Raw genomic sequence first — 1,153,433 nt, 5'->3', positions numbered from 1 at the left:
GGTCGAGGGCGGGTTTCCTTAGTAACGGAGTAATGATAGAGTGCTTGAAGGAGGATGGGAAAATGCCTGAGGAGAGTGAGAGATTAAAGATTGTAGTTAGGTGAGTACTGACGACTGGAGAGAGAGACAGGAGGAGATGAGAGGGAATGGGGTCGGTAGTGCATGTGGTCTGACGAGAAGAAGAGAGGAGCCTGGAGACTTCTTCTTCTGTGATGGGAGTCACTGAACTTGGTGATTGGGAGCGGATTTCCTGACGGATATTGTCTATTTTCTCCATAAAGTGGGAGGCCAGGTCATGAGCACAAATGTCTGTGATAGGGGCTTTTGCTTTTGGCCTGAGGAGGGAGTGAAAGGTGTCAAAAAGTTTCTTGGGGTTGTTGGATAGTTAGGAGATCAGAGTGGTGAAGTAGGTCTGTTTGGCGATGTGAGGGGCAAAGTTATAGGTTTTTAACACAAATTTGAAGTGTCTGGTGTGCGAGTATTCCTCCATAATTGGGTTTGCGATGTGAGCCAGTGCTTCTTCTCTTCCGAGCTCTGCCATGCGCCTAAACAATCGTTTACTCCAACATATGGAGTGTCAACGTACTCATGACAAATTGCACAACTACTTTTGGGGTCCAATTTCTCATGTTACCCTTGGGAAAATAAAAAACTGGGGATTTTTAATTTTCATGGCTCAACGTTATAAACTTCTGTGAAGCACTCGGGGGTTCAAAGTGCTCACCACACATCTAGATACAGTCATGGCCAAAAGTATTGACACCCCTGCAATTCTGTCAGATAATACTCATTTTCTTCTTGAAAATGATTGCAAACACAAATAATTTGAAATTATTATCTTCATTTAATTTGTCTTAAATGAAAAAAACACAAAAATAATTATCCTAAAGCCAAGTTGGATATAATTCCACACCAAACATAAAAAAGGTGTGGACAAAAGTATTGGCACTGTTCGAAAAATCATGTGATGCTTCTCTAATTTGTGTAATTAACAGCACCTGTAACTTACCTGTGGCACCTAACAGGTGTTGGCAATAACTAAATCACACTTGCAGCCAGTTGACATGGATTAAAGTTGACTCAACCTCTGTCCTGTGTCTTGTGTGTGCCACATTGAGCATGGAGAAAATAAAGAAGACCAAAGAACTGTCTGAGGACTTGAGAAACCAAATTGTGAGGAAGCATGAGCAATCTCAAAGCTACAAGTCCATCTCCAAAGACCTGAATGTTCCTGTGTCTACCGTGCGCAGTGTCATCAAGAAGTTTAAAGCCCATGGCACTGTGGCTAACCTCCCTAGATGTGGACGGAAAAGAAAAATTGACAAGAGATTTCAATGCAAGATTGTGCGGATGTTGGATAAAGAACCTCGACTAACATCCAAACAAGTTCAAGCTGCCCTGCAGTCCGAGGGTACAACAGTGTCAACCCGTACTATCCGTCGGCATCTGAATAAAAAGGGACTGTATGGTAGGAGACCCAGGAAGACCCCACTTCTTACCCCGAGACATAAAAAGCCAGGCTGGAGTTTTCCAAAACTTACCTGAAAAAGACTAAAATGTTTTGGAAGAATGTTTTCTGGTCAGATGAGACAAAAGTAGAGCTTTTTGGGCAAAGGCATCAACATAGAATTTACAAGAGAAAAAAAAGAGGCTTTCAAAGAAAAGAACACGGTCCCTACAGTTAAACATGGCGGAGGTTCCCTGATATTTTGGGGTTGCTTTGCTGCCTCTGGCACTGGACTGCTTGACCGTGTGCATGGCTTATGAAGTCTGCAGACTACAAACAAATTTTGCAGCATAATGTAGGGCCCAGTGTGAGAAAGCTGGGTCTCCCTCAGAGGTCATGGGTCTTCCAGCAGGACAATGACCCAAAACACACTTCAAAAAGCACTAGAAAATGGTTTGAGAGAAAGCACTGGAGACTTCTAAGGTGGCCAGCAATGAGTCCAGACCTGAATCCCTTAGAACACCTGTGGAGCAGTTTGGAGAAGGCACCCTTCAAACATCAGGGACCTGGAGCAGTTTGCCAAAGAAGAATGGTCTAAAATTCCAGCAGAGCATTGTAAGAAACTCATTGATGGTTACTGGAAGCGGTTGGTCGCAGTTATTTTGGCTAAAGGTTGTGCAACCAAGTATTAGGCTGAGGGTGCCAATACTTTTGTCTGGCCCATTTTTGGAGTTTTGTGTGAAATGATCAATATTTTGCTTGTTGCTTCATTCTCTTTTTTTTTTTTCATTTAAGACAAATTAAATGAAGATAATAATACCAAAGAATTTGTTTTTGCAATCATTTTCAGGAAGAAAATGAGTATTATCTGACAGAATTGCAGGGGTGTCAATACTTTTGGCCATGACTGTAAGTTCATTGGAGATATCTGGTTTCCAAAATAGGGTCACTTGTGGCGGTTTCCACTGTTTAGGCAAATCAGGGACTCCCCAAACGCGACATGACGTCCTATCTGAATTCCAGGCAATTTTGGTTGAAAAAGTCAAAACAGCGCTCCTTCCCTTCTGAGCCCTGCTGTGCGCCCAAACAAAGTTTTATCCCCAAATATGGGGTATTTCCATATGCAGGAGAAATTACACAAAACATTTTGTGGTTCATTTTCTCTTTTTACATTTGTGAAAATAGAAAAAATTGGTTCTGGAATTAAATGTTTGTGAAAAAAAGTTAAATGCTAATTTTTTCCTTCCACGTTGCTTCAGTTCCTGTGAAGCACCTGAAGGGTTAATAAGCTTCTTGAATGTGGTTTTGAGCACCTTTATCAGTGCACTTTTTAGAATGGTGTCACTTTTGGGTATTTTATGTCATATAGACCCCCTCAAAGTGACTTCAAATGTGAGGTGGCCCTTAAAAAAATGATTTTGCAAATTTTGTTTGAAAAATGAGAAATTGCTGGTCAACTTTTAACCCTTATAACTTCCTAACAACAACAAAAAAAATTAAAATTGTGCTGATGTAAAGTAGACATGTGGAATATGTTATTTATTAAGTACTTCATGTGACATATCTCTCTGAAGGGCATAAAAATTAAAATTTCAAAAATTGCAAAATTTCCGTTTTTTTACACAAAAGTTATATTGAAGAAATTTTACCACTATCTTGAATTACAATATGTCATGAACAAACCTTCTCAGAATCAGCGTGATCCATTAAAGCTTTCCAGAGTTATAACTACATAAAGTGACAATGGTCAGAATTGTAAAAATTGGCTTGGTCATTAAGTACAAAATTGGCTCTGTCACTAAGGGGTTAACATTGTGTTAAATAGGGGATTGCAATTTGTCTCCAAATTCAGGAAGGCTTTTTGTAAGAAACCTGGGATTGACTTGTCATTTTTCTCTGCCTGTAACCCTGAAATCAACAGACAGAAAGGACAAATTATGATTTGGAACAAATTTTAAGGTGATTTGTGGAAGCTCAGCAGGAGGTCTTTTTCTTACCTTTTTGATGAGTTCACCTTTAACAGTCGGGTCAATCAGTCAACTGGAACCTCATCTTTTTATTGCAATTATGTTTTTTTTCCCATTTTGGTGGCTTTTAATGTTAAAGTTTCCACAATATTTTCACATCCCTAGCATATCCCACAGATCTCTGGTAAAGTAGTTTGTCCTTTCAATGTGATCCCACTCATCCTTGCCTCCTCCAGTTTCTGTCAATGGCAGTTCAGAGTACAAGGTACAGAGAGTCTTGGATTTTCTGGAGGACCAAAATTCCCTCCAGTACCTTATCAATTGGAAGGTTTACGGCTCAGAGGAGAAATCCTGTGTCTAAGCATGATCTTGAAGGCTGATCTCCTGGTCAAGTCCTTCCATAGGTTTTCTGGGGAACCTGGGGGTCCGATAGCCCCCATAGAAGAGGAGGTACTGTCACAATTCCTCCACGCTGTGAGTGACAGCTCAGCTGCTTTACAGGATAGGGGGTGAGCTGAGCTGTCAGTATTGTGAGTGACAGCCCAGCTGTCCAAACTGTCTGGGCCTGCAGGGTCTTCCAGGTGTCACTCATTCTGGGTGATTACCTGGATATTTAGCTGGCTGGCTATTATCAGGCCTTGCAAATTGTAGCTCTTAGCTCAATTATGTATTTGCTCTGTTCTCTGTATTCGGATATTCTGATCTTTGTTGCCAGACTTTGCATTTGCATTTCTGACTACCCATTTGTGTTACCCATTTTGCAATGGCACACTCTGACCTTGGTTTACTGACCCCAGACTTTGCCTTTGACAATCTGTTTGTATTATCCCTTTGTCTATGACATGCCCTCTTGGCATTTTAACTTGGACTCCCTGACTTCCCCTCCTCACGGTTTGCATGTGAGAAGTGACTCGGAGTCACAAAAATTTTTAATGTCTAGCAAATGTAAAAACTGACTAATATAGGGGCATTCCTTGATGCACCATTTTCCTTTCTTACCTATCAGATAAGGTTATTCCTGTTAGAATCAATCTATTGTTGTCCTTATGAACCACCCCAGATGGGACTCGAACCCACAATCCCTGGCGACAGAGCCTGCTGTGGCTTTGTGCTGCTAGGGCGGCGCGGTCTGCTGGGGGCTCAGTCTCGCAGCATGGGTGCTGTGGGGCAACAGGCCGTCCGCCCTGCTGATGCATTGCCGCTGTGGCGGTGGTCGCCACATGGCTCTGCTCCATTAGGGCGGTAGGACCCACTACGAGGTTTGCCGTGAAGTGGCAGTGGGTTTCATACAGTCTGATCAGAATGTTAAACTGAAAACCTCATTTTCAGTTATATAAATTTTTGCCTAGCGGCTTTAGATCAACTTATGATTTTTGGAGGTGCGGTTCATGCCTTTTTTTTTTCCTTTTTGTGCAAAGCATGTTCTAGTCTCTTTCTTGGACCAGCACTCCTCCCATTTGGCTCAGGTGATTTTATTGGCAGGAGACTGCAAAGTAAGGGGTCGAGCCCATTTTACCTCTCACTGAAGAGCTGGAGGAAGGTGAGTTTCAGTGCTCCTTTAATTTTAATGCTGTGCTGTGTGGCGGCCATTGTTGCTGTGGCTTTATGCTGGTGGGGCAGCGCGGTCTGGGGTCATAAGGGCTCAGTCTCGCAGCATGGGTGCTGTGGGGCAGCAGGCTATCCGCCCTGCTGGTGTATTGCCGCTGTGGCGAAGGTCGCTGCACGGCTCCGCTCCGTTAGGGCAGTAGGACCCACTACGAGGTTTGCCGTGACATGGCATTGGGCTTCATACAGTCTGATCAGAATGTTAAACTGAAAACCTCATATTCAGCTATATAAATTTTTGCCTAGCAGCTTTAGATCAACTTATGATTTTTGGAGGTGCGGTTCATGCCCTTTTTTCCCCCTTTATTTTTTTTCCCTTTGTGTGCAAGACAATATATAGTCTCAGCTAGAAATAAAGCTTTCTACTTGCAAAGAGCCAGTCGAGTAAAACAAAGGAAAGATCATTAGTATAGCAAAGTGAGGAACATAAGAGCCATTGGAGAGATAAGTCAGGATCAGACGGGGCACATTAATCTTATGTTTCCAGAGGAGCCATCATTGTTGGTAATAGTGCTGTCAGTCAGCATTTGATACTCCTCACAAGTAGGTAGCTACACACTGACAGCTGGTGAAGCAGGGGAATCAGTTAAGAATGTTTTGGCTGAAGTTACCCATAATGTGCTGTAACAAAACCGAGGAAGCGGTACTTAATGTTATCAGGATACCTTGCTCTAATATCATGGGTTGCAAGTTCATGCCCTTTGAATAAGCGGTTGTATAATTTTGGAATCATCCTTTTTGTTATTTATAGACTCAGAATTGTCTTTAAAAAAGAAAAAATATATAGAAGAAAAAAAAGAACAAACGTGTAGCAATATTCTACTCAGAAAAATACAATCTTTGTTTCAATAGTTTAAATTACAAACTTAAATCCAACTATTGTAAAAATGAAAAGCCTTGAAATCAATAGCGCTGATACATATGGAATCAATTAGATGTATACTATGATAAATGCACATAGATGAGATGTAAAATATGAACAGGGTTTATATTCATAAGTGAATATACCATGTTACAGGATAACTACATTCAGGTATACTCAACTTTATAGGGCAGAGCTTTGGTAAGGGCTGCACCCAACAACTCTGTCCCAGGTGACTCCCACCACTTTCCTCACACATCTTTTTATATTTTTGAAGGCAGCTGTTTTTACACACTTTATTTCATATTGAAGTGCTTTATTTACTATTTTTTTTCCATATACAGTGCCTTGTAAAAGTATTCGGCCCCCTTGAACTTTTCAACTTTTTCCCCACATATCATGCTTCAAACATGAAGATTCCAAACGTAAATTTTAGGTGAAGAACACATTTTCTGAAGTGGAATGAAATTTATTGGTTATTTTAAATTTTTGTGGAAATTCAATAACTGAAAAGTGGGGCGTGCAATATTATTTGGTCCCTTTACTTTCAGTGCAGCAAACTCACTCCAGAAGTTCATTGCGGATCTCTGAATGATCCAATGTTGTCATAAATGCCTAATGATGATAAATATAATCCACCTGTGTGTAATCAAGTCTCCTTATAAATGCACCTGCTCTGGGATAGTCTCAGGGTTTTGTTTGAAGCGCAGAGAGCATCATGAAGACCAAGGAACACAACAGGCAGGTCCGGGATACCATTGTGGAGAAATTTAAAGCCGGATTTGGATACAAAATGATACAAAATGATTTCAAGGAGCACTGTGCAAGTGATCATATTGAAATGGAAGGAGTATCATGCTACTGCAAATCTACCAAGATCCGGTTGTCCCTCAAAACTTTCATCTCAAACAGGGAGAAGACTGATCAGAGATGCAGCCAAGAGGCCCATGATCACTTTGGATGAACTGCAGAGATCTACAGCTGAGGTGGCACAGTCTGTCCATAGGACAACAATACTGCACAAATCTTGCCTTTATGGAAGAGTGGCAAGAAGAAAGCCATTTCTCAAAGATATCCATAAAAAGTGTCATTAAAGTTTGCAACAAGCCACCTGAGAGATGCACCAAACATGTGGAAGAAGGTGCTCTGGTCAGATGAAACCAAAATCAAACTTTTTGGCAACAATGCCAAATGATATGTTTGGCATAAAGGCAACACAGCTCATTACTCTGAACACTACATCCCCACTGTCAAACATGGTGGAGGCAGCATCATGGTTTGGGCCTGCTTTTCTTCAGCAGAGACAGGGAAGATGGATAAAATTTATGGGAAGATGGATGGAGCCAAATACAGGACCATTCAAGAAAACCTGTTAGTCTGCAAAAGACCTGAGACTGGGACAGAGATTTGTCTTCCAACAAGGCAAAAGACCCCAAACATAAAGCAAAATCTGCAATTGAATGGTACACAAAAAAAGTATCCAGGTGTTAGAATGGCAGCCTCACAGAGTCATGCTGTGTACAATAACTAATACACTAACTAGGCTAATTGCCCCCACTGACGCTAGCTGCCTGCCTGAGTGTACAGTCCCAATGCTAACAGCTTCACACCACATAAGAACTGAGTGGTATAGTATCCACTGGAATAAGCCAAAACACATTTGATACTAGCGCATGGCCGTGCGGCCATGCGAGCCTAATATAGCTGCAGCAAGTAAAAGACCTTCCAAGAAGGACCAATGAGAGACTGCCATACCTGAGCATGTGACCCTAAATCTCCACTGAGAGATCTTGCCCTGGGCATGCTCAGTGTGTGCAAAGCAGGACTTAGTCCTAGCACTTAAAGGACCTTCCAAGAAGGACCAATGACCTTAGCTGCAGTATCTGATCATGTGACCCTCGATCTCCACTGAGAGATCTTACTCTGGGCATGCTCAGAACGTGAAAAGCAGGACTTAGTCCCAGAAGCGTCTGCTCGCCGCTGCCCAGTACTGACTTCAATGGCAGAAGCAGGAAATGCAGCAGTAACTCTTAGCACAGAGTCAGACTGAGCAAGACGCTGGGATCGCCGTCTCTGCTGAGCAGGCTTCACTGCGGCAGGAGAAGAATGGGAGACCGCAGCGGAGATGGCCCGAATGTGCTCAACAGGCTCCCAGGACCTATCCTCAGGACTGAAACCCTTCCAGTCCACCAAATAAAATTTTTTGCCACGTACCACCTTGCACCCCAAAATAGCGTTCACCTCGTAATCGTCCATAGACGAACCCGATGTCCCGGCAGATGACTCAGAAAACCGGGACATGTATATGGGCTTAAGAAGAGACACATGAAAAGTGTCGGTGATACCTAGGCATGGAGGAAGGGCCAGACGGTAGACCACAGGATTAACCAGTTCGAGGACCTTGAAGGGACCCAAGTAGCGAGGAGCAAACTTAGTGGACTCAACACGCAGCCTGATGTTACGAGCGGAGAGCCACACTAAGTCGCCAGGAGCAAAGGTCGGGGCAGGGCGCCAATGTGCTTCGGATGAGGACCTCATTCTATCCTTGGAGGCCCGGATGGCATCCTAAGTGCTGTCTCAAATGTCTCATGCCTCCTCTGCCCAGTCTGCCACCCTGGAGTCAGCAGAGGACCCGGGCATAGGTACAGGAACTCGCGGATGCTGGCCGTAGTTAAGGAGGAAAGGAGTCTGACCGGTGGAGTCGGCTACAGTGTTGTTAAGGGCAAACTCTGCCCATGGTAACAAGGGTGCCCAGTCATACTGCCTAGCAGAAACAAAATGTCGCAAATAAGTGACCAGAGTTTGATTGGCTCTCTCAACCAGCCCATTCGTCTCGGGATGATAAGCCGAAGAGAGATTTAACTCAATACTGAGTAGACGACAAAGCTCCTTCCACAATCGAGACGCAAACTGGGGACCCCGGTCACTGACAATCTTGTCCGGCATACCGTGTAAGCGAAAGATGCTTGATGAACAAGGCTGCCAGAGCCCGTGCAGATGGCAACCGTGGAAGAGGCACCAAATGAACCATTTTGGAAAAATGGTCGGTGATCACCCAGATAATGGTGCAACTACGAGACTTGGGTAAGCCCACCACAAAGTCCATCCCGACATCTCCCAGGGCCTGTCCGCCACCGGCAGAGGATAAAGCAAACCAGCTGGCCATTTCTGAGGGGACTTGTTCTTGTCGCAAGAGACACACGCCCGAACATAGTCTGCGACATCACGAGCCATATGCAGCCACCAGTATGTCCTCGCCAGTAACTCAGATGTCCTTTTGGAACCAAAATGTCCACCCACCCTGGACGAGTGTGCCCAAGAGAGAACCTCTGGTCACAAACTGGGTGGTACAAATGTCTTGCCCGGAGGCACAGACTCTAGTGAAACCAGGGCCACAGTTCTCAGACTCTCGGTGGGGACAATAAGCCGAGGCTCCTCTTCCTCCTCCACAGATGACACAACGGAGCGAGAGAGAGCATCGGCACGAATGTTCTTCTCCCCAGAAAGAAAATGAAGGGTGAAATGGAACCGGGAGAAGAACAAGGACCATCTGGCCTGGCGAGAATTTAACCGCTGAGCTGTCTGCAGGAACACCAAATTTTTATGATCTGTGAAGACTTGGAAGGGAAAACGAGCTCCCTCCAAGAGATGTCTCCACTCCGAAAAAGCCAACTTCATGGCTAGTAACTCCCTGTCCCCGATGGAATAATTCCTCTCTGCTGATGAAAAGGTCTTAGAAAAGAAGAAGAAAGGATGCTTCTGACCTTGAGCATCCTTTTGGAAGAGGACTGCCCCAGCACCAACAGATGAGGCATCCACCTCCATGATAAATGGCTTATCTACATCGGGGCGATGTAGGATGGGAGCGCTAGCGAAGTGTGACTTTATGGAGACAAAGGCCTTGGAGACCTCCTCAGACCACAATTTGGGATTTGCCCCCTTCTTGGTGAGAGCAACCAAGGGAGCTACCAAAGTTGAAAAGTGTGGAATGAACTGGCAATAATAATTTATGAAACCCATAATGCGCTGCACCGCTTTAAGAGAATGGGATTCCTGCCAGTCCATCACAGCCTGTAGTTTTTCAGGATCCATAGCCAATCCCTGGGCGGAGATGATATAGCCGAGGACTCCTGCTCAAACATACACTTCTCCAACTTGGCATAGAGGGAGTTTGCACATAGGAGGTCGAAGACTTTGCAAACATCTCTCCGGTGGGAGTCAATATCTGGAGAGTAGATGAGAATATCATCAAGATAGACTACGACCGAGGTGGAAAGCATATCCCGGAAGATGTTGTTCACAAAGTCTTGGAAAACGACTGGGGCATTACAGAGCCTGAAGGGCACCACCAGATATTCATAGTGCCCATTAGGGTTGAGCGAAATGGATCGGTCATTTTCATAAGTCGCCGACTTTTGGCAAAGTCAGGTTTCATGAAACTCGACCCGATCCCTGTGTGGGGTCGGCCACGCGGTACGCGACATTCACGCCAAAGTTGCGTTTCGATGACGCGTTCAGCGTCCTTTCTAAGCCAATGAAGGTGGACGCAGAGTGTGGGCAGCGTGATGACATAGTTCCTGGTCCCCACCATCTTAGAGAAGGGCATGGCACTGATTGGCTTGATTTCTGCGGCATCACAGGGGCTATAAAGGGGCGTTCCCGCCGACCGCCATCTTACTGCTGCTGATCTGAGCATAGGGAGAGGTTGCTGCCGCTTCGTCAGAAGCAGGAATAGCGTTAGGCAGGGTACATTAACCCCCAAACCGCTTGTGCTGTAGCGATTTCCACTGTCCAACACCACCTTTTGTTTGCAGGGACCGTGGAGGGTACATTTTTTTTCCTCAGCGCTGTACGATACGATACGATACGATAAGATACACTTTATTGATCCCGTGGGAAATTATGGTATCACAGCAACACGACTTAAATCATAAAAATCATAAGGAATTACATAGTTGACATGACAGTTTGTAGACAGAAGAACATTATACATTATACATTAGAATAGGACATACACAACAAGTGAACTCAAATGTAGAGAAATAAGTAGACATTCACCTTGGTGGTTTAACCCTAATGTTATTGTTGTACATTCCCATGGCAGTTGGCACAAACGATTTCCTATATTTTTCCTTCTTACACCTCAGAAGTTTAAGCCGGTTGCTGAAGGTGCTCTTCTGTCTCATGAATAGCTCATATAGTGGATGTGCATTATTGTTCATAATTGCCATACACTTTCTCAGAGTTCTTTTCTCCACTACCTCCCCAAAAGAGTCCAGATTGCAGCCCACAGCAGAACTTGCCTTCTTAATAATCTTATTCAGCTTATTAGCATCAGAGGCCCGCACACTACTACCCCAGCACGTGATTGCAAAAAAGATGGCACTTGCCACCACAGACTGGTAGAACATTTCTAACATTTTGCTACACACATTAAAAGACCTCAGTTTCCTTAGGAAATACAATCTGCTCATTCCCTTCTTGTAGACAAACTCTGAGTGGCATCTCCAGTCCAGTTTGCTATCCAAATGGACCCCCAAATATTTGTAACTCTCCACCTGCTCTACCTCCTGACCAGCAACAGTGATCGGTAAGCATTCCATCTTTATCCTGCTATAGTTGGCCACCAACTCCTTAGTTTTCTTAACATTTAGTTGTAGATAGTTACCATTGCACCAATCCACGAAATTCGACACCACCCTTCTATATTCCTCATTCCCCTGATCTCCCCTAATGCATCCCCCAAGCACAGAGTCATCCGAAAATTTTTGAAGGTGGCAAAGTTCAGATTTATACTGAAAGTCTGAAGTATACAGTGTGAATAGAAAGGGCGCAAGCACCGTTCCCTGGGGGGCACCTACACTGCTCAGTAATCTGCTTGACACCACTGCTCCCATCTGTACAAACTGTGGCCGATCTGATAGGTAGTCAGTTATCCAATTTCTCATCCCCTCCTCCACCTTCATATCAGTCATCTTTTTGTGTAGTAAAAGTGGCTGCAGGGAGTTAAATGCACTCGAGAAATCGAAGAACATCGCTCGCACCGTGGTTCCGTCAGTCTCTAGAAATGAATGTACCCTATGTAACAGAGAAAGGATAGCATCATCCACCCCCAATCTATGTCGGTAAGCAAACTGAAGGGGATCGATAAAAGCATTGACCCTCGGTCTTAAGTGAGCAAGCACTAATCTTTCCAAGGCCTTCATAGTGTGAGATGTTAAAGGTACCTTCACACATAACGATATTGTTAACGATATCGTTGCTATTTGTGACATAGCAACGATATCGTTAATGAAATCGTTATGTGTGACAGCGACCAACGATCAGGCCCCTGCTGGGAGATCGTTGGTCGCTGAATAAAGTCCAGAACTTTATTTCGTCGCTGGATCTCCCTGGAGACATCGCTGGATCGGCGTGTGTGACACCGATCCAGCGATGTCTTCACTGGTAACCAGGGTAAACATCGGGTAACTAAGCGCAGGGCCGTGCTTAGTAACCCGATGTTTACCCTGGTTACCATGCTAAAAGTAAAAAAAAACAAACAGTACATACTTACCTACCGCTGTCTGTCCTCCAGCGCTGCGCTCTGCACTCCTCCTGTACTGGCTGTGAGCGCCGGTCAGCCAGAAAGCAGAGCGGTGACGTCACCGCTCTGCTTTCCGGCTCACAGACAGTACAGGAGGAGAGCAGAGAAGCAGAGCGCAGCGCTGGAGGACAGACAGCTGTAGGTAAGTATCTAGTGTTTGTTTTTTTTTACTTTTAGCATGGTAACCAGGGTAAACATCGGGTTACTAAGCGCGGCCCTGCGCTTAGTTACCCGATGTTTACCCTGGTTACCGGCATCGTTGGTCGCTGGACAGCGGTCTGTGTGACAGCTCTCCAGCGACCAAACAGCGACGCTGCAGCGATCCGGATCGTTGTCGGAATCGCTGCAGCGTCGCTAAATGTGAAGGGGCCTTTAGGCTACAGGACGATAGTCATTTAGGGTTGCAGGAGAAGTCGTCTTGGGTACCGGCACCAGACAGGAAGTTTTCCATAACACTGGTACCCTCTGTGTTTGTAGACTTCCATTAAATAGGCGCGTAAAGACAGTACACAGCTGGTCTGCACAAACTTTAAGGACACGTGAGCTGAGTCCATCTGGTCCTGCTGCTTTACCAATGTTAAGTGACTTAAACTGCCTCCTCACATCATTTTCGGATACTCTAAAATTGGTCTGCTCATCCTTCAATATCGATGTTGCAGAATTTGTACCCAGTTCCCATCCACTATCAGTTGGCATTACACATGTACTGCTAAATCTATTGAAATACTGAAGCTCATTGGGCTGCCCTAGAAGGCTCCCTGATAGCTGCATTGCTGTTTGTACGCCGCTGTGCAAACCAACTGCTTTTTTCACAGCACAAATCCTGTTGCTCCTTCCTTTCTGCACAGCTATCTTGTTTGTTTGTCCACACTTTTGACTTTTTTGTGCAGCAGTCCACTCCTTGTTATTGCTGCCTGCCATACTTTGCTGAGATTACTGCAGGGAGATAGTAATTGTAGCACAGTCCCTTTCTTTCTTTTTTTTCGTTATATCTCTTCAAGCCACTTTCTGCCACAGAAAATATACTCTAATACAGTGGCCCAGATTTATTCACTAGTCTCCCTGAAGAAAAAAAAAAAAAGGGTGCAGATTAAAATTGGCAAATCTGGATCAGTGGCAGTCCTGTGTGTGGCATCTGTGTCTCATTTTCTGGCACAGAAAACATACAGTCTAACAGTGGGCCTGATTTCTTGCCAATTCTCCCATAAATAAAAAAAAATAGTGGGAGATTAAGATTGGCAATTCTGCCTCAGTGCCAGTGCTGTGTGTGGCATCTGTCTCTCATTTTGTGCCACATAAAACCTAGTGTGTAACACGGTGCCAGATTTTTTGACAATTCTCCCAGAAAAAAAAAATAGTGGGAGATTAAGATTGGCATTTCTGCCTCTGAGCCAGTCCTATGTGTGCCATCTGTCTCTCATTTTGTGCCGCATAAAACCTAGTGTGTAACACTGGGCCAGATTTTTTGACAATTTTCCCAGAAAAAAAAAATAGTGGGAGATTGATTGGACATTCTGCCTCTGTGCCAGTCGTGTGTTTGGCATCTGTCTCTCATTTTGTGCCAAATAAAATCTAGCGTGTAACACGGTGCCAGATTTTTTGACAATTCTCCCAGGGAAAAAAAAATAGTGGGAGATTAACCCCTTCATGACCCAGCCTATTTTGACCTTAATGACCTGGCCGTTTTTTGCAATTCTGACCAGTGTCCCTTTATGAGGTAATAACTCAGGAACGCTTCAACGGATCCTAGCAGTTCTGAGATTGTTTTTTCGTGACATATTGGGCTTCATGTTAGTGGTAAATTTAGGTCAATAAATTCTGCGTTTATTTGTGATAAAAATGGAAATTTGCCGAAAATTTTGAAAATTTCGCAATTTTCACATTTAGAATTTTTATTCTGTTAAACCAGAGAGTTATGTGACACAAAATAGTTAATAAATAACATTTCCCACATGTATACTTTACATCAGCACAATTTTGAAACAAAATTTTTTTTTGCTAAGAAGTTATAAGGGTTAAAATTTTGACCAGCGATTTCTCATTTTTACAATGAAATTTACAAAACCATTTTTTTAGGGACCACCTCACATTTGAAGTCAGTTTGAGGGGTTTATATCGCTGAAAATACCCAAAATTGATACCATTCTAAAAACTGCACCCCTCAAGGTGCGCAAAACCACATTCAAGAAGTTTATTAACCCTTCAGGTGCTTCACAGCAGCAGAAGCAACATGGAAGGAAAAAATGAACATTTAACTTTTTAGTCACAAAAATGATCTTTTAACAACAATTTTTTTATTTTCCCAATGGTAGAAGGAGAAACTGAACCACGAAAGTTGTTGTACAAGTTGTCCTGAGTATGCTGATACCTCATATGTGGGGGTAAACCACTGTTTGGGCGCACAGCAGGGCTTGGAAGGGAAGGAGAGCCATTTGACTTTTTGAATGAAAAATAGGCTCCACTCTTTAGCAGACACCATGTCACGTTTGGAGAGCCCTCGTGTGCCTAAAAATTGGAGCTCCCCCACAAGTGACCCCATTTGGGAAACTAGGCGCCCCAAGGAACTTATCTAGATGCATAGTGAGCACTTTAAACCCCCAGGTGCTTCACAAATTGATCCGTAAAAATGAAAAAGTACTTTTTTTTCACAAAAAAATTATTTTAGCCTCAATTTTTTCATTTTCACATGGGCAACAGGATAAAATGGATCCTAAAATTTGTTGGGCAATTTCCCCTGAGTACACCGATACTTCATATGTGGGGGTAAACCACTGTTTTGGCACATGGTAAGGCTCGAAAGGGAAGGAGCGCCATTTGACTTTTTGAATGAAAAATTATCTCCATCGTTAGCGGACACCATGCCGCGTTTGGAGAGCCCCTGTGTGCCTAAACATTGGAGCTCCCCCACAAGTGACCCCATTTTGGAAACTAGACCCCCTAAGGAACTTATCTAGATGCATATTGAGCACTTTAATCCCCCAGGTGCTTCACATAAGTTTCTAAAGCAGAGCCATGAAAATAAAAAATAATTTTTCTTTCCTCAAAAATGATTTTTTAGCCTGGAATTTCCTATTTTGCCAAGGGTAATAGGAGTAATTGGACCCCAAATGTTGTTGCCCAGTTTGTCATGAGTACGCTGAAACCCCATATGTGGGGGTAAACCACTGTTTGGGCGCACGACAGGGCTCGGAAGGGAAGGAACGCCATTTGGCTTTTTAAATGGAAAATTAGCTCCAATCATTAGTGGACACCATGTCACGTTTGGAGAGCCCCTGTGTGCCTAAACATTGGAGATTCCCCACAAATGACCCCACTTTGGAAACTAGACCCCCAAAGGAACTAATCTAGATGTGTGGTGAGGACTTTGAACCACCCAGTGCTTCACAGAAGTTTATAACGCAGAGCCATGAAAATAAAAAAAAAAATTATTTTCTCAAAAATGATTTCTTAGCGTGCAATATTTCATTTTCCCAAGGGAAAGAGGATAAATTTGACCACAAAAGTTGATGTCCAGTTTCTCCTGAGTACGCTGATACCCCATATGTTGGGGTAAACCACTGTTTGGGCACATGCCGGTGCTCGGAAGTGAAGTAGTGACGTTTTGAAATACAGACTTTGATGGAATGCTCTGCGGGCATCACGTTGCGTTTGCAGAGCCCCTGATGTGGCTAAACAGTAAAAAACCCCCACAAGTGACCCCATTTTGGAAACTAGACCCCGAAAGGAACTTATCTAGATATGTGGTGAGCACTTTGACCCCCAAGTGCTTCACAGAAGTTTATAACGCAGGGCCGTGAAAATAATAAATACGTTTTTTTTCCTCAAAAATAAATATGTAGCCCAGAATTTTTTAATTTTCCCAAGGGTAACAGGAGAAATTTGACCCCAATATTTGTTGTCCAGTTTCTCCTGAGTACGCTGATACCCCATATGTGGGGGTAAACCACTGTTTGGGCACATGCCGGGGCTTGGAAATGAAGTAGTGACGTTTTGAAATGCAGACTTTGATGGAATGCTCTGCGGGCGTCACGTTGCGTTTGCAGAGACCCTGATTTGGCTAAACAGTAGAAAACCCCATAAGTGACCCCATTTTGGAAACTAGACCCCGAAAGGAACTTATCTAGATATGTGGTGAGCACTTTGAACCCCCAAGTGCTTCACAGAAGTTTATAACGCATAGTCGTGAAAATAATAAATGCGTTTTCTTTCCTCAAAAATAATTTTTTAGCCCAGAATTTTTTATTTTCCCAAGGGTTACAGGAGAAATTGGACCCTAAAAGTTGTTGTCCCATTTCTCCTGAGTACGCTGATATCCCATGTGTGGGGGTAAACCACTGTTTGGGCACACGTCGGGGCTCATAAGGGAAGTAGTGACTTTTGAAATGCAGACTTTGATGGAATGGTCTGCGGGTGTCACGTTGCGTTTGCAGAGCCCCTGGTGTGCCTAAACAGTAGAAACCCCCCACAAGTGACCCCATTTTAGAAACTAGACCCCCCCAAGGAACTTATCTAGATATGTGGTAGCGTTGAGCGACTTTTACTTTTATAGGATCGGGTCGGGTTTCACGAAACCCGACTTTTTCAAAAGTCGGGTCGAGTGAAATCGGCTGATCCTATAAAAAAGTCGGGGTCGGCCGAAACTCGAAACCCAATGCAGTGCATTGGGTTTCCAATGGTTCCCAGGGTCTGAAGGAGAGGAAACTCTCCTTCAGGCCCTGGGATCCATATTTAAGTGTAAAATAAAGAATTAAAATAAAAAATATTGCTATACTCACTCTCGGACGCGCCCTGGTACTAACCGGCAGCATTTCTTCCTTCGAATCAGCGCGTGAAGGGCCTTAGATGACGTCGCAAGTGAAAACAAGCCCTTATAGGTATATACTGTATTCCTATTTATTTTCACAAGGGTAACAGGAGAAATTGGACCCCGGTAATTGTTGTGCAGTTTGTCCTGAGTACCCTGGTACCCCATATGTGGGGGTAAACCACTGTTTGGGCGCACGTCGGGGCTCGGAAGTGAGGGAGCACCATTTGACTTTTTGAATACAAGATTGGCTGGAATTAATGGTGGCGCCATGTTGCGTTTGGAGACCCCTGATGTGCCTAAACAGTGGAAACCTCTCAATTCTACCTCCAACACTAACCCCCCCCACACCCCTAACCCTAATCCCCACTGTAGCCATAACCCTAATCACAACCCTAACCACAACCCTAAGGCTATGTGCCCACATTGCGGATTCGTGTGAGATTTTTCAGCACCATTTTTAAAAAATCCGCGGGTAAAAGGCACTGCGTTTTACCTGCAGATTTACCGCGGATTTCCAGTGTTTTTTGTGTGGATTTTACCTGCGGATTCCTATTGAGGAACAGGTGTAAAACGCTGCGGAATCCGCACAAAGAATTGACATGCTGCGGAAAATACAACGCAGCGTTTCCGCGCGGTATTTTCCACACCATGGGCACAGCGGATTTGGTTTTCCATAGGTTTACATGGTACTGTAAACCTGATGGAACACTGCAGAGAATCCGCAGCGGATTGGCACCGTGTGCATAAATCCGCACCGTGTGCACATAGCCTAATTCTAAAGGTATGTGCACACGCTGCGAAAAACGCTGCGGATCCGCAGCAGTTTTCCATGAGTTTACAGTTCAATGTAAACCTATGGGAAACAAAAATCGCTGGACACATGCTGCAGAAAAACTGCACGGAAAAGCAGCGGTTTACATTCCGCAGCATGTAATTTCTTTCTGCGGATTCCGCAGCGGTTTTACAACTGCTCCAATAGAAAATCACAGTTGTAAAACCGCAGTGAAATGCGCAGAAAAACTGCGGTAAATCCGCCATAAATGCGCAGCGGTTTAGCACTGTGGATTTATCAAATCCGTAGCGGAAAAATCCGCAGAGGACCAGAATACGTGTGCACATAACGAAACCCTAACCCTTACCCTAACCCTAATTCTAACCTTAGTGGCAAAAACATTTTTTTCTTCATTTTATTATTGTCCCTACCTATGGGGGTGACAAAGGTGGGGGGTGGTCATTTACTATTTTTTTTATTTTGATCTCTGTGATAAGTTTTATCACAGTGATCAAAATGCACATTGGAACGAATCTGCCGGTAGATTCGGCGGGCACACTGCGCATGCGCCCGCCATTTTGGAAGATGGCGGCGCCCATGGAGAAGACGGATGGACCCCGGGAGGCTCGGTAAGTATGATGGGGTGTGGGGGAGCACGGGGGGGTGGATCGGAGCATGGGGGGTGGATCGGAGAGCGGGTGGGTGGATTGGAGCACGGGGGGTGGATCGGAGCATGGGGGTGGATCGGAGCACAAGGTGTGGATCGGAGCACAGGGGGGTGGATCGGAGTGCAGGGGGGTTGGATCGGAGCACGAGGGGGGGGATTGAAGCACAGGGGGAGTGGACAAGAGCACGGGGGGAGCGGACAGGAGAATGGAGGGGAGCGGAGCACTGTGTACAGGACAGATCGGTGGCTTGGGGGGGCGATCGGTGGTGTGGGGGGGCACATCAGTGTTTCCAGCCATGGCCGATGATATTGCAGCATCGGCCATGGCTGGATTGTAATATTTCACCAGTTTTAATAGGTGAAATATTACAAATCACTCTGATTGGCAGTTTCACTTTCAACAGCCAATCAGAGCGATCGTAGCCACGGGGGGGGTGAAGCCACCCCCCTTGGGCTAAACTACCACTCCCCCTGTCCCTGCAGATCGGGTGAAATTGGAGTTAACCCTTTCACCCGATCTACAAGGACGCGATCTTTCCATGACGCCACATAGGCGTCATGGGTCGGATTGGCACCGACTTTCATGATGCCTACGTGGCGTCAAAGGTTCGGGAAGGGGTTAAGATTGGCATTTCTGCCTCAGTGCCAGTCCTGTGTGTGCCATCTGTCTCTCATTTTGTGCCACATAAAACCTAGTGTGTAACACTGGGCCAGATTTTGTGACAATTCTCCCAGAAAAAAAAAATAGTGGGAGATTAAGATTGGCCATTCTGCCTCTGTGCCAGTCGTGTGTGTGGCATCTGTCTCTCATTTTGTGCCACATAAAACCTAGTGTGTAACACGGTGCCAGATTTTTTGACAATTCTCCCCCCCAAAAAAATAGTGGGAGATTAAGGTTGGCATTTCTGCCTCAGTGCCAGTCCTGTATGTGCCATCTGTCTCTCATATTGTGCCACATAAAACCTAGTGTGTAACACAGTGCCAGATTTTTTGACAATTCTCCCCCAAAAAAAAATTTGTGGGAGATTAAGATTGGCATTTCTGCCTCAGTGCCAGTCGTGTGTGTGGCATCTGTCTCTCATTTTGTGCCACATAAAACCTAGTGTGTAACACTGGGCCAGATTTTTTGACAATTCTCCTAGAAAAAAAAAATATTGGGAGATTAAGATTGGCCATTCTGCCTCTGTGCCAGTCGTGTGTGTGGCATCTGTCTCTCATTTTGTGCCACATAAAACCTAGTGGGTAACACTGGGCCAGATTTTTTGACAATTCTCCCAGGAAAAAAAAACTAGTGGGAGATTAAGATTGGCAATTCTGCCTCAGTGTCAGTCCTGTGTGTGGCATCTGTCTTTCATTTTATGCCACAGAACATATACTGTATAAGAGTGTGCCACATTTCTTCAATATTCTCCCTGAAAAAATAAAAATGGGTAGATTTTTATTGGTAGTGTGTGCATCTGCGTCAGTCCTGTTAGTGGCATATCTGTCTGCCACTGAAGCTGTGTGCTGTTATACATTGGGCCTGATTTTCCCTGCAGTCTCACCCACCTATACAGGGATATATAAATCCAACAGAAGTTTGAGTTCACCTTGTAACTGGTTGTACAGTAACAAATACCGTTAGTTTGGTTACGTTTTTCAAACAATGAGGAAGTCTGGTGGAAGAGGTCGTGGCCGTGGGCGGTCATTACCAGCTGGTAATGATGGTAGTGGTGGTGGAGCATCAGGTGGTCATGGGAAAAGCAATATAGCACCTAAGTCTCGAGTTGTTGAGCCAGCTTCGTTGTCTGGCTACACAAGGCCTCGAACGCTCCCTTTTCTGGGAGTAGGAAAACCGCTTTTAAAGCCGGAGCAGCAAGAACAAGTTTTGGCTTTCCTTGCTGACTCTGCCTCTAGCTCTTTCGCCTCCACTTCTGAAACTGCTAAATGTAAAAGCAGCGCGTCGTTAGTGGATGTTCATGGTCAGGGACAAGTCGCTTCCTTGTCTTCTTCACCAAGAACAACAGAGAAGGATGCGTCAGGCGACACAACGGGTAACTCCATGGAGCTCTTTACACATACCGTTCCTGGGTTAGAAAGTGAAATAGTTAACAGGTCATGCCCATTACAAGTTGAATCGGACATGGAGTGCACAGCCACAGCCAGATTACTATGCTGTTCATTTGACTCAGACCAGATCATTGCCCTTGCAGTGTACTGATCCAGAATCTGACCCTGATGAGACTATGGTGCCCCGTCACGAACGCTATACCACCGGCTCACACGGTGACACAGACGAAGTTGCACACGAGATAGAAGAGGAGGTCATAGATGACCCAGTTGTTGACCCCGATTGGCAGCCATTGGGGGAACAGGGTGCAGGCGGCAATAGCTCTGAAGCGGAGGAGGAGGAGCCGCAGAAGACATCAACATCGCAACAGGTTCCATCTGCCAGGCCCGTATCTGGCCAAAAACGCGTGGCAAAACCAAAACCAGTTGTAGGACAGCGTGGCCATCCGGTTAAAGCTCAGTCTGCAATGCCTGAAAAGGTATCCGATAGTAGAAAGAGTGCAGTCTGGCATTTTTTTAAACAACATCCAAATGATCGGCGCAAAGTCATCTGTCAAAAATGTTCAACTACCTTAAGTAGAGGTCAGAATCTTAAAATTCTAAATACAAGTTGCATGCATAGACATTTAACCACCATGCATTTGCAAGCCTGGACTAACTACCAAACGTCCCTTGAGGTTGTAGCACCCTCGGCCAATGAAGCTAGTCAGCAACGCTACATCCCTTCCCTCACTGTAAGCCCGCCATTTCCCGCACCACCTGCAGTAAATGTGCAGGTTTCGTCGCCAGGCCAAAACAGTCAGGGAATCACCAGTTTCATGGTAGGAAACACTGCATGCAGGGCACCAGCAAGAATAACATCTCCAACCCTCTCTCAGTCTGCCATGTCCACTGGCACCCCCGCTAGTTCCACGACCTGCAGCTCTCCAGTCCAGCTCACCCTACATGAGACTCTCGTTAGGAAAAGGAAGTACTCATCCTCGCATCCGCGTACACAGGGTTTGAACGCCCACATTGCTAGACTAATCTCATTAGAGATGATGCCCTATCGGTTAGCTGAAAGCGAAGCTTTCAAAGCCCTGATGGACTACACAGAACCACGCTACGAGCTACCCAGTCGACACTTCTTTTCGAGAAAAGCCATCCCAGCCCTCCACCAACATGTAAAAGACCGCATCGTCCATGCACTCAGGCAATCTGTGAGTACAAAGGTGCACCTGACAACAGATGCATGGACCAGTAGGCATGGCCAGGGACGTTACGTGTCCATCACAGCACACTGGGTTAATGTGGTGGATGCAGGGTCCACAGGGGACAGCAATATTGGGACAGTTCTGCCTAGCCCACGGTCTAGGAAACAGTTGGCTGTAGGCGTTCCCCCCTCCTCCTCGACCTCCTGCAGAAGCGAGAGCTCGTCCACAGACCGCAGTCGCACGAGCACTCCATCCGCAGCTGCCACTGTTGCACACGAGGTGTCCCATTATGGGACAGCTAGTGGCAAGCGTCAGCAGGCTGTATTGGCAATGAAGTGTTTGGGTGACAACAGACACACCGCGGAAGTTCTGTCCGAGTTCTTGCAGCAAGAAACTCAGTCATGGCTGGGCACTGTACATCTTGAGGCAGGCAAGGTAGTGAGTGATAACGGAAGGAATTTTATGGCTGCCATAGCCCTTTCACAACTGAAACACATTCCTTGCCTGGCTCACACCTTAAACCTGGTGGTGCAGTGATTCCTGAAAAGTTATCCGGGGTTACCCGACCTGCTCCTCAAAGTGCGCAGACTTTGCTCACATATCCGCCGTTCGCCCGTGCACTCCAGCCGTATGCAGAACCATCAGCGGTCTTTGAACCTTCCACAGCATCGCCTAATCATCAACGTTGCAACAAAGTGGAACTCCACACTGCACATGCTTCAGAGACTGTGCGAACAGAGGCGTGCTGTTATGTATTTGTGGGAGGATACACATACACGGGCAGGCAGTTGGATGGCAGACATGGAGTTGTCAGGTGTGCAGTGGTCGAAGGTACAAGACCTGTGTCAAGTCCTTCAGTGTTTTGAGGAATGCACACGGCTGTTTAGTGCAGACAACGCCATAATAAGCATGAGCATCCCCCTAATGCATCTGCTGATGCAATGTTTGACGCACATAAAGGAGCAGGCGTCTGCAGCTGAGGAAGAGGGAAGCCTTAATGACAGTCAGCCATTGTCTGGTCAGGGCAGTCTACAGGATGAGGTAGCGGGCGAACAGGAGGAGGAGGACGAGGAGGATGATGGGGATGAGTATTTTTTTAATGAGGAAGCTTCTCCGGGGCCAATAGAAACTGGTGGCATTGCAAGGCCGGGTTAAGGCTTTTTGAGGGAGGCAAGTGACGTAGATTTGCCAGAAACTGCCCCTCAACCCAGCACAAACGCAGATTTTACAACTGGAACTTTGGCCCACATGGCGGATTATGCCTTACGTATCCTCAAAAGGGACCCACGCATTATTAAAATGATGACCGATGACGATTAGTGGTTGGCCTACCTCCTTGATCCTCGCTATAAAGGCAAATGGCAAAATATCATGACACATGAGAACCTCGAACAAATATTAGCAACCAAACAAGCAACTCTTGTAGACCATTGGATTCAGGCATTCCCAGCACACAGCGCCGGTGATAGTTCTCACACGAGCTGCAGGGGGCAACAGGTTGTGGAGTGATTTCGCAATGACCGCAGACAGGACAGGTACTGCAGCATCAATTCAAAGTGACAGGAGACAACATTTGTCCAGTATGGTTACTAACTATTTTTCATCCCTTATCGATGCTCTCCCTCAACCGTCATTCCCATTTGATTACTGGGCATCCAAAATAGACACCTGGCCTGAATTGGCAGAATATGCATTGCAGGAGCTTGCTTGCCCAGCAGCTAGTGTGCTATCAGAAAGAGTATTCAGTGCTGCTGCTTCAATATTGACCGAAAAAAGGACTCGTCTGGCTACCCAAAATGTTGATGATAGCTTTCCTATGAAAAGGTCTTGCTTGTGGACTGGTCTTACTGACTGTTCCAATCTCTTAATTTGCAGCAGCTGTTTGTCCAGCATACGACATGTTTACACCTCCCTAAATGGGCTAACTCCCCCCACGGGGCCGTGGTCTCGCCACTTGGCGCAAGCACCCGTGAGAGTGCCGTTTGTCTGAAGAGGTGGGTGTGCCCGCTTTTGGTCGACGGCACTGCCACTGGGTCCCTCATAGTACAATAAAGTGTCTCTGTCGATGGTGGCGTACACCCAATGTCAGACACACCGTTGTAACATGAGGGGCCCTGGGCCTGTACCGCCGGCCACAAGAGAGTTCCCCCCCCAGCTCAAACAATGCTCTACCACTTGCAAAATTATCTCTCACAGCTCCACCAATGTTTAGTCTATGCGCTGACATCCTTCAATGCCTGGCACTGACAATACCAATTTGTTGACATGTATGATGCTAGTTAAAATAGTCAGGGTCAGTGTCCTATATTGACACCAGTAAATACTTAGCACCAAATTACTATGTCTGAAACTCAGCAGAGGAGCCCACCCCTGTACCTAAGTATGCCACCCTTTTTTTTTGTTTTTGTTGTTTTGCGAGACATTAACATCTATTTCTTTTTTGGGAGTACTAACTGTGTCAGACACTCCTTCCAATCGTCCTCCGCTGACCACACCAATGCTGCTTGTGTACCCCTGCCACATAATCGAAGTTGCTTTGAGCCTATTTTTTTTAATTTTAGGCCTACTAAGTCTGTCTGCAGTCCCTCCTTCAAATTGTCCTCCGCTGACCACACCAATGCTGCCTGTGTACCCCTGGAACCTAATTAAATGTGCATAGAGCCTACTTTTTTATTTTAGGCCTACTAAGTCTGTCTGCGGTCCCTCCTTCCAATAGTCCTCCACTGACCACACCAATGCTGCCCGTGTATCCCTCGAACCTAATTAAAAGTTCATAGAGCCTACTTTTTTTAATTTTAGGCCTACTAAGTCTGTCTGCGGTCCCTCCTTCCAATAGTCCTCCGCTGACCACTCCAATGCTGCCTGTGTACCCCTGGAACCTAATTAAAAGTGCATAGAGCCTACTTTTTTTAGTTTAGGCCTACTAAGTCTGTCTGTGGTCCCTCCTTCCAATAGTCCTCCACTGACCACACCAATGCTGCCTGTGTATCCCTGGAACCTAATTAAAAGTGCATAGAGCCTCCTTTTTTTTATTTTAGGCCTAATAAGTCTGTCTGTGGTCCCTCCTTCCAATTGTCCTCCACTGACCAAACCAATGCTGACCGTGTACACATGTAACCTTTTTTAAACCTGCATTGAGCCAAATTTGTGGTGTAAGGCCTACTAGCAGTGTCTGTCTGTGCCACTCTATACAGCTGTCCTCTTTAAAAAATGACCTGCAATTGTCAGGTTTTCAGCATATCGGAATTTTAAAACTGCAGTGGGGCTACTAGTTTGGTTGGGGCCTACTAACGGTGTATGCCGCTCCTTGCTGTTCTCCTTGTTTCCTGTCCTGAACTTATATTTTCAGGCTCTTGTGAAGTAGTTGTTAATATTACACTGCATTTGGCCTACTAGTGTGGTTGGGGCCTACTAATGGTGTATGCCGCTCCTTGCTGTTCTCCTGGTTTCCTGTCCTCAACTTCCATTTTCAGGCTCTCGTGAAGTAGTTGTTAATATTACACTGCATTTGGCCTACTAGTGTGGTTGGGGCCTACTAACGGTGTATGCCGCTCCTTGCTGTTCTCCTGGTTTCCTGTCCTGAACTTCCATTTTCATTCTCTCGTGAAGCAGTTGTTAATATTACACTGCATTTGGCCTACTAGTGTGGTTGGGGCCTACTAACGGTGTATGCCGCTCCTTGCTGTTCTCCTGGTTTCCTGTCCTGAACTTCCATTTTCAGGCTCTCGTGAAGTAGTTGTTAATATTACACTGCATTTGGCCTACTAGTGTGGTTGGGGCCTACTAACGGTGTATGCCGCTCCTTGCTGTTCTCCTGGTTTCCTGTCCTGAACTTCCATTTTCAGGCTCTCGTGAAGTAGTTGTTAATATTACACTGCATTTGGCCTAGTAGTGTGGTTGGGGCCTACTAACGGTGTATGCCGCTCCTTACTGTTCTCCTGGTTTCCTGTCCTGAACTTCCATTTTCAGGCTCTCGTGAAGTAGTTGTTAATATTACACTGCATTTGGCCTACAAGTTGGGTCTGGGTTGTAGGGACAGTGTCTGCCGCTCCAAGGTGTTCTCCAGGTTGCCTCTTCCTAGCTTCTATCTTCAAGCTCTTGTTAAGTAGTTGTTGAAACAACACTATATTAGGCCTACAAGTTGGGTCTGGGTTGTAGAGACGATGTCTGCCGCTCCAAGGTGTTCTCCAGGTTGCCTTTCCCTAGCTTCTATCTTCAGGCTCTTGTTATATTGTTTTTAATATAACACTGCATTTGGCCTACTTGTTTTGTTGGCCCTACTAACGGTGTCTGCCGCTCCTTGATCTTCTCCTCCACTGAACAAACCAGTGCCGCCTGTTTACTTCTGTTAACAATTTTGAACTGCATTTAGCCTACTTACTGATTGGGCCTACTCACTGTGTCAGCCTCTCATTACAGTTGTACTCCACCGAACAAAGTAATGCCCCCTGGTTATTCCTGTTACCAATTTTGAACTGCATTTAGCCCACTTTATTATTTGGGCCTACATCTGTGTTTCCTCGTCATCCTGCCCATTGCCCAGCCAGTGATAGATGAGTCTGCTGGTACATTGACCCAGAACGCTACATTCCCCGTGCACGCTACACAGCCAGAATGTGACCCTGCTGAAAGTCAGGTTCCCCTTCCCGCATACCATACCACCTTACACGGGGGCAAAGAGGAAGGTGCAGATGAAAGTGCAGGTTCCTTCATCAGGTGGGGGGGGAATACTCGTTGACGACGTCATTGGCACAGGGCCCCCCATAGTACGCAAAAGTGTTGCTTCTGGTGGGAGGCGCCCCCGCCGTGCAAACGCACCGCCGTACTTTGAGGGGCCCTGTGCCAGTGCCAATGCCAACCAGTGGGCCCCCCCTGCTTGCTCAGGATCACAGCACTTGCAAAGTTGAAATACTTACCTCTCCCTGCTCCACTGCCGTGACGTGGTCCACATTTCCTGGGCCCACTAAATACTTGAACCAGCCCTACCCCCCACAACTTTAGCCAAATGACCCCCAATTTCCAATGCCTAACTATTATTATAAGGTAAATTAGGATTGACAAGCTTCAGAATGGATGTTTTTGCCATTAAAATGGGCACTGTAGGTGTTTTCCTGGCCTCCACTCACTGCCGACTATGCTTCCCCATTGACTTGCATTGGGTTTCGTGTTTCGGTCGATTACCGACTTTTTGCGATAATCGGCCGATTTCACTCAACTCGACTTTTGAGATAGTCGGGTTTCGCGAAACCCGACTCGACCCTAAAAAACTAAAAGTCGCTCAACCCTAGTGCCCATCCCTGGTGTTAAAAGCCGTCTTCCATTCGTCCCCCTCACGGATGCTAATCAGGTTGTAAGCACCCCGCAGATCTAGTTTAGTAAACACCCTTGCTCCCCAAAGCCTATCGAAGAGCTCAGATATCAGGGGCAAAGGATACTTATTCTTAACGGTGATGGCGTTAAGACCCCTGTAGTCTATGCATGGACACAGTTCTCCACTCTTCTTCTGCACGAAGAAGAACCCAGCCCCAGCAGGTGACACTGACTTCCTGATGAACCCTCTTGCCAGATTCTCTTGAATGTACTGAGATATTTCCTCCATCTCCGGGAGAGATAACGGATAAACTCGACCCTGGGGAGGCTCAGCACCAGGCAACAGATCAATAGGACAGTCATAAGGGTGATGGGGTGGAAGGGTCTCTGCCGCCCTTTTGGAGAACACATATGCATAAGACCAATATTGCTTGGGAAGAGAGGATAGATCTGCGGGTACCTCTGTAGTAGCAACCTGAACACACTCCCTCTGACACCTACCCCCACAAGATTCACCCATCGCAGAATTCTGCCTGAGGACCACTCGATATGAGGAGAGTGGTACCAAAGCCAAGGTATCCCCAACAGGACCTCATCAATTTCCTCAGGAATGACGAGCAGAGATATAATCTCCTGATGGGATGGCGACATGGACAGAGTAAAAAGGATGGTCTGGTGTGTTATCTGTGAGGGCAGTGTCGACCCATTAACCACTGTTACTGGTTGAGCTAGCATAACCAGGGGTATTGTGTGCCGTTGGGCGAAGGCAGAAGACATAAAATTGCCCTACGCCCCAGAATCCACACATAGCTCTACCGAGTGGGAGGATGAGCCTATAGTAATTGTCCCTTTAAAGGACAATTTGGAGGTAAACATCGCTGTGTCTAGTGTACCTCCACCTATTACCACTAGATGCTGATGTTTCCTCGACCGCTGGGGACATCTGGTGGCAAGATGTCCTGACTGCTGGCAAGCATGACAGACCTTGAGTGTACAAGCGGTACGGGACTTAGATCCCGCTCGTAACACTTCCATGGCCTCATGTGACTCAGGAACCTGGACCAGAGATTCCAGAGGTTTGGCGAAGGTGGGAGCCAGCCGAAACCTCTGCCTACACTGGGCTCACTCTAACCTCTGCTCGTTAAAACGGAGGTCAATTCGAGTAAAGACAATTATTAACTCCTCCAGTGTGGCAGGAATCTCCCTAGTGGCCAGAGCGTCCTTAACGTGATCAGCCAGGCCCCTCCAAAATATGGGGATAAGGGCTTTATCCGACCACTCCAGCTCAGAAGCTAAAGTAAGAAAGCGGATGGAAAAATGGCTGACCAAGGACTCACCCTGAGTTAGTGCCAGTAGTTGGAGCGCTGTGTCATGGGTGACTTGAGGTCCTAAAAGACCTTTTTTAGAGTGCTCAGGAACAGCGGAGCACTCTGCACCACATGATCACCACGCTCCCACAGTGGCGTAGCCCATTCCAACGCCCTATCCGACAAGAGAGACACAATAAATCCCACCTTAGCTCGCTCTGTAGGAAAACGTGCAGCCAGGAGCTCGAGGTGAATAGAGCACTGACTCACGAATCCCCTACAAGATTTGCTATCTCCAGAAAATGTTTCTGGCAGCGGGAGGCGAGATAATGTCGGAACAGGGGTGGCAGTGGACAAGGTTGCTGCAGCCACGCTAGCAGCCTGTACAGCAACTGAGGTAACATCCACAGCTGAGGTTGAGCTCTCGCGAGCTGCCAACCTACCCTCCAGCTGCTGGATACACCGCAAAGATTGCTGAATGTCCGCCATTTACTAGCCAGACCCTGGCGCTAGTATTATGTTAAGGCTAGTGGAACGCACTGAGTAATGAGTAGGTAGCTACAAGGTGCGTTCGCAGCCCGGGGTCCACCGTGAAGAGATATCTGCTGCTAAGTAATGGCGGATGGACTCTGAGCTCACACGTGGGTTAGTCTTCACCCCATGTGAACTGGTAACGAACTCTGTAGCCTCACAGAGTCACGCTGTACACAATAACTAATACCCTAACTAGGCTAATTGCCCCCACTGATGCTAGCTGCCTGCCTGAGTGTACAGTCCGAATGCTAACAGCTTCACACCACATAAGAACTGAGTGGTATAGTATCCACTGGCATAAGCCAAAACACATTTGATACTACCGAGCGGCCATGCGAGCCTAATATAGCTGCAGCAAGTAAAAGACCTTCCAAGAAGGACCAATGAGAGACTGCCATACCTGAGCATGTGACCCTAAATCTCCACTGAGAGATCTTGCCCTGGGCATGCTCAGTGTGTGCAAAGCAGGACTTAGACCTAGCACTTAAAGGACCTTCCAAGAAGGACCAATGACCTTAGCTGCAGTATCTGATCCTGTGACCCTCGATCTCCACTGAGAGATCTTACTCTGGGCATGCTCAGAATGTGAAAAGCAGGACTTAGTCCCAGAAGCGTCTGCTCGCCACTGCCCAGTACTGACTTCAATGGCAGAAGCAGGAAATGCAGCAGTAACTCTTAGCACAGAGTCAGACTGAGTGAGATGCTGGGATCGCCGTCTCCGCTGAGCAGGCTCCACTGCGGCAGGAGAAGAATAGGAGACCGCAGCGGAGATGGCCCGAGATTCCCCCTGTGCAGAGGCAGGAACTCGACCCCTAACACACATGTGACAATTTTTGTTTTTCATTTTTTTAGAGCTCTTCTTCATCTGCGGCAGAGACTGGGCAGGAGTCAAAGTCGGGTGGAAAGACGGCAGCAGGTACGTATACAAGGCTGACTGTTTACTGTATCCTCAGTGTAATATTCTTGAATCTTCCTTTCTTTCCATTCGTATTTCGTTACTTTTTTCTTCTGGAATGCTTTTGTATGTTGACATTCCTATTCATGCCATTTCTCAGCATCATTTTTCTTTCTTTTCCTTATGTTAATGGACCAAACTTTAATGACTTTATTTAATTTTTAGGCTCCACAACGGGAGCATGACCTAACTGAAAATGACCTCCTCATCTCCCTGGTCCAGGAGCGAGTCCCGTTGTGGGACACCCTGGATCCACTGCACTCAAACAACGTCACGATGAGGCGCCTATGGAATGAGGTGGCCAAAGAGATGTAGGATGGCTGGGACAATGCCCCGACTCGGGTCCGAGGTGCATTTGGTAAGTATTGCACTGCAGTGTGAAGCAGCAGAGACCTTGGCCGTGCTCACTCAACTGTGTGTGATGAAAGAAACTCCCAGGAGCTTCTCTCATCACACACAGTTGTGTGAGCACGGCAAAAAGTCCATTTTCTGACCATAATGTTTTTTTTTAACAGAGGCCAAAGTCAAAACACGTTGGCGTTCGATGAAGGACCGCTTCAACAAGGACCTGCGTCAAGTGAGCCGTGTTCCCAGTGGTTCAGGAGCAAGAATTCGAAGATATAAATACCATCGTGTTCTGGCATTTTTAAGACCGGTCCTTGCCTAGAGAACGTAAGTATTTTTCCCTTGCATTAGGTTGTATTGTATTGCCATAATCTGAATGTTTCAATTCCACAGGATTTTGCGTCTGGTTATTTTTTGGTATTAATTTTCTTTTTACTTTTTTCACAGCACATGGAGCACTACTCTTGGTTCTGGAGGGGTCCTTCATCAGACAGCCACGGACCCGTCCCAGCCATCCAGCAGCGCTGCAGCAAGTGGGCCTGCCACACTAACTGGAGACCAGGGAGCTGGTCCATTAGGTGTTCCCCTTTCCCAGTCCTCTGTCACTGCCCTTTTTTAGGGGGGCTCCTCCCGGCGGCAGCAGAGGGCATCGGACAGGTCCCTCATGCCCGAGTTTTTGCATTTGAGCTCGGATTTTCACGAAGGACTCAAGGCTTTGGGTGACCGAATGGATATTTCACTTAGCCATATGAATACACGTATCCATGAGGTCACCAAAAGCCTTGACCAAGTAAAAGCCGACCTCCAGAGGCCAGCACATAATTTTTTCAACCAAATTGAGCAGGGCATGTCGGAACTCCTTACTCCTGATCTCCAGCTTGGTGTCATGCAGGCCTGCAATGCTGCTTACGTGCAGTCTATGCAGCAGAGTCGGTATTTTCAGCAGACAGTGGCGGCATATCCACCTGTGCCTTCACTGTCACGATTAACCTCAATGCCGACCTCTGCTGCATACCACTGCACGGCCACCTCTATTCCTAGCACTGCTGGACACCCCTACAGCACCACCACCATGCCGAGTGCCATGACACCATGATGCAGCAGAACCCTGGCATGGCCTTCCGTACCGCCACCACCACGATGAAGCAGGACCCTGGCATGGCCTTCCGTACCGCCACCACCACGATGAAGCAGGACCCTGGCATGGCATTCCGTACCGCCACCACCATGATGCAGCAGCACCCTGGCATGGCATTCCGTACCACCACCACCACGATGAAGCAGGACCCTGGCATGGCCTTCCTTTCTACGAGCGCTATGGACTCTGGCATGGCTGCACACTCTACGAGCACTATGGACTCTGGCATGGCTGCACGCTCTACGAGCACTATGGACTCTGGCATGGCTGCATGCTCTATGAGCACTATGGACTCTGACACAGTGCAGCCGGATCCTGACAGGTCACCCACCACGACCATGGCAAGACATATGAGCCCACCAAGGCTTCCCAGAACCCGGCTATCCCCCCAAAAAAAACAGCGGACTCTTAGTATTCCTCCCCCTTCACCTCCCAGTGTGTCTGTAATGTCAGGTTTGTCTCACCCTTCCAGTGCGTCTCAAGCCTCTCATGTGTCAAGCCCCATCCCCGAACTACCAGGCCCCACTAGTTTCATTGCCCCTTCTCCTGCCACCTCTGCATCGTCCACGGTTAGCCGGGCCTTAGTGCTTCACACCCCCCGTTTACATCACTCTACCCCAGGCCGACGCAGTAAATAAATATTTTTGCTGTTAAAAAATAAATACATTTTTTTTACCCAATTGTTTGGTCTATTGTGTCTTTCGCCGCCGGCAACACACATCGTGCGCCAAGAAACTTCGCCACACACTTTATTTTTGGGCCACATCATATTTCCAGTAGTTAGCAAATAAAAGACTGCAGCTATGTGTGTCTTTAGTATAAAGATATGAGATGGGCCCAAAAATTAATTGATGTATTATCTCCATAATCTCTTCCTTCTGCTTAATCTGTGACTAGTGTTGCAGTCTGAAGAGAAAATTGCGGAAACACAATGCAGAACTATACACAACAGGTCAGGTGTCAAAAAACTCATTAGTTTGGACACCTGACCTGGTGAGTAGAGAACTGCCTTGTATAACCTCCATTTTCTCTTCTGTGTACGTAATCTATTCCACACAAAGTGAAGGGACGATGGTGGTCAAACACGGCATATCTATGCTCACCTGCACAGGTGTCAGAAATAGTGAATTAATGAGGCTGCTATATGTGTATCATGAATTCATTATTTTGGACACCTGAATTGATGAATATAGATCTCTTTAGTGTGACAGTCATTGTCTCTTCAGTCTGTGTCCAATGGATACTGCAGAACAGAATCAGGACGCAATGACGTCAACAAGCTTACCACTAAAGCAGCATGGCTGCCGTCACACTAGCAGTGTGTGGTCAGTGTTTTACATCCATATTTGTAAGCCAAAACAAGGGGTGGAACAATTAGAGGTAAATTATGATATTAACAGACTAACTAGCACCTCTGCATTTATCACCCACTCCTGGTTTTGGATTAGAAATACTGATATTAAATACAGAACAAATACTGCTAGTTTTAGGACAGCCTTGGTTTGTAGAGGAAATACAGTTAGGGCCAGAAATATTTGGACAGTGACACAATTTTCGCGAGTTGGGCTCTGCATGCCACCACATTGGATTTGAAATGAAACCTCTACAACAGAATTCAAGTGCAGATTGTAACGTTTAATTTGAAGGGTTGAACAAAAATATCTGATAGAAAATGTAGGAATTGTACACATTTCTTTACAAACACTCCACATTTTAGGAGGTCAAAAGTAATTGGACAAATAAACATAACCCAAACAAAATATTTTTATTTTCAATATTTTGTTGCAAATCCTTTGGAGGCAATCACTGCCTTAAGTCTGGAACCCATGGACATCACCAAACGTTGGGTTTCCTCCTTCTTAATGCTTTGCCAGGCCTTTACAGCCGCAGCCTTCAGGTCTTGCTTGTTTGTGGGTCTTTCCGTCTTAAGTCTGGATTTCAGCAAGTGAAATGCATGCTCAATTGGGTTTAGATCTGGAGATTGACTTGGCCATTGCAGAATGTTCCACTTTTTGGCACTCATGAACTCCTGGGTAGCTTTGGCTGTATGCTTGGGGTCATTGTCCATCTGTACTATGAAGCGCCGTCCAATCAACTTTGCAGCATTTGGCTGAATCTGGGCTGAAAGTATATCCCGGTACACTTCAGAATTCATCCGGCTACTCTTGTCTGCTCTTATGTCATCAATAAACACAAGTGACCCAGTGCCATTGAAAGCCACGCATGCCCATGCCATCACGTTGCCTCCACCATGTTTTACAGAGGATGTGGTGTTCCTTGGATCATGTGCCGTTCCCTTTCTTCTTCAAACTTTTTTCTTCCCATCATTCTGGTACAGGTTGATCTTTGTCTCATCTGTCCATAGAATACTTTTCCAGAACTGAGCTGGCTTCTTGAGGTGTTTTTCTGCAAATTTAACTCTGGCCTGTCTATTTTTGGTATTGATGAATGGTTTGCATCTAGATGTGAACCCTTTGTATTTACTGTCATGGAGTCTTCTCTTTACTGTTGACTTAGAGACAGATACACCTACTTCACTGAGAGTGTTCTGGACTTCAGTTGATGTTGTGAACGGGTTCTTCTTCACCAAATTAAGTATGCGGCGATCATCCACCACTGTTGTCATCCGTGGACGCCCAGGCCTTTTTGAGTTCCCAAGCTCACCAGTCAATTCCTTTTTTCTCAGAATGTACCCAACTGTTGATTTTGCTACTCCAAGCATGTCTGCTATCTCTCTGATGGATTTTTTCTTTTTTTTCAGCCTCAGGATGTTCTGCTTCACCTCAATTGAGAGTTCCTTTGACCGCATGTTGTCTGCTCACAGCAACAGCTTCCAAATGCAAAACCACACACTTGGAATCCACCCCTGACCTTTTAACTACTTCATTGATTACAGGTTAACGAGGGAGACGCCTTCAGAGTTAATTGCAGCCCTTAGAATCCATTGTCCAATTACTTTTGGTCCCTTGAAAAAGAGGACGCTATGCATTACAGAGCTATGATTCCTAAACCCTTTCTCCGATTTGGATGTGGAAACTATCATATTGCAGCTGGGAGTGTGCACTTTCAGCCCATATTATATATATAATTGTATTTCTGAACATGTTTTTGTAAACAGCTAAAATAACAAAACTTGTGTCACTGTCCAAATATTTCTGGCCCTAACTGTACGTAGGAGACACGGTCAACACAACCAAAAATAAAGTTTATTAATGAGAAATATTATCATTTAAGAAAATTACTTGTACAGATAAAATCACAACAGGACATTTACACAACAATGTCCTGCCATGACACATGTCCAATATCAGAATCAAAAAAGGCAGCAAATTGGTCCCGCATGTGACCAACTTCTGCAGTTGACTGCAGCGGGTGATGCTGGAAATCAGGCAGTCGGTGTGCAACTGGTTCATCCAGTTCAATGTGGGGTTGCTCCTTTGCCATTATATAATTGTGCAGAACCACACAGGCTTTGACCACTTCGTCGACTGTCTCCAATTTTAGATTAATGGCTGATGCAAGAATGCGCCATTTTGAGACTAGAATCCCAAAGGTACACTCTACTGTTCTTCGGGCCCTGCTCAGTCTGTAATTAAAGATCCTTCTAGTGTGGTTCAAATCCCGACTGGAATAGGGCTTCAGTAGGTTTTCACACATCTGAAAGGCCTCATCCCCAACCATAACAAATGGCATCGGTGGACGTTTAGTGTTGGGGAGCGGTTGTGGCCGTGGAAAATTAAAATTTTTGCCATACACATGGCGGCCCATATCAGAGTTCTTAAAAGTCTGAGAATCGTTGCCATGACCAAAAGCTCCAATGTCCACGGCGATGAAGCGACAGTCCGCATCGGCTATTGCCATGAGCACAACAGAAAAATATGTTCTGGCAGGTTTGATAATGCGAATGTGCTTTCCATCAACCGTTCCCAAACAGTTTGGGAAATCACACACCAGAATTTTTCCGCAATTTCAAGCCACATGTCCAAGGTGGTAGGGGTATAAACTCATCCCGGAGTACATTCCACAAAGCCCGGCAGGTGTCTGTAACTATTGTGGACAGGGTGGATATTCCTAGCCGGTATTGGAAGTGGAGGGATGATAGACTCTCTCCGGTTGCCAGAAATCTGTAAGAAAAACAAACCAAAAAAAAATTACAATCTATTCTATTTATGGTGTGGTTACGCTAAAGACAGACAGGAAAATACCCAAAACATACATGTCAGAAAACACAAATTTGGACTGTCATTGGTTTAGATTTGGAACGTACCTTAATGTAACCAGCAGACGTTCCTCTGCAGGAATTGCTCTACGGAGCTGGGCGTCCTGTCTCCGTATGGCTCCTTGGACACGAGCAAGCAAATCCCGGAACGAGTCTTGCGATATCCTTGTATATATTTATGGAATTTCTCTGGGTTGGCATTAAGCCCGCCATACAGAGTGTGATAGGCTCCACGTCTCTCACGCAATTCAATAATGGGGTGTCTCCAAAAACGCCTACGCCATCTCCTTCTCAATCTTTCTCGATTTCTGTCGTGCTCCCAAGCAAACACACAGGCAAGAAACAGCTTTATCCTTTAATCCAGGTTGAAATAAAAGCTCTCCATGCTAAGATCCATCATGACACAGGATACAGGAGCAAAATATGAAGATTTCAGCTTTCAGCTTTCAGTCTATATAAAGATATCCCATAATACCCGCCCTCTGTAGTCCCATTGGCGGTGTCTGGTTATCTAGATTTTTCTCCTGTAAAATTTGTCATCATGCGCACCAAAAACGCAAACGCAGAGAAAAACTCATATAAACGCGTACAAACATGGCATTTTTTTAACCGCATGCATTACCGCATGCGTCTAAAAAACGCTGCATTTGTACACGTTTATATGTGTTTTTTCCACCACTTACGGATGCGGATTAAATGCTGCGGATTAAACCGCAAATGTGAAACTAGCCTTAGTCAAATTCTATCATGAAGAAAACAGTATTCTCCATCAAAAATTCTTTAGAGTTGAGCAAATTTGCTCAGGTCCCTGCTTATTAGGCAAGCTATAGCGCTTACCAAATAAGCCCGGATACATGGAGCGCTCCAAACTATCAGCTGTTCGGCTCCACTACAGCTTGTGTCGCAGCTGTGTGACAGCCATGACACATGCATGGAGAGCCCAACAAACAGGCTCTCTATGCATGTGTCGTGACTGTCACACAGCCACGACACATGCAGCTGCAGAGCTGATCAGCCGATGCGATCCAAGAAGCCGGTAAGTGCTATAGCTTGCCAAATAAGAGGGAACCCGAGCAAATCTGGTCAACACTAATTCTGAATAAACATATCTCTCCTCTGTAATCTATAGAGTTCTCTTCTGCTCTTGAAAAAATGTTTATAAGTTCAGACAAAAATCTTTGAATCTCAGAACAGTCCCGTATAAAATGGTAGAAATCAGTCTTAGAGTATGTCACATATGACAGCAATTGGGAATCATTATGCACATTTTACATGGTCTGCAAGAGATAAGAGGTATTCTCATGTAACCAAGACTCAGGACAGTTCAAAGACCGAATTGCATCAATTTGTGCTTTTGTCATGATCCAGACCAGGTCTTGGGTCTTGTCTCTGCAGCGCCCCAGAGATCTGGTCGTTGCAGTAACGTCGCTCTGCAACTAAGGGGAGTGATGGTACGTCTGATGGCACTAAAGGAGTTCTACTGACCAGGTATCACCAAGCACACACTACACTTCACCCGGCCACGAGGGGGAGTAAAAGGCTTATTTATTGGGCCACTCATCACATTGGTAAAACTAGGGGTTGGACAGGAAGTTAGGCAGAACGAAGCCTGGGAGAGCTCCAGGGAGGACCTGTCAAAACTGGGAAATCTGGCAGGTAGTTAGCGAAAGGACAGATTGTTATGGAACCGCGCCTGCACTACCTTGCGGCGGTATCCTAAGAAAGAGACACGAAGCGAAGGATATTGTGGAACAGTGAGAAACGAGATCAGCACAAAGTAGGAGTCGTGCCCCGAGAACGGCAACATCTTACTGAGGCGCATAGCCTGAGGCTTTAGGCCCTCATTAGCACAGGGCTGGAATTGGTTGGCTGTATAGTATATATGTATTGCTTGCTCACCGAGCCCCACTCCATACAGCCAACCAATTCCAGCCCTGTGCTGATGAGGGCCTAAAGCCCGAAACACGTGTCCACAGGTAGGAATTGGTTGGCTGTGTAAATTTAGAAACTAATCCGCAGCATTGCACGCTTGGCGGTTCCAAGCGCTGTGGATTAGACTGGGGTGGAAAGAGATGATTTCCATAGCTCCGCCTACTGCAAAGGATTCTGGGTAAACCTGCTATTCTTTGTATTATGCTGCTTGCAAGTACTTTCTGTTTCAGGAAAGCATCCACTATGTAGTAGCTTTTTTAGATCATTCTAACCCGTGGCACATTTTTCCATAATGTTTCAGGTCAATTTAATTTTGTACTACGTGTCTTCACAGTTTTATAGTATTTTTGTTATCTGCAAAAAATCTTTTAGATACGCATTTAAAAAAATTACTTCAATAAAGTGTTGACATTTTTAAGGCAATAGCTTTTATCTTTTTCTGATGTATTGGCTTATTTTCATGCTGTCTAATTAGAGCAATTTAAGAACTTAAGAACTTCCCTTTAGGTATATCTAATGAAAGTGCCTCCTCTAAAAGCTTGTCTGTTGAAAAGGATTTCCACAACTATTTGACCCCCTTTCATAAGTCCTAATTCTTCCTAACAATCAATTTTTAATATACTTTTGTTACCTGTGCTGCTTCTATGAGTGCATCTCTGTTTGGGTCAGATAACACTTTGTGGTCATTCAGCCAGTGCTTAATGTCTGTACATTTTATCTTGGCATCGAAATCCACAGAATGATAAGAGTATGTCACTGATGAGGGTGGAGCTGATTGACAAGAGGCTGGGTACGCATGCCCAGATCTCAGACTTCACTGTCCTCCTCTGCACGAATCCTGACAATGCTGTGATGTGTCTTTTTGTAATTGGAAAGCATATCACAGCGCCTATCAGCTGTAGGGGCATCAGCAAGATCCATGCAAAGCACAGTGAAGGTTAATCCGAGCTTGCAGATGCATGGTGAATACTGACTCTGTTGATGGCTTGGAACTCCGACCCTGCAGCTAACAAATGCTGCAATGTGCTGCTTGTGATTAGGAAGCATATCACAAGGTTTGTTGTTATGATCTGGTGGCCTAGGAGCAGCATGAGACGTACTCTGGAGAAGGTGGTACCTGTACTGACCGCAAACCCTGAACATGAAAATGCACAGAACTATAAGGTCCACAGCAGGTGGACAGCAAAAACAAAGCCAGAACTTATCTTTGTTGAAATGAACAGGAAAACAGGAGAGACCAGGTATGGATGTGAATCCTCCAAAAACAATGGACAACTGGCACTGACTAAAGGATAAAGCAGGACTAAATAGCCCAGCCCAAATTGCAAAAAATAGATACACCTGTCCAAAGACAGCAGCACTACCACTCATAACCACCGGAGGGAGCCCAAGAGCAGAATTCACAACAGTATTCCCCCTTGAGGAGGGGTCACCGAACCCTCACCAGAGCCCCCAGGCCGATCAGGACGAGCAAAATGAAAGGCACGAACCAAATCATCAGCATGAACATCAGAGGCAACAACCCAAGAATTATCCTCCTGGCCATAACCCTTCCATTTGACCAGATACTGAAGCTTCCGTCTCGAAAAACGAGAATCCAAAATCTTCTCAACCACATACTTCAACTCCCCAGGACAATCAGAAGGCTCAACCTGCCCTGAAGAAAAACGAGGATGAAAACCAAAATTACAAAAAAAAGGTGAAACCAAGGTAGCAGAACTAGCCCGATTATTAAGGGCAAACTCGGCCAATGGCAAGAAAGCCACCCAATCATCCTGATCAGCAGACACAAAGCATCTCAAATACGTTTCCAAAGTCTGATTAGTTCGCTCGGTTTGGCCATTTGTCTGAGGATGAAATGCGGAAGAAAAAGACAAATTAATGCCCAGCCTAGCACAAAAGGCCCGCCAAAACCTAGAAACAAACTGGGAACCTCTATCGGACACAATAATCTCTGGAATGCCATGCAAACGAACCACATGCTGAAAAAACAACGGAACTAAATCAGAAGAGGAAGACAATTTAGGCAAAGGTACCAAATGAACCATCTTAGAAAACCGGTCACAAACCACCCAGATAACCGACATCCTCTGGGAAAGATCTGAAATAAAATCCATAGAAATATGCGTCCAAGGTCTCTCAGGGACCGGCAAAGGCAAAAGCAACCCACTAGCGCGGGAACAGCAAGGCTTAGCCCGTGCACAAATCCCACAGGACTACACAAAAGAACGCACATCCCGCGACAAAGAAGGCCACCAAAAGGACCTACCAACCAAATCTCTGGTACCAAAAATCCCAGGATGGCCAGCCAACACAGAAAAATGAACCTCAGAAATCACTTTACTAGTCCATCTATCAGGAACAAACAGTTTCCCCACTGGACAGCGGTCAGGTTTATTAGCCTGAAATTACTGAAGAACCCGTCGTAAATCAGGGGAGATGGCAGAAAGAATCACCCCTTCCTTCAGAATGCCGACAGGCTCAAGAACCCCAGGGGAATCAGGAAAAAAACTCCTAGAGAGGGCATCAGCCTTAACATTCTTAGTACCAGGAATGTACGAGACCACAAAATCAAAATGGGAGAAAAACAGGGACCATCGAGCCTGTCTAGGATTCAATCGTTTGGCAGACTCAAGGTAAATCAGATTCTTATGAACGGCTGCAGAGGACCAATTTGTCACATCAACGCCTTTCTTCGTCAAATCGGTCAGAGGTTTAACCACACTGGAGAAGTTGGCAATGAAACGACGATAAAAATTAGCAAAGCCCAAGAATTTCTGAAGGCTCTTCACAGATGTGGGCTGAATCCAATCATGAATGGCCTGAACCTTAATCGGATCCATTTCTATAGATGAGGGAGAAAAAATGAAGCCCAAAAAAGAAACTTCTGCACTCCAAAGAGGAACTTCGACCCCTTCACAAATAAAGCATTATTACAGAGGATCTGAAATACCATCCTGACCTGTTTCACATGAGACTCCCAATCATCGGAAAAAATCAAAATATCATCCAAATATACAACCATGAATTTATCAAGATAACTCCGAAAGATATCATGTATGACGGATTGGAACACAGATGGGGCATTAGAGAGTCAGAATGGCATCACAAGGTATTCAAAATGGCCTTCGGGCGTATTAAATGCAGTTTTCCATTCGTCACCCTGCTTAATACGAATAAGATTATATGCCCCTCGAAGGTCAATCTTAGTAAACCAGCTAGCCCCCTTAATCCTAGCAAACAAATCAGTAAGCAAAGGCAAAGGGTATTGAAATTTGACCGTGATCTTATTCAAGAGGCAATAATCAATACACGGTGTCAAGGAGCCATCCTTCTTGGCAACAAAAAAAAAACCTGCTCCCAATGGTGAAGAAGATGGCCGAATATGCCCCTTCTCCAAAGACTCCTTAATATAGCTCCGCATGGCGGCATGTTCTGGCACAGACAGGTTGAAAAGTCGGCCCTTAGGGAACTTACAACCTGGAATCAAGTCAATAGCACAATCACAGTCCCTATGTGGTGGAAGGGAACTGGATTTGGGCTCATCGAATACATCCTGGAAATCTGACAAAAACTCAGGAATTTCAGAAGAGGGGGAAGAGGAAATTGACATCAAAGGAACGTGACCATGAACCCCCTGACAATCCCAACTAGTCACAGACATAGATTTCCAATCTAACACCGGATTATGTAGCTGTAACCATGGAAAACCCAGCACAATATCATCATGCAAATTATGCAACACGAGAAAATGACAATCTTCCTGATGGGCTGGCACCATGCGCATGGTCAGCTGTGTCCAAAACTGAGGTTTATTTTTAGCCAACGGTGTAGCATCAATCCCCCTCAAAGGAATAGGGTTCTGCAAAGGCTGCAAGGGGAAACCACAACGTCTGGCAAATTCTAAGTCCATTAAGTTCAGAGCGGCGCCTGAATAATAATAATAATAATCTTTATTTTTATATAGCGCTAACATATTCCGCAGCACTTTACAGTTTTGCACACATTATCATCACTGTCCCCGATGGGGCTCACAATCTAGAATCCCTATCAGTATGTTGTTTGGAATGTGGGAGGAAACCGGAGTACCCGGAGGAAACCCATGCAAACACGGAGAGAACATACAAACTCTTTGCAGATATTGTCCTGGGTGGGATTAGAACCCATGACCCCAGCGCTGCAAGGCTGCTGTGCTAACCACTGCGCCACCGTGCTGCCCTATCCACAAACGCCATGACAGAAAATGACGATAATGAGCAGATCAAGGTCACAGATAACAGAAATTTAGGTTGTACAGTACTGATGGTAACAGAACTAGCGATTCTCTTTGTACGTGTAGGGCAATCAGAAATAACATGAGCAGAATCGCCGCAGTAAAAACACAACCTATTCTGACACCTAAATCCTTGTCGTTCAGCTCTAGACAAAATCCTATCACACTGCATAAGCTCAGGGCTCCGTTCGGAGGACAACGCCACAGTGTGCACAACTCTGCGCTCGTGCAAGCGCCGATCAATCTGAATGGCCAGAGACATAGTATCACTCAGACCAGCAGGCGTGGGGAACCCCACCATAACATCTTTAACGGATTCAGAAAGACCCTTTCTGAAAATTGCCGCCAAGGCATCCTCATTCCATTTAGTCAGTACAGACCATTTTCTAAATTTCTGGCAATACGATTCTGCCGCTTCTTGACCCTGACACAGGGCCAACAAGATCTTCTCAGCTTGATCCACAGAATTAGGCTCATCATACAATAACCCTAATGCTTGAAAGAAAGAATCAGCATTAAGCAAAGCAGGATTGCCAGATTCCAGGGAAAATGCCCAATCCTGTGGGTCACCACGCAGCAGGGATATAATGATTTTAACCTGCTGAATGGGATCACCAGAGGACCGGGGTCTCAATGCAAAAAACAGTTTACAGTTATTTTTGAAACTCAAAAATTTGGATCTGTCACCAAAAAATAAATCAGGAGTGGGAATCTTAGGTTCTAAGGCAGGAGTCTGAATAATATAATCTGAAATACCCTGTACCCTAGCTGCAAGCTGATCCACCCGAGAAACTAACTCCTGAACATTCATGTTATTACTAGGTTCCGTAGCCACCCAGAGATTAAGAGGGAGGAAAAGACAAAACAGGCTAAGGAAAAAAAATGGCTCAAAACCTTTCATCCCTTCTTCTGAGATGCAATTAACTCATTGTGGGCCAGTTGTACTGTTATGATCTGGTGGCCTAGGAGCAGCATGAGACGTACTCTGGAGAAGGTGGTACCTGTACTGACCGCAAACCCTGAACTTAGCAGTGCAACTAGAAGTAGCCGTGGGGAGTGCCTAACACTCCCTAGACCCTTCGACACAGCCTAAGAACTAACTTCCCCTAAAGACAGAAACGGGAAAACTATCTTGCCTCAGAGAAAATCCCCAAAGGATAGACAGCCCCCCACAAATATTGACTGTGAGAGGAGAGGGAAATAACATACACAGACATGAAATCAGGATTTAGCATAGGAGGCCATTCTAGCTAAAAAGAAAGAATAAGACAGAGTACTATGCGGTCAGTATTAAAACACTAGAAAATATCCACCACAGAAAATACAAATCACCACATCTGACTAAACACATGGAGGGTATATCTGCATCTCTAGAGACACAGCTTGGCTGCAAACAATCCTTCACAGACAAAGCTGGACAAGACAAAACATGAAAATGCACAGAACTATAAGGTCCACAGTAGGTGGACAGCAAAAACAAAGCCAGAACTTATCTTTGTTGAAATGAACAGGAAAACAGGAGAGACCAGGTATGGATATGAATCCTCCAAAAACAATGGACAACTGGCACTGACTAAAGGATAAAGCAGGACTAAATAGCCCAGCCCAAATTGCAAAAAAATGGATACACCTGATAAATGCTGCGATCCAAAGACAGCAGCACTACCACTCATAACCACCGGAGGGAGCCCAAGAGCAGAATTCACAACAGTTTGTGAGTTGAAGAGGCTCCAAAGAAGAGTGCATAACACATTGCCAAGCTTAGATGAGGCTTTATTGACTTCCTCCGTAAGCCCCAGCTGATGCTCTGGAGCACAGGCCCTTCAGAAGACATGCACTATGATGTTTTTAATTAGCAAACAACACATCACAGCACTAGTCATGCTAACTCATATTCTTGTCAATCAATGAAAGGCAGCTCGGTTCCAGTCAGTGATGTCCTCTTGTCATTTCGTGCAATTCTGGTGCCCTGACCCAAAGTACTAGAAAGGAAGCAGTGTCTATTTGACAACAAAGGATGTAGAAACAGTGCTGGTAATAAACATATTTTAGAAATATGATACTTAGGAGTTAGGACATGTGAAATGGGGTCAAATAGTTGTAGAATATCCATTTAATGTGGAAATTATACTTTTCCATTTCCTTCTGTTAGACAATTGGATTTGGAGATTATGACACTCAGTATGGGATATAAAGTGCTAACATTAAACCCATGGAACCTTAGGTTTCAAACATATTTATCAGAATAGTATGATACTTTCTGTCTAAATTACACAATTTGGATACCTGTCACACCATACTATAGATGGATTTACCCAGGCAGTGACACAGACATTCATGCTATCTGTCAGGGACCTGCCCACTGTGAGGCCCAATTATGCAGATGGACACTTAATTTTGAGCTTCATATCGGGCATTATCTTTGCTTTTTGGCCTACTGGCTTTACCTCAGTTTAAACTCCCCTGATGTATCCCCAAGATTTGGGAGGAAATGTGTAGGGAGACCTAATATTGTATTTAAGCTCTGGTGGCGGTTTGTCCATAGCAGGATTCACTTGGGGCCTGTCCTTGTTATAATCAATTGCTCGATTTGACCACATGAACTAGGCCAGATGGTTCCTCGGTACTTTCCAGACACCCGAAAAGCGGCACAGCACAGATGTATTAAGTGCTGATGAGATGTCTCAACTTTGTCCTAGATGTAGAGAGCTACATTTTAGTTGCTTAATCAGCATTCATATGTGCATTAATCACAATATTTCATATATATTTAGATAACCAATAAAAGAGGAGCTAGAAAATATGGTAATTAACTAACCACCCCTAACCACCTCCTTTCCATATGCGATTATTAAACTATGTATGTACAATAAATCATCAGTATTGATGGAATGTTTTTCTGTCACAATGGTGTACAGTCCATTCTTGATGAGCACTCAAAATACTCAGTCTTATTGGGAACGGCCGCAGCACACACAGGAATAGATTTATCCAAACCAAATTTCCATAACATCTGGCGTCCGCTCGCGGGGCGTGGACGAAACACACGGGGACCCTGCTGGCCAGAGAGACGGAGGTGTTGGCCACGGACTTGGTTCATGGGACGGAGACTGCACAGCTCCATAAGTAAGGTAAGAAAATGTTTATCATCTTACCTGAAAGTCCCCTATGCCCAGTCCGGGTTTATACCTCTTGCCGGTCAGGTGTGGTCACCACCGCATTCCCAGGTAGTGTAAAAAGTCCAAGCCCATTTCCAAACACTGGGATATAAGTCAAAGTGTCTGCTCTGTGCCGTGTATGTGTTCCATGTTTGTGTAAGATACGGGAGACAGTTGGAATGGTGACTGTTTTGCTTGTGGTTGCTGGGTAAAAGACCGCAGGAGGTCAAATCGCTCGATAAGTTATTGCGGGATTCCCATGCATAAAAGGGACAGGTAGTCCCGGGACAGGTAGTCCCATGTTCCAGGTAGTGATAACTTAGAGAGCTACTGCAGATTCCCGTAGTGCCGGCGAGCCAGTTAGGAAGACCGGACGAGGGTGGTAGATTTCGTGCTTGTGTTTCTCACTCAGGCGACCCAGGCACAGGTGTGCCCAGTGCGATTGGCAGTAGTCTGTTCCCAGAGCAACTTGCACGTGTCACAGAATAATAAAAAGGGGCATCGGGGTCTCCCGGACGTCTATCTGTTTGGTTCATGTCACGTATTGCTGCTTTAAGAGCATACAAGTGTGTGTGTCTGGCTGCATTTGAGCACAGAGGGAAAAAAAGACAGAAGCCGTTTTAACTTTTTTATTCTTTGAAGTTTTTCCTTCTGTCTTTTTACTTTTTAAAGTTTTTCTTTCTGTATCAAAATGTTAAGTTTTTGATTGAGTACCAAGTTTTTGATGGTTTTCTTTTCTTTTGGTTTCAACTTCTTGTACCAACGTTTTGAAGATTTTCTATTCTTTTTGCTTTTTGTGTTTTTTTATATACCGATTTTTTTGAAGTTTGTTGTTTTCTTTTTCCTTTTTGTTTGTTTTTCCTTTTTGTTTTTGCCATGGGGAATAAGGTGGCCAAGCAACAGGTGGTTCTTTTACTTCCTGAAGAGAAAACGGCCCCCCAGATAGTGGCAGAACATGAAGGTGTTAAGTATGTAAAGAATTTTAGAAGGTATAAAGTATGTGAAATCCATAAGAATGGCAGACTTCAAGCTGTGGAATGGGATGAGGTAGAAAGGAAAATAAGGGAAGTTAGCTGATGTTAAATTGCTGAATACTAATACATGGTATGAAGTAGCAGCAGAGCTAACAGCGTTTAGGTGGTACGGAAAGATACGTGAGCAAACCTGGAAGTGATTTTTATGTGTATAAAATGGGGAAAGATATTAAGCCATCAGCGCCTCCCCATACATTAGGCATGTGGAGTCTGCTCTCAAGAGAATCCATGGTATAGGGAGTTTTTCTCCCTTTTTCTCTGTCACTCTTTTTCTCCTCCTTCTTCTCTCTCACTCTCTTTTCCTCTCCTCTTTCTCCACAATTTTCTCTCTCTCTCTCCTCTACACCTCTACTCCTCTTTCTCCTTCTTCTCCACACCTCCTTCCTCCTTCACTCACCCTCCTCTCCTCCTTCTTCACTCCCCACCACACCTATCTCCTCCTGCTCTTCCTTCTCCACACCTCTCTTCTCCTCATCTTCTCTCTCCTCCACACCTCCCATCTTCTCCTTCCTCTGTTCCTTTTCCCTCACTCCTCACCTCCTCCTCCTATACACCTTTCATCAACCCCTCCTTCTTCTTCTTCTTCTTCTTCTATTTCATCTCCTCCTTCTTCTCTGCTGGATCTCTTCTTCTCTGCCCCATATATCTCCTCCTGTTTCAGATTCTTCTTCTTCTGTGTTGCCGGCTGGTCCAAAGCCCAATTCAAACAATGTGGTGCTTACAGCACAAGGCACCCCTTCTACGTCCCTGGCACAGTCCAGCCATTGCCAGTTATGACATTGGGGGAAGAAGGTGAAAATCCCCCTACACACAATGCAGTAGGCAACCCCCAGACACATCAGGCAGCAGACAGCTCAGCCCTGGGTGCAGAGGGGGGAGGGCTGACATCATCATCTGCTGATAATGTACAACTTCAGCACTGGTCAGAGCTGCCTACATTTACATCAACACAGAATTATAAGCCTATGCTTCAGCAAGGGGGGAGACATCCTCACACAAAAAGGCAACTTCTAAGTCCAAAAATCAGCCAGTGTATGACCCCAGCACACGCTATTACAACTATTCCCCTGATGAAGATGAGGAGGGAACATCATAAATGCTGCCCAGTACTAGGAAAATAAACCCACAGGTACCAAGAATGCAGGGGCAGATAGAGGCACCACCATTACACTATGTGCACTTCACCCCGTCAGGTGACCAGCATTCTCAACAATCTTCCAGACCCAGAGATGCATCCCATGCCATTTTACCGAAGAATGTAGCAGAACCACTGAACTTTTATAGCCACCTGGGATGATCTCTGAGCCATAAATGGAAATAAAAGCAGGTGATGCACTCTGGCCAATCATGAAGGAACAATTCAAACTTCCAGCAGAATTAGATGTACACGCTTGGGAGTCAGGGACACAGCTAATTGAACAGCTCAGAGAGTGGGCCAAAGGCAGATTGGCAGGACAAGCCCTCAGCTTACATGACATGAGCCAAGACAAGACAGAGTCTGCGGAGAAGTTTCATGGCAGAGTAATGCAAGTATTCCAAGACTTGGACTTCACCATTCATGACCAGATACACAGGCAAAGGTTGGCACAGGCCTTTGCGCATGGACTGAGACAGCCAATCAGGAAACCACTGGTAGTGGCTAGGCCTGAGGACAGGTCAATAGCAGTGGACTGACCCAGCAAAACGGGTTATGTGCGCCTAGGAAACTTTCTAATTTAATGCAAGTGCTTGGATATTTTTATTTATTTTTCGTATTTATTTTTGGATTATTATTATCATGGTATCTATTTTTAATTTATATTTTAGCGTTATGCTAGGTATAGCCAGCACTGTCACGATGTATGAAAATTCACAGAAGTAGTAAAAAAGAATTACTTGCATCTTCTCACCTGGGTGCCCAGCAGAGTCTGTCAGCTGGGTAGCTGACCTTCGACTCCACACAGCCTAATTGAAGAACAAGATCTTTGTTCTGTGATGAATTTTAGTCACAGTGTCAAAAGCACATCAGCATCATAAAACGTGTTGGAATGGAGCTATACTCAACTATCAGCTGTAAGTGAGGTCAGAAAATGAAAAGAATATAATTATTATGGTCTGTACTCTGTCCCCTGTGACTTTTCCTCACATCCTCAGCCTCTCAGTGTCATTTATTCCATTATCTACTTCCCTCCGTGTTTCCTACATGCTCAAGTTCTTTCTCCCCTTCCATCATCCACTGTGATCACTAATTTTCCTTCACCTCTGGAGCTCCTTTTACATAGGAGACAGCCTCTCTCCGTTGAAATGCTCGATAACAGCTGTTATATCTTCTGCCAGTGGAATTTTAGCTTTCAAACGAACATCATGTAGAATTGATACCTTCCTTCTCTGCACAAACTGTACCAATGCCATCTACTCATATCAAATTCTGCATGAATAATCATAATAACTTCTACACTGACAGCTTTCAATACTAAAAACAATATATTAGCACTGGCAAAGAACTGCCGCAAGACATAGACATGAGATAGGGTCTCGTGCACCCCATATTAACATAAAATTAAGCAGCAATAAAAAGTTAATCTCAGCATTCATTAGGAAAAATTACATGGTTTAGGAACAGCATAGAATAATCCCATAAAGGTAGACAAAATAGAAGCAGTTATGTCAAACTGTACACAACATACCATAAATGCAAGAAATCGATTATTGCTGCTGCAGTTAGTTGTAACTAACATTAAGATTATTTCTGAACTACTATGATTGCCCTATGGACAGTGTAATAATTGGTTTCTTGTATTTATAGCATGGTCATTTACAGTTTGTCATAGCTGCTACTATTTTGTCTACCTTTATGAGACTATTATATGCTGCACCGAATCCGTGTAATTAATCCTAGTCCAGTAATTAGCCAGGGCATCATTTACTTGAGTGCGTAGATTTCCTTTTTTTACTTTTTATCACCCAGCTGTAACACTAAGGAGTTCTCATTCACCTGCATCAACCACTGGCTAGAAAGAACTGAGAGGTAATAGTGCATGTGTATTGTTAAAAGTATTGTTACTCAATGAATGGCCATAATAAATTGGTCATCTCCTAGTTAACCAATGAATGGCCATAATAAATTGGTCATCTCGTAGTTAACCAATGAATGGCCATAATAAATTGGTCATCTCGTAGTTAACCAATGAATGGCCATAATAAATTGGTCATCTCGTAGTTAACCAATGAATGGCCATAATAAATTGGTCATCTCGTAGTTAACTAATGAATGGCCATGATAAATTGATCATCTCGTAGTTAACCAATGAATGGCCATAATAATTTGGTCATCTCGTAGTTAACCAATGAATGGCCATAATAAATTGCTCATCTCGTAGTTAACCAATGAATGGCCATAATAAATTGGTCATCTCGTAGTTAACCAATGAATGGCCATAATGAATTGGTCATCTCCTAGTTAATCAATGAATGGCCAAAATAAATTGGTCATCTCGTAGTTAACCAATGAATGGCCATAATAAATTGGTCATCTCGTAGTTAACCAATGAATGGCCATAATAAATTGGTCATCTCCTAGTTAACCACTGAATGGCCATAATAAATTGGTCATCTCCTAGTTAACCAATGAATGGCCATAATAAATTGGTCATCTCCTAGTTAACCAATGAATGGCCAAAATAAATTGGTCATCTCCTAGTTAACAAATGAATGGCCATAATGAATTGGTCATCTCCAAGTTAACCAATGAATGGCCATAATAAATTGGTCATCTCCTAGTTAACCACTGAATGGCCATAATAAATTGGTCATCTCCTAGTTAACCAATGAATGGCCATAATAATTTGCTCATCTCCTAGTTAATCAATGAATGGCCACAATAAATTGGTCATCTCCTAGTTAACCAATGAATGGCCAAAATAAATTGGTCATCTCCTAGTTAATAAATGAATGGCCATAATGAATTGGTCATCTCCAAGTTAACCAATGAATGGCCATAATAAATTGGTCATCTCCTAGTTAACCAATGAATGGCCATAATAAATTGGTCATCTCCTAGTTAATCAATGAATGGCCACAATAAATTGGTCATCTCCTAGATAACCAATGAATGGCCATAATAAATTGGTCATCTCCTAGTTAATAAATGAATGGCCATAATAAATTGGTCATCTCCTAGTTAACCAATGAATGGCCATAATAATTTGCTCATCTCCTAGTTAATCAATGAATGGCCACAATAAATTGGTCATCTCCTAGTTAATAAATGAATGGCCATAATGAATTGGTTATCTCCTAGTTAATCAATGAATGGCCATAATAAATTGGTTATCTCCTCGTTAATCACTGAATGGCCATCTTTTCAGTTAGCCATTAAAAGGTATCAACCAGTGAAGACTCTCAATTCTAAATATTTTTGAATGGCCATAATAAATTGGTCATCTCCTAGTTAATCAATGAATGGCCATAATAAATTAGTCATCTCCTAGTTAATAACTGAATGGCCATAATAAATTGGTCATCTCCTAGTTAATCAATGCATGGCCATAATAAATTAGTCATCTCCTAGTTAATAACTGAATGGCCATAATATATTGGTCATCTCCTAGTTAATCAATTTATTGGCATGGTAACATTGGTTTTGCCCAACAATGATACTGTTGTCATATACATTATAGGGGTTTTCTGGTCACCACATATTCATGAATTATCTGTGGGATAGGTCAGGTCGATGATGAAGTGACACCCAGAGCCCCCATCAATCATCTGCAGTAAGTTCTTTCAGTGGTCAGAAGTAAACATATTAGATGGAACTGCACTGCGTAGCGCCATTCAATATGCTGGAGTCCCGATTTTCTTTAAACTTGAACAGCCAACAATTTAGAAGAGTTGTTTGGTCACCACATATTGATGGTGACCATATGTTTTGCTCTGCGGCCACCATACACTGAGTTGGGCTGCGCATTTGCCCACTGATGGAGCCTTTAGCAGCTGATGTGCCAAATAGGTCAGCAAAATGTTGTGCCTGGACAAACCTCTAAAGTTTTTTGCCATTCCTGGTCACATCAGTGAAATATGCCAACCATTATCTAATAAATTGAGAATAATAATTCTCAATAACACAGCTTATTGTAAGTGCAAACATGCATATCCTGCACTTTGGTAGATGGACCTCTTAGCCTGCACACCATACCAAAGCCTGCAGACTAGTGTTATCACATCCCGGCCACAAGATAAATCCAGGTGACCCAACGATGCACCCGCAGACCTCCACCAAGGTCCATTTTACAGCATATTGATGTGTCAAGCTCTTCTGCAGAGCGGAGCCATTCCCAAGCTCTGCCATTAAACACACATTTTACAAACAGAAGACATGTTGTATAAAAACACAGCTAGTAAACTGTGACACAAATGTGTGCACCCGGCTATTACTGGATGTGCTTAGGAACCACAGAGAAAGATATAGAACAGAACACCAAAGACAGGATATAATGCTCAGAGCCTGGAACAAACACTGACTGTTTAGCTTCTTCTCTATGACATAGCTTGTATCCTGCCATGACACTGAATAGAAGATGCAAGCATGGCTGCACCAAGGGCAAAACCAACCTCCTTGTGCTGATAAGGAAGCAGCACATATTTTTTACTATGAGAGGAATTGCTATATTCATTACATAGTCTCTGGCACCCTCTAGAGGCTGTCACATTATTACACAGGCCATATATTAAATACATACTACCATTCTGTCTTGTTCTCTGGGCAAAGAAAGGGGAAAACAGAACAACATTGCTCATAATACTTTACTGCCAACTGCAAAAATGATTGACATTTATTAGTGATTTAAAAGAGAGGAAAAACAATTTGCTTGTCTAGTTTACATAGTCTCAATGATAGTTGAGCTGTTTCGTCATTTCTTGCAATGCTTAGCAAATGTGGGTGAGGACGCTTTCGTTATAAGATTTACAATATACTGTGCAAACGTTTGAGGCTTGAAGATTAAAATGCTGTAAAGTAGTAATCCTTACAGAAATAGAAGTGCTAATAGTTTATTTTTATCAATTAGCAAAAGGCAAAATTAATGAACAAAAACAAAATATAAATTCACATCTATAATTAATTGGAACACTACTTAGATTCCAAACATCAACAAAGCATCAATTCTCTAGGTACACTTAGGCTGCAGTCAGGCGGCCGTAGATTCTCTCACCACAGACAATTGGGCCGATTAAGCCAAAGACACTCTGGTCAAACTGTAATCAGAGCACGATCCAAGTGTCAGCATAGTGTGATCAGATCCTCTCAGATGAGACAATCGTAGATCACTCTGAGGAGAAGATGAAAACAACATTTCTCCATCTTCTTCATTGTGTGGGTCCGTGGAAATCAGATCTCACTCGGATGTCATCTGAATGCAGTCTGATGATTTCCATATACCCATAGACCTCAATGGGTTACATCCAATTTCATCGTGAAATTGCAGTATGATGTGATCTTTTTCCGCTGACAGATCCTGTCAGCCTTAAAAATTGTGTCTCAGCACTGGCCCATTGAATAACATTGGTCCAAACATCGCAGATCCCTTGTCCGATGTATATGCTTGTGTGAGCGAGCCCGTACACAGAGTTTTTGAAGGAACTTGGCAATGAGATTGTTCAACAACATCTTGGCGAACTAACCACAGATCTAATGTGAAGGTGGGATTGCTTCTGTCTCTTCATGTAGACACCCAGGGCTTACATAGAAATCATGGGGCCGTAGAGCAGAAGTCCAATTAGGCCCTTCACAAAAAAATAATATTTGGCAGTATGACAGCAAAACATATCTCACAACATTGCAGTCATTACAAAGTCATTTTGCTCCTATTGAAACCCATTAGCGTTTTCATGCACTAAATTCATGACCCCCCCATAAATATGATGCCAATAAAAGTGCCCTTCAAACACAGTATGATACTTCCACAGTACCCTCCACATGCACAGTATGCTGACCCTATTGTCAGCTTGTCCCGCAAAAAGCAAGCCTATACATTACTCCGTCAACCCAAATATGGAAAAATTAGAGCTGTCAAAATATCTTTATGCGAAAACTAATTTTTCCAAAAAAACATCTTTTAGTGTGTGACAGCTGCCAACCATAAAAACCCGATATAAATCTGGTATCGCTGTAATCGCACCGATCCCGAAGAATGAAGTCATCTAATCACTTATACCACAGAAATAGTGTAAAAAATAAATAAAACCAATTCTTCACATGTTGTTGATCTGCTCATTCTGCTTCAGAAAGATCGCAGTAAGGCTGGGCGCACATTTATCCTGTGCTCTGCGCTGAGCGCTTACAGCGGGGTATCAGTGTAAATCTCTGAAATACGTGATTCAGACAGAACTCCTCTATTCTCTATAATGAGGCAGATGAAGGCACTGTGGACTCTGTCTGACCTGTGATCCAGCAATGTCTGTCTTTCAACGCGTGCATAAAAGTGCCGTTGGCCACAGTTTTTTGCACTTCTGAAAAAAGGACATCACTGAACAGAGGCCAGATGGAGTCCAGAGTAACTCTGCTACCTTATTATATGAATGGATCCCTCGAGGCTTTCATCTGAATCACATCACTCAGAGAATTAGATGGAAACCCCAAAGTAAGTGCTCAGAGTAGAGCCCCGGAATAATGTGATCCCTAACGTTATGTAAAATGTTTCTAACAAAAGCTTCAAATCAATTAAAAAAAGCAAGTCCCCACCCAGGTCCGACAGCTGTCAATGGAAATATAGGGGGCTCCCACTTTACTGGTAATATAAAGGCCCTGGAAAAGCAAAATGACCACTCCTCCCTAAAATACAGCATATTCTGCATTTCAAAATTCAAATGTCCCTTGCCTTCTAAGTCCCACAGTGTGCCTAAATCACAGTGAGTGGCCACATGTTTGGTATTTCTGTATTGATGAGAGCCTGCCTCATTTACAGGTGCATGAGCTGGGCACAATTACCGGGCCCTACAGCGTACTGGTCACTAAAACATACTGGTTACTACAACGACAGCTTGCCATTTTTACTCAGTAAAATCCACTGCTGCTTGTTTCTGGAAAACAGCCATGGAGTCAAAATTAACATTACAATGGTAGATAAGTTCTCAAAGAAGTATAATTTTAAAAATGGGGATTCTGCTCTTCTAGCTCTGTATATAGAGTCCGCATACTATTTTAGTCAAATCTGCGCTCCAGGAGGAAAATAGCGCTCCATGTCTCCCGAGTCTAACCATATGGCTAAGCAGTACTATACAGACACATATACGAGGGGTTTCTACATTCAGTAGAAATTGTGGGACAAATAATTTTGGTGACATTTTTACCCATTGCCCAGTGTGAAAGTGTGAAGTCTGGGGCTAAAACAAAATTTTGGTTGTAAAAATATATATATATTTTCTTCACTGCTCAGTGGTATAAAATTCTGTGACCCACTTGTGGAGTCAATATGGCGACTGAATCCCTAGATGAATTCAATGAGAGGGAGGTGTAGTTTGTACAATGGGGTCACTTATATGAGGTTCTGCATTTCTGGCAACTCAGGGGCTCTGCCAATGTGACATGGCACCCTCAAAGTAGTCCAACAAAATCTGAAATATAATATGGTGCTTCTTCCTTTCTGGGCTTTGTAATGTGCCTCAAAAGTAGTTTGATATGTGGTATCGGCATACCCAAAAGATATTGCACAACAAATTTTGGGGTTACTTTTTTCCTAACCTGTGAAAATGAAAAAATTTGGGACTAGAACAATATTTTTAGATAAAGGGGTCTAGTTTTTAAAATGGGGTAACTTGTGGGGGTTTTCACTGTTTAGGCACATCACTGGCTCTTCAAACACAACATGTCACCCACAGACCTGTTATGACCTGGTGGTTAGGACAATAATGGACCTGGTGGTTAAGAGCACACAGAATGACCTGATAGATACTAATAATATAGGACGAGCTCTGAGACGTGGGAACTCTGCTGACCGCAATCCCTAATCCTATCACACACACTAGAAATAGCCGTGGATTGCTCCTGACGCTCCCTATGCAACTCGTCACAGCCTAAGGAACTAGCTAGCCCTGAAGATAGAAAAATAAAGCCTACCTTGCCTCAGAGATATTCCCCAAAGGAAAAGGCAGCCCCCCACATATAATGACTGAGTAAAGATGAAAATTACAAACACAGAGATGAAATAGATTTAGCAAAGTGAGGCCCGACTTACTGAACAGACTGAGGATAGGAAAGGCAACTTTGCGGTCAGCACAAAAAACTACAAAAAGACCACGCAGAGGGCGCAAACAGACCCTCCGCACCGACTCACGGTGCGGAGGCGCTCCCTCTGCATCCCAGAGCTTCCAGCAAGCAAGACAAAAATCAAAATAGCAAGCTGGGCAGAAAAATAGCAAACAAGAGAAAAACAAGCAGGAACTTAGCTTCTGCTGGGAAGACAGGTCACAAGAACGATCCAGGAGAGAACTAGACCAATACTGGAACATTGACAGGTGGCATGGAGCAAAGATCTAAGTGGAGTTAAATAGAGCAGCCAGCTAACGAATTAACCTCGTCACCTGTGGAAGGAAACTCATAAGCCGCAGCCCCACTCACAACCACCAGAGGAAGCCCATGGACAGAACCAGCCGAAGTACCATTCATGACCACAGGAGGGAGCTTGACAACAGAATTCACAACACAGACCATTCCATCAAAGTTTGCATTCCAAAACGTCATTTCTTCTTTTCTCAGCCCTGCCATGTCCCCAAACAGTAGTTTTCCCCCAAATATGAATATGGGTTTTCTATGTATAATCCTTATGAATTTTTCTTATGTCATAGAATATGGCCATATATCGGCTTTGAATATATATATATATATATATATATATATATTCCTGTAGTGATAAAATGTTACTCTCATTGATGAGGACTTTTAGTTCTTTTTTATATATTATAATGGGATCAAAAAAAATGTTTTCATGTGTTTCATTATCATTCAATAGTCGATCAGATTCGGCGTGGTATGTTTACTGATCCAAAATAACGATACTGCCGCCTTTATCGGCTGGACGTAACAAAATATTTAGATTTTTTTAAGTTTTTTTATATTAAATCGATCTATTTTAAAAAGGTTATTGTGATGTTTTTTGTTTTAATCTTACGAATGTCGTTATCAAATTTTGAAAAGTATTAAACGCATGTGAATATTCATTGTTTGGAATGAATAAAGATTTACATTTCAGATTTGGATGTATATACTGTGTTGCGCATTCATGATTTTCATGATTAAGCTCCATTTTGGTATTACTTGAAATAGTCTTTTTCATAAAGTATATTTTAGGACTAAATTCAGCTTTAATTTTTTTGTGCCTATAAATGTGTCAAATATATTAAAATGGCATGTGGGAGCAAATTTTACATCTTTCTGTAGCAGATTTCATTTTCCATTGGTTAGGTTATATTTGCTTAATATAAATATTTTATGTCCCGTGTCTTTAGGACTGGATGAAGTTTTTATCTTTTTTATGGTACATTTCCTCCGCCACATCCCTTTTGTGTCTTCCTCGGTTTGTCTTTAAGAAAATATTTCTATAAACAGCAATTATTTTTTTATTTTGATTATTGGAATATTTATCTTTACTTGCTAGTTTTTTGGAAGATGTTTTAATTGACAAGTTTGATCAGAGACTGGAGTAACATTTCTGGAGTCAGTTATGCCACTAAAGTGGAGTAACTTTTGATTAATTCAGGGAGCGCCATCACACTCTGACCCATCAATACTCCTTCCACTTTGGTAGACCTTAACGTAGCATAAAAAGATGTGATTTTTCAAAGTGTTTTACACCAGAAAACACGTGTAAAGAATTTGATGAATCCTCCAAAGAAAAGCAGATAGCACTCACCAGTCTTTAGAAGAAATTCCGCTCTTTATTGGCAATAAAAAAGCATGTTGGAGGGGGAATGAGGACGGGAGTGGGCAGAAACTTGACGACCGTTTCGCGCCTGCTAGCGCTTCCTGTGGAAGCGCAAGCAGGCGCGAAACGGCCTTCATCAAGTTTCTGTTCACTCCCATCCTTACTCCCCCAGCCAACATGCTTTTTTATTGCCAATAAAGAGCGGAATTTGTACTAAAGTCCGGTGAGTGCTATCTGCTTTTCTTTGGAGGATTTATTACACTGTGTTTTCTCGGATAAGCACCCGTGGTCATAAGGCGAAGCCTGAAGCATGGCATGATATTGACAGCACAGCATTTCTGCAGTACTGGCGGTGCCGTCCGTCCTTTCGTCCTACAGCTCAGTGGAAAGACTTTGATGAGTCGACCACAAGGTTTTAGTTCAGACTTTGCATGTTTTTAAATATTAAATATATCAGATGCAGCAGGGGTAAGTTTGTTATTTGGCATAGTTTATGATATTTCCATGTGTTGTGTAAAGTTTTAGAGCCAGCATTATTTTAGCTTTTATTATTTTGATAAGAAGGATAACATAAAAGAAGCAGTTGGGTCTTATATACAAAGAGATGGATTGATTGTGGTGCATAAATAATATATCATATACATACTGAAATATTTATATCCATAGCTTACCACAAAACTGCTGCTCTTAGTATAGCACCGTACTGTGGCTTTATATCACATCATATATGCAAAGTAACTCATACAGCATTACTATAACTCTCAGTAATGGTGTGCTGCACTATCTATACAACTGATGTGGAATTGTCTTATTAATTTACACAATCTGTACTATTGACCACAAATGTAGGTAAAGTACTGTAGATTACACTGTGGTATATGATGCTAACATTTGCAGGTATGCACTATTGTTTATTCAGTAACATGATGCACTCTCATAAGTTCTGTGGCTTGAAAGCAGCATTAACATTTAAGGAAGATTTAGATGTATAAGGGCCCCTAAAGGGAGGCATTCCCGCTAATTTCATAGCGCTGCATAGGGAGTCTGCTCCATTAGTGGACGGGTGTCCCTATAGTACTCACCATCTGCCTCAGGTAATGTACATGTCACACTGCAGCTATTGTATATTGTGTTTATGTTGGATTGCTGGTTAGTTGTGTGTATGGGTTTAATTGCCCTATGTTCCGGTGAATTTCACCGTTAATGCATCTCGCACTTTGCATTTTACAAACCACCTGTTTGCTAGTATTTTAGTCAGGGATGTACCCTACCTTGGGCTTGGCATGATGTTGGGGACATCCCTTGTCATCTTTTAGCCCTGCTCTGTATTGTTGCTCTGGTTTTGTACTCTATTTTTATTTTTATATAATAAAGGTTTTCGTGTTTTTGGATTTTATGACTGCTTGGTGCCTTTTTTGACTGTTTCAACTACGTTTTGCAGTTATCCATATATCCATGCATAGGTGGTGGTGTGATACACATATGTGTTTGAATATCTCATGACTGTGTTGTTTTATCTCCACCACTGATAATGCACATTGGAATTCTGATATCCATTAGTGACTTGTTATTCAGGATCCTGCATGTAAAGTGGCATGGGGTTGGTTTTGATGCCATAATTCCGTTTGATAAATGAACACCCTGAGATTCCAAACAATAAAATTTCCAGAACCACCTCTTACCAAGACATTTTAGCAGCTCCCTGGAGATTTGCCAACTATCCAGAGTTCCTGAGAAATTTCGTAAAAACATGGCAAGTGGGGATGAAAATGAGTCCGTCTAACAAAGGCAGATATAGAAACATTCTTCCACACATCCCAACTTTAGATTCCTCCAACTAAACAAGCCTAGTGGAGAAATTCTCCATGCTCTGAACATGGGGCCCGCACAAATCGCAGGTTAACCAGCCGCACAAATCGCAGGTTAACAGCAGCTCAGATTAGAGACCAGGTCAATGCCACTCAGAGTTCTAGCAGCAGACACATCTCTACAACAACTGCAGGCCTTCATGGTAAAATAGCTGCTATGAAACCACTGCTAAGGACAGGCAACAAGCAGAAGAGACTTGTTTGGGCTAAAGAACACAAGGAATGGACAATAGACAAGTTTAAATCTGCTTTGGTCTGATGAGTCCAAATTTGAGATCTTTGGTTCCAACCACTGTGTCTTTGTGCGACGCAGAAAAGGTGAACGGATGGACTCTACATGCCTGGTTCCTACCGTAAAGCATGGAGGAGGAGGTGTGATGGTGTAGGGGTGCTTTGCTGGTGACACTGTTGGGGATTTATTCAAAATTGAAGGCATATTGAACCAGCATGGCTACCACAGCATCTTGCAGCGGCACGCTATTCCATCCAGTTTGTGTTTAGTTGGACTATCATTTATTTTTCAACAGGACAATGACCCCAAACACACCTCCAGGCTGTGTAACGGTTATCTGACCAAGAAGGAGAGTGATGGGGTGCTATGCCAGATGACCTGATGGTTTGGGGTGAGCTGGACCGCAGAGTGAAGACAAAAGGGCCAACAAGTGCTAAACATCTCTGGGAACTCCTTCAAGATTGTTGGAAGACCATTTCCAGTGACTACCTCTTGAAGCTCATCAAGAGAATGCCAAGAGTCTGCAAAGCAGTCATCAAAGCAAAGGTGGCTTTGAAGAACCTAGAATATAAGACATATTTTCAGTTGTTTCATACTTTTTTGTTAAGTATATAATTCCACATGTGTTAATGTGTGTTTTGATGCCTTCAGTGTGAATTTACAATTTTCATAGTCTTGAAAATACAGGAAAATCTTTAAATGAGAAGGTGTGTCCAAACCTTTGGTCTGTACTATATATATATATATATATATATATATATATATATATATATATATATATATATATATATATATTTCTATCACAACTTAATGATGTTTGTCCTTTTTAAATTGATTTTTCATTAAAGGTTATAACTTTTATCAGTCTTATTGGGGTTTTTCATCTTTAATGAACACCCCTCGAAATTCCTCAAAAGATATTGCTTAGTGAAAACATGTTTATTTATGATCTATAGCCTCTTATCATTGAAACACCTGGTCCTGGATGTCTGAAGACAAAGGCGCCATGAGGTCTGCAAGGATGCATCGCCATTACAGCTAAAGGCCACTCACCGAGCCAGCACCTCATCTTTATGTAGTATAGCATATTATGTAGTAAAGCATAGCTACTGCCCCGCACCACGTTACATATCTGTCTATAACTTATCTATCTATCTACCCATCTGTCTAATCTATTTCTTGCTCTACCTCTAGTATTAGCCTATTCACTGTTAGACCACTACGTAGCAAGAAACAGCAGGAGGCAATACTACAAGAGAAAAAGTAATGCATTTACAAAACTACACATTACTTACAATGGACAGTGCAATTTATCTCAAATTGAATGGTCTAACTAACCCTCTACAATAAAACTCTGTGTCTTTTTTATTTTGCTTTTGCATGCTTTCTTCTAAGGGTTAAGTAAGTCAAATAAAAAAAATCTGTAATGTATGATGTATCAAATGAACTGAAAATATAAATTAATACTTCAGTATTGATCTCTCCTGCATCCTGAAAGTGTCCCGTCATGACTCAAACAAATGAAACATCTTGTGATTAAAATATACAACGTAGAATGACAGTTACATTTGTCACTCGTATCACTGCAAGGCATGAGGGATACTGATAGAACTTAAGGTCACTGTGAAGTTTCTCTCTTCCAGATGGCAATGGTCATATATAATAGACTGTGTAAACTTTTTTCTTAGAGTTTATAATAAAGGAACAGAATATAAACAGAATTAATCCAACATCTGCCCAGGAATCATTCTGTCTCGAGCTGGTACAATTTGTTTTTAAGCATCCAAAAAATAAAAGCATCAAGGCTTCTTTTATTATGAACATTTTCTTCCTTCTGGCAATGTACAAATGTAATATTTATTTCTTTAGATTTTTAATATCCAGATATATTACATTGCTCAAAAGTGTCTGCAACAGAGGACCATGAAACATTGACGATTTTAGACAGGTGAGTAACTCCTGCAGGTGCAGAGGTAGCACCCAGATTGTGGCCTGAGGGGGCTGAAAAGCTCCTCCGCCACATAACACATCAGTAATAACACATCAGTAATATAAATGACAGATTCTGCAGTGGAGCTGTATCTAGTAGCTGATGTTCTGCACCCTAAACCTACTCTTTGGCAGTGTTTGCATTCACAATCATAAAAATGAGAAACCGCAGGGAATAGAGAATTTTTATTGAGACATCTACAAAAATTTATTCTAGTCACTCAGATGAACGTATTATTCAGACGTGTGCTGTCTGAGTAACAATCGAACAGCACACTGACCAATGTAAAATTGAAAATGGTTATTCAAATGAGAGTTTCTGAGTGTCTGTGACTAAACAAATTACAGCATGCATGGTTCTCGTTCATATCTCGGATGAGGATCACCTTCTCAAGTTTCTGGGTGCACAAAAAAATCAGATCCCAGACAGTCATTCGTATGGCATACAATTTTTATGCATACATTACCAATTCAAAAAGGGGACGAAAACTGAACTTGGAAATTATAGGCCAGTAAGCTTAACCTCTACTGTGGGTAAAATCCTGGAGGGTATTCTAAGGGATGCTATACTGGAGTATCTGAAGAAGAATAACCTCATGAGTGACCCAATATCAACAAGGGTTTACTAGGGACCGTTCCTGTCAGACTAATTTGATCAGTTTCTATGAAGAGGTAAGTTCCGGACTGGACCAAGGAAACGCAGTGGACGTAGTGTATATGGACTTTTCAAAAGCTTTTGATACGGTGCCACACAAAAGGTTGATACATAAAATGAGAATAATGGGGATAGGGGAAAATATGTGCAAGTGGGTTAAGAGCTGGCTCAGGGATAGGAAACAAAGGGTGGTTATTAATGGAGCACACTCAGACTGGGTCACGGTTAGCAGTGGCGTACCACAGGGGTCAGTATTAGGCCCTCTTCTTTATAACATATTTATTAATGACCTTGTGTTAGGAGTCAAGTTCCCGCCGCTGCACAGGGGGAATCTCAAACCATGTCCGCTGCGGTCTCCCATTCTCCTCCAGCCGCAGTGGAGCCTGCTCAGTAGAGATGTCGGTCCCAGCTTCTGGCTCAAGCTGATACTGTGTGCTTGGTTATTGCTTCCTTTCCAGGCTCTGCCTTTGTAGCCAGTACTGATCAGCAGCAAGCAGGCATTTCAGGGACTAAGTCCTGCTTTTCCCATGCTGAGCATGCCCACAGGATGACCTCCCATTGGAGGTCGGGGGTCCTGTAGCAGCTCCTATTGGACCACTAGGAAGGTCCTTGAGTGCTACAGCTATAAAAGGTTCACATGGCCGCACGGCCATGTGCTAATATAAACCTATTATCGTGTGTGTCTGGATGTGTGCTTGTTCTGGTGATTGATCCTTAATCATTCCCATTCCTTGTGTTGTTGAATGTCTGCGAATGTTGAAGCTGCCTAACGCCTGACAGTGCTATCCTACACCAGTACATTTGTACTGCATCAAACCAGCAGTGTCTGCCTTCACGGCGCTGCACGCACTCTGTGCTGTAATCTTTACTTATCCTGACAACTGGTCAGTGTAGGGTGGGAACTCCCGCTTGATATCTGCATCTGACTTGGGGCGTCTTCAGGCGCGGGCTCAAAAGCCACTGAGGGTCAGAGCGGGATCAATCACCAGCTTAGTGGGGGTAAGTCTCAGGGATACCACTAGCGTTTACCTGCTGCATCCTATGTTCGCTAACAGAGCACAGCGTTTCATTTGTGTTGCTGCGACTCTGTGAAGCAACAGAGATCGCTTTAGTTTTTACCGGGTGTCTGAACCCAAGTTTACTTCGGCGTAGCACCGCCATATAGTGCCGCCATTTCTTAGCAGCAGGTTCCATCTCTGCACGGTGGACCCCGGGCTGCGAACGCACCTTTACCATCTTTAATCTATTCGGTGCGTTCCACCAGCCGTAACACCTTGTAGGGGGCATACAGAGTAGAATTTAAATATTTGCAGATGACACTAAACTCTGCAGGGTGATCAATACAGAGGAGGACATTTTTATATTACAGGAGGATTTATGTGAACTGGAAGTTTGGGCTGATAAATGGCAAATGAGCTTTAATGTGGATAAATGTAAGGTCATGCACTGGGACAGAAGAAATAAGATGAATAATTGTGTGCTTAATTGTAAAACACTGGGCAAAACCGTCAATGAAAAAGACCTGGGTGTATGGGTGGATGACAAACTCACATTTAGTGGCCAGTGTCAGGCAGCTGCTACAAAGGCAAATAAAATAATGGGATGCATTAAAAGAGGAATAGATGCTCATGAGGAGAACATAATTTTACCTCTATACAAGTCACTAGTTCGACCACACTTTGAATACTGTGTACAGTTCTGGTCTCCGGTGTATAAGAAAGACATAGCTGAACTAGAGCGGGTGCAGAGAAGAGCGACCAAGGTTATTAGAGGACTGGGAGTCTGCAATACCAAGACAGGTTATTACACTTGGGGCTATTTAGTTTGGAAAAATGAAGGCTAAGGGGTGTGTAAAGGGGTCTACTGGGCTGTAGTACCTCTTTCAGCACTGCCCCCCCCCCACCCCCCCGTGTTTCAGGAGGTCCACTTTTGCTAGATTCTGAATGAAGGACGCTGGCAGGAATTTCTTGATTACATGAGAGCATGTAAAAGCTGACTGCTTCGCCACGTATTTCCAGTCTAAAGAACACACTTTATTCACAGCAAACAGGATATATAACACAGATACACAGGGCAGGCCAATAGGAAAACAGCAGGCCAGACATACATTACAATAGCCGCAGGGGCCGGAGCCTGCTTGTATTTACTGTGGGAATTACAAAGGTGGGGGAGGTCAGAAAGAGAATATCTTGTCCAGGGGCGCAGCCTGTGGACTGATGCATTTGACATGGAAACTATTATACATACATATACTGCATAACATATTCTTGGTGCTGGGGGGTTCTGTAACAGGGTGTGTTATGACCTGGTGGTTAAGACAATAATGGACCTGGTGGTAAAGAGCACACGGAACGACCTGATAGTTACTAATAACACAGGACAAGCTCTGGGACGTGGGAACTCTGCTGACCGCAATCCCTAATCCTATCACACACACTAGAAATAGCCGTGGATTGCTCCTAACGCTCCCTATGCAACTCGTCACAGCCTAAGAAACTAGCTAGCCCTAAAGATAGAAAAATAAAGCCTACCTTGCCTCAGAGAAATTCCCCAAAGGAAAAGGCAGCCCCCCACCAATAATGACTGTGAGTTAAGATGAAAATTACAAACACAGAGATGAAATAGATATAGCAAAGAGAGGCCCGACTTACTGAACAGACAGAGGATAGGAAAGGTAACTTTGCGGTCAGCACAAAAACTACAAAAAGACCACGCAGAGGGCGCAAAAAGACCCTCCGCACCGACTCACGGTGCGGAGGCGCTCCCTCTGCGTCCCAGAGCTTCCAGCAAGCAAAACAAAAATCAAAATAGCAAGCTGGACAGAAAAATAGCAAACCAGAGAAAAACAAGCAGGAACTTAGCTTCTGCTGGGAAGACAGGTCACAGGAACGATCCATGAGCGAACTAGACCAATACTGGAACATTGACAGGTGGCATGGAGCAATGATCTAAGTGGAGTTAAATAGAGCAGCCAGCTAACGAATTAACCTCGTCACCTGTGGAAGGAAACTCAGAAGCCGCAGCCCCACTCACAACCACCAGAGGAAGCCCATGGACAGAACCAGCCGAAGTACCATTCATGACCACAGGAGGGAGCTTGACAACAGAATTCACAACAAAACCCCCCCCATGAGGAGGGGTCACCGAACCCTCACCAGAGCCCCCAGGCCGACCAGGACGAGCCAAATGAAAGGCACGAACCAGATCGGCAGCATGAACATCAGAGGCAAAGACCCAGGAATTATCTTCCTGACCATAACCCTTCCACTTGACCAGGTACTGGAGTTTCCGTCTCGAAATACGAGAATCCAAAATCTTCTCCACCACATACTCCAACTCCCCCTCAACCAACACCGGGGCAGGAGGATGAACGGATGGAACCACAGGCGCCACGTATCTCCGCAACAACGACCTATGGAATACATTATGGATGGCAAAAGAAGCTGGAAGGGTCAAACGAAATGACACAGGATTGAGAACCTCAGAAATCTTATGTGGACCAATGAAACGAGGCTTAAACTTAGGAGAGGAAACCTTCATAGGAACATAACGAGACGACAACCAAACCAAATCCCCAACACGAAGTCGGGGACCCACACAGCGCCGGCGGTTAGCGAAACGTTGAGCCTTCTCCTGGGACAATGTCAAATTGTCCACCACATGAGTCCAAATCTGCTGCAACCTATCCACCACAGTATCTACACCAGGACAGTCCGAAGACTCAACCTGCCCTGAAGAGAAACGAGGATGGAAACCAGAATTGCAGAAAAACGGCGAAACCAAAGTAGCCGAGCTGGCCCGATTATTAAGGGCGAACTCAGCCAAAGGCAAAAAGGACATCCAATCATCCTGATCAGCAGAAACAAAGCATCTCAGATATGTTTCCAAAGTCTGATTAGTTCGTTCGGTTTGGCCATTTGTCTGAGGATGGAAAGCCGAGGAAAAAGACAATTCAATGCCCATCCTAGCACAAAACCTCGAAACAAACTGGGAACCTCTGTCCGAAACGATGTTCTCCGGAATGCCATGTAAACGAACCACATGCTGGAAAAACAATGGCACCAAATCAGAGGAGGAAGGCAATTTAGACAAGGGTACCAAATGGACCATCTTAGAGAAGCGATCACAAACCACCCAAATGACCGACATCTTTTGAGAGACAGGGAGATCCGAAATAAAATCCATAGAAATATGTGTCCAGGGCCTCTTCGGCACCGGCAAGGGCAAAAGCAACCCACTGGCACGAGAACAGCAGGGCTTAGCCCGAGCACAAGTCCCACAGGACTGCACAAAAGAACGCACATCCCGTGACAAAGACGGCCACCAAAAGGATCTAGCCACCAAATCGCTGGTACCAAAGATTCCAGGATGATCAGCCAACACCGAACAATGAACCTCAGAGATAACTCTACTAGTCCATTTATCAGGGACTAACAGTTTCTCAGCTGGGCAACGGTCAGGTCTATCAGCCTGAAATTTTTGCAACACCCGCCGCAAATCAGGGGAGATGGCAGACAAAATTACCCCCTCTTTGAGAATACCCGCCGGCTCAGGAACACCCGGAGAGTCGGGCACAAAACTCCTTAACAGGGCATCAGCCTTCACATTCTTAGAGCCCGGAAGGTACGAAACCACAAAATCAAAACGGGAGAAAAATAGCGACCATCGAGCCTGTCTAGGATTCAACCGTTTGGCAGACTCGAGATAAGTCAAATTCTTGTGATCCGTCAAGACCACCACGCGATGCTTGGCTCCCTCAAGCCAATGACGCCACTCCTCGAATGCCCACTTCATGGCCAACAACTCTCGGTTGCCAACATCATAATTGCGCTCAGCAGGTGAAAACTTTCTAGAAAAGAAGGCCCATGGTTTCATCACCGAGCCATCAGAACTTCTTTGCGACAAAACAGCCCCTGCTCCAATCTCAGAAGCATCAACCTCGACCTGAAACGGGAGCGAAACATCTGGCTGGCACAACACAGGGGCAGAAGAAAAACGATGCTTCAACTCCTGAAAAGCCTCTACAGCCGCAGAAGACCAATTGACCACATCAGCACCCTTCTTGGTCAAATCAGTCAACGGTTTAGCAACACTAGAAAAATTACTGATGAAGCGACGATAAAAATTAGCAAAGCCCAGGAACTTTTGCAGACTCTTCACAGATGTCGGCTGAGTCCAATCATAAATGGCCTGGACTTTAACAGGGTCCATCTCGATAGTAGAAGGAGAAAAAATGAAACCCAAAAATGAAACCTTCTGAACTCCAAAGAGACACTTTGACCCCTTCACAAACAAAGAATTCGCACGAAGGGCCTGGAACTCCATTCTGACCTGCTTCACGTGAGAATCCCAATCATCCGAGAAGACCAAAATATCATCCAAATATACAATCAGGAATTTATCCAGGTACTCTCGGAAGATGTCATGCATAAAGGACTGAAATACCGATGGAGCATTGGAAAGCCCGAATGGCATAACCAGGTACTCAAAATGGCCCTCGGGCGTATTAAATGCTGTTTTCCATTCATCGCCCTGTTTAATACGCACAAGATTATACGCACCACGAAGATCTATCTTGGTGAACCAACTAGCCCCCTTAATCCGAGCAAATAAATCAGACAGCAGCGGCAAAGGGTACTGAAATTTGACTGTGATCTTATTAAGAAGGCGGTAATCAATACATGGTCTCAAAGAACCATCCTTCTTGGCCACAAAAAAGAACCCTGCTCCCAATGGTGACGACGACGGGCGAATATGACCCTTCTCCAAGGATTCCTTTATATAACTCCGCATAGCGGCGTGTTCTGGCACAGATAAAATGAACAGTCGGCCCTTAGGAAACTTACTACCAGGAATCAAATTAATCACACAATCGCAATCCCTATGAGGAGGTAGGGCACTGGATTTGGGCTCATCAAATACATCCCGGTAATCCGACAAAAACTCTGGGACTTCAGAAGGGGTGGATGACGAAATAGACAAAAATGGAACATCACCATGTACCCCCTGACAACCCCAGCTGGACACAGACATAGATTTCCAATCCAATACTGGATTATGGACCTGTAGCCATGGCAACCCCAAAACGACCACATCATGCAGATTATGCAACACCAAAAAGCGAATATCCTCCTGATGTGCAGGAGCCATGCACATGGTCAATTGGGTCCAGTACTGAGGCTTATTCTTGGCCAAAGGCGTAGCATCAATTCCTCTCAATGGAATAGGATACCGCAAGGGCTCCAAGAAAAAACCACAGCGCCTAGCAAACTCCAAGTCCATCAAATTCAGGGCAGTGCCTGAATCCACAAATGCCATAACAGAATAGGATGACAAAGAGCAAATCAGAGTAACGGACAAAAGAAATTTCGACTGTACCGTACCAATGGTGGCAGACCTAGCGAAACGCTTAGTGCGCTTAGGACAATCGGAGATAACATGAGTGGATTCACCACAGTAAAAACACAGCCCATTCCGACGTTTGTGTTCTTGCCGTTCAGCTCTGGTCAAAGTCCTATCACATTGCATAGGCTCAGGTCTATGCTCAGATAATACCGCCAAATGGTGCACAGCTTTACGCTTACGCAAGCGTCGATCGATCTGAATGGCCAAAGACATAGATAGACTCATTCAGACCGGCAGGCATGGGAAATCCTACCATGACATCCTTAAGGGCTTCAGAGAGACCCTTTCTGAAAATTGCTGCCAGGGCACATTCATTCCACTGAGTGAGTACAGACCACTTCCTAAACTTCTGACAATATATCTCTACTTCATCCTGACCCTGACACAGAGCCAGCAAGATTTTCTCTGCCTGATCCACTGAATTTGGTTCATCATAAAGCAATCCAAGCGCCAGAAAAAATGCATCAACATCACGCAATGCCGGATATCCTGGCGCAAGGGAAAATGCCTAGTCTTGAGGGTCGCCACTAGTGTTGAGCATTCCGATACCGCAAGTATCGGGTATCGGCCGATACTTGCGGTATCGGAATTCCGATACCGAGATCCGATACTTTTGTGGTATCGGGTATCGGTATCGGATACATAGAGATGTGTAAAATAAAGAATTAAAATAAAAAATATTGATATATTTACCTCTCCGGCGGCCCCTGGACTCAGCGTGGGTAACCGGCAGGCTTCGTTGTTCAAAATCAGCGCTTTTAGGACCTGAGAATCACGTCTTGGCTTCTGATTGGTCGCGGGCCGCCCATGTGACCGCCACGCGACCAATCACAAGCCGCGACATCACCGCAAGCTATTAGCGCGCTCATTTTTGAAAAATGAGCGCGTTAATGACTTTCAAAGACGTAGCGGCTTGTGATTGGTCGCGGACACGCGACCAATCACAAGCCGCGACGTCACCGCAAGCTATTAACGCGCTCATTTTTAAAAATGAGCGCGTTAATGACTTTCAAAGACGTAGCGGCTTGTGATTGGTCGCGTGGCCGCGACCAATCACAAGCCGCGACGTCACCGCAAGCTATTAACGCGCTCATTTTTAAAAATGAGCGCGTTAATGACTTTCAAAGACGTAACGGCTTGTGATTGGTCGCGTGGCCGCGACCAATCACAAGCCGCGACGTCACCGCAAGCTATTAACGCGCTCATTTTTAAAAATGAGCGCGTTAATGACTTTCAAAGACGTAGCGGCTTGTGATTGGTCGCGTGGTCGCGACCAATCACAAGCCGCGACGTCACCGCAAGCTATTAACGCGCTCATTTTTAAAAATGAGCGCGTTAATGGCTTTCAAAGACGTAGCGGCTTGTGATTGGTCGCGGCCACGCGACCAATCACAAGCCGCTACGTCTTTGAAAGCCATTAACGCGCTCATTTTTAAAAATGAGCGCGTTAATAGCTTGCGGTGACGTCGCGGCTTGTGATTGGTCGCGGCCACGCGACCAATCACAAGCCGCTACGTCTTTGAAAGTCATTAACGCGCTCATTTTTAAAAATGAGCGCGTTAATAGCTTGCGGTGACGTCGCGGCTTGTGATTGGTCCCGTGGCCGTGACCAATCACAAGCCGCTACGTCTTTGAAAGCAATTAACGCGCTCATTTTTAAAAATGAGCGCGTTAATAGCTTGCGGTGACGTCGCGGCTTGTGATTGGTCGCGGCCACGCGACCAATCACAATCCGCTACGTCTTTGAAAGTCATTAACGCGCTCATTTTTAAAAATGAGCAAGTTAATAGCTTGCGGTGACATCGCGGCTTGTGATTGGTCGCGTGGCCGCGACCAATCACAAGCCGCTACGTCTTTGAAAGTCATTAACGCGCTCATTTTTCAAAAATGAGCGCGCTAATAGCTTGCGGTGACGTCGCGGCTTGTGATTGGTCGCGTGGCGGTCACATGGGCGGCCCGCGACCAATCAGAAGCCGGGACGTGATTCTCAGGTCCTAAAAGCGCTGATTTTGAACAAAGAAGCCTGCCGGTTACCCGCGCTGAGTTCAGGGGCCGCCGGAGAGGTAAATATATCAATATTTTTTATTTTAATTCTTTATTTTACACATCCCTATGGATCCCAGGGCCTGAAGGAGAGTTTCCTCTCCTTCAGACCCTGGGAACCATGAGAATACCTTCCGATACTTGATGTCCCATTGACTTGTATTGGTATCGGATATCGGTATCGGCGATATCCGATATTTTTCGGGTATCGGCCGATACTATCCGATACCGATACTTTCAAGTATCGGACGGTATCGCTCAACACTAGTCGCCACGTAACAAAGAAATAATGATTTTCACTTGTTGAACAGGGTCACCTGAGGAGCGAGGTTTCAAAGCAAGAAACAATTTACAATTATTTTTGAAATTCAGAAACTTAGATCTATCCCCAAAAAACAAATCAGGAATTGGAATCCTAGGCTCTGACATCGGATTCTGAACCACAAAATCTTGAATGTTTTGTACCCTTGCAGTGAGATTATCCATCCAAGAGGACAGACCTTGAATGTCCATATCTACACCTGTATCCTGAACCACCCAGAGGTAAAGGGGAAAAGAGAGACAAAACACAAAAAAAATGGTCTCAGAACTTCTCTTATCCCTCTATTGAGATGCATTAATACTTTGGGCCACCTGTACTGTTATGTTATAGTTACTAATAACACAGGACAAGCTCTGGGACGTGGAAACTCTGCTGACCGCAATCCCTAATCCTATCACACACACTAGAAATAGCCGTGGATTGCTCCTAACGCTCCCTATGCAACTCGTCACAGCCTAAGAAACTAGCTAGCCCTAAAGATAGAAAAATAATGCCTACCTTGCCTTAGAGAAATTCCCCAAAGGAAAAGGCAGCCCCCCACATATAATGACTGTGAGTTAAGATGAAAATTACAAACACAGAGATGAAATAGATATAGCAAAGAGAGGCCCGACTTACTGAACAGACAGAGGATAGGAAAGGTAACTTTGCGGTCAGCACAAAAACTACAAAAAGACCACGCAGAGGGCGCAAAAAGACCCTCTGCACCGACTCACGGTGCGGAGGCGCTCCCTCTGCATCCCAGAGCTTCCAGCAAGCAAAACAAAAATCAAAATAGCAAGCTGGACAGAAAAATAGCAAACCAGAGAAAAACAAGCAGGAACTTAGCTTCTGCTGGGAAGACAGGTCACAGGAACGATCCATGAGCGAACTAGACCAATACTGGAACATTGACAGGTGGCATGGAGCAATGATCTAAGTGGAGTTAAATAGAGCAGCCAGCTAACGAATTAACCTCGTCACCTGTGGAAGGAAACTCAGAAGCCGCAGCCCCACTCACAACCACCAGAGGAAGCCCATGGACAGAACCAGCCGAAGTACCATTCATGACCACAGGAGGGAGCTTGACAACAGAATTCACAACAAGGGTGATCTTATTTTAATGTATAAATATATGAGGGGACAGTACAAAGACCGTTCTGATGATCTTTTTACTCATAGACCTGAGACAGGGACAAGGGGGCATCCCCTACGTCTGGAGGAAAGAAGGTTTAAGCATAATAACAGATGCGGATTCTTTACTGTAAGAGCAGTGAGACTATGGAACTCTCTGCCATATGATGTTGTAATGAGTGATTCACTACTTAAGTTTAAGAGGGGCCTGGATGCCTTTCTTGAAAAGTATAATATTACAGGTTATCAGTACTAGATTCCTTGATAGCGCGTTAATCTAGGTAACTAGTCTGATTGCCATATGTGGAGTCAGGAAGGAATTTTTTTCCCCAATGTGGAGCTTACTGTTTGCCACATGGGTTTTTCTTTGCCTTTGGAACCACATGATAGGGCATGCTAGGTTAGGATATGGATTGAACCAGATGGATTTAAAGTCTTCCTTCAACCTTCAAAACTATGTTACCATGTTACCATTATTAGCCTAGGAAACTGTATTTCATCATTTAAAATGTTGATGTATAAATACGAAAGGGCAGCAGGGTTGGTGCATTGCAACAGATAAGCAGGGACTACAGAAAGTTCAACATGAATGGAGTCTTTATTATCAAACTCACACATAGGAGTAATGTCCTCCGGATCGCAGCCAGCTTTCTATAAACACAGTCCAGAATGCAAAAACCTGTTGCCGTGGACAATGGCACCGCTGTGCGTTCTGCTTGCGTCAGCCGCCTGGAAGTCCCTGGCTCTGTGTTAGCTCCACACAGGCCAGGGCGCACAGAGCCACCTGCTCTGCAGCTTGCAAACTCCAAACTGACACACCCAAAGGAAAACTGACAGATTTTAAATGGAATCATGGCTGTCGCGGTCAGCTGCAGCCGCAAATGTGGCCCAGCCCATAGACGCCCCCAAGCCGACCAGCCTCAGAAGGCATGGGGCACGCATCACCCAGGGATGCAATACGGACCCTTTAAATCGCAGAGGGGGACCCGAGCCTACCCAAACTAGGGGAAAGGGCAGAGACCGGGGTTCTGTGGCAGCTGAGCATGTGGACAAAGAAAGAAACACGTAGGACTTGATTACACCGATACTTCAGGTATAGAGAAAGTAAAGTTTACTAAAGTAAAGTCACACGGTACATAAACAAAACATGACGATGTTAGGCTCCCGATTCCACACCTTAGAAGGGTACCACCCAGTGGACCCCAAGGCACCAACGGATCACCGAGGACATCAGGGCCCAGGCAGGACTTCAGGTTCTCAAGAACATCAGGGTGCAGGCAAGACATCAGGATACAAACAGGACATCTGGACATCTGGACTCAGGAAAGACATCAGGACACAGCCAGGACATCAGGACACAGGAATACTGGACAGACATCTGGGACACTGGCGTGGAAGCCCAGGTCATCAGCTGGGACACTGGCGTGGCAGCCCAGGTGATCAGGTTACATCAGGACATCAGGAATACCAGATAGACATCTGGGACATTGACGTGGCAGCCCAGGTCATCAGGTTTCAAGCTCCAGACAGCGGTCATCAGGTTCCAGACTGCGGTCATCAGGCTCCGGGCATCGGACCTAGGAAGGAACTCAAGCGTGATGGTGCAAACACCGCCATACTGGACATGAGCCAGATGGAGTTAACACCGCATGGTAGTCAGAGCACAGAGTGGTAGATGCTCAGCAGAAACACCGGTTTCAAGAGACTCAAAGTCACTGGGAGTAGGGCTCCAGATGCAGAGGGATTCCAGGAACATAATCACAGCAGACACAGTTCAGACAGGTTCAGGTACAGGACAGGTACAGGATCTAGGATTCGGGCCTGGATATACCGCCTCCAGGACAGGCGCCAGAACAGGACAAAACAGGAATCAAGGAAAGGACTTTAGTACCAAAACATAGACAGGAGAGGTGCAGGAACACAAACACACATAGCAAAGTTCAGGAGCCTTGTGAGTAGCTCAGGCCCCGTCCATAGGGCAGGGGAACTTTATATGTGAGCTGCCCCTCAGCAATTGACTGGGGACAGCATTTGAAGTACACACCCTCACCCTGATAAAAGCAGGGGAGGTGTGGCCGCACACGCCCTAAGCACAAACAGAAACCATTTCAGCACACACAATGCAGGATCTGAGGCTCAGGGCACCTGACTCAAACTGCATGCACTGACCCACGTGGAAAGTCATGCACCAGCTGCAAATGACCTCACAACCCGCAGAATTCTTCACAGCAGCAACCAGGGACCACACATGAGGAAGGTATGCAGCATGGCAAATACCTAAAAACCAATGTACGACTGCGCAGCAGAGCAGGGAACTGAGAAGGCTCAATTAATGTAACAGCCAACAGCATCCCAGCTCAAATTAGGGGGAAAAGAGTAAAGGGTTAAAGCAAACATATGCATTGTCACGCCGAAAACCAGATACAGACAGAACGGCATGACAGTGGCCATTGGGCGACTTCCAAAACCCAGAATGGAGAGAGGGATTCATCCCACTACCAAACCTGCAAATCCCTCTAAAAATAAAAGCCCTTAATGGGTTTTCTTTCCTAAACATTTGACTGGGTCACTACTTGGACCCAATCCTTAATTTCTCTTATTTTGCCTTGTGACTCACAGGCGTCCTGCTGTGAACACAAGGCACTCCAGCAGTTTTAATAGGACACTGTCCGCATGGGGGATACATATTGACCCTTGCATATGATCTTCCTCACTGCCTCACAATACAGATGCTACACGGATGTCACAAGAAAGTATCATACACCACATGGATGGGCCAGTGATGGCATTATGGATGAAAATCGGACAATTTTTCATACGCTGGCCTAAAGTTGATATTTTGGTCTTTCAAAAACTTGTTTATGGTAAATTTTGTATTGTAATGGGCAAGTGCCATCTATGCTGTATGTATCTGATGGTGGATGAGGAACACTACATAGAAAATAATTAGAGGAATCATCCAGTATATAACTTTTAAAGTGTTAAACTGCACTGTACTGGACTAAACATTTTTCTACATTGGCCCTGGTTCATCATTTGCATTATTTTTTAAGTTTGATTCCTTTTTTGTCCTGTGATATTAGTTGCCCTTTTTGCCACCAAATTCTTCAAATGGCGCACGTGATTCATGAGTTTAGCGCAAAGTCAACATGATTTTTTTGTCTTGAGCTGTTTTTGAGACTTTTTAGTGCCAAAAGTCGCATGTTCCACAAAATGATGCAAAACTTGTGCCCAAATACTAGAGTACTCAAAAATACACTTATGGGGAAGCTTGAATGGAGTTTAAAACAGTTGCAATTGATTAATTGGGTGAATACATCTGGAGTTGCTAAACTCTACCCACAAAGGGAAAAATGAAAAAAGGTACAATTAGAAAAATGAGTTCGGACCTAAGAATAAGCAAAAAAAATCCAAGAAACTAGACTAAAACAGGTACAAAGGCAATGGTGAAAAGGGCCACAGTGCACATAGGACATATACAGATGCTCAAATGGAGAATATGTACAAGGGATTTTGTAATGAGACAACTCCTTTAAGAGCATGTGCACACAACATTTAGACATTTGCTAAGCAGCTTACTTTTTCAGGAGTCTTTTCTATTAAAGCGCCTTTTCAGTCATTTCCTGAGCACTTTTTCCTATGCCTTTGGTTGACAGCTTTTTTTTAAACTTAGATTGCATAAACTATTGAGCTTGGAAGCTGCCAGAAGAATGGCCCGGTCACTTTTAACCACTTCAAATTTTTGGAAATGTGAAACAATTAAAAACAGAGGCTCAAGAGGCTGACAGCGGGCTGTATTTAAATATAAATACATATTCTTTATTTTATTTATTTAGTTTAATTTGTTTAATTTGTGCTTTTTCAAGCGGGATACAGAGTGATTCTGCCTAAAAGAAGACATAATGAGACATTAAGACATTAAGTTATGTGTACATAGCTTAATGGGGACCTGTCAGCTGATTCATGTCGACTAAACCATGAGTAGCAAGGATGAGATATTAGCTGCATTATTGTAGCCATGTGCGAGGGGTGTTCATTAAAAATTTTGCCTAACCCACTTCTATTTATCACAGCACACTGAAAATGCACATGTAATGTTATAAGTCTCTATAAGTTACCTGCCAATTTACAACTCAGAACTGATAACGGTCTTGATTTTACAGGCGCTAAAGTGGTGTGAAGCTTGATAATGGAGCCAGTGGAATACAGAGCAGTCATCAAGTTCCATTCATTGAAAGGCTCACACCAAAGGAGAAGTTCGATGAGATTAAAGAGGTTTATGGTCATGATTCCCCATCATATGATGTAGTCAAGAACTGGAATCATCAATTCAAATGTGGTTGGACTTCAGTGCAAACAGCTCCAATTCCAGGGTGACCGCACTCTGCTATTGATGAACACAACATTCAGCAAGTGGAGATGGCCATTTTGAAAAATCACCGCGTAACCATTCGCCACCTAGCCCAAAATATCAAGATTAGTGTGGGGTCTATGGAAAAAATCATCCAAGACCATCTTCACATGCATAAGGTATCTGCTCGCTGGGTTCCCCGGTTGCTCACACCTTTACAGAAGCAGGAAAGAGTCAAATGCTATCAAGGTCTATTGACAATGTGCCATGGAAACCAGGAGGACTTTTTCAACAGACTGATAACACAGGATAAAATCAGGGTCCATCATTATGATCCTAAGACTAAAGTCCAGTTGATGCAATGGAAGCATCATGACTCATCGCCTCCAAAGAAGGCTTGTGCCCAAACTTCGGCAGGCAAAGTCATGCTCACAGTTTTTTGGGACCAATAGTAAGAGACCTAGCACTCAACTTTAGGTAAGATGCAGCAGGAAAAATTTATTGTAGTAAATACAGGAAAACGTTTCGGTCAATTGTGACCTTCATCAGTTACAGGAGGTTATTAAATAAAAGCCGGTGACAGGAATTATAATCGCTGCACGATCATACTGTATATCCATACTTTAATAACAAAGAGGACTCAGTAAGAGTCAAGTCCATATGTAAAAATCAAAACAAATGACCTTAATCTTAATGATACTCAAGATGAAACACTAGTTTAATCAATACCTTTAAAACCATGAAAGACAACCACAGTCAACAAGACAAACAACCGTGCTCTCTATATGCCCCTATCATAGTACCTATTGCGTACTGCCTTAGGCCGGCGTCACACTCGGCGTAAGACAATACGGTACGTATTTTACGGCCGTAATACGCGCATAATATGCCAAAATGTCCCTGAAATCTAGTTCCGTAGTTAATGCGTTGCCTAGGTGTGGTCGCGTATTTTGCACATGTACTGTTGCGTGTGTAATCCGTATATGATCCGTATGGCGTATTTTTTACGCAACATGACAAAATGGACATTTAACGGTTTTCTGACCTGCAAATCATTTAAATCATCATTAACATCACTATTTAAGCCCTCTACAACAGGTGGAACCCTCCCATCTGCCCATTTATTTGTGGAGCTTATTTTGGCTGTGTTGGTTTTACCTTCCAAACATGTCTGACCATGTGTCTTTAAGCACAACTCAGCGGGTGTTGTTTCACTGGCTGTTGTCGCGTCGCTTTGGTCAGCCATATCCGGTGAATGTTGATCCGCGAAGGAGGAGACGAAGATTGTGGGTGCATCCTCTATTGACCCAATGCCTGAGTAAAGGACATTTTCAGAGGCTCTATACAGCTTTGAGGTCATATCCTGACAAGTTCTATCTGTATAGTCGCATGACCATCAGGACCTTTGATATGTTGTTGGAGATCATATGTCCAGGTATCACGTATCAGGACATAAGGATGCGAAAAGCCATCTCTGCTGAGGTGCGTCTTCTCCTTACCTTACGGTATGTATTCTACATTCTCACATACTGTATGTTGATTATATTTTTTGTTATGTGTTGTGTTCTAGCAGGTTTTTGAAAGTATAGGTGGACATTATGGCACAAGCACATCAACAAAACTGTGGTTAATGTTCTAGTAAAGTAACCAAGGGAAATGGAAATTTTTATATTGTAAATAATGTCTTTGTAAATATACTATGCACTTGTGCTTCTTCATGTTTTCTTTGTCCTCATTTTAAAAAAGTAATATTATCTTTATTTGTCTTTCAGCTTCCTGTCCACAGGCTTGTCCTATGCGGGACTACACCTTGAGTTTCTGATTGGGCGGTCGACAATTTCTGGCATTGTTCGTTCAACCTGTTTTCAAATATGGGAGAAACTTCAGGAACTTGTTATGCCTGAGCCCAAACAGGATGATTGGCTCAAAATCGCCAGTGGATTCCAGAACACTTGTGACTTCCCTAACTGCATTGGAGCTGTGGATGGGAAACATATCAGGGTGCGTAAGCCGCCGAACTCTGGTTCCCAATTCTACAATTATAAGCAGTTTTTCTCTGTAGTTCTGTTAGTTGTTGCTGACAGTAACTACAGGTTTGTAATTGTAGACATTGGGGCCTATGGGCGAACTAGAGACTCTAGGGTCTTCAATTCGTCCATAATGGGTCGTCGGTTACGTGACAACCAGTTAAACATCCCACCACCACAACAACTCCCAGGCTCCAATGCGGAAGCAGTGCCTTTGTTTTGGTTGGAGATGAGGCTTTCCAACTGATGAGGCACGTCATGAGGCCTTATCCCTGGCGCAACCTGGACCACCGGCGGAGGGTCTTTAATATGAGACTTTCCAGGGTGTGGATACTGGTGGAGTGCGCCTTTGGGATTCTTGTTGCCAAATGGCGTGTTCTCCAGTCTGCCATTTCAGCTCAGTGAGGCTACAATCAATGAAGTAATAAAAGACTGTTATTTTGCACAATTTTACCCGCATACATGATTGTTCCTCAGCTAATATTGGTGATCACTTGATGAACAATGTGATTAGGCCTACCCCATATGTCCCTCCTTCGCGGCGTCCCCTATCTGGGCTAAAAGTTCGTGATGTATTCACCAATTATTTTTTGACTCCTCAAGGTGTGACTCCCTGGCAAGAATATGTAATTTTGCATGTGTAATTTTGATTAATTATAAATGTTTTTTTTTTAAGTAAAAAAAAATCTGTCTGTTGTATTTAATTAATTTACATATGGTTATGAGCCTAGCATGTGTGTGTGATGTAATAATGATTGTTCGACATCCATAATTTTGGTTTTTAAAGAGTAGTTTTTACTTAACTTTTTTTTTGAGGTTATTATTTTCTACTAAACTTTTTTTTATAACCTCTTTTATAGCCAAATTTTGAACTGGCAATATAAGCTGAAAACAAGACCAGCATAACAAAGTGCTATGTCAGCACAAACATCAACAAGATTTTGAAAAGAACTTAACAAAAAAATAAGCAATATTTACAAACAAACAAAAAAAAACAAATATTGATAGGTAGGTGGTGGAGATGTGGGTAGGTCAGGGTCCTCATCAGGTGCCCTTTGTAGGCCCAATTGTCCTTCACCCTGTGAGGATGTGGTATTGGCTGGAGGAACATTAGGCCTGGTATGATGATGGGCAGTTGGCAAATTTGCAAATGGATATTGAGGAAAACCCTGATGTTCCTGAACATATGGCCTGGAATCATACCCCAAACCAAAATGGCCATGTTGTCCAAACCCAGGTTGGGACCAGCCTCCAGCACTGGGTCTGGACAAGTGGCCATATTGGGATGGTTGATGATATCAGGCCATATGGTACTGAGGTTGCCATGGTGGGTTGTGTGTGGGTTGCGGTTGAGGTGTCGGCTCACGTGGAGGGGGTGCTTCAGATCCCTGTTAAGCATGCACCTGTTGCAATCTTTGAGGCCGCAGGATATTTTTTGGTGACATCTTCCACTGTTCAATCATCTCCATAAGCTGGTATGGGTTATTTGGGGGGGTGCATGCATCAATAAGGATCTGAGTGCACCCTCTCACACGAAGCCTCAACTCACGCTCTATGGGCCTTAAATACAGTGCCAGGCTCCTTGTAAAGCCCTCCTCACCATCATCCTCACGAACCCTTGCCAGTTAGTTCAACACCCCAGCATCGACATTTCTCCTACTTTGGAGTTGCTCTCTCCTGCGGCGAGCACGCTGTGAAAACAATGCAGCCTGTGGTGAGCGCTCCAGGGCAACAGTAGGGCTGCTGCTGTTTGCATGCTCATCCTGGCTAGGTGGTGCTGCTGCTGCTGGTGCTGATGTAGACGGTGGTGCTCTTCTTCTTGGGCTGGTGCTTCTGGAGCTGGCTGGGCAGATGAGGAGGATCCTGGAGGGATTGAGCCTGAGGGATCAGAAGATGGTCCAGCCACCTCTTCTCCTTCCCCAACTGGGTCTATGACCAACTCCGAATCTGACCCTGTCTCCCTGTCAGTGAGGTTAGACTGTGTTCTGTAATTTAAAAATATTTTGAGTACAAAATTGTTTTATGTGAAAGTTTGAAAAAGTAAAAAAGGTAGAAAATGTGTTGTGAGGTCTGTACTTACGGCCTGAGGTCCATGCTGGGGTTTAAGAAAGTTAATCTATCAAAATAGATATATATTTTTTTTTTCGGAGGTGCGCCTGCCCCATTCCTCTCACGCTGCTGCCTCTCCCTCCTGTACTGATCACTGATACTCCACCATCTTGTTGTAACAGCACCCACTGAAACAAAAAACATTAAACAAATAGATTAGCCCATTATGCACAGTCGTCACACAAGGTGTAGTTGACTACACAGATTTTAGTGTAGCATACAAATATGCATTTGTGGAATACATTTATTAGTAACTTTGTTCAAATAAGACAATTTTAATGTAAGGCCACAAGGACAGAGTCCGCTACCCTCTATCCCAGAAAGATAAATTTTTGAAAAACATTGTTAAGGGACAAATGTTAAAACCATTATTGTAATCCGTTTATCATGTACAGCACCACGTCATGTACGTACTGGTGTGCTTTCAATTAAGTTCTGTAATAATTAATAAATTCATGTTTAAAAATTCAAAATAGTAAGGTACTGCTGTTTCACAAGAAAATTACATTACAAACATGAGTGTACTTACTTATTTGTCTCTGTGCCTCACGTGGCTGCTGCTCATAATGTGGGAAAAGGGACCCACACACACTCCTCCATGCTGACTCTTTTTGGGCCCTGTTGGCGTAGTTTGGATCTCTTTGGTCCCAAATTACAGGCCTTTCTTGGACCAAAATAATAAGCATGTCCACATTGATAATGTGAGACATGGTGAATCTCACTGCGTGGAGGCGTGCAGCAGACTTCCGGGTTCTCTGTCTGGCTTTTTGAGCTAATTAGCATGTCTCACCTGCCTGATTGAGGTCTTTGGACATATCCGGACATCTGCCAGTGAGTAGCGTATTTCTCGCAAGTCACACGCATGGTCCGTATGCATTCCGTATTTTACGCTCCCCCATAGACTTTCATTGGTGTATTTTTTGCGCAATACGCTGACAAACGCAGCATGCTGCGATTTTGTACGGCCGTAGAAAGCCATATAGTACGGATGCGTAATATACGGCTGATAGGACCCGACCCATTGGGAATAATTGGGCCGTTTGTTAGGCATGTTTTACGGACGTATTTTATGCGCTTTTACGTCCGTAAAACTCGCTAGTGTGACGGCGGCCTTACAGCGGAGGTTGGCACCCTATACACTTGAGACTGGTGCCCCCTCTCAACGTCGGCTGACCCTAAATCTCCTCACAAGTGCCCTAGACTAGTGTCTCATTTGGGCCACCATGTATACACGACAAAAGAGATTAGCAGGAGATAGGGTTATCATAAGCTGATATTGGCTAATAAATACCAAAATCTAGACTGTGACAGGGTGAGAGACACAGACAAAAAAGTACAATGGTCCAAAAGTGCTAGTGTACAAAAAGTCTCACTATGCTGTTCTCTGCTCGTCCAAAAGCCTGCCTAACTGTGGGGGTTGCCTGGCACCCTACTGTTCAGTGGATATGGCGCCCCCACTCCCCGACGACTGACCCTTTAGACGCCCTATAGGTAACTAATGTAGACAAGAAACATATATAATAATAGGCTCTAAATTGGTAACCATATCTTAAATATAAGGCAGATAAACCATTTAAATCCCATGCAGATCTGATTATCTACTGGTATTACAAATATAGATAAATCATAACATCAAGTGAGGAAAAATACTCATCGTTTTATGATGTTCAGACACGCCTCAAAGTCCATATGTACACTTTTGTCAACGGGAGGCACTTTCCCCCTTCCTTTGAATGTGGTACTCCTGTACCCTGGATCTTATAAAAAAAAAGTCCTGCTTTTCCAGCAGAATGGGCACAACAGGTGCAACAAAAAAACAAAAAAGTCCAAAGGCTCTAAATACAACAACCCAGCTCGCAGTCCTCTGGATCAAAATAGGCACACATGAAAGAAAATACAAATGTCCTTATGACCGCTTCTGGTCACGGAACTCCCCTGTTTTCCAGGAAAAAAGATTATGGCACTCCCCTTGCCCGAAAGGACATGCAACAGTCCTTCATCTTTTTTTTAATGCAACGGCACAACACAAATTCAGTCTCTACTCCTTTTCCTCTTCAAGGGCACGCGCCTCGTGCAGCTCCAGCGTTAGTGGAATCCCATTCCCGGTTTCGTGACATGGGTGACTCTGCAGCTGCATAAGCCACAGGCTGAAATGATGAGGGCTTGGGAGGCAGAAGCGGTGTGAGGGACCAACCGGGCGAGGCTCGAGCCTGCATATAGCTTCATCTCCACCGGGGTGCAAAGGGTGACAGCCACCGCAAAATAGCCCCGAGGGCAATTTTCTTTTAAAAAGGAGACCCAATCCCCTTCTTCCAGGGGTCTCCCAAACTTTAATGAGGCAACATTTATGTAACCCTTCTCTTTGTACTCAACTGCGTGAATGAACCTGAAGCCGTGGCCCAATTCTACGTAGACCAGCTGGCCATAGGTGTGGCGACCAGCCATAGCGCCACTTCCGGGCCGACATCATTCGTCCCACACCTCCTTTTCCCTCTTTTTCTTCTGTTCCACTACGTCAGCTATCCAGGCTAACTGGTCTGAGGAAGGAAACGGGCCCTCAGTAACATGAGCAGGACATGTGGCTCCCTGGGATGCCTGGGTGCTCATCACGTGCCTCCCCACCAACACCCAGTGAGCCGTTGTACGCCCCGGGACTTCTGACTCCTCTTGCCCAGGATGGCCGGCCGCGCCAGGGGTGAATGACTGGGATCGGGCTCCGGGAGCGGGAGATGGGGAAGGGGTCTCGCTCTCTTTGGGCACGAGTGGAGGCACACTCACCACCTCGGGTTGCCATCTCTGGACCTCGTCCTCTCCACGGTCGCTGGATCTCTCCACCATGGATGCACGGATGGATCTCTCCGGAAGTAGTCCCGGCCTTGCTTCCTGTCTGAGCCCTGCTTGACGTGAAGGCTCCGGACCCGATGGATGACCCGGGGACTCCCAACGAGGTGTAACTTGCTCCACAGGGCCTTGCCGCTTCAGCTCTTCCATGCGATGCAGTCTACAGCCACTGGGATCCCTCGATTTTCAGGTAAGGGTACCACTTCCCACACTTCACCTGTTCCACTGCACAGGTTGGGTCCGTTCTCTCCCCTCCCACCAACTCCATTCTAGATGGCTTACACGTCCTCAGCTCAGCATGCAGGACCGATGCATTGCTGCCGGTGCCGGGTCACATAATGGCACCGCGCAGCTGCACCCATGATTTTCTTCTGCCCCCCCCCATTCCAGGGTGGGTTGCTTCCAGCCGCTCCACCCATTCTCTATCCAGTTGTCTCAGGAAGCGTGGGGTAAGAAGTCTTCAGTGTGTTCTCTGGAGGCGCTGCCTGAAAGATCTTCGTGCCATTTCCACGCCCATGAAGGGTGCAGGCACAGCAGTGGCCTCCCATTTTGGTGCCATTCTCCACCACTACAGCCATCTTGGTCACATCAGTCCTTTGCAAATTTCTTGTCACATCCAGATTTCTTGTCACCTCCTGGGCATCCGTTCCTCCTGGAGTCTCTGTTTTCGTCTTGTCCAGTATCTTCTTTCCATTGGTGTAATCTTCAACCCGCTCATCTCGAGTCTACTCCGCTACGGCTTCACTGTCATATGGGGCAGTGAGATCCTGCCAACTACTGCAAGTGTAGGATGGGGCCACGGCTGAAGTCATGGCCAACAGTAATCTCTGTATCACATTAAATGAACATTTTAAAGGCATAAATCATATCAATATCACACCCCCTACATACAGTAGGACTGCTGTAAAAATGGGAGGTAGAGATTATGAAGCCCTACTTTAGCAAGTTTACTTGATTACCATCCTTGCAGCGCGCCAAGTCGTAAATAAACACAAGGAAAGACTCCCGGTACAGTGTTTGAACTGTGGGAGGAGGAAATCTGCCTGCCCCAATACTCCTGGTTAGCCAGGCTATATATGATGGCCACTAATGCAGTCAGTGCTGCCAAACCACTAACTTCCAAATGTTTTAATGATGATCCAGGGTCTGTACAAAAATGGAGGCAGTAAATGCAGATTGTTTTCCAGGAACACTGGCAGCTCTGATTGGCGGTAAGATCATTATCCCTGGTCAGAGAGCTGCAGTTCCTACGCTGTCAGATGACAGCATCAGCCAGCAGCTGTGACTGGCGGTAAAAAGGTTACTGCCGGGAACAGGCATCAGCTGATGAGAGAGTACTATTTCTATCAGCCTACGCCTGCTGTCACTAAGAACCGTGAGATCAGGCACTGCTGATGGGAATACTCATCAGCCGGCACCTGTGCTATAACTAAATAAGTAAACTTTAAAGAAATTATGTGGAGTCTCTTCTATTTTTTATAACCAGCACAGGCAAAACTGGCAATCCAGCAGATGGAGACCAACCATGACTGTTCACATTTCCTCACATTTGTGTAAACATCTGCAGCAGCAGAAACAGGAGGCAGAAAAGCCATACTAAAGATATCACAGAGTGCAGTTACGCGAGATTAATGCAGCAAAATAAAAAATGCAACATCGCCTAATCTGTACAGTCTGCGATTAGGGTGCAAAAGTCCTTGGAGATCCATGACTTGTTCATCTTGATGATAGTTAGGCAGTTTACACTTTCAGGGGACAATTGGCTGCGGTTTCCCATCAGGACACCAGCATCAGCACTAAAGACACATTCTGAGAGAACGCTGGCTGCCAGGCATGATAAAACCTCCAAGGCATGTGAGGCGAGCTCAGATCACTCATCCATTTTTGAAGACCAAAATGGGAAAGGATCCAAACTCTCCCTGATGGTATTGATATTCATTTATAGATACTCCTGCACCATCCTCTCAATTTGTTCACCATGTGTCAGACTTGGACTCTGTTGTGCTGGTGCCCAGAAATGGGCACTGGTCAGGGCCTCTGTTAATGCCACAAAAGTTTCTTGCTGCCGTAGTCCTCACATGTTCGGCCAAGTCTTGGGCTCCCCAGCCATGTCACTCAGCAACACGTTTATAGGGCAGCTTAGATGAGCGTACTTCCGTATAAACTTTCAATAATATCCGGCCAGACCTAGAAATGCCTATACTATTCGTAGGGTATTCAGCCAGGGCCACTTCTAGATGGTCTCCAACTTGCTGGTGGCTGGTTGTAACCCCTCCTGGATGATCACATTTCCTAAGTACTCTAACTGGTGTTGGAACAGCTGACATTTCCTGGACTTGATTTTGAGGCCATGGTCTCAAAGCCAACCTTGGACCTGCCACATTGTCTGGAGGTGATCCTCAAAGGAGGGGACCTGAACACCACTATATTCATATTCATAGGGCATACGAATGAACTCTTAGATTCCCCTGGGTAGAATTAAAGCTGTCTTCATGGTGTCCTTCTCGGCTACCAGTACCTGCCAGTACCCACTGACCAGATCAAGAGTCAAGGAAAACTTTGCATGATTCCATGTTGATAACAACTTTTCAATCCGCAGAAGTGAGTAAAAATCCCGAATGGTCTGGGCATTCAGTTTCCGGTAGTCTATATAGAATTGGTGGAACCAGTCTTTTTTCTGCACGAAGATTAATGGAGCAGCCCAAGGACTTTGATTCTCCTAGATCACCTGATTCTCCAAAATGCTAGCCACCATGTCTATCACTTCACTTCCTGATATATCTTTGGTGAAGTTTGCCAGTACCATTCCTGAATTGGGGCGTCATCACTGCTCAATGGCGAAAGCACACCCAAAGTTCTCGTCATGTTTTGAGATCGCCTCGTGGAATTCCCAGAGAGTATCTTCCAGAAGCTTTTTGCTGTCCCAGAGCCAGGATCTGGCAGTCCATCCCCATCTGCACCATGCTCAATCAGCCATTCCACTCTTCTGGTGTACATCTATGGTAAAGGTCCAGGCTGACTTTTTTATCTGGCTGTAGCGTGAAGCTTTCCAGTCAAAGGACTTCTCCATCGGTAGCATAAACTTCGGCTAGCAGGGTATTTCTGGGAATGATTAACTAGCTATCTAGGAGATTGATGCAGCATACCCATTCTTCACAGTAGCAGGGGCCCAGGATACCAGTGGTCGAATCTGCATTTCTAACTGGGTTGGCGGGCTCGATAGAGGACCTCCAGCCCACTCAGTTGTCACCCAGCCCCTACTGGCAGCATCAATATCTGTTCCTGTTGTGGTGGGATCTTCACCAAGGCCTTCATCTGCACCTTTACCCGTCCAATGGACTGATGCTCTTTTGCAGACTACAGCTGCTCACAATTTGTTGCAGAATCTTCTGGGTCGGACAGTTTGTAGTGGCCAGTTGCCAATATTTAGACCCTTCGTTGGCGTAGAGATAATGGTCTAGGTCTCTCAGCACAATTATACCTAGTGTTACATCTAATCCTCTTCATTGCAAACAGTCCACCAGCTCAACTCACTTCTTGCCAATGTCCTTACCAAACAGTCTAACCCGCTTCCAGACTATCTTTTGTACATTCATCTCACTGTTATTTGATTTGCAATCTTCAGCCTGATGACTATCCCATCTTCCGGCTCTGTCATGTGCCTGAAATGTTTCTCCGAGAACTCCAGAAGCATAATGGTGCACTCTGACCCGGTGTCAACTATGCAGGACACATGCTTGCCTTCTAACTAGGCTTTCATAGTGGGGCTACTTGTATATAGGTTGTGTTCATGACGCATGGGGCTTGGTGTTCAGCGAACAGCCAGAGGTCACCCAAACACTGCAGCGGGAGAGAGTTTAACATCAACTTGGACATCATCTATACAGGACACTATCTGGTGATATGGCCATATCATCAGCAGCACCAGCTTTGAGGTCTCTGGAAGGGTCAAAGTTTCAATGTGTCATGACTCAAGAGATCCCGTATCCTGGCTGGCCCTACTGCTGGAGGCCGAGATTGTGGTGCTATAGACCGTGTATGGGGTAACTGAGTCCTCATCTGAGCTTTTTCTTGATGGAGCTCCCGCATTTGCTCCTGCAGTGTTGTCATCAAGGTCTGGACTGCTTCCCTCAGGACCGCCGCTTTTTTGGATCCTGTCCGAGCTTCTGTGATTTGGGCACTGTACACTGACTTCTTGATCACTGGATCGACTCCTTTTCCCATTTTAAAGCAACCAGGCAGTTGTCATCAAATATCACAGCTGAGTTATCCCTAGTCATCTTTCAAACTTGTCTTGTAAAGACTTATTAGCTATCCCAGCAATTAACTGGTTTCTCAGGTGTGGGTCAAGCTCCTGAAAGGTGCCCATTCCCAGTGGGTCGTGTTGCTGGATCTCCTGCTTCACCTCCTGGAGGGCATTCCCCTACCGCATTAGGGTTTTTCCTTTACGCTGTGGCCAATTGAACAATTTGCTCCTCAACTGCTCCACCTGCACACGAGTCCATGAAGTCCCTCTCCAGCAGGGCAAATATTTTCTCTATGGAGTCTTGGATTACTGTCTGCCTGACCGTCACAGCATCCCGTCTTGCTGAATAAACCTCCTATCTCAATGGAGAATTACAGGAATCTTCCCCTGATGAGTAGAGAAAAACAAAACGCGTAGGGAAGTATACCTTTTCGCTACTTTGCATTGGGGGTCACTATAATAACTGGTTATATTCTATGATGGGGTATTTGTATGGATAATGATGTGCCGTCTCCCCAGTCTTTGCACAAGTTAAAAACGGTCATTTATTCGTTATATGTAACAATAGGGTGAAACTGTTCCCTTTTTTTTTTTCACACACCAACTTGAGCGGTCATTGCTAATAATAGATGCATATATAGAGAGTATGTGTGGTCTGATTTGCCAAATGACCAGGTGATGTGAAATTTGATATTTTTCCGCACTGCCAGCTGATATCGGACCTTTATGTTTCCATGATAGATTTATTCATAGGGATCTTGGGATATTGAGGTCTGAGGCAGTTCGATTTATTTGTGATATTGGCATTTCTTCTTTTGAAATGTGACGTACTGTGAGTCCTTTATGTGTTTTGATTATTTGGGTCTACAATTTTTTAACAAGTTTATTAAAAGTTAATTTTTAATCTAGAATCACACCCTGCTTTTTATACTATATTATTGATTGGTGGTCACAGCTTTTTCAGAGATTACTGTCTGCCTGGCATCACTCTCTAGTGCGTTTAGAGCTACCTCTGCCCGTAACTCTGGGGTTAGATTGCACACCTTGATCGCACTGCAGTCCTGAAGGCCCATTTTGGTTCTGTCAAACTTGGCCATGTGGTGAAACAGAGTCCCCACTGGAAGTACCCTACCTGCGCTGATATAGTGTGGGCAGGCTGCATTGGAGACACTGGAGCCAATGGATTCGGGACAAGCTGGCCCTGCTGGGAAATGTAGGGTTTTTTGTAATCTCACCACACATCATCTGGTTAAATGAATACAGTAGTGTCTTTAAAAACTACAACTCATATGCTAGTGCCTAGGTTACATACAGTCCTGAATTTTCCATCACTTGTGGTACAAAAATATGGGTTACAAAATTGTACAGTAAAAGAAAAGACTATTTGCTGCTTAACACTTATTTCAACTTTGAAATATTGTCTTTGAACTGTTACTTTTTCTATTTATTTTTGTTTGTTTTTTGGGCAAAATAAGAAGCTACAATGTTTTGTTCGTGATTTATCCAGTCAATAATCTGACTTGATAAGTATTTGCTGGTGTCATATCAGCCAACACCCTACTGTTCCTCTAAAGTCTTATTTATAATGCTACAAACTTTATGAAATACAAAACTTTAATATTGTTGAACTACATTTACTCACAAATGGTCCAACAATCTTTTAGATCTTGGCTTATTGAACTGCTTTTACATTTTTCCTACCACACAGAGATTCACTCTCTGTTGTAATCGCTACTTCTCCGTAACTTTGTGGAACTAATTTGCAACAAGAGCACAGCTCGACCTAGTCGAGAAAGCTCTTGAAAGTGTACATTACAAAAAAAAAGTGCTAAACCTCTCAGAAAAAATGTCATGACAGAGGAGCAGAGCGGAGATATTAATGTCTGCACTCGCCTTTTGAGGCTGCTACTGAATAGAGAAATAATTGGTAAATACAATGCAACAGCATAACAAAATGTTCCATGTATAATTAATTTTTGATTGACGTAAGGCAGCAATTAATTGATTTTTCTTCGTTCTGTGTACTCGGGATGTCTTTTTTCATGTCTCATTAATTCTTTTTTGATACAGATCTTTTCATAGAATAAATATAAAAGTAAAATGCAGTCTTCTTTCAATAATAATGAAACTGACTTAGTGTTTGCTTGTTAGAGAAGGATGATACATTAAAAGCTATTAACCAATAACTGGCTGTAATGGCAGAATACATTTCTAGATGCGGTTCCTTTTTTAGAAAGTCACACTGACTCCATGTGACAGGTCCAGGGAATGCCGACAGCATCTTTTTAATAAAATGATGAGAGATGGAGAAATCTGGGTAATGTGTTCATTTGATCAGTCACCATGATAAAACATTGCCATGTATGACATTGACACACCACATTACACAAGGCACAAAGCCAAAACATATGTGAACACATAAAGAAATAAGATTTAAATCATCCTTAACTTTAGCATCGAAAGGAATATCTGTTTAAGCTAAAAATCATCATAAGCTGCATAAGAAGCAGCACAAAGCGAGACCTCTGTAATCTACATATTTTGTTATTTTTTACTCCTTTTATATAATATCTGCTCCTATTATTTAATTTTCTAGATTGTGCCTAATAGAGCAGCTCTTCCTAATATAAAACAAGAGAGCTGTGCTGCATGCTAAGACCGATCAGCGGCCTTCCAACTGCTGTACTTGAGCGTTGGTGTCGGAATAAGATTATAACTTGAGACCCCACCTTCCACACATTATAACGTGAGACTGGTTTTTTTTATCTGATACTGCAGACACGTTTTTAGGCCCAAATTTACACAACTATCATGGCTTCTGTATTTATTTTATTTTTCTCAAACAATAATTATCTACAGTGGATGTAACAAGTCTACACACCCCTGTTGAAATGTCAAATTTCAATCATGGGAAAAAAACATACCAAGAAGAATAATTTCAGAACTATTCCACCTTTAAATTCACCAAAAATTTGTACATTTTGAGAAACAAACTAAAGTAATTCTGAGTGGAATAAAAATCCCAAAACAAAAATAATGTGGTGGCGTAAATATGAAAACCAGGGGTGTCGCTAGCATCAAACATCTGGGGCTCCGGTCCTAAACATTTTCCCCAGAGCTCCAGATCTCCTGACAGACTGCAGTGGGGGCGACAGCGAGTCAGGTGAAAGCTACTCTGCCTGTGCACTGACGCTGCAGCCCCACTGCCGTGATCACTGCCTGTTGTTACCTTCCCTACCTGTGGGGAGAGGTGCCCGGCTGCAGACAGGAGGACACATGCGGACATTGTATCCTCCTGTCTCAGTAATCAGAGCAGCCTCTAGTGTCGCCTCAGGATGGGTGGGGAAGAAGTCACAGGAGAGCAGAGCTCAGGAGGATGAGACCGGAAGCTGTGATCTGCCCAGCGTGACACCTGATTCAGGTGAGAATGTGTGTGTGTGTCTGAGTGTGTGTATCTGAGTGTGTGTGTATCTGAGTGTGTGTGTATGTATCTGAGTGTGTGTGTATCTGAGTGTGTGTATCTGAGTGTGTGTGTATCTGAGTGTGTGTGTATGTATCTGAGTGTGTGTGTATCTGAGTGTGTGTATCTGAGTTTGTGTGTGTCTGAGTGTGTGTATCTGAGTGTGTATGTATCTGAGTGTGTGTGTATCTTAGTGTGTGTATCTGAGTGTGTGTGTATCTGAGTGTGTGCATCTGAGTTTGTGTGTGTCTGAGTGTGTGTGTATCTGAGTGTGTGTATCTGAGTGTGTGTATCTGAGTGTGTATCTGAGTGTGTATGTATCTGAGTGTGTGTGTATCTGAGTGTGTGTGTCTGAGTGTGTGTGTATCTGAGTGTGTGTGTATCTGAGTGTGTGTATCTGAGTGTGTGTGTATCTGAATGTGTGTGTATCTGAGTGTGTGTGTATCTGAGTGTGTGTATCTGAGTGTGTGTATCTGAGTGTGTATCTGAGTGTGTATGTATCTGAGTGTGTGTGTATCTGAGTGTGTGTGTCTGAGTGTGTGTGTATCTGAGTGTGTGTGTATCTGAGTGTGTGTATCTGAGTGTGTGTGTATCTGAGAGTGTGTGTATCTGAATGTGTGTGTATCTGAGTGTGTGTGTATCTGAGTGTGTGTATCTGAGTGTGTGTGTGTATCTGAGTGTGCGTGTATCTGAGTGTGTGTGTATCTGAGTGTGTATCTGAGTGTGTGTGTGTATCTGAGTGTGTGTGTGTATCTGAGTGTGTGTGTATCTGAGTGTGTGTGTATCTGAGTGTGTGTCTGAATGTGTATGTCTGAATGAGTCTCTTGGCTGAGAGTCACATGAGTGTTCTCCATATGGTCATCCATGTGTAATCCGTTTGCAATGCGATGATGCGATTTCATCACATCTATGTATCCGTATGACGTTCGTATGGCATCCATATGTCATGCGTATGGCTTGAATTTTCTCGCTGACTTGCAAAATGGACATACAATGGATAAATGGCCTGAAATGAATAAAAACGTAATCAAGGACCCTATTTATTGGCTCCTCAACAAGTTCCACCATCCAATCTTTGCATTAGAGTCTGTGCTGTAGTTTTGGTATTGCTGCTTTGTGTCAAACATGTCTGACAAGCGGTGGATGCCGCGTCGGAGAGCACTGCAGCTCCAGGAATCTTCCTATTTACTCATTGCAGATTTGCCTACAACAAGCACGCTGAACTAATTTTGATATATGATCGTGCAACGATTATAATTCCCGTCACCGGCTTTTATTTAATAACCTCCTGTAACTGATGAAGGTCACAATTGACCGAAACATTTTCCTTTATTTACTACAATAATTATTTCCTGCTGCCTCTTACCTAAAGTTGAGTGCTAGGTCTCTTACTATTAATCTATCTGGTTTGGGAACCTGTCCTTAGCACCCCTTCTCTAGTAGTGGTCACAATTAAATTTTCCAAAAATGTCTGACAGGCTTACCTTCAACACAACTGAGCGGGTTCTTTTCCACTGGGTTTTGTCCCAATGTTTTGGGGAGCCTTATGCAGTGATTGTTGATCCGAGTGAGGAGGTGGAGACAAATGTGGATCCATCCGCTTTAGAGGCGACGGCTCACTAAAGGACATTTCCACCATCTGTATGCTTTTCTACGCAGCCATCCTGACAAGTTCTACCAGTGTTGTTGGATGAGTGTGCCCACATTTGACCTTCTTTTAGAGACTGTGCGCTCTGGGATCACCTCTGGGATCACCTTCAATGACACCAAGATGCGCAAGTGTATTTCCACAGTGGAGCGCTTTTTACTTACATTACAGTATGTATTCATCCTCTATGTTCCATTTTTTCTTTTGGTTCTAAATACACTGTTCTCTTCCTTTTGTTTGAATTGTTTGTTCCCTTTTTTCAGGTTTAATGGATTAATTACATTTTGCCTTTGACATTCCCTGCTGTTTGGAATTTATATATGTTCCCTACTTCCAACAGGTGGCGCTATAGAGTTCAAGTCTTCTTTTTCACTAAAGAGGCGATTTGCATATGTGTTCCTGTAACAACCCTGCTGGCATTACTGCATGGCCTCCCATCCCCCACCTGCATTACACTCAAACTCACTTACTTCTCTGGGCCTTGTTGTGACTTCTCTCTGCTGCCATCTATATGCTGTGTGCCTCATGTCTGCTGTTTGCTCTATGCATGCTCTGTCTGTGTGCATAGGGGGGCGGCGGAGGCAACTCCTGTGTCTTATTGAGTCGGTGTGCACCTTGCTAAGGTGTCCCCGGATAATTGCCATGAGGCTTCCTGTATTTAAGACTTCCCCACCCATTGGTGGGGGCCTGTGCAACTTACTTCCTCAGTCAGTTCTTAGCTGCTGAGGTGCCAGGCCCTGTCTCTGTGACTCTTGTGTCCGCCACCCAGTGGGGTGTAGTACTCTGGCCTGTGTCCTTGTGTAGCCACCCAGTGGGGCTTCATACCCTGGCCTGTGTCCGCCACCCAGTGGGGCGTCGTACCCTGGCTTGTGTTCATGTCTCTGTGCCTTGTCCCGTTCCTGACTCTGTCTTAGTCTAGTCCTGTTCCTGTGTCTTTTTATGTCCCTGTCTTGGTTTGCTTTCTCTGTTGTGCGTACTCTGTGTTTTGTTTTGCTCTGCTCTCAGCTCTGCACTCTGTGTCTTGCTTTGCTCTGTTTTCGGCTCTGCACTCTGTGTCTTGCTTTGCCCTGCTTTCGGCTTTGCTCTCTGCGACCTTGCTTTGCTCCTTGCTCTGCATTCTGTGACCTTGCTCTGCACTCTGTAGTTTTGCTCTCGGCTCTGCACTCTGTGTCTTGCTCTGCACTCAGCTCTGCACTCTGACTTTGCTCTGCTCTGCACTTGGTGTCTTGCTTTGTTCTGCTCTCAGCTCTGCACTAATTATCTTGCTTTTCACCGCTCTCAGCTTTGCACTCTGTGATCCTTCTGTGCTCTGCAGCTCTGCTCCTTGTGGTTCTACCTGGCTCCGCCTCCTTCTCTAGGCTCCGCCTCCTGTGGTTCTACCTGGCTCCGCCTCCTGCATTTCCGCACTTGGCTCCACCTCCTGCTCTTGGCTCCGCCTCCTGCATTTCTGCACTTGGCTCTTCCGCACTTGGCTCAGCCTCCTGCTCTTGGCTCCGCCTCCTGTTTTGCTGCACTTGGCTTCGCCTCCTGCATTTCTCTTCTTGGCTCTAGCTCCTGTGCTTTTGCTTTGCATCCGCTCTTGCGGTCTTTCTCTATCTATTCATAAGTCCTCCTGTCTGAACAGGTTCTTACCTGTTTTACATACCAGCCTGCAGACCGGTACCTACCGGTTCTTCCAGTGTACCAGTCAGGTCCGCCTGTCCTGCTAGAGAGCCACCAGTATCTGCCTGCCTACCAGAGAGCCAGCCGTGCCCGCCTGCCTGCCAGTGTCTCTGTTGTACCTGTCTGCCTGTGTCCCAGCCATGCCCGCCTGTCTGCCAGAGTGTCAGCCGTGCCCGCCTGCCTATCTATGTTCCGTTCCCCGGTGGGTTCAGCAGCCACAGCCAGACACCACTCTGGAGTGGTACCTGATAGCTTCCTGCCGCACAAGCCTGACCTCACCATCAGAGGCTCCAGCAAATACCAAGGAAGCTACTTAGTTATGCCCTTTCCAGGGTAGTCTGGTCTGTGGCACAATGAGGCCACACCCCCGCATGCCCGCTTCATCCAGTCTGGGCGCGAGCGTGACATTTCCCGAGGTAATGCATAGTATTGTCACTTGTTGAGCCAGGGCTTAGTTTGCAATGTCCATAACTTTTATCATCTCCTAAACTGTTGTGATAATGCATGGATATGTCATTTTCACTTTTTTTTTTTTTTGTTTAAGATTCCTATCCACTGGGCTCTACTCTACGTCTTCTCGAGTTTTTAATTGGGAAATCCACCATATCAGGCCATATCAGGCATTGTCCATTCTATATGCTCAGAAATATGATCCCAACTGTATAAATCGGTAATGCCTGAGCCCTAAAAAGAAGACTGACTGTAGATAGCCTGTGGCTTTGAGAAAACTGTTTCAATTACAAACAAATTTTTTCTGTAGTGCTGTTGGCCCTGGATGGAATATTTAATTTTCACCTATCCCGTGCACGTCGATTGGTGGAGTGTGAGTTTGGCATTATCTGTGCCATATGGCGGGTCCTGCAGTCAGCCATTCAACTTAGTGAAGGAAATTTGGGCAGCACGGTGGCGCAGTGGTTAGCACTGCAGCCTTTCAGCGCTGGAGTCCTGGGTTCTAATCCCACCCAGGACAACATCTGCAAAAAGTTTGTATGTTCTCCCCGTGTTTGCGTGGGTTTCTTCTGGGTACTCCGGTTTCTTCCCACATTCCAAAGACATACTGATAGGGAATTTAGATTGTGAGCCCCATCAGGGACAGCGATGATAATGTGTGCAAACTGTAAAGCGCTGCGGAATGTGTTAGCGATATATAAAAATAAAGATTATTATATGTGAATGTGTTTATTAAAGCCTGTGTGATACTTCACAACTTCACCAGAATCCATGACTGTACAGGAAATGATGGTGCAGATGGAAATAATGACATGGCTGCTACACATGTACATCATCCACATCATCAGCCCTCTGTACGGGATGTGTTTACAAATTATTTTGTTTCACCAGCGGGATATATTCCATGGCAAGACAATGCAGTGTCTATGTTATGATTTTTTTAAATTTTTTTGTGAAATAAACTTATGTTACTGTTTGAAGTGTGTGATGTTTTGGCCTTATAATGTTTAACTTGTGAAATTAAACACATCATCTACAGTATATATTTGCTGAAGCAGAAACCACACACATTGAATTAACTTTTTTTACTCAAAACAGGTTTGAGTAACACCAAAAAAACCATATTGAAAGCATATAGCATATTTGGCCACTATTACAGGGCCAACAACAACTAAAAAAAACAAACGTTTAGTCATGATGAGACTTTGCTTTCCAAATTATGGTATGTAGGTGGAGGTGATGGCAGGAGGACAGCATGAGTGGTTTGGCTAGTTTGCGGACCAGCCAGTTTGGGACCCTGAGAGGTGGATGAGGCTGGATTACGGACCAAGGAAGGGCCCTGTTGTGGAACATGGTTCTGGTCATTTTGGTAAGGATTTACATAATCATGTGGGTTGGCATGGGCCATTTGTGTATACCCCAGAATGACCAAGTAGAGCATACCCATGTTGTGACCACTCTCCTACAGTGGGTATGTTCAAGTGGCCATATTGGGCAGGTGCAGGTTGATTTTGAAAATTCACATGTTGTGGCCAGTGTTGGTGTGGGGCTTGATGTGGCTGTGGTAATGGCATCCGTGTGAGAGGTGGTTCTGTCACTGCTCATCCCGGATTCCAGGCATTTTTAAGTGGTTGGCGCTGGACATCTGTCATCTTCTTAGGTTCAAAATCACTGGAGTAGGATTATTAGGTTCGGTACATGAATCTATCAAAATTTGCATAGCACCTCTGGCCCGCAGCCTGACCTCATGGGGAATTGTTAGTATTTAACGTGCAAGACTCCATGCATATGCCTCCTCACAGTCATCATTCACAGTGCGTGATAGATAGTCCAAAACCCCAGTTTCTACTTGGCGCCTGCTTCTGGTGGTGGCCACTCCCTCCTGCGAAGGCGTGGGATGGCTGCAGCCACGGGTGAAGTATCCGGGGGTAGTGTAGGACTACTATTATATCCACGTTCCTTGTCTTCTTGATTGGTCTCCTGCCCTGCAGAAGGCCTTGCTGGTGGTGGTGGTTGGTTTGTTGATGATGCTGCAGAAGAAGGTCCAGCCACTCTTCAGCTTCAACAACAGGGTCCAAGATGACCTCGGAGTCAGATGCTGCTTCCCGTTCGGTAAGTTTGGAGTCAGTTCTGTTTTTTAGCATAAAGTTAAATAAGGAAAACATATTAATGTTGAACTGTAAGGCCATGTGTAAAATGTGGCATCATGCAGGGTCTTACGCACGTAGATCCATAATGGGAGAAAGGAAATTCAATGTCACAATAGATATATTTTCACTTTTTAGTGCACTCTGCACCATTTCTGGCCAACTGCTGGCGCTCACGGCAGTACTGATCACGGCAGCTGCGCCACGGTCTAGTGACATCAGACACTGGAAAGTAACACAATAAATATTTTAATCATAGTGTTTTCATTGCAAAATGTAGGTTTCAGCGTAACGTGGCATGCTACTTGCCAAGTGTAAAGTGTGAAACAGGAAGGATCTTGAAAAAAACATCACATATGATGATGTTATATTAATTTATTGCTTCATTATTACTTAATTTTTTTTTGATTGTACTTACTAATTTCCTGCTGCATCTCACGTGGACTTTCCTCATAAATGGGGAACATCTGGTTGCATATTCGCCTCCAAGCTTTCTATTTCGGTCCGCATAATGGACGTCACATTGGTACCATATTTCCAGCCTCTCCTGCACCAGAATTATCAACATTGCCACGTTAAATATGTCTGGCCATGTTGCTGGTCTTGTGGAGGCGTGTTCTGGACTTTTTGAAGAGGTTGCCCGGGAAAGTTGCATCCTAAAGCTTCCTGATAATGGATGAGGCAATTTCCTGTCTCCTGGAAAATGCTTGCGTATTTCTCACAAGCTACACTGATGGTCCGTGTGGTATCCCATTATTTTCTCGCACCCATAGACTTGCGTTGGCGAGTCTCAACCAATATACGAATAAAATCGCAGCATGCTGCGATTTCTCTCTCGCGCAAAATACGCCCGAGAATAAAAACAGTAATGGGAGCTGCCCCATAGATTAACAATGGCGCAATGTGATGTTTTCTCGCGTAGCGCTCGTCCGTATTCAACGCTAGTGTGACCCTGGCCTTAGTATGTATATCCTTTTGTGTGTATATGAGTGTGTTTTTATTTGTAAATGTGTGTTTCTATGTGTGAGTGTGTGGATTTATGGAAGCATGTAATGGGCAGAAGCACATTTAATATGTGTAAGTACCAGTTCTTAACAACCACAGATATGGCTATTATGGCGGTCATTAAGGGACCTTAATCCTCAGCGTCACTTTCTCAAGGCAGCAAGGAGTAAGTGTAACTTGCCCCCAGTGGGAGAAAATCCACAGTGATGGCTGTATATGACAGCTGACACCTTGTGGCAAACCCTTCGGCCGGGTTCACATTGCGTTAACAGCAGCCCATTCAACACATGCGTTACCGCCTGCTATTAATGCAAATGTCGGTATGTCAGCGCGCTAGCGCAAATAGAGTTAGCAGATGCTCTATCTGCACTAACAGTGACGGACCCGGAAATGCTGCAGCCCGCATCCCAGGGTCCGTCACTCAATGACAGCACATGCGTCCGATAAAGAAATTACTGGCGGCTTTAATGGACTGCGTTACACCGTGTTATGCCGCGGTGTAACATAGTCCGCCTAACGGACGCCTGAAATGCAGTGTGAACCTGGCCTTAAATGTTGCTGTCAATCGTGACAGCGACATCTAAGTGGTTAAAAAGGGTTAGAATAACTCCTTTAACACCACAGTTCCCCCGCAATGTTAATCATGAGTGCTGATCGTTACCTTGTTACCCTGTGGTCATCTGATGACCTCAGGCTACGAAGGCTTGTTATACCCAGCTATAAGCCAGTTCTAAAAGGCTGAATCAGCACAGAATTGGCAAGTCTCAGGCATTGCAGAACAAAAGTCCTGCAGTGTATGAGACTGGTGATCAAAGTAGAAAATATTTATATCCCACAGTAGGACTAAGGCCGGCGTCACACTGGCGTATTGCATCCGATGCGAGGTCATCGGATGCGATATGCTAATGACACTCAGCTCGTGCTCGCAGCAGAGCAGGAGCCGAGTGTCATGCCTCTGTGCTCTGATTCGCTCGCACAGGGAGGATCGGAGCACAGCTGCGGAGGAGGCGGAGAAATGAATTTCCCCATCTCCTCCATTGCTGGGGTCCGCTTATAACGCACATCACTCGGAGTGGTGTGCGCTGTCTCACTCGCACCCATAGGCTTATATGGGTGCGAGTGAGCCGAGAGTTTTCCTCGGTCTGAGACAATCGCAGCATGCTGCGATTGTCTCGGACCGACGAAAACGAACGACAAAAAGTCGGCTGCTGGGAGCTGCCCCATACCTTAACATTGATCCGAGTGTAATGTGATTGCCGTTTAAAACTTCAGTTTGACGCCGGCCTAACTGAAAAAGTAAAAAGAAGTTAAATAAAATGAATAAAAAAAGGTAAAAAAAACTCACAGAAAAATCACAAAAGCATTAGACCACTAAAAACACAGCCTTTGTATTAAAATAAATATAAACAAAAAAGTGCACGTAATTGGTATCTACATGTCAAGAGTGACCCGAACTATGAACGTTTGATGTTATATATTCTATATGGTTAAAAAGTTAATAAAAAACATGACAAAAGTGACACTTTTGCATCACACTGACACAAAAATTGAACAAAAAGTAATCAAAACAAATCAGAATAAATCTGCCTTATCACTTATACCACATGGTGAACCGTGCAAAAATCAAAATAAGAATTACTCTTGTACTGCTGTCAATTTGTTCCTTCTGACCAAAAATCGGAATAATGCTCGACTCACATTTATGCTGTGCTCTCCACTGATTGCTTACGTCAGGGTTTCCGTGTAAATTCCCACAAACCGTGATTCCAACAAAACACTGAAGGAAGCACTCACTTATGTGGCTGATAGAGTCACCTTGGACTGGTCTGTGTTCCAGTGGTGTCCCATCGCTTTAGGCATCTTTTTAGTGTGCAAATGAAAGCGACCACAGATCTTTGCACATCTAAAAAGATGAATACCACAGTAGAAGACGCCAACCGGAGAGCGAAGTGTCTCCATCTGTCTCATGGTGGGTGGTTCCGTTGGGGGTTTTATCTGAATCACATTTTTGTGGGAGTTACACAGAAACCCAGATGTAAGTGTCCAGCGTAGAACACAAGATTGTGATCCAGCCTTTTTCTGGAAGCGATTAAAAAATATTATTTACCTCAAAATGTAACCAATAAATCCCCTAACTTATCCCACACATTGCCAGCCCCCAGTCACATCCGTTATCAAGTATCATGATCATAGTAACATACATAGTTAGCAAGGCCAAACAAAGACATTTGTCCATCCAGCTCAGCCTATATTCTGTCAGAATAAATCCCCAGATCTACGTCCTATTAAAAAACCTAATAACTGTAAGATACAATATTGTTCTGCTCCAGGAAGACATCCAGGCCTCTTTTGAACCCCTCGACTGAGTTCGCCATCACCACCTCCTCAGGCAAGGAATTCCAAATTCTCACTGCCTTAACAGTAAAGAATCCTCTTCTATGTTGGTGGAAAATCCTTCTCTCCTCCAGATGCAGAGAATGTCCCCTTGTGACCATCACCTTCCTTGGTATAAACAGATCCACGGAGAGATATTTGTATTGTCCCCTTATATACCGTATTTTTCGGATTATAAGACGCACTTTTGTTCCCCCAAATTTTTGGGGAAAGTTGGGGGTGCGTCTTATAATCCGAATCTGTGTGATGCGCTGTGCTGTAGAGGAGGGGGACGGCTCTGGAGTGGTGTCAGGGGGCTGGAGTGGGCTGCCTGCAGGCTGCAGAGACAGCAGGAGGTCCTGTGCTCCCGCTCATTAGCCTCCTGTAATATTCACTGCACCTGCTGTCCATCACCTTGGTGCTGAAGCCCTGTGGAGTTGATTCACAGGGGAGCAGCGAATATTACATGTGCCTGCATCTCCCCCCTCCCATCATGGATATGGCCCCCCATCACTCTTATATGCCCCCCCCTGTACTGCTGGCAGACACATGCCCCCTACCCCTGTGCTGCTGGCAGGCACATGATAAAATAACAAACACTTAACTCACCTTCTGATGATGGCTCCGTGCTCACAGCTCCTCGGTTGCTTCCTGTGTCTGTGCTGACATCCCATCATGTGATCGGCACAGCACAGTGATGACATCACTGTGTGCCCAGGTCACATGATCCGATGCCTGGGAAACAGGAAGCTAAACCGAGGAGCTCTGAGCAAGGAGCCATCATCAGAAGGTGCGTTAAGTGTTTGCTATTTTATCATGTGCCTGCCAGCAGCACAGGGATGGGGGGCATGTGTCTGCCAGCAGTACAGGGGGGGCATGTGCCCGCCGGCAGCACAGGGAGGGCATGTGTCTGCCAGCAGCACAGGGGGGGATGTGTCTGCCAGCAGCACAGGGGGGGCATGTGTTATGGACCTGGTGGTTTGGAGCACCCGGAATGACCTGATGGTTAAACTCACACAGGACAAGCTCTGGGAAGTGGGAACTCTGCTGACCGCAACCCCTAATCCTATCACACAACTAGAAATAGCCGTGGAGCGTACCTAACACGACCTAGACGCCTCTTCACAGCCTAAGAGCTAACTAGCCCTAAATATAGAAAATAAAGCCTACTTTGCCTCAGAGAAATTCCCCAAAGAAAAAGGCAGCCCCCCACATATATTGACTGTGAGTTAAGATGAAAATCACAAACACAGAAATGAAACAGGTTTCAGCAAAGGGAGGCCAGACTTACTAAACAGACTGGGGATAGGAAAGGTATCTTTGCGGTCAGCACAAAAAACTACAAAAGACCACGCAGAGTGTGCAAAAAGACCTCCGCACCGACTCACGGTGCCACTCTGCATCCCAGAGCTTCCAGCTAGCAAGGCAAAATCATGATAGCCAACTGGACAAGGAAACAATGAACAAATAATTAACTAGCAGGAACTTAGCTTCTGCTGGAGTAGACAGGTCACCAGAAAGATCCAAGAGCGAACTGAACCAGTACAAGAACATTGACAGCTGGCATGGAGTAACGATCTGAGTGGAGTTAAATAGTACATCCAGCCAAAGAATAAACTACGTCACCTGTGGAAGGAACCTCAGAAGCAGCAGCTCTACTCACAGCCACCAGAGGGAGTCCATGGACAGAACTCGCCGAAGTACCATTCATGACCACAGGAGGGAGTTCGAAAACAGAATTCACAACAGTACCCCCCCCTTGAGGAGGGGTCACCGAACCCTCACCAGAGCCCCCAGGCCGATCAGGATGAGCCAAATGAAAGGCACGAACTAGATCGGCAGCATGAACATCAGAGGCAAAAACCCAGGAATTATCTTCCTGACCATAACCCACTTGACCAGGTACTGGAGTTTCCGTCTCGAAATACGAGAATCCAAAATCTTCTCCACCACATACTCCAACTCCCCCTCGACCAACACCGGGGCAGGAGGATCAACGGAGGGAACCATAGGCCCCACGTATCTCCGCAATAACGACCTATGGAACACATTATGGATGGCAAAAGAAGCTGGAAGGGCCAAACGAAATGACACAGGATTGAGAACTTCAGAAATCTTATACGGACCAATGAAACGAGGCTTAAACTTAGGAGAGGAAACCTTCATAGGAACATGACGAGATGACAACCAAACCAAATCCCCAACACGAAGTCGGGGACCAACACAGTGCCGGCGGTTAGCGAAACGTTGAGCCTTCTCCTGGGACAATGTCAAATTGTCCACCACATGAGTCCAAATCTGCTGCAACCTCTCCACCACCGTATCCACACCAGGACAGTCCGAAGGCTCAACCTGCCCTGAAGAGAAACGAGGATGGAAACCAGAATTACAGAAAAAAGGCGAAAGCAAAGTAGCCGAGCTGGCCCGATTATTAAGGGCGAACTCAGCCAAAGGCAAGAAGGACACCCAATCATCCTGATCAGCAGAAACAAATCATCTCAGATATGTCTCCAAAGTCTGATTAGTTCGTTTGGTTTGGCCATTTGTCTGAGGATGGAAAGCCGAAGAAAAAGACAAAACAATGCCCATCTTAGCACAAAAGGACCGCCAAAACCTCGAAACAAACTGGGAACCTCTGTCCGAGACGATGTACTCCGGAATGCCATGCAAACGAACCACATGCTGGAAAAACAATGGCACCAAATCAGAGGAGGAAGGCAATTTAGACTAGGGTACCAAATGAACCATCTTAGAGAAGCGATCACAAACCACCCAAATGACCGACATCCTTTGAGAGACAGGGAGATCTGAAATAAAATCCATGGAAATATGCGTCCAGGGCCTCTTCGGGACCGACAAGGGCAAAAGCAACCCACTGGCACGAGAACAGCAGGGCTTAGCCCGAGCACAAGTCCCACAGGACTGCACAAAAGAACGCACATCCCGTGACAAAGAAGGCCACCAAAAGGATCTAGCCACCAAATCTCTGGTACCAAAGATTCCAGGATGACCCGCCAACACCGAACAATGAACCTCAGAGATAACTCTACTAGTCCATCTATCAGGGACAAACAGTTTCTCCGCTGGACAACGGTCAGGTCTATCAGCCTGAAACTTCTGCAGCACACGCCACAAATCAGGGGAGATGGCAGACAAAATTACCCCCTCTTTGAGAATACCCGCCGGCTCAGGAACACCTGGAGAGTCAGGCGCAAAACTCCTCGATAGGGCATCAGCCTTCACATTCTTAGAGCCCGGAAGGTACGAAACCACAAATTCAAAATGGGAGGAAAACAGCGACCATCGAGCCTGTCTAGGATTCAACCGTTTGGCAGACTCGAGATAAGTCAAATTCTTGTGATCCGTCAAGACCACCACACGATGCTTGGCTCCTTCAAGCCAATGTCGCCACTCCTCGAATGCCCACTTCATGGCCAACAACTCTCGATTGCCAACATCATAATTGCGCTTAGTAGGTGAAAACTTTCTAGAAAAGAAGCACATGGTTTCATCACCGAGCCATCAGAACTTCTTTGCGACAAAACAGCCCCTGCTCCAATCTCAGAAGCATCAACCTCAACCTGAAACGGGAGCGAAACATCTGGCTGGCACAACACAGGGGCAGAAGAAAAACGACGCTTCAACTCCTGAAAAGCCTCTACAGCCGCCGAGGACCAATTGACCACATCAGCACCTTTCTTGGTCAAATCAGTCAACGGTTTAGCAACACTAGAAAAATTAGCGATGAAGCGACGGTAAAAATTAGCAAAGCCCAGGAACTTCTGCAGGCTCTTCACAGAGGTCGGCTGAGTCCAATCATAAATGGCCTGAACTTTAACAGGGTCCATCTCGATAGTAGAAGGGGAAAAAATGAAACCCAAAAATGAAACCTTCTGAACCCCAAAGAGACACTTTGACCCCTTCACAAACAAGGAATTCGCACGAAGTACCTGGAACACTATTCTGACCTGCTTCACATGAGACTCCCAATCATCCGAAAAGACCAAAATATCATCCAAATATACAATCATGAATCTATCCAGGTACTCTCGGAAGATGTCATGCATAAAGGACTGAAACACAGGTGGAGCATTAGAAAGCCCGAATGGCTTTCTAATGGCAGGTACTCAAAATGGCCCTCGGGCGTATTAAATGCTGTTATCCATTCATCGCCCTGTTTAATTCGCACAAGATTATACGCCCCTCGAAGATCTATCTTGGTGAACCAACTAGCCCCCTTAATCCGAGCAAACAAATCAGACAGCAGCGGTAAAGGGTACTGAAATTTGACTGTGATCTTATTAAGAAGGCGGTAATCAATACAAGGTCTCAAAGAGCCATCCTTCTTGGCCACAAAAAAGAACCCTGCTCCCAACGGTGATGACGACGGGCGAATATGACCTTTCTCCAAGGATTCCTTTATATAACTCCGCATAGTGGCGTGCTCTGGCACAGATAAATTAAACAGTCGGCCCTTAGGAAACTTACTACCAGGAATCAAATTAATAGCACAATCGCAATCCCTATGAGGAGGTAAGGCACCAGATTTGGGCTCTTCAAATACATCCCGGTAATCTGACAAAAACTCAGGGACTTCAGAAGGAGTGGAAGGCGAAATTGACAGCAATGGAACATCACCATGCACCCCCTGACAACCCCAGCCGGACACAGACATAGATTTCCAATCCAATACTGGATTATGGACCTGTAGCCATGGCAACCCCAAAACGACCACATCATGCAGATTATGCAACACCAAAAAGCGAATATCCTCCTGATGTGCAGGAGCCATGCACATGGTCAATTGAGTCCAGTACTGAGGCTTATTCTTGGCCAAAGGCGTAGCATCAATTCCTCTCAATGGAATAGGATACTGCAAGGGCTCCAAGAAAAAACCACAGCGCCTGGCAAACTCCAAGTCCATCAAATTCAGGGCAGCGCCTGAATCCACAAATGCCATAACAGAATAGGACGACAGAGAGCAAATCAGAGTAACGGACAAAAGAAATTTAGACTGTACCGTACCAATGGTGGCAGACCTAGCGAACCGCTTAGTGTGCTTAGGACAATCGGAGATAGCATGAGTGGAATCACCACAGTAAAAACACAGCCCATTCCGACGTCTGTGTTCTTGCCGTTCAGCTCTGGTCAAAGTCCTATCACATTGCATAGGCTCAGGCCTATGCTCAGAGAATACCGCCAAATGGTGCACAGCTTTGCGCTCACGCAAGCGCCGATCGATCTGAATGGCCAAGGACATAGACTCATTCAGACCAGCAGGTGTGGGAAATCCCACCATGACATCCTTAAGGGCTTCGGAAAGACCCTTTCTGAAAATTGCCGCCAGGGCACACTCATTCCACTGAGTAAGCACAGACCACTTTCTAAACTTCTGATAGTACACCTCCGCTTCATCCTGACCCTGACACAAAGCCAGCAAGATTTTCTCTGCCTGATCCACTGAATTTGGTTCATCATAAAGCAATCCAAGCGCCAGAAAAAATGCATCTACATCACGCAATGCAGGATCTCCTGGCGCAAGGGAAAATGCCCAGTCTTGAGGGTCACCACGCAACAAAGAAATAATGATTTTTACTTGTTGATCGGTGTCACCAGAGGAGCGGGGTTTCAAAGCAAGAAACAGTTTACAATTATTTTTGAAATTCAGGAATTTAGATCTATCCCCAGAAAACAAATCAGGAATTGGAATTCTAGGCTCTAACATCGGATTCTGAACCACAAAATCTTGAATGTTTTGTACCCTTGCAGTGAGATGATCCACACAAGAGGACAGACCTTGAATGTCCATATCTACACCTGTGTCCCGAACCACCCAGAGGTTTAGGGGAAAAGAAAGACAAAAAACACTGCAGAGAAAAAAAAATGGTCTCAGAACTTCTCTTATCCCTCTATTGAGATGCATTAATACTTTGGGCCAGCTGTACTGTTATGGACCTGGTGGTTAGGAGCACCCGGAATGACCTGATGGTTAAACTCACACAGGACAAGCTCTGTGAAGTGGGAACTCTGCTGACCGCAACCCCTAATCCTATCACACAACTAGAAATAGCCGTGGAGCGTACCTAACACGACCTAGACGCCTCTTCACAGCCTAAGAGCTAACTAGCCTTAAAGATAGAAAATAAAGCCTACCTTGCCTCAGAGAAATTCCCCAAAGAAAAAGGCAGCCCCCCACATATATTGACTGTGAGTTAAGATGAAAATCACAAACACAGAAATGAAACAGGTTTCAGCAAAGGGAGGCCAGACTTACTAAACAGACTGAGGATGGGAAAGGTATCTTTGCGGTCAGCACAAAAAACTACAAAAGACCACGCAGAGTGTGCAAAAAGACCTCCGCACCGACTCACGGTGCGGAGGTGCCACTCTGCATCCCAGAGCTTCCAGCTAGCAAGGCAAAATCATGATAGCCAACTGGACAAGGAAACAATGAACAAATAATTAACTAGCAGGAACTTAGCTTCTGCTGGAGTAGACAGGTCACCAGAAAGATCCAAGAGCGAACTGAACCAGTACAAGAACATTGACAGCTGGCATGGAGTAACGATCTGAGTGGAGTTAAATAGAACAGCCAGCCAAAGAATAAACTACGTCACCTGTAGAAGGAACCTCAGAAGCAGCAGCTCCACTCACAGCCACCAGAGGGAGTCCATGGACAGAACTCGCCGAAGTACCATTCATGACCACAGGAGGGAGTTCGAAAACAGAATTCACAACAGTCATGTGTCTGCCAGCAGCACAGGGGTCATGTGTCTGCCAGCAGCAAAGGGAGGGCATGTGTCTGCCAGCAGCACAGGGGTCATATAGTGACCGGGGGCTGTACCTGTCAGCAGCACAGGGGGCATGTCCCTGTCAGCACAGGAAATCATATTGTGACTGGGGGGCATGTGCCTGCCAGCACAGGGGGGCATATAGTGACCCAGGGGGGCATGTTCCTGACAGCAGCACAGGGGGACATGTGCCAGCACAAGTATGGGGGCTATATACATACCAGGATGAGGGACATATGATTTGTAAGACGGACACTGGCATTATAAGACAGACCCCCATTTAACATAAAAAAAAAATTTTCCTCTTTTTCTTCACCAAATTTGTGTGTGTGTCTTATAATCAGGTGTGTCTTATAAAGCGAAAAATGCGCTACTTATACATGGTTATTAGATCACCCCTCAGTCATCTTTTTTCTAGACTAAATAATCCTAGTTTTGCTAATCTCTCTGGGTATTGTAGTGCCCCCATCCCCTTTATTAATTGTTTTGCCCTCATTTGTACTCGCTCTAGTTCCATTATATCCTTCCTGAGCACTGGTGCCCAAAACTGTACTCAGTACTCCATGTGTGGTCTAACCAGGGATTTGTACAGAGGCAGTATAATGCTCTCATCATGTGTATCCAGACCTCTTTTAACCCCTTACCGGCATCGGACGTACTATACCGTCCGATGCCGGCTCCCCTGCTTTGATGCAGGGCTCCGCGGTGAGCCCGCACCAAAGCCGGGACATGTCAGCTGTTTTGAACAGCTGACATGTGCCCGTAATAGGCGCGGGCAGAATCGGGATCTGCCCGCACCTATTAACTAGTTAAATGCCGCTGTCAAACGCAGACAGCGGCATTTAACTACCGCTTCCGGCCAGGCGGCCGGAAATGACGTCATCGCCGACCCCCGTCACATGATCGGGGGTCGGCGATGCTTGTGAATGGTAACCATAGAGGTCCTTCAGACCTCTATGGTTACTAATTGCCCGTCGCTGTGAGCGCCACCCTGTGGTCGGCGCTCACAGCACACGTGCAATTCTGCTACATAGCAGCGATCAGCAGATCGCTGCTATGTAGCAGAGCCAATCGTGCTATGCCTGCTTCTAGCCTCTCATGGAGGCTATTGAAGCATGGCAAAAGTTAAAAAAAAAAGTTTAAAAAAATGTGAAAAAAATAAAAAAAATAAAAGTTTAAATCACCCCCCTTTCGCCCCAATCAAAATAAATCAATAAAAAAATATCAAATCTACGCATATTTGGTATCGCCGCGCTCAGAATCGCCCGATCTATCAATTAAAAAAAGTATTAACCTGATCGCTAAACAGCGTAGCGGGAAAAAAATTCGAAACGCCAGAATTACCTTTTTTGGTCGCCGCGACATTGCATTATAATGCAATAACGGGCGATCAAAAGAACGTATCTGCACCGAAATGCTATCATTAAAAACGTCATCTGGGCACGCAAAAAATAAGCCCTCAACCGACCCCAGATCACGAAAAATGGAGACGCTACGAGTATCGGAAAATGGCGCAATTTTTTTTTTTTTTTTTTAGCAAAGTTTGGAATTTTTTTTCACCACTTAGATTAAAAATAACCTAGTCATGTTTGGTGTCTATGAACTCGTAATGACCTGGAGAATCATAATGGCAGGTCAGTTTTGCATTTAGTGAACCTAGCAAAAAAGCCAAACAAAAAACAAGTGTGGGATTGCACTTTTTTTGCAATTTCACCGCACTTGGAATTTTTTTCCCGTTTTCTAGTACATGACATGCTGAAACCAATGATGTCGTTCAAAAGTACAACTCGTCCCGCAAAAAATAAGCCCTCACATGGCCAAATTGACGGAAAAATAAAAAAGTTATGGCTCTGGGAAGGAGGGGAGCGAAAAAAGAACACGGAAAAACGAAAAATCCCCTGGTCATGAAGGGGTTAATGCACCCCATGATCCTGTTTGCCTTGGCAGCCGCTGCCTGGCACTAGATGCTCCAGGTAAGTTTATCATTAACTAGGATCCCCAAGTCCTTTTAAAGTCCCCCATTACAAGGACCTCATTATGGGTTACAGGTTCATCTATCTGCCTTAGTAGTAGACTTTCCATGATTTCTGTTATATTTTGGGGTTTGTAACAGACCCCAATGAGAATTTTGTTACTATTTTTCCCTCCATGTATTTCGACTCATGTGGACTAGACATCCTCATTCCCTTCACTAATATCCTCCCTTAAAGTGGACTTTAAATTCATTACTTAAGTATGGTATATCAGGGAAAATAGTACAAACAGTTAGAAAATAGTTACCTATTACAAATCAGTATTTAGTTGAATCGACAATAAGGGAAAAGGAGCGGGTGGGTTGGGAAGCAAGGGGAGGGGGATCATGGGGAAAATGAGAAGATAGGGAAGGGGTGGGGAGTTCAAAAATATTGATTTGGTTGGGTTATCTCTATCAAACAAGGTATCATAGGGGTGGAATTACTAACTATAAACAAGAAAAGGGGAGGTGGTACACCTAATTGAATACTACAGCATATAGCCAAGCTAACAAATTCGCCAGGAGGTAAGTATATGAGGGATAGAGACACATAGTGCGTGTTTCCCAGATGGTGAGTTCTTCCAGGTGGGAAACTTGATTCACTTTAGAGATTCATTCCTGGATAGTGGGAGGGGACTCATCCTTCCAGTGCAGATTGATTAAGTGTTTTGCTGCACTGATTAATTAAGGGAGAAGGCCATGTTTTGGATGGGCATGACAAAAGAGCTTCTACAGCCTGTAGGTCAGAAGTAAGGAGCTGTAATTTTTTAAGTTCTCAATTATTATTTGACCAAAAGCCACTAAGCACCGAGCAGTCCCAAAAGATGTTGATGTGGTGACCCATATGTGTATGACATCTCCAGCAAGCGCTAGTTTCTGATAGGCCCACATGATATAGTTTGGCTGGTGTCTTATGCCATCTTGTTAGGATTTTATAAGAGTTTTCCTGGAGGAGGATGCACCTAGAGAACCCTCATGCGTTAAGTAAGATTTTTGAAATTTGTTCCTCGGAGAAACTGATATTGAGTTCCGACTCCCAGGAGTAAATGAAGAAAGGTTTAAGTGTGGAAGAAGGGGTGGTAAGATGGGAATATAGACTGGAGATAATCTTTAGTCTCGGAGATGGCAATTTAGTCAGCATATCCAAACAGGGCCAGCTAGATTTAGATGTGTATTGTTGTCTAAATGGACAAAGTGTCCGTCTAATGTGTTGTTGCTGAAGGAAGTTTTGGGTTCAGCAAGGGCATTTCGAGGCCAATTGTTATCGTTCAGAATCTTATTATCAACGGTTTAAGTTTTCCTTAGGTAGTGTGGACCACAGATTATAAGGATCATTAAAATTGGGATCAAGGAGATATGGTATGGAGCCAATGGGTGACAATGCAGATGGAAAAGAAGTAATCGAAGTTCATCAATCATTAGGTGTCTAATCTGAAGGGTAGTTGTGAGAGTTTCATCTAATTTAAAGGCCTCAGGGGATTTAGCTCGGGACCATAGATATGGTATCCCTTTACCACCTGATAAAGCCAAATCTAGATCATCTCGACTTCCCTTCTCCCAATTAAAAACTATTCTCAACCGTCTACCCAAGTGTATAGCTTTGTAATAGTTGTGAGGGTCTGGGACTCCCAGGCCTCCCGAAAAATTCAGGTTTGAGAGGAATTTAAATGGTTATCTCACTTTTTTCTGTTTCCATATGAATCGGAATATTAAGAGCCTTAAAGAGCCTTAAAGAGCCTTAAAGATTTTAAAAAGATTTGGGGTATGTTTATGGGGATCATGCTAATAGTATAGAGAATTATGGGTAGTATATAGGCTTTAAATACATTAATATGCCCCATCCAGGAGACAGTAGGCAAATAATAAGATTTTGTTAATTTTCCACTTTCTTCAAAAGTGGAATGTAATTAGCTTGGTATAAACATGTAGGGTCTTTAGTGATAAATGCTCCCAAGCATTTTAATGTTAGCATGGGCCAGTTAAAGGGTGAATGTTTGCGGAGGATGGCTATATGGGATCTCTGTATGGTTATATTGAGGGCTTCTGACTTGGTAAGATTGATTTTAAAATTGGATATATGGCCAAATTGATTTAATATGCTAAGTATTGTTGGAAAGGCTAAGAGCGGTTGTGAGAAATAATAAATCGTCTGCAAAAGCTAACGTTTTCTTCTCTGTACTTCCAATCCTTAGACCTTTGATGGATTCCTCTTGTCTGACCTTTTGAATGAGTGTCTCTGTGGTCCAGGCAAATAAAGAGGGAGACAATGGACAGCCCTGTCTAGTACCATTGCTAATACTAAAGCTCTGAGACAGAGTGCCATTAATTCTCACCCTGGCCGTGGGTTGTGTGTACAGGGAGAATATTGCAGAAACAAATTGCGGCGGAAAACCGAATTTCTCTAGTACCCTCTCCACATATCTCCTGCTGACCCTGCCTTCTCGGCATCAGTGGACAACAGAGCCAGCGGGATACTCCGTGTTGAGGCAAAAGCTATTGATTGAATGATCTTCACCGAATTGTCTGTGCCCTCTCTGCCTCTCACAAACCCGGCCTGGTCTGTATGGATTAACTTTGGGAGGACAGCGCTTAGTCTCCTAGCCAGAATTTTGCCCACAGCTTAGAATCAGCATTAAACAAAGAAATCGGTCTGTAACTGGCACAGAGATTAGGATCTTTCCCATCTTTCAGGAGGACAGAGATGAAGGCTTCTAAGATTAACCCCCGCCTGACCAGGTCAGAAAGCCAAAAGCAAACCCAAGGATCATGACAGGAAGAAGGGATTTGATAAATTTTTTGCAGTATGAGAAAGGAAGTCCGTCGGGGCCAGGAGCTTTTCGCCTGGGGATAGTCAATAAAGTTTCTAGCATCTCCTGAGCAGTAACCGGAGCTGTTGGTAGGGAGTGATCTTCTGTGGGGAGCTTAGGTAATTGTAAAGGGTCAAGGAACAAGGAAATCTTTTCTGAAGCCACAGTTGGATCTAAAGTATACATTGGTGTGCCAAGATTATACAGGGTGGGCCATTTATATGAATATAATGGGAATGGGAATATAATGGGAATGGTTGGTGATATTAACTTCCTGTTTGTGGCACATTAGTGTATGGGAGGGGGCCATTTTGATGTCGGCCATCTTGGATCCAACTTTAAGTTTTCCAATGGGAAGAGGGTCATGTGACCCATCAAACTTATTGAGAATTTCCCAATAAAAACAATGGTGTGCTTGGTTTTAACATAACTTTATTCTTTCATGAGTTATTTACAAGTTTATGACCACTTATAAAATGAGTTCTAAGTGCTGCCCACTGTGTTGGACTGTCAATGCAACCCTCTTCTCCCACTCTTGACACACTGATAGCAACACCACAGAAAAAATACTAGCACAGGCTTCCAGTATCCGTTGTTTCAGATGCTGCACATCTCGTATCTTCACATCATACACAATTGACTTCAGATGATCCCAAAGATAAAAGTCTAAGGGGGTCAAATCAGGAGACCTTGGTGGTCATTCAACTGGCTCACGGTGACTAATCCACTTTCCAGGAAACTGTTCATGTAGGAATGCTCGGACCTGACACCTGTAAATATGGCACTCTTCAAATGCGACATGGCATTCACAATCTATCCCAAATAAATAGCGCTCTTTCCTTTCCTAGCCCTGCCATGTGCCCAAGCAGAAGTTTTTGACCACATATAGGGTATAGTCATGTTCGGGACAAATTTCACAACAAATTATTGAGTCCTGGTTAAGGTCAAAATTGCTTTGGTCACTAAGAGGTTAAATAACCGAACTGTTTCCTGCATTGCTTAATATCTCAAAAAAGCACAATTTTCTGATGTCAAGATTGGAAAATAACTTTATTTTTTTGTGATTGTACAAGAAAGAATTCTCATTTCTGAATGTGGTTTAGGATTACATCATGTAGTAATTTGAAGCTTATTTTTGCAATTTTGCATATTCTTAACCTTTCTTCCAACAGTTTTCTCAGTTCACCGATACAGAATAAAGCACATATTCCATGGACTGATATTTACACAGCCTAATACAAGCACTTACACAAACATTATTATTAATTCAGTGCTATGTATTCTTTATTCCTCTTCATTCTCCTGATGATAGTGCGGTAGTTGGATTGGAATGTATTATTTATAATGCCTATTATTTGGATCAAGATTTAATGTTAAACATATTTAATGTTAAACATATTTAAAAAGCAAATAGAAGATTATATTGTTTTTATTCAATATTTAATTTCATCCAAGTTAAAGTGCAAGCTAGAGGAATATAAAGTGGAAGCTAAAGGAATATAAAGTTTTCACATTGTCCTATGAGCAATCACAATAGAGTAACATTTACTGTTTGCTATTGATATCATTTCAGTTTATGCTGTGTGCACTGGGAAAAGAAGGCACAGTCATCTCAGTGTCACTGAGCAAGGTTAGAATGAATGGATTATGGTTTAGGATAGATGACAACTTGATGATCGGTAAGGTTTGAGTGCTGGGCGCCCCAATATTCCATAAATGGATATTTATGACACTGTCAGAGAAAGCCAAGCACTGTACTCAAATATTTTCAGCATACCCATAAACTAATGAAAAGGTGGCTCACATGCACCCCATGGATCATTTCCGAACTTTGAGTCTGAGTAAAAGAACTATGCAATACAATCTCAAACATTACCACATATCACAAATATAGACACATAAATATAACTTTTTAACAGTACTACTTTGCCACCACATAGGTGAGATGTGTCTGAAAGATGAGACCACGGATCTCTGTACAAGCAATGGTAGATAAGCTACTCACTATCTTCTCCTCTCTTGCCTGATAAGCTGCATGTAGTTAATCCAGGAATTAACATGCAGAGGATGAACTTTTCGGTAGTTTATTGAATAAACCATGACAAATGATGGGGTAGAGATGTCAGGGACTATGAAGGGATGAGAATAAGGTGGGAGGGGGTCGACGGAGGATGGAAGATTAACAATAGAGGTAACCAGAGAATCCTCTATCCAGCTCTCATGCATAATTCTGACAAGATGGCATTTACCAGAAAAAATAGGATGTGAGGAAATAAGATAAGAGGAATTGCAGAGAGAAAGAGAGGCATGGTGGGAAATTACAAGTGCAATACAAGAAAACATACATTATAACAATGGCCAGTACATGGCAGTGAAGGACACAAATACTGAACAACCACCATAACTGTAACGCCATGGGCGTGCTTAATCTGGAGAGGTGTGATTAACTATCTGCTAGGTTTTCAATAGAGCAGACCTTAGCAAAGTGCAGCCCGTGTGCCACATTCGGCCCTCTGGATTTTCCTGTCCGGCCCACACACGGAGACAGCTGAGGGGCTGAAAACACTGGTTCACGGGCCGCACTATACCCTCCCCAGCCTGTCCGCCATCGCCCACTGTCACCGGTATCTGCAACCTCAGGATTCAGGCAGCGGGGAATGCAGAGGTTGAGGAGGGACTACCGGCCCCTTCTTCCACCAATCAGCGAGTGAGACAGCTGACTCTATAACATCATTTTACTGCATCTGCTGTTCAACTGTGCACTGTGGAGAGTCAGTGCGTCTGAGAGAGCAGAGACAGAGCGGGAGCGAGGTGAGTATGTGGTGTTTTTTTTTCATGTGTATGAGATGTTTCGCTTGACATTAGGGATGCTATGTGGGGGTCTCATGATGGACATGGGGAGGCTATGGGGGTCTCATGCTGGACATGAGGAGGCTATAGGAATTCATGCTGGGCATGGGGAGGCTATGGGGTCGCATGCTGGATATGAGGAGGTTATGGGTGTCTCATGCTGGACAAGAGGAGGCTATGGGGGTCTCATGCAGGACAAGAGGAGGTTATGGGGGTCTCCTGCTGGACAAGAGGAGACTATGGGATCTCCTACTGAACATGGGAAGGCTATGTGGTTCTCATGCTAGTTGAAAGGAGACTGTGGGGGGGTCTCATGCTGGATAAGCGGAGGCTATGGGGATCTCATGCTGGACATGGGGAGGCTATGGTGGTCTCATTCTGGACATTGGGATGTTATGAGGGTCTCATCCTGGACAAGAGGAGGCTTTGGGGATCTCATGCTGGACAAGAGGATGCTATGAGGGTCTCATGCTGGACAAGAGGAGGCTATGGGGCTCTCATGCTGGCAAGAGGAGGCTATGGGGGTCTCATGCTGGACCCAAGGAGGCTATGGGGTCTGATGCTGGGCATGGGGAGGCTATGGGGCTCTCATGCTGGACAAAAAGGACAATGGAGGTCTCATGCTGGACTAGAGGAGGCTATGGGGATCTACTGCTGGACATGGGGAGGCTATAGGGGTCTCATGCTAGATATGGTTAGGTTATGGGGGTCTCATGCTGGACAAGTGGAGGCTGTAATGAATGGAAATGAAGGCAAAGATGTTGCAGTGTACATTCGTTTATTCCAATTTTGTGGAACCACGAGACCTGGTCTGTCTAAATGGCTATGCACCAATCTGTCTTTAAGCGATCTGTCCTTTTTGTACGTGATTTGAGGTGTATCCCCAATGACATCCGCCAAATCTTGGTCCATTTGAAGTACCTTCCAGTGTTTTTTCAATATATCACGTACTGCTGATGCCCCATTATCAAAAGTTGTAATCAGGCGAATAATGCCCTGAATCTCCTGATTTCTGTTTCTAGGTTTTAACAGACCCTCTCTGGATTGCGTTTGTGCATATTGAAATTACTCCCTCTGGACCTGGTCAGGGTATCCCCTCCTCTGGAATCTCTCTCTTAAATCATTAGCCCAGAATTTGAAATCATCATTATCTGAGCAATTCCGTTTCAATCTTAGGTATTGTCATTTGGTATTCCCTTTTTTTGTGTGGTGGGGTGATGGCTATCCCATCTGAACAGGGAATTCGTTGATGTCAGTTTGCGAAAAATAGAAGTACTCAGTGTGCCTCCATCCCTTGTTTTGTTGATGTAAATGTCCAAAAAAGGTAGCCCTTGTGTCTCAATAACTGAGGTAAAATGAAGACCAATTTCATTAACGTTCAGGACAGTTACAAAAGCTTCAAACATGTCCTTCGTACCCCTCCAAAGGATAAAGACATCATCAATAAATCTCACCCATAGATCTATAAATCTGATGAATTTATTTAGGACCTCTGAAAAGACCACTGTATCCTCCCACCAGCCCAGGAACAAATTTGCGTAACTTGGCACAGATGGATTACCCATCGCGGTGCCCCTGAGCTCGTGGTAGGTCCTTCCATCAAATGTAAGAAAATTATTACTAAGAGAGAATTCCAAGAGTTTCACAACGAATTCATTGTTTTTTTCAAACTGACACCCCCTGGACAGAAGGAGGTGTTTCACCCCTTTTATGCCACTGTCATGGGGTATCGAGGAATATAATGTTTCCACATCGATACTAGCCAACAAAACTTCTTTATCAATTGGTATTCCCTCAAGTTTCTGGAGAAGATCAGTCGTATCTCTATTATACGAAGGTAATGTGCTCACAAAGGGTTTTAGAATGTGGTCAACATATATCCCTATATTATTACAGATACTCCCAATTCCAGAAACAATTGGTCTTCCTTTGAGGGGAGTTTTGGAAGGCTGTAGAATGTTGCCATGACCGGGTACTGAGGGAGAAGGAAAGCAACTTCATCTTGACTAATTAATTGAATAGTTTTGGCTTTAGATAATAATTCAGTGAGAACATCAATGCATTTCGGCATTGGATTGTCCTTAATCACTTTGTGTGTAATAGTATCTTGCAATAAGGAAAGACACATATACTTATATTGTTGTACATCCATTATAACAACGTTCCCCCCCTTGTCAGAGGGTTTTATTTTTATAGAGGTGTCCTTTTCAAGGTTACACAATACCTGCATTTGTTCCTTAGAAAGATTATGTGGCATATGTGTCTTCCCTATTTGTTTGACATCCATTGTAACTAGTTTCAAAAAAAGCCAATAGCCAACACATCTCCTCCAATAGGAGGCATTTTAGTGCTTGAGTTCCTTAGGGAGGTGAATGGACCCAGGCCTGCCGATATTGGTACTGTCTCATCCAAAGTGGCCAAACACCGTACATCAGACAACAATTCAGAGGGAATATTAAACTCTCGACATGTTCTATGATCCCTCTCTTTGAAAAATTTGTGCCACCTGAGCTTCCTCACAAACAGGTTAACATCTTTAATTACATCAAAAGTTATCATATCAGTCGTGGGAACAAATGACAATCCCTTACTTAAGACCGTCATCTCTACGTCCGTAATAGGTCTCTGTGATAAATTAATTACTTGTAAATCTACTCCTTGTAGGGGGGATTGTTCCGATTTCGTAGGGGGTATACCTGATCTAAAAAACCCCCTCTTGGTGAGGATGATGTATAACGCTCCTTTCCAGAAAAACCTCTCCGTCTTCCCCTCTGTCCCCCCCCCTGTGACTCCTTTATCTAATGTCAGTGTCTGATTGTTCAGTATCCGTGGATGAAATCGGTCTCTCTTTCCCTCTCCTGTCTACCTCCTAAGTATTGGTATATTTTATTGTCCTTAAAGTCCTGTAGATCTCTACAGAACTGTTTGTGTTGCCTTTCTTTTAAATGGTATTGAAATTTCTCAATTGTGTTTTGTAATGCCGTCTCCTTTGCACTAAAATCGCTTTCTGTTCTGATTTTTTTAGTAATATCTATTTGCTCCTTTAATTTTTCATTAAGGACCTCAAAATTGCACTTCTCTTCATTTATAAGGATCTGCATCAATCTCAGAGAACTTGCAGTCGCTTCTTTCTCCCATTTACTCATTAATTGTGGGGACCGACATCGCTGTGCTGGTAACAGACTGATGCGCAGGCCCCATGGTACTATGTTATTTTTAATGTAATTCTCTAAACTTTGTATTTCCCACCAGTAGGAAATCTGCTCTTTGTAAACCCTTGTGAGGTCATTAAAGGCCGCCGCATATGTGGGGGTATATTTTTTCTGACAGAAAGTTTTTTCGAGAAGATGTCCCTAGCTTGACTTAACCATGCCTCTGTATCTGGACAAGACGATAGAAAACTGGCCATAACAACCGAAAAAATATGACGTATACTCAGCAATTCAAATCTTGAGCAGTTTGCTCTAAATTACTCTGACTAGTACATATATCCACCATCTAGCGTAGCCAGCTTCTAAATCTGATAAAACTTAACCTTTAATTTATATGATAAAAAGACATTAAACAGACAAAAAATTATAAAGTGCTCAAAAATACCAGTGCATGTAATAAAATGGTACAATCTCACCCAATTGTTGTTTCCTGATTTTCCACCATTCATAAAGGATCAGGACAGGTAAACTTGAAGTAAGATTGCATACACCTGGCTATGAAGTTCAAAGCTCAATGAGGTTAGAAAACCAAAAAAAGTGCTTTAGTAAGTCAGTAAAAAGTAGGTAGGAGTAAACAAGAAACTGATAAGGGTGCCAATACTTATGCACCTGTCAAATTTTGTTTGAATGCAGATTGCACATTTTCTGTTAGTACAATAAACCTCATTTCAAGGCAGAAACATTACTGTGTCCAACAGTTATTAGATATATGAAACTGAAATAGCTGTTGCAAAAAAAACAATTTTTTATAAAACATTAAGCTTAAAATTAATAGGTGTGCGCAAACTTTTTCATATAACTGTATGGTTGGGGCTAGGGTTAGGATTGGGGCTAGGGTTAGGATTGGGGCTAGTGTTTGAGCTAGAGTTAGGGTTGGGGCTAGGATTAAGGTTGTGGCTGGGGTTAAGGTTGGTCTAGAGTTGGGGTAGAGTTAGGGTTGATGCTAAGGTTAGTGTTGGGGCAAGGGTTAGGGTTGGGGTTGGGGTTAGGGTTGTATTGGGGCAAAAAAACACAATTTTTATAAAACATTAAGCTTAAGATTAATAGGGGTGCCCAAACTTTTTCATATAACTGTAACCCTAGCTCTAAACCCCAGCCCTAAACCTAACCCAATCCACAACCCTAACCCTAAGGGAAAAATGGAAATAAATACTTTAAAATTGTATTATTTTTACCTAAGAGGTGATAAAGGCGGGGTTGATTTAGAATTTCTTTATTTTGATCACCGTGATAGGGTCTATCACAGTGATCAAAATGAACCTGCCATTTTCTTCCCGGAAGAAGACACAGAGGGCCGGGGGATGCTGGAGGTACTGAGGGGGCTCGGACGACCCCATTTCTCTCTCCACTCCTTTTGTGACTTTTTACATTTTCATGCTGATTTGAAACTGCCAAAGTGGGCACAGCTGGGGATGAGCCAAAATGGTTGGGTGGGTACACTCGCCCAGCAAATTCAAGCAAAGTGCCAGCGTTTCTTATGCCAGAAATGCTACATTAGTCTCTGACTCTAGTAACATTTCTAGTGAGGTGACCAGAGGCATCCACTTCTTTGTGGTTTTGGTGCCTCAAATTCAAGTGAGCCCTTCATTTAGGGCTCATGCCCATTTGTGATGAAAACGGACAAATTCAATCAGATAAAAAATCGGATTGAATTCAGATCAATGTTAATCTATGATTGTGTGCTCATCTACGTTTTTTTTTCAGCTCGGATCACGATTGGGCTGGAATAAAATTGCAGCATGCTGCGAATGTACTCAGAAAGTGGATCGCATCCCGCAATAGAAGTCAATGGGTGTGAGAGAAAAAATTGCGCAGCACTCAAGCCATGCGAGTGCTGTGTGATTTTAACGCACCGGTGTCCTTTGAAAAGCCAGCATTTCATATGCGGCTAATGTAAAAAACACATTGAGAGGTTATAATTTAAAAGATAGATTACATATACACACATAGAATACACAAACATATATATACTGTAAATACTGTATATACACATATATACTGCTCAAAAAATAAAGTGAACACTAAAATCCCACATCCTAGATATCACTGAATGAAAAATTCCAGTTGTAAATCTTTATCCATTACATAGTAAGTGAGTAGTGTGTGGGGTCTCCACGTGCCTGTATGACCTCCCTACAACGCCTGGGCATGCTCCTGATGAGGCAGCAGATTGTCTCCTGAGGGATCTCCTCACAGCCATGGACTAAAGCATCTGCCAATTCCTGGACAGTCTGTGGTGCAACGTGACGTTGGTGGATGATGCGAGACATTATGACCCAGATGTGTTCAGTCGGATTCAGGTCTGGGGAACGGGCGGGCCAGCCCATAGCTTCAATGCCTTCATCTTGCAGGAACTGCTGACACATTTCAGTCACAAGAGGTCTGGCATTGTCTTGCATTAGGAAGAACCCAGGGCCAACCGCACCAGCATATGGTCTCACAAGGGGTCTGAGGATCTCATCTCGGTACCTAATAGCAGTCAGGATACCTCTGGCGAGCACATGGAGGGCTATGCGGCCCTCCAAAGAAATGCCCCCCCACACCATTACTGACCCACTACCAAACCGGTCATGCTGAAAGATGTTGCAGGCAGCAGATCGCTCTCCACAGCATCTCCAGACTCTGTCACATGTTCTCAGTGTGAACTTGCTTCATCTGTGAAGAGCACAGGGCGCCAGTGGCGAATTTGTCAATCCTGGTGTTCTGTGGCAAATGCCAAGCATCCTGCACCATGTTGGGCTGTGAGCACAACCCCCATCTGTGGACGTCAGGCACTCAGACCATCCTCATGGAGTCAGTTTCTAACCATTTGTGCAGACACATGCACATTTGTGGCCTGCTGGAGTCATTTTGCAGGGCTCTGGCAGTGCTCCTCCTGTTCCTTTTTGCACAAAGGCTAAGGTAGCGGTCCTGCTGCTGGGTTGTTGCCCTCCTACGGCCCCCTCCACATCTCCTGGTGTACTAGCCTGTCTCCTGTTAGTATCTCTGGACACTACGCTGACACTCACAGCAAACCTTCTTGCCACAGCTCGCATTGATGTGCCATCCTGGATGAGCTGCACTACCTGAGCCACTTGTGTGTCCCTCTCATGCTACGAGTGTGAAAGCACACCCAACATTCAAAAGTGACTATAACATCAGCCAAAAAGCATTGGTACTGAGATGTGGTCTGTGGTCACCACCTGCAGAACCACTCCTTTGTTGAGTGTGTCGTGATAATTGCCAATAATTTCCATCTGTTGTCTATTCCATTTGCACAACAGCATGTGAAATTGATTGTCAAACAGTGTTGCTTCCTAAGTGGACAGTTTGATTTCACAGAAGGTTGATTTACTTGGAGTTATATTCTGTTGTTTAAGTGTTCCCTTTTTTTTTGAGCAGTGTATATAGCTATAATATAACGCTGGGAGCATCACTCTGTCTGAAGCCTTTATAGACTGTGCAAGCGCCTGTGTATTCTGGACCCCACAGTGACGCAGCCCAGGAGATCGCGTTATGCGTAAGCACTGAACGCATACCGCAATTTCTGACGGAGAAGAAGGGACATGCCAGGAGGGGGCGAGTATGCGATATTCACCTGTCCCCGTTCCACCGCTGCGTGCCGCTCTGTCTTCCACGTCCTCTGGCTGTGACATTCAGGTCAGAGGGAGTGATAACATGGTTAGTGCGTGCCCTCTGACTGAACAGTCACAGCCAGGGGACCCGGAGGGCAAAGCGGCGTGCAGCGGTGGAACGGGGACAGGTGAATATCGCAAGAGCGGGAGCCTGAGCGACGTGAGCTGAGTATGTCATTTTTTTATCGCAGCAGCAAACAGGGCATATTATGCTATGGAGCATCTTATGGGGCCATCAACCTTTAAGAAGCAGCATATGGATGGGAGCAGCACATGACAGAATGGGGTCGCAGGATGGGAGCAGCACATGACAGGATGGGGGTGCAGGATGGGAGCAGCACATAACAGAATGTGGGCGCAGGATGGGAGCCGCACAAAACAGAATGGGGGTGCAGGATGGGAGCAGCACATGACAGAATGGGGGCGCAGGATGAGAGCAGCACACTACAGAATGGGGATGCAGGATGGGAGCAGCACATGACAGGATGAGGGCGTGTAGGATGGGAGCAGCACATGACATAATGGGGGTGCAGGATGAGAGAAGCACATGACAGGATGGGGTGCAGGATGGCAGCAGCACATTACAGAATGGGGCGCAAGATGAGAGCAGCATATGACAAGATGGGGGAACAGGATGGGAGCAGCACATGACAGAATTGGGGCGCAGGATGGGAGCAGCACATGACAGGATGAGGTGCTGGATGAGAGCAGCACATGACAGGATAGGGCACAGGATGAGAGCAGCACATGACAGGATGGGGGCGCAGGATGGGAGCAGCATATACCAGAATGGGGGTGCATGATGGGAGCAGCACATATCAGAATGGGGGCGCAGGATGGGAGCAGCACATGACATCATGGGGGTGATGGGAACAAAACATGACAGGATGGGGGCGCAAGATGAAAGCACCACATAACAGGATGGGGGCGCAGGATGGAAAGAGCACATGACAGCATGGGAGCGCAGGATGTGAGCACCATATGACAGGATGGGGGCGCAGGATGGGAGCACCATATGACAGGATTGGGGCACAGGATGGGAGCACATGACAGGATGAGGGCACGGCAAGAGAGTAGCAAATGACAAGATTTAGGCACACAAAATAGGATGAGGGCGCAGGATGTGGCTGCACATGACAGGATGGGGGCGCAAGATGGTAGCAGCACATGACAAGATTAGGGTGCATGATAGAAGCAGCATATACCAGGATGGAGACTATATACCAATATAAATGCTCGCCACCTGGGCGTAGAACGGGTTCCATAGCTAGTGTATATATATGCTATATATATATATATATATGTCTTTTACACACATATATATATATTTATATTTATATTTCATACAGCGCTAGATTGCTTTAAAGCCAGTAATTCAATTGCCTGCTTTTGCTATCTCCTTATCAAACCCGACAGGATATGAGACATGGTTTACATACAGTAAACCATTTCATATCTGTTATATTTTTGCATATTCCTCACTAATAATGTTAGTAGTGTGTGTGTGCAAAATTCGGGAGCTCTAGGTGTTAAAATAAAGGGTTAAATCACAGAAAAAAACTGGTGTGGCCTCCCGCGTAATTTTCTTTGCCAGAGTGAGAAAGCCAGTGACTGAGGGCAGATATTAATAGCCTAGAGAGGGACCATGGTTATTGGCCCCCCGGCTAAAAACATCTGCCCCCAGCCACCCCAGGACAGGCATATCTGTAAGATGCGCCTATTCTAGCACTTAGCCACTCTCTACGCACTCCCGAGAAGCAGTGGGATATGGGGTACTAAGGGGTTAATATCACCTTGCTAATGTAATGTGACATTAAGCCTGGTTAATAATGGAGAGATGTCAATAAGACACCTATCCATTATTAATCCAATAGTAATAAAGGGTTAAAAATACACACACATTATGAATAAAGTATTTTAATTAAATAAACACATGGGGTTTTAATATCTTTATTGTACGCTTAATCCAACTGACGACCCTAGTTCTTCGGGGAAAAAAGGAAAATAAAAAAAAACAATATCCCATACCTGTCCGCCATACAGTCATGTCCCATGATGTAAATCCATCTGAAGGGGTTAAATAAACTTACAACCAGGAGCCTGCTAATGCAGCCGCCCCTGGCTGTAAAAACTGGGGAATGAATGGAATGCAGCTTCGTTGACTTGCAGTGCTGCACCCCCTGGTGGCATAAACTCATATGAACTCTAGCGTGAGAGAATAATCAGAAAAATTCCCACGCTAGAGTTCATTTGAGTTTATGCCACCAGGGGGCGCAGCACCGCAAGTCAACGAAGCTGCATTCCATTCATTCCCCAGTTTTTACAGCCAGGGGCAGCTGCATTAGCAGGCACCTGGTTGTAAATTTATTTAACCCCTTCAGATGGATTTACATCGTGGGTCATGACTGTACGGAGGACAGGTATGGGATATTGCTGTTTTCACAGCCTGGCTGTGAGTTGTGACTAGCATCACATTTTGACTGTCCTAAAATTTCTTTTTTTTTCCTCACCAATGGATTCAGTCTGTGCACTCTGTGATCAGGTGGCGAGTCTGACCCATGAGGTTCAGGATCTGGCCAGGGAACACCAAAGACTAGAATCTTCACAGTCTCAGCTGATGGGTCAGTTTTCTAAAACTATGGATGTTTCCCAAAGCTCTCCACTATTGACTGTAACAATGACTTCTTTACCTTCTGACATGCAGTTGGTCTTCCATGAACCTGTTGTGGCACTTCCTGACAAATTTTAGGGGGGAGACTGATTAGTTTAGGTTATTTAGGGAGAGTTGCAAACTATTTTTACCCTATGGCCTTGGTTTTCATGGGATGAGTCACAGCTGGTAGGAATAATCATGTCCATGTTACGAGTGGGTACTCATGCTTGGGCATTCTCTTTGTCCCCACTAGCCTCAGAATGGTCTTCCATAGGTGCCTTTTTTGACACTTTAGGGATGATCTATGACGAAACTGACAAGGTCCAGGTCGCAGAGGCAAAGATCATGAACCTGATGCAGGGGGCCGCATTGCAGAGGACTAAAGCTTTGAGTTACCACAATGGTCCTCTGAAGTTTTGTGGAATGATGCAGCTCTCAGTGTCAGTTTCACCGTGGCCTTTTCGGATACTCTAAAGGATGCTCTGGCTTTGCACAATCCACCCTGTTCCCTGGCCGAAGCCATGTCCCAGGTCATTTAAATAGATTGCAGAATTTGTGAAAGGCATGGTGTTTGACAGGGGTTTTCAGTAGACCTGCCTAAGTCTGTTCACTTACCAGAGAAGGAATCAATGGCGGTGGAGCAGCCCATTCTCGCGACATGGAGATGAGGTGCTGGCATGATCTTGGATTCTGCCTTAATTGTGACATTTTCACAAAGACTGCTCGATACGCCTTCAAGCCAGTTAGCTTTCGGGAAGCATCTGAGGGATATTCAAGGAGGTCAACCAGATTTCCAGGTAACCCTTTACTCCTCAGATAATGTACTGCTGAATGTGGAACTTTGTTTTTTTGTGGTTATCTGCTCTTGCTTTCATTGACTGTGAGTCTGCTGCCAATTTAATTGATTCTGAACTAGTTCTTAAATTAGAATTTGTATACGCTAAAGTCTGTCATAACCAGCCAGCAGGGGAATTTTCTCCATTGCCTATTCTAGAAAGACTGTGGACTCATTTGCCTTAATCTGGTGGAAAATGGTTATTTGGGTAGTAGTTGACCAATTCAGTAAACAAGCTCACTTTGTTCCGCTATCTAGGTTACCTAATGCAGGTTTTTTATCAATCATGTGATGAGATTGCATGGCATTCCTTTGAATATTGCATCTGATAGGAAAGTGCAATTTGTCTCTAAATTCTGGAGGGCATTTTGTAGAATGTTGGGGATTGATTTGTCATTTTCCTCTGCTTACCACCCTGAAACCTTTGGTTAGACAAAGAGGATGAATCAATCGCTAGAACAAATTTTAAGAAGTTTTGTTGCAGCTCAGCGAGAGAACTGGTCCTCATTTTTGTCTCTTGCTTAGTTCGCCTTTAACAGTCGGGTCAATCAGTCCACTGGAAGCTCTCTTTTCTTTTGTAATTATGGTTTTCATCCACATTTTGGTGAATTCTCTAGGATGAGTTCAGGATGACCTGGGGTAGAGGTGACCATTCAGAAGCTTGGGGATGTTTGGAGGGAGATTCAGAGGAATATTGGGGTTGCTCAGTTTCATAAAAAATTTAAGGTTGATAAGGAACGTTTGGCGGGTTCCACTTTCAAAGTTGGTGATAAACTTTGGTTATCGTACAAGAATATTAGGCTAAAAGTACCTTTGGCAAAGTTGGGTCCTAAATTTATTGGCCCATATGAGATTTTGGAGGTAGTGAATTCAGTTGCCTTTAGAATAAAGCTTCCAGAGTCCCTTAATATATACAATGTTTTCCACAGATCCCTGTTGACGTTTGTCCCTTCAGTGTTATCTGTCTCATTCCCTTACCCTCCAGTCTCTGTTAGAATTTGTATTATGGCAAGAAAAAAGCAGCTAAGTAAAGAAAAACGAGTGTCCATCATTACTTTGAGAAATGAAGGTCAGTCAGTCTGAAAAATTGGGAAAACTTTGAAAGTGTCCCCAAGTGCAGTGGCAAAAACCATCAAGTGCTACAAAGAAACTGGCTCACATGAGGACTGACCCAGGAAAGGAAGACCAAGAGTCACCTCGGCTTCTGAGGATAAGTTTATCCGAGTCACCATCCTCAGAAATCGCAGGTTAACAGCAGCTCAGATTAGAGACCAGGTCAATGCCACACAGAGTTCTAGCAGCAGACACATCTCCACAACAACTGTTAAGAGGAGACTTTGTGCAGCAGGCCTTCATGGTAAAATAGCTGCTAGGAAACCACTGCTAAGAACTGGCAGCAAGCAGAAGAGACTTGTTTGGGCTAAAGAACACAAGGAATGGACATTAGACCAGTGGAAATTTGTGCTTTGGTCTGATGAGTCCAAATTTGAGATCTTTGGTTCCAACCACCGTATCTTTGTGCGACTCAGAAAAGGTGAACTGATGGACTCTACATGCCTGGTTCCCACAGTGAAGCACGGAGAAGGAGGTGTGATGTGTGGGGGTGCTTTGCTGGTGACACTGTTGGGGATTTATTCAAAATTGAAGGCATACTGAACCAGCATGGCTACCACAGAATCTTGCTTCCAGTTTGCTTTTAGTTGGACCATCATTTATTTTTCAACAGGACAAGGACCCCAAACACACCTCCAGTCTGTGTAAGGGCTATTTGACCAAGAAGGAGAGTGATGGGGTGCTACGCCAGATGACCTGGCTTCCACAGTCACCAAACCTGAACCCAATCGAGATGGTTTGGGGTGAGCTGGACCGCAAAATAACACAAAGCGAAATGATCTGGGTTGCATCGCAGGGAGCAGCCATCTCTGCAACACATACCTCCCATTGACTACACGGCCATTAGCCTCCTTGCAGTATATATATATATATATATATATATATATATATATATGTGTATATATATATATATATATATATATATGTATATATATATATACATATATATATATATATATATATACAGTATATACAGACCAAAGTTTTGGACACACCTCATTTAATGATTTTTTGGTATTTTCATGACTATGAAAATTGTACATTCACACTAAAGGCATCCAAACTATGAATTAACACATGTGGAATTATATACATAGCAAAAAAGTGTGAAACAACTGAAAATATGTCTTATATTCTAGGTTCTTCAAAGAAGCCACCTTTTGCTTTGATGACTGCTTTGCACACTCTTGGCATTCTCTTGATGAGCTTCAAGAGGTAGTCACCGGGAATGGTCTTCCAACAATCTTGAAGGAGGTCCCAGAAATGCTTAGCACTTGTTGGCCCTTTTGCTTTCCCTCTGCGGTCCAGCTCACCCCAAACTATCTCAATTGGGTTCAGGTCTGGTGACTGTGGAGGCCAGGTCATCTGGCGTAAAACTCCATCACTCTCCTTCTTGGTCATGTAGCCCTTACACAGACTGGAGGTGTGTTTGGGGTCATTGTCCTGTTGAAAAATAAATTATGGTCCAACTAAAAGCAAACCGGATGAAATAGCTTGCCGCTGCAAGATGCTGTGGTAGCCATGCTGGTTCAGTATGCCTTCAATTTTGAATAAATCCCCAACAGTTTCACCAGCAAAGCACCCCCACACATCACACCTCCTCCTCTGTGCTTCACGGTGGGAACCAGGCATGTAGAGTCCAACCATTCACCTTTTCTGCGTTGCACAAAGACACGATGGTTGGAACCAAAGATCTCAAATTTGAACTCATCAGACCAAAGCACAGATTTCCACTGGTCTAATGTCCATTCCTTGTGTTCTTTAGCCCAAACAAGTCTCTCCTGCTCGTTGCCTGTCCTTAAATATGGATATTGGCCTGCACTCTATATTGAGTCGGGGTGCTGGTGCGACAGACCATAAGGTCTAATGTCAATATAACATGAAATCCACCGCACTCCCTATGTGGAATATCTTAGAACAGAAATGTAATTTTTTGAAATTTGCTAATTTATTCAAACAAAGAAATAACAATGGATCAAAACACAAGGCAATTGATACAAATTGTGTATGCGACTCAGAATGGTTGACGTTTCGACCCTCCCGGGTTTTACTCTATGGTCCAAATAGAAAAAGCGAAAACTTTTGCACTTGTGCATCCATGCCTTAGGATGAGCCCCTGTATTTGGGTCTGGTCCTGGCTGTGATGCGCTTTTGCGTCACCGCTTTAGCTGCCGGTTCACCGCTCATTGTGGAGCGATATAGTCTGGGAGGTTGTGCCTACACGCTGGAGCCGGGGTGGTGGTCCGGCGCTTCGGACTTGTGGCGGAGGCTCGTCCTGTGCGTGGTGCGCTTGCGCAGCTCTACGGCGCCTATGGTTTGGGTGGCCGTGGATGTGCGCGTGCGCCCGACGCCATGGTAACGGACCTTTGCGGCGGTCATGTGGTGTGGGCTCGCCTCCTGCTCTAGGCGCCTGCGCTGTCCCATGTTTTTTATGGATGACCCGGAAGGAGTATACGGGGGTCGGGAGCTTATATACTATAGAACACACTGGATTGGGTGGTTGTGATGTGAGTATATGCATCGGACAATGCGGTAGGATGTTTCTTTTCTTGGCGCAATGTAATGGGATTGGTCACTGTGATATTCAGAGACAGCCAATTGGCTGAGCGTTCCCTTGACGACGGAGACACAGGAAACAGCGGCTCGCCGATCCAAGAAGAGGACAAGAAGATTTATGCGATTATATGGTGATGGGTTGGTTTTTATTTGCTATTAGGTTATGGGATTTTGATATTTATGTATGCAGGAAGTCTGATGTTCGTTTTTTATGTGAAATCTGTTTATTGATATGTGGGGGTGGCGTCTGGTGGTGATTGGTGCACTGTGTGGCATCCACACTACTTAAGATGGCCCCCGGTGCTGTATTGTATGCTTGATAAAGACCAGGTGCTGGTCGAAACGTTGCTATGACATGGCTGAATAAAGCTTATTTTTTCAAGATTTCTATACCTGGATGGAGCGCTGTTCATTTTATACTTGTGGGTTTTACTCTATGGTCGCACTGTGGACATAAAAACAATATATATATATATACATATCTAGCGATATATGGAACAAAATACATAACAATATACATATTAACAAAAACTAATGAAAGACATTCAGTACAATTTATATACTATAGCTAATAATCCCCAGATGATACAAAATATGGATGCTAGATTACTGGCGTGGTGTTCGGGGAATATGTCTAGAGACATGGTGTCTATGAGAACCTCTAATGATGAAGATATGATTATTACCTAAATCCAGGTTTAAGTAGAAAATAATAGAAAAGGCGTTGTCCCTGTGGTATCCAGGGGCTGGAAGGAATAAGAGTAATGTTAGTACAGTACGGTCACTTAGTGAATAGTTAATAGTTGTAATTATAAAAGGGGTTAAAATTATTAATTACCAGGTATTACTTCCTAATGAATGTAGCCTAGTGATTGGTACGTCTTTTGGTGCAACGTGAAAAGTCAGTGTGATATTAGGAAAAAAGATATCCTAAGTGGTGTATAAAGGCTATTGTGGTAAGTAATTACCTTAAAGAAAAAAGACAGCAGCACGACAGCGTTTAGTTGATAAACTGATGGTGAATACGGCCCACAGGATAAGTTGTTAGTGGATATAGCCTGTAACATCATATATGGTATTAGTATTGATATTGCTATACCAGGATGGGTGTCCACTGATAACTGGGATAGGTCATTACCTTAATATGAAATACTAACGGCGCATCTGCGTCTTGTTGGTGGTGGGACCATGTAGATAACCTAAAGGTGGATCCGTATATGGAAGCAGCCTAAAAAGAGGCCATGGTGGTAGGTAAATTGAAAGACTTATAAGTGCTGTCTTATCATGGCTGAAGTAAACTAGTACCTTAGTTGTGAAAAACAGCAGTGCGTCTGCGTCTTGTAGGTGTTTGGATTGAGAATACGGCCAAAAGAGAAATCCGATGTAGGGTAAAGCCTGTAATATTACAAATAGGGTGATGAGGGATGATATTACTGAAAGAGGTGTGCCCCGTAGTGCCTGTAATGGATCATTACCTTGATGGGGAGAAACAGCGGCGCACCTGCGTCTTGCTGATGATAAAGGCGTGAAGCCCTGTGGGGGTCACCAAAATCAAATAATGAGTGTGGCGCTCAGAGAAATGAGCACCCTATATCTGATATAGTGGCAAATGAGGTTACCTGGGAGGAGAGAGCGGCGCTCCTACGTCCTGTGTGCTGGCCTGTCACAAGCTGATATGGCGTTCTATAAATAGTGTGGCCGTTCTATGTGTGAGAGAACCGGAAGTGACGTGCCGGGAACTAAGGTGAATGTAATGCGCATGTCCGAGTCTGTGTATACTACGTTGCTATGGCACAGCTGGGAACGGAGCTATATGCATGGCCGCTATTGTGAGTGAGAGGGCTGACGTGAACGCCAGACCGGAAGTGATGTATCGCTAGGTTCGGATAGGTGATCTGCGCATGTCCGGGACTCTGGGGGCTCATGGTAACCTGCGCTGATTATAATGGTGATGTAAATGGCCTGAGGAATGTGAAAGTCGTAGGAGGACTATAAATAGTGTGGCCGGAATAATAAATACAACCCTAATATAATGGTAGAATAAATAAATGGGAACTAGCAAGAAGGGATGGAAAAATAAAAGTAAAATAAATATAAAATGTATGAACAAAATAAGGGAAAATTAGAAAAATATAATAAAGTTGAAAATTGAAAAAATTAAGAGAATGAAAAAATGAAAAAAACAAAAATAAATATAAAAATAAATAAAAATAAAAATAGAAGAAAAATAAAAGGTTAAAGTAAATGGTACCTGGATGGTAGTAATAAAATGAGAATCAAATTGAATAATACGGTGTACGAAAAAGAGAGAACAGAAATAAAGCAAAAAAATGTAAAAATATATATAAAAAAATATATATAAAAAAGAAAAAAGAAAAAAGAAAAAAAGAAAAAAGAAAAAAAAAGGAAAAAAAGGAAAAAAAAAGAAGAACAAAATGTATACCCAGGGAGGGGGGAGAGACACTCACCTAAAAACGAATGGCTTCAACGTGTCTAAGGGTACCTTCACACATAACGATATTGTTAACGATATCGTTGCTATTTGTGACGTAGCAACGATATCGTTAATGAAATCGTTATGTATGACAGCGACCAACGATCAGGCCCCTGCTGGGAGATCGTTGGTCGCTGAATAAAGTCCAGAACTTTATTTGGTCGCTGGACTCCTGCTGACATCGCTGGATCGGCGTGTGTGACACCGATCCAGCGATGTCTTCACTGGTAACCAGGGTAAACATCGGGTAACTAAGCGCAGGGCCACGCTTAGTAACCCGATGTTTACCCTGGATACCATGCTAAAAGTAAAAAAAAACAAACACTAGATACTTACCTACCGCTGTCTGTCCTCCAGCGCTGTGCTCTGCTCTCCTCCTGTACTGTCTGTGAGCCGGAAAGCAGAGCGGTGACGTCACCGCTCTGCTTTCCGGCTCACAGACAGTACAGGAGGAGAGCAGAGAAGCAGAGCGCAGCGCTGGAGGACAGACAGCGGTAGGTAAGTATCTAGTGTTTGTTTTTTTTTTACTTTTAACATGGTATCCAGGGTAAACATCGGGTTACTAAGCGTGGCCCTGCGCTTAGTTACCCGATGTTTACCCTGGTTACCGGCATCGTTGGTCGCTGGAGAGCGGTCTGTGTGACAGCTCTCCAGCGACCAAACAGCGACGCTGCAGCGATCCGGATCGTTGTCGGTATCGCTGCAGCATCGCCTAATGTGAAGGGGCCTTAAAAGGCAAAAAAAGGACAAAGTTAGTTAGTAATATCAGATAAGCCAATTAATTTCTCTGTTTAAACCCCTAGGTTCCAGTGTGTCTAAGGTGTGGATCCAGTAAGCCTCTCTTTGTTTGAGGATCCTTATTCGATCACCTCCACGCCTAGGGCGCTCTATTTGCTCCACTACTTGGAATTTGAGTTGCGCCACTGAGTGGTGATGCCTCACAAAATGGTCCGGAACAGGGAGCCAGGTCTTGCCACACCTGATCGTGGATTTGTGGCTGGATATCCTATCTTTCACATGTTGCGTGGTCTCCCCTACATATAGGAGGCCACATGGACATTTTATCACATAGATAACAAAATTCGAGTTGCAGGTGTAATACCCCCTAATGGGATATGACTTCCCAGTCCTGGGGTGCACGATTTTCTCTGATTTAATTATATTAGAGCAGGAGGCACAATTGAGGCAAGGAAATGTGCCATGGCGTTTAGCGCCCAGTAGTCTTTGTGTTGTTGTTGGATGTGCACTACCTATGTCTGCTCGTATTAGTTTGTCCCTTAGGTTAGTTGCCCTTTTGGTACACATCAGTGTTGGTGTGTTGAAAGAATCGATGTTAGGATAAGCTCGGGCCAAGAGTGGCCAATGTTTCCTAATAATAGAGTGGACTTTAGGCATAAGGGGGTGATAGGTGTGCACAAACGGCACTCTTTCCTTGGGTCGGGTAGGTGGAGGAGGTGAAGGTGGAACAAGAGCACGAGTTTTTTCTTTGGCCAATAATTTAGTTGGATAGCATCTCTCCTGAAATTTCTGTGCCATAGTTTCAAGTCTGGTGGTTGCTGTGTTGGTTTCAGAAACTATCCGTGTAACCCTGTTAAATTGTGAGCGGGGTATACTGTTTTTAGTGGTTCTAGGATGACAACTAGTGTAATGTAATAAACTATTACAGTCTGTAGGCTTGCAAAATAGGTCTGTCTGTAATTGACCTGATGAATTTTTTGTTACGAGAGTATCAAGGAAGGGTACGGAGTCTTTGTCTTGGTGAATTGTGAATTGTAGCTCAGGGTAGATAGAATTTAGAAAGAGATAGAATGTGTTCAAAGTGGTACTCGTGCCTTTCCATATGAGGAATATATCATCAATGAATCTGTGGTAACAGATGGCATTTTGTTGGAATGATGAATTGGTAAAGACATGATTGACCTCAAAGTGATTCATAAAGGCGTTAGCGTAGGCCGGTGCCACATTCGATCCCATTGCGGTACCCCGTTGTTGATTATAGAACGTATCCTCGTATAAGAAATAGTTCTCATAGAGAACTAATCTCAGAAGATCCAGACAAAGTTGAATAGTATCTGTTGTGAGTTCAGATTCCTCTAGTAAGGATTTGGTCGCCTCAATTCCCTTGTCATGTGCAATAGACGTATAGAGACTGTTGACGTCTAGAGTGACTAGTAAGCTATCAGGGGGGACTGATCCCACTTGTTTCAGGATGGTTAGAAAGTGTCCTGTGTCTAGGAGAAAAGACTTAGTTGTTCTCACGAAAGGGGTTAATATTTTCTCTAGAAACACAGATAGAGGTGAAAGGATCGAATCCGTGGAGGCCACGATAGGCCTACCCGGTGGGTTAATTAGTGATTTGTGTATCTTTGGTAAGATATAAAATACTGGTGTAATTGGGTGAGGATGTGACAAAAAGGTAGCCGTTTTTTGATCTATTGTATTTTGATCAAGGTATAGTTTGATCAGATGTTTTATTTTTTGATTAATGTCATTGATGGGGTCCCTTGGTATCGCCTGATAGGTCTCGGTATCAGATAGTTGTCTATATACTTCCTGACAATATGTCTGTCGATCCATCACTACAATGGCCCCACCCTTGTCCGCTGGCTTTATGATAATCTCTTTATTTTCAGACAATGACTTCAGTGCCCTTTTCTCACTGGGGGCCAAATTGGGGTGTGTTGGGAATAAACCAAGTTTTTGTTGGTGTGAAAGTTGTTTCACCTCACGGTCCACTAACTCAATGAAAGTTTCCGTCGCATGGTGTGTGCGAGGTGGATTAAAATTGCTGGGATTACGTAACCCCAGTGATGAGATGGTTATCCCAGGGATAGGGGTTGTGTCACGTGGTACCGGGTGGTTGCCCCTGGTATTGTCCATAGTTCCAAAATGAGTCTTAAGTCTCACTGTCCGAAAGAAGCGTTGTAATTCCTGTTCAAGTTGGAAGTCATCCCAAGTTGGGGTAGGGCAGAATGATAATCCTTTCTGAAGGAGCGATAGCTCTGCAGGGGAAAGAAGGTAACTAGATATATTAATCACCAGGTTGGATGACTTACCTGGGACCTTGTGGTCATCCTTTCGCCTCGATCGTCTGGTGCGTCGGCGTGTTGTAGTCCCCCCCTGCGGCTTTTCGATAAAAAACGATACCGATTTGTGTTGGCTGAAGAGTCGCTGCTTGAGCTGAAGGATCCTTGTCTTCTTTGATTCGGTGGTCGGCGCCAGGTAGTGTAGGAGGTGTTCCATCTGTAGACCTGATCCTTTGAGTAATCTTCGTTGTCTCTTTGAAACTTTTGTCTCTTTCGTTCTTGTAGTGTCTTTTGATATTCGGTAAGGATTTTGTCAGTCTTGTTTTTGATATTAGTCCATTCAGAAGAGGAAAGAGTATTAGACAATTGTGTCTCAATTGCCTGTATATTTAACTTGGTTTCACTGATAGATTTCTGAAGATATTCCACAGTTAAAATGATGATATCTAGGGAACATTTATTCAGAATCTTTTTATATTTTTCACAGAATTCCTGGTTATCAGAAAATAACGTAGGGCGGAGATTACACCTGAGCCCCCTGGGTATTTTGTTTTGTTTGTGATATTCTGCTAAAGTAGTGCAGTGGAGATCATATGAAATAAATTTACGTCTCTCTTTTTCGTAATCACGGGTCTTTAACTCCTGTACTGGAGTGTGGAGGAACTCATTGGACCCAGTCACTTGTGACAAGATATTTGAACTTGTGGCCTCGTTGTAGGCGAACGTCTCAGTAGACATGGGGAGATAGGTGCAAAAAAAACAAGTAAAGTCAGAACATAAATATAGATATTGGCCTGCACTCTATATTGAGTCGGGGTGCTGGTGCGACAGACCATAAGGTCTAATGTCAATATAACATGAAATCCACCGCACTCCCTATGTGGAATATCTTAGAACAGAAATGTAATTTTTTGAAATTTGCTAATTTATTCAAACAAAGAAATAACAATGTATCAAAACACAAGGCAATTGATACAAATTGTGTATGCGACTCAGAATGGTTGACGTTTCGACCCTCCCGGGTCTTACTCTAGGGTCGCACTGTGGACATAAAAACAATATATATATATATATATATATATATATATATACATATCTAACGATATATGGAACAAAATACATAACAATATACATATTAACAAAAACTAATGAAAGACATTCAGTACAATTTATATACTATAGCTAATAATCCCCAGATGATACAAAATATGGATGCTAGATTACTGGCGTGGTGTTCGGGGAATATGTCTAGAGACATGGTGTCTATGTGTCTATGTAATCTCCGCCCTACGTTATTTTCTGATAACCAGGAATTCTGTGAAAAATATAAAAAGATTCTGAATAAATGTTCCCTAGATATCATCATTTTAACTGTGGAATATCTTCAGAAATCTATCAGTGAAACCAAGTTAAATATACAGGCAATTGAGACACAATTGTCTAATACTCTTTCCTCTTCTGAATGGACTAATATCAAAAACAAGACTGACAAAATCCTTACCGAATATCAAAAGACACTACAAGAACGAAAGAGACAAAAGTTTCAAAGAGACAACGAAGATTACTCAAAGGATCAGGTCTACAGATGGAACACCTCCTACACTACCTGGCGCCGACCACCGAATCAAAGGAGACAAGGATCCTTCAGCTCAAACAGCGACTCTTCAGCCAACACAAATCGGTATCGTTTTTTATCGAAAAGCCGCAGGGGGGGACTACAACACGCCGACGCACCAGACGATCGAGGCGAAAGGATGACCACAAGGTCCCAGGTAAGTCATCCAACCTGGTGATTAATATATCTAGTTACCTTCTTTCCCCTGCAGAGCTATCGCTCCTTCAGAAAGGATTATCATTCTGCCCTACCCCAACTTGGGATGACTTCCAACTTGAACAGGAATTACAACGCTTCTTTCGGACAGTGAGACTTAAGACTCATTTTGGAACTATGGACAATACCAGGGGCAACCACCCGGTACCACGTGACACAACCCCTATCCCTGGGATAACCATCTCATCACTGGGGTTACGTAATCCCAGCAATTTTAATCCACCTCGCACACACCATGCGACGGAAACTTTCATTGAGTTAGTGGACCGTGAGGTGAAACAACTTTCACACCAACAAAAACTTGGTTTATTCCCAACACACCCCAATTTGGCCCCCAGTGAGAAAAGGGCACTGAAGTCATTGTCTGAAAATAAAGAGATTATCATAAAGCCAGCGGACAAGGGTGGGGCCATTGTAGTGATGGATCGACAGACATATTGTCAGGAAGTATATAGACAACTATCTGATACCGAGACCTATCAGGCGATACCAAGGGACCCCATCAATGACATTAATCAAAAAATAAAACATCTGATCAAACTATACCTTGATCAAAATACAATAGATCAAAAAACGGCTACCTTTTTGTCACATCCTCACCCAATTACACCAGTATTTTATATCTTACCAAAGATACACAAATCACTAATTAACCCACCGGGTAGGCCTATCGTGGCCTCCACGGATTCGATCCTTTCACCTCTTTCCGTGTTTCTAGAGAAAATATTAACCCCTTTGGTGAGAACAACTAAGTCTTTTCTCCTAGACACAGGACACTTTCTAACCATCCTGAAACAAGTGGGATCAGTCCCCCCTGATAGCTTACTAGTCACTCTAGACGTCAACAGTCTCTATACGTCTATTGCACATGACAAGGGAATTGAGGCGACCAAATCCTTACTAGAGGAATCTGAACTCACAACAGATACTATTCAACTTTGTCTGGATCTTCTGAGATTAGTTCTCTATGAGAACTATTTCTTATACGAGGATACGTTCTATAATCAACAACGGGGTACCGCAATGGGATCGAATGTGGCACCGGCCTACGCTAACGCCTTTATGAATCACTTTGAGGTCAATCATGTCTTTACCAATTCATCATTCCAACAAAATGCCATCTGTTACCACAGATTCATTGATGATATATTCCTCATATGGAAAGGCACGAGTACCACTTTGAACACATTCTATCTCTTTCTAAATTCTATCTACCCTGAGCTACAATTCACAATTCACCAAGACAAAGACTCCGTACCCTTCCTTGATACTCTCGTAACAAAAAATTCATCAGGTCAATTACAGACAGACCTATTTTGCAAGCCTACAGACTGTAATAGTTTATTACATTACACTAGTTGTCATCCTAGAACCACTAAAAACAGTATACCCCGCTCACAATTTAACAGGGTTACACGGATAGTTTCTGAAACCAACACAGCAACCACCAGACTTGAAACTATGGCACAGAAATTTCAGGAGAGATGCTATCCAACTAAATTATTGGCCAAAGAAAAAACTCGTGCTCTTGTTCCACCTTCACCTCCTCCACCTACCCGACCCAAGGAAAGAGTGCCGTTTGTGCACACCTATCACCCCCTTATGCCTAAAGTCCACTCTATTATTAGGAAACATTGGCCACTCTTGGCCCGAGCTTATCCTAACATCGATTCTTTCAACACACCAACACTGATGTGTACCAAAAGGGCAACTAACCTAAGGGACAAACTAATACGAGCAGACATAGGTAGTGCACATCCAACAACAACACAAAGACTACTGGGCGCTAAACGCCATGGCACATTTCCTTGCCTCAATTGTGCCTCCTGCTCTAATATAATTAAATCAGAGAACATCGTGCACCCCAGGACTGGGAAGTCATATCCCATTAGGGGGTATTACACCTGCAACTCGAATTTTGTTATCTATGTGATAAAATGTCCATGTGGCCTCCTATATGAAGGGGAGACCACGCAACATGTGAAAGATAGGATATCCAGCCACAAATCCACGATCAGGTGTGGCAAGACCTGGCTCCCTGTTCCGGACCATTTTGTGAGGCATCACCACTCAGTGGCGCAACTCAAATTCCAAGTAGTGGAGCAAATAGAGCGCCCTAGGCGTGGAGGTGATCGAATAAGGATCCTCAAACAAAGAGAGGCTTACTGGATCCACACCTTAGACACACTGGAACCTAGGGGTTTAAACAGAGAAATTAATTGGCTTATCTGATATTACTAACTAACTTTGTCCTTTTTTTGCCTTTTAGACACGTTGAAGCCATTCGTTTTTAGGTGAGTGTCTCTCCCCCCTCCCTTGGGTATACATTTTGTTCTTCTTTTTTTTTTCCTTTTTTTCCTTTTTTTTCCTTTTTTTTCTTTTTTCTTTTTTCTTTTTTATATATATTTTTCTATATATATTTTTACATTTTTTTGCTTTGTTTCTGTTCTCTCTTTTTCGTACACCGTATTATTCAATTTGATTCTCATTTTATTACTACCATCCAGGTACCATTTACTTTTTTTTCATTCTCTTCATTTTTTCAATTTTCAACTTTATTATATTTTTCTAATTTTCCCTTATTTTGTTCATACATTTTATATTTATTTTACTTTTATTTTTCCATCCCTTCTTGCTAGTTCCCATTTATTTATTCTACCATTATATTAGGGTTGTATTTATTATTCCGGCCACACTATTTATAGTCCTCCTACGACTTTCACATTCCTCAGGCCATTTACATCACCATTATAATCAGCGCAGGTTACCATGAGCCCCCAGAGTCCCGGACATGCGCAGATCACCTATCCGAACCTAGCGATACATCACTTCCGGTCTGGCGTTCACGTCAGCCCTCTCACTCACAATAGCGGCCATGCATATAGCTCCGTTCCCAGCTGTGCCATAGCAACGTAGTATACACAGACTCGGACATGCGCATTACATTCACCTTAGTTCCCGGCACGTCACTTCCGGTTCTCTCACACATAGAACGGCCACACTATTTATAGAACGCCATATCAGCTTGTGACAGGCCAGCACACAGGACGTAGGAGCGCCGCTCTCTCCTCCCAGGTAACCTCATTTGCCACTATATCAGATATAGGGTGCTCATTTCTCTGAGCGCCACACTCATTATTTGATTTTGGTGACCCCCACAGGGCTTCACGCCTTTATCATCAGCAAGACGCAGGTGCGCTGCTGTTTCTCCCCATCAAGGTAATGATCCATTACAGGCACTACGGGGCACACCTCTTTCAGTAATATCATCCCTCATCACCCTATTTGTAATATTACAGGCTTTACCCTACATCGGATTTCTCTTTTGGCCGTATTCTCAATCCAAACACCTACAAGACGCAGACGCACTGCTGTTTTTCACAACTAAGGTACTAGTTTACTTCAGCCATGATAAGACAGCACTTATAAGTCTTTCAATTTACCTACCACCATGGCCTCTTTTTAGGCTGTTTCCATATACGGATCCCCCTTTAGGTTATCTACATGGTCCCACCACCAACAAGACGCAGATGCGCCGTTAGTATTTCATATTAAGGTAATGACCTATCCCAGTTATCAGTGGACACCCATCCTGGTATAGCAATATCAATACTAATACCATATATGATGTTACAGGCTATATCCACTAACAACTTATCCTGTGGGCCGTATTCACCATCAGTTTATCAACTAAACGCTGTCGTGCTGCTGTCTTTTTTCTTTAAGGTAATTACTTACCACAATAGCCTTTATACACCACTTAGGATATCTTTTTTCCTAATATCACACTGACTTTTCAGGTTGCACCAAAAGACGTACCAATCACTAGGCTACATTCATTAGGAAGTAATACCTGGTAATTAATAATTTTAACCCCTTTTATAATTACAACTATTAACTATTCACTAAGTGACCGTACTGTACTAACATTACTCTTATTCCTTCCAGCCCCTGGATACCACAGGGACAACGCCTTTTCTATTATTTTCTACTTAAACCTGGATTTAGGTAATAATCATATCTTCATCATTAGAGGTTCTCATAGACACCATGTCTCTAGACATATTCCCCGAACACCACGCCAGTAATCTAGCATCCATATTTTGTATCATCTGGGGATTATTAGCTATAGTATATAAATTGTACTGAATGTCTTTCATTAGTTTTTGTTAATATGTATATTGTTATGTATTTTGTTCCATATATCGTTAGATATGTATATATATATATATTGTTTTTATGTCCACAGTGCGACCCTAGAGTAAGACCCGGGAGGGTCGAAACGTCAACCATTCTGAGTCGCATACACAATTTGTATCAATTGCCTTGTGTTTTGATCCATTGTTATTTCTTTGTTTGAATAAATTAGCAAATTTCAAAAAATTACATTTCTGTTCTAAGATATTCCACATAGGGAGTGCGGTGGATTTCATGTTATATTACGTTGCCTGTCCTTAGCAGTGGTTTCCTAGCAGCCATTTTACCAAGAAGGCCTGCTGCACAAAGTCTCCTCTTAACCGTTGTTGTAGAGATGTGTCTGCTGCTAGAATTCTGCGTGGCATTGACCTGGTCTCTAATCTGAGCTGCTGTTAACCTGCGATTTCTAAAGGTACCGTCACACTAAGCGACGCTGCAGCGATACCGACAACGATCCGGATCGCTGCAGCGTCGCTGTTTGGTCGCTGGAGAGCTGTCACACAGACAGCTCTCCAGCGACCAACGATCCCGAAGTCCCCGGTAACCAGGGTAAACATCGGGTTACTAAGCGCAGGGCCGCGCTTAGTAACCCGATGTTTATCCTGGTTACCATCCTAAAAGTAAAAAAACAACCGCTACATACTTACCTATAATTCCACATGTGTTAATTCATAGTTTTGATGCCTTCAGTGTGAATGTACAATTTTCACAGTCATGAAAATCCAGAAAAATCTTTAAATGAGGTGTGTCCAAACTTTTGGTCTGTACTGTATATATATATATACAGAGCTGTGTTCTTGCAAATCGCCATATATTTACAGTGCTGCAATCACGCTTGCTCACGCTCAGCGCTGTTGCGATCGGGTGTGGGTGTCAGCTCTATGTGAGAGCCTTCACCCTGCAGCCACGCCCACGATCGGTGATAGCAGAGATCGCTGATGTTTAACCCCTATGATTCTACTGTCAATAGCGACAGCGACATAGAGGAGTATCCCAGATGGAGTGAGCTCTCTCTCTGTTTCCATCGGCACTACACAATGTGATTGTGTTGTTCCAATGGTCTTCTTCTGAAAAGTAGGGCCCCACTGAATGGAAGCCAGATGGAGTCTGTTGCCTCATTATAGTGAATGGATCCCTCAGGATTTCATCTGTCACGTCATTCGGAGATTGAGATGGAAACCCCAAAGTAAATGCTCAGTGTAGAGCGCAGGATAAATATGATCCAAAATGTAATATAAAATGTTCCCAATAAAAGCTTAAGCTCAATCCACAGAAAAAGCAAAACCTAGAAGTGACCCAATTTAGAAACTGTACCTTTCATTGATTTCTATGCCTGGAATGACTATTTTGGACACACAGATATTTTAACTCTGTAACATCCACTCAAAGCTATTCTCTGGAAAATTACAAATATACTTTCTTAATACCCAAACATTGTGACCAGCTTGTACTTCTGGAGACATGCACCCTGTAAATTGTTAAGTTGGCTCTTCTCACTACAGCCATGCTATACATGTGGATACTAACTACAGTTTAGGCACACTGTGGGGCTCAGAAGTTTGGGGAAGGTGAAGTCTTTTAGATTTTGAAGTGCCGTGTTGCTTTTCCGAAGCCTATATCCTACCAGTAACATGAAAATCCCCTAAATCTCCAATGATTCATAATGCAGAACATCTTTTTTGCAGGATAAGTTAAAATCTTTGTTGGTAACATTTTCTGGTACATAACATTTTTTAATCTCCTTTCGAATAAAGCTGGGTTCGCATTTATCCTGATGTCACTGCTGATCACTCACCTTAGAGTCCCCATTTAAATTCCTAAAAAATGTGATAGTTTCCATCTTTTTAGGCATGCAGCCAACTGTGGTCAACCACACTCTTTTGAGCTAAAAAGACATCTAAAACAACAGATACTGCCAGAACATAACCCAAAGTACATCATTACTCTATATGCCTCATTATAGGGGTTGGTTCCTGTTAGGGGTCGAGTTCCCGCTTCTGCACAGGGGGAATCTCGAGCCACTTCCGCTGCGGTCTCCCATTCTTGTCCAGCCGCAGTGGAGCCTGCTCAGCAAGGACGTCAGTCCCAGCATCTTGCTCATTCTCACTCTGTTCTGAGAGTTAGTGCTGCTTCTCCAGTCTCTGCCTTTAAAGTCAGTGCTGGTCAGCAGCGAGCGGACTTCTCTGGGACTAAGTCCTTGTCTGCATGTACTGAGCATGCCCAGCGTAAGGTCTCCCGTTGGAGATCGAGGGTCATGTGCTCAGGCTCTGCAGCACATTCCATTGGTCCTCTTGGCAGGTCCTAGAAGGGCAAAAGTGCTGTGGCCACTTCCTGTGCTGCTGTTATATAAACTGCGCATGACCGCACGGCCATGCGCTAGTATTGTTTTACAATTGCTTATGTGTGTATGTTGTGAGTGCAAGTCGTCCTTGGAAACCCCTACCCTATTGAATGTCTGTTCGCGGAAGGTGTATGGCTGCTACCTAGCGCCCGACTTAGCCTACAGCACTAACACACATCACAGCGTCCTGTAGCTGTGCCTGCCAGTACGGCGCCGTGCGCCTGCCTTGCGCTTTCCATACCCGAGTCTGGGTGGTTAGTGGCGTCCGTTAGTGCGGCATCGCTCGCACTCTTGTGCACATAGATTGCTTAAGGTTCTCTACACACCCAGTTGCGGTGTTACGCCAGCAAGGGTCTAATCGGGCTCCAATCCCTTCTGGGGTTAAGTCCGCTGACCACTTGCTCGCGCACTAGTGCGGTACTGCGGTCCTGTGAATTAACAGGATCGCTTTCTTCACACTGGGTGAGGTTTAACCCACGCGTGTATACTTTAGTGTACCGCCATATTGTCTGCTAATTGCTAGCAGCAGGTTCTCACCTGCACGGTGGACCCCGGACTGCGAACGCACCTTTATCATCTGTCTTGGTGCGTTCCGCCAGTCCTAACAGAATACTAGCGCCAGGGTCTGGCTAGTAAAATGGCGGACGATCAGCGTTTACAGCGGTACATCCAGCAGCTGGAGGGAAGGTTGGCGGCTTTTGAGCGTTCAACCTCAGCTGTGGATGTTACTGCTGTCGCTGTTCAGGCTGCAAGTGTGGCTGCAGCTACCTTGTCCACTGCCGCTCCTGTACCGACGCTATCTCGCCTCCCGCTACCAGAGAAATTTTCTGGTGACAGTAAGTCCTGTAGGGGTTTCGTGAGTCAGTGCTCAATACATCTCGAGCTTCTGGCCTCTCGTTTCCCTACAGAGCGGGCTAAGGTGGGCTTTATAATTTCCTTATTGTCGGACAGGGCGTTGCAGTGGGCTACGCCGCTGTGGGAGCGTGGCGATCATGTGGTGCAGAGTGCTCCGTTATTCCTGAGCACTCTGAAACAGGTCTTTCTTGGACCTCGTGTCACCCATGACTCGGCGCTCCAACTGTTGGCACTGACTCAGGGCTCGTCCTTGGTCAGCCTTTTTGCCGTCCATTTCCGCACTCTGGCATCTGAGCTGGAGTGGTCGGATAAAGCCCTTATCCCTATATTTTGGAGGGGGCTGGCTGACCACGTTAAGGACGCTCTGGCCACTAGGGAGATTCCCGCCACACTGGAGGAGTTAATAGCAGTATCTACTCGCATTGACCGCCGTTTTCACGAGCGGAGGTTAGAGCGAGCCCAGTGTAGGCAGAGGTTTCGGCTGGCTCCCACCTTCGCCAAACCTTTGGAATCTCCAGTTCAGGCTCCTGAGGTTCAGGAACCAAAGGTGGTGTCACGAGCGGGATCTAAGTCCCAGACTGCTCGTGCACTCCAGGGTTGCCAGGTTTGCCAACAGTCAGGACATCTTGCCACCAGATGTCATCAGCGGTCGAGGAAACGTCAGCGTCTAGTGGTAGTAGGTGGAGGTGCACTAGACACTGCGACGTTTGCCTCCAAATTGTCCTTTAAGGGGACAATTACCTTTGGCTCATCCTCCCACTCGGTAGACCTCTGCGTGGATTCTGGGGCGGAGGGCAATTTTATGTCTTCTGCCTTCGCCCAACGTCACGCAATACCCCTGGTTATGCTATCCCAACCAGTAACGGTACGAGTGGTGAATGGGTCGACACTCCCCGCACAGATAACACATCAGACCATCCCTGTTACTCTGTCCCTGTCGCCATCCCATCAGGAGATTATTTCTCTACTCGTCATTCCTGAGGGTATTGATGAGGTCCTGTTGGGGATACCTTGGCTACGGTACCACTCTCCTCACATCGAGTGGTCCTCAGGCAGAATTCTGGGATGGGGTGAATCATGTGGGGGTAGGTGTCACCGAGAGTGCGTTCAGGTTGCTACTACTGAGGTACCCGCAGATCTATCCTCTCTCCCCAAGCAATATTGGTCTTATGCAGACGTGTTCTCCAAGAAGGCGGCGGAGACCCTTCCGCCCCATCGCCCCTATGACTGTCCTATCGATCTCTTGCCTGGTGCTGAGCCTCCCCGGGGTCGAGTCTACCCATTATCTCTCCCGGAAGCGGAGGCAATGTCTCAGTACATACAAGAGAATCTGGCAAGAGGGTTCATTAGGAAGTTAGTGTCACCTGCTGGGGCAGGGTTCTTCTTCGTGCAGAAGAAGAATGGAGAACTACGTCCATGCATAGACTACAGGGGTCTTAATGCTATCACAGTTAAGAACAAGTACCCTTTGCCGTTGATATCTGAGCTTTTCGATAGGCTTCGGGGAGCTAGAGTGTTTACGAAACTAGATCTGCGGGGTGCTTACAACCTGATTCGCATCCGTGAGGGGGACGAGTGGAAAACGGCATTTAACACCAGAGATGGGCACTATGAGTATCTGGTGATGCCCTTCGGGCTCTGTAATGCACCTGCCGTTTTTCAAGACTTTGTCAACGACATCTTCCGGGATATGCTTTCCACCTCGGTTGTAGTCTATCTGGATGATATTCTCATCTTTTCTCCAGATATTGACTCCCACCGGAGAGATGTTGGCAGAGTCTTCGACCTCCTACGGGCAAACTCTCTTTACGCAAAGTTGGAGAAGTGTGTGTTTGAGCAGGAGTCCTTACCTTTCCTGGGCTATATCATCTCCGCCCAGGGATTGGCTATGGATCCTGCCAAACTACAGGCTGTGATGGACTGGCATGAGCCCCATTCTCTTAAAGCGGTGCAGCGCTTTATGGGGTTCATAAACTATTACCGCCAGTTCATTCCCCACTTCTCAACTCTGGTGGCTCCCTTGGTAGCCCTCACCAAGAAGGGAGCGAATCCCAAATTGTGGTCGGAAGAGGTCTCCAAGGCCTTCACTTCTATTAAGTCCCACTTTGCTAGCGCTCCCATCTTACATCGTCCCGATGTGGATAAGCCATTCCTACTGGAGGTGGATGCCTCGTCCGTTGGTGCTGGAGCAGTCCTCTACCAAAAGGATGCTCAAGGTCGGAAGCATCCATGCTTCTTCTTCTCCAAGACCTTCACGCCAGCAGAGAGGAACTACTCCATCGACCTTTGCTCCTGGCGACTTGGTGTGGCTCTCCGCCCGTAACATCAGGCTGCGAGTTGAGTCCACTAAATTTGCTCCTCGCTACTTGGGTCCATTCAAGGTCCTCAAGCAGGTTAATCCTGTGGTCTATCGTTTGGCCCTTCCGCCACGCCTGGGTATCACCGACACCTTTCATGTGTCCCTCTTGAAACCCGTGTATATGTCCCGCTTTTCCGAGTCATCTGCTGGGACATCGGGTTCGTCTACGGACGATTATGAGGTGAACGCTATTTTGGGGTGCAAGGTGGTGCGTGGTAAAAAATTTTATTTGGTGGACTGGAAGGGTTATGGCCCCGAGGACAGGTCCTGGGAACCTGTTGAGCACATTCGGGCCCCGCAGCTCATTGCTGCCTTCGAACGTAGCGAGGCCCAAGGAGGGGGGGGCCCTAGGAGGGGGGGTAATGTTAGGGGTCGAGTTCCCGCTTCTGCACAGGGGGAATCTCGAGCCACTTCCGCTGCGGTCTCCCATTCTTGTCCAGCCGCAGTGGAGCCTGCTCAGCAAGGACGTCGGTCCCAGCGTCTTGCTCATTCTCACTCTGTTCTGAGAGTTAGTGCTGCTTCTCCAGTCTCTGCCTTTAAAGTCAGTGCTGGTCAGCAGCGAGCGGACTTCTCTGGGACTAAGTCCTTGTCTGCATGTACTGAGCATGCCCAGCGTAAGGTCTCCCGTTGGAGATCGAGGGTCATGTGCTCAGGCTCTGCAGCACATTCCATTGGTCCTCTTGGCAGGTCCTAGAAGGGCAAAAGTGCTGTGGCCACTTCCTGTGCTGCTGTTATATAAACTGCGCATGACCGCACGGCCATGCGCTAGTATTGTTTTACAATTGCTTATGTGTGTATGTTGTGAGTGCAAGTCGTCCTTGGAAACCCCTACCCTATTGAATGTCTGTTCGCGGAAGGTGTATGGCTGCTACCTAGCGCCCGACTTAGCCTACAGCACTAACACACATCACAGCGTCCTGTAGCTGTGCCTGCCAGTACGGCGCCGTGCGCCTGCCTTGCGCTTTCCATACCCGAGTCTGGGTGGTTAGTGGCGTCCGTTAGTGCGGCATCGCTCGCACTCTTGTGCACATAGATTGCTTAAGGTTCTCTACACACCCAGTTGCGGTGTTACGCCAGCAAGGGTCTAATCGGGCTCCAATCCCTCCTGGGGTTAAGTCCGCTGACCACTTGCTCGCGCACTAGTGCGGTACTGCGGTCCTGTGAATTAACAGGATCGCTTTCTTCACGCTGGGTGAGGTTTAACCCACGCGTGTATACTTTAGTGTACCGCCATATTGTCTGCTAATTGCTAGCAGCAGGTTCTCACCTGCACGGTGGACCCCGGACTACGAACGCACCTTTATCATCTGTCTTGGTGCGTTCCGCCAGTCCTAACAGGTTCCATCTAAAATTTTCTCTGAATAATGTTTCATTTGGAATCTACATGGAAAGACCGATGTAAGTGCTCATCGAAGAGCACAGGATAAATATATTCTGATCTTTGGGAGGTAGAATGAACAAATACCTAGCAGTTCAAGATTTGCTTTTATTTTTTTAACCACTGTTCACTTTGTCGTATAAGTGACAAAACAGCTTTATTCCCAGGGTCACTATGATTACAGGAATACCAGATTTATATAGTTTTTATGTTTTGCTACTTTTAGACAGTAAAAATGCTATGCTGTTTTTTAAAAATTGTTCTAATTTAAACCATTTTTAAATGACCTTTTGATCGCTTTTTATTCCATTTTTTGTGTGTCAGGATTATGAAAAAGCTCCTTTTTGGAGTGATTTTTATTTTCATTTTTTTGTTTTTTTTTCTTACAGTGTTCGCCCTACAGATTAAAATAAGATGAAACATTTACAGTTTGGGTCCTTCTGGAAGCAGTGATGCCAATTATATGTAAAATGTTTTGTTTATTTTTTGTTTTACACAAAATTTGCGTTTTTAGTAGCAAAACAGCAATTTTTTAGCTCTTTCTTTATATGTTTTATTTACTTTTTCTGTTTGTTTCTTTACTTTTTTACTTAGTCCCACTGTGGGATTTGAATATTCTTTTCTTTGATTGCTTGTTTCATATACTGCAGGACTCATGCAGATCTGTCAGTTCTTCACAGGCAGCCTGTTACTCCCTGCTGATGGCAGAGTTTAAAGGGACTCTGTCACCTGACCTCTGTAGTACATGCCTGCACAAAGCAATCTTGCCTTGCGCAGGTGTGTACTATGGAGGACAGAGAATGAACTTCAATCCAATATTGCAGCCAGCATGCAGCCAGCGGGTAAGGAAAGGGTGACTCAAACACCCGAAAACCCCGCCCCTATGGCTGAAGATTGTTCCCTCCAAATTCAGGTGACAGAGTCCCTTTAAGGTTAGGTTCCCACCATAAGCTTTTAACCATCAAAATGCTGCAGTGTCACAAGTGACAGTGATATCTAACTGATTAATCAGTTCGGAACAGTTCTAAAACCAATCAGGAAAAATGCCCCAAGGAGTCAGCTGCCATTCACAGCTAACACGCGCAGCATTTTTGTCCATCGGGGTAGACTATAGACTTATTCCTCAACACTACAAAAAAAAGTATCATTGAGGAATGACTACCATTAAAAAGGGGTTAAAAACACACAAACAACTGAAATTTAGTACTTAAAAAGAGGAAAATAAAATATTATATATTAAAATATAGGAAAAATCCAATTTATATATGATCCTAGTTTTATTTCCAAATTGATGCCAACCAGTAATAATAATAATCTTTATATAGCGCTAACATATTCCACAGCGCTTTACAGTTTTGCACACATTATCTTCACTGTCCCCGAAGGGGCTCACAATCTAAATTCCCTATCAGTATGTATTTGGAATGTGGGAGGAAACCGGAGTGCCCGGAGGAAACCCACACAAACACAGGGAGAACATACAAACTCCTAGCAGATATTGTCCAAGGTGGGATTAGAACCCAGGACTCCAGCGCTGCAAGGCTGCAGTGTTACCCACTGAGCCACCGTGCTGCCCACAGTAGTATTTATATTTTTGAACATTCAGAGCAGATTCCATTTACTTCACACCTTTGGACCAAATTGCACATCTATTTCTAAAACATGCCGCATAGTGGGGTCGTGGCCTGGGACCCGACGACGCCGGACGTGCTCTCTTAGAGCTCCCGCTCCCAGCCTTATTAAATTGCCATTACAAGAAGATTTATTTACTTCTTATAACAAAAGACTGCTTCCTAAAGGTGCTTTTGACACCGGGTATCTATTGCAGCATGCCCGGGATTTCCCTGCACACCCTGGAGGAGGGAATGCCGAGACGCAGATACACATGGGGGCCTGGTTGACTTTCAGCCCCCTCCCCGGACCACCGGAGACGTGATTCCCCCCTTCCCCCTACCTAATCGCTGCTGGCAGCTGATCCGCTGTGACCCCGGGTCATAGAGAGGAGGACCGGAACACCAGGACAACCGACGCCGCAACACAGGGTACCTGCTCATGATCGCCTAGACGGCAGGAGCCTGAAGTCCGGTGGACATCGGTTGGGACAGGTGAGAGTTCCCCCGATCCCCAACGGTCAGGATATGGAGCGGTGAAAGACCGGCGGGTTAAGCTCCGCCCACCTTGGCTCACACACGTGGCCAGCGCCATCTTGCCGCTTTGCATAGCTGGCGGAGGCCGCCTGGGTGAAGAACCCGCCCTCCCCTTCTCTCCTTCAAATACAGAGCTCGGCTCGTGCCCTTGAGGCAGCGAAGAGTACTGAGTCGGCTCTAAATTATCGGCTCCCCGCCTCCTGTTTAGCCCCCATTGTCTCTGAAGGCAAAGTGAGACTTTCCTCATGACAGACACTGCCCCCCCCAAAAAAAAAAAAGATTTGAGGCATCAGAGGGGATTTTCACTAGACACAGCTCAAGAAGCTGCAGCCTAGAATTTAACTCCTTGATAACCTCTCAAATCACAGACCGCTACTCCAGACTCATGTTAAAGACACACACCACACACATGTTCACATAAATTATATTCCAGGGCACGAGTGGCGATACAAGGAGCTTACATCTTATACCTCATAAATCTATAATGGTAAAGACGGGCAGGGAACGTTCTAAGAACTTATCTTCAGCCCTTTATCAGGGCAAACAAGGGGAAATGGAGAAATTTCTCAAACATAAGACAATGACCAAGGCCACCCCCAAAATCCCTTACTCAAGCATTGTGGCAGATGATCAGACAGAAGAGTCAGATTCTAGTGATAAAGCTTCAGGCTGTGACTTTCCTCAATCTGATTCTGGAAAGTTATCCAGATCCTTCCTCAAAAAATCACTGGTCCAGGCAATGAAACCTCAGGTGGCTGAAATAGCTGGCATGAGAGCCGACCTCACTCATATCGGCAACAGGGTTGAAGCATTGGAAGCTACCCAGGTCTCGCTTATCAATCAGTCAAATTGCATGAAAGATCACTTGGATTTCCACAGACTGCAACTAAATAATGCCGCTCTCGCTTTTGAAGATCAGGAAAACCGAAGCCGTAGATAGAACATCAGAATTAAAGGCTTGCCTGAAAGCGTCTCACAGGAAATACTCGAAAAAGCTACCAGAGAGATAATTGCTTTACTTCTGCCACAAGATAAATGTGACCAGATTATTATTGAAAGAGTTCACAGATCCGCCGAGAGATGTAATTTGCGGATTATTGAGTTATCTGGACACTTCAGCGGTACTGTTGGCCTCTAGAGATAACAAATCCCTTGTCTATGAAAATTCCCCTATTCAACTTTACCAAGACCTTGCTCCGTCGACTCTGACGAAACGCAGAATCCTGAAGCCTCTTTTGGATACTCTGCGGTCAAACAAAATTCTATATAAGTGGCTCTTCCCCTTTGGTCTGGCGATTCATGGCGGAGGAAAGCAAGTGGATATCAGGAGCCCAGCTGACCGTCCCAAAGTTTGGGAAACATTTAACCTGGTTGAAATGGAGATCCCCTCTTGGCTTCCCTTAGACATGGATTTGCGGTCCCCTCACCCGCTGAGAGCTATCTCCGGATATCAGGGAGAATGGTCTCCTGTAAAGAGGCTTGCATCGCCCAGACAGGGAAAACTTGGAGCCAATAAGAAGGCCCCTCCTTGAAAGCCACCCCTCACACAATCTGAACTTCAGGATGAGAGACTCGTGTCGACCTCAACTATTTTCCTTGATGCGTAGACAGTAATATCTACATAATGGTTGTAGATGTTATGAAATATTATGTTTTCTTTTGACAGATTGCCGCTCGCACGCTGGTGTGTGCCCACCTCATCTATTATGGGAGGAACTCCCTGCCCCCGCTTCTGCGGCAGATGGGTGTTTTTTTGTTTTTTATTGTATATAAGTATTTACCCCCTTTTTCTGTTGTTCTTGTTATTTCTCTGGTTAATCTGGATATTTGTGTGTTCAGTCCTTACATTCAGACATTTTTCTACTCCCATCTTAACAGTCATGGCTAATACCAGCCCGCCTGCCACCATAGTGGTGGCTTCATATAATGTCAAAGGCATACGTTCCCCAAATAAAAGAAGTCAAATATTGAGACTCCTACACTCTAAGAAGTCTAGTATCGCTTTCTTACAGGAGACTCATTTCAGCAAAGGAAGGGTCCCGATATGTCCCGGTCTCTTTTCCCGTATTGGTATAATAGCACAGGTACTTCGGCTTCTAGAGGAGTGAGCATAATTGTTAAAAAACGTTCCTTTTGATCTGGTAGATTCTATGACAGATTCTGATTGGAGATTTATCATGATAAAAGGCCTTCTGGCCAATACTAAAATAACTCTCTGTAACTTATATGCCCCTAATAGAAATCAGGTTGGTTGGCTATGTAAAACTTTAAACATTCTGAAACTATTTGCAGAAGGCATTGTGGTAGAGGGGGGAGATTTCAATCTCCCTCTCAACCCGTTTCTGGATACTTCTTCTGGAAAATCTTCCATCTCCCAAAAAGCCCTTAGAAGGCTTCACCTTACACTGCAGTCATTTAACCTATGCAAACAAAAGTAATCCAGCACTTCATATTTATCAGGGCCAAAGGTTTAAGAATTATCAAGACCTTTCCCATATGTTAAATTGGCATATCGCCAGGTGAAATACTCCAATAAATACTTTCAACACAAAGAAGGGAACAGAGTATATATATCACCAACGCATCAATTCAATAAAAATGGTTTTATTAAACATATATTGTAATGACATATAACATTAAGGTGTAAAATACACAAAGAAAAAACAACAGCTGAACACTCAAAGGGAGGATCACCGCTCCATTAGTAGGACTTGGCAGAGCACATACCCATATATGAACAGAAACTCCATTACTACCGATGCCTTTAGATTCATATAAGAAACAATCAAGTTTTCATCAGAAAATGCACATATATCCAAAAGCACCACCCAATTTCAAGAGGCATGTATATCATTGGTATTGTTGCTCACCCATTGTCAGTCCGGAATGTGCAGTGGTCCGCCCTATGACCCCTGACGTGCGTTTCACGTTAGATGGCTTTCTCAAAGGGGGATATGAACTAATCCTGCAACTGCCCGTCCTTTTATAGTGGTGTAGTCCACTGATTGGGAGGCGGCGCATGCGCCCGCGTCCCCCCGCACTCACAAGGAGCCGCCTCCTATCAGCGTCAATGCACAGTGCGCATGCGGGTGAAAATACACCCGGTGACGTCAGACGCATGCGCACTGTGCATCCTTGTCGCCATGTAGAGGTACGCTGTGCGGGATGGATCGCGGTGCGCACGCGTACTATCAGCGGCCATTATAATAAGAAAAAAGAGTCCCAAAGTGCATTATGGTGGTAAGTAAAGAGTAGACGCATAGTGTCTGAACCTAACAAGGAGAAAACCGTCACTCTAGTACTCACATAATTGAGAAATCCCCGTTGCCATATAAAAGTTAAATGTGCAAAATAGGTTGCGATGCGCACATGCGCTATCAGCGGCCATTACTTAGATATAGATAAAGGTTCGAAAAATCCACGGGTGATAGTGGGTGAAAAAATAGAAAAAATAGACACATAGTGTTGACGGACCCCCACCTAAACATATGGGAGAGGAGGTCGTCAGTCTAATACTCACTTAGTGAGATAAGAACGAACGCCTGAAAAAACGCCTAAAAAACCCCTATGCTTAACATAGGTTAAATTGAAATGGTCACATATGGACTATTTGGGGGACCAAAAACACAGAGTGTCATATTCTAAAATGCTTAATTAAGTACATATCAAGAAAAAATCTTAAGGAAGACTATAAAGTGCAATGAATTTTATTAGAAAAACATTAATATGCCACCAAGTTAATACCAAAACAAGGTGGTTGATGTGAATAATGCTAAAGTGACATTGTGCAACAAAAAGTACTCACAAACAGTGATAACAATAATTGTTGTAGAAAAATCTAAAACAATAATAAACTCTTTCAAACGGCCACCGATGATTTCTCCTCATCCTTCCAATCCGAATTCCTCAAAGGACGAAAATAGTCTTCCATGTCCCATATATGCTCAGTACACAAAGAAAAATACACTAAAAAAGGGGACAAACAGGACAAAAAATAAATTAAAATCAAGCAACATTAGGAATAATAAATGAAACCCTCACTTAATAACCAGCAGGTATATACTAAATCCATATAGACTGTGGAAGGAACAGGGACAAACAAGAGTCCTGGTTTCTATATCATACAAAAAATGCATCACAAAAAAGGTGCAAAGGTCAATTTTTCATTTAACCCTTTTGGGGATAGGGTGTCCAGGATTGTAATCCACCTGCATTCACTTTGAGCGAGAATCTGAGGTTCCCACCTCTCACCCCACCGTGAACGCAGTCAATACCTCTAATCTTTAGACCATGGGGATCGGATCCATGGAATTCCCTAATATGTTTTGGTAGAGTTTTCAAAGTAGATGTATCCACCTCATCCTTAGCCACCTTGATGTCACACACATGCTCACGGACCCTAATCTTGAGCTCCCTAGAGGTCAATCCCACATATATAAGGGAGCAGGGACACGTGGCATAATAAATTACATATGATGTCCCACAAGAAATGTGTTCACGGATCTTAAATTCCTTGCTCCCATCAGATGTCATAAATGTATCACACCTTAAAACATTTGGGCATGCCACACATGACCCACAGAGGAAGCAACCATTCTTTGGGCCACCATAATTAAACAATCTTTTTTCTTTTACCACGTAGTGGTGATTTCCTTGTGATTTGGCCAGGTTATTGTGTGGCTATGAGGTTCAGAAGCACACGATATGTTAATTTACATAACATTTAATGCTGGGCAATTGCTCCACATAACGGAGGAGTAATTTATTTCTTTGGGATGATTTTTCCTGGCTTCAGTAGAAGGGGATAGGAATGTATAGACTCCTTTGGCACTCTCAGGTGGCCCCCCAGCTATTCAGTCTGCACTGTCACTTTAATTAAATTGATTTTTTTGCCATATTAAATTGGGAGAAGTATATGTTATGTATACAACGTAACAAGATTGATGTTTATCTGGATGTGTTTAGCCTGCTTTTTTGCTGATCTCTGTCTTGATATTACTATTTCTAATTGTGAGGCATTTTTAATTGTGTGTGTTTTATGTGTTAATAAAGATATTTGTTAAAAATTTAATGCTTCATGACTAGGTGGAGTTTAATAATTTAATAAAAATTAAAAAAAATAAAAATAATGGAAGCAATGGAGAATATCCTCGTAAAGCAAATAGATGAAGCTGCGACTCAAGGAGAAGTAATTATTATGGGGGACTTCAACTACCCTGAAATAGATTGGGGAACAGAAACCTGCAGTTCCAGCAAAGGTAATCGGTTTTTGACAACTATGAGAGACCTTTCACAACTGGTTCAGGACCCAACAAGAAGGGGGGCACTGCTAGACCTAATATTAACCAACAGGCCAGACCGCATATCAAATATTAGGGTTGGGGGTCACTTGGGTAATAGCGATCACAAAATAAAAAGTTTTCATGTATCCTTTAAAAAGATGTGTAATAGAGGGGTTACAAGGACACTAAACTTCAGGAGGGCAAATTTCCAACAGATGAGAGAGGATCTTGGTGCAATTAATTTGGACGATATCCTGAAACACAAAAATACACAAAGAAAATGGGAGACGTTTATTAGCATCCTGGATAGGACCTGTGCACAGTATATACCATATGGGAATAAACATGCTAGAAATAGGAAGAAACCAATATGGCTAAATAGAGCTGTAAGGGGCGCAATAAGTGACAAAAAGAAAGCATTTAGAGAATAAAGGAAGTAGGTAGTGATGAGGCATTAAATAAATACAGAAAATTAAATAAATTCTGTAAAAAGCAAATCAAGGCAGCAAAGATTGAGACAGAGAGACTCATTGCCAGAGAGAGTAAAAATAATCCTAAAATATTTTTTAACTACATAAATAGTAAGAAACTAAAAAATGATAGTGTTGGCCCCCTTAAAAATAGTCTGGGTGAAATGGTGGATGGGGATGAGGAAAAGGCCAATATGCTAAATGACTTTTTTTCATCAGTATTTACACAAGAAAATCCCATGGCAGACAAAATGACTAGTGAAAAAAATTCCCAATTAAATGTCACCTGCTTAACCCAGCAGGAAGTGCGGCGGCGTCTAAAAATCACTAAAATTGACAAATCTCCGGGCCCGGATGGGATACACCCTCGAGTACTGCAGGAATTAAGTACAGTCATTGATAGACCATTATTTTTAATCTTTAAAGACTCCATAATAACAGGGTCTGTACGACAGGACTGGCGTATAGCAAATGTGGTGCCAATATTCAAAACTGAACTAGGAAATTATAGGCCAGTAAGCTTGACCTCTACTGTGGGTAAAATCCTGGAGGGCATTCTAAGGGATGCTATACTGGAGTATCTGAAGAGGAATAACCTCATGACCCAGTATCAGCACGGGTTTACTAGGGACCGTTCATGTCAGACTAATTTGATCAGTTTCTATGAAGAGGTAGGTTCTGGATTGGACCAAGGGAACCCAGTGGATGTAGTGTATATGGACTTTTCAAAAGCTTTTGATACGGTGCCACACAAAAGGTTGATACATAAAATGAGAATAATGGGGATAGGGGAAAATATGTGCAAGTGGGTTGAGAGCTGGCTCAGTGATAGGAAACAAAGGGTGTTTATTAATGGAGCACACTCGGACTGGGTAGCGGTTAGCAGTGGGGTACCACAGGGGTCAGTATTGGGCCCTCTTCTTTTTAACATATTTATTAATGACCTTGTAGGGGGCATTCAGAGTAGAATTTCAATATTTGCAGATGACACTAAACTCTGCAGGGTAATCAATACAGAGGAGGACAATTTTATATTACAGGATGATTTATGTAAACTAGAATCTTGGGCTGATAAATGGCAAATGAGCTTTAATGGGGATAAATGTAAGGTCATGCACTTGTTTAGAAGTAATAAGATGTATAATTATGTGCTTAATTCTAAAACTCTGGGCAAAACCGTCAATGAAAAAGACCTGGGTGTATGGGTGGATGACAAACTCATATTCAGTGGCCAGTGTCAGGCAGCTGCTACAAAGGCAAATAAAATAATGGGATGCATTAAAAGAGGCATAGATGCTCATGAGGAGAACATAATTTTACCTCTATACAAGTCACTAGTTCAACCACACTTAGAATACTGTGCACAGTTCTGGTCTCCGGTGTATAAGAAAGACATAGCTGAACTAGAGCGGGTGCAGAGAAGAGCGACCAAGGTTATTAGAGGACTGGGGGGTGTGCAATACCAAGATAGGTTATTACACTTGGGGCTATTTAGTTTGGAAAAACGAAGACTAAGGGGTGATCTTATGTTAATGTATAAAGATATAAGGGGACAGTACAAAGACCTTTCTGATGATCTTTTTAATCATAGACCTGAAACCAGGACAAGGGGGCATCCTCTGCGTTTGGAGGAAAGAAGGTTTAGGCATAATAACAGATGCAGATTCTTTACTGTAATAGCAGTGAGACTATGGAACTCTCTGCCGTATGATGTTGTAATGAGTGATTCATTACTTAAATTTAAGAGGGGACTGGATACCTTTCTGGAAAAGTATAATGTTACAGGGTACATACACTAGATTCCTTGATAGGGCGTTGATCCAGGGAACTATTCTGATTGCCGTATGTGGAGTCGGGAAGGAATTTTTTTCCCCAATGTGGAGCTTACTCTTGCCACATGGGTTTTTTTTGCCTTCCTCTGGATCAACATGTTAGGGCATGTTAGGTTAGGCTATGGGTTGAACTAGATGGACTTATAGTCTTCCTTCAACCTTAATAACTATGTAACTATGTAATTCTACTGTCAGTATGTTTTCATTAATTTTGGAGTGTTGCCCATCCTTGGTGTAGAGGAAATAGACTGGTGCGTTGTGCTTACTACCCCTGCAATTCTGTCAGATAATACTCAGTTTCTTCCTGAAAATGATTGCAAACACAAATTCTTTGTTATTATTATCTTCATTTAATTTGTCTTAAATGAAAAAACACAAAAAGAGTTGTTGCAAAGCCAAATTGGATATAATTCCACACCAAACATAAAAAAGGGGGTGGACAAAAGTATTGGCACTGTTCAAAAAATCATGTGATGCTTCTCTAACCTGTAATTTACCTGTGGCACCTACCAAGTGTTGGCAATAACTAAATCACACTTGCAGCCAGTTGACATGGATTAAAGTTGACTCAACCTCTGTCCTGTGTCCTTGTGTGTACCACATCGAGCATGGAGAAAAGAAAGAAGACCAAAGAACTGTCTGAGGACTTGAGAAACCAAATTGTGAGGAAGCATGAGCAATCTCAAGGCTACAAGTCCATCTCCAAAGACCTGAATGTTCCTGTGTCTACCGTGCACAGTGTCATCAAGAAGTTTAAAGCCCATGGCACTGTGGCTAACCTCCCTAGATGTGGGCGGAAAAGAGAAATTGACAAGAGATTTCAACACAAGATTGTGCGGATGTTGGATAAAGAAACTCGACTAACATCCAAACAAGTTCAAGCTGCCCTGCAGTCCAAGGGTACAACAGTGTCAACCTGTACTATCCATTGGCATCTGAATGTAAAAAAGGACTGTATGGTAGGACACCCAGGAAGACCCCACTTCTTCCCCCGAGACATAAAAAAGCCAGGCTGGAGTTTGCCAAAACTTACCTGAAAAAGCCTTAAACATTTTGGAAGAATGTTCTCTGGTCAGATGAGGCAAAAGTAGAGCTTTTTGGGCAAAGGCACCAACATAGGGTTTACAGGAGAAAAAAAGAGGCATTCAAAGAAAAGAACACGGTCCCTACAGTCAAACATGGTGGAGGTTCCCTGATGTTTTGGGGTTGCTTTGCTGCCTCTGGCACTGGACTTCTTGACCGTGTACATGGCCTTATGAAGTCTGAAGACTACCAACAAATTTTGCAGCATAATGTAGGGCCCAGTGTGAGAAAGCTGGGTCTCCCTCAGAGGTCATGGGTCTTCCAGCAGGACAATGACCCAAAACACACTTCAAAAAGCACTAGAAAAAGGTTTGAAAGAACGCACTGGAGACTTCTAAGGTGGCCAGCAATGAATCCAGACCTTAATCCCTTAGAACACCTGTGGAGAGATCTAAAAATTGCAGTTTGGAGATGGCACCCTTCAAATTTTAGGGACCTGGAGCAGTTTGCCAAAGAAGAATGGTCTAAAATTCCACCAGAGCATTGTAAGAAACTCATTGATGGTTACCGGAAGCGGTTGGTCAATTATTTTGGCTAAAGGTTGTGCAACCAAGTAATAGGCTGAGGGTGCCAATACTTTTGTCTGGCCCATTTATGGAGTTTTGGGTGAAATGATCAATGTTTTGCTTTTTGCTTCATTCTCTTTTGTGTTTTTTCATTTAAGACAAATTAAATGAAGATAATAATACCAAAGAATTTGTGATTGCAATCATTTTCAGGAAGAGACTGAGTATTATCTCACAGAATTGCAGGGGTGTCAATACTTTTGGCTACAAGTGTACATAAAAAATCCCACAGCAACAACATTCAAACGGAACTGACAAAGCTCTGCCAAACTTTGAAAAATCTTTTGAATATTCAATCTGCCAAAATATAGATGAGAAGCAAACATAAGTTTTACCTACACAGTAATAGAGGTAGTAAACTCATAACTTCCCTACTTAAGAAACGTAATGAAAAAAGATTTACAAACCATATCATCTCTGCCAATAAATCCTCTTTACGTGAAACGACTGAAATTGTGGAGGAGTTCAGATCCTTCTTTGAGGACCTATATAATCTACCTACACCTCCAAACATGAGTGATCCCCGGAAGCTTTAACCCTCCGTCACATACAATATTCCGACTAACGAGTTCACATACAATGTGCCTGTCAGGCGCCTGCTGGAAAAATACCTATAATATCTAATGTTTGCAATTTCAGTGCTCTAAAAGTGATCAGTGACCTTCATAGGGATGTAATAAAAGAGACTACACATAATCAGTTGCAAAAAAAAACATTAACTTAACATAAAACTAATAACTATGAAATACAAACTTTTCAAAACTCCTGCCAAATAGTCCCCAGTTCGACTCTCTCAAAAAAATGTACAAAGAAAATTTTTGAACACAAACTTAATTTTAAGGTACCTTAAGTACTATTAAAAACATATTCAATCAGAAGTAGATGCTGAGGTTTCCCCAGAAAAGTCACACTTGCAGAGCAAATAGCAAGAATTACACACCATTTTTGCATGTGTCAGGCAAATTGCTTTATGACATTTGAGACATTCATAATTTGAAAGCCTTCTGGTTCCGCTTTCCGTTTGGCAGGTGGTGAATCTCCTTCTTTTGTGAGGTGGTGCAGATGGTGACTTTTCACCATCATCTTCTGGGCGGAACCTTTTGAGCTGAACTTGAAGGCGAGAGGGGATACCGATTGTTTTCACGTTTCTCCTGCGTAGCTCTCCAAGTACTAGTTCATCTGCCAATTTTTTCAGATACAATCGTCTACGGAGTGGTTCAAGCTTGTTTTCAAGATAAATTACTTGTGAATTTATACCACCCAAATTCAACATAGCAAAAAATATGACCATTGGCCAGCGTTTGATGTTTCTGCTGACGTTGAAAGTGGAGCACATCTGATCTGCTGTATCCACACCCCCTTTGGTGGCATTGTAAAATGTAATTATCTCCGTTTTTTTTTCTGCCCCAGTCCCAGGATCGATGGCAGCATCATCATGAAGTGTTGATAGAAGAAGTACGATTTTTTTGGCATGTGGTACATAGGAAACTAAAGCCTTTCCATTATGGAATGCAAACATACTGCTGTACTGTTGTCTCTCTTTCACACTTACAAACTGTGGCGGCAATTCCCTTTTGTTTTTTCTTACAGTTCCCACATATGACAGCTTCTGAATTTTCAGATAATCAATCAGATCACAACTTGTAAACCAATTGTCAGCTGTAATATTGCGACCCGATCCAAATAAGGGTTCAGCCAGTCTTTTTACAACATCAATGGGTTTGTTGCTCACACAGTAAGGACCTGCTGGTTGTTTTCCTGCATAAACTTCCAGGTTGTAAGTGTAGGTCTTACTGGCATCAACAAGGGCATACATTTTTATTCCATATTTGTTTGGCTTTGATGGAATATATTGACGAAAGGCACATCTACCACGAAAACCAGGGAGCATTTCGTCAATAGTGAGATTCTCTCCAGGGTAATAACTTTGTTTACAGTTTACAACAAATCTTTGAAATATATCACGAATTGGAGCAAGTCGGTCAATGTGTTTTGCGTTCGGTTCGGGTAGTTCTGTCGTCAAACCGAAGGCAACGAATTAGAATCTTGAATCTGTTTATGGACATAACAAGGCTAAATTTTTCAACTCCATCCCCATCTTTACCCCAAAGTTCCTCCAAACTTTGTCTATTTGCCCTATAAGCTCCTGCAAGGTACAGTAATCCAAAAAAAGCACGCAGTTCTATTTCATCTGTGGGCTTGATGGTTCTGTTGCAGATGTACTTGTCCTTTATAATGTCTATATATTGGTTGGTATATGTGACAATAGAGTCCAGAATGTCATCTGTAAATATACTGTTCCAGCATTCAACTGCAGTATTTGCATTACATGCAGTTCCTATTACTGCAGGAAGGTGAGTAATAATGTTTAAAGGTTCCCTACGTTTTTTCTGGAATGGCTTCTTGTTCCATTTAGTATTTTTATCTTTTCCAATATAATATGATCCAACTTCTTCATCCTCACCACTGTCACCATCTTGCTCTGTTTCAGAATCCAGGACACATTCTTCCACTTCATCATGAGAATCAATCTCACTTTCCTCTCCTAAATCCTCATTCAGTGTGAGGTCTCTATCATCTAACAGCATGTTTGTTACTTCCTCAACATCAAGTTGTTTGGATAAATTGTACATTTTCCTCTCCATTTCAGCAGATAATCTGAAGCAAGAGAAGGAATATGTTAGGGAACTACTGTATATGCCTGAGCAGCACACTTTCTTTTATAAAATCTCCCTTATTTCTATGAAATATCCTCACATTTTGTGCTATACATTCATAAAACAAGCTAAATAAACTATTGTGATGAATAAAAACATAAAATACCAACCTTACTGAATGTGATGTATTCACATACAATGAGCCTGAGAGATCTGTGCAGCTATATCCTCTCCCCTGAAGCTCTGAAATCCAACTGTGATTCACAGGTTTCACAGACCTTCAAGAGACAGGAGACTACCTGGAGGGAGGGGGTTTCCTCACAATCTGGTGAGGAAGGAGAAATGAAAGTAAAAGAGAAGCGCCTGTCAGATCAGTTGTATGTGACGGAGGGTTAAGAAAAATAAACACATTTTTGACATCACTAAAACTACCCAAGGTGCCCTTGTTAGATTAACAGGTACTGACAGAACCTATCTTCCCCAAAGAAATAATATACACTGACAACAATACCCAATGGGAAAGCTCCAGGGCCAGATGGTCTGCCCATTATCTACTATAAAAAATTTATCAATCACTTGCTGCCCCACTTGACATCTCTATTTAATTCATACCTTGAAGGCCTTCCCTTACCCAAACAATCTTTAGAGGCCTTCATATCAGTTATCCCGAAAAAAGGAAAAGACCTTATCTCCTGCGCTAGCTACAGACCAATATCCTTACTCAATGCGGACACAAAATTGTGGGCCAAAGTTTTAGCAAACAGATTAAGCACCATTTTACCTAAGCTCATTCATACTGATCAAGCCGGTTTCGTAAGGGGCAGAGAGGGTAAGGACAATTCAGCTAAAATAATTCAATCTATTATGTCCGCTAGGAACAAGGGGATTCCTTTGACTCTCCTGTCTACCGACGCTGAGAAAGCTTTTGACTGGGTGAGTTGGAGATACATCGAACAGACAATGATAAAGTTCTGCTTTCCGCCGCAGTTCATTCATGCTGTTTTTTCCCTTTATTCTCAACCTACAGCTAGAGTGAGGATGAATGGCACCATGTCAAACAGCTTTGATATAAATAATGGCACTAGACAGGGGTGTCCATTGTCCCCTTCCTTGTTCATCCTAGTTATTGAAACATTAAAACAGAAAGTTAGACAGGACCCATCCATAGCAGGTTTGAAATTGGGCCCTATAGAATTAAAAACTTTAGCATTTGCTGATGATCTTCTTTTTCTTATCACCAATCCCTCTCATGCGTTCCCGGCCATACTTGACATATTCCAACAATTCGGACAACTATCAAATTTTAAAATAAATACCTCTAAATCCGAATCTTTGAACATCTCTTTACCGTACCCCCAATTACATACCCTACGCACCCAATCCCCATTGTCCTGGTCCACAAATTCCTTAAAATACCTGGGGATAACGATAACTAGAGACCCTAATAATCTATTTCAAGCTAATTATAGTACGCTCCTTAAAAAAATTGAAAACTCGATGAAAATATACAATTTACCTACACTTTCTTGGATGGGACGCATAAACGTTTTTAAAGCAAATGTCATGCCAGTAATATTATATACTTTTAATATGATCCCGATCCCCGTCCCACAAACCTTTTTTAGGAACCTAAAATCGATGATTTTATGATTCGTTTGGAATAAGAAGCCAGCTAGATTACCTTATAGGTTCCTTTCCTGCCCAAGTTCATCAGGCGGTTTAGGAGTCCCAGTCCTACATCTATATTTCAAAGCAGTTCACCTGTTTAGATGGCTAAAAATTGTAGATAGTTTTGAGAGAGATGATCAAAATAACATTGATTTAGCTTTGCTGGGCCCTGAGGGAATCCCTTGCCTATGGTCTTTAGCGAGGCCCCCTGCTCATCTTAGATTGGACGAGGTGACCTTAACTACTCTTTGAATTAAACGCTTAGTGAATAATGACCTCCCTTCAGATTCCTTCCCTTCTTTGCTGGCCCCTATTCGCACTATTAGATTCCTGCTTAACCCTGGATTTCGGGATCCATATGGTCTTTGATCTTCACTACCTAGAGAATCTTCAAATAGCTTTTATAATAACAAAATCCTCCAGGATGGGACCTGGCCCACAACTTCTCTAAACCACCACAAAAATGTCCTCCAAGCTTAACATATTAGAAGAACAATTAAACATTTTAGGCAGGAGTTCCCAACTAAATCTAACTGGTTCTGGCTTGATATCATGTCTAAATCCCCTCATCCGAAAATGAAAAATATCTCTCGCCTATATTCACATCTGAACACTCCATTGGGGAAACCAAAACCTTCTTTTATTCATTCTTGGGAAATGGAGCTTAACATGAATTTTACAGATGATCAAATAGCAAAAATGCTGATATATGCAAGTGGTTTCTCCAGATGTATTTTACTCCAAGAAAATTCTTACAAAATACTAACGACATGGCACCTTACCCCAGCTAAACTACATCAACTGGGAATCTCAAACTCTAGTTTATGCTGGTGCTGCCATAATTCTCTGGGTCACCACATGCATATATTTTGGGACTGTCCCAAATTAAAAAAAATTTGGACAGATATCAACAATACTCTTCAAAAACTACAATTGTCCAAAGCCAATCATCAAGCTTCTGAAGTTTTACTCTCTTGCCCATCCAAAAATTTTAGACCCAAAAAACATGGCCTTCTCTCTCTGATGATTTGTGCTGCAAAACATTTAATTACTCTACACTGGAGAGATGAATCTCCTCCAACCTGGGCGGAGTGGTCCGCTAAAGTTAAAAAAATTTCCCGGCTTGAGGAGCTTTCAAGCTGGGAAATGAACAGTCCTGACCTATATGTTAAGAGATGGGCACCTAGGAAGGATTTCCAAACTTCCTCTTCAGATGTTTGACGCATTCTATACGGGTATGTTGATTTGAAGTTAATTGTCATAATTCCTGTTTCGACTTCTCAACGATAATTATATGGCCTGTCACCTCAGATAATTTGGCGACATTTATGTATCCAGACTGTTACTGTTATTATTGTTCCCTATTGTCCCTCCTTTACCCCATCCCCCCTACACCTACCTACCCCCCCTCTACTTCTCCCACCCCTTTTTCCATATGTTACAAAAAGTTCAAAATGTTTTAATGACCAACTGTCATACTTCTTTATTTCTGTATTCTTGCTTTTGGTTATTGATAAATAACGAATTTATAAAAAAAAAAGCATGCCGCATAGTGATAATATAGGATATGATGGTCGATCGTCAGTAGATACATTTAGATATGTCAGAACATAAGACTGTCTGATCTAATGTCTTAATCCTTTATATTTTAGAATTACCCACTGGACAGGTGTTGGTGGAAGGGATTAACTGAAGAGAGTCAGATTAAGTTACAGGCTGACTTTCCAGATGGCGATAGCGCAGGTCAATTCTGCTTTTGGCATTAATAAAGCACTTTCATCTCTTCCATTTGCTGATTTGCAGAGAAATTCCTTCTGATGGTCAACACTCAAAAGCAAACTTAATTCCCATAATGTAAAGTTCTATACAAGATCAAGGCCAAAAATACCATGCACAGTATTGATCTACATTCAGGAAGTTGTATGAACTTGTTTTCTCTGTATGATACTGTAAGAAGTAAAAACAATCATTGCACGCACTTTTATTGAAATATTCTGCAGGAGAAGATTATAAATATGTAACAATGCAATGTAAAGTCAGCATAATCCATACCCCTTCCACAGAGACATAAATATGATATCATACTTTCAATAATAAAAAAATAAACAAAACACATAGAACATAGCATTAACATAATGTACACTACAAGTCATTGCACTTTAAAAACCAACAGCTTCATTATCAGATTTTGAGCACATACCAGGTCAGTTTATAGTAAGCACACCTCCCAAAGCCCACATATTATCACTTTCATGCCCAGGAAGGGATGTACATCTGGGGCTGTATCGCGTGATTGATGAGACCATGGCATTAGTAGCTAAATGTGTTAATGGTGAGTCACACCACCTTTCCCAAATCTTATGGAACTTCTGGGGACATCCACTATTTCTATATAGTATGTTCTCATATGGAATTATATAATTCACTAATTTTTTCCATTGTTTAATTGAAGGAGACTCCCGCCCCACTATCAACCTCAGCGCTATTGCTTTCCTAGCCATAAATAGAGCTTCCTGAAGAAATATTCTATCATAATGGACCCACCTCTCTTCATCCACAACTCCCAGAATACACAACTCCGGACTACATTCAATTGGTATCCCAATTATCTGTTCTAATGTATTTATTACATCACACCAATATTGTTAGGTTATTCTACAATTCCAAATGAGGTGCCAGAAATCAGCCCCCGATTCTCCACATCTATGACATTCATCAGTTGCCCGTCTACCAAATATATACAATTTAATTTGGGGTCAGATAGGATTGGGGAAGTTTATACAATTGGACTAGCTTGTTATTTGCAGCTGCCGACACCACTGTATGTGCCTCTAGGGTGTCATTCCATTGGTCATCAGCAATAGAGGGGATTAAATGCCACCATTTACCTTCTAGAGCAAGCTGAGTGTATGCAATTCTGGAATTTAGCAAAAAGGTATATAAGGAGGATATCACGCCTATGGGTCCTTGAGTTGATAGAACTCCTTTCAATGGATATCTAGATATGTGCATTCTAGGAAATGGAAACTGATACGTTATGGCGTGCCTCAATTGCAGATATCTATAAAACTCTCTATGGGGGATCTCAAACTGTTCATGAATTTGTTCGAATGATAATAAAGTTTCATGCTCAAAAATCTGATTGAGTTTCAGCATTCCATTTTGCTTCCAGAAACTTGGATCTTGGAAACCTTGGAGGAGGGAGAACTGGGGATTATCCCATATCTGAGTTTCCCCAACTAGATCAGTGAATTTCAAAACACGCTTACTTTCTCGCCAAACCTGTATCGCTAAGCTATGTGCAAACCCTGGGGTGGTCTGTTTGAACCTTCCAATATTGCCAATGGTGTATGCCCACCCAAAAAATGCATGAGATGAGTCTCCGCATTATTAAGCCCGTCCGGAATCAACAACTGCCTTAAGTAGCGCAACTGATCATCTAGAGAATACAAAAAAAGATCAGGCACCAGACATCCACCCAGGTTTTTGGGTCTCTGCAGGGTTCCAGTACTTAATCTATATATATATATACAGTGGGGCAAAAAAGTATTTAGTCAGTCAGCAATAGTGCAAGTTCCACCACTTAAAAAGATGAGAGGCGTCTGTAATTTACATCATAGGTAGACCTCAACTATGGGAGACAAACTGAGAAAAAAAAATCCAGAAAATCACATTGTCTGTTTTTTTAACATTTTATTTGCATATTATGGTGGAAAATAAGTATTTGGTCAGAAACAAAATTTCATCTCAATACTTTGTAATATATCCTTTGTTGGCAATGACAGAGGTCAAACGTTTTCTGTAAGTCTTCACAAGGTTGCCACACACTGTTGTTGGTATGTTGGCCCATTCCTCCATGCAGATCTCCTCTAGAGCAGTGATGTTTTTGGCTTTTCGCTTGGCAACACGGACTTTCAACTCCCTCCAAAGGTTTTCTATAGGGTTGAGATCTGGAGACTGGCTAGGCCACTCCAGGACCTTGAAATGCTTCTTACGAAGCCACTCCTTCGTTGCCCTGGCGGTGTGCTTTGGATCATTGTCATGTTGAAAGACCCAGCTACGTTTCATCTTCAATGCCCTTGCTGATGGAAGGAGGTTTGCACTCAAAATCTCACGATACATGGCCCCATTCATTCTTTCATGTACCCGGATCAGTCGTCCTGGCCCCTTTGCAGAGAAACAGCCCCAAAGCATGATGTTTCCACCACCATGCTTTACAGTAGGTATGGTGTTTGATGGATGCAACTCAGTATTCTTTTTCCTCCAAACACGACAAGTTGTGTTTCTACCAAACAGTTCCAGTTTGGTTTCATCAGACCATAGGACATTCTCCCAAAACTCTTCTGGATCATCCAAATGCTCTCTAGCAAACTTCAGACGGTCCCGGACATGTACTGGCTTAAGCAGTGGGACACGTCTGGCACTGCAGGATCTGAGTTCATGGTGGCGTAGTGTGTTACTTATGGTAGGCCTTGTTACATTGGTCCCAGCTCTCTGCAGTTCATTCACTAGATCCCCCCGCGTGGTTCTGGGATTTTTGCTCACCGTTCTTGTGATCATTCTGACCCCACGGGGTGGGATTTTGCGTGGAGCCCCAGATCGAGGGAGATTATCAGTGGTCTTGTATGTCTTCCATTTTCTAATTATTGCTCCCACTGTTGATTTCTTCACTCCAAGCTGGTTGGCTATTGCAGATTCAGTCTTCCCAGCCTGGTGCAGGGCTACAATTTTGTTTCTGGTGTCCTTTGACAGCTCTTTGGTCTTCACCATAGTGGACTTTGGAGTCAGACTGTTTGAGGGTGTGCACAGGTGTCTTTTTATACTGATAACAAGTTTAAACAGGTGCCATTACTACAGGTAATGAGTGGAGTAAAGAGGAGACTCTTAAAGAAGAAGTTACAGGTCTGTGAGAGCCAGAAATCTTGATTGTTTGTTTCTGACCAAATACTTATTTTCCACCATAATATGCAAAAAAAATGATAAAAAAACAGACAATGTGATTTTCTGGATTTTTTTTTCTCAGTTTGTCTCCCATAGTTGAGGTCTACCTATGATGTAAATTACAGACGCCTCTCATCTTTTTAAGTGGTGGAACTAACACTATTGCTGACTGACTAAATACTTTTTTGCCCCACTGTATATATAAACATTTCGGGAGAATTATCATTTTAATGAGGCCAATTTTATCCGCTACAGATGGGGGCAGCCTAGACAATACCTCAAACTTTTTCTTCATCATATCGCCCAGTGGGTATATATTATCCCTAAGGTCTTTAATCGGGTTTTGATTAATTATAATGCCTAGGTACTTACATTTTTGAATTACTTGTAAGCTAAATAGCACAGGTACTGTTATATTATCCATTAGTGGCATGACCACAGACTTACTCCAATTAATTTTAACTCTCCAAAACAATCAATAATGTCAATTGCCTTAGGAAGAGATTGCTCCACTTCATCAAGAAAGAGTACCAGGTCATCAGCATACAATCCCATCTTGTCCATCCTGGAATTTATATTACCGTATTTTCCGGCGTATAAGACGACTTTTTAACCCCTGAAAATCTTCTTAAAAGTCGGGGGTCGTCTTATACACCGGGTATCGTCTTTTACGCCGGGTGTATATGGTGGGTGGGTGGGGAGTGGTCCCGATGAAGAAGCGGGGGCATCTCACAGGAAAGTGTGAGTGGAGTATGTCCCATTACCTCATTGTAGCTGCAGCGTCAGCGTGGGGTGCTGGGGGGAGCGGCGGCGGCTGCTCTTCATGCAGCATCGGGGCTCTGTGCTGTGGGGTGGGGGCGGCGGCGTATCTTCTCAGTCGGGGCTCCTCCGGCATCTTCTCAAAGCCCGGAGGCATCGGCAGCTCCATTGCTGCGATGTGGTGGCCTCTGGGAAAATGGCCGCTGGGGGCGGCGCATGCTCAGATTCAGATCTCGTCCCAAGATCTCGGGAGACGAGATCTGAATCTGAGCATGCGCTACCCCCAGCGGCCATTTTCCCGGAGGCCACCGCATCGCAGCAATGGAGCTGCCGGTGCCTCCGGGCTTTGAGGAGCCCCGACTGAGAAGATACGCCCCCGTCCCACAGCACAGAGCCCCGACGCTGCACGAAGAGGAGCCGCCGCCCCACAGCACCCACGCGGCACAAAGAGGAGCTGCCGCCGCTCGTCAGCACCCCATGCCGCTCCCCAGCACCCAACGCCGCTCCCCAGCACCCCACTCTGATGTTGCAGCTACAATGAGGTAATGGGGCATACTCCACTCACACTTTCCTGTGAGATGCCCCCTCTTCGTCATCGGGACCACTCCCCCCCCAAAAAAGGCACATTAGTCACTGGCCCTATAAGATGACATACAGCGTATAAGACCACCCCCGACTTTAAAGAAGATTTTATATTTTAATTGGAAATGTTGGGGGGTCATCTTATACGCCCAGTCGTCTTATACGCCGAAAAATACGGTAATTCCTTTCACCAAAAGATCTTGTCTAATCCCAAGTGCAACTGGCTCAATCGCAAGAGCAAAGAGCATTGGAGATAGTGGGCAACCCTGTCTAGTTCCTCTACCCAGATTGAAATACTCCGACATCATGCCATTAACAAGTATATTAGCTCTCGGCATGCAATAAAGTAGTTCAATCCACTTGCAAAAGTTATCAGACAAGCCAAATTTCAGAAGTACAACGTTGCAAAAATGTCCAATCTAGTGAATCAAAAGCTTTTGCAGTATCTAAAGAAGCTATCGCCCAAGGTTTCTTGTACTTGTGTCCTATCTGCGTTAGAACCTGTACCCTTCTAATATTAGAGGAGGTGATCTTCCTGGCATAAAGCTGGATTGATCTTCAACTACAATGCTTAATATTAGGGTTGAGCGAAACGGGTCGTTCATTTTCAAAAGTCGCCGACTTTTGGCAAAGTCGGGTTTCATGAAACCCGATCCGACCCCTGTGCGGGGTCGGCCATGCGGTACGCGACTTTCGCGCCAAAGTCGCGTTTCAATGACGCGAAAAGCGCCATTTCTCAGCCAATGAAGGTAAACGCAGAGTGTGGGCAGCGTGATGACATAGGTCCTGGTCCCCACCATCTTAGAGAAGGGCATTGCAGTGATTGGCTTGCTGTCTGCGGCATCACAGGGGCTATAAAGGGGCGTTCCCGCCGACCGCCATGTTACTGCTGCTGATCTGAGCTTAGGGAGAGGTTGCTGCCGCTTCGTCAGAAGCAGGGATAGAGTTAGGCAGGGTCCATTAACCACCAAACTGCTTGTGCTGTAGCGATTTCCACTGCCCAACACCACCTTCGGTGTGCAGGGACAGTGGAAGCTACATTTTTTTTTTTTTCCCCTCAGCGCTGTAGCTCATTGGGCTGCCCTAGAAGGCTCCCTGATAGCTGCATTGCTGTGTGTACGCCGCTGTGCAAACCAACTGCTTTTTTCAAAGCACAAATCCTCTTGTTCCTTCCATTCTGCACAGCTATCTTTTTGGTTTGTACACACTTTTTATTTAATTTGTGCATCAGTCCACTCCTTATTGCTGCCTGCCATACCTGGCTGAGATTACTGCAGGGAGATAGTAATTGAAGGACACTCCCTGTTTTTTTTTTTTTTTTGTGGGAGATTAAGATTGACATTTCTGCTAGAGTGCCATCCCTGTCTGTGTCATCTCTCACTCAGTGGGCCATAGAAAGCCTATTTATTTTTTTGCTTGATTTGGGTTATAAAATCTACCTGAAAAAATCACTACATCAATCAGTGGGAGAAAAATATTGGCCTCAGGGCTTGTGTGCCACTCTTGACTCCTGTGTGCATCATCACTCACTCAGTGGGCCATAGAAAGCCTATTTATTTTTTTGCTTGATTTTGGTTCTAAAATCTACCTGAAAAAATCACTACATCAATCAGTGGGAGAAAAATATTGGCCTCAGGGCTTGTGTGCCACTCCTGACTCCTGTGTGCATCATCACTCACTCAGTGGGCCATAGAAAGCCCATTTTTTTTTTTTTTTTTGCTTTATTTGGGTTCTAAATTCTACCTGAAAAAATCAATAAATAAATCAGTGGGAGATTAATATTGGCCTTTGGGCTTGTGTGCAAGTCCTAAGCGTGCCATCTCTCTCTCTCTCAGATAGTGGGCCATAGAAAGCCTATTTATTTTTTTATTTTTTTATTGGGTTTATAAATTTTCCCTGGAAAAAAAAAAAAAAAGTGGAAGATTAATATTGGCCTCTGGGCTTGTGTGCCAGTCCTGAGCGTGCCATCTCTCTCACAAATAGTGGGCCATAGAAAGCCTATTTATTTATTTTTTTTTGGTTTTATAAATTCTCCCTTAAAAAAAAAAGGGAGATTAATATTGGCCTTTGGGTTTGTGTGCCAGTCCTAAGCGTGCCATCTCTCTCTGTCTCTCAGATAGTGGGCCATAGAAAGCCTATTTATTATTTTTTTTATTGGGTTTATAAATTTTCCCTGGAACAAAAAAAAAAAAGTGGGAGATAAATATTGGCCTCTGGGCTTGTGTGCCACTCCTGACTCCTGTGTGCGTCATCTTTCACTCAGTGGGCCATAGAAAGCCTTTTTTTGTTTTATTTGTTTTCTAAATTCTCCCTGAAAAAATCATTTTATTTTCTTTGGTTTCTAAATTCTTCCTGAAAAAATCATTTTATTCTATTTTTTTTTTCCTAAAGTCTCTCTGAAAAAAAAAAAAATCAAATCAGTGGGAGATTAATATTGCCCTTTCTGCTTGTGTGCCAGTCTTGACTCCTGGGTGTGCCATCTCTCTCTCTCTCTCCAATTGTGGGCCATAGAAAGCCTATTATTTTTTTAGCTTGATTTGGGTTCCAAAATCTACCTGAAAAAATCACTACATCAATCAGTGGGAGATAAATATTGGCCTCTGGGCTTGTGTGCCACTCCTGACTCCTGTGTGCGTCATCTCTCACTCAGTGGGCCATAGAAAGCCTTTTTTTGTTTTATTTGTTTTCTAAATTCTCCCTGAAAAAATCATTTTATTTTATTTGGTTTCTAAATTCTTCCTGAAAAAATCATTTTATTCTATTTTTTTTTTCCTAAAGTCTCCCTGAAAAAAACAAAAACAAAAACAAATCAGTGGGAGATTAATATTGCCCTTTCTGCTTGTGTGCCAGTCTTGACTCCTGGGTGTGCCATCTCTCTCTCTCTCTCCAATTGTGGGCCATAGAAAACCTATTATTTTTTTTAGCTTGATTTGGGTTCCAAAATCTACCTGAAAAAATCACTACATCAATCAGTGGGAGATAAATATTGGCCTCTGGGCTTGTGTGCCACTCCTGACTCCTGTGTGCGTCATCTCTCACTCAGTGGGCCATAGAAAGCCTTTTTTTGCTTTATTTGTTTTCTAAATTCTCCCTGAAAAAATCATTTTATTTTATTTGGTTTCTAAATTCTTCCTGAAAAAATCATTTTATTCTATTATTTTTTTTTCCTAAAGTCTCCCTTAAAAAAAAAAAAAATCAAATCAGTGGGAGATTAATATTTACATTTGTGCTTCAGTGACAGTCCTGCGTGTGTGGCATCTCTCTCATTTGTTGCCACCAACAACAGAGTGTGTAACATTGTGCCTGATTTTCGTTGTGGTCTCTGTTGTGAATTCTGTGGTCACAAGTGGTATTGCAGTCTCTGGGCGTCCTCCCTCAGGTGTTTTGGTGAGCTCGTTGGCTGCCTTGCTATTTAGCTCCACCTGAGTCTGTCTTCCTTGCTCCTTGTCAATGTTCCAGTGTTGGATCTGAGCTACTGCATCTTTCCTTGGGCCTGCTGCTCTACTAGATAAGTGCTTCTAGTTTGTTTTCTGTTTTTTCTGTCCAGCTTGTTATTATCTTTTGCTGGAAGCTCTGAGAAGCAAAGGGGTGCACCGCCGTGCTGTTAGTTCGGCACGGGGGGTCTTTTTTGCCCCTTTGCGTGGTTTTCGTTTTAGGGTTTTTTGTAGACTGCATAGTTCTCTTTGCTATCCTCGCTCTGTCTAGAATATCGGGCCTCACTTTGCTGAATCTATTTCATTCCTGCGTTTGTCTTTTCATCTTGCTAACAGTCATTATATGTGGGGGCTGCCTATTCCTTTGGGGTATTTCTCTGAGGTAAGTCAGGCTTGTATTTCTGTCTTCAGGCTAGTCAGCTCCTCAGGCAGTGCCGAGTTGCATAGGTAGTGATAGGCGCAATCCACTGCTGCTTCCAGTTGTGTGAGGACAGTTCAGGTACTGCAGTCTACAGAGATTCCACGTCTCAGAGCTCGTCCTATTGTTTTGGGTTTTTGCCAGATCTCTGTATGTGCGCTGATTACTGCACGCTGTGTTGCCTGATTGCCAGCCATAACAGTACAAGGAGCCTATTCAATGATTTCCAATAGAGGGAAAAAAGAAATCCTGACATCATTTTTTTTTCTTAGCTCTGTCTTCAGTCTTTTTTTTCCCCTAGACATTAGAGTGCTTCAGGACACAGCTGTGGACATGGATATTCAGGCTCTGTGCTCCTCAATGGATAATCTCGTTGTAAATGTACAAAAGATTCAAGATACTATTGATCAGAAATCAATGCTAGAACCAAGAATTCCGATTCCTGATTTGTTTTTTGGTGACAGAACTAAGTTCCTGAGCTTCAGAAATAATTGTAAGCTATTTTTGGCCTTGAAACCTCATTCTTCTGGTAATCCTATTCAACAGGTTTTGATTATTATTTCTTTTTTGCGCGGCGACCCACAGGACTGGGCGTTTTCTCTTGCACCAGGAGATTCTGCATTGAGTAATATTGATGCATTTTTCCAGGCGCTGGGATTGCTTTACGATGAGCCTAATTCAGTGGATCAAGCTGAGAAAAATCTGCTGGCTTTATGCCAGGGTCAGGATGATGTAGAACTATATTGTCAGAAATTTAGAAAATGGTCAGTACTCACTCTGTGGAATGAATCTGCACTAGCGGCTTTGTTCAGAAAGGGTCTCTCTGAAGCTCTTAAGGATGTTATGGTGGGATTTCCTATGCCTGCTGGTTTGAATGAGTCTATTTCCTTGGCCATTCAGATCGGTCGTCGCTTGCGCGAGCGTAAATCTGTGCACCATCTGGCGGTATTGTCTGAGAGTAAGCCTGAGCCTATGCAGTGCAACAGGACTATGACTAAAGTAGAACGGCACGAACACAGACGTCTGAACAGACTGTGTTTCTATTGTGGTGATTCTACTCATGCTATTTCTAATTGTCCTAAACGCACTAGGCGGTTCAATAGCTCTGCCGTTATTGGTACTGTACAGTCCAAATTCCTTTTGTCCATTACCTTAATGTGCTCTTTGTCATCATATTCTGTCATGGCGTTTGTGGATTCAGGCGCTGCCCTGAATCTGATGGATTTGGATTATGCTAAACGTTGTGGATTTTTCTTGGAGCCTTTGCGGTGTCCTATTCCGTTGAGAGGAATTGATGCTACACCTCTGGCCAAGAATAAGCCTCAGTACTGGGCCCAGCTGACCATGTGCATGGCTCCTGCACATCAGGAAGTTATTCGCTTTTTGGTACTGCATAATTTGCATGATGTGATCGTGTTGGGGTTGCCATGGCTACAAACCCATAATCCAGTATTGGATTGGAACTCTATGTCGGTAACCAGCTGGGGTTGTCAGGGAGTACATGGTGATGTTCCATTTTTGTCTATTTCGTCATCCATTCCTTCTGACATCCCAGAGTTCTTGTCGGACTTTCAGGATGTATTTGAAGAGTCCAAGTCTGATGCCCTTCCTCCGCATAGGAATTGTGATTGTGCTATCGATTTGATTCCTGGTAGTAAATTCCCTAAGGGTCGTTTATTTAATTTGTCCGTACCTGAACACACCGCTATGCGCAGTTATGTGAAGGAGTCCCTGGAGAAGGGACATATTCGCCCATCGTCGTCACCATTGGGAGCAGGGTTCTTTTTTGTAGCCAAGAAGGATGGTTCGCTAAGACCGTGTATTGATTACCGCCTTCTTAATAAGATCACTGTTAAGTTTCAGTATCCCTTGCCATTGATTTCTGACTTGTTTGCTCGGATTAAGGGGGCTAGTTGGTTTACTAAGATTGATCTTCGTGGTGCGTATAATCTGGTGAGAATCAGACAGGGAGATGAATGGAAAACGGCATTTAATACGCCCGAGGGTCATTTTGAGTATCTGGTGATGCCGTTCGGACTTGCCAATGCTCCATCTGTTTTTCAGTCTTTTATGCATGACATTTTTCGTGAGTATCTGGATAAATTCTTGATTGTTTACTTGGATGACATTTTGATCTTCTCAGATGATTGGGAGTCTCATGTAAAGCAAGTCAGAATGGTTTTCCAGGTACTGCGTGCTAATTCCTTGTTTGTGAAGGGATCAAAGTGTCTCTTCGGTGTGCAGAAAGTTTCATTTTTGGGGTTCATCTTTTCCCCTTCTACTATCGAGATGGATCCGGTTAAGGTTCAGGCCATCCAGGATTGGACTCAGCCGACATCTCTAAAAAGTTTGCAGAAATTCCTGGGCTTTGCTAATTTTTATCGTCGCTTCATCTGTAATTTTTCTAGCATTGCCAGACCATTGACCGATTTGACCAAGAAGGGTGCTGATTTGGTTAATTGGTCTTCTGCTGCCGTGGAGGCTTTTCGGGAGTTGAAGCGTCGTTTTTGCTGTGCCCCTGTGTTGTGTCAACCTGATGTTTCTCTTCCGTTCCAGGTCGAGGTTGATGCTTCTGAGATTGGTGCAGGGGCGGTTTTGTCACAGAGAGGTTCTGGTTGCTCGGTGTTCAAACCATGTGCTTTCTTTTCCAGGAAATTTTCTGCTGCTGAGCGTAATTATGATGTGGGCAACCGAGAGTTGCTGGCCATGAAGTGGGCATTCGAGGAGTGGCGTCATTGGCTTGAGGGTGCTAAGCATCGCGTGGTGGTTTTGACTGATCATAAGAACCTTACTTATCTTGAGTCTGCCAAGCGCTTGAATCCTAGACAGGCCCGTTGGTCGTTATTTTTTGCTCGTTTTGATTTTGTGATTTCATACCTTCCGGGCTCTAAAAATGTGAAGGCGGATGCTCTGTCTAGGAGTTTTGTGCCCGACTCTCCGGGGTTATCTGAGCCGGCGAGTATCCTCAAGGAAGGAGTCATTGTGTCTGCCATCTCCCCTGATTTGCGGAGAGTGTTGCAGAAATTTCAGGCTAATAAACCTGATCGTTGTCCGGCCGAGAAACTGTTCGTCCCTGATAGGTGGACTAGTAAAGTTATCTCTGAACTTCATTGTTCGGTGCTGACCGGTCATCCAGGAATCTTTGGTACCAGGGAGTTGGTTGCTAGATCCTTTTGGTGGCCGTCTCTGTCGCGGGATGTGCGTGCTTTTGTGCAGTCCTGTGGAATTTGTGCTAGGGCTAAGCCCTGCTGTTCACGTGCCAGTGGGTTGCTTTTGCCCTTGCCGGTCCCGAAGAGGCCTTGGACACATATTTCGATGGATTTCATTTCTGACCTTCCCGTTTCTCAAAAGATGTCTGTCATTTGGGTGGTCTGTGATCGCTTTTCTAAAATGGTCCATCTGGTGCCCTTGGTTAAATTGCCTTCCTCCTCTGATTTGGTGCCTTTGTTCTTCCAGCATGTGGTTCGTTTACATGGCATTCCTGAGAATATTGTTTCTGACAGAGGTTCCCAGTTTGTCTCAAGGTTCTGGCGAGCCTTTTGTGGTAGGATGGGCATTGACCTATCTTTTTCCTCGGCCTTCCATCCTCAGACTAATGGCCAGACCGAACGAACCAATCAGACCTTGGAAACATATCTGAGATGTTTTGTTTCCGCTGACCAGGATGATTGGGTGTCATTTTTGCCGTTGGCTGAGTTCGCCCTTAATAATCGGGCCAGCTCGGCTACCTTGGTCTCTCCATTTTTCTGCAATTCTGGGTTCCATCCTCGTTTCTCTTCAGGACAGGTTGAGTCTTCGGACTGTCCTGGTGTGGATTCTGTGGTGGACAGGTTGCAGCAGATCTGGACTCAGGTAGTGGACAATTTGACCTTGTCCCAGGAGAAGGCTCAGCTTTTCGCTAATCGCAGACGCCGTGTGGGACCCCGACTTCGTGTTGGGGATCTGGTTTGGTTATCTTCTCGTCATATACCTATGAAGGTTTCCTCTCCTAAATTTAAACCTCGTTTTATTGGTCCGTATAGGATTTCTGAGATTCTCAATCCGGTGTCTTTTCGTCTGACCCTCCCAGACTCCTTTTCCATACATAATGTATTCCATAGGTCGTTGTTGAGGAGATACGTGGCACCTATGGTTCCATCTGTGGAGCCTCCTGCCCCTGTTTTGGTGGAGGGGGAATTGGAGTATATTGTGGAGAAGATTTTGGATTCTCGTGTCTCTAGACGGAAACTCCAGTATCTGGTCAAATGGAAGGGTTATGCTCAGGAAGATAATTCCTGGGTTTTTGCCTCTGATGTCCATGCCCCAGATCTTGTTCGTGCCTTTCATGTGGCTCATCCTGGTCGGCCTGGGGGTTCTGGTGAGGGTTCGGTGACCCCTCCTCAAGGGGGGGGTACTGTTGTGAATTCTGTGGTCACAAGTGGTATTGCAGTCTCTGGGCGTCCTCCCTCAGGTGTTTTGGTGAGCTCGTTGGCTGCCTTGCTATTTAGCTCCACCTGAGTCTGTCTTCCTTGCTCCTTGTCAATGTTCCAGTGTTGGATCTGAGCTACTGCATCTTTCCTTGGGCCTGCTGCTCTGCTAGATAAGTGCTTCTAGTTTGTTTTCTGTTTTTTCTGTCCAGCTTGTTATTATCTTTTGCTGGAAGCTCTGAGAAGCAAAGGGGTGCACCGCCGTGCTGTTAGTTCGGCACGGGGGGTCTTTTTTGCCCCTTTGCGTGGTTTTCGTTTTAGGGTTTTTTGTAGACTGCATAGTTCTCTTTGCTATCCTCGCTCTGTCTAGAATATCGGGCCTCACTTTGCTGAATCTATTTCATTCCTGCGTTTGTCTTTTCATCTTGCTAACAGTCATTATATGTGGGGGCTGCCTATTCCTTTGGGGTATTTCTCTGAGGTAAGTCAGGCTTGTATTTCTGTCTTCAGGCTAGTCAGCTCCTCAGGCAGTGCCGAGTTGCATAGGTAGTGATAGGCGCAATCCACTGCTGCTTCCAGTTGTGTGAGGACAGTTCAGGTACTGCAGTCTACAGAGATTCCACGTCTCAGAGCTCGTCCTATTGTTTTGGGTTTTTGCCAGATCTCTGTATGTGCGCTGATTACTGCACGCTGTGTTGCCTGATTGCCAGCCATAACAGGTCTCACTCACCTGTAAAGGGGTAGCTAAATCATACTGAAGTTATAGCTCACCGTGTAATTTGTGTGACAGCAACAAATACCGTTAGTTTGTTTACGTTTTTAAAACAATGAGGAAGTATGGTGGAAGAGGTCGTGGCCGGGGGCGTTCATTGTCAGCTGGTAATGAGGGTAGTGGTAGTGGTGGAGCATCAGCTGGTCGTGGGAAAAAAATATTGCACCTAAGTCTGGAGCTGTGGAGCCAGGTTCGTCGTCTGGCTACACAAGGCCTCGAACGCTCCCTTTTCTGGGAGTAGGAAAACCGCTTTTAAAGCCGGAGCAGCAAGAGCAAGTTTTGGCTTATCTTGCTGACTCAGCCTCTAGCTCTTTTGCCTCCTCTCGTGAAACTGGTAAATGTCAAAGCAGTGCGTCGTTAGTGGATGTTCACGGTCAGGGACAAGTCGCTTCCTTGTCCTCTTCAGCAAAAACAACAACAGAGAAGAATGCAGCAGGCGACACAACGGGTTACTCCATGGAGCTCTTTACACATACCGTCCCTGGCTTAGAAAGTGAAGCAGTTAACAGTCCATGCCCATTACAAGTTGAATCTGACATGGAGTGCACTGATGCACAGCCACAGCCAGACTACTATGCTGGTCCTTTGACTCAGACCACAACATTGCCCTCGCAGGGTGCTGATCAAGAATCAGACCCTGATGAGACTATGTTGCCCCATCACGAACGCTATACCACCGACCGACACGGTGACACAGACGAAGTTGCACACGAGCTACAAGAAGAGGTAATAGATGACCCAGTTCTTGACCCCGATTGGCAGCCATTGGGGGAACAGGGTGCAGGCGGCAGCAGTTCTGAAGCGGAGGAGGAGGGGAAGCAGCAGGCATCAACATCGCAACAGGTTCCATCTGCCGGGCCCGTATCTTGCCCAAAACGCGTGGCAAAGCCAAAACCTGTTGGAGGACAGCGTGGCCATCCGGTTAAAGCTCAGTCTGCAATGCCTGAAAAGGTATCCGATGCTAGAAAGAGTGCAGTCTGGCATTTTTTTAAACAACATCCAATTGATCAGCGCAAAGTCATCTGTCAAAAATGTTCAACTACCTTAAGCAGAGGACAGAATCTGAAAAGTCTCAATACAAGTTGCATGCATAGACATTTAACCACCATGCATTTGCAAGCCTGGACTAACTACCAAACGTCCCTTAAGGTTGTAGCACCCTCGGCCAATGAAGCTAGTCAGCAACGCAACATCCCTTCCGGCAGTGTAGGGCCACCATTTTCCGCACCACCTGCAGTATCTGTGCAGGTTTCTTTGCCAGGCCAAAGCAGTCAGGGTCAGGGAATCACCAGTTTCGTAGTAGGAAACACTGCATCTAGGGCACAGGTGGAAACAATACCATCTCCCACCGTCTCTCAGTCTGCCATGTCCACCGGCACCCCCGCTAGTTCCACGATCTCCAGCTCTCCAGTCCAGCTCACCCTACATGAGACTATGGTTAGAAAAAGGAAGTACTTAGCCTCGCATCCGCGTACACAGGGTTTGAACGCACACATAGCTAGACTAATCTCGTTAGAGATGATGCCCTACCGGTTAGTTGAAAGCGAAGCTTTCAAAGCCCTGATGGACTACGCTGTACCACGCTACGAGCTACCCAGTCGACACTTTTTTTCCAGAAAAGCCATCCCAGCCCTCCACCAGCATGTTAAAGAGCGCATCGTCCATGCACTCAGGCAATCTGTGAGCACAAAGGTGCACCTGACAACAGATGCATGGACCAGTAGGCATGGCCAGGGACGTTACGTGTCCATCACGGCACACTGGGTAAATGTGGTGGATGCAGGGTCCACAGGGGACAGCAAGTTTGGGACAGTTCTGCCTAGCCCACGGTCTAGGAAACAATTGGCTGTAGCCGTTCGCACCCCCTCCTCCTCCTCTTCATCCTCCTGCAGAAGCGAGAGCTCGTCCACAGACCGCAGTCGCACAACCACTCCATCCGCAGCTGCCACTGTTGCACACCAGGTCTCCCATTATGGGGCAGCTACTGGCAAACGTCAGCAGGCTGTATTGGCTATGAAGTGTTTGGGCGACAACAGACACACCGCGGAAGTTCTGTCCGAGTTCTTGCAGAAAGAAACGCAGTCGTGGCTGGGCACTGTAGATCTTGAGGCAGGCAAGGTAGTGAGTGATAACGGAAGGAATTTCATGGCTGCCATCTCCCTTTCCCAACTGAAACACATTCCTTGCCTGGCTCACACCTTAAACCTGGTGGTGCAGTGCTTCCTGAAAAGTTATCCGGGGTTATCCGACCTGCTCCTCAAAGTGCGTGGATTTTGCTCACATATCCGCCGTTCGCCCGTACACTCCAGCCGTATGCAGACCTATCAGCGTTCTTTGAACCTTCCCCAGCATCGCCTAATCATAGACGTTGCAACAAGGTGGAACTCAACACTGCACATGCTTCAGAGACTGTGTGAACAGAGGTGGGCTGTTATGTTTTTGTGGGAGGATACACATACACGGGCAGGCAGTAGGATGGCAGACATGGAGTTGTCAGGTGTGCAGTGGTCGAAGATTCAAGACATGTGTCAAGTCCTTCAGTGTTTTGAGGAATGCACACGGCTGGTTAGTGCAGACAATGCCATAATAAGCATGAGCATCCCCCTAATGCGTCTGCTGATGCAAAGTTTGACGCACATAAAGGATCAGGCGTCTGCAGCTGAGGAAGAGGAAAGCCTTGATGACAGTCAGCCATTGTCTGGCCAGGGCAGTGTACAGGACGAGGTAGCGGGCGAAGAGGAGAAGGAGGATGAGGAGGATGATGGGGATGATTATATTTTTAATGAGGAAGCTTTTCCGGGGCCACTGGAAATTGGTGGCGCGGCAAGGCCGGGTTCTGGTTTTTTGAGGGACACAAGTGACGTGGATTTGCCTGAAACTGCCCCTCAACCAAGCACAACCGCAGATTTGAGAACTGGAACTTTGGCCCACATGGCGGATTATGCCTTACGTATCCTCAAAAGGTACACACGCATAACTAAAATGATGAATGATGACGATTACTGGTTGGCCTGCCTCCTTGATCCTCGCTATAAAGGCAAATTGCAAAATATAATGCCACATGAGAACTTGGAACTAATATTAGCAACCAAACAATCAACTCTTGTTGACCGTTTGCTTCTGGCATTCCCTGCACACAGCGCCCGTGATCGTTCTCACACGAGCTGCAGGGGCCAGCAGACCAGAGGAGTTAGAGGGGCAGAAATCAGAAGTGGCGTTGGCCAGAGGGGTTTTCTGACCAGGTTGTGGAGTGATTTTGCTATGACCACAGACAGGACAGGCACTGCAGCATCAATTCAAAGTGACAGGAGACAACATTTGTCCAGTATGGTTACAAACTATTTTTCATCCCTTATCGATGTTCTCCCTCAACCGTCATTCCCATTTGATTACTGGGCATCAAAATTAGACACCTGGCCAGAATTGGCAGAATATGCATTGCAGGAGCTTGCTTGCCCGGCAGCTAGTGTCCTATCAGAAAGAGTATTCAGTGCTGCAGGTTCAATACTAACAGAAAAAAGGACTCGTCTGGCTACCCAAAATGTAGATGATCTAACCTTCATTAAAATGAACCACAACTGGATTTCGAAATCTTTTGCCCCACCTTGCCCGGCTGACACCTAGCTTTCCTATGAAAAGGTCTTGCCTGTGGACTATTCTGAATGCCTTTTCCAATCTCGTAATTTTCTGCACCTGATTGTCCAGCATACGACATGTTTACACCTCACTAAATGGCCAAACTCCCCACACGGGGCCGTGGTATCGACACTTGGCGACAGCACCCGTGAGAGTGCAGTTTGTCTGAAGAGGTGGGTGAGCCCGCTTTTGGTCGATGGCACTGCCACTGGGTCCCTCCTAGTACAATAAAGTGTCTCTGGCGGTGGTGGTGCGCACCCAACGTCAGACACACCGTTGTAATATGGGGGGCCCTGGGCCTGTACCGCCGGCCACAAGACAGTTTCCCCCCACCCCAGCTCAAACAGTGCTCTACCACTTGCAAAATTATCTCACAGCTCCACCAATGTTTAGTCTATGCGCTGACATCCTTCAATGCCTGCCACTGACAATACCATTGTATTGACATTTTTGTTATGTTAGGCCTTCGATGCCTGTCTGTGGTCACTCCTTCCACTGGGCCTCCACTGACCACACCACTGCTGCCCGTGTACCCCTGGAACCAATTTAAAATTGCCTACAGCCATGTGTTATTATTTTAGGCCTTCGATGCCTGTCTGCGGTCACTCCTTCCACTAGGCCTCCACTGACCACACCACTGCTGCCCGTGTACCCCTGGAACCAATTTAAAATTGCCTACAGCCATGTGTTATTATTTTAGGCCTTCGATGCCTGTCTGCGGTCACTCCTTCCACTAGGCCTCCACTGACCACACCACTGCTGCCCGTGTACCCCTGTAACCAATTTAAAATTGCCTACAGCCATGTGTTATTATTTTAGGCCTTCGATGCCTGTCTGCGGTCACTCCTTCCACTAGGCCTCCACTGACCACACCACTGCTGCCCGTGTACCCCTGGAACCAATTTAAAATTGCCTACAGCCATGTGTTATTATTTTAGGCCTTCGATGCCTGTCTGCGGTGACTCCTTCCACTAGGCCTCCACTGACCACACCACTGCTGCCCGTGTACCCCTGGAACCAATTTAAAATTGCCTACAGCCATGTGTTATTATTTTAGGCCTTCGATGCCTGTCTGCGGTGACTCCTTCCACTAGGCCTCCACTGACCACACCACTGCTGCCCGTGTACCCCTGGAACCAATTTAAAATTGCCTACAGCCATGTGTTATTATTTTAGGCCTTCGATGCCTGTCTGCGGTCACTCCTTCCACTAGGCCTCCACTGACCACACCACTGCTGCCCGTGTACCCCTGGAACCAATTTAAAATTGCCTACAGCCATGTGTTATTATTTTAGGCCTTCGATGCCTGTCTGCGGTCACTCCTTCCACTAGGCCTCCACTGACCACACCACTGCTGCCCGTGTACCCCTGGAACCAATTTAAAATTGCCTACAGCCATGTGTTATTATTTTAGGCCTTCGATGCCTGTCTGCGGTGACTCCTTCCACTAGGCCTCCACTGACCACACCACTGCTGCCCGTGTACCCCTGGAACCAATTTAAAATTGCCTACAGCCATGTGTTATTATTTTAGGCCTTCGATGCCTGTCTGCGGTCACTCCTTCCACTAGGCCTCCACTGACCACACCACTGCTGCCCGTGTACCCCTGGAACCAATTTAAAATTGCCTACAGCCATGTGTTATTATTTTAGGCCTTCGATGCCTGTCTGCGGTCACTCCTTCCACTAGGCCTCCACTGACCACACCACTGCTGCCCGTGTACCCCTGGAACCAATTTAAAATTGCCTACAGCCATGTGTTATTATTTTAGGCCTTCGATGCCTGTCTGCGGTCACTCCTTCCACTAGGCCTCCACTGACCACACCACTGCTGCCCGTGTACCCCTGGAACCAATTTAAAATTGCCTACAGCCATGTGTTATTATTTTAGGCCTTCGATGCCTGTCTGCGGTCACTCCTTCCACTAGGCCTCCACTGACCACACCACTGCTGCCCGTGTACCCCTGGAACCAATTTAAAATTGCCTACAGCCATGTGTTATTATTTTAGGCCTTCGATGCCTGTCTGCGGTCACTCCTTCCACTAGGCCTCCACTGACCACACCACTGCTGCCCGTGTACCCCTGGAACCAATTTAAAATTGCCTACAGCCATGTGTTATTATTTTAGGCCTTCGATGCCTGTCTGCGGTGACTCCTTCCACTAGGCCTCCACTGACCACACCACTGCTGCCCGTGTACCCCTGGAACCAATTTAAAATTGCCTACAGCCATGTGTTATTATTTTAGGCCTTCGATGCCTGTCTGCGGTCACTCCTTCCACTAGGCCTCCACTGACCACACCACTGCTGCCCGTGTACCCCTGGAACCAATTTAAAATTGCCTACAGCCATGTGTTATTATTTTAGGCCTTCGATGCCTGTCTGCGGTCACTCCTTCCACTAGGCCTCCACTGACCACACCACTGCTGCCCGTGTACCCCTGGAACCAATTTAAAATTGCCTACAGCCATGTGTTATTATTTTAGGCCTTCGATGCCTGTCTGCGGTCACTCCTTCCACTAGGCCTCCACTGACCACACCACTGCTGCCCGTGTACCCCTGTAACCAATTTAAAATTGCCTACAGCCATGTGTTATTATTTTAGGCCTTCGATGCCTGTCTGCGGTCACTCCTTCCACTAGGCCTCCACTGACCACACCACTGCTGCCCGTGTACCCCTGGAACCAATTTAAAATTGCCTACAGCCATGTGTTATTATTTTAGGCCTTCGATGCCTGTCTGCGGTCACTCCTTCCACTAGACCTCCACTGACCACACCACTGCTGCCCGTGTACCCCTGGAACCAATTTAAAATTGCCTACAGCCATGTGTTATTATTTTAGGCCTTCGATGCCTGTCTGCGGTCACTCCTTCCACTAGGCCTCCACTGACCACACCACTGCTGCCCGTGTACCCCTGGAACCAATTTAAAATTGCCTACAGCCATGTGTTATTATTTTAGGCCTTCGATGCCTGTCTGCGGTCACCTTCCACTAGGCCTCCACTGACCACACCACTGCTGCCCGTGTACCCCTGGAACCAATTTAAAATTGCCTACAGCCATGTGTTATTATTTTAGGCCTTCGATGCCTGTCTGCGGTCACTCCTTCCACTAGGCCTCCACTGACCACACCACTGCTGCCCGTGTACCCCTGGAACCAATTTAAAATTGCCTACAGCCATGTGTTATTATTTTAGGCCTTCGATGCCTGTCTGCGGTCACTCCTTCCACTAGGCCTCCACTGACCACACCACTGCTGCCCGTGTACCCCTGGAACCAATTTAAAATTGCCTACAGCCATGTGTTATTATTTTAGGCCTTCGATGCCTGTCTGCGGTCACTCCTTCCACTAGGCCTCCACTGACCACATCACTGCTGCCCGTGTACCCCTGGAACCAATTTAAAATTGCCTACAGCCATGTGTTATTATTTTAGGCCTTCGATGCCTGTCTGCGGTCACTCCTTCCACTAGGCCTCCACTGACCACACCACTGCTGCCCGTGTACCCCTGGAACCAATTTAAAATTGCCTACAGCCATGTGTTATTATTTTAGGCCTTCGATGCCTGTCTGCGGTCACTCCTTCCACTAGGCCTCCACTGACCACACCACTGCTGCCCGTGTACCCCTGGAACCAATTTAAAATTGCCTACAGCCATGTGTTATTATTTTAGGCCTTCGATGCCTGTCTGCGGTCACTCCTTCCACTAGGCCTCCACTGACCACACCACTGCTGCCCGTGTACCCCTGGAACCAATTTAAAATTGCCTACAGCCATGTGTTATTATTTTAGGCTTTCGATGCCTGTCTGCGGTGACTCCTTCCACTAGGCCTCCACTAACCACACCACTGCTGCCCGTGTACCCCTGGAACCAATTTAAAATTGCCTACAGCCATGTGTTATTATTTTAGGCCTTCGATGCCTGTCTGCGGTCACTCCTTCCACTAGGCCTCCACTGACCACACCACTGCTGCCCGTGTACCCCTGGAACCAATTTAAAATTGCCTACAGCCATGTGTTATTATTTTAGGCCTTCGATGCCTGTCTGCGGTCACTCCTGCCACTAGGCCTCCACTGACCACACCACTGCTGCCCGTGTACCCCTGGAACCAATTTAAAATTGCCTACAGCCATGTGTTATTATTTTAGGCCTTCGATTCCTGTCTGCGGTCACTCCTTCCACTAGGCCTCCACTGACCACACCACTGCTGCCCGTGTACCCCTGGAACCAACATCAGAAAATATAAAAATAAGTATTTTGCTTATAAAAAAGAAAATACTGGAGAGATATCAAATGCAGACATTTTAACATTAAAAACAAACACATACAACAAAAATCTGGTACAGTACTAAAAATGGCCACCAGCTACAATAACTTTCTCCTGCAAGTAGTTAACTGAAAGGTTTTTTCAATTTTAAACACAGATATGGCATCCACCGAGTGTTGTCCTGTCGCGTCTTCTTTATATTATTGCCAAGAAGATGCAAAACAATGAAAATAATAAAATCATTATTTACCAAAAAAATAGAGTAAGTCAAAACCACATTGCAAATAAACATTCATTACAAATAAAGAAGCAGGGCGCGTCCGAGGGTGAGTATATACCTAATAAGAATATAATCACCCTCGGACGCGCCCTGCTTCTTTCCGACAGCCTTCCTTCCTAAGAATCAGCCCTTCCGTGGTGTAGAGAGAGGGTTTGTTACACTCCAAGGTGTTCCCCAGGTTGCCTTTCCTGAGCTTCGATCTTCCGGCTCTCGTTTAGTAGTTGTTGGAAACTACGCTGCATTGGGCCTACAAATTGGGTATGGGGTGTAGAGAGATGGTGTGTTCCACTCCAAGGTGTTCCCCAGGTTGCCTTTCCTGAGCTTCGATCTTCCGGCTCTCGTTTAGTAGTTGTTGGAAACTACGCTGCATTAGGCCTACAAATTGGGTATGGGGTGTAGAGAGATGGTGTGTTCCACTGTAGAGAGATGGTGTGTTCCACTCCAAGGTGTTCCCCAGGTTTCCTCGCCAATGCTTCGATCATCATGCTCTCGTTTAGTAGTTGTTGGAAACTACGCTGCATTAGGCCTACAAATTGGGTATGGGGTGTAGAGAGATGGTGTGTTCCACTCCAAGGTGTTCCCCAGGTTTCCTCTCCATTGCTTCGATCTTCATGCTCTCGTTTAGTAGTTGTTGGAAACTACGCTGCATTAGGCCTACAAATTGGGTATGGGGTGTAGAGAGATGGTGTCTTACACTCCAAGGTGTTCCCCAGGTTTCCTCTCCATTGCTTCGATCTTCCGGCTCTCGTTTAGTAGTTGTTGGAAACTACGCTGCATTAGGCCTACAAATTGGGTATGGGGTGTAGAGAGATGGTGTGTTACACTCCAAGGTGTTCCCCAGGTTTCCTCTCCATTGCTTCGATCTTCCGGCTCTCGTTTAGTAGTTGTTGGAAACTACGCTGCATTAGGCCTACAAATTGGGTATGGGGTGTAGAGAGATGGTGTGTTACACTCCAAGGTGTTCCCCAGGTTTCCTCTCCATTGCTTCGATCTTCCGGCTCTCGTTTAGTAGTTGTTGGAAACTACGCTGCATTAGGCCTACAAATTGGGTATGGGGTGTAGAGAGATGGTGTGTTCCACTCCAAGGTGTTCCCCAGGTTGCCTTTCCTGAGCTTCGATCTTCCGGCTCTCGTTTAGTAGTTGTTGGAAACTACGCTGCATTAGGCCTACAAATTGGGTATGGGGTGTAGAGAGATGGTGTGTTCCACTGTAGAGAGATGGTGTGTTCCACTCCAAGGTGTTCCCCAGGTTTCCTCGCCAATGCTTCGATCATCATGCTCTCGTTTAGTAGTTGTTGGAAACTACGCTGCATTAGGCCTACAAATTGGGTATGGGGTGTAGAGAGATGGTGTGTTCCACTCCAAGGTGTTCCCCAGGTTTCCTCTCCATTGCTTCGATCTTCATGCTCTCGTTTAGTAGTTGTTGGAAACTACGCTGCATTAGGCCTACAAATTGGGTATGGGGTGTAGAGAGATGGTGTGTTACACTCCAAGGTGTTCCCCAGGTTTCCTCTCCATTGCTTCGATCTTCCGGCTCTCGTTTAGTAGTTGTTGGAAACTACGCTGCATTAGGCCTACAAATTGGGTATGGGGTGTAGAGAGATGGTGTGTTACACTCCAAGGTGTTCCCCAGGTTTCCTCTCCATTGCTTCGATCTTCCGGCTCTCGTTTAGTAGTTGTTGGAAACTACGCTGCATTAGGCCTACAAATTGGGTATGGGGTGTAGAGAGATGGTGTGTTCCACTCCAAGGTGTTCCCCAGGTTGCCTTTCCTGAGCTTCGATCTTCCGGCTCTCGTTTAGTAGTTGTTGGAAACTACGCTGCATTAGGCCTACAAATTGGGTATGGGGTGTAGAGAGATGGTGTGTTCCACTGTAGAGAGATGGTGTGTTCCACTCCAAGGTGTTCCCCAGGTTTCCTCGCCAATGCTTCGATCATCATGCTCTCGTTTAGTAGTTGTTGGAAACTACGCTGCATTAGGCCTACAAATTGGGTATGGGGTGTAGAGAGATGGTGTGTTACACTCCAAGGTGTTCCCCAGGTTTCCTCTCCATTGCTTCGATCTTCATGCTCTCGTTTAGTAGTTGTTGGAAACTACGCTGCATTAGGCCTACAAATTGGGTATGGGGTGTAGAGAGATGGTGTGTTACACTCCAAGGTGTTCCCCAGGTTTCCTCTCCATTGCTTCGATCTTCCGGCTCTCGTTTAGTAGTTGTTGGAAACTACGCTGCATTAGGCCTACAAATTGGGTATGGGGTGTAGAGAGATGGTGTGTTACACTCCAAGGTGTTCCCCAGGTTTCCTCTCCATTGCTTCGATCTTCCGGCTCTCGTTTAGTAGTTGTTGGAAACTACGCTGCATTAGGCCTACAAATTGGGTATGGGGTGTAGAGAGATGGTGTGTTACACTCCAAGGTGTTCCCCAGGTTTCCTCTCCATTGCTTCGATCTTCCGGCTCTCGTTTAGTAGTTGTTGGAAACTACGCTGCATTAGGCCTACAAATTGGGTATGGGGTGTAGAGAGATGGTGTGTTCCACTGTAGAGAGATGGTGTGTTCCACTCCAAGGTGTTCCCCAGGTTTCCTCGCCAATGCTTCGATCATCATGCTCTCGTTTAGTAGTTGTTGGAAACTACGCTGCATTAGGCCTACAAATTGGGTATGGGGTGTAGAGAGATGGTGTGTTCCACTCCAAGGTGTTCCCCAGGTTTCCTCGCCAATGCTTCGATCATCATGCTCTCGTTTAGTAGTTGTTGGAAACTACGCTGCATTAGACCTACAAATTGGGTATGGGGTGTAGAGAGATGGTGTGTTCCACTCCAAGGTGTTCCCCAGGTTTCCTCGCCAATGCTTCGATCATCATGCTCTCGTTTAGTAGTTGTTGGAAACTACGCTGCATTAGACCTACAAATTGGGTATGGGGTGTAGAGAGATGGTGTGTTCTACTCCAAGGTGTTCTCCAGGTTGCCTTTCCTGAACTTCTATCTTCAGGCTCTCATTAAATTGTGGTTAAACGGAACAACTGCATTTGGCGTACTAGTTGGTTTGGGGCCTACTATCGGTGTCTGCCGCTCCTTGCTGTTCTCCTGGTTTCCTGTCCTGAAATTCCATTTTCAGGCGCTCGTTAAGTAGTTGTTAATGTTAGACTGCATTTGGCCTACTAGTTGGGTTGGGGCCTACTATCGGTGTCTGCCACTCCTTGCTGTTCTCCTCCACTGAACAAAGCTGTGCCGCCTGTTTACTACTGTTGCCAATTTTGAACTGCATTTCGACTACTTACTGATTTGGGCCTACTCTCTGTGTCAGCCTCTCATTCCAGTTGTCCTCCACTGCAATGCCCCCTGATTAGTCCTGTGTTACCAATTTTGAACTGCATTTAGCCCACTTTATTCTTTGGGCCTATATCTGTGTTTCCTCCTCATCCTGCCCATTGCCCAGCCAGTGATAGATGAGTCTGCTGGTACATTGACCCATAACGCAACATTTCCCGTGCACGCTACACTGCAAGATTGTGACCCTGCTGAAAGTCAGGTCCCCCTTCCCGCATACCATACCACCTTACACGGGGACAAACAGGAAGGTGCAGATGAAAGTGCAGGTTCCTTCATCAGGTGGGGGGAGGAATACTAGTTGGCGACGTCACTGGCACAGGGCCTCTCATGGTACGCAAAAGTGTTGCTGCCGGTGGGAGGCGCCCCCGCCGTGCAAACACACCGCTGTACTTTGAGGGGCCCTGTGCCAGTGCCAATGCCAACGAGTGGGCCCCCCCTGCTTGCTCAGGTTCACAGCACTTGCAAAGTTGAAATAATTACCTCTCCCTGCTCCACTGCCGTGACGTGGTCCAGATTTCCTGGGCCCACTAATTACTTGAACCAGCCCTACCCACCACAACTTTAGCCAAATGACCCCCAATTTCAAATGCCTTCCAATTATTATAAGGTAAATTACGCTTGACAAGCTTCATTAAGAAGAATGGATGGTTTTGACATTAAAATGGGCACTCTAGGTGTTTTCCTGGCCCCCACTCACTGCCGACTATGCTGCCCCATTGACTTGCATTGGGTTTCGTGTTTCGGTCGATCCCGACTTTACGTCATAATCGGCCGATTTCACTCGACCCGACTTTTGAGATAGTCGGGTTTCGCGAAACCCGGCTCGACTCTAAAAAGGTCAAGGTCGCTCAACTCTACTTAATATTACTGTTTTCAGTCTGTTAGCTATAAGTTTACTTAATATTTTATAGTCTGTATAAAGTAGGGATATGGGGCGATAAGAACCACACTCCTCAGCAGGTTTATCTGGCTTTGGAATTACCACAATAGTGCCTCGGAAAGGGTCTAAGCAGAATCGGCCCTATCTAATCTAAATATTGTTTATATAGTTCTATGGGCATGACATCAGGTCCCGGAGTTTTCCCACTAGAGAGAGACATGGCTGCTTCCCTAATTTCCTCCAAAGTGATATCTCTATGTAGAAACATTGCATGCACTCTTAAATAACATATTAGGAGATTGTTCTGTAAAGGAGGGAAATAGTGTGAAAGCCTTTGCAATATTACATCACATAAAATCCTATTAGTAGAGGACCATACAGCCCTGCAAGTGTTAATTTGATATCAAAATTTTCCAATCACAATTCTGTTGCATGAATGACAGAAGTGGACATGGAATAACCCTTGCCCCACACATCGATATTACTCACATACAACATCATTTTCCATACTTTCCTTGCCAGGAATTATTTCTGTTTTCCAATAAAAATGAAGTCGTGAACATGCCTTCTGTGCCTGGTATAAAGTCTGGGGCATATAAATATTACACTTGCTCAGAGAATTCATTTTTCAAAAGTTCCCTGAAATGTAATAACATTTGATTTGCTGCCAACAAAACTTTATTTGTGGACATTACCTGCTTTTGTTGTAAGCCAAAGAACCAAGAAATATATATCACAGGTGTAAAATCTACAATGTGGTGTCTGATGGAAAATATGCCACTACAGCTTAAATAGTTTAGCTAAGGGTGTCACACAGGTAAAAAAAATCCCATCAGGGTCATAGTTATAGTGAATGCAAAAGGTAGCAGGCATACAGGAGCCCCAATGACTTAGGGGGCTCAAAGACAACTCTGCCAAATGTGAAAATATCAGTAATCACTTTATTTAATAATGTAATTTTATGTAACCCCTAAATATCACTAACATGTACATCATACTTTGGGTGTGAGTGTGCTGAGTCTCGTTCATACTTGGTGGATGCTGGTTGTCTGCATCAGACCAAAGGAACCGGTGGTGGGCCCTATACTCTAGCACTGTCACATCGCTGTAGCTTCTCACCAACTGACAGAATGCCAGACTCTCACCGCCTGCCCTGCTGAATGCTGCTAGTATCACCCCTAATACTGATTGGCTAAGGGGCTTCAACCAATCGTTGTTAGAGTTGTTTTTCCTTCCTCCCTTCATGTGCAGAGGCGTGCTGTACTAGAAAGGGCCCATGGTGTTCCTGTGCACCAGGTATTGGGTCCTCAGCTAAAGAAGAGCTTGAAGGGGAAAGGGCTCAACAAGTCTGCAATGCTGAGAACAGAAAGCCATAATAAACGGTTGTGGTGTAACTAGAGTCTGATGGTCCCGGGTGCAAGATTTGGACCAGCTTCCCTTATATATAGATATATAGATATATATATATCTCCCATTCTGCCGCTGTTCTGTAATGGATAGAAAAAAGTAAACCGCTGTACTCATTAGTTGTGAACATAGAAGTCATGGGGCCCCATAGCAGAAGTATAATGCATTGCCAAAAGTCCTTCTTATAGTATAATACATTCACCATAGTCCTCCATATAGTATAATACACCCCCATAGTCCCCCAAATAATATAAATCACCTTCCATAATCCTCCCTACAGTATAATACGCTCACAAAGTCCTCCAAATAATACAATGCGCCCCCACAGTCCTCCATACAGTATAATGCACAATTCATAGTATAATGCACAGTCCATATTCATCCATGTAGTAAAATGCACAGCACATAGTGCTACTTGTAACATAATGCACAGCCTATCCTGATGTATGTTCTCCATACTGGTCCCAATGAGGTCACCGCAGTTCAGCCCAGCCAGGAACACAGCCTCAGTGACCGGAGGTAACTTTGATGACGCCACCATTTGTCACTGAGGCTGTGCTTGCAGCAACTCATTCACCAGTGGTTCTCAGCCTGAACGGTCGGATCTTGGCACTGTCCAGGTTGAATGCTATTAATCCTCCAGACATGTGCATGGGACAGAACGACAGAGACGTGAGGGATATTGTTTTTTTATTTTAGTTTTATTACAGAACAGGAGGCATTCAGTGGAATTAGGCATTAGGTCAGTATAACTGTGTTTATCATTTTTAAATAAAAATGGAAAAGTTTGTTTTTTATTTTTCTAATAAAGGACTTTATTCTGGCTGTGTCTTTATTTACCATATAATTATAGGTTAAGTAATGGACGCCTCTCCATTAGTAATCCGTGGGCTTGATGTCACATGACAATACAAAGGTGACATCAGCCCCAAAAATATGAACCCCACTTGCCACCACTACAGGGCAAGTTGGAAGAGTTGGGCAAAGTGCCAGAATTTGCGCAACTAACAAATGTGCCTTTTCTGGGCAGTTGCGGGCTGCTATTTTTAGGTTGGGGGTCAATATCCATGGTCCGTTCCCAGCCTGAGAATACCAGCCCCCAGCTGTCTGCCTTAGCAAGGTTAGTTGTCAAAAATTGGAGGGACTCCATGCTGTTTTTTTAAATTATTTATTTACATCAGCCAGTCCTACGAGACCGCGAGACAATGGGCAGAGATAGCAGACGTTGCTCAGTGTCTCTGCCGGATGACAGGCTGTATGGTTGCATCATGCAACCAAGCAGCCTGCCATCTAGATGTAGCAGAGCTAGAGCAGTCGTGGGACAAATGGATTATCATCTCTGTGGAAAGGTGAGGAATATACTGTAGTTGTTTGTTATTTTAACTCTTTTGCAAGGAACAATGGCATCTGTGGAATCTGAAATGTAGTAAGCATGGTTTAATTAATATTTATTAAAGGAGTCTGTGTCATTTTTTCAATTAACCCCTTAATGACCGCAGATACGCCTTTAACGGTGGCAGTTAAGGGTACTTTTTCCTCAGCGCCGTGACATGGCGATCGCCATTGATTTCAGAAAATTTTGCATTCAAAAAGTCAAATGGTGCTCCCTCCTTTCTGAGCCCTGCCATGCGCCCAAATAGTGGCTTTCCCCCACATACAGGGTATTAGTGTACTAAGGAGAAATTGCACAACAAAGTTTGTTGTTCATTTTCTCTTGTTACCCTTGTGAAAATAAAAACTTTGGGTCTAAAGTTAATTTTTTGTGAAAAAAGTAAAAAAAAAATTTCCTTCCACATTGCTTTAGTTCTCGTGAAGTACCTGAAGGGTTAATAAACTTATTGAATGTGGTTTTGAGCACCTTGAAGAGTGCAATTTTAGAATGGTGTGAATTTTGGGTATTTTCTGTTATATTGACCCCCCAAACTCACTTCAAATGTGAGATGGTCCCTAAAAAAAATGGTTTTGTAAATTTTGTTGGAAAAATGAGAAATTGCTGGTCAACTTTTAACCCTTATAACGTCGTAGCAAAAAAATATGTTTCCAAAATTGTGCTGATGTAAAGTAGACATGTGGGAAATGTTATTTGTTAACTATTTTGTGCAAAATGACTCTCTGATTTAATGGCACAAAAATTAAATTTTGAAAATTGCTAAATTTTCTAAATTTTTACCAAATTTCTATATTTTTATAAACGCAAGTCATATCAAATAAATTTTACCTACCACTAACATGAAGCACAATATGTCATGAAAAAATTCTCAGAATTAGTGGGATCCGTTGAAGCGTACCAGAGCTATAACCTCATAAAGTGACAGTGATCAGAATTGTAAAAATTGGCTTGGTCATTAAGTACAAAATTGTCTTTGTCACAAAGGGGTTAAAGAACTTTTTCTGGGTGTCTGTGTTTTTATACAATATGACTATGGGGATAGTAATGGAGGCTTCTTATTGACTCCTTTCCATTACAAACCTCGGGGTTTGAGGTCACCTGACAATACAAAGGTGAGGTCAACTTCCTCGAAACTATCACCACACTTGCCACCGCAACAGGGCAAGTGGGAAGAGTGAGGCTAAGTGCCAGAACTGGCACATCTTATAGACGTGCCTTTTCTGGGGCAGCTGAGAGCTGATATTTTTAGCTGGTTGGAGGCCAGTATCCATGGCCCCTTCCTAGGCTATTAATATCAGCCCGCAGCTATTTACCTAGCCTTTGCTGGTCATTAATTATAGGGGGACCCTACATAATTTTTGGGGGTCTCTCTCATTTTAATAGCAAGTAAAGGCTAAGTATACTGCTGTGAGCTGTTATTAATAGCCTGGGAAGCTCCATGGCTTCCCAGGCTTTAAACATCAGGCCCCAGCCGTCAGCTTTCTGTCTGCTGGTTAAGAAAATTATGCAGGAGTTCACGCAATTTTTTACAGAAAAATAATCTTTTAATAATTAAATACATATAGAGTAAGCTGCACATGCAGTGTGCTAATTATATATGTCACTGACATCTATATATCTATCTATTCTATCTATTCTATGTGTAAATACTGTATGTAATCCATCTATTCTATCCTGTCGACTGCTGCTGTGATTTTACTGTACGCGGCAAATGAATTACCGGCTTTTCTTCTATCTATCTAAGTAATATACAGTATATACATGTATATGTGTGTCACTGACATCTATATATCTATCTATTCTATGTGTATATACCTAATGCAATCTATATATTCTATCCTGTCAGCTCCTGCTGGGATTTTACTGTAAGCAGCAGATGAATTGTCGGCTTTTCATCTGTTGCGGTGTGCATCAGAAAGGTATGCAGGCATCTTCTCCGTGCTGTTCCCATTTAGTTTTAGCACTTTCCCATCCATTTCAGCATTTTTTTTCCCAGGCCCCAGACCTGTTGTGGAGTCCAGCAGAAAAATATTGAACTTTCCCATTGACTTGCATTGGTTCCGTTATTCGGTACGAATGCACGGATATTAGAATTTATTTGTGCCAATTTTACCGAATCCGAATATTTCACTCTTCGCTCATCACTTCTATTCGCACATTACACATCTCTGAAGGCCTAACAATGCTGAACCTTATGTAAAGGTTGCAGAACATATACTCCATCCAGGCCTTACATATTTCAGCAAGACAATGTTAAAACACATACTGCATTCCTCAACAACATGACTCCTCAAAAGAAGAGTTCATTGATGAAGTGGCCGCATGCAGTCCAGACCTTTCACCAATAAAGAACATTTGGTGCATTATGAAACAAAAATCCAGCAAACACTGCGGACTTTGGAGCAGCTAGAATCCTACATCTGACAGGAGTAGGACCACATTCCTCTCCCAAAACTCCAGGAATAGCTCTCCTCACTTCCCAGATGTTTAGAGACTGTTATAAAAAGAAAAGGGGATGCTGCACAATGGTAAACATGGCTGGTGACTAACTTTTTTGAGATGCGTAACTGTCATTAATTTCTTAGTGAGTTACATTTTTTTTAAACTAAATGTAAAAATCTTCAAAGTTTAACTTCTCATTTGTGTTTTATGTTCTATTATGAATAAAATATGTGTAGAAGTGACTCTCACATCATCACATTCTTGTTTTTATTTCCATTTTACACAGCTTCCCAACTTTTTCAGAATTGGGGTTGTTTGTGTTGATATACATACAGTTGTGCTCAAAAGTTTACATAACCCGATATTTCAACAGCCAAGTACAGTAAATTCACAGCCAGAACCGTCAGAATATAATAGATATAATAGCTAGCTAGAACACAGATATAGAATAGATCAATGGAAGATATATATAGAAGATAGATAGATAGATAAGATACTGTAGATATATAGATAGATCGATAGATAGATAGATGTCATGTAGAAATTTAATGTCACAATCCCCCTACATATAATAAAGTAGCACCCTTTAGTGCATTTCATGTGGCACTAATGGGTGTTTAGCCTTATTAAAGCTATTAAATAAATAATTAAAAAATATTGTACAGTTCCCCCATTTTTGATAACCAGCTAATAGAAAGCAGACAGCTGCGGTCCATTGATAACAATCAATGGACCTTCCCAGTCTATTAATAACAGCTCACAGCTGCCTACTTTGCCTTTGCTGGTTATTAAAAATGGAAGGACTCTAAAAAAATGACATGGGTTCCCCTATTTTTTATAGCCAGCAAAGGCAAAGCAGACTGTTGTGAGCTGATCTTATTAGGCTGGGAAGGTCCATGGTTATCTAGCCTAAAAATATCAGCCTGCAATTACACCAGAATTGGTGCATCCATTAGATGTGCTATTTCTGGCACTTTGCCTCGGCTCTTGGCGATTGCCCTGATGCGGTTGCAATCGCGGTAATGGTTTATGGGGTTTATGTAGTGTTCGCTAGCATCAAGCCAAGGGGATAGTAATGGAGAGGTGTCTATCAGACCCCCATTACTAACCCAGTAATAGAAAGTAAAAACACACACAGAAAAATCACTCCCCACCACCCATTCATCAATTTAATTAAAAAAAAATGACTATCCAACGCAGTCCACTGAATCTGAAGTAGTCCAAAAAAACCTGAAAGTCATAAATAGAGAGTTCAAGAAATGAAAACAAGATACCCTCCCTGATTCACCAATTTATTATAAAAAAAAATCCTCGCAGGTCTGACGTAATCCATCGAAATTCCACAACATTTGGCAATTTTGTACAGAAAACTGTGGAGCATTGTTCTGAGAACAACGCTTCATAGATCACTGTCTAATGCTCAATGATGTCAGTAACTGCAGTAGAGTCATCACATGGGAAACGTGACCGTGAGTAACCTATACTAACAGTACTGAATCAAAGCTGCCAGCTCCAGCGAGACCTGGTGGCGCTAAACAACGGAGACATGTCAATTTTTTACTTGTAGCACGAATGATAAGGACCAAAACAAGTACCGTATTTTCCGGCGTATAAGACGACTTTTTGACGACCTAAAAATTGTCCCAAAAGTCAGGGGTCGTCTTATACGCCGGGTACGGCGTGTGCAGGGAGCGATCCTGCATTTCGGCGTGTGGTTCCCAGGGTCTGGAGGAGAGGAGACTCTCCTTCAGGCCCTGGGATCCATATTCATGTAAAAAATAAAGAATAAAAATAAAAAACATGGATATACTCACCCTCGGACGGCCCCTGGCTCACAGCTCTGCTAGCGTCTCCCTTTGTTCCTTAGAATGCGGTGAGTGAAGGACCTTCAATGACGTCGCGGTCACATGAGGAGAATCAATTGCCTGTGCTATATATACAGCACTACTATTGCTCAAAAAATCATGATCTCCTATAAACACCGGCCAGTGATGACTGGCACGGGCTTCTTCTACAGGCCTTCCACTGTCATGACAATCCATTGACGCCCTGAGATCATGTGACATGGGAGGCAATGGGCAAGGTTTGTGACACGCTTCCAGCCATCGTGTGGTTAAATATTGCTCTCAATTATTGACAGCTGCATTTAACTGGTTAATCAGCCATCAAGTGCAGAGCCCCCATCAAACGCATTACATAAATATGCATCATCGGTCGTGAAGGAATTAAGAGAGCTGGTTTTAACTTTTTGCTTGTTTTAAACATTTTTTGTTACTTTTTTTTATTTATTAGTTGCCTTAGGGGACTTGAACCTGCAATTGTCTCATCGCTTGTGCTATTTACAGCCATACCAGTAATGCTGCATAGTAGTAAAAATCATGGTCTCCTTTGACACCACAAAAGTCTGGGTTTTGAGGGAACTCATAGTCACATAGGGAGTCATAGTTACTCATCAGTGCCTTGTGATCACATGACGGGGGCACTGATAGACACATAGAATGATGCGCTCCCATGCTGGCATGATATTAATGCCACTCTCAGAGATTGAAAGCATCATGTAACAGGTTAACAATTACATGCGGCACTTCACTCCACCCATGCCTGTAACACACAACTCTTACCTACTGGGTATGGGGTGAGCTCACCCTGTGAACCCTTTCCATACATCTGCTATCGATTTGCATTATACATGTGTGCCTAACTTCCAACTTTTGAGAGACAAATTATGCAGTGTGTATAGTGCGTTGCAGCAAATTTGGCCACACCTCAATCCATGCCCATTTACCATTTCTTTCTCCCCTGGCAGGAGGCAATGTCACAGGGGTGCTGGCAGTCAAGGATATTCAGCAGATGCCTAAGACTGCAGGGTGTAGACCCAAATCCGGGACTGTCCACTGTATCCAGGACAGTTGGGACTAGAGATGAGCCGATTGATTCATGGGTTTCTAGTCTAGCGTCTAGATCAGTGGTACCTGGTGGTTTGACGGGAGGCCATGAATCTTTTACCATCTGGCATCCCAGGTTTGGCTTCTGATCATCCAGAGCTGGCTTGATGTCATCTGTGTGTCCTGCTCATCTCTATTTGGGAACTGTGGATTTTTTTTGCTCTTTCAATGGCAGTCGGAGTCACCAGAACTTTCTCAAGGGGCAAACTTATAAAAAATAACACAGCAAACATGCAATAACCAGAGATTGTTATTGCATTGTGTGGTGCGGAAAAAAGTAGAAAAAAAGTAGCATTTTCGCTACAATGGCCTCATTGTATACATTTTTAATACATTTCTTACAAGTTTAACATCTTTCCAACGTTGGGTGTTATAATATGCCCATGTAGGACTCCCTCCCTTTGATGTGGGCTCCGCTGCAGAGGCCACATTTTTCCCATCACATGTCAGCTGCTTTGAACAACTGACATGTGCCTCTAACAGCTGCGGGTGGAATCCCGATTTTTATTTCACCACTTAAATAAAAAAGAACCTAAACATGTTTGGTGTCTATGAACTTGTAATGACCTGGAAAATCATAATGGCAGGTCAGTTTTAGCAATTAGTGAACATGGTTAAAAAAAACAACTGTAGAATTGTGCTTTTTTTTGCAATTTCACCGCACTTGGAATTTTTTTCCCCATTTTCCACTAAGGGATATGTTAAAACCAATGGTATTGTTCAAAAGTGTAACTTGTCCCACAAAAAACGAGCCTTCACATGACCATTTTGGCCAAGTATATAGATGGCAATATAACCAAACTGGCCATAAGTCAGTTTCGCGCTCATCCTCTGTAACCTCTATTCAATTGCAGGAATCATGTGAAGAACGTTTTTTATGAAAGCGGAGTGGGTTAGGTGAGGACAACAATGCAAATCGGCCAATTTACATATCAGCTACACACCGCCCTCCACCAAGAACAAGGACATATGTGAAACGCGAAAAATGGTATCGGAAAAACTAAAGGTAATTAATTTGTCAAATATTACCCTTACAGCGGCACAGACACAGGTATTAGAGAAAGGATTGACATTTGCACCATCAGCCGCCTTTAATTCATTTAATATGATTAAGGACCTCAAACTCTTTGCCAGAAAACTGTTTGCTAAAAAATATTTTTCCAATCAATTTAAGCAAATTTTCCCTACAAATGTTGAGCAACAGGCATTGGCCAATCTTGAAGACCTTCTAGCCGAGCAGAGAGCATTAGACACTGCACGCAGACCTACATTCACATGGCCATTTTGACCAAAAAGTAAAAAAGTTATGGCTCTGGGAAGAAGGGGATCAAAAAACAAAAATGCAAAAACGGAAAATGGCCTGGGGGTTAAGGGGCTAATAAAGAAAATATCAATTATGTAATTTTTTTTACCCCATTTACCAATCCCACAAATAATCTGATTGCTGTGTTGTGCTGGTTGTTATGATTACAGCGACACCAGATATGTCTGTTATTTGCTGATTTGAAATGTTTAGAACTAAGAAAAAACGCATTAAACATTTTTTTCATTATCAAATATTTTTCATTATTGTTTAGTAATTTTATAGGATGAAAAAAAATCTTTTATTCTCCCTCTTGAATACAAGTACACTGCTGTATTCAATCTATCAGTATTATCTGCCCGTGAAGGAAGAGCCTGCAATACAGATCAAGTACACAAAATTCTCTCCATTACATTACTAAATCCTGTGGCTCACCAGCTTCATCATCTACCTGTAATGTTGAAAGTTGTAGGTTCAAACACCTGGGGAGAATGTTTGTAATTGCTTTGATTTTTTTTAGTAGTTTTATACAAACAAAAAAACTCTGGCTTTCTTTGCCTCTAGAATACAGGGAACATAGAAATACACTGCTATATGCAATGTGCATAATGATTACCAAATTCTCCATTCTACATAATTGTGGGCTGTGGCTCATATATAGCGCTACAGCCTGCAACCATGGGGGTCCTAGTCTGAGTCCCAGGGAGACTGATCACAACAAAAGGGTGAGTATTATAATTTATGCAGTGATATGTTGCTCTGCCCCTGAGGTGGAACTGCGGAGCAATAACAGCGGATAGTATTAGAAGTCGGGACAAAAGCCCTGACATGCTGGGACAGCAGGACTGAGGCCTTAAATCAGGACAGCCCCATTGAATCTGGGACAATTGGGAGCTATGCATGTACGACATATGTCGGTAAGGGGTTAAGATGCTCTGTACTGCACCTCTGCTTTTGCAGGGGCTATTCCAATTTTACAAATCTGCTTCTGTAGACAGGCTGTCATTCAGCCTAATGCCTCTTTTCTCTGCACACACATCAGAACAAGGACAGCCGAACACATCGTGACTGGGCCGAATCACCATACAGCCCAAGGATCTCACACCCTCTGCTATAAGCGTGCATTGGAAACACAATCACCATACAGCCCAAGGATCTCACACCCTCTGCTATAAGCGTGCATAGGAAACAGAATTACCATACAGCCCAAGGATCTCACACCCTATGCTATAAGCGTGCATAGGAAACAGAATCACCATACAGCCCAAGGATCTCGCACCCTCTGCTATAAGCGTGCATAGGAAACAGAATCACCATACAGCCCAAGGATCTCGCACCCTCTGCTATAAGCGTGCATAGGAAACAGAATCACCATACAGCCCAAGGATCTCGCACCCTCTGCTATAAGCGTGCATAGGAAACAGAATCACCATACAGCCCAAGGATCTCACACCCTCTGCTATAAGCGTGCATAGGAAACAGAATCACCATACAGCCCAAGGATCTCACACCCTCTGCTATAAGCGTGCATAGGAAACAGAATCACCATACAGCCCAAGAATCTCACACCCTCTGCTATAAGCGTGCATAGGAAACAGAATCACCATACAGCCCAAGGATCTGACACCCTCTGCTATAAGCGTGCATAGGAAACAGAATCACCATACAGCCCAAGGATCTCACACCCTCTGCTATAAGCGTGCATAGGAAACAGAATTACCATACAGCCCAAGGATCTCACACCCTCTGCTATAAGCGTGCATAGGAAACAGAATCACCATACAGCCCAAGGATCTCACACCCTCTGCTATAAGTGTGCATTGGAAACACAATCACCATACAGCCCAAGGATCTCGCACCCTCTGCTATAAGCGTGCATAGGAAACAGAATCACCATACAGCCCAAGGATCTCACAACCTCTGCTATAAGCGTGCATAGGAAACAGAATCACCATACAGCCCAAGGATCTCACACCCTCTGCTATAAGCGTGCATTGGAAACACAATCACCATACAGCCCAAGGATCTCGCACCCTCTGCTATAGGCGTGCATAGGAAACAGAATCACCATACAGCCCAAGGATCTCGCACCCTCTGCTATAGGCGTGCATAGGAAACAGAATCACCATACAGCCCAAGGATCTCACACCCTCTGCTATAAGCGTGCATTGGAAACACAATCACCATACAGCCCAAGGATCTCACACCCTCTGCTATAAGCGTGCATAGGAAACAGAATCACCATACAGCCCAAGGATCTCACAACCTCTGCTATAAGCGTGCATAGGAAACAGAATCACCATACAGCCCAAGGATCTCACACCCTCTGCTATAAGCGTGCATTGGAAACACAATCACCATACAGCCCAAGGATCTCGCACCCTCTGCTATAGGCGTGCATAGGAAACAGAATCACCATACAGCCCAAGGATCTCGCACCCTCTGCTATAGGCGTGCATAGGAAACAGAATCACCATACAGCCCAAGGATCTCACACCCTCTGCTATAAGCGTGCATTGGAAACACAATCACCATACAGCCCAAGGATCTCACACCCTCTGCTATAAGCGTGCATAGGAAACACAATCACCATACAGCCCAAGGATCTCGCACCCTCTGCTATAAGCGTGCATAGGAAACAGAATCACCATACAGCCCAAGGATCTCACACCCTCTGCTATAAGCGTGCATTGGAAACAGAATCACCATACAGCCCAAGGATCTCACACCCTCTGCTATAAGCGTGCATTGGAAACACAATCACCATACAGCCCAAGGATCTCACACCCTCTGCTATAAGCGTGCATAGGAAACAGAATCACCATACAGCCCAAGGATCTCACACCCTCTGCTATAAGCGTGCATAGGAAACAGAATCACCATACAGCCCAAGGATCTCGCACCCTCTGCTATAAGCGTGCATAGGAAACAGAATCACCATACAGCCTAAGGATCTCACACCCTCTGCTATAAGCGTGCATTGGAAACACAATCACCATACAGCCCAAGGATCTCACACCCTCTGCTATAAGCGTGCATAGGAAACAGAATCACCATACAGCCCAAGGATCTCGCACCCTCTGCTATAAGCGTGCATAGGAAACACAATCACCATACAGCCCAAGGATCTCGCACCCTCTGCTATAAGCGTGCATAGGAAACAGAATCACCATACAGCCCAAGGATCTCACACCCTCTGCTATAAGCGTGCATAGGAAACAGAATCACCATACAGCCCAAGGATCTCGCACCCTCTGCTATAAGCGTGCATAGGAAACAGAATCACCATACAGCCTAAGGATCTCACACCCTCTGCTATAAGCGTGCATTGGAAACACAATCACCATACAGCCCAAGGATCTCACACCCTCTGCTATAAGCGTGCATAGGAAACAGAATCACCATACAGCCCAAGGATCTCACACCCTCTGCTATAAGCGTGCATAGGAAACACAATCACCATACAGCCCAAGGATCTCGCACCCTCTGCTATAAAAGTGCATAGGAAACAGAATCACCATACAGCCCAAGGATCTCACACCCTCTGCTATAAGCGTGCATAGGAAACAGAATCACCATACAGCCAAAGGATCTCACACCCTCTGCTATAAGCGTGCATAGGAAACAGAATCACCATACAGCCCAAGGATCTCACACCCTCTGCTATAAGCGTGCATAGGAAACAGAATTACCATACAGCCCAAGGATCTCACACCCTCTGCTATAAGCGTGCATTGGAAACACAATCACCATACAGCCCAAGGATCTCACACCCTCTGCTATAAGCGTGCATTGGAAACACAATCACCATACAGCCCAAGGATCTCGCACCCTCTGCTATAAGCGTGCATAGGAAACAGAATCACCATACAGCCCAAGGATCTCACACCCTCTGCTATAAGCGTGCATAGGAAACAGAATCACCATACAGCCCAAGGATCTCGCACCCTCTGCTATAAGCGTGCATAGGAAACAGAAGCTGTAGTCGCATCCGTATATCACAGGATCGCTGTTCATGTTATAAAAATCCTAAAATCTCTTTCTTTCCTCTAATCAGGTATAGAGGTCCATTCTGCAGCCATTAGTGGGAGATCTCTGGATATGGATATCTTTATATTATCTTTCCCTATATATCATTCGTTATCATTAAGAGAAGGGGATTCAAAGCCCTGAAATAAAGCTGTGACTCATAATAAAAATGTACTGTGCCATTTCCAAGTGGTGGGCTGCTATTTACTTGTAGACCGGTAAAAAACCCAAAAAGCATCATGTATTTTCTCAGCAATCTTGCCGATTTAGTCTACTGTACAGCATCCATGCTGGTTACGTAAAGGGCACGTTCGCTTTTAGTGCTCGTCCAGCAATTTGAAAGACAATTACAGGAAACCAATTGATCGTCTCGCTCTACTATTTAGACATCTTCTAATGTAAAAGGTTCATTCCTATTGACAAACCCATTGTCGTTACTCCGAGATATTGTACGCCGTGACTCTTTAAACTCTCCTAAGTCACTGTCTCTCTCAAAGCGCCTACAAGTTATCGCTCATCTCTATTGTTGGGAAGCAGCTAAAATCCCTAGACGTTTATTTTCTATCAGTGTCTCACCCACGTAATTTCTTAGTTTTTCTCCTCGTATATCATGTCCCCACTGTAGCAATATCCCCCCCCCCCACCCCCCAATAAATCTATTTATAGTGCGGCCCGGAGAACAGAGGAAGGATTCCCATTGTAAATGTGTCTAGCTAAATAATACGTGGCTCGGCGAGATGAAATAACATTGACAGGAAACAGAGAATGGCGCTTGTGAAGCATCCAGCACCATGCTGCAGTGCTATTCCTATGTTTACATCTCGGCTCCTCACCTTTCAGTGCTTCCATGTAAGCTGTTGTCAGGGATTAAGTAATTAGGGGGCATTAAATGCATTTGAGGAGCTGGGTCATTGAAAAGAGAAAGGGAGGGAGGGAGAAGCAGAGGGAGCAAGAGAGAGATCTAAAAATCCATCCCTTACTCACAGCCTGCAAGCTGTAAGGGGCAGATCGTCTCTATAGGCTGCATTTATTTTTAATTTTCACATCTCCCCTCTTGATATTTATGTCAGCGATGGGTGAGTATTGAATGCAGGATGATAGATTGGCAGAAGTAGTGACGTTCGGCCAGGCTTCCAGTAGGCAGGAATGTACAATGCACCTTAGGACTGTAGAACGGCTGAGAAACCATTCCATGGCATCTGAAGGGCATGCAGAATAGGAGAGATCACTATAACACCTGACTATGCAGATTATTTGCTTTTACTAGACATTTCAAAAACTTGCTGAAAATACAAAGAAAATATGGCTATAAGGCCTTCGACCTTGAGCTATGTCTGCTTTGATTCAATGTCATGGAGCCCTCTCTAAGTGCTATCGTGCTTGTCTGTATATACATGTATAATGTTTTTACAAAATATTTTCCAGTTATTATAGTGCAAAAAATAGGTATTACGAATGTCCCTTCTAGAAGCAAGACAAATGTTGTAATATGGTGGTTATGGTGGTGGTATGGTGGTTTAAAGTGGCTTTCCAAACGTAATGGAATATGCACATTGCGCACTGTCCGGATTCAGCAATAGAGTGACTCCAGATTACAATGTACACACTGCCAGGATTCACTTCTATTCCTCTCCGTGAGTGGTTGTTCTATTGAGAGATGGGAGCGGAGTAAAGTCGAGTCACACCGATGTGGTCACCTGCCTGCCCACTTGTGCTGGAAATAACGTGAAATCCTGACAGTATGCACATTGCACACATTCACAATTTGGCAATAAGCTGTCATATAGAGAGACTGATAAAAATGCCTCTTTAGCCTAAAAAACCCTTTAAGATAGTTCACATTCCTGAGTTTTGATGTTTCACTTATATTCACATTTAAGATGCTAGACTTTGTGCTTTTTAGTTGAATGGGTCTCAGTGGGATATGAAAATGCATCATTGCAGATTTTAATATTTAATGTAATTGAGTCACAAAATGTTACTGTTACTACAAAGTTTATTTTCACAGAATTTTGCATACAGATATGCTGCTCGGCTCTTCTAATTATTGATAATTAGTATCTCTGAATGTAAATGAAACAATTGTTTTGCCATTGCACAAATATGTATTCAATATACTTCTTAACATATTTGTCATATACATTAGTTCAATAGTCCCAATGTGGGTCAAAAAATATACCTAAGGTTTTGCTGTTTTTGTTTTTTTATAAAGCAAATTGCCTACCACATGCTTGATTTTTAGGCAAGTTTAGGCACTAGTCCTCCATTCTATCTTCTCTTACAAACTGTTGTGACCATGTGAGAAGAGAATAGCAGTAGTTGTCTAAACCCACCCTCCGTCCAATGCCATGCACCTATTGGGTGTAGCTATGAGGCACCCATGCCAATGTTGCCATTCCCTTATCGCTGCCTGCATCCTAGGGCTGATTACTGCCATGTCCTTGTAACGAAGAGTTCAGGAAGTACAGAATGAGCTACCTACTGCACATGCATGCCAATAACAGAAGATAAACCCAGGACAGAAACAAACTGAAAGCATACCCCGCTGTAAATAAATAAGTAAAAGCAATAATGCATATAAATAACGTTGGGCACTTGGTAATCACCGTTTTTGATCAAAAAAGTATAAAAGCCATCCCACCAATGTCAAGGTGTACCCAAGTTCGGGATGGTCCTAACTTCTAATATTAAAACCTTACCTTGTGTGATAGTGACATCCCGTGTGAATAAGGGCTGAGCAGAAACCTAAACGAAACCGAGAAAAAAGAACTGGAGTACAAGTTGATATGCATGATGGCCAGTGTGAACATGCTCCTATTTTGCAAAAATTAAAAGGAACGGATGGCATTCACCGGTTAAAAAACTTCTTTATTCCAATACTTTAAAGGGCGACTGTCACCCCCCTCCGGCCATTATAAACTAAAAGAGCCACCTTGTGCAGCAGTAATGCTGCATTCTAACAAGGTGGCTCTTTTAGTTTTTTGTTCATGTATTCCCAAAATAAAGCGCTTTGAAACTTATCGAAAATACCTGTCTTTGTCCATGGAGGCGGGTCCTCACTCCCCAGCTTGAACCGGTATTCTGCCGTCACTCCAATCTTCAGGGGCTTTCGGCGCCGCCCCCTCTGCGCTGTTTTTGCATCAAAACCTGCGCCTGCACTGTGTACAACTGTGTGGGGCCATCTGACGTCCCAGCCAGGCTTGCATACTGCGCCTGTGCGGGCAGTGCGGCCACCCACCTTGGGAATCCCAGCCCCGCAGTGTGTTATGCATTATGTACAGTGCGGGGCTAGGATTCCTGGGCATGTGCACTGCGTTAGTCAGCCTGTCACCCATGTCCCCCGCCTTACAGCGTCTGTCTATTCAGCTGATCGTGCCTCCTCCTCCTAGCAATCACCGGGAAAGAACCAACCTTGCAAAATTCCTGCACGATCAGCTGAATAGACAGACGCTGTAAGGCGGGGGACCTGGGTGACAGGCTGACACACGCAGTCCGCATGCCCAGGAATCCTAGCCCCGCACTGTGCATAATGCATAACACACTGCGGGGCTGGGATTCCCAAGGTGGGTGGCCGCACTGCCCGCACAGGCACAGTCTGCAAGCCTGGCTGGGACGTCAGACGGCCAGAGCTTACTGCGCCTGCCCCACACAGTTGTATACAGCGCAGGCGCAGGTTTTGAAGCAAAAACAGCATGGAGGGGGCGGCGCCGAAATCCCCTGAAGATTGGAGTGACGGCAGAGTACCGGTTCAAGCTGGGGAGTGAGGACCCGCCTCCATGGACAAAGACAGGTATTTTCGATAAGTTTCAAAATGCTTTATTTTGGGAATGCATGAACAAAAAACTAAAAGAGCCATCTTGTTAGAATGCAGCATTACTGCTGCACAAGCTGGCTCTTTTAGTTTATAACGGCTGGAGGGGGTGACAGTGGCCCTTTAAAACATCGGCGTCGGGAGGATGGGAGCAGGAGTGGAATGGACGACAGCCGTTTCGCGCTGCAGTGGCGCTTCTACTGGTCACACAGGTAAGTGAGACTGACATCACCTCTTAACAGAGGGCGGCAGCTAAACCCCACCTCCGGTGCTTGAACACATGTGCAGCAGCTATACATAACAATTAAAATGCATTTGGAAAACAAATGAAAACAATACAAAAACACAATAAAACCGGCTTACTACAGGAAAAAGGACATATCCAATTTTTCATTCAAACCAGCGGATTCTTGCGCTCGAGTGCGCATAATCCATATGACCTCTCTTTTTAGTAGAAGCTTGTGCAGATCTCCTCCTTGCACTGGAAGAGACACCCTTTCAAGGCCAGCAAAAGAAAGCACCTCTGGGTTTCCTCCATGGAATTCCCTAACATGTTTGATCAAACGTGGAACCCCCTTGCCTGAACCGATCGAGTTGTAATGCTCTCTGAACCTCACATAAGGGCAGATGCCCAGATTTTGTGTGATTTAACTGCCCCAGAGGTTGTTCACCCCATAGATGATGAGTCTTTCAAACCATTTACAGGGGGTGTGCCATCAATGTTTATGCCCCAAGTTTCCCCTGGGAATTTAATCGATTTATTTGAGACCCAGGTACTAAAGGATGTGGAATCTATTATATATCCGATTGCCCCGCCTAACCTCACAACTTTAGAGAAACGTGCCCTTTTTGAAATCAGAGAATGGTCTGATGTGGTTGTGAGGAATGCAGATAAGGGCGGCAATCTAGTTTTATTACCAAAAGAGCAGTATTTGGCGGAGGCCATGAGACAGTTGTCTGATACGTCTACCTATTTAAGATTGACACAAGATCCTACAACTAGGTTCAAGAATGAATTACGAACATTTTTGCGTAAAAATTTAGAATTGGGTGTTTTGTCCAGAAAAAAAGGTTGAGAAGCTGCTGCCGGAATTCCCACGCCACCCTCACTGGTATTATATTCCAAAAGTTCATAAATCTCTCACTGTCCCGCCAGGATGCCCCTTTGTGTCAGGGATTGGATCCTTTACAGAGCCATTATCACAGTACATGGATTGGTTGTTGCGCCCTTTGCTGCATGACATTCCCTCCTTTATTAAGGATACTGATGAGTTTTTAGGGGTCCTTAGGGGTATTACTTGGCAGGCAGGCTTTTCCTTGGTCTCTATTGACGTGGAAAGCCTGTACACAAGGATCCCCCAGGATTTGGGTATAGTAGCTTTGAGGAAAATTTTGGGGTCATTAAAAAGAAGTGATGGTTTTGTCAACTGTGTGTGAGGGCATGGATTTCATATTAAAACACAATGCGTTCAAATGTATGGATTCCTGGTTCTTGCAATGCACTGGGACAGCGATGTGAACTCCGGTGGCGTGTACTTTTGCAAACCTTTTTCTGGCTTTGTTGGAGAAGGATTATGTGTACAAAATTGGAAATAATTTTTTGAGGCACATCAGACTTCATGTTCGCTATGTGGATGACATTTTCATGATATGGGACGGACCTCGTGAATCATTTGATGATTTTGTCCAGTAACTCAATGAGTCTAATCAAATGAATATGTCGTTCACATCGAGATATGGAGGCCTTGATTTGGATTTTTTAGACGTACAAATTAACGTTGTGGATGGTGCGATCTGTGCTAGAGTGTTTCGAAAACCGTCTGCTTCGAACTCTGTCCTACATTTTGATAGTTTCCATCCGGCTCATGTAAAACGCTCCCTCCCTTATAGCCAATTATTAAGATTGAAGAGGATTAATAATACTCAGGAGAGCTGCACTCAGCAGGCAGAAGAGTTGTGTGACATGTTCCGCTGTAGGGGTTATCCCAATGAACTTTTGAATGAGGCCAACAATAGGGTTAATCAGGCAAGAGACAATAATCATGGTTCTGCCCACAAACGTGATAAAAGATTTGTTTTTTGTTTTAAATTCGGCCCTATGGACGGTATTATACGGTATGCTATTCGCAGGAATTGGCACATTCTAGAATGTGATAAAGATATTGCGGAGGGGGCAGCAAGGGGTCCCATTATTTCTAATAGACGCAATTCCGCTCTGGGTGACATAATAGTGAAAAAACGGATGGTGAAGCAACAAGGTAATTGGTTAAGTAAAAGTGTTCCTCATGGTAATTTTAAGTGTGGACATTGTCCATTTTGTAATTACCATGATGTAAGTCAAACACTGTCCATTGGAGGTGTGTCTCATACCGTCAAAGATTTTATCACCTGCAAAATGACCCATGTGGTCTATGTGGTTTTATGTCGTTGTAATAGTCCTTCTATATTGGCAAGACCATTCGCCCCCTCTATGTGAGGTTCAGAGAGCATTACAACTCGATTGGTTCAGGCAAGGGGGTTTCCCGTTTGATTAAACATGTTAGGGAATTCCATGGAGGAAACCCAGAGGGGATCACCTAATGCATGTCAGCAACAAGGACTAAGGAATTTTAGAAAAAGATACATGCATATAGCAGGGATCACCCAGGACAATCAAAATTTCAAAAAAGCTTTATTGCAGAACCAGAAAAACACATAAAAACAATTAAAAACTCTTAAAGGATAATATACATAGACACAAGTCCTTGAATAGAGGGTAAAATACCCACAAAGAGGGTACCCCTAGGCTGGAGATAATCATGTACAGAAATACACAGCATCACAACACAGGTGTGGGACAGGAGACCCTACTGTAAGCCGGTTCACAGCATGAACTCAATGGTAAAAATAGAGGTATATAAATAAATCTATATATATAATTGTCTAAGGTCCATTTCCGTCTGTTTGTCTGTCACGGAAATCCCGCATCGCTGATTGGTCGCAGCCAGCTGGGTGCGACCAATCAGCGACAGGCACAGTCCAGCAGCGAATTGGCCCCTCCCTACTCCCCTCCAGTCAGCGCCCCCTCCATACTCCCCTCCAGTCAGCGCCCACATAGCGTTTTAGCAGTCCATTAAACAGACTGCACTATACCGCACCATAACGCGGTGTAACTCAGTCCATTAATGCTGCCTGTCAGTGTGACCAACTTTTTACTATTGATGCTGCCTATGCAGCATCAATAGTAAAAACATATAATGTTAAAAATAATAATTAAAAAAATCATCATATTCTCACCTTCCGGCATCCGCAGCAGCCTTTCCCGCTCCTCACAATGCTCCGGTCCCAAGAATGCACTGCGGCAATGACCCCAGATGATGTAGCGGTCTCACAAGACCACTACATCATCAAGGATTATTGCCGCAAGGCATTAATAGGAACGGAGCTTCGCGAGTAGCATCGCTAAAGGCCTGGGCTGGATCCAGGGGCTGTCGGAAGGGGTGAGTTTATAACTATTTTTTATTTTAATTCATTTTTTAACAGGGATATGGTGCCTGTTGTGAATTCTGTGGCCAAGCTCCCTCCTGTGGTCGTGAGTGGTACTGCGGCTGGTTCTGTCTATAAGCTTCCTTTGGTGGATGAGAGTGGTACTGCGGCTTCTGAGTTTCCTTCCTCAGGTGATGAGGTTAAGTCGTTACGTGCTGCTCTATTTAACTCCACCTGGTGCTTTGATCCTGGCCTCCAGGCAATGTTCTAGTATTGGTCTTGCTTCCTCCTGGATCGTTCCTGTGGCCTGTCTATCCTGCATAAGCTAAGTTCTGCTTATGTTATTTTTGTTTGCTATATTTTCTGTCCAGCTTGCTATATTGGTTTTTCTTGCTTGCTGGAAGCTCTGAGACGCAGAGGGAGCACCTCCGTACCGTTAGTCGGTGCGGAGGGTCTTTTTGCCCCTCTGCGTGGTTGTTTGTAGGTTTTTGTGTTGACCGCAAAGCTATCTTTCCTATCCTCGGTCTACTCAGTAAGTCGGGCCTCACTTTGCTAAATCTATTTCATCTCTGTGTTTGTATTTCATCTTTACTCACAGTCATTATATGTGGGGGGCTGCCTTTTCCTTTGGGGAATTTCTCTGAGGCAAGGTAGGCTTATTTTTCTATCTTCAGGGCTAGTTAGTTTCTCAGGCTGTGCCGAGTTGCATAGGGAGCGTTAGGCGCAATCCACGGCTACCTCTAGTGTGGTGTCATAGGATTAGGGATTGCGGTCAGCAGAGTTTCCACGTCTCAGAGCTCGTCATATGTTTTTGGTAAATGTCAGGTCACTTTGTATGCTCTGAACTTCAAGGTCCATTGTGGTTCTGAATTACCTGTTCATAACAGTACTGGAGGCCCAAAGTACTAATGCTTCTCAATAGAGGGAAAAGAGAAGTTCTGAGACCATTTTTTTTCTTTGCACTGTGTTCTGTCTTTCTTTTCCCCTATACATCAGGGTGGTTCAGAACACAGGTGTGGACATGGACATTCAGGGTCTGTCCTCTTTGATGGATAATCTCACTATAAGAGTACAGAACATTCAAGATTTAGTGGTTCAGAATCCTATGTTAGAACCTAAAATTCCTATTCCTGAGTTATTTTTTGGAGATAGAGCTAAGTTTTTGAATTTTAAAAATAATTGTAAACTATTTCTGGCTTTGAAACCCCGCTCCTCTGGTGACCCAGTTCAACAAGTTAAAATTATTATTTCTTTATTACGTGGCGACCCTCAAGACTGGGCATTTTCCCTTGCGCCAGGAGATCCTGCATTATGTAATTTTGATGCGTTTTTTCTGGCGCTCGGATTGCTGTACGACGAACCTAATTCAGTGGATCAGGCAGAGAAAAATTTGCTGGCTCTGTGTCAGGGTCAGGATGAGAGAGATTTATTGTCAGAAGTTTAGAAAGTGGTCCGTGCTCACTCAATGGAATGAATGTGCGCTGGCAGCTATTTTCAGAAAGGGTCTCTCTGAAGCCCTTAAGGATGTCATGGTGGGATTTCCTATGCCTGCTGGTCTGAATGAGTCTATGTCTTCGGCCATTCAGATCGGTCGACGCTTGCGCGAGCGTAAATCTGTGCACCATTTGGCGGTATTATCTGAGCATAAACCTGAGCCTATGCAGTGCGATAGGACTTTAACCAGAGCTGAAAGGCAAGAACACAGACGTCAGAATGGGCTGTGTTTCTACTGTGGTGATTCCACTCATGCTATCTCCGATTGTCCTAAGCACACTAAGCGGTTCGCTAGGTCTGCCACCATTGGTACGGTACAGTCGAAATTTCTTTTGTCTGTTACTTTGATCTGCTCTTTGTCTTCCTATTCTGTCATGGCATTTGTGGATTCAGGCGCTGCCCTGAATTTGATGGACTTGGAGTTTGCTAGGCGCTGTGGGTTTGTCTTGGAGCCCTTGCAGTGTCCTATTCCATTGAGAGGAATTGATGCTACGCCTTTGGCCAAGAATAAGCCTCAGTATTGGACCCAGCTGACCATGTGCATGGCTCCTGCGCACCAGGAGGATATTCGCTTTCTGGTGTTGCATAATCTGCATGATGTGGTCGTGTTGGGGTTGCCATGGCTACAAGTCCATAACCCAGTATTAGATTGGAAATCAATGTCTGTGTCCAGCTGGGGTTGTCAGGGGGTACATGGTGATGTTCCATTTCTGTCTATCTCATCATCCACCCCTTCTGAGGTCCCAGAGTTCTTGTCTGATTACCGGGATGTATTCGATGAGCCCAAGTCCAATGCCCTACCTCCGCATAGGGATTGTGATTGTGCTATCGATTTGATTCCTGGTAGTAAGTTTCCTAAGGGTCAACTGTTTAATTTATCTGTACCTGAGCACGCCGCTATGCGGAGTTACGTGAAGGAGTCTTTGGAGAAGGGTCATATTCGCCCGTCATCGTCGCCATTGGGAGCGGGGTTCTTTTTTGTGGCCAAGAAGGATGGTTCGCTGAGACCTTGTATTGATTACCGCCTTCTAAATAAAAATACGGTCAAATTTCAGTACCCCTTGCCGCTGCTGTCTGATTTGTTTGCTCGGATTAAGGGGACTAGTTGGTTCACCAAGATAGATCTTCGTGGTGCGTATAATCTTGTGCATTTTAAACGGGGCGATGAATGGAAAACAGCACTTAATACGCCCAAAGGCCATTTTGAGTACCTGGTTATGCCATTCGGACTTTCTAATGCTCCATCAGTGTTTCAGTCCTTTATGCATGACATCTTCCGAGAGTACCTGGATAAATTCCTGATTGTATACTTGGATGATATTTTGGTCTTCTCGGATGATTGGGAGTCTCATGTGAAGCAGGTCAGAATGGTGTTCCAGGTCCTGCGTGCTAATTCTTTGTTTGTGAAGGGGTCAAAGTGTCTCTTTGGTGTTCAGAAGATTTCATTTTTGGGGTTCATTTTTTCTCCTTCTACTATCGAGATGGACCCTGTTAAAGTTCAGGCCATTTATGATTGGACTCAGCCTACATCTCTGAAGAGTCTGCAGAAGTTCTTGGGCTTTGCTAATTTTTATCGTCGCTTCATCGCTAATTTTTCTAGCATTGCTAAACCGTTGACTGATTTAACCAAGAATGGTGCTGATGTGGTCAATTGGTCTTCTGCTGCTGTGGAAGCTTTTCAGGAGTTGAAGCGTCGTTTTTCTTCTGCCCCTGTGTTGTGCCAACCAGATGTTTCGCTTCCGTTCCAGGTCGAGGTTGATGCTTCCGAAATTGAAGCAGGGGCTGTTTTGTCGCAGAGGAGTTCTGATTGCTCGGTGATGAAACCATGCGCCTTCTTTTCCAGGAAATTTTCGCCTGCTGAGCGAAATTATGATGTTGGCAATCGAGAGTTGCTAGCCATGAAGTGGGCATTCGAGGAGTGGCGTCATTGGCTTGAAGGAGCTAAGCGTCGTGTGGTGGTTTTGACTGATCACAAAAACTTGACTTATCTCGAGTCTGCCAAACGGTTGAATCCTAGACAGGCTCGTTGGTCGCTGTTTTTCTCCCGTTTTGACTTTGTGGTTTCGTACCTTCCGGGCTCTAAAAATGTGAAGGCGGATGCCCTGTCTAGGAGTTTTGTGCCCGATTCTCCGGGTTTGTCTGAGCCGGCGGGTATTCTCAAAGAGGGGGTAATTTTGTCTGCCATCTCCCCTGATTTGCGGTGGGTGCTGCAAAAATTTCAGGCTAATAGACCTGACCGTTTCCCAGCGGAGAAACTGTTTGTCCCTGATAGGTGGACGAATAAAGTTATCTCTGAGGTTCATTGTTCGGTGTTGGCTGGTCATCCTGGAATCTTTAGTACCAGAGATTTGGTGGCTAGATCCTTTTGGTGGCCGTCTCTGTCGCGGGATGTGCGTTCTTTTGTGCAGTCCTGTGGGATTTGTGCTCGGGCTAAGCCCTGCTGTTTTCGTGCCAGTGGGTTGCTTTTGCCCTTGCCGGTCCCGAAGAGGCCTTTGACACATATCTCTATGGATTTTATTTCGGATCTCCCCGTCTCTCAAAGAATGTCGGTCATTTGGGTGGTTTGTGATCGCTTCTCTAAGATGGTCCATTTGGTGCCCTTGTCTAAATTGCCTTCCTCCTCTGATTTGGTGCCGTTGTTTTTCCAGCATGTGGTTCGTTTACATGGCATTCCAGAGAATATCGTTTCTGACAGAGGTTCCCAGTTTGTTTCGAGGTTTTGGCGAGCTTTTTGTGCTAGGATGGGCATTGATTTGTCTTTTTCCTCGGCTTTCCATCCTCAGACAAATGGCCAGACTGAACGAACCAATCAGACCTTGGAAACATATCTGAGATGTTTTGTTTCTGCTGATCAGGATGATTGGGTGTCCTTTTTGCCTTTGGCTGAGTTCGCCCTTAATAATCGGGCCAGCTCGGCTACTTTGGTTTCGCCGTTTTTCTGCAATTCTGGGTTCCACCCTCGTTTCTCTTCAGGGCAGGTTGAGTCTTTGGACTGTCCTGGTGTGGATACTGTGGTGGATAGGTTGCAGCAGATTTGGACTCATGTAGTGGACAATCTGACTTTGTCCCAGGAGAAGGCTCAACGTTTCGCTAACCGCAGGCGCTGTGTGGGTCCCCGACTTCGTGTTGGGGATTTGGTTTGGTTGTCATCTCGTTATATTCCTATGAAGGTTTCCTCTCCTAAATTTAAGCCTCGTTTCATTGGTCCATATAGGATTTCTGAGGTTCTTAATCCTGTGTCTTTTCGTTTGACTCTTCCAGCTTCTTTTTCCATCCATAACGTGTTCCATAGGTCATTGTTGCGGAGATACGTGGCACCTGTGGTTCCATCTATTGATCCTCCTGCTCCGGTTTTGGTTGAAGGGGAATTGGAGTATATTGTGGAGAAGATTTTGGATTCTCGTGTTTCGAGACAGAAACTCCAGTATTTGGTTAAGTGGAAGGGTTATGGTCAGGAAGATAATTCCTGGGTCTTTGCCTCTGATGTCCATGCTGCCGATCTGGTTCATGCCTTTCATGTGGCTCATCCTGGTCGGCCTGGGGGCTCTGGTGAGGGTTCGGTGACCCCTCCTCAAGGGGGGGGTACTGTTGTGAATTCTGTGGCCAAGCTCCCTCCTGTGGTCGTGAGTGGTACTGCGGCTGGTTCTGTCTATAAGCTTCCTTTGGTGGATGAGAGTGGTACTGCGGCTTCTGAGTTTCCTTCCTCAGGTGATGAGGTTAAGTCGTTAGGTGCTGCTATATTTAACTCCACCTGGTGCTTTGATCCTGGCCTCCAGGCAATGTTCTAGTATTGGTCTTGCTTCCTCCTGGATCGTTCCTGTGGCCTGTCTATCCTGCATAAGCTAAGTTCTGCTTATGTTATTTTTGTTTGCTATATTTTCTGTCCAGCTTGCTATATTGGTTTTTCTTGCTTGCTGGAAGCTCTGAGACGCAGAGGGAGCACCTCCGTACCGTTAGTCGGTGCGGAGGGTCTTTTTGCCCCTCTGCGTGGTTGTTTGTAGGTTTTTGTGTTGACCGCAAAGCTATCTTTCCTATCCTTGGTCTATTCAGTAAGTCGGGCCTCACTTTGCTAAATCTATTTCATCTCTGTGTTTGTATTTCATCTTTACTCACAGTCATTATATGTGGGGGGCTGCCTTTTCCTTTGGGGAATTTCTCTGAGGCAAGGTAGGCTTATTTTTCTATCTTCAGGGCTAGTTAGTTTCTCAGGCTGTGCCGAGTTGCATAGGGAGCGTTAGGCGCAATCCACGGCTACCTCTAGTGTGGTGTGATAGGATTAGGGATTGCGGTCAGCAGAGTTTCCACGTCTCAGAGCTCGTCATATATTTTTGGTAAATGTCAGGTCACTTTGTATGCTCTGAACTTCAAGGTCCATTGTGGTTCTGAATTACCTGTTCATAACAGGTGCCCATATTGCTATACAGTGGGGCAAAAAAGTATTTAGTCAGTCAGCAATAGTGCAAGTTCCACCACTTAAAAAGATGAGAGGCGTCTGTAATTTACATCATAGGTAGACCTCAACTATGGGAGACAAACTGAGAAAAAAAAATCCAGAAAATCACATTGTCTGTTTTTTTAACATTTTATTTGCATATTATGGTGGAAAATAAGTATTTGGTCAGAAACAAAATTTAATCTCAATACTTTGTAATATATCCTTTGTTGGCAATGACAGAGGTCAAACATTTTCTGTAAGTCTTCACAAGGTTGCCACACACTGTTGTTGGTATGTTGGCCCATTCCTCCATGCAGATCTCCTCTAGAGCAGTGATGTTTTTGGCTTTTCGCTTGGCAACACGGACTTTCAACTCCCTCCAAAGGTTTTCTATAGGATTGAGATCTGGAGACTGGCTAGGCCAATCCAGGACCTTGAAATGCTTCTTACGAAGCCACTCCTTCGTTGCCCTGGCGGTGTGCTTTGGATCATTGTCATGTTGAAAGACCCAGCCACGTTTCATCTTCAATGCCCTTGCTGATGGAAGGAGGTTTGCACTCAAAATCTCACGATACATGGCCCCATTCATTCTTTCATGTACCCGGATCAGTCGTCCTGGCCCCTTTGCAGAGAAACAACCCCAAAGCATGATGTTTCCACCACCATGCTTTACAGTAGGTATGGTGTTTGATGGATGCAACTCAGTATTCTTTTCCTCCAAACACGACAAGTTGTGTTTCTACCAAACAGTTCCAGTTTGGTTTCATCAGACCATAGGACATTCTCCCAAAACTCCTCTGGATCATCCAAATGCTCTCTAGCAAACTTCAGACGGGCCCGGACATGTACTGGCTTAAACAGTGGGACACGTCTGGCACTGCAGGATCTGAGTCCATGGTGGTGTAGTGTGTTACTTATGGTAGGCCTTGTTACATTGGTCCCAGCTCTCTGCAGTTCATTCACTAGGTCCCCCCGCGTGGTTCTGGGATTTTTGCTCACCGTTCTTGTGATCATTCTGACCCCACGGAGTGGGATTTTGCGTGGAGCCCCAGATCGAGGGAGATTATCAGTGGTCTTGTATGTCTTCCATTTTCTAATTATTGCTCCCACTGTTGATTTCTTCACTCTAAGCTGGTTGGCTATTGCAGATTCAGTCTTCCCAGCCTGGTGCAGGGCTACAATTTTGTTTCTGGTGTCCATTGACAGCTCTTTGGTTTTCACCATAGTGGAGTTTGGAGTCAGACTGTTTGAGGGTGTGCACAGGTGTCTTTTTATACTGATAACAAGTTTAAACAGGTGCCATTACTACAGGTAATGAGTGGAGGAAAGAGAAGACTCTTAAAGAAGAAGTTACAGGTCTGTGAGAGCCAGAAATCTTGATTTTTTGTTTCTGACCAAATACTTATTTTCCACCATAATATGCAAAAAAAAATGATAAAAAAATAGACAATGTGATTTTCTGGATTTTTTTTCTCAGTTTGTCTCCCATAGTTGAGGTCTACCTATGATGTAAATTACAGACGCCTCTCATCTTTTTAAGTGGTGGAACTTGCACTATTGCTGACTGACTAAATACTTTTTTGCCCCACTGTATACTATGTGGGCTTTGTTATATACTGCGTGGGCTGTGTTATATACTGCGTGGGCTGTGTTATATACTACGTCACTGTGCTATATACTACGTGGGCTGTGCTATATACTATGTGGCTGTGCAATATACTATGTGGCTGTTCTATATACTACGTGGCTGTGTTATATACTACGTGGCTGTGTTATATACTGCGTGGGCTGTGCTATATACTACGTGGGCTGTGCTATATACTATGTGGGCTGTGTTATATACTGCATGGGCTGTGTTATATACTGCGTGGGCTTTGCTATATACTACATAGGCTGTGTTATATACTGTGTGGGCTGTGCTGTATACTATGTAGCTGTGCTATACACTAAGTGGCTCTGCAATATACTACACGGCTGTGCTATATACTACGTGGCTGTGTTAAATACTATGTAGCTGTGCTATATACTACGAGGCTGTGCTATATACTCTGTGGCTGTGCTATATACTACATGGGCTGTGTTATATACTACGTAGCTGTGCTATATACTACATGGCTGTGCAATATACTACGTGGCTGTGTTATACACTACATAGCTGTGTTATATACTACACAGCTGTGTTACATACTATGTAGCTGTGCTATATACTGTGTGGCTATGCTATATACACCGTGGCTGTGCTATATACTATGTGGCTGTGTTATATACTATGTGGCTGTATTATACACTACATAGCTGTGTTATATACTACACAGCTGTGTTACATACTATGTAGCTGTGCTATATACTATGTGGCTATGCTATATACACCATGGCTGTGCTATATACTACGTGGCTGGTCTATATACTGTGTGGCTGTGCTATATATTACGTGGCTGTGCAATATGCTATGTGGCTGTGCAATTTACTACGTGGCTGTGCTATATACTATGTGACTGTGCTATATACTGTGTGGCTGTGCTATATACTACGTGGCTTTGTTATATACTACATAGCTGTGCTATACACTTCATGGCTGTGCTATACACTACGTGGTTGTGCTATTTAGTATGTGATTGTGCTATATACTACATGGTTGTGCAATATACTATGTGTCTGTGTTATATACTATGTAGCTGTGCTATATACTATGTGGCTGTGCTATATACTATGTGGCTGTGTTATATACAATGTAGTTGTGCTATATTCTACGTGGCTGTGCTATATACTATGTGGGCTGTGTTATATACTATATACCTGTGCTACATACTACGTGGCTGTGCAATATACGCCTTGGCTCTGTTATATACTACGTGGTTTGTTATATACTACATAGGTGTGCTATATACTACGTGGCTGTGCTATATACTACATGGCTGTGCTATATACTACATGGCTGTGCAGTATACTACGTGGCTGTGCAACATACTATGTGGGCGTGGCTGTGCTACATACTACATGGCTGTGCTATATACTGTGTGGCTCTGGAATATACTACATGGCTGTGCTATATACTGTGTGGCTGTGCTATATACTACGTAGCTGTGCTATATACTTCACAGCTGTGCTATATACTACGTGGCCGTGCTATATACTATGTGGGCTGTGTTTTTACTATGTAGCTGTGCTATATACTACGTAGGCTGTGTTATATTCTACATAGATGTGCTATATACTATGTGGCTGTGCTATATACTATGTGGCTGTGTTATATACTATGTAGGTATGCTATAAACTATGTGGCTGTGCAATATACTAAGTGGCTGTGTTATATACTACATAACTGTGCTATATACTATGTGGCTGTGCTATATACTACTTGGCTGAGTTAAATACTACATAGGTGTGCTATATACTATGTGGCTGTGCTATATACTACATGGCTGTGCTATATACTACATGGCTGTGCAGTATACTACGTGGCTGTGCAATATACTACATGGGCGTGGCTGTGCTACATACTACATGGCTGTGCTATATAATGTGTGGCTCTGCAATATACTACATGGCTGTGCTATATACTGTGTGGCTGTGCTATATACTACGTAGCTGTGCTATATACTTCATAGCTGTGCTATATACTACGTGGCTGTGCTATATACTATGTGGGCTGTGTTTTTACTATGTAGCTGTGCTATATACTACGTAGGCTGTGTTATATTCTACGTAGCTGTGCTATATACTATGTGGCTGTGCAATATACTATGTGGCTGTGCTATATACTATGTGGCTGTGTTATATACTATGTAGGTATGCTATATACTACGTGGCTGTGCTATATACTACGTGGCTGTGCTATATACTACGTGGCTGTGCTATATACTATGTGGGCTGTGTTATATGCTACGTGGGCTGTGAGACTCTTTTGCGCGGGGCCCTCAAAAACCTGGAGCTGGCCCTGGCTTCACTGATTGGTCACGCCCAGCCGGCCGCGAACAATCAGCGACAGATGCAGTCCGGCCGTGAATTGGAGCGGGATTTGAGCCACGCTTTGCTAATTGGTCGTGCCCGGCCAGCCGAATCATGTGTATTTATTGCATTATTCTGAAATCTTCATAAATAAACTACATACATATTCTAGAATACTCGATGCGTTAGAATCGGGCCACCATATAGTAAGTAAATAACATCCCTTATAAACCAATGTGAGTAGGCAAAATGTCCTGCCCAGTAATCCCAATGTGGACCATGTGTTGAAAAAAAAAATGCAATGGCGTCCCCTACAAGTCGACTGGCTGTGGGCCCACAAGGAGAGATTAGAGTAAGGGGGTAGTCAATACTTAGCCCCAGCCCTGGTACAGTCAGAAAGTCACCCCAGCATGAAGTCCAGCCTCCAGGATACCCGGACCCACACGTTCCGACACTCGTGGTGTCTTTCTCAAGGTGGATATACTCTGGTCCCCCATACAGAGCTTTAAATAGAGGTCAAATCAAAATCAATCATACCAGCTGTGTCCTAGCGATACATACGGCGGCATTCTGGTGAATCGGCGACGGTGCACAAGGTGCGCAGTGAGCAATGGCCTGGAAGTGAGTTAAAGTTCACATGAGAAAGGCGCATGCGCGGGCCCTGTGAAAGGCAGAAGTCACAAATGTGACAAGATAAGGGAGCGTACTTGAGCTCCGGAGCCTGCATATATTTAACAAGCGATCACGGCAATAACTGCGCATGCGGCTAATAAACATTTTCAGTTCAGTAACCAAAGCCCGAAGGAATAGGGCTCAGCGGACATATAGTAGGCTGTGGGCAATACTGGAGTGCAAGGCGTCAGTTTGTAACACAAATCAGCAATCAGCATATAAAATAAGGAAAACCCATAAAAAACACAAAAAACTTAAACAAAAAAAAATTGAAATTAAAAATATAGAAAACAAAAATATTGAAAAAAAGAAAATATATATATATATGTATACAATGACAGTGTAAAAATTGCACACATAAGTATATGCGTATATACAACACAAGCCAAAAACACCCAATTCTACATTTTTACGCAAAAATGTTCGTAATTCATCCTTGAACCTAGTTGTAGGATCTTGTGTCAATCTTAAATAGGTAGACGTATCAGACAACTGTCTCATGGCCTCCGCCAAATACTGCTCTTTTGGTAATAAAACTACACTGCCGCCCTTATCTGCATTCCTCACAACCACATCAGACCATTCTCTGATTTCAAAAGGGCACGTTTCTCTAAAGTTGTGAGGTTAGGCGGGGCAATTGGATATATAATAGATTCCACATCCTTTAGTACCTGTGTCTCAAATAAATCGATTAAATTCCCAGGGGAAACTTGGGGCATAAACATTGATGGCACACCCCCTGTCAATGGTTTGAAAGACTCATCATCTATGGGGTGAACAACCTCCGGGGCAGTTAAATCACACAAAATCTGGGCATCTGCCCTTATGTGAGGTTCACAGAGCATTACAACTCGATCGGTTCAGGCAAGGGGGTTCCAAGTTTGATCAAACATGTTAGGGAATTCCATGGAGGAAACCCAGAGGTGCTTTCTTTTGCTGGCCTTGAAAGGGTGTCTCTTCCAGTGCAAGGAGGAGATCTGCACAAGCTTCTACTAAAAAGAGAGGTCATATGGATTATGCGAACTCAAGCGCAAGAATCTGCTGGTTTGAATGAAAGATTGGATATGTCCATTTTCCTGTAGTAAGGCGGTTTTATTGTGTTTTGTATTGTTTTCATTTGTTTTCCAAATGCATTTTAATTGTTATGTATAGCTGCTGTACATGTGTTCAAGCACCAGAGGTGGGGTTTAGCTGCCTCCCTCTGTTAAGAGGTGATGTCAGTCTCACTTACCTGTGTGACCAGTAGAAGCACCACTGCAGTGCGAAACGGCTGTCGTCCATTCCACTCCTGCTCCCATCCTCCCAACGCCGATGTTTTAAAGTATTGGAATAAAGAAGTTTTTTAACTGGTGAGTCCCATCTGTTCCTTTCAGTTTTTGTATCCATTGTGGCTATTTTCTTTGGAGTAGCACTCCGGCTCACGGAGCACTAACTGCTGTATACATGCTTGCAGCATCAGTTCATGCAATTTCTTGTGCACTGAGTGGGCTTCCCCGCTGTGCGGATTAACACTTTGTTGATGCTCCTATTTTGCATGTATGTACTTGTACTCTGGTTCAAGTCTTTCAGTTATATAACAGACTAGATGATGGCCCGATTCTAACGCATCGGGTATTCTAGAATATGCATATCCACGTAGTATATTGCACAGCCCACGTAGTATATTGTCCAGCCACGTAGTATATTACCCAGTCACGTAGTATATTGCCCAGCCACATAGTATATTGCCCAGCCACATAGTATATTGCCCAGTCACGTAGTATATTGCCCAGCCACGTAGTATGTTGCCCAGCCACGTAGTATATTGCCCAGTCACGTAGTATATTGCCCAGCCAGGTAGTATATTGCCCAGTCACGTAGTGTATTGCCCAGTCACGTAGTATATTGCCCAGCCACGTAGTATATTGCCCAGCCACGTAGTATATTGCCCAGCCACGTAGTATATTGCCCAGTTACGTAGTATATTGCCCAGTGACGTAGTATATTGCCCAGCCTCGTAGTATATTGCCCAGTGAAGTAGTATACAGCACAGAGCCACGTAGTATATTGCACAGCGATGTAGTATACAGCACAGAGCCACGTAGTATATTGCCCTGCCACGTAGCATATTGGCCAGTCACGTAGTATATTGCCCACCTATGTAGTATATTGCCCAGCCACGTATGTCACAGGTTAAAAAATTAAAAATAAACATATACTCACCTTCCGAGGGCCCCTTGTAGTCCTGTCACCTGTGTACGGTGCACGCAGCAGCTTCCGGTCCCAAGGTTAGTATGAGCGCAGGATCTGTGATGACATCGCAGTCACATGACCGTGACATCATGGCAGGTCCTTCTCGCGCAGGTGCGCAGGACCTGTGATGATGTCATGGTCACATGACCGTGACGTCATGGCAGGTCCTTCTCGCATACCATCCTTGGCACCAGAACCTGCGGCTTGAATGGAGCGGTCACCGGAGCGTCGCGAGGAGCGGGAAAGGCGGCGGAAGGTGAGTATATAATGATTTTTTATTTTTTTATTATTTTTAACATTAGATCCTTTTACTATTGACGCTACATAGGCAGCATCAATAGTAAAAACTTGGTCACACAGGGTTAATAGCAGCGGTAATGGAGTGAGTTACCCGTGGCATAAGGCGGTCCGTTACCGCTGGCATTAACCCTGTGTGAGCGGTGACTGCGGGGAGTATGGAGAGGGCGCCAGGCACTGACTGCAGGGGAGTAGGGAGGGACTAATCGGACTGTGGTCGTCGCTGATTGGTCACGGCAGCCATGACAGGCAGCTGGCGAAACCAATCAGCGACTTGGATTCCATGACAGACAGAAGGACAGAAAGATGGAAGTGACCCTTAAACAATTATATAGTAGATGTGTGACAAGAACTCACCTGTCCACACTCTAAGGTGTCTTCTCAGTGGTAGAAATGGGAGAGGTGGAATCCAGTCCCAGGGCCTTGAAGCACTTTTTTTTCTAATAGTAAGTCAACACACCTCATGAAAACAACAAATCACAGAAACAACATTAATCAAATTAAGTATACTGTGAGATTAAATAGTTATGGACATAATCCAGGGAAAAAAAGTTGCCAAAACTGTATCAAAAACATCAAGAATATATATATATATATATATATTTATATATATATATTCTTGATGTTTTTGATACTGCATATATATATATATATGCAGAGCCGGCAAAAAAAATCTTTACACTTGCGCAGCAAAAAAAAACTTTACATATAAAATCCACATCATAATTTCACTTTTTAAAAGTGTACACAATGGGGGAGATAATAAAAAACTGTCTAATATTAAAGCTGGCTTTGTTGCAAATATCAACCAATCAACGCTCAGTTTTCACTTCATTGGCAAAAGCTGCACTCTGATTGGTTGTTATGTGCAGCTCAGCCAGTTTTGCTATTAGGCAGTCTTTTATTATCTCCCTCAGTTTTTTATTATCTCCCACTAGGGTTGAGCGTTTTTTAGTTTTTTAGGGTCGAGTCGGGTTTCGCGAAACCCGACTATCTCAAAAGTCGAGTCGAGTGGAATCGGCCGATTATCGCAAAAAGTCGGGGATCGACCGGAACACGAAACCCAATGCAAGTCAATGGGGGAGCATAGTCGGCAGTGAGTGGAGGCCAGGAAAACACCTACAGTGCCCATTTTAATGGCAAAAACATCCATTCTTGTTACTGAAGCTTGTCAATCTTAGTTTACCTTATAATAATAGTAAGGCATTGGAAATTGGGGGTCATTTGGCTAAAGTTGTGGGGGGTAGGGCTGGTTCAAGTATTTAGTGGGCCCAGGAAATCTGGACCACGTCACGGCATCTGGAGCAGGGAAAGGTAAGTATTTAAACTTTGCAAGTGCTGTGATCCTGAGCAAGCAGGGGGGGCCCACTCGTTGGCATTGGCACTGGCACAGGGCCCCTCAAAGTATGGCGGTGTGTTTGCACGGCGGGGGCGCTTCCCACCGGCAGCGACACTTTTGCGTACTATGAGGGGCCCTGTGCAAGTGATGTCGCCAACGAGTATTCCCCCCCACCTGATGAAGGAACCTGCACTTTCATCTGCACCTTCCTCTTTGTCCCCGTGTAAGGTGGTATGGTATGCGGGAAGGGGAACCTGACTTTCAGCAGGGTCACATTCTGGCTGTGTAGCGTGCACGGGGAATGTAGCGTTCTGGGTCAATGTACCAGCAGACTCATCTATCACTGGCTGGGCAATGGGCAGGATGAGGAGGAAACACAGATATAGGCCCAAATAATAAAGTGGGCTAAATGCAGTTCAAAATTGGTAACAGGACTAACCAAGGGGCATTGCTTTGTTCAATGGAGTACAACTGTAATGAGAGGCTGACACAGTGAGTAGGCCCAAATCAGTAAGTAGGCTAAATGCAGTACAAAATTGGTAACAGAAGTAAACAGGCGGCACTGGTTTGTTCAGTGTAGGAGAACATCAAGGAACGGCAGACAAAGTTAGTAGGGCCAACAAAACATAGTAACATAGTAACATAGTAACATAGTTAGTAAGGCCGAAAAAAGACATTTGTCCATCCAGTTCAGCCTATATTCCATCATAATAAATACCCAGATCTATGTCCTTCTACAGAACCTAATAATTGTATGATACAATATTGTTCTGCTCCAGGAAGACATCCAGGCCTCTCTTGAACCCCTCGACTGAGTTCGCCATCACCACCTCCTCAGGCAAGCAATTCCAGATTCTCACTGCCCTAACAGTAAAGAATCCTCTTCTATGTTGGTGGAAAAACCTTCTCTCCTCCAGACGCAAAGAATGCCCCCTTGTGCCCGTCACCTTCCTTGGTATAAACAGATCCTCAGCGAGATATTTGTATTGTCCCCTTATATACTTATACATGGTTATTAGATCGCCCCTCAGTCGTCTTTTTTCTAGACTAAATAATCCTAATTTCGCTAATCTATCTGGGTATTGTAGTTCTCCCATCCCCTTTATTAATTGTGTTGCCCTCCTTTGTACTCTCTCTAGTTCCATTATATCCTTCCTGAGCACCGGTGCCCAAAACTGGACACAGTACTCCATGTGCGGTCTAACTAGGGATTTGTACAGAGGCAGTATAATGCTCTCATCATGTGTATCCAGACCTCTTTTAATGCACCCCATGATCCTGTTTGCCTTGGCAGCTGCTGCCTGGCACTGGCTGCTCCAGGTAAGTTTATCATTAACTAGGATCCCCAAGTCCTTCTCCCTGTCAGATTTACCCAGTGGTTTCCCGTTCAGTGTGTAATGGTGACATTGATTCCTTCTTCCCATGTGTATAACCTTACATTTATCATTGTTAAACCTCATCTGCCACCTTTCAGCCCAAGTTTCCAACTTATCCAGATCCATCTGTAGCAGAATACTATCTTCTCTTGTATTAACTGCTTTACATAGTTTTGTATCATCTGCAAATATCGATATTTTACTGTGTAAACCTTCTACCAGATCATTAATGAATATGTTGAAGAGAACAGGTCCCAATACTGACCCCTGCGGTACCCCACTGGTCACAGCGACCCAGTTAGAGACTATACCATTTATAACCACCCTCTGCTTTCTATCACTAAGCCAGTTACTAACCCATTTACACACATTTTCCCCCAGACCAAGCATTCTCATTTTGTGTACCAACCTCTTGTGCGGCACGGTATCAAACGCTTTGGAAAAATCGAGATATACCACGTCCAATGACTCACCGTGGTCCAGTCTATAGCTTACCTCTTCATAAAAACTGATTAGATTGGTTTGACAGGAGCGATTTCTCATAAACCCATGCTGATATGGAGTTAAACAGTTATTCTCATTGAGATAATCCAGAATAACATCCCTCAGAAACCCTTCAAATATTTTACCAACAATAGAGGTTAGACTTACTGGCCTATAATTTCCAGGTTCACTTTTAGAGCCCTTTTTGAATATTGGCACCACATTTGCTATGCGCCAGTCCTGCGGAACAGACCCTGTCGCTATAGAGTCACTAAAAATAAGAAATAATGGTTTATCTATTACATTACTTAGTTCTCTTAGTACTCGTGGGTGTATGCCATCCGGACCCGGAGATTTATCTATTTTAATCTTATTTAGCCGGTTTCGCACCTCTTCTTGGGTTAGATTGGTGACCCTTAATATAGGGTTTTCATTATTTCTTGGGATTTCACCTAGCATTTCATTTTCCACCGTGAATACCGTGGAGAAGAAGGTGTTTAATATGTTAGCTTTTTCCTCGTCATCTACAACCATTCTTTCCTCACTATTTTTTAAGGGGCCTACATTTTCAGTTTTTATTCTTTTACTATTGATATAGTTGAAGAACAGTTTGGGATTAGTTTTACTCTCCTTAGCAATGTGCTTCTCTGTTTCCTTTTAGTAGTAGGCCAAATGCAGTGTTATATTAAAAACAATTTAACGAGAGCCTGAAGATAGAAGCTAGGGAAAGGCAACCTGGAGAACACCTTGGAGCGTAAGACACCGTTTGTAGAACCCAGACCCAACTTGTAGGCCTAATGCAGTGTTGTTTCAACAACTACTTAACGAGAGCTTCAAAGATAGAAGCTAGGGAGAGGCAACCTGGAGAACACCTTGGAGCGGCAGACACCGTCCCTACAACCCAGACCCAACTTGTAGGCCAAATGCAGTGTTGTTTCCACAACTACTTAACAAGAGCTTGAAGATAGAAGCTAGGGAGAGGCACCCTGGAGAACACCTTGGAGCGGCAGACACCGTCTCTAGAACCCAGACCCAACTTGTAGGCCTAATGCAGTGTTGTTTCAACAACTACTTAACGAGATCCTGAAAATGGAATTTCAGGACAGGAAACCTGGAGAACAGCACGGAGCGGCATGCACCGTTAGTAGGCCCCAACCAAACTAGTAGCCCCACTGCAGTTGTTCGATTAAAAAACTATTTAACAAGAGCCTGAAGATTGAAGCTCAGGAAAGGCAACCAGGAGAACACCTTGAAACAGCAGACACTGTTAGTAGGCCCCAACCAAACTAGTAGCCCGACTGCAGTTGTTCGATTAAAAAACTATTTAACAAGAGCCTGAAGATTGAAGCTCAGGAAAGGCAACCAGGAGAACACCTTGGAGCGGCAGACGCTGTTAGTAGGCCCCAACCAAACTAGTAGCCCCACTGCAGTTGTTCGATTAAAAAACTATTTAACAAGAGCCTGAAGATTGAAGCTTAGGAAAGGCAACCAGGAGAACACCTTGGAGTGGCAGACACTGTTAGTAGGCCCCAACCAAACTAGTAGCCCCACTGCAGTTGTTTGATTAAAAAACTATTTAACAAGAGCCTGAAGATTGAAGCTCAGGAAAGGCAACCAGGAGAACACCTTGGAGCGGCAGACACCGTCTCTACAGCCCAGACCCAACTTGTAGGCCTAATGCAGAGAACACCTTGGAGCGGAAGACTCAGTTTGTAGACCACAACGAAACTTGTGGCCCCAATGCAGTGTTATAATTCTGACAAGCTGAAAATCAGCCTTTTTTTTTTTTTTTTTTTTTAAAGGACGAGGACAGCTGTATTAAGTGGCGCAGACAGACACTGCTAGTAGGCCTTACACCACAAAGTAGGCTCACTGCAGGATGAAAAAAAGTTACATGGGTACACGGTCGGCATTGGTGTGCTCAGCGGAGGACAAATGGAAGGAGGGACCGCAGACAGACTTAGTAGGCATAAAATTTTAAAAAGTAGGCTCAAAGCAGTTTGAATTATCTTGCAGGGGTACACAGGCAGCATATGTGTGGTCAGCGGAGGACTATTGGAAGGAGTGTCTGACACAGTTAGTACTCCCAAAAAATAAATAGATGTTAATGTCTCGTGAAACAACAAAACCAAAAAACAAAAGGGTGGCATACTTAGGTAGAGGGGTGGGCTCCTCTGCTGAGTTTTAGACATAGTAATTTGGTGCTAAGTATTTTGGTGTCAATATAGGACACTGACCCTGACTATTTTAACTATTGGTGGAGCTGTGAGAGATAATTTTGTAAGTGGTAGAACAGTGTTTGAGCTGGGGGGGGGAACTCTCTTGTGGCCGGCGGTACAGGCCTAGGGCCCCTCATGTTACAACGGTGTGTCTGACGTTGGTTGCGCGCCAACACCGCCAGAGACACTTTATTGTACCATGAGGGACCCAGTGGCAGTGCCGTCGACCAAAAATGGGCACACCCACCTCTTCAGACAAACGGCACTCTCACGGTTGCTTGCGCCAAGTGGCGAGACCACGGCCCCGTGGGGGGAGTTAACCCATTTAGGGAGGTGTAAACATGTTGTATGCTGGACAAACAGCTGCTGCAAATTAAGAGATTGGAGCAGTCAGTAAGACCAGTCCACAAGCGAGACCTTTTTATAGGAAAGCTAGGTGTCAGCCGGGAAAGGTGGGGCAAAATAATTCAAAATCCATGAGTGGTTCATTTTAATGAAGGTTAGATCATCAACATTTTGGGTAGCCAGACGAGTCCTTTTTTCGGTCAATATTGAACCAGCAGCACTGAATACTCTTTCTGATAGCACAGTAGCTGCTGGGCAAGCAAGCTCCTGCAATGCATATTCTGCCAATTCAGGCCAGGTGTCTATTTTGGATGCCCAATAATCAAATGGGAATGACGGTTGAGGGAGAACATCGATAAGGAATGAAAAATAGTTAGTAACCATACTGGACAAATGTTGTCTCCTGTCACTTTGAATTAATGCTGCAGTACCTGTCCTGTCTGCGGTCATTGCGAAATCACTCCACAACCTGGTCAGAAAACCCCTCTGTCCAACGCCACTTCTTATTTTGTGCACCTCTAACACCTCTGCCCTGTTGCCCCCTGCAGCTCGTGTGAGAACCATCACCGGCGCTGTGTGCTGGGAATGCCTGAATCAAACGGTCTACCAGAGTTGCTTGTTTGGTTGCTAATATTTGGTCAAGGTTCTCATGTGGCATGATATTTTGCAATTTGCCTTTATAGCGAGGATCAAGGAGGCAGGCCAACCAGTAATCATCATCGGTCATCTTTTTAATAATGCGTGCATCCCTTTTGAGGATACGTAAGGCATAATCTGCCATGTGGGCCAAAGTTCCAGTTGTCAAATCTGCGGTTGTGCTGGGTTGAGGGGCAGTTTCAGGCAAATCTACGTCACTTGTCTCCCTCAAAAAACCTGAACCTGGCCTTGCAACGCCACCATTTTCTATTGGCCCCAGAGAAGCTTCCTCATTCAAAAAATACTCATCCCCATCATCCTCCTCGTCCTCCTCCTCTTCGCCCGCTACCTTGTCCTGTAGATTCCCCTGACCAGACAATGGCTGACTGTCATCAAGGCTATCCTCTTCCTCGGCTGCAGACGCCTGCTCCTTTATGTGCGTCAAACTTTGCATCAGCAGAAGCATTAGGGGAATGCTCATGCTTATTATGGCGTTGTCTGCACTAACCAGCCGTGTGCATTCCTCAAAACACTGAAGGACTTGACACAGGTCTTGTACCTTCGACCACTGCACACCTGACAACTCCATGTCTGCCATCCAACTGCCTGCCCGTGTATGTGTATCCTCACACAAATACATAACAGCACGCCTCTGAAGCATGTGCAGTGTGGAGTTCCACCTTGTTGCAATGTCAATGATTAGGCGATGCTGGGGAAGGTTCAAAGACCGCTGATGGTTCTGCATACGGCTGGAGTGTACGGTCGAACGGCGGATATGCGTGCAAAGTCTGCGCACTTTGAGGAGCAGGTCGGGTAACCCCGGATAACTTTTCAGGAAGCACTGCACCACCAGGTTTAAGATGTGAGCCAGGCAAGGAATGTGTTTCAGTTGGGAAAGGGCTATGGCAGCCTTAAAATTCCTTCCGTTATCACTCACTACCTTGCCTGCCTCAAGATGTACAGTGCCCAGCCATGACTGAGTTTCTTTCTGCAAGAACTCGGACAGAACTTCCGCGGTGTGTCTGTTGTCGCCCAAACACTTCATTGCCAATACAGCCTGCTGACGCTTGCCACTAGCTGTCCCATAATGGGACACCTCGTGTGCAACAGTGGCACCTGCGGATGGAGTGGTTGTGCGACTGCGGTCTGTGGACGAGCTCTCGCTTCTGCAGGAGGACGAGGAGGAGGAGGAGGGGGGGCGGCGAACGCCTACGGCCAACTGTTTCCTAGACTGTGGGCTAGGCAGAAATGTCCCAATATTGCTGTCCCCTGTGGACCCTGCATCCACAACATTAACCCAGTGTGCCGAGATGGACACGTACAGTAACATCCCTGGCCATGCCTACTGGTCCATGCATCTGTTGTCAGGTGCACCTTTGTACTCACAGATTGCCTGACTGTAAGGACGATGCGGTCTTTTACATGCTGGTAGAGGTCTGGGATGGCTTTTCTCGAATAGAAGTGTCGACTGGGTAGCTCGTAGCGTGGTACAGCGTAGTCCATCAGGGCATTGAAAGCTTCGCTTTCAACTAACCGGTAGGGCATCATCTCTAATGAGATTAGTCTAGCAATGTGGGCGTTCAAACCCTGTGTACGTGGAAGCGAGGATGAGTACTTCCTTTTCCTAACGAGTCTCATGTAGGGTGAGCTGGACTGGAGAGCTGCAGATCGTGGAACTAGCGGGGGTGCCGGTGGACATGGCAGACTGAGAGACGGTTGGAGATGGTATTCTTGCTCGTGCCCTACATGCAGTGTTTCCTACTACGAAACTGGTGATTCCCTGACTGCTTTGGCCTGGCGACGAAACCTGCACATTTACTGCAGGTGGTGCGGGAAATGGTGGGCTTACAGTGAGGGAAGGGATGTAGCGTTGCTGACTAGCTTCATTGGCCGAGGGTGCTACAACGTTAAGGGACGTTTGGTAGTTAGTCCAGGCTTGCTAATGCATGGTGGTTAAATGTCTATGCATGCAACTTGTATTTAGACTTTTAAGATTCAGACCTCTGCTTAAGGTAGTTGAACATTTTTGACAGATGACTTTGCGCTGATCATTTGGATGTTGTTTAAAAAAATGCCAGACTGCACTCTTTCTACTATCGGATACCTTTTCAGGCATTGCAGACTGAGCTTCTTTAACCGGATGGCCACGCTGTCCTACAACTGGTTTTGGTTTTGCCACACGTTTTGGCCAGATACGGGCCTGGCAGATGGAACCTGTTGCGATGTTGATGCCTGCTGCGGCTCCTCCTCCTCCGCTTCTGAGCTACTGCCGGCTGCACCCTGTTCCCCCAATGGCTGCCAATCGGGGTCAACAACTGGGTCATCTATGACCTCCTCTTCTATCTCGTGTGCAACTTCGTCTGTGTCACCGTGTTAGCCGGTGGTATAGCGTTCGTGACGGGGCACCATAGTCTCATCAGGGTCTGATTCTGGATCAGTACACTGCGAGGGCAATGTTCTGGTCTGAGTCAAAGGAACAGCATAGTAATCTGGCTGTGGCTGTGCATCTGTGCACTCCATGTCCGATTCAACTTGTAATGGGCATGGTCTGTTAACTGTTTTACTTTCTAACCCAGGAACAGTATGTGTAAAGAGCTCCATGGAGTAACCCGTTGTGTCGCCTGACGCATCCTTCTCTGTTGTTCTTGGTGAAGAAGATAAGGAAGCGACTTGTCCCTGACCGTGAACATCCACTAACGGCGCGCTGCTTTTACATTTACCAGTTTCAGAAGAGGAGGCGAAAGAGCTAGAGGCTGAGTCAGCAAGGAAAGCCAAAACTTGTTCTTGCTGCTCCGGCTTTAAAAGCAGTTTTCCAACTCCCAGAAAAGGGAGCGTTCGAGGCCTTGTGTAGCCAGACAACGAACCTGGCTCCACGGCTCGAGACTTAGGTGCTATATTGCTTTTCCCACAACCACCTGATGCTCCACCACCACTACCATCATTACCAGCTGGCAATGACCGCCCACGGCCACGACCTCTTCCACCAGACTGCCTCATTGTTTGAAAAATGTAACCAAACTAACGGTATTTGTTACTGTAAAACCAGTTACAAGGTGAACTCAAACTTCTGTTGGATTTATATATCCCTTTATAGGTGGGTGAGACTGCAGGGAAAATCAGGCCCAATGTATAACAGTACACAGCTTCAGTGGCAGACAGATATGCCACTAACAGGACTGACGCTGATGCAGACACTACCAATAAAAATCTCCCCCTTTTTATTTTTTCTGGGAGAATGTTGAAGAAATGTGGCCCACTCTTATACAGTATATGTTTTGTGGCACAAAATTAGAGACAGATGCCACACACAGCACTGGCAATGAGGCAGAATTGCCAATCTTAATCTCCCACAATTTTTTTTTTCAGGGAGAATTGTCAAAAAATCTGGCCCAGTGTTACACTCTAGGTTTAATGTGGCACAAAATTTGAGACAGGTGGCACACACAGCACTGGCAATGAGGCAGAAATGCCAATCTTAATCCCCCACTATTTTTATTTTTTCAGGGAGAATTGAAATGAAATCTGGCCCAGTATTACATACTAGGTTTAATGTGGCACAAAATTTGAGACAGGTGGCACACACAGGACTGGCACTGAAGCAGAAATGCCAATCTTAATCTCCCACTATTTTTTTTAGGGAGAATTTAAAATAAATCTGGCCCAGTATTACACATTAGGTTTAATGAGGCACAAAATTTGAGACAGGTGGCACACACAGCACTGGCAATGAGGCAGAAATGCCAATCTTAATCTCCTACTATTTTTATTTTTTCAGGGAGAATTAAAAAGAAATCTGGCCCAGTATTACACACTATGTTTAATGTGGCACAAAATTTGAGACAGGTGGCACACACAGCACTGGCAATGAGGCAGAAATGCCAATCTTAATCTCCCACTATTTTTATTTTTTCAGGGAGAATTGAAATGAAATCTGGCCCAGTATTACACACTAGGCTTAATGTGGCACAAAATTTGAGACAGGTGGCACACACAGGACTGGCACTGAAGCAGAAATGCCAATCTTAATCTCCCACTGTTTTTTTTTTCAGGGAGAATTTAAAAGAAATCTGGCCCAGTATTACACACTAGGTTTAATGTGGCACAAAATTAGAGACAGATGCCACACACAGCACTGGCACTGAGGCAAAATTGCCAACCTTAATCTCCCACTATTTTTTTTTATTTATGGGAGAATTGGCAAGAAATCAGGCCCACTGTTAGACTGTATGTTTTCTGTGCCAGAAAATGAGACACAGATGCCACACACAGGACTGCCACTGATACAGATTTGCCAATTTTAATCTGCACCCTTTTTTTTTTTTTCTTCAGGGAGACTAGTGAATAAATCTGGGCCACTGTATTAGAGTATATTTTCTGTGGCAGAAAGTGGCTTGAAGAGATGTAACGAAACAAAAAAAAAAGGGGGACTGTCCTACAATTACTATCTCCCTGCAGTAATCTCAGCAAAGTATGGCATGCAGCAATAACAAGGAGTGGACTGCTGCACAAAAAAGTCAAAAGTGTGGACAAACAAACAAGAAAGCTGTGCAGAAAGGAAGGAGCAACAGGATTTGTGCTTTGAAAAAAGCAGTTGGATTGCACAGCGGTGTACAAACAGCAATGCAGCTATCAGGGAGCCTACTAGGGCAGCCCAATGAGCTACAGCGCTGAGGAAAAAAATGTAGCCTCTACTGTCCCTGCAAACAAAAGGTGGTGTTGGACAGTGGAAATCGCTACAGCACAAGCGGTTTGGGGGTTAATGTACCCTGCCTAACGCTATCCCTGCTTCTGACGAAGCGGCAGCAACCTCTCCCTATACTCAGATCAGCAGCAGTAAGATGGCGGTCAGCGGGAATGCCCCTTTATAGCCCCTATGAACCGCCGCAGAAAGCAAGCCAATCACTGCAATGCCCTTCTCTAAGATGGTGGGGACTGAGACCTATGTCATCACGCTGCCCACACTCTGCGTCCACCTTCATTGGCTGAGAAATGGCGCTTTTTGCGTCATTGAAACACGACTTTGGCGCGAAAGTCGCAGGGATCGGGTTGGGTTTCATGAAACCCGACTTTGCCAAAAGTGGGCGACTTATGAAAACGACCGACCCATTTCGCTCAACCCTATCTCTCACAATGGGTCGAAAGAAGCTTAAAATGGAAGAGAAATCCCATGCCTTGACTCTGCTCGAGAATGGGGATTCGGTGATTACTGTAGCTAGAGATCTGGGAGTGTCAAGAGAAGCAATTTATCAACTAAGTTGATAATTTGTTGATAAGTTGTTAATTAACAGTTGATAAATTGCTTCTCTTGACACACCCAGATCTCTAGCTACAGTAATCACCGAATCCCCATTCTCGAGCAGAGTCAAGTCACAGGATTTCTCTTCCATTTTAAGCTTCTTTCGACCCATTGTGGGAGATAATAAAAAACTGAGGGAGATAATAAAAGACTGCCTAATAGCAAAACTGGCTGAGCTGCACATAACAACCAATCAGAGTGCAGCTTTCGCTTTACCAATGAAGTGAAAACTGAGCGTTGATTGGTTGATATTTGCAACAAAGGCAGCTTTAATATTAGACAGTTTTTTATTATCTCCCCCAATGTGTGCACTTTTAAAAAGTGAAATTATGATGTGGATTTTATATGTAAAGTTTTTTTTTTGCTGCGCAAGTGTAAAGATTTTTTTTGCCGGCACTGTATATATATATATAAATATAGGCACATGGGAATACATATAGTATTATCTAATAACATTATATAGCAATATTGCACATTTCCCATGAAAGGCTACACCGCCAAAACGCGCGTCGGGGTGGACGCTCCTGGACTCCTTCTTAATTATATCAGCTATTTCATGATGTTTTTATCTCCCCCGCTTATTTATGATCCAAACCTTTTTTGCCATGTTTAGGCAGAGTAGACTTCATGGGCAATGTGCAATATTGATATATAATGTTATTAGATAGTACTAAATGTATTCCTATGTACCTATATATATATATATTCTTTGTCCAGTGAGCGCCCTTACTTTTTGACATGTATTTGTGGGTTTATCCCCCTCCCTTGTTTTTCCTTTTTGTCATCTGTACCTGAGCACTTAATAAACTTATATTGATTTTTGTATTATACTTGGGATCCTTTTGTCGTGTTTGTCTTTGTTTTTGATATTTTTCTAATAGTGGAAGATCACTTTAAATTGCATGTCTTTTGTTAATTTTAAAATCTTGCATTTTTGTAATTAAAAGTACATATCATTCTGTATTTTCGAAATACAAAAGATCATCAACAAACAGCTGATGATGACAGTATAGGCACCTTTGTGCCTGGACTTCCAGTTTTGTGACTCTTATCCCTGTTTGTGTGCTCTCCTAAAGAAATTTAGCAAAGTTATTTAATAATATTGTCATCATTATTTTTAGATAATTATTTTTATATTGTTTATATAAATTGATACTCGGAAGTGATAGATTTCCATTAGATCAACAGAAGGAAGGGTCACAGCCCCCCAGAAAGTCCATGTGGCTGTATTTGGTACACATAAGTGAATGTGGTTGAGCTGCACTACCAGTCACAGCTGCATTAGTAGGAAAGGGGTAATATTTGGCATTTGGGAATATTTGAGTTGGGAGTAGATATATTAAAATGTGGATAGCATGGAACATACATTTCCTGTACCTTAGGCCCCTTTCACACATCAGTTTTTTGCTATTAGTCGCAATCTGTAGAATTTTTAAAAAAACAGATCCAGCGACTGATGCCGCCGGATCCGTTTTTTTTTACTCATAGACTTGTATTAGCGATGGATTGCGATGGATGGCATCACATTCCCCGGATCCATTGAAGATTGTTTGTTCGGTGGCCAGAGACAATAGACAAAGTAATGTTTTTGTGTCCTTCGCCGTCCGTCGTTTACTCAAATTGGAATCCTACGGGCGCCGGATCCGTCAAATGACAGAATCCGGCTGTGGATTCCGTTTTTTTAAACTGAACATGTTCCAATTTTTTTAGGATCCAATTAGCCAGATCTGCTAGTTGGATACGGTGAAAAAACAGATCCATCGCATCAGTTTTTCACAATCTGCGACGGATCCGTCGATCCGTTGAGCCAACGGATTGTGACTGATGGCAAAAAACATGTGTGAAAGGGGCCTTAGAAACTCTACCCCATCCCCTGGATATATATGTAAAGGGAATCTTTCACCAGGTTTTTGCTACCTAATCTGAAACTGTATAATGGAGTGAGACCATTATTCCAGCGATGCATTAATTACTAGGCTACTTCCTGTAGTTTTAGTAAAATCACTGTTTCATGAGCAGGTTATCACTAAAGGACAATTAAACCTCATGCCTTTTAGTCCTCCATATTCGTGAGCTCTGGATAATGTCACACCATCACTTAATTGCAGCTTTCTGCCTAAGCACAGTGAACGAAGAAATCTGGCAATCAGTGGTGTGGGCGAGGTTATACAGAACTGGGCAATCAAAAACCAAAGAACTGGTATATCTGCAGCAGATAAAAACAGTCATTTTTAAATAAAGGTCACTATCCTTACAGTGGGGAAAAAAGTAATTAGTCAGCCACCAATTGTGCAAGTTCTCCCACTTAAAAAGATGAGAGAGGCCTGTAATAGCCATCATAGGTAGACCACAACTATGAGAGTCAAAATTGAGAAAACAAATCCAGAAAATCACCTTGTCTGATTTGGCAAGATTTATTTTGCAAATTATGGTGGAAAATAATTATTTGGTCACCTAAAAACATGCAAGATTTCTGGCTCTCTCACATACCTGTAACTTCTTTTTTAAGAGGCTCCTCTGTCCTCCGCTCATTACCTGTAGTAATGGCACCTGTTTGAACTTGTTATCAGTATTAAAAGACACCTGTCCACAACCTCAAACAGTCACACTCCAAGCTCCACTATGGTGAAGACCAAAGAGCTGTCGAAGGACACCAGAAACAACATTGTAGCCCTGCACCAGCCTAGGAAGACTGAATCTGCAATAGGCTAGCAGCTTGGTGTGATGAACTCAACTGTGGGAGCAATATTAAGAAATGTTAAGACATACAGGACCACTGATAATCTCCCTCGATCTGGGGCTCCATGCAAGATCTCACCCTGTGGGGTCAACATGATCTCAAGAACAGTGAGCAAAAATCCCAGAACCACACAGGGAGGACCATAGAGCTGGGACCACCGTAACAAAGGATACCATCAGTAACACTCTATGCCGTCAGGGACTCAGATCTTGCAGTGTCAGACGTGTCCCCCTGCTTAAGCCAGTACATGTCCGGGGCCGTCTGAAGTTTGCTAGAGAGCATTTGGATTATCCAGAAGACTATTGGGAGAATATTATATGGTCTGATGAAACCAAAGTAGATCTGTTTGGTGTAAACAAAACTTGTCGTGCTTGCAGGAAACAGAATGCTGAGTTGCATCCAAAGAACACCATACCTACTGTAAAGCATGGGGGTGGCAACATCATGGTTTGGGGCTGTTTCTCTACAAAAGGACCAGGACGACTGACCCGTGTACATGAAAGAATGAATGGTGCCATGTATCGTGAGATTTTGACTGCAAACCTCTTTCCATCAGCAAGGGCTTGGAAGATGAAACGTAGATGGGTCTTTCAGCATGATATTGATCCCAAGTGTCATGATCTGGTAATTCAGTACCACAATGGACATAGGAGTCAGAGCACATACAGTGACCTGACAATAACCCAAAAACATAGAACGAGCTCTGAGACGTGGAAACTCTGCTGACCGCAATCCCTAATCCTCTCCAACACAACTAGAGGCAGCCGTGGATTGCGCCTAACGCTCCTTATGCAACTCGGCACAGCCTGAGAAACTAGCTAGCCTGAAGATAGAAAATAAGCCTACCTTGCCTCAGAGAAATACCCCAAAGGAAAAGGCAGCCCCCACATATAATGACTGTGAGTTAAGATGAAAAGACAAACGTAGAGATGAAATAGATTTAGCAAAGTGAGGCCCGACTTTCTGAACAGAGCGAGGATAGGAAAGGTAACTTTGCGGTCAACACAAAACCCTACAAACAACCACGCAAAGGGGGCAAAAAGACCCTCCGTACTGAACTAACGGCACGGAGGTACACCCTCTGCGTCCCAGAGCTTCCAGCAAGCACGAGAAAACAAAAAAGCAAGCTGGACAGAAAAAAACAGCAAACAAAAAGCAAAAGCGGAACTTAGCTATGCAGAGCAGCAGGCCACAGGAATGATCCAGGAGGAAACAGGTCCAATACTAGAACACTGACTGGAGGCCAGGATCAAAGCACTAGGTGGAGTTAAATAGAGCAGCACCTAACGACTTCACCACATCACCTGAGGAAGGAAACTCAGAAGCCGCAGTACCACTTTCCTCCACCAAAGGAAGCTCACAGAGAGAATCAGCCGAAGTACCACTTGTGACCACAGGAGGGAGCTCTGCCACAGAATTCACAACAGTACCCCCCCCTTGAGGAGGGGTCACCGAACCCTCACCAAAGCCCCCAGGACGACCAGGATGAGCCATATGAAAGGCACGAACAAGATCGGGAGCATGGACATCAGAGGCAAAGACCCAGGAATTATCTTCCTGAGCATAACCCTTCCACTTAACCAGATACTGGAGTTTCCGTCTTGAAACACGAGAATCCAAAATCTTCTCCACAATATACTCCAACTCCCCCTCCACCAAAACCGGGGCAGGAGGATCAACAGATGGAACCATAGGTGCCACGTATCTCCGCAAGAATGACCTATGGAATACGTTATGTATGGAAAAAGAATCTGGAAGGGTCAGACGAAAAGACACAGGATTAAGAACCTCAGAAATCCTATACGGACCAATGAAACGAGGTTTAAACTTAGGAGAGGAAACGTTCATAGGAATATGACGAGAAGATAACCAAACCAAATCCCCAACACGAAGTCAGGGACCCACACAGCGTCTGCCATTAGCGAAACGTTGAGCCTTCTCCTGGGACAAGGTCAAATTGTCCACTACATGAGTCCAAATCTGCTGCAACCTGTCCACCACAGTATCCACACCAGGACAGTCCGAAGACTCAACCTGCCCTGAAGAGAAACGAGGATGGAACCCAGAGTTGCAGAAAAACGGCGAAACCAAGGTAGCCGAGCTGGCCCGATTATTAAGGGCGAACTCAGCCAAAGGCAAAAAGGACACCCAGTCATCCTGATCAGCAGAAACAAAGCATCTCAGATATGTTTCCAAGGTCTGATTGGTTCGTTCGGTCTGGCCATTTGTCTGCGGATGGAAAGCCGAGGAAAAAGACAAGTCAATGCCCATCCTACCACAAAAGGCTCGCCAAAACCTCGAAACAAACTGGGAACCTCTGTCAGAAACGATATTCTCTGGAATGCCGTGTAAACGAACCACATGCTGGAAGAACAATGGCACCAAATCAGAGGAGGAAGGTAATTTAGACAAGGGTACCAAATGGACCATCTTAGAGAAGCGATCACAGACCACCCAAATGACTGACATCTTTTAAGAGACGGGAAGATCTGAAATAAAATCCATAGAGATATGTGTCCAAGGCCTCTTCGGGACCGGCAAGGGCAAAAGCAACCCACTGGCACGAGAACAGCAGGGCTTAGCCCGAGCACAAATCCCACAGGACTGCACAAAAGTACGCACATCCCGCGACAGAGATGGCCACCAAAAGGATCTAGCCACTAACTCTCTGGTACCAAAGATTCCAGGATGACCAGCCAACACCGAACAATGAACCTCAGAGATAACTTTATTCGTCCACCTATCAGGGACAAACAGTTTCTCCGCTGGACAATGATCAGGTTTATTAGCCTGAAATTTTTGCAGCACCCGCCGCAAATCAGGGGAGATGGCAGACACAATTACTCCCTCTTTGAGGATACCCGCCGGCTCAGATAAACACGGAGAGTCGGGCACAAAACTCCTAGACAGAGCATCCGCCTTCACATTTTTAGAGCCCGGAAGGTACGAAATCACAAAGTCAAAACGGGCAAAAAACAGCGACCAACGAGCCTGTCTAGGATTCAACCGCTTGGCAGACTCGAGATAAGTCAAGTTCTTATGATCAGTCAAGACCACCACACGATGCTTAGCTCCTTCAAGCCAATGACGCCACTCCTCGAATGCCCACTTCATGGCCAGCAACTCTCGATTACCCACATCATAATTTCGCTCAGCAGGCGAAAACTTCCTGGAAAAGAAGGCGCATGGTTTCATCACCGAGCAATCAGAACTTCTCTGCGACAAAACAGCCCCTGCTCCAATCTCAGAAGCATCAACCTCGACCTGGAACGGAAGCGAAACATCTGGTTGACACAACACAGGGGCAGAAGAAAAACGACGCTTCAACTCTTGAAAAGCTTCCACAGCAGCAGAAGACCAATTGACCACATCAGCACCCTTCTTGGTTAAATCGGCCAATGGTTTAGCAATACTAGAAAAATTGCAGATGAAGCGACGATAAAAATTAGCAAAGCCCAGAAACTTTTGCAGACTTTTCAGAGATGTCGGCTGAGTCCAATCATGAATGGCTTGGACCTTAACAGGGTCCATCTCGATAGTAGAAGGGGAAAAGATGAACCCCAAAAATGAAACCTTCTGAACACCAAAGAGACACTTTGATCCCTTCACAAACAAAGAATTAGCACGCAGGAGCTGGAACACCGTTCTGACCTGCTTCACATGAGACTCCCAATCATCCGAAAAGATCAAAATGTCATTCAAGTACACAATCAGTAATTTATCCAGGTAATCTCGGAAGATGTCATGCATAAAGGACTGAAACACTGATGAAGCATTGGCAAGTCCGGTTGGCATTACTAGATACTCAAAATGGCCCTCGGGCGTATTAAATGCAGTTTTCCATTCATCGCCTCGCTTAATACGCACAAGATTATACGCACCATGAAGATCTATCTTGGTGAACCAACTAGCCCCCTTAATCCGAGCAAACAAATCAGATAACAACGGCAAGGGGTACTGAAATTTAACCGTGATCTTATTTAGAAGGCGGTAATCTATACAAGGTCTCAGTGAACCATCCTTCTTGGCTACAAAAAAGAACCCTGCTCCTAATGGCGACGATGATGGGCGAATATGCCCCTTCTCCAAGGACTCCTTCACATAACTCCGCATAGCGGCGTGCTCAGGCACAGATAAATTAAACAGTCGACCTTTTGGGAATTTACTACCAGGAATCAAATCGATAGCACAATCACAATCCCTATGCGGAGGTAGGGTATCGGATTTGGGCTCATCAAATACATCCCGGTAATCAGACAAGAACTCTGGAACCTCAGAAGGGGTGGATGACGAAATAGTCAGAAATGGGACATCACCATGTACCCCCTGACAACCCCAGCTGGACACAGACATGGATTTCCAATCTAATATTGGATTATGGACTTGTAGCCATGGCAACCCCAACACGACCACATCATGCAGATTATGCAACACCAGAAAGCGAATAACCTCCTGATGTGCAGGAGCCATGCACATGGTCAGCTGGGTCCAGTACTGAGGCTTATTCTTGGCCAAAGGCGTAGCATCAATTCCTCTCAATGGAATAGGACACTGCAAGGGCTCCAAGAAAAACCCACAACGCCTAGCATACTCCAAGTCCATCAAATTCAGGGCAGCGCCTGAATCCACAAATGCCATGACAGAATACGATGACAAGGAGCAGATCAAGGTAACGGACAGAAGAAATTTTGACTGTACCGTACCAATGGTGGCAGATCTAGCGAACCGCTTAGTGCGCTTAGTACAATCAGAGATAGCATGAGTGGAATCACCACAGTAGAAACACAGCCCATTCAGACGTCTGTGTTCTTGCCGTTCAACTCTGGTCAAAGTCCTATCGCACTGCAAAGGCTCAGGTTTAAGCTCAGGTAATACCGCCAAATGGTGCACAGATTTACGCTCACGCAAGCATCGACCGATCTGAATGGCCAAAGACATAGACTCATTCAGACCAGCAGGCATAGGAAATCCCACCATGACATCCTTAAGGGCTTCAGAGCGACCTTTTCTGAAAATAGCTGCGAGCGCACCTTCATTCCATTGAGTGAGTATGGACCACTTTCTAAATTTCTGACAATATACCTCTATCTCATCCTGACCCTGACACAGAGCCAGCAAATTTTTCTCTGCCTGATCCACTGAATTAGGCTCATCGTACAGCAATCCGAGCGCCAGGAAAAACGCATCAACATTACTCAATGCAAGATCTCCTGGCGCAAGGGAAAATGCCCAGTCTTGAGGGTCGCCACGCAAAAAAGAAATAATAATTCTCACTTGTTGATCTGGGTCACCAAAGGAGCGAGGTTTCAAGGCCAGAAACAGTTTGCAATTATTTTTGAAATTCACAAACTTGGCTCTATCACCATAAAACAAATCAGGAATAGGAATTCTTGGTTCTAACATAGGCTTCTGAACCACCAAATCTTGAATCTTTTGTACATTTATAACGAGATTATCCATTGAAGAGCACAGACCCTGAATGTCCATGTCCACACCTGTGTCCTGAACCACCCTAATGTCTAGGGGAAAAAAAAGGCAAAACACAGTGCAGAGAAAAAAAAATGGTCTCAGAACTTCTTTTTTCCCTCTATTGAGAATCATTAGTACTTTTGGCCTCCAGTACTGTCATGATCTGGTAATTCAGTACCACAATGGACATAGGAGTCAGAGCACATACAGTGACCTGACAATAACCCAAAAACATAAAACGAGCTCTGAGACGTGGAAACTCTGCTGACCGCAATCCCTAATCCTCTCCAACACAACTAGAGGCAGCCGTGGATTGCGCCTAATGCTCCCTATGCAACTCGGCACAGCCTGAGAAACTAGCTAGCCTGAAGATAGAAAATAAGCCTACCTTGCCTCAGAGAAATACCCCAAAGGAAAAGGCAGCCCCCACATATAATGACTGTGAGTTAAGATGAAAAGACAAACGTAGAGATGAAATAGATTTAGCAAAGTGAGGCCCGACTTTCTGAACAGAGCGAGGATAGGAAAGGTAACTTTGCGGTCAACACAAAACCCTACAAACAACCACGCAAAGGGGGCAAAAAGACCCTCCGTACTGAACTAACGGCACGGAGGTACACCCTCTGCGTCCCAGAGCTTCCAGCAAGCACGAGAAAACAAAAAAGCAAGCTGGACAGAAAAAAACAGCAAACAAAAAGCAAAAGCGGAACTTAGCTATGCAGAGCAGCAGGCCACAGGAATGATCCAGGAGGAAACAGGTCCAATACTAGAACATTGACTGGAGGCCAGGATCAAAGCACTAGGTGGAGTTAACCCCTTTACCCCCAAGGGTGGTTTGCACGTTAATGACCGGGCCAATTTTTACAATTCTGACCACTGTCCCTTTGTGAGGTTATAACTCTGGAACGCTTCAACGGATCCCAGTGATTCTGACATTGTTTTCTCATGACATATTGTACTTCATGACAATGGTAAAAATTCTTTGATAGTACCTGCGTTTATTTGTGAAAAAAACGGAAATTTGGCGAAAATTATGAAAATTTCGCAATTTTCCAACTTTGAACTTTTATGCAATTAAATCACAGAGATATGTCACACAAAATACTTAATAAGTAACATTTCCCACATGTCTACTTTACATCAGCACAATTTTGGAACCAACATTTTTTTTTGTTAGGGAGTTATGTGGGTTAAAAGTTGACCAGCAATTTCTCATTTCTACAACACCATTTTTTTTTAGGGACCACATCTCATTTGAAGTCATTTTGAGGGGTCTATATGATAGAAAATACCCAAGTGTGACACCATTCTAAAAACTACACCCCTTAAGGTGCTCAAAACCATATTCAAGAAGTTTATTAACCCTTCTGGTGCTTCACAGGAATTTTTTGAATGTTTAAATAAAAATGAACATTTAACTTTTTTTCACAAAAAATTTAATTCAGCTCCAATTTGTTTAATTTTACCAAGGGTAACAGGAGAAAATAGACCGCAAACATTGTTGTACAATTTGTCCTGAGCACGACAATACCCCACATGTGGGGGTAAACCACTGTTTGGGCGCATGGCAGAGCTCGGAAGCGAAGGAGCGCCATTTGACTTTTCAATGCAAAATTGACTGGAATTGAGATGGGACGCCATGTTTCGTTTCGAGAGCCCCGGTTGTGCCTAAACATTGAAACCCCCCACAAGTGACACCATTTTGGAAAGTAGACCCCTTAAGGAACTTATCTAGATGTGTGGTGAGCACTTTGACCCACCAAGTGCTTCACAGAAGTTTATAATGTAGAACCGTAAAAATAAAAAATCATATTTTTTCACAAAAATTAACTTTCGGCCCCCAATTTTTTATTTTCCCAAGGGTAAGAGAAGAAATTGGACCCCAAAAGTTGTTGTACAATTTGTCCTGAGTACGCTGATATCCTATATGTGGGGGTAAACCACTGTTTGGGCGGATGGGAGAGCTCGGAAGGGAAGGAGCGCTGTTTGACTTTTCAATGCAAAATTGACAGGAATTGAGATGGGACGCCATGTTGCGTTTGGAGAGCCACTGATGTGCCTAAACATTGTAACCCCCCACAAGTGACACCATTTTTGAAAGTAGACCCCCTAAGGAACTTATCTAGAGGTGTGGTGAGCACTTTGACCCACCAAGTGCTTCACAGAAGTTTATAATGCAGAGCCGTAAAAATAAAACAAAAAAATTTTCCCACAAAAATTATTTTTTTAGCCCCCAGTTTTGTATTTTCCCGAGGGTAACAGGAGAAAGTGGACCCCAAAATTTGTTGCCCAATTTGTCCTGAGTGCGATGATACACCATATATGGGGGGAACCACTGTTTGGGCGCATGGGAGGGTTCGGAAGGGAAGGAGTGCCATTTGAATGCAGACTTAGATGGAATGGTCTGCAGGTGTCACATTGCGTTTGCAGAGCCCCTAATGTACCTAAACAGTAGAAACCCCCAACAAGTGACACCATTTTGGAAAGTAGACCCCCTAAGGAACTTATCTACGTGTGGTGAGCACTTTGACCCACCAAGGGCTTCACAGAAGTTTATAATGGAGAGCCGTAAAAATAAAACAAAAATTTTTTCCCACAAAAATTATTTTTTAGCCCCCAGTTTTGTATTTTCCCGAGGGTAACAGGAGAAATTGGACCCCAAAATTTGTTGTCCAATTTGTTCTGAGTGCGCTGATACCCCATATGTGGGGGGGAACCACTGTTTGGGCGCATGGGAGGGCTCGGAAGGGAAGGAGCTCCATTTGGAATGCAGGCTTAGATGGAATGGTCTGCAGGTGTCACATTGCATTTGCAGAGTCCCTAATGTACCGGAACAGTAGAAACCCCCCACAAGTGACACCATTTTGGAAACTAGACCCCCTAAGGAACTCATCTAGATGTGTTGTGAGAGCTTTGAACCCCCAAGTGTTTCACTACAGTTTGTAACGCAGAGCCATGAAAATTGAAAAAAAAAATCTTTCCCCCCAAAATTATTTTTTAGCCCCCAGTTTTGTATTTTCCCGAGGGTAAGAGGAGAAATTTGACCCCAAAAGTTGTTGTCCAATTTGTCCTGAGTACGCTGATACCCCATATGTTGGGAGGAACCACCGTTTGGGCGCATGGGAGGGCTCAGAAGGGAAGGAGTGCCATTTGGAATGCAGACTTAGATGGAATGGTCTGCAGGCGTCACATTGCGTTTGCAGAACCCCTAATGTACCTAAACAGTAGAAATCCCCCACAAGTGACCCCAAATTGGAAACTAGACCCCCATGGAACTTATCTAGATGTGTTGTGAGAACTTTGAACCCCCAAGTGTTTCACTACAGTTTATAAGGCAGAGCCGTGAAAATAAAAAATCTTTTTTTTTCCACAAAAATTATTTTTTAGCCCCCAGTTTTGTATTTTCCCAAGGGTAACAGGAGAAATTGGACCCCAAAAGTTGTTGTCCAATTTGTCCTGAGTACGCTGATACCCCATATGTTGGGGTAAACCCCTGTTTGGGTACACGGGAGAGCTCGGAAGGGAAGAAGCACTGTTTTACTTTTTCAACTCAGAATTGGCTGGAATTGAGATCGGACGCCATGTCGCGTTTGGAGAGCCCCTGATGTGCCTAAACAGTGGAAACCCCCCAATTATAACTGAAACCCTAATCCAAACACACCCCTAACCCTAATCCCAACAGTAACCCTAACCACACCTCTAACCCTGACACACACCTAACCCTAATCCCAACCCTATTCCCAACTGTAAATGTAATCTAAACCCTAACCGTAACTTTAGCCCCAACCCTAACTGTAGCCTTAACCCTAGCCCTAACCATAGCCCTAACCCTAACTTTAGCCCCAACCCTAACTGTAGCCTTAACCCTAGCCCTAACCATAGCCCTAGCCCTAACCCTAGCCCTAACCCTAGCCCTAACCCTAGCCCTAACCCTAGCCCTAGCCCAAACCCTAACCCTAGCCCTAGCCCTAACCCTAGCCCTAATGGAAAAATGGAAATAAATACATTTTTTTAATTTTTCCCTAACTAAGGGGGTGATGAAGGGGGGTTTGATTTACTTTTATAGCGGGTTATTTAGCGGATTTTTATGATTGGCAGCCGTCACACACTGAAAGACGCTTTTTATTGCAAAAAATATTTTTTGCGTTACCACATTTTGAGAGCTATAATTTTTCCATATTTTGGTTCACAGAGTCATGTGAGGTCTAGTTTTTTGCGGGACGAGTTGACATTTTTATTGGTAACATTTTCGGGCACGTTACATTTTTTGATCGCTTTTTATTCCGATTTTTGCGAGGCAGAATGACCAAAAACCAGCTATTCATGAATTTCTTTTGGGGGAGGCATTTATATCGTTCCGCGTTTGGTAAAATTGATAAATCAGTTTTATTCTTCGGGTCAGTACGATTACAGCGACACCTCATTTATATCATTTTTTTATGTTTTGTCGCTTTTATACGATAAAACTATTTTATAGAAAAAATAATTATTTTTGCATCGCTTTATTCTCAGGACTATAACTTTTTTTTTTTTTTGCTGATGATGCTGTATGGTGGCTCGTTTTTTGCGGGACAAGATGTCGCTTTCAGCGGTATCATGGTTATTTATATCTGTCTTTTTGATCGCGTGTCATTCCACTTTTTGTTCGGCGGTATGATAATAAAGCGTTGTTTTTTGCCTCGTTTTTTTTTTTTTTTCTTACGGTGTTTACTGAAGGGGTTAACTAGTGGGCCAGTTTTATAGGTCGGGCCGTTACGGACGCGGCAATACTAAATATGTGTACTTTTATTGTTTTTTTTTTAATTTAGATAAAGTAATGTATTTAGGGGAATAATATATATATTTTTTTTTTTTCATTATTTAGGAATATTTTTTTTTATTTTTTTTTACACATTTTGAAATTTTTTTTTTAACTTTTTTACATTGTCCCGGGGGGGACATCACAGATCAGTGATCTGACAGTGTGCACAGCACACTGATCTGACATGCAGCGCTGCAGCCTTCACAGTGCCTGCTCTGAGCAGGCTCTGTGAAGCCACCTCCCTCCCTGCAGGACCCGGATCCGCGGCCATCTTGGATCCGGGGCTGGAGGAAGCAGGGAGGGAGGTGAGACCCTCGCAGCAACGCGATCACATCGCGTTGCTGCGGGGGGCTCAGGGAAGCTTCCCTATACCGCCGGCACATCGCGATCATCTTTGATCGTGGTGTGCCAGGGGTTAATGTGCCGGGGCGGTCCGTGACCGCTCCTGGCACATAGTGCCGGATGTTAGCTGCGATAAACAGCTGACACTTGGCCGCGATCGGCGGCGCTCCCCCCGTGAGCGCCGCCGATCGCGCTGGACGTACTATCCCATGTCAGAAAGGGGTTAAATAGAGCAGCACCTAACGACTTCACCACATCACCTGAGGAAGGAAACTCAGAAGCCGCAGTACCACTTTCCTCCACCAACGGAAGCTCACAGAGAGAATCAGCCGAAGTACCACTTGTGACCACAGGAGGGAGCTCTGCCACAGAATTCACAACACCCAAGCACACTGTCAGGGCAATGAAGGAGTGGCTTCGTAAGAAGCATATGAAGGTCCTGGAGTGGCCTAGACAGTCTCCAGATCTCAACCCCATATAAATCTTTTGGAGGGAGTTGAAAGTCCATGTTGCCCAGCGACAAGCCCAAAACATCACTGCTCTATAGGAGATCTGCATGGAGGAATGGACCAACATACCTCCAACAGTGTGTTCCAACCTTGTGTAGACTTACAGAAAACGTTTGACCTCTTTCATTGCCAACAAAGGATGTATAACAAAATATTGAGATGAACTTTTGTTAATGACCAAAAACTTATTTTCCACCTTAATTTGCAAAATAAGTCTTGCCAAATCAGTCAAGGTGATTTTCTGGATTTATTTTCTCATTTTGACTCTTGTAGTTGTGGTCTACCTATGATGTCAATTACAGGCCTCTCTCATCTTTTTAAGTGGGAGAACTTACACAATTGGTGCCTGACTAAATGCATTTTTCCCCACTGTACATCATGCTGTTGACAGATCCACTTTAAGCAGGTAAGACAGAAGCAGAATAAGTGTAGTGCATAGATGAGGTATTGAATCTTAAAGTGATTCTGACAGCTGGTACATGGTGCTCAATCTACGGACAGCATGTATCAGGCACTGGCTGTATGATCTCAGCCATATATGTTTGACTCCAAAATAATGCAGCATTTCTGAAAAAAAATATACTTTAAAAGCCATCATGGACCGAACTGCACTGTAGAGTAGTCAGACAGGTGGGTCCCCGGTGATAGGTCTCTACTTAAATGCGTGTATCGAGAGAGAACTGTCATTACTGGGAAGCAAACAGAGAGAAACTACCAGAGACACGCCTGTCTGACTACTCTTCAGCACGGTTCGGTCTATGGTGGCTTTCAAAGTATGTTCTTTTCAGAAATGCTGAATTGTTTCAGAGTCATAGAATCATAGAATGATAGAATGAGAGAGTTGGGAGGTACCTCAAGGGTTATCGTGTCCAACACCCTGCTCAATGCAACCATCTTATAAAGATGTCTGTCCAGCCTCCGTTTGAAGACTTCCATTGAAGGAGAACTCACCACCTCTCATGGCAGCCTGTTTTACTCATTGATCACTCACTGTCAAAAACTTTTTTCTAATATGTAATCTGTATCTTCTCCCTTTCAGTTTCAATCCATTGCTTCTCATGTTTCCATGTGCAAATGTATTCCCAACCTGCACAAACTCCTCATCCTGCTGATACCTCAATACTGAGCCGCTGCTGCCGTATGTGCTCCTATTACAGCACCTGCTGTGTGGTACAAAAATGAATGCGCAATTGAGAATGAGTATGATCCCTCTACACTGTGACATCCCTTCAGATATTTCTAGACAGCTGTTAAGTCTCCTTTTAGCCTTCTTTTTTCCAAGCTAAACATTCAGAGATCCTTTAACCGTTCCTCATAGGACATACTTTGCAGTCCGCTCACCATCCTGGTAGCTGTTCTCTGACCTTGCTCCAGTTTTTCAATGTCTTTTTTAAAATGTGCTGCCTCGAACTGGACACAGTATACCAGATGAGGCCTGACCAAGCAGGAGAATAGGGGGATTATTACTTTATGTGGTCTAGACTCTTGCTTCTTTAAATACACCCTAGAACTGTGTTTGCCTTTTTTGTTGCTGAATCACACTGTTGACTCATGCGTAGTCTGTGATCTATTAGTATACCCAAGTCTTTTTCACATGTGCTTTTGCTTAGTTCTATTCCTCCCATTCTATAGTTGTAATTTTCGTTTTTCTTGCTATTAGTCGCTGCTCATTGTTCTAGCTTCTCTTGATCCTTCTGAATCATTTCTCTGTCATCTCTAGTGTTAGTTATCTCTTCTAGCTTTGCATCATCTGCAAATTTGATTAGGTTACCTCAAGTTCCATTTTCTAGATCATTTATAAAAATGTTGAACAACACCGGGGCCTGGACAGAGCCTTGTTGTACCCCACTTGAAACACTTTTCCAATTGGATGTGCAACAATTTATTACCACTCTTTGAGTACGATCACTAAGCCATTTCTGAATCCACCCAACCATAGCCTTGTCAATCCCTTACTTGGTCATTTTTTTAATAAGGATAGTATGAGACACTTTATCAAATGCTTTGCTGAAGTCAAGATACACTATATCTACTGCATTTCTTTGAGCCACACAGTCAGTGATTCAATCGTAAAAGCAAATTAGACTAGTCTGGCATGACTTGTTCTTTACAAACCCATGCTGGCTCTAGTGAATTACTGTATTCTTATCCAAATACTTTCATAAATGCTGTTTAATAATTTGTTCAAATATCTTTCCTGGTATAGAAGTAAGACTCACTGGCCTGTAATTTCCTGGCTCAGTATCCTTTCTTTTTTTGAAGATAGGGACAACATTTGCCCTTCTCCAATTTTCTATGACATCTCCTGTTTTCCAGGACTTTTCAAAGATTCAGGCTAGCAGTTCTGCAATTTCCTTTGCTATCTCTTTCAGTACCATAGGATATAATTCATCTGGACCAGGAGATTTAGATTAATTTAAATTAGCTAAGCTTTCCCACACCATCTCTCTGTTTATGGATAGAGTGGCTTTTTTTATTCCTTCGATGGCCCTGTGAAGATCAGTTGATGTTGCATTTGCTTTCTTAGAGAACACAGATACTAAATAGGAATTTAAAAGTTCGGCCTTCTCAATATTATTTTTGACCACGTCCCCTTTTTCATCCTGTAAAAATTATATGACATCTTTGACTTTTCTTTTGCTTTTGACATACCCCCAATATTCTTTTTTGCTGCTTTTGCTCTCCCAGGTCAAACATACCTGGCTGATATCATACAGCCATGGCCTGATACATGCTGCTCGATCTACATGCAGCACGTATCAGCTGTCAGGTTCTCCTTAATGTAGAGCATAAATGTTATACAGGAGACAAGCTATACTAAATTCTCAGAGCAGCTTAAAATAAAATCTGGACATGTGCATTACTGTGACCCTGTGCACATCAAAAGCCCATAGCTATGGTGTTGTAAACTGTAGCGAAGGAATGGCTGATAGTAATGTTGGATGTTAAATTATGTAAATGTAAAGAATGAAAGAAAAATAGAAGAATAAGTAATAATCCGAGAATATCTCTATTAAGCATTATAGTTTGAGGCATTCCAGGCTAAAAAAAAAAACATCATTGTAAGGCAAATTGAAATCTGATAAACCCACTGGAGTGTATTTATGTGAACAATTGTCAAATAAAATGCTCACATGGGAAACACAACATATATTACTACATCAATCATTTTACAAATCAATAGTTATTAATAATGTTTACTTGATGTGCACTCGGTTCACGGTGAAATGAATGCAGAAGTTGCAGTGGTGTGCCTGCTTGGCAGTTTGTACACAGCAGGCAGTTGTGATGTGATGAAGTCTGTCTAACGTCTCTTGAAACTGCTAAGATTTAAAAAAAATGAGATTTAAAACCACTTAATACATTCCGTTTTTTTGGAGGTACAGTATATTAAATCATTAATGCAAAATGTAATTGCTTCCCAAATGTCTTCTGTCAGAGGCAAGAAGTAGACAAGGACACTCAGTGGCCTCATTCAGACAGACACATTTCATACTGTTTACCTGTTGGGCATATTGTAGTGATAACATTTTTAGTTTTCAAAACATATTGTACATTTTGGAAAATCATCAATGTAGTTAAAAAGTACAGATTTGTATAAATCTTTAAAGGGAACCTGTCACCCCCGTTTTTTCAAGAAGAGCTAAAAATAGCGTTAAATAGGGGCAGAGCTGGGCTTTACATTAGTGTATTTTGGAGCCTTTATTCCCCACCTATGCTGCCGAAATACCTTTGTAAAGTCGCCGTTTTGGGCTGACACTCACGCTGGTCAGGTCATATGGGTGGTGACAGCGCTGTTTCTCCCTCAGATCTCCGTTGGTGGAGTAGTGGTGTGCGCATGTCCAAGTGGCGAATCCACTGCGCAGCTTCAAGGAAAATAGCGCGATCTGCGCTATTCAGCCGTTTATCGGTGGGCGTGGCCATCTTTGTGAGGCCATGCGTGCGCAGATGGTTCTTCTCGGCTTCCCGGGGCTTCAGGAAAATGGCCGCGGGATGCCGCGCGTGCGCAGATGGCGATCTCCATCTGCGCATGCGCAACATCCCGCGGCCATTTTCCTGAAGCCCCGCGAAGCCGAGAAGAACCATCCGCGCCCACCGATAAACAGCTGAATAGCGCAGATCGCGCTATTTTCCTTGAAGCTGCGCAGTGGATTCGCCACTTGGACATGCGCACACCACTACGCCACCAATGGAGATCTGGGGGAGAAACAGCGCTGTCATCACGCCCATATGACCTGACCAGCGTGAGTGACAGCCCAAAATGGCGACTTTACAAAGGTATTTCGGCAGCATAGGTGGGGAATAAAGGCTCCAAAATACATTAATGTAAAGCCCAGCTCTGCCCCTATTTAACGCTATTTTTAGCTCTTCTTGAAAAAACGGGGTGACAGGTTCCCTTTAAAGGTGAAATGCACCTGGACCGGCTAATTTTACCCTTCTGTGGCTGGATGACTGGGGGACTGTTTAGCATAAAGTCCAATAAACATATACTGCAAAAAGCAAATGCACCCTTACATGAAAAAAAAGCAGCAGCAAGGCAAATTTAAGGGGTTAGTTTCATCAAATATCTTCAGAAGCGATGAGAAAATCCTTTGCATTGCAAATTTGCCAACTTCAGAAGAATCACAATAATGCAAAGTCTCTAATTGCCCCGAAATAGATTTCTAACACTCATGTGTCTCCTAGGACTGTGCCGAACACCTTTTAAGCACTTTGGTGCAAACGCAGCCTTAAGCCCCCTTCACATATTTCATTTTTTGTGTATCTATGTGGTCCTTTTTTTAAGGACCGTAAATACAGACACACACACCCATTGTATTCTGTGGTGGTGCACACATGTCAGCGCAAAGGTGGTACGCACAACCCGCAGACATGTCAATTTTATGTGAGCACCACAGACAAAATGCGGGCCGCACATGTGCACAACACTGATGACACATTGATGACATGGGTACAGTTTGCGCAGTTCCCAGGTGCCGTCTGCTGAAGGCAGCTCTCATCATCATCGCCTGGTCTCAGGCGACGATGACGTGAGTTGTATTGAACATCCACTGTATACATCCTGTGTTAAGTTAAGAATTAAATAAAAAGAAGTGTCATGGGCTCCTGTGTAATTTTCATAACCAGCAAAGAGAAAGCCCACAGCTGTGGTCTGATGTTAATAATCTGAGTAAGGGAAAATATTCCAAAAAGTTACCAGGCTACTAATAACAGCTCACAGATGTTTGCTTAGCCTTTACTGGTTAGTTTACAGGGGACCCCAAGAAAAAATGACTTAGGGTCCCCCTATAAATTTGATCCTTTTTTCAGCAACTACTTGCCTATACTACTACACTACGCAGCTGAATACAGATGTGAACCCACCATTAATATGATTAGTTATTATGCAACCCACCATTCCAAATATAAATTATAATCCACAACTGTGTGCCCCCACTAACTATAAACAGCCACTTTCCCCACCCAATAAGTATATAAATTAATTAGCATCTGTACTCATTCTCCTAATTTAATACCAGTCAAACTCCTGGAACATCAAAGCCCCCACTCTGTACCTCCCGCTCCCCCGATTCATTATATTTGCACGACCCATTCCGCCCCAATTCATTATGTCACGTGTTCTCTCTCCCACCTCAGATTCTATTCATTATCAACTGCTCTCCCCAACCCTCAATTCACCATCATTTGCTCTCCACCACCCCTTTCATGCTCAACTCATCATCATTTGCTGTTCCGCACCTCCACCTTCAATTCATCATTTCCTCTCCCCACCTTCCACCGTCAACACATAATTTGCTGTTGCCTGTCCCCCACCCTCAATCCATCATTTTGCTGTCCTCCACCCTAATTCATCATTATTTGCATTCCCCACCTCAATAAACCATCATTTGCTGTCCCCATCCCTCACCCTTAATACATCATCATTTGCTAGCCCCCGTCGCCACCCTCAATACATCATCATTTGTGTCCCCGTCCCACACCCTCAATACTTCAATATTTCCTGTCCCCCATCCCTCATCCTCAATACATCATAATTTTCTCCCCCCACACCAATTTAATTCATTTTATAAAAAAAAAGCATACTTACCTTTCATACGACCCCCTGCATCTCCACTTCTGGACTGGTATCCTGGCGTGCGTACATACCGTGGCCTACGCGATGACATCATTGCATAGACGCTGTCACCAGTAAATCACAGAAGAGGTGAAAGGGGCTCTACTGGAGCTGTACGGCTGTTCTGCTTTGGGTCCAGGCCCCCTCTTTGCTTTTGCTCACCGGGCCCCATGTACCAGTAAGGGCAGTAATGACCAAATGGTGGCACTGGGTGCACATCATTGTTAAATTTAACTATTAAAACAGTTATATGTCAACTCTATTTTTAAAGTTATTCCCTCACCTTTTGAACAAAAATGGAATGAAATCCAAAATGCTACATTGCAAAGTAAAAACAGACAGGCACACTTTGTGGGGTAGGCAGTTTACTTTAAATTCCTTGATTCTGTTCATTTCTGAAAAAAATGATGGCCTCACTGCTTGTGATTCACAAGCCTAGGTTTTAGGATTCTTGTTTACTAGCAATGTTAGAACCAATGGTGTTACACTGTCCTCACAGGTAGGGTTGAGCGACTTTTCTTTTTATAGGATCGGGTCGGGTTTCACGAAACCCGACTTTTTCAAAAGTCGGGTCGAGTGAAATCGGCCGATCCTATAGAAAAGTCAGGGTCGGGGTCGGCCGAAACATGAAACCCAATGCAGTGCATTGGGTTTCTAATGGTTCCCAGGGTCTGAAGGAGAGGAAACTCTCCTTCAGGCCCTGGGATCCATATTTAAGTGTAAAATAAAGAATCAAAATAAAAAATATTGATATACTTACCCTCGGACGCGCCCTGGTTCTCACCGGCAGCCTTCCTTCCTATGAATGAGCGCCTGAAGGACCTTCGATGACGTCGCGGCTTGTGATTGGTCGCGTGAGCGGTCACATGGGCGTCACGTGACCAATCACAAGCTGTGACATCATCTAAGGTCCTTCAGGCGCTGATTCTTAGGAAGGAAGGCTGCGGGTTAGAACCAGGGCGCGTCCGCGGGTGAGTATATACCTATTAGGAATATACTCACCCTCGGACGCTTCCTTCCTAAGAATTAGCGCCTGAAGGACCTTAGATGACGTCGCGGCTTGTGATTGGTCGCGTGACCGCCCATGTGACCGCTCACGCGACCAATCACAAGCTGCTACGTCATCGAAGGCCCTTCAGGCGCTCATTCTCAGGAAGGAAGGCTGCCGGTGAGAACCAGGGCGCGTCCGAGGGTGAGTATATCAATATTTTTTTTTTTTATTCTTTGTTTTACACTTAAATATGAATTCCGATACTGATTCCCGATATCTTAAACATATATTCCCGATATCTTAAACATATCGCCGACCTCATGGCCGACCCCACACAGGGGTCGGGTCGGGTTTCATGAAACCCGACTATGCCAAAAGTCGGCGACTTCTGAATCTGGCCGACCCGTTTCGCTCAACCCTACTCACAGGCATTCTAATGAGTGATGTTTAAAAGAAATGCTGCTAATAAGGTGCTGTAACTGCAGTATATCACAGATCAAGGAATTGATAGAGATACTGACTATGTAGGTAGAGCACCTCCCTATTTCACTTGAGTCTTTGAAAATGGAAGAGATAGTCAGTCTGTGAATAATGATACAATGTGCTTCTGCAAATTGTATGCAGTAGTGCAAGTCAATCCAATTCTGGCCTTTTCCTAACCCTATGGTGAATGAGCTGTGCGCTCTACCCTCCTATCCTTTCACTGCAAAAGCAGAAAATAGCGCCTCTTGGACAGCCTTCATCTTTTACATTGGCTGGGATAGTCCTCCTGATTGGTTGCAATAGCTTGCCGGGCATTATGGGGAAGTCTGCCAGACCAGGCCTAATATTATTAGTTCAATGTACTGACGAGGGCCAACAGCCCGAAACACCGTGTCTGCGATACTGATTTGGTTTTTATCCTAAGTCATATTCCACGACTCATTAAAGGGTTGATTGTGACTTGTAGGATCGCTACTTCCAACAGGTGGTGCTATAGAGTTTAAGTCCTCTTTTTCTCTGAAGAGGCAATTTGCATAGTTCATTGTATGACTCTTCAGAAGTGTGTGAAATTGTGCTGAGCATTTTTTCTTCTTGATCAATCCATACAAATCAAATGCAAACTGTTCAAATTTGCGAGAACCTGAGAATCTCTGGAAATTCAACTTGAAGCTGATTTTCTGTAGATCGAACCCTGGTGGACAGGCACTCCTCCTTTAATGACAGCTCCTGTTCAGCAGCATTACCTTGTTGTTAAACTGAATGTATTATTGTGACCTTAAAGGGAAGGTACCGCGTTTGTAGATCATTAATTAATCAATGTAATGTAGCATAACATGCTGTTATAACCCAGATTTGAATGCATGTAAAACAGATTTTGTGTGATATATGAGTAGAAAGAAGGAACTGGGGGCTGACATCTTGGTTTTGCAGCAGTAGCACGTCACTATCAGTGTCAGATTACGGCACCCCATGGACATAGGAGATAATAGACCGGCTCGGACCCTATCTGTAACATTGCAGCAGCATTAGCAGTGAGCTGGGCACGCCTCTGTGGGCTGCACAACTCACTGCTGTAGGTGTGACTAGCTGCCATTTTATTAGAGCCCTGTGCTATCTGCCGAGCTCCACTTGCTCTCTATCACAGGAGAGAAGAAGCCCTCACTTCTCCTCTGTACTCCAGGCACTGCAGGTTCTGGGCAGACATCTTCTGCTCTCACACTCTGCCGTGTGCTTCTCCTGCTCTGTCTCCGCCTCCCCACTTGCACAGAGTCCCAGTGATCTCCGGTAAACTGCACTCTCCCCCTGTGTCGCTCTCCCTCTCTGTGCGGCGTGTTGGGGTCTCTGTGCGGCGTGGGGGGGTCTCTGTGCGGCGTGGGGGGGTCTCTGTGCGGCGTGGGGGGGTCTCTGTGCGGCGTGGAGGGGTCTCTGTGCGGCGTGGGGGGATCTCTGTGTGGCGTGGGGGGATCTCTGTGCGGCGTGGGAAGCGGCGGCGGCTGGAAGCGGTAGTTAAATGCCGCTGTCAGCATTTGACAGCGGCATTTAACAGGTTAATAGCGGCGGGTGAATTGCGATTTCACCTGCCGCTATTGCGCGCACATGTCAGCTGTACAAAACAGCCGACATGTCGTGACATTGATGTGGGCTCAGCGCCGGAGCCCACATCAAAGGAGGAGACACGACATGCGCAGAACATGTTGCGTTTTTTACTGCGATGCGTTTTTCCCCCAGAAAAAATGCAACATATGCACAAAAAATGCGGAATGCATTATAAATGATGTATGCATTTTTAAATTGTTTTTATCACATTTTTATAGCGAACAAACGCAAAAAAATGCGAAAAATCTTGAACGTGTGCACACAGCCTCAATGCGTATCTCCCCATCACACTCCATATGTGTCTCACTCATCATACTTCACGTCTCTTTCTCTCCCATCAGTCACTCTTAGGCCGGGGACACACACAACGTATAAAAAAAGGTCCGTTTTTGACGGACGAGAATCGCACAAATGTTACCAAAACAGTGATCCGTGTGCAGTGCGAGGATGCGATTTTCTCGCATCCAATGATCCGTTTGGCATCCGTGTGACATCCGTATGGTGAAATTTTCTCACACACTTGCAAAATGAGCAAATAATGGCTGAGCCTTTCCTGTCACCTGCCCAATGCCTGAGAATTTCTCGCACGTCACACTGATGGTCCGTGTGCTGTGCTATTTTTTCTCGCCCCCATAGACTTTCATTGGCGATTCTCGGCCGAGAAACGCTGACAATCGCAGCATGCTGCGATTTCACTCGGATCCTGAATACGGCCGAGAAAATATCGGATGATGGGAGCTGCCCCATAGATTAACATTGGGACGAGCGCTATGCGATTTTTTTATCGCATTGCACTCGTCCGTATTGCGGTCTAGTGTGACCCCGGCCTTAGCCATACAATGCATCTCTCCCCTCCCTCCATAATGCCTGGCTATTCACTGAAGAGCTGGAGCTCCCAGACAGCTCCTAATGCTGCTCCATGCACACCACATGTCTTCACTCTTCTTGGGTCCAGATGCTGCTGAGCCCACTGTGTTCTGCTCCTCTGTAAACAAGCTGTGCCTCTGATGCAGTAACTGCTGGTGATAGCAGGTCACAGGGCAGTCACACACAAAATGGTGCTGCCCTGTGATGCTGCTCTTCATTCTTACTGTTGGGGCAGTAACTGCTGACATCACCATTTCCCTCCCCTTTTGGGTGGTCTAATATCCCTGGGGCAGAGCTGCTAAATCTTACTATAGCTGCTTGAGGTCTAAAACGGAAAATGCTCCCCCTAGTGGTAAATATGTATATTTGTAGAAAAATATATAATATTTTTCATATAGAAATGTTTGCAAACAGTGCAAACATTGCATTAATACATTTTAATTACTATTTTAAGCTTAATTTCACAAAAAAACAAAATACAAGAAAACTGGTGGCACCTTCCCTTTAAGGGCACTTGTTCTGCACTGTAATCTGAACATTTACATATATAACAGTGCCTTTGCACGAACACATGTCATCACTGCTCACTTCCCAATGAGCTGCTGAGAAAAGAACTGAAAAACCAATAAAGATCCTCCAAAACATATACAAATATTCACTAATCTTTATTTAGTTACCAATGTAAGTTAAAAAACATATTAAATAGCGTAAAAACAAAGGAGATGACACATGCTATGAAGAATACAAAAGACACTGTGCAAAGAAAATAGATCATTTGTAATATATATGATGTTAGAGAAATAGGTAAAACACCACATGCAAAAATACCTACTGTAGTATAGCAGCAGTAACTATTAACAGATGACAAGTATCCTGCTAAACACCTAAGAAGGCAGCATAATATAGAAAGTGCAGAGCAGGATTATAAAAGTGTCAAGTGCTTGAGCTGCGGAAATAATGCAGAGTGATGCTGGAGGGTGTCCCAACGGGGATTGCGGATTCGAAGGGACGGATGTCAGGAATAAAGCTGTAATAGCATTGCTCCGAACCCTATGTCCACAAGCAGGCCAGGGAGTGCCTATACGTTTATTAGCAACCAGTATATTTATCCAGAGTAGGCTTTGCAACAGTGGACCCCTTTACGCGCGTTTTGGCTGTTCTTCCTCAGAAGGGGTGAGAAAAGAACTGGTCAAGCAGCCAATTGTTGAGGGTCAGGGACTTGTAATTTTGCAGTACTGATAACAGTAGAGTAGGAGGGAGGGAGAGGTGAGTCATACTATTTGACTGATTTCTAAAAGTTAATGGCCTGTAGAAAACTAGCTGCAAACTCAGGAGTTAACTGTCAGATCCCAGCTTTAAATATAGCTACTGTGGATGTTCAGACACTCTCCGGTGGTCGGTCCCCTTAGCAACAAGTTATAAACAAAGACAAAGTCAGGAACAAGACCGCTCTGGTGGTGGAATAGGTAGTCTGTGGCACAATAACTAATAAATGAGAGGCAGCGAGAAGTCTTACTTACTTCTAACTTGTGGCAACTGGTGTCCAATTAGAGGCATGGCTTTATTATTTTACCACAATGCGAGAGGGCTACATAGATGAAAGTCAGTATTAAATCAAATTTCATGATGCAAAGATAATGAACCAAGATAATGTAGTACCACCGATGACTTGAATAATCTGTTCTGCTGAATGTTTTCACCTTTAAATAGGGAGTCTGTCACCAGGTTTTTGCTATCCTATCTGAGAGCAGCATAATGTACTGTAGGGGCAGATACCCTGATTCCACTGACGTATCACTTACTGGGCTGCTTGCTGTCATTTTGATAAAAATTATCCTATAGATTTACTATGGTTGTTTTCTGAATACTGTATAACCCTACCTACAGAACTGATTGGCAGCTTTCTGTATATACTGTGCATAGGCAGAAAACTGCCAATCAGTGGTGGGTGGGTGGGTGTGTGAGAGTTCATGAATATGGGGAACTACATGGCAGCAGGTTTACTAGACCTCTAGAGATAGTCTCCTGCTGATAAAGGAGTGATAGTATGAAAACTACAAAAAGCAGCCCACTAAGTGATACATTTCTTGAAGTAAAGGTCTCTGTCTCCACTTTATGCTACTCTCAGACTAGGTGGCATAAACCTGGTCACAGATTCCCTTTAAGAAAAAAGAAATTGTTGTGACAAAAATGGATTTCTAGAGTAGAGGGAAAAAAGGTAAGGGCTGGGTCTGACATACCCTGAAAGTGTCATTTTAAAACACCATGGAGTAATTCCTGAATATCGGCATTTTCTACAGCAGCCTTGATCCGGAGCCACTGGAGGAGAATGCACTAAATCCAGTACATTTTGAGAATCTTTCAGCTGCCGGTTCATCAGAAAATGTACTTTATATTTTGATTACAATTACACCACCCACGTGACATACATTTTGGAAACATTGGAAAATCCTTATTATGGCCATATTAGGTTTAGCACCAATAAGCAGATTCCTCACAATGCTCCTTATTGGCTTGGCTTCATTTATAGTACCAGATAGGACCATTCAGAGGACCCTTACAATAATACTTGACGTGAGCCCACAGATGCCTTCTGTTTCTTTTCTATTTAGACTTTTTGCATATTTGAAGGTGTAGTCCAGGATTACAGTGATCTGCCAAGCATGAAATTGCTACTCATGAAGTGAAAATGAACTGCAATGGACAGACACAGTTCAATGATGGAGGACTTGATCATGTCAACTAAGATAAGCCAGTGAATTACATTTACAGTCTATATTGGGAATCTTCGAGTTTATCCAGAATCAATGAATGCTGCATGAAACATGCGGAGTCAATTTATGTAAACGTTGATTTTGACACGAGGCATCTAAGCCCTGCATTACTTCACATTTTGGCAAGTAATAGATTTATCTTTTCATTTACTGCTGTGTGGTAATAGCAGAGACAGTGCTAAGGGTTCCAGGATAAAATAAAATCATCTGGGAACCTTTGCCAACTTAGTTTAAATTATCTGGAACCAAATAGTACAAGTATATGTACTGTATTTATACATGTATAAAGAGTTTTGGGGTAGCTTTGATAAAATCAATGTTTATCAGCAGGAGACCATCGTTAGAGGACTAGTAAACCTGCCAGGTTGTCAAGCATATTCACAAGCTAGGTATATCCCACTCGTTGGCAACTTTCTGCCTATGCTGTTGTGAATTCTGCTTTTGGGTTCCCTCCAGTGGTTGTAGGTGGGAATGCAGTTGTCTCTGAGTCGCAGTCCTGGCCAGGTGTATCTGCTGATTGCAGTTCTGACTGGGATATTTAGGGATTCATTAGTCCTTGCCAGTTGTCAATGTTTCTTGGGAAGTGTTGGATCTTTGTCTGGCTTCTCCTGCTTAGCTGCCAATTCAGCAAAGATAAGTGTCTGTTTCTTTTTCTGTGGCACACATGCAGTGTGCTTATATTCTGTGCTATTCATTCGTTTTCTCTTGTCCAGCTTATTGGATATTTTTGGAAGGATTTTAATACTGACCGCTTAATATCCTGTCCTATCCTTTCCTATTTTAGCTAGAGTTTTAAAAACAACTGTAAACTGTTTTTTGCTTTGAGACCTCGATCCTCCGGTGATTCCATTCAGCATGTTAAAATCGTCATCTCCCTGCTGCGTGGCGACCCGCAGGATTGGGCATTTTTCCTGGAATCTGGGGATTCCGCTTTGCTTAATGTAGACTCCTTTTTTCAGGCCTTAGGATTATTATATGATGAACCTAATTCTGTGGATCAAGCTGAGAAGACCTTGTTGGCCCTGTCTCAGGGTCAAGAGGCGGCAGAATTGTATTGTCAGAAATTCAGAAAATGGTCTGTGTTGACTAAATGGAATAATGATGCTTTGGCGGCAATTTTCAGAAAGGGTCTTTCTGAATCCGTTAAAGATGTTTTGGTGGGGTTTCCCACGCCTTCCGGTCTGAGTGATTCTATGTCTCTGGCCATTCAGATTGACGGGAGCGCAGAACTGTGCGCGCTGTGGCGTTATCCTCAGAGCAAATTCCTGAGCCAATGCAGTGTGATAGGATTCTGTCTAGAACGGAACGACAAGATTTCAGACATCAGAATAGGTTGTGTTATTATTGTGGCAAAGCTTCTCATGTCATTTCTGTCTGCCCTAAGCGGACAAAGAGGATCGCCAGTTCAATTACCATCAGTACTGTACAACCTAAATTTCTGTTATCTGTGTCCTTGATCTGCTCATTGTCATCATTTTCTGTCATGGCGTTTGTGGATTCAGGCGCCGCCTTGAACTTAGTGGACTTTGAGTTTGCCAAGCGTTGTGGTTTTCCCTTGCAGCTTTTGCAGAACCCTATTCCTTTAAGGGGCATTGATGCTACACCCTTGGCTAAAAATAAGCCCCAGTTTTGGACACAGGTGACCATGTGCATGGCGCCAGCCCATCAGGAAGATTGTCGATTTCTGATGTTGCATAATTTGCATGATACTATCGTGCTGGGTTTTCCAAGGTTGCAGGTACTTAATCCTGTTTTGGATTGGAAGTCCATGTCTGTGACTAGTTGGGGTTGTCAGGGGGTTCATAATGATGTTCATTTGATGTCAATCTCCTCTTCTTCCTCTTCTGAAATTCCAGAGTTTTTGTCTGATTTTCAGGATGTATTCGATGAGCCCAAGTCCAGTTTCCTTCCACCGCACAGGGACTGCGATTGTGCTATTGACTTGATTCCAGGCTGTAAGTTTCCTAAGGGTCGACTATTCAACCTCTCTGTGCCTGAACATACCGCCATGCGGAGCTATATTAAGGAGTCTTTGGAGAAAGGGCATATTCGACCATCTTCTTCACCGTTGGGAGCGGGGTTCTTTTTTGTTGCTAAAAAAGATGGTTCATTGAGACCCTCTTGAATAAGATCACGGTCAAGTTTCAATACCCTTTACCTTTGCTTTCCGATTTGTTTGCTAGGATTAAGGGAGCTAGTTGGTTTACGAAGATTGACCTTCGGGGGGCATATAATCTTGTTCGTATTAAGCAGGGTGATGAATGGAAAACTGCGTTTAACACGCCTGAAGGCCATTTTGAATACCTTGTGATGCCATTCGGACTCTCTAATGCTCCATCTGTTTTTCAGTCCTTCATGCATGATATCTTCCGGACTTATCTTGATAAATTCTTGATTGTATATTTTGACGATATTTTGATTTTTTCCGATGATTGGGAGTCTCATGTGCAACAGGTCAGGATGGTATTTCAGATCCTTCGTGACAATGCTTTGTTTGTGAAAGGGTCTAAGTGTCTCTTTGGGGTGCAGAAGGTTTCTTTTTTGGGCTTTATTTTTTCTCCCTCATCTATAGAGATGGATCCGGTTAAGGTTCAGGCCATTCATGATTGGATTCAGCCCACATCCGTGAAGAGCCTTCAGAAATTTTGGGGTTTTGCAAATTTTTATCGCCGTTTCATTGCTAATTTTTCCAGCGTGGTTGAACCCTTGACCGATTTGACGAAGAAAGGCGCTGATGTGGCGAATTGGTCCTCTGCGGCTGTCTCTGCCTTTCAGGAGCTTAAACGTCTATTTACTTCTGCTCCGGTGTTGCGCCAACTGGATGTTTCTCTTCCATTTCAGGTTGAGGTTGACGCTTCTGAGATTGGGGCAGGGGCCGTTTTGTCTCAGAGGGATCCTGTTGGTTCCTTAATGAAACCATGTGCCTTCTTTTCCCGTAAGTTTTCAACTGCTGAACGCAATTATGATGTCGGCAATCGGGAGTTGTTGGCTATGAAGTGGGCGTTTGAGGAGTGGCGACATTGGCTTGAGGGAGCTAAGCACCGTATTGTGGTCTTGACCGATCATAAGAATTTGATGTACCTCGAGTCTGCCAAACAGCTGAATCCTAGACAGGCTGGATGGTCCTTGTTTTTTTCCCGTTTTGATTTTGTGGTCTCGTACCTTCCGGGTTCTAAGAATATTAAGGCTGATGCCCTCTCAAGGAGTTTTTTGCCTGATTCTCCTGAGGTCTTAGAACCAGTCGGTATTCTGAAAGAAGGGGTGGTTCTTTCTGCCATTTCCCTTGATTTACGACGGGTTCTTCAGGAATTTCAGGCTGACAAACCTGACCGCTGTCCTGTGGGGAAACTGTTTGTTCCTGACAGATGGACTAGTAGAGTGATTTCTGAGGTTCACTGTTCCATGTTGGCTGGTCATCCTGGCATTTTTGGTACCAGAGACTTGGTTGGTAGGTCCTTTTGGTGGTTTTCTTTGTCGCGTGATGTGCGTTCTTTTGTGCAGTCCTGTGGGACTTGTGCGCGGGCCAAGCCTTGTTCCCGTGCTAGTGGGTTGCTTTTGCCATTGCCAGTCCCTGAGAGGCCCTGGACGCATATTTCGATGGATTTTATTTCTGACCTTCCGGTCTCCCAGAAGATGTCTGTTATCTGGGTTGTTTGTGACCGGTTCTCTAAGATGGTTCATTTGGTGCCTTTGCCTAAATTGCCTTCCTCTTCAGATTTGGTTCCGTTGTTTTTTCAGCATATGGTTCGTTTGCATGGCATTCCGGAGAATATTGTGTCCGATAGAGGTTCCCAGTTTGTTTCTAGGTTTTGGCGGGCCTTTTGTGCTAGGCTGGGCATTGATTTGTCTTTTTCTTCCGCATTTCATCCTCAGACAAATGGTCAGACCGAGCGAACTAATCAGACTTTGGAGACTTATTTGAGATGCTTTGTGTCAGCTGATCAGGATGATTGGGTGGCCTTCTTGCCATTGGCCGAGTTTGCCCTTAATAATCGGGCTAGTTCGGCTACTTTGGTTTCGCCTTTCTTTTGTAATTTTGGTTTTCATCCTCGTTTTTCTTCTGGGCAGGTTGAGCCTTCTGACTGTCCTGGTGTGGATTCTGTGGTTGACAGGTTGCAGCAGATTTGGGCTCATGTGGTGGACAATTTGGTGTTGTCTCAGGAGGAGGCTCAACGTTTTGCTAACCGTCGTCGGTGTGTTGGTTCCCGGCTTCGGGTTGGGGATCTGGTCTGGTTGTCTTCCCGTCATGTTCCTATGAAGGTTTCTTCCCCTTAGTTTAAGCCTCGGTTTATTGGTCCTTGTAAGATTTCTGAGAGTATTAATCCGGTGTCTTTTCGTTTGGCTCTTCCGGCCTCTTTTGCTATCCATAATGTCTTCCATAGATCTTTATTGCGGAAATATGTGATGCCCGTTGTTCCCTCTGTTGATCTTCCAGCCCCTGTGTTGGTTGATGGGGAGTTGGAGTATGTGGTTGAGAAGATTTTGGATTCTGGTTTTTCAAGGCGAAGGCTTCAGTAGCTTGTCAAATGGAAGGGTTATGGCCAGGAGGATAATTCTTGGGTTTTTGCCTCTGATGTCCATGCTGCTGATTTGGTCCGTGCCTTTCATCTGGCTCATCCTGATCATCCTGGGGGCAGTTGTCTCTGAGTCGCAGTCCTGGCCAGGTGTATCTGTTGATTGCAGTTCTGACTGGGATATTTAGGTGTGCAGGATTCATTTGTCCTTGTCAGTTGTCAATGTTTCTTGGGAAGTGTTGGATCTTTGTCTGGCTTCTCCTGCTTAGCTGCCAATTCAGCAAAGTGTCTGTTTCTTTTTCTGTGGCACACATGCAGTGTGCTTATACTCTGTGCTATTCATTCGTTTTCTCTTGTCCAGCTTAGACTGTGTCAGTGTTTTCTCAGTCTTGTTGGATTCTCTGGAGTTGCAGATATACACTCCACATCTTTAGTTAGATGGTGGAGTTTTTGTATTTTCTGCTGTGGATATTTTTGGAAGGATTTTAATACTGACCGCTTAATATCCTGTCCTATCCTTTCCTATTTTAGCTAGTGTGGACTCTTTTGCTAAATCCTGTTTCCTGCCTGCATGTGTCTTTTCCCCTACTACTACTAGTTTTCATGCTGCTCCAAGGTCACCTGATCATAACACTATGCACAGCATACACAAAAAGTTGCCATCAGTGGTGGGAGTTGGTTATACACAGCTCAGCATTAAGAGTACTGAAACTGCCCTGACTAAAGTCACCAATGCCCTAATAACTTACAAATCCAAGAGACAATTCTCTGTTCTCCTCCTGGACATGCCTTCGGCCTTCAACACAGTGGACTATTCCATCTTACTACAGATTCTCTAATTTCTTGGCATCACAGACTTGGCCCTATCTTAAATCTCTTCATACCTAACAGACCAGATATTCAGCATCTCCAACTCGCACACCACCTCCTCATCTCGCCCCCTATCTGTCAGTGTCCCCCAAGGTTCAGTCCTACGATCCCTGCTCTTCTCCATCTACACCTTCGGCCTGGGACAGCTCATAGAATCTCACGACTTTCAGTATAATCTCTATGCTGATGACACACAGATCTAAATCTCTGGACCAGATATCACCACCCTACTAACCAGAATTCCACAATATCTGGCAGCTATTTCGCCATTCTTCTCTGCTAGACTTCTAAAACTTTAGATGGATAAAACAGAATTCATCATCTTTCCCCCATCTCATTCAACCCACCCAACAGACCTATCCATCAAAGTCAGTGGCTGCTCAATCTCCCCAGTCCCACAAGCTCGCTGCCTCGGCGTGATACTTGACTCTGATCTCTCCTTCAAACCGCATATTTAAGCCCTTTCCACTTCTTGCTGACTTCAACTCACAAATATCTCCCGGATCCATACATTCCTAAACCAAAAATCTGCAAAAAACACTAGTGCATATGTAACAACCCAGGTAACCGGTTGTTACAGTGATGTTGCCTTCCTTTCGAGGAGGGTGATGTCATGCCTGAAAGCAAGGAGGATCTCTTTAACAGGTAGTACACCTACAGTACAGACCAAAAGTTTGGACACACCTTCTCATTTAAAGATTTTTCTGTATTTTCATGACTATGAAAATTGTACATTCAAACTGAAGGCATCAAAACTATGAATTAGCACATATGGAATTATATACTTAACAAAAAAGTGTGAAACAACTGAAATTATGTCTTATATTCTAGGTTCTTCAAAGTAGCCACCTTTTGCTTTGATGACTGCTTTGCACACTCTTGGCATTCTCTTGATGAGCTTCAAGAGGTAGTCACTGGAAATGGTCTTCCAACAATCTTAAAGGAGTTCCCAGAAATGCTTAGCACTTGTTGGCCCTTTTGCCTTCACTTTGCAGTCCAGCTCACCCCAAACCATCTGGGTTCAGGTCTGGAGACAGTGGAGGCCAGGTCATCTGGTGTAGGCACCCCATCACTCTCCTTCTTGGTCAAATAGTCCTTACACAGCCTGGAGGTGTGTTTGGGGTCATTGTCCTGTTGAAAAATAAATGATGGTCCAAATAAACGTAAACTGGATGGAATAGCATGCCGCTGCAAGATGCTGTGGTAGCCATGCTGGTTCAGTATGCCTTCAATTTTGAATAAATCCCCAACAGTGTCACTAGCAAAGCACCCCCACACCATCACACCTCCTCCTCCATGCTTCACGGTGGGAACCAGGCATGGTCCATCCGTTCACCTTTTCTGCGTTGGAACCAAAGATCTCGAATTTGGACTCATCAGACCAAAGCACAGATTTCCACTGGTCTAATGTCCATTCCTTGTGTTCTTTAGCCCAAACAAGTCTCTTCTGCTTGCTGCCTGTCCTTAGCAGTGATTTCTTAGCAGCTATTTTACCAAGAAGGCCTGCTGCACAAAGTCTCCTCTTAACATTTGTTGTAAAGATGTGTCTGCTGCTAGACCTCTGTGTGGCATTGACCTGGTCTCTAATCTGAGCTGCTGTTAACCTGCGATTTCTGAGGCTGGTGACTCAGATAAACTTATCCTCAGAAGTAGAGCTGACTCTTGGTCTTCCTTTCCTGGGACAGTCCTCATGTGAGCCAGGTTCTTTGTAGCGCTTGATGGTTTTTGCCACTGCACTTGGGGACACTTTCAAAGTTACCCCAATTTTTCGGACTGATTGACCTTAATTTCTTAAAGTAATGATGGCCACTCGTTTTTCTTTACTTAGCTGCTTTTTTCTTGCCATAATGCAAATTCTAACAGTCTATTCAGTAGGACTATCAGCTGTGTATCCACCAGATACACAAGATCCACAAGAAATTCCACTTATTAAACCTGACAGGGCACACCTGTAAAGTGAAAACCATTCCCAGTGACTACCTCTTGAAGCTCATCAAAAGAATGCCAAGAGTGTGCAAAGCAGTCATCAAAGCAAAGGGTGGCTACTTTGAAGAACCTTGAATATAAGACATAATTTCAGTTGTTTCACACTTTTTTGTTAAGTATATAATTCCACATGTGTTAATTCATAGTTTTGATGCCTTCAGTGTGAATTTACAATTTTCATAGTCATGAAAATACAGAAAAATCTTTAAATGAGAAGGTGTGTCCAAACTTTTGGTCTGTACTGTACATACAACACATTTTGATTCCAGGCAAGAAGGGGGAGCTCTAAACCTGGTTTCAGGGGCGCTTCCCCCAGATGTAGATATATTCTGGTCTGGAGGAGGAGTTAGTTAGAGTTAGCAGTTGGAGTAAGGCAGTTGGTCCAGTGAGACCAGAGGAGAAGGCAGCCACAGCTGCAGGAGAGAGAGAAGAGAAGCAGACTGGTTGCACTGATAGCAAATGCCAGAGGGGAGAACACAGGAGAACAAAGAAGCTTGGAGGAAGACTGTAACTGGACTTCGTCCAAGCTAAAGCACCGGAACCGGGCACCGTGAACCGGAGGCTGTGTAATACTCTATGTCCCACAGCAGAACCAGAGGACAGTAGATTTTATGTTGACTGTCCGTACCCCAACCTGGAGGTACAGCAACACACAGAGCAGGAGTCGTGATAGAGACTCTGTAAAGAGGGTCGAGTCGCCTACCATGCAGGTACTGTTCCAGGACAGGAGAGACAGGACCTTGACAGAAGCCACAGGCAGCAAAGAACTCGGTTAAAAGCGCGAGACGGAAGGCTTACGAACCTCACCTGGGAAAGAAATCTGTAACTGCTTCCAGGGCAGTCGGACCTCACCAACACCCGTTGCTGGTACACTGGACTGTGGCTGTCTACTATCAGTAAGCCAGGTAAAGAGACTGCAACTCTATGTCCTCTGTTAATTTTCTGCCACCACACCATCCTTGCCAACCAAACCGGAAGCCCTGGGGTCCCAGCTTCACCTGTGTGAAGCCATACATCCCTGCTGCCACAACATCACCCCAGAGGACCTCTTTAAGCAGCTTCGGTCACCCCTGACCGAGTACCACAGTTGGCGTCACGAACATTTCTTATTTTACAAACTTTATTTAAACCCCTTTTAAGACCATCCCTTTTATTTTGGTGCCCAGGGCCACTGCAACCGCCGCTGTGACATATCCCTTTGAGTACCGAGTACCCCACGGCCCTGGCAGGCGTTCCACATGCACTCCTCATCTTCCGCCTCAACTTCTGTGGCCTCCCTTCTAACAACAGTCACGCACCCCTCCAATCTATCCTAAGCTCTACTGCTTGACTAATCTACTTGTTCCAATGCTACTTTTCAACCTCTCCTCTCTGTCAATCCCTTTACTGGCTCCCCTTACCCAGAGACTCAGTTCAAACCCCTAACCATGACATACAAAGCCATCCACAACCTGTCTCCTCCATACATCTGTGCCTAGTCTCCTGGTACTGACCAGCACACAACCTCCGATCCTCACAAGATCTCCTTTTCTACTCCCCTGTCATCTCTTCTTCCCACAATCGCATACAAGATTTCTCCCGCTCATCCTCCGTCCTCTGGAACTCTCCACCCCACCAATCAGACTTTTGCCTACCCTGTAAACCTTCAAAAGGAACCTTAAGACCTAGATTGTGAGCCCTCACAGGCAGGAGCCTCTCTCCTCCTGTACCACTCGCTGACTTGTATTGTTTAAGATTATTGTTTTTATTATGTGTTTCCCTTTTCACATCTAAAGCACCATGAAATAAATGGCATTATAAAAATAAATATTAATAATAACTGCTACATCTGCAGCAGAGAAAACAGTGATTGCATCAAAATGACAGAAAGAAGCCCAATAATCAACACATCGCTGGAATCACGGTCTCTGCTTCTATATTATGTTGCTCTGAAATAATACAGCAAAAACTTTGTGACACTATACCTTTAAATAAACTCAACAATATTAAATGTAAATCAAATAAATATTTTCTAATACATGTTTAACTAACGTTAACGCTAGACTGTTTTTTCAGAAAATGCTACCTGTCTTGTCTACCTAAAGTCCCCATTAGAGGGAGAAGAGCTGCCTTCTCCACGCTGGTGTATAGATCGCACCGAAAAACACCTTGTTAAAATATAACTTTTACTTAGTAATTCAATAAAATTTAATAGAACAATTGACAACCACAAAGGTATTTTAACTCGTATTACCTAAATACTGACCAAGGCACTAAATGCCTTAAACCATATATAGTAAAGATGTACCAAAATAAAAAAGTGCCAGTGCATATGAAATGTTAAGATCTCACCCATTTGAGCCGAGTTCTATAGGATTCCAGGGATTGACAGGTCAAATCTTCCTTTTTGTCTGCCCTGTTGTGCCCCATGTATTTGCTCCCTCCCAAACAAAGGGCAGTACCCAAGTCGGCTCTAATAGTAACCCCAGAAAAAATATATCCCACCCAACGCATTTCTTACAGTGTTAGGTATCTCCTGGAGAAAGTGCAGAGTGCTGAACTTATCTTGAAAAAGAATGAGCAGACATAAAGGAAGATCAGACCTCTCATCCCTGGAATCCTATAGAAGTGGACGCCCCTCGGCTCAAATGGGTGAGATGAAAACGTTTTACATGCGCTGGCACTTGTGCATTTTGGTTTGTCTTCACCATATGTGGTTTAAGGCATTTGGTGCCTTGGTAGTTATGTAGGTAATACATGTTAAACTACGTTTGTGGTTGTCAATTGTCCCAATAGATTTTATTGAATTACGAAGTAAAAGTTACATTTTAACTAGGTGTTTTTCCATGCTACCTACAGTAGCAGCCAAAAGTTTTAAAAAAATTTTTTAAAAGTGTGATTACTTCTATGTGATTGTTGTGATGCCATTTTCCTGGTGATGAACTGAAAGTGCAAGAAGTTGTTATCATGCAAGACCTTAATTTTAACCACAATGCTTTAGAATATAGGTACGGTCATTTAATTAAAGAAAACCGACTGCCAAAAGTTTAGCATATACTGTTTATTGATCACAACATAGAGAGTAATTCATTGCTTACAATGCCATAACTTATTATTTTGTAGCATAACCTCTTGTTTCAATTACTGCACCACACTGACGGGCATTGAAGCCACTCGGGTATAAGACATCCTGAGGGATCTTGATCCATTCCATTTGCAAATCTGCAAACAATTCATTTTTATTTCTATGAATGTGGCCTCAACTTATTGCCCAACGGTGCTCTACAGGGTTTAAATGAGGTGAATGGCTTGGCCATTGCAACAGGCAAACATTTTTCTTTGCAAGCCAATTTTTTATTAAGTTGAATGTGTGGTTAGGATAGTTAGGTAGGTCTTGCTGGAATTTCCAGCCCCTGCCTACTTTGGTTTTACCATGTGGCATCATTACATTCTCCAGCATATCCTTGTACATGGTAGCATTCATATTCCATCAATTCTATGCAGAGGGCTAATGGCAGATGCAGAAAAGTAGTGCCAAACCATGACATTGCCACCACAATGTTTCACTATAGGTGTTTGGTACCTTACATAATTACGTTTTCCAATTGTGCGGTTTATACAGTGTTTGCCATCACTACCAAACAGATTGAACTTGGATTCATCTGACCACAACACCTTAGACCAATATGACTCTTTCCATTGGCTGTGTTCTCTGGCAAACTCAAGGTGGACCTTCTGGTTCTTTGCAGAGGTGAAAAGCTTCTTGACTGGAAATTGTGCATTCAAAGCTAATGCTATTAGCCGTCAAACCAGTTTGGTGACTCACTTTGACCCCATATTCTTTGTTACAGAGATATCTGTACAGCACTTTTATAGACATCAGATACTGATTTTTTCTTAATAATGTGATCAACTTTGGAGGACGTTTTCTGTGGTTGTCCACTTCTAGGTTTGTCATCTGTTCCATAACTTTTCTTTTTCTTTCTTTATTATATGTGACACTTGACCCGGAGAACTGTTGAAATCAATAGCTACCTATTTTTGACGATTTTCTGGTGATAAATTTGGCTTTGTCTTTGCCATGTTGTAACCAAAAAAACATACAAAAAAATGTTCAAAACTAACATATAAAAGGATAACACAATCTCAAACACAATATTCATCCATATAGCGGACAATCATGTATTTCCGGTTTGCTAAAATCTCCAGGAAAATGGCATCACAACAGCCAGACACAAATAATGACACTTTTAAAAAAAATAAAATCAAAGCATTTGGTCGCTGCTGTATATTATGATCCTGAAAAACTAGACCCTGTAAGAGAGAAGCGGGATCACAGCTAGTTCCATGCTGGCGTACACTGAATGTTATAATCACCCAGAATGCAGTAAGCTCACATGCTCCGAGTCCGGACAGCTTCAGGCACTTACATTTCTACATTTTAAAGCAGGGATGCACATCCTATTTTTCCCGGTGGCCAAATGCAGCCCTCAATGCTTTTCTTTGTGGCTCTCCATGTTGTGGTCGTATTTTCTAGTGGCTGACCATATATATTTTCCATGTTTGGGAGTAGAGGAGTTTCAGGTAACATTAATGGAGCGCGATTTGGCCATTTTTGTGACCATATCATCATCAGCAGTAGATGAAGGAAAAAAGTAGCCATGTGTGAGTGCTGCCTTAATCATTATGGTTTATGAAAGAATGGAAACACTCAACCTTCCCAGCATCTTTAATAAACTATAATAGAGAAAGCCGAATCCTTGGTCTCTTCCTTTCTGGTAGTATACAGTATAAGAGAGGACCTCTGTCACCCTAATGGGTGGGATTTCCTAAAAATAAGGAATCAGCATCTATTAGATATTTATGTTTTGATGTTTTGAAGCTGTCCATGGCAGACCAAAAAAAGGTTGCGTGTTCCTGTTTTAAAGGGAACCTGTGTGGAGACTCATCAATCCCCAATCTTGGGCAGCATTAGAAAGAGCTCTAAAACCCTGCAGCTATTCAGAGAAACTACAAATATGTGAGAAATTGAGGAAGAGTCAAGGAGGCAGCTACCTTCTCAGATTGACTAACATGTCCCTCCTTATTTGTGGTAACTGTGAGCAACCCCTCTACGGCCAAGAAACCTATTGTTTCTGTCATGTATGGCATGTGGATGTCCACTTGACATAGGGTCAATTTATCTACTACAAAAGTCTTCATTTTTTGGAACAGAAGACAAATAATAAGGACCTCAATTTTTCTTTTTCTTGGATAGGAGTAATCACATTGTATTTCCCTATGCTTTGAAGTAGAGCCCAACCTTTATTTGGTATAGATGTAGCAGTCATACTCAGGTTCCCAATGGCACTTGGTAAGTCTCAGCATGCCATCTCTTCAGTATGGGAGAATACCCTCATAGAAAATTGCTGTCTTGAATACTGTTCTCTTGATTTACCCCTGTCATGAGAGAGGGGGAAACACGTTGGGTGGATATTAGTACATTTACAATAAAAATAATAATAATAATCTTTATATAGCACTAACATATTCCGCAGCGCTTTAGAGACATTATCATCGCTGTCCCCGATGGTACTCACAATCTAAATTCCCTGTCAGTATGTCTTTGGAATATGGGAGGAAACCAGAGAACCCGGAGGAAACCCACGCAAACACGGGGAGAACATACAAACTCCTTGCAGATGTTGTCCTTGGTGGGATTTGAACCCAGGATTTTAGCGCTGCAATGCTAACCACTGAGCCACCGTGCTGCCCATAAGTACTCCATAGACATTATTTGTATTTCTCCTATGGGTTATTAGATATGTGTGAATGTTCCTGTATCTTTATATATATCCTATGGTCTATCAGTTATGACATATATTTATGTCCCTGTTTTTTAATATGCATACCATAGGACATTTATTAACTGTTTGGGGCCACTGGGCAATTGCAATGTCTAAATGTCTCTAAATATGCTAATTGGGCAAATTTGAAAGTCCAAATCTCAGGGCATTTTTATCTTATATGACTGTCCTAGGCCATTGGGCTTGTGCAATATACCTTTGTATGTCACCTGGGAACTACACAGGATCATAATCCAGACACCACTCGGATCTGATTATGTGTGAAAAATGCTCACAATACTTAATGTCTGTTTTAATGAGGTGTATGTGAACTATTGATTAATCATTGATATGTGATTGACATTTTATGTGGCTTGGACATGACTTTATCCTTTGGTGTATTGTCATAGTAGCATTAGGTTACCAATTGGGCTATTTGTGGTCACAAATACGTATTTGTTGTTCATTTACTCATGGTGATGCAACTTCTTTGTAGGGTATAACAGGGACATTGAGGGCGAGCCAACGTTGAACAGAGACATCATATCGCTTTTTCTTGTGCCAACTAGAGATGAGCGGTGTTCGAGTCGAACTGTTCGCCAATTTCAAATTCGAGCTGTTTTGGGCGGTGTTCGTGTCGTTCGACGAACTCGAACAATTTGCTTAAAATTCGGCTGTTCGAGTTTCTGTTCAATAACTGTTCGTTCACCAAAAGCCTAACTAGATTTGCACATTAAAACTGTTTATCATTGTTAATAGACTGCGTCAGTGTATAGTGGGTGGGGGAGGGGGGGGGGCGGGGGATAGATCTGTGCTGAAGTAATGCCGATCTCCATTTTTTTTCTTTCCCGCATTTATAGTGGGGCGGTGCAGTCTCTCAGCCTATCAGCAGTGCACACACACACAGCAATGTGCATGTGATGCACATAAGCAAGGGCATGTGTCATTGGCTGTGTATGTCACATGTCCTTGCCCTATAAGAACCAACCATTTGCCCCGTCACCACCATTTCCTCACTGCTGCAGCTTAGTGTTAGACGGCATCACTGCTGCTGTGGGCACTATACAGTCTAGGACTGGTTTTTTTTTTTAGCGAATTTTCAGAGAGATAGGTTGAGGGAGTCGGGAGGAGTCGGGACTAGTTGTAATATCAGCCCTTTTCAGGGTAGGTTACAGCAGTTCATAGCACTGTTTGCCAGGCAGGTCTGTGCCAGTGCTGTGTAAGTGTTTGTCACAGCATTAGGTGTAATCTAGCTCAGCCAATCCTTTTGGGCTAGTAGCATTGTCTGATAGTCATCTGAGTAGCCCGCCTGAAAAGAAAGCTACACCACCTGTGTATCTCAATTTTTACTGCATCTAACTCAGTTAATAGTTTTGGGCCTAGGAGCAGTGTCTGCACGTCAGCAGAGTAGCCCGCCTGTGAAACTAACTACACCGCCTGTGTATCTCAATTTTCACTGCATCCAATCCAGTTAATATTTTTGGGCCTAGGAGCAGTGTCTGCACATCAGCAGAGTAGCCCGCCTGTGAAACTAACTACACCGCCTGTGTATCTCAATTTTTACTGCATCTAAACCAGTTAATATTTTTGGGCCTAGTAGCAGTGTCTGCACGTCAGCAGAGTAGCCCGCCTGTGAAACTAACTATACCGCCTGTGTATCTCTATTTTTACTGCATCTAATCCAATTAAAAGTTTTGGGCCTAGGAGCAGTGTCTGCACGTCAGCAGAGTAGCCCGCCTGTGAAACTAACTATACCGCCTGTGTATCTCTATTTTTACTGCATCTAATCCAGTTAATAGATTTGGGCCTAGGAGCAGTGTCTGCACGTCAGCAGAGTAGCCCGCCTGTGAAACTAACTACACCACCTGTGTATTTAAATTTTTACTGCATCTAATCCAGTTAATAGTTTATGGCCTAGTACCACAGTTTGGCCACTCAGTTCTGCTCGGTTTTCATCCATCGGTTGTTGTGCCAACAACTACAGATACAGAGTTGCCAATTAGTTAAGCACTAAAATGAGTGGCAAAAGGCCTGATGCTGGTGGAAAGGGGAATAGGCGTGTTGGAAAGGGAAAAAAAGGTTGTGTCCGTGGGGTAGGTGGTAAAGCAACAGTAACATCTGCAGAAGAAAGTCCATCTTCCAGCCAAAGTAAGATGTCTACTTCTTTTTGTGGACAATCTGATTGATCCCTTTCTTCCGACCATCGCTACAAGCATTGGCAAAAATTCCAGATGAGGCACAAAAACAGCAGGTGCTTGAACGGATATCAAGTGCTCGTTCAAGTGGGTTCTCCTCCATGTTAACCTCAACATCACAACTACTCCAGTCCTCAGAGTAGTCACCCCAATCGCACTTGCTTCCTCACAGCTGCCAAATCTCCAGCCGCCTGTCTGAGCATGGGGTAACACACATGGTTGAGTCTGTAGAGCTTTTTACGCATACTATAGCCTGGGAATCAGAGGTCTGCTCCAGAGCTTCTGTGAATCCAGATGAGGAAATGATCTGTACTGATGCCCAGAATCTTTGTGAGTCGGATCCAGGCCCAGATGAAGAAGGTTCTGAGCATAATGTAGACCCTCGTTCCCAAACTGTAACTCCTGTTGGTGGAGACAATGAGGAAAATAATGATGAGTCTGAGATACCTGATTGGAATGAAAACTTGACTTTTCGGTCAGGGCAGGAAGAGGTTGGCTTTGAGGACAACGGATGTGAGAACACACAGGATGATGATGAAGAGGTTGTAGACCCCACTTACTGTCAACCCCCAGTCCGCCAGTCCATGAGGTCAGCAGAGGAGGTGGAGGAGGATGCTAGTGATGAGTCTGACGATGAGATTACGTTGCGCGTAATCTCTGGACAGAGATGGAGTACTGGAAGCATGCCAACAACGGCATCCTCAATCCCAACTGTGCCTCAGACCAGAAGTCGTGGTGGCTCTTCAGGTCGCACGGGCTCTAAGCCTTGCATAGCCTGGGCATTTTTTGACACTGCAAAGGATGACCCAACTAATGTTGTCTGTAAGTTTTGTCAACAAAATCTCAGTAGAGGACAAAAAATGACTAGCTTGAGTACTTCATGCATGAACTGTCACATGGATATGAGGCATAAGTTGCAGTGGGAAGCTCACTGTGCTACAATGCGACCTAGTGGGTTGGGTCAACCACCGTCTGCCCCATCAAGTGCATCCGTGTTTTCTTCATCCTCTGTGACTGTGGGGACAGCAGTCGCACCTTTTTACGCGCAACAGCCAGTGTGATTGGCAGGTCATCAGGACATTTGCAAGTGAAAACACCTGCTGTTGTTGAGTGCTCTCCGACATCGACACCACATTTTGATCAAGGCAACATAACATCTCCGCCTGCACCTTCCTCACAGACCAGCAGACACCCTACTCAACTCCATCTAAGCACGGCAGCCAGCCCTCAGTCCCTCAGATGTGGACAAGTAAAAGACCATTTCCTCCTAGCCATGACACGTCACTAAGAGGTTGAATTTCTCCATCTGCAAGCTGTTGGCTACAGAAATGCCGCCTTTCCGCCTGGTGGACACAGAGGATTTTTGAGACCTTATGTCCATCGCAGTGCCCCAGTACCAGATGCCCAGTCGCCACTACTTCTCAAAGAAAGCTGTGCCTGCGCTACACCAGCATGTCGCACACAACATCACCGCTTCCTTGAGAAACTCTGTGTGTGTGACAGGGTGCATGTCACCACAGACACTTGGACAAGTAGACATGGACAGGGGCGTTACTTGTCAGTGACTGGGCTCTGGGTAACTATGGCGACATCAGGAGAAGGGGCTGCTGGCCAAGTCTTGCCATCCCCACGAGTTGCTCGTCGATCCTCTGTATCTAGAAGCTCCTCCACTGCTTCTGCCTCCTCAACCTCCTCTCGGTCATCCACCTGCACCCAAAGGCTGTCTGGTAATGCCGCCTGCGTTGTAACTGCGCAGAAGGAATCTTGCACACCTCCTCAGTATGCTGTCTCCAGGGGTCAACGGCATCAGGCAGTGTTTACATTGAAATGTCTGGGAAATGTGAGTCACACAGCTGAGGAGTGTGGTCAGCTCTGGAGACCGAGTTCCATCAATGCTTGTCTCCACTCGACCTGCAGCCAGGGAAGGCTGTGTGTGACAATGCTGCAAACATGGGTGCGGCCCTTCGCCGGGGCAATGTCACACATGTGCCTTGTATGGCTCACGTTTTGAACCTGGTTGTCCAGAAATTTTTATCCCACTATCCCGGACTAGATGGGCTTCTGCAGAGCGCATGGTCACTGTGTGCTCACTTCCGCCATTCGCATCCCGCAGCTCAACGACTTAAATCTCTACAGAAGTCGTTGGGCCTGCCAGTTCACCGGCTGAAAAGTGATGTGCCCACACGGTGGAATTCAACTCTGCACATGTTGCAGCGACTGTGACAGCAACGACGAGCCCTGTTGCAATACATTATGACATATAGCCTGGGCCAACGAGATCAAGAGGTGGGGCAAATCATGCTGCAGGAGTGGTCTCAGATCAGGGAACTATGCACCCTTCTGCACAATTTTGAAAAAGCAACCAAGATGTTTAGTGCTGACGATGCCATTATCAGCATGACCATTCTGGTGATTTACATGCTGGAGCACACCTTACACAGTGTTCGGAGTCAGGTGGTGGAACAAGAGGAGGAGGAGGAACAGGAGGTGTCATATGAGGAAGGGATAATATCTCCAAGGTCAAGAAGGTTGGCAGCACCAAGGAGGCTGGCATTGGAGGCTGGGGGAGAGGGATTACCAAGGGTGCATGGTAGCAGCCAAACTGTTGAGGAAGGTGCAGGAGGCGAGGAAGAAGTGGAGGATGAACTGGCACTGGGCATGGCAGACTCATCAGATGAGGGAGACCTTGATCAAATTTGTGTTGTGCGAGGTTGGGGGGAGAGGGCAGACAAAGGAAGCATGATTCTCACCTCGCCACCACCAAGACAACAAGGACTTGGTCCTCCTGGATGCGCAAGACACATGAGTGCCTTCTTGCTGCACTACCTGCAACATGACCCTCGGATTGTCAGAATCCGAAGTAATGCCGACTACTGGGTTGCCACACTCTTAGATCCCCAGCACAAAAGTAAATTTGGCGAAATAATTCCTGCCTGTTACAGAATCTAACATCTGCTTTTCCACAAAACACCAGTGGTGCACGTAGTCAATCTCTGAGTTCTAACTTGCCAACCGTGGGACTAGCAAGTCATCACTCAAACCGTAACAGTAACATCGCATCTGGTAACAGCAATTTTTTCCAATTGTTTCAAGATTTTTTTTAGACCATCCCTTGCAAGGCCACAGGAGACAAGAAGTCTGACGCACAGCCAATGCCTAGAGAGGATGGTACAAGAGTATCTCCAAGTTAGCATCGATGCCATGGCTGTGGAACTGGACCCTTGTTCATTTTGGGCTTCCAATCTTGAAAAATGGCCTGAGCTCGCCACTAACGCCTTGGAGGTCTTGTCTTGCCCTGCAGCCAGCGTTCTTTCTGAACGTGTGTTCAGCACTGCTGGTGGTGTGCTGACAGATAAGCGCACGCGGCTGTCCAGTGACAATGTAGACAGGCTAACGTTCATCATGATGAACAAATCCTGGATCCGCAAGGACTTTTCTACCCCTGTGTCATCTTGGGGAGACTAAAAGCTTGATGATTTTTGAAAATCACCTCACCAACCATTTTAAGAAACTCTGGCGAAATTGATGCCACTTAAGTGGTGTCTGTGGCCGAATTTTTGGAAAAAATGGAGACTCTTTATTTAGTCCCCTTGCTGAGTTTTACATGACGTTGCCATCGTCAATTCCAGGTGGGTGGGGTCGTCTGCAGAGTTGTTTAGTCATACTATGGCCTGGGATTCAGAGGTCTGCCCAACCACCCACTGCCTGTTTACCTAAGTACTATTTTTAATGGCATCTGGCCCAGGAAACCCTTTTGGGCCTAGTAGAATTTAGTGCTACTCAGCAGCGTACCCCACCCATGAAGCAAGCTACACCGCCTGTTTACCTAACTACTATTTTGTAACGGCATCTAGCCCAGGAAATCCTTTTGGGCCTAGTAGAATTTGGTGCTACTCAGCAGCGTACCCCACCCATGAAGCAAGCTGCACTGCCTGTTTACCTAAATACTATATTGTAACGGCATCTAGCCCAGAAAAGCCTTTTGGGCCTAGTAGAATTTGGTGCTACTCAGCAGCGTACCCCACCCATGAAGCAAGCTACACCGCCTGTTTACCTAACTACTATTTTGTAACGGCATCTAGCCCAGGAAATCCTTTTGGGCCTAGTAGAATTTGGTGCTACTCAGCAGCGTACCCCACCCACGAAGCAAGCTACACCATCTGTTTACCTAAATACTATTTTGTAATGGCATCTAGCCCAGGAAATCCTTTTGGGCCTAGTAGAATTTAGTGCTACTCAGCAGCGTACCCCACCCATGAAGCAAGCTACACCGCCTGTTGACCTAAGTACTATTTTTTTAAAGGCATCTGGCCCAGGAAATCCTTTTGGGCCTAGTAGCAATTTCTGCTACTCAGCAGAGTACCACACCCATGAGGCAAGCTACACCACCTTCTTTCTTTCTCAATCTAACCCCTCGGCTCTGGGGTGTCCACTCTCCCTCCAGCTCTCTTCTTCTCACAGGTGGACTACCGCGTGTTTTCACACTGTGGGGAATCTTTTGGGCCCAGGCATAAGAAGTCGTCGAGGTAATGGATAATATGTGCCGCCTTACAAACGTCCATGACGACACATTCGAGGAAGCAACTAAACGCCTCAAATAGTGAGCAAGATATGGAGCACCCCATGGGCAAACAGCGATCTATGTAGTATGCTCCTTCACAGAAGCAGCCCAATGGGAGGACACTATTCGGAGGCACAGGTATTAACCGGAATGCCCCCTCAATGTCTGTTTTGGCCATTAGGGTGCCCCTTACCAACTTCTTGACCCGCCTGATTGCCTCGTCAAAGGAGGTACAGTACATAGTACTGTACTTGGTTCCGCATGATGTTGTCGTTTACTGACCTGCCCCTTGGATATGACAAATGGTTGATTAGTCTGAATGTATTGGGTTCATTTTTTGGCACAACTCCCAACGGGGGTACCACTACGTCTTCTAAGGAAAGTGTTCTGAATGGACCCGCCACCATTCTACCTAACGATATTTATTTTTTTATTTTTTTTGTCAAGACATCTGGGTGTTGGTTGAGTGATTTTAGATTTTTACTCCAGCCTTTCTTGATTTTAGAAGGGCATGACATGCCTATATCTGTGTCTCCTCCTCCTTTTACTCCTCCACCTCTTTTCTTTTCCCGTGACTATATGTAGTTGTGACTTTTCCATGTGTTTGTTGTGTCTTCTGAGCAGTTTGTCAGCTTTTGGATACCTTTTAAGGTGTTTTCTATGTGTTTTGTATATGTTTGTGTTTGCCTGCCATTGGTTTCAATGGGGTTCAACGGTTTTCGTCGAACGTTTGACGAACATTCGTCGACCACGTCCCAGTTCGACTAACCGAACCCGAACACTAGGGAGGTGGCTCAACACTAGTGCCAACCTCTGTGGCAAGGTAGAAAAGCCATCAGGATAAAACTAGGGTCAGTATCCCAATTATCCATATACAGTATGTGGCCTACCCTGCTTGATACACCAGACTTCACTTTTGTCTGTTTTAGCCAAAAGGCGCCTATGATGTTCACAGTTTATACGATGAGGTGTATGTGAACTATTTCTAATTGTGTAATTGATAAGACAGGATCGACATTCATAGTGTCTTTAACACGACTATTTCCCTATACGCACTGTCATAGTTTTTCAGTTTTCTTTTTAACTACTTTTTGGTCACGTATACCTGTTTCTAATTATTTAACTTTTCACGGTGGTGCTTCCTTTTTGCAGGGTCAAATAGGGTCATTGAGGGCTAGCCAACCTTAGAGTGTCAACCTCAGTGGCAAGGTAGGGTAACCATTAGGCCGAAATTAGGGCCAGTATCCCTATTGCTCACATCTATGACCTACTCCTGCCTGACAAAAAGCCCCCCTTTTTAATATTGATTGATTCAAGTTGATGTAAATAGTAGGTGTGTTTTTGTAGTGTTTTTGATTCACTTGGTATGCGTAGAGCGGAGGCACTTCATGTGTCTAATAGTCATTGTCCAAGATAAGTATCTTGAGTTCTGATTACAAGTTTCATGTGGTTCTTACATATCTGAATGCTGTCCTGTAACTTTAAACCCTTCCTGATATGGAATTCTCCATTAGGAACCCAAATACTAACCTCATATCAGTGACACAGTCTGCATTTCGGAATATAGGAACATGCCTCCATATACACCGTTCCAAATGATTAAGTAAATTAGATTCATGTGTCATAAGATGTAATTTTTTGTTTTTCAAATAAACTCATGTATTACATTGTATCTCAGGGTTTTTTGGATCATTGAAATCAATCTCAAACACCTGTTATAATTAGTTTGCCATGTGAGCCCAATTAAAAGGAAAACTTCTTAAAAAGGACATTCCACATTATTACGCATGCCACATGTTTCAAGCATTATGGGAAAAAAAGGATCTTTCTGATGCCAGAAAGCATAAAATAGTGCAATGCGTTGGACAAGGCATGAAAACATTAGATATTTCAAGAAAACATAAGCATGATCATTGTGCTGTATAGAGATTTGTGGGTGATACAGAGCACAGATGGGCTTCTGCAGATAGAGGCATAATAAGTAAGTTTTTTTCTAAACAAAGTCATCTGGTTAAGAGAGCAGCTGCTAACATATCATTACAAAGTGACAAACAGGTATTTGAAGCTTGGTGCCTCTGGAGTTCTTTGGACCTTAAGGTGTACCATCCTCTAGAGGCTTTTAGTTATGCATAAACCTATTTTTTGGCCAACCCTAAACAGTGCTCACAAGCAGAATTTGAGCATTGAGCCCAGACATACACAAAGGCTAATTTTAAAACAATCTTATTTACTGTTACATGCCATGCAACCCTGGATGATCCAGATGGATAGAGTAGTGGATCGTTGGTGGATAGACACTGTGTCCCAGGAAGCAGGTGGTGGAACCATGGGCCAGAATCATGGGGAGAGAGCTTGTAGGCACTTTTTAGAGTCCCTTAAGGTGAGAAAATATGTACAGCAAAGTACATAGCGTTTTTGACTCACCACTTTCTTCCGTAGTACAAAAAGAAGAACCATGCAATCTATAGCAAAATCATCTTCATGCATGTCAATGAATTATCTCATGCTATAAAGAATACCCCTGAGTCGGCTGTTATGGGCATAAGAGTAGAGAAACTTCTGGGGTGGCCACCTGACCTCATCTCTATTAAAGGGACTCTGTCACCTGAATTTGAAAGAACAATTTTCAGCCATAGAGGCGGGGTTTTCGGGTGTTTGATTCACCCTTTCCTTACCCGCTGGCTGCATGCTGGCTGCAATATTGGATTGAAGTTCATTCTCTGTCCTCTGTAGTACATGCCTGCCCACTGGGTACCACACACACCGTGCAGGAGACAGCGCTAAAGTTTAGCGCTGTCCCCTGCATCTGGTGCTGAAGCTGCCATTGATATCTTCTTTGCAGCAGCGTTTGCTGTAGAGAAGATGTGAATATTGCTTTTTTTTGTTTCTCTTGTTTAAAATAAAGATCAATTTGCGCACCCCCCTCCCACCCCCTGTGCACTCGCCCGCTGTTATTAAAATACTCACCCGGCTCCCTCGCTGGCGCTGCTTCCTGTACTGGCCACACCTTGTACTGTATGAGCGGTCACGTGGGGCCACCGATTACAGTCATGAATATGCGGCTCCACCCCTACGGGTATATATATACATATTCATGACTGTAAATGAGCGGCCCCACGTGTGATCGCTTATACAGTAGAAGGTGCGGCCAGGACAGGAAGCAGTGCTAGCCAGCGAGGGAGCCAAGTGAGTATTTTAAGAACAGCGGGCGGGCACACAGGGGGTGGGAGGGGGGTGGGCACATGGATCTTTATTTTAAACACGAGAAACAAAAAAAAAAGGAATATTCACATCTTCTCTACAGCAAACGCTGCTGCAAAGAAGATATGAATGGCAGCTTCAGCACCAGATGCAGGGGACAGCGCTAAACTTTAGCGCTGTCTCCTGCACGGTGCGTGTGGTACCCAGTGGGCACACGGGCAGCACATGTGTGCCACACTGATGTGCCACAGAATCACACGGGCACACGGACACGGATAATTCCGGTACCGATTTTTCCGGTACCGGAATTATCTGGACGTGTGGGACTGCCCTAACACAGTGTATTTTAGCATTTTATTTATCTGCTGCTGGAGGAGAAATGTGTCTTTCAGAGGTCATTTCAGTTGTATGATCACTGAAGCAATCAATTAATTAATTATCCACCATGTGTCATCAAGAGATTTCTGTTTGTTGCCTATCATTTCATTGCAAGATTGTGAACTTGTCATTGTTATGCATAGCAGTAGCTAGAAGGATATGTTTGTAAAGTTCGGAAGGTTTTTTGTCCTGTTTGTGTTGATGCTTAAAATGTTTGAGAGTAGTACATGGTTGTCTGGATTCTAAATCTGTTTTTTTTCTGTTAATTTCTCTATCTCACTGTACCTATTCACTTCACTGAACAAAAACCTTGCAGGAGCTGTCAGACAGATTAAATTTGTGGTTCCTCGGCTGTGAATTCTAATTACGTTTTCCACCACTGACACTTTGCACAAGCTAAATTTAGGATGGAGAGGCTGAGGACTGGAAGAGACCCAGGACACACTCCTTAATTGCATCTAAAGAGAACTGGGGAAAACAAAGGATCTTCCTTATATTGATAAATTAGAGCAATAAAAATGTTTCTTATGTAAGTGACAGAATAACTATAGCTGTGCAGCAACAAATAAAGTGAGCGTTTTACTGCATTGTAATAGCAAATAACACACTTTACTGTCGTTCTTCAAGCAAACTAATTCTGATCCTATTTCAGCTGGCTGTACCTCTGTGTTTTGCAAGAAAGTGTTACTGCATGGGCAAAGAAAGAGGGGCGCTTGCGCTGGAGGATTCGTTTAAAGGGACACTGTCACCTGAATTTGGAGGGAACAATTTTCAGCCATAGAGGCGGGGTTTTCGGGTGTTTGATTCACCCTTTCCTTACCCGCTGGCTGCACGCTGGCTGCAATATTGGATTGAAGTTCATTCTCTGTCCTACATAGTACACGCCTGCACAAGGCAAGATTGCCTTGTGCAGGCATGTACTGCGGAGGACAGAGAATGAACTTCAATCCAATATTGCAGCCAGCATGCAGCCAGCGGGTAAGGAAAGGGTGAATCAAAAACCCCAAAACCCCGCCTCCATGGCTGAAGATTGTTCCCTCCAAATTCAGGTGACAGTGTCCCTTTAAGCTAACTACATTGCTTCCCATTCATTTTAATGAACGCCTTTTATAACTACCGTATTTTTCGGACTATAAGACGCACCGGACTATAAGGCGCACCCAGGTTTTAGAGGTGGAAAATAGGGAAAAAAATATTTGAAGCAAAAAAATGTGGTAAAATATTTAATAACATACTATTATATATAATAATACCACATATAATAGTATGTTATTATGTTGGAAGCTGCGGGACCAGTGTGGTGTCTGTACAGTACTATATGAAGATGCTGGAGGGTGAGTATAAGAATGGGGGCACAGGGCTTATATTTAAAGCACCACTCCAGCACTGCAAAATAACACTGGAGTGCTGCTTTAAAATCCAATGGGAGAACTATAACTCCCAGCATGTCCTGCAGATCCTATGACATGCTGGGAGTTATAGTTCACTAAAGAAGTGGCAGAGTGCTTTATTGTGTTTTGGAAAGACTAACCAGCCACACTGTGGTGAGGTAAAAGCATCCCATGACTGCACACAGAGCCCTCCCTCTTGTTGCCTTTCCACAGCACAGGTAATGGAATCCAGCAGATTCTAGTGTTGGAGTCTGAAGGACCTGTGATGTCAAGAAGAGGGAGGGCTCTGTGCTGCCATGTGATGCTCCAGCCCGCCCACTTCTGACATCATCACAAGTCCTCCTTGTGCACACTGCACAGCACTCAGCTCCAGCCCAGGAAGGTACAGCATCTCCTCTCCCCCAGACACGGCTGCTGCTGCCTCCTCCTGCCCCAGACACACAGATCTCCCCAGCTGCTTCAGGAATCAGCGCTGGGGAAGCCATGTGTGTCCCTGCTTAAGTGCAGTATTCATTTACCTTTCCCAGCTCACTGCTCAGCTGATAGGTGGGCAGGGAGTAGCTAATGAATATTCACTGCACTTAATCATCGGGACCACATGGTTTCCCCAGCACTGATTCCGGGCAGTGGGGACATCCTGAAGTGGGATAACAGTGCGATCCCACTCACTGCTGCACCCCTCCCCACATGCTACATCCGTACCATAAAACGCACCCACACTTTCCTCCCAAATTTGGAGGGGAAAAAAGTGCGTCTTATGGTCAGAAAAATACGGTACTTTATATCAGTGGTAAAATAATCTAAAATACATGTAAACAGGCAATAGAAAAAATAGCATGGAATTAAAAGCATGCTGCAAATTCTACTGAAGGTGATTTAATCTACTCACGAAACAAAATCGTGTTTGTCATGTAATCTGACAACAGCATGAAGTATAGACAGAGACCTGATTCCAGTGATGTTTCACTAAGGGTATGTTTCCACGTTCAGGAAACGCTGCATGTTTGACGCTGCGTCTCTATGCAGCGTCAAACACGCAGCGTCCAGATGTTACAGCATAGTGGAGGGGATTTACTGAAATCCCGCCTCCACTATGCGTGGTAGCACGCATCCGGCGGCCGTGCGATTCCGGACATGCGGTGCGTCTTTTTAGATCGCATGTCCGTTTACCTTGCGGCGACTCTGCGCCGCCGCAAGGTATAACACAGGGCCCTATGATGATACCGGATGTGTGCAATGAACACATCCGGCATCATCGTGTCCCCAGAAGGGGGTGGAACTTTGGGTGGAGCGATTTTGCCGCTCCGTCCAAACCACCGGCCATCCTGAACGTGGACACGTACCCTTAGTTTACTGGGTGCAAAGCTCAGATGTTGAGTATGTAATAGTAACATAGTAACATAGTAACATAGTTAGTAAGGCCGAAAAAAGACATTTGTCCATCCAGTTCAGCCTATATTCCATCATAATAAATCCCCAGATTTACGTCCTTCTACAGAACCTAATAATTGTATGATACAATATTGTTCTGCTCCAGGAAGACATCCAGGCCTCTCTTGAACCCATTGACTGAGTTCGCCATCACCACCTCCTCAGGCAAGCAATTCCAGATTCTCACTGCCCTAACAGTAAAGAATCCTCTTCTATGTTGGTGGAAAAACCTTCTCTCCTCCAGACGCAAAGAATGCCCCCTTGTGCCCGTCACCTTCCTTGGTATAAACAAATCCTCAGCGAGATATTTGTATTGTCCCCTTACTTATACATGGTTATTAGATCGCCCCTCAGTCGTCTTTTTTCTAGACTAAATAATCCTAATTTCGCTAATCTATCTAGGTATTGTAGTTCTCCCATCCCCTTTATTAATTTTGTTGCCCTCCTTTGTACTCTCTCTAGTTCCATTATATCCTTCCTGAGCACCGGTGCCCAAAACTGGACACAGTACTCCATGTGCGGTCTAACTAGGGATTTGTACAGAGGCAGTATAATGATCTCATCATGTGTATCCAGACCTCTTTTAATGCACCCCATGATCCTGTTTGCCTTGGCAGCTGCTGCCTGGCACTGGCAGCTCCAGGTAAGTTTATCATTAACTAGGAACCCCAAGTCCTTCTCCCTGTCAGATTTACCCAGTGGTTTCCCGTTCAGTGTGTAATGGTGATATTGATTCCTTCTTCCCATGTGTATAACCTTACATTTATCATTGTTAAACCTCATCTGCCACCTTTCAGCCCAAGTTTCCAACTTATCCAGATCCATCTGTAGCAGAATACTATCTTCTCTTGTATTAACTGCTTTACATAGTTTTGTATCATCTGCAAATATCGATATTATACTGTGTAAACCTTCTACCAGATCATTAATGAATATGTTGAAGAGAATAGGTCCCAATACCGACCCCTGCGGTACCCCACTGGTCACAGCGACCCAGTTAGAGACTATACCATTTATAACCACCCTCTGCTTTCTATCACTAAGCCAGTTACTAACCCATTTACACACATTTTCCCCCAGACCAAGCATTCTCATTTTGTGTACCAACCTCTTGTGCGGCACGGTATCAAACGCTTTGGAAAAATCGAGATATACCACGTCCAATGACTCACCGTGGTCCAGCCTATAGCTTACCTCTTCATAAAAACTGATTAGATTGGTTTGACAGGAGCGATTTCTCATAAACCCATGCTGATATGGAGTTAAACAGTTATTCTCATTGAGATAATCCAGAATAACATCCCTCAGAAACACTTCAAATATTTTACCAACAATAGAGGTTAGACTTACTGGCCTATAATTTCCAGGCTCACTTTTAGAGCCCTTTTTGAATATTGGCACCACATTTGCTATGCGCCAGTCCTGCGGAACAGACCCCGTCGCTATAGAGTCCCTAAAAATAAGAAATAATGGTTTATCTATTACATTACTTAGTTCTCTTAGTACTCGTGGGTGTATGCCATCCGGACCCGGAGATTTATCTATTTTAATCTTATTTAGCCGGTTTTGCACCTCTTCTTGGGTTAGATTGGTGACCCTTAATATAGGGTTTTCATTGTTTCTTGGGATTTCACCTAGCATTTCATTTTCCACCGTGAATACCATGGAGAAGAAGGTGTTTAATATGTTAGCTTTTTCCTCGTCATCTACAACCATTCTTTCCTCACTATTTTTTAAGGGGCCTACATTTTCATACCTCATTACCACTCTTGCTATGGCAGTGACAGATTGTGATGCCAGGGTGCACTTAATTAGCCTCTGCTCCTTGGCTGTGAGATGTAATGTGGTGCACTGCAATTAAGGCCGGTTTTACACATCCGTGTCTCTGTTATGTACAGTATGGTGACAGTTTTCTCACGTACCGGAGACACTGACACATGTAGACCCAATCAAATGAATGAGTCTATACACATGTCAGCATGTTTTCACGGACCGTGAGTCTGTGTGCAAAACACACAGACATGTCCGTTTTCACCCGGACACACGAGCCACAAAACGTGCCACACACGTGCACACGGAGAACAGTGCACACTGTCCTCCGTGTGCACGGATGGCCGCCGGGGAAGTAACACTACTGTAAGCGCTGTTCCCCTGCGTGTGGGGCTGAACGTGTCTGTCATTATTCTCCCCTGCTCTGCCGTCAAGCAGGGGAGAATCAATGAATGACAAACCCAACATGGGGTCCCCCTATATTTTTAAACCAACTCAGCAAAACTCACAGGTGTGGGCTGCTATTCTCAGGCTGATAAGGGGCCATGGATATGTGCCCCCCCAGCCTAAAAACAGCAGCCCGAAGCTGCCCAGAAAAGGCGCATCTTTTAGATGCGCCTATTCTGGAGCTTTGCCCGGTTCTTCCCACTTGCCCTGTAGTGGTGGCAAGTGGGGTAATAGGGGGTTGGTTAATGTCACCTTATTGACACCTCTCCATTACTAATCCTATAGTTGGTAAAGAGTTAAATAAACACACATGCAGAATAAAGTGTTTTAATAAAATCATACACCACATAGTTTTGCCATATTTATTATACTGGTAATGCAAGCGATGCCCTCGATGTCCTGTAAAAAAATAAAAATAACAAACCAACAATATACCAATACCTGTCCGGCGTTCAGTGAGTCCCACGCCGTAATCCATATCTGGGGGATAGACAGTTTACAACCGTGAGCGGTGCTAATGCGCCAAGCCCGGCTGGAAACTACTGGGGAATTAATGATATGCAGTAGGCGCAGGCTCAGTAACTAGCGGTGACGTCACTGAGTCTGTGTTTGCTGTCAGCATGAACTCCTGTAACCTCAGGACCATGGTAGAATGCAAGTGATGAGGTCCCTGTGACAGAGCTTGAACTGCCGTGACCTCATCACTTGCATTCTCCCACGGTCCTGAGGTCACAGGAGTTCATGCTGACAGCGAGCACAGACTCAGTGACATCAGCGCTAGTTACTGAGCTTGTGCCCGCTGCGTACCATTCATTCTCCCCTGCTTGCACAGCTCACCTGAGCAGGGGAGAACGGATGACAGCCGGTTTCAGCACCACATGCAGGGAAACAGCGCTTACAGTAGAGCTACTTCCCCAACGGCCGTCTGTGTGGTACTGATGCAGCACACGGGCGGCACACGGTTGCCACATATGTACCGCACGCAGTACACACACAGACACATGGACACTGATATCTCCGGTACCGTTTTTTCCCAGTACTGGAAATATCAGAACGTGTGAAACCGGCCTTATTCAGGAAACAGGGTGGACGCGTGGTCGGTTGTGACCATGTCGTTGTGCAGGAATGACATGTACATTTATCTCAATGGTTCTTGAACACCGTTTCCATTCCATTGCAGCAAGCACAGATACTGTGAAGTAAGAGCAGTACTCAGGCGAGGGCCTGGTGCAGCTATATGTATCTTAGGTGCACAGCTTCATTAGCTGCTTGTATCTGCATGAGTAGATAATCCTTGTCCATGCTCACTGCAGCTGAGACCTTGGTGCAAAGAACTATGGCCTCTCTCCGACCTGCATCCTCAGCTTATATAGGCTCTATATTTGCTCTATATTTGCAGAGAATAAGGAGGTCCAAGCACAGGCCATCACAACATGTCTGCCAGGCATCTTTCCTCACAGCTACTTCTGTCTGTTCCTTAGAAGAACACTTTACACATACAGTGACTCCACAATCTGAAGGAGGCAGGTGTACATGTAATACGCTGATATGGTTTTTATATGGTTTGTTTCTGGAAGTTTTCTGACAAACATCATTTCACTGTGAGGCCACATTCATGCGCTCAGTATTTGGTGAGTTTTTTACCTCAGTATTTATAAGCCAAAACCAGGAGTGGTGAAAAATACAGAAGTGGTGACGTGTTTCTATGATAGGAAGGAGGGGAGTGGGAGCTTCCACGTAGCGTCCTAGGCAAGCCTGAGGTAGCAGGATATCACTGGAGGGTGCCAATCCAGCTGCTAAGCAGCCATAGAGGAAAAGGAAAGATTCATCCAGCACGGCCATCCAGATAAATATTCAATTTATTAAATCATATTAAAAGAAACCTGATGCATTTCTGGCGCAGCAGAAGTGGCCTTAAGGTACCTTCACACTAAACGACGCTGCAGCGATCCAGACAACGATCCGGATCGCTGCAGCGTCGCTGTTTGGTCGCTGGAGAGCTGTCACACAGACAGCTCTCCAGCGACCAACGATGCCGGTAACCAGGGTAAACATCGGGTTACTAAGCGCAGGGCCGCGCTTAGTAACCTGATGTTTACCCTGGTTACCATCCTAAAAGTAAAAAAACAAACGCTTCATACTTACCTTCAGCTGTCTGTCCCGGGCGCTGTGCTTCTCTGTACTGGCTGTGAGCACAGCGGCCGGAAAGCAGAGCAGTGACGTCACCGCTGTGCTTTCCGGCCGCTGTGCTCACAGTGAATGCAGGAAAGCACAGTGCCGGGGACAGACAGCCGAAGGTAAGTATGAAGCGTTTGTTTTTTTTACTTTTACAATGGTAACCAGGGTAAACATCGGGCTACTAAGCGCGGCCCTGCGCTTAGTAACCCGATGTTTACCCTGGTTACCAGCGAAGACATCGCTGAATCGGTGTCACACACGGCGATCCAGCGATGTCAGCGGGAGAGCCAGCGACCAAATAAAGTTATGGCCTTCTAGCCCCGACCAACGACATCACAGCAGGATTCTGATCACTGCTGCGTGTCAAACTGAACGATATCGCTATCCAGGACGCTGCAACGTCACAGATCGCTAGCGATATCGTTTAGTGTGAAGGTACCTTTAGTCATAGGATGTGTTTCTATTATACTTCTCAGACTGTTCCACTCCTGGTTTTGACTTTCAAATACTGAGGTAAAATACAGACCAAATACTGAACGTGTGAACGTGGCCTAACAGTTTAACATACGATTAACTCCGTAGTATTCTGTGCATATTAGTGTAAACCAGAGTCTGTAATATATAGCAGAATTAGATATCTGCATCCTTTGAACATAAAGTAACATTAACCATTACACACTGCAGTAATGGCCAAGTAAAGATATTTTTGATAAAAGATGATAGGTAATACTCTGTTATACCCAGGTTTGGGGTACCACACGTACAGTATAACAGCCACAGATTTTTGTATATTGTGTACTGACAAAAGCTGCTAATCACTTCTGGGGTGTGGTTGGACTAGGAGGCACGAGACACCTAGTCTTGTAGTGATAATCTCCTGCTAAAAAACACTGATTTTATTGAAACAGAAACACACAGCCCATCATTATTGAAATTAGAGTCTCTACTCCTACATCATGGTGCTCTCAGATTACATAGCAAAAAGAGGCTGACAGATTCCCTACAAGAGCGTATGTGTGTTAACATGTGGATTTCACTATCACTACAGATTTTAGTTGATTCAGTTATGGACAAAGTGTTCAGTGCTATTACAGTGTTATAATGAAAGGATAAATCACATACTGTACTGGACATGTTGATACAGTTGAAGCCAGAAGTTTACACACACTATATAAAGACACATACATGTTTTTCTCAATATCTGACATGAAATCAGAACAAACATTTCCCATTTTAGGTCAATTAGGATTACATTAATTATTAATTTTTGCCAAATGCCAGAATAATAAGAGAGACTGTTTTAAGTCATTTTTATTACTTACTGCAAAGTCAAAAATTTACATACATTTCATTAGGATTTGGTACCAGTGCCCTTAAACTGAATGACTTGGGTCAAACGTTTGGGATATCCTTCCAGGAGCTTCTCACAATAGTTGGAATTTGGTCCCATTCCTCCTGACAAAAAACTGGTGTAACTCATCCAGGTTTGTAGGTCGCTTTGCTCGCACTGGCCTTTTCAGCTTTGCTCATAAATTTACAATAGGATTGAGATCAGGGCTTTGTGATGGCCACTCCAAAACATTGACTTTGTTACCTTTAACGACCGCCGATACGCCTTTTAATGGCGGCAGTTAAGGGTACTTAAACCACAGCGCTGTTGCTGTGGAAAAAGTGAATATCGTCCCTAGAGTCGGATTTTCTCTGGGGTCTTGGTTGTCGGGGCTAGCCGAGACCCCAGAGAACATGATTTGGTTTTTTTTTTTACCGATCCTCTGGTTGCGATCGCCGGTAATTAACCGTTTACCGGCGGTTGCAAAAAAAAAATGCGATTTCCCATTTAATTTCTCTGTCCTCCGATGTGATCGCACATCAGAGGACAGAGAAATGGGGTCCCCGATCGCCCGCCGATACTCACCTGTCTCCCCCGATGCTCCTCGTGGCTCCTGATGGACGCCGTCATCTTGTTCTGGCCAAACGAAACATAAACTGCATTACTGCACTAGAATTTTAGTCTAGGAAGAGTTTTCACATGTACCCATTCAGATGGAGACGTTTATTCTCAGCAAGGTAAGGCAAGCGTAGGACCTGGTATAAGAGAGATGCCGTAAAGGGGCTACCAGGTACACATAAATTTGGCCATTTTTATGCGCTAAACGCTCTCATTTTTCATATTTCTAGTGCAGTAATGCAGTTTAATTTTCGTGTTTCATATTTGCATGTTTGAGCGCTGCAGTGTGCTGCCTTATTTATTTGGCGACTCTAGGTTCAGCACCTGTTCACACTGAGTCTATGTTTGGATGTGCCGGTCAGGTTTTTGAAATGTAGGGTTAGGGTTGGGGCTAAAGTAAGGGCTAGGATTAGGGCTAGGGTTAGGGCTAGGGTTAGGGATAGGGTTGCGGCTAAAGTTTTTTTGATTTATAAAATGCAATAAACATTCAACAATAACACATGTGTTTTTAAATACCCCCCCAGCATTAACCCCCCCTTTACCCTACCCATGCCCCTTCAACCCCATCCCTCCCCCCTTTCCCACTTAGACAGCTCATGTCCTTCTTTTAACATGTATTGTAGCATTATATACTTTAGTATAATATAATGTCCTTCACTATGAACCTGTTTTCCCTTAATCTCCTCCAAACCCAATTCCAACCAAGGCGTCCATAATTTATCATACAGAACCATTTTCCCTCTTTTCTGATATACTCCCTTTTCTAAGGCTATGACCTTTTCCACATACTTAATGTATTCTCCGCTCGAGGGAGGCTCCTCTTTCAACCAACTTCTTGCTATGACCTTCCGAGCCATGTCTAACAGTCTAGTGATTGCTATATTCAATGTGTTATCTACAATTATCTCATCCACATATCCCAGCACGCACACCATTGGTTCCCTTGGAATTACAAATCTATTTTTTATTTTCACTGATCTACGTTATAAACTTCTGTGAAGCACCTGGGGATTTAAAGTGCTCACCACACATCTAGATAAGTTCCTTAAGGGGTCTAGTTTCCAAAATGGTGTCACATGTGGAGCGTTTCCACTGTTTAGGCACACCAGGGGCTCTCTAAACATGACATGGCGTCTGATCTCAATTCCAGCCAATTCTGCATTGAAAAAGTCAAACGGCGCTCCTTCTCTTCCAAGCTCTGTGGTGCACCCAAACAGTGGTTTACCCCCACATATGGGGTATCGGCGTATTCAGGACAAATTGCACAACAACATTTATGGTTAAATTTCTGTTTTTACACTTGTGAAAATAAAAAAAATGGTTCTGAAGTAAAATGTTTGCAAAACATTTCCACATTGTTTCAGTTCTTGTGAAGCACGTAAAGGGTTAATAAACTTCTTGAATGTGGTTTAAGCACCTTGAGGGGTGCAGTTTTTAGAATGGTGTCACACTTGGTTATTTTCTATCATATAGACCCCTCAAAATGACTTCAAATGTGATGTGGTCCCTAAAAAAATGGTGTTGTAAAAATGAGTAATTACTGGTCAACTTTTAACCCTTATAACTCCCTAACAAAAAAAAATGTTATATATATAAAAAAAAGATCCCTGATGAAGGAATACGTCCTATTCCGAAACTAGTAGGAAATTGGTCCACCGTGCTATGTGTAGCAAGTCACGTGAGCAATCACATGACCGTGACGTCACGCAAGGTCCTGCAGAGGCAGAGAACCGAGAGCTGCACAACAGCGCTTAGTCGCTACTAGCAGTGAGTGAGCATAGGGCTGTTTGCCGCCGGCCGGGGCACTGCCTGGAGCCCGCTCACGTGAAAGCAAAAGAGGAAAAAAAACTCCACCGAAGCCGCATTTTTCCACATTTGGACTTTTACAAAGACCGACTAAAGGGAACTTTGGATATTATCGACTATACCGCACTAGGTAAAAAATCAATTTATTATCTCGCTCAGAATTTCCTTATGGTAATGTTGTGCTCCACGGTGGAGCTATTTTAAAACACAGCACAAACTTATTATTTTTAATAGTTTTTTTATTGTCATATAAAAGGTGCAAATATTTATTGTTTTTTGGAGGTATTTAGTGGTCACAAAACTGGAGAACCCAGCGTGGATTATTTTTATATATATACCTGTTTATAGCTACTAATACAGAAGGGTGGCACTGTATTTGTATCCGCTGCAGGATTCACAGTTTCTGAAGCGCTACTGGTGTGCTTAATTAAAAAAAAATGTTGTTTCCAAAATTGTGCTGATGTAAAGTAGACATGTGGAAAATGTTATTTATTAACTATTTTTTGTGACATATCTCTCTGATTTAAGGGCATAAAAATACAAAGTTTGAAAATTGCAATATTTTAAAACTTTTCGCCATATTTCAGTTTTTTCATAAATAATCGCAAGTAATATCGAAGAAATGTTACCACTATCATGAAGTACAATATGTCACACAAAAACATTCTCTGAATCAGTGGGATCTGTTAAAGCGTTCCAGAGTTATAACCTCATAAAGTGACAGTGGTCAGAATTGTAAAAATTGGCCCGGTCATTAAGTACCAAATTGGCTCTGTCACTAAGGGGTTAAGCCACTTTGTTACCATTTTGGCAGTATGCTTGAGGTCATTGTCCATTTGGAAGACCCATTTCCACCCAAGCTTTAACTTCCTGGCTGATGTCTTGAGATGTTGCTTCAGTATTGCCACATAATCTTCTTTTCTCATAATGCCATCTATTTTGTGAAGTTCACAAGTCCCTCCTGCAGCAAAACAACCCCACAACATGATGCTGCCACCCTCATATTTCCCAGTTGGGATGGTGTTCTTAGGCTTCCAAGCTTCTCCCTTTTTCCTCCAAACGTAACAATGGTCAATATTCTGAAAAAGTTCAATTTTAGTTTCATCAGACCACAGGACATGTCTCCAAAAATTAAGGTCTTTGATCCTGTATGCATTTACAAACATTAACCTGGCTTTTTTATGTTTCTTTTGGCGTAATGGCTTTTTCCTGGCAGAGTGGCATGTTGATACAGTACTCGTTCCACTGTGGATATTGACACAATCTTACCAGTTTCCACCATTATCTTCACAAGGCCTTTTGCTTTTGTCCTTGGGTTGATATGCACATGTCAGACCAAAGCACGTTGTGACACAGAACCCGTCTACTTCCTGTGTGATGACTGGACATTACCATCTTGTTTCTACTTGCGCATAATTATTTGTACAGATGAATGAGGTACCTTTAGATATCTTGAAATTGTACCCAAAAATGAGCCAGACTTTCACAGTCCATAATTCTCTTCCTGAAATCTTGGCTGATTTCTTTAGACTTTCCCATAATGCTACACAAAGAAGCAGTGTGCGTCAGTCGTGCATTAAAATACATCTACTGGTGTGTCTCTAACTAACTCAGATATTGCCAAAAAACCAGAGGCTTCCACACATGACATGATCATATGGGCAGTCCAGTCCATCCTTTCTTTCACATTATTCTGTCATTTGGCAAATAATAATTATGGTAATCCTAACTGACCTAAATTGGGAAAGGTTTATTTTGATTTCATGTCAGATATTGAGAAAAACATGAATATGTGTCTTTTTATATAGTGCCTGTAAACTTCTGGTTTCAACTGTACATACACCATTTCCTATTTGCATGGACAATTTCCTTTAGAATTTCCATTGATTCTTTGCAGGGTCATTGCTAATGTCTGCTAGAAATAGCTGATATTACAAATCTTCTAAAAAAACATGTCCTTCAATATACCACTATAATAACAGTAATAGAAAGCTTTTAAGGAAATAAATGTTCTGATGCTGAATCATAAAAATGGCAGCGAACTGTCTGCTCCTGCCATAAAAAGTCCAAAAACTCATAATTTGTCAGTAATAGATTTACTGATGTTAAAGCACACTATCCATTCATGTAGAGCGCCCGCTAGGACCCTGGGGTACTCGGGCCAGGTCAGATGATCATTAAAGGGGTAGTCATGGAGGCGGCAAACCGGTCCGTGGCCCTGGGCGTCCAATAAAAGGGAAGGTCTTTAAAGGGAAAAGTTTGTAGAAGATAAAGAATGTTCATGACGCCACCTGTGTTATTCAGTCAGGGACAACCAACGCTGCTTAAGGGGGCCAATGGGGTTGATGTTATTGCAGCAGGGATGGTATGGCTTCCCACAGGTGAAGCTTGATCCCCAGGGCTCCCGATGTACTGGGTAAAAATGACAGATGGTGTAGTGCCAGAAAGAATTGGAGGACACAAGGTTGCAGTCTCTTTACCTTTTACTGGTAGTTTGCAGCCACAGTCCAGGGTACACGTAACAGATGATGGTAAGGTCCAGCCAGCCTGGAAGCAATTTGGAATCCCCCTAGCCAGGTGGGGTTGGAAGCCTTCCTTACTGCGCTGTGGTATAAGTCCCTTGCTGCCTAAGGCTTCACACAAGGTCCTCTCGTTCTCTCTCTGTCCTTTTAATCGGACATTACCCGCATGGCAGGCAACTCAAGCCTTTTTACAGGTGTCCCCTCTCGAGGTGACTCTGGGCTCTGTATGCTGCTGTGTAATGGTGGACTGGTGACTTGAAATTTCCTGCCCACTGGTTTCTGCTGTGGGGCATACAGTTACCCCCACAAACTCGGAATTACGGTCTCCGGTTTCTAGCGCTGATTCTGGAGTGAGCCCTCTCGCAGCTCCACTCCCAATATCTTTCCTCTCCTTTGCCTCTGCTCACCTCCCACGCTTACAATCAGCTCTGTCAGGAACTGCAGAACCACGTGTCTGCACGGCTCAAGCTCTCCTCTCAAACTGACTACCTATCTCCTCCTCCAACCAGAATGTATAGGGAAGTTACCCTGAAACCGAGTCTCGAGCTCTGCCTTCTAGCCGGGAGTCAGAACAGTGTTGTGTGTACATGTTACCTGTTAAAGGGATTCCTCCTCGCTTCCAGGCATGGCATCACCCTCCTCTTGAGGAAGGCAATACCACTGTAACAACCGGCTTCCTGGGGTGTTACATATGCATCACACCGATAGCCATTAATCTCATTGGGTGCTATTAAATTCTTAATTTTTCCTCTTAAAAAAGACTAGCTGGTCACTTATCCTGGGGATGACTTTTTACAAAGGGTCTCAGGAGCAGGATCCCCCATGGCAATTTAATTGTCTGGTTACCTTTTATAAGATAAGGGTGGCAATTATTGGGCGTTATCAAACAGTTGTCATTATAATGTAAAGGTGACCACTGATGTAATGGTTGTCATTAATAATCCAAGTGATTTAACCCCTTAGTGACAGAGCCAATTTGGTACTTAATGACCAGGCCAATTTTTACAATTCTGACCACTGTCATTTTATGAGGTTATAACTCTGGAACGCTTCAACGGATACCGTTGATTCTGAGATTGTTTTTTCATGACATATTGCACTTCATGTTAGTGGTAACATTTCTTCGATATTACTTGCGTTTATTTATTAAAAAAACGGAAATATGGCGAAAATTTTGAAAATTTTGCAATTTTCACACTTTGAATTTTTATGCCCTTACATCAGAGAGATATGTCACACAAAATGGTCAATAAATAACATTTCCCATATGTCTACTTTACATCAGCACAATTTTGGAAAAAAAAAAAAATATTAGGGAGTTATAAGGGTTAAAATTTGACCAGCAATTTCTTATTTTTACAGCAAAATTTACAAAACCATTTTTTTTAGGGACCACCTCACATTTGAAGTCAGTTTGAGGGGTCTATGTAGCAGAAAATGCCCAAAATTGACACCATTCTAAAAACTGCACCCCTCAAGGTGCGCAAAACCACATTCAAGAAGTTTATTAACCCTTCAGTTGCTGCACAGGAACTGAAGCAATGTGGAAGGAAAAAATGAACATTTTACTTTTTTTCACAAATATTTTACTTCAGAATCAATTTTTTTTATTTTCACATGTGTAAAAAAAGAAAATGAACCACATCATTTGTTGTGCAATTTGTCCGGAGAATGCCGATACCCCATATGTGGGGAGGGACCACTATTTGGGTGCACAGTAGAGCTCAGGAGGGAAGGAGCGCCATTTGGCTTTTTCAACATAGAATTCCCTGGAATTGAGATCGGACACCATGTCGCGTTTGGAGAGCCCCTGATGTGCCTAAACAGTGGAAACCCCCCACAAGTGACACCATTTTTGAAACTAGACCCCCTAAGGAACTTATCTAGGTGTGTGGTCAACACTTTGAACCCCCAAGTGCTTCACACAAGTTTATAACGTAGAGCCGAAAAAATTAAAAATCATTTTTTTTTCACAAAAATGATCTTTTCACCCCCAATTTTTTATTTTCCCAAGGGTAGCAAGACAAAATAGACCCCAAAAGTTGTTGTGCAATTTGTCCTGAGTATGTCGATACCCCGTATGTGGGGGTAAACCTCTGTTTGGGTGCACAGTAGAGCTCAGAAGGGAAGGAGCGCCATTTGACTTTTTCAACATAGAATTCTCTGGAATTGAGATCGGACACCATGTCGCGTTTGGAGAGCCCCTGATGTGCCTAAACAGTGGAAACCCCCCACAAGTGACACCATTTTGGAAACTAGACCCCCTAAGAAACTTATCTAGGTGTGTGGTTAACACTTTGAACCCCCAAGTGCTTCACACAAGTTTATAACGTAGAGCCGAAAAAATTAAAAATCATTTTTTTTCACAAAAATGATCTTTTCACCCCCAATTTTTTATTTTCCCAAGGGTAGCAAGACAAAATAGACCCCAAAAGTTGTTGTGCAATTTGTCCTGAGTATGTCGATACCCCGTATGTGGGGGTAAACCTCTGTTTGGGTGCACAGTAGAGCTCAGAAGGGAAGGAGCGCCATTTGACTTTTTCAACATAGAATTCTCTGGAATTGAGATCGGACACCATGTCGCGTTTGGAGAGCCCCTGATGTGCCTAAATAGTGGAAACCCCCCACAAGTGACACCATTTTGGAAACTAGACCCCCTAAGGAACTTATCTAGGTGTGTGGTTAACACTTTGAGCCCCCAAGTGCTTCACACAAGTTTATAACGTAGAGCCGAAAAAATTAAAAATCATTTTTTTTCACAAATATGATCTTTTCACCCCCAATTTTTTATTTTCCCAAGGGTAGCAAGACAAAATAGACCCCAAAAGTTGTTGTGCAATTTGTCCTGAGTATGTCGATACCCCGTATGTGGGGGTAAACCTCTGTTTGGGTGCACAGTAGAGCTCAGAAGGGAAGGAGCGCCATTTGACTTTTTCAACATAGAATTCTCTGGAATTGAGATCGGACACCATGTCGCGTTTGGAGAGCCCCTGATGTGCCTAAACAGTGGAAACCCCCCACAAGTGACACCATTTTGGAAACTAGACCCCCTAAGGAACTTATCTAGGTGTGTGGTTAACACTTTGAACCCCCAAGTGCTTCACACAAGTTTATAACGTAGAGCCGAAAAAATTAAAAATCATTTTTTTTTCACAAAAATGATCTTTTCACCCCCAATTTTTTATTTTCCCAAGGGTAGCAAGACAAAATAGACCCCAAAAGTTGTTGTGCAATTTGTCCTGAGTATGTCGATACCCCGTATGTGGGGGTAAACCTCTGTTTGGGTGCACAGTAGAGCTCAGAAGGGAAGGAGCGCCATTTGACTTTTTCAACATAGAATTCTCTGGAATTGAGATCGGACACCATGTCGCGTTTGGAGAGCCCCTGATGTGCCTAAACAGTGGAAACCCCCCACAAGTGACACCATTTTGGAAACTAGACCCCCTAAGGAACTTATCTAGGTGTGTGGTCAACACTTTGAACCCCCAAGTGCTTCACACAAGTTTATAACGTAGAGCCGAAAAAATTAAAAATCATTTTTTTTTCACAAAAATGATCTTTTCACCCCCAATTTTTTATTTTCCCAAGGGTAGCAAGACAAAATAGACCCCAAAATTTGTTGTGCAATTTGTCCTGAGTATGTCGATACCCCGTATGTGGGGGTAAACCTCTGTTTGGGTGCACAGTAGAGCTCAGAAGGGAAGGAGCGCCATTTGACTTTTTCAACATAGAATTCTCTGGAATTGAGATCGGACACCATGTCGCGTTTGGAGAGCCCCTGATGTGCCTAAACAGTGGAAACCCCCCACAAGTGACACCATTTTGGAAACTAGACCCCCTAAGGAACTTATCTAGGTGTGTGGTCAACACTTTGAACCCCCAAGTGCTTCACACAAGTTTATAACGTAGAGCCGAAAAAATTAAAAATCATTTTTTTTTCACAAATATGATCTTTTCACCCCCAATTTTTTATTTTTCCAAGGGTAGCAAGACAAAATAGACCCCAAAAGTTGTTGTGCAATTTGTCCTGAGTATGTCGATACCCTGTATGTGGGGGTAAACCTCTGTTTGGGCGCACTGCGGAGCTTGGAAGGGAAGGCGCCGTTTGACTTTTTAATCTCTTAATTGTGAGAGCGGACGTCATTTTGGGTTTGTAGATGTGCCTAACAGCAGAAACCCCCCACAACTGACCCCGTTTTGGAAACTACACCCCTCAAAGATTTTAATCAGGGGTATATTGAGCAATTTGAACCCACATGTATGACACAGAGTTTGATAACATTAGGTTGTCATATTGAAAAAATTCATTTTTTTCCACGAGAATCTTGTTTTAGACCTGAATGTCTCGATTTTTCAGAAATAACATCAAAAAGTGGACCCCACAATTCGTTACCCACTTTATTATGAGTGCAGCAATATCCCATATGTAGTAAAAAAGTTCTGTTTGGACAAATGGCAGGGCTTGGACAGAAAGGGGCACAATGTGACAAATTTGGCTTTATTTGAAATTGAAGATCCAGGACCCATTCAAAGCTTCTAGAGACATTGAGCAAAAAAGAAAATCCTTCCAGGAATTATTACTCACAGAGGGAGGCATGCTCCTAAAACACAATGGCTGACTATAAAATTGGTCTTGCTAACAAAACAGTTGTCCCGCATTTGCGTATATTGTAGCAGGAAGAATAAACTGTACTGGAATGAAGGTCAAAAAGGTGTAGGAAAATGCAGCCAACTATGTGGCAAAGCGGAGTTTGTTCCAAAGATGAAAGAACACCATCAGGGCTAGAATGGCAGACACTTTCAGAGACTGGTCGTACAACGTCCTTTTAGCTCCATCAATCCCTATATGAGAGACGAATGTGCCAATAGACGTGGTACACCATAGCAAGCTCCCACCTGCCAAGGTCAGAACCGCTATATGCACAAAACAACCAGTTCTCTATAGAAAGTATTGCCTGGTACCAGAGGTTCGGCAAGAACCATAAAGTAAAGCCCATAGTGTATAAGTACGGAACTTCCTCATTTTTTAGAAATCCTACAATAAAATGATCATGCCCGTATCATCAACATAAATATAAGTAATATAAATGGAAGCCAAAGTTTTGTGTAGCAAGACAGTTATAAAAACAGTCAAAGTTAGATAAATGGTCAAAAATGTTTGAGTAATAAAGTCCTAGAATTCATTTTCAGATAATCTCACTTTTCAAGATCATTTCTGGGGTCCACATTCTAACGCTTATTGACATAGGTACGTGGACGAGAATTTGTTGGAATAGTAGTTTGGTATGGGATTGATCGAGTCGTAGAATTTTCAGATGACCTGACTTTGCAAGAACATTTGTGGGGTCCACACTCAAGAGCGTACAGACGTGGGTACGTGGATGAGAATTTGTTGGGATAGTAGTTTGGTATGGGATTGATCAAATTCTGGAATTAATTGTGAAATGGGGTAAATGGGATCTACTAATTAAAATATTTATCAATTGTTCCAAATTGTACTACTGGGGCCACTAAGCAGAAAATAAAAATGATTGAAAAAAAAACAAACTAATAATTGTAGGTGGTGTGGTAGGTCTCAAAACAGGGGGAGATACAAAGGCCTGGTTGGGATGGGCATGTGGGGCAATAAAATCGGGAATCACTCCGCCTGCCATGCTTTGTGCAAACTCGGCACCTTTTTTGAGGATACCTTTGGGTGGGAGTGACAGGGACAGGGTGAGGAAAATGGCGTTCTGACAGTCTCCGGGAATCCTCAGAGTCGAAGGTTTCCCCCGGTGCCATGGACTCAAATATGAGGCTCTCTACTACTTTTTCCTGAAAGTGCAGGAAAGTTAGTGGTCCTTGAGATTTTTTGTATAGGACAAAACTGTTGTAGGTGGCAGTCTGAATTAGATAGATTCCCACCTTTTTATACCACGCCCTGGTCTTCCTCTTGACCAGGTATGGTTGCAGAACCTGGTCTGACAGGTCTACGCCACCCATATGTCTATTATATTCTGTGACGCAGACAGGTTTTTCTTTGTCCCTGGTGGCACCCCTCTCTCTGACCGTCACAGTGGTGTCCGTATGCAGTGTGGAAAGCATATAGACGTCCTTCCTGTCTTTCCACTTCACTGCAAGTAGTTGGTCGCTTGCAAGTGAAAATGACGCCCCCCTCTCCAAACGTCTGGACACCAACTGTGACGGAAACCCCACTCTGTTTTTCCTCACTGTCCCACAGGCCCCTGTACTTGCAGCATGGAGGGATTTGTATAGGGGGATACTCGTGTAATAATTATCTGTGTACACGTGGTACCCTTGATTGAGAAAGGGCGTCATTAGCTCCCAGACAATTTTGCCTGGGATACCAATTGTCTGGGGGCAGTTTGGGGGGTTTATTTGGCGGTCCCTACCTTCGTAAATTAGGAAGGTGGACGTGTACCCTGATGAGCTCTCGCAAGCTTTATATAATTTTACGCCGTATTTGGCTCTCTTGGAGGGAATAAATTGGCGGAATGAAAGACGGCCCTTGTAGCTCATCAAGGACTCGTCGACTGCCATATTTTGCTCTGGGGTATAAGAATTTAGAAAGGAAGTTTTTAGGAGGGAAATTAGGGGTCTTAATTTATTTAGCCGATCGTAGTTGGGGTCAGTTCTTGGGAGAGCTTGGGCATTGTCACTGAAGTGGAGGAATCTCATCAGGGCTTCGTAACGGGCTCGGGACATGATGGCTGCAAATACAGGGGTGCAGTGGACAGCTTTTGTTGCCCAGTAAGAGCGGAGAGTGGTTTTTTTTACTATACCCATATTCAGGGTGAGGCCTAAGAATTTTTTAATTTCGGGGACATTTGTGGGGATCCAGGAACGGGAATGAAAGGCAGTGGGTTTTTGGGAAATATATTGCCGGGCATATAGGTTAGTTTGGTGGACGATTAATTGCAGGACTTCGGGGCTAATGAAAATTTCAAAATAATCAATGGGGGTAAAATTGGCGACATCTACTTTTATTCCAGGGACTGCAGAAAAAGGGGGAATTTGAGGGGAAAATGAGGTGTCATTATACCACAGCGGTGGGGGGACTGCGGTACTTGGTCCTGCCTCTGAAGCTTCAGCAGTGACGACCGACTCCGCTACCACCGGGCTGGGGGATCCCGTGGAGGAAGAGTCGTCATCACTGTCTGAAAACTGCTCAACTTCAGGGGCAGAATCTGTTTCGCTGCCGGAGCTGCCGGAGCAAAGCAGGCTGTAAGCTTGCTCCGCGCTAAAAGTTCTGCGAGCCATTTTATCTAATTCCTCCCCTAACCCTAACCCTAACCCTACCCCTAACCCTAACCCTAACCCTAACAAAAAATTTTAAAAAAAATTATAATTTTTTTTTCTTTTTTATAATCCTCTGCTGGTGATGCAGGGATTACGGAGAACGGGGGTGGGTAAATGGGATGCTGGCGGAGGCAGATATTATGTTTTTTGTCACTGACAGGGCAGCACTTGAACTGTAGTCTCTCTCTCTTCTCTCCTAGAACAACTACAAGGAGAGAAGAGAAAGGTACAGCCCAAGTGCTGCCATGTTTATCAAATATTAGGGGTTTTGATCACTGTAATTGGACATATTACAGTAATCAAAACCCAGCAGCCAATGAGAAAATTCTCATAGGTTGCTGGGTCTCTGCTGGCAGATCATGGCAGGCGCACTGCGCATGCGCCCGCCATTTTCTTCCAGCAGAGAAGAAGAAGGGGGGCCAGGAGCAGTGGGCTGGGGACCGGGGACCACTACTGAGGATCGGGGACCACTACTGAGGATCGGGGACAGGAGCAGGCGGTATGGTGGGGGGCTCGGGGGCTCTATTTCTCTCCCCTCTGATGTGCGATCACATCAGAGGGGAGAGAAATGCAAAGCATTTTTTTTTTTTACAAACTATTTGCAGCGATCGCAATCCCGGGGGTCTTTACAGACCCCCGGGATTGCGATCGCTCCAGGGGGTCTGCGATCGCTCCAGGGGGTCTGTAAAAACAGACCCCAATACACCGGGGGAAGCTAGGCTTTGGCGGGCGCATCTGCACATGCGCCCGCCATTTTGGAGCCCGGGCAGGAAGGAGGAGGGTCGGGGACCGGGGGGGCACCTTCTCCGGTACATAAGGTACCGTGGGGGGCTCGGGGGACCCTATTTCTCTCCCCTCTAATGTCCGATCACATTAGAGGGGAGAGAAACACAATACTAATCGCGTTTTTTTTTTTTTTTTTGCGATCGCCGGTAAATGGTTAATTACCGGCGATCGCAAAAGCGGGGTCGGTGAAAACCAACCCGAATCATGTTCTCTGGGGTCTCGGCTACCCCCAGCAGCCAAGACCCCGGAGAAAATCGGCCTCTGGGGGGCGCTATGTACTTTTTCCACAGCGCCGTTAATTAACGGCGCTGTGGCTTAAGTACCCTTAGCGGCCGCCGTTAAAAGGCGTATCGGCGGTCGCTAAGGGGTTAAAGAGAATTAAAGGGCTGCTCCCATCATACAATGTGATGAAATATCACTTCATTTACCTATCTTCAGGGTAAGTTCACACGAGCATATAAAAAATCATCTTAGTTTCATCCAACTTCTTTATCAGGAGAACCACAATGTTATGGAAAATATTGTGCTTTTCCAGATAAAGAAGTTGGTCTAACTTCGAAATGCGTTGAGAATAAACCGCATGGTCTATTTCCATTTTTGTCCTCTGCATTGATTAAATACAGAATAGCAGATCAGACTACTGCTCCTATCCTCTACCAATTGCTCTATAAGGCGGGATTTCCCAACCTGAGGGTACTTCAGCAGCTGTCATATATTGATTCCTCAGTTTTGGGTTATAAATAGTGTTGAGCGATACCTTCCGATATCGGAAAGTATCGGTATCGGATTGGATCGGCCGATATTCAAAAAATATCGGATATCGCCGATACCAATACCCGATCCCAATGCAAGTCAATGGGACCAAAATATCGGAATTAAAATAAACCCTTTCTTTCCTTGTAGGTTCATTCTACATGAAGGAAAACAACTAAGAATAATGCAGGATGTATTTGGGGAGGTGGCGGAGACATTAAAGGCATAGAGGTTTAGCCCAATCAAATAGAATAGCATGATTTTTTTTTTTTTTTAAAGACGTTCGTAGTGACAAAGATATTGACTATGTAATTTTTTTTTTATTTTGTCAGATATTGATGTTTCACTATTCCACGCCCTTCCCCTTTTTTTTTTTACTTTTCCCACACTTTCATCTTCATCATCATCAGCATCTTTGACATCAACTTCTTCTTCACCTTATTCATCTTCTTCTTCATCTTCTACCTATTTTTTTTTATTACATTCTTCATATTCATTTTATTCAACTATTATTATTCTTCCTATTCTACATATTCATTTTATTCAACTGTTATTATTCTTCCTATTCTACTTCTTCATCATATTCTCATTTGTGACAGGCATTCTCGTAGTCGTTATCTATAAAAGTTTGAAGATTACACCTTCCGTTCTGCCTGTCACAAAAGTTACATTTGTCCGCGTTCAGTGTGGCCTGCAGCATCAGGCTTTATCCAGGGGCACCACGAGGAGGAACGGACTCACCCCCATACACTGCTTAGTCTTCTTCTGCATATAATTTAGATAATATCTTTTGCTCTGATATTAAGTGTTATGCTTAATGTTCTTCTGCTCTTTGTTCTGCAGCCTCTTGTTCTTCTGCTTCTCGGTCTTCCATGTCGTTGTCTCCTGGGTCTTCGTCTCCAGGGTCGTCGTCTCCGCCGTCGTCGTCTCCGCCATAGTCGTCTCCGCCGTCGTCGTCGTCATCGTGGTGGTCTTCAGGGTCGTCATCTCCAGGGTCGTCGTCATCTCACTGGTTGTCGTCTCTGGTGTCGTCGTCATCTTAGGGGTGGTCTTCCGGGTCGTCGTCTTTAGGGTCTTCAACTTGGAAATGTAGCAGAAGGTACAAGAAGGCTGAGAAAATGCCAAGAACCAGCTGATGGAACTGGAACTCGGATGGCTACCCGAAGGTTCAAGAGCCTATGGAACTACCGAGGACCAGCTGACGTTACTGGAACCCGGTTACTAAGCAGGAGGTACCCGTGCTAAAAAGCACTACCAAGGACCGCCTGACGTTGGCGGAACTCGGATACCCAGAAGGAGGCACCTAAGCCAAAGGCTCTGCCCGGAACCAGCTGACGTTACTGGAACCAGGATGGGGAGCAGAAGGTACAAGAGCAAAAGACACTGCCGAGAACCAGCTGACGGTAATGGAACCCGGATGGGTAGCCGAAGGTCCAAGAGCCAATGGAACTACCGAGGACCAGCTGACGTTACTGGAACCCGGTTACTAAGCAGGAGGTACCCGTGCCTAAAAGCACTACCAAGGACCACCTGACGTTGGTGGAACTTGGATACCCAGAAGGAGGCACCTAAGCCAAAGGCTCTGCCCGGAACCAGCTGACGGTACTGGAACCAGGATGGGGAGCAGAAGGTACAAGAGCAAAAGACACTGCCGAAAACCAGCTGACGGTGCTGGAACCAGGATGTGGACCAGAAGGTCCACAGGAGAGGAGAGAACAGCTAGGCCGCGAGGCAGCCGCAGTTACCGAACCCCAACAGTCCTACAGGGGGAGCTTGGCCTACTGGCACTACAGAACCAGCCTTGACTGCCAATTCACGCAGCCCACATAGGTAGCTCCTAAACTGGAGGCACCCTGGAGTTGGCTAACCGGACCGCAACACGACGGGGCAAGCATAGGCGTCTCAGTGAACTTGACACTACTCGGAAACAGCTGACGGTGCTGGAACCAGGCTGGGCACGAGGGAGTACCTGTGACAAAAACACTGCCCGAGAACCAGCTGGCGGTGCTGGAACCCGGATGCGTTGCCCCAGTGTGCAAGAGCCAATGGCACCGAGGACCAGCTGACGGTGCTGGAACCCGGTTACTAAGCTGTAGGTGCCCGCGCTTAAAAGCACTACCAAGGACCGCCTGGCGTTGGCGGAACTCGGATACCCAGGAGGAGGCACCTAAGCCAAAGGCTCTGCCCAGAACCAGCTGACGGTGCTGGAACCAGGTGGTGGACCAGAAGGTCCACAGGAGAGGAGAGAACAGCTAGGCCGCGAGGCAGCCGCAGTTACCGAACCCCAACAGTCCTACAGGGGGAGCTTGGCCTACTGGCACTACAGAACCAGCCTTGACTGCCAATTCACGCAGCCCACATAGGAAGCTCCTAAACTGGAGGCACCCTGGAGTTGGCTAACCCGACCGCAACACGACGGGGCAAGCATAGGCGTCTCAGTGAGCTTGACACTACCCGGAAACAGCTGACGGTGCTGGAACCAGGCTGGGCACGAGGGAGTACCCGTGACAAAAACACTGCCCGAGAACCAGCTGGCGGTGCTGGAACCCGGATGCATTGCCTATTCAAGATTGTCTTCCTAGAGCCCCAACTACCGGTGTTGGAGCAAAGGGTAAGCAGGGGGAGCATAGTGTAGGCCGAAGCCTGCACTGGAGGCAGCTTTGTGTCTGCGTTGCGTTTGCAGGACACGATGCCGGCTACACAGCGGGGGAACAGCTGGCGGTGCTTAACCCCACTAACACATTGGCTGGTGTTTTTCTCTGTGCAGCTAGCACGTCCGGGCAAAAACTGGCGGTGTTAGAGCCCAGGGTCAGCAGGAGGAGGAGAGGAGCAGAGTGTAGGCCGAAGCCTAATTGAACCAATTTCAAAGGTAACCTTTAACCCACCGTCAGGTGTTACAATGTAGAAGAGCCACACCTTGTGCAGCAGTAATGCTCCACAAGCGAGAGGTTGCTCTTTAAATTTTGCTCATTGCACACGCAGAATGAAAGACGTACACAATTTTGCCCATTGTACAGTAGAACTGTATTGGAGGCGTGACTTGTCTTTTTAAGGAGACGCGGCACAGGTGTCCAAAAATAACGCCTTGGTGCTGGGCGCAGCCTCCTGAGCGTTGTTATTTGCTGTACAGGAGTCTGTGCTCTTGTTATCCCTTGGCCATGCGCTGCGAGCGCTGCCTGTCTTATGACCTCATTTCATGTTGGCCGGTGCGGTTATCGATGGCCATGAATCCCAGACCCCCAGTGTGTTTTCAATAATTCACACTGCGGGTCTGGGATTCATGGCCTTGTGCAGTAAATATGTTCGCCGCTCACAAATGTCCTTACACCTGCTTCAGACTGGGCGGCCTCAGCTGATCCCTTATCGCATGCCGCGGCCATGAGGCCGCACAGTCTATAGAAGGCGGAAGGAGATGAGTGAAGACAGGTGAACATATGCACTGCATATGCCCATCAATCACACCCTCGCAGTCAAAACATATGAGACAACGAGGGGGGTTGTGTCGGGCAGGGCGGACGGACAGGCACAAGCAGCCATCCAATGATGTCAGAAGACAGGCAGCGCTACCAAGGGGGTGCTGCGTGTCATTAATAAGGAAAGTCACCCCTCAGGGACATTGTAATGGTCTGTAACGAGACACATTTTGTACGTGTTAAATTCAACGTGGGCAAGGAGAAAAAGTCAGCCACCTTGTACAAATGCAGCAGTACTGCTGTACAAGGTGGCTGTTATACATATAAAACACCTGGGGGTGGGGGTCAGGGTCCCTTTAATTTCAGTTCATGTGCCTGCGTGGCGTTTGCAGGTCACGTTGCCGGCTACACAGCAGGGGAACAGCTGGCGGTGCTGAACCCCACTAACACATTGGCTGGTGTTCTTCTCTGTGCAGCTAGCACGTCCGGGCAGAAACTGGCGGTGTTTGAGCCCAGGGTCAGCAGGAGGAGGAGAGGAGCAGAGTGTAGGCCGAAGCCTGCACTGGTGGCAGCTTTTGGTCTGTTGTGCCAGCGTGGCTTGTGCTGGACACGATGCCGGCTACACAGCAAGGGAACAGATGGCGTTGCTGAACCCCACTAACACATTGGCTGGTGTTTTTCTCTGTGCAGCTAGCACGTCCGGGCAAAAACTGGCGGTGTTAGAGCCCAGGGTCAGCAGGAGGAGGAGAGGAGCAGAGCGTAGGCCGAAGCCTACACTGGTGGCAGCTTTTGGTCTGTTGTGCCAGCGTGGCTTGTGCTGGACACGTTGCCGGCTACACAGCAGGGGAACAGCTGGCGGTGCTGAACCCCACTGACACAATGGCGGGTGTTTTTCTCTGTGCAGCCAGCACTTCCGGGCCCCAACTGGCGTAGTTAGAGCCCAGGGTCTGCAGGAGGAGCAGAGTGTAGGCCGAAGCCTAATTGAACCAATTTCAAAGGTAACCTTTAACCCACCCTCAGGTGTTACAATGTTGAAGAGCCACACCTTGTGCAGCAGTAATGCTCCACAAGCGAGAGGTTGCTCTTTAAATTTTGCTCATTGCACACGCAGAATGAAAGACGTACACAATTTTGCCCATTGTACAGTAGAACTGTATTGGAGGCGTGACTTGTGTTTTTAAGGAGACGCAGCACAGGTGCCCATAAATAACGCCTTGTTGCTGGGCGCAGCCTCCTGAGCGTTGTTATTTGCTGTACAGGAGTCTGCGCTATTGTGATCCCTTGGCCATGCGCTGTGAGCGCTGCCTGTCTTCTCACCTCATTTCATGTTGGCCGGTGCGGTTACCAATGGCCATGAATCCCAGACCCGCAGTGTCTTTTAATAAAGTCACACTGCAGAGCTGGGATTTGTGGCGTTGCGCAGTAAATATGTTCGCCGCTCACACATGTCCTTACATCTGCTTCAGACTGGGTGGCCTCAGCTGATCCCTTATTGTCTGCCACGGCCATGAGGCCGCACAGTCTGAAGAAGGCGGAAGGAGATGAGTTAAGACAGGCGAACATATGCACTGCACATGCCCATCAATCATACCCGCGCAGTCAAAATATATGAGACAACGAGAGGGGTTGTGTCGGGCAGGACGGACGCACAGGCACAGGCAACCAACCAATGATGTCAGAAGATGGGCAGCGCTACCAAGGGGGGTGCTGCGTGTCATTAAAAAGGAAAGTCACACCTCAGGGACATTGTAATGGTCTGTAATGAGACACATTTTGTACGTGTTAAATTCAACGTGGGCAAGGAGAAAAAGTCAGCCACCTTGTACAAATGCAGCAATACTGCTGTACAAGGTGGCTGTTATACATAGAAACACCTGGGGGTGTGGGGGCAGGTTCCCTTTAATTTCAGTTCAGGTGCCTTCATGTCGTTTTCAGGACACGTTGCCAGCTACACAGCAGGGGAACAGCTGGCGGTGCTGAACCCCACTAACACATTGACTGGTGTTTTTCTCTGTGCAGCTAGCACGTCCGGGCAAAAACTGGCGGTGTTAGAGCCCAGGGTCAGCAGGAGGAGGAGAGGAGCAGAGTGTAGGCCGAAGCCTGCACTGGTGGCAGCTTTTGTTAAATTGTGCCAGCGTGGCTTGTGCTGGACACGTTGCCGACTACACAGCAGGGGAACAGCTGGCGGTGCCGAACCCCACTGACACATTGACTGGTGTTTTTCTCTGTGCAGCTAGCACGTCCGGGCAAAAACTGGCGGTGTTAGAGCCCAGGGTCAGCAGGAGGAGGAGAGGAGCAGAGTGTAGGCCGAAGCCTGCACTGGTGGCAGCTTTTGTTAAATTGTGCCAGCGTGGCTTGTGCTGGACACGTTGCCTACTACACAGCAGGGGAATAGCTGGCGGTGCCGAACCCCACTGACACATTGACTGGTGTTTTTCTCTGTGCAGTTAGCACGTCCGGGCAAAAACTGGCGGTGTTAGAGCCCAGGGTCAGCAGGAGGAGGAGAGGAGCAGAGTGTAGGCCGAAGCCTGCACTGGTGGCAGCTTTTGTTAAATTGTGCCAGCGTGGCTTGTGCTGGACACGTTGCCGACTACACAGCAGGGGAACAGCTGGCGGTGCCGAACCCCACTGACACATCAGCTAGTGTTTTTTCTGTGTAGACAACACTTCCAGGTGGCAACTGACAGTGTTGAAACCCAGGGAATCAAAGAGGAGCAGAGTGTAGGCCGAAGCCTGCAGTGGAGCAAGTTGAAAGGGAACCTTTAACTTCCCCCCCAGGAATTTGTTGCTGAAAGAGCCATCTTGTACAGCAGTAATACTGCACATGGAAAATGGTGGCTCCTAAAATTATGCTCCTTGCAAACGCTGAAGTACACACTCATATAATGTGTCCCCTCACACCGTTAAACCGTCCCGGAAGTGGGACTTTCCTTTGTAATGTGACACAGCACAGCCGTCATTCCAACCCCCTTGGTGCCGTGCACCACCTCCTCAACGTAGTTTGGTTCTGTCACGGAGCCCGCGCTGTAATGTTATCCCTTGGCCATGCACAGTTAGCGGTGCCCGTCTTCTGACATAATTTAGGTGTCAGGCTGGCAGTGCCTGTGCGTCAAAGCTGCCCGAGATCCAACCTCGCATTGTCATGTAATGTAATCCCATCATCGCCTCTCACTCACCTCCTTCCTGCTTCTTCAGACTGTGCGGCGTCACGGCCGTGGCATGCTATTAGGGATCATCTGACGACGCCTAGTCTGAAGAAGCGTGAAGAAGAGGAGTGAGAGGCTAGTATATGCACTGCGCATGGCCATGGATACCAGGCCCACTGTGGGATCACATTAGACGACACTGCGAGGTGGCATTTCGGGCAGCGTGGACGCACAAGCGCAGCCAGGATGACAACAAATGATGTCAGAGGACAGGCAGCGCAAACTGTGCATGGCCAAGGGATAACATAACAGCGCAGGGTCCATGACGGAATCAAACAATGCTAAGGAGGCAGCGCACGGAGCCAAGGGGGTAGGAATGACGGCTGTGCTGCATCACATTACAAAGGAAAGTCCCACCTCCGGGACGGTTGGACGGTGTGAGGGGACACATTACATGAGTGTGTAGTTCAGCGTTTCCAAGGAGCATAATTTCAAGAGCGACCTTTTCCTTGTGCAGTATTAGTGCTGCACAAGGTGGCTCTTTCAGTAACAAACGCCTAGGGGGGGAGGGGGGGACAGGTTCCCTTACATTTTTGTTGTGCCAGCGTGGCGGTCGCATGACACGTTGCCGGATACACAGCTGGGGATCAGCTGACGTTACTGAACCCCAATAACAGAGAAGCGACTGTTGACTGTGCAGACAGCACTACCAGGCACCAACTGGCGGTGTTAGAGCCCAGGGACAGCAGGAGGAGCAGATTGGAGGTATTGCCGCACACACAGCTGGGGATCAGCTGACGTTACTGGACCCCAATAACAGAGGAGCGACTGTTGACTGTGCAGACAGCACTTCCAGGCACCAACTGGCGGTGTTAGAGCCCAGGGACAGCAGGAGGAGCAGATTGGAGGTATTGCCGCACACACAGCTGGGGATCAGCTGACGTTACTGAACCCCAATAACAGAGGAGCGACTGTTGACTGTGCAGACAGCACTTCCAGGCACCAACTGGCGGTGTTAGAGCCCAGGGACAGCAGGAGGAGCAGATTGGAGGTATTGCCGCACACACAGCTGGGGATCAGCTGATGTTACTGAACCCCAATAACAGAGGAGCGACTGTTGACTGTGCAGACAGCACTTACAGGCACCAACTGGCGGTGTTAGAGCCCAGGGACAGCAGGAGGAGCAGAGGAACAGAGTGTAGGCCGAAGCCTGATTGGAGCAAGTTGAAAGGGAACCTTTAACCCCCCCCCAAGACGTTTGTAGCTGAAAGAGCCATCTTGTGCAGCACTAAGGATGCAAAAGGAAAAGGTTGCTCTTTTAATTATGCTCCTTGCAAACACAGAAGTAAACACTAAAAATGTGTCCCCTTATACCGTAAAACCGTCCCGGAGGTGGGAATTTCCTTCGTAATGGGACGCAGCACAGCTGTCATTCCTATCCCCTTGGTGCCGTGCGCTGCCTCCTCAGCGTTGTTTTAAGCTGTCATGGAGCCTGCGCTGGTCTGTTATCCCTTGGCCATGCCCAATTTGCGCTGCCTGTCTTCTGACATAATTTGGTGTCAGGCTGTCAGTGCCTGTGCGTCTACACTGCTCCAGATCTCACCTCGCAGTGTCGTCTAATGTAATCCCACTGCGGGCCTTGGATCCATGGGCATGCACAGTGCATATCCTCGCCTCTCACTCCCCTCCTTCCCTCTTCTTCAGACTGTGCGGCGTCACGGCTGTGGCATGCTATTAGGGATCAGCTGACGGCGCACAGTCTAAAGAAGGCGGAGGGAGATGAGCGAGAGCCCGAGGTGAAGATATGCACTGCGCATGCCCATGGTTCCCAGGCTCGCAGTGTGATTCAATCAGAAGACACTGCGAGGCGGGTTCTCGGGCAGCGCGGGCGCACAGGCGCAGCCAGCCTGACACCAAATTATGTCAGAAGACAGGCAGCGCAAATTGGGCATGGCCAAGGGATAACAGAACAGAGCAGGCTTCGTGACAGCTTAAAACAACGCTGAGGAGGCAGCGCATGGCACCAAGGGGGTAGGAATGACGGCTGTGCTGCGTCACATTATGAAGGAAAGTCCCAGCTCCGGAACGGTATAACGGTATCAGTGAACACATTTTATAAGTGTTAAGTTCTGCGTGTGCAAGGAGCTAAACTAAAAGAGCTAACTTTTCCTTGTGCAACATTACTGCTGCACAAGATGGCTCTTTCAGTAACAAACGCCGGGGGGGGGGGGACAGGTTCCCTTACATTTAGGTTGTTGTGCCAGCGTGGCGGTCGCAGGACACATTGCCGGCTACACAGCTGGGGATCAGCTGACGTTACTGAAACCCAAAAACACTGGGTCGTATGTTTTGACTGTGCAGCCTGCACTTCTGAGCCGCAACTGGTGGTGTTGGAGCCCAGGAATAGCAGTTCAGGTGGTAGAAAGATGAACACATCAGGAGACCTGGATGACACCCAATTACTTAATCAGGCAGAGGAGTGGCAAATTCCTGCGAGATCCAGGCCTGGTTCATTTTCAGGAAAGTAAGCCGGTCAACGTTATCGGAGGTTAGTCGCATGCGACGGTCTGTTAGTACACCACCTGCGGCACTAAAGACACGTTCCAATAAGACACTAGCCGCAGGGCAAGCCAGCACCTCCAATGCATACTGGCTTAGCTCTGGCCATGTATCCAGCTTAGAGACCCAAAACTTGAATGGGGAAGAGCCGTCTGGGAGTACAGTAAGAGGGCAAGCCATGTAGTCTGTCACCATCTGACGGAACCGTTGCCTCCTGCTGACTGGAGCCGCCGGTGATGGTGTAGACATTTGGGGCGGGCACACAAAAGTTTGCCACAGTTGTGCCATACTGGGCTTGCCTTGGGCAGAGGCACTGCTTCTGCTCCCTCTTTGTGCAGAGCCTCCCCCACTGCCTCGACGCACTGAGCTGCTTTGTAAAGCACTAGCAGCACTCCTCTCAGTTGGACTGGAGAAGATGATGGAATTCACCAGTGTGTCGTGGTACTCCCGCATTTTACGCTCCCGGGTCAACGCTGGGATGAGGTTTTGGATGTTGTCCCAGTAGCGAGGATCGAGGAGTTCACCCAATAATCAGGCATGTTGAGAATGTGGTCGATGCGGCGGTCGTTTCTCAGGCACTGCAGCATGAAATCCACCATGTGCTGCAGACTGCCAACTGGCCCAGAAACGCTGTCCCCTGCTTGAGACATGATCTTTGCCCGCTCGTCATCACCCCACCCTCGCTGTACACACTGACCACTGGACAATTGTCTCACTCCCTCCTCTGGACGGAGCTCTTCCAACTCCATTGACTCCTCTTCATCCTCCTCACAAAGTGGCCCCTGCGTACCCCTTTGTGAGGAACCACGTGGCGCTGACTCTCCAGAAGCTGATGGAAAAGGTGACTCCTCATCCTCCACCTCTTCCACAACATCATCCCTTAACGCTTGCAAAGTTTGTTGAAGCAGGCAGATAAGGGGGACAGTCATGCTGACTAGTGCATCATCTGCACTTGCCATCCGCGTGGAATAATCGAAAGGACGCAAAACCTGGCAGACGTCCTTCATAGTGGCCCACTCTGTGGTTATGAAGTCTGATCGGCGCTGACTGCGACTTTTTAGCGCCTGATGCAGCTGGTACTCCATTACTACTTGCTGCTGCTCACACAACCGCTACAACATATGTAACATGGAATTCCACCTGGTAGGTAGGTCACATATGATGCGGTGTTCCGGAAGGCGGAATCGGCGCTGCAGAGCAGCAATGCGGGATCTTGCCAAGCTGGAACGCCGCAAGTGAGCACACTCTAGGCGGACCTTGTGCAGCAGTGCATCAAGATCCGGATAGTCCCTCAGAAAACTCTGCACAACCAAATTGAAAACATGTGCCAGACATGGGATGTGAGTGAGGTTGCCAATGGCCAAAGCTGCCACCAGATTTCGGCCATTGTCACACACTACCATGCCTGGCTGGAGATTCGCTGGCACTAACCACACATCGCTCTCCTGCTTGATGGCATTCCAGAGCTCCTGCACTCTGTGGCTTCGATTCCCCAATGAAACTAGTTTCAAGACGGCCTGTTGACGTTTGGCCACGGCTGTGCTCATGTCGGTCATAGATAAACGTTCACGGGTCCATGTGGAGGTGGACTGTGACGGCTCCTGCAGTGATGATTCTGAGGAACTTGTGTATGAGGAGGAGTCAATGCGTACAGACTGGATTCCTGCAATCCTTGGAGTGGGCAGGACACGTCCTGCGCCACTCGCACGATCTGTACCCGGCTCAACAACTTTAACCCAATGGGCAGTGAGGGAAAGGTATCTCCCCTGTCAATGTTGACTGGTCCACGCATCGGTGGTGAGGTGGACCTTGCTACTGACGGCGTTCAGTAGCGCGTGTTTTATGTGTCCCTCCACATGCTTGTGCAGGGCAGGGACAGCTTGCCTGCTGAAGTAAAAGCGGCTGGGCACCTTGTACTGTGGGACTGCCAATGCCATCAAGTCACGGAAGCTGTCAGTCTCCACCAGCCTGAATGAGAGCATTTCCAGGGACAGAAGTTTGGCAATGCCTGCATTCAGAGCCTGTGCTCGGGGGTGGTTGGCCGAGAATGCCCGCCTTTTCTCCCATGCCTGTACTACCGATGGCTGTAGAGTAGACTGGGAGTGTGAGGATGACTGGGAATGTGGTGCTGTGGGTGGATTTACACTAGGTCTCTGGACAACAGTGCCAGAGGTTCTTCCATGGCGATCCTGGGAGGAAGCCAAACCAGCTGTGCGTGAGCTGGAGGAAGAGGCAACACGAGCTGAAGAGGTGGTAGCTGCCGCTGTTGGTTGGCCTACGTCTTCAGTGTGTTTTTGTAACTCCACCGCGTGCCTGGTCCGCACATGTTTCCACATATTTGTGGTATTGAGGTTGCTGACACTTTTACCTCTTTTGACTTCTTGATGACACAGCTTGCATTTGACAAAACAAATGTCATCTGCAACTGTGTCAAAAAAGGACCAGGCACTGCAAGTCTTGGGAGCGCCCTTTTTGGCTCTTGAAAGAGACAGGCTCCTAACGGGTGCCAAAGTGGAGGCTACAGGCTCCGCAGTCTTCCCCCTCCCTCTCCCTCTTTGGCCCGTAAGGGGAATCTCTTCAACAGAGCTGCTCCCACCACCTTCCTGTTCCTCACGCCACGATGGGTCAAGGACCTCATCATCTCCACTACCCTCTGCCACCAACTGCTCCTCCTGGGTAGTCTCGGCAGCACAGTACGCACCAGAAAGCGGCACCTGAGTTTCATCATCAGATGCGTACTGCGCTGTGGTCACCGCAGGCACTGGCCCACCCGCCTCTTCAGAGTCAGAGAGACAAAGCTGTTGGGCATCACTGCACACTGCCTCTTCTTCCATTTCTCCAATGCTGCTTGGCTGGCCCCCTGTTTCCAAGCCAAGAGATTCAGAGAACAGAAGTAGAGACGGCTCCTGTCCTGGGCTCTCTGACTGCCTGGCCAATTTGGCAGGTGGTGAAGAGACAGATGGCTGCTCTCCAGTGGTCTGTGCCTGAGAGGATGTGGCACTAATTGAAGTCGATGCCGATGCGTTAGCTGCCATCCATCCGACAACGGCTTCAATTTGATCTTCACACAGCAGCGGTGCACGGCGCTCTCCGACAAAGCTGCGCATGAAGGACTGTTCCCTGCTGAAACTGAGTGATGATGAGTCACCGGTGGCCGCAGCAGGCACAGAATCACCGTGTCCTTTTCCTGCTCCTCTCCCTGCTCCGCACCCACGCCCACGGGCCTTACTCCCTGCCCTCTTCATCTTGGTTGACAGATAAAGATAAGCAGAAAAGTACTAAGGCCTTAGTGTGCTTATTCCTGAAATGCTCCTCCTAACAGGTGTAAGAAACACTAATGTTGTAAAGTGTGCACTAGACTTTATTATTTATAAAATGTGGCCTACACAAGTGTTAAGTGGTGTTTGGTGAACTTTACTTTTTTTTCTTCTGCAGATCGGGCTACAGAGCGAGTTTAACTCACACGGGGACCGTGCAGAGAGCCGTAAACGGCGCTGCAAGGCCCAAAAACCCTCCTCTAGGTTATCCTATGTAGTATTTTTCCACTATTTAGCTGGAGACGGGTGGAAAGACACTAATAGGAAATTTTAAAAAAAATTTTCAACAGGCTGCACTATTTGAAAAAAGGACAAGTTATTTAACGGTATGAGGCAGTAACGCACCCTGAGCTGAATCCAACCAACTGTGGCTGCACACAGACTACAGGGTGAGCTGCGCTCACACGGAGACCGTGCAGACAGCCGTAAACGGCGCTGCAAGGCCCAAAAACCCTCCTCTAGGTTATCCTATGTAGTGTTTTTCCACTATTTAGCTGGAGACGGGTGGAAAGACACTAATAGGAAATTTTTGGAAAAATTTTCTGCAGGCTGCACTATTTGAAAAAAAGGAAAAGTTTTTTCACGGTATGAGGCAGTGACTTACCCTGAGCTGAATACAACCGGCTGTGGCTGCACACAGACTACAGGGCGAGCTGCGCTCACACGGAGACCGTGCAGACAGCCGTAAACGGCGCTGCAAGGCCCAAAAACCCTCCTCTAGGTTATCCTATGTAGTGTTTTTCCACTATTTAGCTGGAGACGGGTGGAAAGACACTAATAGGAAATTTTAAAAAAAATTTTCAACAGGCTGCACTATTTGAAAAAAAGGACAAGTTATTTAACGGTATGAGGCAGTAACGCACCCTGAGTTGAATCCAACCAGCTGTGGCTGCACACAGACTACAGGGCGAGCTGCGCTCACACGGAGACCGTGCAGACAGCCGTAAACGGCGCTGCAAGGCCCAAAAACCCTCCTCTAGGTTATCCTATGTAGTGTTTTTCCACTATTTAGCTGGAGACGGATGGAAAGACACTAATAGGAAATTTTTGGAAAAATTTTCAGCAGGCTGCACTATTTGAAAAAAAGGAAAAGTTTTTTCACGGTATGAGGCAGTGACTTACCCTGAGCTGAATACAACCGGCTGTGGCTGCACACAGACTACAGGGCGAGCTGCGCTCACACGGAGACCGTGCAGACAGCCGTAAACAGCGCTGCAAGGCCAAAAAAAACCCCTCTAGGTTATCCTATGTAGTGTTTTTCCACAATTTAGCTGGAGACGGGTGGAAAAACACTAATAGGAAATTTTAGAAAAAATGTGCAGCACTATGAGCAAAAAAGGACAATGGATAGAACTGTATGAGGCAGTGTGAACCCCCCCTGAGCTGAATACAACTGGCTATATGGCTGCACACAGACTACAGAGTGAGCTGCACACACACACAGAGACCTTGCAGAACGCTGCAAGGCAAGAGCAAGGTGAACAGTGAACAACACAAAGCGTTTTGCTAAATTAGCCTTGGGAAAGCAAAATAAAGCAATTAGCTATCTCAACTGGCCCTCAGTTAGAACACAGCGTCCTGTCCCTAACTGAAATCACAGCAGAGTGAGCGCAAAATGGCGGCAGCGTTTTTTATAGTGCAGAGTGACATCATTTCAGCAGCCAATCACAGCCTTGCCAGTACTTACATGCCCACCATGCTAAACAGGATGTGCCCACACTTCCATTCATTCCTCATTGGCTGCTGCGTGCAGTTTGAATTCTGTGAACTTCCGATTCCGGTATCCGATACGCGGGAAGTATCGGAATTCGGTATCGGAATTCCGATACCGCAAGTATCGGCCGATACCCGATACTTGCGGTATCGGAATGCTCAACACTAGTTATAAAACTGCAAAAGGTGATCAAATCCTATATCTCTCACTTGAACCAATTTCTCCACCAGATAAGACCCTATTGCACTTTGAAACTCCCCCCTTTTCTACTTTTTTGCTTTAGGCACTGCTTGTCCTTGAATTTAAAAAAGATTGTTGCAGTAGATAACATTTGTCATTTTCCCCTTGACTTCACTGAAGCTGTATATAATGCATGGCTCAGATACGGGTCCATATGAGCTATGGTGTAGTATTTGCATTATCAAGACTTAAAGAAGCACCAAGATTTTTATCCTCTTAACCCCTTAACATTGCTGATATGTATTAAAACAGTGGCTTTATTCCCTCTTTGCCGTTTTAAAATGGTTATCAGGAATAAGGTTATAGTGCCCCCCAGCATTGGAAAACCTCCAGGGTTTCAGCTACTGGCGGTAGCTGAGACCCTGGAGAACATGATCATGATCACTTTAAAAAGTTTGCCTGCTATTAAAAACACTTCTGTCTCTTCTGACATGTTATATATGTCAGAGTAGAGAGAAATGAGTTCCCAAAGCCTCCCCCGGTACCTCTGCCATCCCCTGTTCCCTCCAGTTTCATCCCCCTGCACTCTGCCTCCTCTTTGTGAAGAAAAAAATGGTGGGCACATGCGACCGCTGACATCTGCCAGTCGGCACTTGGCAACAGCAGGGATTTTTACTATTGGTTCATTTTGATCACTGTGATAGGGTCAATCACAGTGATCAAAAGCCAGTAATTAGTATGTCATCCCACCCTGTGTTATTCCCTTAGATTATATATTTTTTATTTTATCATTTTTATTTCTTTCATTTTTTGCCGTTAGGGTTAGAGTTGGGCTTAGGGTTAGGGTTGGGCTCAGGATTGGGCTCAGGGTTAGAGTTTTTTCAAAAGTTAAAAAAATGATGACCAGCACTGAACGCCAGTGCTCGCTACTGGACTCTGCATTGGGGTCTCTCGAGCAACACGATACTTGGTGCATAGCGGTGCACCCCGATGCAACCACAAGTAGTGAGCACTTGCACTCAACACTAATGACAACATATTCAATATGACAGCCTAATGTTATCAAACTCTAAGCCGTATGTTTGGGTTAAAAATCCTCAATATATCCCTGGATAAAATCTGGGGCTCAATAAACGTTACACGGCGTCTGCTATTGATTTCAGCCATTTTTGTATTCAAAAAGTAAAAACAGTGCTCCTTCCATTCCATGCCCTGCCATGTGCTCAAACAGTTGTTTTCACCCACATATGGGCTATCACTGTACTCAGGAGTAATTGCACAACATAGTTTGGGGTCCATTTTCTCCTGTTTTCCTTGTAAAAGTAAACAATTTGGAACTAAAGCAACATTTTTGTAAAAAAATCAAATATTCATCTTTTCCCTCCAAATTCCATTAATTTCTGTGAAGCACCAGAAGGGTTAATAAACAAGTTTTTCACACCAGGATGTGAGGATCCTCTGCCATTCGTCCTTGCAGATCCTCTCCAGTTCCATTAGGTTGGATGGCAAATGTTGGAGGACAGCCATTTTCAGCTCTCTCCAGAGATGCTCAATTGGATTTAGGCCTGGGATCTGGCTGGGTCAGTCAAGAATGGTCACAGAGTTGTTCTGAAGCCACTTCTTTGTTAGTTTAGCTGTGCGCTTAGGGTCATTGTCTTGTTGGATAGTGAACCTTCGATCAAGTCTGAGGCCAGGGCACTCTGGAAGAGGTTTTCATCCAAGATATCTCTGTACTTGGCCTCATTCATGTTTCCTTGAATGACAACCAGTCGTCCTGTCACTGTAGCTGAAAAACACCCCTATAGCATGATGCTGCCACCATCATGTTTCACTGTTGGGATTGTATTGGGCAGGCGATGAGAAGTGCCTGGTTTTCTCCATACAGGTCCTTCTCAAAAAATTAGCATATAGTGTTAAATTTCATTATTTACCATAATGTAATGATTACAATTAAACTTTCATATATTATAGATTCATTATCCACCAACTGAAATTTGTCAGGTCTTTTATTGTTTTAATACTGATGATTTTGGCATACAACTCCTGATAACCCAAAAAACCTGTCTCAATAAATTAGCATATTTCACCCATCCAATCAAATAAAAGTGTTTTTTAACAACAAACAAAAAAACCATCAAATAATAATGTTCAGTTATGCACTCAATACTTGGTCGGGAATCCTTTGGCAGAAATGACTGCTTCAATGCGGCGTGGCATGGAGGCAATCAGCCTGTGACACTGCTGAGATGTTATGGAGGCCCAGGATGCTTCAATAGCGGCCTTAAGCTCATCCAGAGTGTTGGGTCTTGCGTCTATCAACTTTCTCTTCACAATATCCCACAGATTCTCTATGGGGTTCAGGTCAGGAGAGTTGGCAGGCCAATTGAGCACAGTAATACCATGGTCAGTAAACCATTTACCAGTGGTTTTGGCACTGTGAGCAGGTGCCAGGTCGTGCTGAAAAATGAAATCTTCATCTCCATAAAGCATTTCAGCCGATGGAAGCATGAAGTGCTCCAAAATCTCCTGATAGCTAGCTGCATTGACCCTGCCCTTGATGAAACACAGTGGAACAACACCAGCAGCTGACATGGCACCCCACACCATCACTGACTGTGGGTACTTGACACTGGACTTCAGGCATTTTGGCATTTCCTTCTCCCCAGTCTTCCTCCAGACTCTGGCACCTTGATTTCCGAATGACATGCAAAATTTGCTTTCATCAGAAAAAAGTACTTGGGACCACTTAGCAACAGTCCAGTGCTGCTTCTCTGTAGCCCAGGTCAGGCGCCTCTGCCGCTGTTTATGGTTCAAAAGTGGCTTTACCTGGGGAATGCGGCACCTGTAGCCCATTTCCTGCACACGCCTGTGCACGGTGGCTCTGGATGTTTCCACACCAGACTCAGTCCACTGCTTCCTCAGGTTCCCCAAGGTCTGGAATCGGTCCTTCTCCACAATCTTCCTCAGGGTCCGGTCTCCTCTTCTCGTTGTACAGCGTTTTCTGCCACATTGTTTCCTTCCAACAGACTTACCATTGAGGTGCCTTGGATACACATGATGAGAGCATTATACTGCCTCTGTACAAATCCCTAGTTAGACCGCACATGGAGTACTGTGTCCAGTTTTGGGCACCGGTGCTCAGGAAAGATATAATGGAACTAGAGAGAGTACAAAGGAGGGCAACAAAATTAATAAAGGGGATGGGAGAACTACAATACCCAGATAGATTAGCGAAATTAGGATTATTTAGTCTAGAAAAAAGACGACTGAGGGGCGATCTAATAACCATGTATAAGTATATAAGGGGACAATACAAATATCTCGCTGAGGATCTGTTTATACCAAGGAAGGTGACGGGCACAAGGGGGCATTCTTTGCGTCTGGAGGAGAGAAGGTTTTTCCACCAACATAGAAGAGGATTCTTTACTGTTAGGGCAGTGAGAATCTGGAATTGCTTGCCTGAGGAGGTGGTGATGGCGAACTCAGTCGAGGGGTTCAAGAGAGGCCTGGATGTCTTCCTGGAGCAGAACAATATTGTATCATACAATTATTAGGTTCTGTAGAAGGACGTAGATCTGGGTATTTATTATGATGGAATATAGGCTGAACTGGATGGACAAATGTCTTTTTTCGGCCTTACTAACTATGTTACTATGTTACTATGATACAGCACTCTGGGAACAGCCTATTTGTTGAGAAATTTCTTTCTGGGTCTTACCCTCTTGCTTGAGGGTGTCAATGATGGCCTTCTTGACATCTGTCAGGTCGCTAGTCTTACCCATGATGGGGGTTTTGAGTAATGAACCAGGCAGGGAGTTTATAAAAGCCTCAGGTATCTTTTGCATGTGTTTAGAGTTAATTAGTTGATTCAGAAGATTAGGGTAATAGGTTGTTTAGAGAACCTTTTCTTGATATGCTAATTTATTGAGACAGGTTTTTTGGGTTATCAGGAGTTGTATGCCAAAATCATCAGTATTAAAACAATAAAAGACCTGACAAATTTCAGTTGGTGGATAATGAATCTATAATATATGAAAGTTTAATTGTAATCATTACATTATGGTAAATAATGAAATTTAACACTATATGCTAATTTTTTGAGAAGGACCTGTATATACTGCTTAGAATTATCACCAAAAAGGTCCATCTTCATCTCATCAAAGCAGATAATCTTATTTTTCATAGTCTGGGAGTCCATCATGTGCTATTTAGCAAATTCTATGAAGGCTTTCATATGTCTTGCACTGAGGAGAGGCTTCCATTGGGCCACTCTGCCATAAAGGCCCAATTGGTGGAGGACTACAGTGTTAGTTGACTTTGCTGAACTTTCTCCCATCTCCCTACTGCATCTCTGAAGCTCAGCCACAGTGATCTTGGGGCTCTTCTTTACCTCTCTCACCAAGGTTCTTCTCCCATGATTGCTCAGTTTGGCTGTATGGCCAGGTCTAGGATGACTTCTGGTGGTCCCAAACTTCTTGCATTTTATTATTATTATACATTATTATTATTATTATACATTTTTATAGCGCCATTTATTCCATGGCGCTTTACATGTGAATACTGGGCAAATATAGACAAATACATTAAACATGAACAGATAACAAGGCACACGGGTACATAAGGAGGGAGGACCCTGCCCGCGAGGGCTGACAGTCTGCAGGGGATGGGTGATGAAACACTAGGAGAGGGTAGGGCAGGTTGTGCGGTGGTTCAGTAACTTCAGGATCACTGCAGGCTGTAGGCTTGTCGGAAGAGGTGAGTCTTCAGGTTCTTTTTGAAGATTTCTATGGTAGGCGAGAGTCTGATGTGTTGGGGTAGAGAGTTCCAGAGTATGGGGGATGCACGGGAGAAGTCTTGGATGTGGTTGTGGGAAGAAGAGATGAGAGGGGAGTAGAAAAGGAGGTCTTGAGAGGATCGGAGGTTGCGTGTAGGTAGGTACCGGGAGACCATGTCACAGATGTATGGAGGAGACAGGTTGTAGATGGCTTTGTATGTCAGTGTGAGGGTTTTGAACTAGAGTCTCTGGGCGATAGGAAGCCAGTGAAGGGCTTGACATAGGGGAGAGGCTGGGGAATAGTGGGGAGACAGGGAGATTAGTTGGGCAGCAGAGTGTAGGATGGATTGGAGTGGTTTCAGAGTGCTAGAGGGGAGTCCAGAGAGTAGGAGGTTGCAGTAGTCGAGGGCATGCACTAGCGTTTTTGCAGTGTTGCGGTCAAGGAAAGCACGGATCCGGGAAGTAATTTTGAGTTTGAGATGGCAGGAGGAGGCAAGGGCTTGGATATGTGGCTTTAAAGAGAGGGCAGAGTCGAGGATCATCCCGGGGCATTTGATTATGGAGGCCTCTGTGCTCTTAGGAACCTTGAGTATTGCATAAATTATATTGTAACCTTGGCCAGATCTGTGCCTTGCCACAATTCTGTCTCTGAGCCCCTTGGCCAGTTCCTTTGACCTCATGATTCTCATTTGGTCTGACATGCACTGTGAGCTGTGAGGTCATGGGCGGACATACCGCCTGTTCAACCTGTGCAACCGCACAGGGGCCCAGAGCGGGCCTCCGATGGGCATACAAAGCAATGAATGTGAATGACAGTCGGCGGTAGTATTACTGCTAACAGGAGAAGCAGGGGGGCCCGCTCTGCTGCACGCATGTGATATGACAGTTAAACGGGCCCCCCTCCTCACCTGCTAGCATATATTATGCTGCTGTCACTGCTGCGGTAAGCGGTGAGCTGACGGGTAGCAGACGTTGGACCAGGAGGAGAGGAGGGAGGGGGAGGGCCTCTCAGTCACAGTGAGTCACTGAAGCTTGCTCAGAGCTGCATCCCTCCACCCGCAGAGAGCCACACATCACATGTATGGCTGCCACTGCTCTGTGCGCACAAGACCTGTGATGAGGTCACAGGAGGGGAGGAGTCAGGAGTCACATGATCAGGGGCCTCCGTGTATTGCAGGACTCTGCTGCGCTGTCATGGTGCTAGACGGTAAGCTAATGTGTGGGGTCAGGAGCTGTTTACAGTGTGGATGTAGCAGAGCCGTGTGTGTGTGCATGAGGTGTACAGAGCGGAGCCGTGTGTGTATGAGGTGTACAGAGCGGAGCCATGTGTGTATGAGGTGTACGGAGCAGAGCCGTGTGTGTATGAGGTGTACGGAGCGGAGTCTTGTGTGTGTATGAGGTGTACGGAGCTGAGCTGTGTGTGTGTATGAGGTGTACAGAGCAGAGCCGTGTGTGTGTATGAGGTGTATGGAGCGGAGCCGTGTGTGTATGAGGTGTACGGAGCGGAGCAGTGTGTGTGTATAAGGTGTACAGAGCAGAGCAGTGTGTGTATGAGGTGTACGGAGCAGAGCCGTGTGTGTATGAGGTGTATGGAGCGGAGCCGTGTGTGTATGAGGTGTACGGAGCGGAGCCGTGTGTGTGTATAAGTTGTACAGAGCTGAGCCGTGTGTGCGTATGAGGTGTACAAAGCAGAGCCGTGTGTGTATGAAGTGTGTGGAGCCATGTATGCAAGGTGTACAGAGCGGAGCCACGTGTGTAGGAGTAACTATGTGTGGCCATTACATAGTATGTAGCATCATGTGGGGCCATCATACAGTATGTAGCATCATGTGTGGCCATTATACAGTATGGAGCATCATGTGTGGCCATTATACAGTATGGAGCATCATGTGTGGCAATTATACAGTATGGAGCATCATGTGTGGCCATTTTACAGTATGGAGCACTGTGTGGCCATTATACAGTATGGAGCACTATGTGGCCATCATACAGTATGTAGCATCATGTGTGGCCATTATACAGTATGTAGCATCATGTGTGACCATTATACAGTATGTAGCATCATGTGTGGCTATTATACAGTATGGAGCACTGTGTGGCCATTATACAGTATGGAGCATCATGTGTGGCCATTGTACAGTATGGAGCACTATGTGTGGCCATTATGCAGTATGTAGCATCATGTGTGGCCATTCTACAGTATGGAGCACTATGTGGCCATCATACAGTATGTAGCATCATGTGTGGCCATTTTACAGTACGTAGCATCATGTGTGGCCATTATACAGTATGGAGCATCATGTGTGGCCATTATACAGTATGGGGCATCATATGTAGCCATTAAACAGTATGTAGCATCATGTGTGGCCATTTCATAGTATGGAGCACTGTGTGGCCATTATACAGTATGGAGCATCATGTGTGGCCATTATACAGTATGGAGCATCATGTGTGGCCATTATACAGTATGGAGCACTGTGTGGCCATTGCACAGTATGGATCACTTTGTGGCCATATATTTTTGTTTATAATTATTGTTTATGAAACAGTGTGATCAGCAATGCTAAAAGGCTGTGGTTGGGATGTGGATATTGGTGTGACTAGTTGTGAAATAGGTGTGGTCAGAGGCGTGGCTAAAAATTTGGTGCAGCGCGGCGCAAACTTTATGCCTCTTCAAAAGTTGGGAGGTATGGTTTAACTGCGCCCCTACTTGTATATGTTTGAGGAAAAGGTGTGTGTAAATGGGTGTGGCTTAAAAATGGGTGTGGTTTTCCTACACACAAACACAGAACCTGTTGTTGAAAATTTTAATCCCACCCCTGCCTATATGTTTACATAACTTTGTTGCGCTATGGAAGGGGGAGGGGAGGGCGGGAAGATTTCCTGCACAGGGGCCCTCTGCAGTTTGTGTCCGCCCGTGTGTGAGGTCTTATATAGACAGGTGTGTGCCTTTCGAAATCAAGTCCTATCAGTTTAATTAAACACAGCTGGACTTCAATGAAGGAGTAGAACCCCCTCAAGGAGGATCATAAGGAAATGGACAGTATGGGACTTAAATATGAATGTCTGAGCAAAGGGTCTGAATACTTGACCATGTGATAATGGTCCATGGAATAATGGACCATGTGATATTTCAGTTTTTATTTTTTATTAAATTTGCAAAAATTTCCACATTTCTGGTTTTTTTAGTCAAGATGGGGTGTAGAGTGTACATTAATGTGACAAAATGAACTTTTTTTCGAATTTACCAAAAGGATGAAATGAAACAGAGTGAAAAATTTAAAGGGGTCTGAATACTTTCTGTACCCACTGTATATACAGTAAATGTATATATATTACATACATAGATAGAAAAAAGCTGGAAATTCAGCAGCCGCAGCAGTGTAAAATTACAGCAGGAGCCGACAGGATAGAAGAGATGGATTACACACAGTAGATACAAATAGAATAGGCTAAGGTAGATATATAGATGTCAGGGACAAATACAATTAGTACAGTGTGTGTGCAAAGTACTGTACATGTATTTAACCTCTTTCTGACCTCGGACGGGATAGTATGTCCGAGTTCAGAACCCCCGCTTTGATGCGGGCTCCGGCGGTGAGCCCGCATCAAAGCCAGGATATGTCAGATGCTTTGTACAGCTGAAATGTGAAGCAATAGCGTTGGGTGGTATCGCGATCCACCCGCCACTATTAACTAGTTAAATGCCGCTGTCAAATGCTGACAGTGGCATTTAACTAGTGCTTCCGGCCATTGGAACGGAAATGTGTGCATCGCTGACTCCCGTCACGTGATCAGGGGTCAGCGATGCTTCGGCATGACAACCAGAGGTCTATTGAAGACCTCTATGGTTGTTGATGCCGAATTGCTGTTAGTTCCACCATATGGTCGGCGCTCATAGCAATGCAGCAATTCTACTACATAGGAGCGATCTCAGTTTAAATCACCTCCTTTTGCCCCATTTAAAATAAAACAATAAAAAAATCAAATATACACATATTTGGTATCGCCACGTTCAGAATCACCTGATCTATCAATAAAAATAGGATTAACCTGATTGCTAAACGGCGCAGCGAGAAAAAAATTCAAAACGCCCAAATTAAGTTTTTTGGTTGCATTAAAATGCAATAACCGGCGATTAAAGGAATGTATCTGCACCAAAATGGTATCATTAAAAATATCAGATCGGCAGGCAAAAAATAAGCCCCACCCAACCCCAGATCACGAAAAATGGAGACGGTACGGGTATCGGAAAATTGCGCAATTGCTTTTTTTTTTAACAACGTTTGGATTTTGTTTTCTACCACTTAGATAAAAAATAACCCAGACATGTTTGGTAGGTCAGTTTTAGCATTTAGTGAACCTAGCAAAAAAGCCAAACAAAAAAACAAATGTGGGATTGCACTTTTTTTGCAATTTCACCGTTCTAAGAACTTTTTCCTGTTTTCTAGTACATGACCTGCTAAAACCAATGATGTCGTTCAAAAGTATAACTTGTCCCACAAAAAATAAGCCCTCACATGGCAATATTGACAGAAAAGTAAAAAAAAATATGGCTCTGGGAAGAGGGGAGCAAAGAACAAAAAAGCAAAACCGAAAAAAGCTGGGGTTATGAAGGGGTTAATTAATAAAATATTATTTTCCATAAAACAATGGCATGGACTCCCGCACAATTTTCATAATCAGCAGAGGGACAGCCTATGGCTGGAGACCTATGATTATAGCCTGGGAAGGGGGTAATAACCATGGAGCTTCCCAAGCTATTAATATCAGCTCACAACTGTATGCTTAGCCTTTGCTGGCTATTAAAATGGGGGACCCTAAAAAATTACGTTGGGTCCACTGTTATGACCTGGTGGTAAGGACAATAATGGACCTGGTGGTTAAGAGCACACGGAATGACCTGATAGTTACAAATAATATAGGACGAGCTCTGAGACGTGGGAACTCTGCTGACCGCAATCCCTAATCCTATCACACACACTAGAAATAGCCGTTGATTGCTCCTAACGCTCCCTATGCAACTCGACACAGCCTAAGGAACTAGCTAGCCCTGAAGATAGAAAAATAAGCCTACCTTGCCTCAGAGAAATTCCCCAAAGGAAAAGGCAGCCCCCCACATATAATGACTGTGAGTAAAGATAAAAATACAAACACAGAGATGAAATAGATTTAGCAAAGTGAGGCCCGACTTACTGAACAGACCGAGGATAGGAAAGGTAACTTTGCGGTCAGCACAAAAAACTACAAAAAGACCACGCAGAGGGCGCAAAAGACCCTCCGCACCGACTCACGGTGCGGAGGCGCTCCCTCTGCGTCCCAGAGCTTCCAGCAAGCAAGACAAAAATCAAAATAGCAAGCTGGACAGAAAAATAGCAAACTAAAGAAAAACAAACAGGATCTTAGCTTCTGCTGGGAAGACAGGTCACAAGAACGATCCAGGAGTGAACTAGACCAATACTGGAACATTGACAGGTGGCATGGAGCAATGATCTAAGTGGAGTTAAATAGAGCAGCCACCTAACGAATTAACCTCGTCACCTGTGGAAGGAAACTCAGAAGCCGCAGCCCCACTCACACCCAACAGAGGAAGCCCATGGACAGAACCAGCCGAAGTACCATTCATGACCACAGGAGGGAGCTTGACAACAGAATTCACAACAGTACCCCACCCTTGAGGAGGGGTCACCGAACCCTCACCAGAGCCCCCAGGCCGACCAGGACGAGCCAAATGAAAGGCACGAACCAGATCGGCAGCATGAACATCGGAGGCAAAGACCCAGGAATTATCTTCCTGACCATAACCCTTCCACTTGACCAGGTACTGGAGTTTCCGTCTCGAAATATGAGAATCCAAAATCTTCTCCACCACATACTCCAACTCCCCCTCAACCAACACCGGGGCAGGAGGATCAACGGATGGAACCACAGGCGCCACCTACCTCCGCAACAACGACCTATGGAATACATTATGGATGGCAAAAGAAGCTGGAAGGGTCAAACGAAACGACACAGGATTGAGAACCTCAGAAATCTTATATGGACCAATGAAACGAGGCTTAAACTTAGGAGAGGAAACCTTCATAGGAACATAACGAGACGACAACCAAACCAAATCCCCAACACGAAGTCGGGGACCCACACAGCGCCGGCGGTTAGCGAAACGTTGAGCCTTCTCCTGGGACAATGTTAAATTGTCCACCACATGAGTCCAAATCTGCTGCAACCTATCCACCACAGTATCTACACCAGGACAGTCCGAAGACTCAACTGGCTGGCACAACACAGGGGCAGAAGAAAAACGATGCTTTAACTCCTGAAAAGCTTCCACAGCCGCAGAAGACCAATTGACCACATCAGCACCCTTCTTGGTCAAATCAGTCAACGGTTTAGCAACACTAGAAAAATTACTAATGAAGCGCGGATAAAAATTAGCAAAGCCCAGGAACTTTTGCAGACTCTTCACAGATGTCGGCTGAGTCCAATCATAAATGGCCTGGACTTTAACAGGGTCCATCTCGATAGTAGAAGGGAAAAAAATGAAACCCAAAAATGAAACCTTCTGAACTCCAAGAGACACTTTGACCCCTTCACAAACAAAGAATTCGCACGAAGGACCTGGAACACCATTCTGACCTGCTTCACGTGAGACTCCCAATCATCCGAAAAGACCAAAATATCATCCAAATATACAATCAGGAATTTATCCAGGTACTCTCGGAAGATGTCATGCATAAAGGACTGAAATACTGATGGAGCATTGGAAAGCCCGAATGGCATAACCAGGTACTCAAAATGGCCCTTGGGCGTATTAAATGCTGTTTTCCATTCATCGCCCTGTTTAATACGCACGAGATTATACGCACCACGAAGATCTATCTTGGTGAACCAACAAGCCCCCTTAATCCGAGCAAACAAATCAGACAGCAGCGGCAAAGGATACTGAAATTTGACTGTGATCTTATTAAGAAGGCGGTAATCAATACAAGGTCTCAAAGAACCATCCTTCTTGGCCACAAAAAAGAACCCTGCTCCCAATGGTGACGACGACGGGCGAATATGACCCTTCTCCAAGGATTCCTTTACATAACTCTGCATAGCGGCGTGCTCTGGCACAGATAAATTGAACAGTCGCCCCTTAGGAAACTTACTACCAGGAATCAAATTGATAGCACAATCACAATCCCTATGAGGAGGTAGGGCACTGGATTTGGGCTCATCAAATACATCCCGGTAATCCGACAAAAACTCCGGGACTTCAGAAGGGGTGGATGACGAAATAGACAAAAATGGAACATCACCATGTACCCCCTGACAACCCCAGCTGGACACAGACATTGATTTCCAATCCAATACTGGATTATGGACCTGTAGCCATGGCAACCCCAAAACGACCACATCATGCAGATTATGCAACACCAAAAAGCGAATATCCTCCTGATGTGCAGGAGCCATGCACATGGTCAATTGGGTCCAGTACTGAGGCTTATTCTTGGCCAAAGGCGTAGCATCAATTCCTCTCAATGGAATAGGATACTGCAAGGGCTCCAAGAAAAAACCACAGCGCCTAGCAAACTCCAAGTCCATCAAATTCAGGGCAGCGCCTGAATCCACAAATGCCATAACAGAATAGGATGACAAAGAGCAAATCAGAGTAACGGACAAAAGAAATTTCGACTGTACCATACCAATGGTGGCAGACCTAGCGAAACGCTTAGTGCGCTTAGGACAATCGGAGATAGCATGAGTGGAATCACCACAGTAAAAACACAGCCCATTCCGACGTCTGTGTTCTTGCCGTTTAGCTCTGGTCAAAGTCCTATCGCATTGCATAGGCTCAGGTCTATGCTCAGATAATACCGCCAAATGGTGCACAGCTTTACGCTCACGCAAGCGTCGATCGATCTGAATGGCCAAATACATAGACTCATTCAGACAAGCAGGAATGGGAAATCCCACCATGACATCCTTAAGGGCTTCAGAGAGACCCTTTCTGAAAATTGCTGCCAGGGCACATTCATTCCACTGAGTGAGTACAGACCACTTCCTAAACTTCTGACAATATATCTCTACCTCATCCTGACCCTGACACAGAGCCAGCAAGATTTTCTCTGCCTGATCCACTGAATTAGGTTCATCATAAAGCAATCCGAGCGCCAGAAAAAACGCATCAACATCACGCAATGCCGGATCTCCTGGCGCAAGGGAAAATGCCCAGTCTTGAGGGTCGCCACGTAACAAAGAAATAATGATTTTCACTTGTTGAACAGGGTCACCTGAGGAGCGAGGTTTCAAAGCAAGAAACAATTTACAATTATTTTTGAAATTCAGAAACTTAGATCTATCCCCAAAAAACAAATCAGGAATTGGAATCCTAGGCTCTAACATCGGATTCTGAACCACAAAATCTTGAATGTTTTGTACCCTTGCAGTGAGATTATTCATACAAGAGGACAGACCTTGAATTTCGATATCTACACCTGTATCCTGAACCACCCAGAGGTAAAGGGGAAAAAAGAGACAAAACACACTGCAAAGAAAAAAAAATGGTCTCAGAACTTCTCTTATCCCTCTATTGAGATGAGATGCATTAATACTTTGGGCCACCTGTACTGTTATGACCTGGTGGTAAGGACAATAATGGACCTGGTGGTTAAGAGCACACGGAATGACCTGATAGTTACAAATAATATAGGACGAGCTCTGAGACGTGGGAACTCTGCTGACCGCAATCCCTAATCCTATCACACACACTAGAAATAGCCGTGGATTGCTCCTAACGCTCCCTATGCAACTCGACACAGCCTAAGGAACTAGCTAGCCCTGAAGATAGAAAAATAAGCCTACCTTGCCTCAGAGAAATTCCCCAAAGGAAAAGGCAGCCCCCCACATATAATGACTGTGAGTAAAGATGAAAATACAAACACAGAGATGAAATAGATTTAGCAAAGTGAGGCCCGACTTACTGAACAGACCGAGGATAGGAAAGGTTACTTTGCGGTCAGTACAAAAAACTACAAAAAGACCACGCAGAGGGCGCAAAAGACCCTCCGCACCGACTCACGGTGCGGAGGCGCTCCCTCTGCGTCCCAGAGCTTCCAGCAAGCAAGACAAAAATCAAAATAGCAAGCTGGACAGAAAAATAGCAAACTAAAGAAAAACAAACAGGAACTTAGCTTCTGCTGGGAAGACAGGTCACAAGAACGATCCAGGAGTGAATTAGACCAATACTGGAACATTGACAGGTGGCATGGAGCAATGATCTAAGTGGAGTTAAATAGAGCAGCCACCTAACGAATTAACCTCGTCACCTGTGGAAGGAAACTCAGAAGCCGCAGCCCCACTCACACCCAACAGAGGAAGCCCATGGACAGAACCAGCCGAAGTACCATTCATGACCACAGGAGGGAGTTTGACAACAGAATTCACAACAGTCCACCTATAATTAATAACCAGCATAGGCCATGCAGACAGCTGTGGGCTGATATTAATATCCTAGGAAGGTGCCATGGATACTGGCCCCCTCAGGCTAAAAATATTAACTCTCAGCCGCACCATAAAAGGCACATCTCCAAGATGTGAGAATTCTGGCACTTAGCCTTGCTCTTCCCACTTGCCCTGTAGTGGTGGCAAGTGGGGTGATAGCTAAGGGGGTTGATGTTACTGTGAGGTAACATCATGTCCCGAGGTTACAAACCCCATAGTCACATTGTATAAAAACACAGGCACCCAGAAAAAGTCCTTTAATTGAAAGAATGACACACTCCTTTAATAATCTTAATTAAACCATACTTACAAACTGACCTAATTCCACCGAAGCCCTCATTTATTGACAGCGCAGGAGCTGCTGATGAATACTCCCTTCCGCCACTCCTGCTCTCACTGTTATTAGCAGCAGCAAGTGTCAGCTGATGGGAGCTGTAGTCCAATCAGCTGACACCAGTGACCGGAGGTGAACTTTTTACCTACGATCACAGCTGAGCGCTCATGCTGTCATGTGACAGCGTGGGAACCCCTGCTCTCTGACCGGCAGTGACGATTTCACCGCTGATTTCACACAGCTTGGCAAACACCGGATTTTGTGCTGTGTATGGTCGGCTATATTCAGTGATTTAATGGATCATTAAATTGGTGAATACTGCAAATTTGGCGATCATGAGCTGACCGAACATTGAAATATCCGCTCATCTCTATTTTTAAATCATACCCCATATCTTAATACCATGTATTGCAACCTCTGACATCAATGACAGCTTGAAGTCTTTTGTGGTAGCTGTGGATGAGGTTCTTTATTTTCTCAGATGCTAAAGCTGCCCACTCTTCTTGGCAAAACCCTCCAGTTCCTGTAAATTCATGGGCTGTCTAGCATGAACAGCAGAAATCTCCCCAGAGTGGCTCAATGTTATTTAGGTCAGGAGACTGAGATAGCCACTCCAGAACCTTCACTTTGTTCTGCTGTAGCCAATTACAGGTCTACTTGGCCTTGTGTTTTGGATCGTTGTCATGTTGGAACGTCCAAGTACGTCCCATATGCAGCTTCCAGGCTGATGACTGTAAATTTGCCTCCAGTTTGCTGTTAACGTGCTGCATTCATCTTTCCTTTAACTTTGCCCAAGTTTCTTGTGCCTTTGTAGTTTACTCATCCCCAAAACACCAGCGATCCACCTCCATACTTTACAGTAGGAATAGTGTTCCTTTCATCATAGGCCTTTTTGACCGCTCTCCAAATGTAACATTTATGGCTTACATATATGAAAAACTTAGATTTTTCTGGAATAAGACATTGGATCGTAGATATCAATATATCATTTTATTAACCTTCCTATGACCAACATGCTCATATAAACGGCTTAGAAGGGTTGATCCTACTGACATTCCCTTTTAAAAGAATATTGCACAGTTACAAGATCCTACTGAACATCCATGGGAATTGACAACCACTGCACGCTCTGTATGTAGAGCAGGGTCTAGGGAAAACCCCTGAAAACGGACATCACTGAAGATTTAAGGGTGGGAACAGAGGCTGCGGCATTAAATGCACTACCCCTTCCCAGATCATGCGACTGAAATGTCACTGTTAATAGCTGACAATGGCATTTAAGAGTTTAAATAGCAGTGCCCTTCCTTTACTCTGATCGCTGATGTTGGCAGATGCCATCTGTATAACACAGATAGCTCTCATCGTGCATGGAACCAGCTACTATAGATGTTGTACTGAAATTTGATAGGGTAAGAAAATGTAATAAGTCAATCAAATTAGCAGGGCGGCTTCTGAAAGTGGTGATCAGTATATGAGTGGGGACAAATGAGTAAATTCTTGTATCAAACACAAAATGCTCTTTTCCCTCTAGTCTAGTGCTTAGTCAGGAAACCCATGACACTTGGTATTACTTTGCTCACCCTGCAATGCCACTCTGATCACTAAAATATGGCTAAAATGTGTCTACTTGGGATGTAAATGACTGGCCCTCAGAGAAGAGATGTTTATTTTTTGACTCAAGGCTCTCTCAGAATTTTGGACCTGTATACAACAAAGTTGAAAATACAACTCTATTTGAAGCCGACATAGGAGACAATTGTTTGCCACTATTTTTAGGAGTTCATTCAGGTTTAAGTGAATGAGAACATGGATGCGTATAGATGAATGGTGGATTTTCAGACCAACTCCCTGTCGTGGGCGCAAGGAATCCTAAGTCAACGCTGAACACAGTACAACCTGTTGACCGATCTCCTCCACTATTTATTTTACATTAGAAAGGATATGACAGTAAACCACAGCAGTAAACTACAGGAAAGCGCCAGCTTAGAAATTCATATTAGTGTCTATTCATTTGGTCATACTTTGTACAGTAAAGTGTACCTATACAAACACTTTGAGCTGTCATATTTCTCTCAAATCTCGTGACAGATATTTCTAATTCCACGAAAACAGCAGAACATTCTGTAAGAAGTCATCCAAATCTTGGCCCTAAGGACACTTTTAATCTATTCCAATATATATTTTTTACATGATTTTTGAATTCTCAATTCCTGGTCACCTGAAATGTCAAAAGAAGAGAGAGCAACACAATATATATCCCAAGAGTGACTTTATTCTTAGCCAAGATACAGATAATATTGCTACTAATTTATTACACTGCAGCGCTGACCTTCTGAAAAGATTAGGGAAATATACCCAGGTTATTGTTTCTAGACTTCTATAACATAAACTGTATAAACCTTACATTTCAACCATTTTGTGATCTGCACTTTTCCATTATTTGCTCCTTCGTGTGTGTGTTTATGGATCATACAGATGTCCAGGCAGTGAAAATGAGTAATATCTTTGCTCTAGCCTTTTTACTATAAGAAGGAGAACATGAGATTAAACCACAAGCCTGACAGGCATATAAATATTAGATGGAGGGATAGAATTACACTACAGCGGAAATAATGGAGAAAAAATAAATACATGACTGGTATAGTGTATTCTTATATTATATTGCAATTTCAGGTAATTTTTAAAGCCCCATACATCAGAAAAGTGTTTAAAACAGTTGCTACTAGTTTTCACTTTAGTAACATTATTCTAAAGATTTCCAAGTGATTTGATTCAGAGACATACTGATGTGAGTAAATGACAATTACTCTACCAATTGCAATTGATCCAATGTCAAATACATGACAATAAGATATATTAAAGTTGTAATAAATGTGCTCAGGTTGTAACATATACTGCCACTGCTAATATTAAATAGGAAGGACGGTGCCAAATACATATTATTATTATTATTCTGTAGGTTATCATTGTTATTATGGGCGGTAAATTCTGTTTTGACTTTTGCCAAGCCCATGATTAAAGCATTGGCATTGATGGCCTTGGATGCCAGTGTCTTGGATCCAAAAGTTTATTGCTACTTGACATACTCCACTGCACACTGTCTGAGAACAGCTGCTAGGCACAGATAATACCGCCATTCTGTTCCATGATTTTATGGGTCATGGCAATCAGACCCCACCAATTACATATTTATCGCAAATACTATGGATGGACATCAATGTAAAACCTTGGAAAGTTTTGTGATGTTTTCTCTGGCAAATGAAGAAATACATGAGCATATATTGCTCACTGTGCAGTTAGAATCGTTAGAATGTTTCCAATCCCATTGCTGAGAACAAACTCATCTGACACATAGTAGGACTGGTTCTCCTGCTATCACGAGTTTACCGTGACAGAGAGAGGCCAGAAGGCAACAGTGTCTGATTTTACATAGCCCTGAAAAGGACTTCACCTTCATGTTAAACAGTGCAGGTTTCTGTTAGCAGTGCAGGGGGTAATCTATTCAGCTTGGAGTCTATGAGACTTCCAGCTTGGATTATCTCAGCTGCTCAGTATTAACCACTCCCCTCTACTGTATATACATGACTCTGGCAATCACTATTGCCAGTGTTAGGTCTTGAACAGCCTGGTGAGGAGTGGAGGAGTCTGTGTTGGTAGAGGCGTTTTGGAGAATTGTTCTCTGACTGTTGCTTGGTGATTTGGATGTGCATAGTCCCTATCCTCTTCTCTCCTATTTTGTTTACCTCCTTTTTCTCCCCCGTGTTCCTCTCTATTGTTTGTGAGTACATATTTTGTATGATTGGCATATTAATTTATTCCTGTACGTCCTTCTTGTTTGTCTGGTTTGCGTATTTACATACACTATTTCTCTCCACTTGATTGGATGGGAGAAGGAACAGATAAGTGTTATATCAGGAGGTCAGCAAGGTACATGGCCCCAGCATTCCACCATCAGAAGTATTATGTAGCAGGGATAGCTAAACTGCCCCTAGCATTAGTAACAGGGAAGGAGCCCCTGGCTCCAGGTTGTCAGACAACAGAATCGTGACACCTGCCTTCTTAGGCCATTATTATCTACAAGAAGAAATTGAAGCCTGGCAAGAGGAAATGATTGTATATCACATCTGAGAGATATAATTTCGTAAGGGCTTGATCACACATTGCCCCGTTTATTCACCACATTTTTTAAAGGTTAAAAACACTACACTTTACAGTACCAGCAAAGTGAATAAAATTTCTGAAATCTCATGCAAATGTTGCTTGATATTTGCTTACAGGTTTTAACAATCAAAATATTTTTTCAGATCTGCCGCACATCACTTCTTTCTGTATTTTTGCAGCATGTTTTACCTGTTAAAAAGAAGGAAAAACGTCTTAAAATCACATGGATTTTGCTCAGCATTTTTCCTCCCATTAGTCTGGTTTTGGTGCAGAAGAAAATGCTCCAAATACACAACGTGTGCATATACCCTTAAGGAGTGTATTGTGCAATATACTGTATATACCATATATACTTGAATATAAGCCGACCCGAGTATAAGTCTAGGTACCTAATTTTACCACAAAAACTGTGAAAACTTTTTGACTCGAGTATAAGCCTAGGGTGGGACATGCAGCAGCTACTGGTAAATTTCAAAAATAAAAATACCAATAAAAGTAAATTTAATTTAGACATCAGTAGATTAAATGTTTTTGAATATCCATATTGAATCAGGAGCCCCATAAGATGCTCCATACAAAATATGCTCCACAAAGTTCATGATGGGACCCATAAGATGCTCCATACAAAAAATGTCCCATATAATGCTGCATAAAGGTTAATGATGGCCCCATAAGATGCTCCATACAAAACTATGCCTCATATAATACTTCATAAAGGTTAATGATGGCCCCATAAGATGCTCCATATTTATTAAAATATGCCCCATATAATGCTCCATAAAGTTTAATGATGGCTCCATAATATGCTACATATTAAAATATGCCCCATATAACGCTGCACAAAGGTTAATGATGGCCACATAAGATGCTCCATATTAAAATATGCCCCATATAATGCTGCACAAAGGTTAATGATGGCCACATAAGATGCTCCATATTAAAATATGCCCCATATAATGCTGCATAAAGGTTAATGATGGCCCCTTAAGGTGCTCCATATTAAAATATGCCCCATATAATGCTGCCTAAAGATTAGTGATAGCCCCATAAGATGCTCAATATTAAAATATGTCCCATATAAAGCTGCATAAAGAATAATGATGCCCCTTAAGATGCTCCATACAAAATTTGCCCCATATAATGCTGCATAAAGGTTGATTATGGCCCCATAAGGTGCTCCATAGAAAATTTGCAGCATATAATGCTGCATAAAGGATAATGATGGCCCCATAAGATGCCTCATACAAAATTTTCCCCATATAATGCTGCATGAAGGTTGATTATGGCCCCATAAGATGCTCCATATAAAATTTGCTCCATATAATGCTCATCATATCAAAGCAGTTTATACTGATATGATTACTGTATATCTGCTGCTGCTGCTGCAATTAAAGAAAAAAAAACATACTCACCTCTCGTCGCTGCCTGCTGCTCCTCAGCATCGTTGACTATCTGCAGTGACTGTTCCGGCAGGGGGTACGCACTAACCATGTCATTGCGCCCTCTGACCTGAATGTCACAACCTGAGGACCCGGGAAGACACAGCGCGGTGGTGGAAGGGGAACAGATGAATACCGCAAGTGCCGCTGTCCTGAGCAAGCCGCAGCACAGGCACCTGGCCCCCATAGTCCTCGCCTACTCAGGACACCGACACTTGTCCTGGTGCCAATGCCGACCGCCGGCCCTGTCAGAAGCCACCGAAAACTTATAAAACTTATCAAGGCTGCAGGGGAGCATGGACATGTTCCGGAGAAGCCGGGGGCCTCAGCACTGTGACCGTGACTTGTGTATAAGCCGAGGGGGGTCTTTTTCATCCTAAAAAAAGGGGCTGAACAACTCGGCTTATACACGAGTATATACGGTGTATGTGTGTGTATTTATATATATATATACATATATATATATACAGTTAGGGCCAGAAATATTTGGACAGTGACACAATTTTCGCGAGTTGGGCTCTGCATGCCACCACATTGGATTTGAAATGAAACCTCTACAACAGAATTCAAGTGCAGATTGTAACGTTTAATTTGAAGGGTTGAACAAAAATATCTGATAGAAAATGTAGGAATTGTACACATTTCTTTACAAACACTCCACATTTTAGGAGGTCAAAAGTAATTGGACAAATAAACATAACCCAAACAAAATATTTTTATTTTCAATATTTTGTTGCAAATCCTTTGGAGGCAATCACTGCCTTAAGTCTGGAACCCATGGACATCACCAAACGCTGGGTTTCCTCCTTCTTAATGCTTTGCCAGGCCTTTACAGCCACAGCCTTCATGTCTTGCTTGTTTGTGGGTCTTTCCGTCTTAAGTCTGGATTTGAGCAAGTGAAATGCATGCTCAATTGGGTTTAGATCTGGAGATTGACTTGGCCATTGCAGAATGTTCCACTTTTTGGCACTCATGAACTCCTGGGTAGCTTTGGATGTATGCTTGGGGTCATTGTCCATCTGTACTATGAAGCGCTGTCCAATCAACTTTGCAGCATTTGGCTGAATCTGGGCTGAAAGTATATCCCGGTACACTTCAGAATTCATCCGGCTACTCTTGTCTGCTCTTATGTCATCAATAAACACAAGTGACCCAGTGCCATTGAAAGCCATGCATGCCCATGCCATCACGTTGCCTCCACCATGTTTTACTGAGGATGTGGTGTGCCTTGGATCATGTGCCGTTCCCTTTCTTCTCCAAACTTTTTTCTTCCCATCATTCTGGTGCAGGTTGATCTTTGTCTCATCTGTCCATAGAATACTTTTCCAGAACTGAGCTGGCTTCTTGAGGTGTTTTTCTGCAAATTTAACTCTGGCCTGTCTATTTTTGGTATTGATGAATGGTTTGCATCTAGATGTGCACCCTTTGTATTTACTGTCATGGAGTCTTCTCTTTACTGTTGACTTAGAGACAGATACACCTACTTCACTGAGAGTGTTCTGGACTTCAGTTGATGTTGTGAACGGGTTCTTCTTCACCAAATTAAGTATGCGGCGATCATCCACCACTGTTGTCATCCGTGGACGCCCAGGCCTTTTTGAGTTCCCAAGCTCACCAGTCAATTCCTTTTTTCTCAGAATGTACCCAACTGTTGATTTTGCTACTCCAAGCATGTCTGCTATCTCTCTGGTGGATTTTTTCTTTTTTTTCAGCCTCAGGATGTTCTGCTTCACCTCAATTGAGAGTTCCTTTGACCGCATGTTGTCTGCTCACAGCAACAGCTTCCAAATGCAAAACCACACACCTGGAATCCACCCCTGACCTTTTAACTACTTCATTGATTACAGGTTAACGAGGGAGACGCCTTCAGAGTTAATTGCAGCCCTTAGAGTCCATTGTCCAATTACTTTTGGTCCCTTGAAAAAGAGGACGCTATGCATTACAGAGCTATGATTCCTAAACCCTTTCTCCGATTTGGATGTGGAAACTATCATATTGCAGCTGGGAGTGTGCACTTTCAGCCCATATTATATATATAATTGTATTTCTGAACATGTTTTTGTAAACAGCTAAAATAACAAAACTTGTGTCACTGTCCAAATATTTCTGGCCCTAACTGTATATACATATATATATATATATATATATATATATATATATATATATGTATATATATATATACATATATACTAGATTTTGGCCCAATTCTAACACATCGGGTATTCTAGAATATGCATGTCCACGTAGTATATTGCACAGCCACATAGTATATTGCCCAGCCACGGTAGTATATTGCCCAGCCACGTAGTATATTGCCCAGCCACGTAGTATATTGCCCAGCTACATAGTATATTGCCCAGCCACGTAGTATATTGCCCATCCACATAGTATATTGCCCAGTCACATAGTATATTGCCCAGTGACGTAGTATACAGCACAGAGCCACGTAGTATATTGCACAGTGACGTAGTATACAGCACAGAGCCACGTAGGTATATTGCCCAGCCACGTAGTATATTGGCCAGTCACGTAGTATATTGCCCAGCTACGTAGTATATTGCCCAGCCACGTATGTCACAGGTTAAAAAATAAAAAAAAAACATATACTCACCATCTGAGGGAGCCCTTGTAGTCATGTCGCCTGTGTGCGGTGCACTCGGCAGCTTCCGGTCCCAAGGTTGGTAGCGCAGGACCCGTGATGACGTCGCGGTGACAGGACCGTGACGTCATGGCAGGTCCTTCTCGCGCAGGCGCTCAGGACCTGTGATGAGGTCGCGGTCACATGTCTGTGACGTCATGGCAGCTCCTTGTTGCATACCATCCTTGTCACCGGAACCTGACACTTGAATGGAGCGGTCACCGGAGCGTCATGAGGAGCGGGAAAGCTGGCGGAAGGTAAGTATATAATAATTTTTATTTTTTTAATTATTTTTAACATTAGGTCTTTTTAATATTGAGGCTGCATAGGCAGCATCAATAATAAAAAAGTTGGTCACACAGGGTTAATAGCAGCGTTAATGGAGTGTGTTACACCACGGTCCATTAGCGCTGCCATTAACCCTGTGTGAGCGCTGACTGGAGGGGAGTACGGAGAGGGCAATGACTGCGGGGAGGATGGAGCGGCCATGTTGCCGCCGGACTGCGCCCGTCGCTGATTGGTCGTGGCAATGGTCATGGGCGTTTTGCCACAACTAGGGCTGAGCGAAACGGGTCGAACATTTTCAAAAGTCGCCGACTTTTGACAAAGTCGGGTTTCATGAAACCCGATCCGACCCCTGTGCGGTGTCGGCCATGCGGTACGCGACTTTCGCGCCAAAGTCGCGTTTCAATGACGTGATGACATAGGTCCTGGTCCCCACCATCTTAGAGAAGGGCATTGCAGTGATTGGCTTGCTGTCTGCGGCGTCACAGGGGCTATAAAGGGGCGTTCCCGCCGACCGCCATGTTACTGCTGCTGATCTGAGCTTAGGGAGAGGTTGCTGCCGCTTCGTCAGAAGCAGGGATAGCGTTAGGCAGGGTCCATTAACCACCAAACCGCTTGTGCTGTAGCGATTTCCACTGCCCAACACCACCTTCGGTGTGCAGGGACAGTGGAAGCTACATTTTTTTTTTTTTTTCCCCCTCAGCGCTGTAGCTCATTGGGCTGCCCTAGAAGGCTCCCTGATAGCTGCATTGCTGTGTGTACGCCGCTGTGCAAACCAACTGCTTTTTTCAAAGCACAAATCCTCTTGTTCCTTCCTTTCTGCACAGCTATCTTTTTGGTTTGTACACACTTTTTATTTAATTTGTGCATCAGTCCACTCCTTATTGCTGCCTGCCATACCTGGCTGAGATTACTGCAGGGAGATAGTAATTGAAGGACACTCCCTGTTTTTTTTTTTTTTTTGTGGGAGATTAAGATTGACATTTCTGCTAGAGTGCCATCCCTGTCTGTGTCATCTCTCACTCAGTGGGCCATAGAAAGCCTATTTATTTTTTTGCTTGATTTGGGTTATAAAATCTACCTGAAAAAATCACTACATCAATCAGTGGGAGAAAAATATTGGCCTCAGGGCTTGTGTGCCACTCTTGACTCCTGTGTGCATCATCACTCACTCAGTGGGCCATAGAAAGCCTATTTGTTTTTTTGCTTGATTTTGGTTCTAAAATCTACCTGAAAAAATCACTACATCAATCAGTGGGAGAAAAATATTGGCCTCAGGGCTTGTGTGCCACTCCTGACTCCTGTGTGCATCATCACTCACTCAGTGGGCCATAGAAAGCCCATTTTTTTTTTTTTTGTGCTTTATTTGGGTTCTAAATTCTACCTGAAAAAATCAATAAATCAATCAGTGGGAGATTAATATTGGCCTTTGGGCTTGTGTGCCAGTCCTAAGCGTGCCATCTCTCTCTCTCAGATAGTGGGCCACAGAAAGCCTATTTATTTATTTATTTTTTTTAATGGGTTTATAAATTTTCCCTGGAAAAAAAAAAGAAAAGTGGGAGATTAATATTGGCCTCTGGGCTTGTGTGCCAGTCCTGAGCGTGCCATCTCTCTCACAAATAGTGGGCCATAGAAAGCCTATTTATTTATTTTTTTTTTGGTTTTATAAATTCTCCCTTAAAAAAAAAGGGAGATTAATATTGGCCTTTGGGCTTGTGTGCCAGTCCTAAGTGTGCCATCTCTCTCTCTCAGATAGTGGGCCATAGAAAGCCTATTTATTTTTATTTTTTTTAATGGGTTTATAAATTTTCCCTGGAAAAAAAAAAAAAAAGTGGGAGATTAATATTGGCCTCTGGGCTTGTGTGCCAGTCCTGAGCGTGCCATCTCTCTCACAAATAGTGGGCCATAGAAAGCCTATTTATTTTTTTTTTTTTTGGTTTTATAAATTCTCCCTTAAAAAAAAGGGAGATTAATATTGGCCTTTGGGCTTCTGTGTGCCAGTCCTAAGCGTGCCATCTCTCTCTGTCTCTCAGATAGTGGGCCATAGAAAGCCTATTTATTATTTTTTTTATTGGGTTTATAAATTTTCCCTGGAACAAAAAAAAAAAAGTGGGAGATAAATATTGGCCTCTGGGCTTGTGTGCCACTCCTGACTCCTGTGTGCGTCATCTCTCACTCAGTGGGCCATAGAAAGCCTTTTTTTGTTTTATTTGTTTTCTAAATTCTCCCTGAAAAAATCATTTTATTTTATTTGGTTTCTAAATTCTTCCTGAAAAAATCATTTTATTCTATTATTTTTTTTTCCTAAAGTCTCCCTTAAAAAAAAAAAAAAATCAAATCAGTGGGAGATTAATATTTACATTTGTGCTTCAGTGACAGTCCTGCGTGTGTGGCATCTCTCTCATTTGTTGCCACCAACAACAGAGTGTGTAACATTGTGCCTGATTTTCGTTGTGGTCTCACTCACCTGTAAAGGGGTAGCTAAATCATACTGAAGTTATAGCTCACCGTGTAATTTGTGTGACAGCAACAAATACCGTTAGTTTGTTTATGTTTTTAAAACAATGAGGAAGTATGGTGGAAGAGGTCGTGGCCGGGGGCGTTCATTGTCAGCTGGTAATGAGGGTAGTGGTAGTGGTGGAGCATCAGCTGGTCGTGGGAAAAAAAATATTGCACCTAAGTCTGGAGCTGTGGAGCCAGGTTCGTCGTCTGGCTACACAAGGCCTCGAACGCTCCCTTTTCTGGGAGTAGGAAAACCGCTTTTAAAGCCGGAGCAGCAAGAGCAAGTTTTGGCTTATCTTGCTGACTCAGCCTCTAGCTCTTTTGCCTCCTCTCGTGAAACTGGTAAATGTTAAAGCAGCGCGTCGTTAGTGGATGTTCACGGTCAGGGACAAGTCGCTTCCTTGTCCTCTTCAGCAAAAACAACAACAGAGAAGAATGCAGCAGGCGACACAACGGGTTACTCCATGGAGCTCATTAGACATACCGTCCCTGGCTTAGAAAGTGAAGCAGTTAACAGTCCATGCCCATTACAAGTTGAATCTGACATGGAGTGCACTGATGCACAGCCACAGCCAGACTACTATGCTGGTCCTTTGACTCAGACCACAACATTGCCCTCGCAGGGTGCTGATCAAGAATCAGACCCTGATGAGACTATGTTGCCCCATCACGAACGCTATACCACCGACCGACACGGTGACACAGACGAAGTTGCACACGAGCTACAAGAAGAGGTAATAGATGACCCAGTTCTTGACCCCGATTGGCAGCCATTGGGGAAACAGGGTGCAGGCGGCAGCAGTTCTGAAGCGGAGGAGGAGGGGCCGCAGCAGGCATCAACATCGCAACAGGTTCCATCTGCCGGGCCCGTATCTTGCCCAAAACGCGTGGCAAAGCCAAAACCTGTTGGAGGACAGCGTGGCCATCCGGTTAAAGCTCAGTCTGCAATGCCTGAAAAGGTATCAGATGCTAGAAAGAGTGCAGTCTGGCATTTTTTTAAACAACATCCAATTGATCAGCGCAAAGTCATCTGTCAAAAATGTTCAACTACCTTAAGCAGAGGACAGAATCTGAAAAGTCTCAATACAAGTTGCATGCATAGACATTTAACCACCATGCATTTGCAAGCCTGGACTAACTACCAAACGTCCCTTAAGGTTGTAGCACCCTCGGCCAATGAAGCTAGTCAGCAACGCAACATCCCTTCCGGCAGTGTAAGGCCACCATTTTCCGCACCACCTGCAGTATCTGTGCAGGTTTCTTTGCCAGGCCAAAGCAGTCAGGGTCAGGGAATCACCAGTTTCGTAGTAGGAAACACTGTATCTAGGGCACCAGTGGCAACAATACCATCTCCCACCGTCTCTCAGTCTGCCATGTCCACCGGCACCCCCGCTAGTTCCACGATCTCCAGCTCTCCAGTCCAGCTCACCCTACATGAGACTATGGTTAGAAAAAGGAAGTACTTAGCCTCGCATCCGCGCACACAGGGTTTGAACGCACACATAGCTAGACTAATCTCGTTAGAGATGATGCCCTACCGGTTAGTTGAAAGCGAAGCTTTCAAAGCCCTGATGGACTACGCTGTACCACGCTACGAGCTACCCAGTCGACACTTTTTTTCCAGAAAAGCCATCCCAGCCCTCCACCAGCATGTTAAAGAGCGCATCGTCCATGCACTCAGGCAATCTGTGAGCACAAAGGTGCACCTGACAACAGATGCATGGACCAGTAGGCATGGCCAGGGACATTACGTGTCCATCACGGCACACTGGGTAAATGTGGTGGATGCAGGGTCCACAGGGGACAGCAAGTTTGGGACAGTTCTGCCTAGCCCACGGTCTAGGAAACAATTGGCTGTAGCCGTTCGCACCCCCTCCTCCTCCTCTTCGTCCTCCTGCAGAAGCGAGAGCTCGTCCACAGACCGCAGTCGCACAACCACTCCATCCGCAGCTGCCACTGTTGCACACCAGGTCTCCCATTATGGGGCAGCTACTGGCAAACGTCAGCAGGCTGTATTGGCTATGAAGTGTTTGGGCGACAACAGACACACCGCGGAAGTTCTGTCCGAGTTCTTGCAGAAAGAAACGCAGTCGTGGCTGGGCACTGTAGATCTTGAGGCAGGCAAGGTAGTGAGTGATAACGGAAGGAATTTCATGGCTGCCATCTCCCTTTCCCAACTGAAACACATTCCTTGCCTGGCTCACACCTTAAACCTGGTGGTGCAGTGCTTCCTGAAAAGTTATCCGGGGTTATCCGACCTGCTCCTCAAAGTGCGTGGACTTTGCTCACATATCCGCCGTTCGCCCGTACACTCCAGCCGTATGCAGACCTATCAGCGTTCTTTGAACCTTCCTCAGCATCGCCTAATCATAGACATTGCAACAAGGTGGAACTCAACACTGCACATGCTTCAGAGACTGTGTGAACAGAGGCGGGCTGTTATGTTTTTGTGGGAGGATACACATACACGGGCAGGCAGTAGGATGGCAGACATGGAGTTGTCAGGTGTGCAGTGGTCGAAGATTCAAGACATGTGTCAAGTCCTTCAGTGTTTTGAGGAATGCACACGGCTGGTTAGTGCAGACAACGCCATAATAAGCATGAGCATCCCCCTAATGCGTCTGCTGATGCAAAGTTTGACGCACATAAAGGATCAGGCATCTGCAGCTGAGGAAGAGGAAAGCCTTGATGACAGTCAGCCATTGTCTGGCCAGGGCAGTGTACAGGACGAGGTAGCGGGCGAAGAGGAGGAGGAGGACGAGGAGGATGATGGGGATGATTATATTTTTAATGAGGAAGCTTTTCCGGGGCCACTGGAAATTGGTGGCGCGGCAAGGCTGGGTTCTGGTTTTTTGAGGGACACAAGTGACATGGATTTGCCTGAAACTGCCCCTCAACCAAGCACTACCGCAGATTTGAGAACTGGAACTTTGGGCCACATGGCAGATTATGCCTTACGTATCCTCAAAAGGGACACACGCATAACTAAAATGATGAATGATGACGATTACTGGTTGGCCTGCCTCCTTGATCCTCGCTATAAAGGCAAATTGCAAAATATAATGCCACATGAGAACTTGGAACTAATATTAGCAACCAAACAATCAACTCTTGTTGACCGTTTGCTTCTGGCATTCCCTGCACACAGCGCCCGTGATCGTTCTCACACGAGCTGCAGGGGCCAGCAGACCAGAGGAGTTAGAGGGGCAGAAATCAGAAGTGGCGTTGGCCAGAGGGGTTTTCTGACCAGGTTGTGGAGTGATTTTGCTATGACCGCAGACAGGACAGGTACTGCAGCATCAATTCAAAGTGACAGGAGACAACATTTGTCCAGTATGGTTACAAACTATTTTTCATCCCTTATCGATGTTCTCCCTCAACCGTCATTCCCATTTGATTACTGGGCATCAAAATTAGACACCTGGCCAGAATTGGCAGAATATGCATTGCAGGAGCTTGCTTGCCCGGCAGCTAGTGTCCTATCAGAAAGAGTATTCAGTGCTGCAGGTTCAATACTAACAGAAAAAAGGACTCGTCTGGCTACCCAAAATGTAGATGATCTAACCTTCATTAAAATGAACCACAACTGGATTTCGAAATCTTTTGCCCCACCTTGCCCGGCTGACAGCTAGCTTTCCTATGAAAAGGTCTTGCCTGTGGACTATTCTGAATGCCTTTTCCAATCTCGTAATTTTCTGCACCTGATTGTCCAGCATACGACATGTTTACACCTCACTAAATGGCCAAACTCCCCACACGGGGCCGTGGTATCGACACTTGGCGACAGCACCCGTGAGAGTGCAGTTTGTCTGAAGAGGTGGGTGAGCCCGCTTTTGGTCGACGGCACTGCCACTGGGTCCCTCCTAGTACAATAAAGTGTCTCTGGCGGTGGTGGTGCGCACCCAACGTCAGACACACCGTTGTAATATGAGGGGCCATGGGCCTGTACCGCCGGCCACAAGACAGTTTCCCCCCACCCCAGCTCAAACAGTGCTCTACCACTTGCAAAATTATCTCACAGCTCCACCAATGTTTAGTCTATGCGCTGACATCCTTCAATGCCTGCCACTGACAATACCATTGTATTGACATTTTTGTTATGTTAGGCCTTCGATGCCTGTCTGTGGTCACTCCTTCCACTAGGCCTCCACTGACCACACCACTGCTGCCCGTGTACCCCTGTAACCAATTTAAAATTGCCTACAGCCATGTGTTATTATTTTAGGCCTTCGATGCCTGTCTGCGGTGACTCCTTCCACTAGGCCTCCACTGACCACACCACTGCTGCCCGTGTACCCCTGGAACCAATTTAAAATTGCCTACAGCCATGTGTTATTATTTTAGGCCTTCGATGCCTGTCTGCGGTCACTCCTTCCACTAGGCCTCCACTGACCACATCACTGCTGCCCGTGTACCCCTGTAACCAAATTAAAATTGCCTACAGCCATGTGTTATTATTTTAGGCCTTCGATGCCTGTCTGCGGTGACTCCTTCCACTAGGCCTCCACTGACCACACCACTGCTGCCCGTGTACCCCTGGAACCAATTTAAAATTGCCTACAGCCATGTGTTATTATTTTAGGCCTTCGATGCCTGTCTGCGGTCACTCCTTACAATATGCCTCCACTGACCACACCACTGCTGCCCGTGTACCCCTGGAACCAATTTAAAATTGCCTACAGCCATGTGTTATTATTTTAGGCCTTCGATGCCTGTCTGCGGTCACTCCTTCCACTAGGCCTCCACTGACCACACCACTGCTGCCCGTGTACCCCTGGAACCAATTTAAAATTGCCTACAGCCATGTGTTATTATTTTAAGCCTTCGATGCCTGTCTGCGGTGACTCCTTCCACTAGGCCTCCACTGACCACACCACTGCTGCCCGTGTACCCCTGTAACCAATTTAAAATTGCCTACAGCCATGTGTTATTATTTTAGGCCTTCGATGCCTGTTTGCGGTCACTCCTTCCACTAGGCCTCCACTGACCACACCACTGCTGCCCGTGTACCCCTGGAACCAATTTAAAATTGCCTACAGCCATGTGTTATTATTTTAGGCCTTCGATGCCTGTCTGCGGTGACTCCTTCCACTAGGCCTCCACTGACCACACCACTGCTGCCCGTGTACTCCTGGAACCAATTTAAAATTGCCTACAGCCATGTGTTATTATTTTAGGCCTTCGATGCCTGTCTGCGGTGACTCCTTCCACTAGGCCTCCACTGACCACACCACTGCTGCCCGTGTACCCCTGGAACCAATTTAAAATTGCCTACAGCCATGTGTTATTATTTTAGGCCTTCGATGCCTGTCTGCGGTCACTCCTTCCACTACGCCTCCACTGACCACACCACTGCTGCCCGTGTACCCCTGGAACCAATTTAAAATTGGCTACAGCCATGTGTTATTATTTTAGGCCTTCGATGCCTGTCTGCGGTCACTCCTTCCACTAGGCCTCCACTGACCACACCACTGCTGCCCGTGTACCCCTGGAACCAATTTAAAATTGCCTACAGCCATGTGTTATTATTGTAGGCCTTCGATGTGTGTCTGCGGTGACTCCTTCCACTAGGCCTCCACTGACCACACCACTGCTGCCCGTGTACCCCTGGAACCAATTTAAAATTGCCTACAGCCATGTGTTATTATTTTAGGCCTTCGATGCCTGTCTGCGGTCACTCCTTCCACTAGGCCTCCACTGACCACACCACTGCTGCCCGTGTACCCCTGGAACCAATTTAAAATTGCCTACAGCCATGTGTTATTATTTTAGGCCTTCGATGCCTGTCTGCGGTCACTCCTTCCACTAGGCCTCCACTGACCACACCACTGCTGCCCGTGTACCCCTGTAACCAATTTAAAATTGCCTACAGCCATGTGTTATTATTTTAGGCCTTCGATGCCTGTCTGCGGTGACTCCTTCCACTAGGCCTCCACTGACCACACCACTGCTGCCCGTGTACCCCTGGAACCAATTTAAAATTGCCTACAGCCATGTGTTATTATTTTAGGCCTTCGATGCCTGTCTGCGGTCACAACTTACAATATGCCTCCACTGACCACACCACTGCTGCCCGTGTACCCCTGGAACCAATTTAAAATTGCCTACAGCCATGTGTTATTATTTTAGGCCTTCGATGCCTGTCTGCGGTCACTCCTTCCACTAGGCCTCCACTGACCACACCACTGCTGCCCGTGTACCCCTGTAACCAATTTAAAATTGCCTACAGCCATGTGTTATTATTTTAGGCCTTCGATGCCTGTCTGCGGTGACTCCTTCCACTAGGCCTCCACTGACCACACCACTGCTGCCCGTGTACCCCTGTAACCAATTTAAAATTGCCTACAGCCATGTGTTATTATTTTAGGCCTTCGATGCCTGTCTGCGGTCACTCCTTCCACTAGGCCTCCACTGACCACACCACTGCTGCCCGTGTACCCCTGGAACCAACATCAGAAAATATAAAAATAAGTATTTTGCTTATAAAAAAGAAAATACTGGAGAGATATCAAATGCAGACATTTTAACATTAAAAACAAACACATACAACAAAAATCTGGTACAGTACTAAAAATGGCCACCAGCTACAATAACTTTCTCCTGCAAGTAGTTAACTGAAAGGTTTTTTCAATTTTAAACACAGATATGGCATCCACCGAGTGTTGTCCTGTCGCGTCTTCTTTATATTATTGCCAAGAAGATGCAAAACAATGAAAATAATAAAATCATTATTTACCAAAAAAATAGAGTAAGTCAAAACCACATTGCAAATAAACATTCATTACAAATAAAGAAGCAGGGCGCGTCCGAGGGTGAGTATATACCTAATAAGAATATAATCACCGTCGGACGCGCCCTGCTTCTTTCCGACAGCCTTCCTTCCTAAGAATCAGCCCTTCCGTGGTGTAGAGAGAGGGTTTGTTACACTCCAAGGTGTTCCCCAGGTTGCCTTTCCTGAGCTTCGATCTTCCGGCTCTCGTTTAGTAGTTGTTGGAAACTACGCTGCATTAGGCCTACAAATTGGGTATGGGGTGTAGAGAGATGGTGTGTTACACTCCAAGGTGTTCCCCAGGTTTCCTCTCCATTGCTTCGATCTTCCGGCTCTCGTTTAGTAGTTGTTGGAAACTACGCTGCATTGGGCCTACAAATTGGGTATGGGGTGTAGAGAGATGGTGTGTTCCACTCCAAGGTGTTCTCCAGGGTTGCCTTTCCTGAGCTTCGATCTTCCGGCTCTCGTTTAGTAGTTGTTGGAAACTACGCTGCATTAGGCCTACAAATTGGGTATGGGGTGTAGAGAGATGGTGTGTTCCACTGTAGAGAGATGGTGTATTCCACTCCAAGGTGTTCCCCAGGTTTACTCGCCAATGCTTCGATCATCATGCTCTCGTTTAGTAGTTGTTGGAAACTACGCTGCATTAGGCCTACAAATTGGGTATGGGGTGTAGAGAGATGGTGTGTTACACTCCAAGGTGTTCCCCAGGTTTCCTCTCCATTGCTTCGATCTTCCGGCTCTCGTTTAGTAGTTGTTGGAAACTACGCTGCATTGGGCCTACAAATTGGGTATGGGGTGTAGAGAGATGGTGTGTTCCACTCCAAGGTGTTCTCCAGGGTTGCCTTTCCTGAGCTTCGATCTTCCGGCTCTCGTTTAGTAGTTGTTGGAAACTACGCTGCATTAGGCCTACAAATTGGGTATGGGGTGTAGAGAGATGGTGTGTTCCACTGTAGAGAGATGGTGTGTTCCACTCCAAGGTGTTCCCCAGGTTTCCTCGCCAATGCTTCGATCATCATGCTCTCGTTTAGTAGTTGTTGGAAACTACGCTGCATTAGGCCTACAAATTGGGTATGGGGTGTAGAGAGATGGTGTGTTACACTCCAAGGTGTTCCCCAGGTTTCCTCTCCATTGCTTCGATCTTCCGGCTCTCGTTTAGTAGTTGTTGGAAACTACGCTGCATTGGGCCTACAAATTGGGTATGGGGTGTAGAGAGATGGTGTGTTCCACTCCAAGGTGTTCTCCAGGTTGCCTTTCCTGAGCTTCGATCTTCCGGCTCTCGTTTAGTAGTTGTTGGAAACTACGCTGCATTAGGCCTACAAATTGGGTATGGGGTGTAGAGAGATGGTGTGTTCCACTGTAGAGAGATGGTGTGTTCCACTCCAAGGTGTTCCCCAGGTTTCCTCGCCAATGCTTCGATCATCATGCTCTCGTTTAGTAGTTGTTGGAAACTACGCTGCATTAGGCCTACAAATTGGGTATGGGGTGTAGAGAGATGGTGTGTTCCACTCCAAGGTGTTCCCCAGGTTTCCTCTCCATTGCTTCGATCTTCCGGCTCTCGTTTAGTAGTTGTTGGAAACTACGCTGCATTAGGCCTACAAATTGGGTATGGGGTGTAGAGAGATGGTGTGTTACACTCCAAGTTGTTCCCCAGGTTTCCTCTCCATTGCTTCGATCTTCCGGCTCTCGTTTAGTAGTTGTTGGAAACTACGCTGCATTAGGCCTACAAATTGGGTATGGGGTGTAGAGAGATGGTGTGTTACACTCCAAGGTGTTCCCCAGGTTTCCTCTCCATTGCTTCGATCTTCCGGCTCTCGTTTCGTAGTTGTTGGAAACTACGCTGCATTAGGCCTACAAATTGGGTATGGGGTGTAGAGAGATGGTGTGTTCCACTGTAGAGAGATGGTGTGTTCCACTCCAAGGTGTTCCCCAGGTTTCCTCGCCAATGCTTCGATCATCATGCTCTCGTTTAGTAGTTGTTGGAAACTACGCTGCATTAGGCCTACAAATTGGGTATGGGGTGTAGAGAGATGGTGTGTTACACTCCAAGGTGTTCCCCAGGTTTCCTCTCCATTGCTTCGATCTTCCGGCTCTCGTTTAGTAGTTGTTGGAAACTACGCTGCATTGGGCCTACAAATTGGGTATGGGGTGTAGAGAGATGGTGTGTTCCACTCCAAGGTGTTCTCCAGGGTTGCCTTTCCTGAGCTTCGATCTTCCGGCTCTCGTTTAGTAGTTGTTGGAAACTACGCTGCATTAGGCCTACAAATTGGGTATGGGGTGTAGAGAGATGGTGTGTTCCACTGTAGAGAGATGGTGTGTTCCACTCCAAGGTGTTCCCCAGGTTTCCTCGCCAATGCTTCGATCATCATGCTCTCGTTTAGTAGTTGTTGGAAACTACGCTGCATTAGGCCTACAAATTGGGTATGGGGTGTAGAGAGATGGTGTGTTACACTCCAAGGTGTTCCCCAGGTTTCCTCTCCATTGCTTCGATCTTCCGGCTCTCGTTTAGTAGTTGTTGGAAACTACGCTGCATTGGGCCTACAAATTGGGTATGGGGTGTAGAGAGATGGTGTGTTCCACTCCAAGGTGTTCTCCAGGTTGCCTTTCCTGAGCTTCGATCTTCCGGCTCTCGTTTAGTAGTTGTTGGAAACTACGCTGCATTAGGCCTACAAATTGGGTATGGGGTGTAGAGAGATGGTGTGTTCCACTGTAGAGAGATGGTGTGTTCCACTCCAAGGTGTTCCCCAGGTTTCCTCGCCAATGCTTCGATCATCATGCTCTCGTTTAGTAGTTGTTGGAAACTACGCTGCATTAGGCCTACAAATTGGGTATGGGGTGTAGAGAGATGGTGTGTTCCACTCCAAGGTGTTCCCCAGGTTTCCTCTCCATTGCTTCGATCTTCCGGCTCTCGTTTAGTAGTTGTTGGAAACTACGCTGCATTAGGCCTACAAATTGGGTATGGGGTGTAGAGAGATGGTGTGTTACACTCCAAGGTGTTCCCCAGGTTTCCTCTCCATTGCTTCGATCTTCCGGCTCTCGTTTAGTAGTTGTTGGAAACTACGCTGCATTAGGCCTACAAATTGGGTATGGGGTGTAGAGAGATGGTGTGTTACACTCCAAGTTGTTCCCCAGGTTTCCTCTCCATTGCTTCGATCTTCCGGCTCTCGTTTAGTAGTTGTTGGAAACTACGCTGCATTAGGCCTACAAATTGGGTATGGGGTGTAGAGAGATGGTGTGTTACACTCCAAGGTGTTCCCCAGGTTTCCTCTCCATTGCTTCGATCTTCCGGCTCTCGTTTCGTAGTTGTTGGAAACTACGCTGCATTAGGCCTACAAATTGGGTATGGGGTGTAGAGAGATGGTGTGTTCCACTGTAGAGAGATGGTGTGTTCCACTCCAAGGTGTTCCCCAGGTTTCCTCGCCAATGCTTCGATCATCATGCTCTCGTTTAGTAGTTGTTGGAAACTACGCTGCATTAGGCCTACAAATTGGGTATGGGGTGTAGAGAGATGGTGTGTTCCACTCCAAGGTGTTCCCCAGGTTTCCTCGCCAATGCTTCGATCATCATGCTCTCGTTTAGTAGTTGTTGGAAACTACGCTGCATTAGACCTACAAATTGGGTATGGGGTGTAGAGAGATGGTGTGTTCCACTCCAAGGTGTTCTCCAGGTTGCCTTTCCTGAACTTCTATCTTCAGGCTCTCATTAAATTGTGGTTAAACGGAACAACTGCATTTGGCGTACTAGTTGGTTTGGGGCCTACTATCGGTGTCTGCCGCTCCTTGCTGTTCTCCTGGTTTCCTGTCCTAAAATTCCGTTTTCAGGCGCTCGTTAAGTAGTTGTTAATGTTAGACTGCATTTGGCCTACTAGTTGGGTTGGGGCCTACTATCGGTGTCTGCCACTCCTTGCTGTTCTCCTCCACTGAACAAAGCTGTGCCGCCTGTTTACTACTGTTGCCAATTTTGAACTGCATTTCGACTACTTACTGATTTGGGCCTACTCTCTGTGTCAGCCTCTCATTCCAGTTGTCCTCCACTGCAATGCCCCCTGATTAGTCCTGTGTTACCAATTTTGAACTGCATTTAGCCCACTTTATTCTTTGGGCCTATATCTGTGTTTCCTCCTCATCCTGCCCATTGCCCAGCCAGTGATAGATGAGTCTGCTGGTACATTGACCCATAACGCAACATTCCCCGTGCACGCTACACAACAACATTGTGACCCTGCTGAAAGTCAGGTTGCTCTTCCCGCATACCATACCACCTTACACGGGGACAAAGAGGAAGGTGCAGATGAAAGTGCAGGTTCCTTCATCAGGTGGGGGGAGGAATACTAGTTGGCGACGTCACTGGCACAGGGCCTCTCATAGTACGCAAAAGTGTTGCTGCCGGTGGGAGGCGCCCCCGCCGTGCAAACACACCGCTGTACTTTGAGGGGCCGTGTGCCAGTGCCAATGCCAACGAGTGGGCCCCCCCTGCTTGCTCAGGTTCACAGCACTTGCAAAGTTGAAATACTTACCTCTCCCTGCTCCACTGCCGTGACGTGGTCCAGATTTCCTGGGCCCACTAATTACTTGAACCAGCCCTACCCACCACAACTTTAGCCAAATGACCCCCAATTTCAAATGCCTTCCAATTATTATAAGGTAAATTACGCTTGACAAGCTTCATTAAGAAGAATGGATGGTTTTGACATTAAAATGGGCACTCTAGGTGTTTTCCTGGCCCCCACTCACTGCCGACTATGCTGCCCCATTGACTTGCATTGGGTTTCGTGTTTCGGTCGATCCCGACTTTACGTCATAATCGGCCGATTTCACTCGACCCGACTTTTGAGATAGTCGGGTTTCGCGAAACCCGGCTTGACTCTAAAAAGGTCAAGGTCGCTCAACTCTAGCCACAACCAATCAGCGACTTGGATTCCATGACAGACAGAGGCCGCGACCAATGAATATCCCTGACAGACAGACAGAAAGACAGACAGGCGGAAGTGACCCTTAGACAATTATATAGTAGATTATATATATATGTATATATATATATATATATATATATATATACAGTACATATATATTTATATATATTTTAGGTGTATCTCACAAAATTAGAATATCATCATAAGGTTAATTTATTTCAGTTCTTCAATACAAAAAGTGAAATTCATACATTGCTCAAAAACTAAAGGGAACACTTAAATAACAGAATATAACTCCAAGTAAATCAATCTTCTGTGAAATCGAACTGTCCACTTAGGAAGCAACACTGCTTGACAACAATTTTGCATGCTGTTATTATTGGCAATTATCAAGACACACTTAATAAAGTAGTGGTTCTACAGGTGGGGACCACAGACCACATCTCAGTACCAATGCTTTCAGGCTGATGTTTTGGTCACTTTTGAATGTTGGTTGTGCTTTTACACTCGTGGTAGCATGAGACAGACTCTACAACCCACACAAGTGGCTCAGGTAGTGCAGCTCATCCAGGATGACACATCAATGCGAGCTGTGGCAAGAAGATTTGCTGTGTCTTTCAGTGTAGTGTTCAGAAGCTGGAGTAGCTACCAGGAGACAGGCCAGTACACCAGGAGACATGGAAAAGGCTGTATGAGGGCAACAACCCAGCAGCCTTTGTGCAAGGAGGAACAGGAAGAGCACTGCTAGAACCCTGCAAAATGACCTCCAGCAGGCCACAAATGTGCATGTGTCTGCACAAACAGTTAGAAATTGACTCCATAAGTATGGTCTAAGTGTCCGACATCCACAGATGGGGGCTGTGCTTACAGCCCAACACCGTGCAGAACGCTTGGCATTTGCCACAGAACACCAGGATTGGCAAATTCACCACTGGCACCCTGTGTGATAGAGTCTGGAGATGTCGTGCAGAGCGATCTGCTGTATGCAACATCCTTCAGCATGACCGGTTTGGCAGTGGGTCAGTAATGGTGTGGGGTGACATTTCTTTGGAAGGCCGCACAGCCCTCCATGCGCTCGCCAGAGGTAGCCTGACTGCCATTAGGTACCGAGATGAGATCTTTGGACCCCTTGTGAGACCATATGCTGGTGCGGTTGGCCCTGGGCCCTGGCCATGTCTCGCACCATCCATCGTCACATTGCACCACAGACTGTCCAGGAGTTGGCGGATGCTTTAGTCCAGGTCTGGGAGGAAATCCCTCAGGAGACCATCTGCTGCCTCATCAGGAGCATGCCCAGGTGCTGTCGGGAGGTCATACAGGCACGTGGAGGCCACACACACTACTGAGCATCATTTCCTTGTCTTGAGGCATTTCCACTGAAGTTGGATCAGCCTGTAACTTCATTTTCCACTTTGATTTTGAGCATCATTCCAACTCCAGACCTCTATGGGATATTAGTTGTGATTTACGTTGATCATTTTTAGGTTTTATTGATTTCAACACATTCCACTATGTAATGAATAAAGATTTACAGCTGGAATATTTCATTCTGTGATGTCTAGGATGTGGGATTTTAATGTTTCCTATACTATATTAGATAGTCACTACAAATAGAGTGATATATTTCAAGTGTTTATTTCTGTTAATGTTGATGATTATGGGTTACAGCCAATGAAAACCCAAAAGTCATTATCTCAGTAAATTATAATACTTTGTAACACCAGCTTGAAAAAATGATTTTAATATCCAAAATGTTGGCCTACTGAAATCTATGTTCAGTAAATGCACTCAATACTTGGTCGGGCTCCTTTTCTAGCAATTACTGCATCAATGCAGTGTGGTATGGAGGCAATCAATCTGTGGCACTGAGGTGTTATGGAAGCCCAGGTTGCTTTGATAGCAGCCTTCAGCTCATTTGCATTGCTGGATCTGGTGTCTCTCATATTCCTCTTGACAATACCCCATAGATTCTCTATGGGATTAAGGTCAGACGAGCTTTCTGGCCAATCAAGAACATTGATACTGTTGATTTTAAACCAGGAATTGGAACTTTTGGCAGAGTGAACATGTGATAAGTCCTGCTGGAGAATGACATTTCCATCTCAAAAAAGTTTGCTGGCAGAGTGAATAATGGGCCTCGTTCACACACAGTGAGCAGAAGCTCTTCGCCTGTATTCTGACCTAGCTGCTTTGTGCCAGCAGTGCAGGAGTTAACCTTATTGCTAAGTTGCTGAGAGCTGGGTCTCTAAGCTGAATTGGATTTTGTAATCTGATCCTCTGTATAGACCCAGTCCTGACTTCAGCTAGTGTCAGTGATCAGTTCTACTGCCTGGCTTGGAGGTTGAAGGAGCTTAGTGTTGGTGTCGGAGGTTTATTTACAGAGATTGGTGTCTGCAGTTTTGGTTGCATGTTTAACCTGTTTTCCTTCCTAGTTTATTCCTTCTCTTCCCTTCTCTGTGTTTCCTCTGTGGTTATGTGAGCATTTGGTGAGTTTGAGACTTTTAGTTACCTTGTCTGTATACCCTGTTATTTGTTGTATTATTACACTGGTGCAGTCCACCTCCTTTGGGGGGAGAGGGGGCCCCTGATAGGGCCTGCACAGAAGACAGGGATACGCTGGCAGCTCGGGCCTCCTAACCATCATAGGTACCCCCGAGATAAGGGAAAGACAGGGCCCCAGTTAAGAGGTAGGGACAGGTGCGGGTCCCAGTACGCCATCCTGCCCCTTTATTGCCGTTTACGGCGTGACACAGAGACCCTAATTCTATTGATGGATCACTGAGTTTACTGGGAGCAGCAGTTATGATAGAATCACAGTTTTCTCTGCAGAAAGAGCTGAGTTGTTGAGGCCTGTATTGTGAGGACTTGAGCCCAGGGACTCCTGTGCACCAGGCAGTAGCTCTTGCACTTGAGCTATTCAGCTCTATGGACAGCTCCCTCCTAGCTCAGACACCATTACCTGTTATTTCTGACCGGCTCCATCCTGTGTTTCCTGATTGGCTCATTCTATGATTCCTTGATTGGACACCCTATTTAAACCTGGCCTTGTACTTGCCTTCTTGTGAAATTATTGAGCTCCCAGCATTTAGTACAGCGCTCTCTCTACCTGCTGCTTCTCCATACAATATTGGGGATACTGTGTACTGACCTCTGGCTTCCCTTCGACTATGTTACCTGCTTATCCTCCATTACATCCTCTGGCTTCCCTGACTATGCTACCTACCTCTGCTACCCCTAGTGGTTGCAATAGAATTACTCCAACCTAGGCCCAGTTTCTAACATGTATAGCCCTGCACACACTACAGCTTTCTGTATATTGTATAGTGACAGGGAGCTGCTAATCAATTCTGGGCGCATGGTTGGATTAGGAGGCACGAGGCCAGTTGTCATGTAGTGATCTACTGATGATAAAACACTGATTGTATTGAAACCGCAAAACACTGCTCAGTAAATGACATATCCCTGTAATCAGGGTCTCTTCCCCTACATCATGCTGCTCAGATTACATACCAAAAAACTTGCTGACAGAATCCCTTTAACGTAAATGACCACATATTCTGTATATATAAAGGATGGGTCCTAAGAATCATTTCAGTCTTTAGTCCAAGGCACCTTAGTCTGACACTAATCACACATGTCCCTGTGAATGTCTAAGTGCTGAATAATGAGATTGGGTTGAAGATTAACCTTTTTAATATATGTTTCTTACCATTTAAGAGCCTAGTGTTTAAAAAATAAGTGACCAAGGTAACGTGATTTTCAAGGAATAATTGCATTTTGCTGCTTTGTCAATGGTAGGTGATCACTGGGTTATAATTACAGCTAAAACTGTAATAAATTTGTTCTACAGCTGAAATTATACATGATATAACTGAAATGGATTGGTTGGAACACAAAAGCTATAGAAGCTTTGGCAGCTATGCTTAAGGCTGTATTTACAATGAGGGGTCTTTAGGCGTTTTTTGGAGTGTCCTCTAAAATGCTCCTCAAAAGCATCTTCAAAATGCTCAGTATTCATTAATGTGGGAAATTCACTTTGATATTCATATGAGGATTTTTATGAGATATTATTTTCCTGAAGAATAATCAGAAAACCACCTGGTTAGAAAAAATAGAGTGTATGCAATTTCTTTCCTCTCCAAACTAAGCAATGTAAAAAAAAAAGGTTCCAAAGAACGCCTCACAAAAAAAATAGTTTTCAAAACTCTTTAAAACCACATCTACAACAGTTTCAGGAAAAGAAAAACTCCTCCAAAAACACCTCAAAACACCTCAATGTATACATAACTTAAAATGGCATATCTCAAGAATTTGTCCTTATCGGACAATCCCTTTAATGTTTTTAAATGTGTGCACTTTTGCATTATTTAAAGAGTAGCAAAAAAAATCTTAATTACTCCTAATAGCTGTAGATGTCTGTCTGTAGGAGTGCAGCCACAAATGCGGTGTTGAATCTGGAGATAGCGGGGGTTTTCATTCCTTTGCTAATTTTCTTAAAGAGAACTTGTCATCACAATTTAGCATGATAAAATAAAGGTATGGCCATAATGGCGCTATTATGCTGATTTAATAGATAACTGTAGGGAAGAAATTAGCATCCTGCTTCTTGTTTAATTCACGCTAGGTATTTTGGTGCATTATCCTCTTCATGCATTGGGGCGAAACTTTGGGGCGGGACTTAGGGGAGCGTTTTTGCCTCTGCCGCAGCCCCTTTGCGTTTGTACAAGCCTCCTTTTTAAAAACTGGCACTAGTGGCGCCCTTGCTTTCACACAATCACCTGACAGTCGTCTTCAGAAAAATGGTGCTGGTGGCCGGTGCGTGCACAGACTGCGATTGCAGATTGGCAAGATTAGGCAAACTGGCAAAGCTGCAAATATAAAAAAGGCAGCACGGAGGCTCAGTGGTTAGCACTATACTTATATACAGGGCAGCATGGTGGATCAGTGGTTAGCAATGTACTTATATACAGGGCAGCATGGTGGCTCAGTGGATAGCACTGCAGCCTTGCAGCGCTGGAGTTCTAGGTTCATATCTGACCAAGGACAACATCTGCAAGGAGTCTGCATGTTCTCCCCGTGTTTGTGTGGGTGTTCTCTGGTTTCCTCCCACATTCTAAGGAAATACTGATAGGGAATCTAGATTGTGAGCACCAGTGGGGACAGTGGTAATGACCTGTAAAGTGCTGTGGATATAATGGCGCTATATAAGTGACTAAAATAAAAAAATTTATGCAGAGAACAATGCACAATAACATCTAGTAGGCTAAGGGTACCGTCACACTATACGATTTACCTACGATCACGACCAGCGATACGACCTGGCCGTGATCGCAGGTAAATCGTAGTGTGGTCGCTGGGGAGCTGTCACACAGACAGCTCTCCAGCGACCAACGATGCCGAGGTCCCCGGGTAACCAGGGTAAACATCGGGTTACTAAGCGCAGGACCGCGCTTAGTAACCCGATGTTTACCCTGGTTACCAGCGTAAAAAAAAACAAACAGCACATACTTACATTCCGGTATCTGTCCCTTGCCGTCTGCTTCCCGCACTCAGTGACTGCTGGCCGTAAAGTGAAAGCACAGCACAGCGGTGACGTCACCGCTGTGCTCTGCTTTCACTTTACGGCCGGCAGTCAGTGAGTGCGGGAAGCAGACGGCAAGGGACCTGACGGACACCGGAATGTAAGTATGTACTGTTTGTTTTTTTTTACATTTACGCTGGTAACCAGGGTAAACATCGGGTTACTAAGCGCGGCCCTGCGCTTAGGAACCCGATGTTTACCCTGGTTACAAGCGAACGCATCGCTAGATCGCATCGCTAGATCGGTGTCACACACACCGATCTAGCGATGACAGCGGGAGATCCAGTGACGAATGAAAGTTCCATACGATCTGCTACGACGTACGATTCTCAGCAGGATCCCTGATCGCTGCTGCGTGTCAGACACAGCGATATCGTAACAATATCGCTGGAACGTCACGAATCGTGCCGTCGTAGCGATCGAAATGGCACTGTGTGACGGTACCCTTAGTGTAAAAGTATTTTACATAATGCAATGAATAATAATAAATGAGAATATCATAATATAAGAGTGTATAAAGAAACTTACATAATTAAAAACAAAAAAACTAATATAGTATAAATTATTAAAAGGTGAATATAATTAATAACAGGCTCCAATATCGTCTTTATTCAGATTTTCTCCTTATTAATTGTGACACCAAATGTTCCTAATTGTCAATTTAGCTGAAAGTCATATAAATCTTCAACACATTAAAAGAAAACAAAAACAAGACAAAATAAACAGATCATTAAAAAATATTAATCAAAATACAAAGATGTCATATTTATAGGAATGGAGCAAAGCTTAATTTTTCATTTAATCCCAATGGTGACATTGTATTCAATGTCACAATCCATCAACATTTGAACTGTGAAAACATCTGTTTCACATACTCCCGACGCCTGGATACAAGTGGGAATTTTGTCAATACCATGTATCAGAAACACACAATTCACCGATTTTCAAGTAGTAAGTCCTAGAAAAAACTGAAATATCACCGACTTAAGCACTTATAAAAAATACAGCATGCTCAAATATAACATTTAATGTAATTTATTAAAATATACCATTAATAAAATATAATGGCAACAGATATTGGTTGTCTGAGTGTGGTGAAATATGTATATGTATATATATATATATATATATATATATATATGTATATATATATATATATATGTATATATATATATATATATATATATATATATACATATATATATATATATGTGTGTGTGCAGTGAACCATGTATAGGTTTATTGTGTGACTTGTAATAATGTAACATCTGTCCCCAATCTCAACATTTGACACCTCCTAGCTCTTTGGAAGAGAGATGTCATTTGCAGCCTGACACTGTCTATCTGTGGGAACTTTTACACAGGGAGTCTCGGAACAAATGGTGTGTTCATTGGGGGAGCGGCCACGGTCCAATCAAAAACAAGCAGTTATGGTGTTGGCCTGAGGGGCTGGTCTAGAAGTCTGACCTCCAGAGTAAATCTATAAATTAGGCCTGTATACATAGAATTGTGTTCACATGTGAGGGCAGCCTGGGAAGCTGATGTGTTCCACCAACTCCATATTCATCCCCCCCCCTCAGGAAGCAGAAGCAGACTACAAGTTAGCTATTTCTGTAAGTTTTCTCCTGTTTATTTTGTACTGTTTTGCATAGTTGCATGTCTTTTTATTATCATATTTTTATACCTTTTTCTTACTGTAAGCACTGAACCTTTTTGTATTAAAGCATAAAACTTTAACAAGTTGAACCTTGAATGTTCTAAAGAATCCATAGCCTTAAACTGTGTGAGCCTTATGAGTGGTAGACAGTATTAGTAATAGTCCGGGACTCATCGCCCGTGTATTCGGTGAGTGGTGGCAGCGTGTATGAGATGGTGAGTGGCCTGTGTCGGTGGGTGATTTATGCTCCCATCACAGCATAGGACAGAGGTTGAATGCTGGAATGAGAGTAGGGAGATAGATTAACCCCTGCAGGAACAACCCCAAGTCACGTGCTGAGAACGGGTACATGACGAATTAGTGACACGATGGAGAGGGATCCGTGACACTGAGTATTAGCAAAGGAAAAATAGATTTACCCTTTAAAGCAACTGATGTTTCCCTACTTTAGCGCAGAAGTTGGCACCCTACACCTGCGCAGAAGGCAACCCTGCTCACTGTCAGCTATCCCTATATGGGTCTATGAAGAAAGATAAAAATTAACATAAATAGACAGCAAAAATAAGTACAAGAAAAGGGTTTGTAATATAACATAGGCAGCAGGGCAATAGGGACAGGCATTCCAGGCAGCTGAATAGCGCCCCCACTCCTCCAGGGGCTCCCAGCCAGTGTTGTGCCGCTAATAGCAGCACACCATGAGGCCGCTATGGGGCCTATAAGAGGTGCCCAGCACTGCCCCCCATTGCTCATTCAACTTATTGGCATCATAGACGCCGATACAGTTTAAAGCAGTGATGGAGGAGAGAGCATCAGATGATGCACTATACTGTGAGTTGTGGGAGCTGCACTGTACTGTGAGTTGGGGGAGCTGCACTTTACTGTGTGCTGGGGAGCTGCACTATACTGTGTGTCAGGGAAGCTGCACTATGCTGTGTGTTGGGGAGCTGCACTATACTACGTGTTGGGGGAGCTGCACTATACTGTGTGTTGGGGAGCTGCACTATAATATGTTTTTGGGGAGTTGCAATGTACTATGTGTGGGAGGAGCTGCACTGTACTGTGTGTGGGGAGCTGCACTATAATATGTGTTTGGGGAGTTGCACTGTACTGTGTGTTGGGGGATCTGCACTGTACTGTGTGTGGGGGAGCTGTACTGTACTGTGTGTGGGGGGAGCTGTACTGTACTGTGTGTGTTGGGGAGCTGCACTATGCTGTGTGTTTTGGGAGATTCACTGTACTGTGTGTTGGGGATCTGCACTGTACTGTGTGCAGGGGGAGCTGCACTATGCTGTGTGTGGAGGGAGCTGCACTATACTGTGTGTGGAGATACATTATACTGTGTGTGGAGAGGGGCTGCATTATACTGTAAGTGGGGGGCTGCATTATACTGTGTGAGTGGGGGTTGGTTGCATTATACTGCATGTGTGGGGAGGGACTGCATTACACTGTGTGTGGGGCGCTGCAATTTACTGCATGTGTGTATGGCTGCAGTATACTCTGAGGTGGGCTGCATTAAACTCTATTAAGGACCATGAGGAGTGCATTATACTATATGTACTATACTGTATAGGACATGCATTATACTGTATTGAGGGCTATCTGTCCCCATCATTCTTCATCAGTTGATGTAAAGAAACTCGGGAACAGGCGTAGAAGACTTCATTATTGCCAATCTTGCTCAATTAATGGCCTGAACTCAGTGCATGTAAATACAATGGAAATATTTGTGTGATGTGGAATATGTGAGCATTTGTGGCCCCACTCTAAACTTTTGTCCAGGGCCCCACTTTCTCTAAATCTGGCCCTGATAGGCAGTATCCAAAATAAAGCATGTATACTAGTTTGGTACAGGTGTAAATGTGAAGCTATCTTTAACTTAAAGACCAAAGATGGTGGAATCCATAGATTAGTAGATAACGCAAGCTAGTGTATGGCAATAATCCACAATAGGATTATGTAGGACTCTACCTACTAACTACTCAACCATAAAAACTGCAAAATGAATGTCAGGCACGTTTAAATCCATAAAAAGATGTGGTTAAAGGGTCAGTACAGATAGATAGATAGATAGATAGATAGATAGATAGATAGATAGATAGATAGATAGATAGATAGATAGATAGATAGATAGATAGACTGTAGATATACGGTATATAGATATAAAGATATATCATTAGTGATGAGTGAGTATACTCGATGCTCGGGTTTTCCCGAGCACACTCGGGTGATCTCCTAGTATTTGTTTGTGTTCGGAGATTTAGTTTTCATTGCGGCAACTGAATGATTTACAGCTATTAGCCAGGCTGAGTACATGTGGGGGTTGCCTGGTTGCTAGGGAATACGCACATGTAATCAAGCTGGCTAATAGCTGTAAATAAATCAGCTGCGGCGATGAAAACTTAATCTCTGAACACTAACAAATACTCGGAGATCATCCGAGCGTACTCGAAAAAACCCGAGCAATGAGTATACTCGCTCATCACTAATATAGATATATCTACTATATAATTGTCTAAGGGTCACTTCCGACTTTCTGTCTGTCTGTCTGTCCTTCTGTCTGTCATGGATATTCATTGGTCGCGGCCTCTGTCTGTCATGGAATCCAAGTCGCTGATTGGTCTCGCCAGCTGCCTGTCATGGCTGCCGCGACAAATCAGCGACAGCCACAGTCCGATTAGTCCCTCCCCTGCAGTCAGCGCCCGGCGCCCGCTCCATACTCCTCGCAGTCACCGCTCACACAGGGTTAATGCCAGCGGTAACGGACCGCGTTATGCCGTGGGTAACTCACTCCGTTACTGCCGCTATTAACCCTGTGTGATCAAGTTTTTACTATTGACGCAGTGTCAATAGTAAGAAGGTCTAATGTTAAAAATAATTTAAAAAAATAAAAAAATCATTATATACTCACCTTTCGCGATGCTCCGGTGACCGCTCCATGCAAGCGTCAGGTTCCGGTGCCGTGTATAGGAGAAGGACCTGCCATGACGTCACGGTCATGTGACCGCGACGTCATCACAGGCCCTGCGCGCCTGCCACCTCAGCCTCCCAGACACTGTTCCAAGAGGTGTACTGTTTTCCCTCCCTGTAGAGCTCACATTTTATGAGGGACCACGGGTTCTCTATGGGGTTCAGATGAGGTGAACAAGGGGGCCATGTCATTATTTTTTCTTCTTTGAGACCTTTACTGGCCAGCCACGCTGTGGAGTAGTTGGAGGCATGTGATGGAGCATGGTCCTGCATGAAAATCATGTTTTTCTTGAACGATACCAACTTCTTCCTGTACCACTGCTTGAAGAAGTTGTCTTCCAGAAACTGGCAGTAGGTCTGGGAGTTGAGCTTCACTCCATCCTCAACCCGAAAAGGTCCCACAAGATCATCTTTGATGATACTAGCCCGTACCAGTACCCCACCTCCACCTTGCTGGCGTCTGAGTCGGAGTGGAGCTCTCTGCTCTTTAGGCTATGTTCACACTTTGCAGATTCCACTGCGGATTTTTCCGCAGCAGAATTACAAAATCCGCAGTGAAAACCCGTCGCGGTTTTTACTGCGGATTTATCGCGGTTTTAACTGCGGTTTCTTCTGCGGATTTTCATCTGCAGTTTTCTATTGGAGCAGGTGAAAATCCGCAGAAAAGAAGTGACATGCTGCGGAATGTAATCCGCAGAGTTTCCGCGCGGTTTTTTCCGCAGCATGTGCACTGCGTTTTTTGTTTCCCATAGGTTTACATTGTACTGTAAACTCATGGGAAACTGCTGCGAATCTGCAGCGGTCAAATCCGCTGCGGATCCGCAGCAAAATCCGCAAAGTGTGAATATAAAAAAATGTATAATAATAAATATAGCCTTACTGATCCAGCCTCTGGCCCATCTATCTGGCCCATCAAGAGTCACTCTCATTTCATCAGTCCATAAAACCTTTGAAAAGTCAGTCTTCAGATATTTCTTGGCCCAGTCTTGATGTTTTATCTTATGTTTCTTGTTCAAATGTAGTCGTTTTTCAGCCTTCCTTACCTTGGCCATATCCATGAGTATTGCCCACTTTGTAATTTTTGTTATTCCAGTAATGTTGTAGCTCTGAAATATGGCAAAACTGGTGGCAAATGGCATCTTGGCAGCTTCAAGCTTGATTTTCCTCAATTCATGGGCAGCTATTTTGCGCCTTTTTTGCCCAACATGCTTCATGCGACCCTGTTGGCTATTTGCCATGAAATGCATGATTGTTTGGTGATCACACTTCAAAAGTTTGGCAATTTCAAGACGGCTGCATCCCTCTGCAAGACATCTCACAATTTTGGACTTTTCAGAGCCTGTCAAATCTCTTTTCTGACCCATTTTGCCAAAAGAAAGGAAGTTGCCTAATAATTAAGCACACCTTACATAGGGTTTTGATGTCATTAGACAACATCCCTCCTCAGGCTCGGACTGGCCCACCGGAGAACCGGAGGATTCTCCGGTGGGCCCAGGCACTGACACCTGCTGTGTGGGCCCCCACTGCTCCAGGGCCCCCCCGCCTACCTCCCACCATCCCTCTTTGAAGACGATACTCACCCCCTGCTCCAGCGATGGCTGGTCTCGGCGTCTGCAGCTCAGCTCCTCCTGAATGAGCGGTCACGTGGTACCGCTCATTAAGGTCATGAATATGTGCATATTCATGACCTTAATTAGCGGTATCACATGACCGCTCAAGCAGGAAGAAGGTGCTGCGCGGAAGTCGGGACAGAGCCTGGAGCCATGTCGACACGGCCGCGCGGTGTGTGGGACAGGACAGGTGAGTCTGAGGGACGGGTCAGGTCAGGTGAGTATGAGGGACGGGGGCGGGGCGTCCTCCAGTGCAGCGCTGATAGCAGGAGACCTCCTGTGCTGTGGAGAGAGGCTGAGGAGCAGCGCAATGGTGGGGGCTCTGTACACAGGAGTACTCCATGGGGCTGATCTGAGGGTTGTGGGGGCACAGATAAGCGGACGTTCCTACATGGGGGCTGTACAGAGAGCAGGGTGACTTTTGAATGTGGGGGAGGGGGTGCTGTCACATGGGGGTCTGTGGGGAAGGAGGGGGTGCTGTCACGTGGGGGTCTTTGGGGAAGGAGGGGGTGCTGTCACTTCGGGGTCTTTGGGGAAGGAGGGGGTGCTGTCACGTGGGGGTCTTTGGGGAAGGAGGGGGTGCTGTCACGTGGGGGTCTTTGGGGAAGGAGGGGGTGCTGTCACGTGGGGGTCTTTGGGGAAGGAGGGGGTGCTGTCACATCGGGGTCTTTGGGGAAGGAGGGGGTGCTGTCACGTGGGGGTCTTTGGGGAAGGAGGGGGTGCTGTCACATCGGGGTCTTTGGGGAAGGAGGGGGTGCTGTCACGTGGCGGTCTTTGGGGAAGGAGGGGGTGCTGTCACGTGGGGGTCTTTGGGGAAGGAGGGGGTGCTGTCACGTGGGGGTCTTTGGGGAAGGAGGGGGTGCTGTAACGTGGGGGTCTTTGGGGAAGGAGGGGGTGCTGTCACGTGGGGGTCTTTGGGGAAGGAGGGGGTGCTGTCACATGGGGGTCTTTGGGGAAGGAGGGGGTGCTGTCACATGGGGGTTTTTGGGGAAGGAGAGGGTGCTGTCACGTGGGGGTCTTTGGGGAAGAAGGGGGTGCTGTCACGTGGGGGTCTTAGGGGAAGGAGGGGGTGCTGTCACGTGGCGGTCTTTGGGGAAGGAGGGGGTGCTGTCACGTGGGGGTCTGTGGGGAAGGAGGGGGTGCTGTCACGTGGGGGTCTGTGGGGAAGGAGGGGGTGCTGTCATGTGGGGGTCTGTGGGGAAGGAGGGGGTGCTGTCACGTGGGGGTCTGTGGGGAAGGAGGGGGTGCTGTCACGTGGGGGTCTGTGGGGAAGGAGGGGGTGCTGTCACGTGGGGGTCTGTGGGGAGGGAGGGGGTGCTGTCACGTGGGGGTCTGTGGGGAAGGAGGGGGTGCTGTCACACACATGGGGGGTCTGTGGGGAAGGAAGGGATGCTTTCACACACATGGGGGGTCTGTGGGGAAGGAGGGGGTGCTGTCACACACATGGGGGGTCTGAAGGAGGACATAAGCCGGCGCGCCATGCAAGATGGGAGTGGGGGGGTGGAGAGATAAGCCATGCATACAGGGGGGGATAATATCCATGCATTCAGGGGGGGGGGAAATACGAGCCATGCATTCAGGGGGGGAATATGAGCCAAGCATAGAGGGGGGAATATGAGCCATGAATTCAGGGGGGGGGGATATGAGCCATGCATTCGGGGGGGGGAATATGAGCCATGCATTCGGGGGGGGGGAATATGAGCTATGCGTTCGGGGGGGGGGAATATGAGCCATATATACAGGAGGGGGATATGAGCCATGCATACAGGAGGGGGGGTCATTATACAGTATTGAGCATCATGTGGGATCATTATACAGTATGGAGAACTGTGTGTGGCCATTATACAGTATTGAGCATCATGTGTGGCCATTATACAGTATTGAGCATCATGTGTGGCCGTTATACAGTATTGAGCATCATGTGGGGTCATTATACAGTATTGAGCATCATGTGTGGCCGTTATATAGTATGGAGCATCATGTGTGGCCAATGGACATTATACAGTATGGAGCATCATGTGTGGCCGTTATACAGTATGGAGCATCATTTGTGGCCACTATACAGTATTGAGCATCATGTGGGATCATTATACTGTATGGAGCATCATGTGTGGCCGTTATACAGTATGGAGCATCATTTGTGCCCATTATACAGTATTGAGCATCATGTGGGATCATTATACAGTATGGAGAACTGTGTGTGGCCGTTATACAGTATGGAGCGCTATGTGTGGCCATTATACAGTATGGAGCACTGTTTGGCCATTATACATTATGGAGCATCATGTGTGGCCATTATACAGTATTGAGCATCATGTGTGGCCATTATACAGTATGGAGCATCATGTGTGTGGCCATTATACAGTATTGAGCATCATGTGTGGCTATTATGTGTGGCCATATTTTTTTGGGGTTATAATTATTGTATATGAAACAGTGTGATCAGCAGTGCTAAATGGCTGTGGTTGGGACGTGGATATGGGTGTGACTAGTTGTGAAATGGGTGTGGTCAGGTGTGGCCTAAAATTTGCCGTGGCGCACTACGCGCGCCGCAAACTTTATACCTCCTTCCCTTCTTCAAAAGTTGGGAGGTATGGTACCGCATTTGCCAGATCACAGCAAGTGCCGCAAATCCCATAGGGAATGAATGAGGCCGAATGCAGTGTTGCTGTAAGTGATCCGTTACGCGGCAGATGCAGAAAAACTGCCCAATCTACTGCAAAAGGCGACTTTTACGTCAGCGATTCTTGCCAAAGTGCCTAGGGCAGCAGAAACTCTAAATACGGCCCTTGGGGGCTACATTATATTCTGTGGGGGGACTGCATTATACTCAGGGTACTACATTATATTATGGGGGGCTACATCATACTATATGAGGGGTTACAGTATACTCTATGGGGGGCTGCATTATATTCTGTTGTGGGGCTGCATTATTCTCTCGGGACTACATTATATTCTGTGGTGGGTTGCATTATACTATATGAGGGGGGCTGCATTATACCCTATGGGGGTGCTACATTATATTCTATGGTGGGGACTGTGTCATACCTGAAGGGGTTGCATTATATTTTGTGGGGTGCTGTATTATATTCTATGAGAGGGGACCGCATTATATTTTATGAGGGGGCTACATTATATTCTGTGAGGGGGCTACCCCAACCCTTGCTACATTATTAAGGCGTGAACTACCTTATATTATACCCTGATATTACCGCTTTTTACCGCACAATTGGTGGTCTTGTATCTATTTCTATGTAGCTACATAGTGGGCCCCAAGAATGATTTCCTCTGGTGGGCCCAAGGTGCTCCAGTCCGACGCTGTCCCTCCTCATTACAGAGATGCACATCACCTGATTTACTTAATTGGTAGTTGGCTCTCAAGCCTGAACAGCTTGGAGTTGGACAACATGTATAAAAAGTATCATGTGATCAAAATAAAACTTGCCTAATAATTCTGCACACAGTGTATATACAGTACAAACCAAGAGTTGGGACACACCTCATTTAAAGATTTTTCTGCATTTTCATGACTATGAAATTGTAAATTCACACTAAAGGCATCAAAACTATGAATTAACACATGTGGAATTATATACTTAACAAAAAAGTGTGAAACAACTGAAAATATGTCTTATATTCTAGGTTCTTCAAAGTAGCCACCTATTGCTTTGATGACTGCTTTGCACACTCATGGCATTCTCTTGAAATGGTTTTCACTTCACAGGTGTGCCCTGTCAGGTTTAATAAGTGGGATTTCTTGCCTTATAAATGGGGTTAGGACCATCAGTTGTGTTGAGCAGAAGTCTGGTGGATACACAGCTGATAGTCCTACTGAATAGACTGTTAGAATTTGTATTATGGCAAGAAAAAAGCAGCTAGGTAAAGAAAAACGAGAGACCATTATTACTTTAAGAAATGAAGGTCAGTCAGTCTGAAAAATTGGGAAAACTTTGAAAGTGTCCCCAAGTGCAGTTGCAAAAACCATCAAGTGCTACAAAGAAACTGGCTCACATGAGGACCGCCCCAGGAAAGGAAGACCAAGAGTCACCTCTGCTTCTGAGGATAAGTTTATCCGTGTCACCAGACTCAGAAATCGCAGGTTAACAGCAGCTCAGCTTAGAGACCAGGTCAATGCCACACAGAGTTCTAGCAGCAGACACATCTCTACAACAACTATTAAGAGGAGACTTTGTGCAGCAGGCCTTCATGGTAAAATATCTGCTAGGAAACCACTGCTAAGGACAGGCAACAAGCAGAAGAGACTTGTTTGGGCTAAAGAACACAAGGAATGGACATTAGACCAGTGGAAATCTGTGCTTTGGTCTGAGGGGTCCAAATTTGAGATCTTTGGTTCCAACCACCGTGTCTTTGTGCGATGCATGAAAGGTGAACGGATGGACTCTACATGTCTGGTTCCCACTGTGAAGCATGGAGTAGGAGGTGCGATGATGTGATGGTGCTTTGCTGGTGACAGTGTTGGGGATTTATTCAAAATTGAAGGCATACTGAACCAGCATGGCTACCACAGCATCTTGCAGCGGCATGCTATTCCATCCGGTTTGCGTTTAGTTGGACCATCATTTATTTTTCAACAGGACAATGACTCCAAACACACCTCCAAGCTGTGTAAGGGCTATTTGACCAAGAAGGAGCATGATGGGGTGCTACGCCAGATGACCTGGCCTCCACAGTCACCAGACCTGAACCCAATCGAGATGGTTTGGGGTGAGCTGGACCGCAGAGTGAAGGCAAAAGGGCCAACAAGTGCTAAGCATCTCTGGGGACTCCTTCAAGATTGTTGGAAGATCATTTCCGGTGACTACCTCTTAAAGTTCATCAAGAGAATGCCAAGAGTGTGCAAAGCAGTCATCAAAGCAAAAGGTGGCTACTTAGAAGAAGCTAGAATATAGGACATAATTTCAGTTTTTTCACACTTTTTTGTTAAGTATATAATTCCACAAGTGTTAATTCATAGTTTTGATGCCTTCAGTGTGAATGTATAATTTTTATAGTCATGAAAATACAGAAAAATCTGAGAGGTGTGTCCAAACTTTTGGTCTGTACTGTATAGATATATATCTATATATATCTATATACATACTGCTTAAAAAATAAAGCAAACACTTAAACAACAGAATATAACTCCAAGTAAATCAAACTTCTGTGAAATCAAACTGACCACTTAGGAAGCAATACTGTTTGACAATGAATTTCACATGCTGTTGTGCAAATGGAATACACAACAGATGGAAATTATTGGCAATCATCAAGACACGCTTAATAAAGGAGTGGTTCTGCAGGTGGGGACCACAGACCACATTTCAGTACCAATGTCCTCTGGCTGATGTTTTGGTCATTTTTGAATGTTGGTTGTGCTTTCACACTCGTGATAGCTTGAGACGGACTCTACAACCCACATAAGTGGCTGAGGTAGTGCAACTCATCCATCAATGCTAGCTGTGGCAAGAAGGTTTGCTGTGTCTGTCAGCATAGTGTCCAGAGGCTGGAGGCGCTACCAGGAGATGTGGAGGGGGCCGTAGGAGGGCAACAACCCAGCAAAAGGACCGCTACCTCAGCTTTGTGCAAGTAGGAACAGGAGGAACACTGCCAGAGCCCTGCAATATGACCTCAAGCAGGCCACAAATGTGCATGTGTCTGCACAAACGGTTAGAAACCTACTCCATGAGGATGGTCTGAGTGCCCAACGCCAACAGATGGGGCATGTGCTCACAGCCCAACTCTGTGCAGGACACTTGGCATTTTCCACAGAACACCAGGATTGGCAAATTCGCCACTGGCACCCTGTGCTCTTCACAGATGAAAGCAGGTTCACACTGAGCACATGTGACAGGTGTGACAGAGTCTGGAGATGCTGTGGAGAGCGAGCTGCTGCCTGCAACATCCTTCATGACCGGTTTGGCAGTGGGTCAGTAATAGTGTGGTGTGGTGTTTCTTTGGAGGGCAGCACAGCGCTCTATGTGCTCGCCAGAGACAGCCTGACTGCCATTAGGTACCAAGATGAGATCCTCAGACCCAGGGGTGGATTAAGGGTAGCCAGGGCCCCGGGCTGTTCAGACACTGTGGGCCCCCCCCCGGTCATGTGACGGGGGTTATGTGACGGGGGTCATGTGACGGGGGTCATGTGACGGGGGTCATGTGACGGGGGTCATGTGACGGGGGTCATGATATACCCGAACCAGATTATTCCAGAAAAATGGCCGGGCCCTACTCTACTGTAACCTATTAAATATTTGTTAGAATCTGCAATACAATTTAGGTATATTTTGACCAATAATATCACATACAAGGAACAAATACCACCGCACCGTGACCAGACCACAAATTACAACCACAGTGATCGAATAATATCACATACAAGGGACAAATACCACAACACCATTTCCAGACCACATATTACCACCACATAGTGACTGAATACTACAATACTGATCAGTAAAAAACAACAACACAATACTATCACCATAAGTGCCAGTATTCACAGGAGATCTGTACTTAGTATGCAGTGTCTGTGTAGAGGTAATACAGAGATCACTGGTGACATTATACACAGGACCTCTACATAGTATACAGTGTATAGTGTCAGTGTATAGGTAACACTGACTCACCAGTGACGTCTCTAGGTGAAGTCCTTCATCTTTCAGCCAGCACAGACCGCCATCATTTCTTCCAGCCAGGACTCGTTTCTGCAGGAAATAACACAGTTATCTCGAGCTCCGCTTGCAGAACACATTACTTAATTTTTCACAACTTCTACATTACACCACATGAAGAAAAAAAGGTGATATAGTGTCACTCTGCACAGTAACAGGACCGACCCCCATTTAAAACTGTATACTCAAAAAATAAAATAAATACATCACTGCAGTAATAATATCCCTAAATTAGCCCCTATGGTAATAATATTCCACATCCTGGCCCCGTGTGTCTCATTCCTGGCTCCAGCCATATGTTCTCGCATCCTGCCCTCATGAGTATCCATTCTACCCCATATGATCTCCACATCCTGCCCCATATGTCTCCATCGTATCCATCCTGCCCCATGATCCAATCCTGCCCCATGTCTTTCATTCTGCCCCGTGTCTCCAATCATGCCCCGTGTCTACATTCTGCCCATGCCTCCAGTCCTGCCCCCATTGTGTCCAGCAATCTGCCCCAGTATGTCCAGCATATTGCCCCAGTGTCCAGCAATCTGCCCCAGTGTCTCCAGCATATTGCCCCCAGTGTGTCCAGCATTGCCCCCAGACAGTGTGTCCAGCAATCTGCCCCAGTGTGTCCAGCATATTACCCCCAGTGTGTCCAGCATATTGCCCCCAGACAGTGTGTCCAGAATATTACCACCAGTGTGTCCAGAAATCTGCCCCAGTATGTCCAGCATTTCCCCCAGTATGTCCAGCATTTCCCCCAGTGTCTCCAGCATTGCCCCAGTGTCCTCCAGCTCCAGCAATCTGCCCCAATGTCCTCCAGCATTGCCCCAGTGTCCTCCAGCATTGCCCCAGTGACTGTCCTCCAGCCATCTGCCCCAGTGTCCTCCAGCCATCTGCCCCAGTGTCCTCCAGCCATCTGCCCCAGTGTCCTCCAGCCATCTGCCCCAGTGTCCTCCAGCCATCTGCCCCAGTGTCCTCCAGCATTGCCCCAGTGTCCTCCAGCCATCTGCCCCAGTGTCCTCCAGCCATCTGCCCCAGTGTCCTCCAGCCATCTGCCCCGTGTCCTCCAGCCATCTGCCCCAGTGTCCTCCAGCCATCTGCCCCAGTGTCCTCCAGCCATCTGCCCCGTGTCCTCCAGCCATCTGCCCCAGTGTCCTCCAGCCATCTGCCCCAGTGTCCTCCAGCCATCTGCCCCAGTGTCCTCCAGCCATCTGCCCCAGTGTCCTCCAGCCATCTGCCCCAGTGTCCTCCAGCCATCTGCCCCGTGTCCTCCAGCCATCTGCCCCAGTGTCCTCCAGCCATCTGCCCCAGTGTCCTCCAGCCATCTGCCCCGTGTCCTCCAGCCATCTGCCCCAGTGTCCTCCAGCCATCTGCCCCAGTGTCCTCCAGCCATCTGCCCCGTGTCCTCCAGCCATCTGCCCCAGTGTCCTCCAGCCATCTGCCCCAGTGTCCTCCAGCCATCTGCCCCGTGTCCTCCAGCCATCTGCCCCAGTGTCCTCCAGCCATCTGCCCCGTGTCCTCCAGCCATCTGCCCCAGTGTCCTCCAGCATTGCCCTAAGTGTGTCCAGTCCACCGTTGTAAAAAAAAAAAAAAAAAAAAAAAAAACAGTCTCCTCACCTGTCCTCGCTCCAGCGCCGCGGTGAGCTCCCTCCAACAGAGCACACTCGCCGGCGACTGACAATGACGTCAGACGCCGGCGACGTGTGCGCCTGCGGCCGACGTCAGCCGCCAGCCTCCAATTGGCTGGCGGCTGGTGTTAACTATTGACGTGCGGGCGCCTGCCCGCACATCAATAGGAAACCGCCGCAGCGCCGGAAGGGGCCCGGTGAGCAGATGAGAAGGGGCCCGATGCGGGCCCCCTCTCTCTGCCCACCGGCTACGGCAGGGGGCCGGGGGCGGGCACATAAATGCCGGCGGCGGCCGCCGGCAGCGGCATTCGAATCACAGATGATCAGAGGGTCAACAGTGCGGTAGCCCAGGGCCCCCCCAGACCACTGGGCCCTGGGCTACCGCCCATATTGACCCTCTGATAATCCGCCCCTGCTCAGACCCCTTGTGAGACCATATGCTGTTGCGGTTGGCTTTGGGTTCCTCCTAATGCAGGACCATGCCCAACCTCATGTGGCTGGAGTGTGTCAGCAGTTCCTGCAAGATGAAGGCATTGAAGCTATGGAATGGCCCGCCTGTTCCTCAGACCTGAATCAGATTGAACACAACAGTGGCAGCCATCTATTATCAATGTAATAGTACTCCTATAAATAGAGGGCCAATTTCATTCTTCCTGCGTAAATTCCAGTTTATGACATAATACTGCGGTGGAACGCATTTTCATTTGCATTCCTCCTTGCACAGACATCTTACAGCGTTCTCGTATTTTACAATGCAGCAAATCCTGATGCATCATCGCGTATCTGCGGATGCGCAAATGACAGAGGATCTAGGAGTCACCCCTTCATATTATGGCACACCTATGTATGCGTTGACTTGGAAAATGATGAGGTGCATATGCGTTCCATCCTGCGCCCACTTACTGGCTATACTATGTTCCAGAAAATGATTTGGAACACAGCCATAGAAAGTCCTGAACTGTCTTGGAAGAGTTTTAAATTTTGAGGGATCCTCCACATCCCTTGCTACCAAAATATCCCTAATGCTGGGGTCACACTTGCGTGTGCAATGCGAAAAACTGGCACGAGTCTCTCGCTTCAGTACCCAGCACTGGGCCAGCACTCGGGACTAGAGTGTGCGGTTTCATGTATTTCTATTGAGCTGAATACTCCGGTCCCTAGTGTCAGCGGCAGTGCCAGGTATTGATGCTAGAGACTCAAGCGAGTTTCTCGCATTGCACACACAAGTGTGACCCCGGCATAACATGTTCCCTTGTCCGAACATGTAGTTCTCGTGAAGTGAGGCCAATAATTTAATTTGTTGCAGAGCAAAAGCCATTCTCATCAGATATCTTCTACTTTGCTGGCTGTGTTTAACCCCTTAGCGACCGCCGATACGCCTTTTAACGGCGGCCGCTAAGGGTACTTAAACCACAGCGCCGTTAATTAACGGCGCTGTGGAAAAAGTCCATAGCGCCCCCCAGAGGCCGATTTTCTCCGGGGTCTCAGCTGCCGAGGGTAGCCGAGACCCCAGAGAACATGATTCGGGGGGTTTTTAACCCACCCCGCATTTGCGATCGCCGGTAATTAACCGTTTACCGGCGAACGCAAAAAAAAAAAAAAAAAGCGATCTCTTTAATTTCTCTGTCCTCCGATGTGATCGCACATCGGAGGACAGAGAAAAGGGGTCCCAGGTGGCCCCCCAATACTCACCTAGCTCCCCCGATGCTCCTCGTGTCTCCCGGTGGGCGCCGCCATCCTCAAAATGGCGGGCGCATGCGCAGTGCGCCCGCCGGCCGGCACCGGGAGAATCTTTGGGGTCTCGGCTGCCGGGGGTAGCCGAGACCCCAAAGAGCATGATTGGGGTCGGTATTACCGACCCCTGTTTTGCGATCGCCGGTAATTAACTGTTTACCGGCGACCGCAAAAAAAAAAAAAAAGTAAAGTGTAATTCTCTGTCCTCTGATGTGATCGCACATCAGAGGACAGAGAAATAGGGGGATTCGGGGACCCTAGCATACTCACCTAGGTCCCTGGATCCTCTTGCTGCTCCTCCTGGCCGCCGGCAGCAGAACATGGCGGACGCATGCCCAGTGCGCCCGCCATCTGTCTCCATCTGCCGGCCGGCAGGAGAACAGCAGTTGGGGCTAAAATTAGGGTTAGGGTTAGGGTTAGGGGTAGGGGTAGGGTTAGGGGTAGGGTTAGGGTTAGGGGTAGGGGTAGGGTTAGGGTTAGGGGTAGGGTTAGGGGTAGGGGTAGGGTTAGGGGTAGGGTTAGGGGTAGGGTTAGGGCTAGGGTTAGGGCTAGGGTTAAGGCTAGGGTTGGGGCTAAATTTAGGGTTAGGGTTGGGGCTAAACTTAGGGTTAGGCTTCTTTCACACTTACGTCGGTACGGGGCCGTTGCAATGCGTCGGCCCGACATACCGACGCACGTTGTGAAAATTGTGCACAACGTGGGCAGCAGCTGTAGTTTTTCAACACATCCGCTGCCCAATCTATGTCCTGGGGAGGAGGGGGCGGAGTTACGGCCACGCATGCGCGGTCAGAAATGGCGGATGCGACGTACAAAAAAACGTTTCATTAAACGTTTTTTTGTGCCGACGCTCCGCCAAAACACAACTGATCCAGTGCACGACGGACGCGACGTGTGGCCATCCGTCACGATCCGTCGGCAATACAAGTCTATGGGCAAAAAACACATCCTGCGGGCACATTTGCAGGATCCGTTTCTTGTCCAAAACGACGGATTGCGACGGAATGCCAAACGACGCAAGTGTGAAAGTAGCCCTAGGGCTAGGGTTAGGGTTGGGGCTAAAGTTAGGGCTAGGGTTGGGGCTAAAGTTAGGGTTAGAGCTGGGATTAGGGTTAGGGTTTGGATTAGGGTTGGTATTAGGGTTAGGGTTGGCATTAGGGTTACGCTTGGGATTAGGGTTAGGTTTGGGATTAGGGTTAAGGTTAGGGTTGTGATTAGGGGTGTATTGGGATTAGGGTTAGGTTTGAGGTTAGGGTTGAGATTAGGATTAGGGGTGTGTTGGATTTAGGGTTTTGATTAGGGTTATGGTTAGGGTTGACATTAGGGTTGTTTTGGGGTAAGGGTTGTGATTATGGTTAGGGTTAGTGATTAGGATTATGGATGAGGTTGGGATTAGGGTTAGGGGTGTGTTGGGGTTAGGGTTGGAGCTAGAATTGGGGGGTTTCCACTGTTTAGGTACATCAGGGGGTCTCCAAACACGACAGCCAATTTTGTGCTCAAAAAGTCAAATGGTGCTCCCTCCCTTCTGAGCTCTGCCGTGCGCCCAAACAGTGGGTTACCCCCACATATGGGGCATCAGCGTACTCGGGATAAATTGGACAACAACTTCTGGGGTCCAATTTCTCTTGTTACCCTTGTGAAAATAAAAACTTGGGGGCTACAAAATCTTTTTTGTGAAAAAAAAATATATTTTTTATTTTCACGACTCTGCATTCTAAACTTCTGTGAAGCACTTGGGCATTCAAAGTTCTCACCACACATCTAGATAAGTTCCTTGGGGGGTCTAGTTTCCAAAATGGGGTCACTTGTGGGGGGTTACTACAGTTTAGGTACATCAGGGGCTCTGCAATCGCAACATAATGCCCACAGACCATTCTATCAAAGTCTGCATTCCAAAAAGGCGCTCCTTCCCTTCCGAGCTCTGCCGTGCGCCCAAACAGTGGTTTACCCCCACATATGGCACATCAGCGTACTCGGGATAAATTGGACAACAACTATTGCAGTCCAATTTCTCCTGTTACCCTTGTGAAAATAAAAACTTGGGGGCTACAATATCTTTTTTGTGGAAAAAAAATATTTTTTATTTTCACGACTCTGCATTCTAAACTTCTGTGAAGCATTTGGGCATTCAAAGTTCTCACCACACATCTAGATAAGTTCCTTGGGGGGTCTAGTTTCCAAAATGGGGTCACTTGTGGAGGGTTTCTACTGGTTAGGTACATCAGGGGCTCTGCAAACGCAACATAATACCCGCAGACCATTCTATCAAAGTCTGCATTCCAAAACGGCGCTCCTTCCTTCCGAGCTCTGCCGTGCGCCCAAACAGTGGTTTACCCCCACATATGGGGTACCAGCATACTCAGGACAAATTGGACAACAACTTTTGGGGTCCAATTTCTCTTGTTACCCTTGTGAAAATAAAAATTTGGTGGCTAAAATATCTTTTTTGTGGAAAAAAAAATATTTTTTATTTTCACGGCTCTGCATTATAAACTTCTGTGAAGCACTTGGGCATTCAAGGTTCTCACCACACATCTAGATAAGTTCCATGGGGGGTCTAGTTTCCAAAATGGGGTCACTTGTGGGGGATTTCTACTGTTTAGGCACATCAGGGGCTCTCCAAACGCGACATGGCGTCCGATCTCAATTCCAGCCAATTCTACATTGAAAAAGTAAAACGGCACTCTTTCTCTTCCAAGCTCTGCGGTGCGCCCAAACAGTGGTTTACCCCCACATATTGGGTATCGACGTACTCAGGAGAAATTGCACAACAACTTTTGTGGTCTAATTTCTCCTGTTACCCTTGTGAAAATAAAAATTTGTGGGCAAAAAGATCATTTTGTAGAAAAAATGCAATTTTTTTTTTCACGGCTCTACGTTATAAACTTCTGTGAAGCACATGGGGGTTCAAAGTGCTCGCCACACATCTAGATAAGTTCCTTAAGGGGTCTAGTTTCCAAAATGGTGTCACTTGTGGGGGGTTTCCACTGTTTAGGCACATCAGGGGCTCTCCAAACGCGACATGGCGTCCAATCTCAATTCCAGCCAATTCTACATTGAAAAAGTAAAACGGCACTCCTTCTCTTCCAAGCTCTGCGGTGCGCCCTAACAGTTGTTTACCCCCACATATTGGGTATCAGCGTACTCAGGAGAAATTGCACAACAACTTTTGTGGTCTAATTTCTCCTGTTACCCTTGTGAAAATAAAAATTTGTGGGCAAAAAGATCATTTTTGTAGAAAAAATGCGATTTTTTTTTTCACGGCTCTACGTTATAAACTTCTGTGAAGCACACGGGGGTTCAAAGTGCTCGCCACACATCTAGATAAGTTCCTTAAGGGGTCTAGTTTCCAAAATGGTGTCACTTGTGGGGGGTTTCCACTGTTTAGGCACATCAGGGGCTCTCCAAACGCGACATGGCGTCCAATCTCAATTCCAGCCAATTCAACATTGAAAAAGTAAAACGGCGCTCCTTCACTTCCAAGCTCTGCGGTGCGCCCAAACAGTGGTTTACCCTCACATATGGGGTATCGACGTATTCAGGAGAAATCGCACAGCAACTTTTGTGGTCTAATTTCTCCTGTTACCCTTGTGAAAATAAGAATTTGTGGGCGAAAAAATCATTTTTGTGTAAACAAAAGCGATTTTTTATTTTCACGGCTCTACGTTATAAACTTCTGTGAAGCACTTGGGGGTTCAAAGTGCTCACCACACATCTAGATAAGTTCCTTAAGGGGTCTAGTTTCCAAAATGGTGTCACTTGTGGGGAGGTTCCACTGTTTAGGTACATCAGGGGCTCTCTAAATGTGACATGGTGTCCGATCTCAATTCCAGCCAATTCTGCATTGAAAAAGTCAAACGGCGCTCCTTCACTTCTAAGTTCTGCGGTGCGCCCTAACAGTGGTTTACCCCCACATATGGGGTATTGGCGTATTCAGGAGAAATTGCATAACAAAATTTATGGTTACATTTCTGTTTTTACACTTGTGAAAATAAAAAAAATGGTTCTGAATTAAGATGTTTGCAAAAAAAAGTTAAATGTTCATTTTTTCCTTCCACATTGTTTCAGTTCCTGTGAAGCACGTAAAGGGTTAATAAACTTCTTGAATGTGGTTTTGAGAACCTTGAGGGGTGTAGTTTTTAGAATGGTGTCACACTTCATTATTTTCTATCATATAGACCCCTCAAAATGACTTCAAATGTGATGTGGTCCCTAAAAAAAAATGGTGTTGTAAAAATGAGAAATTGCTGGTCAACTTTTAACCCTTATAACTCCCTAACAAAAAAAAATTTTGTTTCCAAAATTGTGCTGATGTAAAGTAGACATGTGGGAAAGAATCAGAATCAGCGGGATCCGTTGAAGCGTTCCAGAGTTATAACCTCATAAAGTGACAGTGGTCAGAATTGCAAAAATTTGCCTGGTCATTAAGTACCAAATTGGCTCTGTCACTAAGGGGTTAAATCTATGTTTATATGAATGTGTTTTTAGGAGTTTTTTCTGGAGAGAATCCTCTCCAAAATGCTCCTCAACAGCAGCTCCATGAAAAGAAAATGTTCAAAACTTTTCAAAACCATATCAAGTAAAGCCTCAGAAAAGAAAACAAATTTTTTGAATAGGCCATTATTATCCGGAATCACTTTCGATAGGAGTCCAACTACCAACACCATAACAAATCACATATTGTCAGGACTTGCAACACTCACTATTTGTGCTGGCTCCTCCAGAAGTATGCACGCTCAGCTGGCTGCTGGAGGGTGAGGATGATGTCTTTTTCTCATGTTAAGATTTTTAAACACTGGTACTCACAATTTCATAATTATCAGTGTGGTGGGTGGGTAGATTTAGTTACTCTACATTTAACATATAAATGACTATATAAATAAAACTTTTATAATTAACTACATTTTACATATACGGTATTTTAGTTATACAGGGTTGGCCATGTACTGTATATGGATACACCTAAATAAAATGGGAATGGTTGGTGATATCAACTTCCTGTTTGTGGTACATTAGTATATGGGAGGAAGAAAACATTTCAAGATGGGTGGTGACCATGGCGACCATTTTGAAGTCGGATATTTTGGATCCAACTTTATTTTTTCCAATGAGAAGAGGGTCATGTGACACATCAAACTTATTGAAAATTTCACAAGAAACACAATGGTGTGCTTGGTTTTAATGTAACTTTATTCATTCATGAGTTATAAACAAGTTTCTCTTTGTTTACAGCTATTGACATGTCGCAGAGGTTAACACGTGAGGAGCCGATAGAAATTATGTAGATGTTTGGTGAACGCAGTACCCGGGTCATTGCAGCAGACTTCACAAGAAAACTGTCACTATTACCATATTATTTAGGTGTATCCATATATATGGCCCACCCAAAAAAGTTTGCCTCATCACTGAACATAATGTTGTGTGTAAACTGAGGGTCCTATTCCAATTTTTGTTTTGCCCATTCTGAACATTCAGCGTGCCGATCAGGCATCAGTCGAACATCCCTTCGGCGGATATTAGCTACTCCCAAATGGCACCCTTACAAAATCCAGCTGCTGCAGCATCTCAATGAGGATGACCCAGATCAGCACTCTGAATTTGCAGAATGGGCAAAACGAAATTTGGAACAGGACCCTCAGCTTACACAGAACATTATGTTCAGTGATGAGGCAAACTTTTTTGGGTGGGCCATACATATGGATACACCTAAATAGCATGGTAATGGTGACAGTTTTCTTGTGTATGGTGTCTTGCATTGAAATCTGCTCCAATGACTTGGGTACTGCGTTCACCAGTTCACCAGACATCAACATAATTTTTATCTGCTCCTCACGTGTTAACCTCTGCGACATGTCAATGGCTGTAAACAAAGAGAAACTTGTAAATAACTCATGAAATCATAAAGTTACGTTAAAACCCGGCACACCATTGTTTTTCTTGTGAAATTCTCAATAAGTTTGATGTGCCACATGACCCTCTTCCCATTGGAAAAAATAAGGTTGGATCCAAAATGGCCAACTTCAGAATGTCCGCCATGGTCACCACCCATCTTGAAAAGTTTTCCCCCTCCCATATACTAATGTACCACCATAAGGAAGTTGATATCACCAATTATTCCCATATTATTTAGGTGCATCCATATACATGGCCCACCCTGTAGAATAGTTTCTATATATTTTTTTCTTTTTAGAGCACCATTCTTTCCATGATGCTGTACATGGGAATTGGGCTTATATACAAAATACATATACAAATTAGAGTGCACAATCTGACAGTAGCAGACAGGTACAGTGGGGAGAGGACCCAGCCCTCCTGGGCTTACAGTCTACAGGGGAATTGGGAAGAAGACAGTCTGCTGGTGGTGAGGTGACAGCGGGGTTATTGCAGGCTCTAGAGTTTTTAGGTTGTGTCTGAAGGTTTTGAATGTGAGAGACAATCAGTCCTGCTGAGGCACTGGATTCCTGAGCATGGGGGATGTTCAGGAAAATCGTATGGGTAATTATGTGAGGAACATAATTTCAGCCTTTGCGATTACTAAGTGACTCCTCTTATCCATATGTAAATGTTCTACACACCTCTCAAGAGTTACCTGAAACAGCTTAGAAGTTAACAAGTTCTTTTTCATTTCTTTGATGGATAGGAGCTAACCGCAGCTCTGTACTTTAAAGGCAAAGAAATAGGTTGGTTGAGTTCAAAGGGCCATGAATACTACTGTCAGTTCAGCTCTCTACAGTAAATGATCACAGAGTCTAGCTAACCCTCAGTGCTCAACCTTATTATTTATAAACCTTTTTCATTTTCTATGGTCAGCTCATTTATAATGATAAGCGGATGCAAGATCTTTGAGAGTCAAGGTAACTAACTACTAATAATCAAGCTTCATTCAACCCTACAGAAATGTATGGCCTTGATTTATCTACAGTTATCCACTTGATTTCAAGGCAGCAATGATCTCAGCAAAGGTTACGGTATTCTTTAGGAATAAAAATCCATAAAAGTCAGGAAAAATTAATCTCTGTTTTGCTGTTCTGAAAATACGGCTGGGGTCCAGAGGATAATTACAAAGAAAACAGGAACTGCTTTATAGGGTTCATCTGAATTTCACTGGTAGAAAGAATACTTATTGTTTATATGATGAATTGATGAATCCACATGGATATAGTTCTGTTTTAGGCTATGTGCACACGTTGCAGATTCTCTGCGGATACGCATTTTTTGCAGTGCAGAAACGCGGCAGATCCGCAATTGATTTACAGTACAATGTAAATCAATGAGAAAAAAAAATGCTGTGCACACTTTGCGGAAAATCCGCTGCAGAAACGCTGCGGTTTAAAGCTATGTGCACACATTGCCGATTAGGCTTAGGAATTTCTGGTGCGGATTCTGCCTCTCCTGGCAGAAAACGCACCTGCGAAATTTGTTGCGTTTTTTGTGCGGTTCCGCAGCGTTTTTTGTTGCGGTTTTCTTGCAGATTTGCTGCGTTTTTTACCCCTGCGGTTTTCTATAATGGAATGGGTACAAAAACGCTGCAGATTCACAAAAAAGAAGTGACATGCTACTTCTTTTAAACTGCAGCGTTTCTACAACGGTTTTTCCGCAAAGTGTGCACAGCATTTTTTTTTCTCATTGATTTACATTGTACTGTAAATCAATTGCGGATCCGCAGAGAATCCGCAACGTGTGCACATACCCTAAAAGAAGCAGCATGTCACTTCTTTTTTGTGAATCTGCAGCGTTTTTGTACCTATTCTATTATAGAAAACCGCAGGGGTAAAAAATGCAGCAAAAACGCAGGTGCGTTTTTTTCCAGGAGAGGCAGAATCCGCACCAAGAATTCCTAAGCCTAATCCGCAACGTGTGCACATAGCCTTAGTCTCAAACCCAAATACTTTAAAAAGTAAGATTTTAATTAGTGATGACTCTGAGCGAGTATACTCATTGCTCGAGATTTCCTGAGCATGCTCGGGGGATCTCCAAGTATTTAAAAGTGCTCTGAGATTAAGGTTCTTTTTACGCAGCTGCATAATTTACAGCTGCTAGCCAGCATAAGTACATGTGAGGGTTGCCTAGTTGCTAGGGAATCCCCACATGTAATCAAGCTGGCTAACAGAGGTAAAAAATTCAGCTGCGGTGATGAAAACTAAGCATGCTCGGGAAAGCTCGAGCAATGAGTATCCTCGCTCATCACTAATTTTAATTAATATCTCACTGAACATAAGAACAATTTCCAAAATTTTGACAATACTGAATTTCATAGAACATTTTTAACGAATAGCATTAAAGTAAGTAAAGTTGTAAATATAATTGTAGTGCTGTACAAAATATATGGTAAAAGGAAAAGTGGCCATGGTAGTGGATGGGTTAGTGTAAAACAAAAAACTCATAACATGGCTGTTGTACTACTAAACACAGACCACAATTAGTCCATGTTAGGGTGGTTTCACACTTGCATTTTTGTCTGCAGCGTTTTTTACCAAAAAAAGCATGCGTTTTTTTCCCCTATATTTAACATTGAAAACGCATGCGTTTTTAGGTGTACGCGTTTGCACGCGTTTGTGAACGCATGCTTTTTTTACTGCATGCGTTCATTTTATAAAATGCAACTTGTAGTATTTTGAGGGGCGTTTTTTTTACCCAAAAAAACGCATGCGTTTACATGCGTTTTTTTTTTTGACAAAAAAATGCATTGGAGTCAATTTTTCGTTTTTTTGACGCATGCGTTTTTTTTGGCACCATTGAATTAACTGTAGATAAGGATGTCTAGACACTGATAAGCCTCCCCCATAGCAGCAGGGTTATAAAAGGAAGGTTGGGGGAAGTTTCTGGTCACTTCTCATCAGACTCCAAAGAAGACAGCACCCTGCCCGGACGCATTGTTGGACAAGACACAGAGCAATGTGAGTATATCCTAGCCAATGCATTCATTTTCAATTTTTTGGATCTACATGTCCTAATTTCTTCTATTTTTTTCTTTCAACACGCATCAGAATGTCTTCTCCAGTTTCCTCGTCTGATGAGGAGTTCCAGCCACGTCAATCAGAAGTGGATCACGTGAGCGAGGTAAGTTTTTTGTCCGTCAGCTTGGTAAGTATTGACTGTCACATCGACACATGAGGCAATTTTTATTTTTTTATTTTATAGAGCACTTCAACTGAGGGACAGAGAGGTACTGAGCAGAGGAGTCAAGGTCCAGGTGGAAGACGGCAGCGGGTATGTATACCAGGCAGACTGTCCTTATTGCAATATTCTTTTAACTTCCTTTCTGTACCCTTGTTTTTCTTTACATTTTTCTTGTATCATCCTTTTCTGAAAGTTGTCTTTCATATTCCTGCCCTTTATCATATTCGTGTCTTATTTGTTCCAAATGTGGTTGAGCAAACTTAAATGATTTTCTTTTAATTTTAGGTTTCACAACGGGACGACGACCGGATTGATAATGACCTGCTGATCAGTCTGGTCCAGGAGCGAGTCCCGTTGTGGGACAGCCGGGATCAACAGCACGCCGTCAATAGTGTTCTCCGTCGTTTGTGGAGTGAGGTGGCCCAAGCGTTGTGGGATGGCTGGGAGAATTCCCCGCCACGGGTCCGTAATGCATTTGGTAAGTATTGCACGGTAGTGTGAAGCAACAGACCTTGGCCATGCTCTCTTGACTGTGTGTGATGAAAGAAACTTTTCGTAGTTTCTGTCATCACACACAGTCACGAGAGCACGGCCAAAAGTCCTTATTCTGACCATTATATTTTATTGTTATTTCACAGTGGACAAAGTAAGGACACGTTGGCGTTCCATGAAGGACCGCTTCAACAAGGACCTGCGTGCAGAGAAGAGTGCAGCTAGTGGTTCCGGAGCAAGGCACCGGCTCTACAAATACCACCGTGTGTTGGCCTTCCTGAGACCGGTCCTTCTCATGAGAACGTAAGTATTTCTCACATGCCTCCGGTTGTATTGCATTGACATAATCTGTTATTTTTAATTCCACAGGATGTACCGTCTTGTTATAGTTTGGTATTAATTTTCTGTTTTCTTTTTTCACAGCACACACTGCACGACTGTCGCCACAGGTTCTGGAGCGGTCCTTCAGCCGGCAGCCACGGACCCGTCCCAGCCATCCAGCAGCGCAGCACCAGGTGGGTCTTCCACACTCACTGGAGACCAGGGGGCTGGCCCATCAGGTCTTCCCCTTTCGCAGTCCTCTTTCGCTGCACCCATTTTTGCGGGCTCATCCCGGCAGCGACAGAGGGCTTCGGATAGGTCCCTCATGCCCGAGTTTTTGCACTTGAGCTCAGTTTTACACGAAGCTATCAAGGCTTTAGGTGACAGAATTGATGTGTCCCATAACCTGTTAGAGTGCCGCATCCAGGATGTCGCCAAAAGCGTTGATCAAGTGAAAGCCGACCTCCAGAAGCCAGCTCATCATTTTTTTAATCAAATCGAACAGGGCATGTCGGAACACCTTAGCCCTGATCTCCAGCTGAGTGTGATGCAGGCCTGCAATGTTGCTTTTGTGCAGGCTATGCAGCAGAGTCAGAGTCGTAATGTGGCGGCATATCCAACTGTGCGGTCACTGTCACAAGTAAACACCATTCCTACCTCTGCTGCATACCACTGCACGGCCACCTCTATTCCCTCTACAGGTGTACTCCACTACAGCGCCAACACGATGACGAGTGCTGTTGGACATCCCACCTCCACCACCGTGACGACCGCTGCTCCGGCTTGGACCTCCTCCGCTGACACCACGATGACGCAGGACCCTGGCGTGGCTTATCGGCCCGGCACCCTCCCGATGCAGCAGGACCCATCCATGCAATATCGGACCGGCCCACCCCCGATGCAGCAGGACCGAGGCCTGGCATATCGAACTGGACCCACCCCGATGCAGCAGGACCGAGGCCTGGCATATCGGACCGGACCCACCCCGATGCAGCAGGACCGAGGCGTTGCTTTCCGGTCAGGACACCCCCCGATGCAGCAGGACCCATCCATGGCGTATCGCACCGGGCCCACCATGATGCAGCACGACCAAGCCATACCTTTCCGGGCAGGACCCACCCCGATGCAGCAGGACCCATCCATGGCTTTATGTTCCCCCCCACCAGCAATGCAGCAGGACACTGGTATGGGATTTGTTTCCCCCCCCCCCAACGATGCACCAGGACCCTGGGAGGGTGTTATGTTCCCCCCCCCAACGAGGCACCAGGATCCTGGGAGGGTTTTTGTTTCCCCCCCCCCAACGAGGCACCAGGACCCAGGCGGGACTTTATCTTTTCCCCCATTGGACTCAGACATTGCCGAGCGCTCCACAATGGAGACTGACTGTGTAATTGTGGAGCCGGGTCCTGACATGTCTCCCGCCCACACTTTACAACCTAGCCCAAGAAGACTTCCCCCAACCCGGAAAACCCAACGAAAAACTGGCAAAACGCATAAAAAACAAAAAACTTTGATTTTTCCTCCCCCATCACCTCCCGATGTGTCTCAACCTTCCAGTGTGTCTCAAGCCCCTCATGTTTTAAGCCCCATCCCCGAACTTCCAGACCCTTCAAGTTTTCTTGCCCATTCTCCTGCCACCTCTGCCTCCTCCACGGTGAGCCAGGCTTCAGTTCTGAATACCCCCCAGTTACGTCACTCAACCCCAAGCCGGCGTGGTTCAACCCGGCGCGGTACCAAAAAATAAATTTGTTTTGTTTTTCCTCAATAAAAAAAAAGTTTATTTGCAACAATTATGTTTGGTTTATTGTGTCTTTCACCACTCTCAATACACACCAATAAACTTCGTCACACACTTATTCTTTTGGCCTACACATATCTCCAGTAGTATAAAATACCAGACAACATCTATATGTGTTTCTTTAGTATACAGATATGAGTTGGCCAAAAAAATAGTAGTTATTTCCATACTCTTATTTTTAATTTTTAACTAGTGTAGTGTCACTGTACAAAGAGAAAATGGTGGCAATCAAGTTCAGAACTCAACTGAACCGGTCAGATGTCAAAATAGACACCTGACCTGTTTAGTTGATTACTGACTTGTATATTCACCATATTCTATATAGCACATTATGTGACAATTTTTGTCAAACTGATGGGACAATGGTTGGCACACGCTAACTATCTATCCTCACCTGGGCAGGTGTAAGAAATTTTGAATTCATGATCATGTATATGTTCATCATGAATTCATTATTTCTTACACTTGATTTGACGGGTATAGAGAGCGTGCCAGTCTTGACGCAATGACGTCAAGAAGATTACCAATAAATAAATTTAAATCTGGTTACATTATTATAAGTATGCGTGTTTAAATCATTCTTTGTAAACCAAAATAGGGAGTGCAACAGAGGTCAATTATGATTAAAAAAATCTAATTATTACCTCATCAACTATCACCCACTCCTGGTTTTGGATTACAAATTATGATATACATATCTACTGCCCATCTTTGTTCAACCTTTTTTTAGAGAGGAAAAAGACAGGAGACCTGGTGAACACAAAAAAGTTTATTATTAGAAAAATTTGTATCAGTATTTAATAATTGGTAAACATTAACATACAACAGGACATTTAAACAACATTGTCCTGCCATGAAACCCGTCCAATATCGGACACAAAATAGGCCGCAAAATGGTCCCGCATAAGACCAACGGCTGCAGTTGACCGCATCGGGTGATGCTGAAAATCTGGCAATGGGTGTGAAACTGGTTCATCAAGTTCAATGTGGGGTCGCTCCTTAGCCATTATATAATTGTGTAGAACCAAACAGGCTTTGACCACCTCGTCCACAGTTTCCACTTTTAGATTGATGGCTGTTGCAAGAATGCGCCATTTAGCAACCAGAATGCCAAAGCTGCACTCTACGGTTCTTCTGGCCCTGGTCAGTCTGTAGTTGTATATTCTGCGTGTGTGGTCCAAGTCCCTACTAGAATAGGGCTTCAGGAGATTTTCACACATCTGGAAGGCCTCATCCCCAACCATAACAAATGGCAGCGGTGGGCCTTGAGTGTTGGGGAGAGTCTGTGGAGGGGGAAAATTAATGTTGCCATATACCCGACGGCCCATATCCGAGCTCTTGAATGTCTGGGAATCATTGCCACGGCCAAAAGCTCCAATGTCCACGGCGATGAAGCGACACTCCGCATCCGCTATTGCCATGAGCACTACCGAAAAACATTTTTTATAATTAAAAAACTCAGATCCGGTTCTGGCAGGTTTAACAATGCGGATGTGCTTCCCGTCCACCGCCCCTAAACAGTTTGGAAAATCACACACGTTCAAAAATGTTTTTGATATTTCCCGCCACATGTCCACGGTGGGTACGGGTATAAACTCCTCACGGAGTACATTCCATAACGCACGACAGGTGTCCACAACAATTCCGGATAGGGTTGAGATTCCAAGGCGGTATTGGAAGTGCAGGGAAGATAAACTCTCTCCTGTGGCCAGAAATCTAGAAGAAAAGGAAACAAAAAAAACATTTAAAATCGGCTCTTAATGGTGTTTTTAAATAAGAAAAAGGTAAAAAAAAAAACAACCAAAAATACATGTCATAACCAAAAATTTGGACTGTCATTGGTTTAGTTTTGGAACGTACCGTAATGTCACTAACAGACGTTCCTCGGGTGGAATTGCTCTACGGAGCCGTGTGTCCTGTCGCCGTATGGAACCTTCTACACGAGACAGTAAATCCCGGAAAGAATCTTGAGACATTCTGGTGTAATCCTGGAATTTCTCCGGGTTGGCATTCAGCTCCGCATAGAGCGTGTGATATGCTCCACGGGTCTCACGCACTTCAATGATGGGGTGCCTCCAAAAACGCCGACGCTGTCTCCTTCTCCATCTTTGGCGGTTTCGGTCTTGCTCCCAAGCAAAAACACAGGCAAGGAAAATCTTGAAGCTGAACTCCAGTTTGAAATAAAAGTTCGCCATTGAAAGATCCATCATGACACCGGAAACAGTAGCAAGCTCTGAAAATTTCTGTTCCCCTAGGGTCTATATATTGATTGCCAATCATGTACGCCCTCTCTATTCCCATTGGTTGTGTCTGGTAACCTTTTATTTTAATTTTTTTTTTTTTTTTTAAATCCCCAAAAAAACGCAAACGCATGAAAAAACGCATGTAAACGCGTGTAAACGCTGCGTTTTTTAAACGCACGCGTTAAACGCGTGCGTCAAAAAAACGCAGCGTTTACATGCGTTTACATGCGTTTTTGTACCATGCGTTTTTTTTAAAAAACGCATGCGTTCAAAAACGCAAATGTGAAACCAGCCTAACAAGTACAAAAAGAGTGCCACTCACTGTCCTAAAATATCTTTCACTTTATTTCGGCAATTTTTAAAATATCCAGGTCAGGAGAGTTGTTAGTGGAACAGAGAGCTGGGACGACGATCGTTTCGCGCTCGTGCGCTTCAACAGGTCCTATGGGAGGAAGAAGCTGACAAGGTATATACCTGTTTCAGGTGAAAACGCCTCCTACCACCTCCTGATACATAATGCAGGCTTAAAATACAAATTTGCAATGAACAACATTTCAGCACAGAGAAAATATTATTGGACTATTACAAAACAACTGACATGTCTATTCTGTCATTAACCCCCATTGGATCCAAAGCACCAGGGTGCATGATCCATCTTACCTCCCTTCTTAATAGCAGCTCATGGAGATCAGATCACCCCTCTGCATTACCCCCATGGATTTCTCTCATATGTTTTGTCAAATGCTGGACTCCTTTTCCAGTATGGATCGAGTTAAAATGTTCCCTAAATCTGACATACAAAGGTCGGATTGTTTTTCCAATGTAAAAATACTTACATGGACAAAACAATACGCACACCAGATAATTGGTTCTACAAGTGATGAAATCATAAACATAACACGAGATGTGATCAATCTACAATCGATTACCTGTCATGTGAAAGGGACAAAAAGAACAATGTCCACATTTGTTATTGCCTTTTGAAATACTTGCTCTCAACCAGTTCCTCTGATTATTCGTAACCCGATTCAGCACTAAAATGTCCCTCAGACTAGTCGAACATCTATATGCAAAAAGAGGACCCCTTGCCACCATTTCCGATATGACACCATCTTTTTCAAGCAAGCAGAGTCCCTACAGTTTGTGGGTTTAGAGCGGGTTGCGTTACCGGAACAGGGCGGTGATCTCCATTAGCTGCTATAAAGAAGGGAGGTAAGATGGATCATGTGCTCTGGTGCATTGAGTCCAACAGGGTTTAATGACAGAATAGACATGTCAGTTTTTTTGTTATAGTCCAATCATATTTTCTCTGTGCTGAAATGTTGTTCATTGTAAATTTGTATTTTAATGTGTCATTTTGGATTTGCAATAATTTTTATTGTAGCAGGCATATTCAATTAAACCTATATTATGTATCAGGAGGTGGTAGGAGGTGTTTTCACCTGAGACAGGTGTATACTTTGTCAGCTTCTTCCTCCCATAGGACCTATTGAAGCGCACGAGCGGGAAATGATCGTTGTCCCAGCTCTCTGTTTCACTAACAACTCTACTGACCAGGATGTTTTAAAAATTGCCAAAATAAAATTAAAGATTTTTTTAGGACGGTGAGTGCCACTCTTTCTGCTTGATACATGGACTGCATCATTGTTTTTTTCATGAGTGGGCAACCAGGAGTCTGATTTGGGCAGCCTATATAGCCGATTGGATCTGTACAATTAATCCAGCATATGTACTGCAGTGGTGCGGATCATTTTGTCTTGCTTGGCATTCACAGACCACAATTGGCCTCTGTAGTAGGGAGAAAGCAAAGGGAGTTATGGTATATATGGTATATTATTAATTATATAGTAAATAATTCATCTCAGTCACAGCAGGATAATGTTAGCTCTGACAGTGACACCGTCAGTTTGAGATAGTCTTCTGGAAAGGAAAGATATATATATATCTTGGTACCGTGTTAACCAGTACATAGAAAAATATTTAGACCTGAGAGTCCTCAGTGGTTAATACCTTTTTAAAGGGACACTGTCACCTGAATTTGGAGGGAACAATCTTCAGCCATGGAGGCGGGGTTTTGGGGTTTTTTGATTCACCCTTTCCTTACCCGCTGGCTGCATGCTGGCTGCAATATTGGATTGAAGTTCATTCTCTGTCCTCCATTGTACACGCCTGCACAAGGCAAGATTGTATTGTGCAGGCATGTACTACGGAGGACAGAGAATGAACTTCAATCCAATATTGCAGCCAGCATGCAGCCAGCGGGTAAGGAAAGGGTGAATCAAAAACCCCCAAACCCCGCCTCCATGGCTGAAGATTGTTCCCTCCAAATTCAGGTGACAGTGTCCCTTTAATGGCTAACTGAAAAGATGGTAACAAATTGCATGCTTTCGAGACTACGCAGGTCTCTTTATCAGGAAAAGACTAATGCAAAATCTGAAGAATCACATAGTTATACACAACACAGCACAGAGAGAAAGAAGGCAATAGATAAGACAAGTGACGTGAAGCAGAATTATGTGAGGGGGATAGCATAGATATGGGAACAGTTCATAGATAAGGAAATCTTATTATATTATTGTCCTCTGAAAGGAGCTGGTTCTGTGTTGTGATGACCCTAAAAGGTCTGAAGAGCAAATTCCTTAATTGATGTAAAAAGACACAAATCCATGTGACACAATCATTCCTGCACTGTGTCAAAGGTCGTCATGAGTTTATACTCACAGACTCTTCTGTCTTTCTGAGATTTGAAATTACCATTTGAAACAAGTAATTTCATGTCTATGATGTTATGACCGGGGATACAAAAATGTATTGCCACAGGTAGATCCATTCTTTTTTCTCTTATTGTGTGGCTGAAAGTTCATCCTTGTTCCAAGCTTTTGCCCTGTCTCCCCCACATACAGACCCCCAGTTGGACATTTAGTACAAATAATTAGGTACATCACATTAGATGTGATGCAGCTGAAAGTACCTGGTATCTTGTAGTACTGATGTGAATTGGAGATTTTTATCTTGTCAGTGGTCATTATAAATGGACAGGTTTTACATATTTTCTGGTTGCAGGGAGAGGTTCCTGCAGCTATTGGAGAGGATAGGGAGCTTCTGACAAGGATGCTTCTTACATTTGGGGGCTGCCTAAAACACAGTAGTGGGGGGGTCTGGAAAAATGGAATGTTATCAGGCATCTTTTTGTAGTAATTTTTGTAATTTCCTTGCAGCTCCCCTTAGCACCTCCATATTTGGATTGTAGGTGACAACTAGAAGCACCCGATTAGTTTCTTCTTTAGCTTTGTAATGTAGCAGGTGATTCCGTGATATTCTAGTTGCTCTTGTAATTTGGTTTTCAAATGTTCTTGTATGGTAGCCCTGATTCAAAACAGTCTTTTTGAGGTGACCAAGCTGTTTGGCTCTATCCATGGGGTTGGAACACATACGATTGTATCTGATGGCTTGGCTGTAGACAATAGAGTTTTTTATGTGTTTTGGATGGAAACTGTTCCATTTAAGGTTTGTTGGACAGTCGATTGGCTTCTGATACAGGGATGTCTCTATTTAATTGTTCTTTATCATAATGATGGTGTCCAAAAAGTTAATTTCAGTGCTGGAGTAGTTGATTGTTAAGTTTATGGTGGGAAGAAATTGATTAAACTGTTCGTGGAACGTCTTTAGCTGTGGCTCAGACTCTGTCCAGATGATTAAAATATCATCAATGTAGTGGTAGTAGGCCAGTGGCCCGATGGGACATTAAGACAAAAATTCACTTTCAAGCTTGGCCATGAAAATATTTCCTAATGTGGAGCCGTTTTACTTCCCATAGCTGTACCAGTCTCCTGTAGATAAATCTTGTTATCAAATTCGAAGTAATTGTGGGTGAGGATGAATTTGTGAGTTTTACCATAGAATCAGCATCATTCCCTGTGTTTTCCAGGAAGAATTTGCATGCATTTAATCCATCCTGGTGTGGGATATTAGAGTACAAAGATTCCACATCCATGGTGGCCAGGATGCTTTCTTCTGGTAGAGGACCTATTGCTGATAGTTTATTCAATAGGTCAGTTATATCCTGAATGTAGCTGGGTGTATCCTTTACCAGGGGTTTAAGAACACCCTCTACCCTTCCAGATATCTGCTCGTAAGGGTGCCCACACATGAAATAACTGGTCTTCCTGGATTTCCAGATTTGTGGATTTTGGGAAGCATGTAGAATGTCCCTATTCTTTGACTCTCTGATATCAGGTCATCAGCTCTTATGGATTCGTCCGGCAGGCAAGATACCAACTTGTTTAGTTCCTTGTAATAGTCCTGTGTAGGATCCAAATGTCCAACTAAATGTCCAACTGGGGGTCTGTATGTGGGGAAGACAGGGCAAAAGCTTAGAACAAAGATGAACTCTCATTGCCACACAATAAGAGAAAAAAGAATGAAATTACCTGTAGCAAAACATTTTGTATCCCTGGTCATAGCATCATGGACATGAAATTACTTGTTCTAAAAGGTAATTTCAAATCTCAGAAAGACAGAAGAGTCTGTAAGTATAAACTCATGGCGACCTTTGACACACTCAGTGCAGGAATGAATGTCTCACATTGATTTGTGTCTTTTTACATCAATTAAGGAATTTGCTCTTCAGACCTTCTAGGGTCATCACAACACAGAACCAGCTCCATTTAGAGGACAATAAAATATTAAAGGTACCGTCACACTTAGCGACGCTGCAGCGATACCGACAACGATCCGGATCGCTGCAGCGTCGCTGTTTGGTCGCTGGAGAGCTGTCACACAGACCGCTCTCCAGCGACCAACAATGCCGGTAACCAGGGTAAACATCGGGTAACTAAGCGCAGGGACGCGCTTAGTAACCCGATGTTTACCCTGGTTACCATCCTAAAAGTAAAAAAAAACAAACAGTACATACTTACCTACAGCCGTCTGTCCTCCAGCGCTGTGCTCTGCACTCCTCCTGTACTGTCTGTGTGAGCACAGCGGCCAGAAAGCAGAGCGGTGACGTCACCGCTCTGCTTTCCGGCTGACCGATGCTCACAGCCAGTACAGGAGGAGAGCAGAGCACAGCGCCGGGGGACAGACAGCGGTAGGTAAGTATGTAGTGTTTGTTTTTTTTACTTTTAGGATGGTAACCAGGGTAAACATCGGGTTACTAAGTGCGGCCCTGCGCTTAGTTACCCGATGTTTACCCTGGTTACCAGTGAAGACATCGCTGAATCGGTGTCACACACGCCGATTCAGCGATGTCTGCGGGGAGTCCAGCGACCAAATAAAGTTCTGGACTTTCTTCCCCGACCAGCGACAGCACAGCAGGGGCCTGATCGCTGCTGCCTGTCACACTGGACGATATCGCTAGCGAGGACGCTGCAACGTCACGGATCGCTAGCGATATCGTCTAGTGTGACGGTACCTTAAGACTTCCTTATCTATGAACTGTTCCCATATCTATGCTATCCCTCTCACATGATAATTCTGCTTCACATCACTTGTCTTATCTATTGCCTTCTTTCTCTCTGTGCTGTGTTGTGTATACAGTTGTGGCCAAAAGTATTGACACCCCTGCAATTCTGTCAGATAATACTCAGTTTCTTCCTGAAAATGATTGCAATCACAACTTCTTTGTTATTATTATCTTCATTTAATTTGTCTTAATTGAAAAAACACAAAAAGAATTGTCCTAAAGCCAAATTGTATATAATTCCACACCAAACGTAATAAAGAGGGTGGACAAAAGTATTGGCACTGTTCGAAATTCATGTGATGCTTCTCTAATTTGTGTAATTAACAGCACCTGTAAGTTACCTGTGGCACCTAACAGGTGTTGGCAATAACTAAATCACACTTGCAGCCAGTTGACATGGATTAAAGTTGACTCAACCTCTGTCCTGTGTCCTTGTGTGTACCACATTGAGCATGGAGAAAAGAAAGAAGACCAAAGAACTGTCTGAGGACTTGAGAAACCAAATTGTGATGAAGCATGAGCAATCTCAAGGCTACAAGTCTATCTCCAAAGACCTGAATGTTCCTGTGACTACCGTGCGCAGTGGCATCAAGAAGTTTAAAGCCCTTGGCACTGTGGCTAACCTCCCTAGATGTAGACGGAAAAGAAAAATTGACAAGAGATTTCAACGCAAGATTGTGCGGATGTTGGATAAAGAACCTCGACTAACATCCAAACAAGTTCAAGCTGCCCTGCAGTCCGAGGGTACAACAGTGTCAACTCGTACTATCCGTCGGTGTCTGAATGAAAGAGGACTGTATGGTAGGAGGCCCAGAAAGACCCCACTTCTTACCCCGAGACATAAAAAAGCCAGGCGGGAGTTTGCCAAAACTTACCTGAAAAAGCCTAAAACGTTTTGGAAGAATGTTCTCTGGTCAGATGAGACAAAAGTAGAGCTTTTTGGGCAAAAGCATCAACATAGAGTTTACAGGAGTAAAAAAGAGGCATTCAAAGAAAAGAACACGGTCCCTACAGTCAAACATGGCGGAGGTTCCCTGATGTTTTGGGGTTGCTTTGCTGCATGTGGCACGGGACTGCTTGATCGTGTGCATGGCATTATGAAGTCTGAAGACTGCCAACAAATTTTGCAGCATAATGTAGGGCCCAGTGTGAGAAAGCTGGGTCTCCCTCAGAGGTCATGGGTCTTCCAGCAGGACAATGACCCAAAACACACTTCAATAAGCACTAGAATATGGTTTGAGAGAAACCACTGGAGACTTCTAAGGTGGCCAGCAATGAGTCCAGACCTGAATCCCATAGAACACCTGTGGATATATCTGAAAATGGTTTGGAGAAGGTACCCTTCAAATAACAGGGACCTGGAGCAGTTTGCCAAAGAAGAATGGTCTAAAATTCCAGCAGAGCATTGTAAGAAACTCATTGATGGTTACCGGAAGCGGTTGGTCGCAGTTATTTTGGCTAAAGGTTGTGCAACCAAGTATTAGGCTGAGGGTGCCAATACTTTTGTCTGGCACATTTTTGGAGTTTTGTGTGAAATGATCAATGTTTTGCGTTTTGCTTCATTCTCTTTTGTGTTTTTTCATTTAAGACAAATTAAATGAAGATAATAATACCAAAGAAGTTGTGATTGCAATCATTTTCAGGAAGAAACTGAGTATTATCTGACAGAATTGCAGGGGTGTCAATACTTTTGTCCACAACTGTAAGTATGTGATTCTTTAGATTTTGCATTAGTCTTTTCCTGATGAAGAGACCTGCGTAGTCTTGAAAGCATGCAATTTGTTACCATCTTTTCAGTTAGCCATTAAAAGGTATCAACCACTGAGGACTCTCTTCTGGAAAGAACAGTCTGTCTCCAAAGTTGGCCCACAAGCATAAGGTTTATCTCTGGTGGGTAGAAGCCAGAGGAATGCTGCATGATGACTCCCCTAAACAGTTGCGGTGTTACCAGCCCAAGGGACATATACCCCTCTGCCCCCTTGACCCAGCCTCCACCTGCTGGGTACTGCAAACTCCAGGATGATGTTAAGTTTACTTAGGCATGTATTTGTAGTGTGGTGAGGAGCAGTAGCCGTGGGCGAAGTTCTCATCTTTTACTCCCCTGCACGCTACATGAAGAAGGGTGCCCTGGCTGGGTTTGTGGGGTTCGTCTATGGCGGCACTACGCCTTTTCATGATGCATGATGTTGACCAGGACCAGATGTTGCATAGTTCAATGAGATTGACCACCACTTGAAAATACAGTAAATATTAACATTAACTTGGTGGGAAAATGTACAATACATAGCAGGTGCAAAACTTCACAAATGTTTCCTTCACAATAAAGAGTATCTTCATACACCATGTCTCTTCTTCTTCCAATCTTACTTGTTTCAAGGTACTACAGTGCAGTAAGTGAGGTCCTATACTTTAATCCGCATTCCGCATCCTCTTTTCCTCTTAAGTCAACCTGTTTTGCCACTATGGCCAGCATGCACTCTGTTCGTCTCACATTTCGTGTTCTGTCCTGGCCCGTTACCTCTCTGAGTTATAAACTCAGGGCTAGGACCCATCTAATTGCATCACTTCTGTCCTTCTGTTACTTTTCTATTTTCTACTTTGGATCAAGCTATCCACTCCACTGCATTGGTCTCATCCCACATCAGGGACACCCACATAACGCACTTTTGCTGACTAGTCAGACGTTAGGTCTGCTTCTCTTGCACGCTGGGTCCTATCTGACCTCCTGACAGGAAGCTGTCTCTGTCCCTTCACTTTAGCACCCTCCTATTTTGGGCCAGTCCCAAACATTAACCTTATGTCTACCTACTGTTGGTCAAACTACAATGCCATCACTAATAATGCATGTCACAATACACAGTACACATTATAACAATATGCAAGTCATCAAAGGGGAACATGGGTAGTATGTTCATCTCTTTACATATTGAGAAGTATACTTTCTTTACATAGATGTGCAATAATCACATTTTGGGCTACTCTAGACCCTTTTTCAAAACAAATACAGTCTATGAGGCATCAGACTCTCCATTACAATACTTCATGAGCTAAAATTTTAAAACTTTTTGTCTTATCAAAGACATTCATGGCATATTCTCATACTGAATTAGCTGGCTCTGTAACTTTCATAGACGTGAACAGAGCAAATCACAGACATGTAAAAATATCTGCATTCAATCTCTGCCTTGATAGACCAAGGTCAATTGTGTATTAGTCATAATATTATGTAAACTAATAGGCTAAACATTGTGATTAGCATGAGGCGAGTTATCATAAACAATACCAGTTTTAGAGAGGTCACGAAAGCATATATCATGATTCACCCAGAAAGCTTTTTTTATCCTGCATTTGGTACAATTATGTAACAGAATCTACAGCAAAACAGATGGAGTCTTTTCAAGGACATTTGCATGTCATTGTACATATGGTGTGATTCTGCTGATGTTCCCTCAGAGACAAAACAAAGCATCTGCATTGTTTCATGTTTGTTAACCCTGCACAATGCTTAAGTTCATTGCAAATGTAGGGATTTTGACACACTGCTATAATCATACAAATCAATGTTTTAAAATCAAACCTATAGGATGCAAACCTCGTATTAAAGTGAACCTGTCAGCAGGATTGTGCACAGTAACCTACAAACAGTGTTAGGTCGGCACCGTTATACTGATTAAAATGTTTCCTGGGGTGATAAAATCTGTCTTGCGGTTCTTGTTTAATCTTTATTTTCAGTTTTGAGTTAATGATATGCCAGTGCACCATAGTGGGCCTGTGGGGGTTCTTCATGTGGTGCATCTGTATCGGTTCTGACAGGTCACTGGTCCCTCAGTGTCCTGCCCCCTAGTTTACATTATGAATATCATATACAGTGAAGGAAATAATTATTTGATCCCTTGCTGATTTTGTAAGTTTGCCTACTGACAAAGACATGAACAGTCTGTGATTTTAAGGGTAGGTTAATTTCAACATTGAGAGATATAATATCAAAAATCAAATCCAGAATTTTATACATTTTATGAACTTATTTGCATTTTACAGTGGGAATTAAGTATTTGATCCCTCTGGCAAACAAGACTTAATACTCGGTGGCAAAACCCTTGTTAGCAAGCACCGCAGTCAGACGGTTCCCGGTGCACGGGAATCTGTGATAACTTATCGAGTGATTTGACTTCCTGTTATCGGTTTCCCAGCAACTAAAAGCAAAATCAGTCACTGTTCCAACTGGAACAGATTTGGATAAGGGCGTGGGCTTTTTACACTATCTGGGAATGCGGTGATGACCACACCTGACCAGCAAGAGGTATAGACCCGGACTGGGCACAGGGGACATTCAGGTAACCTGCAGTCTCCATCCCGTGAGACAAGGCTGTAGACGACACCCCCATCTCTCTGGTCAGCAGGGTCCCCATGCGTTTCGTCCACTGTGCTGTGTGTTGTGAATTCCGCTCTTGGGCTCCCTCCGGTGGTTGTAAGTGGCACTTTTGTGAGTTCTGCTCTTGGGCTCCCTCCAGTGGTTGTAAGTGACACTTTTGTGAGTTCTGCTCTTGGGCTCCCTCCGGTGGTTTTAAGTCGAATGGCTGCTCCTTGGATTTAGCAGTCTGCAGCTGCTTCCACTGATTGTCTTTCTGCTCGGCTATTTATGCCTGGCTCTTACCTCAGCCAGTGCCACTTGTCAATGGTTCCTGGTTGGATTCACATCTCTCTTGGATTTCCCTGATATCCTGACCAGTTCAGCAAAGATAAGTCCTTTCTTTGCTCTTTTCTGTCCACATGTTGTGGACTTATTCGTTCTGTGCATTCTATGTTTTGTCAAGCTTGTCAGTTTGGATTAATTCAGTTTAGCTGGAAGCTCTGGGAAGCAGATTTACCCTCCACACCTTTAGTCAGGTGTGGAGATTTTTGTAAACTCTGTGTGGATTTTTGTAGTTTTAATTCTGACCGCACAGTATTCCGTCCTGTCCTATCTATCTAGCAAGACTGGCCTCCTGTGCTACATCCTGGTTTCATTCTACGTATGTTTTTTTTCTTTCTCCACTCACAGTCATTACTTGTGGAGGGTAAATCTGCTTCCCAGAGCTTCCAGCTAAACTGAATTAATCCATACTGACAAGCTGGACAAAACATAGAATGCACAGAACGAATAAGTCCACAACATGTGGACAGAAAAGAGCAAAGAAAGGACTTATCTTTGCTGAACTGGTCAGGATATCAGGGAAATCCAAGAGAGATGTGAATCCAACCAGGAACCATTGACAAGTGGCACTGGCTGAGGGAAGAGCCAGGCATAAATAGCCGAGCAGAAAGACAATCAGTGGAAGCAGCTGCAGACTGCTAAATCCAAGGAGCAGCCATTCCACTTACAACCACCGGAGGGAGCCCAAGAGCGGAATTCACAACAGCTGTGTGCAGGTGACAGATGTTATAGAAATTTGGTTTGGATAAATCTATCCCTGTGTGTGCTGCGGCCATTACCAAATTAGACTGAGTATTTGAGGGCTCAAGAATGACACTGTACACCCACAGAGACAGAATTACATTTCATCAATACTGATGGTCTATTGTACATTCATGGTTTATAGGAACACAAGATAAACCACAGGATCAAAATAGTAGAAAACTCCAAACAATACATAGCACAACCAGGGAAAACTCAAACATAAGAGACCCAAAGGAGTATATAACAAATATTTATTAATTGCAAAATACCAGAGCAGAATAAACACTACCAAGCAGGTAAAAGACAAATACAGGTGGTCCGCATAAAATACAATAGCCCAAACCCTGACCATATACTGAGAAAAAAAAGGGGAAAACAATTGCACTATACTGAAAAAATAACAAAAGCAACCAAAATTGGTATAACTGTGCAAATAACAAATGTAAACTCTAAAGTGCAAATGCTAGCTAAAGTGCTGTAGTAATATAGGTGCTGCACTAATTAAGCCACCAAGGTCCCACTCAAATACCTATGCTGGGAGCACACCAATCCTTAATAATATGCAAAGTGCAAGGAGTGCCAGGATAGGGAGAAATGGGATAAAGTGCACGCTATCTATAAGGTCAGGGAATACCAGGAATTATGGATGAGTACGTAAGAGGGAAAAATACCTACATGCGGAGAACCATCTGAAGTCCTAGCCTGCCGCCTCAACGCGCGTTTCGCCGGTCTTCGTCAGGAGGAAGCCAGCGGTCACCACATCACCCCATGTTGTTTATGTGCACCGTGGTCTTACCCACTATTCCCCTCTGGTTTTTATATAAATATGATTGTGTTCAATAAAGTTGTAGATTTGTATACTATACCTTTGGCCTTATTGATCATCTTTTTTCCTTTGGGTTTCGTATATACTCGAGTATAAGCCGAGATTTTCAGCCCATTTATTTGGGCTGAAAGTCCCCCTCTCGGCTTATACTCAAGTCATACCCTGGGGTCAGTAGGGGAGAGGGAGCGGGGGCTGTCTAATAATACTCACCTCCTCCTGGCACGGTCCCTGCAAGTCCCTGGCTGCCCGGCGCCCCAGCTTCTTCCTGTACTGAGCGGTCACATGGTACCACTCATTACAGTAATGAGTATGCGGCTCCATCTCTCTTAGGGGTGGAGCCACATATTCATTACTGTAATGAGCGGTAACGGTGACCGCTCAGTACAGGAAGAAGCAGCGCGCCGGGGAAGCAGGGACTGCACAGCGCCAGAAGCAGGTGAGTATAACAGGGAGGGGAGTGCAGCGCTGCGCAATATGCACCTGCTCCTCGTTCTGCCGCCGCTCCGTCTTCAGCATCTTCTACAGTGATGCTCAGGTCAGAGGGCGCGGTGACGTGGTTAGTGCGCGCCCTCTGCCTGAACGTCAGTGCAGAAGACGCTAAAGATGGAGCGGCGCCGGAACGAAGTCAGGTGAATATTGAAAGTGCGGGGGCCTGAGCGACAGAGAGGTGAGTATGTGATGTTTTTTTTTTTAATCGCAGCAACAGCAAATGGGGCAAGTCTTTGTATGGAGCATCTTATGGGGCAATAACGTTTGTGCAGCACTATATGAGGCAAGTGTCTGTATGGGGCCATAATCAACGTTTCTGCATCACTATATGGGGCAATATGGGGCCATAATCAACATTTGTGCAGCACTATATGGGGCAAGTGTCTGTATGGAGTATCTTATGGAGCCATAATCAACGTTTGTGCAGCTCTATATGGGGAAATATGGGGCCATAATCAATGTTTGTGCAGCACTATATGGGGTAAGTGTCTGTATGGAGCATCTTATGGGGCCATAATCAACATTTGCTCAGCCCTATATGGGGCAAGTGTCTCTGTGGAGTATCTTATGGGGCCATAATCAACATTTGTGCAGCACTGTATGGGGCAAATATCTTTATGGAGCATCCTATGGGGCCATAATTAACGTTTGTGCAGCACTATATGGTGCAAATATCTTTATGGAGCATCTTATGGGGCCATAATCAAAGTTTGTGCAGCATTATATGGGGCAAATATCTTTATGCAGCATCTTATGGGGCCATAATCAACATTTGTGCAGCATTATATTGCGGGCAAATGTGTCTATGGAGCATCTTATGGGGCCATTATTAACCTTTATGCAGGATTATATAGGGCGTATTTTAATATGGAGTATCTTATGGGGCCATCATAAACTTTATGGAGCATTATATGGGGCTCCTGATTCAATATGGATATTCAAAAACACTTGACCCTGGTATTGTCGAAGCCTCCTGGGAAAGAGGGAGATACCTCCGCTGACACTCTTACAGCCCCTTACCTTTCTCTCCCAGCGCGACCACCCGAACCCATTCTCCCAATTAAGACAGAGACAAGAGTTTCTTTGGAATTATGTAGGCCACAGCAGCCTGTTTATTAAACAAAACAACAGTTAACAATTAATGTAAAAGCATACATTTCAAAACTAGGGGAAGTCCTTGGAGCCCAAAAGAATCTGGTGATTTTAACCATACCGCGAACATAACTCAAACCATATTTTACTCCCAGCCGTTGTAAGCCTGGCTCGGGAGCACCAAAAACCCCACAAGAGGGTTCACTGTTCGCGGTAAAAACGTGAGATCCGACCACCCCTGCCGGAACTCCCCACCACCAATCACCAGATCCGAAACATAATAAACTTCAAAACAGAGGAGCCATATACCTATGGACCCGCCAAACCAATTTCCACCAACTCCAAGGACTCCCCCCAACCGCCCCGGCCGCAATGACCCAAAAAGAACCATATGAATACTATAACTACCCGCTCACCGCGAGTAATGTAACCCCACAGAACCACAAACCAAAAAGGGCGGGAGGGAGGGATGCTTCCAGTGCTGGTGAGCGGGAACTGACCGGCCCCCGCCCCCTGACACTTCCCTTACCCTCTCTTCCACTAGCCCCCCCGCCCCCTAGTACTGTTAACCCCTTCAGCCCCACCCCCTCCTCTCCAACCCATTGTCATGCTGGCCTCCGCTTAGCCTTGGGGGGGAGGGGGCGGCTCGCTCCGGCCTGTCCTTGACCCTGGTATTGTCGAAGCCTCCTGGGAAAGAGGGAGATACCTCCGCTGACACTCTTACAGCCCCTTACCTTTCTCTCCCAGCGCGACCACCCGAACCCATTCTCCCAATTAAGACAGAGACAAGAGTTTCTTTGGAATTATGTAGGCCACAGCAGCCTGTTTATTAAACAAAACAACAGTTAACAATTAATGTAAAAGCATACATTTCAAAACTAGGGGAAGTCCTTGGAGCCCAAAAGAATCTGGTGATTTTAACCATACCGCGAACATAACTCAAACCATATTTTACTCCCAGCCATTGTAAGCCTGGCTCGGGAGCACCAAAAACCCCACAAGAGGGTTCACTGTTCGCGGTAAAAACGTGAGATCCAACCACCCCTGCCGGAACTCCCCACCACCAATCACCAGATCCGAAACATAATAAACTTCAAAACAGAGGAGCCATATACCTATGGACCTCCCAAACCAATTTCCACCAACTCCAAGGACTCCCCCCAACCGCCACAACGAGAGGCCTTTGAACACCTTAAAGGCCCGAGACCCCACCCGACCGAAAAGCTATGGCCTTCTCAATGCCCTCCTGTAACCCGAGAGCCCAAAAATCCATTCCGACAGCATTCAAATGAACGCCGTCCGCCAACCAATACTCCCCATGTCCTGATTCCAGTTCAAAATGTCTGACCGCCGCGCCCCCATTCCTAACCACAAAGGCAGACACCGCCCTGTTCACCTTTATGCGGGCCTTATCAATTTTTTGCAAAGACCGCATGTGCTTCCACCGTTTCCGCGGCACAATTTCGGACCAGACGATAGTCAATCCCGGGTACAAAACCCACAAACGCAAACAGTCCCGTTTTATGTCTCTAACCAACTCCCGAAAAGGTCGGACCCCGAGATCGTTACCCCCCACGTGCAAAACCAAAACGTCGGGGGCTCTGTCCAGTCTCACGCTGTTCTGGATCTCCTGCAACACGCGATTCCAGGCCATACCCCGTAAACCGAGCCACCGGATAACTGCGACGCTTCGATCAAAGCCCAGTTGCCTGCCCTCCGTCCGAACGTCGGCTCGCAGAGCTCCCCAGTGCACGTACGAGTGTCCAAGAATCCACACCAATAAACCTTGGTGACCTGGAAAACAAAACACAAACTTAACAACTGTCCCCTACTGCAGCAAAACACTCCATCAAGCCTATAAGACACCATCGACCACCCCTTGTGGCCGCACATAACTCCTAAAGTGGTTGGAGCGCCACCTACCGATCCTACGAATGGCGGAATCCCCCAATCCCCCAATTGCCGCTTCAGTTGCGGCTCCTATCCGGAAGGAGTGAGGGGCGAAGCAAGCCCCATCCAAACCCACCGAGGAAATCGCCTTTTTGAAAACCGCCGTAAACTGGTATCGAGACAAGCAGGAACCGTCCTGGTGACATAACAAAGCACCATCCCGCCTAGGCTGCAGGCCCCAAAAGATGCTAAGGCAAGAGACTGGACACATAACGGACCCCGCAACTGAGCCCACCACAATTCTGCTGCCCCGCCCCTCCTGATCCGATTTTGACCGTCGCAACCATAACTCCACCTGGCCCTCAGCCAACAATACGTCCCTGGCCAATAAACCCCCCGGCCCTTTTTTGTTTGGTGCCACCAACTCTCCTACTCTAAAGGCCCCAATAATGCCAATGAAAACGCCAGCCGAAATAAACAAAGCTCAAAAAACGAAGAACACAATGAAGACAACGCTTCGCCCAATTTTTCCAAAACGTTAAAAGACACAGGCCGCCTAGAATCTGTTCCTCTGGGCCGCCGCCTAAAACCTTTTACGGCCCTCTGCACCAGAAAGGACTTGGTGATATCGTCCTGACCCCGCAATTTGCAACCAAAGGCAAGAGCCGCCATGACTCTTGACACTTTTGCAGGAGACCAACCCGCTGATGCCCCCCGGCTTAACCATGACAACAGGATCCCAATCTGATCCTGGTGGCTCCACCCTCCAGATGCCGCCACTAGCAAAACCTCCCACTCCCGCCAGATTGCCTGATAGGCCTCCCAGGTTCTGGGAGCCAATGACGCCTTAATCAATGCCTGAGCGTCCCGGACACCGCTAGCCAAAGTTCTGGAGGGCACTCCAAACCGACCATCTCCGCCTCCGGGGCCAATGACCGAAAACGATCGAACTGTAAACGAGAAAGAGAGTCAGCGATAGAGTTATGAACTCCAGGCACATGCGACGCTGTAACATGCGCGTTCAAAGTCAAACACAATAGCACCAAACGCCGTAACACGCAAACCACCGGCGGCGATGATGCAGACAAGCTATTAATCGCGCAAACCACCCCCATGTTATCGCAGCGAAAACGAACACGCCTGTTCCGAAAATTATCTTGCCACAAGTGCACAGATACCAAAATCGGGAAAATCTCCAGGAGAGCAATGTTACGAAATAAACCGGTAGAAATCCAACTCGCAGGCCACTTTGCCACGCACCATTGCCCTTGAAAATACGCTCCAAAACCCGAACCTCCGGCCGCGTCAGTGAATAATTCCAACGACTCGTTGTCAATCACGCCCGCCATAAACAACGACCTACCGTTATATGACTTCAGGAACTCACTCCACACTGCCAAATCCTCCTTGTGCTCAGCTGATAACCGCACGAAATGGTGCGGAGCCTTAACTCCCGCCGTAGCGCTAGCCAACCTCCTAGAAAAAACTCGCCCCATTGGCATGACTCGACAAGCGAAATTAAGTTTACCGAGCAGTGATTGCAGGTCTCGCAACGGCAACTTACGCAGGCGACCAGTCCGCACAACGTCTTCCCGTAGGCCCGTCAATTTGTCCTCAGGCAAACGAAACTCCCACCGCACGGTATCAATGACTATGCCTAAGAAACACAAGCATGTACTCGGCCCTTCCGTCTTGCCCGGGGCCAGCGGGACCCCAAACTGCAAAGCCACCCATTCAATTGCACTCAAAATCCTTGCACAGCAATCGGACCCCGCCGGGCCGATGCACAAAAAATCGTCTAGGTAGTGCAGAACCGCGTCACAACCAGACACGTCCCGTACCACCCATTCCAAAAAGGAACTAAACGCCTCAAACAGAGCACAAGACAGCGAACAACCCATGGGCAAACATCTGTCAACAAAATATTTATCCTCCCAAAAGCATCCAAGAAGTCTAACGCTAGACGGATGAACCGGCAACAATCGAAAAGCGGATTCTATGTCCGTCTTTGCAAGCAGGGCGCCTTTTCCGCATCTCTGCACCCAAACTACCGCTTCATCAAATGATGCGTAAACCACCGAGCACAACTCAGGATCGATGCCGTCGTTCACCGACCTACCCTTAGGATACGACAGGTGCTGAATAAGGCGAAATTTACCCGCTTCCTTCTTAGGAACCACCCCCAGAGGGGAAACAACTAGGTCCTCAAATGGAGCGTGGTCAAAAGGGCCAGCCATGCGGCCCAGAGCCACCTCCTTACGTAACTTCTCTGAAACCACCTCAGAGTGTAACAAGGCTGAATGCAAATTTTTTCTAACATCGGGAACCACAAAAGGAGGTGCCGGAATAACAAAACCTTCCGTAAAACCGGACAATAACAGTGCCGCCTTTTCCTTATCCGGGTACCTATTTAGATAAGGGACCATCCTTTCCACCATCACCGGAGTCTCCCCCATGGGAATTACCTGAACCTGATTTTGCCTTGCCCTTCTTAAAGCACTTCGCGGCTCCGTGGGAGGAGCCACTGCAGTGGGAGCACAAATGTTTAAATCTACAATTGCTTCCAAATTTGCACTGTCCCTCATTAAATTGCCAGCAGACGCCCAACTTCTGTCCGCCTGCCTGACCGGCGCTGCCTGAGGAGCTCCCTGCACCGTACTGAGATCCATGGCCGGACCCACCGGCCCCCCCCTTGAAAGGGATGGCCGAACTTGTACTGCGCCATCACGCGCAACCAGAGACCAATATCTTTCTGGTCCCACCTAATGGCTGGCCACACAGCTTTTCTCTGCCTAAACTGCTCATCGTACCTCAGCCACGCCTGACCGCCATACACCCTATGAGCCTCGCTGATGGAGTCCATGTAGCAAAATAGCCCCGAGCAATTCTCCGGAGCCTTCTCGCCAATAACACTGGCCAAAATGGCAAAAGCCTGAAGCCAATTTGCAAAAGTCTGGGGAATCAAACGCCAACGCCGTTTCTCTTCCTCCTCCTTTTTTAAATCCTCCTTCTTCCCCTTGTCAATGTTAAATTTCTCTAGGGGGAGCAGTGAAAAAATTTCAACGTACTCGTCCTTGCTAATCTTCTCCCTGACCTCTTTCTTAAGATGCGCCCCCAACGTGCCCTCAAAACACACGTATACTTCACCGTGCGCCCTATCATCTAAATGGACCCTACACTCCTTCTCCTTTTCGGTCTGCACAGAAACTGAAACTGGCTCAGCAACCTCAGCCTGCACTGCTGCTGCACTAACCGGACTCCGTGATACACCAGACCAAGCACCCAGAAAACCCTGCGGAGCCACATCACGATCCAATCTAGCTAGTAGGTTCTGCACATTAACCAAAAGCTCCCATACCCCTGCCGCTTCAACGCCGCCTGCCACCCCCGCCGCAGCTACGCCGCTAAGCGCTCCCTGACCCCCACTAAGCGCAGGCGCACTAGCATCAAAAGAACACACACGAGACACAGACGCATACTCACCGGGCTGCAAGGGATCTGTGGTCCCTCCAGCCGGAGTGCTGGTATCCGGACGTCCACGGACGGCCCAATCCGCCACCGACCCGTCCACCGATGTGCCTTGGAGGTGTCCGTCAGACCCGCTGCTACGGGACGCCGCTGGCCCTTGGGACCCCGGATTCGGACTCCACGCGATAGGGGGAGACGCAGCCTGGACCGGCGAGGGCACATCCTGCTGACCGGCGCCAGCCGCACTCCAGGCCGCCGCAGGAGGCTGTCCGCTCCAAAGCCCTGGAGCAGGGGGACCCCCTGCCGCTGTTGTAGGGGGCGACCCAGCGCCGTCCTGCCTCGGGCCGCCCGCCCCGCTTCCATCCACCGCTCCTCTGGGCCCCGCTCGCACCGCCGAGGCAGGCCGCGCGGCGGGACCGGCACCGCCGCGGCCTCCCACTGCTCTAGGCCCCAAGCGCTGCCCGGCGCGTCTTGGCTCCGCCCCCACCGCACCACGAGGTGAGGGCCTTGCAACCGCCGCTGCGCCCCGCCTGGCAGTCGGATTCCTCCCAGGCCGGGGCCTACTCGCCGCTGCTCTTACCGGCGCCCGGCCTGGAGGGTCCCGGGAGGGGCTCCTACGCCTGCGGGGGGCGCTAGGCCCAGGATCCGGCGATAGGCGCTCGGGGGGCCGTGTCCGCCGAGCCCGCCGATCGAGGTGGGGGACCGCCGGCGAGGATCCACTGCCGCCGGCGCCGCCATCCAGCAGGTGGGCAACCTGTGCCTCGAGCCATCCAGGAGGCCGGGAGGCTGCAGCCGCCCTCAGGCTCTGCAGCACAGCGTCCACACCTGACATGATGCTTCTGCTTCCAGTGCTGGTGAGCGGGAACTGACCGGCCCCCGCCCCCTGACACTTCCCTAACCCTCTCTTCCACTAGCCCCCCCGCCCCCTAGTACTGTTAACCCCTTCAGCCCCACCCCCTCCTCTCCAACCCATTGTCATGCTGGCCTCCGCTTAGCCTTGGGGGGGAGGGGGTGGCTCGCTCCGGCCTGTCCTTAACCTACTGATGTCTCAATTAATTTTACTTTTATTGGTATCTATTTTTACTTTTGTCATTTACCGGTAGCTGCTGCATTTTCCACCCTAGGCTTATACTCGAGTCATTAAGTTTTCCCAGTTTTGTTTTTTGTGGCAAAATTAGGGGGTCGGCTTATACTCAGGTCAGCTTATACTCGCGTATATACGGTGTATTTACCAGTTTAACCTTTTAAGGAAAAGCCCATTTTGGATATTTAGAACAAAGCATTTTTTGTGTCTTTTCACCACATTCCATTCACATGCTGCATAAATACAACAATTATTCAGTTTGAAAACAAAAAAAAATCATGCAATTTTTGTGTTTCCATATTTTGACAACCATAGGTTTTACAATTTTACATCAATGGAACTGAATGAGGGACTATTGTTTTCATTACATGATGTAATTTAGTGTTAAACTGCCCCATTTTCTGGTACATCCTGTACTACTTTTAATCACTCTTTAATACGCTTTCTGAGAGCTGGAAGGAATAAAAGAAACCACAATTCTGGATTGTTAATATCTTTTTACACACTATTCATTTTGATAAACATGTTAATTTTATTCTGTAGGTTCATATGATGGTTATACCAACTTCATGCAGTTTGTTTCAGTAGTTTTGTTCAAAAAATGCATAAAAAATCATTTTGCTGCAGGTTTTGTGGCACTATTTTTGGTACATATGACTTTTTGATCTCATTTTATGTGAGTTTGGATGAACTTTTACCAGCAATCCCAGCATTATTTTTGTTTCTTACAGAGTTCACTGTGCAGTATAAATAATGATTTAGTTACATAGCCTTGCGAAAGTATTCGACCCCTGGAACTTTTCAACCTTATCTCACATATCATGCTTCAAACATAAAGATACCAAATGTAAATTTTTGGTGAAGAATCAACAACAAGTGGCACACAATTGTGAAGTTGAACGAAATTTATTGATTATTTTAAATTTTTGTGGAAATTCAAAAACTGAAAAGTGGGGCGTGCAATATTATTCGGCCCCTTTACTTTCAGTGCAGCAAGCTGACTCCAGAAGTTCATTGTGGATCTCTGAATTATCCAATGTTGTCCTAAATGCCTAATGATGACAAATATAATCCACCTGTGTGTAATCAAGTCTCCGTATAAATGCACCTGCTCTGTGATAGTCTCAGGGTTCTGTTTGAAGCACAGAGAGCATCATGAAGACCAAGGAACACAACAGGCAGGTCCGGGATACTGTTGTGGAGAAGTTTAAAACTGTATTTGGATACAAAATGATTTCCAAAACTTTAAACATCACAAGGAGCACTGTGCAAGCGATCATATTAAAATGGAAGGATTATCATACCACTGCAAATCTACCAAGACCCAGCCATCCCTCTAAACTTTTATCTCAAACAAGGAGAAGACTGATCAGAGATGCAGCCAAGAGGCCCATGATCACTCTGGATGAACTGCAGAGATCTACAGCTAAGATGGGGCAGTCTGCCCATAGGACAACAATCAGTCGTACACTGCACAAATCTGGTCTTTATGGAAGAGTGGCAAAAAGAAAGCCATTTCTCAAAGCTATCCATAAAAAAGTGTCATTTAAAGTTTGCAACAAGCCACCTGGGAGACACACCAAACATGTGGAAGAAGGTGCTCTGGCCAGATGAAACCAAAATCGAACTTTTTGGCAAAAATGCCAAACGATATGTTTGGCATAAAGGTAACACAGCTCATCACCCTGAACACACCATCCCCACTGTCAAACATGGTGGTGGCAAATTCATGGTTTGGTCCTGCTTTTCTTCAGCAGGGACAGGGAAGATGGTTAAAATTGATGGGAAGATGGATGGAGCCAAATACAGGACCATTCTTGATGAAAACCTGTTGGAGTCTGTAAAGGACCTGAGACTGGGATGGAGATTTTTCTTCCAACAAGACAATGATCCGAAACATAAAGCAAAATCTACAATGGAATGGTTCACAAATAAACGTATGCAGGTGTTAGAATGGCCAAGTCAAAGTCCAGACCTCAATCCAATCGAGAATCTGTGGAAAGAGCTGAAAACTGCTGTTCACAAATGATCTCCATCAAACCTTACTGAGCTTGAGCTGTTTGCCAAGGAAGAATGGGCAAGAATTTCAGTCTCTCGATGTACAAAACTGATAGAGACATACCCCAAGCGACTTGCAGCTGTAATCGCAGTAAAAGCAAGCAAAGTATTAAGTTAAAGGGGCAGAATAATATTGCACGCCCTACTTTTCAGTTTTTGAATGTCCACAAAATTTAAAATAACCAATAAATTTTGTTCAACTTCACAATTGTGTTCCACTTGTTGTTGATTCTTCACCAAAAATTTACATTTGGTATCTTTATGTTTGAAACATGATATGTGGGAAAAGGTTGAAAAGTTCCAGGGGCCGAATACTTTCGCAAAGCACTGTATATAGTATGGGTCAATATGATTATGGTGATACCCAATTTGTTTTGCTACTTTTGGACAAGAAAATCATTTAAATAAAAAAAATGGAGTATATTTCTGAAAGAGGCACTTGGTATTTGTAAGCTGCAACTAATTCAATAAGTTTAGTTCACCTCCTAATGAAATATCAAAAAACAAATTTCAAAAACCTGATTGGCACTTCCAAACAGAAAAGACTTATGTGAACAGGTGCATGTCATAATGGTTGCCATGGCGACGATGATGTCATAAAGGTTGCCTCGACCAATCAGCGACGGGCACAGTCTGCCGCGAATTCTGGAATCATCATTGTCCATATACTACGGGGACATGCATATTCTAGAATACCCGATGCGTTAGAATCGGACCACAATCTAGTTCTATATAACTATCAAATTGAACTCCAAAACGCTATAATTTGTACACATTTGTATTTAGCGCACAAATTGGCCAATTCGTGTAAGCCCAACAGCCCGCTGGTTGACAAGGCGTACCTCTTTGTTGGACCTTAAACATAATATGATGCCTCTGCAGGGCTAAAAGCCTGCAATTATATGGGCTGGTAGGATCAAGCTCTATTTAAAACCACCGTCAGCTGATGGGAGGAGTGCTCAGTCAGAGGGCGTATACTACAAATATAAAAAAAAGACTGCCACGTCTAAACAGAAAAAGACAAGTGTGAACAGGTGCAAGCTAAGAAAGCCACTCTATAGTTGCACTCTGCATTAATGAAATAGGCACATCTTACTCCAGCGGTCCTGATCGTTATGACTGGCGTCCACTAGGGTTGAGCGAAACGGGTCGTTCATTTTCAAAAGTCGCCGACTTTTGGCAAAGTCGGGTTTCATGAAACCCGATCCGACCCCTGTGCGGGGTCGGCCATGCGGTACGCGACTTTCGCGCCAAAGTCGCGTTTCAATGACGCAAAAAGCGCCATTTCTCAGCCAATGAAGGTAAACGCAGAGTGTGGGCAGCGTGATGACATAGGTCCTGGTCCCCACCATCTTAGAGAAGAGCATTGCAGTGATTGGCTTGCTGTCTGCGACGTCACAGGGGCTATAAAGGGGCGTTCCCGCCGACCGCCATGTTACTGCTGCTGATCTGAGCTTAGGGAGAGGTTGCTGCCGCTTCGTCAGAAGCAGGGATAGCGTTAGGCAGGGTCCATTAACCACCAAACCGCTTGTGCTGTAGCGATTTCCACTGCCCAACACCACCTTCGGTGTGCAGGGACAGTGGAAGCTACATTTTTTTTTTTTTTTCCCCTCAGCGCTGTAGCTCATTGGGCTGCCCTAGAAGGCTCCCTGATAGCTGCATTGCTGTGTGTACGCCGCTGTGCAAACCAACTGCTTTTTTCAAAGCACAAATCCTCTTGTTCCTTCCTTTCTGCACAGCTATCTTTTTTGTTTGTCCACACTTTTTATTTAATTTGTGCATCAGTCCACTCCTTATTGCTGCCTGCCATACCTGGCTGAGATTACTGCAGGGAGATAGTAATTGTTGGACACTCCCTGTTTTTTTTTTTTTTTTTTTGTGGGAGATTAAGATTGACATTTCTGCTAGAGTGCCATCCCTGTGTGTGCCATCTCTCACTCAGCGGGCCATAGAAAGCCTATTTATTTTTTTGCTTGATTTGGGTTATAAAATCTACCTGAAAAAATCACTACATCAATCAGTGGGAGAAAAATATTGGCCTCAGGGCTTGTGTGCCACTCTTGACTCCTGTGTGTGCCATCTCTCAGTCAGTGGGCCATAGAAAGCCAATTTATTTTTTTGCTTGATTTGGGTTCTAAAATCTACCTGAAAAAATCACTACATCAATCAGTGGGAGAAAAATATTGGCCTCAGGGCTTGTGTGCCAAGACTGACTCCTGTGTGCATCATCACTCACTCAGTGGGCCATAGAAAGCCTATTTTTTTTTTTTTTTTGCTTTATTTGGGTTCTAAATTCTACCTGAAAAAATCAATAAATCAATCAGTGGGAGATTAATATTGGCCTTTGGGCTTGTGTGCCAGTCCTAAGCGTGCCATCTCTCTCTCTCAGATAGTGGGCCATAGAAAGCCTATTTATTATTTTTTTTATTGGGTTTATAAATTTTCCCTGGAACAAAAAAAAAAAAAGTGGGAGATTAATATTGGCCTCTGGGCTTGTGTGCCAGTCCTGAGCGTGCCATCTCTCTCACAAATAGTGGGCCATAGAAAGCCTATTTATTTATTTTTTTTTGGTTTTATAAATTCTCCCTGAAAAAAAAAGGGAGATTAATATTGGCCTTTGGGCTTGTGTGCCAGTCCTAAGCGTGCCATCTCTCTCTCTCAGATAGTGGGCCATAGAAAGCCTATTTATTATTTTTTTTATTGGGTTTATAAATTTTCCCTGGAACAAAAAAAAAAAAGTGGGAGATTAATATTGGCCTCTGGGCTTGTGTGCCAGTCCTGAGCGTGCCATCTCTCTCACAAATAGTGGGCCATAGAAAGCCTATTTATTTTTTTTTTTTTGGTTTTATAAATTCTCCCTGAAAAAAAAAAGGGAGATTAATATTGGCCTTTGGGCTTGTGTGCCAGTCCTAAGCGTGCCATCTCTCTCTCTCAGATAGTGGGCCATAGAAAGCCTATTTATTATTTTTTTTATTGGGCTTATAAATTTTCCCTGAAAAAAAATAAAAAGTGGGAGATTAATATTGGCCTCTGGGCTTGTGTGCCAGTCCTGAGCGTGCCATCTCTCTCACAAATAGTGGGCCATAGAAAGCCTATTTATGTTTTTGGTTGATTTGGGTTCTAAATTCTACCTGAAAAAATCAATAAATCAATCAGTGGGAGATAAATATTGGCCTCTGGGCTTGTGTGCCACTCCTGACTCCTGTGTGCGTCATCTCTCACTCAGTGGGCCATAGAAAGCCTATTTTTTGTTTTATTTGTTTTATAAATTCTCCCTGAAAAAATCATTTTTATTTTATTTGGTTTCTAAATTCTTCCTGAAAAAATCATTTTTTTTTTATTATTTTTTTTTTCTAAAGTCTCCCTGAAAAAAAAAAAAAAATCAAATCAGTGGGAGATTAATATTGCCCTTTCTGCTTGTGTGCCAGTCTTGACTCCTGGGTGTGCCATCTCTCTCTCTCTCTCCAATTGTGGGCCATAGAAAGCCTTTTATTTTTTTAGCTTGATTTGGGTTCCAAAATCTAACTGAAAAAATCACTACATCAATCATTGGGAGAACAATATTGGCCTCTGGGCTTGTGTGCCACTCCTGACTCCTGTGTGCGTCATCTCTCACTCAGTGGGCCATAGAAAGCCTATTTTTTCTTTTATTTGTTTTCTAAATTCTCCCTGAAAAAATCATTTTATTTTATTTGGTTTCTAAATTCTTCCTGAAAAAATCATTTTATTCTATTATTTTTTTTTCCTAAAGTCTCCCTGAAAAAAAAAAAAAATCAAATCAGTGGGAGATTAATATTGCCCTTTCTGCTTGTGTGCCAGTCTTGACTCCTGGGTGTGCCATCTCTCTCTCTCTCTCCAATTGTGGGCCATAGAAAGCCTATTATTTTTTTAGCTTGATTTGGGTTCCAAAATCTACCTGAAAAAATCACTACATCAATCAGTGGGAGATAAATATTGGCCTCTGGGCTTGTGTGCCACTCCTGACTCCTGTGTGCGTCATCTCTCACTCAGTGGGCCATAGAAAGCCTTTTTTTGTTTTATTTGTTTTCTAAATTCTCCCTGAAAAAATCATTTTATTTTATTTGGTTTCTAAATTCTTCCTGAAAAAATCATTTTATTCTATTATTTTTTTTTCCTAAAGTCTCCCTGAAAAAAAAAAAAAATCAAATTAGTGGGAGATTAATATTGCCCTTTCTGCTTGTGTGCCAGTCTTGACTCCTGGGTGTGCCATCTCTCTCTCTCTCTCCAATTGTGGGCCATAGAAAGCCTATTATTTTTTTAGCTTGATTTGGGTTCCAAAATCTACCTGAAAAAATCACTACATCAATCAGTGGGAGATAAATATTGGCCTCTGGGCTTGTGTGCCACTCTTGACTCCTGTGTGCGTCATCTCTCACTCAGTGGGCCATAGAAAGCCTTTTTTTGTTTTATTTGTTTTCTAAATTCTCCCTGAAAAAATCATTTTATTTTATTTGGTTTCTAAATTCTTCCTGAAAAAATCATTTTATTCTATTATTTTTTTTTCCTAAAGTCTCCCTGAAAAAAAAAAAAAAATCAAATCAGTGGGAGATTAATATTTACATTTGTGCTTCAGTGACAGTCCTGCGTGTGTGGCATCTCTCTCATTTGTTGCCACCAACAACAGAGTGTGTAACATTGTGCCTGATTTTCGTTGTGGTCTCACTCACCTGTAAAGGGGTAGCTAAATCATACTGAAGTTATAGCTCACCGTGTAAGTTGTGTGACAGCAACAAATACCGTTAGTTTGGTTACGTTTTTAAAACAATGAGGAAGTCTGGTGGAAGAGGTCGTGGCCGGGGGCGTTCATTGTCAGCTGGTAATGAGGGTAGTGGTAGTGGTGGAGCATCAGCTGGTCGTGGGAAAAAAAATATTGCACCTAAGTCTGGAGCTGTGGAGCCAGGTTCGTCGTCTGGCTACACAAGGCCTCGAACGCTCCCTTTTCTGGGAGTAGGAAAACCGCTTTTAAAGCCGGAGCAGCAAGAGCAAGTTTTGGCTTATCTTGCTGACTCAGCCTCTAGCTCTTTTGCCTCCTCTCGTGAAACTGGTAAATGTCAAAGCAGCGCGTCGTTAGTGGATGTTCACAGTCAGGGACAAGTCGCTTCCTTGTCCTCTTCAGCAAAAACAACAACAGAGAAGAATGCAGCAGGCGACACAACGGGTTACTCCATGGAGCTCTTTACACATACCGTCCCTGGCTTAGAAAGTGAAGCAGTTAACAGTCCATGCCCATTACAAGTTGAATCTGACATGGAGTGCACTGATGCACAGCCACAGCCAGACTACTATGCTGGTCCTTTGACTCAGACCACAACATTGCCCTCGCAGGGTAATGATCAAGAATCAGACCCTGATGAGACTATGTTGCCCCATCACGAACGCTATACCACCGACCGACACGGTGACACAGACGAAGTTGCACACGAGCTACAAGAAGAGGTAATAGATGACCCAGTTCTTGACCCCGATTGGCAGCCATTGGGGGAACAGGGTGCAGGCGGCAGCAGTTCTGAAGCGGAGGAGGAGGGGCCGCAGCAGGCATCAACATCGCAACAGGTTCCATCTGCCGGGCCCGTATCTTGCCCAAAACACGTGGCAAAGCCAAAACCTGTTGGAGGACAGCGTGGCCATCCGGTTAAAGCTCAGTCTGCAATGCCTGAAAAGGTATCCGATGCTAGAAAGAGTGCAGTCTGGCATTTTTTTAAACAACATCCAATTGATCAGCGCAAAGTCATCTGTCAAAAATGTTCAACTACCTTAAGCAGGGGACAGAATCTGAAAAGTCTCAATACAAGTTGCATGCATAGACATTTAACCACCATGCATTTGCAAGCCTGGACTAACTACCAAACGTCCCTTAAGGTTGTAGCACCCTCGGCCAATGAAGCTAGTCAGCAACGCAACATCCCTTCCGGCAGTGTAGGGCCACCATTTTCCGCACCACCTGCAGTATCTGTGCAGGTTTCTTTGCCAGGCCAAAGCAGTCAGGGTCAGGGAATCACCAGTTTCGTAGTAGGAAACACTGCATCTAGGGCACCGGCGGCAACAATACCATCTCCCACCGTCTCTCAGTCTGCCATGTCCACCAGCACCCCCGCTAGTTCCACGATCTCCAGCTCTCCAGTCCAGCTCACCCTACATGAGACTATGGTTAGAAAAAGGAAGTACTTAGCCTCGCATCCGCGTACACAGGGTTTGAACGCCCACATAGCTAGACTAATCTCGTTAGAGATGATGCCCTACCGGTTAGTTGAAAGCGAAGCTTTCAAAGCCCTGATGGACTACGCTGTACCACGCTACGAGCTACCCAGTCGACACTTTTTTTCCAGAAAAGCCATCCCAGCCCTCCACCAGCATGTTAAAGAGCGCATCGTCCATGCACTCAGGCAATCTGTGAGCACAAAGGTGCACCTGACAACAGATGCATGGACCAGTAGGCATGGCCAGGGACGTTACGTGTCCATCACGGCACACTGGGTGAATGTTGTGGATGCAGGGTCCACAGGGGACAGCAAGTTTAGGACAGTTCTGCCTAGCCCACGGTCTAGGAAACAGTTGGCTGTAGCCGTTCGCACCCCCTCCTCCTCCTCTTCGTCCTCCTGCAGAAGCGAGAGCTCGTCCACAGACCGCAGTCGCACAACCACTCCATCCGCAGCTGCCACTGTTGCACACCAGGTCTCCCATTATGGGGCAGCTACTGGCAAACGTCAGCAGGCTGTATTGGCTATGAAGTGTTTGGGCGACAACAGACACACCGCGGAAGTTCTGTCCGAGTTCTTGCAGAAAGAAACTCAGTCGTGGCTGGGCACTGTAGATCTTGAGGCAGGCAAGGTAGTGAGTGATAACGGAAGGAATTTCATGGCTGCCATCTCCCTTTCCCAACTGAAACACATTCCTTGCCTGGCTCACACCTTAAACCTGGTGGTGCAGTGCTTCCTGAAAAGTTATCCGGGGTTATCCGACCTGCTCCTCAAAGTGCGTGGACTTTGCTCACATATCCGCCGTTCGCCCGTACACTCCAGCCGTATGCAGACCTATCAGCGTTCTTTGAACCTTCCCCAGCATCGCCTAATCATAGACGTTGTAACAAGGTGGAACTCAACACTGCACATGCTTCAGAGACTGTGCGAACAGAGGCGGGCTGTTATGTTTTTGTGGGAGGATACACATACACGGGCAGGCAGTAGGATGGCAGACATGGAGTTGTCAGGTGTGCAGTGGTCGAAGATTCAAGACATGTGTCAAGTCCTTCAGTGTTTTGAGGAATGCACACGGCTGGTTAGTGCAGACAACGCCATAATAAGCATGAGCATCCCCCTAATGCGTCTGCTGATGCAAAGTTTGACGCACATAAAGGATCAGGCGTCTGCAGCTGAGGAAGAGGAAAGCCTTGATGACAGTCAGCCATTGTCTGGCCAGGGCAGTGTACAGGACGAGTTAGCGGGCGAAGAGGAGGAGGAGGACGAGGAGGATGATGGGGATGATTATATTTTTAATGAGGAAGCTTTTCCGGGGCCACTGGAAATTGGTGGCGCGGCAAGGCCGGGTTCTGGTTTTTGGAGGGACACAAGTGACGTGGATTTGCCTGAAACTGCCCCTCAACCAAGCACAACCGCAGATTTGAGAACTGGAACTTTGGCCCACATGGCGGATTATGCCTTACGTATCCTCAAAAGGGACACACGCAAAACTAAAATGATGAACGATGACGATTACTGGTTGGCCTGCCTCCTTGATCCTCGCTATAAAGGCAAATTGCAAAATATAATGCCACATGAGAACTTGGAACTAATATTAGCAACCAAACAATCAACTCTTGTTGACCGTTTGCTTCTGGCATTCCCTGCACACAGCGCCCGTGATCGTTCTCACACGAGCTGCAGGGGCCAGCAGACCAGAGGAGTTAGAGGGGCAGAAATCAGAAGTGGCGTTGGCCAGAGGGGTTTTCTGACCAGGTTGTGGAGTGATTTTGCTATGACCGCAGACAGGACAGGTACTGCAGCATCAATTCAAAGTGACAGGAGACAACATTTGTCCAGTATGGTTACAAACTATTTTTCATCCCTTATCGATGTTCTCCCTCAACCGTCATTCCCATTTGATTACTGGGCATCAAAATTAGACACCTGGCCAGAATTGGCAGAATATGCATTGCAGGAGCTTGCTTGCCCGGCAGCTAGTGTCCTATCAGAAAGAGTATTCAGTGCTGCAGGTTCAATACTAACAGAAAAAAGGACTCGTCTGGCTACCCAAAATGTAGATGATCTAACCTTCATTAAAATGAACCACAACTGGATTTCGAAATCTTTTGCCCCACCTTGCCCGGCTGACACCTAGCTTTCCTATGAAAAGGTCTTGCCTGTGGACTATTCTGAATGCCTTTTCCAATCTCGTAATTTTCTGCACCTGATTGTCCAACATACGACATGTTTACACCTCACTAAATGGCCAAACTCCCCACACGGGGCCGTGGTATCGACACTTGGCGACAGCACCCGTGAGAGTGCTGTTTGTCTGAAGAGGTGGGTGTGCCCGCTTTTGGTCGACGGCACTGCCACTGGGTTCCTCCTAGTACAATAAAGTGTCTCTGGCGGTGGTGGTGCGCACCCAACGTCAGACACACCGTTGTAATATGAGGGGCCCTGGGCCTGTACCGCCGGCCACAAGACAGTTCCCCCCCCCCAGCTCAAACAGTGCTCTACCACTTGCAAAATTATCTCACAGCTCCACCAATGTTTAGTCTATGCGCTGACATCCTTCAATGCCTGCCACTGACAATACCATTGTATTGACATTTTTGTTATGTTAGGCCTTCGAAGCCTGTCTGCGGTCACTCCTTCCACTATGCCTCCACTGACCACACCACTGCTGCCCATGTACCCCTGGAACCAATTTAAAATTGCCTACAGCCATGTGTTATTATTTTAGGCCTTCGATGCCTGTCTGCGGTCCCTCCTTACAATATGCCTCCACTGACCACACCACTGCTGCCCGTGTACCCCTGGAACCAATTTAAAATTGCCTATAGCCAGCCCAATTTTTTTATTTTAGGCCTTCGATGCCTGTCTGCGGTCCGTTCTTTCTACTACTACTACACTGACCAGGCCACTGCTGCCCGTGTACCCCTGGAACCAATTTAAAATTGCCTACAGCCATGTGTTATTATTTTAGGCCTTCGATGCCTGTCTGCGGTCACTCCTTCCACTAGGCCTCCACTGACCACACCACTGCTGCCCGTGTACCCCTGGAACCAATTTAAAATTGCCTACAGCCAGCCCAATTTTTTTATTTTAGGCCTTCGATGCCTGTCTGCGGTCACTCCTTCCACTAGGCCTCCACTGACCACACCACTGCTGCCCGTGTACCCCTGGAACCAATTTAAAATTGCCTACAGCCATGTGTTATTATTTTAGGCCTTCGATGCCTGTCTGCGGTCACTCCTTACAATATGCCTCCACTGACCACACCACTGCTGCCCGTGTACCCCTGGAACCAATTTAAAATTGCCTACAGCCAGCCCAATTTTTTTATTTTAGGCCTTCGATGCCTGTCTGCGGTCCGTTCTTTCTACTACTACTACACTGACCAGGCCACTGCTGCCCGTGTACCCCTGGAACCAATTTAAAATTGCCTACAGCCATGTGTTATTATTTTAGGCCTTCGATGCCTGTCTGCGGTCACTCCTTCCACTAGGCCTCCACTGACCACACCACTGCTGCCTGTGTACCCCTAGAACCTATTTATAATTGCATAGAGCATCCTTTTTTTAATAGTAGGCGTACAAAGTCTGTCTGCGGTTCACTATTGAAATTGTCCTCCACTGCCCAGAGCACTGCAGCTTGTGTACCCCTGTAACTTTTTTCTGCTGCAGTGAGCCACATTTTTGGTTTGAGTCCTACTACCTGTGTCTGTCTGCGCCACTCAATTCAGCTGTGTTCCTTTGAAAAAAGCTGAGCGTCAATAGTCTTGTTTTCAGCCTCTAGGAATTTTAAAACTGCATTGGGTGTACAACTTTGGTAGGGCCTACTAACGGTGTCTGCCTCCCCAAGGTGTTCCCCAGGTTTCCTCTCCATTGCTTCAATCTTCATGCTCTTGTTTAGTAGTTGTTGGAAACTACGCTGCATTAGGCCTACAAATTGGGTATGGGGTGTAGAGAGATGGTGTGTTCCACTCCAAGGTGTTCTCCAGGTTGCCTTTCCTGAGCTTCAATCTTCATGCTCTCGTTTAGTAGTTGTTGGAAACTACGCTGCATTAGGCCTACAAATTGGGTATGGGGTGTAGAGAGATGGTGTGTTCCACTCCAAGGTGTTCTCCAGGTTGCCTTTCCTGAGCTTCAATCTTCATGCTCTCGTTTAGTAGTTGTTGGAAACTACGCTGCATTAGGCCTACAAATTGGGTATGGGGTGTAGAGAGATGGTGTGTTCCACTCCAAGGTGTTCTCCAGGTTGCCTTTCCTGAGCTTCAATCTTCATGCTCTCGTTTAGTAGTTGTTGAAAAGTACACTGCATTAGGCCTACAAATTGGGTATGGGGTGTAGAGAGATGGTGTGTTCCACTCCAAGGTGTTCTCCAGGTTGCCTTTCCTGAACTTCTATCTTCAGGCTCTCATTAAATTGTAGTTAAATGGAACAACTGCATTTGGCGTACTAGTTGGTTTGGGGCCTACTATCGGTGTCTGCCACTCCTTGCTGTTCTCCTGGTTTCCTGTCCTGAAATTCCATTTTCAGGCTCTTGTTAAGTAGTTGTTAATGTTAGACTGCATTTGGCCTACTAGTTGGGTTGGGGCCTACTATCGGTGTCTGCCACTCCTTGCTGTTCTCCTCAACTGAACAAAGCTGGGCCGCCTGTTTACTACGGTTGCCAATTTTGAACTGCATGTCGACTACTTACTGATTTGGGCCTACTCTCTGTGTCAGCCTCTCATTCCAGTTGTCCTCCACTGCAATGCCCCCTGGTTAGTCCTGTGTTACCAATTTTGAACTGCATTTAGCCCACTTTATTCTTTGGGCCTATATCTGTGTTTCCTCCTCATCCTGCCCATTGCCCAGCCAGTGATAGATGAGTCTGCTGGTACATTGACCCATAACGCAAAATTCCCCATGCACGCTACACAGCAAGATTGTGACCCTGCTGAAAGTCGGGTTCCTCTTCCCGCATACCATACCACCTTACACGGGGACAAAGAGGAAGGTGCAGATGAAAGTGCAGGTTCCTTCATCAGGTGGGGGGAGGAATACTAGTTGGCGACGTCACTGGCACAGGGCCTCTCATAGTACGCAAAAGTGTTGCTGCCGGTGGGAGGCGCCCCCGCCGTGCAAACACACCGCTGTACTTTGAGGGGCCCTGTGCCAGTGCCAATGCCAACGAGTGGGCCCCCCCTGCTTGCTCAGGATCACAGCACTTGAAAAGTTTAAATACTTACCTCTCCCTGCTCCACTGCCGTGACGTGGTCCAGATTTACTGGGCCCACTAATTACTTGAACCAGCCCTACCCCCCACAACTTTAGCCAAATGACCCCCAATTTCAAATGCCTTCCAATTATTATAAGGTAAATTATGATTGACAAGCTTCTTTAACAAGAATGGATGTTTTTGCCATTAAAATGGGCAGTGTAGGTGTTTTCCTGGCCTCCACTCACTGCCGACTATGCTCCCCCATTGACTTGCATTGGGTTTCATGTTTCGGGCGATACCCGACTTTTCTCGATAATCGGCCGATTCCACTCGACTCGACTTCTAAGATAGTCGGGTTTTGCGAAACACGGCTCGACTCTAAAAAGGTCAAGGTCGCTCAACCCTAGCGTCCACAATGCCTGTGTTAATGAATCTGGGCTCAAATTCTTTACAGTGTATATCCAATTTGAAACTCAGACACCTTTTATTCTCTAAAATATGAAGGGACCCTGTATTTTTCTGGCACATATGCACTGTATATTAAATGATTAATTTTGGGGCTATATGTCAATGTGTCAGGTGAAAGCAAGTATTGATAGCAAGTTGAAAATGTTTTGGGTCACACAACTTGTCTAAATGTCTACTCAAGGCCTCATTGAAAACTCTGTTTTTCATCTACATGTTCTATCCTTGCTTTTCACAGATAGAACATGTACCAATTGTAGTCTATGGGACTCCTCACACTTCCGTGTTTTCTTTCAGATCAAGTAGCCTGCAAAAATCACAGAGATGTGTCCATTTTTGACCTGAATTATGGATCTAAATTGTAGATTGTAGAAATTTGTAGATTGTAAGCTTCGAGCAGGGACCTCACCCCTAATGTCACTGTTTAAATTGTCTTAACTTGTACTGAATTTATTGTCTGTACATGTCCCCGTTTAATTGTAAAGTGCTGCGGAATTTGTTGGCGCTATATAAATAAAAATTATTATTATTATTATCTAACTTACCCACTTAAGTCTATGGGTCCATGAAAACCATTGACAGCACATGGATAACATACAACAGTGTGCAATCCATGTGATGTTCATGACTAACATTGCAATAGATAGGGGAAGCTTTACAACTTATATATTTTTCATCAGTTAAACATCACTTATAAAACACTGTTGGTAAAAACTGACAAACAGACCAAACAATGTTGGAACTCAAATTCAAAACACTGAAGAACAACAGTCTGTGTTCTTACTGTGGGGTTCTGGCTTTCTGGCAGCCACTCAGATACGCACAGGCACAGGGTTTTCATATCAAAATAGATTACCATTTATTGTCCATCAGAAACAGTAAAGCTCCAAAAATGAAAACAGCCTTTCATTAGTGCAAATGAATAGCAAAACAGTCCTCTCTCTGGGTAAGGCAAAGTAAATCAAAGGTCTCACCAACTTGATATAGCAGGCATTTCTCAGTCTTTAGCATAGACTATCCAACATGAACGGTCTTTCTCCAGCTTCAACAAAACAGACTCTGTTGAACTATTCCTAGCTGCCTGATATTAGCCCTGTGTGGCCCAGACTGAATATGAAAGCGACCTTTCCCACCCAGGCTCTTTTGGCCACTCATAAATCCTGGTCCCAAAATCCAGTTAACATTAAAAAAAAAAAAAAAAACATTACGTATGGAAAAAAGCATGGACATCTGAATTAATGGTACTGTAAAAATAAGTAAGGAATGATGATAATAATAATGAGGACTTATAGCTACAAATTGAATGTAAATAAGCTGTCTGATGACACACAGCTCAGAAGCTAAAGATTAATGCTACAATTTATTAAGACTTGTGTTTTGTACGCCAGTCTTATGAATGGTGTGCACCTCTGCGTGTCTTGCCAGAAATTTTACTCTAGTCAACTTTTCTGGCCTAAATACTTTGATATATTGGCCTATATATATGCAAAGTGACAAGTTTCTTGTAACCTGTGACCAAAAATTCAACTGAATTTGTGGGATGGACAAGCTAATCAGACCCTAAAAAGTTCAGGTTATTTTGATTTTTATTGGCATTTTGAGAGTTTTCCAGGTGAAACGTAACCCATTATTTTGCTTTTAAGTGTTGTTGTATATGTCTATAATTATCTTTTTAGCGGGCACTTGTAAAAAAAAAAAAGATTGTCAAAAGTGGGTAATTCTTGAGACTGGAGCTTCAAAGGCTTTAAAAGAGAATTCAAAACATACTCAAATTGAACTCCATTAAAGCTGCATGCAGAGACGTGAGATTGTAGAATTAAAGTAATTGTTCTCTAATCAATGTTTATTTTTTACCCAGGATGTAGGTGTTTACTAATAGTTTGTTTTAATGTCTTAATCTAATCTTTTAGTGCCAGAGGAACTTATAAAGCCAACTGTTTCTGAAGGGGCTTCTATTTGCCATGCTGAGAGTCTGTGCCAGCACCTAGAGTGCCTCAAACTTTGTGGAGTGGATGGCGAGGATGAGAAGCAGATCCAGCAAAGCCTCAATGTGGTCCTGCTGGCAATAGATGAAGACAGTTAAGTATTATGCTAATCTCTCTGAACACTTTCATCTCCTGCTGACTGAGATGTGTGATTGATATGCAGCTCCTACCACTGCAGCATATCTAGGTCATGAACAATACAACCAAAGTAAATCCTGCTATAAAAAAAAAATGTTGAAGTTCATGAGATGGAAAATAAGCTATTTTCTCGAACTTGTGATCAATATTATTATTATTATTATTATACATTTTTAAAGCGTCATTTATTCCATGGCGCTTTACATGTGAATGGGGCAAATATAGACAAGTACAATAAACATAAGTAAAACAAGGCACACACAAGTACAGGAGGAGAGAGGACCCTGCCCGCGAGGGCTCACAGTCTACAGGGGATGGGTGAGGATACAAAAGGAGAGGGTAAAGTTGGTCATGCGGAGGTTCAGCAGACAGAGGATTGCTGCAGGTTGTAGGCTTGTCGGAAGAGGTGGGTCTTCAGGTTCCTTTTGAAGGTTTCTGTGGTAGGCGAGAGCCTGATGTGTTGGGGTAGACAGTTCCAGAGTATAGGGGAAGCATGGGAAAAGTCTTGTATGCAGTTGTGGGAGGAAGAGATGAGAGAGGAGTAAAGAAGGAGATCATGAGAGGATCCAAGGTTGCATGTAGGTAGGTAGCGGGAGACCATGTCACAGATGTACTGAGGAGACAGGTTGTGAATGGCTTTGCATGTCATTGTTAGTGTTTTGAACTGTAGCCTCTTGGCAATAGGAAGCCAAAGAAGGGTGTGGCAGAGAAGTGAGGCTGGAGAATAACGAGAAGACAGGTGGATTAGTCGAGCCGCAGAGTTTAGGTTGGATTGGAGTGATGCCAGAATGCTAGAAAGGAGGCCAGAGAGTAGGAGGTTGCAGTAGTCAAGGTGGGAGATTATAAGGACATGCACTTGTGTTTTTGTGGTTTCATTGTCAAGGAATGCACAGATCCGGGAAATGTTTTTGAGTTGGTGAGTTGGAATCGGCAGGAGGAGGCAAGGGCTTGGATATGTGGCTTTCAAGAGAGGACATAGTCAAGGATCACCCCGGGGCACCAAGCATGTGGGACTGGGGAAAGTGAGCAACCATTGACATTGATGGATAGGTTGGGTGGAGGGGTAGAATGAGGTGGGGGAAAGATGATGAATTTTGTTTTGTTCATTTGTTCATGTTCAGTTTTAGAAAGCGAGCAGAAAAGAAATATGAAATAGCAGACAGACATTGTGGGATTTTGGTCAGTAAGGAAGTGGGGTCAGGTCCAGATAGGTAGATCTGATATTGTAAACCGTGGGATTCTATGAGCTGTCCCAGGCCAAAGGTGTAGATGGAGAAGAGTAGGGGTCCTAGAACTGAGCCTTGGGGAACACTGACAGACAGGGGGTGAGATGAGGAGGTGGTGTGGCAGGGGGAGAGACTGAATGTCTGTTCTGTTAGATCGAGGGAGGTTTTTTGAGGATAGGTGTGATTGATGCATGTTTGAAGGATGAGGGGAAGACACCGTTTGTAAGTGAGAAGTTGAAGGGTTGTGTTAGGGTTTGGATGAAGACTTTGGCGAGGTTAGGGATGAGATGAGATGGGAGCGGGTCAAGTGTGCAAGTGGTGAGATGTGATCTTGACAGAAGGGTGGAGAGCTGATCGTCTGTCATGGTGGAGAAGCTGGTTTTGGAAGAACAGGGCTGAGCAGTCAAGTGGAGGGCCATTGGGGCTGTGGGCCAAAGTTTTGTCTGATGTTATTGATCTTCTGCTTAAAGAAAGAGGCAAAGTCTTCAGCAGAAATGAGAGGAGAGGGAGGAGGTGCTAGGGGATGTAGTAGAGAATTTAAAGTGTTGAAGAGATGTTTAGGGTTGTAAGTCAGGGAGGATATGAGAGATGAGAAGTAGGTTTGTTTTGCGGCAGTGAGAGTGGACTTGAAGCTGGTGAGGGACTGCTTGTATGCGATAAAGTGCTCAGCGGAACGAGATCTCTTCCATCTCCGCTCAGTGACCCTGTAAGTCCGTCTCAGATCTTTGGTCAGGCTGGTCAGCCAGGGCTGCCTGTTGATTGTATGAGTTTTGCTATGCATGAGGGAGCAGTCGAAACAAGTGTAGCTCTTATTGTGGTGTTATATAAAGTGGCAGTAGCATCTGTGTCATGGAAGGAAGCTATGTCTGTAAGAGGGAGAAGGGACTCAGAGAGTGAGTGTAAGTTGAGGTGTTTGAGGTTTCTGCGAGGGTGAGTTTGTGGAGTGGGGGTTGCATACTAGGAGAGGAGAGGAAAGAAAATGTCAGTAGGTTGTGGTCAGACAGGGGGAGGGGTGTGTTAGTGAGATTAGTAAGGGAAAAGAGGGGGGTGAAGATGAGGTCCAGTGTGTGGCCATCTTTGTGGGTGGTTACAGAGGACCATTGAGTGAGACCAAAGGAGGCAGTGAGCAATAAAAGTTTAGAGGCAGCTGAGGTGGAAGTGCCAATGGGGATATTGAAGTCACCCATGATGATAGTGGGGATGTCGGCTGAGAGGAAATGAAGTAGCTAGGTGGTGAAGTGGTCAAGAAAAGTGGAGATGGCTAGTTCTGTGGGGCGGTAGATGACAGCCAGCTGTAGATTGGAGGGGGGATTAGATGCGGATTGAGTGAAACTCAAACAAGGGAAGAGTAGCGGAGGGTAGTAGTGGAATTGATGTAAAGGAGCAGGTATGGAACCGGAGCAAGCCAACTCCTCCACCACATTTGCTGGTGGGGTGAGGGGTGTGAGAGAGACTGAATCCGCCATAAGAAAGTGCAGCTGGAGAGTCAGAGGGGGTTAGCCAGGTTTCAGTGATGCCAAGGAAGGAGAGTTTGTTAGTGATTAAGAGGTCGTGTATAAATGACAGTTTGTTGCAGACAGAGCGTGCGTTCCATAGTGCTCCAGGTAGGGGGAGCGGGGGAGTGGGGGCTGGATGAATGGGTATGAGGTTATCGTGGTTGTGAAGACGTGTAGAGGATCGTGGCAGGGGATTAGAAATGAGTGTGGGGATGTGCTGAGGGTGGCCAGGATTAGGGGATACATCGCCAGCAATGAGGAGTAGCAGACAGAGTGTTAGAAGGTGGGAGCTGGATAGGACATGATGTGGCCGTGTGTGTCTGGAGAAAAAGGATTGTATGTGGAGGAACAGCTGTGAGGAGGAAAAGAGATGGCTGGGGAGGGGAGGATGGAGGGAGAAATGACTAGTTCCTTACTGGGTGGAGGGATTACAGAAGGTAGGAAGAAAGTAGTATGGGGGTGAATCTTAAAAGAAACTGAAACATTATAGTAGTGTTGTATTCCTTTACCTTCCAGTCAATTCCAGTCCAATTCTAGTCTAACTCAGAGTAATTAGAAATCAGACTCATGGCTTTGAATTTATATGCACCTAAGGGCTCACAGCTGAGAGGGGATGTGGGCATGTGTGTCCTGAGCACATGTTCACAGTTAAGCTAGGTCATAAAGAGGGGGTGGTGAAGACCATTCAGGTATGCAAGGGAGACGCAAAAGGAATGAAGTACATATGGATAGCAAATAATGGGTAAGCAAAGCATACCAGGTGGGGATTATATGCACTTCATATAGACAGACAAAGCAGGAAAGCTGAGTGGATGAACGTACCAGGTTGGGATTATTTGCACTTCATATAGACAAAGCAGGAAAGCTGAGTGGATGAGTGTACCAGGTGGGGATTATATGCACTTCATATAGACAGACAAAGCAGGAAAGCTGAGTGGATGAGTATACCAGGTGGGGATTATATGCACTTCATATAGACAGACAAAGCAGGAAAGCTGAGTGGATGAGCGTACCAGGTGGGGAATTATATGCACTTCATATAGACAGACAAAGCAGGAAAGCTGAGTGGATGAGCGTACCAGGTTGGGATTATATGCACTTCATATAGACAGACAAAGCAGGAAAGCTGAGTGAATGAGCGTACCAGGTTGGGATTTTATGCACTTCATATAGACAGACAAAGCAGGAAAGTGAATGAGCATACCTGTGGGTAGACAAAACAATTCAATTAGATGATACATCACTCAAAAGCTTCCTATGAAATTTAGCTTTTCTTCTAAGGACTGGTCTTTCTCTCTCACTGTCCATACAGGGGAAATGCAGAGAACACAGCAATTAATAAACATGTTACAGAGGGAAAAAAAGAAAAGCATAAAAAAGCGCTATGAGAACTGCTTAAAATATAGCTCTTACCTATGAAGTTACATTGGGAACCTGGATACCTGGCTTGCGCCGACTGACGAGCTGTTCGCACCGCAGCTGCATGTGTCGCAGCTGTGTCACAGTCACCATACACAGGCTCTATATGCATGTGTTGTGATTGTCTCACAGCCACGACACATGCAGCTTCGGCATTGGACAGCTGATCATCAGGAGCGATCCAGGTATCTGAGTTCTTGATGCAGCTTCTTTGGTAAGCGCTGTAGCTTGCCGAATAAGGAGGGAGCCGACGATGTTCGCTCATCTCTACTCATGATGAGAGGTGAGAGGAGCCTGGTAAGCTCTCTGTACACTCTACCTCTCTTATAACATTATTCCTTGTGCTGCCCCCAATAGAAAAGGGTTAAAAGGAATGTGTCATTATGTTAATAATAATCTTTATTTTTATATAGCGCTAACATATTCCGCAGCACTTTACAGTTTGCACACATTATCATCGCTGTCCCCGATGGGGCTCACAATCTGAATTCCCTATCAGTATGTCTTTGGAATGTGGGAGGAAACCGGAGTGCCCGGAGGAAACCCACGCAAACACGGGGAGAACATACAAACTCCTTGCAGATATTGTCTTTGGTGGAATTTGAACCCAGGACTCCAGCGCTGCAAGGCTGCAGTGCTAACCACTGAGCCACCGTGCTAATTTATTGTTTGAATCGGGTTTATATTAACTGTATTTTTTAAAATATTTTTTACAATTTTTTTTCTATATCTCACTCTGTATTCAAAATAAAAAAAGAAAATCTTGCAATTTTCAAACGGGCTGCTTTACTCTAGATGATACTTCCTGGTATTTGAGAAAACTGGCATGTATATTAGCAGCATTGAACAGACTAGCTATCTTTTACATAGAAGCTTCTAGTGATCATGTCCAAAGGTCATTGAGAAAGCGGTTAGTGGGAACGTTTTATCAGAAAATTATTTTTTAAATCTCGTTTTTATTTAAATATATATATTTTTATTTTTCCAATTTATTTTCATATTACAATCTATGTTCATTCAAAAACAAAATTAATAGCCTTGCAAGTTTCAAACTGAGGCTATTTTAGACTGATACTATCTGTCCTTTCAAAAAGAGAGTCGTCATATCATTAGAGGCAGGATTATAATGACAGGTAATGCCTCTATAAACAGCTGATAGCAGAGTATCTATCATTTACAATAGGTGGGGTCACAGATCCCAAAGAACATAAAAAAAATATTCCCATATATTAAAAAAATACATGTGTAAGGTGCCTCTGCGAGGTAGTCTTGGGCAAGCTGCTGATCCAACTCGCTATGGCACCCCACAGACAAAACGTGTCCCAGTCCTGTTGTGCTGCTGTATGTGGAGTGCATCGCACTTACTTGTGGCCAATAGGCCTTCACTGGCTCCAGACCGGACATAACTTCAGCCTTAATTCTCTGTATGGGTAGAGCATCCTTCTTGCTAACACCTCTAGCACTAGGATTTCTTCTACACCATTAGCAGTGCACCCGGATTGCATCATTTCCCGCCTCTGAGAGTTTGAGACCTTCTTCCCGTGTAGCTCCGCAGGCTTAGTGCGCCCAAGGGCCGTGAAGTCCAACTCAAGGTTCCCAAGCTGACAGACGGAAGGGTTTTATAGCAATCCACTGCCCCGATTAATAGGCTCACATTGTCCCTAGCAGCCTACTGTCTGTGACTGCTTCTGTCACTTCACCACACTTTCTCTTACTGAACTTGATACTTCCTGAGCTTGGCACTAATTCCAGCTCCCTCTCCCTAATCAGGGCTTGCAGTTAAAGTTAACCCTATCTAGGCTAGACTGGAGCCTCACAAGGTTTTACTCTCAAATAACATACATCTATATCAAATACATTTAACCATTTAGAGTGTTAAGGAGCAGAACACTTCCACCACTCCTAGACATGTAACACAAAAACCTGATTTTCTTGTGACACATTCAATAGAAATAATGCCCCCAGATAAGAAGAAGTCAATATAGGGAACCGATATATATGTGAGTTTTGATGCCATTACCAGAGTGGTGAGAGGTGTTGATTTTCTACCAGTGGGAGTTGATCTGCTGTCATTTGGCAGTTGTTCTTCTAGGTACGGTTTTGATCTGCTACCAGTGGGCAGAGTGGCGATATTGATGCCACCACTAGCAAGCCAGACATGCAGTCATGTATCTAACTGACAGCAGTCAAGGTACCAGGCAGGGTGGTGAAGGAGATCACTGACCTCTGTTTTTAAGATAGATATGGATCCCAATGGTGGACCTGTAGGGATCAGACATTTATGACAAAGCCTGTTAAACTTTCAGAACTATGCAATATCAGAATTTTCTTTATTTAAACAGACACATCAGGAAAGCTCATTGATCCTCTAATTGTTAGATAGTCTGCCTTTGACAGCATCTGATCACTGCACTATTCTCTTGTGTAGTCAGCAGCGTGATAATGCCTAGCAGAAAATTAATATAAATGATTAGCACACCAAGAATAGGCATGAAAAGGAATGATTTTCTTTATGATTTTAATTTCCTACTCTGATATCCAAAAAAAAAGTTATTACACCCCAGAGTGAAGTATATCAACGTTTCGTGTAATGTACCCTTTGTCAGGCTATTGTAACATCCCAGGTAACCGGTTGTTACAGTGATGTTGCCTTCCCTTTGGGGAGGGTAATATCTTGTGAGGAGGCAAGGAGGATTCTCTTTACCAGGTAAGTCACCCACACACAACATATTCCAAATCCATGTCAGATGGGGGAGCTCAGGACTCGGACTGATGGGAGCTTCCTTTAGCTATAGGCATCCTGGTCTGGAGGAGGAGTCAGCCAGTAGACAGAGAGTCTCCAGGAGGCAGAGATAGGAGAAGGACGTCTGGACCATACTGGGAGGCCGAGCAGCCACATGGGAGCTGCAGCCTCTGGAATGGGAGATAACCCGAAGGGTTGAATGTGGTGGAGCTACAGAGGAAAGAAGCAGATAAAAGGCTCGGAGGGGAACTGCTACCGGGCACCTCAGAACCAGAGCGCAGCAACCAGGCACCAGGAGCCCGAGGCTTTAGTGGAACTCTAGGACACTTAGCAGAACTAGAGGGCTAAGAACTTTAAGTGATCAGCCCGCACCACACCTGAGACGCAGCACCTGAAGAGCCTGGGGCATGATAGAGTCCCTGTGAAACGGCTCAAGCTGCCCGTCATGCATGTACCTGTTTCAGGACACGGGAAAAGAGGACTTTGCCAGTAAGCTTCAGGCAGCAGGGAACTCATACCACAGGGCAAGGAGGAAAGGCTCATGGCCTCAACTGGGAAGGAGATTCTCCCATTGCCTCCGAGACGGCCGGATCACAGGACACCTGTACCTGGTACCCTGGACTGCGGACTACTACCACCAGTAAACCAGGTAACAACACTGTGTCCTCCAGTTATTTTCCAGCAAACTATCATCACACCCATACACCTTGGGAGCCCTGGGGACCCCGCTTCATCTGTGGGAAGCGTCACCATTCAGCCACCATACCATCATCTCTTTAAGCGGCGTCGGTCCCTAATGACCGAGAACCACAGGTGGCATCACGAACAATAGACTTTATCACCAAAATTCCCCTTAACCCTCCGTCACATACAATATTCGGACTAACGAGTTCACATACAATGTGCCTGTCAGGCGCCTGCTGGAAAAATACCTATAATATCTAATGTTTGCAATTTCAGTGCTCTAAAAGTGATCAGTGACCTTCACAGGGATGTAATAAAAGAGACTACACATAATCAGTTGCAAAAAAAAACATTTACTTAACATAAAACTAATAACTATGAAATACAAACTTTTCAAAACTCCCGCCAAATAGTCCCCAGTTCGACTCTCTCAAAAAAATGTACAAAGAAAATTTTTGAACACAAACTTAATTTTAAGGTACCTTAAGTACTATTAAAAACATATTCAATCAGAAGTAGATGCTGAGGTTTCCCCAGAAAAGTCACACTTGCAGAGCAAATAGCAAGAATTACACACCATTTTTGCATGTGTCAGGCAAATTGCTTTATGACATTTGAGACATTCATAATTTGAAAGCCTTCTGGTTCCGCTTTCCGTTTGGCAGGTGGTGCATCTCCTTCTTTTGTGAGGTGGTGCAGATGGTGACTTTTCACCATCATCTTCTGGGCGGAACCTTTTGAGCTGAACTTGAAGGCGAGAGGGGATACCGATTGTTTTCACGCTTCTCCTGTGTAGCTCTCCAAGTACTAGTTCATGGGCCAATTTTTTCAGATACAATCGTCTATTGAGTGGTTCAAGCTTGTTTTCAAGATAAATTACTTGTGAATTTATACCACCCAAATTCAACATAGCAAAAAATATGACCATTGGCCAGCGTTTGATGTTTCTGCTGACGTTGAAAGTGGAGCACATCTGATCTGCTGTATCCACACCCCCTTTGGTGGCATTGTAAAATGTAATTATCTCCGGGTTTTTTTCTGCCCCAGTCCCAGGATCGATGGCAGCATCATCATGAAGTGTTGATAGAAGAAGTACGATTTTTTTCGGCATGTGGTACATAGGAAACTAAAGCCTTTCCATTATGGAATGCAAACATACTGCTGTACTGTTGTCTCTCTTTCACACTTACAAACTGTGGCGGCAATTCCCTTTTGTTTTTTCTTACAGTTCCCACATATGACAGCTTCTGAATTTTCAGATAATCAATCAGATCACAACTTGTAAACCAATTGTCAGCTGTAATATTGCGACCCGATCCAAATAAGGGTTCAGCCAGTCTTTTTACAACATCAATGGGTTTATTGCTCACACAGTAAGGACCTTCTGGTTGTTTTTCTGCATAAACTTCCAGGTTGTAAGTGTAGGTCTTACTGGCATCAACAAGGGCATAAATTTTTATTCCATATTTGTTTGGCTTTGATGGAATATATTGACGAAAGGCACATCTACCACGAAAACCAGGGAGCATTTCGTCAATAGTGAGATTCTCTCCAGGGTAATAACTTTGTTTACAGTTTACAACAAATCTTTGAAATATATCACGAATTGGAGCAAGTCGGTCATGTGTTTTGCGTTCGGTTCGGGTAGTTCTGTCGTCAAACCGAAGGCAACGAATTAGAATCTTGAATCTGTTTATGGACATAACAAGGCTAAATTTTTCAACTCCATCCCCATCTTTACCCCAAAGTTCCTCCAAACTTTGTCTATTTGCCCTATAAGCTCCTGCAAGGTACAGTAATCCAAAAAAAGCACGCAGTTCTATTTCATCTGTGGGCTTGATGGTTCTGTTGCAGATGTACTTGTCCTTTATAATGTCTATATATTGGTTGGTATATGTGACAATAGAGTCCAGAATGTCATCTGTAAATATACTGTTCCAGCATTCAACTGCAGTTTTTGCATTACGTGCAGTTCCTATTACTGCAGGAAGGTGAGTAATAATGTTTAAAGGTTCCCTACGTTTTTTCTGGAATGGCTTCTTGTTCCATTTAGTATTTTTATCTTTTCCAATATAATATGATCCAACTTCTTCATCCTCACCACTGTCACCATCTTGCTCTGTTTCAGAATCCAGGACACATTCTTCCACCTCATCATGAGAATCAATCTCACTTTCCTCTCCTAAATCCTCATTCAGTGTGAGGTCTCTATCATCTAACAGCATGTTTGTTACTTCCTCAACATCAAGTTGTTTGGATAAATTGTACATTTTCCTCTCCATTTCAGCAGATAATCTGAAGCAAGAGAAGGAATATGTTAGGGAACTACTGTATATGCCTGAGCAGCACACTTTCTTTTATAAAATCTCCCTTATTTCTATGAAATATCCTCACATTTTGTGCTATACATTCATAAAACAAGCTAAATAAACTATTGTGATGAATAAAAACATAAAATACCAACCTTACTGAATGTGACGTATTCACATACAATGAGCCTGAGAGATCTGTGCAGCTATATCCTCTCCCCTGAAGCTCTGAAATCCAACTGTGATATCAGGTTTCACAGACCTTCAAGAGACAGGAGACTACCTGGAGGGAGGGGGTTTCCTCACAATCTGGTGAGGAAGGAGAAATGAAAGTAAAAGAGAAGCGCCTGTCAGATCAGTTGTATGTGACGGAGGGTTAAAGACCGTTCCCCCTTTAAGTGAGCTGCCACCGTGACATCCCCTTTAAGAGGACCGGACCCGGTACCGAGTATCCCCCTGCCCAGGTGGGCGACTCATCTTTTGGCGACACAAACAGTATGGACCGACCCATTGAAAAGGGTCCTGTGCACCATGGACTGTAATGGGCTGTTACAGTGGGGCAAAAAAGTATTTAGTCAGTCAGCAATAGTGCAAGTTCCACCACTTAAAAAGATGAGAGGCGTCTGTAATTTACATCATAGGTAGACCTCAACTATGGGAGACAAACTGAGAAAAAAAAATCCAGAAAATCACATTGTCTGTTTTTTTAACATTTTATTTGCATATTATGGTGGAAAATAAGTATTTGGTCAGAAACAAAATTTCATCTCAATACTTTGTAATATATCCTTTGTTGGCAATGACAGAGGTCAAACGTTTTCTGTAAGTCTTCACAAGGTTGCCACACACTGTTGTTGGTATGTTGGCCCATTCCTCCATGCAGATCTCCTCTAGAGCAGTGATGTTTTTGGCTTTTCGCTTGGCAACACGGACTTTCAACTCCCTCCAAAGGTTTTCTATAGGGTTGAGATCTGGAGACTGGCTAGGCCACTCCAGGACCTTGAAATGCTTCTTACAAAGCCACTCCTTCGTTGCCCTGGCGGCGTGCTTTGGATCATTGTCATGTTGAAAGACCCAGCCACATTTCATCTTCAATGCCCTTGCTGATGGAAGGAGGTTTGCACTCAAAATCTCACGATACATGGCCCCATTCATTCTTTCATGTACCCGGATCAGTCGTCCTGGCCCCTTTGCAGAGAAACAGCCCCAAAGCATGATGTTTCCACCACCATGCTTTGCAGTAGGTATGGTGTTTGATGGATGCAACTCAGTATTCTTTTTCCTCCAAAAACGACAAGTTGTGTTTCTACCAAACAGTTCCAGTTTGGTTTCATCAGACCATAGGACATTCTCCCAAAACTCCTCTGGATCATCCAAATGCTCTCTAGCAAACTTCAGACGGGCCCAGACATGTACTGGCTTAAGCTGTGGGACACGTCTGGCACTGCAGGATCTGAGTCCATGGTAGCGTAGTGTGTTACTTATGGTAGGCCTTGTTACATTGGTCCCAGCTCTCTGCAGTTCATTCACTAGGTCCCCCCGCGTGGTTCTGGGATTTTTGCTCACCGTTCTTGTGATCATTCTGACCCCACGGGGTGGGATTTTGCGTGGAGCCTCAGATCGAGGGAGATTATCAGTGGTCTTGTATGTCTTCCATTTTCTAATTATTGCTCCCACTGTTGATTTCTTCACTCCAAGCTGGTTGGCTATTGCAGATTCAGTCTTCCCAGCCTGGTGCAGGGCTACAATTTAGTTTTTGGTGTCCTTTGACAGCTCTTTGGTCTTCACCATAGTGGAGTTTGGAGTCAGACTGTTTGAGGGTGTGCACAGGTGTCTTTTTATACTGATAACAAGTTTAAACAGGTGCCATTACTACAGGTAATGAGTGGAGGAAAGAGGAGACTCTTAAAGAAGAAGTTACAGGTCTGTGAGAGCCAGAAATCTTGATTGTTTGTTTCTGACCAAATACTTATTTTCCACCATAATATGCAAAAAAATTGATAAAAAAACAGACAATGTGATTTTCTGGATTTTTTTTTCTCAGTTTGTCTCCCATAGTTGAGGTCTACCTATGATGTAAATTACAGACGCCTCTCATCTTTTTAAGTGGTGGAACTTGCACTATTGCTGACTGACTAAATACTTTTTTGCCCCACTGTATATACTGTGTGAAATTGTAATATGGCCGCCATTGCTGTACCACAAGGCAGATAAAGAACAGGAAAAGATGTGCTGCCATTGGTTGGGTGGAGTTCAAGAACCGGTGCAAAAGCTGGATCCACCCCCTACAGAGACTCTAATGCAAACCAAAGATGTCTGTCACCTCCTGAGATGGCCGGCGGGAAAGTGGAGAGACCGCCCACGAAGTGAGAGGGAGAGGCGTGGCAGCAGCATAGCTGCACGCTACTTGGAAAGTACAATGGTGGACAGCTGTGAAGATCCGCCGGGACCCGCTGACACCAGGAGAGATGTCTCTGATCTGCAGCAGCAAGAAACCTCAGACCTGATACCTACCTTGGACCTGGAGCTCCTCTCCGCAGAGATGGCGGACCTGGCCCAACGACTTCCGCAGACTCAGATGAACCCACCGGAAATAACCACCAATGCTCACGGCCCCAGAAGAGCAGGAGGGAGCGACGCTGCAGCAGGAGAGGGCGCCAATGACAGATCCGGAGCTTGCACCTGTAATCCCGATGGAGCCAGAAAGTAAGGCAGTGCCGGAAAGTGAGACGACACCGACAGAGAACCCGGAGCTCGCACCTGTGACCTCAGAGGAGCCAGAAAGCAAGAGGCCGCAATTGGAGATGACCATGCCACAGCACCAGGCCCTGCAGACAGCGCACCTGGCCCCGGCGGAGAAGGAACAAGACATCAACACTGGCGAGACAGGTATGCAAACTGCCCCGGTAGCTGAAGATACCCTAGTGAGACCATTAGAGCCCCCGCCAACCTTAAAGCCTAATCAGGTTGTTACCACAGCTATTACCTGGGACCGCATTACAGACTAGGGGGATAAGTTAGCTGATCCCATAGTACCCGTACAAACTCCCCTGAAGTCATGCAGGCCAAAAGAAGCTATACGTTGGAAACACCCACAGACAGACCTTATGGGATTCCAAGCAGAGGCCCTATCAGCAGCTAATGGTGTACAACTGATTGATAAGGAGGAGTACTGCAGACAGCAGATATTAAAACTTGAAGCGGAGGAGAAAACACGCAAAGCTACATGGGAAGCTATGGAACAAAGGAACCTGCTAGCTAAAGCCCAGTCCCGTACAGCTAGATCAATCAATAGTGGATATATCAGAATAGGGACTGTTGTTTCCTTCAACTTGTACAATGGATGGGGGTTTATTAGAAAATAAGTAGGACACAGGGAACCATTTGTCAACCGCAGAGATGTGGAATCACACCTCTCAAGGGGACACCCTGACCGTGACTTATACCCTGGAGACAAAGTGAAGTATACCCGGCTCTATGGAGAAAGGGGATACTATGCTCTTCATGTTAAGTTGCATAGGACAGCATGCCTATGCCCATGTAGCCACTGCGAGTGGACAGCAAACCCGGGCACCTTTGTAGTATATAACTGTTTTCACTTTCTTTCACCTGTGTGCACTTAACTAAAATGTTTGTTATGCAACATTCAAGAATCAGTACCTCCCATAAAGGGATCCTTTAGTTTAACCAGTTAACCTGTTGACATGCATGTTCAAAAATGCTTTAATGTCTTTAACCTGTATTGCTTAGGTTTTCTTTTTCCCAATCCGGGAGTACTGGAGTTAACAGGGGGTGAGTGTAACACCCCAGGAAACCGGTTGTTACAGTGATGTTGCCTTCCTTTCGGGGAGGGTAATATCATGCGCGGAGGCAAGGAGGATTCTATTTACCAGGTAAGGCACCCACACACAACATATTCCAAATCCAGGCCAGAAGGGGGAGCTCAGGACCCAGATTGAGGGGAGCTTCCCTTAGCTATAGGCATCCTGGTCTGGAGGAGGAGTCAGTCAGTAAGCAGAGAGTCTCCAGGAGGGAGAGATAGGAAAAGGACATCTGGAATGGACTGGAAGGCTGAGCAGCCACATGGGAGCTGCAGCCTCTGGAATGGGAGATAACCCGAGGGGTTGAATGTGGTGGAGCTACAGAGGAAAGAAGCAGAGGAGAGATAAAGGGCTCAGAGGGGAACTGCTACCGGGCCCCCTCAGAACCAGAGCGCAGCAACCGGGCACCGGGAGCCCGAGGTTTTAGTGTGACTCTAGGACACTTAGCAGAATCGGAGGGCTAAGAACTTTAAATGATCGGCCCACACTACACCTGAGATGCAGCAGCACCTGAAGAGCCTGGGGCATGATAGAGTCCCTGTGAAATGGCTCACGGCCCTAAACTGGGAAGGAGATTCTCCCATTGCCTCTGAGCCGGCCGGACCAAAGGACACCTGTACCTGGTACCCTGGACTGCAGACTACTACCACCAGTAAACCAGGTAAAGACTTTACAACACTGTGTCCTCCAGTTTTTTACCAGCAAACTATCTTCCCACCCATATACATTGGGAGCCCTGGGAACCACGCTTCACCTGTGGGAAGCATCACCATCCAGCCACCATGCCATCACACCAGAGGACCCCTTTAAGTAGCAGATGGCATCACGAACAATAGACTTTATCACCAAAATTCCCCTACAAGACCGTTCCCCCTTTAAGTGAGCGCCCAGGGCCACTGACCGGGTCGCAGCCACAGTGATATCCCCTTTAAGAGCGATCGGACTGAGTACCCCACTGCCCAGGTAGGTGACTCACTATGAATACGGTATGTGTGGAATATCTTTCTAGGATGAAAAAATGCAAAACATGCATCCACTTGCACCATTATATGAGGGGCTCCCTGGGCTGTCTAGGAATCCATAGAGGGTGTAGAAAATACTATTGCCTCTAGGAAAAGGAACCCAGTGGTACAACATGCAGTGTACCCAGCAGAAATCCTGTGCAGACCTTGTCCACTATATGGTCACTGTATGGTGTAGTGTTGGACATATTAGTGTTTGTATAGATTGTGATTCAGTGACCCCTGTGGCAGCTAGGGGGCGCTGTGTGTGCTCCTTGGGATATGCATGGAGGCATATCTGTTGTTATAATGGTGGTAAAACACTGACTGGCAGAATGGTGAGTGGTCGATATGTGTCGCTGAGGGAGTCTGCGTGGTAAGTCTGATGCAATATTGTTGTTCTGGGACCTGTAGTCCCTCAAGAGTTTGTATAGCTATGAAGGAAGACTTACTAGGCTAGTTATGTGAGATGGGCGGGACAAACTAGCCACACACCCACACTCCCACCCGTGGGAGTGGTTGAAAGCTATATAATGTAACCAAGGGGTGGGTGACATGGTCCAGTGTGGGTCCTGCGTTCATGTTCCTGTGTGGGAGGTCCTGGGAGTAGGACCGGATCCCTGAGCAGTGCACAGTGTGGGAGGTCCTGGGAGTAGGACCTGATCCCTGAGCAGCGCACAGCATTTGGGGAAGCCTGGTGAGCAAGGCAAGGCATCAGGTGGCCGGGTGAGCAAGGCATTGCCCGGGATGGTAATCCCAGTTCAGCAGCTTCCCTGAGAGAGAGAGAACTGACAGGAGTCAGCGTATGGAGCAGGAGCTCCTGGAAGATAACCCAGCATATGGGGAAACCATGCAGTCACCCATGGTAACTGGACGGAGTAAGGTCCAGCATGATTAGAGACTGTAACCGTAATGTCGTATGTTGGTGTCTGTTGTGCTCCATGGACATTAATGAACTGTATGGTGTGCGGTCACCCACGATAACTGGACACAGAGGTGCGGCGTGTTGAGTGACCACATTTTCAAAGCCGTAAACTGTTATTGTGAAGTTTGCTGCAAAGACTGTTTGCTTGTTGTTCATATTTCTGTGGTTTATGATGCCATAATAAACAATGTGGACTGTTAAAGTGGAAAAACCGTGCCTAAGTGTTTGAATCCCGTGCCAAGCGAGTGTCCCCCAATACACTCAGTAAGAGCAATCTTACAAGATGTACAGTAGCACACACTTGTTATTAAGTGTTTTTCATGTTCATGTAGTGGTAAGGTTTTTATATACCTAGGCAAGGCCAGACTGGCCATCGGGCACTTCTGGCAAATGCCAGAAGGGCCGGTGCCAGTTGTGGGCCGCCCGATCCGCCTTCCCCCGCCGCCGCCGACTCACCCCCCTGCCGTCGCATTCAACTATACCGGCGTCTATGACGCTGGTACAGTTGGATGCAATGACGGAGGAGAGAGCGTCTACAGACGCTCCCTCTCCCATCATTCCCCGCTCTGCCTCTGACACTGATGTCATATCATTGCGCACCTGCTGTGTCCCAGGCAGACTGCAGCCGCTGAGACAGGAGCAGGAAGCAACGCGGGGCACGAGGAAAGGTGAGGAGAGTGTTTTTTGTTTATTTTTGCTGAACTGTGGGGACATTCTCGGGGGGAGGAGGAGAGATGTGGGCTGTGCTGGATATACCACTGTGCGGGCTGTGCTGGCTATACCACTGTGCGGGCTGTGCTGGCTATACCACTGTGCGGGCTGTGCTGGCTATACCACTGTGCGGGCTGTGCTGGATATACCACTGTGCGGGCTGTGCTGGATATACCACTGTGCGGGATGTGCTGGATATACTACTGTGCGGGCTGTGCTGGATATACCACTGTGCGGGCTGTGCTGGATATACCACTGTGCGGGCTGTGCTGGATATACCACTGTCTGGGCTGTGCTGGATATACCACTGTGCGGGCTGTGCTGGATATACCACTGTGCGGGCTGTGCTGGATATACCACTGTGCGGGCTGTGCTGGGTATACCACTGTGTGGGCTGTGCTGGATATACCACTGTGCGGGCTGTGCTGGATATATTACTTTAAGGGCTGTGCTGTATATACTACTGTGTGGGCTGTGCTGTATATACTACTGTGTGGGCTGTGCTGTATATACTACTGTTTGGGCTGTGCTGTATATACTACTGTGTGGGCTGTGCTGTATACTGCTGTGTGGGCTGTGTTATCTACTATGTGGGCTGTGCTAAATACTATGCGGGCTTTGCTATATACTATGGGGAGTATATTATCTTCTATGGGGAGGTCATGTAATGTACTATGTGGCTGTGGTATATACTGTTGTGGGGGTATATTATATTCTATGGGGGAGGTTGGGTTATATACTATATTATGGGGAGGTGGGCTGTATTATATTCTATGGGGTTACATTATACTCTGTGGGGTGGCTGCATTATACTCTGTGGGGTGGCTGCATTATACTGTGGGGTGGCTGCATTATACTCTGTGGTTGCCGCATTATATTCTGTAGGGTGGTGGCTACATTATACTATATGTGGGCTGCATTATACTGTATCGAGGACTATGGGGAATACGTTATACTATATGAAGAACTATGGGGTGCATTATACTATGGGAAGTGAATTGTACTACATGGATGACTATGGCGGTGCATTATACTATATGGAGCACTATGAGGAGTGTATTATGCTATATGGAGGACTATGAAGAGTGTATTATACTATGTGGAGGACTGAGCAGTGTATTTTAATATATGGAGGACTATAGGGAGTGTATTATACTATATAGAGGACTATATAGAGGACTGTGGGGTGTATTTTACTAGACAAGTAAAATGCTGCATATTCAGCCGCTGTAAACTGTAGATGTGCTGCTGATAACATGATACTGTATGGGGATCGGTTAGTGATCTGTTAGTGATCGTTCTGTCCCGTCATTCTTTCTCAGACTGTGGAAAGAGGCCGGGAAACAAGTGTTGAACGACTTCAGTATTGTCGATCAAACTCATTTAGCGGCCTGAACTCAGCGCTTGTAAATACAACCAAAATGCTTTTGTGTGATGTGCAATATGTTAGCATTTTGGGCCCCATTTTAAACTTTGCCTAGGGCCCCACTTTGCCTAAAACCGGCCCTGCCTACAAGTGTACAAAGATATTATACAGTCACCATGTGACAAGTGGGCCCGTGTAACTTCAAATGCCAGGGCTGAATTTTAGTCCCAGTCCGGCCCTGTACCTAGGAGAGTGGGGGTAGACACTGCGAAGTAAAAATAAATTTGTCAACCTAGGCGTTGTGAACCACTACTTTTCCACAACATAGGTTTTACATGTAGGCTGGTGAGATTTCAGTGACAGGGCACATTCATCCACCTCAGCATGTGAACAGATCCTTCGAAGGGTCCTCAAACATGCAAAAACATATCAAACTGGCAATATGTGTCCATGGGTTTTTTCTGGAATTGCAGTTGAGCTCCATTAACACCATTAAAGTTACTGGGGTAAAACTGTAGTTCCAGAACACTACTTGTGGACTAGGGTGCTGCTGATTTGAATGATCTCTTTAAAGGTTCACAGAATGGAGAAAAAACAGGTTTCTCTACAAGGTTTGGCACAACTGTGTATGTATCGGAGAATCTATAACAGTCACTGACGTTCAGGTAAATTCAATTCTTTTAATGACTCTGTGAAGCAAGTTATTGCACAAGATAACTATGTAGAAAGCAAAGCGTGATTTACCTAATTTGAGCAGAAGTTGGCAAATTTTACCTTTCAGTCCTCAATAGACTGACCTTAAAAGCTATCCCTATATTCTTATGATTCATTCTGTTGGCATAGCAACAAGGCCGTCACAAGGAAAGGTGACAGATGGAATTTTGAAAGCCCGGTGTATTCTTTTTTTTACTATACTTTGCAATTCAAAAGAATGTATTTTAAGTATTCTATCATAATGTCTTACAAAATTCTTCTTTTGGATGCTCAAAGTAAAGAGGAGGCAATTTTTGGCAATTATAGAGTAGCAGGACAGTTTAAAACTAGTGATGAGTGAGTATACTCGTTGCTCGGGTTGTCCCGAGTACGCTCGGGTAACCTCCGAGTATTTGTTATTGCATGATTTACAGCTTCCAGATACGCTGAATACATGTGAGGAATGCCTGTTTGTTAGGGAATTGCCACATGTATTCAGCGTATCTGGAAGCAGTAAATCATGCAACTGAGGTGATGAAAGCTATTTCTCCGAGCAATAAAAAATACTCGGATGTCACCCGAGCAACGAGTATACTTGCTCATCTCTATTTAAAACATTTTTCAGCAATGTCTCTAAAAGAAAGTTTTATCGAATCTCTCTACATTATACCATATACCCATATCAACTAACTGTCCTATAACCCGCAGAGCTGCCTAGAATTTAGGGAGCTATCCCGAGAGATATGGGGTATGTGGCAGCTACAGTTCTATCTGGGTCCTCAAGACAAAGATGCAGCTGAATACAATGGTGGAGCAGGGATCCGACAAGTCCCTAGTCCACCATACAATCTATACAAATACTAAGACCCCCAAGGAAGAAGCAATGCGCGAAACGCGCGTCGGGGATCTACACTGCCTCCAAAAGGTCATATACCTTCTCTTCTAACTTTTATACTTTATCCACCTCTGCTGCTACTTTGCATTAATGCCTTACTATGCTATATACTGCATGGGATATTGGTCCCTGGGATTATATGTATACTTATTTCCCATGAATATCCATGTGGCTGCTGTAGTCTGTTTTGACACATTTATTTATATGCACTAGGCATTTATGCAATTTGTTTAGCCACATTTATATGTAAGCACTAGGCACCTATGCAATTTATGTTAATTACATGCATAACCTTTTTTTATATATATCTAGCAGCTTCTATTCTTAGCATCAGTAAGATATAGCCTCAATTAGATTACTGATATTACTTTTTCATGCTGATTACAAGAATTGCAGAGAATCGTCTAATCTTTAGGAATGTTTACTCCTATTATATGTATGAATACATTATTTCATCAGTATATCCTATATTGGAAAGGTTTCTGAGTGTTCCTTTGGGATTTTTCTGATACATACTAGGAACTTGTAAATGCCTCCGGTAGGCAGTGTTTGTGTAATTGTGTCTCTATTTTTTAGAATCATTTATGAATAAATAATTTTGTATTTCATTACCTTTTGGCTTATGCTTCCTTGCTTTGTTTTGGATTGGTATACGTTTGGTAGTGCCATATATTAAGCTGTCCCTTTGTAGGTTATTTTTTTCACCCTTACAATGTTCAATGAATACTTGTGGATTCACCTGCGGTCAATAGATAGCAGCGCTTTGGATGCAGCGGACATGTGTTGCATCCAAAGCGCTGCCAATTCCTGATCGTGTGCACATACCCTTAAAGAATTCCCTCTGTTATTGCTTAGATGTCTTCCAGCAGCTGGACCCAGAAATGCGTGAAGGATGTCATCCAAGTAGGGAACAATAGTTATGGAGTTCTGCCTTAGCTTGACTAAAATTTTCACCATGACCTTGACAAAAATCCAAGAGGATAATGAAATTCAAAAGGGTAGGCGTCTGAATTGATAATGAATAATGATAATGATGTCTGGTCATCTACCTTGTCACAGATAACACCGGCGAGATCACAAAGATCTCACCGCTGCCACCAATTTGTCAAGAAACACAACGCCACCTCCAATCATTAGGACAATTGCGTAATTGACTGACAGGTGATGGACGCAGACCATGACTTTTTTTTACTCTACTAGGGCGGCTATTGGGGAGCTCACAGTGAGCGTATGGTATTTACACCTCCAATTCCAATGCAAGGAATATATATGTACCCCAATACCATCACTGCCAGCTCCACAATAACAAAAGGAACTGCTAGCTGCCACCACCAATTTCCACCTTATATAGGCCAATTAGACACCCCTTACAGGTAGCGTATGGTTTCAGGGGTGCGGTATACAGAGCAAGGGGAAAAGAGCTATTACATTTTACCGTATATATTTATTCCAGAAAGCAAGGCAGTGTTTGTAAAAAAATATATAAAAATACTGCATGTTACAAAATGGGAATTAAATAATACAGTATATACAATCACATGCAGTAAAAGGGATAACAAAATAAAAAATAATAAACCTGTGTGACGGAAATGGCTTAAAGCTTAGTAAAGAGAGGTACTTCTTAGGGAAACGGACAGAACCAGCAGCAAGCTGTCCCTTCCAGGGATGACAAAATGCAAAAACCCAACACTTTTTATTATAACAAGTGTGAGGCAGTGACTCATGTCACAGGAAGGGGCGCTGTGTGTTCTCCCCAGGTTGTGCATGTAGACGGATTAAGTCCATACGTATGCATGGGAGTCATGGATTTCCGGTCCGGGTTTTCCATGTGGCTGAAGGCCACAGTTTTGTGTGTGTTAAAAGCATACAGTAAGAGGTATGGGTGTGTCAGGTGTCAGATGTGTGAGGTGCCCATCAGTGTCAGTCTGGAGTGTGCTGGTGAGCAGAGCAGAGGCCTGCAGAGCACTGGCTGAGTGCATGGAGGCACAAGCCAGCGAAGCCAGCACCAAGGGCAGCTGAATAGCCTGGCACCCGCAGCGTATAAAGCGATGCAAGTCGTCCTTGGTACTTGTCTCGGATGTGGACAGTCCAGTGCCCGGAGGTGGATGTCCTGTGCCCGAAGGAGTCGGATGTGGACAGTCCTGTGCCCGGAGGTGGATGTCCTGTGCCCAAAAGAGGACTAGAATGTGTAACGATTGCAAACAAGTGGATATGGTGCTCGGCGGAGGATATCCTGGGCTGTGTACGGCTGTGAGAGTAAAGAGACTGTAAGAGACTGTGATACAGTGATGCAGGACACCCACGGGAAATAATCGGAGGGGGCTGGTGTGTGGTGTCTGCAACATATGAGGCTGTGTGTATATGGAGACTGTAATATGGCATGCGGTCGCCCAGGGAAACTGGACAAGGGAATTCTGGCCTGTTTAGGGACAGAAATCTAAAGCCATATGATATGTATTACTATGAACTGGTGTGAACTGAACACTGATAATATACATTGAAGTAATATGCATTTGTGTGAATTAAACTTTAATGCTGTGAGGAAACACATTAAAGAGATTTTTGTGTTGGGACTTTGTAGGTCGCTGCCTCTTCACTATGTATGATGCTACTACAGCCTTACACAAGGTTATGCTTACATACCTCCCCTTGGCCAGCTCATATGGGGGATGGCCGTTGGATGTGCTAGGTCTTTTAGAACATTATAAAATTCCCAACTTTCAAAACATCTTCTCCCCTGCAGGTCCCAGGTGGGAGATATTTTGGTCATGCTTCCTATCGCGATTTTACCTTTCTATAGAGATGAAACATGACTTGGATAGCATCATCCATCACCCCTAATATTAAGCTGGAGGGATTAGATTGGCCTTACAGTGATGTTAGTGAATGTGTTATGATCGTCTCCTTGCTATGATGCCAAAAAATATCTTTCATGTGATCAGTGCTTTGAACAGAGAAAGCTCTTGTCTTGAAAGAGCACTTCTCTGCCTCTGAATATACAAATCTGAGTCTTGGTGGCTGGTTCTCAGAGCAGATCACTGCAATAATTATCTGTTCACTGCAAAGAAGTCCCTATTTCAATGGGGGTTGAAGTGTCAGCTCTTTCTAACTTCTCCAGTTATAAATAATCCCATATGTTCAATGTGAGGATTATGCCATTTTCCTCTATGACATACCTGAAGAGCAAGCCAGAGAAACTGCTGGAAGATGATAATGGAAAAATATTTCCCGTGTCAACTAAAGACCTGAAAAATGCCTATTAACCCCTTCATGACCCAGCCTATTTTGACCTTAAAGACCTTGCCGTTTTTTGCAATTCTGACCAGTGTCCCTTTATGAGGTAATAACTCAGGAACGCTTCAACGGATCCTAGCGGTTCTGAGATTGTTTTTTCGTGACATATTGGGCTTCATGTTAGTGGTAAATTTAGGTCAATAAATTCTGCGTTTATTTGTGATAAAAACGGAAATTTGGCGAAAATTTTGAAAATTTCGCAATTTTCACATTTTGAATTTTTATTCTGTTAAACCAGAGAGATATGTGACACAAAATAGTTAATAAATAACATTTCGCACATGTTTACTTTACATCAGCACAATTTTGGAAACAAAATTTTTTTTTGTTAGGAAGTTATAAGGGTTAAAATTTGACCAGCGATTTGTCATTTTTACAACGAAATTTACAAAACCATTTTTTTTAGGGACCACCTCACATTTGAAGTCAGTTTGAGGGGTCTATATGGCTGAAAATACCCAAAAGTGACACCATTCTAAAAACTGCACCCCTAAAGGTACTCAAAACCACATTCAAGAAGTTTATTAACCCTTCAGGTGCTTCACAGCAGCAGAAGCAACATGGAAGGAAAAAATGAACATTTAACTTTTTAGTCACAAAAATTATCTTTTAGCAACAATTTTTTTATTTTCCCAATGGTAAAAGGAGAAACTGAACCACGAAAGTTGTTGTCCAATTTGTCCTGAGTACGCTGATACCTCATATGTGGGGGTAAACCACTGTTTGGGTGCACGGCAGGGCTTGGAAGGGAAGGAGCGCCATTTGACTTTTTGAATGAAAAATTGGCTGCACTCTTTAGCGGACACCATGTCACGTTTGGAGAGCCCCCGTGTGCCTAAAAATTGGAGCTCCCCCACAAGTGACCCCATTTTGGAAACTAGACGCCCCAAGGAACTTATCTAGATGCATAGTGAGCACTTTGAACCCCCAGGTGCTTCACAAATTAATCCGTAAAAATGAAAAAGTACTTTTTTTTCACAAAAAAATTCTTTTAGCCTCAATTTTTTCATTTTCACATGGGCAACAGGATAAAATGGATCCTAAAATGTGTTGGGCAATTTCTCCTGAGTACACCAATACCTCACATGTGGGGGTAAACCACTGTTTGGGCACATGGTAAGGCTCGGAAGGGAAGGAGCGCCATTTGACTTTTGGAATGAAAAATTATTTCCATCGTTAGCGGACACCATGTCGCGTTTGGAGAGCTCCTGTGTGCCTAAACATTGGCGCTCCCCCACAAGTGACCCCATTTTGGAAACTAGACCCCCCAAGGAACTTATTTAGATGCCTAGTGAGCACTTTAAACCCTCAGGTGCTTCACAAATTGATCTGTAAAAATGAAAAAGTACTTTTTTTTCACAAAAAAATTCTTTTCGCCTCAATTTTTTCATTTTCACATGGGCAGTAGGTTAAAATGGATCATAAAATTTGTTGGGCAATTTCTCCCGAGTACGTCGATACCTCATATGTGGGGGTAAACCACTGTTTGGGCACTCGGCAGGGCTCGGAAGGGAAGGCGCGCCATTTGACTTTTTGAATGGAAAATTAGCTCCAATTGTTAGCGGACACCATGTCGCGTTTGGAGAGCCCCTGTGTGCCTAAACATTGGATTTCCCCCACAAGTGACCCCATTTTGGAAACTAGACCCCCCAAGGAACTTATCTAGATGCATATTGAGCACTTTAAACCCCCAGGTGCTTCACAGAAGTTTATAACGCAGAGCCATGAAAATAAAAAATAATTTTTCTTTCCTCAAAAATGATTTTTTTAGCCTGGAATTTCCTATTTTGCCAAGGATAATAGGAGAAATTGGACCCCAAATATTGTTGTCCTGTTTGTCCTGAGTACGCAGATACCCAATATGTGGGGGTAAACCACTGTTTGGGCGCACGGCAGGGCTCGGAAGGGATGGCACGCCATTTGGCTTTTTAAATGGAAAATTAGCTCCAATCATTAGCGGACACCATGTCACGTTTGGAGAGCCCCTGTGTGCCTAAACATTGGAGATCCCCCAGAAATGACACCATTTTGGAAACTAGACCCCCAAAGGAACTAATCTAGATGTGTGGTGAGGACTTTGAACCCCCAAGTGCTTCACAGAAGTTTATAACGCAGAGCCATGAAAAAAAAAAAAATTATTTTCTCAAAAATGATCTTTTAGCCTGCAATTTTTTATTTTCCCAAGGGTTACAGGAGAAATTGGACCCCAAAAGTTGTTGTCCAGTTTCTCCTGAGTACGCTGATACCCCATATGTGGGGGTAAACCACTGTTTGGGCACATGCCGAGGCTCGGAAGTGAAGTAGTGACGTTTTGAAATGCAGACTTTGATGGAATGCTCTGTGGGCGTCACGTTGCGTTTGCAGAGCCCCTGATGTGGCTTAACAGTAGAAACCCCCCACAAGTGACCGCATTTTGGAAACTAGACCCCGAAAGGAACTTATCTAGATGTGTGGTGAGCACTTTGAACCCCCCAAGCGCTTCATAGAAGTTTATAATGCAGAGCCGTGAAAATAATAAATACGTTTTCTTTCCTCAAAAATAATTATTTAGCCCAGAATTTTTTAATTTTCCCAAGGGTAACTGGAGAAATTTGACCCCAATATTTGTTGTCCAGTTTCTCCTGAGTACGGTAATACCCCATATGTGGGGGTAAACTACTGTTTGGGCACATGCCGGGGCTTGGAATTGAAGTAGTGACGTTTTGAAATGCAGACTTTGATGGAATGCTCTGCGGGCGTCACGTTGCGTTTGCAGAGCCCCTGATGTGCCTAAACAGTAGAAACCCCCCACAAGTGACCCCATTTTGGAAACTAGACCCCGAAAGGAACTTATCTAGATGTGTGGTGAGCACTTTGAACCCCCAAGTGCTTCATAGAAGTTTATAATGCAGAGCCGTGAAAATAATAAATACGTTTTCTTTCCTCAAAAATAATTATTTAGCCCAGAATTTTTTATTTTCCCAAGGGTTACAGGAGAAATTGGACCCCAAAAGTTGTTGTCCAGTTTCTACTGAGTACGCTGATACCCCATGAGTGGGGGTAAACCACTGTTTGGGCACACGTCGGGGCTCAGAAGGGAAGTAGTGACTTTTGAAATGCAGACTTTGATGGAATGGTCTGCGGGTGTCACGTTGCGTTTGCAGAGCCCCTGGTGTGCCTAAACAGTAGAAACCCCCACAAGTGACCCCATTTTAGAAATTAGACCCCCCAAGGAACTTATCTAGATATGTGGTGAGCACTTTGAACCCCCAAGTGCTTCACAGACGTTTACAACGCAGAGCCGTGAAAATAAAAAATCATTTTTCTTTCCTCAAAAATTATGTTTTAGCAAGCATTTTTTTAGATTCACAAGGGTAACAGGAGAAATTGGACCCCAGTAATTGTTACGCAGTTTGTCCTGAGTATGCTGGTACCCCATATGTGGGGGTAAACCACTGTTTGGGCACACGTCAGGGCTCGGAAGTGAGGGAGCACCATTTGACTTTTTGAATACGAGATTGGCTGGAATCAATGGTGGCGCCATGTTGCGTTTGGAGACCCCTGATGTGCCTAAACAGTGGTAACCCCTCAATTCTACCTCCAACACTAACCCCAACACACCCCTAACCCTAATCCCAACTGTAGCCATAACCCTAAACACAACCCTAACCGCAACACACGCCTAACCACAACCCTAACCCCAACACACCCCTAACCATAACCACAACCCTAATTCCAACCCTAACCCTAAGGCTATGTGCCCACGTTGCGGATTCGTGTGAGATATTTTCGCACCATTTTTGAAAAATCCGCGGGTAAAAGGCACTGCGTTTTACCTGCGGATTTTCCGCGGATTTCCAGTGTTTTTTGTGCGGATTTCACCTGCGGATTCCTATTGAGGAACAGGTGTAAAACGCTGCGGAATCCGCACAAAGAATTGACATGCTGCGGAAAATACAACGCAGCGTTTCCGCGCGGTATTTTCCGCACCATGGGCACAGCGGATTTGGTTTTTCATATGTTTACATGGTACTGTAAACCTGATGGAACTCTGCTGCGGATCCGCAGCCAAATCCGCACCGTGTGCACATAGCCTAATTCTAAAGGTATGTGCACACGCTGCGGAAAACGCTGCGGATCCGCAGCAGTTTCCCATGAGTTTACAGTTCAATGTAAACCTACGGGAAACAAAAATCGCTGTACACATGCTGCGGAAAAACTGCACGGAAACGCAGCGGTTTACATTCCGCAGCATGTCACTTCTTTGTGCGGATTCCACAGCGGTTTTACAACTGCTCAAATAGAAAATCGCAGTTGTAAAACCGCAGTGAAATGCGCAGAAAAACCGCGGTAAATCCGCCATAAATCCGCAGCGGTTTAGCACTGCGGATTTATCAAATCCGCAGCGGAAAAATCCGCAGAGGACCAGAATACGTGTGCACATACCGAAACCCTAACCCTAGCCCTACCCCTAACCCTACCCCTAGCCCTAACCCTACCCCTAACCCTACCCCTAGCCCTAACCCTAACCCTACCCCTAACCCTACCCCTAACCCTAACCCTAACCCTATTCTAACATTAGTGAAAAAAAAAATTTTTCTTTATTTTTTTATTGTCCCTACCTATGGGGGTGACAAAGGGGGGGGGGTCATTTATTATTTTTTTTATTTTGATCACTGAGATATAATCTATCTCAGTGATCAAAATGCACTTTGGAACGAATCTGCCGGCCGGCAGATTCAGCGGGCGCACTGCGCATGTGCCCGCCATTTTGGAAGATGGCGGCGCCCAGGGAGAAGACGGACGGGACCCCGGCTGGATCGGTAAGTATGATGGGGTGGGGGGGGACCACGGGGGGGGGGATCGGAGCACGGGGGGGGGAATCGGAGTGCGGGAGGGGTGGAACGGAGCACGGGGGGCGTGGAACGGAGCACGGGGGGGGCTGGAATGGAGCACGGGGGGGGGTGGAACGGAGCACCGGGGGGGGGGGGTGGTTCGGAGTGCAGGGGGGGTGATTGGAGCACGGGGGGAGCGGACAAGAGCACGGGGGGGGTGCGGAGCACTGGACGAAGGGGAGCCGGAGCAGTGTACCGGCCAGATCGGAGGGCTGGGGGGCGATCGGAGGGGTGGGGTGGGGGCACACTAGTATTTCCAGCCATGGCCGATGATATTTCAGCATCGGCCATGGCTGGATTGTAATATTTCACCCGTTATAATAGGTGAAATATTACAAATCGCTCTGATTGGCAGTTTCACTTTCAACAGCCAATCAGAGCGATCGTAGCCACGAGGGGGTGAAGCCACCCCCCCTGGGCTAAACTACCACTCCCCCTGTCCCTGCAGATCGGGTGAAATGGGAGTTAACCCTTTCACCGGATCTGCAGGGACGCGATCTTTCCATGACGCCGCATAGGCGTCATGGGTCGGAATGGCACCGACTTTCATGACGCCTACGTGGCGTCATGGGTCGGGAAGGGGTTAATATGACTGCTGGTTTGAATGCCTCTATCCCAAACTTCCTTTAAACATTGTTTTTTTTTTTTCATTAGGGCTTCAGGTTTCTTATTTGCTTTTATTAAAGGGGTTGTGCACCTTTGGGGACATTTTTAATTATTTTTAATCTTACATGTATTCTGAAAATTTCTGCATATTAAATATGTATCTGTGAATGGCACTACATTTATTAGGAGAGAGGGGCCCTATTAACAGTGAGATAAAGAATACCCACGGTTGCAGTTCTCCAGTATGACTGGAGTGTATGATTTCATATACACTACACTGGCCAGAGATTGCACTCACATACAGTTTTCCAATGAATACTGCCATAGCCAAAAGTACCCCATGCCCAACCCAGAAAACTTCCCTATTATTAGTATTATTATTATTTATTATTATAGTGCATTTATTCCTTGGCGCTTTACATGTGAGGAGGGGTATACATAATAAAAGCAGGTACAATAATCTTGAACAATACAAGTCACAACTGGTACAGGAGGAAAGAGGACCCTGCCCGCGAAGGCTCACAATTTACACGGAATGGGTGAGGATACAGTAGGTGAGGGTAGAGCTGTTCATGTAGCGGTTTGGTCGATTGGTGGTTACTGCAGGTTGTAGGCTTGTTGGAAGAGGTGGGTCTTCAGGTTCTTTTTGAGGGTTTCTATGGTAGGTGAGAGTCTGATATGTTGTGGTAGAGAGTTCCAGAGTAGGGGTGATGTGCGAGAGAAATCTTGTATGCGATTGTGGGAAGAGGAGATAAGAGGGGAGTAGAGAAGGAGATCTTGTGAGGATCGGAGGTTGCGGGTAGGTAAGTACCGGGAGACGAGGTCACAGATGTATGGAGGAGACAGGTTGTGGATGTCTTTGTATGTCATGGTTAGGCTTTTGTACTGGAGTCTCTGGGTAATGGGGAGCCAGTGTAGGGATTGACAGAGGGGAGATGCCGGGGAATAGCAGCGGGACAGGTGGATTAGTCGGCAGCAGAGTTTAGAATAGATTGGAGGGGTGCGAGAGTGTTAGAGGGGAGGCCACAGAGCAGAAAGTTACAGTAGTCAAGGCGGGAGATGATGAGGGCATGGACTAGGGTTTTTGCAGATTCTTGGTTTAGGAATGTACGGATCCGTGAAATATTTTTGCGTTGAAGGTGGCAGGAAGTGGAAAGGGCTTGGATATGCGGTTTGAAGGAGAGATCAGTGTAAAGGATTACCCCGAGACAGCGAGCTTGTGGGACTGGGAAGAGTGGGCAGCTGATTACTGTAATGGATAGGTTCGTTGGGGGGGTCACGTGAGATGGGGGAAAGACAATGAATTCTGTTTTGTCCATGTTAAGTTTTAGAAATCTAGCAGAGAAGAAGGATGAAATAGCGGATAGACATTGAGGGATTCTAGTTAGTAGGGTGGTGATATTTGGTTCAGAGATGTAGATCTGTGTGTCATCAGCATAGAGATGATACTGAAAAACGTGAGATTCTATGAGCTGTCCCAGGCCAAAAGTGTAAATGGAGAAGAGCAGGGGGCCTAGAACTGAACCTTGTGGGACTCCGACATATAGGGGGCGAGGTGAGGAGGTGGCGTGTGAATGGGAGACGCTGAATGTTCGGTCAGTTAGGTATGACCAGATCCATGTTAGGGCCAAGTCTGTGATGCCAAGGGATGAGAGGGTCTGTAGTAATAGGGAATGGTCCACTGTGTCAAAGGCAGAGGACAGGTCCAGGAGGAAGAGGATAGAGTAGTTTTGCTTGCTCTTAGCGGTCATTGGTGACCTTAGTTGGGGCAGTTTCAGTGGAGTGGTGTGACCGGAAGCCTGATTGTAAGCAGTCGAAAAGGGAGCAGGAAGATAGATGGGAGGACAGCTCAAGATGGACGTGTTGTTCCAGTAGTTTTGAGGCATAGGGGAGAAGTTACATAGGGGCGATAGCTAGATACAGAGGATGGATCAAGAGAGGGCTTTTTGAGGATAGGTGTGATTGAGGCATGTTTAAAGCTTGAGGGGAAAACACCAGTTGTTAGTGATAGGTTGAAGAGATGGGTTAGCGTTGGAGTATGTACAGTGTTTCATCAAAATAGTGTCATGTCCAAGAAAAAAGGACTGCCGTATACAATCTCCCAATCAGAAAGAACCACATTAAGTTAGGGACACATTGTGCTTATAACAGTTGTCTGACGCATGTGCTAAGAAAGCCTACATTAGACAGTAGCCACAGTCAGGATGGTTGCTTAGGCCTTAAACACTACCTATCACCAAAAATCTAAAATAAAAATATGAATATATGTATGTGTTTACCAATTTTAGATGATCACTGACTGCTTTGAATATCAGTAATGATCTAAAAATGTTTTATGCACCAATTTTCAATGGACGCATATTGCCATCTTGTGGATTGCATGGCTTCTCGATGTTCCCATAGTTTCCAACTATCCCAGATCCAATGGGACAATCTCGGATTTGGGTTCTCTGTCCCACTGTCCCAGGCAGTGAGCCAATTGTCCTGTCCTGCTCTCATCAGTGCTATACAGATTAGCTGCAGTGTCCCCTGAAAAAACAGAAGTGCTTTATCAAAATTATCTGTCTCCTCTTCTGCAGGCACATAGACATCAGTGCTCAATAATCGCTGGGTCTCTGCCTGACGTACAGCTGCTGGGTCCTATCTCACCCAGATCAGCTCTGCCAGTGACTTATCACTGGATTGTTCCTGTAGCTGGTGCTCCTAGAGATGCCTCCTCCACAGTGGGAAATATGTAGAGTGTATAAGCTCTTGGTGGACAAATTATTTTTTTTAAAAAAAATTAATTATTTATCTATCAGGAAATATCATGAATCAGCGTCAATGAATCTTATGCAGCGGGTGCAAAGCTTGTTGGAAACATACCCATAGGAACCATTAGAAATAATAAGAAAAATAAGAGAACATACCCATAGGACCAATTAGAAATAATAAGAAAAATAAGAGAACATACCCATAGGACCAATTAGAAATAATGAGAAAAATAAGTAGCACTCTATTAGAACGTGTAAAAGGGGAGGACAGAAAAGAGCGCCGTGGAGATGGCCTGAAGCTAGAGAAGAGTGCCAAGGAGACAGTCTCATGGTAGAGAAGAGCACAGAGGAGATGGCCTCAGGGCAGAGAGGAGCACTGCGGAGATGGCCTGAGTGTGGACTGATGGGGTCAAAATCTGAGATTTGATGGTCACCTGGATAAAAAGATAACAGAGCTCATTATGTTCAATGACAAATCCGTTCCCAGCTGCTTTTCATTGTTCTGCTGATATAATATACAGGAGCATGAAAAGGTTTAGCAGTAGTGTGACACAACCTTCAAAAAGCTATCCATCCATTTCTATACTTTTCTTAATGTGGCCATTTAAATGGAGAAGAAATGGTAAATGGGTGTACCTGGGGTGATGGCTAAGGTTGTGACCTAAAATCTTGCTGCTACGCACTATATTCTGTCCCCCTTTCCCTTTTTCAAATGTTGGGGGGAAGGTGATCTCATTGCACCACACATAGTTTTAATGTGCATGCGCAGGCAGAGAGGTTGGAAGCATGCTGCTCCCTTGGACACTGTGCTACTTTATTAGAAGACTTTTCCCTGCCTGCTGCTTCACTATCTACCATTGTCACACTGGTCTGTGCTCTGATCGGAGTGATTATGCCCCAAAAAGAGCAAAGACCAGTGTGATAGTGCTAGACAGAGAAGCTGCTGACCAGCAGGGACCAGTGTAATAATATATTTACCACTGGTGAACGATAGTGAGCAGTCTTCTAATAAAGTGGAGCGCTGTCCCCACGAGCCACGTGTATGGTAACACTTACAGGTCTTTCTCCTCAGAGATCATGCAGTAGCGTGTGACCGGGGTATAGAGGGGAGAGGACATGAAGTGTTAGATGCTTTAACCATACAACATGCACATGGGAGGATAAAAGAACCACCTTTTGGCCTCTGTCTGGTTAATGGGAGACTAAGGGAATGTCACCGAATACGAACTTCTGGCACATACCTTTGGCAAAATCCACAGATGTAGTGTGCACTTATCCTAACTTTGCCGAAGAGTAAGTTGACACAACCTTTTTTGGCTGGTGCCATAATAAGGCAGCTAAATAACATGTCTAATTTAAATAGAATTGTACTTTGCAAGAACGGTAGTGAAACGCCAGCGAACTCCCGGCATCTCATAATCCAGACATTCTAATAATCCATTTGAGACCAGATGACCATTTACTTCTCTGATTAAAATAAAGTTATAACAGCATCTGTTCCGGAGTATTTAGTGTTTTCCTCCAGGCTCTGTGCCCTAAATATTACATACTTTTCTAAGACTGACCAGTAATCCAGATTACTTTGACAACGGAAAACCATTCCTCAGGTCCCCCTTATGGCAAATTAAAGGAATTTTATGTTATTGGTCATTTTTATGAATCTGTAAGGTGAACTAAGTTGCGATTTCTTCCATTTTTAATCAGAGTTTCAAGGTTTCTTCTGGATTTAAATATAGTGTTAACATGAACTTATTATCATTGCTAAAAGCTAATTCTAGCAGAGGACATGGCAATAAATTAACTTCAGTGAATGAGCATGGGGTGTTTAGCCCTAAGACCTCATACCTGTCATAAGAGTCTTAAGATTCCAATGATAGATACTACTTTCCCTGATTGGACTGAATAATCATATCCACCAATTCAGCAAACTACCTACGATCCATGACTAATACTGGAGGATTATTACTAACTAATTATTTTTATCCAAATAAGATTTATTTAAAACAGTTTAATGTTAGAACTGTATTTGGTAACTTTACTTTTTACTATTTTTGGCTAAAACTCATTATTGCAGTGGGGTTTTATAAACTACTAGATTGTGGCCCGATTCTAATGCATCGGGTATTCTAGAATATGCATGTCCCCGTAGTATATGGACAATGATGATTCCAGAATTCGCGGCACACTGTGCCCGTCGCTGATTGGTCGAGGCAACCTTTATGACATCATCGTCGCCATGGCAACCATTATGACATCTACGTCAATACTGTGCCCGTCGCTGAATCAGAAACGTGAGATGTCTACGTCCTTTATGACATCATCGTCGCTGTGCCCGTTGCTGATTGGTCGAGGCCTGGCGGCCTCGACCAATCAGAGAGCCGGGATTTCCGGGACAGACAGACAGACAGACAGACAGACGGAAAAACCCTTAGGCAATTATATATATAGATTTATTATCCTACTATTATCCTCCTGTAGCCTCTATGTTGCACAGTCTATTGCTGTCAGCTGAATGAGATTTCTGAGCTCCTCTCTGCTGACTTATGACCCCAAACCACATGAAAATTGAGCTGATGTGCTTATAAATCAGTTTATAGTTATAAACTCGTTTGTCAGATCGATCTCACTGATGGAGACAAAGTTTACTCATTCAGCAGCCAGGAATAGAAAACAAAAAAAAGCCTGTAAAAGCTAAACGCTGCAAAAAAATTATGAAACCAAGCAAAAATATTATACTGTATGGAGGGAGCATTATATGGGAGCCATTCTGTATGTAGCATTATATGGGGTCCATTATTCCGTATAGAGCATTATATGGGGTCCATTATACTGTATGGAGCAATATATAGGGCCCATTATTCTGCATGGAGTATTATATGGGGTCCATTATTCTTTATGGAGCATTATTCGGGGTCCAGTATTTTGTATGGAGCATTATATGGGGTCCATTATTCTCTATGGAGCATTACATGAGGTCCATTATTCTGGATGGAGCATTACATGGGGCCCATTATTCTGTATGGAGCAATACAGTATCTTCTATCTATATATATAATTGTCTAAGGGTTTTTCCGTCTGTCTGTCTTTCTGTCTGTCTGTCTTTCTGTCTGTCTGTCTGTCTTTCTGTCTGTCTGTCTGTCCTGGAAATCCCGCGTCTCTGATTGGTCGAGGCCGCCAGGCCTCGACCAATCAGAGACCGGCACAGCATCGACGTAGAAATCCCGCGTCTCTGATTGGTCGAGGCCGCCAGGCCTCGACCAATCAGCAATAGGCACAGCGACGATGATGTCATAAAGGACGTAGACATCTCACGTTTCTGATTCAGCGAGGGGCACAGTATCGACGTAGATGTCATAATGGTTGCCATGGCGACGATGATGTCATAAAGGTTGCCTCGACCAATCAGCGACGGGCACAGTCTGCCGCGAATTCTGGAATCAACATTGTCCATATACTACGGGGACATGCATATTCTAGAATACCCGATGCGTTAGAATCTGGCCACAATCTAGTATATATATATATATATATATATGTATATATATATATATATATATATATATCTCAATATACTGTATGGAGCATTATATGGAGCACATTATTCTGCATGAAGCAATATATGGAGCTCAATATACTGTATGGAGAAGTATGTGGTGCTGCCCATAATACTGTATGGAGGACTATGAGGTGCCCATAATACTGTATGGAGGACTACAGTCATGGACAAAAATTTTGAGAATGAGACAAATATTAATTTTTCCAAAGTCTACTGCTTCATTTTTTCTAATGGCAATTTGCATATACTCCTGAATGTCAGAGTGATCAGCTTATCAGCAATTACTGTACTTGCAAAGTCAATATTTGCCCAGAAAATGAACTTTAACCCCAAAAACACATTTCAACATCATTGCAGTCCTGCCTTAAAAGGAGCAGCAAACATCGTTTTAGTGATTGATCCATTAACACAGGTGTGGGTGTTGATGAGGACAGGGCTGGCGATCAATCAGTCATGATTAAGTAAGAATTACATCACTGGACACTTTAAAAGGAGGCTGGTGCTTGGTATCATTGTTTCTCTTCAGTTAACCATTTTTATCTCTTAAGAAACACGTGCAGCCATCATTGCACTGCACAAAAATGGCCTAACAGGGAAGAGTATCGCAGCTACAAAGATTGCACCTCAGTCAACAATCTATCGCATCATCAAGAACTTCAAGGAGAGAGCTTCCATTGTTGTAAAAAAGGCTCCAGGGTGCCCAAGACAGACCAGCAAGCGCCAGGACCGTATCTTAAAACTGTTTCAGCTGCGGGATCGGACTACCAGCAGTGCCGATCTTGCTCAGGAATGGCAGCAGGCTGGTGTGAGTGCTTCTGCACGCACTGTGAGGCGGAGACTCTTTGAGCAAGGCCTGGCTTCAAGGAGGGCAGCAAAGAAGCCACTTCTCTCCAGAAAAAACATCAGGGACCGACTGATATTCTGCAAAAGGTACAGGGAGTGGACTGCTGAGGACTGGGGCAAAGTCATTTTCTCTGATGAATCCCCTTTTCGATTGTTTGGGACATCTGGAAAACAGCTTATTTTGTGTGGGGTTGCTTCTCAGCCAAGGGAATCGGCTCACTCACAGTCTTGCCTAAAAACACAGCCATGAATAAAGAATGGTACCAGAATGTCCTCCAAGAGCAACTTCTCCCAACCATCCAAGAGCAGTTTGGCGCCCAACAATGCATTTTCCAGCATGATGGAGCACCTTGCCATAAAGCAAAGGTGATAACTAAATGGCTCATGGAACAAAATATAGAGATTTTGAGTCCATGGCCTGGAAACTTCCCAGATCTTAATCCCATTGAGAACTTGTGGTCAATCATCAAGAGACGGGTGGACAAACAAAAACCAACAAATTCTGGCAAAATGCAAGCATTGATTATGCAAGAATGGACTGCTATCAGTCAGGATTTGGTCCAGAAGTTGATTGAGAGCATGCCAGGGAGAATTGCAGAGGTCTTGAAGAAGAAGGATCAACACTGCAAATATTGACTTGCTGCATTAACTCTTTCTAACTTTCAATATAACCTATTGGTACTCATAATATGATTGCAATTATATTTCTGTATGTGATATAAACATCAGACAAACCCTAATAAAAACCAGAGGGCAGCAGATCATGTGAAAATATAATTTTGGTGTCATTCTCAAAAATTTTGGCCATGACTGTATACTGTCCGGTCTAAAATGAAAACTTTGAATACCCCCAGGGCACACCCTGTGCACTGCAGGGATTTGCCAGTTTCTGACCTGTTGTAGAATTTAGAATAGATATCATTCAAATAATGTAAAAAGTGAAATCTTTAGCATTGTACATCTACTGTATATATGTCTTCTGTATCTGTGCATCGTGAATCATTGCATGTGTTAAAGGGGCCCACTGATAATCTTTTGCCCGGGGCCAATGTAAACCTAGAGCCAGCCTTGTTTCAGGTGTTCTGTACTGGCAACTCCCCTCTGGTATATAAGCTCGTAACTGGCACTTAGGAGTTGCCAGTGATAGTTTTTCCACTTCCTGGTCCGGAGTTGAAGAAGGTCAGTGTTTGGCCATGTTCACACAGTGCGTTTTTTACTGCGGAACCGCAGCGGTTTTGCCGCTGCGGTTCCGCAGCTGTTTTCCATGCAGGGTACATAACAATGTAACCCTATGGAAAACAGTCACTGCTGTGCACATGATCCGTAATTTCGTTTAAAAAGCCGCGCAGAATAGCTGCGGCAAAAAAGAAGGAGCATGTCACTTCTTTTTCCTGAACCGCAGCGGTTCTGCACCCATAGACCTCCATTGTGAGGTCAAAATCGCAGTAAAACCCGCAGATCAAAAATATATCTGCGGGTTTTACTGCGATTTGATGTGCAGAACCGCTGCAGCAGGAAGTGCGGGGGAGTGGGCGGAAGTGCGTGGGCGGAGTGTGGCTGCCCCCCCGTGCTCCGATCCCGCCCCCCCATGCTCCGATGCCCCCCCCCCCCCCGTGCTCCGATGCCCCCCCCAGTGCTCCGATGCCCCCCCCGTGCCCTAATCTCCCCCCCTTATACTTACCCGGCGTCCCGGTTTTCGTCCGGCCGTCTTCTCCCTGGGCGCCGCCATCTTGCAAAATGGCGGGCGCATGCGCAGTGCGCCCGCCGAATCTGCCGGCCGGCAGATTCGCTCCAAAGTGCATTTTGATCACTGAGATATAACCTATCTCAGTGATCAAAATAAAAAAATAGTAAATGACACCCCCCCCCCCACTTTGTCACCCCCATTGGTAGGGACAATAAAAAAATGAAGAATTTTTTTTTTTTTTTCACTAAGGTTAGAATAGGGGTAGGGGTAGGGTTAGGGGTAGGGTTAGGGTTAGGGGTAGGGTTAGGGGTAGGGTTAGGGTTAGGGGTAGGGTTAGGGGTAGGGTTAGGGGTAGGGTTAGGGTTAGGGGTAGGGTTAGGGTATTTTCAGCCATTTTAGCCCTAAAAAGCTTCCTAGGAAACACACAGTCTCTGCATAGAAAACTGCATAAAAAAAGGATAAAAAAACGCATCAAAAAACGCATCAAAAAAGGACAAAAAAAGGACCAAAAAAAGGACCTGCGTTTTCTGCCAAGAGCTGCAGTTTTTTAAAAAAACTGTCCTGAAAAAAAAAGGATGGAAATCCTGAACGTGTGAACATACCCTTTGGAGTAGGCAGTTGGAAAGTTTTTTGAAGAGATTTCTGTAGAGATTGCTACAGTAAATTTGCATGTTTATCCTTATCCTCTCCCATTTGGTTTGGGCCTCCTATTTCTCCCCTGTATCCAGCTCTGTTGTTTTATGAGTGTATTGGTATGATTGCAGTTTTCTTTAATCTTTGTCTGTTTACCCCTGTCTATTTGATTAGTGTTTTCCAATACACTTTGACTTCACACTTGGGGGAGGAAACTGATAAGGGTTAAGATAGGAGCATAGCAAGGTACAAAACCCCTGTATTGCCACTATCCGGGATAATCCGGTGGACAGTAATAGCCTACGACGCCCCTAGTTCGTGGGAACATTTAGGCGCCCACAGTCCCTTGTCACTACGTGGCAGTGCAGTTAAGGTGCAGTGGGCACAGCGTAACACATTGACCATCATGGTACTGTATCAGGAAGATGGAGGTCACCAGTGCAACCTGTTATGTACAGTCATGGCCAAAAATGTTGTACCCTTGAAATTGTTCCAGAAAAAGTATTTCCCCAGAATATTATTGCAATTAAATGTTTTGTTACACAGTTGTATATTTCCTTTGTGTGTACTGGAACAACACAAAGAATCTGAGAAAAAAAGGCAAATTGGACATTATTACAAAAAAGGGCAGGACAAAATTGTTGGCACCTTTCTAAAATTGTAGGTAAACAACTTTGTTTCAAGCATGTGATCCCTGTTCAAACTCACCTGTGGGAAGTAACAGGTGTGGGCAATATGAAAATCACACCTGAAACCAATTAAAAATGTTAGACGTTGACATAATCTTTGCATTGTATGTCTGTGTATGCCATACTAAGCATGGAGAAAAGAAAGAGAAGAGAACCAAAATTGTTGAAAAATATCAGCAATCTCAAGGTTAGAAGTCCATCTCCAGATATCTTACTGTTCCTTTGTCCACAGTGTGTACAATAAAATAAAGAAGTTTATAACCCATGACACTGTAGCTAATGTCCCTGGACGTGGAATGACAAGAAAAATTGATGAAAGGGATAGTCTGGATGGTGGATAAGCAGCGCCAGTCAAGTTCTAAAGAAGCTCAAGCTGTTGTGTAGGCTCAGTGTGCTTCAGCGTCAGCATGAGCTATCCATCGACATTTCAATGAAATGAAACCTTATGGCAGGAGACACATGAAGACTCCACTGCTGGCACAGATACATAAAAAGCTAGCCTGCAGTTTGCCAAAATGTACATGAGTAATCCAAAATCCTTCTGGGAAAGTGTCTTGTGGACAGATGATACCAAGCTAGAGCTTATTGGTAAAGCACATCATGCTACTGTTTACCAAAAATGGAATAACCTCCTACAAAGAAAATAACACAGTACCTACAGTCAAATATGGTGAAAGTTTTGGGGTTGTTTTGTTGGCTCCGGCACTGAGTGCCTTGGCTGTATGCAAGGCATTATGAAATATAAAGATTACCAAAGGATTTTGGGTCTCAAGGTAGTGCCCTGTGTCAGAAAGCTGGGTTTGTGTCCTAGGTCATGGGACTTCCAGCAGGACAATGACTCCAAACATAGTTTATGGAGAAATTAATGGAGAGTTCAGATGTGGAGAGATCTTAACATTTCAGTTGGGAGGAGACACCCTTTGAATTTGAGAGATCTGGAGCAGTTTTCAAAAGAAGAGTTGTCCAAAATTCCAGTTGAGAGGTGTAGGAAGCTTGCTGATTCTTATAAGAAGTGATTGATTGCAGGTATTTATTCTCTGTTTTTTTGTGTTGTTCCAGTACACACAAAGGAAATAAACATGTGTATAACAAAACATGTGTAAGTGTAATAATTTTCTAGGAAAAACACTTAATTTTCTGGAAAAACATTTTTGGTCTTGATTGTATATGCAACATTCTCCACGAGTAACATGCCGTCGTCTGTCATCGTCAAGAGTGAACCTCTGTCACACATTGAGTATTTATGCAGCACCAAACCCACAGCGGCCAGCTGTGGCAGCATAGTGGATGGGATTTTCTAGAAATCTCATGTCCTCTGTGTCCATAGTTACCTGCTGATCACTTGCTGACATGCCGCACGTCTCTCAAGACATGTCAATTTTCACCAATAGAATGTATTGGCTGTGGTAAATCTGCATGTTTCAGTGAACACATGAATGTTTGTCTGATGAATGTTCAGCCATGCTGAATGCACTTGGGCACATACATGATCAAGAAATGCTGCTGGCAGCTCCCTTTGTAATTTCCAACCAATGATGTTCAAGATGTGCTTGATGGGAGACAAAACCAGAGATGCTGTAAGCGATGGTGGCACAATTATGTCACACAGGCTGCTCACAGTAACACAAGCAACAGTCTGGTGGTGTTTTGAAAAATGACTTCTGGGCCACTTTAGAGAAACCCAAAATCTATGTAATGCCAAGGTGCCAGGCTACCTGAAATGAAGACTAGAGGGGTCCGGCTACAATATATTATGTTACACCATAACCCTAGAAGTAGGACTGGTGTGATGTTCCCTTCTGAAGACCTGTTCATGGGATTGCCTATGTGGTCTCAAGACTAATCAACAGCTATTTTGCATCCAAGGGAGACTCATTGCTAAAGATCATATACTGTACCTCCATTCCAGCCTCTGTTGCTGCCTAGCTCTGCAACATCATAGGTCTTGAAAGCAGTGGATGTCTGGTTGGTAGTCAAATGTCACATAAATACTGTTAGGGCTAGCAGAACGCACCAAATAATAAGACTGATAGTGTACGGTGCGTTCGTAGCCCGGGGTCCACCGTGCAGAGATGGAACCTGCTGCTGAGAAATGACGGACTATATGGCGGTACTCATAAGTATACTCGCGTGGGTTAAACTTCACCCAACGTGAAGGAAACGATCCTGTTGCGTCACAGGATCGCGGTACCACACATAGAAGGCGAGCAAGCAGTCAGCAAACTTAACCCCAACTAGGATTGAAGTCCGATTAGACCACTTGCTGACACAACACCGCAACAGGGTGTGTTAGGCAACTCTTATAATTAGAGCACCGAAGTGCGAACTGTGCCGTGCTGGCAGGCACCACTAAGCACCCAGACGTGGGTCAGGAAGCGCACTACTGGCGCGTGGCGCCGCACTGGCGGTCACAGCAATAGACACTGATACGTGTGTGACACGTTGAGTGATTTTTCGGGCGCTAGATATCAGCCATACTCCATACGCGAACAGTCATACAATAGGGTAGGGGTATTTAATGAACGACTTGCACTCACAACAAACACACATATTCAATTGTACACTAGCACATGGCCGTGCGGTCATGCGCAGTTTATATAGTTGCAGCACAGGAAGTGGCCACAGAAACTTTGCCCTTCCAAGACCTGCCAAGAGGTCCAATGGAATGTGCTGCAGAGCCTGAGCACATGACCCTCGATCTCCAACGGGAGATCTTGCCCTGGGCATGCTCAGTGTGCGCAAACAAGGACTTAGTCCCAGGGAAGTCAGCTCGCCGCTGACCAGCACTGACTTTAATGGCAGGAGTTGAAGAAGCAGCAGTAACTCTCTGTACAGAGTGAGAGCGAGCAAGACACTGGGAGCGACGTCCCCGCTGAGCAGACTCCACTGCGGCCGGAGGAGAATGGGAGACCGCAGCGGAGACGGATCGAGATTCCCCCTGTGCAGCAGAGGAAACTCGACTCCTAACAAATACCTTTGATGGTTTGTGTAGACAATGTTTGATACCTTAGACTTGGTATGTGACAGCACAGTGGCTCAGTGGTTAGCACTGCAGCCTTGCAGCGCTGGAGTCCTGGGTCCAAATGCCACCAAGGACAACATCTGCAAGGAGTTTGTATGTTCTCCCTGTGTTTGTGTGGGTTTCTTCCGGTTTCCTTCCACATTCCAAAGACATACAGATAGGGAATTTAGATTGTGAACCCCATCGGAGATAGTGATGATAATGTGTGCAAATTGTAAAGCACTGCGGAATGTGTTAGCACTATATAAAAAAATTAAGATTATTATTATTAATTTCACTTGTAGAACAGAATGGATCGATCGTTAAATTAGAGGTACATCCATTTCTCCAAAGTGTCCGTTTTTTCAACAATGCAACACAGGTCCTACTGTGAGCATCCTTCGTGGCATAATAGTGCTACCATGGCCCACAGCATCTCTTGACTTGTTTCCTATCAAGCCACATTTGGGACGTCAATGAGCAGCAATTAGAAACCAAGATACCAGCAGCAGATCTTGGTGATTTGTGTGCCCATAGCATTCAGTGTGGCAGAACCATCCTCAGATAACCATTAATAACCTCATATCGTCATATGCTGAATATATCAAAATATTTTGAAAATGTTCTCTCCATTTTTTCATCATTTGCATATCAGTAACATGTCTAGCAATCCTGTGATTTCACAAATTTTCCTTCTTGGTGTTACAATCTCAATGTTGAGAAGTGTATATCCATACATGCGTGGAGATTATATTTTCCAACCGACACCTGACCAATGTTGAGAAGTGTATATCCATACATGCGTGGTGATTATATTTTCCAACCGACACCTGATAGCGACTTTACATTATTCAAATCAGCCAGTATAGCATTATAGCCGAAACTTTTGATCATCACTCATATTAACAAGTTTACAATACACAGCATAATCAGCAAAAACAAGATTTTTGAAAGAAGAATAAAAATGCAAGACTACAACTACATCAACAGTTAAAACCAGGGGGAGTCATTCAAACCTTACATTAGAACGAGAAAATAATATAATCATGCTCTGTTTTATATCTCTCCACAGTGCAGACATCAGCTAAGCTGCTTACAGACTACGATGTGTTACCAAAGCTGGGCAAAATCCTTAAAACCAGTCCAAATTGTGCAGAGAAGGTTGCACATGTTCTTGCTGAGCTGGCAAAGAATGGTAATGATGGCTCTTGATTGAACAATTACTTTGACTGTTAAACTGCAGTGTGAGCTTTATCATAGCACCATCTCACCTATAGAAAATTCACAGTATATGGGAAACTCTCAATATTAGATTAATATTCTTAATCCTTGGCCCAGGTAAGACGCTTCTGGCATTGACTATTGGTCATGAGTGGCTTGACACAAGGAATGCGACATTTGTAGCCCATGTCCTGGATACGTCTGTAGGTGGTGTCTCTTGAAGCAATGACTCCAACAGCAGTCCACTCCTTGGGAACCTCCCCAAATTTTTGAATGGCCTTTTCTTAAAAATCCTTTCAAGGCTGTGATTATCCCGGTTGCTTGTGCATGTTTTTCTGCCACACGTTTTCCTTCTACTCAACTTTCCATTAATATGCTTGGGTACAGCCCTCTGTGAACAGCCAGCTTTTTTAGAAATGACCTTTTGTGGCTTACCCTCCATGTGGAGTGTGTCAATGACTGCCTTCTGGACATCTGTCAAGTCAGCAGTCTTCCCCATGATTGTGGAGCCTACTGAACCAGACTAAGGGACCTTTTAAAATGCTTAGGAAGCCTTTGCAGGTGTTTTTGTTAATTATTCTAATTTACTGAGATAATGACTTTTGGGTTTTCATTGGCTGTAAGTCATAAACATTAACATTAACAGAAATAAACATTTGAAATAGATCACTCTGTAATGACTTAATATAATATATGAGTTTCACTTTTTATATTGAAGAACTGAAATAAATGAACTTTTTGATGATATTCTAATTTTGTGAGGAGCACCTGTATTGCATCAAATAGATAGGGACTAGGGCTAGGTTCACATTGCGTTAACAGCAGCCCGTTCAACACATGCGTTAATGGGCTGCTGTTAATGCAAGTGCCGAAATGTCGTCACGCTAGCGCAGATAGGGCTAGCAGATGCTCTATCTGCGCTAGCAGTGACGGACCCGGAAATGCTGCAGCCCGTATCCCAGGGTCTGTCACTCAATGACGGCCTATCGCTAGCGCACGCCCATTGTGGACGTGCGCTAGAGATGCGTCCGACATTGGACTAAATGGCGGTGTTAACGGACTACGTCACACCGAGATATGCAGCGGTGTAACGTAGTCCGTCTAACGGACGCAAAAAACGTAATGTGAACCTGGCCTAAGGATGAAAAATTATTTGGATTTCGGATCACCCATTTAAGGGACTTTAAGACAGAACTAGCATATTCTCCAAGCCACATTTGCCCTTCTGTGACAATGTCAGGTTGAGCCATTTGCACAAGATAGGTTAGAAAAAAAAAAGGAAGTGTGAATGCTTCAGACAATGGTCCCCCAAAAAACTTTCTGAAAACTACATCAAGGCTGGGTACCATCTGCTTTACCATTTTCTGTTCCTACAATGGAACAGAAAAACAAAAATGACAATGTGGTAGAACCATCACATAACAGCCAATAATGTACCTCAGTGATCTACAACCTGTCACATTTTGATATACTGTTTATCATGTCACTAGAAAACATGGTACTACCCTTGCGATATTTTTTCTGGCAAATATGGCAGAATATGACACTGAGGCTTAGGATGGTGTGGGTGACAGAGCTTTACATGACTGACTAATAAGAAAAATTTTTGATTGCTAAGGCCTCATAAAACCAAATTTTGCTTTTGAAGTTGACCTAAAGCAGTTTGTAGGATATAATATGTATAATAAAATATCATAGTGGTCATTAATAATAGTGTTGTCTTTTTTTAGTGACAAAGGGGCTTCAGGCTAGCTCAGGTACCATGACCCAAGTGTGACTGCTACCTCTGCCTCCCAATTCAGTTCCTAGATTACTTGGTTCTAGTGTTAGTTTTATCTCGTTTACAGCACAAAAAGTGATTTAAACTTTACATAGTTCCCAGACAGCTGTATAAGGATACATCTTCAGCTAAAAAGACAGTATCTGATTAGTACTGCATAGCTGTACCTGCTAATAACATGGTTGCGTAGGGTGATAGCACATGTACAGTAGGCCACGTGGTTAACATTCGCCCACTCAAAGTGAACAGGAGCCACAGGAATTTTGTGTGGCATATGGCCATCAGGTTTGGCAGATAAAAAATTATCCAAAAAACACCACTTAGATAAATAATTAATAAAAAACATCAATCTTTATTAGAAATGTCAACATACAAATATAAAGATAACATGAGCCGTGTGTACCACGAGGCATGCATGAGGTATAGAAAAAATAGAGAAACAAGTCCATACATGTAGTGGAACAGACCAAAATTCAGGCTGCAGCACAGTTAAATGATCATAGTAAGGCTCCACCAGGTCAGGGAACAAAAACAAAAGCAAATGGAGCAGTAATTCATAAATTGATCTTACCCATGTTGCTGTAAGCCTCTGTCTGTGATGCCACAGAATGCTCCAACGCGCGTTTCGCAGATGTGCTTTCTCAAGGGGAAAATGTATGTATAGCCATGGCTGAAAGTGTTGGCACCCTTGAAATTGTTCCAGAGAATGAAGATTTTCTCCCAGAAAGTTATTGCAGTTACACGTGTATTGTTATACACTTGTTTATTTCCTTTGTGAGTGTTGGAACAACACAAAAATACAGAGAAAAAAATTGTACATTATTTCACACAAAACCCCAAAAATGGTCCAGACAAAATTGTTGGCACCCTCAACTTAATTTTAATTGTACACCCTTTGGAATAAATAAGTGTAATTAATCGCTTCCTAGAACTATCAACAAGCTCTTACACCTCTCAAGTGGAATTTTGAACCACACTTCTTTTGCAAACTGCCCCATGTCTCTCATATTTGAAGGGTGCCTTCTCCCAACAGCAATGTTACAATCTTTCCACAGGTGTTCAATGGGATTTAGATCTGGCTTTATTGCTGGCCACTTCAGAATGCTCCAGCGCTTTGTTTCCATCCATTTCTTGGTGCTTTTTGAAGTATATTTGGGTTTTTTGTCCTGCTGGAAGAACCCATGACCTAGGACACAAACCCACCTTTTTGACACTGGGCACTACATTGCGACCCAAAATCCTTTTGGTAATCTTCAGATTTCATTATGCCATGCACACAGCCAAGGCACCCAGTGACGGAGGCAACAAAAAAAAACATTTTGAACCACCACCATATATGACTGTAGGTACTGTGTTCTTTTCTTTGTAGGATTCAATCCATTTTCAGTAAAAAGTAGAATTATGTACTTTACCAAAATGCTATTTCTTGGTCTCATCTGTCCACAAAACACTTTCCCAGAAAAGTTTGGCTTACTCGCCTACATTTTGGAAGACGGCAGTCTATCTTTTTCATTTCTCTGTGCCAGCAGCAGGGTCCTCCTGGGTCTCTTGCCATGGCATTTTATCTTATTCAAATGTTGATGGATAGTTCGTGCTGACAGTGATACACCCTGAGCTTGTTGGAGAGCTGGAATTTCTTTGATTGGGGCTGCTTATCCACCATTTGGACTATCCTGCATTGCAACTTTTCATCAATTTGTCTCTGCCACCCACTTTCAGAGAGATTAGCTAGAGTGCCATGGGTTTTAAACTTCTTGTTATTTTTCTATCTACTGGCTAATACGGTACCAAGATATGTATCTTTCCTGTATGGAGTTGGACTTGTAACCTTGAGATTGTTGATATTTTTCAACATTTTTTGTTCTCATATAGTTTTCTTCTCTTTCTGTTCTCCATGCTTAGTGTGGCACATACAATGCAAAGATTTACTCCACTTCTCCCCTTTTTATTCGGTTTCAGGTGATTTTCATATTTCCCACACTCGTTACATGCCACAGGTGAGTTTGAAAGGCATGCTTAAAACAAAGTTGTATACCCACAAGTTTGGAAAGGTGCCAAAAATTTTGTCCTTCCCATTTTGGGGGTTTTGTGTGAAATGATTTACAATTTACTTTTTTTCTCTTTTTCTGTGTTGTCCCAATGCACACAAAAGAAATAAACATGTGCATAAGAAAACATGTGTAATTGCAATAATTTTCAGGGACAAATACTTCATTTTCTGGAACAACATCAAGGATGCCAACACTTTAAGCCATGGTCAGGATCTTTGTTTATTGAGATCAGTAACTTGTAGCTTCCGTTTGTAGAACGTTATTGTATTTTTTCTCTTTCTTTATTGATATTACATCGCACACATTTTCTCCAAATAGAGGAAACGAGAAAGCCCTGTATCGATGCTGGCTTGGTGTTGGCTTTGGTGCCTTTGCTGCAGAGTTCAGATCAGGAGTTGCTTTTGCATGTCGGCAGAGCCATTGGTCGCATCTGTTACGATAATAGTAAGTGGATGAATTATGGACTGAAAGTCTCTTTTATAAAATGTCCAGAATCTTCATTGGTAATTTGAGGACTAATACATAACCTGTACATAAACTATCTTGTATGCGTTATGCTTTCATTTTATTTTGTAAACCTTTAAATTAAAATGAAAAAATGGAATACATGGAATATAAATGTTGGAAAATATCAGACAGAATGGGGGGATTTTATCAACTCTCTATTAAAGAATTTGGAATAAGTGATAATAGTTCAACAGTATGGTTTTTTGTACAAGCTGCTTCACTTTTCTAAAAGTGGCTAAGGCTTAGCAGAAGGAGGCGTGCACTGCACATTTACTATGATGAACGTAGATTTTACTTCTGGCATGCGCCTCTTAATAAATTTGGCGCACTCTATTCCAATGCCATTACATGAGGTAATAGTTCTTATAATTTCCTCCAACGTGTTGAGGCCATCATGTGGAGATAACCAAGGAATATACTGGGTGAGAAGCACTAATCTTTGACTTCTGGCTTATTCTGCTGTTACCTTTGATTATTATTCTTATGGCCACTTACTGCTTTCGGTAGATAAAGCCAAAATACACATTAGACTAAAGGTACAGTCACACTAAGCGACGCTGCAGCGATACCGACAACAATGTCGATCGCTGCAGCGTCGCTGTTTGGTCACTGGAGAGCTGTCACACAGACAGCTCTCCAGCGACCAACGATCCTGAAGTCCCCGGGTAACCAGGGTAAACATGTCCCCCTGGACTGAGCGCCGGCCGTAAAGTACAGCGGTGACGTCACCGCTGTGCTTTGCTTTACGGCTGGCCGGCGCTCACCAGTCAGTGCGGGAAACTGACGCCAAGGGACATGACCAGACACTGGGAATGTAAGTATGTAGTGTTTGTTTTTTTACATTTACAACGGTAACCAGGGTAAGCCCTGCGCTTAGTAACCTGATGTTTACCCTGGTTACCAGTGACGACATCGCTGAATCGGCGTCACACACGCCGATTCAGCGATGTCTGCGGGAGATCCAGCAACAAAATAAAGTGCTGGACTTTCCCCAGCGACCAATGATCTCCCAGCAGGGGCCTGATCGTTGGTCACTGTCACACATAACGATTTTTTTAACGATATCGTTGCTACGCCACAAAAAGCTACAATATCGTTAACGATATCGTCCAGTGTGACGGTACCTTAACTTCGGCTGAATCTGACAATGTGGACAGGTTCAGCCATCAGCTTAATGTGTATGATAAGGTATAGTATTGGTTCTATAGTGGCCATTTACATATATAAATAATGATATCATATCATGATATAGATATAATATAAGTCTTCTCGGGAGTAAATATATATAGTTCTGACAGCCTTCCTTCATACATGAGAGCTTTGATACACCTTCCGTAGAAAACGTTCTATGGTAAATCCAAATGACAGTAATATAGTAAAAGTATAGAATAAAACAATCCAGAGTAAGCTTCCATTGATGGTCCTGTTGTGTGCCGACCTTTAAAGTTGCATTTATAGCACTCAGCTCTTATCTCATTTCTTTTTCCTTTCAGATGAGCTACAGGAGCGGCTGGTTGAACTTGATGTCATCCCTTCCTTGGTCAGGATATTAACTGATTACCCAGATAATGATACGTTGGTGCGTGTGGGTCTCTTGGCCTTGTCCAATCTTGCGGATCTAGGTTAGTAATCTCTCTCAGCCGGTAACATTTAAGTATATAATCTCTTACCAATCTCATTTTCTCTAGAACTCAATGGAAAGGAAAAAGTGACACGTGAAAGATTAACTGTTGTTTTGATTTTTTTTTTATACATCAGTAGTAGGAATGAGGATAAACATTTTGTAATACAATTTAATAAAAAACTACTTTTACCAAATAACAGTATTTTGGTTTCGCTGCTCAGATTCTATTAAGTGGGGACAGCTCACTGAGGGATCAGATTACTATTATTGGAAGTTTATGGAGACGAGAGGGGCAGAAGAAGGAAAGTAATGGAGGCAGAGAGACATACAGATAAAACTGTTGAAAAATGTAGTATACTAAAAAAATTCTAGTCAGAAAAAGTGATATTCCTCATGCACACACCTGAGCCACAGTATGGATTCATAGATATATTATTGTTTAGTGCAGCTCAAAATGAACCTATAGTACCATTGTGTGAAGATGAATTAGAGGGAATCCGTCACCAGGTTTTTGCCTCTTTTTCAACACCATCATCATCCGCTATCTCTCGGATAACTCTCTTCTTGACCCTTTACAATCTGATTTCTGCTCCTTACACTCTACTGAAACTGACCTCACTAAAGTCTCTAATGATCTACTAACAGCTAAATCTAATGGTCACTGCTCCATGCGGATTCTCCTGGATCTCTCCGCAGCATTGTGGATCCCCAGATCCTCCTCACTATGCTCCACCCTATAGGTCTGAAAGATACGGCTCTCTCCTGGGTCTCTCCTCCTACCTCTGTGATGGCTCCTTCACTGCAATATTTCCTGGCTCCTCTTCCTCTCCTGGTCCCACACACTTCATGCCCTTAATAGCCCTCTGTGTCTTCTCTATTTCTTCATAGATTGTAAGCTTATGAGCACGGCCCTCGCTCCTTTTGGTGTTTGTGTCATGTGTTATTCTGTAATGTCTTTTATTGTCTGTACAAATCCCCTCTAAAATGTAAAGTGCTGCGGAATATGTTGGCGCTATAGAAATAAAATTATCATTATTATTACTATTATATTATTATTATCCCTGTCTACTATTGATTCCAATGGTGTGTCACTTACTGGGCTGCTTGCTATAGTATTGATAAAGTTACTATCCCAACAGCAGGAGATTATCACTTGAGGACTAATAAACCTGCTGTCATGTTGTCCTTTACATTCATGAGCTCTGTATAACCCCGCCCCACCAATGATTGGTTTATACAGTGCATAGGCAGAAAGCTACCAATCAGTGGTGTGGGCGGGGTTATACAGAGCTCATCATTCACAGGACTGGGTTAAACCAAGGCAAATACAAAACATGAATACCACCAAAAAGTGTACAGGCAAGATAGGATTTAAAAATATGCCTTTATTAAATAGATGTGACAGAGGGTTACACAATATTAAGAATAAAATTACAAAAGTGCGCAAGGACAGGACTACGGAAAAAAACATAAATCATATAGTTATAATCATTAGCAGCAATCCCAGAAAAAATCAATATAGAAAAGCGTTATACAGCCATGCACCACACTGTGCAAAATAGCAAAATATTAAATAAAGTGAATAATGTGCGTACAAAACAACATATAATGAGAAATTGTCAAATAAAGTGCAGGAGTTTGACATTCAATGTTAATAATGATTCATAATATGCTGTCAATCAATCCACCCAACAGTGTAGAAGTGTCAGCAGTTTGTAAGCGGACCAGACAATCTCACATTTATTATTTTTATTATCATATAGATAGCTACAAATAAGGTGTAATGTCCATAGGCGTTACATGAAACATAAGTATTTATCACAAACGGGGCAGAGAGGAGCAGAGAACAGCAATGATGGAGGGCTCGGGAAGACTGGCCATTACATGTGGAGGTGGCAGGAGATCACTTCGGACATATGTCTCCACCAATGACAGAGGAGTATTTAGACTTTACCGGCCTATTTCTGTATTACCAGTGACCCCTGTGCCCAGTACAGCTGCTCATCCCAGGCACATGCGCGGCATAACAGGCAGACTTGTATGTATGGCGCTGTGTGGATGAAACGCCCTTGGGGCTCCGGAGAATGTCATCGTCCCGTTATCAGCTGCTTTGGAGAAATGCCCCATTTACAAAACATAAATGATTCTGTCCTTAGAAAACCTTTTTTTGTTCCTTAACTTCCCCAATGGCTGCAGAATGCAAAGTACGAGCTACACGCAGGGTACGTGCATTACGAGAACTCTCTGGCATAATTACATATACTAATACGGTTTTGATAAGGTTATTATATATTTGTACAGAGCAATGTACTTACTAATCAACTTTATAACCCTACAGCAACAGCATTCATGCAAAAAAGGCAGAATGTTACAAAGGTCTTTGATAAAAAGGTTTAGCTTCTAATTTCCGTATAAAAACATTTTGCAGCGTTGTTCTTGCTAATTAAAAAGCGCTGCCTCTCATTTCCTGGGGCTTAGGATTTCTTGTACGGTGAGATGGTGGAAAGCGCTACTTTGATTACAATGACCGATTCTTCAGTAACAGTGAGGCTGACAGCATAGCGGATAATCCGAGCTCTATTGTTGGTGACATTACTTTAATGATTGCATGGAAGAGGCCATCTATCATTTTTTGTGAAGGGGACATTGAATTTTAGACATCTCTATGAGCTAACTAATAAATAATAATAAAATTGCCTTCATGATAAAATGAGATTATGCAGCTGTTCTAATATAGAATACGGCAGTATTATCACACTGCATCGCATTTCTAGACTAAACATTGCTTATTGATTACACTGGTCAACGCAATTTTTCTGGCAAAAGGTTTTAAAACATATTTTAAGTCAATTTTGGCTGCTGATTACGAATATGAACTCCGTTTTTAGCTATCACATCAGGATTTCGAGATATTTTCAGTTTTTGATGAAAATTACTCCTAATGTTTTGTGATAAAAACACATGATTTTCGGTACTACATTTTGTTTATTTTTAATCAAGGAATAACAAAGATTACAAAGTCTATGTACAGCAAATCAAATATACTTACAGAATTAAACTACAAAATATAAAACCACATATATATGGCACACAGATGAATGACAAATGGCAGTTATTTGAACTTTCTTTTCTTGGCTGATCTGTGATGTACAGCTTCTGGGTTGTCTCTCATCAAGCTCCAGCAATAGTCAGCCATCATATGTGAGTCCCACCGGCCTTGATACCGTTCTTCCATTGTTCTAATGTCCTGATGAAAACGCTCCCCTTGTTCCTCGCTCACATCCCCAAGGTTCTCTGGAAAAAAGTCCAAATGGCTGTGTAAATAGTGAATCTTGATACTCATTCTACATCCAAGAATTCGCAGACTCATTAGTAGCTCTTCCACAATCTCTTCATAGTTGTCTGCTTTCTTATTCCCTAGAAAATTCTGCACCACATTACAAAATGCATTCCAAGCTCTTTCTTCTGTCTCATTCATTGATGTGATAAAATTTGGGTCTCTCATAAGTGTTCTTATTTGAGGTCCATCAAATATTCCAGCCTTTTTCTTCTCTTCACTAAGACCAGGAAAAGTTAAACATATATAGTTAAAGCATTCTCCACTGTGATTGAGAGCTTTGATGAACTGCTTCATCAATCCAAGTTTTATCTGTAAGAGAGGAAAGACAATGTCCTTCCTATCCACTAGAGAATCATGGATGACATACTTATCGCCAGATGCCAAACTCTGTCGCTAAGGCCATTCAGTTTTCACCCAATGCTCTGCTGTAGCTCTACTGTCCCAGTAGAACAGAAAACAAGGGTGTTATCATAAGAAATGGGAATTATGCATGTTCAAAGAAAACAAAGATATTCTCACATTTATTGGAAGACTAAATGAAAACTAAATTTACCTTAGTGAACCGTATAAACCGGCACTTTTCATACACTACTAATATTTATCATGGAATTCTTGAAAATGGGCTACATACAGTGGGGCAAAAAAGTATTTAGTCAGTCAGCAATAGTGCAAGTTCCACCACTTAAAAAGATGAGAGGTGTCTGTAATTTACATCATAGGTAGACCTCAACTATGGGAGACAAACTGAGAAAAAAAATCCAGAAAATCACAATGTCTGTTTTTTTAACAATTTATTTGCATATTATGGTGGAAAATAAGTATTTGGTCAGAAACAAACAATCAAGATTTCTGGCTCTCACAGACCTGTAACTTCTTCTTTAAGAGTCTCCACTTTCCTCCACTCATTACCTGTAGTAATGGCACCTGTTTAAACTTGTTATCAGTATAAAAAGACACCTGCGCACACCCTCAAACAGTCTGACTCCAAACTCCACTATGGTGAAGACCAAAGAGCTGTCAAAGGACACCAGAAACAAAATTGTAGCCCTGCACCAGGCTGGGAAGACTGAATCTGCAATAGCCAACCAGCTTGGAGTGAAGAAATCAACAGTGGGAGCAATAATTAGAAAATGGAAGACATACAAGACCACTGATAATCTCCCTCGATCTGGGGCTCCACGCAAAATCCCACCCCGTGGGGTCAGAATGATCACAAGAACGGTGAGCAAAAATTCCAGAACCACGTGGGGGGACCTAGTGAATGAACTGCAGAGAGCTGGGACCAATGTAGCAAGGCCTACCATAAGTAACACACTACGCCACCATGGACTCAGATCCTGCAGTGCCAGACGTGTCCCACTGCTTAAGCCAGTACATGTCCGGGCCTGTCTGAAGTTTGCTAGAGAGCATTTGGATGATCCAGAGGAGTTTTGGGAGAATGTCCTATGGTCTGATGAAACCAAACTGGAACTGTTTGGTAGAAACACAACTTGTCATGTTTGGAGGAAAAAGAATACTGAGTTGCATCCATCAAACACCATACCTACTGTAAAGCATGGTGGTGGAAACATCATGCTTTGGGGCTGTTTCTCTGCAAAGGGGCCAGGACGACTGATCCGGGTACATGAAAGAATGAATGGGGCCATGTATCGTGAGATTTTGAGTGCAAACCTCCTTCCATCAGCAAGGGCATTGAAGATGAAACGTGGCTGGGTCTTTCAACATGACAATGATCCAAAGCACACCGCCAGGGCAACGAAGGAGTGGCTTCATAAGAAGCATTTCAAGGTCCTGGAGTGGCCTAGCCAGTCTCCAGATCTCAACCCTATAGAAAACCTTTGGAGGGAGTTGAGAGTCCATGTTGCCAAGCGAAAAGCCAAAAACATCACTGCTCTAGAGGAGATCTGCATGGAGGAATGGGCCAACATACCAACAACAGTGTGTGGCAACCTTGTGAAGACTTACAGAAAACGTTTGACCTCTGTCATTGCCAACAAAGGATATATTACAAAGTATTGAGATGAAATTTTGTTTCTGACCAAATACTTATTTTCCACCATAATATGCAAATAAATTGTTAAAAAAACAGACAATGTGATTTTCTGGATTTTTTTTCTCAGTTTGTCTCCCATAGTTGAGGTCTACCTATGATGTAAATTACAGACACCTCTCATCTTTTTAAGTGGTGGAACTTGCACTATTGCTGACTGACTAAATACTTTTTTGCCCCACTGTACCTGTGGTGTGATAGAGAAATTATAAGATCAGATTTGAATTCAGCACCCTCAAATTAGTCTAAAACTGTTCTTAAAGTCCATGCCAGAAAATTTGTATTTTTTTGTAGACCAGTGTAATTGTTGTGGCTGCTTTGCCATTTGCCACATTTTACCTATAGCCAAGTTATGGGATGAGTGATCAGCGGCTAGGGATCATGCATATTATTTATATAGAACATGACATATATTAACTGAAATGATGATATATATTTTACATAGCAGTCATGCTCTATACACGTAATCCAATATTGACATTATCTCAATTACCCCGACAAATGGTATGATGAAAAAATAGATAGCAGCCACAAACAATACCTAAAATAAAGGTGCAGGCAGTGTAGTAATAGCCTAATAACGCATACCTAAATTGGACCAAAGAGCGGTCACCAGGAGTGGCTGTAAAGGGGTGCAGGAGAGAGCCAGTGATCACCACATCACCCCGACGCGCGTTTCGGTGGAGCCTTCGTCAGGGGGCGTGGTTATGCTACAAAGTGTGCAGTTTAAAAAGGGGAACCCGACCAATCACCTGAAACCGGAAGTGATGCGGTGTGTTAGTACCGGAAGGATATGATAACATAATATAATAATATTAATTCTTAATAATGGAATAGATATCCTAAGGACTAATATGGACGGTATTGACGAAATAAGGAATAAGCGGAGCGGGCTGTAATCAAGGCGGCGCATGCGCACTCAAATCCCGAACCTCGCACGTCGGCGTCCACGTCAAAGGGAGGCGGAGCTGCAGTGCGAGTAGCACGGCAGGGACCGCGTCGCTATGGAGACACAGAAAGCCGAGGAACGAGGCGGGCAGAGCGAGCATGCGCACACACACAGCCCGGCAATAAAGTAAGTGAGCCAAACCTGACTCAGGAAAACAATAAGTGTGGCACATACGTCAATATACCATAAACACACCACGGGACCGATACCTATACTAGATGAAACAATTACATATATTGTATATAGAGAAACTATAAGGAACAGTATAAACAATAACAAAACCAATGCTGAGTAAAGCAGTTACATGTATTATATATTTGAAAACAGTAATGAATGATGTAGACACCGAAAAATTTTCAGATAAATGTTCCAACGGATGAATCGGATGATGAGTCAAGCAACGAAATAGGAGGGCGGGACCACAGACTAAGAGTAGAAAAATAGCAACAAGTTAAAAACATGACAATACACAAAAGTAAAAATAAAAGCACACATATTGTTGCAGCACAGATGGAAAAGACCGACAATGCAGCAGGACGGTATCACAAAAATGGGACAAAACCAATATCCGCGGTGGCAAAATATCGCAACGTCTTGCTCAGCTCGAGTCCCGCTGGATATGGAGGCTGGGTACTCTACATCCTAAAGGACTTAATGAACAAATTAGTTTTGTCCCATTTTTGTGATACCGTCCTGCTGCATTGTCGGTCTTTTCCATCTGTGCTGTAACAATATGTGTGCTTTTATTTTTACTTTTGTGTATTGTTATTTTTCTACTCTTAGTCTGTGGTCCCGCCCTCCTATTTCGTTGCTTGACTCATCATCCGATTCATCCGTTGGAACATTTATCTGAAAATTTTTCGATGTCTACATCATTCATTACTGTTTTCAAATATATAATACATGTAACTGCTTTACTCAGCATTGGTTTTGTTATTGTTTATACTGTTCCTTATAGTTTCTCTATATACAATATATGTAATTGTTTCATCTAGTATAGGTATCGGTCCCGTGGTGTGTTTATGGTATATTGACGTATGTGCCACACTTATTGTTTTCCTGAGTCATGTTTGGCTCACTTACTTTATTGCCGGGCTGTGTGTGTGCGCATGCTCGCTCTGCCCGCCTCGTTCCTCGGCTTTCTGTGTCTCCATAGCGACGCGGTCCCTGCCGTGCTACTCGCACTGCAGCTCCGCCTCCCTTTGACGTGGACGCCGACGTGCGAGGTTCGGGATTTGAGTGCGCATGCGCCGCCTTGATTACAGCCCGCTCCGCTTATTCCTTATTTCGTCAATACCGTCCATATTAGTCCTTAGGATATCTATTCCATTATTAAGAATTAATATTATTATATTATGTTATCATATCCTTCCGGTACTAACACACCGCATCACTTCCGGTTCCAGGTGATTGGTCGGGTTCCCCTTTTTAAACCGCACACTTTGTAGCATAACCACGCCCCCTGACGAAGGCTCCGCCGAAACGCGCGTCGGGGTGATGTGGTGATCACTGGCTCTCTCCTGCACCCCTTTACAGCCACTCCTGGTGACCGCTCTTTGGTCCAATTTAGGTATGCGTTATTAGGCTATTACTACACTGCCTGCACCTTTATTTTAGGTATTGTTTGTGGCTGCTATCTATTTTTTCATCATACCATTTGTCGGGGTAATTGAGATAATGTCAATATTGGATTACGTGTATAGAGCATGACTGCTATGTAAAATATATATCATCATTTCAGTTAATATATGTCATGTTCTATATAAATAATATGCATGATCCCTAGCCGCTGATCATTCATCCCATTCATTTTTGTTTACATGCACTTTGGTCTCATCTACCATTCTACTCTGGTTTTTAATGTATTCCAATAAAGTTATATTTTTTATCTAATTGCTGGCCCTTTGATCATCCTTTGTTCTTTTGGGTTTTTGTTTGATAATTGATGATTGGCCATCTACTCGTCCCATTGGTAGTGACAATATGACATATTATTACCTTCTTACTTTCTGATTTACATTATGTCACTCAGATTTTTGTTGATTATTGCTTCTATAGCCAAGTTACCCTAAATTTCTATTTACCAAAAACTGAGGGGGTCGTCATATGTCTTTTTTTCCTACTGGTCTCCGAAGAATTTGATCCATCTCTGCTTGAACTTCTTTGTCGAAGTGTCAAAAATAGAATGAACATGTTTAAAGGCAACTTTTCACCAGGTTTTTGCTATTTAATCTGACATAATATGGGGCAGAGACCTTGATTCCAGGGATGTGTCACATATTAGGCTGTGTGTTGTATTTTCAGTGCAAACAGTGTTTTATCAGCAGAAGATTATTACTACTGGACTACATCTCATGTACAGACCAGTCAGGCTAATCTATTTAACACCTGTCACGGGTTTACCGTGACAGAGACATACCAGAAGACCACAGCATCTGATTTCTCCTACTCCTGCACTGTTTATAAGCACTTCACCTTCATTTTAAACAGTGCAGGTTTCATTTGGAGGTGCAGGGGTTAATGTGCTCAGCTAAGCGCCCCTGGAAGCTTTTCTGCATTAAGGCTCTTTGCTCTTCTCTGTTCTCTGTTTGCTCTTCCACTTTCATTTCCAATATAATTTGGGCCCTGGCTAGCACTCATTGCCAGAGATAGTGGAGCACCCACTAGGATCATGGGGTACTCAAACCAGGTTCGGCGGTACTTAAAGGGGTGGTCACGGAGGCGATGACCCAGTCCATGGCCCTGGGCGTCCAACAAAAATGATGAAGGGAAGTGGAAAATAAAGTCTATGGGGGACAATTTGTGATGCCAACTGCGGTGTTAGGCCAGGATGGCCGACGCTGCTTAAAGGGACCACTGGGGCAGATGGTAACGCAGCGAGGGTGGTTCTGCTCCCCACAGATGTAGCGGGGCCCCAGGGCTACCAGTGCAGTTGGTAAGGGATGATAGATGGTGGGATGCAGGACTGAGGGTACAGGAAATAATTGGAGGATACAGGGATTGCAATTTCTTTTACCTTTTACTGGTGAATTGCAGGTGCAGTGCGGGGTACAGGTTACAGGTGTAGATGTGGTCCGGGCAGCCTGGGAGTAACTTGGAATTCACCTAGCCAGGTGGGTTCAGAGGCCTTCCTTTTGCACTGTATTCTCTGCCCCTTACTGCCTGAAGCGTTACACAAGTTCCTCTCAGAGTCTGTTACTCTTAACCCATATTGTTAACAGCATGAGCCTTTCATGGGCACTGTCTTCTCACTGGTAGCCCCAGGCTCCTGACCTGCTGTGGTGCCTCCAGGTGTCAGATGGGCCAGGAAACCTGCAATCTCCTGCCCTCCAGATCTAGTTGCTGGACCTTTAGTACCCGTGCAACCACAGACTCCGGTGTCTGGTCCCTTTTACACTTAATCCTGGGAAGAACTCAGTCACAGCTCCACTCCCAGTCTTTCTCCTCACATGCTTCCTCTCCCTTCACTGTCTCGCACAGCACTTCCTAACCCCGCCTCCAGACCAGAACTGGAGTCAGGAAGGTGTTGTATGTTTGTGTTACCTGCTAAGGGGATCCCTCCTTACTTCCAGGCATGACATCACTCCCCCGTGAGGAAGGCAATGCCATTGTGGCAACCAGACTCCTGGGGTGCCACACTAGCATGTGCTGCATGATTAGGAGATGGTGGTTTGTGGTTGTTGTTCGAGAAGGTGTTTGGTGGATTTATCTGAGACTGTTGCAAGATTTTGGGCGTGTGCCAATTCCCCTCCTTCTCCTATTTTGGTTTAACCCCATCCTCCACTCCCCAGTGTTTACCTCTGTTGTTTGTGTGAATATATATGTATGATTTGGTATTTTTCTTGTATCTCTGTTCATATTACCTTGTTAGTCTGGGTGATGTATTACGGTACACTACTACTCTCCTCTTCCCTGGGTGGGGGAAGGGTACAGACTGAGGGCGGATTTCTCGAACTAAGGCTAGGTTTGTGACCCTGGCATCTTCACCATTCGAAGTAATTCGAGGAACAGGGTGAGCTAGGGTGGCCCTAGCGTTAGGGACAGGGAATTAGGCCCTGATTCCAGAACACCTGATAACAGAGTCGTGACAACACAGCTCTCACCACAGAGTAGCAGCTTGGTGATGATTCATAGTGTAGATAGAAAGCTGTCAGTAAGGGATATTATACACATCACAGAACTCTTACTCTGCTACAGCTAGATCAGATAAAACAGGGTATTCCATGAAAACTACACCAAGCAACCCAGTAAGGGAAACATCTCCGACTCAGAATTTCTTCCCCTATTTTATGCTGCTCTCAGATTATTTAGCAAAAACCTTCTGACAGATTTCCTTTCAAGATTTTTACCACTCATAATAGATGGAAAATGCAAGATCAAAAAAATAAAGATAAAATGTAAATTAAAAGATAAAATAACATTGGACACGTGTCGCTACAAATTTTGGAAACTATGGAGTTAATTGTTACCTCTTTTTTTGTGTGTGTTGCAGAAAGTGCTAAGGAAGCTTTATGTAAAACTGTGGTTGTTGAGCAGCTGGTAAAGCAGCTGAAGAGGGCAGAAAATCATGAAAGAGTGGAAATGATCATCGAGGTCCTCCAGATGCTGGCAGAGAATGGTTCGTATATGTAGTGTTTATAGTGGTTTACCACCTCTCTTGCTAGGAAGCTCACCGCCTGTGTAATGATAGAGAATTTCAGCTGGATGAAGTGAGTCTATTAGGAAGCCATGTGTATCAAACAGAACAGGCCAGGATAGATGGGCATGTGCAAGCTCCATCTGAAGGAAGCAGGATTTCACAGAGGACTGGCAATAACTGGCATCTGTTAGAGCACACCATCATGTTTTCACTGCCAGATGGGACAAAGCAGTTGTACTGTGTTGCTGGCTTAAACTGACTGTGTCAATCCTTTGCCATCGACTTGACTATCAAGGTAAAAGTGTGTGCAACCAGTATACATTTGCGAAAGTGTAAAACATTCATGCATATTTGATAAGTCACTTACTTATGGGAAAAGGAAACATTTGTAAACAGTTTGATATTTTAAATTAATTTGGCTATCGAATGGAAACTCTAGGAAAATTAAATTGAAGGAAATAACGTGCTGTGCCCTATTGCCCTAAACTGGTTATCTAGCAAAAACACTAATGAAGAAAGCGAAAAATCAACTTAGAGTCATGCATTTTAATTTATTAAAGGAAAATTAAGAAATACAGCGCATATAAAAAAAAAATGACATATAAATACATTCAAGCGCTTCTCTTATTAAAGTGAACAACCAGCTTTTATCATTAGGTCATTGTTATATCCAAAATTAGCTGTTAAATTATCTTTCAATAAAATAAATTCCTAAATATGGCAGTCACAGCTTTGGTTTTCCAGATACATAAAGTCAAGCCCCTTACATAAATGTATCACCATATTCTGGCCACCTAAAGACACCACAAGGGGGCATTTCAGAGGTTCATGTATACTGTTTTACTTCTGCGTTTACTCTAAAAATAATAACAGTATAAAATTAGTACATTTCTGTGCTCATGTTTTGCATTTAAAATCTTTGAATTCAATGAAATTTAAAGGTAATATGTCAGTTAATTAATGCTGCCTTGATCACAAGCAGCATAAGGGCTCATACCCATCTGAGTGAAACTTTTGGTCCCGAAAAGTAGGACTACTGTCATGCAAGTGTCATGCGATATTCATGCGAGTACAATCCGATTTTTCACACCTAGCATCTGATTGACATTCGAATGCCATGCGATTATTATCCGATTGCAATGTGATTTTAACATGAGCTTTTACATAGAGCAATTCTCTATGTCATTTATACATAGTTTCCAAAGGGGCAGCTGAGAGCTGATGTTTTTATCCTGGGGGGCAATATCCTTGGCCCCTCCCTTGGCTATTAATATCAGCCCGCAGCTGTCTACCTAGCCTTTGCTAGTTATTAAATATAGGGGAACTCTACATCATTTTTATTTTTAAGGTCGTCTTAGTAGCCAGCAAAGGCTAAGTATACAGTTGTGAGTTGATAGTAATAGCCTGGGAAGCTCCATGGGTATTACCCCCTTCCTAGGCTATAATCATCTGCCCCCAGCTGTCAGCTTTCCCTCTGCTGGTTAAGAAAAAATATGCGGGAACCCACTCTGTTTTTTTCATAAAAATAATCTTTTAATAATTAAATACATTCACATTGAGATGCAGCTGCACACACACTGTACTAATTGTATATGTCACTGACATCTATATGTCTATCTATTCTATGTGTGTATACTGTATGTAATCTATATATTCTTTCCTGTGATTTTACTGTACGCGGCAGATGAATTGCCGGCTTTTCAAAGGAGATCGGTGTGTAAAAATCGGACAGCACCCATTGACTTGCATTGGCGAGTTTCATCCAAGATATGCGGCAAATCGCAGCATGCTGCACTATTTTTCTCAGTAAGATTTACGCTAAGAAACAAATTGCAGATGAGATGTAACCCATTGAATAACATTGGTAAGAGTGCAATCTGATTTTTTTTATTGGTTTGCACTCTTCCGCTTTTTCTCGCAAGTGAGTATGACACCTAAATCAGAGTCTGGCAGTACTATTGCTGTAAGAAGTATTCTCCCTGAAGCTTCAGCATTTCAAAGAAATTACTAATTAGACCTACCAGTAATTATATTTCCAGGAGTCCATCATGACAGCACGTCAGGAGGTATTCCCGTATATCCTCTAGGGACAGGAAACACACAAGAGGTTAAAAGCCCCCCTTCCACCTCAACCCCAGTGTCTTTTACCAATCACTACACCAGGATGGATGCAACTATTTTTTTTAACTCTTACACACAAATGTTAACTCACATTAGTTTCAAAGTTCAGGGGAGGGAATGTAATGGTGCTGTCATGAGGGAATCCTGGAAATATAATTACCGGTAGGTTTAATTTGTATTTTCCCAGGACGTCCCTCATGACAGCATGTCAGGAGAAATACCAAATAAATGGCATTCTAGGGTGGGACCACTGCTTGTAGGATCTTTCATCCATAGGACAGTTGCTGACCTGACATCACATCTAACTTATAATGTCTACAGAAGGTTGTTATATTGGACCAAGTTGCTGTCCTGCAAATCTGGTCTATGGAAGCCTCTGCTCTTTCGGCACATGAAACAGAAATTGCTCTTATAGAGTGGGCTTTAATTATAACGGGGGGATCTTTTTTCTCTGACTCATATGCTAGTGCTCTGGTAGACATGATCCACCTAGACAAAGTTAATTTAGAAGCTTTTCTACCCTGATTTTTCCTAGCATATTGCAAGAAAAGATTTGAATCTTGCCTCCTGGAAGCTGTGACCTCTACATAACTCATCACTGCTCTTCTCACGTCTAGTGTGTGAAACAGCCTTTCCTTCTCATTTTTTGGAAGATGACAAAAAGATGGAAGAATAATCCCTTGGCTTAAATTTGACTCTGACACTACCTTCATTAAAAAGGACGGGTCAAGCCTAAATATTAACCAATCCTCTATGATCTATAAGTAGGGATCCATGACTGACAGTGCCTGTAATTCACCCGAACGTTTCGCCGAGGTAACTGCCACCAGGAATGCCATCTTCATAGAGAGGAAGTTGATGCTAGATTCTTCTTGGGGCTCATAGGGGGATCTGCACAGTGTATTTAACTCAAAGTTTAGGTCCCAAGGAGGCACAGTTTCTGACTGTGGGTCTTAATCTGGTAATGGCTCGAGAGAACCTTGCTACCCAAGGGTGGTCCACTAAAGGAAAGTCCATAAAGGCACTAAGGGCAGAGATCTGCACCTTCAGTGTGCTAGGCTTTAGGCCCATCTCAAATCCCTCCTGGAGGAAGTCCAATACTCTGGGAATGTCTGGGCAGGCTGTGCTCAAAGTTGATTCACCCACGTAAGAACAGAACCTCTTCCATATCTTGGAATAGATTGTTGATGTTATTGGTTTCCTACGCACCTGCATAGTAGCTGTTACCATGTCTGACAATCCCCTGGAACCTTGGATTTTCTGCTCATGTTCCAGGCCGGCAGGCGCAGAAGACAAGGGTGTTGGTGCCAGAGGGGACCTTGCGACAGCAGATCGGGTCTGTCTGGAAGTGGAACTTGATCATCCAGAGTCTTGCAGTGCAACATTGGAAACCAACTCCTCTTCGGCCAGAAGGGAGCTACCAATATCACCGCGGCCTGATCTTTTCTTATTTTCCTCAGTATTCTCAGTATGAGGGGAAAAGGAGGGAATGTGTACAGAAGACCTTCTTCCCAACTTTGAGATAGGGCATCTATGCCTTCTGGGCTGTCGGCTGGATTTATTGAGAAGAATCTTGCCACCTTCACTTTCTTCCGGGTTGCAAACAGGTCTACATGTGGTGTTCCCCATTTACGGGTCAGCTTGTGGAATACCCCTGGGTTCAGTTCCCACTCTGAGGGCCAAAGTTTCTCCCCGCTGAGATAATTTGCCGTTATGTTCTCGGAACCTTTCAAGTGCATGGTGGAGATGGACCGGACGTTTCTTTCAGCCCACTGAAAAATATTTTCGGCTAAGGTCTGCAGGACTTTGCCTCTTGGAACTCCCTGGCATCTCAAGAAGGAAACCGCTGTGATATAGTCTGACAGGACTTTTACATGTCGATCTCGGACCGTGTCCTGACAGAGTTGCAGAGTCTCCCATACAGCTTTTAGATCTCTGTAATTGGAGGATCTTCTCTGGTCTTCCGGGCCCCATGTGCCCTGTAGAAAACAACCCTCTACCTCTGCACCCCATCCACTCAAACTTGCATCGGTGGTAATCCAGATGCAGGGAGAAAGGATCCAAGACACTCCTCTTCCGAGATTGTCCCTGGATGTTCACCATGACAGGGAATGTTTTAGACCGGTTGGGACCGCCATCTTTTTGTCTAGGCCCAAGGGATGCCTGTTCCAGGACGTAAGGACTGCACTTTGAAGTCGTCTTGAGTGGGCCTGACTCCAACATACACTTAGGATGCATGATGTCATCACTCCTAGGATCCTCATGGCGTATCTGATGGAGGTCATTGTCTTCCTCTGTAATGCACAGATTCTGCTTCTGATCTCCTCCTGCTCCACATAGGTAGGACATCCTGCAGTGGGAATTGAGGAGGACCCCTAAGAATACCTTCTGGGTCCCTGGATGTAAATTGGATTTTTTCCAGTTTATTTGTCACCTTAGGGCCTCCAGTGCGGGATAATTGTTTAAGGTGTATAGCCAAGTCTGCTACCAGCAGGATTTCACCCAGGTATAGGACCACGATAATCCCTTGTTTCCTCAGAAAGGCTGCCACCTCCATCATTATTTTCATAAAGATGCATGGGGCTGAAGATAGGCCAAATGGGAGGCATGTGAAGTGGAAATGATGGATTGAATCGTGATGGTATAGAGCGAACCTCAGATATTGGCGGTGGTCTGGATGAATCAGCACATGATAATACGCATCTCTTAGATCTAAAGCGCACATGGTGTTGTCTCTCTCTATGAGTTTGTGACACCAAAAAAATCCTTCAATCCTGCTGTCAAGAAAACCCTCCGGGAAGAAAAGAAAAACTGCAATCTACACCAAAGAAGGAAAACTCATTCCCAAACACAGGTTAAAAAATACATTTTTATTAATACACAATATCAAAAATACATAATAATGTTCAAAATAATATAATAACAATGTACCATAGGGGGAGCATACAGGGACAGATACAGGTGGGACATCTGGAAATAGCAGAGCAGCATGCAGACAACAATCTGAAAAAGTAGACTGCTATCAAAGGGGTATGTTGTGTAAAAGTATTTTTCTTTTAATATACAATATATCATATAAATGCTATTAAACCTAAAGTGCTGGTACAATATATATATATATATATATATATATATATATATATATATATATATACAGTGGGGCAAAAAAGTATTTAGTCAGTCAGCAATAGTGCAAGTTCCACCACTTAAAAAGATGAGAGGCGTCTGTAATTTACATCATAGGTAGACCTCAACTATGGGAGACAAACTGAGAAAAAAAAATCCAGAAAATCACATTGTCTGTTTTTTTTAACAATTTATTTGCATATTATGGTGGAAAATAAGTATTTGGTCAGAAACAAACAATCAAGATTCCTGGCTCTCACAGACCTGTAACTTCTTCTTTAAGAGTCTCCTCTTTCCTCCACTCATTACCTGTAGTAATGGCACCTGTTTAAACTTGTTATCAGTATAAAAAGACACCTGTGCACACCCTCAAACAGTCTGACTCCCAACTCCACTATGGTGAAGACCAAAGAGCTGTCAAAGGACACCAGAAACAAAATTGTAGCCCTGCACCAGGCTGGGAAGACTGAATCTGCAATAGCCAACCAGCTTGGAGTGAAGAAATCAACAGTGGGAGCAATAATTAGAAAATGGAAGACATACAAGACCACTGATAATCTCCCTCGATCTGGGGCTCCACGAAAAATCCCACCCCGTGGGGTCAGAATGATCACAAGAACGGTGAGCAAAAATCCCAGAACCACGCGGGGGGACCTAGTGAATGAACTGCAGAGAGCTGGGACCAATGTAACAAGGCCTACCATAAGTAACACACTACGCCACCATGGACTCAGATCCTGCAGTGCCAGACGTGTCCCACTGCTTAAGCCAGTACATGTCCGGGCCCGTCTGAAGTTTGCTAGAGAGCATTTGGATGATCCAGAGGAGTTTTGGGAGAATGTCCTATGGTCTGATGAAACCAAACTGGAACTGTTTGGTAGAAACACAACTTGTCATGTTTGGAGGAAAAAGAATACTGAGTTGCATCCATCAAACACCATACCTACTGTAAAGCATGGTGGTGGAAACATCATGCTTTGGGGCTGTTTCTCTGCAAAGGGGCCAGGACGACTGATCCGGGTACATGAAAGAATGAATGGGGCCATGTATCGTGAGATTTTGAGTGCAAACCTCCTTCCATCAGCAAGGGCATTGAAGGTGAAACGTGGCTGGGTCCTTCAACATGACAATGATCCAAAGCACACCGCCAGGGCAACGAAGGAGTGGCTTCGTAAGAAGCATTTCAAGGTCCTGAAGTGGCCTAGCCAGTCTCCAGATCTCAACCCTATAGAAAACTTTTGGAGGGAGTTGAAAGTCCATGTTGCCAAGCGAAAAGCCAAAAACATCACTGCTCTAGAGGAGATCTGCATGGAGGAATGGGCCAACATACCAACAACAGTGTGTGGCAACCTTGTGAAGACTTACAGAAAACGTTTGACCTCTGTCATTGCCAACAAAGGATATATTACAAAGTATTGAGATGATATTTTGTTTCTGACCGAATACTTATTTTCCACCATAATATGCAAAAAAAATGTTAAAAAAACAGACAATGTGATTTTCTGGATTTTTTTTTCTCAGTTTGTCTCCCATAGTTGAGGTCTACCTATGATGTAAATTACAGACGCCTCTCATCTTTTTAAGTGGTGGAACTTGCACTATTGCTGACTGACTAAATACTTTTTTGCCCCACTGTATACACAGTTATATGAAAAAGTTTGGGCACCCCTATTAATCTTAAGCTTAATGTTTTATAAAAATAGGTTTTTTTGCAACAGCCATTTCAGTTTCATATATCTAATAACTGTTGGACACAGTAATGTTTCTGCCTTGAAATGAGGTTTTTTGTACTAACAGAAAATGTGCAATCTGCATTCAAACAAAATTTGACAGGTGCATAAGTATGGGCACCCCACCAGAAAAGTGACACTAATATTTAGTAGATCCTCCTTTTGCAAAAATAACAGCCTCTTGTCGCTTCCTGTAGCTTTTAATGAGTTCCTGGATCCTGGATGAAGGTATTTTTGACCATTCCTTTTTACAAAACAATTGCAGTTCACTTAAGTTTGATGGTCGCCGAGCATGGACAGCCCTCTTCAAATGATCCCACAGATGTTCAATGATATTCAGGTCTGGGGACTGGGATGGCCATTCCAGAACAGTGTAATTGTTCCTCTGCATGAATGCCTGAGTAGATTTGGAGCGGTGCTTTGGATCATTGTCTTGCTGAAAGATCCATCCCCTGCGTAACTTCAACTTTGTCACTGATTCATGAACATTATTGTCAAGAATCTGATGATACTGAGAGGAATCCATGCGTTCCTCAACTTTAACAAGGTTCCCGGTGCCGGCATTGGCCACACAGCCCCAAAGCATGATGGTACCTCCACCAAATTTTACTGTGGGTAGCAAGTGTTTTTCTTTGAATGCTGTGTTTTTGGCTGCCATGCATAACGCCTTTTTGTATGACCAAACAACTCAATCTTGGTTTCATCAGTCCACAGGACCTTCTTCCAAAAAGAAATTCGCTTCTCCAAATGTGCTTTTGCATACCTCAGCCGACTGTTTGTGGCGTGCTTGCAGAAACGGCTTCTTTCGCATCACTCTCCCATACAGCTTCTCCTTGTGCAAAGTGCGTTGTATAGTTGACCGATGCACAGTGACACCATCTGCAGCAAGTTGATGCTGCAGCTCTCTGAAGGTGGTCTGAGGATTGTCCTTGACTGATCTCACCATTCTTCTTCTCTGCCTTTCTGATGTTTTTCTTGGCCTGCCACTTCTGGCCTTAACAAGAACTGTACCTGTGTTCTTCCATTTCCTTACTATGTTCCTCACAGTGGAAATTGACAGGTTAAATCTCTGAGACAGCTTTTTATATCCTTCCCCTGAACAACTATGTTGAATAATCTTTGTTTTCAGATCATTAGACAGTTGTTTTGAGGAGCCCATGATGCCACTCTTCAGAGGAGATTCAAACAGGAGAACAACTCGCAAGTGGCCACTTTAAGTAGCTTTTCTCATGATTGCATACACCTGGCTATGAAGTTCAAAGCTCAATGAGGTTAGAAAACAAAAAAAAAGGGCTTTAGTAAGTCAGTAAAGTAGGTAGGAGTATTTAAAACAAGAAAATGATAAGGGTGCCCATACTTATGCACCTGTCAAATTCTGTTTGAGTGCAGATTGCACATTTTCTGTTAGTACAATAAACCTCATTTCAAGGCAGAAACATTACTGTGTCCAACAGTTATTAGATACAGTGGGGCAAAAAAGTATTTAGTCAGTCAGCAATAGTGCAAGTTCCACCACTTAAAAAGATGAGAGGCGTCTGTAATTTACATCATAGGTAGACCTCAACTATGGGAGACAAACTGAGAAAAAAAAATCCAGAAAATCACATTGTTTGTTTTTTTAACATTTTATTTGCATGTTATGGTGGAAAATAAGTATTTGGTCAGAAACAAAATTTCATCTCAATACTTTGTAATATATCCTTTGTTGGCAATGACAGAGGTCAAACGTTTTCTGTAAGTCTTCACAAGGTTGCCACACACTGTTGTTGGTATGTTGGCCCATTCCTCCATGCAGATCTCCTCTAGAGCAGTGATGTTCTTGGCTTTTCGCTTGGCAACACGGACTTTCAACTCCCTTCAAAGGTTTTCTATAGGGTTGAGATCTGGAGACTGGCTAGGCCACTCCAGGACCTTGAAATGCTTCTTATGAAGCCACTCCTTCGTTGCCCTGTCAGTGTGCTTTGGATCATTGTCATGTTGAAAGACCCAGCCACGTTTCATCTTCAATGCCCTTGCTGATGGAAGGAGGTTTGCACTCAAAATCTCACGATACATGGCCCCATTCATTCTTTCATGTACCCGGATCAGTCGTCCTGGCCCCTTTGCAGAGAAACAGCCCCAAAGCATGATGTTTCCACCACCATGCTTTACAGTAGGTATGGTGTTTGATGGATGCAACTCAGTATTCTTTTTCCTCCAAACACGACAAGTTGTGTTTCTACCAAACAGTTCCAGTTTGGTTTCATCAGACCATAGGACATTCTCCCAAAACTCCTTTGGATCATCCAAATGCTCTCTAGCAAACTTCAGACGGGCCCGGACATGTACTGGCTTAAGCAGTGGGACACGTCTGGCACTGCAGGATCTGAGTCCATGGTGGCATAGTGTGTTACTTATGGTAGGCCTTGTTACATTGGTCCCAGCTCTCTGCAGTTCATTCACTAGGTCCCCCCGCGTGCTTCTGGGATTTTTGCTCACCGTTCTTGTGATCATTCTGACCCCACGGGGTGGGATTTTGCGTGGAGCCCCAGATCGAGGGAGATTATCAGTGGTCTTGTATGTCTTCCATTTTCTAATTATTGCTCCCACTGTTGATTTCTTCACTCCAAGCTGGTTGGCTATTGCAGATTCAGTCTTCCCAGCCTGGTGCAGGGCTACAATTTTGTTTCTGGTGTCCTTTGACAGCTCTTTGGTCTTCACCATAGTGGAGTTTGGAGTCAGACTGTTTGAGGGTGTGCACAGGTGTCTTTTTATACTGATAACAAGTTTAAACAGGTGCCATTACTACAGGTAATGAGTGGAGGAAAGAGGAGACTCTAAAAGAAGAAGTTACAGGTCTGTGAGAGCCAGAAATCTTGATTGTTTGTTGCTGACCAAATACTTATTTTCCACCATAATATGCAAATAAAGTGTTAAAAAAACAGACAATGTGATTTTCTGGATTTTTTTTTCTCAGTGTTTCTCCCATAGTTGAGGTCTACCTATGATGTAAATTACAGACACCTCTCATCTTTTTAAGTGGTGGAACTTGCACTATTGCTGACTGACTAAATACTTTTTTGCCCCACTGTATATGAAACTGAAATAGCTGTTGCAAAAAAACCAATTTTTATAAAACATTAAGCTTAAGATTAATAGGGGTACCCAAACTTTTTCATATAACTATATATATATATATATATATATATATATATCTCAAATTAAGCACTGCATATTTACCTCTAGAGTATAGGTATCCAGGTGCCCACCACACCCTCTCAGAGCGAAACGTACGTCGGGTGTGGTGGGCACCTGGATACCTATACTCTAGAGGTAAATATGCAGTGCTTAATTTGACTTGCTGTCTTGTATTATTCCTGTTTTGATAACATCTACAGGACATTTGCTCTGGAACATGTGACATTGCACTTTATATACCGTATATACTCGAGTATAAGCCGACCCGAGTATAAGCCGACCCCCCTAATTTTGCCACAAAAAACTGGGAAAACTTATTGACTCGAGTATAAGCCTAGGGTGGAAATGCAGCATTTACCGGTGAATTTCAAAAATAAAAATAGATCATTATTTCCCCATAGCTGTGCCATATAGTGCTCTGCACCGTTCATATTTCCCCATAGGTGTGAACCATATAGTGCTCTGCACCGTTCATTGTGCCCCCTAGCTGTGCCATATACGGTGCTCTGCACCGTTCATTGTGCCCCATAGATGTGCCATATACGGTGCTCTGCACCGTTCACTGTGCCCCATAGCTGTGCCATATACGGTGCTCTGCACCGTTCACTGTGCCCCATAGCTGTGCCATATACGGTGCTCTGCACCGTTCACTGTGCCCCATAGCTGTGCTGTGCCATATACGGTGCTCTGCACCGTTCACTGTGCCCCATACATAGCTGTGCTGTGCCATATACGGTGCTCTGCACCGTTCACTGTGCCCCATAGCTGTGCTGTGCCATATACGGTGCTCTGCACCGTTCACTGTGCCCCATAGCTGTGCTGTGCCATATACGGTGCTCTGCACCGTTCACTGTGCCCCATAGCTGTGCTGTGCCATATACGGTGCTCTGCACCGTTCACTGTGCCCCATAGCTGTGCTGTGCCATATACAGTGCTCTGCACCGTTCACTGTGCCCCATAGATGTGCCATATACGGTGCTCTGCACCGTTCACTGTGCCCCATAGATGTGCCATATACGGTGCTCTGCACCGTTCACTGTGCCCCATAGATGTGCCATATACGGTGCCCTGCACCGTTCACTGTGCCCCATAGATGTGCCATATACGGTGCTCTGCACCGTTCACTGTGCCCCATAGATGCTCCACATAAATCTCTGCCGCCGCCGCTGCTGCTGCTGCAATAAAAAAAAAAAAAACACACTCACCTCCCTTGATTGCAGCTCCCGGCGTCTCGTTCCGGCGCCTCCATCTTCCCGGCGTCTCTGCTCTGACTGATCAGGCAGAGGGCGCCGCGCACACTATATGCGTCATCGCGCCCTCTGCCTGAACAGTCAGAGAGCAGAGACGCCGGGAAGATGGAGGCGCCGGCCGGGAAGATGGATCGGCGCCCGGCGGCTGGAACGAGGACAGGTGAATATGCTATACTCACCTAGTCCTGGCGATCCTCGCGCTGTCCCCTCCTGTCTTCGGTGCCGCAGCTTCTTTCTCTATCAGCGGTCACCGGCACCGCTGATTAGAGAAATGAATAAGCGGCTCCGCCCCTATGGGAGGTGGAGCCGCTTATTCATTTCTGTAATGAGCGGTCCCACGTGACCGCTGAAGAGAGGAAGAAACTGCAGCGCCGAAGCCCGTGGGACGGCAGGGACAGCGCGAGGATCGCTGGGACTAGGTAAGTATACCTCAGCGCCCTCACCCCCTCACCCGCCGACCCCACCGCTACCGTGACTCGAGTATAAGCCGAGGGGGGCACTTTCAGCCCAAAAATTTGGGCTGAAAATCTCGGCTTATACTCGAGTATATACGGTATATCTTTGTTTCTGCCATTACAAAGGGATATGCTGTGGGAGTCTTGTATATTTCAATTTATTTTTTTTTGTTACACATATTTATATACAGTATATATATAATATATATATATGGAAAAAATTGGAACAGCATCCAGTACAAACTCACATGTTGTGCAAAGCTCTCCCAACCAGCAATCCAATGGTCTCCAAATATAAGGTAAAAAAGAGAAAGCAGCACAAGAAAATAGAAAAAAAAGTGGACTTTAATGCCTGAACAGCGTGGCGACGTTTCGGATGTAATATCCTTTCTTAAGGATATATATATATATATATATATATATATATATATATATATATATATTGCACTAGCACTTTAGGTTTAATATCATTTATATGATATATTGAATATTAAAAGAAAAAAACTTTTACACAACATACCCCTTTGATAGCAGTCTATTTTTTCATTTTGTTGTCTCTATCAGTTTGATGACAGATTTTATTGTCTCCATTGGGGGAACAGATAGGGCAATCTGTCACAAAGACAGGGATCGTCGAACGGTGTGCTGCCTACCTGGCGCTCGAGTCCGACACATCGCTGATCGGGTGGACAGATTACTGGGAGGGGCTGGTGAGGACCCAGCGGTCACGGTGCACATTGACACAAATGACAAAGTTAGAGGTAGGTGGAAGGTCCTTAAAGATGATTTCAGGGAATTAGGCTGCAAGCTGAATGCAAGGACCTCCAACGTAGTATTTTCCGAAATACTGCCTGTACCACGTGCCATGCCAGAAAGGCAACGGGAGATTAGGGAGTTTAATAAGTGGCTCAAGAATTCGTGTAGGAAGGAGGGGTTTGGGTTCCTGCAGAACTGGGCCGACTTCTCAGTTGGCTACAGGCTCTACGCTAGGGACGGGCTGCACCTCAATGGGGAAGGTGCAGCTGTGCTGGGGAGAAAATGGCTAAAAGGTTGGAGGAGTGTTTAAACTAGGGATTGGGGGGAGGGTATTCATTTTATAGGAGGGGAAGATAGTGCAGATAGAGACCTGGGCACAAATAAGGAAGATGGAGGTAGCGGTGGCATGGGAGGGTGGGTTTGAACAGTTAATAATTTAAGAAAGAATAGAGGTACAGAGAGGAACATTAAGTGCATGTGCAGCGCCCCAGAGTCCTGGTTCATTGCAGTAATGTTATTCTTCCACCAGGGGGAGTGATATTACATCTGATGGCACTAAAGGAATTCACCCTGCCAGGTATCACAAACCATACACTACACTTCACACTCCAGTCCACCAGGGGGAGCCTTGCTCTTATCTACTAGGGCACTCCTCACATTAGGGTAAAACTGGTGGGTTGGATAGAAAGTTAGTCAGAAGCTGACTGGGCTTGGCCCAGGCAAGACCTGTCAGGCAGACAGCAGGAAAGGAGGAACACCACAAAGCTGCAGACAGAGGGCCCCAGACAGGGGTGGGATCCTGTCAGAGGCCTAGACAGAAGGATACGGAGCTGCGCCTGCCCCACGTGCAGCAGCATCCTAAGAACGGACAAGAAATTAACTGTATTGTAGAGAGTGAGACACGAAGTCATAGCACAAGGAGAAAACCAGAAGGAGTTCTGCCCTGAGAGAGGCTGCCTCCTTCTGAGGTGCGTAGCCGGTGGCCGGAACACCGAGGGAGTAATAGACTCTACGCTTTACTTCAGAGAAGGGCAGGACAGTCAATTCCAAGTTGGCTGCCCGACCTAAATACCTAAGAAGACACGGTGGCAAATTGTGGGGGTCGGGGCGTCTCTAGGGTCCCTATAAACAAGCCTCAGGCCATCAGTCATACGGGTTGTCCTATCCACACCATCTGGGGGAGAGAGAGGAAGAACTAACATCTAGAACATCTACAACAGTTGTCAGGACCTTACCAAGTTGCTCAGCAGGGAGGTACTGCAACACCCAGGCGCTAGTAGGAAGGCTACTGAATTCCACCTGGATAAGTGGACTCTGGATTTGCCTTCAGACCAGCCGGACTCTGCATACCCTGTGTTCCCTACCCTGGACTGTGGATGCTGAAGCCTTCAGTAAAGGTAAAGAGGCTGCACCCTTGTGTCCTCGTTATTCACTGCGCATTGCACCATCCACCATCTACACTCTGGGAAGCCCTGGGGACATACTTCACCTGTGGGAAGGTATACCATCTAGCTGCCATAACATCACCCCAGTGGACCCCTAAGCAGCGTCCGTCACCCTGACCCAACACCACAGGTAACGTCACGAACACTATCCTATAAACTGTTGTCCTTTTATTTGACGCCCCTCAAAGGGCCACGGACCGGGTCAAGCCACGTGACATCCCCACCGAGAATAGAAGGGCCCGGATCCGAGTACCCCATTGCCCTGACGTGGGGACGATCCATATGTATACTAATGCCAGAAGCCTTGCCAACAAAATGGAAGAATTATAATTAATGTTGTTGGAGCATAATTATGACATGGTGGGGATATCTGAAACGTGGCTGTTTGAAAGCCATGACTGGGCTGTTAACTTGCAGGGTTATAGTCTGTTCAGAAATGACCGAATGGATAGGCGAGGGGGAGGGGTGTGTCTAGATGTAAAATCATCCTTAAAACCCATCCGGCGTGATAATATAGGGGTGTCTAATGAAAATGTAGAGTCCCTGTGGGAGGAGATAAGGGGAGGGGGAAAAATAATAAATTACTGATAGGGGTTTGTTATAAATCTCCAAAAATAATGGAAGCAATGTAGAATATCCTCGTAAAGCAAATAGATGAAGCTGTGACTCAAGGGGAAGTCATTATTATGGGGGACTTCAACTACCCTGAAATAGATTGGGGAACAGAAACCTGCAGTTCCAGCAAAGGTAATCGGTTTTTGACAACTATGAGAGACAATTACCTTTCACAACTGGTTCAGGACCCAACAAGAAGGGGGGCATTGCTAGACCTAATATTAACCAACAGGCCAGACCGCATATCAAATATAAGGGTTGGGGGTCACTTGGGGAATAGTGATCACAAAATAATAAGTTTTCATGTATCCTTTAATAAGATGTTTAGTAGAGGGGTTACAAGGACACTAAACTTCAGGAGGGCAAATTTCCAACGGATGAGCGAGGATCTTGGTGCAATTAGCTGATACGATATCCTGAGACATAAAAATACACTAAGAAAATGGGAGCCGTTTATTAGCATCCTGGATAGGACCTGTGCACAGTATATACCGTATGGGAATAAACATACTAGAAATAGGAGGAAACCAATATGGCTAAATAGAGCTGTAAGGGGCGCAATAAGTGACAAAAAGAAAGCATTTAGAGAATTAAAGCAAGTAGGTAGTGAGGAGGCATTAAATAAATACAAAAAATTAAATAAATTCTGTAAAAAGCAAATCAAGGCAGCAAAGATTGAGACAGAGAGACTCATTGCCAAAGAGAGTAGAAATAATCCCTAAATATTATTTAACTACGTAAATAGTAAGAAGCTAAAAAATGATAGTGTTGGCCCCCTTAAAAATAGTCTGGGTGAAATGGTGGATGAGGATGAGGAGAAAGCCAATATGCTAAATGACTTTTTTTCATCAGTATTTACACAAGAAAATCCCATGGCAGACAAAATGACTAGTGATAAAAATTCCCCATTAAATGTCACCTGCTTAACCCAGCAGGAAGTACGTCAGCATCTAAAAATCACTAAAATTGACAAATCTCCGGGCCCGGATGGGATACATCCCCAAGTACTGCAGGAATTAAGTGCAGTCATTGATAGACCATTATTTTTAATCTTTAAAGACTCTATAATAACAGGGTCTGTACCACAGGACTGGCATAAAGCAAATGTGGTGCCAATATTCAAAAAGGGGGCAAAAACTGAACTCGGTAATCATAGGCCAGTAAGCTTACCCTCTACTGTGGGTAAAATCCTGGAGGGCATTCTAAGGCAGAGGTCCCCAACTCCAGTCCTCAAGGCCCACCAACAGGTCATGTTTTCAGGATTTCCTTTGCATTGCACAGGTGATGCAATTATTACCTGGGCAAGGCTAAGGAAATCCTGAAAACATGACCTGTTGGTGGGCCTTGAGGACTGGAGTTGGGGACCTCTGTTCTAAGGGATGCTATACTGGAGTATCTGAAGAGGAATAACCTCATGACCCAGTATCAGCACGGGTTTACAAGGGACCTTTCCTGTCAGACTAATCTGATCAGCTTCTATGAAGAGGTAAGTTCCGGAATGGACCAAGGGAACCCAGTGGACGTAGTGCATATGGAGTTTTCAAAAGTTTTGATATGGTGCCACACAAAAGGTTGATACATAAAATGAGAATAATGGGGATAGGGGAAAATATGTTTAAGTGGGTTAAGAGCTGGCTCAGGAATAGGAAACAAAGGGTGGTTATTAATGGAGCACACTCAGACTGGGACGCGGTTAGCAGTGGGGTACCACAGGGGTCACTATTGGGCCCTCTTCTTTTTAACATATTTATTAATGACCTTGTAGGGGGCATTCAAAGCAAAATTTCAATATTTGCAGATGACACTAAACTCTGCAGGGTAATCAATACAGAGGAGGACAATTTTATATTACAGGATGATTTATGTAAACTAGAAGCTTGGGCTGATAAATGGCAAATGAGCTTTAATGGGGATAAATGTAAGGTCATGCACTTGGGTAGAAGTAATAAGATGTATAACTATGCGCTTAATTCTAAAACTCTGGGCAAAACTGTCAATGAAAAGACCTGGGTGTATGGGTGGATGACAAACTTATATTCAGTGGCCAGTGTCAGGCAGCTGCTACAAAGGCAAATAAAATAATGGGATGCATTAAAAGAGGCATAGATGCACATGAGGACATAATTTTACCTCTATACAAGTCACTAGTTTGACTACACTTAGAATACTGTGTACAGTTCTGGTCTCCGGTGTATAAGAAAGACATAGCTGAACTAGAGCAGGTGCAGAGAAGATCGACCAAGGTTATTAGAGGACTGGGGGGTCTGCAATACCAAGATAGGATATTACAATTGGGGCTATTTAGTTTGGAAAAACGAAGACTAAGGGGTGATCTTATTTTAATGTATAAATATATGAGGGGACAGTACAAAGACCTTTCTGATGATATTTTTAATCACAGACCTGAGACAGGGACAAGGGGGCATCCTCTACGTCTGGAGGATAGAAGGTTTAGGCATAATAACAGACGAGGGTTCTTTACTGTAAGAGCAGTGAGACTATGGAACTTTCTGCCGTATGATGTTGCAATGAGTGATTCATTACTTAAATTTAAGAGGGGATTGGATACCTTTCTTGAAAAGTATAATGTTACAGGGTATATACACTAGATTCCTTGATAGGGCGTTGATCCAGGGAACTAGTCTGATTGCCGTATGTGGAGTCGGGAAGGAATTTTTTTCCCCAATGGGGAGCTTACTATTTGCCACATGTTTTTTTTTTGCCTTCCTCTGGATCAACATGTTAGGGCATGTTAGGTTAAGCTATGGGTTGAACTAGATGGACTTAAAGTCTTCCTTCAACCTTAATAACTATGTTACTATGTTCTTTCATACATCTGTCCTGCTACATGTTCAGAAGTCAACTCCTACTCCTCTCTATCCTCCTGAGCCTTTTATCATTCTTAACCGCAACACAGCTATTACATGACCTGGTGCCCTTTCGTATCTCTTTTCTCCAGCAAACACACCATTCTAAATACAGATCCTGTTTGCTCTCTTTTTGTTCTTGTCCTTACAGTCTCTGGCAGCTGGATAGCAATTTTCACTTATTTAAGCTTGAGATATACTGTTATGATAGTGTAACAACTCACTCGGGAAAATAGGTAATACACTAAAAACTACAACTGACCGTGACGGTTCCTGTACAGACTAGAGATCCTGACCCTAAAGTCCCTAATGGTTCCTGCGTGAGCTGAGATAGATCTAACCACAGACTAGTTGATGTCAACTTGGACCTTGGTTCAAATCCAAACACATAACAGGTACTCTATTTCTTCCTTTCTTTAAACTCACCTGTCCTTGGGCGAGTCAATTTGTCTCTAGATGCCCCTCAGGGGTAGTCTAAGCATTGCTAGTATTCAAGGAAACTCCTTTGTCTCCTGCCAGATGAAATCATTCTCTACGTTGACCCACTCAGTTATGTGAGGCCCTTCTTGGCTCAATTCTCCACTGGCACTCGGATCTTCTGATACTCCTCTTGTGAGTTCAATCCTTAGTCTATCGTCAGAGCTGGTTTGAGGTAGTAGTGATACTTCACTTGACACTGCAGGTACTACCAACCCTTAATCTTCATCATACACAAACCTTCTTGATGCAGAATCCCTTTGCTCTTTTGGCGATTCAGCCACTCTCTACCCTTCAGATACACAGGGATGGAGCATGATGAAGTGTAGCACTCTTCCTGTTGTCTCATCTTCTCCCTTGGGTTGGTCCTCATACACTGTATTCTCGGGGAGCACAGTCCTTGTCACCCAATGTGGAGTTTTGTCCCATCTATAATCCAACTTGCCTCTCGGGCACTTCGCTCGTAAAAAACGCGATCTCCTGGTCACAGTGGCATCTCCTGCACTGCCATCACATCAGGGTGGCTCATCTCCTGGAATCTTGCCCAACCAGATGCTTCAATGTCTGTAACTGATGTCGGTGTTCTTGCACCTAAGTGGAAGTATTCATTCTTGTGCAATCTTCTTCTAGGTCAAGTTCAAGCTCAGTGATTTGACTACCATTACAACCAAACAGAAATGTGTAAGGGGTATACCCAGTTGTTGCATGAACCAAATTGTTGTGTAGCCACACTAGTTCATGTACAAATTCAGGCCACTTCATTTTCCAATCCTCTTCCAATGTCCTCAGCATCTGCAGCAACATTCTGTTGAAATGTTCACAGGCCCCATATTCCTGACGGTGAATGGGTATTGTTCGGGACTTCTCATTGCCATAGAGTTGGTGTAGTTGTTCTATAACTCTTCATTATAAGCATGCTCACTGGTCAGAGTGAATTCTCTTTGGGCACCTGTTTACCCAGAGGAAGTTGCAGCAGATGGCTCTGGACCGTGGACTTTGTCATCTGATCCCTGGTCAGGGTCACTTTTCATGGCCAAGCTTTGAGTAAGGATAATCAACTGGTCAGAAGCCAGGAGGGTACACCATAAACAGAAGGAAGAGACAAAGGCATAGTCTGGTAATGATCCGATGTCAGAATACCAGGAGGATAACGGATCAGAGCTCAAGAGATTAAACAGAAGAATGGCCAGAACGAGGTCCAAAGTCAAGCAACGAAAGCTCTATAAACAGAGTGCAAGGGACTGAGAGAAAAGCCACACGTTAGCTGAATGTACAGTATGTCTGGCAGACATCAGTGAGAAACAGCTCAGTTAAATAACCTGACAATCACCTGGGATACTGGACACATGGAGACAGCCAGTTCCTCGAAGTCTCAGATTGGACGGTCGAGTTGTCAATCAACACACTGACAGCTCAGCACGCCCCTGCACCAGACTGGATGACTGAGCAGTCAATCAAAGCACTGTCAGCTTGAGAACACCCTTGTACCATATTGGACGGTTGAGCTATCGGTAACTGCATCCCAGACACTATGAGGGTTGAAATGGTCTGTCATTGCCAGGCAGAAACCACAATCATTGATGAATGGGACAATCAGGAGATAGTCCACCATCAACGCTTCTAGCAGCTCAGACGTCCGTTTTACCTGGATAAGCACTCCTTGTTCCGGGGGTTTAGTTAACTCACACTGCCGACACTTCAGGAAAACTTTCTCTACTATTCGATGTTATTGTGGCCAGTACACGAGCCGCTGAAGCCATTGAAAGGTTTTCTCAGTTCTGATGTGGGAAACCCTCTCATGGGCTTCCTTTGCCATGCTGGATGCCATCCCCTCTGGAATCACTACTTGCCATGCAGTTCCAAATTCTTTTGGTAACTGTATCCACCTGTATAACAAGCCTGTATAGGCTTATAGCACATGGATTTTAGAAGAATATTATCACTAGTGAAGGCTGGATGATCATTCCAGCCTTTAGGGTGTTAAGAGCGGATTCTATAGATTCAGCTACATTAATTTTTTAAGAAAACATTTACTCCACTCATCTCCTCTTTTAAGCAGCACTACTGCTAACGGACCGGACTGCGGGTACCTGTACCAGACCCGGTCTTAACAGCTGAGGCTGCATCCCATATTGTGCGGGGAAAGGCAAAATGACCTGGACAGGTTCCCTGACCCGGAAGCAGGGAGCGAGGTTATAAGTAAAAGTGCGTGCAGCCTCAGGCAGTTTCCCGCCGGCAGTGACAGAGGCAAGGTGCATGTGCAGCGGGCTCCAAGGGGTGAGCAGCTGGGCCGCAATGACACGCAGCAGATCAGATGCTGGAACACTGCCAGAGCCCACCACAGTAATAAGGAAAGAGCTGGGATCCCTGTTCAACTAAGCGCCGCACGTCAACCTAAGAGCCAAGGCAGAGTTCAGGACTGTTCGCTGCTGCCCTCGTCATCGGACCACGGTCTGCAAGACCTCGCTGGAGAAACATCACACAAGCTGTTGTCGGTGCTTCAGTCTTGGTTGGAAAAGGCAGTGCACAGCATAAAGAGAAGTGCAGCACGCCCGGTAGCTGGCAGAGAGCGAGGTGCCGTGTGCTTCATGACTGTGCAGTCATGCCGCAAAGAGAGAGCCGGGTACTGGGCAGACGTTTGCAGCCCACCTTACCAGCATATACCTTCCCACTCACGGGAGACCCTGATCGTGCTGCGGCCTTGTTTGCGCCAGCCGCATATGTTCATGGACTAGGGGCTCAGCAGAATGCACCGGAGACCGACCACTACCACCAGAAGACAGACCACCGTTACCAGCTGAACCTTCTTGTACCAGCACCGCGTCAGCTGTTGTTGGTGCTATTGACTCCCTCGCAGCATTCACAAGAACTGCCGTTATCTGATTCATTGTTCCTTAACTCTGCATATCCTTTACAATTGGACTGTTAGGCCGGAGTCACTACAGCGAGATACGGCCGAGTCTCACTGGTTAAAAGCAAACTCTGGCACAGGCACTCCGGAGCGGAGCGTGTAGCTCCATGTATTGCTGTGCGGCCGCATGCTCCGCGCTGGAGTGCCGGTGCCAGAGCTTGGTTTTAACCAGCGAGACTCGGCCGTATCTCGCTGTGTGTGATCCCGGCCTTATTCTCCCCATTTAACCCTTCACCTCCATGCGAGGAGTTAAACCGCTGTTAAATTAAAACTGTTATATTTATTTGCCCTTGCTCTGCCTTCTGTCTGTCACTGCATCCCTGAACCTGCTTACAAAAGCTGGATGATTATTCCAGCCTTTAGGGTGTCAAGAGCAGATTCTATGGATTCAGCTTCATTATTTTTTTAAGAAGATATTTACCCCACTCATCTCCTTTTTTAAGCAGCGCTACTTCTAACTTGAAAAACTGTTTTTGAAGTTAGAAATTTTTACAGGTTTGGCCCATAGAGGTACTCATAAATGCAGCGCCCCAGAGTCCTGGTCGTTGCAGTAATGTTATTCTTCAACCAGGGGGAGTGATGTTATGTCTGAAGGCAATAAAGGAGATCACCCTACCAGGTATCACAAACCAAACAACACACTTCACACTCCAGGCCGCCAGGGGGAGCCATGCTTCTATCTATTAGGGCACTCCTCACAATTAGGTAAAACTGGTAGTCTGGATAGGAAGTCAAGGAGAAGCTAGCTGGAGTGAGAGGGAGCCAGATGCATACTGAGGTCTGTAGAGAATGAGGGTTCACGGAGCTGCGCCTGCCCCATGTGCGGCAGCATCCTAAGAAAGGACACAAAGGGAATTGCGTTGCTGAGAGTGAGAAACAAAGTCATAGCACAAGGAGAGGAATCCAGAGGGAGTTCTGCCCTGCAATAGGCTGCCTCCCTCTGAGGCGCAGAAGCCAGTAGCCAGAACACCGAGGGAGTAAGGATCTCTATGCTTTACTTCAGAGACTGGCAGGACAGTTAATTCCACGTTGGCTGCCCGACCTTATACCCAGGAGGCACGGTGGCAACTTGTGGGGGCTGGGGCATCGTAGGGTCCCTGTAAAAAGCCTCAGGCCATCAGTCATACGGGTTTGTCCTATCCTATCCATCAGGGGGACAGAGAGAAAGAGACATTACATCTACGATAGTTGTGAGGACCTCACCGAGAAGCTCAGCAGGGAGGAACTACAACACTCAGGCGCTAGAGGAAGGCTACTGATTTCCACCTGGATAAGGGGACTCTGGATTTGCTTTCAGACCGGCCAGACTCTGCCAGCCCTGCGATCTGGTGCTCTGGACTGTGGATACTGAAGCCTTCAGTAAAGGTAAAGAGACTGCAACCTTGTGTCCTCGTTCTTCACTGCACCTCACACCATCCACCATCTACACTCTGGGAAGCCCTCGGAACATACTTCAACTGTGGGAAGGTATACCAACTAGCTGCCATCACATCACCCCAGCGGAACCCTAAGCAGCTGACCGAATACCACAGGTGGCGTCACGAACATTTCCCCTTTTATTAACGGACGTCCTCTAGGGCCACGGACCGGGTCAGCCACTGTGACATCCCCGCTGAGAACCGAAGGACCCGGTACCGAGTACCCCACTGCCCTACTGGTGGCGCTCCAAAAGCATGTTACCCTTTTGAATACATCTACCTGATTTACAGTTTATACATTTCTACATATGTATTATATTTTGTTAAATCCACATGAATGCTGGATCATAGCTTTGTCTACAAAATGGCTGTGGACCAAATCGTTCCTAAGGATTTTTTTTCCCGTCTGGCATGGGATTCCTGGAGTGGTGAGAGAACAGATCTACCAGTTCTTGATCAGCACTAGTGATGAGCGAGAATACTCGTTATTCGAGATTTCCTGAGCATGCTCGGGGGATCTCCTAGTATTTGTAAGTGCTCGGAGATTTAGTTTTTGTTGATGCAGCTGCATGATTTACAGCTGCTAGCCAGCATAAGTACATGTGGGGGTTGCCTGGTTGCTAGGGAATCCCCACATGTAATCAAGCTGGCTAACAGATGTAAATCATTCAGCTGCGGTGATGAAAACAAAATCTCTGAGCACTAAAAAACACTCGGAGGACACCCGAGCATGCTCAGGAAATCTCGAGTAACGAGTATACTCGCTCATCACTAATCAGCACCTAACATACCCCAGATTTGGCATATCTTTAATTACCTCACGACAAAAGATCAATTCTTCCCACAAGCAAATCTGAATCCCAATGTTTTTAATTTTTGGGGGGGGTCAATAATTTACTACGATTTGCCAAAAGGGTATGTATATGCCTCTCTGTGCCAGGTTTCTGATGTCCTTCTGCAAATTGACCACAAGTGACTGCTATCACTCAATTCTATAAATTGTGCTGCATTTACACCCCTTACCACTGAGGCAGCTGTTGTATTCTGCAATTGCCTTTTACTAAGATGGCGGATGTTGAACTTGTAGAAGCCATCCTGTTTTCTGTTTGGGCCTACTTACGGCCAGATGAAACACTTGCTCGTTGCTTGAGCACTGTGTCTAATTTCAGTCTCCAGCTCCTGAGAACTGTCTGACCGAGACTATTCCCACTACTCTGGATTGTTTCTAAAAGGTCTATTGCTACTTCCAAGGACTTCTTCTATCCTTTGCTGTTCCGGGCTCGTGCTCCTCTGGCCGTTGGATTCCATCTGTGTTTCACCCAAATTGTAACACTCTGATAACTTCCTGGGTTATACACTTTCCAGAAATTGTTGTTGAAGGTCCCTGGTTTTGTTCAATAAGTCCTCTGTCTAGGAGTAGTTCCTCCCAAATCTTAAAGCACCACTCCAGCGTTTTTTTTTTCGCCACTGAAGTGGTGCTTTAAACTTAAGTTCCTTGCCTACGGTCATATCCTCACCCTCTGACATCTTCACAGTTTTTTTACGGCGTATGGTACGGCAGCACAATCTTGTGAGGTGAGCACAGCTTCTGAGTGTTCGGAAATCAGAAGCTGCATCACAAGCTCTCGATGCAAGTCTATGAGAGCCAGATTGAGGCCAGAACGCGGGTCTCATAGACTTACTGTATATTGATAGTGATCTCCAGCTCACTCCATGAAACACTGGAGCAGCTGACAGCCCACAAACTGCAGGAGATGGAGTGTACCAGCGATAAAAAACCTGAAAATGATGGAAAGTCAATATCAGTCAGGGGACTTGGATTTTAAACACCACTCCAGCGGTGAAATAAAAAAAAACGCTGGAGATTGTTGGTGTCATTGCATTTTTGCTGGAGAGCAGATTCCAGTGTCATCTTGTGTAGTTTTAGGGAGAAGTAAATGCCTTCCTTTGGCATTTGACTTAAAGTAGACACCTAGTTTGTTCCTATTTAGGAATTCCACAAACCCCTGGAACTGCCCTTTGGAGTCCAATCACAGTATTAAAATGTCAACTACATACTTTCCCATAAGTTAGTGGACAAGGTATATAGTTTAACCCATCTATGAAGACAAAACAATTGTTTCACCAGCCTGGATAAAGATTTACAAAAGTTGACCTTCGGGGCCTGCCAATGGCAATCTCTCCGAGCTCTCAGGAATTCTGACCAAATGCCTTTTTTGGTAAATGATTCTTAATTTTTAATATATTTCTGTATTTCTCTAGAAACTATATAGTTCTGTACTTGTCTAGTCTCAAGTGAAGTCATACACATATAATGTAGATCACATGGCTAAATGGTGCTCCCAAAAGTTACTTCTATATGTGCATTTTGATCATCTGATTCTGAAGTATATTTATATGGCATAATTTTTTACTCTGGTCCTATTACAGACACCACACTTATTGAAAGGTTTTCAATACATTTTGGATTTGGTTCCCAGTTAGAACCTCAATTACTTTCAATGACGATCTTAAAGGGCATCTGTCAGCAAGTTTTTGCTACCTAATCTGAAAGCAGCAAGATGTAGAGAAGAGACTCTGATTACAGCAACGTATCATGATCTGGTCTGTATTATCACTGTATTATATTGGAAGGAGATTATCACTAGTTTCCAACTTGGACAGCTTCCAGGTAGTCCAGCCTTGTCCCCACCGCTTAATTAGTAGCTTTCTGCCTATCAGTGGTGTGGGTTGGTTATACAAAGCTCAGCATACAGAGAACTGCTAGATCTGCAGCAGAGAAAACAAAACTGCAGCAACCAGTAAAGTCACATAACGCTCGTATAAGGGTATCTGCCCCTTTATCATGCTGCTCTTAGATGGAATAGCAAAACCCTACTGACAAACTCACTTTTAGGCGAAAATGACAACCCAGCCTCCAACATAAAGCTTGGCCAAATATTATTGTGCTATCACAATCTACACATGTGGACCCTGACATGCAAAAGAATTATGATTTACTTTCATAGGACCAAATAAAACAACCCAAATCTTGAATTAAGTTTAGACCATTATATCCCTTCCAACAACTTTGTAGTTGTTACTAGACAATTTGACAAGAAGCATTCTGACATATGTCAAGCCTAGATATATCAGTCAGACCATATCAGAAGATCATGCATAAATCACTACTCCAGAAATTGCCTCCCACATCTCAAGTGACATGAGAGATGGATTGCAACCCTACTGAATTAAACCACAAGAATTTCATCACAAAAGAGATTCCAGCTAAACATAATGGGGATTTTCACTATCCTCAAGAAATATGTTGATTACCATATCAATCCCATAGCAGAGCATTGCCCTGTGCTACTTTACTAGGATAAGAGAAAATAGTCTATATTATATGTAAGGAGGCTCCATCTCCACCAACAGAAATTGTACTTGTTTCATTCAACCCTTTAGGCCCTGCTGTTGGGTCACAATCTTTTATTAGGATAAGAGTACAGTATATTAATGTACATTTTGTTATTTGACTGTGACTGATTTTCATGTTTTCAGAACACCTGAAGATACAACTGGTAGATGCCTGTGTTCAGGAGACCCTATGTAATATTCTCCAGAGATTACAGGACAGTTCACAGACAGAGGACATGTGTACAATGAAGTCATCATCCGACCTAATTGTCTCATTACTTCTTGGTGGTAAGTAAATTGTATTCAAACTCTACAAGGTGCAAATACCCCTTACATATCTATTACTGACCTCCTCCATACACAAGAATGCCCATACAGCCTACATATCTATTATCGACCTCCTCAAGACACAAGTATGACCATACAGCTTACATATCTATTACTGACCTCCACCATACACAAGAATGCCCATACAGCCTACATATCTATTACTGACCTCCTCCAGACACAAGAATGCCCATACAGCCTACATATCTATTACTGACCACCTCCATACACAAGAATGCCCATACAGCCTACATATCTATTACTGACCTCCTCCATACACAAGAATGTCCATACAGCATACATATCTATTACTGACCTCCACCATACACAAGAATGCCCATACAGCCTACATATCTATTACTGACCTCCACCATACACAAGGATGCCCATACAGCCTACATATCAATTACTGACCTCCTCCATACACAAGAATGTCCATACAGCCTACATATCTATTACTGACCTCCACCATACACAAGAGAGCCCATACAGCTTACATATCTATTACTGACCTCCTCCATACACAAGAATGTCCATACAGCATACATATCTATTACTGACCTCCACCATACACAAGAATGCCCATACAGCCTACATATCTATTACTGACCTCCACCATACACAAGTATGCCCATACAGCCAGCATATCTATTACTGACCTCCTCCATACACAAGGATGCCCATAAAGCCAGCATATCTATAACTGACCTCCTCCATACACAAGGATGCCCATACAGCCTACATATCTATTACTGACCTCCTCCATACACAAGAATGCCCATACAGCCTACATATCTATTACTGACCTCCTCCATACACAAGAATGTCCATACAGCCTACATATCTATTACTGACCTCCTCCATACACAAGAATGTCCATACAGCTTACATATCTATTACTGACCTCCTCCATACACAAGAATGTCCATACAGCCTACATAACTATTACTGACCTCCACCATACACAAGGATGCCCATACAGCCTACATACAGTTAGGTCCATATATATTTGGACAGAGACAACATTTTTCTAATTTTGGTTATAGACATTACCACAATGAATTTTAAACAAAACAATTCAGATGCAGTTGAAGTTCAGACTTTCAGCTTTCATTTGAGGGTATCCACATTAAAATTGGATGAAGGGTTTAGGAGTTTCAGCTCCTTAACATGTGCCACCCTGTTTTAAAGGGACCAAAAGTAATTGGACAGATTCAATAATTTGAAATAAAATGTTCATTTTTAGTACTTGGGTTGAAAACCCTTTGTTGGCATTGACTGCCTGAAGTGTTGAACTCATGGACATCACCAGATGCTGTGTTTCCTCCTTTTTGAAGCTCTGCCAGGCCTTCACTGCGGTGGTTTTCAGTTGCTGTTTCTTTGTGGGCCTTTCTGTCTGAAGTTTAGTCTTTAACAAGTGAAATGCATGCTCAATTGGGTTGAGATCAGGTGACTGACTTGGCCATTCAAGAATATTCCACTTCTTTGCTTTAATAAACTCATAGGTTGCTTTGGCTTTATGTTTTGGGTCATTGTCCATCTGTAGTATGAAACGACAACCAATCAGTTTGGCTGCATTTGGCTGGATCTGAGCACACAGTATGTCTCTGAACACCTCAGAATTCATTCGGCTGCTTCTGTCCTGTGTCACATCATCAATAAACACTAGTGACCCAGTGCCACTGGCAGCCATGCATGCCCAAGCCATCACACTGCCTCCGCCGTGTTTTACAGATGATGTGGTATGCATTGGATCATGAGCTGTACCACGCCTTTGCCATACTTTTCTCTTTCCATCATTCTGGTAGAGGTTGATCTTGGTTTCATCTGTCCAATGAATGTTCTTCCAGAACTGTGCTGGCTTTTTTAGATTTTTTTTAGCAAAGTCCAGTCTAGCCTTTTTATTCTTGATTAGTGTTGAGCATTCCGATACCGCAAGTATCGGGGTATCGGCCGATATTTGCGGTATCGGAATTCCGATACCGAATTCCGATACTTCCCGTGTATCGGATACCGGAATCGGAAGTTCCCAGAATTCAAACTGAACGCAGCAGCCAATGAGGAATGAATGGAAGTGTGGGCACATCCTGTTTAGCATGGTGGGCATGTAAGTACTGGCAAGGCTGTGATTGGCTGCTGAAATGATGTCACTCTGCACTATAAAAAACGCTGCCGCCATTTTGCGCTCACTCTGCTGTGATTTCAGTTAGGGACAGGACGCTGTGTTCTAACTGAGGGCCAGTTGAGATAGCTAATTGCTTTATTTTCCTTTCCCAAGGCTAATTTAGCAAAACGCTGTGTGTTCTTCACTGTTCACCTTGCTCTTGCCTTGCAGCGCTGTTTTAACAGCGTTCTGCAAGGTCTCTGTGTGTGTGTGTGTGTGTGTGCAGCTCACTCTGTAGTCTGTGTGCAGCCATATACCCGGTTGTATTCAGCTCAGGGGGGGTTCACACTGCCTCACACAGTTGTCCTTTTTTGCTCATAGTGCAGCCTGCTGCACATTTTTTCTCAAATTTCCTATTAGTGTCTTTCCACCCGTCTCCAGCTAAATTGTGGAAAAACACTACATAGGATAACCTAGAGGGGGGTTTTTGGGCCTTGCAGCGCCGTTTACGGCTGTCTGCACGGTCTCCGTGTGAGCCCAGCTCGCCCTGTAGTCTGTGTGCAGCCATAGCCGGTTGGATTCAGCTCAGGGTTCGTTACTGCCTCATACCTTGAAAAAAATTTCCCTTTTTTTCAAATAGTGCAGCCTGTTTAAAATTAAAAAAAAAAAATTCCTATTAGTGTTTTTCCACCCGTCTACAGCTAAATTGTGGAAAAACACTACATAGGATAACCTAGAGGGGTTTTTTTGGGCCTTGCAGCGCCGTTTACGGCTGTCTGCACGGTCTCTGTGTGAGCGCAGCTCGCCCTGTAGTCTGTGTGCAGCCATAGCCGGTTGGATTCAGCTCAGGGTGCGTTACTGCCTCATACCTTGAAAAAAATTTCCTTTTTTTCAAATAGTGCAGCCTGTTTAAAATTTAAAAAAAAAAAATTCCTATTAGTGTCTTTCCACCTGTCTCCAGCTAAATAGTGGAAAAACACTACATAGGATAACCTAGAGGAGGTTTTTTGGGCCTTGCAGCGCCGTTTACGGCTGTCTGCACGGTCCCCGTGTGAGTTAAACTTGCTCTGTAGCCCGATCTGCAGAAAAAAAAAAAGGAAAGTTCACCAAACACAACTTAACACTTGTGTAGGCCACATTTGAAAAATAATAAAGTTTAGTCCACACTTTACAACATTAGTGTTTCTTACACCTGTTAGGAGGAGCATTTCAGGAATAAGCACACTAAGGCCTTAGTACTTTTCTGCTTATCTTTATCTGTCAACCAAGATGAAGAGGGCAGGGAGTAAGGCACGTGGGCGTGGGCGCGGAGCAGGGAGAGGAGCAGGGAGAGGACGTGGTAATTCTGTGCCTGCTGCGGGCACCGGTGACTCGTCGTCACTCAGTTTCAGCAGGGAACAGTCCTTCATGCGCAGCTTTGTCGGAGAGCGCCGTGCACCGCTGCTGCTTGAAGACCAAATTGAAGCCGTTGTCGGGTGGATGGCAGCTAACGCCTCGGCATCGACTTCAGTTAGTGCCACATCCTCTCAGGCACAGAGCACTGGAGAGCAGCCATCTGTCTCTTCACCACCTGCCAAATTGGCCAGGCAGTCAGAGAGCCCAGGACAGGAGCCGTCTCTACTTCTGTTCTCTGAATCTCTTGGCTTGGAAACAAGGGGCCAGCCAAGCAGCATTGGAGAAATGGAAGAAGAGGCAGTGTGCAGTGATGCCCAACAGCTTTGTCTCTCTGACTCTGAAGAGGCGGGTGGGCCAGTGCCTCCGGTGACCACAGCGCAGTACGCATCTGATGATGAAACTCAGGTGCCGCTTTCTGGTGCGTACTGTGCTGCCGAGACTACCCAGGAGGAGCAGTTGGTGGCAGAGGGTAGTGGAGATGATGAGGTCGTTGACCCATCGTGGCGTGAGGAACAGGAAGGTGGTGGGAGCAGCTCTGAGGAAGAGATTCCCCTTACGGGCCAAAGAGGGAGAGGGAGGGGGAAGACTGCGGAGCCTGTAGCCTCCACTTTGGCACCCGTTAGGAGCCTGTCTCTTTCCAAAGCCAAAAAGGGCGCTCCCAAGACTTGCAGTGCCTTGTCCTTTTTTGACACAGTTGCAGATGACATTTGTTTTGTCAAATGCAAGCTGTGTCATCAGAAAGTAAAAAGAGGGAAAAATGTCAGCAACCTCAATACCACAAATATGTGGAAACATGTGCGGACCAGGCATGCGGTGGAGTTACAGAAACACACTGAAGATTTAGGCCAACCAACAGCGGCAGCTACCACCTCTTCAGCTCGTGTTGCCTCTTCCTCCAGCTCACGCACAGCTGGTTTGGCTTCCTCCCAGGATCGCCATAAAAGAACCTCTGGCACTGTTGTCCAGAGACCTTGTGTAATTCCACCCACAGCACCACCTTCCCAGTCATCCTCACACTCCCAGACTACTCTACAGCCATCGGTAGTACAGGCATGGGAGAAAAGGCGGGCATTCTCGGCCAACCACCCCCGAGCACAGGCTCTGAATGCAGGCATTGCCAAACTGTTGTCCCTGGAAATGCTCTCATTCAGGCTGGTGGAGACTGACAGCTTCCGTGACTTGATGGCATTGGCAGTCCCACAGTACAAGGTGCCCAGCCGCTTTTACTTCAGCAGGCAAGCTGTCCCTGCCCTGCACAGGCATGTTGAGGGAAACATAAAACATGCGCTACTGAACGCCGTCAGTAGCAAGGTCCACCTCACCACCGATGCGTGGACCAGTCACTATGGACAGGGGCGATACGTTTCCCTCACTGCCCATTGGGTTAATGTTGTTGAGCCAGGTACAGATCGTGCGAGTGGCGCAGGACGTGTCCTGCCCACTCCAAGGATTGCAGGAATCCAGTCTGTACGCTTTGACTCCTCCTCTTACACAAGTTCCTCAGAATCATCTCTGCAGGATCCGTCACAGTCCACCTCCACATGGACCCGTGAACGTTTATCTATGACCGACGTGAGCACAGCCATGGCCAAACGTCAGCAGGCCGTCTTGAAACTAGTTTCATTGGGGAATCGAAGCCACACAGCGCAGGAGCTCTGGAATGCCATCAAGCAGGAGAGCGATGTGTGGTTACTGCCAGCGAATCTCCAGCCAGGCATGGTAGTGTGTGACAATGGCCGAAATCTGGTGGCAGCTTTGGCCCTTGGCAACCTCACTCACATCCCATGTCTGGCACATGTGCTCAATTTGTTTGTGCAGAGTTTTCTGAGGGACTATCCGGATCTTGATGCCCTGCTGCACAAGGTCCGCCTAGAGTGTGCTCACTTGCGGCGTTCCAGCTTGGCAAGATCCCGCATTGCTGCTCTGCAGCGCCGATTCCGCCTTCCGGAACACCGCATCATATGTGACCTACCTACCCGGTGGAATTCCACGTTACATATGTTGGAGCGGTTGTGTGAGCAGCAACAAGCAGTTATGGAGTACCAGCTGCATCAGGCGCAAAGAAGTCGCAGTCAGCGCCGATCAGACTTCACAACCACAGAGTGGGCCACTATGAAGGACGTCTGCCAGGTTTTGCGTCCTTTTGATTATTCCACGCGGATGGCAAGTGCAGATGATGCACTAGTCAGCATGACTGTCCCCCTTATCTGCCTGCTTCAGCAAACTTTGCAAGGGTTAAGGGATGATGTTGTGAGAGGTGGAGGATGAGGAGTCACCTTTTCCATCAGCTTCTGGAGAGTCAGCGCCACGTGGTTCCTCACAAAGGGGTACGCAGGGGCCACTTTGTGAGGAGGATGAGGAGGAGTCAATGGAGGAGGAAGAGCTCCGTCCAGAGGAGGGAGCGACACAATTGTCCAGTGGTCAGTGTGTACAGCGAGGGTGGGGTGATGACGAGCGGGCAGAGATCATGTCTCAAGCAGGGGACAGCGTTTCTGGGCCAGTTGGCAGTCTGCAGCACATGGTGGATTTCATGATGCAGTGCCTGAGAAACGACCGCCGCATCGACCACATTCTCAACATGCCTGATTATTGGGTGTTCACCCTCCTCGATCTTCGCTACCGGGACAACGTCCAAAACCTCATCCCAGCGTTGACCCGGGAGCGTAAATTGCGGGAGTACCACGACACACTGGTGAATTCCATCATCTTCTCCTGTCCAACTGAGAGGAGTGCTGCTAGTGCTTTACAAAGCAGCTCAGTGCGTCGAGGCAGTGGGGGAGGCTCTGCCCAAAGAGGGAGCAGAAGCAGTGCCTCTGCCCAAGGCAAGCCCAGTTTGGCACAACTCTGGCACACTTTTGTGTGCCCGCCCCAAATGTCAACACCATCACCGGCGGCTCCAGTCAGCAGGAGGCAACGGTTCCGTCAGATGGTGACAGACTACATGGCTTGCCCTCTTACTGTACTCCCAGACGGCTCTTCCCCGTTCAAGTTTTGGGTCTCTAAGCTGGATACATGGCCAGAGCTAAGCCAGTATGCATTGGAGGTGCTGGCTTGCCCTGCGGCTAGTGTCTTATCGGAACGTGTCTTTAGTGCCGCAGGTGGTGTACTAACAGACCGTCGCATGCGACTATCCTCCGATAACGTTGACCGGCTTACTTTCCTGAAAATGAACCAGGCCTGAATCTCGCAGGAATTTGCCACTCCTCTGCCTGATTAAGTAATTGGGTGTGATCCAGGTCTCCTGCTGTGTTCATCTTTCTACCACCTGAACTGCTATTCTTGGGCTCCAACACCGCCAGTTGCGGCTCAGAAGTGCAGGCTGCACAGTAAAAACAAACGATCCAGTGTTATTGGGTTTCAGTAACGTCTGCTGATCCCCAGCTGTGTAGCCGGCAATGTGTCCTGCGACCGCCACGCTGGCACAACAACCTAAATGTAAGGGAACCTGTCCCCCCCCCCTCCCCCCGGCGTTTGTTACTGAAAGAGCCATCTTGTGCAGCAGTAATGCTGCACAAGGAAAAGGTAGCTCTTTTATTTTAGCTCCTTGCACACGCAGAACTTAACACTTATAAAATGTGTTCACTGATACCGTTATACCGTCCCGGAGCTGGGACTTTCCTTCGTAATGTGACGCAGCACAGCCGTCATTCCTACCCCCTTGGTGCCATGCGCTGCCTCCTCAACGTTGTTTTAAGCTGTCACGGAGCCTGCGCTGTTCTGTTATCCCTTGGCCATGCACTATTTGCGCTGCCTGTCTTCTGACATAATTTGGTGTCAGGCTGGCTGCGCCTGTGCGGCCGCGCTGCCCGAGATCCCGCCTCGCAGTGTCTTCTGATTGAATCACACTGCGGGCCTTGGATCCATGGGCATGCGCAGTGCATATCTTCCCCTCGGGCTCTCGCTCATCTCCCTCCGCCTTCTTTAGACTGTGTGCCGTCAGCTGATCCCTAATAGCATGCCAAGGCCGTGACACCGCACAGTCGGAAGAAGAGGGAAGGAGGGGAGTGAGAGTCGAGGATATGCACTGTGCATGCCCATGTATCCAAGGCCCGCAGTGGGATTACGTTAGACGACACTGCGAGGTGGGATCTGGAGCAGCGTGGACGCACAGGCACTGACAGCCTGACACCAAATTATGTCAGAAGACAGGCAGCGCTAATTGGGCATGGCCAAGGGATAACAGAACAGCGCAGGCTCCGTGACAGCTTAAAACAACGCTGAGGAGGCAGCGCACGGCACCAAGGGGATAGGAATGACAGCTGTGCTGTGTCCCATTATGAAGGAAATTCGCACCTCCGTGACGGTTTTACGGTATAAGGGGACACATTTTTAGTGTTTACTTCTGTGTTTGCAAGGAGCATAATTAAAAGAGCAACCTTTTGCTTTTGCATCCTTAGTGCTGCACAAGATGGCTCTTTCAGCTACAAACGTTTTGGGGGGGGATTAAGGGTTCCCTTTCAACTTGCTCCAATCAGGCTTCGGCCTACACTCTGTTCCTCTGCTCCTCCTGCTGTCCCTGGGCTCTAACACCGCCAGTTGGTGCCTGGAAGTGCTGTCTGCACAGTCAACAGTCGCTCCTCTGTTATTGGGGTTCAGTAACGTCAGCTGATCCCCAGCTGTGTGTGCGGCAATACCTCCAATCTGCTCCTCCTGCTGTCCCTGGGCTCTAACACCGCCAGTTGGTGCCTGGAAGTGCTGTCTGCACAGTCAACAGTCGCTCCTCTTTTATTGGGGTTCAGTAACGTCAGCTGATCCCCAGCTGTGCATCCGGCAACGTGTCATGCGACCGCCACGCTGGCACAACTAAAATGTAAGGGGACCTGTCCCCTCCCCCCCCCTAGGCGTTTGTTACTGAAAGAGCCACCTTGTGCAGCACTAATACTGCACAAGGAAAAGGTCGCTCTTGAAATTATGCTCCTTGCAAACGCTGAACTACACACTCATGTAATGTGTCCCCTCACACCGTCAAACTGTCCCTGAGGTGGGACTTTCCTTTGTAATGTGACGCAGCACAGCCGTCATTGCTACCGCCTTGGCACCGTGCGCTGCCTCCTTAGCGTTGTTTGATTCCGTCCTGGACCCTGCGCTGTTATGTTATCCCTTGGCCATGCACAGTTTGCGCTGCCCGTCCTCTGACATCATTTGTTGTCGTCCTGGCTGCGCCTGTGCGTCCACGCTGCCCGAAATCCCACCTCGCAGTGTCGTCTAATGTGATCCCACAGTGGGCCTGGTATCCATGGCCATGCGCAGTGCATATACTAGCCTCTCACTCCCCTTCTTCACGCTTCTTCAGACTAGGCGGCGTCAGCTGATCCCTAATAGCATGCCACGGCCGTGACGCCGCACAGTCTGAAGAAGCAGGAAGGAGGTGAGTGAGAGGCGATGATATGCACTGCGGAGCCACCATTTTCCATGTGCAGTATTACTGCTGTACAAGATGGCTCTTTCAGCAACAAATGCCTGGGGGGGGGGTGGGTTAAAGGTTCCCTTTCAACTTGCTCCACTGCAGGCTTCGGCCTACACTCTGCTCCTCTTTGATTCCCTGGGTTTCAACACTGTCAGTTGCCACCTGGAAGTGTTGTCTACACAGAAAAAACATTAGCTGATGTGTCAGTGGGGTTCAGCACCGCCAGCTGTTCCCCTGCTGTGTAGTCGGCAACGTGTCCAGCACAAGCCACGCTGACACAACAGAACAAAAGCTGCCACCAGTGCAGGCTTCGGCCTACACTCTGCTCCTCTCCTCCTCCTGCTGCCCCTGGGCTCAAACACCGCTAGTTTTTGCCCGGAAGTGCTAGCTGCACAGAGAAAAACACCAGCCAATGTGTTAGTGGGGTTCAGCACCGCCAGCTGTTCCCCTGCTGTGTAGCCGGCAATGTGACCTGCAAACGCCACACAGGCACATGAACTGAAATTGAAGGGAGCCTGCCCCCCACCCCCAGGTGTTTCTATGTATAACAGCCACCTTGTACAGCAGTAATGCTGCATTTGTACAAGGTGGCTGACTTTTTCTACTTGCCCACGTGGAACTCAACACGTACAAAATGTGTCTCATTGAGACCATTCCACTGTCCCTGAGGTGTGACTTTCCTTTCTAATGATACGCAGCACCCCCCTTGGTAGCGCTTCCCGTCTTCTGACATCATTGGTTGGCTTGTTGCGCCTGTGCGTCCGCCCTGCCTGAAACAATGCTCCTCGTTGTCTTACTTATTTTGACTGCGAGGGTGTGATTGATGGGCTCGAGCAGTGCATATCTTCGCCTGTCTTAACTCATCTCCTTTCGCCTTCTTCAGACTATCCGGCCTCATGGCCGCGGCAAGCGAGAAGGGATCAGCTGAGGCCGCCCAGTCTGATGCAGGTGTAAGGACATGAGTGACAGGCGAAAAAATTTACTGCGCAAGGTCACGAATCCCAGCCCCGTAGTGTGACTTAAAGAAAAGACACTGCGGGTCTGGGTTTCATGGCCATCGCTAACCGCACCGGCCAACATGAAATGAGGTCAGAAGACAGGCAGCGCTCACAGCGCATGGCCAAGGGATAACAAGAGCGCAGACTCCTGTACAGCAAATAACAACGCTCAGGAAGCTGCGCCCATGCACCAAGGTGTTATTTTGGACACCTGTGCTGCGTCTCCTTGAAAAGACAAGTCACGCCTCCACTACTGTTTGACAGTATAATGGGCTAAATAGTGTATGTGTTTTATTCAGCGTGTGCAAGGAGCAAAATAAATAGAGCAACCTTTTACTTGTGCAGCATTAATGCTGCACAAGGTGTGGCTCTTGTACCTTGCAACACCTGAGGGGAGGTTAAAGGTTACCTTTGAAATTGGTTCAACTAGGCTTCGGCCTACACTCTGCTCCTCTCCTCCTCCTGCTGACCCTGGGCTCAAACACCGCTAGTTTTTGCCCGGAAATGCGCGCTGCACAGAGAAAAACACCAGAAAAAGTGTTAGTGGGGTTCAGCACCGCCAGCTGTTCCCCTGCTGTGTAGCCAGCATCGTGTCCAGCACAAGCCACGCTGGCACAACCGACCAAAAGCTGCCACCAGTGCAGGCTTCGGCCTACACTTTGCTCCTCTCCTCCTCCTGCTGACCCTGGGCTCAAACACCGCTAGTTTTTGCCCAGAAGTGCTAGCTGCACAGAGAAAAACACCAGAAAAAGTGTTAGTGGGGTTCAGCACCGCCAGCTGTTCCCCTGCTGTGTAGCCGGCAACGTGTCCTGCAAACGCCACGCAGGCACATGAACTGAAATTGAAGGGAGCCTGCCCCCCACCCCCAGGTGTTTCTATGTATAACAGCCACCTTGTACAGCAGTACTGCTGCATTTGTACAAGGTGGCTGACTTTTTCTCCTTGCCCACGTGGAACTCAACACGTACAAAATGTGTCTCATTAGAGACCATTACAATGTCCCTGAGGTGTGACTTTCCTTTTTAATGACACGCAGCCCCCCCCATTGTTAGCGCTGCCCGTCTTCTGACACCATTGGTTGGCTGGCTGTGCCTGTGCGTCCGCCCTGCCCGACACAACGCCCCTCGTTGTCTCATATATTTTGACTGCGAGGGTGTGATTGATGGGCACGAGCAGTGCATATATTCGCCTGTCTTCACTCCCCTCCTTCCGCCTTCTTCAGACTGTGCGGCCTCATGGCCGTGGCAGGCGATAAGGGATCAGCTGAGGCTGCCCAGTCTGAAGCAGGTGTAAGGACATGTGTGAGCGGCAAACATATTTACTGCACAAGGCCACGAATCCCAGCACCGCAGTGTGACTTTATGAAAAGGCACTGTGGTTCTGGGATTTATGGCCATCGTTAACCGCACCGGCCAACATGAAATGAGGTCATAAGACGGCCTGCACTAACAGGGTATTGCCAAGGGATAACACAAGAGCACAGTCTCCTGTACTGCAAATAACAACGGTAAGGAATCTGCGCCCAGCACCTAGGTGTAAATTTTGACACCTGTGCTGCGTCTTCTTCAAAAGAAAAGTCACGCCTCCACTACTGTTTGACAGTATAATGGGCTAAATAGTGTACGTGTTTTATTCAGCGTGTGCAAGGAGCAAAATTAAGAGAGCAACCTTTGACTTGTGCAGCATTAATGCTGCACAAGGTGTGGCTCTTGTACCTTGCAACACCTGAGGGGGGGTTAAAGGTTACCTTTGAAATTGGTTCAACTAGGCTTCGGCCTACACTCTGCTCCTCTCCTCCTCCTGCTGACCCTGGGCTCTAACACCGCTAGTTTTTGCCCTGAAGTGCTAGCTGCACAGAGAAAAACACCAGCCAATGTGTTAGTGGGGTTCAGCACCGCCAGCTGTTCCCCTGCTGTGTAGCCGGCATCGTGTCCAGCACAAGCCACGCTGGCACAACCGACCAAAAGCTGCCACCAGTGCAGGCTTCGGCCTACACTCTGCTCCTCTCCTCCTGCTGCTGCCCCTGGGCTCAAACACCGCTAGTTTTGGCCCTGAAGTGCTAGCTGCACAGAGAAAAACACCAGCCAATGTGTTAGTGGGGTTCAGCAACGCAAGCTGTTCCCCTGCTGTGTAGCCGGCAACGTGACCTGCAAACGCCACGCAGGCACATTAACTGAAATTGAAGGAAGCCTGCCCCCCCACCCCCAGGTGTTTCTATGTATAACAGCCACCTTGTACAGCAGTACTGCTGCATTTGTACAAGGTGGCTGACTTTTTCTACTTGCCCACGTGGAACTCAACACGTACAAAATGTGTCTCATTGAGACCATTCCACTGTCCCTGAGGTGTGACTTTCCTTTCTAATGATACGCAGCACCACCCTTGGTAGCGCTTCCCGTCTTTTGACATCATTGGTTAGCTGGCTGCACCTGTGCGTCCGCCCTGCTCCAAACAACGCCCCTCGGTTTCTTATTTATTTTGTCAGCGAGGGTGTGGTTTATGGGCACGAGCAGTGCATATGTTCGCCTGTCGTCACTCATCTCCTTCCGCCTTCTTCAGACTGTGCAGCCTCATGGCCGCGGCATGCGAGAAGGGATCAGCAGAGGCCGCCCAGTCTGAAGCAGGTGTAAGGAAGTGTGTGAGCGGCCAAAATTTTTACTGCTCAAGGCCACGAATCCCAGCACCGCAGTGTGACTTTATGAAAAGGCACTGTGGGTCTGGGATTTATGGCCATCGTTAACCGCATCGGCCAACATGAAATGAGGTCATAAGACGGGCAGCGCTAACAGGGCATTGCCAAGGGATAACACAAGAGCGCAGACTCCTGTACAGCAAATAACAACGCTCAGGAAGCTGCGCCAAGCACCAAGGCGTTATTTGGGACACCTGTGCTGCGTCTCCTTAAAAAGCCAAGTCACGCATCCACTACAGTTTGACTGTAGAATGGGCTAAATTGTGTATGTCTTTCATTCAGCGTGTGCAAGTAGACAAATTAATAGAGCAACCTTTCACTTGTGCAGCATTAATACTGCACAAGGTGTGTCTCTTGTACTTTGTAACACCTGAGGGGGGGTTAAAGGTTTCCTTTGAAATTGGTTCAACTAGGCTTCGGCCTACACTCTGCTCCTCTCCTCCTCCTCCTGCTTCACCACGGGCTCTAACATCGCTAGTTTTTGCCCGCAAGTGCTAGCTGCACAGAGAAAAACACCCGCCATTGTGTTAGTGGGGTTCAGCAACGCCAGCTGTTCCCTCACTGTGTAGCCGGCAAAGTGTCCTGCAAACGCAACGCAGACACAAAGCTGCCTTCGGCCTACACTCTGCTCCCCCTGCTTACCCTTTGCTCCAGCACCGCTAGTTGGGGCTCTAGGAAGACAATCTTTAATAGGCAACGCATCTGGGTTCCAGCACCGCCAGCTGGTTCTCGGCAGTGTTTTTGTCACGGGTACTCCCTCGTGCCCAGCCTGGTTTCAGCACCGTCAGCTGTTTCCGGGTTGTGTCAAACTCGCTGAGACGCCTATGCTTGCCCCGTCGTGTTGCGGTCGGGTTAGCCAACTCCAGGGTGCCTCCAGTTTAGGAGCTTCCTATGTGGGCTGCATGAATTGGTAGTCAAGGCTGGTTCTGTAGTGCCAGTAGTCCCAGCTCCCCCTGTAGGACTGTTGGGGTTCGGTAACTGCGGCTGCCTCGCGGCCTAGCTGTTCTCTCCTCTCCTGTGGGCCTTCGGGTCCACCACCTGGTTCCAGCACCGTCAGCTGGTTCCGGGTCAAGCCTTTGGCTTAGGTGCCTCCTCCTGGGTATCCGAGTTCCGCCAACGCCTGGCGGTCCTCGGTAGTGCTTTTAAGCGCGGGCACCTACAGCTTAGTAACCGGGTTCCAGCACCGTCAGCTGGTCCTCGGTCGTGCCATTGGCTCTTGCACACTGGGGCAACGCATCCGGGTTCCAGCACCGCCAGCTGGTTCTCGGCAGTGTTTTTGTCACAGGTACTCCCTCGTGCCAAACCTGGTTTCAGCACCGTCAGCTGTTTCCAGGTTGTGTCAAACTCGCTGAGACGCCTATGCTTGCCCCGTCGTGTTGCGGTCGGGTTAGCCAACTCCAGGGTGCCTCCAGTTTAGGAGCTTCCTATGTAGGCTGCATGAATTGGTAGTCAAGGCTGGTTCTGTAGTGCCAGTAGTCCCAGCTCCCCCTGTAGGACTGTTGGGGTTCGGTAACTGCGGCTGCCTCGCGGCCTAGCTGTTCTCTCCTCTCCTGTGGGCCTTCGGGTCCACCACCTGGTTCCAGCACCGTCAGCTGGTTCCGGGTCGAGCCTTTGGCTTAGGTGCCTCCTCCTGGGTATCCGAGATCCGCCAACGCCTGGCGGTCCTCGGTAGTGCTTTTAAGCGCGGGCACCTACAGCTTAGTAACCGGGTTCCAGCACCGTCAGCTGGTCCTTGGTCGTGCCATTGGCTCTTGCACACTGGGGCAACGCATCCGGGTTCCAGCACCGCCAGCTGGTTCTCGGCAGTGTTTTTGTCACAGGTACTCCCTCGTGCCAAACCTGGTTTCAGCACCGTCAGCTGTTTCCGGGTTGTGTCAAACTCGCTGAGACGCCTATGCTTGCCCCGTCGTGTTGCGGTCGGGTTAGCCAACTCCAGGGTGCCTCCAGTTTAGGAGCTTCCTATGTGGGCTGCATGAATTGGTAGTCAAGGCTGGTTCTGTAGTGCCAGTAGGCCCAGCTCCCCCTGTAGGACTGTTGGGGTTCGGTAACTGCGGCTGCCTCACGGCCTAGCTGTTCTCTCCTCTCCTGTGGGCCTTCGGGTCCACCACCTGGTTCCAGCACCGTCAGCTGGTTCTCGGCAGTGTCTTTTGCTCTTGTACCTTCTGCTCCCCATCCTGGTTCCAGTACCGTCAGCTGGTTCCGGGCACAGCCTTTGGCTTAGGTGCCTCCTTCTGGGTATCCAAGTTCCACCAACTTCAGGTGGTCCTTGGTAGTGCTTTCAGGCACGGGTACCTCCTGCTTAGTACCCGGGTTCCAGTAACGTCAGCTGGTCCTCGGTAGTTCCATTGGCTCTTGGACCTTCGGCTACCCATCCGGGTTCCAGTACCATCAGCTGGTTCTCGGCAGTGTCTTTTGCTCTTGTACCTTCTGCTCCCCATCCTGGTTCCAGTACCGTCAGCGGGTTCCGGGCAGAGCCTTTGGCTTAGGTGCCTCCTTCTGGGTATCCGAGTTCCGCCAATGTCAGGCGGTCCTTGGTAGTGCTTTTTAGCACGGGTACCTCCTGCTTAGTAACCGGGTTCCAGTAACGTCAGCTGGTCCTCGGTAGTTCCATAGGCTCTTGAACCTTCGGGTAGCCATCCGAGTTCCAGTTCCATCAGCTGGTTCTTGGCATTTTCTCAGCCTTCTTGTACCTTCTGCTACATTTCCAAGTTGAAGACCCTAACGTTGACGACCAGAAAGACCACCCCGATGACGACGACGGCGGAGACGACGATGGCGGAGACGACGACACTGGAGACGACGACCCTGGAGACGACGAGATGGAAGACCGAGAAGCAGAAGAACAAGAGGCTGCAGAACAAAGAGCAGAAGAACATTAAGCATAACACTTAATATCAGAGCAAAAGATATTATCTAAATTATATGCAGAAGAAGACAAAGCAGTGTATGGGGGTGAGTCCGTTCCTCCTCGTGGTGCCCCTGGATAAAGCCTGATGCTGCAGGCCAAACTGAACGCGGACAAATGTAACTTTTGTAACTGGCAGAACGGAAGGTGTAATCTTCCAACTTTTATAGATAACAACTACGGGAATGCCTGTCACAAATGAGAATATGATAAAGAAGTAGAATAGGAAGAATAATAACAGTTGAATAAAATGAATATGTAGAATAGGAATAATAATAATAGTTGAATAAAATGAATATGAAGAATGTAATAAAAAAAAAAAAAAAAAGGTAAAGGATGAAGAAGAAGATGAATAAGGTGAAGAAGAAGTTGATGTCAAAGATAAGATGCTGATGATGATGAAGATGAAAGTGTGGGAAAAGTAAAAAAAAAAGAAGGGGAAGGGCGTGGAATAGTGAAACATCAATATCTGACAAAATAAAAAAAAAATTTACATAGTCAATATCTTTGTCACTCCGAACGTCTTTAAAAAAAAACAAAAAACATGCTATTCTATTTGATTGGGCTAAACCTCTATGACTTTAATGTCTCCGCCACCTCCCCAAATACATCCTGCATTATTCTTAGTTGTTTTCCTTCAAGTAACATAACATAGTAACATAGTAACATAGTTAGTAAGGCCGAAAAAAGACATTTGTCCATCCAGTTCAGCCTATATTCCATCATAATAAATACCCAGATTAGGTGCCTCCTTCTTGACTGTAGAATGAACCTACAAGAAAAGAAAGGGTTTATTTTAATTCCGATATTTTGGTCCCATTGACTTGCATTGGGATCGGGTATCGGTATCGGCGATATCCGATATTTTTTGAATATCGGCCGATCCTATCCGATACCGATACTTTCCGATATCGGAAGGTATCGCTCAACACTATTCTTGATGCTTATGAGTGGCTTGCACCGTGCAGTGAACCCTCTGTATTTACTTTCATGCAGTCTTCTCTTTATGGTAGATTTAGATATTGATATGCCTACCTCCTAGAGAGTGTTGTTCACTTGGTTGGCTGTTGTGAAGGGGTTTCTCTTCACCATGGAGATTATTCTGTGATCATCCACCACTGTTGTCTTCCGTGGGCGCCCAGGTCTTTCTGCATTGATGAGTTCCCCAGTGCTTTTTTTCTTTCTCAGGATGTACCAAACTGTAGATTTTGCCACTCCTAATATTGCAGCAATTTCTCGGATGGGTTTTTTTCTGTTTTCGCAGCTTAAGGATGGCTTGTTTCACCTGCATGGAGATCTCCTTTGGCCACATGTTTACTTCACAGCAAAACCTTCCAAATGCAAGCACCACACCTCAAATCAACTCCAGGCCTTTTATCTGCTTAATTGAGAATGACATAACAAAGGGATTGCCCACACCTGTCCATGTAATAGCCTTGGAGTCAATTGTCCAATTACTTTTGGCCCCTTTAAAAACAGGGTGGCACATGTTAAGGAGCTGAAACTTCTAAACCCTTCATCCAATTTTAATGTGGATACCCTCAAATGAAAGCTGAGAGTCTGAACTTCAACTGCATCTGAATTGTTTTGTTTAAAATTCATTGTGGTAATGTCTCTAACCAAAATTAGAAAAATGCTGTCTCTGTCCAAATATATATGGACCTAACTGTATCTATTACTGACCTCCACCATACACAAGGATGCCCATACAGCCTACATATCTATTACTGACCTCCACCATACACAAGGATGCCCATACAGCCTACATATCTATTACTGACCTCCTCCATACACAAGAATGCCCATACAGCCTACATATCTATTACTGACCTCCTCCATACACAAGGATGCCCATACAGCCTACATATCAATTACTGACCTCCACCATTCACAAGAATGCCCATACAGCCAGCATATCTATAACTGACCTCCTCAATATATACAAGAATGCCCATACAGCCTACATATCTATAACTGACCTCCTCCATACACAAGGATGCCCATACAGCCTACATATCTATAATTGACCTCCTCCATACAAAAGAATGCCCATACAGCCAGCATATCTATAACTGACCTCCTCCATACACAAGAATGCCCATACAGCCTACATATCTATTACTGACCTCCACCATACACAAGGATGCCCATACAGCCAGCATATCTATAACTGACCTCCTCCATATACAAGAATGCCCATACAGCCTACATATCTATTACTGACCTCCACCATACACAAGGATGTCCATACAGCCTACATATCTATAACTGACCTCCTCCATACACAAGGATGCCCATACAGCCTACATATCTATTACTGACCTCCACCATACACAAGAATGCCCATACAGCCAGCATATCTATAACTGACCTCCTCAATATATACAAGAATGCCCATACAGCCTACATATCTATAACTGACCTCCTCCATACACAAGGATGCCCATACAGCCTACATATCTATAATTGACCTCCTCCATACAAAAGAATGCCCATACAGCCAGCATATCTATAACTGACCTCCTCCATACACAAGAATGCCCATACAGCCTACATATCTATTACTGACCTCCACCATACACAAGGATGCCCATACAGCCAGCATATCTATAACTGACCTCCTCCATATACAAGAATGCCCATACAGCCTACATATCTATTACTGACCTCCACCATACACAAGGATGTCCATACAGCCTACATATCTATAACTGACCTCCTCCATACACAAGGATGCCCATACAGCCTACATATCTATTACTGACCTCCACCATACACAAGGATGCCCATACAGCCAGCATATCTATAACTGACCTCCTCCATATACAAGAATGCCCATACAGCCTACATATCTATTACTGACCTCCACCATACACAAGGATGTCCATACAGCCTACATATCTATAACTGACCTCCTCCATATACAAGAATGTCCATACAGCCTACATATCTATTACTGACCTCCACCATACACAAGGATGTCCATACAGCCTACATATCTATAACTGACCTCCTCCATACACAAGGATGCCCATACAGCCTACATATCTATTACTGACCTCCACCATACACAAGAATGCCCATACAGCCTACATATCTATTACTGACCTCCTCCATACACAAGAATGCCCATACAGCCTACATATCTATTACTGACCTCAACCATACACAAAGATGCCCATACAGCCAGCATATCTATAACTGACCTCCTCCATATACAAGAATGCCCATACAGCCTACATATCTATTACTGACCTCCACCATACACAAGGATGTCCATACAGCCTACATATCTATAACTGACCTCCTCCATATACAAGAATGCCCATACAGCCTACATATCTATTACTGACCTCCACCATACACAAGGATGTCCATACAGCCTACATATCTATAACTGACCTCCTCCATACACAAGGATGCCCATACAGCCTACATATCTTTTACTGACCTCCACCATACACAAGAATGCCCATACAGCCAGCATATCTACTACTGACCTCCTCCATACACAAGAATGCCCATACAGCCTACATATCTATTACTGACCTCCTCCATACACAAGAATGCCCATACAGCCTACATATCTATTACTGACCTCCACCATACACAAGCAAGCCCATACAGCCTGCATATCTATAACTGACCTCCTCAATATATACAAGAATGCCCATACAGCCTACATATCTATTACTGACCTCCACCATACACAAGGATGCCCATACAGCCTGCATATCTATAACTGACCTCCTCAATACATACAAGAATGTCCATACAGCCTACATATCTATAACTGACCTCCTCCATACACAAGAATGCCCATACAGCCTACATATCTATTACTGACCTCCACCATACACAAGAATGCCCATACAGCCAGCATATCTATAACTGACCTCCTCAATATATACAAGAATGCCCATACAGCCTACATATCTATAACTGACCTCCTCCATACAAAAGAATGCCCATACAGCCTACGTATCTATTACTGACCTCCTCCATACACAAGAATGCCCATACAGCCTACATATCTATTACTGACCTCCACCATACACAAGGATGTCCATACAGCCTACATATCTATAACTGACCTCCTCCATACACAAGGATGCCCATACAGCCTACATATCTATTACTGACCTCCACCATACACAAGGATGCCCATACAGCCAGCATATCTATAACTGACCTCCTCCATATACAAGAATGCCCATACAGCCTACATATCTATTACTGACCTCCACCATACACAAGGATGTCCATACAGCCTACATATCTATAACTGACCTCCTCCATATACAAGAATGCCCATACAGCCTACATATCTATTACTGACCTCCACCATACACAAGGATGTCCATACAGCCTACATATCTATAACTAACCTCCTCCATACACAAGTATGCCCATACAGCCTACATATCTATTACTGACCTCCACCATACACAAGAATGCCCATACAGCCAGCATATCTATTACTGACCTCCTCCATACACAAGAATGCCCATACAGCCTACATATCTATTACTGACCTCCACCATACACAAGGATGCCCATACAGCCAGCATATCTATAACTGACCTCCTCCATATACAAGAATGCCCATACAGCCTACATATCTATTACTGACCTCCACCATACACAAGGATGTCCATACAGCCTACATATCTATTACTGACCTCCTCCATACACAAGAATGCCCATACAGCCTGCATATCTATTACTGACCTCCTCTGTACACAAGAATGCCCATACAGCCTACATATCTATTACTGACCTCCACCATACACAAGGATGTCCATACAGCCTACATATCTATAACTGACCTCCTCCATATACAAGAATGCCCATACAGCCTACATATCTATTACTGACCTCCACCATACACAAGAATGCCCATACAGCCAGCATATCTATTACTGACCTCCTCCATACACAAGAATGCCCATACAGCCTACATATCTATTACTGACCTCCACCATACACAAGAATGCCCATACAGCCAGCATATCTATTACTGACCTCCTCCATACACAAGAATGCCCATACAGCCTACATATCTATTACTGACCTCCACCATACACAAGGATGCCCATACAGCCTGCATATCTATAACTGACCTCCTCAATACATACAAGAATGCCCATACAGCCTACATATCTATAACTGACCTCCTCCATACACAAGAATGCCCATACAGCCAGCATATCTATAACTGACCTCCTCCATACACAAGTATGCCTTTACAGCCTATATATCTATAACTGACCTCCTCAATACATACAAGGATGCCCATACAGCCTACATATCTATTACTGACCTCCACCATACACAAGAATGCCCATACAGCCAGCATATCTATAACTGACCTAATCCACATACAAGAATGCCCATACAGCCTACATATCTATAACTGACCTCCTCCATACACAAGAATGCCCATACAGCCTACATATCTATAACTGACCTCCTCCATACACAAGAATGTCCATACAGCCTACATATCTATTACTGACCTCCTCCATACACAAAAATGCCCATACAGCCTACATATCTATTACTGACCTCCACCATACACAAGAATGCCCATACAGCCTACATATCTATTACTGACCTCCACCATACACAAGAATGTCCATACAGCCTACATATCTATTACTGACCTCCTCCATACACAAGAATGCCCATACAGCCTACATATCTATTACTGACCTCCTCCATACACAAGAATGTCCATACAGCCTACATATCTATTACTGACCTCCTCCATACACAAGAATGTCCATACAGCCTACATATCTATTACTGACCTCCTCCATACACAAGAATGCCCATACAGCCTACATATCTATAACTGACCTCCTCCATACACAAGAATGCCCATACAGCCTACATATCTATTACTGACCTCCACCATACACAAGGATGCCCATACAGCCTACATATCTATTACTGACCCCCACCATACACAAGGATGCCCATACAGCCTACATATCTATTACTGATCTCCACCATACACAAGGATGCCCATACAGCCTACATATCTATTACTGACCTCCACCATACACAAGAATGCCCATACAGCCTACATATCTATTACTGACCTCCACCATACACAAGGATGCCCATACAGCCTACATATCTATAACTGACCTCCTCCATACACAAGAATGCTCATGCAGCCTGCATATCTATTACTGACCTCCTCCATATACAAGAATGCCCATACAGCCTACATATCTATAACTGACCTCCTCCATACACAAGAATGCCCATACAGCCTACATATCTATAACTGACCTCCTCCATACACAAGAATGCCCATACAGCCTACATATCTATTACTGACCTCCTCCATACACAAGAATGCCCATACAGCCTACATATCTATTACTGACCTCCACCATTCACAAGGATGCCCATACAGCCTACATATCTATAACTGACCTCCTCCATATACAAGAATGCCCATACAGCCTACATATCTATAACTGACCTCCTCCATACACAAGAATGCCCATACAGCCTACATATCTATAACTGACCTCCTCCATACACAAGAATGCCCATACAGCCTACATATCTATTACTGACCTCCACCATTCACAAGGATGCCCATACAGCCTACATATCTATTACTGACCTCCACCATACACAAGGATGCCCATACAGCCTACATATCTATTACTGACCTCCACCATACACAAGGATGCCTATACAGCCTACATATCTATTACTGACCTCCACAATACACAAGGATGCCCATACAGCCTACATATCTATTACTGACCTCCACCATACACAAGAATGCCCATACAGCCTACATATCTATTACTGACCTCCACCATACACAAGGATGCCCATACAGCCTACATATCTATAACTGACCTCCTCCATACACAAGAATGCTCATACAGCCTACATATCTATAACTGACCTCCTCCATATACAAGAATGCCCATACAGCCTACATATCTATAACTGACCTCCTCCATACACAAGAATGCCCATACAGCCTACATATCTATAACTGACCTCCTCCATACACAAGAATGCCCATACAGCCTACATATCTATTACTGACCTCCACCATTCACAAGGATGCCCATACAGCCTACATATCTATTACTGACCTCCACCATACACAAGGATGCCCATACAGCCTACATATCTATTACTGACCTCCACCATACACAAGGATGCCTATACAGCCTACATATCTATTACTGACCTCCACAATACACAAGGATGCCCATACAGCCTACATATCTATTACTGACCTCCACCATACACAAGAATGCCCATACAGCCTACATATCTATTACTGACCTCCTCCATACACAAGGATGCCCATACAGCCTACATATCTATTACTGACCTCCACCATACACAAGAATGCCTTTACAGCCTACATATCTATTACTGACCTCCTCCATACACAAGAATGCCCATACAGCCTACATATCTATTACTGACCTCCACCATACACAAGGATGCCCATATAGCCTACATATCTATTACTGACCTCCACCATACACAAGGATGCCCATACAGCCTACATATCTATTACTGACCTCCACCATACACAAGGATGCCCATACAGCCTACATATCTATTACTGACCTCCACCATACACAAGAATGCCCATACAGCCTACATATCTATTACTGACCTCCTCCATACACAAGGATGCCCATACAGCCTACATATCTATTACTGACCTCCACCATACACAAGAATGCCTTTACAGCCTACATATCTATTACTGACCTCCACCATACACAAGGATGCCCATACAGCCTACATATCTATTACTGACCTCCACCATACACAAGGATGCCCATACAGCCTACATATCTATTACTGACCTCCACCATACACAAGGATGCCCATACAGCCTACATATCTATTACTGACCTCCACCATACACAAGAATGCCCATACAGCCTACATATCTATTACTGACCTCCACCATACACAAGAATGCCCATACAGCCTACATATCTATTACTGACCTCCTCCATACACAAGGATGCCCATACAGCCTACATATCTATTACTGACCTCCACCATACACAAGTATGCCTTTACAGTCTACATATCTATTACTGACCTCCACCATACACAAGAATGCCCATACAGCCTACATATCTATTACTGACCTCCTCCATACACAAGGATGCCCATACAGCCTACATATCTATTACTGACCTCCTCCATACACAAGAATGCCTTTACAGCCTACATATCTATTACTGACCTCCACCATACACAAAGATGCCCATACAGCTTACATATCTATAACTGACCTCCTCTGTACACAAGGATGCCCATACAGCCTACATATCTATTACTGACCTCCACCATACACAAAGATGCCCATACAGCTTACATATCTATTACTGACCTCCTCTGTACACAAGGATGCCCATACAGCCTACATATCTATTACTGACCTCCACCATACACAAGAATGCCTTTACAGCCTACATATCTATTACTGACCTCCACCATACACAAAGATGCCCATACAGCCTACATATCTATTACTGACCTCCTCCATACACAAGGATGCCCATACAACTTACATATCTATTACTGACCTCCACCATACACAAGGATGCCCATACAGCTTACATATCTATTACTGACCTCCTCTGTACACAAGGATGCCCATACAGCCTACATATCTATTACTGACCTCCACCATACACAAGAATGCCTTTACAGCCTACATATCTATTACTGACCTCCACCATACACAAAGATGCCCATACAGCCTACATATATATTACTGACCTCCTCCATACACAAGTATGCCCATACAGCTTACATATCTATTACTGACCTCCTCCATACACAAGGATGCCCATACAGCTTACATATCTATTACTGACCTCCTCCATACACAAGGATGCCCATACAACTTACATATCTATTACTGACCTCCACCATACACAAGGATGCCCATACAGCCTACATATCTATTACTGACCTCCACCATACACAAGGATGCCCATACAGCCTACATATCTATTACTGACCTCCACCATACACAAGGATGCCCATACAGCCTACATACAGTTCCTGGAACTTTTTAACCTTTTCCACATATCATGCTTCACACATAAAGATACCACATTTTTTTTTTTTTTTTTTTTCAAACTTTTCAACACATATAAACATGTAAACAGTCATATAGGCTACATGAATCAGATTAGGGTGGATACATAGTAAAAATGGATTATACTGTAGCATTTCGTCCGGACTCTCATTGCGGTTTAATAACTATAAGTGTCTACGGGTCTGATTTTAGCAATCCTGGTATGCGATCCACATAGTAGGCCACACAATCCGTAACCTGAATCTCAAGTAGATCTCGTTCAGAAATTAAAACGAACAATAACAATAAAACAATCAGAGAAAAAATAAAAGGTAAGAAGAGAGGGGACGGGGGGTGTACCGGGGGGGGGGAAAGGCGGTCAAAGCAGGACTCCTTATGTAAAAGTATCCCATCAGGGATAAAAAACAGTCAAAATGGAACCATAAATATACGAGGAGCATAACAGATACTTTTGACCAATTAGGAAGCAGGGAATAGGACTAGTATCGAGCATTACTCAAACAATTAGGTAGTTGAGCTGTATCCGGAACCATCACAGTGCAGGAAAGGGCCTTAGGAGAAGAGAGTTCAGCACAGCCATATGTTGTGTAAGGAGAATAGTGAGTGGGAGACTAGGGGGTAGCTTGAGAAGCTAGCTGCCATGGCAGCCATATACGAAAGAATTTATCGTGTGTATGTGAGTCCCAATTAGTCAATTCTTCCATCCTGAAGATGTGCTGGACTTTTTTAAGCCATTCATTGATATGAGGGGGGATCGTTTGTCTCCAGTGTAAGGCGATCAAGTGCTTGGCAGCGGCTATTAAAAGGGGGAGTAGGTCATGCTTCTTAGGTTTGTAGGACTTCGTAGGGAGGGACAGTAAAACCTCTTGGGGAGTCAAGTTATGCGTTATTAGTTTCATCTTGCGGAGTTGGTTGAAAATCTCCTCCCAAAATTTAGCGATAATTGGGCATGACCAAAAAATGTGCGCCAGAGAGCCTTTAGTCTTCAAACATCTCCAGCAAAGCGGAGATTCCGAGAGGCCAAAGTGGTAGAGCGACTCAGGGGTTCTGTACCATCTGGAGAGGACTTTAAAGGCATTCTCCTGGAGCAAGACACATCTTGAGAACCCATGTGAGTGCTCTAAGACCTGCGCTATTTCTCTGTAGGAGAGAGATATGTTCAACTCTGACTCCCATGAAGAAATATATAGGGGTTTAAAGTTAGCTTTAGGGGAGATTAAGTTATGGTATAGTTTGGAAATTAATTTAGGGGGTGTAGGGTTGAGTTTAAGAAGAAGTTCCAACCAGAGCCAATCGGAATTAGTTTGGATGTCCGACTTAAGCTTGGAAAAAATATATTTTACATGGTGGATTTGAATGAAGTCTTTGGGTTGTTTCTTGGCGTCTCGAGGCCAACTGTCAATGCATCTAATTTGGTTGGAGAGTAGGTGTGAAATTGGGAGGGACGGCAGGGATTTCCAGAGGTCAAATGTGTCTATATACTTTGGCTCCATGAGCCAAGGTATAACTCCCAAAGGCATACTGTCCAAAAAAAGGCATCGTGGCCAGTTATTCTGGACTAGCTTCTTCCTTATATTCAAGGTGTTATGGGTTATTTCCTCCAGAGAATTTTGTGGAGGGGCAGCAGCGGTCCAGAGATACTTCTCCGCCTCACCTCCCATTAACAAGCGTTCAAGATTAGGGGTTTTTGAATCATGTTTTGTATTAACCAGGCACATCCACCTAGCCAGATGGATCGCCTGGTAATAGGTCTTAAAGTTAGGGAGTCCAAAACCACCTTTCTTTTTCGGGAGCGAAAGTATTTTGAAGGGTAGTCTAGCCCTCCTGCCCCTCCACACATATCCGTTGACTATTTTATTGGCTAAAGTGAAAAAAGATTTGGGGAGAGGTATGGGAATCATGGTCATATGGTAGAATATTTTTGGTAGGATGTATGATTTTATTACATTAATCCTCCCGATCCATGAGAGGAATGGTAAGTCATAGGATTTAAGAAGTGTTTGGAGATTATCCAGAAGGGGCACAAAATTGTATTTATACAGAGATGAGGGATTAGCAGTGAGAAAGACTCCTAGATACTTCAGTTTGTCTGCGAGCCATTTGAAGGGGGTAGACTTTTTAAGATCCAAGACTGTTCTGACCGGTATCGAAACATTCATGACTTCCGATTTGTGCATATTAACTTTGAAGTTGGAGATGACCCCAAACTCGTCAAGAAGTTTCAGGATAGAGGGAAAAGCAGTCAAAGGATTTGAGATCACGATCATAAGGTCGTCCGCGAATGCAGCTGTTTTAAATTCTGTCTGTTCCACGACTAGACCTCTGATCAACTCCTCCTGTCTTATTCTTTGTATTAAAGTCTCCATAACTAGCACAAAGAGGGAGGGGGAGAGAGGGCAGCCTTGCCTAGTTTCATTCCTAATCCCAAAGGAATCTGAAAGTAACCCGTTGACCCTGACCCTAGCTGTTGGAACAGAGTACAGAGTCATGATGGCATCAATAAAAGGTTGGGGGAAGTCAAACTTCCGTAAAGTGCATACCATGTAGTGGCAACTGACTCTGTCAAAGATACCACATTTTTGGTGAACAAACAACATCAAGTGGAACACAATTGTGAAGTTGAAATTTTTTGGTTATTTTAAATTTTTGTGAAAATTCAAAAACTGAAAAGTGGGGCGTGCAATATTATTTGGCCCCTATAGCTTTATACTTTGTTGCGCCACCTTTTGCTGATATCGCAGCTGCAAGTCGCTTGGGGTATGTCTCTATCAGTTTTGTACATCGAGAGACTGATATTCTTGCCCATTCTTCCTTGGCAAACAGCTCGACCTCAGTGAGGTATCATGGAGATCATTTGTGAACAGCAGTTTTCAGCTCTTTCCACAGATTCTCGATTGGATTGAGGTCTGGACTTTGACTTGGCCATTCTAACACCTGGATACCTTTATTTGTGAACCATTCCATTGTAGATTTTGCTTTATGTTTGGGATCATTGTCTTGTTGGAAGACAAATCTCAGTCCCAGTCTCAGGTCTTTTGCAGACTCCAACAGGTTTTCTTCAAGAATGGTCCTGTATTTGGCTCCATCCATCTTCCCATCAATTTTAACCCCTTTCTGACCTCAGACGTAGGTCAGATCCCCTGCTTTGTTGTGGGCTCTGGCGGTGAGACCAGGGCCGCGCTTAGTAACCCGATGTTTACCCTGGTTACCATCGTTAAAGTAAAAAAACAAACACTACATACTTACCTACCGCTGTCTGTCCCCGGCGCTGGGCTTCTCTGCTCTGGCTGTGAGCACAGCGGCCGGAAAGCAGAGCGGTGACGTCACCGCTGTGCTCTGCTTTCCGGCTGCCCGCCGCTCACAGCCAGAGCAGAGAAGCCCAGCGCCGGGGACAGACAGCGGTAGGTAAGTATGTAGCGTTTGGTTTTTTTTTACTTTAACGATGGTAACCAGGGTAAACATCGGGTTACTAAGCGCGGCCCTGCGCTTAGTAACCCGATGTTTACCCTGGTTACCAGCGAAGACATCGCTGAATCGGCGTCACACACGCCGATTCAGCGATGTCAGCGGGACCTCAACGATCAAAAAATGGCCCAGGCCATTCCGACACGACCAGCGATCTCACAGCAGGGGCCTGATCGCTGCTACGTGTCACACATAGCGAGATCGCTACTGAGATCGCTGATGCATCACAAAACTTGTGACTCAGCAGCGATCTCGCTAGCGATCTCGCTATGTGTGACGGGGCCTTTACTGACCTCATCCATGCACAAGAATGCTCATACACCTTACGTAACTATTACTGTGTGAAGACCTGAGAACCAGTGAGGAGAAGAAGAAATAAATTAACTCTCTGGAAAACGGTGTGCAAATGCAGGGAAATGCATGCCTGCTGCTTTGCCGTTTATGGCTGGTGGATACCAAAGTGGGCTTCTCAGATCTTTTATGTTGCCCAATCTGAAGTCCGTCTCACACAAATGTAGAGATTGAATGTTCGGACTTTTCTAGGACATGGTTTAATATTTTCATCTGAAAAGCTGTTTAAATTCATCCAGGACAACATATGACAGAGAGGAGGCGGATTTAGAGCAGAGAAATCCTCGGATTGCTGCTTCCCTTGCCCACTCACTGCTAATTGACAGCTTTTTCTGTATACACAGAAAGCTGTCAATTATTCTAAGTGGGAGAAGCAGGATCACAGCTTTCTCTTGTCTAAATCTCCCTCCTCTGTATCATATGCTATCTTCACAAATAATAGTGGAAATAGAAGCTGCAAATACTTTGATTTTACTAAAATTGCACAATAGCATCCTTTTTCACATTTATACCTCTGTGGTGGTTTTCCAGTGTTCTCACAATGTCCATTAATGATTAAAATAAATTATAGTTGCCCTACTATTGCCATTAATCTTATCACAAGGAATTTAACCCCTTCTTGCATCATACTAAACATGGGCTTTTGATCATCCCCCAGCATCTGTACCTCTTAGGGAACCCTATGTAATAGTTTTTCTGGTGTCCCCAATAAACTAGCCAGTAAAGGCTAAGCAAACAGCTGTGAGTAGTGATGAGCGAATATACTCGTTGCTCAAGATTTCCCGAGCATGCTCGGGGGTCTCCGAGTATTTGTAAGTGCTCGGAGATTTAGTTTTTTTTGCCGCAGCTGAATGATTTACATCTGTTAGCCAGCATAAGTACATGTGGGGGTTGCCTGGTTGCTAGGGAATCCCCACATGTAATCAAGCTGGCTAACAGATGTAAATCATTCAGCTGTGGCAACAAAAACTAAATCTCCGATCACTAAAAAATACTCGGAGGACACCTGAGCATACTCGGGAAATCTCAAGTAACTAGTATACTCACCTATCACTAGCTGTGAGCACTTATTAATAGCCTGGGAACCTTTTGGGATATTGTCCCCTTTCCCAGATTAATAACATCATTCCCCGGCTGTGGGCTTTCCCTCTGCTGGTTTTGAAAATTACACGGGAGCCCACGCCACTTTTTTTGTTAAATTATTTATTTCACATATGGTGTACACAGCATGTGCTGAATACAACTCCCATAATTGTCGCCTGGTTGCGCTGATCTCAGGGAGTCCAAATGACAATGATCCGAGCTGCCTTCAGCAGCCAGTACCTGGAAATTGTACTGCATGAATTGTACTGCTTTTCCCAGGCGCCAGTACTTGTCACACAGATGTGGCACATGGATATAACACATGAACACAAGGACACCGACAGCTCCAGCACTGGTTTATCCAGTGCTGGAAATATCAGGACAAGTGAAAGAACCCTAACTGATAGCTAACAACCAGCATTATCAGCCTAGATTGGAAATTATTCTGAGCTGACTATTTAACCTCTTAGATGCTGCAGTCTTGCTTTTGATGGCCCCTGTTTTAACCAATTAGCTTGTCCTGCAGCTGACATCACTAAATTATTTATAGACCCTGTGTTGTCTGCATTTGGCACAGCTCATATCTTTGATTTTGCATAGGACTGCAAACCCATCTAATAAAAGATGCTTTCATGAAAGCAACCATTTCCCCCCCAACATACGTTCATTAATAGAAATACCATAAGCATTTTATATAACCTGTCGATGAGTCTTTAGCATGGCTCATTCACTAAAACCACATGAATTGACAAGTTGGATGTCAAACTATTGACTAGAAAATGTCCAACCCTAATTATTTCTTCTTCCATGTCTTCCGTCGCTAGTTGAAGATAAGTCTTCAGCAGATGGACCTAAACGCAACTACTGTTTAACTGCTTACATGATTTAATATCAAGAATAGTATGCATATCTATTGGGACATTACATTTTATGTTCCTGTCATTTGGCAGATGAATCTATGCAGAAACTTTTTGAGGATGGCTGTGGTGTGGTGTACCAGAATATTCCCTCCTGGCTAACCTCTCAGCACACCCTTCTTCAGATGTCTGGAGCACTCGCCATTGCTAATTTTGCAAGAAACGGTAAATTTTGTTTTATTTTCAAAAAAATCTGTCATTTTCCTTATGTCAAAATATAGCTGCCATTATGGACTCGAAAATCTAAACCTGTGAGTAATCAGTAATATTGTGATTTCTAACATTTTTTAGCTTTTAAACAGCAGCTTTTGAAATGACCTACATGGGTACCTTCAGGTTAAGAGAGACAATTCCAGTGGGACTTTGGACAAGAATTCTTAATATGGAAGTCGTACAGTTAGCAATTTTTGTATCTCAACAAGCTGTTAAGATCTACACAAATAGCTACTGAGTGCAATCCTTAATGAGGGGCTTACCTTGAACCCCGATAAACTGATATCCATGCTTGTATGTGTACGCGTATGTTTGTATGTGAGTAAGTTACACAATTATATTTCCTATCTTATAGCCTCGTTTTAAATTGTCAGTCACTCAGACAATGCTCATGTGTTAATTGGCCCCAATGTGCATTTCTAAAACATGGAAATTAGATCACAAGTCTCATTGTGCGGAGGGGGATATGTAATTTGTGACAGTCTTTCTACAATATTGTAGAATGAATTAATACTATATAAGCAACATTAAATTCATACTAGTTTTTCAAAGATTACCATGCTTTTATTTTCAGTTACTATAAAGGGCATCTGTCAGCAGGTTTTTTCTATGTGACTGGACAGCAGCATGATGTATGGATAGAAACCTTGATCCAGTGGTGTTTCACTTAGTTTACTGGGTCCAGAATCAAAATTTCCTTTGCTATAGATCTAACAGAGCTTAGAATGTTGAGTTCTGTATAACACCATTTATTTTACACTACTTATTGGCAGTTTTCTATGTATACTGTATACTCACAGAATGCTGCTAATCAGTGGTGGGTGGCTGGTTGGACAAAGAGGCATGATAAACATAGTCCTCTGGTGATAATCTCCTGTGGATAAAAGGTGATTTTGTTGAAACAGCAAAACATAGCCAAGTACGTGACACATCGCTGAAATCAGGGTCTCAATTACTACATTTCACCATGTAAAATTAAAAACAGCCTGTACTCACCTCACGTGCCATTCTAGCAATGTCAGGTCTCCTAGGGCTCTCGTGAAGTTATGGTACATTAGCCCTGTAGCCATTCATCGGCCACTAATGGTTAGATTCACTCTCATATCTTTCGGATAAAAGCTGACATCCTGAGTAAGGGTACCGTCACACACTGCCATTTCGATCGCTACGACGATACGATTCGTGACGTTCCAGCGATATCGTTACGATATCGCTGTGTCTGACACGCAGCAGCGATCAGGGATCCTGCTGAGAATCGTACGTCGTAGCAGATCGTTTGGAACTTTCTTTCGTCGCTGGATCTCCCGCTGTCATCGCTAGATCGGTGTGTGTGACACCGATCTAGCGATGCAATCCAGCGATGCGTTCGCTTGTAACCAGGGTAAGCATCGGGTTACTAAGCGCAGGACCGCGATGTTTACCCGGGTTACCAGCGTAAAAAAAAAACAAACAGCACATACTTACATTCCGGTGTCCGTCAGGTCCCTTGCCGTCTGCTTCCCGCACTCACTGACTGCCGGCCATAAAGTGAAAGCAGAGCACAGCGGTGACGTCACCGCTGTGCTGTGCTTTCACTTTACGGCCGGCAGTCAGTGAGTGCGGGAAGCAGACGGCAAGGGACAGACACCGGAATGTAAGTATGTGCTGTTTGTTTTTTTTTACGCTGGTAACCAGGGTAAACATCGGGTTACTAAGCGCGGTCCTGCGCTTAGTAACCCGATGTTTACCCTGGTTACCCAGGGACTTCGGCATCGTTGGTCGCTGGAGAGCTGTCTGTGTGACAGCTCTCCAGCGACCACACTACGATTTACCTACGATCACGGCCAGGTCGTATCGCTGGTCGTGATCGTAGGTAAATCGTATAGTGTGACGGTACCCTAAGTCAAAACTGCTGCTTCTCTCACTTCATTGGTGTCATGGTTCAGTTTTGGAATTCGATCTACTGATCTGTTGCTCTGTTGTTGGTTCCCTGTCTGCTGAGATATTGCCTTTTCTTCCCTGCCAAATACTGATGGTTCAAAATGTCTTTGTGTCTGGGTCGGCCTCCACCGAGCCGGGTCGTAATGGCGGCCAACTGTCACGGTGGCTTCAGCGGCTGGCAGGTCATCCTCAGCAGAATTAATAGGGGCAATTTGTGGAAGGGATGCAGGATCCGCCCGTCTCAACCCCACTTGCCACCAACACATGGCAATTGGGAAGAGCTGTGCAAAGCTGCATAATTGGCACATCTAATAGATGCACCTTTTCTGAGGCGGCTGCAGGCTGCTATTTTTAGGCTGGGGAACCAATATCCATGGCCTTTACGAGCCTGAGAATACCAGCCCCCATCTGTCTGCTTTAGCTTGGCTGGTTGTCAAAAATGAGGGAATCCATGCCATTTTTTTATTTATTTATTTGAATAATTTAAAAAAAACGCTTAGGGAGCCCTGTGGTTTTTTTTTTAACCAGTCATGCTAAAGCTGACAGCTGAGAGTTTCTGCCATAGCTGTCAGTTTTGCCTGACTGGTTATCAAAAATACAAGGGAATCCATGCCATTTTTAAATTTATTTATTTAGAGCGCCACCACCTGCTCTTGCTGTTATCAGTAGTACTCCCATCAGACGACGCCTCTGTGACCGGGGGTAAACTTTTTAAAATCCGGTCACAGCTGCGGGCTCATGATGTCATCTGACATCCACTAACATTCCAAGATACAGTTTGCCATGCTAACCAGCCGCTGATAGCCCCGTTGGTTCACTTTCTGCTCCCTACTGCGACAGTTGTCATCCTAGATAGTTTAATAGTAAGAGACCTAGCACTCAACTTTAGGTAAGATGCAGCAGGAAAAATTTATTGTAGTAAATACAGGAAAACGTTTCGGTCAATTGTGAAAAAGAGCTATCTTATTGGCCACATCTCTTATATAGTCCCGCCCCTTCCCTTCTTATATGGGCATGCTGACACTATATAGCCAGACAAGCGGTGGATGCCACGTCGGAGAGCACTGCAGCTCCAGGTAATGGATTTATCTCTCCATTCAATATCCCTGGCCTTTTTTTCTATTATAAGTTGTCACTTCTTATTGCCCCCTTAGGAATCTTCCTATTTGCTCATAGCAGGTTTGCCTACAACAACCACGCTGAACTAATTTTGATATATGTAAGTGGACTAGACTTTCCTATACTACTTGGCACCTACATATGTAGTCCACTTACTTCACTCTTATCTGTATACAGGATCGTGCAGTGATTATAATTCCCGTTACCGGCTTTTATTTAATAACCTCATGGTATGTCCCTTTTGACCTATTCGGGCTCTTCTTCACTTTTTCTTGATTATAGATTCAACTAGATGGTAGCCCGATTCTAACACATCGGGTATTCTAGAATATGTATGTAGTTTATTTATGAAGATTTTAGAATAATACATTGAATACACAGGATTCGGCCGGCCGCGACCAATTAGCGAAGCATGGTTCAAATCCTGCACCAATTCGCAGCCGGACTGCGCCTGTCACTGATTGTTCGTGGCCAGCCATGTAGCATATAACACAGCTCACATAGTATATAACAGCCCACGCATGTAGTATATAACACAGGCCACGTAGTGTATAACACAGGCCACGTAGTGTATAACACAGGCCACGTAGTGTATAACACAGGCCACGTAGTGCATAACACAGGCCATGTAGTGTATAACACAGCCCACGTAATGTATAACAGCCCATGTGGTATATAGCACAGCCCACGTAGTATATAGCACAGCCACGTAGTATATAGCACAGCCACGTAGTATATTGTGCAGCCACGTAGTACATTGCACAGCCCACGTAGTATATTGCACAGCCCACGTAGTATATTGCACAGCCAACGCAGTATATTGCACAGCCCACGTAGTACGTTGCACAGCCCACGTAGTACGTTGCACAGCCCACGTAGTACATTGCACAGCCCACATAGTACATTGCACAGCCCACGCAGTATATTGCACAGCCCATGCAGTATATTGCACAGCCCACGCAGTATATTGCACAGCCCATGCAATATATTGCACAGCCCATACAGTATATTGCACAGGCCACGCAGTATATTGCACAGCCCACGTAGTATATTGCACAGCCCACGTAGTATATTGCACAGCCCACGTAGTATATTGTTATGATCCGGTGACCTTGGAGCCGCATGCATAACTTTCACTGGAGTAGGTGGTAACTGTACTGACCGCAAATCCTGATCTGACACCACAACTAGAAGTAGCCGTGGGGTGTGCTGTTGTGAATTCTGTGGCAGAGCTCCCTCCTGTGATCACAAGTGGTACTTCGGCTGATTCTCTCTGGGAGCTTCCGTTTGTGGAGGAAACTGGTACTGCTGCTTCTGAGTTTCCTCACTCAGGTGATCTGGTGAGGTCGTTAGGTGCTTCTCTACTTAACCCCACCTAATGCTTTGATTCATGCTTCCTGTCAATGTTCCAGTGTTGGACTTGTGTTTTTCTGGATCATTCCTGTGGCCTGCTGCTCTGCATAGCTAAGTGCTTCATTGCTATTTGTTGCTATTTTTTCTGTCCAGCTTGTCTATTTGTTTTGCTGGAAGCTCTGGGACGCAAAGGGTGTACCTCAGTGCCATTAGTTCGGTACGGAGGGTCTTTTTGCCCCTTTGCGTGGTTTTCTTTAGGGTTTTGTGAAGACCGCAAAGTTATCTTTCCTATCCTCGTTCTGTCTAGAATATCGGGCCTCACTTTGCTGAATCTATTTCATCCCTACGTTTGTCTTTTCATCGTACTCACAGTCATTATATGTGGGGGGCTGCCTTTTCCTTTGGGGTATTTCTCTGAGGCAAGGTAGGCTTATTTTTTCTATCTTCAGGCTAGTTAGTTTCTCAGGCTGTGCCGAGTTGCATAGGTAGCGTTAGGCGCAATCCACGACTGCCTCTAGTTGTGTTTGGAGAGGATCAGGGATTGCGGTCTGCAGAGTTCCCACGTCTCAGAGCTCGTTCTATTATTTTGGGTTATTGTCAGATCACTGTATGTGCTCTGACCTCCATGTCCATTGTGATACTGAATTGCCTTTCATAACAGTACAGGAAGCCAAAAGTACTAATGATTCTCAATAGAGGGAAAAAAGAAGTTCTGAGACCATTTTTTTTTCTTGGCTTTGTGTTTTGTCTTTTTTTTCCCCTAGACATTTGGGTGGTTCAGTACACAGGTGCAGCGATGGACATTAGAAGTCTGTCTTCATTTGTGGATCAGCTCTCGGCAAGAGTACAAAAGATTCAAGACACTATTGATCAGAAATCTATGTTAGAACCAAGAATTCCTATTCCTGATTTGTTTTTTGGAGATAGAACTAAGTTTCTGAGTTTCAAAAATAATTGTAAGTTATTTCTGGCCTTGAAACCTCGTTCCTCTGGTGATCCAGTTCAACAGGTTTTGATTATTATTTCTTTTTTGCGCGGCGACCCTCAGGACTGGGCATTCTCTCTTGCGCCAGGAGATCCTGCATTGAGTAATATCAATGCGTTTTTCCTGGCGCTCGGATTGCTGTACGATGAGCCTAATTCAGTGGATCAGGCAGAAAAGAATTTGCTGGCTCTTTGTCAGGGTCAGGATGAGATAGAGGTATATTGCCAGAAATTTAGAAAATGGTCAGTGCTCACTCAATGGAATGAATCTGCGCTGGCAGCTATGTTCAGAAAGGGTCTCTCTGAAGCCCTTAAGGATGTCATGGTGGGATTTCCTATGCCTGCTGGTTTGAATGAGTCTATGTCTTTGGCTATTCAGATCGGTCGACGCTTGCGTGAGCGTAAATCTGTGCACTATTTGGCGGTATTACCTGAGCTTAAACCTGAGCCTATGCAGTGTGATAGGACTTTGACCAGAGTTGAACGGCAAGAACACAGACGTCTGAATGGGCTGTGTTTCTACTGTGGTGATTCCACTCATGCTATCTCTGATTGTCCTAAGCGCACTAAGCGGTTCGCTAGGTCTGCCACCATTGGTACGGTACAGTCAAAATTTCTTCTGTCCGTTACCTTGATCTGCTCTTTGTCATCATATTCTATCATGGCGTTTGTGGATTCAGGCGCTGCTCTGAATTTGATGGACTTGGAATATGCTAAGCGTTGTGGGTTTTTCTTGGAGCCCTTGCAGTGTCCTATTCCATTGAGAGGTATTGATGCTACGCCTTTGGCCAAGAATAAGCCTCAATACTGGACCCAGCTGACCATGTGCATGGCTCCTGCACATCAGGAGGATATTCGCTTTCTGGTGTTGCATAATCTGCATGATGTGGTCGTGTTGGGGTTGCCATGGCTACAAGCCCATAATCCAGTATTGGATTGGAAATCCATGTCGGTGTCCAGCTGGGGTTGTCAGGGGGTACATGGTGATGTTCCATTTTTGTCAATTTCGTCATCCACCCCTTCTGAGGTTCCAGAGATCTTGTCTGATTACCGGGATGTATTTGATGAGCCCAAGTCCGATGCCCTACCTCCGCATAGGGATTGTGATTGTGCTATCAATTTGATTCCTGGTGGTAAATTCCCAAAAGGTCGACTGTTTAATTTATCCGTGCCTGAGCACACCGCTATGCGCAGTTATGTGAAGGAATCCCTGGAGAAGGGGCATATTCGCCCGTCATCGTCGCCATTAGGAGCAGGGTTCTTTTTTGTGGCCAAAAAGGATGGTTTGCTGAGACCTTGTATAGATTATCGCCTTCTTAATAAGATCACTGTTAAATTTCAGTACCCCTTGCCTTTGTTATCTGATTTGTTTGCTCGGATTAAGAGGGCTAGTTGGTTCACCAAGATTGATCTTCTTGGTGCGTATAATCTGGTGCGAATCAGGCGAGGCGATGAATGGAAAACTGCATTTAATACGCCCGAGGGTCATTTTGAGTATCTAGTGATGCCATTCGGACTTGCCAATGCTCCATCAGTGTTTCAGTCCTTTATGCATGACATCTTCCGAGAGTACCTGGATAAATTCCTGATTGTGTACTTGGATGACATTTTGATCTTCTCGGATGATTGGGAGTCTCATGTGAAACAGGTCAGAACGGTTTTTCAGGTCCTGCGTGCTAACTATTTGTTTGTGAAGGGATCAAAGTGTCTCTTTGGTGTGCAGAAGGTTTCATTTTTGGGGTTCATCTTTTCCCCTTCTACTATCGAGATGGATCCTGTTAAGGTCCAAGCCATCCATGATTGGACTCAGCCGACATCTCTGAAAAGTCTGCAAAAGTTCCTGGGCTTTGCTAATTTTTATCGTCGCTTCATCTGCAATTTTTCTAGTATTGCCAAACCATTGACCGATTTGACCAAGAAGGGTGCTGATTTGGTCAATTGGTCTTCTGCTGCTGTCGAAGCTTTTCAAGAGTTGAAGCGTCGTTTTTCTTCTGCCCCTGTGTTGTGTCAACCTGATGTTTCTCTTCCGTTCCAGGTCGAGGTGATGCTTCTGAGATTGGAGCAGTTTTGTCGCATAGAGGTTCTGATTGTTCAGTGATGAAACCATGCGCTTTTTTTCCAGGAAGTTTTCGCCTGCTGAGCGGAATTATGATGTGGGCAACCGAGAGTTGCTGGCCATGAAGTGGGCATTCGAGGAGTGGCGTCATTGGCTTGAAGGAGCTAAGCATCGCGTGGTGGTATTGACTGATCATAAGAACCTGACTTATCTCGAGTCTGCTAAGCGTTTGAATCCTAGACAGGCTCGTTGGTCGCTGTTTTTCGCCCGTTTTGACTTTGTGATTTCGTACCTTCCGGGCTCTAAAAATGTGAAGGCGGATGCTCTGTCTAGGAGTTTTGTGCCCGACTCTCCGGGTTTATCTGAGCCGGCGGGTATCCTCAAGGAAGGAGTAATTGTGTCTGCCATCTCCCCTGATTTGCGGTGGGTGCTGCAAAAATTTCAGGCTAATAAACCTGATCGTTGTCCAGCGGAGAAACTGTTTGTCCCAGATAGGTGGACAAATAAAGTGATCTCTGAGGTTCATTGTTCGGTGTTGGCTGGTCATCCTGGAATCTTTGGTACCAGAGAGTTAGTGGCTAGATCCTTTTGGTGGCCGTCTCTGTCGCGGGATGTGCGTTCTTTTGTGCAGTCCTGTGGGATTTGTGCTCGGGCTAAGCCCTGCTGTTCTCGTGCCAGTGGGTTGCTTTTGCCCTTGCCGGTCCCGAAGAGACCTTGGACACATATCTCTATCGATTTTATTTCAGATCTTCCCGTCTCTCAAAAGATGTCAGTCACTTGGGTGGTCTGTGATCGCTTTTCTAAGATGGTCCATCTGGTACCCTTGTCCAAGTTGCCTTCCTCCTCTGATTTGGTGCCATTGTTCTTCCAGCATGTGGTTCGTTTGCATGGCATTCCAGAGAATATCGTTTCTGACAGAGGTTCCCAGTTTGTTTCGAGGTTTTGGCGAGCCTTTTGTGGTAGGATGGGCATTGACTTGTCTTTTTCCGCGGCTTTTCATCCTCAGACTAATGGCCAGACCGAATGAACCAATCAGACCTTGGAAACCTATCTGAGATGCTTTGTTTCTGCCGATCAGGATGACTGGGTGTCCTTTTTGCCTTTGGCTGAGTTCGCCCTTAATAATCGGGCCAGCTCGGCTACCTTGGTTTCGCCATTTTTCTGCAATTCTGTGTTCCATCCTCGTTTCTCTTCAGGACAGGTTGAGTCTTCGGACTGTCCTGGTGTGGATACTGTGGTGGACAGGTTGCAGCAGATTTGGACTCATGTAGTGGACAATTTGACCTTGTCCCAGGAGAAGGCTCAACGTTTCGCTAATCGCAGACGCCGTGTGGGTCCCCGACTTCGTGTTGGGGATCTGGTTTGGTTATCTTCTCGTCATATTCCTATGAAGGTTTCCTCTCCGAAGTTTAAACCTCGTTTCATTGGTCCTTATAGGATTTCTGAGGTTATTAATCCTGTGTCTTTTCGTCTGACCCTCCCAGATTCTTTTTTCATACATAACGTCTTCCATAGGTCATTGTTGCGGAGATACGTGGCACCTATGGTTCCATCTGTTGACCCTCCTGCCCCGGTTTTGGTGGAGGGGGAATTGGAGTATATTGTGGAGAAGATTTTGGATTCTCGTGTTTCAAGACGGAAACTCCAGTATCTGGTTAAATGGAAGGGTTATGCTCAGGAGGATAATTCCTGGGTTTTTGCCTCGGATGTCCATGCTCCCGATCTTGTTCGTGCCTTTCATGTGGCTCATCCTGGTCGGCCTGGGGGCTCTGGTGAGGTTTCGGTGACCCCTCCTCAAGGGGGGGGTGCTGTTGTGAATTCTGTGGCAGAGCTCCCTCCTGTGGTCACAAGTGGTACTTCGGCTGATTCTCTCTGGGAGCTTCCGTTTGTGGAGGAAACTGGTACTGCTGCTTCTGAGTTTCCTCCCTCAGGTGATCTGGTGAGGTCGTTAGGTGCTTCTCTACTTAACCCCACCTAATGCTTTGATTCATGCTTCCTGTCAATGTTCCAGTGTTGGACTTGTGTTTCTCTGGATCATTCCTGTGGCCTGCTGCTCTGCATAGCTAAGTGCTTCATTGCTATTTGTTGCTATTTTTTCTGTCCAGCTTGTCTATTTGTTTTGCTGGAAGCTCTGGGACGCAAAGGGTGTACCTCCGTGCCGTTAGTTCGGTACGGAGGGTCTTTTTGCCCCTTTGCGTGGTTTTCTTTAGGGTTTTGTGAAGACCGCAAAGTTATCTTTCCTATCCTCGTTCTGTCTAGAATATCGGGCCTCACTTTGCTGAATCTATTTCATCCCTACGTTTGTCTTTTCATCTTACTCACAGTCATTATATGTGGGGGGCTGCCTTTTCCTTTGGGGTATTTCTCTGAGGCAAGGTAGGCTTATTTTTTCTATCTTCAGGCTAGTTAGTTTCTCTGGCTGTGCCGAGTTGCATAGGTAGCGTTAGGCGCAATCCACGGCTGCCTCTAGTTGTGTTTGGAGAGGATCAGGGATTGCGGTCTGCAGAGTTCCCACGTCTCAGAGCTCGTTCTATTATTTTGGGTTATTGTCAGATCACTGTATGTGCTCTGACCTCCATGTCCATTGTGATACTGAATTGCCTTTCATAACAGTGTGCCTAACAAACCCTAGACACCTCGTCACAGCCGGAGAACTAAATACCCCTAAAGATGGAAATAGGAATACTATCTTGCCTCAGAGCAGAACCCCAAAGGATAGGCAGCCCCCCACAAATATTGACTGTGAGTAGGAGAGGAAAGACACACGTAGGCAGAAAACAGGATTTAGCAAAAGAGGCCACTCTAGCTAAAATAGGAAAGGATAGGACAGAGTTCTGTGCGGTCAGTATTAAAACCCTTCCAAAAATATCCACAGCAGATTATACAAAAAATTCCTCCATCTAACTAAAGACGTGGAACGTATATCTGCAACTCCAGAGAATCCTACACACAGAGCAGAAATACAATCGAAAATCCAGCTGTGTGCCATAGAAAAAAAAACAGACACTTATCTTTGCTGAATTGGCAGCTAAGCAGGAGAAACAAGACAGAGGTCCAACACCTCCCAAGAACCATTGACAACTGGCAAGGACTAATGAATCCTGCAAACCTAAATACCCCAGTCAGAATTGCAATCAGCAGAAACACCTGACCATGACTGCAGCCCTGGGACAACTGCATTACCACCTACAACCACTGGAGGGAGCCCAAAAGCAGAATTCACAACAGTATATAGCAATGTGGGCATCATATCCCTGTTTAAAAAAAGAATTAAAAAAAAAAATAGTTATATACTCACCTTCCGTTGGCCCCCGGATCCAAGCGTTTACCGATGCTCCTCGCACGCTCCGGTCTCAAGAGTGCATTGAGAGACCGCTACGTCATCATCTCGCGAGATCGCAATGCGTGGAGTGGTCACCGGAGCGCCGCGAGGAACGGGAAAGGTCTGTTCTAGATCCGAGGCGCCGACGGACAGTGAGTATATAACTATTTTTTATATTTTTTTATCATTTCTAACATTAGATCTTTTTACTATTGATGCTGCATAGGCAGCATCAATAGTAAAAAGTTGGTCACACAGGGTTAATAGCAGCGTTAACGGAGTGTGTTACACCGTGGCATAACGCGGTCCGTTAACGCTGCCATTAACTCTGTGTGAGCGCTGACTGGAGGGGAGTATGGAGCGGGCACTGACTGCGGGGAGTAAGGAGCGGTAATTTTGCCGCCAGACTGTGTCTGTTGCTGATTGGTCGTGGCTGTTTTGCCGCGACCAATCAGTGACTTGGGATTTCCATTACAGACAGACAGACGGAAGTGACCCTTAGACAATTATATTGTAGATAATAGAGATTGGAATTAGTATTGTGCTTGATTCCTAGCTCTGCCAATATATTGTTATGTGATATTATGACCTTATATTGTTTGCTATGTTCTTTGTATATACTTTTGTTATTGTTATTATTTTGTTTGTCATTTTTTCCTTATACTGACACAGATGTCTGTGTTTCTGTAGTAACTGATGAAGGTCACAATTAACCGAAACGTTTTCCTGTATTTATTACAATAATTTTTTCCTGCTGTATCTTACCTAAAGTTGAATGCTAGGTCTCTTACTATTAATCTATATGGATTGGGAACCCGTCCTTAGCACCCCTTCTATAGTAGTGCTCACGGTTAAATTTTCCAGTCATCCTGGATAGTGTCATCATTGTCATTTTCACTCTGACTGTCAGCATTGTTTCCCTGCCTGTGCCTGGAATAACTTAATTTCTCAAATCTCATCCACCTGCTGCTGCTACTCCTTTCCCCACTCTTCATATTACTGCATATATAACATGAACTTTCAGTGTGCAGTGCACAGTCATAGGGGAGCAATGAACATGTACAAGTTTCTGTTCTACCTCTATCCCCTTCTGTATTCTTGTGAGTGCTTTTGCCAGAATAAATATGAGAGGCATGAAATCATGGCTGCCACATTGCCCCTACAGATAAATGTTGCAGCCTCCACAAAGACTTCACTAGACAACGTGTGTACCTCATCAGCTGACAATGGCAGATCTCAAAGTAACTCATGTTCTAGTTTGGCTGCTAAATCATATAGTCTGTCACCGCTTTAATCTGCTTGTACATATGTTCCAACTAGTGATGAGCATATGCTTGATTACATGTGAGGATTCCCTAGCAACCAGGCAACCCCCACATGTACTTATGCTGGCTAACAGATGTAAGTGATTCAGCTGCGACAATAAAAACTAAATTTCCGAGCACTAAAAAATACTCGGAGGACCCCCGTGCATACTCGAGAAATCTCGAGTAACGAGTATATTCGCTCATCACTAGTTCCAACATACGCAGCATTGAATTCTAACATGTTGCAACATCGTAAATCAAGATGCACACTGTAGTTCATTCTGTTTTTGCAAGGAGGGTATGCTTTGCCATTCTAGAATGGTTGAAATGAGCAGAAACTTTATTGGCATAATCGCCACCTTCCTTAAGTGGGTATATTTCTTTGAAGAACTTGTGCACAATAAAATTCAGAACTTGAGGCATACAAAGAGTGTGAATTATTTTGGTAAGGTAGCCAGAATGTTCCGGGCAATGTTACTCATGACAATTCCTAGTTTCAGTTGATGGGGAGCTATCTAGTATGAGATTTGACGCTTGATGCAGAGCAGCAACACGTCTGCTGTATGGCTTTTGTTTCTGATATTTTCAAGCTGTAAAGCCACTTGACAGTGCTTTACCTTGCATGCACGTGTAAGGGGATACAAAGGCGATACTATATTCCCCACACTCGTCCCAGTATGTCTTATTGTGAATATTGTATGTATGTGTTATTTACCTAGATTTCTTACAGTATCTTGAACGTGACATTGTATTTAGCTATTAATGCTGCAATGTACATATTTTCTATTGTGTATATTTAGTAAATAGGGTTAGTGCAGTTATAATATTAGCCACTAGATGGGGGCGTTATAGTACATGTAATATACTATAGTGAAACCAGTTAGCAAAGAGACCTGGGTGGGGTCAACTGCAGCTAAGAGAGGGAGAGCTTCCTCATTTCAGTCAGTCGTACCAGGGTGCCCAAACTACCTGCATGGGCTTAAGTGCCCGGAATGATAGTAATGACAACGCAACGTTAACTAAGGGAGAAGCCCTGCCATCCGCAGCACTGGGCCTGAACAATATTTAAGCAGTGACAGTACAGGGACTCAGGTGGCTCCAATATGTGGCAACTTATCACATGGGCTGATGCCCTCAAATTCCGGGGCACAACAGCTGAGGGAATGTCAGATGCAGTGAGTTTGGACCAGGAGTGCACTGTGTCACCGCAAATTACAGTACAGATGGGCAGGTTGCTCGCCAAGTGGCAACTGACTTTGGAGGCGGATACTCTCATGTCTGGGGCGAAACAGACTAATAAAGGTCTATCCGTTGCAGAGCTGAACAGGGAGGATGCTGAGGAACCGAACGGTACAATTCGATCCTGGTATGTGCTGTGTGGCAGAATGGGAAATGCAGGGAAAGAGGAAGAGATGTGCAATGTGAAACCTGTTGTAAATGCTGTGAAGAATATGGATGTGCTGCGTAATGCAAATAGTAGAGGTGTCCATATGAAAGTTGAAGTGGACTGTGTCTCAATCTGTGCAGAACCATCTAAAGGGAGCCTACAGCAGAGCAGAGGGGACCCTGACGGCACAGAGAGTGGAGCCACAGGTACGCAACGTAATGAACATTGTTTTGATGTGATGGGAGGCCAGGGCACAAATCACCAGGTGTCCACAGCTATGACTACGGCCCTGGCTCTCTGTCACACACGAAAAGTATGAGAACAAGTATGGCTGCTAGGGATAGGATCATATCTTGTGATGCAGAGAGTTGTAGGAGGAGACAAATAACTGCTGACCTGTAGCGGAAATAGTCCTAGCTCCTAGTCAAGGAGGCTTACTTGTCCCGGCTGCAGTGATGCAGTTACTTGAGGATGTGGCCTGACTGACACAAATACAAGAGCGAGAAGAAGGGGTAAGAGGTCAACTTGGTGCTTTCTCTGATTGCTAGCTGAATTGCATTTCCCAAATGAGCAGGTGATGTCACTTTATGTGCTGAACGAGAGCTATAGTTCCTAGTCAAAGCAATCTAGGATGTCCTTGACTAATTTTCCTCCTATACGGCATGCAGACTGCCAAAAAGTCATCTGGTGCCTTTGTGAAAAAGAACTCCATTTACCACACTAATCCAACCCTGGAAATATATGGAATCAACCAGAAATGCTAATGATGGCCTGAAAGTCTGATGCAATAATAGCCTGCCTCTAATATCATGGTGGCACTTACGTGTTTGCAAGTTGACAACTCCCAGAGAGACAAAAAAACAGTTCAATGAAACTCCAATAAATATAACAGCATAAGTTTATTCAAAATACTCAAACAAATAAAAGACAAGGTTTCCTCACAAAGGACAAGATCACAGTGATATCTGGTGATAGGAAGCGGTCGCAGGAGCCCTGAAAGGAAACTATAACACAGGATAGAGTTTAACCACAACGCATTTCGACGGACGTGCCATCTTCATCAGGTGGGAGAAGATGGCACATCCGTCAAAACGCGTTGTGGTTAAACTCTATACTGTGTTAGAGTTTCCTTTCAGTGCTCCTGAAACCGATTCCTATCACCAGATCCTGCTTCCTTCCTCCCTTGGAGGTGTTCGGCTGGAGCTGCGGCAGTACTTGACACTTTTTTCATCCTTTGGGCTGCCTCCTCAGCGCTCCCACATGACCGCCATACACTGACTTTGAAGATCACAGTGGTGTCAGGCCTAATTGTATTTACACAACATATATCCAGTTACAATTTATATATATATATATATATATATATATATATATGTATATATATATATACACGGTATATACATATATATATATCTATAATATAACGCTGGGAGCGTCACTCTGTCCGAAGCCATTATAGACTGCGCAAGCGCCGGCGCAGTCTGGACCCCACAGAGTGACGCTCCCAGGAGATCGCGGTATGCGTAAACATTGAACGCACACCGCGATCTCTGTTATGACCTGGTGGTCAGGACAATAATGGACCTAGTGGTTAAGAGCACACGGAATGACCTGATAGTTACTAATAATATAGGACGAGCTCTGAGACGTGGGAACTCTGCTGACCGCAATCCCTAATCCTATCACACACACTAGAAATAGCCGTGGAGCGCTCCTGACGCTCCCTAGGCGCCTCGTCACAGCCTAAGGAACTAGCTAGCCCTAAAGATAGAAAAATAAAGCCTACCTTGCCTTAGAGAAATTCCCCAAGGGAACAGGCAGCCCCCCACATATAATGACTGTGAGTAAAGATGAAAATTACAAACACAGATATGAAATAGATTTAGCAAAGTGAGGCCCGACTTACTGAACAGACAGAGGATAGGAAAGGCAGCTTTGCGGTCAGCACAAAAAACTACAAAAAGACCACGCAGAGGGCGCAAAAAGACCCTCCGCACCGACTCACGGTGCGGAGGCGCTCCCTCTGCGTCCCAGAGCTTCCAGCAAGCAAGACAACAATCAAAATAGCAAGCTGGACAGAAAAATAGCAAACCAGAGCAAAACAAGCAGGAACTTAGCTTCTGCTGGGAAGACAGGTCACAAGAACGATCCAGGAGTGAACTAGACCAATACTGGAACATTGACAGGTGGCATGGAGCAAAGATCTAAGTGGAGTTAAATAGAGCAGCCAGCTAACGAATTAACCTCGTCACCTGTGGAAGGAACCTCAGAAGCCGCAGCCCCACTCACAACCACCAGAGGAAGCCCATGGACAGAACCAGCCGAAGTACCATTCACGACCACAGGAGGGAGCTTGACAACAGAATTCACAACAGTACCCCCCCCCCTTTCCTTAAGGAGGGGTCACCGAACCCTCACCAGAGCCCCCAGGACGAGCCAAATGAAAGGCACGAACCAGATCGGCAGCATGAACATCGGAGGCAAAGACCCAGGAATTATCTTCCTGACCATAACCCTTCCACTTGACCAGGTACTGGAGTTTCCGTCTCGAAATACGAGAATCCAAAATCTTCTCCACCACATACTCCAACTCCCCCTCAACCAACACTGGGGCAGGAGGATCAACAGATGGAACCACAGGCGCCACGTATCTCCGCAACAATGACCTATGGAATACATTATGGATGGCAAAAGAAGCTGGAAGGGTCAAACGAAACGACACAGGATTGAGAACCTCAGAAATCTTGTACGGACCAATGAAACGAGGCTTAAACTTAGGAGAGGAAACCTTCATAGGAACATAACGAGACGACAACCACACCAAATCCCCAACACGAAGTCGGGGACCCACACAGCGCCAGCGGTTAGCGAAACGTTGAGCCTTCTCCTGGGACAATGTCAAATTTTCCACCACATGAGTCCAAATCTGCTGCAACCTATCCACCACAGTATCTACACCAGGACAGTCCAAAGACTCAACCTGCCCTGAAGAGAAACGAGGATGGAAACCAGAATTGCAGAAAAATGGCGAAACCAAAGTAGCCAAGCTGGCCCGATTATTAAGGGCGAACTCAGCCAAAGGCAAGAAGGACACCCAATCATCCTGATCAGCAGAAACAAAGCATCTCAGATATGTTTCCAAAGTCTGATTAGTTCGTTCGGTTTGGCCATTTGTCTGAGGATGGAAAGCCGAGGAAAAAGACAAATCAATGCCCATCCTAGCACAAAAGGCTCGCCAAAACCTCGAAACAAACTGGGAACCTCTGTCCGAAACGATGTTCTCCGGAATGCCATGTAAACGAACCACATGCTGGAAAAACAATGGCACCAAATCAGAGGAGGAAGGCAATTTAGACAAGGGTACCAAATGGACCATCTTAGAGAAGCGATCACAAACCACCCAAATGACCGACATCTTTTGAGAGACAGGGAGATCCGAAATAAAATCCATAGAGATATGCGTCCAGGGCCTCTTCGGGACCGGCAAGGGCAAAAGCAACCCACTGGCACGAGAACAGCAGGGCTTAGCCCGAGCACAAGTCCCACAGGACTGCACAAAAGAACGCACATCCCGCGACAAAGACGGCCACCAAAAGGATCTAGCCACCAAATCTCTGGTACCAAAGATTCCTGGATGACCAGCCAACACCGAACAATGAACCTCAGAGATAACTCTACTAGTCCATTTATCAGGGACAAACAGTTTCTCTGCTGGGCAACGGTCAGGTCTATCAGCCTGAAATTTTTGCAGCACCCGCCGCAAATCAGGGGAGATGGCAGACAAAATTACCCCCTCTTTGAGAATACCCGCCGGCTCAGGAACACCCGGAGAGTCGGGCACAAAACTCCTTGACAGGGCATAAGCCTTCACATTCTTAGAGCCTGGAAGGTATGAAACCACAAATCAAAATGGGAGAAAAATAGCGACCAATGAGCCTGTCTAGGATTCAACCGTTTGGCAGACTCGAGATAAGTCAAATTCTTGTGATCCGTCAAGACCACCACGCGATGCTTGGCTCCTTCAAGCCAATGACGCCAATCCTCGAATGCCCACTTCATGGCCAACAACTCTCGATTGCCAACATCATAATTGCGCTCAGCAGGCGAAAACTTTCTAGAAAAGAAGGCACATGGTTTCATCACCGAGCCATCAGAACTTCTTTGCGACAAAACAGCCCCTGCTCCAATCTCAGAAGCAACCAACCTCGACCTGAAACGGAAGCGAAACATCTGGCTGGCACAACACGGGCAGAAGAAAAACGACGCTTCAACTCCTGAAGCTTCCACAGCCGCAGAAGACCAATTGACCACATCAGCACCCTTCTTGGTCAAATCAGTCAACGGTTTAGCAACACTAGAAAAATTACTGATGAAGCGACAATAAAAATTAGCAAAGCCCAGGAACTTTTGCAGACTCTTCACAGATGTCGGCTGAGTCCAATCATAAATGGCCTGGACTTTAACAGGGTCCATCTCGATAGTAGAAGGGGAAAAAATGAAACCCAAAAATGAAACCTTCTGAACTCCAAAGAGACACTTTGACCCCTTCACAAACAAAGAATTCGCACGAAGGACCTGGAACACCATTCTGACCTGCTTCACGTGAGACTCCCAATCATCCGAGAAGACCAAAATATCATCCAAATATACAATCAGGAATTTATCCAGGTACTCTCGGAAGATGTCATGCATAAAGGACTGAAATACTGATGGAGCATTGGAAAGCCCGAATGGCATAACCAGGTACTCAAAATGGCCCTCGGGTGTATTAAATGCTGTTTTCCATTCATCGCCCTGTTTAATACGCACAAGATTATACGCACCACGAAGATCTATCTTGGTGAACCAACTAGCCCCCTTAATCCGACCAAATAAATCAGACAGCAGCGGCAAAGGGTACTGAAATTTGACTGTGATCTTATTAAGAAGGCGGTAATCAATACAAGGTCTCAAAGAACCATCCTTCTTGGCCACAAAAACGAACCCTGCTCCCAATGGTGACGACGACGGGCGAATATGACCCTTCTCCAAGGATTCCTTTACATAACTCCGCATAGCGGCGTGCTCTGGCACAGATAAATTGAACAGTCGGCCCTTAGGAAACTTACTACCAGGAATCAAATCGATAGCACAATCGCAATCCCTATGAGGAGGTAGGGCACTGGATTTGGGCTCATCAAATACATCCCGGTAATCCGACAAAAACTCCGGGACTTCAGAAGGGGTGGATGACGAAATAGACAAAAATGGAACATCACCATGTACCCCCTGGCAACCCCAGCTGGACACAGACATAGATTTCCAGTCCAATACTGGGTTATGAACCTGTAGCCATGGCAACCCCAAAACGAACACATCATGCAGATTATGCCACACCAGAAAGCGGATATCCTCCTGATGTGCAGGAGCCATGAACATGGTCAATTGGGTCCAGTACTGAGGCTTATTCTTGGCCAAAGGCGTAGCATCAATTCCTCTCAATGGAATAGGATACTGCAAGGGCTCCAAGAAAAAAACCACAGCGCCTAGCAAACTCCAAGTCCATCAAATTCAGGGCAGCACCTGAATCCACAAATGCCATAACAGAATAGGATGACAAAGAGCAGATCAGAGTAACGGACAAAAGAAATTTCGACTGTACCGTACCAATGGTGGCAGACCTAGCGAAACGCTTAGTGCGCTTAGGACAATCGGAGATAGCATGAGTGGAATCACCACAGTAAAAACACAGCCCATTCCGACGTCTGTGTTCTTGCCGTTCAGCTCTGGTCAAAGTCCTATCACATTGCATAGGCTCAGGTCTATGCTCAGATAATACCGCCAAATGGTGCACAGCTTTACACTCACGTAAGCGTCGATCGATCTGAATGGCCAAAGACATAGACTCATTCAGACCAGCAGGCATGGGAAATCCCACCATGACATCCTTAAGGGCTTCAGAGAGACCCTTTCTGAAAATTGCTGCCAGGGCACATTCATTCCACTGAGTGAGTACAGACCACTTCCTAAACTTCTGACAATATATCTCTACCTCATCCTGACCCTGACACAGAGCCAGCAAGATTTTCTCTGCCTGATCCACTGAATTAGGTTCATTATAAAGCAATCCGAGCGCCAGAAAAAACGCATCAACATCACGCAATGCCGGAACTCCTGGCGCAAGGGAAAATGCCCAGTCTTGAGGGTCGCCACGTAACAAAGAAATAATGATTTTCACTTGTTGAACAGGGTCACCTGAGGAGCGAGGTTTCAAAGCAAGAAACAATTTACAATTATTTTTGAAATTCAGAAACTTAGATCTATCCCCAAAAAACAAATCAGGAATTGGAATCCTAGGCTCTAACATTGGATTCTGAACCACAAATCTTGAATGTTGTGTACCCTTGCAGTGAGATTATCCATACAAGAGGACAGACCTTGAATGTCCATATCTACACCTGTATCCTGAACCACCCAGAGGTAAAGGGGAAAAGAGAGACAAAACACACTGCAAAGAAAAAAAAATGGTCTCAGAACTTCTCTTATCCCTCTATTGAGATGCATTAGTACTTTGGGCCACCTGTACTGTTATGACCTGGTGGTCAGGACAATAATGGACCTGGTGGTTGAGCGCACACGGAATGACCTGATAGTTACTAATAATATAGGACGAGCTCTGAGACGTGGGAACTCTGCTGACCGCAATCCCTAATCCTATCACACACACTAGAAATAGCCGTGGAGCGCTCCTGATGCTCCCTAGGCACCTTGTCACAGCCTAAGGAACTAGCTAGCCCTAAAGATAGAAAAATAAAGCCTACCTTGCCTCAGAGAAATTCCCCAAAGGAACAGGCAGCCCCCCACATATAATGACTGTGAGTAAAGATGAAAATTACAAACACAGAGATGAAATAGATTTAGCAAAGTGAGGCCCGACTTTCTGAACAGACAGAGGATAGGAAAGGCAGCTTTGTGGGTCAGCACAAAAAACTACAAAAAGACCACGCAGAGGGCGCAAAAAGACCCTCCGCACTGACTCACGATGCGGAGGCGCTCCCTCTGCGTCCCAGAGCTTCCAGCAAGCAAGACAACAATCAAAATAGAAAGCTGGACAGAAAAATAGCAAACCAGAGCAAAACAAGCAGGAACTTAGCTTCTGCTGGTAAGACAGGTCACAAGAACGATCCAGGAGTGAACTAGACCAATACTGGAACATTGACAGGTGGCATGGAGCAAAGATCTAAGTGGAGTTAAATAGAGCAGCCAGCTAACGAATTAACCTCGTCACCTGTGGAAGGAACCTCAGAAGCCGCAGCCCCACTCACAACCACCAGAGGAAGCCCATGGACAGAACCAGCCGAAGTACCATTCATGACCACAGGAGGGAGCTTGACAACAGAATTCACAACAGATCTCCACCAGAGAGGCAGGGATGCGCCAGGAGGGTAAGTATATTCACCTGTCCCCCGTTCCAGCGCTGCGTGCGGCTCCGTCTCCCGGGTCCTCTGCCTGTGACGTTCACAGTTCAGAGGGCGCGATGACGCGCTTAATGCGCACCTCCCTCTGACTGAACAGTCACAGCCAGAGGAGTTGGAACACGGAGCGGACGCAGCGCTGGATCAGGGCCAGGAGAATATAGCAAGTGTCGGGGGCCTGAGCTAGCGGCGATACCGGCACCTGACCCCCACAGCGCACCGGTGTCCCCGCCTGCTCAGGCCCCCCAGCACTCGGCACCCAGCGACGATAGGTGAGTATGGTATTTTTTTATATATCGCAGCAGCATACGGGGCATATAATACCATGGAGCATGTTATGGGGGCCATAAACCTTTATGGAGCAGAGTACGGGGGCACATAATATGGAGCATCTTATGGGGGCCATAAACCTTTATGGAGCAGTGTACGGCGCATATACTATGGAGCATCTTATGGGGGCCATAAACCTTTATGGAGCAGTGTATGGGGCATATACTATGGAGCATCTTATGGGGGCCATAAACCTTTATGGAGCAGTGTACGGGGCATATACTATGGAGCATCTTATGGGGGCCATAAACCTTTATGGAGCAGTGTACGGGACATATACTATGGAGCATCTTATGGGGCCATAAACCTTTATGGAGCAGTGTACAGGGCATATACTATGGAGCATCTCATGGGGGCCATAAACCTTTATGGAGCAGTGTACAGGGCATATACTATGGAGCATCTTATGGGGGCCATAAACCTTTATGGAGCAGTGTACGGGGCATATGGATAGGAGCAGCAAATTACAGAACGGTGGCGCAGGATAGGAGCACATGACAGAATGGGGGCGCAGGATGGGAGCAGCACATGACAGAATAGGGCAGCACATGACAGAACGGGGGCACAGGATGGGAGCTGCACATGACAGAATGGAGGCGCAGGATGGGAGCAGCACATGTCATAATGGGGGCGCAGGATGGGAGCAGCGCATGTCAGAATGGGGGCGCAGGATGGGAGCAGCACATGTCAGAATGGGGGAGCAGGATGGGAGCAGCGCATGTCAGAATGGGGGCGCAGGATGGGTGCAGCACATGACAGGATGGGGACACAGGATGGAGAAGCACATAACAGGATGGGGACGCAGGATGGAGCAGCACATGACAGGATGGAGACCATATACCAATATAAATGCTCGCCACCTAGGCGTAGAACGGGTTCAATAGCTAGTATATATATATATATATATATATATATATATATATAAATAGATACCCAGGTTGGCTTAAATATGTATATGTAAAGAGGCCAGTGAAAGTCTATTAGGATAGTGATATATATATAACTAGATGGTGGCCAGATTCTAACGCATCGGGTATTCTAGAATATGTATGTATGTATATAGCAGCCACATAGTATATAGCACAGGCCACGTAGTATATAGGAGTACTACGTGGCCTGTGATATATACCATGTGGCTGCTATATACATACATACTGTAGAATACCCGATGCGTTAATATAGGCCACGCAGTAAATAACACAGCCCACGTAGTATATAACACAGCCCACAGAGTATATAGCAGCTACGCAGTATATAGCAGCCACGCAGTATATAACACAGCCCACGTAGTATGTGACACTGGCCACATAATATATAGCACAGCCCACATAGTATCGAACAGTGGCCACATAGTATATAGCACACAGTATAGAACACAGCCACGTAGTATATAACACTGCCCACATAGTATATAGCAGCCATGCAGTATATAACGCAGCCCACACAGTATAGAACACAGCCCACATAGTATCTAACACTGGCCAGGTAGTATATAGCAGCCACGCGGTATCTAACACAGCCCACATAGTATTTAGCAGTGTGGGCACCATATCCTTGTTAAAAAAAAATAATTAAAATAAAAAATAGTTACATACTCACCCGCCGGCGGGATCCAGCTTAGATCCAGCGAACCTCTGGCGATGCACGCGCGGCTGCTGCCATCTTTCATTCCCAGGATGCATTGCGAAATTACCTAGATCACTTAGCAGTCTTGTGAAACCGCTAAGTCTTCTGGGTAATTTCGCAATGCATCTCTGGGAACGGAAGCTGGCGGCAGGCGAGAGCGCATCGTCGGACTACGGAAGGTGAGAATAGCAGGTTTTTTGTTTTTTTATTATTTTTAACATTAGATCTTTTTACTATTGATGCTGCATAGGCAGCAGCAATAGTAAAAACTTGGTCACACAGGGTTAATAGCGGCGGTAACAGAGTGGAGGGGAGTATGGAGCGGGCGCTGACTGCGGGGAGTATGGAGCGGGTGCCGGGCACTGACTGCAGGGGAGTAGGGAGGGACTAATCGGACTGTGGCCGTCGCTGATTGGTCATGGCAGCCATGACAGGCAGCTGGCGAGACCAATCAGCGACTTGCATTTCCATGACAGACAGAGGCCGCGACCAATGAATATCCGTGACAGACAGACAGAAAGACAAACGGAAGTGACCCTTAGACAATTATATATTATACTAGTGCAATAGTATCAGATGGTATCACAACTATATCACAGCATGTGTGAAGATAAAGTGCCTGTGCATGAGTTTTGTAACTTCATAGAATAAATGTAATTAAATCATACCCCAAAATCAAAAGAATACGGGAATGAGAAGGAGTAATGACTTACCTTTTACTAGCACACATGCTTCCTAAAGAAGGTGACCTGACCCATGTGGGTAGAGCACCTATGGCATTGCACTCTGCTTCCTTAGGAAGTGTGTGTGCTTGTTAAAGGGATGTCATTACCCCTTCTCATTAACTTATTCTTTTGATTTTGAGGTATGGCTTTATTATATTGTTTCTATGATGTTACAAAAAATTTATGCAGACAATTTATGTTCCCACATGCTATGACATAGTTGTGATACCATTCGCATTGACTATTAATTGCATGATTTATACGTGTCTGTTTACATATGCATATTTCATCCAACCTAGATATATAGATATACACTACCGTTCAAAAGCTTAGGGTCACCCAGACAATTTGGTGTTTTCCATGAAAACTCATACTTTTATTAATCAAATGAATTGCCAAATGAATTGAAAATCTAGTCCAGACATTGACAAGGTTCGAAAAAAAGATTTGTATTTGAAATAATAATTTTCTCCTTCAAACTTTGCTTTCAAAGTTATGGGTGCTACCGTTGTCTTGGACTTTTAGTTTGGCTAAATATAGCAGCTGGAACCTAATAGAGCTCTCTTGAAGGTATCGACAAATACGTCAGAAGCCTTTCTGTTTTCGAGTGAGCAAAGAAAAAAGTCCTGAAAGATGAGGATACAGTTATTTTTAACTGTTAGTGAGTTCGTCCAACAGTACTCTCTCAAGATTTGGTCCATAATGAAACAGTTTAGTAATTTAGTGATGACTAGACGTGAACAAACTCCTCTTTGTTCCACAGGAGGACCTATGCGATGGGCGCTCTCAACCATCAATGAGTCCAGAGTGATATGAAATTGCAAAACTTGTATTAGTTCCGTAGTGAGAAAGCTGGTTAGACTATCTAAAAAAAAATTATAGCAAACCTATGAATTGGAGATTATTCAGCCTTTCTCTATTTTCTAGGTCCTCCAACTTGTCACAGAGGGAAATCTCTTCTCTTTGACTATTGTTAGATGTGTGAGCCATCCGTCAGGAGAGGTGATGGCAGTTTCACAATCATTGACCCTGTTCTCCAGTTCTGCAATTATTGGTGCATTTGAGATAATCTGGGCTAGAGCCAAATTGATAGATGCATGGAGGACATCTAATCTCTTATCAAAAAGTGGTATGAGGAGTCTCAAGATTTCCTGAGCGACAGCAGCTGCTTGTAGGTTTTCTGTTACAAGTGAAGCTGGAGGAGTCTGGCGTGCTGACTTATTAGGCGTTGTATTGTCCTCATGAGTTAAAGTTCATGCAAAGCCTCTGGATTTTCTGATGATATTGTCATCTGAGTCTTTGTTAGTGTTGTTTACCTTTATGATTTTAACAATTTTTGCCTTTTGGTAGGGTACAAGATGTAGGTGTTCTCAAACCGGTAGATCTGGTTGACATTTTTAATTCGAAGTGAGGTGAATTTTATTGCTTTGACAAGTATTTTTCGATGGCTCAGTGACTGTGAGGAGGTTATTGAAACGAATGTAATAAAAGTGAGGAGTCCAATTTCTCATATTAACGAATCATAGGAGATGAATGAACATGAGCCATTAGCATCGCAGAAGAACTGCGTGTTACTAACACCAGTCATTCAAAAAATGAAAGATCTCTCTACCATTCTCCTGTTCATCTACTCTCCTCTTGAGTTGACAAGTGAGGCGAGGTGACTATATTTATGTATGTTCAGGATATTACCTTGCCTGTAACGGTCGCTGGACTGTAGTTTTGTGCTAGAAATGTAGTTTGTTCAAATTACAAACAATAATGTTCAAAACTAGGGTGTCAAATTCTAATCTTGTGCAGAGAAAGAATAAAATGCTGTTTCAGAATGAGTTACTTGTTGGCACTGCAGCAAAGCAAGATGTCAGTATTTGCACAGTGGCTTCAGAAAGTATAAATCCCCTTGTCTTTTTACCTATTTTTTTTTTTACATTACAACCTATGTTTAAATATTTTTGTAATTTAATTTGTGCTGATGCATCACTAAATAGTATAAGTTGATGAAGTGAAGTGAGAAAACTATAGGCATAATTTAAATTTACGGGATCAAATAACAAAAAATGGACATGTGCATATGTATTCACCTATTTTGCTGTGAAGCTCTAACCATTTCTGATGCAAGCAATTACTTTCAGAAGTCACATGCTTCGTGAAAGGAAGTCCACCTGTGAGTAATATAAGTTTCACATGATCTTTCAGTATATACACACCTTTTCTGAAAGGCCACAGAGGCCAAAACACCATTAAGCAAGAGGCACGGCTAACCAAACAACACCATAAAGTCCAAGGAGATCTCCAAACAAGTCAGGGACAAAGTTGTTGAGAAGTACAAGTCAGGGTTGGTTTATAAAAAAATTCCTAATCTCTGGTGATCCCCTGGAGCACAATCAAATCCATAATTATCAAATGGAAAAAACATAGTACGACAACAAACCTGCCAAGAGAGGGCCACCCAACAAAACTCTTAATATCAAGTGGTCTTTCAAAGGAGATCTCAGGATGTTATCACCTCTCTGGGGTTTATAACAATGCAGATGGCAAGGCAAGCAGGAGAATGGGTGGGATGTTCTGCACTCACTCTTCAGAGGTACTTGGCTGGTGCAGAAGTGAGTCGAAGGTGCAGGGAATGTCTGTCAGGTGACCAGCAGCTTTGATCTAGGGGCAGAATGATTGCTCTTGTGAAGTCTGAGATCGGCCCTAGTCTCAGCCGTCAGAAGTAATCAGCAGGCAGGTGATTCTCAATGTGCAGTGTGCTTGTCTGCAGCTGAGGTGGGTCAAGAGTGCTGGGGATGTTTCTGGAAAGACATAATAAAGCGCTCAGTGTGAAAAGCAAGATAATCTTGTAGCTGTTATAGCTTTTAATGGCTAACAAAAATAAAATAAATGATGTTACAAAGCAAGCTTTTGGGACTTCTTAGGTCCCTTCCTCAGGCATGGTATAACAAAGTTTCTGAAGAAACACAATTTTATGCACAAAAGAAAAAGAGAGGCATGGTATAATAAATGAACATTTAAATAAACAAACTGAGCTCAGAGAACTAATCCTTAACTGGATTAGGTTAGAGGTGTGAAAGCTCCTCTCTGCTACATCAGCCTCTGCGGAACCAGATGCTTCAACAGCTGCAGAAGCAGATTGGCCTGCAGTTTTTCAAGAGGTACTATAACTGTTAGGCCATGTTCACACCATCCTTTATTTCATGCGGAATCGCCGCGATTTTCCCGCTGCGGGTCCGCAGCTGTTTTCCATGCAGGGTACATTACAATGTACCCTATGGAAAACAGGAACTGCTGTGCCCACATTGCGGAAAATCGTGAAAAAAGCCGCACTGAATAGCCGCGGTGAAAAAGAAGTACCATGTCACTTCTTTTTGCGGAACTGCAGCGGTTCTGCACCCATAGACCTCCAACCTCCATTGTGAGGTCAAACCCGCAGTAAGATCCGCAGATGAAAGAAATATCTGCGGGTTTTCTGCGGTTTGTGGTGCAGAACCGCTGCAGTGTGGCTGCCCCCCTGTGCCCCAATCCCACCCCCCCATGCTCCGATGCCACCCCCCCCGTGCTCCGACGCCCCCCGTGCCCTCATCTCCCCCCCTTATACTTACCCGGCCTCCCGGTGTCCGTCCGGCCGTCTTCTCCCTGGGTGCCGCCATCTTGCAAAATGGCGGGCGCATGCGCAGTGCGCCCGCCGAATCTGCCGGCCGGCAGATTCGTTACAAAGTGCATTTTGATCACTGAGATATAACCTATCTCAGTGATCAAAATAAAAAAAATAGTAAATGACCCCCCCCCCTTTGTCACCACCATAGGTAGGGACAATAAAAAAATTAAGAATTTTTTTTTCCACTAAGGTTAGAATAGGGTTAGGGTTAGGGGTAGGGTTAGGGGTAGGGTTAGGGTTAGGGGTAGGGTTAGGGTATTTTCAGCCATTTTAACCCTAAAAAACTTCCTAGAAAACACACAGACTCTGCATAGAAAACTGCATAAAAAAACACATCAAAAAACGCACCAAAAAAGCACCAAAAAAAGGACCTGTGTTTTCTGCCAAGAGCTGCGGTTTTTAGTCCTGAAAAAAAAGGAGGAAAATCAGGAACGTGTGAACATAGCCTTAGTGGGGTAGCAGGGAGACAGGACATTACTGAACATGCTTCATGACAAGGCAGACAGTTTCCAATGTCTTCAGTGTTCTTAATTTACATATAAAACAATCTACTGCCAATCCATCTAGGTTGTCTCAAGGCTGAAGAAACAGCTCAGCTTCATTAACAAACTAAGGCCCCTTTCACACATCAGTTTTTTGCCATCCGTTGAATTTTGAAAAAAACCAATCCGGCGACTGTTGCTGCAGGATCCATTTTTTTTCTCATAGACTTGTATTAGTGACAGATTGCGACGGATGGCCTCATGTTTCATCCGTCGTTCGCTGGATCCATTGAAATTTGTTTGTCTGGCAGCCAGAGACGATGGACAAATTGACGTTTTTTGTGTTCTTCAAAAAATCAGACAGCGACGGATCCATCGCCGCCCGTCGTTTGTTCGAATGGAAGCCTATGGGCGCCAGATCCAGTAAATGACAGAATCCGGCAACGGATTCCGTTTTTTTAACTAAGCATGCTCCGATTTATTTAGGATCCAATTAGACAGGTCCGCTAGTCGTATGCGTCGAAAAAACAAATCCGTTGCATCAGTTTTTCACAATTTCATCGAGCCAACGGATTGTGACTGAGGGCAAAAAACTGATGTGTGAAAGGGGCCTAAGTTGGCCATAAACTGGATTTATCTTGTCACAAAGCAGAAAACTAGTCACATAATAAAAACTGCTGTATTTATTGTGCAACAAAACACCATCTAGTGATTTATCTATAACTCCTATCCTTGATTACAGCGAATATACAGTGGCTTGTAACAGTATTCACCCCCTTGGCATTTTACGTGTTTTGCTACCTCACAACCTGGAATTTCACAGGTTTTTTGAGGGTTTGCATCAGTTCATGTAAAGAACATACCTACAACTGTAAACATTTGGTTTTCTTTTTATTGTAAGGAAACATCAAATAGAACAAAATAACTGAAAACTTCAGTGTCCATAACTATTCACCCCCCTAAAGTCAGTACATTGTAAAGCCTACTTTTGCAATAATTACAGCTGCAAGTAGCTTTGGATAAGTCTCTATGAGCTTTCCACAATTTGCCACTGGGATTATTGACCATTTCTTAAAGCAAAACTGCTCATGCTCCTTCAAATTAGATGGTTGCCTCTGGTGAACAGCAATGTTCAAGAATGACCACAGATACTCAGTTGGAACATTTACACGTTTCCACTTAAACCACTCAAATGTTGCTTTAGCAGTATGCAGTAGTCATTGTCTTGTTGGAAGGTGAACCTCTGTCCCAGTCTCAAATCACTGACAGACTGAAGCATTTTGCTCAAGAATATTCCTGTATTACTCGCCATTTATTTTACCTTCAACTGGGACCATTTTTCCTATCCCTACAGCCAAAAAACATCAGCACAGCATGATGCACCCAACACCATGTTTCACTCAATCCACAATCCAATAGTATTAAAGAGTAAATTAAACACACAGACACTAGAAAAAAGTATTTTAATGAAATAATGACAGTGTTTTCGACCATAATTTATTGCACGCTCAGTCCAAGTGAAGCCCTCGTTCTCCTTGAAAAAATAAAAAAATTTAAAAAACTAAATTTATACTCCCTGATCCGATGTAGTCCATAACGAGTGTCCCACGATGATCTGCCATGGAGAACAGTCACAACAGGAGATGTGTCTGCTCTCCATGGTTCCAGGAACACACTGACAGGAGCTACGGCTCCTGCAGTGTGTAACTGTGCATTCGCGAGAGTTTACCGGAGTTCGTTGACTCCGATACTTTCGCTTTACGGCACAGCTGCATGGGAAAAAATTCTCATGCAGCTCTAGTGCCGTAAAATGACAGCACGGAGCTGCAAAACTCCGGGAAACTCCAATACACTGCCAGGAGCACAGCTCCTGGCAGTGTATCGTCGGAGGACGGAACAGATCGGCATGGGACATTCGTTATGGGATTTCTGCAGACCAGGGAGTATATTATTTTTTTTTTTGTTTTTTTTTCCTAGTGGACCGAGGGGTTCAAGGAGGTGCATGTGGTGTATGGTAAGTATGTACTCCATGTTGTATGTACTGTCTGTCATGTATGTTACATGTATTGTATGTGTATTGTATGTGTTATGTGTTTTGCGTTTTACTCACAATTGTACTCAGTCGGCGTACACAGGGATTACTCTCCTAACTCTCCCATCCTGATAGCCGGATGGGAGCAGTAGTCCCATATGGCGACTGAGTACAATTATGTCACTATCGTCACATTGGAAAAGACAGGCGCACACAGACGCAGACTGAACTTCACACAGACACACACACATACATATATACCAGGTCAATCAGACGCCCGACGTCAATTCCCATGCGACAATAGGACAAGATGGTGATTTCCTACTTCCACTACACTACACACTCCGCCCACACACTTCCTCCCACCTGACATCACTTCCTTCTATTTTTGACACCCTAATCCACAGCAAAACCACTGATATTTTTGCTATCTGCGGTTTTGCTGCGGATTTGACTGACTCAATGAAAGTTAATGGGTGCAGAAACGCTGCAGATCTGCACAAAGAATTGACATGCTGGTTAAAATAAACTGCTGCGTTTCCACGCAGCATTTTCCACAGCATGTGCACAGCGGACTTGGTTTTCCATAGCTTAACATGCTACTGTAGAACGCATGGAAAACTGCTGCAGACCCGCAGCATCAAAAACGCTGCGGATCCGCAAGCAAATCGGCAACGTGTGCACATACCCTTATGGCCCCACTAACCAAGTAAGATCAAAGGCCTGTTGCCCTCAACGTCTTTGGAAGAGATTCCTCAGATTCTGAATTGAGTCATAAATCATTCTAACAGATTTAGTCCTGGATGGTTGAGTCAAAGATTTTCAAGAAAGACAGAGAGAGAGAGACCAGACTGGAAAAAGCAAAAATCTGAGCATGGTCAGTTTAAAAAAACGGAATCGGTCGCTGGATTCCATCATTGGACAGATCCGTCGCTGTGCGTTTTTTTGACGGACACAAAAGCGTACTATGTCTGTTTTCTCCGGCCGCTGGAAAACCAATTTTCGACGGATCCAGTGAAAAATGGATGAAATGTGAGGCCATCCGTAGCTAATACAAGTCTATGAGAAAAAAAACTAATCCGGTGGCAATTTTTGCCTGATCTGTTTTTTTTTTTTCAAAATTCGCCGGATTGTGCCTGACGGCAAAAAACAGGTGTGTGAAAGCAGCCTTACAGTGCAAACTATGCACTAGGATTCTTGGGGCTATGAAATATTCAGCTCCTGTGGAAGGCCAGACCTTCTTATGTAGTATTATTATTATTATTATTTATTGTTATAGCGCCATTTATTCCATGGCGCTTTACATGTGAGGAGGGGTATACATAATGAAAACAAGTACAATAATCTTAAACAATACAAGTCATAACTGGTACAGGAGGAATGAGGACCCTGCCCGCGAAGGCTGACAATCTACAAGGGATGGGTGAGAATACAGTAGGTTAGGGTAGAGATAGTCATGCAGCGGTTTGGTCGATCGGTGGTAGCTGCAGGTTGTAGGCTTGTCTGAAGAGGTGGGTCTTCAGGTTCTTTTTGAAGGTTTCGATGGTAGGCGACAGTCTGATGTGTTGTGGTAGAGGGTTCCAGAGTAGGGGTGATACGCGAGAGAAATCTTGTATACGATTGTGGGAAGAGGAGATAAGAGGGGAGTAGAGTAGGAGATCTTGTGAGGATCGGAGGTTGCGGGTAGGTAAGTACCGGGAGACGAGGTCACAGATGTATGGAGGAGACAGGTTGTGGATGGCTTTGTACGTCATGGTTAGGGTTTTGTAGTGGAGTCTCTGGGCAATGGGGAGCCAGTGAAGGGATTGACAGAGGGGAGAGGCCGGGGAATAGCGGGGGGACAGGTGGATTAGTCGGGCAGCAGAGTTTAGAATAGATTGGAGGGGTGCGAGAGTGTTAGAGGGGAGGCCACAGAGCATGAGGTTGCAGTAGTCGAGGCGAGAGATGATGAGGGCATGGACTAGGGTTTTTGCAAATTCATGGTTGAGGAATGAACGGATTCGTGAAATATTTTTGAGTTGAAGTCGGCAGGAAGTGGAAAGGGCTTGGATATGTGGTTTGAAGGAGAGATCAGCGTCAAGGATTACCCCGAGGCAGCGAGCTTGTGGGACTGGGGAGAGTGGGCAGCCATTTACTGTAATGGATAGGTTCGTTGGGGGGGTCGCGTGAGATGGGGGAAAGATGATGAATTCTGTTTTGCCCATGTTAAGTTTCAGAAATCTAGCGGAGAAGAAGGATGAAATAGCGGACAGACATTGAGGGATTCTGGTTAGAAGGGAGGTGATATCTGGTCCAGAGATGTAGATCTGTGTTATGGCTGGCAATCAGGCAACACAGCGTGCAGTAATCAGCGCACATACAGAGATCTGGCAAAAACCCAAAACAATAGGACGAGCTCTGAGACGTGGAATCTCTGTAGACTGCAGTACCTGAACTGTCCTCACACAACTGGAAGCAGCAGTGGATTGCGCCTATCCACTACCTATGCAACTCGGCACTGCCTGAGGAGCTGACTAGCCTGAAGATAGAAATACAAGCCTGACTTACCTCAGAGAAATACCCCAAAGGAATAGGCAGCCCCCACATATAATGACTGTTAGCAAGATGAAAAGACAAACGTAGGAATGAAATAGATTCAGCAAAGTGAGGCCCGATATTCTAGACAGAGCGAGGATAGCAAAGAGAACTATGCAGTCTACAAAAAACCCTAAAACGAAAACCACGCAAAGGGGCAAAAAAGACCCACCGTGCCGAACTAACAGCACGGCGGTGCACCCCTTTGCTTCTCAGAGCTTCCAGCAAAAGATAATAACAAGCTGGACAGAAAAAACAGAAAACAAACTAGAAGCACTTATCTAGCAGAGCAGCAGGCCCAAGGAAAGATGCAGTAGCTCAGATCCAACACTGGAACATTGACAAGGAGCAAGGAAGACAGACTCAGGTGGAGCTAAATAGCAAGGCAGCCAACGAGCTCACCAAAACACCTGAGGGAGGAAGCCCAGAGACTGCAATACCACTTGTGACCACAGAAGTGAACTCAGCCACAGAATTCACAACAGTACCCCCCCCTTGAGGAGGGGTCACCGAACCCTCACCAGAACCCCCAGGCCGACCAGGATGAGCCACATGAAAGGCACGAACAAGATCTGGGGCATGGACATCAGAGGCAAAAACCCAGGAATTATCTTCCTGAGCATAACCCTTCCATTTGACCAGATACTGGAGTTTCCGTCTAGAGACACGAGAATCCAAAATCTTCTCCACAATATACTCCAATTCCCCCTCCACCAAAACAGGGGCAGGAGGCTCCACAGATGGAACCATAGGTGCCACATATCTCCTCAACAACGACCTATGGAATACATTATGTATGGAAAAGGAGTCTGGGAGGGTCAGACGAAAAGACACCGGATTGAGAATCTCAGAAATCCTATACGGACCAATAAAACGAGGTTTAAATTTAGGAGAGGAAACCTTCATAGGTATATGACGAGAAGATAACCAAACCAGATCCCCAACACGAAGTCGGGGTCCCACACGGCGTCTGCGATTAGCGAAAAGCTGAGCCTTCTCCTGGGACAAGGTCAAATTGTCCACTACCTGAGTCCAGATCTGCTGCAACCTGTCCACCACATAATCCACACCAGGACAGTCCGAAGACTCAACCTGTCCTGAAGAGAAACGAGGATGGAACCCAGAATTGCAGAAAAATGGAGAGACCAAGGTAGCCGAGCTGGCCCGATTATTAAGGGCGAACTCAGCCAACGGCAAAAATGACACCCAATCATCCTGGTCAGCGGAAACAAAACATCTCAGATATGTTTCCAAGGTCTGATTGGTTCGTTCGGTCTGGCCATTAGTCTGAGGATGGAAGGCCGAGGAAAAAGATAGGTCAATGCCCATCCTACCACAAAAGGCTCGCCAGAACCTTGAGACAAACTGGGAACCTCTGTCAGAAACAATATTCTCAGGAATGCCATGTAAACGAACCACATGCTGGAAGAACAAAGGCACCAAATCAGAGGAGGAAGGCAATTTAACCAAGGGCACCAGATGGACCATTTTAGAAAAGCGATCACAGACCACCCAAATGACAGACATCTTTTGAGAAACGGGAAGGTCAGAAATGAAATCCATCGAAATATGTGTCCAAGGCCTCTTCGGGACCGGCAAGGGCAAAAGCAACCCACTGGCACGTGAACAGCAGGGCTTAGCCCTAGCACAAATTCCACAGGACTGCACAAAAGCACGCACATCCCGCGACAGAGATGGCCACCAGAAGGATCTAGCAACCAACTCCCTGGTACCAAAGATTCCTGGATGACCGGCCAGCACCGAACAATGAAGTTCAGAGATAACTTTACTAGTCCACCTATCAGGGACGAACAGTTTCTCGGCCGGACAACGATCAGGTTTATTAGCCTGAAATTTCTGCAACACTCTCCGCAAATCAGGGGAGATGGCAGACACAATGACTCCTTCCTTGAGGATACTCGCCGGCTCAGATAACCCCGGAGAGTCGGGCACAAAACTCCTAGACAGAGCATCCGCCTTCACATTTTTAGAGCCCGGAAGGTATGAAATCACAAAATCAAAACGAGCAAAAAATAACGACCAACGGGCCTGTCTAGGATTCAAGCGCTTGGCAGACTCAAGATAAGTAAGGTTCTTATGATCAGTCAAAACCACCACGCGATGCTTAGCACCCTCAAGCCAATGACGCCACTCCTCGAATGCCCACTTCATGGCCAGCAACTCTCGGTTGCCCACATCATAATTACGCTCAGCAGCAGAAAATTTCCTGGAAAAGAAAGCACATGGTTTGAACACTGAGCAACCAGAACCTCTCTGTGACAAAACCGCCCCTGCACCAATCTCAGAAGCATCAACCTCGACCTGGAACGGAAGAGAAACATCAGGTTGACACAACACAGGGGCACAGCAAAAACGACGCTTCAACTCCTGAAAAGCTTCCACGGCAGCAGAAGACCAATTAACCAAATCAGCACCCTTCTTGGTCAAATCGGTCAATGGTCTGGCAATGCTAGAAAAATTACAGATGAAGCGACGATAAAAATTAGCAAAGCCCAGGAATTTCTGCAAACTTTTTAGAGATGTCGGCTGAGTCCAATCCTGGATGGCCTGAACCTTAACCGGATCCATCTCGATAGTAGAAGGGGAAAAGATGAACCCCAAAAATGAAACTTTCTGCACACCGAAGAGACACTTTGATCCCTTCACGAACAAGGAATTAGCACGCAGTACCTGGAAAACCATTCTGACTTGCTTTACATGAGACTCCCAATCATCTGAGAAGATCAAAATGTCATCCAAGTAAACAATCAAGAATTTATCCAGATACTCACGAAAAATGTCATGCATAAAAGACTGAAAAACAGATGGAGCATTGGCAAGTCCGAACGGCATCACCAGATACTCAAAATGACCCTCGGGCGTATTAAATGCCGTTTTCCATTCATCTCCCTGCCTGATTCTCACCAGATTATACGCACCACGAAGATCAATCTTAGTAAACCAACTAGCCCCCTTAATCCGAGCAAACAAGTCAGAAATCAATGGCAAGGGATACTGAAACTTAACAGTGATCTTATTAAGAAGGCGGTAATCAATACACGGTCTTAGCGAACCATCCTTCTTGGCTACAAAAAAGAACCCTGCTCCCAATGGTGACGACGATGGGCGAATATGTCCCTTCTCCAGGGACTCCTTCACATAACTGCGCATAGCGGTGTGTTCAGGTACGGACAAATTAAATAAACGACCCTTAGGGAATTTACTACCAGGAATCAAATCGATAGCACAATCACAATTCCTATGCGGAGGAAGGGCATCAGACTTGGACTCTTCAAATACATCCTGAAAGTCCGACAAGAACTCTGGGATGTCAGAAGGAATGGATGACGAAATAGACAAAAATGGAACATCACCATGTACTCCCTGACAACCCCAGCTGGTTACCGACATAGAGTTCCAATCCAATACTGGATTATGGGTTTGTAGCCATGGCAACCCCAACACGACCACATCATGCAAATTATGCAGTACCAAAAAGCGAATAACTTCCTGATGTGCAGGAGCCATGCACATGGTCAGCTGGGCCCAGTACTGAGGCTTATTCTTGGCCAGAGGTGTAGCATCAATTCCTCTCAACGGAATAGGACACCGCAAAGGCTCCAAGAAAAATCCACAACGTTTAGCATAATCCAAATCCATCAGATTCAGGGCAGCGCCTGAATCCACAAACGCCATGACAGAATATGATGACAAAGAGCACATTAAGGTAATGGACAAAAGGAATTTGGACTGTACAGTACCAATAACGGCAGAGCTATCGAACCGCCTAGTGCGTTTAGGACAATTAGAAATAGCATGAGTAGAATCACCACAATAGAAACACAGTCTGTTCAGACGTCTGTGTTCGTGCCGTTCTACTTTAGTCATAGTCCTGTTGCACTGCATAGGCTCAGGCTTACTCTCAGACAATACCGCCAGATGGTGCACAGATTTACGCTCGCGCAAGCGACGACCGATCTGAATGGCCAAAGACATAGACTCATTCAAACCAGCAGGCATAGGAAATCCCACCATTACATCCTTAAGAGCTTCAGAGAGACCCTTTCTGAACAAAGCCGCTAGTGCAGATTCATTCCACAGAGTGAGTACTGACCATTTTCTAAATTTCTGACAATATACTTCTACATCATCCTGACCCTGGCATAAAGCCAGCAGATTTTTCTCAGCTTGATCCACTGAATTAGGCTCATCGTAAAGCAATCCCAGCGCCTGGAAAAATGCATCAATATTACTCAATGCAGAATCTCCTGGTGCAAGAGAAAACGCCCAGTCCTGTGGGTCGCCGCGCAAAAAAGAAATAATAATCAAAACCTGTTGAATAGGATTACCAGAAGAATGAGGTTTCAAGGCCAAAAATAGCTTACAATTATTTCTGAAGCTCAGGAACTTAGTTCTGTCACCAAAAAACAAATCAGGAATCGGAATTCTTGGTTCTAGCATCGATTTCTGATCAATAGTATCTTGAATCTTTTGTACATTTACAACGAGATTATCCATTGAGGAGCACAGAGCCTGAATATCCATGTCCACAGCTGTGTCCTGAAGCACTCTAATGTCTAGGGGAAAAAAAAGACTGAAGACAGAGCTAAGAAAAAAAAAATGATGTCAGGATTTCTTTTTTCCCTCTATTGGAAATCATTGAATTGGCTCCTTGTACTGTTATGGCTGGCAATCAGGCAACACAGCGTGCAGTAATCAGCGCACATACAGAGATCTGGCAAAAACCCAAAACAATAGGACGAGCTCTGAGACGTGGAATCTCTGTAGACTGCAGTACCTGAACTGTCCTCACACAACTGGAAGCAGCAGTGGATTGCGCCTATCCACTACCTATGCAACTCGGCACTGCCTGAGGAGCTGACTAGCCTGAAGATAGAAATACAAGCCTGACTTACCTCAGAGAAATACCCCAAAGGAATAGGCAGCCCCCACATATAATGACTGTTAGCAAGATGAAAAGACAAACGTAGGAATGAAATAGATTCAGCAAAGTGAGGCCCGATATTCTAGACAGAGCGAGGATAGCAAAGAGAACTATGCAGTCTACAAAAAACCCTAAAACGAAAACCACGCAAAGGGGCAAAAAAGACCCACCGTGCCGAACTAACAGCACGGCGGTGCACCCCTTTGCTTCTCAGAGCTTCCAGCAAAAGATAATAACAAGCTGGACAGAAAAAACAGAAAACAAACTAGAAGCACTTATCTAGCAGAGCAGCAGGCCCAAGGAAAGATGCAGTAGCTCAGATCCAACACTGGAACATTGACAAGGAGCAAGGAAGACAGACTCAGGTGGAGCTAAATAGCAAGGCAGCCAACGAGCTCACCAAAACACCTGAGGGAGGAAGCCCAGAGACTGCAATACCACTTGTGACCACAGAAGTGAACTCAGCCACAGAATTCACAACAGATCTGTGTGTCGTCAGCATAGAGGTGATACTGAAAGCCATGAGATTCTATGAGCTGTCCCAGGCCAAAGGTGTAAATGGAGAAGAGCAAGGGCCCAAGGACTGAACCTTGTGGGACTCCGACAGATAGAGGGCGAGGTGAGGAGGTGGTATGTGAGTGGGAGACACTGAATGCCCGGTCTGTTAGGTATGATGAGATCCAGGATAGGGCCAAGTCTGCGATGCCAAGGGATGAGAGGGTTTGTAATAATAGGGAATGGTCCACTGTGTCAAAGGCAGCCGACAGGTCGAGGAGGAGGAGGACAGAGTAGTGTCGCTTGCTCTTGGCGGTTGAGAGGTAATTGGTGACTTTAGTTAGGGCAGTTTCGGTGGAATGGTGTGACCGGAAGCCAGATTGTAGGCGGTCAAAGAGGGAGCAAGAAGAGAGATGGGAGGACAGTTCAAGGTAGACGTGCTGTTCCAGTAGTTTGGAGGCATAGGGGAGAAGTGATATAGGGCGATAGCTAGATACAGAGGATGGGTCAAGAGAGGGCTTTTTGAGGATAGGTGTGATGGAGGCATGTTTAAAGCTTGAGGGGAAAACACCAGTTGTTAGTGATAGGTTGAAGAGATGGGTTAGGGTTGGGATGAAGATTGTGGTGAGGTTTGGGATGAGGTGGGATGGGAGTGGGTCAAGTGCACAGGTGGTGAGATGTGATCTTGAGAGTAGAGTGGAGAGTTGATCTTCTGTAATGGTGGAGAAGTTGGTTTTGGAGGTGGAGGGATGGGAAGTTGGGAGGAAGGGCTCTGGGGGTTGTTGACCAAAACTGTCTCTAATGCTATCAATCTCATCAAGGGATGAGAGGGTTTGTAATAATAGGGAATGGTCCACTGTGTCAAAGGCAGCCAACAGGTCGAGGAGGAGGAGGACAGAGTAGTGTCGCTTGCTCTTGGCGGTTAAGAGGTCATTGGTGACTTTAGTTAGGGCAGTTTCGGTGGAATGGTGTGACCGGAAGCCAGATTGTAGGCGGTCAAAGAGGGAGCAAGAAGAGAGATGGGAGGACAGTTCAAGGTAGACGTGTTGTTCCAGTAGTTTGGAGGCATAGGGGAGAAGTGATATAGGGCGATAGCTAGATACAGAGGATGGGTCAAGAGAGGGCTTTTTGAGGATAGGTGTGATGGAGGCATGTTTAAAGCTTGAGGGGAAAACACCAGTTGTTAGTGATAGGTTGAAGAGATGGGTTAGGGTTGGGATGAAGATTGTGGTGAGGTTTGGGATGAGGTGGGATGGGAGTGGGTCAAGTGCACAGGTGGTGAGATGTGATCTTAAGAGTAGAGTGGAGAGTTGATCTTCTGTAATGGTGGAGAAGTTGGTTTTGGAGGTGGAGGGATGGGAAGTTGGGAGGAAGGGCTCTGGGGGTTGTTGACCAAAACTGTCTCTAATGCTATCAATCTTCTGCTTGAAAAATGAGGCAAAGTCTTCAGCGGAGATAAGTGGGGAGGGAGGAGGTGCTGGGGACGGAGGAGAAAATTGAAGGTGTTGAATAACTGTTTAGGGTTGTGAGAGAGAGGATATGAGAGATGAGAAGTAGGTTTGTTTAGCTGTGGCGAGTGTGGTCTTGAAAGTAGTGAGGGACTGTTTGAATGCGATGAAGTGCTCGTTAGAGTGGGATCTTTTCCATCTGCGCTCAGCAGCCCTGGAAGCTCGCCTCAGTTCTTTGGTCAGGCTGGTGTGCCAGGGCTGTCTGTTGATTTTGCGAGCTTTGGTATGTGTAAGTGGGGCAGCAGATTCCAAAGCTACAGCTATTGTGGTGTTATATAGAGCAGCAGCGTCATCGGCATTGTGTATGGAACTTATGCCTGTGAGGGGGAGGAGGGATTCAGAGAATGAATGTAGGTCAAGATGTTTAATATTTCTGCGAGGGTGTGAAAGTTTGTGGGGTGGGGATTGTAGACATGGAGTGGAGAGAGATGAGAATGTGAGAAAGTTGTGGTCAGAGAGTGGAAGAGGTGAGTTAGAGAGGTTAGATAGAGAGCAGAGGCGGGTGAAGATGAGGTCCAGTGTGTGACCGCCTTTGTGAGTGGCTGCAGAAGACCATTGAGTGAGGCCGAAGGAGGAAGTGAGAGATAGGAGTTTAGTGGCAGCTGAGAGGGAAGTGTCAATGGGGATGTTGAAGTCGCCCATGATGATAGTGGGAATGTCCGCAGAAAGGAAATGAAGTAGCCAGGTGGTGAAGTGGTCAAAGAAGGTGGTGGCTGGCCCTGGGGGGGCGGTAAATGACAGCCAGTTGGAGGTTGGTGGGGGAGTAGATGCGCATAGAGTGCACCTCAAAGGAAGGGAGGGTAACAGAGGGTGGCAGTGGGATTGGGGTGAAGGAGCAGTTATCTGACAGGAGAAAACCAACTCCTCCGCCATGTTTGCTGCTGGGGCGGGGTGTGTGGGAAAGGTGGAAGCCACCGTAAGAGAGTGCAGCAGGGGAGACTGTGTCAGAAGGGGTGAGCCAGGTTTCAGTGATGGCGAGGAAGGAAAGTTTGGTAGTAACGAAGAGATCATGGATGTAGGAGAGCTTGTTGCAGACAGAGCGAGCGTTCCACAGAGCTCCTGTTAGTGGGACTGGGGAGGCGGGGGCTGGGCGAATGGGTATAAGGTTAGAGAGGTTACGGAAGTTTGTGATAGAGCGTGGATGGGAGGTAGAAATGATTGTGGGAATATGGTGAGGAGGACCAGGATTTGGAGAGATATCACCAGCAGTAAGAAGGAGCAGAGAAAGTGTTAGCAGGTGGGAGCAGGAGAGGGCGTGAGGGGGCTGTCTGTGATTGAAGACAGAGGATTGTATGTTAAGGAACAGTTTGGAGGAAGGAGGTGAGGTGGATGGGGAGGATTGAAGAGGAGATGAACAGTTCCTTACTTGGTGTAGGGATCAGGGGAGGTAGCATAAAGTGAAGGATTATAGGAGTGAAAGTGAAAACAAACAGAAACATTGTTTACAGTGAATGTGGCCAGTTCCCTTCAGGTTCAATTCAGGTTTTAATTCTACTATAATCCACACTTTTAAGGACACACTTCTAAGGGATCACACTGCAGACTGAAGTCCATGCAGACTTATACTATGCAATATATGGCAAACTAAGTGCGTTCAGGTGTGAAGCAGAGGGGAGTGATCTCTGCTCATCTTGGTCAGAGAATTAAGAGTGAACCAGATGCATACAATCAGGCCTGAGTAAACAAGGTCATAAATATCACAGGGTAAGCTGGGGTTAGCTGAAAAGCATACCATGAGAATGCTAGGAGCAGAGGAAAGTCTGTGTGGAAAGCTGGGTGATGTAATTATGTGCACTTCATAGATAGACAGAGCAGGGGAGCTGTCTGGATAAACATACCTTTTGGAAGAATAGAGATGCTTGTTAGAGTGCGATGGTGGCAGGTAGCAGGGCACAGTCTGTATACATCTTTCAGGTTTTAATTCTACTGTAAGCCACACTTTTAAGGACACACTTCTAAGGGATCACACTGCAGTATCTCTTGTTTTCAGCTGGTCTGAGGAAGGGATGGTGATTATTATAGCATGATTGGTCACTCATTCATCTACAGCTCTTGTAAAAAGCAGCCATGCAACGTGTTCCGCAAAAGCAGCCATGCAACATGCTCCGCCCCTGGAATAAAAGTGTTTTTAAACATGCAAATCTTGTGAGGTAGACAATTGGATTACATTTTTTGAAATGTAGAGATTTAGTTTTCTTTTGTCTTAAAAAAAATAATTTATATATTAAATGCAAAGAAATGCTCAGGATCATATTCCTCACCAATCATTACACCGATGCCTCTACCTTGTGCCAGTCATTACACTAGTTACCAATCCACTCCAGAATCCAGTACATTAACTTATTACCCTCACCCACAAAGCACTCCATGGCTCAGCACCACCCTACATCTCCTCCCTCGTCTCAATCCACCACCCCACCTGAGCCCTCCATCCTACTAATGACCTGATGTTAGCATCCTCAATAATCAGAACCTCCCACTCCCATCATCAAGACTTTTCATGTGCTGCACCAATTCTTTGGAATGCACAACCCAGGTTAATATGATTAACCCTTTAGTGACTGAGCCAATTTGCAGCTAAATGGCCAGGCCAATTTTTACAATTCTGACCACTGTCATTTTATGAGCTTATAACTCTGAAACGCTTTAACCCCTTCATGACCTTGGGATTTTCCGTTTTTCCGTGTTCGTTTTTCGCTCCCCTCCTTCCCAGAGCCATAACTTTTTTATTTTTCCGTCAATATGGCCAAGTGAGGGCTTTTTTTTTGCGGGACGAGTTGTACTTTTGAAAGACATCATTGATTTTACCCTGTCGTGTACTAGAAAATGGGAAAAAAATTCCAAGTGCGGCGAAATTGCAAAAAAAAGTGCAATCCTACACTTGTTTTTTGCTTGCCTTTTTTGCTAGGTTCACTAAATGCTAAAACTGACCTGCCATTATGATTCTCCAGGTCATTACGAGTTCATAGACACCTAACATGACTAGGTTATTTTTTATCTAAAATTCCAAACTTTGCTAAAAAAAAAAATTTGCGCCATTTTCCGATACTCGTAGCATCTCCATTGTTCGTGATCTGGGGTCGGGTGAGGGCTTATTTTTTGCGTGCCGAGCTGGCGTTTTTAATTATAGCATTTTGGTGCAGATACGTTCTTTTGATCGCCCGTTATTGCATTTTAATTCAATGTCGCGGCGACCAAAAAAAACGTAATTCCGGCGTTTCTAATTTTTTTCTCGCTACGCCGTTTAGCGATCAGGTAAAAACTTTTTTTTTATTGATAGATCGGGCGATTCTGAACGCGAGGATACCAAATATGTGTAGGTTCAATTTTTTTTATTGATTTATTTTGAATGGGGTGAAAGAGGGGTGATTTAACCCCTTTATCCCATATGACGTACTATCCCGTCCAGGTGACCTGGGACTTAATTCCCAGTGACGGGATAGTACGTCATAGTGTTTAATGCGACATCGCGACTTAAGTCGCGGTGATCGCATTAAATTTCCGGCGCCATCTTACCTGGAGGAAGATGGCGCCGACATCCCCGGGCATGGCTTCGCCCCCCAGGCCTCTGGATCGCTGTGATTGGCTGTTCAATTCTGAACAGCCAATCACAGCGTTCCTCATTGTTTCAGCCAATCGGAGCGGCTGAAACAATGAGGTCGCAGGCTAGGATCGAGTACCGATGTACTCGATCCTAGGGCCGGTGCCTGGCAACGCCAGGCACCGGCAAAACCCCCCCGGATTGGCGCGATCGCCGATCGTATCGATCGCGCCAATCGCAGGGCACAGCGCCGCTGTGCCCTGCTGTACTGGCCTGGATCGGTGCTGCAATAGCACCGATCGTAGGCCAGAGCCTAGCGCAGGCCCAGCAGGGCCTGCAGAGGCTGATTGGCGCGATCGATGCGAACGACGATCGCGCCAATCACCGGGCACAGCGGCGGTGTTACCGCGCTGTGCCCAGCTGTTCCCTGCCCGGCTTTTCCCTGCCCCGTGCCGGCTGTCCCCTGCACCCATACCCTCTGCCCCCTGCTGTAGCGGCCTGGATCGGTGCTGCCATGGCACCGATCACAGGCCAGTGACTAGTGCAGGCCCAGCAGGGCCTGCAGGAGCTGATTGGCGCGATCAACGATCGCGCCAATCACAGGGCACAGCGGCGGTCACGTTGTGACCGCTGTGTGCCCTGCTGGTGACCTGGCAGTGACCTGCCTAAGATCGGAGGGATCCTAGGCAGTTGCCATGGTCACCAAGCCCTGCAGGGATTGGTGGGATCGATGTTATCATTCGATCCCACCAATGACAGCTCACAGCAGCGGTGTGACCGCTCTGTGACCTGTCTGTCACCTGCAGGTGACCTGTGTGACCGCTCTGCAGGGGTCCTCACTCTAGCTGAGGGACTCCTGCTGAGCGGTCACACAGCCAGATCTTGTCTTGCTGGGCCTTGTGGTGCTACAGAAGCCTGTAACACCACAATCCCCTGCGATACAAAAAAGCGGAAGAAAGAAAACCAAAGAAAGAAGAGAGACTACAAAAGGTAAGTGCTAACAGCCCCTACCCAGTCTCATTTCACCCACCCATCCCCCCTTCCACCCACCCGTCCCCCCCTTCCCCCTCTTCCCCCTCTTCCCCCTCTTCCCCCTCTTCCCCCCCTTCTTTACCCCCTCCGTCCCTCTTTGCGCTGCCTCCGTGCGCACGTTTAGCAGCCGCCGAGCGTTGATTGGTGACGCAGTTCACCGATCAACACTCGTGCTCGCTTTTTTTTCAGCAGCCCCCTTTGCCCAATTCCGTACACCCATCCCGCAGCCACCAAACTTTGATAAGTGACGCAGTTCACTTATCAGAGCTTGTGCCTGCCGTTTTCCTTTTTTTTTTCTCTCCCACATCTCCGTGCGCTCACCCCGCGCGCATCTAACCCGTGCTTTCCTTTTTTTTTTCCCCACATCTCCGTGCGCTCACCCCGCCGCGTCTAACCCGTGCTTTCCTTTTTTTCTTTTTTTTTCTCCCACATCTCCGTGCGCTCACCCCACCGCGTCTAACCCGTGCTTTCCTTTTTTTTTTTTTTTTTTTTCAACCACATCTCCGTGCGCTCACCCCACCGCGTCTAACCCGTGCTTTCCTTTTTTTCCCCCACATCTCCGTGCGCTCACCCCGCCGCGTCTAACCCGTGCTTTCCTTTTTTCTTTTTTTTTTCTCCCACATCTCCGTGCGCTCACCCCACCGCGTCTAACCCGTGCTTTCCTTTTTTCTTTTTTTTTTCTCCCACATCTCCGTGCGCTCACCCCACCGCGTCTAACCCGTGCTTTCCTTTTTTCTTTTTTTTTTCTCCCACATCTCCGTGCGCTCACCCCACCGCGTCTAACCCGTGCTTTCCTTTTTTCTTTTTTTTTTCTCCCACATCTCCGTGCGCTCACCCCGCGCGCATCTAACCCGTGCTTTCCTTTTTTTTTTCCCCACATCTCCGTGCGCTCACCCCGCCGCGTCTAACCCGTGCTTTCCTTTTTTTCTTTTTTTTTCTCCCACATCTCCGTGCGCTCACCCCACCGCGTCTAACCCGTGCTTTCCTTTTTTTTTTTTTTTTTTTTTCAACCACATCTCCGTGCGCTCACCCCACCGCGTCTAACCCGTGCTTTCCTTTTTTTCCCCCACATCTCCGTGCGCTCACCCCGCCGCGTCTAACCCGTGCTTTCCTTTTTTCATTTTTTTTTCTCCCACATCTCCGTGCGCTCACCCCACCGCGTCTAACCCGTGCTTTCCTTTTTTCTTTTTTTTTTCTCCCACATCTCCGTGCGCTCACCCCACCGCGTCTAACCCGTGCTTTCCTTTTTTCTTTTTTTTTTCTCCCACATCTCCGTGCGCTCACCCCACCGCGTCTAACCCGTGCTTTCCTTTTTTCTTTTTTTTTTCTCCCACATCTCCGTGCGCTCACCCCACCGCGTCTAACCCGTGCTTTCCTTTTTTTTTTTCTCCCACATCTCCGTGCGCTCACCCCACCGCGTCTAACCCGTGCTTTCCTTTTTTTTCCCCCACATCTCCGTGCGCTCACCCCGCCGCGTCTAACCCGTGCTTTCCTTTTTTTTTTTTTCTCACATCCCTGTGCACGCACCCAGCAGCCGCTGAACTTTGGTAAGTGACGCGGTTCATTTATCAGAGCTCTCGTGCCTGCGGGTTTTTTTTCACATCCCCGTTCACACACCCAGCAGCCGCCAAACTTTGGTAAGTGACGCGGTTCACTTATCAGAGCTAGGGCTTGCTGTTTTATACTTTTCTTTCACAGGTATTTTTTTTCCTTTAGCTTTTTGTTTTCAGAGTAGTTTGCACCAAGCACTATCCCCCAACACTTACACAGTTACCAATAAAGTACACTCAAGCACCACACTTACAAAAAAAATGTCCCGCTCGTCCCGTTCGTCCCAACGGCGCTATTCAGTGGAGGAGGCATATGCTTTCCTTGCCTCCGACACTGATAGCGAGGGAGAGGATCCCACTTTTCTTTATTTTTCTGATTCTTCCTCATCCTCTTCCCACTCCTCATCTTCCTCCTCCGGCCCTGCGGAACCGCCACGCAGACGCCGCAGGACAGAAGATGAGGCTAGGCCCACCATTGCTGAAGACGAACCAGCACACCCCACTGCGGATCCCATATGGACCAGGCCCCCCGAAAATTACGAGCCACTGATTCCTGATTTTGTGGCAGAATCAGGAATCAAGTTTGACACCACCGGCCTCACAGAACTAGACTTTTTCAAAGTCTTTTTCTCTGAGGCTTTCGTTAACCTCATGGTGGAGCAAACTAATCTGTATGCTCGGCAATTTTTGGCCCAAAACTCGGGTTCATCATATTCTAACTGGTCTCCTGTAGACGCAGTTGAAATGATGCAGTTTTGGGGCCTGGTCCTCCATATGGGGATTCTGAAAAAGCCTGAACTTCGGCAATATTGGAGTGTGGATATTTTATATAACACTCCAGTATTCAGAATGGTCATGACCCGGTCGCGTTTTGAGGCCATCCATAAATTCCTGCATTATTCCGATAATGCACGGTGTCCCGCACGAGATGACCCCAACTTTGACCGTCTGTTCAAAGTTCGGCCGGTCATCGAACACTTCAACAAAAAGTTTGCAGAAGTGTACGTGCCTCAAAGGGACATCTGCGTGGATGAGTCCTTAATTCATTTTAAGGGGCGGCTCGGATTCCGTCAATACCTGCCCAGCAAGAGGGCCAGGTACGGAATCAAACTCTACAAGCTGTGTGAGAGTACCTCAGGGTACACCCACAGCTTTAGAGTCTACGAGGGGAAGGACAGCAGGATTGAACCGCCTGAGTGTCCCCCTGTCCTGGGAGTGAGTGGGAAAATAGTGTGGGATTTGGTGCACCCACTGCTGGATAAAGGTTATCACCTCTATACCGATAACTTTTATTCCAGCATCCCACTCTACAAATCTCTCTTTGCGCGAGGTACCGTAGCCTGCGGTACTGTCCGCAAAAATCAGAGAGGCCTCCCAAAGACGCTACTTGGGCAGATTCTCAGAAAAGGTGAGAGCAAAGCCCAATGTAGCGACCACCTGCTGGTTGTCAAGTACAAGGACAAAAGGGATGTCCTTCTGTTGACCACCATACACGGTGATGGCAGCGCCCTCAGCACTGTTCGGGGTACCTCTGCACAGGTCTTGAAACCGGACTGTGTACTTGGGTACAACAAAAACATGGGGGGCGTTGATCTCTCCGATCAACTCCTCCAACCGTACAGTGCTTTGAGAAAGGCCAGGGTGTGGTACAAAAAGCTGTCCGTGCACATCGTACAAATGGCAATGCTCAACGCTTTCCTGCTGTCACGATGTGCACGCAACACCGATACGTCGTACCTTCATTTCCAAGAGGTAGTGGTTAAGGCCCTGATGTTTGGCACGAGGGAAGGAGCGGGCCCCAGTACTTCTGGAACTGAAGGTGCACGTATCGTACCAGGCCAGCATTTTCCTGGGGTGGTCCCGCCAACTGAAAAAAAAGGTAAGCCGCAAAAAAGGTGCCGAGTGTGCTACAAAAGAGGAATTCGAAGGGACACCATCTATCAATGCGACACCTGCCCCGACAAACCTGGCCTGTGTATGAAGGATTGCTTTAAATTGTACCACACCTCCATGCACTACTAATTTACTTTCCAGGAAATAGAATAATTCCAAAGTTGGCACATCTACGTAGGTTCTCTGGGGGTCTACTTTCCAAAATGTTGTCACTTGTGGGTTTTTTTCCTGTTTAGGCACATCAGGGGCTCTGCAAACGGAACATGACGCCCGCAGACGATTCCATCAAAGTCTGCATTCAAAAACGTCAGTACTTCCCTTTCGAGCCCCAACGTGTGCCCAAACAGTTTTTTCCCACATGTGGGGTACCAGCGTACTCAGGGCAAATTGGACAACAACTTTTGTGGTCCAATTTCTCCTGTTACCCTTGGGAAATTAAAAAATTGGGGACTAAAAGATCATTTTTGTGGGCAAAAAATAGGATTTTTTATTTTCACGCCCGGGCGTTATAAACTTTAGTGAAACACTTGGGGGTTCAAAGTTGTCACCACACATCTAGACAAGTTCCTTAGGGGGTCTAGTTTCCAAATTGGGGTCACTTGTGGGGGGTTTCCACTGTTTAGGCACATCAGGGGCTCGTCAAACGGAACGTGACGGCCGCAGATGATTCCATCAAAGCCTGCATTCCAAAACGTCACTACTTCCCTTCCGAGCCCTGACGTGTGCCCAAACAGTAGTTTTCTCCCACATATGGGGTACCAGCCTACTCAGGACAAATTGGACAACAACTTTTGTGGTCCAATTTCTCCTGTTACCCATGGGAAATTAAAAAATTGGGGACTAAAAGATCATTTTTGTGGGCAAAAAATAGGATTTTTTATTTTCACGCCCGGGCGTTATAAACTTTAGTGAAACACTTGGGGGTTCAAAGTTGTCACCACACATCTAGTCAAGTTCCTTAGGGGGTCTAGTTTCCAAATTGGGGTCACTTGTGGGGGGTTTCCACTGTTTAGGCACATCAGGGGCTCGTCAAACGGAACGTGACGGCCGCAGACGATTCCATCAAAGCCTGCATTCCAAAACGTCACTACTTCCCTTCCGAGCCCTGACGTGTGCCCAAACAGTAGTTTTCTCCCACATATGGGGTACCAGCCTACTCAGGACAAATTGGACAACAACTTTTGTGGTCCAATTTCTCCTGTTACCCATGGGAAATTAAAAAATTGGGGACTAAAAGATCATTTTTGTGGGCAAAAAATAGGATTTTTTATTTTCATGCCCGGGCGGTATAAACTTCTGTGAAGCACTTGGGGGATAAAAGTGCTCACCACACATCTAGATAAGTTCCTTAGGGGGTCTAGTTTCCAAAATGGGGTCACTTGTTGGGGGTTTCCACTGTTTAGGCACATCAGGGGCTCACCAAACGCGACGTGGCGTCCGATCTCAATTCCAGCTAATTTTAGCTTGAAAAAGTCTTATGGCGCTCCTTCCCTTCTGAGCCCTGCCATGCGCCCAAACAGTGGTTCCCCCCCCACATATGGGGTATTGTCTTACTCTGGACAAATTGGACTATAACTTTTATGGTCCAATTTCTTCAGTTACCCTTGTGAAAATAAAAAATTGGGGACTAAACGATCATGTTTGTGGAAAAAATATGTTTTTTTATTTTTACACACGGGCGGTATAAACTTCTGTGAAGCACTTGAGGGATAAAAGTGCTCACCACACATCTAGATAAGTTCCTTAGGGGGTCTAGTTTCCAAAATGGGGTCACTTGTGGGGGGTTTCCACTGTTTAGGCACATCAGGGGCTCACCAAACGCGACGTGGCGTCCGATCTCAATTCCAGCTAATTTTAGCTTGAAAAAGTCTTATGGCGCTCCTTCCCTTCTGAGCCCTGCCATGCGCCCAAACAGTGGTTCCCCCCCACATATGGGGTATTGTCTTACTCAGGACAAATTGGACTACAACTTTTATGGTCCAATTTCTTCAGTTACCCTGGTGAAAATAAAAAATTGGGGACTAAACGATCATGTTTGTGGAAAAAATACGTTTTTTTATTTTTACGCACGGGCGGTATAAACTTCTGTGAAGCACTTGGGGGATAAAAGTGCTCACCACACATCTAGATAAGTTCCTTAGGGGGTCTAGTTTCCAAAATGGGGTCACTTGTGGGGGGTTTCCACTGTTTAGGCACATCAGGGGCTCACCAAACGCGACGTGGCGTCCGATCTCAATTCCAGCTAATTTTAGCTTGAAAAAGTCTTATGGCGCTCCTTCCCTTCTGAGCCCTGCCATGCGCCCAAACAGTGGTTCCCCCCCCACATATGGGGTATTGTCTTACTCAGGACAAATTGGACTACAACTTTTATGGTCCAATTTCTTCAGTTACCCTTGTGAAAATAAAAAATTGGGGACTAAATTATCATGTTTGTAGAAAAAATACGTTTTTTTATTTTTACGCACGGGCGGTATAAACTTCTGTGAAGCAATTGGGGGATAAAAGTGCTCACCACACATCTAGATAAGTTCGTTAGGGGGTCTAGTTTCCAAAATGGGGTCACTTGTGGGGGGTTTCCACTGTTTAGGCACATCAGGGGCTCACCAAACGCGACGTGGCGTCCGATCTCAATTCCAGCTAATTTTAGCTTGAAAAAGTCTTATGGCGCTCCTTCCCTTCGGAGCCCTGCCATGCGCCCAAACAGTGGTTCCCCCCCACATATGGGGTATTGTCTTACTCAGGACAAATTGGACTACAACTTTTATGGTCTAATTTCTTCAGTTACCCTTGTGAAAATAAAAAATTGGGGACTAAACGATCATGTTTGTGGAAAAAATACGTTTTTTTATTTTTACGCACGGGCGGTATAAACTTCTGTGAAGCACTTGGGGGATAAAAGTGCTCACCACACATCTAGATAAGTTCCTTAGGGGGTCTAGTTTCCAAAATGGGGTCACTTGTTGGGGGTTTCCACTGTTTAGGCACATCAGGGGCTCACCAAATGCGACGTGGCGTCCGATCTCAATTCCAGCTAATTTTAGCTTGAAAAAGTCTTATGGCGCTCCTTCCCTTCTGAGCCCTGCCATGCGCCCAAACAGTGGTTCCCCCCACATATGGGGTATTGTCTTACTCAGGACAAATTGGACTACAACTTTTATGGTCAAATTTCTTCAGTTACCCTTGTGAAAATAAAAAATTGGGGACTAAACGATCATGTTTGTGGAAAAAATACGTTTTTTTATTTTTACGCACGGGCGGTATAAACTTCTGTGAAGCACTTGGGGGATAAAAGTGCTCACCACACATCTAGATAAGTTCCTTAGGGGGTCTAGTTTCCAAAATGGGGTCACTTGTGGGGGGTTTCCACTGTTTAGGCACATCAGGGGCTCACCAAACGCGACGTGGCGTCCGATCTCAATTCCAGCTAATTTTAGCTTGAAAAAGTCTTATGGCGCTCCTTCCCTTCTGAGCCCTGCCATGCGCCCAAACAGTGGTTCCCCCCCACATATGGGGTATTGTCTTACTCAGGACAAATTGGACTACAACTTTTATGGTCCAATTTCTTCAGTTACCCTTGCGAAAATAAAAAATTGGGGACTAAACGATCATGTTTGTGGAAAAAATACGTTTTTTTATTTTTACGCACGGGCGGTATAAACTTCTGTGAAGCACTTGGGGGATAAAAGTGCTCACCACACATCTAGATAAGTTCCTTAGGGGGTCTAGTTTCCAAAATGGGGTCACTTGTGGGGGGTTTCCACTGTTTAGGCACATCAGGGGCTCACCAAACGCGACGTGGCGTCCGATCTCAATTCCAACTAATTTTAGCTTGAAAAAGTCAAATGGCGCTCCTTCCCTTCTGAGCTCTGCCATGCGCCCAAACAGTGGTTCCCTCCACATATGGGGTATCAGCGTACTCAGGACAAATTGGACAACAACTTTTGCAGTCTAATTTCTCCTGTTACCTTTGGGAAAATAAAAAAATTGTTGCTAAAAGATCGTTTTCATGACTAAAAAGTTACATTTTCATTTTTTCTTTCAACATTGCTTTAGCTCTCATGAAGCACCAGAAGGGTTAATAAACTTCTTGAATGTGGTTTTGATCAGCTTGAGGGGTGCAGTTTTTAGAATGGTGTCACTTTTGGGTATTTTTTGCTATATAGACCCCTAAATGTGACTTCAAATGTGAGGTGGTCCCTAAAAAAAATGGTTTTGTAAATTTTGTTGTAAAAATGAGAAATTGCTGGTCAACTTTTAACCCTTATAACTCCCTAACAAAAAAAAAAATTGTTTCCAAAATTGTGCTGATGTAAAGTAGACATGTGGGAAATGTTAATTATTAAGTTTTTTGCGTGACATATCTCTGTGATTTAAGGGCATAAAAATTCAAAGTTCGAAAATTGCGAAATTTTCTAAATTTTCGCCAAATTTCCATTTTTTTCACAAATAAACGCAGGTAATATCAAAGAAATTTTAGCACTATCATGAAGTACAATATGTCACGAGAAAACAATGTCAGAATCGCCAAGATCCGTTGAAGCGTTCCAGAGTTATAACCTCATAAAGGGACAGTGGTCAGAATTGTAAAAATTGGCCCGGTCATTAACGTGCAAACCACCCCCGGGGCTTAAGGGGTTAAACTTTTATATAATTTTTTTTTTTTACATTTTTTTTAACTTTTTTTTTACTTTTGCCATGCTTCAATAGCCTCCATGGGAGGCTAGAAGTAGGCACAGCACGATCGGCTCTGCTACATAGCAGCGATCTGCTGTTCGCTGCTATGTAGCAGAAAATCAGGTGTGCTGTGAGCTCCGACCACAGGGTGGCGCTCACAGCTACCGGCGATCAGTAACCATAGAGGTCTCAAGGACCTCTATGGTTACTATTCAGAAGCATCGCCGACCTCCGATCATGTGATGGGGGTCGGCGATGCGATCATTTCCGGCCGCCCGGCCGGAAGCGGTAGTTAAATGCCGCTGTCTGCGTTTGACAGTGGCATTTAACTAGTTAATAGGTGCGGGCAGATTGCGATTCTGCCCACGCCTATTACGGGCACATGTCAGCTGTTGAAAACAGCTGACATGTCCCGGCTTTGATGCTTTTGTGCTGACCGCAAAGCTATCTTTCCTATCCTCGGTCTAATCAGTAAGTCGGGCCTCACTTTGCTAAAATCTATTTAATCTCTGAGTTTGTATTTTCATCTTTACTCACAGTCATTATATGTGGGGGGCTGCCTTTTCCTTTGGGGAATTTCTCTGAGGCAAGGTAGGCTTATTTTTCTATCTTCAGGGCTAGCTAGTTTCTTAGGCTGTGCCGAGGCGCCTAGGTCTGGTCAGGAGCGCTCCACGGCTACTTCTAGTGTGGTGTGATAGGATTAGGGATTGCGGTCAGCAGAGTTCCCACGTCTCAGAGCTCGTCCTATGTTATTAGTAACTATCAGGTCACTTTGTGTGCTCTTAACCACCATGTCCATTGTGTTTCTAAACCACCAGTTCATAACAGTGTTCATAACAGAAAATACCCAACAGTGACACCATTCTAAAAACTGCACTCCTCAAGGTGCTCAAAACCACATTCAAGAAGCTTATTAACCTTTTATGTGCTTCACAGGAACTGAAGCAACATGGAAGGAAAAAATTAACATTTAACTTTTTTTTACAAACATTTTACTTCAGAACCAATTTTTTTATTTTCACAAGTTTAAAAAGAGAAAAAGGCCAGAAAAGTTGTTGTGCAATTTCTCCTGAATACGCCGATACCCCATATGTGGGGGAAAACCGCTGTTTGTGTGCACGGCAGAGCTTGGAAGGGAAGGAGTAATGTTAGACATTTTAATGCAGAATTGGCTGAAATTGAGATCGGACAACATGTGGCGTTTGGAGAGCCCCTGATGTGCCTAAACAATGGAAACCCCTAACAAGTGACACCCTTTTGGAAACTAGACCCCTTAAGGAACTTACCAAAATGTGTGGTAAGCGCTTTGAACCCCCTAGTACTTCACAGAAGTTTATTACGTAGAGCCATAAAAATAAAAAAATGTATTCTTTTTCACAAAAATGATCTTTTTGCCCCAAAATTTTTATGTTCCCAAGGGTAACAGGAGAAATTAGACCACCAAACTTGTTGTGCAATTTGTCCTGAGTACGCCGATACCCCATATGTGGGGGTAAACCCCTGTTTTGGCGCATGGCAGAGCTCGGAAGGGAAAGAGCGCCGTTTAACTTTTTCAAAGCAGAATTAGCTGGAATTGAGATAGGACGCCATGCCACTCTGACACACGGCTTGATCGTGAGAAGTGACTAGCGTCACAGATGCTTTTTAAATTTGGGGGCTGCCTAAAACACAAAAGTGGAGGATCCGGAAATATGGATAGTAATTGGGCATCTTTTTGTAGTAAAGGTTGTAATTTTTGTGCAGCTCCCCTTACTACCTCCAGATTTGGTTTGTAGATGACTACTAAAGGCACCCTGTTGCTTTCTTCTTTGGTATTGTAATGTATGATGTGATTCCTTGATATTTTGGTGGCTCTTGCAATCTAGATTTTCAGTTGTTCTTGGATTGTAGCCCTAGTTCAAAAAGGTTTTTATGAGGTCACCAAGGTATTTGTCTCTAGTCACAGGGTTGGAACATATCCAATTGTATCTGATGGCTTGGCTGTAGACAATAGTTTGTGTTTTGGATGAAAACTGTCCCATTTAAGGTATGTTGGATGCTTGATTAGCTTCTGGAACAGGGATGCATGTATTGCATTGTTCTGTAGCTTAGTGATGGTGTCTAAATTCGTAATTTCAGTACAGAAGCAGTTGAGTGTTAAGTTGATGGTGGGATGAAATTAATTAAACGTTAATGGACCGTATTAAGCTGTTACTCAGACTCCGTCCAGATGATTAACATATCGTCAATGTTAAGGTAGTGGGCCAGAGGCCTGATGGGATATGAGAACAAAAAGTCACTTTCAAGTATGGCCATGGAAAGATATGTAGATATGTCATATCCGGTAGATATGTCTAGTTATCAAATTGAAAGTAATTGTTGGTGGGGAAAAATTTTGCAAGTTTCATCACAGAATCAGCATTAATTCCTGAATTATCCATGAAGACTTTGCAGACATTTAATCCATTATGGTGTAGGATATTAGAGTACAAGGATTCCACATCCATGGTTGCCAGGATGGTTCCTTCTGGTAGAGGACCTATTGATGCTAGTTTATTCAATAAGTCAGTTCTGTACTGAATGTACCTGAGTGTATCCTTTTACCAGGGGTTTAACAATGCTTTCTACCCATCCAGAAACCTGCTCAGTATGGGGTGTCCACACATTAAATAATTGGTCTTCCTAGATTTCCAGATTTGTGGATTTTGGAAAGCATGTAGAATGTTCCTGATCTTGGACTCTCTGGTTTCAGGTCATCGGCTCTTATGGATTTGTCAGGCAGACAAGATTCAAACTTTTTTAGTTCCTTGTAATAGTTCTGAGTAGACTGAGACTCCAATTTTTTGTAGTAGCGTGTGTCCATCAGTTGAATAAATTAGCAGCACTCCAACCCTATTGATAGAGACAAACACCTTGGTGGTACAGGTTGTCACACTCCCCTGATGATTCCAGAAGGGTGAAACGCGTCGGGAGATGCTGGTTTCAACAGAGGCTTTGCTTTCCTCTCACTCTTCCTTGAGAGATGTCCTGATGACAGAATCTCTCCAACATCGGGTGAGATCTATCCATATCAATGGACATGAATTATGATGCTGTTCTGCACTAGCCAGAGCCAGAATATAAATTTGATATGACTCTGGTAGTTACCGCATTAAGATAATGACCATAAGGGATGCTCAATGTTTTATGGAGGTAGCATGATCCCATTTGTATATGGACTACTATTTGCGGTATTTATAGGTTAACATGCCTTTTTAATACGCTGCTAAATTCACTGACAAGTGTTTGGTTATGCAATGTACTGCATAAATAACTATTGGCAGAGGGAACTGCCTGGATACTCGTGTTGATTAGAATATACTACACAGGGGCATCCACTAAGAATGCTAATAAGGGCATCACATGTGACGGCGCTTGACTAATAGGGAGACACCCTATAAGTAACAGTTGCTATAAGAAATATAAGTAACCAACTATTCATATGCTCACTTATATACTGGTTCATATATATGTTCCTTCTATTTAGAAATTTGGGTCATATCTGCTACTAGCCCTTTTTGATTCATTTCTATAGGGTCATACGATTGGTGACCCCCGGCACTGTCCGCATTTTTATGTACTTTTTCTTCCCTCCCCATTTCTGTGTTAGTAAGAGGTTCACTTTTTGCACAAGGGTCCTCCCCCCTCCCCCCCTTTATTTCCTTTTTGTATAAATGTGATAGTCTTGTTGTATACTATTTTATATACTGAATAAAGGTTAAGTTTTATACATATCCATTTGCTAAATTTCATTTGACCTTTGTTGGATAGTTTACCCTGCTTCAGATATTGTATCATTGGTATGGCAGGTTTTCTAACCACGGGTATTGACACTAATCAGTGGTTTTCAGAGGCTAGAGATGTCTTTTCTGACAGAATATACACCCAAAAGAAATACGTCCCCTCATTTAATGCAGCCTTCAAATAGCTCACTAAAATATATAAGGATAAAATAGCATCCTGGTGCGAACTACAGAGATTGGACAGCTACATAAAATCAGGTATTGTCCCTAGACATCTGAGAATCACACTGGCACCAAGGTATCGCTATAAGAATCCTAGTCTATTGGCAAGGTGGGAAAAAGAGGCCACTGAAAACTCACTCAGATTGATGAGACTTTTGTTCGAGGAAGAAAAACAGAATCTAACTACCTTAAATGATTAAAGAGCAGATAGAGGTTACTAAAAAATGCTCCTCTGAACCAGATTTTTCTAAAAAAGAAACACAATTACAAAATTCCTTGGAGAGATTTCAATATCATCTCAAAGATAAGAAACACAAGTTTTTTTATAAGAGATCTCCAGGAATTCAAAGAAAATAAGGCTTACTCCTCCGTAACTAGATCTTCTCGCAAAACCGAGACAGATATCTCTTCCTCAGAAGCAGAAGTCTCAGATAATGATGCCAAATCTAGTGGCCACAGAGGCAGAGGCAGAGGCAGGGGTAGAGGTAGAGGCAGCAATCGGGGGCAAGGGGGTAATAAGAAATCTCCTTTGAGGAATAGTTTTTTAGAACTAAATTACCCCCTCAGAAACAGCACCAACCCTCCCTTGTAAGCACACAGGTCATCAATCTATCCTCTAGACCCTTAAGTGAGAACAAGGTACATTTACTTAGCAGGGGTCTCTCCTTTGTACCAACCTCTGATATGGACATTTTTGAGGTAATCAAAGACCTCAATTTATTTGTGAGACATTTAAAATGGAAAAAATTCTTCCTAAAGGAAGAAAAGAGACAATGTACGGAATTAGGCATATCGGATGATCTCCTTCGGGATGTTCACTTGTTGTTTCAGCTAGTGACACTGATCCTAATCTGGATGGCAATGGCCCCTTCACATATCTAAAAAATAAGAGTTCCAAAATGCCTCCACCTATGGGTGACCTTAGCTCTATTGATATATTTCTCAATCTGGTCACTGACGACCTTACGAATCAGTCCGCTAGGAACAGAAATCGATATAACCTGTCCAAGAGTGAAATGCCATCTTTGTAATCTTGAGAAGGACCACAATATCATAATAAAACCCTCTGACAAGGGGGGGCAACTGTTGAGAGTTCCGTTCTGGAGCTCCCTCCTGTGGTTGCTAATGGTATTTTTGCAAGTTCTGCCCTTGGGCTCCCTCTGGTGGTTTTGAGTGGAACTGCTGCTCCGTTAGGTAGCTGTAGCAGCTGCCTTCACTAATCGCCTTGCCTGGGTTTGTTATTTAAACCTGCTCTGGGCTTTAGTCCATGCCTGCTGTCAATGTTCTTGGTTGGATTTGATTCTTAACATGGATTTCTCATATGGCCAGTCATTGTCTGCAAAAGATAAGTTTTGCTAGTTTTGTTTGTCCATTTGTTTGGACTCTATTGCTTTGCATTTTGTCTCTTTTGTCCAGCTTGTCACTATGTCTTATTCAGGCTAGCTGGAAGCTCTGGGAAAGCAGATTTGCCCCTCCACACCGTGAGTCGGTGTGGAGTTTATTTTTGTAAACTCTGCGTGGATTTTGTAGTTTTTAATACTGACCGCACAGTATCCTTTGCTCTCTGTCTATCTAGTTTAGTATTGGCCTCCCTTTGCTGAATTCTAATTTCATTTCTGAGTTCGTCATTTCCCTCTCCTTTCACAGTCAATATTTGTGGGGGGCTGTCTTTCCTTTTGGGGGTTTCTCTGAGGCAAGATAGCTTTCTATTTCCTTCTTTAGGGGTAGTTATATCTTAGGCTGTGACGAGGTGTCTAGGGAGTGTCAGGAACATCCCACGGCTATTTCTAGTTGTGTTGTTAGGATTGGGGACTGCGGTCAGTAGAGATACGACCTTCTCAGAGCTCGTTCCATGTTGCGTTTTAGCCACCAGGTCATTTCAGTGTGGCCTCTTAACGCCCAGGTCATAACAGTACAGCAGGACCAAGAATGAATTGAATGCATCTCAAAAGAAGGAAAAAAAAGAGTTCTGAACCATTTTTTTTCTGTGCTCTGTTCTGTCTTCTTTTTCCTCTTGATATCTGGGTGGTGCTGGATTTATGCTCTGGTATGGAGGTTCAGGGTTTGTTTTCTCGTGTGGATCAACTTGCTGCAAGAGTCCAGAGTATCCAAGATTATATTGTTCAGACTCCGGCTCTAGAGCCAAGAATTCCTACTCCTGATTTGTTTTTTGGGGACAGATCCAAGTTTTTGAACTTTAAAAATAGCTGCAAATTGTTTTTTGCTTTGAAACCCCGTTCTTCTGGTGATCCCATTCAGCAAGTGAAAATCATCATATCCTTACTGCGTGGTGATCCTCAAGACTGGGCATTTGCTCTTGAAACAGGGAATCTGGCATTATTGAATGTAGATGCATTCTTTCAGGCGCTCGGATTGTTGTATGACGAACCTAACTCTGTAGAGCATGCTGAGAAAACACTGTTGGCCCTGTGTCAGGGTCAGGAAGCGGCAGAGTTATATTGCCAGAAATTTAGAAAATGGTCTGTGCTCACTAAATGGAATGAAGAGGCGCTGGCTGCTATTTTCAGAAAAGGTCTTTCTGAAACCCTTAAAGATGTTATGGTGGGCTTTCCTACGCCTACCGGTTTGAGCGAATCTATGTCTCTAGCCATTCAGATTGATCGGCGCTTGCGTGAGCGCAAGGCGGTGCACCATATGGCAGTGTCCTCTGAGCGAAGTCCTGAGCCTATGCAATGTGATAGGATTTTGACTAGAGCAGAAAGGCAGAAATTCAGACGTCAGAATGGCCTGTGTTTTTACTGTGGTGATTCAGCTCATGCTATTTCTGTTTGCCCTAAGCGTACTAGGAGGGTCCCTAGGTCTGTTACCATTAGTACTGTGCAGCCTAAATTTCTCTTGTCTGTTACCCTGATTTGCTCATTGTCGTCCTTTTCTGTTATGGCATTTGTGGATTCTGGCGCTGCCCTGAACTTAATGGACTTAGAATTTGCCAAGCGCTGTGGTTTTTCCTTGGAACCTTTGCAGAGTCCTATTCCCTTAAGGGGGATTGATGCTACGCCATTGGCCAAGAATAAACCTCAGTACTGGACACAGTTAACCATGTGCATGGCTCCAGCACATCAGGAAAATATTCGTTTTTTGGTGTTGCATAATTTGCATGATGTTGTTGTGCTGTGTTTTCCATGGTTACAGGTACATAATCCAGTGCTGGATTGGAGATCTATGTCTGTGACTGGTTGGGGTTGTCAGGGGATACATAGTGATATTCCTTTGATGTCCATTTCCTCGTCCCCTTCTTCTGAAGTTCCTGAGTTTTTGTCGGATTTCCAGGATGTATTTGATGAGCCCAAGTCCAGTTCCCTGCCTCCTCATAGGGACTGCGATTGTGCCATTAATTTGATTCCTGGCTGTAAGTTCCCTAAGGGCCGACTTTTCAATCTGTCTGTGCCAGAGCATGCCGCTATGCGGAGTTATCTAAAGGAGTCCTTGGAGAAAGGGCATATTCGCCCGTCTTCGTCACCGTTGGGAGCGGGATTTTTTTTTGTTGCCAAGAAGGATGGCTCCTTGAGACCCTGTATAGATTATCGCCTTCTTAATAAGATCACTGTCAAATTCCAGTATCCGTTACCTTTGCTTTCTGATTTGTTTGCTCGGACTAAGGGTGCTAGTTGGTTTACTAAAATCGACCTCCGAGGGGCGTATAATCTTGTGCTTATTAAACAAGGTGATGAATGGAAAACAGCATTTAATACGCCTGAAGGCCATTTTGAATATCTTGCAATGCCATTCGGGCTCTCTAATGCTCCATCGGTATTTCAGTCCTTTATGCATGATATCTTCTGGAATTATCTGGATAAATTTATGATTGTGTATTTGGATGATATTTTGGTTTTCTCCGATGATTGGGAGTCTCATGTGAAGCAGGTTAGGATGGTGTTTCAGGTCCTTCATACTAATGCATTGTTTGTGAAGGGGTCTAAGTGCCTCTTTGGAGTTCAGAGGGTTTCTTTTTTGGGTTTCATTTTTTCTCCCTCGGCTATTGAAATGGACCCTGTTAAAGTCCAGGCCATTCATGATTGGACTCAACCTACATCTGTAAAGAGCCTTCAGAAATGTTGGGGCTTTGCCAATTTTTATCGTCGCTTTATTGCTAATTTTTCTAGTGTGGTGAAGCCTCTGACCGATTTGACGAGGAAGGGCGCTGATGTCGTGAATTGGTCCTCTGCGGCTGTTGAGGCCTTTCAGGAGCTTAAACGTCGTTTTACTTCTGCCCCTGTGTTGCGTCAGCCAGATGTTTCTCTCCCTTTTCAGGTTGAGGTTGATGCTTCTGAGATTGGGGCAGGGGCCGTTTTGTCTCAGAGAAATTCTGATGGCTCTTTGATGAAACCTTGTGCCTTCTTCTCCAGAAAATTTTCGTCTTCTGAGCGTAATTATGATGTCGGCAATGGGGAGTTGTTGGCTATGAAGTGGGCATTTGAGGAGTGGCGACATTGGCTTGAGGGAGCCAAGCATCGCGTGGTGGTCTTGACTGATCACAAGAATCTGATTTACCTCGAGTCTGCTAAGCGGTTGAATCCTAGACAGGCTCAGTGGTCTTTGTTTTTCTCACGTTTTGATTTTGTGGTCTCGTATATTCCTGGATCTAAGAATGTGAAGGCTGATGCCCTTTCTAGGAGTTTTCTGATTCTCCGGGAGCTCTTGAGCCGGCTAGGATCCTCAAGGAGGGGGTGATTCTTTCTGCCATCTCCCCTGATTTACGGCGGGTACTTCAGGAGTTTCAGGCTGATAAACCTGACCTCTGTCCTGTGGGGAAATTGTTTGTTCCTGATAGATGGACTAGTAGGGTAATTTCTGAGGTTCATTGTTCGGTGTTGGCTGGTCACCCTGGGATTTTCGGTACCAGAGATTTGGTGGCTAGGTCCTTTTGGTGGCCTTCCTTGTCGCGGGATGTGCGTTCGTTTGTGCAGTCCTGTGAGACCTGTGCTCGGGCTAAGCCTTGCTGTTCCCGTGCCAGCGGGTTGCTTTTGCCTTTGCCTATTCCTGAGAGGCCCTGGACGCATATTTCCATGGATTTTATTTCTGATCTTCCTGTTTCTCAGAAGATGTCTGTTGTTATGGCTGGCAATCAGGCAACACAGCGTGCAGTAATCAGCGCACATACAGAGATCTGGCAATAACCAAAAACAATAGGACGAGCTCTGAGACGTGGAATCTCTGTAGACTGCAGTACCTGATCTATCCTCACACAACTATAAGCAGCAGTGGATTGCGCCTATCACTACCTATGCAACTCGGCACTGCCTGAGGAGCTGACTAGCCTGAAGATAGAAATACAAGCCTGACTTACCTCAGAGAAATACCCCAAAGGAATAGGCAGCCCCCCACATATAATGACTGTTAGCAAGATGAAAAGACAAACGTAGGAATGAAATAGATTCAGCAAAGTGAGGCCCGATATTCTAGACAGAGCGAGGATAGCAAAGAGAACTATGCAGTCTACAAAAACCCTAAAACGAAAACCACGCAAAGGGGCAAAAAGACCCACCGTGCCGAACTAACAGCACGGCGGTGCACCCCTTTGCTTCTCAGAGCTTCCAGCAAAAGTTAATAGCAAGCTGGACAGAAAAAACAGAAAACAAACTAGAAGCACTTATCTAGCAGAGCAGCAGGCCCAAGGAAAGATGCAGTAGCTCAGATCCAACACTGGAACATTGACAAGGAGCAAGGAAGACAGACTCAGGTGGAGCTAAATAGCAAGGCAGCCAACGAGCTCACCAAAACACCTGAGGGAGGAAGCCCAGAGACTGCAATACCACTTGTGACCACAGAAGTGAATTCAGCCACAGAATTCACAACAGTACCCCCCCCTTGAGGAGGGGTCACCGAACCCTCACCAGAACCCCCAGGCCGACCAGGATGAGCCACATGAAAGGCACGAACAAGATCTGGGGCATGGACATCAGAGGCAAAAACCCAGGAATTATCTTCCTGAGCATAACCCTTCCATTTGACCAGATACTGGAGTTTCCGTCTAGAGACACGAGAATCCAAAATCTTCTCCACAATATACTCCAATTCCCCCTCCACCAAAACAGGGGCAGGAGGCTCCACAGATGGAACCATAGGTGCCACGTATCTCCTCAACAACGACGTATGGAATACATTATGTATGGAAAAGGAGTCTGGGAGGATCAGACGAAAAGACACCGGATTGAGAATCTCAGAAATCCTATACGGACCAATAAAACGAGGTTTAAATTTAGGAGAGGAAACCTTCATAGGAATATGACGAGAAGATAACCAAACCAGATCCCCAACACGAAGTCGGGGTCCCACACGGCGTCTGCGATTAGCGAAAAGCTGAGCCTTCTCCTGGGACAAGGTCAAATTGTCCACTACCTGAGTCCAGATCTGCTGCAACCTGTCCACCACAGAATCCACACCAGGACAGTCCGAAGACTCAACCTGTCCTGAAGAGAAACGAGGATGGAACCCAGAATTGCAGAAAAATGGAGAGACCAAGGTAGCCGAGCTGGCCCGATTATTAAGGGCGAACTCAGCCAACGGCAAAAATGACACCCAATCATCCTGGTCAGCGGAAACAAAACATCTCAGATATGTTTCTGATTGGTTCGTTCGGTCTGGCCATTAGTCTGAGGATGGAAGGCCGAGGAGAAAGATAGGTCAATGCCCATCCTACCACAAAAGGCTCGCCAGAACCTCGAGACAAACTGGGAACCTCTGTCAGAAACAATATTCTCAGGAATGCCATGTAAACGAACCACATGCTGGAAGAACAAAGGCACCAAATCAGAGGAGGAAGGCAATTTAACCAAAGGCACCAGATGGACCATTTTAGAAAAGCGATCACAGACCACCCAAATGACCGACATTTTTTGAGAAACGGGAAGGTCAGAAATGAAATCCATCGAAATATGTGTCCAAGGCCTCTTCGGGACCGGCAAGGGCAAAAGCAACCCACTGGCACGTGAACAGCAGGGCTTAGCCCTAGCACAAATTCCACAGGACTGCACAAAAGCACGCACATCCCGCGACAGAGATGGCCACCAGAAGGATCTAGCAACCAACTCCCTGGTACCAAAGATTCCTGGATGACCGGCCAGCACCGAACAATGAAGTTCAGAGATAACTTTACTAGTCCACCTATCAGGGACGAACAGTTTCTCGGCCGGACAACGATCAGGTTTATTAGCCTGAAATTTCTGCAACACTCTCCGCAAATCAGGGGAGATGGCAGACACAATGACTCCTTCCTTGAGGATACTCGCCGGCTCAGATAACCCCGGAGAGTCGGGCACAAAACTCCTAGACAGAGCATCCGCCTTCACATTTTTAGAGCCCGGAAGGTATGAAATCACAAAATCAAAACGAGCAAAAAATAACGACCAACGGGCCTGTCTAGGATTCAAGCGCTTGGCAGACTCAAGATAAGTAAGTTTCTTATGATCAGTCAAAACCACCACGCGATGCTTAGCACCCTCAAGCCAATGACGCCACTCCTCGAATGCCCACTTCATGGCCAGCAACTCTCGGTTGCCCACATCATAATTACGCTCAGCAGCAGAAAATTTCCTGGAAAAGAAAGCACATGGTTTGAACACTGAGCAACCAGAACCTCTCTGTGACAAAACCGCCCCTGCACCAATCTCAGAAGCATCAACCTCGACCTGGAACGGAAGAGAAACATCAGGTTGACACAACACAGGGGCACAGCAAAAACGACGCTTCAACTCCTGAAAAGCTTCCACGGCAGCAGAAGACCAATTAACCAAATCAGCACCCTTCTTGGTCAAATCGGTCAATGGTCTGGCAATGCTAGAAAAATTACAGATGAAGCGACGATAAAAATTAGCAAAGCCCAGAAATTTCTGCAGACTTTTTAGAGATGTCGGCTGAGTCCAATCCTGGATGGCCTGAACCTTAACCGGATCCATCTCGATAGTAGAAGGGGAAAAGATGAACCCCAAAAATGAAACTTTCTGCACACCGAAGAGACACTTTGATCCCTTCACGAACAAGGAATTAGCACGCAGTACCTGGAAAACCATTCTGACTTGCTTCACATGAGACTCCCAATCATCTGAGAAGATCAAAATGTCATCCAAGTAAACAATCAAGAATTTATCCAGATACTCACGGAAAATGTCATGCATAAAAGACTGAAAAACAGATGGAGCATTGGCAAGTCCGAACGGCATCACCAGATACTCAAAATGACCCTCGGGCGTATTAAATGCCGTTTTCCATTCATCTCCCTGCCTGATTCTCACCAGATTATACGCACCACGAAGATCAATCTTAGTAAACCAACTAGCCCCCTTAATCCGAGCAAACAAGTCAGAAATCAATGGCAAGGGATACTGAAACTTAACAGTGATCTTATTAAGAAGGCGGTAATCAATACACGGTCTTAGCGAACCATCCTTCTTGGCTACAAAAAAGAACCCTGCTCCCAATGGTGACGACGATGGGCGAATATGTCCCTTCTCCAGGGACTCCTTCACATAACTGCGCATAGCGGTGTGTTCAGGTACGGACAAATTAAATAAACGACCCTTAGGGAATTTACTACCAGGAATCAAATCGATAGCACAATCACAATTCCTATGCGGAGGTAGGGCATCAGACTTGGACTCTTCAAATACATCCTGAAAGTCCGACAAGAACTCTGGGATGTCAGAAGGAATGGATGACGAAATAGACAAAAATGGAACATCACCATGTACTCCCTGACAACCCCAGCTGGTTACCGACATAGAGTTCCAATCCAATACTGGATTATGGGTTTGTAGCCATGGCAACCCCAACACGACCACATCATGCAAATTATGCAGTACCAGAAAGCGAATAACTTCCTGATGTGCAGGAGCAATGCACATGGTCAGCTGGGCCCAGTACTGAGGCTTATTCTTGGCCAAAGGTGTAGCATCAATTCCTCTCAACGGAATAGGACACCGCAAAGGCTCCAAGAAAAATCCACAACGTTTAGCATAATCCAAATCCATCAGATTCAGGGCAGCGCCTGAATCCACAAACGCCATGACAGAATACGATGACAAAGAGCACATTAAGGTAATGGACAAAAGGAATTTGGACTGTACAGTACCAATAACGGCAGAGCTATCGAACCGCCTAGTGCGTTTAGGACAATTAGAAATAGCATGAGTAGAATCACCACAATAGAAACACAGTCTGTTCAGACGTCTGTGTTCTTGCCGTTCTACTTTAGTCATAGTCCTGTCGCACTGCATAGGCTCAGGTTTACTCTCAGACAATACCGCCAGATGGTGCACAGATTTACGCTCGCGCAAGCGACGACCGATCTGAATGGCCAAGGACATAGACTCATTCAAACCAGCAGGCATAGGAAATCCCACCATTACATCCTTAAGAGCTTCAGAGAGACCCTTTCTGAACAAAGCCGCTAGTGCAGATTCATTCCACAGAGTGAGTACTGACCACTTCCTAAATTTCTGACAATATACTTCTACATCATCCTGACCCTGGCATAAAGCCAGCAGATTTTTCTCAGCCTGATCCACTGAATTAGGCTCATCGTAAAGCAATCCCAGCGCCTGGAAAAATGCATCAACATTACTCAATGCAGAATCTCCTGGTGCAAGAGAAAACGCCCAGTCCTGTGGGTCGCCGCGCAAAAAAGAAATAATAATCAAAACCTGTTGAATAGGATTACCAGAAGAATGAGGTTTCAAGGCCAAAAATAGCTTACAATTATTTCTGAAGCTCAGGAATTTAGTTCTGTCACCAAAAAACAAATCAGGAATCGGAATTCTTGGTTCTAGCATCGATTTCTGATCAATAGTATCTTGAATCTTTTGTACATTTACAACGAGATTATCCATTGAGGAGCACAGAGCCTGAATATCCATGTCCACAGCTGTGTCCTGAAGCACTCTAATGTCTAGGGGAAAAAAAAGACTGAAGACAGAGCTAAGAAAAAAAAATGCTGTCAGGATTTCTTTTTTCCCTCTATTGGGAATCATTGGTGGGGCTCCTTGTACTGTTATGGCTGGCAATCAGGCAACACAGCGTGCAGTAATCAGCGCACATACAGAGATCTGGCAATAACCAAAAACAATAGGACGAGCTCTGAGACGTGGAATCTCTGTAGACTGCAGTACCTGATCTATCCTCACACAACTATAAGCAGCAGTGGATTGCGCCTATCACTACCTATGCAACTCGGCACTGCCTGAGGAGCTGACTAGCCTGAAGATAGAAATACAAGCCTGACTTACCTCAGAGAAATAACCCAAAGGAATAGGCAGCCCCCCACATATAATGACTGTTAGCAAGATGAAAAGACAAACGTAGGAATGAAATAGATTCAGCAAAGTGAGGCCCGATATTCTAGACAGAGCGAGGATAGCAAAGAGAACTATGCAGTCTACAAAAACCCTAAAACGAAAACCACGCAAAGGGGCAAAAAGACCCACCGTGCCGAACTAACAGCACGGCGGTGCACCCCTTTGCTTCTCAGAGCTTCCAGCAAAAGTTAATAGCAAGCTGGACAGAAAAAACAGAAAACAAACTAGAAGCACTTATCTAGCAGAGCAGCAGGCCCAAGGAAAGATGCAGTAGCTCAGATCCAACACTGGAACATTGACAAGGAGCAAAGAAGACAGACTCAGGTGGAGCTAAATAGCAAGGCAGCCAACGAGCTCACCAAAACACCTGAGGGAGGAAGCCCAGAGACTGCAATACCACTTGTGACCACAGAAGTGAATTCAGCCACAGAATTCACAACAGTCTGTCATCTGGGTGGTTTGTGACCGGTTTTCTAAGATGGTCCATTTGGTGCCGTTGCCTAAGCTGCCTTCCTCTTCTGATTTGGTTCCATTATTTTTTCAGCATGTGGTTCGTTTGCATGGTATTCTGGAGAATATTGTGTCTGACAGAGGTTCCCAGTTCGTTTCTAGGTTTTGGCGGTCCTTTTGTGCTAGAATGGGCATTGATTTGTCTTTTTCTTCTGCATTCCATCCTCAGACAAATGGCCAAACGGAGCGAACCAATCAGACCTTGGAAACCTATTTGAGATGCTTCGTGTCTGCTGATCAGGATGATTGGGTGACCTTTTTGCCGTTGGCCGAGTTTGCCCTTAATAATCGGGCTAGTTCGGCTACCTTGGTTTCGCCTTTTTTTGTAACTTTGGTTTTCATCCTCGTTTTTCTTCAGGGCAGCTTGAGCCTTCTGACTGTCCTGGTGTGGATTCCGTGGTGGACAGGTTGCAGCAAATTTGGACTCATGTGGTGTGGTCATTTGACGTTGTCTCAGGAGAAGGCTCAGCGTTTTGCTAACCGTCGTCAGTGTGTTGGTCCCCGGCTTCGTGTTGGGGATTTGGTCTGGTTGTCTTCTCGTCATGTTCCTATGAAGGTTTCTTCCCCTAAGTTCAAGCCTCGCTTTATTGGGCCTTATAAGATTTCTGAAATTATCAATCCAGTGTCTTTTCGGTTGGCCCTTCCAGCTTCCTTTTCCATTCATAATGTGTTCCATAGATCCTTGTTGCGGAGATATGTGGTACCTATGGTTCCCTCCGTTGATCCTCCTGCTCCGGTGTTGGTTGAGGGGGAATTGGAATATGTGGTAGAGAAGATTTTGGATTCTCGGTTTTCGAGGCGGAAGCTTCAGTATCTGGTCAAGTGGAAGGGTTATGGCCAGGAGGATAATTCTTGGGTTGTTGCCTCCGATGTTCATGCTCCCGATTTGGTTCATGCTTTCCATTTGGCTCATCCTGATCGGCCTGGGAGCTCTGGTGAGGGTTCGGTGACCCCTCCTCAAGGGGGGGTACTGTTGTGAGTTCCGTTCTGGAGCTCCCTCCTGTGGTTGCTAATGGTATTTTTGTGAGTTCTGCCCTTGGGCTCCCTCTGGTGGTTTCGAGTGTAACTGCTGCTCCGTTAGGTAGCTGTAGCAGCTGCCTTCACTAATCGCCTTGCCTGGGTTTGTTATTTAAACCTGCTCTGGGCTTTAGTCCATGCCTGCTGTCAATGTTCTTGGTTGGATTTGATTCTTAACATGGATTTCTCATATGGCCAGTCCTTGTCTGCAAAAGATAAGTTTTGCTAGTTTTGTTTGTCCATTTGTTTGGACTCTATTGCTTTGCATTTTGTCTCTTTTGTCCAGCTTGTCACTATGTCTTATTCAGGCTAGCTGGAAGCTCTGGGAAAGCAGATTTGCCCCTCCACACCGTGAGTCGGTGTGGAGTTTATTTTTGTAAACTCTGCGTGGATTTTGTAGTTTTTAATACTGACCGCACAGTATCCTTTGCTCTCTGTCTATCTAGTTTAGTATTGGCCTCCCTTTGCTGAATTCTAATTTCATTTCTGAGTTTGTCATTTCCCTCTCCTTTCACAGTCAATATTTGTGGGGGGCTGTCTTTCCTTTTGGGGGTTTCTCTGAGGCAAGATAGCTTTCTATTTCCTTCTTTAGGGGTAGTTATATCTTAGGCTGTGACGAGGTGTCTAGGGAGTGTCAGGAACATCCCACGGCTATTTCTAGTTGTGTTGTTAGGATTGGGGACTGCGGTCAGTAGAGATGCCACCTTCTCAGAGCTCGTTCCATGTTGCGTTTTAGCCACCAGGTCATTTCAGTGTGGCCTCTTAACCACCAGGTCATAACAGGCAACGTGGTCATTATGAACACCATGGATTACCGGTCCATGTGCCTCTTGTTATTGGATTGGAAGGATCACTATAGAGTTTTGACCCAAAATCCATTGGGACAATTTTCTGATGAACTCAAATTCATTGTGGAAAGGGGCTACAGGGGAGGAGTAGTGGGCAAGGAAGAGAGAGATTTCCTCTTACCCAAAAATCAAGTTATCCCCACCTTTTATTGTCTCCCTAAGATCCATAAGGGCACTAATCCCTTAAAGGGAAGACCAATTGTCTCGGGCAACAACAGCCTCACAGAATGACTCACAGAATATATGACAGACAAAATTTTCAAACCCTTTGTTGGCGCCTTTGGATCGCCCCCCAGTATAGGGCAATGGGGTACTCGGAGCTGGGCCTTTCGGTTCTCATCAGCGATGTCACTGTGGCTGACCCGGTCCATGGCCCAAGGGAGAGCGTGCGTTAATAAATGGGGGGAAAGGTCTTTAAAGGGGAAATGTTTGTGACGCCACCTGTGGTATTCGGTCAGGGTGACCAGGGTCGGACTGGGGCACCGGGACACCGGAGAATCCTCCGGTGGGCCCCGCCCCCAGCTCCTGCCTCCCTCATTTGTGCCTGCCCTGCATCATGCTCATAGCGTGCAGTGCACCCAGCAGTGCACACTTTATTGTATAGTCGGCACAGCTGGCAGACTGCACAGGTGATGGGAAGTGCAGGCGCAGCTCCTTCACATCACCTGCTGCCGCTGCCATTCCTCTGCCAGGAGCGCTGTGTGCAGAGTGCCCGACCCTCACTTCAGCCAGCAGTGAAGGAGGAACAGCTGACTGTGAGGCTGAGAGCAGACAGGCACACACAGCTGACCCGCAGTCACCTGTCTCCTGTGCTCCACGGCTCTGCTCCTCTTCAAAAATGCCCTGGGCAGCAGTGTAAACGCTGATTGGCTGCAATTCAGCCAATCAGCGTTAGTTTTCTTTGTGTGAGCTCACAGCACAGCTCAGGCAAGGAGCTGTGCTGTGATTGGTCAGCAGTCCTACCCAAGCAGCAGTGGAGCAGAGGGAGTCTGATGGCTGCAGTCAGTGTGACTGTAAGTACATAACTATATGATGCCTGCACCCTGAGTAGATCTCCGGCCACAGAGGCAGTTAGGGGAGGGGGCCCCATGCATCCTATAGGTGACACAGGGGAAGGGGCCCACAGTGATATTCTAATTTTCTTGTGGGCCCCCTCCCCTACCTCTATTTTAGGCTATGTGCACACGTATTCTGGGTCCACTGCGGATTTTTCTGCAGCGTATTTGATAAATCCGCAGTGGAAAACCGCTGCGGATTTATAGCGGATTTACCGCGGTTTTTCTGCGTTTTCCACTGCGGTTTTACAACTGCGGTTTTCCATAAGGGCAGTTGTAAAACCGCTGCGGAGAACGCAGAAAGAAGTGACATGCTGCTGAATGTAAACCACTGCGTTTCTGTGCGTTTTTTTCCGCAGCATGGGCACAGCGTTTTCTGTTTCCCATAGGTTTACATGGTCCTGTAAACGCATGGGAAACTCCTGCTGACCCGCAGCTGCGGAAACGCTGCGGATCCGCAGCAAAATCCGCATCGTGTGCACAAGCCCTTACTGTGGCTCCCCTTTCACTCTCTGAGCAGGCCCATAGGAAATTAGAGGTGAAATAGTGGGGGAGGGGGCCCATAGGATATTGGGTGACACAGTGGTGAAGGGGGTCCTCAGGTGATTAACACCTTTACAACATCTGCCTTACATGTATGGCGCGTGTTAAATGCCAGTGTCAATCTCTGACTGCAGCATATAACACATGCCAGCATGCGTGCGTATCATTCTCTCACCCATTGGTGCCCATGAGGTGATCGTGGGTCGCCGATGGGTTTTAATAACAGCCAGGGGTCTTCTTCCTGTAGCCGAGCTTTAAAGGAGATCATAATTTCTTCTATATGCAGGGATGCTGTGGAATCACTGTATATAATAGCACATGCTATCGGATGATCGCATCTTCATGTCCTCTAAGGCTATGTGCACACGTTGCGGATTAGGCTTAGAATTTCTGGTGTGGATTCTGCCTCTCCTGGCAGAAAACACACTTGTGGATTTGTTGCGTTTTTTGTGCGGTTCCGCTGTGGTTTTTGTGCGTTTTTGCTGCGGTTTTCTTGCGGATTTGCTGCGGTTTTTACCCCTGCGGTTTTCTATAATGGAATGGGTACAAAAATGCTGCCGATTCACAAAAAAGAAGTGACATGCTACTTCTTTTAAACCGCAGCGTTTCCGCAGCGGATTTTCCACAAAGTGTGCACAGCATTTTTTTTTTCTCATTGATTTACATTGTACTGTAAATCAACTGCGGATCCGCAGAGAATCTGCAACATGTGCACATAGCCTAAGGGGGCTAACTGTACCAGTGAAAGGTAAAAAGAAAATAAAAAAATTCCTAAAAGTTCAAATCACCCTTTTTATCCCATTGAAAATAAATATATGTTAAAAATAAAAAACAACAAATATTTGGTATTGCTGGGTTCAGAAAAGTCCCATCGATCAAACTATAAAAACAATTAACTTGATCAGAAAACACCGTAAAAAGAAACAAATGCCAAATGTCCTTTTTTCTGTTCGCCACAATTCCACAAAAAAAGCTATAACAAATGATGAAAACATCACATCTATCCCAAAATCGTACTAATAAAAACAATCTCTCGCCCCCAACAGAAAGCTTCCCTGTGTGTAATAAAATATGCAGCAGTCGCCGTCTTCTGCCGCTGTGTCGTTGCTTGTGTCTTCATTGCAGTGGAATATGGACACCGGTAAGTATTTTACTACACATACTGGACCTACATTACTGCTCTCCTGTGTGGTGCAGTATACAGAGGATCTGTCAGCTCTCCTGTGTGGTGTAGTATATAGAGGATCTGTCAGCTCTCCTGTGTGGTGTAGTATATAGAGGATCTGTCAGCTCTCCTGTGTGGTGTAGTATATAGAGGATCTGTCAGCTCTCCTGTGTGGTGTAGTATATAGAGGATGTGTCCTGTGTGGTGTAGTATATAGAGGATCTGTCAGCTCTCCTGTGTGGTGTAGTATATAGAGGATCTGTCAGCTCTCCTGTGTGGTGTAGTATATAGAGGATGTGTCCTGTGTGGTGTAGTATATAGAGGATATGTCCCGTGTGGTGCAGTATATAGAGGATGTGTCCCGTGTGGTTTAGTATATAGAGGATCTGTCAGCTCTCCTGTGTGGTGTAGTATATAGAGGATCAGTCAGCTCTCCTGTGTGGTGTAGTATATAGAGGATCTGTCAGCTCTCCTGTGTGGTGTAGTATATAGAGGATGTGTCCCGTGTGGTTTAGTATATAGAGGATCTGTCAGCTCTCCTGTGTGGTGTAGTATATAGAGGATCAGTCAGCTCTCCTGTGTGGTGTAGTATATAGAGGATCTGTCGGCTCCCCTGTGTAGTGTAGTATATAGAGGATCTGTCAGCTCTCCTGTGTGGTGTAGTATATAGAGGATCTGTCGGCTATCCTGTGTGGTGTAGTATATAGAGGATCTGTCAGCTCTCCTGTGTGGTGTAGTATATAGAGGATCTGTCAGCTCTCCTGTGTGGTGTAGTATACAGAGGATCTGTCAGCTCTCCTGTGTGGTGTAGTATATAGAGGATCTGTCAGCTCTCCTGTGTGGTGTAGTATATAGAGGATCTGTCAGCTCTCCCGTGTGGTGTAGTATATAGAGGATCTGTCAGCTCTCCCGTGTGGTGTAGTATATAGAGCAGGGATCCCCAACTCCAGGCCTCGAGGGCCGCCAACAGTGCAGGTTTTCAGGATTTCTTTAGTATTGCATCGGTGGTAATGTGATCATCAGCACAGGTGATGATTCCAACCCCTGTTCAATACTAAGGAATTCCTGAAAACCTGCACTGTTGGCGGCCCTCGAGGCCTGGAGTTGGGGACCACTGATATAGAGGATCTGTCAGCTCTCCTGTGTGGTGCAGTATATAGAGGATCTGTCAGCTCTCCTGTGTGGTGTACTATATAGAGGATCTGTCAGCTCTCCTGTGTGGTGTAGTATATAGAGGATCTGTCAGCTCTCCCGTGTGGTGTAGTATATAGAGGATCTGTCAGCTCTCCCGTGTGGTGTAGTATATAGAGCAGGGGTCCCCAACTCCAGGCCTCGAGGGCCGCCAACAGTGCAGGTTTTCAGGATTTCTTTAGTATTGCATCGGTGGTAATGTGATCATCTGCACAGGTGATGATTCCAACCCCTGTTCAATACTAAGGAATTCCTGAAAACCTGCACTGTTGGCGGCCCTCGAGGCCTGGAGTTGGGGACCACTGATATAGAGGATCTGTCAGCTCTCCTGTGTGGGGTAGTATATAGAGGATCTGTCAGCTCTCCTGTGTGGTGTAGTATATAGAGGATCTGTCAGCTCTCCTGTGTGGTGTAGTATATAGAGGATCTGTCAGCTCTCCTGTGTGGTGTAGTGTATAGAGGATCTGTCAGCTCTCCTGTGTGGTTTAGTATATAGAGGATCTGTCAGCTCTCCTGTGTGTAGTATATAGAGGATCTGTCAGCTCTTCTGTGTGGTGTAGTATATAGAGGATCTGTCAGCTCTCCTGTGTGGTGTAGTATATAGAGGATCTGTCAGCTCTCCTGTGTGGTGTAGTATATAGAGGATCTGTCAGCTCTCCCGAGTGGTGTAGTATATAGAGGATCTGTCAGCTCCCCTGTGTGGTGCAGTATATAGAGGATCTGTCAGCTCTTCTGTGTGGTGTAGTATATAGAGGATCTGTCAGCTCTCCCGTGTGGTGTAGTATATAGAGGATCTGTCAGCTCTCCTGTGTGGTGTAGTATATAGAGGATCTGTCAGCTCTCCCGTGTGGTGTAGTATATAGAGGATCTGTCAGCTCCCCTGTGTGGTGCAGTATATAGAGGATCTGTCAGCTCTTCTGTGTTGTGTAGTATATAGAGGATCTGTCAGCTCTCCCGTGTGGTGTAGTATATAGAGGATCTGTCAGCTCTCCTGTGTGGTGTAGTATATAGAGGATCTGTCAGCTCTCCTGTGTGGTGTAGTATATAGAGGATCTGTCAGCTCTCCTGTGTGGTAAAGAGGATCTGTCAGTTCTCCTGTGTGGTGTAGTATATAGAGGATCTCTCAGCTCTCCTGTGTGGTGTAGTATATAGAGGATCTGTCAGCTCTCCTGTGTGGTGTAGTATATAGAGGATCTGTCAGTTCTCCTGTGTGGTGTAGTATATAGAGGATCTGTCAGCTCTACTGTGTGGTGTAGTATATAGAGGATCTGTCAGCTCTCCTGTGTGGTGTAGTATATAGAGGATCTGTCAGCTCTCCTGTGTGGTGTAGTATATAGAGGATCTGTCAGTTCTCCTGTGTGGTGTAGTATATAGAGGATCTGTCAGCTCTTCTGTGTGGTGTAGTATATAGAGGATCTGTCAGCTCTCCTGTGTGGTGTAGTATATAGAGGATCTGTCAGCTCTCCCGTGTGGTGTGGTATATAGAGGATCTGTCAGCTCCCCTGTGTGGTGCAGTATATAGAGGATCTGTCAGCTCTCCTGTGTGGTGTAGTATATAGAGGATCTGTCAGCTCTCCTGTGTGGTGTAGTATATAGAGGATCTGTCAGCTCTCCTGTGTGGTGTAGTATATAGAGGATCTGTCTGTTCTCCTGTGTGGTATAGTATATAGAGGATCTGTCAGCTCTCCTGTGTGGTGTAGTATATAGAGGATCTGTCAGCTCTTCTGTGTGGTGTAGTATATAGAGGATCTGTCAGTTCTTCTGTGTGGTGTAGTATATAGGGGATCTGTCAGGTCTCCTGTGTGGTGTAGTATATAGAGGATCAGTCAGCTCTCCCGTGTGGTGTAGTATATAGAGGATCTGTCAGCTCCCCTGTGTGGTACAGTATATAGAGGATCTGTCAGCTCTTCTGTGTGGTGTAGTATATAGAGGATCTGTCAGCTCTCCCGTGTGGTGTAGTATATAGAGGATCTGTCAGCTCTTCTGTGTGGTGCAGTATATAGAGGACCTGTCAGCTCTCCTGTGTGGTGTAGTATATAGGGGATCTGACAGCTCTCCTGTATGGTGTAGTATATAGAGGATCTGTCAGCTCTCCTGTGTGGTGTAGTATATAGAGGATCTGTCAGCTCTCCCGTGTGGTGTAGTATATAGAGGATCTGTCAGCTCTCCCGTGTGGTGTAGTATATAGAGGATCTGTCAGCTCCCCTGTGTGGTGCAGTATATAGAGGATCTGTCAGCTCTTCTGTGTGGTGTAGTATATAGAGGATCTGTCAGCTCTCCCGTGTGGTGTAGTATATAGAGGATCTGTCAGCTCTCCTGTGTGGTGTAGTATATAGAGGATCTGTCAGCTCTACTGTGAGGGGTGGTATATAGAGGATCTGTCAGCTCTCCTGTATGGTGTAGTATATAGAGGATCTGTCATCTCTCGTGTGTGGTGTAGTATATAGAGGATCTGTCAGCTCTCCTGTGTGGTGTAGTATATAGAGGATCTGTCAGCTCTCCCGTGTGGTGTGGTATATAGAGGATCTGTCAGCTCTCCTGTGTGGTGTAGTATATAGAGGATCTGTCAGCTCTCCTGTGTGGTATAGAGGATCTGTCAGCTCTCCTGTGTAGTGTAGTGTATAGAGGATCTGTCAGCTCTTCTGTGTGGTGTAGTATATAGAGGATCTGTCAGCTCTCCTGTGTGGTGTGGTATATAGAGGATCTGTCAGCTCTCCTGTGTGGTGTAGTATATAGAGGATCTGTCAGCTCTCCTGTGTGGTGTAGTATATAGAGGATCTGTCAGCTCTCCTGTGTGGTGTAGTATATAGAGGATCTGTCAGCTCTCCTGTGTGGTGTAGTATATAGAGGATCTGTCTGTTCTCCTGTGTGGTATAGTACATAGAGGATCTGTCAGCTCTCCTGTGTGGTGTAGTATATAGAGGATCTGTCAGCTCTTCTGTGTGGTGTAGTATATAGAGGATCTGTCAGTTCTTCTGTGTGGTGTAGTATATAGGGGATCTGTCAGCTCTCCTGTGTGGTGTAGTATATAGAGGATCTGTCAGCTCTCCCGTGTGGTGTAGTATATAGAGGATCTGTCAGCTCCCCTGTGTGGTACAGTATATAGAGGATCTGTCAGCTCTTCTGTGTGGTGTAGTATATAGAGGATCTGTCAGCTCTCCCGTGTGGTGTAGTATATAGAGGATCTGTCAGCTCTTCTGTGTGGTGCAGTATATAGAGGACCTGTCAGCTCTCCTGTGTGGTATAGTATATAGAGGATCTGTCAGCTCTCCCGTGTGGTGTAGTATATAGAGGATCTGTCAGCTCTTCTGTGTGGTGTAGTATATAGAGGATCTGTCAGCTCTCCCATGTGGTGTAGTATATAGAGGATCTGTCAGCTCTCCTGTGTGGTGTAGTATATAGAGGATCTCTCAGCTCTCCTGTGTGGTGTAGTATATAGAGGATCTCTCAGCTCTCCTGTGTGGTGTAGTATATAGAGGATCTGTCAGCTCTCCTGTGTGGTGTGGTATATAGGATCTATCCTGTGTGGTATTTTTAAACTGCATGGTGGGCCCCAAGAATGATTTTTCTCTGGTGGGCCCAAGGTACTCCAGTCCGACGCTGAGGGTGACCGACGCTGCTTAGGGGTCCGCCGGGGTGATGTTATGGCAGCTAGATGGTTTACCTTCCCACAGGTGAAGTATGTCCCCAGGGCTTCCCAGAGTGTAGATGATGGATGGCACAGTAAAGAACGAGGACACAAGGTTGCAGGCTCTTTACCTTTACTGAAGGCTTCAGTGTCCACAGTCCAGAGCACCAGACCACAGGGCAGGCAGAGTCTGGCTGGTCTGAAGGCAACTGCAGAGTCCCCCTTATCCAGGTGGAAATCAATAGCCTTCCTCTAGCGCCTGAGTGTTGTAGTACCTCCCTGCTGAGCTTCTCGGTGAGGTCCTCACAACTGATGTTGGTGTTCTCGATGTTATGTCTCTTTCTCTCTCTCTGTCCCCCAGATGGTATGGATAGGACAAACCCGTATGACTGATGGCCTGAGGCTTTTTACAGGAACCCTACGATGCCCCAGCCCCCACAAGTTGCCACTGTGCCTCCTGGGTGTAAGGTTGGGCAGCTAACGTGGAATTAACTGTCCTTCCAGTCTCTGAAGTAAAGCATAGAGTTCCTTACTCCCTTGGTGTTCTGGCTACCGGCTTCTGCGCCTCAGAGGGAGGCAGCCTATTGCAGGGCAGAACTCCCTCTGGATTCTTCTCCTTGTGCTGTGACTTCGATTCTCACTCTCAGCAATGCAATTCCCTTTGTGTCCTTTCTTAAGATGCTGCCACACATCGGGGCAGGCGCAGCTCCATAACCCTCTATCCAGGATCCCAGCCCTGTCAGGGACCTCTCTGTCTGCAGCTGTTTGATGTTTCTCCTTCCCCCTGTCTGCCTGACAGGTCCTGCCTGGGTGAAGCCCAATCAGGTTCTGCCTCACTTCCTATCCAGACCGCCTCCCCCCTCCCCCCACCCTTAAATCCAGTACTCCTGGACTGGGAAAAGAAAACAACAATACATTAGCAAAAGACATGCAAATTTTTGAATGCTATAAAAAAAGTTAATTTTAACTACGCTTCCCTTTATGGGACGTGAGAACACTTGAACGTTGCAAACAATAACATATTTACATTGTGCGTACGACTAAAACAATTACTATCTAACTATGAAACATAATTACCCATACAGGTATACTATCTACTTAACGCAAGTATACTAATGGTATACTATCGTTAACCCTCAAAGTGCAAGTCAACATTTTCTTCATTCTTCTTCAGATGTAGGACTATCTGTCTATCTACCCCCACGGGCCTACTGCATTTCCCTTTTAATCTATTCAACGTATCATTTTACTTAACTTCAATTTTATTCAAAGTTCATCACTTTAACATTTCCTATTTTTGGCTACATACTATCGACTATGCAAACATTATTACTATCTGACTTAAATTTCTAACTTTATTCGCTATATTACCTTAAAATATATTAACTTTTTAGCAAAGTGCAACAAATGTACATTCCCTTTAAGGGCAACATGTCTTAGATAACGTAGTGCCATGGTTATCATCATACGTACACCGGCTGCCATGCCAGCCCCCACCTCTCCATCACTTGTGGACAGTTACTCTGTCCTCCTATCTCTGCCCTATCTGACTGTACCTTAGGGACATCTAGGGACAGACACTTTGGGACAGCCTACGTCGAGTGGGGGTGCCATTTGCACAGGTTCTTTTAGGGTGCCAACCTCCACGACAGGTAGGAGTAAAGGAGGCTAGGGGCTTTTATAGGGGAAGATTGGTGGCTTTTTCTCCATTTTCCTTTTCTCCCCCTCCCCCCTCCTAATCATGTATCCGGGTTGGTGGTGTCCCTTACTTCAGAGGAATTAATATGGTGCACAATAAACAATCATTCTTGTGCCTCTCATCTCTATATTTGGCACATGAATATATATATACATATATCTACATTACAGAGGGGACATAATCTCCCCGTCCATCTCTCTTCCTTTCTGCCCCTTGCCATCACTCATCAATCCGCTTAATCTGCCTTTGTCTCAATTTTAAATGGTGTCACTGTCAGAATATTATGACATCATGCCTCATGACATCGCTGTTCAGCCCAGTCTGCCACCTTGGAGTCGGCAGAAGACACAGGCATAGGCACAGGAACCCGCGGATGCTGACCATAGTTAAGGAGGAATGGGGTCTGTCCAGTGGGGTCAGCTACGGCGTTATTCAGTGCAAACTCCACCCACGATAGCAAGGATGCCCAGTCATCCTGCCTGGCTGAGTCAAAATGTTGCAGATATGTGACCAAGGTCTGGTTGGCCTTCTCTACCAACCCATTCGTCTCAGGATGATATGTCAGAAGAGAGATTCAACTCAATGCTGAGAAGACGACAAAGCTCTCTCCAGAACCGAGACGCAACTGGGGACCCCGGTCACTGACAATTTTGTCTGGCATACCGTGTAGGTGGAAGATGTGTTTTATAAACATCGCTGCCATTTCCTATCCAGACCCTGGCACTACCATTCTGTTAGGGCTAGCGGAACGCACCGAGTAAATAGATGAAGTTATTGGTGTGTTCGCAGCCCGGGTTCCACCATGCAGGAGGAACCTACTGCTAGCAAATGGCACTATATGATGGTATAAGTGAACTGTTACTTCACAGAGTCACAGATAAAAGAAAGCACTGTGCCCTGTTAGACTCACAAGAGTACACAGCTAACTGCTGAGCTGATAGCAGTCAGTGGTCTTGCACACACACAAACTCCTAACCGGAGGTGCCGGTATTCTAGGGCTTATTTCAGCCGGAACCCTGAATACATACACACAAAACTACTCACCAGAGGTGCCGGTATTCTAGGGGCTTATTTCAGCTGGGGCCCTAAATGCATACACACAAGACCACACTCGCGCAAAGCACATAACATAGATTGATACTAGCGCATGGCCGCGCGGTTATACAAACCTTTTAGAGCTGCAGCAACTACAGGACCTTCCCAGAAGGACCAATGGGAGGCTGCCACAGAACTTGAGCAACTTCAGGAGCTTCCTAGAGAACCAATGGGAGTTGCTGCAGTACCTGAGCATGTGACCCTTGATCTCCAATGAGAGATCTTACCCTGGGCATGCTCAGAAGGGGAAAAGTTGGACTTAGTCCCAAAGACATCTGCTCGCCGCTGACCAGTACTGGCTACAATGGCAGAAGCTGGAAAGGCAGCAGTAATCCTTTGCACATTGTCAGACTGAGCGAGATGCTGGGACCGACATCTCCGCTGAGCAGGCTCCACTGTAGCAGGAGAAGAATGGGAGACCGCAGCGGAGATGGCTCGAGATTCCCCCTCTGCAGAGGCGGAAACTTGACCCCTAACAGGTTCATATATATTCCTTCTATTTAGAAATTTGGGTCATATTTGCTACTAGCCCTTTTTGATTCATTTCTATAGGGTCATATGATTGGTGACCCCCAGCACTGTCAGCATTTTTATGTACTTTTTCTTCCCTCCCCATTTCTGTGTTGGTAAGGGGTTCACTTTTTGCACAGGGGTCCCTCCCCCCTTTATTTCCTTTTTGTACAGTCATGGCCAAAAGTATTGACACCCCTGCAATTCTGTCAGATAATACTCATTTTCTTGCTGGAAATGATTGCAAACACAAATTATTTGGTATTATTATCTTCATTTAATTTGTCTTAAATGAAAAAACACAAAAAGAATTGTCCTAAAGCCAAATTGGATATTATTCCACACCAAACATAAAAAAGGGGTGGACAAAAGTATTGGCACTGTTCGAAAAATCATGTGATGCTTCTCTAATTTGTGTAATTAACAGCACCTGTAACTTACCTGTGGCACATAACAGGTATTGGCAATAACAATCACACTTGTAGCCAGTTGACATGGAATAAAGTTGACTCAACCTCTGTCCTGTGTCCTTGTGTGTACCACATTGAGCATGGAGAAAAGAAAGAAGACCAAAGAACTGTCTGAGGACTTGAGAAACCAAATTGTGAGGAAGCATGAGCAATCTCAAGGCTACAAGTCCATCTCCAAAGACCTGAATGTTCCTGTGTCTACCGTGCGCAGTGTCATCAAGAAGTTTAAAGCCCATGGCACTGTGGCTAACCTCCCTAGATGTGGACGGAAAAGAAAAATTGACAAGAGATTTCAATGCAAGATTGTGCGGATGTTGGATAAAGAACCTTGACTTAACATCTAAATAAGTTCAAGCTGCCCTGTAGTCCGAGAGTACAACAATGTCAACCCGTACTATCCGTCGGTGTCTGAATGAAAAGGGACTGTATGGTAGGAGACCCAGGAAGACCCCACTTCTTACCCCGAGACATAAAAAAGCCAAGCTGGAGTTTGCCAAAACTTACCTGAAAAAGCCTAAGACTTTTTGGAAGAATGTTCTCTGGTCAGATGAGACAAAAGTAGAGCTTTTTGGGCAAAGGCATCAACATAGAGTTTACAGGAGAAAAAAAGAGGCATTCAAAGAAGAAGAAGAGCACGGTCCCTACAGTCAAACATGGCGGAGGTTCCCTGATGATTTGGGGTTGCTTTGCTGCCTCTGGCACTGGACTGCTTGACCGTGTGCATGGCTGTATGAAGTCTGAAGACTACCAACAAATTTTGCAGCATAATGTAGGGCCCAGTGTAAGAAAGCTGGGTCTCCCTCAGAGGTCATGGGTCTTCCAGCAGGATAATTTCAAAAACCTGACCTGCACATCCAAACATAGACTGAGTGTGAACAGGTGCTGAACCCAGAGTCGCCAACTCGTATATAGTTAAGTAAAAAGGGCAGCACACTGCAGCGCCAAAACATGCAAACTTGAAAACACGAAGTTTGAACTGCATTACTGCACTAGAAATATGAAAAAATGAGAGCTTTTAGCGCATAAAAATGGCCATATTTATGTGTACCTCGTAGCCACTTTACGGCATCTCTCTTATACGAGGTCCTACGCTTGACCTACCTCATTGAGAATAAACGTCTCCATCTGAACGGGTACATGTGAAACCTCTTCTTGGACTCAAATTCTCACTCTCTGTGGAGGGGTATTAGACCTACTATAATTAAAACAACTGTGGCTAGGAGGCGGGAGTGCACGATCAGAAGGCTAGAGAATACATTTCAAAAACCTGACCTGCACATCCAAACATAGACTGAGTGTGAACAGGTGCTGAACCCAGAGTCGCCAACTCGTATATAGTTAAGTAAAAAGGGCAGCACACTGCAGCGCCAAAACATGCAAACTTGAAAACACGAAATTTGAACTGCATTACTGCACTAGAAATATGAAAAAATGAGAGCTTTTAGCGCATAAAAATGGCCATATTTATGTGTACCTCGTAGCCACTTTACGGCATCTCTCTTATACGAGGTCCTACGCTTGACCTACCTCATTGACAATAAACGTTAGGTCAAGCGTAGGACCTCGTTTTTTATGCTCTAAAAGCTCTCATTTTTTCATATTTCTAGAGCAGTAATGCAGTTCAAATTTCGTGTTTTCAAGTTTGCATGTTTTGGCGCTGCAGTGTGCTGCCCTTTTTACTTAACTTTTCCAGCAGGATAATGACCCAAAGCACACTTCAAAAAGCACTAGAAAATGGTTTGAGAGAAAGCACTGGAGACTTCTAAGGTGGCCAGGAATGAGTCCAGACCTGAATCCCATAGATCACCTGTGGAGATATCTAAAAATGGCAGTTTGGAGAAGGCACTCTTCAAAAATATGGGACCTGGAGCAGTTTGCCAAAGAAGAATAGTCTAATATTCCAGCAGAGCATTGTAAGAAACTCATTGATGGTTACCGGAAGCGGTTGGTCGCAGTTATTTTGGCTAAAGGTTGTGCAACCAAGTATTAGGCTGAGGGTGCCAATACTTTTGTCTGGCCCAGTTTTGGAGTTTTGTGTGAAATGATCAATGTTTTGCTTTTTGCTTCATTCTCTTTTGTGTTTTTTAATTTAAGACAAATTAAATGAAGATAATACCAAATAATTTGTGATTGCAATCATTTTCAGGAAGAAACCGAGTATTATCTGACAGAATTGCAGGGGTGTCAATACTTTTGGCCATGACTGTATATATGTGATCGCCTTGTTGTATACTATTTTATATACCTTATAAAGGTTAAGTTTTATACATATCCATTTTATACATATCCATTTGCTAAATTTCATTTGACCATTTTTGGATAATTTACCCTGCTTCAGATATGGTCTCAGAAAGACCCTTTTGAACCAGGGCTACCAACCAAGCACAATTGAAAACCAGATTATAAGAGCCACAGGAATAAAGCAACTCTAGTAGTCACCTACAATCCAAATCTGGAGGTGCTAAGCGGAGCTTCACAGAAATTACAATCTTTACTACAAAAATATGCCAGATTACAATCCATATTTCCAGACTCACCACTTCTGTGCTTTAAGCAGCCCCCAAATCTTTGTCAGAAGCTGCTTGTTCTCTCCAACAGCTACAGGAACCTTTCCCTACCACATGAAAAAATGTAAAACCAGTCCATTTATAATGACCACGGTCAAGATAAAGATCATAGGCCAATAAAACTTTCACACGTCATATATGAACTGTTCCAATATTTACAGCCACAACTGTTTACCGCTCTCCCAAAATGACAGTTCTGCTTCACGTCACTTGTATTTTCTATTGAATTATTCCTGGACCCTGTTGTGTATAACAATGTGACTCTTCAGATTTTGTGTTATTCTATGCCTGATGAAGAGACCTGATTAGTCTGGAAAGTTTGCAATTAGTTACCATCATTTCAGTCAGCCATTAAAAGGTATCAACCACTGAGGACTCTCAAATCTTAATGAAATTCTACACGAAGCTGATTTGCAGAAGATCAATTTCATCATCTACACATAATCTTGCACTGTTGCTCACAAGTGATAGGTTAGAAAAAAAACATTAAGAGACTGTACTTACAGTATTCTTTTACACAGCCTTTTAGAAAAACTAAGCCCAGGTATTCAGGCTTCTTGCTGTGTTAATTCTGTGTGTCCTCTATTCAACCTTGTATGTGTTATCTAGTCATTCCTGTGGGCTCTATGGTTTTCACTTCTAGGATAAAGAGTAGTGACAGGAAACAGTATGGATGTGAGCAGTGACCTATTTTCCACTCCTTACTTTTAAAGAGTGAAGACGCATTTAACATCAGAGCTGATAGATATGTCATCATCTTGTATATGGCTCCAAAATGTGCTCACTTCCATTAGTATGTCCCAGCTGGACTAAGATTAAGTGTCTGACATCCTTGCACAGTGGAGATTGAAAAGCTTTAGGATCTGGCGGCTACGTTTAATGTGTGAGGGGTGGTCAGAAGAGGATAGTGATGGGCAAAGGAGAAAAATGATCACACGTTTTGTAAAAGAAGGATGTTTTAAAAGAAAAGTGCCACAGCCTTTGCATGACGGTGTGTAATTACAGCCAACGTTCAGGTGACATCTTCCCCAAATAGTGACTCTCTTTATCTTACACATAAGAAACTGATAAAAAGTGACGTTTTATATCATGCAATGAAGTAATAATATCCTTGTTAATGCATTCATTATATTATTTACAGTAGATAATTGCTATTGTTTGTGGCAATTATATGAATTTCTTATTTAAAGGGAATCTGTCACCTAATTTTGGCCCTATAAACTGCGGCCACCGGCATCGGGAGCTTATTTACAGCATTCTGTAATGCTGTAGATAAGCCCCCGATGTGACCTGAAAGATAAGAAAAACAGGTTATATTATACTCAACCAGGGGCGGTTCCGCTGCGGTCCGGACCGAAGGGCGTCGCAGGTCCGGGTCCAGCGCCTCTCAACTTCATACGATGACATCCTCTTCTTTGCTTCCTGCCATGGCTCCTGCGCAGGCGTTCTTTGTCTGCCCTGTTGAGGGCAGAGCAAAGTACTGCAGTGCACAGGCGCCGGGCCTCTCTGACCTTTCCTGGCACCTGCGCACTGCAGTACTTTGCTCTGCCCTCGATAGGTCAGATAAAGTATGCCTGCGCCGGAGCCACGGCCGGGAGCAAAGAAGAGGATGACATCGTATGAAGATGGGTGGTGCCGGACCTGTACAGCGACACCCATCGTATCGGGACCGCCCCTGGGTGAGTATAATATAACTTGTTTTTCTTATCTTTCAGGTTACATCGGGGGCTTATCTACAGCATTCCAGAATGCTGTAGATAAGCCCCTGATAGCGGTGGCAGAAGTTTATAGGGCCAAAATTAGGTGACAGATTCCCTTTAATTTCTGTTTGTTAAGCAAAAAGGTAGATAAACTTACTGGTGCACATAATTTAGTATACATTGATACTCTATGTAGTCCAACCAAGGCAGATTGGTCAACTCGTGGTATAGATGATACAAGCTGTATATTTCTACACATCTTAGAACTTGAAAAACTGAAAAAAGGTAGATGAGAGCGAGAGAAAGGAGAGAGATAGAAGAAAGAGGGGAAAGAGAGGAGAAAGAGAGGCTGACAATAAGAGAGAGAGGAGAAAGAGGCGAGAATAAGAGACAGAGAGTGTGGAGAAAGATAGGAGAAAGAGAGAATTTTCCAGCTCCAAAGTTCAGATCACCATTGACCTCTATGAGGTTCAGGTTGAAGTTTGGGTACAGTTTCGGTACCCAAACCAAACTTTGGACTAAAGTTCAATCAAATGTTACAAACCCAAACTTCCACGGGCCTGCTCATCCCTAATCATGTAATCGGTCTGCTTTAAAAACATGTGTTTTTAGGATATGCTTAAACAATGGAGACTGAGAATATGATTGTCTAGGGCAATGCATTCCAGGGAGTTGGTGCAGCATGAGAACAATCTTAGTGACAGGAGTGCAAGGTTCAGCATATAGAGGCTCAATCCCTGCATCATTTGCAGAAAGAAAAATGCAGCAGATTTTCCGGTTTAAAATGTGTGTTCTTGATGCATTTTTTGTGCAGGTTTTTCTCTTTTTTTTGCTTTTTACTGTTCAGTTTCAATGATCTCAGTGTGGAAAACAGATAGCCTTTCTTTACTGTTTTTTTTTTCTATTTGTGAACAATTCTTGTTACTTGGATTCAGTTTTGTCTTGACTACTAAAACTTATACTAGTGTTACTGTCGCTAGACTCTGCCCTCTCTAACACATCATATAGCCAGGATCATAGTTTTGTCTAGCTGCTACACTGATGCCTCCACCCTGTACCAGTCACTGCACTTCTTGCCTATCCTCTATAGAATAAAACACTGCGCACTACGTCTCTTCCTTCATCTCTTTCCACCACCTTACCCATCCTCTCTCAAGAGCTTGCACATTTTTCAGAGTTTTCATGGTAAGAAAGGGGCAGATTCTGAGATGTTTTTCACCTGCAGATGACATAAGTGATTGTATATATGGGATATGATGGAAAAATATGAGGCAAGCATATCCCCAATACAGCGACCATGCTGCCTGGGATTTAAAGTTATACCACACACTGAAATGGAAATGTCATGTTTACTTACAATAGATAGCTTTGCAGAATGCGGAAACACAAGAAGTTCATTGTTAGAAAGATTATGTTTCAGATATATATCAGTAATAAACAATGCAGCTCAACCAACACTATTTTTTCACAGATATAAACTGTGTGCGAATGGTGGAACTTGGCATAGTTCATCAACTTTTAGACTTGCTGGAACAACATGTGGAGAATGGAGATGTTTCTGTACAGCATGCCGCTCTCAGTGCTCTGCGGAATCTAGCCATACCAGGTATAGTACAATGTGTTGGAATGAAGTATACGGGTAGATACAGAAATTATTACATATTCAATAACATTGAGGTGGCAATATGAGACATTTACGTTCTGAATGAGCACGTTGCAATTTTTAGCTACGGAATGGCCCCCGAGATGAGCAGACCCCACAGCTTTATGTTCTACCTGGTACATACCAAAATTACTGGGATTGTTTACAAAAACATTGGGACAATCCCAACATAATCTGGAATGTTGGCAACTATCTTATTTTCAAGAATATGAAAATTAACTGGTTGGGCAGTCTACTTTGTCTGAGTGTCCGCCTCCAATAGGTGCGTATGCTCAAAAATTATGCAGAAGTTCGTCCTGCCAGCACCACTGTAGCCTATGGCGGGCCCCATCAGAATTCCGCTTTGCGGTGAGGGTGTTTAGACGTATGGCCTGATGGGGCTTCCGATCGTGTACTAAACGCAATGTGCAAGCAACCCAAGGCCCAGCTTATGTCACCTGAACAAGCTCCTGGTGCATTTCTCAGACAGTGAGGAACTTTATTAGTAGTGCAGTGCAACAAAAGACAGATGATCTTCACACACTGAACTCTTTGTGGTCTCTGGGAGCATTTATGGATGACCACTTTGTGGCTGATAATTCGTTGTTCCACCACTCTGGAATGAGAGCATTGATCTTATAAAACGTACAGCAATAGCTGGTGAAGGCATTGGCAAGCCACTTTTTCGGGTAATTATTATTATTATTAATAATTTATTATGCTTACTTACTGAATATAGCACCATCATATTCCACAGCACTTTACATTGTCATCCCTGTCCCTGCACTTTACATTGTAATTGCTGTCCCTATCAATATGTCTTTGGAATGTGGGAGGAAACCCACACAAACTTGGGGTGAACATAGAAACTTTTTGCAGATGTTATCCTTGGTGGGATCTGAACCCAGCACAGAAAGTCAACACTTCTAACCACTGAGCCACAGTGCTCAGTGGTTAGCACCCATAGGTAAGCTCTCACAGTGCAGTTTTCACACAGGTTTGATCCGCTTGCATGGCATTTTTGCACAGACTAGTACTGTTATTAAAACAATTTTTTTGATTGCATGTTGTTTAGCAGGGTCATTACCACTGGCGTTCCATCCCGATGAAATTGGTCCGTTAAAGGGGTTGTCCCATTTTATAAAAGCTTTTCCTATAAACTTTGCTAGTGGTAAAAATAAATGAAATGCTTTTTTCCTACCCTGCCCAGGTTCAGCACTGCCTACCCTGCCCAGGTTCAGCACTGAATCTCCCTGGCTACTTTCGATGTTTGTTCTCTCCAGTGCTGATGTCAACTTGACAGCTCTTTAGATGGAGCTCAGGAGCACTGCAGATGTAAACAGCATAAGACACTTAGAATCTCCAATTATATGGGACCTCACATCATTCTTTGGGGGTTCCCCCATTTTAATAACAAGTAAAGGCCAAATATACAGCTGTGAGCTGATTATAATGGCCTGGTAAGCTCCATGTTTATTAACCCCTTCCCAGGCTATAAACATCATCCCCCAGCTGTCATCTTTCCCTCAGCTCTTTATTATAATTTTGGGGGACCCTATGCCATTTTTTTCTTAAATTTATTAATTTACGACTTTAATACATGTGCAGTAAGCTACACATGCAAAGCAATGATTATATAGCTCACTCACATATTTCTACTAGTGATGAGTGAGTAAGTTTAATAAAAAAGAAAAACTGAAATATCACATGGTCATGAGTATTCAGACCACTTGCTCAGACACGTATATTTAAGTCACATGATGTCCATTTCCTTATGATCCTCCTTGAGATGGTTCTACTCCTTCATTGGAGTCCAGCTGTGTTTAAATAAACTGATAGGACTTGATTTGGAAAGACACACTCCTGTCTATATAAGACCTCACAGCTCACAGTGCATGTCAAACCAAATGAGAATCATGGGGTCAAAGGAACTGGCCAAGGAGCTCAGAGACCGAAATGTGGCAAGGCACAGATCTGGCCAAGGTTACAAAAGAATTTCTGCAGTACTCAAGGTTCCTAGGAGCAGAGTGGCCTCAATAATCCTTAAAAGAAAGCAGTTTGGGACCATCAGAAGCCTTCCTAGACCTGGCTGTCCAGTCAAACTGAGCAATCATGGGAGAAGAGCCTTGGTGAGAGAGGTAAAGAAGAAGCCAAGATCGTTGTGGCCGAGCTACAGAGATGCAGTAGGGCGATGGGAGAAAGTTCCACAAAGTCAACAATCACTGCAGCCTTCCACCAGTTGGACCTTTATGGCAGAGTGGCCCGACGGAAGCCTCTTCTCAGTGTGCAAGACACATGAAAGCCCGCATAGGGTTTGCTGAAAAAACACATGAAGGACTCCCAGAATATCAGATTCTCTGGTCTAATGAGATGAAGACAGACCTTTTTGGTAATAATTCTAAGCGGTATGTGTGGAGAAAACCAGGCACTGCTCATCACCTGCCCAATACAATCCCTGGTGGCAGCATCTTGCTACGGGGGTGTTTTTAGCTGCAGGGACAGGACTACTGGTTGTCATTGAAGGAAACATGAATGCGGCCAAGTATAAAGATATCCTGGATGAAAACCTCTTCCAGAGTGCTCTGGACCTCAAACTTGGCCGAAGGTTCATCTTCCAACAAGACAATGACCCAAAGCACACAGCTAAAATAACAAAGGAGTGGTTTCAGAACAACTCTGTGACCATTCTTGACTGGCTCAGCCAGAGCCCTGACCTAAACCCAATTGAGCATCTCTGGAGAGACCTGAAAATGGCTATCCACTAACATTTACCATCCAACCTGACAGAACAGGAGAGGATCTGCAAGGAAGAATGGCAGAGAAACCCCAAATCGAGGTGTGAAAAACTTGATGCATTATTCCCAAGAAAACTCATGGCTGTTCTAGCTCAAATGGGTGCTTCTACTGAACACTGAGCAAATGGTCTGAATACTTAAGACCATGTGATATTTCTGTTTGTCTTTTCTAATAAATTTGCAAAAGTTACTACATTTCTGTTTTTTTAAGTTAAGATTGGGTGCAGAGTGTACATTAATGATAAAAAATGAATTTTTTTGAATTTATCAAATGGCTGCAATGAGACAAAGTGAAAAATTTAAAGGGGTATGAATACTTTCTGTACCCACTGCATATGCTAAATAACTATAGTTATAGTATATAGGTGCACTTATAAGAAATCCTAATACATCTTTATGTATATATATATATATATATATATATATATATATATATATATATATTAAAACCCAGCCTCCTCTAACCTTGTGCTAGGGCGATATGTTTGTAGGATTGTTCGAGAGTTAAATCAGTAACCCCACTTGACTGCAAAAAAAAAAAAACTTTCATAAAAATGTAGCATACTCTGGAGTTGTGGTACATTGTTCTACTGTTGAGAGACACCTGCACAAATATTGCCTTCATAGAAGAGTAATCGGAAGAAAACCTCTCATGCATCCTCACCATAAAATTCAGCGTCAGATTATGGAAAAGAACATCTAACCAAGCCTGATACATTTTGAAAACAAGTCCTGTGTTCCAATGAGGTTAAAATAGAACTCTTTGGTCACAATGATCAAAGGTATGTGTGGTGAAAAAAGTGCACAGAATTTCAGGAAAAGAACATCTCGCCAACCATTAAGCATGGGGGTGGATCTATCATTCTTTGGAGTTGTGTTGCAGCCAATGGCACGGGGAATATTTCACAGGTAGAGGGAAGAATGGATTCAATGAAATTTCAACAAATTCTTGATGCAAACATAACATCTGTAAAAAGCTGAAGTTGAAAAGAGGATGGCTTCTACAAATACATAGGTGGTCAAAATTGTTGGTACGCCTCATTTAATGACAGAAAAACCCACAATGGTCACAGAAATAACTTGTATCTGACAATCTTAAAAAAAAATCACAGCGACATGTTGTTTAAAATCAAAATCACTGATCAAAATGACCAATAAAAGTCTACAACTCAATGAAAAATCACTGTGCTCAATCTCGGGGCTGTCTTTAAAGGGTATATCTGGGACTTTGCCAAAACTGTACCTAAGCACTAACAGGCAGGAGGTAATTGCAACTTCCCTACCTACTGTGCACGGCGCCGTTCTTCCCCGGCACAGAACAGTCACAAAGCGCTCCTGCCAGGGATTCAGCTGCCTCTGCTGACATGATGGGGTGGGACTTCCAGCATCGTTCTGACTGACAGCCAGCTCCCCCAGTTAGGCAGCAGGGATCTGACTGTCAATCAGAATGACCTTGGAAGTCCCACCCAGTCTACAGAGCAGAGCGGAAAAGAAGCCTCCACTCTGTAGAGATAATGTCAACGGAAGCTTCTGAATCCCCAGCAGGAGTGGTGTTTGGTCGTTCTGTGCTTGGGAACAACAGGCAAGTAAGTTGCAATTACCTACATGTTAGTCAAAATACAGATACAAAAGACAGATATAACCAATCTCGGCCAGAAGCATTCTCATAATTGCTTCTCCATTACTAATATCCAACCATATAAATAATAGTGGACAAATACATATGACTACCAAAAAATGAGTATAAAATACCCACAGACCACTATAGCAAGAGATATCATAAAATCAATAAAGTTTATTGAAAAATTCATTTAAAATTAATACATAGTACCATGTGAAAATTTTCAAAGAGAACAAGACAAAAGACCATGTACAGTGAAGATGTTATATATAGCTGTAATATTTAACATATAGCATTGAAGACCCTTAGTAATGAACCCGCCCCATGTAAGATTCCCAAAAACATCCTATAAGGTAATTGTATGTATCTAATACCTGGATACTGAGACTTATAACATGCAGGGCATAAGTAAAAGTATAGAAGACAGGTTCAATGCTTACCCATTGTAGTATATCACTGCACAGGAACGCCCCGACGCGCGTTTCGCCCACGTGCTTTATCAAGGGGAGTGTGTCCTGTCTTCTATACTTTTACTAAAATATATTAAATAAATAAATAATTAAATATTACAGCTATATATAACATCTTCACTGTACATGGTCTTTTGTCTTGTTCTCTTTGAAAATTTTCACATGGTACTATGTATTAATTTTAAATGAATTTTTCAATAAACTTTATTGATTTTATGATATCTCTTGCTATAGTGGTCTGTGGGTATTTTATACTCATTTTTTGGTAGTCGTACCTACATGTTAGTGCTTAGGTACATGTTTTGTTTTTTTTGTAAAGTGCTGGATATCCCCTTTAACATTGTAGTGGATAGGAGAAGCTTTGCAATTTATTTATTATTTTTATTACATGAGAAAATCACTGATGAAAAACTGATGGTAAAAATTGGGACAATGGACAGACATTGGGACTGTTTTTTATTGCTTAAAAAAAATCACATCTGAATGAGGCCTTATGTTGGGAAACTGCCACAACAGAAAAAAGCTGCTCCCTATGCACCTCTTATTCCATAGTGGAGTTGGTTGCAAAGCAGACTCATCAGGGTCTTGGACTTCATTATTCACTTGCTAGATGAAAGAACAAAACAAAATATATTTTTATTCTCTACAATGTAGAAAAAGTAACTGATTCAATCTAATCAATGAGGTCATTAGATGTAATTGAATTTCCTGTCCTGAAAAGTGCCGTCACTTCCTCGAGTGTTTATAAAGAAAAACCTTGCACTCAACTTATGCTCTTTGTGAATTTATTATGTAGTACCCCCAAAAAAAAATGTTTCGATCCAACACACCGGACCTTCATCAGTTACGGACTATGTATGGAATTACGGAGAGAGACAGAACAGTGTCTCTGGGCACACAGAGAGAGCGGCGTCTGAGTGGCAAACGGGAAAAAGATAAGATCCACTTATGCAGGAAAGAGGTATAGTGTGCCTTGAATAGACGCGGAGTCCTCCGCTCGTCTCCGTAATTCCACACATAGTACGTAACTGATGAAGGTCCGGTGTGTTGGACCGAAACGTTTTTTTTGGGTACTACATAATAAATTCACAAAGAGCATAAGTTGAGTGCAAGGTTTTTCTTTATAAATACTGTAAGGTGTGAGAACCTACCTTTGCACCACCACCAGTAGTGCACAAGTTTCTACCATTTAACTTCCTCGAGTGTGTGACATTTTGATGTGTACAGCATACTGACTTCAAGAGGACATCCATGTCACCGATTTATTTCTCAAATTCACATTTCTTTGATAAATTTGCTTCATGTAATAGAGTCTCCAACAAATCTAACCAGTATCTAACGGTATATTGAATGCAGCTGCTATCAGTGTCAGCTCATCTGGAATAACAGGGTTAAAAAATGTTCTAGTCTTCAAACATACATGCAGCGCTGTGACATATCTCCTCCATTTGTTACACTCAATTTAGGGATTTACATGTATGGATTCCAAGGCGGTTTTGATTGAATTATTGTCAGATTTTGAAGCGTCCCAAATCTGTTAGGACAATAGAAGACAGAGAGGGAGAAGAAATGCATTAGGAGAGATTTTTCTTCTTGTAATCGGAAAATGCTGTAAGCAGGAGCGGTAAGCGAGTCATCCATCATATCCGGCATAGCAGAAGGACACATACAATGTAATTCATCAATTACCTTATGAAGCGTGCAAGAAAAATAATTACCAAATCCAAGGCTTTTTCTTTAAATAATAGTTCATAGGCTAAGCTCGTAGTGCCAAGCCTGGGATGCATAGATAGCAGGATATTTGCAGCAGGGGTCACTGCAGTCAGAGATTGTCTATATAATTTCAATAGAAGGAATAAAAGTCACACGCACGTGGGCCAGGGGGGGACAGTGAAGCTCCGTGTCTGCATAGCAGTGTCTAAGGGCTCGTTCAGACGACCAAATTAAATGTCCGTGTGCTGTGTTGTTGTATGTAAAACGGATAGCATATGTACACTGACCAATATAGTAGTGCACATGAACATTTTTACACAGAGAACAGTCAGTGTGTCCATGTATTAACAAAATAATCACACCATTCACTTCTTTGATCCATATTTCAGATCAGAGTTGCCAATTATAAGTTAATGGGTGAACAGAAAACATATCACATAAGGGTTACCATCAGTTGTGTTACATATTCCATGCAGCAATCAATAAAGAAAGCTGTATTTCACATTTCAACATTTCATCAATTGTTGATTTAAAAATTGAATTGACGGCAGGCACCATGTTGCATTTGGAGACCCTCTAAATAGTGGAAACCCCCCAATTCTATCTCCAACCCTAACACAGCCCTAAACCCAACCCCAACACACCCCTAACTCTAATCCCAACCTAACCCCAACACAACCCCACCCCTAAGCACAACCCAAACCCTAACACAACCCTAATTCCAACACACCCCTAATCCTAATCCCAACCCAGAACCCTAACACAACCCTACCCCAACTCTAAACCTAACAAAACCCTAACCCTAGTTCTAACCCTAACCCTAACTGCAAAGAATGGAAACAATATAATTTTATTTTTTATGTAACTAAGTGGGTAACAAAGGGAGGTTTGATTTACCTTTTTTTTTATTTTTGATCATCACTGTGATAGGGTCTATCACAGTCATCAAAATGAACCAATAGGAGAAAATTCCTATTGCTGCCGAGTATTAATCGCCAGATCTTGGAGGGCACATTGCGCATGCAACTGTCATTTTCTTCCAGGAAGATGATGTAGAAGGTCGGGGGATGGAACAGGAGGATCCAGGGGTGGCGGAGGTACCGGGGGGGGCTCGGAGGATCCCTTTTCTCTCTCCTCTGGTATGCTAGATCATATCAGAGGAGAGATAAATGAATGGAAAGTCAAACTTTATTTTGTGATCACGGTTATTCAGTGAACAACTGCGATCACGTGACAGGGTATGGTAAAAACCAACCCCAATCATGTTCTCCAGAGTCTCAGCTACCCCCAGTAGCCAAGACCCCAGAGATTTTCCGACGCTGGGAGGGTGCTATACACATATTTCTCAGTGCCATTAAAAAGGACCCTTAACTGCTGCCATTAAAAGGCGTAGACGGTCGTTAAGGGGTTAAAAAAGCAAGAGTATTGCACTGAGCTTTGCAGTACACCCTTTTGGCCAACTGTCGGGTGTTATAGATCTGAATACTTTTTACTGTTGTATGAAACTGTACAGTTTTCTAGATACAGACGTAACCAGTAGACATGATCAAATAAATTGGAGTGAAATTAAATTCCACTTGAATATTACTAAAATCCCCATTTGTATTTTGAAATACACTTCCACGCATGTTCTACTTAACACAAAATGTCAGTCGTTGGCTGACATTTTTATGAGCCATAAAAGGACATTTAAAGATTACTAAATTTAAAAAATGCTTATCTTGAAGCTTACCACTCTGGCACTTGCTGTATATTTCGATCACCGCCATGAGCACTGAAATCAACAGGCCTCTCATGCTAGGTTAAGCTTCCAAGCTCTGATGAGACCAGGGACTGTTTTGACATGAGTACTCAAGGTAATGGCCTATGTTGTGACATCATAACCATTCGCCCATTTGAGCAGAGCTGTCCTAGGCCTCATCAGAGCAAGTGTGAGTACCCCAAGAATTTCAATGCTCAGTGTTGGTCAAAAAATGCGATGAAGACTGGATCACTGGCAGTGAGAAGCTAAGGGCCAGAGAAGCAAGCAGTAAGGTGGATATAAAGTAGGGTTTTTTTTACAGCTTACACTTATTATGGTCTCGGGTCTGCATAGGCCCTCAAGCATAACAAGGGACATTAAATTTGCATAAAATAACTCAATTGCTTATCGAATTTTCCAACAAATTCACGCAAACAGAATTTTATCTGATCTGCTCACCTGAGTATTTTTGAGTGAAAGATGGTAGTTGACAATTGGCAGTTGATGGGGGAGAATACAAGCTGCACTGAGTGAGGTTGGTGTATGACCGATACAACCGCGATGCGCTCACCACAGCAGAAGAGAACAGACAAGACGTAGAATCGGACTGAAGGACAGAGAAGCGGAGTTGGATTGGTATTTTGTCCATCCATCCATTTGAGTGCTGACTGCAAGTGTGAACTGAACCATATTTCGCAAGCTTTGCACATGGTATTTTATCCATCATTCCTGTGTTTTTCTTTTTTTCCTGTTTTTGGTTTCTGATTTAAAGTTTTCAAAGCTATTTTTTTTTCTTTTGTCCCACTGCTTCATGGCCTTGTTCAGCATTGGTTGTTTACCCTCCATAGTAATGCCTGCTCTGGCCTTATGTTAATTGGTTGATTGCTGATTGTGACCATTTGGTTCCTGATGCTAGCAGTCACTCCTTTTCATATATATTTAGTCTGGCTGGGATAGGACGCGTGCGGGTTCACGAGTGCAACAGATTTTAAGTGCAACAGTTTAAAGTGCTTGGCAGTTAGAAAATGGCAGTTGGACAGGGCAGGAGACAGGTAATGTTTCTTTCACATTAGCGTCGGGCTCGGCCCGTCGCAGTGCGTCGGGCCGAGGTTACCGACGCTAGCATTGTAAGCGCCGCACAACGGGTGCAGCGGATGCAGATTTTCATCCCATCCGCTGCCCCATTGTGAGGTGCGGGGAGGTGGGGGAGGAGTTCCGGCCGCGCATGCGCGGTCGGAAAAAGCCGTCCGTCGGCAGCAAAAAACGTTACATGTAGCGTTTTTTGGCAAGACGGTCCGCCAAAGCACGACGCATCCGTCGCATGACGGATGCGACGTGTGGCAATCCGACGCATTGTGATGGATTGCAGTTAACGCTAGTGTGAAAGTAGCCTAAGGTGCATAAGTTTTTCAAACATTCATGCTTCTTGGTCAGTCATGCTACATTATGCATTGATCATATCAATTTGCTTCTTATTTATTTTAACTTCTGCTTTCTCACAACTCGCCCGCCCTTTAACACATTCTGGGCACTCTCTCTATATCCACCCCTCCCTTCTCCCATGTATAACTCTGAGGCTCCACTGACATTTCTTACCCACTCCAAACCAGCCACTACCGCCATGCAGCACTCAAAACGTTCATACAAATCATCCCACCACCTGCTCTTTCTGTTTTTTCTCCTGCTACTAGTTGCAGGTGACATCTCCCCAAACCCTAGTCCTCCCTCCACCAGCATACATTACTCTCCTCCAGCTACATATAGAAACCCTGCTAATCTTATTAACATTCAGTGCATGCCTTCTATCGCTTACCACTGTGCTCTCTGGAATGCATGGTCTGTGTGTAACAAACTAACTTACATTCACGATCTTTTCCTCTCTAATTCCCTTAACCTTCTGGCTATTACAGAAACCTGGATCCAGCATTCAGACACCACCGCCGCTGCCGCACTCTCGTTTGGTGGGCTGCAATTTTCATATACCACCAGACCTGAGAACAGACAGGGTGGAGGTGTTGGTTTACTCCTTTCATCACAATGTGCTTTCCAGGTCATCCCCCGGTTCCCTCACTCGCATTTCCTTCCTTTGAAGTCCACGCCGTCAGACTCTATAAGCCCTTCTCCTTGCGAGTGGCGGTTGTTTATCGCCCCCCAGGCTCCTCCCACCAGTTTCTAGACCACTTTGCCACCTGGCTTAGGCTAGGTTCACATTGCATTAGTGCAGTCCGTTTAGCGCATACGCTAACGGACTGCGTTAACGCAATTGCCAAAAAGGGATTGCGTTATGCGATCGCGCTAGCGCAGATGCTCTATCTGCGCTAGCAGGAACGGACCCAAAAATGCTGCAGACAGCGTTCGAGGGTCCGTCACAAAATAACGGCACATCACTAACGCATGCCAATAATGGCATGTGTTAGCGATGTGCTACATAATTGCGGTCAATGGGTGCGCTAACGGATCCGTTACATAGCGTTAATGCCGCTATGTACCGATTCCGTCAGCGGACACCCACTATCGCAATGTGAACCTAGCCTTACTCACTTTCTATCCTGTGACATCCCCACCCTCATTATGGGAGTCTTTAACATCCCCATCAATGACCCCCTCTCCCAATCTGCCTCTCATCTTCTTTCTCTAACTTCTTTATTCGGCCTCTCACAGTTTACTAATTCTTCTACGCATGAGGACGGGAATACTCTGGACCCTGTTTTCTCCCGTCCCGGCTCACTGCATAACTTTACTAACTCCCCTCTCCTGCTCTTGGACCACAACCTTCTTTCCTTCTCTGTCAAGAATTGTCTCCTCACCGGGACACCCCCATTTACCACACTTATCGGAATACACGTACTATCTTACCAAACTCTCCCCATGCCAATCTGTGCTGAATGCTGCAGCCAGGATCATATTCCTCACCAACCGCTACACCGATGCCTCTACCTTGTGCCAGTCATTACACTGGCTACCCATCCACTCCAGAATCCAGTACTAACTACCCTCATCCACAAAGCACTCCATGGCTCAGCACCCCCCTACATCTCCTCTCTGGTCTCAGTCTACCACCCTACCCGTGCCCTCCGCTCCGCTAATGACCTCAGGTTAGAATCCTCAATAATCAGAACCTCCCACTCCTGTCTCCAAGACTTTACACGTGCTGCGCCGATTCTTTGGAATGCACTACCTAGGTTAATACGATTAATTCCCAATCACCACAGTTTTAAGTGTGCCCTTAAAACTCATTTGTTCAGATTGGCCTACCGCCTCAACGCATTAACCTAACGATCCCTGTGTGGCCTATCATAAAAAAAACAAAAAAAAAAAACCATATTCAGGTTCCTCGTATCATGTTCTCATATACTTTATGCAGTTAATAGCCCTCTGTGTCTGTACTGTTACATACTTAGGCAGTTAACTGGTTCATGCAGCTTTACATGAACACCCGAGCATTACTCTATGGCTGGTCTGAATAACTAAAGCAATTGTTATCATCCACCTCTCGTGTCTCCCCTTTTCCTCATAGTTTTGTAAGCTTGCGAGCAGGCCCCTCACTCCTCTTGGTATCTATTTTGAACTGTGATTCCTGTTATGCTGTAATGTCTATTGTCTGTACAAGTCCCCTCTATAATTTATAAAGCGCTGCGGAATATGTTGGCGCTATATAAATAAAATTATTATTATTATTACTATTAATACCCAGCAGCTTGTGGCCAATCTCCACACATCTCTAGCCCCCATCTCCTCCCTCTCCTGTCCAGACTTAGCATTGTCACACTTCAATAATACACTGAAGAATGCCCTAGATGAAGCAGCACCTTCTACACACAGAAAGACCAGACACAGACAACGGCAGCCCTGGCACACTATGCAAACACGCTTTCTTCAGTGTTGCTCAAGGTGTGCAGAGTGGCAATGGAGAAAATCTCTCTTAGCAGAAGACTTCATCCACTATAAGTTCATGCTCAAAACCTATAACTCTGCCCTTTATCTGGCCAAACAATCCTACTTCACCACCCTCATCACCTCACTATCCAACAACCCAAAACGACTTTTTGAAACCTTAAACTCCCTCCTGAAACCTAAAGTACAGGCCCCCATCACCAACCTCAGCAGTGAGGATCTGGCCACTTATTTCTTAGAAAAAAAATCAACCACATCCATCATAATATATCAGCGCAATCTCCTCAGTGCCTGGATCCCCTTCCCTGCCGCACCTCAAGCTCACTAGACATCTTTTAGCCTGTTTCAGAAGAAGAAGTTTCCAAGCTCCTCCCTTCTGCTCGGCCTACAACCTGCAACAGTGACCCCATTCCTTCACATATCTTGCAGTCTCTCTCACCAGTGGTCACCAATCACCTGACTAAAATATTTAACCTCTCTCTTTCTTCAGGTATCTTTCCCTCCTCTCTTAAACATGCCGTCCCTGGACCAGAACTGCACTGCTAACTACAGACTTGTCTCTAACTTTACCTTCATCTCTAAACTCCTAGAACGCTTGGTCCACTCCCATCTAATCCGCTATCTCTCGCATAACTCTCTTCTTGACCCCTTACAATCTGGTTTCCGCTCTTTACACGCCACTGAAACTGCCCTCACTAAAGTCTCTAATGATCTAATAACAGCTAAATCCAAAGGTCATTGCTCTCTGCTAGTAGTGTAGCATCGGGTGGTTTCGTCAAACTCAATCTGACAGGTGCCCCGCCCCCTATCAAAGTGTATCAAAGTGTGTAACCCCTCCCCGCCTCCTGTCAGCCAGCTGTCCCCTGTGTCTGGCTGACATTTTGATATAGTTTGATATTGTTAATTTGATCCAAATGATTATTATCCCAGTATTTCTTTTTATATTAGATTGTCATATTATTTGCAGCTGTTTGTGCTGTTGCTTCTGTACACAATCCGCCTTTTGCTTGACATATATATGGGCAAGCGCCATATACTCTCTGATGGCTAAATCATCATTAAAATTAGGATTATAAGGTCTTGCGGGTATCTGCTGGCCATCCAGATATAATGCCGCGTGGTTGACGTGGTAGTGGTGAAAGTCCAGTGGGTTTTTTGTATAAGAACGTCTTCCTAGGCCAGATACCAAAAACTGTTATATTGAGGTTTGTAGATAATGAGGCCTTCAGCGGTTCTTATACAAAAAACCCACTGGACTTATCTGGCAAGCAAAAGACTGATTGTGCCATGGCGATAGATCGTGAAGAATTTATGGCTGGATTCACGCTATTTGCTTTTGAGTTCTCGCCTGATCAAGAGCCTGGAGGCCATTTCTTGCTCATTAAAACAGGTAACCTGCGTGCTGAAGTCCGCTTTGCGCTAGCGACACCCCACACGATAAATATTATTGTTTTTGCAGTCAACCACACCATTCTGGAAATTAATAATAGGCGTGAGATCTTGTACGATTTTAATTAAGTAACGATGGACAGTCTGCAGCTTACAGCGGTAGTACGGGCCGATAATTATACAGACCGCATATTCGCCGGTGTGTTTCCGTGTGATTTGCTTCCGGAAGAAAGAGTGACTCAGAGGCCCGCGGCATATATCGTGAATACAGACCCGGCGAATCAAGCTGGACGCCACTGGGTATTAATCGTACTCTGCGATAAGACGGGCATATTTTTTGATAGTTACGGCTTTCATGCGGACAATATTATTTTTCCACGCGATTTTGTGACATTCCTGAACAAGAATTGTGACTCTTATTGTTACCAGAACTCGCAAATCCAGGATTTGTATAGTAGTGTATGTGGTCATTATTGCATATATGTATTACACCATTTAGCGTGAGGGTTAACATTCAAGAAGGTTTTACAGTGCTTCACTTCTGACTTGCAGAATAATGATAGAATCGTATCAGATTTTATGTCATCAAAATTTTCAAGCTTAAACCGTTGTTCAAACCGTGCGAAACCGGCTAAATAAGATCAAAATAGATAAAACTCCGGGTCCGGATGGCATATGGCATACACCCACGAGTACTAAGAGAACTAAGTAATGTAATAGATAAACTATTATTTCTTATTTTTAGGGACTCTATAGCGACGGGGTCTGTTCCGCAGGACTGGCGCATAGCAAATATGGTGCCAATATTCAAAAAGGGCTCTAAAAGTGAACCTGGAAATTATAGGCCAGTAAGTCTAACCTCTATTGTTGGTAAAATATTTGAAGGGTTTCTGAGGGATGTTATTCTGGATTATCTCAATGAGAATAACTGTTTCACTCCATATCAGCATGGGTTTATGAGAAATCGCTCCTGTCAAACCAATCTAATCAGTTTTTATGAAGAGGTAAGCTATAGGCTGGACAACGGTGAGTCATTGGACATGGTATATCTCGATTTTTCCAAAGCGTTTGATACCGTGCCGCACGAGAGATTGGTACACAAAATGAGAATGCTTGGCCTGGGGGAAAATGTGTGTAAATGGGTTAGTAACTGGCTTAGTTATCTTCAACATATTCATTAATGATCTGGTAGAAGGTTTACACAGTAAAATATCGATATTTGCAGATGATACAAAACTATGTAAAGCAGTTAATACAAGAGAAGATAGTATTCTGCTACAGATGGTTCTGGATAGGTTGGAAACTTGGGCTGGCCATCCAGATATAATGCCGCGTGGTTGACGTGGTAGTGGTGAAAGTCCAGTGGGTTTTTTGTATAAGAACCTCTCCCTAGGCCAGATACCAAAAACTGTTATATTGAGGTTTGTAGATAATGAGGCCTTCAGCGGTTCTTATACAAAAAACCCACTGGACTTATCTGGCAAGCAAAAGGCTGATTGTGCCATGGCGATAGATCGTGAAGAATTTATGGCTGGATTCACGCTATTTGCTTTTGAGTTCTCGCCTGATCAAGAGCCTGGAGGCCATTTCTTGCTCATTAAAACAGGTAACCTGCGTGCTGAAGTCCGCTTTGCGCTAGCGACACCCCACACGATAAATATTATTGTTTTTGCAGTCAACCACACCATTCTGGAAATTAATAATAGGCGTGAGATCTAGTACGATTTTAATTAAGTAACGATGGACAGTCTGCAGCTTACAGCGGTAGTACGGGCCGATAATTATACAGACCGCATATTCGCCGGTGTGTTTCCGTGTGATTTGCTTCCGGAAGAAAGAGTGACTCAGAGGCCCGCGGCATATATCGTGAATACAGACCCGGCGAATCAAGCTGGACGCCACTGGGTATTAATCGTACTCTGCGATGATAAGACGGGCATATTTTTTGATAGTTACGGCTTTCATGCGGACAATATTATTTTTCCACGCGATTTTGTGACATTCCTGAACAAGAATTGTGACTCTTATTGTTACCAGAACACGCAAATCCAGGATTTGTATAGTAGTGTATGTGGTCATTATTGCATACATGTATTACACCATTTAGCGTGAGGATTAACATTCAAGAAGGTTTTACAGTGCTTCACTTCTGACTTGCAGAATAATGATAGAATCGTATCAGATTTTATGTCATCAAAATTTTCAAGCTTAAACCGTTGTTCAAACCGTGCGAAACCGGCTAAATAAGGTCAAAATAGATAAATCTCCGGGTCCGGATGGCATATGGCATACACCCACGAGTACTAAGAGAACTAAGTAATGTAATAGATAAACCATTATTTCTTATTTTTAGGGACTCTATAGCGACGGGGTCTGTTCCGCAGGACTGGCGCATAGCAAATGTGGTGCCAATATTCAAAAAGGGCTCTAAAAGTGAACCTGGAAATTATAGGCCAGTAAGTCTAACCTCTATTGTTGGTAAAATATTTGAAGGGTTTCTGAGGGATGTTATTCTGGATTATCTCAATGAGAATAACTGTTTAACTCCATATCAGCATGGGTTTATGAGAAATCGCTCCTGTCAAACCAATCTAATCAGTTTTTATGAAGAGGTAAGCTATAGGCTGGACAACGGTGAGTCATTGGACGTGGTATATCTCGATTTTTCCAAAGCGTTTGATACCGTGCCGCACGAGAGATTGGTGCACAAAATGAGAATGCTTGGCCTGGGGGAAAATGTGTGTAAATGGGTTAGTAACTGGCTTAGTTATCTTCAACATATTCATTAATGATCTGGTAGAAGGTTTACACAGTAAAATATCGATATTTGCAGATGATACAAAACTATGTAAAGCAGTTAATACAAGAGAAGATAGTATTCTGCTACAGATGGTTCTGGATAGGTTGGAAACTTGGGCTGAAAGGTGGCAGATGAGGTTTAACAATGATAAATGTAAGGTTATACACATGGGAAGAAGGAATCAATATCACCATTACACACTGAACGGGAAATCACTGGGTAAATCTGACAGGGAGAAGGACTTGGGGATCCTAGTTAATGATAAACTTACCTGGAGCGGCCAGTGCCAGGCAGCAGATGCCAAGGCAAACAGGATCATGGGGTGCATTAAAAGATGTCTGGATACACATGATGAGAGCATTATACTGCCTCTGTACAAATCCCTAGTTAGACCGCACATGGAGTACTGTGTCCAGTTTTGGGCACCGGTGCTCAGGAAGGATATAATGGAACTAGAGAGAGTACAAAGGAGGGCAACAAAATTAATAAAGGGGATGGGAGAACTACAATACCTAGATAGATTAGCGAAATTAGGATTATTTAGTCTAGAAAAAAGACGACTGAGGGGCGATCTAGTAACCATGTATAAGTATATAAGGGGACAATACAAATATCTCGCTGAGGATTTGTTGATACCAAGGAAGGTGACGAGCACAAGGGGGCATTCTTTGCGTCTGGAGGAGAGAAGGTTTTTCCACCAACATAGAAGAGGATTCTTTACTGTTAGGGCAGTGAGAATCTGGAATTGCTTGCCTGAGGAGGTGGTGATGGCGAACTCAGTCGAGGGGTTCAAGAGAGGCCTGGATGTCTTCCTGGAGCAGAACAATATTGTATCATACAATTATTAGGTTCTGTAGAAGGACGTAAATCTGGGGATTTATTATGATGGAATATAGGCTGAACTGGATGGACAAATGTCTTTTTTCGGCCTTACTAACTATGTTACTATGTTACTATGTTATCAGATTCGGCAAAGATGCACTTGTCAGCATTATGCGGTTAGCTAACTAAGCTATCACGCTGTTAGCTAACTAAGCTAGAATGTATTTTTTATCTTTGTGCACATGTGCTTATGGCTATTTTATCAGTTAACCACACCGGGCGTGGCTATTTTATCTGTTAATCACACCGGGACACGTAGCTGGCTATCACAACTAACACAGCCCCTGGACATGCTGGAAAATTATGCTGGCAGTGCTACATTCTAAATGTGTCATGTCAGCGCCCTTGAGCAGCCCCTGTAACAGGCATTGGGATAGCATTTTAATTATTAAGGATCGTATTTTTATTACACACAGCCCTGCTGAATGTTATTGTATATCGTGCTGTAATTCACATATAGTGTATTGTGTCTGATACAGTATCATCTCTATGCTGATGACACCCAATTATACAATTCCTCCCCCGACATCACCCCTACCCTAATTCAAAATACCAAGGATTGTCTGTCTGCTGTCTCTAACATCATGTCCTCCCTCTACCTGAAACTAAATCTCTCCAAAACGGAACTTCTTGTGTTTCTCCCTTCTACTAACCTCACTCTACCCAACATCGAAATTACCCTGGAGGGGATTCAACCATAACTCGCAAGCAGCATGCCCGCTGTCTTGGGGTCATATTCGGCACCAAACTTTCCTTTACTCCCTATATCCAATCACTCACTCGCTCTTGTCACCCGCATCTTAAAAACATCTCCAGAATCCGACCTTTTCTCACCGTTGAAACTGCTAAGACTCTTACTGTCGCTCTTATTCATTCCAGTATGGACTAGTGCAACTCTCTTCTGATCGGTCTCCCTCTTACCAAACTTTCTCCTCTCCAATCCATCTTGAATGCTGCAGCCAGAGTCATATTTCTGTCCAGCCGCATCACCGATGCCTCCATCTTGTGCCAGTCATTACACTGGCTACCCATTCGCTACAGGGTCCAGTATAGACTCATCTCTCTCACCCACAAAGCTCTCCACAGTTCTGCACCGCCTTATATCTCCTCTCTCGTCTCTATCTATCGCCCTACATGTGCCCTCCGTTCTACAAATGACCTAAGACTAACATCCCCTGTAATCCGAACCTCACACCTCCGTCTCCAAGACTTTTCTCGTGCTGCGCCAGCTCTCTGGAATGCACTTCCCCAGACGATTAGACTGATACCTAGCCCCGACCTATTCAAGCGCGCTTTGAAGACCCATCTCTTCATACAAGCCTACCACATCAACTACTTAGTAAACTAACTTTGAATCTGCACCCTACTATTCATCTGTCTCCACACCCTCCATACACATGATAACTGCAGTTGATACTTGACTATTGCACTTTAACACACGGGCTGATGACCGGATCATGCAGCTTTGTATGAAAATCCCTATTTATTATAATTGCCAGACCTGAAATAACAATCACTTTTCACCTATTGTGTCCCCCCATTTCCTTGTAGATTGTAAGCTTGCGAGCAGGGACCTTACTCTTAATGTCACTGTTTAAATTGTCTTAACTTGTACCAAATTTATTGTTTGTACATGTCCCTGCTTAATTGTAAAGTGCTGCGGAATATGTTGGCGCTATATAAATAAAAATTATTATTATTACTATTGACAATGCAGTTCACCTGGTCAATGATCAAAGCACCTGGTTGGGAGACACTTCACCTTAACCAGAGTTGCTGTGATCGTAAAGTCTGATGCCTGTGAACAGGTGCAAATACACTGAGATTTTACAGGGCGCTAACTCAAAGGACAAGTCAAAGTGGCCATTTAAATTTTTGCTGTAACGCTATACTTTTAGACTAACATCTCTGAATTAATGGTCAAGTAGTCTTTCATATCTAGAGTTGAATTATAGGTTGTGGAGACAAACAAAGTAGAATAACAAAAAAAAAAGGGGTCTTACCGCTTCCTGACAAAGTCAGATATGGCATTTCAGCTGAACAATTTTGTTTATTTTGACTGTTATTGTTGCGTTCTAGGAACAATTACTTTTTTTTATTTTTTAAGTAACAAAATTGAACGATGGCTTGCTTTTTATCTTGATGAATTGTATTTCTCAATACATTACTTTGGGGTACATACAGTATAACTTGTTAACATGCATTTATTCTCATGTACAGCACCATGGAATCAATGGTGCTATATAAATAAATAATAATAATAATAATTTATTAATTCCTTATGTGTGAGAAATACACAACCCCAATTCCCAAAAAGTTGTAAATCTTTTATTCCCATCTTTTAATTTACAGCAAAGCATAGATCACAGATCAGAAGTTGAACATTGGATATTTTTCTATTTAATTAGAAAAAATTTTTAAAAAATTAATTAATTTAGAAACTGATAGCAGCAAGACAGCTATGTCTTCCAATGTGCAGCATTGCCCCTTCTTTTTTATAACAGTCTGTAAATCTCTGGCAAGTGAGGATACAGTTACCGTAGTTTTGGGAAAGGAATGTTCTCCTATTCTTGTCTGATGTAGGATTGTTGCAGCTCCACACTCCAAAGTCTTTGCTGGATTATTTCTTGGATAATGCACCAAATGTTTTGGCGACTGCAGATGAACGGTTCATCACTGTACTCTTCTTCTGCGGAGCCCTGCTGTTGTAATGGATGCAGTATGAGTCTCACCCAGGACAACATCTGCAAAGAGTTTGTATGTTCTCTCTGTGTTTGCGTGGGTTTCCTCCGGGCACTCCGGTTTCCTCCCACATTCCAAATACATACTGATGGTGATTCTAGATTGTGAGCCCCATCGGGGACAGCGATGATAATGTGTGCAAAACTGTAAAGCGCTGCGGAATATGTTAGCGCTATATAAAAATAAAGATTATTATTATTATTACATTGTCTTGCTGAAATAAGCAAGGTTTCCCTGATAGACGTTGTCTGAATGGAGCATATGTTATTGTATAACCCCTATATAATGCTCAGCAATGATAGTGCCTTCAAGGATGTGTAAGATGCCCATGCCATAGGCACTAATGTGATTGTGCCGAATCAGAAGCTGGATGGTCCTGCTCTTGATTCCACAGGACACAGCAGCTTTTATGGCTTGCATAAAAAATGTCACATTTTGATTCCTCTTCCCACAGAACAGTTTATCATTTTTCTTAAGTCTAGTATAAAAGAGTACTGGCCCATAGAGGACGGCAGCATTTCTGGATTGTGTTAATGTAAGGCTTCTTCTATGCATTATGGAGTTTTACTAGCATTTGAGGATTGCATGGCGGACACGAACTGTGTTCACAGATAATGATTTCTGGAAATATTCCTGAGGCGATGCAGTGATTTGCACAATGGATACATTCCTGTTTTTAACCCCTTAATCCCATATGACGTACTATCCCATCAAGGTGCCCTGGGACTTAATTCCCAGTGACGGGATAGTACGTCATATGCGATCGGCCGCGTTCACGGGGGGGAGCGCGGCCGATCGCGGCCGGGTGTCAGCTGCCTATCGCAGCTGATATCCGGCACTATGTGCCAGGAGCGGTCACGGACCGCCCCTGACACATTAACCCCCGGCACACCGCGATCAAACATGATTGCGATGTGCCGGCGGTATAAGGAAGCATCGTGCAGGGAGGGGGCTCCCTGCGGGCTTCCCTGAGACCCCCGCAGCAACCCCCTTACCTCCCTCCCTGCTCCAGGCCCGGATTCAAAATGGCCGCGGCATCCGAGTCCTGCAGGGAGGGAGGTGGCTTACCAAGTGCCTGCTCAGAGCAGGCGCTTGGTAAGCCTGCAGCCCTGTAAGTCAGATCACTGATCTGACAGAGTGCTGAGCAAACTGTCAGATCAGTGATCTGTGATGTCCCCCCCCTGGGGCAAAGTCAAAAAGTAAAAAAAAAAAAAAATTTCCACATGTATTAAAAAAAATAAAAATTCCTAAATAAAGAAAAAAAAATATTATTCCCATAAATACATTTCTTTATCTAAATTAAAAAAAAAAACAATAAAAGTACACATATTTAGTATCGCCGCATCCGTAATGACCCAATCTATAAAACTGGCCCACTAGTTAACCCCTTCCGTGAACACCGTAAGAAAAGAAAAACAAGGCAAAAAACAACGCTTTATTATCATACCGCCGAACAAAAAGTGGAATAACACGTGATCAAAAAGACGGATATAAATAACCATGGTACCGCTGAAAATGTCATCTTGTCCCACAAAAAATGAGCTGCCATACAGCATCATCAGCAAAAAAATAAAAAAGTTATAGTCCTGAGAATAAAGCGATGCCAAAATAATTATTTTTTCTATAAAATAGTTTTTATCGTATAAAAGCGCCAAAACATAAAAAAATGATATAAATGGGGTATCTGTTGTGAATTCCGCTCTTGGGCTCCCTCCGGTGGTTGTAAGTAGCATTTTTGTGAGTTCTGCTCTTGGGCTCCCTCCTGTGGTTTTGAGTGGTATGGCTGCTTCTTGGATTTAGCTTCAGCAGCTGTTTTCACTGATCGTCTTTCTGGCTCGGCTATATTAGTCTGGCCTTATCCCTCATTCAATGTCTGTTGTCAATTGTTCCTGCCTGGAGTCATTGCTCTGCGGTGGACTTTTTCTAGTTTTTATTACTGACCGCACAGCGTTCTGTCCTGTACTATTTCTATCTAGCTAGCAGTGGCCTCCTGTGCTTAATCTTGTTTCATACTACGTATGTCATTTCCTTCTCCTCTCACAGTCATTACTTGTGGGGGGCTAATCTATCCTTTGGGGATTTTCTCTGAGGCAAGATAGTTTTCTTGCTTTTATCTTTAGGGGTAGTTAGCTCTTAGGCTGTGATGAGATGCCTAGGCAGAGTTAGGAGCATTCCACGGCTACTTCTAGTGTTGTGTCGAGCTTAGGGACTGCGGTCAGTATAGTTACCACCTGTTCAGAGCTAGTCGCATGTCGCTCCTTAATCACCAGACCATAACAGGTATCGCTGTAAATGTCCTGACCTGAAGAATAAAACTGCTTTATCAATTTTACCAAACGCGGAACGGTATAAACGCCTCCCCCAAAATAAATTCACGAATAGCTGGTTTTTGGTCATTCTGCCTCACAAAAATCGGAATAAAAAGCGATCAAAAAATGTCACGTGCCCGAAAATGTTACCAATAAAAACGTCAACTCGTCCTGCAAAAAACAAGACTTCACATGTCTCTGTGGACCAAAATATGGAAAAATTATAGGTCTCAAAATGTGGAGACGCAAAAACTTTTTTGCTATAAAAAGCGTCTTTTAGTGTGTGACAGCTGCCAATCATAAAAATCAGGTATAAAAAACGCTATAAAAAAAAAATCAAACCCCCCTTCATCACCCCCTTAGTTAGCGAAAAATAATAAAAAATTTTAAAAATGTATTTATTTCCATTTTCCCGTTAGGGTTAGTGCTAGGGTTAGGGTTAGGGCTAGGGTTAGGGTTAAGGCTAGGGTTGGAGCTAAAGTCAGGGTTAATGTTGGGGCTAAAGTTATGGTTAGGGTTGGAGCTAAAGTTAGGGTTAGGGTTGGGGCTAAAGTTAGGGTTAGGGTTGGGGCTAAAGTTAGGGTTAGAGTTTGGATTACATTTACAGTTGGGATTAGGGTTTGGATTAGAGTTAGGGGGGTGTCAGGGTTAGGGGTGTGGTTAGGGTTAGGGGTAGGGTTAGGGCTAGGTTTGGGGCTAGGGTTGGAGTTAAAGTCAGGGTTAACGTTGGGGCTAAAGTTAGTGTCACGATTCCCCTGACCGCTGTCACCAATGGGTCAGGATTCACACCGTGACCGTCACCCCTACGTCACGGATTGAGGTGACTTTAGGCCAACAGACGGCTATCACATGTGCAGGGGGGCTTATCTTAGTTATCCCTCCACTCCACGATGTGATGAAAAACCACACACAAGGCTATTGACCTCTTGCTTACAGCAGGGGCTTATTCTAGGTATCCCACTGCTTTCAATATACCACGAACTGCAGGGATTTATGTATATCCCGCTTACAGTTCCACTTAACACTTGCAGTTCTCTGGCGCCCCCTTACTCTCAGGTCAGATTAGGTACTGCACCCTGGGTAATTAGTCGCCAGAAATGCTGTCTGCTATGTACTGGCTATTGGGCACGCTGCAGCGACGCGATAACTACTCCCACTCAGGCAGGAACAATAATTATTAACCCCGCAGCCGCTTCAGCATCACCCAAAAGTCTGCACACTATCGGTATCACTGCCACCAGCTTCGATTAAACGGGTCCGAAGCTAACCCAACACAACAATAACAGTAGCGTATTTCACTTCAGAAGACTTAGGGTACGGTTTTTAGAGCATGGAGAAGAACTAACATATAATAGTATATCCCATTAAAAATAATTAGGCAGTGCTTTATCAAAAATTGTTTATAAAGATGTTACAAATGAGACAATTGCAAATATGTACAAGGGTAATTATAACATAAATGGGAATAAATGAGAAAAAGCAACACTTACATGTTCAAAGCATGACAGGCAACCAGGCTAGGGCAGTTTTTCCCATACGTCACAGCTCATTTGGACGTGAGCAGGGCTCTTCCAGGACAAGACAAGAAATCAAGCAGCAAGCCACATCAGCAGAAGAGACAGCTGGGGAGCCTGCCACAAACTTAATACCTTAAGGCTTTGACATCACAGAAGGGCTGGCTTATCCAGACCCTCCCCTCTCTACATTCTGCCTAAACTTTAAACTATTCTCTCTGATTTCTATAACTTCACTACAAAACATGTCAGAGTCAGACCAAACCTATCATTCATCTCGGATTAACGTGAGCATTCTAATGAGATCAAATATGTCCTATCTGGGATACATATTTACAGAGAAAACCCTACTTCTTTACCAGATGGAGTTAGAAACCCGAGTTTCATGGGAGGTGTAGATACACCGAGTGAGACTATGAATATATATTTTCATGTTCCTAGCTTAAACATGGTGCATAATATCGTACCAAAACCAAACAAAGGATCTTTCATGAATTTTGGAGCCACTTTACCAGTTCTGACTAGTGAAGGTGGGAGGGGTGAGGGACGTTCCTCTGAGCCTGGAATTTACGACCCCAGGGCAATAAAACCCCCTTCTAGCATACAGTCCGTAGCCCAGAGAGAAACAAGACGCGTGGGGTGTCTTCTTATCACCCGATTTCTCTGTATCCACATGCCGGACATCTGACTTGGATTTTCATGTAGGACCTCATGGTTGGTTGAGGTTTGGGTGACGGCTCAGCTCCTCTGCTATTTAGCTAAATCGACTGACTACTTGACGTTATGTCACCCTCTAGGTCTGTATAGGTTTATACCTTATTGCCGTTTATCTATTCATCCAGACTCTATTTTAGGGGGGTCTTCGCTACTGTGATTGATTACATTTATTGGGGCTCTTGATTTAGCCATCATGATATCTGAGGTACTATGCCTGGTGCCTAATTGAGTCCGTTGCATGATATTTGTGATACAGCTATTTGGTTTTTTCCTACTGATTTATATAACTATATGTGGGTGATTTATACAGGATACTGTGTTTTTAAATGTTTTTATGTGCTGTGTTGTGGTGTTTTGAATAAACATTTTTTGCATTTTCATATTATATATACTTTCCAAAATGCTGTCACTTGTGGGGGGTTTTAATGTTTAGGTACATCAGGGGCTCTCCAAACGCGACATGGTGTCCCATCTCAATTCCAGTCAGTTTTGCATTGAAAAGTAAAACAGCGCTCCTTCCCTTCTGAGCTCTGCCACACACCCAAACAGTCATTTACCCCCACATATTGGGTATCAGCGTACTCAGGACAAATTTCACAACAACTTTTGGGGTCCAATTTCTTCTCTTACCCTTGGGAAAATAAAAAATTGGGGGCGAAAAGATCATTTTTGTGAAAAAATATGATTTTTTATTTTTACGGCTCTGCATTATAAACTTCTGTGAAGCACTTGGTGGGTCAAAGTGCTCACCACACATCTAGATAAGTTCCTTAGGGGGTCTACTTTCCAAAATGGTGTCAATTGTAGGGGATTTCAATATTTAGGCACATCAGGGGCTCTCCAAACGCAACATGGCGTCCCATCTTAATCCCAGTCAATTTTGCATTGAAAAGTCAAATGGCGCTCCTTCCCTTCTGAGCTCTGCTATGCGCCCAAACAGTGGTTTACCCCCACATGTGGGATATCGGCGTACTCAGAACAAATTGCACAACAACTTTTGTGGTCTAATTTCTCCTCTTACCCTTGGGAAATTAAAAAATTGGGGGCGAAAAGATCATTTTTGTGAAAAAATATGATTTTTTATTTTTACGGCTCTGCATTATAAACTTCTGTGAAGCACTTGGTGGGTCAAAGTGCTCACCACACATCTAGATAAGTTCCTTAGGGGGTCTACTTTCCAAAATCATGTCACTTGTAGGGGGTTTTAATATTTAGGCACATCAGGGGCTCTCCAAACGCAACATGGCGTGCCATCTTAATTCCAGTCAATTTTGCATTGAAAAGTCAAATGGCACTCCTTCCCTTCCGAGCTCTGCTATGCGCCCAAACAGTGGTTTACCCCCACATATGAGGTATCGGCGTACTCAGGACAAATTGCACAACAACTTTTGTGGTCTAATTTCTTCTCTTACCCTTGGGAAAATAAAAAATTGGGGGCGAAAAGATCATTTTTGTGAAAAAATATGATTTTTTTATTTTTACGGCTCTGCATTATAAACTTCTGTGAAGCACTTGGTGGGTCAAAGTGCTCACCACACATCTAGATAAGTTCCTTAGGGGGTCTACTTTCCAAAATGGTGTCACTTGTGGGGGGTTTCAATATTTAGGCACATCAGGGGCTCTCCAAATTCAACATGGCGTCCCATCTCAATTCCAGTCAATTTTGCATTGAAATGTCAAATGGCGCTCCTTCCCTTCCGAGCTCTGCCATGCGCCCAAACAGTGGTTTACCCCCACATATGGGGTATCAGCGTACTCAGGACAAATTGTACAACAGCTTTCGGTGTCCATTTTCTCCTGTTACCCTTGGTAAAATAAAACAAATTGGAGCTGAAGTAAATTGTTTATGAAAAAAAGTTAAATGTTCATTTTTATTTAAACATTCCAAAAATTCCTGTTAAACACCTGAAGGGTTAATAAACTTCTTGAATGTGGTTTTGAGCACCTTGAGGGGTTCAGTTTTTAGAATGGTGTCACACTTGGTTATTTTCTATCATATAGACCCCTCAAAATGACTTCAAATGTCATGTAGTCCCTAAAAAATATTGGTGTTGTAAAAATGAGAAATTGCTAATCAAATTTTAACCCTTATACCTCCCTAAAAAAAAAAGTTGGTTCCAAAATTGTGCTGATGTAAAGTAGACATGTGGGAAATGCTACTTATTAATTATTTTGTGTGACATATCTCTGTGATTTAAGGGCATAAAAATTCTAAGTTGGAAAATTGCAAAATTTTCAACATTTTCGCCAAATTTCCATTTTTTTCACAAATAAACGCACATTATATTGAAGAAATTTTAAAACTATCATGAAGTACAATATATCACGAGAAAACATTGTCAGAATCGCCAAGATCCGTTGAAGCGTTCCAGAGTTATAACCTCATAAATGGACAGTGGTCAGAATTGTAAAAATTGGCCTGGTCATTAACGTGCAAACCACCCTCGGGGCTTAAGGGGTTAATGCAGTGCTGCCTCAGACCTCATAGATCATGAGCATCAAGTATTGTTGGCCTTTTCCCATTGTGCACATAGATTTCTCCAGAAATGTGGAATCCACTGCATCTTTCAAGATCTTTCAATCTCAATCTGCTCATAATTAAAAAACCTTAAACATAAAAAAAACTAGTTACTCTTTATCAGACTTTCTAATCAGTTTGTCAATCACCCAAAGCACAAGCAATATTTTTATGGACTGGCCTGAGTTGAAGCAGTGGTACTGCAACCACTGAGGGCAGCACCTGCAGGTAGCATAGCCCTATTAGCTAGGGGTTGGTACAAGGAGCAGCAATATAGCTAAAGGATCAGCAGGTTGCGTAGGCAGGAATAGTGAGGGTTTGGAACACGGTAGCAGCAGTATAATCTAGGAATGAAGCAGCAGGTGAAAGGAAAGCTTGACTAGAGGCCGAGAGCTCAATAATCTCACAAAGAAGGAAGTGTAATGCCAGGTTTAAGTAGAGTGTTTAATCAGGGTGGAGCTAAAACTCAAGGTGAAGACAATCAGGAACAACACAGGTGCTGGGTTAGTAATAAACTGTCCAGAGAGCTGAATAGCTCAGAGGGAAGAGCTGCCACCCTGTGCACAAAAGCTGCTGGGTTTGAGTCCTGACACCATTATTTATAATTAATATTTTTTTTATAAAGATCTAAATTTCTGATGCTGGTTTAACCAGTCATTGTTATGATGTTTCACTTACAACACAACAAGGTAAATGTCTACTGTTTACCTGTGACACCATTATTATGTTTAAGAGCACTAGTCCTTTTTCTTAGAAACATATTTTTGTGATTTTAATTGTTTTCTAAGATCATTTTTCCAAATAAAAATGTATGCTTTTATGATTAGTCATGTGTCATGTTGTTGCTAAGGTGACACCATACAAAGGTGATTTCATGTGTTGATGTAAGGGCCATTATGTAAAAAGGACAATTGTTGTTATAAATATTCAAAAAACTCTCCTGTAACTATTTTTTACAATTAGGACTTTTTAAAATACAGGGTTTCAAATCCATACCTAGAAATAAAGTTAAAGTAGTATTCCCGTCTTCTAAAGTAATTGCATATCTCTAAAATTAGTGGTGTCCGACCTCTGGGACTTCCAACGATCCTGACTTGGGCTAGGTTCACGTTAGCATATTTGTGCGCAGTGTATCATCTGCATGCGCCAAAACGCATTTAAATGCATGCTTACGCTGCGTTTTCTATCCACACCAGCATACGCATGACACCAAAAAAAAGCTGCATGTGCATGCGTTTGTATGCATTTTTGCCTGCATTTGTGTGGTTTATGCGCATGCATTTGATATTTCCAGGAGGGCGTGTCTCAATGGGTGTGTCTCAATCGGTTCCTGGACATGCGCAGTCCGAAGTGCGCAAGCGCATCGAACGCATGCCCTCGCGTACCAATGCGTTCCCATAGACACTAATGTGTTGTTTATACGCCCTCTTCCGTATGCACATGCCTGCACATATTTGACACCTCAAAAAATGCAACATGTTGCATTTGCCGGACACCGCGAAACGACACATGCGGACGCATCTGCATACAAACTGATGCCAACGCATGTCCCTGCGTACACTATGTTAAACATATGTACGCATGCGGATCTATACGCAGGCATACGTTGCGCACAGATATGCTAATGTGAACCCAGCCCTAGGACTTACTACCATCAGTATATTATACTACTTAGAACAGTGTAAATACACAGAGTGATACTACCTTTATTGGATAACATAATTGTTTGGGTTAGCCAACAATGGTATCACTCTTTGAATACTTTTGGGTGTTTTTTTTAGCATAAAATTATTTTTCAAGATGTTTTGGGCTAATACTATTTTATTGTACATCATGCTTAAAAGCAGCCTATACAAATTTACCTTGTATACCTTGTGTGAGCGCCTCTGCTCATCTCGTTCTTTGTACGCGTACAATCTATAGATGTTTCGCTGTACCTATTAAGAAGAAGTGTTAAATTGAAGCTAATGAGATGTGAGATGCCAAAAAGCATAATAATCACACATTTTAACACTTACAAGGTTATCTTCAGATTTATTTTCTGGCTGTGTGGAAAACACGTATAAAACATTAATTATTTGACCTATACTACAAGTATATGACAAGAAATAGAAGGATATATTTTACATCTTTTTGGTTTTACAGCTGTTTTTATATCAATTTATCAACAACATTTGTAACATTTTATTATGATGCATCTTATCCTTAGTAATGAACAAAGTTAGAATGCTGGAAGAAGGGGTGGCAGACAGAATCCAGATGTTGTTAAGATCAGAAATGCCCCCTGTTCAATTCAAGCTCCTGGGAACTCTAAGGATGTTGACTGATGGCCAAGGTAAAACAGAAAAATTGCTGCTGTTTTGTGTTTTAACTAGAAATTCATAGCCTAGTGACAAAATTCACAATTTGAGTGTAGTCTCTTCTTTGGGGAATGACTATTTCTGGTGACTTCAGAAAAGTAATTAGGTTCCATACTTAAAGTTATTGATGTCATCTCTCTTTAATACTTCACTGTGTCTGGCAGAGTCAGTGGTAAGATAATGTAAGAGTTGTGTCTGGTAACGTAACTTAGTTGCAATCAATATCTTTTAATACAGAACTCCTTTAAGAAATAGCATTTTAAAATGCCAAAAAAATAAATTACAGTGATTCACGATACAGAGTACAATATTACTCTCACCTGAATGTTGCACAAATAATGCTCAGGGTTCTCAATTAATAGCTAGTGTAATATCAATCAAGGAACAAAAAAAAAGATACAGAAAACTCTACAAAAAAATGAACTAGGTCCAATAATGACTTGTGGCTTTTAAACAGGAGGTTCAGAAGAAGTTTACTGTGAGAGGTATGTAAAGAACGTAGATACTTCCCGGTGGGCAGTTTTTTTTATGTATGAAGACTTTGAGCATTGGATAGTTGGTTATTCCAACCTTGTCACACCATGCAATAACATAATATCCCTCTATTTTTATGGAAAGCGGATACAGCTAGGATTCTGGGTCAAGATTCCCATCTATTGACGAGACTTGTGCAGTGGTGCGACGCCAAGGACCATGTTGGAGTTCGAGGAGAAGCAAATCGTCTTTTGGCATCTCTTTTACGACACAGCAAGTCTCAAGTAGGGAAATACTTATTGATAAAGACTTGAAACAGGATATCCTGGCCATTTATATGTACTGGAGATAAATTTTAGAACTATGTTGGAACTACCACTCATTAAAGCAACAGGAATTCCCCTCCTCCCCCAGTCCTTTTCCTGGGGATCACAATATAGAGGAAGATGTTTGTGTTCTATGTAATGCTTTTCCCACCATGGATGAAAGATAGAGAACCCACATTTTAGCTTTTGGCAGGAATTTCACATTTATGTCACTAATATATATATATTTAACCATTCCTATAGAATAGTTTGATAGAACATGTATTTATTAGAGATGAGCGAGCACTAAAATGCTCGGATGCTCAAAACAAGCTATTCCTAATGGTCGGATGCTTGTTTTGAGTAACGAGTATAATGGGAGTCAATGGGAAATCCGAACATTTTTACGGCAGACCCTACAAGTAGATAGAAAAAATTCTGAATGGAAGGAGAACAGCATGGGGAAGACCCCTGGAAGCATCTGAATCCCAGATCGCTGATGAGAGCAATGGTATCACACTTTTACTCCACCTTAAGGACTGACAATAAAACATTCAAAATTGATGAGAAATTGGAGTTTACAGGAAAAAAATTTTAAACATTCTTTCCTGCATAATGACTTGTATATAAGGCAAAATTTCAAAAGTATTTTTAAAAAATGATGACTAAAAAATTGATAACTAAACTATAATGACAGACCCTTAAAGCAACAAGTGGAGAGCCTCATTAAAATATTAAGAAAATGAGTGCTCCTACACTCATGAAGGCTCTGAACATAGTGCTAAGCGTTGTTCATTTTTATCAGAATGAGCCTGTCAGCACTTTCTGTTAACAGGTGAAAGCTTTGTCTCTTTTTACCCCCTTCCTCTGGGGTCACTAAAAACCCGCTCAGACAAGACATCAATGGCAGGGCAGCACAGAATCTCCAAGGCATAGAGGGACTGCTCATGCAAGGTGTCCAGCTTTGAGACCCAATAGCTGAAGGTCGCAGAGGAATTAGGGAGTTTGCTGGTTTTGACGGCCAGGTATTGCTTGACAAATCTTTAAAAACCTTTCTCTCCTTGTCAAAAATACCCGGTAATCAGAGCCTGGACGCTGGAATGGTGTCATGAAATTGGCCCAGGCCTTTGACAGTGTACCCCTGCCTCTGCTGTGCGTCTCCCTGGCCTTTCCTCCTTGGCTGGGCAAGGAACCTTGCCCCCTGTCACTAGCACTGTTTGATGGGAATTTTTCCAACATATTTTTCACAATGGCCTTATGCTATAGCACCATTTTAGTAGACCTCTCTGCCTCAGGAAGGAGGGATGTAAGGTTCTCCTTGTAGCGTGGGACTAGCAGGGTGAACAACCATTACTCTTTTTTGGCCAAGATGAATGTAACGCAAGGGTCACAGGAAAGACAGCAGTACAGAGTCTTAGATAAAACTTTATAAAATACACTGGCGCTACAACTTTAAAGCACACAAGTGCTGCTGGTAAATCAGACAAACGCTGTGCCTTTTCTGCCCAAAAATAATAGGTAAACCAGATTAATAATGAGAAATACCGTGCTACAAGTGCCTGGAGAAAAATTTCCAGTACTACCGTACCTGCTGTCATATAAACCACCTGGTGCACACCATCAGTATGTGTGTCAACCAAGTTGGTCTATAAATAATGATAAATGAGCAGCCCCTCCTTATATTGCGCCTGGCAAAACACTACAAAAGAGATTCCCCTGACGAAGGATTAGCGTCCGAAACGCGCGTCGGGGTGCTCTGTATTCTGGAGGGACGGACTCAGATAGGTATATTTATCCCTTCTTATTTTACTTCTTTGTCTCATGCAAAACCCTTTGTGCGCCGGGCTTTACCCCCTGTGATATATCGGTCATGGTGATGCTCACATTACGTCCGTGACCTGTTATAATAGAACGTGCTATTGTGTGCCCTTATGTGCACTTAGACATATCTTGCTATACAGTGTACCTACATATAACTATACAGTGCACCTGCATATATACTGAACAGCTCTCTATCTATGCACACTCAATCTTAGGCACACTGTCTTCCCCCTTTTTTCAGTTTAAACAATTATACTGAGTCACCTTATATTTGTGTTGGTATATTTTGTACCTAGGTATACCTTACCATATAGGGCACCTGCATATAGCCATATAGTGCACCTGTATATAGCCATTTTGAATAGCTTTCTATTTATGCACAATGCCCCTTCCACCCTTTTTTGCTCATACAATTATACTCAGTCACCTAGTACTTAGGTATATATTTTGTACCTAGGTATACCTTACTCACACGGTACACTTATATTTTTTTTATTGTCTACATCAGGCCCCAACACATTTTTTCACATACTTTTTCATTTTTTATATTATTTTATTTTTTGTGCTCACAGTTTTTCACATATTTGTTTACACTTATATATTTGGCATATATTTTTTATAACATTTTATTTTTGACATGTTTGCACTTTTTTTTAATTATTTCTCTGCATTCGATCTTAATATTATGGAGATGTAATTTTCTGCTATTTACTTGGCACTATGCACTTTTTTTACAAGGTTGCACATACATACCAATCCTGGTAGACTCTGGCGATAGCCACATTGTGTTTTCAGACAGTATATGTTATTTTATTATTTGTAGTCCGTCCGTAATATATACTCTTGTATACATATATATATATTTTTTAACTCCAAATACAGGCACACTGTTGGTGCCATTGCCAAATATGTTTTAATAAAGGCTTATTTTATATTTATTTGTCCTTAATACTTTATTATAGAGGTCTATATTACTTTGGGTTCTCTTTTGTAGTGTTTTGCCATATATCCCGAGTGGTCTGCCACTCTTTCTTTTGTGTATTGGCCATATTCCATTATCTCATAAATATATACATATATAATTGGTTATTATCCTTTGATATTCTGGATTGGCTTTGTACATTTTTTTCTCAACTTATATTGCGCCTATATATACTTTAATTCTGATATACAATATAGATATAAATCTAATAGATGCCTGTTTGCGGGTTTACATAACTCCTAAATTCCAAGTGAGCCTCATTCGTGGAAGGATTGACAGGTAGGTTTCCCCTTGTGTAAATAAGGTTTGTGGAGGGCGTTTGCTAGACTGCTACGGAACTGAACACATTCCGGATACCACGAAGAATGAACCTGCACCTGTCGGTGCTGGCTAGGGCAGGACAAATACCTCTGTGCTCCACAGAGTGGGCACGCACCTCCCGGTGCTGACAGCAGTGGACAGAGGGTTACCACTGTTCCGTGCAGAGCCACAGACGCCCCGGCCAGTTGTGTCCCTGGTTACACGGAAGAATGGCCGACACTGACAAGTAGTGAGTGACGTCACTGGCCTACGGAGCCTCGTTGAAGTCAACTAACCGACACGTTTCAAAGTGTAACACACTCCTTCAGCAGGGTACCCTGGCTCTGCATGGATCAGCGGTAACCCTCTGTTCACTGCTGTCAGCACCGGGAGGTGCATACCCACTCTCTGGAGCACACGGGTAATTGTCCTGCCCTAACCAGCACCGACAGGTGCAGGTTCATTCCTCGTGGTATCCGGAATGTGTTCAGTTCCGTAGCAGCCTAGCAAACGCCCTCCACAAACCTTATTTACAAAAGGGGAAACTTACCTGTCAATCCTTCCATGAATGAGGTTGATCTTGGTTTCATCTGTCCAAAGAATGTTCTTTCAGAACTGTGCTGGCTTTTTTTTAGATGTTTTTTAGCAAAGTCTTGTCTCGCCTTTTTCTTCTTGATGCTTATGAGTGGCTCGCACCGTGCAGTGAACCCTCTGTATTTACTTTCATGCAGTCTTCCCTTTATGGTAGATTTGGATATTGATACGCCTACCTCCTGGAGAGTGTTGGTCACTTGGTTGGCTGTTGTGAAGGGGTTTCTCTTCACCATGGAGATTATTCTGCGATCATCCACCACTGTTGTCTTCTGTGGGCGCCCAGGTCTTTTTGCATTGATGAGTTCACCAGTGCTTTATTTCTTTCTCAGGATGTACCAAACTGTAGATTTTGCCACTCCTAATATTGTAGCAATTTCTCGGATGGGTTTTTTCTGTTTTCGCAGCTTAAGGATGGCTTGTTTCACCTGCATGGAGAGCTCCTTTGATTGCATGTTTACTTCACAGCAAAACCTTCCAAATGCAAACACCACACCTCAAATCAACTCCAGGACTTTTATCTGCTTAACTAGATGTTTGCCCGATTCTAACGCATCGGGTATTCTAGAATATGCATGTCCACGTAGTATATTGCACAGCCCACATAGTATATTGCCCAGCCACGTAGTATATTGCCCAGCTACGTAGTATATTGCCCAGCCACGTAGTATATTGCCCAGCCACGTAGTATATTGCCCAGCCATGTAGTATATTGCCCAGCCATGTAGTATATTGCCCAGTCACGTAGTATATTGCCCAGCCACGTAGTATATTGCCCAGCGACGTAGTATACAGCACAGAGCCACGAAGTATACAGCACAGACACGTAGTATATTGCCCAGCTACATAGTATATTGCCCAGCCACGTAGTATATTGCCCAGTCACGTAGTATATTGCCCAGCGACGTAGTATACAGCACAGAGCCACGTAGTATACAGCACAGAGCCACGTAGTATACTGCCCAGCGACGTAGTATACAACACAGAGCCACGTAGCATACAGCACAGAGCCAACATAGTATATTGCCCAGCGACGTAGTATACAGCACAGAGCCACGTAGTATATTGCCCAGTCACGTAGTATATAACACTGCCCACACAGTATATAACAGTGGCCACGTAATATCTAGCACAGCCCACGGAGTATATCACACAGCCTACATAGTATATAACACTGTCTATGCAGTATATAGCAGCCACGCGGTATCTAACACAGCCCACGCAGTATACAGCAGTGTGGGCACCATATCCCTGTTATATACTCACCCGCCGGGATCGAGTCCAGCGAGGCTCTGGCGCAGGCGATGAGTGCGCGGCTGCCGCCATCTTCCGTTCCCAGGATGCATTGCGAAATTACCCAGATGACTTAGCGGTCTCGCGAGACCACTAAGTCTTCTGGCTAATTTCGCAATGCATCGCTGGGAACGGAAGATGGCGGCAGGCGGTTCGGCGGACTACGGAGGGTCAGTATAGCAGGTTTTTTGGTTTTTTTTATTATTTTTAACATTACATTTTTTTACTATTGATGCCGTATAGGCAGCATCAATAGTAAAAAGTTGGGGACACACAGGGTTAATAGCGGTGGTAACGGAGTGCGTTACCCGCGGCATATCGCGGTCTGTTACTGCCGGCATTAACCCTGTGTGAGCGGTGACCAGAGGGGAGTATGCGGACGCTGGGCACTGACTGCGGGGAGTAAGGAGCGGCCATTTTCTTCCGGACTGTGCCCGTCGCTGATTGGTCGTGGCTGTTTTGCCGTGACCAATCAGCGACTTGGATTTCCATGACCGACAGAGGCCGCTACCAATGAATATCCGTGACAGACAGATAGAAGGACAGAAGTGACCCTAATGAGGATTGTACTGTGCGTGATGTTAAGGTGGAGGAAGAAGAGGAGAGGCCACTTGATGCAGTGCTTGCCATTCACTGGAGGCATACCACTGTGTGGCTGCCAAAAAAAAGTGAGTAGAGTAGCCCATCCAGTAACAGATTCTGCCAGTGGTCTTTGGATAGGACGAAACAATGTTTGTTCAGTTGAGCTTTCATTAACACTTAAGCCATGTACACTTTGAACATCAAGCCTATTCCCCCTTCCACCGTGACCTTGCTTTTTCCACTCATGTTGCATGTATCCTTTGCCTCTTTTAACCTGCTGTTTCACAACCTTAGGCCTACATCTTTGAGTCACCTGTCAGTAAATGAACAATCACTATTTATTTTCTTAGTGTGCCTGAACAACACTCATACCTAATGATTTTGATGAGCAAATGGGGCTTCCTGATTCCTCAATACAACACAGTTTTATGCAAAACATTTTGGATAAGCAATTTGGACCTCCTGGCTGAACACCTATATTAGGCCTAGTGAATGCGATAAGCAAATGGGGCCTCTTGTTTCATCACTGCAACAAAGTTTTTGCCCAAATAATTTGGATTAGCAAATGGGCCTCTTGGAAGTTAGTTTTAGAACCATCTAGTTAGATGCTGGAAGATCGATTTCACGCAGTGCAGGTTCCTATCTTGGTAACTGACAAGTTCACTTTCAGCAGCAGCGGCCAATCTGCGCTGTGAGGCTGCCATCACACTAGCAGTATTTGGTCAGCATTTTACATCAGTATTTGTAGCCAAAACCAGGAGTGGGTGATAAATGCAGAAGTGGTGCACATGTTTCTATTATACTTTTCCTCTAATTGTTCCACTCTTGGTTTTGGCTTACAAATACTGATGTAAAATACTGACCAAATACACAAACACTGATGTAAAATACTGACCAAATACTGATAGTGTGACGGCAGCCTTACACTGAGAAATTGGCACCAGCAAAACAAAATGTCCACTTTTTATATGGACAGGGACATGTGACTTTGGCAGTCAATCACAGAAGACCTTATTTCATGATGTTGAGGGTGGTTTCTGCGCTGTTTGGCTGCCGGAATGTACCCACATTAAGTTATTACAGAACAAAAAAAAATTACACAATGCCATTCCCCTGTGACCTAGACACACTCCCTTCCCTCATAAAACACGTCCCCCCTCACTCCTCATACACCACTATCGCCACTATCCTAGACAAAGTAAAAAAAGAGCATTAGTGGAAAACACGATCATATACCGATCTGTGAATGAATTTTGACGATTTTGAGCAAAATTGCTCGGGAAATCGAACACAAACCTGAATGTGCTACATTTGTGCTGAATTTGAGAATGGCGAATGTTTTCCAAACAAGTTCGCTCATGTCTACTCCTCAGGTCAGTCAAAAGACGTGAGCACAGCTACTAGGGTGCACGGGTAGGTTCCCAAACCATATGCATATAGATATAAAGAACCCGGCACTCAACTTGAATTAAACTTGAGGTTTTTTATTCCGCAGTATGAAAAAACGTTTCAGCCTAGTGTGGCCTTTGTCAGTTACGTACTGAAGGATGACTGAGAATAACCTCAGTATGTGTGATAGATCCGTGGGTTATCACTTAATGGTGGTCCGCTTAAATAGATATAGCGCAGCTGTGACCTGAGAGTGGCCGGATCCTGACGTGGTGTCCACCGCTGTCGGCGTGAAAGCCCGGGTCTCACCGAAGGCCACACTAGGCCGAAACGTTTTTTCGTACTACGGAATAAAAAACCTCAAGTTTAATTCAAGTTGAGTGCCGGGTTCTTTATATCTATACTTCTCAGGTCATTGAACAGGTCCTCCCTTGTAGTTCTGGGCTGATTGCTGACCTTTCTCAGAATCATCCTTACCCCACGATGCGAGATCTTACATGGATACCCAGACCGAGGAAGAATGACACTCCTCTTGTTCCTTTCATTTTCTAATAATTGTGCTAACAGTTGTTCCCTTCTCACCTGCTTGCTTATTGTCCTGTAGCCCATCTCAACTCTGTGCAGGTCTATAATTTTGTCCTTCATGCTATTAGACAACTCTTTGGTCCTGGCCATGGTAGAGAGGTTGGAGTTTGATTAATTGAGTGTGTGGACAGGTGTCTTTTGTACATGTGACAAGTTCACACAGGTGCAATTAATACAGGCAATGACTGCAGACTATGGCCCCTTTCACACATCAGTTTTTGCTATCCATCGCATTCCGTTGAAGTTTGAAAAAAAAAAACGAATCCGGCGACTGATGCCGCCGGATCCGTTTTTTTTTTCATAGACTTGTATTAGCGACAGATTGCAATGGATGGCCTCACGATTCATCCGTTGTTTGCCGGATCTGTCAAAAATTGTTTGTCTGGCGGCCAGAGATGACGGACAAAATAACGTTTTTAGTGTACGTCGAAAAATCAGAGAGCGACGGATCCGTCGCTGTTGGTCATTTGCTCGAATGGAAGCCTATGGGCGCTGGATCCGTCACATGGCTGAATCCGGCAACAGATTCCGTTTTTTTTTTCCTAACTGAGCATGCTCCGATTTATTTAGGATCCAATTAGCCAGATACGCTAGTTGGATCTGTCGAAAAAACAAATCCGTTTTTCACAATCAGTTTTTCACAATCTGCGATGGATCCGTCGAGCCAACGGATTGTGACTGACGGCAAAAAACTGATGTGTGAAAGAGGCCTAAGATGGCTTCTTAAAAATAAATGTAACAAATCTGTGAGAGCCAGAATATTTGCTGGTTGGTAGGTGATCAAATAATAATTTACTGCGATAAAATGCAATGTAATTATTTAAAAATCATACAATGTCATTTTCAGGTTTTTTTTTTTTTTTTTACGGTTCTGTTTCTCACAGTTGAAGTGTACCTATGATAAAAGTTTCAGACCTTTCCCTTCTTTGTAGGTGGGGAAACTTGCAAAATTGACAGTGTATCAAATACTTATTTTGCCTTGCACTTACATGCGTTTTTGATCCGTTTCCACCATTGCATTTTAAAAACATGTGCGTCTTTTACCTGTGGAATTTCCGCTCCTAATGCAAGTCTATAGGGAAAATCTGCACAGAAAACTCAGCATACCGGTAAGAGAATATGCAGTGAAAAATGCGCCACAGGTCAGTTTACGCAGCTTTAAAAAGAAGCACAGTGGGCATGAGATGTCTATAAATCCCTTCCACTCTGCTAGAACTGTAGGAAACGGAACATAAGGGTGTAACTTGAGGAAAGGAGCATGGTCCTAACTTCAGTAATCACAGTTATGTATGAGATTATGAGATACCAATCGTTGTATAGCTGAGGATTCTCACTTTGGCAAGATTTCAGAATGAATGATATCAGAGAAGTACTTGATAGACTGTCAGAAGCCTGAATAAGTTCTAGAATGTACTTTATGCGATTATGACTTCCACCAAGGTTATTCCATTTAAAATGTTCTCTTTTGGTTGTTATGCACAGGATGTAGTCAAGGCTATTGAAAAGGCCAAAGGTGTGAAGCATCTGGTATCCATGACAACCAGCGAGCACGCCATTATGCAAAATGAAGCCCTCATCGCATTAGCCATCGCTTCTGCCATCAACCTTGGTAACGTAAAATGCTGCAATCACAAAACAAACCTATTATATTAGAGGGGCACAGAACATTGCATAATGAAATACGAAGGCTTGACAGAAAATTCATTATCGAGTAGGTGATTTATAGAAGGTTCGGGAATGTAATGCGAGCATACTGGAGGTAACGAGATTCATCATCATCAAACGCTTTTATTATCTCATGCTTTTCTAAGAATGGCGATGCCAACAAACACCATCATCCTCAACTAATACAGTGGAGGCCCTACAACATCATTAATGTAAAAGTAGTAGTTTATGAGATGACATAATGGTCCTCATTATAATTTCAGAGGTTGTCGAAGAAGTCTTCAAAGAGTCGGAGTTGGTGACAATCCTGCACAAAGTTTTGCAAGATGAATCTAAGGGACCAGAGGTGAAATACAATTGCATGGGGCTGTTATGCAGTCTCGTTGACTCAGGTAAGACTTCAACCGTCTATTATCTCCACCAGAGGAGCTGGGTCGCAATATTATCGTATTCTTATTTTCAGCAGAAAATCCCTAGAATATAAATATGAGCTGATCATTGCAGGAGCCCAGCACTGGTTCACATCCAACTCAGGTTGATTGCGTTACATAAATAGGCTACAGAAGTAAGAGTGTAACCTTTTTACATGAGTTTAGAACTATAATCGGGGAATGTAATTACAAAGTCACACCACTTATATGACCTTTATTTACTGAAGACCATGTGCACCAACATGTGATCAACCTGTCGGAGTATAGCTGAGGCACACTCACCTTGGCTGCAGTGGTTTGGAGTATGGCTGACATTTTGTGCGACTCCTGGCAGTTTTAGGATTAGTTTTTACATGGACTCGCGTACACTACAGACGGGACAAACACCCTGATCTTGTGGCTGCAGTATTCAGCTTCTTGCACACATCTGTATAATGGCTCAAATAACATTGGATTTATATTTTAGGAACTTGCATGTACAGGTTATTTAACAGTCATATAGCCCACAAATCAGTATTTTATTTTTACATCGGTGTTAATAAGCAGAGCCAGTTTTAAATAAAGTGGGGCCTTGGACAAAAGTTTAAAGCAGGACCCCAATGCTAACATATTGCACCATCATACACAAAATTTAGGCTGCATTTACATGAGCTGAGTTCAGCCTGTAAAACTTGAGCGATAGACAGTATTCAATTCCTTTGGTGTTCGTTTACCGGCCTTTTTACAAAAGTCGATGAAGAATGATGGGCACAGAACTAGTAGCACAATCTGTCCTCATACAGCATAATGTTATCAGCTGCACATCTCCTGGAAACACCAGGCGGCATGCTTCCGAGAACAATGATTTTTGCTTCAGAACAATTCAATCACCCAATTGTAGACCTGTTTATACATTTGAACACTCGTCTGCACTGCCAGTATTTATAAATGTGGATGCTACATACACACAGTGCCAAAAATATGTATATACACATAGCATGCACATGGGTATACACAGCACACATACATAGAGATATGCTGCATACACAGAGCACATACATGCAGAAATATGTATACACAGAGCCCATGTATACGTATGAACGCATGTTGCATATAAAGCACATACAGAGATCAAAAACATACAGACATGCTATGTACACAGAGCACATACACAGATGTGTATACACAGAGCGCATGCATACACTATATATTTATACACCATATGTATACATATATGAATGCATATATATATCTAGTGCATATACATACACACACACACTGAGACATGCTATATACATAGAACACATACATACTGAGAAGCATACACGGAGCACATACATACAGAGACATGCTGCATATATACAGCACATACAGTTACATCCATATATATTTGGACAGAGACAACATTTTTCTAATTTTGGTTATAGACATTACCACAATGAATTTTAAACAAAACAATTCAGATGCAGTTGAAGTTCCGACTTTCAGCTTTCATTTGAGGGTATCCACATTAAAATTGGATGAAGGGTTTAGGAGTTTCAGCTCCTTAACATGTGCCACCCTGTTTTTAAAGGGACCAAAAGTAATTGGACAGATTCAATAATTTTAAATAAAATGTTCATTTTTAGTATTTGGTTGAAAACCTTTTGTTGGCAATGACTGCCTGAAGTTTTGAACTCATGGACATCACCAGACGCTGTGTTTCCTCCTTTTTGATGCTCTGCCAGGCCTTCACTGCGGTGGTTTTCAGTTGCTGTTTGTTTGTGGGCCTTTCTGTCTGAAGTTTAGTCTTTAACAAGTGAAATGCATGCTCAATTGGGTTGAGATCAGGTGACTGACTTGGCCATTCAAGAATATCCACTTCTTTGCTTTAATGAACTCCTGGGTTGCTTTGGCTTTATGTTTTGGGTCATTGTCCATTTGTAGTATGAAACGACGACCAATCAGTTTTGCTGCATTTGGCTGGATCTGAGCACCCAGTATCACTCGGAATACCTCAGAATTCATTCAGCTGCTTCTGTCCTGTGTCACATCATCAATAAACACTAGTGACCCAGTGCCACTGGCAGCCATGCATGCCCAAGCCATCACACTGCCTCCACCGTGTTCTACCGATGATGTGGTATGCTTTGGATCATGAGCTGTACCACGCCTTCGCCATACTTTTCTCTTTCCATCATTCTGGTGTTGAAGACGAGATTTTCTCTCACTCGAACCAACCTCAGGTATCTCTATTCACCTAGAATTGGGAAGAACTAAATCAGAGAGACAGACACATGTTGTCTTTCCAAGATAATAATGAATCCGCCTTTATTTTCAGTGAGCCCATCTTTTATAGCCCAAAATGGGAAAAACAACGTTACATAATAAGTCGGTACATATGCATGGCTTACACAATGAGTTGTCATATACATCCTGGGATACAAGATAGATTAGGTGAAAGAATGCGGGGAGTCTTTGCACATGTCTGCGGTTTTATGAGATTCTGGCTGAACATTCAACATTTTTGGGTGTTTTCGGACAAAACAGAATCTGGGCAAAAACAACCAGACGTCCTTGACATTTTCTGGGAATTATAGACCACTGTTATGTATGATATCCGGGAAATGATACCCAGATGATAACCTTGTGCAATACTTTGTGTTTCTGCCATTTTCCTAATATAAAAGTAAAGTGAAGATTAACCATTTCTTTAACACTGGTAGAGGTTGATCTTGGTTTCATCTGTCCAAAGAATGTTCTTCCAGAACTGTGCTGGCTTTTAAGATTTTTTTTCTAGCAAAGTCCAGTCTAGCCTTTTTATTCTTGATGCTTGTAAGGGGCTTGCACCGTGCAGTGAACCCTCTGTATTTATTTTCATGCAGTCTTCTCTTTATGGTAGATTTGGATATTGATACGCCGACCTCCTGGAGAGTGTTGTTCACTTGGTTGGCGGTTTGTGAAGGTTTTTCTCTTCACCATGGAGATTATACTCCGATCATCCACCACTGTTGTCTTCCGTGGGCGCCCAGGTCTTTTTGCATTGATGAGTTCACCAGTGCTTTCTTTCTTTCTCAGGATGTACCAAACTGTAGATTTTGCCACTCCTAATATTGTAGCAATTTCTCGGATGGGTTTTTTCTGTTTTCGCAGCTTAAGGATGGCTTGTTTCACCTGCATGGAGAGCTCCTTTGACCGCATGTTTACTTCACAGCTAAACCTTCCAAATGCAAGCACCACACCTCAAATCAACTCCAGGCCTTTTATCTGCTTAATTGAGAATGACATAACAAAGGGATTGCCCACACCTGTCCATGAAATAGCCTTGGAGTCAATTGTCCAATTACTTTTGGGCCCTTTAAAAACAGGGTGGCACATGTTAAGGAGCTGAAACTCCTAAACCCTTCATCCAATTTTAATATGGATACCCTCAAATGAAAGCCGAAAGTCTGAACTTCAACTGCATCTGAATTGTTTTGTTTAAAATTCATTGTGGTATTGTCTATAACCAAAATTAGAAAAATGTTGTCTCTGTCCAAATATATATGAACGTAACTGTACATACAAAGCAACATGCTGCATACACACAGACATGATACATACAGAGTGAATACATATATAGTGACATGCTGCATACACAGAGCAAATACAGAGACTAGCTGCATACAAAGTATATATATATATATATATATATATATATATATATATATATATATATACACACATATATATGCATACATTGTTAGGGCTTGCAGAACGCACCGAGTAAATATAGATGTTTTATTGTTATAGATGCGTTCGCAGCCCGGGGTCCACCGTGCAGGAGAACCTGCTGCTAGCAAACGGCGGCACTATATGGCAGTATGAACTAGCTCTGTTATTTTACAGAGTAGCCGTGAAAGCAAAGCACTGCACCCTGTTAGACTTCACAGAGGCACAGGCTAACTACCCAACTGAGAGTAGTCAGTGGTCATGCATGCACACAAAACTCCTTGCCGGAGGAGCCAGCATTCTAGGGGCTTATTTCAGCCGTGTTCCTTAACACAATCTTACATGACCACACTGGCGCAAAGCACATAACTTAGAAAGATACTAGCGCATGGCCATGCGGCCATGCGAGCTTTAAATAGTTGCAGCAAGTACATGACCTTCCTAGAAGGACCAATGAGAGGCTGCCACAGAGCCTGAGCACCTACAGGACCTTCCTGAAGGACGAATGGATTTCGCTGCAGTATCTGAACATGTGACCCTCGATCTCCACTGAGAGATCTTACTCTGGGCATGCTCAGAACGAGAAAAGCAGGACTTAGTCCTAGAAGCGTCTGCTCGCCGCTGCCCAGCACTGGCTTCAATGGCAGAAGCAGGAAAAGCAGCAGTAACTCTTTGTACAGAGTCAGACTGAGGATACCACCGTGGACGTAGTCGTCAGTATGGGTATCTAGCCACCGCAGGTCCCATCTATAAGAAGGACTATTATTGCATCTTCATTGGACTATTAGCCAGGTTACATTTACTGGCATATTTGCTCCCCTGATGAGTCTCCGCTACTGGTTATGAAATGCGTTGGGAGAAAGACATCATGGTCCATGTTTTTTCTGGTGGAGTCCATAGACAGGGATCACTTGGGGCCTGTCCTTGTTAGGACAGGAGCTTGAATGGGTTCTACAGGGAAGAGAGATACTATCCCACACCCTGTCCCTATCCCTATACATGGACTACAGACTCCCAGTCAAAGTTACCGGGAGGTGATCTATGGTGACTATATGTCCGTTTTACTGGAGAGGCACTCCGCTCTGCTATCTGGTGACCATACGTCTGCCACACTGGAGAGGCACTCCGCTCTGCTACCTTTGGTGAGATCCAACCAATTTTATTGTTTGAGCACTGGTTCACATAAGCACTTTTTTTTTGTTCTGCGTCGGTTGAGTTTATTGTTTTAGTGGTTTTTCATTAAATGCTAAGTTTTATATAGGGGTATCCTCCGAGCTGATATATACTGCTGACCCTGAGGGTTTTGTAATAGTGGGGATTATTTCACACTATAGCTAATTGTACAGAGTCAGACTGAGCAAGACGCTGGGACTGACGTCTCCGCTGAGCAGGCTCCACTGTGGCAGGAGAAGAATGGGAGACCGCAGCGGAGATGGCCTGAGATTCCCCCTGTGCAGAGGCGGGAACTCGACCCCTAACATAAATAGTGGGGGGAAAAAAGTCAGCCACCAATTGCACAAAATCTCCCACTTAGGCTGGAGTCACACTTAGCGTATAAAAAAATCGGTCCAATTTTGACAGCCGAGAATCGCACCAATATTCTCCGTACGGTAATCCGTTTGCAATGCGATTTCTTCACACCTATGTATCCGTGTGACATGCGTATGTCTCAATGCTTTTCCCCATTGAATTTAATAGCTCAATGGGCTGAAATGAGGAAAATGCTTGTGTATTTCTCGCAAGTCACACTAATAGTCCGTGTGGTGTGCGATTTTTTTCTTGCACCCATAGACTTGCATTGGCGAGACTCCACCGATATACGTGTACAAACGCAGCATGCTGCGATTTTACCCTAACGTATAATACAGCGGAGGAAAAAAAAAGGTGATGGGAGTTGCCCCATAGATTAACAGCGGTCTGAGTGATATGCAATGTTTTCTCGCATAGCACTGGTCCGTATTCCTCTGTAGTGTGACTCCAGCCATAAAAAGATGAGAGAGGCCTGTAATTGACATCATAGGTTGACCACAACTATGAGAGTCAAAATGAGAAAGCAAGTCCAAAAAAATCACCCTGTCTGATTTGGCAAGATTTATTTTGCAAAATATGGTGGAAAATAAGTATTTTGTCACCTAAAAACATGCAAGATTTCTGGCTCTCACAGACCTGTAACTTCTTCTTTAAGAGGCTCCTTTGTCCTCCACTCATTACATGTAGTAATGGCACCTGTTTGAACTTATCAGTATAAAAGACACCTATCCACAACCTCAAACAGTCACACTCCAAACTCCACTATGGTGAAGACCAAAGACCTGTCGAAGGACACCAGAAACAAAATTGTTGCCATGTACCAGGCTGGGAAGACTTAATCTGTAATAGGCAAGCAGCTTGGTGTGATGAAATCAACTGTGGGAGCAATAATAAGAAAATGTAATACATACAAGACCACTGATAATCTCCCTTGATCTGGGGCTCCATGCAAGATCTCACCCCGTGGGGACAAAATGATCACAACAAAGGTGTGCAAAAATCCCAGAACCACACATGGGGGATCTAGTGAATGACCTGCAAAGAGCTGGCACCATCGTAACAAAGGCTACCATCAGTAACACACTACGCCGCCAAGGACTCAGATCCTGCAGTGCCAGACGTATCCCCCTGCTTAAGCCAGTACATGTCCAGACCCGTCTGAAGTTTGCTAGAGAGCATTGGGATTATCCAGAAAAGTATTGGAAGAATGTCATATGGTCTGATGAAACCAAAGTAGAACTGTTTGGTAGAAACAAAATTCGTCGTATTTGGACTAGGAGACAGAATGCTGAGCTGCATCCAAAGAGCATCATACCTACTGTGAAGCATGGGGTTGGCAACATCATGCTTTGGGGCTGTTTCTCTGCAAAGGGACCAGGACGACTGATCTGTGTACATGAAAGAATGAATGGGGCCATGTATCATGAGATTTTGAATGCAAACCTCCTTCCATCAGCTAGGGCATTGAAGATGAAACGTGGAGGAGTCTTTCAGCATTATAATGATCCCAAGCACACCACCAGGGCAACGAAGATGCATATGAAGGTCCTGGAATGCCCTAGCCAGTCTCCAGATCTCAACCCCATAGAAAACCTTTGGGGGGAGTTGAAAGTCTATGTTGCCCAGCGACCCAGAGGTCCAAAACATCACTGCTCTAGAGAAGATCTACATGGAGGAAGAGGCCAACAGTGTGTGACAACCTTGTGCAGACTTACAGAAAAAGTTAGACCACTGTCATTGCCAACAAAAGATACAGTTGTGCTTAAAAGTTTACATACCCTAGCAGAAATTTTGCTTTATTGGCCCTTTTTCAGAGAATAATGACACATCGAAATCTTCAAAAAGAACCTGAAGACTCACCTTTTCTGACAAGCCTGCAGTGATCCTTAACCTACTGAACCGCCGCATGACCAACTCTTCCCTCTCCTAGTGTATACTCAACCATCCCTTGCAGACTGTGAGCCCTCGTGGGCAGGGTTCTTCTTCCTTCTGTACCGGTTAGTGCCTTGCTTTTTGCTCAGGTTTATTGTATTTGTCTATATTTGCCCCATTTTCACATGTAAAGCGCCAAGGAATAAATGGTGCTATAAAAATGTATTAAAATAATAATATCAAAACTTTTTCTCCACTAATGGTCAGTGGTTGGGTGAAGCCATTTTTTGTCAAACTACTGTGTTTTCTCTTTTTAAATCATAATGACAACCCAAAACATCCAAAAGACCCTGATCAAAAGTTTACATACCCCATTTCTTAATACCGTGTATTGCCCCTTCTAACATCAATGACAGCTTGAAGTCTTTTGTGGTAGTTGTGGATGAGGTTCATTATTTTCTCAGATACTAAAGCTGCCCACTCTTCTTGGCAAAAAGCCTGCAATTCCTGTAAATTCCTGGGCTGTCTAGCATGAACTGTGCGTTTGAGATGTCCCCAGAGTGGCTCAATGATATTGAGGTCAGGGGACTGAGATGGCCACTACACTTTGCTCTGCTGAAGCCAATGACAGGATGACTTGGCCTTATGTTTTGGATCGTTGTCATGTTGGAACATCCAAGTACATCCCACACGCAGCTTTCGGGCTGATGAGTGCAAATTTGCCTCCAGTATTTGCTGATAGCATGCTTCATTCATCTTTCCTTCAACTTTGACCAAGTTTCCTGTGCCTTTGTAGCGCACACATCCCCAAAACATCAGCTATCCACGTCCGTGCATTACAGTTGGAATAGTGTGCCTTTCATCATAGGTCTGTTTACCTCTCTCCAAATGTAACGTTTATGATTGTGGCCAAAAAGTTCAATTTTGGCCTCATTGCTCCAAATTACCTTGTTCTAGAAGTTTTGAGGCTTGTCTCTGCTGTTTTGAGTATTGTAGGCGAGATACTTTGTAGCATTTGCTCAGTAATGGCTTTCTTCTCATGACTCGACCATGCAGCCCATTTTTCTTCAAGTGCCTCCTTATTGTGCATCTTGAAACAGCCACACCGCTAGTTTTCAGAGAGTCCAGTATTTCAGCTAATGTTATTTGTGGGTTATTTACATCACAAACAATTTTCCTGGCACTTGTGGATGAAATTTTTGTTGGTCTATCTGACCATGGTTTTGTTTTTACAGAGCCCTTGATTTTCCATTTGTTACTTACAGTTTCAATGTTGCCGACTGGCATTATCAATTCCTTGGATATCGTTTTGTATCCTTTTCCTGTTTTATACAGTTCAACTACTTTTTCCGGTAGATAGGTTGACCATTCTTTTGCTTTCCCCTTGACTCACAATCCAGAAACGTCAGTGGCTGGATGAAAGATGCAATAGTCTGTCGGGATCCCAGACACTCGTTCAGCTTTTATGCACACATACTGATTACAAGCATAAAGGTCACAGGTGAGGATGTTACCTTTAGTAGCCATTCAAACCATGTGTCAATTCTGTGCATGTTATCAGGCCAAAATCACCAGGGTATGTAAACTTTTGATCACGATCATTTGGATGTTTTGGGTTGTCATTATGATTTAAAAAGAGAAAACACAGTAGTTTGACAATAAATGACTTCACCCAACCACTAACCATGAGTTAGTGTTTTGTTTTGGTGTTATTATTCATACAGTATTCTCTGAAAAAAGGCTGATAAAGCAAAAATTCTGCTGGGGTATGTAAACTTTTGAGCACAACTGTATATTACAAAATATTGAGAAGAACTTTTGTTAATGACCAAATACTTATTTTCCACCATAATTTGCAAAATAAATCTTGCCAAACCAGACAAGGTGATTTTCTGGATTTGTTTTCTCATTTTGACTCTCATGGTTGTGGTCTACCTATGATTTAAATTACAGGCCTCTCATCTTTTTAAGTGGCAGAACTTGCACAATTGGTGGCTGACTAAATACTTTTTTCTCCACTGTATATATTTATATTTTAAGAATCCATACTCGTAGGCAGGCATTTGATAGCGTTCGTATAGGCAATGCGGCTTGGCCCAAATGCACAGTTTTATTGCTTTCGCAGAACTCCAAGGCATTCAAAACCAAAACACCTCTTCTGGGCACAATGGTATAACAGCAAATAAACAGTTCATTCAGCAGACACATACACTGAGAAGCAAAATGTAGATTTTTAGGATAAAAAACCAGTAACAATGCAGTGACATGACAAGAGTCTGCATAACTAAATCATATGCAAATAGCTGCAAGTCAAATTTACATATGAGATAGCCAAGATGATTGTCTATAAAATGATGGCAGTCTCACATTCGAATCAGTGGTGGATGGTGAGATATGGAGCCTGAAAGTCAAAAATTCAAACCATTGTTACCCTTTTACTCATAAGTGTATATGCCAGTGAGGGCTCACCCTAACAGATTACAGTCCTTTCTCCCAGAGTAAATTTTACACACTGCGTTTGAAGCTAATCCTGTGCAATCTCCATTTAGCGAGACTCTGACTTGTTTCTCTCCCTGCTAGAGCTCATACTTTGGCTGGCCATTCACCAGCTTCAAGAAACTCAGTGCTAGGATTTAACCTAGTCCTATCTGGGTTTGCTACAATATATTGCTACAAAATAAATGGGGAAAAAAGAAAAGTCAGACAAGAGGAATTTTATTGCCTTTGTCTTTTTCCCTCTTTTTTTTTTTAAATCTCCTTTGCAATCCTATTACTGGCCATCTTCTCAATTTACTCTCTTTCCCCTATGGCAACATCTCAATTTCCTTATATGTCTAGCCTGTAGGGTAGGGTGACAACACAGAAGCTTTTTCTTGTGAAGAAAATACAATCTGCTATATTTTGTAAAAAAAAAACATCAAGTCTGCTAAAAGCACGTGGGAAAACCAGTTATGATCTGATGTGACCAAGGTTGAACTTTTTCGTCATAATTCAAAAATGTTTGGCACAAAGCCATCTCTGCACATCACCAAAAGAACACCATAACCAGTGAAGCATGGTGGAGGCAGCATTATGCTTTTGGGCTTTTTTTCAGCAGTTAGAACAGGGGTTTTAGTAAAGGGAATTATAAAGTTTCAAATATCAATTAATTTTTCTACAAAACTTTCATGCCTCTGCTAAAAAGCTGAAGACAAATTTAACTTTTCAGCATGACAATTACCCTAAACATATCTCCAAATCAACAGAAGAATGGCTTCAACAGAAGATCAAAGTTTTGGAATGGCCCAGCCAGAACCCAGATCGGAATCCAATTACAAATCTGTAAGCAATCTGAAGAGGGCACTGTACACAGAAGATGCCATTGCAATCTGACAGATGTGGAGAGAGCAAAGATTGACAATTCTAGATTGGCATTTAAAGGGCCACTGTCACCACCCTGCAGCCGTTATAAATGCATAATGCATAACACAGTGCGGGGCAGGGATTACTGAGGTGGGTGGCCGCACTGCCAGCACAGGCGCAGTCTGCAAACAAGGCTGGGACGTCAGACCGCCAGAGCTTACTGCGCCTGCCACACAAATATTTACACAGCGCCAGCGCCGGATTTGAAAATAAAATAACACGGAGGGGGCGGCGACCATCGCCCCAGAAGAGATGAGTGACGGCAGTTGGGCGCTTCACAGAGGAGGCTTCAGACCCGCCTCCGTGGACAAAGACAGGCATTTTTGCAAAGTTTCAAACTGCTTTATTTTAGTAATACCTGAACACAAAACTAAAAGAGCCACCTTGTTAGAATGCGGCATTACTGCTGCACAAGGTGGCTCTTTTAGTTTATAACGGCTGCAGGGGGGTGACAGTGGCCCTTTAAAGGTGGAAAAAGTTCTTAAATGATTCTTCTTGGTAGGATATTTTGTTTAAAAGACAAAAGCAAGACATTCTAAAAGGGACGTGTAGAATTTTTATATCCATTTTTGTGCAAAACACACTGACTTTCAAACTGCAAATTAAGATTTGTTTTACGAGCACTCAAAACATCAATACAGTACAGACTTGTATGGTGTACCTAGGATTTCTGGTTTATTAGCACATGTAGGCCATTTTAAATAGGGTCACAGACAATGGAAAAGTTCCCTCTGAACAATGAGCCAATAGAACTAGGGGTTCTAGGGGTGTGAATAAAAATGTGAAATTTTCCCGCCCATTAGTGTTAATTGATCACCATGACACAGGGGTTACAAGGCAAGATGCATACCGCAGTCACAAAATACAATCTGCTCTGAATGTCTGTATTTATGGCTTCAAAATGTTTGCCTTCTTTTACAAAATAAAGCATTTTCGCTTCTCCATCATCTTAGCAGCATCATAGTGTCAAATGCCTCTGACGCGCGTTTCGCTGTCCAGCTTTTTCAAAGGGAAACACGCATCGGGGGCATTTGAGAAGCCGAGGGAGTCATCCCTACTCATGGGTAAGTATGTGGATTTAATTGCAGTTGTTCTCGGCTTATGATGGGTATGCTACCTATATATACTATGACGCTGCTTTGATGGGGTTATCCATTGAACTCTGCGTGGACCATAATCATGCCTATACCCTGATGAGATATACTTTATCTCCCACTCCTTCCCTATTTATCGCCATGTTTCTCCTTGTACCTCCTGTTTTTGGGTCTTTATTGTAATTTGTACATTTATTTGTATACATGATTTATTCTAATAAAATAAGCTTTTTATCATGATCAGTGGGGCATTGAGTATGTTCCATTTTGTTGTGTACATTGTATTTGGGAGCAGTCCTTTTCAGCCATCTTCTTGTGGTGTTTATGATGGGGGAGTGATATTTGTTTACTCCCAGCCTCAGTGTTATATTGTGCTTGATGACTCTTGTACTGACTCCGTGGGATATTAGTTGTGATTTATGTTGATCATTTTTAGGTTTTATTGTTCTCAACACATTCCACTATGTAATGAATAAACATTTACAACTGGAATATTTCATTCAGTGATATCTAGGATGTGGGATTTTAGTGTTCCCTTAATTTTTTTGAGCAGTGTATATATATAATGATAACTTAAAGAAATATCTCTTGCAGCAAACAACAAAGGTCTATAGATAAATCCTGGACTAAAAGACGGTGTCTAACTTTTAAAAGTTTTCTTTCTACAGATGATTTGCGGAAGGAAATGGAAGTAATGAACCTAAAAGAAACCTTGGAGAAGCTCCGTACTCATAGCAACGTCAATGTAGTTAGACAGGCCAACAAAGTTCTGGAGATTATAGAACATTTTAGCCAGAACAGTGATCATTTCTTTCCATAGATGTACGCAGAGTAAAAGAACAAGCACAACCCAAAGTGTTCGCCTACATTAGCATCTTCTTCAGCTAGTAACAATTAGAGACTGTATTGTATTGTTAAAACTATAAATAAGTACAATATTTAGCAAGTGAGGATTTCCAACAGTGTTCTAGTGTCATCTGTTTCCACAAATGGTAACATTCATATATTTTTCCTATTTGTACTAGTGCCAAACAGAAATGGCTATAGATGGAAAGGGACCACAAGTTTGTAATAGTGTATAGATTTATTTTTTTTTAAATAAAGGCACATTTTTGTTCGGTCATTTCTAATACAGAAATCTGAAGCTGTGGTAGGATGACGCACAGAGGAAAGTGGTCAATAATATAATGGGATTCTCCACAAATTGGAGCCAGAAGACATCTGAGGAACCCGCACTACCCTATGCAGAGGAGAATAAACAGCGTTACTTTTACCTATGGGTGCTAGTGTTACAGCTCATCATTATTGATGCGAATGGAACCAAGGAATACTAGTATACACAGAGAAAAAAGGCATTTGCCTAGTTCAGTTCCGGTCTTATCCCACCCAATGACCTTTCTATAAGATCATATCCCAATATGTAGTAGGTGCAATAATAATATTAGCAAATACTTCCTATTAGAACTGTAGTATAGTCTTCTGATAAGCCATGTAGCTTACACCATGCGCAGGGCATTGCAGTAGATTAGATATCCATGGTTACGGAGACTCACATAGTAACTGCTACTTTGTGATGCACCATGGTTATCTAAGCTACAGCAATGCCCTGCACATTGGGTGTCATAGCTAATCAGAACTACATTTACAATTGGAGGTATTTGCTCATATTATTAAAATTACTACATATTAGGATAGGATCTCAGAGACGGAAATACCCCTTTAAGCCTTTTCAAGGCTAGGCGACCATTTTTGTGCTTCCATTTGTTTCCCCATCTCTTCTTTTAAAAGCTATAACTTTATATTTTATTTTAATATCGCCATGAAGGGCTTATTTTCTGGTGGGAAATATTATACTATTGAATGACACCAGTTTACCATTTAATGAAAACAAGGAAACAAATTTCAAGTAGATAAAATGGTGAAAACATTTTGATTGGTTTTCATTCAAGTTTGTTTTGCAATTTTCTGAAATCCATAACTTATTTTTCAGTTGATGGAGGTACGCTGTCTGGTTTGTGTACATAGCGGATATTTTTTATTGATACTATTTTGGGGTTATCACTTCTTATTGCATTTGTTTGAGGATATGGGGCAACCAAAAACAGCAATTCTTAATTTCAATTGTCTTTTTTCAGCGCTTACAACATACAGTTTAAATAATTTTATATTTGATACATCGAACTTTTACAGACATGACGATACCAAAAAGATTTAGGTTTTCACATTTTTTTATTTTTTGTGTTTTGTTTTTTTTCTACTTTTACTTTATTTTATAATCTATTTAGGAATCTTGAACCTGCAATCATTCGATTGCTTATACAATAAAATGCAGTATAAGGTGGAAATTATTTTTTTCCTATGAAGCCCAGCCCAAAGCAACACTTACCAGTAGGTTCAATTCCCTTTTTCCAGTACGTCTCTCCGGACAGCACCACTGGAGTGCTAAAGATAGGCTCCAGGGTGGGTACAGAAGCCCCCGGGACCAAAGTCCCAGACTATAAAAATCTGCAAAGATAAATCACTGAAGTGAGTGTCTACAAGTCACTGCTCAGTACATAGTGAACAGAGGCTGTAACCATTCTGCGGCATTAACAGATAGCCGGCTGTTGTGAATTCTGTTATCGAACTCCCTCCTGTGGTCATGAATGGTACTTCGGTGAGTTCTGTCCATGGACTCCCTCTGGTGGCTGTGAGTGGTGCTGCTGCTTCTGAGGTTCCTTCCACAGGTGACGGAGTTTATTCGTTGGCTGGCTGCTCTATTTAACTCCACTCAGATTGTTACTCCATGCCAGCTGTTAATGTTCTTGTACTGGTTCAGTTCGCTCTTGGATCTTTCTGGTGACCTGTCTACTCCAGCAGAAGCTAAGTCCCTGCTAGTTATTTATTTGTTCATTGTTTTCTGGTCCAGCTTGCTATCATGATTTTGTTTTGCTAGCTGGAAGCTCTGGGATGCAGAGTGGCACCTCCGCACCGTGAGTCGGTGCGGAGGTCTTTTTGCACACTCTGCGTGGTCTTTTTGTAGTTTTTTGTGCTGACCGCAAAGATACCTTTCCTATCCTCAGTCTGTTTAGTAAGTCTGGCCTCTCTTTGCTGAAACCTGTTTCATTTCTGTGTTTGTGACTTTCATCTTTACTCACAGTCAATATTTGTGGGGGGCTGCCTTTTCCTTTGGGGAATTTCTCTGAGGCAAGGTAGGCTTTATTTTCTATTTCTAGGGCTAGTTAGCTCTTAGGCTGTGAAGAGGCGTCTAGGCCGTGTTGGGTACGCTCCACGGCTATTTCTAGTTGTGTGATAGGATTAGGGGTTGCGGTCAGCAGAGTTCCCACTTCCCAGAGCTTGTCTTGTGTTAGTTTAACCATCAGGTCGTTCCTGGTGCTCCTAACCACCAGGTCCATAACAGTACAGCTGGCCCCAAGTATTAATGCATCTCAATAGAGGGATAAGAGAAGTTCTGAGACCATTTTTTTTTCTTTGCAGTGTGTTTTGTCTTTCTTTTCCCCTTAACCTTTGGGTGGTTCAGGACACAGGTGTAGATATGGAAATTCAAGGTCTGTCCTCTTGTGTAGATCATCTCACTGCAAGGGTACAAAACATTCAAGATTTTGTGGTTCAGAATCCGATGTTAGAGCCTAGAATTCCAATTCCTGATTTATTTTCTGGGGATAGATCTAAGTTCCTGAATTTCAAAAATAATTGTAAATTGTTTCTAGCTTTGAAACCCCGCTCCTCTGGTGACCCCGTTCAACAAGTAAAAATCATTATTTCTTTGTTGCGTGGTGACCCTCAAGACTGGGCATTCTCCCTTGCGCCAGGAGATCCTGCATTGCGTGATGTAGATGCGTTTTTTCTGGCGCTTGGATTGCTTTATGATGAACCTAATTCAGTGGATCAGGCAGAGAAAATCTTGCTGGCTTTGTGTCAGGGTCAGGATGAAGCGGAGGTGTACTGTCAGAAGTTTAGAAAGTGGTCTGTGCTTACTCAGTGGAATGAGTGTGCCCTGGCGGCAATTTTCAGAAAGGGTCTTTCTGAAGCCCTTAAGGATGTCATGGTGGGATTTCCCACGCCTGCTGGTCTGAATGAGTCTATGTCCTTGGCCATTCAGATCGATCGGCGCTTGCGTGAGCGCAAAGCTGTGCACCATTTGGCGGTATTCTGAGCATAGGCCTGAACCTATGCAGTGTGATAGGACTTTGACCAGAGCTGAACGGCAAGAACACAGACGTCGGAATGGGCTGTGTTTTTACTGTGGTGATTCCACTCATGCTATCTCCGATTGTCCTAAGCGCACTAAGCGGTTCGCTAGGTCTGCCACCATTGGTACGGTACAGTCTAAATTTCTTTTGTCCGTTACTCTGATTTGCTCTCTGTCGTCCTATTCTGTTATGGCATTTGTGGATTCAGGCGCTGCCCTGAATTTGATGGACTTGGAGTTTGCCAGGCGCTGTGGTTTTTTCTTGGAGCCCTTGCAGCATCCTATTCCATTGAGAGGAATTGATGCTATGCCTTTGGCCAAGAATAAGCCTCAGTACTGGACTCAATTGACCATGTGCATGGCTCCTGCACATCAGGAGGATATTCGCTTCTTGGTGTTGCATAATCTGCATGATGTGGTCGTTTTGGGGTTGCCATGGCTACAGGTCCATAATCCAGTTTTGGATTGGAAATCTATGTCTGTGTCCGGCTGGGGTTGTCAGGGGGTACATGGTGATGTTCCATTGCTGTCAATTTCGTCTTCCACTCCTTCTGAAGTCCCTGAGTTTTTGTCAGATTACCGGGATGTATTTGAAGAGCCCAAATCCGGTGCCCTACCTCCTCATAGGGATTGCGATTGTGCTATTAATTTGATTCCTGGTAGTAAGTTTCCTAAGGGCCGACTGTTTAATTTATCTGTGCCAGAGCACGCCGCTATGCGGAGTTATATAAAGGAATCCTTGGAGAAAGGTCATATTCGCCCGTCGTCATCACTGTTGGGAGCAGGGTTCTTTTTTGTGGCCAAGAAGGATGGCTCTTTGAGACCTTGTATTGATTACCGCCTTCTTAATAAGATCACAGTCAAATTTCAGTACCCTTTGCCGCTGCTGTCTGATTTGTTTGCTCGGATTAAGGGGGCTAGTTGGTTCACCAAGATAGATCTTCGAGGGGCGTATAATCTTGCGCGAATTAAACAGGGCGATGAATGGAAAACAGCATTTAATACGCCCGAGGGCCATTTTGAGTACCTGGTTATGCCATTCGGGCTTTCTAATGCTCCATCTGTGTTTCAGTCCTTTATGCATGACATCTTCCGAGAGTACCTGGATAGATTCATGATTGTATATTTGGATGATATTTTGGTCTTTTCGGATGATTGGGAGTCTCATGTGAAGCAGGTCAGAATGGTGTTCCAGGTCCTTCGTGCGAATTCCTTGTTTGTGAAGGGGTGGAAATGTCTCTTTGGAGTTCAGAAGGTTTCATTTTTGGGTTTCATTTTTTCACCTTCTACTATCGAGATGGACCCTGTTAAAGTTCAGGCCATTTATGATTGGACTCAGCCGACATCTGTGAAGAGCCTGCAGAAGTTCCTGGGCTTTGCTAATTTTTACCGTCGCTTCATCGCTAATTTTTCTAGTGTTGCTAAACCGTTGACTGATTTGACCAAGAAAGGTGCTGATGTGGTCAATTGGTCCTCGGCGGCTGTAGAGGCTTTTCAGGAGTTGAAGCGTCGTTTTTCTTCTGCCCCTGTGTTGTGCCACCCAGATGTTTCACTTCCGTTTCAGGTCGAGGTTGATGCTTCTGAGATTGGAGCAGGGGCTGTTTTGTCGCAAAGAAGTTCTGATTGCTCGGTGATGAAGCCATGTGCCTTCTTTTCTAGAAAATTTTCACCTGCTGAGCGCAATTATGATGTTGGCAATCGAGAGTTGTTGGCCATGAAGTGGGCATTCGAGGAGTGGCGACATTGGCTTGAAGGAGCCAAGCATTGCGTGGTGGTCTTGACGGATCACAAGAATTTGACTTATCTCGAGTCTGCCAAATGGTTGAATCCTAGACAGGCTCGATGGTCGCTGTTTTTCTCCCGTTTCGATTTTGTGGTTTCGTACCTTCCGGGCTCTAAGAATGTGAAGGCTGATGCCCTGTCAAGGAGTTTTGTGCCTGACTCTCCGGATGTTCCTGAGCCGGCGGGTATTCTCAAAGAGGGGGTAATTTTGTCTGCCATCTCCCCTGATTTGCGGCGTGTGCTGCAGAAATTTCAGGCTGATAGACCTGACCGTTGTCCAGTGGAGAAACTGTTTGTCCCTGATAGATGGACTAGTAGAGTTATCTCTGAGGTTCATTGTTCGGTGTTAGCGGGTCATCCGGGAATCTTTGGTACCAGAGATTTGGTGGCTAGATCCTTTTGGTGGCCTTCTTTGTCACGGGATGTGCGTTCTTTTGTGCAGTCCTGTGGGACTTGTGCTCGGGCTAAGCCCTGCTGTTCTCGTGCCAGTGGGTTGCTTTTGTCCTTGCCGGTCCCGAAGAGGCCCTGGATGCATATTTCCATGGATTTTATTTCAGATCTCCCTGTCTCTCAAAGGATGTCGGTCATTTGGGTGGTTTGTGATCGCTTCTCTAAGATGGTCCATTTGGTACCCTTGTCTAAATTGCCTTCCTCCTCTGATTTGGTGCCATTGTTTTTCCAGCATGTGGTTCGTTTGCATGGCATTTCGGAGAACATCGTCTCGGACAGAGGTTCCCAGTTCGTTTCGAGGTTTTGGCGGTCCTTTTGTGCTAATATGGGCATTGATTTGTCTTTTTCTTCGGCTTTCCATCCTCAGACAAATGGCCAAACCGAACGAACTAATCAGACTTTGGAAACATATCTGAGATGCTTTGTTTCTGCTGATCAGGATGATTGGGTGTCCTTCTTGCCTTTGGCTGAGTTCGCCCTTAATAAATCGGGCCAGCTCGGCTACTTTGGTTTCGCCCTTTTTCTGTAATTCTGGTTTCCATCCTTGTTTCTCTTCAGGGCAGGTTGAGTCTTCGGACTGTCCTGGTGTGGATACTGTGGTGGACAGGTTGCAGCAGATTTGGACTCATGTGGTGGACAATTTAACATTGTCCCAGGAGAAGGCTCAACGTTTCGCTAACCGCCGGCGCTGTGTTGGTCCCCGACTTCGTGTTGGGGATTTGGTTTGGTTGTCGTCTCGTCATGTTCCTATGAAGGTTTTCTCTCCTAAGTTTAAGCCTCGTTTCATTGGTCCGTATAAGATTTCTGAAGTTCTCATTCCTGTGTCATTTCGTTTGGCCCTTCCAGCTTCTTTTGCCATCCATAATGTGTTCCATAGGTCGTTATTGCGGAGATACGTGGCGCCTGTGGTTCCCTCCGTTGATCCTCCTGCCCCGGTGTTGGTCGAGGGGAAGTTGGAGTATGTGGTGGAGAAGATTTTGGATTCTCGTATTTCGAGACGGAAGCTCCAGTACCTGGTCAAGTGGAAGGGTTATGGTCAGGATGATAATTCCTGGGTTTTTGCCTCTGATGTTCATGCTGCCGATCTAGTTCGTGCCTTTCATTTGGCTCGTCCTGATCGGCCTGGGGGCTCTGGTGAGGGTTCGGTGACCCCTCCTCAAGGGGGGGGTACTGTTGTGAATTCTGTTATCGAACTCCCTCCTGTGGTCATGAATGGTACTTCGGCGAGTTCTGTCCATGGACTCCCTCTGGTGGCTGTGAGTGGTGCTGCTGCTTCTGAGGTTCCTTCCACAGGTGACGGAGTTTATTTGTTGGCTGGCTGCTCTATTTAACTCCACTCAGATTGTTACTCCATGCCAGCTGTCAATGTTCTTGTACTGGTTCAGTTCGCTCTTGGATCTTTCTGGTGACCTGTCTACTCCAGCAGAAGCTAAGTCCCTGCTAGTTAATTATTTGTTCATTATTTTCTGGTCCAGCTTGCTATCATGATTTTGTTTTGCTAGCTGGAAGCTATAGGATGCAGAGTGGCACCTCCGCACTGTGAGTCGGTGCGGAGGTCTTTTTGCACACTCTGCGTGGTCTTTTTGTAGTTTTTTGTGCTGACCGCAAAGATACCTTTCCTATCCTCAGTCTGTTTAGTAAGTCTGGCCTCTTTTTGCTGAAACCTGTTTCATTTCTGTGTTTGTGACTTTCATCTTTACTCACAGTCAATATTTGTGGGGGGCTGCCTTTTCCTTTGGGGAATTTCTCTGAGGCAAGGTAGGCTTTATTTTCTATTTCTAGGGCTAGTTAGCTCTTAGGCTGTGAAGAGGCGTCTAGGCCGTGTTAGGTACGCTCCACGGCTATTTCTAGTTGTGTGATAGGATTAGGGGTTGCGGTCAGCAGAGTTCCCACTTCCCAGAGCTTGTCTTGTGTGAGTTTAACCATCAGTTCGTTCCTGGTGCTCCTAACCACCAGGTCCATAACAGCCGGCTCAGCACTGGTGCACTGTAGAGCCGGCTGTCAGTCAGTGATGGTGCGCGATTACAGCCACCACTCACTATGTACTGATCAATGATTGAAACTGCCCCTCTATGACTGAAAGCCTGAGGCTGAAGAGAGGAATAACGTTCATTTCCTCCTGGCAGCTGGGCTTTCAGTGTGGCGGCTGAACAATTTCGGAACGCTAAAAAATTGCAACCCCATTTCTGCAAGTTAAAACCGCTTTTTCACATGACACATTCCCGCAAGCAGCAAAAATCAGTGAACAATTCAGGTTGGAGGTGGTTTAGTAATGGTGTGGGAAATGGTTTCTTTGCACATCATGGGTCCTTGGATACCTGTGGATGAATGTTTGGAAAGTTGGGATTACCCATGACCAGTCAAGCTAATCCCTTCATAGCAACTGTCTACCATGTACACAGTGTCTTCAAAAAGTATTCCTACCTTGTGAACTTCTCCACATTTTTTCATGTTACATCCACAAACTTAAATGTATTTTATTGGGATTTTATATGACACATCTTCACAAAGTTTACAAAATGTTAAATTATTCATTGTCTTCTAAATATTTAAAAAAAAATATATAAATCTGAATATTGTGTTGTGCATTTGTGCTCAGGCCCCTGTAGTGTGATTCCCCTAAATAAAATCCTGAGTGACCAATCGCCTCCAGCAGTCATGTAATTAGTAAATTGAGTCTGTTAGTGTGTAATTTCTTCTTAGTATAACTAAAGCTGTTCTGTGAAGGTCTCGGAGGTCTGTTTGAGAACTTTAGGGATCAAAAAGCATTATGAAAACCAAGGAACATGTCAGACAGTTCAGGGATAAAGTTATGGAGAAGATAAAAGCAGGGCTAGGTTAGGAAAAAAATAGAATTAGTCTTATCGGTAATTCAGTTTCTTGGAACCTTCCACCATAGCATAGGAGGTTGTCTCCACGCCCTAATGGGGGACAGGAAGCACAAAGAGGTTAAAAGACCCTCTCACCTGCTATTCGCCAGTGAATTATAACGAATCCCAAAACACTGGTTATTTTAAAATTCCAAGCATTAACCAAGGAACGTAGGGAGGGAAATTACCACTTTCGTGGAAGGTTCCTAGAAACCGAATTACCGGTAAGACTAATTCTATTTTCTCTAGTCACCTTCCACGACAGCATAGGAGGAATACCAACCTATTCTGTAGCTAGGGGGGGACAACGGCCTGGAGAACCTTCTGGCCGAAGGTCAAGTCCTTACTGGATAGTAAGTCCAACCTATAATGGTTTGTGAAAGTATGGATGGACGACCATGTGGCGGCCCTACAAATCTGTTCTGTATATGCGCCAGCTCTTTCTGCACAGGATGTTGAGGTAGCTCTTGTAGAATGATCTTGAATGCCCTCTGGGGGCGTCGTATCTTGAGCCAGGTATTATTCAGAAATTGCTCTTTTGATCCATCCTGCGATGGTACCTTTCGCTACTTTTCTACCTTTATTCTGCCCTGGGTTGATAAATAGATTGGAGTCAATCCTCCATGACATGGTCTGCTCTAGGTAATGTAAAATCGTCCGTCGGACATCAAGAGTATGAAATTCTTTTTCTCCTGCATTTTTGGGATTTTGGCAGAAGGAGGGAAGCAGTATTTCCTGTGAATGGTGGAAATCTGAAACAGCCTTGGGTAGGAATGATGGATCAAGTCGCAGCACTAACCTGTCATCTCTAATCGTAAAGTAGGGTTCTCTAATGGACAATGCTTGAAGCTCTCCTACACATCTTGCTTTTGTAATAGCCACCAAAAAGTATAGTTACTCACCGATAACGGTGTTTCTCAGAGCCCATGACAGCACTACCAGAGAGAGGGGATCCGCCCTTCAGGGACAGGAAACCTACAGGATAAAAGGGCGGTACCTCTCCCCTGCATCAGTTTTTTTTACAGAGCATCGGAGGTCCTCCGGGTTAGTCACAACAGCACAAAAAATATGCAATTTAATCATAATGCTTAACAGTGAACACCGTGTCTATATGTAAAAAACCACTTCACAAAAATAATGTGTTCACCGCACACGTGATGAGGGGGGGGGATAAGCAGGTGCTGTCATGGGCTCTGAGAAACACCGTTATCGGTGAGTAACTATACTTTTCTCAGTCGCCCATGACAGCACTACCAGAGAGAATTACAGAGATCATTGCTTAGGGAGGGACCACAGCCTGCAGAACCCTTCTCCCGAAGGTTAGGTCAGACGAAGAGGCTAGGTCTAAGCGGTAGTGTCTGAAAAAGGTTGAAGGTGATGACCAGGTGGCCGCCTTACAGATCTGATCTAATGGTACCTCTGACCTTTCGGCCCAGGAGGTCGCCATAGCCCTTGTAGAATGTGCCTTCAGTCCTTGCGGAATGGCGTTCCCGGAGGATGAGTACGCCAAAGCTATTGCATCTGTGACCCATCGAGCTATAGTGCCCTTAGAAGCTTTGAGTCCTTTCCTCGGTCCCTGGAAGCAGATAAAAAGAGACCCTTCCTTCCTATACTGCTGGGTGATTTTTATGTATTGGACCAGGCACCTTTTAACGTCTAGTGTATGGAATTTCTCTTCCTTCTTATTTTTAGGGTTTTGACAGAAAGAAGGAAGGATTATTTCTTGGGATCTATGGAATGTTGACGCAACTTTCGGTAGATAGGAAGGGTCTGTTTATAATATAACTTTATCATCCAGAATTTGTGTAAATGGAGGGTTTACAGACAGGGCTTGGAGGTCACTTATCCTACGGGCCGAAGTCAGGGCTATTAGGAGGGCCGTTTTAAGAGAAAGAATTTTAAGGGGTACCGATTCTATGGGCTCAAACGGGGAGTCTGTTAAGGCTGACAGAACTAAGTTCAGATCCCAGGTAGGTAATCTACTTATAGTTAGCGGTTTAGACCTTGCGGCTGCTCTGATAAACCGTATAACCCAAGGGTTGGCTGCTATGTTCTCACAGTATAAAGCTCCTAGAGCTGCTATCTGTACCTTTAAGGTACTTACCGAAAGGCCTAAGTCTAAGCCCTTCTGTAGAAATTCTAGTATTTCAGACACTGGAACACCATCTTGCAATTTTACCCCAGAGGAGGACAAAAAAATTTTCCATGCTTTGCCGTATATTTTTGTGGTCACAGGTTTTCTACTTTTCATTAGTGTAGACACTAGTTTGTCAGAAAACCCTCTTTCCCTCAATAGTGACCTCTCAAAAGCCACACTGTCAGATGAAGATTTTCTGATTGAGGGTGGAACACCGGTCCCTGAGACAGGAGGTCCGGAAGATCCGGAAGCACCCAGGGATCGGTGATTGATAACATCCTCAGCCATGAAAACCAGGCTCTCTTGGGCCAGAAGGGGGCTATCAAGATGAGTCTGGATTTGTCCTGCCTGATTTTTCTCAGAACTGCTGGAATGAGAATAGTAGGGGGAAATGCATATGTTAGGGTCTGTGTCCAGGGTATTGTGAATGCATCCACGGCCTGAGGATTCCCCCTGGGATCCAGGGAACAGAAAGTTTCCAATTTCTTGTTGTGCATATTGGCAAAGAGGTCTATTACAGGGATCCCCCATAGATCTGTAATTTTGTTGAATATGCCCTGATTTAGAGACCATTCCCCCTGATTTAGTTGGGTACGACTCAGAAAGTCCGCTTTTTGGTTTTCCACCCCCTTTATATGTAGGGCTGATAGGGACAGGAAGTTGTTTTGTACCAGGCTGAAAATTTCGGAGGTAGTTTCCATTAATGATTGAGACCTGGTTCCCCCCTGGTGGTTTAACCCCTTCCCGACCCATGACGCCACGTAGGCGTCATGAAAGTCGGTGCCAATCCGACCCATGACGCCTATGTGGCGTCATGGAAAGATCGCGTCCCTGCAGGCCGGGTGAAAGGGTTAACTCCCATTTCACCCGATCTGCAGGGACAGGGGGAGTGGTAGTTTAGCCCAGGGGGGGTGGCTTCACCCCCTCGTGGCTACGATCGCTCTGATTGGCTGTTGAAAGTGAAACTGCCAATCAGAGCGATTTGTAATATTTCACCTATTATAAATGGTGAAATATTACAATCCAGCCATGGCCGATGCTGCAATATCATCGGCCATGGCTGGAAATACTAATGTGCCCCCACCCCACCGATCGCCCCCCAGCCCCCTGATCTGGCCGGTACACTGCTCCGGCTCCCCTCCGTCCAGTGCTCCGCTCCCCCCCGTGCTCTTGTCCGCTCCCCCCGTGCTCCAATCACCCCCCCGTGCTCCAATCACCCCCCCTGCACTCCGATCCACCCCCCCGTGCTCCGTTCCACCCCCCCATGCTCCATTCCAGCCCCCCCGTGCTCCGTTCCATGCCCCCCGTGCTCCGTTCCACCCCCCCGTGCTCTGTTCCACCCCTCCCGCGCTCCGATTCCCCCCCCGTGCTCCGATCCCCCCCGTGGTTCCCCCCCACCCTATCATACTTACCGATCCAGCCGGGGTCCCGTCCGTCTTCTCCCTGGGCGCCGCCATCTTCCAAAATGGCGGGCGCATGCGCAGTGCGCCCGCCGAATCTGCCGGCTGGCAGATTCGTTCCAAAGTGCATTTTGATCACTGAGATATAATCTATCTCAGTGATCAAAATAAAAAAAATAATAAATGACCCCCCCCCTTTGTCACCCCCATAGGTAGGGACAATAAAAAAATAAAGAAATTTTTTTTTCCACTAATGTTAGAATAGGGTTAGGGTTAGGGGTAGGGTTAGGGGTAGGGTTAGGGGTAGGGGTAGGGTTAGGGGTAGGGTTAGGGTTAGGGTTTCGGTATGTGCACACGTATTCTGGTCCTCTGCGGATTTTTCCGCTGCGGATTTGATAAATCCGCAGTGCTAAACCGCTGCGGATTTATGGCGGATTTACCGCGTTTTTTTCTGCGCATTTCACTGCGGTTTTACAACTGCGATTTTCTATTGGAGCAGTTGTAAAACCGCTGCGGAATCCGCACAAAGAAGTGACATGCTGCGGAATGTAAACCTCTGCGTTTCCGTGCAGTTTTTCCGCAGCATGTGTATAGCGATTTTTGTTTCCCGTAGGTTTACATTGAACTGTAAACTCATGGGAAACTGCTGCGGATCCGCAGCGTTTTCCGCAGCGTGTGCACATACCTTTAGAATTAGGCTATGTGCACACGGTGCGGATTTGGCTGCGGATTAGCCGCTGCGGATTCGCAGCAGTATTCCATCAGGTTTACAGTACCATGTAAACATATGGAAAACCAAATCCGCTGTGCCCATGGTGCGGAAAATACCGCGCGGAAACGCTGCGTTGTATTTTCCGCAGCATGTCAATTCTTTGTGCGGATTCCGCAGCGTTTTACACCTGTTCCTCAATAGGAATCCGCAGGTGAAATCCGCACAAAAAACACTGGAAATCCGCGGAAAATCCGCAGGTAAAACGCAGTGCCTTTTACCCGCGGATTTTTCAAAAATGGTGCGGAAATATCTCACACGAATCCGCAACGTGGGCACATAGCCTTAGGGTTAGGGTTGGAATTAGGGTTGTGATTAGGGTTGTGATTAGGGTTATGGCTACAGTTGGGATTAGAGTTAGGGGTGTGTTGGGGTTAGTGTTGGAGTTAGAATTGAGGGGTTACCACTGTTTAGGCACATCAGGGGTCTCCAAACGCAACATGGCGCCACCATTGATTCCAGCCAATCTCGTATTCAAAAAGTCAAATGGTGCTCCCTCACTTCCGAGCCCTGACGTGTGCCCAAACAGTGGTTTACCCCCACATATGGGGTACCAGCATACTCAGGACAAACTGCGCAACAATTACTGGGGTCCAATTTCTCCTGTTACCCTTGTGAATCTAAAAAAATGCTTGCTAAAACATAATTTTTGAGGAAAGAAAAATGATTTTTTATTTTCACGGCTCTGCGTTGTAAACGTCTGTGAAGCACTTGGGGGTTCAAAGTGCTCACCACATATCTAGATAAGTTCCTTGGGGGGTCTAGTTTCTAAAATGGGGTCACTTGTGGGGGGTTTCTACTGTTTAGGCACACCAGGGGCTCTGCAAACGCAACGTGACACCCGCAGACCATTCCATCAAAGTCTGCATTTCAAAAGTCACTACTTCCCTTCTGAGCCCCGACGTGTGCCCAAACAGTGGTTTACCCCCACTCATGGGGTATCAGCGTACTCAGGAGAAACTGGACAACAACCTTTGGGGTCCAATTTCTCCTGTAACCCTTGGGAAAATAAAAAATTCTGGGCTAAATAATTATTTTTGAGGAAAGAAAACGTATTTATTATTTTCACGGCTCTGCATTATAAACTTCTATGAAGCACTTGGGGGTTCAAAGTGCTCACCACACATCTAGATAAGTTCCTTTCGGGGTCTAGTTTCCAAAATGGGGTCACTTGTGGGGGGTTTCTACTGTTAAGCCACATCAGGGGCTCTGCAAACGCAACGTGACGCCCACAGAGCATTCCATCAAAGTCTGCATTTCAAAACGTCACTACTTCACTTCCGAGCCCCGGCATGTGCCCAAACAGTGATTTACCCCACATATGGGGTATCAGCGTACTCAGGAGAAACTGGACAACAACTTTTGGGGTCAAATTTCTCCTGTTACCCTTGGGAAATAAAAAATTGCAGGTTAAAAGATCATTTTTGAGAAAATAATTTTTTTTTTTTATTTTCATGGCTCTGCGTTATAAACTTCTGTGAAGCACTTGGGGGTTCAAAGTCCTCACCACACATCTAGATTAGTTCCTTTGGGGGTCTAGTTTCCAAAATGGTGTCATTTCTGGGGGATCTCCAATGTTTAGGCACACAGGGGCTCTCCAAACGTGACATGGTGTCCGCTAATGATTGGAGCTAATTTTCCATTTAAAAAGCCAAATGGCGTGCCATCCCTTCCGAGCCCTGCTGTGCGCCCAAACAGTGGTTTACCCCCACATATGGGGTATCAGCGTACTCAGGACAAACTGGACAACAATATTTGGGGTCCAATTTCTCCTATTATCCTTGGCAAAATAGGAAATTCCAGGCTAAAAAATCATTTTTGAGGAAAGAAAAATTATTTTTTATTTTCATGGCTCTGCGTTATAAACTTCTGTGAAGCACCTGGGGGTTTAAAGTGCTCAATATGCATCTAGATAAGTTCCTTGGGGGGTCTAGTTTCCAAAATGGGGTCACTTGTGGGGGAGCTCCAATGTTTAGGCACACAGGGGCTCTCCAAACGCGACATGGTGTCCGCTAACAATTGGAGCTAATTTTCCATTCAAAAAGTCAAATGGCGCGCCTTCCCTTCCGAGCCCTGCCGAGTGCCCAAACAGTGGTTTACCCCCACATATGAGGTATCGGTGTACTCAGGAGAAATTGCCCAACAAATTTTATGATCCATTTTATCCTACTGCCCATGTGAAAATGAAAAAATTGAGGCGAAAAGAATTTTTTTGTGAAAAAAAAGTACTTTTTCATTTTTACAGATCAATTTGTGAAGCACCTGAGGGTTTAAAGTGCTCACTAGGCATCTAAATAAGTTCCTTGGGGGTCTAGTTTCCAAAATGGAGTCACTTGTGGGGGAGCGCCAATGTTTAGGCACACAGGAGCTATCCAAACGCGACATGGTGTCCGCTAACGATGGAAATAATTTTTAATTCAAAAAGTCAAATGGCGCTCCTTCCCTTCCGAGCCTTACCATGTGCCCAAACAGTAGTTTACCCCCACATGTGAGGTATTGGTGTACTCAGGAGAAATTGCCCAACACATTTTAGGATCCATTTTATCCTGTTGCCCATGTGAAAATGAAAAAATTGAGGCTAAAATAATTTTTTTGTGAAAAAAAAGTACTTTTTCATTTTTACGGATCAATTTGTGAAGCACCTGGGGGTTCAAAGTGCTCACTATGCATCTAGATAAGTTCCTTGGGGCGTCTAGTTTCCAAAATGGGGTCACTTGTGGGGGAGCTCCAATTTTTAGGCACACGGGGGCTCTCCAAACGTGACATGGTGTCCGCTAAAGAGTGGAGCCAATTTTTGATTCAAAAAGTCAAATGGCGCTCCTTCCCTTCCAAGCCCTGCCGTGCGCCCAAACAGTGGTTTACCCCCACATATGAGGTACCAGCGTACTCAGGACAAATTGGACAACTTTCGTGGTTCAGTTTCTCCTTTTACCATTGGGAAAATAAAAAAATTGTTGCTAAAAGATAATTTTTGTGACTAAAAAGTTAAATGTTCATTTTTTCCTTCCATGTTGCTTCTGCTGCTGTGAAGCACCTGAAGGGTTAATAAACTTCTTGAATGTGGTTTTGCGTACCTTGAGGGGTGCAGTTTTTAGAATGGTGTCACTTTTGGGTATTTTCAGCCATATAGACCCCTCAAACTGACTTCAAATGTGAGGTGGTCCCTAAAAAAATGGTTTTGTAAATTTCGTTGTAAAAATGAGAAATCGCTGGTCAAATTTTAACCCTTATAACTTCCTAACAAAAAAAAATTTCGTTTCCAAAATTGTGCTGATGTAAAGTAAACATGTGGGAAATGTTATTTATTAACTATTTTGTGTCACATATCTCTCTGGTTTAACAGAATAAAAATTCAAAATGTGAAAATTGCGAAATTTTCAAAATTTTCGCCAAATTTCCGTTTTTATCACAAATAAACGCAGAATTTATTGACCTAAATTTACCACTAACATGAAGCCCAATATGTCACGAAAAAACAATCTCAGAACCGCTAGGATCCGTTGAAGCGTTCCTGAGTTATTACCTCATAAAGGGACACTGGTCAGAATTGCAAAAAACGGCAAGGTCTTTAAGGTCAAAATAGGCTGGGTCATGAAGGGGTTAAGTAAGCTACTACTACTTTGTTGTCCGAGAATACTCGGACATGATGGCCTTGCAGTTGGTCTAGGAAGTACAGTAGTGCATGATTCACGGCCCTCAACTCTTTTTGATTTGAGGAAGATCTGAGCTCCTGAATTGTCCATATCCCCTGAGTGACTCTGTCGTCTAGGTGAGCCCCCCACCCTGTGGGACTTGCATCTGTGGTAACTATCTGAGACGCCTCTATTACCCAGGGAATCCCTTTTGATAAGTTGTTGGGATTCAGCCACCAGCCCAGGGAATGAATAGTGGGTAAACTTAGAGTCATTCGATTTTCTAACCGTCCTCCTAGTATTTATTGGTTCCTTAAAATATCCTACTGAAGTGTCCTTGTGTGGAGCTGTGCCCACTGAACCGCTGGGAGACAGGCAGAGAGGGATCCCAGTAATGACATTGCCTTTGTTAGAGTCATGGTAGGGTTTGCACGCGCTTGTGACACTAGGTGGATTATGTTTTGTTTTTTCTTGTCTGGTAGGTAACAAACCTGAGAACTTGAGTCCAGGATGAGACCCAAGAATTCTTGAACCTTGGTTGGTTCCAGTTTTGATTTTTGGAGGTTCACCAGCCAGCCCAATTTTGTTAAGGTGTCTATGACTCTGTCGCATTGTTGACGGCAGAGTTCGGCCGAGTTGCTCACAATCAGAAAATCGTCTAGATATGGAATAATCAAGACGTCTTCCTCTCTCAGATGTGCCATTATCTCCGCTATCAACTTTGTGAAGATGCGGGGAGCAATTGATATGCCAAAGGGAAGAGCCCTGTATTGGTATTCCCTGGTCTGTCCTTTTATGACTACTGCCAGTCTGAGGAATTTCTGAGAGGTCTTGTGGATGGGGACGTGATAATATGCGTCGCTGAGATCTAGAACTATCATAAAACAGTTGGGAAACAGATTTTTTATCGTTGATTTTATTGACTCCATTTTGAATCTGTAGTTTTTTACATAGGTATTCAACTTCCGTAAGTTTATTATAGTTCGGAAGGTTCCGTCCGGTTTGGGAACCAGGAACAATGGAGAGTAGAATCCCTTCCCTCTCTCCAGAGGGGGGGACTTCTTGGATGACAGCCTTGTTTACTAGTTTTACAATTTCTAGTTCTAGAGCTTCTTGTTGATGAGGAGATGATCTCAGCGGTGTTACCACATAATTCCGTGGGGGTAGGGATAAAAATTCTATGCGAAGCCCTTCTCCTATTAATTTCAATATCCAAGGGCTGGTCGAAATTTTCTCCCAGGCCGGGAGGAATTCATTCAATCTCCCTCCCACCCTGGGGAAGACGTCACTTGGGGGGGGGGGGGGGGGTTCTATCTCGAGGGGAGTTACCAAAAAGGAAACCTCTGTCTTTCCTTCTCCCGTCATCCCATCGGTTTTGCTCCCTCGGTGGTCTCCTTCTAAAAAATTTTCTGTTCCGAAAGGGCCGTTTATTATATGTTGGGGCCAGGATGGGAAAACCTTTCTTTTTATCACCTGCGTTTTGCAGGATATCGTCCAAAGTCTCTCCAAAGAGGAATTTACCTTCACAGGGGATTGAACACAGTTTGTGTTTAGTTTGTAAATCCCCCGGCCAGCTTTTTAACCATAGGGTTCTACGTGCCGCATTTGAGAGAGCTGCCAATTTAGATGTTAATTTAATGGAGTCGGCCGAAGAGTCTGCCAAGAATGCCGCGGCTCCTCTAATCATAGGGATGGACTCTAAAATTCTATTCCTAGGGACCCCATCTCTAATCTGTTTCTCTAAGTTGTCGACCCAAATCATTAAGGAACGTGACGTACATGCCGCTGCTATAGTTGGCCTTAAGCATCCTCCGGCTGACTCCCAGGCCCCTTTAAGAAAAGTATCTGCTCTTTTGTCAAGAGGGTCTTTCAAGGTTCCCATATCCTCGAATGGTAATGCGAACTTTTTCGAGGCCTTAGCTACCGCAACGTCGAGTTTGGGGGCTTTATCCCACGAGACCGAAGCCTCTTCTTCAAAGGGGTATTTCCTTTTAATAGAGGGAACCGATGCATTTCTCCTCTCAGGTTTCTCCCACTCCTTCTTAATTAACGTTTGAATATTTTCATTAAGGGGAAACACCTTACGCTTTTTTTGGGAAAGACCACCAAACATAATGTCCTGTACCGTTTTATCAGGACGAGGATCTAACACCCCCATCGTCGATCTTACAGCCTTTACAAGGCCGTCAACCTCATCTAGGGGGAAGCAATGACGACCCCCACTTTCACTGTCTGAAGAGGAGAGGGATGAATCTTGCGTATCCGAGTTTTTACTCTCGGAGCTAGAAGAGTCGGAATTTCTATCAGGAACTGATTTCTTAGTAGATCTCCTGTCGCTTTTAAGGGAGTTAAACACCGTCTCAACCTCCGCTTTAATTACAGAGCGTAACTCAGAGGCGAAGTTCGGGGTCTCCTCACAGAGGACTCGCTCAATACAGGAGTCCTCCTGTTTTTGGGGGACAAGGATGTTCCTGCCCCTCCCCTTAGCATAGCTTCACCTTCCCGTTTTCTCATTCCCTCTCTGAGAGGTCTGAGGTAAGGAGGGATGGAAAAAACACTTTTTTGACAATTTTTGTTCAGGTAGACTTCTTTTTGTCTGTGGCCTTTTCTAAAATTTCATCTAGGGCAGGCCCAAACACATTCGCCTTTGAACGGGATGGAGCAAAGCTTAACCCCTCTGTGACCTTAGACGTACTATCCCGTCGAGGTGCCCTGGGCTTATCTGACCCTGGACGGGATAGTACGTCATAGCCGATCGGCCGCGCTCACGGGGGGAGCGCGGCCGATCGCGGCCGGGTGTCAGCTGCTTATCGCAGCTGACATCCGGCACTATGTGCCAGGAGCGGTCACGGACCGCCCCTGGCACATTAACCCCTGGCACACCGCGATCAAAGATGATCGCGATGTGCCAGCGGTGCAGGGAAGCACCGCGCAGGGAGGGGGCTCCCTGCGGGCTTCCCTGAGACCCCCGGAGCAACACGATGTGATCGCGTTGCTGCGAGGGTCTCACCTCCCTCCCTGCTCAGTCCAGCTCCGGATCCAAGATGGCCGCGGATCCGGGTCCTGCAGGGAGGGAGGTGGCTTCACAGAGCCTGCTCAGAGCAGGCACTGTGAAGGCTGCAGCGCTGCATGTCAGATCAGTGATCTGACAGAGTGCTGTGCAAACTGATGTCCCCCCCTGGGACAAAGTAAAAAAGTAAAAAAAAAATTTTCCAAATGTGTAAAAAAAATAAAAAAAAATATTCCAAAATAATGAAAAAAAAAAAATATATTATTCCCATAAATACATTTCTTCATCTAAATAAAAAAAAACCCAATAAAAGTACACATATTTAGTATCGCCGCGTCCGTAACGACCCGACCTATAAAACTGTCCCACTAGTTAACCCCTTCAGTAAACACCGTAAGAAAAAAAAAAAAAAAACGAGGCAAAAAACAACGCTTTATTATCATACCGCCGAACAAAAAAGTGGAATAACACGCGATCAAAAGGACAGATATAAATAACCATGGTACCGCTGAAAGCGTCATATGGTCCCGCAAAAAAAGAGCCGCCATACAGCATCATCAGCAAAAAAATAAAAAAGTTATAGTCCTGAGAATAAAGCGATGCAAAAATAATTATTTTTTCTGTAAAATAGTTTTTATCGTATAAAAGCGCCAAACCATAAAAAAATTATATAAATGAGGTATCGCTGTAATCGTACTGACCCGAAGAATAAAACTGATTTATCAATTTTACCAAACGCGGAACGGTATAAACGCCTCCCCCAATAGAAATTCATGAATAGCTGGCTTTTGGTCATTCTTCCTCACAAAAATCGGAATAAAAAGCGATCAAAAAATGTCACGTGCCCAAAAATGTTTTCAATAAAAACGTCAACTCGTCCCGCAAAAAACAAGACCTCACATGACTCTGTGGACCAAAATATGGAAAAATTATAGCTCTCAAAATGTGGTATTGCAAAAAATATTTTTTGCAATAAAAAGGGTCTTTCAGTGTCACGTCACGGCTGCCAATCATAAAAATCCGCTAAAAAACTCGCTATGAAAGTAAATCAAACCCCCCTTCATCACCCCCTTAGTTAGGGAAAAATAAAAAAAAATGTATTTATTTCCATTTTCCCATTAGGGCTAGGGTTACGGCTAGGGTTAGGGCTAGGGTTAGGGCTAGGGTTAGGGCTAGGGTTTAGATTACATTTACAGTTGGGAATAGGGTTGGGATTAGGGTTAGGGGTGTGTCAGGGTTAGAGGTGTGGTTAGGGTTACCGTTGGAATTAGGGTTAGGGGTGTGTTTAGATTAGGGTTTCAGTTATAATTGGGGGGTTTCCACTGTTTCGGCACATCAGGGGCTCTCCAAACACGACATGGCGTCCGATCTCAATTCCAGCCAATTCTGCGTTGAGAAAGTAAAACAGTGCTCCTTCCCTTCCGAGCTCTCCTGTGTGCCCAAACAGGGGTTTACCCCAACATATGGGGTATCAGCGTACTCAGGACAAATTGGACAACAACTTTTGTGGACCAATTTCTCCTGTTACCCTTGGGAAAATACAAAACTGGGGGCTAAAAAATAATTTTTGTGGGAAAACAAAAAGATTTTTTATTTTCACGGCTCTGCGTTATAAACTGTAGTGAAACACTTGGGGGTTCAAAGTTCTCACAACACATCTAGATAAGTTCATTGAGGGGTCTAGTTTCCAATATGGGGTCACTTGTGGGGGGTTTCTACTGTTTAGGTACATTAGGGGCTCTGCAAACGCAATGTGACGCCTGCAGACCAATCCATCTAAGTCTGCATTCCAAATGATGCTCCTTCCCTTCCGAGCCCTCCCATGCGCCCAAACGGTGGTTCCCCCCCACATATCGGGTATCAGCGTACTCAGGACAAATTGGACAACAACATTTAGGGTCCAATTTCTCCTGCTAACCTTGGAAAAATACAAAACTGGGGGCTAAAATATAATTTTTGTGGAAAAAAAATATTTTTTATTTGCATGGCTCTGCGTTATAAACTGTAGTGAAATACTTGGGGGTTCAAAGCTTTCACAACACATCAAGATGAGTTCCTTAGGGGGTCTACTTTCCAAAATGGTGTCACTTGTGGGGGGTTTCTACTGTTTAGGTACATTAGCGGCTCTGCAAACGCAATGTGACGCCTGCAGACCATTCCATCTAAGTCTGCATTCCAAATGGCGCTCCTTCCCTTCCGAGCCCTCCCATGCGCCCAAACGGTGGTTCCCCCCCACATATGGGGTATCAGCGTACTCAGGACAAATTGGACAACAACTTTTGGGGTCCAATTTCTCCTGTTACCCTAGGGAAAATACAAAACTGGGGGCTAAAAAATAATTTTTGTGGGAAAAAAATTTTGTTTTATTTTTATGGCTCTGCATTATAAACTTCTGTGAAGCCCTTGGTGGGTCAAAGTGCTCACCACACATCCAGATAAGTTCCTTAGGGGGTCAACTTTCCAAAATGGTGTCACTTGTGGGGGGTTTCAATGTTTAGGCACATCAGTGGCTCTCCAAACGCAACATGGCGTCCCATCTCAATTCCTGTCAATTTTGCATTGAAAAGTCAAACGGCGCTCCTTCCCTTCCGAGCTCTCCCATGCGCCCAAACAGTGGTTTACTGCCACATATGGGGTATCAGTGTACTCAGGACAAATTGGACAACAACTTTTTGGGTCCAATTTCTCCTGTTACCCTTGGTAAAATAAAACAAATTGGAGCTGAAGTAAATTTTTTGTGTAAAAAAGTTAAATGTTCATTTTTATTTAAACATTCCAAAAATTCCTATTAAACACCTGAAGGGTTAATAAACTTCTTGAATGTGGTTTTGAGCACCTTGAGGGGTGCAGTTTTTAGAATGGTGTCACACTTGGGAATTTTCTATCATATAGACCCCTCAAAATGACTTCAAATGAGACGTGGTCCCTTAAAAAAAAATGGTGTTGTAAAAATGAGAAATTGCTGGTCAACTTTTAACCCTTATAACTCCCTAACAAAAAAAAAAATTGGTTCCAAAATTATGCTGATGTAAAGGAGACATGTGGGAAATGTTACTTATTAAGTATTTTGTGTGACATATCTCTGTGATTTAATTGCATAAAAATTCAAAGTTTGAAAATTGCGAAATTTTCAAAATTTTCGCCAAATTTCCGTTTTTTTCACAAATAAACGCAGGTACTATCAAAGAAATTTTACCACTATCATGAAGTACAATATGTCACGAGAAAACAATGTCAGAATCACCAGGATCCGTTGAAGCGTTTCGGAGTTATAACCTCATAAAGGGACAGTGGTCAGAATTGTAAAAATTGGCCTGGTCATTAACGTGCAAACCACCCTTGGGGGTAAAGGGGTTAATTTTTGATGCTACATCTCCGCTCCACATTTTAAGCCACAGGGCCCTCCTAGAGGAGTTGGATTGGGTCATAGCTCTTACGGCTATACGGACCAACTTGGCTGAGGCATCAGCTAGGAAACCTGAAGAATTTTCCAATAATTGAAGTCTAAGGTAACGTTTCTCCTTATGGAGAGTGACATACCAGCTCTGGCTTGTCAAGGTAAGGAGGCTTATTCGCCATGCAATGCTCCTCTGGGAAATTTAATATGCAAATTGCCTCTTCAGAAAAAAGGAGGACTTAAACTCTATAGAGCCACCTGCTGGAAGTAGCGATCCTACAAATCGCAATCAACCCTTTAACGAGTCGTGCAATATGACTTAGGATAAAAGCCAAATCAGTATCTCAATTCGCAGACACGGTGTTTCGGGCTGTTGGACCTCGTCAGTGCAAAGCATGAGAACTACTTTGACTAGATGAGAGGCTCTAGACTGTGGTCTAAGGGGTAACAGTTCTCCTCATGGAGAGTGACATACCAGGTCTGGCTTGTCAAGGTAGGGAGGCTTATTCGCCGTGCAATGCTCCTCTGGGAAGTTTAATACGCAAATTGTCTCTTCTGAAAAAAAGAGGACTTAAACTCTATAGCGCCACCTGTTGGAAGTAGCGATCCTACAAGTCACAATCAACTTCCAACAGGTAGCGCTATAGAGTTTAAGTCCTCTTTTTTTCTGAAGAGGCAATTTCAATAATTGAAGGGAGTCCAATAACTGCCCTCTAGAGGTTCCCTGTGATTTATGGGTCTCCAAGGGAAATCTGTTTTAGCTCAGATGAGATACTTAGGCGTTTCTCTGGAGATTCCCACTCCTGGGAAATCATGTTTAGGACATTTTCATGTACAGGAAATGCTATGTGCTTTTCCGCCTTTAGACCACCAAACAATTCATTCTGGATCATTTTTGGGGTTTGTTCTTCCTGAAAACCCATAGTCTTACATACTGAGCAAACTAGATCCTCCATAAATTCCATGGAGAAAAAAATATTGCCTTTTTCAGAAGCTCTTCGAGGTGAAGATTCTTCCCATCTCACTGAGGTCGAACTGAAGGATTCCTCTGAATCTAAGTAAGAGGGCTCAACATATATTTTCCTTTTCTTAGAGGAGAGAGGACTGAACCTCATGTTTCACAATGGTTCCTATTTCCTCAATCAGGGAGGGATGTTCAGCCCTAATCACTGTGTCAGTACAATCATGGCACAACTTTTTGAAAAAGTGTGGAAAAGTTCACGGGTGTGAATACTTTTTCAAGGCTTTGCATATATTTTATATAGGGTTGCATTGTTCTGGATTTTTGTACAGAAACACAGCAGCAAGCTTCTGTTTCCCAGTCCCCTAATCCCAAAGAGCATCTCTGGGATGAGGTAGTACTGGCTGTTGGTTTCTCCATCGGGTTTGTGGCAATAGCTTAGCCAGACAATTGTGGAATTCATGCCCCGACGAACTGCTGCAGTTCAGAAGGTCAAATGAGATCCAGTGTGTTGCTAGGAGGGTATTATCTACAGGGTGGGCAATTCATATGGATACACCTAAATAAAATGGGAATGGTGGGTGATAACTTCCTGTTTGTGGCACATTAGTATATGGGAGGGGGAAAACTTTTCAAGATGGGTGGTGACCATGGTGGCCATTTTGAAGATGGCCATTTTGGATCCAACTTTATTTTTTCCAATGGGAAGAGGGTCATGTGGTGGTGCACCATCTTGGGTGTCAGGTCCAAGGATTCCTACATAAACAGTTTCCTGGAAAGTGGATTGGTCGTCGTGGGCCAGTTGAATGGCCACCAAGGTCTCCCGATCTGACCCCCTTAGACTTATCTTTGGGGTCATCTGAAGGCAATTGTCTATGCTGTGAAGATACGAGATGTGCAGCATCTGAAACAACGGATACTGGAAGCCTGTGCTAGCATTTCTTCTGCGGTGTTGCTACCAGTGTGTCAAGAGTGGGAGAAGAGTGTTGCATTGACATATCAACACAATGGGCAGCACTTTGAACACATTTTATAAGTGGTCATATACTTGTTAATAACTCATGAAAGAATAAAGTTACGTTAACACCAAGCACACCATTGTTTGTCTAGTGAAATTTTCAATAAGTTTGATGTGTCACATGACCCTCTTCCCATTGAAAAAATAAAGTTGGATCCAAAATGGCCGACTTCAAAATGGCCGCCATGGTCACCACCCATCTTAAAAAGTTTTCCCCCTCCCATATATTACCAAGCATTCCCATTTTATTTAGGTATATCCATATAAATGGCCCACCCTGTAGATTCAGTCAGTGTGATGAACCACTACTGCTTCTTAAGGCCATATATTACCACTGCAATTCTACTGAGTGCAGAACTTGCAGCAATAGCGCACTGAGTAAAAACGATGACAAACATAAAAATACGTTACAAAAAAAAAAAGTTTATTTAAAAATAGTTTTCTATAGCCGTCATAAGTTCTCTTCTAGTGGTAACGATAACACATGAAAACACAGACAACCATAATCTCTAAGCATACGAGATGTGTGACAGAAGGTTTGACAGAGGGGAACTGCTTTGAAAGCACTTTATAGAGATCTTCATATTCACACAACGTATTTACATGATTTCACATCTGCACGCACTAAGAAATTATTTACAGACCCTTTGCTTCTCATCTCGTACCGATTCCTGATAACATGATTTATACTCCATTAATGGATCTAAAGCCCAATTACTGTTAGATGTAAGCAGTAGTGCATAATTACTAGTGATGTAGCATTGTTGTTCGGGTTTTCTCGAGCATGCTCGGGTGGTCTCCGAGTATTTTGTAGTGCTCGGAGATTTAGTTTTCGTCGTCTCAGCTGCATGATTTGCGACTTGTAGACAGGCCGAATACATGTGGGAATTCCCTAACAAACAGGCATTCCTCACATGTATTCAAGCTGTCTAGCAGCCGTAAATCATGCAGCTGAGATGAAAACTAAGTCTTCCGAGCACTACAAAATACTCGGAGACCACCCGAGCAATGAGTATACTCGCTCATCACTAATAATTACATAAAGGGCTTCAAACCCTTTTAGGAGCCGTATCAGAAGTCGGGTGAGTGGGTGAAACTTCGAAAATACAGCATCCGATTGAACAGGACGACATTTTTTCAGAATTTATACAATGCAATAAGCGTTGGGTGGGTTAAACAGAGGTAAAAGCATAATTCAGTAGGCCTCAGAGATGAGCTGTCACAATGTCTATACACAGCAGATAAACGTACAGATCCGTACAATGAATTGGGAGAATGATTACTTTCAAAATTGGTCTCCGTGGAAAAAAATATATCACATGGATCAAAATAAGAATAAACAGAGAAATGTTCAGAAGAGGCATTTTCCCCCGACATCGTCAGCACATGTGCCAATCACGGCACTCGCCAATGGGAAGAGCAAGGGTAAGTGCACACTAAGTATTTGCTGCAGTTATTTCTGCATCACAAACGTGTCTCTTGGTCGGAAAACGGCTGCATTAAAAAAATAAAGTGATAACATTTTTCCATTCATTTTGGCTTCCCTTTTTTAGTGCACTTTATTAGAATAGGTGATAAATGCTGTAAAAAAGCTGAAAGAATTGACATTTATATTGAGAGATTTTAAACGGATTCAAATCGGCAAAAAAAAAAAACCACGTGGACGACATTTCAGAAATCTTCACTTTTCTGGGTCAGCGAAATGCTGCTGAAAGGTCGGGTCGCTTCTTTAACAGTTTTGATGCCTGAAGTGATTAGAAGAGGCTCAAAAAGACTAAACAAATTGAAAGCATATGAGCATTCTTTTTATGCCTTTTCAATTCGCCATTTTGGAAAACCCATGTCCACGGCAGTTTGTTTTAAATACAAAAAGGGGGCTTTACTCACCCTCTCCATGTTCAATGCAGAGTTTCCACCAATCTTCAAAATATCTGTCATTGTCTGAGGGGCGGACATCACTTAGTCACGGCACGGCCATTACCTCGGGCAGAGCCGCTGAGCTCAGTTATCGGCTGCAGTGGTGCCGACATGACATCAGCGCTGACAATGACACATACTGGCACCTGTGGCAGAAACTCCGCGCTGGACCAGAGAGTGCAAGGAAAGAGCAGTCTATTTTTTTGTAACTGTGGCTAGGGGACAAGAATACTGGAAAACCCCTTTAAGATGGGTTTAAACATTTGTCCATGTGATCTATAGCACAGTGGTCTCCATACTGTGGCTCTCTAGCGCTTCATTAAATATAGCAAAGCAAAAAAGTGGCGGATTTTAAGGCGGGAGCAAAATTAAGCCCCATCACAATAAATGCTGTTGATAGTGTAAGGTGATAGATAGCAAAGGCTGCTGGAAAATAAAGTGTCAGGTGAGGGAAACCGTCCCTCTGGGGGTGGGTGGTACTAACACCAAATTAGATACATTGACCACCACATCATTTAAAAGGAATTTCAAGGATTTAAGAAAAATAGAATTATTCTTACCGTTAATTCGGTTTCTAGTAACCCACCACGACAGCACACCTGGAGGATGTTACCCCTTTCCTAATAGGGACAGGAAATTGACAAGAGGTTAAATAACCCCTCCCTCATCCTCCCCTCAGTGTTATTATAAAGGACCACAGGAGAATGAATGCTTCAAATTATATTTATTCTTTTCAGAACGTATATTAAGCAAAGGGAGGGATTACTCCTGCTGTCGTGGTGGGTTACTAGAAACCGAATTAACGGTAAGAATAATTCTATTTTCTCTAGTAACCCCCCACGACAGCACACCTGGAGCAGTACCCAAGAGTAATTTTTAGGGAGGGACTACAGCACTAAGGACTTTTTCTCCGAAGGCTAAGTCTTCTTTTGACATCAGGTCAAGCCTGTAATGTTTGGAGAACGTATGGACCGAGGACCACGTAGCCGCTCTGCATATTTGCTCGATGGAAGCACTGGCTTTCTCGGCCCAGGAGACAGCTGTTGCTCTAGTAGAATGGGCTGTAAGCTTTCCTGGTGGAGGAAGGCCCTGAATTTGATAAGCCTCCAGGATTGCTCTTTTGATCCAATTTGCAATTGTGGATCTGGAAGTCTTCTTCCCTTTATTCTGGCCGAGAAGATGAATAAACAGATTTTGATCCTTTCTAATCTTCTCTGATGCATGAAGATAATAGAGTACCATTCTTCGAACATCCAAAGTATGGAAATGTTCCTCTTCCTCATTCTTTGGTTCTTGATAGAATGATGGAAGAATTATCTCCTGCGATTTGTGGAAATCGGAGACGACCTTTGGGAGAAAGGATGGGTCTAATCGTAGGATAAGCCTGTCCTGAAGAATCTTCATGTAGGGCTCATTGATTGACAGGGCTTGTAGTTCACCCACTCTTCTGGCTGTTGTTATAGCTACCAGGAAGGTGGTTTTCCAAGCGAGTTTATCCATGGTTATGGAAGATAAGGGTTCAAATGGTGGCAGTGTAAGTCCTTTCAGGACTATATTCAGGTCCCAGGATGGAACTATATTTATGGGTCTTGGAGATATGCGGGATGCCGCCGTCATGAATCTTCTTACCCATCTATGGTTGGCTAGAGACTGGTCAAAATAAGAGCTCAAGGCTGCCACTTGTACCTTGAGGGTGCTGGGTCTGAGACCCTTCTCCAGCCCATCTTGTAGAAAATCCAGGATCTTGGCTAGGTTTGGTTTATCTGGGTTAGGTTGCTCAGGAGCACACCACGTGATGAACGTCTTCCAGATCTTTTGGTAAATAGAATTAGTTACCGTTTTGCGACTTTTTTGTAATGTTTCAATTACTCTCTTTGATAGTCCTCTAGTTCTCAGAATTGAGAATTCAGAAGCCAGGCATTTAGGTGTAGCCTCTCGGGATCTGGATGCAGTATTGGCCCCTGGTAGAGAAGGTCTTTGACCGGTGGAAGTGCTATTGGCCCATCTATCTTTAGACTGATGAGGGCCCCAAACCAACCTCTTTTGGGCCAAAGTGGAGCCACTAGGATCACCTTGAGTTTTTCTGCCCTTATTTTCTGCAGGACTTTTGGTAGGATCGGCAATGGCGGGAACGCGTATGCTAGCGAGAATGTCCATGGCTGGACCAATGCGTCCACAGCTAACCCCGGATTCATCGGATCTAGCGAGAAGAACTGGTCTACCTTTGCGTTCTGACTGTTCGCGAACAAGTCCACTTCTGGCTGTCCCCATCTTTTGACTAGTATCTGAAAGACTTCTGGGTTTAGGCTCCATTCTCCTGGATGGACCTCTGTTCTGCTCAGGAAGTCGGCTTGTACGTTTATCTCCCCTTTTATGTGTAGGGCGGATATGGAGAGAACATGTTCTTCGGCCCACGAAAATATTCTTGCTGATATTCTTTTTAGATCTTCGTGTTTTGTACTTCCCTGGTGGCGAAGGTGGGCAACTGTTGTCATGTTGTCTGAGTATATTTTTAAGTGGGAATTTTGTACAAGAGTTACCGCCACTTTGAGAACTTCTTCTACTGCTTTTAGTTCCTTGAAATTCGAGGATTGTTGTGCTATTTCGGCTGACCAGAATCCCTGGAATATGTGCTGGTCTACCGTAGCTCCCCAACCTTTTCCACTGGCATCTACTGTTATGGTCACTGCTGGGACCTGCAACCAGGGAACTCCTTTCATTAAGTTCTCTTTTTGTAGCCACCATGTTAATGAGGACTTTACATGCGGTGGTATCCGGATCTTTTTGTCTAGAGAACCTGGGGATCCGTCCCAGCTTGACAGAATATGAGTCTGAAGTATCCTGGTGTGGGCTTGAGCCCATGCCACCATCTGGATGCAAGATGTCATGGTACCTAGAACCGACATGGCCCATCTTAGAGATACTCTCTTCTTGTCCCGCAATGTTCTTATCCTTGATGTAAGCAGGGACCGTTTTTGTTCGGGCAAGAAAGATGTTTGTCTGTGGGAGTCTAATAAGACCCCTAAAAAGATCTTTGTTGTGGACGGAACCATATCCGATTTTTTGGGGTTTATCACCCAACCCAGAGATGACAGGATCTGGACTGTTGTTTGAAGATGTTCCTGTAGAATTGGAACCGTGGGAGCCACTATCAAGAGGTCGTCGAGGTATGGGATTATGCATATCCGTCGACTTCTGATGTACGCCATCACCTCGGACATGACCTTTGTAAAGATCCTTGGAGCTGATGATAGTCCGAATGGGAGGACATTGAACTGGAAGTGGTCTATGACTTCTCCTCTGGTGACTGCAAACCTTAGAAATTTCCGATAGGTTGGATGGACTGGGACGTGATAATATGCGTCCTGTAAGTCGATGGTTGCCATGACGAAGTCTTGCCCTATTAAGGGTACTGTCGATCTGACGGACTCCATTCTGAATCTTCTGTAGGTTACATATTGATTCAGCGGTTTCAGATTGATTATCATCCGATGGGTTCCGTTTGGTTTCCTTATCAGAAATAGGCTGGAATAATGGCCCTTGTTTCTTTCGTCTTTTGGGACTGTGGAGATCACGTTGTTGATTAAGAGATCTTCTATCCCAGTTCTCAGGGTGGACTGTAGTTTCGGTGTTGATAACGTTGTAGTTTTCATTCTTTTTTGGGGATATGATATAAACTCTATTTTCATCCCCTCTTTGACCAATCTTAAGGTCCACTGATCCACACCGATCTCTTGCCAGACTGGGAGGAAGTTCGAAATCCGACCCCCCACTATGACGGCGTCATTGCTTTCTCTGGTTTTGGGGTTGTGAAAGAAAAAGATTCCTGTCTTTCCCTCCTTTCGGATAGCTCCAGCGACCTGTTTTACCCTTTCCTCTGTATTGAGGAGTATGCTCCTGCTGAGCGCGGAAGGGTCTTTTCCTAGGGTTTCTAGGTTCTGGTAAGGTCTTTTTCTTGTCTGAAGCCTTCTCCAAAAGGTCATCCAAGGCTGGTCCAAACATATACTTTCCTTTAAAAGGAATAGAACACAGCCTCATCTTGGAAGTCATATCCCCAGACCAGGATCTTAGCCAGAGTGCACGCCTTACCGAGTTTGACAGTGCGGAAGATCTCGCCGTCACTCTCACGGATTCTGCAGAAGCATCTGCTAAAAAGCCTGTTGCTTTCTGGAAGATAGGCAAGGAGGCCAGAATATCTTCTCTCGGAGTACCTGAGGACAAGTGCTCCTCTAGCTGCCCCAGCCAGCGATGCATCGATCTAGCCACGCAAGTGGATACGGAATTGATGTTCAGTAAAGACGCTGACGTTTCCCACGACTTCCTTAGTAGTCCGTCCATTTTACGTTCCAGAGGGTCTCTCAGTTGGGAGGCATCCTCGAATGGTAGCGTGGTCTTTTTGGCTACTCTGGCAATCTGGACGTCCACTTTTGGAACTTCAGACCAGCATGACGCTGTCTCAGCATCCACAGGAAATCTGTCTTTGATTTCTGCTGGAGTAGTCAGCTTCTTTTCTGGGGATTCCCACTCGTCCAGAACTAAATCCCGGATGTTTTGGTGAATAGGAAATACCTGACGCTTCCTAGAACGAAGTCCTCCAAACATCTCTTCTTGTACTGACTGGGCCGTCTTCTCTTCCTCAACCTCCATAGTTTTCCTTACAGCCGTAAGGAGTTCTTCTATATCAGATGAAGAGAAGTAGTATCTCTCTTGCTGGACAGTTTCAGAGTCCAGGGATAATTCACCCTCCTCTGGGGGTTCGTCCGACGTCTCTCCTTGAGAGTCCTCCTGCTCTTCCTCCTGTGGATTAAGTTTCCTTTTCTTAGCCTCAGGAGGGGCACTAGGAGATGGTGTAGGCTGGGAAAGAGTGGCCAGAGATGTTTTAATCTCCTGCTGGATTAAGGTTTTAATCTCCTCTATCAGGGATGGCCGTTCCTCGCTGATAATTTTGTCTGTGCATTCTTTGCACAATGATTTCTTGTATGAAGAGGACAGCTTCTTCATACAAACTGCGCATTTGCGGGAAGTTTTTGTTTTACTTCCTGATGTGGGTTCCTTGTCCCCCTAAAAAAGAAGGGGAGAAGGAATCATAAGACTACAACCCACATCAGGGAAAGGACACCCTGGGCCAGATTACTTACTGGGGCCGGGATGGTGCTGGGATCTGCAAGAGCAGAGCGCGAGGCAGACGTCTCCATGATTTCACCACACTGTGGTCTTACCTGAGACGTCTTCTTGTCCGGGGCTCTTAAATAGGCGACCGGACACAGCACCTGTCCTCCCGTGAGAGGACCTCCTCCTCCAATGTCCGGATGTGGGGGGAGAAACCGCCGATATCCACGCTAACTGTCATGCGTTCCAGCGTGGAACGCAAAGGGAGCCTCCTGAGTACCGAAGCCGGCCGGCGTCTGACGTCACTTCCTGCCGCCGGCTTCAGACCGGAAGCCCCCATCGCGCGCACAGCGCTGGAGGAGGAGAGGGGCTGGAGAGCTCAGGGAGGCCTCCAGCCGAAGAATGCCGCCCAGACCTTGCCTTATCGGTGCGGACTGGTGGCGGAAGTCCCGAGTCCGGAGAGACGGGAGCAGCGCTCGGGGAAGAGAGGTAAGTCTGCTCCCCAGCTGCCCGGCATGGAATCTCTACTCCCCCCGGTGACCGCTGCCGGCACAGCACACCTGGGATGACCTCTTCATCCCTAGTAGGGACAGGAAAAAACACTGAGGGGAGGATGAGGGAGGGGTTATTTAACCTCTTGTCAATTTCCTGTCCCTATTAGGAAAGGGGTAACATCCTCCAGGTGTGCTGTCGTGGGGGGTTACTAGAGAAAAATCTGCCAAGTGCAGGGAATTGGTTGACCCCTCCCTGCCACAAACAATTGGATTTTCACTTTCATTGTTTTTTCCCTTGTTCTAAGAGCCATAATATTTTTATTCCTCCATTGACATAACTATACAAGGGCTTTTGTTTTTTTTTAGCAGGATAAGCTTTGGACTTGAATGACTATTATTCTTTTAGTTTATTAGTATGTCATAAAATAAGTGCGGTGAAACAAAAAAACTGCAATTCCAATATATATACTACCGTTCAAAAGTTTATGGTCACTTAGAAATTTCCTTATTTTGGAAAGAAAAGCACAGTTTTTTTCCAATGAAGATCACATTAAATGATTCAGAAATACACTCTATATATTGTTAATGTGGGAAATGACTATTCTAGCTGCAAACGTCTGGTTTGTAATGCAATATCTTCATAGGTGTATAGAGACCCATTTCCAATAAACATTACTCCAGTGTTCTTATGCTATTTTGTGTCTGCTAACTGTGTAAGAAAGCTAATGGATGGTTCGAATACCCTTGAAAACCCTTGTGCAAGTATGTTAGCACAGCTGAAGATAGTTTGGCTGATTAGAGAACCTATAAACCTGACCTTCCTTTGAGCCAGTTGAGAATCTGGAGCATTACATTTGTTGGTTTCATTAATCTCTCAAAATGGCCAGAAAAAAATAACTTTCATGTGAAACTCGACAGACTATTCTTGTTCTTAGAAATGAAGGCTATTCGGGGGGCATGGCTTCGGTCTCAGGACATGTGAGACACAGAAATTGGGAGCTCCTGAGGTTTTACCTCCAATCCGACATTGATATCAACTTTATGAAGCCATCCATCGGTTCTTATCTGATAGGCTGTCTCTGCCTTGGCCTAGGAACAGTTTGAGACCCTAATTATGCAAATATATAGCAATTTGGACATTTAACAGTTTGAGGCCTACTGAGGCCTTCCTGAGGTCTACTCAACAGGCTCAAGGCCTCACCACAGTGTGCACCATAGCCTGACCCAACCTCTACTCAGGCTCAAGCTTGCTTAATTTACCCATCATGAAGCCCTTATACCGGGACTGTAAGGAAAATCTGCCACTTTTTTGGGTGATTCTCCCTGTGATCCTATTCCTTCTCAAGGCCTGCGTCGGACTATTGCGTAGGTGAAGACAGAAAAATCAAGCACCGGGACCAATAGCGGCAACCTCAACTGAGACCGTCTGCCTGCCATAAAGGATCCCACAGCTCTAATACAGATTGGAGTGAGGAGCCTGGAGGCCAAGCAGCGAGTGCGTACTACGGGCGGCGGCGTTGTGGTGGGTCCGGCGACCCGTCGTGCGCGCTGAGCCTGCGGTCGCAGGCCGCCAGAAGCCCGGCACTCTGGAGCAACTAGCAACATCGCCGACGCCGGGGGACACTCACCGGAATTACCGCTCCGTCAGGTATGCTCTCACCACACCACCGGAGTAACGCTACAATAACTACATAGCGGCCTTTCCCTGCTTCCCGCTCCAGACCAATCTGAAAGCGGCACGTGCGACACTTTCGGCTCATCCCTTATACCTTCTTGGGGCTGTGGGCTGCCGTCTTCGCCCCGTGTAGGTCCCTAGCTCCTGGTGCAGGATCGTGAGCGCCACAAAGAAGCGAAGAGTCGGCGGAGGTGGGCCGCGCTTCATATAAGCAGTGCTACCAGAGGCATGCTGCGCCCTCTGGTCCCCCTCACAGCTTGCGCACTGCCACGGCACAACTGATTATTATTCACAAGGTAACTCATCAAGGAGGCTCACAACATAATAAAAGTTAAATCAATAAGACTACTCACTGAGCCTGTCAACAACTTGTCAGGAATGAACAAATTTTGGCGGACACCAGTGGAGTCTACAGACAATAGCTTACAAGTTGTAATCGACTTTTCAGCAGCCACACTCTCTAAAATTATAACTCAAGTTACACTTCATTTATGTTCAAAACTAACTTTCATTTTCTCCCAAACAGGGATTGCTTCAAAGACAATTTTCTATCCTTCTCATCACACTAGTGGTAACCAAGAGGACCTACTAGTCTGGATCTCAATATTTGAATTTTTTACTCTAATTTGATTTTTCTACGTTTTTATAGTCTGCCGGTGATGCCTCTATTGTTTTCTCCTTATATTTAGTTTTTATAATCATTTCTTTTTCACCCTTGAGAGGCTCACCTCTCCTTAAAGGGATTTCGAAAATACTCATCCATCTTTCTCATACAGGTTGGACAATCTGTCCTCAACATTGCGCTTAGTCACAAGCAAGACAGAACCTGAATACCACAAGTTTTGATTTTTTATACACACTTTGTAAAGTGGGAGATTTGTACAAGGTAAAAGGGATATTGAATAAGGAAGGCTATCACTCCTTTTTACAACGCCATGCCATACCCTGTGGACAGTGCTTGATTGGAGCGAATTTCATCCTACAACAGGACAATGACCCACAGCACACCTCCAAATTATGCAAGAACTATTTAGGGAAGAAGCAGGCAGCTGGTATTCTATCTGTAATGGAGTGGCCAGAGCAGTCATCAGATCTCAACCCCATTGAGCTGTTGTGGGAGCAGCTTGACCGTATGGTACTCAGAAAGTGCCCATCAAGCCAAACCAACTTGTCGGAGGGGCTCCTGGAAGCATGGGGTGAAATTTCTCTAGATTACCTCAGCAAATTAACTGCTAGAATGCCAAAGGTCTGCAATGCTGTAATTGCTGCACAGGGAGCATTCTTTGACTAAAGCAAAGTTTTAAGGAGAAAATTATTATTTCAAATAAAATCTTTTTTTCAAACCTTGTCAATGTCTGGACTAGATTTTCAATTCATTTGGCAACTCATTTGATTAATAAAAGTATGAGTTTTCATGGAAAACACTAAAATTGTCTGGGTGACCCTAAACTTGTGAACGGTAGTGTATATATTTATTATTTTGGGGCACATACAATATATTGACTGCAAGTAATTGCATTTCGATTTGTTTTTCTGTATGGGTTAACTTTATAATTTGATAGAGGACTTTTATGGAAGTGGCCAAGCCAAATATACTTTTATTTAAAACATGGAAAATGGGGATAATGCAAATTTTATCTCTCTCTATAATGTAAAGAAAATTTGGACTTTAGTCCCCTTAGGGCCTCTGATCCTGAAGGATTGCTTGCTCTATATACTGCAAAACAACAGTATTATAGTATATAGTCAAACTGACACTCTGCTATGAAGCCCAGTCATGGACCCGGATGGCAATCAGTGCACCATGTGTATGCCACTCTCAGTGACTGACTGCAGCATTTAAATGGCTGAGCAGCAGCAGTTTGAGTTCAATCCAGTTACTGCTGTTACGGGCAGCTGTATGTCACATGTTGGGAAGGGTTAAACATCAGAGTAACATACACTTCCCTCTAGCAGAGCTCTGGTGATCCACACTGCTTACCTCCTTCAGCAATCACGTGCCATACGTCATTCTTCTGCCCCCCACAGGTAGTGACTGGCCACAGCAGTAAAGCTGGAAATATGGCACTTGATTCGTAGAGCAATTGATTGGCTGCAGCAGTGATCGGTATAAGTAATGGAATGTGATCACGGCAGGAATTAAACGCAAACTGGTGAGGATCATCAGACCATTAGAGGGCCAAAGGGTGAGGAAAGATTAGATACATATACATACATATTAAACCCATCTCCTGCCCATTATTTCCAGAATTCTTTTTACGTGAATAGCCTAGATTTATCAAACTGTCTAAAATGCAGCCCATGGAAACCAATCACAGCGCGGCTTTCATTTTTCTGCAGTGTGATTGGCAGCGTTTCATAAATCTCCCCCAATACAAACTCCAAGCGGTGGGCTCTGCTGGGGAACAAATGCAGATCTGATGGGAGTTTGTGGCTGATCCTGCACGTTCCTGGTATATGAAGGTGCAATGCCATCAGGGAAGGACAAGAATTAAGGGGAATTCTCTAGGCTACAAAGTGCTCATGATGATAAAACCCAACGGCAAAATCATTTCACTTCTGTAAAGTACAAAGGCCACAAAGCTAGTTTTACCCAACATTATTTGTCAGCAGTCCCTTAGGGTGATTTTGTTTGTTTGTTTTTGTTTATTTTCAAGAAATTGCTGAAATTTGGGAAAAGCAAGAATGAAATATTGACCATACCAAATAACGTTACTAAACATGTTCTAGTAATACAGACTAAAAAGGAAGAAATGTAAACATATCAAAGTATTTGCATAGCAAATGCTTTAAAATATTCAGTTTCTATGCAAAACACATTTTTGTAAAAGACAATCCAGTTGAACATTTTCATATGTTGTATTATTTACAGAAACCACAAGATGGCAGTGGCGTGCTCCAATTGATTACAGCAGAAGCAGTATTAGCACGCAAGCTGAACAGGAGGGGTGAACCATAGGGATGTACAGGAGGGGTGAGCCATAGGGGTGTACAGGAGGGGTGAGCCATAGGGGTGTACAGGAGGGGTGAGCCATAGGGGTGTACAGGAGGGGTGAGCCATAGGGGTGTACAGGAGGGGTGAGCCATAGGGGTGTACAGGAGGGGTGAGCCATAGGGGTGTACAGGAGGGGTGAGCCATAGGGGTGTACAGGAGGGGTGAGCCATAGGGGTGTACAGGAGGGGTGAGCCATAGGGGTGTACAGGAGGGGTGAGCCATAGGGGTGTACAGGAGGGGTGTACAGGAGGGGTGAGCCATAGGGGTGTACAGGAGGGGTGAGCCATAGGGGTGTACAGGAGGGGTGTACAGGAGGGGTGTACAGGAGGGGTGAGCCATTGGGGTGTACAGGAGGGGTGAGCCATAGGGGTGTACAGGAGGGGTGAGCCATAGGGGTGTACAGGAGGGGTGTACAGGTGGGGTGAGCCATTGGGGTGTACAGGAGGGGTGAGCCATAGGGGTGTACAGGAGGGGTGAGCCATAGGGGTGTACAGGAGGGGTGTACAGGTGGGGTGAGCCATTGGGGTGTACAGGAGGGGTGAGCCATAGGGGTGTACAGGAGGGGTGTACAGGAGGGGTGAGCCATAGGGGTGTACAGGAGGGGTGAGCCATAGGGGTGTACAGGAGGGGTGAGCCATAGGGGTGAACCATAGGGGTGTACAGGAGGGGTGAACCATAGGGGTGTACAGGAGGGGTGAGCCATAGGGGTGTACAGGAGGGGTGAGCCATAGGGGTGTACAGGAGGGGTGAGCCATAGGGGTGGACAGGAGGGGTGAGCCATAGGGGTGAACCATAGGGGTGAACCATAGGGGTGTACAGGAGGGGTGAGCCATAGGGGTGTACAGGAGGGGTGAGCCATAGGGGTGTACAGGTGGGGTGAGCCATTGGGGTGTACAGGAGGGGTGAGCCATAGGGGTGTACAGTAGGGGTGAACCATAGGGGTGGACAGGAGGGGTGAGCCATAGGGTTGTACAGGAGGGGTGTACAGGAGGGGTGAGCCATAGGGGTGTACAGGAGGGGTGTACAGGAGGGGTGAGCCATAGGGGTGTACAGGAGGGGTGAGCCATAGGGGTGTACAGGAGGGGTGTACAGGAAGGGTGAGCCATAGGGGTGTACAGGAGGGGTGTACAGGAGGGGTGAGCCATAGGGATGTACAGGAGGGGTGTACAGGAGGGGTGAGCCATAGGGGTGTACAGGAGAGGTGTACAGGAGGGGTGAGCCATAGGGGTGTACAGGAGGGGTGAGCCATAGGGGTGTACAGGAGGGGTGTACAGGAGGGGTGAGCCATAGGGGTGTAGAGGAGGGGTGTACAGGAGGGGTGAGCCATAGGGGTGTACAGGAGGGGTGTACAGGAGGGGTGAGCCATAGGGGTGTACAGGAGGGGTGTACAGGAGGGGTGAGCCATAGGGGTGTACAGGAGGGGTGTACAGGAGGGGTGAGCCATAGGGGTGTACAGGAGGGGTGTACAGGAGGGGTGAGCCATAGGGATGTACAGGAGGTGTGTACAGGAGGGGTGAGCCATAGGGGTGTACAGGAGGGGTGAGCCATAGGGGTGTACAGGAGGGGTGAGCCATAGGGGTGTACAGGAGGGGTGAGCCATAGGGGTGTACAGGAGGTGTGTACAGGAGGGGTGAGCCATAGGGGTGGACAGGAGGGGTGAGCCATAGGGATGGACAGGAGGGGTGAGCCATAGGGGTGTACAGGAGGGGTGAACCATAGGGGTGTACAGTAGGGGTGAACCATAGGGGTGGACAGGAGGGGTGAGCCATAGGGGTGTACAGGAGGGGTGAACCATAGGGGTGTACAGGAGAGGTGAGCCATAGGGGTGTACAGGAGGGGTGAACCATAGGGGTGGACAGGAGGGGTGAGCCATAGGGGTGTACAGGAGGGGTGAACCATAGGGGTGTACAGGAGGGGTGAGCCATAGGGGTGTACAGGAGGGGTGAACCATAGGGGTGTACAGGTGGGGTGAGCCATAGGGGTGTACAGGAGGGGTGAGCCATAGGGGTGTACAGGAAGGGGATTGTTTTTTTTTTTTTTTTTTAGGAGTTGTGTTTGGTTCTAAAGCTACTAATGTAAAGGGTGCTGAGCTGCAATACTACACACAACCTGTTGACAGGGGTGGCACTTAATTTTTATCCACTTTTTGGGGTGCTTTCTGTGACTAAGGCTAGGTTCAGATTGCATTATAGGCAGTCTGTTAACGCCGCCATTAAGCCCTTTGTCGGACGCATCACTAGCGCACGCCGTTTTTGGGCCATCATTGAGTGACGGACCCTGGGACGTGGGCTGCAGTGTTTCCGGGTCAGTCACCGCTAGCGCAGATAGAGAATCTGTTCGCTCAATCTACACTAGCGTGATCACATTTCGGCACTTGCGTTAACGCAGCCCGTTTTACGCATGTGTTGAACGGGCAGCATTAACGTAATGTGAACCTAGCCTAAGGCTATGTGCCCACGTTCAGGAAAGTGTGCAGAATTTTCCTGAGCAATTCCGGACTACTTTTGCAGGAAATTTGCACGCATACTTTACGCGTTTTTTTCCCGGAGCTTTCCAATGCAATAATATAGCGGGAAATCCGTGAAAAATCTGCAAAATTAATGAATATGCAGCGAGTTTTTTTCCGCAATGCGTTTTTATCGTGGAAAAAAACGTAACATGTGCACAAAAATTGCGGAATGCATTAAAAATGATAGAATGCTTAATGTAAGCGGTTTAAGTATTTTTGCAGCGGAAAACTGCCGAAAAAACGCGAAAAATCAGCAATGTGTGCACATAGGTTGTGTGCATTATTGTTAAGGCTAACAATCCTCAAATCCTAAGACAATCATCATACAAATGTGCCGTGTTTTCTCAAAATCCAATGTGTATTTTTCACAGTGACATACCTAATCTATGACACAACATTTAGCTTGCATGTATGCAATGTGCTATTGATTGAAATACACAGACCACACATTAAAAGGGGTTGCCCACTATATCGACAGCCCCTTAAAAAGTCTCACAGAAAAAAAAAACCCTTATAGTTCCCACACCGGCACCATGCCAGCCATGTTGCCAGCGCTCCAGTGTCATTGCAACGACACGTGCGCACTACAGCTCCTCAGCGGCCGCTGGTCAGGTGCAGTGCTCAGGTGTCATAACGTCAGGCAAGCGTCAGCAGACTTGGCAGGTGGGGAGTAGAAGGGGATTTTATTTTATTATTGGACATTTGCATTTAAAAAAAGTGGTTGACCAAGAAGAGGACAACCTCTGCAAATTATTTACACAGTTAAAAAAATTAAATAACGTCTTGAAATGGTGTTTTGGTATCTTACAGCAAGGTGAAGGCATTACTAAAGAAACAGACATAACAGAGGAGGAAGGGGAAAGCAAGAAGAAACGGACTTAATGCATATGCACACTGGGGACGGCCTTTGCGTTAAGCTTATAGAGGTCACCCAGGCGTGACAGTGGTTATGGTCCAACAACATCTCACAGTCAATGTACAAACCAGAGCTAATCCCATGTGTCCTGCAGAGCAATGTCCTCACATCATGCTACTTTCAGGTAAGGGCCCCCGATGGCAGAGGAGTGCTTCACGCAGCAGGAAAGAGGGGGCGCTATAGGGAGAGATCAGGGATGGCATACACCCATCACTCCAATGCTGTCCATAGAGGGGCTTCTCTCTGGGTTCCCAGCCTTCGTTTCTACAATGCAGGGCCACATGGGTGTTGGCTCGGAGTCTCCAGTGGATAATATACGTTTACAGGAGTCGTCGTACAGAGGTACTCTGAAGGCTTCCAGTCTAGCAGGTGGGACCTTAAAATCGGAATCCGGCCTTTACTGCTTCAATGTCAGACATGAGGGTCCGAGCTAGGTAAATGCCAAAAATCTACGGAGAAAACAACAGGTTATGCAAAGTCATTATTACATTACTAGGCAGCTGAAAAGATAGAATTGACTATTTATCTGTAGTTTAAGCCTTAAATTATAGATCAAAAATAAACTCTATAATAGATAATACATAAGGCAACACTCCACCAGCTGACACGTCGACATCAACACTGAACTGTGCCATATAAGCAAATCCATGGCAGAGGCAGCGACTTGTGGAAAATTTCACATTTAGCAGCTTGGTAATAAAACATGGCTGCCTGGTGACAACACTGGATCTCCTGATCCGGGGACATCATTGAAATACAAAAGAACAGCTACACTTGTAGTCATTCATGTCCCAGCCAACAGGTGCTGAGCTTCGAGGGATCAAAATGACAATCTTACTTTTTATACCCCATCAGTAACCCCATAGATTTAATTCTGCAAGATCCATATAGAAGTCACACCTGATCCCTTAAGTGCTGAGAACATAATACAGATGTACTGGCCCACACACGTACCTGTAAAATGGAAATCACCAGAAAAGCTCCCGCCACAATGTATATATTTCTAGGCAGCCATGCTTCCAAAGCCGATATACAACCCTTTACGTAGGTCACTGTAGCTCTTTCAGCAGGCGTCTGTAACAAAAACAAGTGTATACACATCTATATCAGAACATGCAGAGTCTGGCAACTATACAGCTGAAAGACAAAAGTCTGAGAAGTCAAAAACATTTCCAGTGGTGGTGGTCCAATGACTAGGCACTCAGCTGAGAGAACAGGAAATGTACACAATACAAAGTGAGGTTATGACGTCTAGGTCCTTCATCGGGTCACAGAGGGCTATTACAGAGTAGAGAAGAGTAGGACTTCTGTAGTTGTCACCACTGTGGGCATCCCATGTCCCTCTGGGAAAGCTATCTGTGCACCCGATGAAGGCCAGAGTCCATGACAGTCATCGTAAACTCACATTACCTCATGTCTATGTGAGTGCCTAGTACGTCTGACTTGTATGCACCATCCTGTCAGGAGAGCTGTGGTTTATACACATATGATGGCGGACCAGGAATACTGCTGCCACTAGTCTATGGCCTCAATGAGCCACTTTCTTTAGGAAAGCAATCTCAGTATATTTAGAATTACATTCAAGAGACATACAGCATATTTGTTTTCTTGAAAAACAACAATATATCTTTGACACACGTCTTTTAACAGAATATACTTAAATTAAAAAAAGAAGAAAAAAATAATAATAATCATGGCTCCACTATGGAATTCTGGGAGAAGTGAGGTGAACACTCCTGACCTGACCAGCATGTCGTTGAGGCCAGTCGCTCAGTCAGCACAGGAGAGGAAGCACTGCATCTTACCCGTCAGCATCCGTGGATCTTCTGTTGATCAGACAGTGAGACGCAAAGTTATTAATATTGCAATGTGAGGCACAAGTGACGTTGTGCCAGGCCGGCTAATCAAAAGAAGAGCTGCGGATGTCGGCAGGCAAGAGGCGGTCCTCAGGGCACAGTGTACAGGCCACAAACCACCATAGTGACTGATGGAATAGGACATGAATCCAGTCGCACAATAACAACTTTGGAGGGTGGCTATGCTCCTCTCACTTCGTGGCTTGGCAATCTCAGGAAAGTTATTACAACCCATTCTGCAATCAATGACTAGTAGAAGACACCAGGCCCGGAGAGCCAGGGCTACCCCGAAGAGGAGTTTCCAGTAGCCACTTTTGAAAGGCCATTTGTCTGTTTACACAGGACTGAAAAGTCAAAAGAGCCAGTAGTCTAATTGTGACTATAGAAAAGACAGAAACAAAAAGGCAATGTGCCACATGCTTACAAGGAGCTGCGGGCGACGCAGGAAATGGCTCGCACACTTGTTGTTACCAAGTACCAAGCTTCACAGCAAACTACGTAGGAGTCTTCACTATTACAATCTAATGTTATTTTTAATGGAAAAAATAAATAGTGCATGTTTTCTAAGAATTATGCATTTTACTGATCCTCTGCTATTCCTCCTGGAAGAAAATGAATACACTGACAACTAGGGGTTACCATTCTGCTTAAAGGGGTTGTCCATTATTAGGACAACCTCTTTGATCAAAACCTTTGGCTCCCATAAGATAATCAAGCCCATACTCTCCTGCGGCGTTTCGGCCCTTGCTCTCCCTGGGGTTCTGGTGTGGTGCTGTGACTTGTGATGCCAGTGCTGGCGTCTCTGCCCCCGCCTTCAGACAAATCAAACATGAAGAGGCAGTTTGGGCTGCAGGTGATCTCCGAATTCCTCTTCATGTTCGATTTCTCCGAAAGCGGGGACAGTGACGCCAGCACTGATTGGGCGCCAGCATCACACCACCACATAAGACCCCCGAGGAGATAAGAGTGCCGACACCGCCGCGGGAACTATGCCAGCATGGGAGGGGAGTATAAACTTTACTATTTTACTGGGGCCAAGCGAAGGGTATGACAAAAAGTTGTACAAGTAGTTTAAAGAGAACCTGTCATATGAAATATACACTATTAACCTGCAGATATGGGGGGTAATCTGCAGGATAAAAGCATTCTGAACCTGCCCAATGCCGGTACTTAAGGTACCTTCACACATAACGATATCGTAAACGATATCGTTGCTTTTTGTGACGTAGCAATGATATCGTTAAGGAAATCGTTATGTGTGACAGCGACCAACGATCAGGCCCCTGCTGGGAGATCGTTGGTCGCTGAGGAAAGTCCAGAACTTTATTTCGTCACTGGACTCCCTGCAGACATCGCTGGATCGGCGTGTGTGACACCGATCCAGCGATGTCTTCACTGGTAACCAGGGTAAACATCGGGTTACTAAGCGCAGGGCCGCGCTTAGTAACCCGATGTTTACCCTGGTTACCAGCGTAAACGTTAAAAAAACAAACACTACATACTTACCTACCACTGTCTGTCCCCGGCGCTCAGCTTCTCTGCACTCCTCCTGCACTGGCTGTGAGCGTCGGTCAGCCGGAAAGCAGAGCGGTGAGGTCACCGCTCTGCTTTCCGGCCGCTGTGCTCACAGTCAGTGCAGGAGGAGTGCAGAGAAGCTGAGCGCCGGGGACAGACAGCGGTAGGTAAGTATGTAGTTTTTTTTTTACTTTTACGCTGGTAACCAAGGTAAACATCGGGTTACTAAGCGCGGCCCTGCGCTTAGTAACCCGATGTTTACCCTGGTTACCCGGGACTTCGGGATCGTTGATGGCTGGAGAGCGGTCTGTGTGACAGCTCTCCAGCGACCAAACAGCGACGCTGCAGCGATCGACATCGTTGTCGGTATCGCTGCAGCGTCGCTGAGTGTGAAGGTACCTTTAGACCTCCGCTGCACGGAGGAAATTAACTTTATTCCTCCCAGCAGTGTTGGTTGCATGAACTGGTGCGTCAGTCCTTGAGGGGTGCACGCATAGTGCTGGGTGTTATTAATGGATACTGTGCATCACACGTACCTGTGTGAATGGCATCCTATGTATGCTCCATTTGTGTGCATTTTTCACTAGGCAGCCACCCCGCAATGAATTTTTATGGTGGTAATCTGCAGGTTAATAGCGTTCTGAACTTGTCCAGCGCGCCGGCACTTAGATTCCCTCTGCCAGGAGGAAATGGACTTGATTCCTCCTACTAATGTTGCATTTTCAGTCATGGGGGTGACACCAGGGCAATGTCACTCAAAGCTCTATGTAGAGACTCCTATAACCACTCCCCCAGAAATGACTGACATCTGGCCCCAATGCTGAGCTGCTGTCAGTCAGGGCTCAGGGAGCAGTTATAGTAAATGCTCTATACACAAAGGGGTGAAAACTTGCGCTAGTGCCACCCCCCATGACTGAGACCCGAACACTACCAGGAGGAATATAGCTAATTTCCTCCTGGCAGCAGGGGTCTGAGGGCTGGCGCCGGGCAGGTTCACAATGTTATTAACCCGCAGATTAACCCTATATCTGCAGATTAATAGCATTTATTCACGGGACCGGTTCCCTTTAAGGGCGTCTTTCTAAACAGTCTCACATACAGTCCAAATAATGTTGATGATGACACCATATTGACAAGGGTAAGGGTAGAGTATTTGCCTCAGAACTGTTAAAAAGAGTACAAGTCTTTACTATAACAGACATGTCGGTGAGATTTAGGGAGTTTCAAATTCTCAAAATCTCACTGACCTGTTTGTTCTAATAAAGGCTTGTACGCTTCATAAAATATCAGTTCTGGGGCATATACAGGTCCTTCTCAAAAAATTAGCATATAGTGTTAAATTTCATTATTTACCATAATGTAATGATTACAATTAAACTTTCATATATTATAGATTCATTATCCACCAACTGAAATTTGTCAGGTCTTTTATTGTTTTAATACTGATGATTTTGGCATACAACTCCTGATAACCCAAAAAACCTGTCTCAATAAATTAGCATATTTCACCCATCCAATCAAATAAAAGTGTTTTTTAATAACAAACAAAAAAACCATCAAATAATAATGTTCAGTTATGCACTCAATACTTGGTCGGGAATCCTTTTGCAGAAATGACTGCTTCAATGCGGCGTGGCATGGAGGCAATCAGCCTGTGACGCTGCTGAGATGTTATGGAGGCCCAGGATGCTTCAATAGCGGCCTTAAGCTCATCCAGAGTGTTGGGTCTTGCGTCTCTCAACTTTCTCTTCACAATATCCCACAGATTCTCTATGGGGTTCAGGTCAGGAGAGTTGGCAGGCCAATTGAGCACAGTAATACCATGGTCAGTAAACCATTTACCAGTGGTTTTGGCACTGTGAGCAGGTGCCAGGTCGTGCTGAAAAATGAAATCTTCATCTCCATAAAGCATTTCAGCCGATGGAAGCATGAAGTGCTCCAAAATCTCCTGATAGCTAGCTGCATTGACCCTGCCCTTGATGAAACACAGTGGACCAACACCAGCAGCTGACATGGCACCCCACACCATCACTGACTGTGGGTACTTGACACTGGACTTCAGGCATTTTGGCATTTCCTTCTCCCCAGTCTTCCTCCAGACTCTGGCACCTTGATTTCCGAATGACATGCAAAATTTGCTTTCATCAGAAAAAAGTACTTGGGACCACTTAGCAACAGTCCAGTGCTGCTTCTCTGTAGCCCAGGTCAGGCGCCTCTGCCGCTGTTTAGGCTATGTTCACACCTTGCGGCGTCCCTCTGCGGGTTTTCCCGCAGCGGATTTGATAAATCTGCAGGGCAAAACAACTGCGGTTCTCCCTGCAGATTTATCGCGGTTTGTTCCGCGTTTTCCGCTGCGGGTTTCCGCCTATACTATTGATGCTACATATGCAGCAATATGCAGCATCAATAGTAATGTTAAAAATAATAAAAATTGGTTATACTCACCCTCTGACGTCCCGATCCCTCGGCGCTGCACCCGGCGGTCCGGTTCCAGAGATGCTGTGCGAGAAGGACCCTTCGTGACGTCACGGTCATGTGACCGCGACGTCACCGCAGGTCCTGGTCGCACAGCAACTCTGACCGGACATCCGCGTGCAGCGCCCAGGAGCTCCGGACATCAGAGGGTGAGTATAACCAGATTTTTTATTTTTTAACCCCAAATATGGTTCCCAGGGCCTGGAGGAGAGTCTCCTCTCCTCCACCCTGGGTACCACCCGCACATTATCCGCTTACTTCCCGCAACGTGGGCACAGCCCCATGCGGGAAGTAAGCGGTTCAATGTATTCCTATGGGTGCAGAATCGCAGCGATTCTGCACAAAGAAGTGACATGCTGCGGGTTGTAAACCGCTACGTTCCCGCGCGGTTTTTCCCGCAGCATGTGCACAGCGGTTTGCGGTTTCCATAGGGTTTACATGTTACTGTAAACGCTATGGAAACTGCTGCGGACCCGCAGCATCAAAATCGCGGCGGTTCCGCGGTAAAAACCGCTAAGTGTGAATATAGCCTTATGGTTCAAAAGTGGCTTTACCTGGGGAATGCGGCACCTGTAGCCATTTCCTGCACACGCCTGTGCACGGTGGCTCTGGATGTTTCCACACCAGACTCAGTCCACTGCTTCCTCAGGTTCCCCAAGGTCTGGAATCGGTCCTTCTCCACAATCTTCCTCAGGGTCCGGTCTCCTCTTCTCGTTGTACAGCGTTTTCTGCCACATTGTTTCCTTCCAACAGACTTACCATTGAGGTGCCTTGATACAGCACTCTGGGAACAGCCTATTTGTTGAGAAATTTCTTTCTGGGTCTTACCCTCTTGCTTGAGGGTGTCAATGATGGCCTTCTTGACATCTGTCAGGTCGCTAGTCTTACCCATGATGGGGGTTTTGAGTAATGAACCAGGCAGGGAGTTTATAAAAGCCTCAGGTATCTTTTGCATGTGTTTAGAGTTAATTAGTTGATTCAGAAGATTAGAGTAATAGGTCGTTTAGAGAACCTTTTCTTGATATGCTAATTTATTGAGACAGGTTTTTTGGGTTATCAGGAGTTGTATGCCAAAATCATCAGTATTAAAACAATAAAAGACCTGACAAATTTCAGTTGGTGGATAATGAATCTATAATATATGAAAGTTTAATTGTAATCATTACATTATGGTAAATAATGAAATTTAACACTATATGCTAATTTTTTGAGAAGGACCTGTACAACCTACTGACAAGGGGAATTGCATCACTATGAGCAGTAATTCGACTACGTTACTGACTGTATGGGAAGACTGTTCTTAGGGAATCTGCACACCGTATTTTTGTGGAGGTTTTTGAGCATAAATTAAGCCTATGGATCAAAACACTATGGGGCCAATTCAAACAGATTAAGCCAGAAAAACAAACGTGAGGTGAAAAATATGAAGAAAAAAAAATGTGGTGGGCGCAGTCACAATAAAGACATGGATGAGTAGGTTTAGAAAAACAGTGAACATTTATTAAACGCTGTTTTTTAATAAATGATTCTTGTTTTTCCACATCTTCGCATCCATGTCTTCATCGTGACAGCGCCCACCATAACATTTTTGGCCTCAATTGTGTTAATGAGCAACAAATGGAGCAGCAGACTATAGTACTACCACTTCACTACTACTGTCATCAGAGTTGTGCCTGACCTGCACACCTCCATCGGGTGAGCGGATTCCATCTACTCTTCCCTGTTTCCTATCACCAGGAAAACGCCTATTTTGTCTTCTAGTTCTAAGCTAGAACAATGGTGAAAAATAATTTTTTATTATTATTGTTATTATTATTATTTTTTATTGTTATAGCGCCATTTATTCCATGGCGCTTTACATGTGAGGAGGGGTATACATAATAACAACAAGTACAATAATCTTAAACAATACAAGTCATAACTGGTACAGGAGGAGAGAGGACCCTGCCGCAAGGGCTCACAATCTACAAGGGATGGGTGAGAATACAGTAGGCGAGGGTAGAGCTGGTCATGCTGCGGTTTGGTCGATCGGTGATTACCGCAGGTTGTAGGCTTGTCGGAAGAGGTGGGTCTTCAGGTTCTTTTTGAAGGTTTCGATGGTAGGTGAGAGTCTGATATGTTGTGGTAGAGGGTTCCAGAGTAGGCGTGATACGCGAGAGAAATCTTGTATACGATTGTGGGAAGAGGAGATAAGAGGGGAGTAGAGTAGGAGATCTTGTGAGGATCGGAGGTTGCGTGTAGGTAAGTACCGGGAGACGAGGTCACAGATGTATGGAGGAGACAGGTTGTGGATGGCTTTGTACGTCATGGTTAGGGTTTTGTAGTGGAGTCTCTGGGCAATGGGGAGCCAGTGAAGGGATTGACAGACGGGAGAGGCCGGGGAATAGCGGGGGGACAGGTGGATTAGTCGGGCAGCAGAGTTTAGAATAGATTGGAGGGGTGCGAGAGTGTTGGAGGGGAGGCCACAGAGCAGGAGGTTGCAGTAGTCAAGGCGAGAGATGATGAGGATGGACTAGGGTTTTTGAAGATTCATGGTTGAGGAATGAACGGATTCGTGAAATATTTTTGAGTTGAAGTCGGCAGGAAGTGCAAAGGGCTTGGATATGTGGTTTGAAGGAGAGATCAGCGTCAAGGATTACCCCGAGGCAGCGAGCTTGTGGGACTGGGGAGAGTGGGCAGCCATTTACTGTAATGGATAGGTTCGTTGGGGGGGGTCGTTGGTAATTTAAAAAGTCTCAACATTTTTGCACAATACGGAGTTGAGCAAAAGTTTTGAGACTTGTTTTCACGGCTCACTCCATCCAACAGGTTGAGCTTGAGAGGACACTGGGTGAGACAAGGCAACACCTGCCAATCAAATCCATGAAAAACAGCCGCATTTCTTACACCAGAAATGTCACTGTAGTGCCGGACTGAAGTCTTCGTTCTGATGAATACCGTATATACTCGAGTATAAGCCGAGATTTTCAGCCCAAATTTTTGGGCTGAAAGTGCCCCTCTCGGCTTATACTCGAGTCACGGTAGCGGTGGGGTCGGCGGGTGAGAGGGCGCTGAGACATACTCACCTAGTCCCGGCGATCCTGGCGCTCCCCCTGCCGTCCCACGGGCTTCGGGTGCTGCAGCTCTTCCCCTCTTCAGCGGTCACGTGGGACCGCTCATTAGAAAAATGAATATGGACTCCACTCCCATAGGGGTGGAGCCGCATATTCATTTCTCTAATCAGCGGTAACGGTGACCGCTGATAGAGGAAGAGGCTGCGGCTCCGAAGACCAGCTGTGTGGGAGAAGGAGCCGGACGCCAGGACCAGGTAAGTATCGCATAGTGACCTGTCCACGTTCCACACGCCGGGCGCCGCTCTGTCTTCCCGGCGCCGCTCCATCTTCCCGGCGTCTCTCCACTCTGACTGTGTAGGTCAGAGGGCGCGATGACGCATATAGTGTGCGCGGCGCCCTCTGCCTGATCAGTGCGGAGAGTCGGGAGCGGACGCTGGGAGCTGCAAGCAAGAGAGGTGAGTATGTGTGTTTTTTTTTTATTGCAGCAGCAGCAATGGCAGAGCTTTCTATGGTACATCAATGGGGCAATAATGAACGGTGCAGAGCACTATATGGCACAGCTATGGGACAAAAATGAACGGTGCAGAGCACTATGTGGCAGAGCTATGGGACAAAAATGAACGGTACAGAGCACTATATGGCACAGCTATGGGACAAAAATGAACGGTGCAGAGCACTATATGGCACAGCTATGGGACAAAAATGAACGGTGCAGAGCACTACATGGCACAGCTATGGGACAAAAATGAACGGTGCAGAGCTATATGGCACAGCTATGGGGCAATAATGAACGGTGCAGAGCACTATATGGCACAGCTATGGGGCAATAATGAACGGTGCAGAGCATTGTGTATGGGGCACAGCTTTATATGGAGCATCTATGGGGCAATAATGAACTGTATGGAGCATTATATGTGGCACATTTTTATATAGAGCATCTTATGGGCCCATCATGAACTGTATGGAGCATTATATGGGGCTCCTGATTCAATATTAATATTCAAAAACACTTAACCTACTGATGTCTCAATTAATTTTACTTTTATTGGTATCTATTTTTATTTTTGACATTAACCGGTAGCTGCTGCATTTTCCACCCTAGGCTTATACTCGAGTCAATAAGTTTTCCCAGTTTTTTGTGGCAAAATTAGGGGGGTCGGCTTATACTCGAGTATATACGGTAAATAAGTAAAAGGTTCATCACTCTGTTTAGAGATTACAGGTAAGCGGGATAATAGCACATAGTTCATATACAGCGCTCTCTGCATGAATAACAAAAAGGTTAATGGAAATAGTCAGAATTCAAAGTTGCTGTGACCTTAAAAAAAAAAAAAAAAACGACATTTCGTCTCCTGATGAGCCTTGTTCACATGGTCACAGTGGTAGAAATTCACATGAAAGTGGAGTAGCACCAAGGACATGTAGCTGCCATATGCTTTGAGCAAATCGCTATTTCTCTATGCCGGCAGCCCTTGGTGCTTCTCCACTTTCATGTGTACTTCTACCACTGTGACCACATGAACAAGGCTCAGCAGGAGACGAAACATCATTTTTTTTTTAAAGTCACAGCAACTTTGAATTCTGACTATTGCCAATAGCATTTTCTTTATTCAAACAAAGAGTGTGCTGCACCTAAACTATTTGATAGTTCTGGCGAGGTACAGAGCGCGGATAACATGCACCGAATTCATTAACCTGTGCGTGCCTCCTAATGAAAGAAGTGCTTCTTATCTGTCAGCAGTTTTTACACGTCTTACCTGTCTCCCCGCTTCCTTACCTTGTGGCTTCATTGCAATATGAAATGTAAAGAAGTGTTTTATATTTCTTTGATTAACAGGAACTGAATTGCTAAACCATACCCATACACACGACCGCAGTGCATACCGCTCTCCGCCAATATCAATGGCACATGAAATTAATTACCTTTTTACGAACGTCGTAACCACACTGAGTATTCACTACAGATTGCTGTGGAAAAAAAACAAAATAATAAGGCACATTGTAAAATTCTTAATAAAGACTAGAGCTACAGGGGCGACTTGCTCTGGAATCTTAGCTTTCATTCACCTGGCAGTTTGTGTCATCTGCGCTATACAGACAACATACCTGGGTCTTCTCACACACACAGGAAAAAATGGACACCTGTATTACTGATTTACAAAGCAATGTCACCCATTCTATGGAGCTGGTAAAAAAAAAAAAAAAAAACGACGACAACAGACTGAGCAAAATCACAGTCATTTTGAAGGTGTAAAATAGCCAGGACCCGTTCTAGAAGGCTGCACCATGGGTCCAGTCATTCAAGTCACTGGAGCAGAATGTGTGTGTGACCCAGTCTGGGAAAGGTTTGGAGTTTTCCGGTTATCACATGGATGGAAGAATAAACTTACGGCTGGGTCGGCGATGCAGCAGGAGAACGGCACGCCACATTTTTCTCGACTGAGATTTTCACCAGTGCAGTTAAAATACTCATTCAAGTCCCAGTCATCTGGTCCTTGGGCACCACAGCAATGGTTCTGTTAGAGACACATTGTTACATGGACATATGGAACACAATGGCGGAGAAGTGCGAGAAGCTGACTGCTTGTCAGGGAACCATACCGCTTTCTGCAGGGAGTCGATGAGGTTCTGCAGGTCTATATCATCTCGATAAGCTCTTATGTTGTTCTCAAAAAATTCCTTGGCTCGGTCTCTCACCCAATCTTGGAAAAGGAAGGCCAGCACTGCAACAGCCAGCTCCATGAAAAAGATGAGAACAATGGCCCCACAGAACTGCGGAAATATAAGAGAGTTATGGGGAAATGACAAGTGTTAGCGTTCGCTCATCCTTGTGTTTCCTGCTACTGAGCACTGTCCCCCACCACAAGATCAATGATTACTATCGGAGGCCGATTCAGCCTGATCCCCAGCAGCACTGATAATCTCACAGCTTGTTCACACGCTGCATTTTTTGCTGTAATTTAAATTAAAAAACAACAACAAACAAACAGCGTTTTACAGCACCAGCAAAGTGAATGTATGAGCCTTTAGAGCAATTAGCGTGAGGGACACATGGAATCGCAACACCCTATACCTCGTTCTCTCTCCTCATTTTAGATATTCGTTTAAAATGGTGTGTAATGGATTTAACTTTGTCCTCCCCTATATTTTACCTCAGGTTAATGGGTTGGTATGGGCTCCAAACCCCCACACCATGCAAGGAGGGGTAATCTGGGTCCTTCTTCAGCCAGTCAGACAGTTTGGGACAACAGACATCTGATTCCCACTTACACATCTTCTGCCAATCAAAAGATGATATAAGCCGGAGATGCCCGACAGCGGTGTCCGAGCCCGCCGGGGAAGCAGCTTCCTTGGATATGCTATAAGTCGTGGTGTTTTCCTGTTGGGTGGTCGCCCAGGTGTGAGCTGGATAGACCTCATCTGAATTATAAGTTTGTGAAACTTTAATGTCTCGTTTTTATAGCGATGCGATTTTATTAGTTTTATGATAGTTTATTTGACTGGTTAATTATTAGGCAATCATTGATAAACACTGTGGCCTTTATTCACCAATAGAGTCTGTAGTCTATGGGGTTATATTCATCAGTGGTGTCCTGTGTGGTCTGTGATCCCATGAGATATCAAATCTCATACACGGATTATTTTTTCCTTGTGGATTTGAACCAAAGCGTTTTTTTTTGGTTTGTTTTTTAATCTGCAGCATGTCCAGTCTTTCAGTGTTTTCACTGTTTTTTTTTCACCCATTCAAATGAATAGTTAAAAAACACAATTACAAAGGCAGAAAATCACGCATATTCTAAGCAGCATTTTTGCTGCCAACATGGCTTTTGTTGCAGAACACTCTGCTGCACATACTCCATGTGTGCCCGATCCCACAGGCTACATTCCCACAATCAGTATTTGGGGAGTTGTGTGTGCGTGTGCACGTATGTGTGTGTGTGTGTGTGTAGTATTTGGGGAGTTTTGTGTGAGTGTGTAGTATTTGGGGAGTTTTGTGTGAGTGTGTAGTATTTGGGGAGTTTTGTGTGAGTGTGAGAGTGTGTGCGTGTGTGTGTAGTATTTGGGGAGTTTTGTGTGAGTGTGTGTGTAGTATTTGGGGAGTTTTGTGTGAGTGTGTGTGTAGTATTTGGGGAGTTTTGTGTGAGTGTGTGCGTGTAGTATTTGGGGAGTTTTGTGTGAGTGTGTGTGTAGTATTTGGGGAGTTTTGTGTGAGTGTGTGCGTGTAGTATTTGGGGAGTTTTGTGTGAGTGTGTGCGTGTAGTATTTGGGGAGTTTTGTGTGAGTGTGTGTGTAGTATTTGGGGAGTTTTGTGTGAGTGTGTGTGTAGTATTTGGGGAGTTTTGTGTGAGTGTGTGCGTGTAGTATTTGGGGAGTTTTGTGTGAGTGTGTGCGTGTAGTATTTGGGGAGTTTTGTGTGAGTGTGTGTGTAGTATTTGGGGAGTTTTGTGTGAGTGTGTGCGTGTAGTATTTGGGGAGTTTTGTGTGAGTGTGTGCGTGTAGTATTTGGGGAGTTTTGTGTGAGTGTGTGTGTAGTATTTGGGGAGTTTTGTGTGAGTGTGTGTGTAGTATTTGGGGAGTTTTGTGTGAGTGTGTAGTATTTGGGGAGTTTTGTGTGAGTGTGTGTAGTATTTGGGGAGTTTTGTGTGAGTGTGTGTAGTATTTGGGGAGTTTTGTGTGAGTGTGTGTAGTATTTGGGGAGTTTTGTGTGAGTGTGTGTAGTATTTAGGGAGTTTTGTGTGAGTGTGTGTAGTACTTGGGGAGTTTTGTGTGAGTGTGTGCGCGCGTGTGTGTAGTATTTGGGGAGTTTTGTGAGTGAGTGAGTATGTGTGTGTGTGTGTGTGTGTGTGTGTGTGTGTGTGTGTAGTATTTGGGGAGTTTTGTGTGAGTGTGTGTGTGTAGTATTTGGGGAGTTTTGTGTGAGTGTGTGTAGTATTTGGAGAGTTTTGTGTGAGTGTGTGTGTAGCATTTGGGGAGTTGTGTGTCTGTGTATGTAGTATTTGGGGAGGTGTGTGTGTGTGTGTGTGTGTGTGTGTGTGTGTGTGTGTGTGTGTGTGTGTGTGTGTGTGTGTGTGTGTGTGTGTGTGTGAGAGAGAGTGTGTGTGTGGATGAGAGTGAGAGCGCACATACCCTTAGGTACATTTGGCAAAGCAGCTTTTCATTGTGTTTTTTACTTGCATTTTTAACGTTGTGGTTTTTGTCTCTTGTTGGTATGTCATGTTCTAAATAAAGCTGCAATGTTTCTGATGCTTCCTGGTATTTGGCCGTAACAAAACTTTATGGATGTGCGGATTACTTTAATTTTTTTTCTCGTAGTTTTCCAAATCTAATGAAGTTCTGCATATCTGCTCAGATGATGTGTTCCCTCTTTTTGCCCATGATGTAGATATTGCCTGAGTACAATGAGCCTTCAGAGATGCAGGAGGGGAGAGACTTTGTGATGAATATGCCAAACAAACAGCTTGTTTGATCCAATTAGCAATTGTATTTTTTGCTGCTTTCTTGCCTTTATTTCGTCCTGAGAACTGAACAAATAAGTTCTGATAAATTCTCCAATCTTCGGTCTGTTGAAGGTAATAAGAGAACAACCCTGAGGACATCCAGGATGTGGAATGTTTCTTCCTTCATGTTGGAAGGATTTGGGCAGAATGAGGGTAACACAATGGCATGACTCCTATGGAAGTCCAAAACCTCTATAGGCATAAAGGAGGGATCCAACCGATGGATAATGCTATCTGTAGTGATAGTTAAATAGGGCTCCTGTACTGAAAGGGCCTGCAACTCCCCTGTGCGTCTAGCAGTGGCAATTGCTACAAGAAAAACAGTTTTTCGGGTCAGGTTTTTTAGATTCGGGGATAACAGAGGTTCGAATGGATCCTGGGTTAGGCTGTTAAGAACTCAATTCAAATTCCAGGAGGAACCTGACTACGACGAATTCTAGTTGTGGATGTCAAAGCATTTAACTCATGCGTGGCCAGCTAAGTCCTGATCAAAAATGGAACTAAGGCTACGTTCACATTAGCGTTTCCCGACGCAGCGTCGGGAAACGCAGCGGCGACGCATGCGTCATGCGCCCCTATATTTAACATGGGGGACGCATGGACATGCGTTGTGCTGCGTTGTGCGACGCATGCGTTTTTTTTTGCCGCAAGCGTCGGGCAAAGAAAACGCAACAAGTTGCATTTTTTTTGCGTCGAAATTTAGGCAAAAAACGACGCATGCGTCGCAAAACGCAGCGTTTTTGTGTGCGTTTTGGTGCGTTTTTATTAGCGTTGTGCGTTGCGTCGCCGACGCAGCGGCGCACAACGCAAATGTGAACGTAGCCTAAGAGCGGACACCTGCACCTTCAGTGCACTGGGTGTAAGCCCCCAATCCAACCCCTTTTGAAGAAAGTCTAGAATCTGTGCGATGTTGGAATGGCAGGGATCAGGAGTATTTGGGAAACACCAGGATGAAATTTTTTTCCAAACTTTGCTGTAAATAGTGTTAGTGATGTTAGTGACTGGCTTTCTGCTCTTCTGAAGGGTCTAAATTACTTCATCCGAGAGCCCTTTGGCTTTTAAGATTTAGGCTTCAGTAGCCAAGCTACAAGGTTCAATCTGTGGAGATCTGGATATAGTAGAGGACCCTGATGAAGGAGGCCAACCTTTTGAGGGAGAAGCGAGGGCCCTTCCTGAGCCATGTCCATCAAAGCGCTGTACCAGCTTCTTCCTGACCACATAGGAGCTATTATAATCATGGTGACTCAGTCCAACCGAATTTTCTGCAGTGTCCTTGCGAGCATAGGGATTGGTGGGAAGGCATATGCCAGGTTGAACTTCCACGGATGGGAGAAGGAGTCTATCCCGAGATCCATTCGCGGGACTGAGGCAAAAGAAAGTCCTCACCTTTGTATTCTGACCATTGGCAAACAGGTCCACATCGGGATTCCCCTACATCGAATTTAGGGACAAGAAGACCGCTTGGTCCAGGAACCACTCTCCTGGATGGATGACCTTCCTGCTGAGGAAGTCCGCCTGGATATTGTGTGACCCTTTCAGATGTACTGCAGAGATGGACAACAGATGTTTTTCTGCCCAGGAAAAAACCCTTGCAGTGTTTAATTTCAAACTGTCGTATTTCATGCCTCCATGCCAGAGGTAGGCTACTGTGGTCATGTTGTCTGAATAGACACGCACGTGATGATTTTGGATAATGGCTGATGAAGCTTTCAATGCTATTTCCACTGCTTTCAGTTCCCTCAGATTTGAGGAGCTGGAACTGATGTCTGGGGCCATAGTCCTTTGAAGTAGGATCCCTCAACCACAGCCCCCCAGCCTCTTCGACTGGAGTCTGAACAGAGTACCTTCAGGGGAAGCCGATCCCAGCTGACCCCCGCTGGAAATTTCGGTAGTCCAGCCACCATGAGGGCCGATTTCACATGACCGGGAAGAGGAATTCTCCTGGTCAGTATGTTTTGATGTTTTCTCACACATGAGACTGAAGAATTTGTGTATGGCTCTGCACCCAGGAGACTGCCTGGATGCATGAAGTTAGAGATCCCAGAGCAGACATGGACTCCCTTAAGGTTGGCGACCTCTGGTCTCTGAACCTGGAGATCCTCTGAACGAGGAAGAGTTGACGATCCCTGGGTAAGAAGGATGTTCTCTTCTCTGAATCCCAAAAAAAACTCCCAGGAAATTCATCCTTGAAGAAGGATGAAGATCTGATTTCTCCAAATTCAGGATACAGCCTAGGGATTCCAGGTTCTCCAGGGTCTTAAAACATCTAGGTTCAGGCGAGTGATGTATGGAGGGGGATGGAGAAAATCGTCCAGATATGGCATTATGCAAACTCCCTGGCGCCGGATGTAAAATTACTGCTTCCGCCATAATTCTGTCCCCTTCCCAACTCCTGCTGTGTCACCCGAGAGATCACTCTCGCTTGAAGTAGATCTTGCTGGTCTCATAGCAAGGACTCTTGGAGATGTGGAGAATGCAGGGAAGTTAATTAACAGCCGCTGCGGGGGAGGACTCTCGAATTCCAATCTCAGACCTTCCCGTATGGTACAGAGAACCCAATGGTTTGGCTTGCCATCGAGTGAAGAAACGCGAGAGTCGACCTCTGAGTCATTGTCAGGGTTTTGCTGGTGGTGGGAAACAAGGATGTTTTAGCCCTTCCCACCTTTAGGATAACTCCATCGCCCTGTTCTGTCTTTCCCCCTGAAATCCTTCTGGGAGAGCTGGTCACAGGGGGCATGAAAAAACGTTTCCTAGAACTTTTTTGTTTGGCAAGCGATTTCTTTTTATCTGCCCCAGTCCTTGATGATATCCTAGAAAAAGCTACAAAGACATGGTGTCCCTGAAAGGAAATGGTGCAAAGTTAAGTTTTAGAGGTAAGGTCGCCCCCCCATGATTTTAGCCACAAAGCTCTCCTAGCTGAATTAGAGAGGACTGAGGATCTTGCTGCTACCCGGACGGACTCAGCAGATGTATCAGCCAGGAATCTCCTGGCTTTCTGAAGGAGAGGGAGAGAGACAGAATCTCCTCCCTGAAGGTCCCCTGTGTAACGTGATCCTCCAACGTGCGCAGGCAAAGGAATAGAGATCTGGCAACGCACATCGAGGCCACATTCATCTTGAATAGATTAGTAGATGTGTCCCAGGACTTTCTCAGGAAGATCAAGAGCTTACTATCCATAGGATCTTTGAGCTGGGATGAATCCTCGAAAGGGAGAGCCGTCTTTTTGGTCACCCTAGACACGTGCAAATCTACTTTAGGCATCTCCCATAAAGAAACATGTCTGTCAAGGGGAAAGCGATTCCTTAACTCTGAAGGGATGCCAAGCTGTTTCTCAGGGAGGCAATAAAACAAGAAAAAAGCAGCAACACTCCACTTATTGGTGAAAAAACAACCTTAGTCCTTTATTGCATAATAAAGATTATGGACAAGGTATTACGGGTAAAACAAGTGCAGGTTATGCAGGCAAATGAAGCAGGACGACGGCAGTTTCACGCAATATGCGCTTCTATGGGTCATCTAAATAAATTTCATAACGAAACATAAATTAAGTTAAAATTTCTCTGTAAACACAATTAAATGTATAGTCATTTTCAAAGATCTTTCCTTGACTTCTACCAGGTACAATTTAATGTGTGGGGACGGGATTGTGTGTGGTGATGGGGTGGGGGGCGGGATTGTGTGTGGTGATGGGGTGGGGGGCGGGATTGTGTGGGGTGATGTGGTGGGGGGGGCAGGATTGTGTGTGGTGATGTGGTGGGGGGGCGGGATTGTGTGTGGTGATGTGGTGGGGACGGGATTATGTGTGGTGATGTGTTGGGGGGCGGGATTATGTGTGGTGATATGGTGGGGTGCGGGATTATGTGTGGTAATGGGGTGGGGGGCGGGATTGTGTGTGGTGACGTGGTGGGGTGGATTATGTGTGGTGATGTGGTGGGGGGGCGGGATTGTGTGTGGTGATGTGGTGGGGGGGCGGGATTGTGTGTGGTGATGTGGTGGGGGGCGGGATTGTGTGTGGTGATGGGGTGGGGGGCGGGTTTGTGTGTGGTGATGTGGTGGGGGGGCGGGATTGTGTGTGATGATGTGGTGGGGGGGAGGGATTGTGTGTGGTGATGTGGTGGGGGGGCGGGATTGTGTGTGGTGATGTGGTGGGGGGGCGGGATTGTGTGTGGTGATGTGGTGGGGGGGCGGGATTGTGTGTGGTGATGTGGTGGGGGGCGGGATTGTGTGTGGTGATGTGGTGGGGGGCGGGATTGTGTGTGGTGATGTGGTGGGGGGGCGGGATTGTGTGGTGATGTGATGGGGCGGGATTGTGTGGTGATGTGATGGGGCGGGATTATGTGTGGTGATGTGGTGGGGGGCGGGATTATGTGAGGTGACGTGGGGGGCGGGATTGTGTGTGGTAATGGGGTGGGGGGCGGGATTGTGTGTAGTGATGTGGTAGGGGGCGGGATTATATGTGGTGATGTGGTGGGGGGCGGGATTGTGTGTGGTAATGGGGTGGGATTGTGTGTGGTAATGGGGTGGGGGGCGGGATTGTGTGTGGTGATGTGTTGGGGGGCAGAGCTTCTGTGCAGGGGGCGGGAATAGCGAGCAATCCCGATGCTATATATGTCTCCTTTGGAGCCCAGCTACAGTAATGACAGAGCACATAAAATACAGTTGTCACAGACATTTAAGTGGTTAATAGAAGAGAGTGGAGCCACCTTTTGCTATTACAGGCAGATCCTGGCTATGTACCATAGCCATTATCTGCCATGAATATGGTAGACAAGCTCCATACGTCTACTTCAACTTGTGCCATAAATACACAGCCGATGTTGGAAAGGGGTTAAAGCAGTTGTCCATTGTTACGGAGAATAATTTTTGCAATAGCGATTATTACAAATTTTGCACTGTTTGACTGCACAGCCTCTGTTTTTCTGAAGGTTCAACTTTGATTTGGTCCGTTTTCATAAATCAGCTGAGATAAGCTCAGAAAGAAACAGATAAACAAGTTACAGACTCTCCGTCTCACTGTCATAGTGGCCTGACTGACAGATTTCTGTTCACTCATTCTGCAGCCAACAGACAGCGCAACAGAAGAGGGGCTATAAAGACAAACTACAAAATAATGTTATAAAACTCAACTGCAGAAGTTTTTAGCCTAAAATACATTAATTGTAGAGAAAATAAATAAAAAAAATTCCCTAATCCATACAATTCTTTAGTCCTGTTGAATTACTTACAAATTTCAAAAGGCAAATGTTTTCTCTCAAAGCACCAACACATCCAGCGAAGCCGAGTGTGAACATAATGACCCCTACTACCAGAACCAACCATACAGGGTCAAAACCATGAAGCCGAGTCACTTTTGTTATATCAGACAAAATCCCCTGAAAAAAAAAATGAAAAAGATGAGCACGTTATAGGAAGTTTTAGACGCTTTTTATCAAAAAGAAAAGATTAAAAGGCGCAAATTAATTGCACAAATATACGGCTGCAACAAGACAATTTCTACATGCCACATTTATTAGGAACCCTGCACCTTAAAATAAATAGGCCACAGTTCTTGCCAACTATTCTCTCCACCTACATTGGTACAAAAGGCACAATTTGTAATAAACGTGGGCCTATGTGCAACTGACATCTGACATTTACGGCCCATTTCACACTTCCCAGTTCGGACGCAGGACAACTTGGAATCAAAAGGTGAAAGAGTTTTTCTCATTTTTTTATTTTTCAATTTGGCTGCAAAAGATTGCATGAAAAACCGGCACCAAAACGGAAATTGGGCTTAGGCCAGCTCTTGCCACCAAGCGCAAACACTATTTTTATATATCTGTTTATATAAACCCTTTACATGAATATTTAAAAAAAACAAAAAAAAAAACACAACAATACTACACTGTGTTCCAAATTATTATGCAAATTGGATTTAAGTGTCACAAAGATTTAATTGTTTTGTTTTTCAAATAAACTCATGGATGGTATTGTGTCACGGGGCTCAATGGATCACTGAATTCAATCTTAACCCCTTCATGACCGAGGGATTTTTCGTTTTTCCGTGTTCGTTTTTCGCTCCCCTCCTTCCCAGAGCCATAACTTTTTTATTTTTCCGTCAATTTGGCCATGTGAGGGCTTATTTTTTGCGGGACGAGTTGTACTTTTGAACGACATCATTGGTTTTAGCATGTCGTGTACTAGAAAACAGGAAAAAAATTCCAAGTGCGGTGAAATTGCAAAAAAAGTGCAATCCCACATTGGTTTTTTGTTTGGCTTTTTTGCTAGGTTCACTAAATGCTAAAACTGACCTGCCATTATGATTCTCCAGGTCAGTACGAGTTCATAGACATCTAACATGACTAGGTTATTTTTTATCTAAGTGGTGAAAAAAAATTCCAAACTTTGCTAAAAAAAAAAAAAAAAAATTGCGCCATTTTCCGATACTCGTAGCGTCTCCATTTTTCGTGATCTGGGGTCGGTTGAGGGCTTATTTTTTGCGTGCCGAGATGACGTTTTTAATGATAGCATTTCGGTGCAGATACGTTCTTTTGATCGCCCGTTATTGCATTTTAATGCAATGTCGCGGCGACCAAAAAAACGTAATTCTGGCGTTTCGAGTTTTTTTCCAACTACGCTGTTTAGCGATCAGGTTAATTGATAGATCGGGCAATTCTGAGCGCGGCGATACCAAATATGCGTAGATTTGATATTTTTTTTATTGATTTATTTTGATTGGGGCGAAAGGGGGGTGATTTAAACTTTTATGTTTTTTTTATTTTTTTCACATTTTTTTAAACTTTTTTTTTTTAACTTTTGCCATGCTTCAATAGCCTCCATGGGAGGCTAGAAGCAGGCACAGCACGATCGGCTCTGCTACATAGCAGCGATCTGCTGATCGCTGCTATGTAGCAGAATTGCACGTGTGCTGTGAGCGCCGACCACAGGGTGGCGCTCACAGCGACGGGCAATCAGTAACCATAGAGGTCTCAAGGACCTCTATGGCTACAATGGAGACGCATCGACGACCCCCGGACATGTGACGGGGGTCGGCGATGACGTCATTTCCGGCCGCCCGGCCGGAAGCGGTAGTTAAATGCCGCTGTCTGCGTTTGACAGCGGCATTTAACTAGTTAATAGGTGCGGGCAGATCGCGATTCTGCCCGCGCCTATTACGGGCACATGTCAGCTGTTCAAAACAGCTGACATGTCCCGGCTTTGGTGCGGGCTCACCGCGGAGCCCTGCATCAAAGCAGGGGAGCCGGCATCGGACGGTATAGTACGTCCGATGCCGGTAAGGGGTTAAAAACACTTGTGATAATTAGTTTTCCTGGTGATTCAAATTAAAGGAAAACTACTTAAAAATGATGTTCCACATTATTAAGCAGGCCACAGTTTTCAAGTAACATGGGAAAGAAAAAGGATCTCTGCTCCCTAAAAGCATCAAATAGTGCAATGCCTTGGTCAAGGGATGAAAACATTAGATATTTCCCTAAAACTTAAGCGTCATCATTGTACTGTTAAGAGATTTGTGGCTGAATCTAAGCACAGACGTGTTCGTGCTGATAAAGGCATAATGAGGAAGGTTTCTGCCAGATAAATTTATGGGATTAAGAGAGCAGCTGCCAAAATACAATTACAAAGCAGCAAACAATTATTTGAAGCTGCTGGTGCCTCTGGAGTCCCTCGAACCTCAAGGTGTAGGATCCTTCAAAGGCTTGCTGTGGTGCATAAACCTAATATTCAGCCACCCTTTAACAGTGTTCACAAGCAGAAATGGTTAAAGTGGGCCCAGACATACATGAACACTAATTTCCAAATAGTCTTGTTTACTGATGAGTGTCAAGCAACCCTGGATGGTCTAGATGGATGGAGTAGTGTATGGTTGGTGGATTGCTACCATGTCCCAACAAGGCTGCGACGTCAGCAAGGAGGTGGAGGAGTCACATTTTGGGCCAGAATCACGGGGAAACAGCTGGTAGGACACTTTAAGGTTCCTGAAGGTGTGAAAATGACCTCTGCAAAGTATTTAGAGTTTCTGACTGACAACTTTCTTCCATGGTCTAAAAAGTAGAAACGTGCCTTCAGGAGCAAAAGCATCTTCATGCATGACAATGACCCATCTCATGCTGCAAAGAATACCTCTGAGTCATTGGCTGCTATGGGCATAAAAGGAGATAAACTCATGGTGTGGCCACCATCTTTCCCTGACCTCAACCATACAGAGAACCTTTGGAGTATCATCAAGCAAAAGATCTATGAAGGTGGGAGGCAGTTCACATCAAAACTGCAGCTCTGGGAAGCTATTCTGACTTCATGCAAAGAAATACAAGCAGAAACTCTCCAAAAACTTACAAGTTCGATGGATGCAAGAATTGTGAAGGTGATATCAAAGAAGGTAACACGTAACTTGGCCTGTTAGGAGGTTTTAGAGTTAAATAGCTTTTTTGTTCAGTGAATGTGACCTCCTAATGCTGCAAATTTCGCAAATGAGCATTTTCAGTTCTTTAAAACATATCAAATGTTTAGAAATTCTACTATGCCTAATAATTTGGAACAGTGCATCTTGAGTTTTTATTTTTTTTGGAGAGTATACTGTTATCATTGGGAGGTTTCTTCAATAAAATTCGATGTATAATCTAACGGGTGATGATTTATTAGACTCATTTGCACCGACCATTTAGGAAAATCCGAGAAAAATATCATTTGCATAATAATTTGGAACACCGTGTATATAGATGGAAGAATAGTTAGTGTTAAAAAATATTTTGCTTGAAAACTGGAAGAATTGTGATAGTGTTTTACTACAAAGTATCCTTTTTAAAGGTATGAAACAGAAAAAATGTAAATTATGTCAAAAACAGCTTTATGCAAATACTTTTAAACGTAAAAAAAAGACGGAAGTATTCTAAAAATGATACCTTTATTGGCTAACCAGAACAATACTGATTTTTGGCACTCACTGAAAAAGCTCTCCCTCATAGTCTTCATTGGGGGGGGGATGGGCGAGGGGCACATACAACATGTGTTAGTCTACTGCCACCATTTCATCCTAAATGAAAAAAATTGTCTTTACTCCAACGCAACATACTTTGCCTGCTAGCACACTGTGCACCGTTATCTGAAAGGGGGGAGGAGCGCAGGCCCATGCCTTATAAACGTTAATAATGGCCATTCTAATCCATACTATGAGAATTAAAGGAAGTAGGTAATGATGAGGCATTAAATAAAATACAGAAAATTAAATAAATTCTGTAAAAAGCAAATCAAGGCAGCTAAGACTGAGACAGAGAGACTCATTGCCAGAGAGAGTAAAAAGAATCCAAAAATATTCTTTAACTACGTAAATAGTAAGAAACTAAAAAATGATAGTGTTGGCCCCCTTAAAAATAGTCTGGGTGAAATGGTGGAAGAGGATGAGGAAAAAGTCAATGTAGTAAATGACTTTTTTTCATCATGATACAGGAAAGAAATATATCTTGGTACCGTGTTAGCCAGTGGATAGAAAAATATTTAGAATTGAGAGTCCTCAGTGGTTTATTTATTTATGGAACTAAAACCACTTCTGAAGAAACGTGCACAAATGAACAGCGACTTTTTTTCCTTTAAAAGGTATCAACCACTGAGGACTCTCAATTCTAAATATTTTTTTTCATCAGTATTTACACGAGAAAATCCCATGGCAGACAATATGAGCAGTGATAACAAAAATTCCCCATTAAATGTCACCTGCTTAACCCAGCAGGAAGTGCGGCGGCGTCTAAAAATCACTAAAATTGACAAATCTCCGGGCCCGGATGGGATACACCCTCGAGTACTGCAGGAATTAAGTAGAGTCATTGATAGACCATTATTTTTAATCTTTAAAGACTCCATAATAACAGGGTCTGTACCACAGGACTGGCGTATAGCAAATGTGGTGCCAATATTCAAAAAGGGGGCAAAAACTGAACTCGGTAATTATAGGCCAGTAAGCTTAACCTCTCCTGTGGGTAAAATCCTGGAGGGCATTCTAAGGGACGCTATACTGGAGTATCTGAAGAGGAATAACCTCATGACCCAATATCAACATGGGTTTACTAGGGACTGTTCATGTCAGACTAATCTGATCAATTTCTATGAACAGGTAAGTTCCGGACTGGACCAAGGGAACCCAGTGGACGTAGTGTATATGGACTTTTCAAAAGCTTTTGATACGGTGCCACACAAAAGGTTGATACATAAAATGAGAATAATGGGGATAGGGGAAAATATGTGTAAGTGGGGTAAGAGCTGGCTCAGGGATAGGAAAGAGGGTGGTTATTAATGGAGCACACTCGGACTGGGTCGCGGTTAGCAGTGGGGTACCACAGGGGTCAGTTTTGGGCCCTCTTCTTTTTAATATTTATTAATGACCTTGTAGGGGGCATACAGAGTAGAATTTCAATATTTGCAGATGACACTAAACTCTGCAGGGTAATCAATACAGAGGAGGACAATTTTATATTATAGGAGGATTTATGTAAACTAGAAGCTTGGGCTGAAAAATGTAAGGTCATGCACTTGGGTAGAAGTAATAAGATGAATAACTATGTGCTTAATTCTAAAACTCTGGGGGGGGTCTGAATACCAAGATAGATTATTACACATGGGGCTATTTAGTTTGGATAAACGAAGGCTAAGGGGTAATCTTAAAGGGAACCTGTCACCCCGTTTTTTCAGATTGAGATATAAATACTGTTAAATAGGGCCTGCGCTGTGCGTTACTATAGTGTATGTAGTGTACCCTGATTCCCCACCTATGCTGAGAAATACATTACCAAAGTCGCCGTTTTCGCCTGTCAATCAGGCTGGTCAGGTCAGGTGGGCGTGGTGACATCGCTCTTTTCTTCCCCAGCTTTCCGTTGGTGGCGTAGTGGTTTGCGCATGTCGCAGTGACGAATCCACTGCGCGCACGTGAAGAAGCAGCGCGCGATCTGCGCTATTACCCCCTGTCATCGGTGGGGGCGGCCATCTTCCAGGGGCCGCGCGTGCGCAGATGGAGTGCTCTGCTGCACGGGGCTTCAGGAAAATGGCCGCGGGATGCCGCGCGTGCGCAGAAGAGATCACGGCGGCCATTTTCCTGAAGCCGAGATGCAAACTCGGCTTTGGGAAAATGGCCGCCGCGATCTCTTCTGCGCACGCGCGGCCCCAGGAAGATGGCCGCCCCCACCGATGACAGAGGGTAATAGCGCAGCTCGCGCGCTGCTTCTTCACGTGCGCGCAGTGGATTCGTCACTGCGACATGCGCACACCACTACGCCACCAACGGAAAGCTGGGGAAGAAAAGAGCGATGTCACCACGCCCACCTGACCTGACCAGCCTGATTGACAGGCGAAAACGGCGACTTTGGTAATGTATTTCTCAGCATAGGTGGGGAATCAGGGTACACTACATACACTATAGTAACGCACAGCGCAGGCCCTATTTAACAGTATTTATAGCTCAATCTGAAAAAACGGGGTGACAGGTTCCCTTTAAACCAAGCTCTGGCACCGACACTCCAGAGCGGAGCGTGCGGCTCCATGTATTGCTATGTTAGGCAATATTCACTCTTAACTAGAAAACACCAGCATTAGGCCCTCAAACACTGTGCATATAAGACAACCAAATGTTCACCATCCTAAATGCTACCCACAGCAGGAAAACACACAAAAAAAGATAACTATGCTTATCCCAGTCTAAAAGGTACCGTCACACTCAGCAACTTTTGAACGATAACGATAGCGATCCGTGACGTTGCAGCGTCCTGGATAGCGATATCGTTGTGTTTGACACGCAGCAGCGATTAGAATCCTGCTGTGACATCGCTGGTCGTTGCTGAAAGTCCAGAACTTTATTTAGTCGCTGGATCACCTGCTGACATCGCTGAATCGGCGTGTGTGACGCCGATCCAGCGATGTCTTCACTGGTAACCAGGGTAAACATCGGGTTACTAAGCGCAGGGCTGCGCTTAGTAACCCGACGTTTACCCTGGTTACCATTGTAAAAGTAAAAAAAAAAAACACTACATACTTACATTCCTTTCACGTCCCCCAGCGTCAGCGCCGGCCGGCTGTAAAGCAGAGCACAGCAGTGACGTCACCGCTCTGCTTTCCGGCCGGCGCTTACACAGTGCAGGGAAGCTGACGCTGGGGGATGCGACAGGAGTGTAAGTATGTAGTGTTTTTTTTTTTACTTTTACAATGGTAACCAGGGTAAACATCGGGTTACTAAGCGTGGCCCTGCGCTTAGTAACCCGATGTTTACCCTGGTTACCCGGGGACTTCGGCATCGTTGGTCGCTGGAGAGCTGTCTGTGTGACAGCTCTCCAGCAACGCTGCAGCGATCAACATCGTTGTCTATATCGCTGCAGCGTCGCTTAATGTGACGGTACCTTAACCCTTCCAAGGCTACAAAGGAGGAAGGAGGTGGAGGAGGGAGGTGGAGGAGGGAGGTGAATGGGGGGGTGGGAACAAACACCCACTAAGAGAAAGAAGAAAAAAAACGATCAAGGGAAGCAAGAATAGCAGGATCACAACAGGGATAGGACCTCTTCTCATGCTTAGTCTTCAACTACATGTGGGAATGACCAGGCTATAGGACCACTACCTGATTGTCAAGATGCAGTATATGGTCCAGCCATACAGTTGCGAGAGGATACAGACTGAACAAAATATTGTACTCTACTTCACTGTGTGGGTGAAACAAAGTGCACAATTACGAGCAAAACACTCGTTCATAGGGTGAAATAATTTTTTATGTAGCATAAAAAAAAAATAATAATTGTTCTCGGTGATGCCCTGTCCTGTGTGCACAGGGTTCCCACTGCCGAGAACTATGGCCGCCTGTGTGCACTGAATCAACTAGTATATATCTGGACATAGCCTTGGAGGAGGAGTGAAGAGTGTCCACACTGTGTCAGTCTGTTGGAGGTGTGAAATTAGTCCATGTAGAATCATCTCTGAAAGCGTACAACTATATTTTTTCTTGTTAGCCAGTACAGGTATCACTCCTGAAATACTTTTGTCTTTCTGGGTATAAGAGCATTTACACAGACTTTTTGGCTACAAGGTAGCACTTTTTTTTTTTACATCACAATAACAGTTTTACAAATTCAGCACAACAATGAACCACTTCCTCCAGTGACCAAGAACAAAAGAACTTACTTCTATGAGTAGGAGCATGTCCTCACCACAGGAAGGACTTTTTTTTTTTACCGCTTGTGTGATGCACTTAAGTCTCATACCCACCTGTTGTCTTCCACTTCTATCACCGCCACTTCCGACAATCTCCGGCAGTTTGTGACCTGCCGAATTGCTCCAGTGTTTCATGGAACGAGCCGGAGGTCACTCTTAAATGCAAGTCTATGAGCGTCACCTTCTGGTTCTCATAGACTTGCATTGCAAGCTTGTGACATAACTTCTGACTTCCGGCCAATCAATCAGAAGTTGCAGTCACAAGATGGCAACGTGGGAACAAAGTGGTGCAAAAGAAAAGTGAAGATGCTGGAGGGTGAATATACGAGCGAGGCCAGGGACCATACATTAAATGCACCACTCAAGCTTTTTTGAGTGGTGATTTCAGCATACAAGGGTACAAAGGTTAGTGTCACTCACTTGCACATCAGGAGGTGATACTACATTTTAATGTGGAATTTGTTAGCCAGTTTATTTATTTTACTCACTTATACAGCACTATTAATTCCACAGCGCTTCACATAGTGATGTAGAAAAGGTTAGAAAAAGTTCCAGCTTCTGATAAAATTCCCCAAATAATCTTTATTCCATCAAAAAGAATTAAAAGCAGTGGACAGGATTAGAGTTGAGCCACTTTTACTTTTTTCGGAATGAGTAGGGTTTTGCAAAACCAGACTTTGTGAAAAGTCGGGTCAGGTGAAATCGGCCGATTATTTCGAAAAGTCGGGGGCCAACCGAAACACGAAACCCAATGCAAGTCAATGGGGAATCAAAGTTGGCAGTGAGTGGAGGACAGGAAAACACCTACAGTGCCCATTTTAATGCCAAAAACATCAATTCTTATTTCTTAAGCTTGTCAATCTTAATGTACTTTATAATAATAGTTAGGCATTGAAAACTGGGGGTCATTTGGCTAAAGTTATGTGAGGGTAGGGCTGGCTCAAGATTTTCGTGGGCCCAGGAAACGCAGATTACGTCACGGCGGTGGAGCAGGGAGAGGTATTTCAACTTTGCAAGTGCTATGATCCGGAGCAAGCAGAGGGGCCCACTCGTTGGCACTTGGCTCTGGCACAGGGCCTTTCATAGTACAGCGGTGTGTTTGACGGCAGGTGGCGCCTCCCACTGCCAGAGACACTTTTGCGTACTATGAGGGGCCCTGTGCCAGTGCCAACGAGTATGCCCCCCACCTGATGAAGGAACCTGCACTTTCATCTGCACCTTCCTCTTTGTCCCCGGGTAAGATGGCATAGTATGCGGGAAGGGGAACCTGACTTTCAGCAGGGTCAGAATCAGGCTGTGTAGATTGCAAGGGGAATGTAGTGGTATGGGTCAATGTACCAGCAGACTTATCTAGCAGTGGCTGGGCAATGGGCAGGATGAGGAGGAAACACAGATATAGGCCCAAATAATAAAGTAGGCTAAATGCAGTTCAAAATTGGTAACAGGACTAACCAGGCGGCATTGCTTTGTTCAGTGGAGGACAACTGTAATGAGTGGCAGACACAGTTTGTAGGCCCAAATAATAAAGTGGGCTAAATGTCTGCCAAAAAATGGTTCATAAATAAACAGGTGGCATAGCTAGGTACTGGGGTGGGCTCCTCTGCCGAGTAGCAGACAGTGGTAGTTGGCGCAAAGTATTAACTGGTCTAAATGGAGGCCAGGGCCCCTATATATTTTAACTATCCTCTATCATTTCAACAAATTTGTATTGGCAGTGCCACTGAAGGATTTAACAGCACAGACTACACAGTGGTGGAGCAGGGAGAGGTAAGTATCGCAAGTGGTAGAGCACTGTTCGAGCTGGGGGGGGGGGGGGAACACTCTCTCGTGGGCAGCGGTACTGGCACAGGGCCCCTCATATTACGACGGTGTGTCTGACGTTGGTTGTGCACCACCACCGTCAGAGACGCTTCATTGTACTATGAGGGACCCTGTGCCAGTGCCGTCGCCCAAGAGTGGGTGCACCCACCTGTCCAGGCAAACTGCACTCGCACGGGTGCTTGCGCCAGGCGGTGACCACGGCCCTGTGGGGGGATCAGCCCATTTAGGGAGGTATAAAAATGGCCTACGGTGGACATTCAGCAGCTGCAAATGGAGGAATTGGAGAAGTCAGTAAGACAAGGCCAAAAGCAAGACATTTTTCAGGCAAGCTACGTGTCAGCAGGAGAAGGTGGGGCAAAATAATTTGAAATCCATGATTGGTTCATTTTAATGAAGGTTAGATCATCAACATTCTGGGTAGCCAGACGTGTCCTTTTTTCGGTCATTATTTAACCAGCAGCACTGAAGACTCTTTCTGATAGCACACTAGAAGCAGGGCAAGCAAGCTCCTGTAATGCATATTCTGCCAATTCAGGCCAGGTGTCTATTTTACACGCCCAGTAATCAAAGGGGAATGACCTGTGAGGGAGAAGATCCATAAGGGAGGAAAAGTAGTTCGTAACCATACTAGACAAATGTTGTCTCCTGTAACTTTGAATCGATGCAGCAGTACCTGTCGTGTCAGCAGTCAGTGCAAAATCACTCCACAACCTGGTCATAAAACCCCTCTGTCCAACGCCACTTCGGAATTGTGCACCTCTAACACCTCTGCCATGTTGCCCCCTACAGCTCGTGTGAGAACCATCACCGCCGCTGTGTGCTGGGAATGCCTGAACCAAACGGTCTACAAGAGTTGCTTGTTTAGTAGCCAATATTTGCTCAAGGTTCTCATGTGGCATGATATTTTGTAATTTTCCTTTATATCGTGGATCCAGGGAGGCAGGCCAACCAGTAATCGTCATCGGTCATCATTTTGATAATGCGGGGGTCCCTTTTTGGGATACGCAAGGCATACTCAGCCATGTGGGCCAATGTTCCAGGTGTCAATTCACTGCTCGTGCTGGGTTGAGGAGCACTTTCTTGCAAATCAACATCACTTGTGTCCCGCAAAAACCCTGTACCTGACCTTGCAACGCCACCAGTTTCTATTGCCCCCTGACAAGCATCCTCCTCCCATAAATATTCATCCCCATCATCCTCCTCCTCTTCGTTGGCCACCTCGTCCAGGACAGTTCCCTGAGCAGACAATGGCTGACTTATCAAGGCTTCCCTCCTCCTCGACTGCAGACACCAGCTCCTTAATGTGCGGCAAACTTTGCATCAGCAGACGCATTAGTGGGATGCTCATGCTTATGATGGCGTCGTCTGCACTTACCAGCCGTGTGCATTCCTCAAAACACTGAAGGACTTGACAGAGGTCTTGGAGCTTCGACCACTGCACACCAGACAACTCCATGTCTGCCATCCAAATGCCTGCCCGTGTATGTGTATCCTCCCACAAATTAATTACAGCACGCCTCTGTTCGCAAAGCCTCTGAAAAATGTGCAGTGTGGAGTTCCACCTTGTTGCAACGTCGATTATTAGGTGGTGCTGGGAAAGATTCAGCGATCGCTGAAGGTTCAGCATACGGCTGGAGTGTACGGGCGACCGGCGGATGTGCGAGCAAAGTCTTCGCACCTTCAGGAGCAAGGCTGGTAACTCCGGATAATTTTTGAGGAAGCACTGCACCACCAGGTTCAAGGTGTGAGCCAGGCAAGGTATGTGTTTCAGTTCTGAAATGGCTATGGCAGCCATAAAATTCCTTCCGTTATCACTGACTAGCTTGCCTGCCTCAAGATGTACACCGCCCAGCCATGACTTTGTTGCTGCAAGTACTCGGCCAGTACTTACGCGGTGTGTCTGTTGTCGCCCAAACACTTCATTTGGAACACAGCCTGCTGACGCTTACCACTAGCTGTTCGATAATGGGACACCTTGTGTGCAACACTGGCAGCTGCAGATGGAGTGGTCGTGCGAATGCGCTCTGTGGACGAGCTTTCGCTTCTGGAGGTGGAGGAGGAGGAGGAGGAGGGGTGGCGAATGCCTACAGCCAACTGTTTCCTAGACCGTGGGCTAGGCAGAACTGTCCCACTATGGCTGTCCCCTGTGGACCCTGCATCCACCACATTAGCCCAGTGTGCCGTGATGGATATGTAACGTCCCTGGCCATGCCTACTGGTCTATACATCTGTTGTGAGGTGCACCTTTCTACTGACCGATTGCCTGAGTGCATGGACAATGCGGTCTTTGACATGCTGGTGGAGGGCTGAGATGGCTTGTCTTGCAAAGAAGTGCCGACTGGGTAGGTCATAGCGTGGTATTGCGTAGGCCATAAGGGCTTTGAAAGCTTCGCTTTCAACCAACCGGTAGGGCATCATCTCTAACGAGATTAGTCTAGCAATGTGGGTGTTCAAACCCTGTGTACGTGGATAAGTACTTTCCTTTTCCTAACGAGAGTCTCTTGTAGGGTGAGCTGGACTGGAGAAGTGCATATGGTGGAACTAGCGGTGGTGGTGGTGGTGGTCATGGCGGATTGACTGCTTTGGCCTTGCGATGATACCTCCACATTTGCTGCTGGTGATGTCCTAACCGGTGGGCTTACAGTGAGGGAAGCAATGTAGCGTTACTGACTACCTTCATTCTGAGCAGGTGCACCAACGGTACGGGACGTATGGTAGTTAGTCCAGGCATGCAAGTGCATGGTGGTTAAATATCTAAGCATGCACGTTATATTTAAATTTTGAAGATTCTTCCCTCTGCTAAAGGTCTTTGCGCATTTCTTACAGATAACTTTTGACTGATCATTCGGATCTTGGTTAAAAGATTGCCACACTACACTCTTCCTACTATGGAATACCTTGTCAGGCATTGCACGCTGTGCTACTTTCACCGGATGGCCACGCTGTCCTACAACTGTTTTTGACAAACGTTTTTGGCCTAATACAGGCCTGCCAGATGACAGCTTTTGCGATGTAGATGGCTGCTGCGGATCATCCTCCTCCGCTTCTGAGCTCCTGGCAGCGGCACCCTCTTCCCCCAATGGCTGCCAATCTGGGTCAACAACTGGGTCATCTATCATCTCCTCTTCAATGTCATGTGCACCTTCCTCTGACCGTGTAAGGTGCTATAGCTTTCGGGACGGGGCACCATAGTCTCATAAGGGTCAGATTCTGGCTCAGTACACTGCGAGGGCAATGTAGTAATCTGAGTCAATGGAACAGCATAATAATCTAGCTGTGGCTGTATATCAGTGCACTCCATGTCAGATTCATCTTGTAATGGGCAGTTAACAATTTCCCTTTCTAACCTAGGCACGGTATGTGTAATGAGCTCAATGGAGTAACCTGTAGTGTCGCCTGACGCATCCTTCACTTTTGGTTTGGGTGAAGGACACAAGGAAACGTCTTGTTCCTAGCCGGGAGAATCCACTGACGACTCGCTGCTTTTATATTTGGAACTTTCTGAAGAGGAGGCGAGAGAGCTAGAGGTTGAGTCAGCAAGGAAAGCCAAAACTTTTTCCTGCTGCTCCGGCTTTAAAAGCTGTTTTCCAACTCCCAGATAAGGGAGCCTTCGAGGCGTTGTGTAGCCAGACGATGATGCTGGCTCAACACCTCCAGCCTTAGGTGCTATTGTGCTTTTGCCACTACCACCAGATGCACCACCACTACCACCATCAGTACCAGCTGGCAACCACCGCCCATGGCCTCTTCCACCAGACATCCTAATTTTTTGGAAAATCTAACCAAACTAACAACCGTTATATGGTACTGTAAAACAAGGTAGAAGGTGTATATAAACTTGTTGAGAATTTAAATCTCCCTTTTTTTGGGAGACTGAACCAAAACTCAGGCCCTGTGCATAACACAACACAATGTAAGTGGCAGAAAGTGGCTGGAAGATATATGAAAAAATACAAGGACTGTAGTACAATTTCAATCTCCCTACAGTGATCTCAGGAAAAGTATGGCAGCAATAAAAAGCACTGCTGCACACAAGTGTGGACAAATAAACAAGATAACTGTGCAGAAAGGAGCAACAGGATTTTTGCTTTTTAAAAAGCAGTTGGCGTGCAAACAGCAATGCAGCTATCAGGGAGCCTTATAAGGCAGCCTAATACGCTACAGAGCTGATGCACAAAAATATAGCCTCCACTGTCCCTGCAAAGAAAAGGTGGTGTTGGACAGTGAAAATCGCTACAGCACAAGCAGTTTTGGGGTTAATCTTCCCTCCCTAACTATATCCCTTCTTCTGATGAAGCTGCAGCAACATCTCCCTATGCTATGATCGGCAGAAGTAAGATGGCGGTCGGCGTGCACGCCCCGTTATTGCCCCTGTGACGCCGCAGAAAGCAAGCCAATCACTGTCATGCCCTTCTCTAAGAAGGTGGGGACCGAGACCTATGTCATCATGCTGCCCACTCTCTGCGTCCTCCTTCATTGGCTGAAAAATGGCGCTGAAAGTGTCATACGAAACGCGACTTTAGTGCGAAGATCGCCGACCTCATGGCCAATCCCACACTAGGATCGGGTCGGGTTTCATGAAACCCGACTTAGCCGAAAGTCGGCGATTTTTGAATTTGTCCGATCCGTTTCGCTCAACCCTAGACAGGATCACAGCTTCCTTTTCTGCATTTGCCAGCACGAGTGGTCGGCTCGTGGTTCCGTGCACGCTGGATCCTAATGCACTTTAAATGAGCATTGGCATTACCCTTGTTCTCTTTAGTGATGTACACTGCTTAGGTCAATGATTGGCTGCAATGGTCAGGTGGGATATAAAGGATGCCACCTCCCCAGCCAAGCTAAACATATGACCAGCGAGTAGCATCAGTCTCCGCTTACTGGCAGCAGCAATGATGGCACATGCCGAGGCAACCCATTTAGATGGTACGAGCAATTGAGCTCAGTAACTGGCTGCAGCAGTTATGCACAAGGTAGTCATCACATCACTGCTTCAGCAAGTGAGCAGTGAGAGGTAGCGCTGGACTCTGGGGATGGGGGCTACACGTTATTTAACCCAGGACAAGATTTTACACGGGAAACAAATGTAATTGGAAATCGCGGACAAGACAATAAGCTGCAATAGAAAAGTATCGCAATGTATTTCTACTGCACCACTGATGTAATTGCTGATACAATCTTCTTAAGTCCCTCAAAACATTGACTTGATATTCTCATTTGATATCCTCATTAAAGCATAATCGTCATTAGTCAAAAAAAAAACTTTACATGTCATTTTTTAAAGGGAACCTGTTAAATCTAGAAACATTATTTACCTACAGACATGATGGTGATCTGCAGATAAATAGCATTTACATCATGTCTAGCTGTATTAATAATAGAAGAGCAGCTACAGGGAGAAAATTAACCTTAAAAGTTAGTAATTTGTGCTTTCACGCACTGGGGCTTTTTTAAACTCATACTTCCTGTTCTTTCAGGATGAGTTTCCAGCAAAGCTTTTTATCGTCAGAGGCAGGACTACAATTACAGCCCAACCTCTCTACACAGTGGATAAAACAGGATCCACCAATCACAACAGGTGATGTCTCAGCTGCCCCTGCCCCTCAGAATGACTTTTGGACATGCTCATTAGATGCTTCAATACAAAACAGAGCCTATTGCCATTAATGTTCATGTGGATAACCTGAAGCACCAAGTCAGTAAGTATGAGTCAAGACCTGGACCAGTGGGGTCAAACATGGACCAACTGGCTCATCTTTTAAACGGCTAAATAATCATATGCCATATTTTTTGGACTATAAGATGCACTTTGTCCTCCCAAAAAGTGGAGGAAAATGGGGAAGGTTCTTATAGTCTGGATATATTGGCTCTGGCTGTTGTGGGGAGGTGGAGGAGCGGTATCGGAGGAGCAGCGAGTCACAGTGGCAGGAGCCGGCGGCTGTGGCTAACTCCTGTGCCTGCTGCTAAAGAGAAATGAATATGCACTGCATTCCACACCCATGGGGGTCAAAGAATGTTCATTTCTTCCTGGCATCCTGGAATGATTGATTGGCCCTATCCCCTTGCTGGTATGATTGGCCCCATCCCAGTCCTGGTATTCCTGGCCCCATCAGAAAAGATGAAAAAAAAAAGAAAACCTTTACTCTTACCTTCCTCTGCTCCCTCGGAGTCACAGCGTCCTGCTCTGGTGCCAGCAGCTGCTTAACGCTTGTAATCTTCCTGTTGCTTCCGGCGGTTCCGTTGGTGGCGTAGTGGTGTGCGCATGTCCAAGTGCCGAATCCACTGCGCGCAGGTGAAGAAAAAGCGCGCGATCTACGCTATTACCCTTGTCATCGGTGGGGGCGGCCATCTTCCTGAGGCCGCGCGTGCGCAGATGGAGTGCTCTGCTGCACGGGGCTTCAGGAAAATGGCCGTGGGATGCAGCGCGTGCGCAGATGGAGATCGCGGCGGCCATTTTCCCGAAGCAGAGTTTGCATCTGAATATTCATTTCTTTTAAGTATCGGCACACGTAACCTCCGGCCCCAGCAACAGGAAGCAGGCTGACAGTGTGCGCTACTGTCTGTCTGTCTGTTCTGATAAACACCCGGTGAGTATTCCGGCAGCTGTGCTCTGCTTGTGAGCAGCGCATGACGTCCCTGCCATGCGCTGCTTACAAGCATTAAGCAGATGCTGGCACCGGAGCAGGACGCTGCGACTGAGAGGGAGCGGAGGAAGGTAAGAGTTAGGGTAAGTTCACACGGGGCGTTATTGCTTTTGATTCTGCAGCAAAACCTTACCTTCTTGGCAAGGAAAGAAGCTGCGTCAAAAATGCAGGTTTAGGTGCGTTTTTGGTGCGTTATTTTGCTGCGTTTCCTTCCTCTTTGTCCATGCTAATGTCCTTGAATTTTCAGCAGCAAAAACGCAGCAAACAATAATACCTGCGTTTTTTCAACACCCTTTCAAGTCAATGGTGGAAAAACGCAGCAAAATGCTGAAAGAAGTGACATTCTCTATGTCCAAAAAATGCAGCAATACACAAAATACTGATCACACACAAAACCAATGTGTGTACATGAGATTTCTGATATCTTATAGACTTTGCTGGTACTGTAAAAAGCAGCTGAAAATTAGCATGAAATAACGCAGCAAAAAAGCCCTGTGTGAACTTACCCTAAAGTTTTTGCTTTTTTAATCTTTTCTGATGGGGCCATGGATACCAGGACTAGGATGGGACCAATCAATGATACCAGGAACGGGATGGGGCCAATCAATGATACCAGGAACGGGATGGGGCCAATTAATGATACCAGGAACGGGATGGGGCCAATCAATGATACCAGGAAATGGATGGGGCCAATCAATGATACCAGGAATGGGATGAGGCCAATCAATCATATCAGAATAAGCATGGGACCACGCATACCAGGACTGGGATGGGGCCAATCATACCAGGATGGGGATGAGGGCCATGCATACAAGGATAGGGACGAGGGGACCATATTTACCAGGATAGGTGATCTTAAGTACAGAATTGACCACATTTTTTTGCTTCAGTTTTTTTTTCCTAATTTGTTCCTCAAAAACCTAAGTGCGTCTTATGGTATGGTGCATCTTATAGCATGAAAAATACGGTAAATGTTTTGGGGATAGGAGTTTGACATGTTCCCTTTAGCACATTTTTTTGCCACTTCCATTGGAAAGGAAATCATGATTGATTTTTGTTTAACTAGTCAGAAAGAAAGTATGCAAATACTTACTTTTTCACTCCAAGCCCACAGACCAATTCCCAGAAGTACCATTCCAGAAAGCTAAGGAGAGAACATTAGCAGAGGTTAGACACATCTACACCAATACAAATACAAACATATAATGTATATGCACACTTTTCTCATGGACAATACAATTGTAGCATATGACAATTATGATGTATCCCTTTAGATATACAGTACCACTTAAAACTCACCCAAAATATGATGTTGTAGCTGAAGAGAAGGTACTTGTAACAGCAGCTGACTTCCGCTGTGCTGTATCGATAGTAGTGCATGGTGTCAGATAGGAGGCCTAAAGAAGAAGAATGACGACACTGTAATATGCATCAATAAATAAATGCCAACAGAACAATAATCAGTAGGAAACTCAAGCCCTCAGAAGGCTTGTCTCTTCAAGACCTCTCTTGTCCTTGTGTCCTACCGTACTAGGAAATTTGGCATAAGAGAGCAGAAACCCATTCCTCCAAGTCAGAATGGAAAGCTGCACTTTATAGCAGCTTCTCCACTGGCTATCTGGTTTCTTTTTTTATTATTTCAAGTTGCAAATTGTTGCCCCTCTCTCCGCAAGTTGTTTTGGGTACATCTGTTCCAATAAAGCCATGCTCACATGTTAAGTATCTGATCAGCATTTCACATCATTATATATAAGCGAAAACCAGGAGTGGGTGATAAATCCAGAAGTGGTGACATGTTTCAATTATACTTTTCCTCTATTTGTTCCACTCCTGGTTTTGGCTTACAAATACTGAGGTAAAATACTGACCAAATACTGAATGTATGACCGTGGCCTAAGGAAGGGTCATTGTCACTTTATTACAAGTAGTAACCAACTTCTAGGGAAGAAACAAAAGTACCGTAAATGCACGTTGGCAGCAGCAAAATGCGATCCAGGCCCTGAGCGTGAACTTTAGGTCTATGAGAGGATACTGACCTAGCCATGACATGGCACCACCCTACTTTTTGGCACCGTGCCTGACAGCTGTGTAAAAATGAGGAAGCATGAGAGTATGCTGGCTGCAAGATACACATTTAATATTATTTTATTTTGTCATTCAGCCTTGAGGTAAATCCACTTTCCAGCAGGGCAAGGAGCCTGAAGGCTTAGTATTATAAAAAGTTTCACCTTCTTTTAACAAGAACCAGGAGACAGAAGAAATATTCATTTCAAAATGGTTTCCAAAAAGAAAAAGGGGTTATTTTCAGCAAAGTGTATGCTTATAGCACACTTAAACTACATGTAAAATACATGATACACGGGATACACAGGCTGCTCACAACTCAACAGCACAAGTAAAATGGGCTTTGGAGTTGTCAAGTTGAAAAACAGCTCCCAGGACACAACTAACGGTTTCACCAAAATCCATTCTGTATGTCAGGATTCCCCTGACCGCTGCCACCAATTTGTCACAATTCACACCGTGACCGTCACCCCTAAGTCACGGGTCGGGGTGGCTTTGGGTCAACAGACGGCTATCACATGTGCAGGGGGGCTTATCTTAGTTATCCCTCCACTGCTAACAATGTGATGAGAAAACACACACAAGGCTATTGACCTCTTAGTTTACAGCAGGGGCTTATTCTAGGTATCCCACTGCTTTCAATATACCACAAACTGCAGGGATTTATGTATATCCCGCTTACAGTTCCACTTAACACTTGCAGCTCTCTGGCGCCCCCCTTACTCTCAGGTCAGATTAGGTACTACACCCTGGGTAATTAGTCGCCAGAAAGGCTGCCTGCTATGTACTGGCTATTGGGCACGCTGCAGCGACGCGATAACTACTCCCACTCAGGCAGGAACAATAATTATCAACGCCGCAGCCGCTACAGCATCACTCAACAGTCTGCACACAGTATCACTGCCACCAGCTTCGATTAAACGGGTCCGAAGCTAACCCAACACAACAGTAACAGTAGCGTATTTCCCTTCAGAAGACTTAGGGTACGGTTTAGAACAGGAGAACGAACTAATATTAAATATTATATTCCATAAAAATAAAAATTAGGCAGTGCTTTATCAAAAATATTTTATAAAGATGTTACAAATGAGACAATTGCAATTATGTACACGGGTAATTATAACATAAAGGGAATAAAGGAGAAAAGATAACACTCACATGTTCAAAGCATGGCAGGCAACCATACGTCCCAGCTCATTTGGACGTGCTGCTGGCTTCAGGAGAAGACAAGAAGTCCAGAAGAAGAAATCAAGCAGAAGACTGAGCTGGGGAAGCCTGCCAGACACTTAAAACCTTAAGGCTGTGACATCACAGAAAGGCTGGCTTATCCAGACCCTCCTCTCTCTACATTCTGAGAACTTCAATCTTAAATCTATCTACTTTCTATAACTTCGCTACAAAGCATGTCATAGTGATAACAAACCTAGTATTCATCTCGGATTAACGTGAGCATTCTAATGAGATCAAATATGTCCTATCTGGGATACATATTTACAGAGAAAACCCTACTTCTTTAACAGATGGAGCTAGAAGCTCAGGTTTTACGTGGTGAATAGATCCACCGAGGGGTGTAAATAATATATATTTTCGTGTTTTTTACGTAAACGGGTTGTGTAATATCTTACCAAAACAAGACAAAGGACTTCCATGCATTTCTGGAAAGTTAGAATCCAGTTCTAGCCTGTCACTTTCCACTGCAAGAATGCCGGTCGTAAATACTTCGGCTCTCTGAGCTAGAGGTATTAAACTCTTCCTCCCCCATCTACATTGGCAAAGCAGCTCTTGGCTGAGTGAAAGGGAAGGAATTTGAAGCTACAAACTGTTACAGCATCACTCCAAGAAGGGGGGCTTAACCCACGCAGGCTAGCAAGAGAACTACTTATGATATTTCATACCATATCGTGACACTGTACTTCAAGTAAAATTGGACAACACATACCAAGCCCAAGACATCAAAACAGTGTCCACACAAATCACAAGAAGGCATTTTGATGACATTGTCTAAGGCTAGTTTCACATTTGCGTTAGAATCCGCAGCGTTTAATCCACATCCGCAAATGAAGGAAAAACCGCTTTGAAACGTGTACAAAGGCAGCGTTTTTTTTAGATGCATACATTAACGCATGCGTTTAAAAAACGTGGCGCTTTCCCGCTTTTCCATGCGTTTTGCTTGCGTTTTTGTACGCATGGTGAAAAACTTAACAGAAACAAGATCTAGATAGATAGACACCGCCAATGGGACTACAGTGGGCGTGTATTATGGGATATCTATATATAGACCCTTGGACTGCTAAAATCTTCAGTTTGCTACTGTATCCTGTGTCATGATGGATCTTCACATGGAGAGCTTTTATTTCAACCTGGATTTAAGTATCAAGCTGTTTCTTGCCTGTGCGTTTGCTTGGGAGCAAGACAGAAATCGCGAAAGATGGAGAAGGAGACGTCGTAGGCGTTTTTGGAGACACGTCATTATTGAACTCAGTGAGAGTCCTGGAGCCTATCACACGCTGTATGGCGAGCTTAATGCCAACCCGGACAAATTCCCGGAATATACGATGTCGCAAGACTCGTTCCGGGATTTGCTTGCTCGTGTCCAAGGAGCCATACGGAGACAGCTTAGTGTTTATGGGTTGGAACCAGTGATACAACCATAAAGGAAGTCATTGGTTAGCAATTACACAGGGAGCTGCCAGTAGCGAATTTTGAAGATTTGCGAAGTGCATTCAGCGCGGCAGAACAGTCCTCAGGCAATCATTAATAACCTCATCCGTAGAAGCAAAAGGTGTGTGAGGGGATTTTTTGCCATATATGTACTCATATTCAATGAACTGAGAGGTCTTGAAAATGTTAACATTTTTCAAAATTTGCATATCATTACAATGTTTTTCTATGGACAGCTTGGTGGCTTAGTGGTTCGCACAGTAACTTTATAGTGCTTCGGTCCTGCGTTCTAGTTCCAGCAAGGAGTTTGTGTGGGTTTCTTCTTGGTTCTCAGGTTTCCTCCCACCCTCCAAACACATACTTATACAGAACATGGAGAAATATTTAAATTTCAAGGTAAAATGTGGAGAAAACCTAGAGAGCTGGAATGCTGTGAACTTGGCATGGGGAACAATATACCGGTATGTAAATTTTGTAAAGATCTACGTAGTACATTTTAACCACACAATTAACAGCATTATTTTTTATTTTGCGCCAGAAAGACAATCTGTTAAAGAGGTTAATTAGTCTAAATCGATACATCTGCAGTCACTCTGTGTGACTGCAGACTTATGAACTGTGCGCTGCGGGAATTTGCCCGTTTCAGACCTGGGACCCGAGGATATGAGTTATGACAACTCCTGGCCAGTAGGCGCAGTCTTGCTTCCATACACTTGCATAGAGATAGGCCACATCACTAGAAGAACAACATCCTTGCTCAATACAAATATATGGAGCAAGGCTACGCCCGGCCTGGAGTATATACAACTCCTGGGTCTGAAACTGGTGAATCCCTGCTGTGTGGTCGCTGGGGGATTCATAAGTCACACAGAGGGACTGCAGGCTTATCGTTTTGGACTGGACAACCACTTTATAGTGTTGTTCTCATGACAGTGTTGCCAGCGCAGAGGGCTCTGAATTGCTGACAGTTCGGACCAGCCTCATGGTCATGCTACTGACCTGAGCTGACTGTTCTCTACAGCTCTGGCAAAATTTTCAGTTTGTCTGATTTTTCTCTTTATAGGTAATTTTATATTAAAATGTAAATAGTTATTTTATTCTATAAACTACTAACACCATGTCTTCGATGTTCCAAGCAATACATTTTGTATTTTGATCAAAATAACAAAAAAATGCATTGCTTGCAGACTTCAAATAACGCAAAAAAAAAAAAAAAATAATAATAATCATTTAGAAACCATACTAATGTTTTAACTCATTACTGTTGCTTTCTACCAGTCTTTCACAGTACTTTTGGGTGATCTTATGCCACTCCTGGTACAATACAAAAATGTAAGCAGTTCCTTGTTTGATGGCTTGTGACTATCCCTCTTCCCCTTAATTACATTCCAGAGGTTTTCAATGAGGTTCAGTCTGGAGATTGGGCTGCCCATGACAGGGATTTGATGTGGTGGTCCTTCATCCACACCTTGATTGACCTAGCTGTGTGGCATGGCCATTGTCGTGCTGGAAAAAACAGTTCTCAGAGTTGAGGAACATTGCCTGAGAAGAAGGAATCAACTGTTTTTCCAGGATAACCTTGTATGCGGCTTGATTCATACGTATTTTGCAAAGATTAACCTGCCCAATTCCAGCCTTGCTGAAGCATCCCCAGATCACCGATCCTCCACCAAATTTCACAGTGGGTGCAAGACACTGTAGCATGTACACCTCTCCAGGTCTCCGTCTAACCATTAGACGACCAGGTGTTGGGCAAAGCTGAAAATTAGACTCATCAGAGAAGATTACCTTACTCCAGTCCATATAGTCCAATCCTTATGGTCTTTGGCAAACTTCAGCATGGCTCTCCTTTGCTTCTCATTGATGAGAGGCTTTTTTTAGCTTTACATGACTTGAGTCCTGTCTCTAGGAGCCTGTTACAAACTGTTCTTGCCATGTACTTCACCCCAGCTGCCATTTGCCATTCCTTTTGTAGGTCACTTGATGTCATCCTGTGGCTGCTGAGTGACATTCGAATAAGATGACTGTCATTCTGGTCAGTGGAGAGTCGTTTTCACCCTCTGCCGGTCTGTAGCTTTGTTGTCCCCTATGTCTGCTGCTTGACCTTGTTGTAGTGGACTGCAGTCTTAGAAATTTTAAGGATGGAGGCAACATGATGCTCACTGTGTCCCTCTGCTAGTAAAGCCAGAATTAAGCCCTTTTCCGCACTCAAGACTTATCTTTTCAACTCCTTTTGCATGGTTAAAAGTTATTTTTTTTCATTCCTATTACTTTTGGGCTATTACAAGCACTTGTTTTGCCATCCTGTTTGTCCCATTGTAAGAAAATTGTGTACACCACAGCAGTGTTTTTTATACTTTCCTTCGTTAAATAAGATTTGGTTCAGGTGATCACCTAATCAGAAGCATATTAAGTATAATGAGGTGTACTCTGGCTGGAATTCAACTAATACTGGAATGGAATGGCTGTCAGGCCTGTAGAGTAGCAGATTTTTATAAAACTGTGCAGTGGTCTCTTAATTTTTGCCAGAGCTGTATTTCTACAAACAGACTCAACAGAGCAGATCTTCCTCTTCCAGGCTGCTCTGTTAATGGTGTGTGACTGTCGATGTCTTGCTGATTGACAGATGGCTTCCCACAGTTTGGCAACTGTCATATCAATGTGACATCAGTGGAAATAGCAGAATCTTTGACAGAAGCATTGTGTGATCGCTCGTAGGCATCAGAGATCAGCAGTGAGCACAACAGGCAGATAGTTAGGAACTATCTGCCAGGTAGTTCTTGGTGCCACAACTTCTAAAGTTTACTCAACATGTAGGCATAAAGACAACAGCCCAAAACAAGAGTATATTTATGCCCAAAAGTTTTATTAAAAACTTACATATAAATAAGCAAATACATAAATGCAGATGACACCCAAAATGTGGACAGGCTATACGTTCAGCGTGGGACATCAATTAGAGCTGGGGCAGAGGTGTAAGGAGTGTGCAGTAACAGAACCAGGTCTGTATTGGGAACAAAGACTGTAGAAAAGAAAATATTGAGTGCCATAAAAAATGGAATAATTAATGTGTAGAAAATCATGTGAGAACTACATTTTATTTTTGGCCACTAAAAATGAGGATGAAAAAACAAAGTTCTACATAAAAATAAAGAATAATACAAAAACATAAAATGAGCACGTATATAAAGTCCAAAAATCGAAATAACAAAAAATGTAAAAAAAAAACCCAAACACTTAAGAATGCCAAAAGGAGTGAATTATTAATAAGTAGCAGAGCAAAGTTGCTTCTTTTCTGAAACTCTATCACTTTACTTAGTTATAATAATAAAAGCTTCTTTAACAGATACACAATGAAAGCAGAACAAATGGGCAGAACCTGATGGGCGGAGAGGAGTCAATTTACCAGAAAATTAAAAAAAAAAAAAAAAAAACACACACAAGGATGTGACATCATACCCTGTTTGAGGACGCTAGGTATCACCGCTAACAGACGTGTCTAACTGATAGATTATAGTGTCTGTGCTTAACAGGAGAAAAACAATACGTGACAGACACTGCAGCATCTCCAGAAGAGTTACGTTTTTTGAATTCTAATATTAGTATAGGAAACCACTCACACCACAGACTCTGGCAAACAAAAAGATAAATTTGGAAAAAGGATGTAAAGGAGATGCAATGCGGATAACAATTGTCACCAGTCATAGTTTTGTCTTCCAGGGCAGGAAACTGTGAGGACTTCAAAAAATAACGCAGACTGCGGCGAGCACCAATATGATGAGCCCTGCTCCCAGAGAAACCTTCTTGGCTACAATTATTTATCAGTGAAATTTTAACCACAAAAATACATATTCGAGATCCTGCTGGTAGAATCCTTCACACCACAGAGTACGTACTTACCTCATTATTGAGGATAGGTTTATCAACAGTACTTACATTTGGATTTTTAAGTGGATTCTGCACATCAAAAACCTTTTTGAAAAAGCATCTTATCAGTTTCACTGGGAAAAACATGTGCTACTTCCCCCCTGATCCTTTCCTTAAGGTACCTTCACACATAACGATTTCGTTAACGATATCGTTGCAACGTCACGCTTTGTGACGTAGCAACGATCCCGCTAACGATCTCGTTATGTGTGACAGCGACCAACGATCAGGCCCCTGCTGGGAGATCGTTGGGGAATGATCAGGACCTTTTTTTGGTCGCTGATCACCCGCTGTCATCGCTGGATCGGCGTGTGTGACGCCGATCCAGCGATGTGTTCACTTGTAACCAGGGTAAATATCAGGTTACTAAGCGCAGGGCCGCGCTTAGTAACCTATTTACCCTGGTTACCATTGTAAAAGTAAAAAAAAAAAAAAAAACAGTACATACTCACATTCCGATGTGTCACGTCCCCCGCCGTCAGTTTCCCGCACTGTCTGTCAGCGCTGGCCGTAAAGCAGAGCGCATCGGTGACGTCACCGCTGTGCTCTACTTTACGGCCGGTGCTGACAGTCAGTGCAGGGAAGCTGACGGCGGGGGACGTGACACATCGGAATGTGAGTATGTACTGTTTTTTTTTTTTTACTTTTACAATGGTAACCCGATGTTTACCCTGGTTACCCGGGGACTTCGGCATCATTGAAGACAGTTTCAACAATGCCGAAGTCGTTCCCCTGATCGTTAGTCGCTGGAGAGAGCGGTCTGTGTGACAGCTCCCCAGCGACTTACCAACGATCACGGCCAGGTCGTATCGCTGGTCGTGATCGTTGGTAAGTCGTTTAGTGTAACGGTACCCTTATTGTGAGGGAGAGTGGGAGTACATATGAGTTTGAGACATTTCTGAGTGACAATGCTTTAATCCCATCACCCCTAACCTCTTTTCACCTTCATGACCGGCCCCAAGTTTACAATTCTGACCACTGAGACTTTATGTGATAACTCGAACGCTTCACCAAATCCCTCTGATTCCGAGAATACTTTTTTCATGGCATATTGTACTCTAGGATAGTTGTAAAAGTTCTTCGATATGACTTGTGGAAAAAAAAAAAATGGAAATTTGGTTAAAAAAAATTGAAAATTTTGCAATTTTCAAACTTTTTAACTTATGCCCTTTAATCAGAGTTATATCACACAAAATAGTTAATTAACATTTCCCACAGCACAATTTGTTAAATACATTTTTTGGGGAACATATTAGTGTTAAAAAATAACCAGCGACCTAATTTTTCCAACAAGATTTACAAAAACAATTTTTTTTTAGTGACCAAATTCACATTTGAAGTGACTTTGAAGTGCCTAGATCACAGAAAATACCCAAAAGTGACACCATTCTAAAAACTACAACCCAAAAGGTGCTCAAAACCACATTCAAGAAGTTTATTAACCCTGCAGGTGCTATACAGGAACTTTTGGATGTGAAAGGAAAAAAAATTAACATTTAACTTTATGCCACAAAAATGTTACTTTAGACCCTAATTTTTTTTTTTATTTATTTTGTTTTTTGCAAAGGTAACGGGAAACAAACGAACACAAAAAATTTGCTGTGCAATTTCTCCTGAGCATGCAGAAACCCCACATGTGGGAGAATACCACTGTTTGGGTGCACGGCAGGGCTCGGAAGGTAAGAAGCGCCTTTTAACTTTTTGAATGTAAAATTTGATGGAATAATTAGGGGATACCAGGTTGTGTTTGGAGAGCCCCTGATGTGCCTAAACCGTGGAAACCCCCCTCAAGTGACACCATTTTGTAAACTAGACCCCTAGGGGAACTTAGCGTATCTAGATGTGTGGTGAGCACCTTGAACCCCTAAGGTGCTTCACAGAAGTTTGTAACATTGAGCTGTGAAGGAAAAAAAAAAAAAAAAAGCAATTTCCCCAAAAAGTGTTTTTTTTTTCCTCCAAAATTTTGCATTTTCACAAGGGTAACATGCAAAACTGAACCATATAATTTGTTATGCAATTTGTCCTGAGTAAGCAGATAACCCATATGTGGTGGAAAAATACTTTTGAGGCACAGTGCAAATCTCGGAAGGAAAGAAGACTTCACATTTTGCTGGACTGATTTGAGATAAGATTCGTCCAGGCATCAGATATCAAACGGATGTTAGCGCAGAGGGAATGCCGGAGGAAAAAAGGATAATGGTATGACATATATGGATATGTACTGTAAAGAACCCTCAATCAATGCCCTATTGCACGCATCATCCTCACATCCGGAGTCTACAATAAGAGCCATTCCAACTGGCCAATTTCTTCGGCCAGAAGGATCTGCACCTCGGATCCTCTATTGGAAGGACAGGCTGTGGACCTTGGGGAGCGCTTTAGACAGAGAGGATATAGCAATAGATCAATTAGGAGAGGATATGTGAGGGCAAAAAACACCTCAAGAAATGATCTTTTGGTGGTGGATAAAAAGAATAACAAAAAAACGGATGATTATATAAGATTCATTTCCCCATTTAATCACTGATGGGATCTAATGAGAAGTAGTATGAATAAACATTGGCCGATTCAGATTTTGCAGAAATGCCTCCCAGATCGCCCTCTAGTGACAGCACGGAGAAGTAGTAATATGAAAGATGTTCTTGTACAAAGCCACTATATAGCTAAGCCGTTAGACCCCTTTAAAGCAGGAAAACCAAAAGGAGGGCGCTTTCCATGTGGCGATTGCCTGGCATGTAAAAACTTGGTCAGGGCCACATCCTTCACGTCATCTGATGGTAAACGCGAGTTTTCAATAAGAGAATACTGTATATCACGTGTAGTACAACCCATGTGGTCTATTATGCAGTGTGCTCATGTAATTTAATTTACATAGGGTTAACATCCCGAGAGTTACGCATTCGTACACGGGAGCAAGTAAGAAATATTGCGGCGGCACGTGACGTGGAGGATGTGACCAATTTAAAGGCGATTCCCAAACATTTTCGATTGCAACACAAATGCAATCCTAGGGACCTTAGAATCTGGGGAATCGATAAGATTCAGCCAGGCATCAGATATCACACGGATGTTAGCGCAGAGGAAATGCCGGTGGATTACTGTACTGAATACTACAGCCCCGGCTGGTCTTAGTGAACAGCTGAATTTCAGTTAAAAAATGTGTCTCCTGTTTTAATCCTTTTCTGTATGTGTGTTTTTATATTTTTTTTTTACTTTTTTCTTTTGTTTATTTAATCTTTTTTAGCTTCCTTATACACTTTCACATTGATGACACATTGGTTTAATATGATATATCATCTTGATAAAAGATCACACCTACGTTATTAAAGTGGAAAACATCTAGAATGGATTGCCCCCTGGTTGTGACCACAGAGGAGAGTGTTTCTCTATGTGATTTTTCTAGACAATCAAATTTACATTATGCAGTCCTTATTATATATGTGATATTTAGTGTATAAATTATGTTTGTATGGCGTATGTATGTATGTATGTATGTATGTATGTATGTATGTATGTATGTATGTATGTATATATATATATATAATATAACGCTGGGAGCGTCACTCTGTCCGAAGCCTTTATGGACTGCGCAGGCGCAAGCGCCGGCGCAGTCTGGGCCTCACAGAGTGACGCTCCCGGGAGATCGCGGTATGCGTTCACACTGGATGGACAAACTGAACTGGATGGACAAATGTCTTTTTTCGGCCTTACTAACTATGTTACTATGTTACGATGTTACTATGATCCCCAACAGAGAAGCAGGGACCGCCAGGAGGGTGAGTATCGGCCATATACACCTGTCCCGCGTTCCACCGCTGAGCGCCGCCATCTTCCCGGTCTTCGGCCTGTGACCTTCAGTTCAGAGGGCGCGATGACGCGCTTAATGCGCGCCGGCGCCGCCCTCTGACTGAACAGTCACAGCCAGGAGACCGGGAAGATGGCGGCGCGCAGCGCTGGAACGGGACAGACAGGTGAGTATAGTAAGTGCTGGGGGGCCTGAGCTGGCGGCGATACCGGCACCTGACCCCCACAGCGCGCCGGTGTCCCCGCCTGCTCAGGCCCCCGGATGGGTGCAGCACATGACAAGATGGGGACGCTGGAAGGGGACGCAGGATGGTTGCAGCACATACCAGGATGGGGACGCAGGATGGGGACGCAGGATGGTTGCAGCACATGACAGGATAGGGACGCAGGATGGGTGCAGCACATGACAGGATGGGGACGCAGGATGGGTGCAGCACATGACAGGATGGAAACGCAGGATGGGTGCAGCACATGATAGGATGGGGACGCAGGATGGGTGCAGCACATGACAGGATGGGGACGCAGGATGGGTGCAGCACATGACAGGATGGGGACGCAGGATGGGTGCAGCACATGACAGGATGGGGACGCAGGATGGGGACGCAGGATGGGTGCAACACATGACAGGATGGGGACGCAGGATGGGTGCAGCACATGACAGGATGGGGACGCAGGATGGGGACGCAGGATGGGTGCAGCACATACCAGGATGGGGACGCAGGATCGGGACGCAGGATGGGTGCAGCACATACCAGGATGGGGACGCAGGATGGGGACGCAGGATGGGTGCAGCACATACCAGGATGGGGACGCAGGATGGGTGCAGCACATACCAGGATGGGGACGCAGGATGGGTGCAGCACATACCAGGATGGGGACGCAGGATGGGTGCAGCACATACCAGGATGGGGACGCAGGATGGGTGCAGCACATACCAGGATGGGGACGCAGGATGGGTGCAGCACATACCAGGATGGGGACGCAGGATGGGTGCAGCACATACCAGGATGGGGACGCAGGATGGGTGCAGCACATACCAGGATGGGGACGCAGGATGGGTGCAGCACATACCAGGATGGGGACGCAGGATGGGTGCAGCACATACCAGGATGGGGACGCAGGATGGGTGCAGCACATGACAGGATGGGGACGCAGGATGGGTGCAGCACATGACAGGATGGGGACGCAGGATGGTTGCAGCACATGACAGGATGGGGACGCAGGATGGGTGCTGCACATACCAGGATGGGGACGCAGGATGGGTGCAGCACATGACAGGATGGGGACGCAGGATGGGTGCAGCACATGACAGGATGGGGACGCAGGATGGGTGCAGCACATGACAGGATGGGGACGCAGGATGGGTGCAGCACATACCAGGATGGGGACGCAGGATGGGGACGCAGGATGGGTGCAGCACATACCAGGATGGGGACGCAGGATGGGTGCAGCACATGACAGGATGGGGACGCAGGATGGGTGCAGCACATACCAGGATGGGGACGCAGGATGGGTGCAGCACATGACAGGATGGGGACGCAGGATGGGTGCAGCACATGACAGGATGGGGACGCAGGATGGGTGCAGCACATGACAGGATGGGGACGCAGGATGGGTGCAGCACATACCAGGATGGGGACGCAGGATGGGGACGCAGGATGGGTGCAGCACATACCAGGATGGGGACGCAGGATGGGTGCAGCACATGACAGGATGGGGACGCAGGATGGGTGCAGCACATACCAGGATGGGGACGCAGGATGGGTGCAGCACATACCAGGATGGGGACGCAGGATGGGTGCAGCACATGACAGGATGGGGACGCAGGATGGGTGCAGCACATGACAGGATGGGGACGCAGGATGGGTGCAGCACATGACAGGATGGGGACGCAGGATGGGTGCAGCACATACCAGGATGGGGACGCAGGATGGGGACGCAGGATGGGTGCAGCACATACCAAGATGGGGACGCAGGATGGGTGCAGCACATGACAGGATGGGGACGCAGGATGGGTGCAGCACATACCAGGATGGGGACGCAGGATGGGTGCAGCACATACCAGGATGGGGACGCAGGATGGGTGCAGCACATGACAGGATGGGGACGCAGGATGGGTGCAGCACATGACAGGATGGGGATGCAGGATGGGTGCAGCACATGACAGGATGGGGACGCAGGATGGGTGCAGCACATGACAGGATGGGGACGCAGGATGGGTGCAGCACATGACAGGATGGGGACGCAGGATGGGTGCAGCACATGACAGGATGGGGACGTAGGATGGGTGCAGCACATGACAGGATGGGGACCATATACCAATATAAATGCTCGCCACCCGGGCGTAGAACGGGTTCAATAGCTAGTATATATATATATATATCACTTTATCATTATAATGTATAATATATAATTTATATCACTTATTGTTTATTAATACATTGCACTTTATTATATTTGTAAACACATTGTTATATCTTTTTTCTTTTTCTTTTATTCACATTTTTCTACACTGCAGTATCTAATTATCGCTATAATGGGCCGCTGCAGAGTTTTATGAGATTATTGAATAAGGTAGGGCATGGGTTAATATACTTACCGTTCCTTTAATCACTTGTGCGCATGTCTTCGGCTGCCAGCTTTCTGGGGTATTGCTTGTGGCGCCAGGTGTGGACGCTTGCGGTCCAGTGAGGTCATCGCGACGGCACTGTGACCCACAGCGTCATCATGGAAGCCGGAAGTGATGCACCTCCCGGCGCGGCCAGCGGAACACATGCGCTGTTGCCGGTGATTGATTAGGACGTATGGTGGGATCTACCGTATTTAAAATCAAGCTTGGGACACACTGCAGCAATGCCCCCTGACGAAGCCAATGCGAAACGCTCGTTGGGGCTGCACGGTGGGGAGCCAGAGGACACCACAATATGGGTAAGATTTCTAGGATATGGAGGGTCATGATATGGACAGAGCACTATTTAAAAATAATGAAAAAAAATAGAATTATTCTTACCGTTAATTCGGTTTCTAGGAACCTTCCACGACGGCATATGGAGGTTGTCTCTTTGCCCTAATGGGGAACAGGAAACACAGAGAGGTTTAAAAGGACCTCCCACCTGCCAGTGACTTACAACTGAACCCATAGCACCGGTTTACCTTCCGAATCCCAGAACTAATCCAGGAATATATATCGGGTGGGAAATTAGTGCCGTCGTGGAAGGTTCCTAGAAACCGAATTAACGGTAAGAATAATTCTATTTTCTCTAGTCACCTTCCACGACGGCATATGGAGGAATACCAACTAATTTGGCACTAGGGAGGGACAACGGCCTGCAGAACTTTACGGCCGAAGACTAAGTCCTTATTGGACAATACATCTAATCTGTAATGTTTAGAGAAAGTATGAAGTGAAGACCATGTTGCTGCCCTGCAGATCTGCTCTGGGGATGCACCTGCTCTTTCTGCCCAGGAGACTGACGTAGATCTTGTTGAATGGGCCTTGATCCCTACTGGAGGTATTTTGTTTTGAGCAAGGTAGGCTTCCGTTATAGCCTTTTTGATCCATGTAGCAATGGTACTTTTAGCTACTTTTTTACCCTTATTTTGCCCAGAGGGATGGACAAAGAGGTTATGATCGATTCTGAAAGCACGGGTCTGATCTAAGTATTGCAGCACAATACGTCGGACGTCCAGAGTGTTGAATCTTCTTTCTTCCGAATTTGCAGGACTATGGCAAAAGGTTGGTAGAACAATCTCTTGGGAACGATGAAAATCAGAGACTACCTTTGGAAGAAAAGAAGGATCTAGACGAAGTATTATTGAGTCATCTCTCACTAGAAGATACGGCTCTCTTATAGATAAGGCTTGTAGTTCACCCACTCTTCTAGCCGAAGTTATGGCTACCAAAAACACAGTTTTGTATGCAAGATTTTGAAGAGAGCAGGAGGAAAAAGGTTCAAAAGGCGGGCCTGTAAGACCTTGAAGCACCACATTCAGATCCCATGGGGGAACTATTATCTGTTTTCTAGGATTCATCCTAGTTGCTGATGTTAAAAATCTTTTGATCCAGCGATGGCCTGCTAGATCTTGATCAAAAAAGGAGCTAAGTGCCGAGACCTGGACTCTGAGAGTACTGGGCCTAAGACCCATTCCTAAGCCTTTTTGCAATAAATCTAAGATGTTAGGTATATTAGGCTTGAGAGGGTCTGGAAGGTTAGGTAGACAAAAAGACGAAAACTTTTTCCAGATTTTGTTGTAGATGGCGTTGGTTACTGGCTTTCTCGATTTTTGGAGAGTAGCTATGACAGAGTCCGATAGTCCTTTTGCTTTCAAGACCTGGGCTTCAGTAACCACGCCGCTAAATTCCATTTCTGAGGGTCTGCATGGAGAATAGGACCCTGAGAGAAGAGATCGTTTTTTAGAGGTAACATTACTGGTCCATCCACTTGTAGTTGGATGATCAAGTTGAACCAACTTCTTTTGGGCCAAAAAGGGGCTATCAGGATAGTCGGAGTTCCTTCTATTCGTATCTTCCTTAGAACCTTTGCCAGGATTGGGATTGGTGGAAATGCGTAGACAAGCTGGAAGTGCCAATCTTGGACTAGGGCATCCACTCCTCTGGGATTGCCTCTTGGGTTCAAGGAAAAAAAGGTTTTGACTTTTGCGTTCTGGTGAGAGGCAAAGAGGTCGACTTCTGGAAGACCCCACTTTTGTACTAGCATATTGAACGTTTGAAGGTCCAGGCTCCACTCGCCAGGATGAATGTCCTGGCGACTCAGGTAGTCTGCTTGAATATTTGCAGTCCCTTTTAGATGAATTGCTGTCAGTGACAGTAAGTGTTTCTCGGCCCAATAAAAAATTCGAGCGGAGATCTTTTTCAAACTGAGGAATTTTGTGCCGCCCTGACGCCTGATATGCGCCACCGTGGTCATGTTGTCTGAATAGATCTGGACATGTTGACCGGAAATCTGACGGCTTGCTGCTAACAGGGCCTCTTCCACAGCTTTGAGTTCTCTGAAATTTGACGATTTCTCGCTGATCGACTGGTTCCAAAGACCTTGGTAAGGAACATGATTTACTATGGCTCCCCAGCCTCTCCTGCTGGCATCTGTCTTGATCGTAGTTATCGGGAGCTGAATCCAGCTCACTCCCTTCAGGAGGTTTCTGGAATTCATCCACCATGTTAAGGATGCTTTCACTCGACCTGGTGTGTGAATCCTTCTTGTTAGAGTGCCAGGTTGACCATCCCACCTGTCTAGAATGTGGGTTTGGAGAATTCTGGAGTGAGCTTGAGCCCAAGCCACTGATTGTATACAGGCTGTCATGGAGCCTAAGAGAGACATTCCTTCTCGAAGAGTAGGACATCTCATCTCCTTGAATTTTCTGACTTTTGCTACTAATGGTAGCCTGTGATCGTCTGGGAGAAAGGACATCTGTTTTGTTGAGTCCAGAACCACCCCCAAGAACTTTCTGGTTCTTGAGGGTTGAAGCTGAGACTTCTTCATGTTTGGAATCCAACCCAGAGACTTCAATATCTCCAAAGTGGTTGACACATGGGATATCAGGGTCATCTCGGTGGGGGCAACTACCAGTAGATCGTCCAAGTAGGGCACTATACAGACACCTTGACTCCGGATAAATGACACTGCCTCTGCCATGATCTTGGAGAATACCCTTGGTGCTGAGGAAATGCCGAAGGGAAGGACTCCATACTGATAGTGCTCCACTCGATGACTTCCCCGTATCGCAAACCTGAGGTATTTTCTGTGTCTCGGGTGGATAGGAATGTGAAAATATGCATCCCTTAGGTCGATGGTTGCCATAAAGGACTGATGTCCTATCAGAGGAATTGCAGATCTTACAGACTCCATCTTGAACTTGCGATATTTCACATGTCGGTTTAGACCTTTTAGGTTTATAATAATTCTTACGTCCCCTGAGGGTTTGGGTACTAAGAATAGACGGGAATAATGTCCTTTTCCTTGTTCCAGATGTGGAACTGGTGAGATCACATTTGATTTCATAAGATCTCTGAGACCCAATGTCAACAAATTGTGATCTCTTGAAGACGTAAGGGTAGTAACTTTCAGACCCTGAGGGGGGGGAAGAAATTAACTCTATTAATAGGCCCTCCTTGATGACATTGAGGACCCAGTGGGAACTGGTGATATTTTCCCACTGACCCACATATTTTGAGAGTCTCCCCCCCACCGGGTCGGAGTCATTGCTTGTCCTGTTGGGACTGTTGCTGCTGCTGCTGGGGGACAAAAATATTTTTCCCTCTACCCTTGGCGTAACTCCACCTGCCGGTTTTGCCCTTCCCTCTTTGAGGGGGCTGAGACTGTGGGGCACGAAAAAACCGTTTTCTTGGTTGTTTTTGCTCCGGGAGTGCCTTTTTCTTGTCAGTAGCCTTGTCAAGAATATCGTCTAAGGCTGGACCGAAAACATAATCTCCCTTAAAAGGTATAGCACACAACTTGGCTTTTGAAGTGATATCACCGCTCCATATTTTAAGCCAGAGGGCTCTTCTAGCAGAGTTGGAGAGTACGAGAGATCTGGCGGCCACTCTAACAGATTCCAGAGAAGCGTCAGCCAGAAACCCAGAGGCTCTATGCAGGATGGGAAGTGAATCTAATAATTCACCTCTCGGGGTACCCTGAGATATATGAGACTCTAATTTCTCCAACCAGCAGGAGAGGGCCCTGGCAACACAAGTGGAAGCGACATTGGCCTTAAGGATAGACGTTGAAGTTTCCCAAGACTTTTTTAGGAGGCTTTCAATCTTTCTGTCCATAGGATCCTTTAATTGTGAGGAATCCTCAAAAGGGAGTGCTGTTCTTTTGGCGACTCTAGCCACCTGCACATCCACCTTTGGAATGTCCAATTTGATTACTTCACCCTCTAGAGGAAATCTATGCTTCATTTCTGCAGGAGTAGTGAGGCGTTTCTCAGGCTGTTCCCATTCCTGATTAACCATACTAACGATGTTAGCGTGCACCGGGAACCCCACTCTTTTCTCCGATCTGAGTCCGCCAAACATCTGATCCTGTACGGACTGTGGCTCATATTCCTCTTCTAGGCCCATAGTATTACGGACAGCAGATACTAAATCCTCAATGTAATCTGAGGAAAAGAGGTATTTCCTGACCTCAGCTTTAGGTGATACAGGATCTTCCCAGCCCACAGATGAAGTATGGGAGAGGTCTGAATCAGAGTCTGATTCGACCGCCTGAATTTTTCTCTTTTTAGCTGGGGAATGCGGCGGCGGAGGTGGAGGTGGAGGAGTAGTAAAAGCTGCTAACGAAGATTGCACCTCCTGTTTTACTAAGGAGCGAATTTCATCCAGCAGAGATGGTTGCTCAGCTTTTACAATCTTGTCAGTACATGGCTGGCAGAGTCTTTTGTCCCAGTTAAGAGGGAATTTAGTAGAACAGACTGGGCACTTCTTTTTAATAGCGGCTTTAGGGGCAGACTTCTCTCCCTGAAATGACAAGGGAGAGGGGAGTGAGCACATTAAAACCCCCTATAGGTACTACCTCCCGGATCCTATCCCTGCAAAACACTTACTGTAGCAGGGGTAGCGCTGGGCTCCGCAGATGCAGGGCACAAGGAACCATCCATACTGGGAAAATTAGTCTTACCTCAGTGGTGGTTCAGCAGGGTTTAAGAACGCTGTCCGCACCTGCCTCCAGCAATCAGTAGTTCCCCCTCCCCCTCCGGGATCCATGTGAGGGGACGCCATCAGTCCGACACGCCGGCCGGCGAACCCGGAAGAAGCGGCTTCCAGGAGAACGAGGGACCGGAAGTGACGCGCGAGACCGCCGACGTCACATCCGGAACGCCGAGCCGGCAATGGAGGGGGAGAACGCCGAGCAGCTCATGGAGGAGCCCGGCGAGGGATCCCCGGCCTGCTTTGCCCTCGTGGGGGCGCGGGAAGGCCGGGAGGGGGTCCCTGAGGCACCTGCATAGCAGGACGACGGGAGCAGCAGGGGAGGAGGCGGAACGCGACCACCAGCTGCCCGGCTACAACAGGCAGAGCCTGCACAAAGGTACCGCAGTCGCCGGCCACAACAGCACCTGGAGACCTCTCCCTGTCCCATGGGGAACAGGAAAGACACTGGCAGGTGGGAGGTGGGAGGTCCTTTTAAACCTCTCTGTGTTTCCTGTTCCCCATTAGGGCAAAGAGACAACCTCCATATGCCGTCGTGGAAGGTGACTAGAGAAAAAATTATATAAAAATGTTTAAATCACCCCCCTTTCGCCCCATTCAAAATAAAACAATACAAATAAAATCAAACCTATACATTAGGTTGCCAAGGAAATGAATGGTAAAAATTAAGTAGCAAGTTTTTGAAGGTCTTACCTCCTAATTTTGTTCCTTTTTGGTCATAGATATTTTATAATTTTCTTTTTTTAAGATTAGTTATCATTTACTGGTTGCTCAATGTCACATCATATTGCAGTTTTAAATGTTTGTTTAGTATTTATCGTCGTGCATATCCCACATTATGTATGGTATGTTATGCCGTTTACCGATCAGATTAATGATATTTACGCGAAAAACTGAACTGACTGCTACACTGCTACTAAGTACTGATACTTGTACATTGTACATAATTGTGTAATGCATATTTTACTGTAATAGAATGCTTACTGCCATTCTATGTTTTTTGAATTATAAATAGTATATCCAGTCAAAGATATGATGACAAAACTGAGTGGTTATTGTGTGACCAATATTGTGGAAAATGAGAAACATGGAATAATTCACATGCCTTGAGCAAGTGGCAAATCTAAATTTAACGTCAACATATTTTACATGGTGAATTCTTGTGCCAAAAGGAACAAATTTGAGGGGTAAGAATTACCAATTAGCAAAGTTCATTTTTCCTTGGCACCCTACTACACATATTTGGTATCGGCACAATCAGAATCACCCGATCTATCAATAAAAAAAAAAATTAACCTGATCCCTAAAAGGCGTAGCGAAAAAAAAAAAAATCAAAACGCCAGAATTACATTATTTTGGTCACCGCGACATTGCATTGAAATGCAGTAAGGGGCTATCAAAAGAACGTATCTGCACCGAAGTGGTATCATTAAAAACGTCAGCTCGGCACGCAAAAAATAAGCCCTCACCTGACCCCAGATCACAAAAAATGGAGACGCAACAGGTTTTGGAAAATTGCGCAATTTTATTTTTAGCAAAGTTTGGATTTATTTTTTTACCACTTAGATAATAAATAACCTAGACATGTTTGGTGTCTATAAAATCGTGATGACCTGGAGAATCAAATGGCAGGTCAGTTTTAGCATTTAGTGAACCTAGCAAAAAAGCCAAAACAAAAAACAAGTGTGGGATTGCACTTTCTTTGCAATTTCACTGCACTTGGAATTTTTTTCCCGTTTTCTAGTACACAACATGGTAAAACCAATAGTGTCATTCAAAAGTACAACTTGTCCCGCAAAAAATAAGCTCTCACATGGCCATATTGACCGGGGGAAAAAAAAAAAAAAAAAAAAAAAAGATATGGCTCTGGGAAGGAGGGGAGCGAAAAACGAAACCGCAACTCCGGAAAAAGCTCCGGGGGTTAGGGGGTTAAGGGGTTAAGGACCCCATACACATCCGACTGTTGTCCACAACCATCAATATCGTTGTTTCTATGTATGGGACAGTAAGCCGAAACAAAGTTTTTTGGAACAGCCCTCTACTGTGATTAGGGGCAGTCAGAAAGGAAAAAACATAGCTATTCTGCAAATACTTTGTTGAAAAGTTCTTTTCGATCTTAGATATGCAGAGAAATAACAAGGTGTGCACAACATTGTGACATTGTATCACATGCAATAGTGATACAGTGTCACCATGTTCATTTCCTGTATACTAAACAACAAGACGCCATTGTGCGCACAACACTGTGTGTACACCAGCTTCACTATATCGAGGGCTTTCCCAGATTATAGTTCTTCAGTAAGTGCCAAGCTGCTCCACAGAAAACAATGTCCTCTACCTGGAGAGACTAGGGCACATGGTTACATGACAGGCCTTGCTCAGCAGAAACTGCGATGACAGAACACCACTAGCATCATCATGAGTAACACAAAGTTCTCCCTTTCTCTGGCCAGAAGACTAAAGGCTGCGTGATTAATCATGTTATTAAAGGTCATGACGAGTCATTCTGAATGTTATACGCCTGATGAAGGAGTCTTATTAACTCTGAAACGCGTTGCATAAATAAACTATTTTTCTATACATTTCGATTTTCACCTTATTGGCAGAGCTACAGAGACCACGATTTTGTTTTCATTCTTCTTGCCTTGAATTTCAATGGAATGTGCCGCAAAGTCACAGCCTGATCCGCGTTGTGCAAATTTGGGTTTGTTTTTTTTTACTCCTTCACAACATAGGATTTAATAATATGTCATATGTTGGGTCTTCCCCTTTAATGCAGGCTCAAGCGCTGAGCCCACATCTTTTCCAGCACATTACAGCTGATTTCATCAGCTGACATGTGGCCCCAGCAGCTACGAGAGGAATCACGATCCACTCATGGCTGTTGGACAGCAGTATTTAACATGATTGCGCGTCACCAGCTGCGCCCATTAGCGCCTCTGTCACATGACCAAAGGCGTCAATGGGTTGGCATGACAACCCGAGGTTTGCACGAGACCCCCATGGTTGTCATTGCCAATCTGCTATGAGCGGCACCCGGTGGCTGGCCTTCATAGTAGATCAATTCTGTTACACATAGAAGGGCTAAAGACCTCCTATGTGCCTGCTATCAGAGAATCGCAGCTTCAAGTCTCCTAAGAAAACTATTGAAGCATTTATGAAGTAGAAAAAATCTCTTTATAAATTTACAAAAATAAAAAAAATATATATATAAAAGTTCAAATCACCCCTCCCTTTTTGCCTCATTCACAATAAAAATGGAAAAAAATTAAAAATACACATTTGTCATTGCCACGTTCAGAAATGCCCAATCAAAATATAAAATAAATTAATCTGGTAAATGGCATAACGAGAAAAAAAAAAAAAATCAAAAACGACAGAATAAAAATTAAAAAAAAATAATGATCACCGCAAAACTGCTACAAAATGCAATAATAGGCGATCAAAACATCGTATCAAAAAAATATTAGCTCGGAGAGCAAAGAATAAGCCCTCACCCAGCCCCAGATCCCGAAAAATGGATCTACGGGTCTCGGAAAATGGCACAATTTTTGTTTTAAGAAACTTTGGATTTTTTTAACCACTTTAATAAAAAAGAACCTAGACATGTTTGGTGTCTACGAGCTCGGAATAACCTCGAGAATCATAATGGCAGGTCAGGTTTAGCAATTCGTGAACATGGTAAAAAAAAAAAAAAATTGTGGAATTGCACTTTTTTGCAATTTCATCGCACTTGGAATTTTTTTCCCCAGTTTTCCAGTACATTTTATGGTAAAATTAATGGTGTGGTTCAAAAGTACAACTCCTCCCACGTAAAACAAGCCATTACACAGCCATATTGAGGGACACGTAAAAAAAAAAAAAAAAAAGTTATGGCTCTGGGAAGAAGGGGAGCGAAAAATGAGAAAATGGAAAACAGCCTGGGGATGAAGGGGTTAAAACACCAGCATAAATTTTCAGAAACATCTATAGGATGAGAACTTGAGAACTGTTTGATGAAATTCTATGCTAAAACTCAGGTTTGACATGGTTCAACATCATAATTGACTTACGGTAATCTGTACTTATTTTGATGTTATACTGGCTGCAGGAGGCAAAACAAAAGTGAAATGGAACCAGTCATGTGAAAAAACACTATTAACCTGCAGGTATGGGGTTAATCTGCATGTTAATAGCGTTCTGAACCTGCCCAGCACTTAGAGCCCCTCTGCCAAGGTGAAATCTTGCCCCCAGCAGCATTCGGCGTTCAGTCATGGGGGCCGGCGTAGGTTCAGTCACCGCTCTGTGTATAGACAGCAATAGCTGTAACCACTTCCCCGGCCCTGACTGACAGCCAACCCTAAAGCTGAGCGAGCTGTCAGTCGGTGCTGGGGGCGGTTACAGCCACCGCCATCTATACACAGAGCAGGGAATGAACCTGTATCGGCGCCAACCCCATGAATGAACGCCAAACAATACCAGGGAGGATTAAGTTCATTTCTTCACGTCAACAAGGCTCTAAGGCCATGTTCACACTATGCGGTTTTTACCGCGGAGATTTTGCAGCTGCGGGTCCGCTGCAGTTTCCATTGCGTTTACAGTAACATATAAACCCTATCGAAACCGCAAACCGCTGTGCACATGCTGCAGGAAAAACCGCGCGGGAACGCAGTGGTTTACAACCCGCAGCATGTCACTTCTTTGTGCAGAGTCGCAGGGATTCTGCACCCATAGGAATGCATTGATCCGCTTACTTCCCACATGGGGCTGTGCCCACCATGCGGGAAGTAAGCAGATAATGTGCGGTTGCTACCCGGGGTGGAGGAGAGGAGACTCTCCTCCAGGCCCCGGGAACCATATTTGTGTAAAAAAAAAGAAGAATTAAAATAAAAAATAAGCTATACTCACCGTCCGGTCTCAGGTTTGCTATGCGACCAGGACCTGCGGTGATGTTGCGGTCACATGACCGTGACGTCACGAAGGTTCTTCTCGCATAGCATCTTTGGAACCGGACCGCCGCCTGCAGCGCCGAGGAGATCGGGAAGTCAGAGGGTGAGTATATCATTATTTTATTATTTTTAACATTACTATTGATGCTACATATTGCTGCATATGCAGCATCAATAGTAGGAGTAAAATCCCGCAGCGGAACCCGCAGGACAAAACGTGATAAATCTGCAGGGATAACCGCAGCGGGTTTGCCCTGCAGATTTATCAAATCCGCTGCGGGAGAACCCGCAGGGACCCGACGCTATGTGTGAACATAGCCTAAGTGCCGACACTGGGCAGGTTCAGAATGCTATTAACCTGCAGATTAACAGCGTTCTTCACATGACAGGTTCCCTTTAATTCTAAGCATGGTCCTCCACTACATATGATGACACAAAAACTTCATCTTGGGCGGTCACTACAGAGGTGACAAGAAATATACCACAAAGTTCCTCTTTCCGTTCACATTACTAAACCATAAGCAATCTAGACGTGTGTTGTGTATGATATTGCTTCACTGATGAGTCATAGTAAGGTGACAACATAGGAGATGACGGAGCCGCAACTTCCAGTAACTTCTCAGCCACAGTCTGATGTATGCGGCCATGTCAGGACGGCCTTAGAAATTAACGTGGAGTTCAAAACAAAGAAAATTAGAAGCCAGTGGAAAGATTTACAGGAAAATAGCGGCCTGTTGGTGGACAATACCGACAACTACAAAATGATCAGAGGATGTGTGATGGTGAGCAGGTAACAGACGGGGTACCCACTGCTGCACAACCTCTTGTTAAATGCTAAAATTGTCCCATATCAAAGTAAGAAAAGCACATGCTCACCACTGATAGCGGCGCCTTGGATATCACAGCACCAAATGGCTGCTCCGAGATGTAGAGCATGTGCGATTTTATTGAGACCACTTTAGCATTAAAGAAAGGCTGGTCCAGTATTAGACAACCCATTTAACCCCTTAGTGACAGGGCCAAATTTTTGAAATCAGACCAGTGTCAGCTTGTGGGGCAATAACTCTGGAACGCTTCAACAAATCGTACCGATTTTCAGATTGTGTCACGAAAAAAAACTTTGTACTTCACAATAATGGTAAATTTATGTTGATGTATTCTGCTTTTATTTATAAAAATTATCAGACATTTTACAAAAATGGAAAAAAAAATTAGCTATTTTCAGACTTTGAATGATTATTTCTTTAATCCAGATAATCATACCACACAAAAACCTTAATAAATAACATGTCCCACATGACGGCTTTACATCAGCACCATTTGCCAAATGTTGTTTTATTTTGTTAATATTTTAGAAGGTTTAAAAATGTAGCAATCATTTTTCAAGGAAATTTACAAAACAATTTTTTATGGACCTATTACATTTTGAATTTACTCTGGGGGTCCCACATGTTTTAAACCCCCCAAAGTGATGCCATTTTAAAAACAGCACCCCCTCAACATATTCAAAATTGCTGTCAGGTAGTTTCTTAACCCTTCAGGTGCTTTTCAGAAATTACTGCAAAGTGGCATGACAGAAATGAAGAAATGTATTTTTACCATCTAAACTTCTGAACAGGTCACTGTAGCCGGCACACGCAGCATTTTTAAACACGCGTCAAATCTGCAGTGTATTGCACAAGCAATGTAAGGCTATGTTCACACGCAGCAGATTTTGCTGCGGATCCGCAGAAGTTTCCCATGTGTTTACAGTACAATGTAAACCTATGGGAAACGCAATCCGCAGTGTGCATGCGGTCAATTCTTTGTGCGGATTCTGCAGCGGTTTTACACCTGCTCCAATAGAAAACCGCAGGTGTAAAACCGCAGTAAAAATGCGGTAAATCCGCAGGAAAAAAGCAGTACTTTTGCCCTGCGGATTTGTCAAATCCGCTGCGGAAAAATCCGCAGTGAACCATTCTATGTGTGCACATACCCTAAGGCTATGTGCACACATTGCGGATTAGGCTTAGGAATTTCTGGTGCGGATTCTGCCTCTCCTGGCAGAAAACGCACCTGCGGATTTGTTACTTTTTTTGTGCGTTTTTGCTGCGGTTTTCTTGCGGATTGCACTGAAAGGCGCTGGCCGTATCCTATAGCGGCCAAAACTGATGACAGGTTCCCTTTAAGTAAGGTACACTGGAGAGAAGATGATGCTACCTGCCAGAGAAGGTGTTTGTGACAGTGCGGTGGGAGAGTACTGAATGGGGGTTTTGTGGGAGCCCCTGGATCTTTGTATACTGTGTCGGGGTAATATCTGTGGAAAAGCTTTGGTTATCATCACTATACTCATAATGGCGGCTTTGGTATCCACTAGTGTGAGGGAGGTGGGATGTGGCTCACGACCCTTTCTCAGAGCCGAATGTGGCTCCCAGGGACAGAAAGGTTGGGGACCATTGCATTAGATGAAAGCAGGAGGGAGCAAACGATGTGGAAAAGGGGCCTCTCCACATGGTGTTGGGGGAGGGAAGGATCCGCAGTTGGAATGTCTAGGCAAGGGAAAACTGCCATTATTTTCGCACAAACCCCATACAGACCAAAATTATATGACAAAGAAGTTGTCCACTACTTGGACAACTTATTTTCATACCCCTCAAAAATTTCCCAGAGCATTGCACGGCGAATAAGCCTCCTTACCTTGGCATGCCAGAGCCGGTATGTCACTCTCCACAAGAAGAAAACTTACCCCTAACACCGGAACTATCACTCTAACATGGTCCCTGTGCTAGCAGTTTTTCAGCTGAAGTCAATCATCTTAGGCTACGTTCACATTAGCGTTGTGCGAGGCAGCGTCGGGCGCAGCCTCGGCGACGCATGCGTCATGCGCCCCTATTTTTAACATGGGGAGCGCATGGACATGCGTTGTCCTGCGTTTTGTGACGCATGCGTCATTTTGGCGCAACTGTCAGGGCGCAGAGGACGCTGCATGATGCAGTTTCTTCTGCGCCAAAAATCATGCAAAAATGAACGCATGCGTCACAAAAAGCTGCGTTGTGCATGCGTTTTTGCAGGCGTTGTGCGTTGCATTGTAGACGCTGCCCCGCACAACGCTAATGTGAACGTAGCCTTACCCACCAGCTGTAGGGGTCTGTGTGCACGCGAGTGCGATAATCTGCATCATAGATGGGTGCAGGAGCGGTCTGCCATCAAAACTAGAAAAAAAAGACTAGTGCATGATGGAGGACATCATTCCTATACACTAACACACTTACTAGCATTGACCTGTGTCTTGTCCGCTGTACACACAGACAAAACAACGACCAAAACAACATTCTGCCCTACACAGATGGGTCTTGCACATTTGTAACAATGACCATAACATGAACAATCCAGTTCTGACCTATGGAGGCAAGGACCCCACAAGACCAGTAATGACACATCGGTGACAGCAGCTGATCCGGTATGTGCACAGAGGGGCCATACTACTGAGCATATACCGTAGTTGTGGTCGAGCCGCACATTTTACTCTATGTATGAAGAGTGAAATCTCTGGTAATATTTGTAGCATAAAAACGACATCATTCAGATTTCATAGCCTCAGGCCACTGAACTTGTGTGACAGATATTCTCTGAATTAGATTTGTTACAACTTCATACACCGTTACTGCCATGCACAGTGGATTTCATGGATAGAAAATACCTTTGTGAATAACGTATATAGCACTGTTCACACCACCGCAAAGAGCTTTTTACAAAAGGAAAAGATTAATATGTAAAAAGACGAAACTGGTAAAAAATAAATACAGTGATATCCTACAGTCACCAATTCCCACCCTCGAGTCAGGAGACCGCCAGCCAGCCCTTGCATTGCAGTCTGATCTCGGCTTTCTGTAGGGAAGTATGGAAACTGTACCCGTCTTTTCATCACCAGTTAAGTTAATATCAAGGTAATTTATAGAGGAAGTGAACAAAATGTGTAAACTTCAGATTAAAGTTGTTATTTAAATCGGACATATATTTCTCAGCTTCAGATGTTGTGCTTTTCCATAATATAATCAGGTCATCGATGTACCTGCCATAAAATTCAATGTTGTCATGGAAAAATGTTTTGGAGAAAAAAGAAAAACTTCTTCTCAATCAGCTACAACCAAGTTAGCAAGGAAGGAGGACTCTTCAGCAGACTGATGCTCCTCCGATTCCTGTGGTTTTGTCTCTAGTGAGGATGTCACATCAACAGCAAGCACCACTGCTCTAGCAAATCACAGAGTTTGTGCATGTGAGCTGACGGCAAACAACGCTGAGCTCCGAGCTTGTCCACGGAGGCTGCCGGCAAGCAACGCTGAGCTTGTGCACAGAGGCTGCCGGCAAGCAACGCTGAGCTTGTGCACGGAGGCTGCCGGCAAGCAACGCTGAGCTTGTGCACGGAGGCTGCCGGCAAGCAACGCTGAGCTTGTGCACGGAGGCTAACGGCAAGCAACGCTGAGCTCCGCGCTTGTGCATGGAGGCTGACGGCAAGCAACGCTGAGTGCCGCGCTTGTGCATGGAGGCTGACAGCAAGCAATGCTGAGCGCCACGCTTGTGCATGGAGGCTGACAGCAAACAAAGCTGAGCGCAGCGCTTGTGCATGGAAGCGGACGGCAAGCAAAGCTGAGCTTCATGCTTGTGCAAGGAGGCTGAGGGAACAGAGCACTGAGCTCAGTGACTAGCTAATGGGGTGACACAAACTGTTAATGTGATATCAACACTGTAGTCAAAACACCGGGAAAGCATCAGCGGTGGAGAGATGGCCATGGACCCAAGGAGTGCCGAGTTTGTTATGCAAGATATTTTACACAGTTTGGTGCCCAATTTCTTGAGTGCCGACAGCCCCTTTAACCACAAGAACTGATATTCATTTGTCATTCATTACACCTGTCAGGGTGTGTACATCATATCTGGATAAAATAGATTTTAACAAAATATATATACACCGGTACATATAGTACAGACCAAAAGTTTGGACACACCTTCCCATTTAAAGATTTTTCTGTATTTTCATGACTATGAAAATTGTAAATTCACACTGAAAGCATCAAAACTATGAATTAACACATGTGGAATTATATACTTAACAAAAAAGTGTGAAAAAACTGAAATTATGTCTTATATTCTAGGTTCTTCAAAGTAGACACCTTTTGCTTTGATGACTGCTTTGCATACTCTGGGCATTCTCTTGATGAGCTTCAAAAGGTAGTCACCGAGAATGGTTTTCACTCCACAGGTGTGCCCTGTCAGGTTTAATAAGTGGGATTTCTTGCCTTATAAATGGGGTTGGGACCATCAGTTGTGTTGTGCAGAAGTCTGGTCGATACACAGCTGAAAGTCCTACTGAATAGACCGTTTGTATTATGGCAAGAAAAAAGAAGATAAGAAAAGAAAAATGAGTGGCCATCATTAGTTTAAGAAATGAAGGTCAGTCAGTCCGAAAAATTGGGAAAACTCCGAAAGTGTCCCCAAGTGCAGTTGCAAAAATCATCAAGCGCTACCAAGAAACTGGCTCACATTAGGATCGCCCCAGGAAAGGAAGACCAAGAGTCACCTCTGCTTCTGAGGATAAGTTTATCCGAGTCACCAGCCTCAGAAATCGCAGGTTAACAGCAGCTCAGATTAGAGACCAGGTCAATGCCACACAGAGTTCTAGCAGCAGACACATCTCTACAACAACTGTTAATAGGAGAATTTGTGCAGCAGGCCTTCATGGTAAAATAGCTGCTAGCAAACCACAGCTAAGGACAGGCAACAAGCAGAAGAGACTTGTTTGGGCCCAAGAACACAAGGAATGGACATTAGACCAGTGGAAATCTATGCTTTGGTCTGATGAGTCCAAATTTGAGATCTTTGGTTCCAACCGTGTCTTTGTGCAATGCAGAAAAGGTGAACGGATGGACTCTACATGCCTGGTTCCCACCGTGAAGCATGGAGGAGGAGGTGTGATGGTGTGGGGGTGCTTTGCTGGTGACACTGTTGGGGATTTATTCAAAATTGAAGGCATACTGAACCAGCATGGCTACCACAGCATCTTGCAGCGGCATGCTATTCCATCCGGTTTGCGTTTAGTTGGACCATCATTTATTTTTCAACAGGACAATGACCCCAAACACACCTCCAGGCTGTGTAAGGGCTATTTGACCAAGAAGGAGAGTGATGGGGTGCTACGCCAGATGACCTGGCCTCCACAGTCACCAGACCTGAACCCAATCGAGATGGTTTGGGGTGAGCTGGATCGCAGATTGAAGGCAAATGGGCCAACAAGTGCTAAGCATCTCTGGGAACTCCTTCAAGATTGTTGGAAGACCATTTCCGGTGACTACCTCTTGAAGCTCATCAAGAGAATGCTAAGAGTGTGCAAAGCAGTCAGCAAAGCAAAATGTGTCTACTTTGAAGAACCTAGAATATAAGACATAATTTCAGTTGTTTCACACTTTTTTGTTAAGTATATAATTCCACATGTGTTAATTCATAGTTTCGATGCCTTCAGTGTGAATTTACAATTTTCATAGTCATGAAAATACAGAAAAATCTTTACATGAGATGTGTCCAAACTTTTGGTCTGTACTGTACATACACACACACATTACAGACCATCTAATAGTACACATTATCTGTACATAATATACACTGCACATGTGTACACTACAGCCCTACACATTACCGGTTGTCAGGAGATAGGAAGAAGTTCTGATTACTTCAATTACACATACAGAGATCTCAGATGCAGTTTCCTCTGCCTGCCAGCACAAGGCTGGAATTCTAAGCCACTCTTCCTCCCTCCCCCCTGCTATATAGCTGTAATGTGAGACCAGCTTGCCATCTCCACTGAGGAATTTTAATGGTTTTGTGCTGGGAAAGCCAGTCTGCTGTCTAAACCCCTCATTCCCCCCCCCTCCCGCCTGATACCAGCTATAACTGGCACAGCAACTTCCAAACCGCATGGGACTCTTTTGTTATTGAAAAGTTCTGTATAATGGCACCGATCAGGGATAGAGATATAAGGGTTACATATTCCGAATGTCCACCGAGAAATCGCTAGAATCTAAGCCCAACGAAATGCAAAGAATGGATTTCTCCATAAGCGGGTCATATGTCTACGCCGTGTTTATACTTAAAAGAACCCCCAAGACGTGGTGAGCATCATGATCATTGTGTCGTTCGTCTCCAAGGTTCACACAGCGAGATATGTAAAGAAATGGCTTGTCATAACTCTAAGAAAGGGGCGTATTCAGCCTCTGAGTGAGGTCACAACAAGGGGAGTGGCTTGGTTTTGGGCACGGAGATAAGCGAGACATCAGTCTTCACTAGTCTTTTGTCCCGGGTCTAGCTGCGAGACAGATCTGTAATGCATCTGGATGTATGTCCATCCCCCACAGCACATCGTCTGCCATGAGATGAAATGACATAACGAACAGTAAGTGTTTTTCAACTTTAAGCCCATTTTATTTGTAATTGTACAGTACATACAATACTTGGCTACTTTTATTATATTTTTCTATACTTCTGTAAACACTGCCTACCTTTTTGGAGTAAAATATATAAAATTACTAGCTTTATTTCTCCTTTATCTATAACGTACTGTCACGTCCTCTGGAGTGAATTAAGCTACTAATTTGGGTTGGCTCCAGACCCGTTATTAAGAAATCGGAGCCGGTGGCAGCGGATTTGTTCTGTTCGTTTGGGACTTTGTAGCGACGGACGGAATTGATAATTATAGTTCCCGCCTGAGTGGGAGTAGTTATATCGCCCCCGCTGCAGTGTGCCCATTAGCCAGTACAAAGTAAGGCAGCCTTTCTGGCGACTAATTATCCTAGGTGCAGTACCGTCTGACCTGAGGGTAAGGAGGGCGCCAGAGAGCTGCAGGTTCCAAACAGGAACTGGGAAGTGGGATATAGATAAATCCCCTTCAGAAAGAACTGGGCAACCAAACAACTCCGGTTCATGGCATATTATTGTGACCGGCGGGGATTATAAAGACATCCTCCCTGGGATCCGTGACATCGGTCATCTAATAAGACACACTATCTATACATAATATACACTACACATGTGTGAACTACAGTGCCTTGCAAAAGTATTCTGCCCCCTGGAACTTTTCAACCTACTCCCACAAATCATGCTTCAAACATAAAGATACCAAATGTAAATTTTTGGTGAAGAATCAACATGTGGAACACAATTGTGAAGTTAATCAAAATTTATTCCTTATTTTAAGTTTTTGTCGAAATTCACAAACTGAAAAGTGGGGCTTTCAGTGCAGCAAACTCACTCCAGGAGTTCATTGTGGATCTCTGAATGATCCAGTGTTGTACTAAATGCCTAATGATGATAAATATAATCCATCTGTGTGTAATCAAGTCTCCGTATAAATGCACCTGCTCTGTGATAGTCTCAGGGTTCTGTTTGAAGCACAGAGAGCATAATGAAGATCAAGGAACACAACAGGCTGGTCCGTGATACTGTTGTGGACAAGTTTAAAGCCGGATTTGGATACAAAATGATTTCCAAAACTGTAAACATCACAAGTAGCACTGTGCAAGCGATCATATCGAAATGGAAGGAGTAACATACCACTGCAAATCTACCAAGACCCGACCATCCCTCTAAACTTTCATCTAAAACAAGGAGAAGACTGATCAGAGATGCAGCCAAGAGGCCTATGATGACTCTGGATGAACTGCAGAGACCTACAGCTGAGGTGGGACAGTCTGTCCATTGGACAACAATCAGTCGTACACTGCACAAATCTGGCCTTTATGGAAGAGTGGCAAAAAGAAAGCCATTTCTCAAAGATATCCATAACAAGTGTCATTTTAAATTTTCAACAAGCCACCTGGGAGACACACCAAACACGTGGAGGAAGAAGGTGCTCTGGTCAGATGAAACCAAAATCGAAATATATGTTTGGCGTAAAGGCAACACAGCTCATCACCCTGAACACACCATCCCCACTGTCAAACATGGTGGTGGCAGCATCATGGTTTGGGCCTGATTTTCTTCAGCAGGGACAGGGAAGATGGTTACAATTGATGGGAAGATGGATGGAGCCAAATACAGGACCATGCTTTAAGAAAACCTGTTTGAGTCTGCAAAAGACCAGAGACTGGGACGGAGATCTGTCTTCCAACAAGACAATGATCCCAAACATAAAGCAAAATCTACAATGGAATGGTTCACAAATAAACGTATCCAGGTGATAGAATGGCCAAGTCAGGGTATGTGCACACGTCCGGATTTTTCGCGTTTTTTTTGCGGATTTTCCCGATAAAAACGCTATAAATCCGCATAAAAAACGCTCAAATTATGCATCCTATCATTTAGAATGCATTCCGCATTTTTTGTGCAGATGTATGCGTTTTTTTCCGCAAAAAAAACGCAATCCGCAAAAAGAATGGCCATGCTCATTCTTTTTGTGGATTTTCTGCGGATTTCATGCATTCAGGGAAAAAAAAAAAAAAACGCAAAAAATCCGCGAGAAAAACGCGCGGAAAAAAACACGATTTTCTGGCAGATTTCTCCGGATTTTGTCAGGAAAAAAACCTGACGTGTGCACATAGCCTCAAAGTCCAGACCTCAATCCAATCGAGAATCTGTGGAAAGAGATGAAAACTGCTGTTCACAGGTGATCTCCATCAAACCTCACTGAGCTCGAGCTGTTTGCCAAGAAAGAATGGGCAAGAATATCAGTCTCTCGATGTACAACACTGATAGAGACATACCCCAAGTGACTTGCAGCTGTAATCGCAGCAAAAGGTGGCACAACAAAGTATTAAGTTAAAGGGGCCAAATAACATTGCACGCCCTACTTTTCAGTTTTTGAATTTCCACAAAAATTTAAAATAACCAATAATTTTCGTTCAACTTCAAAATTGTGCTCCACTTGTTGATTCTTCAACAAAAATTTACATTTGGTTTCTTTATGTTTGAAGCATGATATGTGAAAAAGGTTTAAAAGTTCCAGGGAGCCGAATACTTTCACAAGGCACTGTACATGCATTCAAATTACCGGTCATTTAATAATACACATTATCTGTACATAAGGGTACGTTCACATTTGCGGTTTGCGCCGCAGCCGCAACAAAACGCATGCGTCGTGCGGCCCTATCTTTAACATTGGGGCCGCATGTGCATGCGTTGTGTTGCGTTTTGTGCCGCATGCGGCGTTAGGGCGCACCTGCCTGGGCGCGTCAAACGCAACATGTTGCATTTTTCGGGCGGCGCCGACCTTTTCAAAAACGCATGCGTCGTGCGGCCCTATCTTTTAACATTGGCGCCGCATGGGCCGCATGTGCATGCGTTTTGCTGCGTTTTTGTTTGCGTTGTGCGTTGCGGCGACGACGCTGCGGCGCACAACGCAAATGTGAACTTAGACTAATATACACTGCACATATGTACACTACAGCCATGCACATTACCGGTCATCTAATAATAAACATTATCTGTACATAATATACACTGCACGTGTACACATTACCGGTCATCTAATAACCCACACTATGTGTACATAATATACACTGCACATATGTACACTACAGCCATGCACATTACCGGTCATCTAATAATACACATTATCTGTACATAATATACACTGCACGTGTACACATTACCGGTCATCTAATAACCCACACTATGTGTACATAATATACACTGCACATGCGTACACTACAGCCATGCACATTACCGGTCATCTAATAATACACAGTATTAGATGACCGGGAATGTGTATCGCTGTAGTGCACACATGTGCAGTGTATATTATGTACAGATAGTGTGTGTTATTAGATGACCGGTAACGTGTATGGCTGTAGTACACATGTGCAGTGTATATTATGTACAGATAGTGTGTGTTATTAAATGACCGGTAATGTGTATGGCTGTAGTGCACATGTGCAGTGTATATTATGTACATAAAATGTGTGTTATTAGATGACCGGTAATGTGTATGGCTGTAGTGCACACATGTGCAGTGTATATTATGTACAGATAGTGTGTGTTATTAGATGACCGGTAATGTGTATGGCTGTAGTGCACACATGTGCAGTGTATATTATGTACAGATAGTGTGTGTTATTAGATGACCGGTAATGTGTATGGCTGTAGTACACATGTGCAGTGTATATTATGTACAGATAGTGTGTGTTATTAGATGACCAGTAACGTGTACGGCTGTAGTGCACATGTGCAGTGTATATTATGTACAGATAGTGTGTGTTATTAGATGACCGGTAATGTGTATGGCTGTAGTACACATGTGCAGTGTATATTATGTACAGATAGTGTGTGTTATTAGATGACCAGTAACGTGTATGGCTGTAGTGCACATGTGCAGTGTATATTATGTACAGATAATGTGTGTTATTAGATGACCGGGAATGTGTATGGCTGTAATGTACACATGTGCAGTGTATATTATGTACAGATAGTGTGTGTTATTAGATGACCGGTAACGTGTATGGCTGTAGTGCACATGTGCAGTGTATATTATGTACAGATAGTGTGTGTTATTAGATAACCGGTAATGTGTATGGCTGTAGTGCACACATGTATTAGGTACAGATAGTGTGTGTTATTAGATGACCGGTAATGTGTATGGCTGTAGTGCACACATGCATTAGGTACAGATAGTGTGTGTTATTAGATGACCGGTAATGTGTATAGCTGTAGTGCACACATGTATTAGGTACAGATAGTGTGTGTTATTAGATGACCGGTAATGTGTATGGCTGTAGTGCACACATGTATTAGGTACAGATAGTGTGTGTTATTAGATGACCGGTAATGTGTATAGCTGTAGTGCACACATGTATTAGGTACAGATAGTGTGTGTTATTAGATGACCGGTAATGTGTATGGCTGTAGTGCACACATGTATTAGGTACAGATAGTGTGTGTTATTAGATGACCGGTAATGTGTATAGCTGTAGTGCACACATGTATTAGGTACAGATAGTGTGTGTTATTAGATGACCGGTAATGTGTATGGCTGTAGTGCACACATGTATTAGGTACAGATAGTGTGTGTTATTAGATAACCGGTAATGTGTATGGCTGTAGTGCACACATGTATTAGGTACAGATAGTGTGTGTTATTAGATGACCGGTAATGTGTATGGCTGTAGTGCACACATGTATTAGGTACAGATAGTGTGTGTTATTAGATGACCGGTAATGTGTATGGCTGTAGTGCACACATGCATTAGGTACAGATAGTGTGTGTTATTAGATGACCGGTAATGTGTATGGCTGTAGTGCACACATGTATTAGGTACAGATAGTGTGTGTTATTAGATGACCGGTAATGTGTATAGCTGTAGTGCACACATGTATTAGGTACAGATAGTGTGTGTTATTAGATGACCGGGAATGTGTATGGCTGTAGTGCACACATGCATTAGGTACAGATAGTGTGTGTTATTAGATGACCGGTAATGTGTATAGCTGTAGTGCACACATGTATTAGGTACAGATAGTGTGTGTTATTAGATGACCGGGAATGTGTATGGCTGTAGTGCACACATGTATTAGGTACAGATAGTGTGTGTTATTAGATGACCGGTAATGTGTATGGCTGTAGTGCACACATGTATTAGGTACAGATAGTGTGTGTTATTAGATGACCGGTAATGTGTATAGCTGTAGTGCACACACGTGCAGTGTATATTATGTACAGATAGTGTGTGTTATTAGATGACCGGTAATGTTTATGGCTGTAGTGCACACATGTATTATGTACAGATAGTGTGTGTTATAAGATGACCGGGAATGTGTATAGCTGTAGTGCACACATGTATTATGTACAGATAGTGTGTGTTATTAGATGACCGGGAATGTGTATAGCTGTAGTGCACACATGTATTATGTACAGATAGTGTGTGTTATTAGATGACCGGTAATGTGTATGGCTGTAGTGCACACATGTATTAGGTACAGATAGTGTGTGTTATTAGATGACCGGTAATGTGTATGGCTGTAGTGCACACATGCATTAGGTACAGATAGTGTGTGTTATTAGATGACCGGTAATGTGTATGGCTGTAGTGCACACATGTATTAGGTACAGATAGTGTGTGTTATTAGATGACCGGTAATGTGTATAGCTGTAGTGCACACATGTATTAGGTACAGATAGTGTGTGTTATTAGATGACCGGGAATGTGTATGGCTGTAGTGCACACATGCATTAGGTACAGATAGTGTGTGTTATTAGATGACCGGTAATGTGTATAGCTGTAGTGCACACATGTATTAGGTACAGATAGTGTGTGTTATTAGATGACCGGGAATGTGTATGGCTGTAGTGCACACATGTATTAGGTACAGATAGTGTGTGTTATTAGATGACCGGTAATGTGTATAGCTGTAGTGCACACACGTGCAGTGTATATTATGTACAGATAGTGTGTGTTATTAGATGACCGGTAATGTTTATGGCTGTAGTGCACACATGTATTATGTACAGATAGTGTGTGTTATTAGATGACCGGGAATGTGTATAGCTGTAGTGCACACACGTGCAGTGTATATTATGTACAGATAGTGTGTGTTATTAGATGACCGGTAATGTTTATGGCTGTAGTGCACACATGTATTATGTACAGATAGTGTGTGTTATTAGATGACCGGTAATGTGTATAGCTGTAGTGCACACACGTGCAGTGTATATTATGTACAGATAGTGTGTGTTATTAGATGACCGGTAATGTTTATGGCTGTAGTGCACACATGTATTATGTACAGATAGTGTGTGTTATTAGATGACCGGTAATGTTTATGGCTGTAGTGCACACATGTATTATGTACAGATAGTGTGTGTTATTAGATGACCGGTAATGTGTATAGCTGTAGTGCACACACGTGCAGTGTATATTATGTACAGATAGTGTGTGTTATTAGATGACCGGTAATGTTTATGGCTGTAGTGCACACATGCATTAGGTACAGATAGTGTGTGTTATTAGATGACCGGGAATGTGTATAGCTGTAGTGCACACATGTATTATGTACAGATAGTGTGTGTTATTAGATGACCGGGAATGTGTATAGCTGTAGTGCACACATGTATTAGGTACAGATAGTGTGTGTTATTAGATGACCGGTAATGTGTATAGCTGTAGTGCACACATGTATTAGGTACAGATAGTGTGTGTTATTAGATGACCGGTAATGTGTATGGCTGTAGTGCACACATGTGCAGTGTATATTATGTACAGATAGTGTGTGTTATTAGATGACCGGTAATGTGTATAGCTGTAGTGCACACATGTATTATGTACAGATAGTGTGTGTTATTAGATGACCGGTAATGTGTATGGCTGTAGTGCACACATGTATTAGGTACAGATAGTGTGTGTTATTAGATGACCGGTAATGTGTATAGCTGTAGTGCACACATGTATTAGGTACAGATAGTGTGTGTTATTAGATGACCGGTAATGTGTATGGCTGTAGTGCACACATGTGCAGTGTATATTATGTACAGATAGTGTGTGTTATTAGATGACCGGTAATGTGTATAGCTGTAGTGCACACATGTATTATGTACAGATAGTGTGTGTTATTAGATGACCGGTAATGTGTATAGCTGTAGTGCACACATGTATTAGGTACAGATAGTGTGTGTTATTAGATGACCGGTAATGTGTATAGCTGTAGTGCACACATGTATTAGGTACAGATAGTGTGTGTTATTAGATGACCGGTAATGTGTATGGCTGTAGTGCACACATGTGCAGTGTATATTAGGTACAGATAGTGTGTGTTATTAGATGACCGGTAATGTTATTACACCCAGGACCTACACAAACACCAGCTATGGAGGTAAACAACAGATGGCTAGTCTCTTCCCGCCCGTGTCTCCGGTGCTGGCGCCCCCCATACCCCTTCAGCACACGCCGCCCCCCATTCCCGGGCACTTACCGGCAGCTCAGCACGAACACTGTAGGAAGTTACAAGGAGCCGACTGGAAAGTTGTATCTTCACAGTGAATGCACCGCGCTCCTCCCCAGTCACACAGGAAGTACTAGCCCCTCACCCCCTCCATTCATGTCAATGGGTGGTGCCTGACGGTGTGTGTCATAGACTGATACTGGAAATCCCTGAAGAACGGCCCATTACTAGCAGCGTCCAGGGGAGCATCGCTGCATACCCTGCATAATACAGTGCGAGGCGACAGCTGGGTGTTATCGCAATGTCCGTGTCCTTATCGCTGTAGTGGGAATGGTGACATAGCAGCATGGTCTATTATTGTACTTGTTTATTTCGCTTTCTATTTGCTTTTCACATAAGAAGTGAAGTAAAAAAACATTCTGAGGAAATCATAAGCTACAAATATTGTAGGTGAGCAGAGTGAGGCAACCGGCAGCCAGGAATCAGTATGCCAGACCCTGAGGCAACCAGCAGTCGGGAACCCGTGTGCCAGACCCTGAGGCAACCAGCAGTCAGGAACCCGTATGCCAGACCCTGAGGCAACCAGCAGTCAGGAACCTGTGTGCCAGACCCTGGTGCAACCAGCAGTCAGGAACCCGTGTGCCAGACCCTGAGGCAACCAGCAGTCAGGAACCCGTGTGCCAGACCCTGAGGCAACCAGCAGTCAGGAACCCGTGTGCCAGAACCTGAGGCAACCAGCAGTCAGGAACCCGTATGCCAGACCCTGAGGCAACCAGCAGTCAGGAACCCGTATGCCAGACCCTGAGGCAACCAGCAGTCAGGAACCCGTGTGCCAGAACCTGAGGCAACCAGCAGTCAGGAACCCGTGTGCCAGACCCTGAGGCAACCAGCAGTCAGGAACCTGTGTGCCAGACCCTGAGGCAACCAGCAGTCAGGAACCTGTGTGCCAGACCCTGAGGCAACCAGCAGTCAGGAACCTGTGTGCCAGACCCTGAGGCAACCAGCAGTCAGGAACCTGTGTGCCAGACCCTGAGGCAACCAGCAGTCAGGAACCCGTGTGCCAGACCCTGAGGCAACCAGCAGTCAGGAACCCGTATGCCAGAACCTGAGGCAACCAGCAGTCAGGAACCCGTATGCCAGACCCTGAGGCAACCAGCAGTCAGGAACCCGTATGCCAGACCCTGAGGCAACCAGCAGTCAGGAACCCGTGTGCCAGACCCTGAGGCAACCAGCAGTCAGGAACCCGTGTGCCAGACCCTGAGGCAACCAGCAGTCAGGAACCCGTATGCCAGACCCTGAGGCAACCAGCAGTCAGGAACCTGTGTGCCAGACCCTGAGGCAACCAGCAGTCAGGAACCCGTATGCCAGACCCTGAGGCAACCAGCAGTCAGGAACCTGTGTGCCAGACCCTGAGGCAACCAGCAGTCAGGAACCCGTATGCCAGACCCTGAGGCAACCAGCAGTCAGGAACCCGTATGCCAGACCCTGAGGCAACCAGCAGTCAGGAACCCGTATGCCAAACCCTGAGGCAACCAGCAGTCAGGAACCCGTGTGCCAGAACCTGAGGCAACCAGCAGTCAGGAACCTGTGTGCCAGACCCTGAGGCAACCAGCAGTCAGGAACCCGTATGCCAGACCCTGAGGCAACCAGCAGTCAGGAACCTGTGTGCCAGACCCTGAGGCAACCAGCAGTCAGGAACCTGTGTGCCAGACCCTGAGGCAACCAGCAGTCAGGAACCCGTATGCCAGACCCTGAGGCAACCAGCAGTCAGGAACCCGTATGCCAGACCCTGAGGCAACCAGCAGTCAGGAACCTGTGTGCCAGACCCTGAGGCAACCAGCAGTCAGGAACCTGTGTGCCAGACCCTGAGGCAACCAGCAGTCAGGAACCTGTGTGCCAGACCCTGAGGCAACCAGCAGTCAGGAACCCGTATGCCAGACCCTGAGGCAACCAGCAGTCAGGAACCCGTATGCCAGACCCTGAGGCAACCAGCAGTCAGGAACCCGTATGCCAAACCCTGAGGCAACCAGCAGTCAGGAACCCGTGTGCCAGAACCTGAGGCAACCAGCAGTCAGGAACCTGTGTGCCAGACCCTGAGGCAACCAGCAGTCAGGAACCCGTATGCCAGACCCTGAGGCAACCAGCAGTCAGGAACCTGTGTGCCAGACCCTGAGGCAACCAGCAGTCAGGAACCTGTGTGCCAGACCCTGAGGCAACCAGCAGTCAGGAACCCGTATGCCAGACCCTGAGGCAACCAGCAGTCAGGAACCCGTATGCCAGACCCTGAGGCAACCAGCAGTCAGGAACCTGTGTGCCAGACCCTGAGGCAACCAGCAGTCAGGAACCCGTATGCCAGACCCTGAGGCAACCAGCAGTCAGGAACCTGTGTGCCAGACCCTGAGGCAACCAGCAGTCAGGAACCCGTATGCCAGACCCTGAGGCAACCAGCAGTCAGGAACCTGTGTGCCAGACCCTGAGGCAACCAGCAGTCAGGAACCCGTATGCCAGACCCTGAGGCAACCAGCAGTCAGGAACCCGTATGCCAGACCCTGAGGCAACCAGCAGTCAGGAACCCTTATGTCAGGATGCCAGATCCTGAGACAAACAGCAGCCAGGAACCTCTATGCCAGTATGCCAGACCCTGAGGCAACAAAGAACCCCTATGCCAGCATGCCAGACCCTGAGCACAACTGTTATGAGAGGCTCACACAGTTACTAGGCCCAAGTAACTAAGTAGGAGGACAACTGTAATAAGTGGCTGACACAGTTAGTAGGCCAAAATAATAAAGTGGGCTAAATGTCAGCCAAAAAAATGTTCATAAATAAACTGGTCGCATAGCTAAGTACACTGGTGAGCTCCTCTGCTGAGTAGTAGACAGTGGTAGTTGGCGCAAAGTATTAACTGGTCTAAATGGAGGCCAGGGACCATGTATATTTTTACTATCATCTATCATTTTAACAAATTTGTATTGGCAGTGCCATTGAAGGATTTAACAGCACTGACTACACAGTGGTGGAGCAGGGAGAGGTAAGTATTGCAAGTGGTAGAGCACTGTTCGAGCTGGGGGGACACTCGTGGGCGGCGGTACTGGCACAGGGCCCCTCATATTGCACCACCACCGTCAGAGACACTTCATTGTACTATGAGGGACCCTGTGCCAGTGCCTTTGCCCAAAAGTGGGCACACCCACCTGTCCAGGCAAACGGGACTTGCACGGGTGCTTGCGCCAAGTGGTGATCAGTGACCACGGAACTGTGGGGGGAGTCAGACCATTTAGGGAGGTATAAAAATGGCCTATGGTGGACATTCAGCAGCTGCAAATGGAGGAATTGGAGCAGTCAGTAAGAGGAGGCCAAAAGCAAGACATTTTTCAGGCAAGCTACATGTCAGCAGGGGAAAATGGGGAAAAATAATTTGAAATCCATGATTGGTTCATTTTAATGAAGGTTAGATCATCACCATTTCGGGTGACCAGACGAGTCCTTTTTTCGGTCAGTATCGAACCAGCAGCACTGAAGACTCTTTCTGAGAGCACACTAGCAGCTGGGCAAGCGAGCTCCTGTAATGCATATTCTGCCAATTCAGGCCAGGTGTCTATTTTTGATGCCCAGTAATCAAAGGGGAATGACCTGTGAGGGAGAACATCGATATGGGAGGAAAAATAGTTCGTAACCATACTGGACGAATGCTGTCTCCTGTCACTTTGAATCGATGCAGCAGTACCTGTCGTGTCTGCGGTCATTGCGAAATCACTCCACAACCTGGTCATAAAACCGCTCTGTCCAACGCCACTTCTGTTTTGTGCACCTCTAACACCTCTGCCATGTTGCCCCCTACAGCTCGTGTGAGAACCATCACCGCTGCTGTGTGCTGGGAATGCCTGAACCAAACGGTCTACAAGAGTTGCTTGTTTGGTAGCCAATATTTGCTCAAGGTTCTCATGTGGCATGATATTTTGTAATTTCCCTTTACATCGTGGATCCAGGAGGCAGGCCAACCAGTAATCGTCATCGGTCATCATTTTTTATAATGCGGGGGTCCCTTTTTAGAATACGCAAGGCATACTCAGCCATGTGGGCCAATGTTCCAGGTGTCAATTCACTGCTTGTGCTGGGTTGAGGAGCACTTTTTGCAAATCAACATCACTTGTCTCCCGCAAAAACCCTGTACCTGACCTTGCAACGCCACCAGTTTCTATTGCCCCCTGAGAAGCATCCTCCTCCCATAAATATTCATCCCGATCATCCTCCTCCTCCTCTTCGTCCGCCACCTCGTCCAGGAGAGTTCCCTGAGCAGATAATGGCTGACTGTCATCAAGGCTTCCCTCGCAGACGCCTGCTCCTTAATGTGCGTCAAACTTTGCATCAGCAGACGCATTAGTGGGATGCTCATGCTTATGATGGCGTCGTCTGCACTTACCAGCCGTGTGCATTCCTCAAAACACTGAAGGACTTGACAGAGGTTTCGTAGCTTCGACAACTGCACACCAGACAACTCCATGTCTGCCATCCAACTGCCTGCCCGTATATGTGTATCCTCCCAAAAATACATTACAGCATGCCTCTGTTCGCACAGCCTCTGAAGCATGTGCAGTGTGGAGTTCCACCTTGTTGCAACGTCGATTATTAGGCGGTGCTGGGGAAGCTTCAGCGATCGCTGATGGTTCAGCATACGGCTGGAGTGTACGGGCGACCGGCGGATGTGCGAGCAAAGTCTTCGCACCTTCAGGAGCAGGGCTGGTAACCCCGAATAATTTTTCAGGAAGCACTGCACCACCAGGTTCAAGGTGTGAGCCAGGCAAGGTATGTGTTTCAGTTCTGAAATGGCTATGGCAGCCATAAAATTCCTTCCGTTATCACTGACTACCTTGCCTTGCCTCAAGATGTACACTGCCCAGCCATGACTGAGTTTCTTGCCGCAAGTACTCGGCCAGTACTTCCGCGGTATCTCTGTTGTCGCCCAAACACTTCATTTCCAACACAGCCTGCTGACGCTTACCACTAGCTGTTCCATAATGTGACACCTTGTGTGCAACACTGGCAGCTGCGAATGGAGTGGTCGGGCGACTGCGCTCTGTGGACAAGCTTTCGCTTCTGGAGGAGGAGGAGGGGTGTCGAACGCCTACTGCCAACTGTTTCCTAGACTGTGGGCTAGGCAGATCTGTCCCAATATTGCTGTCCCCTGTGGACCCTGCATCCACCACATTAACCCAGTGCGCCGTGATGGACACGTAACATCCCTGACCATGCCTACTGGTCCATGCATCTGTTGTGAGGTGCACCTTTCTACTGACTGATTGCCTGAGTGCATGGACAATGCGGTCTTTGACATGCTGGTGGAGGGCTGGGATGGATTTTCTCGCAAAGAAGTGTCGACTGGGTAGGTCATAGCATGGTACTGCGTAGGCCATCAGGGCTTTGAAAGCTTTGCTTTCAACCAACCGGTAGGGCATCATCTCTAACGAGATTAGTCTAGCAATGTGGGCGTTCAAACCCTGTGTACGCGGATGAGAGGATGAGTACTTCCTTTTGCTAACGAGAGTCTCTTGTAGGGTGAGCTGGACTGGAGAGCTGCATATGGTGGAACTAGCGGGGGTGGTGGTGGACATTGCAGATTGAGAGAGGGTTGGTGATGGTATTCTTGATGTTGGCCTACCTACAGTGTTTCCTACCAAGAACCGTGTGATTCCCTGACTGCTTTGGCCTTGCGACGATACCTCCACATTTGCTGTTGGTGGTGTCCTAACCGGTGGGCTTACAGTGAGGGAAGCAATGTAGCGTTGCTGACTACCTTCTATCTGAGCGAGTGCACCAACGGTATGGGACGTTTGGTAGTTAATCCAGGTTTGCAAGTGCATGCTGGTTAAATGTCTATGCATGCACGTTGTATTTAAATTTTGGACATTCTTCCCTCTGCTAAAGGTCTTTGAGCATTTCTTACAGATAACTTTGCGCTGATCATTCGATCTTGGTTAACAAATTCCCACACTGCACTCTTCCTACTATCGAATACCTTTTCAGGCATTGCACACTGTTCTCCTTTTACCGGATGGCCCCGCTGTCCTAAAAGTGTTTTTGGTTTTGTCAAATGTTTTTGGGCAGATACGGGCCTGCCAGATGAAAGCTGTTGCGATGTAGATGCCTGCTGCGGATCATCTTCCTCCGCTTCAGAGCTACTGCCAGCGGCACCCTGTTCCCCCAATGGCTGCCAATCTGCGTCAACAACTGGGTCATCTATCACCTCCTCTTCAATGTCATGTGCACCTTCCTCTGTGTCACCGTGTAAGTTGCTATAGCGTTCGGGACGGGGAACCATAGTGTCATCAGGGTCAGATTCTGGCTCAGTACACTGCGAGGGCAATGTAGTGATCTGAGTCAATGGAACAGCATAATAATCTAGCTGTGGCTGTGCATCTGTGCACTCCATGTCCGATCCATCTTGTAATGGGCTGTTAAATATTTCCCTTTCTAACCCTGGCACGGTATGTGTAAAGAGCTCCATGGAGTAAACTGTAGTGTCGCCTGCCGCATCCTTCACTTTTGCTTTGGGTGAAGGACACAAGGAAGCGACTTGTTCCTGACCAGGAGCATCCACTGATGACTCGCTGCTTTTATATTTCGAACTTTCTGAAGAGGAGGCAAAAGAGCTAGAGGCTGAGTCAGCAAAAAAAGCCAAAATTTTTCCTGCTGCTCCGGCTTTAAAAGCGGTTTTCCTACTCCCAGACAAGGGAGCTTTCGAGGCCTTGTGTAGCCAGACGATGACGCTGGCTCAACACCTCCAGCCTTAGGTGCTATTTTGCTTTCCCCACTACCACCAGATGCTCCACCACCACCACCATCAGTACCAGCTGGCAACGACCGCCCACGGCCTCTTACACCAGACTTACTGTTTTTTTGGGGAAAATCTAACCAAAATAACAACCGTTATATGGTACTGTAAAACAAGGTAGAAGGTGTATATAAACTTTTTGGCAATTTAAATCTCCCTTTTTTGGGGGGGAGACTGCAGCAAAAAACAGGCCCTGTGTATTACACCACACAATGTAAGTGGCACAACGTGGCTGGCAGATATACGACAAACAACTGACGTATAGAAACTTGTTGTCAATTTAAATCTCACTTTTTTTGGGGGGGGGAGACTGCAGCAAAAAACTGGCCCTGTGTATTACACTACACAATGTAAGTGGCACAACGTGGCTGGCAGATATACGACAAACAGAACTGACGTATAGAAACTTGTTGTCAATTTAAATCTCACTTTTTTGGGGGTAGACTGCAGCAAAAAACAGGCCTTGTGTATTACACTACACAATGTAAGTGGCACAACGTGGCTGGCTGATATACGACAAACAGAACTGACGTAGAGAAACTTGATGGCAATTTAATTCTCACTTTTTGGGGGGGGAGACTGCAGCAAAAAACAGGCCCTGTGTATTACACTACACAATGTAAGTGGCAGAACGTGGCTGGCAGATATACGACAAACAGAACTGACGTATAGAAACTTGTTGGCAATTTAAATCTCCCTTTTTTCGGGGGGAGACTGCAGCAAAATACAGGCCCTGTGTATTACACTACACAATGTAAGTGGCACAACGTGGCTGGCAGATATACGACAAACAGAACTGACGTATATAAACTTGTTGGCAATTTAAATCTCCCTTTTTTGGGGGAGAGACTGCAGCAAAAAACAGGCCCTGTGTATTACACTACACAATGTAAGTGGCTGGAAGATATATAAAAAAATACAAGGGCTGTAGTACAATTTCAATCTCCCTACAATGATCAAAGGACAAGTATGGCAGCAATAAAAAGGACTGCTGCACACAAAAGTGTGGACAATGAAACAAGAGAACTGTGCAGAAAGGAGCAACAGGATTTTTGCTTTTAAAAAAGCAGTTGGTTTGCACAGCGGCATACAAACAGCAATGCAGCTATCAGGGAGCCTTATAAGGCAGCCTAATAAGCTACAGCGCTGATGCACAAAAAAAAAAACCTCCACGGTCCCTGCAAAGAAAAGGTGGTGTTGGACAGTGGAAATCGCTACAGCACAAGCAGTTTCGGGGTTAATCTTCCCTCCCTAACTATATCCCTTCTTCTGATGAAGCTGCAGCAACCTCTCCCTATGCTAAGATCGTCAGAAGTAAGATGGCGGTCGGCGTGCACACCCCTTTATAGCCCCTGTGATGCCACAGAAAGCAAGCCAATCACTGTAATGCCCTTCTCTAAGATGGTGGGGACTGAGGCCTATGTCATCACTCTGCCCACACTCTGCGTCCGCCTTCATTGGATGAGAAATGGCGCTGAAAGCGTCATACGAAACGCGACTTTGGCGCGAAAATCGCCGACCTCATGGCCGATCCCACACTAGGATCGGGTTGGGTTTTACGAAACCCGACTTTGCCAAAAGTCAGCGATTTTTGAAATTGTCCGATACGTTTCGATCAACCCTATGCCAGACCATGAGGCAACCAGAAACCCCTATGCCAGACCCTGAGGCAACCAGGAACCTCTATGTCAGGATGCCTGACCGTGAGGCAACTAGCAGCCAGGAACCCTTGAATGCCAGGATGCCTGACCCTGTGCAGTGCTTATGTGCGCATCTTAGGCTACTTTCACACTTGCGTCGGTACGAGGCCGTCGTCATGCGTCGGCCCGACGTACTGACGCAAACTGCGAAAAAAATGAACAACGGGGGCAACGGATGCAGTTTTACAACGCATCCGCTGCCCCATTGTAAGGTCCGGGGACGAGGGGGCGGAGTTCCAGCCGCGCATGCGCGGACGTAAATGGCGGACACGACGCACAAAACAAGTTACATGCAACTTTTTTTGTGCCGACGGTCCACCAAAACACGATGCATCCATCGCACAACGGATGCGACGTGTGGCCATACATTGCAATGCGTCGCTAATGCAAGTCTATGGAGAAAAAACACATCCTGCGGGAAACGATGCAGGATGCGTTTTTTCTCCAAAGCGACGCATTGCGACGTACGTCACACGACGCTAGTGTGAAAGTAGCCTTAGCAGGAAACGGTTATCCCCAAAAGACTTATTCCCCATCCATAACGCTGCGGCAGCCTCATAACCCATGCACATGGGCCCCACCGTTGCATTCATGGGGGGCCACACAGTGTGGTCTTCAGGATTCACAGCGCCAACCTTGGGATCATTGAGGGCAACTGCAGGGGGACCCCAGCGATCAGCAAGGGAATAACCCTTTAATGGAGTACATTTTATGGAGGGCCTACTGCAGACCAACCAACTTTTGAAGAATAGAAAGAGGGACAAATAATGCGACGTGTGTAGTGCGCCATAGCAAGTTTTGGCCCCTCCCCAATCCACACCCATTAACCATTTCTTTCTCCCCTGACATGAGGAGTTGTCAGAGGGGCGGAGGGAGTGAGGGAAATTCTGCAGATGCAAAAGACTGCAAGGCGTAGACCCACATCCAGGACTATCCGCTGTTTCTGGGACAGTTGGGACTAGAGATGTGCTGATGGATTCACAGGACCAGATCAGTGGTACCTGGCGGCTGGACGGGAGGCCATGAATCTACCTTCTGGTTTCCCCCAACACGGCTTTTGACTAGCCAGGGCTGGTGCAACATCATCTGTGCGTCCTGCTCATCTCACCTTGGGGGACATGTGTATTTATTGTTTGTTCCTTCTTCCACAGTCAGAGCCGCCAGAACATTCTCATCTTTATGTAGCTTCACTATATGACATCCATCTTCTGGTGTCTGTTAGGCTACGTGTGCACGTTGCAGAAAGTCCTGCGGATTTTTCCGGACTGCTTTTGGTAAATCCGCAGGTAAACTGCACTGCGAATTACCTGCGGAATTACTGCGGTTTTTGTGCGGATCTCACAGGCGGTTTTAGGCTATGTGCACACGTTCTGGATTTCTGGCAAGAAATCCGCATGCGTTTTTTCGGATTTTTGACATTTTTTTTGCGCATTTTTGATGCGTTTATTGTGCGTGTTTGGTGCATTTTTGACTTTTTTTGCATAAAAATATTAAGAAACAGTTGGCTGCTGACAAAATGGAGAGTTTCATAAACACTATTGAAAAAGACAGATAAGTGGGAAAATGAAATCAGTGAGCTGAAAGTAAAGACGTTTTTAAGAGACACAGCAGATTTCGAAATTGAAAAGATTTTTAAATGGCAGCTTCCAAAAAAGAAACCTAAAGTGGGTGGAGTCAAACACAATGGCTCAGGACGGGATCAGGCCTCGTTTGCTGAAAATAGTACTTCATGTAGTTAAGCAGAGAGTTCAAATGAATATCATATGCGCACAAGGACTAGTACTCGAGAGAATCGTGAAGGCAAAAAATATCCTGATTTTTTCAGCAATAGGAAGATGAATAGACGACAAACCCAAGGTAATCAATTTATCTAATCATGTTCTAAGTGAGTCACAATTGAAACTGTTAGAAAAAGGTCTGACATTTTCTCCCTCCTTCCATCTAGACAAATTTCAAGTAGTCAAGGATGGGCATCTATTTGCGCGTAAAATCTTACTACAGAGACTACATCATAGAAGTGATTTGGGTAACATTGATTGCAGTGACTTGGAATTGGAAACCTTAAAAAATTTGGAGGAATTGTTGAAAGAGAATGAAAAATATGATGAGGGTAAGTTCCCAATTCATTTAATGGGAAAGTCAAAAACGTTCCCAATACTAAGTACCTGTTCAGCTGTGGAAATTTTCACAAGGCTAGTGGTAGAGGAGGTTGAAAATTTGCCATCAATCCCTAATTGGGTCTCTAATATGAGTTTTGATGACAATAAAGTGCTTAGAGAACTGCAAGCTTTGGAGGATATTGAAATAAAAAAGGCAGACAAAGGGGGGAACACAATAATATGGCCAAAGGTGATGTACAGTTAGGGCCAGAAATATTTGGACAGTGACACAAGTTTTGTTATTTTAGCTGTTTACAAAAACATGTTCAGAAATACAATTATATATATAACTAGATGGCAGCCCGATTCTAAAGAATCAGGAGTCTAGAATCCATATATACTTTATTTATTCAAATGAAAGAATAATACAATTAATAAATAATAGTAAGAAAGAACAAAAATAATAGGCAGTATATGGAGAAAACACCAAACAAAAGTTCAAAATTGGTGTGAAAATGTCACTGAACCACTTCACAACTAAATATATATAGTTTTGGTAAATGGTATTATCATTTTTTTGACGAAATTCGGCAGGAGCTTGAAGAGCAATGTCACTGGGCCCGCCTCCACGCAGTAGAAACTTGCTGTGAGGTAAAAATTCAAAAATCACACCAAAATGGCGGGCGGAGTGTGTCACAGTACGGCACGTTTCTGATTGGTCGCTCGCAGCAGGCGGCAACCAATCAGACACTGGACACTGTTGACGTCACTTATCTCCGGACATTAGCTCCGGACATTAGCTCCGGACATTAGCTCCGGACATTATCTCCGCACATTAGCTCCGGACATTAGCTCCGGACATTAGCTCCGGACATTAGCTCCGGACAAAGCCACGGAAGTTGGCACAAATTGCAGGAAGTAGTATTCTAGGCAATTATATATTAGATATGGGCTGAAAGTGCACACTCCCAGCTGCAATATGATAGTTTCCACATCCAAATCGGAGAAAGGGTTTAGGAATCATAGCTCTGTAATGCATAGCGTCCTCTTTTTCAAGGGACCAAAAGTAATTGGACAATGGACTCTAAGGGCTGCAATTAACTCTGAAGGCGTCTCCCTCGTTAACCTGTAATCAATGAAGTAGTTAAAAGGTCAGGGGTGGATTCCAGGTGTGTGGTTTTGCATTTGGAAGCTGTTGCTGTGAGCAGACAACATGCGGTCAAAGGAACTCTCAATTGAGGTGAAGCAGAACATCCTGAGGTTGAAAAAAAAGAAAAAATCCATCAGAGAGATAGCAGACATGCTTGGAGTAGCAAAATCAACAGTTGGGTACATTCTGAGAAAAAAGGAATTGACTGGTGAGCTTGGGAACTCAAAAAGGCCTGGGCGTCCACGGATGACAACAGTGGTGGATGATCGCCGCATACTTAATTTGGTGAAGAAGAACCCGTTCACAACATCAACTGAAGTCCAGAACACTCTCAGTGAAGTAGGTGTATCTGTCTCTAAGTCAACAGTAAAGAGAAGACTCCATGACAGTAAATACAAAGGGTTCACATCTAGATGCAAACCATTCATCAATACCAAAAATAGACAGGCCAGAGTTAAATTTGCAGAAAAACACCTCAAGAAGCCAGCTCAGTTCTGGAAAAGTATTCTATGGACAGATGAGACAAAGATCAACCTGTACCAGAATGATGGGAAGAAAAAAGTTTGGAGAAGAAAGGGAACGGCACATGATCCAAGGCACACCACATCCTCTGTAAAACATGGTGGAGGCAACGTGATGGCATGGGCATGCATGGCTTTCAATGGCACTGGGTCACTTGTGTTTATTGATGACATAAGAGCAGACAAGAGTAGCCGGATGAATTCTGAAGTGTACCGGGATATACTTTCAGCCCAGATTCAGCCAAATGCTGCAAAGTTGATTGGACGGCGCTTCATAGTACAGATGGACAATGACCCCAAGCATACATCCAAAGCTACCCAGGAGTTCATGAGTGCCAAAAAGTGGAACATTCTGCAATGGCCAAGTCAATCTCCAGATCTAAACCCAATTGAGCATGCATTTCACTTGCTCAAATCCAGACTTAAGACGGAAAGACCCACAAACAAGCAAGACCTGAAGGCTGCGGCTGTAAAGGCCTGGCAAAGCATTAAGAAGGAGGAAACCCAGCGTTTGGTGATGTCCATGGGTTCCAGACTTAAGGCAGTGATTGCCTCCAAAGGATTTGCAACAAAATATTGAAAATAAAAATATTTTGTTTGGGTTATGTTTATTTGTCCAATTACTTTTGACCTCCTAAAATGTGGAGTGTTTGTAAAGAAATGTGTACAATTCCTACATTTTCTATCAGATATTTTTGTTCAACCCTTCAAATTAAACGTTACAATCTGCACTTGAATTCTGTTGTAGAGGTTTCATTTCAAATCCAATGTGGTGGCATGCAGAGCCCAACTCGCGAAAATCGTGTCACTGTCTAAATATTTCTGGCCCTAACTGTATGAAAGACTAAGATTCTAAAGAATAAAGGATGTTATAAGAAATTATGTTTTAATCCCTTGACCCAATTCCAACAAGAGTTAGTTAACATCCTAGAAACAGCATATGAAGATGGAATTATTCCCAAAAAATTTGTTGAGGTGATAAGTAAACTACAACCTAAGAGTTATGGCCCCATATAGTGCTCCGTACAGCCACTTGCCCCATATAGTGCTGCACAAGAGTTATGGCCCCATATAGTGCTCCGTACAGCCACTTGCCCCATATAGTGCTGCACAAGTGTTATGGCCCCATAAGATGCTCCGTACAGCCACTTGCCCCATATAATGCACAAACATTATGGCCCCATACAGATGCTCCATACAGTCTCTTGCCCCATTATAGTGCTGCACAAGTGTTATGGCCCCATATAGTGCTCCGTACCGCCACTTGCCCCATATAGTGCTGCACAAGTGTTATGTCCCCATATAGTGCTCCGTACAGCCACTTGCCCCATATAGTGCTGCACAAGTGTTATGGCCCCATATAGTGCTCCGTACAGCCACTTGCCCCATATGCTTTTGCTGCGATAAAAAAAAAAAAATCACATACTCACCTCTCTTCGCTCAGGACCCCCAGCACTGGCAATATTTATCTGCTCCTCGTGCGGCCCCGTCTTCGGCACTGACGTTCAGCAGAGGGCGCGCACTGACTACATCACTGCGCCCTCTGATCTGAGCGTCACTGCCAGAGGACGCTGATGACGGAGCCGCACCGGAACGAAGAGAGGTAAATATCGCGCAGCGCTGTGCTCCCCCTTCCCGTATACTCACCTACTGCTGGCGCTGCGTCCCTGCTTCCACCGCTGCATCTTCTTCCTGTATTGAGCGGTCACAGTTACCGCACATTACAGTAATGAATATGCGGCTCCACCTCTATGGGAGGTGGAGCCGCATATTCATTACTGTAATGAGCGGCACCATGTGACCGCTCAGTACAGGAAGAATATGCAGTGGTGGAAGAAGCAGGGACGCTCAGGGACCGCGCCAGCAGTAGGTGAGTATAATTAGACAGCCCCCGCCCCCCTCACCTGCCGACCCCCGGGTATGACTCGACTATAAGCCGAGAGTGGGACTTTCAGCCCAAAAAAATGGGCTGAAAATCTCAGCTTATACGCGAGTATATACGGTACTTAAATTTAAGAGGGGACTGGATGCCTTTTTTGAAAAGTATAATGTTACAGGTTATATATACTAAATTCCTTGATAGGGCGTTGATCCAGGGAACTAGTCTGATTGCCGTATGTGGAGTCGTTAAGGAATTTTTTTCCCCAATGTGAAGCTTACTCTCTGCCACATGGTTTTTTTTTGCCTTCCTCTGGATCAACATATTAGGGCATGTTAGGTTAGGCTATGGGTTCAACTAGATGGACTTAAAGTCTTCCTTCAACCTTAATAACTATGTTACTATGTTACCATGTTTCACTGTTGGGATTGTATTGAATTATCACCAAAAAGGTCTATCTTCGTCTCATTAGACAGGAGAATCTTATTTCTCATAGTCAGGGAGTCCTTCATGTGTTTTTTAGCAATCTCTATGCAGGCTTTCATATGCAGGCTTCGGTCGGGCCACTCTGCCATAACGGCCCGACTGCTGGAGGGCTGCAGTGATAGTTGACTTTATGGATCTTTCTCCCATCTCCCTACTGCATCTCTGGAGCTCAGCCACAGTAATTTTCGGGTTCTTCTTTACCTCTCTCACCAAGGCTCTTCTCCCATGATTGATCAGTTTGGTTGGACAGCCAGGTCTAGGAAGACTTCTGGTGGTCCCAAACTTCTTTCATTTAAGGATTATGGAGGCCATTGTGCTCTTAGGAACCTTGAGTACTGCAGAAATTCTGTTATAACCTTGGCCAGATCTGTGCCTTGCCACATTTCTGTCTCTGAGCTCCTTGGCCAGTTCCTTTGACCTCATGATTCTCATTTGGTCTGCCATGCACTGTGAGCTGTGAGGTCTTATACAGTCAGGTGTGTGCCTTTCCAAATCAAGTCCTATCAGTTTAATTAAACATATCTGGACCCCAATGAAAGAGTAGAACCATCTCAAGGAGGATCACAAGGAAATGGGCAGCATGTGACTTAGGTATGAGTGTCTGAGCAAAGGGTCTGAATACTTATGACCATGTGATATTTCAGTTTTTCTTTTTTATTAAATTTTTGTTACATTTGCAAACATTTCTACATTTCTGTTTCTTTTTCAGTCAAGATGGGGTGCAGAGTGTACATTAATGTGAAAAAAATTAAGTTTTTTGAATTCACCATATGGCTGCAATGAAACAAAGGGTGAAAAATTTAAAGGGGGTATCAATACTTTCCATACCTACTGTATCTATCTATCTATCTATCTATCCATCTATCTATCTCTCTCACATCTGTCTATCTATCTATCTATCTATCTATTTATCCATCTATCTATCTCTCTCACATCTATTTATGTATCTCACATCTATCTATTATCCATCCATCCATCCATCCATCCATCCATCCATCCATCCATCCATCTATCTATTATATTTATGTATCCTTAGAAAAAATGGAACAGCACAGCATTAAGTTAGTGGGTGCACAGGCCCCCCAAGCAAATTATCCATATATTTGCCAAAAATATAGAAGAAAAAAATGAAGCAGCACTCCAATAATTACTAAAGTTTGAAGTGGACTTTATTTATCCCATATGGCGCGGTGACGTTTCAGCTCACATGAGCCTCTCTCATACAGTGAAAAACATGTGCAAGCAGATATATATATTCAATGGACATGGACGCCGATCTCGGTGTCTATAGATTGCTACTGTGCATGTCTCGGCGCATCATCATCCTGAAACTAAATACTCAGCTAGACAGACTGGGAGCTTATCTGAGCCATATTTAAGGTCGCATATTGGAAATACGTTACTGCAGCCTGCCCGGCGTCCCGTAGCTAAAGTACACATTGCTCATATTGTATTCTCACCAGTACTATAATTATGCAGACTACAAAGTACTCTGAAGGAGGACCTCATATATGTGTCCCACCACTTGTAGTATGTTTTGGAGTGGTAGAGATACATAGATGATGTCATTCTCCTGTGAGCAGGAACCCAGGAAGAACTATGTGTCTTCCATGAATATTTGAACATAATAGATCCAACTATAACATTTACACTTGTATCTTCAACCTCTAGCATACAATTTTTGGAAGTTTTGGTCAGGAAAGAAAATAATACACTTAATAAAACCTCCTATGTAAAAGATAGAGATAAGATTGAATTATTTAACAGCCAGCATCCACAAAAAATGGTCAAATCCATACCATTGAGCCAGTTCTTAAGGCTACCACAAATAGTCAGCGAGGAGGAAAATCTGGATGGTGTCCTAGATTCTCTGGTTAGGAAATTTAAAGATAAAGGGTATCCCGAGAAACTATTGAGTCTGCGGAGAAAGCCTACTCTGGCGCCATGGGGGTGACTCAGTAATGCTCCAGGTACAGCATGCTTTTAATGTGGTCTTGCTTTTAGTTCATTTAGGAGGCCTTTATGGCACAGCGAATATAAAAAACGTAGTGTAGGACTGCCCCAATATGAGATTGCCGTGAAGAGGCGGGGTGGCTCAAAGAATTGATCAATTGTTTGCTAAATGTCTCATTTTGAAAATACAGTTAGAAATTAATATGTGCATTTGCACTTTATGTATTGCGTCTTAACCTTAGGCTGCGCTGGCTTCTCCCCTTTTTTTGCTCTGTTATTGGTAAGTGGCTGACCACCACTGTTGCCGTGCGCCGCGCCTGGTTATGTGCGCCATTCTTTCTGTGTCTCAGTGATTGATAGGCTGCTGTCCACACACAGCAGCCCTGCCCTGCCTCAGGCTTTGTTTAATTATGCACCTGTGCCTCAGCCTGTTTCACTCCCCATCTGTGGCTCTGGATGGGCAGTGTGGAGGTTGGATCTGAAATGTCTGTCTGGACCTGGTCAACCTTTATCCTCGCTTGCCTACTCTGGCGCCATGGGGGTGACTCAGTATATGCTCCAGGTACAGCATGTTTTTAATGTGGTCTTGCATTTAGTTCATTTAGGAGGCCTTTATGGCACAGCGAATATAAAAAACGTAGTGTAGGACTGCCCCAATATGAGATTGCCGTGAAGAGGCGAGGTGGCTCAAAGAATTGATCAATTGTTTGCTAAATGTCTCATTTTGAAAATACAGTTAGAAATTAATATGTGCATTTGCACTTTATGTATTGCGTCTTAACCTTAGGCTGCGCTGGCTTCTCCCCTTTTTTGCTCTGCGGAGAAACAAGGTACAAAACCTAGATAGAAATTAATTGCTATGTAATAAGAATACAAAAAAAGGGTTGAAAAGAGTACCAATGGTAATGACATTTACGGAAGAGAGTAGAGGCATAGCTGGTGTAATAAACATTGGAATATGCTAACTAAATGCTTGCCCTGAGTTAAGGAATTCATATATCCCCCACTCTTCTATAGAAGAAGTAGGAACATCAAGGACCAATTGGTGCATTTGGACATTGGGTCTCTCAAAACATCATTTCAAAAGTACTTTACAGGAGTACAGAAAAAGGGTGCTTCGATGCTTCTCTTGTTTGGCTTATGTAAACTGCCCTTTAATATTAAAAGGGTCAGTATTTGCCCATCCTTTTACCCAGAGTACCTATAAATTACAACACTATTTAATCTGTAACTCGGAATATGTTGTCTATTTGCTGCAATCAGGGCCGCCAGAGCATTATTGCCCTTACTGACTTATGGGGCCCAGTGAGCAGCGGTACAGAGGAGGGACCCGCCTCCTCTGCTTCTGCTCACCTGGCCCCATCATGCACTAAAGTGATGTGCGATGCATCGCACATGTTAGTGCTGGGGCCTGGGAGCTTTCTCGGAGCTCCACGACCATCTAACCTAGACAGTTGCGCAGCTCCTGCTCCCTTCCCTGGATTTCTGGTCAGGTGTCCATGTACGAGGACACCAGATACAGAGCTGTGCCTGCTGGGGATCTCCTGTACGGTAAGTATGACAAACTTTTTATTTCTTTATAAAATGAATTAAATGGGTGAGGGGAAGCTGAATGATGGAGGAGGGCTGCAAATGATGATCTGAGGGAGGGGACGGCAGACTTCACATGATGATGTGGGGGAAGGGAGACTGCACATGTTGGAGGGGGGTTTCAAATGATGAAGGTGGGCAGCAAATGATAAAGTGCGGAAGGGTTTGGGGACTGCACATTATGAAGTGGGTAAGGGGGACTGCACATGATGAATGGAGGGGGACTGCACATGTTTGAGCGAGGCTGCAAATTATGGAGTGGGGCTGCAAATGATGAAGGTGGCTGCAAATGATGGAGGGGTAACTACAAAGGATGGAGGGAGCTGCAAATGATGGAGGGAGGCTGCAAATGAGCAGAGAACAGGGGACTGCAAATGATGAAGTGAGGGGGGACTGTGAATGATGAAGTGAGGGGGAAGGGGGACTGCAAATGATGTGAGGGGGATGGCAAATGATGAAGTGAGGGGATGGCAAACAATGAAGGGAAGGGGATTGTAAATGATAAAGTGAAGGGGAGGCGGACTGCAAATGATGAAATGGGGAAGGGGGACTGCAAATGATGAATTGAGGGTTAGGGACAGGGGACAACAATTGAATTAAAGGGGAGATGGGGAAAGCAAATGAGGACCTGGGGAGAGCAAATAATGATGAATTTTGAGGGTGGTGGGAGAGTAAATGATGTAATAAATGTGGAGGGAGAGCAGTTGATAATGAATAGAGAGTGGGGGTGGGAGAGAGATAAGACATGACAATGAATTGGGGCGGAAGGGGCATGTAAATATAATGAATCGGAGGAGTGGGAGGTACAGAATGAGGGGTGTTGAGAATGCAGTGACTGGTAATGAATTGGGGAAATTGGGGCTAATTAATGTATTTATTAGGTGGGGGCATAGTGGTGAATTACAATTTATATTTGGAATAGTGGATTGCATAATAACCAATTACAGTTGTGCTCAAAAGTTTACATACCCTGGCAGAATTTTTGCTTTCTTGGCCTTTTTTCAGAGAATATGAATGATAACACCAAAACTTTTTCTCCACTCATGGTTAGTGGTTGGGTGAAGCCATTTATTGTCAAACTACTGTGTTTTCTCTTTTTAAATCATAAAAGCATCCAAATGACCCTGATCAAAAGTTCACATATCAATTCCTTGGATATAATTTTGTATCCCTTTCCTGTTGTATACAGTTCAGCTACCTTTTTCCGTAGATCCGTTGACAATTCTTTTGCTTTCCTCATGACTCACAATACAGAAATGTCAGTGGCTGGATGAAAGATGCAAGAGTCTGTCTGGATCCCAGAAACTCACTCAGCTTTTATGCACACATACTGATTACAAGCAAACAGGTCACAGGTGAGGATGTTACTTTTAGTAGCCATTCAAACCCATTTGTGTCAACTTCTGTGCATGTCATCAGGCTAAAATCACCAGGGTATATAAACTTCTGATCAGGGCCATTTGGATGTTTTGGGTTGTCATTATGATTTAAAAAGAGAAAACACAACAGTTTGACAATAAATGGCTTCACCCAACCACTAAACATGATTGGAGAAAATGTTTTGGAGTTATCATTCATATTCTCTGATAAAAGGCCAAGAAAGCAAAAATTCTGCCGAGGTACTTTTTAGCACAACTTCATATATTAATGGTGGGTGCACGTTTGTATTCCGATGTGTAGTGTAGAAGAAAGGGAAAAAGTGGGGAATATGCTCTGGAAGCAGGGCTCTAGGTAACTGTGTGCTATTTTATGTAGAGACAAGTCCTGGCTGGAAGGAGTGATGGCGGTCTGTGCTGCATGAACAAGAAAAGCGAAGATAAAGGACTTCAGCTACAGACATCACTGGTAAGTCAGTGTTTTAGAAAAACACAATGGAGCAACCATCAGCTCACCGGGTTGAGAAATTCCTAGAATAGGGGTACGGTGCACAGAGACTTCAAGCTGGTTTCCTGAGTAAATGAACAGAGAAAAAAATGGGAAAATCCAGCAACCGTAAAAGTCATAAAACATCACATTTATTAGTAGATTTAAAACATAAAAAGCAAAAATGTAAAAAACATGATAAAGTTTGACGCGTTTCGAGCTACACTTGCTCTTAATCTTGACAACTATCATACAGGAACTATGAAAATATACAGAATAGAAAGTAGGTGAGGAATAGACAAATCACAAATGAGCTTAATTGTTAACCCTTTGTGTACACAGGAGAAAAGAAAGGAAATGGGGGGGGAGTGTGGAGACTCAAAGAACATGTTTCATAAAGATGTGTAATATCCTGTATGAAATATTTACATACAATGTAATACAAATAACTAAAATATTACTCAATCTCAAACAATATATTTATCATATGAGAAAGAGATTTTACATTTTAACATTATTATATTAATGCTAATTAAGTATATATACTGTAAAACCTTTATATCAGCATTCCTCTCATACGTACAAAACTGTATTAAAACCAGGAAAAAAAAATGTTTTTATTAAAAAAAAGAAAAACAAAAAAAATCGGTCAAACATCATTTTTTTTTAATGAAGATCCAACTAAGGCTACGTTCACATTAGCGTCTTGCGGTGGTGCGTCGGGCGGCGACGCATGTGTCATGCGCCCCTATATTTAACATGGGGGGCGCATGGACATGCGTTGTGCTGCGTTTTGCGACGCATGCGGTTTTTTTGCCGCAAGCGTGGGGCACAGAGGACGCAGCAAGTTGCAATTTTTTTGCGTCCAAATTTCGGCAAAAAAGGACGCATGCGTCACAAAACGCTGCATTTTAGCGTGTGTTTTGTTGCATTTTGTTTGCGTTGTGCGTTGCGTCTCCGACGCAACATCGCACAACGCAATTGTGAACGTAGCCTTATAATGTTATACAACATTCAAAATTGGATAACCCACCCTGTGAAATGTTATCCTTTCAAGAGCAATGCTCTATTAACCCTCTATCAGAATTGAGCAATCGATATAATGATGATGTTGATAACAATCTTTCGGGTTTTCATGTTCCCAATCCCAAATTTTACCCTTTTAATACCAGTGTACCAGCCATGGACAATTTCCAACATATTACAGAAAGGGACTGGACGGAATATTTTCCACACAAGAAAGGACAGAATCTAATATGACTTACAAACAAAGAATGGCACTAAAACAATTAAGGGAGAACCCAAATATCATAATACGAGCAGCTGACAAAGGAGGATGAATTGTTGTCATTATGGATAATATGGTGTATAATAAGTCAGTTATGGACCTTCTTTCAGATTCTTCTACCTGTCAGGAACTTTCCTCTGATCCCACTGACCGTATATCTGCAAAGATGTCTAAATTGTTGGAGGAAGGAGTCACTCTGGGATTTATGAACAGGAATTTATTATGAACAAAACACCCACTTGCACTAATTTCCCTGCGCTCCCAAAAATGCATAATGTATTCTGCATGATGCAGCACTTACGGCACTGTCATACCACCTGCAAGAAGTACAGCTCCTTCTCAGATGATCTAATCATATATATTTTGTCTGTAACGTCATTTTTTCTGACCAATAATTATTTCTCTTTTGATAGCAGGTATTATTTGCAGGTTCTGGGCTGTCCTATGGGGACAAAATTTCCCCCCTCTCTTGTGAATCTCTACATGGCGTGGTGGGAGGAGACAATATTATATTCCCCGTCCCATTTCCTGCACGATAATATTACATACTATGCAAAATATATTGATGACCAGATCTTCATTTTTCCTTCTAATTCTTCTAAGGCCGGTTTCACACGTCAGTGGCTCCGGTACGTGAGGTGACAGTTTCCTCACGTACCGGAGCCACTGACACACGTAGACACATTGAAATCAATGCATCTGTGCAGATGTCATTGATTTTTTGCGGACCGTGTCTCCGTGTGCCAAACACGGAGACATGTCAGTGTTCGTGGGAGCGCACGGATTACACGGACCTATTAAAGTCAATGGGTCCGTGTAAAACACGCGCCACACACGGACGTTGTCCGTGTGCAGTCCGTGTGCCGTGCAGGACACAGCGTTACAGTAAGTGCTGTCCCCCCCATGTGGTGCTGAAGCCGCCATTCATATCTTCTCTGCAGCAGCGTTTGCTGTAGAGAAGATATGAATAATCCTTTTTTTTTTTGTTTCTTGTGTTTAACATAAAGATCCATGTCCCCACCCCCCTCCCACCCCCTGTACGCCCGCCCGCTGTTATTAAAATACTCACCCGGCTCCCTCGCGGGCGCTGCTTCCTGTCCTGGCCGCACCTTCTACTGTATGAGCGGTCACGTGGGGCTGCCGATTACAGCCATGAATATGCGGCTCCACCTCCCATAGGGGTGGAGCCGCATATTCATTACTGTAAATGAGCGGCCCCACGTGACCGCTCATACAGTAGAAGGTGCGGCCAGGACAGGAAACAGCGCCAGCGAGGGAGCCGGGTGAGTATTTTAATAACAGCGGGCGGGCACACAGGGGGTGGGAGGGGGGTGGGGACATGGATCTTTATGTTAAACACGAGAAACAAAAAAAAGATTATTCATATCTTCTCTACAGCAAACGCTGCTGCAGAGAAGATATGAATGGCTTCAGCACCACGTGGGGGGGACAGCGCTTATCTCTAGCGCTGTCTCCTGCACGGTGCGTGTGGTGCCACAGAAACGCACGGGCACACGGACATGGATAATTCCGGTACCGATTTTTCCGGTACCGGAATTATCTGGACGTGTGAGACTGCCCTAATATGTTTCCTCATTATCCAAATATCTGAATGAGAACAAACGCAATATAGCACCTTTTTTGGATGTAATTCTAGTAGGTAATGTGCATACTGCCAGAATTGACACACAACTTTATAGAAAACCAGTGAGTGGTAATTCTATCCTGCATGCAACTAGTTGTCATCCTCTGCATGTAATAAAAAACCTACCAGTTGGAGAATTTATAAGAGTGTGGCATGCATGCTCTGAGGACTCGTGATGTTTTATGACTTTTGCGATTGCTGGATTTTCCTATTTTTTTCACAAGTCAGTGTGCTACCTGTACACTGTCATTGTACACTGACACTATATACAGAACTCCTCTGTATAATGTCACTGATAATCTCTGTATTAGGCTAGTTTCACATTTGCATTATAATCCGCATCAGCAAGTGCAGGAAAAAACGCATATAAACACGTACAAACGCGGCGTTTTTTAGACGCATGCGTTAACGCATGCGGTTAAAAAAACGCAGCGTTTGCACACTTTTCTATGCGTTTTTTCCTGCATTTCCGTTTTTGGTGCGCATGGTGACAAATTTTATAGGAGAAAAATCTAGATAACCAGACACCGCCAATGTGACTACAGAGGGCGTGTATTATGGGATATCTATATATAGACCCTTGAACAGCTGAAATCTTCAGATTTTGCTCCTGTATCCTGTGTCATGATGGATCTTCACATGGAGAGCTTTTATTTCAACCTGGATTTAAGCATCAAGCTGTTTCTTGCCTGTGCGTTTGCTTGGGAGCAAGACAGAAATCGCAAAAGATGGAGAAGGAGACGTCGTAGGCGTTTTTGGAGACACCTCATTATTGAACTAAGTGAGAGACCTGGAGCCTATCACACGCTGTATGGTGAGCTTAATGCCAACCCGGACAAATTCCCGGAATATACAAGGATGTCGCAAGACTCGTTCTGGGATTTGCTTGCTCGTGTCCAAGGAGCCATACAGAGACAGGACACCCAGCTCCATAGAGCGATTCCACCAGAGAAACGTCTGCTGGTTACATTAACCCCTTCATGACCTTGGGATTTTTCGTTTTTCCGTGTTCGTTTTTCACTCCTCTCCTTCCCAGAGCCATAACTTTTTTATTTTTCCGTCAATTTGGCCATGTGGGGGCTTATTTTTTGCGGAATTAGTTGTACTTTTGAACGACATCATTGGTTTTAGCATGTCGTGTACTAGAAAACGGGAAAAATATTCCAAGTGCGGTGAAATTGCAAAAAAAAGTGCAATCCCACACTTGTTTTTTGATTGGCTTTTTTGCTAGGTTCACTAAATGCTAAAACTGACCTTACATTATGATTCTCCAGGTCAGTTTGAGTTCATAGACACCTAACATGACTAGGTTATTTTTTACCTAAGTGGTGAAAAAAAATTCCAAACTTTGCTAAAAAAAAAAAAAAAATTGCGCCATTTTCCGACCGATACCCATAGCGTCTCCATTTTTCATGATCTGGGGTCAGTTGAGGGCTTATTTTTTGCGTGCCGTGATGACGTTTTTAGTGATAGCATTTTGGTGCTGATACATTTTTTTGATCGCCTGTTATTGCATTTTAATGCAATGTCGCGGCGATCAAAAAAAGTAATTCTGACGTTTCGCATTTTTTTCTCGCTACGCCGTTTAGTGATCAGGTTAATGCTTTTTTTAATTGATACATCGGGCGATTCTGAACGCGGCGATACCAAATATGTGTAGATTTGATTTTTTTTATTCATTTATTTTGATTGGGGCGAAAGGGGGGTGATTTAAACTTTTAGATTTTTTTTATTTTTTTCAAATTTTTTTTACTTTTTTTTAACTTTTGCCATGCTTCAATAGCTTCCATGGGAGGCTAGAAGCAGGCATAGCACGATCGGCTCTGCTATATAGCAGCGATCATCAGATCGCTGCTATGTAGCAGAATTGCAGGTGTGCTGTGAGCGCCGACTACAAGGTGGCGCTCACAGCTGCCGGGGATCAGTAACCATAGAGGTCTCAAGGACCTCTATGGTTACTATTCTGAAGCATCGCCGACCTCCGATCATGTGTCGGGGGTCGGCGATGAGATCATTTCTGCGATTGACAGCGGCATTTAACTAGTTAATAGGTGCGGGCAGATCGCGATTCCGCCCGCGCCTATTACGGGCACATGTCAGCTGTTCAAAACAGCTGACATGTCCCGGCTTTGATGCGGGCTCTCCGCGGAGCCCTGCATCAAAGCAGGGGATCTGACCTGGGATGTACTATCCCGTCCGAGGTCAGAAAGGGTTTAAGGTACGTAACAAATCTAAACCAATGGCAGTGCTAATTTTGGCTGTTCTGACATGTATTTTTTTTGTATTTTCCTTTATTTCTGTAGCATAACAACACCATAAATAGAATTGATTGTAATTGTTTTTTTGTTTTTTTTTCTTACAGATTTCTGGCAACCGGAGAGAGTTTATCATCCCTCCACTTCCAATACCGGCTTGGAATATCCACCCTGTCTGGAATAGTTGCGGACACCTGCCGGGCTTTGTGGAATGTACTACGGGATGAGTTTATACCCGTACCCACCGCGGACATGTGGATTGGAATTGCGGAAAAATTCTGGAGTGTGTGCGATTTCCCCAACTGTTTGGGAGCGGTGGATGGAAAGCACATCCGCATTATCAAACCAGCCAGAACAGGATCGGAGTACTTCAATTCTAAAAAATATTTTTCAGTTGTGCTCATGGCAATAGCCGATGCGGACTGTCGCTTCATCGCCGTGGACATTGGAGCTTTTGGCCGTGGCAACGATTCCCAGACTTTTAAGAACTCTGATATGGGCCGCCGTGTGTATGGCAAAAATTTTAATTTTCCACAGCGACGACCTCTCCCCAACACTCAAGGTCCACCAATGCCATTTGTTATGGTTGGTGATGAGGCCTTTCAGATGTGTGAAAAACTACTGAAGCCATATTCCAGTCGGGACTTGAACCACACTACAAGGATTTTTAACTGACTGACAAGGGCCCGAAGAACAGTAGAGTGTACCTTTGGTATTCTAGTCTCAATATGGCGCATTCTTGCATCAGCCATTAATCTAAAAATGGAAGTCGACGAGGTGGTCAAAGCCTGTGTGGTTCTGCACAATTACATAATGGCTAAAGGTACCTTCACACTCAGCAACGCTGCAGCGATACCGACAATGATGTCGATCGCTGCAGCGTCGCTGTTTGGTCGCTGGAGAGCTGTCACACAGACAGCTCTCCAGCGACCAATGATGCCCGTCCCCTGGTAACCAGGGTAAACATCGGGTTACTAAGCGCAGGGCCGCGCTTTTTAAGCCGATGTTTACCCTGGTTACCAGCGTAAAAGTAAAAAAAAAGAAAACAGTACATACTTACCTTCCGCTGTCTGTCCCCGGCGCTGTGCTTTCCTGCACTGACTGTGAGCACAGCGGCCGGAAAGCAGAGCGGTGACGTGTGCTTTCCGGCTGGCCGGCGCTCACAGTCAGTGCAGGAAAGCACAGCATCGGGGACAGACAGCAGAAGGTAAGTATGTACTGTTTTTTTTTTTTACTTTTACGCTGGTAACCAGGGTAAACATTGGGTTACTAAGCGCGGCCCTGCGCTTAGTAACCCGATGTTTACCCTGGTTACCAGCGAAGACATTGCTGAATCGGCGTCACACACGCTGATTCAGCGATGTCTGCAGGAAGCCCAGCGACGAAATAAAGTTCTGGCCTTTCTGCAGCGACCAACGACATCACAGCAGGATCCTGATCGCTGCTGCGTGTCTAACTGAACGATATCGCTAGCCAGGACGCTGCAACGTCACGGATCGCTAGTGATATCGTTCAGTGTGACGGTACCTTAAGGAGTGGCCCAACATTGAACTGGATGAACTAGTTGCACACTCACTGCCCAATTACCAGCATCACCCACTGCGGTCAACAGCTGAAGTTGGCCACATGCGGGACCAATTTGGTGCCTTTTTTTATTCGGATATTGGACGTGTGTCATGGCAGGACAATGATGTGTAAATGTCCTGTTGTGATTATATCTGTACCAGTTATTTTCTTAACTGTTATTAATATTTCTTGTTAATAAACTTTATTTTTTGGTGTCTTGACCGTGTCTCCTATGTATTTCCTCTACAAACCAAGGCTGTCCTCACATTAGCAGTATTTGGTCTGTATTTAAGATCAGTATTTGTAATCCAAAACCAGGAGTGGGTGATAAAGGCTGAGGTGCTAGATATGTTAATATTATAATTTTCCATTAATTGTTCCACTCCTTGTTTTGGCTTACAAATACTGATATAAAATAATGACCACATACTGCTAGTGTAACGGCAGCCATGTTGTTTTAGTGGTAAGGTTGTTGACGTCATTGCGTCCTGATTCTGTTCTGCAATATCCGTTGGACACAGACTGAAGAGACAATGGCTGTCATACAAAACAGAGCTATACTCATCAAGTCAGGTGTCAGAAATAATGAATTCATGATGCACATACAGTTAGGTCCATATATATTTGGACAGAGACAACATTTTTCTAATTTTGGTTATAGACATTACCGCAATGAATTTTAAACAAAACAATTCAGATGCAGTTGAAGTTCAGACTTTCAGCTTTCATTTGAGGGTATCCACATTAAAATTGGATGAAGGGTTTAGGAGTTTAAGCTCCTTAACATCTGCCACCCTGTTTTTAAAGGGACCAAAAGTAATTGGACAATTGACTCCAAGGCTATTTCATGGACAGGTGAGGGCAATCCCTTCGTTATGTCATTCACAATTAAGCAGATAAAAGGCCTGGAGTTGATTTGAGGTGTGGTGCTTGCATTTGGAAGGTTTTGCTATGAAGTAAACATGCAGTCAAAGGAGCTCTCCATGCAGGTGAAACAAGCCATCCTTAAGCTGCGAAAACAGAAAAAACCCATCTGAGAAATTGCTACAATATTAGGAGTGGCAAAATCTACAGTTTGGTACATCCTGAGAAAGAAAGAAAGCACTGGTGAACTCATCAATGCAGAAAGACCTGGGCTCCCACGGAAGACAACAGTGGTGGATGATCGCAGAATAATCTCCATGGTGAAGAGAAAACCCTTCACAACAGCCAACCAAGTGAACAACACTCTCCAGGAGGTAGGCGTATCAATATCCAAATCTACCATAAAGAGAAGACTGCATGAAAGTAAATACAGAGGGTTCACTGCACGGTGCAAGCCACTCATAAGCATCAAGAATAAAAAGGCTAGACTGGACTTTGCTAAATAACATCTAAAAAGCCAGCACAGTTCTGGAAGAACATTCTTTGGACAGATGAAACCAAGATCAACCTCTACCAGAATGATAGAAAGAGAAAAGTATGGCGAAGGCTTGGTACAGCTTTTGATCCAAAGCATACTACATCATCTGTAAAACACGGCGGAGGCAGTGGGATGGCTTGGGCATGTATGGCTGCCAGTGGCACTGGGTCACTAGTGTTTATTGATGATGTGACACAGGACAGAAGTAGCCAAATGAATTCTGAGGCATTCAGAGACATACTGTGTGCTCAGATCCAGCCAAATGCAGCAAAACTGATTGGTCAACGTTTCATACTTCAGATGGACAATGACCCAAAATATAAAGCCAAAGCAACCCAGGAGTTTATTAAAGCAAAGAAGTGGAATATTCTTGAATGGCCAAGTCGGTCACCTGATCTCAACCCAATTGAGCATACATTTCACTTGTTAAAGACTAAACTTCAGACAGAAAGGCCCACAAACAAACAGCAAGTGAAAACCACCGCAGTGAAGGCCTGGCAGAGCATCAAAAAGGAGGAAACAGCGTCTGGTGATGTCCATGAGTTGAAGACTTCAGGCAGTCATTGCCAACAAAGAGTTTTCAACCAAGTACTAAAAATGATTTTTTTTATCTAAAATTAATGAATCTGTCCAATTACTTTTGGTCCCTTTAAAACCATGGTGACACATGTTAAGGAGCTGAAACTCCTAATCCCTTCATCCAATTTTGATGTGGATACCCTCAAATGAAAGCTAAAAGTCTGAACTTCAACTGCATCTGAATTGTTTTGTTTACAATTAATTGTGGTAATGTCAATAACCAAAATTAGAAAAATGTAGTCTCTGTCCAAATATATATGGACCTAACTGTATAACAACCTCATGAATTCACTATTTCTGACTAGGGTTGAGCGAAACGGGTCGAACATTTTCAAAAGTCGCCGACTTTTGACAAAGTCGGGTTTCATGAAACCCGATCCGACCCCTGTGCGGGGTCGGCCATGCGGTACGCGACTTTCGCGCCAAAGTCGCGTTTCAATGACACGAAAAGCGCCATTTCTCAGCCAATGAAGGTAAACGCAGAGTGTGGGCAGCGTGATGACATAGGTCCTGGTCCCCACCATCTTAGAGAAGGGCATTGCAGTGATTGGCTTGCTGTCCGCGGCGTCACAGGGGCTATAAAGGGGCGTTCCCGCCGACCGCCATGTTACTGCTGCTGATCTGAGCTTAGGGAGAGGTTGCTGCCGCTTCGTCAGAAGCAGGGATAGCGTTAGGCAGGGTCCATTAACCACCAAACCGCTTGTGCTGTAGCGATTTCCACAGCCCAACACCACCTTCGGTGTGCAGGGACAGTGGAAGCTACATTTTTTTTTTTCCTCAGCGCTGTAGCTCATTGGGCTGCCCTAGAAGGCTCCCTGATAGCTGCATTGCTGTGTGTACGCCGCTGTGCAAACCAACTGCTTTTTTCAAAGCACAAATCCTCTTGTTCCTTCCTTTCTGCACAGCTATCTTGTTTGTTTGTCCACACTTTTTATTTAATTTGTGCATCAGTCCACTCCTTATTGCTGCCTGCCATACCTGGCTGAGATTACTGCAGGGAGATAGTAATTGAAGGACAGTTCCTTTTATTTATTTTTTTTTTGTGGGAGATTAAGATTGGCATTTCTGCTAGAGTGCCATCCCTGTCTGTGTAATCTCTCACTCAGTGGGCCATAGAAAGCCTATTTATTTTTTTGCTTGATTTGGGTTCTAAAATCTACCTGAAAAAATCACTACATCAATCAGTGGGAGAAAAATATTGGCCTCAGGGCTTGTGTGCCACTCCTTACTCCTGTGTGTGCCATCTCTCACTCAGTGGGCCATAGAAAGCCTATTTATTTTTTTGCTTGATTTGGGTTCCAAAATCTACCTGAAAAAATCACAACATCAATCAGTGGGAGAAAAATATTGGCCTCAGGGCTTGTGTGCCACTCCTGACTCCTGTGTGTGCCATCTCTCACTCAGTGGGCCATAGAAAGCCTATTAATTTTTTTGCTTGATTTGGGTTCTAAATTCTACCTGAAAAAATCAATAAATCAATCAGTGGGAGATTAATATTGGCCTTTGGGCTTGTGTGCCAGTCCTAAGCGTGCCATCTCTCTCTCTCAGATAGTGGGCCATAGAAAGCCTATTTATTATTTTTTTTATTGGGTTTATAAATTTTCCCTGGAAAAAAAAAAAAAAAGTGGGAGATTAATATTGGCCTCTGGGCTTGTGTGCCGGTCCTGAGCGTGCCATCTCTCTCACAAATAGTGGGCCATAGAAAGCCTATTTATTTTTTTGGTTGATTTGGGTTCTAAATTCTACCTGAAAAAATCAATAAATCAATCAGTGGGAGATTAATATTGGCCTTTGGGCTTGTGTGCCAGTCCTAAGCGTGCCATCTCTCTCTCTCAGATAGTGGGCCATAGAAAGCCTATTTATTATTTTTTTTATTGGGTTTATAAATTTTCCCTGGAAAAAAAAAAAAAAAAGTGGGAGATTAATATTGGCCTCTGGGCTTGTGTGCCAGTCCTGAGCGTGCCATCTCTCTCACAAATAGTGGGCCATAGAAAGCCTATTTATTTTTTTGGTTGATTTGGGTTCTAAATTCTACCTGAAAAAATCAATAAATCAATCAGTGGGAGATTAATTTTGGGCTTGTGTGCCAGTCCTAAGCGTGCCATCTCTCTCTCTCAGATAGTGGGCCATAGAAAGCCTATTTATTATTTTTTTTATTGGGTTTATAAATTTTCCCTGGAAAAAAAAAAAAAAGTGGGAGATTAATATTGGCCTCTGGGCTTGTGTGCCAGTCCTGAGCGTGCCATCTCTCTCACAAATAGTGGGCCATAGAAAGCCTATTTATTTTTTTGGTTGATTTGGGTTCTAAATTCTACCTGAAAAAATCAATAAATCAATCAGTGGGAGATAAATATTGGCCTCTGGGCTTGTGTGCCACTCCTGACTCCTGTGTGCGTCCTCTCTCACTCAGTGGGCCCTAGAAAGCCTATTTTTTGTTTTATTTGTTTTCTAAATTCTCCCTGAAAAAATCATTTTATTTTATTTGGTTTCTAAATTATTCCTGAAAAAATCATTTTTTTTTTATTTATTTTTTTCTAAAGTCTCCCTGAAAAAAAAAAAAAAATCAAATCAGTGGGAGATTAATATTGCCCTTTCTGCTAGTGTGCCAGTCTTGACTCCTGGGTGTGCCATCTCTCTCTCTCCAATTGTGGGCCATAGAAAGCCTATTAATTTTTTTGCTTGATTTGGGTTCCAAAATCTACCTGAAAAAATCACTAAATCAATCAGTGGGAGAAAAATATTGGCCTCTGGGCTTGTGTGCCACTCCTGACTCCTGTGTGCGTCCTCTCTCACTCAGTGGGCCCTACAAAGCCTATTTTTTTTAATTTGTTTTCTAAATTCTCCCTGAAACAATCATTTCATTTTATTTGGTTTCTAAATTCTTCCTGAAAAATTCATTTTTTTGTATTTTTTTTTTCTAAAGTCTCCCTGAAAAAAAAAAAAAAATCAAATCAGTGGGAGATTAATATTGCCCTTTCTGCTTGTGTGCCAGTCTTGACTCCTGGGTGTGCCATCTCTCTCTCTCCAATTGTGGGCCATAGAAAGCCTATTAATTTTTTTGCTTGATTTGGGTTCCAAAATCTACCTGAAAAAATCACTAAATCAATCAGTGGGAGAAAAATATTGGCCTCTGGGCTTGTGTGCCACTCCTGACTCCTGTGTGCGTCCTCTCTCACTCAGTGGGCCCTACAAAGCCTATTTTTTTTTATTTGTTTTCTAAATTCTCCCTGAAACAATCATTTCATTTTATTTGGTTTCTAAATTCTTCCTGAAAAATTCATTTTTTTGTATTTTTTTTTCTAAAGTCTCCCTGAAAAAAAAAAAAAAATCAAATCAGTGGGAGATTAATATTGCCCTTTCTGCTTGTGTGCCAGTCTTGACTCCTGGGTGTGCCATCTCTCTCTCTCCAATTGTGGGCCATAGAAAGCCTATTAATTTTTTTTGCTTGATTTGGGTTCCAAAATCTACCTGAAAAAATCACTAAATCAATCAGTGGGAGAAAAATATTGGCCTCTGGGCTTGTGTGCCACTCCTGACTCCTGTGTGCGTCCTCTCTCACTCAGTGGGCCCTAGAAAGCCTATTTTTTTTTTATTTGTTTTCTAAATTCTCCCTGAAACAATCATTTCATTTTATTTGGTTTATAAATTCTTCCTTAAAAAATCATTTTTTTTTATTATTTTTTTTTTCTAAAGTCTCCCTTTTAAAAAAAAAACAACAAATCAGTGGGAGATTAATATTTACATTTGCGCTTCAGTGACAGTCCTGCCTGTGTGGCATCTCTCTCATTTGTTGCCACCAACAACAGAGTGTGTAACATTGTGCCTGATTTTCGTTGTGGTCTCACCCACCTGTAAAGGGGTAGCTAAATCATACTGAAGTTATAGCTCACCGTGTAAGTTGTGTGACAGCAACAAATACCGTTAGTTTGGTAACGTTTTTAAAACAATGAGGAAGTCTGGTGGAAGAGGTCGTGGCCGGGGGCGTTCATTGTCAGCTGGTAATGAGGGTAGTGGTAGTGGTGGAGCATCAGGTGGTCGTGGGAAAAAAAATATTGCACCTAAGTCTGGAGCTGTGGAGCCAGGTTCGTCGTCTGGCTACACAAGGCCTCGAACGCTCCCTTTTCTGGGAGTAGGAAAACCGCTTTTAAAGCCGGAGCAGCAAGAGCAAGTTTTGGCTTATCTTGCTGACTCAGCCTCTAGCTCTTTTGCCTCCTCTCGTGAAACTGGTAAAAGTAAAAGCAGCGCGTCATTAGTGGATGTTCACGGTCAGGGACAAGTCGCTTCCTTGTCCTCTTCAGCAAAAACAACAACAGAGAAGAATGCAGCAGGCGACACAACGGGTTACTCCATGGAGCTCTTTACACATACCGTCCCTGGCTTAGAAAGTGAAGCAGTTAACAGTCCATGCCCATTACAAGTTGAATCTGACATGGAGTGCACTGATGCACAGCCACAGCCAGACTACAATGCTGGTCCTTTGACTCAGACCACAACATTGCCCTCGCAGGGTGCTGATCAAGAATCAGACCCTGATGAGACTATGTTGCCCCATCACGAACGCTATACCACCGACCGACACGGTGACACAGACGAAGTTGCACACGAGCTACAAGAAGAGGTAATAGATGACCCAGTTCTTGACCCCGATTGGCAGCCATTGGGGGAACAGGGTGCAGGCGGCAGCAGTTCTGAAGCGGAGGAGGAGGGGCCGCAGCAGGCATCAACATCAAAACAGGTTCCATCTGCCGGGCCCGTATCTTGCCCAAAACGCGTGGCAAAGTCAAAACCTGTTGGAGGACAGCGTGGCCATCCGGTTAAAGCTCAGTCTGCAATGCCTGAAAAGGTATCCGATGCTAGAAAGAGTGCAATCTGGCATTTTTTTAAACAACATCCAATTGATCAGCGCAAAGTCATCTGTCAAAAATGTTCAACTACCTTAAGCAGAGGGCAGAATCTGAAAAGTCTCAATACAAGTTGCATGCATAGACATTTAACCACCATGCATTTGCAAGCTTGGACTAACTACCAAACGTCCCTTAAGGTTGTAGCACCCTCGGCCAATGAAGCTAGTCATCAACGCAACATCCCTTCCGGCAGTGTAGGGCCACCATTTTCTGCACCACCTGCAGTATCTGTGCAGGTTTCTTTGCCAGGCCAAAGCAGTCAGGGTCAGGGAATCACCAGTTTCGTAGTAGGAAACACTGCATCTAGGGCACCGGCGGCAACAATACCATCTCCCACCGTCTCTCAGTCTGCCATGTCCACCGGCACCCCCGCTAGTTCCGCGATCTCCAGCTCTCCAGTCCAGCTCACCCTACATGAGACTATGGTTAGAAAAAGGAAGTACTTAGCCTCGCATCCGCGTACACAGGGTTTGAACGCCCACATAGCTAGACTAATCTCGTTAGAGATGATGCCCTACCGGTTAGTTGAAAGCGAAGCTTTCAAAGCCCTGATGGACTACGCTGTACCACGCTACGAGCTACCCAGTCGACACTTTTTTTCCAGAAAAGCCATCCCAGCCCTCCACCAGCATGTTAAAGAGTGCATCGTCCATGCACTCAGGCAATCTGTGAGCACAAAGGTGCACCTGACAACAAATGCATGGACCAGTAGGCATGGCCAGGGACGTTACGTGTCCATCACGGCACACTGGGTAAATGTGGTGGATGCAGGATCCACAGGGGACAGCAAGTTTGGGACAGTTCTGCCTAGCCGACGGTCTAGGAAACAGTTGGCTGTAGCCGTTCGCACCCCCTCCTCCTCCTCCTCGTCCTCCTGCAGAAGCGAGACCTCGTCCACAGACCGCAGTCGCACAACCACTCCATCCGCAGCTGCCACTGTTGCACACCAGGTCTCCCATTATGGGGCAGCTACTGGCAAACGTCAGCAGGCTGTATTGGCTATGAAGTGTTTGGGCGACAACAGACACACCGCTGAAGTTCTGTCCGAGTTCTTGCAGAAAGAAACGCAGTCGTGGCTGGGCACTGTAGATCTTGAGGCAGGCAAGGTAGTGAGTGATAACGGAAGGAATTTCATGGCTGCCATCTCCCTTTCCCAACTGAAACACATTCCTTGCCTGGCTCACACCTTAAACCTGGTGGTGCAGTGCTTCCTGAAAAGTTATCCGGGGTTATCCGACCTGCTCCTCAAAGTGCGTGGACTTTGCTCACATATCCGCCGTTCGCCCGTACACTCCAGCCGTATGCAGACCTATCAGCGTTCTTTGAACCTTCCCCAGCATCGCCTAATCATAGACGTTGCAACAAGGTGGAACTCAACACTGCACATGCTTCAGAGACTGTGTGAACAGAGGCGGGCTGTTATGTTTTTGTGGGAGGATACACATACACGGGCAGGCAGTAGGATGGCAGACATGGAGTTGTCAGGTGTGCAGTGGTCGAAGATTCAAGACATGTGTCAAGTCCTTCAGTGTTTTGAGGAATGCACACGGCTGGTTAGTGCAGACAACGCCATAATAAGCATGAGCATCCCCCTAATGCGTCTGCTGATGCAAAGTTTGACGCACATAAAGGATCAGGCGTCTGCAGCTGAGGAAGAGGAAAGCCTTGATGACAGTCAGCCATTGTCTGGCCAGGGCAGTGTACAGGACGAGGTAGCGGGCGAAGAGGAGGAGGAGGACGAGGAGGATGATGGGGATGATTATATTTTTAATGAGGAAGCTTTTCCGGGGCCAGTGGAAATTGTTGGCGCGGCAAGGCCGGGTTCTGGTTTTTGGAGGGACACAAGTGACGTGGATTTGCCTGAAACTGCCCCTCAACCAAGCACAACCACAGATTTGAGAACTGGAACTTTGGGCCACATGGTGGATTATGCCTTACGTATCCTCAAAAGGGACACACGCATAACAAAAATGATGAACGATGACGATTACTGGTTGGCCTGCCTCCTTGATCCTCGCTATAAAGGCAAATTGCAAAATATAATGCCACATGAGAACTTGGAACTAATATTAGCAACCAAACAATCAACTCTTATTGACCGTTTGCTTCTGGCATTCCCTGCACACAGCGCCCGTGATCGTTCTAACACGAGCTGCAGGGGCCAGCAGACCAGAGGTGTTAGAGGGGCAGAAATCAGAAGTGGCGTTGGCCAGAGGGGTTTTCTGACCAGGTTGTGGAGTGATTTTGCTATGACCGCAGACAGGACAGGTACTGCAGCATCAATTCAAAGTGACAGGAGACAACATTTGTCCAGTATGGTTACTAACTATTTTTCATCCCTTATCGACGTTCTCCCTCAACCGTCATTCCCATTTGATTACTGGGCATCAAAATTAGACACCTGGCCAGAATTGGCAGAATATGCATTGCAGGAGCTTGCTTGCCCGGCAGCTAGTGTCCTATCAGAAAGAGTATTCAGTGCTGCAGGTTCAATACTAACAGAAAAAAGGACTCGTCTGGCTACCCAAAATGTAGATGATCTAACCTTCATTAAAATGAACCACAACTGGATTTCGAAATCTTTTGCCCCACCTTGCCCGGCTGACACCTAGCTTTCCTATGTAAAGGTCTTGCCTGTGGACTATTCTGAACGACTTTTCCAATCTCATAATTTGCAGCACCTGATTGTCCAGCATCCGACATGTTAACACCTCCCTAAATGGCCAAAGTCCCCACACGGGGCCGTGGTATCGCCACTTGGCGCCAGCACCCGTGAGAGTACTGTTTGTCTGAAGAGGTGGGTGTGCCCGCTTTTGGTCGACGGCACTGCCACTAGGTCCCTCACAGTACAATAAAGTGTCTGGCGGTGGTGGTGCGCACCCAACATCAGACACACCGTTGTAATATGAGGGGCCCTGGGCCTGTACCGCCGGCCACAAGACAGTCCCCCCCCCAGGTCAAACAGTGCTCTACTACTTGCAAAATTTTCTCTCACAGCTCCACCAATGTTTAGTCTATGCGCTGACATCCTTCAATGCCTGGCACTGTCATTACCATTGTATTGACATTTTTCTTATGTTAGGCCTTCGAAGCCTGTCTGCGGTCACTTCTTCCACTAGGCCTCCACTGACCTGTCTACTGCTGCCCGTGTTCCCCTGGAACCAATTTTAAATTGCCTACAGCCAGCCCAATTTATTATGTTAGGGCTTCGAAGCCTGTCTGCGGTCCCTCCTTCCAGTAGGCCTCCACTGACCTGTCTACTGCTGCCCGTGTTCCCCTGGAACCAATTTTAAATTGCCTACAGCCAGCCCAATTTATTATGTTAGGGCTTCGAAGCCTGTCTGCGGTCCCTCCTTCCACTAGGCCTCCACTGACCTGTCTACTGCTGCCCGTGTTCCCCTGGAACCAATTTTAAATTGCCTACAGCCAGCCCAATTTATTATGTTAGGGCTTCGAAGCCTGTCTGCGGTCCCTCCTTCCACTAGGCCTCCACTGACCTGTCTACTGCTGCCCGTGTTCCCCTGGAACCAATTTTAAATTGCCTACAGCCAGCCCAATTTATTATGTTAGGGCTTCGAAGCCTGTCTGCGGTCCCTCCTTCCACTAGGCCTCCACTGACCTGTCTACTGCTGCCCGTGTTCCCCTGGAACCAATTTTAAATTGCCTACAGCCAGCCCAATTTATTATGTTAGGGCTTCGAAGCCTGTCTGCGGTCCCTCCTTCCACTAGGCCTCCACTGACCTGTCTACTGCTGCCCGTGTTCCCCTGGAACCAACATCAGAAAATATAAAAATAAGTATTTTGCTTATAAAAAAAGAAAATACTGGAGAGATATCAAATGCAGACATTTTAACATTAAAAACAAACACATACAACAAAAATCTGGTACAGTACTAAAAATGGCCACCAGCTACAATAACTTTCTCCTGCAAGTAGTTAACTGAAAGTTTTTTTCAATTTAAAACACAGATATGGCATCCACCGAGTGTTGTCCTGTCGCGTCTTCTTTATATTATTGCCAAGAAGATGCAAAACAATGAAAATAATAAAATCATTATTTACCAAAAAAATAGAGTAAGTCAAAACCACATTGCAAATAAACATTCATTACAAATAAAGAAGCAGGGCGCGTCCGAGGGTGAGTATATACCTAATAAGAATATAATCACCCTCGGACGCGCCCTGCTTCTTGCCGACAGCCTTCCTTCCTAAGAATCAGCCCTTCCGTGGTGTAGAGAGAGGGTGTGTTACACTCCAAGGTGTTCCCCAGGTTGCCTTTCCTGAGCTTCGATCTTCATGCTCTCGTTTAGTAGTTGTCGGAAAGTAGGCTGCATTAGGCCTACAAATTGGGTATGGGGTGGAGAGAGATGGTGTGTTACACTCCAAGGTGTTCTCCAGGTTTCCTCGCCATTGCTTCGATCTTCAGACTCTCGTTTAGTAGTTGTAGAAAACTACACTGCATTAGGCCTACAAAATGGGTATCGGGTGGAGAGAGATGGTGTGTTACACTCCAAGGTGTTCTCCAGGTTTCCTCGCCATTGCTTCGATCTTCAGACTCTCGTTTAGTAGTTGTAGAAAACTACACTGCATTAGGCCTACAAAATGGGTTTCGGGTGGAGAGAGATGGTGTGTTACACTCCAAGGTGTTCCCCAGGTTTCCTTGCCATTGCTTCGGTCTTCCGACTCTCGTTTAGTAGTTGTAGAAAACTACACTGCATTAGGCCTACAACATGGGTATAGGGTGGAGAGAGATGGTGTGTTCCACTCCAAGGTGTTCTCCAGGTTGCCTTTCCAGAGCTTCGATCTTAATGCTCTCGTTTAGTAGTTGTAGAAAACTACACTGCATTAGGCCTCCAAATTGGCTATGGGGTGGAGAGAGATGGTGTGTTCCACTCCAAGGTGTTCTCCAGCTTGCCTTTCATGAGCTTCGATCTTCTGGCTCTCGTTTAGTAGTTGTTGGAAACTACACTGCATTAGGCCTACAAATTGGGTATGGGGTGTAGAGAGATGGTGTGTTCCACTCCAAGGTGTTCTCCAGGTTGCCTTTCCTGAGCTTCGATCTTCCGGCTCTCGTTTAGTAGTTGTTGGAAACTACGCTGCATTAGGCCTACAAATTGGGTATGGGGTGTAGAGAGATGGTGTGTTCCACTCCAAGGTGTTCCCCAGGTTTCCTCGCCAATGCTTCGATCTTCATGCTCTCGTTTAGTAGTTGTTGGAAACTACACTGCATTAGGCCTACAAATTGGGTATGGGGTGTAGAGAGATGGTGTGTTCCACTCCAAGGTGTTCTCCAGGTTGCCTTTCCTGAGCTTCGATCTTCCGGCTCTCGTTTAGTAGTTGTTGGAAACTACGCTGCATTAGGCCTACAAATTGGGTATGGGGTGTAGAGAGATGGTGTGTTCCACTCCAAGGTGTTCCCCAGGTTGCCTTTCCTGAACTTCTATCTTCAGGCTCTCATTAAATTGTGGTTAAACGGAACAACTGCATTTGGCGTACTAGTTGGTTTGGGGCCTACTATCGGTGTCTGCCACTCCTTGCTGTTCTCCTGGTTTCCTGTCCTGAAATTCCATTTTCAGGCTCTCGTTAAGTAGTTGTTAATGTTAGACTGCATTTGGCCTACTAGTTGGGTTGGGGCCTACTATCGGTGTCTGCCACTCCTTGCTGTTCTCCTCCACTGAACAAAGCTGTGCCGCCTGTTTACTACGGTTGCCAATTTTGAACTGCATTTCGACTACTTACTGATTTGGGCCTACTCTCTGTGTCAGCATCTCATTCCAGTTGTCCTCCACTGCAATGCCCCCTGGTTAGTCCTGTGTTACCAATTTTGAACTGCATTTAGCCAACTTTATTCTTTTGGCCTATATCTGTGTTTCCTCCTCATCCTGCCCATTGCCCAGCCAGTGATAGATGAGTCTGCTGGTACATTGACCCATAACGCAACATTCCCCGTGCACGCTACACAACAACATTGTGACCCTGCTGAAAGTCAGGTTGCTCTTCCCGCATACCATACCACCTTACACGGGGACAAAGAGGAAGGTGCAGATGAAAGTGCAGGTTCCTTCATCAGGTGGGGGGAGGAATACTAGTTGGCGACGTCACTGGCACAGGGCCTCTCATAGTACGCAAAAGTGTTGCTGCCGGTGGGAGGCGCCCCCGCCGTGCAAACACACCGCTGTACTTTGAGGGGCCCTGTGCCAGTGCCAATGCCAACGAGTGGGCCCCCCCTGCTTGCTCAGGTTCACAGCACTTGCAAAGTTGAAATACTTACCTCTCCCTGCTCCACTGCCGTGACGTGGTCCAGATTTCCTGGGCCCACTAATTACTTGAACCAGCCCTACCCACCACAACTTTAGCCAAATGACCCCCAATTTCAAATGCCTTCCAATTATTATAAGGTAAATTACGCTTGACAAGCTTCATTAAGAAGAATGGATGGTTTTGACATTAAAATGGGCACTCTAGGTGTTTTCCTGGCCCCCACTCACTGCCGACTATGCTGCCCCATTGACTTGCATTGGGTTTCGTGTTTCGGTCGATCCCGACTTTACGTCATAATCGGCCGATTTCACTCGACCCGACTTTTGAGATAGTCGGGTTTCGCGAAACCCGGCTCGACTCTAAAAAGGTCAAGGTCGCTCAACTCTATTTCTGACACATGTCCAGGTGAGCATAGATATGACGTGTATGACCGCCATCGTCCCTTCACTTTGTGTGAAATAGATGACGTACACAGAAGAGAAAATGGAGGTTATACAAGGCAGTTCTCTACTCACCAGGTCAGGTGTCCTAACTAATGAGTTTTTGGACACCTGAACTGTTTAGTATAGTTCTGCATTGTATTTCCGCCATTTTCTCTTCAGTCTGCAACACTAGTCACATACTAAGCAGAAAGAAGAGATTATGGAGATAATAAAAGTATTAATTTTGTAGCCCACCTCATATCTCTATACTAAAGACACACAAAGCTGCAGTATTTTACTTGCTAACTACTGGAGCTATGATGTGGCCACAAAATTAAGTGTTCGGCGCACGGTGTGTGTTGTTGGCGGTGAAATACACAATTAAACCACACATAATTGGGGACAAAAAATAATATTATTTATTTTGTTATTCACAAACTTTTTATTTAACTGCGCCTGCTTGGGGTAGAGTGATGGAAATGGGGGGTGTGAAGCTGTGAGGCCTGGCTAAGTGTGGACGACACAGGGGTGGCAGGAGAAGGGGCACTGAAACTTGTGGGGTCTGGTAGTTCGGGGATAGGGCTTGACACATGAGAGGCCTGAGACGCACTGGAAGGGTGAGACAAACCTGACATTACAGAGGTGAGGAGGGAGGAATACTAATAGTCCGCTGTTTTTTATTTTTTCTCCCTTTCTGGGATCGCCGGGTTCTGGGAAGCCTCGGTGGGCTCATATGTCATGGCATGGTCGTGGTTGATGACCTGTCAGGGTCCAGCTGCACTGTGCCAGAGTCCATAGTGCTCGTACAGCGTGCAGCCATGCCAGAGTCCATAGTGCTCGTAGAGCGTGCAGCCATGCCAGAGTCCATAGTGCTCGTAGAGCGGAAGGCCATGCCAGAGTCCATAGCGCTTGTAGAGCGGAAGGCCATGCCAGGGTCCTGCTGCATCGTGGTGGTGGCGGTACGGAAGGCCATGCCAGGGTCCTGCTGCATCGTGGTGGTACGGAAGGCCATGCCAGGGTCCTGCTGCATCGTAGTGGTGGTGGTACGGAAGGCCATGCAAGGGTCCTGCTGCATCGTGGTGGTGGCGGTACGGAAGGCCATGCCAGGGTCCTGCTGCTGCATCGTGGTGTTGGCGGTATGGAAGGCCATTCCAGGGTCCTGCTGCTGCATCGTGGTGTCAGTGGAGGAGGTCCAAGCAGGAGCAGCAGTTGTCATGGTGGTGATGGTGGGCTGTCCTACAGCACTCGGCATGGTGGTGGTGCTGTACTAGTGTCCGGCAGTGCTAGGAATAGAGGTGGCCGTGCAGTGGTATGCAGCAGAGGTCGGCATAGAGGTTAATCGTGACAGTGAAGGCACAGGTGGATATGCCGCCACTGTCTGCTGAAAATACCGACTCTGCTGCATAGCCTGCATGTAAGCAGCATTGCAGGCATGCATGACACTAAGCTGGAGATCAGGAGTAAGGTGTTCACACATGCCCTGCTCAATTTTGTTAAAAAAATTATGTGCTGGCCTCTGGAGGTTGGCTTTTACTTGGTCAAGGCTTTTGGTGACCTCCTGGATACGTGTATTCATGTGGCTAAGGGAAATATCCATTCGGTCACCCAAAGCCTTGAGTCCTTCGTGAAAAACCGAGCTCAAGTGCAAAAACTCGGGCATGAGGGACCTGTCCGATGCCCTCTGCCGCTGCCGGGAGGAGCCCAAAAAAAAAGGGGCAGAGGACTGGGAAAGGGGAACACCTGATGGACCAGCTTCCTGGTCTCCAGGTAGTGTGGCAGGCCCACTTGCTGCAGCGCTGCAGGATGGCTGGGACGGGTCCGTGGCTGTCTGATGAAGGACCGCTCCAGAACCTGGGCCAACAGTGCTGCTCCATGTGCTGTGAAAAAAGTAAAAAAAAATTAATACCAAAAATTAACCAGACGCCAAATCCTGTGGAATAGAAACATACATATTATGGCAATACAACACATCCAAATGCACAGGAGAAATACTTACGTTCTCTGTTCAAGGACCGGTCTTAAAAATGCCAGAATGCGATGGTAGTTGTACTTTCGGATCCTTGCTCCTGAACCACTGGGAACACGGCTCTCTTGACGCAGGTCCTTGTTGAAGGGGTCCTTCATCGAACGCCAACGTGTTTTCACTTTCTGCACTGTTGAAAAAATGAAAAATTATAGTTACACAATGTACTTTTGGCCATGCTCACACCACTGTGTGTGATGAGAGAAACTCCAGAGCCAAGGTCTCTTCTGCTTCACTGCATTGCAATACTTACAAAATGCATTTTGGACCCGAGTCGGGGAGTTGTCCCAGCCATCCCACATTGCTTTGGCCACCTCATTCCATAGGCAAAGGATCGTCACATTGTCCGAGTGCTGTGGAACCCGGGTGTCCCACAACGGGACTCGCTCCTGGACCAGGGAGATGAGGAGCTCATTTTCTATGAGGTCTTCATCCCGTTCTGGAACCTAAAAATTGAATAAAGACATTAATGTTGGATACATTAACATAAGGAAAAGAAAGAAAACAGAGGATGAGAAATGGCATGAATAAGGAAAGTCAAGATACAAAAGGAGTCCAGAAGAAAAATGTAAAGAAAGAGGAAAGTAAATAAAGGAAGATTCAAGAATACTAAAGTGAGGATACAGTAAACAGTCAGCCTTGTATACGTACACGCTGCCGCCTTGCCACCCGACCGTGACTCCGCTGCTCCTGCCCAGCCTCTGCCGCAGTAGAAGACGTGCTCTAAAAAAATGGAAAAATAAATTTGTCATATGTGTAGATGTGACAGTGAATACTTACCAATCTGACGAGGTGAGTACTCACTTCACTGACATGTTCGACTTCAGAAGGCCCAGGACGTTGCTCATCAGAAGAAGAAGACATTCTGATGCATGCAGAAAGAAAGAAATGGAAGAAATTAGGACATGTAGAGACAGGAAATAGAAAATAAAGGCATTGGCTAGGATATACTCACATTGTTCTGGGTGTAGATTCCTTCCTGTGTCTGCTCTTCTGCATCTGGAAAGCTTCTCTGTCTGCTGCATAGTGACCTGCAACTGTCCACTCCCTCCCTTTATCACCTTGTATGTGGGGGGTGGCTTATCAGTGTCTAGACATGTTTTCCTGTGGTGCAACGCAGGCGTTCACGAATGCAAGCAAATGCATGTGCTGGCGGCCGCATGCGTTCACATAGACAGCAATGCGTTTTTTTTGCCGCATTTGTACCGCAAACAACCGCATACGTTTGTTTCTAGGTGGCAAATTGACGCCTCCAAATTTACTACATGTAGCGTTTACCGCGCCAAACTGCAGACGATGAAACGACGCATGCGTCGTCAAACGAGGCAAAACGCAATCAAACGCAGACACTTGCGTTCCTAATGTTAAATATAGGAATACACAACGCATGCGGATTATTGCGGATGAAACGCTGCAGACACAACCTTAAATATGAAACCGACCTTACCTGTACACTGACACTATATACAGTGCTCCTGTGTGTAATGTCACCAGTGATTCCTGTATTACTTGTACATTGACTCTATATACAGAGCTCCTGTGTATAATGTCATTGGTGTTCACTGTATTACCTGTACACCGACACTATATACAGAGCTCCTGTGTATAATGTCACCTATAATCCCTGTATTACCTATACATTATATACTCTATACAGAGTTCCTGTGTATAATGTCATTGGTGATCACTGTATTACCTGTACACTGACTCTATACACAGAGCTCCTGTGTATAAGGTCACTGGTGATCACTGCATTACCTGTACACTACACACTATATACAGAGCTCCTGTGTATAATGTCACTGGTGGTCACTGTATTACCTGTACGCTAACACTATATCCAGAGCTCCTGTGCATAATGTCACTGGTGATCACTGTATTTCCTATACACTGACACTATATACAGAACTCCTGTGTACAATGTCACTGGTGATCCTTGTATTACCTGTACACTGACACTATATACAGAGCTCCTGTGTATAATGTCACTGGTGATCCCAGTATTACCCGTACACTGACACTATATACAGAGCTCCTGTGTATAATGGTACTTAGTATTGTGTTTTTTTAAATGTATGATCAGTATTGTAGTATTCAGTCACTATGTGGTAGTAATATGTGATCTGGTCATGGTGTGGCTGTATTTTTCCCTTTTATGTGGTAGTATTCGGTCACTATGTGGTGGTAATATATGGTCTAGTCATGGTGTGACGGTATTTGTGCCTGGTATGTGGTATTATTCGGTCATTATGTGGTGGTAATATGTGGTCTGGTCACGGTGTGACAGTATTTGTCTCTTGTATGTGGTATTATTCGATCACTCTAAAAAATGTATGTGACTGATTCCCTTAACCCCTTACCGGCATCGGACGTACTATACCGTCCGATGCCGGCTCCCCTGCTTTGATGCAGGGCTCCGCGGTGAGCCCGCATCAAAGCCGGGACATGTCAGCTGTTTTGAACAGCTGACATGTGCCCATAATAGGCGCGGGCAAAATCGCGATCTGCCCGCACCTATTAACTAGTTAAATGCCGCTGTCAAACGCAGACAGCGGCATTTAACTACCGCTTCCGGCCGGGCGGCCGGAAATGACGTCATCGCCGACCCCCGTCACATGATTGGGGGTCGGCGATGCTTGTATATTGTAACCATAGAGGTCCCAGAGACCTCTATGGTTACTGATCAGCGGTGGCTGTGAGCGCCACCCTGTGGTCGGCGCTCACAGCACACCTCCATTTCTGCTACATAGCAGCGATCAGCAGATCGCTACTATGTAGCAGAGCCGATCGCGTTGTGCCTGCTTCTAGCCTCCCATGGAGGCTATTGAAGCATGGCAAAAGTTAAAAAAAAAAGTTAAAAAAAATGTGAAAAAAATAAAAAAAACATAAAAGTTTAAATCACCCCCCTTTCGCCCCAATCAAAATAAATCAATAAAAAAAATATCAAATCTACGCATATTTGGTATCGCCGCGCTCAGAATCGCCCGATCTATCAATTAAAAAAAAGCATTAACCTGATCGCTAAACAGCGTAGCAGGAAAAAAATTTGAAACGCCAGAATTACGTTTTTTTGGTCGCCACGACATTGCATTAAAATGCCATAACGGGCGATCAAAAGAACATATCTGCACCAAAATGCTATCATTAAAAACGTCATCTCGGCACGCAAAAAATAAGCCCTCAACCGACCCCAGATCATGAAAAATGGAGACGCTACGAGTATCGGAAAATGGCGCAATTTTTTTTTTATTTTATTTTTTTTTAGCAAAGTTTGGAATTTTTTTTCACCACTTAGATAAAAAATAACCTAGTCATGTTAGGTGTCTATGAACTCGTACTGACCTGGAGAATCATAATGGCAGGTCATTTTTAGCATTTAGTGAATCTAGCAAAAAAGCCAAACAAAAAACCAATGTGGGATTACACTTTTTTTGCAATTTCACCGCACTTGGAATTTTTTTCCCGTTTTCTAGTACACGACATGCTAAAACCAATGATGGTGTTCAAAAGTACAACTCGTCCCGCAAAAAATAAGCCCTCACATGGCCAAATTGACGGAAAAATAAAAAAGTTATGGCTCTGGGAAGGAGGGGAGCGAAAAACGAACACGGAAAAACGAAAAATCCCCTGGTCATGAAGGGGTTAAAGAAAAATAAATAAATATATACCTAAAAAGAGTACTGGATATTTTAAGAAATTTTTAATAGGTTAGAGTCGAGTAGGGCCCATCCAAAAGAGTAGTCTACCTTGTCATGATGGTGTCTACTGGCTATGTATGTGATCTGGTGTTAGATGGGTCCTGTTAATATCTGATAGGTGAGGATGTGGTGCAGAAGTTGAGTTTTTCCAAGTGTGGGCGGTAGGACTGTGGAAGGTTCAAGGCAGAGCTTGGGTAGAGCCTGGGCGGAGTCTCAAGGGGGCTCGAAAATGTTTTCAGTATGGGGCCCTGAAGTTTCTAGTGGCAGTCCTGGCTGCAATGGCCATGCTCCCTACTGTATATTGGTGAAACTACCTGCAATTTTAAGACCCACATAAATCATCACCAATATATTATAAGGAAAAAGAGATTGGACCACCTCGTGTCCAAACACTTAGTGGAAATGAATCTTGCTGAGAAACAACTTAGATTTAGGATAAAGGTATGATCCCTCCACAGAGAAGGGGGGAGTGATAGAGTCTGTCTCCTGAATTTCAGAGAGCTGGAGTGGATATATAGACTAAACACACTTAAACCAGCAGGTTTAAACGTAGAATTTAAAATGAACTCAATAATGTAATACTAATGTGCCCCTCTAGTTCCATCCCATTCTCGGCAGTTCAGTGATGGTCTGAGGATCCCCTGGAATATCAACAGAATTTCTTTTACAAACGGTTTTATTTATTTGTTTAAATGTATTCCGTTTATTTTCTCAGACGAACCACCCTTATGAAAATCACCGTGGGGATATGCACTAATCTGGGAAGTTGTATTGCTATAGTAAGAAAATGATTTACATTTTTTTGTAAAAAAAAAAAAAAAGCATTTTTTGTAAATAATTATTTGCCACTTTACTTTAACTTGTCAGCCAATATTAAATAAATATTTACTATTGCAAAGTTAATTGTGATATGGTGATTGCAGCATGGGGTTCTATTGGGTTGTGAATTGGCACTATATACACCCAAGTTTATCTTTACGGTTATATTGGTTGAGGTATAGATACTTGGAGGGGTTCCTTTTGCCCCCCACTAGTACCATTGGTAATCCAAAGTAACCCCACATCTGAGTCTGTTCGAAATGCCAGGATAGGGGTGAGCTGCCATTGACCTATTCCCATAGTACCCCTTTAAAATGTATTTATAAATAATTTAAAATTGCTATGATCACCTCAATGGAAATGTTTGCCTTAAACCAAAAAACATATCATGGCTTTAAGGCTATGTGCACACGTTGCAGATTTCCTGCGGATCCGCAGCAGTTTTTTCTGTGCAGAAACGCTGCAGATCTGCAAGTGATTTGCAGTAGAATGTAAATCAATGGGAAAAAAATGCTGTGCTAATGGTGCGGAAAATTGTGCACGGAAAAGCTGCGGATTTCTGCAGCATGTCACTTCTTTTTGCAGATCTGCAGCGTTTTTGTACCCATTCCATTATAGAAATCCGCAGGGGTAAAAACACATGAAATCCGCACAAAATCCGCAGTAAATCCGCAGCAAATCCGCATAAAAAACGCTTCAAATTCGCACCTGCGTTTTCTGCCAAGAGATGCAGAATCCGCACAAATAATTCCAGAGTCTAATCCGCAACGTGTGCACATACCCTGGATCAATATCAATATATCCTTAACCCCTCTACCCCCAAGGGTGGTTTGCACGTTATGGACCGGGCCAATTTTTACAATTCTGACCACTGTCCCTTTATGAGGTTATAACTCTGGAACGCTTCAACGGATCCCGGTGATTCTGACATTGTTTTCTCGTGACATATTGTACTTCATGATAGTGGTAAAATTTCTTTGATATTACCTGCGTTTATTTGTGAAAAAAACGGAAATTTGGCAAAAATTTTGAAAATTTCGCAATTTTCCAACTTTGAATTTTTATGCAATTAAATCACAGAGATATGTCACACAAAATACTTAATAAGTAACATTTCCCTCATGTCTACTTTACATCAGCACAATTTTGGAACCAAAATTTTTTTTTGTTAGGGAGTTATAAGGGTTAAAAGTTGACCAGCAATTTCTCATTTTTACAACACCATTTTATTTTAGGGACCACATCTCATTTGAAGTCATTTTGAGGGGTCTATATGATAGAAAATACCCAAGTGTGACACCATTCTAAAAACTGCACCCCTCAAGGTTCTCAAAACCACATTCAAGAAGTTTATTAACCCTTCAGGTGCTTCACAGGAATTTTTGGAATGTTTAAATAAAAATTAACATTTAACTTTTTTTCACAAAAAATTTACTTCAGCTCCAATTTGTTTTATTTTACCAAGGGTTACAGGAGACAGTGGACCCCAAACATTGTTGTACAATTTGTCCTGAGTACGCTGATACCCCATATGTGGGGGTTAACCACAGTTTGGGCGCATGGCAGAGCTCGGAAGGGAAGGAGCGCCATTTGACTTTTCAATGCAAAATTGACTGGAATTGAGATGGGACGCCGTTTGGAGAGCCACTGATGTGCCTAAGCATTGAAACCCCCCACAAGTGACACCATTTTGGAAAGTAGACCCCCTAAGGAACTTATCTAGAGGTGTGGTGAGCACTTTGACCCACCAAGTGCTTCACAGAAGTTTATAATGCAGAACCACAAAAATAAAGAATCATTTTTTTTCACAAAAATTATCTTTTCGCCCCCAATTTTTTATTTTCTCAATGGTAAGAGAAGAAATTGGACCACAAAAGTTGTGGCACAATTTGTCCTGAGTACTCTGATACCCCATATGTGGGGGTAAACCATTGTTTGGGCGCATGGGAGAGCTCGGAAGGGAAGGAGCGCCGTTTGACCTTTCAATGCAAAATTGACAGGAATTGAGATGGGACGCCATGTTGCGTTTGGAGAGCCACTGATGTGCCTAAACATTGAAACCCCCCACAAGTGACACCATTTTGGAATGTAGACCCCCTAAGGAACTTATCTAGATGTGTGGTGAGCACTTTGACCCACCAAGTGCTTCACAGAAGTTTATAATGCAGAACCGTAAAAATAAAAAATCATTTTTTTTTCACAAAAATTATCTTTTCGCCCCCAATTTTTTATTTTCCCAATGGTAAGAGAAGAAATTGGACCACAAAAGTTGTGGCACAATTTGTCCTGAGTACTCTGATACCCCATATGTGGGGGTAAACCATTGTTTGGGCGCATGGGAGAGCTCGGAAGGGAAGGAGCGCCGTTTGACCTTTCAATGCAAAATTGACAGGAATTGAGATGGGACGCCATGTTGCGTTTGGAGAGCCACTGATGTACCTAAACATTGAAACCCCCCACAAGTGACACCATTTTGGAATGTAGACCCCCTAAGGAACTTATCGAGATGTGTGGTGAGCACTTTGACCCAATAAGAGCTTCACAGAAGTTTATAATGCAGAGCCGTAAAAATAAAACAAAAAATTTTTCCCACAAAAATAATTTTTTAGCCCCCAGTTTTGTATTTTCCTGAGGGTAACAGGAGAAATTGGACCCCAAAAGTTGTTGTGCAATTTGTTCTGAGTGCGCTGATACCCTATATGTGGGGGAGAACCAGCGTTTGGGCGCATGGGAGGGCTCGGAAGGGAAGGAGCGCCATTTGGAATACAGACTTAGATGGAATGGTCTGCAGGCGTCACATTGTGTTTGCAGAGCCCCTAATGTACCTAAACAGTAGAAACCCCCACAAGTGACCCCATATTGGAAACTAGACCCCCCAAGGAACTTATCTAGATGTGTTGTGAGAACTTTGAGCCCCCAAGTATTTCACTACAGTTTATAACGCAGAGCCGTGAAAATAAAAAAAAAAATTTCCCCTCAAAATTATTTTTTAGCCCACAGTTTTGTATTTTCTCGAGGGTAAAAGGAGAAATTGGACCCCAAAAGTTGTTGTCCAATTTGTCCTGAGTGCGTTGATACCCCATATGTGGGGGGGAACCAGCGTTTGGGCGCATGGGAGGGCTCGGAAGGGAAGGAGCGCTATTTGGAATGCAGACTTAGATGGAATGGTCTGCAGGCGTCACATTGCGTTTGCAGAGCCCCTAATATACCTAAACAGTAGAAACCCCCACAAGTGACCCCATATTGGAAACTAGACCCCCCCACGAACTTATCTAGATGTGTTGTGAGAACTTTGAGCCCCCAAGTGTTTCACTACAGTTTATAACGCAGAGCCGTGAAAATAAAAAATCTTTTTTTCCACAAAAATTATTTTTTAGCCCCCAGTTTTGTATTTTCCCAAGGGTAACAGAAGAAATTGGACCCCAAAAGTTGTTGCCCAATTTGTCCTGAGTACGCTGATACCCCATATGTTGGGCTAAACTCCTGTTTGGGCACACGGGAGAGCTCGGAAGGGAAGGAGCACTGTTTTACTTTTTCAATGCAGAATTGGATGCAATTGAGATCGGACGCCATGTCGCGTTTGGAGATCCCCCTGATGTGCCTAAACAGTGGAAACCCCCCGATTATAACTGAAACCCTAATCCAAACACACCCCTAACCCTAATCCCAACGGTAACCCTAACCACACCTCTTACCCAGACACACCCCTAATCCCAACCCTATTCCCAACCGTAAATGTAATCCAAACCCTAACCCTAACTTTAGCCCCAACCCTAACTGTAGCCTTAACCCTAACCCTAGCCCCAACCCTAGCCCTAACCCTAGCCCCAACCCTAACCCCAACCCTAGCCCTAACCCTAGCCCTAACCCTAGCCCTAACCCTAGCCCTAACCCTAGCCCCAACCCTAACCCTAGCCCTAACCCTAGCCCTAGCCCTAACCCTAGCCCTAGCCCTAACCCTAACCCTAGCCCTAGCCCTAACCCTAGCCCTAACCCTAGCCCTAACCCTAATGGGAAAATGGAAATAAATACATTTTTTTCATTTGCTTTTATAGCAGGTTTTTTAGCGTATTTTTATGATTGGCAGCCGTCACACACTGAAAGACGCTTTTTATTGCAAAAAATATTTTTTGCGTTACCACATTTTGAGAGCTATAATTTTTCCATATTTGAGTCCACAGAGTCATGTGAGGTCTTGTTTTTTGCGGGACGAGTTGACGTTTTTATTGGTAACATTTTCGGGCACGTGACATTTTTTGATCGCTTTTTATTCCGATTTTTGTGAGGCAGAATGACCAAAAACCAGCTATTCATGAATTTCTTTTGGGGGAGGCGTTTATACCGTTCCGCGTTTGGTAAAATTGATAAAGCAGTTTTATTCTTCGGTACAGTACGATTACAGCGACACCTCATTTATATCTTTTTTTTATGTTTTGGCGCTTTTATACGATAAAAACTATTTTATAGAAAAAAATAATTATTTTTGCATCGCTTTATTCTGAGGACTATAACTTTTTTATTTTTTTGCTGATGTTGCTGTATGGTGGCTCATTTTTTGCGGGACACGATGACGCTTTCAGTGGTACCATGGTTATTTATATCCGTCTTTTTGATCGCGTGTTATTCCACTTTTTGTTTGGCGGTATGATAATAATGCGTTGTTTTTTTTTTTTTTTTTCTTACGGTGTTTACTGAAGGGGTTAACTAGTGGGCCAGTTTTATAGGTCGGGTCGTTACGGACGCGGCGATACTAAATATGTGTACTTTTATTGTTTTTTTTTTATTTAGATAAAGAAATGTATTTATGGGAATAATATTTTTTTTTTTTTCATTATTTAGGATTTTTTTTTTATTTTTTACACACTTGGAAATTTTTTTTTTAACTTTTTTACTTTGTCCCAGGTGGGGACAATACAGATCGGTGATCTGCCAGTTTGCACAGCACTATGACAGATCACCGATCTGTCTGAGAGCAGTGCAGCGTTACCAAGTGCCTGCTCTGAGCAGGCACTTGGTAAGCCACCTCCCTCCCTGCAGGACCCGGATCCGCGACCATCTTGGATCCGGGACTTACTGCAGGGAGGGAGGTAGGAGACCCCCGGAGCAAGGCGATCACATCGCGTTGCTGCGGGGGTCTCAGGGAAGCCCGCAGGGAGCCCCCTCCCTGCGCGATGCTTCCCTGCACCGCCGGCATATCGCGATCATCTTTGATCGCGGTGTGCCGGGGGTTAATGTGCCGGGGGCGGTCCGTGACCGCTCCTGGCACATAGTGCCGGATGTCAGCTGCGATAAGCAGCTGACACCCGGCCGCGATCGGTGGCGCTCCCCCCGTGAGCGCGGCAGATCGCGCTGGACGTAATATTCCGTCCTTGGGAATTAAGGCCCACCCCACATGGACGGAATATTACGTCCAATGGCAGAAAGGGGTTAAAATGCTGCTAAGAGGGGTTCTGTGTAATCCGCATAATAATAGTACTGGTGATCAGCGTCGGACTGGAGCACCTTGGGCCCACCAGAGAAAATCATTCTTGGGGCCCACTATGTAGCTACATAGAAATAGATACAAGACCACCAATTATGCAGTAAAAAGCGCTAATATCAGGGCGTTAATATCAGGGTATAATATAAGGTAGTTCACGTCTTAATTATGTAGCATAAAATATAACACAGTCCCCTCTCATAGAATATAATGCAACACCCCACAAAATATAATGCAACCCCCTTCAGATATAATGCAGTCCCCACCATAGATTATAATGTAGTACCCTCATAGGGTATAATGCAGCCCCCCTCATATAGTATAATGCAGCCACCACAGAATATAATGTAGTCAACTGAGAGAATGCAGCCCCACCACAGAATATAATGCAGCCCCCCATAGAGTATACTGTAGCCCCCTCACATAGTATGCAGTCCCCCACAGAATATAATGTAGCCCCCTCATAAAGTCTAATGCAGCCCCTCTTCACCCCATCATTGTCCTTGTCACCACCTCCATCATTGCCTTCTCCCCACCACCCCTATCATTCTCCACCACCACCTCCATCACTGCCCATTCCACCACCTGCATCATTGCCTCCTTCCCCACCATCATTGTCCATTTCATCACCTCCATCATCACCTCCATCATTGCCTCCCCCCACCACCATCATTGCCCATCACCTCTATCATTGTCTCCCCCCACCACCATCATTGCCCATCACCTCCATCATTGCCTGCCCCACCACCATCATTGCCCATCACCTCCATCATTGCCTCCCCCACCATCATTGCCCATCACTTTCATCATTGCCTCCCCTCACCCTCATTGCCCATCACCTCCATCATTCTCTCCCTCACCATGATTGCCCATCGCCTCCATTATTGTCTCCCTCCATCATTGCCCATCACTTCCATCATTGCCTCCCCTCACCTCCATCATTGCCTCCCCACCACTGTCATGATCCCAATGGCAGGGGATCACTAAAGGACAAGCACAGATACAAACAAGCTCTAGGGCGATGGAACCTGAGCTGACCGCGACCCTGAACCTAACACACAAATAAAAGTAGCCGGGGAACGTGCCTACGATGATCCTAGACGTCTCGCTCCAGCCGAAGATCTAACTTCCCCTATTAGAAGAAACACAGACCTCTCTTGCCTCCAGAGAAACACCCCACAGAAATAGCAGCCCCCCACATATAATGACGGTGAAATGAGAGGAAAGCACATACGCAGTATGAAAACAGTTTCAGCAAAATGAGGCCCGCTAAAGCTAGATAGCAGAGGATACAAAAGTGATCTGCGCGGTCAGCGAAAAACCCTTCAAAAAACCATCCTGAAATTACTTGAACTCATGTGCCAACTCATGGTACATGAGGAGCAATTTCAGCCCACTAAAGCAACCAGCAGCAAAGAATCAAATATCTGCAGGCTGGACTAAAAACCAAATAAAGCAAAACACCAAAACAGGAAAATCCAAACTTAGCTTGACCAGAAGGTTCTAGGAGCAGGGAGCAGAGGTAACAAGACACACTGGATACATTGATAACCGGCGAGGAAATGCCAGCAAAGCCAGGTTAAATAGGAAACTCCCATATCCTGATGGAACAGGTGGAACCCAGAGACCCAGGAAAGACAAGTCACCCAGTACCATCAGTAACCACCAGAGGGAGCCCAAAAACAGAACTCACAACAGTACCCCCCCCTTGAGGAGGGGTCACCGAACCCTCACTAGAACCACCAGGGCGACCAGGATGAGCCCTATGAAAAGCGCGAACCAAATCATCAGAATGAACATCCGAGGCAACCACCCAAGAATTATCCTCCTGACCATAACCTTTCCACTTGACCAAATACTGGAGTTTCCGTCTGGAAACACGAGAATCCAAGATCTTCTCCACAACATACTCCAATTCTCCCTCCACCAGCACTGGAGCAGGAGGCTCAAGCGAAGGAACAACAGGTACCTCATACTTCCGCAACAACGACCGATGGAACACATTATGAATAGCAAACGATGCCGGGAGATCCAAACGAAACGACACAGGGTTAAGAATTTCCAAGATCCTATAGGGACCGATGAACCGAGGCTTGAACTTAGGAGAAGAGACCTTCATAGGAACAAAACGAGAAGACAACCACACCAAGTCCCCAACAAGAAGTCGAGGACCCACGCGGCGACGGCGATTAGCAAACTGCTGAGCCTTCTCCTGGGACAACTTCAAATTGTCCACCACATGACTCCAAATCCGATGCAACCTATCCACCACCATGTCCACTCCAGGACAATCAGAAGGTTCCACCTGACCAGAGGAAAAACGAGGATGAAACCCCGAATTACAAAAGAAAGGAGAAACCAAGGTAGCAGAACTAGCCCGACTATTAAGGGCAAACTCGGCCAGCGGCAAAAAGGTAACCCAGTCATCCTGATCAGCAGAAACAAAACACCTTAAATAAGTTTCCAAGGTCTGATTAGTTCGTTCAGTCTGGCCATTCGTCTGAGGATGGAATGCAGACGAAAAGGACAAATCAATGCCCATCTTAGCACAGAACGTCCGCCAAAATCTAGACACAAACTGGGATCCCCTGTCAGAAACGATGTTCTCAGGAATCCCATGCAAACGAACCACATTCTGAAAAAACAGAGGGACCAACTCAGAGGAGGAAGGCAACTTAGGCAAGGGTACCAGATGAACCATTTTAGAAAAGCGATCACACACAACCCAGATGACGGACATTTTTTGAGAGACAGGGAGATCCGAAATAAAGTCCATGGAAATGTGCGTCCAAGGCCTCTTCAGGATAGGCAAAGGTGACAACAATCCACTGGCCCGAGAACAGCAAGGCTTAGCCCGAGCACAAACCTCACAAGACTGCACAAAAGAACGCACATCCCTCGACAAGGAAGGCCACCAAAAGACCTGGCCACCAAGTCTCTAGTACCAAATATTCCAGGATGACCTGCCAACGCAGAAGAATGGACCTCGGAGATGACTCTACTGGTCCAATTATCTGGAACAAACAGTCTCTCAGGCGGACAACGATCAGGTTTACCCGCCTGAAACTCCTGCAAAGCACGTCGCAAGTCTGGGGAGACAGCAGACAAAATCACCCCATCCCTAAGGATACCAGAGGGCTCAGAATTTCCAAGGGAGTCAGGCACAAAACTCCTAGAAAGAGCATCCGCCTTCACATTCTTTGAACCTGGCAGGTATGAAACCACAAAATTGAAACGAGAGAAAAACAGTGACCAACGAGCCTGTCTAGGATTCAGACGCCTGGCAGACTCAAGGTAAATCAAATTCTTGTGATCAGTCAAGACCACCACACGATGTCTAGCACCCTCTAGCCAATGACGCCACTCCTCAAATGCCCACTTCATGGCCAAAAGTTCCCGATTACCAACATCATAATTCCGCTCAGCCGGCGAAAACTTTCTAGAAAAAAACGCGCATGGCTTCATCACTGAGCCATCGGAGCTTCTCTGTGACAAAACCGCCCCCGCTCCAATCTCGGAAGCATCAACCTCAACCTGAAAAGGGAGCGAAACATCTGGCTGACGCAACACAGGAGCAGAAGAAAACCGGCGCTTAAGTTCCTGAAAGGCCTCCACAGCCGCAGGAGACCAATTAGCAACATCAGCACCCTTCTTAGTCAAATTCGTCAAAGGCTTAACAACACTAGAAAAATTAGTTATAAAACGACGATAGAAATTAGCAAAGCCCAAGAACTTCTGTAGACTCTTAAGAGATGTAGGCTGCGTCCAGTCACAAATAGCCTGAACCTTGACGGGATCCATCTCAATAGTAGAAGGGGAAAAAATATACCCCAAGAAAGAAATCTTCTGGACTCCAAAGAGACACTTTGAGCCTTTTACAAACAAGGAATTGGCCCGCAGGACCTGAAACACCTTCCTGACCTGCTGAACATGAGACTCCCAGTCATCAGAAAAAACCAAAATATCATCCAAATACACAATCATAAATTTATCCAGATATTCACGGAAAATTTCGTGCATAAAGGACTGGAAGACTGAAGGAGCATTAGAAAGTCCAAAAGGCATTACCAAATACTCAAAATGGCCCTCAGGCATATTAAATGCGGTTTTCCACTCATACCTTGCTTTATTCGTATAAGATTATACGCACCCCGAAGATCAATCTTAGTGAACCATTTAGCCCCCTTAATGCGAGCAAACAAATCAGTCAACAATGGCAAAGGATACTGATATCTTACGGTAATCTTATTCAAAAGACGATAATCTATACAAGGCCTCAAGGAACCATCTTTTTTGGCCACGAAAAAAAAACCTGCTCCCAAAGGGGACAAAGATGGACGGATATGCCCCGTTTCCAAGGACTCCTTAACATAATCCCGCATAGCAGTATGCTCTGGCACTGACAGATTGAACAAACGACCTTTAGGAAATTTACTGCCTGGAATTAAATTTATAGCACAATCGCAATCCCTATGAGGAGGAAGCGAACTGAGCTTAGGCTCCTCAAAAACATCCCGATAGTCAGACAAAAATACAGGAACCTCAGAAGGAGTAGATGAAGCGATAGAAATCGGAGGTGCATCATCATGAACCCCCTGACAACCCCAGCTTAACACAGACATCAATTTCCAGTCAAGGACTGGATTATGAGTTTGTAACCATGGCAGACCAAGCACTAGTACATCATGCAAATTATACAGTACCAGGAAGCGAATCACCTCCTGATGAACGGGAGTCATACGCATGGTCACTTGTGTCCAGTACTGAGGTTTATTCATAGCCAAAGGTGTAGAGTCAATTCCCTTCAAAGGAATAGGGACTTCCAGAGGCTCCAGACTAAACCCACAGCGATTGGCAAATGACCAATCCATAAGACTCAGGGCAGCGCCTGAATCCACATAGGCATCGACGGAAATGGATGATAATGAACAAATCAGAGTCACAGACAGAATGAACTTAGACTGTAAAGTACTAATGGCAACAGACTTATCAACCTTTTTTGTGCGTTTAGAGCATGCTGATATAACATGAGCTGAATCACCACAATAAAAGCACAACCTTTTTTTCCGCCTATAATTTTGCCGTTCACTTCTGGACTGAATTCTATCACATTGCATTATCTCAGGTGACGGTTCAGACGACACCGCCAAATGATGCACAGGTTTGCGCTCCCGTAAACGCCGATCAATCTGAATAGCCATAGTCATAGACTCATTCAGACCAGTAGGCGCAGGGAACCCCACCATAACATCTTTAATGGCCTCAGAAAGGCCATCTCTGAACTTTGCAGCCAGGGCGCACTCATTCCACTGAGTAAGCACCGACCACTTCCGAAATTTTTGACAATAAATTTCTGCTTCATCTTGCCCCTGAGAGAGGGCCAACAAAGCTTTTTCAGCCTGAATCTCTTGGTTAGGTTCCTCATAGAGCAAACCCAATGCCAGAAAAAACGCATCCGCATTAAGCAACGCAGGGTCCCCTGGTGCCAATGCAAATGCCCAATCCTGAGGGTCACCCCGCAGGAAAGATATAATAATCTTGACTTGCTGAGCAGGGTCTCCAGAGGAGCGAGATTTCAAAGAAAGATACAACTTGCAATTGTTCCTAAAATTCAGAAAACGAGATCTATCTCCAGAAAAAAACTCTGGGACAGGAATTCTAGGTTCAGACATAGGAGCATGTACAACAAAATCCTGTATATTTTGAACCTTAGCGGCAAGATTATTCAGGCTGGAAGCCAAACTCTGGACGTCCATGATAAACAGCTGGGATCAGAGCCATTAAAAGATTAAGAGGAGGAGGAAGTAGCCACGCTGCAATAAGGCTAGGCAGCAAACTCTGAGGGAAAGAGAAAAAAAAAAAAAAAAAAAACTTCCTCAGACTACTTATCCTCCTACTTCAGCCAATACAATTAACACTTTGTGGGCCGGTTATACTGTCATGATCCCAATGGCAGGGGATCACTAAAGGACAAGCACAGATACAAACAAGCTCTAGGGCGATGGAACCTGAGCTGACCGCGACCCTGAACCTAACACACAAATAAAAGTAGCCGGGGAACGTGCCTACGATGATCCTAGACGTCTCGCTCCAGCCAAAGATCTAACTTCCCCTATTAGAAGAAACACAGACCTCTCTTGCCTCCAGAGAAACACCCCACAGAAATAGCAGCCCCCCACATATAATGACGGTGAAATGAGAGGAAAGCACATACGCAGTATGAAAACAGTTTCAGCAAAATGAGGCCCGCTAAAGCTAGATAGCAGAGGATACAAAAGTGATCTGCGCGGTCAGCGAAAAACCCTTCAAAAAACCATCCTGAAATTACTTGAACTCATGTGCCAACTCATGGTACATGAGGAGCAATTTCAGCCCACTAGAGCAACCAGCAGCAAAGAATCAAATATCTGCAGGCTGGACTAAAAACCAAATAAAGCAAAACACCAAAACAGGAAAATCCAAACTTAGCTTGACCAGAAGGTTCTAGGAGCAGGGAGCAGAGGTAACAAGACACACTGGATACATTGATAACCGGCGAGGAAATGCCAGCAAAGCCAGGTTAAATAGGAAACTCCCATATCCTGATGGAACAGGTGGAACCCAGAGACCCAGGAAAGACAAGTCACCCAGTACCATCAGTAACCACCAGAGGGAGCCCAAAAACAGAACTCACAACACACCACCACCATCATTGCCAATCACCTCCGTCATTGTCTTTCCCCACCATCATTGCCCATCACCTCCATCATTGTCTCCCCCTACCAATATCATTGTCCTTCACCACACACACACACACACACACACAGCTCACACACACATGCAGGCACACAGCACAGCTCACCTCCCTGCAGCAGCCGCTCATCCCAGCAGCCTCTTCCTCGCTGGATTCCTGGAAGCTTTCTGACTGAGAAAGCAGCATGCTGGATGATGATATCATCCAGTTGGGCTGTCTCTGACAGGAAGCAGGACGCCGGGAGGTAAGCTGCTCTGTGAGTCTGTGTGCCTGCATGTGTGTGTATGTGTGCGGTGCTGTGTGTGTGTGTGTGTTACTTTGTGAGTGTGTGTGTGTGTGGTGCGGCTTTACATGCGGGCAGTGTTAGCTGCACCCTGCGGCTAACGCTGCCCGCTATTAAAGAGAAATGGTATTCACTCCTCTCCACGCCCATGAAGCGTGAATATTCATTTTGCTTTAGCAGCGGGGACAGAAGGTTCCTGTCTCCAGCTGCTGCTACTGGCACAGGGCGGGCTCCCTTGACTCAGGGGCCCTATAGCCACTGGCTGGGGGCCCCAGGAGCAGTAGGGGCCCTAGGCAGCTGCTGGCCAGTATGCCAGCAGGTGTCAGTGCCAGGGCCCACCGGAGAATCCTCCGGTTCTCCGGTGGGCCAGTCCGAGCCTGCTGGTGATAGTAAAGTATGAGCAATGTGGACTTTAGCTACAGGATGCCGCGCAGGCACAGTAAGTACTTTCAATATGCCACCTTAAACATGGCGCACAAGTTCCCAGTCTTCTTTAAAAAACGGTTTCGGCATCAAGTAGGTACCCTGACCGTAATGACATTTTATAGATATGATTATGTTTTTAGTTTGTTCGTAGTGATGAGCAAAGGTGCTCGGATGAGGAGTTATATGATCATGCTTGGGTGCTAACATTGTCTTCGGCTGAAATAATATGTCCGAGTCCCCATGGCTGTTCCACATCCGCAGCACATGCACAGACGGCCAAACAGACAGGCAATCGCTCCATGTGCTGTGGCTGTAGAACAACACATTGTTTCAGCGTACCCACAAGAGAAATTTACCTGCTCAGATTTGAAATCCGCGCCGCAGGCCAGTTTATGGTGAGTAAAATAAAAGCACAGTGGCCATGAGATTTCTAGAAATCTCTGGAAAGATGGTGCATTTTTGAGGCATCAAAAATATTTAGAGTCAAAACGCATCAAAAGCTCATGGTGGGAATGTAGCCGAATATAGATTCTTTGGCTTTCTACGCCTTTGAAAGAGTCAATGGACCGCCACGGGTGGAGACTGGCGGAGGCTATGAGTAGCATTTTGGATTCTAAAGTTTGATATAAGACACTCATGTACTGTGAATTTAACCCCTTTCTGACATCTGGCGTAAATATACACCAATGTCAGACTCCCTTCCTTTGATGTGGGCTCCAATGGTGAGCCCACATCTTTCCTGGCATGTCAGCTGTTTTGATCAGCTGACGTGCCTGGAACAGCCGCGGGTGGATAGTGATCCACCTGTGGCTATTAACCCGTTAAGTGCCGCTGTCAAACACTGACAGTGGCATTTAACATGCTCTTCCATCAATCGTGCTGGAAATCTGCCCATCAGTCATGAGATCATGGGTCACCGATGGGTTGGCATGACAACCAGAGGTCAACTGGAGACCTCTATGGTTGGCACTGCCGGCTTGCTGTGAGCGCCACCCAGTGGACGGCGCTCATAGCAAGTGAGTAATTCTGCTACATACAGGCGAACTGATAGTCGCCTGTATGTAGCAGAGCCAATCCGGGTTATGGCAGCTTCTAGTCTCCCATGGAGACTATTGAAGCATGCCAAAAGTAAAAAAAAAATGTTTTTAAAAATATATAAAAAATCTATATATACTGTATATAAAAGTTCAAATCACCCCCCTTTCTCCCCATTCAAAATAAATGAAATTAAAAAAATCAAACATACACATATTTGGTATCACCGCATTCAGAATCAGCCGATCAATCAATATAAAGAAAGGATTAACCTGGTTGCTAAACGGCATAGTGCGAAAAAACGTCAAAACACCTGAATTATGCTTTTTTGGTCGCCACGACATTGCATTAAAATGCAGTAACTGACAATCAAAAGATCGAATCTGCACCAATTTGGTATCATTAAAAACGTCAGCTCGGCATGCAAAAATATGCCCTCACCCAACCCCAAGTTTACAAAATATAGAGACGTTACGGATATGGGAATATGGTGCAATTTTTTTTTTTTTAAATTTAGGTTTTATTTTTTACCACTTAGATAACAAATAGCCTAGACATGTTTGGTGTCTATGAACTCATAATGACCTGGAGAATCAGCTGGGCAGGTCAGTTTTAGCATTTAGTGATTCTAGTATAAATGACATAAAAAAACAAGTGTGGGAATGCACTTTTTGTGCAATTTCAGCGCACTTTGAAATTTTTTCCAGTTGTCCAGTTCAGCATATGTTAAAACCAATGGCATTGTTCAAAAGTACAACTTGTTCTGCAAAAATCAAGCCCTCACATGGCCATTTTTACCAAAAGACAAAAAAAAGTTATGGCTCTGGGAATAAGGGGAGAGAAAAATGAAAATGCAAAAACAAAACTACCTCTGGTCGTTAAGGGGTTAATATATGGATTATCACTTATTTATTGAGATGTTATTGCCAAATACATATGTCATTTATTCATTGGGATATTTGCTATATTTCTATGTATTAACTTTACTCGCACATGATTGGTCGATCCTGTTGATAGGACCCTTGTATCACAGCAGTGTGCCCCGATCTCAGTGAGCGAAGAGCTTGTTCACATCATAAGTATTTGCTGCTTTTTTTCTGAGCTTTTTTGTATGCAAAAACAACCCACAAGGTTTCACAGTCCCAGGATAATGGATGTAATTTCCAAAATGTCATCCACATGGTACATTTTTTCCCTTGCATTGAATTCTACTACTATGAAAAACCTGCTTAATTTAGCCAGCATTTTCCTGCCAATGAAATAGAAAAAAGTCCAGCTCACCGTAGTAGACATCCTTAGGTGTTTGGAGCAGAGAGAACACTGTGAAAGCATGGGGCAATCAAAACATGAGAAATCCAGCTCAACCAACTTGTGACCAAACTCCTTTATTCACCAAGAGGTGCTCAGCAGAGGATAAAACATCAGCGTTGACAGTTAAATCTATGCGACATCTGCGCATTTCAGGTGACTACGCACCCATATTCAAGGGTAGACACCTGAAACGCGTCGATGTCGCATATCATGTAACTGTCAATGCTGATGTTTTATCCTCGGCTGAGCACCTCTTGCTGAATAAAGAAGGAGTTTGTTCACAAGTTGGTTGAGCTGGATTTCTCATGTTTTGATTTTCCTGCCAACACTGGCTTTTTGATTAGCAGAAAAAATGTCCTGTGTGGACACATCCTGAAGAATGCTGAGCTAAGATTGCCTCTGTACTTTCTAATCTGATGTTTGTACTTAACTGCACAAGTCCATAACAGATAAGGGCAAACAAGACTATCGGTAGGGGGCGTTCACGGCCTTCATGCTAACAAGTGATGTTTTGGCTACAAGTAACAAGTCGCTCCTTCTCTTTTGGATAGAAATCCTCTTTACTGTCTGAGATCATGGTCTCCAGCAGGCGCCGGGGGTGAAGGACGGCGGCTTGTAGGCAGGGAAATAATATCAGCCTAAATTGTTTCAAGGCTGATACGAATCATGTTCAGAACCTCACAACCAAAATAATTACATTGAAAATTGCAATTTAAAGATGTAGTCCATGATTCATCAAGATCAGGAATTTTCTCCCAGGTATTGGTGGAGGACCTGCTTGAGTTAGATGCTTCAGATTCATGAAGAGTGTCTGATGAGTGACATGCGCCTCCATGTGCCACGCCAGAAATCTTACTCCTGCCACTGATCGGAATAAGATTCCTGGTGTAGAGAACACCACAGTTAGACCAGCTGAGCATTGTGCCCCAGTCCTGACACAACTCTGTCCATTTTAACGAAGCTTGTCGAAAACGCCAAAAACAATTTATGGCAAAATTCTGGAGAAATTGCTCTGATGAATCAGGGCCGTAGTTCTGTGTGAAATTGTTTTCCTAATTTTGTGTCACCCATAAATAGCAGGCTGGGGTCACAGTGTGGTGTAAGGAGGACTGAGAATACGAGCTGGAGACTGCACACACAATCTCTAGCTGTGAAACTTATACTTATGGTAGGAGTAAAATGAATCAGATTTCAAAAATCTCATCCACAAACTGCAGATAATGTCGTCTTTCATTTTTTACAGGCGTAATACGCAGAAAAGTTACTGAACAGTGATCCGTCATTCAACGCGAGGATGCAATTTTTTTCTCAAAAAATTATCTGTATGGCATCTGTACGAAATCTCGAAATCAAAAAGTTTGGACACGCCTTTCATTTAAAGATATTTCTGTATTTTCCTGACTATGAAAATTGTACATTCACACTGAAGGCATCAAAACTATGAATTAACACATGTGGAATTATGTACTTAACAAAAAAGTGTGAAACAACTGAAATTATGTCTTATTTTCTAGGACCTTCAAAGTAGCCACCTTTTGCTTTGATGACTGCTTTGCCCACTCTTGGCATTCTTTTGATGAGCTTCAAGAGGTAGTCACCGGGAATAATCTTCCAACTATCTTGAAGGAGTTCACAGAGATGCTTAGCACTTGTTGGCCCTTTTGCCTTCACTCTGCGGTCCAGCTCACCCCAAACCATCTCGATTGGGTCCAGGTCTGGTGACTGTGGAGACCAGGTCATCTGACGTAGCACCCGATCACTCTCCTTCTTGGTCAAATAGCCCTTACACAGCCTGGAGGTGTGTTTGGGGTCATTGTCCTGCTGACAAATAAATGATGGTCCAACTGAACGCAAACTGGATGGAATAGCATGCCGCTGCAAGATGCTGTGGTAGCCATGCTGGTTCAGTATGCCTTCAATTTTGCATTAATCCCCAACAGTGTCACCAGCAAAGCACCCCCACACCATCACACCTCCTCCTCTATGCTTCACGGTGGGAACCAGGCATGTAGAGTCCATTCGTTCACCTTTTCTGCGTCGCACAAAGACACGGTGGTTGGAACCAAAGATCTCAAATTTGGACTCATCAGACCAAAGCACAGATTTCCACTGGTCTAATGTCCATTCCTTGTATTCTTTAGCCCAAACAAGTTTCTTCTGCTTGTTGCCTGTCCTTAGCAGTGGTTTCCTAGCAGCTATTTTACCATGAAGGCCTGCTGCACAAAGTTCCTCTTAACAGTTGTTGTAGAGATGTGTCTGCTGCTAGTACTCTGTGTGGCATTGACCTGGTCTCTAATCTGAGCTGCTGTTAACCTGCGATTTCTGAGGCTGGTGACTCTGATAAACTTATACTCAGAAGCAGAGGTGACTCTTGGTCTTCCTTTTCTGGGGGGTCCTCATGTGAGCCAGTTTCTTTGTAGTGCTTGATGGTTTTTGCAACTGCAATTTGGGACACTTTCAAAGTTTTTCCAATTTTTCAGACAGACTGATCTTCATTTCTTAATGGGATATGGGGTAATAAAGGGTTAATGTCACCTTGCTAATGTAAATTGACATTAAGCCTGGATAAAACACTTATCTATTATTAATCCAATATTATATGTCTCACTGATATATATATATATATATATATATATATATATATATATATATATATATATATACATTTAGGGCCCGAAATATTTGGACAGTGACACAAGTTTTGTTATTTTAGCTGTTTACAAAAACATGTTCAGAAATAAAATTATATATGTAATATGGGCTGAAAGTGCACACTCCCAGCTGCAATATGATAGTTTCCACATCCAAATCGGAGAAAGGGTTTAGGAATCATAGCTCTGTAATGCATAGCGTCCTCTTTTTCAAGGGACCAAAAGTAATTGAACAATGGACTCTAAGGGCTGCAATTAACTCTGAAGGCGTCTCCCTTGTTAACCTGTAATCAATGAAGTAGTTAAAAGGTCAGGGGTGGATTCCAGGTGTGTGGTTTTGCATTTGGAAGCTGTTGCTGTGAGCAGACAACATGCGGTCAAAGGAACTCTCAATTGAGGTGAAGCAGAACATCCTGAGGCTGAAAAAAAGAAAAAATCCATCAGAGAGATAGCAGACATGCTTGGAGTAGCAAAATCAACAGTTGGGTACATTCTGAGAAAAAAGGAATTGACTGGTGAGCTTGGGAACTCAAAAAGGCCTGGGCGTCCACGGATGACAACAGTGGTGGATGATCGCCGCATACTTAATTTGGTGAAGAAGAACCCATTCACAACATCAACTGAAGTCCAGAACACTCTCAGTGAAGTAGGTGTATCTGTCTCTAAGTCAACAGTAAAGAGAAAACTCCATGACAGTAAATACAAAGGGTTCACATCTAAATGCAAACCATTCATCAATACCAAAAATAGACAGGCCAGAGTTAAATTTGCAGAAAAACACCTCAAGAAGCCAGCTCAGTTCTGGAAAAGTATTCTATGGACAGATGAGACAAAGATCAACCTGTACCAGAATGATGGGAAGAAAAAAGTTTGGAGAAGAAAGGGAACGGCACATGATCCAAGGCACACCACATCCTCTGTAAAACATGGTGGAGGCAACGTGATGGCATGGGCATGCACGGCTTTCAATGGCACTGGCTCACTTGTGTTTATTGATGACATAAGAGCAGACAAGAGTAGCCGGATGAATTCTGAAGTGTACCGGGATATACTTTCAGCCCAGATTCAGCCAAATGCTGCAAAGTTGATTGGACGGCGCTTCATAGTACAGATGGACAATGACCCCAAGCATACAGCCAAAGCTACCCAGGAGTTCATGAGTGCCAAAAAGTGGAACATTCTGCAATGGCCAAGTCAATCTCCAGATCTAAACCCAATTGAGCATGCATTTCACTTGCTCAAAGCCAGACTTAAGACGGAAAGACCCACAAACAAGCAAGACCTGAAGGCTGCGGCTGTAAAGGCCTGGCAAAGCATTAAGAAGGAGGAAACCCAGCGTTTGGTGATGTCCATGGGTTCCAGACTTAAGGCACTGATTGCCTCCAAAGGATTTGCAACAAAATATTGAAAATAAAAATATTTTGTTTGGGTTATGTTTATTTGTTCAATTACTTTTGACCTCCTAAAATGTGGAGTGTTTGTAAAGAAATGTGTACAATTCCTACATTTTCTATCAGATATTTTTGTTCAACCCTTCAAATTAAACGTTACAATCTGCACTTGAATTCTGTTGTAGAGGTTTCATTTCAAATCCAATGTGGTGGCATGCAGAGCCCAACTCGCGAAAATTGTGTCACTGTCCAAATATTTCTGGCCCTAACTGTATATATTTACATATATATATATATATATCTATATATATAATTGTCTAAGGGTCACTTCCGTCTGTCTGTCCTTCTGTCACGGTTATTCGTTCGCTGATTGGTCTCGGCAGCTGCTTGTCATGGCTGCCTCGACCAATCAGCGACGGGCACAGTCCGATTAGTCCCTCCACTACTCCCCTGCACTCACTGCCCGGCGCCCGCTCCGTAATCCCCTCCACTCACCGCTCACACAGGGTTAATGGCAGCGGTAACGGCCCATGGTGTAACGCACTCAGTTACCGCTGCTATTAACCCTGTGTGTCCCCAACTATTTATTATTGATGCTGCCTATGCAGCATCAATAGTAAAAATAGGTCATGTTAAAAATAATAATAATAAAAAAAAACCTGCTATACTCACCCTCCGCCGCCTTTGCGGCTCCTCGCCACGCTCCCGGGACCGCTCCATTGCAAGCGGCAGCTTCCGGTCCCAGGGCTGGTGTGTGACAAGGACCTGCCATGATGTCACGGTCATGTGACCGCGACATCATCATAGGTCCTGCTCACACCAGCCCTGGGACCACCAGAAGCTGCCGCTTGCAATGGAGCGATCCCGGGAGCGTCCCGAGGAGCGGGAAATGCGGCGGATGGTAAGTATAGCAGGACTTCAACGGGCCTTCGGAAGGAGAGTATATGTTTGGGGTTTTTTTTAAGTCTCTATACTACGTGGCTCTGTGCTGGGCAATATACTACGTGGCTCTGCTATATACTATGTGGCTGGGCAATATACTACCTGACTGGGCAATATACCGTACTACGTGGCTCTGCTATATACTACGTGGCTGGGCAATATACTACGTCACTGGGCAATATACTATGTGGCTGAGCAATATACTAAGTGACTGGGCAATATACTACGTGACTGGGCAATATACTACGTGACTGGGCAATATACTACGTGGACATGCATATACTAGAATACCCGATGTGTTAGAATCGGGCCACCATCTAGTATATATATATATATACATATATATATAAACAGTACAGACCAAAAGTTTGGACACACCTTCTCATTTAAAGATTTTTCTGTATTTTCATGACTATGAAAATTGTACATTCACACTGAAGGCATCAAAACTATGAATTAACACATGTGGAATTATATACTTAACAAAAAAGTGTGAGGTAGTCACCGGGAATGGTTTTCACTTCACAGGTGTGCCCTGTCAGGTTTAATAAGTGGGATTTCTTGCCTTATAAATGGAGTTGGGACCATCAGTTGTGTTGTGCAGAAGTCTGGTGGATACACAGCTGATAGTCCTACTGAATAGACTGTTAGAATTTGTATTATGACAAGAAAAAAGCAGCTAAGTAAAGAAAAACGAGTGGCCATCATTACTTTAAGAAATGAAGGTCAGTCAGTCCGAAAAATTGGGAAAACTTTGAAAGTGTCCCCAAGAGCAGTTGCAAAAACCATCAAGCGCTACAAACAAACTGGCTCACATGAGGACCGCCCCAGGAAAGGAAGACCAAGAGTCACCTCTGCTTCTTAGGATAAGTTTATCCGAGTCACCAGCCTCAGAAATCGCAGGTTAACAGCAGCTCAGATTAGAGACCAGGTCAATGCCACACAGAGTTCTAGCAGCAGACACATCTCTACAACAACTGTTAAGAGGAGACTTTGTGCAGCAGGCCTTCATGGTAAAATAGCTGCTAGGAAACCACTGCTTAGGACAGGCAACAAGCAGAAGAGACTTGTTTGGGCTAAAGAACACAAAGAGACCACCTGGTAGACCGATTGTCTCCAGTATTGGTAGTATCTGTGAGAAGACAAGTGAATATCTAGATTTCTTCTTTCAGCCATGGACCACGTCCTTGCCCTCTTTTGTAAGAGACTCGGCCCACTTTATTGATATTTGCGGTCAGATAGAGTTGCCAGTGGAGTTTTATCTAGTGACTTGTGATGTGGAGTCCTTGTACTCCAGCATTGATCACAAGGATGGCCTTGATGCGTTGGCTTTCTTCCTGGATAGGAACACACACAGATCGGGGGCATGATTCCTTCCTCCTAGATCTGCTTAGATTCATACTCCATCACAATTTCTTTTTGTTTAATAGGACATTCTATTTACAAACAGCAGAAGTGGCAATGGGGGCTAAATGTGCACCAACCTATGGAAATATCTTTCTAGGTTGGTGGGAGGAAAAGATTGTGTACCCATCCGTGACTTTCAAAAATCAAGTCCGGAATTGGTATCGATATATCGATGATGTATTTTTTGTATGGTTGGGCACGAAAGAGGACTGTATTGAATTCATTGATGGACTCAATTCTAACCCACATAACATCTTTCTTACTCACTCTGTTTCCAACAGCACCATTGCCTTCTTAGATCTCAAGATTTTTGTGAGGGGGAACCGATTGGCAACTGACCTCTTTCGGAAACCTACCGCAACTAATGCCCTTTTGGAATTTAACAGTTTCCATCCCTGGCACACCAAGGTGGGCGTTCCTACGGGGCAATTTCTGCGTGTCAGACGCAATTGTACTTTGGATCAGGACTTCTTATCGCAAGCCCGGGACTTGACGGATCATTTTAAACAAAGGAATTATCCTAAACACATCATTTCTACAGCGTTTTAACGGGCAAGGCAACGAGATCAGGCTTCACTCTTGACTTCTACAGGACGTGCTCGGGAATCACAAATGAGATTCATTACAGACTACAACAACAGTTGGGGGCAGGTAAGAGAGATCCTGACCAGACATTGGCCGATATTTTATTAGACCTATAGTGAAGTTAAACAGGGGCATCATTTTTAAGGGGTCATTCCCCTGTGGGGCTTGTAATATTTGCCCCTTCATGGTGCCCACCCAGAATTCGTTTATCCACCCCACTAATTCCAGTCATCACGCTTTAAAAGTGTATATAAACTGTAAAACCAGGAATGTGATCTACGTTCTCATATGCCCTTGCAATATGATTTACATAGGGCAAACCTTCCAGAAATTAAGAAAAAGAGCACAGAAGCACATATCGACCATACATCTGGCATCCACAGACCAACAGAAAGGTAAAATGTTCACTCCGGTGGCGGCTCATTTTCTGTCGGTGCATGAGGGTTCCTCAACCAACCTTAAGATTGTGGGGTTGCAGAAGGTTTTCTGTGGCGAAAGGGGTGGAGACATTCGCAATTGTCTTTTGCGTATAGAGTCTAGGTGGATTTTTGAACTCCAGGCAGTTACACCAATGGGACTTAATGAAGAACTGTTCTTCTTGGGGTAGTCTGTTTTTGTTGCTTTGGCTTTCAGGCTGGATTTCCATAAATAGGATGCTGTCATGTAATCACTTGTTACTTATTTTTAATTGAAAAGGGATATTTGTATACAGCGAGATGGATTTTGACACGTAATGTGTTATGAACTGGTGATTCAGAAACACAATGGACCTGGTGGTTAAGAGCACACAAAGTGACCTGATAGTTACTAATAACATAGGACGAGCTCTGAGACGTGGGAACTCTGCTGACCGCAATCCCTAATCCTATCACACCACACTAGAGGTAGCCGTGGAGCGCTCCTGACCAGACCTAGGCGCCTCGGGCACAGCCTGAGAAACTAGCTAGCCCTGAAGATAGAAAAATAAGCCTACCTTGCCTCAGAGAAATTCCCCAAAGGAAAAGGCAGCCCCCCACATATAATGACTGTAAGTAAAGATGAAAATACAAACACAGAGATGAAATAGGTTTTAGCAAAGTGAGGCCCGACTTACTGAATAGACCGAGGATAGTAAAGATAGCTTTGCGGTCAGCACAAAAACCTACAAACAACCACGCAGAGGGCGCAAAAAGACCCTCCGTACCGACTAACGGCACGGAGGTGCTCCCTCTGCGTCCCAGAGCTTCCAGCAAGCAAGAAAAACCAATATAGCAAGCTGGACAGAAAAAATAGCAAACAAAAGTAACACAAGCAGAACTTAGCTTATGCAGGGCAGACAGGCCACAAGATGATCCAGGAGAGAGCAAGACCAATACTGGAACATTGACTGGAGGCCAGGAACAAAGAACTAGGTGGAGTTAAATAGAGCAGAACCTAACAACTTAACCTCGTCACCTGAGGAAGGAAACTCAGAAGCCGCAGCCCCACTCACATCCACCAGAGGAAGCTCATAGACAGAACCAGCCAAAGTACCATTCATGACCACAGGAGGGAGCTCGACCACAGAATTCACAACAGTACCCCCCCTTGAGGAGGGGTCACCGAACCCTCACCAGAGCCCCCAGGCCGACCAGGATGAGCCAAATGAAAGGCACGAACTAGATCGGCAGCATGAACATCAGAGGCAAAGACCCAGGAATTATCTTCCTGACCATAACCCTTCCACTTAACCAGGTACTGGAGTTTCCGTCTCGAAATACGAGAATCCAAAATCTTCTCCACTATATACTCCAACTCCCCCTCAACCAAAACCAGGGCAGGAGGATCAACGGATGGAACCACAGGTGCCACGTATCTCCACAACAATGACCTATGGAGTACATTATGGATGGAAAAAGAAGCTGGAAGGGTCAAACGAAAAAACACATGATTAAGAACCTCAGAAATCCTATACGGACCAATGAAACGAGGCTTAAACTTAGGAGAGGAAACTTTCATAGGAATATAACGAGACGACAACCAAACCAAATCCCCAACACGAAGTCGGGGACCCACACAGCGCCTACGGTTAGCGAAACGTTGAGCCTTCTCCTGGGACAATGTCAAATTGTCCACTACATGAGTCCAAATCTGCTGCAATCTATCCACCACAGTATCCACACCAGGACAGTCCGAAGACTCAACCTGCCCTGAAGAGAAACGAGGATGGAAACCAGAATTGCAGAAAAACGGCGAAACCAAAGTAGCCGAGCTCGCCCGATTATTAAGGGCGAACTCAGCCAAAGGCAAAAAGGACACCCAATCATCCTGATCAGCAGAAACAAAACATCTCAGATATGTTTCCAAGGTCTGATTGGTTCGTTCACTTTGGCCATTTGTCTGAGGATGGAAAGCCGAGGAAAAAGACAAATCAATGCCCATCCTAGCACAAAAGGCTCGCCAAAACCTCAAAACAAACTGGGAACCTCTGTCAGAAACAATGTTCTCCGGAATGCCATGTAAACGAACCACATGCTGGAAAAACAATGGCACCAAATCAGAGGAGGAAGGCAATTTAGACAAGGGTACCAAATGGACCATCTTAGAGAAGCGATCACAAACCACCCAAATGACCGACATCTTTTGAGAGACGGGGAGATCCGAAATAAAATCCATAGAGATATGTGTCCAGGGCCTCTTCGGGACTGGCAAGGGCAAAAGCAACCCACTGGCACGAGAACAGCAGGGCTTAGCCCGAGCACAAATCCTACAGGACTGCACAAACGAACGCACATCCCGCGACAGAGACGGCCACCAAAAGGATCTAGCCACCAAATCTCTGGTACCAAAGATTCCAGGATGACCAGCCAACACCGAACAATGAACCTCAGAGATAACTCTACTCGTCCATTTATCAGGGACAAACAGTTTCTACGCTGGGCAACGGTCAGGTCTATTAGCCTGAAATTTTTGCAGCACCCGCCGCAAATCAGGGGAGATGGCAGACAAAATTACCCCCTCTTTGAGAATACCCGTCGGCTCAGGCAAACCCGGAGAGTCGGGCAAAAAACTCCTAGACAGGGCATCCGCCTTCACATTCTTAGAGCCCGGAAGGTACGAAACCACAAAGTCAAAACGGAGAAAAACAGCGACCAACGAGCCTGTCTAGGATTCAACCGTTTGGCAGACTCGAGATAAGTCAAGTTCTTGTGATCAGTGTTGTGAATTCTGTGGCCAAGCTCCCTCCTGTGGTCTTGAGTGGTACTTCGGCTGGTTCTGTCTGTGAGCTTCCTTTGGTGGATGAGAGTGGTACTGCGGCTTCTGAGTTTCCTTCCTCAGGTGATGAGGTTAAGTCGTTAGGTGCTGCTCTATTTAACTCCACCTAGTGCTTTGATCCTGGCCTCCAGTCAATGTTCTAGTATTGATCTTGCTTCCTCCTGGATCGTTCCTGTGGCCTGTCTATCCTGCATAAGCTAAGTTTTGCTTGTGTTATTTTTGTTTGCTATTTTTTCTGTCCAGCTTGCTATTTTGGTTTTTCTTGCTTGCTGGAAGCTCTGGGACGCAGAGGGAGCACCTCCGTACCGTTAGTCGGTGCGGAGGGTCTTTTTGCCCCCTCTGCGTGGTTGTTTGTAGGGTTTTGTGTTGACCGCAAAGCAATCTTTCCTATCTTCGGTCTGTTCAGTAAGTCGGGCCTCACTTTGCTAAATCTATTTCATCTCTGCGTTTGTATTTTCATCTCAACTCACAGTCATTATATGTGGGGGGCTGCCTTTTCCTTTGGGGTATTTCTCTGAGACAAGGTAGGCTTATTTTTCTTTCTTAGGGCTAGCTAGTTTCTCAGGCTGTGCTTGAGGCGCATAGGTCTGGTCAGGAGCGCTCCACGGCTACCTTTAGTGTGGTTGGATAGGATTAGGGATTGCGGTCAGCAGAGTTCCCACGTCTCAGAGCTCATCCTATGTTTTTAGTAATTGTCAGGTCACTTTGTGTGCTCTGGACTTCAATGTCCATTGTGGTTCTGAATTACCTGTTCATAACAGTACTGGAGGCCCAAAGTACTAATGCTTCTCAATAGAGGGAAAAGAGAAGTTCTGAGACCATTTTTTTTTCTTTGCACTGTGTTCTGTCTTTCTTTTCCCCTTTACATCAGGGTGGTTCAGAACACAGGTGTGGACATGGAAATTCAGGGTCTGTTCTCTTTTATGGATAATCTCGCTATAAATGTACAGAATATTAAAGATTTAGTGGTTCAGAATCCTATGTTAGAACCTAAAATTCCTATTCCTGAGTTATGTTCTGGAGATAGAACTAAGTTTTTGAATTTTAAAAATAATTGTAAACTATTTCTGGCTTTGAAACCCCGCTCCTCTGGTCACCCAGTTCAACAAGTTAAGATCATTATTTCTTTATTACGTGGCGACCCTCAAGACTGGGCATTTTCCCTTGCGCCAGGAGATCCTGCATTATGTAATATTGATGCGTTTTTTCTGGCGCTCGGATTGCTGTACGATGAACCTAATTCAGTGGATCAGGCAGAGAAAAATTTGCTGGCTCTGTGTCAGGGTCAGGATGAGATAGAGATTTATTGTCAGAAGTTTAGAAAGTGGTCCGTGCTCACTCAATGGAATGATTGTGCGCTGGCAGCTATTTTCAGAAAGGGTCTCTCTGAAGCCCTTAAGGATGTCATGGTGGGATTTCCTATGCCTGCTGGTCTGAATGATTCTATGTCTTTGGCCATTCAGATCGGTCGACGCTTGCGTGAGCGTAAATCTGTGCACCATTTGGCGGTATTATCTGAGCATAAACCTGAGCCTATGCAGTGCGATAGGACTTTGACCAGAGCTGAAAGGCAGGAACACAGACGTCAGAATGGGCTGTGTTTCTACTGTGGTGATTCCACTCATGCTATCTCCGATTGTCCTAAGCGCACTAAGCGGTTCGCTAGGTCTGCCACCATTGGTACGGTACAGTCGAAATTTCTTTTGTCCGTTACTTTGATCTGCTCTTTGTCTTCCTATTCTGTCATGGCATTTGTGGATTCAGGCGCTGCCCTGAATTTGATGGACTTGGAGTTTCTCTAGGCGCTGTGGGTTTGTCTTGGAGCCCTTGCAGTGTCCTATTCCATTGAGAGGAATTGATGCTACGCCTTTGGCCAAGAATAAGCCTCAGTATTGGACCCAGCTGACCATGTGCATGGCTCCTGCGCACCAGGAGGATATTCGCTTTCTGGTGTTGCATAATCTGCATGATGTGGTCGTGTTGGGGTTGCCATGGCTACGAGTCCATAACCTAGTATTAGATTGGAAATCAATGTCTGTGTCCAGCTGGGGTTGTCAGGGGGTACATGGTGATGTTCCATTTCTGTCTATCTCATCATCCACCCCTTCTGAGGTCCCAGAGTTCTTGTCTGATTACCGGGATGTATTCGATGAGCCCAAGTCCAATGCCCTACCTCCGCATAGGGATTGTGATTGTGCTATCGATTTGATTCCTGGTGATAAGTTTCCTAAGGGTCGACTGTTTAATTTATCTGTACCTGAGCACGCCGCTATGCGGAGTTACGTGAAGGAGTCTTTGGAGAAGGGTCATATTCGCCCGTCATCGTCGCCATTGGGAGCTTTGTTTTTTTTTGTGGCCAAGAAGGATGGTTCGCTAAGACCTTTGTGATGTGCTGCTGCAGTGCAGTATAGAGCAATCTCCACCAGGGGGTTCTGGCTAAGGAAAGGAGGTTGCACACACAGCACAGCAACACTGAGCAACAACACAGGTGTCACAGGTAATGAAAGGAACATGAAACAAGCCAAGGTCATACACGGAGATAGCAGCGCGGTACAGAAGGGGCGAGCAGAGAATCGTCGGGGACAAGCAAGACGTCAGAACCTACCGGGAACGTGGTAACTAAAACGTGAGACGGAGACGGAGTCGGGGTACAGGCCAGAGGTCAGAACAAGTCATAAACGGATGTAGGCAGTCAGAGGCAAACAGGTACACAATAACAGGGATCAGGTCAGGAGCTCAAACCGTGCAGCATGAACTATAGCTGACACTGGCCCAATACTGCAGAGGACTTAAATAGTTCAGCCAGCTCCAGGGTGAGGCAGAGAGGATTAACTCCCACATGCCCAGTCCAGAGACAAGAGAGCTGAGCATAATCTCAGAACTGGATCATGACAACCTTGTATTGATTACCGCCTTCTAAATAACATTACGGTCAAATTTCAGTACCCCTTGCCGCTGCTGTCTGATTTGTTTGCTCGGATTAAGGGGGCTAGTTGGTTCACCAAGATAGATCTTCGTGGTGCATATAATCTTGTGCGTATTAAACGGGGCGATGAATGGAAAACTGCATTTAATACGCCCGAAGGCCATTTTGAGTACCTGGTTATGCCATTCGGGCTTTCTAATGCTCCATCAGTGTTTCAGTCCTTTATGCTTGACATCTTCCGAGAGTACCTGGATAAATTCCTGATTGTATACTTGGATGATATTTTGGTCTTCTCGGATGATTGGGAGTCTCATGTGAAGCAGGTCAGAATGGTGTTCCAGATCCTGCGTGCTAATTCTTTGTTTGTCAAGGGGTCAAAGTGTCTCTTTGGTGTTCAGAAGGTTTCATTTTTGGGGTTCATTTTTTCTCCTTCTACTATCGAGATGGACCCTGTTAAAGTTCAGGCCATTTATGATTGGACTCAGCCAACATCTCTGAAGAGTCTGCAGAAGTTCCTGGGCTTTGCTAATTTTTATCGTCGCTTCATCAATAATTTTTCTAGTATTGCTAAACCGTTGACTGATTTAACCAAGAAGGGTGCTGATGTGGTCAATTGGTCTTCTGCTGCTGTGGAAGCTTTTCAGGAGTTGAAGCGTCGTTTTTCTTCTGCCCCTGTGTTGTGTCAACCAGATGTTTCGCTTCCGTTCCAGGTCAAGGTTGATGCTTCTGAAATTGGAGCAGGGGCTGTTTTGTCGCAGAGAAGTTCTGATTGCTCGGTGATGAAACCATGTGCCTTCTTTTCCAGGAAATTTTCGCCTGCTGAGCGAAATTATGATGTTGGCAATCGAGAGTTGCTGGCCATGAAGTGGGCATTCGAGGAGTGGCGTCATTGGCTTGAAGGAGCTAAGCATCGCGTGGTGGTCTTGACTGATCACAAGAACTTGACTTATCTCGAGTCTGCCAAACGGTTGAATCCTAGACAGGCTCGTTGGTCGCTGTTTTTCTCCCGTTTTGACTTTGTGGTTTCATACCTTCCGGGCTCTAAAAATGTGAAGGCGGATGCCCTGTCTAGGAGTTTTGTGCCCGATTCTCCGGGTTTGCCTGAGCCGGCGGGTATTCTCAAAGAGGGGGTAATTTTGTCTGCCATCTCCCCTGATTTGCGGCGGGTGCTGCAAAAATTTCAGGCTAATAGACCTGACCGTTGCCCAGCGGAGAAACTGTTTGTCCCTGATAGGTGGACGAATAAAGTTATCTCTGAGGTTCATTGTTCGGTGTTGGCTGGTCATCCTGGAATCTTTGGTACCAGAGATTTGGTGGCTAGATCCTTTTGGTGGCCGTCTCTGTCGCGGGATGTGCATTCTTTTGTGCAGTCCTGTGGGATTTGTGCTCGGGCTAAGCCCTGCTGTTCTCGTGCCAGTGGGTTGCTTTTGCCCTTGCCGGTCCCGAAGAGGCCTTGGACACATATCTCTATGGATTTTATTTCGGATCTCCCCGTCTCTCAAAGAATGTCGGTCATTTGGGTGGTTTGTGATCGCTTCTCTAAGATGGTCCATTTGGTGCCCTTGTCTAAATTGCCTTACTCCTCTGATTTGGTGCCATTGTTTTTCCAGCATGTGGTTCGTTTACATGGCATTCCAGAGAACATCGTTTCTGACAGAGGTTCCCAGTTTGTTTCGAGGTTTTGGCGAGCCTTTTGTGCTAGGATGGGCATTGATTTGTCTTTTTCCTCAGCTTTCCATCCTCAGACAAATGGCCAGACTGAACGAACCAATCAGACCTTGGAAACATATCTGAGATGTTTTGTTTCTGCTGATCAGGATGCCTTTGGCTGAGTTCGCCCTTAATAATCGGGCCAGCTCGGCTACTTTGGTTTCGCCGTTTTTCTGCAATTCTGGGTTCCACCCTCGTTTCTCTTCAGGGCAGGTTGAGTCTTCGGACTGTCCTGGTGTGGATACTGTGGTGGATAGGTTGCAGCAGATTTGGACTCATGTAGTGGACAATTTGACTTTGTCCCAGGAGAAGGCTTAACGTTTCGCTAACCGCAGGCGCTGTGTGGGTCCCCGACTTCGTGTTGGGGATTTGGTTTGGTTGTCATCTCGTTATATTCCTATGAAGGTTTCCTCTCCTAAGTTTAAGCCTTGTTTCATTGGTCCATATAGGATTTCTGAGGTTCTTAATCCTGTGTCTTTTCGTTTGACTCTTCCAGCTTCTTTTTCCATCCATAACGTGTTCCATAGGTCATTGTTGCGAAGATACGTGGCACCTGTGGTTCCATCTATTGATCCTCCTGCTCCGGTTTTGGTTGAAGGGGAGTTTGAGTATATAGTGGAGAAGATTTTGGATTCTCGTGTTTCGAGACGGAAACTCCAGTATCTGGTTAAGTGGAAAGGTTATGGTCAGGAAGGTAACTCCTGGGTCTTTGCCTCTGATGTCCATGCTGCCGATCTGGTTCGTGCCTTTCATGTGGCTCATCCTGGTCGGCCTGGGGGCTCTGGTGAGGGTTCGGTGACCCCTCCTCAAGGGGGGGGTACTGTTGTGAATTCTGTGGCCAAGATCCCTCCTGTGGTCTTGAGTGGTACTTCGGCTGGTTCTGTCTATGAGCTTCCTTTGGTGGATGAGAGTGGTACTGCGGCTTCTGAGTTTCCTTCCTCAGGTGATGAGGTTAAGTCGTTAGGTGCTGCTCTATTTAACTCCACCTAGTGCTTTGATCCTGGCCTCCAGTCAATGTTCTAGTATTAGTCTTGCTTCCTCCTGGATCGTTCCTGTGGCCTGTCTATCCTGCATAAGCTAAGTTTTGCTTGTGTTATTTTTGTTTGCTATTTTTTCTGTCCAGCTTGCTATTTTGGTTTTTCTTGCTTGCTGGAAGCTCTGGGACGCAGAGGGAGCACCTCCGTACCGTTAGTCGGTGCGGAGGGTCTTTTTGCCCCCTCTGCGTGGTTGTTTGTAGGGTTTTGTGTTGACCGCAAAGCAATCTTTCCTATCTTCGGTCTGTTCAGTAAGTTGGGCCTCACTTTGCTAAATGTATTTCATCTCTGCGTTTGTATTTTCATCTCAACTCACAGTCATTATATGTGGGGGGCTGCCTTTTCCTTTGGGGTATTTCTCTGAGACAAGGTAGGCTTATTTTTCTTTCTTAGGGCTAGCTAGTTTCTCAGGCTGTGCTCGAGGCGCATAGGTCTGGTCAGGAGCGCTCCACGGCTACCTTTAGTGTGGTTGGATAGGATTAGGGATTGCGGTCAGCAGAGTTCCCACGTCTCAGAGCTCGTCCTATGTTTTTGGTAATTGTCAGGTCACTTTGTGTGCTCTGGACTTCAATGTCCATTGAGGTTCTGAATTACCTGTTCATAACAGATCAGTCAAGACCACCACGCGATGCTTAGCTCCTTCAAGCCAATGATGCCACTCCTCGAATGCCCACTTCATGGCCAACAACTCTCGATTGCCAACATCATCATTATGCTCAGCAGGCGAAAACTTCCTGGAAAAGAAGGCACATGGTTTCATCACCGAGCCATCAGAACTTCTTTGCGACAAAACAGCCCCTGCTCCAATCTCAGAAGCATCAACCTCGACCTGGAACGGGAGCGAAACATCTGGCTGGCACAACACAGGGGCAGAAGAAAAACGACGCTTCAACTCCTGAAAAGCTTCCACAGCAGCAGAAGACCAATTGACCACATCAGCACCCTTCTTGGTCAAATCAGTCAACGGTTTAGCAATACTAGAAAAATTATTGATGAAGCGACGATAAAAATTAGCAAAGCCCAGGAACTTTTGCAGACTCTTCAGAGATGTCGGCTGAGTCCAATCATAAATGGCCTGAACTTTAACAGGGTCCATCTCGATAGTAGAAGCGGAAAAAATGAAACCCAAAAATGAAACCTTCTGAACACCAAAGAGACACTTTGACCCCTTCACAAACAAAGAATTCGCACGCAGGACCTGGAACACCATTCTAACCTGCTTCACGTGAGACTCCCAATCATCCAAGAAGACCAAAATATCATCCAAGTATACAATCAGGAATTTATCCAGGTACTCTCGGAAGATGTTATGCATAAAGGACTGAAATACTGATGGAGCATTGGAAAGCCCGAATGGCATAACCAGGTACTCAAAATGGCCCTCGGGCGTATTAAATGCTGTTTTCCATTCATCGCCCTGTTTAATACGCACAAGATTATACGCACCACGAAGATCTATCTTGGTGAACCAACCTACCTTAATCCGAGCAAACAAATCAGACAGCAGCGGCAAGGGGTACTGAAATTTGACTGTGATTTTATTTAGAAGGCGGTAATCAATACAAGGTCTCAACGAACCATCCTTCTTGGCCACAAAAAAGAACCCTGCTCCCAATGGCGACGACGACGACGGGTGAATATGACCCTTCTCCAAGGATTCCTTTACGTAACTCCGCATAGCGGCGTGCTCAGGCACAGACAAATTAAACAGTCGACCCTTAGGAAACTTACTACCAGGAATCAAATCGATAGCACAATCGCAATCCCTATGCGGATGTAGGGCACTGGACTTGGGCTCATCAAATACATCCCGGTAATCCGACAAGAACTCTGGGACCTCAGAAGGGGTGGATGATGAAATAGACAGAACTGGAACATCACCATGTACCCCCTGACAACCCCAGCTGGACACAGACATAGATTTCCAATCCAATACTGGGTTATGGACCTGTAGCCATGGCAACCCCAACACAACCACATCATGCAGATTATGCAACACCAAAAAGCGAATATCCTCCTGATGCGCAGGAGCCATGCACATGGTCAGTTGGGTCCAGTACTGAGGCTTATTCTTGGCCAAAGGCATAGCATCAATTCCTCTCAATGGAATAGGATACTGCAAGGGCTCCAAGAAAAACCCACAGCGCCTAGCAAAGTCCAAGTCCATCAAATTCAGGGCAGCGCCTGAATCCACAAATGCCATGACAGAATAGGATGACAAAGAGCAGATCAAAGCAACGGACAAAAGAAATTTCGACTGTACCGTACCAATGGTGGCAGACCTAGCGAACCGCTTAGTGCGCTTAGGACAATCGGAGATAGCATGAGTGGAATCACCACAATAAAAACACAGCCCATTCCGACGTCTGTGTTCTTGCCGTTCAGCTCTGGTCAAAGTCCTATCACATTGCATAGGCTCAGGTTTATGCTCAGATAATACCGCCAAATGGTGCACATTTTTACGCTCACGTAAGCGTCGATCGATCTGAATGGCCAAAGACATAGACTCATTCAGACCAGCAGGCATAGGAAATCCCACCATGACATCCTTAAGAGACCCTTTCTGAAAATTGCTGCCAGCGCACATTCATTCCATTGAGTGAGCACAGACCACTTCCTAAACTTCTGACAATATATCTCTACCTCATCCTGACCCTGACACAGAGCCAGCAAATTTTTCTCTGCCTGATCCACTGAATTAGGTTTATCATACAGCAATCCGAGCGCCAGAAAAAACGCATCAATATCGCATAATGCAGGATCTCCTGGCGCAAGGGAAAATGCCCAGTCTTGAAGGTCGCCACGTAATAAAGAAATAATGATCTTAACTTGTTGAACTGGGTGACCAGAGGAGCGGGGTTTCAAAGCCAGAAACAGTTTACAATTATTTTTGAAATTCAGAAACTTAGCTCTATCTCCAGAAAATAAGTCAGGAATAGGAATTCTAGGTTCTAACATAGATTTCTGAAACACAATGTCTTGAATATTTTGTACTCTTGCAGCGAGATGATCCACACAAGAAAACAGACCTTTAATGTCCATCACTACACCTGTGTCCTGAACCACCCAAATGTCTAGGGGAAAAGAAAGACAAAACACAGTGCAGAGAAAAAAAAATGGTCTCAGAACTTCTCTTTTCCCTCTATTGAGAAGCATTAGTACTTTGGGTCTCCAGTACTGTTATGAACTGGTGATTCAGAAACACAATGGACCTGGTGGTTAAGAGCACACAAAGTGACCTGATAGTTACTAATAACATAGGACGAGCTCTGAGACGTGGGAACTCTGCTGACCGCAATCCCTAATCCTATCACACCACACTAGAGGTAGCCGTGGAGCGCTCCTGACCAGACCTAGGCGCCTCGGGCACAGCCTGAGAAACTAGCTAGCCCTGAAGATAGAAAAATAAGCCTACCTTGCCTCAGAGAAATTCCCCAAAGGAAAAGGCAGCCCCCCACATATAATGACTGTGAGTAAAGATGAAAATACAAACACAGAGATGAAATAGGTTTTAGCAAAGTGAGGCCCGACTTACTGAATAGACCGAGGATAGTAAAGATAGCTTTGCGGTCAGCACAAAAACCTACAAACAACCACGCAGAGGGCGCTGTTGTGAATTCTGTGGTCGAGCTCCCTCCTGTGGTCACAAGTGGTACTTCGGCTGATTCTGTCTATGGGCTTCCGTTGGTGGATGTGAGTGGTACTGCGGCTTCTGAGTTTCCTTCCTCAGGTGATGAGGTTAAGTCGTTAGGTGCTGCTCTATTTAACTCCACCTAGTGCTTTGATCCTGGCCTCCAGTCAATATTCTAGTATTGGTCTTGCTTCCTCCTGGATCGTTCCTGTGGCCTGTCTCCCAGCATAAGCTAAGTTCTGCTTTTGTTACTTTTGTTTGCTATATTTTCTGTCCAGCTTGCTATATTGGTTTTTCTTGCTTGCTGGAAGCTCTGAGACGCAGAGGGAGCACCTCCGTACCGTTAGTCGGTGCGGAGGGTCTTTTTGCCCCTCTGCGTGGTTGTTTGTAGGTTTTTGTGTTGACCGCAAAGCTATCTTTCCTATCCTCTGTCTATTCAGTAAGTCGGGCCTCACTTTGCTAAATCTATTTCATCTCTGTGTTTGTATTTTCATCTTAACTCACAGTCATTATATGTGGGGGGCTGCCTTTTCCTTTGGGGAATTTCTCTGAGGCAAGGTAGGCTTATTTTTCTATCTTCAGGGCTAGCTAGTTTCTCAGGCTGTGCCGAGTTGCATAGGGAGCGTTAGGCGCAATCCACGGCTACCTCTAGTGTGGTGTGATAGGATTAGGGATTGCGGTCAGCAGAGTTCCCACGTCTCAGAGCTCGTCCTATGTTTTGTGGTTATTGTCAGGTCACTTTGTGTGCTCTGAACTTCAAGGTCCATTGTGGTTCTGAATTATCTATTCATAACAGGGTGCAAAAAGACCCTCCGTACCGACTAACGGCACGGAGGTGCTCCCTCTGCGTCCCAGAGCTTCCAGCAAGCAAGAAAAACCAATATAGCAAGCTGGACAGAAAAAATAGCAAACAAAAGTAACACAAGCGGAACTTAGCTTATGCAGGGCAGACAGGCCACAAGACGATCCAGGAGAGAGCAAGACCAATACTGGAACATTGACTGGAGGCCAGGAACAAAGAACTAGGTGGAGTTAAATAGAGCAGAACCTAACGACTTAACCTCGTCACCTGAGGAAGGAAACTCAGAAGCCGCAGCCCCACTCACATCCACCAGAGGAAGCTCATAGACAGAACCAGCCGAAGTACCACTCATGACCACAGGAGGGAGCTCGACCACAGAATTCACAACAGTAATGGATTCCCAAAACATTGGTAATTTTCTACTGACTCTTTTCAACTGATTTTTTATGACTTTTTTGCTATCTTTGTAACCAACAGTGCCAGTCCATATATTTTCGGAATGTGAGAGAAGGACAGGACATTCCATCTAGGGTGGATGAAGGTGGCTACTGAAGAGGATGGAGATTTAAAATATACTTCTGATGGATGAATTGATCCAAGTATTTTCCTTGGCGCTTCAAAGAGGATCGAGTTCCAATCAGGGACATGGATATGGTCGATTTTATTGGACCAACCACAGCTGGATGAGCTTCATGCAAAATTTCTGGACTATGGGTCCCTTATTTTACATGCTTTTGGACAATTTTTGAACTTCTATATTTATTCAGTCTTTGATATGACAACATGGGGTTGAAGTGAAAAGGATATGTTTAGTATTATATATGCGGTATTAGATATCAAACAAACATGTGTACATCTGTCCCTTGCACATTTATCCATTCGTGTGCACATCTATGGGTGCCACATATATTGTGGCATATTAATGCATATGGGTCTTATATTATATTATTGTTATTATTATTAGGATGCATTTATCCATATTGCATTAATGAATTTTCCTTCCCCCAGGTATCATACTCTATGGGCTAAGGGACTCCATTTCATTCATGTACCCATGTACCATATTTCTTCCTTGAAGCTTATGGTGTATTATCACCGCTGTCTATACTCTGCCCCTTATTCAGCATATGTTCCTTTTATTTCCCTACTCCTTTTTTCCTCATTCCTTGCTGGTACCGGCGCCTGTCTCCTCCTCGCCCTCTTTGTCTGGCAGGATCACACATCCTGCATTCTTTTCGGCTGCTCGGGCTTGTCCTTTTTGCGCATGCGCAACGCGATCCTATCAGGAATCGCGGTGTGTGCACGCGCATTCCATATCATTAAACGCCGAGTTTACCTGGGTCCTCATGTTATCCTAATGGCGCAGTGTCTTTTCCGGCTTTCTCAGCCATGTTATCGTTTACACAGCGGTATGTAATTTATTTGTGGGGCCTGTTTCCACCACACTCCTCCATATCTCTGGGCTATTTTGCCTGGCTTTCCTGCTTATTTATAGGGAATTTATTCTCACTTTGGAGTCCTGCCTCATATTTCTCCATGCACGCCTTAGGATTCGTCTCGCTTATGCACAGGTTGTATCCACTGGGATGATGTATTTCATTGTCATCTTTGTTTCAGGGGGCTATATATATGGGTCTCCCTCCCAGGTTACTTATCTTTCATTCCTGGGATAGTGGATACATACCATTCATGCAACTTAGTGCTATTGTTGCCATATACAGTGGGGCAAAAAAGTATTTAGTCAGTCAGCAATAGTGCAAGTTCCACCACTTAAAAAGATGAGAGGCGTCTGTAATTTACATCATAGGTAGACCTCAACTATGGGAGACAAACTGAGAAAAAAAAATCCAGAAAATCACATTGTCTGTTTTTTTATCATTTTTTTGCATATTATGGTGGAAAATAAGTATTTGGTCAGAAACAAAATTTCATCTCAATACTTTGTAATATATCCTTTGTTGGCAATGACAGAAAAAAATACTTTTTTGCCCCTCTGTATAGGTGCTGGTGTGCACACAGGATCCAATGTATGTGTAATGACAGTATTTCCTGATGTCACAATCTTATTATTATGAGGAGTTTCCATTTTTGGAGTGTGTCTTTTTGTACTGATTTGTGTACGATGTTTTAAATGTTTTTATGTATATATTTTTTTGAGGTGTAATAAATGTGTTTGTATATTTCTATATTAGTTGTGGTCGTGCATACCATACTAGTCTACTTTTCTCTCCTCTGTTTCACATGGTTATATATAGACTAGGTATTGCACCCCTTGATTATTATTATGTCAGGATAAAACAGTGTGCCCTTGTTTTCATGTAACTCTATTCTAACCTGTCAGTGTGATTTTACTGTACACCGCACTGAATTGCCGGCTTTTCTATAGAACACCGCTGCGTATTTCTCGCAAGTCACACTGATGGTCCGTGTGTAATCCGTATTTTTCTCGCCCCCAAAGATTTTCATTGGCGGACTTTTTGCGCAATACGCTGATAAACGCAGCATGCTGCGATTTCCTCAACCCGTAAAATAGGGCCGAGAAATATACTGCAGATAGGAGCTGCCCCATAGAGAAACATTGGTCCGTATGCAATGCATTGTTTTTGCGCCTCTCATACGTCCGTATTCCTCTTTAGTGTGACCCCGGCCTAATAGTGCACTTTTTTTTTACTTATATTTAGGTGAAGCTTTAAAAATGGCTGAAAATCAGATGAAAATAAATACTGATCAAATTTGATTCCTTTTTAATAGCTGCAAATAAGTACCTTACTGTAATCTTATTCCTGGTGAATTAATGAAATGGCTCATAGTGAACAAAGCAGAGATGAATATTTATGGTCACAAAGCACCAAGCTGATAAATGTTCTGTAAATCCTGATTTTACCACACGATGGCGCTACTTTCACATGGAAATATGTTCACTCCTAACTAACAGTAATTTAAAAAGTGTACTCGTGAGTTTAGGGTTTTATTTAAAATCTTGAACAGATTTCAAGTGAATCCAGGTAAGAATTTCTCTCGCTTTCCTGTTGACTTTCATTGTAATGCGAATTTTAATTCAGATTTGAGGTAATCCCACTCCTCACGGCAAGAAATCTGTCTGTGAGCATAATCAGGCCGTGAGTGTCTCGCCAACCGCAGATGAACTGCAGACAGGCATCACGCACACACAAGAAGGACCAGTATACTGACCATTCCTCAAAAACGGCCAGCGCCCACATTATTGTGCACCAACTACGAAAAATGGGAGAAATGTAGGAAAATTAGTGTAAGTGCTCACGGCATCTTTTTTTTAGGCGGATTCAGCCTTGGAACCAAACAAAATGTAAAAAGTAATGGACATGTGCATATATATAAACTCAACTTGCTGTGGATATTTCTCATCTTTGGTAAATTCTTTTAACCGTCAGGCTTAGAAAGTCATGAGGCGGCTAAAATGAGTGAGCGGTCCAGTCTACTGGCCGCCATGGATTTGTAAAACCACCAGCAGAAAAGACGACTCAAAAGACGTAAGAAAAGAAGCTTCAGGGGATACATTTTCCTGAAGTGTCTTCTTGAAAAATGATGCAGGTGTCTAAAAGACGAAATGTGCACAGATCCTTAGGCCTCATTCAGACGCCTGCTTCTCACTTGTGTTCTATCCATAATTTTCGTAGATAGAACATATAGTCATTATAATCTAGGGGGCTGTTCACATGTATGTTTTTTTTGTAGACAGTGTGTCCCTGTAAAAATCACAGACACATGTCCATTTTTGATCTGAGTCACCGATCATACAATTTCATTAAGAATGGCATAGTGCACGCCAGTTTTAATGAAGTGCTCGCTGGAGTACACAGACCGATTCAATCACCCCTTAATGAATCAGGCGTGTCTGATACTCAGCTTTCTCCATTACTAGAAACAGATGCTGGTTGGGGGCCATGCTCTGTCCTGCCCATATCCCACCCATGCTACACCCAGATTGGCGAAACTGGTCAGAACTGGGCTATAAACTCCAAAGGTCGCAATATTTTTGCACAACCGCTGAGTTACGCAAATATATTGCAATATATTGGGGTGTTTACACCAGATTTCTGGTGTTAGCACCTTCGTGCATCGGCCCCTATGTGTCTGTGAAAATCACTGATGGAACACAGATGACATCAGTGTGCGGTCCATGTGATGTCCATGACTAACTCTGTAGTGGATAGGAGACGCTTTGTCTTTTATTAATTTACTAGATTGTGGCCCGATTCTAACGCATCGGGTATTCTAGAATATGCATGTCCCTGGTGGCCTCGACCAATCAGAGACGCGGGATTTCTACGTCGATGCTGTGCCGGTCTCTGATTGGTCGAGGCCTGGCGGCCTCGACCAATCAGAGAGCCAGGATTTCCAGGACAGACAGACAGAAAGACAGACAGACAGACAGACAGACAGACAGACAGACGGAAAAACCCTTAGACAATTATATATATAGATTCATGTGTGTGAATATATTATTCTCCTGTCCTGCAGAGCATCTCACCTATAATTCTATATTATTCTCCTGCCCTGCAGAGCATCTCACCTATAATTCTATATTATTCTCCTGTCCTGCAGAGCATCTCACCTATAGTTCTATATAATTCTCCTGCCCTGCAGAGCATCTCACCTATAATTCTATATTATTCTCATGCCCTGCAGAGTATCTCACCTATAATTCTATATTATTCTCCTGCCCTGCAGAGCATCTCACCTATAATTCTATATTATTCTCCTGCCCTGCAGAGCATCTCACCTATAATTCTATATTATTCTCCTGCCCTGCAGAGCATCTCACATATATTTGTATACTATCCCCTTGTCCTGCAGAGAATTTAGCCTATAGCTCTATGCTATTCTCTGTTCTGCAGAGTATCTCACTTATAACTCTCTACTGTTTTCCTGCGGGTATTCATGTCTGTGGGCAGTTTTCACATATCATGTGAACACCTTGCTCCTGAAATATCATAGATCTGAAACTTTGTGATGCTGTAATTGGAAATTTTCCATGTGGGCAAATTTCTGTGTGGGGAATTTTCCGTGTGGGCAAATTTCTGTGTGGGGAATTTTCCGTGTGGGCAATTTTCCATGTGGGCAATTTTCCGTGTGGGCAATTTTCCGTGTGGTGAACTTTCTGTGTGGGCAATTTTCCTGTGGGCATTTTTCATGTGGGCATTTTTCATGTGGGCAGTTTTCCTGTGGGCAATTTTCTGGTCACCATTACATTTATACCTACATGTGTTGGATTATGTTTCTGTTTTTGCTTCAGTTTCTTGTACTTCATACATTTGAGGTTGTGATCGCCTCCCTGATCTGTGCACCACTATATATCCAGCTTTCCTCAGGCAGATGGTACATGTTCAGTCAAAAACACTGTTTCAGAATCAGGGGAACAGGGACAGTTGGAGGATGTAGTTAAATAAAAAGTCCTCAAGATATTATTAGGTGGTGAGTGGTAGCCGGTAGAATTGGAATTGGCATTGTTTTACACACTCTCAGATATTACCTATAAGAACAAAGGGCCCAATTCATCAAATCTGCACAAACAGAGAAGAAAGGACATGCTGATAAGGAGATCACCGGATTGTAAACAATGAAAACTTTATTAAAGTATGCAAACAGACCAACAGTACCTTAAAAACATTTAAAAACATACAAACAATTCTCTGACAGAAGGAGGCCCCCCCAAAAAGACCACGGATGAAGACTAGTCATAACCTTATATACAGGTCTGGTATGTATAACCCATACACCAGTCAAAAATAGATAATAGTCCTGGCACCTGGTAGGGCAAGTTGCTGCTGAATCCTCTATAACAAAGCCAACAAATATATTTTCAATAATGCTATAATAGGATAAGATCTCTCTTTTTTCTTTACAAGGTGTTCTCACATTTACGGTTGTGAGGAGTGTGTGAGCATGAGTTTGATGCTGTAGCTGTGGCAAACGTGATGTTGTACACAATGCGAAATGTACTTGGCAAAATTGTACTTTGACACAGACCTGGGGTGTATTTATTTTTCTATGTCTTTGGGTGAGTGTTCTTCGGGATGATCTGATATCACCATATTTACTGTATGTAAAGTATATGCCTGATACATATGCGCATGTTGACTCGACTACCGTGTGTGTTCCTTCTTTTTTGGCGCATGCACAGTGGCATCCTTCGTCCCTTTGTATTCGCTGGGGCTATGTACCTTGCGCCTGCGTACCTTAGGCTTTGTCACTATGGTTGCAGATTGCATTCGTTGTACACACTTAGTTTGTGCGTCTCTGCGCCGTACGACTGTGTTTTTTTATCCGGTGCCTGCGCATTGTATATCTGTATGATATTGCCGGGGTATTGGGCTTTGCTCAATTGCTTATATAGGTGTGGGCCGCGTACCTTGCATCTGCGCGCCGCAGCGTCTGCACTATGGTCACACTTTATAACTGGCGCATGCGCATTTATTTCCATAGAGACTCTGTGTCATTTACCCAGCGCATGCGCTTTGGTGCCGTTCGATCTTGTTTGTGTTATACAACCTGCGCCTGCGCACTACTGTTTTCAGCTGACGCTATCTTGCCACCTCACTTCCATTTATCCCAGTGCTCCCACAGCTGCTTTAAATCTTCTGATTTTGGTATGTATACAGTATATAGTTACTCGAGCGGTGCTTCAGAACTACCTTCTCTGTCCCTGACGAAGCCACCGCAAGTGGCGACACGCGTTGGGCTCTTGCCCCCCCTCCTTGGACCTCATCCTGGCTCCTGTGGCTCTCAGTATGACTGCTTGTATTTCCCTGCAGTCTACCTGCCGTCTGCCGTAATGTATACCTTTTCCCAGGGCCGGCTCCAGGTTTTTGAGGGCCCCGGGCGAAAGAGTCTCAGTGCCCCCCCCCCCCCCCCTTTAACACATACCACGATTCATGATGCCCAGATACAGCAGAGAAATATAGGTATAGTCCAATGCCATAATTCACTTCTTACATGAGTGATAGCTATTGTAAATTCTGCAGTGTATATATACAGGATAGGAGGAGTGGTACTGTGCGGTGTATATATACAGGGGAGAGGTACTGTGCGGAGTATATATAGAGGGGAGTGGTACTGTGCAGTGTATATATACAGGGGAGAGGTACTGTGCGGTGTATATATACAGGGGAGAGGTACTGTGCAGTGTATATATACAGGGGAGAGGTACTGTGCAGTGTATATATACAGGAGGAGTGGTACTGTGCAGTGTATATATACAGGGGAGAGGTACTGTGCAGTGTATATATACAGGCGAGAGGTACTGTGCAGTGTATATATACAGGGGAGAGGTACTGTGCAGTGTATATATACAGGGGAGAGGCACTGTGCAGTGTATATATACAGGGGAGAGGTACTGTGCAGTGTATATATACAGGAGGAGTGGTACTGTGCAGTGTATATATACAGGGGAGAGGTACTGTGCAGTGTATATATACAGGCGAGAGGTACTGTGCAGTGTATATATACAGGGGAGAGGTACTGTGCAGTGTATATATACAGGGGAGAGGCACTGTGCAGTGTATATATACAGGGGAGAGGTACTGTGCAGTGTATATATACAGGGGAGAGGTACTGTGCAGTGTATATATACAGGGGAGAGGTACTGTGCAGTGTATATATACAGGGGAGAGGTACTGTGCAGTGTATATATACAGGGGAGAGGCACTGTGCAGTGTATATATACAGGGGAGAGGTACTGTGCAGTGTATATATACAGGGGAGAGGTACTGTGCGGTGTATATATACAGGGGAGAGGTACTGTGCAGTGTATATATACAGGGGAGAGGTACTGTGCAGTGTATATATACAGGGGAGAGGTACTGTGCAGTGTATATATACAGGGGAGAGGTACTGTGCAGTGTATATATACAGGGGAGAGGTACTGTGCGGTGTATATACTTCAACAGCCGCCCAGCCCAGGCCCCCAGCACCTGTCCTGTATATATATTATATACACTGTATCTATACAGGCTGTGCTGGGGGCCTGGGCTGGGCGGCTGCTGTAGTATATATATATATATATATATATATATATATATATATATATATATATATGTTAGCTGCAGCCGCCCAGCCCATGGCCGCCCCCCAGGTCACCCAGACTGTCAGAATATACAGCGATATAGCATGGCACTCACTCAGGTGCCGGTAGCAGCTCCTCCAGTCCGGAATCTGCCTGTGCCTGATTAGTTCAGCACTGCACACAGCCAGGAGAGCAGAGCAGGAGAACTCTCCGCCCACAATGTCACACTGGCTGTGTCCTTATCCCCTATGTGCCTGGCCCTGCACTGACTGAGAAGATGCTTGTGCCAGGCAGGGCAAATTGAAAGGGTAGAAAGGGTTAAAGCGGCCAGATGGATGTATGACTGCGTGAGTGGGCCCCCCTGCCTTGTCAGGGCCCCGGCACTTGCCCGGGTGCGCCGGGTGCTGACGCCGGCCCTGCCTTTTCCCCTGCATCTGTGCCTGGGTTGCTCATGCTCATTGATTAGTAGTGGTACTGGCATATATTTGATATGGTTGCCCTAATATGTGTGTGAATTACTAATATCTTTTGCAGATTATCCCGTTTGCGCATATAGTACACCTTAGTTTGATTATGCACTTTAACTATCATCTTTATCATTATGGCTTAGGTAATACATGTTTCAGCTGAACCTTCCAAGAGGTATTTTCCTCTTTTGGCTACTTGGGTGAATCCTATGTATTTTTCTAAAGATTCATCCATCCACTGTATGGTATATTTGTTGGTTTTGGTATAGAGGATTCAGCAGCAACTTGCCCTACCAGGTGCCAGGACAATTATCTATTTTTGACTGGTGTATGGATTATACCAGACCTGTATATAAGGTTATGACTAGTCATCATCCGTGGTCTTTTTTGGGGGGCCTCCATCTATCAGAGAATTGTTTGTATGTTTTTAAGGTACTGTTGGTCTGTTTGCACACTTTAACCCCTTAACGACCGCCGATACGCCTTTTAACAGCGGCAGTTAAGGGTACTTAAACCACAGCGCCGTTAATTAACGGCGCTGTGGAAAAAGTAAATAGCGCCCCCCCAGAGTCCGATTTTCTCTGGGGTCTCGGCTCCCGGGGTAGCCAAAATCCCAGAGAACATGATTCGGGGTTTTTTTACCGACCCCGCTTTTGCGATCGCCGGTAATTAACCGTTTACCGGCGATCGCAAAAAAAACGTGATTTCCCTTTTAATTTCTCTGTCCTCCAATGTGATCGCACATCAGAGGACAGAGAAATGGGGTCCCAGATAGCCCCCCAATACTCACCTGTCTCCCCCGGTGCTCCTTGTGGCTCCCGATGGGCGCCGCCATCTTTTTCCGGCGGGCGCATGCGCAGTGCGCCCGCCGGCCGGTACCGGGAGGATCTTTGGGGTCTCGGCTGCCGGGGGTAGCTGAGACCCCAAAGAACATGATCCCTTGTTTTGCGATCGCCGGTGATTAACTGTTTACCGGCGATCGCAAAAAAAAAAAAAGTGGTGTGTAATTCTCTGTCCTCTGATGTGATGGCACATCAGAGGACAGAGAAATAGGGGGATTCGGGGACCCTATTATATTTACTTGTGTCCCTGGGTCCTCCTGCATCCCCTCATGCCCACCGGCGTCTTCTTTGGGAAACAAAATGGCAGGCGCATGCGCATTGTGCCCGCCATCTGTCGCCATCTGCTGGCCGGCAGGAGAAAGCAGTTGGGGCTAAAATTAGGGTTAGGGCTAGGGGTAGGGTTAGGGCTAGGGTTAGGGTTAGGGTTAGGGCTAGGGCTAGGGTTAGGGCTAGGGTTTGAGTAAGGGCTAGGGTTTGAGTTAGGGCTAGGGTTAGGGCTAGGATTAGGGCTAAATTTAGGGTTAGGGTTGGGGTTAAATATAGGGTTAGGCTTCTTTCACACTTGCGTCGGTACGGGGGCGTCGCAATGCGTCGGCCCGACATACCGACGCACGTTGTGAAAATTGTGCACAACGTGGGCAGCGGATGCAGTTTTTCAATGCATCCGCTGCCCAATCTATGTCCTAGGGAGGAGGGGGCGGAGTTACGGCCACACATGCGCGGTCGGAAATGGTGGACGCGACGTACAAAAAAAGTTACATTGAACGATTTTTTGTGCCGACGGTCCACCAAAACACAACCGATCCAGTGCACATCGCGATCCGTCGGCAATACAAGTCTATGGGCAAAAAACGCATCCTGTGGGCACATTTGCAGGATTCGTTTTTTGTCCAAAACGACGGATTGCGACGGATGCCAAACGACGCAAGTGTGAAAGTAGCCTTAGGGCTAGGGTTAGGGTTTGGGCTAAAGTTAGGCCTAGGGTTGCGGCTAAAGTTAGGGCTAGGGTTGCGGCTAAAGTTAGGGTTAGAGTTGGGATTAGGATTAGGGTTTGGATTAGGGTTGGCATTAGGGTTACGCTTGGGATTAGGGTTAGGTTTGGGATTAGGGTTAAGGTTAGGGTTGTGATTAGGGGTGTATTGGGATTAGGGTTAGGTTTGAGGTTAAGGTTGAGATTAGGATTAGGGATGTTTTGGATTTAGGGTTTTGATTAGGGTTATGGTTAGGGTTGACATTAGGGTTGTTTTGGGGTAAGGGTTGTGATTATCGTTAGGGTTGTGATTAGGATTATGGATCGGGTTGGGATTAGGGTTAGGGGTGTATTGGGGTTAGGGTTGGAGTTAAAATTGGGGGTTTTCCACTGTTTAGGTACATCAGGGGGTCTCCAAACACGACAGCCAATTTTGCGCTCAAAAAGTCAAATGGTGCTCCCTCCCTTCTGAGCTCTGCCGTGCGCCCAAACAGTGGGTTACCCCCACATATGGGGCATCAGCGTACTCGGGATAAATTGGACAACAACTTTTGGGGTCCAATTTCTCCTGTTACCCTTGTAAAAATAAAAACTTGGGGGCTACAAAATCTTTTTTGTGGAAAAAAAATATTTTTTATTTTCACGACTCTGCATTATAAACTTCTGTGAAGCACTTGGGCATTCAAAGTTCTCACCACACATATATATAAGTTCCTTGGGGGGTCTAGTTTCCAAAATGGGGTCACTTGTGGGGGGGTTACTACTGTTTAGGTACATCAGGGGCTCTGCAAATGCAACATAACGCCCACAGACCATTCTATCTAAGTCTGCATTCCAAAACGGCGCTCCTTCCTTTCCGAGCTCTGCCGTGCGCCCAAACAGTGGTTTACCCCCACATATGGGGCATCAGCGTACTCGGGATAAATTGGACAACAACTTTAGTGGTCCAATTTCTCCTGTTACCCTTGTGAAAAAAAAACTTGGGGGCTACAAAATCTTTTTTTGTGGAAAAAAATATTTTTTTATTTTCACGATTCTGCATTCTAAACTTCTGTGAAGCACTTGGGCATTCAAAGTTCTCACCACACATCTAGATAAGTTCCATGCAGGGCCTAGTTTCCAAAATGCGGTCACTTGTGGGGGGTTACTACTGTTTAGGTACATCAGGGACTCTGCAAACGCAACATAACGCCCACAGACAATTCTATCTAAGTCTGCATTCCAAAATGGCGCTCCTTCCCTTCCGAGCTCTGCCGTGAGCCCAAACAGTGGTTTACTCCCACATATGGGGCATCAGCGTACTCGGGATAAATTGGACAACAATTTTAGTGGTCCAATTTCTCATTTTACCCTTGTGAAAATAAAAACTTGGGGGCTACAAAATCTTTTTTGTGGAAAAAAAATTATTTTTTATTTTTGCGACTCTGCATTTTAAACTTCTGTGAAGCACTTGGGCATTCAAACTTCTCACCACACATCTAGATAAGTTCCTTGAGGGGTCTAGTTTCCAAAATGGGGTCACTTGTGGGGGGTTACTACAGTTTAGGTACATCAGGGGCTCTGCAATCGCAACATAACGCCCACAGACCATTCTATCAAAGTCTGCATTCCAAAACGGCGCTCCTTCACTTCCGAGCTCTGCTGTGCACCCAAACAGTGGTTTACCCCCACATATGGTGCATCAGCGTACTCGGGATAAATTGGACAACAACTATTGCTGTCCAATTTCTCCTGTTACCCTTGTGAAAATAAAAACTTGGGGGCTACAATATCTTTTTTGTGGAAAAAAAATATTTTTTATTTTTCCGACTGTGCATTCTAAACTACTGTGAAGCACTTGGGCATTCAAAGTTCTCACCACACATCTAGATAAGTTCCATGGGGGGTCTAGTTTCCAAAATGGGGTCACTTGTGGAGGGTTTCTACTGTTTAGGCACATCAGGGGCTCTCCAAACGCGACATGGCGTCCGATCTCAATTCCAGCCAATTCTACATTGAAAAAGTAAAACAGCACTCCTTCTCTTCCAAGCTCTGCGGTGCGCCCAAACAGTGGTTTACCCCCACATATGGGGTATTCTCGTACTCAGGAGAAATTGCACAACAACTTTTGTGGTCTAATTTTTCCTGTTACCCTTGTGAAAATGAAAATTTGGTGGCAAAAAGATCATTTTTGTAGAAAAAAATGTGATTTTTTATTTTCACGGCTCTACGTTATAAACTTCTGTGAAGCACTTAGGGGTTCAAAGTGCTCACCACACCTCTAGATAAGTTCCTTAAGGGGTCTAGTTTGCAAAATGGTGTCAATTGTGCGGAGTTTCCACTGTTTAGGCACATCAGGGGCTCTCCAAACGCGACATGGCGTCCGATCTCAATTCCAGCCAATTCTGCATTGAAAAAGTGAAAAGGCGCTCCTTCACTTCCAAGCTCTGCGGTGCGCCCAAAAAGTAGTTTACCCCCACATATGGGGTATCGACGTATTCACGAGAAATTGCACAACAACTTTTGTGGTCTAATTTCTCCTGTTACCCTTGTGAAAATAAGAATTTATGGGCGAAAAGATCATTTTTGTGTAAACAAATGCGATTTTTTATTTTCACGGCTCTACGTTATAAACTTCTGTAAAGCACTTGGGAGTTCAAAGTGCTCACCACACATCTAGATAAGTTCCTTAAGCGGTCTAGTTTCCAAAATGGTGTCAATTGTGGGGAAGTTCCACTGTTTAGGCACATCAGGGGCTCTCTAAACGTGACATGGCGTCCGATCTCAATTCCAGCCAATTCTGCATTGAAAAAGTCAAACGGCGCTCCTTCACTTCCAAGCTCTGCGGTGCACCCAAACAGTGGTTTACCCTCACATATGGGGTATTGGCGTATTCAGGAGAAATTGCATAACAAAATTTATGGTTACATTTCTGTTTTTACACATGTGAAAATAAAAAAAAATGGTTCTGAATTAAAATGTTTGTCAAAAAAAAGTTAAATGTTCATTTTTTCCTTCCACATTGTTTCAGTTCCTGTGAAGCACATAAAGGGTTAATAAACTTCTTGAATGTGGTTTTGAGAACCTTGAGGGGTGTAGTTTTTAGAATGGTGTCACACTTCGTTATTTTCTATCATATAGACCCCTCAAAATGACTTCAAATGTGATGTGGTCCCTAAAAAAAAAATGGTGTTGTAAAAATGAGAAATTGCTGGTCAACTTTTAACCCTTATAACTCCCTAACAAAAAAAAAAATTGTTTCCAAAATTGTGCTGATGTAAAGTAGACATGTTGGAAATGTTATTTTTTAACTATTTTTCATGACATATCTCTCTGATTTAAGGACATAAAAATACAAAATTTGAAAATTGCAAAATTTTAAAATTTTTCGCCATATTTCCATTTTTTTCATAAATAATTGCAAGTAATATCGAAGAAATGTTACCACTATCATGCAGAACAATATGTCACAAAAAAACAATCTCAGAATCAGCAGGATCCGTTAAAGCGTTCCAGAGTTATAACCTCACAAAGTGACAGTGGTCAGAATTGTAAAAATTGGCTCGGTCATTAACCCCTTACCGACATCGGACGTACTATACCGTCCGATGTCGGCTCCCCTGCTTTGATGCAGGGCTCCGCGGTGAGCCCGCACCAAAGCCGGGACATGTCAGCTGTTTTGAACAGCTGACATGTGCCCGTAATAGGCATCGCGATCTGCCCGCACCTATTAACTAGTTAAATGCCGCTGTCAAACGCAGACAGCGGCATTTAACTACCGCTTCCAGCCGGGCAGCCGGAAATGACGTCATCGCCGACCCCCGTCACATGATCGGGGGTCGGCGATGCCGTCTCCATTGTAACCATAGAGGTCCTTGAGACCTCTATGGTTACTGATCGCCGGTGGCTGTGAGCGCCACCCTGTGGTCGGTGCTCACAGCACACCTCCATTTCTGCTACATAGCAGCGATCAGCAGATCGCTGCTATGTAGCAGAGGCGATCGGGTTGTGCCTGCTTCTAGCCTCCCATGGAAGCTATTGAAGCATGGCATAAGTAAAAAAAAAAAGTTGAAAAAATGTTAAAAAAGTAAAAAAAATATAAAAGTTTAAATCACCCCCCTTTCGCCCCAATCAAAATAAATCAATAAAAAAATATAAAATCTACGCATATTTGGTATCGCCACGCTCAGAATCGCCCGATCTATCAACTAAAAAAAAGCATTAACCTGATCGCTAAACAACGTAGCGGGAAAAAAATTCAAAACGCCAGAATTACGTTTTTTTGATCGCCGCGACATTGCATTTCAGTGCAATAACGGGCGATCAAAAGAACGTATCTGCACTGAAATGCTATCATTAAAAATGTCATCTCGGCACGCAAAAAATAAGCCCTCAACCGACCCCAGATCACGAAAAATGGAGACGCTACGAGTATCGGAAAACGGCGCAATTTTTTTTATTTTTTTTTTTAGCAAAGTTTGGAATTTTTTTCACCACTTAGGTAAAAAATAACCTAGTCATGTTTGGTGTATATGAACTCGTACTGACCTGGAGAATCATAATGTCAGGTCATTTTAAGCATTTAGTGAACCTAGCAAAAAAGCCAAACAAAAAACAAGTGTGGGACTGCACTTTTTTTGCAATTTCACCGCACTTGGAATTTTTTTTCCCATTTTCTAGTACATGACATGGTAAAACCAATGATGTCGTTCAAAAGTACAACTCGTCCCGCAAAAAATAAGCCCTCACATGGCCAAATTGACGGAAAAATAAAAAAGTTATGGCTCTGGGAAGGAGGGGAGTGAAAAACGAACACGGAAAAACAAAAAATCCCAAGGTCATGAAGGGGTTAAGTACCAAATTGGCTCTATCACTAAGGGGTTAATAAAGTTTTCACTGTTTACAATTTCGGTGATCTCCTTATCAGCGTGTCCTTTCTTCTCTGTTTGTGCGTATTCATTGTTTTTTGCAGGCTGTGGGATTGATCCCGGCTTTATATTAGATTTTGGCCCATGGTGCCCTCTGTCTTTTGTGTATAAACAATTCATCAAATCTTTTACACCAGGATTGTGGTGTAAAAAGCTTCGAGAAAATCACCAAAGTTTTGGCTCAATGCAAGAATACGCTAAAATTTTTCTACTTTTGGCATTTTCACGTCACTTTTGCTCACCTCCAACAAGGTGGATGGAGTTGGAGAGGGGTGAGTGTGGCAATGCTCACTCATCAAATTCATGACAAGTGGCGAAGTTCACTATACCACAAAGCTTTCTCCAGTCACCAACTGGAGTAATATTTGGGCCAGGTGCACACAGAAGCATATTTCATGAATCAGGAGCGTCTATCTCCTGCACACCCATTCAAGACCAGCGTGAAACCTACCTGTCTTGATGTATTGGGGTCAGATTCTTTGCTGCTTTGTAGAGATTGTTCTAGTATAAGATGTGTCAATACATTTCTTAGATGCTCATCCTTTTGTCTCGTGAAAAGAAATAACTATCTGCTGTAATGCTCGTGCCGAGACTGGTTGGCGCGGGCACCTGGGGGTGTGGCCCCACTGGACCACAGACCGAACTTCCCTGGAAGGGGCGTAACTAAGTAGCTTCCTAGGTGTTCGCTGGAGCCTCTGATGGTGAGGTCAGACTTGTGCAATAGGAAGCTACCAGGTACCACTCCAGGGTGGAGTCGGACTGTGGATGCTGATCCCACCGGGGACAAGACATGGGCAGGCAGGCACGGCTGTGACACTGGCTGACAGACGGGTATGGCAGAGACCCTGACGGGCGGACTGGCTTGACGGAGATACAGGCAGGCAGACGGGCGCGGCTGGTACTCAGGCAGACAGGCGGGCACGGCTGGCACTGGCAGACAGGACTGATACTCTGGTAGGAACTGGTATTCAGATGGATGTGTGGAAGCAGGCAAGAACCTGCTCAGACTGGAGAATATAAAGGAACAGGTAGAGCCCTGTAGGGAAAGTTGCAGAATTAAGATAGAGCAAGAGTGGAAGAAAAGCTGAATCGCAGGAGGCGGAGTACGAGTAGAAGGTGGAGCTATGAGCAGAAGGCAGAGCAGAGAGTAGAGAAGGAGAAGGCAGAGCCAAGGATGGAGCCGCAGGAGGCGGAGCCAAGAGCAGAGACGCTGGAGGCGGAGCCAAGAGCGGGGACGCTGGAGGCGGAGCCAAGAGCGGGGACGCTGGAGGCAGAGCCAAGAGCAGGGACGCTGGAGGCGGAGCCAAGAGCGGGGACGCTGGAGGCGGAGCCAAGAGCAGGGACGCTGGAGGCGGAGCCAAGAGCGGGGATGCTGGAGGCGGAGCCAAGAGCTAAAGACGTAGAACCGCAAGGAGCGGTGCCAGGTGGAACCGCAAGGAGCGGAGCCGTAGAGCAAAGCCACAGAGAGGGGAGCAAGGTCAGAGAGCAGAGCTGAGAGAAAAGCTGAGAGACACAGAGCCACAGGTTGTGGTAGAACTGAGCAGAGAGAAGCAGAGCCACAGACAGTGGCGAACAGAGCAGAAAGATAAGGCAGAGGTACACACAGCTGAGTGGGAAATGACTAATGGCAAAGAAGGAGCAGGGACGGACATAGACCAGAGTAGAGACAGGAACGGACACGGATACACAAACAGAACACAGATGAAGGCCTGCAATAGTGCAGCCCTCAGAGACAGGAAACACACGACCTGGCAGCTCAGTAGCAAATGCTAACTGAGGGGAATAGTTTGCTCAGGCATCCTCCAATGGGTGAGGATGCCTTAAGTATCAGAGGCCTCAAGGCTATTGGCCAGAAGCACCTTAGGGAGGTGCACACAGTCTCAATAAGAATCTGGAGTGGCTGGCGCCGCCCCCCTATGCACACAGCCAGGAAGTGTACACAGAGCAGGCCGCCATGAAGCACATGGCATGGAACCAGCAGCAGACAGATCTCACAGCATGGCACTGGGTGAGTGAGTAGATGTAACAGGCAGGTGGGGAATGGAAGGCCATGCAGTGATGCCGGCAGGGTTGTTACATCTGCACTGTTGTTTCTATGAGTTTTATGTGCTTCTTCTAGCCTTTGTTATGACAGGTGATATAAAGCAATTTGCTGTGTCCTCTCTGACCATTTATCAATACATTTAGTTTACTATAAAAAAAAGCACTTTAAACACCCTTGTACCTCTCCAGTCCATCCTTACCTCTGCTGCCTGACTAATTCATCTCTCTCCTCCTCTTCCCCCTTCTGCAAATCTCTTCACTGGCTCCCATTCCCTCAGCGTATCCAGTTCAAATTACTAATACTGACCTACAAAGCCATCCATAACTTGTCTCCTCCATATATCTCAGAACTAATCTCCCGATATCTTCCCTCACACAACCTCCGGTCCTCCCAAGACCTCCTTCTCTCCTCCACACTTATTCGCTCCTCATCCAACCACCTCCAAGACTTCTCCCAAATATCCAACATCCACTGGAATTCTTTGCCCCAACACGTCCGACTATCAACCACATTCGGATCCTTCAGACGGAACCTGAAAACCCACCTCTTCAGTAAAGCCTACAGCCTGCACTGACCCCGCTGCCTCTTCATCACTACCAGAGCTACCGCCTCACCAATACCAGAGCTCCTACAACCCTCAACCTATTGTCTCCTTCCCCATAATCCCGTAGAATGTAAGCCCGCAAGAGCAGGGTCCTCGCCCATCTGTATCAGTCTGTAATTGTTAGTTTGTTTACTGTAAGTGATATCTGTAATTTATATGTAACCCCTTCTCATGTACAGCACCATAGAATCAATGGTGATAAACAGATAAATAAATAATAATAATAATAATAATAATAATAAATTAAAAGAAAGATTGCAGGGTTCAGGGCAGGATTTCATCCATATTTTATGTACTAATGCGTATGCATGTACTAATAATAATTCATTCAGTTTATGAGGAATGTTCTCTCCACTGAGATGGAGCAAAACACAAAACAGATTTTGCTTCAGAGTAAACACTATTATTAGGCTCTATGTTAGTCAAATATATAAAAAACAAATAAAAAAACTTGGGCTTGTATAGATGAATTATAGTATGGGGCAAGCAGTGATCATTCGGAGGTCAAGCCGCCCTTTACTGGCACATGTGTTCCTAAGTTACCGTTATTGCACATTATAAGGGAACATGTAGCACTTGCCAGAAACCTTCACAGCATATTATCATCTTGGTTAGGAAAAGATGTACATTTTATAATCAAAGATATTTGCAAAGTTCTCCCAGTTTAAAGAGAGCAAAACTTTAATGCTGTGATAACATACTCATCATTGCATTTAATAATATGTAATTACAGCTGGTAATCTAATAATATAAAACATAGCTTTAAAAAGCTTTCATCCAGTTATCTAGGCTGATGTCACCCAAAGTGCACAGTAAAATAAAATATAAAAGGAGTTTAGAAAAAAGTTGCATGAATCATTATTCTGCAATTGATTTAACAATCACACATACCAACCTATATGCCTATACTATGTCATGCTTGCAGGTGGCGCATGTGGTTCATGGACCTACTGTACCACGGGGCGGGCTTGCCTAGTAGGGGCATAGCTACTCGGCTACCTGGTGTTCACTGGAGCTCCTGATGGAGGAGTCAGTCTTGAGCTGCAGGTAACCACCACATACCACCCCTAGGCAGTCTGTTGTGAATTCTGTGGCAGAGCTCCCTCCTGTGGTCACAAGTGGTACTTCGGCTGGTTCTCTCTGTGAGCTTCCGTTGGTGGAGGAAAGTGGTACTGCGGCTTCTGAGTTTCCTTCCTCAGGTGATGTGGTGAAGTCGTTAGGTGCTGCTCTATTTAACTCCACCTAGTGCTTTGATCCTGGCCTCCAGTCAATGCTCTAGTATTGGACCTGTTTCCTCCTGGATCGTTCCTGTGGCCTGCTGCTCTGCATAGCTAAGTTCCTCTTTGCTATTTGTTTGCTGTTTTTTTCTGTCCAGCTTGTCAATTTGTTTTTTACTGCTTGCTGGAAGCTCTGGGACACAGAGGGTGTACCTCCGTGCCGTTAGTTCGGTACGGAGGGTCTTTTTGCCCCCTTTGCGTGGTTTTTGTAGGGTTTTGTGTTGACTGCAAAGTTACCTTTCCTATCCTCGCTCTGTTCAGAAAGTTGGGCCTCACTTTGCTAAATCTATTTCATCTCTACGTTTGTCTTTTCATCTTAACTCACAGTCATTATATGTGGGGACTGCCTTTTCCTTTGGGGTATTTCTCTGAGGCAAGGTAGGCTTATTTTCTATCTTCAGGCTAGCTAGTTTCTCAGGCTGTGCCGAGTTGCATAGGGAGCGTTAGGCGCAATCCACGGCTGCCTTTAGTGTGGTTGGAGAGGATTAGGGATTGCGGTCAACAGAGTTCCCACGTCTCAGAGCTCATTCTTGTTTTTTGGGTTATTTCCAGGTCACTGTATGTGCGCTGACCTCTATGTCCATTGTGGTACTGAATTACCTTTCATAACAGCAGTCCCCGGGACTGCAACTGGTCGGGTTCACTGGGCGGGGACACAGAACCGAAGTCACTGACAGGTAGGATACAGAGACTGGTAGACAATCTGGACAACGTGTAATTAAGGAACATATTCTCGTTCGGTCGCACAGGTCTCAAAAACAGGATCAGGTACCACCAATGCAGCTTCAGGGTTCAGGTACCACTGGGGTGGCTTCAGGGCCGCAAACATGAAAGATGCCCTGGCGAGGTAGTTGTGGGCGAGCTTCTGCTTCCACTCTTTCTGACATCCTACAGGCAAGATGTGTCCCTGTCCTGGTGTACTGCTGTGTGTGGGATGCATCACACTTCCTTTAATGCTGCAGGCCTCCATTGGCTCCAGGCTTTTCTCTTTTGGAACCTCAAAAGCTATAACTCCAGGGGATCCATATTTCATGAAAACAATTAAACTTTTACTGGATAACTGACAGGCTTTACCAACAGTCTCAGAAAGGAAATCCCGCACTCCTGGTCAGGATCAAATGCCCACATAGGATCTCAATCCTAAATTTAAAAGCTCTAAGAAAAATTCAGCACTCTGTGATGAATATGGTGAAAAACACATGCGATTTTTATTACAGTGGTCCTAATAGATATTGTGTATTATACGTGACGTTTCGGTCAGTAAAGACCTTTATCAAACATACACTCTAGGGACAATAAAAAAAAAAACAGACATCAGAAATAATATACAACATAACAAGGAGAGAAAAAAAACAATAAAAAAGTATATAATATAATAAATCCGAGATAATCTGGCAATAGCCACTTGTCATAGAGAATATAATTGTACCAAGGTTTGTCTCAGAGAAATAATGTAAATATAATAATGAAGTACAGTATAATTTGTCCAAGGTAGAAAGTGGTCAATGCACCTAATAGGTAAGTTACTGTTATAGAGCTGATAGGTATGCATGAACCCCACCAAAAAAGGAAAACACAGATAAATAAGAAACAACAGTAGAAAGTATGGTGGTTTGGGTGAGGATCCCAGCCAAGATTCGTATCCAGACTCCATTAAGGCACCCAGTATATTGTAGAAAATCAAAGGTGTAATGCTGTAGTAAAAATACATAAAGTGAGTCTTACCACGTATGTCAGGCCACAGGGAATGGGAGAAGATATAAAGAAGGCAGCGGTGTGTATAGGCAACGTCCATCAATGGAGCATGGGGTGTTGTATACCAGTGTATGTATGTATACCAGTGTATGTAGTGTGTGTGTAGTGGGTTTAAAAAGGCCCGATGCTGACATTACTTCCAGTGGAATTACAGGAAGTGACACGAGTGGTTGGCATAGGAGCGAGGCTTTATTTCCGGTATGGCGATGGAAGTGACATCAATGGTTGGTAATTGAGATGTTTTTCTCCTTGTTATGTTGTATATTATTTCTCATGTTTTTTTTCTTCAGAGTGCCTAATTTTTCTTAGAGTCTTTAGAAACAGGCATACAGGATAAGGCCCAACAGTTTGCCGTCTTTCCCACAGGTAATCGACATAACTTCAGCCCAGGTTCTCGGTATGAGTAGAGTATTCCTCTTGCTATCTTCCCTAGCACTAGGAATTCTTCTCTACTTGTATCAGTATATTCAGATTCCGAGCACTCAACTTGATGCTTATGTGCAATTTTTATTGTAGTACCCAATAAACGTTGGGTCCCACTTCTTTAAGAGTATTTAGGAAGGATCCCGTATCAAGAATGAAAGACTTAGATGACCTAATCAATGGAGTTACAATTTTTTCGAGGTAAATTGCCAAAGGGGAAAGGATGGAGTCAGTGGAGGCAACTATCGGCCTCCCTGGCGGTTTTTCCAGATTTTTATGGATTTTGGGAATGGTATAAAAGACAGGGATGACTGGGTGTGAGTTGGTAAGGAATTTGCATGTTTTTGAATCGAGGACCCCCAATTCGGTATATTTCAGAAGTGTGTCTGAAATGATTTGCCGAGTAGCGGCCGTGGGATCTCGTTGTAGCTTGACATAAACGGTAGAATTGTCTAATTGACGTCTGATTTCGAGGAGGTAGTCTGACTTATTCATTATTACCAGGGCACCCCCTTTATCGGCCGGTTTAAAGACCAGGCTGTTATCGTTTTGTAGGCCTTGTAGGGCCTACTCTCAGCAGTATCACCAGACCATACCCTTTCCTCACGTAATTTGAGCCTTCATACTAAGAGCCATTTTAGACCCCCACATGGCTCACACGCCATGGAATCCTTTATAGGTTTTATAAAGGATTCATTCAGATCACTATGTGAGGACATTAGAAGGGGTCGACTGTTTTTTCCCTCCAATCTCTCCACTACAGAACGTCAGGCCCTACAAGGCCTACAAAACGATAACAGCCTGGTCTTTAAACCAAAGCATGTCGCTTTTCTCCCAGTACTTCGGTATGTATTCTCACTTTATTTCTCTGTTTACCCTCAGCGCATCACCGGCCTAGGCTCCTTCTAAGGTACGCCTATCATAGCAATTCTTCTCACCATTCTACCACCAGTTTCCTTTAGTCTTATGTCACTTTCCCATTATCTCTAGATGCCGTTTCCATTAGTGCCCCGAGACCCTATGGTCTCTTTTGCCTTCACTACAATTAAGTACGGTACGTGCCTTATTCTCCCGGCTTTCTTGTTCTTCTTCTTTCTTTTTTCTTTTTTTCTTTTTTCTTTTTTCTGTTTTCCTTCTTTCCCATTTTTCTACACACTGTGGAATAGTTCTGTGCCTCGATACTCAGTGCGGTCCTCTTCAGCGTATACGTCGCTTACTCATTAGACCTGATTCTTAAATCGATGCTGTCCGTTTTCCGTATAAACTATGTAAATACTTTGTTTTTTTGTAATTTTTTGTAATTTTTGGTTTATTTTGGTTATCTGTTTTTTTTCACATGTAGTTACTGATGAAGGTCCGTATGAGGGACCGAAACGTTTATTGGGTACTACAATAAAAATTGCACATAAGCATCAAGTTGAGTGCTAGGTTCTTTTTGTCATTTGCATGAAGGTGTGGGAACCCAACCTTAGCACCATCCTATCAGTAGTGCACACGTCTTTTTCTGTGTGTATATTCAGATTCCATCGCACTCCACCTCTGAAAGCTTGAGTCCAATATCTACTGCAGTTTCATAGGAAGAGTGCACCCCTGGGCCCCATTGTCTATCTCGAGGTTCACGGGCCAGCAAGAGGACTCGTGTGGTGGGGATCTCTGACTATCCACTGCCCCGAGTATTAGGCTCACGTTGTCCTTAGCAGCCTCTGACCTACGACTGCTAGTGATTACTCCTCTCGACTGAATGTCACTTCCTGAACTTAATACTAATTCTCATTTCCCCCTCCCTCATTTGGGTTGGCCATTACAGTAAACCCTTCCTAGGCTAAACTGCAGCACCAGAGGGTTCTGCCTTCAGAAACTCAAATTTAAGCCCCCTAAAGTGTCAAGGAGCAGACCATTACTCCCCTACTACTACATACACACTACACAGGACTACAGGGATGGTACAGAATAAGGAAATAACTATAAACAACTAAGGGTTGGGGACCTGGAAACATACAGTTGCACACTCAAATGTAGGGGAACTACTGGGGTTGCTCAGGCACCATTGCAGGGTTAAAGTTATCGCCTCTCTGCTCCTTTAAGAAGAGTGGAGTGCGAGAACTAAACACGCCGCTGGATATCTGTGCGGTGTGCATAGGAGACGGAAGGCCAAACATCACTGTGGCTGAGGTGGGGAGTATGTAACAGCATAAAGGGGGAAGGGGAACTATGCGGGGGCACCAGGAATTAGCATTACACACTAACTAATTACGGGAGAATCCAGAAATGAAAAAAGTAAAAAAGTGTGTCCCTAAAATCCTCTCATCAACAGGAAAGAGGGCAATCAAAATACAAAGCTTTATAGGTGGAATACTATTATGGTTGTAATGAAAACCAATCAGCAAGCTAAATATAGAAAAAATAAAAGATCCAGCCATGACAGAATTTGCAACAAAACTAGTTTTATTCAATGCTGCACTATAGTATTGCCATTGCATCCGCCGATGTCTTCCTAAGCGAAGCCGCTTCAGGAAGAAGCTGACAGTCTTTGGTGGTATTGCCGTAGTTATTTTCCAGTGATTCTGCCACCTGTGCATCTTTCATGTACTTTCAACTAAAAAGGGCAGGCAGCTTCCAAATGAAGCCACCTGAAGAATGAACATGTTCAGGATAAAAGAGTAAGGAGTCATTCAAAGTCCAGTTAAATGAACGGGGCTGTCAGGGATATGATATTTGTCAGGACTTTCTTAATCCCACAAATCCCCGATGTCACAGGCCAGAAAGGTCACGAGTACCACATGCTGTGATCTTTGGAGCGAGCAGCTCTCTGCTACTTCCTATCGTCCAGACAATTACACGATTGGCCAACGATCAAAGGAGAAGGCCGCAGCCTGTTTGCACCACTAGACCGACTATCAGAAAATTAACTGTGAACGTATGGCATATACACCTTCAGATTCCAACACATGGAATATGTGTACACGCCCCCAGTATGGTCACAGCTAACTCTCAGATGCCCCCAGACTACTTGCTGCCACCACTAATCTGTTTCAGTCGATTAGACACCATTAAACAGTAGCTATCACTTCGAGTTGCAGAACAGAAGGAACAGAACTATTAAATTTATATTTAATCCAAAAGGAGGCAGTGTTCATGAAAAATATACAAAAGATCTGACAAGGGGGACAAAACAATACAGCATAAGCAGGTGCATACAATAAAAGGGATTAACAGGAGAACTTACTACACAGATTGCAGAGACGATTCAGTTTAACTGAAGGAGAGCGCTTCAATTTGTCCGTCAATAACAGGGTCCCTACATACATGACCTGTAACGGTACCGTCACACTAAGCGACGCTGCAGCGATACCGACAACGATCCGGATCGCTGCAGCGTCGCTGTTTGGTCGCTGGAGAGCTGTCACACAGACCGCTCTCCAGCGACCAACGATCCCGAGGTCCCCGGGTAACCAGGGTAAACATCGGGTTACTAAGCGCAGGGCCGCGCTTAGTAACCCGATGTTTACCCTGGTTACCATCGTTAAAGTAAAAAAAACAAACGCTTCATACTTACCTACCGCTGTCTGTCCCTCACAGCCAGAGCAGAGAAGCACAGCGCCGGGGACAGACAGCGGTAGGTAAGTATGAAGCGTTTGTTTTTTTTACTTTAAAGATGGTAACCAGGGTAAACATCGGGTTACTAAGCGCGGCCCTGTGCTTAGTAACCCAATGTTTACCCTGGTTACCAGCGAAGACATCGCTGAATCGGCGTCACACACGCCGATTCAGCGATGTCAGCGGGAGATCCAGCGACGAAACAAAGTTCTGGACTTTCTTCCCCGACTAGCGATATCACAGCAGGATCCTGATCGCTGCTGCCTGTCACACTGGACGATATCGCTAGCCAGGATGCTGCAACGTCACGGATCGCTAGCGATATCGTCTAGTGTGACGGTACCCTTACTCTCTGTACGAACAATCACTGATGATAATTAGGATTGATCTTTTATCAGACCCTGAGTCCCACCCACACACCCCTCTATTATGACCTCACAAGGTCCCGATTGTCCAGCACTTCATAATTTTTGAAATCCCAATTTATGTAATAATTGCTCATAGAGCGATCACAGAAGGTCGAGATTGATTACATCTTTTCTATCGGGATTTTAGAGAGCAAACACTAAGATGTAAACAACTTTTCCTTAATGGGCTAAAAAATACATTTTTATTAAACAAATTTGAAATACATTAACAATAATCCTTTATTTATCAATGAGCAACAGCAGGAGGGGACACAAGAAACCAGGAACAGGAAAAACGTGGGAACACCTGGAAATAAAAAAGGAATGAACTGATATTACAAATGTCTCAATTGAATAGTCCTGGGGAATACTAAATGCACATAAATACACATCATCCAAAATATTTGTAAAGTGCAAGTGCTTGTAAACGCTGTGGACCACCAAACTGGGTTTCAAGAAAGATATATCCATGTATACAACAGGGATCTAAGGTAATGAGACAACGCGTCATATATTCCAGACCACAGTTAAATAATAATAATAAGCCCAGGCATTAGCAGTGTATACAAATCAAATCAAACATTGCATATTTATCACAAAGTGTAGATATCCAGGAGCTCACCACACCCGCTGCATGTTTCCCTCACAAAGCCTCATCAAGGGGGATCGGGATTTTAGCTATGCTTAGAGCCCAAACATGGCCTAGCTACTGGGGGTTATATGGCCCCTATGGATTTGGTGCTTTTTGGTGGGGGTTATAATTATGAGAAAACATGTGTATTTTTGGCCTAGTTACCCTGATGCCAACAAGGTATGTCTATTAATATTGGATGTACAGAAAATCCAATATTCCATATTTTCTCTCAGAGCCATACTGTCTGCTCTTGCATTGTATTACCTTGACCATGGCTATTTGTAAAGGGTGTCATATTTTCTTTGATCCACTTCAGACCACAATAAGGCCCTTTTCTTTTCTCTCTGTGGGGACAATAGACATCCTCTGCAGTCACCTGGACATAAAGAGGTACATTCACATTTTAATTAATCTGATTCACATAGCTGTCACTGTCCTCAAAACACATGATAGATGAAAGAAAAAATGGAGGGAGACATGAGGGACCTCAAGGATTTTTAATATTTTCTATGGGTCGTGGGTGTAAAGTGGAGCAGGTGACCTGGACTGGAGAGTGGTATTAGGTATGAATGATGGTTGGGCCAATATGTGGTCTATCCCAGTGTATACTAAAGGTCGTGGAGAGAAATATATGTACGGTAATTGTTTTCTCCATAAATACGAGTTTGAGGGTTTATAGACTTGTCAAGAGCAGTGTTAAGTATAGTGTTGGAGTTACCACATAGTAGTGTAGTGCCTTGGGACATGTTTGGGGAATAAATCGAGTAGTTGAGAGAAGGCAGATTCATGAGTATTGGAAGCATAGTAGGAGACAAAGGTCACCACTTCATTAGAACCAGTTACCATGAGATAACAGCCCTCTTTATCTGTAACTGTTGATTTAAAAATGAAGTGGACAGATTTCTTGAAGCAAATGGTATCACCTTTAGTTTTATTTGGGGTGCTAGCTGTGTAAAAAAGTGGGTGAGAGAGTGACAAAAACTTTGGGTACGGAGAGGTAGAGAAATGTGTCTCTTGAAGGCAAATCACATCTGCATGTTGGGATCTGTAATAGCGGAAAGCTTTGGTACGTTTGTGCAAGGAATTAAGACCCCTCCCCCCTCACATTGTGTGATAACTAAGATGATTAAAGGCATATTGATAAGGGTGTCTGGGTTATATAAAAAGGTACCTCCTGTGGCCTGCAATTGATAATGAGAACATAATAATGGGAGTGGTAAATTGCTGTGAGTCCTCTCGGGCAGTTAAGCGCGGTGAGGGTTAAGATGGATAGAACAGTTAAGGTACCGTCACATTTAGCGACGCTGCAGCGATATAGACAACGATGCCGATCGCTGCAGCATCACTGTTTAGGTCGCTAGGAGACGTCAAACACCAGCAACTCCAGAACGATGCAGGAGCGATCCAGTGACGTACTTATCGTTCTCGCTGGTTGTTAGCTCCAGGAAAAAACAATGCAGGCATCGTTGCTTTTGCTGTCAAACATGACGAATCACGCCGACCTGACCACCAAATAAAGTTCTGGACTTTCAGCAACGACCAGCGATGTCACAGCGGGATCCTGATCGCTGCTGCGTGTCAAACACAACGAGATCACTATCCAGGACGCTGCAACGTCACGGATCATTGTCGTTCTCGTTGGAAAGTTGCTCAGTGTGAAGGTACCTTTAGTGTAACTTGTAAAGGATATAAGGGACAAAGAGGGGTGTAGCAAGTATTAAAGATTGGACGCCCCCCCTTTGTCGAATGCAAGGGGGTCACATGATAACACAGCCTCTCCTTCCACCCCCCTCTTTTTGTGGTTCTATGCTTTGAAAATGGTATGGTTTTCAAAGGGTTAAATATGTTTAGTAAGCTGTGCTGTGCATGAGCAGGTTCATTCTGGGTTAATCTGGTATGAGTTCCCGCACTTTTTACATGTTTTGATTGGTTTAAACAAAAAGTGCGGGAAGGATTTTATCTATAAAAATCAGTTTTTTTAACGGCTTGTCGCCAGTTACCTGAAGAAGATCAAAGATCCCTCCCTCCCTCCCTGAAGTTATATTTAACTGTTATTTATATTCGTCGTGTCGTTTATTTGTGGGAAAGTCGCCTGTTGATTTCGGGTGGATTGGGTTATGTGTGCGGATTTAAGCCAGTTTACTCAAATTTCAATGGTTATGCTTATTTCTTGGATTAAAATGAAATTTTATATATAACCCAAAATAAACACCACGGCCATTTTATTCCAAACAAAATTTCCTGTGTCATGTGTTTTTATTGGGGATGTTGTTTATGGGGCTTGTGTTACCATGCTCAGCACAAGTGCTGAGTAGCATTGTGTAGATACACTGAGGGGTCAGACATTTGTAAGGAACAATGCATTATGGGGTATAATTATTATATTTTAGGAAGGGGGGAGATAGGGTGAGCTGGGCGGATTTAGCAGGTAGTGAGCCTGGTGTAGAAAGTGAGGAGCACCAGATACACTGCAATTATTATGGTCTCTAAGATCAAGAGACCGAAGGGCAGAGAGGGCTACAGGACCCAGGCAGATGACAGCTAAGCAGAGCCCTGAAGGGACAAGGTGTTAGTCTGGGTAAATAGAAAAAGGTAGAAGGGACCAACAGTAAACATTGAGATTGGATAAAGATTGGGGAGATTAATATAGTATACCATCAAACAGGTAATGAAAAGTTTAAAGATATAAAGCATATTCCCATATGTCCAATCGCAAAAGTCTGTGAACAATAATATCACCAATAAAAGGCACTTATCCGTATTGAAGATGTGGCGAGAAGTGGATGGTAATCTTGAACTTGAGGAATACCTATAATTGATAGAACGCTTGTAGTCATACGATCTTTGGGACAGAACACTTAAGGTACCGTCACACTGAACAACTTAACAACGATATCGCTAGCAATCCGTGACGTTGCAGCGTCCTGGATAGCGATATCGTTGTGTTTGACACGCAGCAGCGATCTGGATCCTGCTATGACATCGTTGGTCAGAGCAGAAAGGCCAGAACTTTATTTCGTCGCTGGATCTCCCGCAGACATTGTCCCCCGGCGTTCTGCTTCCCTGCACTCCTCCTGCATCCTGTGTCAGCGCCGGCCAGTCGTAAAGCACAGCGGTGACGTCACCGCTCTGCTTTTAAGGCCGGCGCTTACACAGTGCAGGGAAGCAGAACGCCGGGGGACAGACACCGGAATGTAAGTATGTAGTGGTTTTTTTTTTTTACATTTACACTGGTAACCAGGGTAAATATCGGGTTACTAAGCGCAGCCCTGGGGACTTCGGGATCGTTGGTCGCTGGAGAGCTGTCTGTGTGACAGCTCTCCAGCGACCACACAGCGACGCTGCAGCGATCGGCATCGTTGTCTAGATCGCTGCAGCGTCGCTTAATGTGACGGTACCTTTAGAAAACACCTGAAACAGAAGAACTATAAAACCAAGTGAAGGTATTGTAACAAGCAAGTCATTAAGGGTGTTTCGAGAAATCAAGAGCCAACTAGGCAAAATATTTTTATAACAATATTTACTAAAGATTTGGAGATAGCTGAAATATATGAAAAATTACTGCAATTAAGCAAACTGTTGAGCTATCGTAAGTATAAGGTAACATAAAAGTTTGTAGTTGTAAGATCAAGGAGGTGTCGGTGGGTCTCGAGGTCTGGAGCGATGTTCCTTGGATTGCTGTAAGGAAGATGAAGCAGGTGGTGAGGCAGGTTGTTCCAGAAGTCTCAATTTGATGAGACGTTTTGCGCCTTCAGGAGAGAGAACTGTATGGGCCAGATCCAGATGATTAAAAGTCAGTTTGAATGGAAATCCCCAGCGGTATTTAATATTCTAGGCACAGAGAATTTCCAGGTCTGGTTTCATAGCCCATCTTTTGGCGATGGTAGTGGGGGCTAAGTCTGGAAAGAGTTAGTAAGCGTGTGTTAGGGTTGGCGGAACGCACCGAATATATTTATTAAATGAGATTGGTGCGTTCGCAACCTGGGATCCACCGTGCAGGAAAGAACCTGCTGCTAAGCAAGGCGGCGAAGCAAATTAGTACAAACGAACTCTGTTACTTCACAGAGCCTGTAGTAAAGAGAACGCTGTGCCCTGTTTAGCTCACAGGGGACACAGCTACTGAGTAGAGCCGACAGTGGTCATGCAGTCCAACCAACACACAGCTCCTCTCCGGTGGAGCCGGAATTCTAATGGCTATTAGCCAGCCCCGAATTCAGACATAAACTCCTCGCCGGAGGTGCCAGCATTCTAGGGGCTTATTTCAGCCGGGTCCCTGACTGCATACACAAAACTCCTCGCCGGAGGTACCAGCATTCTAGGGGCTTATTTCAGCCGGGTCCCTGACCACACACACGACCACACTGGCGCTGAGCTCGTACATATTTGACACTAGCGCATGGCCGTGCGGTTATGAGAACCTTTTATAGCTTTAGCACCTACAGGACCTTCCTAGAAGGACCAATGGAAGGCTGCCACAGAACTTGATCAGGTACAGGACCTTCCTGGAGGACCAATAGAAGTTGCTGCAGTACCTGAGCATGTGACCCTTGATCTCCACTGAGAGATCTTACCCTGGGCATGCTCAGTGAGTACAAAGCAGGACTTAGTCCCAGAAAAGCCTGCTCGCCGCAGACCAGTTCAGGGTACAATAGTAGAGCCTGGAGAGGCAGCAGTAACCCTTTGCACAGTATCAGATTCTAAGATTGCCTTGCGCAGGCTGTTATGATCCGGTGACCTTGGAGCCGCATGAATCTTTCTCTGGAGTAGGTGGTAACTGTACTGACCGCAAATCCTGAACTAACACCGCAACTAGAAGTAGCCGTGGGGTGTGCCTAACAAACCCTAGACACCTCGACACAGCCGGAGGACTAAATACCCCTATAGATGGAAATAGGAAATCTACCTTGTATCAGAGCAGAACCCCAAAGGATAGGCAGCCCCCCCACGAATATTGACTGTGAGTAGGAGAGGAAAGACACACGTAGGCAGAAAACAGGATTTAGCAAAAGAGGCCACTCTAGCTAGATAGGAAAGGATAGTGTTATGAACTGGTAGTTTAGAAACACAATGGACCTGGTGGTTAAGAGCACACAAAGTGACCTGATAGTTACTAATAACATAGGACGAGCTCTGAGACGTGGGAACTCTGCTGACCGCAATCCCTAATCCTATCACACCACACTAGAAGTAGCCGTGGAACGCTCCTGACCAGACCTAGGTGCCTCGGCACAGCCTAAGAAACTAGCTAGCCCTGAAGATAGAAAAATAAGCCTACCTTGCCTCAGAGAAATTCCCCAAAGGAAAAGGCAGCCCCCCACATATAATGACTGTGAGTAAAGATGAAAATACAAACACAGAGATGAAATAGATTTTAGCAAAGTGAGGCCCGACTTACTGAATAGACCGAGGATAGGAAAGATAGCTTTGCGGTCAGCACAAAAACCTACAAACAACCACGCAGAGGGCGCAAAAAGACCCTCCTCACCGACTAACGGTACGGAGGTGCTCCCTCTGCGTCCCAGAGCTTCCAGCAAGCAAGACAAACCAAAATAGCAAGCTGGACAGAAAAAATAGCAAACCAAGAAACACAAGCAGAATTTAGCTTATGCAGGGAAAACAGGCCACAAGAACGATCCAGGAGAGAGCAAGACCAATACTGGAACATTGACTGGAGGCAAGGAACAAAGAACTAGGTGGAGTTAAATAGAGCAGCACCTAACGACTTAACCTCGTCACCTGAGGAAGGAAACTCAGAAGCCGCAGCCCCACTCACATCCACCAGAGGAAGCTCATGGACAGAACCAGCCGAAGTACCACTCATGACCACAGGAGGGAGCTTGACCACAGAATTCACAACAGTACCCCCCCCTTGAGGAGGGGTCACCGAACCCTCACCAGAGCCCCCAGGCCGACCAGGATGAGCCAAATGAAAGGCACGAACCAGATCAGCAGCATGAACATCAGAGGCAAAGACCCAGGAATTATCTTCCTGACCATAACCCTTCCACTTAACCAGGTACTGGAGTTTCCGTCTCGAAATACGACAATCCAAAATATTCTCCACTATATACTCCAACTCCCCCTCAACCGAAACCGGGGCAGGAGGATCAATGGATGGAACCACAGGTGCCACGTATCTCCGCAACAATGACCTATGGAATACATTATGGATGGAAAAAGAAGCTGGAAGGGTCAAACGAAAAGACACAGGATTAAGAACCTCAGAAATCCTATACGGACCAATGAAACGAGGCTTAAACTTAGGAGAGGAAACTTTCATAGGAATATAACGAGACGACAACCAAACCAAATCCCCAACACGAAGTCGGGGACCCACACAGCACCTGCGGTTAGCGAAACGTTGAGCCTTCTCCTAGGACAATGTCAAATTGTCTACTACATGAGTCCAAATCTGCTGCAACCTATCCACCACAGTATCCACACCAGGACAGTCCGAAGACTCAACCTGCCCTGAAGAGAAACGAGGATGGAAACCAGAATTGCAGAAAAACGGGGAAACCAAAGTAGCCGAGCTGGCCCGATTATTAAGGGCGAACTCAGCCAAAGGCAAAAAGGACACCCAATCATCCTGATCAGCAGAAACAAAACATCTCAGATATGTTTCCAAGGTCTGATTGGTTCGTTCAGTTTGGCCATTTGTCTGAGGATGGAAAGCCGAGGAAAAAGACAAATCAATGCCCATCCTAGCACAAAAGGCTCGCCAAAACCTCGAAACAAACTGGGAACCTCTGTCAGAAACGATGTTCTCCAGAATGCCATGTAAACGAACCACATGCTGGAAAAACAATGGCACCAAATCAGAGGAGGAAGGCAATTTAGACAAGGGTACCAAATGGACCATCTTAGAGAAGCGATCACAAACCACCCAAATGACCGACATCTTTTGAGAGACAGGGAGATCCGAAATAAAATCCATAGAGATATGTGTCAAGGGCCTCTTCGGGACCGGCAAGGGCAAAAGCAACCCACTGGCTCGAGAACAGCAGGGCTTAGCCCAAGCACAAGTCCCACAGGACTGCACAAACGAACGCACATCCCGTGACAGAGACGGCCACCAAAAGGATCTAGCCACCAAATCTCTGGTACCAAAGATTCCAGGATGACCAGCCAACACCGAACAATGAACCTCAGAGATAACTCTACTCGTCCATTTATCAGGGACAAACAGTTTCTCCGCTGGGCAACGGTCAGGTCTATTAGCCTGAAATTTTTGCAGCACCCGCCGCAAATCAGGGGAGATGGCAGACAAAATTACCCCCTCTTTGAGCATACCCGCCGGCTCAGGCAAACCCGGAGAGTCGGGCACAAAACTCCTAGACAGGGCATCCGCCTTCACATTCTTAGAGCCCGCAAGGTACGAAACCACAAAGTCAAAACAGGAGAAAAACAGCGACCAACGAGCCTGTCTAGGATTCAACCGTTTGGCAGACTCGAGATAAGTCAAGTTCTTGTGATCAGTCAAGACCACCACGCGATGCTTAGCTCCTTCAAGCCAATGACGCCACTCCTCGAATGCCCACTTCATGGCCAGCAACTCTCGATTGCCAACATCATAATTACACTCAGCAGGCGAAAACTTCCTGGAAAAGAAGGCACATGGTTTCATCACCGAGCCATCAGAACTTCTTTGCGACAAAACAGCCCCTGCTCCAATCTCAGAAGCATCAACCTCGACCTGGAACGGGAGCGAAACATCTGGCTGGCACAACACAGGGGCAGAAGAAAAACGATGCTTCAACTCCTGAAAAGCTTCCACAGCAGCAGAAGACCAATTGACCACATCAGCACCCTTCTTGGTTAAATCAGTCAACGGTTTAGCAATACTAGAAAAATTATTGATGAAGCGACGATAATAATTAGCAAAGCCCAGGAACTTTTGCAGACTCTTCAGAGATGTCGGCTGAGTCCAATCATAAATGGCCTGAACTTTAACAGGGTCCATCTCGATAGTAGAAGGGGAAAAAATGAAACCCAAAAATGAAACCTTCTGAACACCAAAGAGACACTTTGACCCCTTCACAAACAAAGAATTCGCACGCAGGACCTGGAACACCATTCTAACCTGCTTCACGTGAGACTCCCAATCATCCGAGAAGACCAAAATATCATCCAAGTATACAATCAGGAATTTATCCAGGTAGTCTCGGAAGATGTCATGCATAAAGGACTGAAATACTGATGGAGCATTGGAAAGGCCGAATGGCATAACCAGGTACTCAAAATGGCCCTCGGGCGTATTAAATGCTGTTTTCCATTCATCGCCCTGTTTAATACGCACAAGATTATACGCACCACGAAGATCTATCTTGGTGAATCAACTAGCCCCCTTAATCCGAGCAAACAAATCAGACAGCAGCGGCAAGGGGTACTGAAATTTGACTGTGATTTTATTTAGAAGGCGGTAATCAATACAAGGTCTCAACGAACCATCCTTCTTGGCCACAAAAAAAGAACCCTGCTCCCAATGGCGACGACGACGGCCGAATATGACCCTTCTCCAAGGATTCCTTTACGTAACTCCGCACAGCGGCGTGCTCAGGCACAGACAAATTAAACAGTCGACCTTTAGGAAACTTACTACCAGGAATCAAATCGATAGCACAATCGCAATCCCTATGCGGAGGTAGGGCACTGGACTTGGGCTCATCAAATACATCCCGGTAATCCGACAAGAACTCTGGGACCTCAGAAGGGGTGGATGATGAAATAGACAGAAATGGAACATCACCATGTACCCCCTGACAACCCCAGCTGGACACAGACATAGATTTCCAATCCAATACTGGGTTATGGACTTGTAGCCATGGCAACCCCAACACGACCACATCATGCAGATTATGCAACACCAAAAAGCGAATATCCTCCTGATGCGCAGGAGCCATGCATATGGTCAGTTGGGTCCAGTACTGAGGCTTATTCTTGGCCAAAGGCGTAGCATCAATTCCTCTCAATGGAATAGGATACTGCAAGGGCTCCAAGAAAAACCCACAGCGCCTAGCAAACTCCAAGTCCATCAAATTCAGGGCAGCGCCTGAATCCACAAATGCCATGACAGAATAGGATGACAAAGAGCAGATCAAAGTAACGGACAAAAGAAATTTCGACTGTACCGTACCAATGGTGGCAGACCTAGCGAACCGCTTAGTGCGCTTAGGACAATCGGAGATAGCATGAGTGGAATCACCACAGTAAAAACACAGCCCATTCTGACGTCTGTGTTCTTGCCGTTCAGCTCTGGTCAAAGTCCTATCACATTGCATAGGTTCAGGTTTATGCTCAGATAATACCGCCAAATGGTGCACAGTTTTACGCTCACATAAGCGTCGATCGATCTGAATGGCCAAAGACATAGACTCATTCGGACCAGCAGGCATAGGAAATCCCACCATGACATCCTTAAGGGCTTCAGAGAGACCCTTTCTGAAAATTGCTGCCAGCGCACATTCATTCCATTGAGTGAGCACAGACCACTTCCTAAACTTCTGACAATATATCTCTACCTCATCCTGACCCTGACCCAGAGCCAGCAAATTTTTCTCTGCCTGATCCACTGAATTAGGTTCATCATAAAGCAATCCGAGAGCCAGAAAAAATGCATCAATATCACATAATACAGGATCTCCTGGCGCAAGGGAAAATGCCCAGTCTTGAGGGTCGCCACGTAATAAAGAAATAATGATCTTAACTTGTTGAACTGGGTCACCAGAGGAGCGGGGTTTCAAAGCTAGAAACAGTTTACAATTATTTTTGAAATTCAGAAACTTAGCTCTATCTCCAGAAAATAAATCAGAAATAGGAATTCTAGGTTCTAACATAGATTTCTGAACCACAATGTCTTGAATATTTTGTACTCTTGCAGTGAGATGATCCACACAAGAAGACAGACCTTTAATGTCCATCACTACACCTGTGTCCTGAACCACCCAAATGTCTAGGGGAAAAGAAAGACAAAACACAGTGCAGAGAAAAAAAAATGGTCTCAGAACTTCTCTTTTCCCTCTATTGAGAAGCATTAGTACTTTGGGCCTCCAGTACTGTTATGAACTGGTGGTTTAGAAACAGAATGGACCTGGTGGTTAAGAGCACACAAAGTGACCTGATAGTTATTAATAACATAGGACGAGCTCTGAGACGTGGGAACTCTGCTGACCGCAATCCCTAATCCTATCACACCACACTAGAAGCAGCCGTGGAGCGCTCCTGACCAGACCTAGGCGCCTCGGCACAGCCTAAGAAACTAGCTAGCCCTGAAGATAGAAAAATAAGCCTACCTTGCCTCAGAGAAATTCCCCAAAGGAAAAGGCAGCCCCCCACATATAATGACTGTGAGTAAAGATGAAAATACAAACACAGAGATGAAATAGATTTTAGCAAAGTGAGGCCCGACTTACTGAATAGACCGAGGATAGGAAAGATAGCTTTGCGGTCAGCACAAAAACCTACAAACAACCACGCAGAGGGCGCAAAAAGACCCTCCGCACCGACTAACGGTACGGAGGTGCTCCCTCTGCGTCCCAGAGCTTCCAGCAAGCAAGACAAACCAAAATAGCAAGCTGGACAGAAAAAATAGCAAACCAAGAAACACAAGCAGAACTTAGCTTATGCAGGGAAAACAGGCCACAAGAACGATCCAGGAGAGAGCAAGACCAATACTGGAACATTGACTGGAGGCAAGGAACAAAGAACTAGGTGGAGTTAAATAGAGCAGCACCTAACGACTTAACCTCGTCACCTGAGGAAGGAAACTCAGAAGCCGCAGCCCCACTCACATCCACCAGAGGAAGCTCATGGACAGAACCAGCCGAAGTACCACTCATGACCACAGGAGGGAGCTTGACCACAGAATTCACAACAGGATAGGAGAGAATACTAAGCGGTCAGTATTAAAATCCTTCCAAAAATATCCACAGCAGATAATACAAAAAATTCCAACATCTAACTAAAGACGTGGAACGAATATCTGCAACTCCTGAGAATCCAACTAGACTGAGAAAATACTGACACAATCTAAGCTGGACAAGAAAAAACAAATGAATAGCACTGAAATAACAAGCACACAGCATGTGTGCCACAGAAACAAAACCAGACACTTATCTTTGCTGATTTGGCAGCAAGGCAGGAGGAACCAGACAGAGATCCAACACCTCCCAAAAACCATGGACAACTGGCAAGGACTAATGAATCCAGCACACCTAAATACCCCAGTCAGAACTGCAATCAGCAGATACACGTGACCAGGACTGCAACCCAGGGACAACTGCTTTACCACCTACAACCACCGGAGGGAGCCCAAAAGCAGAATTGTCAACAGCAGGCGTGTACTACGGAGGACACAGCATGAACTTCAACCCAATATTGCGGCCAGCATGCAGCCAGCGGGTAAGGAAAGGGTGAATCAAACACCCGAAAACCCCGCTCATATGACCACAAACCTGTCCCGCCAAATTCAGGTGACAGGTTCCCTTTAAGATTATTGTACTTGTTTTTATTATTTGTACCCCTCCTCACATGTAAAGCGCCATGGAATAAACGGCGCTATAATAATAAATAATAATAATCTGGTAGCTGTTGCTTAGCTCTGGTTAAATGAAGTCAATGAGGGAGCATATTAAGCATTGATCTCTACAGGGAGTAGTGGGGAAGGGTTAAGACATCACGAAAAGTCTCAGGTTTTAGCCTGCTATTGTTTGCGTGAATAGGCAGGTATATAAGTTCAGGTCAAATAGTGCAGGAAAGTGTATGATGTTAAATAACATATTATATTGTGGTATCGTGTTAGCCAAAAAAATCGACGTGCATACTGCTCTGCCCAATGATGACAAAAGTATTCTTGGGGTGATGCCTTTATTGGCTAACCAGAAAATAATATATGTTTGCAAGCTTTCAGAGCACAGAGGCTCCTTCTTCAGACAAGATTAAAAATAAATTAATAAGAAAAAGGCACAACATTTAAGGGATATTACACCTTACCACCTGCTTGTTTTCCCTCTATCTCCTCTCCTCTCTTCTTTGATTGACAGTTCTGGTTTCATAGAGGAAGAGAAGGGTAGAAATAGATAGAAAACAGGTAGGTGGTAAGGAGCAGTTAATTGTTTGGCTATGCCTTTGTGCGCCAAGTGTCTGTACTTGGTTTGAACAGTCAGTCTGTGCTGACAGATTCCCTTTAAAATCCCTATACTCTTTAAGATAAACCATGCATCTATCAAATGTTAGGGCTCATTCAGATGACCATATAACCAGTCTGTATACACCACAGACCGAACATGGACCATTTATGGCCAGTGCTCATATCCGATATTCAACGTGGGCCAATGGTCTATGTCGAAAGGCAAGAAAAAAAATACAGCATGTATATGCAAGCAAAGGCAACTCAGACATCCATTCAGAATGAGCACGAGCACACAGAGCCAATCATGTGAGCAAGTTGTGGTCGCAACTGGCCCGACTTACAATTTGGCCGTTTGTCTGAACCCAACCTGCTGCTAATGTATCTTGCTGCGTTTCAAAGTGTAATAAATCATAAGATATAAAATCTGCCTAGGATAAGCATTATTTTGTGATTAGAGGAAGCTGGTCACCAAGAGCCCTATAAATCCCAGCTATGAAGCAAATGGTCTTTCTGCATCTTCTCTGCACCTTGCAGATTCCCTCTGATTAATCCTAGTAAAATGTCATTCAGTGGGGAAACCCTTTTCTGCGGAAGCTTGCTGCTTTTGTAACATCCCTCCAAAAACACATTTGCACTTTAAATGAAGAAGTGTTAACAGATGCTGAGCGCATAATCACTTGTCTAGATAATAAGCCGTTCTTTATAGCTCATTCTTGTTCAAAGTACATTTTATGTGGATCACTCCTGCCAAGTTTTTTATGCATGAAAGAGATCAATCTTTCTATTGTTCTTTTGAATTTCAATGCAGAGATAAATTATCTGCAAACTGGAAAACAGTTTTCTGTGCCAGCAAAAAGGCAAATCTGGAACTTTGTAAGAAGTAATTAATAGTGGCATGCTAGAATTTACATCAGCCTCAGGTTACTATATTACTTTTCAAGTCCTCATGATTACAAAAGGTTTACAATTCCAAAGAAAAAAAAGATGTACCATACTCGGCACGCCAAGATAAATATCTAAGAAAAGTTTTGAAGAAATATATCGTTGCCTGAGCATGTCTAATACTAAAGTGCTAGACACAAACTCTCAAATGAAGTCTGCAACATCAGTAAAGTTGCTCTCCCATTCGAGCAATATGTAACCCTTTTGTTAATTGCAAATTATCAATTTTTATATTGGCCAAGATGTCACCTCTCTGCTGTCCAGAATCCCATAGAGTTGTCAAAAATAGCATAAAAGCCATCGCACCATTGTCAAGGTCCTCTGATCGGGACGGTCCTACACTGTCTAATATTAAAAACCTTACCATGTGTCAAAATTGACCTCAGTGTGTGAATAAGGGCAGACAAAAGGACAAAGTCCCAATCTATGGACTATGGGGAAGCCTTTAAAGAGAATCTGTCACCTCAAATTGGCGGGATATGTAAATGCCTTTTTTCCGGTCCCATGGGCGGCGTTTCATCTTCATTTCTCCACCCCATCCGTCCCTGTTGTCCGCAATATGTTCGAGAATTAAAGTACTTGTCCTCCATAGTTCGCGCATGCACAATGCAATCTTCGCTCCCGCAGTATGCTTTGCCCAACTGCGGGCAAAGCCGAAAAGCATTACTGTGCATGTCCCCGCGCACTATATCCCAGAACACAGCTAAATACTTCTGGGACATAGTGCGCGGGCGCATGCGCAGTAATGCTTTTCAGCTTTGCCCGCAGTTGGGCAAAGCATACTGTGCGTGCGCGAGCGAAGATTGCATTGCGCACGCGCGAACTATTAATTCTCGTACATATTACGGACAACAGGGACGGATGGGGTGGAGAAATGAAGACGCCCATCGGACTGGAAAAAAGGCATTTACATATCCTGCCAATTTGAGGTGACAGGTTCCCTTTAAGTGTAATTTCCAACTAAGGACTGAAGGCCACACCCTGGCTTCCACAGAATGCAAAAATACAAAGAAAAACACAAAAATTGAGCTTGGATTAAGCTTGGATTAAATTGGTATACATGCAGCACATAAACACATCTTCACATTGACCATAAAGCATATAAAACCTACAAGAAACAAAATAAACAAAAAAAGGTAACTAAATAAGTAAAAAGCAAAAGTACATCTAAATAACTCAGAGTCCTTAGTAATAATGTTTTTGGTGAAAAATAGCATAAAAGCCATCCCACCATTGTCCAGGTGCCGTGATTGGGACTTGGTTCTTTTGTCTGCCCTTATTTACACACTGAGGTCAACTCTGACACATGGTAAGGTTTTTAATATTAGACAGTGTAGAACCTCCAGATTAGAGTCACCTTGCCACAGGGTGGGATGGCTTTTATGCTATTTTTTAATCTAAAACAGTATTACTAAGAACTCTGTGTTATTTGAATACACTTTTTCATTTTACTTATTTAGTTACAGCAGGGTTTTTTGCTTATTTTGTTTCTTGTAGGTTTTATACTACTACTACTACTAAATTATCAATTTATTTTCTACTCATTAAAATTGGTTTGAGATCTGGCCTTGCTTGACTGTTATACTGAGAGACTGCCGTTTATTAACCTCTTCTTTGCCACATTGGGTATATTGCTCTATTATTTGCCACATAAGGACATTGTCCATTATTGCCCAGCAATTTCTCTGCAATATAAACTGCCTATTTATTAATATCTGCATTCCTGCAAAGAACTATTGCCTATTATTAACTGGCTATTTTCCTACTACCTGACACTGCCTCTTATTAACCTGTTGTTTGCCACCACCACGCTTAAAGCTGTTTAGCTTAGCCAACATGAGCTCTAATAGTAAGGATACTAATGACACAGAGCCCAAAGCTGCTGATGGCGCACGTAAGATTAGGTCTGATAGAAAGTATACTAATAATGCAGAGCATAAAAACGCCGATGCCGCACGTAAGCGCAAACAGCGTGCTAACAAGAGTACAGAGGATAGATGCAAGCGCATGGACACTGTTAAGTATACTAATGACACAGAGTCCAAAGCTTATGATGGCGCACGTAAGATCAGGTCTGATATAAAGTATGGTAATGATGCCGAGGAAAAAGCCACCGATGCCGGACGTAAGCGCAAACAGCGTGTTAACAAGAGTACAGAGGATAGATGCAAGTGCCTGGATACTGTTAAGTATACTAATGACACAGAGCCCAAAGCTGCTGATGGCGCACGTAAGATCAGGTCTGATATAAAGTATGGTAATGATGCAGAGCGAAAAGCCGTCGATGCCGCACGTAAGCGCAAACAGCGTGTTAACAAGAGTACAGAGGATAGATGCAAGCGCCTGGATACTGTTAAGTATACTAATGACACAGAGTCCAAAGCTGCTGATGGCGCACGTAAGATCAGGTCTGATATAAAGTATGGTAATGATGCAGAGCGAAAAGCCGCCGATGCCGCACGTAAGCGCAAACAGCGTGCTAACAAGAGTACAGAGGAGAGATGCAAGCGCCTGGACACTGTTAAGTATACTAATGACACAGAGCCCAAAGCTGCTGATGGCGCACTGTTGTGGATTCTGTTTTTGGGCTCCCTCTGGTGGTTACAGATGGTACTGGGTGACTTGTGTTCTCTGCGGTCTCTGGTGTCCACCTGTTCTATCAGGATATGGGAGTTTCCTATTTAACCTGGCTTTCTTGTCATTTCCTCGCCGGCGATCAATGTAATCAGTGTGTCTTGTTACCTCTGCTTTCCGCTTCAGTAATCTTCAGGACAAGCTAAGTTTTTGATTTTCCTGTTCCACGTTTTGCTTTATTTTTGTTTTAGTCCAGCTTGCAGTTATGTGATTCCTTGTTGCTGGTTGCTCTAGTGGGCTGATATTACTCCTCATGTTCCATGAGTTGGCACATGAGTTCAGGTAATTTCAGGATGGTTTTTTGTAGGGTTTTTCGCTGACCGCGCAGTTCACTTTTGTATCCTCTGCTATCTAGTTTTAGCGGGCCTCATTTTGCTGAATCTGTTTTCATTACTACGTATGTGCTTTCCTCTCATTTCACCGTCATTACATGTGGGGGGCTGCTATTTCTGTGGGGTGTTTCTCTGGAGGCAAGAGAGGTCTTTGTTTCTTCTAATAGGGGAAGCTAGTCCTTCGGCTGGCGCGAGATGTCTAGAATCATCGTAGGCACGTTCCCCGGCTACTGCTAGTGTTGTGAATTAGGTTCAGGATCGCGGTCAGCTCAGTTTCCATCACCCTAGAGCTTGTTCTGTTTTTTGTGTGCTTGTCCTTTTGTGATCCCCTGCCATTGGGATCATGACAGTATCGCCGGCCCGAAAAGTGGTAATCATATTGGCTGAAGTAGGAGGAAAAGTAGTCTGAGGAAGTTGTTTTTTTTTTTTTTTTTTTTTTCCTTCCCTCAGAGTTTGCTGCGTCTTACCTCCTCTTAATCCTTGAATGGCTCTGACCTCAGCTGTTTATCATGGACGTCCAGAGTTTGGCTTCCAGCCTGAATAATCTTGCTGCTAAGGTTCAAAATATACAAGATTTTGTTGTACATGCTCCTATGTCTGAACCTAGAATTCCTATCCCAGAGTTTTTTTCTGGAGATAGATCTAGTTTTCTGAATTTTAGGAACAATTGCAAGTTGTTTTTTTCTTTGAAATCTCGCTCCCCTGGAGACCCTGCTCAGCAAGTCAAGATTGTAATATCTTTCCTGCGGGGTGACCCTCAGAATTGGGCATTTGCATTGGCACCAGGGGATCCTGTGTTGCTCAATGTGGATGCATTTTTTCTGGCATTGGGTTTGCTCTATGAGGAACCTAACCTAGAGATTCAGGCTGAAAAAGCTTTATTGGCTCTCTCTCAGGGGCAAGATGAAGCAGAATTATATTGTCAGAAATTTCGGAAATGGTCGGTGCTTACTCAGTGGAATGAGTGCGCCCTGGCTGCAAGATTCAGAGATGGCCTTTCTGAGGCCATTAAAGATGTTATGGTGGGGTTCCCTGCGCCTACAGGTCTGAATGAGTCTATGACTATGGCTATTCAGATTGATCAGCGTTTACGGGAGCGCAAACCTGTGCACCATTTGGCGGTGTCTTCTGAACAGGCACCTGAGACAATGCAATGTGATAGAATTCAGTTCAGAAGTGAACGGCAAAACTATAGGCGGAAAAATGGGTTGTGTTTTTATTGTGGTGATTCAGCTCATGTTATATCAGCATGCTCTAAACACACAAAAAAGGTTGATAAGTCTGTTGCCATTAGTACTTTACAGTCTAAGTTCATTCTGTCTGTGACTCTGATTTGTTCATTATCAGCCATTTCCGTCGATGCCTATGTGGATTCAGGCGCTGCCCTGAGTCTTATGGATTGGTCATTTGCCAACCGCTGTGGGTTTAGTCTGGAGCCTCTGGAAGTCCCTATTCCTTTGAAAGGAATTGACTCTACACCTTTGGCTATGAATAAACCTCAGTACTGGACACATGTGACCATGCGTATGACTCCCGTTCATCAGGAGGTGATTCGCTTCCTGGTACTGTATAATTTACATGATGTCTTAGTGCTTGGTCTGCCATGGTTACAAACTCATAACCCAGTCTTGGACTGGAAAACGATGTCTGTGTTAAGCTGGGGATGTCAGGGGGTTCATGATGATGCACCTCCGATTTCTATCGCTTCATCTACTCCTTCTGAGGTTCCTGTATTTTTGTCTGATTATCGGGATGTTTTTAAGGAGCCTAAGCTCAATTCGCTTCCTCCTCACAGGGATTGCGATTGTGCTATAGATTTGATTCCTGGCAGTAAATTTCCTAAAGGTCGTTTGTTCAATCTGTCAGTGCCAGAGCATACTGCTATGTGGGATTATGTTAAGGAGTCCTTGGAAAAGGGACATATCCGTCCATCTTCGTCTCCTTTGGGAGCAGATTTTTTTTTCGTGGCCAAAAAAGATGGTTCCTTGAGGCCTTGTATAGATTACCGTCTTTTGAATAAGATTACGGTCAAATATCAGTATCCTTTGCCATTGTTGACTGATTTGTTCGCTCGCATTAAGGGGGCTAAATGGTTCACTAAGATTGATCTTCGGGGTGCGTATAATCTTGTGCGGATTAAGCAGGGTGATGAGTGGAAAACCGCATTTAATACGCCTGAGGGCCATTTTGAGTATTTGGTGATGCCTTTTGGACTTTCTAATGCTCCTTCTGTCTTCCAGTCCTTTATGCACGATATTTTCCGTGAATATCTGGATAAATTTATGATTGTGTATTTGGATGATGTTTTGGTTTTTTCTGATGACTGGGAGTCCCATGTTCAGCAGGTCAGGAAGGTGTTTCAGGTCCTGCGGGCCAATTCTTTGTTTGTAAAAGGTTCAAAGTGTCTTTTTGGAGTCCAGAAGATTTCTTTTTTGGGGTATATTTTTTCCCCTTCTACTATTGAGATGGATCCCGTCAAGGTTCAAGCTATTTGTGACTGGACGCAGCCTACATCTCTTAAGAGTCTACAGAAATTCTTGGGCTTTGCTAATTTTTATCGTTGTTTTATAACTAATTTTTCTAGTGTTGTTAAGCCTTTGACGGATCTGACTAAGAAGGGTGCTGATGTTGCTGATTGGTCTCCTGCGGCTGTGGAGGCCTTTCAGGAACTTAAGCGCCGGTTTTCTTCTGCTCCTGTGTTGCGTCAGCCAGATGTTTCGCTTCCTTTTCAGGTTGAGGTTGATGCTTCTGAGATTGGAGCGGGGGCGGTTTTGTCACAGAGAAGCTCCGATTGCTCGGTGATGAAGCCATGTGCGTTCTTTTCTAGAAAGTTTTCGCCCACTGAGCGGAATTATGATGTTGGTAATCGGGAGCTTTTGGCCATGAAGTGGGCATTTGAGGAGTGGCGTCATTGGCTTGAGGGTGCTAGACATCGTGTGGTGGTCTTGACTGATCACAAAAATCTGATTTACCTTGAGTCTGCCAGGCGTCTGAATCCTAGACAGGCTCGTTGGTCACTGTTTTTCTCCCGTTTCGATTTTGTGGTTTCATACCTGCCAGGTTCAAAGAATGTGAAGGCGGATGCTCTTTCTAGGAGTTTTGTGACTGATTCCCCTGGAAATTCTGAGCCCACTGGTATCCTTAGGGATGGGGTGATTTTGTCGGCTGTCTTCCCAGACTTGCGACGTGCTTTGCAGGAGTTTCAGGCAGATAAACCTGATCGTTGTCCGCCTGAAAGACTGTTTGTTCCGGATAATTGGACCAGTAGAGTCATCTCCGAGGTCCATTCTTCTGCGTTGGCAGGTCATCCTGGAATATTTGGTACTAGAGACTTGGTGGCCAGGTCTTTTTGGTGGCCTTCCTTGTCGAGGGATGTGCGTTCTTTTGTGCAGTCTTGTGAAGTTTGCGCTCAGGCTAAGCCTTGCTGTTCTCGGGCCAGTGGATTGTTGTCACCTTTGCCTATCCCGAAGAGGCCTTGGACGCACATTTCCATGGACTTTATTTCGGATCTCCCTGTCTCTCAAAAAATGTCCGTCATCTGGGTTGTGTGTGACCGCTTTTCTAAGATGGTTCATCTGGTACCCTTGCCTAAGTTACCTTCCTCCTCTGAGTTGGTCCCTCTGTTTTTTCAGAACGTGGTTCGTTTGCATGGGATTCCGGAGAACATTGTTTCTGACAGGGGAACCCAGTTTGTGTCTAGATTTTGGCGGACGTTCTGTGCTAAGATGGGCATTGATTTGTCCTTTTCGTCTGCATTCCATCCTCAGATGAATGGCCAGACGGAACGAACTAATCACACCTTGGAAACTTATTTAAGGTGTTTTGTTTCTGCTGATCAAGATGACTGAGTTACCTTTTTGCCGCTTGCCGAATTTGCCCTTAATAATCGGGCTAGTTCTGCTACCTTGGTTTCTCCTTTCTTTTGTAATTCGGGGTTTCATCCTCGTTTTTCCTCTGGTCAGGTGGAGCCTTCTGATTGTCCTGGAGTGGACATGGTGGTGGATAGGTTGCATCAGATTTGGAGTCATGTGGTGGACAATTTGAAGTTGTCCCAGGAGAGGGCTCAGCAGTTTGCTAATCGCCGCGTGGGTGCTCGACTTCGTGTTGGGGACTTGGTGTGGTTGTCTTCTCGTTTTGTTCCTATGAAGGTCTCTTCTCCTAAGTTCAAGCCTCGGTTCATCGGTCCCTATAGGATCTTGGAAATTCTTAACCCTGTGTCGTTTCGTTTGGATCTCCCGGCATCGTTTGCTATTCATAATGTGTTCCATCGGTCGTTGTTGCGGAAGTATGAGGTACCTGTTGTTCCTTCGCTTGAGCCTCCTGCTCCGGTGCTGGTGGAGGGAGAATTGGAGTATGTTGTGGAGAAGATCTTGGATTCTCGTGTTTCCAGATGGAAACTTCAGTATTTGGTCAAGTGGAAGGGTTATGGTCAGGAGGATAATTCTTGGGTGGTTGCCTCTGATGTTCATGCTGCTGATTTGGTCCGTGCATTTCATAGGGCTCATCCTGGTCGCCCTGGTGGTTCTCGTGAGGGTTCGGTGACCCCTCCTCAAGGGGGGGGTACTGTTGTGGATTCTGTTTTTGGGCTCCCTCTGGTGGTTACAGATGGTACTGGGTGACTTGTGTTCTCTGCGGTCTCTGGTGTCCACCTGTTCTATCAGGATATGGGAGTTTCCTATTTAACCTGGCTTTCTTGTCATTTCCTCGCCGGCGATCAATGTAATCAGTGTGTCTTGTTACCTCTGCTTTCCGCTTCAGTAATCTTCAGGACAAGCTAAGTTTTTGATTTTCCTGTTCCACGTTTTGCTTTATTTTTGTTTTAGTCCAGCTTGCAGTTATGTGATTCCTTGTTGCTGGTTGCTCTAGTGGGCTGATATTACTCCTCATGTTCCATGAGTTGGCACATGAGTTCAGGTAATTTCAGGATGGTTTTTTGTAGGGTTTTTCGCTGACCGCGCAGTTCACTTTTGTATCCTCTGCTATCTAGTTTTAGCGGGCCTCATTTTGCTGAATCTGTTTTCATTACTACGTATGTGCTTTCCTCTCATTTCACCGTCATTACATGTGGGGGGCTGCTATTTCTGTGGGGTGTTTCTCTGGAGGCAAGAGAGGTCTTTGTTTCTTCTAATAGGGGAAGCTAGTCCTTCGGCTGGCGCGAGACGTCTAGAATCATCGTAGGCACGTTCCCCGGCTACTGCTAGTGTTGTGAATTAGGTTCAGGATCGCGGTCAGCTCAGTTTCCATCACCCTAGAGCTTGTTCTGTTTTTTGTGTGCTTGTCCTTTTGTGATCCCCTGCCATTGGGATCATGACAGCGCACGTAACATCAGGTCTGATAATAAGTATACCAATGACGCTGAGCGAAAAGCCGCCGATGCCGCACGTAAGCACAAACAGCGTGCTAACGAGACTACAGAGGACAGACATAAGCGCCTGGACACTGTTAATGCTGCTTGCAATAAACGCATTACTAATGAGTCTTTTGAGGACAAAACTAATCGATTAAGTAATAAAGCTGCTGCTGCACGCTCTCAACGTTGCAAACATAATATTTCCACGTCCTCAGTCATAGATTCTGCCCACAATACAGCTTCTTTGTCTCCATTCATAGAATGTGTGCAGCTTGAAGCTCCTTTAACCGTTGGTAAATCTGCACGTAAGCGCAAACACTGTCCTACTTACACTCCAAATGATAAACGCCGTCGCCTGCACACTGTTAAGTCTGCTTATAAGACATGCTTCACACCTGACTCTTCTAAGGCAACAAACAAACCATTACCAAATGCAGCTGGTACACGCCGTGAATGGCGCAAAAAAACCGCTTGCACCTCCATATTAATAAACTCTGACCACGATACACCTTCCAACTCCTCAGTGATTGTCTAATGTCTTTCATCCCTCCCCTCATAAGCATGTTCATGGATCCTGTGTAACTGTACCTTAAATAACAAGAATTGTCAAGAGCTGGTGAGTGCAGCCATTTTTTGTTCTTTCTTACTATTATTTATTAATTGTATTATTCTTACATTTGAATAAATAAAGTATATATGGATTCTAGACTCCGGATTCTTTAGAATCGGGCTGCCATCTAGTTATTTCATACAGCGCGAGATAGCTTTAAAGCCGGTAATTCAATTGCCGGCTTTTGCTTTCTCCTTCCTAAACCCGACATGATATGAGACATGGTTTACATGCAGTAAACCATCTCATATCCCCATTTTTTTGCATATTCCACACTACTAATGTTAGTAGTGTGTATATGCAAAATTTTGCCGTTCTAGCTATTAAATTAAAGGGTTAAATGGCGGAAAAAATTGGCGTGGGCTCCCGTGCAATTTTCTCCGTCAGAATGGTAAAGCCAGTGACTGAGGGCAGATATTAATAGTCTGGAGAGGGTCCATGGTTATTGGCCCCCCCCCTGGCTAAAAACATCTGCCCCCAGCCACCCCAGAAAAGGAACATCTGGAAGATGCGCCTATTCTGGCACTTGGCCACTCTCTTCCCATTCCCGTGTAGCGGTGGGATATGGGGTAATGAAGGGTTAATGCCACCTTGCTATTGTAAGGTGACATTAAGCCAAATTAATAATGGAGAGGCGTCAATTATGACACCTATCCATTATTAATCCAATAGTAGTAAAGGGTTAAAAAAAAACACAAACACATTATTAAAAAGTATTTTAATGAAATAAAAACAAAGGTTGTTGTAATATTTTATTCTACGCTCAATCCATCTGAAGACCCTCGCTCTGTAACAAAGAAAGAATAATAAACCAACAATATACATAACTTCTGAAGATCTGTAACGTCCCACAATGTAAATCCATCTGAAGGGGTTAAAATATTTTACAGCCAGGAGCTCTGCTAATGCAGCGGTGCTCGTGGCTGCAAAACCACGGGGAATGAAGGTAAAGTAGGTCAGTGACCTATATTTACCTTCATTTGCGGTGAGGCGCCCTCTGCTGGTTGTTCCTCGAGCGTGGGAACTTTCCTAGAAAGCTCCCAGGCTCGAGTTCATATGAGGACAACCAGCAGAGGGCGCATCACCGCGAATGAAGGTAACTACAGGTCATTGACCTATTTTACCTTCATTCCCCGGGGTTTTGCAGCCACGAGCACCGCTGCATTAGCAGAACTTCTGGCTGTAAAATATTTTAACCCCTTCAGATGGATTTACATCGTGGGACGTTACAGATCTTCGGAAGTTATGCATATTGTTGGTTTATTATTTTTTCTTTGTTACAGAGTGAGGGTCTTCAGATGGATTGAGTGTAGAATAAAATATTACAACAACCTTTGTTTTTATTTCATCAAAATACTTTTTAATAATGTGTTTGTGTTTTTTTAACCCTTTACTACTATTGGATTAATAATGGATAGGTGTCATAAATGATGCCTCTCCATTATTAATTTGGCTTAATGTCACCTTACAATAGCAAGGTGGCATTAACCCTTCATTACCCCATATCCCACCGCTACACGGGAATGGGAAGAGAGTGGCCAAGTGCCAGAATAGGCGCATCTTCCAGATGTGCCTTTTCTGGGGTGGCTGGGGGCAGATGTTTTTAGCCAGGGGGGGCCAATAACCATGGACCCTCTCCAGGCTATTAATATCTGCCCTCAGTCACTGACTTTACTACTCTGGCGGAGAAAATTGCGCGGGAGCCCACGCCAATTTTTTCCGCCATTTAACCCTTTAATTTAATAGCTAGAACGGCAAAATTTTGCATATACACACTACTAACATTAGTAGTGTGGAATATGCAAAAAAATGGGGATATGAGATGGTTTACTGTATGTAAACCATGTCTCATATCATGTTGGGTTTAGGAAGGAGATAGCAAAAGTCGGCAATTGAATTACCGGCTTTAAAGCTATCTCGCGCTGTATGAAATATTAATATATATACATATATGTGTCTACTGACATATATATATATATATATATATATATATATATATTTATATACAGTATATATGTTTTTATGTTTTTTTTTACACATGGATCCCTTGTATAGCCGTATGTCGGTTTTGCAAGCCTGCGAGAAAAACACGCAGTACGGATGCCATACGGATTACATACGGAGGATGAAATGCGCAAAATACGCTTACACACCCTGCCTACGGAGGAGCTACAGACCACTATTTTGGGGACTTTTCAGCGTATTACGGCCGTAATATACGGACCGTATTGTCTTACGCCGAGTGTGACGCCTGCCTGAGACTGCTTATTCGTGAAATTTTTTCAATATGACTTACCAGCTCTGGCTTGTCAAGTTAAGGAGGCTGTAAGACTCATGCTGGTGTGGTAGTTGGAGGCAGATATATCTCGCCTAGGTGTTTGTCCTATGTGAATTAGGCCACTCAGTATCTTCAGGGTGCTAAGGGGTTAATGATTGCAGGAATAAAAGATGACCAGCTGGGTGTTTCCAGTGTCTGCCTGGGGCACACAGATTGCCTGCCTGTGTGAGACAAACGTGAGTGAAGAGCTCTGCTCAAGAATTGTGTGATGTTAGCTGGGTGGGAGAAGCCCCCCCAGTTGTTGAGATTGCAACGTATTTGTTTAGTTAGTGCCGGACAGGCTAGGATTTATTTTTATGTTTTGTTTTTTGTGTTGCTTTCACGTTAATAAATCTGACCTGAGGTCAGCCTGCTCAGAAACCTGCTGTACGCCTCAGATTCAATGCACAAACCACGTGTCCTTTGACCCCAGCAAAGGCGATCCCAGAGTGTTTTGTCACATTGTGGTGGAGAAACGCGGGCATACCGTGGCACAGGCGACAGTATGGAAGACGTGGTGAAAGCCTTAGTACAGTCCACTGCCATACAGCAGCAGGCCACTGCCGCACAGCACGAAGCTAATCGCTTGATGGCCGCACAGCTGAAGGAGTTACTGGACATGACGGTTGCAGACCGCCAACTTCTCCAACAGGTGGCGCAGCGCCTGGTGAGCATGCCTGACGCTGACCCGGAAGCAGAGTCCAGAAGGATCCATGTGAGTCGATACTGGCAAAAGCTGACTGCAGAAGATGACGTCGAGGCATACCTGACAACGTTTGAGCGGACGGCATTGAGAGAGAAGTGGCCGAAGGCACGATGGGCCGATTTGATTGCCCCGTTTCTCTCCGGCGAGGCCCAAAAAGCTTATCATGATTTGGACCCGGAGGTCGCTCAGGACTTTGAGAAGCTGAAAGCTGAGATCCTGGCCCGGCTGGGTGTGACGACGGCTGTCCGTGCACAGAGGGTACATCAGTGGACATACCAGCAAGATAAACCGGCGCGGTCTCAGATGTTCGATCTGATCTACTTGACAAAGAAATGGCTGCAACCCGAGGTACTGACAATACCCGAAATAATCCAGCGGGTTGTCCTGGACAAGTACCTGAGAGTACTACCCCCAGCGCTGAAAAGGTGGGTAAGCCAAGGAAATCCCACGACAGCGGATCAACTTGTGGAGTTGGTCGAGCGTTATTCCATGGCAGAAGGACTTCCCGACGACACCGCCAACCCCCGGTCTGTGCCTCCTCCTCGTGGAACCGGTAAGACTGTTCCAGGGACCACGGGTGAAGGAAAATCGCTTAAAACTGTGGGGGAGGAGTCCGGGACTGCTCGCACTCCGAGACCAAGAGTATTGGACGGTGGTCTCAGTAGGGGACCTGTTAGGTGTTTCCGCTGCCATGAGAAGGGTCATGTTTCTGCGAACTGTCCTGTTACCGCTGAACCCATGCAGTGCGACGTTATAGACTCTAGAAAACGCATGTCTTTGGTTACACAGCTAGTGAGTGTGAATGCGGGTCAAAATGATACAGTGAAACACCTGTGTGAATTATATGTTGATGGGAAAAATGTTGTGGCATTACTAGACTCTGGAAGTGTGGTGACTCTGGTGAAAGCTAGTCTGGTGGCACTTCCGTCTGGTCCGTCTGACAAGTTTTCTGTGACGTGTGTGCATGGTGACACCCGCTCGTACTTAATAGCGGTCATATGGATTTCTACTCCCTATGGGTCAGTGCAGCACAAAGTGGGACTCGTCCCCGCATTGTTACAGGATGTAATCCTGGGCAGGGATTTTCCCTATTTCTGGCAGTTGTGGGAGAATCAGTTGCTCCTTCACGGTAGCTGTACCCGTGACTCTTCTCCCATGCCATCTGGAGGTCCCGAGTCCCTAGAAGAGACCCCACAGGAAGATGTTGCTGGGGAGGTTGGTGAATCTAACCTTCAGTACCCCTTCTCCGTCATGGCGGGGGAAACGGAGGAAACTGAGGAACCTCAGCGAGAGGCGGAGGCAGACAGCCATCCGGCACCCTGCCTGCCAGATTTGGGAGTCCAGGTGGATGACTTCCACAGCGAGCAAATGAAAGATCCTACCCTAACTCCGGCTAGGAAAAATGTAAAAATGATAGATGGGGTACCCGTAGAACCTGACACTAGGCTAGCGTACCCGTATATGGTTCTTGAAAATGATTTGCTCTACCAGGTAGAAAAAAAAGGGGAAGACACAGTGCAACGGTTAGTGGTACCCAAACCTTATCGGCGGAAGGTACTGGATTTGGCCCACGGACATATAATGGGGGGGCATCTGGAGGTACAGAAAACCACAGAAAGGATATTGCATTGTTTTGTGTGGCCTGGAATACATTGTGATGTGCGTAACTATTGTGAGTCCTGTCCAGAGTGCCAAATCGCGGTCCCTAAATCTCAGTTCTGTAGCCCTTTGGTACCTCTTCCTATCATCGGGGTCCCTTTTGAGAGAATTGGGATGGATTTGGTTGGGCCCCTTCCCCGATCCGCACGTGGGCACCAACATATCCTCGTCATCATGGACTATGCCACTCGTTACCCGGAAGCCGTCCCTTTGCGTAACACAGCTACCAAGACGATCGCCAAGGAATTGGTACAAGTGTTTAGTCGGGTGGGAATTCCAAAACAGATACTCACCGACCAGGCGACTCCCTTTATGTCGAGGGTAATGAAGGAGCTCTGCAGGCTCTTACAAATAGACCCGTTGCGTACGTCTGTCTATCACCCTCAAACAGATGGCCTGGTTGAGCGCTTCAACAAAACCTTAAAACAGATGCTCCGGAAGGCGATAGACAAAGATGGGAAGAACTGGGATTACTTGTTACCCTATTTGCTGTTTGCCATTAGGGAAGTTCCCCAGTCTTCCACAGGGTTTTCGCCTTTCGAACTGTTGTACGCCCGTCGTCCCCGGGGACTGCTGGACGTCGCAAAAGAAACCTGGGAAGGTCAAGTCACTCCCTTTAAAACGGTGATCGACCATGTAACACAAATGCAGGATCGTATTGCCGCTGTCATGCCCATTGTTAGGGACCATATGTTACAGGCCCAGGGAGCCCAGAGGCAAAGTTATGATAGAGGCGCTAAGGTCCGTACATTTGCACCCGGCGATAGGGTGTTGGTCCTAATCCCTACGGTGGATAGTAAATTCCTGGCGAAATGGCAGGGCCCATTTGAGGTCCGAGAAAGAGTTGGTGAAGTGAACTATAAAGTGTACCAGCCGGGTAAGAGAAAACCGGAACAGATTTATCATGTGAATCTGATAAAATCCTGGAAAGACCGCTCTGCCCTAACGGCGGATCTGCCCCGTCCGGTTTGTTCACCTACTGTACCAGAGGTGCAGGTTGCTGAGACTCTCTCAGAACGACAAAAATCTGAGGTTAAGCAATTTTTGTTACAGAACCGACAGTTTTTCTCCGAAAAACCTGGCCGGACTAAGTTGGTGAAACATGAGATTGTCACAGAGCCTGGCGTCACTGTTCATGTGAAGCCCTACCGGATTCCGGAAGCCCGCCGTGAAGCCGTCTCCCGGGAAGTGATGGCAATGTTGGACTTAGGAGTCATTGAGGAGTCACACAGCGCCTGGTCCAGTCCAATTGTGTTGATACCTAAACCGGATGGCTCCATCCGGTTTTGTAATGACTTTAGGAAACTGAATGCAGTTTCTAAATTTGATGCGTACCCTATGCCCCGGGTCGATGAGTTGATCGACCGGCTTGGTAAAGCCCGATACATTACGACCCTGGATTTAACAAAGGGGTACTGGCAGATTCCTCTGGCCGAGGCGGCCAGAGAGAAGACGGCATTTGCTACACCGGAAGGTCTGTTCCAGTATGTCTATATGCCGTTTGGACTTCACGGAGCTCCCGCAACGTTCCAGAGATTGATGGATCGAGTCTTGAGGCCTCACAGACAGTACGCTACTGCCTACCTGGATGACATCGTAATTTACAGCATGGACTGGGAAACTCATCTCCAGAAGGTACAAGCGGTGATTGATGACCTGCGAGATGCAGGTTTAACGGCAAACCCCAAGAAATGCCACATCGGGCTTGAAGAAGCCCGATACTTGGGCTACATGATTGGCCGAGGAGTGGTTAAACCCCAGATCGACAAAATACAGGCAATTCAGGGCTGGTCACAACCAGTGAACAAGAAGCAAGTGCAGGCTTTCCTGGGGATTGCCGGCTATTATCGCCGGTTCATACCCAATTTTGCAGCCATGGCTACTCCCTTGACGGATCTTACCAAGGGGAAGGGTTCCGTCATGGTAAAATGGACCTCAGCTGCTGAAGAGGCCTTCCACAGCCTGAAACGGGCTTTGTGCTCTCAGCCCGTACTAGTGACTCCTGATTTCAGCAGCGAATTTGTGGTACAAACTGATGCCTCTGATACTGGTGTCGGAGCTGTACTTTTCCAGGTGAGGGACGGAGTCGAACACCCGGTCCTCTATCTCAGTCGGAAACTGAATGTACATGAGCAGAGGTATGTGGTGGTTGAAAAAGAGTGCCTAGCCATTAAATGGGCTCTCGACTCCCTCAAGTATTACCTGGCTGGTAGGAAGTTTAGGCTGGTCACAGACCATGCCCCTCTCAAGTGGATGCACCTCCACAAGGACCGTAATAGTCGGGTAACCCGGTGGTTCCTTGCCCTGCAGGCTTACTCTTTTACGGTGGAGCACCGACCTGGGGTGCAGATGGGGAACGCCGATGCCCTATCCCGAGTGCACTGTTTCAAAAGTGTTCTTGCTCGACCGGAGTGGTCTGAGCAAGGGGGGGATATGTAAGACTCATGCTGGTGTGGTAGTTGGAGGCAGATATATCTCGCCCAGGTGTTTGTCCTATGTGAATTAGGCCACTCAGTATCTTCAAGGTGCTAATGGGTTAATGATTGCAGGAATAAAAGATGACCAGCTGGGTGTTTCCAGTGTCTGCCTGGGGCACACAGATTGCCTGCCTGTGTGAGACAAACGTGAGTGAAGAGCTCTGCTCAAGAATTGTGTGATGTTAGCTGGGTGGGAGAAGCCCCCCCAGTTGTTGAGATAGCAACGTATTTGTTTAGTTAGTGCCGGACAGGCTAGGATTTATTTTTATGTTTTGTTTTTTGTGTTGCTTTCACGTTAATAAATCTGACCTGAGGTCAGCCTGCTCAGAAACCTGCTGTACGCCTCAGATTCAATGCACAAACCACGTGTCCTTTGACCCCAGCAAAGGCGATCCCAGAGTGTTTTGTCACAAGGCTTATTCACAAATTGCCTCTTCAGAGAAAAAGAGGACTTGAACTCTATAGCGCCACCTATTGGAACTAGCGATCCTACAAGTCACAATCAACCCTTTAACGAGTCTTGCATTTATTTGTGAAAAAAAAAATCGGAAATCTGGCACAAATTGCAGAAATGTCATAATTTTAAAACTTTTAATTTTTATGACCTTAAATAAGAGAGTTATGTAACACAAAGATATTAATAAATAACATTTCCTACATAAATACAAAAATCCACATATACAGCATTTTTGTTAGAGTTTGGCAGAACGCACAGAATATATATTCATAGAGTAATAGGTGCGTTCGCAACCCGGGGTCCACCGTGCAGGAGTAAAACCCGCTGCTAGTAAGTGACAGTAATATATGGCGGTATAAGTGAACTCTGTTACTTCACAGAGTCTCTTCAGACAAGAGAACGTTGTGCCCTGTTAACCTCACAGAGGAACACAGCTACCAAATAGAGCGAACAGTGGTCATGCAGTCAGAATAGCACACGCAAAACTTCTCACCGGAGGTGCCGGTATTCTAGGGGCTTAATTCAGCCGAACCCTGAAACCACATACATATGACCACACTGACGCTGAACACAAAACTTAGTTGATACTTGCGCATGGCCATGCGGCCATGCAAACCTTTTATAGCTGCAGCAACTTCAGGACCTTCCTAGAGGACCAATGGGAGCTGCTACAGTACCTGAGCCACTTCAGGACCTTCCTAGAGGACCAAAGGGAGCTGCTGTAGTACCTCAGCATGTGACCCCCGACCTCCAATGAGAGGTCTTACCCTGGGCATGCTCAGAAGGGGAAAAGCAGGACTTAATCCCAGAGACGTTTGCTCGCTGCTGACCAATATTGGCTACAATGGCTGAGCCTGGGAAGGCAGCAGTAATCATTCGCACCGTATCAGGCTGAGCCAGACGCTGAGACCGACTTCTCCACTGCGGCAGGAGAAGAATAGGAGACTGCAGTGGAGATGGCTCGAGATTCCCTCTGTGCAGATGCGGGAACTCGACCCCTAACAATTGTGGTACAAAAATAATTAGCCATACATAAGGCTATGACCCATTACTACATGGACAACATAACGGATTCCACACAAAATTGAAGGTAATCATATGGAAAAAAAATGTATAGAGGAATAAAAAAATGTGAATATAATTAATTTTATTAGTACATCAAAATTAAAAATGACAAATACATAGACTTAAACATATTTAAAAAGTGGGAAACCACAAAGTGGCGCCACTGTACAAAACAAACACACAAACAGGGCTTAAAAGGTTAGCTTAACATGTTAAATGTATGTAGGTTGGGGGATAAGTAAGGGCTAAGAGACGTACCGTAGATCAAATACCAAAAACATAGTGGCGTCACAAAGACACAATACACTATTGATTAATCAAAATGACTCAATTGTACAGAAAGCAATTTATAGGAGGTTCCAAAACAGACTGTGTTGCCCCACAGTCTGTTGCCCCTGCTGGTGCATTGCCGCTGTGGCGGTGGTCGCCGCACAGCTCTGCTCCATTAGGGCGGTAGGACTCACTACGAGGCTTGCCGTGATGTGGCAGAGGGCTTCATACAGTTTGATCAGAATGTTAAACTGAAAACTTAATGTTCAGTTATATAAATTTTTGCCTAGCGGCTTTAGATCAACGTATGATTTTTGGAGGTGCGGTTCATGCTCTTTTTTTCTTTTTGTACATAACAAGTTTTTGACACCCACAAATATCGGAAAATATAAATCTTTGATAAAAATAAAGAAGTTTTCAAAATTTGAAAATGTGTAAAAAATTAATTACATGAGTGGTGATGTGGGGTTCAGCAAGGCCAAGACAGCACTTAGTGACTGCTAGCACTGCTATGTGTGGCCAGAAGAGAGAGGCCTTGATGACATCCTGTTGACAAGGAAAAGGATGGAAGCTATTTAGACATGTATCCTCATACCAGCATTTTTAAATGAATGGCAGCTGAACAAAAATTCCCTGGGGAGTGGCAAACCCCACCTCACCAGTTGAGGGTTAAATTCAGATTTTGCTGGAATGGTTTGAGGGTGCCATGTCACATTGGCAGAGCCCCTGAAGTGGCAGAACATCAGAACCCTCCCATAAGTGATGCCATTTTACAAACTACACCTCTTAAAGAATTAATCTAGGGGTGCATGGAACATGTTGACACCACCTGTGCCTCACACATTGTTATGATATTGGGTGGTAAAGAAAGAATAGTTAGATTTCTTCCACTAAAATGTTGTTTTAGCCTCAAATTTGCAAAGGGCGAATAGGAAAAAATAGACCTTAGCTTTTTGTGCAATTTCTCCTGAGTGTGCCAATACCCTGCATGTAATTGGAACTACAGTGGGGAAAAAAGTATTTAGTCAGCCACCAATTGTGCAAGTTCTCCCACTTAAAAAGATGATAGAGGCCTGTAATTGGCATCATAGGTAGACTACAACTATGAGAGTCAAAGTGAGAAATCAAATCCAGAAAATCACCATGTCTGATTTTGCAAGATTTATTTTGCAAGTGATGGTGGAAAAGAAGTATTTGGTCATTAACAAAAGTTCATCTTAATATTTTGTTATATATCCTTTGTTGGCAATGGCAGAAGTCAAATTTTCACAAGTTTGGCCGACACTGTTGGTGGTATGTTGGCCCATTCCTCCATGCAGATCTCCTCTAGAGCGGAGATGTTTTGAGCCTGTCTCTGGGCAACATGGACTTTCAACTCCCTCCAAAGGTTTTCTATGGGGTTGAGATCTGGACACTGGCTAGGCCACTCCAGGACCTTCATATGCTTCTTACGAAGCCACTCATTCATTGCTCTGGCGGTGTGCTTGGGATCATTATCATGCTGAAAGATACATCCATGCTTCATCTTCAATGCCCTTGCTGATGGAAGGAGGTTTGCACTCAAAATCTCATGATCCATGGTCCCATTCATTCTTTCATGTACACAGATCAGTCGTCTTGGTCCCTTTGCAGAGAAACAGCTCCAAAGCATGATGTTGCCACCCCCATGCTTCACAGCAGGTATGGTGTTCTTTGGATGCAACTCAGCATTCTGTCTCCTCCAAACACGATGAGTTTTGTTTCTACTAAACAGTTCTACTTTGGCTTCATCAGACCATATGACATTCACCCAATGCTCTTCTGGATCATCCAAATGCTCTCTATGAAACGTTAGACGGGCCCAAAGATATGCTGGCTTAAGCAGGGGGACACATCTGGCCCTGAAGGATCTGAGTCCCTGGCGGCGTAGTGGGTTACTCATGGTAGCCTTTGTTACTGTCGTTCCAGCTCTATGCCGGTCATTCACTAGGTCAAATCGTGTAGTTCTGGGATTTTTGCACACTGTTCTTGTAATGATTTTGACCCCACGGGGTGAGATCTTGCATGGAGCCCCAGATCGAGTGAGATTATCAGTGGTCTTGTATGTCTTTCATTTTCTTATTATTGCTCCCACAGTTGAGTTCATCACACCACGTTGCATGCCTATTGCAGATTCAGTCTATTAATAATAATAATAATCTTTATTTTTATATAGCGCTAACATATTCCGCAGCGCTTTACAGGTTGCACACATTATCAGTATGTCTTTGGTGCAGGGCTACAATTTTGTTTCTGGTGTCCTTTGATGACAGCTCTTTGGTCTTCACCAGAGTGGAGTCTTTTATACATATAACAAGTTCAAACAAGTGCCATTACTACAGGTAATGAGTGGAGGACAGAGGAGTCTCGTAAAGAAGAAGTTATAGGTCTGTGAGAGCCAGAAATCTTGCATGTTTTAGGTGACCAAATACTTATTTTCCCATAATTTGCAAAATAAATCTTGCAAAATTCAGACAAGGAGATTTTCTGGATTTGTTTTCTCATTTTAACTCTCACAGTTTTGGTCTACCTATAATGTCAATTACAGGCCTCTCTCATCCTTTTAAGTGGGAGAACTTGCAATTGGTGGCTGACGAAATACTTTTTTTCCCCACTGTATTTTTGAGACACAGTGCAAGGCTCAAAAGGGAAGGAGAGCAATATTATTGTGCAGATTTTACTGTTACGGTTTGAGGATTCCATGACCCACTGGGAGAGCCCCTGAGGTTCCAGAACAACAGAATCCCCCATAAGTGCCCCCATTTTACAAACTATATTTCGCAGTTAATTCATCTAGGGGTGCAATGATCATATTGACACTACAGGTGAATTTTATACCAATGGGCAGTGAAGAAAAAATAGTTAAATTTTTACCACAAAAATGTTTTATCTCAAGATTTGGCACCAAAATTTGTCACAGAATATCTGCTGAATGTAGACATAACCCATATGTGGCTGTACAGCACTGTTGAGCCACATGCCGAGACACGGGAGGGACAGATCACTATTTGCCTCCTGGAGTACAGGTATTCCTAGGATAGTTTGCGGACTCCACAGCACAGAACTCCTAAGTGCTATAAGTGCAGAATCCCCTCTTAAGTTACCTCATTTTGGAAATTATACCCCTGCAACATTTGTGGACGCTAAAGGTGTTTTATTTACACCTGGGCTCATTTGGATTTGGTAGAGCATAATTCACTGAATTTCTTTTGAGGGACGAGGAGTCATTTTGCTTTTCCAGAGCCTTTGTGCTACCATTAACGTGGAAGCCCCCTGTATTTCTGTTAACAGATGAGAGACCTGAGTAGGGAAATTTTTTTATGGATTGAGTTGAAGCTTTTATTGGGAACATTTTACTTAACGTTTGGGATCACATTGATCCGGCGCTCTACACTGAGCACTTACATCTAAATCTCTGAGTGACGTGATTCAGATGAAACCCCAAAGGGATCCATTCCCTATAAAGAAGCAGCAGAATTACTCTGGACTCAATTAGGCCTCTGTTCAGTGGAGTCCTTCTTTTCAAAAGTGCACAAAGAACTGTAACTGACAGCACATTTATTCGCTCCTAAAAAGACAGACACAGCCGGATAGGCCAGACGGTGTCTCCATTTGCCTTATTATAAAGAATCTTCCACCGGGGGTTCCATCTGAATCACGTATTTCAAAGATTTACATGGAAACCTCGGTGTAAGCGCTCAGCGTAGAAATGTGAGCTGGGACTTACTGCGATCTTTGAGAGGAAGATTGAACAAATCAACAGCAGGTGAAGAATTGGTTTATTTATTCTTTATGCCACTCCTCTTGTGGCATAAGTGATTAGATGACTTTATTCTTCGGTTCGGTGCGATTACAGCTATACCAGATTTAACTCATATTTTTATGTTTGGCTGTTGTCACACACTAAAAGACACTTTCTAATGCAAAAGTGTAACACCCCAGGTAACCGGTTGTTACAGTGGCATTGCTTTCCTAACGGGGAGAGTGATGTCATGCTTGGAAGCGTGGAAGGATCCCTTTAACAGGTATTTAACACATACAACACCTTTCTGACTCCAGGCCAGAAGGGGGAACTCTACACCCGACTTCAGGGTAGCTGCTCTCTCTGGTCGGGTGGAGGAGTCAGTTGCTAGACAGTTGGGGAGAGTTAGTCAGTTGGTGAGAGGAGAGCCAGGAGTGAGGAAGGAAAGATTGGGCCATGCAGACGAGTGATTCTGCAGTTCTTGCGAAGGAAAAAGAGAGCAGAGCAACTTGTAAAGAGACTGGAAAGGAGGAAGGAGCAAAGGCGAAGTGAAGAGCTGGAGAGAGAAGTTGCAACTGAAGTTTCTCCACGCTGAGCGCATATAATGGTAGCCGGAAGACCGAGGTTGTGGGGGTAACTTTATGCCCCATGGCAGAAAACGGCAGACAGCTAGATTTCAGGTTACCTGTCCACCATTAACACCCGAGGACACAGTAGCGGATAGAGCTCGGGTCGTGATAGAGATCCTGTAAAAAGGCTTGAGTTACCTGTCGTACGGGTTAGTGTTCTACCTAAAGAGAGACAGAGAGAGAACGTGAGGACCTTGTGTGAGGCCTAAGGCAGCATGGGACTACAACACCAGAGCGCTAGAAGGAAGGCATCCAACCCCACCTGGAGATTCCTGAGACGCTTCCAAGCCAGCCGGACCACCACCAGCACTTGTGATCCACTACCCTGGACTGTGGCTGCCTGAATCATACAGTAAAGAGGTAAAGAGACTGCAACCCTATGTCCTCCGTTTCTTTCGACGCCAACTACCACCTGTCCCTACTACACTGGGAGCCCTGGGGACCCAGCTTCACCTGTGGGAAGCCATACCATCCCTGCTGCCATAACATCACCCCAGTGGACCCCTTTAAGCAGCGTTGGTCACCCCTGACCGAATACCACAGGTTGCGTCACAAACATTTATTATTTCAGAAACCCCTTTGAAGACCTTTCCTTTAACATGGGCGCCCAGGGACACGGACCAGGTCACCGCCGCCGTGACACATCCCTTTAAGTACCCGACCCAGTACCGAGTACCCCACGGCCTGGCGGGCATTCCAAAAGCATCACCATATTTTGATAGCTATAATCTTTCCACATTTTGACCGGCAATGTCATGTGGGGGCTTCTTTTCTGCTGGACGAGTTGATGCTTTATTGGTAATTTTCGATCACACGACATTCATTTATTACTTTCTATTCCAATTTTTGTGGAGGCATAATGAACAAAAACCAGCATGTTGTTTTTTTTTTTTTATGCCGTTCACCGTATAATAAAATTGATAAGGCAGTTTTATTCTTCAGGTCAGCACGATTAGAAGCCATACCACATTTTTTATGTTTTTTTTAGTGTTTTGGCGCTTTTACACACTAAAAAATTGTGTGGAAAAAAAAGAATTATTTTTGCATTGCTTTATTCTGAAAGCTATAACTTTTATTTTTCTGTTGATAAAGCTGTAAGGCACCTTGTTTTTTTGTGGGACAATATGCAGTTTTCATAAATACCATTTTTATCTGTATTTATCATTTTGATCACGTCTTATTCCACTTTTTTTCCAGTGGTATGATGTTAAAGTATAGTTTGCTACATTTTTTGTGTGTTTTTTTATGCCGTTTACTGATGGGGTTAACTAGTGTGACACTTTTATAGATTAGGTTTTTTCAGATGCGGCAATACCAAATTTGTGTCTCTTTTATTTATTTTATTTTTTTTACATAAAAATGTGTTTTTTTTAGTGTAAGTTTTTTGTTATTATGCAATTTTATATATATGCTTTTACATTTAATTTTTTTTAACTTTTTTAATTGCCTGCCTGCCTTCTGAATGTTGAGATTGCCCTCAATCGTAGCATTTAGGAGGTTAACAGCCAGGAGGGTGCTGACACCGCTCCTAGCTGCTAAGTGAAGGAGGTCAGCCACTGGCAGCGCTAAGCTCCCACATGGATCGGGCAGGATATTTCAGCATCTCCTGCGCAATCAGGCGGTGAACGGTCATTCAGATTGAGCACATCATGGTGCAGGAACTGACACCCGCTCATGAAGTGCTATTTCCTTCATTGTATGTAAAGGCCTAAAGGGGTTAAGAGGTGATATCAGCAGTGGGATGACTTTGCAATCAGTTAGCCAAATGCTAATCTTTCCCATAAATGCTGTGATAGAAACTAAAGGTGTCCATTGGCTTTAGAGATCAGATGAGTGAACAGCAGCCAACTTTCTCTGAAACACATGAGTGCTTGGCCCTGTCAAGCGTTCCTGCATTCTCTATAATTAGATCAGCATTGGCTTTTCTGCTGCAGAACAAGAGGATCAGAGGACTAAAATCAAATCTCCTCTGACATCATCTGTCTAGGAAGAGTCTGAAGGCCCCATCACACACATGGGCAGCAAATCCTACTGGACTTGCAATTTCAAACAACTTATCTAATGTATGTAATATGGGGACCTTAACAAGAGTGTAGGAACCAAGAACTATTACAATTATAAACCGAAGTCATGTTCATGCCCTACGATTATTGGCCTGAAGTAAGAGACTATGCTACTTTGGGAAAATTGGGTCAGTTTCAACAATAAAACTAGCCCGCAACTCAACAATCTGGAAGTTTGTGTTTGGAAGGCAAGATATTCTTAGCTTTCAGAGCTGGGCTTGCTCTCTGCTATCTGCAAAACCACTTTTGGAAATGGTCTCTTGGGGATTTTAGAAGTAAAGTGGCCACAGGCAGGAGTTGTTTCCCATTTTACAGATTCCTTCCTTTTCATGGACCATACTGCTGCATTCCCGGCTGATACAGCAAAGATACTGAGGAGAGAGGAACCTGGAGCAGAGACAACGAGTGGCATCTAGGCCGAGGCCACTAAGCGCTGTGGAGATATCTGAAGCAAAGAGCATCTGTCGCATAGGCACTTAGTGTAGGGCACCTGGAACATAAGTGTGAGAGAGGGCATCTGAAACGGGCTATAGAGAAGGGCAAAAAGTAAAGCAGCAGCGTACAGAGTAGCAAATGGTTATTTCTCATGCATGGCAACTGTGTGACCGAGCTTGCCCTTTACTACACTGTATAGCATGCTGCAGCGCCCACCTCCATGCAGGGGCTAAGGCTCCTGATGCAAACACAAAAACATTCAGGTAGGATTGCTTTCCATAAGGTTGTAGAAGACTTCTGCTGTTTGCAGACTTGCCAACTCTTCTAGGGGCTTGGAGGAGTCCTCCTTTTTCAAGGAACTCCAGAACATTCAAAAGAGAGTTGGCAAGTCTGGTGCGGAGAAGAGAAGAAGCCTTGCCACCAATAAATTCATCCTGCTTTTTCACAAACATTTAAAGTGTTTTTATCTCTGGTGTATAATTTCAATGAAGTACAGAGTGATCAGCATTGGATTATTATTGGTCACGGCTCCAACATGTGAACGCAAACCGTACTGGTGAAGGTGACCTCTTCTCTTACCTTAACTGCAAATTTGGAAACATTGGCTCAAAAAAATCTCTTCAAAACTTTTCATCCTTACTGCACAGACAGTATAACTACACAGCAGCATATTTTAAAGGGGTGGTCCTAAACAAATATTGATTTTCATCCTAAATATGTCTATTAATGTTAAGCTTTTCTGATATGGCTAAGTCCTGACCTTCCATCTGTAAACTGTTTTAAATTTTTACCTACTTCCGGTTTTATGACACTTAGGCCTCTTTTCCACTTGCGAGAAAAACGGACGAGTGCAATCCGATAAAAAATCGGATTGCACTCGGACCAATGTTATTCAATAGGTGACATTCCATTTGCGATTTTTTTCTCAGCTGAAATCGGACTGAGAAAAAAATCGCAGCATGCTGCGATTTGCTGCGAGTCTCAGACGAGACTTGCCAATGCAAGTCAATGGGTGCGAGAAAAAAAACGCATGGAATACGGACCATCCGTATTCCATCCATTTTTAATGGATACCTTAACATTCTGTGGCATAGAACACTGTAAATAGTCCTGTAAATGACTGTATAAAAATAGTTGCAGAGAAAAAAAACGGATTGCATACGGATATCATACGGATGTAAAACGGATGGTGCGATTAAAAAATCGCATTGAACTCGCATGACAAACGCATACTTTTCATCCCTTTTTTTCGGTCCAGATTACGGACCGTTTTTTTTCTCTTAAGTGGAAAAGAGGCATTAGCTTGAGATTCAAGAAGAATTGAGTGCACGCTGGGATACTCATACGGGAAATCATCAGGGAGCAGAGGCTGCTGTCACTTTCACAGCCTATATCCCCACCTTGAAAAGAAGAGTCATTATTATTAATGTCCGCTTCAGGGGCTGGGCTGTTGTGAGTTCTGTTTTTGGGCTCCCTCTGGTGGTTACTGATGGTACTGGGTGACTTGTCTTTCCTGGGTCTCTGGGTTCCACCTGTTCCATCAGGATATGGGAGTTTCCTATTTAACCTGGCTTTGCTGGTATTTCCTCGCCGGTTATCAATGTATCCAGTGTGTCTTGTTACCTCTGCTCCCTGCTCCTAGAATCTTCTGGTCAAGCTAAGTTTGGATTTTCCTGTTTTGGTGTTTTGCTTTATTTGGTTTTTAGTCCAGCCTGCAGATATGTGATTATTGCTGCTGGTTGCTCTAGTGGGCTGAAATTGCTCCTCATGTACCATGAGTTGGCACATGAGTTCAAGTAATTTCAGGATGGTTTTTTGAAGGGTTTTTCGCTGACCGCGCAGTTCACTTTTGTATCCTCTGCTATCTAGCTTTAGTGGGCCTCATTTTGCTGAAACTGTTTTCATACTGCGTATGTGCTTTCCTCTCATTTCACCGTCATTATATGTGGGGGGCTGCTATTTCTGTGGGGTATTTCTCTGGAGGCAAGAGAGGTCTGTGTTTCTTCTAATAGGGGAAGTTAGATCTTCGGCTGGAGCGAGACGTCTAGGATCATCGTAGGCACGTTACCCGGCTACTTTTATTTGTGTGTTAGGTTCAGGGTCGCGGTCAGCTCAGGTTCATTCGCCCTAGAGCTTGTTTGTATCTGTGCTTGTCCTTTAGTGATCCCCTGCCATTGGGATCATGACAGTATAACCGGCCCACAAAGTGTTAATTGTATTGGCTGAAGTAGGAGGATAAGTAGTCTGAGGAAGTTTTTTTTTTTATTTTTCCCCTCAGAGTTTGCTGCCTAGCCTTATTGCAGCCTGGCTACTTCCTCCTCCTCTTAATCTTTGAATGGCTCTGATCCCAGCTGTTTATCATGGACGTCCAGAGTTTGGCTTCCAGCCTGAATAATCTTGCCGCTAAGGTTCAAAATATACAGGATTTTGTTGTACATGCTCCTATGTCTGAACCTAGAATTCCTGTCCCAGAGTTTTTTTCTGGAGATAGATCTCGTTTTCTGAATTTTAGGAACAATTGCAAGTTGTTTCTTTCTTTGAAATCTCGCTCCTCTGGAGACCCTGCTCAGCAAGTCAAGATTATTATATCTTTCCTGCGGGGTGACCCTCAGGATTGGGCATTTGCATTGGCACCAGGGGACCCTGCGTTGCTTAATGCGGATGCGTTTTTTCTGGCATTGGGTTTGCTCTATGAGGAACCTAACCAAGAGATTCAGGCTGAAAAAGCTTTGTTGGCCCTCTCTCAGGGGCAAGATGAAGCAGAAATTTATTGTCAAAAATTTCGGAAGTGGTCGGTGCTTACTCAGTGGAATGAGTGCGCCCTGGCTGCAAGGTTCAGAGATGGCCTTTCTGAGGCCATTAAAGATGTTATGGTTGGGTTCCCTGCGCCTACTGGTCTGAATGAGTCTATGACTATGGCTATTCAGATTGATCGGCGTTTACGGGAGCGCAAACCTGTGCACCATTTGGCGGTGTCGTCTGAACCGTCACCTGAGATAATGCAATGTGATAAAATTCAGTCCAGAAGTGAACGGCAAAATTATAGGCGGAAAAAAAGGTTGTGCTTTTATTGTGGTGATTCAGCTCATGTTATATCAGCATGCTCTAAACGCACAAGAAAGGTTGATAAGTCTGTTGCCATTAGTACTTTACAGTCTAAGTTCATTCTGTCTGTGACTCTGATTTGTTCATTATCATCCATTTCCGTCGATGCCTATGTGGATTCAGGCGCTGCCCTGAGTCTTATGGATTGGTCATTTGCCAATCGCTGTGGGTTTAGTCTGGAGCCTCTGGAAGTCCCTATTCCTTTGAAGGGAATTGACTCTACACCTTTGGCTATGAATAAACCTCAGTACTGGACACAAGTGACCATGCGTATGACTCCTGTTCATCAGGAGGTGATTCGCTTCCTGGTACTGTATAATTTGCATGATGTCCTAGTGCTTGGTCTGCCATGGTTACAAACTCATAATCCAGTCCTTGACTGGAAATCGATGTCTGTGTTAAGATGGGGTTGTCAGGGGGTTCATGATGATGCACCTCCGATTTCTATCGCTTCATCTACTCCTTCTGAGATTCCTGTGTTTTTGTCTGACTATCGGGATGTTTTTGAGGAGCCTAAGCTCAGTTCGCTTCCTCCTCACAGGGATTGCGATTGTGCTATAAATTTAATTCCAGGCAGTAAATTTCCTAAAGGTCGTTTGTTCAATCTGTCAGTGCCAGAGCATACTGCTATGCGGGATTATGATAAGGAGTCCTTGGAAAAGGGACATATCCGTCCATCTTTGTCCCCTTTGGGAGCAGGTTTTTTTTTCGTGGCCAAAAAAGATGGTTCCTTGAGGCCTTGTATAGATTATCGTCTTTTGAATAAGATTACCGTAAAATATCAGTATCCTTTGCCATTGTTGACTGATTTGTTTGCTCGCATTAAGGGGGCTAAATGGTTCACTAAGATTGATCTTCGGGGTGCGTATAATCTTATACGAATAAAGCAAGGTGATGAGTGGAAAACCGCATTTAATACGCCTGAGGGCCATTTTGAGTATTTGGTAATGCCTTTCGGACTTTCTAATGCTCCTTCAGTCTTCCAGTCCTTTATGCACGATATTTTCCGGGAATATCTGGATAAATTTATGATTGTGTATTTGGATGATATTTTGGTTTTTTCTGATGACTGGGAGTCTCATGTTCAGCAGGTCAGGAAGGTGTTTCAGGTCCTGCGGGCCAATTCCTTGTTTGTAAAAGGCTCAAAGTGTCTCTTTGGAGTCCAGAAGATTTCTTTCTTGGGGTATATTTTTTCCCCTTCTACTATTGAGATGGATCCCGTCAAGGTTCAGGCTATTTGTGACTGGACGCAGCCTACATCTCTTAAGAGTCTACAGAAGTTCTTGGGCTTTGCTAATTTCTATCGTCGTTTTATAACTAATTTTTCTAGTGTTGTTAAGCCTTTGACGGATTTGACTAAGAAGGGTGCTGATGTTGCTAATTGGTCTCCTGCGGCTGTGGAGGCCTTTCAGGAACTTAAGCGCCGGTTTTCTTCTGCTCCTGTGTTGCGTCAGCCAGATGTTTCGCTCCCTTTTCAGGTTGAGGTTGATGCTTCCGAGATTGGAGCGGGGGCGGTTTTGTCACAGAGAAGCTCCGATGGCTCAGTGATGAAGCCATGCGCGTTTTTTTCTAGAAAGTTTTCGCCGGCTGAGCGGAATTATGATGTTGGTAATCGGGAACTTTTGGCCATGAAGTGGGCATTTGAGGAGTGGCGTCATTGGCTAGAGGGTGCTAGACATCGTGTGGTGGTCTTGACTGATCACAAAAATTTGATTTACCTTGAGTCTGCCAGGCGTCTGAATCCTAGACAGGCTCGTTGGTCACTGTTTTTCTCTCGTTTCAATTTTGTGGTTTCATACCTGCCAGGTTCAAAGAATGTGAAGGCGGATGCTCTTTCTAGGAGTTTTGTGCCTGACTCCCTTGGAAATTCTGAGCCCTCTGGTATCCTTAGGGATGGGGTGATTTTGTCTGCTGTCTCCCCAGACTTGCGACGTGCTTTGCAGGAGTTTCAGGCGGGTAAACCTGATCGTTGTCCGCCTGAGAGACTGTTTGTTCCGGATAATTGGACCAGTAGAGTCATCTCCGAGGTCCATTCTTCTGCGTTGGCAGGTCATCCTGGAATATTTGGTACAAGAGACTTGGTGGCCAGGTCTTTTTGGTGGCCTTCCTTGTCGAGGGATGTGCGTTCTTTTGTGCAGTCTTGTGAGGTTTGTGCTCGGGCTAAGCCTTGCTGTTCTCGGGCCAGTGGATTGTTGTCACCTTTGCCTATCCCGAAGAGGCCTTGGACGCACATTTCCATGGACTTTATTTCGGATCTCCCTGTCTCTCAAAAAATGTCCGTCATCTGGGTTGTGTGTGATCGCTTTTCTAAAATGGTTCATCTGGTACCCTTGCCTAAGTTACCTTCCTCCTCTGAGTTGGTCCCTCTGTTTTTTCAGAATGTGGTTCGTTTGCATGGGATTCCTGAGAACATCGTTTCTGACAGGGGATCCCAGTTTGTGTCTAGATTTTGGCGGACGTTCTGTGCTAAGATGGGCATTGATTTGTCCTTTTCGTCTGCATTCCATCCTCAGACGAATGGCCAGACTGAACGAACTAATCAGACCTTGGAAACTTATTTAAGGTGTTTTGTTTCTGCTGATCAGGATGACTGGGTTACCTTTTTGCCGCTGGCCGAGTTTGCCCTTAATAATCGGGCTAGTTCTGCTACCTTGGTTTCTCCTTTCTTTTGTAATTCGGGGTTTCATCCTCGTTTTTTCTCTGGTCAGGTGGAACCTTCTGATTGTCCTGGAGTGGACATGGTGGTGGATAGGTTGCATCGGATTTGGAGTCATGTGGTGGACAATTTGAAGTTGTCCCAGGAGAAGGCTCAGCAGTTTGCTAATCGCCGTCGCCGCGTGGGTCCTCGACTTCTTGTTGGGGACTTGGTGTGGTTGTCTTCTCGTTTTGTTCCTATGAAGGTCTCTTCTCCTAAGTTCAAGCCTCGGTTCATCGGTCCCTATAGGATCTTGGAAATTCTTAACCCTGTGTCGTTTCGTTTGGATCTCCCGGCATCGTTTGCTATTCATAATGTATTCCATCGGTCGTTGTTGCGGAAGTATGACGTACCTGTTGTTCCTTCGCTTGAGCCTCCTGCTCCAGTGCTGGTGGAGGGAGAATTGGAGTATGTTGTGGAGAAGATCTTGGATTCTCGTGTTTCCAGACGGAAACTCCAGTATTTGGTCAAGTGGAAGGGTTATGGTCAGGAGGATAATTCTTGGGTGGTTGCCTCGGATGTTCATGCTGATGATTTGGTTCGCGCTTTTCATAGGGCTCATCCTGGTCGCCCTGGTGGTTCTCGTGAGGGTTCGGTGACCCCTCCTCAAGGGGGGGGTACTGTTGTGAGTTCTGTTTTTGGGCTCCCTCTGGTGGTTACTGATGGTACTGGGTGACTTGTCTTTCCTGGGTCTCTGGGTTCCACCTGTTCCATCAGGATATGGGAGTTTCCTATTTAACCTGGCTTTGCTGGCATTTCCTCGCCGGTTATCAATGTATCCAGTGTGTCTTGTTACCTCTGCTCCCTGCTCCTAGAATCTTCTGGTCAAGCTAAGTTTGGATTTTCCTGTTTTGGTGTTTTGCTATATTTGGTTTTTAGTCCAGCCTGCAGATATGTGATTATTGCTGCTGGTTGCTCTAGTGGGCTGAAATTGCTCCTCATGTACCATGAGTTGGCACATGAGTTCAAGTAATTTCAGGATGGTTTTTTGAAGGGTTTTTCGCTGACCGCGCAGTTCACTTTTGTATCCTCTGCTATCTAGCTTTAGCGGGCCTCATTTTGCTTAAACTGTTTTCATACTGCGTATGTGCTTTCCTCTCATTTCACCGTCATTATATGTGGGGGGCTGCTATTTCTGTGGGGTATTTATCTGGAGGCAAGAGAGGTCTGTGTTTCTTCTAATAGGGGAAGTTAGATCTTCGGCTGGAGCGAGACGTCTAGGATCATCGTAGGCACGTTCCCCGGCTACTTTTATTTGTGTGTTAGGTTCAGGGTCGCGGTCAGCTCAGGTTCCATCGCCCTAGAGCTTGTTTGTATCTGTGCTTGTCCTTTAGTGATCCCCTGCCATTGGGATCATGACACTGGGCCAGTGTTTTCTACTGAGCATGCATGCGTCCTTTGTCAATTCCAACATATGCTCAATAGGATCTTGTCACAGTGCAATACTACTATTAATGCACAGTGACAGTGCACTCCCTCGCTAGCTATAATGAAAAGTAAGGAGTTGGCAAGAGAGCACTGTAAGTGTTCATTGTAAAAAGAGAAGGACCAAGCAGATTCCAGTCCCAGTGCCCGAAAGTGACCTCTGTTAAAGGGGTGGAGCTGGTCTCGGCCCCCGATGATGTCCTGTTGAGTATCCCCATATGTACTGGGGATTCTCAAATGAAGAATCATTAAAAAGTAAAATAGGAAAAAATAAAATAGAGCAGTTAGATTAGAGAGGAAAGGGAATGTACTTTTTAAACTATATTAAAAAAATAAACAAAAATATTATCCCCTTAATGACGATACCACATTTTTAAAATCTGACCAGTGTCACTTTATGTAGTAATAACTCTGGAATGCTTTTTCTGGCACATTATATTTTACTAGATGGTAGCCTGATTCTAAGGCCGGGATCACTCATGTGAGAAACACGTCCGTGTCTCGCATGTGAAATCCAAGCTCTGGCACCAGCACTCCAGAGCGGAGCGTGCGGCCGCATAGCAACACATGGAGCTGCACGCTCCGCTCTGGAGCACTGGCGCCAGAGCTTGGATTTCACATGGATTTCACGGAGGACATAGAATGAACTTCAATCCAATATTGCAGCCAGCATGCAGCCAGCAGGTAAGGAAAGGGTGAATCAAACACCCAAAAACTCCGCCCATATGACCAAAAACCGGTCCCGTCAAATTCAGGTGACAGGTCCTCTTTAACCCCTTTCTGACCTCGGACGGGATAGTACGTCTGAGGTCAGAAGCCCCGCTTTGATGCAGGGCTCCGTGGTGAGCCCGTACCAAAGCCGGGACATGTCAGCTGTTTTGAATTACGTTTTTTTGGTCGCCGCGACATTGCATTAAAATGCAATAACGGGCGATCAAAAGAACCTATCTGCACCAAAATGCTATCATTAAAAACGTCATCTCGGCACGCAAAAAATAAGCCCTCAACCGACCCCAGATCATGAAAAATGGAGACGCTACGAGTATCGGAAATGGCACAATTTTTTTTTTTTTTTTTTTTTTTTTAGCAAAGTTTGGAATTTTTTTTCACCATGTAGATATAAAATAACCTAGTCATGTTAGGTGTCTATGAACTCGTACTGACCTGGAGAATCATAATGTCAGGTAATTTTTAGCATTTAATGAACCTAGCAAAAAAGCCAAACAAAAAACAAGTGTGGGACTGCACTTTTTTTGCAATTTCACCGCACTTGGAATTTTTTTCCCGTTTTCTAGTACACAACATGCTAAAACCAATGATGTCGTTCAAAAGTACAACTCGTCCCGCAAAAAATAAGCCCTCACATGGCCAATTTGACGGAAAAATAAAAAAGTTATGGCTCTGGGAAGGAGGGGAGCGAAAAAGGAACACGGAAAAACAAAAAATCCCAAGGTCATGAAGGGGTTAAAATTGCTGTAAGGTCATTTATTAACACTTCAGGCGCATTTCAGAAATTAATTCAAAATATAATGACAGGAATGAAAAAGTGCATGTTTACCACCAAAATGTTTCTACCTTCTGAACAGATCACAGTATCTGGAAGACTCTAAGGCAGACCTGGGCAAAGTGCGTCCCGCGGGCCACATCCAGCCCTTTGGCTGTCTCATCGAGACATCTGTGGGGCTGAAAACCTGAGGTCCGTGGGTCACACCGTGCCCGCCTGCTCGCTGTCTCCCCAGTCAGCATTGGTGGAGGAGGGGTCTCCAGCCACTTCCTCCACCAATCAGCATGTGAAACAGCTGACGCGATGATGTCATGTCAGCTGTGTACCACCGGAGAGTCAGCGCATCGGAGACAGAAACAGAAGCAGGGCGCCTGGGAACCGGACCGAGGTGAGTATGTGGTGTTTTTTTTTTCATGTGTATGAACATGGAGATTCTATGAGGGTAAACATGGAGATTCTATGGGGGTAAACATGGAGATTCTATGAGGTGAACATGGGAATTCTATGGGGGTGAACATGGGGATTCTATGGGGTGAACATGGGGATTCTTTGGGGTGAACATGGGGATTCTTTGGGGTGAACATGGGGATTCTATGGGGTGAACATGGGGATATTATAAGGGTAAACATGGAGATTCTATGGGGGTAAACATGGAGATTCTATGAGGTGAACATGGGAATTCTATGGGGGTGAACATGGGGATTCTTTGGGGGTGAACATGGGGATTCTATGGGGTGAACATGGGGATTCTATGGGGTGAACATGGGGATTCTATGGGTGTGAACATGGGTATTCTATGGGGTGAACATGGTGATTCTTTGGGGGTGATCATGGGGATTCTATGGGGGTGAACATAGGGATTCTATGGGGGTGAACATGGGGATTCTATGGGGTGAACATAGGGATTCTATGGGGTGAACATGGGGATTCTATGGGGTGAACATGGGGATTCTATGGGGGTGAACATGGGGAGGTTTTGGGGGCGTCATGCTGCACACGGGGAGGCTATAGAGGAGTTATGCTGCACACGGGGACGCTATGGCTGTGTCATGCTGCACATGGCGAGGCTAAGGGGGTGTCATGCTGCACACGAGGAGGCTATGAGGGTATCCTGCTGCACACGGGGAGGCTATGGGAAGGCTGTATATTGTCATGCAATATATGGGGAGGCTCTGGGGGCCTCATTCAGTATGTGGAGAAACTGTGGGGCTCATGCTCTATATACGGAGGCTGTGTGGGGCTCATGCTGTACATGGGAAGGCTGTGTGGGGCTCATGTTGTACGTGGGGAAGCTGTGTGGGTCTCATGCCGTACTTGGGGAGGCTGTGTGGGGCTCATGCCGTGCATGGGGAGGCTGTGTGGGACTTATGCCATATTCAGGGTGGCTGTGTGGGGCTCATGCCATTTATAGGGAGGCTGTGTGGGGCTCATGCCGCATTTAGGGTGGCTGTGTGGGGCTCATGCCGTATATAGGGAGGCTGTGTGGGGCTCATGCCGCATATGTAGTGGGCTGTGTGAGGCTCATGCTGTATATAAGGGACTGTGGGGGGGTTCAAAGATATATATAGGGGAGTGTCAGCATACTTAATTATACTCAATATTAAGTGATACAATTAATATTAATAAATTAATATTGAGTAGAATTAATTTCAAGCTATTAGTTTGGTCCTCCACAATGGTCATGGTCTCTCATGTGGCCTCTCGTGAAAATTAATTGTCCACCCCTGCTCTAAGGCCATTGAATTGCCATGGCAACTATCATGACCACACAATCATAATTTCAGGGTACCAATAAGTGTAAAGAGGGAGTCCCCACACTCTGTTAACCATTTAGGTACTGTAGTCACTATTGACATCAGTATCTATAAGGAGTTAAATGGCCATGGTCGTTGCCAACACTGATCGTGGCTGATGTAGCAGGGTGTCAGGTATAGTGGATAGCTGCTGGATTGTCACCTGTCGGAGGATGCTATTCTCTTATATCTCACGTCAGTAAAAATACATTTGTGGTGATTAAAGGGTAAAAATAAAAAGACATTTAGCATGAAAAACAATATTGCTTTTGAATGGCCCCTTTTATCTCCCTCCCTACGTGCGCCGTATGTATTACTGCGTTCCCGAAAACCACCGTACAGGTACAGCACCATGATTAAGCAGGCTCACCACAATCGGGTGTCAGCTCTATGTGAGAGCTGACACCCTGCAGCAATGCCCATGATTTGTGCTAGCACCGATAGCAGATGTTTAACCCCTCTGATGCCTCTGTCAATAGTGACAGCAATATTGAGGAGCATCGTGAAGGGAGGGAGCTCCCTCTTTGCTTCCATCGGCACAACGTGTCCATGATAACCTCAGGCCGCAAGATGGCCGCGGGGTCCTTCAGGGTCCTGCAGGGAAGGTGGCCTGTGAGTGCCTGCTCAGAACATGAGCTGATATGCCTCCTCCTGCCTGTCAAACACTGCTCTGATGCAATATAGTGCAGAAGCATTGCAGACTTTCAGTCAGATCAGCGATCTGTCACTATACAGTGACATCCCATCCTGGGACAATGTAAAAAAGTTTTAAAAAAAGTTATTGAAAAGTGTAAAAGTAATAAAGAATACATTCCCAAATAAAGAACAAAAAATGAGCAAAATATTAATCCAATAAATACATTTATTTACTTAACAAAAAAAAGTACAAAAGTACACATATTTGGTATTGCCGTGTCCGGAACGTACTGACCTATAAAACTGTCCCACTAGATAACTCTTTCAGTGAACACCTTAAAAAAATTTAAAAAAAGAGGTAAAAAGCTATGCTTTATCATCATACCACCGAACAAAAAGTGCAATAAAACGTGAAAGAAAAGACAAATGTAAATAACAATGGTATCACTGAAACAGTCGTCGTGTCCCGCAAAACACAAGCCATGAAAAAGCTCTGCCAGTTTAAAAATAAAAAAAAAGTTATAGCTCTCAGAATAAAGCGATGCAAAGATAATTATTTTTTTTATAAAATAATTTTTTGTGTAAAAACGCCAAAACGTAAAAAACAATCTAAATGTGGTATCACTGTAATCGTACTGACCTGAAGAATAAAGCTGCCTTATCAATTTACCACACCCGGAACAGAATACAAAAAATATATATATACTAATTCTTGAATTGCTGGTTTTTGTTCATTCTACCTCAAAAAATCAGAATAAAAAACGGTCAAAAAATGTCAAAAAAAGCCATAACATGACTGTCTACAGAAATATGGAGAAATTATAACTGTCTAAGTATGGTGATGCAAAAACTAGTTTTTGCAATAATAAGCATCTTTTAGTGTGTGATAGATAACAAAAAGCCTCATTCAAAAGTCAAAATTGTCACTACACCTGTAGATAAATTCCCAAAGGGGTATTATTTCCAAAATGGGGTCACTTGTGGGAGGATTCTGCTTTTCTAGCATTTAAGGGCTCTTTACATGAAGTCCGCAAACTATTCTAGGAAAGTCTGCACTCCGGGAAGCAAATAGCGCTCTGTCATTCCCTAGTCTCGCTGTGTGGCTAAGCAGTACTGTACAGCCATATACTTCTAAAGCAGATAGATGAAGCTGCAACCCATAATGAGGTCCTGGTTATGGGGGATTTTAACTACCCGGATATTAACTGGGAAACAGAAACCTGTGAAACCCATAAAGGCAACAGGTTTCTGCTAATAACCAAGAAAAATTATCTTTCACAATTGGTGCAGAATCCAACCAGAGGAGCAGCACTTTTAGACCTAATACTATCTAATAGACCTGACAGAATAACAAATCTGCAGGTGGTCGGGCATCTAGGAAATAGCGACCACAATATTGTACAGTTTCACCTGTCTTTCACTAGGGGGACTTGTCAGGGAGTCACAAAAACACTGAACTTTAGGAAGGCAAAGTTTGACCAGTTTAGAGATGCCCTTAATCTGGTAGACTGGGACAATATCCTCAGAATTAAGAATACAGATAATAAATGGAAAATGTTTAAGAACATCCTAAATAGGCACTGTAAGCGTTTCATACCTTGAGGGAATAAAAGGACTAGAAATAGGAAAAACCCAATGTGGCTAAACAAAGAAGTAAGACAGGCAATTAACAGTAAAAAGAAAGCATTTGCACTACTAAAGCAGGATGGCACCATTGAAGCTCTAAAAAACTATAGGGAGAAAAATACTTTATCTAAAAAACTAATTAAAGCTGCCAAAAAGGAAACAGAGAAGCACATTGCTAAGGAGAGTAAAACTAATCCCAAACTGTTCTTCAACTATATCAATAGTAAAAGAATAAAAACTGAAAATGTAGGCCCCTTAAAAAATAGTGAGGAAAGAATGGTTGTAGATGACGAGGAAAAAGCTAACATACTAAACACCTTCTTCTCCACGGTATTCACGGTGGAAAATGAAATGCTAGGTGAAATCCCAAGAAACAATGAAAACCCTATATTAAGGGTCACCCATCTAACCCAAGAAGAGGTGCGAAACCGGCTAAATAAGATCAAAATAGATAAATCTCCGGGTCCGGATGGCATACACCCACGAGTACTAAGAGAACTAAGTAATGTAATAGATAAACCATTATTTCTTATTTATAGGGACTCTATAGCGACAGGGTCTGTTCCGCAGGACTGGCGCATAGCAAATGTGGTGCCAATATTCAAAAAGGGCTCTAAAAGTGAACCTGGAAATTATAGGCCAGTAAGTCTAACCTCTATTGTTGGTAAAATATTTGAAGGGTTTCTGAGGGATGTTATTCTGGATTATCTCAATGAGAATAACTGTTTAACTCCATATCAGCATGGGTTTATGAGAAATCGCTCCTGTCAAACCAATCTAATCAGTTTTTATGAAGAGGTAAGCTATAGGCTGGACCACGGTGAGTCATTGGACGTGGTATATCTCGATTTTTCCAAAGCGTTTGATACCGTGCCGCACAAGAGGTTGGTTGTTGTGAATTCTGTGGCTGAGTTCACTTCTGTGGTCACAAGTGGTATTGCAGTCTCTGGGCTTCCTCCCTCAGGTGTTTTGGTGAGCTCGTTGGCTGCCTTGCTATTTAGCTCCACCTGAGTCTGTCTTCCTTGCTCCTTGTCAATGTTCCAGTGTTGGATCTGAGCTACTGCATCTTTCCTTGGGCCTGCTGCTCTGCTAGATAAGTGCTTCTAGTTTGTTTTCTGTTTTTTCTGTCCAGCTTGCTATTAACTTTTGCTGGAAGCTCTGAGAAGCAAAGGGGTGCACCGCCGTGCTGTTAGTTCGGCACGGTGGGTCTTTTTGCCCCTTTGCGTGGTTTTCGTTTTAGGGTTTTTTGTAGACTGCATAGTTCTCTTTGCTATCCTCGCTCTGTCTAGAATATCGGGCCTCACTTTGCTGAATCTATTTCATTCCTACGTTTGTCTTTTCATCTTGCTAACAGTCATTATATGTGGGGGGCTGCCTATTCCTTTGGGGTATTTCTCTGAGGTAAGTCAGGCTTGTATTTCTATCTTCAGGCTAGTCAGCTCCTCAGGCAGTGCCGAGTTGCATAGGTAGTTGTTAGGCGCAATCCACTGCTGCTTATAGTTGTGTGAGGATAGATCAGGTACTGCAGTCTACAGAGATTCCACGTCTCAGAGCTTGTCCTATTGTTTTTGGTTATTGCCAGATCTCTGTATGTGCGCTGATTACTGCACGCTGTGTTGCCTGATTGCCAGCCATAACAGTACAAGGAGCCCCACCAATGATTCCCAATAGAGGGAAAAAAGAAATCCTGACATCATTTTTTTTTCTTAGCTCTGTCTTCAGTCTTTTTTTTCCCCTAGACATTAGAGTGCTTCAGGACACAGCTGTGGACATGGATATTCAGGCTCTGTGCTCCTCAATGGATAATCTCGTTGTAAATGTACAAAAGATTCAAGATACTATTGATCAGAAATCGATGCTAGAACCAAGAATTCCGATTCCTGATTTGTTTTTTGGTGACAGAACTAAGTTCCTGAGCTTCAGAAATAATTGTAAGCTATTTTTGGCCTTGAAACCTCATTCTTCTGGTAATCCTATTCAACAGGTTTTGATTATTATTTCTTTTTTGCGCGGCGACCCACAGGACTGGGCGTTTTCTCTTGCACCAGGAGATTCTGCATTGAGTAATGTTGATGCATTTTTCCAGGCGCTGGGATTGCTTTACGATGAGCCTAATTCAGTGGATCAGGCTGAGAAAAATCTGCTGGCTTTATGCCAGGGTCAGGATGATATAGAAGTATATTGTCAGAAATTTAGAAAGTGGTCAGTACTCACTCTGTGGAATGAATCTGCACTAGCGGCTTTGTTCAGAAAGGGTCTCTCTGAAGCTCTTAAGGATGTAATGGTGGGATTTCCTATGCCTGCTGGTTTGAATGAGTCCATGTCCTTGGCCATTCAGATCGGTCGTCGCTTGCGCGAGCGTAAATCTGTGTACCATCTGGCGGTATTGTCTGAGAGTAAACCTGAGCCTATGCAGTGCGACAGGACTATGACTAAAGTAGAACGGCAAGAACACAGACGTCTGAACAGACTGTGTTTCTATTGTGGTGATTCTACTCATGCTATTTCTAATTGTCCTAAACGCACTAGGCGGTTCGATAGCTCTGCCGTTATTGGTACTGTACAGTCCAAATTCCTTTTGTCCATTACCTTAATGTGCTCTTTGTCATCGTATTCTGTCATGGCGTTTGTGGATTCAGGCGCTGCCCTGAATCTGATGGATTTGGATTATGCTAAACGTTGTGGATTTTTCTTGGAGCCTTTGCGGTGTCCTATTCCGTTGAGAGGAATTGATGCTACACCTTTGGCCAAGAATAAGCCTCAGTACTGGGCCCAGCTGACCATGTGCATGGCTCCTGCACATCAGGAAGTTATTCGCTTTCTGGTACTGCATAATTTGCATGATGTGGTCGTGTTGGGGTTGCCATGGCTACAAACCCATAATCCAGTATTGGATTGGATCTCTATGTCGGTAACCAGCTGGGGTTGTCAGGGAGTACATGGTGATGTTCCATTTTTGTCTATTTCGTCATCCATTCCTTCTGACATCCCAGAGTTCTTGTCGGACTTTCAGGATGTATTTGAAGAGTCCAAGTCTGATGCCCTACCTCCGCATAGGAATTGTGATTGTGCTATCGATTTGATTCCTGGTAGTAAATTCCCTAAGGGTCGTTTATTTAATTTGTCCGTACCTGAACACACCGCTATGCGCAGTTATGTGAAGGAGTCCCTGGAGAAGGGACATATTCGCCCATCGTCGTCACCATTGGGAGCAGGGTTCTTTTTTGTAGCCAAGAAGGATGGTTCGCTAAGACCGTGTATTGATTACCGCCTTCTTAATAAGATCACTGTTAAGTTTCAGTATCCCTTGCCATTGATTTCTGACTTGTTTGCTCGGATTAAGGGGGCTAGTTGGTTCACCAAGATAGATCTTCGTGGTGCGTATAATCTGGTGAGAATCAGGCAAGGAGATGAATGGAAAACGGCATTTAATACGCCCGAGGGTCATTTTGAGTATCTGGTGATGCCGTTTGGACTTGCCAATGCTCCATCTGTTTTTCAGTCTTTTATGCATGACATTTTCCGTGAGTATCTGGATAAATTCTTGATTGTTTACTTGGATGACATTTTGATCTTCTCTGATGACTGGGAGTCTCATGTGAAGCAAGTCAGAATGGTTTTCCAGGTACTGCGTGCTAATTCCTTGTTCGTGAAGGGATCAAAGTGTCTCTTCGGTGTGCAGAAAGTTTCATTTTTGGGGTTCATCTTTACCCCTTCTACTATCGAGATGGATCCGGTTAAGGTTCAGGCCATCCAGGATTGGACTCAGCCGACATCTCTAAAAAGTCTGCAGAAATTCCTGGGCTTTGCTAATTTTTATCGTCGCTTCATCTGTAATTTTTCTAGCATTGCCAGACCATTGACCGATTTGACCAAGAAGGGTGCTGATTTGGTTAATTGGTCTTCTGCTGCCGTGGAAGCTTTTCAGGAGTTGAAGCGTCGTTTTTGCTGTGCCCCTGTGTTGTGTCAACCTGATGTTTCTCTTCCGTTCCAGGTCGAGGTTGATGCTTCTGAGATTGGTGCAGGGGCGGTTTTGTCACAGAGAGGTTCTGGTTGCTCAGTGTTCAAACCATGTGCTTTCTTTTCCAGGAAATTTTCTGCTGCTGAGCGTAATTATGATGTGGGCAACCGAGAGTTGCTGGCCATGAAGTGGGCATTCGAGGAGTGGCGTCATTGGCTTGAGGGTGCTAAGCATCGCGTGGTGGTTTTGACTGATCATAAGAACCTTACTTATCTTGAGTCTGCCAAGCGCTTGAATCCTAGACAGGCCCGTTGGTTGTTATTTTTTGCTCGTTTTGATTTTGTGGTTTCATACCTTCCGGGCTCTAAAAATGTGAAGGCGGATGCTCTGTCTAGGAGTTTTGTGCCCGACTCTCCGGGGTTATCTGAGCCGGCGAGTATCCTCAAGGAAGGAGTCATTGTGTCTGCCATCTCCCCTGATTTGCGGAGAGTGTTGCAGAAATTTCAGGCTAATAAACCTGATCGTTGTCCGGCCGAGAAACTGTTCGTCCCTGATAGGTGGACTAGTAAAGTTATCTCTGAACTTCATTGTTCGGTGCTGGCCGGTCATCCAGGAATCTTTGGTACCAGGGAGTTGGTTGCTAGATCCTTCTGGTGGCCATCTCTGTCACGGGATGTGCGTGCTTTTGTGCAGTCCTGTGGAATTTGTGCTAGGGCTAAGCCCTGCTGTTCACGTGCCAGTGGGTTGCTTTTGCCCTTGCCGGTCCCGAAGAGGCCTTGGACACATATTTCGATGGATTTCATTTCTGACCTTCCTGTTTCTCAAAAAATGTCGGTCATTTGGGTGGTCTGTGATCGCTTTTCTAAAATGGTCCATCTGGTGCCCTTGGTTAAATTGCCTTCCTCCTCTGATTTGGTGCCTTTGTTCTTCCAGCATGTGGTTCGTTTACATGGCATTCCTGAGAATATTGTTTCTGACAGAGGTTCCCAGTTTGTCTCGAGGTTCTGGCGAGCCTTTTGTGGTAGGATGGGCATTGACCTATCTTTCTCCTCGGCCTTCCATCCTCAGACTAATGGCCAGACCGAACGAACTAATCAGACCTTGGAAACATATCTGAGATGTTTTGTTTCCGCTGACCAGGATGATTGGGTGTCATTTTTGCCGTTGGCTGAGTTCGCCCTTAATAATCGGGCCAGCTCGGCTACCTTGGTCTCTCCATTTTTCTGCAATTCTGGGTTCCATCCTCGTTTCTCTTCAGGACAGGTTGAGTCTTCGGACTGTCCTGGTGTGGATTCTGTGGTGGACAGGTTGCAGCAGATCTGGACTCAGGTGGTGGACAATTTGACCTTGTCCCAGGAGAAGGCTCAGCTTTTCGCTAATCGCAGACGCCGTGTGGGACCCCGACTTCGTGTTGGGGATCTGGTTTGGTTATCTTCTCGTCATATTCCTATGAAGGTTTCCTCTCCTAAATTTAAACCTCGTTTTATTGGTCCGTATAGGATTTCTGAGATTCTCAATCCGGTGTCTTTTCGTCTGACCCTCCCAGTCTCCTTTTCCATACATAATGTATTCCATAGGTCGTTGTTGAGAAGATTTTGGATTCTCGTGTCTCTAGACGGAAACTCCAGTATCTGGTCAAATGGAAGGGTTATGCTCAGGAAGATAATTCCTGGGTTTTTGCCTCTGATGTCCATGCCCCAGATCTTGTTCGTGCCTTTCATGTGGCTCATCCTGGTCGGCCTGGGGGTTCTGGTGAGGGTTCGGTGACCCCTCCTCAAGGGGGGGGTACTGTTGTGAATTCTGTGGCTGAGTTCACTTCTGTGGTCACAAGTGGTATTGCAGTCTCTGGGCTTCCTCCCTCAGGTGTTTTGGTGAGCTCGTTGGCTGCCTTGCTATTTAGCTCCACCTGAGTCTGTCTTCCTTGCTCCTTGTCAATGTTCCAGTGTTGGATCTGAGCTACTGCATCTTTCCTTGGGCCTGCTGCTCTGCTAGATAAGTGCTTCTAGTTTGTTTTCTGTTTTTTCTGTCCAGCTTGCTATTAACTTTTGCTGGAAGCTCTGAGAAGCAAAGGGGTGCACCGCCGTGCTGTTAGTTCGGCACGGTGGGTCTTTTTGCCCCTTTGCGTGGTTTTCGTTTTAGGGTTTTTTGTAGACTGCATAGTTCTCTTTGCTATCCTCGCTCTGTCTAGAATATCGGGCCTCACTTTGCTGAATCTATTTCATTCCTACGTTTGTCTTTTCATCTTGCTAACAGTCATTATATGTGGGGGGCTGCCTATTCCTTTGGGGTATTTCTCTGAGGTAAGTCAGGCTTGTATTTCTATCTTCAGGCTAGTCAGCTCCTCAGGCAGTGCCGAGTTGCATAGGTAGTTGTTAGGCGCAATCCACTGCTGCTTATAGTTGTGTGAGGATAGATCAGGTACTGCAGTCTACAGAGATTCCACGTCTCAGAGCTTGTCCTATTGTTTTTGGTTATTGCCAGATCTCTGTATGTGCGCTGATTACTGCACGCTGTGTTGCCTGATTGCCAGCCATAACAGTTGGTACACAAAATGAGAATGCTTGGTCTGGGGGAAAATGTGTGTAAATGGGTTAGTAACTGGCTTAGTGATAGAAAGCAGAGGGTGGTTATAAATGGTATAGTCTCTAACTGGGTCGCTGTGACCAGTGGGGTACCGCAGGGGTCAGTATTGGGACCTGTTCTCTTCAACATATTCATTAATGATCTGGTAGAAGGTTTACACAGTAAAATATCGATATTTGCAGATGATACAAAACTATGTAAAGCAGTTAATACAAGAGAAGATAGTATTCTGCTACAGATGGATCTGGATAAGTTGGAAACTTGGGCTGAAAGGTGGCAGATGAGGTTTAACAATGATAAATGTAAGGTTATACACATGGGAAGAAGGAATCAATATCACCATTACACACTGAATGGGAAACCACTGGGTAAATCTGACAGGGAGAAGGACTTGGGGATCCTAGTTAATGATAAACTTACCTGGAGCAGCCAGTGCCAGGCAGCAGCTGCCAAGGCAAACAGGATCATGGGGTGCATTAAAAGAGTTCTGGATACACATGATGAGAGCATTATACTGCCTCTGTACAAATCCCTAGTTAGACCGCACATGGAGTACTGTGTCCAGTTTTGGGCACCGGTGCTCAGGAAGGATATAATGGAACTAGAGAGAGTACAAAGGAGGGCAACAAAATTAATAAAGGGGATGGGAGAACTACAATACCCAGATAGATTAGCGAAATTAGGATTATTTAGTCTAGAAAAAAGACGACTGAGGGGCGATCTAATAACCATGTATAAGTATATAAGGGGACAATACAAATATCTCGCTGAGGATCTGTTTATACCAAGGAAGGTGACGGGCACAAGGGGGCATTCTTTGCGTCTGGAGGAGAGAAGGTTTTTCCACCAACATAGAAGAGGATTCTTTACTGTTAGGGCAGTGAGAATCTGGAATTGCTTGCCTGAGGAGGTGGTGATGGCGAACTCAGTCGAGGGGTTCAAGAGAGGCCTGGATGTCTTCCTGGAGCAGAACAATATTGTATCATACAATTATTAGGTTCTGTAGAAGGACGTAGATCTGGGGATTTATTATGATGGAATATAGGCTGAACTGGATGGACAAATGTCTTTTTTCGGCCTTACTAACTATGTTACTATGTTACTATTTCTACATTCAGCAGGAATTTGGTGACAAATTTTGGTGCAATTTTTACCCATTTCCCAGCATGAAAATGTAAAATTTGGAGCTAACGCACAATCTTGGTGGTAAAAATGTAAATGATTCCTTCTTCTCTGTCCAATGGTATAAAAGTCTGTCATACACCTGTGATGTCAATATGATAACTGCATCCCTAGATTAATTCATTGAGAGGTGTAGTTTGTAAAATGGGGGCACTTATGGGGGATTCTGGCACCTCAAGGGCACTGCCAATTTGACATAGCACCCTGAGCTTTGCAGTGTGCCTCAAAAGTAGTGTTTGACAACATATGGGGTGTATGTTTACTATGGAGAAATTGTACAAAACATTTTGTGGTCTATTTTATCCTGTTACACTTGTGAAAATGCAAAATTTGGGGCAAAAAAAAGTTTTTGTAGGAAAAATTAGATTTTTTTTTTATTTTCACGACTCAACGTTATAAACTTTAATGAAGCATCTGGGGGTTCAAGGTGCTCACCACAAATCTAGATAAGTTCCCTAAGGGGTCTAGTTTCCAAAATGGTGCCACTTTGGGTTCTCCAAACACTACGGCCGGCGTCACACACAGCGTATGAAAATACGGTCCGTATATTACGGCCGTAATACGCTGAAAAGTCCCGAAAATAGTGGTCCGTAGCTCCTCCGTAGGCAGGGTGTGTCACCGTTTTTTGCGCATGGCATCCTCCGTATGTAATCCGTATGGCAGCCGTAATGCGTGTTTCTAGCGCAGGCTTGCAAAACCGACATACGGCTATACAAGGGATCCATGTGTTAAAAAAAAAAAAACATATATACTGTCTCTCTCTCTCTGTGTATATATATATATATATATATATATATATATATATATATATATATATCTATCAGTAGACACATATATGTATATATATTATTGCTTCATACAGCGCGAGATAGCAGAAAGCCGGTAATTCAATTACCGGCTTTTGCTTTCTCCTTCCTAAACCCGACATGATATGAGACATGGTTTACATACAGTAAACCATCTCATATCCCCATTTTTTTGCATATTCCACACTACTAATGTCAGTAGTGTGTCTATGCAAAATTTGGCCGTTCTAGCTAGTAAATTAAAGGGTTAAATGGCGGAAAAAATTGGCGTGGGCTCCCGCACAATTTTCTCCACCAGAGTAGTAAAGCCAGTGACTGAGGGCAGATATTAATAGCCTGGAGAGGGTCCATGGTTATTGCCCCCCCCCCCCCCGCCCCTGGCTAAAAACATCTGCCCCCAGCCACCCCAGAAAAGGCACATCTGGAAGATGCGCCTATTCTGGCACTTGGCCACTCTCTTCCCATTCCCGTGTAGCGGTGGGATATGGGGTAATGGAGGGTTAATGTCACCTTGCTATTGTAAGGTGACATTAAGCCAAATTAATAATGGAGAGGCGTCAAATATGACACCTATCCATTATTAATCCAATACTAGTAAAGGGTTAAATAAAAAAACACACACACATTATTAAAAATTAATTTATTGAAAAAATCACAAAGGCTGTTGTATTAATTTATTCTACTCTCAATCCACTCACTGAAGACCCTCGCTCTGTAAATAAAAAATAATAATAAACCAACAATATACATACCTTCCGAGGATCTGTAAGGTCCAACGATGCAGATCCATCTGAAGGGGTTAAAATAATTTGCATCCACGAGCTTTGCTAATGCAATGATGCTCATGGCTGCAAAAACCCCGGAAAATGAAGGTAAAGTAGGTCAATGACCTATATTTACCTTCATTTGCGGTGAGGCGCCCTCTGCTGGTTGTTCCTAGATCGTGGGAACTTTCCTAGAAAGCTCCCAGGCTCGAGATCATATGAGGACAACCAGCAGAGGGCGCCTCTTATGAACTCGAGCCTGGGAGCTTTCTAGGAAAGTTCCCACGATCTAGGAACAGCCAGCAGAGGGCGCCTCACCGCAAATGCAGGTAAATATAGGTCATTGACCTACTTTACCTTCATTTTCCGGGGTTTTTGCAGCCATGAGCATCATTGCATTAGCAAAGCTCGTGGATGCAAATTATTTTAACCCCTTCAGATGGATTTACATCGTTGGACGTTACAGATCTGCGGAGGGTAAGGATATTGTTGGTTTATTATGTTTTTTTTGTTACAGAACGAGGGTCTTCAGATGGATTGAGCGTAGAATAAAATATTCCAACAACCTTTGTTTTTATTTAATTAAAATAATTTTAAATAATGTGTTTGTGTTTTATTTAACCCTTTACTACAATTGGATTAATAATGGATAGGTGTCATAATTGACGCCTCTCCATTATTAATTTGGCTTAATGTCACCTTACAATAGCAAGGTGACATTAACCCTTCATTACCCCATATCCCACCGCTACACGGGAATGGGAAGAGAGTTGCCAAGTGCCAGAATAGGCGCATCTTTCAGATGTGCCTTTTCTGGGGTGGCTGGGGGCAGATGTCTTTAGCCAGGGGGGGTCAATAACCATGGACCCTCTCCAGGCTATTAATATCTGCCCTCAGTCACTGGCTTTACTACTCTGGCGGAGAAAATTGCGCGGCAGCCCACGCCAATTTTTTCCGCCATTTAACCCTTTAATTTAGTAGATAGAACGGCCAAATTTTGCAGATACACACTACTGACATTAGTAGTGTGGAATCTGCAAAAAAAATGGAGAGAAGACATCGTTTATTGTATGTAAACCATGTCTCAAATCATGTCGGGTTTAGGAAGGAGAAAGAAAAAGCCGGTAATTGAATTACCGGCTTTCAAGCTGTATAGCGCTGGAATAAATATTAATATATATATATATATATAATAATAATAATAATAATAATAATATACCTATATATATATATATACCTATTCTATGTGTACACATTTATTCTACCTATTGGACTGGAAGCTGTCAGTGTGATTTTACTGCACACCGCAATGAATTACCGGCTTTTCTCTCTAACACCGCTGCGTATTTTTCGCAAGTCACACTGCTTGTCCGTGTGTAATCCGTATTTTTCACGCTTCCATAGACTTTCATTGGCGTATTTCTTGCGCAGTACGGTGACAAACGCAGCATGCTGCGATTTTCTACGGCCGTAGAAAGCCGTATAATATGGATCAGTTTAATACGGCAGATAGGAGCAGGGGCATAGAGAATAATTGTGCCGTATTTTTTGCGAGTTTTACGGACGTAGTTTCTGCGCTCTTACGTCCGTAAAACTCGCAAGTGTGGCGTACTCATTCAATCTCTCCTAACAAGTTGCATAATGCAATTTGTCCTGTTATCCTTCAGAAAGTTAAAAAAAAAAAAAAAATTGCGTCTAAAGGAAAATTTGTGAAAAAAAGTTATATGTTTATTTTTTCCTTACACATTCCATTACTTCCTGTGAAACGCATGAAGGGTTATTAAACTTCTTGAATGTGGTTTTGAGCACCTTAAGGAGTGTAATATTTAGAATGATGTCACTTTGGGTATTTTCTGTCATATACGCCGGCACTCTGTCTGGCACTCAGCTATAGTATGTGAGGTATTTGAGGTCTCTGCCCTGATGACTTTAACCAACGAAACGCATAGGGTGTTTATGTAATGGATCACCAGAGGATCGAGTAGAAGGACACCAAAGGTTGGGCTTAAAGTGCCTCCTTCACCATTCAAGGCTGGGGAGACTTTCACTATCTGCTTATATGCTAATAATATCAATGGCTATATAAGGTCACTAATTGTATGCTCATTCACAGGAGACCCTAAAAAAATTATTGCCATTAATAGGGGTGGAGTCAATAGCCAAGTTAAATAATTGAATATGATTATGACCAAGACATTTCCCCAATTGTGTGCCTAGTTAGTTTGGTATATATCATTAGTAAATAGTGGGCCTTGGAGCATCCCAGCAATATTGATAGTTTGCGCAGTGATCTCCAGGGGCTCACGTAATGCTATAATGAATATGCAGTATTGTATATATGTTATCCTAATCACCACAAAAAGCAGATTAATCCCATAAAAAATTACCTTTATTTATATACATTAAAATCAATCCATAGGAACAGGTCCAGAGGGACACAAGTATGGACGGTAAAGCACTAAGTGGCAGTACATAGAACAAAGGGCCCAAGGCACCACCAATAGCCGAAACACACCATACTCAAATATTACAGGATATCAATCCATAACTATGGGCAAGAGATATAGTGAACACTGGTACTATGACCCGATATCCAGTAGGTAAAAGTATAACAGAGCAGAATAACATGCATTACCTGGTATGTACAGCAATGGGGGACCCAGAGCCCACCCCAACGCGCGTTTCGGAGCTACAGACCAGCTCCTTCCTCAGGGGGCGTAGGGGACAAACAAAATCAGCCACCTATATATACACACACAGGGCCAAGCCCAGAGGTAATTACCTCCATATAGATGCGGCACCTGCAGATGCCGCCGACCGCGGCGCCACCCCCACCCGCCGGAGCCGGAAACACGCATAAAATATGTGATGCAGCCCCATGCGGCAGCGAGGATGTCGACATCAGCGGCCGTTGCCAACCACGGCGATCACGCCGCCAACCGGAACCGGAAACACGTGGGCCCACGTGATCCGGTATCCCATGGCGACGGAAACGCCGCTGCCAGCAGCCTACAGGAGCAGCGCCTGCGCGGACACAACAGGGTAATAGGAGTACAGAAAGAACAAACAGGGAGAAGGACGGGGCCACAGAGGGAAACATATAATTCTAATAGAACCCACATTATATAGTGAATTACTGCGGCGCCCGAGGATATATAGTTACACAATCGCCATTGCCCCATATAATATAACTAGCTATTGAACCCGTTCTACGCCCGGGTGGCGAGCATTTATATTGGTATATGGTCTCCATCCTGTCATGTGCTGCTCCATCCTGCGTCCCCATCCTGTCATGTGCTGCTCCATCCTGCGTCCCCATCCTGTCATGTGCTGCTCCATCCTGCGTCCCCATCCTGTCATGTGCTGCTCCATCCTGCGTCCCCATCCTGTCATGTGCTGCTCCATCCTGCATCCCCTGTTGTGAATTCCGCTCTTGGTCTCACTCCGGTGGTTGTAAGTGGCACTTTTGTGAGTTCTGCTCTTGGGCTCCCTCTTGTGGTTTCTAGTGGTATGGCTGCTCCTTGGAGTTAGCTGTCATCAGCTGCCTCCACTTATCTTCTCTTCTGCTCGGCTATTTAGGTCTGGCTCTTTCTTCAGCGAGTGCCACTTGTAAATGGTTCCTGGTTAGATTCACATCCCTTTGGAGTTCCCTGTTATCCTGACCAGTTCAGCTAAGCTAAGTTTTTGCTTGCTCTTTTCTGTCCATAGATTGTGGACTTAAGGTACCGTCACACTTAGCGACGCTGCAGCGATACCGACAACGATCCGGATCACTGCAGCGTCGCTGTTTGGTCGCTGGAGAGCTGTCACACAGACCACTCTCCAGCGACCAACGATGCCGGTAACCAGGGTAAACATCGGGTAACTAAGCGCAGGGCCGCGCTTAGTAACCCGATGTTTACCCTGGTTACCATCCTAAAAGTAAAAAAAAACAAACACTACATACTTACCTACAGCCGTCTGTCCTCCAGCGCTGTGCTCTGCACTCCTCCTGTACTGTCTGTGTGAGCACAGCGGCCGGAAAGCAGAGCGGTGACGTCACTGCTTTGCTTTCCGGCTGACCGACGCTCACAGCCAGTACAGGAGGAGTGCAGAGCACAGCGCTGGAGGACAGACTGCTGTAGGTAAGTATGTAGTGTTTGTTTTTTTTAACTTTTAGGATGGTAACCAGGGTAAACATCGGGTTACTAAGCGTGGCCCTGCGCTTAGTTACCCGATGTTTACCCTGGTTACCAGTGAAGACATCGCTGAATCGGTGTCACACACGCCGATTCAGCGATGTCTACGGGGAGTCCAGCGACCAAATAAAGTTCTGGACTTTCTTCCCCGACCAGCGACATCACAGCAGGGGCCTGATCGCTGCTGCCTGTCACACTGGACGATATCGCTAGCGAGGACGCTGCAACGTCACGGATCGCTAGCGATATCATCTAGTGTGATGGTACCTTTATCCATTCTGTGCTTTCTATGTTTGTCCAGCTTATCAGTGTGAATTAATTCTGTCTTGCTGGAAGCTCTGGGAGGCAGATTTGCCCTCTACACCTTTAGTCAGGTGTGGAGTTTTTTGGAAACTCTGCGTGGATTTTTGTAGTGTTTTATACTGACCGCATCCTGTCCTATCTATGTAGCTAGACTGGCCTCCTGTGCTCATCCTGGTTTCATTCTGTGTATGTCTTTTCCCTCTCCACTCACAGTCATTATTTGTGGGGGGCTAATCTATCCTTTGGGGATTTTCTCTGAGGCAAGATAGTTTTCCTGCTTCTTTCTTTAGGGGTAGTTAGCTCTTAGGCTGTGACGAGATGCCTAGGGAGTTAGGAGCATTCCACGGCTACTTCTAGTGTTGTGTTGAGCTTAGGGACTGCGGTCAGTACAGTTACCACTTCCTTCAGAGCTCGTTCCATGTTGCTCCTAGACCACCGTATCATAACAATCCCCATTCTGTCATGTGCTGCTCCCATCCTGCGCCCCCGTTCTGTCATGTGCTGCTACCATCCTGCGCCTCCATTCTGTCATTTGCTGCTCCCATCCTGTCATGTGCTGCTCCCATCCTGCGCCCCCGTTCTGTCATGTGCTGCTCCCATCCTGCGCCCCCGTTCTGTCATGTGCTGCTCCCATCCTGCACCCCCGTTCTGTCATGTGCTGCTCCCATCCTGCGCCCCCATTCTGTCATGTGCTGCTCCCATCTTGCGCCCCCATTCTGTCATGTGCTGCTCCCATCCTGCGCCCCAGTTCTGTCATGTGCTGCTCCCATCCTGCGCCCCGTTCTGTCATGTGCTGCTCCCATCCTGCGCCCCCATTCTGTCATTTGCTGCTCCCATCCTGTCATGTGCTGCTCCCATCCTGCGCCCCCGTTCTGTCATGTGCTGCTGCCATCCTGCACCCCTGTTCTGTCATATGCTGCTCCCATCCTGCGCCCCCGTTCTGTCATGTGCTGCTCTCATCCTGCGGCACCGTTCTTTAATTTGCTGCTCACATCCATATGCCCCATACGCTGCTCCATAAGATGCTCCATAGTATATGCCCCGTATCAGGTGGCGTAAGTAACAAATAGCTGTGGCATGAAGTGCCACAGCCTCATGCCACAGCAATTTGTTACTTGCGCCACCTGATTCCTTTCCGCCGCCATTTTCTTGGTCCTCCTGCTGGCGGAATCGGCGCCTGCGCAGTCCGCGCTTTCCAGTGCCATTTTCTTGAAGACACACTGCAGTGTGTCTTCAAGAAAATGGCGCCGGAAAGCGCGGACTGTGCAGGCGCCGATTCCGGCAGCAGGACCAAGAAAATGGCGGCGGAAAGGAATCAGGTGGCGTAAATAACAAATTGCTGTGGCATGAAGTGCCACAGCTTCATGCCACAGCAATTTGTTACTTACGCCATTCCTTTCCGCCCATTTTCTTCGTCCTCCTGCTGCCGGAATCGGCGCCTGCGCAGTCCGCGCTTTCCGGCGCCCTTTTCTTGAAGACACATTTGCAGTGTGTCTTCAAGAAAAGGGCGCTGGAAAGCGCGAACTGCGCAGGCGCCGATTCCGGCATCAGGAATCGGCGCCTGCGCAGTCGGCGCTTTCCAGCGCCATTTTCTTGAAGACACACTCCGGCTCCTCTGCCTGTGACTGGTAAGTCAGAGGGCGGCGCCAGCGCGCATTAAGCGCGTCATCGCGCCCTCTGAACTGTCACAGCAGAGGACCCGGGAGACGGAGCCGCACGCAGCGCTGGAATGGGGAAAGGTGAATATACTTACCCTCCTGGAGGTCCCTGACTCTCCGGTGGAGATCGCGGTATGCGTTCAGTGCTTACGCATACCGCGATCTCCTGGGAGTGTCACTCTGTGGGGGCCAGACTGCGCCGGCGCTTGCGCTTGCGCAGTCTATAAAGGCTTCGGACAGAGTGACGCTCCCAGCGTTATATTATAGATACAAAAAAGGAAAGAACATATGCAACTACAAGTATAGATTAGTATATAGCCAATCTAACTAAATCCCACCTGCATACAACAAATAATACAAACAAATAATGAAAAATAAATACAAATACAATGCACACAAATTACAAATAATAAAAAATGTATGAAAATACAACAATAATACCAATATAGATTGTTGTGAGTTCTGTTTTTGGGCTCCCTCTGGTGGTTACTGATGGTACTGGGTGATTTGTGTTCTGCTGTCTCTGGTGTCCACCTGTTCTATTAGGATTTGGGAGTTTCCTATTTAACCGGGCTTTCTTGTCATTTCCCCGCCGGCTATCAAGGTTATCAGAGTGTTTTGTTACCTCAGCTTCTGTCTTCAGTAATCTTCAGGACAAGCTAAGTTTTTGATTTTCTTGTTCCACGTTTTGCTTTATTTTTGTCTTGTCCAGCTTGCATATAATTGTTTCTTGCTGCTGGTTGCTCTAGTGGGCTGTAATTGCTCCTCATGTTCCATGAGTTGGAACATGAGTTCAAGTAATTGCAGGATGGTTTTTTGAAGGGTTTTTTGCTGACCGCGCAGTTTACTTTTGTATCCTCTGCTATCTAGTTTTAGCGGGCCTCATTTTGCTGAATCTGTTTTCATACTGTGTATGTGCCTTCCTCTCATTTCACCGTCATTATATGTGGGGGGCTGCTATTTCTGTGGGGTATTTCTCTGGAGGCAAGAGAGGTCTGTGTTTCTTCTAATAGGGGAAGTTAGATCTTCGGCTGGTGCGAGACGTCTAGGATCAACGTAGGCACGTTCCCCGGCTATTGTTATTTGTGTGTTCAGGTTTAGGGTCGCGGTCAGCTGAGGTTCCATCACCCTAGAGCTCGTTGGTGCTTGTCCTTTTGTGATTCCCTGCCATTGGAATCATGACAGTATAGCCGGCCAAAATGTTTGGGCTGAAGTAGGAGGAAAAGTAGTCTGAGGAAGTTTTTTTTTTTTTTTCTCTCCTCTGAGGTTGCCGCCTAGCCTTAATTGCAGCCTGGCTGATTTTTTATTTTTTTTTCCTCCTCTTAATCCTTGAATGGCTCTGACCTTAGCTGTTTATCATGGACGTTTAGAGTTTAGCTTCCAGCTTGAATAATCTTGCTGCTAAGGTTCAAAATATACAACATTTTGTTGTACATTCTTCTATGTCTGAACCTAGAATTCCTATTCCAGAGTTCTTTGCTGGAGATAGATCTAGTTTTCTGAATTTTAGGAACAATTGCAAGCTGTTTCTTTCTTTGAAATCTCGCTCTTCTGGAGACCCTGCTCAGCAGGTTAAGATTATTATATCTTTCCTGCGGGGTGACCCTCAAAATTGGGCATTTGCATTGGCAGCAGGGGATCCTGCGTTGCTTAATGTGGATGCGTTTTTTCTGGCATTGGGTTTGCTCTATGAGGAACCTAACCAGGAGATTCAGGCTGAAAAAGCTTTATTAGCTCTCTCTCAGGGGCAAGATGAAGCAGAAATATATTGTCAAAAATTTTGGAAATGGTCAGTGCTTACTCAGTGGAATGAGTGCGCCCTGGCTGCAAAGTTCAGAGATGGCCTTTCTGAGGCCATTAAAGATGTTATGGTGGGGTTCCCTGCGCCTACGGGTCTGAATGGGTCTATGACTATGGCTATTCAGATTGATCGGCGTTTACGGGAGCGCAAACCTGTGCACCATTTGGCGGTGTCTTCTGAACAGGCACTTGAGACAATGCAATGTGATAGAGTTCAGTCTAGAAGTGAACGGCAAAACTATAGGCGGAAAAATGGGTTGTGCTTTTATTGTGGTGATTCAGCTCATGTTATATCAGCATGCTCTAAACGCACAAAAAAGGTTGATAAGTCTGTTGCCATTAGTACGTTACAGTCTAAGTTCATTCTGTCTGTGACTCTGATTTGCTCATTATCATCCATTTCCGTCGATGCCTATGTAGATTCAGGCGCTGCCCTGAGTCTTATGGATTGGTCATTTGCCAAGCGATGTGGATTTAGTCTTGAGCCTCTGGAAGTCCCTATTCCTTTGAAAGGAATTGACTCTACACCTTTAGCTATGAATAAACCTCAGTACTGGACACAAGTGACCATGCGTATGACTCCCGTTCATCAGGAGGTGATTCGCTTCCTGGTATTGTATAATTTACATGCTGTTCTAGTACTTGGTCTGCCATGGTTACAAACTCATAATCCAGTCCTTGACTGGAAAACAATGTCTGTGTTAAGCTGGGGATGTCAGGGGGTTCATGATGATGCACCTCCGATTTCTATCGCTTCATCTACTCCTTCTGAGGTTCCTGTGTTTTTGTCTGACTATCGGGATGTTTTTGAGGAGCCTAAGCTCAGTTCGCTTCCTCCTCACAGGGATTGCGATTGTGCTATAGATTTAATTCCTGGTAGTAAATTTCCTAAAGGTCGTTTGTTCAATCTGTCAGTGCCAGAGCATACTGCTATGCGGGATTATGTTAAGGAGTCCTTGGAAAAGGGACATATCCGTCCATCTTTGTCCCCTTTGGGAGAAGGTTTTTTTTTCGTGGCCAAAAAAGATGGGTCCTTGAGGCCTTGTATAGATTATCGTCTTTTGAATAAGATTACCGTAAAATATCAGTATCCTTTGCCTTTGTTGACTGATTTGTTTGCTCGCATTAAGGGGGCTAAATGGTTCACTAAGATTGATCTTCGGGGTGCGTATAATCTTATACGAATAAAGCAAGGTGATGAGTGGAAAACCGCATTTAATACGCCTGAGGGCCATTTTGAGTATTTGGTAATGCCTTTCGGACTTTCTAATGCTCCTTCAGTCTTCCAGTCCTTTATGCACGATATTTTCCGTGAATATCTGGATAAATTTATGATTGTGTATTTGGATGATATTTTGGTTTTTTCTGATGACTGGGAATCTCATGTTCAGCAGGTCAGGAAGGTGTTTCAGGTCCTGCGGGCTAATTCCTTGTTTGTAAAGGGCTCAAAGTGTCTCTTTGGAGTCCAGAAGATTTCTTTCTTGGGGTATATTTTTTCCCCTTCTACTATTGAGATGGATCCCGTCAAGGTTCGGGCTATTTGTGACTGGACGCAGCCTGCATCTCTTAAGAGTCTGCAGAAGTTCTTGGGCTTTGCTAATTTCTATCGTCGTTTTATAACTAATTTTTCTAGTGTTGTTAAGCCTTTGACGGATTTGACTAAGAAGGGTGCTGATGTTGCTGATTGGTCTCCTGCGGCTGTGGAGGCCTTTCAGGAACTTAAACGCCGGTTTTCTTCTGCTCCTGTGTTGCGTCAGCCTGATGTTTCGCTTTCTTTCCAAGTTGAGGTTGATGCTTCCGAGATTGGAGCGGGGGCGGTTTTGTCACAGAGAAGCTCCGATTGCTCGGTGATGAAGCCATGTGCGTTCTTTTCTAGAAAATTTTCGCCCGCTGAGCGGAATTATGATGTGGGTAATCGGGAACTTTTGGCCATGAAGTGGCATTTGAGGAGTGGCGTCATTGGCTGGAGGGTGCTAGACATCGTGTGGTGGTCTTGACTGATCACAAAAATCTGATTTACCTTGAGTCTGCCAGGCGTCTGAATCCTAGACAGACTCGTTGGTCACTGTTTTTCTCTCGTTTCAATTTTGTGGTTTCATACCTGCCAGGTTCAAAGAATGTGAAGGCGGATGCTCTTTCTAGGAGTTTTGTGCCTGACTCCCCTGGAAATTCTGAGCCCACTGGTATCCTTAGGGATGGGGTGATTTTGTCGGCCGTCTTCCCAGACTTGCGACGTGCTTTGCAGGAGTTTCAGGCGGGTAAACCTGATCGTTGTCCGCCTGAGAGACTGTTTGTTCCGGATAGTTGGATCAGTAGAGTCATCTCCGAGGTCCATTCTTCTGCGTTGGCAGGTCATCCTGGAATATTTGGTACTAGAGACTTGGTGGCCAGGTCTTTTTGGTGGCCTTCCTTGTCGAGGGATGTGCGTTCTTTTGTGCAGTCTTGTGAGGTTTGTGCTCGGGCTAATCCTTGCTGTTCTCGAGCCAGTGGATTGTTGTCACCTTTGCCTATCCCGAAGAGGCCTTGGACGCACATTTCCATGGACTTTATTTCGGTTCTACCTGTCTCTCAAAAAATGTCTGTCATCTGGGTTGTGTGTGACCGCTTTTCTAAAATGGTTCATCTTGTACCCTTGCCTAAGTTGCCTTCCTCCTCTGAGTTGGTCCCTCTGTTTTTCCAGAACGTGGTTCGTTTGCATGGGATTCCGGAGAACATCGTTTCTGACAGGGGATCCCAGTTTGTGTCTAGATTTTGGCGGACATTCTGTGCTAAGATGGGCATTGATTTGTCCTTTTCGTCTGCATTCCATCCTCAGACGAATGGCCAGACGGAGCGAACTAATCAGACCTTGGAAACTTATTTGAGGTGTTTTGTTTCTGCTGATCAGGATGACTGGGTTACCTTTTTGCCGCTGGCCGAGTTTGCCCTTAATAATCGGGCTAGTTCTGCTACCTTGGTTTCTCCTTTCTTTTGTAATTCGGGGTTTCATCCTCGTTTTTCCTCTGGTCAGGTGGAGCCTTCTGATTGTCCTGGAGTGGACATGGTGGTGGATGGGTTGCATCGGATTTGGAGTCATGTGGTGGACAATTTGAAGTTGTCCCAGGAGAAGGCTCAGCAGTTTGCTAATCGCCGTCGCCGCGTGGGTCCTCGACTTCGTGTTGGGGACTTGGTGTGGTTGTCTTCTCGTTTTGTTCCTATGAAGGTCTCTTCTCCTAAGTTCAAGCCTCGGTTCATCGGTCCTTATAGGATCTTGGAAATTCTTAACCCTGTGTCGTTTCGTTTGGATCTCCCGGCATCGTTTGCTATTCATAATGTGTTCCATCGGTCGTTGTTGCGGAGGTATGAGGTACCTGTTGTTCCTTCGCTTGAGCCTCCTGCTCCGGTGCTGGTGGAGGGAGAATTGGAGTATGTTGTAGAGAAGATCTTGGATTCTCGTGTTTCCAGACGGAAACTCCAATATTTGGTCAAGTGGAAGGGTTATGGTCAGGAGGATTATTCTTGGGTGGTTGCCTCTGATGTTCATGCTGATGATTTGGTCCGCGCTTTTCATAGGGCTCATCCTGGTCGCCCTCGTGGTTCTCGTGAGGGTTCGGTGACCCCTCCTCAAGGGGGGGGTAATGTTGTGAGTTCTGTTTTTGGGCTCCCTCTGGTGGTTACTGATGGTACTGGGTGATTTGTGTTCTGCTGTCTCTGGTGTCCACCTGTTCTATTAGGATTTGGGAGTTTCCTATTTAACCGGGCTTTCTTGTCATTTCCCCGCCGGCTATCAAGGTTATCAGAGTGTTTTGTTACCTCAGCTTCTGGCTTCAGTAATCTTCAGGACAAGCTAAGTTTTTGATTTTCTTGTTCCACGTTTTGCTTTATTTTTGTCTTGTCCAGCTTGCATATAATTGTTTCTTGCTGCTGGTTGCTCTAGTGGGCTGTAATTGCTCCTCATGTTCCATGAGTTGGAACATGAGTTCAAGTAATTGCAGGATGGTTTTTTGAAGGGTTTTTTGCTGACCGCGCAGTTTACTTTTGTATCCTCTGCTATCTAGTTTTAGCGGGCCTCATTTTGCTGAATCTGTTTTCATACTGTGTATGTGCCTTCCTCTCATTTCACCGTCATTATATGTGGGGGGCTGCTATTTCTGTGGGGTATTTCTCTGGAGGCAAGAGAGGTCTGTGTTTCTTCTAATAGGGGAAGTTAGATCTTCGGCTGGTGCGAGACGTCTAGGATCAACGTAGGCACGTTCCCCGGCTATTGTTATTTGTGTGTTCAGGTTTAGGGTCGCGGTCAGCTCAGGTTCCATCACCCTAGAGCTCGTTGGTGCTTGTCCTTTTGTGATTCCCTGCCATTGGAATCATGACAATAGATCCACCATTACAACAAAACCCCACAAGAGAGAAATATATACAAAAATACATATATAACACCAAAGAACACGCAGAAATAAATATATACACATATACATAACAACAATATATATGTGTAGCAGGGCGACGGCTGAGCTGACTGATATCCCACTGGCGTAATGTTATTCAGGTAAATCTTCACCTATCCATAGCAATAGCACCGATACAGTGCAACCTAAATAACAAAAATAAGGAGAATTAAAAATAAGTTTAAAAACAATGTATATGACACTTGTGATAGCACCGGAGTAGCCAATAAGGGAGATCACAAGAAAGGAGCAAATGAGATGTTCTCATTCAATTCATTGGGGTGGATGGTCCGTAGAGTCCATATCCACCTTGTCTCCAATTGCGCCAGACGTTTAGCGAGGTTACCCCCTCTGATATTAATATGCAGGAGATCAATACCACGGACGCGCAGTTGTGTACTGTCACTTTGATGGAATTCTCTGAAATGGCGCGGCAAGGTCTTAAGGGTGGCCACGTCCACGCAGGAGGCTGCCGCCTGTATGCCCAACACATGCTCACGTACCCGGACCTTCAATTGTCGTGTGGTCAGCCCCACGTAAATCAGGCCACACGGACACGTAGCAAAGTATATCACATAACGAGATATACATGAAATACGTTGTCTGATGGTGAATTGCTTCATACCATCAGAGGTAGCAAATGTGACACATCTATCGATGTTAGGACAGGCGACAGGCGATGTTAGGACGTGGCCTATTCTGAAGGTCGATCCGATCATTAAAAACTTCCTCCCCGATAATCCTCCAATTGCGTTCAGACGTGCTAAAAATTTGCGAGATCAACTGACGCGTAGTCATTATACTGGGCAAAACACATCAACTTTCCTAGATGGTATGCGGCAGGGTGGCTGTGCTCCGTGTGGGAGGTGTGTCGCCTGTCCTAACATCGATAGATGTGCCACATTTGCTTCCTCTGATGGTATGAAGTAATTCACCATCAGACAACGTATTTCATGTATATCTCGTTACGTGATATACTATGCTACGTGTCCGTGTGGCTTGATTTACGTGGGGCTTACCACACGGCAATTGAAGGTCCCGCGTGATCGCCGTGGTTGGCAACGGCCGCTGATGTCGGCGTCCTCGCTGCTGCATGGGGCTGCATCACGTATTTAATGCGTGTTTCCGGCTCCGGTGGGTGGGGGTGGCGCCGCGGTCGGCGGCATCTGCAGGTGCCGCATCTTTATGGAGGTAATTACCTCTGGGCTTGGCCCTGTGTGTGTATATATAGGTGGCTGATTTTGTTTGTCCCCTGTGCCCCCTGAGGAAGGAGCTGGTCTGTAGCTCCGAAACGCGCGTTGGGGTGGGCTCTGGGTCCCCCATTGCTGTACATACCAGGTAATGCATGTTATTCTGCTCTGTTATACTTTTACCTACTGGATATCGGGTCATAGTACCAGTGTTCACTATATCTCTTGCCCATATTTATGGATTGATATCCTGTAATATTTGAGTATGGTGTGTTTCGGCTATCAGTGGTGCCTTGGGCCCTTTGTTCTATGTACTGCCACTTAGTGCTTTACCGTCCATACTTGTGTCCCTCTGGACCTGTTCCTATGGATTGATTTTAATATATATAAATAAAGGTAATTTTTTATGGGATTAATCTGCTTTTTGTGGTGATTAGGATAACTGTTATGTTTGCAGCTGTCCCTATATGGTCCTTGGCATACATACATGGGGTGTCTTATTCGGTTTCTGTGTATGTACTCCATATAATATACTATAATAATTTTTCCCTGTATGTAAAATGCAAGTTACAACTTTATTGTCTAGTATTGTATATATGGTAGTATGGGATGCTACCATCCATTGATTTATACTGAATACTCCACCACCAGCTCTATTGAAAATCTGCTAAGGAGAACCAACAATATTGTATACACCCACACCAGTTGATTTGACCATCTATTGCACCTTGCAATAGGGGCCTACATGGTGGATTAGGTGTACAGATATATGTTTTCAGCATTTCTACTTACAGTAGGTTGGAATTACTAAGTCTCCGTCGAGCAATATAGAGTTAGTTGGATATTCAGTACACAATATTGATTGATATACAAGTGCTGCTTATATGGAAAATTAGAAACATTGGAGTCATAAAAAAATATTTTTATTGGTGCACAAATATAATATAAGCAGCAAAATAGTCAATAAAATACGCCAATACAATAATATTATATAGGTAAAATTCAATGCGAAGGACACAGGACAAAAATGGATAGTCAGAAGAACACCACTAGTAACAAGTATATGACCGGTGGGATCAAGTTCTTGTGTCCATTATGCCATATTGTACAATGTAATGTGCCATTATGAGGCAAAAAGTATAATGAAAAATTCAGGACTGATTCTTATCCATGTCAGTCACCGTGATGTCTCCTGACTGCCAGCCCCATCTGACCACCCACGTGTCCCCACTTTCTATCCTCTCCCCATGGTCCACAAGGATGCCGTCAAACCACTAGGGTGCCCGATTGTCTCTGGCATAGAAGGGCTATGTGATCCGATATGTAAATATATTGATTACTACCTACGACCACAGGTTGAAACGTTGCTCTCCTATGACAGGGACACTACGGACATCCTGAGACATCTAGATGGATTGCATTTTGAATCAGATATGCTCCTTGTGACAGTAGATGTTGAAACACTTTACACCTGCATTGATCACGAGGATGGCATTGAAGCTACACGATTCTTACTTGAGTCAAGCAACCTAGATCCGGACTTTTGGGATCTGGTGTTGGATTTGTTGCGGTTTATCTTGGTACATAACTTTTACGTTCAAGGACCGTTTTTTTCTGCAGAAGTGAGGGACTGTAATGGGAGCGACATGGGCGCCGTCTTATGCAAATTTGTTTTTGGGGTATTGGGAGAGAACCATCTTTCCAGACGATGCACATACTGCTCCCCAGATCCTGTGTTGGTACCGCTTCATTGATAATATTCTTTTTATATGGCAGTAGTTGGTTCATGAGTTAGATGTATTCATGTCCAATTTGGACCGCAACGACTCCAACATTAAACTGACCTACTCTTACCATTCATGGGAAATTTCATTTTTGGACATCAAACTACAGGTGCAGCCTGATGGATCGATCCATACTGATGAATATAGAAAAGAAACTGCTGTAAATGCATTATTACATGCATCTCCGGCACACTTTGGGTCGACCATCAGGGCTGTACCTGTGGGTCAATTCCTTTGGATGCGCAGAATTTGTAATACAACTGAGGCATTTGAGAGACAGGCTTTGAACCTTGGAGAAAGATTTGTAGAGCGTGGGTAAAGTGGGAGATGCATCAAAAAAGGCTAGAAAAGAGGCGTTCCCTTTTATCTCGGGCACAGCTTCAGTATTCATCTGGTAATCAAAGTGACAGAAAAAAAACAGCCAATGACCAGATTCATCTCCACGCATAACCATAAAGGGATGAGATAAGAGCAATCTTATCAAAACATTGGTTAATTAGAACCGATCCAGTCATCCAGTCCTTGGGGAGCACTAATCGGAACAACCTATGATGACAGCTAGGCATAGCAACAACTTACGTGACATTTTGGTTGATAGCCATTACATTGCAAAGACCCCGGGATATTTTGGAGGAAGGAAATCTAAGGTTGGCTTCTTTCCATGCTCTGAATGCCTAGCCTGTCAAAATCATGATAGAACCATGTCATTCTCATCAGATGGCTCACATGAGTATAAAATCAGAGAACACATCACATGTAACACTTCTTATGTGATATATTATGCAAAATGCACATGCAATATGATTTGTATAGGACTCACCATGAGTGAATTACGTGTCAGGATATCCTAGCCGCACGTGAGGAGAATGACATGAGGGCCTTAAAGGGAACCTGTCACCCCGTTTTTTGAGATTGAGCTATAAATACTGTTAAATAGGGCCTGCGCTGTGCGTTACTATAGTGTATGTAGTGTACCCCGATTCCCCATGTATGCTGAGAAATACATTACCAAAGTCGCCGTTTTCGCCTGTCAATCAGGCTGGTCTGGTCAGGTGGGCGTGTTCACAGCGCTCTTTTCTTCCCCAGCTTTCCGTTGGTGGCGTAGTGGTGTGCGCATGTCCAGAGTTCCGACTTCCCTGCGCCCACGTGAAGACACAGCGCGCGATCTGCGCTGTAATCCCTTGCATCGGTGGGGGCGGCCATCTTCCTGGGGCCGCGCGTGCGCAGATGGAGTGCTCTGCTGCACGGGGCTTCAGGAAAATGGCCGCGGGCAGCCGCGCGTGCGCATTAGAGATCGCGGCGGCCATTTTCCCAAAGCCGAGATGCAAACTCGGCTTTGGGAAAATGGCCGCCGCGATCTCTAATGCGCACGCGCGGCTGCCCGCGGCCATTTTCCTGAAGCCCCGTGCAGCAGAGTACTCCATCTGCGCACGTGCGGCCCCAGGAAGACGGCCGCCCCCACCGATGCAAGGGATTACAGCGCAGATCGCGCGCTGTGTCTTCACGTGGGTGCAGGGAAGTCGGAACTCTGGACATGCGCACACCACTACGCCACCAACGGAAAGCTGGGGAAGAAAAGAGCGCTGTGAACACGCCCACCTGACCAGACCAGCCTGATTGACAGGCGAAAACGGCGACTTTGGTAATGTATTTCTCAGCATACATGGGGAATCGGGGTACACTACATACACTATAGTAACGCACAGCGCAGGCCCTATTTAACAGTATTTATAGCTCAATCTCAAAAAACGGGGTGACAGGTTCCCTTTAAAAACAATTCCGAGGCATTTCAGAGAGAAGCTTAATTGTAACCCAAAAGAACTTAGAATTTGCGGGATTGATAGAATCCACACTGGAATAAGGGGAGGGGATATGAAATGCCTACTGTCTCAATGAGAATGTAGATGGATAACAGTTCTAAATGCACTGGTCCTACATGGGCTGAATGAGCAATGTAGCTTTGCTTCATTTTTTAAGGATAATTTCTCTGGATTTGTTTTTAATTGTGTGTCTCTTTATGTGATTTTAATTTTTGTTTATTTTTATATTTTAGCTGTCATTGTATTATTGGGTATTTCATAATATTGACTCGCATCTAGTGTGGAGCATTCCGATACTGCAACTATTGGGTATTGGCTGATATTCGCTATATCGGAATTCCGATACCGAGTTCCGATATTTTTGCGATATTGGATACCGGAATCGGAAGTTTCCATAGTGCAATGATGCACTATAATGGGGTGTGGGTGGTCCGTGGGCGGAGACTGCGTGTGTGTGCGGTCAGGGTCTGTGTGTGACCGTGGGGGGTCTGTGCGTGCCTGCCGGGGCTCTGTGCGGCCTGCCAGGGCTCTGTGCATGCCTGCCGGGGCTCTGTGCATGCCTGCCGGGGCTCTGTGCGGCCTGCCGGGGCTCTGTGCGTGCCTGCCGGGGCTCTGTGCGGGCCTGCCGAGGCTCTGTGCGTGTCTGCCGGTGCTTTGTGTGTGACTGCCGGGGCTGTGCGGACTGCTGGGGCTCTGTGTGGCCTGCCGCTGCTCTGTGCGGGCTGCCGGGGCTCTGTGCGGCCTGCTGCTGCTCTGCTCGGGCTGCCGGGGCTCTGTGCGGCCTGCCGGGGCTCTGTGCGGGCCTGCCGCTGCTCTGTGCGGACTGCCGGGGCTCTGCGGGCCTGCTGCTGCACTGTGCGGACCGCTGGGGCTCTGTGCGGCCCGCCGGTGCTCTGTGCGGCCCACCGGAGCTCTGTGCGGGCTGCCGGGGCTCTGTGCGGCCTGCCAGGTCTCTGTGCGGGCTTGCCGGGGCTTTGTGCAGGCATCGTCCGATGGGACTACAAGTCCCATCGGACGATGCCTGCAACAGTGACAGTGATTGATACATTAGCAAATGATGGGACAGTAGTAGTCCCATCATCCGGCTAATGACAAAAATGACAAGTAATGGTGAGTATGTACTTTATGTTATGTGTACTGTATGTCTGTAGGTATGTATTGTATGTAATGTATGAATGTAATGTATGTAGTATGTATGTTTTTTTTTTTTTTACATTCAACACATTAGCCAGATCATGGGACTACTACTGTCCCTTCATTGGCTAATGTGTCAATCACTGTCACAAGCATCGTCCGATGGGACTTGTAGTCCCATCGGACGATGCTTGCACAGACCCCCGGCAGCCCACACAGAGCCCCGGGAAGCCCGCATAGAGCCCAGGCAGGCCACACAGAGCCCCAGCAAGCCCGCACAGAGCCCCAGCAAGCCCGCACAGAGCCCCGGCAAGCCCGCACAGAGCCCCGGCAGGCCGCAGAGAGCCCCGGCAAGCCCGCACAGAGCCGTGGCAGCCCGCACAGAGCCCCGGCAGCCCGCACAGAGCCACGGGAAGCCCGCACAGAGCCCCGGCAAGCCCGCACAGAGACCCGGCAAGCCCGCACAGAGCCCCGGCAAGCCCGCAGAGCCACGCCAAGCACGTAGAGCCCCGGCAGCCCGCACAGAGCCCTGGCAAGCCTGCACAGAGCCCCGGCAAGCCTGCACAGAGCCCCGGCAGGCACACACAGAGCCCCGGCAGGCACACACAGACCCCCAAGACGCCCGTACAGATCCGCGGCAGGCCCGCACAAACCCCGCCCACACACAGACACGCACAGGGTTCACCCACACACCGCCCACACTCTTCCCCCCTCCGGAACAGGATGTAGAAGGACAGAAAGGGCTTATTTACATTCCGATATTTGTATCCCATTGACTTGCATTGGTATCGGCCGATCCAATCCGATACTTCTTGATATCGGAAGGTATCGCTCCACACTACTCGCATCATTATACATCATTTGAATTACCATCATCACAGCTGGACTAATGAATGGATACACTAACCATCAATCCTATGGTGATGTGAATCACATCATAAACATCTTGAGATTTTGTGCGGTATTTTATGTTTTTCTATTGAATGGATTCATTATGTATTATGTTTCTGATACACTCGGGATGGAGTGTTTTTTGATATGCACTTATTCCCTTCTTTTGGATATTTAATTCACTGTATCATTTTTTTAGATTTATATACATATGTTTTTTCACTATTCTGTCACAGTGCTGCATTCTATTACATTTTTGTGATGGAATGTTTATTTACACATTATTTTAGAGGATTTGTTTCATACTACTTTTCAATTTTTGCATGATATTCTTATTGTTTCTGTTATAATATTATAACTTATACTGAGACACTTCAATATGCACTGTGCACTTTCCGACCCATGATTTATATTGGATCGGTTTAATTTTAATATTGTACACTCCATATTCATACTCACTTTAATTACTTTCAAACTCCGGCTCTGAGCACATGTGCGCATGCCCGTGACATGTGCGTTCATCCGGCGACCAACATGTGACACTTGCGAGTCACGGTTGCCTCCCCTGACCCCTTGCGTCACATGGGAGGCCTGGCGGTGATGCTACTTCCGGTGATCGCATCGCCGGCGCATGCGCTACACTGAGTGTCCCGTATTGGAAGCAGCTGGTGCTAGATATATATATATATATATATATATATATATATATATATATATATATATATTATATATATATATAGCTCAAAAAAATAAAGGGAACACTAAAATCCCACATCCTAGATATCACTAAATGAAATAATCCAGTTGTAAATCTTTATTCATTACATAGTGGAATGTGTTGAGAGCAATAAAACCTAAAAACTATCAACGTAAATTACAACTAATTTCAAAGGAGAACCAAGAGTCAAATAAACTGCCAAAAATTATATAACCAATAAGAATAATGTTTATTGAAAAATATATTTAAAATTTGTACCACATATGTAATTACAAGTGATAAATCCGTGAGTACATAAACATAACAGATCCTGGATCGGACCACCATCAGGTATACAACGTACAGCCAATGTGCTCCACTAGTGAATATAACTCTGCTGGCAAGCCGTGATATAAAGACTGTCCATTATGGTTCATATATAAAGTATCAATAATGTATAGCAGCAGTCAGAACGGCACGCCAGTCAGACATAGATTGATAACAATGCACATTAGAGTAAGTTCCAAGGATTTATTTACCCATAGTTGGTATGGTGAGTCTCTTCCTGGTCTGTTGTGAGCTACCCCAACGCGCGTTTCGCGTCTGGTGATTACCGCTTCCTCAGGGGGCGTGGCTTAATTCGGATCTCTATCCGTCTTTTATATAAGACGTCGCCAATCAGGCGACGATAGTGCCGATTCTAGTGCGCCTAGTGTCCCTAGTAGAGAAGCTGACCCACTACAGAATGGTAACCGGCCTTTTGGTCGGCCACTGAGAACGATTGCACTAGTCACCTTTTTTTCAGCACGAGTCACTTTTGGTGTACCTGGTTTCCAGCCCCGTGTTCAGAGGCGACTGCCTGTCATGTGATGCGGGCGTGGCGCTAGCCCGCTCACGTGACGGTGGGAAGCCGACTGAGCATGGAAGCTGGAACGCAGAGATGCATTCCACGCAGGCGCACTAGAATCGGCACTATCGTCGCCTGATTGGTGACGTCTTATATAAAAGACGGATAGAGATCCGAATTAAGCCACGCCCCCTGAGGAAGCGGTAATCACCAGACGCGAAACGCGCGTTGGGGTAGCTCACAACAGACCAGGAAGAGACTCACCATACCAACTGTGGGTAAATAAATCCTTGGAACTTACTCTAATGTGCATTGTTATCAATCTATGTCTGACTGGCGTGCCGTTCTGACTGCTGCTATACATTATTGATACTTTATATATGAACCATAATGGACAGTCTTTATATCACGGCTTGCCAGCAGAGTTATATTCACTAGTGGAGCACATTGGCTGTACGTTGTATACCTGATGGTGGTCCGATCCAGGATCTGTTATGTTTATGTACTCACGGATTTATCACTTGTAATTACATATGTGGTACAAATTTTAAATATATTTTTCAATAAACATTATTCTTATTGGTTATATAATTTTTGGCAGTTTATTTGACTCTTGGTTCTCCTTTGAAATTTGATTATGATTTGAGTCGCCATTTTCTATGTGGATAGTATATACAATTTTTGGCTGATGTTCTGTTTATATATATGCCTATTTTCTGTATATTTTACAGCTTCTAAAGTCAGTTCCAATATGGATTATAAAGCCCGTGAACAGACGTGGCTGACACAACTAAACGATGTATTCTGTGATGATCCTGGTACACTTTCGATGGGTAATGGCAGGGACAAACAGGAGATATTCAGACAATTAAAAGATTATCTTAATAAACGCCTCAGGACGTGGTGGAATCGTGCTTTTTTGAACAAGTATTTGGAGAGGGGGTTAATACCACGGGGACTCCGTGTTCAGGTCTTCCCATCATTTGAGGTTGAGGATATGACATTTCGATTGAAATGGGAAGAACTAGCTACGACATGTTCAAGGGGGTTTATGGAACTTTTAGCGCAAAACAACCAAAATAATCTGGAGACCCTTGACCAAAAAATTGAGGAATTACAAACAAAACTCAAACAAGATTTATCGGCTGAAGCCTTAGCCTCATTTAATGCTGAATTAGACAGTGAGTTTTGTAAGTGGGAGAAAGGTATATGCGAAAATAAATCTAAAAAATTCCAACGTGACATGAATGATCAACAATCGAACACAGTCTATAGATGGAATAGAAGAGGCACCCGGATGAGAGGATCCTCCCGTGCCAGATCTGCCTCCACTGTGTCGGCCGCATCAAGTGAAGAATCAAATCTATCACAGCCCAGATATTATGATTTGCGTAATTCTGGCTTAAATCGAGAAAGGAATGTGGTTAGACGGAAAAATCTCCAAACTAGTCAACCAACTAAGAAAAATAAAAAGGGATTGGAGGTAATAAATCTTTCAACACACACTCTCACGAATGACCAACTTGAGGTGTTACAAAAGGGTTTGACTTTTTCCCCGACTAACAAATTCGATCTTTTCACAGCCGTCAAAGACCTGTTCCTCTTCTCAAGGAAATTAATTTTCAAAAAAATCTTTGAAAAAGACGGCTGTATTCAAACAAGTGATAACGCAGAAAGGGAGGCACTGATGGCACTGGAGGATCTATTAAACGAACAAACATCGACGGTGAGTATGTTTCCAAGAGATTGTGGGCCCAGGTCCACGAATTTTCCCCCCTTGTCTCTGTGCCCTGCAGTGGATATATTCACTAAAATGGTCATCAAAGAATTTCAGGATATATCTACAAGACGTAACAATGATAATTTAACATCTAGACAAAGAATAGCGTTAGAACAGTTGCGCAAATATGATGACCTAGTGATAAAGCCAGCAGACAAGGGGGGAAACGTGGTCCTGTGGCCCAATTCACTCTATGAAAAAGAGGCATTCAAACATCTCAGGGATAAAGAAACGTATAAAAAATTGGACTCCAATCCAACCAACACGTTCTTCCATGAACTTGAAGGGATACTAATAGATGCCCATGATAGAGGCATTATCCCGAAGAGGGTGTTGGATGGCCTACTTACAAAATTCCCGAGAGTTCCCACTCTTTACTTCATCCCTAAAATTCATAAAAATCCCATCGATCCGCCGGGCCGTCCGATAGTCTCTGGCATGGGGGGTTTGAGTGACCCTGTTTGTAAATTCATTGATTACTATCTTAAACCACTTGTGGAGTCGCTCCCCTCCTATGTCAGGGACACGTCGGACGTGCTCCGCCGGATCGATGGGATACAATTAGAGGACAACATGTGTCTGGTTACTGCAGACGTGCAGTCATTGTATACTTGTATTGGCCATAGGCAAGGGCTGGAAGCTGTTCGCTTCTTCTTGGGTGCGAGTAATTGGGATGGTGCCATATGTGAGTTGGTCATGGATTTATTGACTTTTATTTTGACAAGAAATTTGTTTTTAAGGATGTTTTTTATTTGCAGCAGAGCGGCACTGCCATGGGCGCGGCCTGTGCGCCCTCCTTCGCCAATCTCTTCCTGGGATATTGGGAGAGGGAGATTTTTGGCGGGGGGGGATCCGCAGGCCGTGGACCATGTGCAGTGCTGGCTGCGTTACATTGATGACCTTCTGATCATATGGCAGGGGCCTGTAGATACGCTGCATAAATTCATGCAAGAACTAAACAATAATGTATATAACATCAAGTTGACATATCAGACAAGCAGGACCGAGGTGGACTTTCTGGACATAAAGATTGAGGTTGATGAAAATCTGTATTTACAGACGGATGTTTTCAGAAAGTCCACCTCTGTCAACTCACTGCTGCATGCGGACTTGGGCCACCCGTATAGCACCATTAGGGCCATCCCTGTTGGTCAGCACCTAAGGGTGAAGCGGATATGCTCTTCTACTGCTAAATTTGAAGCACAGGCAGCGGACCTCAAAAGCAGATTTCAAGCGAGGGGGTACAGCAATAGAAGTATTAGAAAGGGATATGTGAGAGCTAGACATACACCCCGGGATGAATTATTATGTTCAGGAGGAAGAAAACAAAAAAGGAATGAACAACATGACATCATACGGTATATTACAACTTATAATGGTGAATGGTCTACAATGAGGGGATGTCTCCAAAAACATTGGGGTATTCTTAGGAGTGACCCAACGCTCTCAAAATGCCTTACTAATTACCCTGCAATGACTGCTAGAAAAAGTAAAAATTTGAGAGATCTGCTGGTCTCCAGCCATTATGCCCCTAAAAAAACAACTAGGTATGACTTTGGCTCAGGGGGGCCACCCAAAGGATGTTTTCCATGTGGAAACTGTATCACATGCCCAAATATCTGCCGGACCACTACTTTTGAATCAGTAGATGGTAGTAGAACGTACACGATTAACCATCATATTAATTGCAATACAACTCAAGTAGTATATTATGCGGTATGCGGCTGTCCAAAAGTCTATGTGGGCTTAACATCTCGGCGTTTGGGAACCCGCATACGTGAGCACGTACGCGACATTATGGCCGCCAAAACAGTGACGGATGTATCGCTTTTAAAGACGATACCACGTCATTTCAGACAATTCCATGGATGTTGTCCTAAAACATTTCAAGCACGAGGTATAGATCACGTCACCTGTGGTATAAGAGGAGGTGATGTTAAACGTGTACTAGCACAGCGAGAGTGCCGCTGGATTACCCTATTGGGTACCATGGCTCCCATGGGTCTTAATGAAACCCAGGGTTTTTCATCCTTCCTATAGATTATATCGGGCATGCTTTTTTTGTCCTTTACCATTGTCCATCGATTTTAATTTGTTTCTCTATTATTTAATTTTAGTAAATTGTGAGTCTGATTCTCTTCGATTGCCTTCCTTGATTGGGGACATCTGCATGAATGGGGCACAAGAAGCTATCCAGGCCTGAAGAAATTGTAAGAAGCCGCCAAATAAACACACTAAGGACTATAAAGTGTCATGAATGGACATAGATGCTACGGAATATATATTGTGATTTTGTTGGCATGTTTGGATATATAAACTGATTAGTTGATGTGAATAGATTATAAGTAAATGATATATTGACATCTGTCTTGTTGCTATTCGTGTTATGCCCCTATATTTCGGAATGGATAATTGAATTGATGATTTTAAAATAGATTGTGTAAGCCCACATTATGTAATGGCTCACTCTACAATATCACATTCACTTTGCGTTTTATCTAGGCGGTTTTTGCACTATTTTGTTCATTGCGCCTTATGGCACGTGAACCGTATTATCTCTCTACCTGGGGGGGACTTCAGCCCATGGGGTGAGGTGGACTGTGTCCCTAGTAGAGAAGCTGACCCACTACAGAATGGTAACCGGCCTTTTGGTCGGCCACTGAGAACGATTGCACTAGTCACCTTTTTTTCAGCACGAGTCACTTTTGGTGTACCTGGTTTCCAGCCCCGTGTTCGGAGGCGACTGCCTGTCATGTGATGCGGGCGTGGCGCTAGCCCGCTCACGTGACGGTGGGAAGCCGACTGAGCATGGAAGCTGGAACGCAGAGATGCATTCCACGCAGGCGCACTAGAATCGGCACTATCGTCGCCTGATTGGCGACGTCTTATATAAAAGACGGATAGAGATCCGAATTAAGCCACGCCCCCTGAGGAAGCGGTAATCACCAGACGCGAAACGCGCGTTGGGGTAGCTCACAACAGACCAGGAAGAGACTCACCATACCAACTATGGGTAAATAAATCCTTGGAACTTACTCTAATGTGCATTGTTATCAATCTATGTCTGACTGGCGTGCCGTTCTGACTGCTGATATACATTATTGATACTTTATATATGAACCATAATGGACAGTCTTTATATCACGGCTTGCCAGCAGAGTTATATTCACTAGTGGAGCACATTGGCTGTACGTTGTATACCTGATGGTGGTCCGATCCAGGATCTGTTATGTTTATGTACTCACGGATTTATCACTTGTAATTACATATGTGGTACAAATTTTAAATATATTTTTCAATAAACATTATTCTTATTGGTTATATAATTTTTGGCAGTTTATTTGACTCTTGGTTCTCCTTTGAAATTTGATTATGATTTGAGTCGCCATTTTCTATGTGGATAGTATATACAATTTTTGGCTGATGTTCTGTTTATGTAAATTACAACTAATTTACCACAGGGGTCTTGAGTTGGAATGATACTCAAAATCAAATTGGAAAATGAAGCTACAGGCTGATCTAACCAGTGGAAATGCCTCAAGACAAGGAAATGATGCTCAGTAGTGTGTGTGGCCTCCACGTGCCTGTATGACCTCCCTACAACGCCTGGGCATGCTCCTGATGAGGCAGCGGATGGTCTCCTGAGGGATCTCCTCACAGACGTGGACTAAAGCATTCGCCAACACCTGGACAGTCTGTGGTGCAACGTGACGTTGGTGGATGGTGCGAGACATGATGTCTCAGATGTGTTCAATCGGATTCAGGTCTGGGGAATGGGTGGGCCAGTCCATAGCTTTAATGCCTTCATCTTGCAGGAACTGCTGACAAACTCCAGCCACATGATGTCTGGCATTGTCTTGCATTAGGAGGAACCCAGGACCAACCGCACCAACATATGGTCTCACAAGGGGTCTGAGGATCTCATCTCGGTACCTAATGGCAGTCAGGCTACCTCTGGCAAGCACATGGAGGACTGTGCGGCCCATCAAAGGCCAACCCACACCATTACTGACCCACCTACAAACCGGTCATGCTGAAGGACGTTGCAGGCAGATCGCTCGCCATGGGGTCTCCAGACTCTGTCACATGTCCTCAGTGTGAACCTACTTTCATTGGTGAAGAGCACAGGGCGCCAGTGGCGAATTTGCCAATCCTGGTGTTCTGTGGCAAATGCAAGTGTCCTGCATGATGTTGGGCTGTGAGGACAACCCCCATCTGTGGAAGTTGGGCACTTAGACCATCCTCATGGATTCGGTATCTAACCATTTGTGCAGACACATGCATCTTTGTGGCGTGATGGAGGTCATTTTGCAGGGCTCTGGCAGTGCTCCTCATGTTCCTCCTTGCAAAACATCAGCCAGAAAGCATTGGTACTGAGATGTGATCTGTGGTCCCCACCTGCAGAACCACTCCTTTATTGTATGTGTCTTGATAATTCCCAATAATTTCCATCTGTTGTCTATTCCATTTGCACAACAGCCTGTGAAATGGATTGTCAAACAGTGTTGCTTCCTAAGTGGACAGATTGATTTCACAGAAGTTTGATTGACTTGGGAGTTATATTCTGTTAAGTGTTCCCTTTATTTTTTTGAGCAGTGTATTTTTGCTGACACACATATAGCCACAGCCCCCTGGAGAAGCCTATGCGAAATGCGCCTAAGGGGCTGGCAGTCAGGAAATGACATTCAGGAGACATCACGGTGACCAACGTGGGTAAGGACCAGTCCTGAATTTTTCATTATACTATTCGCCTCTTAAAAGGCACATTGCATTATACAATATGGCATAATGGCCACAAGAACTTGATCCCACTGGTCATATACTTGTTACTAGTGGTGTTCTCCTGACTATCTATTTTTTTCCTGTATCCTTCGAAATAGATTTTTACTCATATGATACAACCCCTGGCAAATTATGGAATCACCGGCCTTGAAGGATGTTCATTCAGTTGTTTAACTTTGTAGAAAAAAAAATCGTAGTTACTTACCGATAACGGTATTTCTCTGATCCCATGATGGCACCTCGGAGAGAGGGGTCCGCCTCCAGGGACAGGAAACCTACAGGTGAAAAAGGGCGTACCTCTCTCCCACATCAGTTGGTTTACAGAGCCTTATACAGAATGTCAGCTGCAACTCAATATTTGCACAAATTAAACTTAATCAATTTAACTTAACAGAGGCACCGTGACTAAAGCTAATTACTAGTACATTATAATGTGCACACCTGTGTGTGAAAAGGGAGGGAATATACAGGTGCCATCATGAGATCAGAGAAATACCGTTATCGGTAAGTAACTACGATTTTCTCTTTCCCCCATGATGGCACCACGGAGAGATTTGCATAGATTGTAACTCTTAGGGAGGGACCACTGCCTCTAGAACCTTTCGCCTCAGAGGAGGTCAAGTCTAAACGGTAATGTTTGAAAAATGTAGACTGGGAAGACCAAGTGGCAGCTCTACATATCTGTTGTATTGAAGCGCCAGCTGTCTCCGCCCAGGATGATGCCACTGCTCTGGTTGAATGAGCTTTTATATTCTCCGGGATGGCTGTCCCACAGGATGAGTAGGATAGGGCGATGGTGTCTCTTATCCATCTCGCTAAAGTGGCTTTCGATGCCTTCTATCCCTTCCGTGGACCCTGGAAGCAGACAAACAGAGCCCTATCCTTCCTGCACTCCGTAGTGGCTGATAGATATTGGACCAGACACCTTTTTACGTCTAGGGTATGCAATGTTTTTTCCCCCTCATTTTTGGGGCTGGGACAAAAGGAGGGCAAAGAGATCTCTTGCGTTCTATGAAATTGTGACGCGATTTTAGGGAGGTAAGCCGGATCAGTTTTAAGAATGACTCTGTCTTCGAGTATCTGAGTAAAGGGTGGGTATGCAGATAACGCTTGTATATCGCTAACGCAGCGGGCCGAGATTAGGGCCACTAGGAGTGTGGATTTTAGAGATAAGACCTTTAAAGGAGCGTCTGCCAGGGGCTCAAAGGGAGGTTTGGTTAGAGCATTTAGAACAAGGTTTAGATCCCATGGAGGAGTATTATGGAAAGGAATAGGCCTGGACCTACTTGATGCTCTACTGAATCTCATGATCCAGCGATTTCTGGCTCATGGTTGTACAAAGCTCCCAAGGCTGCTACCTGAACCTTTAGAGTACTTGTAGCTAGACCTTTTTCCAATCCCTTCTGCAGGAACTCAATAATTTTTTCTATTGGGATTTCCCCGGATGGGTCTGCGCCGGATACTGACAAATTTTTTCCACACTTTCCCATATAGTTTGGTGGTTACGAGTTTTCTACTCTGTAATAGAGAGGATACTAGATTGGGGGAGAAGCCTTTATCGCTTAGTAGCTTTCTTTCAAAAGCCAAGCTGTCATGTGTAGGTTCTTTACACTGGGGTGAAACACCGGACCCTGGGATAAAAGTTTCGGAGTGTCTGGTAGAACCCAAGGGCTTGATATGGACATTATTCTTAGCCAAGAAAACCATATTCTGCGGGGCCAGAATGGAGCTATTACTATCACTGTTGCTCCTTCCTCCCGAATTTTCCTCAGCACTAAGGGAATGAGGGATATCGGAGGAAACACATAGGCGAGGCAATAGTTCCATGGAATTGTAAAGGCGTCTAGAGCTACTGGGCCCCCCCGGGGAATGATTGAGCAGAATGTTTTTACTTTCTGGTTTTGACTGTTCGCGAATAGGTCTATTTCTGGCTGTCCCCAAAGTTTTACGATCTGGTTGAATACCGATTGTTTTAGCTCCCACTCCCCCTGTTTTAAGCATGTCCTGCTCAAGAAGTCTGCAGCTTGGTTTTCTGAGCCTTTTATGTGGAGAGCTGTCAAGGACTTCAGATTGTGTTCTGCTATGTGGAAGATGGATTGGGTTACCTCCATTAATGCTCGAGACCTGGTGCCCCCTTGGTGGTTTAGATATGATACCACTACCTGGTTGTCCGAAAAGATTTTTACGTGATGGGAGTGAAGGAGTTTTAGAAAGTGCATTAGGGCCAATTTTACCGCTAACAGTTCTTTCATGTTTGAAGAGAATAGCTCTTGATTTTTGCTCCAATTCCCCTGTGCCACTTGATCATCTATGTGTGCTCCCCACCCCCAGGGGCTTGCATCCGTCGTTAGGATTTTTTCCGTCGGTAGTGCCCAAGGAACCCCCTTGGTTAAATTCACTGGGTCTGCCCACCATACTAGGGAGTGTATCGTGCTTGATGAGATACTTAATTGCCCGTCTAAATTTCCGCGCAGAGATATGCTTGAATCTAAAGTTTCCCATTGTAGGTCCCGGTTATGACATTGTGCCCACTGCACGGCCGGGATACAGCCTGTCATGGAGCCCAGCAGGGACATCGCTTTTCTTAGAGTAGTGACTGGAGATATCGTCATCTGTAACACTGCCTGTGTCATTTTTTGGATCTTCCCCTGAGGAAGGTAGCATTTCTGCGTGATCGAGTCTAGGACTATCCCTAAGTACTCCTGTACCTGGGTTTGCACTATTCTGGATTTGGGTATGTTCAGCAGCCAACCATTTTGAAATGTTGAATCTCGAGGAAACTGTTTAATCTTTTGATATTTATGATTGCCCTGTACGATCCGTCCGGTTTCCTGTGAAGGAAGAGGGGAGAGTAGAAACCCATGCCTTTTTCCTGGTATGGGACTTCTTGCAACACTCCCTTCTGAATTAAGTTCAAAATTTCTTCCTGGAGAGCTGAATATTCGTGTGATTGTCTCTGAGGTGTTACCATGAAGGAATTGCCGGGAGGAGTGCGGAATTTCAGTTTGAGACCTTCTCGTATTATGCCTAATATCCAGGGACTGTTTGAAATTTTTTCCCGGGCTGGAAGAAAACCGGCTAGTCTCCCTCCAACCCGGGGAATACCTTCATTGTGATTTCTTAATGTCGGGGGAAGGGGGGGGATTGTGAACAAAAAGCCCCTGTTCTTATTCCTTTTGTCTTCCCATCCATCTTTGTTCCCCTTTGGGGGTCTCCTCCGCATGAACTTTCTGTTCCAAAAGGGACACCTGTAAGACTGATTGGGAACCCGGGAAAAGATTTTTTCTTATCCCTGGCTTTGTCGAGGATGTCGTCTAATGTTGACCCAAATAAAAATTCGCCTTCACATGGTATTGAACATAGTTTGGTTTTTGTTTGCAAGTCCCCTGGCCAGCACTTTAGCCACAGGGCACGTCTCGCGGCGTTTGAGAAGGAGGCTGTCCTGCCTGCTAATCTAGCCGAATCTACCGATGTGTCAGCCAAAAAGGCTGCCGCACCTTTCATCACAGACACTGACTTTTGAATTGTCTCTCTTGAGACTTTTTCCATTAATTGGGAATCTAAGTGCTCGAGCCATACCATTAACCCCTTTACCCCCAAGGGTGGTTTGCACGTTAATGACCGGGCCAATTTTTACAATTCTGACCACTGTCCCTTTATGAGGTTATAACTCTGGAACGCTTCAATGGATCCTGGTGATTCTGACATTGTTTTCTCGTGACATATTGTACTTCATGACAATGGTAAAAATTATTTGATAGTACCTGCGTTTATTTGTGAAAAAAACGGAAATTTGGCGAAAATTATGAAAATTTCGCAATTTTCCAACTTTGATTTTTTATGCAATTAAATCACAGAGATATGTCACACAAAATACTTAATAAGTAACATTTCCCACATGTCTACTTTACATCAGCACAATTTTGGAACCAAAATTTTTTTTTGTTAGGGAGTTATAAGGGTTAAAAGTTGACCAGCAATTTCTCATTTCTACAACACCATTTTATTTTAGGGACCACATCTCATTTGAAGTCATTTTGAGGGGTCTATGTGATAGAAAATACCCAAGTGTGACACCATTCTAAAAACTACACCCCTCAAGGTGCTCAAAACCATATTCAAGAAGTTTATTAACCCTTCTGGTGCTTCACAGGAATTTTTTGAATGTTTAAATAAAAATGAACATTTAACTTTTTTTCACAAAAAATTTAATTCAGCTCCAATTTGTTTTATTTTACCAAGGGTAACAGGAGAAAATGGACCCCAAACATTGTTGTACAATTTGTCCTGAGTATGCCAATACCCCACATGTGGGGGTAAACCACTGTTTGGGCGCATGGCAGAGCTCGGAAGCGAAGGAGTGCCATTTGACTTTTCAATGCAAAATTGACTGGAATTGAGATGGGACGCCATGTTTCGTTTGGAGAGCCCCTGATGTGGCTAAACATTGAAACCCCCCACAAGTGACACCATTTTGGAAAGTAGACCCCCTAAGGAACTTATCTAGAGGTGTGGTGAGCACTTTGACCCAACAAGTGCTTCACAGAAGTTTATTATGTAGAACCGTAAAAATAAAAAATCATATTTTTTCACAAAAATTATCTTTTCGCCCCCAATTTTTTATTTTCCCAAGGGTAAGAGAAGAAATTGGACCCCAAAAGTTGTTGTACAATTTGTCCTGAGTACGCTGATAGCCCATATGTGGGGGTAAACCACTGTTTGGGCGGATGGGAGAGCTCGGAAGGGAAGGAGCGCCGTTTGACTTTTCAATGCAAAATTGACAGGAATTGAGATGGGACGTCATGTTGCGTTTGAAGAGCCACTGATGTGCCTAAACATTGAAACCCCCCACAAGTGACACCATTTTGGAAAGTAGACCCCCTAAGGAACTTATCTAGAGGTGTGGTGAGCACTTTGACCCACCAAGTGCTTCACAGAAGTTTATAATGCAGAGCCGTAAAAATAAAACAAAATTTTTTTCCCACAAAAATTATTTTTTTAGCCCCCAGTTTTGTATTTTCCTGAGGGTAACAGGAGAAATTGGACCCCAAAATTTGTTGCCCAATTTGTCCTGAGTGCAATGATACACCATATGTGGGGGGAACCACTGTTTGGGCACATGGGAGGGCTCAGAAGGGAAGGAGTGCCATTTGAATGCAGACTTAGATGGAATGGTCTGCAGGTGTCACATTGCGTTTGCAGAGCCCCTAATGTACCTAAACAGTAGAAACCCCCCACAAGTGACACCATTTTGGAAAGTAGACCCCCTTAGGAACTTATCTAGATGTGTGCTGAGCGCTTTGACCCACCAAGGGCTTCACAGAAGTTTATAATGGAGAGCCGTAAAAATAAAACAAAAATTTTTTCCCACAAAAATTATTTTTTAGCCCCCAGTTTTGTATTTTCCCGAGGGTAACAGGAGAAATTCGACCCCACAATTTGTTGTCCAATTTGTCCTGAGTGCGCTGATACCCCATATGTGGGGGGAAAACACTGTTTGGGCGCATGGGAGGGCTCGGAAGGGAAGGAGCTCCATTTGGAATGAGGACTTAGATGGAATGGTCTGCAGGTGTCACATTGCATTTGCAGAGCCCCTAATGTACCTAAACAGTAGAAACCTCCCACAAGTGACACCATTTTGGAAACTAGACCCCCTAAGGAACTCATCTAGATGTGTTGTGATAGCTTTGAACCCCCAAGTGTTTCACTACAGTTTGTAACGCAGAGCCGTGAAAATTTAAAAAAAAAATCTTTCCCCCCAAAATTATTTTTTAGCCCCCAGTTTTGTATTTTCCCGAGGGTAAGAGGAGAAATTCGACCACAAAAGTTGTTGTCCAATTTGTCCTGAGTACGCTGATACCCTGTATGTTGGGGGAAACCACCGTTTGAGCGCATGGCAGAGCTCGGAAGGGAAGGAGCGCCATTTGGAATGCAGACTTAGATGGAATGGTCTGCAGACGTCACATTGCGTTTGCAGAACCCCTAATGTACCTAAACAGTAGAAACCCCCCACAAGTGACCCCATATTGGAAACTAGACCCCCCAGGGAACTCATCTAGATGTGTTGTGATAGCTTTGAACCCCCAAGTGTTTCACTACAGTTTATAACGCAGAGCCGTGAAAATAAAAAATCTTTTTTTTTCCCACAAAAAATATGTTTTAGCCCCGAGTTTTGTATTTTCCCAAGGGTAGCAGGAGAAATTGGACCCCAAAAGTTGTTGTCCTATTTGTCCTGAGTACGCTGATACCCCATATGTTGGGGTAAACCCCTGTTTGGGCACACGGGAGAGCTCGGAAGGGAAGAAGCACTGTTTTACTTTTTCAACGCAGAATTGGCTGGAATTGAGATCGGACGCCATGTCGCGTTTGGAGAGCCCCTGATGTGCCTAAACAGTGGAAACCCCCCAATTATAACTGAAACCCTAATCCAAACACATCCCTAACCCTAATTCCAACAGTAACCCTAACCACACCTCTAACCCTGACACACCCCTAACCCTAATCCCAACCCTATTCCCAACCGTAAATGTAATCTAAACCCTAACTGTAACTTTAGCCCCAACCCAAACTGTAGCCCTAGCCCTAACCCTAGCCCTAACCCTAATCCTAACCCTAGTCCTAACCCTAGCCCTAACCCTAGCCCTAACCCTAGCCCTAGCCCTAACCCTAGCCCTAACCCTAGCCCTAACCCTAACCCTAGCCCTAACCCTAGCTCTAACCCTAACCCTAGCCCTAACCCTAACCCTAACCCTAGCCCTAACCCTAACCCTAACCCTAGCCCTAACCCTAGCCCTAACTCTAACCCTAGCCCTAATGGGAAAATGGAAATAAATACATTTTTTTAATTTTTCCCTAACTAAGGGGGTGATGAAGGGGGGTTTGATTTACTTTTATAGCGGGTTTTTTAGCGGATTTTTATGATTGGCAGCCGTCACACACTGAAAGACGCTTTTTATTGCAAAAAATATTTTTTGCGTTACCACATTTTGAGAGCTATAATTTTTCTATATTTTGGTCCACAGAGTCATGTGAGGTCTTGTTTTTTGCGGGACGAGTTGATGTTTTTATTGGTAACATTTTCGGGCACGTGACATTTTTTGATTGCTTTTTATTCCGATTTTTGTGAGGCAGAATGACCAAAAACCAGCTATTCATGAATTTCTTTTGGGGGAGGCGTTTATACCGTTCCGCGTTTGGTAAAATTGATGAAGCAGTTTTATTCTTCGGGTCAGTACGATTACAGCGACACCTCATTTATATCATTTTTTTATGTTTTGGCGCTTTTATACGATAAAAACTATTTTATAGAAAAAATAATTATTTTGGCATCGCTTTATTCTCAGGACTATAACTTTTTTATTTTTTTGCTGATGATGCTGTATGGCGGCTCGTTTTTTGTGGGACAAGATGACGTTTTCAGCGGTACCATGGTTAGTTATATCTGTCTTTTTGATCGCGTGTTATTCCACTTTTTGTTCGGCGGTATGATAATAAAGCGTTGTTTTTTGCCTCGTTTTTTTTTTTTTTTTCTTACGGTGTTTACTGAAGGGGTTAACTAGTGGGCCAGTTTTATAGGTCGGGCCGTTACGGACGCGGCGATACTAAATATGTGTACTTTTATTGTTTTTTTTTTTTTATTTAGATAAAGAAATGTATTTATGGGAATAATATTTTTATTTTTTTTTTCATTATTTTGGAATATTTTTTTTTATTTTTTTTTACACATTTGAAATTTTTTTTTTTTACTTTGTCCCAGGGGGGGACATCACAGATCAGTGATCTGACAGTTTGCACAGCACTCTGTCAGATCACTGATCTGACATGCAGCGCTGCAGCCTTCACAGTGCCTGCTCTGAGCAGGCTCTGTGAAGCCACCTCCCTCCCTGCAGGACCCGGATCCACGGCCATCTTGGATCCGGGGCTGGAGGGAGCAGGGAGGGAGGTGAGACCCTCGCAGCAACGCGATCACATCGCGTTGCTGCGGGGGGCTCAGGGAAGCCCGCAGGGAGCCCCCTCCCTGCGCGGTGCTTCCCTGTACCGCCGGCACATCGCGATCATCTTTGATCGCGGTGTGCCGGGGGTTAATGTGCCGGGGGCGGTCCGTGACCGCTCCTGGCACATAGTGCCGGATGTCAGCTGCGATAAACAGCTGACACCCGGCCGCGATCGGCGGCGCTCCCCCCGTGAGCGCTGCCGATCGCATATGACGTACTATTGCGTCCTTGGGAAGTAAAGCCCACCCCACATGGACGCAATAGTACGTCTAATGGCAGAAAGGGGTTAAGGCGTGGGCCGTACAAGTGGCCGCGATGGCTGGTTTTAGTCCACCCCCTGCCGCTTCCCAGGAGCTTTTCAAGAAAGTCTCAGCTTTTTTGTCCATAGGGTCTTTTATGGTACCCATGTCCTCGAAGGGCAGGGCGAATTTTTTAGAGGCCTTTGCTATGGCCACATCCAATTTTGGTGCCTTACTCCAGGATGAGCAGGCTGGGTCATCGAAAGGGTATTTTCTCTTGGGAGTTGAGAGAACTTTTTTGTCTGGTTTCTTCCATTCTCTCTTAATTAGAGAGGGAATTTTTTCATTTATTGGGAATGCTCTTTTCTTTTGTTCCAAACCACTGAACATTATATCCTGCGCCGTTTTTTTGGGGGGCGTTCATCTACCAGACCCATTGTTGTCCTGACGGCTTTTACAAGAGCGTCTGTCTCTTCGATAGGGAAGCAACTGCGTCCCCTTTCTGAGGATAGCGAAGAGGTCTCAGAGGCTGATGAATCACTACAGTAGAATCAGATATTTTGCTTTCTGACTCATCCACACTAGATTCAGGGGACCTATGACTTGATTTGTGCTTTTTCTTTGAGGTTTTAATGCCTTTGAGGGCACTCTCCACCTGACTCTTTATTAATGACTTTAGGTCTGAGGCAAACGCCGGGGATTCCTCCTGAATCGTTTTCTCTATGCAAGTGCTGCATAGCTTTTTCTCCCATGAGGAAGGAAGCTCTTCTGAACATATAGCACATACTCTGTGCTTTGATTTGCCTGCACATTTTCTTCCCTAGGAGAAAGAGTAACCCCGTATTAAACTCAGCACTTTCACGTAGATCACTCACCCCCTGTGGATAAGAGATACCGTCTCAGGCCTGGGGACTATATCCACCACTGGATTCGTCACCGGTCGCGTGGTTTTCGCAGAAACTCAGCTGCGTTGTGACCCTGAGCGTCCACTGCTGATGCGCTGTTGAGAGGAAGTGTTTCCCTTGCACTGATGCTGTGTGCGCTGGTGCCGCTGTACCTGCGCTTGCTCAGGCGACAACTGTACAATCTCCTGTGCATCCTGCTGCTGCTGTTCGCTCATAGCGGCCTCCGCCCTGCGTTTAGTGCAAAGGAGGTTTGAATTATCCACATTTTCCCACCTGGAAGCGCCCCTTTAATATCTTGCGCCGCCGGCGGAAGTGGCGATCTGCGCATGCGCCCGCTCGACTTCTGGTCGCTCTCCGGACCACGGGCGCCCACATAGGGGAAGATATAAGCGGGGACGCCCACGCGCGCGCCCCAGCGTTCTGCCTACCGGCGCCTGCCCGCATACCTGTTTGGAGCCCCCGGCTCAGGCGGCAATGGCACCAGCGTTTCAGCGGTCCACGTGTCGCTCCAGATACTGGCTTCTGTGCCTGGGACGTCATGGAATGGTAGCCGCCACTACCCCCATGTACCGCCGTGCAGCGGTACGGAGGCTATGTCGGGGACCGCCGCCACCTGCCTCCTTCCTTTTTTTATTTTTTACCCTGGGGAAGGCAGGCTTGATCCTCTTCACTGCCTCCCCCTTCACACTCACCCATAAGCCCGCCGACCCCAGCGGTGGTGCTTCAGGGAAGGGAAAAAGGGGGGAGAGAAAACCCGCTCGACCCAGCCGTGACAGGGCGCCCCCTGTCAGGAACCGACTGGACCAGCACCTGGAATCCCATGAAGTATCTTCAGGTACGTGCTGTAGGTTCCCCGTCAGGGACAGGAAACCAACTGTTGTGGGAGAGAGGTACGCCCTTTTTCACCTGTAGGTTTCCTGTCCCTGGGGGCGGACCCCTCTCTCCGTGGTGCCATCATGGGGGAAAGAGAAAAAAGCAGATCACAGACATGGCACAAAACTAAAGTAATTTCAAATGGCATCTTTCTCGCTTTAAGAAACACAAAGAAATCAAGAACAAAAAAATGTGGTAGTCAGTAATGGTTACATTTTTTAACCAAGCATAGGGGAAAAATTATGGAATCATGAAAAACAAACAAAAAAACACTCAAACATCACTAGTATTTTGTTGCATCACCTCCTGCTTTTATAACAGCTTGCAGTCTCTGAGGCATGGAATTAATGAGTGTCGAACAGTACTCTTCATCAATCTGGCTGCAACTTTCTCTGACTGCTGTTGCCAGATGAGCTTTGCAGGTTGGGGCCTTGTCATGGACCAGTTTCTTCAACTTCCACCAATGATTTTCAATTGGATTGAGATGCGGACTATTTGCAGGCCATGACATTGACCTTATGTGTCTATTTTCAAGGAATGTTTGCACAGTTTTTGCTCTATGGCAGGATGCATTATCATCTTGAAAAATTATTTCATCTGGTTAAATCTGCAAGAAGGGGAAAAATTAAGCAGATATGTGAAATCTCCTTCACTCTCCTGATCCTATAAAAGGCTGCTATTTTTCTGTGGCAAAAAACGCAGAACATGAGCAAGCTCTAAAATGTGTAATGACATAACTTGTTTACACAATTTTGCAATTGGTGTGCACTTTCTGCTTGAATGCTTTACGTTCAGAATTGCAGCAAATGGCATCTCTTAATGTTCATATGACATAGTATAAAAGGTGAGATGCCTGCTCTTATGATTACTGGTACCCGGGGGTCATAATGAGGTGGGAAATCAGCATCTTTGCCCCAGGGTCTAAGTGGCTGGGGAGTGTCAATAAGTGACTTTGTCCAGGCTGTGGTATTAAGATACTAGATGTGAATACAGAACATTCCGTCCAATGTGAAAGAGAATCTAGTAACAGCTGAGTGGGGAGGAACGGAAAAACCTGAATTGTCTTTCTATAAAGCTGTGACTTCTCATTCAGCACTGTACAATAGATCTACGAACTGAAGCGACTACTTGGTGTACAGCCATCTTGCCCTGTACATTCATACCATTCTATGTTGACACATCTCTGCTGCCCCGAAGCCTGTTTTCACCATCCTGACTAGGCCATTATTAAAATTCTGACAAAAGTCAATTTGAGGTCATAATTCTGGAATGCTTGAATGGATCTCACTGATTCTGAGACTGTTGGTTTTTTTTTGTGTCTTTTTTTTATCTAGATGTGTGGTGAGCACTTTAAACCCCCAAGTGGTTCACAGAAGTTTATAACGTAGTCGTGAAAATAAAAAAAATTTCCACAAAAATTATTTTTTAGCTCTCTTTTTATTTTTGCAAGGGTAACAGGAGAAACGGGACCCCAAAAGTTATTGTCCAATTTGTCCTGAGTACTCTGATGCCCCATATGTGGGAGTAAACCACTGTTTGGGCGCACGGCAGAGCTCAGAAGGGAGGGAGCACCATTTGACTTTTTGAACGCAAAATGGGCTGGAATTAATGGTGGAGCCTTGTCACGTTTGGAAACCCCCTAATGTATCTAAACAGTGGAAACCCAATTCGAACTCAAACCCTAACCCCAACACACCCCTAACCCGATCCATAATCCTAATCACGACCCTAACACACCCCTAATCCCAGCCCTAACCCTAATCCCAATACGCCCCTAACCCTAATCCCAACCATAATCCAAACTCTAACTTTAGCCCCAACCCTAACATTAGCCCAACTCACTTTAACCCAACTGTAACCCCAATTGGAAAATGGAAATACATTTTTTTTTTATTTTTCCTAAATAAGAGTGTGATAAAATGGGGGGTGGGGAGGGGGAGGGTTCTTTACTATTTTTTTTTTATTTTGACCACTGTGATAGGGTCTATCAAAGTGACCAAAATGAAACGAGGAATAATCTCCCTCTAGTTGCCGGCCGGCAGATCACGGTGGGCGCACTTATTACCGGCGATCGCAAAACAGGGGGTTGGTAAAAACCAACCCAGATCATGTTCTTTTGGTTCTCGGCTACCCCCGTCAGCCCCAAGATTCGTTTTGGGTGCCAGAAGAAGATGGCAGCGCCCATGGGGGGGAATCACGGGGCCCAGGAGCACCGGAAGGTAGCGGGGGGGGGGGAGGAGGATCAGGGACCCCATTTCTCTGTCCTCTGATGTACGATCACATCGGAAAACAGAAAAATGAAATGGAAAATCACGCTTTTTTTTTTTTTTTTTTGCGGTCGCCGGTAAACTGTTAATTACCAGCGATCGCAACCCGGGGTCAGTAAAAAGCGACCCAAATGATGTTCTCTGGGGTCTACCCCCCGGCAACCAAGACCTCAGAGAAAATCCGACTCTGGTGGGCGCTATACACTTTTCCCACAGCGCCATTAATTATCAGCACTGTGGTTTAAGTACCCTTAACTACCTCCGTTATAAGGCATATCGGCGGTAGTTAAGGGGTTAATCCCAGTGAGTCAGCATAGACTCTGTAGTTTTGTACCATCTTGGTTATTTTGCTAGCACAGTGCTATATGTTAATGTCTGCCTGTGGCAAGTTTATTGAACCACCTCTGTTTTACCCTCACCCTGTGCTGTTGAAGTAGTATTTTGCCCCCCCCCCCCTCAAAAAAAAAAAAAAAAGAAAAGCTTGAGGTCCGTGGGACGAGCCCTGGTCCATCGGAACCACCCTTTGAACACATCCCCCCAACACTATTTTCTGAACTGCATCCCTGAAATATTTCAAAACTTGTCAGGGAATTTTAACCCTTCAGGTGATATACAGGAATTAATGCAACGTGGAATGAAAAAAAAAAAAAAAAAATTGTACATCTAAAATGGTGCTTTAGCCACAATTTTTTCACTTTTACAAGAGAAAACACAAAAAAGTGGACACCACAAACTGTTGCCTACTTTCTTACAAGCGCACAAATACCATTTACATGTAGTCAAAAATCGTAGTTACTTACCAATAACGGTATTTCTCTGATCCCATGACGGCACCACGGAGAGAGGGATCCGCCCTCAGGGATAGGAAACCTACAGGTGAAAAAGGCGGTACCTCTCTCCCACATCAGTTGGTTTACAGAGCATTATACAGAACTTTCAGCTGCAACTAAAATGGTTATACAAAACAAAATGTATTCAATTTAAGTTTAATAGAGGCACCGCGTGACTAAATACTAATTAACTAACTCACTCTAGTGTGCACACCTGTGTGTGAAAGGGAGGAAATGTACGGGTGCCATCATGGGATCAGAGAAATACCGTTATTGGTAAGTAACTGCGATTTTCTCTTTCCCCCATGATGGCACCACGGAGAGAATTGAATAGATTGTACATTAGGGGGGACCACTGCCTCCAGAACCCTTTTCCCAAAAGGTGAGATCTGAAGAAGTCAAGTCTAAGCGGTAATGTTTGAAAAAATGTAGAGGGAAAAAGTCAAGGTGGCAGCTCTAGATATCTGGTGTATTGAAGCGCTGGCTCTCTCCACCCAGGATGATGCCACTGCCCTGGTTGAATGGGCTCTTATGTCCTCCAGGATGGCCACCCCACAAGAGTAGGATAGGGTGATGGCTTCTCTTATCCATCTTGTCAGTGTGGCCTTCGATGCTTTTGTCCCTTTCGTGAACCCTGGAAGCAGACAAACAGAGCCCTATCCTTCATGCACTCTCTTTTGGCTGTCAAATATTGGACCAGTCACCTTTTTACATCTAAAGTATGCAGTACTTCTTCCCTTTTATTCTTGGGACTGGGACAGAGGGAGGGCAAGGAGATCTCCTGAGTCCTTTGGAACTGTGATGAGACTTTGGGGAGGTAAGCTGGTTCCGTCCTAAGAATTATACTATCTTCAAGTATTTGAGTGAAGGGTGGGTACGCCGATAAAGCTTGTATGTCACTAACGCGGCGGGCAGAAGTTAAGGCTACAAGAAGAGAGGTCTTAAGGGATAAGATTTTTAAAGGAACCTCAGACAGGGGTTTAAAGCGGGTTTTAGTTAGTGCATTTAGTACAAGATTTAGGTCCCAGGGAGGAGTAGTATGGAGAGGGATAGGCCTGGATCTGCTTGAGGCTCTAATGAATCTCATAATCAAGCGATTTTTGGCTAAATCATGGTTGTACAACGCTCCCAAGGCCGCTACCTGTACTTTCAAGGTGCTGGTGGCTAACCCCTGTTCTAACCCTTTCTGTAGGAACTCAAAGATTTTGTCTATTGGGATTTCTCCAGTTGGGTCAGAACCTGACACAAATGAATTTTTTATCTTCGCCACGATGGCACCCACTTAAGGGGATCCGCCCCTAGGAACAGGAAACCCTATGGAGAGATAAAAGAGGCGGTCCCCCTCACTCCCACAGTTGGTTTCCTGTTCCTAAGGCCGGCGTCACACTTGCGAGTTTTACGGACGTAAGAGCGCAGAAACTACGTCCGTAAAACTCGCAAAAAATACGGCACAATTATTCTCTATGCCCCTGCTCCTATCTGCCGTATTAAACTGATCAGTATTATACGGCTTTCTACGGCCGTAGAAAATCGCAGCATGCTGCGTTTGTCACCGTATTGCGCAAATAAAACGTCAATGAAAGTCTATGGAAGCCCCAAAAATACGGATCACACACGGACCAGCAGTGTGACTTGCAAGGAATATGCAGCGCTGTTAGAGAGAAAAGCCGGCAATTCATTGCGGTGTACAGTAAAATCACACTGACAGCTTACAGTAGAATAGGTAGAATAAATGTGTACACATAGAATAGGTATATATATATATATATACAGTGGGGCAAAAAAGTATTTAGTCAGTCAGCAATAGTGCAAGTTCCACCACTTAAAAAGATGAGAGGCGTCTGTAATTTACATCATAGGCAGACCTCAACTATGGGAGACAAACTGAGAAAAAAAAATCCAGAAAATCACATTGTCTGTTTTTTTAACATTTTATTTGCATATTATGGTGGAAGATAAGTATTTGGTCAGAAACAAACAATCAAGATTTCTGGCTCTCACAGACCTGTAACTTCTTCTTTAAGAGGCTCCTCTGTCCTCCACTCATTACCTGTAGTAATGGCACCTGTTTAAACTTGTTATCAGTATAAAAAGACACCTGTGCACACCCTCAAACAGTCTGACTCCAAACTCCACTATGGTGAAGACCAAAGAGCTGTCAAAGGACACCAGAAACAAAATTGTAGCCCTGCACCAGGCTGGGAAGACTGAATCTGCAATAGCCAACCAGCTTGGAGTGAAGAAATCAACAGTGGGAGCAATAATTAGAAAATGGAAGACATACAAGACCACTGATAATCTCCCTCGATCTGGGGCTCCACGCAAAATCCCACCCCGTGGGGTCAGAATGATCACAAGAACGGTGAGCAAAAATCCCAGAACCACGCGGGGGGACCTAGTGAATGAACTGCATAGAGCTGGGACCAATGTAACAAGGCCTACCATAAGTAACACACTACGCCACCATGGACTCAGATCCTGCAGTGCCAGACGTGTCCCACTGCTTAAGCCAGTACATGTCCGGGCCCATCTGAAGTTTGCTAGAGAGCATTTGCATGATCCAGAGGAGTTTTGGGAGAATGTCCTATGGTCTGATGAAACCAAACTGGAACTGTTTGGTAGAAACACAACTTGTCGTGTTTGGAGGAAAAAGAATACTGAGTTGCATCCATCAAACACCATACCTACTGTAAAGGATGGTGGTGGAAACATCATGCTTTGGGGCTGTTTCTCTGCAAAGGGGCCAGGACGACTGATCCGGGTACATGAAAGAATGAATGGGGCCATGTATCGTGAGATTTTGAGTGCAAACCTCCTTCCATCAGCAAGGGCATTGAAGATGAAACGTGGCTGGGTCTTTCAACATGACAATGATCCAAAGCACACCGCCAGGGCAACGAAGGAGTGGCTTCATAAGAAGCATTTCAAGGTCCTGGAGTGGCCTAGCCAGTCTCCAGATCTCAACCCTATAGAAAACCTTTGGAGGGAGTTGAAAATCCGTGTTGCCAAGCGAAAAGCCAAAAACATCACTGCTCTAGAGGAGATCTGCATGGAGGAATGGGCCAACATAACAACAACAGTGTGTGGCAACCTTGTGAAGACTTACAGAAAACGTTTGACCTCTGTCATTGCCAACAAAGGATATATTACAAAGTATTGAGATGAAATTTTGTTTCTGACCAAATACTTATTTTCCACCATAATATGCAAATAAAATGTTAAAAAAACAGACAATGTGATTTTCTGGATTTTTTTTTCTCAGTTTGTCTCCCATAGTTGAGGTCTACCTATGATGTAAATTACAGACGCCTCTCATCTTTTTAAGTGGTGGAACTTGCACTATTGCTGACTGACTAAATACTTTTTTGCCCCACTGTATATATATATATATATATATATATATATATATATATATATGTCATTGAGACACATATATGTATATATATTAATATTTCATCCAGCGCGATATAGCGGAAAGCCGGTAATTCAATTACCGGCTTTTGCTTTCTCCTTCCTAAAACCCGACATGATATAAGACCTGGTTTACATACAGTAAACCATCTCATATCACCATTTTTTTTGCATATTCCACACTACTAATGTTAGTAGTGTGTATGTGCAAAATTTGGCCGTTCTAGCTAGTAAATTAAGGGGTTAAATGGCAGAAAAAATTGGCGTGGGCTCCCGCACAATTTTCTCCACCAGAGTAGTAAAGCCAGTGACTGAGGGCAGATATTAATAGCCTGGAGAGGGTCCACGGTTATTGGCACCCCCCTGGCTAAAAACATCTGCCCCCAGCCACCCCAGAAAAGGCACATCTGGAAGATGCGCCTATTCTGGCACTTGGCCACTCTCTTCCCATTCCCATGTAGCGGTGGGATATGGGGTAATGAAGGGTTAATGTCACCTTGCTATTGTAAGGTGACATTAAGCCAAATTAATAATGGAGAGGCATCAATTCTGACACCTATCCATTATTAATCCAATACTAGTAAAGGGTTAAAAAAAACTCAAACACATTATTAAAAATTAATTTAATGAAAAAAACACAAAGGTTGTTGTATTAATTTATTCTACTCTCAATCCACTCACTGAAGACCCTCGATCTGTAAATAAAAAAAAAATAATAAACCAAGAATATACATACCTTCCGAGGATCTGTAAGGTCCAACGATGTAAATCCATCTGAAGGGGTTAAAATATTTTGCAGGCAGGAGTTCTGCTAATGCAACGCTACTCCTGCCTGCAAAAACCCAGCGAATGAAGGTAAAGTAGGTCAATGACCTATATTTAGCTTCATTTGCGGTGAGGCGCCCTCTGCTGGCTGTTACTAGATCGTGGTAACTTTCCTAGAAAGCTCCCTGGCTCGAGATCATAAGAGGCGCCCTCTGCTGGTTGTCCTCATATGAACTCGAGCCTGGGAGCTTTCTAGGAAAGTTCCCACGATCTAGGAACAACCAGCAGAGGGCGCCTCACCGCAAATGAAGCTAAATATAGGTCATTGACCTACTTTACCTTCATTCGCTGGGGTTTTGCAGGCAGGAGTAGCGTTGCATTAGCAGAACTCCTGCCTGCAAAATATTTTAACCCCTTCAGATGGATTTACATCGTTGGATGTGACAGATCCTCGGAAGGTATGTATATTCTTGGTTTATTTTTTTTTTTTTGATTTATAGATCGAGGGTCTTCAGTGAGTGGATTGAGAGTAGAATAAATTAATACAACAACCTTTGTGTTTTTTTCATTAAATTAATTTTTAATAATGTGTGTGTGTTTTATTTTAACCCTTTACTAGTATTGGATTAATAATGGATAGGTGTCAGAATTCACGCCTCTCCATTATTAAATTTGGCTTAATGTCACCTTACAATAGCAAGGTGGCATTAACCCTTCATTATCCCATATCCCACCGCTACACGGGAATGGGAAGAGAGTGGCCAAGTGCCAGAATAGGCGCATCTTCCAGATGTGCCTTTTCTGGGGTGGCTGGGGGCAGATGTTTTTAGCCAGGGGGGGGGGCAATAACCATGGACCCTCTCCAGGCTATTAATATCTGCCCTCAGTCACTGGCTTTACTACTCTGGCGGAGAAAATTGTGCGGGAGCCCACGCCAATTTTTTCCGCCATTTATCCCCTTAATTTACTAGCTAGAACGGCCAAATTTTGCATAGACACACTACTAACATTAGTAGTGTGGAATATGCAAAAAAAATGGGGATATGAGATGGTTTACTGTATGTAAACCATGTCTCATATCATGTCGGGTTTAGGAAGGAGAAAGCAAAAGCCGGTAATTGAGTTACCGGCTTTCTGCTATCTAGCGCTGGATGAAATATATATATATATATATATATATATATATATATATATATATATATATATATATATATATATATATATATATATATATATATATATATATATATATATATATATATATATACACATACACATACACAGTATATATTTTTTTTTAATTTTTTTTTACACATGGATCCCTTGTCTAGCCGTATGCCGGTTTTGCATGCCTGCGATAAAAACACGCATTACGGCTGCCATACGGATTACATACAGAGGATGCCATGCGCAAAAAACGGTGACACACCCTGCCTACGGAGGAGCTACGGACCACTATTTTCGGGACTTTTCAGCGTATTACGGCCGTAATATACGGACCGTATTTTCATACGCTGTGTGTGACGCCGGCCTAAGAGAACTCATGGAGAGAAGAGGATGCCTAGCCTGGATGCCACTTGCGCGGTTACATTGAGGACGGCAAGGGCTCCAGAGCTGGAAGCAGCGTCGTGAGTCCTGTCTTCAGCTCCCCCACTTCTGGCAGGTGCCGTGAGGCCAGGTTCGGGGAGTCGCCTGGCTCACGGAGGATGAGCATCTTCTCGTGGCCTGCGGGAGGACGAAAACACGCAGGTAAGCGCATCACCACGCCGTGCTCGGTGGGCGCACGCGCGGTCGTGTGGCACCAGTGTGTCTTCCATAGGGAAGTGATGCGAGGAGAGACGGCAGTTGCGCTGGGGACAGCGGCAGTGCGCAGGCACATACAACATGGCCGCGACAAGTACTTCCAGGTGCATCAGAAAGAAGATGGTGGCTTCCATTATAAAAAGACACCAGCGATGATACTCTGGTGTCCAGCATGGCTTCTCCTAAGGACTCAGCGGTGCCTTCTTTAGAAGACACAGCAGTTGCAGCTCGCAGCCGTACAAGCAACAGCGGACACTGCAAGCAGAGCAGATCCTCCACAAGGAGCGCTAAAGAAAAGAGATCAATCGATCTACCCCTCAGCCTGTGCCTCCGTCTCCTCCTCTTCAGCCGGTACCTTGACCTGAAAGCTTCACTGGGGTGTGTATTTCCCAACCGATTAAGCTGATTGTTGTTCCCTCTTTCTTCTATGCACCCTAGGCAAAAAGAACTGAAAAATCTAAGCACAAACCATGTGCTTTATGCTCCCAGCTCCTCCCGGATAGTCATACAAAAAGGATGTCACACATGTATTGAGTCCACCTTACGTGAAAAATCCTCAGTAATGTCAGAAGATATTAGACAAATGATCAGAGAGGAATTACGAACCTTAAGGGGTTCAGATAGTATTCCAGAAATTAAAACCAGGAAAAAATATGATTCATCAAAATGGATGACAAACCATGTTAGGACAGATTTACCAGTGGGTGGTAGATTGTCTTTTTTCTCCCAACAATGGGGAATAGTAACATCCAACTCATGGGCAACTAGCCTCGTAACTTCAGGCCTAAAATTAAAATTTGCCCGAGTCCCTCCAGACCCCTTCCTGTTGACTTCTCTAAATTCTCAATCTCAACAGGAGTTTTTGGAGGAGGAAATAATAAATCTCCTATCCAAAAGGGTATTAGTAGAAGTCCCATTTCATCAGAGGGGAAAGGGATTTTACTCCGCTTTATTTTTGGTTCCAAAACCAGATGGGTCATATAGAACTATAATAAATTTTAAGAAATTGAATATTTTCTTAGAAAACCAAACCTTCAAGATGGAGTTTATCCGATCCACTGTAAAACTTCTGTGTCCCAGGTGCTTTATGGCAGTCCTCGACCTAAAAGATGCATATTACCATCTACCAATTTATATCGAACATCAGCAGTATCTTCGTGTGGCGGTCATGATGAAAGGACAAGTATGTCATTTTCAATATACAGCAATGCCCTTTGGACTGTCAATAGCTTCCAGGGTCATAACCAAATTAATGTCAGAAGTGATGTCATAATTAAGGTTAAAAGATACCCTCATAGTCCCATACTTAGATGACCCTTTAGTGGTAGGAAATTCCCCTTCACAGTGTCAGCAACGCCTGTTTGATACAGTTTTATCCCTGCAGGAATTGGGAAAAATCCAGATTGTCTCCAACAACCCGCCAGACATTCCTATGTCTTCTCTTAGACTCCGTAAGTCAGAGGTGTTTCCTTCCAGAATCTAAAACAAACAATAAGGAATAAAGTACAATCAGTTGTTAATAACCCGATAATTTCCCTCAGGGAAGGCATGTCCCTTCTTCGTTCCTTTACATCAGAGGTCCCCAACTCCAGTCCTCAAGGCCCACCAACAGGTCATGTTTTCAGGATTTCCTTAGTCTTGCCCAGGTAATAATTGCATCACCTGTGCAATGCAAAGGAAATCCTGAAAACATGACCTGTTGGTGGGCCTTGAGGACTGGAGTTGGGGACCTCTGCTTTACATCATGCATTCTGGCTGTGCCATGGGCTCAATTCCATACTAGACGGCTGCAGTATACCATACTACAGGAAGGAGAGAGACTACAGGGTCATTTAGGAAGTAGTCTATCCCTACCAATAGAAGTAAACCCAAATCATCTTGTAGGTGGGGTCCCTTGGGTGGTAATAACCTCAAAACAATTTTTACTGATGCCAGTCCTAGTGGTTGGGGAGCACATCAGATAGTTCAAGGACAATGGTCTATTAGTGAGTCAGACGATTCATCTAATGAAAGGGAACTAAAAGCCATCTATCATGCCATGAGTAAATTCCTTCCGTAGTTACAAGGAACACACACAAGAATACTATCAGACAACATGACATCCGTCGCGTACATAAATGATCAAGGTGGAACGAGATCAGGAGCTCTCATGTCTATAGCAGACAACATCCTGTCTATAGCCGAAAAACATCTTCTATCCTTGTCAGCACTGCATGTCAGAGGAGTGGACAATTCAAAAGCAGATTTTCTCAGCCATCACTCCCTCCACCAAGGAGAGTGGGTACTCAGCCGTCACATCTTCACAATGATAACCGAGAAATGGGGCACACCCGAAATAGACCTTTTTGCAACAAAGAGCAACTGCCAAGTCAAAAAGTTCGCTTCACTGTTTCTGACAGACAACCCCAATATCCTCGATGCCCTCCAAGTTCTGTGGACATTCCGGCAAGCATATGCATTTCCTCCATTGATACTTCTTCCAACATTGATCAGGAAGATAAGGGAGGACAGAGCAAACATGATTCTAATAGCACCATTTTGGCCCAAGAGACCATGGTTTTCCTGCCTCAGAGCCATGTCAATCTCGGATCCATGGATTCTCCCAGAGGTTCAGGATTTCCTCTCCCAGGGCCCCTTCAACTACCCTCATGTGAAGGGCCTACGGTTGACAAGCTGGAATTTGAGAGGCAGCTACTAAAGCTAAAGGTACCGTCACACTAGACGATATCGCTAGCGATCCGTGACGTTGCAGCGTCCTCGCTAGCGATATCGTCCAGTGTGACAGGCAGCATCGATCAGGCCCCTGCTGTGCTGTCGCTGGTCGGGGAAGAAAGTCCAGAACTTTTTGGTCGCTGGACTCCCCGCAGACATCGCTGGATCGGTGTGTGTGACACCGATTCAGCGATGTCTTCACTGGTAACCAGGGTAAACATCGGGTAACTAAGCGCAGGGCCGCGCTTAGTAACCCGATGTTTACCCTGGTTACCATCCTAAAAGTAAAAAAAAACAAACACTACATACTTACCTACAGCTGTCTGTCCTCCAGCGCTGTGCTTCTCTGCTCTCCTCCTGTACTGGCTGTGAGCGTCGGTCAGCCGGAAAGCAGAGCGGTGACGTCACCGCTCTGCTTTCCGGCCGCTGTGCTCACAGCCAGTACAGGAGGAGAGCAGAGAAGCACAGCGCTGGAGGACAGACAGCTGTAGGTAAGTATCTAGTGTTTGTTTTTTTTACTTTTAGGATGGTAACCAGGGTAAACATCGGGTTACTAAGCGCGGCCCTGCGCTTAGTTACCCGATGTTTACCCTGGTCACCGGCATCGTTGGTCGCTGGAGAGTGGTCTGTGTGACAGCTCTCCAGCGACCAAACAGCGACGCTGCAGCGATCCGGATCGTTGTCGGTATCGCTGCAGCGTCGCTAAGTGTGACGGTACCTTAAGAGGTTTTTCAGATAAACTAATTGATACCCTTCTACTAAGTAGGAAAAGAACTACAACAACTGTATATGTAAGGGTATGGAGAAAATTTCTTAGTTTCTACCCAGCAGCTCTGTCAAAAGAAATTCCCATTTCCGCTATCTTAGTTTCTCCAAAGAGGGCATGATTTAGGCCTATCAGTTATTCCTTTGAAAGTACAAGTATCTGCTCTAGGAGCCTTATATAGTCACAATATTGCAGGAGACAGGTGTATAGCCTGATTTATTTCAGCATGCCAAAGGTCAGAACCAGTCCAAATTCCCCACATACTGCCATGGGATCTTAATCTAGTTCTCAAAGCCTTAACAAGGCACCCATTCGAGCTCCCTTAAGACTGCTCTTGTTGCCTTAGTATCAGCAAGAAGAGTAGGTGACATTCAGGCATTGTCAATAGATCCTCCCTTTCTGTCAATATTCCAGGATAGAATTTTCCTAAAAACAGACCCTTCTTACTTGCCTAAAGTAGGTACCAAATTCTATAGGTGTCAAGAAATCTTCCTTCCTTCTATAGTAACCCCGCAAATCAGGAAGAGGAAAAATAAGAAGGGCCATAATAGCTTACCTATACAGAACTAGCCCTTGGAGGAACAACAGGGCTCCCTTTGTTTCTTTCCAGGGCCATAAGAAAGGATCTGGAGTCATGAAAACTGCGTTATCCCTGTGGATTCGGGATGTAATATGCTTGGCTTATTCGTCAAAAGGGGAGAATCCGCCTGAGATCATAAGGGCACACTCCACCCGGGCGATAGCATCATCCTGTGCTGAAAGAGCGGAGGTCCCAATAGAACTAAGGGTATGTGTCCACGTTCAGGATTGCATCAAGATTTGGTCAGGATTTTATCAGTATTTGTAAGCCAAAACCAGGAGTGGAACAATTAGAGGAAAAGTATAATATAAACATATGCTCCACTTTTGCATTTATCACCCACTCCTGGTTTTGGCTTACAAATACTGATGAAAAATCCTGACCAAATCCTGATGCAATCCTGAACGTGGACACATACCCTTATATGTAAGGCTGCAACTTTGTCTTCTCCCTTTTATAGTCACTATAGATTGAACTTTTCTTCCTCCTCTGACATCTTTCGGTAGATCAGTTCTTAACACGGTGATCCCCCCAAATGACTCTAAGTCTCTCAAGTGGGTGCTGTCGTGGCGAAGAGAAAAAAACGGATTACTTACCGGTAATACTCTTTTATAGAGCCACAACAGCACCCCTTCACTTCCCTCCCTAATAAGTTATTTTGCATAAGAGCACTGATAAGGGTGAATGGTTCATTTAGTTAGTCATACTTAAGGTAACTAAATATAAATAATATTGGATTGCTTACTAAAACTGGCAGGTGGTTCCTCTCAATCTCTGTAACCCAGCCGGGGACTGCCCCTTTTATCTCTCCATAAGGTTTCCTGTTCCTAGCGGCGGATCCCCTCTCTCAAGTGGGTGCTGTCGTGGCTCTATAAAAGTATTACCGGTAAGTAATCAGTTTTTTTCCATACCTTCCGGTATGCTTTAGTGGTAACCAATTTTCTACTCTGTAGTAGAGTGGATACCAAGTTTGATGAGAAACCCCTACTGCTTTGGAGTTCCCTCTCAAAAGTCAAGCGGTCATGTGTAAATCTTTTGTGTGTGGGTAGTACACTGGTCCCTGGGATAAAAGATCTTGAGTGTCCGGCAGAACCCAGGGGTCTACGACAGATATCTTTCTCAGCCAAGAGAACCATATTCTCCGAGGCCAGAAAGGAACTACCACGATTACCATTGCTTTGTCCTCCTGTATTTTCCTCAATATTAAGGGGATGAGGGATATTGGTGGGAAAGCATAAACGAGATGATAATTCCAGGGTATTGTGAAAGCATCTAGAGCTACTTGCCCTCCCTGGGGATCGATTGAGCAGAAGGTTTCTATTTTCCAATTCCGACTGTTCACAATTAAGTCTATTTCGGGTCGACCCCAGAGTTTTACAATCTGGTTGAATACTGACTGGTTTAATTTCCACTCCCCTTGTTTTAGAGGTGTTCGACTTAAAAAATCCGCAGTTCAGTTCTCTGAGCCTTTTATGTGGAGGGCTGTCAGAGACCCTAGATTGTGTTCTGCTAGACAAAAGATGGACTGGGTTACAGCCATCAATGCTCGAGACCTGGTGCCCCCTTTTGGTTTAGATATGCTACCACTACCCGGTTGTCCGAGAAGACCCTTAGGTGTTGGGAGCGAAGATCTAGAAAGTGAACGAGAGCTAGTTTTACTGCCAGTAACTCCTTCATGTTCGAGGAGGTTCATTTTTGTTTTTGAGTCCAGGGACCTTGGGCTATCTGATTGCCTAGATGTGCCCCCCACCCCCAAGGACTCGCATCCGTGGTTAAGGTTTTTGCTGCCGGTAATACCCAAGGAACCCCCTTGGTTAAATTGACTGGGTCCACCCACCATGCTAAGGAGTGTACGGTCATTGACGAGATGTTTAATTGCCCATCTAAGTTCCTGTGTAGAGAAACGCCTTCGTCTAGTATTTCCCCTGCAGGTCCCAGGTATGGCTTTGTGCCCACTGCACTGTCGGGATGCAGGCTGTCATAGATCCCAGCAGGGGCATTGCCTTTCTCAGAGTAGTGACCGGGGAATCTATCATTTGTAAGACCATCTGTGTCATTTTTTTGGATCTTCCTGTTGAAGGTAGCATTTCTGTTTGATTGAGTCTAGGATTATCCCCAAGTACTCCTGTACCTGATTTGGTACAACTCTGGATTTGGGTATATTCAGCATCCATCCTAGACTCGATAGAGATCTCATGATTGTATCCAACTGTTTGCAGTGGTGGAAGGAGACACCTATTACCAAGAGATTGTCCAGATATGGGACTATTAGGAGGTTTTGTTCCCTTATGTGGGCCATTACTTCTGACACTATCTTTGTAAATACTCTTGGTGCAATGGCTAACCCGAAAGAGAGCCCTGAATTGGTAATGTTTTACCTCCCCCTGGATTGCCACCGATACTCTGAGGTATTTCCGGTGGTCTCGGTGAATGGGCACATGGTAGTATGCGTCTCTTAAGTCTAATACCGTCATGAAACACGATGGAAAAAGCAACTTTACACAAGATTTTATTGTTTCCATTTTGAAATGTTGGACCTCCACGAACTTGTTTAGTCTTTTTAGGTTTATGATCGCCCTGCATGTTCCATCTGGCTTTCTGTGAAGAAAGAGGGGGGGGAGTAGAAGCCTTCGCCTTTCTCCTGGTAGGGGACTTCTTGTAAATACCCCTTTCTCTATCAGGTTCAAGATTTCTTCTTGAAGTTCCGACTGTTCGTGTGATGGTTTTGGGGGCGTTATCATGAAAGAATTGTTTGGAAAGGTACGGAATTTCAATTGTAGACCTTCTCTTATGATGCCCAGTATCCAAGAACTTGTGGATATTTTTTCCCAGGCCAGGAGAAAGTAGGTCAATCTCCCTCCGACCTGGGGAACACCCTCATTGAGGCTTTTGCTATCAAGGGGGGGGGCTTATTGAACATAAAGCCTTTGTTCTTATTTTGTTTGTCCTCCCATCCCTCTTTGTTCCTTTTTGGGGGACCTTCTTTGCATAAATCTTCCGTTCCAAAAAGGACGCCTGTATGATTGACTGGGGAACCCGGGGAAGGATATTTTCTTGTCCCCAGACTTATCCAAGATGTCGTTTAAGGTTGAATCGAATAAGAATTCCCCTTCACAAGGAATTGAGCAGAATTTAGATTTAGTCTGTAAGTCTCCGGGCCAGCATGTTAGCCATAGGGCGCGTCTTGCGGCGTTTGAGAAGGAGGCTGACCTGGCCACTAACCTAGCCGAATCCACTGATGCATCCGCGAGGAAAGCTGCTGCTCCTTTCATTACAGAAACTGATTTTTGAACTGTTTCTCTTGAGACTCTCTTTTAGTTGGGAATCTAAGTAACCCAACCACACCATTAGGGCGCGGGCAGTACGCATGGCTGCTATGGCCGGTTTTAATCCTCCCCCTGCCGCTTCCCAGGAGCTCTTTAAAAAGTTTCTGCTTTTTTTATCCATTGAGTCATTCAGGGTGCCCATGTCTTTGAAGGACAGGGCAAATTTTTTGGGCAAACTTTGACCCCTTACTCCATAGGGAGCAGGCTGGATCGTCAAAGGGATATTTTCTTTTAGGTGTTTGGAAAAAAACTGATAAGGTTCTCCTTTTCTCTTTTAATTAGGGAGTGGATTTTCTCATTTATCGGGAACGCTCGCCGTTTTTTTTGTTCTAAGCCACTGAACATTATATCCTGAGCTGTTTTTTTTTTTTTAGGACGTTAGTTTACCAGCCCCACAGTTGTTTTTACAGCTTTTACAAGGGTGTCTCTTCAATAGGGAAGCAGCTGCGTCCCCCTTCTGGAGGATGATGAAGACTGTGAGGATGACGAACTACTTGAGTCAGATAATTCACTTTCTGACTCAATCGTACTAGATTCTGGGGATCTATGCCTAGACCTACGTTTTTTTCTTTAAGGTCTTAACCCCTTCAAGGGCATCTTCAACTTGGCTTCTTAGAGTTTTAAGGTCAACTTTTTCTCCCATGTAGAAGGTAGCTCTTCAGTGCATATAGCACATACCCTGTGCTTGGATTTGGCAACGCATTTCTTCCCCTAGAAGAAAAAAAAAAAAATGAAAACCCCACATTAACAAGCAGACTTTCACGGAGATCATTCACCCTCCTGTAGAAAGAGAAACCATCTCAGGCCTAAGGGTAATTTCCACAACTGGATCCACTTCTGGCCGTGCCGCTTTAATGGAGCTTCGGCTGCGCTGCAACGCCGAGCGACCGCTGCGCTGTTGGGAAGCGGTATCCCCTTGATGCTGGCGCTTCTGCCACTGCCTCTATCTGTTCAGGGGCCTGCTGCACAGCCTCCTGCACAATTTGCGGTTCATGGTCACTCATCGTGACTGCCGATATCCCTATTCCCCTTAAGGGGTTTTAAATAACTTTCCCTTTTCCCCACCAGGAAGCATAGCGCAATCACTTCTGTGATGCACCGCGCCACTGGTGGAAATGACATTTTCGCACATGTGCACTGCGATTCCCAGCAGTGCCCTGCGCCGCTCTTTTCTTTAGGAGAATGCACATGAACGTCGGCGTCCTTCACTGCCCCGCATAGCTGTGGGTTTGTACAGAGGCCCCGTCGTGTATACCGAGGCCGCCGCCACCCCACACTGTGCGGCATGGCTGCAAAGCTGTGTTGCATGAATGCAGTGGCCGCTGCCACCCTCAACCTGAGCCGCACGCTGCTATGGGGTACCCCTTCCAAGTGACCGCCGCCACTAAGGGGAAGATATATTTTTTCCTTCTTTCTGGGAGAGGCAGACTTGTTCCTCCTTCACTGCCTCTCCCCACTCACCCTCAAGGTCCGCAAACCCCGGAGGTGGGGCTTCAGGGGGGGAGGAAAAAAAAAATGCTAACGACCCAGCCGAGGCAGGGAGCCCCACTGCCTGAAACCGTACTGATCGGGCCCCTGGCATCCCACGGTGATTCCTTACAGGGAACCTGTCACCCCCCGCAGGCATTTGTAACTAAAAGAGCCACTTTGTGCAGCACAAATGCTGCATTCTGACAAGGTGGCTCTTTTAGTTATGATGCCTGCACACACTGAAATAAATCACTTACAAAATGTGTCCCCCCTTACCCTGAAATGTTCCCGGAGGCGGGTCTTTCCCTGCTAATCAGACGCAGCACAGCCGTCACTCCGGGCCTGTGCGCGCTGCCTCCTCAGCGCGGTTTTCAAATGAGCCGGCGCCTGCGCTCTTATCTCATGCCTTGAGCATGCGCAGTGAGCATTGCCCATCCTGTCCTCATTTGCAGTCTAGCTGACTGCGCCTGTGCGGCCGCCCTGCCCGAGATCCCAGCCCCACAGTGAAAATAAATCAGAAGACACTACAGGGCAGGATCCCAGGCAGGGCGGCTGCACAGGCGCAGTCAGCTAGACTGCAAATGAGGACAGAGGATGGGCAGTGCTCACTGCGCATACCCAAGGCTTGAGAAAAGAGCGCAGGTGCCGGCTCATTTAAAAACAGCGCTGAAGAGGTGGCCCTCGGCACACAGGCCAGGAGTGACGGCTGTGCTGCGTCTGATTAGCAAGGAAAGACCTGCCTCCGGGAACATTTCACGGTATGAGGGGGCACATGGGGGGGGGGGGGGGGGGGGGGGGTGTGACAGGGACAGGAAACCAACTGATGTGGGAGAGAGGTACCGCCTTTTTAACCTATAGGTTTCCTGTCCCTGAGGGCAGATCCCTCTCTGTGGTGCAGTCATGTGGGAAAGAGAAAAGTTTGGCGGCAATATATTACGGGCACCATGTCACATTTATAGGGCCCCTAAGGTGCCTAAACAGCAGAAACACCCAAGTGACTCCATTTAGGAAACTGCACCCATCAAGAATTTTATCCAGAGGGTAAAGTGAATATTTTTAACCCACAGGTACTATACATAATTTGATAACATGAGGTTGTCATATTGGACGTATCTCCATATTGTCAACTTTTATTTGGTGTAATTTCTGGGAGGGGGGGGGGGGGGAACACCTACCCTCAACACCTTACCCTAAAGCCCAAGTTTAAGCCCATCCACTACCCACAACCCTGACAATAAGCCCCAACTCAAAGCCCAAGCCCCAATCCTGAGCCCAAGTTCCAGCCCCAAATTTTAAAGGTACGTCCAACCAGACAGCACATCTCTCTGCTGATGCCTTTTCCAATCCCAACCCGGAAGAGAAGGATCACCCTTGGTTCAAGTGTCCTCTGCATGCACCCTGCACAGCCAGCCAACTACAGAGAATGGAACCACTATTCGTGCCTGCACGACCACCAAGCCACCCTGGTCACGTGCAGCACTTCAAAAAGGACCCCTGCACTGGCCTATGCATGGAAAGGGCCGTTGGCCAAACCGAATGGCTGGGCCCGGGAAAAAACAAAACAAAAAAAAAAAACCTAACAAAAACTTTTCTTTGGGTATCGCCGACACATTCAGACAAAAGATTCCCCAGTCAAGAACAGGAAGCCAACTGTTTTGGTGTCTTGTGTGGGATCTAACATTGTTAAAGAGAATATTTTATTGAAGCCATGAGCAAAACAAGTGTCGATAATTCTCTTGAAAAGGTCTCATGTACATTTGTGAATAAAACACAACATCACTTCCATTATCAGTTTAATAAATAAGTTGCATTCCACAGCTGAAAATTAGCGCCATCAATAGAATCTCATGGTAATTGGAATTTGCAGCTAAATGAGGAAATCTATCCAACGTGTTAATGAACTTCCGTGTTTATCTTCTTAGCAGCTTCAAGGACAGCTGTCAGATTTGCTTTATCTCCAAATTCCTTCTCACGATGTTCAAGGAGAATTCCCTGGAAATTGTGAAATGCAAAGAGTTATAAAAGCAAGGCAGTGGCATCTGCACCCTAAAGCTGATCACACATTAAGGGTAAGTTCATACTAGGCTTTTTTCCCCCCCTGCAGAAAAACCTGATCTTTTAGCTGGAAAGAAGCTGCGTTTTTTTTCTCTGCGGTTTTGGCATGCTAGATCTGCCTCTTGTGCATGCTGATTAAATTTAGTGTTGGGGGAATCAGCAAAAACACGATTCCCTTTCCTTGTGTTTGTTTTACCACCCACTCATTTTAATGGGTGAATAATGAAGAAAGATTAAAAAAAAAAAAAAAAAATGCTGAAATACGTGAAATGACCCACTGTGCAAGATAAAAAATAAATTCAAAGCCCAAAATCCTGATAAAAAAAAAATAAGCTGTGTGCATGAGATTTCACAAACTTTGCTGGTACTGTAAAACAGCTGAAAATTTGCATAAAAAAAAAGTAACTCTGCAAAAAACATCAAGTGTGAAAAAAATAAAATAAAAAAATAATACAGCTCTGGCAAAAATTGAGAGAATTAAAAGACCACTGCGAAAGTTCAGTTTGTCTGATTTTTCTCTTTCTAGGTATATTTTTGAGTAAAATGTTAATGGTTCTTTTATTCTATAAACTACTGACAACATGTCTCCGAAGTTCCAAGCAATACATTTTGTATTTTCTGAAAATGAGAAATGTTCAAAAAAAAAAAAAAAATGCATTGCTTGCAGACCTAAATCAGTTATTCCACAAAATATTGATTTCTGAACTCTTCCGGAGTTAAAACATAAGTATTGTTGTTTCTAAATTATGAACTTTTTTTTGCATTATTTGATGTCTGCAAGCAATGCATTTTTTGTTATTTTGACCATTTCTCATTTTCAGAAAATACATACAAAATTTATTGCTTGGAAATTCAGAGACATGTTGTCAGGTCATTATAGACGAAAAGAACAATTTACATTTTACTCAAAAATGTACCTATAAAAGAGAAAAAAAAAAAAAACCACAAACTGAGTATTTTGCAGTGGTATCTTAATTTTTGTCAGCGGTTTATACATTTGGAACACTGCAATATCTGAGAGATGGACTGACCATCTAATTAATGTTTGGGACCTCCCATCTCTTCTCTGATGGTGCATGTGGAGGTAGACAGCGTTCAGGCAGCTAGATGTTAATATGTCCCATCCTTTTCTTCTCAGACCCTGGTAGCACATTTGCACCATCACAGAAGCTGGCCATACATAGTATCAGCTGAACTCGCTTAATTGAACAGGACCAGTCAACCAATTGACTAGTGTTTAATGCGTCTGAGTCTCCCCTTACAGAAGATGTAACAGGAGAAAGATTGGGCAGTTAGATTTTATATGACCTATCCTTGCATTTTCAGATGTCTAGTAGCAATTTGGGCTGAGGCTACGTACACGGCAACATTGGCCACTTTGCTGCATCGCAGTGCAGTACAAGTGAATGGAATCACATTGCGACCCGACACACAAGTCATCCAAACACAGCAGATGGTTTTTTCTGACTTGCTTGCCGTTTGTCGCAGTACCCTCAGCAAAGTAGTCATGTGGCCCTATCCTTACTTTCCCCTTTCCTGTTAGAACACATGAATGCTCAGCAGAGCCTGAATTTGTGTGGAAGGTTTATGAGAGGTAGCGATTAGTCAAATGAGTGTTTGCCTGGTAGCTATGATCCAAGAAGTATAATTTCTCCTTGTGGAGAGCGACATGCTTATCATGTCAAGGTGAGGAGACTTAAAGCTGCAATGCTCCTCTGGTAAATATGCTAACTGTCTCTTCAGAGAGGAAGAGGACTAGAACTCTAGTGCCACCTGGTAACTATCTAATGGGTCTGCTCGGCTTCAGATGCCATCATTTACATCCAGGCTTAGCTATGTGCACACGTTGCAGATTTACATGCGGATCAGCAGCTTTTTTGGCAGCACGGATTTGCACCAAATCCGCAGTGTAGTGCACAGCCAATGTTAATCTACGGGAAATGGAGCTTTCTTTTTACCGATCTGCAGCGTTTTTACACCCATTGACTTCCATCCGGCTGTGCCTGCTACAGTGACACCATTAGACACCCCTCTCTAGGCTATGAATATCAGCCCGCAGCTGTTTGTGTAGCCTTTCTAGCTATAAATTATAGGGGGACCCCATGTCAGTTTTTTTGGGGGGTCCCCCTATTTTAATAGCCAGTAAAGGCTAAATATACAGGGTGATATTCATAGCCTGGGAAGCTCCATGGGTATTAACCCCTTCCCAGGCTAGAAATATTGGCCCCCGGAGTTCCCACTCTGGTGCAGAGAGCTGTGCGGGATTCCATTTTTTTTTTTTTTTTTTTAAACTAAAGATTGTGTGCAGAGTGTGTGTCTTTATGTACCAGTTTTTCCATCTACCTACCATCTATATCCGTCTATCTACAGTCCATGTGTGTGTCAACACTATTCTTCCATGGAATAGGAATATGTAAAATAAGGTTGGACAGAGAAATGACGTCACAATTTTATTTATTTATTTTTTTAAATAGATATTTAGGTTAGAAAAACGCAGGCAAATCTGCATGAAAAGAAAACGCATGAAATACGCACCAAAAACGTGCGCATATTTAACTGCCTTTTCTGCCAAGAGGTGCAGATAATTCTGCATGCAAATCTGCAACGTGTGCACATACCCTTACATTAGTTTTGGAGACCAAGAATGGAATAAATCACTTTCAATTTAATAAGCAGCACAATTGCACCATTCATTTTTCATCTCTATATGAAATAACAAACCTTGAGTAAGCAGAAAATGTATAAGTCCACTGGAATGTGTGTAACTAGATCAGACATTTTTATCTGTTGCACTGAGGCAATATTCTTGTTTTTATAAGAGTTAATAATTTAAATATTAATGTTTTATAGTTTCACTACCTACAAGTAATTTATTAAATTACATCACAGGTTATGGAATATGTATGGAGAAACTGAAAACAGAGTAAATGTCCTTACGAATGTCAATTCTTGACCATGTTCTCAGGTATCAGACCGTTAAAAATAAATAAATGGGATATACCTTATTAGGAAAATATGGATTTGCTGACTAACTACAAGTCATAGTGAATACAGGCTAAAGTCAGATAAGCCCTTGTTGCTCAATGGAGTGGTTCTTTTCAACTAGATCTTTGAGGGTTCTGGAAACAGCCAGGTCTCATGCCAAATGGAAAGACCCCTTCCATGAATTACTAATTAGGAGTGATTGATAAGCAGCAGGAAAGGTCTGGAGGGGCCTCCATGATTAGTAGGACTGCACATTTGCCATTTTATTGGCCAGATCAGTGATGTAAATTTGAGAGGAGACACATAAGTCATCAGGAAGTGAGCAACACACATGTAAATGAACCATTGTAAGAAGAAATTCACATTACCTGTTTCCCAGAGCCAACCACAAACACTCCACCAAGAATAAGGCCTTCCCCTTCCAGGTTACCCTCAAAGCCAGCTTTCCAGGCTCTACGGAAATTCTGCCATACTCCCAACCGTATAAATCCCAGCAACATCATTTTCCTTTTCTGAGGTCCATAAAAGCGTTTCTGAAGAATGAACAAAAGTGGATAGAGGTGCTGTACCTTTACAGAAAGTTTTGTTCCCATCTACCAAGCTGTGCCATAAATGATTAGCAATTAATTTTAGTATTAAGTAGCAGTGTATATTTGGTAGACCATGTACTATAGTAATAGTAGTTGAAGCTGAGGAGACCAAGTCTGCTTAGTACAGCACATCACCAGAAGAGCACCATACCCACAGTGAAGCATGGTGGAAGCAGCATTTTGCTTTGGTTTTTTTTTTTTTTTTCTTCTTCTTGGTTTTAGCAGCTGGAATTGGTGCTTTAGTCAAGATGAAGGGAATTCTTAACAGTTCAAATATATCTCTGCTAAAAATGAATTTCACCTTCCGGCATAACTACAACCCTAAGCATCCCCCCAAAAACAAAAATGGCTTTCCCAGAAGGTTAATATCTTGCCATTACCCAGCCATAGCAAAGACCTCAAACCAATTGAAAATCTGTAGATGACCTATTTCCTTGAAGTAGCGAGTCCAAGAGTTGGTACAAATTTCAAATACTAGATGTGCCATGGTAAACGCCTACCCAAGAAGGCCATATGCGGTCATTAAATCAAAGGCTACTATAACAAAGAATTCGCTTAAGGCCGGTTTCACACGTCAGTGGCTCCAGTACGTGAGGTGACAGTTTCCTCACGTACCGGAGCCACTGACACGTAGACATTGAAATCAATGCGTCTGTGCAGATGTCATTGATTTTTTGCGGACCGTGTGTCCGTGTGCAAAACATGGAGACATGTCAGTGTTCGTGGGAGCGCACGTATTACACGGACCCATTAAAGTCCGTGGGTCCGTGTAAAACACGTACCGCACACGGACGCTGTCCGTGTGCCATGCAGGACAGCGCTACAGTAAGCGCTGTCCCCCCACATGGTGCTGAAGCTGCCATTGATATCTTCTCTCCAGCAGTGTTCGCTGGCGAGAAGATATGAAAAATCTTTTTTTTTTTGGGGGGGGGGGGGTTGGGGGGGGGAGGGTTTCGTGTTTAAATAAAGATCCCTGTCCCCAACCCCCTCCCACCCCCTGTGCGCCCGCCCGCTGTTAATAAAATACTCACCCGGCTCCCTCGCGGAGTCCTGTCCTCGCCGCACCTTCTCCTGTATGAGCGGTCACGTGGGGCCGCCGATTACAGTCATGAATATGCGGCTCCACCTCCCATGGGGCGGAGCCGCATATTCATCACTGTAATGGACGGCACCATGTGACCGCTCATACAGGAGAAGGTGCGGCGAGGACAGGACTCTGCGAGGGAGCCGGGTGAGTATTTTATTAACAGCGGCCGGGCGCACAGGGGGTGGGGACAGGGATCTTTATTTTAAACACGAAAAAACCCCCCCAAAAAATATTTTTCATATCTTCTCGCCAGCGAACGCTGCTGGAGAGAAGATATGAATGGCGGCTTCAGCACCAGATGCAGGGGACAGCGCTTATCTCTAGCGCTGTCTCCTGCACGCTCCGTGTGGTACCCAGTCGGCACACGTGTGCCACACGGATGGCCTACGTGAGCTCACGGACACGGATAACTCCGGTACCGGAATTATCTGGACGTGCGAGACTGGCCTAAGGCTGAAGTCACACCAGCATATGGCACCAGAGGAGATATGCTAATGACCCTTGGCTCCTGCTCTGCTGCGAGCGTGAGCAGAGTGTCAGTGCTCCGATCCTCTAGCTTGACTGGATCGGAACACAGCTGCAGAGGCGGAGAAATTAATTTCTCCATCTCCTCTGCTGCCGGTATATATCGCGCTGAACTCAGGTGATATCAGAGTGCAATTCGATGTTTCACTTGCACCCATAGACATATGAATGCAAGTAAGCCGAGTCTCACTGCCAATTGCAGCATGCGGTGATTGTTACCGCATGCCGAACTGGCATGAGGGGAAAAAAAAGTAGTAGATCTGAGCTGCCCCATAGAGTAACACTGGGCCGCGTGTTATGCAAGGTTTTATCGCACAGCACTTGGCCGTGTTGTACAATAATGTGACTCTGGCCAAAGGCAATTTTCAGTATTTTACATCAGTATTTGTAGGCCAAAATTAGGAGGCGTGGAGCACACAGTGGTAAGTATATTCCCAACATGTCACCACTTCTGTATTTTTCACGCGCTCCTGGTTTTGGCTTAAAAATGGCGAATGTGGCTTAAGGGTGTGAATATTTATGCACCTACCATCTTAATCTTTCTTTTTCCACCTGAAAAGATTTTGAGTCTCAATAGATTTGTACACATTGTCAATTATAGTAAAAGTGGAAAAGTTCTGAAATTATTCTTGGTGAGAATTCCCGCCTCCCCCATGACAAATCTGGCATTGAAACAGTGGCGTGTTGACTTATATCCACTTTACCTGAATGAGGAAGATGGGCTTGTGGTGGGAAAGAAACTGCCTGTTTTTTTTATTTATTTATTTTTTTAAATCATTTGTTACCTCCTTAAGTAAAATAATTTTAAAAATAAGATCTCAGTACCTTTACATCAAGAAAAAGATCCCCTTTAAAGTAGGGTTGGAATTGGTCGATCTCTGTTCCAATCTTCTCCTTCACCACACCATAAAGGGGGACTCCTAACTGGTCAAGCTCAGGCTTGAGTTGAGATATCTCTGAGGCCTCCTACAATAGAGAATGGTGATAGGTTTTCTAAAGTCACTTGGATGCCACACACACAGGAACCGTACGCTTCCTTTTCGCATACAGGCTTTGGTTAGGCAGTGCAGGTTTAAGACTTCACACCAGGATTTTAAAGAATTAACTCCATTCCATTGCCTCATTTCTCTTTGTGAAGAAATCTGACATACACCACCACAAGAATTGAAAGAAATAATGCTTATGATCTTCAGTCACATCCTCCGCATGGCTGATTATAGAATGCTGTCATGCAGGTTATGTCTGCAAATACGGATGTTATAAAACCCAATGTTTATCTAAATAAAAAAGCGCAAGGGACAAGAAAAAAAAACAAAACAAAAAACACCCCACAGTATGCTGCAAATGTGACTTTTTAAAACTACATTTTGCCCATTTTAGCTGATGGATACATCTGCCTACATCTTAGCACAATGTATTTATTATTTGTTTTTATTTTTTTTTAATTCAAGCAGAATGCACCGTATAAATGTGAAATCGACCTAAGAGCGAGCTAAATAGAATTAGAAAAAAAAAAAAAAAAAAAACACGCTTTCTGCATTTGGTTTTCTCAGAAATCACACCACTCCTGTCCAAGGGCTGTGTCGGATATTGCAGCGCCGCCTCGTTAGTGTACATAAGGCTGAGCTACACCTGACACGGCCACACACCAAAGAGGGCGGATTATGAGAGAAATCAGTGATCGCAGATAACAACCAGCACGCATGTCATCTTGTAAGACAAAAGGTGAGGTAATCAATACTGAAGGTTGATGTTCACCAGGTACCTTCACTACAGTGACCTGCAGCAGTAGATCAAACGGACACCTGTAGGTCGTCTAGAGTAGAGAGTATACCATTCACAATCTGAGCCTGAATACCATCCATCAGCCCCAAAATGCTAAACTCAAGCAAAATTCAATGGGTCTATGTATGTAGCAGTAAATGCAAGGTTGCAAATAAGTACTGTATAGGGAGTGCTCTCCAAGGGTTAATCAATCACAAATACATTCAGTAAGTATCCCGTATAGTGGTGCAACTTCAGTGACCAGGTCCTGTGCATAGGACACAATCTGAGGTCCAATATCTATCCACCAGTTGAATAAAACCAAGGGTCCACTACTAATGAAGAGTCCACTTGTAGGAACAGGAGACCGTTCTATTGATTGTTGGGCATGTCAGGGTAATGGATGGTTTTCAAGCTCAGATTTTAAATGGTATATAATTCTTAACGTTAACCACACAGAAGACAGATCCTACATAATTGTATGCATAAAACATTACAAGAATATCTGACAAAATATTGCAGTCCTCAAGTAGAATATTCAGCAAATTAGACAGGTATATGACAGATTACAGATTTTTATTGTTTATTTGCCAAGTTACCTCTCTGCATAAAAAACAGCCAGGCCTGCGCACAGCCATGATCACCGCCCCATTCCTCTCCCACAGTTCTTTTGCTTTGAGGGTTCTTGATTCTGTAGGGTAAAAAAAAAAAAAAAAAAAAATAATTATATATAAATAATTTGCAATAATTGCCTTATATCAGAGTTTATTGTTCAGTCAGTTCTGCACTCTTGGATATATGTTGTATACTAGATGGTGGCCCGATTCTAACGCATCGGGTATTCTAGAATATGCATGTCCACGTAGTATATTGCACAGCCCACGTAGTATATTGCCCAGTGACGTAGTATACCGCACAGAGCCACATAGTATATTGCCCAGCCACGTATGTCACAGGTTAAAAAAAAAAAAAATAAACATATACTCACCTTCCGAGGGAGCCCTTGTAGTCATGTCGCCTGTGTGCGGTGCACGCGGCAGCTTTCGGTCCCAAGGTTGGTAGCGCAGGACCTGTGAGGACGTCACGGTCACATGACCGTGACGTCATGGCAGGTCCTTCTTGCATATCATCCTTGCCACCGGAACCTGCCGCTTGCATGGAGCGGTTACCGGAGCGTCGCGAGGAGTGGGAAAGGCGGCGGAAGGGGAGTATATAATGATTTTTTAAATTGTTTTTAACATTAGATCCTTTTACTATTGACGCTGCTTAGGCAGCATCAATAGTAAAAACTTGGTCACACAGGGTTAATAGCGACGGTAACGGAGTGCATTACCCGCAGCATAACTCAGTCCGTTACCGCTGGCATTAACCCTGTGTGAGCGGTGACTGCGGGGATAATGGAGCGGGCGCCAGGCACTGACTGCAGGGGAGTAGGGAGGGACTAATCGGACTGTGGCAGTCGCTGATTGGTTGTGGCAGCCATGACAGGCAGCTGGCGAGACCAATCAGCGACTGGATTTCCATGACAGACAGAGGCCGCGACCAATGAATATCCGTGACAGACGGAAATGACCCTTAGACAATTATATAGTAGATAGGAATTCTACAGTGGCCTTCTAAATTACAGACTTAGTATTAGCAATGTATTAGATGAAATCATGAGAAAGACAAGGATTCCTACAAATGCAATCCCTGCAACCATCACATGTAACTTCAGAAACCAAACTAACCCCACCACTCCCACAAACTGCTCAGAAGCCTCGTCAAAACACAGACATACCCACAAAAGAAAGCAACTTTGTTGTGGTGTTAGTAAAAGCCTTGCCTGTTAGGTTTTTCTCCTTGTTGTATGTCCAGGAAGAATCTTCAAGCTATGAAACCAGAACACCATCGCTGTAGTCACTGCAAGGACCATCAATGAGGTGCAGTCTACTCAGTCAGATCCCCCTGTTCTATAATATTATAATATGCTGCCTGCATATCAAATAATTCAATGTAACAGGTTTTCTACAGAAAATGACTGAGCAATAAACAATTTTCTCAATCAAAAATCTGCAAAAACCCTAGTCCATGCACTCATTAACTCTCACCTTAACTACTGCAATCACCTACTTTGTGTCCTCCCCTCCAACACTCTTGCACCCCTCTAATCTATTCTAAACTCTGCTGCCTGACTAATCCACATGTCCCCCTGCTATTCCCTGGCCTTTCCCCTCTATCAATCCCTTCATTGGCTCCGCATTATCCACAGACTCCAGTTCAGAACCCTATCCATGACATACAAAGCCATCCACAATCTGTCTCCTCCATACATCTGTGACCTCGTCTCCCGGTACCTACGAGCATGCAATCTCCGATCCTCATAAGATCTCCTTCTCTATTCCAGTCATCTCGTCTTCCCACAATTGCATACAAGATTTCACCCGCGCATCCTCCCTACCCCAACATATCAGGCTCTCACTGAGGAATCCTTCAAAAGGAACCTGAAGACCTACCTCTTCCGACAAGCCTACAACCTGCAATAGACACCAAGCCACTACACAACCAGCTCTACCCTCACCTACTGCATCCTTACCCATTCCTTGCAGATTGTGAGCCTTAGTGGGCAGGGTCCTGTCTCCTCCTGTACTAGTCGTGACTTGTATTTAAGATTGTACTTTTTTATTATGTATCCCTCGCCCCACAAGTAAAGCACCATGGAATAAATGGCGCTATGATTAGTGATGAGCGAATATACTCGTTACTCGAGATATCTCGAGCATGCTCGGGGTTCCTTTAAGTATTTAATGCTTGGAGATTTAGTTTTCTTGCCGCAGCTGAATGATTTACATCTGTTATGCTGGCTAAGTACATGTGGGGATTCCCTAGCAACCAGGCAACCCCCTCATGTACTTATGCTGGCAAAACGATGTAAATCATTCAGCTGCGGCAAGAAAACTAAATCTCCAAGCATTAAATACTTAAAGGACCCCCGAGCATGCTCGAGATATCTCGAGTAACGAATACATTTGCTCATCACTAGCTATGGCATTTCAGATTCCACTGGTACCGTAAGTTGCGTTTACCATCTGATATAGGCTTCAGATCTGTGTCTTCTAAATATTCCAAGGTAGCCTTGTCTGTCGTAGGAAGGAAGTAGTCTGTGTTGGCCAAAATAATCCCAATCACTGCCGCTCCAAGAGCTCCAACACTGATCGACCACATTGCCATAGCATAAATCTCAGATTCTGGCACGCCCCACATCTCTGAAACAAAAAGATTTGTAAAAATGACAACCTACAATGCATAATGGTTTCAGAGCAAATTATAATAATCACATTTCACTGTAATATTACAGCCATATCTTCACTGGCAAGTCAGCTAAACTGGAGCTTTGTGGAGCAGGAGCCTGATCGATGGATTGCCCTGTAGGAGGCCACGGACTGGTGCCATGTGCATCAGTATAGGCACGGAGCTCAGTGACTAGCTGCAGTGGTGATGTTTGCAGGGGGGGGGGTATTGGAGTAAAAGCACGCTACCATCTTAACCTAAAGCGAGCAGATCGGCCTATATTCCCAGCTTTGCCCATTGTAAAAAGAAAAAAAAAAAAAAAAAATTGTTACAGCACGTCTGCTGCCGCTTTATTTTATATGGCATCCATAAATGGATCTATAGCATCTATAGACAAATCTTTATTATAGGTGTGAAAGTAAATAAAATAGGGAGTAAATGAGAAATATTTGTGCAATTCAATATATACACTGCTCAAAAAAACAAACAAAAAAACAAACAAAAAAGAACACTTAAACAGAATATAACTCCAAGTAAATCAAGCTTCTGTGAAATCAAACTGTCCACTTAAGAAGCAACACTGACTGACAATTTCACATGCTGTTGTGCAAATGGAATAGACAACACATGGAAATTGGCAATTATCCAGACACTCAAAGGAGTGATTCTGCAGGTGGGGACCACATCTCAGTGCCAATGCTTTCTGGCTGATGTTTTGGTCACTTTTGAATGTTAGTTGTGCTTTCACACTTGTGGCAGCATGAGACGGACTCTACAACCCACACAAGTGGCTCAGGTAGTGCAGCTCATCTAGGATGGCACATCAATGCGAGCTATGGCAAGAAGGTTTGTTGTGAGTCAGCGTAGTGTCCAGAGGTTGGAGGCGCTACCAGCAGACAGGCCAGTACACCAGGAGACGTGGAGGGGGCTGTAGGAGGGCAACAACCCAGCAGCAGGACCGCTACCTCAGCCTTTGTGCAAGGAGGGACAGGAGGAGCACTGCCAGATCCCTGCAAAATGACCTTCAGCAGGCCACACATGTTCATGTGTCTGCACAAACTGTTAGAAACCGACTCCATGAGGATGGTCTGAGCGCTTGACGTCCACAGATGGGGGTTGTGTTCACAGCCCAACACTTGGCATTTGCCACAGAACACCAGGATTGGCAAATTCACTACTGGCGCCCTTTTGCTCTTCACAGATGAAAGCAGGTTCACACTGAGAACATGTGATAGGCGTGACAGTCTGGAGACGTCGTGGAGAGGGATCTGCTGCCTGCAACATCCTTCAGCATGACCGGTTTGGCAGTGGGTCAGTAATGGTGTGGGGTGGAATTTCTTTGGAGGGCAGCACAGCCCTCCATGTACACGCCAGAGGTAGCCTGTCTGCCATTAGGTACCGAGAGGAGAGCCTCAGACCCCTTGTGAGACCATATGCTGGTGCGGTTGGCCCTGGGTTCCTCCTAATGCAGGACAATGCCAGACCTTATGTGGCTGGAGTGTGTCAGCAGTTCCTGCAAGATGAAGGCATTGAAGCTATGGACTGGCCACCTGTTTACCAGACCTGAATCCGATTGAACACATCTGGGACATCATGTCTCGCACCATCCACCAACGTCACGTTACACCACAGACTGTCCAAAAGTTGGCGGATGCTTTAATCCAGGTCTGGGAGGAGATCCCTCAGAAGACCATCTGCCGCCTCATCAGTAGCATGCACAGGCGTTGTAGGGAGGTCATACAGGCACGTGGAGGCCACACACACACACACACACACTCTACTGATCATCATTTCCTTGGATTGAGGCATTTCCACTAAAGTTGGATCAGCCAGTAACTTCATTTTCCACTTTGATTTTGAGCATCAAACTGCAGACCTCCGTGGGATATTAGTTGTGATTTACCTTGATCATTTTTAGGCGTTATTGTTCTCAACACATTCCACTATGTAATGAATTAAGGATTTACAACTGGAATATTTCATGCAGTGATATCTAGGATGTGGGATTTTAGTGTTTCCTTTATTTTTTTTTTTTTGAGTAGTGTATTTTGTGACAAAAGTAGAATTTTGGTTCATGTAGGAAGGATTAGTGATGAGCGAGTATACTCGTTGCTCGGGTTTTTCGGAGCACGCTTGGGTGACCTTCGAGTATTAGTTATTGCTCGGAGATATAGTTTATCGCCTCAGTTGCACAATTTGCAGCTTCCAGATACGCTGAATACATGTGAGGAATGCCTTTTTGTTAGTGAATTCCAACATGTATTCAGTGTATCTGGAAGCCGTAAATCATGCAACTGAGGGGAAAACTAACTCCGAGCAACAATAAATACTAGGAGGTCACCAGAGAATGTTCGGGGGGGGGGGGTTGGGGGGGGAAACCCGAGCAATGAGTATACTAGTAAGGATCAATGTCACAAGGTACATGGTGGTCAGAATATTTTCATTTCATGGGCTTTGTGTGTCGTGTGGTTGGAGAAGGAGGGGATAATTCCAGCAATCCTCTGTATGCAGATTACAGATAATGGCGACAGGGCATAAGGGCAGTATTAAATCACTCAGCAGTGAGCTACTTACAGAGGAACCTTGGGAGGACAAAGATAACAGGTGTTTATCCCATCTGATGGGTCTGGAACCGCAGGATAACGTCACGTTTCCATAGCATTGGACTTAATACAGGAATACAAAAATACAGTAATATATCTGCTGCATGCCAATCTACCCTAACAGACCGGCTGCCAACTCAGAAGTTTTGACCAAATTCAGTAGTGTGAACACAACAGAGTTTAAAATAAAAAAAAAAAAAAAAAAAATAATAAAAAAGTGTCTGCAACGTAAACTCACTTAAGATTTTCCACATCTAATGTAAGTCTATGGGGAAAATCCACACAGAGAACAGCGTACCCACAAAAGAAGTTGACATACTGCGTATATGAAATACGCACCATAGGTCAGTTTATACTCTTATAAAGAAGCACAGTGGGCCTGAGGTCTATATATCCCATCCACTTTGCTAGAACTGTAAGGGTATGTGCACACGTTGCGGATTTTGCTGCCGATCTGCAGTGGATTGGCCGCTGCAGATTCGCAGCAGTTTTCCATGAGTTTACAGTATCATGTAAACGTATGGAAAACAAAATCCACAGTGCACATGCTGCGGAAAAAAAAAAAACCCGCTGAAACGTAGCGTTGTTTATTCCGAAGCATGTCAATTCTGTGTGTGGATTCCGCAGCGATTTACACCTGCTCCATAATAGGAATCTGCAGGTGTAAAACCGCAGGTGGAATCTGCAAAAAAATTGCTGTAAATCCACAGTGCGGTTTACCTGTGGATTTACCAAAATCAGTCTGGAAAAATCCGCACCGCTTTCCGCAACGTGTGCATGTGGTCTAAGACGCTGCATGTTTTGATGCAGCAGGAACACCGCATCAAAGGCACCGAAAGCTCATCGTGGGAACGTTGCCTTAGAAAAGGAGCTTTGTAAGGCCGGTTTCACACCTCAGTGGCTCCAGTATGTGCGGTGACAGTTTCCTCACGTACCAGAGACACTGACAAGCGTAGACACATTAAAATGAATGTGTCTGCACATTTCAGTGTGTTTTCACGGACTGTGTAAAACATTGAGACATGTCTGTTCGTGGGAGCAAACTGATCACACGGACCCATTAAAGTCAATGGGTCCGTGTAAACACTTTCCGCACACGGATGCCGTCCATGTTCTTTTTTAAAGTCATAGGGTTAAAATTGAAACAAACTGTTTCAAAACATGGACAGCACACAGATGGCCTACGTGCACACACGGACACATAGCTCCGGGACCGTTTCTTCCGGTACCAGAAACATCTGGACGTGTGAGACTGGCATAAGGAGGAGAATTAGGTAGTGGTGATAAAGGATTTGCAGAACCCTTGCCTAGCAGACACATTAGTAGCCAGTGGCCACCTCTGCAAACCACCACCAACCTGCTGGCATCCCCAGCACAACTTTAATTAGAAGGCCCATTGTGACATAACTACAATGTGAATCACGCATGACAACTGCACCAGACCCACCAGGAACGCCAAGGGGTAGGAAAGGCTCAGGCCACATGCACATGTTGCTGATTTATCCAGACTGATCTTGGTAAATCTGCAGGTAAACCGCACTGTGGATTTACTGCAATTTTTTTGCGGATTCCTATTATGGAGCAGGTGTAAACCGCTGCGGAATACGCACAAAGAATGGACATGCTGCGGAACAAATAATGCTACGTTTCCGTGCGTTTTTTTCCCGCAGCATGTGCACTGAGGAGTGTGTTTTCCATAGGTTTACATGGTACTGTAAACTCAAGTAAAACTGCTGCAAATCCGCAGAGGCCAATCCGCTGCGGATTCGCAGCAAAATCCGCAACGTGTGCAGATACTCTTATAGGGATTTGGTCCAGTGGTCAGACTTCTAACTTGATCATTGGATCTGCGTCTGCAAATTATTTTGCTCAACTCTATTTGAGGATTTACAGGCTCCTCTCCACATTTCAAATTGGCTAGAATAGAGAGCTATAAGCACTTCTCACTTAACTAGAATATCAAAAAGTTAATATATTTCAGTTCTTCAATACAAAAAGTGAAACTCAAAGTCATTACAAACAGTGATCTATTTCAAGTGTATTTCTGTTAATGTTGATGATTATGGCTTACAGCCAATGAAAAGCCAAAAGTCATTATCTCAGTAAATTAGAAAAAGTTATAACACCAGCTTGAAAAGTGATTTTTAACCCCTTTCCGATACCGGGCATAATAGTACGCGAATGTCAGACTCCCTCACTTTGATGTGGGCTCCGGCACAATGCCCGTATCTTTTCCGGCACATGTCAGCTGTTTTAAACATCTGACATGTGCCTCTAACAGCCGCAGATGGAATCGCGATCCACCCGTGCCTGTTAACTAGTTAAATGCCGCTGTCAAACTGACAGCGGCATTTAAACACAGCAAGCGCACCAGAAATCTCGCTCCTGTCACATGACTGAGGGTCGCCGATGGGTTGGCATAAGACTATAGGTCTCCAGCAGACCTCTATGGTTGTCACTGCCGGATTGCTAGGAGCGCCCCCCTCCCAGTGATCGGCACTCATAGGAAGTCAGCATTTCTACTACATACAGGCGAACTGATCATCGCCTGTATGTAGCAGAGCCAATTGGGTTACGGCAGCTTCTAGTCTCCCATGTGGACTATTGAAGCATGACAAAAGTTAAAAAAAAAAAAAAAAAAAAAAAAAAAAAACACACAAAACAAGACACAGTGGACCTACACCAGCAGATGACATGGCTCCCCAAACCAACAGTGATTGTGAAAACTTCACACTATACCTCAAGTAGCTTGGATTGTGTACCTCTCCAGCGTTCATCCTCACTCTGGGACCTTGATTTCCACCTGAGCAACAGTTCAGTTCTTTTTCTCCTTGGCCCAGGTAAGACGCTTCTGTCTATTGGTCATGGGAGGCTTGATGCAAGGAATGTGACACTTAGCCCATATCCTGGATGTCTGTGTGTGGTGACTCTTGAATCATTGACTCCAGCAGCAGTCCACTCCTTGTGAATCTCCTCAAAATGTTTGAATGGCCTTTTCTTAATCCTTTCAAGGCTGCAGTTATCCCGGTTGCTTGTACACCTTTTTCTACCACACTTTCCTTCCACTCAACTCTCCATTAATATGCTTGTTTACAACACTGAACAGCCAGCTTCTTAAGCAATGACCTTTTGTGGCTTACCCTCCTTGTGGAATGTGCCAATGACTGCCTTCTGGATATCTGTCATGTCAGCAGTCTTCCCCATGATTGTGGAAACTACTGAAACAGATTAAGGGATCTTTTTAAATGCTTAGGAAGCCTTTGCAGGTTTTTTTTGCTAATTATTCTTATTTACTGAGATAAAGACTTTAGGGTTTTCATTGGCTGTAAGCAATAATAATCAACATTAACAGAAATAAAACACTTGAAATAGATCACTGTTTGTAATGACTCCTATACGAGTTTCACTTTTTGTATTGAATAACTGAAATGTCATCAAAAAGTTAAGTTTTGTGAGAACAGTAACAAATGTCCTGTTTTCCGTGTGCAAGAGGTTGATGACATCACTGCAATCTACATACTAGGAATGAGCGGATCCGTGGATGTTCAGGTTCGGCATCCGATCGTGATCCCGTACCCAATAGAAGTCAATGGCAACCAGAACTTTGGTGGAGGCAGGTCTGAGCTTGAAATAGGCTCTCATCCCTCTCCCAAGCGACCCTGTACATCACCTTAGGTGTGGTGGGTGACGAGGCAGGACAGCCGTGGTCTCCTCTGAAGGCCAGTCACTTCACCCTCCCCATGCAAGGGTGGTTTTTCGAGGACCTGCTAGCACAGGAAGCCACCCTCACTTCCCCTCACGCTGTACGGGCTCCGTTGCATGCGACAACTGGTAATGGAGAATCAGGGTTTGATTCCATAATGGGAGCCAGAAAAATGGCTACCACATCCAAAAAAAGGCAGTAGTCGTGCAAATTAACCAATTCTGAACAGGTGATGTAGAAAGAAAAATAACCATCAATGACAATATAGAGGCTCTTAACTGGAATGAGTACTTTACATCCTTTAACGGGGATTTGTTGGAGGGAAAATCTGGTGCCCGCAGCCACAGTAATTCCAGCTCGCTCCAGTAACATGTATACACCGATGGTAGAGTCAAACAATGGTTATTCATTGCGTTACTTTGGCCTACTTTGATTAATTTTCTGACTACAGCTCACAAAAAAAAAAAACAAAAAAAACAAAACAAAAACATCACATTAAGTCAGTTAGGGGGCGGTGGAAATCAAGTTACTGACTGTGGAAGAGCTGCACTATGGGCACGCTCCACCAGCAGCACCACGTCTGACATTTGATGCTTTCCTCACTTTTTTTGTAGTGGTTTTAAGGCAAAATACTCCCACATACACTATTGTAGCGTAGTAAAAGTTTTGTACGCACATTGGTGCAGAAGAGTAGAAAAATGTGTTTTTATGCACAGAACAGTTTTTGGAAAACTGCACAACTTAACTCAATACTGTCCCTCACTCCAGCTGCATCCTGTACTTACACCAAGCAGAGCAGACAAAATATTAATCTTGAACTAGGAGATCCATTGGAGGGAGACATAGCGGTGTAGGTGGAAGCAGCCAACATTTTATTTATTTAAATTTGGGAGGCAGCCAAATACAATGCATGGCAACTAAAGTTGAACACTGGCTGGGTGAAGCTGGTATAGTTGTTTAATCCGACCAAGTATGGAAAACACTTGGTTCATTTTAATGAATGTTAGCTTCCCTCACATTGGCTGTGGACAGAGGACACGCCTGTCTGATCAAACCCCCTGCCGTGCTATACACATGACCTGACAGTACACACTAGATGCAGGGCAGGCCAGCACCTCCAAGGCATAAAGGGCAAGCTCAGACCATGTATCCAATATGGAGACCCAAAAATTAAATAGGGAAAGACCCATCAGTTAGTATGTGGGGACACTTACTCTTCATCCAGCCTGTAGCTAGAGAAAAGCGAATATGTTTGGCTCCATCCTTATTCAGAAAGCCATTGCGCTTTCTGAATAAGCTACAGAGGGAACCCAAATACCTGGATCGCTCCTGCTGATCAGCTGTCCGATGCCGCAGCTGCATGTGTCACGGCTGTCCAACAGTCACAACACATACATGGAGAACACAACAAACAGGCTCGCAATGCATGTGTTGTGACTGAAAACAAAAGCGACACATGCAGCTGCAGAGCTGGACAGCTGATCAGCAGGAGCAATCCATATATCCGGGTTCCCACGGCAGCTTATTTGGTAACCCGTATAGCTTGCCGAATAAGGAGAGAGACAAACATTCACTCATCTCAAGTTGTAACACAGCCTCTATCAGCCGGATGTTGTGGCGTGCTCAAAGTTTTGCCACATTCTCGCCATGCTAATCCTGCCTTCTGAGGTGGTGGCTGTGTGACAGCCATGTTCGCAGTTTCCTCCTCCGTCTTGTTCTTCCACTGAGCCCCCGCCATCAGTTTCTCTACCAGCACGCACTTGTATTTACTCGTTTAGCGATCCCACTCCAGTGACGAAAGTAATGATGGTATGTTTTCTTGTAGCAGGGTTCAAGCAGCATGGCCAACCAGTAATCAGCACTGATAATACAGGCAACTCTGCAGCTGTTGCGCAAGCACAACAGCACGATTGCTCATGAGTACATGGCTGCCCAAGGGCAACAACCAGCTATCCTCGGTGGGAGGTATATGTTCTGGGTCCTCTGTATCCCCCCAGCCATGCTCCAGTGATGTCCATGAGCAGCTTTAAGTGCCAACCTGCTGTGAGCACTGTCCTGCCCCCTCCAAAACTGCACCCTTGCCAGACAGTTGTGGACTATTGGTACAGAATCCCCTTCCGAGCCAGGTGTGGACGACAGGCCCTGCTCCTCTTCAGTCATCGCCTGAAGTGTTTTTTCTAGCAGGCTTACAAGTAGTATTGTAATGCTGATGATGGAGTCATCAGCACAGGCCAGGTTGGTGGAGTATTTAAAGCAGCACAAGTCCCACATGGAGGCCCACTCATTGGTGGTGAAGTGGTGTTCCGCAGAGCGACTCAGCCATGCATGCTGCAGCTGAAACTCCACTATTGCCTGCTGCTGTCTCTCCAGCATATGAAAGGTAGAGTTTCACCTTGTTTGTACATCACATATGAGGCGGTGAGCAGGCAAGCAGATGTGACATTGCAGCACAGACAGGTGAGAAAACTGAAAGCGGGCTCACAGTGCACAAACTCAGTAGCAGATATTACATACCGTATATACACTAGAGTATAAGCCGAGATTTTCAGCCCATTTTTTTGGGCTGAAAGTCCCCCTCTCTGCTTATACTCGAGTCATACCCAGGGGTCGGCGGGAGAGGGGGAGCTGGGGCTATCTAATTATAATCATCTACTGCTGGTGCGGTCCCTGCTTCTTCCAGCGCTGCATATTCTTCCTGTACTGAGCGGTCACATGGTACCGCTCATTACAGTAATGAATATGCGGCTCCACCTCCCATAGGGGTGGAGCCACATATTCATTACTGTAATGAGCGGTAACGGTGACCGCTCAGTACAGGAAGAATATGCAGCGCCGGGAGAAGCAGGGACTGCACCGCACCAGGAGCAGGTAAGTGTACGGGGAGGGGGAGCGCAGCGCTGCACAATATTTACCTCTCCTCATTCCGGTGCGACTCCGTCATCAGCATCCTCTGGCTGTGACGCTCAGGTCAGAGGGCGCGATGACGTGGTCAGTGTGCGCCCTCTCCTGAACGTCAGTGCTAGACGGAGCCGCACCCGAACGAGGAGCAGGTGAAAGTGCCGGTGCCCTGGTCCTGAGCGACAGGTGAGTATGTGATTTTTTTTTTTTATCGCAGCCACAGCATATGGGGCAGTGACTGTATGGAGCATCATATGGGGCCATAACGCTTGTGCAGCATTATATGGGGCAAGTGACTGTATGGATCATCTTATGGGGCCATAACGTTTGTGCAGCATTATATTGGGCAAATGTGTCTATAGAGCATCTTATGGGGCCCTTATTACCCTTTTTGCAGGCTTATAAGGGGCATATTTTAATATGGAGCATTTAATGGGGCCCATCAAACTTTATGGAGCATTATATGGGGCTCCTGATTCAATATGGATATTCAAAAACACGTAACCTACTGATGTCTCAATTTTACTTTTATTGGTATCCATTTTTACTTTTGACATTTACCGGTAGCTGCTGCATTTTCCACCCTAGGCTTATACTCAGTTAAGTTTTCCCAGTTTTGTGGCAAAATTAAAGGGGGGGGGGGGGGGGGGGGGTCGGCTTATACTCGGGTCAGCTTATACTCGGGTCAGCTTATACTCGAGTATATATGGTATTCGGGTAGGTTTTTGGGTAGCTCTGCACCACCAAATTCAGCACATGTGCCAGGCAAGTCATGTGCGGCATACCGGCTAGGCCCAGAGCTGCTTTGACATTTCATAGGCAACCAACCATTCAACAGTCTCCTGTTAGATCCCAGTCCACAGCTCCTGCACGTTATGGGATTTATCCTTCAAACAGGAGCTTCAGAACAGTCTGCTGTTTTCCCATGACTGTGCTGAAGTTTGTGGTGCAGGTCTTAGGCTATGTGCACACGATGCGGATTTCACTGCGGATTTTTCCACAGCGGATTTGGAAAATCCGCAGTGCAAAATCAGTGCGGTTTTCAATGTGGATTTTCACGCGGTTTCTTCTGCGGGTTTTCAACTGCACTTTCCTATTGGTGCAGGTTGAAAACCGCTGCGGAATCCGCAGAAAGAAGTGACATGCTACTTTTTTTTTTCCCGCAGCGTTTCCGCACGGTTTTTTCCGCATCATGTGCACTGCGGTTTTTGTTTTCCATAGGTTAACATTGTACTGTACACCGCATGGAAAACTGCTGCGGATCCGCAGCAAAAACCGCAACGTGTGCACAAGCCCTTACGGTAACCAGATGGGGGCAGTGAAGGAAGCGGAGGAGGCGACGGAGGCAACCTGGACAGAGAAATATCCAGTAATCCTAGGTGGTGGTAGGACATGCACTAGAATGCCTTACTCCTCTGTACCAGCCACCACTACACTTACCCAGTGGGCTGTTAAGGAAATTTAATGTCCCTGGCTGTGCCGACTGTTCCACATAAAGGTGGTTATTTGGACCTTGCTACTGATGGCGTTGCATAGTACAAACTTGATGTGGTCCGTAACATGCATGTTCTGTGTAGGCATGGCACACCTGGAAAAAGTAGTGGTTGCTGGGTACAATGTACTGTGAGACACCAGTGTACCTGTACTTGGAATTCAGATTCCTCGTAATGCAGGTAGTATTCAGGATCAGAAGATTTATGCTTCGCTTCAGGCACAGCATGCAAACGACACGTCACACATTGCCTGATGAAATGCCATTTAAAACCGGCTGGGTCACATGGTGCGCTTATCAATCACAGTCATGCCAATACAGGGCTGTATGGCTCCGGAAGTGTCCACAGCATAAAAGTTTGTTGATTAAACGCAGCCAACAAACTTTATTGGGCATCCGAACAGTAAACCGAACTGTCGGCTTAAAGTCAGTGTTCGGGATGTGGTACCGGACACTAGGTGTCCGGTATGAACCTTGAACTTCATAGTGCAGGCTCCCTCATCCCTAGCAGTCATGTGTCACTGGCATCAGTGTTCTCCCAATTCCTTTCTGTTGTGGCAGGCTGGGTGAGTATGTTACCGCACACTGTCATGCTGCAGTCTAAAGTCACAAAAATTTACTGCATATCTGTCTGAATAACCCTCCATTAATGATCAAAAATCTGTTTGTACAAAAAAAAAAAAAAAAAAAAAAAAAAAAAAAAAAAAAATTATATATATATACACATATACACATATACACATATACACATATACACATATACACATATACACATATACACATATACACATATACACATATACACATATACACATATACACATATACACATATACACATATACACATATACACATATACACATATACACATATACACATATACACATATACACATATACACATATACACATATACACATATACACATATACACATATACACATATACACATATACACATATACACATATACACATATACACATATACACATATACACATATACACATATAGCCAAGTTGATGGAAAACTGAGTACTGAAAAAAAAAAAAAAAAACACATCCCTACTAAAAAGATTTGATATTGCCCAAAGTCATGCTGATAAAAAAGTGTAACACCTTATTTGTGCAACACAAGAATCATGGGAAATATTACATTGTAATCTCTTGCCATAAAAAAGAAAAGAAAAAAAAAGTTAGGCAGCAAGTTATATGAATCTCAAAGTACTGCCACACACACACTGAAATGAAAGCAAAGCAACATTTGGCTCTCCGTTCATTGATTTCATACGTGGCGGTCACACAAATGCCAAAATTACCATTTGAGCTTTATTTTTTAAAAACACTATATTTAAGATGCATATTCAAAGACAAAAAAAAAACATAATATTCAAGTTACCCAAGCAGAGCTTCTCACTAATGTACGACATAAAGGCAGATAGCTGCTAGAATACAGGTCAGGGAAGACTTACACATAGAAGAGCTTTTATGCGCTAGCAAGGAATGATTAAGAGTTTTCTTGTCTCGACAGCCTAAGTTTTATTGAGCCAATAGTGGCATGATAAAAACCCAGTCTAACATATTTTCACCTTTAAACACAATTTATGTAAAAAGAATCTTCAAACACAGTTGTGCAACTTTCTTAAACCGTTACGGACAGTCCAGACACGGACAGTCCAGACCAGACACTTTTACCCTGTCCATAAAAAAAAAAAAAAAAAAAAAAAAATATATATATGTTTGTCATTACTGTTGAATTGCACCTCACAGTCCAAGACCCGGCCTTCACTTGTGAAGCAGGGGCCCACCCTGGTGTCTCCATTTAAACTAGACTCCAGGTTTTGGAGTCAATGCTGGATCTATGTCCTGTTCATTAAGATGAACAAAGTTACATTTTCTTCTACGTTCAGCAACATCCATGACAGTAAGTTTTTTTGGAACACGTCTGACTTGCCAAGACATCTGTACGCACCTGGACAGAGCAGATGATGGAAGTCCACATTAGCTCCAGATAAGTCCCTCTCTCCACAGTTCATTTGATTTCAGACATGAACACTCACACACAGGGGCAGACAAAGTACTGCAGTGCGCAGGCGCCGGGCATCTGACCTTTCCCGGGGCCTGCACACTGCAGTACTTTGCTCTGCCTTCAACAGGGCAGACAAAGTAGGCCTGCGCCGGAGCCACAGCGTGAAGACAAGAGTACGTCATCGTAGGAAGATGGGAGGCGCTGGACCGGAGCGAGAACAACCCTGGGTGAGTAATTTGTCACCCAAAATCTCAGTTATACGCCAGATTGACTCCTGTCAATGCAGCAGAAATTATGACATTTTGGGGCATTGTACTGCGTAGGGGCATAGGTCGGAAAACTAAAGCTTTGGCAATACTGATACTCTACATTACACCGGTATTCTGCACGGCCATGACTAGGACACAATTTGGAGAGATCCAAATATTTTACATTATAGTCATAATGCGCAGTGTCCTCCCCGAGACGATCCAAACTTTGATAGTCTATATAAAATTAGGCCAGTAGTTGAACACTTCAGAAGAAAATTTGCTGAAGCGTACAACCCGCAAAGGGACACTGCTATAGATGAATCTCTGGTTCATTTTAAAGGGAGGCTACAATTCCATCAATACCTGCCCAGTAAAAGGGCCAGCTACAAGTGATAAAAAAAAAAAAAAATAAATAAAATAGTATTAAGCTTACCGTTAATGATGTTTCCAGGAGTCCATCCTGACAGCACCCTGGGAGGACGTCCTCCTCCCCTTGCTGGGACAGGAAACACACGAGTTTAAAAGGTCATGTCCCACCCCCATTCCTCAGTGTTGCAACAAGAACCGCTTCAAGGAAATGCAGAAAAAACGTTTAATAGTAACACATATTACATTGTATCCAAAAACATATTACATCATATGCTAGGAACATGATACATCCAAGTCAAGATACTATAATCTGATATAGATATTACAGGGAGGGAACTACCCGTGCTGTCAGGATGGACTCCTGGAAACATCATTAACGGTAAGCTTAATACCCATTTTCCAGGACGTCCTCCTGACAGCACCCTGGATAGTACTAAAGCACCTCCTCAGGGTGGGATTACCGCTTGGAAAACTTTTCTCCCAAATGCAGTATGTTGACCAGACAAAACATCAAGCTTATAATGTTTACAGAAGGTGTTGGCACTAGCCCACGTTGCTGCCCTGCAGATCTGATCTAGAGAGGCACCTGCCCTCTCTGCCCAAGAAGTAGCCATCCCTCTAGTAGAATGTGCATGGAGACCTTCTGGAGGAGAGACACCCTCCGACTGATAGGCCTCCGAGATCACAGAAGTGATCCACCTCGCGATAGAGGCCTTCTTACCCCTATTCTTTCCCCCCATACAGAATGAATAGGTTTGGGTCAATGCGCCATGAGTTGGTGGCTGCCAGGTAGTCTAAAACTGCCTGCCTGACATCCAGAGAATGAAGGGCCCTTTCTTTAGCATTAGCAGGGTTATTGCAGAAAGATGGTAACACGATCTCTTGATTTCTATTTTTAAAATGTTCCTACTTTTGGAATAAAAGAGGGGTCTAGTTTAAGAATTATACAATCTTCTCTAATTTGGAGGTAAGGGTCCCTTGTGCACAGGGCCTGAATTTCCCCCACTCTTTTAGCCGTGGTTAATTGCTACTAAAAAAGCAGTTTTCCGTGAGAACCGAGATGGGCATATTATCGGATGAAGCATAGGAGGTCTTTACAGAGGAATCTAAGAACCAAAATTAAGATCCCAGGAAGGCGATAAGTGTTTGATGGTGGGACGCAACCTCTGGGTGGCTCTGATAAATCAACTATCCACGGGTGCGATGCTAGGGGATAGTCAAGAAAGGAGCTAAGTGCAGAAATTTGCACCTTCAAGGTACTTGGTTTGAGCCTGTAGGAAGTCTAGAATTCTGGGTAAGTCGGGAGAGCCCACCGAAACCTCAGACCTGCCACCTTCCAGACAAAACCTCCTCCAGATAAATTGCCGAAGTAACGGGCTTCCTACTGGACTTGATAGTAGTTATAACCTGGCTTGACAGACCTCTTGCCTTCAGGATGAACCTTTCAGGATTCACGCTGAAAGATGGAGCTTCTCTGGGTTCGGGTGAAGTACCGGACCTTGATGGACTATGTCTGCTCTTAGAGGAAGCTCTACTGGATTCTCGGTTGCCAGCTCCAGTAGAAGGGAAAACCAACTCCTTCTTGGCCAGTACGGAACGATCAAAATGACGCGAGCTTGATCCTCCTTGATCTTCCTGAGGACAGCCGGAACTAATGCCAGAGGAGGGAATGCATACGAGAGAGGTTCTGTCCAAACCTTGCTCAGAGCATCTATTCCTTCCGGAAGATCCCAAGGGTTCAGAGAGAAGAATCTCGAGACCTTGGAGTTTGTTCTGTTTGCGAACAGGTCTATGCAGGTAGCTCCCCAGCGTAGACACAGGTCCTGGAAGACATCTTGGTTGAGTTCCCACTCTGTTGGGAACACCCTTCTCCTGCTGAGATAGTCCGCTATGACATTCTGGGAGCCTTCCAGGTGAATCGCCGTAATGGATAGGACTGATCTTTCTGCCCAACGAAAGATTCTCCCTGACAATTCCTGAAGCTGATGGTGTCTTGCGCCTCCCTGATGTTTCAGGAAAGAGACTTGTCACATTGTCGGACATTATTCTGACGTGGCGATTCTCCAGAACATGTCTGTTCCTTCTCAAGGCCTCCCAAACAGCGTACAGTTCTTTGTAATTGGAGGAGCAGTGGACGACGTCTTCCGGCCATCTCCCCTGAAGAATCCTGTCTTCTAAGTGAGCTCCCCAGCCCCAGGCGCTGGCGTCTGTAGTAACTACCACGTAGGGATCGACAGACCATGACACTCCTCTTAAGTTCGTTGGCTCTGTCCACCAGAGGAGAGGCCTTCTTACGGAATGTGGTAGCCTTAAAAAGTATTGTCCAGAGAAGACAGATGCCTGTCCCATCTGGAAAGGATTAGCTTCTGTAGTGGCCTTGAATGGAACTGTGCCCATCTTATACATGGAATGCAAGCCGTCATTAGGCCGAGAACTCTCATGGCCGTCCTTATTGACACTGTGCTCTAATAAGAGCCAGATCTGGGACTGTATAGCCTCCAGCTTGTCCTCAGGTAAGAGTGATATTCTGATTGTTGAGTCCAGACATACTCCCAGAAAGGTCTTCCTGCTTGCTGGAGTTAGGTTGGATTTCCGCCAGTTTATGACCCAACCTAAATCTTCCATCACAGAAATGGCTCTGTCCCTGTGGTCTGATAGTATCTGACCTTCTTGTAACCAGGAGGAAGTCATCTAGATATGGGATTATTATGATCCCCTGGTTTCTTAAGAATGCGACAATCTCTGACACCAGTTTTGTGAAGATACGGGGTGCAGAGGCAAGACCGAACGGAAGGCACTGAAACTGGAAGTGACAGGTCCCGGACGGCAGAACCACCGCAAACCTCAGAAGCCTTTGAGAAGAGAGGTGGATGGGAACCTGGTAATAGGCGCTCTTCAAGTCGAGAGTACACATCACGGCATCCTGATCTATAAGGAGGACAGCTGATAGAGTGGACTCCATACGGAAGCTCTTGTACCTGACCCAGGCATTCAGAGGTTTCAGATTTATTATCGTGCGAGTCTCGCCGGAAGGTTTTGTTATAGAGAAAAAGGAGGAGTAGTGACCCCGGCCTACCTCTAGTGGTGGTACTGGAACTATGACCTCTGAGGAAAGCATATCCCTTAGGTCTATTAGCATGGGAGAGTCTCGAGATACTACCGTAGGCGCTATGAATCTGTCTGGAGGGAAGTAAAGCTCAATATTGTAGCCTTCTGACACAGTCTGAAGGACCCACTGGTTCTGGGTGACCCGGGACCAATTGTGCGCAAAAAGACGGAGCCGACCCATGAGTGTGGCGTCATTGTGTCTTAGATTTTGAGGAGGGACTAAAGAAGAAACTTCTGTTTCTGATTCCCTGGCTACAGGAACTCCTATAGGAACCTCTATTGGATTTGCCACCTCTAAAATCTGACTGCCTCCTGAAGGGGAATCCTCTCCGAAAGGACTGAGGTTTCCTAGGTTTCTCTTCCGGAAACCCTTTCTTTCCATCAGAGGCCGACTCTAGAATAGTATCCAGGGAGGGCACAAATACTCTTGCACCTGAGAAGGGAATAGAACATAACTTAGATTTAGACACACTATCCCCAGACCAGGATCTCAGCCAAGCCGCCCTCCTAGCCGCGTTGGATAGAGAGCCGCTTCTAGCCGAAAATCTGACTGATTCGGCAGTCATCAGACAGAAAAGCCGTGGCGGATCTCATTATAGGGAGAGAATTTAGGATTTCAGATCTCGGAGTCTTATTGGACAGGTGCTCTTCCAATTGACCCATCCACAGGTACATAGAGCGAGCTACCGAAGTAGCCGCTATGTTAGTTTTTATTAGAGCCGCAGAAGATTCCCAGGCTCTTTTCAAGAGTATGTCAGTCTTCCTATCCATGGGATCCCGCAGGCTTGACGAGTCCTCAAACGGTATAGCTGTCTTTTTAGCCACCTTTGCCACTGGAACGTCTACCTTGGGAATTTCTTCCCAAAGTCTTATGTCTTCAGGCTCGAATGGGAAACGAGCTTTGAAGTCTTTAGTAAGTACCAGCCGGCGTTCCGCCTCTTTCCACTCTTCCAGGATCATAGCCTTAATATGCTCACTGACCGGGAACACTGTCTGCTGGTGTGACATAAGTCCCCCAAACATTAGGTCCAGCCTGGATTGCGGCTTAACAGTCTCTTCAATCTGCATAGTGCAACGTACAGCCTGCACTAGGTCATTCGTCTCTTCAGCTCGGAAGAGATATTTTCTTTGGTGATCCTGGCTCCCTGATGGAATTTCTCCATCTTCTTCTGAGACAAAGTCTTCAGAGTCAGACTTGTCCTCAGAAGTGAACTCCTGCCCTCTTAAGTCTCTCTCCAGTCTGGCTCTCTTGCGGCTGGGAATAGGACTGGATTTCTGCACCATGCTGGATAAAGAAGCTTGAACTTCTTCGCGTATGAGAGATCTCATCTCAGACAGCAGGGCGGGTTGTTCGTCCCTCATGACCTTAGATGTGCAATCTGCACACAAGGTCTTCCCATGAGTCTGGGAGCTTCGTATTACATATAGGGCATCTAATGGACTTCCCAGAGGCCTTGCCGGATCTTTTGACTTGACCAGAGGGGCCAGCGGGGGTTCCCTTATCCTTAAAGACATAAGGTAGGGATAAGCATTGGGGTAAGCCTGCTCCTGCGTATAGGTAGGGGAATCCGCGCTATGCGCACTTACCCCCTCCTCGACTGGCATGCTCGCATCCATGATTCAATTTTGCAGGTCCCCACGGCTGCTAGCGCCAGATCAGGAACGCTTCAGCCGCTCTGCAAACCGTGCTGGAATGCACACTTTCCCCCACACATGCAGCGATACCAGAAGTGACGGCACCAGATGCCGAAAAACCGGAAGTGACGCGTCCCTGCGAACTTCCGACTGGAGACGCCGAGCTGGAAACCACACTGCTTCAGCACTCAACGTGGATGGCGTCCGCAGTCGAGAGCCTCCCACCGAGAGGAGCGGCTGCCACCAGGAGCCTCTTCCCGCTCCTGGTCTTTGGAGCAGAGGGACCCCCCGGAGGGTTTCTGCCCTGAGCCTCTTGACAGGGGAAAGGATATTGGCAAGCCGCACGATCCCCCTGAGCTCCTGGTAAGCCTTGCGCAGCTATCACTCGTGCGTCCCTTCCTTGCAGGGACAGGAAAAACACTGAGGAATGGGGGTGGGACATGACCTTTTAAACTCGTGTGTTTCCTGTCCCAGCAAGGGGAGGAGGACGTCCTCCCAGGGTGCTGTCAGGAGGACATCCTGGAAAAAATAAATAAAAATAAATGTACAAGCTGAGGGAGAGTACCTCAGGGTACACACACACACACACACACACACACACACACACTTAGGGCCTACGAAGGGAAGGACACCTAGATTGACACCCCCTGTCCTGGGGGGCTGAGTGGGAAAATTGTGTGGGTGTTGCTGCACCCACTGCTCGATAAAGGTCATCACCTCTACAGCGAACTTTTACACCAGCATCCCACTTTTCAAGACCCTCTCTGTCAGAGGTACAATTGCATCTGGCAATGTGAGGAGAGAAAAAAAAAAAAAAAAAAAAAAAAGCCTCCCTAAGCCACTAATTGTGCAAATGCTGAGAAATATGTCAACAGCAGAGCACAATGCCGCAAGAACATGCTGGAGGTCAAGTATAAGAACAGGAGGGATGACCTTACCTTGGCCACCATACACCGTGACAGCAGCTCCCTGGTCACTGTCCGAGGTACACCACCACAAGGCTCACAGCTAGATTGTATCCTGGATTATAAGAAGTTCATGGGTGTAGATCTCCTAGAACCTCAAAACCATACAGTGCCATGCGAAAAGAAAAAGTCCGGTACAAAATAATGTCTGTGCTCATTGTACAGATTACACTGTACAATGCTTTAGGCTAGTTTCACAATAGCGTTTGGCAGGGCTGCGGGTGAAAGCCTTCTTCCTCTGAAGCCCCGCCCACTGTCCTGCCTCTTCCTTCAGCTCCACCTACATCTGCATGCATCCATCTTTAAAGGGAACCCGTCACCCCTAAAATCGAAGGTGAGCAAAGCCCACCGGCATCAGGGGCTTATCTACAGCATTCTGGAATGCTGTAGGTAAGCCCACGATGTATCTTGAAAGATGAGAAATAAAGGTTAGATTATACTCACCTGGGTGGGCAGTCCGATCCGATTGGCGTCTCGGTCCGTTCAAGCGCCTCCTATCTTCATAGGAGAACGTCCTCTTGTCTTCACACTGTGGCTCCAGCATACTTTGTCTGCCCTGTTGAGAGTAGAGCTGCGGTGAGCAGGCGCCGGAAAAGGTCAGAGAGGCCCAGCGCCTGCGCACTGCAGTACTTTGCTCTGCCCTCAACAGGGCAGATAAACTACACCTGCGCCGGAGTGTGAATACAAGAACATAAAAAAACAAGAAAAGGAGCCATGCAAATAGAGCGCACACCCAAGAATTTACAAGCTGAATAGCAAAAAATACAAAGACGATTTATTGGGGAAAAGGACAGGTGCACAAAAATAAAAACATTAAAATACAACAACCACACTACTGGTCCCAGGATGCTCATATACAGACAGCCCAAATATAAATGGTGTTAAATAACAATAAAAATACGCCACAGTTGAATTGTAACATAGAAAAAAAAAAAAAAAAAAAAAAAAAAAAAAATATAATATAATATAATATAATATAATATAATATATATATATATATCCTTCCCAAAGCGGTATGCGGGAAAGACCTATAATATGGGGAATAAAAACCCCATAATTATTAAATAAGTAAGATATATCTCAATATTTCAAATGGCCAAAATATAACAATAACCACATATACACGAGCACAGAGAGTCTGGGCGTCCCCAGACGACTTTATAATAAATAAAGTGCCCTAATATAGAAAAGGAGGCTAATATCACAAATGGGGCCCCAATAAGCAAATAAGAAAACAATATCAATAAAGTAAGATGTTAGCCAAGTAAAAAGATATACGAAAAGAAGGATAGCCTGGTGGGAAAATGAAACCATCCAGGCTTAGAGAAAATGCCCACAAGAATGGAGGTATGTGGCACAATAATAAATGAGACACAGGGGTTAAGGATAAATCACCCAAAATAGATCATCCAGTCTGTGGCGTAGGTCGTCGGCTGTCAGGAGTCAAAAGTAAGGGAGGGTGATCCCGGGATCCAGAAGGTGTGGGGGGAGCCCCACGCATATCGCTGCTGAACGCAGCTTCGTCAGGGGAAGTACTGAGGGACAGGTAGGGAAGTCTTAAGTAGCGGTAGGTAGATTGAAAACAATTGCTGGCAATTGGTAGGTAGATTGAAAACAATTGCTGGCAGGTGGGCAGGCGATGCTCGAGTACATACCTTGATGAACATAGGGGATTGAGGAAGGGCACCGGCGTCTATACGAAGTGATCACAAGAAGTGAAAGTGCGCACAACACTTGATACTGAATGTCAGAAGAGCGTGTGCGCACAACACACCGCTCGGGGTAGAGCTTGTGTGATGTCGGAGAGGCTGGGATTAGCCCATGGCAGAACAAACGTATGACGCATGCACGGAGTAAAGCTTACAGCACCATGTTACAACCCCCAGAGGTATTCTCGGGACCTTCATAGGAATTTTGACCCTCAGCATTAGAACACCTGTTCTCCCCCTCATGGATGTTGTATTTTTTGTGGACTTACGTTCTGCACATCCGCTTTGGCCTTTCAGATACCTTATGTCATTACTTTTACGGGTTGTGTACCACGCTCCCCCCACACCTTCTGGATCCCGGGATCACCCTCCCTTACTTTTGACTCCTGACAGCCGACGACCTACGCCACAGACTGGATGATCTATTTTGGGTGATTTATCCTTAACCCCTGTGTCTCATTTATTATTGTGCCACATACCTCCATTCTTGTGGGCATTTTCTCCAAGCCTGGATGGTTTCATTTTGCCACCAGGCTATCCTTCTTTTCGTATATCTTTTTACTTGGCTAACATCTTACTTTATTGATATTGTTTTCTTATTTGCTTATTGGGGCCCCATTTGTGATATTAGCCTCCTTTTCTATATTAGGGCACTTTATTTATTATAAAGTCGTCTGGGGACGCCCAGACTCTCTGTGCTCGTGTATATGTGGTTATTGTTATATTTTGGCCATTTGAAATATTGAGTTATATCTTACTCATTTAATAATTATGGGGTTTTTATTCCCCATATTATAGGTCTTTCCCGCATACCGCTTTGGGAAGGATAGAATATATATATATATATATATATATATATATATATATATATATATATATATATATATATATATATATATATATATATATATATATATATATATATATATATTTTTTTTTTTTTTTATTTCTATGTTGTTACAATTCAACTGTGGCGTATTTTTATTGTTGTTATTTAACACCATTTATATTTGGGCCATCTGTATATGAGCATCCTGGGACCAGTAGTGTGGTTGTTGTATTTTAATATGTTTTTATTTTTGTGCACCTGTCCTTTTCCCCAATAAATCGTCTTTGTATTTTTTGCTATTCAGCTTGTAATTTCTTGGGTGTGCGCTCTATTTGCATGGCTCCTTTTCTTGTTGTTTTTTTAGGATTCTCTTGCTGTGCATTGAGTTGCACCCCTCTATATGCTCATTATAAATATGATGATTGCCCAGTTGTGGTGCTCCCTAGCTTGCATATATCCCCTTGAATACAAGAACAAGACGTCATCGTAAGAAGATGAGGCCCCGGACCGCCCCTGGGTGAGTATAATCTATCCTCTTTCTCATCTTTCAGGATAAATCGGTGGCTTATCTACAGCATTACAGAATGCTGTAGATGAGCCCCTGATGCCGGTGGGCTTAGCTCACCTTCGATTTTGGGGGTGACAGGTTTCCTTTAACATTGGGTGCGCAGGCCATGCAGATATATGTGGATGCTTCCGCATGAGTCGTCTGAAGGGTTAATAAACTTTAAATGTGGTCTTGAGCACCTTGAGGGGTGCAGTTTTTAGAATAGGGTCACTTTTGGGGAATTTTTGTTATATAGTCATATATAGGATACAAAAGGAGAAAGTGAACATCAGAAAAGCACATGACCCTTAGGGTATGTGCACATGTAGTTTTGAGCTCTGCGGATTTTTCCACAGCGGATTGGAGAAATCCGCAGGTAAAAGGCACTGCGTTTTACCTGTGGATTTACCGCGGTTTTTGTGCGGATTCCACCTGCGTTTTTACACCTTCGGATTCGTATTATGGAGCAGGTGTAAACCAATGTGGAATCCGCACAAAGAATTGACATGCTGTGGAATGTAACCCGCAGCGTTTCTGCGCGTTTTTTTTTTTCCACAGCATGTGCACTGTGGATTGTGTTTTCTATAGGTTTACATTGTACTGTAAACACATGGGAAACTGCTGCGGACCCGCAGCTGCAGATCCGCAGCAAAATCCGCAACGTGTGCACATAGCCTAACAGTCCACCCTGGAGGGTATTATGTGCCCCCCTCATTGTTGAGTACTTCATGAATAGCACCACTAGGGAAAAAACAGAAATTACTTGGTAAATTTGAATCCGGGTCAGAGCGGCTTCAGACCACCATGCCAATCAGTCCAAGCAGTCTGCAGTGCACAGAATGGCTGTGGCTACTTCCAACCGGTTTGCAAAGACGTGTGAAGTAGCTCTAATGTTATTCAAAGCTACACGTCACACTGCAATAACAGCCCTCATACAGCTATGGTCAGGATAACATTACCAGAAAAAAAAAATAAAAGGAATTAGCAACTTGCAAACAACAAGACAACACTGGCTGTGGAGGGGAGGGATGAAGCATGGTGCTGGCCTCTTCCCACTGTGAGCTGGCCTGATGGGGGGCCTCGGGGCGGTAACATGGGGATCCCTTCTGTAATACGTGATTAGGCCAGTCTCACACGTCCAGATAATTCCGGTACCGGAAAAATCGGTACCGGAATTATCCGTGTCCGTGTGCCGGTGCGTTTCTGTGGCCCATCAGTGTGGCACACGTGTGCCCACTGGGTACCACGCGCACCGTGCCGGAGACAGCGCTAAAATTTAGCGCTGTCCCCGGCATCGTGCTGAAGCCCCATTCATATCTTCCCTGCAGCAGCGTTTGCTGTAGAGAAGATATGAATAATAGTGTGTAAAATCCAGATCCAGGTCATCGCCCCCCCCGCTGTGATTAAAATACTCACCTAGCTTCTGGATCCCTCACAGCAGCATCCTGTCCTGGCCACACCTTCTACTGTATGAGCAGTCACGTGGGGCCGCTCATTTACAGTAATGAATATGCGGCTCCACCCCTATGGGAGGTGGAGCTGCACATTCATGACTTTAATCGGCAGCCCCACATGACCGCTCATACAGTACATGGTGCGGCCAGGACAGGATGCTGCTGTGAGGGATCCGGAAGTTAAGTGAGTATTTTAATCACAGCGGGGGGGCGGCGATGACCTGGATCTGGATTTTACACACTATTATTCATATCTTCTCTAGAGCAAACGCTGCTGCAGGGAAGATATGAATGGCGGATTCAGCACCAGTGGGGGGGACAGGGCTTAATGTAGCGCTGTCTCCTGCACGGCACACGGACGTCTGTGTGCAGTACGTGTTTTACATGGACCCATTGACTTTAATGGGTCTGTGTAATACGTGCGCTCCCACGAACACTGACATGTCTCCGTGTTTGGCACACGGAGACACGGTCCGCAAAAATTCAATGACATCTGAAAAGATGCAGTGATTTTAATGTGTCTACGTGTGTCAGTGGCTCCGGTACGTGAGGAAACTGTCACCTCACGTACCGGAGCCACTGACGTGTGAAATCAGCCTTACACAGCGTCGGGCTCACCGGGCACCGCACCACAGACGGACAAGGGGCAGGAACAAGATTTAAAGTTACCAGCAACAGGTCTTGTTTGTATTAGTAACCCCTCGTGATCCAACAGGTGACATTCTATATGTCTAGTGGGCTTCACAATAAGGGCTTGTTTCCATTTGCAAGAAACACGTCCGTGTCTCGCATTTGAAAACCAAGCTGTGGCGCCGGCACTCCAGAGCGGAGCGTGCGGCTGCATAGCAACACATGGAGCTGCACGCTCCGCTCACAAGTGCTGGCGCCAGAGCTTGGATTTCACGTGCGAGACACGGACGTGTTTCTTGCAAGTGGAAACAAGCCCTTAGATTGTTACTATGGTAACTATCAGCGGGGTCACACAGAGCATGGGTCCATGTCCACCTCCTAAGCAACTTCTTTTAGTGGCATTATTGCAGTTTTTCCAGTTCCAGCACAGTAAGGGTAAGTTCACACTGGGCGTTTTTGCTGCTTTTTTCCTGCAGCAAAACCTGATCTTCTTGGCAGGAAAGAAGCTGCAGGTTTAGGTGCGTATTTGGACAGTCCATGCTAATGTTCATTGACTTTCTGCAGTAAACATGCTGCAAATAAGGCTGCCGTCGCATCCGTAATATACGGTATGTTACGGGTGTAGAAAGTCGCAGCATGCTGAGTTTGTCAGCGTATTGCGCAAAAAATACGCCAATGAAAGTCTATGGGGGAGAGAAAATTACGGATTACACAAGGACCATGCGTGTGACTTGCGAGAAATACGCAGCGGTGTTCTAGAGAAAAGCTGGCAATTCAGCGCGGTGTACAGTAAAATCACACTGACAGAATAGGTAGAATAAATGTGTACACATAGAATAGGTATGTATGTAGACTGTATATATGTTTAAGAATATTTGAGCCGATGGATCCATGATATGTCCATTTTGCAAGCCTGCGAGAAAAGAAAAAAAAAAAAAAAAAAAAAATAGTCATACGGAAGCCACACGGATAAATTGTGCGTGAAAAAAAAAAAAAAAAAAAAAATTTGCATCCTCGCATTGAATACGGAACAGTGTTTTGGGACAATTACTGCGTATTACGGCCGTAAAAAACGGACCGTATTTACTTACGCCTAGTGTGACGCCGGCCTAATGGTTCCTGCGTTTTGTGCAACACCCATTCAAGCCAATGGGTGAAAAACGCTGCAAAAACTCTGAAAGAAGTGACACACTCAATGTCCAAAAAACACAGCAAAGCACAAAGTCCCGATGACACAAAACCAATGTGTGTGCATGAGATTTCTGACATCTCATAGGCTTTGCTGGTACTGTAAAAAGCAGCAAAAACGCCCTGTGTGAACTTACCCTAAGGCTACGTGGACACCTCGGAAATTTCTGTGGCAATTCCGGAACTCCCTGCTGTGGAAATACGCATGCGGAATTGGCATGCGTTTTCCCCCTAAACACAAGCGTTTTTAGCTTGCAGAATGCTAGCGTTTTCCAAGAGATCTGTAGCATTGCTTGGAAAACTGACAGGTTGGTCACACTTGCCAAACATTGACAAGTGTGACCAACTTCTTACTATTGATTCTACATAGGCAGCATCAATAGTAAAAGATAGAATGTTAAAAATAAATAATTAAAAAAAAAGTTCTCCTCACCTTCGGACGGCCCCCAGTCTCCTGAGCGGTGCACGCGGCGGCTTCCATTCCCAGGGATGCTTTGCACAAAGGCCCTTTGTGATGCCATGACGTCATCCCAGGTCCTTCGCGCAATGCATCCCTGGGAACGGAAGCCGCCGCGTGCACTCCGGGCACCACCTCCTCTTGCTACATTATCGTTCCTGGCGACTGCGCATTAAGTTTTTTTTTCCGGGCGTACGCAGATGCGCTGCCCTTCGTACTTACAGCGCAGGCGCCGAGGATGATAATGCAGCAAGAGGCGCCCGATGCGCACAGGCCTGGAGTGACGGCTGTGCTGCGTCTCATTAGCAAGGAAAGACCCGCCTCGGGAACATTTCACGGGATGAGGGGGCACATTTCATAAACGTTTATTTCAGCGTGTGCAGGGAGCATAACTAAAAGAAGAGCCACCTTGTCAGAATGCAGCATTAGTGCCGCACAAGGAGGCTCTTCTAATGGGATCTCTAAAATCTCATTCACACTCTGCAGTTTTAGTTTGAATCTGCAACATGTGACGCGGATCACTGTTCACCCATTCAAGTGAGTGAGAATAAAGTGCACTGAACCCAGCAGGCGCCCGGACACACCGGCGTCACAGGTGCGGGGGACCGGCCGCCCACAGGTGCGGGGGACCGGCCGCCCACAGGTGCGGGGGACCGGCCGCCCACAGGTGCGGGGGACCGGCCGCCCACAGGTGCGGGGGACCGGCCGCCCACAGGTGCGGGGGACCGGCCGCCCACAGGTGCGGGGGACCGGCCGCCCACAGGTGCGGGGGACCGGCCGCCCACAGGTGCGGGGGACCGGCCGCTCAGAGGTGCGGGGGACCGGCCGCCCACAGGTGCGGGGGACCGGCCGCCCACAGGTGCGGGGGACCGGCCGCTCACAGGTGCGGGGGACCGGCCGCTCACAGGTGCGGGGGACCGGCCGCTCACAGGTGCGGGGGACCGGCCGCTCACAGGTGCGGGGGACCGGCCGCTCACAGGTGCGGGGGACCGGCCGCCCACAGGTGCGGGACTGGGCTGCAGTGTCCTACGGGCCCTCGTGTGTCTGGGCCGTCCCTCACACTTCACACACGGGGAGACGCTGCGGGGAAATTGGGGCAAACAGAGCGCAGCAGGAGCCGGGAGAAAACGCAGCTAAGCGGAGGACATGAGAAGAGGGAAAAGCAAGAAAGCAGGACAAGTGCTGGGGAGCACCCACAGAAGCCATTGCCTCATACGAAGCACTACAAATCCCAGCATGCAGTCCGTACTCACAGGTAGCAGATCCCAGCGGCCCGCAGCTAGAGCAGCATAGTCCGGCCGGTCCTGTGACTGCAGCTTATCTGCTAGCGCGTCCTCAGGGGGCGTGGCCATGACTCAGACCGAGGCTCTCCCCAGTGCAGCGCCCGCACTGCCCCCATACGGCACAGGTAGGGCTCTGCCATATACACGTATAATGTGTCCGCAAATTACGCAGCAGATACTGTCCGGGCATAATCCCATTCTCATGGCTACCTTCTCAGCAATCACAGGCTGCAGCGGTTCTGGGACATGTAAATAGGCTGTCTGCACACGGGGCGGATTTTGATGCAGATCCGTAGGGGTTTTGGACTCGTGGAATTGCATTAAAGGGACAGTCACCTGAATTTGGAGGGAACAATCTTCAGCCATGGAGGTGGGGTTTTTGGGTGTTTGATTCACCCTTTCCTTACCCGCTTAGTGCACACTGGCTGCAATATTGGATTGAAGTTCATTCTCCGTCCTCTGTAGTACACGCCTGCACAAGGCTACTTTCACACTAGCGTCGGTACAGGCCCGTTGCAGAGCGTCGGGCCGACGTACCGATGCATGCTGTGAAGTTAAATCACAACAGGGGCAGCGGATGCAGTTTTACAACGCATCCGCTGCCCCATTGTAAGGTCCGGGGAGGAGGAGGCGGAGTTTTGGCCGCGCATGCGCAGTCGGAAAAAGAAGACCCGACGGACAAAAAAAGTTGCAAGCAACGTTTTTTTGTCCCGACGGACTGCAAAAAACACGTCGCATCCGTCGCACAACGGATGCAACATGTGGCAATGCGTCGCTAATGAAAGTATGGCGAAAAAACTCATCCTGCAGGCAACTTTGCAGGATGCGTTTTTTCTTCAAAATGGCGCATTGTGATGTGCGTCGAACGATGCTAGTGTGAAAGTAGCCTTACACAGAAGCATAAACTGGTGTCCCTATACTTACATGTGTACAGTGTTGAGATACCTGCATAATTGGGGACGCCCGTGCAGTGTTGTGAATTTTCCAGAGGTTCTCTGTCTTGGTGTTGCCTCTCTGATTTTCCAGACGGTTGATGTTTAACCCCTTCCACGTAGGCGTCATGAAAGTCGGTGCCAATCCGACCTGTGACACCTATGCCACCGCTCCAATGCCACCCCCCCCCCCGTCCTCCGATCCCCCCCCATGCTCAGATCTCCCCCCCTTCATACTTACCGGGCCTCCTGGTGTCCGTCCGTCTTCTCCATGGGCGCCGCCATCTTACAAAATGGCGGGCGCATGCGTAGTGCGCCCGCCAAATCTGCCGGCCGGCAGATTCGTTCCCTGTACATTTTGATCACTGTGATAAAACCTATCACAGTGATCAGAATAAAAAAAATAGTAAGTGACTCCCCCCCCCCCCCTTTATCACCCCCATAGGTAGGGACAATAATAAAATAAAGAAAATATATATTTTTTCTTTTTCCACTAGGGTTAGGGTTAGAACTAGGGTTAGGGCTAGGGTTAGGGTATGTGCACACGGTGCGGATTTGGCTGCGGATCCGCAGCGGATTGGCCGCGTATCCGCAGCGGATTGGCCGCCGCAAATTCGTAGCAGTATTCCATCAGGTTTACAGTACCATGTAAACCTAAGGAAGACCAAATCCTATGAACTGGGCAATATACTACGTAACTGGGCAATATACTACGTAACTGGGCAATATACTACGTGTATGGGCAATATACTACGTCAGTGTGCAATATACTACGTGGCTGGGCAATATACTACGTGGGCTCTGCAATATACTATGTGACTGGGCAATATACTATGTGACTGGGCAATATACTATGTGACTGGGCAATATACTACGTGACTGGGCAATATACTATGTGACTGGGCATTATACTACGTGACTGGGCAATATACTACATGACTGGGCAATATACTACGTGACTGGGCAATACACTATGTGACTGGGCAATATACTACGTGACTGGGCAATATACTACGTGGCTGGGCAATATACTACGTGACTGGGCAATATACTACATGGCTGTGCAATATACTGCGTAGCTGGGCAATATACTACGTGATTGGGCAATATACTACGTGACTGGGCAATACACTATGTGACTGGGCAATATACTACGTGACTGGGCAATATACTACATGACTGGGCAATATACTATGTGACTGGGCAATATACTATGTGACTGGGCAATATACTACGTGACTGGGCAATATACTACGTAACTGGGCAATATACTACGTGACTGGGCAATATACTATGTGACTGGGCAATATACTATGTGACTGGGCAATATACTATGTGACTGGGCAATATACTACGTGACTGGGCAATATACTACGTAACTGGGCAATATACTACGTGACTGGGCAATATACTATGTGACTGGGCAATATACTATGTGACTGGGCAATATACTACGTACCTGGGCAATATACTACATGACTGGGCAATATACTACGTGACTGGGCAATATACTATGTGACTGGGCAATATACTACGTGACTGGGCAATATACTACGTAACTGGGCAATATACTACGTGACTGGGCAATATACTACGTAACTGGGCAATATACTACGTGACTGGGCAATATACTATGTGACTGGGCAATATACTATGTGACTGGGCAATATACTACATAACTGGGCAATATACTACATGACTGGGCAATATACTATGTGACTGGGCAATATACTACGTGACTGGGCAATATACTACGTGACTGGGCAATATACTACATAAATGGGCAATATACTACATGACTGGGCAATATACTACGTGACTGGGCAATATACTACGTGACTGGGCAATATACTACGTGACTGGGCAATATACTACGTGACTGGGCAATATACTACGTAACTGGGCAATATACTACGTAACTGGGCAATATACTACGTGACTGGGCAATATACTACGTAACTGGGCAATATACTACGTGACTGGGCAATATACTATGTGACTGGGCAATATACTACGTGACTGGACAATATACTACGTAACTGGGCAATATACTACATGACTGGGCAATATACTATGTGACTGGGCAATATACTACGTGACTGGGCAATATACTACGTAACTGGGCAATATATTACGTGACTGGGCAACATACTATGTGACTGGGCAATATACTACGTGACTGGGCAATATACATACGTAACTGGGCAATATACTACGTGACTGTGCAATATACTATGTGACTGGGCAATATACTACGTGACTGGGCAATATACTACGTAACTGGGCAATATATTACGTGACTGTGCAATATACTATGTGACTGGGCAATATACTACGTGGCTGGCCAATATACTACATAACTGGGCAATATACTACGTGACTGGGCAATATACTATGTGACTGGGCAATATACTACGTGACTGGGCAATATACTACGTAACTGGGCAATATATTACGTGACTGGGCAATATACTATGTGACTGGGCAATATACTATGTGGTTGGCCAATATACTACGTAACTGGGCAATATACTATGTGACTGGGCAATATACTATGTGACTGGGCAATATACTACGTGACTGGGCAATATACTATGTGACTGGGCAATATACTACGTGACTGGGCAATATACTACGTAACTGGGCAATATACTACGTGACTGTGCAATATACTATGTGACTGGGCAATATACTACGTAACTGGGCAATATATTACGTGACTGGGCAATATACTATGTGACTGGGCAATATACTACGTGACTGGGCAATATACTACGTAACTGGGCAATATATTACGTAACTGGGCAATATACTATGTGACTGGGCAATATACTACGTGACTGGGCAATATACTACGTAACTGGGCAATATATTACGTAACTGGGCAATATACTACGTGACTGGGCAATATACTACGTGACTGGGCAATATACTACGTAACTGGGCAATATATTACGTGACTGGGCAACATACTATGTGACTGGGCAATATACTACGTGACTGGGCAATATACTACGTGACTGGGCAATATACATACGTAACTGGGCAATATACTACGTGACTGTGCAATATACTATGTGACTGGGCAATATACTACGTGACTGGACAATATACTACGTAACTGGGCAATATACTACATGACTGGGCAATATACTATGTGACTGGGCAATATACTACGTGACTGGGCAATATACTACGTAACTGGGCAATATATTACGTGACTGGGCAACATACTATGTGACTGGGCAATATACTACGTGACTGGGCAATATACATACGTAACTGGGCAATATACTACGTGACTGTGCAATATACTATGTGACTGGGCAATATACTACGTGACTGGGCAATATACTACGTAACTGGGCAATATATTACGTGACTGTGCAATATACTATGTGACTGGGCAATATACTACGTGGCTGGCCAATATACTACATAACTGGGCAATATACTACGTGACTGGGCAATATACTATGTGACTGGGCAATATACTACGTGACTGGGCAATATACTACGTAACTGGGCAATATATTACGTGACTGGGCAATATACTATGTGACTGGGCAATATACTATGTGGTTGGCCAATATACTACGTAACTGGGCAATATACTATGTGACTGGGCAATATACTATGTGACTGGGCAATATGCTATGTGACTGGGCAATATACTACGTAACTGGGCAATATATTACGTGACTGGGCAATATACTATGTGACTGGGCAATATACTACGTGACTGGGCAATATACTACGTAACTGGGCAATATACTACGTAACTGGGCAATATACTATGTGACTGGGCAATATACTACGTGACTGGGCAATATACTACGTAACTGGGCAATATATTACGTAACTGGGCAATATACTACGTGACTGGGCAATATACTACGTGACTGGGCAATATACTATGTAACTGGGCAATATATTACGTGACTGGGCAACATACTATGTGACTGGGCAATATACTACGTGACTGGGCAATATACTACGTGACTGGGCAATATACATACGTAACTGGGCAATATACTACGTGACTGTGCAATATACTATGTGACTGGGCAATATACTACGTGACTGGGCAATATACTACGTAACTGGGCAATATATTACGTGACTGTGCAATATACTATGTGACTGGGCAATATACTACGTGGCTGGCCAATATACTACGTAACTGGGCAATATACTACGTGACTGGGCAATATACTATGTGACTGGGCAATATACTACGTGACTGGGCAATATACTACGTAACTGGGCAATATATTACGTGACTGGGCAATATACTATGTGACTGGGCAATATACTATGTGGTTGGCCAATATACTACGTAACTGGGCAATATACTATGTGACTGGGCAATATACTATGTGACTGGGCAATATACTACGTGACTGGGCAATATACTACGTAACTGGGCAATATATTACGTGACTGGGCAATATACTATGTGACTGGGCAATATACTACGTGACTGGGCAATATACTACGTAACTGGGCAATATATTACGTAACTGGGCAATATACTATGTGACTGGGCAATATACTACGTGACTGGGCAATATACTACGTAACTGGGCAATATATTACGTAACTGGGCAATATACTACGTGACTGGGCAATATACTACGTGACTGGGCAATATACTACGTGACTGGGCAATATACTACGTGGCTGGCCAATATACTACGTCACTGGGCAATATACTATGTCACTGGGCAATATATTACGTAACTGGGCAATATATTACGTAACTGGGCAATATACTACGTGACTGGGCAATATACTACGTGACTGGGCAATATACTACGTCACTGGGCAATATACTACGTCACTGGGCAATATACTACGTCACTGGGCAATATACTACGTGGACATGCATATTCTAGAACACGCGATGCGTTAGGCTAGGTTCACATTGCGTTAGGGCAATCCGTTAAGCGCATGGCGCTAGCAGATTGCACTAACGCAATGTTTCTTTTTGGTCCGCGTTCGCCATCCCCGCTAGCGCAGATCCCCGATCTGCGCTAGTGAGGACCGGACCTCGGACGCACCTCAGACGCTGCAAGCAGCGTCCAAGGTCCGTCACAAAAGAATGGCACATCGCTAGCAATGCGCCACAGGCAGAAATAACATTGCGTTAATTGCGTCATTTTTGCCATGCAACGCTGTCCGTTAGCGTTAACCCATTAACGCAATGTGAACCTAGCCTTAGAATCGGGCCACCATCTAGTGTATATATATATATATATATATATATATATATATATATATATATATATATATATATATCTATACACCCCTATACTATGTGTAGACATTTATTTTAGCTATTCTATTCTAACCTGTCAGTGTGATTTTACTGTACACCGCACTGAATTGTCGGCTTTTCTATAGAACACCGCTGCGTATTTCTCGCAAGTCACACTGCTGGTCCGTGTGGAATCCGTATTTTTCTGGCCCCCATAGACTTTCCTTGGCGCATTTTTTGCGCAATACGGTGACTAACGCAGCATGCTGCGATTTTCTACGGCCGTAGAAAGCCGTATAATACGGATCAGTAAAATACGGCAGATAGGAGCTGGGCCATAGAGAAGCATTGTACCGTATGCAATCTGTATTTTCTGCACAGCTCATACGTCCGTAAAACACACTAGTGTGAGGTCGGCCTAAAGCAAACATTTTCGATAAAGATATACTTAGGGATTCACTGTTTATTTGAAATGTAAAGTTATTATATAGGAATGTATGAATTAACATTGTTGAAAACAAAATTACATTTGTAAGCTTTGTTTTTCTTGCTGGAAAAAGTTCATATTAATGACAAACTTATTTTCAAAGTTGCATCAAGATCTTAGGGATTCAGTGTTTATTTCAAATTTAAAGTTACTATATAGAAATGTATGGGTTTGCCTTGTTGAAAACGCAATTAAAGTTTAACCTCCGCTAATTTATTTTTAAATAGAGTGAAGTGGAAAGGAAAAATAGATGAAAAAAATTCAACTTTAGAAAAAAACTACCATAGGCATAGGTATGGAAGAATATGGCGCATAAAGACTGAATCCCTAAAAAGATCTTAAGGAAACTTGTAAGATAACGTTGTTGTACTAATATGAACTTATTCCAATAAAAAAAACGGAGCTTAAAACCGTTATTCAGTTTCCAACCGTGATAACACACTAGGCATAGGTATGGCAGAAATATGGCGCATAAAGACTGAATCCCTAAAAAGATCCTAATGAAACTTGGAAGATAACGTTATTGTACTAATATGAACTTATTCCAATAAAAAAAATGGAGCTTAAAACCGTTATTTAGTTTCCAACCATGATAACACACTAGGCATAGGTATGGCAGAATATGGCAGCGCATTAAGGCTGAATCCCTAAAAAGATCTTAATGAAACTGGCAAAGTAACTTTCTGTCACTAATATTAACTTATTCCAATTAAAAAAACGGAGCTTAAAACGGTTATTCGTAATACTTACCACAGTGATGATGGGAGAGCCTGGTGTTGCAGCTTGACTTCAGTAAGATATGCCCCAGCTAGCATGTCCACTTACTCTGCATTCTGTGGTTGCTAGGGTACTGGATGTGTGAGAGGAGGGTTTATAAACTATCTCAAGGTAGACAATATTAACATTAGCTTCTAGCCTTATCTCACTCAAAACATCCCCCTCCCTCTCGCAGTACAGGTACACAGAGAAGTGTTATAAGGCTATGTGTACACATTTAGTATTTTTTGCGTTTTTTTTTGCTATAAAAACGCGATAAAAACGCTTACATATGGTTCCCAATCGTTTCAATGGAATCCGCAAAACTTGTGCAAATGTTGCGATTTTTTTCCGCGAAAAAAACGAATCGCGGAAAAAAAAGCAACATGTTCATTAATTTTGCGAATTGCTGATTTCCCGCACACTCTAAAAAATCTACCATAGGCATATGTACAGACAAATATGACTAAAAAATCTACCATAGGTATAGAAAAATATGACACATAGGGTTTTTTGTATTTTCCATTAAATCTGCAGTAGTGTAGTGCACAAACAGTGTTAGCCTATGTGAAATTGACACTTGGTGTGCACGTGCTGTGGGAAAAAACGCACAGAATCGCAGCATGTCAATTATTTTTGCAGATTTGCAGCATTTCTGCACATATTGACTTCCATTGGGTCAGGCCAATCCGCAGCAAAACCGCAGATGTAAAAACACCTGAAATCCGCACAGAATCCACAGGAAAAATGCACAAAATCTGCACCTCCGTTTTCTGCCAAGAGATGCAGAATCCACACAGAAAATTCCAGAGGCTAATCCGCAACGAGTGCACATGGCCTAAAAAACAACAACACACACATACAGTACATACCAATCACCTAGTCCCCGAAGCCCTCAATCACCTGAAAAAAAATAATAATAAACCAACAGTATACTCCCTGATCCGATGTAATTCATTTAACCCCTTTACCCCCAAGGGTGGTTTGCACGCTAATGACCGGGCCAATTTTTACAATTCTGAACACTGTCCCTTTATAACTCTGGAACGCTTGCATGGATCCCGGTGATTCTGACATTGTTTTCTCGTGACATATTGTTCTTCATGTTAGTGGTAAAATTTATTTGATATTACTTGAATTTTATTTGTGGAAAAAAATGGAAATTTGGTGAAAATGTTGAAAATTTAGCAATTTTCCAACTTTGAATTTTCATGCCCTTAAATCACAGATTATGTCACACAAAATACTTCATAAGTAACATTTCCCACATGTCTACTTTACATCAGCACAATTTTGGAAGCAACATTTCTCATTTTCAAAACACTTTTTTTTAGGGACCACATCTCATTTGAAATCACTTTGAGGGGTCTATATGATAGAAAATAACAAAGTGTGACACCATTCTAAAAACTGCACCCCTCAAGGTGCTCAAAACCACATTCAAGAAGTTTATTAACCCTTCAGGTGTTTCACAGGAATTTTTGGAATGTTTAAAAAAAATGAATTTTTTTAACAAAACATTTATATCAGATCCAATTTGTTTGTTTTTTTCCCAAGGGTAACAGGAGAAATTGGACCCCGAAAGAAGTTGTACAATTTGTCCTGAGTACCCTGATACCCCATATGTGGGGGAGAACCACTGTTTGGGCACATGGCAGAGCTCGGAAGGGAAGGAGCACCATTTGACTTTACAATTCAAAATTTGCTGGAATTGAAATAGTACGCCATGTCGTGTTTGGAGAGCCCCTAATGTGCCTAAACATTGAAACCCCCCACAAGTGACACCGTTTTGGAAAGTAGACCCTCTAAGGAACTTATCTAGATGTGTGGTGAGCACTTTGACCTAACAAGTGCGTCACAGAAGTTTATAATGTAGAGCCGTAGAAATAAAAAATCATATTTTTTCACAAAAATGATATTTTCGTCCCCCAATTTTTTATTTTCCCAAGGGTAACAGAAGAAATTGGACCTCAAAAGTTGCTGAGCAATTTGTCCTGAGTACGCTGATATCCCATATGTGGGGGTAAACCACTGTTTGGGCGCATGGCAGAGCTCGGAAGGGAAGGAGCGCCGTTTGACTTTTCTTGATGTGCCTAAACATTGAAATCCCCTACAAGTGACACCATTTTGGAATGTAGACCCCCTAAGGAATGTATCTAGATGTGTTGTGAGAACTTTGAACCCCCAAGTGTTTCACTACAGTATAACGCAGAGCAATGAAAATAAAAAATCTTTTTTGTTCCACAAAAATGATATTTTAGCCCCCAGTTTTGTATTTTCCCAAGGGTAACAGGAGAAATTGGACCTCAATAGTTGTTGTTCAATTTGTCCTGAGTATGCTGATACCCCATATGTTGGGGTAAACCCCTGTTTTTGCCCATGGGAGAGCTCGGAAGGGAAGGAGCACTGTTTTACTTTTTCAACGCAGAATTGGCTGGAATTGAGATCGGACGCCATGTCACGTTTTGAGAAGCCCTGGTGTGCCTAAACAGTGGAAACCCCCAATTTTAACTGAAACCCTAACCCAAACACACCCCTAATCCCAATCCTAACCATAACCCTAACCACACCCCTAAACCGAACATGCCCCTAACCCTAATCCCAACCCTTGCCACACCCCTAACCCCAACACACCCTTAACCCCAACACACACCTAATCCCAACCCTAACCCTAATCCCAAACGTAAATGTAATCCTAACCCTAACCTTAGCCCCACCCCTAACTTTAGCCCCAACCCTAACTGTAGCCCTAACTCTAATGGAAAAATAGAAATAAATACATTTTTTTAATTTGATTATTTTTCCCTAACTAAGACGGTCATAAAGGGGAGTTTGACTTACTATTTATAGCAGGTTTTTATAGCGGGTTTTTATATTTGGCAGTTGTCACACACTAAAAGACGCTTGTGATTGCAAAAAATAGTTTTTGCATCACCACATTTTGAGAGCTGTAATTTTTCCATATTTTGGTCCACAGAGTCATGTGAGGTCCTGTTTTTTGCGGAACGAGTTGACATTTTTATTGGTACCATCCTTGGGCACATGACATTTTTTGATCACTTTTTATTCCAATTTTTGTGAGGCAGAATGAACAAAAACCAGCAATAAATGAATTTCTTTTGGGGGGGGGGCGTTTATACGGTTCCGCGTTTGGTGAAATTGATAAAGCAGTTTCATTCTTCGGGTCAGTACAATTACAGTGATATCTCATATCATTTTTTTATGTTTTGGCGCTTTTATACAATAAAACTATTTTATATAAAAAAAAAAATTTGCATTGCTTTATTCTGAGGGCTATAACTTTTTTTTTTTTTTACCTGATGATGCTGTATGGCAGAAAAAAACAAAAACAACTAATCTAAACAATAACTTTATTTCAAAACCATTAGATTAAAACAAGCACGACATCCCAACTCCTTATGGTAGGAGTGGGTCTATAAAAAGCCCGGTTTTGGTGGGAGAAGGGCAAAGGTACAGGGAGCAAAAAGATAAAAAATCCTATATATCCCTAATATCTGCTCCCTGCCTATCTGCGGAGGTTGGCACCCTCTTGAACGCAATATGGCGCCCCCGCTCCTCGTCGACTGGCCCTAAATACCCTACAAGTCCCTTAATGTGATGATGTCTAATAGGGCATACCGACAATCCACACACACCAAATACCAGGTAGTAAATCACCAACGTAAAAGCCCAGCCGGGCTGATCTGACCGTACAGAGTCCTACACCCTATAATACTCCGCTGATAGCTATGGCTAGTATGCCCTAGGGAATCCCTAACCAAGAAACCCTGCCTGTCAGCGGAGGTTGGCACCCTCTTGAACGCAAATGGCACCCCCGCTCCTCGGCGGCTGACCCTGGTGACCCTCACTGTGTCCCTACACACGTAGGTGGATACTATACACGAGGGGTGCCTGAGGGACTAAAACGGTGACCCGTGACTCTGAACCCTTCTAGCTTCGGACAGACCATACAAAATACACACAACACCACACACAAGCTGATATAAGCAACACTATATTGCGTGTCTTGTTGCAAAGACAATATGTACATGAGTAGAGATATTTTCTCTATCCCCATGATGGCACCACGGAGAGAGGGGTCCGCCCCCAGGGACAGGAAACCTACAGATGAAAAAGGGCGTACCTCTCTCCCACATCAGTTGGTTTCCTGTCCCTGACGGGGAACCTACAGCACGTACCTGAAGGATTCTTCGTGGGATTCCAGGGAGCTGGCCAGTCGGTTCCTGACAGGGGGCGCCCTGTCACGGCTGGTTGCAGCGGGTTTTCTCCCCCCTTTTATTCCGACCCTGAAGCACCACCGCTGGGGTCGGCGGGCCCTGTGGGTGAGTGTGCCAGGGGAAGGCAGTGAAGAGGTTCCAGCCTGCCTTCCCCGTGGGAAAAAAAAAAAAAGGGGGAGGAAGGAGGCAGGTGACGGCGGTCACCGATTCAGCCTCTGTACCGCTAGTCGGTACATGGAGGTAGCGGTGGCTATCTTTCCATGGCGGGCACAGGAGCGCTAGAGACGGAAGCGCCCCACAGCACCGCCGATCACCGCCGCCCAAACCGGAAGTGCGGGGGCAGGCGGAACGAGAAATCGCGCGCACAGGCGTCCCCAATAATACCTTCCCTATAGGACGCCTGTGCCGCGAACCGGAAGTGACGCGCGCGCCTGCGCAGATGGTCGCTTCTGCCGGCGGCAGATTCAAAAACAGCGTTCCCTAAGGCGTAAGCGTGGAAATCCCCTCTTTGTTGAAAAACTGCAGAGTGGAGCCACTATGAGTGGTAGAGAGGAGCAAGAGGCACAGGAGTGTGCACAACTGTCACCTGAGCAATTACAGGTGCAGCGGCACCCGCGTTCACAGCATCAGCGGAAGGGAAATGCTTCGTCCCAGCAGCGCAGCAGCAGTGGTCGCTCAGGGTCACAACGCAGCCAAGTCTCTGGGAAATCTACACGACCGGCGACGAATCCAGTGGATGTAGTCCCGAGGCCAGAGACGGTATCTCTCATTCACAAGGGGTGAGTGATCTACGTGAAAGTAATAATGTAATACGAGATTACTTTTTCTTCTAGGGAAGAAAGTGTACAACTAAATCAAAGCACAAAGTTTGTGCGATATGTTCGGAAGAACTACCTTCCTCCTGGGAAAAAAAGCTATGCGGGTCTTGCATAGAAAAAACTATTCAGGAGGAGTCCCCGGCGTTCGCATCAGACCTGAAAACATTAATAAAAAATCAGGTGGAGAGTGCCCTCAAAGGCATTAAAATTCCGAAGGAAAGACGTAGGTCAGGTCATAAATCTCCTGAACCCAGCATAAACGAATCAGAAAGTGAAACATCTGACTCTAATGATTCATCAACATCCGAGACCTCTTCACTATCGTCAGAAGGGGGACGCAGTTGCTTTCCCATCGAAGAGACAGACGCACTGGTAAAGGCTATTAGAACAACCATGGGTCTGGTAGATGAACGTCCCAAAAGAACAGCACAGGACATAATGTTCAGCGGATTAGAACAGAAGAAAAGAAGGGTATTCCCGATAAATGAGAAGATTCATTCTTTAATCAAGAAAGAATGGAAAAAAACGGATAAAAAAGTTCTCTTGACTCCCAAGAGAAAATACCCGTTCGACGACCCAGCCTGCTCATCCTGGAGCAAGGCACCCAAACTGGATGTGGCCATAGCAAAGGCCTCCAAAAAATTTGCCCTGCCCTTCGAGGACATGGGCACTCTAAAAGAGCAGATGGACAAAAAAGCAGACACTTTCTTAAAACACTCATGGGAAGCAGCAGGAGGTGGTCTAAAACCAGCCATCGCAGCCACTTGCACGGCCCGTGCTCTAATGGTATGGCTTGAACATTTGGATTCCCAGCTAAAGGGAAAAGTCTCAAGAGACACAATACAAAAGTCAGTGTCCATGATGAAAGGGGCAGCAGCTTTTCTGGCGGACGCTTCGGTGGACTCAGTGAGATTAGCAGCCAGGTCGGCCTCTTTTTCCAACGCAGCAAGACGTGCCCTGTGGCTAAAGTGCTGGCCGGGGAACTTGCAAATGAAGACCAAGTTATGCTCAATACCTTGCGAAGGGGAATTCCTGTTTGGATCAACATTAGATGACATCCTCGACAAAGCGGGGGATAAAAAGAAATCTTTCCCCGGGTTCCCTAACCAGTCATATAGACGTTCCTTTCGGAACAGAAAGTTTATGCGGAGAAGACCCCCAAAAGGAAATAAGGATGGATGGGAAGACAGAAGAAATAAAAATAGGGGCTTCTTGTTCAACAAACCCCCCCCTCCTGATAATAAAAAATCCCAATGAAGGTATTCCCCAGGTCGGAGGGAGACTAGCCGAGTTTCTTCCAGCCTGGGAAAGAATTTCAAACAGCCCCTGGATCTTAGGCATTATACGAGAAGGCCTCAAATTCAAATTTCGTGTCCCTCCCGGCAACTTCTTCAGGATAACGCCTCAAAAACAGTCACACGAACAGTCAGCTCTCCAGAAGGAAATTCTGAACCTAGTCCAGAAAGGGGTATTGCAAGAAGTCCCATACCAGGAAAGAGGCACAGGTTTCTATTCTCCCCTCTTCCTCCGCAAGAAGCCGGACGGATCATACAGAACGATCATCAATCTAAAAAAATTAAACAGTTTCCTAGAGTTACAACATTTCAAAATGGAGACAATAAAATCTTGCGTAAGAATACTCTTTCCCTTGTGTTTCATGACTGTTCTAGATTTACGAGACGCATATTACCATGTGCCCATCCACAGAGATTATCAAAAATATCTCAGACTGGCAGTGAATATCCAGGGGGAGGTAAAACACTTCCAATTCCGGGCTCTCCCCTTCGGGATAGCTATTGCTCCTCGGGTATTCACAAAAATAATGGCAGAAGTAATGGCCCACATACGGGAGCAGAACATCCTAATAGTTCCCTATCTGGACGACCTCCTTGTAGCAGGGAACTCATTCCAACATTGCGAACAACAGTTGAATCAGGTCATGACTTCACTGTCGAGTCTAGGGTGGCTGCTAAACATAGCCAAGTCCAAGATGGTGCCATCCCAGGTACAGATGTACTTAGGGATAGTCCTAGACTCGATCACGCAAACATGCTATCTTCCTCAGGAGAAGATTCAGAAAATGACACAGGCAGCGTTGCAGCTGACGGTATCCCCAGTCACTACCCTGAGGAAAGCAATGTCCCTGTTGGGCTCCATGACTGCCTGTATCCCGGCCGTACAGTGGGCACAATGTCATTCCCGGGATCTACAGTGGGAGACTTTAGATTCAGGCATATCTCTGCACGGGAATTTAGACGAGCAGTTAAGTATATCACCAAACACAATACACTCCCTAGCATGGTGGGCGGACCCAGGGAATCTAACCAAAGGGGTTCCTTGGGCTCTACCGACAGAAAAAATTCTAACGACAGATGCAAGCCCCTGGGGTTGGGGAGCACACATAGACGATCAAGTGGCACAGGGGAATTGGAACAGAAGTCAAAAGCTAGACTCTTCCAACATGAAAGAACTGTTAGCGGTAAAGCTGGCCCTAACACATTTTCTATATCTCCTTCACGGGCATCATGTAAAAGTCTTCTCGGACAACCAAGTAGTGGTCGCATATCTAAACCACCAAGGGGGCACCAGGTGTCGAGCTCTGATGGAGGTAACCCAATCCATCTTCCACATAGCGGAACACAGTCTAAAGTCCTTGACAGCTCTCCACTTAAAGGGCTCAGAAAACCAGACTGCAGACTTCCTGAGCAGGACAAGCTTAAAGCAGGGAGAGTGGGAGCTAAATCAGTTGGTCTTCGATCAAATCGTGAATCTCTGGGGTCTACCAGAAATAGACCTATTCGCGAACAGCCAAAACCACAAAGTGAAAACATTCTGCTCAATAGATCCCCGGGGGAACCCTGTAGCTCTCGACGCACTAACAATTCCTTGGAACTATCATCTCGCCTATGCGTTCCCTCCAATGTCGCTCATCCCCTTAGTGTTGAGGAAAATTCGGGAGGAGAGAGCTACAGTGATAGTAATAGCGCCATTTTGGCCCCGCAGAATATGGTTTTCTTGGCTAAGAAACATGTCCATATCGAGTCCTTGGGTTCTACCAGACTCTCCAAAACTTCTGTCCCAGGGTCCAGTATTTCACCCCAATGTAAAAAATTTACACATGACAGCATGGCTTTTGAAAGGAGGTTGCTGAGGGATAAAGGGTTCTCTCCCAACTTGGTGTCCACTCTATTACAGAGTAGAAAACCCGTAACCACTAGAATATATGGGAAAGTGTGGAAAAAGTTTATGTCGGTATCAGGGGCAGACCCGTCCGGGGAGATCCCAATAGGGAAAATACTTGAGTTCTTACAGAAAGGTCTGGAAAAAGGTTTAGCTACAAGCACTCTAAAGGTCCAGGTGGCAGCCTTAGGAGCACTGTATAATTACGACTTGGCCAAAAATCGATGGGTCATGCGTTTCATTAAAGCCTCATCTAGATCCAGACCCATTCCCCTCCACAACTCGCCTCCATGGGATCTAAACCTTGTATTAAACGCTCTAACCAAACCTCCCTTTGAGCCCCTGACAGAAGTTCCTTTAAAGATCTTATCCCTAAAAACCACACTCCTAGTGGCCCTAACCTCGGCTCGTCGTGTCAGCGATATACAAGCGTTATCCTCATGTCCACCCTTTATTCAGATACTTGATGACAAAGTCATTCTTAAAACTGACCCGGCTTACCTCCCTAAAATATCGTCACAGTTTCATAGAACGCAAGAAATTTCTTTGCCCTCCTTTTGTCCCAACCCTAAAAATGAGGGGGAAAGAACACTGCATACCTTAGATGTAAAAAGATGCCTGATCCAATATCTGTCAGCCACTAGGGAGTGCAGGAAGGATAGGGCTTTGTTTGTCTGCTTCCAGGGTCCACGGAAGGGACAAAAAGCATCGAAAGCCACGTTAGCAAGGTGGATAAGAGACGCCATCGCCCTATCCTACTCATCCTGCGGGACAGCCATCCCGGAGAATATAAAGGCTCATTCGACCAGAGCAGTGGCATCATCCTGGGCGGAGAGAGCTGGCGCTTCGATACAACAGATATGTAGAGCGGCCACTTGGTCTTCCCAGTCTACATTTTTCAAGCATTACCGCTTAGACTTGACCTCCTCTGATACTACCTTTGGGCGAAGGGTTCTAGAGGCAGTGGTCCCTCCCTAAGAGCTATCTATTCAAATCTCTCCGTGGTGCCATCATGGGGATAGAGAAAATGGTAGTTACCTGCCGATAACAGTATTTCTCTGATCCCATGATGGCACCCGTATATTCCCTCCCTTTTCACACACAGGTGTGCACTTGGTAATGTACCAGTAATTAGTTTTAGTCACGGTGCCTCTGTTAAGTTAAATTGGTTAAGTTTAATTTGTGTAAATATTGAGTTGCAGCTGAAGTTCTGTATAAGGCTCTGTAATCCAACTGATGTGGGAGAGAGGTACGCCCTTTTTCATCTGTAGGTTTCCTGTCCCTGGGGGCGGACCCCTCTCTCCGTGGTGCCATCATGGGATCAGAGAAATACCGTTATTGGCAGGTAACTACCATTTTTTATTCTAATAATCTTGCAAAAAATGATATACCCAAATACCAATGGCTGAAAACTACAGGGTATTTCTAAGGTACTTCAAGCGGGGTGACCGATAAACATAATACCCCCACCATCTGAGGAAATACAGATAAACCAAGATATACTCTCCTCAGTGTTGAAGCCAAGACTTAGTATCCCAAGAAGCACTCATGTTAAATACATGTCAATAAAGCGTCTAAGATTGGTGAAATTTACAAAAAATAAAATTAGAAAACCCGATCCACTTATCTGCGGTCAGGTTTCGCCTCTACGCGTTTCCCCCCCATGATGTGGTTCCTCAGGAGGCATATGGGAAAATAGACTTCCGTGTGCTTAAGTCACATCAGAGATGAATGCTGTGCCCGGTTGTAGGTGCAGGGAGTACACTGGCCAAAAACACCCCCCTTAAATAGTCCCCGCCTTTAGGATGAAAAATGTAGGGACTATAAATCATACATACGTACCACTGTTTATATCGTCCCATCACTACAATAGCATAAGGAGCCCCATGGTAGCTGTGTACACTCTCCGCCGCCATTGCTGCGTGGCCCCTCAGCGTTATCTCACAGCGCGTGCGCCGCTCCCAGGCACTAGAGGTAAAAGTGCCCGGAACGCGACTGCGCATGCGCATGGCCGCCATTTTCCTATGTATCGTCTCACACAGAAGAAAGACCACACAGAGACCCGGCCGCCATTTTACTGTGTACCACCTCGAAATTGGAGCCCCACTTAAGATGTGTACACCCTCTGGCGCCATTGCTTTGCGGTCCCTTGATTATCCAGCAGCCCATGCGCCGTGCCCAGGCGCTGAAGGTAGAAGCGCCCGGGACGCGACTGCGCATGCGTACGGCCCCCATTTTCCCATGCGTCATCTCACACGAGGGACTGCGCAGGAACTCGGCCGCCATTTTTCTGTGTACCACCTCAAACCAAGGGGAGACTGCGCAGGAGCCATAAGCCTAAGACCCTGACATAAGTCAAGCGTCATACTTACAACGCTGAGCCGCGTAGGGATCTCTACATTGCTCCTGCGCCACTGACATAGGTCATAAGCCCCATTAATCTCTCCAAAAAGTGGTATTCTATAATAAACTATACATGGGCTCCTACATAGAATTAATATCAAAAGGCATATTCTTTAAAATGGGCAAACATAATGCAGAATAAATATAATTCTACAAAGATTTATTATCGCAGAATTTAAAATCAGATGATGGTACTTGTTGGTACGTAATCTAGACAGCGTACGCTACACCCACAACCACCTAATCCAACTTCACTGATATACCGATAAATTGGGGTGCACATAAATGACGGATAAACAAAACACCCCCTAATGTTTAAATAAATTGACTGCACGCCATCTCATAGGCCTGCAGTCCTACAAAGTTAATACCAGGGAAGAATCGGGAGCAAAAAACAGAACTGACGTAAACAATTCACACAAAGCAACCATAGGTTAACCGCTCATTCAGTCCTCCAGGGACCACTGACCCCATCCTAAAAATCCACTGGGTTTCTTTTTGGAGAATAACCCTATCCCAGTCACCTCTCCTTCCATTTTGTTTTACCACCTCTAGGACACAAAACGAGAGAACCCTACTGTCACCCTGATGTGTCTCCCATACATGTCGTGCTATCGGGGTATCTCTAGCATTCTTTATGTCACCTAAGTGCTCCCCAATCCTCCTTCTAAGTTCTCTTTTCGTCTTTCCGATATAGTTTTTAGGACATGTACATGTAGCCATATAGACCACACCAATGGTCTTATAGTTGGCAAAGTCCCTGCAGAAGAAAAGTCTTCCACTCGATGCACTGGTAAAACTTTTGCCTGGTGCTACAAAATCACAGAAGGAACAATTGCCGCATCTAAACGTACCGTTAATACGTCTATCCAACCATGTACCTTCACGTTTAGGTCTTTTATAATGGCTGTGTACGAGTCGATCTTTTAGGGATCTTCCCCTACAAAAGGAGATCTGGGGTCTATCCGGGATGAAACCTGCCAGAGTTTCATCCAGCTGTAGAATGCTCCAATGTTTTTTGAGGATGTTAAAAACCCGGTCGGACTGATTATCATAAGTTCCAATGATCCTCGTGATGTTATCGACCTCTGGTTTCTTATTGGTCTGTAGGAGAGCTCCTCTCTCCCTACCCAGAGCATTTCTAAAGGCTGGATCCAACACCTCGTCCGGATAGCCCCGATCCCGGAACCTCTCCCTCAGATCATAAGCTTGTGCCCTGAAAGTAGCAGGGCTGGAGCAGTTTCTCCTTGTTCTCAGGTATTGGCCACGAGGAATGCCCCTCTTAAGGGGAGCCGGATGATGACTCTCCCACCTAAGAAGTGCATTCGTGGCTGTTGGCTTTCGAAATAGTCTCGTATCTAGCATCCCATTGGTATTAACAGTGATTTTCACGTCCAAAAAAGCTAGTTCACATCTATCACTTTCCGACGTGAATCTGAGACCAAAGCCGTTGTTATTTAGCCCTTGTACAAAACTGCTGAATTCCGTTTCCGTACCCCTCCATATGACGAACACGTCGTCTATATAACGGTACCAAGCTGATATCTTGTTGGTCCACCACTCCTCTACTCCAGAGAACACCACGGTTTCCTCCCACCAGACCAGGAGGAGATTTGCATATGAGGGCGCACAAGAGCAGCCCATCGCGGTCCCCCTGAGCTGGTGGAAGTACTTACCGTCAAACAGGAAATAGTTGTGCGTTAACACAAACTCCATCAACTTTACCACAAAGTTGTTATGTTTCTCAAAGAAAATGGCCCTAGTCCTCAAATAGTATTCTAGCGCCCTCAAACCCATAACATGGGGAATGCTGCTATATAACGCTTCCACGTCTATTGAGTCTAGAATCGTTCCCTGTTCCACCACAATACCATCTATCTTCTGGAGTAGGTCCGACGTGTCTCGCACATATGAGGGTAATGATATCACAAACGGACGTAAGATGTTGTCTATATAGATACCAACATTCTGACTTAGTGAGCCAACACCCGAGACTATGGGACGCCCTTTAAGAGGGGAAAGACCCTTATGGACTTTGGGGAGGGCATAGAAGGTCGGGATCATCGGAGTGCGCGGGGTCAGGAACCTGTATTCATTACAGGAAATCAACTTTTCGTCTAGACCAGTATCCAAAATTGTTTTCAACAACCCAATAAACCTCTCAGTAGGGTCATTCTCAAGTATACCATAGGTCTCTCTATCATTAAGGATTAATTTGCACATACCGACATATCTCTGGTGGTCGAGGATGACCAAATTGCCTCCTTTATCGGATGGTTTAACTATAATTTGGTCATTCTTCTCCAAACTATCCAATGCCTCCCATTCCTCATCACTTAAGTTGGGCGGTGCATTAATGTTTCTCCGACCAATTCTTTTGAGGTCATCCTCCACCACCTGTAGAAAAATGTCGATATTTGAGTAGTCTCCCGGAGGGGGAATTCTATTACTTTTTAATTTCAGGTCAGTCTGTGGACCCGAACCTCTCCCCCTTTCATTTTCCTCTAGGAGATCCGTCAAGGCATTAAGTCCCTCCAAATCTTCCTCTGATATACCAAGTTCCAAACACTGCTGTTTATTATGTAAGGAAAAAAACTTCTTCCATTTTAGTTTACGACAATAAAGATTCAAGTCCTTGACCCATGAGAAAGTACTAAACCATGTAGTGGGGACAAACGTAAGCCCCTTTTTTAGCACACTGACCTCTCCAGGTGACAAAACATGGGTACTAAGATTTATAATCTGATTTTCATCATATGGAGTTCTTACATTCATTTCCTCAAATCGTACCCCCCCGGGGGTCCCTGCTCTAAAAAAGAGGAGGTAGAGGAGAGTGCAGATGCAGACGACATGGAGGATGAGGGAAATGAGGCTGAAGGTCTCGTGGGTGCTCCGAAGCCACTGGCTCCATTTGTTTGACCCATAAAGTTCTGATTGTGACCTCCGCCACCCCGATGACCTCCCCCAAAACCTCTTTGTCTCTGCCATTTTTTCTTCCCCCTATACGATGAATAGCCCCCTCTCCCTCTTTGTCTCCAGTAACCCCCTGATCCTTCTGTATCAGAATGTTCTGCCTCGGAGGAAGAGATCTCAGAAACAGAATCCACACCACCTGAAAAATTATATGCTTTATCAGATTTAAACTCTTCCGAGTCTCGCATAAACTGTGTGTGTTTACGATTTTTCAGTTGGTTCTGATATCGTTCTACCGAAATTTGTTAGGTGCTCTCTTTTTTATTAAAGTCGGGATTGGATTTGAACTGTAACGTTTTATCTATTAGTTCATTCAGTTGTTTCGATGTGGTATCTAAGATCTTCTTTTCCTCCTCCAACAATAATTTCATAAACCTGACCGACGAAGCCACAGACTCGTCCCGCCAGGCTTTCAGAAGGCACGGGTTACTCACTCTTGGAGACGGGGAGATATTTACTCGTAGACCCCTTGGTACAATGTTGTTCTTAATGTAATTCTCTAACGCCTTTGTTTCCCAAAGAGATTTTAAATATTTTTTATAACAACCAGTAAGCTCCTTAAAAGTCGAATATATAGATGGATTAGAGTCGGTGCCTGTGTAGCCTGAGTCAACTGAAAACACCCGATCCGCCTCACTCACCCATGTTTCAGAACAGATAGGCCCTGATAGAAAACCAGCCATAATACCAAAGCAAATCTGAAAAAAGTACAGTTTCTGATAAGCCAGAATTAGTATCAAATAGAAAAAAACAAAAACAACTAATCTAAACAATAACTTTATTTCAAAACCATTAGATTAAAACAAGCACGACATCCCAACTCCTTATGGTAGGAGTGGGTCTATAAAAAGCCCGGTTTTGGTGGGAGAAGGGCAAAGGTACAGGGAGCAAAAAGATAAAAAATCCTATATATCCCTAATATCTGCTCCCTGCCTATCTGCGGAGGTTGGCACCCTCTTGAACGCAATATGGCGCCCCCGCTCCTCGTCGACTGGCCCTAAATACCCTACAAGTCCCTTAATGTGATGATGTCTAATAGGGCATACCGACAATCCACACACACCAAATACCAGGTAGTAAATCACCAACGTAAAAGCCCAGCCGGGCTGATCTGACCGTACAGAGTCCTACACCCTATAATACTCCTATATATTATATAATTCTATATAATCCTAACCATAACCCTAACCACACCCCTAAACCGAACATGCCCCTAACCCTAATCCCAACCCTTGCCACACCCCTAACCCCAACACACCCTTAACCCCAACACACACCTAACCCTAATCCCAACCCTAACCCTAATCCCAACCGTAAATGTAATCCTAACCCTAACCTTAGCCCCAACCCTAACTTTAGCCCCAACCCTAACTGTAGCCCTAACTCTAATGGGAAAATAGAAATAAATACATTTTTTTAATTTGATTATTTTTCCCTAACTAAGACGGTCATAAAGGGGAGTTTGACTTACTATTTATAGCAGGTTTTTATAGCGGGTTTTTATATTTGGCAGCTGTCACACACTAAAAGACGCTTGTTATTGCAAAAAATAGTTTTTGCATCACCACATTTTGAGAGCTGTAATTTTTCCATATTTTGGTCCACAGAGTCATGTGAGGTCCTGTTTTTTGCGGAACGAGTTGACATTTTTATTGGTACCATCTTTGGGCACATGACATTTTTTGATCACTTTTTATTCCAATTTTTGTGAGGCAGAATGAACAAAAACCAGCAATAAATTAATTTCTTTTGGGGGGGGGGGGCGTTTATACCGTTCCGCGTTTGGTAAAATTGATAAAGCAGTTTCATTCTTCGGGTCAGTACAATTACAGTGATATCTCATATCATTTTTTTATGTTTTGGCGCTTTTATACAATAAAACTATTTTATATAAAAAAAAAATTTGCATTGCTTTATTCTGAGGGCTATAACTTTTTTTTTTTTTTACCTGATGATGCTGTATGGCAGCTCGTTTTTTGCAGGACAAGATGACGTTTTCAGCGGTACCATGTTTATTTATATCCATCCATTTGATTGCGTGTTTTTCCACTTTTTCTTTCGGCGGTATGATGACAAAGCACTGTTTTTTGCCTCGTTTTTTTTTCTTTCATTTTTTACGGTGTTCACTGAAGGGGTTAACTAGTGGGACAGTTTTATAGGTCGGGTCGTTACGGACGCGGCGATACTAAATATCTGTACTTTTATTGTTTTTTTTTATTTACATAAAGTATTGTATTTATTGGAGCAATATATATTTTTTCCTTTATTTAGGATTTTTTTTTAATATTTTTACACAGTGTAATTTTTTTTTTTTTTAACTTTGTCCCAGGGTGGGACATCACTGTTTAGTGTCAGATTGCTGATCTGACACTTTGCAGAGCACTGTGTCAGATCAGCGATCTGACAGGCAGTGCTGCAGGCTTGCCGGCGCCTGCTCTCAGCATGTGCTCGCAAGCGACCTCCCTGCAGGACCTGGAAGGACCCCTGCGGCCATCTTGGATTCGGGGCCTGCAGGGAGGAGAACGGAGGAGACCCTCCGAACAATGCGATCACATCGCGTTGTTCCGAGGGTCTCAGGGAAGCACACAGGGAGCCCCTCCCTGCGCGATGCTTCCCTATGCCACCGGAAGGCTGCAATCATGCCGGATGTCAATCGTGCCGGATGTTAGCTGTGATAGCCTATGACGCATAATCACTACCATGGGAATTAAGTCCCAGGTCACATGGACGGGATAGTACATCCAGTGGCAGAAAGGGGTCAATAACGAGTGTCCCACAATGATCTCCCGTGTAGAACAGTGACATCGGGCGATGTCAGTGCTCTACAGGGCCTCCGCGATGAACTGACAGGCGAAGGTAATCCCACGCGATGTATCCGTCCACTGCTGCCGGGATAGAGGTCACCCGAGTTCATTCACTGGCAGCGCTGTGTGAGAAAGTTTCCATGCAGCATTGCCGTAAAGTGAGCCTGAACTCAGGTAACCTCTTCAGCGATGCATTGCAGTCTCCTGTCAGTGTGTCTCTGGAGGCCCTATAGCCTGGGAAAGGGTTAATACCCATGGAGCTTCCCAGGCTATGAATATCAGCCCACAGCTGTATATTTAGCCTTTAATGGCTATTAAAATAGGGGTCACCCTATAATTAATAGCCAGAAAAGGCTATGCAGACAGATGCGGGCTGATATTCATAGCCTAGAGAGGGACCATGGATATTGGGTCCCCTCAGCTACAAATACCAGCCCCCAGTCACCCCAGAAATGGTGCATCTGTAAGATGCGCCAATTCCGGCACTTGGCCTCTCTCTTCCTACTGCCCTGTAGCTGTGGCATATGCGGTAATAAGGCTGGTTTCACACTTGCGTTTTAAACGCAAACGCATTTGGTGCAAAAACGTGTTTAAACGCAGCGTTTTTTAGACGCATGCGTTTTTGCGTTTAAACGCGTTTTTGCACCAAATGCGTTTGCGTTTAAAACGCAAGTGTGAAACCAGCCTTATTACCGCATATGACAAGATACTGTCATATGACAAGATACTGAAGCCTCCGCCTCGAAAAACGAGAATCCAATATCTTCTCAACCTCATATTCCAACTCTCCCTCAACCAACACCGGGGCAGGAGGGTCAACCGAGGGAACAATGGGCACCACATATCTCCGCAACAAAGATCTATGGAAAACATCATGAATGGCAAAAGAGGCAGGAAGAGCCAAACGAAAAGACACCGGATTAATAATTTCAGAAATTTTATAAGGACCAATAAACCGAGGCTTAAACTTAGGAGAAGAAACCTTCATAGGAACATGACGAGAAGACAACCAAACCAAATCCCCCACACGAAGCCGGGGACCAACACGCCGACGGCGGTTAGCAAAATGTTGAGCCCTTTCCTGAGACAACGTCAAATTGTCCACCACATGAGTCCAAATCTGCTGCAGCCTGTCCACCACAGAATTAACACCAGGCCAATCAGAAGGCTAAACCTGCCCAGAAGAAAAACGAGGATGAAAACCAAAATTACAAAAGAAAGGTGAAACCAAAGTAGCCGAACTAGCCCGATTATTAAGGGCAAACTCGGCCAACGGCAAGAAAGACACCCAATCATCCTGATCAGCAGACACAAAGCATCTCAAATAGGTCTCCAAGGTCTGATTAGTTCGCTCAGTTTGGCCATTAGTCTGAGGATGAAACGCCGAAGAAAAAGACAAATCAATGCCCATCCTAGCACAAAAGGCCCGCCAAAATCTAGAGACAAACTGAGAACCTCTGTCAGACACAATATTCTCCGGAATGCCATGCAAACGAACCACATGCTAAAAAAATAATGGAACCAGATCTGAGGAGGAAGGCAACTTAGGCAAAGGTACCAGATGGACCATTTTAGAGAACCGATCACAAACAACCCAGATAACAGACATCTTCTGGGAAACAGGAAGATCCGAAATAAAATCCATGGAAATATGCACCCGCCGCAAATCAGGGGAGATGGCAGAAAGAATCACCCCTTCCTTAAGAATGCCAACCGGCTCCAGGACTCCAGGAGAATCAGGCAAAAAACTCCTAGAGAGGGCATCAGCCTTAACATTCTTAGATCCCGGAAGATACGAGACCACAAAATCAAAACGGGAGAAAAACAGGGACCATCGAGCCTGTCTAGGATTCAGCCGCTTGGCCGACTCGAGGTAAATCAGATTCTTATGATTGGTCAGGACCACAACACGGTGTTTAGCTCCCTCAAGCCAATGTCACCACTCCTCAAACGCCCACTTCATAGCCAACAACTCCCGATTGCCGACATCATAATTGAGATTACCCCTGACGAAGCTGCCCGGTGTGGTGGCGATACGCGTTGGGTCTCTTAGTAGCCCACATTAGGACTCCTTTTCCAGGCGCTACAGGCTTGGGCATTATGTGCCCTGGGTAATATGCTATCTCTACAGCCTATACCATTTTGGTGCTATTTTTCTGTATAGTGGCATGGCAGACTGTTGGTCACATGCTATTGAGGTATTATGCTGATACCTTTGCTGCTTGACATTCATGTATCGTCTTGCACACACCTGTCGTTTCCATTTGCTAGGCAGCTTCGTGTATTTGTGTCCCTTATTCAGCACTTGTAGTGCAGGGATTTGTATGTCTATGTGGGCTGTATAGTTTTGCTATTTTTGCATTTACACTATCAGTGCTCTGTTTCCATTTGTAGTTCCCCGGGGGAGTGCCTAGGTAGCTTGGCCTATATCTATCATTCTATGACCATTTTTGGTTCTAGGTTATTATATTTTGTACATATAGTTCGAGTCCTATGTGGGGTACGGCCGTATTAGGGGCCGTTGTGTACAGCATTTGCATGCTTTTTAAGTGTTTTTATATGTCTATGTGTTTGTTACCCTTGTGTGTATATATATTTCAATAAAGCTGTGTATATTTCTTGCCATATCTTTGTTGTGGTGATCCCCTTTTTTAGAACCTTGTCTGTTTCTCTTTTTTTGTGTATGCTCATATATCTTAGGTCCTGGTGGTATCCCATGACCCGTGGTGCCCCCTTTTCCATTACATGCATGTGTTCCGCAGGCGAAAACTTTCTGGAAAAAAAAGCACATGGTTTCATCAAAGAACCATCAGACTCCCTCTGAGACAAAACGGCCTCTGCCCCAATCTCAGAAGCGTCGACCTCAACCTGAAAAGGAAGAGAAACATCCGGTTGACGCAACACAGGGGCTGAAGTAAATCGGCGTTTAAGCTCCTGAAAGGCCTCAACAGCCTCAGAGGCCCAATTCGTCACATCAGCGCCTTTCTTCGTCAAATCAGTAAGGGGCTTAACCACACTGGAAAAGTTGGCAATGAAACGGCGATAGAAATTAACAAAGCCCAAAAATTTTTGAAGACCCTTCACAGATGTGGGTTGGATCCAGTCATGAATAGCTTGGACCTTAACAGGATCCATTTCTATAGACGAGGGAGAAAAAATAAAACCCAAAAAAGAGACCTTCTGAACTCCGAATAGGCACTTAGACCCCTTCACAAATAAAGCATTATCACGAAGGATCTGGAACACCATCCTGACCTGCTTCACATTAGACTCCCAATCATTGGAAAAAATCAAAATATCATCCAAATATACGACCATGAATTTATCAAGATAATTGCGGAAAATATCATGCATGAAAGACTGGAACACAGATGGAGCATTAGAGAGCCCAAATGGCATCACAAGGTATTCAAAATGGCCTTCGGGCGTATTAAATGCAGTTTTCCATTCGTCACCCTGTTTAATACGAACACGATTATATGCCCCTCAGAGGTCAATCTTAGTAAACCTACTAGCCCCCTTAATCTGAGCAAACAAATCAGTAAGCAAAGGCAAGGGGTATTGGAATTTGACCGTGATCTTATTAAGAAGACGATAATCAATACAGGGTCTCAAGGAGCCATCCTTCTTAGCAACAAAAAAGAAACCCGCTCCCAATGGTGACGAAGAGTGCCGAATATGCCCTTTCTCCAAAGATTCCTTAACATAGCTCCGCATGGCGGCATGCTCTGGCACAGACAGATTGAAAAGTCGGCCCTTAAGGAACTTACAACCAGGAATCAAGTTAATAGCACAATCACAGTCCCTATGTGGAGGAAGGAAACTGGACTTGGGCTCATCAAATACATCCTGGAAATCCGACAAAAACTCAGGGACCTTAGAAGAGGGGGAAGAGGAAATTGACATCAAAGGAACGTCACTATGTACTCCTCGACAACCCCAACTAGTCACCGACATAGTTTTCCAATCCAGCACCGGATTCCTGTTCCTGTAACCATGGAAATCCCAGTACAACAACATCATGCAGGTTATGCAACACCAGAAAACGGCAATCTTCCTGATGTGCAGGAGCCATGTACATAGTCATCTGTGTCCAGTACTGAGGTTTATCCTTGGCCAAGGGTGTAGCATCAATACCCCTCAAAGGAATAGGGCTCTGCAAAGGCTGCAAGGAAAAACCACAGCGCCTGGCGAATTCTAAAGGTACCGTCACACTAAGCGACGCTGCAGCGATACCGACAACGATCCGGATCGCTGCAGCGTCGCTGTTTGGTCGCTGGAGAGCTGTCACACAGACAGCTCTCCAGCGACCAACAATGCCGGTAACCAGCGTAAACATCGGGTTACTAAGCGCAGGGCCGCGCTTAGTAACCCGATGTTTACCCTGGTTACCATCGTTAAAGTAAAAAAAACAACCACTACATACTTACCTACCGCTGTCTGTCCCCAGCGCTATGCTTCTCTGCCCTGTGTAAGCACAGCGGCCGGAAAGCACAGCGGTGACGTCACCGCTCTGCTTTCCGGCTGCCCGGCGCTCACAGCCAGAGCAGAGAAGCAGAGCGCCGGGGACAGACAGCGGTAGGTAAGTATGTAGTGGTTGTTTTTTTTACTTTAACGATGGTAACCAGGGTAAACATCGGGTTACTAAGCACGGCCCTGCGCTTAGTAACCCGATGTTTACCCTGGTTACCAGCGAAGACATCGCTGAATCGGCGTCACACACGCCGATTCAGCGATGTCAGCGGGAGAGCCAGCGACAAAACAAAGTGCTGGCCTTTCTGCCCTGACCAGCGATATCACAGCAGGGGCCTGATCGCTGCTGCCTGTCACACTGGATGATATCGCTAGCCAGGACGCTGCAACGTCACGGATCGCTAGCGATATCGTCCAGTGTGACGGTACCTTAAGTCCATTAAGTTCAGGGCAGCGCCTGAATCCACAAATGCCATCACAGAAAAGGACGACAATGAGCAAATCAGGGTCACAGATAAGAGAAATTTAGGCTGTATAGTACTAATGGTAACAGACCTAGCGACTCTCTTAGTACGCTTAGGGCAATCAGAGATAACATGAGCCGAATCACCACAGTAATAACACAGCCTATTCTGACGTCTGAATTCCTGCCGTTCTATTCTAGTCAAAATCCTATCACATTGCATAGGTTCAGGACTTTGCTCAGAGGATACTGCCATATGGTGCACAGCTTTGCGCTCGCGCAGACGCCGATCAATCTGAATGGCTAGAGACATAGATTCGCTCAAACCGGCAGGCGTAGGAAAGCCCACCATAACATCTTTAAGGGTTTCAGAAAGACCTTTTCTGAAAATAGCAGCCAGAGCCTCTTCATTCCATTTAGTGAGCACAAACCATTTTCTAAATTACTGGCAGTATAATTCTGCCGCTTCCTGGCCTTGACACAAGGCCAACAGGGTTTTTTCTGCATGATCCACAGAATTTGGTTCGTCATACAATAATCCGAGCGCCTGAAAAAATGCATCTACATTCAATAATGCCGGATCCCCTGTTTCAAGAGAAAAAGCCCAGTCTTGAGGGTCACCACGCAGCAAGGATATGATGATTTTTACTTGCTGAATGGGATCACCAGAAGAACGGGGTTTCATAGCAAAAAACAATTTGCAGTTATTTTTAAAGTTCAAAAACTTGGATCTGTCCCCAAAAAACAAATCAGGAGTAGGAATTCTGGGCTCTAAAGCCGGAGTCTGGACAACATAGTCCTGGATACTCTGTACTCTTACAGCAAGTTGATCCACACGAGAAAACAAACCCTGAACATCCATGCCAAAACATATATCCTGAACCACCCAGATATCAAGAGGAAAAAAAAAAGACAAACCAAAGCACAGAAAAAAAAATGGTTCAGAACTTTCTTTTCCTTCTTTTGAGATGCATTTAATTCATTTTTGGCCACTTGTACTGTTATGATCTGGTGGTTTAGGAACAACATGAGACAAGCTCTGAAGGAGGTGGTATCTGTACTGACCGCAAACCCTGAACCTAGCAGCACAACTAAAAATAGCCGTGGGGGGTACCTGACGCTCCCTAGACCCCTCGGCACAGCCTAAGATCTAACTTCCCCTAAAGATAGAAACAGGAAACCTATCTTGCCTCAGAGAAAATCCCCAAAGGAAAGATAGCCCCCCACAAATATTGACGGTGAGAGGAGGGGAAAATAACATACGCAGAAATGAAATCAGATGTTAGCATAGGAGGCCAGTCTAGCTTGATAGATAGGACAGGAAAGGATACTATACGGTCAGTATAAAAACTACAAAACAATCCACACAGAGTTTACAAAAATCTCCACACCTGACTAAAGGTGTGGAGGGTAAATCTGCTTCCCAGAGCTTCCAGCTAACAGAAATAATCCATACTGACAAGCTGGACAAATATAGAATGCACAGAACAATAAGTCAACAACATGTGGACTGAAATGAGCAAAGCCAGACAGAACTTATCTTTGCAGAACTGGTCAGGAAACCAGGAGAATCCAAGCAGAGATGTGAATCCAGCCAGGAAACATTGACAAGTGGCACAGGCTGAAGAAAGAGCCAGACTTAAATAGCCGAGCAGAAGAGACGATAAGTGGAGGCAGCTGATGACAGCTAACTCCAAGGAGCAGCCATACCACTAGAAACCACAAGAGGGAGCCCAAGAGCAGAACTCACAAAAGTGCCACTTACAACCACCGGAGGGAGCCCAAGAGCGGAATTCACAACAGAGAAGTGTGTGACAGCTGCCAATCATCAAAATCAACTAGAAAACCCACTATAAACAAATACCTAGGGTTAGAGTTAGGATCCCTAGTAACCTTAGGGATCCTAACCCTAACACAAACCCTAACCCTAACCCTAGGGATCCTAACCCTAACACAAACCCTAACCCTAAAACACAAACTCTAACCCAATCTGTAACAAACTGTAACACAAACTCTAACACAAACCCTAGTGTTGTGAGTTCTGTTTTTGGGCTCCCTCTGGTGGTTACTGATGGTACTGGGTGACTTGTCTTTCCTGGGTCTCTGGGTTCCACCTGTTCCATCAGGATATGGGAGTTTCCTATTTAACCTGGCTTTGCTGGCATTTCCTCGCCGGTTATCAATGTATCCAGTGTGTCTTGTTACCTCTGCTCCCTGCTCCTAGAACCTTCTGGTCAAGCTAAGTTTGGATTTTCCTGTTTTGGTGTTTTGCTTTATTTGTTTTTTTAGTCCAGCCTGCAGATATGTGATTATTGCTGCTGGTTGCTCTAGTGGGCTGAAATTGCTCCTCATGTACCATGAGTTGGCACATGAGTTCAAGTAATTTCAGGATGGTTTTTTGAAGGGTTTTTCGCTGACCGCGCAGTTCACTTTTGTATCCTCTGCTATCTAGCTTTAGCGGGCCTCATTTTGCTGAAACTGTTTTCATACTGCGTATGTGCTTTCCTCTCATTTCACCGTCATTATATGTGGGGGGCTGCTATTTCTGTGGGGTATTTATCTGGAGGCAACAGAGGTCTGTGTTTCTTCTAATAGGGGAAGTTAGATCTTCGGCTGGAGCGAGACGTCTAGGATCATCGTAGGCACGTTCCCCGGCTACTTTTATTTGTGTGTTAGGTTCAGGGTCACGGTCAGCTCAGGTTCCATCGCCCTAGAGCTTGTTTGTATCTGTGCTTGTCCTTTAGTGATCCCCTGCCATTGGGATCATGACAGTATAACCGGCCCACAAAGTGTTAATTGTATTGGCTGAAGTAGGAGGATAAGTAGTCTGAGGACTTTTTTTTTTTTTTTTTTTTTCCCTCAGAGTTTGCTGCCTAGCCTTATTGCAGCCTGGCTACTTCCTCCTCCTCTTAATCTTTGAATGGCTCTGATCCCAGCTGTTTATCATGGACGTCCAGAGTTTGGCTTCCAGCCTGAATAATCTTGCCGCTAAGGTTCAAAATATACAGGATTTTGTTGTACATGCTCCTATGTCTGAACCTAGAATTCCTGTCCCAGAGTTTTTTTCTGGAGATAGATCTCGTTTTCTGAATTTTAGGAACAATTGCAAGTTGTTTCTTTCTTTGAAATCTCGCTCCTCTGGAGACCCTGCTCAGCAAGTCAAGATTATTATATCTTTCCTGCGGGGTGACCCTCAGGATTGGGCATTTGCATTGGCACCAGGGGACCCTGCGTTGCTTAATGCGGATGCGTTTTTTCTGGCATTGGGTTTGCTCTATGAGGAACCTAACCAAGAGATTCAGGCTGAAAAAGCTTTGTTGGCCCTCTCTCAGGGGCAAGATGAAGCAGAAATTTATTGTCAAAAATTTCGGAAGTGGTCGGTGCTTACTCAGTGGAATGAGTGCGCCCTGGCTGCAAGGTTCAGAGATGGCCTTTCTGAGGCCATTAAAGATGTTATGGTGGGGTTCCCTGCGCCTACTGGTCTGAATGAGTCTATGACTATGGCTATTCAGATTGATCGGCGTTTACGGGAGCGCAAACCTGTGCACCATTTGGCGGTGTCGTCTGAACCGTCACCTGAGATAATGCAATGTGATAAAATTCAGTCCAGAAGTGAACGGCAAAATTATAGGCGGAAAAAAAGGTTGTGCTTTTATTGTGGTGATTCAGCTCATGTTATATCAGCATGCTCTAAACGCACAAAAAAGGTTGATAAGTCTGTTGCCATTAGTACTTTACAGTCTAAGTTCATTCTGTCTGTGACTCTGATTTGTTCATTATCATCCATTTCCGTCGATGCCTATGTGGATTCAGGCGCTGCCCTGAGTCTTATGGATTGGTCATTTGCCAATCGCTGTGGGTTTAGTCTGGAGCCTCTGGAAGTCCCTATTCCTTTGAAGGGAATTGACTCTACACCTTTGGCTATGAATAAACCTCAGTACTGGACACAAGTGACCATGCGTATGACTCCTGTTCATCAGGAGGTGATTCGCTTCCTGGTACTGTATAATTTGCATGATGTCCTAGTGCTTGGTCTGCCATGGTTACAAACTCATAATCCAGTCCTTGACTGGAAATCGATGTCTGTGTTAAGCTGGGGTTGTCAGGGGGTTCATGATGATGCACCTCCGATTTCTATCGCTTCATCTACTCCTTCTGAGATTCCTGTGTTTTTGTCTGACTATCGGGATGTTTTTGAGGAGCCTAAGCTCAGTTCGCTTCCTCCTCACAGGGATTGCGATTGTGCTATAAATTTAATTCCAGGCAGTAAATTTCCTAAAGGTCATTTGTTCAATCTGTCAGTGCCAGAGCATACTGCTATGCGGGATTATGTTAAGGAGTCCTTGGAAAAGGGACATATCCGTCCATCTTTGTCCCCTTTGGGAGCAGGTTTTTTTTTCGTGGCCAAAAAAGATGGTTCCTTGAGGCCTTGTATAGATTATCGTCTTTTGAATAAGATTACCGTAAAATATCAGTATCCTTTGCCATTGTTGACTGATTTGTTTGCTCGCATTAAGGGGGCTAAATGGTTCACTAAGATTGATCTTCGGGGTGCGTATAATCTTATACGAATAAAGCAAGGTGATGAGTGGAAAACCGCATTTAATACGCCTGAGGGCCATTTTGAGTATTTGGTAATGCCTTTCGGACTTTCTAATGCTCCTTCAGTCTTCCAGTCCTTTATGCACGATATTTTCCGTGAATATCTGGATAAATTTATGATTGTGTATTTGGATGATATTTTGTTTTTTTCTGATGACTGGGAGTCTCATGTTCAGCAGGTCAGGAAGGTGTTTCAGGTCCTGCGGGCCAATTCCTTGTTTGTAAAAGGCTCAAAGTGTCTCTTTGGTGTCCAGAAGATTTCTTTCTTGGGGTATATTTTTTCCCCTTCTACTATTGAGATGGATCCCGTCAAGGTTCAGGCTATTTGTGACTGGACGCAGCCTACATCTCTTAAGAGTCTACAGAAGTTCTTGGGCTTTGCTAATTTCTATCGTCGTTTTATAACTAATTTTTCTAGTGTTGTTAAGCCTTTGACGGATTTGACTAAGAAGGGTGCTGATGTTGCTAATTGGTCTCCTGCGGCTGTGGAGGCCTTTCAGGAACTTAAGCGCTGGTTTTCTTCTGCTCCTGTGTAGCGTCAGCCAGATGTTTCGCTCCCTTTTCAGGTTGAGGTTGATGCTTCTGAGATTGGAGCGGGGGCGGTTTTGTCACAGAGAAGCTCCGATGGCTCAGTGATGAAGCCATGCGCGTTTTTTTCTAGAAAGTTTTCGCCGGCTGAGCGGAATTATGATGTTGGTAATCGGGAACTTTTGGCCATGAAGTGGGCATTTGAGGAGTGGCGTCATTGGCTAGAGGGTGCTAGACATCGTGTGGTGGTCTTGACTGATCACAAAAATTTGATTTACCTTGAGTCTGCCAGGCGTCTGAATCCTAGACAGGCGCGTTGGTCACTGTTTTTCTCTCGTTTCAATTTTGTGGTTTCATACCTGCCAGGTTCAAAGAATGTGAAGGCGGATGCTCTTTCTAGGAGTTTTGTGCCTGACTCCCTTGGAAATTCTGAGCCCTCTGGTATCCTTAGGGATGGGGTGATTTTGTCTGCTGTCTCCCCAGACTTGCGACGTGCTTTGCAGGAGTTTCAGGCGGGTAAACCTGATCGTTGTCCGCCTGAGAGACTGTTTGTTCCGGATAATTGGACCAGTAGAGTCATCTCCGAGGTCCATTCTTCTGCGTTGGCAGGTCATCCTGGAATATTTGGTACTAGAGACTTGGTGGCCAGGTCTTTTTGGTGGCCTTCCTTGTTGAGTGATGTGCGTTCTTTTGTGCAGTCTTGTGAGGTTTGTGCTCGGGCTAAGCCTTGCTGTTCTCGGGCCAGTGGATTGTTGTCACCTTTGCCTATCCCGAAGAGGCCTTGGACGCACATTTCCATGGACTTTATTTCGGATCTCCCTGTCTCTCAAAAAATGTCCGTCATCTGGGTTGTGTGTGATCGCTTTTCTAAAATGGTTCATCTGGTACCCTTGCCTAAGTTACCTTCCTCCTCTGAGTTGGTCCCTCTGTTTTTTCAGAATGTGGTTCGTTTGCATGGGATTCCTGAGAACATCGTTTCTGACAGGGGATCCCAGTTTGTGTCTAGATTTTGGCGGACGTTCTGTGCTAAGATGGGCATTGATTTGTCCTTTTCGTCTGCATTCCATCCTCAGACGAATGGCCAGACTGAACGAACTAATCAGACCTTGGAAACTTATTTAAGGTGTTTTGTTTCTGCTGATCAGGATGACTGGGTTACCTTTTTGCCGCTGGCCGAATTTGCCCTTAATAATCGGGCTAGTTCTGCTACCTTGGTTTCTCCTTTCTTTTGTAATTCGGGGTTTCATCCTCGTTTTTCCTCTGGTCAGGTGGAACCTTCTGATTGTCCTGGAGTGGACATGGTGGTGGATAGGTTGCATCGGATTTGGAGTCATGTGGTGGACAATTTGAAGTTGTCCCAGGAGAAGGCTCAGCAGTTTGCTAATCGCCGTCGCCGCGTGGGTCCTCGACTTCTTGTTGGGGACTTGGTGTGGTTGTCTTCTCGTTTTGTTCCTATGAAGGTCTCTTCTCCTAAGTTCAAGCCTCGGTTCATCGGTCCCTATAGGATCTTGGAAATTCTTAACCCTGTGTCGTTTCGTTTGGATCTCCCGGCATCGTTTGCTATTCATAATGTGTTCCATCGGTCGTTGTTGCGGAAGTATGAGGTACCTGTTATTCCTTCGCTTGAGCCTCCTGCTCCAGTGCTGGTGGAGGGAGAATTGGAGTATGTTGTGGAGAAGATCTTGGATTCTCGTGTTTCCAGACGGAAACTCCAGTATTTGGTCAAGTGGAAGGGTTATGGTCAGGAGGATAATTCTTGGGTGGTTGCCTCGGATGTTCATGCTGATGATTTGGTTCGCGCTTTTCATAGGGCTCATCCTGGTCGCCCTGGTGGTTCTCGTGAGGGTTCGGTGACCCCTCCTCAAGGGGGGGGTACTGTTGTGAGTTCTGTTTTTGGGCTCCCTCTGGTGGTTACTGATGGTACTGGGTGACTTGTCTTTCCTGGGTCTCTGGGTTCCACCTGTTCCATCAGGATATGGGAGTTTCCTATTTAACCTGGCTTTGCTGGCATTTCCTCGCCGGTTATCAATGTATCCAGTGTGTCTTGTTACCTCTGCTCCCTGCTCCTAGAACCTTCTGGTCATGCTAAGTTTGGATTTTCCTGTTTTGGTGTTTTGCTTTATTTGGTTTTTTAGTCCAGCCTGCAGATATGTGATTATTGCTGCTGGTTGCTCTAGTGGGCTGAAATTGCTCCTCATGTACCATGAGTTGGCACATGAGTTCAAGTAATTTCAGGATGGTTTTTTGAAGGGTTTTTCGCTGACCGTGCAGTTCACTTTTGTATCCTCTGCTATCTAGCTTTAGCGGGCCTCATTTTGCTGAAACTGTTTTCATACTGCGTATGTGCTTTCCTCTCATTTCACCGTCATTATATGTGGGGGGCTGCTATTTCTGTGGGGTATTTCTCTGGAGGCAAGAGAGGTCTGTGTTTCTTCTAATAGGGGAAGTTAGATCTTCGGCTGGAGCGAGACGTCTAGGATCATCGTAGGCACGTTCCCCGGCTACTTTTATTTGTGTGTTAGGTTCAGGGTCGCGGTCAGCTCAGGTTCCATCGCCCTAGAGCTTGTTTGTATGTGTGCTTGTCCTTTAGTGATCCCCTGCCATTGGGATCATGACACCCTAGCACAAACCCTAAACCTAACCCTAACCCTAAGGATCCTAACCCTAACACAAACTCTAACCCTAACCCTAAAACACAAACTGTAACCCTAACCCAAACTGTAAAACAAACCCTAACACAAATCCTAGCACAAACCCTAACCCAAACTTTAACCCTAACCCTAGGAATCCTAACACAAACCCTAACCCTAAGGACCCTAACCCTAACACAAACTCTAACCCTAAAACACAAACTCTAACCCTAACCCAAACTGTAAAACAAACTCTAACACAAACCCTAGCACAAACCCTAACACAAACCCTAACCCAAACTCTAACCCTAACCCTAACCCTAGGGATCCTAACACAAACTCTAACCCTAACCCTAACCCTAGGAATCCTAACCCTAACACAAACCCTAACCCTAGGGATCCTAACCCTAGGGATCCTAACCCTAACACAAACCCTAACCCTAGGGATCCTAACCCTACGTTTAGGGTTAGGATCCCTAGGGTTAGGGCTAGGGTTTGGGCTAGGGTTAGGGTTTGTGTTAGGGTTTGTGTTATAGTTTGGGTTAGAGTTTGCGTTACAGTTTGGGTTAGAGTTTGTGTTTTAGGGTTAGGGTTTGTGTTAAGATTTGTGTTAGAGTTTGTGTTAGAGTTTGTGTTAGAGTTTGTGTTAGAGTTTGTTAGAGTTTGTGTTACAGTTTGTGATACAGTTTTTGTTACAGTTTGTGTTAGAGTTTGTTTTAGAGTTTGTGTTAGAGTTTGTGTTAGAGTTTGGGTTACAGTTTGTGTTACAGTTTGTGTTAGAGTTTGGGTTAGAGTTTGGGTTAGAGTTTGGGTTACAGTTTGGGTTACAGTTTGGGTTAGAGTTTGTGTTTTAGGGTTAGGGTTTGTGTTAGGGTTAGGGTTAGGATCCCTAGGGTTAGGGTTAAGGTTAGGGTTTGTGTTAGAGTTTGTGTTACAGTTTGGGTTAGAGTTTGTGTTTTAGGGTTAGGGTTTGTGTTAGGGTTAGGATCCCTAGGGTTAGGGTTTGTGTTAGGGTTTGTGTTACAGTTTGTGTTACAGTTTGTGTTAGAGTTTGGGTTAGAGTTTGTGTTTTAGGGTTAGGGTTTGTGTTAGGGTTAGGGTTAGGATCCCTAGGGTTAGGGTTTGTGTTAGGGTTTGTGTTAGAGTTTGTGTTACAGTTTGTGTTACAGTTTGTGTTAGAGTTTGTGTTTTAGGGTTAGGGTTAGGGTTGGGGGGTGGCTTGTAAGTGTGTATTCTTGTGTTTTTCTATAAAAAACGCATGCAAACGCATGTGCTTAAAAACGCATGCGTTTACATACACATCAATACGTTTTTTGCCGCGAAAAAAGCCGCTAAAATTACTACATGTTGCATTTCTGCAACAAAACGCATGCAGATAAAAAACGCATGCGTTGCAAAAACGCGTCAAAACGCATGCAAAAAAACGCATGCGTTTTTAATGTTAAGTATTTACTGCAAAAACGCAAAAAAAACGCAAATGTGAAACCACCCTAAGCGGTTAATGTCACCTTTGATTGTAAAGTGACATTAAGCCCGGTTAGTAATGGGGAAGCGTCAATAAGACACCTATGCATTACTAATCCTATAGTAGTGAAAGAGTTAAATAAAGACACATCCATAAAAAAGTATTTTAATATTCTTAATTTCACCATACTTACAACCACGCCTAATTCCCCAAAGGCAGCAATCACCTGCAAAAATAAAAATAATAAACCAACAGTATACTCCCTGTTCGGACGCAGTCAAATTAATAATGAGTGTCCCATGACGATCTCCCCTATAGAACAGTGACATCGGGTGATGTCTCTGATCTATAGACCTCCCACGATGCACTGACAGGATATAAAGGCTCCTGCAGTGCATCGCTGAAGAGGTTACCTGAGTTCAGGCTCACTTTATGATATTGCTGCGTGGGAATTTTGTCACAGCGTTGCCGGCAAGAGAATAACTTAAGTGACCTCTCTCCCGGCAGCTGCAGAGGGATATACATCGCGGAGGATTACCTCCGCCTGTCAGTTCATCGAGGAGGCCCTGTAGTGCACTGACATCGCCCGATGTCACTGTTCTACACTGGAGATCGTCGTGGAACACTCGTTATTAAATGGACTATGGCGGAAAGGTAAGTATAGGTTGGTTTATTAGGTTATTTTTATAACAGGAGATCGAGGGCTTCGGAGACTAGGTGATTGGTGAGTATGTACTGTATGTTGTGTTGTATGTACTATCTGTAATGTATGTCCTGTATGTCTGCTGTATATTCTGTATGCTTTATTTTTATTACTGAACACTTGCATTGTCTGATGGGACTACTTTCCCATCATCGGCAATGCTGTCACTGTGAGCATTCATAGCCGGATGGGAGCAGTAGTCCCCTCAGACAATGGCTGCTTACACAGACCCGCACACACACAGACCCGCACACACACAGGGACACACACAGAGACACGCAGAGACACACACAGACTCACACATACATGCAGACCCCTGCACACAGTCACACACATAGTCTCCGCCCGCACTCCGCCCACACACTTCCCTCCTCCCGATCTGCAGCGTTTCTTGCACCCACATCCGCAGCAAATGCGCAGATCTATTTTACACCTGCGGTTTTGCTACGAATGTGCCTAACTCAACGGAAGTCAATGGGTGCAGAAACGCTGCAAATCTGCAAAAAGAATTGTCATGCTGCGGAAAATAAAACGCTGCAAATCTGCACATATTTTTCCACAGCATGTACACAACAATTCTTCATTTCACATAGAATAACATTGGTAGTGCACTACACTGCGGATTTGCTGCAATTCCACGCGTCCCAAAACGCTGCAGATCCGCATCAAAATCCGCCGCGTGTGCCATAGGCTAAGGCAGACATATTTTCTGGAGCCAGTGGAGTGTCATTCGGAGGGGAGAATGTCTCCATTTAGTTATTTAAAATCAATTCATAACTATAAAAGTATAAATATATATGTACACACACAACACGGATAGTCGGCGCTGATGCCGAAATCTGCTGGTGTGTTTGACTTTCATCCAATGTGTAGCAATTTCATCATTACTTGTGTTTACCAAGGTTTTCCTACATTTTATGAAAAATCTGATGAATAAAGTCGCCCAGACCTGTCAGGACTGATGCTATAGATCACTTAGTAATTGGCTTCTTGCATATAGAGTTTTTAGGCATCATGTCTTCAGGAAATCGTCCATTAAAGGCGTTGCGCACTTCTGGGCATCCTCTGCTTAATCACATCACGGCCATATTTGAAATACAACACTCAGCTCCCATTCCAGTGAGGCGCACTCCACTTAAATCTCTCACAGCGACATTTAAATGACAATTGCCAGCGTGCACAGTCACCGACTTCTACCAGTTCCCACAACCCAACATCAAGGAACCAATGAGTTTCAATTGTAGCCAGGCATCTGCTTAATGCCCCATAGCTGCCATGTTAGTCTTTCTAGGATTCTCAGCTACAGGCAGAGCTCAACAGGAGAACCACGATTTACTCATATACTGCTACTGTACATACAAAGTTGTGTGAAAAAGTGTTTGCCCCCTTCCCCATTTGCTATTCGTTTGCATGTTTGTCACACTTAAGTGTTTCAGATCACCAAACAAATGTAAATATTATACAAAGATAACACAAGTAATCACAAAATGCAATTTTTACATGAAGATATTTATTATTAAGGGAAAAAGAAATCCAAATCTATAGGGACCTGTGTGAAAAAGTGACTGCCCCCTCCCCCACTTAAAACATAAACTAACTGTGGTTTATCACATATTTGGGAAACCAAGTTCTCTTTCCCTAGCCACACGCAGGCCTGTTTGCTGCCACACCTGTTCTTAATCAAGCAATCACTTAAGTAGGACCTGCCTTAGGGCAGTCTCACACGTCCAGATAATTCCGGTACCAGAAAAATCGGTACCGGAATTATCCGTGTCCGTGTGCCAGTGCGTTTCTGTGGCACATCAGTGTGGCACATGTGCGGCACACGTGTGCCGCCCGTATGCCCACTGGGTACCACACGCACCATGCTGGGTACCACACGCACCAGCATCTGTTGCTGAAGCCCCATTCATATCTTCCCTGCAGCAGCGTTTGCTGTAGAGAAGATATGAATAATTGTGTGTAAAATCAAGATCCAGGTCAAAACCCACCTCCCACCCCCTGTGCGCCCCCCTGCTGTGATTAAAATAATCACCCAGCTCCCTCGCTGGCTGGCGCTGCTTCCTGTCCTGGCCGCACCTTGTACTGTATGAGCGGTCACGTGGGGCCGCCGATTACAGTCATGAATATGTGTGTCAGTGGCTCCGGTACATGAGGAAACTGACACCTCACGTACCGGAGCTACTGACGTGTGAAACCGGCCTTACAAAGACGGAGACATGTCAGTGTTCGAGGGAGCGCACGGATTACACAGACCCATTAAAGTCAATGGGCCCGTGTAAAACAGTAATGGGAGGTGGAGCCGCATATTCATGATTGTAATGGGCGGCCCACGTGACCGCTCATACAGTAGAAGGTGCGGCCAGGACAGGAAGCAGCGCCAGCCAGCGAGGGAGCTGGGTGAGTTTTTTAATAACAGCAGGCGGGCGCACAGGGGGTGGGGACATGGATCTTTATTTGAAACACGAGAAACAAAAAAAAAAGGAATATTCATATCTTCTCTACAGCAAACGCTGCTGCAGAGAAGATATGAATGGCGGCTTCAGCACCAGATGCAGGGGACAGCGCTAAACTTTTGCCACACGTGTGCCACACTGATGTGCCACAGAAACGCACAAGCACACGGACACGGATAATTCCGGTACCGATTTTTCCGGTACCAGAATTATCTGGACGTGTGAGACTGCCCTGAAGTAGACCAAAGATGAGCGGCGACGGACCAGGACCTGCGACACCCACTGGACCGGACCACCCCCAGGTGAGTATAATAAAAGATATTTTTCTTCTTTTGCAGGTCGGATTGGGAGGCTTATCTACAGCATTATAGAATGCTGTATATAAGCCCTGAAAGGGGTTGGCCGTAACTCATATAGGTCAAACCTCGTGACAGGTTTCCTTTAAGGTCAGAGGTAATGATTCCACCATAAGAAAAGAGACTGGGCAAAATGACTTGAATGGCAGAGTTCCAAGATGAAAACCACTGCTGAGCAATAAGAACATAAAGGCTCATCTCAGTTTTGTGGACTGACGAGACAAAAGTTGAACTTTTTGAAAGCTGTATGTCCTATTACATCTGGTGCATTTCAGAAATGCAAATCATACCAACAGTTAAATATGGTGCTGGTAGTGTGGTGGTTTCGAACTAATTTTCTGCTTCAGGACCTGGAAGACTTGCTGTAGTAAAAGGAACCATTAATTCTTCTGTCTACCATAAGGAGAATGTCCGGCCATCTGTTCATGACCTCAAGCTGAAGCGCACTTGGGTTATGCTGCAGGGCAATGATCCAAAACACACAAGCAGGTCCTCCTAGGAATGGCTTAAGAAAAACAAAATGAAGACTTTGGAGTGGTCTAGTCAAAGTCCAGACCTTAATCCGATTGAGATGCTGTGGCATGATCTTAAAAAGGCAGTTCATGCTCAGAAACTCTCCAACATGGCTAAATTACAACAATTCAGGAAAGATGAGTGTGCCAAAATTCCTCCAGAGCGTTGTAAAAGACTCATTGCCAGTTATCACAACTGCTTGATTGCAGTTGTTGCTGCTATTAGTGGCCCAACCAATTATTAGATTTTAAGGGGCAATCACTTTTCACACAGGGCCCTTTGCTTTGGATTTATTTTTCCCTTAATAAAGACCTTCATTTAAAAACTACATTTTGTGATTACTTGCGTTATTTATGTCTAATATTTAAATTTGTTTTGTGATCTGAAACAGTTAAGTGTGACAAACATGCAAAAGAATAAGAAATCAGAAAGTGGACAAAATTTTTTTCACACAACTGTATAGTGTAAGTGATGCAGTGATTGCAACTTCTAAAGATTAAAAAAACAATTAAAATCTATATATATAAAAATGAGTGTATGTGTGTGTATCGAAGATGATGTCTTATTGGTTGCCATGGCGACGATGATGTAAAAAAAAACCTCCCATCATATGTACTCCAAAATGGTACCAATAAAAATGTCAGCTCAGTGCATAAAAGAGCAATGCAGCAATGTGGATGGAAAAATAAAAAAGTTTTGGATGTCAGAAAATGGCAACAGATACAAATTTGTTCGGACAAGTTTGGTATTTCCTTAATTGTACAGACCTGAAGCATCATGATGACAGGTCAATTTTATAGCACATTCAATGGTGTGAAAGCAAAATTCCAAAATATATGCTGAACAGTGTCATGTTTTTTTTTTGTTTTTTTTTGCAATTTCACAGCACTTGGAATGTTTTCCCCATTTTTTTTTCTGGAGCATTATATGGTAAAATGAATTGTCATTGAAAGCCACAACTCATCCTGCAAAACTCATGACCTCATATGTCTATGTGGACTGTAATGGATCGTACAGGGGAAGGGGTGTGTCAATTTCACTAACCTCTGGGGAGGGGAAAGAATGACCCAGCAGGGATCGGCTCTCTGGCACCAACACTTACCCCAGGTCAGTCAGGGAACTGCACCGAGGGCAAATAGTCACCGGAGATGCTTCCCTTGTAGGTATGAGTTATTGAGGAGCTCCTAGTGAGAGGGGATATATATCACCCGTCCAGGCTGGGGATATATATGTAAACCTCCCGGCCATCACTGTCAGAGTTCGTCACTAACACAGTATGGTATGCTGCCACCAGTCCCTCGTTAGATATAAGCTCCATCCGAAAACAGGCTTATATCGGGTCAGAAACCAACCTGGGTAGAGTATAATAACCAACCGAACGTGCAGATGTGGGGATTTGTGAATCGAGACAAAAGAGCAGCCCAAGATTAATTTTATATTTAACCGCCAAAAGGTGCACTATAAAGATACATGTATGTATATAAGAACAACTATACAATTATACAGTCAGGAGTGTAGTACATGGGTGAGGTACAGATAGATTACAATTACTGTGTGATGTAGCATTTGACCACAGGGAGGCGCTGATGGGTCACAGGTCCAATTCTTTGTTACATGATTCCCTGGTTGTGTCAGCTAACGGGCCTCATGCCAGTAGGAAAACTGACTCCAAAATGAGGAGCTGCCTATTATCCCCTAGGCAGCCCCCTCCCACATGCTGTGCCAACCTGGGCTTGTTCAGCCTCTCTTCTTCCATATCTGAGAGTATGGTTTTCTGTCCAGAACCGTGGATGCCCATAACTTTCCGCCTGAAGCTCTAAATAAGACAGGGCGGCCAGTGGCGGACTGGAGCACCTTGAGCCCACCAGAGAAAATCATTCTTGGGGCCCACTATGTAGCTACATAGAAATAGATACAAGACCACCAATTGTGCAGTAAAAAGCGCTAATATCAGGGCGCTAATATCGGTATAATATAAGGTAGTTCATGTCTTAATTATGTAGCAGGTGTAGGGGTAGCCCCCTCACAGAATATAATTTAGCCCCCTCACAGAATATAATTTAGCCCCCTAATAAAATATAACGCAGTCCCCTCTCATAGAATATAATGCAGCACCCCACAAAATATAATGCAACCCCCTCAGGTATAATGCAGTCCTCACCATAGAATTTAATGTAGCACCCTCATAGGGTATAATGTAGCCCCCTCATATAGTATAATGCAGCCACCACAGAATATAATGTAGTCAACTGAGAGAATGCAGCCCCACCACAGAATATAATGCAGCCCCCCATAGAGTATACTGTAGCCCCCTCATATCGTATGATGTAGCCCCCCATAATATAATGTAGTCCCCTGAGAATAATGCAGTCCCCTCCATCATTGCCTTCTCCCCCACCACCCCTATCATTCTCCCCCACCACCTCCATCACTGCCCATTCCACCACCTCCATCATTGCCTCCCCCCACCACCATCATTGCTCATCACCTCCATCATTGCCCATCACCTCCATCAATGCCTCCCCTCACCACCATTGCCCATTTCATCACCTACATCATTGCCTCCCACCTCCACCATTGCCCATCACCTCCATCATTGCCTCCCCCCACCACCATCATAGCCCATCACCTCCATCATTGCCTCCCCCCACCACCATCATTGCCCATCACCTCCATCATTGCCTCCCCACCATCATTGCCCATCACCTCCATCATTCCCTCCCTCACCATGATTGCCCATCACCTCCATCATTGTGTCCCCCACCATCATTGCCCATCACTTCCATCATTGCCTCCCCTCACCTCCATCATTGCCTTCCCCTACCACCATCATAGCCCATCAACTCCATCATTGCCTCCCCCACCACCATCATTGCCCATCACTTCCATCATTGCCTCCCCACCATCATTGCCCATCACCTCCATCATTCCCTCCCTCACCATGATTGCCCATCACCTCTATCATTGTCTCCCCCACCATCATTGCCCCTCACCTCCATCATAGCCTCCCAACCACCACCATCATTGCCCATCACCTCCATCCTTGTCTTCCCCCCATCATTGTCTCCCCCCACCACCACGATGATTGCCCATCACCTCCATCATTGCCTCCCCCCACCACCATCATTGCCCATCATCTCCATCATTGCCTCCCCACCATCATTGCCTCCCCACCATCATTGCCCATCACTTTCATCATTGCCTCCCCTCACCCTCATTGCCCATCACCTCCATCATTCCCTCCCTCACCATAATTGCCCATCACTTCCATAATTGCCTCCCCTCACCTCAATCAATGCCTCCCCACCACCACCATCATTGCCCATCACCTCCATCATTGTCTTTCCCCACCATCATTACCCATCACCTCCATCATTGTCTCCCCCTGGATTCCTGGAAGCTTTCTGACTGAGACAGCAGCACGCTGGATGATGACGTCATCCAGCTGGGCTGTCTCTGACAGGAAGCAGGACGCCGGGAGGTGAGCTGCTCTGTGAGTCTGTGTGCCTGCATGTCTGTGTATGTGTGCTGTGCTGTGTGTGTGTGCGTTACTTTGTGAGTGTGTGTGTGTGTGTGGTGCAGCTTTACATGCAGGCAGTGTTAGCTGCACCCTGCGGCTAACGCTGCCCGCTATTAAAGAGAAATGGTATTCAGTCCTCTCCACGACCATAGGGGTGTGGGGAAGCGTGAATATTCATTTTGCTTTAGCAGCGGGGACAGGAGGATCCTATCTCCAGCTTCTGTTACTGGCACAGGGCGGGCCTCCTTGACTCAGGGGCCCTATAGTCACTGGCTGGGGGCCCCTGGAGCAGTGGGGGCCCTAGGCAGCTGCTGGCCAGTATGCCAGCAGGTGTCAGTGCCAGGGCCCACCAGAGAATCCTACGGTTCTCCGCTGGGCCAGTCCGAGCCTGGCGGTGGCGCCACTGGGTTCTGCTGGATTTTTTCTGTGCAGGGTGACCAAATATGGCTACCGTATTTAATTCCTAGTAGCTATGCTTTATAACTCAATAACGCAGAGTTCCAGCAGTGGCTGCATGGTATGGGCTTGTGAGAAAAGGAATGCAGATTCCGATTATGTCTTCAGCTAGGTTCAGAGATATTGGATTCTTTTATTATAGGTCATTTTCCAGATTCAATATCTCAGAGCCTTGTGCTGGGATCTGTGGTACCACAATGTCTGCATGGCAGCTTGAGTAAAACAAAGGAAGCCAGTTGGCTGGTAACTGCACAAGAGTTCACACCCCTGTGATAATTGCTGGGGATACAGGGTCTGTGCCTTTTGGCCCCCTGGAGGGGAGCTTCAAAGGCCTATTTGCTCCAGCTAAGTAAAAAAAAACATTGGTCTGAGGGGAATGCCAAAGGTGGGGCTGAGTTTGGAGCAAATATTCCTGGGCCAAACTGCATCTGATAGAGAATTCCATCAGATATCAAAATGATATTCATTAGATACCATTTTCTCACATCTCACATGGACAGAAAAATTAAAAAAAAGTTATGCCTCTTGGAGTGAAACTGTGTTAGGTCAGTAAGGGATTAATGAACTTAAGGCTAAACTTGTACTAGGCGAGAAGGCTTGCCACTTTTTAGAAGTGTGACTTGCCACTCATTTTTATTTTTTAATCTCGAGGTATATGTTGAGTGGACTTTAACCCCTTTCTGCCAATGGACGTACTATTCCGTCCATGTGTGGTGGGCCCTACTTCCCAAGGATGGAATAGTACGTCCAGGGCGATCGGCGGCGCTCACGGGGGGAGCGCAGCCGATCGCGGCCGGGTGTCAGCTGCTTATCGCAGCAGTGCTCCCTGTGTGCTTCCCTGAGACCCCCGCAGCAACGCGATGTGATCGCGTTGCTGCGAGGGTCTCCCTCCCTCCCTGCTCCAGGCCCGGATCCAAGATGGCCGCGGCATCCGGGTCCTGCAGGGAGGGAGGTGGCTTACCAAGTGCCTGCTCACTTTTTCTATAAAATAGTTTTTATCATATAAAAGCGCCAAAACATAAAAAATGATATAAATGAGGTATCGCTGTAATCATACTGACCCGAAGAATAAAACTGCTTTATCAATTTTACCAAACGCGGAATAGTATAAACGCCTCCCCCAAAAGAAATTCATGAATAGCTGGTTTTTGGTCATTCTGCCTCACAAAAATCGGAATAAAAAGCGATCAAAAAATGTCACGTGCCCGAAAATGTTACCAATAAAAACGTCAACTCATCCCGCAAAAAACAAGACCTCACATTGTTGAGGGAGGATCTAAAGTGATCCTTCATGGTTGACTCAGTGATTTCCAAATTAATCTAAAGGGCGTTGCCGGCAACTGAAAATGTCCAGACGGAGACTCGTGCCTCTGTATGGGGGATCGAGCAGATCTCTGGGCCCCCGTTTATTGTGTTGCAGTTTTATCATATTAGCAAATTCTACTTCAACCAATCAGCATAAGAACACGCTCACAGTTCTTAACCTATAAGAATGCAGGAAAAACTTAACCCATAAAGATACAGGAAAAAACAGAAACTACATATATGGTCGTGTCTTTTTGGCATAAAAAACATATTAACAGATGCCTCAGTCTTGTATAGCGATACACCCACGAGTCTCTTATCTGGCTCGGCTCGAGTTAGAACACTCAAGGTCTTTATACCAATTATGAACCATAGCCTAGTTGAATAACAAAATATTATCTTTGTGAGAAACAGGACAGAGTTACTTCACGGCAGCTGTAACCTTCTACCTAAGTAAATAACAGAATTTATCTTTAACCAACAACAAAATAGAGTCAAAGCACAAAATGGAGAATCTAGCACAAAATGGAGAATCTTTCATAATTTGTTCCTTCACATTCCCCCCTAGATAAATTTTGTTAATTAATGTCCAGCATCAGAGGTACTATCCCAAGCTATAAGCTCGAGGGGTACTGGTCTTCACATGACTGGTGCCATGTTACCAGCCATGGCTGTTGCGGTGTACCCGTCCCCCCTGTATACTAGAATTTACGAATAACAATTATTGATAACGGTGGTGGGGATCCTTTGAAGATAGCCATGCGCTTTGCTTCAACATCTTCATCAGGTAACTTTGTGAAATCGGTGTAGAGAAGAGCAGGGGTGGCAACGCTTTTGGTTTAATCATTAGTTGTCTTAGTGCAGAATTTCCTAATACAAACAGAAATACACCAAAGAACAAGTTTTAGTATTACATACATGACAAGGAGAAAGGAAAAGGGAATATCCAGCACGTCCATCCAGTGTAAGTAAAATATCCAAAATTTATTGAAGCATTTTAAAAAACAATATTAAAAAAGAGAGAGGGAGACCCTCTCTGCCTGACGCGTTTCTGGCGCACCACGGCGCCCTTAGTCATATGGCCGTGGTGCGCCAGAAACGCGTCAGGCAGAGAGGGTCTCCCTCTCTCTTTTTTAATATTGTTTTTTAAAATGCTTCAATAAATTTTGGATATTTTACTTACACTGGATGGACGTGCTGGATATTCCCTTTTCCTTTCTTCTACTTCAGCTGAAATCACCAGCAGGTACTGCACCCACCAGTTACATTCATTTGCAACGGCTTACAGATGCATATCTCAGTGTGTCAAGCTCCTAACTTTTCCTCTCCCCCCTCCTCTTTTCTTGAATATACATGACAAGGATAAAGGCAGCGATGTGAAACAAACTTTGTAAAATTACAGCTATCCAGCCCCCAAGTCCCTCAAACCAATTGGCTGGATTAAGAAAAGAGAAGATATCTGCCCACCAACTGTCCTTATTACGGTCATTGTCTTTATCATATTGATCTCTGAGTCTTTGAATATCCTCTAACTTTAACTTCATAGTACTATTGGGATCTGTATAATAACAGAAAGCGGGTCCAATAATCTGACACATACCACCCTGTGCTGCTGTTAAGTAGTCCAGTACTACAGTGTGTTGATTAGTGACTATGATAAGTTGGTTTTGGACAGCAACAGTAGTATTAAGTATATCCAATATATCCCAAATTTGATCTTCTAGATATCTGTGGCCCTAAGCAATTTATCCCACCTTTGTGTAATCATAGGGTAAATGAAAATAGAACTGACAATTTTATTGGCTATACATATCTGTACTACTAATCTTTCATGATCTTGTACAGACTTATTATTCAAGGATGTTGGAGAATTTAGGCTGTCCCATGCGGTTATCAATATTATTATATGGAAATACGAAAAACTAAAACATTATGTCCCCTTATTTGCTACTAGTCTGTTTGACCAGCTTGCAGTGCGATACGTTGATCCACGTCGGCCTTCCTTCCAGCTTTACTGACATAGGAGTAATGAGGAGGACTTGGTAGGGACCGTCATACAAGGGTTCTAGTCCGTGTTTTCTGACATAGCTTTACACGACCATAAAACCACCAGGCTTCAAATTGTGACAAGTGTCAGTTTCTGCTGAATCTGGAAGGGAAGAATAAACTAGAACATGGGTGTTAGTGTTTTTACTAAGCTGAATAACATATTGAACAGCACAGTCAGTTTCTTCTGATAACTACTGAAGCTTGAAATTTGCAACTGAGAACCTAGCACCAAACAATATCTCATATGGGGACAGGCCATGTTTTGCAATAGGGGTAGTACGAATGTGTAAGAGCCCTGGCCATGGAGCCGTAGTCTCCTGCATCATTTTGGCCAATTGTCCCTTCAGTGTGCTGTTCAGCCTCCCAACTTTCCCACTAGATTGTGGATGGTACGGAGTATGGAGGGCTACAGTGGATCCAAGCATTGTCAGAACCTCCTGATACACATGAGAAGAAAAGGCCGGGCCTTTGTCACTTTCATCAACTTCTGGAACACCATATCTGTATATAACTTCCATCACCAGTTTCTTTGCTGTGGTTTTTGCAGTCATGTTGGTAACGGGGAATGCTTTCGGCCATCTGGAGAACATGTCGACAACCACCAGACAATATTCATACCTTCCAGACTTAGGCAACGTGATGTGGTCCACCTGGAGCCTTTGGAAAGGATAGTTGGGCTTAGCAAGGTGCTTCGGGGGTACACGTTGAAGTTGACCAGAATTGCAGGTCTGACAGATGTTACATGCACGGTTGAGTGCTGTCAGGACTGTAGAAATACCTGGAGTCCAGTAGAATTTTTGTACCAGGGCAAGGGCCTGGTTTTTTTCCTCGATGTGTGGGCCCATGTGCCCACGTGGCAATAGCAGGGTACATCCGCTTAGGGAAACACACAAGTTGGTCCTTTTTCCAGAGACCATTGTCCATACATGCTCCATCAGCCTTCCACTGCTTCACCTCTTCCTTGGGAGACATTCTCTGCATCATCATTAAGCGGTCTCGTGGGGTCCGACAGAAAACTTCAGTCTGTTGTGGATCATCAGGTTCCTGTAGAGTCAGTGTTTCTTGTAACTGTTTACGCTGAGAGCGTGTGGTCACCATAGTTGGTATGGTCTGTTCAACGGGTAGGAGAGCAGCAGCTTTTGCTTGCATATCCGCAAAGGTGTTACCAACAGTCTGTGGACTGTTCCTAGGACCGTGCTCCTTAACTTTGATAATGGCCACCTGGGTAGGTAATTTGATTGAGTCCATGAGGGTTTTAACAGCTTCTGCATTCTTCACTGGAGTCCCGGCGGTGGTAATAAACCCTCGATTAGCCCATAGAGCTCTGAAATCATGAGCAATACCAAATGCATACTGTGAGTCCGTGTATATGTTAGCCCGCCTGTCTTTGGCCAGAACACATACAGTAGACAGAGCCTGAAGTTCTATTTCTTGTGCTGACAGGGAGGGAGGGAGTGCAGCTGCGTGCACTACAGTGTCTTCCGTAGTAACAGCGTATCCAGTGGGGAATTTGCCAAAATCATCACCATATCTTGAACCGTCTTTCAGGGCATTGTAGAGGGGTAGCATTATGCGGGATGCATCCGGTATCCACTGACGACAATAAGTACATAGTCCAAGAAAACGCTGGAGCTCAGTCTCATCTTTTGGGAAAGGAAGGGCGCTGACGGCTATTTTTTTTTTTTCTTCTGTGAGGTGTCTGGCACCCTGAAGGAGACAGTGACCCAGAAATATCACTTGACCAAGGCAGAACTGAAGTTTCGAGGCCGAAACCCGACAGTTCAGATCTGCCAGATACTTGAGGAGGCTAACAGTGGCAACAATGGCTTCCTGCTCTGTCCGTGCACACAACAAAAGATCATCCACATACTGAAGCAGCGTGACATAGGGGTGATTTAACTGCCAGGGTAAAAGACATTTGCCCATATTTTTTTGCAAACTGATTGGGACTGTTTTGGGCCCCTTGTGGCATAACTGTCCACGTCAATTGTCGTCCCTGATGAGTGAATGCAAACAGAAACTGGCAATCTGGGTGTAATGGAATGCTGAAGAAGGCATTGGCAAGGTCAATGAGTGTGAACCAAGCAGCATCCCGAGATATCTGGGAAAAGAGAGTATGTGGCTTAGGCACCATCGGAGTTTCCAGAACAGTAGCTGCATTAACTGCCCGTAGATCTTGTACCAGCCGGTACACAGGGGGTTGGCGGGGTGGGGTCTTTTTCTTAACGGGAAACAAGGGCGTGTTACATGGAGAAACACAGGATACCAGGGCACCATTATCGAGTAACGTTTGTATTTGCCCCTTGAGGCCCTGCTCCTGATCATATTTCAAAGGGTACTGATGGACTTTGGGAAAAGGGGCACCAGGTTTGAGAAACCCTTTTACTGGTTCTACAGGCATTAGTGGAGGTGGATCTGGGCCTATCAGGGCCATCATAACCGTAGGAAGGGCATGTAAGATACACATCTCATTATTTTCCTCTGCATAGGGGTTATATAACGTAAGGACCATCTGACCATCATCTTGGAATTATATTCTGGAGCGGAACTGTGATAATAAATCTGCCCTCAGTAAATTTACCGGACATGAGGGAGAGATTACGAACTGAGCAGTAACTTCAGGGAAAGGTCCCACAGGGGTGGGTTTTGTGAGAGTATATTTATTGGGTCTGCCATCTACTCTAATTAAAACAAGCTCTTGATCTGAGAATTGACATGGCAGGGCTTGGGAGGGAGATTCCCAGACATAGGGTTAAAATGGATATTGGAGTATGGGACTGGATTTGTGTAAGGTGGGAGGGCTGGAGCTGGAGTCTGGTGGGCCACTGATAGGGAATGGAGCTGCGTCCTTGCAGCTGTGGGGGGGGGGGGCTGAGATTGGAGCAGAAATCCCTGCAGCTACTGCAGCTACAGTTTTAACCTTTGATTTCCCAGTTGATGCAGAACGTGCTAAATTCTTCTGAAAACTTTTAATTACTTTTAATGCATCGTCTGGAATGGAATTCTCGATGTCAGGTCTAACTGACATTATTGCCTCTTTCAATTCAGATTTAAGGCCGGACATCAAAGCTGCCACAAAAAGGTGTGAATGGGCTTTATTATACAGTGAAAACCCCAAATCTTTAAATACTACCATAAGACGCCCATAGAACTTCTCGGCATTCTCCCCCTTGTCCTGTGTGACATCTGTGAGGGAGGTAGCTTGGTCCGCTAGTCTATCTTGTGCCCAAACCTTTAAAGCATTACAGAAATCAACATCACTCTCATAGGTTCCCCCGTTCACATTATACATTATGCCGCCCTCAATAATTGGAAAATACCCCTCTCCAGCCTTCACATGGAGTAAGTGTAACAGATCTCTCCGGGGAGTGGAATAAATCTCTCGATTCGCTGCTATTTGTCTATAGAAGGCCATGGGTGATGTTTCTGAATCGGGTAACTAAAGTAGGAGGGGGTGGATACTCATAACCACTAGCAATACTAGGCATAGCAGGGACTGGTGCTGGCGGTGGCTGATAATAAGTGCCGTCAGCGTTTAGCAAGGGAAAGGTGGGGGCTACAACTCTGGGTCTTCTTGCTTCACAATTGTAACAGACCTGTCTTCACTGAGAATTAGTAACACTGCATACATCACAAATCCACCCGGCAGGATCATAGGGTGGGGGCGCACTGAGTTTTGGCAACCCAGGATATATTGGAGCTTTGGGGTTAAGGGGCACAGAGCTTACAGTCGGGAGAAGAGGCTTGATTTCCTGGGGAGGGACCTTATCATCTAGCAGGGAGACCCCCTGTTCCAGATGATCATTTTTATTTGTTTGTCTTTCTGACACATTATTCTCAATCGCTTTCTCAATACCTTCCTGCACCACAAAACATCCGGACTTTATCATAGGAGTAGACAGCTTTCCTTTTTTAACGTAGCAATAACAGAGACAATCAGAACTCACTTCCTCTGTTAATCCTTAATTTGCTATATATCAACCACTCAACTTGAAGCCGGTGAATCTTTTACCAATCTTTCAATTACACTGACAACCAAACAATCTCTTACAAGTTTCCTTCTAAAACTAGGCACAATATTTTACCTTAAACTTACAATATTTCTTTCTACGTCAATACAATATTGTACTATTGCTTCAAACAAAACACAGATCTCCCAGCATATACTACACAAGGATAGAAAATTCAGAGAGAACGCAGCTGTGTGCCCCCTCCATACCAGAGACACAGAACAGATAAGAACATCACAGCATTCCTCAACACAAAAGAAAGCAGTAGTGCAGATGTTTGACCCCTCCCATCTTGGAAATTTCACACAGAAACGGAATACAGCAATTCTCAGACTTAATTAATTTCTACAAAACCTTCATCACACAATTCACATGCCAGAACACCTTAGAAAAACCAATGATTGAGAATATTTTCCTCATCTTTGGGCTAACAATATCAGATTCATCACACAAATTAAAAGTCTTTTCTTACTTCCATGGAAACATGATTCTCCTTTAGAGCTAAAAATCCTTACTTTGTCGTGCATAGTACTAGAGCGGCCGTATATAGTCTATTCCACTGGGTCTACCTGTCCCCCGCTGGGACAACCCAAAAACGCGGTACTCAGTGAAAGGAGGAGGGCGTCTCAGACTTCCCTCCGGACACCTCTGGATATATATACTGTATACTTCTATATATTCCTGAGTTACGCATCCTACCCAATCTTCGATCACCTCACCACGCCTGATTCTAACAATGATCAGGAATTCAGGATATTTTGACTATAAAGAGAATTACATCACTGGTCAATCCGGGGTGTCCGTCCCTTATGAGGTACGGTTCGAGCACTGGGCTCCCAACGAAACTACACCTCTATATGATTCCACCCAAAAATCACCCCACCATCGGGGACAAACCTCAGATCCTCTTTGCAGCACAAACACAGGAAAACCACACCAAACGGTCAGTCTGGACAGTATAACTGCCAACTTACCATGGTTGTTGTGGGGGATGATGAGTCCCAATTTTCCAGTGCCTTTGTCCAGTCCAAGGGTCCTTTGTCTTGTTGTCCTCCGGGGGGCAGAGGCGTTCCTGTTTGGGGCCCCACGTTACGGGCGCCAAGCTGTTGAGGGAGGATTTAAAGTGATCACGGTTGACTCAGTGATTTCCAAATTAATCTACAGGGCGTTGCCGGCAACTGAAAATGACCAGACGGAGACTCGTGCCTCTCTATGGGGGATCGAGCAGATCTCTGGGCCCCCGTTTATTGTGTTGCAGTTTTATCATATTAGTAAATTCTACTTCAACCAACCAGCATAAGAACACGCTCACAGTTCTTAACCTATAAGAATGCAGGAAAAACTTAACCCATAAAGATACAGGAAAAAACAGAAACTACATATATGGTCGTGTCTTTTTGACATAAAAAACATATTAACAGATGCCTCAGTCTTGTATAGCGATACACCCACTAGTCTCTTATCTGGCTCGGCTCGAGTTAGAACACTCAAGGTCTTTATACCAATTATGAACCCTAGCCTAGTTGAATAACAAAATATTATCTTTGTGAGAAACAGGACAGAGTTACTTCACGGCAGCTGTAACCTTCTACCTAAGTAAATAACAGAATTTATCTTTAACCAACAACAAAATGGAGTCAAAGCAAAAAATGGAGAATCTAGCACAAAATGGAGAATCTTTCATAATTTGTGCCTTCACAACATGACTCTGTGGACTAAAATATGGAAAAATTATAGCTCTCAAAATGTGGTAACGCAAAAAATATTTCTTGCAATAAAAAGCGTCTTTCAGTGTGTGACGGCTGCCAATCATAAAAATCCGCTAAAAAACCCGCTATAAAAGTAAATCAAACCCCCTTCATCACCCCCTTAGTTAGGGAAAAATTAAAAAATTAAAAAAATGTATTTATTTCCATTTTCCCATTAGGGCTAGGGTTAGGGCTAGGGTTAGGGTTAGGGTTATGGTTAGGGCTAGGGTTAGGGCTAGGGTTAAGGCTACAGTTAGGGTTAAGGCTACAGTTAGGGTTGGGGCTAAAGTTAGGGTTATGGTTTGGATTACATTTACGGTTGGGAATAGGGTTCGGATTAGGGTTAGGGGTGTGTCTGGGTTAGAGGTGTGGTTAGGGTTACCATTGGGATTAGGGTTAGGGGTGTGTTTGGATTAGGGTTTCAGCTATAATTGGGGGGTTTCCACTGTTTAGGCACATCAGGGGCTCTCCAAACGCGACATGGCGTCCGATCTCAATTCCAATCAATTCTGTGTTGAAAAAGTAAAACAGTGCTCCTTCCCTTCTGAGCTCTCCCGTGTGCCCAAACAGGAGTTTACCCCAACATATGGGGTATCAGCGTACTCAGGACAAATTGGACAACAACTTTTGGGGTCCAATTTATCCTGTTACCCTTGGAAAAATACAAAACTGGGGGCTAAAAAATAATTTTTGTGGGAAAAAAAGATTTTTTATTTTCACGGCTCTGCGTTATAAACTGTAGTGAAACACTTGGGGGCTCAAAGTTCTCACAACACATCTAGATAAGTTCGTGCGGGGTCTAGTTTCCAATATGGGGTCACTTGTGGCGGGTTTCTACTGTTTAGGTACATTAGGGGCTCTGCAAACGCAATGTGACGCCTGCAGACCATTCCATCTAAGTCTGCATTCCAAATGGCGCTCCTTCCCTTCCGAGCCCTCCCATGCGCCCAAATGGTGGTTTCCCTCCACATATGGGGTATCAGCGCACTCAGGACAAATTGGACAACAACTTTTATTGTCCAATTTCTCCTGTTACCCTCGAGAAAATACAAAACTGGGGGCTAAAAAATAATTTTTGGGGGAAATTTTTTTTTAATTTTCACGGCTCTGCGTTATAAACTGTAGTGAAACACTTGGGGGCTCAAAGTTCTCACAACACATCTAGATAAGTTCGTGGGGGGTCTAGTTTCCAATATGGGGTCACTTGTGGGGGGTTTCTACTGTTTAGGTACATTAGGGGCTCTGCAAACGCAATGTGATGCCTGCAGACCATTCCATCTAAGTCTGTATTCCAAATGGCGCTCCTTCCCTTCCAAGCCCTCCCATGCGCCAAAACGGTGGTTCCCACCCACATATAGGGTATCAGCGCACTCAGGACAAATTGCACAACAACTTTTGGGGTCCAATTTCTCCTGTTACCCTCGGGAAAATACAAAACTGGGGGCTAAAAAATAATTTTGGTGGGAAAAAATTTTTGTTTCATTTTTACGGCTCTGCATTATAAACTTCTGTGAAGCTCTTGGTGAGTCAAAGTGCTCACAACACATCTAGATAAGTTCCTTAGGTTGTCTACTTTCCAAAATGGTGTTTAGGCACATCAGTGGCTCTCCAAACGCAACATGGCGTCCCATCTCAATTCCTGTCAATTTTGCATTGAAAAGTCAAACGGCGCTCCTTCCCTTCTGAGCTCTCCCATGCGCCCAAACAGTGGTTTACCCCCACATATGGGGTATCAGAGTACTCAGGACAAATTGTACAACAACTTTTGTGGTCCAATTTCTTCTCTTGGGGGCGAAAAGTTAATTTTTGTGAAAAAAAATGATTTTTTTATTTTTACGGTTCTGCATTATAAACTTCTGTGAAGCACTTGGTGGGTCAAAGTGCTCACCACATGTCTAGATAAGTTCCTTAGGGGTTCTACTTTCCAAAATGGTGACACTTGTGAGGGGTTTCAATGTTTAGGCACATCAGTGGCTCTCCAAACGCAACATGGCGTCCCATCTCAATTCCTGTCAATTTTGCATTGAAAAGTCAAATGGCGCTCCTTCGCTTCCGAGCTCTGTCATGCGCCCAAACAGTGGTTTACCTCCAATTATGGGGTATCGGCGTACTCAGGACAAATTGTACAACAACATTTGGGGTCCATTTTCTCCTGTTACCCGTGGTAAAATAAAACAAATTGGAGCTGAAGTAAATTTTCTGTGAAAAAAAGTTAAATGTTAATTTTTATTTAAACATTCCAAAAATTCCTGTGAAACACCTGAAGGGTTAATAAACTTCTTGAATGTGGTTTTGAGCACCTTGAGGGGTGCAGCTTTTAGAATGGTGTCACACTTGGGTATTTTCTATCATATAGACCCCTCAAAATGACTTCAAATGAGATGTGGTCCCTAAAATAAAATGGTGTTGTAAAAATGAGAAATTGCTGGTCAACTTTTAACCCTTAATAACTCCCTAACAAAAATAATGTTGATTCCAAAATTGCGCTGATGTAAAGTAGACATGTGGGAAATGTTACTTATTAAGTATTTTTTGTGACATATTTCTGTGATTTAATGCATAAAAATTAAAATTTGGAAAATTGCAAAATTTTCAAAATTTTTGCCAAATTTCCAATTTTTTCACAAATAAACGCAGGTAATATCAAATAATTTTTTACCACTATCATGAAGTACAATATGTCACGAGAAAACAGTGTCAGAATCATCGGGATCCGTTGAAGCGTTCCAGAGTTATAACCTCATAAAGGGACAGTGGTCAGAATTGTAAAAATTGGCCAGGTCCATAACGTGCAAACCACCCTTGGGGGTAAAGGGGTTAAGGCTATGTGTCCATGTTGTGTTTTTATGCATTTTTTCCACATTTTCGTGCCGCAGCGGAAACGCCCCCCTTAAAAAGCGCTTAAAAACAGCATTCCCATGCAATCCTATGGGATTCCGCAGTTGCTGTGCCCATGCTGTGGATTTTCTCGCTGCGGAATCGCATAGCGGTAAAATCCTAAGCATGATCATTATTTCTGCGGAATCGCGGCGATTCCGCCTCCATAGAGTTGCATTGAAATGCTCACTTCACGCAAGTGGCTATGCCCACCATGCATAAAGTGAGCGCTTCATGTGCGAATGGTACCTAGGGTCTGGAAGAGACTCTCCTCAAGGCCTTTGGAATCCATATTCATGTAAAAAAAGGAATTAAAATAAAAAATAAGATTATAGTTACCTTCTGATGGCCCCCGGAGTCGTCCCGCCTCTCAGGGGTGCATGCAGCGGCTTCCGTTCCCAGGTATGCATTGCGCGAATCACCTGGGATGACTTTGCAGTCATGCGACCATGACATCACAAAGATGCTTCTCGCAAAGCATCCCTGGGAACAGAATGTACTGGGAGCGCTGCTGAGGAGATCGGGGGCTGTTGGATGGTGAGAATAACCATATTTTTTATTTTTTTTTATTATTTTTAACATTCTATCTTTTACTATTGAGGCAACATCAATAGTAAAAAGTTGGTCACACTTGTCAAGCACTATGCTTGACAAGTGTGACCAACCTGTCAATCACTTTTCCAAGCGATGCTACAGATCGCTTGTAAAGCGCAAGCATTCTGCAAGCTAAAATGCTTGCAAAACGCTTGTGTTTTGCGGGAAAACCCATGCGAATTCCGCATGCATTTTATCCGCGGCAGGGAGTTGCGGAAATGTGGACATTTCCGCAGTATTTCTGCAACGTGGGCACATAGCCTAACCCCTTTCTGACATTGGACGTACTATTCCGTCCATGTGACCTGGGACTTAATTCCCATGGATGGAATAGTATGTCCTAGGCGATCAGCCGTGCTCTTGGGGGGAGCGCGGCTGGGTGTCAACTAATTCTCACAGCTGACACTTGGCACTTTAACCCCCCGAACACTGCGATCAAACATAATCGCAGCATTCCGGATCCGGCAGAGGGGCTTAGAGCGCTATGTCCCGAAAGTATTTCGCTGTGTTGCAGGACATAGTGCACGGGCGCATGCGCAGTAATGCTTTTCGGCTTTGCCCGCAGTTGGGTAAAGCATACTGCACGCCACCGAAGATTGCATTGCACACGCGCCAACTATGGCACACACATACTCTAATTCACTAACATATTGCGGACCACAGGGACGGACGGGGTGGAGAAATGAAGAGGAAACGCCGCCCATCGGACCAATAAAAACTCATTTAAATATCCCGCCAATTTGAGGTGACAGATTCCCTTTAACCCTTATAGCTTCCTAACAAAAAAATTTTGGTTCTAAAATTGTGCTAATGTAACGTAGACATGTGGAAAATGTTACTTATTAAGTATTTTGTGTGACATATCTCTGTGATTTAAGGGCATGAAAATTCAAAGTTGGAAAATTAGATAATTTTCAAACTTTTCTCCAAATTTCCATTTTTTCCACAAATAAAGGCAAGTCATATCAAAGAAATTTTACCTCATGAAGTACAATATGTTATAGGGAAATATTGTCAGAATCATTGGGATTCATGGAAGGGTTCCAGAGTTATTACCTCATAAAGGGACATTGGCCAGAATTGTAAAATTTGGCCTGGTCATTAACATGCAAACCACCCTTGATGGGTAAAGGGGTTAAAGGGAATCTATCAGCAGGATTTACCATCCTAAACCATCTATATGGGCATGTAGGTCATAGGAAGCTATATAAAATGATATCTTGACATCTCTGATCCAACGTCTTATTCCAGAGAAATCCACAGTTTTCTTATATGTAAATGAGCCGTTCAGGACTATGGGCTAGAAACAGATTTCGTGACAATCTGCCTCCACAGATTATTGTAAATGAAAAGGAGAGATACTTGTGTGAGACAAGTAACTAACACAGAACTGAACATTGTCTTCTTATAAACACATTTGCTGTAGCTCTCACAGCTCTGCTGTATTACAACTTCACCACTGTCTGCCTATGAGTTGAAAGCTGAAGCAGAGAGGAAGCTTCAGATTTGTCACTTATAATCACACACCACTCTGCAGTGAGATCAGGAGAACAGCCATTACATACCACATAATTCCTCCTTATTGAAGACTAGCTGAAGAACTCGGCGTTGGCCGGGCATAGTAACTAATTGTGGTTAGTTATAACAAATTATAATGATTATCCTCCATCCCATAGTTCCGTGCCCATATACCCATCACACATCCTTCATCCCATAGTTCCGTGCCCATATACCCATCACACATCCTTCATCCCATAGTCCCGTGCCCATATACCCATCATACATATCCTCCATCCCATAGTCCTGTGCCCATATACCCATCACACATCCTCCATCCCATAGTTCCATGCCCATATACCCATTATACAAAAAAAGGTTGCACTCTATCATGCCAAAGCATGTCGAATAGGAAATACATGAAATATGAATAGCAAAATGGCTTTTTGAACATTGGGAAAAATATTTGTGAGACGCTTTGCACAGAATTCACACTAGTTTGGATGTGCCAGTCGTTTTTCTGTCATATACCCATTATGACATCATCTTCGCCATGGCAACCATTCTGACATCATGGTTGCATTGGCAACTTATTATAACATCATCATCACCATGGAAACCATTCTGACATCATTGTCGCCATAAAAATTGTAAAAATTGGCCTGGTCATTAACATGCAAACTAGCCTTGGGGGTAAAGAGGTTAAAGGGAATCTGTCAGAAGGATTAACCCTCCTAAACTGTCTATATGGGCATGTAGGTCATAGGAAGCTATATAAAATGATATCTTGACATCTCCCATCCAACGTCTTACTCCAGAGAAACCCACATTTTTCTTATATGTAAATGAGCCATTCAGGACTATGGGCCAGACATAGATCACATTGGTAATACCTTATTGAGGATAATCTCTGGAGGCAGATTGTCATACCGACCAGTGTCCAGCTCATAGTCCTGAACAGCTGATTTACTTATAAGAAAAACATGGATTTCTTTAGAATAAGACATCGGATTGTACAGGGGTTGGACAAAATAATGGAAAACATGGATTTCTTTAGAATAAGACATCGGATTATACACATGACAACGGGTATCCGTTACTCCTGTGAGCTCTAATGTAAGACCCTTTATCTTACCTCATAACCACCCCGAGATAACGGCCACCTCCCCCTTCTCCTGCGACAATAGAGTACCCCCTATAAAAACACATGACAATTGGGTTGGATTAATTGGCCACAGCAGCCATTTATTAACATTTAAACATACAAAAATATAACAATAAACCCCGGAAGTGGATGATCCTCGAAGCTCGAAACATGTATCGAACATTTTCCAGCCAACCGTCCCACCTATTTTGGCCTTATATTTGCCTTACCCCCAGCCGCTATGCACCAGCTCGGAGGCAAACTCCACCCGCCAGGCCAAAACCGCACCACCTGTTTGTGGTTCCCCTAACAATCCCCTCCATGGGATTATCGATACCCCTTTGACCATCTCAAATCACCCCGGGGAGTCCAGGACCTATTGAGATCCCCCCCCCATCAATCCGCCATTTTCCGCTTCCACCAACTTCGAGGACCACCACCCCCTGCCACAACATAAATGTTCTAACCCCTTAGACATTTATGTCCCTCCACACTTTCAAAGCTAATTCGATACCTTCTTGGATTGCCAAGCACCACATATCAGTACCAACCGTATTCAAGTGCACCCCATCCAACCTCCAATAACCCCCAGTGCCGGACTCCAAATTTATGGGCTGCACCACTACCGCTCCGTTCCTTGCCATGAAACGCGAAACAGCTTTGTTCACCTTGATCCTTGCTTTGTTCACCCCTTCTGGTGACCTAGCACCCCGCCAAACCTTCCGCGGGATGATGTCCGACCAAACCACCAAGACCTTGGGAAACATTGCCCAAAACCTCAACATGTCGAACTTAATGTCTTTTATAAATTCCCTACACGGCCTCTTCCCCAAGTCATTACCCCCTAGGTGAATAACTAAAATTTGTGGGACCTGATCCCAGCGCACGAAATGATGAAACTCTGGCAAAAATTGACTCCAAGTCATCCCCCTTTTTCCGATCCATCTCAGCGTTGCGACGTCACGCGAAAAACCCAACTGCCGGCCATCCGGACGAACCGCTGCCCTCTCCGCCGCCCAGAACACAAACGAGTGTCCCATTATTCACACCAACCTTTTCTCGTGTTCTGTAAGAGAATAAACATTAACACCGATCAATTCGAGAAAAAATCCCACCAAACACGTGACCCGTGAAGTTAGACCAGATCCGGGCGAACATAAGACCGGAATCTCTCTGATTCCTATCGCCCAATTCTTTTAACCACCTCATCCCCCAATCCTCTCCTGGCTGCTTCCGTTGCAGCCCCTATACGAAATGAATGTCCACTGTACTGCGCCGTTAAAATTCCCCCCGTCTCCAAACACTTCCGAAACACTGAAACAAATTGGAAGCGCGACAAGAAAGAACCATCTGCATGAACCAACAGTGGGTCGGATAATACTCCCCTTCCTCTCATTAGCTTATCCACGCAGGTTACCGGGCACAATGGACAATTTGGAACTTGAAACAACACTATTTTACAACCTTTCCCGGTTACATCCGTTTTTGACGACCTAATGAACACAACCACCCTGTCTGACGTAACATCCACGTCTTCCCTCCGTAACCCCCCTCCCTTGCATCTTGAAGGGCTAACCAACTCCCCCAGGCGAAATGCCCCAAAAAACGCCAACGAAAAAGCCGCTTGAAATAAAATCACTTCCCAATCTGAAAAACAAACAAACCGCAATTGCCTTCCGATTTTTAACAGTACCTCAAAAGAGACCGGACATCTGCCGTCCAACGACTTCTGCCCTTTTTTCCAGCCCTTTACTATTTGCATCACCATAAATGATTTCGTCTCATCCCGCAAACCTCTAGCCTTAAAACCAAACGCTAAACCAGCTAGAAACTTACTCACTTTGGATACCGACCAACCCGATTCCCACATATGCCCTACTAGCAACAACAGCCTACTCTCATTATCCATACCAGACCCGTAAGACACCTTCCAATTTTCCCATGTACTCCAAGCTTGATCATACTGCAGCCAAGACCTTTCTGACAGCGATCTAGCAAACAGCTCCCTTACGGCCCTAAGGGCAGGTTCCACAGCTCCGCTGGACATTCCAGGCCCGCTGAGTCCAAGTAAGGCCTCGGCCCCTGAGACTGATGCCACTGTGAATGGAAAATGACATCGTCAGCATTAGTAGGCCCAGTTGCCTTACAATCCGCTACAATCCACAAGTTAAGCTTTAGGCCCAAGAAAACCAGATGCTGCAGTATCCTAACGACTTCTGGAGACGCCGCAGATAACGTATTGATGGCTTCCACGACACCCGTATGCTCGCAAGAAAAACAGATTTTTTTATTCATCACTGTCTCGCCCCACACTGACAACGCCACTACTCGAGGAAATAACTGTAGTAAAACCCGGTTTTGTAACAAACCTCGTTCTCGCCAATTGAGTGGCCACTCCGCCACAAACACCTGACCGCGATACTGCAAATTGAAACCACGCTTTTCAATCACGTTAATGAAAAAACCTAGATCCACCGCATTTTCAACTGTCTGAATCCAAATGGATTTGCCATTGTATTCCTCTAAGAAAAGAGCCCACACCTTCAAATCCTGTTTCAAATCCTTCGTCAATCTGATGAAATGCAGGGGAGACTTTACTCCCGCCGTCGCCAAAGACAAACGCTGACAAAATGCGCGGCCCATCGGCATAATCCTGCAAGCAAAGTTCAGCTTGCCCAATAACGATTGTAAATCGTGTAGCGTTATCTTGCGCCGTGTACTTGCTTTTCTAACTTCCTCCCGAAAAGCGACTAGCTTGTCAACAGGCAACCTACATTCCATCGCCACTGTATCAATCTCTATGCCTAGAAAACTCAATGTCGTCACTGGCCCGACAGTTTTATCAGCCGCTAACGGAACTCCGAAACCTTTTGCTCTTCATCGTGTGCAGTAGAATCGAGCAAGCCGCATAATTTAAACCAGATACATCCTTAACAACCCATTCCAAGAATGTACTAAACGTCTCAAAATAGGCGCACAATAGCGAGCAGCCCATGGGAAGACAACGATCAATGAAAAAACCTCCGTCCCAAAAACAACCTAACAAGTGCATACTCTCAGGGTGCACTGGTAACAGGCGAAACGCCGCCTCGATATCCGTTTTTGCCATCAAAGCCCCTTTACCACACAGCCGCACCAGATTCATTGCCACATCGAAAGACATGTAAGAAACTGCACACAGTTGAGGATCAATACCGTCATTCACTGACAGACCTTTTGGGAAGGATAAATGATGAATAAGCCTAAATTTGTTAGGCTCCTTCTTCGGAACCACCCCTAGCGGTGACACCCTCAAATTACTAATTGGGGCCGTTGCAAAAGGTCCCACCATCCTACCCAGATCAACCTCTTTTTTTCAATTTTTTAGAAACCATGCTAGGAAACTGCAATGCCGATTTTAGGTTCTTTTTTGACAAACATCGTGCTCAATAAACGGGATTTAAAATCCATAACCGAAACCTTCCCTCAAAAGTGACGCTGCTGCTACATCTGGGTATCTATTTAGATACGCCTCCATCGCGTCCAGCCGTACCGGTGTCTCCCCTTTTTTCAGCACCATCTTCCCCTCTTGTTTTTCCTTCTCTGAAACATCTAGCCACCCCATGTGTGCCCCCACAATCTGAGCATTCGTGCTTGAATTTACACTTGCTCCCAAACCTACAGGTCCCCTCATTAAAGGAGAAACACAGTCCCTTCTGCATTGCGACCGAGTGTCCTGACTGCCCTGAACTCCCGGCGCCCCCTTGAAATGGCTGGGTTCCCTGACTCGCTCTAACCGGTGCCATAACTCTCATCCATAATGCTATGTCCTTATGATCCCACCGTATGCCTGGTCGGATCGCCTTGCGCTGCCTGAACTGCTCGTCGTACCTCAGCTAGCCTAGCCCGCCATATACCCTGTAAGCCTCCCCGATTGCGTCCATATAGCAAAAGAGTCCCGAACAATTTTCGGGTGCCTTTTTGCCTATCACACTCGCCAATATAGCAAATGCCTGCAACCAGTTAGAAAACGAACGAGGGATCAGACGGTACCTCCTCCTCTCCTCATCATCTTTTTTGGAATCGTCTCTTCTTAACCTATCAAGATTAAATCTCTCTAATGGTAATAATGAAAAAATATCCACATAATCCCCTTTCCATATCTTTTCCTTCACCTCCTCCTTCAAATGTGACCCCAGCGGTCCCTCAAAACATACGTATACTTCACTCCTAGCGGAATCATCCAAATGCACCGTTTCCTCGTTTTCCTTTTCTTTGCTAGCCCCTTCATTACGGGTCGCACCCCCTGAGTCGGCTGACCCGGTCCCCCTTCCTGCTTCGCTGCTGCCCCCCCACGACGCAGCTGAGATCGCTGTACCCTGGCCCCCACACTGCGACACTACCTCAGAGCTTGTTAACCTCCCTATACCCGCTGGCCCTTCCGCGCTTCCTAACCACGCCGCCGCAGGTGACCCCCCCTGAGGGCCCCTGTACCATATTCTAGCTAAATCTCTAAGGCCATGTAGTATCAAACCCATCCCCCCGCTAGCACCCCCCATAAATGACTCCTGATCCCTAATCTCATTGGGAGCTAAGGAGGGGTTAAATATAGTAAATTGCTGGCTCTCACCTGGCTGCCTGGGCGCTAAGAACCCAGCAGCCGAAGATCCTGGGTCCTGACGAAGGTGTGCTGGTCCCGTGCTGGCTCCATTTGCTGGCTCCCGGGAGCTGGCTCCGCTGCTCCCCGGTCAACCTGCCTTACCGGCTGCCCACCGCCAGAAGCAGGCGAACCGGCAAGAATTGCAGGGCCCCTCGGAGCTGCCGCCGTGATCCACAGGGCGCCGCCATCTTGGGGAGGTCCCTGGTGCTGGTGCGCAGGGCTCCATGAACCGGCGCCATCTTGCCGAAGTCCTCTGTCACGTGGCGCCGTGCTCCCTGCAGTGGCACCATCTTGGAGAAGATCCCGGGCGAGCGGCGACGCTGCAGTGCTGCCGACCGAGGCAGCCGATCGCTGCCCGCTGTTCACCGGAGCCGCCCCCACCGCTGCATGTCCAGAAGATGTTCCGTATGCCGCTCCATCCGGCGGGCTGGTAGACAGGCCGGCGGGCTGCCGGCCGCTGGGATGTCGCCGCACAGGGGCCCTCCCCCTGGCTCCTCGCACTCCTCCATGCTGAGCAGTGCCAGCCGGAACGCTGGCGCCTGCCGCTCCTGGTCCCGGACCCCGTCGCCTCTGTGCCGCGGGGGGGTGGGGAACCCGCCCCCTGTTGCAGGTCCCGCCTTTGTGCTGGATTCCTCCCAGCCTGCGGGTGGGGAGCAGGAGGAAAGTGTCCACCGGCCCCGGCTGGAGGGTCCCTTGAGGGGCTCCGAATGCGGCGCCAGACCTGGGGGGTAGCCTCAGGACTTAGGCGCGCCGGAGGACGGGACCTCTGCGGCCGGAGTCCTGCTGGAGAGGCGATGGAGGCTCCAGCTACCGACCCCTGAAGCAGGCTATTCACCGAAGCCTGCAACCAGTCTGTCCCTTGGGTGTTTCCTGCATCCCGGAGCTGCTGCAGCAAGGCCTCGACGCCCATCGCGTGGGTACACAGGAGCTTCTATCTTCGGCTGGTGAGTACCCAAATGGTTGCCCTCCTCACGTGGCCACCCCCTTTTATGAAGTCCCCCCTACCCTGCCTCCGACCCCTCCTTCCTTTTCAAATTAAAAAAACTCCGTCCCTCCCATCAGCTCCTATTAACCCTATAACCCCCAGCATTCTTGTGAGCTTCCTATTGTCCCACATCACCCTGTCATGGCGGCCTCCCCCAAGGGCCAGAGGCCCAGTACGGCCTTTCTGGTCTGCAAAAAAAATTTTTTCAAGAGCTGTTTTGGTTATTCCACATAATTTTTATGTTTTTAAGTGCGCTAAATCCGAAAATGACCTCTGTTTTGTCATAGGACATCACGTTTTCTGACAATTTAAGTAACTATGTTAAATAAGACAATACCTCAAAATAAATGAAAATAGACTCATAAAATTAATTTTTTATTACAAATGTTTCATGAAAATCATTTTTTAACTGCAATGAGCTCACTAACACACACTAAAATAGATTCTTCTTCCCTGTGAGGCTTCTCTTGGTACATTTACGCTTGTGAATAGCATCTGGAATGTCTCTCTGAAGTGTCCAACAGCAGTCTGCCATCATTGCAATGCTCCATCTTCCCTGGTATCTTCTTTCCATCTCTTTAATGTCCTGGTGGAATCGTTCACCTTGCTCTTCACTCACAGCTCCCAAATGTTCAAGAAAGTTGTCAAGGTGGGAATGGAGGAAATGCACTTTCAAACTCATCAGGCAACCTAAAGCTTGAAATGCTTTCAACATTCGTCCGACGATTTTCTTTGTAGTCAGCGTCTTTGTTATTGCCTATAAATTTCTCTACGACCTCTTTAAATGCACACCACCCTTCTTTTTGAGGATATTCACCGCAAATGTAACAGAAACTGTCAGTCGAATTAATACACTTCCGCTGAGCCATAATGCTAATTTTGGGAAACACGGTTGAATATGATGAGCTAACACAAACTGAGATGAAAAATTGTGAACAGGCGAGAACCAAGAAAAAAACAATTGAATCAAGCCCGAGCATGTCAGAGCCTGCTCGTTCAGCTTGCAACATGTTGATGCTGGTTTCATTAGCTCACTCTGAAAGTTCTTTTCTTTGTAAGTTATATTTTTTGGGGATTGTATATCTTCAATGCATTGATGTGAATTAATTAATAGTAATTTTGACATTCAAAACCCTAAAAAATAAAAAAAAAAATACCAAAAATTGAGAAAAATATACTAAATTTGAAGAGAATTTTGCATTTTGTGGCAAATCCTGACGTCCAGGATTTTTTTCAATATTTTCTTCGTTTTCAGCACACCAAAATACATGGAAATTAGATAAAAATAATCAAACAGCTTTTTAGTCGCAGACCTGTGTATACAGGGGTTGGACAAAATAATGGAAACACCTGGAAACATCAACAAAAGTTAGTTTAATATGGTGTAGGTCCACCTTTTGCGGCGATTACAGCCTCAATTCTCTGAGGTATGCATTCATACAAGATGTGAATTGTTTCCAAAGGAATTTTAGCCCATTCTGCAGTTAAAACACCCCTCCAGTTCTTTGAGGGACGATGGCGGTGGAAATCAACGTCTAACTTGAATCTCTAAAATCGACCATAAATGCTCAATAATGTTGAGGTCTGGGGATTGCGGGGGCCAGATGAGATGCTCAACTTCATTGGAATGTTCCTCGTGCCATGCTTTAAAGATTCTAGCTGTATGAATTGGTGCATTATCATCCTGAAAGATGGCATTCCCCGTCAAGCTATCATTTTAATCAGCTTCCATATAGATGGTTTAGGAGGGTTGATTCTACTGACAGATTCCCTTTCAGAAGGAGCTGAACTAGCTTAACCCCTTTCTGCCATTGGACGTACTATTCCGTCCATGTGGGGTGGGCCTTACTTCCCAAGGACGGAATAGTACGTCCAGCGCGATCGGCCGCGCTCACGGGGGGAGCGCTGCCGATCGCGGCCGGGTGTCAGCTGCCTATCGCAGCTGACATCCGGCACTATGTGCCAGGAGCGGTCACGGACCGCCCCCGGCACATTAACCCCCGGCACACTGCGATCAAACATGATCGCGGTGTGCCGGCGGTATAGGGAAGCATCACACAGGGAGGGGGCTCCCTGCGGGCTTCCCTGAGACCCCCGCAGCAACGCGATGTGATCGCGTTGCTGCGAGGGTCTCTTACCTCTCCTCCCTGCAGCAGGCCCGGGTCCAAAATGGCCACGGCATCCGGGTCCTGCAGGGAGGGAGGTGCCTTACCAAGTGCCTGCTCAGAGCAGGCGCTTGGTAAGCCTGCAGTGCTGTAAGTCAGATCGCTGATCTGACAGAGTGCTGTGCAAACTGATGTGCCCCCTGGGACAAAGTAAAAAGGTTTTTTTAAAAATTTCCACATGTGTAAAAAAAAAAAAAAAAATCCTAAATAAAGAAAAAAAAATATTATTCCCATAAATGCATTTCTTTATCTGAATAAAAAATAAAAGTACACATATTTAGTATCGCCGCGTCCGTAACGACCCAACCTATAACACTATCCCACTAGTTAATCCCTTCAGTAAACACCGTAAGAAAAAAAAACAACGCTTTATTATCATACCGCCGAACAAAAAGTGGAATAACACGCGATCAAAAAATATATAAATAACCATGGTACTGCTGAAAACGTCATCTTGTCCCGCAAAAAACAAGCCGCCATACAGCATAATCAGCAAAAAAATAAAAAAGTTATAGTCCTCAGAATAAAGCGATACAAAAATAATTATTTTTTCTATAAAATAGTTTTTATCGTATAAAAGCACCAAAACATAAAAAAATTATATAAATGAGGTATCGCTATAATCGTACTGACCCGAAGAATAAAACTGCTTTATCAATTTTACCAAACGCGGAACGGTATAAACGCCTCCCCAAAAAGAAATTCATGAATAGCTGGTTTGTGGTCATTCTGCCTCACAAAAATCGGAATAAAAAGTGATCAAAAAATGTCACGTGCCTGAAAATGTTACCAATAAAAACGTCAACTCGTCCCGCAAAAAGCAAGACCTCACATGACTCTGTGGACTCAAATATGGAAAAATTATAGCTCTCAAAATGTGGTAATGCAAAAAATATTTTTTGCACTAAAAAGCGTCTTTTAGTGTGTGACGGCTGCCAATCGTAAAAATCCGCTAAAAAAACGCTATAAAAGTAAATCAAACCCCCCTTCATCACTCCCTTAGTTAGGCAAAAGTTAAAAAAATGTATTTATTTCCATTTTCCCATTAGGGTTAGGGTTAGGGCTAGGGTTAGTGTTAGGGCTAGGGTTAGAGCTAGGGTTAGGGCTAGGGTTAGGGTTGGGGCTAGGGTTAAGGCTACAGTTAGGGTTGGGGCTAAAGTTAGGGTTAGGGTTGGGGCTAAAGTTAGGGTTTGGATTACATTTACGGTTGGGAATAGGGTTGGGATTAGGGTTAGGTGTGTGTCTGGGTAAGAGGTGTGGTTAGGGTTACCATTGGGATTAGAGTTAGGGGTGTGTTTGGATTAGGGTTTCAGTTATAATTGGGGGGTTTCCACTGTTTAGGCACATCAGGGGCGACATGGTGTCCGATCTCAATTCCAGCCAATTCTGCGTTGAAAAAGTAAAACAGTGCTCCTTCCCTTCCGAGCTCTCCCGTGTGCCCAAACAGGGGTTTACCCCAACATATGGGGTATCAGCGTACTCAGGACAAATTGGACAACAACTTTTGGGGTCCAATTTCTCCTGTTACCCTTGGGAAAATACAAAACTCGGGGCTAAAAAATAATTTTTGTGGGAAAAAAAGATTTTTTATTTTCACGGCTCTGCATTATGAACTGTAGTGAAACACTTGGGGCTCAAAGTTCTCACAACACATCTAGATAAGTTCCTTGGGGGGGTCCAGTTTCCAATATGGGGTCACTTGTAGGGGTTTTCTACTGTTTAGGTACATTAGGGGCTCTGCAAACGCAATGTGACGCCTGCAGACCATTCTAAGTCTGCATTCCAAATGGTGCTCCTTCCCTTCCGAGCCCTCCCATGCGCCCAAACGGTGGTTCCCCCCCACATATGGGGTATCAGCGTACTCAGGACAAATTGGACAACAACTTTTGGGGTCCAATTTCTCCTGTTACCCTTGGAAAAATACAAAACTGCGGGCTAAAATTAATTTTTGAGGGAACATTTTTTTTTTCATTTTGACGGCTCTGCATTATAAACTGTAGTGAAACACTTGGGGGTTCAAAGTTCTCACAACACATCTAGATAAGTTCCTCTGGGGGTCTAGTTTCCAATATGGGGTCACTTGTGGGGGGTTTCTACTGTTTAGGTACGGCTCTGCAAACGCAATGTGACGCCTGCAGACCAATCCATCTAAGTCTGCATTCCAAATGATGCTCCTTCCCTTCCGAGCTCTGCCATGAGCTCAAACGGTGGTTCCCCCCACAAATAGGGTATCAGAGTACTCAGGACAAATTGGACAACAACTTTTGGGGTCCAATTTCTCCTGTTGCGCTTGGAAAAATACAAAACTGAGGGCTAAAAAATAATTTTTGTGGAAATTTTTTTTTTTTTATTTGCACGGCTCTGCGTTATAAACTGTAGTGAAACACATGGGGGTTCAAAGCTCTCACAACACATCTAGATGAGTTCCGTAGGGGGTCTGCTTTCCAAAATGGTGTCAATTGTGGGGGGTTTCTACTGTTTAGGTACATTAGGGGCTCTGCAAACGCAATGTGACGCCTGGAGACCATTCCATCTAAGTCTGCATTCCAAATGGCACTCCTTCCCTTCCGAGCCCTCCCATGCGCCCAAACGGTGGCTCCTCCGCACATATGGGGTATCAGTGTACTCAGGACAAATTGGACAACAACTTTTGGGGTCCAATTTCTCCTCTTACCCACGGAAAAATACAAAACTGAGGGCTAAAAAATAATTTTTGTGGGAAAAAATTTTTGTTTTATTTTTACAGCTCTGCATTATAATCTTCTGTGAAGCCCTTGGTGCGTCAAAGTGCTCACCACACATCTAGATAAGTTCCTTAGGGGGTCTACTTTCCAAAATGGTGTCACTTGTGGGGGGTTTCAATGTTTAGGCACATCAGTGGCTCTCCAAATGCAACATGGCATCCGATCTCAATTCCTGTCAATTTTGCATTGAAAAGTCAAATGGCGCTCCTTCCCTTCAGAGCTCTCCCATGCGCCCAAACAGTGGTTTACCCCCACATATTGGGTATCAGCGTACTCAGGACAAATTGTACAACAACTTTTGGGGTCCATTTTCTCCTGTTACCCTTGGTAAAATAAAACAAATTAGAGCTGAAGTAAATTTTTTGTGAAAAAAAGTTAAATGTTCATTTTTATTTAAACATTCCCAAAATTCCTGTGAAACACCTGAAGTGTTAATAAACTTCATGAATGTGGTTTTGAGCACCTTGAGGGGTGCAGTTTTTATAATGGTGTTACACTTGGGTATTTTCTATCATATAGACCCCTCAAAATGACTTCAAATGAGATGTGGTCCCTAAAAAAAATGGTGTTGTAAAAATGAGAAATTGCTGGTCAACTTTTAACCCTTATAACTCCCTAACAAAAAAATGTTGATTCCAAAATTGTGCTGATGTAAAGTAGACATGTGGGAAATGTTACTTATTAAGTATTTTGTGTGACATATCACTGTGATTTAATTGCATAAAAATTCAAAGTTGGAAAATTGCAAAATGTTCAAAATTTTCGCCAAATTTCCATTTTTCCAATTAATATCAAAGAAATTTTACAACTATCATGAAGTACAATATGTCACGAGAAAACAATGTCAGAATCACCGGGAGCCGTTGAAGCGTTCCAGAGTTATAACCTCATAAAGGGACAGTGGTCAGAATTGTAAAAATTGGCCTGGTCATTAACGTGCAAACCACCCTTGGGGGTAAAGGGGTTAATAGATCTGATGTTGAATTAAATTGAATCTGATAGCAGATATATACTGCCCGATCCATGAGACACTGGCTGTATGATCTCAGACAGGCATGTTTGACTGAAACGCTGTGTCGTTTCAGAGATATCTCCTCTTAGGTTCTCTTTAATCTACCTTGATGGAAACCAGTGTTACTCTAGTCTATAAGGATCTTTACAAAATATTTTTCTTAAGTCAGAAATAATTTGGAAGGGTATGTAACATCTGGTCTGTAGTTAGCCTGACTGATGTATTTAGTCTTCAAGAAAACCAAAAGGTAATTTTCCGATTACTTCAAAACAAACTCTGTCCGGTAGCTATTTACTGAGTGACTAACCCCTGATGACACATTGCTCAGAAACTTTCATCTTTATCAGGTTGATAAATTGCATGACAACCAATATCTATAGCATCTTCAGCAAGTACACGCTTGTCCCAAAAATGTGTGTACATCAGCCTTTTACCTACCGTATGTCATAACTTCTCTCCATAACGCTCTTCATTTTCATATTACTGTTCCTGTGACATTTAGTGAGAGAAGCGCGGCATAACAGCCACATGAAGGCAGGAAATGAGCACAAGTCTCCCCTTGTTTCTAGTGATTTATTGTATACTAGATGGTAGCCCGATTTCAACGCATCGGGTATTCTAGAATATGTATGTAGTTTATTTATGAAGATTTTAGAATACATTGAATACACAGGATTCGGCCGGCCGCGACCAATTAGCGAAGCGTGGTTCAAATCCCGCACCAATTCGCGGCCGGACTGCGCCTGTCGCTGATTGTTCGCGGCCGGCCACGTAGTATATAGCACAGCCACGTAGTATATAACAGCCCACGTAGTATATTGCACAGCCACATAGTATATTGCACAGCCACGTAGTATATTGCACAGCCACGTAGTATATAGCACAGCCACAGAGTATATAGCACAGCCCACGGAGTATATAGCACAGCCCACGGAGTATATAGCACAGCCACATAGTATATAACAGCCCACCGAGTATATAGCACAGCCACGTAGTATATAGCACAGCCCACGGAGTGTATAACAGCCCACATAGCATATAACACAGCCACGTAGTATATAACAGCCCACGCACGCAGTATATAACACAGGCCATGTAGTGTATAGCACAGGCCACGTAGTGTATAACACAACCCACGTAGTGTATAACACAACCCACCTAGTGTATAGCACAGCCCACGTAGTGTATAACACAGCCCATGTAGTATATAGCACAGCCACGTAGTATATTGCCCAGCCCACGTAGTATATTGCCCAGCCCATGTAGTGCCCGACGTAGCATATTGCCCAGCCCACGTAACATATTGCACAGCCACGTAGTATATTGCCCAGCCCACGTAGTATATTGACCAGCCCACGTAGTATATTGCACAGCCACGTAGTATATTGCACAGCCCACGTAGTATATTGCCCAGCCCACATAGTATATTGCACAGCCTCGTAGTATATTGCACAGCCCATGTAGTATATTGCACAGCCCACGTAGTATATAGCAAAGTGGGCATCAAATCCCTGTTAAAAAAGAATTAAAATAAAAAATAGTTATATACTCACCTTCCGTTGGCCCCCGGATCGAAGTGATTACTGACGCTCCTCGCGCCGGTCTGAAGATGAAGAGTGCATTGCTATCTCGCAAGATGATGTCGTACGGTAGCGTGAGACCGCTACGTCATCATCTCGCGAGATCGCAATGCATGGAGTGGTCACTGGAGCGTCGTGAGGAGCGGGAAAGGCCTGTTCTAGATCCGAGGGGCCGACAGACGGTGAGTATATAACGATTTTTTATTTTTTTAATTATTTTTAAAATTAGATCTTTTTACTATTGACTCTGCATAGGCAGCATCAATAGTAAAAAGTTAGTCATACAGGGTTAATAGCAGCGTTAATGGAGCGCGTTACACCGCGGCATAACGCGGTCCATTACCGCTGCCATTAACCCTGTGTGAGCGCTGACTGGAGGGAAGTACGGATCGGGCACTGACTGCGGGGAGTAAGGAGCGGCCATTTTGCCACCGGACTGTGCCCGTCGCTGATTGGTCGTGGCTGTTTTGCTGCGACCAGCAGCGACTTGGGATTTCCATTACAGACCGACAGACAGACAGAAAAATGGAAGTGACCCTTAGACAATTATATAGTAGATGATATCCTGGCCGGGAGTGTACTCAAAATTGGGAGTCCTTTTCTCTTTCTAATGTGGTAACGTTTTGATCTCATGTGATCACATTTTCCATCTTTATCCATCTTTATCCTGATTGATTTATTGTCTTAGCAGATCCCTATGTATATATACAGCATAAATATATATTTTGTTATTGTCTAAAAACTTGACTATTTTACAGACTCCGATATATCCCGTTTTCTGCCTTGCTAATCTGATGCTATTTTAGCACAATACTGTTATCTCTATTTCATAGGCAGTTTTTTTGGTTGTTTATGAAATGTTCACAAATACAACTGCCAAGTTTCATCCTATCCACTACTATAACATTGATGACCCATCTCTAGGATAGGTCATTAATGTCTGATCGGTCAGGGTCCGACACCTGGCACCTTCGCCATTCAGCTGTTCTTGGTGTTGCCAGCCGGAAATTCTCTATTTTGGACTTGCTCCGTCTTTTGATAGTGGCTGCGACTGGGAATTGCCCATCTGCCTACTATTCAAATCAATAGAGGCGGATGTGCAGTACCCTGCGGCGGTCACTATATCTATCTATCTATCTATCAATTTGAAGTTATGAATTTGATTTCACCTTTAGTTGCGTTATACTTTTCCTCTGACTGTTCCAGTCCTGATTTTGACTTAAAAATAATGAGGTAAAAAAAATAAAAATACTCAACATTTGCATGTGTCCTTAGAAAGAAATGTCACTATTTTAAAAACAGTTCTTGTAAAGTAATGCTACTATTAAATGTGGTCCAGTTTTATCCAGTTACATTTACGTGGATTTGTCACAAAATTTCACAATGCAAAATGCATAAATTTTTACATAGGTATCTAAGACCTAATGAGGCTGGGTTATTTACTTTGAAAATCATGGTCCTAATATTAGGATAAACATTTTATGAGTCCAGTTATTGAATAAATTAGCTCATGAGTCCAAGATTATTCAGTATCCTCCTACCCTTCCTGACTGACAGCTGCAGCTTGTATGAGCAGTGTAAGATCTCAGCAGTAGTAGGCTCACTGAGGAGCTGTCAGTCAGGCAGGGTAGGTGTAGATTGTGGCAATTCTTTATAATCTAAAGTATCTGTGAAGAAACGTGAAGGTTCCACACCTCACAACCCCGCCTGACATTAATATTACATCAGTGGGATCACGTGGTAAGGTCTCCCCACTTGTACCCCCTAGGGACATGTAACGTCAGCTTTGCACAGTTTTCCACAGACGCCTCCTGTCCACACAGGCCCAGGGAGGCACAGGGAATGAGAGGATGTGGCCCTTGCAGTCACTGACGTGGCACCAAACTTGCCCAAAACCCTGACAAGCTGAGAGGCCCCTTTCACTAGGACCAGTGAAACAGAACCTTATCAGCAGGACTGCCACCAGTTCCTCGTTCGATATACGCCTGGTCCATTAACAGGGTTATATCTTGCCAGAAACCCGCCTCTAGTAGCATGTGAGATTAGGCCGAGAAACAGAACTTGTGAATTGAGATATAAGAGCAGCCCAAGGTTAAATTACAGGAATCACAGTCAAGGAAGCCAGAGGTGGTTTACCCGGAGCAGTAGTGTCATTTAAAGGAATAGCAGGTGGAAGGAAACTTGACTAAAAGCTGGTAGCTCAATAATCATGCAATGAACTGAGAGCAAGGCCAGGTTTAAATAGGGAGTGAAATCAGAATGAGCCTATCAGGAACTCAGGGTGGTAACAACAGGAAACTCAGGGAGGAGATATCAGAAACAACATACAGTAGGTTCAAGTATTTGGATAAGCATGGAACTGTTCAGTGAGCTGAATAGCTCAGAAATGAGAGCTGCTGACTGGTGCACAGGAGCTGATAGGTTTGAATCCTGACAAAAGCTAAGCAGCAGCATGTGTGAAAAAAACTTGGGCATACTAATGAGTCAACAGTGTGATGCAGCAGCAAAAAAGGCAAACAGTTCTAGGATGTATTAAGTGAAGCATAGAATCTAGATCACATAAAGTAATTATCCCCCCACTACTCCTCCGTGGTCAGCAGCAGCATGTATGAAAAAAACTTGGGCATACTAATGAGTCAACAGTGTGATGCAGCAGCAAAAAAGGCAAACAGTTCTAGGATGTATTAAGTGAAGCATAGAATCTAGATCACATGAAGTAATTATCCCCCACTACTCCTCCGTGGTCAGACCTCATCTGGAATACTGTGTCCAATTCTGGGTACCACATTTTAAAAAAGAAATTGAATAACTGGCGCAAGTTCAGAGAAGAGCTACCAGGATGGTAAGCGGACTGCAAAGTATGTCCTACGAGAAACGGTTAAAGGATCTGGAAATGTTTAGCCTGAAAAAAAAGAAGTCTAAGAGGAGACTTAATAGCTGCCTACAAATATCTGAAGGGATGTCACAGTGAAGATGGATCATCATTATTCTCATTTGCACATGGAAACAAAATAAGCAATTGATTAAAACTGAAAGGGAGAAGATACAGATTAGATATTAGAAAAACTTTTTGGCAGTGAGAGTTATGAATGAGTGGAACCGGCTGCCACGAGAGGTGTTGAGTTCTCCTTCAATGGAAGTCGTCAAACAGAGGCTGGACAGACATATGTCTGAGGCTGGATTCACACTTGCAGTTTGATCTGCAGTGTTTTAAACGCATCTGCAAGTGCAGGAAAAATCTCATGTAAACGCGTACAAACGCAGCGTTTTTTAGACGCATGCGTTAACGCATGCGGCTAAAAAACGCTGCGTTTGTACGCGTTTACATGCGTGTTTACATGCGTTTTTCCTGCGTTTGCATTTTTGGTGCGCAAAAAGAGAAATTTCACAAGAGAAAAATCAAGATAACCAGACACCACCAATGGGACTAGAGAGGGCGTATATGATGAAATCTCTATATATAGACCCTAGGGCTACTGAAATTTTAACAGCTTGCTACTGTATCCTGTGACATGATGGATCTTCGCATGGAGAGCTTTTATTTCAACCTGGATTTCAGCTTCAAGCTGTTTCTTGCCTGTGCTTTTGCTTGGGAGCAAGACCGAAATCGCAAAAGATGGAGGAGACAACGTAGGCGTTTTTGGAGGCACCCCATTAATGAACTGCGTGAGAGCCATGGAGCCTATCACACACGCTATACCGAACTGAACGCCAACCCGGAGAATTTCCAGGAGTACACGATAATGTCGCAAGAATCGTTCCGGAATTTGCTTTCTCGTGTCCAAGGAGCCATACGGCGACAGGACACCCTGCTCCGTAGAGCGATTCCACCCGAGGAACGTCTGCTGGTACGTTCAAAATCTAAACCAATGACAGTCCAAATTTAGGCTATTCTGACATGTATTTTTTGTGTATTTTCCTCTTTTTTTTTTTTTTGCAACCATACCATAAAAAGAATAGATTGTAATGTTGTTTTTTTGTTTGTGTTTTTCTTCTAGATTTCTTGCCACAGGGGAGAGTTTATCATCCCTCCACTTCCAATACCGCCTTGGAATATCCACCCTGTCCGGAATAGTTGTGGACACCTGTCGGGCTTTGTGGAATGTACTCCGTGATGAGTTTATACCCCTACCCACCGCGGACATGTGGCGTGAAACTGCAGAAAATTCTGGAATGTGTGTGATTTCCCCAACTGTTTAGGAGCGGTGGATGGAAAGCACATCCGCATTATCAAACCTGCCAGAACCGGATCGGAGTTTTTCAACTATAACAAATATTTTTCTGTAGTGCTCATGGCAATAGCTGATGCATACTGTCGCTTCATCGCCATGGACATTGGAGCTTTTGGCCGTGGCAACGATTCCAAGACTTTCAAGAGCTCGGATATGGGCCGGCGTGTGTATGGCAACAATTTCAATTTTCCCCCTCCACAGCCTCTCCCCAACACTCAAGGTCCACCGCTGCCATTTGTTATGGTTGGGGATGAGGCCTTCCAGATGTGTGAAAATCTACTGAAGCCCTATTCCAGTCGGGACTTGGACCACACTAGAAGGATCTACTACAGACTGACCAGGGCCCAAAGAACAGTAGAGTGTACCTTTGGCATTCTGGTCGCTAAATGGCGCATTCTTGCATCAGCCATAAGTTGGCTCCCGGTGTGTAGGTGAAGATGGTGAGTGGTGCAGTAAAGAACAGAGGACCCAGGCCGCTGTCCTCCCGGTCCCGATATATGGTGTACTTCTCCAGGAGCCTTGGAGTTTGCGGGGTTGGTAGGGGTACCACCAGGGTGTCATGTAGCTCAAAGGTTGCTGCAGGACTGGCGGCCAGGGTACCCTCGGCATATGGTGACATTTCACCGAGGGACCCAAAACCCTGGTCGGGGGTGTACAGCGGTAGTGGTGACTCGGGCCTAGCTGTCGGGCCTTCCGCTCGTGGGGTCAGAATCATGCCCCTTACCTTCTCTTCCAGAGCGCCGGATCTTCTTTCCTGCTCCGGGCCAGACGAGGCTGTTGACGGTCGTCTGGTAGGGTTCCCTATGAAGGCCTCCTTCCACCCAGCCACAGATTCCATCTGCATCCGCACGAGCTGCCGGTTAAGTTCTTCTACCTCTCCGCAGGAGGACCGGATCCAGCATCGGTGATGGGTACAGATCTTGCAGGTCCCAGCTGGGGGAATCCTTCTGCTCCACCCCACGCTCTAGTGTCCACTCACCTCCCTCCACCATTTTGCTTTCCGGCACTGCCTCCTCAGTCTCATTTACAGCAGCTTCTCTGCACCACACCCGTCTTCGTGGGCAGTTCTTCCTTTTCTCCCCACCATCCCAGACTTGCAGTTGAACCTCTCTTGTTGATGGGCATATTTCTCTCACATAGTAGTACTGATGGGGGCGCCCTTTTCCTCCTGAATGCCACATGGTGCTAAAATGGTGGCGGTTTGGTTGGCAATTCACAGTTCACAGTCCCACAATAAATCACAATGTCTTATGCGCAGTCCATCCTGTTCGTGATGCCAAAATGGAATGCCCGCCAGGGCCGTGGGGTACTCGGTACTGAGTCCGGTACTTAAATGGGATGTCACGGTGGGAGCAACCCGGTCTGTGGCCCTGGACGCCCAAGTAAAAGGGATGTTTTTTAAAGGGGTTTGGAATAAAGTTCATGTTTGTGACGTCACCTGTGGTGTTTGGTCAGTTGGGACCGACGCTGCTTAAAGGGGTCCTCTGGGGTGATGTTATGGCAGCTAAGATGGTATAACTTCCCACAGGTGAAGTTGGTCCCTAGGGCTCCCGGTGTGTAGGTGAAGATGGTGAGTGGTGCAGTAAACAACAGAGGACACGGGTTTGCAGTCTCTTTACCTGGTTTACTGAAGACTTCAGGCAGCCACAGTCCAGAGCACCAGATCACAGGTACAGGCAGGGTCCGGCCGGCTTGGAAGCGAATTCAGAGTAACCTTAACCAGATGGAGTTAAAAGCCTTCCTATTAGCATGGTGGTGTTGTAGTACCTTACTGCCTGTGGCTACTGGAAAGTTCCTCACAGTTTTCTCTGTCCTCCATGAAGGTAAGGACACAAAACCCGTATGACAGGTGGCTCGAGCGTTTTTATAGGGTCTCTATCATGACTCGGGCTCTATGTGCCACTGTACCTCTTGGGTATTAGGTGACTTGTAGTTCAGCTGTCCTGCCAGTTTCTGTTGTGCCTCCTAGAGTCTGACACAACCTCGGTCTTCCGGCTACCGGAATCTGCGCTCTGCCAGGTGAGGTAGCCCAGTCGCAGCTGTACTCCCCAAAGATCACTCTCCTGTGCTTTGCTCTCCTGCACACTCACTAAACACTTTGTGATTACCTGATCAAAGAAATCTTCCTTCGCTTCCAAGCGAGACAACCAGGACCCTGGGGTGTCAAACTGAATATGTAGCAATACTGTGGCATTGCTGTATATAGTACAAGTGATCGCAGGTTCAAGTATAAAGGGACTAATAAATGCAGTGAAAAGTAAGAAAAAAGTTTTAAAAAATGTGAAAAAAAGGGAAAATTTTAAAGTTCAAATAACCCAGCTTATGCCATGAAAACAATGACCAAAAAAACCATGTCAGAATTGTTTTTTTTTCTTCATAATTTCAGCACATTTGGAATTTTGTTCCAAATTTCAGTACACTATGTGGTAAAATGAATGGTGTAATTCAAAGTACAACTTGTTCCTCAAAAAACAAGCCCTTGTACATCTATGTGGACAGAGAATTTAGAAAGTTATGGTTCTTAGAAGAAAGAGAGGAAAAAATGAAACCGCAAAAACAGAAATTGTCTGTGGTGGGAAGGACTTAAAAGGGTTATCTACTACTCGAACAACTCCTCCTCAATCACTTTGTCCCCACAAGTAAAATAATATACTCACCTCTGGTGCTGGTGCCGTTCTAGCGGCGTTGGCACTGGCTGTTTCGGGGCTCACGGGAGATTGCTATGTCACACGATCCCTGCTGCCAATCAGTGCAGTCTTCAGTCTCCCCTCCAAATCAGACATAATAATAATAATCTTTATTTTTATATAGTGCTAACATATTCCGCAGCGCTTTACATTTTGCACACATTATCATCATTGTCCCCGATGGGGCTCACAATCTAAATTCTGGAGGAAGTGAGAGAAAAGCTGCTGCTCTCACTCCTTTCAGATGTCAATTAGGTCTGAACAATCCCAAATGCTAAAACTGATGTTTTTGGTCATGTCTCCTCCCCCCAAAAAATGCAATAATTAGCTATCAGAACATTTCAGAAAATGACACAACCGTTGTTTCAACAAAGTTCAGCATTTTTTATTAACCACCAAAATATCAATCAAAAACATAAAAGTTTGGTATTGTCGTAATAGCAGTTTACTGAATAATCATTTATCAAATACTGAAAGCCATAAAAACAAAAGTCTAAAAACAATGTATTTTTTTCTTAAGCATATTATATGGTAAATATAATGGTGTCGTTCAAAACTACATTTCATTTTACAAAAAATAATGCTCAGCTATGTGTGCATAATTTTTTTTAAAGTTTTGGCTCATGGAAGAGGAGGAGTAAATAACGAAAGTACTGTCTTGTAGCGGATTCAAGGATTGTGATGAATAAGAAAATGTTCACATGAAAATTGAGTAAACAAAAATGAATGATAAGATGAACCCCTTAGTGACAGAGCCAATTTGGTACTTGATGACCGAGCCAATTTTTACAATTCTGACCACTGTCACTTTATGAGGTTATAACTCTGGAACGCTTTAACGGATCCCGCTGATTCTGAGAATGTTTTTTCGAGACATATTGTACTTCATGTTAGTGGTAACATTTCTTCGATATTACTTGCGATTATTTATGAAAAAAACGAAAATATGGCGAAAATTTTTAAAATTTTGCAATTTTCAAACTTTGTATTTTTATGCCCTTAAATCAGAGAGATATGTCAGGAAAAATAGTTAATAAATAATATTTCCCACATGTCTACTTTACATCAGCACAATTTTGGAAACAAAATTTTTTTTTGTTAGGGAGTTATAAGGGTTAAAAGGTGACCAGCAATTTCTCATTTTTACAACACCATTTTTTTTTAGGGACCACATCACATTTGAAGTCATTTTGAGGGGTCTATATGATAGAAAATAATGAAGTGTGACACCATTCTAAAAACTACACCCGTCAAGGTTCTCAAAACCACATTCAAGAAGTTTATTAACCCTTTACTTGCTTCACAGGAACTGAAACAATGTGGAAGGAAAAAATGAACATTTAACTTTTTTTTGCAAACATCTTAATTCAGAACCATTTTTTTTATTTTCACATGTGTAAAAACAGAAATGTAACCATAAATTTTGTTATGCAATTTCTCCTGAATACGCCAATACCCCATATGTGGGGGTAAACTACTGTTTGGGCGCACCGCAGAGCTTGGAAGGAGTGAAGGAGCGCCGTTTTACTTTTTCAATGTAAAATTGGCTGGAATTGAGATTGGACGCCATGTCACGTTTGGAGAGCCCCTGATGTGCCTAAACAGTGAAAAACCCCCACAAGTGACACCATTTTGGAAACTAGACCCCTTAAGGAACTTATCTAGATGTGTGATGAGCACTTTGAACCCCCATGTGCTTCACAGACGTTTATAACGTAGAGCCGTGAAAAAAAAAATCGCATTTTTTCTACAAAAATGATATTTTTGCCCCCAAATTTTTATTTTCACAAGGGTAACAGGAGAAATTAGACCACAAAAGTTGTTGTGCGATTTCTCCTGAGTACGTTGATACCCAATATGTGGCGGTAAACCACTGTTTGGGCGCACCGCAGAGCTTGGAAGAGAAGGAGTGCCGTTTTACTTTTTCAATGTAGAATTGTCTGGAATTGAGATCGGACGCCATGTCGCGTTTGGAGAGCCCCTGATGTGCCTAGACAGTAGAAATCCCCCACAAGTGACCCCATTTTGGAAACTATACCCCCCATGGAACTTATCTAGATGTGTGGTGAGAACTTTAATTGCCCAAGTGCTTCACAGAAGTTTAGAATGCAGAGTTGTGAAAATAAAAAATATTTTTTTTTTCAACAAAAAAGATTTTTTAGCCCCCAAGTTTTTATTTTCACAAGGGTAACAAGAGAAATTGGACCCCAGAAGTTGTTGTCCAATTTGTCCCGAGTATGCTGGTACCCCATATGTGCGGGTAAACTACTGTTTGGGCGCACGGCAGAGCTCGGAAGGAAGGACCCTGTTTTGGAATGCAGACTTTGATAGAATGGTCTGCGGGCGTTATGTTGCGTTTGCAGAGCCCCTGATGTACCTAACCAGTAGAAACCCTCCACAAGTGACCCCATTTTAGAAACTAGACCCCCGTAGGAACTTATCTAGATGTGTGGTGAGAACTTTGAATGCCCAAGTGCTTCACAGAAGTTTAGAATGCAGAGTCGTGAAAATAAAAAATATTTTTTTCCACAAAAAAGATATTGTAGCCCCCAAGTTTTTATTTTCATAAGGGTAACAGGAGAAATTGGACTGCAATAGTTGTTGTCCAATTTATCCCGATTACGCTGATGCGCCATATGTGGGGGTAAACCACTGTTTCGGCGCACGGCAGAGCTCGGAAGGGAAGGAGCGCCGTTTTGGAATGCAGACTTTGATAGAATGGTCTGTGGGCGTTATGTTGCGATTGCAGAGCCCCTGATGTACCTAAACAGTAGTAACCCCCCACAAGTGACCCCATTTTGGAAACTAGACCCCCCAAGGAACTTATCTAGATGTGTAATGAGAACTTTGAATGCCCAAGTGCTTCACAGAAGTTTAGAATGCAGAGTCGTGAAAATAAAAAATATTTTTTTTCCACAAAAAAGATATTGTAGCCCCCAAGTTTTTATTTTCACAAGGGTAACAGGAGAAATTGGACCCCAGAAGTTGTTGTCCAATTTATCCCGAGTACGCTGATGCCCCAAATGTGGGGGTAACCCACTGTTTGGGCGCACGGCAGAGCTCAGAAGGGAGGGAGCACCATTTGACTTTTTGAGCGCAAAATTGTCTGTCGTGTTTGAAGACCCCCTGATGTACCTAAACAGTGGAAACCACCCAATTCTAGCTCCAACCCTAACCCCAACACACCCCTAATCCAAACCCGATCCATAATCCTAATCACTAACCCTAACGATAATCACAACCCTTACCCCAAAACAACCCTAATGTCAACCCTAACCATAACCCTAATCAAAACCCTAAATCCAACAAACCGCTAATCCTAATCTCAACCCTAACCTCAAACCTAACCCTAATCCCAATACACCCCTAATCACAACCCTAACCTTAACCCTAATCCCAAACCTAACCCTAATCCCAAGCGTAACCCTAATGCCAACCCTAATCCAAACCCTAACCCTAATCCCAACTCTAACCCTAACTTTAGCCCCAACCCTAGCCCTAACTTTAGCCCCAACCCTAACCCTAGCCCTAAGGCTACTTTCACACTTGCGTCATTTGGCATCCGTCGCAATCCGTCGTTTTGGACAAGAAACGGACCCTGCAAATGTGCCCGCAGGATGCTTTTTTTGCCCATAGACTTGTATTGCCGACGGATAGTGACGGATGGCCACACGTCGCGTCCGTCGTGCACTGGATCAGTGTTTTGGCGGACCGTCAGCACAAAAAAAGTTCAATGTAACTTTTTTTGTACGTCGCATCCGCCATTTCTGACCGCGCATGCGTGGCCGTAACTCCGTCCCCTCCTCCCCAGGACATAGATTGGGCAGCGGATGCGTTGAAAAACTACATCCGCTGCCCACGTTGTGCACAATTTTCACAACGTGCATCGGTATGTCGGGCCGATGCATTGCGACGGCCCCGTACCGACGTAAGTGTGAAAGAAGTCTAACCCTAAATTTAGCGCCAACCCTAACCCTAAATTTAGCCCCAACCCTAACCCTAAATTTAGCCCCAACCCTAACCCTAACCCTAAATTTAGCCCTAACCCTAATTCTAGCCCTAACCCTAGCCCTAACCCTAGCCCTAACCCTAATCCTAACCCTAACCCTAGCCATAACCCTAACCCTAACCCTAGCCCTAACCCTAATTTTAGCCTCAACTGCTCTTCTCCTGCCGGCCGGCAGATGGAGACAGATGGCGGGTGCACTGCGCATGCGCCCGCCATTTTCTTTTCCCGGCGGCCAGGAGGGGCAGCAGGAGGACCCAGGGACACCGGTGAGTATGATAGGGTCCCCGAATCCCCCTATTTCTCTGTCAACTGATGTGCGATCACATCAGAGGGCAGAGAATTACACTTTGCTTTTTTTTTTTTTTGCGGTCGCCGGTAAACAGTTAATTACCAGCGATCGCAAAACAGGGGTCGGTAAAACCTACCCCGATCATGCTCTTTGGGGTCTCGGCTACCCCCAGCAGCTGAGACCCCAAAGATTCTCCCGGTGCCGGCCGGCGGGTCTACTGCGCATGCGCCCGACATTTTGAAGATGGCGGCGCCCATCGGGAGCCACGAGGAGAGACAGGTGAGTATCGGGGGGTGAACGGGGACCCCTTTTCTCTGTCCTCTGATGTGCGATCACATCGGAGGACAGAGAAATTAAAAGGCAATCGAAAATGCGGGGTCAGTACAAAACCCCCCGAATCATATTCTCTGGGGTCTCGGCTACCCCCGGCAGCCGAGACCCCGGAGAAAATCCGACTCTGGGGGGCGCTATTTACTTTTTCCACAGGGTTTAAGTACCCTTAGCGGCCGCCGTTAAAAGGCGTATCGGCAGTCGCTAAGGGGTTAAACAATAAAGTAAAATAAATACAAAGCATTTTTCATACATTACTTTATTATGGTAGAAGTCATCAAGCTCTGTGTTCATTCCTCTCCTTTCTCTGTCTCTGTCATATCTCCCCTCCCTGCTGTATGTGTGTCTCTCTCTTATATCTTAAAAACTGTAAAACCTAAACAAACATTAGACTACATTAAAAATGGCAAAACTATTCAAACACAATTCTCAGGGGATATTCCACAACTTTTATCTAAAATCTGGGTTAAATTAATTCATGTAGGAATCAGGGCAGAGGGTATAGTATGCCTTGGTATTGGAGGAGTGCAAGGGGCAGTTACAGTAGGGGCTTTGTATGATTCCATCAGGTGCCCCACCTCTATCTTTCCAACCTCCTATCTCATTTGTCGCCTGGACCTGGAGATTTGCAATTTGCCTTTTCTCCTCAGATCTTGCCATCTTCTCAACATCTTCTCTCCTGGAATTGATCTCCACTAGCTATCAGGTCACAAAACAACTCCTTCCTGCTCTTTCTATTTTGGGTATTCTCTTTTCTCCATTCTTGATCTACTCTCTCTACTGTTCTATTTTTTGACCCTTTTCTTTCTCTATAGGAGATAACTGAGAAATTAAACTGCATGCTGTGTAAACAGTAGTGTAATTTCCCATAAGCGCACTGAACATAGTGAATAATGGGGATTTGTAAGCAACTGGGGCACCTTCTATGAATTTATTCTTCATCATTACTGTCAGCATTGCAGCATCTGGTCCCTTCTAATCCTGCACAACAGCAAAGTGATCATTCAAATCTGGCAAAGGATTGCGAGTTATACCACATATACATGCTATTTCCTTCAATCTCTGAACTCTGCAAGAGACTCCCATCGAGTTTGTGGTATTAATTCAATAGGAGAGTCATATACTTGTGCCACAGAATCTCCCGCCAAATGTAATAGGGAAAATTCTCTGCAGTGTCCCTTGCACGTCTCATTTTTAGATGTACCATAGGATCAATACAAATACTACCAATACCTATAGCTTCTTGATTATTCAGAAATATAGTAGCTGCACCATTATCCCATAATCTGAGAATCCATGTTAACAAATGGTCTCCTGCTTGCTGCCGGTACCTTGTACTCAGTTCTGTTAGTTCTCCTGCTGTATATCCCCTAATCACTTCTGTCATTGCAGCCTCTGCTCCAGTAGCTGCCTGTTCTGCATCCATCCTATCTCCACTACGCTGGGTGACTTCTCTCCTGGTCTTTGTTATTACAATTGGTCTAGCATGCCTTTCTTCTTCATCTATCTCACTGTCTAAGCTTTCCCATTCTGGCAAGTCTGACCATTTCTCATGTGCAATCATGGTCCTAATCTGTGCAGTATGAATAACTGACACTGGTTGCTGTTTCCTCCTGCGCCAATTCTTATATATATACAGTACAGACCAAAAGTTTGGACACACCTTCTCATTTAAAGATTTTTCTGTATTTTCATGACTATGAAAATTGTACATTCACACTGAAGGCATCAAAACTATGAATTAACACATATGGAATTATATGCTTAACAAAAAAGTGTGAAACAACTAAAATCATGTCTTGTATGCTAGGTTCTTCAAAGTAGCCACCTTTTGCTTTGATGACTGCTTTGCACACTCTTGGCATTCTCTTGATGGGCTTCAAGAAGTAGTCACCGGGAATGGTCTTCCAACAATCTTGAAGGAGTTCCCAGAGATGCTTAGCACTTGTTGGCCCTTTTGCCTTCACTCTGTGGTCCACCCCAAACCATCTTGATTGGTGACTGGTCTGGTGACTGTGGAGGCCAGGTCATCTGGCGTAGCCCCCAATCACTCTACTTCTTGGTCAAATAGCCTTTTCACAGCCTGGAGGTGTGTTTGGGGTCATTGTCCTGTTGAAAAATA

The 1,153,433-nt window shown here is 44.7% G+C and overlaps 3 protein-coding genes across 6 annotated transcripts; 1 reads left to right on the top strand and 2 right to left on the bottom strand.

Annotated features, from left to right (window-relative positions):
- The first annotated feature begins 204,792 nt into the window (after positions 1-204,792).
- LOC138665540 (rap1 GTPase-GDP dissociation stimulator 1-like) lies at positions 204,793-694,203 on the top strand. Of its 2 annotated transcripts, XM_069753123.1 has the most exons (14): positions 204,830-204,927; positions 431,463-431,630; positions 473,973-474,095; positions 478,271-478,396; positions 479,953-480,081; positions 490,915-491,040; positions 516,950-517,093; positions 547,610-547,741; positions 633,516-633,650; positions 663,001-663,126; positions 663,770-663,909; positions 672,956-673,082; positions 673,402-673,530; positions 685,805-694,203. In XM_069753123.1, the coding sequence occupies exons 1-14, from the start codon at positions 204,915-204,917 to the stop codon at positions 685,954-685,956; spliced, it is 1,770 nt and encodes a 589-aa protein (XP_069609224.1). In that variant the 5' UTR covers positions 204,830-204,914; the 3' UTR covers positions 685,957-694,203. The 2 variants fall into 2 exon arrangements, with proteins under 2 accessions (XP_069609225.1, XP_069609224.1); XM_069753124.1 differs by lacking the exon at positions 490,915-491,040 and having other exon boundaries at positions 204,793-204,927; positions 685,805-686,081.
- A 30,785-nt stretch (positions 694,204-724,988) lies between these two features.
- On the bottom strand, positions 724,989-802,467 carry TSPAN14 (tetraspanin 14). Its single transcript, XM_069753122.1, has 9 exons — positions 802,380-802,467; positions 763,704-763,801; positions 763,498-763,548; positions 745,992-746,138; positions 737,870-738,040; positions 737,659-737,784; positions 737,192-737,236; positions 727,324-727,443; positions 724,989-726,818 (listed from the first exon to the last, which is right to left on the bottom strand). The coding sequence occupies exons 2-9, from the start codon at positions 763,782-763,784 to the stop codon at positions 726,747-726,749; spliced, it is 813 nt and encodes a 270-aa protein (XP_069609223.1). The 5' UTR covers positions 763,785-763,801; positions 802,380-802,467; the 3' UTR covers positions 724,989-726,746.
- A 225,290-nt stretch (positions 802,468-1,027,757) lies between these two features.
- On the bottom strand, positions 1,027,758-1,065,519 carry PRXL2A (peroxiredoxin like 2A). Of its 3 annotated transcripts, none has more exons than XM_069753120.1 (6): positions 1,065,370-1,065,519; positions 1,038,049-1,038,228; positions 1,035,583-1,035,674; positions 1,034,045-1,034,185; positions 1,031,386-1,031,550; positions 1,027,758-1,027,969 (listed from the first exon to the last, which is right to left on the bottom strand). In XM_069753120.1, the coding sequence occupies exons 2-6, from the start codon at positions 1,038,224-1,038,226 to the stop codon at positions 1,027,871-1,027,873; spliced, it is 675 nt and encodes a 224-aa protein (XP_069609221.1). In that variant the 5' UTR covers positions 1,038,227-1,038,228; positions 1,065,370-1,065,519; the 3' UTR covers positions 1,027,758-1,027,870. The 3 variants fall into 3 exon arrangements, with proteins under 3 accessions (XP_069609221.1, XP_069609220.1, XP_069609222.1); XM_069753119.1 differs by lacking the exon at positions 1,065,370-1,065,519 and adding an exon at positions 1,057,747-1,057,852; XM_069753121.1 differs by lacking the exon at positions 1,065,370-1,065,519 and adding an exon at positions 1,057,276-1,057,294.
- Between the last annotated feature and the right edge of the window lie 87,914 nt (positions 1,065,520-1,153,433).

Source organism: Ranitomeya imitator, chromosome 2 (genome assembly GCF_032444005.1).
Source record: "Ranitomeya imitator isolate aRanImi1 chromosome 2, aRanImi1.pri, whole genome shotgun sequence".
NCBI lineage: Eukaryota > Metazoa > Chordata > Amphibia > Anura > Dendrobatidae > Ranitomeya > Ranitomeya imitator.
The sequence above is the reverse complement of the archived record's forward strand: the minus strand, read 5'-3'. Positions and strand labels throughout refer to the sequence as shown.

Bases quoted from the DNA above. Each gene is read 5' to 3' on its own strand.
- LOC138665540 (XM_069753123.1), top strand. The intron at 517,094-547,609 runs GTAAGTAAATTG...GTCATTTGGCAG, and splicing joins TGTCTCATTACTTCTTGGTG to ATGAATCTATGCAGAAACTT. The intron at 663,910-672,955 runs GTAGGGAAATAC...TGTTATGCACAG, and splicing joins TACGACACAGCAAGTCTCAA to GATGTAGTCAAGGCTATTGA.
- TSPAN14 (XM_069753122.1), bottom strand. From the start codon at position 763,784: ATGCACTACTATCGATACAGCACAGCGGAAGTCAGCTGCTGTTACAAG. The intron at 737,785-737,869 runs GTATGGTTCCCT...TGTCTCTAACAG, and splicing joins TCGACTCCCTGCAGAAAGCG to AACCATTGCTGTGGTGCCCA. The intron at 726,819-727,323 runs GTACGTGTGTGG...TTTTCTCCGTAG, and splicing joins TGGTGATTTCCATTTTACAG to ATTTTTGGCATTTACCTAGC.
- PRXL2A (XM_069753119.1), bottom strand. From the start codon at position 1,057,846: ATGCTGGAGCCACAGTGTGAAGACAAGAGGACGTTCTCCTATGAAGAT. The intron at 1,035,675-1,038,048 runs GTAAACGCAACT...TTTACCCTACAG, and splicing joins TCTGAAGCCTATATCAGATG to AATCAAGAACCCTCAAAGCA. The intron at 1,034,186-1,035,582 runs GTAACTTGGCAA...TCTCTATTGTAG, and splicing joins GCTGTTTTTTATGCAGAGAG to GAGGCCTCAGAGATATCTCA.